The 1,142,936-nt window shown below is 41.0% G+C and overlaps 2 protein-coding genes and 1 long non-coding RNA gene across 15 annotated transcripts; 2 read left to right on the top strand and 1 right to left on the bottom strand.

The window, feature by feature from the left end:
• Positions 1-162,202: 162,202 nt before the first annotated feature.
• Positions 162,203-478,520, top strand: NLGN1 (neuroligin 1). 3 transcript variants are annotated; one of them, XM_075098460.1, is made up of 6 exons: positions 162,203-162,826; positions 263,226-263,285; positions 272,436-272,588; positions 468,984-469,196; positions 473,787-474,576; positions 475,580-478,520. In XM_075098460.1, the coding sequence occupies exons 1-6, from the start codon at positions 162,334-162,336 to the stop codon at positions 476,400-476,402; spliced, it is 2,532 nt and encodes an 843-aa protein (XP_074954561.1). In that variant the 5' UTR covers positions 162,203-162,333; the 3' UTR covers positions 476,403-478,520. The 3 variants fall into 3 exon arrangements, with proteins under 3 accessions (XP_074954561.1, XP_074954562.1, XP_074954563.1); XM_075098461.1 differs by lacking the exon at positions 263,226-263,285 and adding an exon at positions 163,347-163,406; XM_075098462.1 differs by lacking the exon at positions 263,226-263,285.
• A 33,990-nt stretch (positions 478,521-512,510) lies between these two features.
• On the bottom strand, positions 512,511-514,261 carry LOC142059620 (uncharacterized). Its single transcript, XR_012661453.1, has 2 exons — positions 513,932-514,261; positions 512,511-513,522 (listed from the first exon to the last, which is right to left on the bottom strand). It is a non-coding gene; the product is annotated as an uncharacterized LOC142059620 (long non-coding RNA).
• On the top strand, positions 514,005-1,017,575 carry NAALADL2 (N-acetylated alpha-linked acidic dipeptidase like 2). Of its 11 annotated transcripts, none has more exons than XM_075098457.1 (16): positions 514,116-514,300; positions 613,872-613,950; positions 688,551-688,661; positions 724,711-725,212; positions 773,129-773,399; positions 794,844-794,963; positions 829,833-829,983; positions 874,839-874,982; positions 884,973-885,065; positions 889,545-889,750; positions 891,238-891,357; positions 921,945-922,091; positions 940,140-940,235; positions 981,807-981,900; positions 990,099-990,297; positions 1,008,332-1,017,575. In XM_075098457.1, the coding sequence occupies exons 4-16, from the start codon at positions 724,719-724,721 to the stop codon at positions 1,008,528-1,008,530; spliced, it is 2,334 nt and encodes a 777-aa protein (XP_074954558.1). In that variant the 5' UTR covers positions 514,116-514,300; positions 613,872-613,950; positions 688,551-688,661; positions 724,711-724,718; the 3' UTR covers positions 1,008,531-1,017,575. The 11 variants fall into 11 exon arrangements, 10 of the variants coding, with proteins under 10 accessions (XP_074954555.1, XP_074954558.1, XP_074954552.1 ...); XM_075098451.1 differs by lacking the exon at positions 688,551-688,661 and adding an exon at positions 567,853-567,915; XM_075098454.1 differs by lacking the exons at positions 514,116-514,300; positions 688,551-688,661 and adding an exon at positions 514,005-514,063.
• The last annotated feature ends 125,361 nt before the right edge of the window (positions 1,017,576-1,142,936 follow it).

Raw genomic sequence — 1,142,936 nt, 5'->3', positions numbered from 1 at the left:
AATCACCGTGGCCTGATTTCTGAGAGCTGGTAAGCACGGTGGCTAAGGTCAGAGAGGGGTGTTCAAGAATCAGGCAGAGCAGATGTATTCCAGAGGCGCACGAGCTCCAAGTGGGGTCCCAGCTTCAGCTGCATTCGAGGAAAATTCGCCTCTGCATTTGGGTTTCAAAGCCCTTTCTTACTGAACCGTCTGCAAAGGACACGAGTGTTGGTACTGAGAGGCAACCCTCCCCCAGTAGTTAGCAGCCTAATTCTCAGTTCAGGGAACCGGTAGAGGATTCAGACTGGTAGAACAAGGTGTAGAATCGAGTTCATAAGCCTCCTCTCAACACCAGTTCCTGTACAATAGGGAAGGGGACTTGATCTGCAATGTAAGCTCATAACTGTGCTCAGATTCAAAGGAAATGTTGATTTTCATCTGTCCCTGCTGACTTCAGAGTGAAAAGGTGGAAGGCACAGGTAATTTCCTTCTCAGTTTTTCCATCAATTATGAAAAGCCTAATTGTAAATAGCTTTAACGATGACCGTCTTTCAGTACGGTTTGTTAAGCACAAGCACTCAGCCTTTAACCTCCTGTTATTGTTTAACAGACCTCCGTATGTTTAGCACCAGTTTAACGTACTTCACTACAGGTACAGATTATACAAAGGAAAGATACATAATAAACGCATTTCTGTTCGGCCAGAAACAGATTGTAAACAATAAACAACTCGTGGAGTTTTCGCGAGGGCCCTACAGTGTGCACTGCTGCGCTCGTAAGCGCTGCCGCAACGCCTCCTGGATGCTGCGCTAGGGCGAACCGTCACCGGGTAGGGCAACGGGCTTTAGGCCGCGGGCAGGAAATTATAGAAAGAGGGAAAAGGAAGGGGTGAAGGCATCTGAGGCCATACGAGAAGCTGATACTGAATTTTAATGTAAATAGGGTTTCAAATCTTGGTCGTGTTTCCCCACGCCCTCCCCTGGTTAAGCCGGATCGCAGCCAGGACTGGCACCAGCCCCGAAGCAGGGAACTTGTTGATTTTGACATTTTATTCACAACCTCCAGGCTGAAAACTTTACTGTAGCAGAACTGCCTGTGGAGAAACTTATTCCTCTTTCCACAACTGCAAGAGAAGGAGCGAGAGGTGAGGGGATAATTGTGTGATTTAAGGTAATTTCAGCAGACTTTTTTTCAGCTGAGCAATCACAACTTCTACTGAGTTCAGTGGGGACGGAAAACCGCTGGCCCTTCCCAGATAGTGCTCTGCACTTGTCAGAATAGAGCTCAAAGGAATCATATTTATAGCAAGCTATTTTGAATGGCAGCAGTAAAGCAGCTGGAAAAGGCTAATGTACTTGCATCTGGCAGCAATTTTACCTGTTTGTAAGACATTCAATCCCTTTTTAAAACAAACCATAGCATAGCCTAAAGATTGGAAGCTGTGTTTTTCAGTGCTGGCTTCAGCACTAGGTAATTTAGGAAATTATGATTTCTCTTCACTGTGCAGCAAAGCAGAGATACTCCAGCCAGCCCCAGCAGCAGCTGAGGGGATGAGCCTGATAATCTTGGTGCCGTGTCACTCCAACATAACTGTCACATGTGGGACCCGTGACAGATCTCCATGTGGCCCTGCAATACGTGGCTATCCCAGATTCTGGAGGATACAGGACTTTCACAGCCTCTTGGGTGGGCTGTTCGCTGACAGTCCTATAGAACTCTAGAAAATGAGATTTAAGTGTCCACAGCAGATCCAAGTTTGCAGGAATTTTCCTCTGAGCAGCCATATAGCACCGAGGAGCCCTCAAGGAAAATTAATGGACTCTTCTCCCCACCAGAAAGCTCACAAAAGCAAAGCTCTGTATCTGATGGGGGGGGTTGATATCAGCGTGAATAGGAAATCGGCTGGACCAAACTGTTCACTGTGAGCCTTAAGAGCTTCGAAATAATTTACCATGGAACAAAAAAAAAAAAAAGCAGAGCACAAACTGTGAAAATCAGACCAATAATTCTTTAATCACTTATGGACATTTTTCCAGTCGACCAGCACCTGAAATGAACTGTGCTGTATCAGGTGGATTTATACTGCTCCTATTGTATTTTTAGGTATTCAAGCTGATTAACGTGACTTTGCGTTGTGCAATGGAAGCATGTTATAACTCAGGCAGGCTCACTTTAATCACTGCCTCAATAAAAAAAAAAAACACTTCCAGGGAAAAGCTTTTAGAAAATCATTATCTTTGTCAGTTAAGTATTTTCCTGAAACTTTGGTTAAAATGTCTGTTTTTTATTTTGGAAGCGTTTACTGTAAAATGTGTCTAATGAATCACTATGCAGGGGAATATAGATAGGCAATTTAGCACTATAGTCAGAAGGAAGCTAAATTTGTGAGCTCTAAGGAATGATCTTCCTGATCAGTCAGAAGCAAGTTCAGCTTTCTGCATATCTGAGGGTTAACCTTTGCCAAGACACCTCTGCCCATGGCACTGCCAGCCACTACAGCTGAGAATTTTGTGGGGTCTGTTGGTAAGGAAACCACATCTCTTCAAATGGAGAGGGTTACATGAAAAAAGTATAAATGCAAAAGGAATATAAGATCATTTATCTACAACTTTCTGGTTTTCTCTGTAGATTTCCCAATACATCTAAGAAAACCTTCTTGGGGACAGTGGCCTGCCTACTAGATAACGTAAACTTCCTTATGTGCATGATCTTATGAACCCTATTACTTATGCTTTTTGTTCTGTATCTAGTTTGATTCAGCTTTCAACACCTTCTCCTATTATCTCACATGAGATTAGACAAGAACCTGCTGATAAATCACACTGGCATTTCAGCTGGCACCTAGTTGTTAAATTCTTTGCCAGTTCTTTGATGAGCCCTTTTTTCTTCAGAATTGAAACTTTGATTTCAACCAAAAAAGCTTTTGCCCTTACAGTTGTGAAGTAAAACCTTTCTAAACACCAAAGACTGCAGTGCTATCTTCCTGAATCTGCATATAGCAAGGCAGAACCACTGGGCTACATTCAACATTGATTAAGTGGAGGGGCAGGAGAGAGGGATATCTTCTAGTAGTTCTCAGAGGGGATTAAGCTGCCTTGAAACCGAACCATTACATTGCCGTTACCAGCAATCTGGGACGTGAATTCTGTGGGGGCTGCGCTTCAGAAAAAGGTCCGTTTCCCACTTGCAGTAAAATCTTTCAGTACTTTCAGTAGGCAGCACAAGTCGCTGTTTCTGACGGTCACAGTTGCCCTTTATGGCAGAGGCTGTTGGGAAAGAATCAAATTCAAGGAGAGATGCCCCAGTGTTGGCCTGCTGGATCATACACTTTCACAGTTCGGAGGTCTAGGGGGACGGTACGGCAGCTAGGAAGCAGAAAGGGGACATGATAGTTACGTTTCTTGCTCTGAACCAGGTTCCTTACACTGACCGTTTGACAGCAGTCCAAGTGGGACCACGCTCTGAAGGCGCCCCGTGAATGCCTTGCTAAAACTCGGAGACAAATTAGGCATCAGATCTGGAGACAGCAATAATTCTCCTTCCCTCCACCCTGATCAGAACTGGCAGATATTTCAGTTGTCACTGTTTTGTTTTATTTTCACTTCCTCTGCAGCATAAGGTACAAGCTGCCTCGTTCAGGACGGTCTGGCTGTACCTCATCTGCTGTCCCAGAAGCTGCAGTCATTAGTGGTCCATCTGTATTTTGTGCTCTTGCTGTGAATGTTCAATGCCGCGTGGTTTCTAGGGGATGACACCACAACGTTTTTCAGCCAGAGCATGACTGTCATGCATTTTGTGCACAGATACCCCATCTGTCTTCCAGTGAGCTCACTTGTGTACCGGCAACCCCATGGCTGTGTTAGCCTGACACCCCACCCAGGCTAACTCACCCTGCTAGAAGATACATATAATGACTATTGCTGTATTAATATACTGCTTAGAGAGTGACGGGACTCTTCCAGAAAGTTATAGGAACTGAACTCTTTAATCTATAATAGTCTTTTTCTCCCAGAAGGCCATTTGAAATCACAGGGCAGTCATCAGCTACAGTTCATTTCAGTGCAAATGTTGGAACAGGCGAAACTGCATCCAAAACTATGGAGCAAGTATAAGAAAATTATACCACTGGTACTTGGACAAGTGTTATCCCACTTCTTCAATGTCCTCCGGTACAGACAGAGAAATATAGTACTATAACAATACACATCCAAAGCCCCACAACAGATAGGTCATTAGCTGCCCTCCTCTATAATAATTTCACTTATATTGAATTCCAGATACCCTGATCCATCTCTAAGGTGAAGATGCCCCAGTTTTATCACTTAAAAATGAAGCAAGATTTATCTGTATTAGATTTACAGACAGACTTTCTGAATGAGCATGTGCACCGACAACAGCTATGCTGAGATCTGAACTGGAGATTTTTCCAGTCCATCTTTCATCGGGATGACTTTTTAAGCACTTCCTTTACTGCTGAACACCACAAAGGCTCAGACAATCTATTGATGACGAAGGTCAGCACCTTCTTAGCAGCCCATAAAGTGAGTCTCTCACAATCAGGTTTCAGACTTTTTAAGATTCTAGCCATTTCTTTAGGCAATGAAGCAACCTAGTTCTTTCATCTTGCTATTTTTATTGTTTGAAAGCCTGAGTCACATCTGATCTTTTTTATTTTTAGTTTTCTTTTGGGGGAAAAAAAACCCAAACCCTTAATGTATCTCTTTTTTTGTTCAGTACTCTTATTTCTTTGTGATAGACATAAGTAATGGCTCATTCAGTGCAAAATCAGAACTCCTTACATTTTTCTTGCTGTGATAAGGGCACACTTGCCATTATTACAGCTGCATTGTCCACATTGCTGCAGTAAAGGTTTTGTCAGCACTTCCACTCTAAACACTATTTTCACTCACTGTATTTAACCTGTTTATAAAAATAATAATAATAAATTGGGCTCTGGGCTGAAATTTGGCAAGGTTAATGGTGCTTTTTTCATAGTAGTTTGCAGGGATTTAACCATATTATCCTAATTGCTCTTTGAGGCTGAAACTCATACATTAATTGTTTATGTGGTGCTGAGTACAACAAAGCAGTAATCTCGTTAGGCTATAGACGTAAGAGAAATATTAAACGGTATTAATAATTACTGTTCTCAGCTATCAGATAGCTAGTTCACTAGGCACTGTTATGCAAAGACAGTAAGCTTAGGCTTACTGTTGTTTAAAGTAACACAACTCCAATTCCTTCTATTACCCACAATAGCTTATGGAAATCAGCTGAAGTTGAAGGTAAATCTGACAGAAACAGACCGTAAGAAACAAATCCTGGTTAAAATACTGAACATGTCTTTAAGGATAGTGTGCAAAAAGAAATAGGAAATATAACTGAAATAATCAAGAGAAGTTTTCACAAGGTATGGTAATGTGGCTGTCATTGCCTTCCTGAACAGTGCTTAGATGCAGAAAGGAAAGGATGGCATGAGGATCACTCTCGAGTGTCCAGGAACCCAGGAGTCTTCTATGAAACAGTTGGGCATCGATTGGGCAAGTTCCTGCCAGCTTTGGATAGTCTTGAATAATAGTGGGATCTGCATCCTCTCCCTCCTGAACCTTTTCCCTTCTCCGCTCTCTGTTTTGTCTGTCTTGTCTTTCGCGCTTGCCTTTCTCGCGGTAAGGATGCAGGCAGCCATGGTCCTGTAGAGCTAGCGTGAGTGATTTAAGGGGCTGCTTCTCCCAGCGGGTCAATACTACCCTTCTCTTTCACTGCTGCAGCTCCTACTGCGTTTCTGTGCAAATTAGAACAGCTTAGGGTAAACAGATTCACAGAAGTACCTGGGCTCTGAGCTAATCCATTTCATTAGGCGCTGAAGCAGGCTGGAAATATATACCATGAGCGGGGAGTACCCGATAGGTCAGCCATGGGAGACGGGAGAAAGAGACGGGGATAGGCAGAACTGGGAAGTTTCTGCTCTGTCTTCTCCAACGAAAGCCCATCACGTGTGTTTATTTGGTTTGTTGGCTTAGCCAAGACTGCACGCTTTCGCACGTGGCTGCCAACCTACGACCGGGCAATTTTTTTAAGCTTTAACGCAGTGTCTTAAAAGGTTATGGAACTCACTGAAATGGGTGAGCCGATCTCACAAGACCGCTAAAACAAAGCTCCCAATATTTCCCATTTCTCTGGGGCTTCCTCCCCTTCATGTATTCTTTAAAGTGTTATTTTGAAACTTTATATTATTGCGCATCACAGCAAAAGTTAACTGCTAACAACCTGATACAAAATTAGGCACCTCAGTTAATTATTTATTGCTGTAGAGATGCACAAGATTCTTACTAGCAAGCTGTTTGAAGAGAATTAGAGTTGTAAAAGGGACGGTAGACCAACAGCTACCATTATAATTCAAAATCAGGAAGGAACCAGAGTCTCCCCAGCAGGATATCTCGGAACATTGAGGCAAAGCAAATACAGAAATGAAGCATCAGTGATCACAACCTGGAAGAAGGAAAAGGAAGATTCAGTATGTAGTGAGGGCTCAGGGTATGTGGTTGGTAACTAGTGGAGATAAGGAAAAACGAAGAGAGAGAAATAGAGGATGTTTTCCACATATGTTTTTTAGGCACTGTGTAACTGCCTTCCTCACACTCCCTCCTAGTGAAATACTTCCTTTAAAAGTGTGGGAGAAAAATACTGAGAGACAAAAGAGACAGCAGGGAAAGCGTTTCAGCTCTGCGTAATGATGTCATCCTATTAGCACAAAGCCCTGCATTGTCAATTAGGAAAAAAAGGTCAACGCTGTGTCTGACGGGGATGTGAAGCCTGGCTGGCCTTCCTCGATCAGATTCACCAGCTCAGCGCTGCGGGAGCAGAGCGCTTCATTTTCATAGCTAAAGGGCCACTGAGAGGAAAGAGGGAGAGAAAACGGAAATTTTAAAATGGTAAATGTTTCTACAGCAGGCTCCTGAAAAGTGGAGTTGTGAGAACAAATAATTCCTCTGTGTGAGGAACAAGGATGCATGTGTGTGCCTAAGGTATAAACAGACCAGTGAGCTTAGGGTAATCCCTAAATGAAAAGGAATGCAAAGATTGGTACTACAACTGAGATGATGTGCTGAAAAAGCTTGAGGTTTTTTGGTTTTTTTTTTTTTTGGTGCTGCAATATTTCCTAATTCTGTTGGGAAGACAAGAAAGCAATTTTTGAAGAGATTACAAAGCGAACGTCCAAGTGTCCTGCTTGCTCTCATTCTGAAGGAGATGAAGAACTATTGATTTTCTGAAAAGATTGCTTTGAAATGGTGGGAGCCGAGTACTTCTAAGGAACGAGTGCAGAGGGGCAAAGTTTGGTTTAGAAGGGTTGCCGCAGACTGTGCTGTGGGCTTGATTAGATCTGCCAACATGCTATTAAGAGGTCTGCATCTCAGAACTGCTCTGGGCAGCCCTGCCTCCGGGATGAGGCAGGAATTCAATGAGAGCTCACAGTACAGAGAGAGCTCTCTTTCACTTCACAAAATAATCACACTCCTATGGGACCAGGCCCTAGGAAAGCCCAAACCTAAAGGAGACATTAGCAGACCTATAACGACTTCCATTACCTATTGTGCGGTACACAAAACATATCAGCTGTCAGATCCACAGCGAAGAAGGTGCCTGACACCTTGCGCGGCGCCGAGATCAAACACATAGCAAGAGATGTGGCTGAGGATACAGTTCCTTTTCTTGCTCTAGCTATACCAGACAAAGAGGTTACCCTGACCAAACCCCACCCTCGCTGCTGTCAGCACCCCAGGAGGGGTGTCCCCTTACAGTCCCCTCAGTTCTGCTCATTAACTCACGTTAATTGAGAAGAGGTGCGTTAGGTGGGAGCTACCATTTTAGCTGTTGGTGTTTCTGTCCACCCAATGCAAAACTCCACTGTTACCTTTTGTGATGTTTTACACAGTAAAACGTTAGCTGCAGCACCCAGGCTCCTAACCAGGACCGCCCCGTTTGAACAAAGACAACTTTGGTGGAGATCCTTCCTTGCAATTGCATTAACTACGTAACTAGAATGAAGCTGGGGTGTACAGAAGCTTGGCAAATCAGTGCTAGAGCTTCATAAGTCACGAATTTTATTGGACAGTTCGTAAAAAATTTTTAATATCTTTCTTTGTGTACCTAATTCTTTGCTCCCCCAAAACTCAAACCGAATAAATAAAATCTCCAACACCTACCCTCCCCCCCACCGAAAACCCCCTCCCCAAATCAAAGTTGATCAAAAGGAGCAACAGGGAGAAAAGGAAGGCATGCGAATGGTGAGAAGAAGAAAAGGAAGTCAGCAAGTAGGGCTCTAGGAAACTGAGAAAAGGATTAAGAAGGCCATCATATCAAGATGCAAAGTGAATTTTAGTGGACCAAGGGGCTATCTTCCTTCTGAATGTCCTTCCACGTCTGTCCACTTCCCCGCAGGGGAAATCTCCCTAGATAGATATCGTTAACTGGAATTCCTTTTTCTCATCTCTTATTGTGGCTTTTATTTCTTTGGTGCTGTTGTTCTTTACAGCTGTTGTATCTGATTTCCAATGTAAGAGCAATAAATGGAAGAAAAAGGGTAAAAACGGTAGAGTACAATGCAGGGTGAGGGAACACGGGAGCAGACAGCTGGTGCTGGCAAGTCCCTCCCGCTCCTCCCATAACAAGGATGCTCTTGCAGCAGGGGTGCATGGAGACGGCAGCCTAAATTAGAACTGGGAACTCTTAAAGCCTTGTCCAGACCTTCCACTGGTATAAATTAACACTGATCGGTCCCAAAGATCTTAGCAAGTCTGGAAAGATAGAAGCTGATGAACAAATGGGTTCCTGTCATCAGAAATTCGTCTTTGCAAAGAAGACCATGCAAACAATATACCTCAGCGAACAAAACTAAGTTCTCTTTTGCCAGGTTAGCTAGCGAATTTCTGTGACCCCAGCAGTACGATTTGTCTTGAAGTTTCTGCTCAAGTGACCCTTAAAGGCAGTATTGAAATTCTTCTGCTTGGGTTATGGAAGCTAATCAAGAGTCTGACAACTGGTGGGAGGGCACTGAAGCATTCATGCATATGAAATCATATGCATATCTATAACCTGAGATTTTTCTGATGCCATGAAAAGGAATGCAGAACTACTGGCCCTTAATTCTCTCAAACTTCCAGAGCTGTTTCTTGTCTCAGGTATCCCTGCAGTGAGTGATGGTTAAACAGAATGTTTATAAAAAACCAAACCAAATAAGATGGAGAGCTTTGTTTCCAAACCAGCAAGGCTTTTTATTTACCCGCAACAAGCTGTCTTAACAATTACTGTTCACTGAAGGTAAGGGCTGACCTGAAAACTAGAGCTGGCTTTATTGTGTGGATACAGCAGCGAAAACTCCAGGGTGCGCAGGAGCAAAAAGAAGGAGGGGAATTATCATTAGTCCCATCATCATCAGGGACTAATCTGGCTTGGAGTCTGCTTGATTAAAAATAAGAGACAATAATTTTCTTATGGCTCCATAATTCAATTGAATAACTCGGTTTGTTATCTAATACTACTTTGTCATACAGAATGATCTGTATGTTGAAAGCCCTGTTCAGGCATAAACTAATTAATTTTCATGGCAGGACCAGTCCTGTGAAGTGCTGTGCTTCTCCAATATAAGAGAAATCGAGGAAGCACAATAACTCACAGGGTAAGGCTGAATTTCCCATTAGATAAGTAATTAAATATTATGAGTCCCACCGGGACGCTGAGATGCTAAGCAGAGATATTAAATGAGTTGGCCATAGCTGCGCATCGGCCCCTCCCTGGCTCCTGAGCACTGTGGTGGCAGCTATCGTTGACCCATCCGATAGGCTCCTCTTCTTCATACCACCACTACGGTTGCCTTCCTTTAATGGTATACCTCCAAGGGATTTCACCTTAGGTACAGTATTTCTGCAGTTAACGCTAGACAGAATGAGGCAAAATTCAGCATTTGGATAGTTTATCTATCCACCTCCCTATTTCACTGGCTGCTTTAGCAAATACTCAAGTTATGCTTATTCCATTTCTCACAGTGCGGAATAATGAGCTTTACTTATTCCTAGGGAAACAAAGCCTGGGAGGAAGGAGAAAGAGAAAGGCGGAAAGGTAAAAAACCTTACATGACACCAGGTGAAGCACATGTCAGTAGTTTGGGGATTACGTTAATTAAAGATATTTGAAGACTTTCCAAAGTCAACAGTGCAAACCTAGAAAATTTAGAGTTAGGGTTTCTGGAGGTTTTTTAACCTGTGTATTACAACTACGTATTTCACCCTAATTGCTTTGTAATTTGACATGCAACGGTTTAATAGTGGCAGCTGAAGCAAACCCAGTAACAAGTGAGAGCTAAAGCATGCACAGATGAGAGCTCCTGACAGGCAGAGCTTCAATTCAGCAACTTTGTACAGGCAATAGAGCTGTAACATAAAAGTTAGCAGGAAAGAAAAGGATGTGAAAAAGGACTGGCTGAAATAGCTCAGATTAACATTCAAGGCAGTTCTTTGACAGCTTTTACTTTCTTAGTATGGCTTCTGGTTTAAATTTTTTCTTTTAGCTTGGCGCCTTCATTTTTTCAGGGAAGAAATTGCCTTTCGTGCAATTATTTTAATCTTTGCAAATGTTTATTACCCCTGCTGCATTATTTTTGTCAATATGAATTTTAACCTTGAAGTGCTGCAAGAACAGTAGGGAAATTTTTCTTCCTTCCCTTGGTGAATAGAAAGGTACGTGGCACAGGTTCTATGGGCATAAATTTCCCATTCAGGATGTGCGAGCCAGCCTGGTCTTTGACATGCTTATACGCAGCGACACAAATTTGTAAGAGCAGCGACAGCCGAAGGAAATCCAGTGGCGGCTGTGAGCCACTGGAAAAAAAAAAAAAAAAACAATAAAAAAAAATCTGATCCAGCAGTTGATTCTAACATGTTTTTGTTCGTTTTATTAAATGTGTGGTTGGTTCTTGCTTTTATTTCCTATAAACTACACCGGGACTGGAGCCAGTGCTGTCACAGACTAACGCTGATTCTGTAGCCCGTGCTTTTGTAACCTTTAAGTTATACTACTCTAATGTTTTATTTTATGACCTTCCTGAGAACACTCTGCAAAGCTCCAATGGACGCAAGATATTGCAACCTGAATACTAACTTGTAATAAGGTGACCGAACATGTTACGTCAGCTGGAAGAGAACCATATCGGTTCCTTCTATCCAGTTGATTTTGCCAGGAGTAACCTGCACCGCCTGGCACGGCTGCACCTGGGATGCAACCACCATGTTACAAACTTTGCCATTAGTAGAGCTCTTCCAAGGCGTTCTCTTGGCTCTGAAATTCAGATTTAAAGAAGAGCAGGGTTTTACAATCACTTCTGTGTCCTGAGTACGTCACTTTTGGCCGGTAACCGAATCTATCGGATTAACAGGCTATCGTACATTCAGATTTGGGAGGTGAATGATGATGCTTTGCTTCTTTGTGTCATCTGTTATTGTAAATCTCCCTGGGAACTATTCTTCTGAAGGTCTTACGAGGTGGCTATGAAAGACTGAGTGATGTGGCTTACTCATGTTGTTTTTGAGTTACGTGTAAAGCTTTGTTTCAAAATTATTTAAAATTATTTTTACCTAATATCGACCTGTCCATGAAAGAACCAACAAGAGCCACAGTGTCAGTTATCCTCCCCAGGCTTGAGGTTTAGGAAATGGGGTGAGGATGGAGGCAAATCCCTTTGGGATTACAAAAACCTGGGTTTACCCAGGGCCCAGCACTCTGCTGCTGCAATTCATTCCCATCACCCTCTGTCTGTCACGAAAAAGGAAGCTTAAGGGTGGTGCTGGACTTGCACCTTCCTCCAAACCTGCCTGCAAGCCACACGACAGACAAACATTTTGAGGCAGCAGCCTCAAAAAATGATTTCATCAGCTCCTGCCCAGGGGCATAAATGTCTTTTTAAATACCAGAAGCACAAAGATGCTCTTGTACGCCTGTATAGCTAGCTATGAAGTATCTTTCCTCCTTTTTGGTGCTGTGTTTTCTCCTTGACTGTTACAGTCTTAATGCTGACCAACCCTGAACTGTTCATTTTGAAAAAACAGCATCTGCTGCTGTCAGAGTGGCTCTGGTTTGCAGAAGACAGTAAATTACAGGTTTTTCATTTGTGGGGCTAAGTAAAGCCATTAAAGCTTTAACCCTCAGTTATTCCCAGCAAGGCATCATTTCAGAGGATGCTGGAATTAAGCTAATAAATAAGGGGGGGGGGGGAAAAAACCAACCCAAACCAGAAAGCTAAAGCCAGGGACTTCGAGCAGGGCCTGCTTTGCATCCTGGCTTCTGTGAATTCTTGCTGCAGCTGCTCTTGCAGCTGCATTATTTTCAACATCAATCTGAGCTATGCTATGTAATAGCCTCGTTACAGAGGGACTAAAGAGCTAACAGAATCCTAAAATCTTCAGACTTTTTATAAAATTTACATTCCGAAATACCATATTTAAGCTATTTTTCAATGTTGGAATCTAAATGGGCGCAATTAGAGTTGATTTTTATTTTGTTTTTCAACTGGTAGTTATTACATTGAGCAAGTATTCCTCGCGGTCACGGTCCTGCAAACACACACATGCAGCATCTTAATTTTATAGGAGCGAGTAGTCTCGCAGAGTCACGTCGCATTAGGCATGCAAACAAGCAGTTACAGAGCTGGGGCTTATATTTATAATGAAGAAGTGTGGAATGCAGCAAAACATTTTACATTGAATTTTCAGCATATTCCCTCAAAACAGCAATGACGCAGTGGAGGTTCCTCGCTGTTGGCCTTACTTACCCTTTCAGTCAGCTGGGGAAAGCCCAGAAGACTTTGTCAGAGCAAAGATAAACCGATGTAAAACGCTTGAAATGACTCATTTTTACATGTCTTCAGAGGTTCCCCATAAAAGTTTGTCGGCGGTCACATGTGAATGCTATTGCCACAGTATTTCGTCTATGTTTCCTGAATAGTTTTACAAGCTTAGGTAGGGATATCCCGGCAATACCGCCAATTTGCACAGGTATAACTAATGACCTTTTAAGGAGTAGGCACCATAAAGGGAACGTATCTAATAAAATCCTTCATTTATTGATTCTAATGTAATGCATGGCAGTATTATAATCCCTGAAAACAGTGCAAGTACAGAATGAGCAGCAGGGACACCTCGAAATACAACAGAACTCATCTTATTTAGCAGGCTGCTTACAACTCGGCTTCCAGAAGGTATGCAAATAGATGACAATCTCAATGTTCTTTTAAAATAATTTCCCTAGCCCTCATGGCTGCAGAAAAAAAGCTTGGAAATATAACTTAAGTATCATGTAAAGGCTCAGAAAATAAAAGGAAAGAAATTAAAGAATGCATGTATAGATATAAAAAATAATACCATTTCTATCGAGTTAGATATTCCCGGTTGCCTGCCTGAGGTTATTTAATGTTTAAGGTTCGCAATATTGAGAGGCAGAGGGAGGTTTTTATTGTCTAGGTACTGTAATAAGGCCACCTTCTTTTTTTTTTTTTCATTCTAATTATACTTTACATGCATCTTTCTGGTAAGTGTGGGCAGATCAGGTGATTTCTGTGCCTCGTGGAGCTAGTACGTCTTCGCTTCTTTTCAGTGCTCATGGATCAACTTGCTAAGATTTGTGAAACACAAAGGAATTAGAATGATGCCCGTTCTATAAATAAATAAATGTATCTCCATTCATTGGCTCAGGAAAGCTCTGTTTTGTTTCAAGAAGTGATTACTGAAAACGCTTTACCATGTATTTTATCAGCAAATAAGATGACATTAAGTGGCAATATGTTAAAATTAGTTGCCTTCCATTCTATCAACTTTACTGGAAAAAAGTTACATTTTCTTTTCAGATTGTATTTCCCCAACTATAAAACAGATGCATTTGGATAAGTAGATTTGAACATATTATTAAATTAAATGAAGACAAGGAAACATAATGAAATAAAATCCGAGTATCTGAAAAAAAAAAAATAATCTTTTCACAGGCCTGGAGTGGAAATCTAATGTTTCTTCTCTACTTTATCCCAGTATGAGGATGAGAGGTATTCTATCATCTTCCAAAGCACCGCCCGAGATGCCACGTCTGATCTGAACAAGAATGGGTGTCCATTCATGGACAACCAACTTCAAAACCCAGTTAAATGTATTAAAACTGTTTCTACATCGAGCACATTGCTTGTGCTTAGTACATTTATTACTAGTATTACAATAAAATTAAATGGTACCATCTGAGATCAGGTTCCTACAATACCTCTACATATTCATAGTAGAAGATGTTTTTAAATAGAGCAAGCAGAGGAAAGAAGTACCCTTTGTGGTAAAACGGGGTACGGAATGAGGCACAGGGAAATGAATCGTACCCAGAGATGTATAGGAGACCCGTGGCAAATCATCTGCTCACTGTTAGGGTTCCTGCCTTTGCCTTCTCCAAGTCCCATCTAAAAATGGTACCGAGCCAGCTCAGCACAAGTGTACTCGCCTCCTGGCCTCTTGAGGAGCATCCCTGTTGGGGAAGTGCTCGGGAAGTGAAGCACTGGCTCAGTCCGAGCCCTCCAGCTCGCTGCAGCACACAAGTATGAGTGCACAAGGCCGTCCCTGAATGCTTTACAGCACGCCCCAGTTTAGTGATTCCAGCTCAGCTCTTCCTCGCCTCCTGGTGAATACTTTCTGCCCAATATTTTGAGAATGGAAGAAGTTGAACCTGCTGGAAAGCGTTTTGCTTATATATAGGGAAATCTATATCCCCCCAAATTGACTTCTAGCACTTTCATCTCCAAGCATGAGTGTAAGCAGAGGGTTCCTCCCACCTTGGGCCACCGCAGGAGGTATATTCATGCTCATCGGGACCGGAGCTCCACTCATGTGCGTGATAAAAAAAAAGTTCTAAAACAGGTTTAGAAAGTAAGTTTTAAGTAAGGTCCTCATGTATTTGCCAAGAGACTAAATTGCTGAACCTCTTAAATCAGAGTAACTTGTTAACATTACTTTCTGAAGAAATTTTGCAAATGCACTTTAAAAATGCAGTAAAATATGAAGTCTCTGCTGCTTCTAACCCAGACAAATAAACCCTGCAGCTGCAGGCCACAAAACAGAGCTGGTGGAGGAAGATGCACCGGGGTTATGTTCACAAGTTGGAACGCTGCAAGGGTTCACAAGCGTTTCAGAAGAGAGTAGAAAATGCCATAGACCTCACGGAAAACAGTCCCGTCCCTGTGCCGAGCTACACTCTTAGGTGCCGAGGACTAAAGAATCCCATGACCAGAGGGAGACACATGAGTAAGAAACGTAAATCAAAATCAGCACAATTAATCAAGTAGCTAAGATACAAAAATCTCAAAACAGAACAAATGTGCCATATTGTTAAAAAATGTTGTTTTGCAGATGAATGAATAATTTTCCTTTCAAGCCAGGCTTTTTATTCCCCCCCCCCCGGAACCTTCAGCCCTATCGCTTCCTCTACACATTTGCTTCCCCAGGTGCAGCTTAGAGATGGAATCTATATTTCCTTACGTTAGCTACGCAGTTGAGGTGAAACCTAGACGAACGGATCATTGCGTCCTATCCACACTTAGCGATCTGCGGGATCAAAAGCACAGAGCAGAGCAAAACATTTGTGGGGAAAAGCGCAGCAGGGCTAAAGCAACAGAAGGGGGAAAGAAATAACGTGGTGATGCCTAGGGGTTCAGAAAGAGGGGAGAAGCACTGAAGATCTGAGGAAGGAATAGAGAAATAAGGGAAGACAATAGGAGTGTAAAACACATAGTTGGATGACAAGTAGAGCTAATGAAGCCAGGCTTCCTGGGCCTTTGTAGCTGGGCTCTCTGGTGCCTAACAGTGTGCGAGCTCCGACTGAAGCTTTCCCTGTGGTTGGAGAATTCACAGTGTCTCTCCCTTGTGTCAATTTTCCTAGTGTCTATTTAGGGGGTTGTTGATGATGCAGTAATTTGGAGATAGGATCCAGGGAGATCCAGATAAACAATAATTAAGCCTTTTTCCTAAAAAAAAAAAAGAAAGAAAGAAAAAAAAGAAAAAAGAAGAAAAAAAAGAAAAAAGCTGTAGTCGGAATGAAATGGGAGTGGAAGGAAGATACAAAATGGAAACAAAAGTGAAATAAAAAAGAAGGCTTTTCTCCACCTACATCTTCAAGGCTAATTATTTTAAAACCTAAATGACTAATGGGAGAGGGTAAAACCTCTGGATGGAGATAAACTGGAGACCATTTGAGACAAGTGCCTAAAAAGCTCCATATTGGCAGACGAGCTCCGTGAGTGGAGATGGCTGAGATGTAGGGAGGTTTATTTTAGATGATAGAAACTTTTGGTGTAGGTGGGAGAGGAGGTGATTGGAAGAAACCCGTTGTGGTCCCTGGAAAGTGCCGAGGCTGGACTGTAAATTTGGGTGAGGTGAAGAAAATTAAAAACTGCCCCCTCGTTAGTCCCCATCCCACTAAGCGTGAAGGTAAGAGAGGAGGAGGCGTAGGCTTCCTCTGTGATGGCCAGGAGCGCTCCGTTCCCTCACAGGACTGTCTCCACTGCAAGCACTAAAGCCACAGCCAGCTCAGGAAGAACAAACCATTAATACCCTGTTATTCCTCAAAGGAAAAACATTCTAGATGCGATAACCCAGGCTCCACCAAGACCCCTTCTGTGCATGGCATAGAGACAGGCAGCTTCCTCACTTACCAGCCTGGTCTCCATCTGCTGTTGCCAGCTGGAATGATCGAAAGACAACATTCCAGGTGTCCTTGGAGACCCCACCACCTGGTGCCCCACACCTCCTAACCGCCTGCTGTCCCTGGCACCCCTGGATCCTCGCCACCCCATATTCACCCCACATCCCAGGTGTTCCCCACGTCCTCACCACCCGATGCCCCCAGCACTTCTGTGTCCCCACCACCCTATGCCCTCACTCTGTCCCCACCACCCAGCATCCCCTACATCCCTGTTGCCACCACCTGGTGCTCCCCATGTCCCCAGCATCTCCATGCGCCCACCACCCCTCACCCCTGGCTACCGCACTGCCTGCCACCACTCCTCCACCTGCATGGCGAGTCCCCGGGCTTGGCCATGACCCAGCGGCTGAAAACAAAGGTGGCAAATCTGTGCTGTAAATGATTCCTCCCAGGCTAATTAGCAAGTGCAGCCCACCCAACTTGCATTTTTTATGATGGGTGATGGCTCTATATGGGGTAACGAGTTTGAAGCTCCTTATAAACTTGGTTGGGGTTACCAGTCTAAACTTCCTAGTTGCCAATCACGATCAGATCAAATTTGTGCAAACATTTTAACAATGTGCATCTTATTATAACAGAAATGTGAAACAAAAAAAAAAAAAAGAAGCAAGAATTACAAAAGGCGAAGTAATCAGCAGGCTTATTTTAGACACTGTCAGGTTGCTCAAGTGCCCTGATTTGAGTTAAAAAAAGAAAAAAAAAAAGTACTGGTGCAGATGGATTGCTCATAAGATGTATTCAAAGTTGCTAGTCCAAACAGCATAATTTTTAAGGCTAAGCATTCCCTATACAGCAATGTTTGAACCGAATGCTTTTTATGGATGCGATTAGTTCGTATAGTTGTGTGATTATGCACATGGGATCTGATTCACAGGTTTGCTTCTTTCTTCCTCGACAAAGGAGAGATGTAAGAAAAAGCCTAAAAAAGGTTTCTGCTGGTTAAAAATATTCATGAAAAGTAAAACTTCAGGTTTAGAACAGCTACATAAGGAGAAAAAAAATGGAGTTTCTAGATCTTTTGAAATTTCTACTGTGCAAAGAGTTGTAGTGTTTAAGGCTCATAAAATAGATTAAGAGTCCGGTGACATACAAGAGTGGATTTTTTTCTCTGCTCTCTGTTTGGCTATATATCAATAGGTCTTCTAAGCAGAAGAAAAGTCTTGCTGACTACATCAAAGATTCCTTACTAGGAACAGAGCTTAAAAAATAAAAAGTAGGCCTGCTTGAAATATGTTCGTCAGGTATATTTTAGCAGAGATTTTGTTTCTTCACTAAAAATATGCACCCCCCCAATATCTTTTTTGGGCTGAAAAATAAACAAGAAAATAAAGTAGTTGTGTTTGGTTAAAATGTGACTGATCTGAGAAGCTGGATATATTGGCCTCTGTGATACATAGCCCAAGCAGGGAGTGCAAATTAAATAGAAGGATGCGAAGTGTTGAGACCTCACCTTTCAGGAGACATTGAAACAAAATTCTTAAATCAAAATGCTTTGTTTTTCATCTCTAAAATGGCTTGTCTTAAATATTTCCATGAAAAATTGCAGGCAGCCAAAGGCAGGCAGGGGAGGGTTGTGGAGAGGGGCTGGGGCAAACGGTGAGGCATTGACTTCCAGCATGGGCAGCCTTCGGATGGGAGCAGTCACAGCCCGTGGCGGGACGGCTCAGCCACATTGCTGCCATGTCCCTCTGAGAAGAGTCGAGAAAATAAACATTGACATCACAGGCTCTTGCAGATCTTTTTTGGTCAAAAGCTGGGCTGCTACATTATTTATTGAAAGTATGTATGTTGAAAGTATATTGAAAGTAGGGAGGTGATGGTGCCCCTGTGCTCGGCCCTGGGGAGGCCCCACCTCGAATGCTGGGCTCAGGTTTGGGCCCCTCGGGACAAGAAGGGCCTGGAGGGGCTGGAGCGTGTCCAGAGAAGGGCAGCGGGGCTGGGGCAGGGTCTGGAGCACAAGTGTGCTGGGGGGCGGCTGAGGGGGCTGGGGGGGTTTAGCCTGGAGAAGAGGGGGCTGAGGGGAGCCCTTCTCGCTCTCTGCAGCTGCCTGAGAGGGGCTGGAGTGGGGGGGGGTCGGTCTCTGCTCCCAAGTCACCAGGGACAGGACGAGAGGGAACGGCCTCAGGCTGCGTCAGGGGAGGTTTGGGTTGGATGTGAGGGAAAATGCCTTCCCTGCCAGAGCGGTCAGGCCCTGGCACAGGCTGCCCAGAGAGGTGGGGGAGTCACCATCCCTGGGGGTATTTAAAAGATGTGTAGGCATGGCACTTGGGACATGGTTTAGAAGACATGGTGGTGTTGTGTTGACGGTTGGACTTGATGATCCTAGAGGTATTTTCCTACCTTAATGATTCTATGATTCCATGCCTTTTATAGTTCTAGGATGACTACGTGGCTCTTCCATCTTTGAAACGCAACATTCATGTGTTCAAAGGTAAATGCGCATATGGCCATTGTTCATTTTGGGGGGTCCTGGATATAAATTGTAAAAGACCACAGGAGAAGTCAGTGCTTTGGGAACTGGGAGGGTCACGGATTTTCCTACCAGGCTGATCACTTTTCATTTATAACTTGCAATTTCCCATTGCTAGCTGCAATAACTTTTGCCAGGCGATTTCCATAGGGGTAATTGTTAGCTACAGATCATACACTAACGGCAGCTTTTGTTTGGACTAGGAGCTATCTTTAAATCTGCTGTAAGAGGCCTAGAGTTAGGATATTTATTGGAGGTAAATCCCCTCTCTTATCAAGATTAATGAACATGAGCAGAGGCTCATACTCAAGACACCAGGGAGTTACGCAGCTACTGTTAAATCCTTAGGGAGGCAGTTACCTCTCTGGTAGCTGTGCCCTTCATAAAGCAGAAGATCTTGCATTATTGGGAGATTTGCATGTTCCCATATCCAATAACTCAGAGTAAGTGGCGTATTTAGATCATCTATCATAGCATTAAGAACAGGTTTCTGCCATGCTGTGGTGATGGAGAACATTTTGTGACACTCTGGAATTGAATCCTCCTATTCTGAACATACCCTCTGGCTTTGGGTACCCCCACGCTTACTTCCTGCGAAACACATTAATTTTGGAGGACTATTTGTTTTAATGTCTTTAACTGTCTACGTCATTCTTGAGAAAGGATGAAGCTGTGATATGTTGGCACATTAGTGTAATAATCAGGATAATACAGGACTGACGTGAAACGAGGAGTACCACTAACACTGAGGCCAGTGCTGGGGAAGGAGAAGCCCAAGGAAAAACAGCAACTTCTGTCTCTGCAACTGTTCAAAAAATAATGATAAAAAAAAGACCAACAGAAAAATCAGAGGAATTTAATCCTCAGTACAGTTGGGTTCCTGCTCATCCCCTCCCTGCTACTTTTAAACAAATTACTTTTAATATTACCTAGACATTAATGTTTTAGATTGGGTACTATTCGTGCTCCATAACTGCTTTTCATAAATGCCTTAATGGGTCCAGGCCCAATTCCACTGAGGTCAATTAGAAGATTCCAAATAAATCCTTCCTTCCCCTCCTCGCATTAGTATGCAGCTTGTGAGAGGGCTGACATTGGTCTGTGCTTTTATCCTAAAATAATCCAAAGATGATTTTCCTATGGGAAGAACTAGCAGTATATAATTTGTGGGTGGCACTTAAAGGGATGTTACCCAGGTAGAAACACTTAGCTTTAATTTAGGGCCCAATTTTCAGACATGCTGAACACAATTCTACCTGAAGTTAAATACAGGCTTTGGTGGTCAATGCCTCGGAAAACCAGAACCATAATTTTTGACATATCTCATTCTGTCTCAGGCTTGTATTGTCCAGAATTAGGTGTAAAGTAGTTTGGAAGTACATTTCAGTGTGTTCTTTCTGCAAATATTGCAGCAAAATGAAGTGGTGTATTACGATAAAATATGTTCTGTTTTATTTATGTCTTCATTTCATGCCTGTGAGTATCTGACTTTAATGAAATTCATTTTTAAATGGACCTCAAACTTTAAATAACTAAAAGCGTCTTCACAACAAGAATATAGTAAGTAGGTCTTTGGTCTGATCAGCCATAAAAAAATGGAGGGTGAGCTGTAAAATACCTTGGGAAATATTGATTTTTTTGTTTGTTCGTATTATGGATGGCTAATTGGATAAATACTGCTGTGGTTTGGTGCAGAAACCTGAGTTCAAATGTCTCTTGTGCCTCTGAGCTTGCAGTGTGGTCTCGGGCAAGTAGTTTACTGAATAAGGCCCTAAGCCTTTGTGCTAGACATGCCTAAGTCTCTGAACCCCAAAGGTCTAGCTTTAATCATAACTACATTGAGAATATTACTTTAATGCTCTTTAAATTCAAGTTTTGCATGTATTTTTGGGCATACTTTAACTGCAGAGTTTCACATTTGTCTAGGATGTTTTAAGAAATGAGAACTGATTTCTGGTATTTGAAAGCAAGCTTGAAATTGTGCTGAAAACACAGTTCTCACAGAGACTTTTCGGCTGAATTAATTAAAATGCAATCAAGCTGTGGCATGTGAGACAAGAAACATTTGGTGACAACCTTGGCTGATCTTACCGTAGATTGCATTCATGAGTCTGAATAGTTTTCTGGACATATTGATACAGTCATTATGCCCTTTTTCAATTTATGTACGTGCGGTGGCTTTGGCCATCTTGACAAAAAAAAATCCCACGCTTAGGTCAAGGACTCTGGAACCATTAGCTTTCAGTGAGAAATTACTTGTGGACTCATTATATGCTTATTGTCTAAGGCTCCTGTTATGTACATTAGCAATGTACATCATTAGCTTTGTGTATTCCAACTGGAACTATTAGAAACACATCTCCCTCCAAGAAGAGAACTTGAAACAACTCAACAAAAGAAATAGGAAATCAAGCTGTGCTACTCTTTTCATTGTCTTCTACTTACATTATCTGTGTATGCATATATGTACTGAGGAAAGTTAATGGCTAAATGGCTTCAAGATAATTCTAGCTTTTTAAAAGCAAAGAGAAAAGCGTCACTCTGTGAAGCTGAACCAGCCACAGAGCGCTGGGAAAATATCCACAGATGCCCAATACATAGCTATATTGCCTTTTTTATTGCCAGCTGCCCTGTGCATGAGCAAAATGTCACCCCTGCAATCTGGTAGCGTTCTCTGTCCACTGTGATGAGGACTTAAGGCTGGGAAAAGAGGCAGGGGAAACGAAAGCCAAGACGCTTTAGATGTTGACGTCTTCTGTGTGCCAAAACGCTTCTGATGTTTTAAATTTTGTAAACATATAGCTCTCAGACTGAGATGATCTGAAAACTGAAAACAAAGGCAGAGTAATCATGCACATAAACATACTAAATCCCCTTGAACTTTCTAATAAAATAAAAAATCCTGAGACTTGCCGGACGAAATACTTTCAGTGGATACGGCCTCTTGGACAGCAAGGGACAGCTTCATCATACTGCTCTTTTTCTCTGCAGCTGCACCCTTGCGTCCGCTCTTCCTAAAGCATGAAACCGTTCTGACTTGGGCACTTTACAAAGGAGGAATTCTGTGAAATGGGTCCATTTGGGACGTATCTCTTGGCTCTCTGCTTCCTGGCGCGTGGCAGGTTTACAAGGCGGTGAAGTTATTTCCCAGCGGTAGGAGCCCAGCTTCAGCCGCCCCATGACAGCTTCCTCCCAGCGTTCCGCGGCACAGGTCGGTGCAGAACTGATCCACTACGTGTGTGGTTTTACAGCTTACCTGCTGCACGTCTCTTTCCTCCTTGACACAAAAAGCAGCAGACGGGGTTCTGCAGAGGCACCAGTTTGGGTGGAACTGGTTCTAAAAGACTATAACAAATATTGCTACCTTTTTGCAATAGGTGGCACATGTAACGTGCTTTGTGCTTTCTAGAGGCAATTGGAAGGGGATTGATCTCGGCTTTGTATAAAAAGTCTATACAAATAGTCTCATCTGCCAAAGAATTCTTTTTTCTTAGATCTTCAAGTCTTAAATTTCTGTATGCCCAGATTTATGGCACTCTGCCACTGTATTTATTATAAATTGTAAGAGTTTTGCTTAGTTGCAGGTAGCTACGGGGTTTTAACAATCTCTAGAATTTCCTCACTGAAGCACTGTTTAAATAAGGAAAAACAGTCTATACAATCCTTTTGACCTTCGGTATCCACAAATACAGCAAACTTGTTTTACATTAGATTTTAGAGATACCCAGGGCATATACATTTCAAACTATGCAGTCAGCCTAGGAGAAAACTGGTTTTCCCTGCATATCAGCTACATCCAGACCTGTATTAAGCATTTCCTGAACCTATAAAGAAATATTTCTCTTCTACTTAATAAATGTGGGCCTGATTCTCTTACTTCCACTGGTGTAATTTCATTGACTACCACAGAACTACAGCTGCATCGTGTCTATGAAAATGATAAAGCCAGCACTTCTGTTGATCACAGTGTGTAGCCTAGAGATACGAGGGAGACTTTAAAGTCTCATGCCAGTTGCATTAAATCTTGGTGCAAAACTGAAAGTTAATGTTTTAGGAAACATGTATTATAAATAGTTTATGAAGAACATTTTTTCTGTTTAAGCTACTGGTGTTCAAGACTTCTTATGATTTGTGAGATTCAAGATAAGATTCCCAAATATGGTGTTAATTTTTCCCTGGGGATTTTATGTATTTATGTACATGCAGTCTGTTTTCTTTAGTTGTATTTGAAAGCTATTTCACAGTACAATGAGGTCCTAATTTTTACGGCCAATCAAAGCTGTGCCTTCCATGTAATCAACTGTTTGCTTGTATGGCAGAGCAAAGCAACGCCCGATGAAAAATTAAGTTGTATTTATTTTTTAATATAGTACTCAGTATATTAGGTATATAAATCACATAAACCAGAATCTAATTAAATTATCAGTTCCCACAGCAAGTTCTGCATCTTCTACAAATAGATCTGAAATTGTATTAATCATATCCTTGCTTATGAATTCCCCAAGCTAAAGCTTTTGATGTTGCCTGCTAAACTCTTAACAGAAATTACGAAAATCCAAATACCAACAGGGCAACTGAAACCACCCACTTGCTTAAACAACAGTATTTTTCAGGGATAAATTCTGACTCTCGAAGTCATGTTCCTATTTGACTACCGAGAGGGATTTGCAAGCAGGGCAGGCTTTTCTGTTCTCGTGTCTGGCACAAAAATGTTCAGCAACAGGGAGCAAACTAATCAAAAACCCACCCAGATTTTTAGGTGCATTTGTCAGCCCGCGTCTTTCCCCAGGTCGGTGGGATTCAGGGTTAGACAGGCGCGTTTGGTAACCGAAGAGCTTGTTCTCCAACCTCGCTAGTCACAGCTCGACGTGCAGCAGGTATCTCACGCCCCACCTCAGCCAGGCTGCTGTCTGGCAAAGGATTGTCTCCTGACCTGCTGCTCTGAGCTGGTAGACGTGTCCACTTGGACCCCACCCATCCTCCAGGAGAACTTAATGCATGCAAAGCAAGCTACTCATCTGCTACTATCCCAGCATTGACCTTCAAGTCTATATGGAGAAGAAAAATGTCTTCTGAAGCAACTCCTCTCTTGTTTCCCTCCTGCTATACCTCGCAGCCAAGTACAAGAGTTTTCCTATCTGGTTTAGCTCTATTATTCAGGTTTGGAATTTGCTTCCCGTTGCGGTGCTGGGCCACCGTCAGGAGTGGACAGCTGCAGGAGAAAAGAAGAAATTCTTCATGCGTTTCAAACTCTTGAAGTCATTCCCTTTGTATACAGGTAAAATTTCTGTACAGAAGGTACATTCCAGTCATAGACATAACCTGAACATAAACCCCAGTGAGTAGCAAATATCTTTCAGATAGACTTGTAACTGCCGGTCATGCCTGTACAATAAATGATGTTAAGAGACTTCATTTATAAAAATAGTTGCCTTATAAAATACAGCATGTAAGTGCACTTGTCTTGTCGACCAAAAATTACATAAGGATTTTGAGTGTCCTTCCCTCTTTCCATTTATCTTAATACAGCAAAAATTAAGTCGCTAGTTAAGGAAGTATCTGCCTTGATATGGCATTTGCAAGACTCAAGGGACTATGTACGTGCACCCACAGGTTACGAGCAGCTCACGAACGCTGTGGGAGACAAAGTGATACAGGTGAGAACCCAAAGTCCGAGTGGATTAAGGCTATGTTCAAGTTCTCATAAATGATACTGGCATACTGAATAACTCGTGTTTAGTCAAGACATAGAAACCAATGGTAGTTCTGCAAGTAATGGTAATTTGATTGCTCGTGATCACTCATGATCCTTTGAACGTACCTTCAAAGAGCCTTGTCTTGCTGCAAAGATAGTTTGGGTTGTAATTCAAGGGCTGCCCCGAATAACGTTCTGTCTGCTGGCAAAGCGTTGAACGTGAGTATGCTGCTGCTGTTAATTTGATTTGGCTGGTTTCTCAGAGGGTATGAACTAAAGCTGAACTTACTATTACTCATCAGTGGCTAACACAAGCACTTTACAACAAATAGACTAGCTCCATTTGAGTACGTTTCAGGGATCTCCTTTGTGTATTCAGAAAGGACAGGCAAATTATTTCAAAATGAAATGTGTGGAATGACCCAGTTTATTGCAGCTTAAATAACTATGGAACACATCTTTGAGAAATCCCAGATCCATAGAAAAATACATTACCTGCAAGGGTGCAATAATGCTGAAGGGCTGGCTATTCTTCCTAAGCTAGGCTAATTCAAGAGAAGTAAAGTGAGTGCGGCTCACTCGCGGTCTCTCCGCGGTATAATGTAGCGTCCTCTGCCTGTGGTCACACAAAAAGTCTGTGGTGGGGGATGAAAGCAAATCTGCAGCTTAGTCCCTCTGTAGCATCCTAACCGCAGAAAAAGAGAAGCCAGCAAAAAAAACAGGGAAAGCAAGTAGAGAAAAAAGGATCTTCCTCCCTAGTTATCTCCTCACTTTATATTTTTGTCTTTCAAGTTTTGAAGTCCTTGCAAAAATTTTTCCCTTGTAGCATAGTTATCTTCAACACAAAATAATCTGATATCCCACTTATCTGCAACTTTAGAAGGCTCCGTGCGCCACATCCACATCTAGCAATTGTTAGAATGACGACTTTATCAGTTGCCAATATTTGTTCATTCAATAGACAACAGAAAGTAATCTTAGCTCAAAGAGTTTTTAAAAATATTTTCCGTAGAAGTTAATGCCTGAAATACATGAAATAAAGTTCAATATAATTAATATAGTAAAAGTCTCAGTCACCAAAAGGAAATTGCAGAATGTGGGTGTCATGCTGCTACCTGTTGCCTAGCAATGTCGCATACGTGTGGCACAAGATTGATAGATATCACCCACTCAGATCGCTGGATTCAGACCTTCACCACCGAGTTGTCAGTTGGAAAAACTGCCAAGACTCAGGGAGAGGAATAGCAGATGGGAAGAGAAGCATCACCGAGTAGCGTCGTCTCGGTGTCCAGCACCATACCACCAAAAAGAGCGGGGATGTTAAATTTTTTTGAGTTTGTTTGGCCAAAGGTCTGTGTCAATATATACGTGTATGTAAATATATATATATATATATATAAGAAAACTTGCTTCCTAGGTAGGTATATCTGGGTCGTGCAAGTTGAGGTAATGATACCCTGAAATTAAAATGGCAATTCAGTTTCATAATTTTTAGTGACTCACACTGCATTACCTTTAAGTAGGATGAACAGAAAATTCTCTGATATTATAGATAATTATGATGTTATTATAGCATTCCTGATAGCAAATGCTAAAGTTAAGATTAAGATGCAACACAGCGTTTTAAGCAACTCATACCTTCTCAAAATATACTTTTTGCTAAAATTTTCCATGATCCACTTGGCTTCAAAGTCAGCTTTTTCTGAGAAATCTTTCTGTGGAATTAGTTCTGCCATTTTTGAACCGAGTCGAGGAGCCTCCATATGTTCTATTTTAAATTCTGGACTTGCATAATTCCAAAAAATGACTAAAGATAGAAGCCTCAGACCTGACGGGTTTTATAATTCTCATTAGGGGAAGAAAATAATCTTGGTTTGAAGAAAATTAATTAAGTGTTTAAAAATAATGGCATCCAAAACAATTTCCTGCACATGCACAAGGACAGTCTGAAGATGGATTTTCAGGCCAAAATGATTTTAACTACTGTTATATAAGAAGGCATGCTCTTAACTGTTTAAAGTCGTTACACTTGAGGAGAGATTTATTTGTTTAGCCCCATCCATTAATAAGGATTCATTAAAATAATACAAAGCACCAGAAAAATCTAATTATAAAAAGACCAAACAATCAATCCAATAGAGCATGAACTGAACAGCCATCTGTTGAACAGTCGCATTTGCAAAGAATTCAACATCCATCTTAGTCGCAGAAAACAGAGGAACTAACAACACAGAAGCCAAGGAAGGCACGGTAAATAATAATGAGTAAGCCAAGTAAAATAAAAGGGAATTACAGCTGATCCTAATGCCCATCAAGGGTTTTTTTTGGGAACACAACAGCGGACCATTGGTGGATGCTGAAGACAATGAGGGTACCAGCCCAGACTAGCAAAATTCAGCAGGTAACACGGAGAGGGCTGTGATGGCACGCAGCACGTAGGGCTGCTGTCTGTCATCAGCGAGCTCCTCCGGAGCCCGCAGTGTTAGAGCTGCGCTAGCTCCCGCACTAAGGCTGGGCTTGGTGCCTCCGTACGACGGCACAACTATCAGCTCTGCAGCTCGTTTTAAGGCGGAAACACTTCCCTAATGACCCACTCAGGAAAGTGCTTTTTGTGTTCACATGGGGTATCTTAACGGCATTCTGGCTTTGCTGACATTTGGTGTTGTTCAAAGCGCATAGATAAGATTTTCAGAAGTATCAAATGACTTAAAAACTACAAGCATCAGTAAGCACTCTGCTGCCTCCCAGTCAGTTCCTGAAACACCCACACACCAGTTGCTGCTCACTACAGCCAACTCCCACAGGGAGTTTGGGACCTGGGGTCTCTTACATAGAGCCTAAGACCCAAGCAAGGCAGGTGCAAGGCAAGCTATTTAGAGCTAATTAACAGAAAATGCTAAAAGGAGAGGTGTTTTGGGTGCCTGAGGCAGCTGGGATGGTGGACTGGCAGCTCTCCTTGTGAGGATCTGAAGACCAGCTCTGCTGCTGCAGGTAGGTGCCTACTCTGTGTTTTTGAGAGACATTAATAGATATTTCTTTATTTTCTTTTAGAATATGACAAGGGGAAGTGGTTGTAGGGTTATTCCATTTTATGTAATTTTCTAGAGATAGAGTGGCTGAAAAATGAAAGGCTCCAGTTGTTTGCCTGAGTCCTGGGTGGTTCAGAATTGTACCTTTGAGCGTGTGTTTTTGTCTATGAAGGAAAATGAGGAGCGTCCGTCTTCTTTGAGGAGATGCACAAGTTTTGTGGTGGCGAGTGAAAACTCATGGGCTTGCAGAGAAAGCACACGTGAGAGTTAGGAAGCCAGAAAGGAGGAGGAGTTATTGTATCCCCTACCCTATTTTTAGATAATACTGGTGTAATGCAAAATGTTTTCAAGAGTCTTGAGAGTGGTTTCAGAAGCAGTAAGATATGGAAGTACAAAACTATGAGGAAGAGGGCTTGGGGCTCTAATGAGAGGATTTTGCTGACTTTTCTGCACTGTTTCTTGACCTCAGCATGACATTTATCTTTTTTTTTATCATTAATATGCATCATCTTGGCAGCTGGTGATACAAAATGATGGCTTTTTTTCCACGTGACAAAGCAGAAAGTATTTCTTGGCATTTATAGCTAAGGGAGCAAGGCAGGAAGCCTAGTCGTCTTCCCACAGCAATGTGGGCATCCTGAGAAACACGTGAGCTGGACGCCCTGGGAGAGCATGTGCCATTGCTTTTAATCTTCTTGTGGGTCCTCTAGTATTGCTAGGTTGAATTTCAGTTTGGCATTTATATTCCACTCAAATGTTGTGATAACACTTACTTTGAAAAGAACCAAAGTAAGGTAATCGACCAGTTCAATCTTGCTTAAGCCCATTCAAAGCTATGCCCCTTTCCAGCTTGAGGAATGGAACATTTTAGCTCTGCTCTGCCTACGAAGAAGTCTTTTCTCAACTAAGAGGGTGGAAGGGTGCCAATAGCAGCCCTATTATTTGGCAGGCAGGAGGTAACCTTACAGTAAACAGCTGTCAACTTCACAGTCTAGCTGAATTTTAATGGCTCAAAGACTAAAGAGAGTTATGATTTTTCCTGAGCCCTTGGGGTCTGGGCTGAATTACTCAGGGCTACATTTAAGCTATCACATTAGGGTCATATGATTTGTCTATATAAATTCCTCAAAGGTGCCATTAAAATGTCAGTTCTTAACTTAGCTAAAACTATAAACCTCTTCAACACCAACACAGTTTAAATGTCTGATCTGGTGTAAAACAATCAAAACAGAATAAAAGGAATACTGTGTGGTTGGAGGCACTGTCACTTTTAACGATGGGCAGGTGCATTCCCTTGCTCCTGGTCATTTAGGGTTAGTCTTGCTCTGCATGCAACAGAGAGTCAGGCTTAGCCTGCGTAAAACAATAGTATTTTTTACTAGAAAACTTAGAGAATTTAGCCTTCTAACTTAACTTTAGTGTGTAAATGCTGCCCCCCGCTTTATCTTTTCCTAGGCTCTCCATCAAAACGTAAAAGGTATTCCCAGACACTCAAAATGTAGACAACAGCTTAACAAAGTCCCTCCATTTTTAGAGATACACTTACCAAAATAATTAGCAGTCTTGGAATGTTGATAGGGATTGGAAACCAGAAAGGACTGTAACTTTAATTTAGGCCAGTGCAAGTACCCTGTGAATTGCAACTTGGAAAAGAAAAGAAAAAAAATTCCCCCCATTTGGAGAAGATTGTGCTGAAGCAGTGATTTATGACCATTTCTTATGCATAAAGAAGGAACATTTAAATCTGTACTGTAATTCTGCACTAAGGCAAGTGCCTTCAGGTGCTGCTGTGGACTAGGCATGCGAACTTACCTATCTGTCAGTGACAGCAGACAATTAAAGCGGTAATTTAATTGGGGATTCCGGAGCAAGGAGTGCTGGGATGAATATTGATACTTTAATGAAGGATCAAGCTGTGGTAATTGGTCCTAGTGGTAACGTGCAGTATGATGAGCTAAAGTTTTGATTTGAGGAAAGTTAAGTAGAGATGCAAGACTACGAGTCAGTGGAAAAACTATAAATTACAGGTGACTTGGCTACACGCCGTTTCAGAATCGGACATGTTTGCCTACGCCTGGTATGCCTCATGAATATACACCTGTATGACATTGATATTTTTTCCTCCAGGTTTGAGTAGTGCTATGCATATTCTAACAGCGCGGCAGTATACCGAAGCACCGTCTATTAGAGAAGGCGAGGGCAAGTAGATTCTCTGTACTTATGTTTTAAGCTGTAATCTTTATATTATTCTGTTACTCCTACTCCATAGGAGTCAGTAATCCTGCAGCACTTCTCAAAAAAATTATATGGCAGTGCTGATGAGTGCATCTTCAAAATGGACATTGTTTGGAAGATAAACTTGTGCCCTGCAGAGAAGATAAAATGTAGATTTATTGAAGCAAACAACAGCAAAAAGCTGTATATTGGATTTTGAGTCCTTTTTATATTTTAAGGTCTATAAAATCAGGCTCCTTGCCCTCTATATTGCAAGTCAAGCAGGAACAACTGTTGAAAGTCTTCTTGATCACCCATCTTTTATGTCCCTTGTAATCAAGCGTATACCAAATTCCAGAGTGTTTTGAAGAGAAATACCATATTTCTTTACTAAAAACAAAGCAGGGAGACAAAATTGCTCCTAATGCCTTATCAATAGCAGTTTTCTTTTGATACCAATGGAAGTTCATTTTCCTGAGATCTCACCAAAGGTATGGACGCACTTTCAGTACATTCAAGTTTATTTCCAGAGGCTTGTGCCTCTTCGCTTAGGTGTGGATTTACTGCCTCTGCAAAAATGCGGGTAAAACAGGCTTTATGCTGAAGAAAAAGGCAAAGCAGGAGGACTGGGTAGAGGTGCCCCGGAAAGAATACAGAGCAACTCCTCCGTGTCCGCTCCTCAGTCCCCTGGCTGAAAGCAGAAGCTATTATGGCTCCTTTCCCATATATTAAAGTATAGCACTGCTGCTTTCAAGAAATTACTTACACTTCACATGCCCTTGTTCCTTTCCCAGCTGGATCCAAATTCCCCACTGCGCTGCCCTGTGTGGAGCCACGATGAGCCTCAGTGTTGCGGGGAGTTTGTTGCGTTAAACTGGATGTAATAAATAAATCGGAGTCAATGCACAATATTGAACTGTCAGGCAGTAGTTGGAAGTTCAAATATTGAGAGCTTAGCTTACTTATTGCCATGGCAATCACTATTAAAAATATTTTTAGCTTATACTAAAGGTACAAAAATGAAAGGAAAGCAAAAGACATTTGAAATGTGGAGTACAAAGACTTTAATTTTAAAAAGCATTCCAGATCCCTTCAGTGAGGAAACCTTTTATAAGGGAACCTGGGGTTTGACAATCTCGGATGATTAAACTTGATATTAAGTGTCTTCTCAGAGACCAAAAAAAAAAAAAGTGCAGCTAGGCTGGTGCTGCTGCTGTTCATAGTCTGATCTTGTTTTTATGAAACAAGGGATCACGGCCTGAGCATCTTGCAATATCTCTGCCTTGGATAACTCTCTCGGCCCCTTGTTGCCTCCTCCCATCTCTGAAATGCAGAAGTTGGCAATAGATATTTTTAGCTCATTGCAGTGCTCTGGGGTTTAATGAATAGTTCCTTACAGAGAAGTCTAATGATATTTGTCAATATTTTTGCTAATAGGTATTGCGCTTTCCCATTCAAAGTTCACAAAAGAAAGATGACCTCTGCAAAATATTATGTAATAATTTATTTCACAATATAAAAATAAGTTCCTGCACACCTTGTTACAGTGTCTGTGAAAGATACTGTCTAAGAGGAATGATAAAGGAGAAATCTCTTGTTAGGGATGTCGTAGGGGATAGTGAATATATGCAGGTAATTACTCTTTCAAATGTCTAATGACCCTTTCATTAAAGCACAATGAACCTCTACCATGCTCTGTTGCATTTGGTATAACGTGATCTTCACGCATACAGACGCCCAAACAACTTCCTTGATTTTTCTAATAGAGTAATTCAAGAATTTACTTTGTAGTTACTATATTTTCCAGATGTTGGAGCATGAAGTTTGAGAAATAAATGGTTTAAGTTTTTATTACTTGGGCTGTGGCCAGATTTTGGAATATGAGGCGCTTCTAGATCATGTGGCGTGGACACGGTGAGAATTGATGTATGCCAGCATAAACTGTACTGATGGTGTTGACGGTAGATGCAGATCACCAGGGATATTTGCAGCAATGCAACGCTCCTGTTCTTGTGCAGAGACACAAGCGGCAGTGAGAGGTGCAGCTTCTGCCGAACTGAACTGTCTGTAGTGTGGCAGCCAGGAATAGACTTCAGTTTGCTCAACAACTGAACGTGTTTAAATAAGAAAAAGCCTTCAAAAGAAGATCCAAAATACTTCATTACCGTTCAAACAATAAGGTACGATGCTGAAGTGTTTAATTATAAAATGAACAATAGAGCTTTTGTGGTGTTGTGTGTTCAGGGACAACCTGGAGCATCTAGAGTTCCCAGACAGAGAATAAAACAACGTCGGGGCTTTTTCACCCCAGTTTTGGGGGAAATGGCAATGCCTATTGCCGCTGCCTGCGTTGTGAAGAAGTCAGTCTGATTAGGAGGCACCAGTCCCTGCACAAGTACCACAACTACTCGGATGGTTCTGACTAGACCATTTCTCTTTGCACCCAGGTCTGGGGTAACAGGAAAAAAGATAGATTGAGTCAGAATATTCTGGTTGAGAAGAACAATTTTACTTGGTACTTACAGTAATCGCAGTATGTTTAGGCTAAACAGCTTGACCGTGACTCAAGTGTGTGGGAGAGTTTCTTAGAATCACATAAGATTAATATGTGGTTCCTTCATTCCAGCTAGTGCTATATTCATGCTGGATTACACAGCAACAGTAGCATGCTTTTCATTAAAAAAAATAAAAAGCCTCTGACTGTCGTAGACTTGTGTTTATAAAGAGGTGGTGGGGGGAACCCAAAGGATATCTTGCTACTGGGAATTTGCTCATTAGCTTTTGGTTCTCACATCGTGCAGAGAGAACCCCAAAAACCTCAAAGTGAGCCTTTTTGTGGTAATATAGAACTGCAGCATTTCCTGTTTTAAATGCATGAAGCCAAACTGGAACCGCTTTCGGTGTTTACAGTGAGACAGGGAAGGCAAAAGGTGTCTTGGCTGAATGGTTCTCCTTCTGCCCTCTGTGTTGGAGAACTATCTATAAAGACTTTCTATAAGGTGGCGACTTCTGGACAAAAGAATGAATTGAGTTAATAATTCGAACAGTGAGGTAAAGAGTAGTTTACAGTCACAGCTAGTGTGAAAGCCCCGTTGTCTCTTTAACTAAGGCATTGACTGAAGCTGGACGGCTATAAATCTTCCCGCAAGAAATCTGTATGTATACAAGCTTGAAAATTATGTCTACCCTGTTGTGATTGAGACAGAAAAAGACCTGACTCTCAGAACTTCACTGGTCTGTAAAATAACTACAACATTTGCCAGGAAGGAGAAAGGCAGTGTGATCTGATACACATTTTTGAAAAGAATATAGAAGTTATACTTCCATTTAATTGAGACATTAATCCTAGAAAATTGGTTCCTGTGCGTAACCTGAAACCTATATCTCATTCTTCTACTTGTTTCCTGATATCGCCAAATAAAAGCATATCATGGAAAATAAATCTGTTTACTTGTCCAAAATATGAACAATTTCATGAGAAAACACTGAGCTGAGGAGAAATAAGAAGGACACCCCTCCAGTAACCACAACAGATAAAGAAAATGACTGTCTCTAATAAACTGGGAACCTGAGTACTGTGTTTGACAGTAATACAGGAACTATAATTTGGCTCACAAACCTCTCAAGAAGTAGTAAAAACTGTTATGTGTTTCCCTGATGAGGGACTGGGCATGTGGTTGACCTCATCATTTTAAGACGTTTCGTCTCTGGATATTCAGAGCACATGGCGCTTCCACTGAAACCTCTTGTTCTGATTGCTGAAGTGTTACATAGCTATTTTCTTGTACAATTGAAGCTATGCAGAAACCAAAGCTTAGATCCCAACCACGCAGTCATAAAGGGTCTTGGGGAAACAGTCAGATAATAAAATGTACACTGCAAAAACTGAATGCAGCAGTGAAAAGTGGCCAGTCATCCTCCCGCTAATACTCCGCAGGTTGTCTGGAAGTGGCGATTATGAACTACCTGTCATTTAGGCAATGGTAAGTTCACTAACTGGTAGGAGAGTCAGCAGACCATGCTGTTGGACTAGCAGGTTCTGTCTAATGGCTGCATGCATAGAAATAGAGTTCTTGGATAGATTTCTAATTGCAGTGTAATTCTTTATAGAAGGTATACCGTTACGAGCACAAGCTTTGCTCATAAAAGCAGATCCAAAGGATACAGGCATTGACAAGCCAGTCCTTGCAATAACTGCGTTTTAAGGTTGAGAGTGAGAGATTTAGGTGCTCCAGGCAGCATTTTTATCTTGCAGACTTTAAGGATGTTGCCAGTTAGCAGTGCTGTGCGACTGCACCCTGGGGCTGGTCAGGCTGGCAGGAGCGTCGGCTGCAGAAGGGAAGTTTGTGGCGATGCTGGGAATGAAGTTGGCTCTTTCATTGCATTATAATGAATTACATCATTTTGCTTGGCAATGGTTTACCTTTGATCCACCCAGTTGCTCGTGATCTTGGCCCAAATCTCAACTCCTCTGTTTGTCTCTTATGACTTTGAGTCTCCTTTATGATTTCTCATAGGCAAAGGATGGGTTTGTTTCCTGGTCACTTAATGCTAGATACTGAAATGTATTCAGGCACCTAAATTTAATCTCTCTTCAAATTTATTTACAGTTCTGGCACCTAGTTTCTGAAGGTATTTCAAATTGGGGAAAATTCCTTACTTTTCATAAAACTCGCTGTCTGCCTTCTCAGGAGGAGACACCTGCTTTGATTTTTATTGTTCGCCGAGGTCATTTAATCCGCATCAAAATATATGCATATTTACATAATTTGCATGCTGTGAACTGCCCCAGGGTTCCAGGACCAAATCTTTAGCTGATAGACATCTGGGAAATTCTCTGCATATTTCAAAGAAGCCACGTCAATTTATATTAGCAGATGATTTGGTCTTTAATTTTTTTCATAATGGAATGTCTGATCTGAATCCAAAGGTCCATAAATGACTTGCCCAGGTGGGGGTGAGGCATCCAGAGACATTTGAATCGTCCCTTCCTGTGTATATCTCTCTATGCAGAAGTATTTCACTAAACGTTTCTCTAAATGTGCATGGAAAAATTGAGCAGCACATAGAATCTATAGTGGAAAGACAGTTGTGTATTTTCATGCAGAATTGATGACTAGTTATGGGAGGCAGAATTACCAACTCTAGAGAACACAGATGTTAACTGGCATAATGCCCTCTTGATGCAAATAAATACATTAGATGCTATAAAAGATTTTAAAACAGGAGAGCTCGTCTTGGCAGGAGATATATTTGCTGGATTTGTGCTATTCATTTTGTTTTATAGAATTGCTGTGGAATTGGAATAGACTATTTGAGGAGCTTCTAAATGCACCAGTGGAATGAGACTTTAAATTCATTTTATTTCTGATGTTTTTAAAGGGAAAAAAAAAGCTTTATCTGTGCATAGACACTTCACCTCCCTTAGTACCCAAAGGGTCTGAGATACATGCCTGGTAAACTAACTTGTTATCGCAAAGTGATGGAAGGCTGGACAACTGTTCAAACATGCAGGGCTGTTAGTGTGTCTGGAGCACTAGAGAGGGGAGGGTGTCCCTTTCTATTCAGAAGCTGTGATATTGGCATTCTTCTGCCATCACGAATATTCTTAAAGATCCAGGTCTCACCATTATTCCCCCCCCCCCCAAGATTTCACCACCTGCTACTCTCCTCAAACACTTCCTTTTATTCCCACGTGATTATTTGAATTTCTTCCAAGTAAAACCTGACGGAATAGAATGTGACCCGTCTCCTCCCTTTCTCCTCCTACAGCTCTGCTCCTGCGGCCTTTCACAAAAATACAGGAGGTTTTTGTGAGTCCATCTTTACCTTCTTTTATAACCACAGGGACACGGGCATCTATTTAGGGCAACAGATTTTAAGGTCGAAAACCTGTTGGCGTACCTTGGGAAGTGTTGCCGCAGTACTTTAAGGCAGTGCTAAACCCTGCTGTTTGTACTGGCTTTTTCTTATACACCCTATTTATTAAGGTGGTGGAAGGGACCCACCCCTCAGCCGCTCACCTCGGGATATTAGAGCAAGCCCGAGTAGAGAGGGTGCGAGGAGCGCTGGCGGAGGGGGACACTGGTCTGGTTTGTTACAGCACTTCCCATCTTTGAGTCCTGCTGCTACTTTGTGGCGTCATTAGTAAGAACAGAGTGAAGGGCAGGAGGGAAACACGAGCCTTGGGTGTTTCCCAGTCTCCTAGGTGGCTGTCACATTCCATAGCAGCTGCTTTTATATCTTGCCATCTTTTTATCCCCCCCCCCCAAGACTTGTCCCTTTTAACTTCCCGATCTCATTTTTCAAGCGTTTTGAAGCATTTTGCCACCTCCCTTTGTCCCTCCTGTTTTCCCTGATGTCGAGATAGCTATTTTGTTCTACGAAGCCTTTGTCTCCTCATACTCATCCCTCTCTCCTCTACATGCCACTGTGAGCTCCCTTTACTGGTGTCTGCATTTCTGCGTCACATCAATCTCGCAATATGACAGATGCAGCCTCTAAAATAACCTGTGCATGATGCATACAACCTGAAAATAAACATTTATTTCAGCGTTAGGTGCGTCATACCTGCAAATAACCTCATTTATCTAGACACGTTTATTTTAATGCTTATTGTATAAATACCAGTATCTCAGCATACTCTACAATACCATCTGCCGCTTGCTCTTGTATTATGCATAATTTAATATAGCCCTATGTTACTCCAATTTTTTATGTTGCCAAGTTCATACATAGCTACGTACTTTGACAAGGATACAAGTGTGTTATAAAGATTACAGAAAATATTACGCTGAGGTTTAAAGTGGTGCTTTTGGGCTAGAGAATGTTAATTCAGACAAGGTATCTGGCACTAGCAGTTGTACAGCGTGGACTGGTGCAGCATTTTTTTCCATACTTGTTTTAAATCTTCTCAATAACTTAAATAACCAAGGGTAAAATGGCAGAATTGTATGATAAGAAATAAAAGTATATTCCGTCCGCTGACTGATTTGAGTTTTCACCTCTCCCCAGGCTAGAAAAAACTCAATTTGTGTATTCAAGTGAATTAACCTACAACTTACTGTGTTGCTGGAGTGTTTCTGGGGACCACTGCCCTTGACAGGACACTGAAAGGGCTGTGTTTGATCGGAGTGTTCCTGCCTTCGTTCCAGAAAAAGCCAAACGCACGCAGTAAGGAGATGCAACAAGTCCTGCAGTAAGCTGTCGTGTATCCAGCGTTAGTTTCTCCGTGGGTTAGTTTAACTGTCAGAGCCTGAGATTACTTTTACCTTTGTTTCACGGTCCAGGACATGCTTGGGGGGTTTCCATTAATTCCAGATTGCTTATAACAATTATTCTATATTAATACTTTGGAAAAAAAAATATCAAAATTCATCAGCTATCACATGTCTGGCCTCTGATCATGAGTTGTTTTGATCGCTGCACACCCTTTCTCTGGGATATCACCTCTCTTGGTTAAGTTCCCAAAGACAATTGTTAGAGGCTGGGAATGTGGTGTCAGGTAGTCCCTGAGGACTAAAAATAAGCTAAATTAAATCAGTTCCTGCTGACTTCAGCACCTGTAGCTTCTTTCAATACCCGTGGGTTCTGACCTCGCGGTCCAAGGCCATAGCTGAAACCCAGCAGAGCTGCTCCGACGACAGGACTGCTGTAAGCCGCAGCAGAGCACGGAGCCCTCCTGAAAAATGCCACCCCCCAGGCTCACCAGCTGGCTCTTTGTAACACGGGTGATTGGGCTGTTCAGCAATACTTATGCAAAACCACCCTCCATCAATTCTGAAACAATTTGTGCTTGATCGCCGGTACTTTTTCATATTTAGGATAGAGCAGTTCTCGTTACCCCCATTTTGCAATCACAAATCGATTTTTGGTCAAAGTGATTTTAGGGGAATTTGAGAACATAAGTTCTGATAATGAAAAAAGCACGAATTATATCGTTAAAGCAGTGGCCAAGAGCTAATCCTGTCGTTGATACAGAAAGGACTGATTGGCTGCAAAACCCCGCTGTATCCTGTGGAACTAGGGAATGAGATTCAATATTCCTACCCGCGTTGACCCCAGCGAGGCTTGCACTTTTCCAGACTCTTTTAGTAGGTATGAGTCTAAAAAATACTTTAGCAAATTCAGTGCTAGCTAAGCAGTAGGTAGGTCTGGCTCATTTCAGAGCCCTGATCTTATTAAAGAGAAGCCGTATATATTGAGCAGATTTTCAGACCAAAGCATGAAAACTCTGGATATTAAGGCGCTCGATTGCAAATTACAGTTGGCTTTGCTGTTGCTGTCCTAAATGGCTTTTCCTTTATTGTGGTCCAGAGCCCTCTGTTGCTCTTCATCCTCCACCTCCGACCCATGGTGGATTTTGTGTAACTTAGGGTGTCCAGAAAGAAAAGGTAAAATTGTATTATGGTGCATCTAAGGTGACTGGGATGCAGTGTTTTAGCCCAGCTGTGTAACAGGCTGATTTCTCAAGGAACCTGATTTACCCTTAAGATACAGAACAGTAATAACTATAGCTTAACTGGGACAATATTAATATTAATGTAGATAGGTTATTTTGCTCTAATGGTGGCTACCAGAGATGCTGAACTCATCTGTTCCTCTCCACATTTAAGTGTGGTTTTTGGACATGATGCATAGTTTCTCTAGCGAAGAAATAAACCACCCTGCTTTTATAAACTTAGCTACAAGTTAGCATCTTCTAACACTTCAAATTATTCTGTGCACTGTTGATAGAAGCTGTTTAAGTAGAATTGCACAGAGCATTACATCTATAATAAAGTATCAGAAATTATACATAATAAGGGAAATTAGTTTGCGGTTCTTACTTTTGTTTTATCCCCTCCACTTAATCTCTAGTGCGAAATTCAGAAAGAAAATTGAGCCTACTCCCAAAAGGCAAAATACAAGGATCATGTGCATGAGGATCATTGATGGACTGTACTGGAGTGTCTTTTTGTGGGTCCATATTTTACATGTCCGTTACACAAGTTATTGAGCTCTTTTGTCACCTCTTCAGGATCATTGCATGTCTCAAAGTACAGAAGAAGAGAAAATAAAAGCAAGAATTCCAGCTTATTTGTGTTATTTGATGATGTGCCCTGATATACCCTCTCTCACTTTCAAGGGACTGTCATTTAAGTAGAAGCCACTTGAACTTAGATTCTGATTTTATGTTAAATAACTGAGGTGCAGGAGCTGGGCGGAGGCATTTGGCACCGTGTTCCTCCTGGTCCTCCAGGTGACAGAAGCGGGTGTGACTGGTGTACGTTGCAGGGGCCGTACCAACAAGTTTTGCAGAATCAAAGGCAGGCCGCCTCCGAATTTTTGCAATAACCATGAGTATTTACAAATCTCAAAAATTGGAGTTCAGTCTGGTTTTGGTAATTGGCTTAATTGGAGGTTGCAGCTTGCTTTCTACAAGGGAATGAATCTCATTTTACTTAAAATAGAAAGAAATTTGTTCTTCTCCTGCTGTTTTTGGTAGGGTGCTTGACTACTCTATAACCCTTGTGGGAAAATATTTTGCTTAAGTGCTATTTTTATCTCCTGTTTGTTTATTTTTAATTACTACTTCAGTACCCTGGGATTTACCATTGATCTTCATCTGCCTACACAATTATCATTAGCTTGCTGAAGGGTTTGTTTATTTTTTAAGTTATATGTGCTCCTTTAATGCTTTTTCGTGTGTGTGACTACTAGTAACAGGAGGATTCTGCTTTACCTGGGGAAAGGTAGATTACTGTTATCGGTGTTAAGGGTGTAACACACAAGGAAGATGTTACCTGAACACTCTTGCTGTCTTGGGGTGATCGTCTTTGTAACGGCATCTCGGGGGAACGTGCACCGTGGTATGAGGTGTTTCTGCCCCAAGGTTACCTAGGGAACACTGTAACATAAAATGTGGGAGGTTAATGTCGTGAAGAGTGGTTTAAGTGCACTGAAGATCTTAGCAAAGCAGCTCCCACTAGCTTGAGAAATATCTCTTAAATTTATGAAAAATTAATCTGCAGCTTCACTGGAAGAGATGGTTTCTACTTCTTGCGGTACTGGAGCGTCTACTGTCTATGTAGGCTTTGCAGTATCATTGAAAAATTAATGCCACCATTTTGTTTTAAGTTAATAAAGCCTTATCTTCAATGAGTAGATCAGTGTAATTCAGCTGGCTTTCTATATAACCTCAGGCTCTGTCCTAAAATGTATTTTTCTCCCTCTCCAAAGGAATAACTTTTCTGGTACAAAGAATGGAGAAAACATTTTTCTACTCCAGCTAAAACAGTGTCTGCGCCAAAACTCCAAGCTTTTTTCAACTCTGAATGTGTTTGGATATCCACTGAAAATTTCTGGTATATTCCATCCTAACTTTTAAATACTGACTGTTCAAACTTGGCTGGCCTTGAAAAGGGATGACATGTGAACTGTAGATGGTGTTATTTGAGCCACGCAAGGTGACCCCTGCACCCAGGTGGATGTCCCTGATGTCATTCTCCTGGAGTTCATGTTTGCCCATGTATTTATTGGAAAGAACTTCTGGCTGTGAATGTCAGCTTTTGGACATGGTGTAATAAATAGTAACTTTTGGTTTGTGATGAGTCTGAAAGCTGCTCTGAATGTCTCACATTTATTTGTTTTCTGAAATTATGGGCTGAACAATTTCTAAGAAAAGGTTTGAAGAAGGAGGTTGATCATTGAATCATCCTGTAAAATTCAAGAGAGCTATAATTATAAGCAGTAGAGAGAAAAAAAAAAATCTATAAAAAGGAGATAATTTGCCATTAAATTCAATGGGGCAGTTGTCAGTTTATATAAATCGGTGAATTTATTGACTTCAGTAGAGCCTGCTTACACAGTATGAGAATTCAGCCCTACTAGTTTTTGAAGCAAGTTCGGCAGAACCCATTTTATGTCAATTGCTTTCATTTTTGTTCAGTTTGATATGACTAATTATTACTGTTCTTTCTGTTAGAATGGACCAAACAGCTCTTGTCAGAGCCTTCTGCTGAAATGACTCACTCAAGAGAATGACGAGTAGTGACAGGTCTTGCAGCTCATCAGTGAGGACCAAGGCAATTTGTTGTCGTGAGTGGTACTCGCACGTGCTGGAAAGCTCAAGTCACTGTCAGGCTAACCCTGAACTTGGTTCTCCTGCTTTGCTGTATTATATATTGCCACAGACCTACAGCTTCACCGCAGGCTGTAAAAGGTCAGCGTGCGGTGCAATTATTCTAAATTACATGCACATTTCAGAATATGCCACATCGTATCACGTTAACCATCATACAAACAATTACCGTAGTTCAGGTAGAGTTCACTTTGAAAGTTTCCAATGGCCTTAAGTAAAGAACCTTTAGTTTTGTACAGGGAAACTGTGGCATAAACCCCTATATTTTCTCTACCATGTGGAGTCTGAAACAATTACGGTCTATCTAGTAAATCCATTTTCCCATACTCTCTGCAATTCTCAGATTTCCTTATGTTGCCCTGACTCAGGGTAAATATTCATTAGGACAAGCACACAGAGTACCCCAACTGTGGCAAGCTTGAACTGCTGAAGCTGGCGGTTGGCATAGCACTCCCACAGCTTTTGCAGAGAACTCTTTCAAGAAAAGCCCACAGCCGGCCATACAACTTGTCCAGATTTATAACCTGAACCAGGGGAAAAAGTTGACAGTTTAACTGCCTCCCTGAGTTCCCTCTCCCAATATATTGTTTGGGGTAAGATGGTTTCTGCCCCATGCATGTACTACTTCAGACTGTGCGCTTCAAAAGCAGTTTACTCTGCCAGGGCATCAGCCTGTGCCTGAAGGAGCGTTTGTGTGCTCGCCTCTTGGAGCAGCAGTGCTGGGAGGGGTGGCTGTAGGAGACAGGGTGATTGGGGTTTGCTCAGGCTGGTCCTTTAACAGTGCTGGTGGCCGAAGGGCAGCTTCAGACTAAGGCTGTTGCAACCTCCGCTGAACAACGCAGCAGTGAGCCTCAATCCCACATCACTGTTTCTGAATGATGATATTTGCTTGAATTGTCTATGTTTTTCTCTCCCTTTTTTGGCCCCTACTTAGAAACATACGTGTTCCCTTCAACTAGCGGGGAATTGAACTTCCCTTTCAATTAGACCTATTTCACAGATGGAAAAACCAAAGATGGAGAACCCAGTGCTACAAGGTGACTGCTACAGTCGTGTTATAGCTGACTTTGCATTTGCAAAGACGCCATAAAGCAGACTTCACGCTGCTGCCACATTGGTGAAGGGCCCATGATGGAGAACACCTCGCCTACAGGGCACGTGGGTTGAGGTAGGGGATGAATGGCCCAGGGCGTGCAACACGGATGCTGGGACGTGGCACTGCGGCAGCCTGTGGTAGTAGGGCTGTTGGCTCCCCGTTTGTTGCAAGACATGCAGAGGACAGGGTCTGAACTGTTCTTTTTTCAGGCCCCGTGCTGTGTTAATGGCGGTGAACAGCTGAACTCATACATTGCTGTCGCAATCCCTCCTTCAGCAGCCTTTCCCCATTCCTTTACCCCTATACTATATATATTACCCTTTCATAGATATTCTTCCTTCCGTCAAATCTCATACTTAAGAAACCAAAATGAGCAGAAAGGGTTGGTTCCCGCTCTATGGGAGGCAGAGCGCCCTCCCCTTCCCCCAAAACACAAACCCTTGAGCTCCAGCAGTTAAACTGCAATCCAGAGCACTAACATTTGGATTTGGAAGCATTTTGCACGCACAGATGGAGCTCCACAAGGTGCAAAGCAGTGAAGAATGTTGTAAATTGTCGAGTCAGGTTAAATTTAAAAAGCTGAAAGGGGGAGGAAAAAGAACCAAAACCGAGGGAAGTGAAGAAAGAGGCTGCAGATGCGGGGCGGGTGGGATCTGACTGTGTTCCAATGTTTCTTCAAGGCAAGTGGGGTAACGTCAAGTCTTCAGGAGATGTTCTTGGGGAGCACTGGAGGTGGTGATTAGGGATAAGGTGTTTTAGAGGCACCGTCCACCCATGAGAACTGTCTGTTGAGGGGGAGCTGGAGGCTTGTCCCACCAAGCGTCCTTCACACCTGCAGGGCGCTGACACAACAGCTGGATGCTGGCTTGCCTCCCAGCCTCTGAAATGGGGAAGCAGGAAGGTAGAGGGGGAAGGGAGGGATGCTGCCAGGGCCTGCAGCCCACGCTGGGCTTTGTGGGGCCGTGGCTGGCAGGACAGCAATGACTCCTCCGGGCCATTACGTGGGGACTGAGCAGGTTCCAGGATGCCCCTGAAACAAAGGGAGCTGAGGGCTCCCTGAGTCACCTCTTGCTTTTTCCTCAGCTCTCTGTCCCAAATGAAGGTGTAAAGTAATTGGCAGTCCGTCCCTCGCATCTCATTTTAATACTGCAGCAATCCCGTTTTAGACTTTTATCTTCCTAAGGGATCTCAAACAAGCTTTTAATTTTCAGCAAAACCTTTGCAAATCACCTTTAAGATCAGGGTTGGGGCTAATTTTTTGTGGAATGCCTGAGACATGGCTCAGGGAGAAGGATGGGGAGGGGGCCCGGAATGGTCTTGGAGGCTTCAGGGGGAATCTCCGCACGTCCTGGTGCTCAAGCACAGTGCACAGCAGGTTCAGAAACTATTAAAACACAGTTGTAATGAAGCAATAGTGTAAGGAAAAGAAGGAACAATGGGCCATGCCAAGGACCTAGTTTTCCTCTCAAGCTAGGAAATCTCAGTGGACTTGCTCATCACCGCAAGTGTGAAACCAGACAAATGTTTCTCCCCTCCTTGCCTTCATCTGGCGTTGCACCGCTGCCTCGCACGTTGGCCTGCTGCGCAGGCGTTGGAGCTCGCCTCAACTCCGGGCTCCGTGAGTGGGGTCCCTCAGCGGGAGCCGTGCTGCAGGCCTGCAGTGGGGGTACGGCTTCTGCGGGGACCCTGTCCCCCGGCCCCAGCATCCGTCTCGAGAGTCGGTCGGTTGTGTGACCTGGCGGAGTCTGGGGAGGTCAGAAATGTAAATAGGAAATCAATTGCGAAGCTACCAGAGAGATGTGAGGTTGGGGTAAGATGACAAAACCACCGCTATTCCCCAAACAGCTCCCCTCACCCCCCACCCCCTTCCACCCCCCAAAAAAACCCAAACCACAAATACCTGGAAGAAAACCCCAGAAACCTTGTTTTGTGGTGTGCGGAGGGAGGAGGTGGCATTATAAACTGCTATGATTCAGACAACAGGAGAGGCAAGAATTATGTAGAGCAGAAGAGAATTTAAGTTGGAAAAAATGTGATTGAGTTAAGAGGAAGAAAAATTTAGGCTGCATCTCATGAGAAAATAGACTAATTGTGAAATCCTCTACTACACTTAGATCTGGCCCCCTTGGGAAATAACAGAAAAGCCTGTTTCTCGGCATGTAGAAGCCCCTAGACAAAACACCAGTACTTTAGGAATAGGTTAGGCATAACTGCAATATAGCTCATCAGCAGCAACCCCGTTCCTGCACTGACAGGAAAGAACTAACTAATTTATCAGGAATAAGTTTTTTGTGTATCTGTATTTCCATATGCTGAGGACACTGAGATTGCTGATGAAGGTTTTTGGTTATGGAGGTGATTTTACAAAGTGAGAATTTATCTAATAGGAGCAGGTCTAAAACTAACGGCTTGTTTTGCATAGGCTGCCCAGCAGCCAGCAGATAGTAATAGCTCTTTGCCTCTACTCTCAGCTGAGGCTAAACCTGAACTACTAAATTAAAGGCAAAATCAAATTTAAGGTATTTCTTCAAGCTGTTTGGTCCCCCTAGGAAGGATTTGCAAATGCACTTGTATTCATCATTTAGAAGCTTTCCTGTTGCTTACAAATACCTATTTTCTTGAGACACCTTATTGAAGAAGCGCTTAGTGTTTTTCATCATCTGCTGTAGCCTGTTTTCAAAGCAAAAGTCGGTTTGCGTTTGAAAATGTTTGTTCACAGTATTGTTTGGCAAAATTCAAAATGTGTCTAAGTTCTTTTTTTAATAATAAAAAGTAATCATGAGCACGATATGCAATTGGATGCAACTTCCCAATTCAAAATGTTTCAAACTTATCCTAAATACGCCGCTTGTATATGGCTGCTGCCAACGCTATATCCATTGATTTGCAGTACCGACACGGCTCAGACCCTCGTGCGGCGGCTGCCTGTACCTTTCGCTGTAGGTAAATATGGTTGGCTTTACCCGCCGTGTTAGCTAAAGCACTTTATGCCCTCAGAAGGTCCGGGGAAGGACTGTTTCTCCAAGCTTGCCGTGTTTGACATTGGCTTTTAGTCTGGTTTGAGCTGGAACTCTTCTTAACGCTCTTTATCTTGGTTTTCCATCAGTGACATTTCAAAGTTGTCGCATGAGCTCAAACCGATCTTACCGCAGCTGAAGGGAATATTCCATTTTCTCCTCCATCTTCATTCCTCCACCCTTGCTCTCTGGGCTTATCTGCACAGCTGGTGTCAGCTGCAGCTTTTATCTCTGTGTATCCTTGAGTTGGCTTAACTTACTAGGTAATAAAAAAAAGAGAAAGAAACAACTTACAAGAAGATGGATAATTTTCTAGACCGAATGATGCCAGAGCCAGTGCTGGGCCAGGTCTAGGATGAGCCTGGAGGGGAGGCTGGGGAACAAGACCTGCCCCTTTCAGCTGCAGAGCCCCAGGGAGCTGTTATCTTGTCTCAGCCTCTCTGGCTCACCCTCCCAAGACGAACAGGCTTTTTTACCTGACAGGGCTGCTGTGAAGATAAATGGATACATGTTCAGGCTGTGTTCAGCCGATGACTATGGAGCCAGTATTGCCCAAACCAAAGACCTGTTTGCCTTGGTTTTAATTACCAAATACACTTTCTATCAGAATCAGGATTTTAATGCTAATTTCCATGTCCTTGTATGCATTTGTCAATTGCAGTGTTGAAAATAGAGGTGTCTATCTGAAGTAAATGGCGAAATGAGAAATAGAAAATTCTGGTCTTTATGTTTTCTCTCAAGAAATAGAGGAGTATTACAGTAGATGCATAGAAATTTACCATGGAAAACCTATCACTGAATTAACATGCAAATATATGTATTTTATCGATATCAAAGAAGTGAAATAATAATATTTAGTTTAGTTAAGGAGATCTTTCTGTATAATTCTTGCCCTGAGTATAGACAGGACAGCATATTGCCACTTTCAGCAGCCAAATGGAAGACAAGTACTGACTAGTTCTTATTGCATACTGTATTTTATTGCATTGCTTATTAAGTATTGTCTAATTTATGTCCATTTCACACCATCGCAGTTATGTCTGTAATATAATAAAAATGAAATGTAAATTTCCCAGTACTTTAAATGGATTTTCATTAACTTAAACAACAACAAAATAAAGCTATAACAATGAGTAAGGTATGAAAAGGGATGTTGAAAGTTTGTTCTTTCTGGCTAGGATTTATTACTTGTTTGTTTTCCATAGGGAAATAGCAGGAAGAATAGGAAAAGGAGGCTGAGAAATGGCATGTCGCCCATTGTTCTACCTTTAGAACTGTTAATCAATTTGAAGAAGTTGAACCGGCAAAGTTGAGCAAAACATTCTTGTGCATATTTAGCTCAAATGATACACAACAAAACCGTATTGAACTTGTGAATGTGCACTCAGGTAGATAGCCCACTTCCATTTTGACCAAACGATGTAATTTTAGATGATGAAATAACACCATCCCAGTAATTTAAATAGCTCTGTAGGTCATATCTACATTCCAAGAGTGTGCTCGGTGGAGGAGGGCCAGCGTGATCAAGTTTAATTAGAAAAGCAAAGCAGAATTGCTGCGTGCTTGATGCAAAGCCTATCGGAGCGTACAGGAAACTTTCAGCTGGCTTCTTTACTTGTGTATGTTATCTCTTATTAGGACTGAATCAAACCCTGTTTCTTCAAGCTTAGCAAATCTGGGTCTTCAGTAGCATTAGCAAAATAAGACACAAGCTGGTGAGGCAGTAGTTTTTCCTTTTGAAAACCTCTGCAACGCAGCCTTGGAAAATTGTGGGTGTTTTCTCCATTTTTGTCAGAGTGAAGTTTCAGGTCAGCACCCCGCTTGTTTGTAAACCTAGCTTGGTGCACCTTAGGCTGCAGGACTCCAGTTTTTCCACGCCCTACTGGTTGTGGCCTGAGAATCAACTCCACTGAACAACCTTGGTGCTGCAGAGGCATAAGGAAGAACGTAAGACTTTGAAACTGTACGATGATAGGCAAAAAGAGCGAACCAGAACCCATTTGCAGGGCTGACGCTCGACAGAACCGTGCTGTAGATGTGACACACAGAGGCTGTGTCAGGTACATAGTATATAAGAGGGCAATAAGGCCAGTTTTCAACACTGGCATTTCCACAGTCCATTTTCAGAGGACACTCCTGGTTCAAAACACCTTACTTCTAACTTTATGTTCATTATCAGTAAAACTTGCTGTGGAAATGCTAAATTTGGCTTCTAAGCACGTTGTACACAAGTGTTGTCCGCAGAGTTAATGAGCGCTTGCCTCACATCTGATTTACTTCTCATGCGACAGGGGTTTTGCATGTAAAGATAAACTAAGACTAGTCTTTATGGGATGTTCCAGTGACAGCCTTGAACTAGGCAAGACAGTTCTCGTAGACTAGTGGTCCTCTGTGGTTGAAGATCGAAAGTCTTTCAATTTTTTTGGAAAGAATTGCTTGATTTTAATTGAATTTTATATTCTAGGTAGTACATAGAGGAAAAGAAATACTGGGACTATATTCTATATAAAACAACTGACTAAAGGGTAGAGCAAATATAATTCACAGCAATTGTTGTTCACTGGTAAGTTCTAAAATATTTCAGGTTCATCTTGATCCATTTTTTAAAATGTTACACATTTTAACATGCAAGAACATTCAATTTTTATCAGCAGTGGCAGGCAATACTTATTGCTTGCTTTATTTTTTTTAAAGGAGTATGCGACTACAGGACAGCTGCAGATATAAACAACTACTTCATGCTGAAAAAAATCTGCTTAATCTTTCGTGAAGTAACTCTTGAAAGTGAACTCTAATAATGCAAATTCTTTAAAAACAGTTTTCAAGTAAGTGCTTTCTTCCATCATGGCTCATTCTAATAATCATTTTCAAGCATTTAGAGAGTCAATTTATCTTAATTTTAGATTGTTATTAAATTAAGTGATGATGGCTGTGGGTAGGACGGCTTTTACTGTCTAGAGTGTCACAGTGGAGTGTAATAGTCCTAGATTTGAAATATTTTCATGCTATTAAATGACTATGTTAAGGTATCATGGAAAATGAACAACTAATTTATTTTCATCTTTCATATTCTTTTAAAGCTGTTTTTCTTCCTAAGTGTTTTTAAGTGACAAATGAGAATCAAAATCTGTCATTGATTCTTACTTTGCAGTTATATAGAGAAGACTCTTTTATCTGTAGCTGACAAAAAACCCCAGCTTTCCTTTTCCGTAATGTAGTTGCGTTTTTCTTTATCTCGGAAAGACACCATAATCTATACAGCGTAGTTCTGTATTTGTTCTTGTAAATCTCTGAATATAAGCCTTTCTGTAGGCAGTGCTTTACATATGTCTGTCAAATACAACTGATGTTCTGCTCACATATAGGTCTCGATTTTTTTTGTGCCATTTATTCATTGTGTTCCTCCTTCTGGCTGTGCAGCCCGTGTATAAATGACTAACTATTATTGACTGTTTGATACTTTTGGTCATATCAGTGTTGTTTGTAGAGTGAAGAAGCTCTAAATGTTGCACTTTGCTTACAGAGGCAGGAAATACCTGTATAATTTTCCCTTGCTTCTTACGTTCCTTTTTAGATCTGCCATGTTTAACTAATTTTTGCTGTGCGGTACGTAACTCTGCGAACGAGAAGATTCCCCTCCCCACTCTCCTGTCTGCTCTCGGGCAAAAACGTAGGTATATCCCCTGCTGCACGCTTCAATCAGACCCACAGTGTGCGCTGTATCTTCAGTTTAGAAGCACTGCAACCGGAGTCTCCTTTCATACTGAAAGAAAATCAATCCTCCATACATGAAAACAGTTAGTAATGGTCTTACTTGAGCTTAACCTACACTGAATTATTCATGGTTGAGTTATCCAGGGAGAACATTACCTTTGTAGCGGACTGCTTGAACTGCCTCTCTTGTTTATTTTCATTGGGGTGATTCACTCACGTAAGGGCTGCAGGGCCAGATCCTGTATTTGCTGGACACGAGAACATTTTGTATTGCCTAATCCACCACATTTTTTTTTTTTCTATTGTGTTTGTTGTATGTTTAGGTTTTTTTTTTTGTGTGGTTTCTTTTTGTGTTTTGGTTTTGTGTGTTTGGATTTTTTTTAGGGTCCCAGCATGGGGTCCCAAAGTGAATGCTAGTGCATTTGAATCTAGATGGCTCCCTGTTGACATGCCATCTGCAGATGCTCATGTAGAGTATGTTTTAAGCAGCAAGCACCTGGGGTGCTATATTAAAAAATGTTCAGCATTTCAAAATCCCAGTGATGGAGTGTAATATGCTCTTGATATGCCACTTGCTGTTAGAACTATAAGCTGGATGCTGCTAAGTCCTAATGCCTCCTGTTGAAGTGAGTGATAGAGAATACTTGGGACTTGAGATGCATGACTTACAGGTGTATTAAAAGGAGTTTAACTCTGTCAAAACTCCTCTTTTATTTAGACATAGTTGTTCTAGGCTTGTCTCCTTTGCTGTCTCTTTGAAGGACTACGTTGCAATACCTCTAGAGCAAGGGCATGAGCAATAGTTGCTACCAGGCCTTTGGATTCATGACGTTCCGTATTTTAGCGATATGAGTTTGCAAACACTAAAGCCATGTCATTTTATGGCGCCAAGAAGTTTCAGGGAAACTGAACAATTTCTGATGGATACATTCTCCAGCGGTAAAAAATGAGGAAAACCTACAAAAATCTGTAAGTGTATTGTGCGCATAATAGCAACTAATGACTAACTTGATTTTTATAATAGCCCATTTAATGGCTAAAAATGAAGTCTGTAAATATTGAAGTAATTTTCAAATTAATTCAGAGAGAAGTAAATACAATTTGGGTCATGTTGTTTTTGATGACCCCAAAACTCCATTCAAATAAGCACTATGGATTTTAAAGATCTGCCATGTCTTTGTTGATGTATTATTGATCATAGTTAGTCAGCAGTTCGGCTCTTGTTGTTCAAGACTGCCTAAGGCAGTGAGATCACTTGTTATTAGCAGATTATATTGTTCTGGTACCTTCCCTGCTAGGTTTTTTAGGGTATTTTTACTGACTGTGTGTGAGAGGGAGGAGCTTTGAATTGGTTAATATTGCTGGTTCCAATACCCTGAGGTGCTGTCCTCCTTTTCTAGAGGACAATATGATACAGTCTTCATAATGTTTGAACAGTAGAGTAACAGCGTCTAATAATGTGTGTCCTTATATACTGGGCTTATATGACGGATAGATTAGGAAGCAAAATTTTTCTTTCTGGCACCTGTAGCGTGGGCCATCTAAACTCAGGGCTTGGTTGTACTTTCCTCCTTCCCAAAGAAAAGAGGTGTAACACTGTTCAGGATCCCTCCCTGCCCACGTAGGAGCTGCTGCACTGTCACTGGCACTCTGCAGAGCAAGGAGGAACCCTTCCTCTGATGCCTGGAGCTATTGCCAGAGTTGTGGTGCTGAGAAAGAAACCAATATCTTGATATTGGGCTGGTCACATAATTTTATCTTTCTCTTGTCTTAAGACAGCACCCTGATACCCATCTCAGCCTGCTTCTGATGATACGAGCAAGTCATTTTCATGGAGGATGTAATTTATACACCTAATTTATACACCTAATATTACAGTACTCATGGTGTTGTTAATTTGGTGTTAATGATCTGTATTCATGATTGAAGAGTGTGTTTGAAGTTCAGACGTACTGTATTATTAGCCCTGAGACAGCAGCAGTTCTAAGTACACAGGCAAATCGTTGTTTCCAGAGTTACCCCTTTTTATTCCAGCCTTTGCTATAGCTACGTGCAGCACCTTTCTCCTTCAATTCCTAAAAATTATGAACTGCCTTTACTTTTAGCGGGTGGTTGTGTGTAAATGTATTGCTGATATTTGTGAGGAAGCGTCTTTGTCCTGTTTAGACATATCTAACGTTCTTTATGTATAAAAGTTAAATTTCACCTGCTTCACTATTCAATTGGTAGGAAACATAGTGGACACAGGTCTAATGCGAAATACAGAAAACTCCCCTCTAGCATTCCAAAGTGTGACTGTGGCTTCTGGGACTGATGCAAAATGTATCATCTATTTGATAATTTTTAGGGGAATGTTTCAGCTGTGATGCTGGTGTGGATTTTAAGTGAAGAAAAAGGGAGGGGGAGCTGTTGGGAAGCTTTTTGTGGTTTGATTTTTGTTGGGTTTTGTTGGTTGGTTGGTTTTCTTTAAGTTCCTGATTTTGGTATCTTGCCTGCTAGCTTGCTGCTTTGTTGTTGGCTTGTGGAATTCTTAATTTGAAATCAAAATGTTTTCCTTTAATGAGACTGGCTGGTCCCTATTTTACTGTTGTAGTACTAATTAAATTTCCAAGCATTTTGAGCTTTTTGCAGGGATGTCATCTGGGTTTTTCTCCTAAAAAAAAAAAAAAAAAAACAAAAAAAACCCCACAAAACACACAAACACAACAAACCCAAAAAACCCCCCAAAACACAACAACCAACCCAACACTGTCTGAATAAGTAAAACTGCAGGCATTAAAGTCATTCAACCCCATGCAGCATTAAATTAAGCAGTTGAGTTGTGAACTCTAGGGGTAAGTACAGCCACCGAAGTGACAGGAGCCTTCCGACCCCGATTGTGCTGGAACGCTGCTGTAAACATTAGGTGCAAGTAGCAAAGGAGTGGGTAGACGATCCATAATAATAGATGCAGAATTCTTCCTTTTTCTTTCATAAATCACAATATAAGCACTTGGATAACATGGTATCTCAGCAACAACTTGACAAGAGACATATAATACACCCTCAGAGAATAGAAAAAACATCATTTGTCTCCAGTAAAGGTGTTTAGCATTCTGAACCTCTCTTAACATAAATTAATTTGCAGTTATACCTGCGCTGTTTTTACATATGTATTTTGCATTTGCATCAAAGTACTTCCCAGTCTTCAAGAGCGCTTGCAGTTTTTTCTGAGTATAACCTGTACTCATATTCTGAACAGTTAAATGTGCTGTATGCCTTAGGATCGGCTCTGGTTTCTCTCTTACACAGAGTATTTAGTCTTCAGGGTATTAAACGTGTTCTTCATGAACTAGATGAAAATGAATATTTATTAAATATTGTGTCAGGAAATACTTATTCATACAGAAAATGCAATATATTGTTTGAACAGTGCCTGGGAACTTGCTGAAAACTCAGGGAAACCTTTTATTCCAGTAGAAAGTTCACTTGTGTGTTTGTAAAGTTAGTTATTAAGACTTGGGTGCGCGCTTTGCAACTAAGTGCAACAGAATAAACCATAGTAAGAGAAACAGATTTCTAATTAGTCATCTTTCTCAAGAGATGACAGATTTATAAGCAAAAAGTTGCACACTTGGTTCCCAAATGTATCTATCTTGGTTGTGTGACAGATAAAGATACAGTACTAGGCAATTACTGCAGCCTGCTAGATGATCGCAACATTGCAAAGAACAACTTCAGGAAAAAACATGAAAGCAAAGGAAAAGCTATTTGCTATTTTTAGTATTCATGGGTTGTACAATAATGATTGATCATTACCGAGTATTGTTTCTCAAGCTTTGCGAGGATGAAAAATGCTAGGTCTGGTGGTTTGATCAAAAAATGTGTAAACATTTACAACAATAAAATCCCATTGTTTTCTCACATCTGTAGCAGTATTTATATCACTGCATTGTTTTTTAGGAGGGGGGAAAAATAAGAGGGAAAAAAAAAAACAAAGGAAAAAAAATCAAGACCCAGACCTTTCTTTGCCTGTTTTCTACATATGTTTTTGACACTCAAAGCAGAGCATGGCAACAGGGGACGTATTTCGAGACAAGCACAGAGCCCAACTCTCCATTAAAGCTGTACCTGCTGTTAACCTCGACGGTACTTCAGATGGAATATTTTTAGTTTGATTCTATAGCCAATTTGTATTTTTCTCAAGCTGTGTAGTCGATATTTCGATAGATCATCACAAAATGACATCTTCCTTTTTAATTGTAACCTCCTTTAAGTTTCAAAGTGTTTACATTGATTGTGTAGCCTTGTGAAATAAGCAGCGACACTAAAGCACATCTCTGAGGGTAACGAACAGGAAGATAAACAAACACACTTGTCAAGCATATGCAGACAGAAATGGGAACGTGCTGGTGGGGAATGCATGACCTGCTATAACTCTTTGTTTGAATGTGACTTGTGTTTATCAAGAGCCAGAATAAAATAATTTTGCACGTAGAATCCAACAAGACGCAGGGGAAACATGCCTAGACCTTCTGATGCCGTTGCTCTCTGGCCGCGGGGCTGACCTATATGCCTCTTCCCAGAGATGATGAGCAGCAGCAGACGTGGGCAGGTGCAGTCAGTTTAATTGCTGCAGTTTGGGCTGACCCTTTTTGGAGTTGTAAGAGAGAATCCTGGCTGAGGGACGTTGCCCGCCTCTTTCTAGCATGGCTTATGCTAACAAGATGTAAACTTACTGTAGGCTAGGTCTTCACCTGATGCAGTTCAAGGCAGCCAGCCTTGATGTCACAGGCACTAAGCCAGTAGAGAGTTTGAATCTAGAACTGGCAAGGGAAACAGGGCACTAACTGTAAAATCATCCCAGCTCCGGTATAGTACACACTTTCCTCCTTTCTTCCATGTCTCTCCTGACTATGAAGGGAAAAGGGCTGCTGAGGTCTTCCTTTAGAGCACTGCCTTTGCTTCCTTTTTGTGTAGGAGCAAGCTGGGGAGGTAACAAAAACAATGGATGTGATTAATTAAATTTTAAAAAGCATTGCTAGGGGACAGATGTGACTGGGGAAGGCACGAGGGGTGTGCTGTAGCCCTACCTGTCCCTTGTGATGTGGTAGGGATTGCCTGGCACACCAGGCAATATTACGCAGAGCCCTCTTCCTCCTGCGTGCAGATGCAAATGAAATTTCAATAATAAAAAAAAGTGAAGATGTAAGTGAAGGTATCATTCAAGTGTTGTGCGACTAAATGATGATAAGTGCACCCTGTTAGAATTGTATCACTAGAATTGCATGTGTTGTATTTGGATTATGTGTCTCTGTTGAATCAATCTGTTGTGGAGCCTAGTGGAGGGCTTGGGATCTGATTCATCCCAGCTCCTTGAGGTACCTTGCTGATTTAGCTTACCTAGGATTTGAATAAACCTTTAGGGTTGGCTCTTCCTTCCTGTTTAAATAGAGAGGGGTCTGAGGCGAGTAGGCTCCTAATTTAGGGTTCTTGTTAGATGGCTAAAGCTAGCCAGGATCTGAGCTGAGCAAGCTAAGAATAAACAGCAAAGACTACTCCAGAGCTTGGCTTGGGCAACTGCTGGAGCATCAGCCACACTTGGAAACAGCACCAACAGATTGAAGGGGTTTGGCCTTCAAAACTGCAACAGATTGAAGGAGTTTGGCTTGGGAAAGCTGTAGGAACAGGAGCAGCAGTTTGTGAGACAGCCTGGCTTATGCAAATGTGAAATGGCAGCAGCAGGCTCTGATGGGATGTGTTGCTGGTGTATCTCCAGAAATTTTTAAACTGGCTGCTCATGTAATACCAGGGCCCTATCACCTATATGCTCAATTTATCACTGTGTCTTGGAACTCTTCCATCAGAGTAGTAGAAAACAAATGTTATCCTGCTATATAAGAAAGAGAGAAAGGAAGCCCACTCAGCTTATTATTTACAGACCTATCTCGCTGCTTCCAACTCTGTCCATAATAGATAATGAATAAATTGGTTCACAAGCAACTGTTTAAGTACTTGGAGTTAAACAACATACTGAACGATGCTCAGTCTGGATTTCATTCTCATTATTTCACTGTCATTGCGCTACGAATTTGTTGGAGACGTTTTCTCTGCTCGTGGATCAAAGTCTATTTATAGGTGTAGTATTTATTACCCTGTCAAAGTCCCTCTTGACACGACTGGCCATTCTCACATACAAAAATTGGGTTGAAATGAGTTCAAAGAAAAGTAGTAGACAATTGTTTTCAGTCACATTTGCCTTCCAGAAACCAGATGGGTTGCATTAACCACGAACTGTCATGTATGCAATATAAAACTAAGAAGTCTTGTAACTGGGCATCATGTTGGCCGTTACATGTTCATTAAAAGCTGTGGCATGTTAATAGGAAGATACAGTTCTTCATGCTTAAAACACACATAGCAGGGCCAAATCTCTATTAAAATTGAAAGCAAGCCTAAAATCAGAGCCTATTGCTTACAAACACAGCATCTCATCTTTATTTTTTCCCCCCATATGCCTACAGAGATACATACACACACAGAGACATCCAGGAACGGCATCAGTGGAGTTATGCTGCCGAAAGCAAAAAAAGCTAGGGGGAGGAGAGAGAGATTGGAGCAAGGAAGAGGTACCCTGGAGTGACTTTTTAATTTCTTGCTCTCACCGGTGTATTAAATCACTGAATATCCCAAACAGCTTTGTCAGAGCCAAGTGAATAGAATCATCTTTATCTGATGAAGGGTATATACTTCACAGAGCAGAAGACAACATTGTTTTCTTCTGAGGCTTGACCTGTGCTGCAGCGGGGACATTCAACGCCATTACTATTTTCTGAACATCCAGCAAGTGTCCCTTTTGTAGAAAATCCCTACTGTAGCAGGAGTCTTCACACGAAAATTGTCCGTGTGAATATCACGCAGACAAGGCTTTAAGATCTTTAGTTCTTAAGCGATAAAAGAATCTAGCCACCATGATTTAAGTTTTTGTTTTGGTTTAGTAGTGATACTGATTCAGTGAAGTTTGCTTTAGGTCACTAATGGCCAGTTGGGAACCATGAACACATCTGAATGGAGGACCAGTCGGGTTGTGGGCGGTCTGGCATTACTTGTGTCCATCTCGATGTCATCGCTTCAATGAAATCCTTCAATCCTGTAGAGGAGAGCTGCAGTGGCGGTGAGGAAATGTTGAGGAGGGGAGGAGACGATGTCTCAAGTCCTTTTAATCCTCTCCCTCTGCAAGCAAATTTGTACATGCAAAATGCAGGTAGTACAAAGTACATATGCAGACACATCCACGGTAAGGTCCATCGGCGCGACTGCTAGGCTCGGGCGTCCTTCTAGCAGTAACAGTGTTAGAAGTCATCACCAGGCAAAGGACTGGAAACGAAGATCTGGCTGGTCTGTTCCCCTGAAGGGAGACTGTTTGAGCTGGCGGGGGGAAAAAGCCCCTCGTGGGGTTAGGGAAGGATGTGGTGCGTTGTTGCCTGATGGGTGGTAGAAGTGTAGGCTGTTGCTGTGCCAACAGACGAGCTTTGGGGGAGACTATTCTTAGTCTGGTTGTTTTCTGAGCCTTTAACCAGAAGCGTTGAATCATATTCAATAAGATTTCAGCAGAGCAGCTTGGGTGTAGTCTTAGTCTGAAGAAATTCTGGGTTTGGTATGACTCAGGCGGGCTGTAAAGTGAAACTGAAATACAGATCAGAAATATAGACCGGAGGGCTGGAGATTCAGGTGATATTCCTGATTTCACCAGAAACTTAATTAGCTTTTTTCCTATCTTTCTTTTTCCTTTTATTATTTTAATGAGGATTACAGGTTTATGCAAATCTAATTTTATTTTGGACCCTTAGGCTAGTATTTTCTACTGTCTGGCTGGGAACCCAGTGAACGAGAGACAGGAAGGGTAAAGATGTACCTGGAATTTAGGCTATGTGCATTTGTCTGTGCCTTCTGAGACAAAGGATGGGCCCTGTGAAGCTGTGACTGTCACTTGTTGTTAATATATATATATACACGTGATTAATTTCAAGCTTTAGGAATTTTGCTTGAAATTATGAAGACCCTGATTTTTAATGTACACACTGCATGTGTCTCCTGTCTGTGTCCTGTGTGTCCCCCCCCCCCTGTAAAATGGGGTGGTGATATCTAATACCAGTCCGTCTGCAGGATAGTTTTCATTTCTACCTTTATTTTGTCATTCTTCCAGGCCTTGACTGCAATTCAGACAACTCGCAAATAAAAGCAAATGCCCTTGCAGGTTCCTTTAACCTTGTGTTTGTATTCCCGTTGACTTCCTTAGGTCCAGGTGCAAAGTGAGAAAGCAAGATAAGCTGGTGGCTATACTCTCAGTAAAGGTCATGGGAGGAATCTTAGCTCTGTCTCCCCTCCTTTTGGACAAAATAACTGATTCTGTGCCAAGAAGGAAATTAATTCTTCTAATACAAGGCAACAAGGAATGATTGTTCCCAACCAAAGAAGTCAAGGGGGAAAAAAGTGTGTCTCTGGAAAAAAAGTGTTTCTTGGTACTGTGATTGTGTGGTGTTTCTTGGGACTGTTCCTGCTGGTGAAATAGGCAGTCCTGGTATATAGAGTTGGAAATGAGCCATAAAGAGATCAGGCAGCTGCAACTTAGACATACACACGCCTGCAGAAGACACACATCACACTGGAATCAGCAGAAGCTTTGCCTGAATAAAACATCCAGGACTGAGTCTCTGCTTAACTAATTTGGACTGGGTTGTTTGTGTGTTGGGTGGTTGGTTTTTTGTTAGTTTGTTTGTGGTTGGGATTTTTTGGTTGTGTGTTTTGTTTGCTTGGGGGTTTTGTTTGGTGGTTGTTTTTTGTCCCCACCTCCCACCCCCACCCCCCCCCACCCCTCCCAAAAAAAAAAAAGACAGAAACAGTGATGCCTCCTTTTAATTCATCTCTGACCTGAGTTTGGACAGAAAGAATTCATATGACTGACAAGTAAGGGCACAGAGCTTATAAATTCATACCTTTAATTTGCTGATTTCCATCAGCAATCAATAGTAGCTGGTATCTTAGAGACTAGAATAAAAATGGAGACATCTGTTGATCTATTTGTTGCCCCTTATGGACTGTGGTGATAGTGAGGGGACAAAGCAAGAGGCGCTATTTTGTTGTTTTACTTCACTTTTTCCCTTTGAAATCTCAGACTAATTCAATAATACCCGACATGATTTGTAGGTTTGTGCTTTCCTCCGCTCTTTTTTTTGTCTGCCACTGAAATCTATACACAACTGTAATGGATTACTGTACAGAATATGTATTAGACCTCTTGCTTTCTATTTTTATTCAACTGCCTGTCTGTTTAGGCATCTATTAGGAAAGATTCATTCTTTCAGACGTCTATATCTGTTTGTTCTCTGAGATTCCATAATGAATCTAGTTTTGTACTATCTAGAATTAATACAAATTGTAGACAAGATTGTCAGTGCCTCCTGTTTACTTTCCCTGCAGCTGTGATAGTTTGCCTTTGATGTCATAAATGTCATAAGCTTAAACACCTTAAAATTCATTCTAGGGAGTTTATCAGCAAAACACTGATATCCTCTGTATTTTTACCCAAGTTAGTCAGCTGTGTGATTTATCTGTAATGTCCTGTATTGTATGTCATGTATGTCATGTAATGTCATGTACAGGCATGTCCTGTACTTTTATATTCTCTCCAGTGTGCTGAAAGGACAGTGTTTATATCTCAGTAATTAATTAATGGTGAAGTGTGTTTAATTTCTTATTGAAGTGTTTGGTTTGTAATTGATGGTGGAGTATTTCGGTCATAGATGCAGATGAGATCAAGCACCAAAGAGGGTCTAAATGCTTGTTCAAAAATCTATTTGGAAAATGGATTTCATTATTCTGAGGAATCCCCATGAAAGGCTCCCCAGAAAGTGAAAATCTCACGCGAGCTTTGGCACGGAGGCATTCGCTCTTGCTATGAATCGGCCAGCAGGAAAGATGGAGCGGAATAGTTGACCAGAAGCTACACAGGAAAGAATTAGTGGGTGTGTTGTAACTTAAAAATATTTGCTGAGCCACAGATTCTCTTTCAGATAAAGAGAGACTGTTTCAGCTTTCTAGATTGGTGTCCAATGTAACAAATCCCGAGTTTAATGCAGCAATTATTCAGTAAAATGGGTGATTCTTCTCTGCTAGCTGAAGAAGGGCTCTGTGTACCTTTTCTTTCCGCAGCTCCCCATGCTTTAAGCAGTACTGTTTTTCTCTGCCATCTTTCTTCTTGTTAAGAAGTCTGGCCAATAAGGAACATGTGTTCTCAAAGCAGACTCTGAAAATATGATAGCGGGCTTTTGCTGGCAACGAAAAGGAGGAAAGAATGGAGAAACAGGAATTGGTTATGAAACGATCCTTTGATGTTGGCAAAATGGAAGGGCTCTTCGAGCAGGATCAAAAGATGGACAAGTAGTACGGTATATTTTTGTGTCTAATAGAATGTTTCACAGTTCCTCATGAAATGGCTTTCTCACGAGTAGTATAATCCCACTGTACATGGCAGTGGCTATAGAGACCATATTTCTGCTTCAGAACTATATTTTCTCCTTATTGTCTATGCCTTTGAGAAGCTTACAGTGCTCCTTTCAATATATTGAACTTTTTGCACATAGAAATCTTAAAAACAAGAACAGAGGGTCAAAGTAGATTTGTTTCAGTAGGACTTTCTAGTCTGTGTGCCTACAAGAAAACTAGTGCTGGGAGAGAGACCTGGAATTTTCATACCAAGCTCCTAAAATACAGTTTGACTTCAGAAAAACCATTCAGATCAGATCTTCCTTCTTTCAGGATTAGCAATTCTTTTGTATGCAAATAAACTTTTGTCTTCCTCAACTTGTGAAAGATCCTGGGTTTAAGTGTTTGTGGAATGGACTCCAGGAATGATTTCTTCACAGAACAAGTCAATGCAAGGAGACTTCAAGTTTCTGTACAAACTCTTGTCCCCTGAAAACCAGACAAAAATGGATCAAGGGATCAAACTTAAGAGGAAGGGAAAAACCTATTCTGCTGTTAAGTTAAAATTTGAAGGATATTATTAAATATGTAAGAACTCCCTGAATATAAATCATCTGCAGGAGGAAGGATGGCAAGCCAAAGTTCTGACTCTCATCTTCCAGGTTTTCTTTCCAGGCAAGGTTTGTTGGGAGAAGTAAAAATTGCTATTAACCTAAATGAAATAGTTGAAAATAGCAGGCAAGAGTTTTGGCGTATGAACCCTCTTGCACAGCTATAAACTGAATGTGCTGCAGAGAAACGCACGTAGGACTTGGAATTGCTTAGACCTTTATCTCCAGCTGCAGATTATTAAAAATCCATGCAAAATGGCAAACCAGAAGCAAAGACAAGGCTTGATCCATGCAGAGGTAATTCTGTGTGCTCCTCTGGTATCCCCCAAAAGAAGTCAGCTCCCTCTGCTTCTGCTGGCCAGGAAAACATGTTGCTGCGAGAGTTAGCTTAGTGCAAATAGTCTTCCTAACATGACTTCAGCTTCCTCCTTTATTTAGAAACGTGTAACAGCAGCTGTATGCTCGCATTAGGGGAGACAATATATAAAAATCAGGTAATGATTGGTAACTAATGACATACGCTTCCCTCCGGAACAAAGGCTCTTCGGAGTAGTGTGTCAGTAGAGGTTGTCTCTGATGCAGGTTTTAAGGTGAGATTATTTCACATACAGAATGAGGATTGAACCTTAGAAATTCAGCAGCTGAAAATGATTGGATCATGTTTAACTCTTTTTATATTATAGTTCCCTTTTATATTATAGGTCCCTTCAACCTGTGATTATGTGATTCCAAATGTTCATGTTTCTTTTATCTCTGGTCCCATGGATAAAGAGACTATAGAAATAATACAGCTCTTTTTTAGTTTTGCCATTGACTTCAGTGGAAGGAACATTGGGTCTTTTGACAGGGAATAAACTTGAAATCTTGCAGGTGACCAAATCAACAGTTACCTTTCCAAATGGAAAAATACAGCTTTTCTAATATAACAGGAAACACCGTGGATTATAGGCTACGTTTTATTTCTTGGATTCCAGATATCAAGCAAATTGAAGCTGACTTTAACGGCTCCATTCTCCTTGCTTTGTACTTCAATTATAAAGGAGACAATTTCTTCTGTTAAGCTCCTGTCAATTACTGTTTCTTTTTAAAAACAAAAAATTCAGGAAAAACAGTTGATAGCCCATGAATACATAGTCATCAGATTGCTGAGGTAACCAATATAAAAACTATGTAAAGCTAAGAATATATGTTCATCTACTCTTGGATGTGGTTATAGATTGAAGAATAATTTGTTGACCTGCTTTTCCCAATGCTTCATATTTATAACCTTTATAAATAAATTGTGGCCGAGCATAGAAGTAAATTAAGTGTTCAGATGTACTGACTTTAAAATGTATTTATGGAATTAATTTCCTCTTTGATATACGTGTGCCTGTGTGTTATGAACTGGTAGGCAGTTTGCCTCCCTACACATTTGTCAGGAGATGACCTCTGATCTTCTAAGCTTATTTCCTTCACAAAACCTTCCTTCATTATAGCTGCTATAAGACCATTAAGTCTTAAAGTTTTCATCTGGATTTTCCGCTGTGCAAGGCCAGAGGGGAAAAAAGCCTAGATTTTCTGTACGTCCTTGCAATCTCTAGAGTCGATTGTTGGCGAAGCTAGCGCTGGTTCCTGCTGTGCTGGTGACGTTTGCGAAGGGCGGTGCTTTCCCTTTATAAACCACTTTGACAGTGATATATCCAGCATAAAATACCTTGGTTTTCCTGGAAGCTCAATGGCAGCAAGTCCAGAACACGTACATGGTAGTAGATCGTTATGTGACTTTACATGCTGTGATATTTTGGAATACGGGTTACCCAAGGGACAGCGGTAACGAACATGTTTCTGCATAGATCCACCAGCGCTCGTCTCCAAGCAGGGAGCTGCCGCTTGCTGTTCTCTCACCTTAAGGAAAAACAGAGGAAAAGCCAGGGTGATTTCCTCAGCTGTGGCTGCTGCTACCTTCTGCTTTGATTTGATGCCCAAGTCACTCAACCTGGGAACACGATTCATTTAAACTGTTAAAGAGGGATAATTGCAATGTAAATTTTTACAGTAACCTGTAATGCTTTTAATAGCTTGACTGTTGATAATGTTTTCCTACTAAGTCCCAAGACACTTTACAGCTATGCTATTAAAACTGGAAAAAGTGTAAAATATAGAAGCTGTAGGGATGGTGGGGGAAAAGGACCCTGATCTTGTGTGAATCTGTGAAGTATGGGTCAGGGCCTTGTTCATTATTGCCTTCTGGCTACGCTTATAAACATGTGTGTGTGTGCATAAAGCTACTGCTGCTTTTGTGGATGTGGGCTAGAACTTTAAAACAAATATATTAACCATTAACAACTTCTCTGTACTGGAGCTATTATAGACAGTGATTCATCATAAATGATTTCATGAATCTCAAATGCAGAGCTTGAACGTTGGCAATGTCCAAGAAAATTGCAGGAAAAGCAGGAGTTTCCATAACTGCTTGTGTGGCATAACCGTATGTCACAGTGGGTCCGCTAAGGCTCCGGTTCTATATGTAACTTCATACAAGTTTTCTTCTTGGCTTTGGTTAAAGATGAATTTTTATGCTGGCATGTGGCCACAGGACCCTGCACACCCTTCTAGACATACCATACAACAAACACTCTGTGTGTGTGTGTGTATATATATATATATATATATATTTGGTGATAATCTTTCTCTGGCCAATGCTGTGAAACATGGCTCGTGTCATTCCAGTATCCTACAGGCACGAGATGCTCGTTTCCTCTTCAGTCCTCAGTAAAAACTCCACAACTTCCAAACCTTTTCCTCTCAGCTTCCCCCTTTTCATTCCACGTCTGATCCAGCAAGTCCTGTGTTAATTCCGGAACACCTGATTTAGCTGCTGGTACAAGATCTATGTGCAGAACTTCTAATGCATACCAAGATTTTGCCTTACTGTAGCAAAGCCTTGATGGGATACGCTGGAATATTGATAGATTGTTCAGGAAGGTCAGGCATAAAAAAGAGTGTTACTTTGTGAACTCCATTTTGCAGCTGCAATCTTTGGAAAAGGAAGGATGGAGACAGGCAGAAAGAATTTAATAGATTCAAGGGATTAGAACCTTTCAGATCAGCTGGGGCTGCTGAACTTCGATCAAGGACAGCAAACAAATGATCCGTAGCGATGTTTGAGCCATTAGTCATCAGGCCGAACAAACTAGCAGAAGGTGGGTGAGGTACCAGAAAAGAGACAAAAACCGAATGCGGTGCCTGTCTTCAGGAATGGTGCCGCTCAGTCTCAACGCTCGGAAAAACAAAAACAAACCTGGCAAAAAATAATTACAATATAACGAGAGCACTCATAAGCAACTCCAACATAGCAAGGAAATACTTAACTGTTAGTGTGAGTTTACTGGGAACACATCACGCTGAATGAGTCTAATTCCCTCTTCCAAGAGCAGCACGTTTTGCAGACGGGCAAGAAGCTGTAGGTGTTAGGTACTGTCAGAGCTCTGCTGAAGCCAACCTGTTTTCGTGGCATTCTCACAAGCCAGGTAGGGAAACGCTGGAGTTGATGTTGCTGGAGCGCAAGACGGGCTGTATTAATGCATTCAGAGTTATCAAGAGTTCACTTCAAAACAGGGGGTACCTTGGCTTGTGACCCTATAGAACTCCTACCTCCTCAGAAGACAAACAGTGCGCAAGACCACACTGCCGCACGAGAGAAGCAGGGAAGTCAAGGCTTCGACGCGCACGGCTGACAGTTATCTCTTACAAGTACAAGGAACTCTCGTGCCGGTAAAAGCTTAGCTGAATATATAATGTTCAGTTTGGGGCACTGCGCTTGAAGCAATGGAGAGACCAGCAGCAGGAATGAGCAGAGCCTCATGAACAAGATATGTAACGACTGACTCAATGACACAAGCCGAAAGTAGTTTAGAGGATGGAGGAAGGGGAAGCTGATACATAACTTCTGAGAACTTTAACAATCTTGTAGGAAAGGAGCACCTAAGACGTTTTTCCATATTCCAGGTGGTAGGACAGATTGTAACCAGCATAAACCGCAGCAAGAAAGATTCAGACTAGACAATTAAAAAAAAAACAAAACAAACCCTGCAAACTTTCTAATGATGCTGGTAAAGCATCACTGGAATAGATTTCCTGAGGTGGCTGTAAAGTATCATTAGAGATCTTTAAGGATTGAATTAGACAAACTTTTGTCAGATGCAACATAAGTATATTTGAGCCTCCCTTAAGGCAAGGAGATATGCGTGATGACCTTTTTGGGTGCATTCTTTCCCTAATTTCCTGTGATTCTGTTAATTCCATTAGCAGATCGGAGTGTACTAATGTCATTTTGCTCACATTTTGCTGGAGACTGGTAACAAATCTTCTAATTCATCATACTGCCCTGTGAGTTTGCATTGATATCTCTCTGCTAAAGCATTTACAAAAATGCAAGATGAATAAATAGTCTTTTAATGAAATGTATCCATGAAATGTAGGCTATTTCCTCTCAGAATTAAATTAAGCGTTACAAGTGATCAATAACTAGATTTCCATGTCTACTGAAAAGCTCTGCTGTAGAGCTATATAAATAGTCCGGAGTAAGGGAATATGGCTGATATTTTATCACCGACTCCCTGAAAACATCAAAACCAGTTGGTTGTCAAGAGATTTGTGACTGATAGATTGATCCTGTCTTTCGGCTGTAGGTTACTGGGTCAAATTTAGCTTAACCCCAGAATTATGAGTAATGTCTACTCCCATATGGTATCAGAGACCTCTGCAAAAACCAGTCAGTCCTGTTCAGATTTCTGTGAATCCAGCGAGTATTTATTATCATCTCTTTTAGAGAGTAACAAAAGCACTGCGTCAAAATCTGCAAGTATTCAGGCACCTAATTGAGTATTTCAGCACACAAGCAGCTTGACTTTAAATGCTGTGAGCATTCTCTACTTTGACTTTTTTAGTAGTCTGGGTTAAAACACTTAGTTGTGGGCATGTGTTAAGTGACTGTGCTGCTCCTTGTGCTCTACACCCTTCACATAGATAAAGATCCTTTTGGCCCGTAGTTGCATCGCACCATTCACAAGCGTCAGTGCAACATCTGGAAGCGAACATGCTTCCTTAAACCGGGAATGGGAGTGCATCATCTTCTTTTGGCTTGTCAATGCTGGGCTGAGCCTGTCAGCTGGCACCGCTGTAGCGTGAGATTCAGCTTTCTGCTGCACCAGTGGGCCTGTACAAATGGACATTGGAGTGGGGTGGTACGTGTGCCTAGGGTTAGTCCTCTGCACAGGAATGCCTTTGTATTTATCGTAAATTATATGTCACACAAATCAAATTTGACGCTTCTGAGTAAAATTTTTTAAAAGATAAATCCGCCTTTTCCAGTTTGGGGTCCACATCGTGTATCATAAATGGAAATACATTTTTTTGAAAGCATCCCATTTAATCAGATGGAGCTTGAACAAGTTATTGATTTCAGCTTTGTTGAAAGTTTATTAATTGTGAGTCAGAAATCTCAGTCTGCTCTGAATACGATGTGATTGTAATATCCAGCAATGTGACCGGTAGAGATAGGCATTCCTCCTTTTTTTTAGATTATATATTCTTTTAGGTTTTCAAACTCCTTCACTGCCGTATTGTTCAGATTTTAACGTTTAAGGAAAACCCACTGGCCTCTTCTTCAACCTTTAATTTCAGTGAGCTGTATGCTCCACTGTGTAAACCGGGTCTGTGTCACCTACTGTTATTTATGTGTTTGTTTTCATATTCCATTTCTCGCTGTCAAAGCGGTTGCTTATTGTGCTAAAGGGACCCCGTTTCAGTTCTTCCAACTGCACGATGCTTAGCCTTGTGCTCACATCCCTCATACTTTTTCCAAGTGGAGCAGGTGAGGTCAGAGTTGCTTGGTGAGGAAGGATGAATGAAGGATGCTCGGCACAGATAGCTCTATCCACTTTGGTTTTGTATAGCCCTTGTACATACTGACAGCAGACAGCTGAAAAACTGTGGATGCGACTGCATTCTTCCTTTGAAATAGCTTCAGATAATTTCATCTTCCCACCCCCTTACTCCTCTCAGTCACCTGTGAACAGGGCATGAGCTCTCCAAATCCTTTCTTGCCCTGTTGAGAGTACTCCAGTTCACGAAGTTTTCCAGACTTTTGTTCTTCGTTTCCATCTGACCTACACAGTTGTCTCTTCAATTGCTTAATGGTGTATACTAATATGTTTTAAGCTACCTGACTATTAAGGACTGTCTATATTTTGCTACAGTGCTTCTCATTTTCATTTCTGTTTTGTCGCTGTTATAACTGGAAGCCTTAATTAACCACATACTTCACATGTGTTACCTGTTACCAAGGCAATATTGTCTTTAAATCTGAGGAGGTGGATTTGCTTTCTTTTTATCCCAAGTGCTCTATTCTGATTTCAGATCTGCACCTGCTTAGCAACAAAAAGACACGTGTTCAAAGGGCTAGCTGTAACCTCCGCTTAAAAGTACAGTCGAGTCTAGATATGACTGTCCTTAAGAGAAAAAAACCACACCACGCTTCCTCCCCCGCCCCCAAACCCAACCTCTAAGCATTTAGCAGGAGTCCTATAAGCTGTAGTGAGATTAGACTTCAGTGGGGTCTATTTCCTCCTTAAAAAAAACTTCAGCCGGCTGAGCATGAGCCAGCAGTGCCTGGGTGGCCAAGGAGGCCACCAGCCCCCGGGCTTGTGTCAGCACTGGTGTGGCCAGCAGGAGCCAGGCAGGGATGGGGCCCCTGTGCTCGGCCCTGGGGAGGCCCCACCTCGAATGCTGGGCTCAGGTTTGGGCCCCTTGGGACAAGAAGGGCCTGGAGGGGCTGGAGCGTGTCCAGAGAAGGGCAGCGGGGCTGGGGCAGGGTCTGGAGCACAAGTGTGCTGGGGGGCGGCTGAGGGGGCTGGGGGGGTTTAGCCTGGAGGAGAGGGGGCTGAGGGGAGCCCTTCTCGCTCTCTGCAGCTGCCTGAGAGGGGCTGGAGTGAGGGGGGGGCTGGTCTCTGCTCCCAAGTCACCAGGGACAGGACGAGAGGGAACGGCCTCAAGCTGCGTCAGGGGAGGTTTAGTTTAGATACGAGGGAAAATGCTTTTACTGAAAGGGTGGTCAGGCCCTGGCACAGGCTGCCCGGGTAGGTGGGGGAGTCACCGTCCCTGGGGGTATTTAAAAGAAGGGTAGACGTGGCACTTCAGGGCGTGGTTTAGGAGACATGGTAGTGTTGAGTTGATGGTTGAACTTGATGATCTTAGTGTCTTTTCCAACCTTAATGACACTAGGATTCTTTAGTTTGAGTACAAACCACTAGGGTAGGCCTTCACATGGAATAATCAAATCCAAGTGTTCTGACTTGTGATGAACGGGGTGATATACAGGTATATACTGCAGTATGTACTGTGTTAGAAATACCCACCACATTCCTGCTATGGTTTAAGTGGCTGAAACCTGCAACTTATTTTGTCTGGTGGAGTGTAAAGGAAAGATAAACAAGCCTCTCCCCTCACCCCCAATATTTTTTTTTTTAGCATAGGAAGATTCTTTCTTCTCAGTTGCATTGTATCCGTCTGCTATTTGATGCCACCAGCTGCCAGGCATCCCAACACATGCACAGTTATACCAAATAAGTTGCCCTCCACCTTACCTTATGCTGAAGAGCTATTCTGGCTCCTCCAGTTTTCCACCTTGAGGTCTTTAACTAAAGTCTTCTGTGCCGGAGAGAAACTCTGCGCAGATGAAAAGCAGACTGTAGAAGGACATAATAATTATGCTAGCAGAAAAATGTCAGCAGACTAATATAGGTCCCCTATAGGGGTTTGAATCATCTTATGAAAAGTGAAGCCATTAAATAAAACAAAATGTTAGAGATTTTGTTGGGAGTGACAGAAGCAGCCAAATGTTCTTCCTGCTGTATCTCTGACATTCTGCAATTTTTGGCTGAGTAAGAACAGCAGGCTACCTTTCTCAGTTATCAGAGCTCAGATGTATATAAAGGTTTCTTAAGACTGTGAGATAGGGAGAGAAATGTGAGCCATGCTCTGGCAAAAGTACTCATCAGGTATTTTATTGTAAATTGTTTAAGAAAAAAATTATTTAAAAAGTCTGCAGCCCCATTCTGGGAACAAATAGGTTCAGAGGCACTGCACAAGCTTGTCAGGGTCATCTGGTCTTTTGTCTCTGAACACAGGCTCGACTACAAACCCAGAATTACATGGCCAACCTACGCAGTTTCATTAATGGGGGGGGGGAATCAAGTGCTAGAAAAACACCTAGTGAAGTGTGACCCCGCATAATTCTTCCAGAATTAATATTCAGGATTTGCATAAGTTTTTTTAAACTTAGTGTTTATAACTTATTAATGAGTCTTTGAAACACACTCGACATTGCCCTTGTTTTACTGATGGGGAAATGGAGGCTTTGCTTGCAGAATTCCTGTGAATAGGCTCTCGTTATTCTAAGAGGAAAAGACATGTTCTTTGACAAGTGTGCAAAGGGGGAAAAAAACCTGCCTGTGAGTGGGAGTCCAGTTTTCTACCCTGTATCTCACTGAAAGACTGTAAGAAAGGATTCTTACGTTACATCAACCATAAATGACATGAGAATTTTCTTTAAGTTACTTCTGAAGCTGGCACCCAAGAGACTCTTGTTCATGCAGAAGATATTTTTAAATTTTCAAAGAAAAGTCAAAGAGTGTAACTTCTGTTTCATTCTCACAGTTCCTTTTCAATCTGTCCCATCTCTACTGGGTCCAGTGTTCACAGAGGTGAGACTTTTCTGTTTTGTCTTCTTCCAAAAGTCATGTTAATTCACTGATAATTAAATAAGTCTTGGCAGAAGGTCTATATAGGGTAGCTGTTCCTTCACCCTATCCCAGGCAACCCCAGCTCTCAAAGACCACCAGAGAACAGCACCACAGTAGCTGGAGTCAAAACTTCTGGTTGACCATTTAAATTACGTTCTATACGGGCTTTTAAAGAAAAGGTATTAATGGTGAAGGTGTAAAAGCCCTCCAAGCACTAACAGTGCCAGGATATCTTGTGATACTCTCCACTCAGTGTAACAATAGGAATTGTTAGTTAGGATGGTTTGCTACTAGGGCCAAGTGTTATTACAGCTGTAAATAAGCAGTGGCTGCAAGGGAGCGGTTCGAGTAGATGACAGGGGGTGGACATGAAGGATTGACATAAGGTGGGGGCAGCGCTGTCCCCCCAAACTGAAGGAAAAGCTTTGTTGTTCTTAGTCTGTAAGATTACGCATCCCAGAATAAGAGGAACCAGTGGCCAAGTCTGTGGAAATAGATGGCCTTCTTTCCTCCTGGAGACTTTCTCTGGACGTTTGGTTGGCTTTGGAGATTGCTTCATTTTTGTGTGTGTTATATCCTACTGGTAGAACCAGTAAGGCCTGGGCGAAGAAAACCAAGCTCTGTTCTGGTTTAGTTAACAGTATTTAACAGTTTACAAATCTAGTGTTTTCCCATCTCTTATCTGCAGCATGAAGTTGTTTCTGCATTCCAAACTAATAGAGTTTAGAGCTGCAACATCTTTATTGGCAGTGACTAAGGCATGAGCCAGAAAGAGCACCATTTGGTTTGCAGATCCCATAATCAGCCACAGTCAAATCTCAGCCACGTTTGTGTCATCTAGTATAATTCCACTCAAGCAAATGGCTTTCCTCCGGGTATTATATGATGTAATTGAAATCAGGATCTGTCTCAAAGTATAAAGTTTTGACATTAAAAAAAACCAAAACACACCACAACAGCGGCAACAAAAAGCCCCAAAACAACCAAACCAACACCCTTTTAAACTAAGCAAAAGATGTGACGTGGGGAAGAGCTACAATGCACACCAGGCCCATAATGACGGAGTATGACATTTTCAAGCAAAACCCTACAACATCGTAACAGACGAAGCCGCAACCCTTGCAACGAGACAAAAGCTGAAAAGCAACCGCTTGGAGTGACCTTACTCGTTCTTTCTTTTTGGAAGAAGTTTCAATGACGTAAAGACCTTGTGGTTTTGGCTGTCTGCTCAGAGACAGAGCAGCCTCAAGCACCGTCCGGTTCCCATAGAAATAAATGACAATAATGCGCATGGTGTTGAAATGTGTGGTAATGGGCAATATAAAAATGCATGGCCTTAGTGTAGGACCTGCTGCATGAGCAGCTCAGCAGTGCAGAAGTAGACCGAAAGAGATTTTCTTATGCGTGGACTGAAAAGTGTTCCAATTACAAACTACATTTAGCAGAATACAGCTAAATAAAAAGCGCCTACGTCACATACTGCAGCCAGATATATTCCTGAAGCACTTTAAACTAAAAAGCCTTTACGATTCTAAACAACCCATATGTCTGTCAAAGCTGTCATTGTGCTGCGGCAAGTAAAGGAAGCAAAACTTAATTTGTAATGAAGCATCCCCCGGCTGAAAGCACAAGTCTTCCCCCTTCTTGTTTAAGCCTCTGTTCACAGTTGCACTTCTCTCTCTCTCCCCTCCTCCCTCTCTCAGACTCCTTTATAAAATGCTTTGCAGTTCCTTTTGAATCACGTCAAGTTAATTTTATGGCAAACAATCTTTGTGTTCTGAAACACACAAAAGAAATATAATTATTGCTGGGTGAAGGGGAGTTGGAAGTAAACTGAACATGATGCTGGTAATTGGTTTTGGGCACTGGTGCTGGGAAGATTCTAGCTACCTAAGCAAAAAAAAAAAATCTAAAAAATGTCATTAATTATAAATGGGAAGCTTTGTAGTATAATTCCAAGATCAGAAGGAGGAAGCAATGTCCTGCTACCAAAAATAAAAAAATAAATATATTACTCAGCAGATGACCTTTTTGGTAAATAAGCCACTCCTTGGTTCACTAGGGTACGTAACTGAAGAAATGTTCCCTTGCATTAATTGTCAGATTTGTTGACGTGTCAAAGCGACAATGTTTATCTTTGACCTCCTTCTGTTCATTCCGGTGTGAAAATGGATTATAGGAATCAACGGGGATTTTGTCACAGGGACAATCTGTTGCAGCCGAAACAACACGTTGGCAATGCTTACCCAAAGGTAAGCGTGCCCTGCGTCCCCCTACTAGTCTGCCTGTTCCTGGAAATTCAGCCGTGCCTACCTGTGTGGGGACACGTGGCTCAGAACTGACCGAAATATCGACGCTGCTTCCTTTTTCTTGTGCAGACTAAGCGGGTTTCGAACTTGTTTGTTTTGGTGCTTTTAACGTACAATTGCTTTCAATTACTTTTGACGTAAGTGGCACTACAGGCGAGCGGGGCTGGCAAGATCTGGTCCTCATCGCAAACATTTCACAGTCGTAATCATCTAAATTGCCTTGCGAAATTGTTCATTAGATAAAAATTAATAAATCCTATAAACGAAATCCAACGCACCGTTAGGCTGTTGACATTAAATCTGGCATAAAAACATAGTTGTAAATGAAGTCATTTATATACGCATTGATTTGGGGCCAAATCTTGAGGTCTCCGAACAATTTTTAAACCAGTGTTTACTCCGGCAGGTCTATTGAATGGGAGTGAAAATGGTGGCCTAAGTTTTATAGTTCTGTGAGATACTTAAGAAGATTTAATGTCTTTATGCTGATTTCCCACCTGCTGCACGCAGGGAGGGAGTTTGAGGCTCCTGAGAAGGGTCGAGTTCTCCATTTCCCTGTTTCTAACCACACAAAGAAATTTATGTGTAAAATAAGCCATTACAGTGACTTCTGCATAGAACCACGTGTCTGGGGCCTTGGAGTCTCGCTGGGTGGGAGGGTGATATGGCACTGAGGCTGGTAGATGATCTAAAATTAGTGGATGGCACCCAGCACTAATGATTTCTTTCTTGCTCTCCCATTTGGGTGCCCCAGAGGATTCAGGTTCCCCATGCAGATCACTACTGGACGTGTTTTTCCCCCTTGAATATTGCCAGTTTTTTATGTACATATACCTAACAACGTTGTAACAGACCCTAGGGTTGCCTCAGGTTGTAGTTCAGGGAGAAAGAGAGTGAACTGAGCTCAAGGCATCTATTTAACTGCAACAGTAATGAGAAGAAAACTCTTTTCTCATTTGTTACAGGATGAAACTAAAATAATGCTGTTCAAACCAATGGAGCTACTTCACAGTTATATCAACAGCTCTGAAAACCGAAAACTTGAGCTGAGCCTCAAGTTTTGGGATTTTGTAGTCTCTTTAGAAAAAAAATATGGTTATGAGTTGTCTCGGATGAATTAAAAAAAGGTTAGAAAATGAGCGATTCTGTAAACACCATTTTAGTCTATCGACAGATGGGAGAAACGGAGAACAGGTTGTAAAAGTATAAGCTAAAGCATTATTAATATTGTACTGTTACTGAGCCAACTTGTAGAGGAACTGAAAAAACATTCTATTGGTTAAATAATCACTACACATATGCTTTTGGAGGTTAATACTTTGAATTTTCAAAGCTTTTATATATGTCAGTTCTGCTAAAAGGATGAAACTGCAAAAATGCACTGGTAGCAAGTTTAAAGCATTAATAGCAATGTCAGATGCATTTTGAGGATAATCAAAACTCCTTTACATCCAGTAGACCTAGTAGCCTCAGATATGGAAATAAGACTTTTGACAACTGGAAATGTTTGAGAAGGTGGGAAGAGGCCAAAGCACATTGTATAATATTTTAAACCTGGGTAGCTATTTCATGCCTTGGTTTTGAGAACTATATTCTGTGCTATACGTACTCTATACTGGCAGTCTTTAGAAGGGTTTGCATAATCACTGTGGCTTCTTCCCTTTCTTATGATGGTAACTGGATTTTTGAAGACTACTTTTTTTTTTTTTTTTTTAAAGTAATAATGCTACTTTATTCTAGGAGACTATTAAGATATTTCAAGTATCAGGTATAGAGGTAACTCTGCATCCTCAAACTACCCACCTGGAAGTCGTGTCAAACTCATACTGGGAGTAATAACATTGGTTGAGACTTACTGACATCTGCGTGCTTTAAATATGTATTTAATGCTAGACAGAGTCTGGCTGTGTGACAAACAATGCAGACAGGAGACAAAGTCTTCTGTCCATGAGCTCTTGTATCGTTTTGGAACGCCTTTATTCCTTATGATACTCACTGATGAGCAGCTCAACTTGTTAATCATTAGTGAAGAGGAGGAAAAAGTTTAGCTACTGGCTAGTTTTAGTTTTAAAATATGTGATTTAAAACCAGGATGCAAAGATTTTGAGTGAGGTCAAATTTGGCCTTGATTTGAGTTTTAAGTTTGTTTATTAACGAACGGGGTCCTTTGTGAGAACCAGATAAGGTGAATCATCAACACCTCACAGGATAACGCCCCATGCTTGAACACTAATGGTGTCAAGCTGTACTTGCAGAGATGTGTGAGATGAGAACGTATTTAACTGTATCACTAAATCTGAACATACTAAAATATATTACTAGAAAAATAGGGTCTTATTCTGATGTTTTGATTAATGATGATTAGTGCTGATTACTCATAAAGCTGTGACTGGTGCTGTCTGCGATCGTGATGGAAACTGGGTCAAAGCTAGAAGCTTTTAAAAATCCTGTGAAGTGTTTATTTGCCTTGCTGGCAAAATATTAATCTCTGAGGTTTGCTCCTGCATACCAGGTTTCAATGCCCGAAACCTCCACCGGGTGACTTCAGAGGTCTGATTACGTAGGAGACAAATCGGGCCCCCAAGAAGGCTTTTTTCCTGGCTGTGCCTACTACTTTACAAGGAAATTTAACTTTGTGACACAACTGACCTAAGGACAACATTGTTGTTTAATATTATGAGTTGCACGAGTCTAAAGAGGAGACATATATATCATGTGTGAATGTGTCATCTTGGAATCCCAACACTAACATGGGAAAGAAGAGCAGTCGCTAGATCGTTGAAGTAAGGTGAAAAAGACAAATCACCTCGGGGTGCCTCAGGATCCCAGCACTAGAATATTTATGTTCATTTTAATGTTTTCATTTATTCTTTTCCTGTCATTCAGTAAGGGCCCCTTCACACCTAAAGACTGAAGAAAATATCCTCATGCTGTTAACACAGTAGATGTTAAACGCAGGAATGTCTTCTCATAGTACGTCCTATGTACTCCACTATATTTGTAGACCGTCTTTATAACCGTGTTTCACTGACTATTTGAGGTTCCCTGGTAGCTTGCTCACCATGTTAATTTAACTCTTGCTAACATCTGCTTTGATTATTAAAAGTCATCTCAGAATAGATTAAAATAATTCAAATAAGCTTTTTAATTTTCCTCACTAGTAATATATAACTTCCCTTGAAATTTTAACACCTTAATATTTTAACCATGGTATTACTTCAGACTGATATTTTGGCTCTGTTCAAAGGGAAAAAAAAAAAAGCCAGAATGTCTTTGGCACCACATCTGCTTCTACCAGAGTAGTTACAAGATGTCTTAGGCATTCCAGGTCAGGCTGGACGGGGCTCTGAGCAACCTGGTCTGGGTGACGATGTCCCTGCTCACTGCAGGGGGCTGGACTAGATGGGCTCTAAAGGTCCCTCCCAACCCAAACCATGCCATGACTCTATGATTAGTGTAGACTGTTCAGGAGGGTGGAATAGATGTTTATAATGAAGAGGAAGGGAAAGTGGAAATTGAAGTTTAAGTGTAAGCATTTCAAGAAATTGTTGGGCATTGGTTTTGAGATGATGTCCCTCACTTGTCCATGACATCAGAAAGTCTTCAGCTGCCCGGCACCTTTGAAAATTAAGCCATTTTTATAAAGTTTGAGGTCTATATTGTAATCCCTTTCAGATATTTGCCAATAACATTATTTCACATGCATAATTATATTTCTCTTATTAACGTAACTCCTCCAGTTACGGTCAAAGAGTGGATAAGTAACAAACCCAGAAGGAAAGCATAGAGGTTCTATCTGTCTCAGAACTCCTGGGCATCTGTGTTTTGCCTTTTGTCTAAAGATTGTGCACGAGGCTGTGAATTTGGGACCGAAGCAAGCTGACAATTCCTCTTCAAAGTCACCCTCGCTGCAATTTGTTTTCAGCCTTCTCAGTCTCCCTTGGACAGTTACAAAAGACAGCTTTATTATGCAGCTCTTTCCCCTATTTTTGTACATATCATGTTCTGTTTGTCATGCTTAGGGCACCTTCGCTTCCTCTGTCTCACAGAAGCAGAGACGATTACATTAAGCGCGGAAGTCTCCTCTCTCTACTTCTGGACAGTAAAACTTGTAAATATTTTCCATTATTCTTCATAAATTTTAGTGGGGTTTTTCTGGTTGAGTGCTAACGTGGCGAGACCCACGTGGTAACACAGCTACATTTACAAGCTGCGGAAGGCTAAACTTGTATAATACAAGTGACTTTATGTTGTCCTTGTGAGACGTATTAGCTACTAGCTGCATTACAGCAGCTTCCCTTCTGTATAAATCCCCAGGAAAAGATGTAGGAGCTGGAAGGAACTGGAAGGTATCTTCAATCCTGTTTAATCACCACAAATAAAGGGAAGGTATTAGAAATACCCCTGAGGCTAATCCTGATAAATAACCCTCATTCTGAATGATAGATCTGACACGTGCAACCGTGTTACGTTCGCGTTTGCGCCCATTGGAAAACCTGAGCGAGTCTGAAGCCATCAGCCTTATGCCTAGGCTTTGTGAACTTGATCATCTGGATGCCCAGCTCTTAAGGTATTCAGATATTGCGGTGGTGAGGATTATGTAGATAAGTTCTTCGCTAGAAGGTTAAATCTGCTTCTCAGGATGGGAATACCAAATTAATGATCACTTCAAAAATGCATATGACTTACCTTCCAGGCATGCAGAGCTCTCCCCTACATCTGTCTTCCTATTCCCTTCATGGGTCCTCCAGCGCAGAGCCTCTCTCGCTGCCAGTAGTTTCTCCAGTGGGGCTGAAGGTGAGGGCCCGAGCTCCCATTTTCCTAAGCGGAAACAACCATACAGATTTCCAGCTGAAAACCACACGCTGCAGGAGGCAGCCTGCTGTATGGAACAGCTGCCCCGCGGCTCTGTCCTTTCTCTCCATAGGACCCCCTGCCTCAAAACAGCCAGTCTTGAACCGAGCGGCGTGTAAATACGTGTGTGCCGAAGTTTGGTCCAGCGGTATGGGAGGTGCGTGTGTGGGGAGGGGGCTGCCCTTCCTGGAGACCCTCGTAGGTGTAGTAGAGGTGTTGCGTCTGCCAATCTGCTTTCGGGGCGCTGGCTTGTTCCGCTCCAAGCAGTGCCACGTAGCAGATGGGAGCACCTGCCCTTGCTTTTGTCGCCATTGGAAGAGTGATTAAAGATGAGACTGCGGATTCCAAAACCACACACGTTGCTCCAGAGGCTAAATCAAGGTGGTGGTTGATTGGAAAACAGAAACAAACCCAATATGCACTGAACTTCTTGGTTCTGGGAGAGGCATTCTGGGTTGGAACCCTGTCAGTTACACTGACTTGAGGACTTGAAAAATGCATCATGCTTCACAGACAGGTGCTGTCTTTGGAATCTCTACAGGATTTCCAGATTGCTCTGCATCCAACGCTGCCATTAAGGAAGAAAACTGTTCTTCCACTTGTACCAATTTCTCAGGAGTGGTATTTTGCTTTTATTGTAAACACGTCTGTCTGCTACAAGAATTGTGAAGTCTCTCCTGGGCTAAGCTTTAAACTAAGCCCTGCTTTATCTTTTTTGTCAGAGAAAAAGATGTTAAGAGAGTTTAATGCCCTTCATCCTCAGTCCTCAAAATTCAACCAGAATATATCCAATTGCTGGGATGTGATTTTTTTGATTTCTTCACTGGAAAATGGTGTGGGAAATAGTCCTTCCCAAGGACATATTTTGCAGTTCAGGAAGCCCTGAAGAGTTTACTCTCCCAGCCTCTGTTCTCTTCCCACCCTTCCACTTTGCCTAGGAAGACCTCACTACGCCCTTTGCCTCTCCTTGTCTCTGCACCCATCTTTAAGACCTGGTTTGAATCTCTTTTGAAGTCCTTCCACATCCGTCTGCTTGCACATCCCTGATCGCTTCTTCCAAGCATCTTAGGAGGGCTAAAACAAGTTATAAGTCCCACAACCTGTGCGGTACATGTATGACCACCCATGTGTGAGCCAGGTGCTCTGTTTTCCTTACTCTTTTTTGCTCTAGTTGAAAGGACCCATATTTTATCTCTTCCACTGAGGGTTCCATTTTCTGATTTCTAATTTGTCAAGGAGGAAAAACAATCTGCTTTTCATTTGTTTAAATATGTGAATGATATTACCGTAAATAATAGTAATAGTAAAGACGCTTATGAGCTTCTTGTTTTCCTTGCCTAGACTAACTGAGGTGGTAAGAGCTCACAGGAGAGGCTTGTTACGCTGGTGTAAACTGGGACTTGCTCTAGTAACCTGGTAATCTACTGACATGAGTTGTTCCCGTGGACTTTTTTTTTAAATAAAAAATTCATAGTATAACTTCTAGAAAAGCCCTGGAAAACAAAACCGAACAAATCCGGTTTAGCCTTTTATAATGGCTTCAATGTGTCATTTGCTACGTATCCAGCCCTTGGTGCCTGTGTTTACATCTCTGTGTACTGTATGTTGATGTTTGCCTAATGAAATGCTGCTCTGGAAGATTTATGGGTGTACATTAATAGAATAATTAAAGGTCTTTGAAAGTCTCAGATGAAATGTGTACCAGGTCAGGGGAAAAAGGGAGTGTGGAAGTGAGAGATGAGAGGTGATGCGCCTGTGCCAAGGTCTGCACCTACGGCCTGTCGAGGCGACCGTACGTGTCGTGGGGTGGTGTGTGGGTGGGTATCGGACACGCACCCCGTGAGCCACGCTGGGACGAGGTGCCTGCGGCGTGCTTGTACCCTGCACCTTCTCCGGGGGGGAGAGAGCACCCTCCCTGCCCTTCCTCACCCAGCCTGGTGGGTGCAGCTGGGCTGCCCTGAGCCGTTTGTGGGGTTTGGGAGGGGAGAGGTGGGAGGCAGGAGCAGAAAGGCCACCCCCAGCGTGGGAACGGGCTGCGCCCAGATCTGGCTTAGTGCTTGGGGAGGGGGGGAGAGGAGGGGAAACCCCCAAACCTTAAAGCCTGGGAGGGTGGGGGTGAGGGGGGGAACTTTTCCCACGGCAGCGGGTTGGGGATGCGGTTGTCCCAGCCCCCCACCCCGCGTCACATCTGACGTGCGGGCGCCCCCGGCCACGCACCCCCACCCCCGGGGATCCCCGCGGGGGGTGGGGAGGGGGAGGCACCGCCGAACCGGGCTCAAACCCACGGCTGTGGGGGTGGCGAGGGGCTCCCGTGCGTGGCGGGAGCGGCCCGGGCGGGCTGGGCGCGGGGCGTGGGAGCGCGGCTCCCCCGCAGCGGCGGCGCGGGAGGCGGCTCCGGCGGCTGACGGATGGGCGGGTGGCCGGGAAAGAGCCCGCCATCCCATTTGTGCTCGCCTCATACGTCTTTCCTCTGTGCTTTCGTCTTTTTCTTTTTTTTTTTTGCCTTCAAAAAATCTCCCTGGGAATTTTGTATTTTGCAGGTTTTTTCCCCCCTCTCTCTCCTTCCTGCTGAGGATACGTTTTCCTTGCCAAGTTTGTAGTGACACCTCTCAGATTCCTCCACTCCCTCTTTTTTGGATTCTATCACAGCGCCCGTTTGTATATAGGCAAACCGTGTTTTTTCCCTCTCTCTTTTTTCCCCCCCCCTCGTTTTCAAGAAAACTGGAATTCTTTGCGAAGCTAATGGATACTGAGGAGGATGATCCTAAAAATCTCCTTCTGAATCTGTAAAAGAGGTGTACGAAGAAATTCTTAAATTCAGCCATCAATTTAGCTTCATATTACGCACCTCGAAGTATTTATGATTGCAGAGCAGGTGCAAGCGAGGATTAGTAATAAGGTAAGGGAGCTATTTCCATCTTTGAGGCAGCAGCGTTTGCTCAGGGTTATCAGCAGCTTCTCTTTTTTTTCTTTTCCATAGAATCTGGGCTGATTTATTTGCATTTTCGGTGCTGTTCTCCCGTCCTTCCGAGTCTTTTCTAATACGCCTGCTTGCTTTTCATCACTAAAATATACATTCCTTCTCCCTGCCTGCTCTGGATTTGGGAGTTTTGCTGTGCACATGTTTTGGCTGTTATTTGGTAACTGTTTAAAACCACCAATCCTCTGTTTAAAATTATTTCTTATCTTGCACTTTCTCCACCCAGCAGGATTCCTGAAAAGCCCCATAGAAAACAGCAACACAAAAGCTTTTTTTTTTTTTAATTTGCATTTAAAAAGGAGGGAGAAGTAGTTAAAATTCCCCCAGGGAAAAACCGGGCAGGGGTTTTTGGGGAGGTAGCAGTCAGGTTTTCCCTCTAAAAGCAAATTAATTCCCCTCCCTCCCCCCGCCCCTCCGGCGGTTCCCCGGGGCTGAGGCTGATTTCTGGGGGGAGCCCCGGCCTCCCTCCCTCCCTCCCAAAGTTTCTGCTCCCCCGCCAGCCCCTCGGCACCCTTTCACGAGTGGGGGGGGGGAAGGTGGGCCGAGCTCCCACGGCCCCGGCTGGGGGAGCACCTGCCCGGAATCTCAAACGCATGCGAGGAGGGGGGGGAGTCCTTCCTTCTGGGTGCCTGGAGGGAAGGGAAGGAGGAAAAGGCTGCCGGTGCTTCCTTCTGGGATGTTGCAGGCTCTTGCTCTCCATCAGCACGCTTTACTAATTTTTGGTTTTATCAGCTCCGTTTAGCGATATAAACGGCACGAGCAAGGATATCAATTACTAGCTAACTGTGGCAATAGTCCGTGTTTTATGGGATTTAATGATTTCTCTTGTTTTGAAAAAGCTCTTGTGACGCTAACAATAAAGAACTCCATAAATCATCTAAATGAATTGCATTGCAGCGAAGGCGATTTTTAGTCTTTTGCCGCGTATCTCCTCGTCCCGATAATTAATTGCACTAAGAGTTGCGAACACCTTTGTGGTAATAAAGGCGCGCCATTACTAAAAAGTGGCTTTCCTGATGTGGGTCCCGTGTTTACTGCACTCCTACAGTGCCTCTTAGCTGTAGACGGCCGCTGCCCTCTCGAAATACAGGGAGAGATCAGATTATCGTGTAGCGAGCGCGGTGCGTGAACGTACCTGGTTGGTGAAGTGACACCTTCCCCGGCACTGGAAAGAGGGAAAGCCCAGTGCTTCAGTGACTTAGGCTGCAAGCAGGAGGTAATCATCGCTTAGGCCTCCTGATTGCATATTTTGATTAAAAGCAAACAGGGGTTTTGTGTTTTTTGTTGTTTTTTTTAATTATTATTATTTGGAGATATTATTTTAATCTTGATGATTCTATCATTAGCTTTTTTTAATCCTCTTTAACCATAAGCAGGAGCTGTGGAATTCAGCCCTTCAACAGAATATAGCAGCGCTCCTGCAGTGCTGTGAGGAAAGCTCCTCTTTCACGTTAGCCTTTTCTGTTGCTTTATTTCTACCTTCCTCTGTATTCATGACTGTATTTTCTGATCCGTTATTTACAGTCAGGATGTATCGGAAAGGCTGGAATAAATATCGCTGCTGTTCTTACAGAAGGCAATGTGCTATGAGGAAGGAATCAAGTCTGACTGCTCTGAGAGAATTGTTAAGCCACAGGGTTTACATTTCCTTGAGTTTTCTTTCCCGCTGCCTTTGACAATCTTTACCACGATCGGCAGCTGGCGATGTAACATCCACATCTATATGTATGTACATCATCAGGGTAGCTCACCGTCTTCAGCCGGAGCTCCGTTTAATGCTGCCGACGAATCATTCCCTGTGCGAAAGCATTAATCAGCGATTGAAGAGGTGCAGGTTCAGTTCACCACACGGTTACTTGGGCCGGTGGTTGCTGAGCATAATACAATTATATAGATATGCTGAGTCCTTCAAAAAACAGTTACCGGGTATCTTTTTGGGTTTTTTATTCTTTTTTTTTTTAAGGTAGCCACAGGCAAAATCTGGTAACGTTAAATTCCTTGTGGCCACTGAGTAGGTGATTGAGTAAGGTTAATGGAATCCAAATCTAAGGAGTTATTTCGTGAAATGTATGTAGATTTTAGCGCTTTCTCCAAGACTTTCTGGAGTGTTTTATTGATGTGAAGTATCTCCAAGATGCTGAGTTCAATCCTACTGTCCTTATTCAAGCAAAAATTTCCATAAACTTCATGAATCTACACGTAAAGAGGTTCTCAATGAGAATTTCTGGCTCTGCAATCAGACAATTTAGATGGTCACTTTGATGGCAATATTAACTTTGGAGTTAATTTGGCATTGTTAGAAAGGTGACTGTTTATCTCCGTAAGCTGCAAAGGGTCAAAGTGTGTTTCCTCTTGGCTCATCAGTACAGTGCTGCCATTCCCTCCGCCAAAGAGCGGTTACTCCATGAGGACAGGCTCGGATTTCAGCTTTTAAAATTTCTTTCCTCTGAACACCAAGAACATTTAGAAAACTGACTTGGTGACTCACTAGAAGGGTCGTCTATATCCCTTTTTACTATTCATTGTCTTTTATATCACGTGTGCCTTTGAGCATAATCTGATTCTTGAGTTGACGGGTCATTGCTTGAATAAATTCCTTGTTTATGTATTTGTTTATTTTCCTATTTGAACATGGTTGTCCCCATACATTATAATAATGGTAATTCCTTAAGTGACAGTGAGTTGCAAGTGAATGCTCGAGGTCATGGGTCAATATAGTGATTCATGACTGGGTAGACTGTATTGCTGATCAAAGCGTATGGCAAATTAAATCTCCAGCCGTAATTTGTGGTGGAGGTAGAATACGTTTCCTACTTAGTTCTTGTTGTTAAATTAGCTTTGGGAGGTTTTTTTTTCTCAGATGGTAAACAGTGATACAGGAGTCTCATAATTTAATCTACAGCATGGGAGTCTATAATTTTGCAATGGAAAACCAGAGATATGGTTTTCCAGACACCAAAGAAATTAATTTATTGTACCCAAGCCTGTAGAGTTACCAATACTACTGTTTCATTCCACTTCAACTTTTGCTTGAAATCTCATAGTGCTTTTCAGTAGTGAGCAGCTATCAATGTTCTAATTTTTACTGATGGGAAAAGTACCTGAAGGGGGTGACTAATGTGAGGCTGCGCAGCGATTCAGCAGCAAGTGTAAATAGCGGACTTGTGGCTTTTGTTGCTCAGTTCCAGGCTGTAGCTGTTAGATGGGTATGAAACTTCTGCCAGAGTCGCAAGTGTTTCTGAGGAAGAAAAGTGAATACTTAAAGCAACAAAACATTTGGTACCTGGCAGAATTAAGCTTAACTGAAAGAAACGGAAGCGTGGATAACAGCCTTCATCTCCTTTTTGGTAGCAGTTTGTACACGGTCCATAAATGGTACGGGATGTCAAACCTACTGCTCGTTTAATGGCTTGGAGGATGCTGGGGCCATCAGTCTGGCCTCTGCAGGAGACCTCCAAGTGATGAGCCCTCCACGATACGGAGTGGCAGGACCCTCTCAGGCACCCGCTCGCTGTCAGACCCCTTCAAGCCAAGCGTCCTGCTGGCCATGAGATCCACACTGCGACGTGCACCTCCATCTGCAAGAGCAGGAGGTTCCGAGCACCCAGGTGCGACGTGTGACCAAGTTCTGTTATTTATACACTCTTACAGTCTCACTGCAGTCAGCAGGATGAGCTCAGTAAAGTACGCTGAAGTGGGGACCATTTAAAATGGTATTCATATTTGTTTAGCAATGCCAGAACTAACAAAAGCTGCTCTCCCAAAGGTGTCTGTCTTGTAGAGTGAAACCCTTCCGTTGCTGAAAGACTGAGAGCTCTTCCTCTCATTCATCTTTCCTGTGCCCAGTAATGTATTGCAGTTTCTCTTTTTTTTTTCAGTGAAGGAAAGTTGAGAGAAATATTCAGAATCTTGCAGAGTTCCTCATACCTGTTTTGTTGCTTACTTTCAACAAATTTGCCTGTTCCTCACATAGCTGGGACTGAAACCACCAACTGATGAAAAAAATCCATAGAAGTGCACACAAAGCATGGTTGTGTAGATCTCGCTGCTTTAGAGGTCGAGACTAAAACTGCAGCCTGGTATAGGTCATGTATTTCCTCATGTAAAGAGTTAGTAAACTAGATGTCTCACTCGCTTCATAGCTTTTCAGTGAGCGGGGTAAGAGCTTACTGCTGCTGACGGCTCGTGAGATTGCTCCTTGGCTGCGTGTATTGGTGGTCCAAGCTCTAAGTCTGAACACTCGTCTGTGGAGGTCCACGAAGGGGAGAGGAGTAATCGCCAGAAATCCGCTGTGTACCCAAAGAGTTAAGACTATGCTTTTGCCATAAATAGGATTAAGACAGCAGAAGAGACCAGTTTTAGTTATGGAAGTGACCGTATCATCGTGATACCAGAGGTTAGCTTGATTTCTGCAGCTTTCTAGGAAATGGCAATCCCTGCGCGTGAGCCTTGCCTGCTGGAGAACTTGTTGCAGAGCCAGAAAAAGAGTAAACTATTTGAAGCCTTTCTTGTTTTTAAGTATGCACCTACCTCGAGGTATATTTCCAAAATGACATTTTGTAGTAGTTTTATCGATGTGAGGACTTTGGAACAAACTGCTCCAAGCCCTTTTTTCCCCAGCAGGGAACAAAAGCACCGTGGTTCAGGAGAGAGACTGTTTTGGGCCAAGTTTTCAGATATCTTTTCTCTGTGGAGGAAGAAGCTGGGCAAGGCACCTGCACAATAGGAACAGGGGCATGGGAAAGATGAAGGGACCGAAAGTAGGAGGAATGAAGCTAGAAGGAAGACATGTATCAGGAAAAGTTGATAAACTGAATTTAGTCATGATAAATTACTACTAATTGAGCATAATAAGTGCCTCATTATGTGTAAAGCTGTGTTGCAAACACAAGTATATGTGTTCAATCCCAAAATGCAGTCTGAAGTCCACCTGATTTTGTCCATTTCGGTGGAGTTGCTCTAGGTTACAACAGGGCTAAAGCAGTTGAGAACCATGATTTTATGGTTAAATTGTCTTCTTCATTGTTGGTGAGCTGAGAACACAGGGCTTCATACTATGACTTTATACTGTGCAAGAAGAAAGTAGAAGGAATTGATCAGCTGTATGGTTAATCAGCTTATTAACTTCACATACTATATAGAGGGGAGAAATGCTGGGAAAGAAAGCATTTGTATTTGTTTATGTCAGTAAAATAATATAAAACCAACTATAAGGTGTTTTCCAGAGCCTTAGAAACAGAACTGCAATTAGCAAAGAATTTCCAAGGACAGGGATAAATAAATACCAGATGCGCTTATTTAATTGTTTAGAATTTGATCCATTTCCTATTGAGGGGAACTTTATTATTCAGAGGAAGGAAAAAAGGGAGGGTGTATTGTTCCTCTGAAGGGGATGGGAGACTTTCCGTCCCAGTTGCCAGAAAAGAGCCCGGGGGGTTCTGAATTTTGCAATAGAAATTTCAAGTAGAAATTTTTTTAATGTTTATATAGTCATTTGCCAACACTCAATATGGTGAAAGTTCATTTTAAGGAAGTAGGAATATACTTATGGGTATTTATTTTTGACTCCTGCCTTTTCTTTTGTTCAACAGTTTTTCAGAATTGGCTTATCTGTTAGTTTCAATAAAACATGATCTCCAGCTGAGATAGATTTGACTTAATATTTATTAACAAAAAAACCCTCCAAAATCCTGAACTGGGAAAAACTGGGACTGGCTCCAATTAAGCATATTTGTTGGACAATTAAAAGCAGAGGAAGCTTTACTGAAAGATGTAGCCAGGTAGCAATTTATATTGCAGTAAAATGAAAATCAGATGTTACTGAGCTATAGGCGAGCTGAGTACTAAGGTTTTATTAACTGTTGTTTTTATTCTTTGGGCAACCAGAAGGTTCAGCCAAAATCATCACCTGCTTGTGCAAGACGCTGTACAAATACATGATAAATACATTTTGTGTCCCAAGGAATTTAGGCTCCACTCTACTATGAGTTCTTATCGCGTGATTTACCACAGTTGCGCTGAGTTCATGTGTTCACAACACGCGAAAGTACCGTTAATTGTGGAAGAGCTGGAACACAAAGTGAAAGTAGAGCCGTCAGCAAAATAAATTCAGCGTGCTGAGTGAAACAAACATTTGGAGGCGCTTTTTACAAGAAGATCGTCAATCCGTTTGAGAACTCCTCTTGTTCTGTGGTAGATTCAGTTAAAAAATGTGCGCGCAGATACAGACGTACACACGTGCACTATGCTACGGGAGAGTGCAAGTACACGAAAGAAATCATGTGTGGTCTGACTCAAGCTTCAGTGTAAATGCATAGAGATTTGCAGCAGTGTTGTTGGAGTTAATACGTACAACCAATGCGTATGCAGCTCGGATATAGGAGGAAATAACATTTCTTTTAATTGGACGGTGACTTGCTCGACTTCCGCACCTTTAACGGATTAATGAAAGATGCATAGTGAACGCTACTTTTCCCCTGCTATTTCATCTGCTGTTTTTTTTTAAAAAATTCCAAATATAAAACTGTAGGTTGACTTTCAGCCAACGTTTGGCACGTTTTAGCCTATGTAGAGACAGGTACCACTTGGCAAGCGAAGGGCTAAGCAAAGGTTGATCAAAATTGAAGGGCAAATATTACTTCGAAGTGGCCGTTAAAGAAAAAGAGATTTTTCTGTTGTTTTGGAACATTTGCTGCAACTACCATTTAAGAACAGAGCAGTTTTTAGAAAATGCAAACCCTGATGATTTCGTTGCTCTTCACTCACATCCACCGCTTCGTACTGTCACAACTCTGACGTTTTTGCGGACCATTGCCGAGGTCAAAGCTGTCTCTTAACTTCTTGTGTTTTCATAAGTTTGCTGGAGCATTTAGGAGCAAGATCATGACCTCTAAGCGTAGATCTTGTAGCGTTTGGAATCTTAATGCTGTAGAAGACCTTAAAATGGTGCCACAGCTTTCCTTTCTGACTGTTCAGCAACATTTTGCATTGCCTTTGTTCTTGTCCCCATTGTTATAACCGAGAGACAGAGTCACTTTTTTTCCCTTTTTCCCTTTTATTAACCTTACGTAGTTCATAAGGAGTGTGCAGCGGCTCGTTGCCATTGACTGGGGTGCAAAAAGAGAGGAGGACCGATGTGCTAGCTTGGTCTTTGCTTTTCCCGTGTGCTCTCTTCACCCAGCTGCTGGGGCTGTGATGCAGCAATGACGCTCTGCCAGATTTTTCCAGCGTACCCATGTCTAAGGTCTCAGCTGCCGCGTGTCCGCAAGAAGGAAGCACTGGGGGCGCTTTCAATCTCGTGCCTTTGCTTGGCACTTGCATTAAAATGTATTCCAGTACTCAATCTATTTTGTTTTCCCATCCATAAATTGAACTACTACCCTGAGATGCTGTGAGGATTAATGAATGCTTGGAAAGCTCACTGCAGATGGAGAAAATACAGTGCTGCCTCTTCAGATCATTATGTATAACACTGCATAGCTCAAAAGTTATGAGAATTGTATAAAGGCTCTGGCAGATAAAGCAAGAAAATATTAAACCTCCTATTAATGGGAGAGCCAGAGGTCTGTCTTCATCTGCCATCCCTTCTTGGTTGGGAGACCAGCAGTGCTATGAACGATCCCCTTCTTGTGAGCCTTCTCTTAGTAACGGCCTTTGAGAATGAGGAGAGTTTGACAAGGGGAAGTCTTGTTGGACCCTGATGGAAGCAGTGCAGCTCTTGTGAAATGGCAGTATTTCATTCTTTTCAAGTATGTTTCTTCCAAAATAACAAAGTATCACTACGCATATGGGCCTGGCCATTCATAAACTGAATAAGTGTTTCTTTAAAATAAAAACCTCAGATGATATTCATGAAAGAAATCAGCATTTGTGATGAGGAGTTAGAATCCAGTTATATTTTTAATACTTTATAATAAAGTATTTAAAATTTCATTTTCTCCTTGGATATAAACATAACTCCCTGAAAATTATAACTTCCTAGGCAGAAATTTCTATGCAACATTTTTTGCACATCTTAAATAGTGTGTTGAATAATTAGGAAAATATAATGAAAATTGTGTCAGGCCTTTAACTGTCATGGAACGGTGGTGAAAACGTCTGTGATGTCAACCGTTGCACCTCTTCTCCCCTAATATTTTATGGGGGTCAGGTAATGTGTCAGAAATTTGGGGAAGTACTAACTGTGGTACTAAAGTGGCTTAGTTTCAGAAAACAGAGTGTGAAACTTCTAGTAGAACTAAAAAATATGTAAACACCAAGAATATGTAATCTTAACCGAAAAGCTGTGCCCGGTGTTAGTGAAGCAAGATGTTTGAAGTTCGGCTGATAATATACTTGAGCTGCCATTTTGCAATCCCACATTAATTCAGAAAATATTTAATATTTAAAAAAATGCATGCTGATTCTTAATCAAAGCAGTGGGAAATGTGTAAATGCTAGCAACAAGACCTATTGTCTTTGTTTAGCTGTGAATAAGATGCTATGTGATGATGCCATATTGCGTAGTGCGGTGCTTTCAGCACTGCTTAACTAAAGCATAAGTATGAAAATAAATTATTTTACAGCCTACCAAACCTAATCCTGCATAATGCTGAGTTTCCATAATCGGGTCCTAAACCGAAATACAGAGCGCAGGATCTGTAAAACCTAGAAAGCCGCCCCAGTGTCAGCACCAGAGGGAGCCGCTTGCCCGACTCTTGGCCATGTAACAGCTCGAAGGCTGGAAAGAACCAACAAAAAGGGGACAAAATGGCAGGAAAAAGAATGGTAACCTGCTGAACGCTGTCCATGCATGAAAAACAATATTTTAAAGTTGAAGCTATGTTCGGTGTGTTGATCTGTTGGCCAAATCTAACAGTTTTCTTGAATTGGATACTCTTAATTTATTACATTCAAATTCTAATCTAGCCCTTTTTTCTAGATTGTGGTCACAAAAATATCTTGCGGCTTACAAAGGAAGTGTTATAAATTATGTTCTTCAATTACAACTGTAATTTTGGATCTTCTATTTGTTATAATAACGTAAATACATTTTATATTTACATATTGGACCCTTATATTTTTGTATTCTTAGCTGGTACAGTGTGACACCTGGTAGGGATACCAATAAGGCTAATTATTCTTTTCCTCAGCTACACCCCCCCCTTCTATTTCCTCCTAGTAATCCCGTATTTTATATGGGATAATGTATGTTCCTTTATATTACTGTGAACTGAAATGCGTGCAATAGAGTGATTCTGGACTTCATCTGCAAAGTACAGCTATTTAAGTACTTGTGTGCCAGTGAAGTTCATAGGTTGCAAAGCGAAACCAGGGCTGAGCTGCACAGGGTGCTGCTCTTTACCCATAGTAAAAAAAACCCCAAAGAATAACCCACCTGCCAACCCACCTCCTGGGCGCTGGTATGAAGCATTTGCAATCTATGTGCTAGGACATAAGAAAGGGGAGAGAAAGGAAATATTACCCTTCGAACAAAAGATGACTTCAGCATTTGCTTAACTGCTCCTGCAAGTTGTCCAGGGTCACAGAGGCAGCCTCTGGCAGAGCGAGGAATTAAACCTGAGCCTTTGAAGTCCTGGTCCAGCACCGTGTCCATAACATATTCCTTCTTCTCTTAACCTTACTACCATAAAAAGTGATCTCTGTACACTGGAGATAATACTTTTAAAACTAGATTTGTGTGTTCTATCACTGCTGTAGTAAAATTCACTTATTTACAGGCATGCACGCACAAATCCTTTCCCTTAGACAGGGGCTTTGCTGATACGGCAGTATAATAGTACTAAAATCAATTCATGTGGAGCTGCAAAGTTATTAAGCTGTAGCAATTTAAGTGTATTCAATAGGCCTGCTTAAGAGATTTCCAAGGCAGCTACATACCCACCGAGGTGTACGTAGGCATGCATACATGCATTTCTAGAGTGTATATATACATATATATGCAGTTAGTTATTTCAAAGTCAAAATTAGAAATTGAGTTTAGCTGAGACTTCGCTGGAAGTGGTGCCGCTGAGAAATTTCAGTAGTCGTAGAGTGGTCTGGCTTCCTTTTGCTTGGTCAGAGAGATCAGAAAAACCCACTTTATTTGCTGCTAGGGCCTGAGTGAATGGACATGCTTCCCAATTTCACATCTGGACTACATCTACTAACACAATTCTCCTACGGTTCAATATTTTACAAGTTATACTGCCAGATTTAAATGGCAAACTAAGTTAGTTTTCAAGTTCCTTCTTTGAGAAGATACAGAACAAAAATTGATTTCAACAATGCATTTTCCCCTTTATTACATCCTGAAATTTCTCCCCTGCTAAGGGATTTGCAAATAGGTATAACTGGTAATTCAGTTTGACTTACAAATCAGGAATAGGACGGTATAATCTTGTCTAGACTGTTTTTCCTAGAAAGGGTGGACCAGATGAGCCCTGAGGTCCCTTCCAGCCTGGGATTCTGGGATTCTCTGATAATGGTCTTAGCCTGAAACGCTCCAGCGCAGTGCTAGATATCTCTCTGCACTTCCTGGCAGAAACAGGTGGGTCAGGACATGTAGATGAAGAGAGGTATTTGGATCTCGATGACATCTAGATTTTGAACCCAGGTACCAAAGTCCTTAAGTGAACTCACATAGGAAAACTTGGCCAGAGCAACAAACTGAATTTAGGCACCTGTTAAATCGCCCAGCTGGCTTCCCTTCTTTCCAAGACCTCCTAGAAAGTTGTTTGCGTGTCAATACAACTTCCCTTGCTCCTGGATAATGTACCAGCCTTAAGATAAGCAAGGGAGGAACTGCAGGTTTCATTACCTTTTCAGTCTTTTATTCTTTTTTTATTTTTTATTCAGCCTTTTAATCTTTTATTGAATTTTGAGAACTAAAGTTTTCCCAGTTTGAAACAAAAGAAAGATGTGGTCTTTGACAGTCTGTAAAAAAAGGGGGGGGAAAAAAAAAGGCGAGTCATAACCTCAAAGCAGCAGATTTTGCCGTTAGGTCTTTCAAACATATTCTTTCACTCCGTTTGCAAGTTCAGATCCTAAAAGATTGTCAGAAGTGGACCAACCAACCTGAAACAGTTGAGACACGCTCAACACTGTGTGTTTTTAATGTGATTGATTTTCATGTTTCTGGTCTTTGAGTCAGTTTTTACTTTCTCTTTGTTTCAAAGACCAAACACAAATAAACAATTCATTATGATTTAGCCGGTTGCCTGAAGGACATCTGGATTGGGAGTTCCTATAAAAAGTCTTGGAAAAAAAAACCTGACACGTTTTTGTGTCGGGTCAAGTACAGTGTTTTTTAAAGCACCATTTGAAACTGTCATATACGTTGCACTTTCTCAAAGGCTTTTGCAAATATGTTTTCAAAGGGAGGCTATTTATCCAAGAACCTTCTCTCAGCCAAGCGTTCAGAAAACAGTAGCCGTTGTTTGCATTTTGAAGGAAATTATTTATTACTGGGACAAAATGAATCTGCGCTAACTCAATGCTCTGTGCAGGGTGATATATTAAAACTTGGAGGATTATGAAAAAATCAAGGTGGAATAACTGGGCAGCAGAATGGTACTTGAAATCCAATCGGCGTAATTGTAAATTGATGCATATTGGGGGAAATACTCTATACTGGGACAAAGTCTGGTTGGTGGGCTGTCTGGGGGGAAAATCTGTAAAGATGTTTTGATCTGTTCCTTAGAGGTTCCCCCTAATTTAAACAGGACTAGGAATCATCCTTTAGAGCTACAACCAAAACTAGGCTGTGTGATTTAGCTCGACTGAGGCCTAACCCAAAGCCCATTGAAATCCATGGACAATTTCCCACCGATGTCGGTGGTCTTTGGATCACTTTTCCATAGCTCTGGCAATATTACGTTCTCCATTAAATAATGGCATAGGAATGAAGAACTCTTGGTAGCTAAAGCATTTAGATTGAACAAAAGGAACGTCGTGGTATTTGCCACTTACAGAGGTCATCAAATCAAACTTTCAGGCTAGATATTTTTTTTTTTAAGAGTAGATGATTTTATGGCCATTAATAATATTTGTAGCTCCAGTATGCACACCAAGATAATAATAATCAAATCTTATGCTTCAGGGCATAAGCTAATCACCTGCTGGGTTTGGCATAATTGGTTTAGTGCACTCTACTAGGAAAGGAGGTTCACTTTCTCTGAAACTTCGAGTCTCAGCCACCCTCAGTGAAAGCATTTAAAAGGCCAGAGTTTCCTGATCCCTTTTGACAGCTCTTTTGTCCATACAACGATGCGTAACTAGGGCCAGTGACCATAAAGGTTAGAACCTGATTTTTGGATTTCCTGATTTAAAACTGTTCGTATGAGTTACTGCGTTTTTTGTGGCGGAGACTACGCGTACGTGTGTAAGGATTCCTCGCTGCTTTTGCTGGTTTTTCAAAAGTGGAAAAGATGCCAAATGACATGAGAAACAGACTTTGTGATAAATTGCCGAATACTGTGCGCGCACACAGACACAAACACACACGCATTAATTCATGTGATAAATTACAAAATAATCAATTTAACTATCTGTCCTAGTATCTGGATGTAGATAATTGATGCGCTACTTATAAATAACTAGGAAATGTTTACAGTGCTTTGCAGACCCCAAATTAGACAAGTAATAAGTTATAATAGCTTTTTGATTAACTCCTTGGCAGTAGAGGTTGGATTTACCTGATACGGAGCCTGTTTCTGGCAGTGGATTCACCAGAAACCACCTGCTCAAAAGGATTAATTCAGTAATTGAATCTCTGCTCATTTTAGTGAATGCGTTTTGTTTTCTTAGGCTCAGTTTGTGGTGGGTTCTGGCATGAGGATACGGAGCAGGGAAGCGTAAAGGTTTTTCCCTTCCAGTCCCCTCCGTGGAAGCTGACCGCATCAGCAGCCTGTGCCCTCTCGTGAACAAAGACCGTTTCAACAGTTGTGTCTTGTTAAAGAAAAATATACGGACAGTCCCGCACCCTTTAGCAAAATCAAATATAAAGTAGCAGGCAATGACATACCCTAACCCGAGTTCGCTAGGATGCTCAGAAAAACTCCCCAAACTGATAAGATTCAATTCCATTGATTTTTAGAGTAATTTCTGTTGAACTCTATTTGGTTTTCATTATTAAATTAGATTTGGGTTTTCCCAGACCATGCAATATGTCCTTTGAAGGCAGTTTGCCCTGCAGCTCCACCAGTATATTAGATGACAAAGCTGTATTGGGTTGCTTTATGCTTTAACAGTTTCATAGGTGGCAGCCTTAGCCACTCTCGAGACTTCACTTCAGCCAGACTTTCTCTTCTAGGGATTTGTTGTGAGCACCATCCACGTTTGTGCCAATACAAACAAGCTTCAAGTGAAAACTGGGGGCTGTAGTTTTCTCCTTGTTTTCAGCATTAAGGGTAAATGACTAAAATGTAATGTATTCATATTGTGCACCCTAGAGATCAGGAGAGAGGCTACGAGTGATGCAGGAGTTACATGCCTCCTGAAAGCTTGATGCAAGGCATCTTCGGTGAAAGCCTCAGCGACGGCGCAGGCAGCCCTGTATCATAGCCTGTCGCTCAACCTGTTGGCGCTGACGTTAACGGCATGAGGTCACAAGATTAGGTTTGGGGTTTTTTACGTATATGTGTGTTTGCAGAGGATTTTTTTTAAGCTGGGGAACAGAAAAGCACGATATTGTGTTGGGATTTTCTGCTGTTGTTGCAGGGGAGTAGGGGCTGGGGCTAAGAGGAAATCTGGAGCCTCCTTAGTGCCTCAGCTCAGCTCAACCTGCAGTAAATCTATACCTGTCACTGGCTGGAGGTTGGAGCTCAAACAAGCACAGGAGTATTGTTAAATCTTCCTTTGCAGGTTGGGTTTTTTTTTTTTTCATTTGCGTAGAAGTCAAGATGTTGGCTCACGCTGGAATAAGAAAGGAAATATTCTTAAGAAAAGAACAACAAAAACACAAGCAAGTTTGTTATCCCTGTGAAATCCCCCGATGCAGGCCTGCAGGAAAACCTGTAACACTGCTGAAATATATGCAGCAGGGATTTTTTTTTTCCCAAATGAATACTTTTCTTAAAACATTTTCATAATTTCCACGCAGTGGTAATCATTTTATTGCTTCTCTTTATCTATAGCTATTACTGTTCATAGAGCGGCTGCTCAGTTCCGATAACCTAGTGGAAATGCATTCCAAGTGTACCTCAAGATTTGGAGAAATTCATAAAATTCTCTGAATTTCCCCTTCAAAGTACACTGGCAGAGTTTACTACGGCTGTTAATAAGACATTTTTAGTTTTAGTATTTTTATCTTGAAACAGATATTTCATTTCCTGGTGTTTTATATGTTTCTCTTCTAAAGGAATTTGGGGTTTTCAAAGTTATCAGTCGATAATTAAGATTTTACAAATAGGTGGCCCATCACCATAGTAGCAAAGAATTGGTCTATTTGGATTACAGCGAATGGCACTGAATTAAAAAATCAGCCTTGCAGAACCAGACCCAACTGCACAGGCAAGATTTTGCTGAGCGTTTCAGTATGAGAAGCTGTTAACAGATCACATATAAATAACTCTTAAAAGGGAAACCGACCCAGCACAGGAACGTGTTTATCTGTAGGCATGGTTGCACTGGTTCTTATCCAAACTTTGCCTTTATTCAATCGACCAATCCTTTAAGCAGAGCCTTTGGTTTCAAAACTGAGGTTTGATGATTTTTACCCTCTCGAGGTGCAGCAGTCGCAAAAGTAGCATCTGAAATGTGTGGAAGTGGTGAACACTTAAGATTCCTGTTGGTCACCACTGATGTATTCAGTTGTGCCCCGGACCCTGTCTTGCGTTGAGATTAATTCATTGTGTGTATCTTCAGAAGTCAAATACTTTAAAACTATAGTCTAAATTACAAAAACGCTTCTACTTGAGTCTACAGCAGGCTGTTAATGACTGTAATGGTAGAGTTTCTTTCCAATGAACCTCAGAATAAAGTGTTTTCTTGAGCTGGCTGTTCCCAGAATATCTTTTCTGGAAGCCTTTGGTCTCTGCTCAGGAGCTCTCTGTTGCCTTAGAGATACTCTTGTATATTGTATACATGCAATAAATCCAACAAAACTGCCTAGGGATTCTGCCACAGTCAGTAAAATAACACTGAGGTCCCACCACCAATGGTTCCATCTCCTAAGGGTTTGCTGGGCAGGTTTTGACAGGCTACATTGTAGATAGAGCCATTTGTTGTGTACTTTGGAGAAATTAAAGAATTAGGTATTTATTGTGATCCCAAGGTAAATAGATGGAGATTGCTGGTCTACAGATTATTTTTTCCCTCCCAAGGTTACATTTGCTTTGATCGGGTGGTAGAACTTATTTTGTACTTGCCTATATTTTGACACCTTGGATATAAAATTTTCATAGTTGATGCAGCCATAGAAATCTCCAAAGAATAAAGAGATAAATCTCTACATGATAGTGCCATGATGAGGGAAATAATTTGCCATTTTTCTTAATTTTGTTTGTTTCCACTAGAACTGCTATTAAGGAAGAAGGCACCCTTGTAATTTGCAAATCAAAAATATTTATATTTAATTATAAGTGTGAATCAAAACCCTACGTTATTCTCCACCTATGCCATTTCACTCGCTGTAATGGCACCGCATGAAGGCAAGTAAAAGCAGTGCTTGGCTACCATACTTATTTTAGCAGTACTCCGGTACATTTATTGGAAATCTTCTGTTGATCAAATATGGAATGAAGCTTTTTCTTTTGGTCAGTTATGAAACAGGTGGCAAGTCTTCAAATGAAACTGCAATAGGGCATGATCCTGCAAGGCGTGAAGTATCCTCAGTCCTTGTATTTTCAGTAAATATATAAAGATTTTTACTATTTTATGGAAGGGCGTGGTTAGTTTTGCAAGAGACTCTCTCTGGTGTCATAGGATTCATTACTTATAAATATTTAAGGACTGCTTCAGCATAGGCACGTTATTCAATAGAAGCACAAAGCTTTCAATAGATAATTAGTCAGGTTGTAATCCAGGTTAGAGACGTGGTATGTTAGGGTCTAAATATTGAACTGCTAAATCCAATCTGAGTCTAATGTAAGTAGCTGCATTAGTTCTTCCAGGAGGAATCTGCTCTTTGTTTCTCTCAGGTCTTGCACATTTTTCTGGCCCTTTTACTTTTTGAGTAAACACTGTGTATGAGAATCTGATTCTCTGGTTGCACATGTATAATTTAATTTTTACAAGAAATCTCGCTCCGTCTGGCTCAAAGTTAAATATATGCATGTATGCAGAATCAAAGCCTTAGATTACAATTGGAAAGTTTAAGTAGTAGGTGGGCTCTGCAACTGGTTTTAACATACCCCTTTTTATTTGACCTCACATTTATTTTGATGCACTGAAACATTTTACATGTTAAGCAGGATTGCACTGGAAATATCCAACTCCTACATTATTTCTGACTGGCTTTGTTACAGGAACTGCAGGGAAACTGGTTAGGCACCTATGTATTTTAACAATATTTAACATTAAAAGAGCAACTAGAAATTGGAATAAAAATGGTGATATATAAAAATACAAGCTTAGCATCCCACATACACTACATAAATTCTTCATTGACTTCTGAAGGGCCTCTAGCTCTTTTCACATTCCTGTATGGAACAAACATGTAAGAGGTTTATTCAGTGTACCTTGCTTCCCAAAACAGCCCATTAACTTGATTGCTGGTTGCACTGGAGCTTTTAACCCTAAAGTACGTGGTAATAGCTATTACCAATGTTGTTGGGCCCAAGAAACAGTCTTCCAATGAGCACAATACACAAATCTATCTGTCCCAACATATGAAGCTCACCATCTTGGAGTGATGCCACGAACCAACTCAGTTGACCCGTTAACTATTCCTCTGCTTCAAAGTGACTTTTCTAGACTGACAAATTTGTGCTAGTAACCTGTACAGATATGGAATTTGTCCCTACAGGGGTGTGATTTTAATCTACCATCAAGAAGATATTTGTAGCCAGCTTTTGTGCAGTAGATTATTGATAGTGCCTCTTCCTTTATGCTTCGGATGCCAAGTGAGTGAGGCAGGCTCTAAAGAATTTCAATGAACTGGCTCAGACCTCCCTGAAATGGCGAATAAACTGCACAGTGGGTTGTATTCACATATATTTTGCAAATGCTACAGAAGAAAATAAATCACTGTAAATACTGAGACATGTATAAGTTTCAGTCTGAAACATGGACACGCTTCCAAAACTGCAATAAAGAGCTGTCCTTTGTATTTGAAGATGTCAGGCTGCTGGAATCTAGTGTGAGCTGAGGTTGTCTGACATAGGTTTCATTATTTCACTACTTCCAGACTGCTCATATTTGGATAGTATGATTGAAGCTTTAGTGCAGGGTACTCTGTACAAATGACAGTACCTTGGGCAGAACATGACAGATTTTAGCAAACAGACTAAAGGAAATTTGAAGTGACTTTTTGCTCTTTTCGATTATTTTTGTGCGTGTGGGCTCATGCTATTGCAACATGTATGGAAAGATGTTGCGGCACCATAACCTCCAGGATAGAAATGATAAGGAAGAAAATGAGTGTAAAGGGTTCCTTTCCTACCATGGAAATTGCTGAAGGACCTACGGTTGGTCATGCTCTAACTACTTTGTACTCTGCCTTATCAGTAGCGTTGAACAGGGATGTAAATTGTAGTTCAGTTTAAACAGCATTAGTTTTACAAGCTGAATGAAAAAAAACACTCTCTGTATTTGGTTCCATAAACTAAACTTCCCAAATAAATGCCCTGGCTGCTGTGCTGTACTAGTTTGTACGTGGAGTGTCAGAAATCCATTTAAACAGAAGAAACGTGTAGTTACAGAGTTTATACCTCTGAGTCTGGGCGGTAGAAGTGCTTAAAATTTCAGGTGGGACTTGGTGGGGAACGTGCAACAAGGGCTGGCTGTATAGACACCATGCATATCTGTTTCTTACCCCCCCAGTAAAAAGAGCTATGGATAGCGTCTGGTATAGTTGGAGACCTACCGCATGGATCTCCTACAAGAAGATAAATCAAGGCTAATGCGTCTATTGTATTCTCTCACTGGAAGGTTTTGTTTTATAGGAGCACTCTGGTTATAATAGTTTTGCCATCCAGGAACTGAAAACCCACAAGAAACCTAGTTCCATTAGTCATCGTCTCATCAGATGGTTGCAGATAAACAAAGGCAAGAGCAGAAACAGCAAAGCAAAGAATAAGGTGATCCTGTGGCCCACATGGTGATGTCCAGGACCACTTGGGGTGACCTGAGATGGCCAAGACTTTCTCATAATGCTGGCTGATGTGACAAAGAGCCTATGGAGAGCCACACACCTCGTGGTGTGGGAGCTGAAGGCTGGCTGGGCTGGCCCACAGCAGCTAACACAGCACTAAGCACCTCTGTCTGGGCAATGGTGTCCTCTCCCGTTCGCTTCTTAATGTAATGTGATCTAAATTACAAACCATTATAGCCAGCTGTAACTCCAAATAGATGTGAAATAATTTTGTAATTTTAATTTTTAAAATATTTTTTTATTTTTACGTTAAAAAACAATTTTGTAGAAATTATTTGCACAAGGATTAAGTCTCAGGTGTAGGTATAACACAGATTTCATCCCATTGCTGTTCGTAATCAAGAGATAGAGACAATGGAATTTAATACCGGTTCGCCCACAAACAATGGTCTCTCTACGATGTCAATACTGCAAACAAAGAAGCCATCCACTTAGGAGTTGTGGTTGAAACACCAATGTCATTAAAGTGGGAAATGGTCAGACATAAGCAGGTTCATTTCCCCATATCCCCAAGCCGTTATTAACTGTAACACTTTCATTCATTATTTACCTTTTCTGTATTTAATCTGTGAAGCAGTTTTTTGACCCGTTTAATCCCAGCTGGTATTTCTAAATCTATTTATACTCAATTTAAAATATGTAGTTAATATTTCTTACTCATTAACGGCGTAGTTCTACAACTGTATTATAATTGTCAATGGCCAATTAAAGCAGATGAGGGTTTTGGAAACTGAGAAATATTAAAAACATTTCTTAGCATGAAGATTATATTTTATCATTTCAGCCAACACTGAATTCGCCTCGCTATCTGATGATATTCATTTTAAGAATTTCCATTGCTCTAAAAAAAAAAAACCAGGAAACTTCAGCAGGTGCAATACCCCCCAAAATTAATAAAGGATTGCAGACATTTATATCAAGGTGGCATATGCTTTCAATAGCTCTGTTTTAGCAATTTTCCTTAACAGGAACACATTGTTTTTGCTAGTCCTGTGAAGAAGTTTGCAGTATGATGGATAACGCATCATGAATAATTAGACAACGGGAGGCTGTTAAGCCCAACAGAAACAATGCATCTCTCAGATTAGTTGTTTCTTCTGCAAAGGGCAGTATACAATGATGGAGCAGAGCCATTCATTTTAGATACATTCCATTTGCAAGTAATCTTTCATGTGAAAAGAAAAACAAGATGTATGATAGTTTACATGTCAATTAAAGCATGTTAGGAATGAAAGAGCATTTTCAGAAGCCTGAAAACAAAGTTTTTCAGAGAGAGAATTAGCTCTTGGCTAGAGACTAATACCTGTGCAAAAATCAACAGCGGCCTCATTATTAATCTACCTTCCTTGGATTCTTGCAATTAACAATGAAAATGAATGGGAAGGGCTTGTCTTGTAATTAGCGCAGGTTGGGACATCTGAACTGTCCCAGCAAGAGCATCTGAACTTTCCCAGTGCACTGAAAGGAAACTTCAAAGAAGTCATTATTCTTTCAGTTCAGTTGGCTGATTGGGTTGGGGTTTTTTTAAAGGATTAGCTCCCTGCTGTGGCAAATAAGTATTGAAATGCTGGAAATGCTGATTTTTCAGAAAGACTCTTCAGAATGAATGCTGCTTTTTCTTTCTATTAATCTTATTCCCATGTGTCGCTAGAATGTAGAAGGTGGGAAATTTGGGGAGGAACCTGCATTATGATAGGAGTGCGCTTTGACCTCCTTGTGATACCGTCCCTCCTTTGTTGGATTGTGAAGTCCTCAATGCCAGAATGTCAATCAGTTGCCTTAAATTCATGAGTCTTTAAAATAATTGAAGTGGGTGAAAATGCACCGATTAGAATGATATTATGGAACAGGAGGATATATTCACAAGTAGAAGGTTCTCTGCTATTAGCTGTTGTTTCAGACCTCTTTAAAGCCACCACTCCCCGCTTCCTGTCCAAAGAAATAATTTTCTATAAGCTTCTCCAGGCTTTTGTCTTTAGTCACAAGGACATGCATGCTGCATTTTCCGATGCTGGTACCATGCCAATAAACTAATAACACAGTGTTCTTCTTAATGAGGTGGCAGTTTTCCTACCTCTGAAAATTAAGAATGTCAGTCTGCGGCAATTTGGCATGAGGTAGCTCTGCCCGTATCACTCTCTGCCAGTAGCAGTGAGGACAAAGTGCTGTCATTATCCATAAGACCAGATCGAACTTGAAGTTCTATATGTAATATATCTCCAGCTCACCCTCTAATCAGCAGTCTTCCTATAGAATTCAGAAAGGTCTTCTCATAAGTATTTCTGCCCAATATTACACAGCTGGCAGGCAGGAAAGAGGAGTAGACAAGAAATAAAAGGTTAATCGCTGCCCCTCCGCGGCTTGTAGATATTTGAATAATATGCACATGATTGTGTAAGCAAAATGGAAGAGATCAACTTATGAACGTGAAAAATGAAATCAACCTTTACCTGGAAGAATTACTTGCACTTCTAGACTAACAAGCCTCAGAAGAAGCAGGGTGCTGCAAAATGCAGGGTAGCTGTGCCAATAATTTTCCATAGAGCTCAAGTGCTTTCTCCGGCAAAACACCCCTTGAGTAAGGACTGCAAACGCTGTGGCGAGTGAAAGAAATATTTGTTATTTTAAAAAAATGTATGTGGTCAGAAAGGTGACTGCAAGAAATGACAGTAGATCTATGCCCTGTGTATTTTCAGTCTTTTTGCTGACTCTTGCAGAAAAATAAGTATGTGCTATTCTTTACATCAGTTAGCATTGCAGAGCCAACACATCTCTGGGAAGGAACGAGCTGAATTCTGACCTGGCTGTATTAATTAAGCCCCAAATGTAGACTCTTTATTATAGATGATGACTCACGGACCATAAACAGACCAGCTTGCTGTTCATATCTCAGGCAGAATTTTAGTGGTGGAAACGAGAAAACCTTGTAAGTCAAGTAAATCTCATCAGGAGTCACTCACAACAATGAACATTGAACTCACTGACACCACTTATAGACTCATTTTTCAGCATATAATTGCATTTTAACACAAATTTCTTGTGGTCCTTGTCCTTGAAGTCCTCTTTGTTCATCAATAAAGCTGATGCTCTTTGCACAATGGGTAGACCAGCTCAGCACAATGAAGACATTAATGCTTCTGTAGCCAGTTCCTTTCTAGCCTGCTCTTACCTACAAATAGCACTTAGATACTAACAGAGATGAAACTTCCCTTTCTTTTTCATTGCATATCTTTTTCACTGCATGTTTTTCTTTTCTTTCCTCCTCCCATGCTTATTCCTCTCTCTTCCTGGCTGTTCAAAGAGCTCAAAGTTGAGAACATGTGTTAAGGACGCGGGACTATTTCTGAGGACACTAGGAAGCTACCCTGTGATTAAAAATGTGCATTTACAGATTTTTCCACTAGTAATGTCTAACTTTAAAGCAATTTTCCGTCCTGTTAAGGGCTGCTTTGATCTTAACAGATGGCACCATTTTTTCATCTTTGAAACAGTAAACCTTTGTGTAATTTACTTACATATAATTTGTATTTGTTTCCTTGCAGGTTCTTAATTTTTTGAATGTAATAGCTCTCAGTGAATTCTGCCGTGTGCCAGGGTACTCTGCCAAATATTCAGCATTGATTTTCATATTGACTTATATCATTTGTGCCATTAGTGTAAAATGGATGGGAAACACATCAAATATGATATTCTGAATGTTTTCATTCTTCAATCTGATATTAATAACTCAGAATGTATTTAGCAGGGGATATGTATTTAAATCTCTGCCAGGATTTGAAAATATATTTACCACAAGCCCTTGTGACTACGTTGGTTATGTGTTGGCTTTTTCCTTTCTGTTCCTCTGCCATGTGTATTCCCTCCTTCGAGCCCGTCCAAAGCACTGCTACAAAAGTCTGTCCTACTGAACCCCGCGATTCATCAAACAAAATCACTCAAGGTCCCAGCTGATGTACTTGTATAATCTCAGATGATTCCTACTCTCTCTTGTCCTACCAATTACCTTCTGTTCTAGGAAAAAACGCCATGCTTTTCACAGCAAACTTACCCTACATGATGCAGCAAGTCTGCTAGACCCTGCAGCCCTCCTGTAAGGCAGATGGGAAATTTTGTGACAGCTTCAGTTAAAATTAAAATGGAAGTTTTGGATGAATTCAATATGAAGATGAAGTTCTGACTGAAATAGTAGCTCCGCTGTTTTTATTTTCAGCTTAACTGAGATTGGATTTACACTAGCCTCATATTTACAGTTCAACCGTGTCAACTATACTCAGTTTGTGTTTCCCTACTGCCGTACTGCCCTACTCATTGCTGATAAGAAACCGTTTTCAAATGTACACATCATTGCTCAAATGCAACCTGAAGCTAACCCTAAACTCCATCCCTGTTGAACAGACCTTTCCCAGGTTACTGTTATTTTTCCCTGGTTCAAATATGTACGGCTTTTATCACTCTTGTGCTCTGCTTGTTATATATAGTTCTGTGTTCATCTCTCTCCCAGCATTTCCATGTTTTTTTCTCAAAATATAGTCACGCCAGAAATCTTTCCTTCCTTGTTGAACGTGCCAGTAATCGCTCCTCATTCAACATGTTCTGACTGTCATCCTGTGTTTTCTCTCATGTTGGTTCTCCTTGTCTCCTTTTGCATTCAGGCATTTCATGACAGCAGGTTATGTTATTCCATATTGGTAAAACACCATGTGAATATATAAACTTATACACATGATTTTTAAGAATCATGTAGATCTGAAGAAGTGATATTTTTAAATTCTTTGGGATTGATTTCAGTTTGGCATGTGTTGACTTGTGCTGAAATTGCAAATGTGTTTTTTAAGTCGGTTGATACTTGAGTCATTGAGATGGTGTATATCCATCCGACAAGGAACAGTACGAGGCAAAGGGAAGCCGATGAGGGTTTGGGACAGAGACGTGTGGAAATAATCAGTTGTATAGATAATACAAGCAAATTATATTATGCTGGTTGTTTTTGGTTTACGTGTTAGGTTACAGCTCTAGGTGACCTGCTTCTTTAGAGCATTTGTCTACTTTTGCTGTTAAGCATATCTTTGATGGTTTTCAGATGTGTTTTGTCTGCAACTATTTTAAAAGCCCCCAATCTCCTATTTTACCTTTAATAACATTATAATATTTTTCTTTCCGTGTTGGACAACTTTTAAGCTAGTAAGTGTGTTGGAATTAGATGGATATTGTCAAATTTCTATACAATTTTTGTATTATTTTTCCTCATAGAAGATGGAAAGCAAAGCTTTCGAGCCTTTTTAATGACTTGTCCCTTGTCTATTTATTGTGCTTCTCCCACCTGTTTTTTTCACTGGGACTTCATATTAATGGCTTTTTGTTAACTTCTGTGCTTGTGCCCCAGTATCAGATGTAGTAACGGTGCTGCTCTGGGAACTGGGCATGAAAGTTTGGTGCAAATACTGTTGCTGCAGAATAAGTATGTTGGCAAATAAGAGGTTTTTCTTCTATTATCTGCTCTGAAGTGTATCCATGACCGCTGCCATGGATATAATGGGGGTTTGTACCCTAGCAATGTCTTTAGAAGATCAGCGTGCCCCCGTACATGGTTAAGTCCGTGGGTTATCCAGCCTGATAATCACTCAGTACCTTGGGGCATCAGAGTAAGATGCATCACACCTGCAACCACAGCATGTGAAACATGTGCAAGTTTGCATGATAGTGGTGTTCCCGTTCTTAAAGTAACATGATTTAGTGTAGAGATCCCTGAAACTGGGGTTTAGTTTGTTTTTTCTTTTTTTTTTTTAAAGTGCAAGCTATGACACCAGAAACAGGCCAACTCTGCCAGCGTGGCCCTTTACAAAAGCCAATATATCATGTTAAGGTGTGAGAAGGGCAACCCTGCAAAAACCTTGTTCTACAAAATACTTATATATAGTCTTGAATTCTACTGAAGCTGGGGATATCAGCTTTTTATGAGGTGCTGAGATCTCCTCAAGGTCAAACGTTTTTAACAACTTTGACCAGAAAGATTTGGCCAACTGTTTTTTACGGCCTCAACTTTTCATCGGGTTACCTCGAATTGCTTGAAACACAGATCCAGTTACTCCAGGACGTAGTCTCCTGAGAATAAAAACCAAGTAGAAATCTGCTTATTAGCCACAGCAAAAGAGCTTGAGTCTCATCTGAATGTTTCTAATTCTGTTCTAAATTTTTCCTGACAGCAGATTACTTAAGTGCTAATTTTAATCTAACCTTCAGAAATAAGGAGGCTGGTAATCGAGTTATATTTTGTATTTGTAAATTGTAGTTATTATATTAATGTGTTGGGGTTTTGTCTGATTTATGATTAAAACAACTTCCCATCGTGCGTGCATTTCCTGACTGGTTTTGTTTTCTGATGTGCGGTGTCACGTAGCGCAGTGTAAAGCCAGAGTATTTACTTTTTTTTGACAGGGTAATACAGAATATTTTTGAACTTATCTCCAGAAAATCTCATAGAGATCTGACAAGATAATAGCTTTTGCCTGTATCCTGTGCCTTTTCCTGTTTAGTTACTCGGTCTCTTATCTGATGCTGTGAGCTCCTTAGATAAGTGTTACTTGATTGTTTAATAACTAAGGTGCTTTTCATAATGCCTATCACGCTGCCAGAAACCATGCTGTTTATTTCATTCATGTTCTGATCAATTGGGTATTAAGTAATTACTATTTTGGGCTATCTCCAAAGGCTTTTTGCCTCTGCAGTACCCTCCATTACAAAGATGCCGTATTCTGGCACTCGGTTGTGTTGAGGTGTGTTGTAAGTAATTACTGGAGAGCAGTAACAAATACACTTCTTGGTCCAGAGGACCCAAGCTGTACGGATTGCCAGCAATTCTGAACCGTGCATGTGAAAGTGCTCTGTAGATCTTGGGAATGATTTTGCTTTTCCTTACGCTGAACATGGTATAATTCTGTTTAAAATATTTAGTTTGGTGCCCTAGGCCAAACATCCTCCCCAGGCATGTCGTTAGGGGCTATCTAAATGACCGAGCACTCATTAGGGGTGGAGAGCACTTATTCTGCACCTGCAGAAGAGCAAATGGCTTCATTTCCTTTGCGTGGAGCCAAATTCACACTCACCAAATCAAGCTATAGGAACCACACCAGCCCTCAGTAAGTGGGGAAGATCAGGGGATTTGCTTCAAAATGTCTCTGCTGCTTTGAGCCAAAATGTGACTATAAAACCAGTCCTTGAGCCTACTTCTCTGCTGTCTTTCCTTCCCTCTCTCTTTGCATTACCGATAGGAAAGACAGACCTTAGAGAGGTGGCTTTGTGATCAGAAGCGTGTTAACAGTGGTTTGGTTGTTGGTTGGTTATGAGGAACTCCCATGATAGAAGCGCTCTGAGGGAGTTTTATATCTTGTCTTCCAAAGCATATACTGTTCCTCTGCACATTGTGAAAGAGCTGGAAGACAAAAGAGCCTGTGCAATTACACCAAATCCTCAGTCATGGTACATAACTGCAGGAGACAACTGTAACCACAAACTTCTGTATAAATATTTGTCCTGCAAAGAAGGAGCCAGGAATAAAAGCAAGTCACCAGTGGCAAGTGGTGTAAAGGTGACCAGGGCATGCCTTTATTGACAACGAATGTGCCCACAGCTATCGTGGAGATAGATTTATATTAACAACAGAGATTGTAAAGGGGAAGTGGGAAATACTTTGAATTTTGGAATTGGCACAGGCTGCCCAGAGAGGTGGGGGAGTCGCCATACCTGGGGGTATTTAAAAGACGTGTAGACGTGGCACTTCAGGGCATGGTTTAGGAGACCTGGTGGTGTTGGGTTGGGGGTTGGACTTGATGATCCTAGAGATCTTTTCCCACCTGAATGATTATATGAATTTCCTTCACTCTCTTTATAGAGGAATCTAGTGATCTTCTTTCCTGCAGCTCCTAAGACAGGCTGCTGAGAAAAGAATAACAAGGAGTGATTTACATTATCACTAAATTCAATCTTGAAGCCAGTAATTTAGGTGTCAACCTACAATTACAGGCAATCACGTTCCCTCCTGTGGTTGTTGTAGTCTGTTACTGTTTACTTAGGTGTAAGTGTGTACTTACCTAATGCACAGCATTGTGTCGCGTTGGTTGTACTTTTGTTGTAATTAGTCAGCTATGTTATGTTTTTCTTTATGATGCTTCTGTGGAAAGCTACGGGCAGATGAAAGTGTTTCTAGTTAAAAGAGGAAAGAAATAATCTTTTTTCCCAGTTTGTTTCCTCCTCTACGCTTGCTCAGTAGCCTCACGGAGACTGTATGTATCAGCTTGTGACCTGAGAAGGTTAAAAAGGTTTCTTGCTAATATAGGTACGATAGCCACCGAAAACCTCACCAGCATATTCTGCCTAGCTTGCAAAATTCTGGAAGAATTTTTGCGAAACGCTGCCCTAGAGCTGGAATCTCCAAGCCGCGTTTGGGAATGATCCCAGCCAACGCGGGAGCTGGTACGGGCAGCAGCGGCACCTGTACCCACCGCGGCTGCTGGCAGCTGGCGCAGCTGCCAGGTTTGCTCGGGTGAGTGCGTGGAAACCTCTGCCCCCTGATAGAAGAGGGGATCGCAGTGGTTCTTGGAGGAGAGGCAAAGGACTAGGCACCCGCCAGATTGTTCAGGTTGGAGAGAGCACGCTGTGGGATCCTTCTGTTTCTGTGCACAAGCACCAGATTTTTTTTTTTTTCCCCAGTAAATCTTTTAAAATGCGTTTTACCAAAGGTAATTCATTAAGTTGAGTGTTACTGATCTCTACGATTAAGTTTCTTTTGTTCTTGCAAAAGCCTGAATCAGTCAAAACTGGTTTCCCGTTAGCCTTAGAATACGGAGACATTACTGTATCCCCTCGGCATAAAGAAGGGGATCTCTCCTTTCATCCTTTCTGGTTCTCAGACAACCCAACAACAAAACTTACTGAATTGCTGGTGGTCCTAATTGCTCATAGGTTGGTTTGTTTGCCTGGCTAGGAGCGGAGCAGGCTTTGGTTCAACAGCAACAGCATTCGCTTGCACCCTGCGCGGGTCCCAGGCAGGCACGTGAGTCTGGGGCTCCCCGTGGCCAGAGCCTGTGGGGGGGAGCACTCGAGGTCTCGCCGCTCTCACGAACCACACAGAGCGATAACACGGACATTTACGTAGTACAAATAATGTCCTGAAGGCAACTACATTGATGATCATGCTGAGGCTGAAACGAGACCAAGAAAATCTTAAACGCTCCATATTGGCAAGTTGGAAAAGATCAACCGCTTTCATGTAAATCATTTCAGTGCACCGCTTGAAAAAAATCCTGGCAGCGGTTTCCGTCTTCCTTTAGTTGTACGTGTTTGGAGAAGATGTGAGAAAATAAAAAGATGCAGGTTTTAGGCTTTTCAGTGTAACAGCTTACAGACAATATTGAAGGTTTCAATAATTACTGAGAATTCTTCTGTGTGACACTTTTGATCATTATGTTTTCATAAGGATTTCTGACTTTCTGATGAAGACAGACCTTTGAATTCTTGCTGTTACAGCTCTGTGTGTAAAAAAAAATTATAAATTCTAACCCTTTACATAAGTTTTCTGTAAATTCTTCTCATTAGGCGAAACGTTGTGTTTGATTCATTTAACCCGTCTACTTGTGTGATATGGCAGTCACTTCATTAAACATCTAGATGAGAATAAACAGAAAGCAAGCTGTCTTGAATAAACAAGATCTCGTGTAATGTGCTAAACTATATATTAATCATCCCAGTTTTCCATATTAAAAGACAATTAATGCTTATAGCTTGAAAATTAGGGTATAAAAAAACCCCTGAAAAAATGTTTATAGCAGGCACGGACACAGATACACACGCTTAATCCTTGTACAATCACTAAAACCCAGTTATATATCAGCTGATATTCTTACATAATTTCCTTTCTCTTAAATAAATTTTCATCTTTCTTACCCAAATCTGCAACCTATAAGTTATGCAGCGTGGCGCTATGAAAGTAAGTCCATACAGCATAAATTTAGGCTGAAGAAAAATAATCTTGTAGTCAAAGAACAGCACTCTTTAGGGAGCTATACCTACCTGGAAACCTGGGGAAGGAGAGCACGCGGCCAATCCACAGGGAGTTTTGCATCATGTCACCGTTGGGAATGATGAGGTCAACACGCTCCGGGTAGCGGCTCCTCGGAAAAGAAAGTGTTTCTAGTCTCTTGCTGTCAGAAATGGATGTCTGTAGGGTTCTGGTTTTCACAAATCACATTACCTGATTGGTTCATGATTCCGTGCAGGGATGCCGCACTGTCGTGAGGAATATATTCCTACTCGCACTCTTGGTGTTCCTTATTTCAGCCCTCAAATCTTATGAGTCTTTGCCTGCCTCGTGAGGAAGGAGTGGGGACAATGTTAGGTCGGGGAATTCAATCTCTGAGGCAGATAATAATCTGGAAAACAGGTGGAATGAAGGTACTGCAACTAATCCATCCTGAAGCGCCTATGACAACAGTATTTTGTCATTTGTGTGTGATACTCATACCTCGCCACGCATAGGGCCATCTCTGAACTCCTTTGTGGTGGGGTGCCCACCACGTTGACAATTCTTAATACCTTTCTAGTGTTTCAAAGCTGAAAAGACATTCCAGCTCCCTCTTTGATCATACATAAGGCTCTTCCTTACTTTGCATTTAAGGCTGGTGTGTATATATATGCAAACGGAGCTACGATGGTCTTGGATTTGGCCAGGATGCTTTCTGCGGTGGCTGTTACGTAGGTGTGTATTCTCCAGGTATCGATGAGTTATTAGTCACTAGAAGTGCTTACTGCTTTAGTGAGCACTTTTACTTCGGTCTTGATCCGGTCGTTGCCGAAAGGTTGCCCCCATGGTGCTGAATAATGCTCTGTAAGTATCTGTGGTTTGATGCAGAGCAGGTACTATATGGTGAAGGCTGAGAGAATCTAGTCCGCTGGGATGCGAGCGAGGCATTGCTGATGAGCTGTGAAGCAGTGAAGATAAAAGGAGCTTAATGTATTACAACTTTAAAAAAAAAAAAAAAGAAGAAAAAAAAGATTATTCTTAGTCTTCACCTACACAGACCCCGTGTGGGCTGTTGTGTTACTGCTGCTTAATTCGAGGAAAAAAATCTTCTATTGTATTTTTCCTCCTTTGTTTAGCTTTTTTTTTTTGTGTAGGGAGGAGGGAGTGGAGTCAGGGAGAGATAAAGAAAGCCTGTTAGGTGTGTAACTATATTACTAAAATAGAAAATCCCACAAAGAAAACAGTACTTCTTTGCCTTTCTTTCCTGGAAGGTGTTTTTTTCCTATCTTTACCATAGAAAAAGCAAAAAGTTAGCACCTCTTTTTAAGCACAGGCCTGACTTGTACTGGATGCTGCCTTTGAGGACTTCATCAGCCCAGGGCATGGCATAACAGGAAGCCTGAAAAATCATCTCCCAAAACAGAATCAATCAAACAAAACAGAATCAAATCAAATCGTTCTTTTTATCTCTTCAATTCCATTCAAGTTTTCAGTGCAGTTCCCGTGGATAGACCTTTTTTTGGCTGTAAATGAAGGCTGCTGTTGGCTCACGATACCACATCCTAGCCAAAATTGTCAGTTTGGTGGTTTAATGAGCATTGATATTTATCTTAATCCTTTAAAAAGGCATAAAGAAGTACACTAATTGTGATGCAATAAATAAAGATATATTCCCTGATTAATGGCAATTGCACTGAAAATCAGAAACCTTTACAAGTTTGGGTGAGTTTCTCCACCCAGGCTTTTCGGTGTGTGCTTTTACTACAGAATTAGCAGAAATATCAAGGCCCAGCAAGCAGTGTGTTTTGTCATCTACGGATTCATAAGTAAAAGGAACAAATGTTGACTCAGCAAATGTAGGAAATACAGTGTCACTGAATATAATATATCACATGTTTGATTATTTTGTTATTAGAGTCTCTTTTTTTTTGGCAGGAAGGTGTGCACCTTCTCACCCAGAAGCATGGGTGAGTTTAGCTGAATGAAATTTGCTTTTTGGTAATAAGCTTTATTTTGTGTTTTGCCATTAGATGTAGCCACGCGTTAAGTGGAAACTTCCCTTTTTATTTGGCTCGCCTGCCCTCCAGTTAAAAAATGAGTCATTTTTTTGCCTTGCAAAGCAAAAAGCCTTTTGGGTATTGCAGAGCTGGAATATGTAGGTGCTTTGGGTGGGTCCTGGACTTTTTGTGTGTGTGTGTGTGGTTGTAAATGGTGCACAATACGCTAATGAACAGGACCCAGGTAGCCCGAGTGGCACACCCGTGCCAGATGGAGCTATATATACCTTATTGATCAATGGAGCAGAGTTTCAGTAGGAGAAATGGGGCTAATAAAGTGTAAAGCCCTTGTAGCCTCACAGTGACTCGTTGGGTATGCTTACAGCGTCACTATGAATTTTACAGTATTAAAGGTTACCTAAATGTGATCAAATTCAAAATTGTGGCTAGGTGTGAGCATGACACTAAATTAAGTGATTAAAGCAGCCTTTGAAAAAATGAACGTAAACGATCTGTAGATCTATACTGTATCGAAGTTGACAAATATAGGAAGATTAGAGTTTATGAAAACAGTCGTTCCATGATTTACACTGAACTTACTTTGAAGGTTATAAACCCGAACAATTTTACATGACTGAGTATTTAAAAGAAAGATTAGAGGCACGTGCACGGGAGCGCAGGCGTGTGACCGTACAGCGCTCAAATGCGTTTCAGCTGCGATACTTCCCACCCCAGTAAACTGAAGTATGCAACCAATTTTATTTCCCCGTTACTTGCCAGTTCTCCTCAATCTGTCTCCTTTGTCTGTCATCGAAAAGAGAACATATGTTCTCTGGTAGGTTCTTTGTCACTTACCTAGCGTGATATAAGGAAAAAAATTATAAAGCCCTGCCCAGCAAATTACCAGTACTTGCTCCTGCAAATCTGGCCTGTCAGCCCCGAACGGGGGCTCCCTCGGCTCGTGTGATATATCCCCCGTCTGTGGAAGTCCAATGCGGTGGGGCAAAGAGACCGGATTAGGATTCCAGCGCGCTGCTGAAACGTGAATCGTTTGTAAGGGTAGCGTGTGCTTCTGGCAGGAGGTGAGGAGAGATTTCAGTCCCTGTAAGCTGTTTCAGAGAAAGAAGAGAGTAACCTCCACTGGCGTGTTAGCCAAAGTTCATCAGGTTGATAAGTAAAACATTCTTCCTTTATTCCAAGACAATATATGAAATATTACTGATGGTATAATGGCAGCAATTTAATTATACAGCCACTTTATTACCAGATTGTGAGATAATTTGCACAGCTTTCTAAGATATTTTGGGTATGCAAAAAAATTCTGTGACTTATGATAGCTATTTATTTAAGTCCTTTGGTGGAATGCCTTCCATTGATATTAATTGATTTCTTTATGCCCCTCTGGCTAGAAATGTTACTAAAGAAGAACACAGTTTTTATTATTATTCTATGAGTAAAGGATGGTCTTCTAGATGTCACATTACAAAAGAAGTTATTCCTTGCCTAAAGGACTTTATCAAAAAGATCAGCCAGTGAAGAATTCTCTTCAGATCAAAATCCACAGCTCGCTTCCGTTTATTAGCTCTGAGGATCAGTTTAAAATATTTTTAATGTTTTGACATACATTTTTTTTTTTTTCTTTGTCTGTTCTCCTTTACAATAGGACTGGAATTGACCTGACGATTACGTGAATACTTAAGGACTTAGTCATAATTATATGCTACTTCTCAGCTGTAGTCACTTGTGACCTTACATTTTACAGACGACAAACATTTGTCCTTTTTCATGTACCAGGTTTAACAAGATAACTCCAAATGACTGTTTCTCCGTTCTTTGCCCCCATCCATATAAAAACAGTGAATAAATTTCTAAAAGTACATCACTCAGTTTACCACTGTAGAAAATACTATAATCTCTCTTTATTGTCATGTAGCCATCATTATCATTCATTATTGATATGTATTTATATGTAGGATAAAATAGTTGAGCTTACATTAAGATGACTGGCAACAGAAGCGACACTTCCAGAGACAGAGGATGGTAACAGAAACGAGTAAATAATGAATTTCCTTTTCATTCTTTATATTTTATTAGAGAATCTGTTTTTTCTGCATTTTATTAAACAGCTGTTATAAATGACTCTAAGAATATGCTTATATCATTATTCAACTTAAAAAAAGAAATAACTTCTTTGGGTTACCCTTGAATTATTGCATTTGAGCAACTCAGCACCTTCTTGGTCTCCTATAATTGAAGCTCATTCATTCTGCTTTTTTCCTTCCTTACAAACAGAATGACGCAAGCAAATACTTATGTGAAATAACCTAAAAAATGGAAATACACTGCTTAATAGCATTACCTGGCAATTTCTTCTTCTGGGTCGCTACTGAGCACATGGCCATGCTCTTTGGGGATGCTCTGTCAACCTACAGCAGTGTCCTTGTTCAAATTTGTCAGGATACTGTTCCGCTTGGGTGGTAGGATTGCAGAAATCTGGTTTTGTTCTATGTCTGGTCTCATTGTTCCTGCCTTTTCCATGGCTACGTATCCGTGTTCTCACCTGTGGTCCTTCAGTACCACAGGACAGTTGATTTTTCTTTTTTTAAAAATGCATTCTAATCCATCTAATATTTGTCGTTGAGCCTTAATTAGGGACTTTAAAGTGCTCTGAAGCCATAAGAAATAGCATTTTTTCTTTGGAAAATATTATGTATTATGACAGCAGGATTCTTCCGACTTCTCTGAAGTGGCTATAGTGATGTCACAGGATGATTATTTTGATTTTTGGTCATGGTCATCACTTGCTGAAATCCGAGCTTTCCACTTCTACCACTCTGAGTTGTCTTTCTAACTTGCCAGCGTCATGTACGTTAACCCTTACCAAATCCCTTCAGGGCTTGAGAACATATCTCGCCAACCATAAGGACTACCATTGTTCTTGAGTTTGGAGCTGAGCACTGAGGATCATCAGATAAGCCGTTATTTTGAAATATTTTTTTTGCATAATTTTAATGATGAAATGTTAATGGGTCACAGTTAATTAATTCTTTCCATCATGACAAATGATTGCCTCCAGCAGAGCTCGTCTTATGAATATAGAAAGCGGAGGGTCCTCTCTGATATTATTTGGACAAGTTTCTTGACCTGTCAGTCTTGTTTAATTATTACAGCTGCCATTAAGAAGCAAATATTAAATGTCAGAAGATAACAGCCCCCTGAAATGCCATGTGAAGCAAGTGCTCTTTGCATGCAAAACCTTTGATCTGTGTGAAAGCCACATTGGTATACACTATTTGAAAATTCATCTTGCAGATCGCATCAACCAATTATAAGGATTTGAACTCTTTCCCTCCCCCATAACTTTTCTCACAGCAAATCTAAGCCCAGTCTGATGGGTGTCAACAGCAGTAGGATGACTTGTATGTGCAGCTGACGACTACTGAGCATGCTTCGCTCTTTAATTAAAGGGAGCGTACAAGGGAGCACAGCCTCCTTTCCTTTGCTAAGGGAGGGAGAGGTCTTCCTTCCATTCTGAATCTGTGCAAGCCTTGTTTCTGCTCCTTTTTCCCCCTCCTCTCTCTGTGAGTGTGGTTTACCTCCTCCGATGCAGTCTCTTCCTACTGCCAGGATTGGGTGTCCTGGATCTGAACGGTTTCTGTCGTGGCATCTCATTAACTAACCGACGCTGACGTGGTGAAAGTGGTGCGGAGGATGTGAGAAGCAGCATAAGTTTCCAGCCTGAAGGCATTCGGGAGCCGTCACTGGCTTTGTGCTGGGACCCTGAGCTGATGCACACACAGGGGCACAGGGCCAAATTTCAGGTAGCTCAAGGACAGACGGAAGAAAATCTGGTGAATGAACTGAAGCGATGTGTGACCACGAAATAAAAATCTCAGGAAGGCTGACCTTGTATCCGTGTCTAGCAGCGTGGTGCTAGCATGCACTTGAGTTAATTGCTTTTAGAGCATTTTATTGTGCTGCTTACCAACATAATGCCATTACTGTGTTAGCGAAGCTTCAACACGAGCAGGACTTAAGGTTACGTATCTGCTCACAAAGTCCCACCAAATTAAAAAAATATTAGTAATCGGTTTATTGTCTAGGAGATTTCCCTGAGGAAGGGTAGGCTTCATCTTCAACGCTGTTTCTCCTCTCTAACACCATAAACAGATTATGAGTGAATGTACCTTATACTTATTCATAATAGATTTGTGTCAACACAGATAATATGTGTATATATCTCCTTCATTTACAAGCACTCAATAGAGCATGGATCTCATTTGGGAATGCATAATACCCTTGAATTGGGGAAAATAAGATGTATGCACTAGGATGGCTGCCCTAATTATGGAGTGTGGAGCAGCCCTTTGCTTCTCTTTGTGAACCATGTTTGTATCTTTATCTTACACCAAAGTCCTGGACCGCTGAGGTACCGGCTAAGCCATGTCACCAGATGTTTCCATCAAGTACCGTTGCGATATTGGTGGCCCAAGAGCCTTGAAAGCCACAGTGATGCAGTTTTCTGGCAGTGGGAGGTCATATCTCTGTGCTTTACAGCTCTTTGCAACCTTCAGGCGACAGAGGGAAGGCAATGGCCGTGCTTCTTGTGGCGTGTGTTTTTGGCCTATTCTTTTGAGGGCATATATGCCATCCAAAGAATATGGAGTGGAATATAGCAAGTTTTAACAATAGATAACGCTGCTTTATTGACAATACTACACTACACTGTCCATACTCTGTATTTGAATATTTTTATTGTCTTCTAAATATCGTGTTCCAGTATATAATATACATAAACATACTATGAAAAGTATTAAAACAGTATGGAAAAAATATAAACACCTGGGAGCAACTCCCAACACTTCTGCACCTGTAACTCTATCTCATATACTTACTTGAAACTATTAGCCGGCATCTTTTTTCATCCAAAGAACTATATGTGACTTACTCATACACAGCCACGACGTGACTTTGACGTGTTTTTCCTCCAAGAAGCAGGGCAGCTTTATAACTCCAGCCAGATCACTGGCTGATGAATTGTGATAATACCATTGCCTTTGATAGCTTGGTGCTATTCACTGTAGATGAGGACTTAATCCCTAGAATCTTTTATCAGTAAGTTCAAGTGATTTGTTTTTTTCCTTTTTTTTTTTTTTTTTTTTTAAGGAGAAATAATACATAGTTGCTTGCTGTACAATAAGCATTTCAGTATCTCCAGGCAGTTTTATTATCCCACTGTGTTTTCAGTACAGAGAGCCATGACCCTGTACTGGGACAGAAGCCAAAGGATGAGCAGCATGAGATATTATAATTTGGTTTTATTCGACACCTTTTTAACAATACAATAATTTATGATAGCCAAGCTTTCCTTTGGGAAAATGTATAGGAAAACAATTTTATCTTAAACTTATTTACAGAAATATGGTTTTGGACTCAATAATTTTGTGTGTGACATGTTTGCAGGCAATGTAACTAATTAATCTAAATATCCTTGGGTTTGTGGCATTTAGGTATAAATGAAGTTATATATCTCATGGCAGAGATGGGGTATGTTGAGTGCTTTGTTTAGAAAAATGTTCGAGTCAGCACTGTTCTCTGACACGTCGTCTCAGTGTATCCGCAATATTCAGATACTGAGAACCTATTTTGCTGAATCTAATTGATTCACACATTTCTCTCTGAAATTGTTTAATATCTCATGTTCAGAAAGATAGCAAATTTTACACATCATTTCATTTAAAATGTAGGATTCTGGTTTATACCTCATAAGCCACGATGCTGGGAAGCACTGCATTTTCATGAATAATAGCTAGAATACCTGAAATTTTTTTTAAACAGCTTTTTTCTTTTTTGTTTAACAAATTTAATTGGAACCATCTAATGCTTGCACATACCATGAAAATTATGGTTTTTGACATTCAGCTTCCAAGAAGCAGCTTTTAATTCATTTCAAAACAGGACTCCATCCCGCTCATGGGTTCCGGTTGTCTGCTATACCTGCAGATTATTCCAGGTTTTCTGTGCTATAAATAGAAACTAAAATGAAGCTTGAAACTAGTCATCTAACTTCAGCACGCACTGGATTCTTGGTGCCCAGTACTGTTTTTAAATAAAGGTACGCATTCCAGGTCTGTTCTCGATTGCATTTCAAACTGAGTCGCTCCCATCCAAAAGGGAGCATCAACAGGTCGTGGTTTTCTCTGTAAACAGAAGTTTTAGGCAGTTGTTAAGAAGTGGCCTTAGCCCTACCGGTCTTATATGAATCTGTGTTTGAAATTCAAATCTTCAAATCAAATTTGAGATTCAAATCTTATTTGAAGCTGTATCAACTTGTGATGTCTGAATTTGTAAATTTGACATATTTTGGCTCATTTGATGTGATTTTTATAATGCTGTTGGTCCTTTGGAAAGCTATTTCTATAATATGTAAGGTAAATAAATAGCCTTCAAAAGACCAATAGGTAATTTTGTTAGCTGTTGCAATTTTCTAGAGATGCAGTGCTATCGTGTTTGAATGGCTCAGTTATGAGATTTCTGGCAAATTCTGTTTCTTGGCTGAAATAAGCAACTAGATGTAGGTTTTGGCCATTACGCTTTTCACGGCAGTGCTCAGATGACCATCTGATTCCAGTTCCACTGTTATCTTCTCTTATCATCTTAAGTAAAGGAGATGGGAGATTGGTATTCATTTTAAAAAAAATAAAAAGCATCCCATAGCCGTGGTTACACAAGACGTTTCTCAGAGTAGGTGTTTATTAGGCTGTTCTTATACCAAAGTATTCTTACTAAATGTTAACTAAAGTTATTTTTAAACTTCTGAGATCTGTGTTGCTTGTTCCGTGGTAGGAATCTGTTATCTGTTCTTCGGAAGGTATTGAGAAAGACATGGCAAAAGTCAGATTTGCTATTCATAAAATTATGTCATTATATTGTGAGCATTTCTATTCCTAGAGTTTGCTGTACCCTGGGAAAATTTCTCATTTACTGTAGATGGGCAGACTGTGGGTGTGGAAAATTAAAGAAAACCTTTTAAAAATTGACACAGCTTGCCAAAAAGGTAGATGGATTAGTCTCAGAAGAGCACAAGTAATAGCAGAGCAGAAAAGAGGCCACTGAACAGAAAGTGGATACGCAACCTATCTATTTCTTTATTCCTTGTAAGGCCAGATATGCTCTGTGTGGTGCCTCGGCATTTGTTGTGTCGGTGCACCATACGTGTGTCAAAAACCTTAATGGAAAACTTGAGTTGCCTTACAGCACTTGAGAACTGTCTTCCTTACGTCCTCCTGTTCTTTCTGGGGTGCCCAAATAAGCAAAGATTTCATATGGAAATATTTGAAATTTCTGAACTAAGGATACTTAACGCTGCCAAGGCCCTGAGCCATATATAGATATCTCCGAGTGGGTACCCGGTGTTACACTGAAGCCGTGCAGCATCCTGCTAGCTTGCCTCCGCAGAAACAAAATCACGATTGCAAGCATTAAAAGGCAAAATCATCTAGTTTTACTGTAAATCTGGCTTACTGCAGTGGTGCTTACGAGTCACTTTGAGATCCTTCAGTCTAGAAACGTTGCAAACTCAAAGCAGCAGGCAGTTCCTGAGCTGAAGTTTACCATCAAAGTAGACAACGCACCCAGATGTGGTGACTATTCCTCTTCCTTCTGCTAAGTTCGGAAGCTGAGTTTATGGGGCTCATCCTCAGCTGCTGTACTCTGTTATCGCTGCAGTGATGTTAATGAAACGACGGCATTTCTTGTCGATGACAGTGTGCCCACATACGTACTGGAACTTTCTTTCCTTTAGTAAAAGTACAACTGAAAGAGAATTTCAGCTACGGGAGAACAACATATCCGCATCTTGGAAACGGAGCATATTAATTGGCTAGGTATGAAATGAAAATTGCCTTACAGAGAAACAGAAATCAAACCTGCTATTTCCCAAGTATTAATTCCATTTTTTTAAAAATTTTATTTCATCTGTGGTGATAACCAGGGACATCTTTTTTGCATTTAAAAAGCCGGAATCGCTCTTTGGAGTTTCCAAGTGAAAACATGCCTATCTTTTAATGTGGGTTGTTAAACTGAGACCTGAATGGCCTATTTATTTGCTGCTTTGTTTGAGTGGAGACTGGATCTAATCTGTATGTACACCGAGGGCTCTCCCTCCTTCAATTTCTCTGAAAAACTGCAATTAAATTTTAGGCATAATAGGATTAAAGCATTACATTGCATGTGACATGACATTTGTATGCAGAGTTATTGAATTTTATCTTCTCACTGATATTTTACTTGAATAGAGAGATAAAAAAGATGACCTAATTCATCTTGTATATCTCTTTCAGGACCATCCCTGTTTTACCCTACTTATGCTTTTTCCAGTTTCATTTTAAGTCTGCCATTTCCTTCGAAGAGCATTTCACAGCCTATTAGACCCCTCTGTTAGGCGGATTTTTTTTTTTTTATATATACAGTTTTCTTATATCTGTAAAATACAGAAGGCATCAATTTTTTAATCTATTTTGACCACGTGGAGCACAGTAAAAGTTGTAGCGAGGCACGAAGTTTCACCAAAAAATTAAACATGACTTGAAAATGAACATATTGATTGCATCTGGAAAATTTAGAGGTTAATATATTAATTAGCTTTGATTTTAGGGCAAATGAATGCAAAGTACTTGGGGAAATAATTGTGTTCTAGAACCATCATTCTTCTGTAGCTTCTCCAGCTTGTCTCCCATACTGTGTTAGCGAAGCAAAAGCACTAAGGGCCACCTTCATTTAGGAAATGTGCTAAATTACTATTTTGTTTTGTTTTTAAGCCCCATAAATATGCGCACGGAACATCACTGGGGTGGTAAAAATGCCGTGGATTTCAGGCTAGCATGCCAGAACTGCTCTTCTTTAACCAGCCAGGATGTATATATGCTAAGCTAACGTGCCAATGATCAATTCTTCTCTGATGAATGAAGAGGACAGAATAAAAACCCGTTGATTAAATGTACTGGCCATAAGATGGGCTCGCAGATGGACAGATAAAATTATTTCATGAAGTATTTATGTGGCTTGGTGTTCGAGGTGGTTTTTTTTCCCCCCTTCCAAGTATAAGTGTGCGGCTGGTGCCTGCCCTTCCAGGCCTGCACGATCCTGCCCCTAAATATAGCCAAATTGTGAGCTGCTTTATGACAGAGGGCGGCTGCGCACCCAGCCTTAGCCAGAGCTCCAAGCAGACAACGGCTTGACACCGGCTTCCTCAACAGATTTGTCTTGCGGCTTCCCTTTCGGAAGGGACCGATGGCAAAGGAGTCCGTTCGGCCGACGGCTCGGGAAGAAGGGCCGCCCAAAAGGCATGACCGTTTAGGAGGAGGGAAACGAACTCCCACGCCACACCTACACCCTGAATCCCGTGATGGACTGGCAGAGCTGTCTTCTTGACACAGGTCACACCACTGGGAAAACGCCAGGAACACCTCTTTTGGGAACAACGGGCAGCTCATGAAAACGGCAGGATTATTCAGTATTTTATGTACTTTAATCGTGTTCCAAATACCCGTTTTCAAAAAGGCTCTACTCAAAGCTTTCAGATTTACCTTCCTGACAGAAAATTATGGTCCGTGCAATACCTGAATGATGAAACTCTAGGTAGGTTTTTCCAGTGGTTGGCAAATGGAAAAGACCCGTTTAAATCAAAGTGATACAGAAGTCTGGGTTTATGTTCAAAACAATATGCAGGGGAAAAAAAAAAATCAGCTGTAATATTCAGGTTTTCTTAAAGACAGGCTTGTTGTCATTAATTAGAGCAACAATAAAATGTAATTTTCAAAGACGATATCTTTTATTAAATACGGAATTCAGTTTTGCTTATGCAGGTATACATGCTGTGTATTCATACTTACCTACCCGTATGTAACTTAATATAAAATTACTCAGCATAGTAAGTTTTACAGGCTTAACATAATCTATATTGTTTTAAGGCATTAAAAATAGTGAATAACATATCTTAATTCAGTAGATTAATTTCTTTCTTTAGTTCTGTCATGCCCTGTGTGAAGAGAAATTTAGTTTTGATGATAACATACAAAGTAGAATTAGGGTAGTTTTATTCAACTAATTAAGAGTGCTGAAATGCATTAAGAATAGGAAAAAAAAAAAAAAACGTTTTTCAGAATTTATTTGGGATGACAAACCTATTACTAAAACACTGAAATTTTAATTAATTTTGGTTGTAATTAGGGTTTTTTGGTCATCATTTGACAGATTTTCCAAGATATTTTCATATTTAAAAACAGACATGCTTGCATAGCACAGTTGTCAGAGGAGCCAAATTAGACTAAATAGGTAGGAACTGAATTCCACAAAGGCTGAACACCTAACGAGTACAGCAGGAACTCTACCTAACCACTTGATATTCTGGATTCACTTCTTCCAAATGCTTGAATTAATGGATCGCGTATTTTTCCTACTAGTTTCTTGTCATAGGCTGAAAGAGGAAGCCTGCTGGCTTTTCAGCTCACAGCCATTTTTCCAACCTTCAAGGAATTAATCCAAATGAGAAGATATTCTTCAGCTCATTAAGATTTGTGAGACACTATTGGCTCAGTGTATTTTTAAATGAACATTTAAAGGATTTTAATAGATTATCAGACATTTATACTTTAACACTATATTTCAACATTGCGAATCATAGTACCACATAGAAATTTAAATGCAATCGTTGTAAAAACAGGAATTCTCGTAGTCTAAATTAAGTAGCCATGATTCGGAATGGATTTCTACTTCTGCTTAAGTTACAAGTACTGGTAAAAGTGAATTGGGAAAGAAAATAAATACCTGAAAACTGCATGCGTCTGGTCCAGTCCTCCAACCCACACAGAGCAGCACTAAACCCACATCTACATGGCGCGTATATAATTCTGTATAATGCAAGTTCCGTAATATAACTCCCGCCTCATTACAGTCATACACATGGTAATGAAGCATTGCATGTTGTAATTCTAACTTCTCTCCGGGGACATCAGGTTCATTTTGAAGTCTCATATCACAACACCTCTCCTGGCTGAAAGCCCTGCAGAGATGAGATGGTTATGTTATTCCCTGGCCTCCCTGTAAACTATCCCAAGGGATCAACTGGCTTTGATGTTGTAGAATTTAGTGAAGAGGCAAGGAGGTGATATTTATATCAATGTTATACGTGATACCATGTCTGCGTTTTTTATTTGGGTCACTGATCTATCATCGTAAGTGGCTTTGTACGTACGCTTACAAAGGTGGCTTTGTATGGCCGCGGAGGCTAGGTGGGCGGTGGTACGACGTGTGAGTTAATCTCCTAGAAGCACAGGTGAGCAATCCCATAATTTGCGTACTTTAGAACGATCCAGCTGAGAAACCCATCCAGGAGCATAAAAGAACCCTGATGAGAAAAAGATAAGCAACATATGCAAGTACAATCTTAGAACAGAGCCTTTAGTGCTAACAGGACATTTTGTAGGAATCTCATTAGACTGTAACTAGAATTTACATACTGAACAAGACCAAGCTAAATCTTTCCTTAAGGGGCGAAAAGGAAATGTAGCCCTGGCTTCTTCCAGGTTTAAGATAGTAACTGAAAATAATTTTCTTCTTCGTCTTAGACAGCAGCCGCAGCCTTTCCTTTCCGTCCTCTAATGCCTTGGCTCGGTTTTTCTGATGCATTGAACCCATAATCCTTCGACCACGTTCAAACTGGTCCTCTGTGATGCAATGTACAAAATTCTGGCTAGTTCTGGTTTTCAGTCATCCAAAAGTTACCAGTCTCCCTTTCTCTGGGAAATTTTTTTGCCAGCCATTCAATCCTGATTGTTTTCCTGTCACTGGAAACCACTATATGCTATTAAGTCCTGGCGAATGAAGAGCTATGTCACAAGAAGGGAGAAAAAAAGGTTTTTAAGTAATAATTATAACAAGAGGTTGAGTATTTAAGAACACAGCTGAAACTGGAAACCACACGTATATACTGCATATGAGTTTCAGTGAACGGGAAATCAATTTCATAGTTACATTTCCAGGGTTTGCAGTCGTCTCGTGTCTTACACCCTCTGAATGCTCCATTTCTTTCAACTATCAAGGTTACTGAACTTCAGATACACTTCTCCTACTGCGTTTACAAATCAATTAAGTCAAAAGAACAAAGCTTTTTTACATGCTAAAGAAGTAATGCTCATTAAATTTTGGATAAGGTGCAAAGACAATTACTTCTAAAAATGGATGAAATTAATTGCACTCTTGGTTTCTTTTGATCTTCTGCAGCTTACATTATGCCTGTTGGTTTTCTTCCCCCTTTCTTGAATGTATCGGTATTCCAGAGACAGTCATGGGTTAGTGATTAAAAACATATTTTTATGAATAAATTTGTGTGCTGTCTCTGCTCTAAGCATAATAAGGCTACTGAAAAGAAAATTATCTGAGGTTTGGTCAGTCCTTGCTTACTAAGCACCACGACTGTTGCATTAAGCAGTGGGGTCGCTCTGGGTCCTAAGAGTGTAGCTTCTAACTGTGATCCTGTTGTGGTTTTTTTAACCTGTAATTTTTGGGTACCTGGTAATTTATCCCTGGCTATGCCTCGACTCCGTCCAAATTTGCCTTTGGTTCGGATTATTTGGACACAAGCACATGCTGAGGGTTGGGCTCTGGGCAACCCCTGTGGCCTGGCTGATGGGTAGGATGGAGAATTTGGTAATATTCCTGCAAAATGGGGTCAGGCAGCAAAGGCCGCGCGAACAATCTTGATCTCTTGTCTTGCGTAGTACAGTGCGAGATTGGAGACAGCCGATCCGCGGTCGCCCGTTTGCTGGCAGGTTGGAATGTTAGAAGAGATGGTCTGGGAATACAGCGTGCTTTGACCCCCACTTAGACCTGTCTGCCGTAAGCCAGCCCCAGCATAGCTTCTAAATCTTGGTTTCTCTTACAGCAAAAGAACTAATAGCCCTTGTTTTTCAGGAAAAGATAGTGGATTAGTTAATATTAAAATTTTTAATTCCTAATATTCATGTTAGGTACTAATGAGTGTTGTAGATACAACACAGTTGCCTTTGTATGAAGTTTTACAGAAGTGACCCCCACAAGTACTGCTTGTTTAAACTCTTTTAGCTCCCAGCTGATGAGTGTTTCTTCTGAAATGCGTAATGATCTAGCAATTGCTTTTATGAAAGAGCACGTTTTGTTGTTATATGCTGTTTTAATACAAATATCTTTTGAAAACAAAATGACTCTTCTCACTAATTTTTCCCCACTGTTTAAGTGTAGGGAAGTGGACACTTCTCACTTTAGCATGTAATTATGAAAAATCAAGATAATATGCTTATAATTATAACAAGAAGTGGAGTAATATCAGAAGATCTACTGCTTAGAAAAATAAATGTTTTCTTGAAAGTGGCTGCATGTTGGAGTACTCTTGCAGTGAATCCCAGGCTTGTTTGAGCAAGTCATAGAATCATAGACTGTCCTGAGTTGGAAGGGACCCACAAGGATCATCAAGTCCAACTCCTTTCCCGGAGCCACCTGTGGTTGGTAGAAATGTTGGTTGAGTACTGAAAATAGGACTGTGCTCTTGGTTTACCTGCATGTAGGCAACATGTAGATTTCTGTGGAGATATATATATATGTATATATATATTTTTTTTTAGTTAGGAATAGGAACCTTGGTGGGTGTTGAATGGGGCGGGGGGAGACACAGGTCACACCGAGAGCATTTTCCATCTTGAGTAACTGCCCGCTCAGTGAGGTTTGAGGGCCACGGCTGTTAGGACCACTGCTGAATCAGAGATGAGATTTCTGAAAGAGAGGGTAGTCCTTAATTCCCCAGCCTTTGTGTAAGAGTAACCTGTCCTTCCCATGATATGACACTGGACTTGATAAACTGCTGGGAGGTATTTTCTGTATTTAGTTTATAATGTGCAGCTATTATTAAACTTTTTTTTTTTTTTTTAAATCTCTCTCTCCTTTCCTGTCACGCACGGTACATAAAGGCAGGGGGAACCAATTTTGTTCCCAGTGAATTTTATATAGAAATAAGAATGTTTCACAACAAGGAGATCTTTTTTATGAAGTGCTAATCCAGGCTGCTGATGGCAATGGAACTATTTCCATTCATCTCAGGAGCCCTTACTCCGCCAACCATGTTATAAAGGATGATGGTTGCATTCCCATGAAAGATATAGAACCATAGCAGTCACTTTTTCTACGGACGGGGAAACATGAGCAAAAGTGACTGTCCCAAGGAGACGTGGTTTAGCGGCAATAGGGTAAAGCAATTGTGAAGTCAGAGAACTCTTGGGTCTGAGCCTAAGCATGGAGTTTTATATCTGTATTTGTGACGAGGCGCTGTCTATAGGGCAATAACTGAATTCTTCTAATGCAGCTATTAATCATAAAGCTTCCAGGACCACAGTTCTCTCTTCTTTACCAAATGGCTTCTATGAGCAAGTGTATTAGATGAGTATGAGGCAAATGCCTGTTGATTAAGGGCTGAGCTTGGAGTTCAAGTCTCATCACCATGTTCTTTTGCTGTATGATTGATGAAGCTCAACTATAATTAAATTTAAAGCCATAGATTTGGCAAAGAACAGTATCCATTAACCGGACTGATTCATTAACAAGTAGCAGTGCGTGTTTCCTGCAGTTTACCTAATGTTCTAGGACATTAAAGGTAACAGTAAAGATCTTGGGGCAATAGGTTTGTTTATTTTCTTAATGTCAGAGAAGCTGTCAGCTTAGGTTTGCTTAATTTTTGGGTGTTCACACAAGAGGAGCAATGTTCTTAGAAGGTTTAATATTCTGTTTATGATTGTTTAACATTCAGCATCAATGATTTTATTGCACAGACGTTGGCATTTTACTCATTATCACTCTGGTTTTCATGCCAGGTTCTTGCAAGAAGTGTATTTTATGCCAGGTGCCAAATAACCTTTTGTCATCATGCTGAATGAGGCACTGCTTTTGTTCTACAGTCAAAAATTGCATCCAGATCTTACGAACATTAAAAAATATCCATCTTCTCTTCTCCCTTCCCCTCTGACACACACACCATTTGGCAAGGACTAACAGTACTTCAGAATCTATACATTCTGATCAAAGTGAGAAGAGACATGTTCCTCATTTCGTCAGATCATCTCAGGCCAATTAAGACCTGTGTTAATTAACAGACTTCTCTGATTTGTCCAATACTTGCCTATAAGGACGGTGGCAGGTTGTAGATCCTTGAGGGCTACACAGGACAAAAAGTGTCAGCTCTTGGGACTTACGAAGCTCCCAGAACGTTTGAAACTTTACCTATAAATAGCTGTGTGCACTAAAACCACCCATATGGCTACATGAGCCAGATACATGTAGGATGAACGTTCTGAGTCATGCTTTCAAAAAGAAAAGCCAGCAGAAAGAACATAACACCAACCTGTAAATCCTTAAATTAATTCAAGAATTATTTATGTTAAATCATCATACATTTGCAGGATTACACATCTGCATTTTTCTTAACACACTCAACTATTTTAAACCTAGCAGCTAATTCCTAATTTGCTTTCATACATTCTTTGAAAAGGCAAAGAAAAGCTTAAGAATTCTTATGTAAACCAGATCATTCCAGTGAAATAATTTTATTACTGCAATCCATTACACAGCGCTTCAGTGATAAAAGAGTATATCTTGGAAAAGCAAATCTTGGAATTTGTAGAGTGTTGTGGGATGGGGTTGTTTTGTTTTAGCACTGTTTTATTAATTCCCCTTTTCACTTGGTTTTATTCTAAGTAGAATGGAGTGGAAAAATCCTCCCTACGTATAAATCAACATACTCTTTCTCTCTATTTAATTCAGCCAAAGAAATGACTTAAATACTGTTCTGTAGTACTTTACAAGATTCCAAGAAAAAAAAATTTTATGATGTGAATACTACCATTTCTTTCTGCAATAAAGCTGTCATGGGATTGAGTTATTCACCTGCCCTTTTAGGAAAAATAAAATAATAGTAAAAAAAAATAAATCAGAAGACCTTAACACAGAATGCAGGCCTGATTCATCACAAATTACACATCACTGTTCCTTAGCAGTTGAGCCAAGTTTGGGCAAACCTCTCATCAGATCAGGCTTCGTCTTAAAGATCTGAAGCAAAGGGCTTGGGTTCTGTAAATGGCTTTACTTAGTGGAAATCAAAGGAATTCCACAAACTGACCCTAGCTGAAGATCTGGTCATCAAGGTTTCGTTAAACACTGTTGTGTCTTTCATCTCCCAGATTTGTCAACAGGGAAGTATCTGAAACTTCCTTCAAATTTAACTTGTTTTTCTGCAATTCTTTGCTATCTGTTTTGTAATTCTTTCCACAAGAACGGTTTCTCAATAATAATACAACAATCCTAGAGACTGTTTCGGTGATAGCTGTCCATTTCCTTCAATTCTGTCTTTCCAAACAGTAATTTTTCCTCTATTCCAGTGTGACCGGTGGTCATATCTGGTCATTATCCATAAGCAGGATCATGTACAAGGCTCATTAACCTGTCTATAGAAACATTAACTCCTAGATACCAGTTATAATCTATACATACGGAAGCCCTACGCCATTTTATGCAGCAGTAGAGTTCAGTCCTTGCCCAAGATGTGCGTCAGAAATCGCTGAGTGGAAGAGAGACCAAAGACCAAATGACCTGAAATAATCCCTCACCTTCCTGCGCGACGTGGAAGGGACGCTGCAATTCCTCTAGCACAAATTAAGGATCCAACACGTTTTAAGCAGATGCATAGTCCTGTTAAAGCCAAGGCTTCCCCCCCTGATTCTCTGTTAATCTTTTCTGGAGGGAGTTCTCTCTGCCACCTCCCTTGCTTAGCCTCCATCTTCTTTGATTCCCATGCCTTGAAGGCATGGCCTCTCCCAGCTGTCTCTAACGCAGCACGCCCTGCCCTCTTCTCCCTGTAGCCCTACACCGGCTCCCTATAAAATGTCTGGCAGCTTGGCTGGGAAGAATCACGTTGTGCAGAACTTGAGCAAGAGGGCAGGGAGGACAAGAGAGTGCTGAAAGGCCTGTCAACCCCCCGCCCGCCGCTCGCTGTCCCGTTGACATCCCTTTCTGCACCGCAGCGTGACTCGTGCATGGTCCCTCACCCCACAGCTTCACAACTGCGGCCACAGAGACCGTGTGTGGAAATAAGGAATAAAACATGCTGCCTCTGACACGACAAGCAAGGGCAGAGCTATGAGGCCGCCGCAGCGTGCTTTTCCCCGCACGCAGCCCCGGGAGCAGCTTCTGTCCAAAGCAGGAGGTGCCTTGGAGTCCTCCTGCGGTATTTGCCCTCCTGGGACTTTGATAAACTCTAGAAAAGGATTGAAATATGCCTAATTGTTGCGATCGTGCAGATAGTCATGCATAAAAGCCTTTTGTGAAGAGGAAAATAGGTTTTCTGCTCGGTAGCTGGGTGAAGTCCTTTTCACGGATGACCGCATCGATAAAGCAAAAAGGGGTAGGAAGCCAACAGGTGCTCGCAGCACACAAAGGTGCAAACAGCCCTCATTTTGTACAGCCTAAAAATGATTTCTCCTGCAGAACAGGCAAAACTTGTTACCCCATCATCAAGAAGGGCACCTGCCCACACCTTCCGGCGAGGTGGGAGCGTGTGGGCCAATGGCCAGTGTTGGGAGGGTGTCCAGATGAGTCCCCATCCAGGTAGAATGGGCAGGTCTGGCTTACAGCTGGTGATGCAGGAGCAGTGGAAAACTCAACCTGAGCTTCTTCCCTCCAGGACCACTGTGATCCCCTGTGTCCTCTTCTCACCTCTGCACCTTGGTTGTAATTAATTGGATCCACCTGTCAAGATGATGCAGCTTTAATTACCCTGTATCTAAATTGCCCTGGAGGGTGACTTGGCAGAAGAACTCTTCGCCCCTGTGAAGCATATCCAATCTGTACCCTTTCCTTTAGTCACTCCTGGACTAGTGTTGATTTTTCTTTGCCTGCTCTTATGTTGCTGTCTAACACCTTGAACTCTGCAGTGCCACTGCACATTTAATAACCAAATTTTAGAACTTGCTGACACATTAGAGCTTATTGTCTGTTAGTTTATAACACTGATAAGTTCCTCCTAGATGTGGAGCTTTGTCAAATGTTTTCTGACAATCTAAATAACTAACATCTTTGACATTTACTGCACCCCTTTGCCAGGCTAGGCAGTAATAGGCTCAATGAAATCTGAGTTACTGAGGCATGACCTGAAACAATATTAGCTGTCCTTGATTATGCTCTGAATTTTCATGTTCCCCTCCTCCCCAGCCCCAGTGTGATCCTTTTAATGGTTGTCTAAGACTTGCTCGACAACTAATGGGAAATGAACTGACTGGTAATTTCTTGCTGTGTGTCTGCTTGGCCCCATGCCAGTCTCTTGAAATGATGGTACTAAATATAAATTTTCATTACACCTTCTTCAATTTCTACGCTTACTTCATGTAGTCCTTTTAGATGAGCGTTGTTCGGCTCTGGTCTCTTATCAGTTTTAAGAACAACAATCCAGTTAATTGACAGTGTGGGTATTGTAATCTTTTCTTTTAATTCCTCACCGTCATTTCTGTGGGATGAGTCTTAGGCGGACGTTTTTCCTCTTCAGTTTTAAAGATAGGCACAGGAATAATTGCTGAATAGCCTTCCTGTTCCTTTATACTCCATCACCTTTTTCTCCTGTCAGTTGCTTGGTGTATAATTACGCTTAAAATATTTTTTGGTATTAGTTGAGATGCTTTGCCCTATTTGATGCTCATTTTTCAATTTGGCTTTCTCAAGTATTTTTGATTGCCTCAGGCTCTTATCGTAATTTACATAATCCTCCTGTATTCTAGCTTCTTTCTACCTTTTAACGCTGTCATTTTAGCCTTGATAATGTTTTCCTCATCCTTTGCTTCTGCACACCAGCTGCTGTTCTCATTTGTGACACTTCCTGCAGATGCTTTATTGGAACAAGCATAGCTAGTAATATCCTTCCTTTACTACACTTGATTTTCTGGGCTCTATTTAATCCACATCAGTTTTCTTAAACTCACTTCTCCAAAATCTACCTTTCGTGAAGTCCATTGGCTTTGCAATTTTTTTCTTGACACAGTCTAATGAATATTTGGGGTATGCATACATTTCTTGCTTTCTAAATCCACAAGAGCCTTTAAGGAAATGTTCTCTCTTCTCAAAAGTCCACTTTTATTCAAGAAAACAAAGTGAGTGTGGAAATGTCCCGACCTGATGTGAGAGCAGCCTACGCTCCTTTAGCGATGCTTTGCCACAGATGTTGGCTGCGCAAGACACAGAACGGTGGCCGATCTGCTCCTAACTCGGAATCAGACCCAGTTCAGTTGTAAAGTAGATAATTTAAAATAAATTCTAGCAAGCAAAAAGCACAACTCGTGACAACACTGGCTTTTTTCTTTTGTCACGTGTTTCAAATCTCCTTTTTGCTGTTGAGGTTCTGGAGGATCTTAATGAAATTTTTACAGCCACTCTTATGTCTTTCAGCAGAGAGGTTTAAAATTTATGCTGATGTCACCAATGATCTGGGCTTTTCTATGGTCTGCTGCCCTTCTACGATATGTCACTGGCTGTGTTCAGAGCAGATTTGTACCTGAAGTCTCTTAAGACGACTAATTTTAACCAACTTTGCAAAATCTAATGAACACTTGAAAAACAGACCTCTCAGAATTTGAAGTCACCGTTAAATGAACAGCTTTGATGTCTTTGCAGAGGAATGGTAACTGCTCTGATGCTTGAGATAGACCTTCTGTTTTGCTCAGGGAAAGTTTGTATTACTCCAGTTTGATAGCTGCTAGTGCTATTACTTTCTTCAGATATTCTATTTTGAGGGTTTTTTTCCCCATGAAAATGGATATTTCAGTACAAGACAAAGAAAGAATAACTCTGAAGAAAATATACTAAGCTTGACGTTTTTCGCAGAGACAAAGGCAAAAGGGGAAGCAGGTGCTTCAGTTGCTCGTTGTTTGGTAAAGCCATTTGTAGTAGCAACTTCCAAAATAATGAGGTGTCACTATGCTCCTGTTGGTATGAGAGAAGGGCAAGCTTTGTGTTATTTCTGTAAAGAGAAATTATACTTTCCCTGCCTTCCTGTACTTTGGGGTTTTCTATTCTGCTGTCTTCAAAAAATCCCGTGCTGCCAAATAATTGTTGTGAGTTATTGCCTGGGGATTTTTGTTATTTTTATCCTACTCACCTGTTTCTGTGGACTAGAAAGTCTATTCAGCACTCATCACCTGCCTACCTGCTCCTTCCTGTAATAGCACCTTAGCTTTAAACCATCTGCAATTCGTATGGTTTTGCTCGTTAATGGCTTAGCAGCCAATGATTTAACCGCTTTATCCTCGGTAGATCAAGGATTTTATCAATGAGCTGTGAATTAACTTGCCATGTGCTTTACTTAATTTCCTTTTCTTTCTTTGGAAAACCCATCACATCTTTTTAATGGGAGTGCAAGGCTCAGCTTTGCATATCGAGATCAGTCTTACAGCGTTCCTTGAAGGGTTAAAAAACGGGCCGCCTCATAATTTCTTTTTTGCTTTGCCAGTTTTGGACATCTACTTCAAGGGAGAAGTTTTAATATATACACCAGTGGTTGATAACGTCATATCTTGAACAGGGAGGTGTGTTTTCCTGTGCTACCAACATGGACTAATACACTATTTTAGAGTAATTGGTTATGATACATTGCATGTGTCTTTATGTCTACAATATGTAGGTATTTTTTACATCCTCCTAAGCTATTAGACTCAGTATTTTACAATGAAAGAGTGTTCCACAATTTAATTACACGTTTAGTACAAAATATTTCCATTTAACTGTTCCAAACTGTCTCTTCCCTTTGAGTATAACCATTTTGGCTCGGCTCCCATCCCTAACAATGGGAGTGTCACATATAGTCCCAAAGTGTTTGAAAATGCTTTTCTTTAATCTCCATTTATAAAATGTGTCTTCCACCCTTTATTACGCACTCACTGTTTTAATTTCTGGAATGGCCTCTACCAGTGTTTTCACAGCGAGAACAACGTATCCGACAGTGGCTGTGTTTTTACCACGCAGTGTCCTTGCATTCCCAGCGTGGCTTGCGAATCCCAGCCTCCTTGTTTGAAGCCTAATTCTATTTATACCTATCCTGGATTAGTTCATTAGGCCAGATTAGGAACTCTTGTTCCTGATAACAGTTCATAAACAGGTACTTTGCTGCAGAAGACTGACTTGAAAGTAGTCCTTCATACTGGGGAGGGGAAAATTGTGTAGCGACCAGTAAAGAGGTCACTAAATATGAAGGTACGACCGGCTTCCATCTCATGAGTTTTGGAGGTGATAGAAGGAAGGGTCAGCCTTTTAGTAGCCCACTCCAATACCTCCATCAGGAAGGTTCTGGGTGTAAAAACGAAAAAAGGTCATCTTCCCGTGCAGACGAGAAAGGAAAATATCCCAGACAATTTGTATTATTTACCCTCACACATTCCATCCCGAGTTCAGCCCAGAAAGAGAAAACCTTCAGGATTTCTGTTAAACCCAGCCAACCTGCTCTGACTGTGGGGCATAGAGCTGGGAGGATGGCCTTTTGCATCCAGAGTATACTGCATTTCTTTCATCATCTTGGCTTATTGCTCCGAAAAAGAACTGCCTTGGCAAATCAGAATACTAAGGCAATACTATGCTGTTGCTAGGCAATAACTAGACAGGGTTTTTTTTTTTTGCAATTTTCTACCTTCTGATGGGTGATGTAACTGGTCTAGATTTGTTATCTCACTGAAGTCCTTATCTGGACGCTGTGTGGCAAAAGGCAAGGCTGGTGAGATAACGGGAGTGGTACAATTAGCATTAATTAACCTAATACATCAAGAATACATCCCTGAAGTTGTTTGTTTGACAAATCCTAGCTGCTTGCTCTGAATTAAAATGTAAACAATTTGAAGTATCACGCTGCTTCTGAGATGAAATAATCACTCAATTTCAGATGCTAAAAAAGAAAATAATAAGGTGGGAGGAAGGAAAATAATAAAGCAGAGAGGAGTGAAATAAAGATGTGAAGGTATTTAAAGAATCGTGAAGGTCTTTTAATATAAGTACCGAACTGTTTCTAAGGGTTAAGAACATAAGGTCCCCCATAATTTAGTAATGTCACAGGTTGGGCTATGTCACACTGACCTCATCCTTAGCATATATTCAGCCTAGAATGTGCTATTTACCTTCTGCAAAATAGTATTATTCTAGTTATTACATTTGCTAGTGCAGGACTACAAAGTCTAAAGTACAACTTAACTTAGCAAATATGGAGTAAAATTGAAGTGATTCCAAAGATTACAGACTTACTGTAGCCAGCGGCGGGTATAATGCGCGTGCAGCTTGGCTTAAATATTTATTTGTTGTCGTTATTTGATCTGAAGGACTAATTTCAACTTTGCCATCGGATAACCAGAGGGGTTTTCTTCCAGAACAGTAACATCAGAAGGGCTTCATAAATAGTGTCTGGCGTGCAATTAAACCATTTGGAGATCCTAGGTAAACTTCCCACTCTGATGCCGAGCCTACTTTTCCTGGCATCAGAGCGTGCCTTTTGTGAGTCTCATTTTTTTTTTAGTAGGTCAAGAGATCTGAGCCTTAAATGAAGCAGGCTGTACCAGACACAGATTTTCATCACCGGTGGGTTCATGACCTTGCAGCGTATATTGAATTTAAGTTTAATACTGTAATGGATTGGACTTGTAATAAAAATTGCTAGATGTTTTGTGGGTGAGTAATAAAGAGTAGATCAGAGTACAGGACCTCAGGAATCCAGAGTGCCAAAGAATTTCAAACAATACTGAATTTATACTATCTTTTGGCGTTGTTTTTGTGGTTTGGAATGCTTATAATAAAATGCGGGTCTTGTCCATTATTTAATTATTTTGCTACATTTTTTGGCACTTTCTTAGTAGCTTAATAGGTAGTTTGCATAAAATGCTACCACTTGTTAAATATCTGTTTGTGCAGCTAGGAACACAGCGGTGTTCCTTCTGTCCTAATGTATCACTTAAATGGAGATAAAATAGTGATTACACTTACTCTTTAGGACCATAGGCTTGGATTTACTTTCAGCCCTTGCTGCATATGTAACCATTTTGGCAGACTCATTTAAGTTTTCAGAAGATACCAGTACTTGCTGCTACGGTTGCTCTGACTTTAAGTGGAGTTTTATTTTGCAGTCTTGTCGTTAACCTGCTCATCTTTCACTAGCAGTAAATACGAGCAAGCCTGTCATCCTAACAGACAAAAAAAAAAAAAAGGGAAAAAAAAGGATGTTTGAGGCCTAGAGAAAAGCATTAACCACTCAACGGCGTTTTTCTGTGGTTGTGATTACTGACGTGGAGGTTCCCTATCTTTTACGAGTGTGCAGGTCAAGCAGCCAGACTCGTTGCACGTAAGGGTTTCTGGAGATGCATCTGTTGGTTTCACCTTTCCCAGAGAGGCAAAAAAAATGCCTGAGATTGCCAGGGGTGCCTTACCAGCAATGCCTGCTGCCAAATTTCCTTCCAAAAGAGAGAAGGTATGGTGCAGCTTTGGAGACGCATGCCATGATGTTGCCAGGGGTCGGTGACACTGATCCTCTTCTGGGAAACACAGTGTATTTATTTTCCTATTTTACTTAACGCTCGCACCCAAATTGTCCGTTGGCAAGTCTCCCTTCCGTGGGGCTCCCAGGAAAGTCATGGTGAGACTTGATGATTTAAATGGTCCTTCAGGGGTTGGTAAAATTAAGGATCCCAATTACTGCATTTGATCAGGAGTGCTAGTGAGAATGGAGCCTTCGAAATGGCACAGGAGGAATGAAATAAAACAATTACATGGAAATAAAAGTTCTGCAGACATCGAGGTTCACGTTGTCGTAGGAGGTTTCCTATCACGCTGATTAAATTCTGCTGAAAACCAGCAAGTTCTCCTAAAATAGATGCAGCTTTCTTGTACTGTATGGACACGTACATCTCTTGTTGTTAATTCTATTATTAGTATTATTATTTTGCTATGTTCTGCACCATATTTCATGTCAGCAGTCACACTAATTGAAAACCTGGGGTAAATGATTTTTAATTATTACAGTAATATATTGTGTCATAAGTATACATAATTCTTGAATAGTATTAACAAGCCTAAGACAGTTAATAACTAGCTTAGACACGGCTTGGAATCATGAAGGAGGAGGACACATTAAGATCAGCAAGGAAGAGGGGAAAAAGCTGAAGTTTTCAGTGTAAACTTGAGTAACCGTGACCTTTAAAAAGTTTTCAGAAATTTGTCTGTGCTCAGAACAGACATCCTGTGAGGATATCATACAGTTCTTTATTTCACTGCCCCCCTCTCGCCCCGTCCGAGTACATTTTCAGCTCTTGAAAAATGCCAATATAAATGTGCTGTGAATTATGTGCCACGCAAATGTTCCTTTTCTTCTGAGCGTTCGTTAGGACACTGTGATTTATAATGACCAGCTCTTCTCTGTTATGTCAATTATACCGGAACGGTGGCATTGCTCTTTGGATTGAAGCACAGGACCGATACTGACAGTACGAAGTATATGTTGCTTGGCAAATATCGCTAAAGAATAGCTATCACAGAATCACGGCTATGTCCTCCTTTGGGAAGCATCAGCAAGGCCGAAGTGAGGACTTAGGAAGCTCTCCTGTCAGTTTTATACTAATCCAGTCAAAAACAGGTTGTGGACTTCTTGTGATAAAACTGTAGCCTATACTAGGAGAAGGTTCGGAAGAGGCAGAAGAGAATTTATTCTGGCAGCTTTTAGGGAGACATTGTGTAGAAGATGCAAAAGCACTGCTGGAAAGACATCCTTTGCTGGTCTTTGTGCTCTAGAGGGAAGAAGCAAAGACCTAAGCCCCTCTAGTCCCTCCCCTTCTGAAAAGACCCGTGTTACCAGCAGTGCAAGCCGTTTATACTTCTCCAGAGTAAAGCAATGATGGGTTTGAACGTGGGGTACATTAAAAAGAGGTTTTCCTGCATTTTGGATTGAAAGGGAAAGGTTGCTGCAAGCCAATTACACCGGTGGGGTTTCAGAGCAGCTGCTCGCTACGCCAGAAGGACAGTCTGAGAGGTGAGGACCTCTGCAATCTGGAAGCAGCTTTGCCCAGCTCCCCACTGAAACCAGAGACGAGGAACAGAATTCTGCTTTCAGGGATCTAATCGGGCTTTTCAACAGCTAACTCTGTAGCTGTCATGTTTTGATGATAACGAATTTAGATGGCAATCGGTAACTTGGTCAAAAAGGGACGAAAATGTTGAGAGGAGCCAGCCCTGATGAATGCTGTGTGAAAGATGAGAAAGGTCTTAGGCCATTAGCGATGACTGATGCTATAGGAGAAGCATATAAATGATGTACTGAAGTAATACATTAGGGCACAATATGAAGCCCCTCTAGACCTGAGAAATATATCACCAATCAAATTTCTTTTGAAGGTCTTCCCTTTACCAAGCAAGAAGGACTTGATGGGAATCCCTGTCAAGTCTCCACTTGATATACAGTCCTTAAATGTTGCTGGCTGTTTGAATTTGCAGACATTATCAGCCTGGGATTGGTAACGTTTTGGCTGTTAGTGGAAAGGAAAGCTTGTTACTGATATTAGGCTCTTTTCGGTTGGGAGCGTGGGTTGCTTTGATTTGGTTTACTTCAGAAGAATAGTTCTGAGATATTTAGAGAAGCACAACACAAGGTCATGATCGATTTCAACGCAATTATTTCGTGATTTAAGACAGCAGGAGAGCCTAATGTGCAACCCATTTTACTTTGTTTTCTTGAATAAAAATGAACCGTTGAGAAGCACAGGCTGAAGTTTCTGATGGCTCCTGTAAATCATCTCCGCTGCCAATGGCACATGGCAGCTTTCAAAGGAGAATATCGGCTGTTTTTTCCCACTGTTTAACTTGAAGTCCTGTGGGTGCCGAGTGGAACCTGTCCTGAAGTGTTTATATGCCCTAACGTGGCTATAACATCATCTGTGCTGCCTTGTTAGGTAGTTTCAGAACTAAGAGAAAGGGAATATTTATTGTGTATTGATTTGACTTCCTAGTTTGTCAGGGGCGGGTGGGCTTCCTTTGCCCAACCAACACACTCGACGCGGTCAAGGGGGCATCTTCTCTTGCCAAATGCACGTGACCTTGGTGCTTGGCAGATGCTGTGGAAGGGTAACTATGCCCAGATTCTGAAGTCAGTATTGAATTCAGATGCTGTGCAATAATTTTCAGATTCCTGTCATAGGGTCTAACAGCCATTTTGTGTCCGTCTTCCTGTTTGCATCAGTAGTTCTCCCCTTCTCGGTTCATTCTGTGTGTTTAGCTGTTAGCTTAGGTCAATCCTAGCATCACACTACAAGGAGCAAGGCATCCATTGCCCTTCCTCACTGATTTGGGTTTTTCTGTTTCCCTGTGGGCTAGCGTGTTCCATTCAATAGTTTGGATATCCGAAATGCCTATATATTAACATAGAGTGAACAAAGATTCTATATCCTTTGCTTCTTTTGGTATATTTGAACTAAAGGCATTAGTTAGTTGATAAGTTTCACTTTATCTGCCTGTTTCAACCTGTGTTAGATTTTATTGAGTTAAGACTGCTGTCTTTCATGAAATCAGATGATGCTGGTGTCTTATTTTTGGTATGTTGCATAATCTGAAGAATTTAGTCTATTTAAGAAATTGATAAAGCATATAAAACTGCATCTTGTGCACATGGTAACATACAGTAGAAAATGAGGTGCAAGTTTGGTACACAAGGTCTAAATTGTTTACATTTTCCATAAAAAAGGAGTGCAGAAAAATCCCGCTTTCAACTCCTTCCTCCGAGTTTACCATCCTTTTGTCTTCGTCCCATTTTGCATGCCTTACACAACGATATCATTGCAACAATCAAATATTAAATCTGAATGAGGGCATGGATTTCTGTCTTCCATCATAGCTCCCTTCATGTTTTCATTTTCTGTCCTTTTGAACGAAGTATCATCTTTTAAGGGTCATGTTGTAGATACATTAAGGGATCAGTAAAGACGTTGGGGCAGAATCTGAGCAAAAGTGTGCTTTCTGCCTGGCTACTCCATCACTACAGAGCCAAAAGAGAGAGATTTGGGCTATGAATCAATGGTAATACAATCTGGATGTTTAACAGGGGAAAAAAAGTACAAAAGCTGATCTTGTCTCAGTAGATGTGTTTGTTTCAGGAGGAGCCATAAGCCTCCAGCTGTCTTCTGGCCTCAATCTTATTTAACTCAAAAAATAGTCTGAGAAACATATGTTGATTGCAGTAATGAGCGGTCAGAACGCCTTTAACCTCATTTTATGTGTGTTTTTATGCCCACAAGAGGTTTATTACAAATATAACAACGTTTATGTATACCAATGCATGGTATGGGAGTGCATTGCTGCCTTTTGCTGCAGCTGGTAGAGCTACACAGCTTCAAAAGTTTCCAGTGCAAGCGAGGATGAGATTGAATCCTCCTTCAGCAACAGTGAAGTTCATGCAATTCTTGAACCTACCGTTTGCTGGTAATGGCCCACGGTTTCCCAAAGAGCTAGTAATGAGCTGGCGGGTTTGAGGGAGAAGATGTTGCATTTAGAAGGCTTTGTTTAGAGCAATAGTTTTTTTTTTTCAGGCCAAGTCAAATCAAACCTGCTGTGAATAGCAAGAAGTTTGATCTAGGAGCCGGTTTGCTCTTTTATTTATAAAATGGTTGCTTTGGGGATGTTTCAGAACACGGATGTGAGACTGAGAATAACGTACGCATGTTGCTTAACATTGCTTTAGAATTTGCTCTTGATTGCATAAGTTAGAGGACTAGTTTTCCCGTCGATTAACAGCTGTCATTTTTTTCTTTCACATATAGTCTAGGTAATATCACATCTGTATAAATCAATATAATAATGGTATCATTTGTGCATATTATTATTATTTAACCATTTAACTATGGTCTCCAGGGCATAGTTATGTCAGTTGTATATTATAGAGAGTTTCTGTAGACTGTTACAATCATTGCAATCTGTTCTGTGGGAAAACCCTGCAAATCAGCATTTTCTTGGCATTTCAAGGGTCGTAATGGGGTTGTATGTGTAAATAGTAACAGACTCTCCAAATACCATGATCCTGTAAGCATTGCAGGAAATAACGCATGAAGAATATGCAACTGAAACACTGAATAAATGAATAATCTTTATAGAAGATATTATTGCAAAGTCTTTTTGAAGTCATCTAGCATGAGAGCCACCTGTGAATTTATGCCTGTAAGTGTAAAAATATTAATATGCACTGGTGTCCTTTGGAAACCTGTCAAATGCGCATTTTGTGCTGCCTTGAATTATTTTGTATGTTTATTAAGTAGGCATCAAATTGTGCTTAAATCAAAGGTAAATGATTGCTGTTTTGGATGTCTTTTTCTGAGAACTTCCCAAAAAGGAGGATGACATTGGAAGTTGTATGCAATCACATTTTGCCAATATACAATGATCTAAGCCTTAAAATGTATAAATCTTCCTTTGGGTGATATCTAGCCAGAATGAACTCTCTAAATATTCCTTCTAGCAAAATTCTTTTATAAATCAGATACAATTTATGATAACGTTGTTGTGATGAACAACATTTGGTAGATTTCGTCTCAAATAATTTTCACCCACAATTTTTTTCAAACCCAAAGAGGACATGAGACAATCTTTGCAGTCTTTGCCCCATTTCACATCATTATGTTGATCTATCAAGGCATTGTACACTGAACACTGTGCCCAAGGTTGCTTAATTGCAGCAATAACTTGTCCTGACCTGTGCCGGATAAAACCCTTTCCAGATTATGATATCATGATGTCACCTGTTAAGGCAAGTAATATAACCCAGAATATGTGCATAAGAATTTTTCTTTTTCTGTGTCCAGTGTTCTACTTAATAATTTTGTTGCTTTAATGCATTAAAAAGGTACAGGTTTTTTTTTTTTCCGAAACTTATTGATACTATCCATACATACGTGAGAACTTTCAGCCACAACCGTGTGTAATCACTAGTTATCACGAGCTGCCGCGTTATCCAACCTGTGGGAGCGTGGCCAAACCACGGCGAAGCAAAAGGCAGCCACCACTTTCAGCTTTTGCACGTGATAGTTGCAGCTTTAGGGTAAACCGTGAGGAAAAAGTGAGGGCAAAATCTTGACCAGGTAGTCCACGGGCAGCACGGTTTGAGGATTTTTGAGCATCAGTTTTTCTTCTTGCATTGACAGTATTTATTTGGTGGGTTGACCGCTACATATCAAATGCATGTTTTGTTTTCAGAAAGTTCAGGCAACACAGCTGAGAACCCGGCCCTCCCAAATGCTTAAAATGAAGTATTTTATTCCCTAAGGTGCTCTAACAGTAGTTACAGAGGGAGCATTGCTAATGAGGAAATGCATATTTATGTGCATTCGAGTTACGCATCGAGTGGTTTTTTCTTTTTTAAATAAATGCACGAAGTGCCGGATGTAGAAGACGCAATATGGGCTTTAAATTGTGGGTTATAACTGTGTAGACTATGGGGGTCTGAGAAGATTCCGTGAAGAAGGCATTCATGTCAGATCTCAACAACAGTTGTATAAAAGGGAGAAGAGCAATTGATAAAGTGTCAGGGATAGGGATGCCCAGTATGAAACTCTTTGGATGCCTCTTTCACAAGCTCCAGAAAGCGTAAAATGCAAAATACAGAACAGGTCCTGACCACGACTCCTGGCAGCCTAGCCAGTATGGACATCAGTAGAGAGGACGTGTTGGGACACCAGCAGGAGGAAAGGAAAAGGGAGACTGTGTGGATGGGATGGAGAGGAATTGAGCAGCTGGAATTCAACACGTTTCTCTGGGAAATGCTGATTATCAATTTATATTAAGGAATTGCCTCTTTTCCTGGGAAAACAGTTAGTCTTGACAAGCGCTTTTAAAGAGAGCAGTTTAAAAGCATGAGGGAACAGAACCATTAAGAAAGGATACTGTTTGTGAGTGAATGTCTGTGTTCCTTATTATGGCACCAGTGTGTTCAGTCTTCATTATTATCACAAAAACTTTTTTTTTTCCTCTTTCCATTGGCCATAAGAAATAGCCTCAGAATCCTGAGAGAATGGGACTCTAACTGTAGATATTCAGCAATGAAAACAGTAAGTGATTTAGCTTTGCATCCTGCCACGGAAGCTAAGTTTTCTTAACAGTACTTTCTTAAGGCTCCCTCCAAATACTCAGGGTGTTCTTCAGATACGGCCCTAAGATGGATGAGTCATAAAAAGATAATCGGGATGTTTCCAGGATGCTGGGATTTTAATAAAATTCAAAGTGAATCCTGCTTACTTCTTCCGTCCCGACCAAATGTTCCATTTCAGCTTCTCACAACACAAGGCTATTTCATATAGGTCTATCGCTGCTCTCGACTATTCACTTTATTCTTGTGTTTATCATAAAATGAAAGGGCTGATGAGAACGTTTGGTATAGATATGGAGCTGCCAACCTGAAATGTTGAAAAGTGAGGGTTGTCAGCAACAACCTTCAGTAACTTCCCTTGGATAATTCCACGCATCACAATGGCAGGACGTTTCTCCTGATGCTCAGTCTGAATATTAACGTGTTACCCTTCTTGTCGTACCTCCCTCTGATACCCTGCCGTATTCCTGGGTGTCTATACCTTTTGAATACATGCACTGCTGCTGTTCTCAGTTCTCGTTACTTTATTCCTTTGCTGCTCAAAATATTTGGACTTCCATTCTGGCGAGAAGGTCCAAAAGATTCAATATTTGCAAAAACATGAGTGTTTTCAAAGCTAGTTCTAGAACATTTGTTACCTGACAGCCAACAAGTGCCTACACCCAAAGCTCCAGCTCCTCCTGTTCTCCAATGAATGAATGGAACGTAACTTTGAAAGAAATTGGTTTAAAGGCTATAAAAATAGGTAGAAAGTAGCCTCATCTTTTTACCTTGGTTTTTTAATAAAATACAGTATCGTACATCTCTTTGGTACATCTTAACTGCTTTTCCCATTTCAAAGCCAGAAATTGGAATAATCATGACAAGCATGGGTCCTTGAACATATAACCTTTTCTTCATTATCAGGCATTGCCTCTGCAAGTCCTTTTGCGTTCCATATTTGCAAAAACTCATGTCATAAAGACGAGTATCTTTGGATGTGTCTAGTTGTGTGAGTCAGTAAATTGTTTATTTTCTCAGTGGGAGTTCACTCAGGACATCGAGGAGCTATTTCCTCCTAATTAGTTCCCCAGATTCCTCTTATTAAAAATACAAAACAAACAAACAAAAAAACCCCACAACAACAAAAACCAAACCACAACACCTTAGTCTTGAAGGAGTCTGCCTGGGGTCATTATTTTCTTGATAAACGTACTCACCACCAGTCCAGATTTCCCAGAAGGGAGACTGCAGGGTAGAAGAATGTCATGTTGCACATTATATTCCATGATGGGTTCAAATGACTCAGTTTGCCCAGTATTTTCAAAAAACCATCCTAAATCATCAGTCAGCCACATCCTACTTCCAGTGCTGATGCCAGACAGTCATTTTCCCTCAGAGCACCATTGAACATGAGCTCTCCTCAGCTTGTTTCATACGTTGATGAACTCGATGGCTGCAGGGACCGTACTGAGATTTGAGACATTTCATCTGAGGTGTTGCTAGTTGTTTCCATTGCAGATAGCCTGGTAGAAAAGGAGTGGATAACACTGATTTTACTTCTACTAGGCAGAGACTATCGACCTGTAAAATTTACCATCATATTTTACCAAACTGCTCCGAGATGTCATCTTGTCAGATACGTAGGCTAACGCAAGGTGCTTTATCTTGCCTAGTCTTTGAAAGGAAACCTACAGCCAAGCCTAAGATAATGCTTAAAGCTGTTGTCATTTATTTAGCACGTGCTAATGAGAGAAGCACCATTGTTTTGGTCTTTCAATCAGCAAACACTTCCTCAAAAAAGGAGTATTTTAGACTCAAATTGCAGTTCCATCCCGTGTAAATGTGCTTGTTTTCACCTGCCACAAAACCTTTCATGCTGTGTATCTTGTGATTATTACATCGTGCTCATTCTTTGATAATTGCTCACCCCTACGATTCAGCATTGTCAAGCACAGCTTTGTGTTTTCATTTATTCTGTAGGTGCCGAACTCAATCTAACAGAGTTGTAGGCTGCTTGAAACACCGGGCTTAGGTTTCCACAGCCTAAATCCCACCTAAATCCCAGTGTTTCCTTCTGGCCTTCAGAGACACCGAGACAGTTGGATAGAACGGACATTGCAAGTTAAGTAGAATTACAGATGTGAAACACTGGACTGTAGCAGGTGTGTTCAAATGCTTCTACAGATATAGTCTTAGTCGCATCTGTGCCGGCCTTACCGCAAAATATTTACAAAACAGAAGGCTGTCAAGTGCTGTAGAGCTGTCCGCACAGCCGCAGCGCCCATCGCACAGTCCCATCAGCCAGGACTGTGTAAGCCACAGGTGGTTGTGGAAGGAGGCAAATACCTTCCTGGGATAATTCCCCCTTTCACCAGGGCCTCTGCAACCTACCCTTTGCAAACAAATGCCTCTTAGCACCTCTTCAATTTACATCATCTCGAAAAGTTAATATTCCCAGTGTCGGGCAAATATTTTTGGTTTATTTTAGTGGAAGTTTGTTTGACTAAAGCCTGAATAAAGGTCTGAAGATGTAACAGAAATAAACTTCTCTATCAATAGGAAATGCACCTTTTTTAATCCCGTGATTATGAAAATATCTTACAGACATCTCTTACGTTTGCAGTCATAAAATATATGTGATCTTGTAAGCCTTTCTTGCAGTCTCTGAATTGCAGGTGTGCAACACAAAGCCCTGCACCACTATAACCACTGAAAAGAGTTGTGAGTAAAGAAAATAAGAAGCTGAGAAAAGCAGATGCCGTGCAATTTGTACATATTATTCAGTACTGAACTGCCCCCATAGCGTAACATTAGATGCCTTATTATATTTGCCTGATTCTAGAAACTAGCTGCAGCAGCGGTGGCCAGCTCCAGCGTGTAGGAAATGCAGCCACACTGACTGCACCCTCTACTGGCTCACGTACGGATCCTGCATGGGTTTCACTGATTATTTTTTTACCTCAGCTATAGGAATAATTTTCTCAGCCTGGAATAAGAATATTTACCAGCAAAAACTTTATAGCATCGTTATTAAATGTAATAGGAAATTCGGGTGGCCTATTCATCTCCAATAAGAAAGAAAGTGAAAGGTCTGAGAAATAGAAAAATAATGAGTTCTTTTGTCTTGCTGGTGAAACTATCTGTTGAGAACCACTGTGCTCGCTTTCTGCAGCAAGGGAATGCCAAGGTTTGCCACCCAGAAAGAGAATAAGCTGTATTGTGCTTATTCTGAATGCTAGAGATGTTGTTCATTAAGTTCTGCAAATGCCAGATGTGGAAAAAAAAATAGTATTCTGCAACCAAGACCTTCTAGAAATTTGAAAATTAAAATTCAAAGTCATGTCGTTCCGGGTGCGGGATTCGGTTTAGCCACAGATAGGTATTACAAAGTATTTGTATAGGTTTAACCTTCAGATGGCTCTAGCAGACCTTGTATAAAGAACGACTGAGATTTCGAAGTCCGTGGGGAGTGCGTACCATAACAGGACCATAGTGCATAGAGGATAATACCTTCCCCTGGGTTATGACATCAATTAAACAACAGGCTGCTAGGATGCAGCCGTTTCTCTATTGCCATTTCTTTCTCTTTTCTTTTTTGCTTTTTCTCCCTTGTCCACCTCCAAGGATGCCAGCCAAGGCTTCCCGAACTTGTATTTTTCTTTTGGAGCAGGCAGAGGTATTTGCGGTATATTTTGCATCGAATAGAGGTGCTGTTTGTGCCTCCACTTTTCCAGTGGGACTCGACAGCCAGGTACTTGTAGATCTGGTACTATCACGTGTCTATGAGCAGCCAGAGACACAAAGGCACAGGATCTGACATGCACCCATTACACAGCTAGAATGAAAAATTTTGTTGTTGTTACTCTGCTGTGAAATCACTAGAACAACTAGATTTTACAGGAATAATATTAATGGGCTGTAAATAATGGCTTGGTTATACTACAGTGAGATTTTCAGAAATCACAATTGATTTGATCTGCCTTCAGTTTACTTTCTTAAAAGTAACTGGTTTTTCAAAAGGATTAATGCCCCCGCATCGCCTGTTGAAGACAGCATTTCTTTGGGTCCCTCAGTTTAGGACCTCTTTAGGTGTCTCTGCTTTGGAAATCCCTGGCAATTTCTGTTCTCTCTGCTTTGCCTGTGTGTTCTTGCCTGTACACGTCTCTTTTGTGTGGTTTGTCTTTACACAGTGAATCAGATTTCCAGACATCACAAGCTTCAGAACGTACTAAGACAAGCAGGTGAATGTATTGCTGTTTGTACAATGGTATTTTTGTATTGATCCTATTTCCTGGATTTCCCGTCACTATTGAGGATGATTAATGCCTGCAGAATATAGGAACATTTCTTTTATAGAGTGGTTTTCTATTGGTTCATTATTTTCTTGTGCTTATTATAACAGAATTTCATAAACACGTTATATCGACTCCCCCACAAAAACAGTTTGTCCCACGCGACTCTCTCCGGTGCCTGGCCTCTTTCAGAGGTCTATCAATGCCCCGTAGCAACACGGACCCGCCGCTGCACCTGCGAACGACTGCGCCTCTCGGTGCCAAACAGCTGGGGCTGGCAGAGGCGGCCGCGGCCGGGCAGTGCCAGAGCCGGGCTGCTCCGCACAGCCCTGCGCTGCCGGCTGCTCCAGCACTGCCTCCTGACCTCCCCCTCTTCCCCTGCTTGGGAATCCCTAGCCGCCCTCCTCCTCCTCCTCCTCCTCCTTCTTGCTGTGGGAAGCTGGTCTCTGCCCTGGTGGTAGGAGAATCAAAATGGATTAGATAAAGTTGAAAATAGGAAAGGTAAAATAGTTTGCTCAAGGTCTCCACCCGCAAAGCCAGAACAGGGGTCTGCCCTTCACGCCCAGTACCCAAACCCAAGACCAATCCATCCTCTCTCAAACGCAGCGCAGATAAACCAGGTTGGAAGTGGTTTACTGCTTTTTAAGAGCGTTTTCAAACTGCATCTTTTTTTTTTTAGTTGTCGGGAATTAACTGGGACTGCGTGAGTTTCGATTAATGGATCGTGTTATTTGGTGCACCTGAAAAGAAATTTTAAGAAACATCTTTGGCTCTCTTGGCCAGTAGCCATAATGACAGTCAGGCTAATTATATCGGTCACCAAGTTATCGGTGCAATCGTTAACTGGAGGCAAACAGACACCCAGAGAAGCTGGTAGTAAAATCATGATGTATTTCACAGTCATCTTATTAATGACTGATTTAAGTAAGGACCTAAAATGCTTTCTCAGTACTGAGAGCGTCGAGGTTTCAGCAAGTCCTGGTTCACAGAAGCTGAAGCTTTCCTTGCTTGTGGAAACTGGCTGGTGAAAAAGTAGAAGGTATTCCTCAGCAAACGCATGTGGAAAAAACCGTACTCTTTTTACTTGCAAATGCTCACAGTCCAGCCCACATGTTCATTTTTCTGCTGAGGTTAGGTGTTAGGAAACAATCAAAATTCTCTGATGAGGTTCCTCTAACTTCCATTTCATCACATCAGAGATGAACTTGGCCCATAGTTCTCTCTCTTTTGCTTACTTGGGTCTAAAAGAAAATCAACTGCACGTAACATTGACCTAGAGCACCAGCTCCCCCAGGGCATGTCCCCCTGTGCTTTAAAATTCAGTGCATCAGATGTAGCGTACAGTACGTACCCTTTTCAACCATAGGTTTAAATGAATTTAATTTAAAAACTAGAAGGAGGTTGGCTTTCACGTGGTGTAAACAGAAAACCCTGTGTATAAATGCTTTTTGTAAATCAAAAAAACCACCAACCCTAGCCCCATACTTCCCTGTATTTCGTCACTGCAAATGAAGGTACTGGTAGATTCTGACTTCAAGGAATAACTGAAATTTTGGGAAAATACAAAATCATAAAACTCTTCTGGACTAAAAGTATTCACAGCCACATAAACAAGGAAATGGATTTTATAATTAATTCAGAGTTCCCTGGCAAGCACAGTGTTGTAATGTGTTGTAATCTACTGATTAAGTTCCAGTAAGAGCGTTGGCAATGGCTTTCTTTATCAACATCAGTCCTTTAACAGCACGGAAGAACCTGACATTTTGAATCTCGGAACAACCACGGGCGGACTGTGCTCATCGGAGCATCTAGTCACGACCGGGCAACCTCTAGAGAGGTGTGAGTCTGTAGGAACAGGTCTTGGGTCACCCTTGGGTCCTGCTTGCTTCCTCTTCCCATGGCCTCTAGCGCTGTGTTTGGGAAACACCGTACTTTAAAGAAAATCACCTTTGAGAAGCATAGGCCGGATGGACGTTTGAAACCTTCCAGCAAAGCTTTTAATCCAGTAGGATTCTACTTCACAGAATGCTTTGCCATCTATCAGCCCATTGGTCATGGCCGTTAATTAAATGAAAATGCAAAATAAATCTACGGTGCAGCGACACAACGTAGCCAGTTAAATATTGCAGTCCAAGGTGCTAATGATAAAACGCGAATGTCACCGAGGACAACCTGCATGATGTCAGAATACAAATCCTACCCGATGACAAAATGTACGATTCCCATCACGGGCCGGGAGGAAAAGAACCACTGACCCTGACCAACAAAGTCAGCCGTTGCAGAGGAGGCGGCGGTGAGGACGTACGGGGTGCGAGTACAGGCTTGGGGACTTTTTTGGAGGAGAGAGAATGCAATTAAAGTCAAACCCTTAGACTTACGCGCGTCTTATTTTCTTGACTCCTGATATGTGCAAGCCTGGCCATTCCTGAGCGATAGAGCTTTTTGCCATACAAGCAAAGCACCTTATTTTCTCAGAAGTGATATTTAAGAATGGAAATGATAAGCAAGTAATGGTGAGCGTTTGAAGTGACCGAGGGACCGCCGGTCCCCTGCATCTTTGTGGAAGAGCTTTAATGGCTTTGCTGTGAAGAGGGACCACCTCTTTAAGTGGCTCTTTTCTTGGCAAGGTTAAACCCAACGAATGGCAATAACTCAGCAGTTACAGCTAACTAAAGAAGCTTATGGACGGGCGTTATAATTTCATTAAAGATTTGGCTGTCAGGGGCAATCTAGAGAATATGAACGGGCAGAGGTGAGTAATCTTAAATAAGTTTCATGAAATCAAAGAAAATATTTAATGAAGTTACTTGCAAGAAACAATTTAATGAGCTATCCTGAGACAAGAAAATTAATGAATATTTACAATCTTATATACGTAAACAATTCCACCACTTCTACCTATTAGAAAGGTTAATCTTTCTTCTTGACAAATACGGTCTGATGAAATGTATACTTGAAAGAAAAACAGATTGCTGTCTCAAGTTGTATCTTTCAATAGCTTATGAAACTTGTGTCACATAAAAAAACTTTCTTACTGTGCTTCGGGTGCATTCCTTATACACCTCAGGTATGGATGTTAGCTTGGATTGCGAGCTGGTAGCTTCTTCTCAGCTTTTGATTGTATTTTTTGCTCTTTTTAGAAGTTAGGTGCTTAGATGAGGGTTGGATGAAGGGCTTCACGTTCTTAAAACGGAGAAAGTGGAGCAGAGTTGAATTTTTTTAACATTGTGGGATGCCTGACTTTTACTTTTCCATGGATTTTTTCAGTCTATGGAAATGTATCTCTCTTCCTTTCCATTATTTTAATAAACGCAGATAGCCCATCCCTGTCAAGACTCAGCTGACCTAATATTAACTAATACCATCCTTAAAACCAGCTTTGCATTCCTTAGATTTTAATAAAATGGTAGCTTCTTGGCATGCAGCACACTAAAACATATTTAGCAGAGCTGTAATTGACTACAAGCTCTTCTCCCCCTTCCTTCAAATGAGCCCAAACGCCCTTTATACGTGTGCATTTATGTGTGCACGTACGTATGCGTACGTCTGTATAAATACGTACGTGCGTAGGCCACTGAGGTCTTTAAAGCAAGGACTTGCTGGGTGTGGATTGAATCGGTGTCAGAAACCGCAGGCCTTTGGCGGCGTTATTACCACATCCGTGGTCAGGAACAGCTGTTTCTATCACATCTCGCTACAGAGAGATGAGTCTTGTACTTTGTTCTCCCAACCTGATATCCCTTCCTAGACCTGAACGGCTCTTTCTGGAGCTGGAGACAAATCTCGTTGCCCCCCATGAACCAGTATTCCTCTTTCCCCAGCATTATCTTGGATGAGAGAAGAGCTGTTGTGCTACTGAGGGCCGTGGAGAGAAGAAATAAGGAGACATGTTGAAGCCCGGAGGAGGGGAGTAGAGTGAAAGGCAGCGGGGAAGTTCTGGAAAGGGGCCCCAGCTTTGGGGACAGGCCAGAGCAAAAGCGATGCTATGTATGAGCTGATATCACATACGGCTGCTCTGAGAGGGAGTTAAAGAAAAACTTAATGTCCTTGAACAACAGCTTGGTGCCATTCCTGCACAAGGGAAGGTGAGTTAGGATCAGGCGGAGGCTTGATGGCCAAGGATGGGATTGTAGCAAATTGGGTGGAAAAATTCTATGGCAAAGGGGTAAATGGGTGGATCTTTTTCATGTAGTTAGTAGGGGACAATATGCTTAAATGATACTTGGAGCACTCCAGTGGGGTGTTTGCATGAGGGCTCGGGGAACCTGGGGAAGATACATGTATCGTCCTTGAAGGAACGACAGGAAAACCTTATATACCTGGATTTCAGCAGCTCATCAAATGACAATAAGGGTGCAGTTATTTTATGTCACCATTATTTCTTACTTTCCAGTGTAAAAAACCAACGTGAAGATAAAGCTCCTCTTGGCTTTGGTGTGGATGAAGAAGGGCGAAATAGCTCACCTGGTATTGCCCTCTTGGGGATAGTTCTTAGGCTGTTGGTTGATCTGTGGCTGGTGGCAAGTGATCGATGCTCATATGCACATTTTCTTTCTAGTTTTGAACCCCTTTTTTTCCCCCGTAGTGTTCCCTTGAGAGGAACATAGCAACATGGATAGCATTGCTCTGTCAGCAAAGACTGTGCTCTACCTTTTCGTCCCAGATCTGCAAGCCGTATGCTTCCCGTGGCCGTGAGAGAGTTAAATTTCAGAGTACTGAAGGATACTGAACTTTGAAAATTAATCATGGGCTATAACAACTATTGATACTTAGCAGGTGAACAGTGTGCCCAGGACACAATTATTCCAGTGCGCAGCAGTGTCACGGGATGAAGTGCTGCTGTGTCCCGTCACTCCTGCCATGGATGTTTAGCTATAGCTCCTGGGCGGGACTCGGAGGCGTAAATAGCCCAGCGTGGCTGGGACTGGCCGTCGCGCCGCTGGGATGCGCTCTCGGGTGAGGGGTGTAAAGGCTTATCAAATTATCGGGCACCTTGAGACTCTGCCTGGGGCGATATGCTTGGCAACATCAGTGGGTGTGCTGCGCTTGATTAGTGTCAATATTTTAAAACGAGGTGGATGTTAAGGCAACAAAATCCAGATTTTTAACACAATGTGAAGGGAATTCTCTCCTAAAATAACAGGGGATATTAATGAGCTGTCTACCAGAGGCTTAACTCGGGATGCTTGTAATTTTTTTTGGTGTGTGATTGGATGGATAGAGCTTTCAGAGTTCAAAGGACTATTTTCCTTTCCCTTCTGATCCGGCCTTCCTTTCTCCCCACACCCCCCAAGTTGTCCACTCTCATCCTCTACTGTGATCCTAGAAAGCGCGAAGGCTGAGATCAGAGAATAGGGTTTTTTTCCTCAATTAAAAATAGAAAGTAGGCAACGAAAAAGAATTAAAAGATTTCAAGCAACAGCAAGGAAAAAAAAAAAAAGTCACATATTCTTGTGTGCAGACAGTGACAGCCTAAGTAAGTAAGATCATGGTTTCTTACTAAATTATACCCGTGCGAAACATTCGAGTGTGGCACACAGGTATCATTTAGCAAGCGCCGAGAGCCTTGCGCGCACGCAGGGTGTATCCAGCTTTTTATATTTTAATCCCACGTTGGCAACGCGTTCCACCCCCGACCCACCCGAAGGGTGCATGTGCTTCACGTAGCTACCGCAGGGGCACCCCCAGACCCCTTTTTCCCTGGCTGTGGCTCCTCCCCGCGCGGCTGCGGAGGGTCCCCCGGAGGTGGGAGCGGGGCGGTGCGGGGCCGGGGCGGTGCGGGGCTGTTCGCCGCGCCGCCGCTGGGGGTATCTTTGTACCATTTTTCATCCAGCAGCAATTTGGAGTGGAAACGTGTAATAGGGGGAAGGAAAAAAAAAAAAAAAAAGGAAAGAAAAGAAAAAAAAAAAAGCAAGCAGGGTTCTCGGCGGTTTTAGCGAGCCGCGCATCCAGGAGCCAAAAAAGATTAGCAACCCCCCCCCCCAACCCCGCACACCCAGACACGCACCCCTCGGGGCACCGAGATCACCCGGCGGACATCAAGGGGAAAAAGGGCTTCGTCTGGAGGGCAATTTGGGATCGGGGGAGATCTATTGGATTAGTAGGATTATCTGCTTGCAGACGGAGAGAAGTAGCGTTTGATCATTTCTCTTGCTTGCCTGATGGTCGGATTTAAATGGAGGTGGCTCGGCACGGATGAGGCTGAATTCCGGATGGGGATTTCCAGCCCCCTCCTCCCCTCGCCCCGATCCGAGGAAAGGGGTGAAAAATATATAAAAATCGATGTAATTGGGAAGTGTCCGGGGCACGATTGAGGAACCTCCGGGCTGGCAGCGGCTGGGAGGGAGCCGCCGGCGCCGGAGCCACGGAATTCACAGTTTCAGCCGCGATTGCAGAAAAGCGACCGTGAACTGGTAAATACTTTGATGCTCTCGGCGGTGCGGGGCGAGCCCGGCTCAGCATCCCCCGGGCCGGGCTCAGCATCCCCCGGGCCGGGCGGCTGCGGGGCCGGGGTGCGGGGCTGAACCCAGGGACGCTTTAGAGGAGCCGCTTTAGCAACCCTTGTGTGTTTGTGTGTGTGTGTGTGTGTGTGTGTCCGTGTGTCTGTCTGCGCGCGTCCGTCCGCGGGCAGGGAGATGGCATTTCAGCTGCTGCAACTCGCCCGGGGGTGCGGGGCTGCGCGGGGGCTGCGGCGGCGAGCCCCGAGCCTCGGGGGACAGGGGGGGAAAAGGGGGTACGGGGTGGGGGGGGGTTGCAGGGAGATTTGCACATACAAACCCCCGCACCCCCCGCATCTGCCCCCGCCGCCCCCCGAGCTAACTTTTCCCGCCCCGGGAAGGGCCGGGGGTGCCCCGCAGCCCCCCGCCCCACGGCCGCGTCCCTTCCCAGCCTGCCAGGCCTGATGGAGGCTTGTTTTCTCTCCCCCCATATTTTTTTTTCCCCTGCTTTCTTCAGACATCTTCTCGCTTGGGTGTTAAGAACTGCTTTCTCTCTCTTCCTCCCCCCCCCCCCCCCCGCCCCTCTTTTCCTGACGATCGCGCTAGAGCCTCGTCTTTATTTGCTGAAGGAAAAATCAATTTTCAACAGGTTTAATTAAAATTAATCAGTCAAATTACTTAATATTAATTGACTTATAATTAAAGCCAGAAAGTTACCTTGGAATCAGGAGAAAGGATGATATCACGAATCATTTTAAGGATGCGTATGGTTTCGGAGCAATTACATTAAAATAATTGTTTAAATAAAACAAAGCAGAGCTTGATTAAAGTGTTGCGTTCTTGCTGCTGCAGGTGACACAGTCTGGACGAGCTATTTTCTTCTGTAAATTTGCTGACCTTTTTAAGGAATATCATTTTAGTTTGACCCTGGTTTTGCCTGCTGGAAGGCCAGTTTGTTTTAGCTCTAATAACTATGGCATTAAAAATCCAGTAGCGTAAAATGGAAACATGTCTTATAGAAGCTATAAATATCAAAGTGAATGTTTTTAGCACGTTTAGATGTTCTGTGATTTTGAAATGAAGCAGATTCCCTCCCCCCCCCCCCCCCCCCCAGCATAAGTGTCAGAAATTGTTTTAGGAAATATTTTTTCCAGTGCTGCCATCCACTGTGGCAATATTTGCCTTTACCCAGAGCCTTAATGGGACCAGACTGTATTGGTAAATTCAGAGATAATTCACGTCTCAAACCATGTATCTGTGACGACGCTCAAAATAACTTTTTCATGCTCCCTGAAGACCTAGGTTGGTTTTTTTTCAGTTTGTTTGTTTGTTACAGAAGCAGCATTTTTGATGCATCTCCAGACTATTGTTAATGGTCAAAGAGCAACACTGTGAGCTTTGGGACCTTTTCTCCTACTTTTTTTCTGGGCTGGCTTAATTGAAGCAAAGGATACTTATGAGATGGCGTGTACTTTATTACAGGCACCTGACAAGTGAAAGACCCATGTATGATATAAATGAACGTTTAAAAATAGAGCCCATTATTCAGGGCCCTGATTTTCAAAGATACTGATTCCCATTGACTGCACCGAGACTTGCGTGGGCTCAACAGCTGTACCACGCAGCCCACTTCGGCATCTTTCAAATTAGATTTGCAGATTGGGAGCCAAAAGCTAAGTAGCCATGTTTGGAAACAGGGGTTGGGTGGCTTTTTTTTTTCCTTTTTCTTTTTTTTTTTTTTTTTGTTTGTTTTGTTTCCTCCCTCTCTATCTCTGGTGCACGATGCAGGGTTAAAGAAGACTACTTCTTAGTTACTTTTGATAAATGACACCGGTTTTCTTAGGCTACAGCTACAGACTGCAGCAACGTGGCAAAAGCAGTTTTGCAGTAAACGATTAGGGCGTCCTGAGATACATGTGAGGGGATTCCATTTATTCTGTATATTTCACGTGAATCATATGCAGGCTGTGGGAAGAAAAATGAGGCTGAGGATAATCATCCTAAGTGTGCTGGGAAACAGGATTTGGCTGAACACCTCTGCTTTGTGATTAACTGAAGTGGCAACGAAAGCCATCAGAGAGTGTTCAGGCTGTTTAAGGCAATAAGTTGTGTAGAAGCGAGGAGAAGAGCTGTCGTCCTGACATTGCTTTGGTTCTCTTACCCCTTTTTCTACGGTAGGGTAAGAAGATCGTATCCTAGCTGGTGATACTTAAACATCCTTAACAAAGTGGCCTTGCTCTGGATTATTTGGCTGGAGGTGGAGCAGTCTGCTAAGGAGGGTTATTTAAAGACAGGGACAGAGCTGTAGGCAGATAAATTGATTTGCAAATGAATGGAGGATTTGAACGTGGTAACGGTGGTAGTTTTATTTTTTTATCAGTTTGCATATTTAATAGCCACTGGCATACACACAAGCATAAACCCCTCTAATTGTTCAAATGGAGTCTGGGGAAAAGAGAAGAAAGCAGAGGCTTAGATGTGGTCTCAGTTCGTAATGGATTGGCTTGGCTTTCTTTACTAAAAGCAAATACACATTCCTTTCTAATAGAGATGTGGAGCTGTATTACAGACCCTTGGCTAGCTTTGAATTATTTGTTTGATGTCATATTTATTATGTTTTTTTAATCACATGAAAAAGAAACTATTTAAAAATTAAATAGTGAAAAGGAAGTGCAAAAAGAGACAGACGTTTTTTGAAAGCAAATAATGAAAAGCCAACATTTTGCCAGAGATTCAGGAGAAACTTTTGTGGATTTCCTTTAATAAAGGCCGGGCAGGAATCAATCTGCTCCAGTAAACAATGTAATTTCTGACTAGCCCCAGATATCCATCTATGGTAAGTATAACAGGTAACGATAAAAAACAGGTCCAGGCTGATGGATAAATGCAGGCATAAAAGCATGTTTCCATTACTGTAGCCCTGTTTCTGAGCTCTGCATTCTGAAGGAACGTATGGATTCCAAGGGGGATGCTGCCCTGCGACCCAGCGCTGCAGAGGAGTTTGTATGGGTGGGAGGGAGTGAGGGGAATGCAAAAAAGAAAAAGAAGCTGATGGGGAAGCTTCATCACGCGTTGCATATTGAAAGCACATCCTGTAGTTTTAATAACAAATGATGGCATTACTTTCCCCAGAATGACTATTGAATTATCATAATTACAAAGGGAAATCGTGTTGACTTCTTGGTGACTCAGCTCCGCATCTCCTCCTGCCTCTGAAGACCCCACATCTTTTCCAACAGAGTTGGTTTTCATAATTATTGTTAGTTAATGATGTGCTGTCCATTATCCAGAGATAAAAAGCGACCAGTTGGCTACTTAGTACCGTGTTCAAGCTGTCCTGCGCAGCCACTCTAACGTGCCACTTTCCAGTAAAAAATAAAAGGTGGCATAAAGGGACACTGTCGGTGTGAAACCATGGGGTACGGTGTCTATGTAAATATCCTTACGGTAGTCAAGCCATGTAAAGGTCTGGGCTCCACATACCAGTCCAAAATGCTTTTTCCACTGCTGTGGGCAAGTAAAAGATGAGGCCATTAAAAGAAAAGCAATTGGACTTCCCTTTCCCCCACTTGTTGAATTCTTCTATTTCGTCCTCGTAATATTTTCTGCATAATCAGTTTTAGTGCTGCCTTTGGGTAGCCTGTTACTTCCCAGTGATGCTTGGTTAGGTCTTTTGCACCATATTAAGGGAGAATGTAACGCTTGGAAATTAGCAACACGTGACTGTAACATCATAAAAGCGATCAAGGACACTTTACAAATATTATATTTCAGGTGACTCATATTCCTTTAACCAAGCAGAGAGCCTAAATGGCAATTTAAGGATATGTTTTCTAAATCTCCCCAGTCACATCCTGCCTAGAGATGCCATTAGCCCACTTGTTGAACTGCTTCTGGGAATTTAACGAGGGGAATACATTTATGTTGTATTTTATGCTTTCATTTAATTCCATCTTGTCTGAAGCTTTTAACTTCAACATCTGTCCTTAAAATCACCCTTTAACTTTTGCCTTCCCAACCCTGTCCCCCAGTTCCCCAAAAAATGCTGGAAAGCAGGAAAACGTTACGTAGGCACACGGCGTTAGAAATATTCATGAGGAGAAAACGACAACTTATTTAGGAGAAACCTTGCTAGGTAGATATACTGAACATTTTGACATCCCCAAACCTGTGAAAAATAGGCATCATGGGACGGAGCTCTTGTTTCCTCAACTGATTTCACAAAGATGGGTTATTTCTGTGGTGACTCGGGCCCTGACACAGTTGCCATGAGACCCCGCTGCTGGGTCTCTGGAGTCGTGGTCGGCGTGACCGGGACACGACCACAGGGGGACCTGAGGCCTTGCTGTGACTTAAATAAGTAACTTTCTCACAGATAGAGGTAGGAAATGAAAACAGGACGAGGAGCTGAATAATAGGAGCTACCCATGAAGTCAGATGGAAAAAGTAAATCTTTGTAGACATTTAATGGTGTTATATTCTAAGCTTTTGGGAAATTTTATTTGAAATTTTTTTACAACGGTAAATACAGTCGGTGCTATATCCTATTTCTATTTCATGGGAGAGAAAAATTCCCCGTCTATGGCACAACACTTTACTGCTACCGTTACTGCAGACTTTATAGATCAGAGATGTGTCAGCATGTTAGCTTTAGCTGTAATGCTTTTTTTGTGTGAAACCTTATGGGCCTTGCAGCTACTTTCTCATACTGACACTCATAAAATGTTCAAGTTCTCATATTTATTATTTAATTTGCCTCCTATATAAAGCAACGGAGCTCTTCGATATATGAATGCGAAGCAAAAAATGACAGGCAGGCATGAATGGGACTAATGAGTTTTAATAATGCACATATTAGAAACTGCTAAAGGAAGTTTAATTAAGAAAAACAAGTTAAGCATGAAATTCATTTTGGAACAAATGCAAGCAAAGCCACAGATGTACAGACTGCTACATCACAGGAAATGGACTCTCAAGTTGATAGACCCCTATAGTGCCAATATTGCACTCGAAATGTAGTGCGTGCTCTACAGTTCTGGAAAGCATGGGAACGCCATTCAAGAGCACTCTCAAAGTTGAGTTGGAGACGTCGGGATTGTGATTAGCAAATGATATTTATTTATACCTCTGTGGGTTTTATGGTGAGTTGGAATTTGAGCTCAATTACCCTGCTGGAATTGAGACCAGATTCTGATCCAGTAAGAAAAGCATTTGCCCTTTTTTTTTTGTGCCAAAAGGACGTTTGATGGTGTTTGGTTTTTTTTGTTTGGGGGTTGTTTTTTTCTTCTTTTTTTTTTTTTATTCATCTTATTGAAGAGCTGGTTATTGATCTAACTCTACGAAGAGGGTTTTGTATGCTTTGGAACTGTTATTGCATGGTATCCAGATAGAAAAACAATCCATAGACAAAGCCGAGTTCACTCAAGCATCTTTGTTTTCAGAGTTGTCTATCAAGAAATGGTAATAACAGTATTTTAGGGTTTGTGGGGTTTTTGTTGTTTTTATTTTTGGTTTTTAGTTTTGAATTTCTAATGCCCCCAAAGTAGGAAAATAAGAGAGTGGTATCTTTCTTCTGAATCTGATATGAAAGCTCGCCTTAGGTGATGAACTGGCATTAAAGGTAGTATTATTGTTGATATTATAATTGTATTAAAGGTAGCAAACAAAACCCAGTTTACTTTTCTTATACGATTAATGCCAGTGAACCAAGAGTTAGCTACAAATATTTATGAGGCAACAAACTTTGTCACTAATGCTATAGCTTAATTTTTCACCTGCAAGAGACAATAAAAGCACATTTAGCTTCAGGGGCCTCTGGGTGGGTTCTAGTACACTCGTTAGAGTGATCAGGTGGGAAGCACGTGAACCTAAGTGTTAATCAAAGCAAGCTAAATCCACTTGACATTCTGATATACAATATGCAGCTCTCAATAGAAATGAAGGCTATGAAGATCTCAAATGAGAAACATCTGGGATAATTTTTTCTCCGGTATGACCTCTGATTAACACGAGTTCAGCTGAATTTCTACAGTAGGTCAAAAATTCTCCATGTCCCGAAGTGCCCTACTGCCATCAACAGAATAGCCATTTCATCATTTAGCCGAACAGTTGCAGTGCTCAGAAGCGAGTATAATGCGTGGTCCATTTAAGGGTTAACCACGAGCTGCTAAAAGGAATAAAGGTTCACTTCAATGCCCATTATATTCCAAGCCAGTGCATCTGTCATTTTTAATTTAAATCTGTATTACTTAGCTGTCTAAAACTTTACACGTAAGTGACAGAGTTACCCATTCTTTCTGTTATGGGTAAAATCACCATTTCGTTACCTACTTACTGTGCAAAATGTCAGACAGCTATAGTCCAGGTTAAAAAAGTGTAGCCAGCCTCTGGTAATATAAACAATTACTGCAGCTAAGAACTATTTTAAGAAAATTATTTATTGATATGAGGAAATGGAAGATAAGAAGACTTAACTAACCCTCCTCTTCCCGTAGGTTTAATTTGTCTAATGCAAAACCAGCTTAGTAGAAAATGATGATCAGAAGTCTTCCTATCTTGGCAAACTAAGTTGCAGAAATTATTTAAGGGGATCTTTTGATCATGCAAATACTAATTAATAATGAGTTAGCAATAGTGAATATTCCCACTAATGAGGAAGAACAAAAATATAGTGAAGCTGAAAAACGCATGACAATTCAAATGAGTCTTATAACCTCTACTCAGTTTAATTCAACTTCTCGCTAATTTGGGCTACGCTGTGTTTGAATACGGTATTTAAATATTGTATTTTTTACTAATTTCGTGGTAAGGCTTTGTGTACAAAACGTAATATTAAATAGAGGTAAATATGAGAATGGCACTTGCGGAATCAGCGTCTCTGATCCGGCAGTGAAATATTTACACAGCTTGTAGCGTGTGGAGGTCCTTACCACCGGGTTGTTTGCGGGCCCCGACTAGTGTAACGCTTGTACTCTCGTCCTAATGCGGGGTGGGACTGTGACCCCATCAGAACAGCGTCTTGTTCATACCTTTGCTGGCGACCTCGGCAAAGGCGGTGCATCGCAGTCGGCTTGGATTTGTAGCTGCTTTCTGAAGACTCCAGGCCTGTAGCTGCTCTCAGGTGGAGGGCTGCTGGCACGTGGGGGCTAACCAAGCCCCACCAGAGCTGCACCCGTCTTAGGAGCATATAGTCAGGATTGCAGCCTCCTCCAGTATCGTTTCATCCACCTGTTTTGGTTTTTTTTTTTTTTTTTTGGTTGGTGGGGTTTTTTTGGTTTGGTTTTAGGTTTTTTTTGTTTGGTTATTTTTGGTTTGTTGGGTTTTTGTTTGTTTTTGTTTTGTTTTTTAAATACATCTATTTCATTTCTTGAACTAAATACATGTAACGGTACATGTAAGTCCCTTCCCTTGACCAAATATTTCTGGAAATACCCAAGAGCAGGGTCTGTTTTGAAATCTTTCCTTCTACGTAGAGGCAAAATGTGCCGTATTTGACAGAACGCTTCCCTTCGCTAACTTGAAGTGTGGAAGAAGAGATGGGAAATTCTGTGATGCATCTCTCAAGGATTTGTCTGATCACGTTTACGTTTGGTGTGTCACACCGACCCAGTGTTCACCCTGGGTCAGATCTTTCCTTTCATGGCTTCTGTTCCGCTGGCCACGTTCCTGTTTGGCATCGGAGCATAGTTTAGAACATGGATTTCTTTTCAGAGACAAGAAACATCTTTGGGCTCTTAGCTCTAAGTAGAGACTGTTGTAAGTAAAAACGGATGTAAATGTAGTTGGTTCTGCAAAATAGCATTTGTGTTTTGAAATGAAGCGGCATTGTGTGGCGTTCCAACCTCTTACAATCACTTTCTATGAATATTTGCTCACTTGGGACTTACTAACAAAATTGAGGTGGAAACGAATTTTTAAGCGTGAATATCAAATCACTGAGTACATCTTCAGCTAAAAAGAAAACAGCCAGTGGTGTAAAGATATCACAACAATGCCTTTACATGTGCTGAAGCTGGCATATGGCCAGGAGCCTTGGGTGCCCCCAAAGGTTTTATTAATCCATTGGAGCTATTGACAGGTGGTGCGGTTCAAGACATCCCTTAAGATTTGAAGCTCTGTGCACGAGTAACAAAGAGGAGTTTAGCTGCTGCAGTTTGCAGCAGATGTGACCTGTTGTGAGATGCAAAGATGCACTGAAGTTATCTTGGATTGTTCGCTCCTCGGCATACTAAATGCCTCTCCAAAGTATTTCAGAATCTGAGCTGTAAAGTAATTTAAATTCAGAAAGGAAGATAATAAAATAATAGATGATAGGAAAAAAAAAACCCTCTATATAGTATAGACTGTTCCAAGGACCATGAAAGACTTTATCAAATACCTTTTATAGTAGAATTCATTTGTGTTACCACGGGGAACAATTGTGATCCTTGCATCTAGACGATAATAAAATCTGAAAATATTTCTCCTCCTCCTCAGATCCACAATGTTTTGATGCTGAGTTTGCCCCAGATTGATCATCATTACTCTCTAGTTTATTCTCCGGCCCATCTCTCTGATCATTCTTGCTCCTCTTCATTGCTTCTCTCTCTTTCCACCGATTCCTGTTCAGTCAGGTCCAGATACCAAGGGAAAGTCCTATGTAGATCACCTGCCGGAGGACGGGGGGCAAATCTTATCCAACACTGACTCTCAACAAGTAGGACATGCTCCAGGCTGGCCTCCCTGCTTGCCTTTCCACCTGGTGCTGGGAGGAAAATTTTGGCATAACAGTCTCAAAAGATTTGAATAATCTCGGTCTCTTTCTTTATTTGCATGAGTTTGTGTTTTTAATGTTGTAGCTTCAGGGCAGCCAGTGACAGGCTTGAATGTTTGACCTCTCAGTCTCAAAAACAAGCTGTTACTTAGCCATTTAAAAAGAAAGACTTGTGGGGAAAAAAAAAAGGCAAATCTGAAATTCAAGTTGCAGATGCTACGAAAATCTGTTGATTTCAATTCTGCAAGTGCTTTACAATTTGCTGCCCTGTATAACCTATAAATCTATCCACTGCAGCTAGCTACTACCCAACAGTTAATTAATTAAGCATAGCCAAACACAGCTTTGAGTTATTTTCCTACCTTTTTAGCCTCCTCCCTCTGTCTTAGAGTAAAACCTCCTCCATGGGAGACAAAACAGAACTTTCAATCCCAGCAGAGCTGTTCAGCTGCAATGGCAAAGCAGCTGGTGGACAAGCTTAAGACCGTAGTCCAGCCCTAGGATTTGCTTTAAGTCACGTAAGTAATAAATTTAGTTCAGAATAAGTTAAAGAAAAAAGTGAAGCCCCGGTCCTGCAATCTGAAATGTCTCTCTGTTCCGATTAACTCATGGCATTCCTAACATTGTCAATACTTAACATTTTAGGTGTCAAAAATGTATTCAGAAGTTGTCTTAGATCTGGAAACAAGTCTAAGACTTTTAGGGTGAAAGTGCTAAATGAATTATTAGCAGCGTCTTGGTAGTTTTCCTCGTTGAACCAACTCAGTAGCGTGACATGAAGAGGGATGCTATTGTTTGGCACAGCTATGTTGAATTCGGTTTGTCCTCAGAGCTTCCCCAGACCGTGGAAATTAGCAAGAGAGCTACTGAGGTTAAGCTCCTGCTATTTACATGTCTGAGTTTAAGAACCGAGAGTACGTTTCTCCAAATTAAAAAAAAAATGTGGATTTTAAGACCTAGTGGAAGTGTTTTAAGTTTGTGAAGGTTTTTGAATACCCCTAAGGAATGAGCATCCATCTCTCCATGACCAACTGTACATCAACTCAGAAGAGCAAAGTTGTACTAGGTGCCTTCCGCTCTGGCACTCCTCTATGTACTCTGTCTTTACTATTTCCCAAGTAAATATCCTACTACCTTTAAAATTTGAAATGCAACAAAGCAACACTCTTCCAAGAGGCAATCGACTGCGTTCCATTCTGTGTAAGTTTATGAAACTAAATGCAAACATGTACATTAAGTTTGGGGAATTATTTTCTGCGGCTAAATTGGTGTGTTTCCAGCAAACGCTGAGAACTTGAAGCTGGAGAATGAAGGATATAAGCCTGTTTGTTAATGCAGTTTCACAGTGAAGGTGTTAGAATTAGCAGAGAAAGAAAAGGAGAGAGAAAACTGTGGAAAAGCTTCATCTATCTCCTTATTGCCTCCTGAGATAGATTGTTCAGAGCTAAAGGAACACTAGACATGAACCAAATCTCCTGCTGTCCTATATAGCTTTTACAATCTCCTTTTTAATAACCCAAACTGCAGGGTAGTCTGACTATTAGACAAGCCGTTCCTTTGAATTCTCTCTACAATGTGTATAGACATGATAAAAAAAAACAATTCTCATTAAAGCTGCCAATGCTCTTTCAAAAGCAGGTGGTTTAAAACGTTTCCTATACAAAGCGAAACACATTTCTTGTGCACTACACACTACTTAATAGGGAGTGTAAGATTACACTGCTATGTTGTGTATAACACTGCATTTTAAATAATAGGGTAGTGTAAGTCGTGTTGGAAATATGTTTAACATGAATATGGAAGATATAATGATATGCACTGAGCAATTTTCAGAAGTGCTGGAACACAGCCTTGTGTGACAACCTCTGAGCTAAAGCAGTTGAAAATAGAATCTGGAATTTGAGATTATACAGTCTCTGATCCCAACTGATTATTTTTCTAGGATATTGTTCAGTCAGCACGTGGGTATATGAAAGATAAGACTTCTACTGTCCTATGGGAGCGTTTATTGTTTATGTTATAAATTAAGGATGGTGGGGATTGAGTGCATTCATCACGCATTTTCATTTCTCACTGAAGTCAGGTAGTTTATAAGGAAGGCAGGACTGGTCTGAAGTGAAAATTGTGATATACAGCTCCATCCCTAAACTGCCCGTTCACATCCTTTTCCAAACCAGTTTTGGAAAAACAACCCCGCTGAGGTCCAGCTAAAGTTCTGTGCAAAATCAGAGCTTGCCGCTCGCTTCAGTGGGAGCAGATTTTGGTCCTTCACTGATGTGAACATTTCACTCTGGAGGGGTTTTTCATCGGCTATCGGGAACTTGTGGAACAAGAAAACCATGTAAAGCACGGTAATTCCGGTTATCGTGAGTAAGCACCGTAATTCCAGTTATCCTCACACATGTGTTCCAGTTTTAATTGGAAGTTGTATTTTAAAATGAACAAAAAAATGTTTGTATGTATTATAATCTGCTTTTAATGAAATAAAACGCATTTGAGTCTTCAGCATGCCTGTCTATCTTAATTTCGCTATCTTCTGCTTTAAGAAAAAATTACTTTTGTTTTGATAAATCAACTTGTGCAAACAAGGTGAAAATTGATTATGAGCTGATTAAGTTAAATCAAATATTAACATAAACACTTAGGCAATGTAGCCTGGCAGCAAACTGCTTATTCTTAAAAAGGTGAATTTTAAAAATGTGTTTTCTGTGAGTCCTGCTTCTTCTGAAAAATCCCTGTAAATTCAACAGGTGACATTATAGATATAATCCAGTTAATCAGTGTTTCACCCGCCATTTCATGGACCCATAAACTACTGCAATTTTACTTACATGACTCTAGCAACTATTAATGTATGTAAATAACTTGTGAAACATCTAGTTATCACTCTGCTCATATTAGCTCGTTCATACTAATGATTTATTTTCATTTTCTCCAGGATATAGACCTGCGGCTAACTGGATTTGATTTATAAGAGGGGATTCTGCAGTAAATGGCTGCTCTCTTCATATTGCTGCTATGGAAAACAGAATTGTCAATAGGATGTAGTCTGATAAATAGTGCTGAGTGAAGATGCAGCTTCAATAAGTGTGAAATCAATGGAAGATACTTACCGCATGAAAAGCCTTTTGAGATTTTTCTGACAGGCACCTATTTAGGAAACTTGATCTGTTTCCTCCAGTTGCCCTGTTTTTACACCAGTGGATACAAATCAGATTGCTTCACTGTAGTCACACAACTAATGTGGGACCATGGCCTTTCCAAGATCCATGTGGCTGAACTGTGTATGGAGAGCGATGATAGTCCGCCTGTTACACATGGGATTGAATGCCACTTTTGCTTTTTGTATGCTTGGATTTTTGCTTCACGCTGCAGCTGTGTCCTCCCAAAAATTGGATGATACCAACCCAGTGGTGACCACCAACTTTGGCAAGATAAGAGGGATTAAGAAGGAACTTAATAATGAAATTTTGGGGCCCGTTATTCAGTTTCTTGGGGTTCCGTATGCTGCCCCTCCAACAGGGGAGCGCCGCTTCCAACCTCCTGAGCCTCCGTCTCCCTGGGCAGATATCAAAAATACCACTCAGTTTGCTCCAGTGTGCCCCCAGAACATTATAGAAGGCAGGTTGCCTGAAGTCATGCTTCCCGTGTGGTTTACTAATAACTTGGATGTAGTTTCCACCTATGTACAAGATCAGAATGAAGACTGCCTCTATTTAAATATCTATGTCCCAACCGAGGATGGTGAGTTAATAGCAGGCGAAACAGGGAGATCTTTTTATTTTCCTGTTCTATGTTCTAACAATATTAATTCACGTGTACTGGTAGCACGCATGGCTTTCTTCGTTTGCATGCCAGCATATTATATGTATGCATGCTGCTTTTCTGTGTATGCATCTGTCCTTGGTTTGTTTTTTTTGTTTGGTTTGGTTGTTTTTTTTTTGTTTTATTTTGTTTGTTGGTTTTTTGTTTGGGTTTTTTTTTTTGGTTTTTTTTGGTTTTTTTTTTTCTGTCTCCAGTCATTTTTTTTCTCCCACAGCACGTGTATTTTTAGGTCAAAATTGGTACCTAATTCTCATTGCCACCCACTGACTTCTGGGAAGATGCATCAACATCTTATCCATTGCATGTGCAGGCACAACGAGTTGAGAATCTTCCGCACCTAATAAAGCAGGTCATATTTAAGTTAGATAGCGGTGTTGCATGCTCCTACTGTCTGTGATGGAGCTCCATGTTATTTTCTAGTCTTCTATTCATTTTTCAGTCAAAAGAATATCCAAGGAATGTGCCAGAAAACCCGGCAAGAAAATTTGTAGAAAAGGAGGTATGTATAAAGTGGACAAAAAAAAAAAAAAAAAAAAAAAAAAAAAATGGGGGAAAGATCGAAACCTTGCGAAGGAAGAACAAATAATACAGCTGAGAGAGGCTGATTTACTGATGCTGTGAACTGTTAGGGACTATCTTGTCCTAATGAAGCCAGAAAGGTGTTTTAAAGCGGGGACCGTGTAAAGCAGATGAGACGAGAACGTTTGTAAAGCCTGAATTCAGTTGCACCTGACCATCTCTCTTGCACTATCTCGTGCTGACCTTATTGGCGGCTCCTGTGTCTTGGCCTCGTGGTTTAGAGGAGCGTCTGTCACCCGTACGTAGGTACCGTACGTTGTACACGCGTGCAGGGGAGGTCGCTCGTACGCCTGGGGCCTGGCGCGGTGGCCGCTGGAGCTGCTGGCAGGGCTCCACAGCTCTGTGTTCCCGTGGTATAGCGCGATGGCTATGGTGTATTAGCGCACAGCAGAGCTGCAAATCTGCATCGACTTCCTATCTGATACCACCTGTTTTCTTGGACCGGTGTTAACTTGCCCAAAACGTAGATGTGAAACGCTTTTTTTTGTTTACACGCTCCTAAAAGTAAGCGTTGATTTCCTTTATTGTGTGATTACAGCTCTTTGCAAAGCCAAAAAATCTCTTAATAGGGGTGCAGGGAAACGTTAAAATATTGTGACATGGTACTTTGGAAACTAGGCGGCTTTTGGAAGCTTTGGAAACTTGGCTTCGACCCTTTTTGGGTTAGACAGCGTGGGAGAATTTGCAGATTTCATTGTGAACATTTGCAAATGCCCAAAGCAATTGATACGCGATATAGAAGGTATATTTTGATACTGATTTAAAGTAGATATTTGGTACTAGTTTGCAGTACTAATTTTGTACTACTTCACACATTTGTTCTACATCAAATTATTTTTCTTTATGGTTTTCTTTAATATGACGTGTTATTTAATAGCTGGGCTACATTTGAATCTAGAATGCCTTTTTTTTTTAGGGTAAACAAAGAGTCGTGTGGACATATGTGGTCGCCTATTAGCTGTAATCCATATTTTGTATATCAGTTGCTATACGTCCCTGTTATTCCAGAACAAATACGCTTTAGGAAAGTGTCATAGCAAGAAATTGTTTAGATCTGGGCCAAGTTCAACTCAATATCAGCTTTTCAAGGCGGTATCTAGGCATCTAAGTGAGGGTGGCCTTATTTTCCAAGGTTTTTGCTCTTACAGCTCCTACTGACTGTTAGTTGCAGCCAGTTGTTAATTATTTATTGTTAATTGTATCTACTTTGTGTGTATGCTTTTTTAGATGTCTGAATCCACTTTCAGTGTCTTAAGGCAATTTGTTTTTAGTGTCGGGCTTTGAGGCAACTTACAATGTTTTTTGTTAGGGAGTTTTTGCTCGTGCTGTAAAAATACAGTTGTTTAAGCTGGATTCCCGGAGTTGGAAACACAGATAATCAGGGTACTGTGAGCAACGTCACTTCTTCACCCATCAGTCAAGTTAGGATAACTGCTGTCATTTATGTGCATTCAATTAATGTGCAGCGCTGCAGCAGTTATTACGCAGTTCATCAAGCGTGTGTAATTAGCTGAGCAACTTTCACTTCCTGTCACCCAGACGCTGATTCACAAAGTCATAAATAAAGATGCAGATCTCCATCATTGTTCTCAGCAAGCATCTTTTCCTATGAGAGAATATTAAAAAAAAATAATTAGAAAAATAGGAAAAATAAAGGGAGGGAGAGCCCAGTAGATGAGAGTCATGTTTATTGTCCTGTGAGCCTGAAGGAGAATAAAGAGAGAGTTATTTGAAATTCAGTAGGTACCTTTCGAGTTAAATTCATTGCACACGCAGCACAATAAAAAGGAGCAGGAGCCTACCTTTTCCTGTTGACAAGTGCAGAGACCTGAATACCCTGAGCCTGGGCAGTTGGCGTAGCTGTAGTAACCTCTGTTCTCCGAGGAACTCACGCTCTACTCACCTGTGTATAACCTAAGATTATCCTTGGCTTGGGTTTCCCCCATACTAGTAGTAAAAGGAATCACGTCGTAGAACACAGTTGCAGTAGAGTCACAGCATCTCAGCAGCAACAGCAGCTTGGAAATAGCACTGGTTTTGTATGAGGAAGAAGAAAGGCCCGGTATTCCCTCTTCTGCTGGATTTTGAGGTTGCAGTAATTTCATGACATTTAGTGGTAAAAATTACTGGAAAAGAGGAAATATGAAAATAAGAGGCGGACTTTTACACCACCTTTTTAATGAATAAAGGTGATATAAATTCACAGTGACTGAACCAACAACGGTACGCTATCATATATATTGTCTGATTCTTTCTTATTACATGAAATAGATTGAACTCGATTTAAAAAATCAGTAGCTATACTTAATTGTCCAGTGAGGGACATGAGAGAATTCAAAAGTTTGAAGAACAGGGAGTAATCTGATGAAGATAGATGCAGGAATGAAAGGAATTCCATCCATGAGACATGCTAGAGATGGTGAGGAGCACATGTAGATGCGGCACTTCAGGGCACGGTTTAGGAGGCCTGGGGGTGTTGGGTTTGGGGGTTGGACTTGATGATCCTGGAGGTCTTTTCCAGCCTTAATGATTCTGTGATTCTGTGATTCTAACCATTACCACCTGTCGGTGGGATGTGGATACGCATACTGCAGGGACCACGAAGCGATAGGCTGGAGCTGGGTGAAAAGGAATGAGACAATACATCGTGCTTTATGCTAAATATGGATGCCTATATTTCGGTATACTTCACCTTCAATTTACAGATTCAATAGATAAAGAAAGATCATCTGTTTTCATGTCTTTTGCTTCAGGTACTGAAGGTCAGAGGTTACTAATTCCATTATGGATATTCATACAAGCAGAAACCTCTCTACTCATTAGGGCTGGTTTTAGAGAATCTGTGCAAAGACATGTAATTAAGTTTTGTGTTGTTTTTTGTTTTAGAGGCTAGACTCCATACTTATAGATTTCAATAGAACCTAGGTTATATTGTAGGTAACCCCATTTTACTGACTGATACGAATTATATTGTTGTTTTTGTGGTATTTCCTGGACTTCCTGATAAACTTTTGCATCATTTCTAGGGAATACCTGAATAGTTTTGCACTCTGTTTGGTATTTCAGCTCTCTATTTTCCTTGTGATCCAGAATGTTAGAGTAACTTGCTATCTCTTAGGAGGACTCTACATCCTGCTTCAGCTGCACGCCTGTGGTTTTTTAATACTCTGTGTTAATTTCTTTACGTTGCAATAGTTTGCACTGTGAACTTTCTACTTTACTGACAACTACGTAAAGAAAATTTGAAAATGATTGCTAATATGGCCACTGAAAGAAACCCCAGGTATTGTGTGTCCTGCGCTTGGGATGACAGCGTGCTCTTTCTCTGAACCTGTACTAAAGCCTTCGTAATGCCTGAAGAGATCTGAACGTGAAAATGGGGAGGTGTAGCTTTTGTAGAGAATGCGATATATGCTCAATGTCACGGAACGCGGCACGGTCAGGTTCGGATATATTAGTATTTGTAGGAGAGCTGGGAGTAGCATAAGGAAAGAAATCACTTGATCCTTACTTTTATGTTTAGGAATTATCAGTGGCTAAGAGACCGCCCAACATCAGTGACTTCTTCACACGTGGATTCTGTTTCTTATTCTAGTTGGTGCATGAATAAATTTTAAATGCAAAGAATCATGATCTGAACTACCTCATTTGAGGTTGCAGGCTTAGACAGCTCTATTAATATTTATGCCTCCTAATGGGCTGCTTGGTTTTCAGAGCAAAGCTCCCAACACCATACATTCTGGGTTACGGCTGCGGTAACGACGGACACATAGGAACCTATATACAGACACACAAATACATTCTTGGAAATGAAACGCAAGTCACACTGCTGTAATCTCACCCTCCTTTCGTCATTAATTGTTTTCAATAGAGAATATGTTACATCAACTGTGACTCGTAAATGGCACTGATAACTTTAAGGCTTTTAAGCTTAGCAATATTAAATACGTCTTACAAGTCTAAGCAGAAATGAAAAGACCTCGGTTTAGCCTGTTACCCTGTGTTTCTGTTGGGTGTTTGTTCCAATACTCCATTTAGCTATCCTAGAACTGTTTATGTGTCATCAAAAATTGGAAAAAGGGAACTAACGCAACAAGTGCGGTTCCTATGGACTTCATTAAATGCCCTTCTTTCTGTATACCTGTTTCAGCTCTGCAATCAACTGGGAAAGGACAAGCTGAGACCTGTTACAAAGCCCATTTCCACTGATAGAATTTGTCAATCGATTATCAGGTTCTTTTTTTTCTAAATATGTAACGTAGAAAATGATGTCAAAGTGATTGAAATATTCTTTTTCCATGGCCATATAAACAAAAAGCATGAAACCTACGGTGCGAGCCTCCATCGCTGTCGGCTGAGCTACGTCAAAATAACGCTGCATTCCCGGGAGGCTAAGAACGAGCATTTGCAGACCGTTACCAGGGCTCGTGGTGGCTTGAGAGTGAGCGTCAAAGCCCACCGAGCTACCTTAGTGCATCCTTTGGTGTACATCCACCCTTACAAAGGGTGTGTGTCTTCATTAGGCCCCTTTGAAAATGCGTAACGATTTATTTGCCCCTAGTATGTTTGTGTCAGTAGTTGCCTGGACACATTCGAAGTTTTGCCCCCATTCACCCTTGCTCGCTCGTGGCTGAAAAGCCCTCATCCTCATTCTGGCCTCGTGAGGCCAAAATTCATCCCTGCGGTATCCGCAGGCACAAATGTAGCCCGTAATCATGAACTCCGAGGCTATGCACTACGACGCCAAGGTTGTTCTAATTTTCTATTCCTTTTTGAAGCACTGTATTCCTGGTTTTCATTCCTCAGATACCACTGCAGCATTTCCTATTATACTAGTAATACATGGAAGAAGATAATGAAGCAAACATTGTCTTGTACAGACCTTTTCATCCTTTCACAATCTAAAGCTGTTAGTGTCAGTTAGCGGCGTTTTTCAAAGATGCGCAGTAGGTTTATGTCATATTTGAAATAAAATAAAATGCTTAAGCTCTGATGTACTTTCTACAGTCCTCTTTCTGGCTGACCCAATGCTTGACAATAGAAGACTTTGCAGGCTGCATTTTAAGACTCCAGTCATCTTAAATGCCATCAACACTGGTCAAAGTCCTCTGTAAATGTCTAGATGCTCAGGCTCTGAGCTCTTGCTGACCACGCAGTCCGTCGTGCTGTCATTGCTCTGTTCATATACCTTGACAGTGCTTATAGCTCTAACAGGTCTTAAATTCTCATCTAATTCCATTCCTTGTCCATTATTTTACTGCTTGCTTTGCATTTCCTACATCCTCCCACACACAGGCTCTAAAATAGTACTGTTACCCTGATAATACTAACTCGCTTTGTGCTTCTTCCCCTGGCCTTTCTCGGGCTGGACGAGTCAGACTCGGTAAACAACCGTGAGATGGGTTTCGATTTACTAGTCTCAAATTTATCACTTAAAGCCAGAACGGACAAATATGATGAAAAATAGCTACAGAACTATATTTGTACATTTTCAGGAGGAACATTTCAGTTTCTATCAGTTTCTGCTTGCTCTTTTTTTGTCATTTCGCCCTTGTATTGTATTAATATTCCTTTGCTCTTCTCTGTGTTCATGCTCTCCATTCCTTTGTTTCCTTATAATACACACGGATACAAATATTTTTAGTATACTTTACATATTTTTTGAAGCTTGAAACGTGATGCTTACATGTGTCAAATCATTCTTGAGGATCATCTCAATTATAATGTTAATAATCTGCTTATAAATTGAATTTGCTTTGGTATAATTTCAACTTTTTTTCCCAAATTCTTTTCACTTGCAATTCTTTAGCCCTCTTCATTTTTACTTACTTTATGTTGTCAAATTTACATGTCGTCTTTACTTTGATACGTGTAGTGCTATTAATTACGTTCTGCATTCAGAGCCCAGCTGCTTTAATGAGCTTAACATAAATGAGATTTGTTTTTGGGATATCAAACCATTTCCTTTGGTTTTAACATTAATATCTCTTATTTTACTTTCTCACGCTTGTAATAACGAAGATTTATCCCAAAAGGAAACAACACTGAACAATACAAGGCTAAGGAAAGTGGGACAAAGCGGAGTGTAAGCCATGTTTGCACCTATGCTCTAACGCTTTGCCGGGACCAGAGTGGTCTCTGGCCAGAATCGGAGCCGCCTCAGGGCTGCTCGAAGTCAATGCAGAAATTGCAAGACCCACGGAGATGGCGTAGTGCAGGTGCTGCAGCTGCTTTTCCCTTCCAGAGTTTTGCCAACGTGTTTTGAAACATTTCAGCAGCAAGAATAAATCATGCCGCTAATTCCTCTGCTGTGGGAATCTCTTTAATATCCCTTTATGCTATCAGGGCAGTTATCAGAATCTGCCCTGGTAGAGTTTTCTATATGCTTTTTGTCGAGGGTGGCTTTTTCCTATTCATCCTGATAGTAGGTAAATGCATAGGAAGTTTAGTCTTAAGGATGTGATTGAGCAGAAGGAAAAATGATGTGCTTGAATAATTTCTGGTTCTTCAGCTGATAAAGCTCTGCAAGAAGTTCCTTCATTGAAATACCTTTGCCTCGTAGAGGCCTGTCCACCAAGGGGGATGGAGGGGGAATACATCTTCTGCGGGGTTTCTGTGTTAGCAGGGGTATAGCCAGCAGACTCGACCAAAACGACACATTTTTTGGGAGAAGATCATAGCCGGCACGACGGGAACGGTTTAGCAGCAGCTGTGCTGGAGTGCTGTGCCCTGAGGAAGGCTCGCGGTCCCTCAGCAGCTGCCAGGGACTCCTCCTCCGCACGTGGGCCCTTCCCTGGCTCCAGGATCTGTCCCTTTACGTTGCAGAGGAATCGGGGCACAGTTTGTATGGCTCTTGTGGGTGCTGTTCACATCTTCCTTCTCCAAACGGCAATTTACAGTTCAGTGTCTTGTGGGATGCTGAGCTGTCGTAGGATTATGGGGTCTGAGCTACCTTAACGTCAGTGGGTTGGGATCAGGCCCTGCAGAGGTGACGCACTGAGGTCTCTCCATATGGTTTAGTATTTGTTTAAATAATTTTTGTATTCTTATATGATTTGATAGCGTGTGGAAAAACATATGTATAGTATATAGAGAGAGATAAACTACTAAGGCAAAATTTAGATGAGACAGACAGCCGTTTATTACTTGTATTTGTTTTCTGGAAAGCTTCCATTTGTTAAATTTCACCCTTTTGTGTAAAGGCCTTCTTTAACTATTAGCTGAAAATCAGGTATTTACGTAATTATCATAATTATATCTACACATCTGGTGTACTTGCAATTATTTCATTAAAAATTGTAATTATTATACAATTATAGGGGATAATGACGTCCTTGTAACATGTTGCAGAAGCCCTAATTAAATGGTGGCATAAATGAATTGGAAGTGATTTTGAAGTTTTGCATATTGTTTTATCAGAAATATCAGAAGTGATTCATCCACATTATGAACTGGCAGTGAAACCCCTCCAAAGTTATTTTGAGAAAAGATTTCACAAAGCTCGTGGAAAAGGATTTGTCTCTATTGCCTTTTTGTCTTTACTTTCTGTTCTCTGTATTCTAACACCTAAAAACTGCCTGCGGATTTTTAATGGAAAGGTGCATTTTGTAAGAAGAATGCACAGCTTGCTGAATCTTTCTAGAAGGCTCAGCCCAGAGCAAACAGGATCTGTGTGCAAGCACAGACTGTACTTAGGCATCTTTCTTCTATACAGAGGGGAAAACCTATCCAACAGTTGGTTGAAGATGATAAAAAAGCTCCGCTAAACGTGAGGAAGTTTTCGTTACGTGCTGAGTTTTGATGATCTGCTAATATATTGGAATGTCCAAACAGTGCGACTCCAGGCGTTGGGGAAAAGAGAGAAAAAATTCCTCTTGTCCATGTGATGCTCCGAGCACAGGAGGTGAGCAAAGCAGCGTGGATGCAGAGGAACCCTGTGGAGCATCTCCCTTTCTCTCCTCCAGAGTGGGCGGGGAATGACAGGCAAGGCTAACATATGGCAGAATCTACCAGAACCTCGGGATCGCAGATTTCTCATCCTCCTTCGTGTCAACTTTCTGCGGTGTACAGATGATCTCTCTTCCCTCCCTTCAGTCAATTTTAAGAGTTATTGAAAATGGCAGGAAGGCATATATAATTTTTAGGCTTATTTTGTCATTCTGTTTTTTTTAAAACCTAATATAGCGTGTTCTTAAGTGATGGGTGTATAGCAGTGTACCTATGGCATGACTGGCAACCGTGCAGCCGCCCTTACCGCGACATCCGCCTCGGTTTTGCTTCCAGAGACGGCACCCCGCCGCTGGGCTGAGGCTCTGGGCAGCCTGGAGCTATGTAGGAACCAGCTGGAGGGGCCTCCCATCTCTCTTGCACCCGGCTGCTTACCTCCCACCTACCAGCTGGGGCTCCTCCTCCAGCCTTTGCTCCCAGTTTTGTTAGGGGAATGACTCATGCACACTCTTCCCAGCTACTTCAGATGGTTCAGGCAGGTTAGACAAACCTTCTGTGGAAGTCACTTAGTTCACATCAGCTCATTTTTGCTCAAGCCTGGTTAAGGAGGATTTGCAGGACCTATTTTAATGCAGAATTGTAATGTCCCACAAAAGGATGGAGGCAGAGCTCTGAGAGGCCGGAGATCCTGGAGGTAGCAGTAATGTCTTACTCTACGCCAAGCTGCAGACGGACCACCCTCCCGCGGCCTGGAGAAGAGCTCCCTGCTTCTACCATCTTGTGTCGAGGTTCCCTGCTGAGGCGGCCAACACAAGAACTGATTTGCTCATACGGTTGTGGTGCTTTGCAAAGGACTTGCTGCCCTTTAACCAGAAGCGGAGCACCACCGTGGTCAAGCTCCATTCCAGTGCCCTGGCAGGGATTTTTTTTTAGTTTCTGCCAACACTACGCTTTGCTTTTCACTCTTTAATATATTAGCATTAACGTAGTGAATGGGCAAACAGAACATCGCGTTCACCAGCTGGATCTATTTGAGCCAATGAGTATTTAGCCTCTGAGAATCTTCATTTCCAAAGCAATAGTTTTAATGAGATGGACCCAGTGGTAAGGGCATATGGAACGTGCATTTATCTATGTACATACAGTCACAAACAGATTTGAAAGCTCGAAGGAAAGCCAGTACAATTTGTCTAACTTGATTGCAAAATTGATATTGATTCAGGTGTGTTCATATTTAGCTTGAAGTACCAAAAAGAATTTGGAGTTTTTTTTGTTTCAATCGGAACTTAGCTGCTGAAGGCCAGACCTAAGAGAGTTATGTGAGCCAAATTGGTATTACACAGATTTTGTGTGTTTACCTACTCCAAGCCTGCTTTCGTTAATGATAGTGCCCCGTGATCTATGTAGCACTTCGGATCAATGAAATGTTACTGTATAGCTGTTGTAGAGGCACGTTTATTTCATGAAATTTCACAAGAAATCATCAGGCTGTAAACCTAGATTTTAAAATCTTAGCCCTTTCCCTGGTTCTCTGTGATGCTAAACTCAGACGAAGTACCCCCCCTCGGTTTTAATTGATTAACCGCCGCGCTGTGTGGAACAGGAAGGAGAATTAAGTTTGTTTTCTTCACTTTTCAGCAATTAACTGAGCTGTTCGTTAATGACGAATGGATTACTTTTGCTAGAAACAATAAATTTTGAAAGAAAAAAAATAGTTGCTATATTTAAGTGCTGAAGCACCTGCAGTTTCTTTTGTATGAAGTCTCCGTAGATGAAGTCTCACATAAAGGAAGAAGCAAAAGCTGTATCGATGGTCTTTGCTTTAAAGCGCGATGAAACCCTCGATTAACCGGCAATTCTTGCGGCATTACAGTTGCAGTTCTTTAAGGACGGAAGGCACTACCCGCCCAAAAGCACATTTTGATACCAGGTCATGGGAAATGGGTGCTGGAGCTGTACAGAGACAGGGATGATTGCTGAAGAGGTCACAGGAAAAGTCGCCCCCACCCCCCGCCCAAATCTGGGCCTGTTAGCAGAAATCCCTCGCATCCCCTTCTGCGTGCGTTATATTCCGTGTCATTCACACGTGAAAGAGAACATTGTCCCTTGAACTGTGAGAGAGTCATGTGTTTTTGACAGGCTGATTTTCTTTCTGTCCCTGACATCTTTGAAAGATGGCTGCCGAAATGTGGTTTGGCGTGAGAGGGATGTTCGCTTGCAGAGGTGAGCTGGGAGACAGATGATGAGCCGCAAGAAGCGGGAAGGGGATTTGACAGCAAAGAAGGCTCCTGACACACACGTTGAAGCAGGTGTACGCTGCCAGGCAACGTGCAAACCAAGCAGAGAAATAAGATTAAAAGGCCCTTTCCCTTTAGGCAAAAGAAGACCAAGAAGAAGGCAGTGCACAATTCCGCCCTGCAGTTTTAAGTGGCAGAAACTATTTTTCACTCCAGAGTTTGCCACCATATATATTAGCTGCTGTTTTTCTGTCCGGAGCTTTGACGTACTCAACTTGCAAGGTGGTTTGGCTGAGTATCGGCACGACAAACAAGCAGCAGTCAAACGAGAGAGGAAGAAACAAAAAGATGTACCAGAAGCGCTCCATAACTCTCCCACGCCCGACATTTGCACTGTGCCAGCGGTCTGGCTGTCACCCCTCGTCCAGTACTTGGGCATCTGTGAGAGGATGTGTCACAAACTAGGTTTGGCCTGAGGTAGAGCAAAAGCTAGCCCTTAATACTGCTCGATTAAAAACAGATAAACTCAGCAGTAAGTCGGAATTTGGCCTGTTGTTTGAATTATGAATATTCTTCTAAATGCTGTCGCTTCCTTGAAGAAATACAGCGGTTTCTTTTGAATTTTAAGTGACTTTGGATTGAAATGCTGTGTGAGTGATTATCTGGCTCAGTGAATACTGTTGTTATTATTAGCAGTTTTGGGTGTTAACCTCTTCGCTGCTGAAATCTCCGAGTGCAGCCTGCCACTGTGCTGGCACTCACGAACTAGAAAGGTTAAGAAGCCATTGAAACACATTCAGGAAATGTCATAATTTTCAGGCTGATGAAGTGCTAGCCTGGAAGAGAACAAAGAAACGATAATAATAATTACATTTACTTTATGCTTGCAGAGGAGACAGTTTGAAGGAGAGCGGGCCATAGACAGTGGCTCATTTTTGGTTCTGCCCCCATTAGTTATGTCACATTCCTGCTTCACTTCCGTAACCCCAGAAACGTGCTGTTTAAATGGAACTTGGTTGCAGAGGGATGATTTGATGCAAAGCCAAATGTCCCTTTCCAGTCATTCTGGACCTTGGTAGCCTTTCCCCATTCCCTCCCTCCTCCCCCCGCTAAGCAGCATCTGGCCCTCTTTCCCTGGTGAACTCACGTGACTCTATTTCAAGTATAGATTTAGTTATTAAATCTGGAGATAAAGTATGGATCTGTTCCACTAATCAGATACTACAGTGATTAGAGCCATAGAAGTACTTGGAGAGATCAATTAGATTAGATTATCAAATCATTATATGCAAACTCTTAAAGACAAAGCAATAGAAAGTAATCCTGTGTCGCTCTATTTCTTTAAAGAATATTTATACTCTCTTATTGTTCACCTCTGTTTTATTTGCACGTGTTAGGACCGCAGGGGCACCGAGCCTCGCGCTCAGAACTGGGCTGGAGGACGGAATAAACCGATTTCTAGAGTAAAAACTCTCTGTGACGCTGGTCGTAGGCTAGAGCACGTTATTGCTTGTACTCTGGGTGAAAAAATACGTGCGTGTGGAAATCTTACTTCATAAAGCAGTTGGGCAGTTTCTTGGGGGGACTCGTCTCAGACCTCTGGGCTTAGGCAGGAAGCCTTCTGTTCTCTCGCCAGCCTTTTCTCATCTCTCTTATCTCATTCTGTCTTTATTATTTTGGCCGTGGAATCTTATTTTGACTACTTTTATTGCATAAACCCAGTGTTGTGAACCAACGCTAGCTAATTCAGGTAAAGGTTTGTGATTCGTTCTTCAGTTTGTTTTCGGGGCTCTTGTGAAAATGGTTTTCCAGTGTATAACAGCCATTCGTGTCACTCCTAAGCCTTGAAGTTGTGTCTTCTGCAGCCTGCAGTGTCATTTTCTTAACATGTGTATTATATATGAGCTTTTATTTATTAATATATATATCTTAGTAAGTACTCCAGCTAATGTTAACATACTGTTTTCGTGAGAGAATTGGCAGAATGATATACATCAAAGGCAACAATTAGTGTATTTTCATTTGACTTGTTCAGCCTATTAGGTTGTTAAATTTTGCATAGAAAATCATTAGCGTGTTTAATTTGGGAAGGAAGCTCTTGGAAGAGGAGTTGTGGACGTAAATCAATCAGTGAGGAGGCTCTCACGCAGTATTACAGCAGCAGCTAGAGCCCTGAAATATCATGAAATATTTTCCTGTATTACTAACTGTGAATGCAAAGAAGTTAAAAACTGCAGGATTATCACTGGTTTAGGAGTTAACAAAGAAGCTTTTGATGGCTTTGTCTGAGATTAAAACCTAGAGCAAGACTGTGTCGTATTCTTATGGAACACTGGCAGAGAAATACAGGTCTGCAGTTGCTACTCTTTTTTAAAGGAAGGTGAAGGACATTCAAACCAGACTTGACAGAACATAGTTCATGGTGAGTTGTTGTTTTTTAGCTTCCTCAAAACCAGCTCAAGAAGTGTTGCACGGCGAGTGCTGTTGCAACTGTTAGGCATGTTGCTAGCTTCTTCAGAATTAGCTGAAGTTGAAAAAGTGAGAGAAAAAAATTTGCCATGTGCCTTCCCCCCCACACCTTTGTTGGGAGCATGGGACCCGACACTCTGGTGGTTTAGAAACAGTTATCTGGTATTAAAGGAATTCAGAAAGTTTTGGATTTTGACCGATTAAAGTCAAAGAGGAAAGGTCAGAAATCAACTCCAAAATAGAACAAATATTAACCAAAGATTCCATCATACAGCAGCTAATCAGGGCTTTTGTGTGCCCTGCTGTGCCAATATCTCTTCCAAAGCTAGTCATTATGTCTCTGTTCTAAAAAAGAACTAATTTTGAAGACTTCACTGCACTAAAATCAAGTAATTTACTGCCCTTTTTTCTGTGTTTTTATGATGTTTTGCTTGATTAAACATTCAGTGCTAGACATAGTGGCTTCTGGTTTTGTCCCTGCCCTTTTCAGGTTCAAATTTCTTTGCGTGCAAAGTTACTGTTCTGTGGTGCCAGAGTACTTGATTGCCTTCATAAACTAGGATATTTAGCGGCAAAACTGACATAAGCATCAGGATTATATTACTGATTACTTTGAAGGCACAAAAATCCATCGGGTCCTTTCCTTTGTGCTCCAGTGGAAGGCCCCTGTTCCCGTTTGCGCTCAGTGGGTAAATTCTTGTCCACATAAGTCAGTCATGAAAATCCAATTAAGTTTTACAAGACCAGGCTCAAATTTCCATATCTAAGAGATGAACAAACATAAACTTAGAGGTGGATCCAGGGGATTTGAATGTTTTGTAGATTTTGAAAGTTGTGCCCGATACACGTAAATATTTTTTCCCTTTCTTTCTCCTTTGCCCTCGATTCTTATTTTCTCAAAATAATTTCGTACCTAGGTTGTATCACAGCCTCTCGTATAATCACAGGATGGTAGGGGTTGGAAGGGACCTCTGGAAATCTCTTTTACCTTATTGTTCAATTTTCTGTGTTTCCTGATCTCATAGTCGTTATTCTGCCTGATTTGTTTTTATTTCATGTTTCCACCTCTGTTTTTTTTTTTCATTTTAGAAGCCTTTAGTACCTCGTTAGGGCTACAAAATCGCGAGCTATTGATTTGCCACGATATCCCTTATTTTTCTTTTCATTTATACTGACGATGGAGAAACTAGGACAAAAGAGCGGACTTTTGCAAATCCGCACACAGAGAGGGAGAGAGACTGCTTACCATTGTGGAGCTGAAATTAATACACCCCAGTCTTTTCATCGTATGTTTATTTTTTTTTTTTGGGGGGGGGAGGGAGGCTGTTTACAGTGATTCTGGGCTGCTTTTATGGTTTGTGTAGCTGAAGCAATGTTTCTTGTCCTTAATTCCTGCACAACTTAATCCTGATCTTTCCTAAGTGCAAGTATTTGTCAGCCAGTTACCCCCCCACAGGGGTGAGAATCACATCTTGTCTTAGCCCACAAAATGTTTTCTGCCTCCCACTTCTCTTGCTGCCTTACGGCCTCCAAATAGGGGAAAAAGAAAGAGTTGCTGCAGCTTTTATTAATTATTTACGTGCTGTTATCAAACATTCCTAGAGTGCTGTAAATTTACAGGCTTTAGTACAAACTTGGAGAAAACAAGTTCCCTGCTCTAGAGAATTTACAGTGAAGAAAAGACAACAGAGGTGAAGATATAAAGCCAGTGGATGTAGTAAAGTAGTGCAGAATACAGGAGTTTTGATAAGAAGGGATTGCCGTAATACATGGTGTGAAGGAGAAGGAGAGCAAGAGCGCTCGGATGCATGCACAGAGCGCCTGAGGAGGAGAAAGAGGCAGCAGTAAAAGCCAGTAACAAATAACGTACAGGGATTACAAGGAAAGCAAAAGAATTGACCTGATTTGTGTGTTTACCACTCAGCGTCTTAGTGGTGCTCTTTCAGCTCCTGAATATAATCATTTAACTCACTGGGTGGCAGAGGCAAGTGCATGTTGCAAACGGAGACCGACAGGATCGAAGCGGTCTCTCTCTCCCCGCCATGGCTAGTTCATGTGTGCGCCAGGTAGTGGCTGTTTCCAAAAGTCATATGGATGGATGGGAAACGGCCCTTTCAGAGGAATTAATGGCACATCCAGCCCCCAGCACAGGGCTTTCTTTAGGCCAGCGAGGGCAGTGACCGTATTTCTGCCTTTCCAAGAGGCAGCGGTGTGATGGCAAAGTGCCGCATCGGATGCACATTGAAGCCGCTTTTTGAGCTCCATCCCTAATTTTCTCCTTTTTTTCTTTCTAATACGATTTTATTTTTAGGTGCATGAAAGGATGAGCAAAAGAGTAACAGCGTATATAAACAACCCTGGGTAACCAGAGGTGAATAGGCTGGGCTTGGCTTGCGGAACTCCGCAGATGCTGACGTGATTTCCCAGTGACTTTGCTGCGGTGTTACGCGCCGTACGGTAGCGTGCCGCTGTCCCGTGTGGTACGACCGCTGCTGTGGAGACCACTTGAACAAATGGAATATTAAATGGCATAGTCCATGATAGAGTAATCAGCCGTACGACAAAAAAAAAACCACATGTGAAAACAATACAAGTATTTGCCTAGAAAAAAACGGTGCGTCTGGGTGCGATACCGTCTCACCCTGTTCTCCTAAATCACTTCTGACCGTGTTGCTCGGGCATCACTTCTTTTCTCGTCAGATACTGTCGTTTGCACTGAAGAGCAGCGGAGCATGTTCGGAGACGCAGTCTGCCTGTATTTAAGGCCCCCGTTAAGCATGCTCCTAAGGAGAGCAGCTGCGGCACGCGGGGCTCACGCACGGGCAGTTCAAGGTAGTCGATTTGAAGACCCGCCTGGTGGCAACGTTGCCATTTACTCTTATAGGAGCAGGATTTGTCCTGGAGTTTGCTGAAACTGGAAGGGTGACTCCTAGGGACCATAAAGCCCCTGGAGGTTGCTTTGGCAGTTCAAAGTGGTTGTTAAATGTCTGTCAGTCTAGTTGTAATGTTATAAAAGGAGGCATAATTGTAGTCACTGTACAAATTCTGAGCAAGACGAATATTTGTATGGCCATGTGATCTCACCCTGAGCCAAAAAGACGTTGCTGTTGGCCTTCCCTACTTGCAGTTACATTTATTTCCTTATTTACGCTAACTTTCTTTTCACCAACTTTAGGAAGGAATATTTTAAGATACAGGAGTGGAGCATATGCGTCGAAGTCTGTGGACTAAAAGATCAGCCAAAAGCCGTACACAGGAATGAATACATAATCGGCAACCTTGTACTTGCCTGTTATAACGAAATAGCATTAAAGAACAGAACATTGGACTGTAATGTAAGTTGCAGTTACCTCCCTGCCAGGGCAACAATCCTCTCGAGGCTGCCATCTATTGCAACTTGAGCTATTGCTAATTGCTTCTATGAAAGCACCAGCTCCAATTATATTTTTAGTGTGTCACCTGTACGGCTTTATATTTGCATGTATTTAGAAAGGCATTCAGGCAACGCTGAAAAAATTAGAAAACAATCCGACAAAAATTGCCATCCGACAAAAATTAGATTCACATTTGAACCGTAGCGTTAAACAGGCTGAAGCTGCAGGACAAGCTGTATCGTGCCTCTCACGCATTCAGTTCAGAGAAGTGGGAAAAATGCAGTGTTTCGCTATCCGTGAACGCTGCCCACGCCTCCTTTTGGTCTTCGGGGTTTGCAGTGGGCACCGATAAACTGCCGTCCCTCAGATCAAGTGCTTATTATCTGGTAGCTGCTTTTGGTGCGAGACTTCACAGATGCAACACCGCGCCCAAAACGCTGACTGCTCAAGCCAGATGTTCAGTGCTTAGAGGTGTTACAGGAGGGGCTGATGTCCGCGATAACTGACTTTAACTGAAGTAGAGAGGCCCTTGACGACACGCCTGGGGTTCACCTCGAGCTCCGCGAAAATCCAGATTCGGATCCAGGCTGTCTGGCTTGAGCCAGTGCCTCCTTCAAAGAAGAGACAATTAAAATGACTCTTATGCCTTTCTTGGAGTCATCGTGTCATTTGTCCTGGCAGCAGATGCGACAAAATTATTGTACTTATTTTAAGTTTTCTATGTTATCTTAATGGCCCAGAAAAAATGTAAAGGAGGTTTAGATTGTGTGGAATACAGTGACAACCGCGTTAATGCCGGTGTTTCTATGAGCATGGCTTTGCAATATCCGTACTCGTTTTATGGTCTGTGGTAGGCAGGGTTGAACTGCTTTATGGTTTTGCTCTCTTTTAGTGAATCAGAGCAATTCCTCGCAGTAATAAAACAGAGACCTGAATTAACAAAAATCTGATCCCTAATCGACCTTAGCTTGCTGCCAGTCTGATGTAATCTAGATGCTGATGTGCTCTTGCCCTCCTTTCTTGTGAATAGCGAAAGAACGCTCACTCTCATTGATTAAAAAAACCTAGTTTTCTTTAAAAAAAAAAAGGGGGGGGGGGGGGAAGGTAAAAAAGAGGAATATTTCAGGCTTTTTCCACAATTAAAATTACATGCAATTTTCTGCATTGAATGTGTGGCTGACATGACTCTGCATTCTTGGATACATCTGTGTCTTTGTGCATATGGCAGCGCCTATAGTGGTAAAATTCTTCTCCAAGTGCAGTATAGCAGCTAAAAACTCTGCTCCCTAACAGGTGCGGGAGGCAGATGCAGATTTTCTTCGCTCTCCTTTTTTTTTTTTTTTCTTTAAGCAGGGAAAAAGAAACTATCTTATATATCTTTAACGGAATGGTATTCAGATTAAACAAGTATAAGACAGACATGTAGTAGCCTACTGATTACTTTGTGCTTGGGAGTTACCCTTGCGGTAGCTTAAATCATTGCTAAAATGGTGATACAGAAGATACACGTTGTATTTTAAGGAACCATTGCTAGATGAAATTAAGGTTTTGTAAATCACAGTAATATAAATATAAAAGCTAAGAGTACAGTTTATGGATTTTTCAATCCTTTAATATTTACTAGACTACGATTCTTTAGATTTCTGTACTTCAGACACTCCGTCGGGCCATAACACGCGATTGTCTGAGATGAAAATTAACTTGGACCCAACCGAAATCAGAGAGACCCGATTTCTTCACTTTCATTCCTCAGACTGACAGAAATGCATAAAGTAGAAAAGACAGAAAAACCACGCTAATTAGATATGAAAAGTCCTCGCTACTTTATACATCATGGGTAGTTTTAGGTAAAGATGTGCGAAGTTCTTGAAAAAGAAGAAAACAGAAAATCTCTATTTAATCCTGCATTATTATAAAAAATTTAATAGCAATGCAACATTGAGGATTACGGTCCAGCCTGCAGGACTGCTCCTGCCACGTTGCATCAGTCGTCTTGCCCACACCCTCTGTAATGTTCTGGGCCGCAGTTTATGGTACGCTTGATTTTCAGGGAAAGCAAAAAAACCGCTCCCTTCTGCGTAGCAACTGGGGGAAGGGGAGGGCAGAATTACCCCACCAGCTGCAGTGGGGTTTTACCGTTGGTGGGGCAAGCAGGTGTTTTGTATGTATTCTCTATTTATTTATTTACATTTATACATTAGTATACGCGTATCTTTTAGTGGTTATATTATGGTAATTCGAGGGATGTTGGCTGAAGTGCCTAATATAAATAGTAAAAAGTAATTATACATACGTCTTGGGGGGGGGGGGGGGGGGAAGAGGGAAAATGGACAATGATTTTCTTCGTGTGTGTGAAAACCATTGAAAGGTTTGAAAATTTAATCTTCTTAGGTTTATTTTTGCTTATCTTGAGCAGAGGGGAATATTTGATTTAGCTAATCCTGGAGCTTTGCTCTTAAGGGGTTGGGAAAAAATACCTCAGTTATCTATAGTGGGGTCCTACCTCTAAGTAAGAGAATAGGGCTTTAGGTATCTAAAATAATTTTTATTCTTAGTATTCTCCCTTCTAGAAGTTAAACTCCACTCTCAAACTGCCTTTGAGTTGACGAAATTTCTCATTTTCCTGGCTTCTGTGGGCTTTTCCTGGCCCACTTCTCTAACGCGAAAATCAACGAGAGGAATTTACTTTGAAACTGTTTCGAAAACCAAAGCAACTTTTTTCACATATAACGGAGGAAGGAAAGGTCGCACCCTATTTGTTTCTATTTTTCCCCTTTGCGGGTCATTTTTAAACTGACTCTGCCCCTTCGTATTTCTTCTTAGAATGAAACTTTCGGTCATGAATCACAGCGAAAGTTATGGCAGAAATACTGCAAAAAAAGGTTGTCATTTTGAGTGGAAAATCTGCCTGAAGCTTAAGCGTAGGTAGCAGCAAACTGTGATGTGAAGTTAAAGGCTAGAGCAGAAGGCAGCCTCCTCCTTTGAGCAATAACCATAAATATATACGCTTCCAAAACGATTGATAAATCACGATACATGACAGTCACGGGACATACTGTGTCGATGCTGTGCAGCTGTATTTTCGCTTCTAATTTTTTTAAAAAAAGCACCACTTTTCACCCCAGGGTGCTTTGTGCAGTAGTTTTCACCCGCGGCAGGTTCACCAACGCCGCGTCCCGCCGCGGCCGGGCCACGGGTGCCAGCTGGTGCCGCGTAGTGTCCGTGGCTCCTGTTTGCCTTCCTGCCATGGCAAACGGCTTCTCCCCAGACCGGTTACAGGCGTTGACGGTAGGTGCTCCTGCGGATAGAGCTGCTTTACCCATTCGCTTGGTTTTCTTGGTTTTTTCTTCATTTAAATTGGAGCAATTCAAATCACCTGTGGTGGTGTCAGCTTCAGGCTGAATTTTGTGGGAAAAGCTCAGCGAAGACCTCGCAGCTGTTTGCCAAGAGATGGTAGAGACGCGCTACTTTGTCTTGCGAAGGAAGCTGTTGCAGCTGTTTGATGGAGGACCTATGTTCCCCCTTGCCCCCAAGCAGGCACGGGGTAGATGTGAGCATATAATTACAGACTGTAGGCTGTTTCATAAGGCATTTGCATAAGAAGCCAAATTAGATTAGTTTAACATAATTCTGGTGTTTCCTAACCTCCCAGCCTTTGACTCAGCAACCTTAATGTTATTTTAATATAGTTTCTTGAGGTTAATACAGACAAAGAGTCCCCATAGGTCCTATAAATCTGATAATCACATGGAAAATCTAACAGGAGACGCCTCTGAGAAAGAACAGGAAAATGCATGTTCATATGGAAATGAGGAAATGTTTCTTTATGGTGGCTTTCAGAAAAACTCCTGTAAACTACCACAAAAAGCGGGTGAAATCTTCATCTCTTTGAAATCAATGGGATTTCCTTGAGAGTTTATGTGATTAGCACGGAGAAGATATCTGCTGCAATAGAGGAAGAAGGATTTTTTTAAGAAGCCTTGAAAATGACACAGTGAACTGTTAAATTCTGTAGATTTCTATAGTAATATCCTACAGGATCCCATCATGGTTCTCACAGCAGAAAATTCACTTTTTAAGCATGCTTATTTGCATTATTTATAATCCAAAGATAAAATTGAGACTGGTTCTTTCCAAAAAACCTACCCATTTCCTATGTTAGTTGTTGCCTGAAGAGTACCGCGTGCTCACTTAAGTTCTGTGGTGGCATGCTGGAGGAGGGGTAGCTACATTTCCTTACAGATTACATTAACATTGGATTAAGGAAGCCACAATAAGAGTTATCTACTTGATCTTCCCCAATTAAGCATTAGTCTGGTTTGAAGCTTTAAAGTATCAGACAGTACAGCAGCGCAAGTTCTAATTAGCATCGTAGCTAATGCATATATTGGTGTTCGTGTGAAATAAACATGCCAAAGAGCATAATACATGTATTATTTTAGTGCTTGTGGGGGTTTATTGTGATGTTAATTATAAATCAGGATGAAAAAAAGAGTTATGTAGATGTTCTTCTTATTAATTAAAGCAAAATACACGAATAAATTGGTTTTTTCGCCTGTTATAAGAATAGAAAGTCAGAAATTACTTGCTGCCCTCACCTCGCTCCCTATTTGAGATTACAGAAGAAAACGCCTTGAGCTACTTTAATTTGCCTCCTTTTTCCTAAATTTTTAGCCTCACCTTGTCAAGGCGTTTTCAGCAATCACAAATATATTAGCTGAAATCTTCATGCGGCCTTTGGCTCCCAAAGGCTTAAGAATGACAGGAAACATGGCGCGGTTCGTGGTTTACAAACAAATCCGTGCGGGCGCTCGTGTGACGGTGATAACCTGACACCGCAGGGGTACGGCCCGCATTTATTCCCGGACCCACGATGGCCGGCAGGTTTCATCCAGCTCTTTGGGATGACGCGGAGGGAAAGGTGCACACACTTTTACTCCGGGGGATTTTGAAATGGATCGTTACCTTTTCATGAGTCTCTGGCCCGGAGTGGGGACCCCCCCGCCCCGTTACAGGGAGGCAGCAGGTGACTGCCCGAGCCCCTGCCCGGACAAGTTTATTGCAGTGAATACTTCTCTCTCACCTTAGCCCGAGAAAGAGTTGCTCATTTCGCGGGTTATATTAGACAAGCACCACCCTTTGGTTGTAAAATCTCCATCCTTTCCTCCTCCCGCTCCCTTTCTTCCCTTCCCCCCAGCAAAAAGCACATCCTACGGCAGCGGAACCAGCAGCGCTATTTCAAGTGCAGAACCGTACAAGGGAGAAAGGAGGTTAAAAGCTCTTAAAACATATGGCAAGCTTCGGCTTAATAGGAAGTAGGTGGCAATCTCCACAGGGATGCAGCATGGTTTTTTTGAAGCGTTTGTTTCCCAAATACCTTTTTATGATTTTCCCAGCGCAGGCATGCGGTAAGTGAATGTAAGTAGAATATACGCTGCGGTGTAATATGCGCCTTCTGTAAATGTGGCGGTGATGAGTTTGACGAAAGAGGAGGTGGCAACCAAAACAAAGACAAAAAGTGCTATAGGGACTATGTAGAAATTAAAAGCGGGTGCCATTTAGGGTATTGCTGTCGAGCCTGCTGATACTGTTTACTTCCCTGCTGAGGTAGAAACCTTTCTCCGCTAAAAGCCTTCACAAGGGGGCTGAGGATATCCCTGTGTATTACAGGACACACATTTGAAAAGGGAACTGGTTAAAGCCACCTCTTAGTTTTATTGAATTATTACTGCTCTGAATAAAAAAACCCATACTTCAGGAAAAACCCAGCTGTTAAACGTAGCGCTTTTGGAGCGCGCGTGTTTACTTCAGCGTGGCATTTAAAACGGGCTCATCCCAAAATCAAACAGCAAAAGCTGCAGCACTGGATGTAAGGAACAGATTTACAGATCTGGGTTGCTTCTCCTGCAAGAGCTGGCTTTGAGGGCACTTTCTTCAGCACGGCGGGGGCGGCCGCGGCCGACCCTGTGAGCGGTTAGACCGAGGGGGAAGGCAGGGGGGGTCTCCGCGGCGGGACGTGCCCGCCCTGCGTGGCTGTGGTGGGGGTCGGGGTGGGGAGGCCGAGCTCACCAGGGCTGGCGGAGCACTGCAGGAGCGCTGGGCACGGGCTAGAGTACAGGCTAGAGGTGGCAGAGTTGCTTGTTTCCATCTTTTCTCTACCTCCTTCTCTTCCTCTCCTCTCCCTCCCTCTCCCCTTCTCCCTCCGCCTCCTCTCCCTCCTTCTCTCCCTCCCTCCCAAGTATATATTATGGATGCTGAAGCAGGATGATAGTGCCCTGAGCATCCCGTGGCAGTTCGTGGAGCGCTATGGCAATTCATTTTCCTTTTATTACCCAAAAAAAGGACTCCCATTTCCCTACGCTCGGTCTGTCTGTATGCAGCTTCTGTTCCTCGGGAATCAAAGGTAGAAAATGGAGTGTGTTCCTATAAAAAGTAGGTAGAAATTTGAACCATTGTCTAAAAGCCCTCACAATATTGTGACTGCCGTGGCAGGTGAATAATGAGCCACTATGCCGGGCTTCCAGCTAAATGGGCCTTTGTCCTGTCTATGCAGCAAAGACATCCAGAAGAATGCCGAGCAGTTTTCCAGTATACAATGAATCACTCAGTGAGGCCAAATTACACTCTCCGAACACTCGTCCCAGATATTACAGCTGTTGAAGGAAGCTGCTTATGAAACAAGGGTAGGCTCAGTCGCTTCATGACCTTACAGTTCCTGCGCTGTAGGAAATAGTTGGGGTAACTCTCTGCAGGAATAGCGTTGCTTTTAAACCCATAAAGCTCTGCAAATGGAATTACTGGAGTGTTAGAAAGATATTACTTTGGGACCTGACCTGGTAGATGAACGCTGAATGCAGCGTGGTAGCCATTTGGGTAGATTGCACGAACCTCGCGAAGAAGAGTGGGTATTTAATTCAGAAACTTGGCGAAACAAAGGAAAGCAATACCAGGAAACGGGAGGTTTGGCTCTCCCCAGCCAGGAAACCGATCACGGCTGTAACGTACTTGGTGAAAGGGACTTTTCCTTGCACGCTCAGCTTCTGCTACAGAGGGAGCTGTGTCAGTATTTCGGTACAGAAGTGGGGATTTGAGAAGTCTTGCAAAGCAAAACAGAGAGTTTAAACGGTACGGACCGAAAAATAATCTCCTCGCTAGGTTTACTATGTGGAAGAGTTCAACACGCTGTTGCTGCGACCCTTGAGAGTGGTGAACTATTGTGATCTACCTGTTACCCCTGCTTTCACTGCTCCCGTGATTAGGCACATAAGCTGTATTTTACATTGCCCTGGGTGGGCTCCTGGAACGGTCCGTGAGCAGGGAGAGCCACCCTTATGCATTAGCGCAATGGGAATATACAATTGACAAATTATACTTGCCTTCAATTTCCACCCATGTTTTCCCTTGAAAATTTCATGTGTTTCGAAAGTAGGTACAGTCATTGGTAAGACTTTATTCCAGCTAACTTTGGAAAAAAAAGTGTCATTCGAACACTTACCTGGTGCTGCACCGTTTTCTTTACTTCATGGATAATCAGTTTCTTAGTGTTGATAATCTATGTTATTAAGCTTCACTTCCATTTTAATGAATTTCTGTTAAGAAGAGATTGTGTCCCAGTGATTCACTGTATTTATATAACCAAATAAGTCAGAAAACAGGAGACTGTACCATCATGGGAGTTACGCCTCTCCACAGCCTTTTTCATGAAGAAATGTTTACCTGTAAAGCAATGTTAATATATTATTCCTATGCAGACACTTTGGGAGAAAAATCAAAATTAATGGTATAAGCATCTGATCATTTGTGCCGATCACATATGAGCAGGTTCTGATAATTAGATGTTATTGCGTGTCAGTAGCTGAGTGAGGTCTCACACTTTCTTTCTGCCCTCGGGATTTAAACATAGCGTACCCAGCAATCATTTCCCTTGTCCGTGTTTTCGTTATCATCTGTCACAGAACAGTTTGGTGGTTTTGTTTTGTTTTTTCCTTTTACTTAAGATACAAATTTTCCGCAGTCAGTCCCGAGGCCAGATTGTGATAAATTCACAATAAATTCACAAATGAAACGAAGATCAAGATGGTGTTAACTGGGAAAAATATGCATGCAGACACACGCTGTTGTACGTTACTTACTCCAGCGTGTAACTCTGCGCCCATTCAATGGCCTCTGTGTGCTACACATGAAAACGGTGCATGAGTGTTCATGAGGGAAGGGAATGGATGCTCGGGGTACCTACTGTCACCCCCTGCAGATCTGGGCTGTTCTGCCTGCCTCCGGCTGCTCTCCAGCAGAACATAGGTGTCCCCGAGGTCCTGTGTCCTCTGCCAGTCCCTGCCATTGTCCCGGACATCCTGCAGTGTCTAACAAGGTGCAAGATGTTCCTATTTCAGCAGCTGATCCGTCGCAGGATCCCTGTGTTTCTCGAGCTGTGGGACCTGGCACTGAACCTTTCATCCGTCCTGCCCTCAAAGCAGTGACACAGGGAAAGTAGCGATGTGAAACTGGGAGAATTTTGTCTTCCGTACCTGGGGCCCCTCCCGTGCGGCGATCAGGATCCTTCAGAGACATTTCAGGTTGACTCGGCTGCTCTTTTAGCGCTGTATTGGAATAGCTTCATTACAGTCAATGGAACTATTCCATTGAGTAACTTATTCAGCGGGGTGAGCAAGAAGCTCATAATATGGCCATAATGAAAGGCCTTCTTTAAATGCACAAAATTTCCATTGACTTCGGTGTAAAAGGAAACAGGGATATCAGGCCTAATGCTGTCTGTCTAAATATAATTCTACCTGACACATCTGACTCTTATTTTTAGAACTATTTCACTTTTAAAGGCAAGGCCAGAAATACAGGAGCATTTATCTATTTATATAGGGGAAAAGTGAAATCACTACTGTTCTCCTGTCTGGGTGCTGGAGCATTATAATGTGCCTGCCAAACCCAATGTGTGGTTTGGCCTTCAAGCTAGACAGCAAAGCCTTAAATGAACAAAAGACACAACAAAAGCCTTGTTTGAAGTATAGCAGGAGAACGGCGGGGACCAGAATGATGTTTAAAGATAGCAGACTCTCTATTTGTCTTTTAAGTTATATTTCAAAAGATTCAGGTAGGGCAGAGTTCAGCCTTGGCCCAAAACGAATAAGGTCGTCTGTAATTTTTTTATATTACAGAAGGTACGGCACGTACTGTTACATGTATTTGCAACGCGTACGGATCGGTACTGGAAAGACTCCAAGTTTCATTTTGCTTAGACTAAAGCAACAGTTTACAACTGTTGTTCTGTGTTTCCGCTCCCCCCTCCCCCCGCATTTAACCGAATGCAACGATGAAATATATCTGCAGAGAATATTCCCCTAACAAGACTTGCAATGTAAAAATAAAACACCAGATGGCAGCCGGGAGCATTACTGGGAGTGATCCAGTCTGAGCCTGCCGTGAAAATGGTGTTGGGATCGGTTTAAAAAAAAATACAGCAACAATCTCCTCTTCTTGCTCACGGTGAGCGCGTTTAGACCCAAAATATATCTTATTTGATTTGTTTCTTGCAATCCTTGAAGTCTTCTGGAAGAGTCTTGGATATTTTTCAAAATAATTGTACTCAGTATTATAAAAAGCCCGTACACGTCTGACCTCATATCTATATAAAAAAATCAATAAACTTCTCCTAAAAATGCCAAGATACAAAGTGAAAGAGTGCCGGCACAGACCCAGTAACTTCCTTGGCACTACACGGATTACTTCTTTTAAAAACAACTTAGAGTCATAGAATCGTACCATGGTTTGGGTTGGGAGGGACCTTTAGAGCCCATCCAGTGCCCCCCACAGCGAGCAGGGGCATCTGCCACTAGACCAGGTTGCTCAGAGCCCCGTCCAGCCTGGCCTGACCCTGTCCCTCCTTTCCAGGGATGGGGCCTCTCCCACCCCTCTGGGCCACCTGGGCCAGAGCACCAGCACCGGGATGGAACAGGACACCTCCATTCGGTGAGAGGTGGATCATCTCTGTCTGCTGCAAATATCCTGCAGCTGCAGGGGACGTGATTAATGGATCGGTCAGGCCATAAAAATAATTCTAAAAGGCTATCTTTGTATTTTCAAAATCTAATACCTTTCCCTCTTGATTGTGTAGCTGCTTCATAGCTACTGTATGGGCTAAGCCTTCCGTCCCTCTGCAGTGCATCGAAACTAGCTAAGCGCTATAAAGGAAAAACAGAGTTTTAAAAAAAGGGATGTATTGTTTTAAAAAACTGATTTTTAATTAAAAGCCCTTGTAAAAAGTAAAATATGAAAAATGTATAATTTAAAAATGCATTATTTCCACAATCATAATGCAATTCTTACATGCCTTCCTACTTTATATCATGATTATCACATTCATCTCATTTAACATATTGGTATATTTTACAGGAATAACCAAACTCATCTGTTTGACAGCCAAGAGGAGAGAAACTTTAAAATTCATGTAGGATCTGGAATTACAGATATAAACTGTAATAGCTGAATGTGTTCTGGGGCACGCTTGTGAAGAAATCAAACCCACAATGATACACTCGATGCCAGTTCAGATCCCGCTCTTGCACAGATTCTGAGTGTTGACAGAAAATGGAACCTGGCTCCAAACTCCCGCCCCACACCCCAGCTTGATGCCTTTCGTGAGCATCACTGATAACAGGCGCAAGTCGTATCCTGGTATATAGGGATGGACGTCTCTTCATAAAGTTCAAACCAGTAGGCCATGTATCAGCCAAAATGTCCTCTGTGATCAGCATCTTTTCATTATAACTGGTTTTCCAAGACCTATATACTATAATGTCCACCGTATGAGGACTGGTTTTTCTTTTCTGGGGAAGAAAGGTTGTAATACCTTTGATTTCTGGCAGTTCATGAGATGTACTGTTGTATCCCATAAAGCTACGGCCCCTAGGCAAAGAGGAGAGCCGTGGGGAGCTGGACTAGGGTAATGTTCCCTTCCTAAAGAGGTAAGGGCCGAATTCTTCTGGGCTCACTTTGGAGTGATTTAAGATGCACCTGAATGCATTTGGGACAACATTGCACCTGTGGAACACTGTATTGGTTGCCAGGTGAACAGTAATACACGCGGACCAGACCTGTGGTTCAAATAAGGACGCTCAGTCAAGAAGTGGGCCTCTGAGTTGAGCTTAAATCTGAGTACTGTCCCCATTTCCCAGAGCTTTTGATCCACTTTATATGACTTTTGGAAGGTTGTTTTTAATCTCTGTTTCTCCTACCTCTTTGCAAGTTCAAATACTTTACAAAATCTGCTGGGGAATTGTGATGTTTGTGCAGCGTTGAGTCTATCTTAGTGCGGCATAATAATTATTCTGCCAGCATTTTAGCTAACAATACGTGCCGAATGCTACCCCGCCGTGCGTGATTCTAGTTTTCATTGTTGTCTTATTAAATCAGCCTGTAGTTTGTACCAGAGCTAACACAGGACCCAGTTTACCTTCAAGATAATAAAAAGCTGCTTAGATTCTTCAGACGACTGTAGCCGATCCACAGAATAACCTCTCCTTATTCTGATAATGAGAAAACAATCACTTGACCTAGGAGAACTTTAGGGAGAAAGAATAATATAGGCACTATACAGGAGCTCTGAATTAATCGGATTAGAATTTGTTTTCTATAACTAATTTAGTAGCTGCCGATAGTATTGGACTGAGCTTCTCGCTTTCCCTATGAACCCGCATGGAAAAAAGCAGTGGCAGGTTCCTCACGCAGCCTTCGCTCTAGCCCTCGCTACATTCACCTCCAAGGAATTTTTTTTTTCCGTTATCGTTTCTTTACCTTTTTAATAGAACACCCACAGCATTGCTTTTTTTTTTTTTACGGTGGTGTTTGTGATGGAGACATCTATCAAACACAAAGCAGCTTCAGGCCGTATTCCTGTTTTGCACGAAGCATCGGATAGCTCTGGTGGTATTGGCGTTAAATCACTGCAAATGTCATTGCAAATTCTTGATCCACCCATTTGCCTAATGACTGTATTGCTTAAGAGAGCTTGGAGAGAAAATGGCTTGCTTTTACTCAAAATAACGCTGAAGTAATTAGTTGCCCGAATGCTGCACGTACCATTAGACTCTTCTGGCACATGAAAGCAAAGCAATGGGAAAGCTACTTTAGAAAATCACGTATAAAATGTATTCAGAAGTTATTTTTGAAAGGTATTGCAAAAAAAAAAAAGAAAAGCATACTTTTGATACATTGAAGTAATAAGTAGTTTAGCAAATCCTTTGCAAACTTGTCAAAATGTCATATCCAGGTACTGGATTGGAAAATTAGTAACTGCTGAAGTGTGTGAGTGCTCAAAGGTGCCACCGTGTGTGGCAGACTGGCGGGTTTTAGCTTCTGGCTTTAAGGAGAGATGTTAATCATTATGGCTGGTATTTAAAATGTCAGAAGACCTTAGCATGAGGATAAAGGATTTAATATGAGACTCTGCTGTGTCATGTTTCCTCACAAAAAAGAAGGAAGATCGGCACCTGTTCCTTTTCTCTCCTTTATTTTGCTTTAATTCAGTGGCACTGTAATAGCTGAAGCAGCACCCCAAGAGCAGAGGAGCTAGCCGAGTGTGGAGCTGCGAGGTGGAGAAAGGGCTTGCTTAGCTGTTCCTTGCTCTTTGGTAGAGTTCCCTTTTCTTGCACCCCTCTTGTAGCTCTTGTTCTCTGTCATAGCAGCATCTGGGACCATTGCACCCAGTGGCATTGGCAGGGAAGCACGGCTGGAATGAGGGAACCTTAATTTATCACTTCCATATTCACCTGCTTTCCTGTCCTTTGGCTTTGGATGAGGGTCTGAAAAAACAAGGGAAATTTTCTTTCAAGTTTCTCAGCAAGGATTTTAACTACCTCTGCCTAATGCTTTCTGAGACAATACTAGGTAAGCAAAGCTGCAGCATTATTTTACTTCCACCGCCAGTGCTTTTAAACTACTTAGTGTGGTCTTAGTGCCTGGAAGAGCCTAAAAAGGGGTAAAGAAGAAAACTCATCGACAGTTTTTTTGGTTTGGCTTTTTGTGTTTCCTTCCTTTTAGGAAAAGGTTGCAAAATGCGCTCAGGTAGCTGAAGCCTTAAATTATTTCAGTTTAAGCATATAGGTTCCACTCTGCCAGGTTAATTCGGCTCATCTTGGTAAAATTAAGCAAGTCACATGTGAATTTCTCTGCGACAACCTGCTGCACTGGGACACCTGAAGGATGGTATCTGTTAAACATGTAGCAGATACAAAATGATCCGTAACTACCGAGTAACAAGACTGTGATACCCTGCTCAGAAAGCATTCAGGCATTTTGACTAAACGTAATTGTTATGTTGGTTTAACTATTTTAGTTAGGCCTGTGGATTTGTCCTACCAAATCCGATCAATGGTATGAACCCAGCTATCGCCAGATAAAGTTATACAAAGTCATATAAATTTTTCATTTTTAAAGACGACAGAGGCCACAGAAAGGGTTTTGTATATGAATAGCATTTTATGTGCTAGGAAGTAGACGAAAGGACAAGATTTTTTTGCTTTTGGCAAGGTAACATAGAGACTTTGTGGTTGGTGTTCCCGCTCTAAAAAGAGAATGGAAGAAGACTGATGTCTTAATGAATATTAATTGACGCTTACCTTTCCACAGTTTTCCTACGGAACAAGCTATTTCCTCAAACCAGTCATGAACTTCAGGGCTGTTACCTCGGTACCATTGTAAAGAGCATTCGAGTCTCAATCTTTTATCAATATTTCTGGCATGCTGGGTGGTTTCATAAATAGAAAAATAACTCTCGGGATAGGGAGCAAGCTACAGATTTGACATCTAAATTCACCAGTTAAATTCACTCTGATTACTAATATAGGAGTTTCTGATGGCCTGTGAAGTAAGTGCAAGATTATCTTGTCCTGTTTTCATTGGTTTATGCTCTACATTTACGCACCTCTGCAGCCAAAATTGCTGTTAGTTAATGACTGCATTGGCAGCTGCAGAGAGGAGACGATGAGCAATCCCAGGGTACAGTCCCTGAATATCAGCGGTAAGCTGGGATGCATCAAGCTAGCGGCATTTCTTTCTGAACTTATTCAGTAAGCCAAAAGCAATAACCAGATATTTTTATCAGGCAGTGCACTTGTGTTTACCCAGAGGACGCAGGTGCATTTCTGCAACGGGATTTTCAGGTACGGCTTAATCCCATCCCATTTGACCCTAAAAAAGGAGGTACTTGCGGGGAGTTCAAGTCAGAGGTGCTTCTAGTTAGCTTTCCCCATTCCTTTCAGAAATCAGATCCTTCTCTTCTAAGTGGCTGGTTTTTTTCTCTCTCGAGTCTCACCTCTGTCACCTCGTAAGCTGTCACTTCACTGCAGAGACACGGCGCGAGGCTGAGCACCGAGGTCTCAGCCCTCGTTCCCGAAGGGCTGCATGTAAGCGATGCGCCGCACAGCATCTGCCGCCACCCACCAGCTGAGGCCTCACCGCTGTGATGCTCCTGGTTGTGACATGCAGGGCGAGACTGAAACCCGGGGTTACTTTCAAGCCCAGGTTTCTCAGACAGATTGAGTGTGCTGTGCTCGCAGCTACCGTCTCCGTAAGGCATTTTATAGTATTTGTACTGCTCCAGATAGGGTTTTTGTTTGTTTGTTCTTTGTGGTTTTTTTCTCAACATGACGCAAAGAAGATAAAAAGCCCATATTTCATTGGAGAATTCTTCACTTTCAGCAGTGGCTTAGTGCTCAACCTCATCAAATTACATTTAAATGTGTTTAGCTTTTCTACTGCATGCACGTGTGTTCTTTCCCATTGCTTGCTCGTAATAAAAGGAACCTGACGTTATTCTTTCTCTCCTGCCAATGCGCTGTTTCCTTTCTCTGACTTTCTTCACTCCTCATAGCCTCCTGGGTTTTGTTCTCCCAGTCATGCATTGCCATTTACTTTCCCACTATCTGAGAAGTGGATGGTTCAGAAACAGAAGTTACAATACATATGCTATAAAATTATTTTTACCGAAAAACTTCACGGAAAATCTCAGTAATTCTTCACAAGCTATCGCACACTGCAAAGCCAAGCATGGTCCAGAAAAAGGAATAAACATGTAATGAAGTACCTGGCGTGTGGCAGTCAATACGCTGATAGCAAAGAGTTTTTACCCCTACGTGGAAAAAAAAAACTTGAATAATAAGTAACACAGAAAAGACAAAAAATGCTTTTCCTTCTCTCAGCGATGACAGCGGAGGCTCTTGCTCTGCGTTGTATTTCTCAAAGACAAGACGATTAAGTAAAGGCAATTTCTGCGCGAGCGTCATCAGGATCAAAACATTGTCTATAATTTCTGGTGTCTAAGGCAGTTTTGACAAGTATAAACCTGACAGTCAACGGTCAGAACACATTTAATACATCTTTCATGTGCTGAAGTTAGTAGGCCTAAGGTCTCCCTGGGGTAATATGATGTAAAAGATGTTCATGGCACTAATTTACTCACAGACCATTAGCTCTCTGTAGATGCTAGACTTTAAAGACCTGTGTGCAAGGAACATACTCTTCAGATACCCATATTATACTGCAATCCTTCATTTTCTTAATGCAATCTCCTGCAGCTGTCCTGTTGGTCATAGGATGTGCAATGAAGAGTAGACCTCGGAAAGTCATAACTCTGAATAATAGGTCTTCTTATTTTGCACTAAATATTGTGAGTGTTTCATTCCTTAAGCAAAGAGGGGAGATGAATTTTTAAATATAAAAACGATTTGTTGTAGCCAGTTTTGACAAACACTATTCGCTCGTGTTTCAGTGTTTTAAAGAAATTGGTGCCGGAAAATGAAATGCCAGCTACCGTTATGAAGTTTTTTATAGTCTTTCTGCCTCTGTTTTCCAATTTTAATAAGGTACCTATAAAAAAGAAAGAATAATGAAGCAATATATAAACAACGTTCTGAAGACAGCCTTTTCTCATTAGGTCGAACACGCCGCTATTTTGTAGATAGATTTTTCTGAGTGTTCTGAAGGTAAGATTTGGCCGAAACACCAAGTATCTATTGAATGATACACAATGATGAGGAATTAACGTGACAAACCAAATTGCGTTGCCATCTGAAGGGTCCATCACGCAGTTCAGCAAGAGCAGATTTAACAGTCGTGCCAGCCATCGTTATCAGACCCTCCAAAGGGTCAGCTCTCTATCCGAGCCGGGCAGTCTAATAGCTTACAGCATGCACATAATAAAAAGGAACGTGTGGGATCTCTGGTGATCTTTTTGATCAAGAACCAATTAAAATAAGTTGCTGTTACTGTGACACTAGATGTAGACAAAGCGAGACACGCTTGACAGTTACTAATTACAGCAGGCAGCCAAAAGAGCTCTGTAGAGATACAAGGACAGAAATGGCTAAATTAGTAAACTGTTTTGACACACTCGCTCAATACTTTTTTAATATGCAAACATAGCATATTCCCAGGTCTAGTGAACCTGACAGGTGTGAGTTACTGACACTATGAAAATGAAGCAGAGAATATGATTTTTTTAATTTTTTTTTTTTTTTTTACAATTAGAGTAGCTCAAAACTAATTATCCTAGCAAAATGGAACGAGCAAGCTCTCCCAGCAGGGGAAACTTGCACTTGCCTGTGTTGCTGCCTGAGTTCAAAAGCAACCTTTAACTCGATGCTTTTTAACCTAAGGATGCCACCAAGAAAATGCTCCTGTTCTCTAAAGCAAGTGGATGCTGACTTCTGTCCCGCCGCCTCGCTCCTCGTGGCGCCCAGTGGAACACCTACATCACCTTGCTTTAGAGCAGGCGTTAAAGAAATGTAAACCTGGGATGATTCTGCCCTGCTGTGTCTCACTCGCAGAGCTCCGAGATCCCTCGGCATATGCCCTTCTCTGGAGCGGTGTCCAAGAACAGCTGTGTTCAGACACCTGGGGTAAAGGCGGGGAGTTTTACTTTGTTGGGTTTTTTTTTCTTCCTCTCTTGATCTCTTTCGAAACGTGCCAAATGATCTTGTCGTGTTCTGGGTGATTCGGTGTATGTTTCATTTGGAAATGTGTGTGCCCACAGGAGGTTAACTAGTGCCTTGTAAGACGGATCCTGATGAAAACCTAACCCGGCTGCGTGACTGTTTTGAAACTGAATCCCGTATGAGAATCCCAGGGTGTCGTATCTTCTGGTTTGCCAGAACATTTGTGAATATTTTTTTAAAATACCTCTACGATTTTATGAGACTAATTTTGTTATCCTTTGCCACATCATGAAATTTCCCTACATTTTCTTAGCAAGCATTTTTTTACAGCCTTGGACTTCTAATTGGGAAAATTGGGACTTCTTTAATGCCAGTGCCGTATTTCAGCTAATGGAAGAACCTGACACTGCACTGAGGTCAGCATTTCTAGCGTGTTTATCGCAGTGTTCTCAACCTCGGGTTGTGCCTAAATCTTTTTCTTCTTTCCGGTGGTCAGATTTGCCAAATCACGTCTTCTTTTTTCCCTTCACAGTCTCTCTGGAATCTGACCATGCCTCACTTTCCTCTTGTGGGCACTTGATTTCTCTCACAGTGCCATAACCCACCCGTTTATTCATTATCTTGACCTTACCCTCACCTTATTTCTGGTTTCTGTCTTATTTCTGTCAGCTTATTTCTGGTTTCTTTGCATACCGTCGCGCCCAGGTCTCCCCAGAACGGAGGGGGACCCCGCACTGTGCACACACAGACCACACACATCTCTCCCCTCTCTGAATGTTTGATTTCTCTCTCTCTGCTGTGTGAATTCCCAAGCTTGTAATTTTTTTTCTGGTCTCGTATCCTATTCCACTGTGCTGGGTGAATGCAGAGTATCATGGGGCTAACACCTTTTTCTGTCCCCTAGATCATAGAATCATAGAATCGTTAAGGTTGGAAAATACCCTTAAGCTCATCGAGTCCAACCGCTAACCTGTCACTCCCAAGTCCACCACTAAACCATATCCTCAAGCACCACATCTACCCTTCTTTTAAATACCTCCAGGGATGGAGACTCCACCACCTCCCTGGGCAGCCTGTGCCAATGTTTGACAACCCTTTCAGTGAAGAAGTTTTTCCTAATGTCCAACCTAAACCTCCCCTGACGCAACTTGAGGCCGTTCCCTCTCGCCCTGTCACTGGTGACCTGGGAGCAGAGACCAGCCCCCCCCTCACTCCAGCCCCTCTCAGGCAGCTGCAGAGAGCGAGAAGGGCTCCCCTCAGCCCCCTCTTCTCCAGGCTAAACCCCCCCAGCCCCCTCAGCCGCCCCCCAGCACACTTGTGCTCCAGACCCTGCCCCAGCCCCGCTGCCCTTCTCTGGACACGCTCCAGCCCCTCCAGGGCCTTCTTGTCCCGAGGGGCCCAAACCTGAGCCCAGCACTCGAGGTGGGGCCTCCCCAGGGCCGAGCACAGGGGCACCATCACCTCTATAATAACAGCTAAAGTTTAATGTAAGGTGTACCACAAACTGGCTGCCTGCATCTGAAGTCACCAGATTTTGTATCACTAAATTATTGATTGAATGCTCTCTCACCCAACTGAGCATGAATTAGCAGCGTGGACGTATTTAACTCAGCATTGCATAGGCTCTTCAGAAGTATTTATTCAGTACTAAAGTAACTTCTGAAAAATTGTGCATCACGTTTCCTTGGTGAAATTACAGTGCTGCTAGAGGAGCTTTGCCAAAAAGAAGGGAAGACACAGAGCAGTAGTGTTAACAAAAATATAAATGGTTTTCAGCCGAACATAGTGTGCGAACCAAAGCTGAGGGTTGAATCACAGATTCATACTGTAAAAGATTGCAAGGAAACATCATAATCCAATTTGATTTTCTATCCACAGACCTTCATCCAGTCAATTCTCTGGTACAAAGCTGCTGTTTCTAACCTAGATAAACTCAAGCTATTAGGTTGTGTTGCTGTTGCGGACTGAAGACTGATTTTTTTTTCTGTTGTAGGAAATGATTCTATAATTTCTGAGGAAATAGAAAGTATTTCACTGGTTGATTGTTAAATTGTTCAACAAATTGAACATGCTATGAGCTTGCAATGTGAGATACCCCAGAAGTAGTGGGGTAAGGTGGAATGCAGATGACAGTAGTACAACTTGATTCGGAATTTACCTTTTTCTCTTAGGCTGAGCCGAAAGCAAGGTAAAGTCTCTGCATGCACTATGATTTCTGCATTAAATATGAGTCTGAGAAACTTACACTGCATGTTTCTTCATTTCTCCCAAATGGGATATATATAAAATACTTTTTGCTTTCTATTTTGATGTAAAGAACTCTCGCTATACGTTTCATTTTTCATTGCAATACAAAATAATCTCTCCATCTCCTGAAGTTTGAATTCGTGTGTATTTCAGAGAGTTTTTCCATAGGAATGTTTCCCATTGCATTGAGTGAGCTATGACTGTGGTGTTCTCTGACATTTCCCCCTTACCATAGACTGCTCTGTATCTCTTAAAGGCAGTGAGCCATTCTGGGACTGATGTGACAGGACATGACAGGATATTCCACTGAATAAAACAAATTATACACTAGAGATGTGCTGAACTGACTGAAAACAATTTGGACACCAGGGGCTATGAAAGGTGCTGAGAAGGTTGAGAGCAATGACATTTTCTTTTAGATTTTATTTAAAATGTTTTGATGCACAACTTGGTGTGAATCAGTGATCGTGAGTTCTCCTTTGGGTTGTCCCCCTTCAGATCCCTTGCCTTGAAGAGTGTGCACACAGGTAGGCAAGTGAGCGGAGGCAGTGAGTTTCTTGTAGCTGATAATGATTCATTATGATTTTGACTCATTGTGCTGGTTTGGGCTGGAATAGAGTTAGCTTCCTCCACAGTAGCCAGTATGGGGCTGTGTTTTGGGTTTGTGCTGGAAACAGAGTTGACAACCGTGGGATGTTTCCGTCCCTGCTGAGCAGCGCCTACACTGAGCCAAGGCCTTTCCTGCCTCCCACCCCAGCAGCGAGGGGCTGGGGGGGCACGAGGGGCTGGGAGGGGGCACGGCCGGGACAGCTGACCCCGGCTGACCCCAGGGCTGTCCCACACTGCATGGCATCATGCTCAGCATATAGAGCTGGGGGAAGGAAGCAGGGGACACCGTTCTGCTTCTCTTCCCCATCCCACTTGCGGGTAGCGAGCGACCGGCTGCGTGGTGCTTGGTCGCCGGCTGGGGTGAAACCATGACATTCATACTGGAAAATTTATGTATTCCTATCTTCAGTTGGTGTTTTCCTGAATAATACTTACGCAGAATAGAAATGGGTGATGTATGTGCCCAGTTTTTAATTCACAGTCGTAATCAAGCAATCACATGCTTGGGTTGCAAAACAAATTCTCAGTCAAAGGCACGTAGATGAACAACGGAAGGCTTTCGTTAAGGCTAATTTTGCTTTATATATTGATAAAGAATTTCCTGTATATTAAATGCATCAATGAAAGACACAGTTGATGTGGAAAAGTATTTAAATACACCCCGAGGAAAAAGGAAGAAATCTAGTAAATGAATTGAGGATTATTTGTCATTTATGTCCTCCAACTTTGACAACAAAGAAATTTGACTTGATTCTTCCTTTACTTCTATCAGTTTTAAATCATTGTACGTCAGCTTCTTTTATGAGGTGCTTCTGATTTGTAAGTGAGAGGAAGGTAGTGAATTACTGCCAATAAGCTAGGATTACGTTTTGCCCGTACAGTAACAAAACATAAATTTTGTTTAACGTGCCTCTACGAATGTGAGCTGAGTGGATGCGCTGCTGGCAATGAATAATGAGTCACATCGTCAGAATGAGGATCCGTTTGTCTGTCTCATCTTGTCATGTAAACGTTTGAAAAAACACAGAGCAGATAATATGACAGTCTGGCAGCAGTCTCCACTCAGGTCTGCAAGTCAAAGGGTTCTGCATCAGAGGAGGGCATTTACGTGAAGAGTGTGCTTTCCCTGACACCATTTGGATGACAGATGTGGAAGCGCCGCTGCCTTTGAGGAGCCAGGCGATCTTACACCCTCTGGCAATCGGTCAATGCTATTGGGAAAGGCAGTGGGAAGCTGGGGATGATGATGTTTTACACTTTATTTGATGCATTTTCCAATAGCATGCCAAAATTAATCCCTGGAATAATAACAAATTTTTCAAGTAGTGCCCAAAGAATGTAATTTATGGTGACACCTGTCTGGAAGAAAATGTCAGTAAAGCATTCAGGTAGCAGCAGATCTAACTTTGCAATTTGGAAGAATAAAAGCCCAGTTTGATTAACATACTTGAGATTTCTGCCTTGCTTTGGTAGAAATCAGCAATGACCATTAGCAAACCTGTAGAACTCCTCCCTTGAAAGTCAGATTGGAATATTGTAATAACTCCTGCCTGGAATGATTCATAGAATCATAGAATCGTTAAGGTTGGAAAAGACTCTTGAGGTCATCGAGTCCAACCACTAACCTGTCACTCCCAAGTCCACCACTAAACCATATCCTCAAGCACCACGTCTACCCCTCTTTTAAATACCTCCAGGGATGAAGACTCCAGCACCTCCCTGGGCAGCCTGTGCCAATGTTTGACAACCCTTTCGGTGAAGAAGTTTTTCCTAATGTCCAAACTAAACTTTCCCTGACGCAGCCTGAGGCCGTTTCCTCTCGTCCTGTCACTGGTGACCTGGGAGCAGAGACCAGCCCCCCCCTCACTCCAGCCCCTCTCAGGCAGCTGCAGAGAGCGAGAAGGGCTCCCCTCAGCCCCCTCTTCTCCAGGCTAAACCCCCCCAGCCCCCTCAGCCACCCCCCAGCACACTTGTGCTCCAGACCCTGCCCCAGCCCCGCTGCCCTTCTCTGGACACGCTCCAGCCCCTCCAGGGCCTTCTTGTCCCGAGGGGCCCAAACCTGAGCCCAGCACTCGAGGTGGGGCCTCCCCAGGGCCGAGCACAGGTGTCCTTCCTGACAGGAGACTGTCCCTAGTAATGCTGGGTTTGCACCAGGGATTGACCTGCCAGTCTTACTGGGGCTGCTGAGTTTCATGGCAGGAATTCTGTTTTGAAGACTCTGCCAGCATCAATCCAGGCTACTTTCTATTGCCTATTAATTTGGTGTTTTGCTATAGATTACAATATTTCTTAAAGCGTTTCCGTCACGTGAAATTCAGTAAAACCTACAGATTGAAATACACCATTGGCTGCATGTGCTGCAGTAATATACAAGCTTTAATTGCATTTCTGAGAAAAAGTACAAACTTTAGTACTTGTCTCAATGGAAATATAAAGTAGATTGCAACCTTGAATGAACTCCAAAGCGGCTGAATAGAAGATGTTCTTGGAAAATAGAGAGATATTATTCTTTATGCGTATTGGGCATATCAGCATACGCACATTATGCTGGTAGTACCTAGTAGCTCCAATTATTATATTTATAGAGAGAGTTTCAAAGGTGTGTCCATGGCGCTTAAGGAGCGGGTCCAGAAGACCTATAGACGGGAACGTACTCCCTCGTGCTGTGGTCAGTACCAGATGCTTCATGGAACAGCACAGCTTTTCATAGTTGGACTGTACTGGCACTGACAGGTCAATCAGATTTGTCGTTCACACGTGACTAACTTTACACCTTAATTTGTGATAACAAGGAGCCGCCGCAATTTATCTAGCCATTGGAATTAGGTTTTTTTTTCTAATTAGAATTATCAAAATCTGTTTCTTTGTCTCTGCAACAATTTTGTATGGGGAGTAGAGACAGACATATACCCCCAAAACACAGTGATTCGTTTTGATTAAATTGTTCATGTTTCTGGTTTTACTTGCAATTGGAGAGCATCAAATTTTATGAAGTTGGTAAAAATAATTCTGCCCCTGTATGCGCCGTTTTAGCAGCGCTGTGCTTGTTTTCTCTCCCACGCGGCATTCTGTGAAACGATCTGTTAGTTGTGAGCAAAATTACCGGCTTCTGCAAATTGAGAACCAGACCCAGCCATCCACAAATGACAGAGAGATTTCTGAACTTCTTTACCAGGGAGGACACAGAGACAGAGTTTATTGGGCTATGAATACATGGGTATATACGTGTGTTAGTATATGCATACATCAAGCTAGGAACATTGTTCTAAGTAGGTGTTTGCTTACTGCTCAAGAGACTTAAAATACCAGACATAAAGCACTGTCGGGGGTTTATAATACTTTTTTATTTATAATATAATATTTATAAAAATCCCCTGGCATAAAAAAGCATACTTTCTATGCCAGGAAACAAATCTATATTAGCAACAGCATAACAATAATCTGTAGAACATACATGACTGATTTTATTGAAAAGTCTTAAGGCAAAGCGCATATGGATCCATTTTCATTATTGTAAATTAGATATTAAAAATATTTTTTTCCACAGACTAACCCTTTGGGTTTTTTTTTCTCCCGTAGTTCTCATTAGCTTAGTAATTCAGTTATGGAGGGTGTGCTTTGTTTTTAGAGAAAGGACTTGGTTTTCGTCTATTCCAAGACTAAAAGGAAGAAATGTATATTGCAAACCAGATGACAGAATGGGAGATACGTATCCATCGCACGTCCAGCAAATCACTTTTCTATGGCCGGTTCCAAGTACACTGTATAAAGGCAATATTTAACAGTTTTGTTGCCATTAGAACATTATTTACTTAAAGATTAAATGATCTTTGTTTCTGTTTTCTGATCATCTTCCATACCAGGTATAATCCTACTTGTTCTTGGTTTTGCCAAGAGCTAGCCCGTGCCAGGGACTCAATCCATCCACCTGAAGCACTTGATTCTTTTGCCCCAAGTTTGTTCGGCAACATGTTTTGCTGAATTTTAGTTGAGGGCAGCTTATGTATACAGCTCATATTGAGGGGTTTCTAAATAGCAAACAGCTCAAAACACTGTCCTCCAGCTCTTCAGAATTACCTTTTTAAAAAATTAAACAAAAGAAATAACTCTAAATGCTGTTATTAATTCACAACGTAGTTTAGTGCCTGGTATTAAATGTTAAGTGCTAAGACAGTGTCATATTTTGTAGTCTGAATACTTTTAAGTAGCGCAAGGTCTTTCAACATAATTAGTGGAGAATATCGAGCCCAGCCAGAAATATGGGATTCATCATTAAATTCAGAGGCTTCTTTATCTCTGTGAGTCTAATCACGTATGCAGAAGACTAATTGTTAATGGCATAGGCTTTATTGCTCTTAGCTTCCCTCTATTTTAAATGGAATGGTCTGTTTTGTGAGAAATAATTAGGTTTTATTGTTCTACCTGTATCGAGTCTTGTTGATAATCTTATGGTTTTACCAATTCAGATTCCGAGAGCAATTAGTGGTAGTGATGTTGTTTCTTTTTAGATCAGACACTACTGTTATTTTTCCTCCTTTTTCCTTTAGATTCTATTTTCTTTTCTTGTGACAACAATAGATGTAATATCTCTAACTTTTAATGGGCAAATGTCAATAATTAACAAATGAAAACCATCTGGGCTCCCAATATGCAGATTTAAGGATATACTTTCTTCTGTCGGCACATGCTTTAATGATTTGTAGGGCACCTCACCTGTGCCTTTGCAATCAGAAAATGCAAAGCCTCTAGGCAATGACAGCGTATTGCATAATCATATACAATTTTCAGTGATTTACAAACTCATTGTTTGACCTTGCTTTTTTGGTTGGGTGAGTTATGATGATGCTAAAGGATTAATTAGCTTTCTGGTACTTGCTCATGTAGAAGAAAGATTTGCTTATCTGTAGCAAGGGTCATTCGCTCTGTCTTGAAGTCTCTGGAGACACCCCTCTCATGGTTTTCAGTTTTAGCAAATCTCGGAATTAATATAAGCTGATGTTTTGTATGAAACCAAGGGACATTTAACAGATCTGTTGCTCGTAGCTTCTCAAACGGGATCTTGGCACTTTTGGTATAAGTACCAAGTCTCTTGTTGACTAATATATTTCAGAGTGATTTTAGAATGAGAACCTTGTCCTGAATGCTCAGTAGGAAAAATAACAATATGACTGAGAAGTCACTATGAGATGCATTTCTCTGCACAGGCTGGAACATTACATATCGTCGGTTCAGGTCTGCATTTCACACTTCCAAACATGCCCCCCACGGGTTACCAAGGGTGTCCGTCGGTGCTGCAGTGTGTGCACACTCTGCATTCAGTGCCCTCTTGCACTGGGTACTTCTAAAAACCCAGGAAAATATATTTTTTTTTTCTTCTTGTACAAAAGCAAGCTCTTAAAGAGTTTTTAATTGTTCACCCTGTATTAGTAGGTGATGACATCAATCTAACCATACCCCAAATCCGTTTACTGATTCTTGGGTAAATTCTAATTTAGACATCCTTTCATCCTAAAGACAGAACAGCAAAAATACTTGTGGGAGTTATTTAAGAAACAACTCCAAAGGGGGTCGTTCAGTCGTTAGACTTGAGGGAAGATTTTCCCTATTTTAATGACCGTACTGTAACAGAGACATTGACACCTATTGACAAATACTTTCATTAAGGTACAGCTTTCCTGGGAAGATGTGGAACATTAAAACACCACAGCTAGAGCTGTTTGTTAAAAACTATTGGTTTCAGTCATCTGAAGTGGAGACTCTATGAAACGTAGGACTCTGGGTGCATAGGAGTGGACGTCAAAATCCGCTGCCCAGGACAAAAGGCCTCATTTTTCTAGTAAAGTCCATGTGTTCCTAAAGTGCTGCTTTTCATGGCACAGATTCACCTCAGACCCAAGGCTCTCTGGGATCTTCAAGGAAAGTGATATTTTGTTTACATCTCCTTAGCAATCCCATTCAGCTAAAGCGTGGTAGATGTGATGCCCCCGCAGAATATAATGGCCGAATCGGGACTTCTGAAATTTATACAATATTTCAGTAGATAGAACACTCATCCAGGCTTACAAGACTGAAACTGTGGGCTCTTTGTAGCCTCAGGGAGATCAAATTCATACCTTTCATTTCCCATCAAAGTGCCCTAGGTATTCAGCACGGAGGGCATTGTCCATTCCAGTTACATCTCTGTCGTTCTGCAGAAAACCCCCTCCAGGTTCTTGGACTGAACAGACACAGTACGTCTGTAGCTCAGTCACCGAGGCAGTCGCCTGGGTCGGCAGAGATCTCGGTCCAGTTATTAATCCAAGTATGGTTTAAACTGCCATTGGGCAAAATCCTCCACGTAAAAATTACGAGCAGTCCCCAGAAGAGGGATCGGCACCCAACCCCCTCTTGCTCGCTTCTTGTAAATGGGTGTTCCAAGCCCCGGGTTTCAGATTGTTCTGCCCCGCTCTGGTTCCATGGAATTGTAACACAGAGATGTTTTCCACACAGCTGTGAACGTGCAGAGTGCTTCTGGCCGAGAGCGGGTGGCTGGAGCGTTACAGAAATGGGTAAAAGATGCAAGTTCGAACCCTTTCATGCTGAGAATGATGTGGAACATTTACCTCTTTTTCTCAATCGTGTACAAAAGAAAAGTGACTCGTATTGCTTCCTTCCATTATGCTTTTTTTTTTTTTTGTAGGAATGACCCTCGCTCACTTTTTTTTTGAAAAGAATGATTTAGGTGCATAAATGTAGTAGTAGAGGATTATTTTGGGACTGGCTGTAGCAATTTAAGAAGTAACCACTACACTACCTTTTTGTGTTGTTACCTTTTCCCTGTAAGTGATTACCGCCTCCAAAGCAGAAGTTCTTACTCCCTGTCGATCCAGAGTCAGCCAGGTTAGCCTGAACCAGCATTAAAGGTGATTTAAACTAATCTGTTTGACTTGTTATTGAACTGGTCTTGAAACATTCGCCCAACCCGACAACAGGGCTCTGCTTTGTGAACGGCAGCATCTAAGAAAGAAGTAGAGACAACGTGGAGCATTACCTTCTTGCAGCGTTTCAGCTGGGCGCCCGGAGCCTGTCTGCCAGCTCCCTGAATCACAGAGACCGCTGGAACTCTGAATTCCCGGTGCCGGCAGCCCAGAACGAGGCACCTGAGCCTTCTGGGGAGGTGGGATTGATGGCGCTCATTGCTTCGGCATTCCCCATCAGCTGTTTGAGGGTGTTGGCTGTGGTGAATCCCTCCCAGAACACCCAGTTTCCCCACGTGTGCTACCAGAAGATACCTCTTAAAATGCCACGGGTTGCAGTTTGGAAGTCAGGCGTGTAAAAGTTAGGTAGTTACGTGACCAGCGTGGAAATGCCTGGCTCCTTTTATATATTCAGTTCCTCATGATTTTTTTCTCCTTTACAGCCTTTATCATAGAGTATTTAGTAAAAACAATGAGGGGAAAAAAGGGACCAAACAAATGGTGTTGTTCTATCTCACCAATATGATAGAACAGTTAAATTAATGGCTAAATCTAATTAGGAAATGAAAAATTACCGTTTGTCTGCTGCCAATACTAAAGCCAATGGACTGTGAGGCAGAGGTATGGTTACACTCCAAAATTATCTCACCATTGTTGAATCTTAAGGTGGCTTTGCTGCCTGCACTTGGAAATAAAATAATCCTAGCAATTACCGTTTGTAATTTGTGAGTGGTTTGAAATGTAGTGGCTTTTACTATAATAAATGGATTATTGTATGTTGACAAAGTACAGGTTTAATTAACAGTGAATGATAAAGCTCTTGCATTTAGAAGGTGTTTATACTAAAAATTACCTGATAAAAAGGGTTTTTTTAAGAATTCTAAGTACTCAGTTATGTATTACCATCTCGATCTGCTACCGTATGTATTCATCATTGCATGGATGTTGCTTGGAATCACAGCAAGTTTTTCTGTGACATTAGACTGTCATAATAACGGATAGATCAATGGCTTGATTTACATATTTATTATGGAGAAACTGCTTGTTTTCATCAACATAACTTATATTTTATGCATCCTTTGTCTAAAGTTAATTTGAAAATATTAATTTTCCAGTGACAGCTCAGCCGTCTTCCTGTTTAATCACTTAATTTCCCTTCTACCTGAGAATGACATTCAGGGAAATGGATGAGAAATGGTAACTTCAGGATGTCATTGTCCTTACTAAGAGCAAACAGACAGCCCAAGAGAGCTCCAGGTAGTGGTATAAAATATATCAATCACAAAAGCAAAACTTATTTGTTTTACATTTTTCTCCTCTACTTAAAAACATAACTTTAAAAGTATATTCTTCTTTAGTTTATTAATTTTCAGAAGTCTAAAAATGTATATTTTTTAGAAAAAATAATCCTAAAAAGGAAAAAAAATGTGCCATCTGTCAGAACTAGAAATGCCATTTTACCCTGCACATTTTGTTTTCAGCATCATCTGGATCACAGTGTCTTAATCCTTCAATCAGAATTTGCAAAGAGGCGCTCTTGATAGGTCCCAGGGGAAACAGTCACTGAAGCATTTTCGTGAATAAAAAAGCATTGGCATTTCTCGTTTTTGTTAATTCCCTACTTTTCATTAATTTTATCCATTTCTCCAATTAAGGTAGTAAAGATGTCCAAAGGAATGCAAATAGGGTGAGAAGAAGGAAGCTGATGGAAGGGAGCGGCTTACAGCTTTCCATATTGTTGCACTTTGTACGATAGAGCTGAATGGACAGGGTAGGGAGAAAAAAAAGAGGAATTAAAATGGGGAGACTAAGAAATCAAAGCGTGTAAAAGGTAAGAGGGAGGAATGGGCAAGAACAGAAGCAGGGTGCGTGCAAAAATCAGGCATTGGCACAGGCTGCCCAGAGAGGTGGGGGAGTCGCCATCCCTGGGGGTATTTAAGAGACGTGTAGACGCAGCACTTCAGGGCATGGTTTAGGAGACCTGGGAGTGTTGGGTTGGCAGTTGGACTTGGTGATTCTAGAGGTCTTTTCCAGCCTTAATGATTCTATGAAAAAGGACGGTAGTTCTGTTAGTGTTAGTAGTTTACCCATATCAGAAGCGTTAGCAGGTACGTAACCCCTTGGTAACACACTCAGACTTTTTAGAAATTAGAAAAGATTGATGAAGTCACCTTACAGATTCCTCCCATCGAGGCCATTTCTTATTGTATTTTCTGGTGGTATGCATCAGGCCTTTCTTTAAAATAGTGCTATTATCTGCCCATTGCCACCTGCATCAACACTGGAGGCTTAGCCTGTTGCCAAAGGGTATCCCCATCAAGGTCGTCTACCTTCTTCTGGGGGAACTCCATGTAGGCTTACTGCTGCTTGTGAGGATTTTACTGATGTGAACCAAATACCTAGTTTCTTTGGTAAACGGATTTTAAGAATGAAATGAGATATTTTTGTTTCCATATGCCATCAGTTTAGCACATAGATCAGATGTGTGCTGATAGGGACAGTGGGCATGATTTTAGCCTCCAGCCTATTACTGACTTTAGTTTGGTAGAGGTTCAATCTAGTTCACTTATGTGGCTTGCCTCTGTTGCATGACTAAAGATCTAAGGGAAAAATGCTGAGAGTTCCAGCATCTGTTAATTTAAGCTATTTAAAGTACAAATGAATCAGAGGAAAGACTTTTAAACCATTTTCTTAGAGGTTTTCCTCCGCTCACCGCTTGTGCCTGTATTGAAAATGACTGAAATTATTTTAAAATGCCAAGTTACAAAGCAGCCATTAGAAAATAATTTTGAGTCAACAATTATCATAACTCCTATAATACCATAATGTGCTCCACTAGTGGGAACGTTCAGTGGTGAGCTTGGAAATGCCCGTAAGGTATCGTTCCTCCTGTTAGACAAAACCCCGACAGCTGCTTAAAATTGCTGTATGTCATGGATGCGACGCAGGCCGTTAAAGTCTCCATGAAAATGCACTACCTCTGTAGTTTGCAGGCACTACAGGAAATTTAATTGAAGCAGTTTGGGTGGTGTTATAGGACATAAAATCAGAGACGTTCCTTACTCTTATTACATACTTAAAAATATTATCTTAAAGTGCTCCCTAATAGTTTCTTATAATTTTGCCTTGGTTTTAAAAAACAACGTCTTTGAGTACAAACAGATGAGAAATCCCTTGGTAACTCGGGTAATTACAGAGATTTTCAATTACCAATCCACCCATTCACTGACTTTTCATTTATATCTTTCTTTTACAATGAAGTTGTATTACCCGATGAAGTAGATGCATCTTCTGTTTTGGCTTCTCTTCATATTCTCAAGGATGTTTTGTTCCTGTGGGTGCTTTTGCTGTTGGCTGTGTGCTATTTTTTTATTTTAAATTGTTCCATACTGCGAGAACAACAATACGCGCCACAATCGCATTCCTCTTATCCCAAGCCTAACCGCTGCCTTTCACCAAGTATGTATGTGATACGAACGTTTCTTTTTATTTTGGATACGGATATGTATTGTTATTTGTGTGGTGTTCATAAACTCATACAAATATACATACATTATGGTTTCATGTCGACACAAAACTATAACCTCGCACATTTTATAGGAGTAGAAACACATGACAACACCCTCCGCGGTACGTTAATGTAAGCTGAAGAAGCTGAAGAAATTGCAACAGGTATATTTTCAAAACGGATGTTTTTGAGCTGCATGTATTTGGTGAATATTTTATAATAACAGGAGTTCCACATGAAGCCAAATGAACTGATTATGAAAATTGGAGGATAAAATAAATGTTAAATTTGCAGCGTTGCCAAACTAACGTTGCCGGTAAAAAAAAACCTGAAAATGTTGGGGGCTGAGTTCAGGGATTGTGGGAATAACACCTTGTTAGAGCCCAATCTTTTCAAAATTTACTAATGCACTTTCAAGCATGTTTTTCAATTAGCTAAATATCACAGCTGCATCTTACACATCAGGAAGCCAGTATTAGCTCAGCTTCCACGCTGAGAGGCCAGAGGGCTTTTCTGGAGAAGGGAAAGGAAACCAACACGAAGCTTTAAGGTGAGGCAGTTGATTGCCTTTTTTGTTGACTACCATTTTTCCTTCTTTCTGGACATGCAAATAATCCCAATTTACATTAAAAATGTATGCAGATAATTTTGACTTCTGTTTCTGTCACCATTAAATGTGACCCTTTGTGATTCACAGTTGCAGTTTTAATCTTGAATTAATGTAGCTGGTTGCAATTATTTGTCTTTTTAATGGAAATAAAGTAGGAAAGAGAGCTTTCCCAAATTTGTTACTTGCTGTACAAATGTTTCTACACTGGTTTCGAAGTAAACATCTCACTGTGGTGAGTGGGACTGGAAAACAGAATGGTGCATGTAATTGCACACTTCGTTATGTGGTTGGAAAGTAGGAGAGGGCACGGCCCTGGAAAAAAACCACAGCTTCCTACCTGTGTTGCAGAAGAAGAAATCTGTAGAAAACCCAAACTACAGGATATAGTCTTTTCTGGAGCAGGATTATTAAGTTAGCCTCACTTTACTTGTTTTGTAGAGGTACACAGTACCTATTTTTATTTTACTGTATTTACAGGGTGCAGTCAGGATTGTCTTTAAAAAGCTGTGGGGTGTGAAATAGGAATACATATTTTTTTTTTTAACATTAAAGGGCTCAGAATTGCTTTTCCTGAGGAAACTGTCAGTGATGCTACAGAATATCAAAGTCAGTGAGAAGCTGTTATGATAAAACCTAATTTTTCATTCAGTTTTTCTGCCTCTGTGTTTGAAATCTCGATAAAATTTGCAAGTTTAGAGGTGCCTGATAGAATTATGAATGCAGTGACTGTTTCGTTAATTGGCACCACTTTGAATAAAGGTACCATTTATAAATTATTCATTGATATCTATTTCATGATTAATAGGCGGAGCTCGGTTCTTCAGCTCACTGAAAGGCATATTCAAGTTGTTTTAGTAAAGTTGTAACAGATGCTGTTCTAACAAATTGTTATAAAACACATTACAATGTGTAGATATAACTGAAGCAATATATATGATTTCACTGTTATTCAGTGTCACTGTTTTCTTATATTATTTCTCACATCAGTGTAACACTGAATAAAGTAAGTTTTTTTTCTAATGAATAGTATGGGGTATAAAACTGTATCCTACTTGCGAAATACCAGCTCCATTAAAAGCAGTGGTGAAATTTCCACTGTCATCACCATGTTCAAAAGTAAGATTCAAATTTCAGTCTTGTAAATTGGTAGGGGGGTCTAGATTTTGTCCTAAAAAACCAGAGGTTTATAGATTGAACAATAATATTGTTGTTAATTTATATTAAAGTTACTTCTTTGTTGCTACTCCCGAGCCACTCTCTACAAGGGAAAAATTTACTTGTTTTCAGTGGAAGTTCGAGTCTCGGTTGTGTTCATTCAAGCCCCCTTCCAGCCTATGAAATAATTTCCTATGAAAAAGCATCCTTTATGAGTCTCCGAAGTCCCTACAGGCCTTTAAACTTCCTTTCTTCTTGCTCCTCCACCAATGGGGGTGATGGTGGACAATATTTTCTGCTATTGTCTGTCTCCACCCTTTGTCCCATAGTCACGCAAGTTCATTGATGTTCTCTCTAAGGGGGGTCGAATCCTGCAGATATGTGCACCCTACTCTCTTTTGCAGTCTCCATCTAAGTTGTTCAGCGAGTAGATATTCACACCCATACAACCCATGGATGAGAGCAGGACTGAGGTCTTGGTTTGGAAAGTATCATCACTGTGATTAAAATCTGTCTGAATGCACTGAGAAGCCAGCAGTCAGTGCTATTTTGGATTATTTTCATGTGACTCTTCAGTTATCAAGGGTACTGAATTAACCTCCCGTGATTCTCGCATACAAATGTTGCATTCAAATAGTCGTACAAAGTCCATAGATTAATATATTTGATATTCTCAAGGGTCCAACAGGTTATTGACACACACATTTAGAAAATTCAGGAAAACAGATGGTCAATATTCCTAGGAGGGACTAAACCAAGGTTATCAGGACAATCTATAAAAAGTGTTAGTTTGAAGAAAATTCATTGTAGAAAATTGAAGCTGCCTGTGGAAAAATGGAGGTGGGGAGGTGGGGAGGCAATTACCATGTGCCGCCGAACTGAAAGCAGAGCCTCTTGCTGTGATTTGGGGGTGGGTCTTGGTGTGTTTAGAGGATGTAGGCGCATTGGTGCGTAGCCTCACTGCCGGACACCGCCACATTTACTGCGAGGAAATTCATGTTACCAGCTTCACGACAAAAAAAGGGTATTCACCCAAGAAAACTCTTCCAGAACAGCCTATGCAAGAAGCACCATCCTTTGAACGGTATTTTTCCCAGAATTAATCTTCATAGCTTTGAAATGCTACAAAGGTGTGCAAACTCATCATTAGAAGCGAACTTGCCAAGGACCACCATACACCAAAAGGAGCCAGTTCATGCAGAGCAAGAAGCATAACATTTGCAAATGCGTTCCCACCACCACTGTAAGAAATAGTTCTCGCAACACAACTATCAAAATTCATGGATTCTCTCTCACTCTTTCTGTCTGTCTCAGACTGCAGCATATTTCATCCAGTGCACCAAATACCCTCAGGGAAACCGTGGGTGAAAAGAATCTCTGCACGTTAAAACGAATTCACCCAGACAATTGGTGAAAGAATATGAAAATCATATTTTTCCCAAGACAACCGCTCCATTTCCAGCCTCTCTTACAAATCCTTAGGGAAGGTCTACAAAATATCTTCAAGAGGCTGTGTCAGAAGAATAATTCACATCTATTGGACACTAAAACCAGGGACTCAACAGAGGTTTTATTGCACATCATAATTTTGACTTCCATGAATTTCTTATATTCCAGAGGCAACAATATCCTGTCTCTTTCCCCCGTCCTGTTGCACTACGTTCCTGATCATCAAGTCGTAGTCCCTTCTGTGAATGCTGAACACCTCTTTTTCTGAATTCTTTACACAACTTAGTTGAACGTGAACAATTTGTCTTAACCTTGTTTCTCTTGAAGGTTACGGCTTCTATACAAAAACTGAAGACAAGCTTTTACACAAGTCTCATTTTTTGCTCACAACCACATCACCTGTTCTAATAAAACTTTCCTTGCAGACCTTACTTCACTTTTATCCTCAGATGGGCTCAACTAAAGCAACAATAATGTTACATCCCGGGGAAGAGAGCAGTGTGCTGTCTTCACTTCTGGTGGCACCCTGCTGTGCAACCAAGTATGCCCACACGCATATATGTGCATATATAGATGCATATGTGCATATATATACACATGTTCAGTGGCCAAGTGGAAACGCAGACCCTTCTGCAAGTCTAGATCTCATGTCTGAAAAGTGCTAGTTTCGCTCTCGTGAGTGCCTTGGTTTGGCGTGTGGTCAAATACAAGTCATTTTCTGCGTTAGTGAAAACAACTTTTGTTCAGACACGAGAGGGGTGCCCAGCAAATGGCCGACGCTGTGTGTTTTTAGGTAGTGAAAGCACTGCTCTTCTCCAAATGCTACAGCTGCTAACTGAAAAACTCAGGGCATCTGTGCTGTGACTCAGCAGCTACATTTTTAGAGTTTTTAATTTCCCAAATGATGCTGATAACTCTTTCGAATAAGGGTTGGTACCACAACAATCTGGTGACTTTTCGCACACAACAGCTAAATGCAAATTGTTAAGATGTAAGGGAAATATTGTTCAATAATTTATAGCGTTGAATAGCGAGCTTTTATAGGAGAATTTTCCCCCAAATTTTTTAGAAGCAATAGGATAAAAATCCCCTTGGAATATTCAGATGCTTGAATACAGCAAATTATAATTACATTATATATTCTATTATAAATATATTACATATAAATGATATTTATTTTAAAACATAACCACTTGTTTCTTAAGAGCAAAGCCTGATACGGTTATACAAAAGAAAATGGCAATATGGCTCACTGGAGACTACAGGACTTTCTTTGAACCCAAGGAAGTAAATAACACTTAAAGGAAATTAGGTATATATCGACTCAGGGCTCAAATTTAGCCTTCAAAACATTCATTTTTTTCTTTAGAAATTGTTTAAGAAAGCAATCTTGTGTTTGGGAGACCACATTGCATATGGTTGGGAAGCTTCTGAAATTACTTAAGGATCTCTCTAAAGTCATTCCCTGGCTTTAGTTTAAAAAAGTGTTTTATTGGAAAAGTGTTACTGAGATAATAGGTGTATAAGGTTTGATTTTTCAGTCATTTCCAGTGCTCTATTTACAAGTAAAAATGGTTTGGGTTTTTTGTTTTGTTTTTTTTTTTTTTTCATTTAAACACACTGCAAAGCTAACGAGGGATTTGAAGTAAACTGGGTCTTCTCCTTTCACTTCATTAGTGGGAATACATTTCCTTGAGCCTAGGTGGCATCATGACTTCCACCTGAGCACCACCGTTACCCTCAGCCGTGCTCTCAGCTGACGGCCGTTCGGTGCCCGTTACTGCAGGTGCCACTCACTAGGGGTTAGTGCACAAATAGGTGGATTTGGACAGGGGAGCCCGATTTCCCCCTACGTGTTGTCGGCACTAACTGGAGCTGGGAGCTCGCTGTCGCGCAGCCCGGCTCCCCGGAGCTGGCTGGTTGGCGGCCTGTTTGCGAGGTGGATGAGGATGCGCTGCTGCTGTGCAGGTTGGTGGGTGCGTCGAGGGTTTGGGAAGTCCTGGGCAGAGCTGGTTGGAATGATGTTCAATGGCAGTAAGGGTGGCATGGAAAGGAGAGCAGGAGAGGGGGAAACTTATGCCTGTTTTCATAAATTTGTAGGTGTGCCTGTGCTCTGGTACTCTGAAATAACAGTCCTGAGCTTTTTGTTGCTGCTGAGCTCATCTGTGCAAAATGCGGCTCCACCTATGCTTTATTTAATATTTCCCAGACACTGTATATGCTGAAGATAGTCAGCCCTGTCTAATCAGGGGACAGGGAAATTGTTATGTTAATGAGGCAGAATAAGACTTTTACTGTCAGTGGGTGCAAAGGTTTCCTGAGAGCCTTTCAGTAAAGGCACAAGAATAATTTAGTTTGGTCACTTGTTAATTACCCTTTTCAATGAGGACTTTTTGCTTGTTCTGTCCTTTGCCTGCCTGCAACTCTCAGATGAATAATTGCCACGTATCTTTAGCAGGATTTCATAGCAACCAAAACATGGGGAAGACAATAAATGGGAAAGTCTACAGTCCAGCAGTTTATTTTAGTGGGCATTAATCAATGAAACGGCATCTTCGATTGCAGAGCCTGGATTCATTTCTTGCATTTGATTTTCCCTCCAGCTGCCATTACAATTTACTTTTTATTAAATGACTTCTGATGGGCAAATTACTTTAACCTCTTCTTAGTCCCATCCATTCACTGCATTATTGTGGACTGTAGATTGAATAAAACCTTCCCTGACGGAAGTAAATTTAAGCAATGTAGTTTTATTTTGTGATGCTAGAGTAGCTCCTAGTTGCCAGGTACCTTCCTTCATTAGCTGAACTCGATGTAATCTACTCTGAAGTGTTAATTTCACCCTAGTATGGCCCTATAAAAGGTTTCTAGAAATGTGAAAAATATCCCTAGCAACAAAAAAAGTGATGAAAGCCTTTTTCCAGGGCCAAGGTGCATGATTTTATAATCTCCAATATCCTCTCACCTGCCTGCCTTCTCAGAGGAATTGTATCTTTTCCTTCATATGTTTCGTGGAGCCACAAGTTTGCAGAAATAGCCAGCTGGGTCTGTATTATTTGTGTTAGCTGATCAAACTTCAGAGCAACCTGCCACTTTGAGGTGGTTCTTCTAATTCTTTCACTAGATCAACTGCCAACAAGATATTTTTTATCCCACTGCAAGGTGACTGATAAAAGCGCTCTCTACATGGAACTGATAAGAAATGAATAATCTCACAGACAAAATATACAGTCTTTGCAAGAGACAGGATTATCACTTGTGTGAAGTAGTAATACTGGGGAACGCAATCAATTGAGAAGAACAAATCTGTGAGCCAGCAGTAGGTAGTTTATGGGGCTCTTCTACCTTGAACCTCCAGGAAGCTGCTAGGAGGCAAACAACAACAGCATTAGAAAAATGTGGGTCTTGGCTAGTCTCGTTAGGAGTGTTTCTCAGGAACGTACTTTGCATGCTGCTTTTGAGAATTAAATTATGCTTGGAAGAGTGACGAAAAGGAGTAGTTGCCAAATAGGCATCCTGCGTGTTCACTCAAATTCTTTAAGTCGTGTTCACAGTAACGTAAAGAGTCTCCTGTGTGTAATTTATAAGCTTTCAAAGCAGGACATCTGAGCCAGGTGGGTGTAAGTCCAGAATCGCACCTGAGCAGTGAGACAGTAGGTGTCACAGACTCGTTGCCCCTATGCTAAGTTTTAAAAAAAGGCAAAAAAAAAAAAAAAAAAAGCAAGGAGTAGCAAGTGTGTTGGAGCAACCAGTTAGAGCTTTGCTGAGGCTGGTTGTCCTCAATGAACGCTGTGATGCTCCACCACCGGAAGGCCCGTTGTGGTTCCCCAAGACGCTAAGTTTTCCAATGCTAGGAAAGCTGTCTGTCTTTTGCAGTGGCCTATAGAAGGAAAGCAGCACTGGGCTAAAGAAATGTAGAGGTTTCTGCTGTGGCTGGTGTGAGAACAGAAGGGTTTTGTTCCGCCAATTCCTGCTTTGCATAGTCGTGAACTGGTAACAACAAAATGTTGCAGAATCCTCCTGTGCTGCGTTTGGTGTTGCTCCTACCCGTTCCGATACGCTCCGTTACTCCTACGGCTGCGCTTTGTCTGTCGTTCCGCCTTTTGCCTCTCCAATTGCAAATCCTTCTTTGTTTCTTGCATACATCAACAGAGATGCATTTATCTCCGTTGCCTTTAGTTCCTAGTCTATTCTTATTCTCCACGTTTCTTCCTTACCTGTGAATTTGCCTGCCTCAGATTTTTATATGGTTTTCTTTTCTTGCCCTAAGTTGGCACAGCTGCCGTCTGACTTTTCAGTTCCGCAGTGTGCGAAATGCACTGAACTGTGGAGTTGCCAAGAAGCATCATCCAGTGAGGAAGAGATAGAAGTACTGAACTATGAGAGTGTACTTTAAGCCCTGTGTGCTGCCCCAGGCAGGACAGGCTCCCTGTGGTACAGCTCTATTTATGTTGTGTAACTTTTAAGACTAATTATGATATACGTTGCTCGTTCATTTTTGCTTTCTTGGGCATACAGTCTATTTCCACCTGGGAGAAATGGCCTTTCTCTGAGTAACCCTGTGCTATAGGTGTAGGGTTGTTCTGTTTCTCAACACTTTTATCACCTGTAGAGCAGCACCTGCACTGAAGAAAAACACTGAGCTTGCAACAATTTGATGTTTTAGCTTAGATCCAATACCAAAAAAGCTTCTAAGAGTTTATGTATTGTAAAACTTGACTTTAGTCAAATGCACGTATTAGGAATGGTATGTTGGTAGATAACCATCTTCATTGAAGGGTTGCTTTCTGTTTGAGTATCACACACATAAATATGTCTAGAGCATGATTTTTAGTTCGCACAGGCTTTGTCCATCCTTATTATACTGTGTGATTACGCTTTATTCCTTGCTTTCTAACTGATTTGGAAAAAGAAGCATGCTACAGTTGAAGCACCAGCATCATTCTAGAAATGTATCTAACCATTTACTGAAAAATGAAGAGGGAGCTTGCAGTAAGAATGTGTTTTTTGATTAGAAGAAGAATAATATTAGAACTACACATGTTGCATAAAAGCAGTTTTATTGGCCTTGCATTGCCTATAGGATCCAAGGAAAGTTTAAAAGGAATAGCAGCTAATGTACAATAGCAGGGGACGGGAAATAAGAGTTATTGCACAGATCAGAATTCCTCCTCTTAGCTTCTTTCCCAGAGAAAATAGATTTTTAAAGAACGTGCTAGTGAAACTTGTAGGGTTTTTAAAATGAAAAATTCCCTGTATTTTTTTTAATATAAATATGGATATAGGTACTGCAGTAGTTCCATATGAAAACATATAGGCACTTCTAAAATAGATATTTCCTACGTAATTATTGGGCATATGTGCTTACAAAGAACACTTGTGTGATTTTAGCAGGCATGACATGAGTCGGAAGAGAAAACTAGTGGGGTTCAAGATTCTATGACTTAATTCCATTGTCTTCAGGCTGCGTATTTTTATACCATCTTCATCACTGTAGACTTCCAATGTCTTCCTGAAAAGCAGTAGGCTGTGTGACCAGCCTGTGCGAGGCATGATTCTCCTTCTAGAGAAACTTGTTGAGATTTTTAAGGTATTAAGAGAATTTTGTTGTTTTTTTTTCCTCTTTTGCTATGGTTTGTGTTTTTGAACATACACTGAAATGAATCTTGTATGGGAAACCCTGTAGCGAGATCTGAAGTATTGCTTAGATATTGTGAATGTTCATGCCAGCCTCAAGCAACAGTCTGTCCCCTGTACAGGTGTATTCTTGGTCTCAGACTTTCCAGGGGTGTTTTAGATACTCTGGGCAGTGACAAAAGCACACCTAGGTATGAGCAGGTTATTGCTGTTCAGACTGACGAGTGTCCTCAACTGGAGGTGGTAGAAAATGCTCCTGTAAACTGAGAAACTATGCCAAACTGAGCGTCAGGGAGGATTCCTGGAGCACTTGGAAGTGTGGAATAAATTGGTTGTCTTTCAGATCCATCCTGAGACAAGTAGTGATGATTGTGGGCTACCATTTCACTCCCTAGCCAGGATGCCGTCTGTCCCCCTTGGGTTTAGATTGTCAGCTGCTGTTCCTTTACAAACTCATCCCCACCCGGCTCGTCCCAGAAGACCTATATATTTCTTTTTCTGGCTGTGCTGTTATCTCGGTGTGCGACTTGTCTGGCTACCTGTAATAAGTCACATCACTTAAAAATCACTTTTCCCACTTGGGGAAAGACTAGTGCTTAATTCATAAGCACACTGCTCAAAGTTGTTGCAAAACAAAGTTAAATGAAGAGGACCATAAATACTCACTATGCTCCATTTACTTGGGAGAAATGGGTCTCGTTTATAAGAGAGTACATAGTTGCAGAGTTGAATTCAGGCAACTCGGCCTTCCAGTCCTCTCAGAATAGCACAGGGGACAATGCTCTTCATTTAGCCACAGCAAATACTCGACTGAAGTTGATCACCTGGCAGTTTCTTCCTCCTTTCTTATCCTTCCATGAAATTTTGTCCTCTCTTTCCACTCCCAGCCCCAGCCCTCCCTTGATATGCGGCACCCCAAGGGTAAGTTCTGTTCAACAACCTTCAAGGTATGGCTTAACGTTTCTTGTGGCTGATGCTGTGGCAGTGCATTAGCTATACTGCACATGCTAGTCTGTCTTCTGCCATTTGCAGATGTGAAATCCTAGACGCGGTTTCATTTCTTTGCTGACCGTGGTCTCCCTTTGCATCTCAGAAATGTTTTGTGATTGTGTGCAGTTTTAAGAGAGCCGACTCGGGAACGGTTTGAAGAACTCGCCGTTCTCTCAAAGTTAAGCATATTCCCACATGGCAATTCCCTGGAATCTAAAGGTTCATCAGCTTGCATGCCACCCCTCTCTGATCCTTCTTGGTTTGCATATTTGTAGGATCATCATGGATATAGTCAGCGCAACAGGAATTTTAATTTCCAGAAGAAAATGTTGTCTTCTGTTCTGTATGTGGTTTAATAGCCCTTGACTCCTTTATGAAAGTCTGCAGGGGAAGAATTTCCCATTAACAGATACAGTAGCTGTACTGGACCTTCAGATATGAACTCTAAAAACAAAACCCAAAATCCTTTCAGCTGGTTTAAGTGTCTCAATAAGCAGAAACTTGAACTTGACTAGCATGTTCTGAAATAACAAAATGCAAATCTGCAAACAGCTTCTTACAGGTTTTTCTTTAGAATTTGATACCCTGGGTCCATGTTTATTCTTTAAACTGTACTAGCTAGGAACATAAGCTGTGTAGGTGTTGGGGAAAAGAAAAACAGATTACAAAGCAAGACGCACACTGTTTGAATGCATCAATAATTCCCCTTTTCTTCTCTTTTTACAGCAGTCCCGAAAAAGAAGCAAATATATTCTACAGTTTAGATTTGTACTGTTTATGACAGATGTACATTAATATAAACCCCTTCTCTTAACGCACACATGGCTGAGCCAGATTTTTGCACAGAAATAATTGGGCTAATTAAAATTGAGTGAATGTTTTAATTTCTTTTAAATACAAGCACATATTTTCTACCTGCACCAGCTGTATGCCTTATTCCTTCTGAGATATTGGAAGGAAAGGAAAAGGGCTAAGCTGCATGAAAGGACGTAAAATTTTTCCAGCCCTTCCATATTTTTTGACGTTAAAATGTCCTGTTTAATCAAAATAGTCTTGTCCTAGCCTTTTCGCCATGACTCGTTCTACATACAACTTCAGTTTTTAATGTGCACATGCCTGAGCATAATTTCAGGATAATGACAGCCTTGGCATACATGGTGGTTTAATGTTTAGTGTTTAGCAATGAATAATTTGGGTTTAATAAGGAACAATTGTCCATTAATTTCTGATTTTTATGCAGATCAGAGATACTTAGCTTGCCTTGTGTTCTTCCTTAGGATCTGGGCATTCACTCTTGTAAAACACAAACGTCACCTTTTCCAGTGGCATTATAAATGAAAGCAGATTCTTCCCTTAATATGACATTTTTCCTTTTTTTTGCCTTGCTGGTCTTAGTACCTAGTATTGGATTCATAGCATGCTCAAAACATCTATTGATTTCAAGGAATACCGTATCAGATATTCATTTATGTGTGCTAGCATCTTTTTCTCTTACAAAGTGAGCCTCCTTGCCCGTCTTTTCAATTTGTATGGTGTCTTTACTCGCATCAATATTACCCAACTAACACTTCACAGCTTGCCATATTTTCTGTTTGCATCAGTCCTACTCTACTATAATAGCATTATACTTCATATTTTTTTCCCTCAATATTTACCGCTAATAATGATTACCTGAGTCCTGCTCTGTGTGGGAGTTTTCCAGCTCTTATTAGTGACTTTTCAACTGTGCTGTGAATCATGTTGTTAGTGTTTAATAAATACAAGCAAAATGGAATTATATTTAACTTGGGTTTCCTTCTCATGAAAAAACAAGATGACCTTTTTAGGGTTTTTTTTGAGTAACTGCTGCAGCAGGGATGTAAATTCAGTTTAAAGGGTTTGTTCAGCTTGCTGGGGTTGAATGCTTGCCTGTTAAAGTCAGCGGAAGTTTGCCATTTTCTTCCGCAGAGCTGCAATTTCCTTTGCTGTTCCCCTTCCCACCCCCTTTCTTTTCAAATAAATTATCAGTGTGATTCAACCCCAGCATGGTCCCTGGGAACCCTCGCTTCCTCTTTCTTTTCCTTCCTTACGTTTTGCTGGTCTCTTCTCCAAAAGCTGTGGTAAGCTTTCCTGCTCTGTGCTGCTCTTCGTCTCGGAATACCCATGGCTTGTTTCTACCTTGCCATTAAAGTCTGCAAGACCAGAGCTTTCACTGATCAGGATATGCTTTATGTTGTATGCCTCTGGGAATGGGTAGGGTATTTAAGAAAAGAAAGGAGAGAGTTTCCGTAACTAAGTATCTTTAAAAGTCACTTGGATCTCAGTGAAATATTGCCGAAGTGTGCGCGGGGGGGTCCTTTGAAGAGACAGAAAGGCCTCAGCTCGCATGCAGAGAGAAGATACTTATCTGGACCTTCAGTGCTTTCATACTCTTTTAATTCAGATTTACACAGCTTGCTTTGACTTCTGTCTACAACCCTGCTCAGTGAATATTCTTCCATCAAGATCCAAGATGCGTGTGTTGCACATCTTGGGAGATGGAAGAAGACACACCAAAAAAATATTCTGTCACTGAGGAAAATAAACAACTAAATAGAAAACCTGCTTCAAGCTGCCATTGTAGCTCAGCATTTCTGTTTGAACGAGAGAGTGTTTTATAGACGGAACATCTATATGAAATGCTTCAGCAAAAATGCTTCACATCATTGTAGAAGAGCCACGGATGAAAAAGCAAAAAATCACGTTGCTGCAGAATGAAGACATCCAGCACCTTGTCTGAAAAGTACTGCACAGACAAGTACCGCTCCTTTTGCGGCTGGGAGTTGGGACTCGAAAGAGTCTATACGTTCCAAACCATTGGGGTTTTGTTTGTTTATTTTTTAAAAAAAAACTTGTATGAACTTAATCGCCATTTTAATACTGATGCTATATATACGAAAAACTATCCGCCACTAAATTCTTCTCTACGGAACTGTTACTATCTTCAGGAGCATTTTTACAAATAAATCTTAAAAGAATCTTCACATTTTCCATTCGACTATGTAATATGCAGAATCTCAGGAGATATTAAATGTGTGTCTGCGGGAGAATGCAGTGTTCCTTGCATAATTTAACCAGCATTATTACTCGGCAGCCCTCTTAAAGGAATAACAATTTCAAAGCTCTCTTTCTTGTTCTACGTTTTGTGATGCGGTGCTTTTCTACATCCTTTGCTAGTTAAATAAAAAAAAACACCTTAAGAGTCTTGAAACAGCACTACTGTTGCTGCACAAACTAGACAAAGAGAGATGAAAGTAGAGATTATATCTGGGCCTTCAATTCAAGAAGTTACTGAAAAGAAAAAGGTATAGTGATGGAAGAAAATATTTTTTTTCCCTGATGTTCCTTTATTATTTAGTGCAGGTTTGTAAAAATGTATTTAGAGAAATGAAATACGATGGGTAAGAATTTAACTATGGCAGTTTTCTGTTAATCATCCTTATTTTTCAGTTGATCCTTACTAAATTAAGCTTATGGCAGCATTCGAGGCAGTAGAAATTCTTCCTGAGAGTCTGAAAAGCTATAACCAGCCTACCTGACCATCTTTTTCTCTACTACGTGCAATAGACTAGTCAAGCAACAAAAAACACTGGACTTTTTCTCCTTTGCTGTTGTTTTTGATCCACTTCTAGTGGACGTGGCAGAAGTGCGGAGTTCTGTGTGCTAGAGCTTATGCGCTCAGCTCTCTATGTGGATTTTATGCATTTATCTGTATTTGAGAGACAGACTAGGAGGTATTATGCTGTGAGATGAATAATCTGCTTAAATAGTAAAGCACCGGTAAGCGGTATTGAAAGCAATGAATGTGTTTCTTTGGCCGCTTCCTATGTGGCCTGAATAATATTGCGAAGGACTGGCAGTCTGGCATTCTAGGTTCAGAGGAAATTTCTTCTGGTTTTGTCAGGTATGATGTGACAACCCTTTTGTACGCAATCGAATGATTACTTCGTGCTGACAACTCGGCTAATTACGAAAGAAGGTAGTATTGACTGTAGTTTAGGTCAGTATTTTGGGTCTCTGGGAGTTGCTGTCTGAGGTTTAACTTTAATGTTTAATTTACAGCAAAGACATGTTCATTCTAAAATAGCTCTTACGCTAAGGTTTACAAATGGGTAAGAAAAAACTTAAGGTAGAGTTGACGTGATGGAGGAGTTACCGTACCAGCAAAATATTCCATTTGTAGAAACTTCAGGGGAAAACGTAGAGACGGAATCGAAGAAAAATATTCAATATGGCATTGTTTCTGAGTGAAGGAGATGGGTCAAGATTTCTCTGCTGAGAAATCAGTATAGCTCCATGTAGACTGAGCTTCACTGAGATCAGCTGAAACTCTGACCATAAGGCTTGTTCTTCTCCTACTGTGTTGTAAACTAGGCAGAAATCCACTAAGGTAATCGGTGTTACACCTGCCCAAGTGATAACTGAACCACAATCTACAGTAGCGATGAAATGGCAGTGGAAGCTATGGGTGGCCAGAGCATTGCAGCAAGAAGTTTGTGCTTCATTCCTTAAAGAATTGGGTGTGCTAAACTATTAATAAAGCATGAACTAGCTAGGAGTCTTTCCACTCTGCTGGATAAACATGTACAACTTTACAACTTCCTTATATTTTTGTATGGTTTCTAGATCTTGGTAAAAGTACTAAATAGTAGTGCTGCTGCTAGGGCTGTTAATAAGCACGGGAGTTCTGTGCAGCTGAATGGCATTCTTTGTTCCTGATTACTCCACTTTGCTACTCTTTCGCATGACTAAGTTTGCAATTGTGTGCCTTTGAGTGTGTCTGGATGATTTGAACGGTGATGAAGGTGCTATTGTAAGGAATATGTGGGAGTATTCATCCACAGGAACATTTAAGAATATATATACACACACCATCTGGTGCAATGAGGTGTATTTCAAAGGGAAAATATTTGCTCTTTAGAAGTGTCTCAGAGTTAAGAATTTTTTTTTTTTTTCCTTTGGAAAAGATGGTTTGGCAGTTTTCTAGAAAGAAATTCTTAATTTGGAGAAGGGGAAGGAACCTAACCAGGATATGGGTATTTTATAGTTCACTTTTTGAACCTTCTCCATTATTTTCAAAAAACCCTTTTAAAGTGAACTTTCAAGAACCGGAAAGTACCTGAAGAATAGCATCGTTAAAATTTCATACAATCACAACACCATTCAGTTATGCCTCCTTGTTTATACAACCAGGATCAACATTAGTTCTCACAGAAAATGCTGAGTTGATTATCCCTTCATATGGCCTTTACAGAGCTTTCCAGCATAGAAGATGCCAATCGGGATTCCCCTATGTAAAAGGGAGTAATTTTTGTATTCCCAGCTCTGCAAAACATTGTGTATTAAGCTATATGACCGTATGTTTTTCTTAAATTACTGGTAAAAGTACTACAAAATTGTATAGGGCCCAGAACAGATGTTCAAAGACCCCTAGCAGCAGCGCCTCTAGTGAGCAATGAATATCTAACAATAACTTTTAGAGTTGTCAGCCTAGCATAGTAATGTGCACATTTAGCACATTTAAATGTGCCACTTTAATTCTGTGTAGTGCTATTTTTTTATTAGAACATTGTGTGCTCCAACATTAAATGCCTTGCAGAGATATTTTTTTTTTGTCAACTAAAGCTGATAGCAAATCTTTTTGGAGAAGACTTAAAAACATGTTTATAGAACCAAAGTGAATGACATGAACTTTTTTCTTCCAATTCCTTATTCTTTGCTCACTTGGCAGCTGCTTGCTGTTTTGCTTGGGATCAAAATCAGCCTAATGAGTTGCAGGTACGGAATTCATTTGGTTTTCGCTTCACAATTCTTGCTCAGAGTGTTGTTTATTAGTCTTCTGGAATTTCTGCGGTATACCAAGATGTATCAGAAATCAGCTAATTCCTGTAGAAGAACTGGATAAAAGGTTTTGATCATTTTTAAAATCCACCGTTAGTAGATGACTGGGTTGTCTTTAATTACTGTAGGGATAAAGCCCATGCTAAACTAACTGTGTAGCATATCTACATATCTTGTGTTTTCCAGCTATAAGCAGGAGTACTTACTGAATAATAATTTTTATGCATTTTCACTGATATTTTTAAAATCCTAATATAGTAATAGATGTATGCTTCCCTGATTAAATTTCTTTATTATTGTGCCTCGCTATTTGCCACAGTTCTTTTTAATAGTGCTTTCCAGCTGTCTCTTGAATTTAAGTTTTTGTGCGATGCAATTAGGTTCTTTCTTATACTTTTAGAGAGAGACTTTGTAGTGCAGCTTTCACTTTTTATTCAAGATGACTTTAGCAAAACAATCTTCTCTTGTAATAATGGGATTATAGTTTGGGTGTTCCCCCGGAACATTGAAGCAATCCAGTTATTTACGTTTATGGATATGTCTTGTTGGGCAGGAGCTGTGCCTGTATACAGCAAAGGTAACCAGGCTGTGATCATTTGCCCCTCCTTTATAGAGATATTTTAGTAATGGCAGAATATGATAACCAGCATGTGTCCTCCAGACTGATGTCACCTTGGAAAATGCATTTTTCTTCTTTTTATCATACATGTTAAATCCTGCTCTTTGATCTAATATGGTACTCTGTAACAAACGTTAATGATTGCTGCTGTCAGATAGGACTTTAATCCATTCCAAGGCTTAGACATCTGATGTGTGAATAATTTGAAGCAACAACACTTTCTCTCCCCAGCTCTAGCTAGTAATGCTATTCTTCCTGACTAGATGTATTTGGAGACTTCAAACACTCCAGTCAGGAACCCTCCCATCAGATTTCGATAACTCTGATATTTGTCTAATTTCGCCTCAAATGGAAGCTTTTAAATACTCCTTTTGTCTTTGCATGGACTTCTGGCTTCAGCCTAAAGACAACTGGTCATGTTGGGTTTTACATCCCTTCATAATTTGATTCATTGTGCAGTGACACCCACAGTATGAGTTCTGAGTTTGGTTATCAGTACCTCATGTAACCTCTCAATGTACTTGTGTTTCATGGAAAGACTAAAACTCTCCCAATTCGTACAGCTAGTCGGTCATCTGGGGGATTCTGTCCTCCTGCTGGGAGGTGGATTATCTGCAGATAAAGCCTTTCCAGTTACTCCAAGCTGAGGTACAATTTCCCCAGACCAACTCCTCGCGGGTGTTCCTGGTGCCGTGCCGGCGCTGGGGGAGGCTGGAGCCCTTCTCCCCTTCTCCCTCACAGCGCCCCGAAATGGCAGCCATGGCTTTGCCTGTGGTGTATGTGGGGCTGCGCCGGCGGCTCGGCTCTCCTCAGCCCCTCTCCTCGCAGCACTGCTCCCGCTTCTCTTTCCCACAGCAAATTTTGATTGCTTTATGGCTGACTATGGCTGTGTGATGCAAATTCCTGTTCCAATTTTTTCCCGCTTAAAGTTATGTTCCTGATACAGCTTATTTCAGTGAAGTGTTTTAGTAACCACGTAGCTTTGCATATCTCTTCTACAGGCCAAGGAATAGTACTGGAAAAATGAATGTTAAAACCGTGTAAAACAACTCCTCTGTATCTAGAACAAAAATGTGTTTAGTATAACAGGGAGCAGGATTTGGCCCGTACTCCATTATCCATTAAATTGTGATAGCTCCTCCACTGTACGTCATAAATCTGTTGATTACGTTTCTTTGAAAAGAAATTACGGCTTCAGTCAGACATTAATCTCTCATCAGATTTTATTATCTTTCTTATTTACACTGCTACTTGGATTATAAAGAGCAGTTAAATGGCGTGAATTAGCAGTTTCTCAAATTCAAGTTTTCATGACCCAATAATTTTCAGGGTGAGCGGACTTCTGCTCAGTCTTTTATGTCCCTTAGTGAGAAGTTTTATTTTAATTATGTTTTATAGACAATGGCAAGGGAGGGAAAAATCAAGAGACCCCCGATGCTTCTGCTCTGCGCTTTTGTCAGGACAAATTTTTCCAGCCGAGGTACAAACCTCTGGAAACAGGAGTCGGTGCCAGAGGGGCCGGGCGGCCGAGGGGGCCCCCTCCCTGCCCGCCTCACGGCCGCGGCGGCCATGGCGGCCCTGCCGTGGGCCCAGCTCGGTTGCCAGGGCGACGCCGGCCCTGTAAGCCGCATACGCTGCTGGTACTTGGAGGCTGTGCCCAAGTGCTGCAGAGTGGGCTTTTAATATGGATTTATAGGCTGGAAATATGTAACAGAATACTAAGAGTAGTAATATGAGGCACCCGGGGGGGGGGGGGGGGAAGTCTGTGCTGCTTTAACTCCCTGCTGTGGGAGCTACCCCAGCTGTGTGGGCCTTCATTGTGCAGGGAGAGTCTGAGCTGAGGGGGAAAAGATGGCCTGTTTGATTTTATGCCTTTCCCTGTTATATATTTCTTCCCTCTTGTAAAATGGAAACGGGAAATAATTGCTTCAAGTTAGGTGGATCACGCTGGTGCGCTGGTCTGTGCCTACTTCGGCAAATCCCTAAACTCTCGGATAACATCTGAGGATTTATTTTTGGAGATTCTGAAGAACGGAGGAATGCGTCAGCATTATTTTACTGAAGTGTTAGCACGTACTGGCAAAGTATGCGGGTTAATGCCGCTCCAGGATCAGCAGATCCTGTCGGTACTCTTCCCCCTGCCTTTGGTGGGGGGGTTCATTTCCAAAACAAAAAGCTGCTTCTGAGATGGCTTTCGGCCCCTAGGAGAACAATTTAACTGTTCAAACAAATGTGTTTTTCCCTTCAGTCACTAACTTGAAACCTACCTGGTGACAGGCAAGAACCTTTTCACCATTGGCAGTGGTAAAGCATTTTAAATGCTGGATGTTAAAACCTTATTACTTTCACCTAAACTCAAGCTACCTGTACGCCTGGGAGCCCTTGGAAGGAAATGGTTTACCTGATCATTACAACTACAGAGAAGAGATGAGCTCCCAACAGGCCCTTGGCTGTGTTTGACCCTCCCTTTGCCTCACCTCCCACCTATTGAGATTTTTGCTGTCAAGGAGTTCCTTGTCCCTGCTTGACAGCTTTGTTGGAGGCTATTAGTGTTTCTGCCCGTGCAGCACCCCATGGTGGGGGATCGGCATCTTTTCTTGCTAGGGGTCGGCCAGAATAATGCACGGTGCTGCGGTGCCGTTCTACCGTCATGTGAAATACTGTTGGGTCAAAATCCATTGTTGCACTTGGTGCTAGCCTTTGTCAGCTTCTCTTTGAAGTGCCACAGGTGTTGGATTTAGCTATATAATAAAGACACAGAACTAATGGTTATTTTCCATAAAATAAAGGGTTGCTATTGCTTATTTCTGCGAATGAGAGGAGAGTGCTCCTTTTCTGAGAGTAGTATTCTCGATGAGTTCTGAAGCAAATTTGCTATGCAGTAAGTCGAAAAAAATGGCTTCAGAGAATATCATACTTATCTGCTGTGTAAAACCAGATCCTGTCTCCTTCAGCCTATGCAGACTATGAAAGTCTGATTATGGAAGTCTTGGTGCAGGCTGGCTCTGGAGGCAGAACTGAGCTGGCACGTGAGGCTTTGGAGCAGTTCTCCTTCCTTGAAATATTATCAAGGACCTTTCAACCATAGGTTGTGTTGATCTCCAGCAATCAGAAGATGGTGTCGCACAATTGCATTTGTGTTCAGGTTTCCCTGTTCCCTCTTCAGTGGTGGCTGTCAAATATTTCTCTGTTCCCAGCTCCTCCCACACTGGGAAAATGACTGGATGGATTTGTCTTAAAGCAGACACTGCGGCTTTTTTTTCATGGGCTGGCTGTCAACAAAATGCTGAGATAAGCTCGTTGACGCTAAAATTGCTGTCCTGGAGATCCAATTGCATTATGGACACGGTGGTAGAATGAGAGTTTTGCGCTCTCATTTGCCCCGTAAATTGTTGTCTTTACATTTTCTGGTTATCTGCTGTACCATCTTGTAAAATTTGCTGTTATCACCATCAATTTTTCCTATTACTTTTCGAATGTGCTGTAATAACATGAAGCGTGTTAAGAGCTGTTTCACACTGAGCATTTCTGAGGCGAGTTTGTAACGTGTGCAAGGGTCTGCCCTTGTGAATCCAGTTACAGAAGTGGGATGCAACTAACTACCTTAACAAGGGTAAGGTGCACTAACTTAAGACGAGGGTTGTGTATAGGAGTATATATAAGGCAGTAATGCTATTACTACTGTTGTCACCTATGATGTTGCTCAGATACAGGTATGCTATTTTCTATAGCTGGAGGGTTTAGCATAGATGAGGCACAAATGGCAGTAAATGGATACGCGTTTAATACCTGTAGATATGAACATGTTGTCTGTGTCTTTTACATAATAGTGATCTCAATAAGTAGAAATCTCAACCTCATTTTTTCTGAGACATCCCCTTTGTTTAATGTTTTCATTTGCACATCTCAGGCCATGTAGCTTTGCCACTGATTATAACAGCACTCATATTATTAATTCCTTGTGCTTTTACTTCTCCGAGTAAAGCAGAACAAAAAAGTTTAGGGAAGTGAGAGCATTTAGCGCATGTCACTGGTGTGGAAGATGTGTACATACACCTCCCAGATGGATGATGACATCCCAGTAGCAAAAAGAGAACAACTGCCAGCTACAAGTGAAGAGGCAGAAATTACAGCAACTGCTGAAAAATCACTGAAATTAAGGACCTGCTCGTTTAGTGTGATTGGAGCATGTAAATATTAACTCTAATGATGACAACATGTAAATTGGAGTGCTCAATAAAATTTGAGCACATGAAACTGAAGTGCCACAACCTGCTTTATTGATAATTTTTTAAGTCATCTGCATTTAATTTGCCACACTATTTACATATGCTCTTCTGTAGTTTGCTTATAGCGGAATTTCCATAGGGAAGCCACCAGTCTTCCAAAAGTCCCACGGACAGGTACATGGAAACAAAACAAGTCTATGTGCAAGATTGCCTAAAGTTGGGAGCTAATTAGGATTATGAAATTCTTTCATTTAACTCATTTTGCAACAGTCTCTAGCTTTGTAGATAAGATGGAATATCCAAGAAAATTACAAGGTGTAATGCTAAAGACTTCTGACGTAGTCAAAGTTTATTAATCAATAAGGATAGTAAAAAGAGGCAAGTACTATCACATGGAAACAGATCAGTTTTATAGCAAACTTCTAAACTAGCCAAAATGTAGTTCCTGTAAATACCTATAAAATCCTATAGGGTTTAAGCTGCAGTAAACTTATGTATGTAAATGAAAACTGATTTAGAAGGAAGTGTCTTTTTTGTTACATCACCAAATCAGACCTCGGAGTCTTTTGATGGGCCTTAAATTTTTCAGAACTGAGCTTTCTATATACAATATAGAATGTACAATGTTAGACCTTTTGGTTCCTAAAATCTCCCAAGTGCAAAGGCAGTAATTTAGGTAACATCTTCCCTCTAAGGATTTAGCAAACAAAGCAAAAATATCCCAAAAGTGAATGGACAACGAGAACTTTTCTTAGATCGTTCAAAGAGCAGCACCTTTCACATAGTTGTGCGCTTTGTTCTGGCAGAACTCTTTGTGGTTTTATGTAGCTTCTAGTTCACAAACATTGGTATTGGTGAGAAATATGCATCTTAAAATGGCACGAGTTAATTTTTCAACAGTTACTTCTTGCATAACATGCCGTTGCTTTTATAAATGGTGAGTGGATGTATGTACAAGGTTGTCTGCCACAATTAGAGACTCTCAGTAATCTTTAATATTAAAATCTTTTATCTCATTCTTAAGACTTAAAAATCTCTACAAACAGGAACATCAGTAGCGAAATGTCTTTTTTGGGGGTCCCAAAAAGAAAAGAATGACAATGGCTTTTGGGAGTCTAAAATTTTTCTCATTTATTTTTTAAGTTGATATTAATACTTAAACTATACCAGCTTACAAGAACAGGTTGAATGAACAGAATAGAAAAAGTCTTGTGTAATTGTTGAAGACAAATGCTTTAATCTTTCGTATTCTACGCCTTTTCTGTTAAACCACATTATTTTGTCATGCTGGCAAACTCAAATTAGTCATTTTAATATAAAATTTGGTACAGATTTTTATCTGGACTTCAGTTAAAATTAAGTATATTTAGCATTTCACTGGATTCTTGCACTTTCTGCAATAGCTAATCCAATGTGTGCTCAACAATAGGAAGAAATGTATTGTATGTGGGGTCATGTTTTCCATCTTCCAGAGTTGTCCAAGATTAATGTATTTTATTTCATCAGATAACTCTCTAGTGCTCATAACATCTGCCACAGTAAAAGTCAGTCAAATTCTTTTTTTTCCACATATGGCTGAACAAAAAGCCAGTGTTACAGATCCTTTCATAAGTAAAAATGCAATGGCCGTAGCCTGCACCAAATTGGGAAGTTTTATCAGATCTTCCTTCCATCTCTGTTCTGTCAGTCTCTCTAAAAATCTGATCTAAAGGTCACTAAAGTCAATGAAAAGACTCCTATTGACTACGGTGGGTTTGGTTCACTCACTAAATGCTAGTGAATAAATGTGGGCTTTGCAAGATGCCTAAAGAATTTTAAAAAATCCTGGGAAAGATGAAAATACGTTGCGAAATCTTTCTCAGCAGCACAGTCCCAGGAGTTTAATTCCCATTTATATCAAAGGAGCTCCAACTGTGCTTTCTCAGTTAACCCTGTGTAGTTTTTTCATTTCAGCTGGAAAAAATGATTGACAGAAACAATCAAGAAGTGTTCATCACCTACCTTCATTTTAGTTTAGCTGTGAACTAAAAGCAATAGGGGATTTACACTCGTGACCCTTGATTATTGCATACTGTGATGTGAAAACCCAGCTAACAGCTGTGAGCCAGAGTTCCAATGGATGGAAACGGTTGTGGAGTTTTCCCTTACTCCTGCTTGTGTTTCCTTATCTTTTTTACACAATAAACTGTATTTGCTAGTACTGACTTATGTCTTGCTCTTAAATTTTTTTTTTTGAGAACTAGTCTTTGCATTTGCAGGATTCTAGATTGCATATGGTTTTCAAGAAGTGGATGTCACCAGGAGATCTCCAAGTACGTCTCCCTTTTTAAGAGCTTTTGCTATCTCCTTTCTAGCCTCTCACATACTTCAATTTTTTCCATTCAAGCATAGCTTCCAAGGCACTTCCTGTGAGCATTGAACTTCTGGGAGAAATTGCGTCTACTACTGCTTTCTCACGGAACAAACATTCACCCCAACAGTTTTACTCACCAAGGCATGTTGAAACAAACGTCACTGCTACCTGGAAAGCTTGACGCTTTAGTCAGCTGCAGAACGCCATACTTGCTCAAGGACTTGTTGCAAAGTGGCAGTGAAGATGGGTGATGCCACCCCTTTGTAAGGTGACTAAATGCCGTTCTAGTTTCTGGTGATCATCTCTTGGGATGTGCCAAGAGGTTAGTTTGGATCTCTTGTCCTCACTGAAAAAACACGCAATCTCTCTGGATCGCTTGTTCCAACTCAAAGGCTCCGTAAGTCTCTGCATGGCCCTTGCCTCCACCTCTGCTATGGCTAGAGCTCTCTACAAGCCCCTTTCCCACAGTGCCCTCCTGATACAACAGGAGGTACTGGTGGGATTGGCAGTGGGATAAGGAAGCTTCTTGCCAGGCCAAGTGCTTGGAGTTATTTGGGGGGTGGGGGTGTTCAGGGCACGGGGACAAGTCACTGTACACTCAGCAGAATGGTGATACTAGCATGTTATCCCATCCTATATTTTATACACCGCTGGTAAAACCAGGTATCTGTGGATATAAAGTGTTTGCTAGTGTGAAGTTAATTTCTAATAACAATTACCCAGTGTAGATGTTACCTTCTCAAAGAAACCTCACCAATGTGTTCTGCTTGCTTTAGATGCCCATGTTATTAACAACCTCTTCTGAGTTTTGGAAATCTTTCTTCCCCTTCCACTAGTTTCAGAGAGTTGATCAGGATACAAGTAATTGTTACTTGTCAAACTAATGTTATCGGAAGCCTTTGTAACTGATACTTTTGCAAAAGAATAAGGCCGAATTTTGCTTTCAGTTTTTTTTTTAGAGGAAAATAAAGCCCGTGTGGATATGATAATGGGAATCGTTTAGGTTGGAGAAGACCTTTAAGATCAAAGTCCAACCATGAACCCAGCACTGCCAAGTCCACCACTGAACCATGTCCTTAAGCACCACATCTACGTGTCTTTCAAATCCCCCCCCCCCCGGATGGTCACTCAACCACTGCCGTGGGCAGCCTGTTCCAATGCCTGACAACCCTTTTGGTGAAGATGTTTTTCCAATGCTATGCTTTTCAGAACTGTCAGGGTTAATGACACTAGATGTGCTCTAAAGCAAATTAGGCATGCATTAATATTTATCAGGTATTTCAGAGACTTTACCAATTCCTTTTTACGTCTAGCTTCTTGATGGGCTGAGGGGCTTGTTAAAATAAGCCTGCACCAAGATGATTGCAGGCTGTTAGTTTGCTATTGCAGCATTCGTAGTATCCCAGAAAACTTACTGTTCGGAGATCCGTTGTTTGTTAATTGAGAGTGGATGTGCTGTAATGCTTAAGTAACTCCGTGAGCTAACACTGGAGAGAGAAAGTTCAATTTTGAATCTTGCTTTTCTTGTCTGGTTGTGAAAGCACTGACAGGTCAGAATTCATGGGAGGTTTGGGAGGACATCACAGCTTTATTCGGCAGTTTAATGAAGTCCCCAAACGTCAGCTGCTCACCGCTGTGTAATGGATGAGTTTGTTCCCTCTTGCTGTTTGCTGTTATCTTGAGGACTTACCAACCTTAACTGAGTTGTCTCTAGTCAAGAATACCCAACCATGTGTCTAGAACTTCCCTTTGCCTCTGTGGCAATTCAGGCTGTTCAGGAAACCCTGCGCGATGCCGCTGTGCGATTCAGACGCTCCCCGAGGTTGTTGGGCTTGGCCAATTTGAAGCTGTGAGCTTTGTCATAGTCTCAGTAAAGACAATGGTTAAAAAAGGGCATAGTTCTTGGATTGCTTCTTACTTGCATCTGCTAAACACTTACTGAGAGCCCGTATTTTGTGTTCCATGCTATGCTGTTGTATCAGGATTCCTCTGCTTCCGTCTTCCTAAAAATATATCCTTCTAAAAATGCATTTAGCAGTATGGATAATGTCCATCACATCTGGCTAGTATTCTCCTCTTTCTTATCTAACAAGGCAGAATTTGCTTATGCAGTATAAGCTTTGCTTTCGGAGGGGCTGTTTATGTTGCTTTTAATATATGCTTTTGATCTCTCATGGGTCTAGAAAGACCTAATGGTTTAGGGCTATTTTGCACTTTGAGTAGACGTTTGTGAGTCTTATGATGGTCATTAGGTCATTTGCGAGTCTCTCAGTCCTGGCTTTCCCAAATGAAATGTGGTACTAGTAATAGACTCTGTCAGACACTTCATTTTTGCTGCGTAGCCTATACAGGGCGGAGGTACTCTAAGTAACACAGGGACGTCTCATTGAGGACATCTTCTAAATTTAGCATTTGTAAATGATTCATAAATTCAGAAAGACACAATTGCCATTTAATTTTCTACCTTAGTAGTAAAATCTAGTGGTGGGCTCCAGCTGCTGTGCAGTGGAAGAGGTGACTGTTGGTTGGAGTTCAGGGAGCTAGATGAGCATTACCGAGGTGCAATGCAAATAGCCAGAACTTAGTAGTTTTTCCCCCTGAATGAAGAATGACACTTCGGACTGACCTATTGCACTGACCTGTATGAAAGCACAGGTAGCACCACGTTTCTGTATGTTTTGTAATTGGCATGTATTGTGTTTTAATGAGGACTAAAGGGTTGGAATTCCAATCGCCACCCCAACCAGAGATGGGTACGCAGCAGTGAGAAAAGCTTTTCAAATAATGGTTTGAAAAACGCTTGTTTTAATCGATGCTAATTAATGACTGAAAAATTGGCCTTTTGAAGAAAAGGCATTTTTAGTGCCTGTAGAGGGGAAAGAAATTGTCACTGTATTCTACGCAAGACTTTCAAACAAACTTTGGTATAGGATAAATATAAGTATAGGTAAATCCAATGTGTTTTCATGCTGCTTTGGTTTTCAAAGTGAGTCTAGGGTGTTGTTGGGGCAATGGATAAGTAACGTGGATAAACTTCCCATTGACAGTGCAAAAGCCGTAATCGTTGCTGTTAATTAGAATGTGTTAGGTGCTACTCAGAACTTAGCTGGAGAATATTGGATTATTTCCTACCCTATGAACTACTTTATAAAAAGTGCTGCCTATGAAACAAAATTGTGTATGTGTTCATTGAAAATCAAAGCAATCCGGTCTCGCTGCTTCTGGCATTCTCTGGTGGGAAAACACCTAAAGAGTTTAAAGCAGGAACAGACTCTATAGCTTTGTTATAGCATGAAATATTTACTATCAAAATGATATCACATGCATGTTTTGCTCTCGTATTAACTCAAGTGGTGAGGGGTACGCCTTCCCGTAGATTCAAATACAACTTGACAATGCACTTCATTTGCTGTGTGGGTTAGACTTATAGGGAAAATACTGGAAGCATCAGTTCACTTACTATTTTTAAATGGCTTTAGACTATGTATATACAGCACTTCAGTTCATCGAACTCTTGTCAGCACAAACATAATATATAAGGCAATTGCTTCGCTAGCATTCAATTATTACAATTATAACCTTATTATGTTGAATCAGCTTTTTGCTCCTTGCAGTTAATAAATAGTGTTCAAGGTTTGTTTATTTTTTTTTCCTATGGCAGTGAAAGCATTGCCTTATTTAAGAAAAAGAAAAGCAAGAAGCAGGGAGCATATAAAATATGCAGAGAAAAGGCCATTGAGGAATTTTAGTGATGTGGTAAAACGAAATGAGGGCTCATTTACTTCTGTATAGCTTTTCAAAGCTTGACTCTGTTTAGGCTTTGTGACTGATATCAATTTACCATAACTTTTCCTGTTACAGTCTTAAGGGGAAAGAAAAAAAGACTGGTAGAATAATTTTAGGAAATGAAAGCTTCTAGTTTGACGTCATTACTGTATTTCGTGAACTTGCACGGAGAAGAAGGAAGGAGTAAAGAAGTGATATATAGTTACTGAAACAGCAGGTTACTTGGTTGGCAATGCTAGTCCACAATTTCTTCTTTCTGCTGATGTAGTAGGGAAAAGATATTTTACACATACACAAAAGATATTTGTCCTTTCCTCAGGTCAAAGTAGCAGCTAACTCCATGCTAAGATGAAGTTGGAAAGGACTTCTTTTGGTTTAATTCAGTGATATGAATCAGTTCTACCAAATTACTGCTTAATTTTTAATATTTAGCACCTATCTTTTTCCATCTAGCCTGCCAGGCCTATTAAAAGACACTACCTCTCTTTATAAACCTTGCTCTTCTAATATTTGATTGTTACAGTGATAACACTGTTTTAGGTGAGCATCTAAAAATGTAGATATAAATCTAAAATATTGCTGAAATTCCAAATTTATTGTGTTGTATGTAGTCATCTATGGTTTCAGGGCTCAGGCAGCTCGCATCGACTGTGGTCATGGTGACTAACAGCATTCCAATAGTTTCTGGATCCTGGGTCATCTCTGCTTTAGTTCTAATGCTGCCTTGTGCAGTCCAGGGCACAAAAGCTCTGAAGTGCACCCAAATATAATGTGAAATTAATGTTCCTTGGTTAAAGCTGGAGGGAAAAGCTGAAGAGTCATAATGTTTTGATATAAAATAATAAGGTAGCTCAAATGTTTAGGTCTATATTGGTAAAAAAACCTGTGTCAGGTTTTTCACATCAAAAAGAACAGAAGCATGAACGAGACAGTTTAGTACCATTTATTTCTTTCCTTATTTTTTTAGATCTTGAGTCTGCTGAACTGTCTGAGCTTAAGTTTTATCTTTTTATCACAAATGCCCCAACCAGTTTACATCACAGATGGCTCAAATCTGACCTTTGAGAAGTTGAATGAATACCTCTTAAAAGAAGACAAAATAGCCTGGTACATCCAGATGCTGTGTCATGATCATATTACCTGATCAATTTTACAGGAAGAGATGAATTTCTGGTAGGAACACATTGCACGTGTCACTCTGCAAACTGTGGTTGAGGCATAGCCAGGGGTTAGATGTTCTGTCAGTCAGGCGGTAGAGGTAGAACAAGTAGGTGGCACACAGATGCACAGACATCGTGAAGTATCTTGTGCGTTTGTGTATGATAGACTCGTGTGTACGTGTACAGTGTTACTTTTAACAAGTTTGGCTCGTTTCTCTTACAACTAAGACAGCTGAAAGTAATCTGAGTATGTTTGTGACATTAAACATTTCCACATGGTTTTGTAGAAATAGGATAGAATAGTAAGCAAGAGCAGTAATGAGCTTATATATTTATCCTATATGAATAAAAGGATGAGTGTCACAACTGATTTGTCGTTTTGCCCGTTTTGAGGAAAGGAGCTTGTACCATGAGGTACCTTTATTCTGGCTGTGCTTACGGGTCCAGGATGCAAAATACCCTGGTGGGTGTTTTGCCAGGAGGCGTAATACCAGCTGTGGTCTTCTCACATCATAATGTCACCTAATATAGCGGGTCCTGCCGAAGAAGGCTGATGGGGAGGCTCTAAACCTTTTGGTTACTCTGGGGAATCTCTCCACCTTGCAGCGCTGCGGCGGTATTGTACAGAGGAAGTGGGAGAAGGTAAACATGTATAACTTCACCTTTGAAGTTTTTGCCTGCTTTCGGGATAGCAACGTTCCCGGTATGAGAGAGCCTTTGAATTATGCGCCGCAGTTCTAGCGTGTGGAATGCCTGACTTTGCAGGTTTGCTTGGAGCACATTTTTGTGTGGTTTCGCAAGCGTTTGGAGACAAAATTGACAACTGATTTTAGGCAGAAACATTGGTGCACCTTTATTTGAAATGGGAGACAAGCTTTTGAAAAACACTATCATAAATTGGATCGGTATCTTTTTGTGTTTTAAATGTGAAAGTGCAGATAATTTTTCTTACTGTAAATGAATGTGGTTAAAACCCTGTATCCTGTTAATAACTCGGTCCTGTATCTTCTCCTTTTGTGGGTTTTGGTAGCGCTAGTCATATGAATATAAGGCCCACAAGAAAAGCCTTTGCCACTTTGCTCTAATAAAATTCTCATGTTGACTACTGCTTCAGCACGGAGGGAAATACTTGTCCCTCCTTGCTGTAACATCTGTTGTAATGGTCTTAGTGCACATTACCATTATAACGAGCAACAAGAATCAATGCTCCTGTTTAATATGATATTGCATGTTAATGAGCCATGCTCCTGTATCATATAGAAGGCTATATCCTTAAGACATATTTAAATAAATAACATTAAGAAGAAAGAAGCCTTCAAATAACTAAATGGTTTTAACTTAAGTCCATAAAATCAATGAAAATGGAAGTTAAGCTCTGGCTTATCTATTAATTCAGCGCTGTGTCTTCTCCAGGTCAGTGTTACAGCACACATGGGACAAAATATCCTTGAATGATTTTGTACAAGATTACTGCAATAGCCAGACACAGGGAGATAAGGTAAAGACAGACTGATAGGCTTAAGTCAGAAATGGCCTGGTTTCATGGGTTTATTTCAAACCCCTCACATTGCAGTTCTTGTCTGTATTATATCACTGCTATATAAACCTTTGCTTATGTGGCCATCTAATTTTTAAAGAAGGCAGCCTTTAAGTTGAGAAGCAGCTTCAGATCCTGTCTAGTCCAAGTACCAAAGGGAAAAATGTGGGCTAAACTGTGACCCATACAGTGTAAGTAGGGTGTGTCTTTCTCAGAGGATTGTGTGAATAATAATCAGTAAGTGTTTTCCTATCAGGCCTGAAAATTTCTGTGTAACAGGGGCATAAATTTTGGTTATAAGCCTACTGTTTTTGGTGTGATCCTATCTGTGTTCTTGGCTTTTCATGTGTCTTCACTGCAGAAACTGTTTTCCAAGCAATAACAACATAAACTGCAGTACTGATCTATGTTGCACCCCACATAATATTTGGAATTACATAGCTTCTTAATTTCATTTCTCTGTGCTCTTTCTTCTAATAATGTTCCTCCTTTATCTTTGTTTCTTCTCTTCTGCCTTTATGATACTAAGCTACAGAAGTGAATTTTACTTTATTGTTATGTTTATGGTCACAGTAAACTCCTCTGGTGTGAACCCAAGCTGAAGTCCTCTCTGGAAATAGCCCTGTCTTCTGTAATCATAAGTGTCATCTTGAGGATGACAGCTTCAAAGTTTCTGGGGAACATTGTTCTCGTTGGATGTTAGTGTTGTGAGGAGCAGCACTCCCATAGGTATTTTAAATCAGTTCCTTAGAGGGTTTTGAAGTGTAACAGCAAGACCTTGAATTTGACCGAATATTCTATGTGGAATCAGTGTAGAGAAAGAAAGAGGGATGGTACGTTGTTAGGTCTTAATATGACTAAGGAATTAAATGCTGTATTTTTAATTGAAATTTTTTATTCATGGACAAAAAAAAGGTCAAGATACTAATTTTTTTTTTTAGTTAGAAGACCATGTTCACCTCTTGTATATTTATTGTCACTGCAAGGTAATAATTTTGTAATGACACTTACCTTGAGCTTTGGTGGGTGCACGTTGCCTCAGGGAGCCCTATGGTGTGGGAGCTTTCTGCTATGTAAGATGTTAGGTTTTTGTTTCTCATCATTTCGAAAGTATGTTAAATTTTTGATGCTATAAGAGCTTGTTAAGTATTGTTTTAGGTTACTTGTTTTTTTTTTCTGGTTAATTGTGATTTCTAGTTACTTTATTGTGGGGTTCATACTTGATGGTTCTGGTCTTTATGTGAAAAGTGTGCTAGAGGGAAATATGTCATTGTAGATAAGGTTATAGGTTTCTTAAATATTTTATAAACAACACGTGATAAAGAATTCATGGTAAAGTTCTGGGAAAAAGAATTGAATAAAAATAAGTGTGACGGGTAATTTAATACTAGCAGGAAAACCAAAAGAGTTCTCCAGTAAAATTTGTCATGAATCTGAATTTCTAGCCACAGCAATTACAAATGAAATATTTTTATCCTGGACAACCGACTTATTAATGGAATACTTTTTCACTGTACAAAAGTGACATTGTTTCTCTTAAATTGCCAGGTGTCTGCCTTGGAAACATTTCTGTGCAGCTGTGAAGTGTTATATGGCATCAGAATGCTAATAGTAATTATTTTAATGATTCAGGAGGAGGTTTATGGGGTCTCTAATCTAGCAAGCCAGCTGTCATGTACAACCTGTGCTTCAGCAAGGAAGCAGCGTGCATTTGTTTTCTCTGGAAGTCTGGTCTAACTTGCGAGAAGTCTTCTGAACAGGAGATAGTATCGGTGATTGGGCTTTATGTGAATTCCTGCTTTGGCAGCTACGTTGAAAAGCCACCCTTGAACATGTTCTGCTTTTCTGCCTTGGGGCCGGTGCTGTCAGCACATGTTTGTGTCCATAGGATGTCAGATGTCACCTTCACAGTTGATAGTGACCCATGAAGCTGAGATGGTCTACTCTTCTTAATGAGAGAAGCACAGGAGAATTTGTCTTTGGGGACCATGGAGAAATGTTAAATAGCCATGAAAGGATTATTTTTACCTGAGAGGTTTAGCATGTCTCAGTGAAAAGCATATGGATTACTATTACAGTGAGGAGCGCTGTAGTGTTAGACTGTACCTAAGAGGATCAACAGGAATGCTGTGGTTACCCTACACCTGAGTTAAGAGTTTTTCTGTGTGGATGGGAAGCTGGTTACAGACAGCATCCAGGGAGGATCCTCCTTTAATGCAGTGGTGAAGAAAAATCCCTTAACCACGATGGACTGGATAAATGAAAACTGAGTAAATATAGAGCCAGACTCGGTTTTTACCGAGGTAAGAATAGCTTCGTTGGAACTGACCTTTAGAAACTCAACAGAGTGAAAGTGGAACCAATGAGAGGAGTAGGAATTTACCGTTAGACTTTTTTTTTTTATGGTGACTGCTATTAGTTGACCCATTAAAGTTTTGGACTCTACAAAAGCTTCAGCACTCCCTTTCTGACAAAGATATAAAAATCCCTTCGAAATATCCTATGAAATAATCAGGAGTTGTAGTAAAACCAGAAGCAAATCTGTTGGAGATAAAAGAATAAACACTTAATCTTCCTCAAAAAAATATATACTTTCCAATGATATATAAAATTACTGAAAAGATACAAAGCATAGACCTAACTTTCCCAAAACCTTGGAAAGGACTTTCAAAATCAGCTTAAAGGATAAGATTGAAAAAAAAAAAAAAATGACCGTACAACACTGGGGTCCCCACGGGGCTCTTTTGTTTGAAGATGATTTACCAACTGTAATGATGAGTTGGAAAGTTAATCGTCAATTGCCAGGATAAAGTGTTCTGAACTGCAATGATAAAGACCTGGATTTAATTCCCAATATCTTGATTCCTTTTCTTATCCGTTTGTACTTACCCTTTCAGGGAACATCGCAAACAGTTCTCGCATGTACTCTTGCAATAGTAGCGCAATGCTGTTTAGGACTGCGACTTCAGCAGAGGAAGTAGCACACAAAGATTAGCCACAAAGGTTTCCCAAAGGGGACAGGAAACAACAAAATACAGAACCAAAATCATAAGTTTGGTGAGATTTGGATTGATGTGGTACCAAGACCTGAAAATAAAGCTAAAAGTACACTCGTAACATAGCAGTAAAATGTAGTTGACCACACATAGAAGAGCATTCTGTCTGTGGCAGTCAGAACAATATTCAGATTAATAACAAGCAAGGAAGAACCACAGCGAAAAGATTGGTAGACAGCTGCACAAAATCAGTTTTTGATAAAATTTCCTATGAACCAGAGAGAAGACTTTCTTTTTTACTTGAAACAGTGGGGAAAAAAAAATAAGATGGTTTCAAAGACACCAGCAGAAACTTGGAAAGGTTAAAGTGGAAATAGAAGAGGGAGGAGTAGGAAGAGTGCAAGGTGATTTCATAGGATCATTAAGGTTGCAAAAGACCTCTAGGATCATCAAGTCCAACCCCCAACCCCCAGGTCTCCTAAACCGTGTCACCAAGTGCCACTTCTACATGGTTTCTGAACACCCCCAGGGATGGTGACTCCCCCACCTCTCTGGGCAGCCTGTGCCAGTGCCTGGCCACTCTGTTCAGTACAGAAGCTTTTCCTAATATCCAACCTAAACCTCCCCTGACGCAGCTTGAGGCTGTTTCCTCTCATCCTATCGCTTGCTACTTGGGAGAAGAGTCTGACCCCCCACCTCGCTACAGCCTCCTTTTAGGCAGTTGCAGAGAGCGAGAAGGGCTCCCCTCAGCCTCCTCTTCTCCAGGCTAAACCCCCCCAGCCCCCTCAGCCGCTCCTCATAAGATTTGCGTGGCAGGATCTTGAGGAAAGACATTATTGCATGTTTCAAATGGGTTTACCCATAGCAGGCCTAAGTGTCCATTGCAGTATTTCAAACAAGTATCTGGGGACAACTTGATACAGGTGCAGGCCTGGCTTTGCTCAGCCACTTGTGCTGATATATTAAGCTTAAGTTATGGATTTTAGCACAACAGATCCTCCACAGGCTCCTCAATGAAAGTCAGAAATGACCTGTGAGACCACACGTACAAGACCAACACACATGCGTGCTCTTGTTACCAGTGGAAGGCATGTGAGATGACAAAGATGTTCTGTGCTTTGTCTTTGCCAAAGAGTCTGCAGTTCTAAGTAGGGTATTGCTGTACTCTGTCGCGGTTAAATGTGTGTCTTACAAGGGACAAAAGTGAAAAAGCACCAAAAAAATATATTTAATGTATGCTTGTACTTAAGCCAGCACTGGTTGTATGCTCATTACTCCTGCCTCAAGCCTACAGAACAGGGCTCAACGGGGATCATAAGGGTACATCCCTTTCACGCTTGCCCGATGCACAGTAGCAGCTCTCATCTGTGGCGTATTGTGCAATAACTGGTTTTTCTCATACAGAGTGAGATTACGCTGTGCTGAGTAGCTGTGACTAAAGCCAAGTGGGAAAGCATTGTTATGAACTCTGAAGGGAGAGGAAGCCGTCAACGTAGCATTTGGATGTTTACCTTTCTGATGTTTTAATGCTTTCCTGTTTGGGGAGTAGGAAAAGAAACAGCCTTTTCAAAATTTCCCCTATTGTAAAAAGAGTCAGAATTGAAGCCACGCAGATGAAGAAATTGGTTAACTGTAGAAAAAAGGTAAAGGGCGTCCACCTCAGTGGATGTAAAAAAAAAAAAACAAAACACCAAACCAACAAACCTTAATTTTGCTTTGAGAATTTTTATAATAGGTTAAACTACGAGGCTTCATAAGAAACCATTTAGACTATCATTTCTTGCTGAGGTCTGTCTTGTGTTTCTGTGTTAATAATGAAGTTGCTTTTCCCAAGGTCACAAAAGAATGCAGAAAGTGTCAAAGCTCAGTAAAAAGGCTGGGAAATCCTTTTCCTGGAAGAAAGGGCTTAGCAGAAACAGGAATAAGAGAAAATACACTGTGTAATAGCAGTTGCCTTAAGTTACTGACAAAGTAAGATAGAGATAAGGACGTTGAATGCTTTTCCCAGAAACAAAAATATTAAAATCTGATCGCTAATGACTAGAGTATCCCCAGTTTTTCCCAAATTGTGTAGAAATAAATAGCATAATATGAACCTTAAAGTTTTTTTTCCTTGGCAAATCACACAGATGGTGGATAAAATGCATCTCACTTCAAATGCTCACAGTGTGTAGAGGGCTGGTGAAGAGCAATGCACAGTGAGATGGGAAATCTTTCAACCACTTTTGCCGCACTTTCTGTGTGACCTCAAGCAAACCATTTCGTCACTCCCTTGTTTTCCATTCTCCAAAATGGAAATGCAAAAACGTTTGTACTTCACAGGTGAGTTGTGACTGTAAATTCATTCATTTATAAGAAATACTCAGATACACACGAGTGGTGTAAGAACAGGAATAAAAACAAGAAATGTTGAAGGCAGAACGAAGTGAGGGTCAAAAGGCAGTGGAAACATCGTGCTTAATTCCCTTTGTGCCTCTGAAAATTTCTCCAATTGGTTCTAGCTCAGATCTCAGAAGACCTTGAGTCTATATAACCCTATAAATTGCAATTAATGTTAAATTTGCACAGTAGTTGAACCTTTGACTTTTGTTCCCTCTGCTCGGCCTTTAGAAGCTGCACAAAGCTGCTGTTTCTGACCATGCTGTGGGAGAAATATGCTTAAATCACCTTATGTTAAGCCTAGGTTCAGTCTTCAGACATCTAGCTTCTGCAGCAGGTCCTCCGGTTTTTCCACTAATATCGTCTGATGCCTGTATGTTAGGTTCAATCTCAAACAGTTCGCTGGCATATGTTTATTTTCTCTTTTTTTTACATATCTGTTCAGTTTCCTGTTTTCTGAAGTCTAGAAATTAATTTTAACATAGTCATATCACGTCTCACATTCACAGGACCTGACGCATTTCAGTTGCCATCTGTTGTGTATTTTGAATTTTTGCATTGTGCTTCCTATAATCTGATAGTCAGACATGTACACATTACTCCTGGTGCTACTTCTCTGTATGCTTAGCAGGCCAGAGGGCTGCCCGGTAATGTCAAGTTTCCTACCCTCTTAGGAAAAGCGTGGTAGTATACTGGCTTTTCAGATTTATACAGAGGTGTTTTTCTCCGCCTTTGACATTATGCATAGACATAATAACAAGACATTAATTATGGCGTTGTTTTTGATGTATTTATAGTTCAAAATTTAGAATGACAACTCGCGAAGTGCATAGCTTAATGTTTAAGAACAGGATTTCTATTACAAACGAAATTAAATGTAGGATTTTAACTTTTTTAATACTGCGTGCACTGTTTGCAAAGTCTATCAAATATACATGGAGCAACGGGTTATACCCTTGCAAATGTGGACTCTTTGCTTTTGCCTGCGCGGCAGAAGAGCAGTGTAACTTGCATCACCCGCTGCCCTTATTTGTACAAAGATCTGTATTAGCAGTGGGAGGTTTTCCAGTCCAATAGGACTTTTTATATGGGTGATGTTCCTAGGAACGCCATTCATTCTTATTTTTAAATAATAGAAAGGATTCCAAATGCAGTCCCACGCTTATGGCTGTTGTGCATCCTAGTGACACTTTAGAAAATGATAATACAGCAACGGGTACTTGATGGAGAACCATTTTGCTATACTCGGCACCTGATAGACAGTTGCCATAGCTTTGTCGGTAATAACTCGAATTGTCGTAAATCCAGTCCAGTGTTTCAGTGCCCGCATCTCAAGGAGTACGGGCAGTCTTCATTTTAATATATAGCTCTCAGAAAAGCAGCGCATAACTGCATGATATACGTTTTTGAGCTTTATTCCAAATCCTCTAATAAAACAAGACGTGTGTAGAGTCCTACGCTGCCACTCCCGTAACTCCTAGCCTGAAGGAGCTAGGAGTTTTACACTGAACCAAATTCTGTATAAAGGACATCAGAGCCTTAGTCTTACTCCTAACAAAGAGAATAGGAAAATCCCATTTTGACCATACTCATCCCTCTGTTGGCATCACTGTTAGAAACATGCGGCAAGGAGTAGTCAATCCTTTTTTTCCTCTTGTAGGCACCTCTAACCACTGCCTAGGGAAAGGATAAGCTACATCCAATAGCACTCTCCTCTTATTTCCATTTCTTCTTCCATCCTCCTCTTGTGACCTTCCATTAATCCCTTTTATCCTCCAAAGCCCAAGGAAACCTACATCTAAAGTTACCCTTATCCTTTAACTCTTCTAAAAATAAAATGCTACAACTGCTTCTGAAAAATGCCTTTTTATGTATGTGTGAGTGCCTGCGATATTTCTAAAAAGATCTCGGACATCTAAGTGCTGTGTAAACTACTTATTTCTAATAGCAAAATGTTGACCTAGGATTGGGGTGTGTTTCAGCAAAGACAGCAAAGCAGAAATTCATCCTTTTGCAAAAGGCTACTGAAGGCTTATGAACCACGTGAATTCCACTTAGGCTTGTGAAGTAGGGCATAACAGCACCTTGCTTTTGTAATGTGGGCCTCGTCCTGACTCTCTGGCTCTTTCTTTTTTAGAAAAGGCTGAGTTTATATTCATTTGGGGGCATTTTGTGTAATCAGGGAGTTGTGGTTTACTAAAATGGATCTAGACTTGTAAAGGGGCGTGCGTGCACACCCCCCTCCCTTAATCTAGCCACTATGTGATAATGTAGGGGTTTTAATACTCACTTTCAGATTTAACACTAGCAAAGAAAATCTGCCATTCTTCTTGACTGTATTAATCCTTACTATTAATGAGTAAGGAATCGATGTGTAGCATGTTTTTTTAATGGTCACCTTAATGTGGTTTTTAATGCTTTCTTTAAAAAAAAGAACAGATTTTGAATGTTGCCAGAGTAACTTCAGTTTCCCTTTCACAGCTGCTAATTAACCTTTGACTAACTTAAGTATTAGTAGATGTAGGAATTTTTAATATCTTAAATGTGACGGTGATTTTATTCTCATGAGTCTGCATACTGGAAGAGCTTACCATACTATCGTACCACTGAAAGAAGGAAGAAGAAATTATTTATAAAAATATTAATTTACACTTGTTAGTATGCCCTGAAGTTAAATTAGCTGTTTTGGAATCTTTTTTTCTTGGTTGCCTGGCATTCTGCTGCTATCCAGTTGTTTAATCCCTGCTCCTGCAAAATACGTAAGCAAAAAAAGGCATGGCTGAGGTATAACTTTGCATTTATTTTTTAGAAAGTTTTACACAGAGCTTTAGGCACCATAATCTATAATTATTGACCTAACTGAAAAGCACCAGCATTGTTAAAATTAAATCAATCAGTTGGCAACTGTCTACAGAAAATCTCCTTTCCCTTCTATCCTCTTTCTTCAAGTACTTCTTGAGGCTTCGCTGAGTTATCTTCTCTGAAATGTCTTCCGAAGATCCTGGTCACGTAAGCAGGATGAATCCAGTGACGCTCACAGGAGTTACTCATCTATTTAAAGTTGGTCGAATGCTTAAATATTAAATGCTTTGCCACTTTATTACCAGAGCCTTGATTTCCCATCCGTACAGCATGTACCTTCCTTAGGTACACGAGGTGATTTTCATTCCATTATTTCATGTTCTTTGAGAAACTGCTCAAAGAAATACCACCTTTGAGCCTGAGTTGTACTGCTTTGAAAAGTTTGTTTGCTTTATAAATTAAAGGAAAGCAAAAGCAACAGATTTAAAACAGCTTGATGGCTTGTGATGATAATAAACATACTTTCTCTTAATTTTTCAATACTTCAACATTTTATATTAGCAAATAAGAAGCGAGCACATAATCATTGTGGCTTAGTATTGTGTTCTGCCTAGTGCATTTCTGGGAGCTGAGATTTGCCTCTGATTAAAATCTCAACTTCTTTTTCCTATTCACTGACATTATTAGTCACCCAATTAGTCACCTGATTATCTTAAATTAATGCTATCAGTGGATATGTTTTCAGATTTGAGTTTGAAATGTCGTGTTTCTGGCAGTGCACTGTGCTAATTATTTTAATATCTTTGTTAGATGGAGGATGAGTTGATGCGAAATGCCCTCGTTTTCTTTCCTCATGTTGAAATCTAGGAAATCCAAAGATTTTTCGATACTTCCAGACTTGTTATGTACAATTTTCCTCAAAATAAAGTTGAGAGGGAAACCTGGTAAGCAGGATTGTCCTGCCAGGTATGATTTAAAGTAATCTGTGCCATTCACTAAGGTGCAGATGCAGTTGTGTCCGTGCACTTTCTTCCAGCTTATCCTGCCTGTCCTGTCCCATCCCCAAGACTTAATATCCATGTTTTCTCCTGACACGTAACCAGGTAAACACACGTTTGCAGGGCCTGAAGAGGAGAGAGCAGCTGGGAGTGTGCTGCAGGAGGCCAGAACCATTCCCATCATTCGTAGCCAGGCCAGTGCCTGAGGTGCCGGGCTTTAATGGAGCTGCTATTTCATCTACAGCAGGGGCTGTCTGTGATCGTGCCGTGGGATTTCTGTGCTACAAAACAGGTTAAACTGGGAAAATCTGTTGCATTCAATATTTGCAGTCTTTGACAGTATCGTATTTCTGGACTTCATCAACCAAAAGCATGAAAGCAGTGAGAAAGATGGGAGCTGTTAGCCTTGGCTCCATTCTTCTTCAGGGAAGATATTCATGTGTTTAAGTATGATTTCAATGTAATACAGCTTGCAAGACTAGCCTCTACTAAAAAAATTGGACATATATTTGCAGACATTCGTTGTGATTCATCAAGTAAATCATACTCATTTTCCAAATTAGTACTGTATGCTGATCAAATATGTACTTTCCAGACAGCTGTGGTCCATTAAATATATCATTTTCTTTTTAAGAAAATTAAAATTCAAAGTTAAAATGAAACTTTGGGGCAAATTTTTAGGAGGAGATTTGAACGTATTTCAAGTGAGAAATTTCAGTAGGTGGGTATAAAATTAGAGTGTGTGTTGGCCTGAGCAAGTGGTTGTAACAAGACAGATGTACCAAAATGGTACAGGTTTCTAGATATTTTGTTCTCTCTTTATAGGTCCCAGTAATGTAATTTTTGTTCTGAAGGATGGTGGGGAGGGGAGGATCTCGGGGACCATGAATTCAAGCTTGAAACTCAAAATAGGCTCTGCAGTTTATCTGACATAATAGATATGACAGATGCAACTAGTTGGAAGACTTTAAAGGTTCAGTGAATTTTGCATATGACACATACTCATTTGAGTCACCCATCTGTGCTTTCAATGATGTGCACTAATATTCAAGACAATAGAGGATCAGCCTATTATATAGGTGTAATGCTACACAGGATGTTCCCTTCAATGAGAGTTTATAAATTCAATTCTTCCTGACTGTACGAAATGAACTCAAAAATTAACAATGAACTGACAAGTTTTATGAAACTCTAAAATTGATTGTGTCAAGAAATGGAATTAAAAAAACCCGTTTCACGCAAGGGATGTGTACTTGTCGTCACCCATGTCTGTCTAATTCTATTGCCTGGAAACTGGGAGTGGGATTCAGCGCCAGATTGAGACACCATCACGCAGGAGTCACCCCATAGCTGTCTGTGATCAACTCTCTAAATACCCTCTGTGGTTTGAGGAGAGACGTGTAGCAGCGCACCAACGTTCATGGTGCCTGCAGGTGTAGGGCTGTACACTAGGGCATGCCATCGTTCCGTTGGCTACACTGGCTGCGTTATCCACATGGTCCTTGTTTATTGAGAAGTCCGTTATCGGCATCGTCCTTGTTTAGACACCTAGCTTGCATGTGGGGAACCACATTTTTAGTCTTTATAGCTTAAAGCTTGTAACTCTTAAAGTTATAGCTCTTTCCCTTGAATTTGGATATCCCAGTGCAGAAATCGCTAGCGAAACACCCGTGTGTTCCGACTTGCTCGCGTTATGGCATAAATGACTTTGTTCATTGGTGGTACAAGTGAAAACCACTGGCCCAGAGAATGGTGCCTTGAAAGACACAGGAGGTACCGACACTGCAAAGGATGGAATATTTGATGGCAACACATGTTAAGCTCTTTGAGTAGTTGCAAGCTGGTTATTGCAGAGTTATTCTTGGCTCTTGAACAGAATTAAAACCATCACTGGAGTTTCAGCTTCTGTGTGTGTTAGTCAGATGACAGGAAAGCCAACTCAGGTGTGTTTTGCACTGATGTCAGTCATACAGCTGTTGCTGGGAAGCAGCCTGTTGCAACGAGTGACTGCAGCCTGCTAAACTTCACAGCCTGGTGGAAGTCTGCGAAACTCAGAAGTTACTTTTATACTAATGGCATGTAATGGGCTGGGACGAAGTCAGAAGTTAAGCTGAAAGGCTTGCAGGGAAGGAGAATGGCCAAGAAAAAGTCCTGTAACTTCCGTGAAAGCAGTTCCAACCTGAGGACACAGCCTAGCTCAGCGTGGAAGCCTTTGGAGCCTTGTCCAAAACCACAGTGAATAATAACCTTATATATGTAAATGGCTTTAATTTACAAACAATACCAATTGCAAAGTTTTTTCTACTTCACATTGAAACATAAATCAGCTATGCTTTCTACCAGTTTCTGACAATATAAAGCTATTAAATTTCTCATGTCTGATTACGTCTGTAATAATTACTTCAAAAAAGTATAAGATTGTGTAACAGTGGTAACAGAATAGAATTGGTTTATCAAACTTAACATAAAAAGGCTTACTGGATATGGGTGATCAGTGATCCTGACCAGTATAGTTTCCAGGAAACTAGCTTTCACCAATAAAAGATAAGTAAACAGAGTTTGTTTTGGGGGCGTTTCTATCAGTAATAGGTTTCTTTTCTTTTGCTTTCAAACTATTACATCTGCATCTAGTCTTTCTCCATCAGATATATCCAAATTGTACACAGAAAATCCTAGCAGAAAGAGAATGATTTTTAACTCTCACATTAGCAATGCATGGAAAAGGCATCTATGCCCACATACATCTTAAACTTTCTCCTACATCTAAATCATTAGGATAATATACACTGAGTACATCTATATTTCTGAAGGCATGAGTTAAAAGCGCTCAATCTATTGAAGTTAATTGGATTGTTCCCATTTGTCAACATTAAATACCCTGCATTTACAGTTTAGTTAATAATCCTGTAGCTGAAGAGCTGCAATGAGTCTGTCCAACATTACCAAACTTTACTGAATCCACAGTGCTAACAAACTAAGATCTTAAAGGAAAATTGTGAATTTAAAGTTTTGCCACCTACTATGGAAATTAAGCACTGCTGACGCTGATGTGCAAACAAGGGCGGAGATGAGCTTTCCTGTTGGGCCTATAAGCAAAAGCAATCTTTGCTATTAGCTGTCTGTTACAGGAATAACTTTCACTTCCTCCAGGTTGTTTGGTGGTTTGATAGTCTAAAGCATTGTTCTGGTGCCAGTAGTTTGCTGTAGGCATTCATTCTGCTCAGCAGGATGGAGCCTGGGTTACTGTGATATTTCTTCCACTACCTTTAACTTGGGAGAGGGTCATGAGGACTGTTGGTTCAAAGAGTCTCAGAAATACTTGTTTACTTTCTAAACAGAAGGCATTCTACTCTTAAATAGACTATTCATAGTTATAAAGGTTTGTCTGTTTATCACTAAAGACTTAGTGACTATAAAATAACTGTTGTGCGGTGTTGTTATAAAATGCCATATTTAATTTAGCTACTGATTTTGGTCCTCAAAAAGATGCATGTGTGAAACCTTGGACCGTCATTCTAATTTAGTAGTTCATAGTGTTTATGTAAATTCTCTATATTTATTAGGGAAAAGAAAGTACCTTTTACCCCACTAGGGTCAGCTTTAAAAAGGAGAAACTTAGCTTAGTGTAAAAACCCTGGCAACTGTGCCCATACCGTGATCCTAGGCAAGTCGACTTCTGAGAAGGAAAATAAATAAAAACAGACATGAGAGTACTCTTTGTCCAATGCTGAGAAATGTTATGCTTCTGTCCGCTGTGCAGTCTGGTGCTTTCCTCCAGAGAGCAGGGTTATTGTCAGCAGATAAAGAATTAGAAATGTCATATTGCCCCAAACCCGTCAACTCTGAACTAAAGGGCTGTTGTGAAAGTGGAAGCAAGGGCTACTCTGACATCTTGCTCTTAAATTTGCTATGCTTCGTATAAATAATATATTGTAGTCCTAGACTTGACATTTTGTAAATCTATTTTATTTTGATGATCCTTTCCTGTTCACTAGCTTCCGTGTTAAGGTATTCAATTATTAAATAGTAAGCATGAAGGCAAAGTTTCCTCTAGAAGGGTTTCGCGCCTCCCGTCCATATAGGAGTCGACAGTAGCTGTGTAAATATGTGGTCCCAAGTATCGCTGCCTGTCCATAAATTCTGCTAGATTAGAAGGGATGTGCTGATTTCCTTTCATGCTCCATTCAGTATAAGGGTTCTACCTATCCATTTGGGAATCCTTAATATAACGTGCAGAGCAAGTCAACTGCAGTTTCAAAACAAGTACCATGCTAATATTGAAAACATGTCAAAATGAGAATGATTTTTCTTATGACAAGTATTTGATCCCACTTATCTTCAAGTGCTGGCTGCGCTGTTCTTGTTTTGTGACTGCTCCATTGCTGAGATGTTTTGAGTTTTCCTGCCTAAAATTATGCTTTTCTAAAAATAGAGTATGTAAATATGAGAAAATAAGTGAGCCAAGGCACTTCTACTCTGACAACCTTTTACAGAAATGCTGCCCCTCGGTTCTCCCATCACTGTTTCTGAGCTATGCGCTTTGATTCTGTCAAAAGGTGTGGTAATGAGAGCAGATATAATTATGTTTCTAAAAGCTGGTGACCGCAGTCCCAATTAAATGGTCTTTTAAGGGTTCTTTGAATAGCAGAGAAATATTTGACTTGGATCTTAAAAAGAATAAAGATACTTCAAGTTAATGGAAAGGCTGTAGCTCTGAACACCAGGTTATTAGTATCAGCATTTTATGTATTTATATTTCAGTAATGCTCAGAGCTTCAAATCTGTTGAAAGGATCTCTTTGTTAAAAAGTCATATAGGAGAACCTGTCTGAATGTGTGTGTGTATGTGGTCACATTTATCTAGATAGATAGATAGAAAATCATCTGCCTTCGCTTTCCAGGAAGAAAATGGATGTTTTAAAACATGTAAATATGACCGTACAGGCAGATAGATGTAAACTATCAGAAGTATTATCTCTGCCCTTGAAATCGCAAGAGACAAATCTGGGTATGATAGTAAGGATAAGGAAACTCCGAGTTAGGCACCAGCGTCAGCATCAGATGATTGGGAAGTTCTGGCCGATGCTGAAGATAAGCCTTTCACAATTAACGAAGGACGGTGCAGTTCTGTCTAATTTAGCCTATTGTGAACGACGCTACATGACATCTACCTTGGTTGCTCGCTGTAGAATCAGATTTTCTTTGCGTAGCTCAAAACACAGCCAGAAATGCAGTGATTTGGAGTTAAAAGGAGGGAATTGAAAGGTTGATTAAGCTTTCAACATGTGTTTTGCCTATTCGCTTCCTGCCCCTCTGTCCGCTGAGCGTTTGCGAGGGGAGGGTTGGGTTGCGGTCGGCTCTACAACACTAAACATTCTCTTCCCCTTTATAGCTGTTCTGAAGAAATTCAGCTCTGAGGTAGCTGGAGAAATAAGTTTTTACTGAGAGTGGCTCATTCAGAAAACAGTGAAAATAAGACTTGCACATGATTTACGATCTCTGTGGCATGCAAGAGTGGATTTCTAGGTGGTACAATACTGCACAGGTTGCAGTGGTACAGTGAGTTATCCAGAGCTCAAAGCACGTGCCTTAAAACCAGATGACATGAAGTACATTGGGGAGAGGGGTGGCAGAACTTATTGCATTCCAATCTCTATATGAAAATATTATGCACAATTAACTTTATTTTCTCTGCAATGTTCAATTACATGGTTACATGACGACCATTTTGCTCTGCTATTTAGGCTAGGAAACTGGGTCTCAAGAGAGCTGGACTGTATGCTCAGCTGTGCCATAAGCAAAACTGTATAGCTGCTGTAACCCCAGCCCCTGCAGTTAATAGAATTAGTTGGGGAGAAGGCTTTTCCGGCAGAAGGCAGCCTGACAGTGTTTGTCCCTAGCAAAGGTAACTACCTGTGCAGGAATCCCAAAGCTGTCTCCCCTGCAAGACTGCTGTTCTGGGCTAGTTTCTTTCCAGAGAGGTTTGGGGGCAAGATTACAAATGTTATGTTTATTTGTCCAGTTGTTGTTTTTGGGCTGAATCTTTTCTGTTCCAGGCCTGAGAACAGAAGGGAGCAATGAAATAAAAAGTTAAAATAAGATGGATTTTAAGTATGGTTTTGATTATATTTTGGTGTTTAAGAGGTAGCAAAGAATGTTTTCTGATAACACATTATTGTAGGTGACCACCCTACCTGTCTGAAACGAAGTAATGCACACAGAAAAGGCACAAAAGCAGCAAAAAAGAAACAAGCCTTACCTGTTTTATCTAAATTGGTGGGTTTCTCAGCTGTCTCTCTTATATCCTTATACAAAGGATGGGCATGCTGCATCCTGACTTGCACTGTTATTACGGCAACGCTATAGAGATCTTTGAAAGCAAGTGAAGATGAATGTTGATATATTGATGGCAATTGTGAATCTTCCTTTTGGAGCTGAAACTTTGCATCTTAAAATCACAGATCTTCGTTTCTATTGCATGAGCTAAATATGATCACTTTTTTAAAGCTTGTGGTCTAAAATGAGTTCATATCTTCCTTAAAATTAGGTAGCAATTTGATTATGAGAGCTGTAGAAAACGAATGTAGCATTTAATTTGTATGTACGCAGGCTAAAAAGCGATGCATTTATAAAGAGAATTTAATTTCTTCACAGAGCTTTGTTAGTATGTTCAAGAGATAGAAATTCTATTTGTTGATAAGATTTATCCCCAGGGTAACTAAGGGAAGTTAGAAATTTGTTCCTGCTTAACTTTTACTCCTGAGTTGACCTCCTGACCCAGATGCAAATAGGAGCAGTTCTGTTAATGGTAGTGGATCTGTCTTTATATTATTAGGAGATTTAGCCTGGTGACTTCAGAGAACTTACTCAGAGGCTTACAGTTAAGCATGTGCATAAGTCTTCATTAGGATCTGGATTGTAGTCATTACCTGTAGAGAGGTAATGATTCATGATCTCAAAGCTCAGGTGGTGGCGCAGCTGTGCAATCATAGAATCACAGAGTGTCCTGAGCTGGAAGAGACCTGCAAGGATCATCGAGTCCAACTCCTGTCCCTGCACAGCACACCCCAGAACTCATACCATGGGTCTGTCAAAATTATTCTTGAATATTGCCAGGCTTGGTGCTGTGATGCCTCCCTGGGCAGCCTGTTCCAGTGGTGGAGCACTTCACCTCTGGGGGAAGAGCCTTTCCCTAATGCCCAGCCTGACCCTCCCCTGGCACATCTCCCTGCCATTCCCTCGGGCCTGGTGTTGGTCACCAGAGAGCAGAGACCAGCCCTGCCCCTCCTCCTCCCCTCGGGAGGGAGCTGCAGAGCACCATGAGGGCTGCCCTCGGCCTCCTCTGCTCCAGCTGAACAGACCCAGGGACTTGAGCCGCTCCTTGTACGGTTTCCCCTCTAAACCCTTCCCCAACTCCGTGGCCTCCTCGGGACACTCTCCAGTAGCTTTATACCCCCAGTGTCCTGCGGCGCCCAATACTGCCCAAGAGGCTGGCCCTCTTGGCTAATGTATTCCATTCATTACAGCAGTGTGCCACCCTGAATATGGGTATCGTAGAACAGTATGAATTGTTAATGCAAGTAAAAATGTTAAAAGCTGCATGGACCTGTGACATAGGCAAGTGAGGTGGCACGGGAGTGGTAAATGCTGGTGATAATGGACATATAACAGCTTACAAATTTCAGTTTTCATGTATATTACCTGCTCATCCCTCACCTCTGGAGCCCTGTACTCCAACTGCAGTGTTCCTTGCATGGTTAAATGCATGGGCTTTTTTTTTTTTCTATGCCAACATCAGCCAGCAGAGTCTGTTTGAAGCATCCTTTTCCTCACACATAATTCTAGTGGGAGGGACAGCCACTGCTTTACCATAAGCATCTGTTCCTTCCTTGCTTCCACTGGAAAGAAAATAAATGAACACCTTTCTCTTCTGTCTCCCTTCTCCAATGTAATTTTTCCCCCCATTGGCTAGAATAGAAGTCAGAGTGGTTCAGAAGCTACAATTTCTATAATAGTTATCAGGCTGTTGGCTCTTCCACGGAATTGCTTCCTCCTTGTACTAAGTATACTCTGTGCCTGAGCTGTCTTTTCATTGCAACCCTATAAGGATTAGCAGGCAGCTCACCTAGGATATTAGCTTTGTATTTTACAGAAAGTTGGGGGTGGGGAAAAGTGCTCATGCTGTCTTTGAAGATGTCCTGCAAATCTCATTCACAGGGGTGGTACCACGGTGTCTGTGCTGGTGTGCAGGGGCAGCGTGGAGCAGAGCTTTACCCATCCAAAACACTTTTCAGGGGCACACTAAGGGCTCCCAGCGCAGGCAGAGATCCAGAGGGGTAAGGTGTGCATGCTGCGAGCATCTCCAGGGCTGAGCTTTGCTGTGTGGATGGGCCTGGGGGGCCGTGCCTCGCCCAGCGACCCGTACTCATCCTGCCTGCTTTTCTAGTAGTGCTGCGTGGCTCCATGTGAGGCACATCGTGTAACCACAAGCCTCTACAAAGGGCATTGGATTTATAGTGTCCTATTGCAAATGGAATGGGATTTAGAGAGAGCCTGAATGGAAGCTTCATTTGGGCTGCTCTCCGCAGGACGTGTGAACGTGAAGTGCCTTCACCACGGAGAATACATTGACTTTCAGGCAGCGCCTAAAATGGGAAGCAGAGGAGTGAAACTCTATCTACGTTCCCAGATCCCGATCTCATTTAAATTCACACAAATCTAGTGTTCAGTAATGAAGTCCCTTCAGGTTTAGGGGAAATCAAGATCCAGCCAGTGTGATTAATCTTGCGAATAAAAAGCTTCGGGATTAGACGTTCTTTGTGTGACACTTCAGCAATATGCTGTTACAAAAGACACAGCAGGAGTTAGTCTTGAAGTGTCAGAACAGCTTCTTTAGTGACAAAGCATTTATACATGTAAATTTTCAAAGAAAGTTGGCAACCCTTTTGTGGGTTCCATTTGCACCTGTCACTCACTTGCAGATGCAAATTTGAGTTACTTGCAGCTCTAATTACAGTATTTGATTGTCATCACAAATCAGGTAGTAAGATGTGAAACGGCTGAGGTTTGTGCCGTCATGTGTTGTTAAAACATGAGTGCAAATGTTATCATCAAAAAGCCAAGTCGACCAGGGCTTTGCCCTGCGGATACACTCTGCAAATAAGTACAATATGGAAATAAAAGGGATTTAAAGGGGAGAAATAACAAGGCAAGGAGTGAGCGTGTGGTGAAAGCAAGACAGTAATAAGGGAAAATATGAAATAGGTTGTTTTGTCTATTGCAACAAAGTTTGATAATAGAAAGAGAGATTTTTTCAGTTAAGTGTTTCTTAACACCCAGCTGCCATTTGTACCTTCCAAATCTCCCTTCTGTAAGGAATTCTAGTTTTTGTTTCTTTGCTGACAGCTTTCTAATTTTCAAATGAAAGATGATTATTTTATAAAATTATTAATCAGATGACTATTATGCTGTATCTTTCCAATTTGTCATTACATTTACAAGAAAATATTATTATATGCTTAGGTTTTAATTCTAATGTGTAAGAACTTGATTTCTGAATTCTCTTCACTGAAAATGTTGAGGTCTGAAGATTGTTAATTATAACTCATCATTAATTTCTTTTAAATTAAGAACAGGAGATAGGTACAACATGTTATTGTGCCTCAGCTAACATCTGCTATGCTGTGATAATTCAGCACAGACTTTTTTTTTTTTAGTTGGAGAGTCTGTTGCATGAAAATGGTAGTTGAAATAACAAAGGATTAGTTATTTTATATTTGGATCTGAGGGTAGGGCCTAAAAAGGTGAGGTAAATTCACTTCACGGATCTTCAATGTTCAATTAAAAAGTGAGCTAATGAAGAAGAAATAGCACTGGATGGATGGAGGCACTTATCTCAGTTTAAAGATAAATATATTATTGTATTAAACATATGCACTACCAGATTCCATGGTGTCACAGCCGAGTTAGTGAATTTTTCTAATACCTATATTATTTCAGCAGTCGGCCTTAATCTTATCTATTTCCTTTTCTTAATGAACAGACACCTTAACTCAAAGAATGATAATTACTATGGAGATTTCAAAATTGCTGGATCCATGGAGTCTACTTAACCTAATGTAAAAGGTCCTTTTTTCTTCCTCACTTTTCTCATTACCGAAGGAGAACGTTTTGGCCCGAACAATGGCTGTATACATAAGCACAGACTTATGACGTTTAGAGGATTTGTACGGTTGTTTTACAAATTGGTGTCAACTTGGAGAATGACTCTTTTTTTTTTTTTTTTTTTAATAAAGAATAGCTTTCCCAGGCCAAAAAGCTAACGACATCCACAGCTTCCATGCCTCACACACACACGCGGTCCAAAAGGCCACAGATAATTTCTGCCGAATCAAGGCCATAAAGAGAGAATTTATAATCAGCTTTAATGTATTTGGGAGCTGAAGTACCTTAGTCCTTCATCAAAGGGAATGATAAAAAACAGAATTAATATGGCTGGACTTTAATTATTTCTGAGCACATAATTACTCTTCAGCTAACTGATGTTATTTCTCTCCTTTTGAGCAAAGGAAAGCCATCTGCAAGCGTGCAGTAGTCAACTATCAAGATTTTAAAATGCATCATGTTACCTCCTTAGCATTGATTGCAACACAAATAGAATAAATATTTGAATAATACTTTAAATAATGTAAGAACTACTTTTAAATTAAATGAGCAGAGAGTTTGTTAGGAGTTCCTCCTGCACATAGCATTCCTTTAGCTTCTGTAGCAAGACTATTCTCTGCCTTTAGGAGACATGAAATGCAGTAATCGCTTCTTCCCCTTTTTTAAACTGACTTTGGGGCTCCTTTCCCATTAGCATTAAAGAGAGTTACGGGTATGCAGCACCGTGAGACTAAATGAGACTAAACCTTAATGAGGCTCTTGATGAGTAAATCATCTTTACATCAGCTTTTTAGGGGCTTTAGTATGCCGTTTTCCCCCCATTATTTGTTACCTGATTACTTCGTTGATATTAATATTTATTACGTAAACTTTACCTAAAATTTAGCCCAGCACAATAAGGCAGCGTATCTATATGAAGACTTACATCTTAAATGTAGGAAAATGATCTTTTTCTAATGGATGCCCGGTTTTGGAAGCAAAATGCTCGAAGAGGAGGAATAAGCGGGCTTTTATGAAAGGTGAAGGGAAAGCTACAGTGGAACGACAGTGGAAAGTAATTGTGGACAAAAGACTTCTGGCGATCATAATTCTGTAAAATGTATACTCTTTTTTTGTTTCGCTGGTTCCTAGTCCGTCATGTCGTAGCATCGCTATATTTAAAATTAGGTTCTGTTACCTGGAAAGAATATTAAAATGATGGAAGAACCCTAAAGAGTCAGATATTGAATAAACAGTCAGGGCTAAAGAAATAAATCTAGTGCAGTGATACACTTAATTTACAAAATCATAAACTTTCTGTAGAATGTTAATTCAAACCTACAGAAAATAACTGAAAAATTGTACACCTACTAAGCCATTTCAGTCCTGATTTATTTTTACTTTAAAAAGCTATTGCTGTCATATTTTGTAGGATCTTTCCATAAGACTTTATTTTCTTTGTCTGACAGCGATTCCAAGGTGTTTTCCTGTGTAGAGACTCCAGATGTCAGTCTTCATGATCACGCAGACACGGCGATACCGTTAGCGTAGCCTGTTATCCGGAGAATCAGAAGAAAAAGCCATTTCTTAGTGATTTTTAGAGTGAGAATTACTGCTGAAATGGGTGGAAATCTAATCCAGACCTTATTTTAGTACTACATTCATGATTTCAGAGAATTCCTTCAGCAGCCAGACACAAAACGAGCGACACGGAACGTAAACGGCCAAGCTCAGAGCTCCGCTTCCTCTTGGAGGGTTCAGGATTGAACCACCTGACGCTGCTGTAGGCTGTTTTAGACAGCCGTATGCACAGTGGGGCTTGAGCTGGGGCTTCTTTTGGGGATCACAGAGCGATTTACAAACAGAAATTAAATTTCACGGCCTCTCTGCCTGTATAGGTAAAGTACAGATAATAGGTAAGTGGTTTCATGCCTGGTGCACGAGGACCAACCTCTGCTTTGGTTTCTCGACCTCAGCGCTGCCGCGCCAAGAAGCGGAAAATTTGTCTGAGGCCTTTTTGGTCCGTGTTTCCCTAAGCTAACGGTTGCTGTCATCAGTGTGGTGCATTATATTTGCAGACTGGAGCGAACTTGTGGCAGAAATCATGTCTTAGCTCTTCCTTAACAGCATACTGTTAGTGGTGCCTGGTGGGCCTGCCGCATGTCTCCATCAGGGATGAGTCCTCCCGCTTAGGGGATGCGGCAAGCAGAGCCCCCGTGTTGTGAAATAGGTATACAGCTGTATTAGAAAGCATGTTTAATCTATGACAGCTTAAAAATAGCTCAGCCCCTTTGCAAAAGGAATTGTGTATTATGTGTATTGCAACAAGATTATGAGTAAGATGGTCTGATTGTTTTTATGGTTTTCAGAGAAACTCACAACTGTGTAAATACTAAAAATACCTGGGTTATTTTTAATACTTAGCCTCAATTGTGCTTCGCCGTGTTGTAAAACCGGAGACGGCATGAGATCAGTCATTTGCGCTGAGCTGTTTGATGCACTCTGTAACTGCTGTTGAGATCTGGAACCATGATCTATACAAAATACCTCACAAAGGCCAGCTATTAAAGAAATGTAACATTCATTGTCTTGGTTTCATCCAGAAAATAAATTGCGCTCTCTGTGCGAGTTGTTTGGAGAAATGCGTGCTGTTTGCCTTTCCAGATGCTACGTTGTTCCTTTCCGGTGACTTTTAAAAACTTAAAAGATAACAAGAAGCCTTTAAAAATGTGTACGTGTGTGTATATATATCTCTTTGGCTGTGTCTGGCTGTCCGTTATTAAGTGCATAGCTCCGTTAAGTGCATAGTTCTTAGAATTTTAAGAGCATCCACCCTGTTGACTGTGCTGAACCCCCTCCCCCCCCCCCGAAATTATCCATGTTCTTTGCATATATCTTTTACTTTTCCAGTTTTATTCTTTTGGAATTAAAGTTGCTATGGTATGAGAAATATGGGCAGCAAGACATTTGAATGTGTGCATTTGGATGGGGTCACGTTAGATACCGTATACTGTAAGATTGCAGTCAGGGCTTGTATTAGGAAAAGCTATTGCGCTCACAAGGCTCTGTAATAAGCAACGATTGTTGCAGGTGTGGCTATAAAAAAAGCTCATGTTTAATTTATGATGTATAATTCTAGTGTTCTGTATTTAGAATGAGTTTAAAACTATACTCCTGACTGACGCAGTAATGAAGGTATTTGTCTTTGGTTTTCAGTAATACGGTCCGGTTCCTACATCCACAGTTCAAAAAAATCTCATGGTACTTCATGGGTTGTTTCTGTTTCTTAAATCCATGCACCTGGTACAAACATTTTATGAATTTTTTTTAAATGCATCACTCAAATACATGGTATTTTTGCCTATAAATGACAGGTTTAATGCTGAATGACTAATATCCTGTAAAATAACAGAGCTAGAGAGAGCTTTTTAAATACAAATGTTTTAATACTCCATAGTGCTTAGAGTTAATGCATGTCTCTTGCCTACATCTACTGCAAATATCAACACATACTGTTCATCTTTTTGTTGTTGTTTTTGTCTATTGCTATTTTATGCATGAGAAAGTTCTTGTTTTCTACTCTGTGCTTGGCTGGCTTTTTCTTTTTTTTTTTTTTGTTACTTAGTCCTGTGTTTGTACTGATTGCTTTTTTGCATGCAAATTACAGAATGTCATGGAAATGAGAGAGCTCTGAAAAAAAAGAAAAGATAATGCTGAGTTCCAACTGTCTTTTGTTTGTGCGTAAGTGTGTAAAATATATGACATGGAAATATTTTCAGAATAGCCTTTGACTTTCCTTCTGGTGTATATTTTTATTACTCAGTAAAGGAGCGGGCATTTTTCCCATTGGAAAATATGATGAATCTGTTAATGCTTGTTAATAGTGCAGGTGCTGGGCATGAAAGAGTTGTCTTGCCATCCAGTTATAGAAACAAGGAATTATGATACTGTGGGTCTTGCCCAAGCTAAAACTTCAATTCCCATATTCCATGCAACTTTTGCATACTGTGGGTAAAACCCTGGCCCCATTGAAATCAATGGCAAAACTCATTGTCTTCAGTCGGTCTAGGATTTCACTCTTGTTTCTAGTTTATATGTGGATTTTTATATTTCTCTACAAATATCTCAGCAGGTAGTCAAAGGTTTCAAGGGAATCTACAGTTCTATTGAAAAGAATGTAATGAGTGTGTCAATAAAAAAAAAAAAAAAAAAAAAGAAAAAGAAAAAACCAAACCCATGCTTAATCTCTGTAAAGCATGAGCTTAAATGGTTGAACTTAGAAATGTGAATTAGCATTTCACAGAAAATATTGCTCTAACCAACTGTCAAGGCATTTATTAGCCACCTTGTTGCATCAAATGCAAGAGGTAATTTGGCAGTTCTTGTCTCCGCTATTCCTAATAACAACAACAACAAAAAACAATTAAGTGGATAAATATAGTTTATGGTGGGTATGCTTTTAGTAAACAAGCTTTGATTCTTCATTTAAAAACAATAAAGCACTGGGCGCTCTTTGATTCTTGTGCTAGATGTTTCTAATAGCCATACCCCCTAGGGGAAGGTTTTGCTGTAATGTTTGAAAAATGTAATGAAAAGTTGGTTGTTATAAACTAAGATTTCCCTCCCTGCAAATGTTTTTCTTGAAACTTCCATGGGAATTTAATATTCACTGTTTTTTTTTTTTTCCTCAGTCTTGTATATTCTTGAATTGTCTTTTTTTCCTCCATTTTCTCCGTTCTCAATCCTAGGTCCCCTTACAAAGAAACAGACAGATGATTTAGGTGATAATGACGGTGCTGAAGATGAAGGTATTTTTTTGCCGCCAAACTGATTTGCATGACAAGGATCCCTGAAAATCTTTTTTCTCCCCTCTTTTTTTGACTTCTTGTCTTCTTTTGAAGAGTTTTTTTTAATTCCCATTTTTGATGTGTTTTGTCTTCTTGCTTGTTGTTATACATATATATTTTTTTAATTTTTTAAAAGAAAGAATGTTGTTAAGTTCTACCTTTTGATACAAAACAGTAACGATATTTAAAAAGAAGGGTTTTTTGTTTTCTTGAAATGGACTTTTGATATGTTGCATCCCACCTTTTGACTGAATTTTGTCCATACTATTTAAACTAACACTCTTTTAAAGTTTCTCTGTACACCTTTTTGCATGTTTTCTAACCCTATGTATTTCACCAAGTACAAAGATGTTTCTTTTTTCACCGACCTCAGTTTGATAAACATATAAAATGTTGTGTTTATAAAAGGAAAAATACAGAAAATTCTTAGAAAGTGTCTCTTAAGCAACTGAATTTCCCCAAATACAAAAACTTGTGCATTTTCAATGCCATGAACAAATATAAATGAATGCAGGACTACCCCGCCTCCCTGTAGCAGAGAGGTAGCCCTAGAAGGGTAGGTAACATTTGCCTTTGGGGCTCTGCGCAGCACCAGTGAGTTCATTGGGACTAAACCGATGACGTCTAAAGGAACCTGATCCCTTCTGGATTTCTACGAGCAGATAAAGATGCCTATCTGCTTGTGCTAACCCTGAGAAAACCCTATTACCAAGTAAAGTGGAAGGTTTGAAATGTCAAGTATATTATTCTGTATATGATTAACAGACATAATTCATAAACACTACGCAGATTTGGTATTTTTTCAGGGCTATGGAAAGGGTAACAAGGGGCTCTTTCTCTTGAGCAGTCTCATCCCTTCAAGTTGATGTGCTTCAAAATTCTGAACCTTAAACACATACTTCGTATATTTTATGGCCGAGTAAAACAATTTACCATATAAGACTAGTAGAGTTGCTACTTGCTTCACTGTTAATATCTGCGTGGTTGGGTTTTTTTTGCCAGATACTAAGACGAAACTTAACTTGTAAACTTCAAGGCTCTTAATTAAGAAATTTTTCATTACCCAGAACATTAACTGGTTTACTCAAACAGAAACACGCTGTCTTTTATCACAAAAGATGAAGGAAGGCAAATATGAGCATTTAACGTCTTACCCAATAACTGAACAGAGACTTCACAAATAAACTGACAAATTTATACGTACCTGATTTAGAATCTTCTACTGAATGTCTGTGTTAAGCATGTGAATGAAAGCCCACCAGCTGGCCCAAGGCTTGAAAGAAGAACCTATCTGAAGATCTTCTTTGAAAGTTCTCATGTTATTCAGAGCTGAGTATGATAATTCCGATCCACTTTAGCTCAATGAGGCCAAGTCATTTTTACTTTAGTTCGTGAAAAAATACTGCCAGGGTCATTCCTGTGCATTCTCCAAGACCTGTGATATTGAATTAGCCCTTGCAAAAGTTACTCTGTCTTGTTTTAACAATATGTTTTAAGAAGGCCTGAAACCTGGGTTATTCATCCCACGGACCTTAATGGCTCTCCTAAATTGTTGTATAATTGCCAAGACAGATGCTAATAGCTTAACATTTGTTGAGTCCGTCTCTGCTTAGACACACTTTAGAGAGATTAAGTTTGTTAAAATTCAGCCGAGAGTCGTTGCTATCGGCAAGCAGTTTAGTATGTAGAGTCAGGTGAAAGTAGGGATCTCGGTCTTTGGAGAACAAGTGTCCGTGTCAGAGGAAACCTGTCTCCCACACTGACAATTGTAGGAGAGAGAGAGAAAGGACTGTAAGAACACAGCAGTCGGACTAGGGGGGAAGAAACACGTTTACAACATTAATAAATCTCTGTAATTTATAGGACTGGGATTAATTTTCCCTGGCATACAAGTGACAGTTTTGTTCCACTTTCCATGCCAATAGAAGAATGCAGGCAGTAATTAGACTTTCACTGCTTCTGAGAGTCACAGAGAGACAGGGCAAACTTAAATTTTTATTACCGCTAGACAGTGAAGGCTGCAGGGGGTTGTCTGTGGGGCTGGGAGAAACCCTGCCTGCCGAGGCCCTGCGTTTCACTGTCCCTCGGTGGAGGAGCGATATCGGATGATCTGACCTGAGTTTTGTGAACCTGTTCTTCTGCATTGGAGCTCTGGCGCTTGTTGCATGTGCAGAACTGAAGAGTTCACAAGCTTCAAGTCATATGTATTTGGGTATGAGGAGCAGGAAAGAAAGCAGCAAGGCAGAAACCCACCTTAGCTGTCTAGGTTTCTGCCAACCTGTCCATCAAACCCTTCACCTTTTGCAGTATGGTGGTGTTTATTTGATATAAAAATCTACAAGTGAATAACTGCAGACAAAAATAAAGCAAATACCAAACTTGAATGAATGCTGAGGAATATTAGGGAGACTGGGCTACACACGGTGAAAAACTATCATATAACCATACAATGCACGGCACCTAAACAACGTCCAGTGATTTCTAAAATGCCCAGGATGGCTCTGTATTAAGAAATTCAGAGCTTCCACGTCCATTTCTTGTATCATCCATCTTCTGAAGAAAGAGCTTTCACAGCAGCTTCTTGGGTCAAATCCCTGGGCAGTATTCTGTACTGTGTCACTCGAACATCAGAGTTTGATTAGAAAATTTCCTTTTTAAACAGTGTTCAATAATCGTACTCCCATCTGCTGCTGCATGCCAGGACCACAGTATTGCGGTCCAAACCTTGCCAGCTCAAGCACTGGAATCAGTAATCAAACCTGGATCTCTGGTGTGTGCTGCAACCAGTAGAGCAGGCTTAATTAGATCATTTTTCATTTTTGTTTTCAAAAGACCCGGAGGCTGTAGTGCACATTACCAGCTAATGATCTGCAAATTTTCTGTTTAAAAAAAAAATACGAAGGTGTTTTCAAATTCTGTGAGTGTGAAACACGCAAGAAGTCAGAAATTATATAAATGTCTTTTTTTGCCCCGGTCTGGATGCATTCTTGTGGCTGCGGAAGCCTTTCATGTCTACGCTTGCAATTGCTTACCTGTTTTTCAGTAAGTATTGAACTACTTGAGCAGGCACCAAAAACGAGTGGCAAAAGCACCTGCAACCAGTGAGCACTGGGGCTTTCCCTTTTTCTAGCAGGGCCAGATTTGCCTGTTTGCTGACAACAGGTAAGCGTGGCTAGTGTAGATGCAAGATGTAACTTTAAAATGCTCAGCAGTTGAATAAACTGTACCTAGAAACAAGGCTTGCTTTTAAAACAAATAAAATATTTAAATCTTAATATCTTATCTCAGTCTGAATTTTGGTAAGGCAATAATTGAACTTGATTTAATTCAGCTATAGCAAAAAAAAACAGTGACTCTTCAGGCACCCTGAGTTCCCATGTGCTAAAATCCTTAGCATGATTTAAAATACAGCAACACAAATCATTAATCAGCCTATGTACTCAGGGATCAGAACTAGACTTCCAGGTAGTTAGCGCTGTATGAAATATCCATGAAGGATTGCTCACAGATGAATTCTTCTCATCTACCATTCTGTCATACGCACCTTACCTAGTGCATCGGTCTGTCAATCTCGGATCCTTATTTGGTCCCCAGCGCTATCTCGGTTTCTAATGCATTCAGTCTCACAGCATCCCTGTGCAATAGAGGGATGCTATTATTCCATTTTTAGATATGAGGAGTACAGATGCTAAGTCTGAGGAATGCAGACACCATGTCCATAGAAAAGCAGGAACATGCCTCAGAAGCAGGGTCTGCACTGTAATTACTAGATGTTTCTACTCTTCCCTTCCCCATTCCCATCTCTCCTGTGAAAAAGGAGACAGATTAGGAACAGATGTTGCTGTTTGTTCACAGGCTGTAACTGTGATGATTCTGATCATTTAGTCTGATGCTCTGTCTTATATGGGCTATTGGACTTCATTGACTGAAAGAAGTTCGTGGTCCAGAGCATGTTTTAAATCAAAACAAACAAAAATCCACTCAAATTTTAAATTGCTAACGATGTGGAATGCATCTGCAAATTCCTTCTTATGCTTAACAGACTGTAGCGTCACTGCCGCAAAAGAGCACGTTTCAGAATTGAGGATCTTCTCCAAAAAGCCCTATCACTCCATTAGTACTAAAATAGGCTAGCTTGCGAAGTTCAGCGTTTCATCTGCTTTCAGCTGTCAGGGTAAGAAAGAAGGAGAGAAAGAATCTTCTAGTCTGGCACTAGTTGTACATTTTTGGACTTCAGGGATCGGTAAACAAAACACATTTGTCTACCTCGTAGAGCAACCCTAAGCCCCAGCCTTAATTACAGCCTCTGCTGAGTTCCAGCCCGGCTGGAGTAGCACACATCTTACCGCGCTGGGGGGACCTGTTGGCTGATACACGTAGATGTATTAGTGATTCCTGTCACCCAGTCACCTTAGCTCTGTGATTCCAACTCCCAACTACAGACTCCAATGTCACTTGCATATTAAATTTTGCCAATTAGATTTTCCCTTTTCCCCAAGAACCTCGGTTCCGGATTCCGTTGAATTTTTGCAGTGATGTTATTAATACTTGAAAACGCGCGTAGTAAAAATTGACAGACCTTTAATTTATGCATCTCTTTGGGGCTGCATTATACTCGTAGCCCTGCCAAGTATTACTTAGACAGTGAAAAGTCTGTCACCTTTTGCATTTCGAACAATCATCTTTTAATAATTTAAACCTACTGCCTACCTGGCTATTGAGGCCCTACTCTAATGAGAATCTGCTCCAGGTGTTTACCTGAAAAAGCATAGGCCTTTTTTTAAGGTTAGAATACACATTCACAGTTCACCATCAGTATCTCAAATTGCTATCAGGGAAAGGTAGTTAAGTGTTTGAGAGGGCACAACACGATCCTTAGGTTTGACAGATACAGAAACAAACAAGGGAGATAATTCTATTTGTCTGAAACTTGAAGGGTGCCATATTTTAAAGCAAGAAACATGTCTAAAACCTCACTGCTGTTCCTAACAGAAGTTCAATAGTCACTTCAATAGTGTCAGGACATGTAGTTTTATATCACATGTTAAAAACGTGGCATTAATCAATGTTTACTTCTTAACACTGAGAAGGGCACCAGCCTGTTAAAATAGCGGTGTGTCTGTGAGGCATCTGATAGATTCAAAGTGAAAGGTGAAATACTGTTAAAAGGCTTTTAAATGAATACGAGTTGATTGGTGCCATGCTCTACTTAAATATTTTAGGACAAAAGCTTATGGAAGAGCTACACATATATCCATATAATATTCTAGTTAAGAAACACATAAGTTTTACAGTAACCAATCTAAAAGTTTTTCACTGTTCTTGAGCTGTTTCATGTTCAAATAACAAGATTTACTTAATTCTTTACATCAAAACGTCACAATTTTTTACAGCATTTAGAAAAAGGCTGCTTGTGGCATCTGTGTTAAACTAATTATATTTTTTGTGCGAGCTTGTCTCCAGGTAGGCTTTCTTCCTTTCCCATTTTGGTTGTTCCCTGCAAATTGCACTTGTTAAGTCACGCGGCCAATTGGCATCAGCTTCAAACGACTGAAGCTATAATTATGTTTTGTTATATATGACAATTGTGACTGGTATTCACAGTCAGACCCGGATCCCTGTTGCGTGATGTAACCAACAGAGAATAAAAGCCAGACCTCTTCCTAAATTGCCTGTAACGGAGTTAAGACCAGACATAAAAAGGAGATGCAACAAACGTTAGAAAGGTGGAGAGAGGCGGTGATGGAACTCGTAATACAAAGGTTCACGTATATGTCATATAAATAAGATCATTCTCTGCTATACGCTACAACCAACTTAGATGTTTTATGAACTAGCAGTTTAAAGCCAAACAAATTACAGCACTCAAAACTTATCTCCTGTGTGAATGAGAACAGAAGAGTTGCGTTTGAGGAGGATTTTGAACAGCGCTATCCCTGCGTGTCTTTGGAAATATTCGTGTCTGCTTTTTAATTGAAGCGACGCTTAATAAAACGCAACAAAGGGTACAGTACGCAACTAAACTGAACCGGCACGTAGATCTACGCTCCTCGATGGCCACGCCACGTTTGCACCCCGGTTCTTCGGGCCTGTTCAGAATGAGCCACTTCCACGAAAATCTTAATCTGCCTCCATGAATAACCGTTGATCTCTGTGAGAAAGCGTAACCCCAGTTTACTGAGCCCACTCCGGCACACGTGCAGAAAGGACCCACGGCAGCTTGTAGGAAAAAATGAAAGACTTATCAAATCCATTGGGGTCAGGTTTTGAAAAGTATCTGAGCATCAAAAACTCAATTATTTCCTTTGAGTTGGACACTCGGCTCCAATAAGCATTTTTGAAAAGCGCATCTTTCTGCCACTCTTGTGCCAGCACAGAATTTCTCCTCGCAGAGTATGACCTTAGCACTCCCTTTAAATTTTAAAGGGTGGTATTTTTCATGGGAGAATGCTCTCTTTCAGGTAGGAATCGATTCTTGAGTATGGTCTGAATTTTGCTCTCTTCCTTTGATCTTATTAGTTAATGACATCCACTAGTTAATAAGGTCTGTACTTAAACAGTACCCTCCCAGCTGAATGTTTGTGCCTTTCAGATATTCCTGGCTATAGATGGCAACTGGTATGAAACCACCGACTGTGAGAGGAAAACGGAGTGATCTCTTCTTCACGTGAAGAGCTCCGTAGCCTCCTTATAATCCATAGCCCAAAGTCCCGCTGGCCTCAGCTGAGTACCGCATAACCTCACAGATGTCTCCAGTACTAGATTACTGCCTGAAAAACACACACAAGCAGTTTTTCTTTTGTAGAAGGGATTTCTCTTAAGACCGATGACTTTGGCAAAGCAACCTGAGGAGAATTCATACTGCATGTCACCTGCCCCGACATGGCACATGGGCAGAGCTGAAAATTAGTCTTTCTTTATCTGCCTGTAACTTCTGCGAGAATATTAGGAGTAGGAAATAACAGAAGTATGGTATAGACAGAATTTACTCAGAGAATCATTTTTATATGTCAGATTTTACTTATGGATGTGGGCTTCCTTTCTCCGATAAAGGACACCTATTCTTTTCTAAATATCCCAATATTATTTTCCAGATAAACAGACCAGTGCTACCAACATTTCATTACTGTTCACAGTTGGTGCTCTGTAATTCTATGTAATTTTAATTAAAGAAGAATTCTGAGACAGTCTCCCCCTGTGCTACCACCAAGCATACAATTAACTGTGTACAATTTCTGCTGGGAACAGTCACGCAATGATTTCAGATTAATAATTTATTATTTCTTCCATATTTGTCTCAAAAAAATAAAAAAGGCAGCATAGACTGTGAGCAAATGATCTACTGAAAACAGTACGTGAATTTGAAAAGAATTTTTCCTCTGAGTAGATTTTAATGTTCAGGAGCTCGTAATTCTATCCTATGAAGATGATGAATCTCCTTCGCTTTATGCTTTGAAAATTGCACGTTGGAAAACCCTTACGATATGCTCGAGTGAGGAAAGCCATGCAAGCAATTTCATGCACAACCTTTCATCGTCCTTTTGGTCTTGAATAAATGATTGTTCTAGTACTTCCAATACTGAAGATCCAATTTCTGATCTTGACTGCTCTGGCACTTTCTTTCAATTAGAATCTATATCAAAATAATAATAGCAACTGGCTTTCTATAAATCCATGCTGATTTCTTCAGCAAATCCAAAAAGCAGATTTTTAGCGTAACTGCCCTCACCTAGTTGTCCTTACAGCGCTCCAGAAATGATTCAAATAATTCTGCAGAGAGCTTACTTGAAAGCATCTTAACTAAGATTCCTGCAAATCAAAGTATTAAACGATACATCTAAGCTTTCTTCAAATGCTGAAGTGAGTAATCGGGGGAGTCGCTTGAATACCCTCATGACAAAAAATACCTTAAAATCAGAACGTGCAGTACCGTTCCTCACTGGGAAGCTTTCTCATGCTCCCTTGCTACTGCCTTTCTTGATTTTTAGGGAGTATTATAGAATACTATGACTTGGGCAGCGGGAACGACTGAGGCGCCTAGTAAATTAGATCAAAATACAGTTTAATCCAGATGTAAAAGTTTAAAATTACACCTTAGATAATTTCTTTCCAATCCAACAGAAAGAAATCTCTTAAAAACACGTATTATCCCACCACTGACTGTTGCTTTGGATTGGTACTTGAACAGCTTTCCTCACCAGGAGCCCTCGTGTTCAGATAGAGAAAATTTAACTCCGAGTAGATGCATCAATTTGCAGATAGGACTGTTTGGGGGGGGGTGGGGGAGTGGGTGTACTCAAATCGATGTCTTCATTAAAAAGAAACTCAAAACAATATGTAAATATCTAATTTTGTTGTCTGAGATAATGACAGAGCTTTTAAGATTTAAAATTGTTACCTGCATTCAGTGTTACTTTTGAGAACCTTAATATTTGTTTGAATGCAGGGTGGGGATTTGGAAATATTGTTCCAGGCAGCTATTTTTTCATATATAACATATAGTCCTTTTCACAATTTAGTAAAATAAGAAGTGCCCATGCTCCTTAAACTTGAGGCTACCCAGGTAACCGATATGAGGTCTAAGCGGCAAACAGCTTCCACGTATGTTTTGAAAACTTGGACTTCAGGTTTATCAAAGACAGCTGGTTTTACACCCTTTTTATAAATTATTGCTCTTACTGTACTGGAAGCAATTAAGTTATGTACGCGCAGAAATCTTGTTTATCTTACTGTGGCAAATTGCCTTTAGCTAAGTGAACAGAAAGATGGACTGAGCTTTCAGAAGTGTCCAGGCTGCCTAAATGAGCTCACGCTGCTGACGTTAGTAGACGTTTTATGTGAAATCCAGCAGGCACAGAATCAGACCGCTGTGCCATTGCATTTGAGCAAACACGTTACCTTTTCTGAGGCCAACAAGTGTTTCAAAAATCCACAAGGAAACACTTATGCTCACCTGCCCTTTTCCTTATGTGAAAGAAGTTGCTTGAGAAACACTTCAAGAAAAATAACCTCACTAAAAAAAAATTAAAAATAATAAATTATTGCATGTATCTTTTTTTTTTTTTTTTGGGTACTTTCTTGAGATAAAATGTGTCTTAATATTTTTTCCAGACATTCGGGACAGTGGGGGACCTAAGCCTGTGATGGTGTATATTCATGGAGGGTCCTACATGGAAGGCACTGGAAATTTATATGATGGCAGTGTTCTAGCAAGTTATGGGAATGTGATAGTCATCACAGTCAACTATCGCCTTGGGGTACTTGGTAAGAAGCTTTCAGCTTTCCATTAATCCCTGCTATCTGCAATGTAATTCATGTTATACGTGAGAATGTATTTAAAAAAAGAAAGAAAAAAAATAACCAAGCAGGACGACGACGACATTTTTGGTGTTCTTTTCTTTGTCAACTAAAAGGTTTGTATTCTGGGGATGAGAAGTTGCCAGTATTATCTGGAAGAACCTGCTGTCCTGCTTTTAGTGGTATGAAACGGGGGTTCCCATTGGTGAGCTGTTCAGACAGAAGAGTTGGTATTTTGGTGTTGTTTTGGTTTTTTCTGTGAATAACAGTAATGTTTTACTTCACAGACAGGTTTTGTTTGTTTGTTTGTTTTATATTTATTTCGATCTTAAGTCAGAGACAACAGGGATTTCTGTTGGAAGAAAGAGACAGTTTCGATTACCGTGATGTTTTCATATTTTGAAAAAGCTAAGGAGGTTATGAAAACGTTATTAAATAAGAGCTGTACTTTTTACCTATTTGTTTTGCGCTTCATTGTGGTTTTGAAAAGTGTTCTTATAATTCAAATACCTGCAGTGCTTCTTTTCTAGGCCAAATTAGAGAGTCAGCAGAGTCACTTTTGGGTCTTTCAAATACAGCGAACAGGATATACCGGTGCTGTTGGTAGAACGGTGCGGTATCCCTCCGGTAGCTTGTATTTCTGAAGACGTTATACTTTGCTATTTGTTCAGTGTGGTCCCATTCGTGATACAAGTTCTCCAGCTCTTGAGACAACATGATTATTGGGGTTTTTTTTTTCTTCTGCATATTTTACCAAAATGTTGCACACTCAGACTCCTGAAAGCCGGAGTTCGGTTCTGGGGTATTACGGAGGTCAGTACAGTAAGTTCAGACTACTTGCACAGGTCCAAGGGTATTCCCTGTAACGTCTGAAGGGGTGTGACAAGTCAGGCGTCATTCAGAGCGGTTGGTTCTGAAGACCAGTCGACTTCTCTTTCAGTTCGTGGGTGTTAGCAAGGTCTGCTGTTCTGGTTTTGTTTGCGTGGTCATTTTATTTCATCAACGCTCTATTTCTTTGTGCTTCGAATTCGGTTAGTACGATCCCCAGATTCACTGGCTCTGGTTTGCTCGCCTGGGTGATTTTCTTCCAACTGAGTTTCATTTTTGTTCTAAGTTGGATATCGGAATACACTTCAGTTTTGGGGGGAGGGAATGAATTTTGGCTTTAGATTTTGAAACTTAGTCTACTACGGTTGTGTTTTATAAGGGACCGAATCATTTCCAGAAAGATCATAACTGTGGTTTTTGCCGGATTTATTCCTTAGTATCCAGCTGGACGTTTTATTTGTGACTTATTTCTTTAAGCAAGGAAATTCTGATATTTTGTATGTTTTTCTCCCTCCTCCTGTCTTCCAGTTTATATAGTGACTTCAAGTTCTTGGGTACATATTAGTGCAGTAGTTAATAATCTGTGCCTCTAATAAACATTTTATTTTTGCACCAGCGCTCTCATTTTTGATGTTTCAAACAATATTTATCTATATTATACGACAGTAGGGTATTCTGTCCAGCAATACAGTATCCATTATCTGCAAGCACTGTTTATTTTTGCAAATGATTTAATCTAATTCCTAAATCACTTGTAGTTGCAGTGTTTGAAAGGGCTGGTTGCTTGAAAGATGAAAATTAATTCGCCTTCGTTGATGGCAATGGATTTTCCACTTGTAATTTAACACCGATCCCTGAGGTAACCCACCGCTAACATCTCACTGAGCTTAGGAGGATTTCATTTGTGTTTGTGCTTTTGTGGTTCTTTGGACTTTGTGGTCTTTACAGAGCCTCAAGGGGCAGAGAGCTAATTTTCTTTTAAGTGGGACCCATTACAGTAAAACCTCTAAAACTCACAATAGAATCCAGTGATTGGTACGAATACTTGAAATTACTTTCAAACTAACTAAAATAACCTTGTGTCAGGCTGGTAGGGTTTTCTCAGTGAAATAAATGTACCTGTTAACTATACGTAGCAGCCGTTCATAGGTTTTATATCTGGTACAATGCCATGTATTAAGTAAATGATGATGACGTATCACTAAATAGGTAGTGTAGAAACACACTAGTAATCACAAAAAGAAAATGGGCAGAGTTTGCATTTTTCTGCCTTCCTTTGTTTCCTGGTCTTAAAATAGCCTCAGAGTAGGACTTTTGCATAATCATAGTAGATGTCAACACTTACTTTTGCTGTTTTGAAACTCTTGCTCGTCACTGTTTGGCAGGATGTTATCCTTTGCAGTCACTTTAAATAAGAGATGGTTTTACAAATAAATAGCTGGCAGATTCTCAGCTTCCCGTATCTGATCGCATGCCAGCAGGCGAGAGGTTGAGCTGCGTGGTCCGTTGCCTGCGGGACACCTAGATCTCACTTCACCGCTGTGTAAAATGCCTGCCTGTACAGGGAGAAGCAATATAGGGGTTATTTTTTTTCTTTCTCTTATGAGAAGATATAGGGACAAAATAAGGTCGGTGTTCTCACTTTCGTATGACCTTTATTGGTCTGGGTTTCTTGAACCAGTCTTTGTGGATATATGTCTTAATACAGACGATCTATGTGAGTCCTAGGAGTTCCGCTGTTGTTTCACCAAGATTCGCACTGTAACATTTCTTAACAAGGAGCCCAGGTAAAGGAACATTTAGTGCTGCACCAGCAACGTTTTCTTCCAGACCAATAGTGATGGGAAGGGAGGATATGCTGTGGTATTAGATTACTATTATTAAATCCCCAGTAGACAACTTTTGGTGCAGTTCAGATGATTTTTCTATTTATTCTGTGTTGAGACAACCTTTGTCCTACAGACTAATCTGCTCCAGGACCTGAAATTCATGGAGATGCAAGATTTTTTTATAAATCAAATGTTAGAAATTGCTTAAAAGGGAAATTTATTTGGTAAAGAGAAAATAATTATAAAAATAACAAAGTATGGAGCAAGTGTATTTAAAAACCAAACAAAACCCCAGTGAGTTCCCTGGCCCAATTTTGTCTTTAAAACAAGTCTGGGAATGCAAGTCTGTCAGAATCTTTCCTTAGATAGAGATAAGATGGAAGAGAGAACCGTTTACCCTGGAAAATCAGGGGCTACTGAATAAGAAGCCATTGGAAACAGACGATTTATATATTTTTTCAATTGTCTTCAAATGCAAGTCTTGTGCAAGCAAACTTGTCTAGAGAAGAACACCGCGTGAGCAGTCTAATACCCTTGAAGGGCAGCATAGGAGTAAGTGCAGATATATTTTTGTGGCTTGTTTTTAGGAAAGAACAGATGTGAAGACAAGTTTGGATTTTGAACGCAACTAATTTGAGACTTCAAATGTTTATTTAAAATATCTCCAGCTGGTAAAAAGAAGGAGGTGTTTATTTATATTTCATAAAAGAAACGTACAAGGATTTTAAAAGGAGTCTGTTTAACAAACAGAAAAGATGGTGGTAGAGAGATTTAATACTGACAGTGCTGTTTTCTGTGTTCTTCCTTATGAAAGGTTTATTTAGGAAAGAGTGCTTTGGGTCAGCGCTGGCTGCTACCCTTTTGCTCTCAAGAGGGGAGAGAAAGGAGAGAGCTGGTTCATGCTCACTGCGTAACCGTTTCTTCATTTTCTTAATTTATACTTCTTGCACTTGATTATCTTTTAACCACAGGAATTTAATAGAACTGAAAGAAACATTTTCAGTGCAGCTCACAAACCCAACTGGAGGATTCACAGGAATCTCTAGGTTGCACACTGCTTTACATTTCCCATTTTTCCCTCTTTAAGAGGCAGTGGTTCTCCCTACAGAAAGAGTAAATTGTCATTCCAAAGGTCTGGGTTAAAAGGTGAATAAAGAGAGAGGAAAATGACATGTATTTTGTATTTTCCATTTTGCATTCTAAATAATATCTGCGTTGGGAAGGCAAATGTTCTGTAACTGTAAGACCTTAGTTTATGCCAAAATAGAAGCGCACCCAAAGTGAGATTGTCTTGGTTATGCTTTCTTTAATTATAAGCAATTTTCCCTTTTGAGGAGGGTATAGGAACCGTTGCTGTCATTTAGTCTCGTATTTATATTGTCACCCTTGAACTTAGAGGATATTGACTGGGATTACTGAGTAGAAAACACCGATCCAGGTGTTCTGCCACTTCGGTGTGGGTTTGTTTTTTCTTCTGCCTGTTTGTAATTTTAATGCTGAAAGCAAAGTCACTGCAGCGCACTGAAAGACCTGATATCCTTATTCTTACTGGTATATTATTTCCCCAATAACCGCGCTGAAATCAATGGGGCTCATAAGTAGAGTGCTTCCCCTTGTGACAGAGCCTAGCTGCTCATAATTCGAAACGACGCAACGAGGAAAAAGGGTACTGGAAAATTGCTACTTATGCACAGGGCTGCTTCTGCGAAACGAAAGCTATACTTAGGAGAGGTATGTTGTGCTTTCCAGCCCAAACCTCAATTTTTCAGTAGCGTCTTGCGTCAGCCGGTTACGTTGGGCTGCAACGTTCATGTACAATAAAACTCAGAATAGCGAAAGAAATCAGAACGAAACAAAAAAACTGTTGCAAAAGGCCTTCCCTACTTTTGTTAATGACTGTTAGAGCTTTACGGACGATGTAGTGACAGATGACGAGTCTTATCGGGCCTTAACGTGTTTTGCCGCTGTGTGCCAGAATACATTAGGAATATACGTTAGGTTTGAACATACATATCGCTTCTATGCGGAATCATGCCAACCAGCAATACCGTATTGGCTAAAGAGGGATGTGAAACGTAAGGCTACAGCCCTGCCGTAAGTGTTGGGCGATCTGCGCCAAGCCTAGCATTTCTGCCATGCCCATCTTCCTCTTCAGCAAGACGTTGCGCTTTCCCAACAGGCAAAAAAATAGCACACAGCGTTTACCTTTATGGGTAAGTTGATGCACGTGACTCTGTTCCCGTTGCTGTAGTAATTCCAGAATGTAGCCTAGTGAGCGTTTTCATGGGATGAAGAATTGTCTGGCTGACCATTTGCAGGATTGAACACAGTGATGAGAATATATTATAATGACAACTAATTCAGAACGACTTGGAAGCACCTGCCCGTTTCAGGAGTCTAATTCTATTGTGATTGTCTTGTTTTGATATTTTTCTCTTTCTAAATAGAATAACATACCGGTTTTTTCAGTGCTTTCAAATTAGATCTTTTTTTTTTTTTTTTTTTTTTTCAGTGTTAATCTAATTTGTCAAACTGGTAGTTCTTTATTCTGGTAATTATTTACTTTGCGGTGTTCCCATCGTCTTTTTTACTGCCTTGCTCTTACCTTTATCTTGACATCATGGTAATACTACCGAAAATGTTAAACAGACGATATCTTTCGAATATTTTTCAAAATCATGTATGAAATTTAGACGTAACCCTTTCAGAAACTGCTTTATGTCAGATTAAAAAAGCTTTAGTCAACTTTATAACTATATTGTGATGAATTAGCGTCCTGTGTCACTGAAGCATTTTTGCATATATAATCTATCACGTTCCCATTCTGCAAGCTGGAGAGTTGTCTTTCCTCCTGAGAATAAGCCTCTTCACTAAAAGCAAGCATCACCCACTCGTGCCATAGTGACTGTTCAGTAAAGTAACAGTGGAATAAGAAGGTTTATGTTAGTTGTATATCAAAGGAGATACAAAGAAAAGGTAGCAAGATTCTTTTTCCTATGTTGCTTAGACTGGTGGGTTTTCTTTTATAGTTCACAATTTAATATCCAGTAAAACTGGGAAAATGTTTGATCATTAGCAGTGGTGACAAGCACATCCATTATCTTTTTATGAAACCTTAAAGGTACTGTCAGGAGATGGCATTTCCTTCCAGCTTTGCTGTACCACCAAAGGGTCTCTGATGAGCCTTTTTTCTATTATCCATTTCCTAACACGTTTGAGTAAAAATGATAGATGAACAGGAGATTATATATGATTGCCTAATTAAAAGTACATTACATTGAAAATAAAGATGGGAAATTAATAGCAAAACACATCAAAATGTGCAGTCAAAAATCATTCATTTAAGTGTTCTGAATCGGAAGAGCATGCAGAGAATGTTAATCCGTAAATACTTTGAGAGACCCTTGGCAGCTTCATAGCAAGTCTGCTTTAGATATACAAATATTAAGTTGCTTCTAGATGAAACTTCAACATTTTGGGATTATGCAGTAGAGAAAGTGTCCAGAAGGCCTTATCTGATCCTACCTTAGCCTTGGGCATCACTGTTTCTCAGTATGAAACACTTCAAATGAATCTGATGCTAGATAAATAGGAGAAGTTAAGATAGAAAGTGTTCCGCAGTTATCCCTTCCCTCTGGTGGTGTGCTTCACGAGGTCCGACTTACGCATACTTTGCATTCCAAAAATGCATTGGACAACTCTTATTTAATACAGCGGGTAACCTCAGGTCAGCCCAGTTTACAGGAGGCCCAAACGCAGCTCGTCTAGATTTACAGTGTCCTAATTTCATAGGCCCATTAATAGAATTAGCATTCGGATCTCAAACCTGCTGTAATTAATGACATTTTAGTGGCGCTTTTTTTTTTTTGTGAGCTAGTACCAGCCAAAGGGAGTCATGTAGGCAGTGAAGCAGAGAAAGGAAGATTGCCACACTTGAATCTGTACCATCAAAATGACAAAATGGACTTGCGGTAAACAATAGGTTATTGACTAGATATGTTTAAAGGGTCAACTGCAGTGCACAGCAGGCAAGATATTTATGAAATGGGAACCCTGAATATATAGTGCGCTCTTAAAATGAACCATTTCTTTTCTATTTGTGCTTTTTCTGGCACGGCAAATTGACATTATCCATCTGCTTGGATAGATGGATACGCACCCGCTTCTCTGTTTTTTAGGGCACAAAGGCATCGTTTTGTTTGCCATTGAACAGGTTTCTGTCTTGGTACAGGTACTTTTTAGGTAACAGGTTTATTCTAACGTTTGTCACTAGACTTCTTTTTTGGTAAACAGAAAAATAACAAATAACAAACTTTAAAACTATTCATTTTGGCGTAAGAGTAGTTGGTGTCATTTCTGTCAGGAGAAATTACTTTTTGGTAAGATAAATTGCCTTGATCAATATTTAATCATATAATAAAAGTGTTTCAGGTTTTCCAAATAGCAGATCTATCTCTGAGAGCATAATAAACTTCAACTTGATAATATTTGCAAAATAGTAAAGAAAGCATTCACTGAAGACAAATTACAGGCATCTTACTGCCTCAGGAAAAAAAAAACCAAAATCTTTGACCCTATTATCCTCCATGAAGTTATTTGTAATTTTTATCGTCTAGCTCTGTGTAGCGACCCTCACTTTCCGCTAAGTAATATCTGACCAGATTACTTTTATGCCATCGCTGATCCCTGGGCAAAACCCCTAATCTGTGTATTACAAATGCTTCAGGTGTGCAAAATAACTTGCATTACACGCTGTGCCCTGTTCTAAGCCTTTGGGTGTCCTGTGGCGGGAGACCCGTCAGGAAGCCGGGTTTGGCCCCATCCTTAGGAGCAAACAGAATTTAGGCGGCTCTGCGTTTGCCAAACTTCCCAGGGAAGGATCTGCCTGACTGCAGGCCAAGAGGTGGGGATAAATTAGGGGTTTTATGCAATCTGTATCTCGCCACAGAGTGCTCCAATAGTGACATAATCTCCTGAGTTTCCAACATTCTGATTTTCAACCAAGGCAGGAAGACATTAAGAAATACGCTACAGCTCAGCATCTAGGCTAGGTCTGTGCCCAGTCTTGGTGGGCTGGGCACTCTTCACTCCTGAGTTTGAAAGTGATGCAATTTACGTCCCGAAAAAAGGCAAATGAAGGTTTTAATATTTTTTTTTTCTTTGGCACTTCTGATGGAAGTAGCAGGACGAGAAGATAGCATACTTCTAAATTCCCAATTCACTGCATTTAATTACATGTATTAAAATAGTCCCAAGTTTTCTGAAGCTTAAATGAAGCACTTCTGTATACTGTGGGGCTTTGGAAGCAATAGATAACTTGACAGGGATTTCCATTGCAAATGTTGCTCTCATTTTTCACACATTTCGAATGCATAAAATTGCCCAAGTTTTAAGTTTTTTCGTGTGTAAATTAGTTTACGTATATAGGTAGTAGCCCAAATACCGTTCGGATACTTCTTTGATGTAATACCTCATGATACTTTTGAATCACTGGAACAAGACCTGTATTTTAAGGTTGTAACGGCACTTTTTAATGTTTCAAGAGAGTAATGCGAACAATAGATCTGGAGGATCAAAACTCTCTTGGCAGCAGTACTGGCAAGAGACGGTCCTACATTTTCTCTTCTATTTAATGGGTGATCCATGTGTAAATGCCTGCCCCAGCCAACGCAGAGCATTCTTCAGCGCAATGTAGCGGCTTGCGTTACTTTCCAATGGAGAATATATGGAAGACCGCGTTGTTTGAAGGACGGATTTCTTACATCCCACGATGTACTGGCAAATAAATATTATTTTGGTGAAAACTGATTTTGAACGCGTTATTACATGAAAAACTGCTAGGTGAAGGCCTATGAAAGGCCAGAGGAAATGATGTATATTGGTTGCCATCCCTTGTTAAGCAAAGTATGAAAATTGCCTTCAAGCAAATATAAATTATAGATACCTACATATTTGTAGGAGTATTTTGGCTATCTCTTGTGCTGTGAACGTTGCAAGCTAAACATTTTTTTTGAACCAAGAAAGATTACTTACATATCTTAATTATTTGAAATATCTTCTCCATGTTTCAGGGGGTTTATTGTTGCTCAGAATGAGAAGCAGGACAGAAATAGAACTTACCGAGGTTTTTCATTCTTCTGCAGTAATTTTTCATTCTTTTTGTGTCAAGATTCGAATGAATCAAAAAGGTGAGAAGACTTTCTCTGAGGCTCACTACACATTCAGGAATTCTACTCATTTTAAAAATTATTTTTGCTGTATTTTTCTGTCAGGTCTTCAATGTTTGATTTTATGAAATCTCTGATGTTTGTTATAATTTGTTCATCTTCTCAACACTTTCCAGAAGGATTTCAGTTGAGGGATCTTGCTTTGCCACAGGTATGCTGAAATAATTCTTTATTTTTTTTTTTAATTAATTAGCAATGAAGTGTTCAGTGCAGAAGTACAAAACACAAAGAGAGAAGAGGTATAGTGCCGTATAGCTCCAAATCATTTCAAAAAGGCAAACATATCCCTAACCTCTTTTCCTTACTTAGGTTCTAAGACCTCATGAATTTGGTAAGCGCTTATTTGTATCATCTCACTGAGTTCAACGGGAAACATAGGGGTAAATTTCTTCCAAAAAAAAGTTTGTTTCCATCTCTACTCGTCGACACAATTTATTGCACATGAGTTGATTTGCTTCTATGACTGAAATTTTCCTTTCACCTTTAGCAAAATACCCTAGCTCCACTGAAAATGGGTTTGCATTTCATCTGTAAGGCTTTATTAAAGCAGTGAGATGCAATAGGGTGTGCTTTACGGAGCCATTAATGCATGCCCCATGTGTGTTGTGAGGCATGAGGCCAAAGGCCATGTGCTTTCAGCTACCCATGAACCATATTAACCGCCCTGTAAAATACACTCCTGAGCGTCCTAATGCTACTATAATTACTCACTTTACTATTACATGCCTCTTGAAAAAAACTCTCTAAATATTTTCCTTTGCCTTTTATATAGTCCTTAATGAGGAAGGCTAATTTATGGTAGACTGAAAGGGAAATATTCACAAGAAAAGGAATATTAACTTTCTTTTCACCATTTCTTTCTGTTAATTTAAATTTTTTTCTTTCAACGCTTCATGGGCTTGCACATCCTGCGTGTTCAAAGCTTACGAACCATTTCATTGTTAAGCGTCTCCTGTTGTAATTAATAGCTGTTTGGATGCACATTGCTTGGTTTTTTTTTTTTATCATTGGGTTCTTAAATTTATATTAAAAAGCTAACTTAAATGGAAATGTACTATTTCATATATTTTTCTTTCTAACAACAAAGCATTCACTTGACATCTACCTTGCTAAATATATATCTTTTCTAATGTGGGTTTCCACCAGCTGAAGATGTGCTTTAAAAATGTGATTGATAAATAACAGGACCCTTCCTGCATTTTCCAGCAACCACAAAATTCACCGTCTGCGGCAGTGCCCGAATTCCATCTTTGCAGTTGTCTCTAAGCTAAACGGTATGGAAGTGATGGTCAGTTTTGAAATTTAAGGTTGCATTCTTAAATAGCTGTAAAATTATGCATACATTTCCTTTTCTTTTCACTACATAAACATAAAATGTCCTATTTTTATCCTTTGAGAGTTCTATATGGTTTTTGGCCGGTTTCTTTTTCTAAAGAATTCATAGGTGGTGTTTTGATCTCTGGTTCAAATTCAGTCGCGGCAGCAGATGTTTTTGATAAGTTTCTTTTGAAAGGACTGTGTGCAAACAAATCTACAAACAGGAGTATATTCAGTAAGTGTAGTGGAACTGATAATTTTGAAAAAGTGTTATCTAGAAGAAATGCTCAGTTTTAACCTTATTCAGGCGTAAAAAATACAAACAAAAATAGCATTACTTGGCTATAGTGTATCAAAGGTGCAGCTGAGGGTCAGAAAAAGCCTGGATAATCTTATGAACGTGGAAAAAAGCCCTCCTCTTGCACTCCCAGTTCCACATCACCACAGAACAGGCCCTCTTGGAAAACAGTTACAAGCAGCTGTCACTGGGAGTAATCGGCTTTGCTAGAACCTTATCTATGTGTTCTAGGACTGACCACAAATAGGAAATATTTTATGTTTTGTACCAAAGAATCAGTGACGACCACGTGTTGCATCCGCAGGAGAACTGCTTGGTGCAGTGCCTCTGAAAGAGGTGGAGAGTCTGCTTCTGCTGCCTACAGCGCCGAAGAAAACTGGTCCTATGGTTTTTTTTCTCCTCTGTTATTCCTGCTCTTGGAAGCACCTTGGTGGCTCACCGCTGTTGAAGTCTTCGCGATGTTCCAGAACGGCTCTGGGCAGATTTTCAGTATTGCACTAGCTGTATGTGGGCCTTTCGCTGCTTTTATAGGATTCTCTTACAACACTCCAACAAAATAATTTTGAAAAGTGAGCCCAAGTAGGTTTATTTCCCATGAATGAATGAATGCTGGCATTTGGATGATGAAAATAGATAAATGAACTTCCTTTGACTATACAGAGGAGAGCTTTTGTCATGAGACTGTGCTTTTCATGTACGCAAGTGCTTAGTCAGTCTCTGGGTGCTAAAACTTTTGAGTCCTTCAAAAAGCTTTTTCCATCCCATTCTCTGTGGTTCCTCAGTGTATTCTCCCTGGAGATCTGCACAAGTTAGGTGAAGATAATCAGTCTCACTTTGAAAGAAAGAAAATTACGTGTGATCATCAACGTGCGCTAATAGTTATGCGTTAAAGTCATCCTGCAAAGTTGCAGAACCCAGAAGAAACGTATTCAGAACATGGCATTAACTTCTCACTGCCAAGCAAGCTGGATGCGGGAAAGCAAAAGAAATTAAAACAAGCATATGAAGGGGTTTGGTTTTCACCAGCTTCAATTTAAGTTTATATAGAATGAGGAAGATTAAAAAAAAAAAACAACAAACAAACACGAATAGCCAGGCTCTTAGTGGTATCTAGCAAAAAGACAGGCAGCAATGGGCACCAGTTATACGGGGGATTCCAGTAAGAAAGCCCTCATTTACTCCGAGGGTGGTCAAACGCTGGAACAGGTTGGCCAGAGAGGCTGTGAAGTCTCCAGGGCATGGAGCTATTCAAACCCCGTCCTGGGTAACTGGCGGTAGTTGACCCTGGTGTAAGCACGGGAGGTGCTGGACTAGACAATCTCCCGAGGTCCCGGCTGCCTCGAGGCTGTGATTCTGTGATCTTAAGGCATAGCAGTGGGGTAGCAAGTACTAAAAGGGGGCAGATGAATTGTTCTCTAGATGTCTACCTGATCTTTTACCTCCTGATTATCTTTGTAAACCTTGTCTCTGGACTCTCATGAAAATTAAGTAGCCCATTATAGTTGTCTTAGGCAAAAAATATCCTTTTCTGCAAAGCAATAATCACATTTTTGATACAAGCAGGTATATCATCTGCTTTCACTCGCTATGGTTTCAGACTGTGGCTCGCAGGCACAGAAAGGATTACTTTCTCTACCATCCCAACGGAGTAAACTAGCTCTGTTTTGCCAGTCCGACAGTGAGAGATAATGATCTGCCTCCTGCGAACTTCACAGTGGCTTACGTCCAAAGCAGAGATGCTGAACCTTTTTGACACTTAAGCTAAGCCTTTTGAGCTCTTTTGGTAAACCTTGCGCTTATTCTAGTATTACCTGGAAATTAAATGTTGGGGTGGGGGGGTAAAGAATCACGTGGTCACACGTTAGGTCAAATGAATTCTTATGCTGTGGCTTTTTCAGTTGGAATTTGAGTTTTCTGGAAAGAGCTCCCAATTTTGAGGGGTCCTAAAGACTGGCCAGCGTGTTATAAGTGAATGGAAGACTATTTTTTCTCTCCCTTCTTTGCCTGTTTTTCCTCTTAGAAAAGCATCCGATGTAAGCTGTACCTATACTCATGAAATATTGGCTTGGTTTAGTTTGATGCCTACCAACCGCTGACCTATAAGGCACCCTATTTTTCCCCTTTGCTTTTATCATGCCAGGATGTTTCCTCTGTGTTGTCACTCATCTCGCTGCTCCTTTTCCACACAATTTGGCAATTCCTAAGCACATATTTTTTCACGTCTCTTGACACATATTGTAAAATCGCATGTTGATGAAGACCAATTTCTTAACTAAAAACTGCCTACGCCATGGGTGAATACATCACTTAGGGTACATTAGTGAAATTCTAAAACCTTGCTTTTGGAAGCTGATCATACACTAAAAGCAGCAAAAGGAAAAAAACTTAAATTGCCAATTACAGCTAATAGCTTTCTGCAATTGACATGTATAAAGCAGATTGAAGGTACTTTTAATAGCAGCTTCTCAGTAAATGCAAGTAGGGAAATGCTTTGGAATGAAGGCGTTGCAAAAAGCAGGTTAAATGTCCCATGCTTAACAACTTGCAGAATCTAGAAGGCTGTTTTAAAGACGTCTTTGGGGTTTTGTCTCTAAGAATACAACTGATAAATGGTTTTGTTTGCTTTCCCTTGAGAGTGTTTACACATATCTGATATTATTTGCTGCACTTCCTTAAAAAAAAATCCTCTTAAAATAATGTTCGTTTTGAAAGAATATGAAAAAGAGAAACCAATGCTAGTTGGTTTGAACCTCGTTATTTCATTAAGTGCTTTCATCAGTACCAACTCTTTCATATAAATATTGCTAAGGTGAATCAAAGAAATTGAAGTACTTTTTTTCTGAAAGCAGAAAATGTGTTTTGTGTATTAAGTCCCTCATTTTTTCAGAAGGAATACCGCGGTAGTTTGAATGATGGCAGAATTTCAAGGAAAGCAAAGAACGTGTCAATACCATGATAAGTCAAGAAGTAAAGATCACTCACTGAAACATGGCTTCTGAACATTTTTTTATGTTTGTATTTTTCAGTGCTGAATAAAGCACATTAGGTAAAAATGAAAGGTTAAGCGAGTAATAAACAAAAGCTGGAACTTGATTTTGTTGGGTAAGCTGGACTTTGATCTTCAGACTACAGAGTACTGCTACCTGGGCCAGCGCTAACCCTCAGCAGGACAAACAGTCAGTTGTTCGCTGCGGCATAAAATTCACAATTCCTGATTTTATGCCATGCTAGCGAACGTTCTCGTGGCACGCCGAAGGCAGGAAAGGGAGAATGTAGGTCTTTTACAACTTCAAGCATGCTTTCATTAAATATTTTCTTTAACGTATTCTGATCATTAACACATAGCACTGTTGAAATGGATTTATATCAAATACTGAGCAACACTGATGCTCTTGAAAATACTAATAAAATATGAAACTACTTAAAACCAGGGATGAAATTGTAGGTTATGCCATAACTTAAGAAAAAAAATTTAATAAATTCAATGCTTCCTTTAATTCAGTTAGCCAAAATTACATATCCTGCTGTACCCAGCTGTTCTCCTGCATTAAAACTTCCCTTTTCTCCTACTCGTTTATCCCTTTGGAAAAGTGCTGCTACTTTTTGAGTTTCTTAGTTTCACCTGTACTTTCCAAACACAATTAACTGTGCTCTGAGACGCGAAGCTGTGCCGTTTGCACGTTGCTCCTTGCCGAGGGCAACACGCATCCAGCGCTCTTCAGCGTGCAGCGCGTTGGCACGTTCTGGGTGACGTGGGTAACCTCGCCATCCTTCTCGAATAACACCCGAGCAAAGGCTTTTAACGCTTTCTTTACGCTAAATGTTTTCTCTCACTTGCAATGGTACAACTCCGAAGAGATGTCAGGGACAGCTCCGTAGTTTCACATCAGTCTGAAGGAAGAGGACAGTGTGAGACCGAAGGAAGGCTGTCTCAAGAGCATAATAAACAGACAGAGTACAGTAGGAAATCTGGACCCTTTAAAAAAAGCCACGAGTTCGACGTTTCTTTTCAGTTTACCCGGTCTCTGTTGCTAAAATAGTTTTTGTGATTCTATAACCGCTCGCTATTTCTGTTGTTCCTCATTAACTATAAATATGGGTAGTTCTTCTGATTGCGGTTAGATTGCTTACGTATATAAAATTAACATATAATAGATGTTTAGAGGATCTGAGTTTTGGAGAATACAGCGAGGAAAATATTAAAAGTTTGCTGTTAAAGAAACTGGAAAAATAAATATTTTTCCCCCTTTAAATAGCACAGAAAAAGTGTGATTTCAACTTGACCGTAGTCCTTTTACATATCAATCGTAAAATAGATGTTACCAATTCTAAAGACACTTAGTGGAAAATTAATTTCCTGTTCTTATCTTAATAAAGCCTTTGTAGCATTTTGCTGGATCAGGATAGTAAAAATGGTCTGCTTTTAAAGAAACAAAAACCGGTCACTGAAAACAATTTATTTTATCAGCCAAAAGTACGCCCGTACTAACTTTTTTTATGTACAAGATAGTTGCAAGATTATCACGTGCTATGAAGAGATGTATCACAAATGCATAGATTGCTTTTAAAAGTGCGACCGTATCTTTTAATTACGGCTTTGATCCTAGCAAATTTCAGGCAATAAAAATCTCATTAATTTTAATTGTGTTGGATCAAGCCCCGTATTTATAATGTGATGTAATTGTCCACTGCCTTCACGACATCTGGCAATATAATTCTCTGTCATAAGGAAAGCGCTAGGTTTTATTTATTGGTGCAGGATTAGCCATCAGACAATGCCCTGACAAGAACAAAAAGCTATTCAGAGGATTCCTTCATCAACGGTTAGGAAATTAAGTCAGAACGCATATTTATTTTTATTTATTTAAACGTTACGTTGCTCCTGTCATGATGATACCCACCTAAAGTTGATACAAGCTGTTGCTCCTGACAGAACAACTCTATTTCAGCCTGTTAGAGGTTGAAGGCTACGGCGTATTTATTCCATATTTTTCCCTCCAGCGATTGCCACCACTGAAAGTTTGGCTGGCAGGAGAGAACCGATGCGCCATAACTTTGAACTGGCTCGTCGTATCGCAGCGTCGTGATACGCTGTTTTGGCTTGTACCTGAAAATAAGGACTCTCGTGCCCTTTACGATTGTTTCTCAGCAGAAGAGACAATGCTGGAGATACCCAGATTATTAAAACTGCCCTAGACTACGCAAACGCCGCTGCGTATTATTTATCCTTTTGTTAATTATACCTGACCCATTCATTAATGACTGTCTCTTCGGTTCATTGCAGAGAGATAAATGGGGCTTATAGCTCTGGTGCTTGCAGTCCGCTGGCTACGTGCAGTCCGCTGGCTACGTACAGTCCAAATATTTGGCTTCTGGGAAGCAACAGGCAGATGAATAGCACATATCTCATTCCACGCTTTCATCCCGATCGCGTTTGTTTTGCTTCTCAGCCAGCGAACGTTGGCCTCGCTGCCTGCCTGCCTGCACACGGCTCAGTGGAAACCATGAGGGGAAAGATGATGGCCTGCTCCTTCCTTGTTCTGCACCAAACAGCAGATGGGAATGGCATTTCCTTTCCCTTGATCCTCCAGCTTATACTCGGCACTTTACACAAGTGAGCGCATAATACTTAAAGCTATTGCAGCTCAGCGCACCCTCAGAGACTCTATTCTAGGGTTTCTTGTCAAGGAGCTCGAGTGCTGTGTTGAATTGTGTGACACGTGGGGACGTTAATAAAGGACCTGTGTAGATCTGAAAGCCAGAGTATGCTGTGTCCTTATAATTTGGAGTAGTAATAGAAGAAAAACCAAGAACTTGGCATTATAATCCGTTTATTTTTCAGGAAATTGGGTTTAACCTCTTGTCCTTCGCATAAAAAAGCTTAATTTCGAGTGAAATACAGCTTAATTACAGCTAATGAAACTAAATCAAATATCATAGCTAGTCGTGTATTTCCCCCTCCCAGAATAACTCATCAGTGTCTTTAAAAATTAAACAATGATGGTTGAAAAACACGGCTGTGTTGATAACTGTTATTTAAGTAATTTAACCTGTTGTCCCACTGTGCTGTAAGTTCATTTTATGGGAGAAACGTTGTTTGCTGCTACTTTCTGGTAAATGTTTTCCAACTCTAAATATTGTGGATGATTTGCGTTAATAGTTAATGGAAAAGCAAACAGGTAATTGAAGTTTTCCCAGACAGCCCTGCTGCTGTGTAGCTCTCGATATTATTTTCAGAAACTGCCTCTGCCAATATTTCTATTTTGGTTTTAAAGAATAATTAAATTGTAATGCCTGAGGCCATCTGAAATTGTATCAGTAAAGTCGCCAAAGTGAAACGTGTCGCTGCGCGGGGGGCGGCACGGGGAAAATAGAACGGTAATATCGGAATTATTCTTCTAATTAGCTCCGATTCGTTGTTGTTTCTCGTTGTTGCGATATACGGTTTCTAGAGCTTAGTATAAAGAAGCAGAGAGGGGGGTGACTGCAAGAGGGACGTGTACACATCATGCCGAATGGCACACGGGATTTGATAGCGCTGCTTTGAGTTGGAAGGTATAGTGTTTCTTTCAATACCTCTTTTTCTTCCTCTCGTCTCAAAGGTTTTCTAGCTCTCCTTTTTGATCGCTCATGTGTCTAAAAGGAAAGGTTCTTCCACCCCCATCACCATTAGTTCAGTAAATCTAGGTGTCATCTGCCTAACAGCATAATGAGCTGTAATAGCTCGTAATGACCATAATGAGCACTAACAGCTGAACATGTCAAATATACTGGAAAAAAGAACAGGTCCCTGTGGGACTCCAGCCTTCTCAAAGTGGAGCTACAAAGTGCTACTGTGGAGGGCAACGAACTACCGAACGGCAGTGCAACCACAGCTTGTTCCAAAATATCTTTTACAGAGGAAGCCAGCTTATAAGTGACATTTTTTGACATTATGTTCGTTATAAAGTGAGATTTCTCAGAGGATTTTGAAACAAAACAGGTATTTAAGTTTCCAGTCAAACCTGAAGGGCAAGTTGTTTTTATCAGGGCAAAACCGCAGTGCAAATCTAACCCTGGCCACGGGGCAGCACACTGATTTGGCTTCTGATAAAGTTGGAGCGCAATTTTAGGAGAACATTTGAGGCATTTAAGGTAGGATGTGACCTGATCCGTTACTGTTTTACCCTGCGTCTACGGCACAAGCGGGTCTTGGGAGTAACTGCAGCCAGATAGGCTGCATGCCGTTCCCACTACAGTGGTTGCAGCTACAGATGCCCCAAATTAATTTACCTGATGTATCTTACACAAAAGTTTGTTGATTTTACAGTTCCCGTATTTCAAGCCTTTGGGAATATTCTGACGTTTTGAAATTTTTTTTTTTCTTGATTTTACCGATGCATCACAGAAAAAGACCTTCTAGATTTACTTGGGAAATTAAACAGTTACATGTATCGTCGTGTTTCCCCTGATGATGCTCCGTGCAAGAAATAGTAACAACACCACTATTCTTTCATAAAATGGTCTTTTACACCTCTATAAAAATTCAGCTATATTTTGGACCATTCGGTTCTAATTTTTCTTTGTTTTAATCCTTGCGTTGCCTTCTGACTTACTCATCGTTGGTGGTCTTCTTACAGGCATGTTTTGACTCCACCAGCCTTGCAGCAGAGTTTGAAATGAACTACCCTGTGTGCCACTGGCCAAGGCAGTGTTTTGTAAAAATAAAGCCTGGCTTTTTATATTTTTTTAGCGTTTTCAGAGTAGCCCTGTTGTCTCTCAGGTCACTCGGGAACATAATGAAAGCCATGGTTTCCAAAGAGAAAAAAGTAATTGTTTGCATGTGTTTACAAACTGATCAGCTGTGTAATTTTTCCTTTAGGTATGAGACAATGAAACTAAAATCAATGCCTGGTTTTCAGTCCTATGATGAACAGTCAGCAAAATTTTAGGAAAAAATGAGATGTGTTACCACGTATTTCCTCAGGCAGGTTTTGGGCGTTGAAGATATTGCTGAAGTAACGCTCTTGCCTAAAATTGATGCAATTTTCTTTAGCTCGAGCCAACAGCAGTAGTGTTCATCAAGTTTTTAAGTACATGAATATTTTTCTCAGTAAGTGGTCCATTTTGTTGCACCTCAATTAATTGCGTTCATGTGGATATGTTTGCCACATCAGGGCCTGAGAGTTTAAGAGTACCAAGATCTGTGAAACAGCAAGGAAATGTAAGGGAATATTAAAAAAAGTAGTTGCTTTACCGGTCAGTAAGAATAGGGAGCCCAAATGTTATAGTCTTCTAAAGAACGATGTCACTGAGACCTGACGGTGAATAGAGTCAGGCTTTGGACCGCACCAGCTCGATACACACCGTGCATAGCAACAGACTGCACTGATTTTGGCAAACATCTTCCACGAAACCTTTGCAGGTTTTTCAAGGAATACCGGTCTGTCTTGTTTCGTGGGAAGAATTGCGGCTGATTTCATGGCAATTTTTTGGGTTTAGATGGTACGTAAAACAGGAAGTCAGAAACTGCTCTAAATACTAAGAATTACTTTCTATAGAGTAATCGCTGTATGTGCAATGTTATTCTTATCCTTAATTAGATCAGCCACGGAAAGAGTCTTGTAAGAAAGAGAGGGCGACTCCTTTGGGCCGACGGCAGAGGAGGTGCCTGTGCGTGCGTACGCGTGCTTGTACGTTACTATGCGTGCACACGTTCAGGCACGCGTGTATGCTGCGGTTACTATGCAGCAACACTCGGCACATACCTGAGGTAACACATCACTTTATGAAACGCATTTAATCTTCACGATTTCCTCGTGAAATATATATATCTGACACTTCTATCCCAGGTGAGATAGAAGAAAAGAGGCTTTCCATGCGTCCCCCAGCCTATGAGAAGACAAAACGTAATTTTCAGGAAATGGGGGAATCTTTAAGAAAAATATTTTAAGTCTTTCAGCTGGTCAGAGAAGGATGCCTTTTAGAATTTATGTAATTTATAATTAACCTTACTATTTTTTTTTTTTAAAGAAGTTTATGTCCCTCCGTAATATAAATAAGGTACTTTAAGTGAAATTATCTGCAATTAGAGGATCCAAATGTTTGGTATAACATTTATCTTACTTGCCCCCACCCTGCCTTTTTTCCCCCCCTTTTTTTCCCCACCACTTCACAGATAACCATCTGCTTTAGAGCAGTTTTTCACGCACTCTTGATTCTGACCAGGAAAGGATTTCTTTTAACAGTGTCCTACTTCTGAAATGTACATGGGCTAGGAATGCATACAACTGAAAAGGGTTTTAAGGGATTAGTAATAATGGATTAAGTGGATTCCCATCTGAAATTAAGTTTTATTTTGTGCCTATAAATGATTACTTGAAACGTATGGAAATTATACTCAAGGAAAAAAGAAAAAAAATCCATCCCACAGTAGGTAGTGAGCAAAGCCTCTGAAATATCAGTTATCCATGTGCCATTGCCAATGGACAAGCGTCGATAGAAAAAAGACAACAATCTGAATGTTTTGTTTGTTGCCTAGAACTGGTAACTTTAGTAGTATCCCGCACAGGCTTCTCTTCATCTCTAGTTCATAACTGGGATATATCAATCTGAAATGTGAAATGCTGGTTTTTCCCTTTCTAACGGCTGTTGTTAAATGACATGTAAATCGCGTAAATACAAATTATTAGTCTTTGCAGAGATCACCATGGAGAGTATTCTTTGCCTTTCCTTACTGGGTGTGTCTACGTGCTAATAGTGGTTCCTTCTTTCTTTAAAAGGTATTAACTGGGAAATTTTGATAAATCAAGGGCAACTGCTAATGAGAGCTATCAAAGTTACCAAAGGGACCAGTATAAAGGAAATGGAACACTGCAGATATAATATATTTTACGGGAAGGATCACCAGAGTTAGTGAGCTTGTGAAGGACGCAAGTTAAAATTCAGAGACTTATTGACATCTATCTTTCCAGGTTTTGTCGCCTTCACACTATTTCATGGGTTACACACTTATCCTGGGGTTTAGCTTAGATAACATTCTGGTACTTTCTCATTTTTCCAACATCAGGTCTGGCTGTTTGTCCCAGGGACTGAAGGGAGAAACCAACCTTCCAACTGTTATTAGATTGTCCTATACGAGTGCCCTCGTGACACCACATCTAATGGCATCACTTGGCTTATGAGCCGCTGTGAAAGATTCCTGCTGTATCAGCTCTGAAATCCTTTCTACAGGTGTTGCTTGCTTACCTGAATGGAAAACTTCCGATTCTGGGCACGATTTTGTCTTTCAAAAGAAAGGAAAGTAAAAACATGAAATTAAATCCTGCCTGCAGTCAGCTGCAAAGAAGAAAGCTCTGCGGTCCAGCTTAAAAATAGATCTGAGCAAGTGCTTATTAGGAAAGCAAAGGTAGTATGAGATTGGCCGTTTCTATGATTATTACAGAGATCATTTCATATCTTCTAATCATCTCCACTTTTTGACATGTCTGCCTTGATATTGAGTACATTGGGACTGTACACAGCTAAAAAGATCATATTAATGTATTATCCTTGGACCTAACAACTTTTGCAGCTACTTTTAATTTCCTATTATTATTATTAATTCACCTTTTTGCGGCAAAAAAAAATATTAGGAATTCTATTAGAGACCGATTTTCCATGAACAATTTTGTGCTGACCCCGTTTGTCGTGAGGCGAACGACACAATTTATGTTTGCAAGTTGTTTGTACAGACTGGGAAGATTTTTGGGGAAGGTAATGTTGGGTTTGGGTTTTGTTTGGTTTGTGTTGGTTTTGCCTCTGGCTCTTCTTGCGTCCCATGGCGGTGCTCGGCTATGCAGGCAAAAGGGATAATTTCTTCTGACTCATAAAGATGCTTGGGAAAATTACTTTTTTCTCTTTTTTTGTTTGTTTGCTTTTAGGTTGGCATAGAATATACTGAATGTCAGTTCTTTTTTTGTCCTTGGGCTTTGTTTTTGTTTTGGTTGTGGGTTTTTTTTTTTTCCTTCAGAGTAAATTAATAATAGACTTTGTTTTTTTCATTTCCCTTCTTCACTTGTTCCTCTTTGATCTCTGGTTTTAGTAATTTCTTTAGGAACAACATAGAAAGAATGGTAGAAGGTATTTTAATGCAGCTCCTCAGTTATAATTAGGAAAAAAGTGGGAATATATTTCCTCGCGTATGTCATTTATAACAGTTTGGGCAATTTGCCGGTGTACTGCGAACGGATTGCCTTCGGGAATATGGACTCTGCACATGCCCTAGTCAGAGTCCAAACAACTTCTTGAGTTTTTGACTCTGTCTTGCCAATTACTCTCTCTCTTGAACTATATTGTTAAGGGGCTCCAGCAGCGAATCTTTGACTGAAGTGTTATTACCACTGAAATGTAATTGTGCGTGACAGTAAGTTACCTCCTACTGGTGGCTGAGCTGACAAGAATAACGTTTTCTGGCAGCGGGCACCTGCCCTTTTGTACGATGGCATTGTGAGAGCTGGTCATTGGAGTTGCCCAAAAAAGTCTGGTGGCTTATACGAGGGCAGAACTTGGACTCCTTGGCATTACTGGGAGTTCTAAAAGCGGGGAATCTCCTTGAATCATGAGCTTGATGAGACAAGGGTTCCCCTTTTCACACAACACAGTCTTTCCTCAGGAAAGCTACAAAGTAGTGTGTTGTATTTGGGAAAACGGTTGTATTCCAGTAACCTTTGCAAACCTCTAAACCGTTAAGAAATTTATCTCCTATTTCACACTGAGGTAGCCACATTAAATGCCTTTTAGTTAACTCTGAGATTTGCTTTCGGAGTGAGGAAATTAATTTTTCTGGAGGAAATCTAGGTGCAGTTGTCTGGACGGCTTATTTGAGAGGCTACTGTGCAGAGGCTGAGACCACGCCAGCCTGGCTCCTCTGCCCGTGCTTCCCAGCAGCCTCCGACCACTGTCCTCGGACATTTCCGCACTGCTGGACGCCACACGCTGATTGCTTAGGAAACATGGCAACCCTCTCATTACAGCTCCATCACAGCATGTTTTCTGCGGGTTTATATTATGTACATATCTACTGAAGGCCTGAAAAACTCATCTCGGTGCCTAAGGTGCTCCATCCGCTTACTGTAGCTTCCTAACCTCGTTCTTTATGGTATTTCTCTGGCTTTTGTGGAGGCCAGGCAACCCTTAGATAGTTATTGAGTGAATTAATCGGGTTCCTACTTTCCAACACTGTTAGATGGAAATTGATTGCTTTGCTCCATTGTTGTTTCTTTGAAAACCATAGTTTAGCTGATGTAATAAGGGTGTTTAATTCTCTGGTTTGCAGTATTTCAAGAGGAACTTATTTTAATGGTCCCTTCTGGCCTTGAAAAGATGAGTATTGATAAGTGTTTGCAGGCACCTAACTTGGAACTTTGCCCTACCAAAACTAAGCTGGTACAAATCCTTCACGTCCCTACTGATTATGCATTCTCACCCCGTCTTTCCTCAAAAAAATTCAGACCTTTCTCATGTACAGACCTGTCAAGCTTCATGAGCTGATCATAAGCCTCGCTTTCTTGACCTGTAGGACCATCTGGTTGTACATTCATCCCCATCTCCTGGTCTGATACATGTTCCCCCTTCCAATCTTCATTATTTTGAAAGATTTATTTCTGTTCTACTTGAAGGAAGTAGAAAATTTTTCTCATTGCAGACTGGGCTTTCTCAGGATGTTGCACAGCTCTTTATCCTTTTTCTCATCAGGAAGTTTTACTGCACTTACTGTCTCAAATGCTACATGTGTTATGAAAGGTCTAAAGGAACAATGGACTTTCATACTTTGATGTATTTAGATAGAAAAGATCACAGAAATCGTGCTAAATTTCGAAAAGGTATTATTCACTTCCTTAATGCACATTAAGACCACGGATACCTGTTTTGTCTCCTACAAATTAATACCGCTCCCTCCAAAACTCCCCCAGAAAAGATTCCCAGACAGACATGGTTTGTGAATCGCCCAGTGTAAGCTGCGTTTCTTTCTCAAAAGAATACATTGTCCCAGAATTACATCAACAACAAGGATGGGAATTTTCTTGGTAGATTGATACTTGCATTTTTTAGTGAGTTACCATTTCTCTGAATATTATATATAGTATCCTTGCATAAATTTTATTAAAAAATGTCTCATTTGCACTCTGAAAGAAATGTGAGGTAACTAGCATTTTAGAACGCAGTAAATATGAAATATAAATTTGTGTGAAGGTGACTTGTAAACAAGGTAATTTCACTATTTTCTATGCATATGCCTTTAATATAAAAATATATATTACAGGAAGATACTAAAGTCTGATGATCGTTTGAGTAGCCAAGGCCGCCTTCCATTTTTTCCATCTTCCTGTCATTAAAGTAATGACCACCAGGTGTAATACATCTCCGGTGAAGAATCTTGCACACAATTTTCTTCTGCACAAGACATAGTATTTCATGTTAAAAAAAAATTGATATCCCTCTGAAGTTCTTTTCTCAACTTCCCTCAATGATTCCTAAGAGCGGTTCAGGCATGAGGCACTCTGTACGGAGGCAGTGCGCCACTTAATCGCAAACACGGAAGGAAGAAGTCTTTAATGCAGGAGAAGGGAATCGGAGTTGGCCTCTTTCTGTTTCCTCTCCGCTTCTTGCTTAGAAAAGATTGTGTCGTAGCTTCTTGTTCTGTAGAATGGAAAATTGCTACTTATTATGTTTGTTATAAAGCTGTCATCATTCATTAATATTTATAAAATGTTTTGAGATCTTCAGAGCGATATACCCTGTAAGTGAATAATCATTCACTCCGAAAAGCCAAAGGTGCTAACAATTGTTAATACTATTTTTAAACTCACCTTGTTACCTGAATTGGAACAGTATATACTATTTTTCTCTTCATTTAAACAAAACAAGAGAGTTAGTTTTTACCCTTGTATTCTGAAAGCTCTATAAAGCAACACTGCTTGTAATTTCTCTTTTCAGAATATATCCACAAATCCAACCAGTAAAAAAATATTCATTTCTTCTTCTGGGATCTCTATTACCCCAAATAACAATAGCCTTGGATTTAACTATTATAGTTGTTACAAAAGCCGAGCCTCTGTCCCACAGAGATTTGATTTGTTTTGTTCAACTACTGTCATTTAGGCAGGTGTTCAGTGTATTCCACTTTCCTTCTTCATTCTTGCTGTTTATTAAAATAGGCCATGATTTTTATCACAGGATATCCTACTGTAAACACACAACTTTAATTTCCAAAGGCATCTTCCTTCCTGAGTCGTATGGTAATCCTCGACCCACACGTTATTGGTTTTCATTTCCTTTTGAATGTCAATTTTAAACCTTTAAGTATTGAGCCCAAATTAATTTCTTATATGGGCTCTTCATTCATCATATGGAGCAAATTGTCTAGAATAGGTCATTTATGTAGTGCTGGACATTTTGCTAGAATGATACCTCTGAAAACAAAAATCCTCCCCTCTTGCTTGATTCCTACTCTAATAGTATTTAAGAAATAGTTTAGGTAAGATTAAGAAAGGTCCTTCGACGAAACTTTGGGAACAGACAAGCATGCTCTGTTAGAGATATTAATGTTAGAGATTACGTTAACTTCGTGCTTCCTATTTACGGATTTGAATACACTGCTTGCGAAAGGTCTTGAGTTACTAACCCTGGAGAACGGCTGTTTATTCTAAGACTGGTTCCTGATCAAGAAATCACAGTAAAAGCTTCCATAAAGCATCCTCTCACAGGGAAGCAAACTGATTTTGAGAGATTGTGTTGAAAGGGAAAATGTAATTAAGACCAAAAAAACCCCACCAACACCCAAACGATTGTGCTCTTCATCAGTTCCTGTTGATGGTGTATTTGCGGCACACACACATGCAGGATGCAGACACTTAGGCAATACGAGATAGGAAAGATCACTAAAGGAGTTTACACGAATAGCTGAATATCACAAGCAACAGGCCGTGCATTCATATAGCTGGCCGGGAACTGGACGGGGCTAATTAAGAGATTTGCTAGATTTTATTCAGATTAGTATTAATAGCAACACTCCACAATTAAACTGTTGAAAATTAAGAAAGCTTGAAGCTACTAAAATACAAATATTCTATAAATACTTATTGGCTTTAAAGCTTGCTTTCTAGAGAAAATAAGAGTTTCCTCAGTGACCTGTAAAGATTTTTCTGTGCTTTCTACAAGCCAAAGTTTACAACAGATCTTATTTTTACCAAGCTATTCCTGTAAATTCCAGTTGTTCTGTCCTCAGCAGAGACCTGTTGGTAATACAATAGCTTAATAAGTGTGTGATAGAGAAATAAGCCCCCGGTTAGTTTCATTTAGAAGTAAGGTACTCTAAAGTTTGCGTATCAGAGATTAGAAGATGCTAACACAAACGCAGTGTCTAGCTGTGCAGTGGGTCTGAATTTGGAGATGAAAAGTCCATCACTGTGGAGCCAGTTGGTTGTTGTATCTGGATCAGAGGAATTTTTTTATGTTATTCTTTTTTTAAATTAATTTAATGCACTGAACTGCTGCGGTGGTTTAACCCCCGCCAGCAACTCAGCCCTACGCAGCCGCTCGCTCACTGCCCCCCGGTGAGATGGGGGAGGGAATTAGAAGAGTAAAAGTGAGAAAACTTATAGGTTGAGATGAAGACAGTTAAATAGGGAGAACAAAAGCCGTGCTCACAAGCAGAGCAAACCAAGGAATCCGTTCCCTCCTCCCCACGGGCAGGCGGGTGTGCAGCCATCCCCGGGGCAGCAGGGCTCCACCACGCCTAACGGTGACTTGGGAGGCAAACGCCATCACTCCCCACGTCCCCCCCTTCCCCCTCCTTCCCCCAGCTCTATGTGCTGAGCATGGCGCCGTGTGGTGTGGGGCAGCCCTGGGGTCAGCCGGGGTCAGCTGTCCTGGCCGTGCCCCCTCCCAGCCCCTCGTGCCCCCGGCAGAGCGCGGGAAGCTGAAAAAGTCCTTGACCAGTGCAAGCGCTACTTAGAGACAACACTTAGCAACATCTCACGTTATCAACGCTGTTTTTAGCACAAATCCAAAACATAGCCCCATACAGCTACTGTGAAGAAAATCAACTATCCCAGCCAAAAGCAGGACAGCTGTCTACCCAACAGCTGTTTTGAACTCTTCCTAATTCTGTCCCATGAGGCCGTGCAGCTGCTGCTGAAAGGGCACTGTGGAAGTCTTGCCCCAATCCCGATTTTATTTGTTGCTGTTGTTAGTTGTGGGGCTTGCTTTCTTCTGGAATATTTGTGCTGGAAACCAACATAACTGGGGCTGTTGTGGTTCTCTAAAACAATCACCGTAGCTCTGCCATTGTCAGTGGGCTTGGACTTCATATCTCTCACCCTAAATAAAACAGAACGTCTGAGGGATACAAGACAAAAGGAAGAATAGACGGAGAAAATAATAGAAGGTGAGTATCATAATACCACGACGCTAATACCATCTTTGACACGCTACAATTATACTAAATTACTGATATATATTATTTAAAAGAAATAATAACATAAGGTTCAGGTCATTCTGATATTCTTTGTTAGCAGGATGACAGGCTGCCAAATTTCACTTTTAAATAGATATAGAGCATTTGAGTGTTGGTCAAGAATTCCAATACACGCCTGCTTTTAGTTATGAATCTAGCTGGAAAAATCACCTTTGTCTCTCTGTTGCAGAAATGAGACACAAGCATTGGTTAATAAATTCGTTGCAGTTCATTGCTGTGACAGCTAATAGATGTACACATTGGCAATTTGCTTAGTAGATTATCATTTACTGACACTTTTTTAATTAGAATGTGATCTTCTATTGTCTTTAATCTATTTGCATCATGGATGACAAATTTCCTTCCTTAAGGGTAATCCCTTATTACCATGAAATAATTTTACCCAAACTGTTACATGAAGAGGACACACCAAACTGTAAGCGTTTAAAACCCTGGGATTTCACTCTTTAAGAGCCACGTCGTAAGCGCTGATTTATCGCTGTTGATCCTTAGAGCAATGCTCTTTTCAACTCAGTCACCTTTTACACCAGTTACAAAATGGACTCTGTAAGTGGTTTGACTCTCCAGATGCCTGTTAGCGTGACAGACAGATATCTATCGTAAGAAATGATTTCCTTTACTAGTCAGAATGGTATTACTGGGCGGTAGCGTAGCACGTTTCTTCTAAGCTTCAGGAAATGATTCCTGCGGTACAAAAGTTTACAGTGTCCATGTCACACAGAGCGTGTCCTCTGGTTTTGAATGGTCAGCTTGAAACAACCGAGGGGAGCTTCTTGGAGATGTGATTTGACCGTAATTTCAAGCGACGTCAACGCAAGTAGGAAATGCTAAAAGTCACTTTTGTTGCCTCAATGAGCTTTGTCCTGTCATAGTAGGGAATGATGAAACTTGACTGTATAAGGTAGCCATACCCAGTAATATTCACTGAGTATTCATTTAGTACAATCCAATGATTACTTCTTAATTTCTCTATTTTTCGTCTCCTGTGCGCACAACCGAGCTCAGTTAAGGAAGCAGAAAGCCCAGTGCAGAACACAAACAAGGCGTGAGTGAAGAATCCTCAAAAATCCAGAAAAACCATTCACAACATGAGTAATACGTGGATTCCTCAGGCTTGTAACTTTGCTGCTTTAAAAAGAGAAGTTAAAAATTGAAACCAAAATTCTCCTAGCTAAAAGCTAAAAATCTAAGAAACAGCTGCAAGGACTCAGAAATGCAGCAATAAGTGGCTTGTATGGAAAAGCACATGGCTGACACGCATAGCGTGGCGCAAAGGCAAAACACGTTATCTGAACCTGCTAGAAGAGCAGGTGCCCACTAGGAAGTAAACAAAAGGTATTTCATCGCAGTGTTTTGCCATAAACAACCCCCTCTCGCAAGAGGAACGGTCGGTTGTTCCTCACGTTAGTCCAGATGACTGCTGCTACCTTTCAAATGGTACGTGCCAGCGTGTGTCTTGCTTTCAATGGTCTATAAAATGCTTTAAGATACAGAAGGAAATATTCCACTTCTTCATAAAGAAAGCGTTTAGAAAACAAGTGGGGAAAAAAGTGAGATTCTCGCTTTATGTTTGACTTGGGCTCTAGCTTGCATAGGCTCCAAGGAATTGTGCTGTAGTGAAAACAGCAAATTAGAGAAGATAAAATCATTTGAAGAAACGTCATCTGATGCTTCAATGGAAAAGAAAAAGCAATGCCAGAAACTCTCTCAATTTCCTCCCAAGATATGTTTTTTTAGGATGTGAAACTGGGAGCTGAGCTGTCCTCAAAGGTCATGGAAAGCAAAAAAAACCCATTTTCCTATTGAAAAGGGCAGTTGCTTTCTTAAATTCTCCTTCACTGGCCTGATTTCTCCCTGCTTTCAGGTGAACCACCTTTAAGTACCAGCTAGTAAAGGTAACATCTCAGGAAGGTTTTACTTGATATTAAATATTCGCCTCCTCTTTAATAACAACGTCCTGCAAATAGTAAACAGTTTGGCAAAATAATGCCTAATTCAACATTATACAGCTCAGAAGAATCATTCTAAAAGCGGGAAGCGTGGAAATATATAGGGTTCCCTCAGCAAAACCAAAAAGCAGCGCCTCCTCCCCCGATGGCTACATTTGCTGTCCCAGAGAATTTGTCTCTAGTAATTACGGGCATATTGCAGAATCGGAGAGCGTGGGCGAAGGACAGGATTTTGTCCGTGCTCTGATCTCAGTTTTCCCATTCTTTTAGATTCATATACATACTTTTTAACAGCAGACTTTTCAGCTTTTAATACACGTAATGATGAATTTCAACTATATAACACTTGATGCAACGTGTCGATGCATCTGATGAAGCTTGCTGGGAAAGTTGTTTTTTTTTTTTTGAAATAGCAATATATTCGCTTTGTCAAAATCTATAGCAGCTAGACTTATTAATAGCCGGGGGGAAACCACAAGTGGCGGATGGGAGCTGAGGTATTGGCCTCTTCTAACAAAATGAGCTGAGCTTTGTCAGTGTGTGTAAATAAACCGAAGCCTCGTTTTGATAAGTAACATTATATTTTCATTATTTTGTGCAATTTAATTATGCTCGTGTTATGAAGTCGTGTAAGCATTGTAACCGAATCAGTGTCAGGAATCAGCTGTTACTACAGTTAGGACTTAAGACAGAAGAAATTGAAATATGCAAAATGAGGAGAATGGTTTAAATTCTGCCATGCAGAATTTGTTGTGAACTATTAACTGGGGAGCTATCTTAGAAATAAATCTCTTTCCTCAGAATATCCTTACTTTCACTGACTGGTTTACACTTGCACTATTGTCATAATTTTTGGAATGCTATTACTATATAAATATGCATGAAAATAGATTTAAAAATATATATACACCACACAAATATTTGTCAGTCCTAAATTGTTAATTTTATGCACTTAAATCATCATATTGACATACTTATGTGAAACCGTGTAGGAATTTCATTGTTTTGGTTTAGTGGAAATCTATTTCATTGGGAAATCTGTTTGAAAATACTGAATTCTGGTACTGTGATTCATCCTCATAAAGCAGTCGTTTTGAAAATTACTCTAAAAATGCAACGTCAAGACTCCTATCTAGATTTTTATACTGGATCTAGGTTAAGCCTGTTTTTTCCTAACTCTTGCAAATCAACCATTGTACGATGTGGAGGTCACGACAGTTTCTTTGTGGTTTGTTTTATAAACGTTAATAGTAGTTCACAACATAGGAATAGTTAATAATTCTTTAGACGACATATACAACAAAGAGAATTTCGTGTTCTCGCTTAGAATCTGCACCAAAAAAGAAAAGAATTTTAGTCCACTGCAGTTGAGGTCTGCTTTTACATAGAAAATTTTCAGAATCAAAGAGCCCTTTGGGTCTAATTAGGTCTCTTGGCCTTATTGGTGTCACATTCACATGTCTCGTGTGAATGTGCCTCTCCCTGAGAGGCAGGAGTCGGCCGCGGCTGCAGGAGCGTTAGGCAGCTTGTCCCTGATTACAGGAAAATTTGGCAGAGGATGCAATCGAAGTTGCACCTCCTGACCTCTGTGCTAGACCTGTGGTCTTTCAACAGATGTATCTTTCCTCTGACGCCACCAGGAAGTCATCAGATGACTTTGAGATGCATTGTATTAAGATTGTTAAAGCTTGTTGCTTGTGAAGCTCCCTTATCTAAATCATGAGGTTACTTTAAGCGTAACAAAGGGAAAGGAGGTATGGCTTGTAGTCTTTGCTTGCTTCATTTTATTCTCATCCCTCCTATTATCTTGTCTTGTAACCTTGGTTAAGTCCATTAACCTCTTTGTGACGCTGTGTCACTTCCCATGTGTTGTCCTTTTAGACGTAGTCATTAAGAGCGGGCATGTACACGCGTACGTGGCGCAATGGGGCCTCAGCGGTACCGCGGTAGAAATTGGAAATAATTGAACAGTCAATAAGCCAACACAGAGCTACCCAATGATCCATGCCATTTAATTTTCAATCTAGTTAATGTTTTAATTATTTTACTCCCCCTTTTCTGCTTAGCGTTGTCACGGTGTACGTGGGAATATTCAACGTTGTTTCTGCATCAAGCCACTGGCTGCTCTAGCACGGTTTGGACGTAGGGCGTAGGTAGAGCTGGGACTTGATTTAAACAAGCTGACGTTGTCAGGGTAAAGAACATTCCCTAGAGAAAGGCTTCGAATTGAACGATAAGCGTTTATTCTTGTATGGTGTTTGGCACCATGCCTTTCAAAGAAGTTAAAAATCACCAGGGCTCTGCTGGGTCCCCAAATGCAATGACGGATCGTGTGGCCCTTTGAAACAGCAAGCGCTACCTTTCTTGTTACAAACGTGACTGCTCCGTTATGTCCTAAGTCGTCGTCTCCGTCTCTTGTAACGATCCATCAGAACAAAAACTTGTTGTACTTCGTATTTTTTTTAACTGGATTTTTTTTCTAATGAAACAAGGGGGCTTTTTCTATGCTCTTCTGAATTAATGCATGCATTTTAATTAAGATTGAGAATTTGTGCTTTCTTAGTCTTTTTTTTTTGTTTAATTTCCCATTTTTTAACCTTCTGTGCTACTACTTCTTGATATTAATATTCATAACACAAATTTCTGTTTCAAATTAATTACTTTTTCCATTCATTATCTTATGTCTATGTATAGGTCTTTAACAGTGTAAATAAAAATAAACAAACCCCCCGTATTTTACAGACGTGGGTAAGGATAATATCCACCTCGTTCGCACCAAGAGATTTGTGTTACTTCAGCGGTATCCTAACATTATTTTATTAATGCTATGTAAATCCCAAATTTGTTTGCAGAGGAAGGCCCAGATATCTTCTTGAGGTCACTTAATAGACAGAGGTCCAGAGTAAGCTTTTACATCCAGTCTTGTCAGCTCTTTCGTGGTGGTTTTTATTTCTACAAAACTTTGTGAATTCCTACTTAAAATTTCCAGTGTTTATATGCATATTTGTACCTTTCAGTGTAAATCAGTGTCTCCTCAGTCAAAGCAATCTCTTGCAGTGGTGGATTACAGGAACAATTTGAGAATATAGCCTCAAATCCTTTAGGTGCTGTCTCTGTTGAATAGCAACAGGTTCTCTCCTGAAGCTTCCCACCCAGAAACACTTAGATAACTTGTACTTAATGAATTTAATTTGGAATAGTATCTTATCTAGATTAATTCATTGGTTATGTTTGATTATTTTTCTCCGTTTTCAGCCTGGAAGATTTGGGGGAAAACATCTAGCAACTTTTGAATGGTTAACAGTATTGAAATTTTCAAATCCCTCGTTCTCATACCTGAGCTATTCATATTCTGCAGGGCAGGTTCACTCGTGCAGTCCGTATACCCACAGTTAGACCGTGACTGAGGCCACAGAATACCTGTGGAAGCCTGGAGCGATGGGGCCCATTTCTCTCTTATGTAAATTATTCTTGTCACAAAAATATTCTCCTACGGTGGCCTTCCTCTAAAGCACGAGCTTTGAAGCATTTTAGAAGTTCTGACCTCTATTTTTTTTCCAAAGGTAGGTCTGGATACCAGTTTAAAAAGCTGAAGTCGATTGACAATAGGGATGGGTTGACAATATGATTGAACTTAAAAAAAAAATGCACCCTGGAGGTCCGAAAGAAAGAGCTGTGGACCATTCCTAGGTCGGTTCACAGTAAGCTGAGAGCCGCTCTTCCGAGAGGAAACACCACTGTTAACCTTTACATCACGGTGCAAATAAGTCAGGAATGCTGCTTTGATGGCTCCCTGCTTTATTCCAGCTCGGCTGCATTCCTAAGGACAAAAAAGAACATTGCATCCTATTTTTGTCCTTCTCTAAAATGTATCTGGAGCCGTCGGGTTTCCTGAGGCGCGGCGCTGACCCTCGGTGCAGAACTCCCCAACGCTTGGGGCGAGCTCTTGTGGCTGCGGGGCATGTACCAGGACGGCTCCTTGTCCCCCTGAAAGCCCTGCAGCTTGCTTCTAGGGCTTTGGCCTCTTACCTGCAGCATGGGTTCAGCTGTAGCAAACAAATAGATGATCTTCGAGCTGCTTACTGTTTTAATATTTAATCTTTTTTTTTTTTTTTTCCCCTTCATAAATATAAACGTAGTCTAAGCATGGAGAAAATAGAAGAATCAGCAGGTATAATATTCTGCCCAAGTCAGGGGAACTGCTTTATGACACCTGGGCTTCCTTCATAACCTTTATTACATTATGGTACTCTACAGCATGCCATTAAAGTAAATCCCGGTCTCTGCTCGCAGCTCACCCTGCTTTTTCACAGCGATTTTTAAAATTTATTTTCTTGATTAAATTGATTATAACAAGGAGCTTTTAGGAAATCACACTACTAATAAAGTACCTTGTAGTTTCATGAAAAGTATTCTACTCTGCTGTCAGCACGTTATGGTTTGTGTGGAATAATAAAGCAAACCCGAAGGGCTGACCGGGTTTTTTAAGACCTTCCGCTTCATGACTAAGGCCTCTGAGCAGATGTCACGGTAGCGCTAGGTGCACAACCTGGCTATTGGCATGTCAGTGTTTTTGTACCTGATGTCAACGGATTTTCATAATGGAGTGCAATTGGAGTGTTAATGATGCTTGATGGTTCCCTTTTTAATTACAGTTTCAAGAAGGCAACCAGCTTGCCACTAATTTAATGTATTTCATGCTGAGTTTTGAATCATTCCTCTCTATTAGTAAAAATCGCATGTGATACTCTAGCTGTATATGCCAATATACCAACTTAATACACCAACCTTAATTTGTCTCGATGTCACATAAAACTCAACACGTGCTTTTCTGTATCGCTCTCTAAATTAGCATTAGCGCAATTTCAGTTTTCACTAGTTGTCTTGAATGTCCTCCATATCCAAAATGTATTTAATATATATTGATAATATAATATACTTCACATAAACGCCCAGTGAGGTTCTCAGGCAATGGTTTTAGACCTCCTGTATAAAAGCTGTCCCCCTAACGTTCTGCTTCTTTACGCTGGAAAGGATTATTTTTCATCGTACTCCTGTATGGCAACACCTAGTTGGTTCAGAATCCAGAGAGACAATATTTGCTAGGTTCTTCTGCATTTTCGTGATTCATCATGAATGAATCATCATGATTACGGTAACTGTTCTAAATCTTTCAATCAATTTTAGGATTTCCTTCATCCCTTACATATTTCAGAATTTTCTGCCATCCTAATCAAATCTGCCAGCCCTTGATTTAATATTCATTGGTTTCTATTTCTAGTTTTCTTGGGACCTTACCTGTAGGTTTATACTTATCCTTTTCCTCCCCGCCCATTTGCTGTAACAATATCTTTTTACATTGTTTAAATAGCTGCATTCAGTTTTGTTTTGGAACATGTTGTTTTGCTTTGTTGTCAATTTTTAGAGAGTTGTCTTTTGTAATTATTGGTTTCTGGTTTTGTGCATGTAGGAAAATGTTCTTAAGCAGTTCCCAGTTATAAGTCATGATTTTCCATTTAAATTGAGCATTTTCTAAGCTATTCTTTCTCTTCTCCCCCCCACCCAGCTCTTTCTCCAAAGTTATTTGGTTCACGATTATTTTCAGCTTTTTGGAATTAGACATTTTAAAATAAAATAAATTTATAAGGAACTCTGAATTTTGTTCTGTTCACTTATAACAAAGTATGTTATGTTGTAGTCACTGTCAACAAAGCTACCATGAATTCTTTTCCTCTCCTTCATTTGTGGAGACCATGGTTATAGGCGTCTGTGAAAATGATCTGGCTTAAAAAATTTAATTTTGGGTTTTTTTTTTTAATTTGTTTACAAGCTAGATAATTTCACATACCTAGTTCAGATGCCTAAATCACAGCGACAGATGAATTGCCCTAACTCAGCAGCAGCGATCTTTTCCAGAAAGGCCTGAATGTAGCTCAGGTTGAGAAAGAGAAAGCAAATGCAGGAAGGAGGTGGTAAACTCTTACACCAGACGTGCTTTCCTCGGAGCAGTAACCTGCAGCCACAGCCCAACAGTGACCCCCCTCACGTTAGAGACACGGTTTTGAGGTAGGACACCTTCGCCTGTAATTTCCAAAGCTTAGTTTTATGGCCAGCGGTGGGAGATTTTCAGAATTCGACCTCTCAGGTTTTGCTCTCCCGTGATTATGTGATTGCTTCTGTACGTACCACGGTTAGGTGATGACGTAGCCCTTCATCATGTCCTCTGGGGAGTTTGACGCCGCGTAGCAGATGTCAGCAGTGACCTCGTCTTGTGTTCAGCTATAGTATGTATCCATGAGCATTCCAGATCTTTCGTTTCCATCATTTAGGGTCCCTTAGTCAAATAGAACCTTTGTTTTTTTTAACAGCTCTGCCATGGAAAAAGAAAATATGCTCACGCAGGGTTATGTGTGCTCTGACTGTCTCCTTCCTCTGGGCTCTTTCCAAATAGATTTGGCATTTAAGTGGCAGTCTCAAAACCAATTAGTTTTCTATAATTTGGGCTCATGTTAGTCAGGAAAAGAGTTTCCCAAGCAGAAACAGGAGAGTAGGAGTGCCTAGTGTATGGGAAAGGCTTATTAGGCGACGGAGAATCCTCATGGGAGAGCTTTTATAAATGGTGAGCTGTGAAAACATTTCAGCTACAGCTGATGTCATCTTAGATGACATCAATCATTCACAAGAGGAAGATCACCAAGAGACCAGGCTTCATTAGTTATTATACTCACAGAATTACTTATTGACATAGACTGTTATTATCCCTCCCCATTGCCCCTCAGTCCCCTCTAAAGAATTATTTTAACATTCCTTTTCCAATTATATTCTTCCCACTAAGTTTCAGTGATTACATTTGTGTTCATAAAGAGGCAATTCCAATGGTGCTTTTCTCTTTCTACATTCTACAAAGTCCTGAATATATTATGTTCTCAAGGCTTCGCTTAGACCTAAATTAATGCTCCTTTTGGTTTATTTTTTTTTTCTTTCTCTCTGTTTTCCCATTTGTTATTTTTTTAGAGAAGTTTCTGGTGCCACTGAATCTGCTAGCTTTCCACTGAGTACCTGTCCTTGCAGCTCCCACTAACTGCTGTGTCGCTCCTATGTGGGACTCCAGATGTTTTTAGGACGTGCTGGTACTGTGCATGTGTTCTATATACATCCACCTCTCCCACAGCGAGGATGCGAAAGCGTTTTTGGGCCCAACTCTTCCTCGGGACCCATAGTAATAAGTAAAATATTTTTACTTTCCTGAGTTTTTTTTTTTACTTTTATTGGTAATTGTCTTATTTGAGTTGAAGTTAGGAGGTGCTGGGAGGTTTAGGGGTCCTTTTTGGAAAGCATCATGTAAATCCCTTTTGAGTTAAATTCAGTGAAGAGTCATGCTGGGCTAGCACAGAAACCAGGACAAGAATAACTGTGTTAGTACAGCTCTGTCTGGGTTAAGTAGCTTTACTGCACAGCGGGGCATAGGAGGCTGATCAGAGGACTGTGCTAATTCAGTTAAATCCTTTTCCATTTTGGAAATGTCACATTTAGAGCTAGTATATTTCTGTGTAGTGCTGTATTTTGTCATGCAAACATACCCTGATAAATCTTTCAATTCTAAGGTCAGTGACCCATTCACAGATGAAACCGCTCCCCCCCCCGCCCCCAGTTAAAACATCCAGATAGCTTTGTACAGAATAAAACGCAAAATGATGGACCCAGACCCAATGGCTCTGCTTTGAGCTGGTGCCTATTATGTATGTATATGTGTGAAGGTACGTATAATGCAATGACAGGCTTTGAGAGACTTCTAATCTACATTTTTCTTACCCCAGAAATATATGAATAGGAGCCTGCCTTCATTTTCTGAATCCAAAAAGCACATATCTTTATCCTACGCTTTTAAGCATACTTTCATTTTTGCTCATCTGCAGTTCGGGCAGTTTTTTGGAGAGTCGTATGCATACATCTTGGAGCATAATGGTGGCTTTCATTTCTACCTGGATTATTTTCTCCTCCGTATTCCAGAACAACTGCTCATGTAGCAGGAGGGCAGAGACATCTACATGGAGCTAGATAATCTACGGCTATGAGAGCGCTTCAAAACGTTTCTCTTTTCTTTTTCTTTTCCTATATTGCCTCCTGTACAATCCTTTTTTTGTGTACCTGGGAAAGCGGGGGAGCCCTTGTGTTTTACCCTCAACATTAGAGACCTTCCAATGAACGGGGTGTTCGTTTTGAGGGAGAAACGGTTCCTATTACAGCTTCTGTTCAAATCCCAAGTTCAGGTGTATGATCGTGGCAAGGATTTGCGTTGGTTCTCTGCATGTGTGCGTTTAATGTGACAGCAGCTGAAAAGCAGATGCTTTCAATTTTCAGTTTCTGAAGCCCACATAAGCAAAGGGATTTATTTTTCTTGATTGCTTAATTAAGTAGGATGTTCACTATGGAAAGCTGAATATTCCAAATTCTTAATAGCTTAGCAAGTTTTTAGAAAACTTCTGATTTGATGTGAGTAGGGTCAAGCAGAGAAAACTTACTTTCTTTAAGAAAATTCAGTTTGGAGGACCTTTAAGACATAATTAACTGGATTATTTGATATTGATTTCACTGGAGTAGATGACGACGGCAGTTGTGAACAGTTATTCTTGCGGTGCCAGAGCTTGCGTTTTGGTTTTTTTTTTTAATGAAAGAGATAATATAATGAAAACAAGTCTTCTAAACCCCAAAATACTGTCTGCTTACTTTACAGCATGCCACTACCAAGCTTGCACAAGCTACAGAAAGCCTGTCTGCTTTTGTTTCCACCAACTTAAGCAGCACGGGTGTGATTCTGAAAATGATTCTGGGGGTGGTTTGGTAAGGACACAGTAGCTATTACTAAGCGGTGCTTCTGCAGAATTGATTCTTGAAGGTACACTTGGAAGATTAAATTTAAAAAAAAAATTATACTGGAAGAATTCTGCAGACAGAGAGAGACAGACCTCATGATGAACGCACAAGGTAATAGTTTAAGAGTGTTACAGAGAGGAAAGCGCTGGATGATTACTTTGCGGAGCAAGATCTGTTCAGTGCGTTCCTGGGAGGTTGTGCAGGGATGCACTTCCCTTAGGAAGATTCTAGAGGTTGAATTACAAATGAATGCAGCCACTCTTCTTAAATTTATTTAAACGTACATATGTATAAATATATAAACCAGCAAAAATTCTGTTGCAGAGAAGCAAAGAATCACACATTTCCTTTTAAATCTTTTTAACCTCCATTTTATCCATAAGGTTGTTTAACAAAGTCTCTTGTTTTCACTTGTGGCATTTGTATTTGCTGGATGGCTGGAACTACTCTGTTATTAGCAGTCTAGGTTCCCTTTTTTTCTTTCCCTTTTCCTCTTAGTTATTCTTTCGTTCTTTCTTCCTACCTTTTAATCAACTCTACTTTTTTGTTCCTCCGTTGTCTCTCCCCTCATACTTTGCTTTTTGAGCTCTTGGCTACAAATACAAGATTCAAAGGGCAAACGTCTTAAAAGAAATGGCAGTAACTTTATGGCTCTCCCAGGAAAGGAGAGTGAGTTGTTTTCCCAGCGCTCACTCCCATGATTTCACCTGGGAAGACGACAGTTCTTTTGCACAAATATGCTTTCTGCTTCCCCTGACTGCAGGAGCTAACGGTGTCAGGAAAATCCTAGGATGTGCCCCACTCACGGGGAGAACTGCAGGAGCCCTTAATTCCTTCGGAGGATCACCCATTAAAGAAAGAAACAAACAAATAAATGCCTTTGGTTAACAAGACTGCCTTTCCTGCTTGCTGCTCCTGGATTTTGGCTTTATGTAATGGGCAGGAGCCTGGAGTAAATTTCCAGCAGAGGAAAGCCTCGTCTTTAGTGTTTCCAAGATGCCCGCAGCAAAGCTGTCCCATGTAGGAAGGTACCTACCTTGCAGAAACGATTTCCTTTTGTTGTGTTTTCCCTGTATTTACTGGTGCTCAGGGCTAATGCCATGAGCCATCCTTCAGGTTTTCAGTTTTTTTACTTTTTGAATGCCTCCCACAACTTCAGTTTCTTCTGTTGTTTCCTGTTGGGCCTTTGATGACCTGTGCATTGACGTTGCAACCGAGAAGTTTCAGAGGCTCTAAAGTGGTCCCCATTTTCTCCTGCAGGGTCGTTTACAAAATTGCCAATTAAAAATAACCTCGATCAAAAGTGTTTGATTTCAGAGTTCAGTTTCAAAATAAAAGCGTGATTATAAAGGTGGAGCAGAAAAAAAATAATAATTACAGGGGCTTTCTCCACTGCAGACTATGACCTTGTAATATGTCACCCTAAACTGCTCGTGCTATGAATTACTCATATTGTAAAGACAATTTTACCAGCACTGAAATTTCAGTTCCAGCCTGGCTTTATACTTTGCTGGGGACACTAAAAAGCCTCAGCATTGTCATTCTTGCATACCTGTTCTGCTACGCTTTCTTATTGCGTGCCTACAAATCTCTACAATTGCAACGCTGTGAACATATTTTGAATTGATTTTACCAGAGCTGAATCCCAAGTATTTTCCTTGAGCAGAGGCCGTATTTGCCCTAGGTGCTGTTTCTGGCCGTTTTACAGAAATATGAATACACTGTGAAAAATCGAAGCTGGTCTTAATTTTGAAAACAACTTGCTATATGGGTTCAGTAGAGCACTTAAGCGCAGCCTGAAACTGAATGTTTCATGAGCCCCTGGCCTCCTTACTGATACTGAAAGTGTATTTTGCAATAAAGTTCTGCACCTTGTTGCATGCCAGGTATATCAAAAACGGTCTTACTGCTCGCTATTTTATAGCAATTGCTTTTTTAAATTGGTAAATCTTCATGCAGAAAGAGGAAAAAATAGTCAACATTCCAGAAATTGTTGTTTCTCGCCGCAGAAGGGGATTTACACACAGTGCAGCAATGTTGAAGTTAAAATTATTACTAGATGCTCTGCTGTGAGTTCTAGCAGGCTCTTGCCTAAAATCTATCAACTAGAAGGCCACAATAATGCTTTGTGAATGCAATGTAGCGTCAGTTGTAAAAATCTGTTGCCAGCATCAGAGACAGAGATGAAGGGATTCATCAAAAAGATGTCCTAAAAATGCAATCCAACCTACAACTATTATTCTTGAAGAGGCAGACCTAACCCAATACTGATGTCTAGACTATTACGCCTAACAAAACTGGTTTATTTTTGAAGGAGTTTATTAATTAAGTCAGAAATAACTCAGGGAAAAAACTGAAGATGCTTTCTACAGGAAATTAAAGTACCAACATAAACAAGTTACAAATACTCTATTTATTTCCAATTAATGAAATTTAATTTGAAAGATAGAATGAGCTTCCAATCCATGTTCCTTATACCCTGCTATGTTGTCTGGAAACAGAATTAATTTTAATTAGTGGTAAAAAGTATTTAAAATTTTCCAGTGTCAAAACCCCCATAAATTTAGGACCCTCTTCAGGAAACAACGAGGATTGAGTTACTTCTTCTACAAGGCTATACTGAATGTTTTCAGTAACGTTGATGATAAAAACATACATAAATCGAATATACCTAGCTTTTTAGCATCCTAACAGCTATAGCAGTTGTAAAACTACTCCCACCCTTGTTGCATTGTGCAATTCAAGTGTTATGTTTCAGTCTTCCTTGCCACCAGCTTGGGGAAGCCCCTTCCAGTTTTTCTGCCACTTTCTGATACAGGGAAGTTCCTGGGCCTACTACAATAACCTGAGTTAATCCTCTAGGAAAAGGCGATATTAACTAACTGGTTGCATCTCCCCGTTACACAATTAACTCTGGCTAAAAGGAGACACCTTTGTTTAAATCCCACTCATATTGTCAGCCACTAGGGGACATCGAAGAGTAATTCAACCTGTGCTTTTAAGTCGCTGGAGCGGGGACCTGCCTTCGCTTCTATTTTAGCCTTCGTTGGCACAAAGATCAAACATCCCCAAAATTGCTTCCGAGCTTGAGCGCTCCATATGGCATAACATGGCGTTACCGGTCGCGCCAGCAGGAGAGCTCTAATGGCTCCTGACGCACAACATCCCAATTAAGTGTCACAATGGAAGCAGCAATTTTAGCTTGTTTAATAACAGACTTCACGGAAGCAGGTCTTTGCTTCAAAGGATCTTTTAATAACCGTGGAGTAAAGCATGAGAGGAGAAAAAGCTAAGCAGAAGCATAGTTACTTTTTGACAGATGATTAAATTGGAGAATTGTTAGCCTTAAAGATGAAGATTTTAGTAATTGAAGAGAGTCTCTCCAGAGAGCCCCCATGGAGTTGCACACGCAACGTACACACACGTGCATGTACCAGCACTGGTTGTGTGTCCACTTGCTGAATATACGTGCCTTATCTGGTTTTAAAAACCATATTTGAAACAACACAGGAAAAAAACAACCCAATTTTTACTTACAGCTCATTGCCCTGGCCTGCGTCGCTGAACTTTTCAGATGAGGTGGGGTTTTATTACATGGCAGAGGGCAGCGGTAAATAAAGCAAAGCCTTTCTTTGAAAAATCAAGCACAATTTTATTCTGAAGTTAAAATTCTTGCTATCTTCTTACAACTAAGACCTACGTATTCTTCTGTATGGACAAGTCTGCTGCACACAGTAGGTCCCCTCCTACAATCTGCATTTGCAGTTAACTGCAGAATTGACGTAATGTGGTAGCAGGAATAATTTTTCTTTTTTTATTAAAGTACTTTTTGGTAGCGATTCTTCGTATGCACGCACACGTTCCTACGAGACAGCTCTCCTCTTCTTTCCATGAGAGCATTCCTTAATTACTTTACACAGCTGAGTAACAGGCGCATAGCAACAATAGAGCAAGAAAAGGCATTAAAGATCTTATCTATAAAATAGTGACTTTCTAATGGGTGATACTGGAGAGATTAGAGAGCGTGGAAGTAACAAGAGTGCATAATTTACAGGCCGGTACGTCAGCGAGCGTGGCCGTGGCTGAGTGCCGTATGGCAAGCTGTGTCAGGCTGTCTTAGCGGCCATCCTTCCTTTCTGGCCTCACGCTGTGCATACATAATACATGCAACAACATACATTTCTACTTCATCGGATGCTCTGGGGGAAGATTTGTTGGTTTTCTCCATCGTTAGGGAGAACCGAGGAATTCCAGGGCAAATCAGCCACGCAAAGAGAAAAGGCAGAAAGACATTTGTAGTAGCGGGATGCTGAAAGAACATCTTAGTGTGGGAAAACCTGTTCTTATTTTCTCAGTATAACCCTCATTTTAGTAGCTCGGTTGCTGCTGAGATGATAAAAACGGTACTTTGTTTTCACCACAGCTCATCTAAACAGCTAAAGACGTAACTGAACTCAATATTAACTAAGCTCTATAACATCCCTGTGGAAGTTATCGGTATAACGGGTATATGCTTACAGTGAAGCACCACGGGTCAAAGCTAAATGTTTAGAAATACACGTGCACAAACCATAGGTATGAGGACAGCGGAAAGATTTAAATGAATCCTATGTAGTTCTTCATCGTAGGGTGAAGGTGCAGTGTTAGAGACCAAAAAGCATCCTGGAGAAGGGGTGATTAGGCACAACAGCTGTAGCAGGTACATGGTTAGGAGGAAGAAGTGAAAGGGGAGGGCCAGGGTCAATTAGGAAGAGTACTTCTAGCCCTGGTCTTAGAAGTGCTCCTGCTGTGGTTGAAAGCTCCCTGAAACTCATCTGTTAGATGCACACACCACACCCCCACACCCCCTCCCCCAAGAAAAGGTAAATCTGCTATGGGAGTGTTGTGGGGGGACGAGGCTCTTTTGCTGTTTGTTTATAAGCCTGGTTTACATGCTGTTAAACAGTTAAAGGATTTTTTTGGTTTTTTAATTAAGCTGAAGTTGGGACCTGTAGTAGTTTAGTTGAAGATTAAGAGCACTGTCTTGCCTTACATTACCATATAGAACAGCAGATCTTCTCTGCTTGTGCGTTTTGCGGTTTGAATTGTGCCAAAATATTTTGCAGGGGGTAAGTGGTGAGTAAGTGGTGGGTAAATTTGGGAAGGTCACATCGTTTACGGGATGACTGTAACTTCTGGAAATGGAAAAAACCCTCACTGAACTGCACGTAGGCAGCAGTTTACCAATATGAAATGCTGACCTAAATGCTTATGCTCAGTTGGTTTACAGGACCTAGCTGTTCTGAAGCGGCCTAAGCCAGCTGTGGGCAGCACAAGGGAGACCATCCTCCTCACCATTCCCGAGGGCTTAAATCACGGGTGCTCTGACGTCAGGCTGTGGTCTGCCAGGGGTTATAGAGATTCATGGTTCTGCCCCTGCTGGCTATGGACTAGTAGAATTTTTATCCTTGATTGGTGATAGACTTTAGAGCTAACCTACTTTCTTAATTTCTGCCAAGACTGTGATAATTGGAAGTTTGCTGTTGTCCTGCCTGGTAAAGTGTAAAAATTTAAAAGAGCCTTTAGAACATTTCATCTCTTTGTTTGGATTCTTCAAGTGCTCTGTGGCACTAGATAATGTTTTGCCCATCTGTATTTCAACAGTGTTAAAAATCAGGCTGTTATGGTACTTGAGAGAAACAAACACTATTCAGTTGTTTTGCCCTTTCCTATCTTGGGTTTAGCAGCATTGACTTGAAGAAAGGGAGAATGTTGCCTTTTAAAAAACTGTTGCTATTTTAAAGCAGCATTCAAAGGCTGACCTTTTGTGAATGTCTACGCTTAAAACGACTTTTCAATAGTAAAGCGCGTCTGTGATGGAGCTGTAACGGGCATGTTGGCATAATGGTAATAAAAATGACATCAAAGCGCTAGCAGTTGACACGCAGAAACACTGTCCTGGTGCTTCGCTGGTTAAAATGACCTCTTCAGCACACCAGGGTCCTGGCGTAGAACTACGTCTGGTAAGCGTTGTGTTAGTACAACTAGCTAAAGGATTTCCACTAAACATAATAAGCTGCGAATGTGCCTTTTTCCCCTCAACAGCGCTCCTGTAACTGTATCTGGGGAGGGAGAGAAACTATATCTCAATATAGGATTTATTGTTGGAAGTATCCTATAGGAAAAACTGTAGTTGTGGGGGGGAATTACCACCTTGAAGTGTATACGATGTCCAGGGCTACTGGAGGAACTTGCTCTATCGGCTGGCAATGGCAGCACGTAGATATGAAAGCGCTGACTTTGGAGTAAGAGAGACCGAAAGAAGAAAGATAACGTATAGACAGGCTTTTCCTGGGACAATCATGCCAGCTGTCAATTAGATAAATTGTTTTTATGATATGTTTTTACTGCATGTTTTTTAACTTTAGCACCTGTTTTCTGCTTACATATCTTTGGGCTATCCAGAAATTTTCCTCTGTTGCCTTGAGGTTTTTGCTCCATATATCTCTATTGCTCTCACTGGTGTTTGCAGGATTTATGCTTCCCTTGCTTAGGAAAGGAATCAGACAACGTTGCTTAATAGAGTAAATGTGTTATCGCACTGTAATACACTAGTAAATGTAAAAGGCATATCTCTGCACCAGTATAGATGGGGAAGGTAGGATATGCAATAAATATTTTACAGCAGGGAAGTTGTGTTTACTGACCTGTATAAGCTTCAGGGATTTCATTCTACAAGCGCGGTAATAGATTTGTTTTGTGGCGCACGCACAGCTCAAGCTTGTAACCAGCGTAAGCAGGGTGGTGTGGCACTCTGCACGTGTTGGATCGGGTCTCCGTTCGTAAGTTCTTGTTCTGTGGTATAATGTCAGAAGCTAATGTAAAACACGCAGGACTGCAGAGGCCTCTGAAATCAAGTGATCCCTCACGTTTCAGCCAGCTACACACGACGTGTTCAGCAAGAGCTCTTATCTAAGTGTATGAATCGGAAGCGTGAGAGCCTCGGGGTGCTGAGCAGTACAAGAGCCACCAGTGGATTTGCATATCCATCTCCATTACCAGGGAGCCAAGGGCTAGGTCCTGTCACACAGAGGAAGGTGTGGATTCATATTCCCACTAAATAGATTGCTCGAAGAGCGAGTAACCTCTGCGCACTGGTCACAGAGTTCTCAGTATGCCGTTAAAGGTCCACAGTAGTTCCCAACTGTAGTCTCACTCCTTGGAATATCCAGTTCCGAACAGAAACATGAGCTAGGGTGTTTACATGCTTGCAGTAAAGCAGAGTAGGATTTGAGCTGTAATCTCTGGGGGAATTAACTCACCGTTTCAGCAGAGCAGGTGGAGTTGTTTTTGCCTGTCTGAGGGCGAGAAGCCCCACATTATCATCATCCCCTGTCATGGGAAAGGTTAGGGAACTGAGCTTGAGCTGCAGAGGGTCCAAGGGAAGCTCCTTCTCCAAAGGGATTCCTGCGACCTCACAGAAATCTGTGCCCTGTTCACCTCAACCCTCATTTGGCACAAGCAAAGCTGATGTTTCCAGGGCGACGTACCCCACGATGTCTGGCAGAGGTGCTTCCAAAGAGTCTACAACCACACCAGTCTCACCCACAAATAATACTGCCATGTCATACTGAGACTTGGGATTTCTTTCTGGGGCAGCTAGATCCTGTAGTTACCAGCCCTGGCAAAGATAAAATGAAGTTGAGTGGATGAGACGTGTCCTTTTTGGTCTCTTTTTCTTCTTTTCCTCCTTTTTTCCCCCTTTCCTCTTTTGCTGTACTGTACTGGATTGCATTTGTGGAATAGGCACATTTGAGGAGGGTGAGATTGATGACTAAAAAGCACTAAGATGTTGGCTAGAAGATTTATAGGACAGTTTGTCAATTATATGAAGTTAAACAACATAACCGACTAAGTGGAGTTGAAAGCAACGCAGTTTCTGGCACAAAACGGAAATAGCGTGGAAAAAAAAAAAATCTCGCATCTTGCTCTCCCAGGATTCAAAATGGTCTTTACATCTGTTGTCTGCAGAAGTTCTGTTATGTGTCGCTGGCCTTCGCAGCCAGGAAGATGCTCTGCATCTGCTCTGAAAGGCTAGATCCCTTCCAGAAACATTAACCCAGCTTTGACAGGTGCCGCTCAGCCAGAACACCAGCTTTCGGCTTCCGTGCAGCTTACAACCGATGTATAGATGTACGTCCCACGGACGTTCGCTCTAGTCAACAGCTTAGTAGGACGCACATCTCTTGTCCCAGCAGCGTACGCACGTAACAAGGGGCAGCGGTGTCCGGCGTGCTGGAGGTTCCAGCAATGGTGTTCAGTTTGGCCTTAATTTTCGAACTCCTCTGACTAGCCTGCTTCACTCATATGAGCTGAGAGGTATTTTATGACACCTGCCCTGAGACGAGTGCCTCTCATCCACTAAACTTCATTTGAAATCTTTGTTAGTGCTGTCTTTTCAAGTGCATACATAGCCAAAGTATAACATGGATAATATTTTGGCTTTGCTTTCCTGCAAAGTTATGTACTGGGCAGTCCGTTTTCTGATGCCTCTCTGCTTTCATTTAACTTGATGATAAAGATCTGATTACTTCAAGTTATTACAGACCAGTGACATCACCTTGGAAACATCTTCGTTAAAGACATTCATTGCTATAAAGAATTCGTATGATTATCTTACAGGGCCTCTGTTTTATGGACACGGTACTAGACAGTTTCTTTTCAAAGAGGCTGTGTTTTTTCTTAAAAGACAAAATATGAAAGATTAAAAAGATTTATTATGTTTGTTCCAGTCAAAGTGCTGGGTTTTATACTTTCAAAAACTTTGCTACAAAGAGAGAAGATACACGAGGAAGGGTAAGCGGGCTGGAAAAGGGGAGGCTTCAAGGAGAGAAGCTGTGGCAGGGACAGGAAAGGGAAAGAATGGGACCTACTGAGAGCAGGGGGGAAAGCTGAGATTAAAAGGTTATCAGGAGGGTGGCGCAGAGCGGATGCAATCGTGACCATATGCATTCCTAAATCTTGATTGTAGAGCCAGGATTAAAACTTCTTTAACATCAGAGGAAGTTTCCTAAAGAATGTGAACACAGTTGGTCTGGCAAATAACTTGAATTGTCTCAAAACAGCGTTGCAGCTGGCCTGTGTAAAAGTGATCAGGGGTTTTACGTAAATGTAATTTTGAAGACAAGGGCTGAACGAAACAGAATTACTCCGCAACCTCAAACACCATCCAGATCTGAATATTTGGCAAGGTTTGGCAAATGGCTTCATAACAGAAACACGGACTGACTGCAGAAGTCATATGAGACCATATAGATTCATGCAAGCCGTCACTTTTAACTTCTGGTTAGCATGTAGAATGTATTGGATGAAATATGGCTTCACTTACAAAGTTTCAACTCTACTTTAAAAAATCACAAATCAAAAAGGTATAGGGCTAAGTGCAGCACATGTCTGGAACATGGGTCCTAAAAGCTGATGGGTCCTAAAAGCTGTGCAGCTGTTTCACAACTAACTTTTAGTATTCCATCTTTAGTGTTTTATGGTGGCTGCTAAGAAACTTAGTAGTGTACGGGTCACCTAAAAGGACAATTTTTGTCCAAAAGGTGTACTTCCTGAAAGAGGCTGAGTCTCACATAATCAGTACTGCGAGCCTTAAGATTCCCAAACAAATCTCACAAGCCTTAATTAAGATCTTATTTTTTTAAAATGGTCTGCTGTGGAGGGAGACTGCATCCACCTGTATTTGCTCCTGGAGGCAACAGCAGTAGTGGCAAGTTTAACTCCACGTGAGGGAAAACCCAATTGCTTTTCACTCAAGGTAGAATTATTTTGCTCTTATGGCTAATACTGCATTCGCATGCCTTCAACCCACCAATCCAAATGGCCATATACCCATTTATTGTATATGAGGGGGAAAAGCATGCATGCAGGGAAGCTTCCCTATCTTTGCAAATTGCTCCCACAGTATATACTGGATTTGGACTTAAAACTGATGAACCATTGACTTCAGAGAAGATTAAACCACTGGGTTCAGAGAACCTACTATCTTCCTCAGAGCTTGCATAACTTAGCTGATAAGGAGAACTTGGGTTTTATCAGAGAATTGTGCGTCTGCAAGACGATAGCTGGTCTGACAAATCTTACCACTGCCTCCATGAAAGCCATTAACAACTCCCAGGGGTGCTTCAGGTCTTGCAGCTGGACTGCACTGAATGCTCCAAAGCCCTAATGAGGTAGGGGGTATATAAATTACTTGGTACGCTGAAGGATCAAATGAAATGAGTATTAGTTAACAAGCAAGTAACAATATTCGTGGAATAATTAGATTTCTTTCTTTTATACTGAAAACAGTAGTCTTCTAGCCAGCTTGCAAGAGCAAGGTTATTTTGTGCTATCTCTGGATTAATGCACAGTTGTTTACTTAAAAAAAATCTTTAGATACAAAGTAAAGTGAAAAAAGGCTTCCCTTCCAAAAACAGAAGCCCAAATTAAGAGCAGATTCTGTGACTCTTAAGGAAGTTATCTTAGACAACACAGCAGAAAGGCGTTAATCTACAAGAAATAATTGTTTGGGCCGTTAGAACCACCAGTACTTTCTCCTATACCCTGCCCAGCTTTAAACCTAGCAGTTAATCTCAATTATCAGCCAACACAGAAGTGACTAGACCCAAACCAAATCCCCATTAACCTCTCCTGTAATGTGTCTTCCAACAAGGGCCCATGCTTCCTCAGACCACAGAAAACATGCACCCATGGAAAACGGCCCTCCCAGTGCTTTGGTGGCCCCTAATTCAGCAGCTGGAGGCGTTTAGCTCCCCCCAGGACTTGGGAACAAGAGGCTGTGGGGAGGCGGTAATGCCCAGCGGGCCCACAGAGTTGGCTGAGCCCGGGTTGATCCTTCCTGGTCCCGAAAGGAGCCCTTCCCCTGTCGTTGGGACACAGGGATGTCTCATTTATTCAGAGTGCTTTCGCGTGTCCCTCGGCTTGGCAAGTAAGCGTCAGCTACGCTGATCAGAGCCCATAAACTGTAAATATTTGGTACTTAAACCACACTTTATTTAAAAAATCATCATTCATCCAGGACTGAAAAAATCCGAAACACGGGACGCTTCTTTTCCATTTCTAAGACAGAAAGTGTAACAACAGTGTTAATCTTCTGAGGAATTTTTAAATTTAAACTGCCAAATATAAAAATTAATGAGGTGTGAGGAGACGCAGGCTTTTGCATCTGTCTGTCAACAACTTAAATACGGGAAAAGAAAATAATCTACTTGAATAGCATCTGATTGTGCGCTTTATTTTGATTCCTATCTTGGTTCTGAGAGGCACTTAGTGCACAGAAAAAGAGGGCACTTGATATCTGGCAAGACCAGCCTGTGTGTCATAGTCTCTCAAAGATTATTAATTTTCAAGGACAAGATCAAAAAGAAATGTTGCTCCTAACGCTTCTCTCGAGGCCCCAGCAGCACGCAGAGGCGGTGGGGCGGGCAGGCGCAGCGGCCTGAGGTGCAAGCGCTGGCAGCGCGTGTGGCACCTGGCGACGGAGCTCTCCCCTCGCTCGGGTTTGCGAGGCCCCGTTGGGTTGGGTTGGGTTGGGTTGGGTTTGCTCTTGACAGACGTTAAATCTGAATCAGCGTTTAGCTTTTTTTGCTCTGAACTATAAAAGGTCTTTGACTATGTCTCCCCTGTTTCTACCCAAAAAAGGTGAAATCCTGCAGGCCTAAAACTTTCTTTTTGGCAATGTTATTTGCCTTTGAGTATTTATGGTTAAGATGGAGTAAAGAGCGTTCCAGTTTTTCGTGCTTTCCCCTCTGGAGTTTTGTAATACTCCTGAACAATGCTTGAGCTACTGTTTTGGGGTTTCTTTCTCATTTTGCATTAATACATGAAGCACATTATTCATCTTTATATTGCACCAAAACCCTCAATTTTAATTAACTTCTTTAAGGACTTCATTCTGTACCCCTTGACATTAATTAAGAAGTTCCTTTGGCTTTAGCTATCAGTCACTGCACTTGCTTGGGGCTAGATTCAACCAGGGGAGAGTTACAGAATTAGCCACTGAAATATCTTCGGCCAGGAAGGTGAGTCTGAACTTCCACCTGCCTTAGAAACACAGCTGCTTGATTTAGGAGTGCCAGGAGGACTCTGCCTGTGCAGCGTCTGAAGCCTGACCTGCTGAGAAGCATCTTGTAAGGGGCTAGCGGAGGCCAGAGGGGCTGCCTTGGAGGTTCAGGACTGTGGTTTATCAGCCTCCACAGTCCGAGGGGTTCAGTTTGAGGGCTGCACCATATATATTTGCTGAATGTACCCCGATTCTGCCCCTCTCTCGGTTGCCATCTGACACTGTCATGGTCTGCATGGTCTGCCGAGCTGCTGTGGCCGGGGCGTGAGAGCCTCGGGGCTGTGAGCAGGAAGGAGATATTATGTGAGCCCAGCAGAAGGTAAGGAAGAGGAGCCTGGTTTAATAGTTAAGGCCTTTACCTGGGAAAGACCGGGCTGAGTTTTCAGCTGAGGTTACTGTTAGTGTAGGTCAAAAAGCCATTGGACAAAATAAAAGGATTCTGGCACCAAAGACCGGAGCTTGAGGCTTTCTTGTTGGGGCAGGACAGTTTTGCACAGAGGAACCGGAGTTACTGCCTCCAGAGTAAAGGAGCCAGTGGCTTTTCTTCATTCAGTTTTTGGTGTTAGGTGATAAAAGTTCAGCTAAGTCTTTCTACGATCTGACTCCAAATAAAAGCGTATTGCATCTGGGTGATGCACCTTGCCTAAATATTTAGAAAGGTACAGCCCACAAAGGCTAGTGGCACGGGCGCATTGTTCTCATGGAAATCTATGGTTACTTTTTGGGTATCCCTTCCTTTAATGGGAGCAGATGGAATTTTTGCCTCACCGTGTGAAGAAACGGAAAATCTCTTGTGTTGCATGTCTGTGTGTCGTTGTTTGCATGTGTAAATAAGTCCATTATGAGAAATGGGCAAAGCAATTTGTCCCCTTTGGGAGTTTACTAACGGGAACGGGCATTTCACGTATACTCTTAAGTTTACGTATCGTACAAAATAGTAAAAATCAAGTAGTACAGCTACGAAAAGTACATCTTGGGCAGCAGCAACAATTGTTTTATCTCCTTGCGCAGTTATTTTCTCTCACGTAACACACTCAGACACAGCTCAAAGCTTTACTCTTCTCTATTTTTATTGCATAACCGTGCAAATCCACATCTTTAAGCGGGCTGGTAACTTCCTTGAACTGAGGTCGTACAGAAGCAAGAGCCGTCGCTTAAGTATATATAGATTACAAATATTTTTTTTAAAGTGCATTTAGAAAGTGATGCCTATTTTACAAAATACTGAGAACTTCATCTACTGCATATGGTTGATGACACAGTTAGCTTTTTTTTTTTTTAAAAGTTGAAACTATTCTGTGGATTTTGCTTGTTTCCTTTATTCATTAACAGATTAACTGATTTTCAAAGCAACGCCAGATGAATTGAGCAAGAGGACAGAATAAAGTCTAAGCCTGTACTATTTTTGTCCAATACTCATTAATCAAATGCATTTGGAAAAAATAGTGGCCTTGATTTGCTTTCCCGGTATTATGCTGATGTAATTCCATCAAATTCTGACAAGGTTTCTCCCATTTACACCAGTGTGAGGAAAGAGGAAAATCAGGTCTTGCATCTCTCTAGCAAAATGCAATTTGTTTGACAGGGAGGCTGGATAAGACGTAGATATCACACAGGCAATATGCCTCTAGCTGCTGTGCTTACCACAAGCAGCTCAAAGAGAATTATTTAATCCTTGTTTGCATAATAACTTCTGATAAATAATTCAAGAATGTACGGCCTCAAGTTTTCTTTTTTTTTAAGGCAGTGCCTGAGGGAGAAACATGATTCTGTTCCAGTTTTAACAAGGAACCAGGAACCCCAGCAGAGTTGTTAGAGCTGTATTCAAGCTCTTCGGACATGTTTTGGTGTAAAAGGTACAGTGAAATGCACAAGAGGACTTCAAGATATTTCACGGGGAGTTGTCGCAAGAGGAAACACACATCTGTGCAATGCAAATATTGTGTGTTTGTAGGGTGAGAGGAAACCAGCAAGCTGGAATATAGCTCTTTAGTAACAGGACTCAATAGTGTAATCCATTAAATCAAATGTCTGGAGAGTGGTGTTCCGAAAAAGGATTTTTTTCTTTTTTTTTTTTTTTTTCCTCTTCTCTCCTTATCGCAGCAAGATGCTAATACAGACTTGCTGACAGTAAGTGCTAAAAATTGGCTTCTCTCTTTTCCCTTCTCTCTGGTTATCTTTAACATGTTAAAGTGATCCTCATTAAGACATGAAAATGGTGTCATTATCTTTGGCTACTTTTTTCCCTTTGTATTTTGTAGTTTGGGGGATTTATTTATTTATAGGACCAAAACAATTCTGTTAACCAACATAATAACTTGAATTTATCTCTGTCAGATGGATTCTGATACCCTTATTACTTGTGTCTCTCTACTGCAGTGGGGCTTGCCTTGAGTTAATACGTAGCTGAATGGGAATAAGGCGATGAAATCTGGTCCTTACATCACCGATCTGGAAGGGGGGTGGAAAGTAACTGTTATTCTTGGCAACCTAGGGAATAGCTCAAATTGCAATGGTATTTGCTCCCAGTCTATGACGGTTTTCGACATCCATACCTACAGTACCATATACAAACCTCGTATTTACTAACTACAACAGCAATCAACAGCTGCTTGTTTGGATTCAGAGGAAAATCCTGTTTGCTCTCATCCAATTCTCTGACCCGAATTTTGTTGGGTTTGTGCTGTAGGAGAGTTTTATGTGACCATACTCTTTCATCAGCCCTGGTTTTGCTTCGCTATATGAAAACCAGTAAAAGTGACATTGACTTTCCTAACAGAAGGATACGTAAAAGCTGGTCTGGAAAAATTTACCTGAAGTTTTCCACCTCTTAGCAAGTGCAACAGCATGGTCATTTCCAAGCTGTCGCACTCTGTAGGCAATTCTGATTTATAGTTCGGTACCTCAAAATAGGTATTTGGAAAGATGGATGTTACGTGAAACTTCGTGGCAAGCAAAATATTATTTTTATGCCGCGGGTACATGTGTGTTATAGAAATAATTGCTGAATGTATTTTTTGATTGACTTTCTATCCCATTCTAATTCTCGTATTATGCAGAAAAAGTGAGTTACTACTGAAGTTCTATTGGCTGGGTAGAAAGAGAGGAATGTATTGTTTGTTCTTACCTGATGGAAATAAATGCCCTAGGTTTTTTTTGAGATCTTTTAGTCTTTATTAGGGTGCCTGATTTTCATGAACCTTTGAATGGAAGTAAGCAATTTGGCAAGAAATTATTCTTGCAGGAGGCTCAGAAATGAAAAAAGTGTCCATCTGGCAGATGGACAAAGTGACCTGTGAGTGTAAAATTTGTTCAAACGCTTTGCCAGGCTCTCCCAGGCAGGCTGTCAAAATGCAAGTGTGGATGACAGCTGTGTATCTCCAGGTGAGGTTGGTTTTGTTTGAAGGTCTGGTTTTGTTGCATGTAGGCGATTTTGCTGATTGAATTTCAACAAGGAGAAGCAGTATGGGTACCATGCTTTATGTTCTGTTTTTCCCTGTGTGTTTAGGTGCAGAATTCCCATAGAGACTGTTTTGTTACAGTGTTCCCTGGAAAATCTTTTAGTATCTCATGCTGTGCTTCTTTCAGACCTGAGGTGTAACGATACCATTTTAATCTCTCCATCTGTTGATGGCAGAAGATCAATGCTGTAAAATTGTATATTAATATAAAACTCTGGTGTGTCTTCTCTGGGGTTTTTATTATTTCTATCTTTCTGCTTAGGTAGAGGAAGTCTGTCACAGGATCCAGTTACACCTGCGAATGATTTTACAGCCGTATTCTTTTGGGTCCTTTCAGCAGCATCATATAGTCTTGATCAGTAGGATGCTATCCCTGTACCTACTTTTAGGTGTTGGAGAAGTACCGTTGAGTTCACGATCTAGATGACTCCAGGCACTTTTATAAGTTAAAGCATGTGAGAGGAGGGCGCATTTGCTGCTTAGCTCTGCTTTTCTTTGCAGAAAGCATGTTTTGTTCTGGAGGAAATCCAACCCTGATGACTTGGTAACTAGACTGCGTCTCAAAGAGCTTGTACGTTGAGGACCAGCGCTTGTCTTTGTGTGTATAGTTATATTGGCAGCTGTGACATTGATACTGCACTCTGTTCACAGTATCAAGACCTGATTTTGTGAGAGGTAACCCAGTAACAGCAAAGCTTAGGGGGAAATGTGACAACAGTACCTGTTTTGACATGAAGCCATAAAGATGGTTTAAAGGGAAATACAGATTATTTATTGCTTTATTCAATTTAGAACTTAATGTCAAAATGTAGTCCTAGTTTTAGCAGTACCGATGACCTGCAATTCCGTTGTCCATTACCCAAGTGTTGAGCTTATCAGCGATCACACGCCAGCTAATGTTTTGATAGCTCCTGACTTTCATCTGATTCTCGTGCATGTTTTAATTGGAATTTGGAAAGTGTGATGCATCTTCTGCATCCACCAAACAGAGATCTGTATTGAAGGTGAGGGCGCAGGTGGCTAAATGCAAGTCACGGTGGGTTAATGCATCACCAAGTACTTGGAGATCTTGTGCCTAGACTTGCCCTGTTTTGAATGTCAAGTAAATCATGTTTGTTTCTAAACTTTTCATTTTACTTTGCACTAGCCATAGGCTAAGGATGGCCAAATAGCCAATTACCCTCCGGTTCAGGTGATACACTGCAACTCACCGCTGTCCGAGTATTTGATGTTTAAGTCATCACCCAAGGGATAAAGCAACGTTCGGGTACAAAAAGCGTATCTGGCCTTAGGCAGGAAGAGTACATTTTAATAAAAATTCCAAGCACGACTGCTTTAACTGTACAATTACGAATGTAACATTGAAATGTGTAATTCTTCCATAAATAACTATAATGCACAGGAGCTGTGAAGCCCTATTCTGATACAAGCTGTCAAGGGAATGATGTGGTCTGCAGGCTCCAAGCATTGAACTTGGGTAACAGGTTGCTGTTTAGTCTTAGCTTTTAAAAAACAGAAAGCCTTCCCCGTGTGGCAGAAAATACCGAAGCAGCAAGAGTTAAGGTGTTCTGAACTGTGAGCTTACAAACTGAACGTTGATTACAATTTGAAAGTCAGATTACATTGTGTCATTTGCATCAGAAATATTTCTAGAACTGACAAACGACAGTGCCCAGTTTGCCCCATTGTTTTTTATTTCATGTGAAAACCCTTTACTTTTACTTCTGTGAACTTTCTACCCAGCAGGTTGTTCAATGGAAGTGCTCTTTCAACTATGAAGTTTTCACTCTTTCATAGTGAAAACTCACAAGTGTAATGTGAGCCGCCCTTCAGAAAAGGTGGGTTTATATATATATGGTTTAAGAGAGCTAAGCTTGTTGAAATAAATGAATGCAAGCATATTTTTAACATCTTCCATAGAAATGCTGTATTACAGGCAGCGGCAACCTGTTCATAGCCTATAGGGATAATTTTACTTAAAGGAAACAAGCACAGCTAAGCAAAGACTACAAAGTATATATGTCTGAAGCTCTGTTTGATACCGTGGCAGTTTTAGTATATTTTTCACATCTCTTGCTACTCTGAAGAAAAAGACAAAGAAACTCAGCTTAAGAGTAAAAATAAGGAAATTGAGGGATCTAGAGAGACTGATTAACTGGTTACAGAGAAGAGCTTGGTGCTTATTCACTGGTTAGTTACATAGCTGCGTGCGAAATGTTTGGGCTGCTTCTCTGTTTTAGAATAAATGAACTCTGTGTTCTCTGAACAAGGGTAGCTGTGTATATACTTTCAAATAAAATTGGATCTGCTTACCCCTGCTCTTGCCACTGCAACGTTGAAGTTAGAGGGATGCACGTGCGTTTAGCTTGCCATGTTTGTTGCCATGGGGTAACTCCTTTAAGTGACCATTGCCACCTGGGAGAAAGGTTTGGCATTTTGGGACCTTAAAAAAAAAAAAAAAAAAAAAAAAAAAAAAAAACCCTGACAAGATGGCCTTGCAGAGCTGCTCCCACACAGCGCCGTGGTTGGGATGAAGAGCCCCTAATCAGTGCCCGCAGAAGAAGAAACCTCAGGGTTACCACTGCTGTTTGTCAGGTGGTGCGTAGTTGTAATGAAGATCTTGTCTCGTGATCGCTTATGCGAGTGAGTAATTTTATTCACGCCAGTGATCTCTGACTTCAGGGAGGCTACTCACAGTGGTTTGCTGACTTGAGGCTGCCACGTGTAAATTGTGGCTGCTGGAAGTTTTATAATTAGGTATTTTTAATTAACTATTGCATATCAAAAACCTATAAATTATATTTCTCCAGAGTCAAAGAATAATACATGAAGTTACTCAAATGAAGGTGCTAGAGTTGCAGGAAGAGCTGTCATCTTATTTTCTAAGTGACATCAATTTGTGTGGCTAACATTTTAGTAATAAAAAGCAAAATGTAAATCTGTAGCCCGCTGCGAAGGGAAGTCTACAGTTTCAATGAACACTGCAGGATCTGCTCATAAATATTCATTAAACAGTGCCTTACTGAAAATGAAATTTAAGTACTTAAGGTAATGGAATAAAAGTAGTTGAGAAGCTCTTTCAAATGTGTTCAAAAACAGGACAGGAAAGAGATAGGGTGAGTAGGATAAAGTTCATGACTTTTTGATCTTCAAGGATAGAATAAAGCACTATAGGGTTAACGGCAATGAAACGCCTTGTCCAACAGCTGGCGAAGCCACGTTAGCTTTTGATGGAAAAACAGTAGAATTTCCACCTCCCCAGACGTGTGTTCAGTTACGTCTGTGGCATTATGATGTCGGGGTTTTTACTTCTTTACACCAAGACAAAAATATGTGAAGTATTGTGTAGCTCATCATTCAGAAACCGCAAGGCTGTCCACAAAGGGGAAAAGAAACCCAAGGAAGTTGTTCTTTTACTTTTTCTTTATATTTATTAGGACCCCCAGAAATAGTAGTTCAATGCTGCAGATGGAAGTGATTATGACTCTTCATTTTCTTCACACAACGGTAATGATGTCTCTTCACACCATTGCTTTCCAGCACGAGGGCGATGCGTACCGAGGATGCTTTATTGTATGAGTAAGGCTGCGACTGGCTGCTATGAAACGAGTGAGGGAAATGCTCATATGAGTTGAATTGCTCCCGCGTGGCTCCCTCAAAATCAGCGAGAGTTTGTGCTCATCCCACCTAGTTTGAGGTGCTTTACTGAGGTCTCCAGATTAGGAGCCTGGTGGCCTCTATCTTGCCACGTGTCCGGTGGGAAGGAAGTGAGCCCAAGCCACCTGGGGCTGCTGCGTCTTTTCGTCAAGTATACATGGGGCCTGCAGCAAGTGTGCTCCCGTGTTTGATGACTCAGTGTGTTGAAAGCGCCTGTAGATATAATGCATTTACTGTATCTCAGGGTATGCTGCATATTGAACCAGATGGTAATTCTGAGAGTTTTGACAGGATCCTGAGTTAGCCATAGCTTTGAAATGTAACTGCCAGCACGGTTTCCTTAAAATAAGTATGACAGATACTACTGGGCTTCTAATCTCTAGAGCTTGGCTTTATTACAACAGGGTAGCTTTTGAAATAGGGAGAACTCTGATCTGCAGGATGAGAGAGATTCAAATAAAAGATTAGAAAAGCAAATTTCTTCCCTGCCCGCTGTGCCCTTGAATGAGGAGATCTTTCCTTCTGCTGCTCCTTTCTCAAGTCCAGCAGTTTTCAGTGGCTCCATGGGTTGGAGGACCTGTGCAAAATTTGAGTTCCCACGTAAACATACTCCTCCCTGTCCCCCGAGAGCTGACAGTGGTTCTGCTCCCTGCTTGTCTTGGGAATCCCAGGGCTTTGGGCTATTGGTGCCTCCTGCGCTCTTCCTGCTGCATTTTGTGCTCCAGCAGGTCTCCAGGCTGAGAAATCTCCTCTTCCACTGTGAGTGCAGAAGGGCAGCCTTTTTAACGCGATATAGCGCGGAGCTTTTCCATAGCTGCCTCTCCTAAATTCCAGCCAGTGGCTCTTGAGAAGCAGATGGGAAAGGTGTCAGAGCAGCTCCTCAAGTAAACCTAGGTGTGGGCACTTGGAAGAGTCAGGACTGATGTGGATTGAGATGGTCGTCTGCTGCCAAACCCACCTTATGGGTGTTCTCATCCACTTGTGAAAGGACCGTGTGAGGGACCTGAATCTTGAAGAAAACATTGTGGACAGATGTGTAGTGTCTCCTTGGTTAAACTGAGCAATTTTACCCTGCTTGACCCGAATGGCAAGCTGTCTGTTGAAAGGACAGGTGGAGTCAGTGTTTCCTTCGCATCCCGTAGAGTTAGTATTGCTGTAGTAGGTTGCATTAAATCCTCTCCTGATGCTTTTGTGGCTTGTTTAGTCTGTGTTTGGATAAACGATGCACATATTATATCAAGCTGTGGCTGGAAATAGTAAAGAAAAGGCTTGTGTTCCGTATAGCTAAATTAATAACATACAGGATTTAGAATATATTAAACCATTACTGCCTTTTTTTTGGCATAAACTAAAAGTAAATACTACATATTTGCCTATCATATAACTCCTTAATTATTTAAGAAGCTGCCTTGGCTAAAAAACTCTAAGTACGTCTAATTAAATGTTGTGAGGCAAAGCGATTTTATTCTTGGTTTAAAATAAAAAGGGGGGGGGACGCCTTATATAAAGGATCCATTATGGACACTATTTCAGTAAAATATCTGGTGCTATATTTATTCTGTTATTTTAAAAATAATTCCTAGAGAAGGAGGAATATTAAAAGTTTCTTTAAAAAAAAAAAAGAGGTGAAAAAACCCAAACCTAACTTGATATTGATCATAGCCAGTGGTAACAGCACAGTGTTGGTAATGAAAGTGCAATGGCAAAGATTCTGGCGTGATGGTGGGCTTTGACTTCTTTCAAATGACATCTAAGTTGGGCGAGTCTCCACCGAACTCAAAGGCCACGCGGCAATGTCACCATTCAGCTTCTATTTACGACTCATTTACTGTTTTCCTGCCTGAGCCGTAGCGAGGGGAGGGCACGAGGTCTGCAAACTGGGGGCAGATACGACAAATTCCTGATGGCAGCTTTTGCTATTTTTGCTATTGCTGTTGCTGCTGCCCTGGCAGAGGCTTCATGTCTGCAGCAGCCCTCGCAAGAAGCACGGGCAGGAGGAAGTCCTGAGGCAGTGGAGTAGCAGCTCCCGGTAGGGATCATCACAATGATTTCCTTGAGACCTGATGGCAGTCAGCTCCAAAGTGTTGTACGGCATCTCGGGGCATTGATGTATTGTACTTCCTGTTCCAGGAAGTAGCTACATATTGGAAATGAACTTTATTTTTCTGTAGGCTTTCTCTTCTGTTTTAATCTTGTCGTAGACTGTGAAAACTAACATTGCTGAACATGCATCCTGCAAACCTTTGCAAAACAAACTTCTGGACTTTCAAATGCTGTGCGTGATATGCCAAATTCTCTCTCTCCTGTGTATGTTTCAAAAAAAATTAAAAAAAAAAGGGGGGGGAGTAAGGGGGAACCCATAAGGATGCATACACTGGGACACCTAGAATTACGGATGTGGTATTTTGAATCCTTAATTATCAGTCTATGCTCAAAAATTCCTGTGTCAGTTTCTACTGTCCTTTGGAAATTTGATGCTATCTCTTCAAAATAAAGAATCACAGATGTTGAAATTCTTAGAATAAATTAATTCAAGTAGCATCCCTCATCTCTTTCCTGTCTCTCAAAAAGAGAGCATGACTGATTTTTATTTTTATTTTTTTTTTTTGAAGCCGTCTTTTGGTGGTTGATTTGTTTCGCTGCCGAGCTGCCACCTTGGCTTACTTGTTGATTGTAGCTTTCTAGCTAAAGTTCCTGAATTGCCGTTCTCAGCTGAAGATGTATCACAAGATTGAACAAATGACCTTTACGGTGTAATAACATCCTTTAGCCATCAGGAATTAGTGTGTTGCATCTATCATTCCTGCAGGCCTTAAGGTACGTGCCTAGTTCTGTAGTGCCATTCCTGTAATAACGTTACAGCCTTGAGAGAGACACTTCTCTTCAGTGCGGTTATCACTGAAATTGGTACTCTTGTTTCAGCATTATTATTACCGTCATGTGTTGTGTAGGTGATTGAATAACAAAATGTGTTTTTGAACTAGCTATATCTTTATTGACCTTATTTTTACTATTTATTTTTTCACTGGAGTTCTTTAGCCTACTTGTTACCCTGTGAATAATCTTTTGTTTAGATAAAGCAAGGAAGCTTAAGGCTTGAGAATTTAGTCTGAGGCTTTGCACAAATAATTAAAACATTATATAAAATTGCTCTACGCAGTAGGATATTTTGGTACTCTAGAAACTCAACTCTCAATTGGAAAGAGAAATATGTACTTACTGGTTCAAAGAACAATTAGGTGCTTTTAATAATGCACTTGGAAAACTTAACATGCTCTAGCTAATAAAAAGGAATTTTCTAAGCAGTTGTAAATGAAAGACAAGGCTTTTATCTGCGGCAATTTACCATGTATACAGTAATAGAAAATAATGATTCACAATGAGAACTTCAAAGTGTCTGATTTAGGCTTCTAATTTTCAAGTTGGGAGGATTTAGTGTTCACAAATGGAGATGTTACTTCATGTAGACTGATCCTTGAAGTTCATTAAGGTACACAAGCCCTAGGATGATATCGGCAAGCCTTGTGATTGTCAGTTGCTCCTTAATAGAGGTGTGATGTTGGCAAGGAATTCTGAAATGAATGCTGCCAGAAGTCATTACTTGTGCCTCACCTGGGAAGGCACTCTTAGAATCGGGAGTAATTTTGTGGAGGAAGTGACAGAATGCTACAAGCTCTGACACCGTAACTGGAAGAGAAACCAGAAAGGTTGCATCGGTGCTTGTCATAAGTGACCAGCCGAAAGAAATCGGAACGTGCTGATCCAGGCCATTCTGGCACGTTGGTTCAGATTGTAACAGGGCATCCTCTGTGCATTAAGGGCAGCACGAAAGGATGAGGTGACGGTTCTGAAGGCCCAGACGGTTGCTGGGCTTTGTCAAGAGGTATGGTAAAAATGTCTCATCCTACAGTGCATAAAATAAGGAGAATTGCTCTGCCAGTACTTGCAGGGTCCCCAACTCATCGTCTTCAGGATGAAAGCCATGTGGGTAGGCCAACCGTGCCCTTACCCTCATCTTGTTCTCCCACATCGGTTACAAAGCCCTATTTATAAGAATTGTTGAGTGTAATTGTCATCTTTGCAATAGCTGTGCCCACTCACTGCTTCTCCACTCTCGGATGTGCTGTAGGAGGTGTTAGATCTCTAGCTAAGTAGGTTTTTAAAACTCACTTACTGCCTCTTAGAGATCCCTGTTGTACTAGTCGCCTCCGTTACCATCCCCATAGCTAGATTGCTAGAGTCTGGATTCAGATCAAAACTTGTGAAATGTTTGAGTGAGTTTACATCAAATTCCATAGCCCAAGAGTTGTACTTCATACAGTTTGAGGACCTGCTTTTCTGAAAGGATACTAGACAGCTCTTTCATTTCACAGAGGACATTTTTTCAATAATCTATGCAACCTTTGAGCCTGAAGGAAGAGAAAGACTAAAAATAAAATACACCTATGGATTCATCACATAGACTGAACAGTCAAAAGCAGTCAGAAACATCAGAGGACATTCCTATTTACAACTAATTTCAGGACAGTTAGACTGCCAGTGACATTACTGGTATGGTGGGTTTTTTTTGAATCTGAAATGTAGATGTTACTTAGTCTGAGAACCTACTACGTGTGACCGCGTGGGCATCAAGAGCATTGGGATTTGCATCCAAGTGAAAGGAAAATGGAACAAAGAAAGAGTGAGTCACCTTAAAACCAGGGGAGAATGAGAGTGGAAAAATGTAGATATCTATGTATCTGTAACAATAGAAAGGAGCCAGAGGTAAGGTATTCCATTGAGAATAATGTTATGCTTATTTCTATAAGGGAATAAGAACACAATTCTAAAACTGGACCAGCTGTTAGAAGGGGTCGGACGCTCCTTTGGCTAAAAGAAGGCTGAACTTAACGCTCTGGATTCTCACAAAAGTGCAAAACATTGTGCTTTGCTTAGTAATGTTCCACTCGTGGTTTGTCTGGAAACCAGATGTGGGGGGGGGGAAAGGCCACACGCCTCCCACTGATTTTAGAAATGTTATGTCGTGTCAGTCTTCTGGAAAGCACCTGCTAAAGCTGAACCAAAAAATGAGGTTTACCTGCAGTCAGTCCAGCCCCCGCGTTCGTTCAGTCCGTCGCGTGGATGGCCGCTGCCGCCCGGGAGGGCTCCAGCGCCCCTGAAGAAACAGCTTGACCAGAATACGCCGTGTTTGCAGCTCCCTTTCGTTTCTAATGTCGCAGTTCATCAGTGTGAAAACCTGTAGCTGTTGCAGCTATTAAATGTGTAGCTTTTACAGCCGTTCTCTGTAAAATGGTGCGGTATATCTGTAAAATAAGCAGGAAAATATACAACGCTAATAATCGGGAATCTTTTAAAAGTCTAGGCAAAAAAAAAATTGCAGGACTTAGTTTTGATTATATAAAATTTCATGTGAGGGGATACATCTCAGATGTAACACTGAATATAAATCTAATGTTTGGGTTAGTAAGAAAATACTAATTAACAAGGTGGGATAACTCTCTACATCTTTTCTTCATTTGAGTGCCAGGAGAATGAAACGAAGTAGCTCTTAATATGTTCTCATCCAATTACATTTATCTCTCTGCCTGAAATTATTCGTTGATCACTGGTAGTTGTTTGCACACAGCAGTGTTCGCATGTAGCATGCAGCATATTGAGGATTATTGCTGTAATAGGAGCTAATCGATGAAAACCGCTCATGACTCTCTTAATGAGGTGAAAGCGAAAGGTTTTTCTTTTGTTTACTGCGGCGACAGATTTGTCAAAACAGACGTAGCTGTTCCCAGCCAGCAGGAAAATGGTTTTCAGCTTTAGATCGCAGACACCATTTTTCTCTTTCTCTATAATAATATTAAAGTTGAAAAACGATTATTCCGGTCCCCCTTTATTAAACAAGCTATTACAAAGCAAGTGAAGGATTTCTGCACCTTCAATTTTCTGCCTAATAATAGTAAAATATATCCATTGTTGCCTTGACAATATTAATGCTATTTTTTCCCCCCAATGCCTAAAGCGTCGAGCCTCACCATTTACTTTGCCAGCTTGAAACAAATTGTGACTTTAAATTTTTTCATATTAAAGGCAGGGGTTTTTTTTACTGGTTTTCACTGTGATCAGTTAATTCACAGGCTTGATAGTCACCGGTAGACTAGACGTAGCTGTTAACTAAATCTTCACCATAGCCTTTGGATTATTCTTGATCATACCCATTATTTTTTTTTTTTTTTTTTTGCACTGAGACATATCTGTTAACCCTAGAAGTCCAAGACACCTTAAAACAAACATAGGTCAGATGTTAGACATTTAGGCAGAGTTAATGTCACTGGCCTACGTTATTTTTCTAGTTTATCATGCCATATTTCTGCCATTAAAGCTTCAAACTCACTGGCTGTGGTATTTTTGGAGGTGCTGTGTTCTCATGGCTCTGCTGATTTATTAGAGAACAGTGAATTCAGCATCCCTAAAATAGATAAGTGAAGTTTTGACTTTGGACCATGTTTCTGACTGCAAAAATGAACAGGACGCAGAAATAGCCCTTCCCAGGCACGTGCTCTGATTGTCAGGCTACAGCCGTAGGCTTGCTCCCCCTCTCCCCAAACAATCTAAGCAATCTAAGACGGAACGATCTCCATTGGAAGATCCTTCAGGTAGTTCTTTTTAATCATTTATGCTGACAATATTCCAAATGCAAGAAGAAGATAAAACTTCTTAGAATTTGTGGATTCAAAGAGACTTTGGGGACGTCCATTAATATTTGCATGCTGGATAGTTTGGTGTGCTGCCTCAATTATCTGGAGCTCGATCGCTGTGTGTAATCATAATTTGTTCATAAAACTACCCAGGCCTGTCAGCACACCGCCTGAAATTAAGCTGCTTCTGCTTGTGCAGAGCTTATGAGAAATTGAATGGCAGTTCATTTTCACAAAACATGACAAACATAAAAGAAATTATGAATTAATTTTAAACCCTGCTTAGCAGAGTCTTATCGATTTGATGGAGCCCTTTGTCTTACAGAAGTCTGGCATCAGAGCTGATATGCTTAATTAGTAGCAAGCATCTTAAAATGTCTGTGACTGACAGGTTAGATCATTGGCTGTCCTCCCCCAGCCTCCCCATGAACTGTAGTTTGAAATATAACAGTTTTAGTTAGGGAAGCTGACTAACATAACTTTCACACCTTTACATCAAATTAAACACATGAAAATGGGATTGCTGTTGCAGACGAAGCAACGACTGGCACGACGTGTGAAATCAGAAGTAAATAAAATCACATTTGCTGTTGTGGAGTCTCTTTAGATCTGGGATTAGCGTTCTGGTCTGGGAATATACCTCTGATCTGAATGTGAACATACTATGTTTTCATTTAGCACTTGGAAAAATTAACCCATCTGGCGCAAGCAATCAAGAGCTTCAAAGAGGTAGCTAGACACATCCATTAAGCACTTTGGAGGGCATACAGATTAAAGAATGTTTCTTTTATTCAAGAATTCTGCCTGGATGCAAAGGGTGCCTGGTATCAGCAGGATTTGAAAGTGGTGGGTACCGTGTCCAGTTAATCTCCAAATCATTTTTCTTCCAAAAGTGTACTGGGGCAAGGGTGTCACTGGTGTGAAAATAAGGACTTGAGCCTCAAACTTAAGTTAAAAGGTATTAATAGATACTGTCTGTCTCACAGAGAAGGGGGGGAAGTAGAATAATAATACTTAAGGGTGTTAGAGATAATTGTCTAGATTCTCCTTTTCTCTCATTGAAGCGAAGCCTTGTAATTAATGGCACTGATTTCCCTAAGGTAACTCCTGAGCTCTGATGATGTAACAGGAACGTGACCTATAGAACTGGAGAATAAGTTTAAAATCTTTAAATGTGTCCTATCCCTGCATATTTTCAGCAACATCCAGAGAAATAGGCAGATATTCAGAAAATATTGCATAAAGTTATGTTCATGTAAGAGCTGTTAAAGATGTTCAGCTGAGGTTGGACTGTAAAATCTTCCGTAGATCCAAGTTTAGCTTAAATCCAACCACGTGCCAATCAAGCTACACTTGGGTTTTGGATGCAGATTCTTGCCTGCTATTGCTCAGATAATCACAGTGATGCTGAACTTTCCGTCTTTGAAATGTTGTGAATCTTTCGGTAAAGACGGTTCAATTCTTTGTTGATACTTTCTGGACTTTCAGTAGGGTTTAGCTAAGCCTCATGTTGTTTTCTCCTACTGGCAGGTTTCCCATTGGAGTTACTGGGATAATTTGCTGAGGAAGGAGGACAGGTTTAGACCTATTTCATGTATTTCTTTTTTATGTGCAAAGAGAGGGAGAAAGAATGAAATTGCCCTCAAGTATCTGAAAGGAGAAATAAGGTAATATTATTTTTTTCCTTAGCTCTGCAAGCCTGATTATTTTTTTTCTTATTATTATTTTTCCTTTCCCTTTTCATTTCTCTTTTCCAAAGTCTCCTGGCTCTGAGAGTGTCTCAGATCAACTTATGTTCAGATTGCACTGGTATAAATGGTTATAGTTTATATACCTGTGATGAGAGTCAGGACTTTGAACAGGCAGTATAATAGTTATGATCATGCTGAGGATTACATCGAGGAGGTATCTCATAAGTTGTTCTGCTGTCCTGAGCTCTCCATAAACCTTTCTGCGACTTTCATAGTGCGCTACTTCTCTGTGTACTTTGGATATTCCAGTTGCACCTACTGTAGCCTTCACCTTCTTGCTGGGGCGATATGTACCTTGGATAAGCGACTTCTCTGCGTTCGAGGTTGCTCTTCGTAGGCACTGTGTGTCTGCTTTGTCCGTTCTGGGGTGTACCTAGGTTTCCTTCCACTCTTGAAGTGGAAACACCGTCAACTGGAAGAGCGCAACCTATTTCAAGAACCTGGATTCTTTCAGCAAAATAATATTTTCATGCTGGTAGCTGTGCTTTCACCGAAGGAACCTCAGCTTAACTCTAAACTCAGTTGCCACTGCTTCATTTCTCATCATTTCTAGAATTACTGTACTGTAAAAATCATTTCTGAAATATCATTACAGATTGAGACAAAGCTTTTTCTTTTTCTATTATATAGCTGAGAGAGCTTTGATATGTCTAAGAAACACAGTGTCAGGGGAAAAATTTTTTTTTTTACTTACCTTACATTTCAAGTTTAATAGCTACTACAAGTATTTACTCATTATGTGGCTACCAGCATAAAAAGCCTATCAAATATGTATCATTGGTAATGAGTATACTGCCTTTTTTTTTTTTTTTTTTTTTTTTTTTTTACTGAAATGACAAGAAATACAGCTAATGAGGCACAACTAGGCAAATCAGTAGAAAGCTCAAGTTCGGTCTATGTGCTTGGTGTTAAACTAAGTCACTCCTTCCTCATCTCAGGCCTTTGATTTCCAAGGTCAGCGTAGAGATGGGTCCTGCATACGTTCTTGTACTCTGAGTCTTTGAAAACTTGCTATTCTGCCTTTTTAGGGTTTTTTTTTTTTATTTGCCTTTCTACATTACAAACTGCTAAGATCATAGGACAGCACAAACATTTTATTTCTCTCGGGCATATGGCGTAAAAAAGTAGAGGTTTTCACACATATCGTTATGAAACATTGGTTACGTTCTCAAGGGCGCTATGGAAGCTTCATACCTGCTTACAGAAGCTCACCCATCTGAACTCGGTGGGAACGGTTCCTTTTCTGGCAGGCAAAGCTTGCATGTGACTGTATTTGCAGGTTGTCTTCATTCTCTAGAAATGCTCTTCTAAAAGTGGTTTGTTTTTCCTGTGTCTCCGCATTAAATTACGTGCTTCAGAGTAGTGGTGGGCACTCTGCAGTGGTCAGTCTTGATGTTTATTATGATTTTGTATGATCTTGAGTGCCATGTGATTAAAGGGATGATTCTGAAGTGTCACACTGCAGCTTTGTTAATGTACTTGGCAATTTTCAAGTGGTGCTAGTGTAGGAGTCGTGGAGTGGCTCTTTATACCCCTAATACAGAAAACCTCTAACGAGTAGTCCTTTTCCACCTACCTAGTGCTGTATGCAGTTCAACCTTTTAAGGGGAAATAGAGAACTTGATGCAATCTTAATGTCCAGCTATGAAAATTGGGGTCTCCAGTGCTACCTTGAGCTCCCTTTCTGCCTTTTAGCCCTCTTGGACGTTAGCCAGAAGAAGTGATAAAGTAAGTTTTCCCTCAGATTAATTACTTTGGTTTTTGAGTCCTATTAACCTGAGTGTGCGTAAGTTATCCTCCTCGAAATGTCCGCTAGCCTTGGCCTCGGAGGGAACATTTTCGTCCAATCTCTAAACAGTCAATTTGTCCTGAAAATGGAGCTTCTGTACTAAACAACAGGGAGTAGAAGAGGGCAGGACAATTGCACAGAGCAAGGGACTTGAAGCACCTGGCAAATATTTGGCTATGCAGTTCTTCCCACAGGAATGTAATCAGCTCCCTTCTCCCACCATCTGGAAGACAGAGCGTTTTTGCCAGCAGAGGAACTTGCTCTGCAGTCCCCATCCTGCCTGCCTTCTGTTCTTCTCTCCACAAAGAGCGTTTTCTCCTTTTCTGACTTCATAGGCTGATCCAGAATCCCACGTGAGAAAGTAAATGGAGGTGGGAGTACTGTGGGATGGATATTCCCCAGTTTTGTCCAAACAAAACACAGAAAGAAATTAGATTCTGCTCAAGCTTTTTCCAGCTTTGAGAGCATTAAATGCACTGACCTGTGGAAAATAATGATCAATATTGGCCTTGAAATGAAGCTGTGCTTTTTGTTGTTCCAAATCATATTTGAAGAGCTTCCAAACGTTTTGGTAGAATTTCATGGATACAGCTGAAACAGAATGTGGTACAATAGCTCGGGGTTTATTTTGTTTTGTTTTCCCATCGCTCCTTATCCAGAATTTCCCTGTACTGGAAAATGCGGTTCCGTTTGAAACCGTGCTGGCTAGTGTGCCAGAGACATGAGTCTTCTGTATAACACAGGCGTTACTGATCTGCTTTAATGCACCTTTACATCTACTGATCTGTGGTTGCCGGTGATCAGAAATGTGCCTTGATTCTTAGTTCAAAGAGTTGATTAGAGGCATTAGTCCCACAGCATTAGTTTTGAAACTTCCTTGTGGCATGTAGTAGGCGTTTTACTTTTTTATTTTCATTTTTTTAACGTAATGAAAGATAAGAAAGTAAATGATTGTTTCTGGTTGTTTATGATGGAGTATTCTAAACGCACTTAGACGTTTTCACCTTCTGTCCCTTAGGGGGGCTCTTTATGTGACAAGCGGATTCTCGTCATTGTTTTCTGAGAGTAGCCATGGCGGGGTGTTGCAAGGACATTTAAATGCACGCCCCCAGGTTAAGTGTGACGTGGGTGCAATGCTGCAGGATCTGTTCATGACCGCAAGAGAGCTTTTCTCTTCTGTTTATGCGACAGGAAACTGGAAAAGGCCGTAAGGATGTTAATTTTCTCACGGTTTAGCTTGTAGCCTCTCTGAAACGGGTGCTCACGGTTACCTTTTACCACCCAAGCTAGTTAAGTGAATGCCAGGGACAGGCTGGAGGGCGTGGAGGTTTGTAGTGATGTTGGCGTGAATGGTGTTGTCAGAGTTAACGTTACTGCAACCCTGTTAGAAGTCAAGAGCAAGCCCCCCTGCTACTATGAGGGCCAAACATCGTAGCAAACTAAGGGAAAAAAATGCGGTTACTTAAGGGCATTTAATTAAAATGTTTCCCATAAGAATAATGCATGCATCTTTAGTGATCATGAAAACAGTTTCCTTTGCTCGTTCTTCACTTCGAACACCAGTTCTCACTTACAGAATTTTTATATATAGGACTGAGTGTATGTGATAATCGACAGCTGCTCAGATGCACAAAGTTGATGTTAAAACAGTAATATTGCACAGTCAAACAGTCTTTTCTTTTTTTAAAAAAAAAGGGCATTTACTCCAGAGCAAAGCTTGATTGAAGCAATGTGATTCGAATTTGTCCTTTTATCCTTAAATAATGAATTTTAAAAATGGAAGGATAACTGTGTGAGTTGTTAAGAGCAAGAAATATTCAGAGATCCAATCTGCAAATGAAGTATTATTTAAAGCAGTTAATTAGATGTTGGTTCTGGGAATTTAGGTTTCTGCTCTTCATTCTTGTGTTGCTCCCTGTGCCAGGTAGTTCTTAGGGAAGATTATTCATTTTTCAGAGTAGTAGTGAAGAACTGAATCATTTGCGTTTGAGCATCTACCAAAGAAATGCTGGGCAAGTCACTCACTATCTTCTGATTTGTAATATTGCCACTTCATTGGGAGGGCAGAGGTGGACCTCTGCGAGGGGACTGGAAATCAGATAAAAGAATGATACCAAGGGATGCTCAAATTGTCAAGCCTGAACTGGCTAAATCTTGGAAGCGTAATACTGAGATCCCAACGCCAGCACAATCTGCCAGAGATGTGGCTCGTTTAGGTGGCCATTTGTCTCGGACAAAGGGAAAATAGAGGGGAACCGAAGGCAGTTTTAGTTAACTTATTCTTCTGTAGTTTGAGGCAGTTCAAGTAAGTATCCAAGTCCCGGTGTCCCGAAGTCCTTTCTCATCAGTTCCGAACATAGTTTTTATAAATCAAGCCTTCCTGTGAATGTCATTTTGGGTTGGAGTGCTATTTTTAACCTCCTTTGCTGCAATAACGTCGGAGCGATGAGAGCGAGACGTGTCTGGGGACTCTGTGGGACGCAAGGCATAAGCCCTCAGCCCTTCATTACCGCTGAGACCAGTTTTACAATCGCCACCCTGAAAACCAAACAAACGGCGCCCTTTTGAACTTGCTTCCCTCCTACGAGTCGCTCGACACCTCAATTAAACTACGTAGCCTGGTTCATCTCGCCTTACAAAACAGGAAAGGAAAATTACTGCAGAATCCGTAGGAGCCTGGCCGGCGGCTGCTGGTGCAGGAGGGGCACTGCTCACCTGTGTTCCCCCAGTGATGCCTCCCCTCCTGCGGCAAAACCTCACGCACCGGCGGACTGTGTGGTTTTAATGGCATTCTTGAAAACTGGACTCAGACAACCAGAAATAGAAAATGAAGTAGAAATTTTAAACTAGTCTTTTTTTAAACTAGTCTTTCTTTTTTGGACCCAGTTTTTAAAAACTTTGCTAGTGAGATGACGCTGGTGAAGCAATATTTGCCTGACGCAAAGCCTTTAAAATGCTTACTTTTATGAAAACGGAAGATTTTGAGGAGCTGCCCTTTCAAAAGGGCTCGTTAGATAAGTATCTTAGTTATATGATAAAAATGTTAGATGCAAAAATAATACCTTTGACTAAGTCATAATCCGAAGTAACCAGCGGACCATGGAGAGGTTACTTGCCAGTTAAACTTCTACCTTCCTTGCTTAGTTCTGAAAAACCTTGACTGGCGTATTTCAGAATTTACATGTTTGTCTTCGTTGAAACATGTCAGAAAAATTTTTTTAAGGAGGTTTCTGATGCGGAAGTGCGCAGCACAGCAACAAGTGGGGGGAGGTAACGGACATTGCCGCAGCGGATTTAAAAGACTCGTGGTGGGTTTAGAATTAGCAGAGGCAACAGCATTAATGATGTTTTGCACGACTGCATCGATTACCTGGTTCGCTGTGCCATTGAAGAAAGGGATCTAATAAATTCCATCTCTTGCTGTTGAAGGATACTGGCCGCCCGTTTACTGAGAGGTTTTAATTTGCAGAGATATGAAATGATGTTTGACCCAAGTGCGCTTGTTGAATGCAAACCAATGACAAATAATATATATCTCTAGCTGCTATTTTTAAGTATCTTTTCAGAAAAAAAACCCCAAACTTCAACAAAATCATTTGATGTCTATCGTTTGATGTGCATGATACAAGAAATTTACATGCATGGTCTAAAATCTACAGAGTTAAGATCTTTATTTTAATCTGCCTCTTGGATTCAGGTTGAGACAGGAAATACAAAGGGCGCGCTTCAAAATATTAGTGTAGTGGCTGCTACGTGTCCTTTGAAAAATGAAGTGAAATTAGTGAACGGATGAGGAGGCTTTCAAAGAACAGTGAAGTTTAGTTACTTGGATTTATTGTAAGCGGTGGTTATTAGAATCATTTATGGGATAAGGGACAACTTTTTATCGAAAGATATTAATGCACGGAAACTCTGTAGGAATTTGCAGATCGATGTTAAGAGCAAAATGCGTGTTGGAGAAGGGTGCTCAGCGAGCCTGTTTGGCGCTTACCTGGGAAATCCTGTTATTAATGTTTCTGGCTGCTGCTGCAATGGAAACATTATAAAATCCTGATCTGACCTCACAGCCTGAGCCATCCAATATAATACATGCAATGATGTTTCAGTTTGGGGGTCTTTTTACTTGCTTAGAAATTTTAAGTATAAATCAGAGAAATATAAATATTGCTACAATAACTTTCTGTGTTCCAGTCAGTCCCAAGAACTGTCACCAAGATACCTGATTAAAAGAGTCAGAGCTGTGCTAATGGCAGTTTGTGTGGTAGAACCTTTATTAAAATTCCAATTAAAAAATCACCAAGAGGAAGGCTGCTGTTTGTGCTACTTGCCCTGGAAGCCACAGGCACCCGTGTCCAGTGGAAGGGGTTTTTTGCTTGTTATTTATATTTGTGTTTTGTAGCACTAATGTCTAGAAAGGTATAGAAGCAGGATTAGGGCTTGGGGGCTCCTGGATAAACTGTTGTTTTCTGAAATGGTGTTTGGCCTACGTATATACAGGAGTGAGTTAATGTATTTAACAGGAATTTGTGTCCTTTCATATGTGAAAAGATTAAAATAACAACAAACCCTGTATCTCGGTGATCCCTTATGTGTAGTTGAATTGTTTGTAGAGGAGATTGTCGCTTGGAACGACCCCGTAAACACTAACGAAGCCAGGCTGTATTTTCTCGAGATTCTTGCAAAGTTAATATTTGAATAAGTTGTGTGTGAAGTACTGTAACGGAGAAGCAATGTGACTGTAATTTTTAAGAGGTGTAAATATTGTATAAGATGTGCGGCCGGTGGGTACCGTTAACAAACGCGTGTCCGTGGGTGGCTGGAGATAAGCGTATGAGAGGCTAGGCGGAGGAAGACTCCTGATCCTAAGAAGTACTATCAGGCGTTTGTTTCTAAACCTGTGTCCTCGAAGCCGAAGGGATTAGGAGCGCGATTGCAGCCTTTTAGGATTTGCTCATCAGAATATTTATACAATATTATTAATAAGGAATATCAAACTTGTAACTCACAGGTTATATTTCATGAGGATACAACATTTCATATGGGATTGTAAATTGCTTTCTAGCACCTCCCAGCAAGATGCATCTGGCTTAAGATCAGGAAACTAACAGCTTCTTCCCCATTTCTTTTCACACAAACCCTTCACGCTTGCCTGTAGTAGCCCTGAATGGCCCCCTATTTGCTGGTCCCAAGACTGGATGAGATTGCTGATAAATCTAATTTTCCAAAAGGAACCCTGCTGATATTTTGGCAACTACCTGCCTCCCAATATCCACCATGGGTTGGGGATCGCTGGGTCACCTCCTAAGGACCGTAAGCCCAGGCAGCATCTTCAGGCGATGCCACCTGTGCAAAAGCTTGTGCAACGGGGCTCTGGACCTTTGACTCCGCCACCTCTTGGCGATTCCCGTAACACGTGCTGTGACAGGAGACACGAAGCTGTGCTCGCCAGCCAGCTGCGCTGGCTGGGCGTGCTGCCGTGCGTGCTCTCGACCTACGCACGTCGTCACCTCGAGGAGGTGGCCGCTCCGCTGGCACCAGCCGAGGGGAGCCTGCGGCTGAGGAAGGGTGCTGTGCGGACGCTGGTGATGCTATGCCTAATCTTTGCTGTGACTAAGCGCACAAACCCCTTGGTGGCTCTAATGAAGTTTACAGCAGGTACTTACCATTACGCACGGCGCTTGCTGTAGGTGGCAACGGTAAGATTTGCGGAATTCACAGGTTTATGAAGTGAAGCGCTAAAACAGCTTAAGGCTTCATCAGTTCTAGTTCTGCCGTTAAGCATTGCCACAATCTGCAGAATGAATATGGATGACATCTGAGAAGGCTATGCTCGTAAGTTTAGTTGAAGTCGTTCCACGGCTCAGGTGGCGTAAATTAATACTTTTAACTCTGATTTTAATGGGAGGAACAATTGAAAGCAACTCTAAAATCAGAGCATCATAAAAAGATATTGTTAGTCTGTAAATGTGGCTTTACATGATGATGATAATGAAGAGTGTATTACATGTTATTCTAAATATCTCCTTATTGAAAGATACAGGGAGTAATTCTAACATATAACTTTCAGATTTTAGTTTCTCATACCTATATGTTTTTGCTGTACTACTGCACAAGAGAAAGGTAGCAAATTCATAAACACAGTACAAGCATTTGAATGTTATGAACTTAGAATTTTTAGAAATGAAATTTCATCTTTTTAGCTTTGAAATTAGGTCTTTTAGAATGATAGATGCAGAATAAATTCATTATTTCAAGGGATTTTTTTTCTATTTCAGTATAGGTGAACTGCTCAGTTGAGCTTGCCTCTATCTGCATGATTAAATCTACCATGCATATCTCTGCTTTTGAGATATTTATATACCCTGCTTTCCCTGCAGTACCATGTGAAAGCCCCAGGTTAACTTTGTTTTCTCCACATAGAAGTTATTCTTCCTTTCATTTAATGCTATCCTCATGTATATTCGTTAGAGGGATTTTGGACTTCCCAGCCATCTCTAATAGAGTATCTGGGGGAAAAACCCAGAAGCTTCACCCCCACCCTATAGACAGCCCATTAGTGACTGAATTTGCCAAGAATATTGTTAAAGGGAAATATTTATCATTCTAGGTATATCTTAAAATTTTGGAGCCACACTGAGAGTGTGCAACATCTACAGATTATGAAATTACAGTAACAAGTTCTGATCCTGGAAAGCATTTAAAATTTTCAATTTACCCTAATTCTATTTGTTCCATTCCTACATTTATCTATTTTGTTTTATGCCCCATGATTTCACTCATCATGACACCAAGAGACCTACACCTGCATCAAGAACCCCCTGTTATAAAGAGCTTAAAGTCTAAGACAGCAAGTGGGCCAGGATATATTTGAATATCATTGAAGGTGTGATTGTAGCATATTTAGACAGACCTCTGCGTTATTGGTGTGTGCTGGCAGTAGTGATGGATCAACTGAAGTTTCACGTAAGAATGTGGAAAAACACTGACAGTTGAGCCAGTTTGAGCTACATCATCATTGCTAAATTGCCACCTAAAGGAGATCTGTTAAAGCTGGTCCAGGTGTCTCAGGGTTAACCCACATGCCCTTGTAGGCTCACAGGAAGAAGAGATTTCTAACGGAATCTGAAATCTTGTTCAGACAAAATTTCATTTGTATATGAGATTCTCCAAAGGTAACCATAAAAGTGATTGGACAACAAGCTGACCGTGGGCCAACACTCTGCCCTTGTGGCCAAGGAGGCCAACAGTGTCCTGGGATGCATGAAAAGGAGTGTGGCCAGCAGATCAAGAGAGGTTCTCCTCCCCCTCTGCTCTGCCCCGGTGAGGCCACATCTGGGGTGCTGCGTCCAGTCTGGGCCCCCCAGTTCAAGAAGGATGTGGAACTCCTTGAGCAAGTCCAGCAGGGAGCTACGAAGGTGATCAGGGGATGGGACCATCTCCCTTGTGAGGAAAGGCTGAGAGACCCGGGTCTGTTCAGCCTGGAGAAGGGAAGGCTGAGGGGGGATCTCATCAATGCTTATAAATATCTGAAGGGCGGGTGTCAGGGGGATGGGGCCGGGCTCTTTTCAGCGGTGCCCAACGCCAGGCCAAGGGGCCACGGGCACAAGCTGGAACACGGGAAGTTCCCCCTGAACATGAGGACAAACCCCTTCCCTGTGCGGGTGCCAGAGCAGGGGCACAGGCTGCCCAGAGAGGCTGTGGGGTCCCTTCCCTGGAGACATTCACCCCCCGCCTGGACGCGGCCCTGTGCCCCTGCTCTGGGGGTGCCTGCTCAAGCAGAGGGTGGGATGGGGTGAGCTCCAGAGGGCCCTTCTGACCCCCACCAGTCTGGGATTCTGTGATTGAGGACCCAAGTCTGAGGAGCTGCGCAGAGAAGCCCCCAGAGAGCCACTGAAGGAGGGGTTAGACTGGCAGGAGAACAACCATGACAAAACAGATTGAAAGAAGCAAGGGAGTTTAGGAAATCATTATTACCTTTTAACAGTTCATTGTTTAATCACGGTAGCAGCTACTGTGAAAACACGTATGTAAGCTATAACACCACTGACTGGGGGTTTAGCAAGTAAATCTGTGTAATCCTTTGAGGACTTCTGTACTACGTGGCTGCTTGCTGAGCCACTTACACTTTCATGCGTGTTTTGTAGATAAAGATACGTAAGAACTGAAGAACTGGTGAGTTCAGAGAGAACTCTTAAATGGAACGTCAGCCTTCGGCAAGCTGTCCCACCCAGGGCCCTACTGTAGATTTAGACCTTGAGTGCTCGGTGTGAATTATTTTATAGACACAGTTTAAAGAATTTGTTGGATTGAACCTTTTGGAAGCAGCCTAATGCAAGAAGGTTTTAGCTGTCTAAACCAATGTGACAGTCCCATGTCAACTTAGATAATTTTTTTCTTTAATTTTTTTTTTAATCTCCGGTTTTTGACAAGTTTCGCTCTGGCTTAAACCATTGTTTTAAGGGCAGCGACTGTCAGTATATGTCTTCTCTGTGCTAATGTCTGTGAGAATGAATGACTGTTAGGTTAACAGGTGTAACCTGTGCAGTCTGGCACAGAAATGTTTATCTCTGTAAAAGGCAACCTGGTAGGATTTTTTTGTCAAAAAAAAAAAAAAAAAAAGGGAAAAAAAAGAAGGAAATTGTCCATTTTTCTTTTTGACTTGGTACACAGCTTGCTTGGATTGAGCTTGGTTTTATATTGGGATGTTTATTTCGCAGGGAGATTATTTCCAGTAATGCATCTCAGATAAGCAGGTGACAGCAAACCACAGAGAAATCCATCACTAATTTTGGCGTTATCAATCACTTCTTAAGCTAATGCACAAAATCTCCAAAGACAAACATTTAACTCTGTTCAATGTGTTACTGTATGTCAACTGTTGATAGAGAGGTTTTTTAATGATTTTGGTTGTGTCATGCTCCACTTAGAATTCTCCAGCATTTCCATTGATAAATACCAAGGCATAGCTGTCATTTGCATGAATGGAAGCTGTAATTATAAATGTACTTATGGCCTGTGTTGAAGTCATGAATGTAAAGAGGGATGTTTGCTAATGTGGAAATATAATTTCCATGCTGAAGAGCGAACATTTATAACTGTTATTTATATTTCGGACCGTTTGAGATGCATTTTGTTTTTTAAATAAGAGCATTAGGAGGCTGAATTTTTAATGTTTACTCTGTTGCAATTAAGTTGTTGGTCATAGAAAGAAGTTTGACAAGAGCGGTGTACCTGTCTGTCAAAGATGAGAAGCAAGTGTGAGCATTGGCCTGGCAAATTTAAGATTTAAAGAATAATGAAGACCCAGCACCATTGGAGAGGAGCTTGCACCTCCTTAGGGCTGTATCCTCAATCACCTTTTTTAAATTATTATCTTTGGAGAAACTCCTATAGTTTAAGAAAGACACTGTTGTCCACAAAACATGAAGTCACTTTTGAGCTAATCAAAAGTTGCAGTTTGCTTTCTACTGGAAATAATAATAAAAAAAAAAAATAAAATCCACAGTTCATTGCAAAATGAAATTTTCCACATTTTACCTACCTAATTTACTTAATTTTGAAATTAAATAGATCCTAAAAGCCAGCGACCATTGCTTTGTGATCTTCTTAGCACGTGGGTCCCCTACCTATGGACTGGACGCAATGAAAGCCATGGCCAAGGTAGAAATCCCCTTGTCAGGGATGAGCACCCAGCTGCGAAAGGCTCTCAGCTTTCCCTGTCCGTGGTGGGGTGACTGATGCGTTCGGAGGCTTGTGACCCACAAAATACTTGGCATTCAGAAGTGGAACTTGGGTGCTTTTGTGTAAAATGGGGTATGTTCCACATAGAGATGATCAGAGTATGAAAATATACTGCTGTGCAACAATAAAAGCAGCAAGCAAAATCGTAGGCAAGAAGGCACCCAATTTCCGTTCAGTTTATATTCACTTGGATAGGAAATACTAAAATCTTATCAGCCTTCAAAACACAGGGGCAGTTGGATGGCTGTAGGAGATGGAGAGCTGCTCTGAGATGGCTTCATTTGCAGCCTGCCCAAATGAATGGCTGTACCGTGATGCTTTCCCAAAGGTGTGGAGGTGTATCAGCCCCTTGTTTTGCTGGCGTTATTCAAGGGGTTTACCAGACCAGAGCAGACCTTTAGCCCAGAGGCTTCTGAAATACCCTGAGGCCATAGAGATTTGACAAGTGCATCCCTCTTAGCTACTGGAGAAGAGGGAGTGCCTGATGGTTCCAGTCACAATCCAGAAAGGCACTATGAACTAAGATATTTCCCCAAAATATTTTTGAAATCCAAGTTATGTTTTCCCTCTCAAACACCTCATTAATGTCCTTCCACTGAAGAACACAGAGATCATTCCATAACATTTCTAATTAATACAATCACGATGAGGCAATTGTCCAAAGAAAAATGTATTTCTTGAGTTAAATTTGACAAAATGAACAAAATAGTGACGCTATTTGAATAGTAATTTTTATTTTTAGGATTGATTCTTATTATCCTGCACTATATCAACAGTGCTTTGCAAGCACTACGAGGGTGTTACCTGTGCAGCCATAGTAGATGCATTTAGCAGGCTCCTTTCTAAAATGTACCCGCTTTGATTTCTGCGGTGTTTGTGCTGTAGATGAACGGCAATGGAATTGGTTAAGTAACACGTAGGATCTATTTTATAGCCAGATTGTGCACTCTGTGCTCTGTTGGTGCTGTGGGTAAGTTATTGTAATAAAAGCCAATAACTGAAAAAGCTTTTTTTTTTTGCCTCAATTAAATACTGTAAACAAAGGTCATGTAAAAAGGTATTGTTTAACTGTGCTTCATTGGGATGCACGTAACTATGTGTCAGCATTGGGATTAATAATCCTCAGTTTTTATAATGCTGCTGAAAGATATTTTGACAAAAAACTAGGTGGAGGCATTCTTTAAAGCATGTTAAAAATAAACAGTCCATTTACTCTTCCGTGACAACTATAACGTGGTTTCCACCCCTGGGTTCAATACAGGCTTCTCCATTTATTTATTTATTTATTTTTAATGACAGTCAATGCTGTTTAAAATTACTTCAAATACAGAGTGCACAACTTGTTCATATTTTTGCTGGGATTGTCTTAGACAACCAAAATTACAGTAGTAATTTAGCGTGCGTTTATTAGCTATAAACTTATCTTTGGTGCTTAGACCCTTTAGATTAAATACGCTATTCATAAACAAAATAGATTCAGGGTCATTTTAATTAGGGGCAAGGAGCTGAATTACTGAACTACAAAGTATTGCCTGAATCCTATTTGCAGTTCCTTGCGAACTTCTCCCGAGAAGTTGTTGCTAAGAAACACCATCAGGCGCGTAGCTGCTCCCGAGCAGCTTCTCCTTTACCTTTTCTGACACGTTCCAATGTAAAAGAAAACGTTGGGTTTTACCAACATCTTTAACAGGTATCTATGTGCTTACAGATTTTAAAGACTGGGCAGAGAAATACTGGGTGTTGAACAGGTGAATAAATTACAGTCCCTTGGAAACACAGGGGTCATATTGTCACTTGTGTTGGAAAAGCAGATTTTGTGACTCAGGTGGTTGGAACAATCCCTCAAAACTAAAAAAAATATTACATTTCCAGTTTCCCAAATCCATTCGAATGGGTTTGAGACATGCGCTGGCAGAATCATCGATTGACACTAAGATCACTAAGCAAAGAATGAGCTAACGGAATCAGATTAATGAAAACATATGGTAATTACAACTGTGAAAAAACAACTTAGAATTTATAATGTTGCCTCGGGGCAAATAATCAGATGTGTTATCAATGAACAATTAGAGTTGATAAAAGTCATCCTGTATGTATAGGATTACCATGCATAGTTACAGATGGGTTTTAAATGAAAGATTTATTGAAAGTTTCCCGCCTAAAATATGCGTGGCATGTAAACACATTGTTTATTATAACAAATAAAATCAAATAAATTCCTGCAGAACGCTAAATGGGAGAAGATCAAAGTTTATGTATGCTTTTCATTTATATTCCATAAAAGATTAATTTCATGCCCTTTATTGCATTATATTAATCAGTTTCCCTAATATGTGTGTTATTAATGAATATTCCTATAATGGCTGTCAAGATACTGGTATATGAATAATGGAGGTAAAAAATTAACTTTATGGCTATGAAAACCTCTGTGTTCTGCAAGAGTAAAAAAAAAAAAAAAAAGTAACAACATAAAAGTAGGAAATAGCTACCACATAAAATTTAAAAATCAGTTCCCGAGGGCAGGTGGTCCTGAAGAGCCAATGTTTTGGGACCCGCATATCTTTTTCTCCACAACGTCCCCGTTCCTCCAGCACAGGGTAGAGGTCCAGAACCCTTTTGGAAGTATAGTGGAAGATATACAGAAGTATATCTCGTCCAGCTTTGGCACAGAACAGCGACAGAGAAAATCTAGGGAGAAAGGAGGAAATAGATGGCTACATGGGTGCCATTTGAATAACAGAAAAATCTGCTGTTAGTTATTCTCTGAATTTATTTAGAAAAACTGTAGTTTATTGATTTTTCTTTTGAAGCTTCTGTGATTGCAAAGCAAAATTGAAGAACTTGGTTTGCGTGTCCTTGTGCAAATACGTAGAACTGTGTGTTTGTGCAAGAGCTATCCATAAGAAATCGTAGGATTGGGGGATTGTTTATGTTGAGCAGTAACTTGCACACATCTATGGAGTCAAATGTTGAGCGAGATACTGTAACCCCACCTCGTGGGAAATCATCTCTTACTGAAGCGAATAATAGTCTTTAATGTCATTGCTGTAATGCAACTGGGACTGGAACTGGACTCCTGAAGCTTTCAGAAAGAGATGTAAATTATCCTAACCTTACATTCAGCATCATTTAGATGCCCGTAGTCTTAAGGAATATGATTCTCTAACTTCCAAGTCTAGCTTAGCCTTTAATTATATGCAAAATTATGTGAACGCGGGATTCAGCATTCACTGCAGCGAGACTGCTGTATCTCAGCTGCTTGGAATGTCTTCTCCTCGAGCGCTACCAGCACCACGTTCTAAAGCTTGAATCTTCCCGCACCGGGATGCGGGTATACTCTGGAATTACCATGTAGCAGTCACCATCTCATGACAGGAACTCCGCTGTAGCAGTTAGTGAGGTTTTATTTGTCTTGGAATGATCAAATAGAATGATGAAAAATTCCAGGGTCTCTGAACAGGATGGTTGGTACAGGTTCACTCCCGTTAAGAAACCTCCTCAGTGTTCAAATGCAAGCGAGCAGTCAATGGAAAAACAGGGAGGAGAAGAGAAAGCTTAAAGAGAATTTAAAAGTCATGTGAAACTCGTGCTCTGCTTGTAACTCATCACAGGCACAGTTTTGTTTTCATGGAAGTGTACACACAAATCCCGGTAGTGGACCTCCTCGCTTAGAAGAGACAGTCATGTCCTAGTACAGGGAGCAACAAGATGAAAATAATAATAGACTTTTACCTGACAGCCATGCACACTAGAGCTGGACATTGCCCTGCACAAAATGTATACCTTCTTTCATTTTTAAGTGAAAGATCTCAGTAAGGTGAAAAACCCAAGTCCTTCATTTTTCATGTTTCCGTTTTATCTTCCTGCTGTAAATTTCATTCTTCTTCTGTTCTCAGAGCTTGCATTGAAACGTGGCTGCACAAAAAATTCTTTGAGATGTTTGACAACCCTTTTTTGTTTCCACCTGTGGTACTTTCCACAACAACAACACAAAACCAAACCCTGCTTCTATAGAAATTTAAATTCTACCTTTAATGAAATTTTTTGTGGCTTTCGGGATCCTGTGATAGAAGTGGTGATAATGCAGTTGTTTGTTCCATTGGCTACTTGATTAATCCTCACTTATAATCATAATTTACAGCAATATTCACCTCCTCAGAATACCGTCATTATAATTTAAACCAGGAATTGGTAAACAACTCACAGCTGTTTTGCAAAATGTTTGTATAGTAATGCATATTCATGAATATTTTATACAATAACACTTATTAATTTAGTTTTTGCAGAGAAACAACTAAATGGTATTTTATAGATTGATGTTTGGCAAATAATGCAGTCTGTTTTTCATGGCTGGTGTCAGCGATGTATGACTCTCCCTACGCGTTCTCTGTCGCTAAACGTTGGAAAAATCAGCTTTGCAGAATCTTTCAATATCACTGAGGCAAACGATTTTCCATGTGCTTGCTAGGTATGAAGGGGCTACAGAATCAAGGTCACAAACCGCAGAATAGGACCTCAAGGCGTTCATTCCTTTTCCCAGCCATAGCAAAAATTCTTAGACTCTTCCCCTGCGGGCTGCTCTGGGTTTCAAATAGTGGAGAGACCAGCGGCTGGAAGCAGTCTCTTCTTATAGCCGTACCGCGTAACAGGTTTTCTTTCCTAACGTACAACTTTAAAGACACGACTTGAAGTCAGCCCTGTTTCGAGGAGGTTGGGCCAGATGATTTCCAGGAGAACACACAAATCTACATCATTCTATGATTCCATGATTGTATCTGCCAAAATTTCTGCCTCCGCAATTTAAGCCCACTGTTATTTGCCTCACGCGTCTATGAGATATGGGGAATATTTTATTCCCTTCATCTTTGCAGCAACCTCTTGCATATTGAAATGTCACTGCTTTGGGTCCTCTTGGTCTGATGCCATTTTAATCATAAATTGATTCCTAGAATTTGTTGGCTTAGGTGGTGTTTTCCAGACTTGTGGTTCAACTAACCCACCCCTTTCACGGAGTACTCGGAGGTGGGTGGCGTGGCCTCTATTGTAGGCCTTACCACTAATTAACAGGATGGAAACCTTAGCTTATTTTCCATACAAAATATTATGAATGTAACCCATCATGATGTCTGCTTTGTCTGATACAGCTGAGGGATGGTCATTTTATGATCCACTGCAATTCTGAGATTGAGTGGTGTTTGTTTTTTTTTTTTTTGAAAGAACGGGTGCACAGCCAACTGTTCGGTATCTTCCATTTGGGCAGGAGGCTATTGCTGAAAGTGTAAAAAAATGTATGGAGTGTCCTAGAATTATGTCCTGTTGCTTCCTTCTGAGACCTATGCTGTGTTTCTTTGTCTTGATTATGAAAATGCAAAGTGTGGTGGTGTGAAAAGCATTTCCGAAGTCAAACTACAAAATTACTACTTCCCTTCTCACCTACGAGGTGTGATTGACTTAGGAATTGAAATAACCTTGGTCCACGTCATCTTTCAAGTACTCATAGGTAGCTTTATAATTCTGATTACTTGAAAATCGATCAGGTGAAGCAGTTTAAGTTCAATGATTCTTCTCTTCTCCCCTTTCTCAAAAAAGGAACAAAGATTAGGTTTACTGAACGCTGAGTGTCTAGAAACTTTACCTGTCTTCCACAAGCTCTCAGAGGATGTGGATCCAATGAGGTGCAAGGCACTGTCTTTTCTCTCAAGTGGCAGCTGAAAACAGTTCACAACCCTTGCCATGAATGAATTGCTGATCTGGCATAAAATTATACGGCTGAGATGATGCCTTTTATTTTATTTTCCCAAGCAAGCCTGACGTGAATACTGGCACCTTTAAGATCTCTTCAGTGCTGTATCAGCCTTGAGGGGGAACAGGACCATTATACTAGTGAATTTAATTTAAATATAACTAGATTTTGTGCGGTGGTCAATAAGCAGAAGCTGCTCCTCATGTCAGTGAGGGCTTCTTCAGTCTTAATTTTGATACTAATTTCATTTAGTGCTACTCCAATGAACTTTGTAAAAGGAAGAAAGCTGTTCCTTAAGCTTTTGCTGCTTAATGCTCACTTAACTAGCAGAACTATTATCCTTGTCCTGTAAGAAATCAGATTTTTTTTTTTTTATCACAATAATTTGATAGAACGATTCCACTCTTCGTGCTGAGGATATAGGCTAGGCTTCACTGAGGTTCATAGAATCCGCTAAAGCTTTTCAATGGAGTTAGAAGAAAAAGACTTTTAGCCAGGGCAGTCCAGCTACATGAGAGCCCTGAAAAGAGGGGAGCAAGGGGTTGGAGGCATAATATGCGTAAGCTGGGGCACGATTTGAGCTTTTTCAGAAGGTTTGGGGCACCAGGAGCTCTCAGGGTACGTAACCGTAAGGACTGTGTGTTCTATACCTCAGAACAACGAAGGCAAATCCCTACCCAACTCACTACGCTTATTGTCTTGGTTTTGCAGGCTGATACAAATTAATATCTGAATTGACAAGTTCTGTCATTACTTTCTTCATGCTTAACAGCACTTGCTTGTGTTGTTTAGTCACTTTTTTTAATGTAATAGTTCTTCTATCCAGAGCAGCCTGCCTGTAAGTTCCCCAACCTGGTTACGTGTTGCCTGACTTAAGTGTTGGTCTCTTGTCACTTGTTCCAACTCTAAAGAACAGGATTTTATCGGGACTACTCAGCGGGGGAAAGTGTGTTTGGTGATATATCTATCCAGTTCTTGGTAGTGTCTCCGTGTCATGGAATCAATGAATTATTCTCATTTAACTAGTAACCAAACTATTTAAGCAGTAGCCGATGACTTTGTTGATACATGATGATGACTTGTTTTGCTTAGCCTCATTAACCATTTCTGTAGTGCTGTGTGCAGCCATATACGCAAGGATTTCGATCAACTCTAGAAAGGGTGTATGCTCTTGTCAAGTGCTTAAAAAGCTTTTCCTTTTCACCTTACTGAATGACGTGTTACGAATTTGGGATTGGATCAGAAAGTTACAAGTCAAGATCCTTCATGCTCCTTTTTTTTTTCGATAGTTTATCCTACTGTTGTCCTGTTTTGCCTCCATTTTCCTATTGAAAATATTGAAAACACTAAATAGAATTGTTAAGTGTTTTCTTTTCCTGAACATATAATTAAAATAGATAACAAACCACTTAGATAACATTCCACTTGTAGTACTGTAAGGTAGCATTTTAACAGCAAAAAGTATGCTTAATTATGGTGTTTGATAATGTTTGTGGAAAGTCACTGGCAAGACGTACAGAATTTAAAGGGCCTGGGTTTGTGTACAAATGAAAATTATGAATCGTTAAACTTTTTTCTGCTGTAATTCCACCCATTAATGCTAGAAAAGTCCCCTCGCAATTAGCTCACGTTTACATCTTTGAAATACTTGTACACAGTAATCGTGAGTCCATGTAGTAATTATTTAGCCAAGCTATGTATCTTATTTCCTGTACTCTTTCTTCATAAATTATTCTTCGTAATTACTACTTTTGCAGTTCTCTTCTTGCCTTGCAGTTTGCTGATCTCTTCCTTGTACACACATAGCTGGAAATAAGTGCATTCTTTGTGTTGTAATTATGCTGGTGTTCTATAAATAGGGAATAGTACCTTTTTAATTCATCATGTGCTACTGCATCTTTTCAGCAATCATTTGGAAAGAAAACACATTCGTATGTAGTTAGAGCGTATTGTTATAGACGGCTTGGGCTTGCAGTATTTATCTTCCTTCCCAGTGAGACAAGTGTCTCAACTTACTTTTCTACAGTTTAAAAAAAAAGCAAGGCAAATACAATGAATAATTACAAAGTTTATTAGAACAAGAGGATCTCCAGGCCCCATTAATTAATAGTCCTTTTCTTTTTTCCTTGGCTCGTGTTAAAATACGTAAATAGGTAGGGGATGTCCTGCAACTGTTCTTGATAGCTTTTGGTGTCACCGAGAAAAATCTCAGCATCGTTATAATGTGTGACCTGTGTACAGTGGAAAGGTGACATTTCAGCTCTTCTGGCTGGAAAGCTTGAATTGTGTGACAGCTACACCTTAAAGATCCGAAGAATAATTAAAAAAACCCAAAGGGTTTATGGGCTGTTATCCGTCGTGATATTCAGTCAAATATATTTTAAAAAAGACCAAAACCCAAACACTCTCCTTATTACCATAAATACCTTAGATTAATTATGCCCTACATACAGGTACTGTCTATAATATCACTACAATGAAGTCCAAAATATTAGAGTCATAAGCATTGTAGCTTAGAGAAACCAGTCTATTACATATAAGCTTTTAATTATTTTCTTTGACTTGTGTAGTATTTTTGTGAGATCCATCACAGAATTTTTTGGGCAGTAGATGGTGCAGACGGTTACAAGCTTGCTGGTTTTCCCATGTGACATAGTTTTGACCATTACTTGAGTCAATAATGTAAAATTTCAGTTTAGACATGTTTAATTTATATTAGTAAATTCAGATCAAATCCATTAGGCTTTCAGTATGATTAGTTATTTTAAAATTTCATGTATAATGCATAAGAGTGGCATTGGACATAAATTAGCAAATACACAGCATCATAAGCAAACTTGGATAAAGTGACTGCGTATGTTTAATTGGTTAAAGTGGATAGATATAAATTTACCGAAATACAGACGGTGCATTTGTTGATTTTTCCTGGAGAGTCATTCTTCTAAGAGAGACTTAGATTAGAAACCATTGCTACTGGCAAGAATTGTATCAAATTCTGCATGGAGTTATACCAAAATAAATCCAGTTTATTTCCTTCTGTATGCATAGTGCTGTTAGTCACATATACTAGGAAGACTTTGAAGGAAAGGAAGTTAGTTAACACATTGAAGAACACGTAGGAAGATGCTGCTGCTTGATTGAGTCTTAAATTACATGAAAAAACCCTTATGATATACTCAAGCATGAACTCAAGAACTAGCAAGTCAGTTCGGTAATTAAGAATCAAACACATCATTTAGGATCTACTGAAGTTCAGTGTCTCTGCCTTGCTAATTAGTGCTTTGCCCACCACCAGCCACGTCTATATTGAGCGAGCTTTTTTTCTCCTTGAGTGGAAGGAGAGCAATACTACTTGTAAAATTCGTGATGTATTCAGCGGAGTCGGAGTTTCCTTTGTTTGGGCTATCACAGGCTGAGATGTGACACTAGGACAGCTTTTGGTTGTAGCGGCTACTTAGGCTACTGGAGGACCTGGAAGCATTTGTTTTCTTTCTGTGGGAAAAGAGAAAGGAGATGGAATGGGACTTGGCAGGGAGTTTTCTTTTTTGGTAATAGCCTTGGCTCAGAGAAAGCTTTTTTGTTAGGTAGATTTGCATGATAGTCCTCTTGGCCAACAAAACTAACTGTTTCTGTGTAATGTCTAAAACACCAGTTGATATAATCAAACCAAGGATTTTGGTCCACTACGTTGACCATAGTGGAATAGGGACCATACAAAGCACAAAGCTTTGAAAATCACCTCAAAGTCTCATGTCCTCTGGACTTGCCGCCTTTTGAAATACTGTAGGAATAAGGTATCAGTAAACCTGCCTATTGTATGCTGCACATGTTCTTTTTAACTGATGGTTTTCCTGTAATACAATATCGTTACAAATTCTACTCTGACAGATTTCTGAATTGCTTATTAGTTAAATGGCTTATGGTTGGGGAAACACACAATTAAAAAATTGAATCTGTGTGAGCTAAGGCTTTGCTTCATCAATTTTTCTAGTTTTCTCTACGAAAATTTATTAATTTATTGAAGATTTATTGTTTCTTGTCTTCAGGAAATTCATTTTGTGCCAAAAGACCATTGCAAAAACCACCAGATTCAGTTTTTATTGAAACGAATCACAATTTTCTATTCGATTCTCATGAAAATGGTATCGGTTCTAAACTATTAAAATGCAAGATCTATTACTGCCTCTCACCTTTTAAGAAAAAGAAAATTACAGAGGACTTTACATCTATTTTTCTGACATGGTGGGATAATCAAAATTTGAAGCTTCAAGGTCAAATGTACTTTCCTGAGTGACTCAATTATTGCTCGGTTTGATGGCAGTAGAGGAACAAGGACACTTGAGCTTTAAGATCGCTGGGTTTTCATTATATAACTAGAGCACATTAACAGGAAGCCGTTAAATACAATTTATGTGTGAATGGCCCAACTGGTAGGCACATTGGCTCCATTGTGTGAGGGATTAAATAAATGTAATACTTTCCCATTATAATTCACTGAATAGATTTTTTTTTTTTTAATTAAGTTTTGGTTAAAATGTGCATAGTTATATTGTCAAAGTGACATGTTGTCTTCCTTAAAAGCTGAGTCTATACTGAAAAATAATGTGCTGTAAAGTTTATGATATCATTAGTTCAATTTTGGCCATTTAATTCCACCACCACCCCGCCCCCCCGCACATACTCTCTATATTTGCATTCTGCTGAGCAGTTTGCTTGTTCGTAATTTTGATCTTCTATATTTTGTGGCTGTTGGAGCATTTGGTAAGTCTTTGGTAAGCGCTTCCAAAAATCTTTAAACGATCACTTAGAAATCATGGAAATATGTCGTTTCCCAACCAAAGAGATACGTAAATAAGACTTCTAGTACCAGTTTCAAATTTTCTCAGCACCATGCCAGAGGGCCTTGCTGGTCTTACATTCCGTGCCACAGCCATTTTCAGAAATTAAGGTTCTAAATTACTTTTTTTCAACTTATGCCAATTTACTCTGCCTTTCTCCCATTTACTAGTCCATAATTTACACCTCCATTTGTCATCTCTGTTTCTGGCCCAGGATCTTTGCTAAATATACTTATACAGAGTAAATGAAACAATCTCTGAATTGTGTTTCTTTCTTCAGTGGGTTGGCAGGAGCCTTCTCTGTAGCATTAGCTGGATGACTTACTTTGGCAAGTTGTTTGCAGCAGTTATTAATCTTATTTTGTTGTCATTGTCATTTGAGAACCCTAACGTGAATTACCGTATTTTAATTCCCTTGGAGAAAAGCGTGGAAATATATTGTCATGAACGCAAGTTTTGAAAAGGTCTTGCTAGCTTAAAAACACGCTCAAATTTCTAGTAGAAGGTTAGCCCATTCAAACAAAATGTTAGTTACCAAAAGCAGTTATTGAGGCAATGCTGTGTTCTGGACACTGTAATTCCACTGTACGCAAGGCTTTCCATTAACCAGTGGAGGCACGGAGAACAGGTACAGGTCAACACCATAGGGCTTCACTCGAGCCGTGGCTGGGATCATCCGACGACTGCGCATTCTCCTAGGTCGGAAGTTGCTGATGGCATGCGGGGAAGTTTCCGGCAGAAACCTCACCCCCTGGGCTTTGCTGAATTGCTGTTCCTGGCTTTACACCTGATTCTGAGGCAGGCCTAGATCTAGCAGTCCTGAAGGTTGCTATCATCCTTCTGCCTGACAGATGTATCCCCCTACTCGACATCTAATAGCAATTTGTCATTAGCATTTTAGTGGAGCTGGAGCTGTAAATGTGAAATACCATTGTCACAGAGAGCAGTAGTGAAGGAAACACTGCGTCCGTTCTCCTTCAGCTCTGGAAATGAGAGCGCAGGCACATAATCCGGCGTTGCTTCAAATAAGTTAAAAAAAAACCTTGAGAGAGGCTTCATATCTATAATCAGATCTGCAGGCTGTTTCTTCATAATTATCTGGTATTTGATTAGTTTCTAATGCTGTGTGTGTCACATCTGAATATATATGTTCTTGAGCCATCTTGCATAGATAACAGAATTTGATATGAATGGGTTTCTTTTTACATTTACAGTCTTATAAGAAAATTCTAATAGTAGCTGATACATATATTACTTTACATTTTAAAGATTAATTTCAATAAATAAGCCCTTTAAAGCATCAGAAAAATGGCAGACGTTATTCCTCACATTATATTTCCTCTCAGAGCATGGAAAGGATGGAACTAGGGAAACAGAAGGATCATCCCTAAAGAGAAAAATAAAATAACCTGGCGAACAGACACTCACGAGCTTCCATCTGTTTATCGTTCTCGGTATTTCACATCCTCTGTAACAAAATACTGAACAGGCTGACTTAAAGCCATGTTTACGCTCGTTTGATTGGCGGTCACTTGAGAGCACTTGGGAAGGCAAAAATATGATGAGGTTTCTTGCTGCATGAGGGCCATAATGTCTTTGAGCAAAGATTTACTGTTTGAGGGGGCCTTTGTTTGCTTGCAGGTTGTTTTTTTTTTTTTTAATCTGTGTTGTCCAGGTTTGCCCTCAGCAAATGAGGAAAGGGAGATCGCGTAGGTATGGGTTTCTTTTCAGAGGTCTCCATGAAGAGGTAGGAGTAAACTTTTGGAGTGAGCTGTCATTGCTATCTATCAGTCGGTATCAAACAAAGAGAAGTTCCTTTTACAGTCTGCAAAATCAGTAATCTTTAAACCATGCTGGTCCTCCCTTTCTCTCTAACAAGCACAGAGGGAAAATACAGCAAAAATTCCAACTGAGGGGGGAAAAAAAAAGGCCATTGAGCACATATTCCGTTAACTCTAACACTTAATAGGTTGTCTAGATATAATATTTTGGCAATATCGTCTAATGAATGCCAAAAGGTTTTGGCTTCTTCGTAGTCACTGCTGGTAAAAGCGACAGAAGTGCAATCAGATATTCTCCCCATTCTTTTATTAGGCTAAGAAATAAAATCCTGACAGCTTTGCTTCCACTCTCTTTTTGTGCTGCTCTTTTTGTTGGACTGTGGTCAGTAAGAAAAGCACTGATGTGGGGAGGATACCTTCTGAACACCAGCCAGGGACATAACCCAAAATATTTGATCTTCCAATCAGCCTTAAACTAAGGCCAAGATTCAAGTGAGTAAATTCTCATCGCTTTCGTGAGAATTAGCACATACATTCCGCAGGTTTCCTTCCAAGCGATTCCTTCGGCGTTCTTCCGGGGCAGTTACTGGAGTTATCCCTGGTACAACCTACACTTGGAATCAAGTAAAGATTTTAAGGTACCCTTTCTCACCAATCATTTCTTCACATTACAAAGCCAGCGTGCATAATTTGAGTCGATTAGCAGTTTCGTAGTTCACAACGATCTTTATTGTTGATTCCCTCTGCAAAAAATCCTGGATGAAGCTAAATTTGCATATTTTTATATTTATACCAAAATGTAAGCATTTTAGTGGTGAGACTACAACAAAACTTGGTTCAACTTTGTTGAAAGTACTTCCAGTGTCTGCTGAAAAAAGCAGAGCAAACCTATTATTTTTTTTCCTCTTTTAAAGGATGATGAATTGTATAATTGTATGAGTTCCTTTTTGCCTTTACAGGCTGCTTATAAAACAGCCTCTCCCCCAGTCTGGCTGATGAGGTAGTTAATACTGTAATTCTGATTAATTGTTTCAGTGTAGATATCTATTTCATGGAATATTCTTCTTCCCAAAGTTGCAATTAGATCTGCTTTAAAAAAAATAATCTATTACAGTATCTATTTGAGGAAATCCATATAAACTTGTAGAGGATTCATTTAATATTAGCATCCAGGCCATATTCCAACATAAGTGCTAATTTGAATGCTTCAGCTGATTTTAAGTGACCGTGAATATGCTACAGTACAGTGACTTTCACCTTAATCTTTAGTGGTCAAATTAAATTCATTGCTATTTAAACACTGTTCTCCTATCAGACCACCACTTGAGCCTGGAGTACATAAGGCAGAAAAAAGCAGCTGCAGAAACCTGGTGAAGAAAATGCATTTATATGTGGTGACTTGGAAGTAATATCTAAGGTTGCGCAGGGCTTTGGAGTTCCACTGAAATAATAAACCGATCGAGGATGTATGCAATAGCTTTAATGATTGAAAAGCTAGAGTGGGGTTTGCTGTTGCCTGAGCATCTCTAACTGCGCAGCAGTTCGGAAATTTCTAAGGCACCTAACCAAGTTACGGACCTAACTCCCTGAAAAATCAGTGTCTGTAGCCCGTTTAGCTGCCCTTTAAATATCCCCATACCTTCCTTATTTACCTTTGAAACTGCTGTTTGGGTCAAAATCCCATGACCCAATTAACAAAACCGAGGAAAGTAGCCCTTCGTGCTGGTAAAGGATGCAACGCAGAGTGGGTTTTTTTCCAGACAGGCTGCAAAAGGCTCCATTACGCCAAGGCAAACAGATCAGTCTCAGTTTTCTTATTTTTCTATGCTACACAACACGAGAAAAAATGGTGTGCGCTTCATGCTGCAAAGGAGCCCAGTTCAATAAAAATTGTATCAGTTTAATCAATAGTAATGTTTCGTCTGACTAAAAAATACCCATAAGCATTGTTTTGAAGGAACAGGCCTTTATGAAAGTCTATATGTTTTAAGAGCCGGGGCGCTCTGGCCTTGTGTATATTTTAAGCACCTATTACCTTTTTTTGCCTGCCTCTATAAACATGCCATGTATTGTTCCTGGAAATATGACTACAGAAAGATGCTGTTTCTGGGAACAGTGTTACAGAGCTGGTAATGTTGATTGGTGACCAATTAGTGTCATTCCCAGAAGTATTATCTCTGGAAGAATTTCCGAGAAGGGACTGACAACATGGTGTGTTGGTATATGCCCAAGGCGTGCTGGTGCTTTACCACCCCTCCCATAATTCAAAGTTAAGGCTGTGACAAATGGCAGTAATGAATTTGTATTTCTTTCGAACCATAATTAGCTGAAGCATAGCTCTGTTCCCCTCATTTCAGCCCTTTATCGTATTTTGTGCTTTTGTTACAGGAAAAACACCACAAAGCTGAACACAATCCTAGTGGCTTGAGTTGGCTGCCCGCGTGCCTTCCTTCTGCGCACGCAGAATTCGAAACTACTAACCAGGCCGTGCGCGTTTGCGTGCTTAACTTACAGAAACGTCTGCTCTTACATGGGAGAGCTGATCTTGTGACACGTCTCTAAATGAGTCTGTGATGGATGAAAATATCTTAAGATGATTAGTGGAAGAATTTAAGCAAATAAAATGCAAAGAATAGCTAAAAATCAGGCAAGCGAAACAAGCGTGGCTAAGGAAAGCAACGGTAAGGAATTCTTGCTCAAAATGCAGTATGATTTTTAGTTGGTTGGAAATGAAAATCCAGAAGATTGTCTGGATTTTGCCAGAAAGCTTTAATGTTCTTCAGTCAGAAACTTCCAGGAACATTGCTGCCAGTGGCAAACTGTGAAGCCTTCGTTCCTGCCTCAGGAGGACGAAGCTGTACGCAAGGAGGGGCACAAACACTGAGTGCCGTATTAAATAAAGACCGTTGCTGGAGGTAGCTCAGTTGAATTACAGGCGCTGAAAGGAAGCTTATAGCTAAGAAATCAACACGAAGTTTGCCCACTGTGATTGGGGGTCAGAGAAATGTAACTTAGGAGCGTCTTTAGGGTTTGCTATTGCGCACCAGCTGCAACCGGCTGCGGCAGCACATCGACCCCTGCAGCCCTGGTTTGGGTGGCGGTGGCGGGGCTCGGTCGGTGGGTACCTGGATAAACTGCCTTGGATTCAAATGTCATCCAACCTTATCTATTTTTGCTTTATTCAAAAAGCGCCTTTTGTAGAGCAGTGTATAATTTAAGATCACAGTCTTCATTTGAAAGTTCTCTTGATACATCTATGCTAACATAGTTTTATTTGCAAAACAGCTGTTGTTCTTTTCATCTTCCCTAAGGACTTTTGATGATGTGGCCATTTGGATCAGCTGTGGATATGATTTATTTATCTGTTTGCGTATTGGCAAGGCTTGAAATTCAGCAAATCCAGATAGGTTGGACACAATTTACACAGCCCAGAGCTGACCCTCCCTCCCCCATGTAGTTTTTCGAGGATATCTCAACATGTTAAGATGGCTTGGGTAAAATAGAATACCAGATGTGTTTTGGAAGTACCTCTGTATCTAAATTCACACCCTTGTTGGTATTTATCTGTCAAGGGAAAATTATCAGAGTCCATTACTGTTGTGCAGGTGAAGGTTTTGAGGGCATGGGATAACGATTCAGGGTTTCAGGGGACTAAATCTGGTTTTACCATTAGTTCACTGGTTTTTGGTTGAATAAATCATAATTTTGCCTCAGTATGCCTGTGAATGGAAAGACTGGAAGGTTCAAAGCTAAATAGATCCTCAGCATTTTCGGTTATGCGTTCCGGACCTGAGGGTCTCTCTTACTGCCAGCGACCCTGGCAGAGCACGTCATGATCACAGACTTTTTCTTCTTTCTTGCAAGGACACAACTAAAGCGATGAGTTGGCTTAGTCAAATTTTTGGGCGGGCAGCAAAGCTCCCAATACTTGTGTTTTTTTAAATGCTGCTACCCTTCTGTTCCCAGACATTTGCTGCAGAAAGAAATGAAATAAAACACCAAAAATCGTTGTGGAGAATCAGTCTGAATTGTCTGCAGCCTGTGCATTTAAATCGCCAAGAGGCCTTCTGCAGTCTCACCAGTTATCACTTTTGCACATGTTGAGCCTTTGCTGCCTGCCAGCAGCAGTTCAGTAAGTTCTGCACAGGATTTTCTCCTGAATCAATCCATTCTAAGCCGGTAGTAGAGCTACTGATGTATTTTAATGAATTCTGTTTCACATTTTCCCACTTATACTGCAGTTTATATACTGTCCTTAGAGATTTCTGTATTCATCTTATCTGGCTTTAGAAGAGTACTGGAGAATCTGGTAAATGACAGCTGCTGTGTTTTTAAATTTTGCTGCAAGGTTTCAGCAAGATAACATTGCCAGAGTGGAGGGTTTTTGTGGAGTTTCTTCTTTCTTTTCTTTATTTTCCAGAACCGAAGCCTAGGACAAATTGGACAAATTATTCTGCTGTTTAGCAAGTAACAGAATGTGTATAAATTTCTAACAACACTCGAACCAATAAGAAACATGCCTTAGATTACATAAAATGGAAAGGTTATTTTTTTCCAGTGAAATAGTTGATTTAGGCTCAATACCACATCACAGAAGTGAAGGGGACACCCTGAGTCATGAAGTTTATGGTCTCCAGTGGTGCAGCCAACTAAATCACACAACACCACTAATATATGTGTCAAGCTGTTTTGAAACTAGTTACGTTTCTTACCTCCATCGCTTACAGCAAAGCTGTCTTAGAACGTCATTCAGAGCCCTGCTTTTCATTGCCAGCTGGTGTTTATTAATGACTGCTTATTCTTGTGCTTTCGTTTTTCACTTCCTCCTGCTAGTATTTATTCCTTTCTCCCTGTCTTTAAACCCACAGTATGTTTTATTTATAAAATAGGTCACTGGCAATTTTTAAGAAAATGCCCTATGTAGATTATGGAGCAGCTTCATAACTGATTTACAGTTATGCAAATTACAGTAGCAGCACAAGACCTTCCAGCAGAGAGATCTTCCCTTTCAGGAACTGAAAAATTAGTTCTTTTACTCTAGGAGACAGAACCAGCAACGCAATTAGTATTATAAAATCTAAGTGAAGCTTCTAACTCTTCAAATTTACCATGACACTGTGTAGGAAACAGTGATGCACCACACCGCGAGGTCTAGATATGCTCTAATTCCTCTGTGGCACATATCCCAGCAAGAACCCTTCTTCTTCAGATCTATAGCTTGACAGGGAACAGTGTCAATGCTGAAGCTTTCTCCTGGTTTCTTTGTTTTCTTGCAGAAATGCTTCTTGGTTTTTTGTTTCCTTTGATTTCTTCAAGAAAGCCAGTTTCCTTTTAAATTCTGTAGAAGGTCTCAGATGAGGGAATATTTTCCTTTACGGCTTTTGAATAACAGGTTTCCCTAATATAAACTGCAGAGAGCAGTCTCGTATCCGTGAACCCTGAAGTTCTCTAGGTACTTTCTGTGTTTCCCTCCCTTATAAGCCTTCCTTTTCCTATGCTGCGTGAATGCCATACCTTCACCCAGACCACAATGAATCTTGGAGCTTCTAAGCTTAGAGCTTGAAGGACATAGCTAATAATTTCAACATAATTTTACCTTATTTTGCAATTGTCTCACGTTATAGCATTAGTTTTTACATGCCCGCACATCACTATGGTGGTCCTTTCCCTAGGAGTTAGGTAACTCTAACTGATTATTCTTCCTGCTGTAACAGCAACATACAAACTATAGTAATGGTAAATTCACAGGATTGTCTCAGGTCACATAACTCCAAATCTACTCTTGTTTTCATTAGTCATTAAAATTGCTTGATCTACCTTTTTCTTTATGGATTTTCTCATCTTGGCCATGTCAAATCAGTGTAATTCAAACTGACTCTCTTGAAAGTGGCGCGTGGGAGGATATGGTTAGTTTGAGAGCAAGAGAGATTGGAAATTTCATCGTGGATTTTTTTCGAAGTAAAACACACACAGTAAAAATCAGATTAGAAGCAAAATCCTAGCTTTTCAGATCTGGTCACCCCTCTGTTCGAGATAAGGTAGGTTCCCTGAAACCAGAATTTGAATAATAAGCATATTCTGCCTTTTGGCTTATGTTCACGTTTGACATTACTTTTGTTGGTGGTTCTTCATTTATAATGACCTTACGTCTTTTTAAAGTTGATTTACTGCTTAGAGAAATGTTAAACTGACAGGCTTGGAAATGGAAATTGTCTCCCTGTCTGTAAAAGATGGACGGTATAGGCAGAACTGCTGTTCCCACTGTCCTGACAGGTGTTACGAGAAGCATCAACCCCCAGCTGGTGAGTGGAGCTCGGTGTCTGTATCGGTTTCATCTCTTTGGCCTGCTAAAGAAGTTCGGCGATGCAGTTACTGCAACATCTGCTGCACCTGAAAGGGCAACAGGTCTCGTGCTACCAGTAATTGTCTAAATCATTCTTCACTGAATGTAAAATCCAGTGGTATTGCACGCCGCATATCCAAATGTGTCTTCCTCCTCTATAGTAGCATAACAATATTGTTCTGTGCTTTGGAGCTGGTGCTTATTTCCTAATGAGCCTCTGAAGAGACTCGATCAGGGATTATCTCTGCAGAGTCTCTTCTTTTTCAGTGTTACCGTTCCTGGTCTGCTGATGTAGTAACGTCTCAAATATCCAGGGGAATGCCTGGGGGAGAGGGAAGGAAGATTTAACGTTATGAAAATATGCTGTAATATGTTTCCTTTGGAAAAAAAAAAACACAAGCACATTCCACATTTTGGAAAAAAAATGCAGATAAATTTCTGAAGAGTAGAAATATCTTTAAATAGTACCAGGTGGAACTGAACTGGGGGAAGCTGCGCGTGTGTCTCGTCCTCTGCAGCACCAGGTAGCTGGGGGTGCCGAGAGAAGACACCTAGACATACCTCAAGGTTGATCATAGATATTTACCATAAAAACTGAAAATTAACCTGCTCATTTTAACAGCTTCAGCTTACAAACTTATGACCTTCAGTCATAAACAATGTCTCTGCTTTTCTTCTACCCATAATGTCTGCTAGTTTTAGTCATCTGTATGCCTATCCATGTACAGTCCCAACTCAAGGGATGCTCTTCAAACACACATTTTTAGGAATTTGTCTCTAATCTTCTGGTGGAGCCAGTACTCTTCTTGTACCTGGATCACTCCAGTAACAGACAAATATAAAATGGTTAAGTACAATTTGAGCCTTTTGGTTTTTTTTCCTGGCGAAAGCAGTAGAGAATAATGAATCGCTGCACGACAAATTTCTTCTGAAAATCAGCTTTTAATCTTGCTGGCTTCCATCTAACACAATGAGGTAGGATTTGCAGTTTGCTTCACAGCCATACAGATACCTTAAAGGAAACTACTCTAGGAGGAACAATTTTTCTGTCCTTAAATGATTTAGTGTATTTAATGAAACTGCATGTTTTCTTTGTCCCTTCCTATCCCTAAAACGATAAGAAGGAGCATTATCACAGCAGGGGGCTCGTTGTCATTCCCAACCATCACGTCATCCCTGACACAACTTGGCCCGTGCCGTTGCTGTGACTCGTCCCTACGAATAATTAGCGTTTCTTTTAGAAGAGTGTTGGTATAAGAAGGCTTTGTATGAAATTAATATAATGTATGTGTAAATATATAATGTATTGCACACTATAAATGCCAGCACATAAGGTGTTCTTTTTCTTGGCAGAAGCCTTATGATCTCGCTGTGATCAGTAGACACTGGTTTCGCTTTGTATGAAGGCAGGATTTGCCGCCTGTTGCTTGTCGGTAGGCCTGAAAGTCCTCTGTTAACATTGCATTGGGGATCTCACCGCTGATTGACTCCGTATTTTATTTTCAACTGCTTCACCAGAGATGAATCGAAGCAGTTCTCTAAAGTGCTCTTCCACTCCCCTGTGAAAGCCCAGTTGCAGGCAACGTATGCAACAGGGACACAAACAATCATCACGCTTTTCAAGTTGTTTGCCTTCTATTGCTGAAGTTAAATATGTTTAAATAGTGAAAGTTACCAACTTGAAACCTCCTGTCTCTTCCTATAATGAAGGCCAGAGGGAATTTAACCCTAATAATTTTCTTTTTTACTTGAACTTGCTATCCGTGAGGGTGTACCGGTCCTTATCAGTAAGAATGAACTTCCGAAAATTGCCACTTGATGTTGGAGAGCGTTGTGCAGATTCTACCAGCGCAACCAGAAATTGAAATAGAGGCCCCAAGAGCAAAAGGTTTAATAATGCAGCAAGTCTGTCAAGCAATTGAATTTAAATAATGCTATAATGCAAAACACTGGTTACTAATTACTACAAGGAAGGAATTGCAATAGAAACTTTCAACGGTTTGTTATTATGCTGTGGCAATATTATGAGATTGCCTTGGTCTTGCAATATAAAATCCTGATTTCCAATTGATTTTAATGAAACAAATGAAACGAGCAGAAAGCCTATTCGGAGTGGACACTTGAAAATAGGAATTCAATACTTAGAGAAAGTATAAACTGCCTAGCTTTCCATTAATAAATACAAGAGAAACGCTGAAGAGTTTTCATGACACAAGTAGGCTGTAATTCTAAGTAACGCTGAGCTTGGGTTGTGACCCATGTCCCAGGCGTTTGGCTGTCTCACTCAAAGCCAAGTTTGTGAGGCCACACCTGTGTCACTGGCTTAGTTTTACTGAAAGAAAACACAGCGTTGTTGAGCTGTGAGGTTGTCTATAAGAGAAAGCTTTGCAAGGTAAGAAAATTAATGATCTCAAGATTTCACTTGTGCACTATTTTAGTAAACTAAGGTTTCAAGGGAAAAGTACCGACATGAAAAGACACAAAACTCCAGAAAAAGCAGGGTCAGAAGGTTGCAACTCCGCAAGACGGAGGATGAGCCCACTCTAAAATCGGCAGTGGCTGACCCAGCCACCCTTGACAGATAACTGCCCAGCCAGCAGCGACTCACCGGGTGCCAGCATCGGGCGAGGTGATCATGCTCAGCTCAAGTCAAGCAAGTAAAGCTACTAGTTATGTTTAATTTGGATGCCTTCTGCGATCGAGACCGTTTTTATTTAATTTGTGCCAACCAGTTTAAGAGCTCTATATGGCGAACATATTCAATATTTTTCCTGTGCTTTGGTTGTTAAAGTATTTCAAGTGCAGAAAGTTTGAAAGGATTATGGTATAAAAATAGATAAGCATAACATTGAGACATCATGTTAGCGGATTCTTCCAGTGAGAAGGAAGGGGCGGAAACAGGACATGGCTGAAGAGGTAAAGTAGCAACAACTAACAAAAATAAAGTTATTACATAGAGTGGGAGGATTGAGAGTTGAAAGCTGGGAGGTCAGATTATACTGCACTCCTCGGGGAAAGAAGAAATAGCTATACCATAGGTGTAGGCAAGGCAGCAGAGATAGCGCTGTGCTATTACTGATGCTAAGGAAAGGAAGAATTAGAAGATAAAGGGAACTGGAAGACTAAAGTATGAAAACAGAAGGGCTTATCATCTGTCGTATCTACATAACTCCTGAGCATTAATTCATGAGAGGAGTTTCTATTCTTGAAAAGTGTTTTGCGTTTATTGAGTAAGAAAATTTAACTCTGTTGATGTGGAACAGAGACAACGTGAAAAGAACAGACACTCTAAGGAAGCCCAGATTTACAATGTTCATTTTCCCACACCTCTAAGAAATGGTTTCTTTCCATTTTTGGAGAGCACCACCTGTGCTAGACAGTTGTTTTTTTTTTTTAAGTGATCTCAGGCAGATCTGCCATGAGATGGCAATTTCGTCTCCTATTTCTAGCTGTATACTCTTACTAAGATGTTACTGGTTCTGCCACAAAACAGCTTTTGACAATACCAGCTGGGAAATGTGGAGCGCGAATGCCATTTAAGCCTTTTCTCTTGTCTTTTTGGCGTGGGGTAATTTGCGACAAGGTAAGACGCAGCTTTCAGTCAATAGGGTCAGTTCCGAAGCTTAGAGCACATTTTCCTTTTGTTCTTTAGAAAATTGTCCGTTCTGCCTGGGGGCTTCGTTTGGGGAGTAACAGGGTTCTTTCTGCCAGTTCTTCCACAGGAAGGGAACCTCATTACCAATTTTTAAGCTGAAAAAGTAAGGGGTGAGTTTGACTAATAAAACAATTGAAGAGCCGTGTGACAGCATAGCACTTCACCATGGTGCACTGCCTTGTGCAAGATATGCTGCGTGGTTACAGTAGTATCTGTATTAATAAAAAAAAAAAAAAAAAATCTCTGCTTACTTAGTAGGGTGTTATAGATATGGTGTGGATGTATAGATATAAACTATATCAATCATATATGTATGCATGTGTGCATATACATAATCCTGATGACTTTAAATTAACTGTTTTAACAAATAGGGAGTTAAGGGTATATTATATATGTTACAAAAGTCCCTCTCACTCTCAGGAGGACTAATAGTAGAATAAAATAAAATATCACAGATACCAATTGTGCATCATCCTACATGTGGGTGACTCCCTGTTCTGGAAAAATCTTTGTCTTTTAGTTAGAAAAGGAATTCCTACTTCCATATTTGAAAAGCAGTTAGCATATCCTGGTAATTAAGGTAATGTGGAAATCGATGTACTAACTAGGTTTTTTTATCCCAGTTGCCATATGTATTAATAAGGAAATTCAGACTAAACAGGTTCCTAATTCAATTAGTTGCTTTGGCTGCATCCATGTGCATATTAGCCGTAGGGTCTGAAAAGGTTTTAATCTAGTAGGAGCCACTTGAGCAAATGAAAAACAATTTTAGTGCAACAGTGTCATGGTTTAACCCCAGTTGGCAATTAAGCATCACACAGCGGCTCACTCACCCTCCCCTCCCTGTGGGATGGGGCAGAGAATCGGGGGGGTGGGGGAAGTAAAACCTGTGGGTTGAGATAAAGACAATTTAATAGGACAGAAATGGAAGGGAAAATAATAATAATGATAAAAGAATACACAAAATAAGTGATACACAGTGCTCACCACCTGCTGACCGATGCCCAGCCCTGAGCAGTGGTCGCTGCCCCCCAGCCAACTCCCCCAGTTCATACGCTGAGCGTGATGCCTTATGGCATGGCATATCCCTTTGGCCGGTCGGGGTCAGCTGTCCCGGCTGTGCCCCCTCCCAGCTCCTTGGGCATCTCCAGCCTTCTCAGTCGGTAGAAGCTGAAAAGTCCTTGACTTAAGTAGCGTAAGCACTACTTAATATGCTGATGTTTCAGTTGTTATCAACATTAGTCTCATACTAAATCCAAAACACAGCACTGCACCAGCTACTAGGAAGAAAACTAACACTATCCCAGCTGAAACCAGGACAAACAGGTATAGGAATAGAGGGGCGTCCTGGTAATGCACAGTTACTCTGTTTAGATGAGAGTAAAGAGGTCATTGATTTTAAGAACATGGTCACGCCAGTAAAGGTTTGCTGCTTGTACGAGATCCTCTGAAGTAATTTTTTGTTAAGGGTTGCCACTCTGAGATCATACAGTGAATTTTCAAGGAGCCATGTAGAAAAGGACGTTTCCTCCTGTTAACTGGTCTTCAATACCAACCATGTCTTTCCAAGACTTAAGCATATTATTTTCACTTCTCCAAGACATGGCTAAAGCCGCTGGCCTAACAGGAGAATTATAAAAAAACCACAACCAACCAAACAAAAAAACCACCAAAAGCCACCCAACTTAAAACAGAATTTAAAAACGGCTTCACATAAATCATGTCAGATTCTCATTCAAAAGTAATTTTAAAATGTTTTTGCTCCTTTGGTATGAATGAATTTCTAGGAGTAAGCCACCGGTCACAGAATCATAGAATGATTTAGGTCACAAGAGACCTTTGCAGGTCTCTTTTTCCAGTGTCATGCCCAAAAATAGGGCTGCCATCAAAGTCTGGGGCTGCTCAGGCATTGTCTGGATGTTTGAAAATGTCCAGGAAGAGGGTTTCTACGAGATCCCTTGGGGAGCTTTTAATATCACAAAGCTTTAGAGAAGTTATGTTACATGATGCATGCAGTGTTCTCAGTAAATGGAACCATTAGACCAATTAACTGCATTTTTCCGTAATATAATTTTATACAGGTTTTAATGTTAATGATTTTCATTACTAATTAATGGACAAAGAAGAAAAGGTAAACTATATCTCGCTACTAGGTATCATATGCAGCAATTGCAGGTTTCCAGTTAGTTCTCCTGCTTTCCAGATTGAGCTCCAGCTTTCTTCTCCACGAAGGTTTGGGCCTTACTTCTCCACACGCATACATAAATCTGCATGCTCTAGCCTGCCCAGAACCCTGTCCTCCAACCCCTCCGTTCTCTCCGAGCTACTGCACATTTTCCTCGTCTGCTCTGCTCTTAAAAAAGAAATAAAATTTACACCTGATTTTTCTGTAAGCAAGCCACAAACCGGACTTGAATTCTTCTATTTTCTGTGGGTGTATACTTTCATATATAATGCTTAAAGATAAGTATTTTTCTGATCGAGCCTGTCCCAGTAGGTTAATTTATTAGAATCTTACCATTGTGAATAGTAATATGCTTTAGCTATAGGGAAGTCTCAGCTTCAGTGAAATAAGAATCTTCTTATTTGTCCTGCTGTATGTGAATCTGATCAAATTAATAAGAAACAAGCTTCCAATATACTTCAGAAATGTCAGGTCCTTTAGGGAATGTTTTGGTGGCGTTGGAGTTTTTTTAATAAAAACTGCATTAAGCCACACTTACTGTTTTCTGTTTTCATATATTAAGCTTCATTATTTGCTGATTGACAGTTTGAGTTGTTCCTATTCTCCTCCTGCTTAATTACATACATTTTGTTATTCTTCTATAATTTCATGACCATGCTAATGAAAGTATTGGGACTATGGATTGATTTCCATGGAGTCTTAGCTTTTTGTAATTTAGGGCCTGTTAGCAATGAAAAGAAAACCTCCAAGAATTTACAATTCAAGACTAATTTAAATCTAATTAATTAAAAGAGAAGTAAGTCCTGGTCCTTCCATTACAACCAAATTCAGAAGCTTTGAGCGCTTTGATGTCTCACCTGATGTTTTAGAGTTCTGCAGATGCAGACCAGGCACTATTCCACAGAACCTGTGTCCAATTGTCTTGCTGGATAGGGATGCACAGCTGGGGGCTACTAAGTATATTTTTAAAATGTAAGGAAAGAGAAATGCACTTTTCTAAATACGGAAAAGAAGACGCAAAAGTTTTAAAAAGTGAGGAGAGGCATCTGCGTATGACTACTTTACACAGTGCGTATAAACCTCCTGCTGTTTAAGTGGCATATGGAAAGTCTAGCTGTAGTCCCTAAAATAAAATCCTAGATTTCTCCCTTGGAAGCCTTAGCTACAGTAGTCATTCTAGCAGGAAACTTTAAAAACATTTTGCAAAGGAGTGGTAATTCACAGCGAACTTTCTTAGTCTGTTGGGGTTTAATTTTTTTTCGTAGGTTGGGTCTTTCTTCCTGTTGTAGAAGGAATTCTATCCTCCACTGGTTCTGTCTTGCTGCCTCCGTATCAGGTACTGTCTCATGCTGATGTAACTCCAGTGACTGCAGTGAAGTTATATCTGATCTGTAGAAGTGCAAGATCGAAACCAAGGCTTGAACTTGAATTTTTATTAGCAGCTATGTCAGGCATTATATTGAGCTTTACTTACTTCTTTTCAAAATTATCTTTCACATCCACATTCCAGTCCTCGTATTTGAAATTAATTCTGTAATGCAAATACCAAATGAACCAAGTCTGCTGAATATAGGACCAAAGAGGGAGGTGAGGAGAAAAATTCATAAAGAGTAATCCATTAACCACTTGTAAGCACCAGCCTAGCTCAAGATGTTTGTGAGCTACCGATTGCTGGAGGCTCGGTGAGTGTTTCGGGGTAGTGTGACAAAGTATTACTTTGGGGGTTTGTCCCTGGTCTGACTTGGAGACCAGAATTTTGGTTTGACCCACTATGGAATTCTTTTGTAAGGGCATTTAAGATGTGTCACTTTCCAAGACTATTCCACAGGTAGTAAAACTTGCATTATATTCTTGCACCAAATCTATGTGTTTGTACAAACTGTTTAAAGGAACATAGCCAGTATCTGCTTTTATTTATGTTGCTGTAAATCCAGAACTATTTATTAGTTTTGTGAAAGTCATGAAAGCAAAGTTTGACCCTGGTAGTTTTTGTTGGAAGGAAGCAGAAGTCTAGTGTCCATGATTAATGTATTTTGGGGTTTTTTCCACACTTATCTAAGATCCAGGGCAATATACTAAAACTGTACTACTGTCAGGGATTGTGTTTGACTTCTGGTGCCTCCTTTTTAATAATAGCAAAGTATCTAAAATCATATGCGTGGCCTTGCATTTTTAGATTGCTGTGTGTCCAAGGATTTCAGAGCTCTTTATCAACACAGCAATCCCTATACTTTTCCATGGGTGAGAAGTAAGTTTTATGCAATTTTTTACAAATGGGTAACTGGAAGTACAATGAGATGAAACGATTAGGCAAAGAGTAGAAAGTGGTGTCAGTGACAATCCCAGGCCAAGTGCCGGGTCCTGCCCTTGGGTCACACCAACCCCAGGCAATGCCCCAGGCCTGGGGAAGAGGGGCTGGGAAGTGCCCAGCGGAGAAGGCCCTGGGGGGGCTGGCTGACAGCCGGCTGGGCATGAGCCAGCAGTGCCCGGGTGGCCAAAGAGGCCACCAGCCCCCGGGCTTGTGTCAGCACTGGTGTGGCCAGCAGGGGCCGGGCAGGGATGGGGCCCCTGTGCTCGGCCCTGGGGAGGCCCCACCTCGAATGCTGGGCTCAGGTTTGGGCCCCTCGGGACAAGCAGGACCTTGAGGGGCTGGAGCGTGTCCAGAGAAGGGCAGCGGGGCTGGGGCAGGGTCTGGAGCACAAGTGTGCTGGGGGGCGGCTGAGGGGGCTGGGGGGGTTTAGCCTGGAGAAGAGGGGGCTGAGGGGAGCCCTTCTCGCTCTCTGCAGCTGCCTGAGAGGAGACTGTGGTGAGGGTGGTTTGGTCTCTGCTCCCAAGTCACCAGTGACAGGAGGAGAGGAAACAGCTTTAAGCTGCATCAGGGGAGGTTTAGATTGGATATTAGAAAAATCTTTTCACTGACAGAGGCTGCCCAGAGAGGTGGTAGAGTCACCATCCCTGGGGGTGTTCAAAAAACATGTAGCTGTGGCACTTTAGGGCATGGTTTAGGAGGCCAAGGGGGTGTTGGGTCAGCGGTTGGACTTGAGGTCTTCCCCAGTCTTAATGATTCTGTGATTCTGTGAATTTGGGGAGTAGATTATGAGGTATTTAATCCAATTAATTGATCGGCAGGTTGAGGGAGGCGATTCTTCCCCCCTGCTCTGCTCTGGTGAGACCTCACCTGGACCCCTGTGTTCGGCTCTGGGGTCCCCAGCACAGGAAAGACATGGACCTGTTAGAGCAGGACCAGAGGAGGGCTGCAACACCTCTCCTATCAAGAAAGGCTGAGAGAGTTGGGGTTGTTCAGCCTGAAGAAGAGAAGGCTCCAGGGAGACCTTATTGTGGCCTTTCAATAAATAAAGGGAGCTTGTAAGAAAGATGGAAAGAGACATTTTATCAAGGCCTATAGGGATAGGACAAGGGGCAGCTTTAAACTGAAAGAGGTAAGGTTTAGGTTGGACATTAGGAAGAAATTTTTTTTACGATGAGGTTGGTGAGACCCTGGAAGGAGTGGCGCAGAGAAATTGCACGCCCCCATCATTGGAAGTGTTCTGTGATTCTATGATCGCTACTAAAATTAGTAGCATATCGTGAGGAGCAGGTTAGACTGGGTGCTAATTCTCTTCACAGATAAGCTGCACAGTTGTGTGTCTGACTGCACTGACTTCGGACTGTTATTCCTAATTTCCCCATTGTACGAGAGAGAAGAATCGAGCATGTGAATTACATTTAGTATGCCTTTGTATGCGTGTACCTGCACACAGTGAATGGAAATACTCTGGGTATCATAAACTGAAGATCAAAATGTCAGAAGTACAGGAGTACACCGTTGCCTCGTAGGTAACTTTAGATGTGATGCTATGGTTTTTGAGTGTTAATTACTTCCCATACAGAAAGTACATAAGGTGATATTAAATACTCATTTGGAACATTGTACTATGCATCACCAATAACCGAGGTACAATATATGCATATATGCAGTGACTTAACATTAACCAATACAGAATAACATGCTCTTCAGCCTACATGCTTGAATAGCGAGATGCTTTGCATTTATATAGCACTCTCGACACAAAACCTTAAATACTTTTAAAATACGTTGAAGCATTGGTACCCCCACATCCCAGCCGGAAAATTACTGAACAGAGATTGAACAGTTTTAACAAAAAGGTGGTGGTTATTTGGAATGGAATCCCTCATCTGGTATTCATCTGACTGCTGTGACATTAGTGTGCTAGGTTTCTAGTGTGCTAGATGGATGAATGTTGGAACCCCTTAGTATATTTTTTTATTCTTTTAAGATTTGGATAATGTTTCCATACAGAAAAAATACTGTTATTTTTCTGAGTTTCCTAAATGAGCAGTTGTATTCCTTTGGTCACTAACAGCTTGAGACATCAGCTTGTTTCTTAAAACATTTTTAGGAAGCAGATGATGCTCATTTTATGACAGGGTCACTCTTCTGTGCATTAGTTGCTGTTGAGACCCGTGCTAAATCCTAAGGTTTTGTTTCCCCACTGGCCTGTCTGTCTCTTTAAATGAAAACTCGCTGTCTGTTCGGGAGGTGTTGGAGAAGTTCTCGCTGGGGATGTGCTGTGACCTTGGTGTTGTGTGCCATTTGTGCATCATTAAAAGGTTGTAATGAAGTTCTGCCGCACACAGATTGTAAAAGGTCAAGCAGAAAGTTGGGAGCCAATGAGGTTGGGAAGAAAAATTGTGCTAGCAGCAGAGGTTGAGGGATTCATTATATTGATGCTATGGGGTTTTCAGCAGAGTAATAACTGAGTTAGCAATAGAATGTAAATCTTCTCAGCCACTTAGTCTGAGCCTGCTTCCTCTTGATTTGTGGGGATATATTTTTACTAGAGTACAGGAAAAGTCATTATGCTTTCAAGAAAGCCACTGGAACTAGTTAATGCATTGTAGGTAGAAAGACAGAAGATAAACAGAACTGTATGTGGCTCATCTGTAAAAGCAGGGCATTGGTGACAGAAAGAGAACGATTGTACTAAATGAAAATGTTTATGTAAATAATTGGAGTTGCTACACCACATAATTGTAGGTTTGCAGGGTTTGGTTGGCAGGTTATGTTGTATATATGTAGACTGCTGGGATAATAACTATAAAGGCTGCCTTTATGATTCATAGCACGGAAAGTGGTAGTGGCCTTTCAGAATCATATCTACATGGGAAGGTTTCCTTCAGTCCCATAGACTTCGTCATTTCCCCCGATTTCTCTGAAAAATGGCCCCTGTAATTGCAGATGTATAGGTGTTCATCAGACAGAGCAACATTTAACAGACTATCTTACTTCCTTGCGTTATAATTGACTTGAAATTAATTTAAGCTATTGTGCATTTTAAAATAAAATGGAAGAATAAATCTAAACCCCAACTGCCATGCCCTTACAAAAATGAGGAGTAACTAAAATATATGGAACAATTTTACTTTCTCATTCTCTGGATATGCTAAATTATGTTCTGGCGTAATTTGTCACAATCTGCACATAGTTGTATGAAGTTATATGCAAGGCTGTGGGTTTATTGTACTTTTATAGTCTTGCGTAGCGGACCTTCCTCAATTACTCTACAAAATTAGAGTTTTTCTGATATGTATGGGAAAGTGAACAATTTTTAATTGTTCTTTAAGTTAGCAGCTTGATTTCCTAGCAAGTGGTTTCCTTAATGTGGAAGAGGCACCAACCTGATATGACCCATCTAAGACAATCTTTTTAATGACTTAGACACAAGGATACTCAGTTGCGGGGACTAAAAAACCCAAATATCTCTAATTCTCATCTAATGTGTATAGAAGTCACCAAGAGTCTTTCCATTGCTTTCAGTGATCAGAGCCTGCAGTATTCCCGGATTTTCCTCCAAAGGTCTTGCATTTCATCCCTATATTTATTGCTTAATTTATATTATTTAGGGAACTATATCAAAAAAAGAACTGCACAAAAGGTGCTATGAACATCACTGTTATCTGCACAGAGGCTCATTAGTTTCTATAGTTGATTGGTATAGGAAGGATCAAGCCCATTACTCCTAAATGGTCCTAAAAATCTAAATGTCACCTCTTTTCATTCCTGGCAGGTGATCTTGTAACTAATCTAAGGTGTCAAGTATAGCCAGCTTTGAAAAAAGATACTCAGAACATCTGGAGGGAAAAAAAAAAAAAAGCCCTGGGACTGTAACAGGTTATTTGGCACCCGGTCAGCTTCCATCAGATCACTGTAAATTACCTGTCACGTTATTCCGCTTCTGAAACATGCTTTGTTTCAACATCCTCAGCTAAACGGTTACATATTTTGTGCCTTTATTCTGTCACGCTTTCACACTTGCTACGCGGTTCTGTTTTGTTCTGGAAAGTACCATCTCTCTACAGACTGTGGTAAAAGAGTTCAGGGGTGTTTTCAAAGAAAGCTTTGATCAATATTGGAGGCATATTCTTTCATGCATTGATTATGCTAAGGTGTTTAATTAATCGCCAGATGGTATTTTAATAGAGAAAAACATTACTGAAGAAATTATAATGGAAAATTACAGAAATTTCTCTTTAACGCCAGCTTGAAGATTTCTTTTAACACCACACACGCGTGCACACACACACACACACACACAGCCAGTGCTATGAACCTGAGACAATCCTGCTAATCCAAACCTGTTCATTTTGGAGGCTTTTATATTCGTTTGGTCCCAAGCTCCATCGTTCATTTTTATCTCTAAAACTGGAAAGTTCAACACCCAGATTTACACAGTATTTCTCTCAAAAATTGAAGGATCTTATATCCCGGTACTGCTCCTCTTCCTTAAGTATATTACAGAATCAACCCCTGAAGTCTGTCGCAGTGCTTTTGAGACATATGTCCTTTTGGATGCTAATTCAAAGAGATCCGGTTTGTAGGTATTTCAAGTACAGCCTCAAGAGTCGGGCTCCCAGAGGATGTCTGATTCATTCCTCTGCCCCCAAACAGGATCAACCATACTTCTGTCATTCCTGATAGATGGTAACACCCATCTTTGTAAACTTCCAAGGGAGCAGATGTCTGTATTTAACTGTCCTGTAATTAACTACCCTTATCATTAGATATTTTTTCCTAATTATTAGCCAACATCTCTCTTGCTTCTCTCTTATTCCTGACACTGCCTTCCAGGAAGGAGGTATTAATTGCAGGAGTCATTTACCTATTGGCAGGCTGTTATCAAGTCTCTCTCTTCTACCCTCTTCCTCAGCTTAAACATTTTATTGCACATTGCTCCCCGTCATTGCTGCTGTTCCCTGAACGGTTCCTGCCTATGAAGGTGGTGTCCAAAAGCAGAGGCTGTACTCGAGGTGAAGTCTTTCCAACGCTTTTTAGAGCAGAAAGGATCATTCTGCTTGTCCTACAGGTGATACTTCTGTTTGTACATCTTGTTTCATGAAAAGGCTGCTGCTGAACATGTGAGCTTTGGATAAAGACCAAAATGCAGATCCATTCTGGGCAGTAAGGGGACGGCTGCCATTGTACAACTTCATTCCCGCTGCTTCCCTGTCATTGCCATAGCAAATACATTCGGTTCAAAAGCCAAGGAGTCTTAAACTCACTGTCTCGCAGGTAAAATGCATTATTTTTTTGACCTTAATCTAAATGAGGTACAAACAATTTTAATTAACTAGAAACACTTTCTGTGAAACTTCCAATACTGCTTTTCACCTCCCAGTTGGACTTCCAAAGGTTAAGAGTCTGGGCTACGCCAGTATAACCAGCATGTTCAGGTACAGGCTTTGTTGTCTTCACCCTGCCTGCTCCGACTTCACCGTTCAGGATCTATAAGGTTGAAAGGAGCTGAAGGCTGTAGAGAAGCAAAAATGAAGGAGTTATTAAAGTAATCAGCTGTCGCTCTGTGCGTTCACATAAGGCACAGATCTGTTGAGTAAGTAACACCTTCCTGCCTCACTATTTCTAAATCAGAATTATCCTTGGTTAAGGCATGATGCTTGGTGTCACGTTGTATCTGGAAATCTTACTTGTGTTGAAGAGTATAGATAGCGCAGTGATTATGTTTGCTATTTATGTTCACTTCTCAAGATGTACATTGCATCAGGTAATAAGGCTTTCGCTTATATTTATCAATTCTTTCTTTGCTCGTGTGTTTTAAATGTTTTGCTAATTATAATTAAGATACATGAGACATTATGTCATGATTCCCATTACAGTAGCATTCTTTCAGTGAGCTTCCTCTATTGTTGACAGTGCAATTGTTTCACTGCTGGAGAACACAAACACCTATGAAAAATAAGATATGTTGCCAAAAATAACACCTTCAGAATAAAAATCAATAATAAACACCTGTGCCTTGAATTGCTTAGAATACATAGAATCTGTTTTCAATTGGTTTCTCACAATTACCCACAATCACTGCAAAGTAAAAACTGCTTTTTGATTCCTTTTTCTTCTCTTATTAAAAATGTGACTCGTACCCAAATAAAAACACTTGGCATGCATTTTCAGGGCTACACGGAAGCCTAAGTGTAAACATTTATTGGTAAGACAGAAACATTTGCTTGAGTTCAATAATCAGATGATGTTGGGTTTGAAATTGCAGATCATTTATTTTCCTGTTTTGTTGTGGTTTTTGTTTGGTTGGTTTTTTAATTAGAGATTTGCAGTACCTTTGGTTTTGAAAATGCAGTTTATTAATGCACACTTTGTTTACCGTGAAAGCAGATGCAGTCAGAATTCTGTAGGATGCAGAAACATAGTTCTCGTAGTAAACATATACTTTTAAATTTGGTTCAATATTTCAGGATAGATAAATTTGGGGAATGGTAGGACACATGACCAAATGTGACCTGCCACTATAATGGTTATTTTTTAGAACAGTCATAAGTTCCAGTTTAAGTCATACAGATTTATCGGTTACTCCAAGAAAGAAAAGGTGAAGAATGTGTTATAGCATTGGTGTACATCTGGTGTAGGATCCTCTCACCATCACAAGGAAATCTTGTTGCATGTGACTATATCTTCTGTAGGTGCTGTTTAAGATCGACTGGAGAAAATTCATGAACGCGACATTCAGAAAAGAAAGATGCAGCTACACACCATTGTACCAGTTTAAATCTCTTCTAGAAGCTGTTGCTGACCTGACTAGGCAAGATGTGGGTTGGTTTCTCAGCCCATTTTTTGCAAAGCGCTGGTGGCAATGAACTTGCAGTGCGATGGCTAGTGTTAAATATAGCGTAGTGGCCCGAATGGAATACTAGTCCGATGAATTATGTTGTAGAGTTCTGATCTACGCCAAGTTCTCCATTTTGAATCATACATAATATTTTGTAATCCTGGTTTTGCTTTTCAAAGATGCAGCTTATTATTTTCAGCAACCAATTGTGCTAGGAATTTTGAGTCTTGGAAAATGACTGAGGTTCTGTTGAGGCCAATTTTTGCAACAGTATGTTAATGAAGCTTGAAAAAAAGTCTCCATTTTCATGTTGAACCATATAATAGAGTTAGCACTTCAATGCCCAAATTATGTAAGTGACAGAGAAAGGGAGAAATCAAGAGCCCTACTCCCAAAGCAGCTGAATTAAACAGGCTTCAGATCATATTGAGAATCTGTACTTGTGCTACTTCTATTATTAGACAGAAAATTCTTTCCTGTAGGGCATTGTTAATGAGCCAATAACTTTTGGAGTTACTCATTATATTCCCCATCACACTCGTGCTCCTCAGGATACCCACCTTCCGCTCCCAGCCCACCCATACTGCTGTTCCTGCTGTATTTCTGCTGAGCGATTCAAAAGGGAATGGTGTTACGACGACTGTAATTTAGCAGCTTTAACTTTACTCTCTCTTGTGGTGGCCTTCAGGAGATTACTAAGCTTTGAGAACATCCACTTCTTCTGGACGGCGCTGTCTTTTCCCAGTGCGAGTCTGTTGGAGCTTTGTCGTAGTGTGGAAGGGTAAGGCCCTTAGCTTCAAGTACTCACGCTAGCAGAGTGCCTTACCTAGCCCTTCTTTAGTGGGAAGCTATTGAAAATGGATGTTTTTATTTATGAAGGCTTGTCATCATTCCTATTGAAATTTAACGGTGTATTGCTGTGAGATGGGGTCATCAGGCCGCTTATTAACTTGGCCAGAAGAAAAATAAAAATGCCTTTTGGGCCCCATTGGCAATATTTCTTGAGTACGTACTATTTAATCACCTTCCTGCTATGTTGGGGATGTCAGCTATCTATATTACATATTTTATTTAAGTGTATAAAGTGAGGTGAGGTAATGATTTCTACATTCATAGTAATGAAGTACTCGCTTCCCGATGGTATCTGAAATCACTGTGGCTCAACACTATGAAAGATACTTATGACACCAAAACCCAAGTTGCTGTATTTTATACCTTTGCTGCTGGCACTGAATTTCTACATGGTTACTTAACCAATTAACACTGGTTTATTGCTTAAAATTACCTGTCTGGTTTACTTTGTTTTCTAATTTATCAAATCAGGCTAGAATACTTCATACATGCTTACTTTGTTGCTAACAGGCAAGGCAGCTACATGCCACATTACATGCAGCTAACGCTATCTCTGAGAATAGCATCAAGAGAGATGGGAGGAGCACCTTTAAAATATTGTTTCAAGGATCCTAGACCCAAGTTGTTACTTGTCTTATAGTTTCAAGTGCATTCCAGGCTATAAATAGCAATATATGCAAAACCCCATATTAACATCTGAGAAATTGCATTCTTTTCCCAGAAGCTATTATGGGGAAATCATTTTGCACTTATTTCCTTGCTGAATTTACAGCAAAACCAGTTAAATAAAGGGGTGCTTTTTTCACAGAAAAGCTATGTACTTACTTCTGACAGTTTTGCCAATGTAGAAGGCATGCGAACACCAAGCAAAGACAGACCAAGTGGAATCTGCAGGGCTCCAACCGTGCATGGATGCTTGCTAAGTTATTTCTCACAGCTTCCCTACCTTCTTCTTCTTTTCATCTTGAGCTCATGGACAGTGTGTTTCCAAATGTGATCTGGGACTTCTCTTCTGGAGCTCTGGACTAAATGCCAGTTCTGTATTACCTTTGTGTTAATGAAAATACTTTGATCGTTTCCTAGGCAAACCTCAGGGTTTGTTCTTGGTTCTTACCTTGGACCTGTTGATGGTTGTCAAGACAGCCAACTCTTTCTTCTTTTTCCTCCTCTTTCTCGTGTCCTTTTAGACTGCTTTTCAGGAAGCCCTTCTTTGATGCCATCCTGCTTTCTGTGAGGGTTCCTTACAGCTATGTCCTCATTGCTGTCTCTCTTCCCACTGTGCCTCATCTTTGGTTGGTTTCATTTGCAACTAAATTAAATAACCAGCTCTACAATGCTGAATCAAAACCCCATCTATCACCTTGTCATCTGTCCAAACTAACACCCAGCAACTCCAGAGATCCTATGGGACTGTTTAGTTTTAAGCTAAATTCATCATAACTAAAAGAGAATGCTTCCTTCTTTTGCCTCCCCCATTTCTTTCTCTTTTCCTCCATGGTCGCTGCTCTCTTACCTGATGAAGATGGATAGCATTACATTCTGCCTTTAAAAGCGTATTTAAAATGCCTTGTAAATAATAACCCGACCAGCCTGAGATAAGCACTTAGCTATATGGAAAGGTTTTTAGAATATTTTTTAGCTTGTCTCTCTCATTTCTCCTTTGTTTTATTCCCTTGTCTTGATTATAACCAAGATTTCAAATTCTTTGGGGAAAATCTGGCTGCACAGCACCTCCTATTAAGCTAACGTGGCTGAGACTTCTAAATGATGTTGTAGTGAAAGTAAGTCAGAACATACTAATAAGAGACTGCATGGAACTATAGGAAACAATTATCTTTGGAGAGTTATTTCAATGAAAGCCTGATTTCATAGGATTTCAGCGACAAACTGAAGCTGAAAGTCAAATGAAATACGTTCCATTAATTTTCAATAGCCCTTTTATCTGTGTACGTGCGCCCTGTAAGACAAAGAGGTACCGCATGTTCCTCTCTTTTTTGCATAAAAAGCCTTCAGCTGAATCCTGCAGGCTGGTGTGAACCTTGCTCCCAAACCTAGTAAAGCTCTTCAGTACGGGCTGAACTTGAACTAAAAGGGATTGCATCCTTGAAGAGTTCATATTTAGCATTTTTTTTTTTTTCTAGTTTTCAGTAAGACCACTCAGCAATTGTGGCCTCGCTGGCTTCAGAGAAAATGTTTCACGCAGTCGCTTGTGGAACGTTCAAGGGAAACAGCCAGTGAGTCAACAGAGATAAGTTTCCATCCTGACATACGATGCATTGTTAAAGTGACTTTACATTGTTCAGGTGCACCCTTAATACACAGCACTCAGGAGCCTGCAGTAATCACACAAAGGAGTTGTGTTTATGGCCAAGCTTCAATATATCACAGAATCTGCTTAGAAAAAGGGGTGTGGGGGGGGTAATTTGCAATGCTTGAGGCACTCAGGTATAAATTGCACCCTCTTCTTCTGTGACTGGCAGAGCTCAAGAAGATAAGACTTCCTTTGAAAACTTGTAAACAAAAGATTATATGCCTGTTCACATACACGCAGCCGGTTATTCAGTGCCGTGTGACAAAATGTCACGAAGAATGCACAAACATGCTGGCACAATGACCTCTAACAGTAAGAAGTCCTTCTGGAACTGGCAACCATCAGCATTCAGAAAACTCTAAACTGTAGTTGCAATTTTTAGGCAGCAAATTTCCCAGAAAATAGACCATTAATCAATTTAGACAGCAGGAGACGTAACCGATCAGAGCTAAGACTGGCATCTTGATCAAAATACACATTTTATTTACTTGCATTCATAGGTGATGTGGGCCGATTTGAGCTGAGGTAGAGCCTTCTAATTTGAAATGTTTTGAGTACAGAGTTTATAGAAGCCAAATTAAAATATATTTGATGGCTCTTTGTGGATTTACATATACTGAGGTGACTGGGGACCAAACCCCACCTATTGATTTATCAGTAGTTCAGAGAACTGCAGACCGCTTAAGGCTGTGGGTGCATTGGTCTTTCCCCAACAGAAATGCTCTCACATATTTTTTTTAAAGATCACAAAATAAAGGCCTTAATAAAGACATTCTGGTTACACTTCTAGTGCTTCACCTGAAAAATAAACCTTCAGGATTATTAGCCTGGCATCATTAGGAAGAAAACATTCCCTTTAAAAAGCAAATTGAAACATACTTCGCAGGAATAAACAGGATAGAGCCGTGTTGTTGGATGATAGACATTATTTCTTTTATTGTGCTTTATGAGCAGTAAGACACAAAACTTGTAACATTTTGAAAGTACTGTTAAGCGAATGAGGTGGATGGAGGAACAGGGCAGAGAGGTTTGGTAGGATTTGTGTTTGGTCTGCTGTAGGGACACGTGGTTAGAAGCAATAGCTTGTCCATGGTTTATCAAGCTCTGTTGGCAGGCAGCCTGTAGAAATGCCTCCTAGTCCAACAGAGCAGAGGGAAGAGAAAACCACTTAAACCACCCAGAAGCATTAGGCAGAGGAAAGCCTAAGACTATACGTGCAGTCAGCAACCAGAGGTCATTATCCGGTTTGCTCCCTCTCTCCGGTGTGTCCAGACTCTAATGTGTACACCTGTGGGCCAGCTTCCAGCTGCAGTAGCATGGGTGCACAGCACTGCTCAAGGTACCCTCAGGTGTCCAAGGCACTCTGCACCTGGAAAGACAAATACAACACAGGACTTGGGGGAGAAGTGCAGCCTTTGGCGTTGGCAGCTGGAGGTGGGGCAGGGTAATTTGCGGAGCCTAAGAAAAGGCTAGACATCCCCATCTTGCCCTTCAGATGAAATCCCAATCCCACAGGATTAGTGGGATTTCAGTTTAAGAAGTTAGGATTTATGCTTTCATAAGTAAATGTCCTAATTTCTGAAATGGGTAAAATTACATAATAAACTTTATTTGCTAGCCAAACCATGGATTTAGGCAGCTGAAGATATCCAATTTCCTTTCATTAAATATCTAGCCCAGCATCTTTTATTTCATTAAATATCTAGCCATTTGCATCCATGGCAAATGTAGAAGAACTTTATCCCGCAGGTTTTTCTGCTAATGTAAACATGCACTAATTGAGCTATGTAGCCTATATAGGTACTCCACTGTATGCAATATAACAGAGTAGGAAGAGGATAGAAGCAGCAAGCCAGTTCCTCCTACCACTTATTGCTCAGTTCAGACATTTTATATGGTAGCACGTGAATTCTCAAAACTGTTTTGGAAGAGCAGGCCTGCCTACTGGAGAATGAAAGAGTCAACCGGGACATTAATATTTTGACATAATTACTAATCCCTTCTGCTACCTCCGGGGATGATTTGTCTCATGGCTGTGCCAAAGCAAACTTATTTCAGATTTTATACACCGTAAGCATGTATGTTTTTTCTTGTATCTATGATTAATACACTACTTCTGTCTCCTAGCCTACTAGTGTCCTAATGTCTCTTTCAAACTGCACAAGTCTGAATGATAGGAATGAAATAACCTGTTGCTTTAAAACTCACAAGTTGAATGATAAAATAATGAATGAATAAAACATGATAAAATATAGCTTTAACTGGGTCTGACCACATACAGTTCTTTCTCTCTATAAAGTGCGTGTAGAGGTTTTCCACTCCTGATTTGCAGCCTTTAGTGAGTCTTTGCTCCTTTGGTCCTGTGTTTATGATTTTAGCAAGTGCTAACAACCTTGCACATGATTCCTACATGTGCTAGAGCTTTTATGGTTTTTATTTTTTCCAATTCAAGCAATCTAGCTTTATTTCCAATGAGTCCAAAAGAACATTCATCTCTGCTTTCTGTCCTCACCCTCTTGAAAGTCCAAATTGTTGGGAGAAGCCTTGCATTAGTGGGTGAATGCTTCCATGGATAGTCTCGTCAGCGAGGGCGCTTGGTCTTGCTGTAGAAATATTATCTCTAGTGAGGCTCATCTCCTTGAAATATTTTCTCGTTTTCTAAATACCGAAGACAAGGTAAACTGTCCTGCCTTAAAAGAAAACACTCCAGCATTTCAAGCTTATTGGTTTAGTTATCATTAGGGAGCTTCTTCTGAGTTCGTATTTGGATCTCTTTAATGAAAATCTATGAGAGATTTTAAAGCATTTTCAAAACTTATTAGCTGTAGTACAACCTCAGTGAAACTGGAATGATGGCAGTATGAGTAGAATAAGTGTCATTCAGGTGTAAAAAAAAAAAAAATCCAAAATGGAAATTCATTCGCTTTTAGTTCAACAATGCCAATCTATTAGCTGTCGCCTCACGCTCATGGGCAGGAAAAATATGGGGTAAAGCAGCACTGTTTACCCCCTTCTCACTTCTAAAAGACGTTGTGTATAAAACCACTTCCTTCTGTTCCTGCAGCAAGATCCTCCAACAGCTACAACTCTTCCTGACTCAGGAGGAGTGCAGGGGCAGCCTTGCAGCGAGAGCAGCGGGAATAGGGGAAATAAAAGCACATTTTTATTTTAATGGCACGCGTTAACCCTCCAAGACCCCATACATAAATGCTTCGGTGTTGACCAGTGACTGCGATGTTATGATGAAGAAATGCCAATCCATCAGGAGTAAAGCCATGTAAATACATTCTGTGCACTTTTCTGTCCTTTTCATTGTTGTGATTGGGTTTTTTGCACCCAGATAACCTCACAGATTTCATAGGCGTGCCTCTTAAATTGAGTGAGATGAGGATCAGTGGTTTCCTACTTTCGGGGCAATTTTGCTGGTTCATCTGCTGAGTTGTGCTTTTCTAACTTCACAAAATCACTTTAATTCCAGTTAAACTATTTCATGTTATCAGTGACCTCAAGATGTGCTACCCTGGTTATTCAGGATAAGGTTAAGACTTTTCTCTAGAACTAGCTCATTGAAATAGGGTGCAGATTCTGAGCCACTGTTAAGTGGCATAATAAAAATTGATCTTAGGGGAGCCACGCTACTTTGCATCAAGTGAGAATGTAGCCCTTCGTAAATCTTAATTCTGATTTTTTTTCATTAGCTGTATTATTGTAAGGTAAGAATTAATCTATTACATGCGTTTAGCTGCTAGAGCAATGGAAAGCCTACAAATCAGAAGCTATCAGAGGCTTTAATTTAGTCAGAGACAAACTTTGAAGGCAGTCAAAGAGCCACTGATGGAGTTCAAATGCTCTTTGTCCTGCGAAAATAAAGAGCCCATTTGTTCTGCCTTTTTACATTAGCATCTTCTACCTTGCTGGAAGAAAAGGAGGAAGAACTGTAATCCCAAGCTCTTGTTTTCAATAGAAAAACAAATATTGAACTCACAGGTCTTACCAAAACTTTAGCTATATGGCAAAAAGATGCAGTTTGCAATGGCATTTAACAAGTTTAACAGACAGGATAGGTGACACCCCTGAAGTATCGGGTAGCAAAGTAACAATTTCTCCTTTCTCATTTTCCTTTTATCTCTCCCACCTCCCCACGACCACTGCAATGCAGTGCCCTGACAGACGCTGCCAGCAAAAGATTGGGTTTTGAGAGCTGCCGCGTACCAGGCACCTTCCACCACAGGTGAAATACGCAGTATCTCACATCCGCAGGGCTCAAGCCACCAGGCACATGACCCTCAACACTGGGCAGGGGCTGCTTCTTGACTGTCAGAAAAATCCTGTGATAGCAGTTGCTACTACCTAAGAAGGAAAGTAGTTATGATCAAAATACAGGATTATATGACAGACACAGTGGACTGGTTTACTTCTCAAACAATAGAAAAACATCTTAAATTTTTAACCCTGATTACGCCGTTAGTCCTTGCTTTGCTCCTTTTGGGTCGTCGTTCATGTGTGTTCGTAAGGATCTCCTTGCGCTAAACTGAAAATATTCTTTTCTATATCCTTCTGCACCTAATAAGAACTAAGGTAAGCGTCTTCCCCTTCGCCCCCACCCCCTGAGCAACTGTGTAGTAATTCAGAGAGTGACCTGGAGTTGAAGTTTCCCTTCTCTTTTGCTTCGTGGGGAGCAAATACTTTGTGTAGCACACCTGCTCTCCGCAGCGCTTTCTGCTAGTAGTTTCTCCTAAGGCCATCACCGCATCCTCTTTGCAAATTACTTGTATTCGCAGCAAGGTTCAAAGGCGGTCCTAGGCTTACTCCTTTTATTTGTGGATAGATAAAATTTTGTCAGTACAGCATCCAGTAGAGGCCAATGCTTTTATCATTAGCCCTACCTTTATCCAGTGGAATAACATTATAGCCATTTAGTGTTCAGTGATTTTGAAGAGTCCCATTTGAGCTGATTATACCTGTGCAAAGCTCAAGTGGCAAATTAATTTCAATTATCAATTATCATCTGTTCACTTGCCTTATCTACCTATTTCTAAAGTTGTTTTCTTAGATTTATCTCTGAATTCTACCACAAAAATTTCACCTTCAACTTTTTTTAACCCAGAATCTCCACAGTGTACCCATTAAAAGGGCTATCCAATTATATTTAGTATGGACAGAGACTTCTTTTAAATTCTGACAGTCTGCAGCTTGCCTACATGCCTTTAACAGCAAAACAATAGTGCGTCTACACCAGGCGGTACTAGATCAAATGAGGACTGTCTTGACGTGATTCACAGTAAAATCCAAAGTCATCTTAATTTTCCTATTCCGATATTCTGCTAAAGAATAAGATGCTTTTCCTTTTTTCTCCATTAACTTAAAGATGATAAGTTTTTACCACTCCTTCGTATTCCTGGCTAGGTCTATGTCCCTTTGCCAAACCTAATCTCAATCACAAATTTCCAGCAGCTATCACACGCGTAAGTCTGCCTTGATTAATATATAGAGTTGATCGATGGAAGATTGTTTCACAGAGTGAATGGGGGAAAAGGTCAGTATTTATAATTAAACACTGGCGTCAAAGGGATTCCTTTAAATGGGAAAATGTAAGAATTACAGTACTCTTACTTCTACTATATAATATACTGTTTCGTGCTATTCTACTATAGAATTCTACTATAGAAATTCCTTGTGCTATTGCTGTCATCAAAATGACCATATTTACTAAATTGTTAGTATGTCCGGCAAAATAGAATGGAGGATATGCGTAAATGTACACGTAAATGCTTGTGCACGTGCGTGTGTATGTATGTGCATTTCTAGCCTGTTATACCTACTTGGTAATGGACAGATCTCAGAGAAGCAGGTAAGACTGTAGGAAGTGGAGCTGTAAAACTTCTAGGTAATGACAAGCTTCTAGCCTGAAATTTGCTCTGCAGAATAAGGGAGGCCTTAGGAAAGAGCTGGCTTTATCACAGGATGAACTTATTACTTATACCTACATAACTTTGGTGCTTCTGGACTTATTTTCCCTGATGTAAAGCATGGCTATATCATCCATAGACACTGAGGAACTATCCTATTTTCCCTCAGGATCTCATTTTTTTTAGGGACTGAATAGGCTGATTAACAAATATCAGCTGTCCTAGATTTAATCTTCTATATTTTATGTGTGAATGAGTGTATTGTTTCAATAAAAGACATACTTCAATACTTTCAAAGTAGATTTAATCTACTTAGTGCCATATTTACTAACGCTGAGTCTGAAAATTAAAAAATAAAAGAAATTATAAATTAAGGGAAATCTTAAATTTAAAAAAAAAAAAGAATTGCTGTGGCCAAAATTAAGGCACCAAAATGTCATCCCATCAATGTATAGTGTTAAAGGCTGTTGGTGGCATTTAATGCTACAAGCTCTTCCTAGAATCTTAAATTTTTTCCCATCATCTTATAATGCAGTAAAACAGGATGTTGTCATCATGTACTTCAGTCCGGAAGGAACTGAGTATATAGTAGAGTCTCTTGATTAGTTGAATTGTCAAATTATCCAAAATTTATTCAGTTCTACAGTTCTTTGGCATAAAAAATTCTCCCTAACTTCAACATCAATTCCCTGTATTAAACAGACAAAGTACACTTATTCTGCAACTGCAAGAAGGCTCCTTTATTTTTTTTTTTATGTGAGCTCATTTTGAAAAAAAGCACAAATTCTCAAAGGCGACCCGACACATTTATTTAAGGTCTGATTTTGCAATTCATGTGGAAGAAAAACACTGTGATTTTCATAGGCCAAAGGGTCTAGTAAAGGATACCTTTAATTTTCAGGAAGAAAACAAGACACCAAACTCCCATGTACTTCTTGGGAATTCCAGCTTAAAGGAGTATTTCTTTCTGGAATTTGAATCACAGCTGATAATCTCTCGTGTTTGCAGAATGTGCAAAAATGAACAAATACAGTAAACTGTGGCAATATTTGAGCTATATATAGGGTGTGCCATAGATAAAATAGGTTAAAAACTGGAATATAATGAACAGATGGTGATAACTCAGTGCATACCTTTGGTGTCGCCTGTACGCAAGCAATGGCCCAAGAAAGTTAAAGCACATTCCTGGCAAGTATGTTGATGGAACTCTGTCAGCAGCATTCACCCCCAAAGTAATCGCAAATAAATTTATTAAATGGGAAGCTGCAAGCTTAGTAAGAAAGTTATTGTATTCTAGTTTAATGACATAATATTACCTTATCCTACAAAGAGTTCTTCCAATTAGCCGGCTTTACACTAAGACACAATAGTAGCTCTCTATCATATTGCTTTGAACGAGATTCTTGCAATTAAACTTTTGAAACCACCCTCATATTTTTAAAAGAAAACTTTAAAATCAAGCTTGAAACATCACAAAAAGTTATTGTATAAGGACTTGTTGGCTTATCAAATTTCACCTCTAAATCAGAGAGCCTTTGAGCTGGCTTTCATTTAATTAGTTTTATCTGGTTTATATTTCATTTTGTGCACATGACTTGCAAGATTTAAGTCTCAGTACTTTGCTATTGCAGTTGCTTTTTTTATTTCCAATATGACTTAATAACTGAAAGGCGCCATGTGAAATCTTGTTCGTTGTTGCTATTAACTTGCTACACACAAACTATTAAGCTTTTACAGGAGCTGGGTTTCAGCAGCAAGTACGTAGTTCTGTAGAGTGAATTTATTTTCTGTCCAAGTGGTAAGAACAAGTTGATAACCCAGCCGATGCCACCTGAATGGAAAGTCACAAAACTGCAAGTCTCTTCATAATTTTCTTTCCTGTCTTACTAAGGGGTGCAAAATACCTATATAATTTCTCCGCAGGCAGCATGAAATAGAAGCTATAGTCATGCCAAAGACGCATAATTCAGACTATCAACATTGGTCACAATTAAACATGTGTTTTCGTATTCCAGTGTCTTTACCACTCTATATTAATGGTTTTGAATTTAAGCGTCACATGCTGTATAAAATCTTGTGTTTTAGTAATATATGCTGATATTTGGCCCTTGTTCATGGCAATAAGTGTTGCATAGGATCTTTCATGCGAATGGTTTGACAAAGTAATTTCCGAAGCACATGTAGAAACAAGGATGCGGGTAGGTCAGGGACGTGCCAGAAGGCCAACAGTATTTGAAATGGTTATAAGGCCTTGATCTTCTGTCTCCAGGCCCTCAACGGTTAACAGACAGGTCATGCAGACATCCACTATAAGAGCATTACAGCGTTAATGCTGCAAAACAGGGAGAGGATTTATGTTTATAACAAGTCTGAATCTAAGTGATGACTGTTGAGGAGTTACTGATGTATCCTACACCATTGCATCCTGCCCCTTTAGAGAAAAAATGAGTGCAAGTACTATACTGATATTATACCTTATAACAAGTCCCCCCTTCCTCAATACCCACAGGCTTATCTGGCATTTTGGCTTCAGAATGGAGCAGTCCAAATAATATTAGGGTTGCTTGTAGCAGAATACTTCCTGTGTGCACTCAGAGGTTAAAAAAAAAACCCCTAACCAAACAACTTGGTAGATAACAAAAATCCCAACGACCTCACAAGGGTCAGAATTTCAGCTCTGGAATTAAGACACCAAAATGACTGCTCTTTCTGCAGAGCTCAGAAAGGGATGTTTCTCAATCCTTTCTCTAGATCATGCCTTCAGCTCTGCTCAGAATATCTCTTTCAGTGTCTAATAATCAGTTTTCATCCGAGAATAATGAGACAAAGAAGCATCTTACAATGTGATTGCCAACCTGCAAAGAAACCCTTTTTCTAAAGTTGAAAATATTATAATTCATTTTCAGGCCTTTCAAGGAAGAGACTTTAAACACATCACTGATCGCTAAGTATTGTTTAAGTTGTCCTGTAATCTGGGGTTCCTTTTTATGACATATCTGAAATAGATCTTGAGTAGGCCATAGAAAAAGAATACCATCTCTTTAAAAAAATCGATAGCTTTCAAGGCCCAGGATGGCCTCTGCGCTGAGATTAATAAAGCTTGACAATACATTCTGAATGCAAGCAATGACTTCTATTACAAGGGGAAAAATGAAAAAGCTGCTATTACTGACATAGTCAATAGATTGCACCTCAGTGTATACTGTACTTTCTACATTTTTAATATAAACGTGTTCGGTTTCAGAGACAGGAGCATTATCAGCATTCATTTTACTCGAGGCAATAATGTGAGAAGTTGTGTCTTGTGTAATAAATAAATAACCCGTCTTTAAAACCATTTACTCAGATTGCTTTTCCCAAATGCTTATTTAGAGGTGCTCCGGAAGGTGTCGTATAGCAAGACAGACGTGTTATGAGCATTTTTTTAAAAGGCGGTTTCTTTATTTTATACATGATATAAATGTTCGTGGGGTATTTTTGTTCTTGTTTTAGAAATAGTGTAATGGCAGTCTTGTACAACGGTGGGACGGTGTGGTAAGCTGTAAAACATGGCTTGAGGCCTCCGTGTTTCTCAGGTGTTCTTGGTGGTCATGAAGACCTGTCAGTAGAGGCCGAAAAGCTTTCCATCACGGCTGGCAGTTGCCCTTCTTTCAGTTTGTGACTTATCTTTTTCTTCCGTCATATATTTCTGGACTCGAAAGAATGGAAGAAATTATCTTCTCTCTATGAATATACATACTCAGATCTCCATAATCTTTGTAGCACCCACTCGTACTGAGAAATTATCTTCTCTGTGTAAAGGGATCATGTTAGATGGCACTTAATTATAAAATAAGAGACTGAGTTAATTCATGCTTTGTGCGGTCACTTCTCTGTATCTGTCTTGGCAAATGCATTCCTGTGAGCAAAACCCTTTCCATCTGTTCAGAAGAGTAGGGAAGGAAGTGTATATTGCATAGGTAGTTTATAAGAATGTAAAAATGAGAAATCATCAGCAAACTTTGAATTACTTCTAACAATATCTAATATTGAACAAGGCGTTTCGCACTCGTCTGATGCCTGGCCATAACTGATTTTTCTTTTAACATAATCAGAACAACGGGCCTGATATATCTCCAATGCCTCTTTTACACCAGCACAAATGTGCTGATTTCATTGGGGTGACCCTTGATTTACACTGTTGTAGAGGAAGAAGAATCAGGCCGTAAATATGTAAGGGAGGGAACGCATAGCTGTCTTCGACTTCTAGAGACTTGAAGTATAAAATAGAGGAAGATTTATTTAGAGTGGCTCAGGGGTTGTAGCTAGCATAATAGGCTATAAGAGAGCACAGGAAACGTAGGCTGACTTGAAACAGCATGGTTTACTGTTCTGTGGCTAAGCTATCCATGGCTCAAGGTGAAAACTCCATTGGTTAACAGATAGACATGTTTCTGACTAGAGTTTAAAGAAACAGGGGGAGGTGAAGTTATAATGCCATTTATGCATTCCTAACTCAATATTCTTCTAGTGCTAGACCTGGTTTATAACTCAGAAGAGTCTTCCTCTCCTGAGACCTCGCCCTTCAAATGGCAGATTTTGAAGGCAAACGTAAAAATTTATTCTTTGTCTACTCAGCAAAGAAAATCTCCTTTCACTAGTAAGGGTGCTCTGTATAAAGTCTTCTGCAGTACTTTAGGTCATACAGGGAAACCTAATTTAGAAATATTATGGAAGGCAAAACTTAGGTTTTTCTGTCCTAGAACTCAGCACTGATCTGATTACTTTTGGCTGTGATGCCAGGTTATCTACCTAATTTGTCTCCAGTGTTATTACCGACATGTGTTTTCCCATGAGGAACATGTTAATTTGGTTGTTGCCCTGGGGAAATCTAAACAACAAAAAAAGATTAAGTACAAGAATCCTTGTCATAAAAAGGAACACTATATACAAAATAAATGACACGCTTGTATTTAGAAGAGGGTTGAAATCAAAGCATTTTCAGTCTGCGCTTTCCAATATAAATTGCTCATTTCAAAACATAACGCTCTGCATAATTAGATCACACAGTTTCAGCATCTGGGCTGTGTATCAGTCTGTTAAGTGATGTGGTAAAAGCTATGGGTAGTAGGGGCAATGAAGGAAGCCGATGCCTGCCGACAGAGCTTCAGGTGGATTCAGATGGACAGACTCACTCCTGCATTTCCCAGTGTCTGCTCGACAAAGGTGCTGTTCTCCTGGTGCTCTTTCCCACCTCTCCTCTCCGTGGCTCTTCCACGGGCACAGAAATCACCAGAACCAGAGCAGTGGTGACAGTTTTGATGGTGACATAGTTCCATCTTCCTCCTCCCTTATACAGCAGGGTGGCCATGAGAAAATTCAGCCTTGAGCTGCAATTAGTGATTGCCCGCTCATTTCAGCTGAAGCGCAGTCATCTAACTGATGGCAGCGTTTCTTCATCTGGAGATAATGTGACAGATAAAATGGGGTTCTCTGAAACAGACCATGTATGTGCATGAAAAGATTATTTTAATTTCTAATTGAGTACGTCAGACCAGCAGACCTGAGACCCCTTCCAGCTCCTTCCAGTATGGAAGGAGAATGTAAGAAAGATTCCTTAGCAAATGCTCTTGTGCTGTTGCACCAAAAAAAAGGCTGATCAAATGCTCAGTGATACATTGGTTGTTAGCATGTTTTCCAAATAATTTATAAAGGTACAGAACGTGTTATGGAAAATGATGATTTGCATGGAAAAAATAACAGCTTCTTCAGTAGACATATCCTTTATTTAGGTCATGTCATGGTTGTTTTAACATAAAGAAAACTGTATAAAAGCAACTTTGGATTGGTTATGTTGAAAAAGTAATTTTGAAGTGTGATTTTTGTTTAAGAACGATATACCATTTTTCCTACTTATTGTTTTCACTTAATTCCTTGAGTTTGTAGGTGTAGTTTTGTTACAAATGACTGAACTTCAATAAAACTCAGATGTGAGTTTCAAGTATTATGACAAATCCCTCAGCCTCTTGGAAGCAAAGTGTGAATGAAGAGCCTGGGCAGCTTCTATTAAAACAAAGAACCAGATAATCAAATATATCAAGCTTTTTAAAGTACAGATCCATTTCTTCATATTTTAAAAGAAATAAGCTCTTTTAAAAACATTATTTTATGTAAAAAATGTAATATTTTTAGCAAAAAGCTGGGTGATGCTTTAACACTCTACTGGATTTTGCCAGCCAGGATGCAGGCTCAGAGAAGATTGTTGCTTATCTAATTTTACATACCCTGAAAGCAATTTTGAAAAATAGGAGTCATTGAGTAGTATCTTTACTAGTGCCATAAATCAGAGACTTATTTGCATACAAATGAAAATTCCAGCTAAAGTGCACTAAGAAGTAACAGTGCCCTAAGCTAGGGACCAACATTAAAATATGACCCCAAGCTTCCACCCTGAAGTAAGCCAGGAATCAGAAGGTATCTTCTACTGGGAGATATCTTCTATGTATTTGTCGTTGGGTTTTGCGTTTGTTGGTTGTTTTAACTGTGAACGCATTCACAGAGGGATGAAACTATTCACTAGCGTCTGAGCTAATGCCTGTAAACAATTCATTAAAGTCTTATCATTGATAGTATCAGAAATACATGAAATATTCAGTAGATAAATCCCATCAACAAGTCCTGGTCGTAACCTGTAGCAATGCTAATTCAGAAGTGTGTACTGAGATGTGTGAAAAAGCGATTGCAGAAGACGGAGGTGAACTCTCTGTGCTTTCTGCTAACCAGTTTTTTTCAGTGTCATTCAAAAGAGGCAGTGGCGAGTTCTGCGCCAACAAAATCAAGGTTCATCAAAGAATTATATTGGCCTTCTTAGGAAAAAAACCCAGTGAACTGGAACAAGGTAGAAAAAATTCCCCAACGCTTTAAAACACACTATCAAATTCTGAGAGAAATTTGTAGGGTCAATATTGGAGCGCAAATGCACAAGTGGGCATTTTAGAGTTAGAATGCTAAACTAAATCTAAGCTGCAGTGGTCAAGGCAACACCACCTAATTAAAGGTCTACGGAAGGAGTTCCACCTACAGGGAACCGATGAAAAAGCTTCCAGATGAAACAGATTGGAAGGCTGCAAATGAGATATGTAATTTTTATTAAAAGAGATACAGCAATTTTCCCTATGGTAAGGTCAGCAGATGAAAAAGGACTATATGCAAAGTTTTTAGAGATAGAATTTATTATTTAGAACAGTCCCTCCTTTTAATTTTTCAGTCTTTGGATGAGAGTGTAACTCTAATTACGCATTTGCTTCTTTCAGTTAAGACTCCTCTCTGGGCTCAGGTTTGGGGTTTTTTTTAACCTTAGCTCCTTTTGGTGGTCTTTAAGCATCCCTGCAGTCCTGTTGACTTTGTGCCTACTTAAGTAAGCACTACCGAATCTGCACAAAGATCATCGAATCAGGCTGAAGGGTGATTATAAATGTACACTAAAACCTGTATGAATGGACATAAAGGCTTTTATTCTTTGTTCTTTACATAAAGAACAGTGACTTTTTAAATTAATTGAGTTGCGTATTGAGTAGATTCGCCGTCGAGCTGATATCATTATTGCTTGAAATTGCATCTCTGCTACAAAATCCGTTCCCGTATATGTCGGTCATCATAGCTGTTTCAATGAAATTGTGTTTACGTGGTCCTGTTTAATTTGTCTTATATAAAAGAATGCATTTGTGGCACCATCCTCTGTCCTGATTGAAGGGTGAGCAAAGACAATGTCAGTGGATCTAAAGGTTACAAGGTTACTTAGGAAGGATTAGTCAGAGGTCTGATCAGCAGATTTTCTTTGGCTGGCCAACTCAGCCTTTCTCTGGTCCCGAGATAGGTCCTCCTATTAAAAAGATGTTAGGTCCTTCAGCTCTTTGTATTCAGTGATGGAGTCAGAATATCTTTTCCTTTAGTTTCTGTTTATATATTCAAATATCTTCATCTTTAGTCAGGAAGCAAGCCAAGGCTTTCTCTACCTTGCTCCAAGCTCCTTTGCTGCTATGCCATCCCCGGTCTTTCTTGCTTGAAACTTTGAACCGATGCACCATTGCAAACAAGGGAAAATTAAAGTACTAAATTGGTTCCTGATTGAGACATTCAATGAGAAGTGCCTCAACTACAGTCAACACCCACAGTTTAACAAACAGCTATGATTATTTTGATTGCACCAAGCTATAGTGACCACTTTGGGTTCCCAGGTTAGTCCTGCAAGAATGAGTCAGATCTTCCCATCCCTTCTTTGACATTAAGTGCCTAAAGATCAAAATGGAAATCAGTAAGGAGGAAACTGCTAAAGAGGAGAGGGACAGAAGGAAGATTATCACAGGCATGCTGTGAGCGAGGGTCCGATGCTGGCAGAGAGCCTACTGGTTGCTAAAATAAAGGCTTGTTTTGGAGTGCTACAACAGACCAAACAGACTTATCTTCAGTCTGCTTTCTGGTTGAAGTTAATTTCTGTATGCAAAATTTCTTCTGCCCTGCTTCCGTGTCTGATCACTAATAATTTAATTTAATTTATTTCTGAGACCAGACACAGCTGTAATTCTTCTGCAGCCCTTCGCCAGAAGCAGGGGTATCACTTTTCGGAGGCTATCTAAACTGGCTGACTGTGTCCTTCATGCAACAAAGAATCAAAATCAGTGAATCAGGCAAATTTGCTGCACTAAAGGGAATAATCTGCCATTATGGAGCCTGCTGGGTTGGCTAACCTTAGACTTCTACAGAGACACACCCCAAAAATTACATGAGACTTTCGGGTCAGCAGCTCAGCCTACAGCTGCGGAAGGAGTTGATAGAGATGCTTGGTGGAAAAATGCTTAACATCAGTTACTCCCTAGGAAGTTTAAGTCCTCTCAAACTATAACTGTCTCTTGAATGAAGAAGAATCTATATAGAAAATAATAAAATATGGGCTTTGTGTTGTTAATATTCTGGAGAGAACACACTAGTATATATTTTATATTTTCAATATATTACACAGTCAAACTTTGTATAATTCACCAAGGACATCATAGCAATGTTTTAGAGGCTAAACTCTTCTCAGGAGTAAACAGGCACACTGTCATCCAAGGTGACACATCATGCCCATTTCCTGTCTGGTTGCATTATGGGGAGGAAAAATCTCATTTAACACAAATTCCACCCTTCCGTAATGTCCACGAACGAGGACAGAGTGCTGGTTTGGACATCAAATCAGGAATATCTGCAAACGCTGGCTTTTAAGCAAGTCTGCAGGAGACATATTCTTAAGTTAAAACTGATCCTTGGAGATCTGTGGGAATGTGAGTAGATGGGTATGGTATAAAAATTAAATAGCCTCAGTTTACCACCCTCTAGGCTGCGAGGTGTGGAAGATATGTTAAATTTGGGGGTAAATAGGTATAATTTCCATCATTTTGCACATAGTCTTTGAATTTTGCCAACTGTATGTAGTGCCACCACACGGCTATCTTAAATTCAGTCTACTCTCAGAGGTGTTTAAGGGAGCTGCTGAACTACCATTAATATCTCAGTGGACCTGCTGTGCAATTTAGGGATGACATTAATTTTGCTCTTGGTCAAATATTTAACATAGGGTTCAGGTATTGTGTAAATTAGTATTCTATGCCTTGATAAAATCAACTTTTTAGAATACAAATGGGTATATTGTGACAGTATCATTCTTCCCCGTTAATATACTTCTGCATCACAGTACAGAAATGTGCTTTGTCAGGTTAAGAGTTCTTTTTTTATTTTTGAAGAATCCTAGGGAGAAATTAATAGAGGACGTGAACTCTGTCCTTTGAGGTCTATTCATTTGGCCAGATTGGAAGACCTAGTAAGTATTTGTTCGTAGGACACAAAGTGTAATATAACCAGTGGCAGTAGTTACGTCCCTGATCTCTGGAACGGAGCAGAAAATCTGTTTACAGAACTAGTTAATGGATTACAAGCTGTAAAAACTTTTCAGATTTCGTATTAACAATATACCAGTAATTAATGAAGGTGTATTTGTTGTTTAAAATGGAACCTTCATTTAAAAGAAAAAAATAGTCTCTATTCCAAATAAGGTATGTAAAACCAGTAATTTTTTCATGAACCCTAGATGATAATTCGCACTGAAACACCGGCACGTCCCCTCACCAAAGACCCAAAATATTTCCACACATATTATGTACATTATCCAAAGTGATCACTGTTCCTTGACTGCATCCCCTAGTACATGCCGTGAGAATGCCATGCAGTGCAACCATTAAGTAATTAAAGGCGGCGTTATACGGGTGGAATGATACAGAATTAGGTACCTGTTAGAATTTCAGCTGTAAAATATTTGAGTCAAATGTAGCGTGGCAGGCAGAACTTAAGCAAACACCAAAATGCCCCATTTTTCATAAAATCTCACAAACAAAAAGCTTTCAAGAATATCATGTGAGTCTTCCATTATGATTAGAGATAAAACCAAGGAAAGCTGATTGTTTTTGTCAATCTATTGGTCTAAAATATATTAAAAAAAGCATTTAAGCTGCATTCCCATAGATTAGATTCTCATGAGCAGTTACTTTTCCATACACACTTTGTCTATATAAGGATGTTCCCATAAGCTACAAGTGTTTTCTTGGTGTTCCTGCCAAATTGCAGGGCTGTGCTTAACAAACTGAGGTCATTCGTGCCACAGTTGTTACAAGCTATTAAAACTCAGAGTGAAATACTTAGAGCATTCATTTTGCAATTGGCAGAAATGCCGTGGGCTGATAAGCACTGGTGATTGTCAGCAGCTTAATAAAAAAAAAAAAAGAAAATACAAAGCTTTGGGCTTAATGTATTTAAAAACCGGGTTTATCAATAATGTAGGGTTAATTTAGTTAAATGTATATTTTAAAGCCAAAGTATTGGAGGGAAGAACAATTGTCGGAGAATCCTTGACCATTCATCATAGGTTCATAAAATGAGCTGGCTAATAAGCAAGGGGAAGCCATAAAGTGATCACCCTTCTTTTCTTTTCACCAAATACTGAGTGATCTCGTTAGTGGACTAATCATTCCTGACCGTGACTGTTGAAATGGCAGGATAAATTGCACAGCTGAAGTTAATGAAGGACTGAGATTTGACAAATTTATTTCCTCTGACAAATACCAACTGTTCATAGTGCTTGCTTTAGTTTCAAGCCATTACAGGTGCAGCAGAGGTGGAGGAATAACTTCACTTAAAAGTGATGATTTTGCCAGGGAATAACACAGCCATCCCGTCAATCAGCAATATATTTCCTTTCAAGCACAGTAATTAAATAAGTAATAGTATTATTAAGCTAAAAAATAAGAAATAATAATAATAATAAAAAAGGAGCACGTCTCAGGATGCGAGAGAAAGCAGAAGGTTAAGGTCTGGGCTACAGTCTAGAAGAGGTCTGTAATTGCGTTGCTGTCCGGGTGTTGACTGGCTGATTGAACAGCCTTGGAGGTGTCCACAAGCTGTCGGGCCAGGGAATTGGAGTTAATGGACAGCTAATATCATGATTGAATGGTAAAAGTGGAGCCTGATCTCTTTGAGGATGGAAAATCAATAGTCTATTAGATTTGTCAGGATGACAGGGGGAGAAAAAAGCGAAAGTCTGCTGTATTTGCTTGCATTACCAGGGCTGCTCTAATTAAGCACCCACCTCGAGATGGAGGGGAACCTGGAGAATTGAAGTAGTAATGAGATTCAGGCGTGAAGTAAATGAAGTAACTGCAGCATAAGGCATGCTGACAGACAATTAAACCTCTTTATCAATGCCGCTTCTTTCCAGAAATAAAATCTCATATGGAAGCTATAAAATAAGGCTGAGCCTGGTATGATCATAAATCTTTCTGCAGCTTGCGGTTGTGCACATTATTGTTCAAGTTGTTTAGGAGTTGTTTTCACAAAAATTGTAGATGCGTTGGCTAATACTGAGCTTTACTAAATGGAAGTTTCTGCTCTTACGAGTACGTGTCCTGCCTAGAATTGCTCTGCATCAGGCCTGTGCTCTTTCACTATTAACTACTGATATCCAACAAGCCACTCCTGGCTTGCTGATAGCACGGCGTGGCTGGGTACGTGCCAGCCCGTCTAGTGGCACAAGGTAGCTCTCGTTCTTCTCTTTTTCCTTCTTGCCATCAGGAGGTAACTAATCTGCCTAATTCAATCAATACCCACATATCTCATCCAAACGTGACAGTAAATGTAATGCTTCGGACGTTGGGAATGTTAAGAACGAGCCCACAGTCACTAGAGTTCAGTGCTGCACGAAACTGCTGATTTGGATTAAACCTGAAATTCTTCAGGGCTTCAGATGGTTCACGCGCATACAAATGTATAGCATTATCATTTCTGTTATCTCCTTCCTAATCAGTGAGGTTGAGCAAGTGAAGGGGTTTGGGCTCAAGACTTCTTGTGGGAGAACGTTGTACTTTTGCAATAAGCGGTGTCAGCAAAATGGGCCTTTCTTCACCCAGCATTTAAGCTGACCGCTGCCGGATGATCACGCGAGCGTTCAGAGGCCACTTTGCACTGCTTTGCATCATTTTTCAGCGGGCAGGTTTATGGGGGAAGAAGTGCCTTTACCTTGCAGCCCGCCTTTGCTCCACACCTGAAGTGATTGCTGTTTGCTGTAGCAAATGGAAGCCAATCTGTTGCTTGCTCTGTTTCTTAGAGGCAGAAGGCAGTAGGTATTATACAAAGTTAATCGCAATTTGAAATTGGAAATGTGTAATTTGGGTTCTTAATACTTTTTACCTGCCATTTTGATTAAGTTAATTGTACTGTTAGTTGCTGAATGCTCCAAATGACAAAATCAAGGAAGGGTTCTACACACACGTATCCATCACTGTGAATTCATTTCATATTTTTTCAGTAATTTATAAGAGAAACGCTTTACAAAAGTTCTTTGATCAAGGAGAGTGGTTTTCTATTGAGCAGTTGCTTTGTCAGGACTCTTCTAAGTGATAATCTACACTAAATTCCTCAGCAGACTCAGAGGTAAGACCACACTGTTTATTGGACTTTGTTGTATTTTGGTGAGTTGATGGTTCTGTTAGATGTGTAGAACCAGGGAAACTTCCTCTACGTAAGGTCACAAGTGCCTTTGTTTTGGCTGTTGTATTTGTTAGCCTGTTAAAATGAAAGGCAATTCATTCTACCCTATTCTATGTTTCCATTATTATGCCTAGAGTATAATATATATTAGAATATGAATTTAAATAATTCTGTGTATCTAAAGTGCTTTATGAAGCGTTTGGTAAGTGATAGAGCTACACACATATGAGCCAGCTGTTTCTTTCACATGTATGTATATTCTTTGCAGCTGAATGTTCATTTGGTTGCCTTCTCTTCATTATGGATTCAGCTTGATAGGAAGTTAGTAAATTAACTTCTGCTCTTTACTACGCCTTATTTGGCTCTGCCTCCACTTAAAGATCCACTGGTTGCCCCTCATGTCATCTCAAAATGCCTTCTGCTTTGATCATATTTATTTTTTTTCATTTACTTCCATTACTACATTTGTTATACCAGGCTTAATATAAAGAAATTAAGACTGTAACTCCCTTCAGACTGGACTCAGCACAGGTTCAAAGATGGAGTAGTTGAAAGACCTTCACATCTTCTTCAGTAGAAAACACCTTGTAGTTTGATCCCATCTCTTTTGATAAGGATTTTGTCATAGACTGTGGTGATTATGTTTCAAAATTTACTGTATAAGTGTATGAAGAAAAACATCTGATATTTCAAATATATATTGAGGAAGTTTCTTGCACTATTCTATTAGTTGGTTTGGGTTAGTAGATTAAATAAATGACAAGAGACAGGGTGGTTTAAACTGAATGCCTAGTACAACCTGCCACCACATCTGCCGTGGTTTAGAATAAAAACAGGTGTGAGTCCGATGACCTTGATTTAATCTTTGGAGAATGTTTATAGAGCATTAAAAGTTCACAGGTTGTCACGATGATGAACTAATTGACTCGTAGGAGGATACAGAGCAAGTGCCTGAGTCTGAAAGTATTTGACATTTTCTGGGGTGTCGTGAATGTCTCACTGAGGCAGCTGGACCCGCTGGGAATTGAATGCTCTGAGACGCTCTGTGGCACTGGTCAGCATTTCATTAAGACAGGTCTTAAAGTAGCACAGATTTAAGTTCAGGTCTTAATGCAGGGTTTTGTAATATGGTTTGGAAACTGCTTACTCATGTTCTCTCTTGACAGGAACTGGTCAACACATAGTTGCCATGTCGTTTCAAACGTAAAATTAGAATTTGGCATGGTGTAGGTTTAGATATTTTTTTGTTGTTGTTACAAAATTCAGGTTCATTATTAGTCTGACTCTGATGCCATCTCTAAAGAAATGGATTTCTGAGCCTGCAGTGGCATCAGCTCAGCTTGGTAAGAGAGCCTGGGGTCTGTAAAGGTGGAAAAAAATAAACAACTTTTAACCAAAATGTGGAAGAGTAGAACAGCAAGTATGACTCCCCATAGAAAGCGTAGGACTAACACACAATGACATATTCTTCGGTCTAAATGTGCAGAAATACAAAATAAATAAAGGGCCTTACTGAAGTACAATTGTTGCCTGAAATTATTACATTGAAGATATTATAATGGATTTATGTGATATAAATAAACAGACGCTCTAAGAACTAAACAGATTAGCTTTCCCTAGAGGTGGCAAGACTCAGGTTATTTTTTAAAATAATGGATAGAGTTAATACAGAAGCCAGAGCCCCTCACTGACAGCAGCGCCGATAGTCTGGCAGCAGCTACCTCTTATTTATACCAAGCGGACTGCAGCTTTGGTTTCTTTGCTTATCTTGGTTTGGCACTTAAAACTTCAGGGGGAAGAGAGACTCCCTGATACATTCTTGTTGATGTTGGCAAAATACATCTATTTCAAATGGAATACTGATTTTTGACAGTCTGGCTGAAATCTGATCCATTGAAATTCGTGTATCATTCTAGGCCAGTGCAAATGTGGCTTTATAAATCATCCTTTTGACATACTGGCGTTTCAGTGATAGTTCTTAACATTCTAGTTTTCAATGTATGCTATTCTGAATTCAGTACTGCTGTGGCAGAGTAACTGTATTAGTGCTTAACAGGAATGCAGGAAAGGGGCCTTTTCATTGCACTGGTAACCTAAAGTAGCTAATACTCAGTCTTTAGGTTATGCCTTCAGTATAAGAAGGATTAAGATAATATTGCAGAGCTTCTCACTTCTGCTTCTAAAATAGTTTTAAAATAATTTTGGCTTTTGTCAACCACAATTCCTCTGACAGTCTTCAGTAAGATACTTTCGACTTTTGCTTCACTTGGGACTAACTTCTTAGAAGAGAATTTGTAATCTAATATTACAACAGTGATAAATGTGAGCAAATTTAAAAAAGAAGGCACGTGGTTCTTTAGTTCTGTGAATTTTTTGTTTTAAATTGCATTGTAAACATAATGCAGGTGTAAGTGATTGTTCTGTAACTTTACAGATCTTTACAGAAAAGAAATAAAAGGTTTTTCATTTCAAGTACTGGTCACTTCAGAATTGGTTTTTACTCTGGATTTTATAGTGGCTCTCCCTTAAGTCCTAGGTAAGCCGTTACTAAGGCTAACCAGCACCACATGAAGGTATGATACAGCCTAAACCAAAGGCCGTTTAAGCAGGCAAAAGCCTTTCCGCTGCAATTCAGACAATGTCCATGGCTTTTAGTTTCCATATCTGTTCTTCCTGGGAATGTGTTTCTTTATGTGCTTGTAATTTTTTGTTTGCCCCAAATCCTTGATCATTAGGTTCAATTGACATTTAAAAAATCCTGCTTTTAGTTTTAGATCTCAGCACTACCGATGAGTGCAAGTCAGTTTTGGTTGTAAATAACGCCAAGCATTTCCATTTCCAGCACTTGAAAGAGCTAATAAGAAGTAATAAAGAAGATCGGGCTACAAGTGACAACTTAAACCCTTACTCACTAGACTGAAAAGGTTATAAAGTTACGATTTAATGTGTATATACTCCAAAATTTTAATGCAGAATATAGATAATTCTAGTAGCTCTATAAATACTTAACTGAGCTCTTCAGGCCTATTTTTTCTGGTGCTACATTCATTGCAACTATAAATTTAAACTAGGCGGTGTCAAAGGAACAATTACAGATTGTCACAAAGAGGAAAATTTAAACCCATGTCCTTTCCTTTATAAATTATTAGACACATAAAATGTGTTATTTTCCCCTTAAATTTTAAATTCATTTAATGTCAGGTTCACTGCCGTCTGGATACACGGCTTTATGCACTTCTCAAGGAGGACTTACTCAGCTAATTTTTGCTTCAGTTCAAGTGAAAAATCTTTTTAAAACAAGTTCTCACTGTTTGCAGAGAGAGGCATCTTGAGCATGCTGACCAATTTGTGTTTAGGATCATAAATCACATTCCATTAGGCATATTAGAAAACAAATTGTTCTTTTCAGAATATACTTTATGGAATATTAGACATGATGCAGCATAATGGAGCTAAATCTTCAGTGAATATATTTTGTGTAAAATGGATCCAATTTGTTTTTAAGGAAGAAAGAAGTTAACGTTCTCTTTACACAGTGCATTCTGCAATGCAATTTATTAGCATTTCATTCATAGGGACTGGAATTTTTCCAGCTCCGTTCAGTTGAGATTATCTGACCTTGGATGTGAGCTCAGATCGTACGTTCTCTCCAGCTTTGGAGTGTATTTATGCGGTCTATACATTTTAAACGGAGCATATTGATTTGTATAGGTTGTGAAAACAATATCTATAAGCAGTTTACCGTGTGTGCTACAGAAATGGAAACAGATCATTCCACTTCTTTCCCAAAGACCCAGCTTCTTTTGATATTGCACATGCTTGTGTTATCTTAAATATGTAGCCTTAATGAATGCTTTATCTTTGGCAGTAACGTGCAGAGCATAAGTGGTATTGGCCTTGGAGGGCTTTTTGACTTAATTTGCTGGATGCAAAGCCTCTGTTTCCAATAATTTATTATGTTTCAAAACCATCTCTGGGAATATAAAATGTGCACCTGAGGCTAGCTTTTATTTATTTCCAATCAATTTTTGAAGCCATGCTGTTTTCTGGCATGAGAAAGTAGGTATCAGTCCACCTTTTTTCTGTCCCCCCCCTTACCCCTAATGTTTAAAGCATGAATAAAATCAACAGGACCATATATTGATTTGTTCAACATCTTTTGTATGCTTCAAAGTGCATAGCAGAATTCGAAATCGTGCTAAACTCCAAAAATAATTTGATGGCAGATTACGCTAAGTATTTAATCACTCTAAAAAAAAAAACCCAACCCTAACAAATGCCTCAGCTGAAACTCTCATACCACAATTGATTCTCTTGCACGGGATTTCAGACTTTTTAAAGTATATATTAAAGAGCTTAACTAGTAAATTAGAAGACAAGATAACTGCAGTGTAGATAAATGAACGTTGCTTAGAGAATTTTAACCAGATTTTTGCCTAATCATTTATTCTCTGCTGTGTAGTAAAAATGAGCAAAACCAACTCCATGGAAATACAGGATTTTGAGTGGATCGGTTTTGTGTAACTGGAAGCAGAGGGTGCATATCTGCATTTATTTGCATCTCATATTTAAATTGCAAGGTATTTTGGCAGGGCTTGACATTCATTAGGCATTTCTTCAGTGCTTGCCCTAAGAGGATCATTGTCTTGGTTGGGAACCCAACCCCCTCGGTTGGGACATTAAAACGAAGGGAAAGAAGCATCAACTCTCTGTAAATATGAGAACTTCAAATCGGTTTTACCTTGTTCATATTCCCGTGCAGTGAAAGCCTGTTCAAACACTCACCATAGCTACTGGCTAGCTTTGGTCATTTTTCTACCCAGCTGGACAAATGGGGTAAAAACCCATGTGAAAAAGCAATGCTGTAAATCTCCTTTATCACTTCCTATGACAGCTAAACCTACAGCCCGCAAAATGTATGTGCTTTACTTCACATGCCTAAGTCATCCTCTTGATATCGATGGGACTTCTGAGGGGCATAGATTTAAACAAGAGCATCACTCCTTTCAGGTCCTGGATCAAGATTTATGGACGCACCGTGTATGCTTTACTGAGGAATTTTGGCCACCAAAGCATATGAGCGTTCCTGGATTGAGGCCTCGTGGCAGTTTGTCTGGCTCGTTAGTTCAGCCTATGCTCCTCTGCAGACGGGGTGAGGCGGGGGAGGGCAGGGGATGTCCCGAGGGTGCCCAGGAGGGCTGTGGGGGAAGGCTGCGAGCAAGGAGAGAGCCTATGGCACAGGGAAAACAGAGGCGTTGGGCAGGGCTGGGAAGAGACACCCCCAGGCCTCTGGACAAGAGAAGGGAAATTTCATCGGGAGCTGAGGGGCCAAGCAGTGCTTGCCACAGTCAGAAAGCTACACCAAGCTTGGGGGAGAGGAACAGCCTGGAAGGACGGAGGAGGAAGGGGGAATTCTTTCCTAAGACCACTTTTCATGTTTTTTTTCTCTTATCTAATCCTTTTCAATTTTCTCTGTCCTAAAGAGTTAATTATTCTGGTTCTTATTCTAATGATATTTCACCTTTTTAATTTTAAGAGACTGTCTTTTCTGTGAACTCACTGTAAGGAGAGGTCTAGGCAGATTTACCTCAAAGCTTTAGCCAAGTTAAAGTCCTATTACAAGCCGTTGAGGTGATTTAATTTTATTACTTCAGGACACTTTTTATGAGGAAAGTTAGTACATGCTGCAGTGCTTTGCTGAATCCGGGCATCCTTCTCCTTCATTCGTGTCTGAGCACTTGGTAGGCAAACCCCATGGATACAGCTGCAATACACACTGGTATTTTAAACTGCAGTGTAAGGCTACAAGGTTTTTTTAATATTGGTTTGGTGTCATCTGCTTGGGTGACCCCTGGCATGAACTTTGCTTTTTGCTTTTTTTTTTTGAGCCCAAATTATTATTATTATTATTATTATTTTTTGTGTGTGTATAGCATAAGCCTCATCTGGCACTAGCCGGTACAAAAAAGCTCAACATCAGAGAACCAAAGTATATTTTTGCCTTCCAACTACTATCAGAACGAACACTAGGACCAAAGGCTCTCATTGAAAATAATTCCTTAAATAATCACTTACCTTGAAGGCATTTGATCTTTATGATCTGAATGAAACTGCTGATAACTTCAGAGAAATAGAAAACTGTGTTAAAAATCACTTTCTCCTGGGGACTGGAGTCCTGTCAGTCACAGGGTGGATTAGAGGCTTGGCAGCTCGCCAGCCCATCAGACGGCACATAAGTTCTTTGATGCCAATTGCATTAGCTTTCCTCTGCTAATGTGCTACATAGCTTGGAAAATAAAAGAATGAAGGTCAACATACCAGCATGTACCCCTGGTACAGCAAGGGCTGCTCATAATGTACAGGAGAATGAAAACGCTCCAGAGTTCAAGCTGCAGGCTGGGTGACCTTCTGCGGTGCCCAAGGTCCCGAGATTTTTGTCCTCAAGTTCTGAGTGCAGCGAGTGCTTGTCAGAGCCCTGTCCCAGGATGCAATTTACTCTGAAATTCCCAAACGGACACAGTTTGCCTTCAACCATTATGGCCTGTTATTTATGTGCAGATGCTGTGGGCTATGAACTTCCTGCAGAGTGTAACCACTGCTGAACTCCGCTCCCGGTTTTGCTCATTGCGAGGGCCGTAGCTCATAGGAATCAGCGTAGCTCGCGAGTAAAAAAGCTAGACTTTGTGACTGATTTGAATGCCCTCAGACAAAGTCTGCTTTACGTACATCTTCTCCCACAGGCATCTTGCTACAGAGATGCGTTACAGAGATGGATGACAGACCCATGTGTCTGCTGACTTACGTTAACCATAGTACAGTAGAGACACTACATGGATAATAGACGACCAGAGACAATCGTGTGTTTGCAAATTAATTAATTGCTACATCCTTCTTCCTCCCTCAGAAACAGGGAGGAAGAACCTAATAGGTCTCAAAAGCAGCTGAGGTATGATACTTGCTGGGAGGCAAAGCTTATGTATTGAAGCAAAACGCAGAAACAGAAGTTAAGTCTAAGAAATCATCAAAACACACTAAGGTGACCATACCCTAAGTGTACCTAGTCATCACAAAATAGTCGGGTTTGATGTGGAGAGGCACGAATCCAGCCACGAAAAGATTTAGACCCCTCCAGCCTAACCTCCATCCCACCCAGGGTAGACATGAGAGATTTCCACACCTTTTCGTGTTCCTCACCCTGGACACCACCTTGTATTCTTCTCACTGCTTTGGAAAGCTTGGACGACTTCTGCACCACTGCCAACACTGTACCACAGCCCTTAAATCCACACTTCACTACTGAGGAGGAGTAAACTGTAACTCCCCGGTTAGCAGTTGGCGCAGAGCTCGGCATCAATCAGCTTGTAAAACTGGTAGATTGACACTGAAATCTACCTTGTGACTAGTAAAAGAACTAGAGGAGTATAAAACTGTGGAAAGGAAGGAAGCTTTTTCATATGAAATGACAAAAATCAAATAGGTTATTTTGATCTTAAGCTGTTTTCGGTCCAAAGGGGGGAGGATTTTATTTTAACCTCCGATTTTTCAGTTTCACACTGTAATAACCTCATCAGGGAGAGAGGCTGTAAAGTGGGGAACAATTTGTAATATTTCCCCATGACTGTTATGTGCTAAATTTGCCCTTCAAGCTTGAAGAGACTTTGGTTTTAAGTCATTATAGGGGGATAGACCTCCCAAAGCAAGGGAACTCTCCTGTACTTCTCTTCCTTCATCCTGATGATAATTAACGCTCATAGAGGCAAGGGCACCACTGCAACAGCTACCCTTGATAAGCTCACAACCTTATAAGAAAAGTCTCTTTTCTTGCCAAAATCAGGGGTTTTTTACACAATGTTATCTGATGTGGAGTGAAAAAAAGCTGCATTACTTTGTTGGGTTAAAAGCGGTAACAAGAATAGGTAAACAATGAAGAAAGGACATACTTTGTCATTAAACGAACGAGGCAGATGATGGATGATGTGGAGATTAAAGTGCAAGAAATGTGGCAGTAATTTTTAATTGCTTAATTTTATCCCTTTTGAACGAAGAAACATATCCTCCATGACTTCAGTGGTGGCAAAAGGTGAATTATGCATAAAATAGAAATTTGGCCTGAAATTTAATCCTTTCCTTAGCTAGAAGCAAATCTGGATCTCCATTTTGCAGCTGAGATATACCAATAATAGCAAGGGGGAAAAAAATATTTCCTGTCTGTAGGTCTCGGAGGTTTTCTGATCAGTGCAAAGCTTAGTCGTGCACCTTTGGATGACTGATTTCGCTTTGCATGTACTGCTCAGGTCTTTTGTAACCATCCAGACATTCTGCTCATCTACAGGGCCTCTGACTTTGCAAGGTTTGTGTTGAAAAAATAATACAGAGCACGTCCAACCATAACCTTGAATGTGTTAGAGGGTAATTGCAAAATCTTGTTCGTATAATTCACAGTAAACTTTTTAGGATTAATACAGGGCATCCTAATGCTCAACGCTCTTCACTTCTGCTTTCTTTTCACCCAAGGTTTTCAAAGTACTCTAGTAATGGTGTTTCATTTCTCTTAAGCAACTACAGTCTGAAGATTTGCAGCATTTATCTAGACTTTTTTTAGCTTTAATATTATTTGAGGTACTGATTTGGAGAGTACTTACAGATTACTGTAAGACATGTGTTTGTACAATATAGACAGAGAAATTACATAGGCTATGACTAGGGTTTTCTGACACTTCTGGTGGGAAAATGCTTTTTGGAGTTCCTTTTGTAACTTTTGTGTTGCATTCGTGATGAAACCCATAGCAGGTCTTTGTCTCAGGCTAAATTAAATGGAAAAGTAGAGTGTTGTTTTTTTTTTTTTAATCAAAATATGAATCCAGAGGATAAAAGCTGTTTTGCTTATATTAAGACTTAAGAATTCCATCTGTGAAAAAACAAGTTCACCCACATATTTAGGCATATGGATTTGAAATGCTACGCTATGGCGAGGCAGTTTTCTTCAGCAATCCTTTTATGAGTCCTCCTTATTTCACCTTTCACACAAGTCCAGTAGATGCTTATTAGAAATCTTGTTTTGTATTTTCTAGTTTTGTATTTTTTCTATTTTGTTCTACTTTTGCGTTACGTTGCACTGGGGGGCAGGGGTGTGTGGAGGGAGAAGCCACGCTACTCCTAGGTAGTTCTGTTAATTTTGACTCATATTACAATAGTAATCATCTTCTAAAAATTAGGTATAAATTTTTTATTACACTGCTTTTTTCTATCTTCTACTTCATTTCATGCCTTCTGACTCAGACTGTGGCCACGTAATTAGTTGACTTCTAAAGTGGTGTAAATGAAGGGATGAAAACCTTCATGGAGACGGTAGGAACATTAGGGTTTTCTAACTAGTTTTGCCATTAATGGAGTTTCTTTCTGATCCACCTTAGCAGGTTTCTCTCTCCACCCCCAGCCTCCTCATTGCTACTCCTCATCTCACAAGCTCCTTTGTTTTAACAAATTCTTGTTCAGTTCTTAGTGAGGAGGTAAAAACTTCTAGACAAGAAGCACAAGTAAGTAGCTGGAGGCAGGATCTCTCCATTATTTGGGAGGTAGACAAGATTTATCCCTCTTAAAGGCAATAAAATTACTGTTTACCAAAACCAGAAATATGCCAATAAAAGTGATCCTCATAGTGACACTGAAGTAATTAGGAGCATTTTTTTCTATATGAAAGGAGAATGTAGCTGAGCTAAAAATACTGTAAATATATAACAGCACTTAGAACCATAGAATCATTTAGGTTGGAAAAGACCTTTAAGATCATTGAGTCCAACCATTAACCCAGCACTGCCAAGTCCTCCACTAAACCATGTCCTGAAGTGCCACGTCTACATGTCTTTTTGAACGCCCCCAGGGACGGTGACTCCCCCACCTCTCTGGGCAGCCTGTGCCAGGGCCTGACCACCCTTTCAGTGAAGATATTTTGCCTCGTATCCAACCTAAACCTCCCCTGACGCAGCTTGAGGCCGTTCCCTCTCGTCCTGTCACTGGTGACCTGGGAGCAGAGACCAGCCCCCCCCTCACTCCCGCCCCTCTCAGGCAGCTGCAGAGAGCGAGAAGGGCTCCCCTCAGCCCCCTCTTCTCCAGGCTAAACCCCCCCAGCCCCCTCAGCCGCCCCCCAGCACACTTGTGCTCCAGACCCTGCCCCAGCCCCGCTGCCCTTCTCTGGACACGCTCCAGCCCCTCCAGGGCCTTCTTGTCCCGAGGGGCCCAAAACTGAGCACTTGAAATATTTAGCAAGATACAGGCTCAGATCAACTGAAATAGCATGTTTTTTTAAACATATAAACAGTTAAAGGATACTAGCAATAAAATATTTTATAAGCTAATGTGGTTTTCTTTGAGTTGGAGCCAGTAGAAAGGGGGAATATGGGATGTCCAGAGAAGAGAGAGGTGGGAACAGAGGCGCTCTGAAGCTACGATGAGAAGGGGGAAATGGAATGGAGGTGGCAAGACGCTGGTGGTCAGGGGCTGAGCGTGCTGGAGCATTGCGGTTGCTTGCATGAGGTGACTGACACGAGGGTTTGTGGGCAAGGGAAATAAGAAGGTGAATAAGTAGGCGGACTGTGTAGGTGATAAGATTGAGGCTGGGAGAAGAAGAGAAACAGGAATGAAGCCAGCTAGATTGAATGCAGCAGAAAGCAGAAAATGCGGTGAAGCACAAAGAGGGTTTCCCTCGTAGAGCAAATGGTGTTTGAGGCTGGCAGCAGTCCCCTGAGAGACCCCTTTCTTCTGCTGCCACTGAATATCTGTAAAACTCCTGTCAGATTGTCCTATTCTTCACCAACCGTGAAAATTTACTTGCTGGGTTCATAAAGGAGGTGTTACACAGGTACGTACGGTGCACATGCAGCCTGTATATACGGTGGGGTTTAGCTATCAAGTGCCTCCTTTACCACGTTTCTCCACTTTTCTATCCCACTTGCTGCCATCTTTCACAGGTTCTATCCATACAGAGGTCCACTTTGTGAAATTAACGGATCTGAGTTTTTTTCCTTTTTTGTTTTTCCCCTTTTTTTTTCTTTTTTGGAGGGAGGAGGGGTTGATGTGGGGGGGAAAAGAACAGTGTACATCATTCATAGGTAAGAGATTGCACAGGCAGCACCAGCTCCAGGCGTGTTCGTTTAAGTGCCTACCTTTATATTTAGACAGCTACTATTCCCGCTGACTTTACTGCAAACTTTCTCTGCAGCCCAACATCTCTGTTCAAAAAGACCGTTTCTTAGAGCTTGAAAACGTGAATGGATTTTATAGTTTGGAAGCTGAGTTTATAGATTTGCTCAAGAACACAAACCTATTCACTATAAGAATCATAATTAGAATTCCTTTTTCTTCAAGGGCTCAATCTTACAGGAGGCTGAACATTATTGACATTAAACTCATAGAGTTAAGGTGTATATAATCAAAGTACACAACACTCCGAAGAATTGAGCCGTAAGCGTAGAATTCACTAGACTAATGCACTTGGAAACACTTTGCTTTGCATATAGAGGGAACAATCACGCATCAGGCACCTGGCAGTTTTGATGATCCTGGTTTCATAAGAATAACATTGCATACTCTATTACCAGAAGAGTAATAAATGAGAACAGTGAACAGAAGCGCCGAAAGGAATCCTTAATATCATTTTTATGAACATCTGTCATTTTGTTTAAGTACAAAGAAAAATGAGCTTATGCAGAATGAAAAATCAGTTCTAAAATGGAGACTATTAGTACCTTTTGCAGAATGTTCTTATTTTTATTGAGTGTTTTACTGTATGCAGGAGAACTTGCAGCGTTATTTTTATGGTTCTGCACAGCCTCCGTTGTACGTTGGGCCTCGGTATGGACCTGAGAGGAGTTGGCTTATAGATAAAGACAAAAAGAGGTGAAATGAATCATGAAACAAGCCTGTTTTATTCAATAAGACATTGTCTGAGCTTTCTTTCCACATGAAGAACTGGCCATTCAGATAGAAATGACCTGCAGATTTTTTGCATAGAAAGGAAACTGAATGCATTGGGGCATGTGTGGTAATAACTCTGCTGTTTCCTGATACCTCGAGATTAAATTAAACAATACTTGCATTTGCAAAGAGCAAGGAAGTATTTTCTTCTGAAAATATCATCGATTCCTTTCTCCAGCAAATTTTCAAAACTTCTGTAATCGCAAGACCTTTGTTTGCAGTATAAATGCAGGCAGAGAGATCTGGCGCAATAGAGAATGAAAGATTGAAAGGCATTCTCAGGAAAGCAGGTGCCAACATTGCATATGCTTTACAAAAAAAAAAAAAACAACCCACAAGCAAAATGCTACACGTACACAGCAGGTAGAAGATGTCACCAGTATGCAACGCGGTATCGGAACAAGAGTTTTTAAAATGGAATTTGTATAGTTTAGATATTACCTTCAACACGGGAAGAGATGAAAGCAAGCATATCATAAACATTTACAGGCATCGGTGTATCTATAAAGTCTTGGCCTTCGTTGCGCTATGTAAAGCACAGAGTTACAGCGCGCCACTGTCAAGAGGTCGTTATTTTAGAGGCTGGTGCATAGAGTATTGGTATTTTTACTTTCTTTTGCTAAAATTACTTTGCGTGGAATAGGTCTTACTAGGAGGAAGGGAATATTTTCATTGTGGGATTTGAAAATCTTCTACCACATAAGGTTACTCTTTGGTTTTCTAGTATTTTTTGAGCAATAATACGAAACCATGAAGCACTTAGAAAAAGCTTTTTCTTTCTTCATATCTTTGCAGCATTCTAGTTCTGGTGGAATACACTGATTTTTTTTTTTTTTCTGCTGAGCCATTCCACACAACAGGCTTGGTAGTTCAATGCATACCTTTTTCTTTCTTCTCTCTGTAGTCATTGATGCCTCTGGTTGATTAATTTTAGAATAAAGCATTCCTAGAAGAGCTCTTCCAGAGAGAGGTTTCTGTAGGCGTCCGTTCTTTACATCCAGGGCAAAGATGGTCCCTGCATGGTCAGGTAGGCTGTGAACTTCAGTATATAGAAAAACTCTGATTTTTCCAGTCTTTTAACTTTTGGATGTTACTTCTTCACATAGGAAACAGTCACTGCAAGTCTAAGTGCCACAAGCTATCAAGTCAAATTAAAACTAGAAATAAAAACGGAAACTGAAGACCTTTCCTTCCACCCCAGAGTAGAACACTGGCTCTAGTGTACGTGCAGGTCTGACCTTAAAGCTTTCACCGATAGGGTTCTTTAACAGAGCAAGAAAGCGAGTAACTGAGCAAAGTAGGGAAAAAGGGAGAGAGCTGCAATCCACCACAGTCCCCTCACTCACTGTTACTGTTAGAGGCGTCGCTGCTGGACACACTGCTGCCTCTTTCCTCACTTTGACACATTTTAACGTGTCTGATTTTTTTTTTTTTTTCCTAATATGCGGTTAGTCATTTTCGTTACAAAAGGTCAGCCTACTTTTCTGCTGAAATGTGAACGTTGTCCACAATTTTTTCCTAAATGTCATTACATCAGCTAACATTTTTATCACCTACAATGACAAGATTTTGTAGTGTTTCTAGCACACATCTTTAGAATACATTCTGTCTGAAGGGTGCTTCTTTTTGGTAATTAAGAAATGACCTGGTTCCATAGTAAATGCTAAAATATTGTGAAATGCTAATGGCCATCTTCAAGGTTTGAGAACCTCTGTTCCCTGTAAATTGTGCAAAATGTGAGTTAGGGGTCTTTGAAAAATGTCTTCCCCCTCATGTTCATAAATTTCAGTTAATTTAAATGGATAAGGTCACAGAGTTTGTCTGGAAGACTATTTAAGAATAACCATTTGTGAAAACTTAATTTCTTAAGCCAGCGTTCTCAAGCTCTGCACAACTCCAATGCACCTTGTTTCATAGAGTCCCTTTTCATATAGGCTGATTCTCCGCCACGCCGGCATTTCTATCCACGGAGTATTTTTCTAAATATAGAAGCAGTTATTCACGTAGAAAATACATACACGAGACCTGTAGCTGGGCTAGGGATGAAGCTGCTGACACTGTTGCTGTCTCTAAGCTGGCCTGCAGGAGGCCTTTTATTTTCCCTTTGCGCTCTCAGTGTTGGTATCTGCAGATGGAGGTAACGCCGCGTGGCTCCTCTCCGAGCGCTTGGCACCCACAGGTGGAAAAGGCTCGTTTGTTGTTTTCTGTGAATTTTAGCGGTTCCTAATTCATAACCATTTAAACCCCTTGGAAAACTGTTAATTGCATTTCTGCTCTTCCACGCCTCCTCCTCCTCCCATCTGCTGCCTTTTTCTCGCACCTTTCCCTCTCACCTCTTCTTCTGACGAAGGTGGAGCTCAGTTGTTCCTGCCCGATGGCCCCACTCTGTTGTTTGGCTGCGTGCTCGTGCCTCTGTGCTTCCCTGGCGTCTGGCTCTGGGCATCTCTAAGTGCGGTTTTAAATCCCCCGGTTCTCACCTGAACCTCGTTTCTCTCCCTTTCTCTGCCACAGAATATTCTGTCTTTCCTTCTGTCGGTAGTTTCAACTCTGTGGTCTCCCGTGGCCCTCTGGAGCCAGCATGCGTGCACCCGCAGGTGGGTGCCACGCAGTGGGGTGGTCCCACTCGACAGCAAGCCCAAGAGGTCCCCGTGAAATCAGGAATTGCCAAGTAGCTGAAAAACCTCCCACCTTCAACAGTTCCTTGCATAACACCACGTCAAAGCGTGCGCTCTGCTGGATATTCTGAGGACGTGGTAAATAGTCGGAAGTTTAATACATCAGATTATAAAGAAATGATGTCTATTTTTGGAGGGCAAAATTATAATTTTTTTTCTGTGTATTTTAATGGGAAGATAGAGATGCAGAGAACTTCTTTCCCTAGTCCATTGGGACTTTTATTTATTATTAGAGACAGAGTCAGATGGCTGGCTTGTAGCGCCCTTGCAAGTTGTAGGGATAGTTAGAGCTGTTAAGTATATATAACGGAAAGAAATGAGAGAGCAGAGCTAGTCAAGAATTTTCCAGCAGAATGCTTTTTCCTGGAAAATGGTGTTTCAGGGAAACTTAGATGTTTCATGGAAACTCTTTGGGTTTTTGTCACGAACTTTACAAAAAGACAGGCTGTGATGTTAGAGAAGGCAGCCACACTTCTCACCGCCCCTCTTGATATGACATAACATCGAACAGTATAATTGAAATACTTGGTTTTACTTTTAAAGTCATTTTAAGGGCACCTGTTATTTATTATTGATTGTCAAGGCGTCAGAATGTTCCATCGTAAACTAAACAGGATACGTTTCAGTCCAGAAAAAAAATGGCATGTTTTAATCAATGCTGGGTGGCAGATGTGTCTTTGATGATTTAAAAGTAAAATATTTCAACTCCTATGCTATAGATGACTGTGTCGCTAATTGTAGTGCACTGCTGCTGGCGTAGGTTGTGATAATATAAAGAAAGAAAACAAAAGGCAAGATCAAAATAAATTTTAAAAGGAAATTAATTTGAATTCTGAAATTTTCCAAAAAGGCATTGCTTTGTCAAAGCATGTCCGTACATGGAATTTTTTTGAGATGTTTTGTTGAAAATACTAAGATTTTGAGAAATTACCATTTGTCCTTTAAAAAACAAAAAAGGTTGATGGATAATTTGCAAGACAGGTCTTGCCATTGTCTACTGTGCTCTGTAGCGAGACCAATCCTGGAAGAAGAGACTGGACAGAGTGGTTTTATGCTCCCGTCCCGGTCAGCAGCAACAGGCCTCGCTCAGGCTCCATCGCTCTGATTCAGGCAGCGTTTAGGAACATGAACTCTCTGACATGACTGACTTACCCCTTTAACTTCTAACGCTCATCTATGAAAGACAGTTGCACAATTCACCATATGTAATTTTTAAATTACATTAAATATGTATTTTAAGTTAGCTCTGTACAACTTCTTATCAAGGCACTTTCAGTTTATGTTGGTTTTTTTTTTTTTAGGACTGGTTTAATTAAATTTAACATGAGTCAATTCATATTGATTGCAATTACTTTAAATGAGTTTGGCTTAAGCCCAGATAATACCAATTTTGCACCTGTTTTAAGTTAAATTGGTTTAAATTTATACCAACAGTTACCCTTTTGCCAACCATCAGTGGTAGCCAGCACACAGAAAGCTTGCGCTTCTAGGCCGTTATGCCGTACCAAGTAGAGAAATAATCTAAGATTACTTATGTGTAGTCAGCTTTCAACTGTATCATTTGTAGACTAAAATACCATTTAATTAGTATAAACTTCTGAGAAACTTATCAATACGAGGTGTTTGATCTTCCTTTCCTTCAATCCTGATTTCCCAATATATATTATTCAATCAAAGAAGTGGCGATTTTGTATATTCTGTTTTTTAAGCATCAGCCTTTATCGTGACTCTTATTAGAACTCGCACTCTCCCCCTTCAGTATTCTGACTTGCTTTCCTTTTTTCCCCATAGCTTTAAAGGGAAATAACAAATTCTTGCAAAATAGGCCGAGCTCAAAGCAGGAATAACGGGAGGGCTCTCTGTGGTGAGGAAAGCGATCAGTGCAGGCAAGACCCCTATGCTAAATGTTTCTCTGTAATTTCAGAGCTCTCAAACGCAAGTGGAAACTGCCACTTGATTTCACCTGAACCGATGAACCCCTTGTAGCCCTTTAAATATGTTATTTAGGAGAAAGGCAAGTAAAACTCTGTTTGGGACTAGGAGTGCTTTGCTACTTTGACCTTAAGTTCACTAAGTCTGTAGGTAAATATTGGAGCTAATTCTGTCCTCGCGTCACTATAAACTAGAAGAAATCAAATGAAATGGGAAAGAACGACTTGGTTTTTTTTTTCCCAGATACAGATTGTACTTGTGATGAGTTTGTTGCCATAAGAGAAAAAGGGCATTTCCCCTTTCGCTTGTAACTGAAGGAGATGAGGAGAGCAGAAATGAGCTATACAGATAGCTGTGGAGGCTAGTGGAACATGGATTCTTACCCTCTACACAAATAGGCAGGTGTTTTGACATGACTACGCAGGACAGTCTCATCCGAGGCTTTATTAAGACCATTGAAGCGTGCGCACATCTATGAGCTTCGGAATCTCCAATGTAAAATAATATCTTTTTTTTGTGCATTTTGGGGGAGTAATGACAGCTGTTTATTTTCTTTTTACTTTTATCCATTTTTTTCTCCTCGGTCTTTCTCTTTCCTACAGAAATCATTTTTCTGGTGCAAAGCACTGACTGATGTAACCTAGTGTGTACGAGCCATATAAATTAACAGAAATGGAAAATAATGTGCTGCCACGGTTTCATACAACATTTAATACTGCTGCATTAATATCGATCGCAATGTAAATATTACTTTTTAGAAAACGTTTGACTCTTTCTAATATAGGAGGCCACACTCCATTATATCAGACTGTGCTCTGTCATGTTGCAACATGAAATGAAGTAACAAGAAGTGACATGAACCTTTGTAAAATACCACAGTGCAGTAACCCGTTTTTAATGCTGTCAGTATAAACTATGGTAGCAGGTAGAAACAAATCAAACGTAACATCTGAACAGGAAAATATTGTTAAAATTACCTACAGCCTTCGGTTAATATCTGACTGTCAGGACGTCTCTAGCTGGAGTATCAATTCACACTAATAAATCGTGCAGTTTTGTGATGAGAATGATTGTGAATCTCATTATAGAGATTGTCACTTCAGCGGTATTTATTGGTACCTCATGCAGCATTGTGGCATAGTTAACGATGAGTTTTGTCTTGGTTATTTTCTTGCCTAACAATCCCACAAGCCCACCTCGCCTCTCTTCCCACGTCTACAAGAGGGATTTGATTTAGAGTCCCAGAAGTTTATTCGCCATTTCTCCTCACAGTATTTTTGTTCCATTTACTCTCAAATTTTCTCCTCCTAAATTGCCCCAAAGCACATTCCTACCGCCATGAGAAGGCTAGCAAGGTGCTTGCTAGCTTTCCTTCATAATACTTCCCTAATAAGACTAACAGCATCCAGCTTTCATGGGCCTGACATTTCAGCAGTCCTAGGGGCACTTCCCCAAATGAATCTCGCACTTGGTGCCAAACTACATCCAAAAAGCAAAAGCAGCGCAAAATTCACTAATTTTGGGGGGCACTCTGGAGTTAACTGGGTAACCAGCTTAAGAGTGTAGAGGCTGCTGGGGAATAAAGCAGCAGATTCATTGGATCTGGTATTTTGGGACATAAATGTTTAAGGCAATTAACAATGGATTTCAGGCTTGTCCTGATGACTTTATCAAACTGCAATTCTGCAGAACAAATGAGGCTTGTAAATGCACGTAGGTAAATAAAAATCCCACTTTTACAGTGGGGTTCTCTGGCATATGTTATACAGCAAGTAGGTCTTCGTCACACTCTCTTAATATATATGAATGAGCACTATAATAATAAACATGATTCGCCTGTTTATACCGGTGAAGGCTGCAGCGTATTAGGGCTTTCTCTTTCCTGAGACCTTTCTGCTGCACTTTCTTCCTTCTTCTAATGTTCTCTACTCCCCACTGAAAGGAGAATGATTTCACTGGAGAATATTCCTCAACAATAAGCAGGTAAATCTTGCAGTATGACCCAGTAGCGGGAGATTTGGTGTTTTTCCAATGTAAGGGATTTTTCACAACCACCATACAGGTAGAGAAAATTCCCACAGCTCTCGCTTTTCTAAGTGGTGCTGTCCTGGCATAAATCAGTGACGCGACCTGAGGCAGGGCGGTAGAGGCTTCTGCGTTGGTAAACAGCGCAAGAAACAGGGCTCTAGCTGCAACGAGGGAAGTTCTGAATAGAAATTGGGAAAAGTATTCATAATGAGGATGGTCAAACATTGGAACAAGTTGCCCAGAGACGTTTCATAATCTCCATCCTTAGAGGTATGAAAAACATGACCAGATAAAGCCCTGAGCAACCTGACACAACTTCAAATTTAGATGCAACTTCAAAGTTGGCTCTGCTTTGAAAGGTCACCTTTTCTAGGTGGCCTTCAGAGAACCCTTCTACTCTCACTTATTCTGTGATTCTTTGCCAGCAATTTCACACTGAATAGCATTTGGTGACCTTCTCATCTGTATTGATTTGCTATAAAGGCTGACTTCAAAGGGTTAAATTAATTTTGTTTAGGGTTATAGGATGGACATGAACTGTGGTCTTAGAAGAATCACATGCTACTGGCTCACCCACTAGGAATCCAATGTTACAAATGCTTCTAAATGAATCGTGAAGATATTCTAAATTGTATTCGTTTTTCATGTTATCTTAAAAACTGGTCTAAAAACTGAAAGACATATCCATTTTAGTTCATTATTTTTTTTGTGTACACTATGAAAGAATTAAGGAGTAACCCAGCTTGCTGCAGGCCATCACATTTCCTCTTTGACCTTGTCCAATACAATCTCATCTGTTTGTGTTCAAGACTGCTTAAAAACCTAAACCTATAATATAGGAGAAAAACTCTTAGGAAATGCTCTTTATTCTAAGCCCAGTGGGCTATCTTTATTCGATACAGCTAAGTATTTGACTAGTATCTAGTTTTGCAATAAACAGAAGCTGAAATGTAATTTACCAGCTCTTCATGAATTGTTTATTCATCTCCACCCTTGGGATATTCCAGTGCTATTGAATTACTCAGTATGATGTTGACAACTAGTTTATTTTTTTTTCCTCCTAATTTCTGAAATGTGCTGTTATCCAGTGTTTAGATCTGAGAATTAATTATCGAGGACATGTGAGAATTTTGCAAAGAAGAGCATAGACAAGTTAAATATAATGGGCCAAATCCTACCCTGAATTAAACTGATGCAGCCCAACTCGTGACAGCAGAAAGACAGAATGTAGGCAATTAAATATTACTGCAAGATAGTTTTTTCATGTGTGACATTGCTTTCCAGATCTCCTAAAAATACTCCAGGGTTTGGGGGTATTGGTTTGTTTTTCTCCCCTGTCGACGTAGTGATACAGTAAACTTCTGTAATAAGAAAGGAAAAAGCATGTGTAAAAAAATCCCTTGACATCAAATTATTTTTCAGGAAGTTAATAGGGAGTGTTATTTACTTTCTCCAAGAAATTCACAAGTGAAGGTAAGGTTGCATTCCTAACCAGTAATACAGGATAGAAAAAAGCAGCATTTTCACCAAGGCTTCAGAATGATGGGTTAGAATTCATTGAAAATCCGGAGAACTGGTTTGTGCCTGGTCCCCTGGACTATGTGGAGCTTACTGGGGGGTTTGACTGGGACAAAAACGTCTGCCCAAATATGGGGACTGGGAAAAAAAAACAACCAAGACCTAAGAAAATACAAAACATATATAGATTAAAAGGAGCGCACTAATTAACTGAAATCCATAGCAGCTTTGGTGTTTGACCTGGAAATATATGGCAGTTAGCTTTAGAATAGGCAGGTCTTGCTTGCAGCAAGATATAAAGATGAATAAGGGTATGAAATATGAAGAGAGACGACTCCCATGCATATTTTCAGTTAATGTTGAGACAGCTGGTGTTGAGAGATTTCACAGGTTAAAAATAACATTCTTATTTTGTCACAATTTTACACTGCCGCATTCCTTTTTCAAAAACAGTTACAGCGCTAATTACTTAATATCCTTAAGTATTTATGATCCAGACTAGTGCAATACTTTAATATATGGTTAAAATTAAGGATGATTTTGTGCAGTTTTCTAAAACAAGGCCCTGCAGTAAACAAATAGACTTAAAGGTAAATTATATCGTGAATATTCTCTAAGCATCAAAGCCTCTATGTTGCCTGCGACCTACAGGCTGCAGTACTAAATTAAAAATAACCACCCTCATTTTATTTATCAGGAATCCAATACCAAGAGATGTATTGCGCCGTATGCTTCCCATAGTGGCAGGCATTATATTATTGGAATTAACCCCGATCCTTCTTTTCCCTCCGTATCAGAGTTGCAGAATAAACTGAAATATCCGGCTGACCCACAATTCACAGTGGGCTCTGCGAGAGCTCAGACAACAGCCGTCATTCGCTTGGGGTACTTTAAATATTATAGTCTTTCAAATTAAATATCCTTCAATGGATAAACCTGCTTGGTGGAGAAAAGGACGAGGCTCAGTTCCTAAAGCTTCCCACTCAAATAAACAGCCCCCAAGCAGTGCTGGCCTGAACCCCCCCGTGGCACTCCCTGACCCCCCGCTGGGCTCGGGGGATGCCTGCTTGCAGTCAGGGAACCCAGGGTTAATAGGATAGGCTTTTGTTTGAGAGAAAGGCAGTCATTCGGGCATTACGTAGGCAGACCCTCATCAGAGCGCCCTGTCAAAGCCGCTCCCCGTGCTGCCTGCCCCGTCAGTCTCGGCGCCTCGTGACAAGTCCCACATCACCAGGGCTCTTGTCACAGCCGCTTCCGTGCCTGGGCTCTGACTTGCTCGTGACGGTGATCTCTGCAGTGCTCAGCTCTGGGGACAGAGGAAGCGGCAGTCGGGATCCCAGCTCAGACCCCAGCCACCGAGGTGACCCAGAGCCTTTTTCCTTGCTCTCCCTTTGCCCGAAGCACTGGTACTCAGTCACTCGGGCGTCGCTGGCTGCGGCACTGCTGGGAATTGCCCGTCCCCTGGACGCGCCGGGGATGGGTTGTGTCAGTGCGGTCACGTCATTAAAGCCCTACAGCTTTTCTGTTTTCAAGGCTGCTACGTTTGTGTCCGTCCCATACAGCTTATTGCACGTTTAGCTGTTTTAACAAGAGGCAATTTTCCTGGCGGTTACACAAATTTTTAATTAGTTGATATGCATTGTGTTGAGTCCTGCTCTTTTTCCATGAGCAAGAAATGACTCTCTAAATAGTTATTAGACTTTCAGCTTTCCTACCCACTTCATGCAATTATGTCCGAAGACTCTGTGACTAACACTCTATAATAAGCAGCCTTTCTTATTTCTCGTATGTGAAATCATTCTCACATTGGCTATGCCGACGGAGTATTTGAATCCCCAGGTTTACAGAAATCATATTTCCTTTTTAACCTTCTTGTGACACGGCTTAGAGCTCCTGTTTATCCCTGGCGCTTTCAGCAGCACAATAACTCCATCATAAATGTCCCGCTTCATTGCGTTCCTGCTGCAACGATTAGATCGCACTTCTGCTCAGATTCTTAGTCCCAGCTATTTGTTATGGCCACATGGCAAAGCTGGGAGGTTTCTGCTCTGGAGCTTTGGGCTGGTGGTCTAGAAGGGCAGAGCTCTGCCTCTGGAATTCAAGTTTTACACAAACTAGAGAGTCTTACATACGAATTACAGAGTGTGAGAACAAGCTAAGCTGTCACAAGTCATGGTCGCCACAGTCATCTTGTCCATTCATTACGAAGCCTGAATAATAATATTCTGTTCAGCCATAACTTCAAAGCATGAAGGCAGCCTAACAAAAATACTTGCAACAGGCTAAACATCTTTCTGATCTCTGCTGTCTAGCCATGATTGCCCACTAAGGAATGGGAGGACGTGTCCTTTGGGGCATCAGTCTAAGATTCAGCAAGTCTTTTGACACTCCAGGACTCGGGAACCTCTCCTTGGTCATCAGCAGGTGTCAGCAGTGAAGTCTCTATTCCTTTCAAGTTTCAGATTACAGAGTCTGCAGCTCTAAAGTTCAAGTCTCTGCGCCGTGGGGCTGCAGAGGGATGCAGATCTGGCAGGAAGGAAGCCATCATATTCATCATTCCAGCTTTAGAAGTCTTTTTACCCTTTCTAGCTGTTGTCCTCTGTTCTATGAAATGCAAAGTGTCTTTGAGAAAGCATAGTTTATTAATAAGAGATAGTCTTTCAGATTTTGGCAGGTTACATTCCGAACAAAGTCCCAGTGTGTCCTTACGTAATGAAACACTGCACAACTCATGTCTCACCTCCTGCCACTGCTTTTAGAAATGGGTGGAAATGAGTAATTACCCATAAATGGTAGGCATTTCTCCATTACTTGCAGAGAGTATTTGGCAGTGATCGTTTAGGCTTTAAATGCCTTTTTAAAAGCTAATACCATTCATAGACCTGCCAGTTTCAGAACTTTAACAAGTGTCCCATAAACTCTTCAACCAATTTATTACAAAATGACTCTGTCTTTTAAATTCAGCTCTATTTACCTCTGTCTCTCTCTATGCTCCATATTTAAACCATTATTGTGGAGTTCTCTGCACATGCCAGAGTATGAGAACATGAAATTAAAGATTGCTCTGAGAACTATAATTTAAAAGAAGAAAAGTTTTTGTCACCTGCAATTCAGGCAGGAGTTGAAGAAACTCCAACCTGCTGCGGTGCCACTGACATCATCATGACGCCATCGTGACATGCTTAGCTCGGACTTCTGGGTGTAATGAATGGGAGAAGAGGGCATCTCGCCGCTTTCCCGCAGGCCCCTCACCAGCAGCTTGCTGTGATGGTTTGGGGCTGCGTGCCTGGGCTGGGCAGCCGCTGCCCACACGGGCTTGCTCCTGGGGTCAGCGAGGCGTGCCCACCTCTGGGCAGATGTTGCTGGGCCCGCTGTGCGTGCTCTGCATCTGTATGGTAAAGCTGCACTGCGGCGGGCAGCCGCCTCCAGATTACCCCAGGAGTTTTCCTGGTCGTTCAGTGACTCCCATACACCTTGGATGCGTGGCCGAGCTTTCAAGTTACAATTTAACCTGTGTCTGCAGCTATTTTTCATGTAATAGCATGGCTGAAGTCCTCTGTTTTAGAGACCTCCTCTCTTCAAAAGTGACCTCATATATGGTGGCTGGCCTAAGATAAAGCAGCTATAAACTTCACAAAGCCTCATTCCAGCTGCGCTCATAGGTTTGTGCATTTATTTCTTCTGATGGTCTCAAAAGGCTGGACTTTTCAGGAATAACGAAGGGCCATTTCTTCTTTCTTCGCTCTGTTTTTAGAAGCGTGTTAGAAGCAGGTATGCTAGTTACAGAAAAGAGCGTGGGCCGTAGAAAGTGCAATTTTAACACTTAAAACCAATAGGTTTATAATTTTTTCTTTATTCCTTATAGATGCATTAAATTTTTTACATAATTTCCAGTTATATAAACAAAAATACTCTAATTTTACATACAAATTATATAGTATGTTGTCTGATCTTCTGATGGTTTTATTTCCATCATCCTTTCTTCATCAAGACACCATAAGTAGTAACCACTTGCATGCATGGGCTACTTTGGACAATAGTCCCTCCTAGCTCAGAATTTCATGCGTTGTTAGAGCGGGAATTGTATGTTAGCTGATTTTCTTGCCTGTCTTTTGTGTATAAATATCCACGTATACAGAGAGAGAGAGTGTGTATTTATAAAGAGAGTATATCTGAGAGTATATTTAAGAGCATGTTTTTATATATACATTATCTATATGATAATAATTTAAATTTGATGGACTTTTCCATGTGCCAAGGGAAAATATCCCTGCTTTAGCCCTCAGTACACTCATTGAAATTCGATATGACCAAGCCAAGGTATCTAAACTTGGGCATTTCAAATACAGGATAAGTAAACAGACTAGAAGAAAATGGCAAGAACACTGGTGCCTTCCGACGTGCAATAGAAGCGTTAAGACTCTCTCTAAAGCATGTGTCCTAGAGCAAGAGAATGATAGGCATGTGCCAGCTGATACAGTAGGAATGACTTTCTTGGAGAGGCAGTAGGGACCAGATTTAGTCTCAGTATATTAGTCGTCCTTCTGTCTTACTGATCAATAGCAGTACTATATCTAGCTCAGCTTTCATTCTGTGAGTACTACAGTACGCTTTTGCTTCAGATAAGGAGAATTTCTGATGAACACAAAGCCCCGCTTCCTTGTGCCTTTGTTTTTGCCATCGCTCGATTACTTTGAGCATACTGAACTTAGGGACTTAACCTAAAAATAAAAATAAAAGCATTTTTCCTTCTGCCTAATGCAACTGAAGTGCCGCTGAGCAATGGCATTGTTCAAACAAAGCCCAAATTACCAGTGCAGTGCAAATATTGTCAGGTTAAATAACAGTTCATTTAGTTCTGCAGGCTTAATTTTGTTCAGACAGAGGAAGCTTCTCGGTTTACATTTACATTTTCTATAGGATACACCCTTGCCAGTTCTGTGAACTGAAGGGCAAGAACAAGGTTCCCACCCAGTGGATTCCGGAAGCTGTTAAGAGCATCTTCCTTAATTTCTGCAGGCGCTGAACCAAGAGGCTGGAATGCAACCTATTGCAAAACTGCCACAGGGAACCTTTTTGTTACAACATATATAATGAGACCATAGGTGGTTTTAGTGAGTTTTGAGTCTTCTAATCTTAGTGTGGTGTGGGTGGAAGTAAGGGGGTTCTGTTCTTCCTGTCATAATGCATAGGAAAAGTATTTGAATTTGGAGTGGTTTGAACTATTTTCTGCAGTTAGTACTCAAATAATCTTTTCTAACTTGGTAGAAATGATTGGTTATTCCCTAAGCACCACTTTGTAGCTGGAACATGGAGACTTGCTGGTGTGCTTGAAACAGCATAAACAACCCATCGCTTTAGAACTTCAGCTAAGCATTAATTACTCAAGAGTTTTACCACTAAGTATTATGGTATTGATTAATAGGTTGGAATTTGAAAGTTTTAAAGCTCTCAGTGCCCACATAGTGGCTGGCGGTGAGCGTGGGGAGCGCTCAGAGTTCAGGTTTCGGTATATCTCCCATTAATTCTCATTAACTGGCTCCCATTCTTAGGTCTTCCAGGACCTAAAGTGGTTGCAACAGATTTCACAGATTTCACATTCAAAAATAACTTTGACAGGCATGATAAGAGAGATACCTTTGTTTACCATAGGTTAGGGTGAATGTAAAAGGCATCCATAATTAAAGATGTGGGTTTGGGGGCTGGAGAGGAACACCATTCATGGTTTAGGATAAATCATGCCCATTTGCGCTCTGGCTGATGAGCTCTAGTGGTGACAGTCATCCGCATTTGCTCCCAAAAGATAAGTCCACCGTCCCTCTCCTCCACCGAGGTGGCAGAACAAGATGTGTGCCCCCAAGCGTTGCTCCAGCTCCCAACCTTCTGTACAACCTTAAACCACCAATGCAATGTATTCGTGCACAGGTGCTGGACTGTAAACTCACCCAGCTGCCGTCCGTGCGAACGCTGCCTTGTGTTGACCTTCCTACAGGGACTGTGGTCTCTCACCGAGGGGCCCAAAACGAGTTCCTGGAAGCAATAATACTCTGAGCCTCTCTGGTCACAAAATGTGAATCAGTTTTCCCTCCTAGAAGAGTCTACGGGGGGACTGGTTTTCCAAGCGTATGGTGACAGAGTGTTACTGTGAAACTTCCTACAAAATCTGTGACAAGGCTTGATTAGAAGGAAATAAAGAATATCGGAAGTGTCCTGGCCTGCAGTGAACTTTGTGCGCTCTTAAGGACAGGGAGGAAAGCCCAGATGAAGCTTGGCTGTTTGGCTGGGCTGACGAGGCTGAGCGCGGGTATCAGGGGAAGGCTCTGTGTGTGATGGAAACATATATGCAATTCCCAAGGAAGATCCACAAAAGCACTGGATATTTAAAGATGCCAGAAGAAAGATAACTACCGTTGTGCTTCTCCATTACAAACAAGATCCTAACATTTAAAGTAACTATCCTTGCCATAGCCTTCAACAGAAGATCAAAACCGTATCATTTTAACATCAAAAAGCATATTCTGATTTTTTTTTTTCCAGTGAAAGACACCCCTTGCTGTGTCTTTTTTTTTTTTTTTTCTTTTTTTCTTTTCCCACAGACTAAGGCATTCAGACTCTAGGGTGGAGGCTGTTTATGTCTCTTCTTTTCAAAAGATGTTTGACAGCTGATCCCGGGAGAGGGTCTCTCAGTCTTTAAAATTTTATTAAGCTGCAATATTTGGAATTTTGAGGCTAGACTTTAGCCTTTGAGGGAGAGTATTCAATGGCATGAATCTTTTAAGCTGCAGTGCTGCAAGAGATGATTTCAGCAATTTGCCACAGACCATTTGTCAAAGGGACAATGAGGCATTTGTGAGCAATATATGGTGGGAATAAGCTTCAATTTTTTTATATAGCAACGTTGGAAGAAACACTGTTATGTCTATGTGGTTTACATGGTACTTAAAATAGCTCAGGCAGCCTCCAAGGGACGATAAAGCCAATTTTTAAAATATAAATCTCAATTTCGGGTCAAGCTGGACAAAGAAAACGAAGCAATTTAGGAAAACCTCTTACAAATTTTTTTATCTGAATTTGAAAGCTTATAAGTGTACATGAAAGCCAGGCTCAATTTTGGGCTGCTTCAAGGAATTCATTCTAACCCACGAGCATCGGCACTTAGCGTCTTTTCAGTGTTTTCCATAAGCTCGGATTCTCTTACTGTTGCTAAGTTAAGAGGACTTTCTAATGTAAATCTGCAGCGTAAAGTCTCTATGAACACGAATAAGCACAACAGGAAGGAGAAAAGAATGCAGGCTAAAGTTATTGCAAACCATCTGTACTACTGTGAAACCTGCCTGAATTTTTCCACCATGGGACTGACCAAAATATCTTTTACTAAATGGAGATTTAGATATGGGCATAAGTATACGGCAGAATGAGACTTATCCAGGCTAGGAAACTTGGGTGGAAAAGAGTCAAAGAGATTCCTGTAAAATTTGACTATTTTGCAGGTTTACTGACCGGTACAAACTATGCAGGTGCTTCACAGCAATCACAATGCTTAGTTTGTATTCCGGTGCCGAATATTTGTCCAGTATGATTTTCAAGACCTAAGCTATAATGAGTGTCTTGATAATGTAAATGACATTGAGATCTATTCTATTCCTTCTATTCTGTTCTAAAATTCTGCAAATAAGGATGTTGGGATCCATGGAAAGAAGTTTGGATTGCTTTGTGTGCTCATTCTGTTCACCAGTGAAGTAAAGTATTGTACTTTACACCATCACAGACTGCAGATGAATCAGTGGAAAATGAAGTTAGCAGCAGTGTTTTTCCCTTCTTCATGGAAGACCTGTAGTGGTAAATATAGTGCCAGTAGAGGAAAAAACATCATGTTAATGTATCTCGTAATAACAACTTTCTCATTCATCACTGCAGTAAGCCAACTGTTCCCCCCCTCGGTGTCACAGCAGTAGGGAAATTTCAGCTACAAGGATCCACAACATCTTTATCTACTTTCTGTCTTTGAACAGACCCAAATGACATAATGATAGTGCCTGGTGCTGGGGAGTGAAAGTTTCAGCATCCATCTGCCCTAGCTCCTTCACCAGTAGACTCTGTCATTGCTAGGTACTCGGTTTATAGATATAGATTAAACAATTTCTTGTTAAGGCTGAAGTGAATTTCTGAAAAACAAATTATTGGAGAATTAGAGTAAATTTATTTTCCTTACAGATAAGTATTTAAAAACTAAGCCTTTGCAAGACAGGTGGTAGGATTACTACAGCTTGCTTTGAAAGTGGAGGAAGTGCACAGGCATGTCTGTCTTTACATCTTAAAGCTGTCCAGAAAGCCCAGTTATTCTCCTGTGCTGCAGAATATCATGCTGTAAGCGCTGTACGGACATCACTGCAGAGATTGGACTGTCCTGAGCTATTTTAATTCCACTATATTTTCAGCTCCCTTAAATGTTACAAATACACCCCCCCCCCCTTGCAACCTGAATTTCCATCGCAGTTTATTTTCCAGTGCTTTTTTAATTATGCCAGTGACAGTGAACGTGTTCATTATTTTATTTCAACATGCCCCATACGATACGTGTGTGAAAAGCCTGCCGAACTCATCCTTTAATTGACTGGTTTGATTCTTTGCTCTGCCTGCGGGGTCCACGGAGAAGGTGCATGGGCAATATCTTCTAGTTCGGAATAAATACTGCATGGGAAGGAGGGGAAATACTAACTCATATCAGCTTCCAGCTGGAAATGTCACTCTTGTATTTCAAGGACTAGAATGAAGCCTGTTGCCGGAGTAAACATCCAGACATTTCAACATTTCACAAATGTTCCCTTATGCTTATCTGTTTTAACTTTTGGATACTCAGCTTGAAGAAGCTGATTTTCCAGATGTGTTCAGCAGCCTCCAGTCCGCTCCAAGTTACTAATTAAATTGTCATTAACTTCAAAAATCTAGTGGAACTTCAATGATGGGCAAAGAGAAATCAAAAGATTTGAGGCAAGTGCAACTTTTGAAAAATTAGCCCTGTAAACATAAATGAAATAGATTATCCAGTTTCATTTAGAAATAGGCTTTCAGCTTCCAGTTATTATTTTGCTGCTGAATTCCTAAAAATCTGCTAGGTATGCTGCTGACCCTGCTCCCACGAACCCTGCTCCCGGCTGAGCAGAACGTGCATCCATTCCCCTTGAACGCTTGCCCTTTAAAATGGGAAGGGTGAGCTGCAGTCACAAATTAACGGTGCAAACCCGGACTTTGAGGCCGTGTGCGCAGGACACGGGTTGACGCGTTGCCGCCTGGCACCACTCTACTTTTGCGTAGCGCTAATTGAATCCTCAGCAGGAATTCCCCACAGTACCGGCCCCTGGGAAGCTTGTCGGGATGCTGAGCCAGAGCCGGCGCTAACATGAAATCAGAGCTCCAGCTTCACGCTGTCTCCTGCCAAGCATCGCCGTGGGAGGGCGGTGGATTCGTGCCTCCGTATGAAAGTCAGCTTCGTGAGAGAAGCCAAGTAACTACACAGAGAGGGGAGCTAGTTGAAAACTATCAAACCACATGAAAGCTCTGTGTGTGTGTGTTTGTTTTTAATAGAAAGAGATAGCAGCAGGAGATGAATGACCTATTAATCTGTGTAAAACGAGGGCCAGTGTTTATAAAGACCTGCACCATTTGTAAATTCAGATGTAGAAGTTCTCAATGAGTCCTGCAATCTGCTTAGGACGCAGAAGTGAGAAACAGCGAAGGCTCTTTGAGGTCCTGTCAGTGTGTTCATAAGGAAGAATAAGTGGCTGTAGGTTTCTTCCCCCAGATCTGCTGATAAAACTGGAATCAAAACTTGTCAGTAAGTCCTGAATTATATTTGATGTGTTCCTACTGAACTTTCCTGCTCCCATTTCGTTGAGACAGACTACTGAGACTAATAGGAGACTTTCAGAAACCTGGAATTTGCTCATTTAGACTCAAACGTGAGCTTTCTTCACATTCAGGAAAAGCGAGTTAGGAAATATTCCACGCACGCCATGTTTTGTGCCATATCAGTCCCTTGTGCCTAATTACTGAAGGCATTTTATGCAAGGATGGGACCTTTCACTTTCTTAGAGTTCATCCACTTGTGCTGCTTTTCCATTGTGTGAAATCAATCTCTAGCGGCAAAAAACATACCCATTATTTTTCTCATGTGTTCTTGAATGCCTGAATATTCGTCCATGTTTTTAGCGTCTCTGCAGAATTTGTATTATTTCACTTGTTTTCCCTTTGGAACGATTGTGCCTTGTTATACCAGTTCCAGGTGCATTATTCAGTAACCAAAGTAATGAAGACTATAGAAACGTCTTGATAACATTATTCTCCTGTCACCTCCGTTACGTCTCGTTCCCATTAATCTGCCGCAATGTCAGTTCGCTGTTTGAGCCATCTCTTTTCTTCTCAAGTCCCTCATTACAGCTGCTTCTTCAACGCCTTCCTTCCTGCTATTTGAAGACATTTGGGCACAGCCCCATAACACAATGGTCCTCTGGTCTCCTTCTCTGAGATACAGGCTGTTTAAATGGGGTGTCCTGTCCTTTTGAATGGAGACCTTTCTCTTGCACTCGCTGGACCCCAGAAACATGAAATGTCGGCTCATAACAGCTGCTTTTCCAGATCTGTGCCTCAAATGATTTCTTAGCAAAATAGGTGCTTTCACAAAGTTCAAACCTTACCGAACAGGTCTGTGTCCCAGACTCCCTGCTTCCAACAGGACCCTCGTGACGTATCAAATAATCGTCTGTAATCAAGGGGCACCCCTCCAACATACTGTAATAATATATCACTGCAGCCTCATTGCTTAGTTGATGTAATACATCGTCATAACAGTGTCAGACAGAAACAAGGTGCTTTAAGCAGCCTTCTATCATACATGTTATTGAAATGAGACTTTTGAGATGGCAGCACTACGACGGGAAAATATTGATGGTGAGTTCTCTGTATAACATTGAAATCATTATTAATACTGATGGTGATGTCATTTATTGTAATCTAAGAAGCAGTCATTCAGGTTCCAGCCCAATTTGTTGAAAGATATTCTATTTTGCCCAAGTCGTTTTGTTGTTTTTTAGTTATTTCGTGCTACTATTGTATTGTATTTTTTCAGCCAAGTCTTACAAGCAAAATAGTTTAAAAAAAAAAAAAAGTATTTTTTAACTTTACAACTGCAGTATTAGAGCAGCTTTCTTTTCAAGCTTGGGTTGAAAATTGTATCGAAGGAAACTTTTAGTTTGGGTTTCTAAAGAAATAAGGCTTAAGTGATGATGCTGTCTGCTGTTTTTATTGTACTGCCTCCTGTCTGGTTTCCTCTGCTAGCGGCTTGTTAAGCTGTTGGCCAGTTTCAAGCAAATATGACCGAAAGTTAAAGATCCAAACATGTGCATGCTTCACGAGAGTGAGAGGCCAGATAGAAGAGGAAGATCCAGCTTAATGCCCAAACTGAAGGAGAAAATATCGCATTAATTTAACCCCATTACTAGAGAGCAAAGGTCAGAGGAAAGCAGGTTTCGTAACTCCTGCGGCTTGCGGAAGTACTTTTGAAGTACAGACATGAGAGAAGGGTTCCACCGTTGGCATTTACGGGCAAATACCGAGCGTACTGTTCACAGCGATTGACTTCATAGCTTCTAGCTTCCTGCTAAAGGTTCATTTTAAAGCACTTGCTTTGAAACCCGATTCCATTATTGATTACCAAAACACCCTTACATGGGGTTCACAGAATGTTCTGTCTATCGCAACAGATCACAAAGTGATTCTTCTGAAAATGCTTTTAATGAAGAAGTTCGCATATAGTTGCTGTCGCTTAACACGCTGTCTCCTTTTAATATTTTGACCTGGATCAGCAGTTTAAAGACAACGTTTTTCATCACGTACATCAGTTTGGGTGGGTTTGATCTTTGCAGTGGAATGATATTTTTATTTTCTGGCAGCAAATTTGGACACTTCATTTGGATCTGGTGTTCAAAGTTTCATAATCTGAGGAGGAGGAGGTGGTGGTGGTGGTTGTTGTTGTTGTTTATTGTTATTATTATCCTGTTATATTTACTATATTTTGCCTGCGAGATGTGGAAAAATTATTTTCAAGCATTCCCAAAATGAAAGCTGAAGCAAGGTATACGCGCACATTTTACTCCCTGTCGTATTTTTGAATAGTTGTTTTCAAAATAACTGTATTAAAAGTGGAGATAAATGGAAGAAATGTTTTAGATCTAAAGGAAGGCGGATGGAAATGAAGGTGCCATCTCTACGCTGAGCGTGCAGTGACCTGGCTGGTCTAATCTCTGTGGGATGTAGCAGGTTTTTATAGATTGGTGGTCACCATTGTTTGGGTAGCAGCCGTAAATTGCATCCTATCTGTGGGTCCAGAACTATGTGTATTGGCTTCATGATCTGCTCTGTTCTTAAAAAGGAATTTATTTGCGTTTTAGTAGTTTATTTTAGTTGAGGCTTTAGAAGGAACTTAAAACGAACAAACAAAAAAAAAAAACCACACCCCAACAATTCACAAACCTCTTAATTGCACTCAATAAATGACTCATTCATCCAGCATTAATTCATACATAGTATATCAACCTCTAATTTCTGTTTGATTTTAGTTATAATACTCCTTGGGCTTATTTCCTTACAATTTAAAAGTGACAGTTGCATTAACTTAATAGCCTTTACAGAATAAATGAGAGGATAAATGAGAAAGCAGCAATGCCTTTAATAAATGTTGTTCATAAAATACAATTGTTACAGGATACTTAATTAGAAATATTCCGTGGTCAAAATAAGAATTGAAATGAATGAGACAGATAATGTGTCCTTGCTGGTAGCAACATCCTGAATGGTCACAGTAATTGTAATAATTCCTGTTATAACTACCCAGACACGCTGCATGCTTTGTAGCAATGTTTGCACTTTGCCTAACTTAGAAATTCAGAAACTGGTGCGTGTGTTGAAAATATAATGTGTAGAGTTTTATTGTTAGTACCGTGTTCACTAGCGGGGTCAAAGATGTAGCTATGAACCTTACAATCCTCTGCCAATATCTTGGCTGCTCTACATGGATGGGAAATTTCTCTAGAATCATGATCGGGAGCTTTTTTTTTTATTATTTTTTTATAGAAACCAGTGCAGAAACCTGGTTTATTTGCCAAGTAACATTCATGTTTCGTAGTGGCTTAGGTACAAAGTACGTATTACTTTCGCAAATATGCTTTCTAAGTGAATATTTCTTAACGAGATTTAATGAAGACACTGAACGAGGAGAAGAGCATTTAGTATTTGGGAGAAGCGCAGTGACAAAGATGAAATAGCAAAAGGAAAAGAAACGCTGACTAGTGAGGGACTTGATAAACGAGAGCTTGGGATCAGCACAACATTTGACAAGAGAATTGGGAAGGAATCAAAATATAGTGTTACAGAGTTCTTGTTTAGTTGCTGAGGTGCGGCATTTTGAATGTATATTTCTGGATGCATTTTCTTCCTCTTTATTTCTGAGTGTGTGGATTTGCTCATTCAGTCAGATAAATCTGCTTGTATATCACAAATAGTAGATAATCTCTGGGTGAATTGCTATTAGTGAACTCCGTTGGGGGATAGTTCTTAACTGTAATGAAATAAAACTCACATAAAAGATGGCAATCACTTCAAAGTAAATACACTACCCAAAGCAACTTCTTTGGCTTTTAAGTGAAGGATCATCTGTACTAGGTGTTGGGTTTAATTGGTTCTTTGGGAGATTTCTTTATAAATTTATTGTAAATTATAAATTTATTCATACTTAAATGCATCCATTCGCTGCTGAGTGGGCCCAGAACTCGAAGGACAGCAACATCACGTGCTTAGAGGTGTTGCTGCCTGTGCTAATGATTAGAGTGTTTCATGAGCCATGCTGATCGTTACTGCTTTGCAAAATTGGTAGTCCAAATATTTAGGTCCCAAAGAGTGCTGTAACGCTGCCGATCGGTCAATGCAGTATCTGTCGTATTGCTCGACTCGGCTGCGAGGAAGAAACACACGGAAAAATATCCCAAATTCAGCATTTTGTTAAAGGGAAGTGTCAAAAGAAGAAAAATATTTACATTACTGAATGGAACCATTCCCCCAGCTTAAGGACTCTACGTAAAATACAAAAAGGACAAGGAGAAGATGTAATTAAATAGAAATAAAATGTATAAATTAATTTATAGGGAAGCTAGTTTTCACATTGTATCTCTACCCACTGCTTATAAGGAAATTCTGAAAAATTCATCTTGTAAACAAATCCTGATGCTACAAGCACATGAGTTGAACGGGGCAGCATCACATCTACCTCCTTTCCCCTCTTTTTAATCTGAAAGAGTTGAAAAATCGAAGATACTTCCCCTTTGTCGCATTACAGTCTATGATCTGAACCAGGGAAATGTATGTACTGCTGCACACAGAGAGCTCCATTCATGCTTTCAGGAGGGGCATTGTTCTACATAGGCCACAAAATAGAAATAAATTTATTTAGCTGAGAGGTTCAAATAGAAATGCCAGCCAATATTAGTAAAGTAAATCTAAGCAAAGACAGATTTTGTTCAGAAGTAGCTTATGAAAGGAAAACTAAACCACCTGCAGCAAGAAATACTGAACAAAAGGAGAATATCGATGCCTCGATGTAAAAGCAAAAAGCCTTAAAATCAAAGAAAAGACAGCGCAGTGCATTTTGAGGATCTCCATCCCCTACTCAGGTTGAAGAGGAAGCTCTGTTACAGCAGTCTCTGATAGCTCAGATCTCTGCGCTCTTGCACAGCAACTGGAAAAGCCTGCCCTGAAGTAACTAACCAGTATGGACCGCAGTATTTTACAGTATTGGTTTCTCAAATATGTGGTCAGAATAAACTGTAGGAAACAGGCACTTTAAAGAAAAGACTTGCAGTTAAAATACTTTAATTGGTGGGAACGTAAAATATTCTAGGAGTTCTAACTGCAAGCAAAAATCTAGCTGTGGAAAAAAGGGAAAATTATTTATCAAAGGAAAATGTAGTCACAACTTAAGAGACTAGTTAGTCTTCAAGGAGGATCAGTGACTCCCTTTATGTACTCTGAGAGTACCCAGCCTCTGACAGACAATAAAGGAGAGGGGATTTCTCCACAGAATTTCTTCAGTTAATTTTTTTTTGAAAAAGCAATTAATAATGAGCCGTGCAGAAGTTTCAGTGCCGAGCCCGTGTTCTCTACAGCGTTATACAAATGAGGCCAGTCCACCCAAGATTTTTTTCACGTGTTCCCTCTGTTACCCTTTAGAAGGTGGTCGAGAGCGTACAAATGAAATATGCCACTGGTGAACAGTTTGAATACATTGGGTCTCAGGTCCTAATGGCGTATCTTTACATTATAAAGCATAAAATTATATGATAACTGTAGTGGCAAGCCATGAAAAAGCCTACCGATATCACTGTACTTCTTGTGTCCGCACCATTTGCACAGCTGACTGGTATGGGATAAAACACCGAAATGAAAAAGTCCTTGGAAAGAAAGTAATTTTCCATGGTTTCCCTACAATTATTTTACAAAATATTTCCACAGTAGAACGGCCAAAATTTGTGTTTATTGAAACCCCTATTTATTTCCAGATATGGGACCTCATTACGCTAATAGTATAGTATTATGTAAATGTATTTTCTATAAATGTCTGGTATCTGTAAGTAGTTTAGTCTCTACGTCCCTAACGTAATATATCAAACAATAACTCATTTGTCAGAGAGAGACAGTTCATTAGTATTCAGCAATCATTTGGACAGAATAAAACAGCAACAGTATAAAAATTGATGTTGCGAAACTTAACAAATGAGGGAATAAGGAAAGTGTGATTCAGGAAATTGCAGGCCTGCCCTCAAGGGCCATTTTTAGGTCAGTTGTCTGCATTTTAATATTACATTTGTTTTAGAGAGAGTCTCCAAGTTATTAGGTTGGGAGGGAAGCCAATTTGCAACCGTGACATCAATATCCAGGGGGTTCAATAAATGGGAACATAACAACACTTGGGACAGAGTCAGGGTGAAAAGGTGTAACACAGCCAACTGCGGAATTGTAACTCGGTTTTGCAATTAAATTACTGAATGACATAAACCTTAACTTTTAATATATTTAAATACTAGGAAAATTGCTCTTGAAATCTCTTACCTTTTAAGACAAGGAAGGAAGTAGGTACGTGTGTATGACTTAAATCACGGTACTTCCTGCGTTCACTTTAAAATTCAGTTACTGCACAGATACACACAGGTGAGTTTTGTCTACCCGTGGGCAAGTGTGGTACGATGCCAGCTTCACGATGTTACGTCGCCCATTCTGCGCAGATATTACACGCGTAATTCTCAGTGTCCTTCATGGTGTTTTGCTGCTTCTCAAGGTAGCATTTCTTCTCTTCTCACACGTGTGGCCCTGTCTTAACGCTGGCGTGCATTACCTGAGTTGAAGAGAGACAGAATTTTTACTGACTTAGGTAAAAGAGGCCTTTAGAAGGGAGGCTTCAAAATATCTGAAAGCACCTTGTCTCTCATCGCTGCTGTAAGGATTGCTTGAATACAAACCCCTTTTACATGAAGGGTTTGAAGGACGTTGTGTATGGCCTTTAAATACCTCACTAGGCAAAGATGCAGTTTCATCTCTGACTCACAGAAAATGTCAGCAGCAGATTTAGTGGATCGGTACATATTTCTACATATTGTTCATTTCAGGTCAGAGAACAGCACTGGCGGAGTACTCTCTGCTTCGGCTGTTCTGGCTGCCATCGTTGTACGTTGAAAAGAAATGGGTATATTCTGAAACAATCCATGGGTTTCGGCATAGAATTTGTGCACATTTTACTTTTAATTGGGTTTTTCACCCGAAAATAAATGAACCAGATAGATAGGTACCTAGGTACTGAGAAGTAGTTTTCTTATAGGGTTGATCCAGATGTGTCTCTTGTCAGGCTTATTCATGAGGATGTGCCTGTTCGTTTGAATCAATATTCTGTTCTCCTGTTATTTTCCTCCTAAAAGCACTGTAACCTCCATTCATCAAGTCTCAGATTAGCCATCTATGGCTTTTCCAAAAATACCAAGAGCTACACAGTTGCTGTTGAATCAGAATGAGAATAAAACCTTCTTATAATGCTTTCTCTTTTATATTCAGCACCCTCATTTCCATCTTTCACAGCTAAATCAGGTTATTTAGATTACAGCAAGGTCTGAACCAACGCATATGAACAAAATTGTCTACAGAGCCTATTTACATTTCTTTAATGAAACACTATGTTGGCTTTTTATTAAAAAGATCTTAAAAAAAAAAACCAAAACAAAAAAAAAAAAAACCTGAATGTGATAAGCATAAAACTATTGTGAAATAAAGATAAGCTTAAAGCTGAAGCTACTTTTTGAAGGGGAAAAAAAAAAAAGATTATGCTTTCAGAGCTGGATGTAGATGACAGTTAATTAAATGACATGTTGCAGTGGTCACTTTATATAAAATTCAGAACAGTTCCACAGTGGTGTTTGAAATACTTATTCTGACCACTGCAAATTACCTTCTCCAATTTAGCTGCCGCCGTGATAAACGTTTGCGAACACCAGGCTTGTTTTAAAAAGCAACAAGTATGTGTGCACCTGGAATCTAATACCCGACATGTGCTCCCATGAGGAAGCTGTGGTGCAAACCAGCCCCTTCCCGTGGACCACGGGGGCAGCAGGAGCCGTGGAGCAATGCCAGCTCTGCCGCTCACGCACCTCAAGTTGCCGAGAGGAGGGCATCAGGCAGCTGGCACTGCGGGAAGTGCCCTGCGATGGAGCTATCCCTTTAGGAGATATCAGATCTCTTTATTGTATTTTCACAGTGCAAAATAAGCCAGGATCTGATTGAGTGATTGATTGATTGATTTTACACAACCTTGGAAGTGGAGTCCAAGCCTGAATCAACAGTATTTCATTGGCTGGTAGATGGTAGACAAAATATGGCCCTCTGATTTTGTCTTTAGCAACAATAGCCTCCTTTCCATATGTGGAACACCTACAGAATGAATTTAAATGAGGCTATCATTCTTTCTCATAAGAAATGAATATTACCTGTCTGTGCATGAAGAAGTAAATCCTACAGCTCAGGCTTTAAGTCTGTTTTTCCAACCTCTGCTCTCATGATGAAAAAGATGTACCTTCCCCGTCAATCTCTAAAACCAGGGAAAATCTTAATTTGATGTAGTCCGTCCTTTTAATTATGCAGTAATCGACAGAGTAGGAGGTTTCTGATATTGTGAAAAATGTGACATGAAAATATTTGATATGTGAAAAATAACCTGCCATTTACAAGGTAGTTTAGAAACCAGACAGTTCAGAACAGATGCTATATAGCGATATTCTTTTCAAAATGTCATCTCTCTGCTGTCATGCTCGCTGTGCTGCTTTGGTGAGCAAACAAGAAATGTTACAAGTGCAGCTGATGAGCAGGCAGAGATCGTGCATCGAAGAGACTGAAGCAGCAGTTATCTTTGGGTTAATGCAATAATGAAAAATTAAAATTTAGCCTCATAAATGACTGCTTGAGAGGTAATGAGTCATTCATCGGCAGTCTGCTAATGACTGTGCAGCTATCAGGTGTGGATTTAGAGAAGGCCCTAGGACAGCCAAGCTAATAACAAGTTTTTTATTTATTATAACCTGAAATGACTTTTAAAGGCAATGTCTGATTGAGTTGTCTGTATTATCCCTTTTTACTATAATTTTAGAACCTCTGGGGTTTTAAGGCTGGTTTTTTTTCCCCTTTCAAAGGAGCTCAAAGTAAGTGTCTTACAACAATCTCAAAGACTTTTACGAACGCATATTATTAATAAATGATATGTGTATATCATTTTATACCAGTAGACACGAAAATCATCCTCAGAAGAGAGAATCGTAATCCTCATCTCTTATGTGGGAAAAATGAGGCTCGGAGCTATGATCTGTCTCAAGCTAAGAGGAAAGGATGCAGCTGGCAGACCAAGAGAGGCTTGCCACCTACTGCTGGAGAGACGCTTTGTAGCCTAACACGCTCAAGCAGTGCTCTTCAATAGCTGTTTTTTTCTCAGTCCTACACTAGCTGAAACAACGTACAAGAGGAAAATCCAAAACCGTCCATGTACGGGTGGACAGACAGGTGGCCCTTGGTACACTAGGTAGGAATTTAGCCCTAGTTTGCTGATCAAAACAAGATTCAGGCTCAGAAATACTTATTGGCCTCCTCCTTGGGGCGATTCTTCTTGCATTGCCATAAGGGCATTAGTACATATGCCAGATCTCGGGGGGCTCTTGCATGGTGTTGTTGAAGCTCCTTGTTTGGTCAAGTATGTGACCAGTTCAGAGTGGCTCTAACAGCCATAGCTGCCTTTAACCCAAGGGATTATTGCTTAATCACACAAAGGCTGAACTTGGTCTGCGTAAAAATACAGTCCGAGTTTCTGTGTCTGTTGCAAAACAAGGCACATGCTCACGTAGGACTGAAGTCCAAGAGGAGCAACCAGGTTATGACACGGGGGAGGAATCACTAATTAAAACAGAACTATAACATAGCCTGGAAAAACCTCTAGTAAATTTTTTGACCTTCATCTAATTGGGTCCAAGCACTGAAGTCTGCACTGGATTCTTCAGGAGAGATTTTAACAGTCCTTCTCCCAAGCCGTGAAAATAAGGAGGTAAAAAGAAGTATTGAGGCCTTGGTTTGTTCACATCTTGGCATCATTACTTGTCTATATGATTATCAAAGGTGTACTCGGTGCCTTACAGTCATTGCAGCTTCATTATGAAGGCAGTCTTTGTCAAACTTTGACTCTTCAGATGTTTCCCATATGAAAACTAGCAAATACCCGCCTCCTTCAAACTTGAAAATGCCTTTTTTAAAAAAAAGGCTGGTAGCTAAACTGTCCAGAAACTGGATTAACAGCCTGTGACCTCCAGGGATGATGCCTTTTGGAGCTGCCTGGCAGGTGGCTTGAACAACAAATGATTCTCTTACACAGCCAGGGAAGTTCAACCAGTTGCTGCTACAGACGAATATAGAGGGCTAGTAACTGGGAGCCGATGGTCATGCAGATGAAGGCAGAAGGCCCAAAATGGTGAACTGTACTTCTAACACAGAAATAATTCAGTGGCCCCAATCGGGCTTTGTGGATGCAGAGCTAGCCAAGTTCTGCAACATCTCCTCAGCTGAAGTCCATAGAAAGCTGATTTATAGTGAATAAGAGTTCTGAGTTCTTCATGTTTACAGACTTTCAGCTGATAGAGCTTAGTGTATTACCAGCCTCCAACTTTCCAAATCTTGATTTTCCTGGCTGGTGAACTATTAAAATGCAGATTAACTAAACTTCAAACAGATTTATTGCGGATGGCTCCTGCGAAATCCTTTTGGATTACCTGCCTCTGGACATCATATCCTAGTCTGTAGGGGTTCATTAAGGACAGATTTAAATGTGTTAGCTGGGAAAAGGCCAGCAGGAAGAGTGTGTTGAAAATTACTCATATTATTATGTTTGAACTAGTGATACAGACTTACCTTTTAGGAACTCTTAAGTTTCACATTAGCAATAATGAATAAGACATGCAAGCACGCCCCATGTATCATGGCTTTGTGTAAGAGTGCATGTCATAACCTTTGAGTTATTTGTGGCAAAGAAAGTAGCCTGTGCTGAGAGTGCAAAGAGAAAAACAATAGCCGCAATGCACGCCCCTCTTAGTTCTCAGCTGCAGCAACTCTATTTACCTCTGAGGAGAGCCTTGAGATTCCAAACACAGCCATGAAGCATTTTGCTTTGCTTCTGCCATCTAACCCGGTTCAAAATACAGTTAGCCTGGGGTTAGAGCTAAGGTTTATTGCATTATGCTTATAAAAACAGAAATAGCGATGTCTAGACCGACATGATTCACTAATTGTACTGCCGCTTGGTTTTTTACAAATTGGCTCCAAAGCTCTTAAGTTTTTTTGGAGGCATATTTAATCTAAATTTATGCAAGAGCACTGTAATGACTTCTCCTCCAGACTACAAGGGGGTTTTAATCACTTTCAACATTTAGCCCCTGATTGGGCAAAGCACTTAGATTTAAGTACTTGGGTGCTCAAACTACTGGCTGAATCGGGTCTGAGGACTAAATGCTGAATTCTCGGTTGCCTCAGGTTTTTAAACGAAGTGGAAGTGCAGCCCTGTGAACAGGCGTCACCTTGAAGCTATTTCGCAGGTATGCAGTAACTTGGAGCCCTTGGCAGGACTGGCGGTACCATTGGAGCAGCAGAAGCCAGGGTCCTTCCTGAGCTCAGCTCTCCCTGCCTGTGTGCCGCTTCAACGGCACCCTCTTGCCTCTAGATTTCATTCTGTACATACCCAGGCTAAATATAGAAGCCCTCCTAAGTTGTTTGAAAGCGCTTTCCACTTCAGACCTCTAAATGTCTTATACATTATTGCAAATGAGAAACTTAAGAGTATTTTGACAGTGTCAAGCGTACGGTCCAAATACGCTTCAAAGGATCCTGATCCAATTTGCTTTGACTTGGGCGAGTACTGAAGCCAGTTTCAAACTACACCTGTTTCCAAGCTGAAGCAGCATATTTCACTGACAAGGGCTTGCCAGAAAAAGCTGCCAAGCACCGAGGAGCGTTCAGCCCTTTGGACTGTGGACTAACTTGTCTACGAGCTGGCTGTAGCCTAACAGATACATTTCAAATACTGAACCCTGGTCTCCACCGATGAAAATTTAGTGCATTAAAGAGCAACACCAGTTTGTTCCTTTGAGTAGAGCTGACCCTCACCCCTGCTTCACCAGTTCTGTATTGAGTCGCTGTGTGCTGGAAACCAAATTTTCAGCCATGTTTCCTTCTAAAATGTGCTCCTCCACTTGTGCGAACAGATGTTTTTGCAGCTACACTTGTGCAGGTTAACAACCACAATAGTAAAGTGCATGCGGGTTTTAGAGTTTATCCCCTTAAGCTTTCATAAATGCTCTTTTCAGGCTCTAATAGCACTGCCGACGTGTGTGTGCAGGTGTCAGTTGTGTTGAAGTATGCTTGCAGGCATTCATGGCTGCACAGGATTGATGAACACGGCAACTGGGGGTTGAATAGCAGGTGCTGAAAAACCACCTTTTTTCCTTCTGGTTTTTAGTTTTCTAGAGCTCTTTGACTGCAGAACTATTCAAGTGTATTACAAATACGGCTATTTTTCATAGCATCATAAGCATAACTATCACGACTGCAATTTTAATCTGTCGTGGATTTGATCTCACCATCTAACAGAAAAGAAGAGAAATATTAGAGGCATTTTCTAGTAATGTATTTTTAATCCTAAATGCCTGTAAACAGGAGGTATCTGCCAAATTCTAACTGGTAAACAGCACGAATGCTTCATATGCTTCTGTAGCCACTTTCAAAAGATGCTGCCAAGGTACCTAATGTATCAGAGTTTGCATTGAAAAAGGAAAATCAATCAGTTCAGATAGTGTTTCAGCCTGAAGCTTGTTGTCACGCTTGGATGTTTGCTTGCTTTCTGAAAAGGTTGGGAGCCATTTCCTCTCCTGGTTCGGGAAAACTTGCATGGCTGAGCCCTTCTCTAATGGTTATGTGACCCCTGGAGAGCCCAAGATCTCTGTTGTTTTGCTTTCAGTGAATGAAGAACAGTAGATCTATAAATGTCAGTAGGAATGGACAAAAGCTACTAATCAGGGTAAAAGCTGGTAACTTGGTCCGGTTACGTAAAGAGTTGAGTTAATTTTGTTGTCCTTGGAAATGAAGGGAGGCACGAAGGGGAGGTTTCCTAGATGGCAGTTCATGACGGAAAATGCAAAATTCTTCAGCAAACCATGACCCTTGCTTCTAAGCCCTTATTGAAATCACATCAACATCCTTTATGAAGGAAAAAAAAAAAGAAAAAAGCCTTTTTCTAGAGAGCTATACAGAGGATCTGAAGCATATTGTGCACTCACATTCCAGGTTCTCTAACCTTCTGCGATAATTGGCAGCTAGCCTGCTTCAAGGATGAAATTTATAAAGCAGAGAAAGCCTCCCATATGCTGCCCTTTTAAGGAAAGTCTTCTCATTACTGGAAAGCAGGAGCACAGTGATGGTAAAATACTGTAAGGACCATTTATCAATCACGCTGTCAGCAAAGCTGCAGAAACACAGAACTAGGGAAGTCAGACAGGGAAAAGCTCTATTCCTCATCTTCCTCTTTCCACCAAGGCAACGTCTTCTGGTGCTTTATGTCTCTTAGTTTTAAAAGTTCAGATCAATGAGGTATGCCGTCGCTTCTCTAAGGGAACATTCCCTCGTTTTTAGCACTTCTCATAACCAAGAAGTATATTTGTTACCCGTTCTTTCTTTGGTGCTATCGTGTCTAGTGATAACCTTATGTGGCAACCTGAATAATTCATACTGCAATGTACCTGTCATCCCTAGGGTGTTTTTTGACCAAACTGTACTCATTTTACCTCGTGTTGTTTACCCACTTTTTAATCTTTTCCAAACGCTTCCCTCTTCAGCACCTTATCATTTTTGTTTCTCTTTCGTGAGCTTACTCCCATTTTTTTTTTCCTTTGTATTCCAGATAAGAAAGACACACTGTGACACCCGGCTTGTTTAGTACCTTTCAGCTGCTGAACAAGTGCTGGGCTGCATTTGCAGAAGCATCACTTCTGGCTGCTATGTGGCAGTGCAAACCTGTGATGGACTTAACTGGGGTAGAAGTGGAGAAATCTCTAACATCTTTATCCTATCTTCCATTTCTCCCCAGGTTTAGCAGTCTGCATTTTTTTTCTGAAGCTAATTTTTCTTCACAGTGTTTTTATACTCTCTGCTACTATTTTATTGCCGCTGTGTTCACCATCCCCTTTCCTTTTTAGTGTCGTCGGTTACTTTAACTGATCATCTTTCTTCCCTATTATTTGTCAGGGTTTTAAATGAGGTGCTAACCCCATTTGTTGGGGTGCTCCCTTCAATACCCTGCACCACCAACGCGGTTCCCAAAATCCAGAGCTCAGTCAGGGAATTTACGAAACCTTCAGGTTCTGTAGGAAGCGTCTGAATGAAAGAAGCAGGCAGGCATAAGCAAGGAACAAAATTTGATAAACAGCATCCAATAATCTCAAACAAATACAACTGTCAGCTCTGGGCTGATGAATCACAGATGTACCTCTCTGTTCCCAGCTTCTTGATTTGCCCTTCCTGACTCTCGACGCTCTAATTATTGGGAGAGTGAGAAGGTTGTTACTTTATCCTTCCAGCTTGCTTCTGTTTCTAACAAAAGTATAAATAGACTCCCAGTCTTCTAATATTTCATTTGTTTTGGAGTCTTCTTCCCACTAAAGCGTTGCAGTATTCTTTCCATTTCTCTGCTGTTTAACATGTTGGAAATTAGCAGCGAACAGGAAGAGTCCATTGCTTTGGTCTGTAGTTTAGGAAATCTGCGAGAAGAGCAGGAAACGCTTGGGAAGGCTGCCTGCTGACCCAGGAACGGCCTTCATTTTGCCTTGGTGATTGCATTAGAGTACAAGGCTTAGTAAATTAAAACAGATCCAGTTCAGCAGAAGGCAATGTTGTCCAAATGCTATAGCTTTTTGTTTTCCCACACAAACATTATTTTTCAAAGCCTAGTTTTTAGCATGTGTTTTATATTTTTTCCTCAGATTTACTTACATTTATGGTTAGCAATCTATAAGGTCTAAGAGGATTTTATATGAGTTGGGTAACGACACACAGACTTCTGCATTCTGATTCTTTTGAGGTTCTTATTGTAGCGTGAATAAGACATTTTTAGATGGCCATTAGTGTTGTATTGTGCCATACTAATTGATTAGATTGTGGTTTTCTAAATAACATACAGTGGTTTCTAAAGGGTATTGCAACAGCTCCACAGCACCGTAAGAGTTTGTATGTTTTACAGATAAGTCCATTATACAGAGTCACGCACGTAGGATAAACAGGCAGCACAAGTTGGCTTTATCAGCGTAGGGCCCCCAAGGGCTGAACACAACACAAGAAAATCCAATTAGAGCCACCGGGAGTTTTTTCAATCTCTTAATCGGCATTGCAGCACTGCAGATGGATATTATTGCCCACTACTTAAACTTTATTACTCCATTTTTCTGTCTGTAGCCCTTCACCTTGCCAACCTACCTTGAAGAGACGGCAGGCAGAACCATATAATACTTTTTATGACCTTGGCATCTGCGCTGTTTTGTCGTATGAAAGATAAGTAGGATTGTGACAACAGAGAGGAAGCAGGCAACCCTTTCAGTTGGTTTTACTAGTGCGGTTTGCCCGGCATCCCAGTCCCAAGAGCTCGCTGATCCTCCCGAACAGCGCTTCCCCCGCCCTTAATGACTGCAAACAGAATTGGCAAGCCCAACTTCTTTTTGAGGCTAGCGCTTTGGAACGAGGAGGCAGGATGATCTAGGGCAAAGGAGCAGGTGTTGGCTGCATTCGAGCTCTGGCTTGCACAGGGGTAGAGATTCATTGTGTGACCTTGCATGGAGTCACTTGACTTGCAGTGTTTCAGTCGTGCTATAAAACTGACTAAAAGCAGGGCTTAAACCAGACACTGCATCCTGGGTAAATAATATACTCGGAGAAAACATATAGGAGGAGGGGATTATGTTTTTGTATCTTAAAGTACCTTTCCTGACAGAGAGGGTGGGTTTGCTATGGACGAATAATCCGTTAGCATAAATTACTGTTATTTTCAGTGATGGCTTACCAGGTATATGTATCAAAGAGTGATACAGTCTGCTTGATTTTATGGTACATTAACTTTGCCAGAATGCGTTTATTATATTTAAAACCTGCTAGGTACCTGCAGTGGGAACAAAGATTGTGTAATTATTTTTTCTTTAGCTTGTGGGAAACCAGTTGCTTTGAATATAAAAGAGTCTAGGGGTGAAAAGTTCATTCTGTTCACCCCTCCGTGGTGAGCGTATAGGCAAAAAGGTAATCTGATTACTAATTTGAAAACAGATGAAAGAAACCAATATAGTGATGAAATAACTGATACTTCCATTTCTGCCCTTTGTATTATTGGAAGTAGTAAATAGATGCAATAGCTGAGCTGTGAAGCAAATCTTTCATTATTTTACAATAAGCATCTTCTCCAATCAATTAATCACTCTGGAATAAATAGCTTCAAGGTTTTGGTTTTAAAATATATATGCGAGATTTTGCTGCAATAGCAATAAACAGCAGGAAATGTACCAATGTTCAATCCCTGGTTTAAATGAGGAATGCAGAGTCTATGAAATTAATGGAAATATCTTCATTAAGTTCACTGGCTTCATTGCCTCAGAAAACAATCATCTGTCCTTGAAAGCATTGCAAAATCCCCATGAGCAAATTCATATGAAGTGACGGATGAAGGTTTCAATTTTGGATGGCTTTTGTATACAGGTCTTGGGTAAATTCTTTCTTACATCCCAGCTGGGTTACTTTATTATCTGATCTCTTATCATTTATATGATAGTAACAGTGCCTCCTTATTTACTCTGCGTTGTCACTGGTCAATACCTGCTCTATGTGGGAAAAAGGTGTCTGTATGGGTACTGCGATATGCACAAAGCTGTCCAATCTTTATTTGTCAACAGTGAAACTCGCTGAACCTGATATATATATCATATATCTATATATATATATAGAGAGAGATAGATAGATATATATATATATATATATAAAAGAAAAAAGAAGCTAAACTCACCACTACATTTTGAAAGCAGAGAACAACTTGCTAGTTCTGCACCTGCTCCATGCTTGGCATGAGATTAGGGATTAAAATTATACCTACTTAAAACATAAGACGCCTGAAGCCCCGAAGCAATAGCAAGCCAACGAAGACAATAAGTACCGTGATCTAGACACGGACGTTGTCCTTCGCTTTGTGAAGGGAGGAACACCCCACAATGGCTGGGAGCTTCTCAGAAACAGCTTTTGAGTCACCTAGAGCACTGTGAATGCAAAAGTACCAATGAAAAAAAATGGCCATATAGTTACAAATAACTGTGCCTTGTACGACACAGGGGTCCAAACACGCTCGCTTCTCTTACACCAAAGTTCTTGACCGTCCAGCGATAGCATTCTTTTACTCCACATTTTTAGTACATACCACCTTTTCTCCATGCTTTGTATCTATTTTGACATAGTCCTGGGAAGAAGGACAAAGGTAGAAGGAAGCATAAACTCTCCCAGATGGCCAGCTCCCAACAGCTATTACAGTATTAAAGCGCTTTACAGTATTAAAGTAAATATTTTTCATACCTTGCACAGAATTATTTGTGTCCAGTCACTTTTAGTGTGAGATATAACACATTGTTGACTATGATATATCCATATTGTGAAACAATAGTTGGGGCAGTGCACAGCAGTGTTTAAAAATGGTTTCGAATGAAGCAGACACCAGTACCTGTGTTCAAGTTTTTAACACATGTAACTGTTGACACAGGGAGACTTCATATAAACTATATATTTAAAGAATTGGAAAACTATTGTGAGTATTGGGGGAGGGGGGGAAATCGGTTGAAGGTTTGATGAGATGCACCTCCGTACAGACTGTGATAGCTGGAGATTGACTTATTGGCGGCTGAGGGAGCACAGTATTCCGGCCACTGTAATGCTTTTAAATGGTCTTCCATAATGCTGTCAAATAGTCTTCCAAACTTACAGCAATGAGTTGTAATTTTGAGGAGAAGAAAGAAGGAAGAAGTTCTAGTTTCTATCCTAGAAATAAATGTATTGTCTTAAAATTACTGACATTAGTTCTAAACATTTAGGGACATATTCTCCTCATTTCTTAAATCATGTGCACTTTTTGCATGAGAATTAGCAAAACATTTTCAAAATTAATATTTTGAAATTACAATTCATCATCTCCTTTGAATTTGACTGATGGATCATTGAAGAGCAAAAACCACGTGGTACCTTTTGTTCTCATGGAGGAAAACAGCAATGATACACAGAATGAGGCTAACTGTGAAACCGCTAGTCATTGAGCCACCCTCTTCCTTTCTGAAGTCGATGTAGTCAACCCATCGTTGCTGTTTTCAGAAGTTAACAAATTGAGAGGTGAACTTTCTTCCTTCAGTAACTGTCTCGTGAGCAAAGAACAAGAACATAAGTACTTTAACCATCAAGGGATGTTCTGTACCATTGACTACAAATATAAAGTTATGCACATGTTACATTAGAGGCTGAGAAATTGTATAAAGATTAATCAAGCCAGCACATCAATTCATTGTATCACACTGATCCTCCAGTGAAAACAGCTGGTATTTTGCTGGCAGTACATCGCCAGAAATGGGGCATGATTCTATATTGCAGTGTCAGAAATGCCTTTGTTAACTGAAACAATCCTCGGAGTCAGCAGAATTAATGTTGAGTATAAATACATTTCTGACAAATCTCAAGCGTACCAAGAATGCAACCCGTTGCAATCTAGCAGATGCGCTTTACATTCAGTAACTTTGTCAGGATGTTGCTTGAGATCTGATGGTAATTACTGATGTGTCATTTGGGGTGTGTTGTTGAGCAAAGTCTACTAAAACTCAATTTATTTCATCAGTTAGCACTCAGCTTACAGTATACAGTATGTTAAAAGAACGTTCACGCTGGGATTTTAAAGGTGGGCATGTGGTTGCAAAAAAATCTTGAAAATATAATGGCATCATAATTCTCTAGCTATTTCGTTGCTTAAGTCTTCCAGATCCTATTTCTGGCCTCGTAATTCAGAGGTAGGTTCAACCACCTCTTCCACCACAGCTTTTCTCTGTAATCTTGCGTGTGGCGGTCCCCTCTTTGTGCGATGTCTCCCTGTTCCTCAGAACTGAATATTACTACTGCTACCTTGTTCTTGACGGTGAGGATAGAACCATAACATGCTGTTAACCGTCCTGATTCCAGAGTAATTCAGGGCAACATATAAATGTCATAGAAAGGAAGAACAGTAGTAGATCATTTATAGTTTGTTCCCTCCACCCGCTCCCTTAAGGAGCAGATCATGACTGAAATCGGAGTAGACCTTGGGACCTGAGCTTCCTTACGGACCATATGGAAATGTCTGACTGACTTAGAGAGATGGGACACGTGCAAGGAGGTGCAGCAGCACCAGGAGAACAGGGTATCCCCTAAGTCGCTGCTGCAGGTTTTGTGAAAGTTTTTTTTTCATTTTAAAGATTATGACGCTGCAAGAGCATGGGCAGAAATCTGCTCCACCCAGGCTGCTGAGGAACTGAGAGTCGTGTCGATTTAATAAGCTCTTTTCTTAATGTTATTTCACCTTCCCAACTTTTGTTTTCCAGGTGTTGATTCCTTTCCTTCACACAAAGCCTAAGAACATCCTTTGTTACCTCTCTAACATAGTTAAGCCCAGGGCTGTGTAAGGCTTTAAGCCTATTACAATAACAAACAGCTAAAATCACCTGTTAATACCTACCATCTGCAATCGCCGCTTTCAGATGAGGTGATCTTTAGTCCTATGAGTCCTCCTGCCTTCAAGTCATGTACATGCATGAGGTTTACTGACATAGTCCTGGCTTTATTTACCTTCCATAGGTAATGATAGTTCTCGGCCTGGAATGAAACATTTTGCCATTGTAAATAACAGATACCATTGTACTGTCCGTGCAAAAGGGTTTAGTGACAAGCTTTGCGTACGTAACGTAACCCGTTGAAGGCCCATGTTCTGCGACTTGTCTCCCATTGAGTGGGTCTTCCTGTACAATTAAGGAGGGTGTTTTCAGTTTTTTAAGGCAAGTAAGCGCAGGAGAATAGAGCCGTAAGAAATGAACATTAGTTATCCCAGAAGGGACCTAGTGAGAATGGAAGCTTAAAAGGGTCCACACGGTTTCAACCATGCACGACCTGTTGTTGGGAAAATTAGCACGGATTAGATTTTCCAACTCGTCTCAGGCTAAGAAAGTGCCTTTAGAACCTCTAGGAGTTGGTTAAGTGTTAAAACCAAATTAGCACCATTTTACTTACTGTGTGAGTACTTGTGCGTATTAGTTTATTCGTAGTAAGCTATAAGAATTGTAACGGCAAAACAGAAAACTGATGCCTCTGAGTGAGCCACTCTTTGCCATGATGTTTCTTAGCTGCCTTATAGAAGTGCCTGACATCCTTGTCCTCTTCTGAGCACTCTTTTGTGAGATATGACCATTTTGTATAAATTCAGTTCTTGCTCAGGGCTGAGAATTTGTTCCCCGTGACCTCTGACTCATGTTCCCTCTCTCAGTTGGGCTGCAAGTGGGTGTTGTAAGCTTCAAGACAACTAATTTCATCCAAGTGTGAGTAACTGAAGAATATTATCCTCCCCATAAAAGAATCCTCCTACTCAAAGACCGTGTAATTGTATTGTATCAAAGTATTACTTTATAATTGTAGAGTAGCTTTCAAAAAAGTGTTAGATTTGAAAATTCATGACAGAAACATGAAATAATTTAGGTTTTGTTGCTTTTACTTTCCTCACTTTGCTACTTACCAGGTTTCTGTATTCTTAAGGCAAAAAGGTGGAACCAGCCATGCTGGATGGGGCTGTTACATGATACTTTCCAATTAGGCAATATGGAATACCTTGGCTTCCTACTGTGGATCAAATATAGGGGCCGTAAGTGCAAAGTTAGCACCTTTAACGGTATATTTACCTCAGCTGGACACTGGTTTTCTTTCAGTGTATTTGTTGCAGAAATCTTTAAACATAGAGCAATCTTTTCTTTTCAAAGATTTTCAAAGATTTCCAGAATCTTACTTCAGCTTCCAGTCATCTCACATAATTTTCCGAAACATTACTTATTTTCTGCTACCCATTAAATATTACTTAGTTTAGCCGCTTTGTTGATGCTTTATATTTGATGCAGCATCTATGAATGCACTTATTAATGTCATGTTTTTACGTATCTCAAAAGATTAAGGGCCTGGAATCACACCCTTGCTTGGTTTGAACTGGCAAATTTTCGTGACTTCACTAGAATTAGCTAGCTTTAGAATAGCAATGAGCCTGGCCCATCTGTAGATGGGCGTAGGCCTATTTTCAGGTGATGTAGCGGTAATGCGTATGATACTCATCGTGGAGTGGAATGAAAGGATGGAACTTCTTACGGAAAGCTAGAGCTCTGCGTTTAGTTGAGGCTGCAGTAGGCAATCTTTCGAAGGACTCTCTAATTGTAACAAAACAGAGTACAAAAAATTGCCTTTCAGCACCTGAATAAACCTTTGAGCTCATTATTGGAAACAGGACGGGCATTTTTGTATTGGTACTTTACTGGTGAACGAAACTGTACTTAGTGAAGCCTGAAGATCAACATGCCGAATAGCGTGCGTCTGTGCGTGCCCACGCGCATAAAGTATTTCTTACTGATACCTTTAAATAAAGGTATTTCAGCCCTGCTTTTGTGGTTTCAAGGTGCTCACTGAAAAGCGAAACTCAGAGTACTACAACATTTGTTCTTCTGGTACTCCAGAAGCCTACTTTGAGTTAATCGGTGATTTTTCACAGACGACATCTAATCTATAAGTATAAATTACTTTGCACTCTTATTATGCCTTAATTGAAGTGCACCAATGTGAAATTGCAATGGATGGAACTGCAGTGATTCTAGCCTCAATTAACTTTGGGTGAATTTGAGGCTATTTTCCTTCCTTTTCCTTGGCCTGAGGATGATTCTTTGACGTCTTGTATTTGTTTGAATTGTTGCTAGTAAAATTAGGGGATGTGCATATGACCAGGTATTTTATAAGGCTGCTCTGAAGGAGTTGTGTGTATGATTTATATATTAATGCGTATCTTTTATGTCCTACTGTTTTGTGTAACAGCTGTACAGTCAGCAGTGGCCAAATCCCTCAGGATTCTGCTGGGGATGAATAGTTTAATAGCAATCTTTATTTTTCTTTTTTGGTAAGTGGCAGTTACCATCTCTGTAACAGCTACCCTCATCCCATTCTTGACTCTTCTTCAGCTCCCTGCCTTGAAGACACAAAATGCGTGTTGCAGCACTGTAAAATCATTGAGAAGAGGTAAAGTACCTTGCTCTGTGGAACAGGAAATTCAGACACAGCAAAAAGCAGAAGCCGTACTAGGAAAGGCAGAATGCCGGGTAAGAAGGGAACAGGCATATGGTGATGCAGTTAATTCTTAGTTACTTCACATTTTACCAGAACTGATAGATATTTACCAGAAAACGAGATCTGATGCCTCTGTGTAGGCATATATGCTCTTATAAATGTTTCTGGTGTTCAGCAATGAAAACGGTGTGAGACTCACGCTAGCGCAAGCCTGCGTTGTTTGAAGCGTACTTTTGTTACAGACCTCTCAAAGCATTCCCCGGTGGCTCAGACAGTCGTAAAGTCTGTCTTGTGTTTGCTCATAATGGGATTGTTTTTCTTGGGGATCTGTTGCCCCTGAGAAGTAGCCCACAGACTTTTAGAGGTCCGCAGCTATAAGTCAAATACCTGCTATATTTCTTAGCGATATCACTGTTGGGGAAGTCCTTTTCTCTGGGTAAGAGTAGATTTGGCATCTCTGCCATCATAAACAGAAATGGCAGCTACAACAAGCCGTGATACGTAACCTGATGTGCTCCAATTACGGTGGCGTTGCGGCGTGCTCCAACATGCCTCACTTTCCAATTCAAATTGAAACCGCGTTGCTGCTTTCTCCACTTACTTTTTCTTATCAGAAATTATTCTGACCTGCAGGCTAAGATAGCCACAAATGTAGTGTCTTCAGTACGACAAATTTGCCTCTAGGGCTTTAAAGGGACAGAGCAGAAAGCCGTTGTCCTGATCACTGCGCTACTGCCGCACTTCGTGTTGCAGCAAGGAAACAGATGTGGATGGGACGCCACAGGTCAAGGAGTTGCTCAACCACGTAGCGTCTGTAGAGAGCGTTGCAGATTGTTATTGCGGGGTTAAAAATACTGCCAGGTATTGCCGAGGATTTGTCAAGGGGTAAATTGATTGTGTGCCCCCAGGTGTATTTCGAAGAGCATGGTGGACGTGTATACAAATTCACATGAACAACAGAACCCCAAGAATAATGTTGATACTGATTAAATAAGATTAAGCTTTGCAAAAAGAGAAGGGAAGAGAAGGGGAAAGGGAGAGGAAGAGTGAAAGAAGGAAGATGGAAAAGCTTTATTTCTCAGACTTTCTCAAAACTTATTTAAATTACCAGTATATTTAAAGGGTCTGTCTGCACTGATCAGGCTACAGAAGTCAGATCTTGATTATTTAAGTCTTCTGTGTTGTTCAACTCACACATTCGAAAGCGAGAAGGCATTTTTGTGATGATCTGATATGACCTCTACCTGTTTTATACCGTTCATAAAACTTTCCTGAATGAAATCTTATCTGAACAGTCACATATTTTTAGAAAGCCTCCAGTCCTGATTTAAAAATGCAAGTGATGACATACTGAATGCAGTTCTTGGTAAATTGGCCCAATGGTTAATCTTTTCTATTTATTTTCAAATAAGGAGATTTGAGTTCACAGTAAATTAGCACCATAATTTCTGTGTTCTGATTGAAAGATTGCACTTTCAAATAGCTGCTAAGCTTCTAACTAGTGATTTGCATATACAGTTTTACATGAAGATTTCTGACTTCCCTTTCATCAGCTCATAGAATATATATTAGCATTGATTGGACCCTCATTACAAATCTCAACACTGTGAAGAAGTATCAGAAATTATGGTGCTGTCCCTCTCAATGGAACTCGTAATTATGATTTTTTTTTTTTATTTCTAAAATATGAATTTTCCCTTCTAGTGAAATTAAACGCATACTTTCATCCACATACATATTTGAAATTCTGAAAAACCGCGTGGTATTACTGAACACATATACTAATCTACAACCAGAGTGACCGTTATAAAGCAAAGATGATTTCCAGGCCTCAGTTAGGAAAAGCGTCCTCTGGCATGTAACAATCAATTAAAATGTGCTCCCTATAAGATGCTTTTGAAAGCCGAATCTGAACCACATGTAGTTCTAAGTAGCTTCACGTATTACACAGCTCATTATATGGCAAAAATTTCTCAAATGTATTGGGTAGAAAGATCTTCAAGTACCACCTGGGATATCTTGAGATAATGAACTCATTTTGCCCAAATCTTGAAGGAAAATGGAAAGCAGAACTTTTTTATGGGGTCAATTTTGATTTTTAAAGCCTTGCACATTAAGAACATTGACATTTGTTAACTCTCCACTATAACATGTTTTCGAGGCTTGTAGCCGCCGCCTTTAATTGTGTCATCTGAAGTTAAAAGTTATGGCATGTTCCATGAAAGACTAGCCTATCTTAATGACTTCTTTCTGATCTTGCTGCTGAAAATGGGGATGCTGAAAGACCGTGGTAAAGGACAGATATTTGATGCAATGTGCTGTGGGCTACTTAATTTGGCATATTGCACTACTTGAAGTAAGTAGGACTAGAACAGCTGTGCGCTCAATCCTGGTGAAGACAAGAATCTCTCCCCTGGGGCATCGCTTTCTTCTGCCAAGTAGAAAAGTCAAGTGATGGCTTTGGCTATGGGCTTTTCTGTTCTCTTGTGTAGTCTTTCCTTGTCGTTTGGGCTCTGGCTGAGTATATTTGGAAGGATCAGTAAGTGTTTAATTTTCACTTTCCACACTTTATTCCATAATGAGATTTGGGGTTGCCTACGCTGTCTTTTAGAGACTATTGCTTTTTTTTATATTTTTGTTAAAGTTCTCGAAGACAGTGGATCATAAGAGCACTGCTATAGTATTACTTAGTAATTCAGCGTTGTTTGTTTCCTGTGAAAAGTTTGTATGCAACTTAAAGATACTTTAAACTAAAAGTTGTGTTGCCCTAGAGCATGACTCAGCTTTGTACTAACAACTATGATTTTTACCTTGTGGAAGGCATTTAAACAGATGTTCTCTACTGGCAGCAGAATTGCTTATTTTTTTCAAAGCGGAAATATTCATAGATATGTGCTCTTTTCTATAGAAAACCATGTAATTTTTCTGTATTTTTAAAGAAGAGGAGACAATCAAATCAAACGTACTCCAGCTGCCTTTTGCGTCCACCTATGCCAAACGTCATTCATCGGTTCTTAAGGCTTACTTCTACTTTCTGATATGTGTCAGCACATATCCCTTAAAATCCCATAAAATTAGCTTCTGCAGCTGTATTTCTGAGAGACTAGATTGCTGCCTTCTTTTCCCTTTCTTCCTTTTGCAGCATATCCAGAAATCGTTATTAAAGATCAGTTCTCGTGGCCTAGCCCTATTGCTTATATAGCTCTTTCAAAGTATCTCGGAGGTTGTTATCAGACTTTCACTTGAGTCTTCAGTAGAGATCATCTCTAATAACCTACTCTAGAGCTGATCTCTCAGGTGATCATTTGGGACCGGCTCTCTTGTACTTAGACTAGAGGTCTGACAAGCAGAGGGCAGCTGAAGCCCCTTCTACCCGTGCTCCCATAAGGTTGGCTGCAAGCACTGCCTGCAGAGCACGGGATCCGTTTAGACTCCCCACCCCGATACCAACCCTACCGCACGGACTTAGAGAATTGCTCCTGGGAAACTCGTCTCCGCGGCCGACGGTACCGTAACAAACATCTGATTTTTTTGTATTCTCACCGTCGCTCCTGCCGCACGCTGCGGGGGCGGTGACCCGCTCCCCGGTCACGCTCGACGCGTAGGCTGGGCGAAACAACACGGCGCCGGGCTGCGGGCAGAGCAGCCGGCCGGCTCGGCGCCAACATTGACCTGCTCCGTCGTGTGAGCCTGCCCCGTACCGCGGCCCCACGCGCGAGCGTGGGAATGTGGCCGGGACCGATGCAGGAGTGTCTCCCACGTTGAGAATACGCAGAATGTGAGAGAGAGACTGCCCACAGCTGTCCCGACATGACAGACAAGGCGGAATGGAAAATAGCCACATGAAGAAAAGGCAGCTAAAGCCTTTGAAAGCACTCTCAGACTTTTATCATCTCTTTACTGAAAGTTTTAAGGCAAAGAGCGTCACCCACTTCTCGCAGCCTTCAGAGAACGCTGGAAATTATAATCTCAGACTGTTTCAACATCTATGGCATGCTTGCCAAGAATATCACAGTAAATCTGAGCATCTTCCTTCCCTCTGTAATGGTTGACAGTGATTCTACAGGACAGGAAAAAAACTAGCCTCTCCATCCAGACGGGTTTTTTTTGACACACACAGGACTTCGATATAGCCTGTGCAAGAGAACCTGTGTTTTGGGAAAAGACTGAGGGTTAGCCCGCTTTGGGCGGCATCGCCCCCAGTGAAGGCGCGCCGGCACAGCTTTGGTAATGGAATAAAGTGCTCTGGTGTGAGGCGCTGCAGCCTTTCCCAGTCTGCCTCTATACTAGAAGTTTGCGCTAACACATCAGCGCTGGCGACTGACAGGTGCCAGGCTGAAACAGCGGTGAGGGACTTCTGTAACTTGCAGTGTTGAGTGCGTTTAGCCTCTCACAGGAGCAGAAATCAAGTAAAATGCAAGAAAGGGGGAAATTCTGTTGTTTCGGAAAGCCCTGCCTTTCTGTAGGCTCTGACCACTTCACTAATATTAATTGGAAGGATTTGGTACTCTAGAGGGTTGTGAAAAATTCCAGCAGTAAAATAGCAATGCTGAAAAAGCACATCCAAGTTTGTACACCATCACACGCTTTTCTCCATGTACACTTTCAAAATGCCAAAGGATATAGTTACAAGCTCCGTATTTACCGATAACTTTGGTGAAATGAATGGGAATTTCCAAAGGCTACCTGCTGGGGCAATAGCAGGGGCCGCTGAAGGTGGTACTGTTGGTATTTTTAAGCATTTCTAGCTCACAGAAGCAGCACTTCAGTTCGGTAAGTTAACAAATTACTGCAGCTGTTTTGCGTTGCTCGTAGTAGGGTTTATTGTTCATACACTTAACCTTGAGGTGCTGTTCTTACAGTGACACAGCTTAATCACGACAGTTAAAATAGTTGAGCTGTTTCCTAGTTTTTTACCGAGTGACCGAGGTTATGTGAATAGTGGGAACACCTATTGACAAAAAACTTTTCCATTTCTGAGCTGTTCGTTCTAAATCAGCCATATAGTCCAGCCGTATTGAATGGATGGACTTCCACTCTGTAAGAGGGACTTTGTTAAAACAAACAAAAAAAAAAATTAAAAATTCCACAGCCCTAAAACATTTGCAATTAAACGGGCCTCCTATCAGAACCCTTCCTGATCCTCCCCTATCACTTTGATCGCTGTTATATGGCACATTCAGTTCTTTTGGTAGTCACAACTAGATCACGGCAGAAACGCAAGCCTAACACATCCCAAAAGAGAGTTGTGGGCTGAAAAAAATCAGTGCAGGCTATTCATATGGACGATACTTGTCCTTAATTTATAAAGTTTATGGTATGGCATCAGAAAATATAAGTTTTCAAACAATTTATGTGACCGGTCACATAACCTTCCTACGTGAAAAGTGAATAGTTTGCAAATATAGGCCTATAATGTATAGAGTCCTAGCACGGCTTGGGTTGGAAGGGGCCTTCAGAGCCCACCCAGTCCAGCCCCCTGCAGTGAGCAGGGACATCAACTAGATCAGGTTGCTCAGAGCCCCGTCCTGCCTGACAACCGGCATCCGTTAACAAATATTTTGCTACGGAACATTTGCCTTCTAATTGTTTAAAAGGACAGTGTGTCCACCTGCAAGGATTCTGACATATTAATTCCTCTTCCATACATACAATTAAAATAAAATCTGCGTATAAATGCAGTGTCTCGCACACAGAAGCGCACAGAAATGTGGCACGGTGCTCTGCACGTCTCATGGAGTTAAGCTAAAATCTTGCGCTTCTGAAATCATTAACCTTATAACTAATATTTACGTGGCAGAAAGCTGCAGAAACAGACGAGTCCTTTGCTAATGTTGCAATTACGTTTTTGGATGTTAAATGAACTTGATACAAAAATCCTGGTTGAGCCGCATTTTCAGAAGACTTGCCTATCTGATTCTCGAGCAGAGGTACACTGCAGGTGCCTGCGAAGGGGTACTTTTCCTGCACTGAATAGTTTATATTCTCCTACATCTTCCTTACGGGAGTTCCTAGTCCTTTTAGTCACCTTACCCCTTATCCGTTACTAAAATATGCTATTAATATTAGGATGTGCTGGTCAGCAAAGCGCGAAGCAGTATCCTCTGCTTCATGGCTATCACATACACGTTACCGTTTGCAGCGCTGCTGCCCACATAATTCATTCAGATTAGTTAGCTGATGTGGAGTCGAGAGAGATGTCTAAGATGAAAACAAATGTGCTCTTTAGGTTTAACCATATTGCTTAAAATTTGCTTATCTTGCTCGCGTTTCTGACTGAGTAGGTATAGTTTAAAGGGCAACTGAAATTTTCTGTGGATGGCAATTACTATTCAATATTAATAGGAGGTGTCAAACTAAAGTCCTAACCAAGGAGCTTGCAATCCAGAGGGAATATAAGTTCTTCCCTCAGAATACATCCTGTATTCTTCCGCTATACACTGACGCATTTATACTTGTACAATTTAACATTTGCTTTCAACAAAATGAAAGATGACATTTGACTGCATAGGGAATTGTAACTGGAAACATCACTAAATTATTATACACGTGCCTTAACAGGTGGGTAATAGTAAAGTCTTAAGTGTTCCTGCTTTCAGGAACCCTGCTTAAAGGGTTTTTTTTTTTTTCAAGGAGCTGTGTTAAGCTCCTTGGAAAAAAAAAAAACCCCTTTAAGCATGTCAGACCAGTTTTTATAAGCCCTTCTGTTTTAAGAGCAGCATTTGTTTGTATGCACTTTCTTGCAGGAAGGTATTTTTTTTGTCCAGCAAGACGTTCTTTCCCTTACTTTGATCCAGTCATGAACGTTGCTGGGTTATGAAACACTTACATGGCCAGAACTCATCAGGGGGAAGGTTTGGTTCTCTCTTAAGTATCCGCCAGCCTGCGCTTAGTCTTTTACTGCACCGTCGAGTTGTAGCAGTCCCTTACGTTCGGAAAAATTCTGTCTTGGCCTTCCCCGCTGCGATAATTTGAATGTTCAAATTAGGCCAGGGCTTAAAATAATTCAGTCTGCTAAGGTTTTCAACAAGATATTTTAACTTTCCCAATTCTATTATTTTATTTACTCTTCAAACATGTGGAATCATATTAGGAAAAGATTTATCTGAATGGCAAGCAGAAATCACTACCCAGGCAGATAAGCCTATAAAGCATTAAAATTTATTGTAACACAAAATACAGGGCCTGGTTGTGGCACACAGCTGCCTATTTGTCTAATGGACATGTAACAGAGAAATGGTCCAAATGAGCTTAGTAAATCTCTTTCTTAAACTCACAAAAGACCACATCCTCACTTCCATAATTCTATTAGAGTCTGCTCCTTTGGAAGAGATAAAAGAAGAAATAACCTCTCCATTCAGAATATAAAATAGCAATTGTTCAGCTGATGATCGGAATATTTCCAGTAGAAGGACTTAATTATGGAATAAAATTAGCTCAATCTGACCTTTTTAGAGAATAATGCAAAAATAAGTTTTTTTGCAAATGTCTTCCTGGAATAACTAAAATAAGGACTACTTTACTTCACTTATTTTACAAAAGCAAAAGGTGGTAGCGTCCGATAGCAGCGTTCTTGGTGAGATGACAATCCAACGATAATAATAAGGCAGCATCTGCGGAAAGGGATAATATATTTTAATAGACTAGCCGATGCAGTTGAAAAAACAGACAAGCATTCAGACACACAAGCCCTTTTCAGCAAGAGCAGGTTCACCTCTGTGACTCAAAATTGCCAGCTTAATATCTAGACAGCGCAATGATCGTGTCATAGAAATGCATAGAAATGTATGGTATCTCTATTAATTACATTCTGAAAGCTGCCCTTGGGATAAAGACAAAACACATAGTTGCAATCTCTGTTTTATCTACGTGATAAATAGGAATAAGTACTTGCACCCCCAGACCTACAGACGGGGTACGATGCTGTGTGTGAAGCATTCCTCTGCGGGTGTGCAGTTAGATGAGTTTGTACGTCCTGAGGCACTCCTCGCTAGGAAAAACAACCCCAAAACTGGAAAGAAAAAAACCTCATCTGTTTTATCAGTCCTATCTCGGATTTCATGACATTTTGAATGCTTTTAAGCCATGCTGATACTACTGAATGCAAGAAAAAAGGCAGGAACAGGTGGCGATATTAACAGGCTTCTTATGGTTCTGAAAAATGAGATAGAAATGTTTCATGTCATGAAAGTCAACATCAATAATCATCCATCTTGTGTAGATATGGAAGAGAGCCAATGTCGTTCTTGCTGAGGAGGCGTGAGATATTTCTTTTGCATCGGAGCTGTTGCTCTGGACACAAGTCATAATTTGTCTAATATAGATGAATGAGGAGAATATTACTAATACTTCCTTTTTCTTTCTTTTTTTTTTCCTCTTTTTTTTTTTTTTTAAATAAACTGAAAGCTCCCCCTTCTGGCACATTTCCTGAACTGAATGCAGGGTTCCTGATGTCTGCTTTTAGCAACAGGAGACATTTCCTCTTCTGCTCTCTTTTTAAGATCCTTTTCACAAAGATTCTTTAGAACTAGTATATTTATAGTTTCCCAAGGGTTTCCCATTTCCCCGTCAAGCTTCTTGCCTTGATGTGAACTCATTTAGCAGCAGGGGATTGCCCTAAAGCTTTACCTACAATTTTCATCTGTTGCTTTTCCAGGCAAAGCCTTACTTGCTTCTCACTTTGCTGCATATTATAGAGAGTATGGAAAACAACTTTTTCAGAAAGTCTGAGTGTCAGCGTTTGCTCTCCTCCAGGGCGATCACTGTATCTCCAGCTATAACCCTACCTTCTGTTTTCCTAACAAAAGCCTCAGAATCACTTTGAGAAATCGCCAGGATCTTTCTGAACCAACGCAGCAGCTCTGCCGAGAGCAGGTCCTGTCCAGGCTCAGGGAATCTGCAAGCCAGGGTTTAGGGCGCAGTTTTGGTAACTGCTCTAACTGCTCTCATCTCGTTGCTGCCTGTGTTTCACGGACTGCCAGTGTCAATCGTTCCTCTAATCCCTCAAATCAGGGCAGTCACTTATTTGCTTAATATGATGAACTGAATTCTCACTGTTTTTCTACAGCCGTGTACTTACACAAAGAAAGGGGAAGACTTTCCCAGCATGTGCCGTCACAGGGTCCTGTAGTTCCCCAAAATTCCTACATTTTCATTTTCTTGCAGTCCCCGGTACCATCCCTCAACTCCAAGCAGGCTGACAAAGGCAGTGAGACGGGTTAGGAAGCTTTCATTAGATTTGCGATCATAGATTCAAAGACATCATCTATCTGTGTCCTTAAAAACTATTTATGGGGGACAACGTTTTACTGGAGCGCGAAGACAGGATCGAATGCTTCTGTGCAGGAAGGATTATACGGAGGCCATCCTTTCACATAGGCGTGCACACCGGGCCCTCTGCCTACACAGAAGAAAATGAAAGAGCAAAGCAGAGTAAAATAACATCACGTTCATCTCAACTCAGTACTGAGCTGTAATAGTAAAATGGGAATGAAGTAATTACATTTATGACTTCCTTTCTGGGCTTTCCCTGAGTATCAAGGTGGTATTTTCTTCTACGGTAGTGATGCTGCTTTGCTTTTTTACGCGGTTAAGTAGCAAATGTGGCAGGTTTTAGTCGTAGAATAGTGGTTATTTTAAAGTCTAGTATCAGAGTAACAATTTACTACGGCTCCAGTGAATGAAATATGCCCATTAGACTTGGTACATTAGGTCTGGAAGTGGGAGAATTGCCGGCCTGGCACCTTATGCCACTTTCCTGTTCCCTCTCCATGGTAACAAAAATCAGGACTGACCTACACAAACAAAGCTGCTCGCCCTAAACGGAGCATGGCTCAACTACGGAGGCAGCGAGGCCAATTAGCTTGCAGTGCGGTTTACAGCGAAGGAGGTCTGTTGGTATAAACGTCTACACATAGGACAGAATACCACACGTAAGCTTGCCTTCTGAAGTCGAATCAGAATAATAAAAAGCAAATGGCACGTTCGCTATATACATGAATGTAGGTACGTGCATGCACCCATCTGTATTCTTGTTAAGTCCTTGCTTTATATATGTATACGCACACGTGTCTTTCTTCTTAGAAATGTCTCAAAAGCTGCTTTTGTTGTCATAATGAAACAGCAGGACTCCTTTGAGAGCCATTTGTCTAAAAAACTACTGTAAACTTTCTTTTGAGTAGGCTGTCTGCACTCAGGAGAGTTAAATCAGTAGAACTTTGACGAGAATAGAAGGCCCACTAATATCTAATTAATGTGGAAATAATTGTTGTAATGGTTGCATTTCTCTACAAAGCATGGACTGAAAAACAGTTACACTGTCGATTTAGTGAGCATTAAATCAGTTTGATATGCAAATGGAGGTGCTGGGCTGCTTCATAATGCTGGTTTTATTTAAACATTTGTTTATTAAGCTGAGAAAACTGGAAACGTCAACAAAGGGGAACCAAAAGCAAAATCTTACCTCAACAGAGACTTTGTTCAAAGTTTTTATTGTCCACCTTTTAGAGTCAGTGGGCTCTAGTGAGGAGAGTAACAGCAATACTAAACGCGAGGGTTCAGCTGGGAGTAAAGCGTAACGCAGCCAGTCCTGCACCTGACGCGTTCCGCCGTTTTTCTTCCAGTGTGAATAGCAGGGAGCAACTCTTGTGCTCCCCGGACTACCCCTGAGCTCTTATCTTTTTGGTGTTAAGGGGTCACGGAAACAGCTTAAATTGTCTTTATCCATTTAATGTAGATTCAATTAACTCAGGTTAATGACTATGGGACGGAGCTCAGGGAGCTGAAAGCTGCTCACATCGTTCAACCCGGCTTGTCCTGTGTCTTAAGCTGCGTTTTGGGGGGGGGGGGGGGGGGGGGAGAAAAAAGGAAAAGAGTGTGTTGCCAGGCCATAACCAAACACAGCCTGCAGAGAAGGGTAACCGTTGCCTCTCAGGCCTGCGCAAAGCTCGTGGCTGCATCCAGGTACAGAAGCGCAATACACAGTTGGCCAAGTCGCTTACGAAATGACTGCAGCGTAGCTGTTTGCTAAACCTTTACTCTTAAACTTAGTACAATCAACACAAAGTCGTTGGGAGCAAGACGTTGTGACCTGTGAAGACGAGTATTTTGCCTGGGATGGATCTTGATCTTCCCTACGTTAATATATCACGGCCAAAAGAGCGAATGCCGAACGACTCGTTTCAGGGAGAGTGCAAAACTGGAAATTGTTGTCCAGTGAATATGGAAAATTATGTAGTTGCACAATATCCAATGGCATCTACTTTTGAACTCTTACTCAGAAGATTGCAACAGGGTTACTCAGAAGAGCACTTGCTAACCTTTTCTCTTTTCATTTACATTCACAGGGTTTTTGAGCACTGGGGACCAAGCAGCAAAAGGAAACTATGGCCTCCTTGATCTAATTCAAGCTTTGCGATGGACTAGTGAAAATATTGGGTTCTTTGGAGGTGACCCATTAAGAATAACTGTTTTTGGATCTGGTGCAGGCGGTTCATGCGTCAATCTGTTGACTTTATCCCATTATTCTGAAGGTAACCGTTGGAGCAATTCAACCAAAGGTATTATGCAGGTTGCAAATTTTGACAATTTTGGTGTCTGCATGCCACCGCCATTAGTATTATGTGATGCTCTGTATATTCTCTTTGTTCCTATGAACTCTTGAGTTCAGCTCAATATTAAGCAAACCTTTTAAAGGCGGTACAAGCCACCCTCTTCCCTCAGCTCTTTTGTGCATGTTTAAATTTTGGGTCACTTTCTTCTTTTTCCTATGGAGCTTTGTAGAAACACTTTATAGCAGACTTCTGAACAGCGTTGTCTTGGTGCATCATTTTGTCTCTTTTCTTTCCTCCTAAGGGTGTCCTTTTTGGAAAACCAATCAGTCATGCTCGCAGTAGATGAGGTCGTCTATACTCAGACAGTCATGAAAGACGTGTTTAGTTTCTCATGAGGAGCAGAATTTAAAGCAAACTAAAACGACACAGTTTCCCTTCTCAGGCTAACAGCTGAAATGCTTAAAACTATTATTTTATGTGAAGGAAACAAATACCTAGTTCCAAAATCTTTTGTCTGAAAATGCATGAACTTCACTTGCTGTCATCTAATAAAAGAATGGTTGAATGTTTTGCATGCATGATCCAAAATTGTCAAAGCATCCAAGTTGCAAATGGATTTCTTCTATATGTTTTTTCTTATTCCATAACTAACACCTTTTCTCTCTCGTTGAGGCAGACAGCAGGAAATTAAAAACATGCTGTTTGAGGCACCCAATTCTTTTTTCCATGATTTTTGCACCACAGTTCCGGACAGTTTCTCTCATCTGCATGGCTATCGCATATTGATCACGTTACTTTTGTCTCACTGTTTTGACACATTATCTGTATCGTTTAGTTTTACCAGTATGCGCAGTGCTCTGTGCATACAGTCCTCCGCTAGTTTATATTGCTGTATCTCCATTGGCCAGCCATTAAAAAAAATAATTCTACTGACACTAAAAGAGCTGCATTTGCCCAAGTCACGATGCAGAGCCCACGGAGGTCAATAGAAGTGACAGATTCTTTAGATCAGGCCTTTACACTACTTTAAATGAGAGAAAAAAATATAGATTTTTACAAGAAAAGTCTACTGGAAAATAGGCCGGGGTTTAAATTTTAGTCTATTTCCACAATTTGATTTTTAAAGTAAATTTTTTTCCCATAACTACCTGCAGTAAAAACAGGGCATATTTACAAACCGGCCTATCTGAACAAGATGTAAGAACTGCCTCATTACGCTGTAATCCGAGGGTCACACTGCACCGTCTTTTCCCATCAGAATTCACAAAAATAACTTTTGTCACAGAAGATTTAGCTTAAAGTTGAATGAGGAGGCCTGGTTTATCCTCCCCTAATTCTTACCGGATCTTAATCTTGATCTTCTTGATGTAACATGACATTAATGCGAAATGCCACATTTGCATGTGTTGCCTCTTACCAGCAAACTTTACCGTGTCATAGTCTAACACGTGGCCAGAATTCTGCCCGGAGCAGAATTTGTTTGGGGCAATTGATGCAGTAATTTGCCACCGTAGCAGGATTTGGGCGGGGACTGGAGAGGGCTTACAGATGTATACTTAAAATCCAATTGTAACAGTAATTTTTTGAGGATTTCTTTTATAAGAAAGCAAAACCATGTTTTCTTGAAATTTGGATTAAACAGAAAAACGTGCCACACGCCCAGGTAGGTTTCATTTGGGGATGGTCAGACCTGCCATTAAAGAAACAAAGTATTAAAATAAAAATTGGTCAGCTTCAAAGAAGAAAAGTTATTCCAAGCTTTCAAACATTTTCAAATATCTTAATATTTTCAAAAAAAACCTTTTACGTTACATTATTAACCAGCCTCTTTCCTAAGCTGTACATTCAGATGCTGTCTTTGCTTCCTTCATTTCCCTTTGAAAGGATCCCTTGGTAGTAGAGAGGATGCATTCAGCCTGTCCCGAGGTGGTGCTGTTCACGGCTGCCCATCTGCAAGTGGCAGAACAGCACCGACCTTTTGAAAGCGCTCTGAAAACGTAGAGGAATATGTGCAAATTATTCTTATTTACGTCAGTGAGACTTTGAACAGGAGTCACAAAGCGATGTGGTCCAGTGAGCGTTTAAATCTTCTTTCCATCAGTCCGAAGCCCATAAGCTCTAATAATCACACACATTAGCAGATAAAAATGTAGTTCTCCGTCCTGTGTGGTACCAATTTCTGCCGGGAATTATGTGACAGAAGGAAAATAGTTTTCCATAGCGTTGTTCATTTTTTCCCCCAATGGTTTGAGAGGGGGAATATTTCCGTACGCATTCTTCAGCAGAAGGAGGGGTGTTTAGTTTCATTTCCTAGGATAACTTTATGGCCAGAGGGCTGGACCGCTTTTACTTAAGCCAACATTTAACGTTTATGGAGCACTTAGCAAGCACAATGTTTATATCAGCATTTTCTTAATAACGTAGCTTACACTTTCTGTCCTTGTTCAGAGATATTTAATAAAGCAATAAAAATAGATTTACGCAATATGCAAAAAAGAAACGTTATGAAGTAACATGAGATACATCTTTGTGAGAATTCAGTTTTGTCATTCAGTTACATTTATTACAATGCCTGGATCCTCTGCGGTAATTCCACTGACTTTGAGATGATTTATACTAGCTCAATATCTGACCTTGTAAACAGGCAAATATATTTTTATCCCCTTTATAGCCCAAGTTCTTTATTATTTTTTACTCATATCTTGCGAGGAAATAATATCTTGGATATGACTTCTCATAAATTTAAGGAGAGACTTGAGTTTACATATTTTAGTCTCTACACCTATCTGATTTTAAGACTTTTGGATTTGGACCTAATACAGTCTAGAATGGTTTTAAAATTCCTCAGAAGCTTGTAAAATGTTTCCTGCCAGCAACTGATTGATTCCAGCTAACTTCTGAGCGCACAGGGTCTGGTGCTGCAGTAGAGGCTGTAAAGGCTGGTCTCTGACTTGATTTAGAGGCTATGGGTGTTTTTTATCAACAGAAATATGTTACTTATCAAAGTAAAAGCCATCTTTTGCATTATTGGAATAAAATTCTGAGGTAAGCTGAGCACCTTAAACTCCGGTTCCTTTAGTGGGAGTATCCAGCTATTCATCAAGCATTGGAGCAAAGGTACGTTCTTCGCAAAATTAGGTGAGCGAGGCCAGATGCCACTTCCAGTCCCTAAGCAACTCTACCACGTTCAGGGGAATTACGCCAGGTGCCTGTCAGCATAAGTAAAACCAAATGTTGATCCATATCTCTTAAATCAGCACAATTTACATATGCTGTAGACCATTTTGTATTACTTACAGTGAGCTATAGGGGATAGGGTCCAGTATAAAATATTTCCCAGTAATTAGTGCAGAAGACGTGCTACCGAAATTAACTGGACGCACTTCCATGAAAATGCAAAAAGCCAGGAAGGGCACAGTTACCTAAATAGAGTCTAAGTTTCTGACATTAGAGAGGAGCATTATTTTGCGCAAGATTCAGACTCGAAATGTCTTTCAGAACCCAAATACCCTCCCCGAAGGGAGCGGGAGAAGGCAAAGCCCCATCGCAAAGGAAGCGCGAGAAGTATCGGGACAAGGGTGGAGTTTCGATTGCATTAAAGTCAATAGCAAAAAATCAGATTTATTCATTGACTACGAGGGCGTGAGGCTTTCACCCATGATGTGCTCAAAAATGCTTACAGGAGAGAGAGGAAAACATCAATTTAAACCTATTTTGTTATTTCTATGGGTAGAAATCCCGGTCCAAAGTGATAGTTAAATCAGCATAAATTCAAATTAATTGCACTGAAGTCTTTGGGATCTGCTGCAGGTTTATATGCAGCGCCAGATCATACGCGCTCTCTCCCACCCCCCACCCCAAATGAATAACTGAACATCTGTTTCAATCTCTGAGTTACAAAGCTAAATAGTGTCAAATACACCATTTCCCTTTTTAGGTAAGTGTGATGACTATAAACCTTCATTAGAACAACTCCTTACAAGAAAGGATCTTGACTCTTAGACACTTACAAATTTAATAGCTGCCTCGTACCTTCTCACCTATTACTCCGGGATATAAACTTTTGCTATGATATACACTTTAACAGCACTGCACCTCTCAAACCAAGTTGAATCCCAAACAAAACCTAGAAAAGCAGTTCCTTCGGTTTATTTAACACCTAGTTGTGTGCACGCGCACTGCCGACGGCTTGAACAACATCCAGAAATTCAATCCATTTCAGAGACTTGTTGGCTTTTCCTCCAACCTCAAAATTGCTTTAACTTGAGGAATTTCTTTCAAGCTAATAGTGCTAGCCTGCATAAGGTAATGCCACGTCTTTTCGTTCCTGAGTTTCTTTTGCAAACCTGTTCCTCAGTTGGACCGCACTGAGGTAGAATCATTTGCTTCAGTTTCTGCGCACATTGCATTTATTTTGTACACAGTATCTGTAGGTACGACAGTCAGATCTCACCATCTTGTGTATTTAAGCACTATTAAGATTCAAGTATCTCTTCTGTTAGTGTTTTCTATTGTTTCAAAGAACTCCTTTGAACCTTGCAAGTATGCAGCTGTTTCAAGGTCATTTCAGTAGTTTTTAAATATTTCTTCCCACAGGACTTTTTCAAAGAGCAATAGCTCAAAGCGGAACAGCTCTCTCCAGCTGGGCAGTTAGTTTCCAGCCTGCAAAATACGCCAGGATGTTGGCTACAAAAGTTGGTTGCAACATGTCAGACACTGTAGAATTGGTAGAATGCCTACAGAAGAAGCCTTATAGAGAACTTGTTGACCAGGATATTCAACCAGCAAGATACCATATAGCCTTTGGACCAGTAATTGATGGCGATGTGATACCAGACGATCCTCAGATATTGATGGAACAAGGAGAATTCCTCAATTATGACATCATGTTGGGAGTTAACCAAGGGGAAGGGTTGAAATTTGTTGAAAATATTGTGGATAGCGAAGATGGCATATCAGCTAGTGATTTTGACTTTGCAGTTTCTAATTTTGTCGATAACTTATACGGATACCCCGAAGGCAAAGATATATTGAGGGAAACTATTAAATTTATGTACACGGACTGGGCAGATCGACACAATCCTGAGACCAGAAGGAAAACCCTGCTGGCTTTGTTCACTGATCACCAGTGGGTTGCACCAGCGGTGGCTACAGCAGATCTTCACTCAAATTTTGGATCGCCTACGTATTTCTATGCCTTCTACCATCATTGCCAGACAGATCAGGTACCCGCATGGGCAGATGCAGCCCACGGAGATGAGGTTCCTTACGTACTAGGAATCCCCATGATTGGTCCTACTGAATTATTTCCTTGTAATTTCTCCAAAAATGATGTCATGCTAAGTGCGGTGGTGATGACGTACTGGACAAACTTTGCAAAAACTGGGTGAGTACCAGCTAATGAACAGCCTTGTATACAAACACGGGATATAATGACGCAGTGCGTTCCCTTGGTTATCTCCCTTGGGAATGCCGCTGTACTTGTAGGATGAATAAGAGATCACGCCGGATATTTACATTTATTGTAATGTCCCTCCACTCACTCACACATTCTAGCAAAAAGAGGGGAAAAAAATACCTTTGCGAACATTCCGCGTGAAGAAATCAAAAAAATACTTTGCGCACAAAAATAACTAAGGGATTCCCAAGAAAGTGCAAAACGAAGCATTTAGTATATGTGTCTAGTTAAAATCAGTTACATTAGTAACTGACTTTACCCCAGCACTGATAATATTTTCATTCCATGAGACAGAAAGTTACCCAAATACCGCATCAAATATAATACAGCTCATTTTAATAATGTATTTTGTTTCAAATAGACACTGTTGACCATAAAATATGTGACTTTAAACTTGAAAAATTTTGGCATTTTCATTATTTCTTCTTTCACTGGTAGTTCAAAGACTTTTCTACCTTTGGCCGTTGGACTCTAAATCACTACGTGGAACACTAAAGTTATGCCCTGCCGTGGTCTTGCACCTCTGGAAGGCCGCAGATACCGCGTACGCCCTGAAATGCTGAGCTTTACGAGCTTTATGTTACTAAAAAAGCAAAGCAAAGCTTACCGTCCTCTCGCACTGGTCTCTCTCAGACATTTGTCCGCATTAACCACGCTGCTGGCAATCTGTCCTCAGCAGCAGCAGATGTCATTGAGAGAGAGACCAGCATTTTGGGCAACTAGAGAGGTCGCTGAAGTCTATGTGAAAAAGGGTTCATTTGCATAATGCTGTTTTTAATCAAGATTATTAAGGCCTCTAATTTTAGGAAACAGCATTCCGCTCTGTCCAAAGGCAGACTTAAACGTTAAGTATAAAATCTTAATTATGTTAATTTTATAATTCCGTTTGAAATACTTTGTAACACTGGAGATATTTTTATTTTTTTTTTAGTGACCCAAATCAACCAGTGCCGCAAGATACAAAATTCATCCATACAAAACCAAATCGTTTTGAAGAAGTAGCATGGACCAGATATTCTCAGAAAGACCAACTGTATCTTCACATTGGATTAAAACCACGAGTTAAAGAACATTATAGGGCCAATAAAGTGAACCTCTGGTTGGAACTGGTACCTCATCTGCACAATCTTAACGACATTTCACAGTATACCTCTACCACAACTAAAGTGCCATCAACTGACAATACTTTCAGACCGACAAGGAAAAATTCTGTTTCTGTTACTTCAGCCTTTCCTACAGCCAAACAAGACGATCCCAAACAACAGCCAAGCCCGTTTTCAGTGGATCAAAGGGACTATTCAACAGAATTGAGCGTTACTATTGCAGTCGGTGCATCTTTGCTGTTCCTGAACATTTTGGCCTTTGCAGCATTGTACTACAAAAAAGACAAGCGGAGACACGATGTCCATAGGAGATGTAGCCCACAACGTACTACTACCAATGATCTTACCCATGCACAAGAAGAGGAGATAATGTCCCTCCAAATGAAGCACACTGACTTGGATCATGAATGTGAGTCCATCCATCCACATGAGGTGGTTCTTAGGACCGCCTGTCCCCCAGACTACACGCTAGCTATGAGAAGGTCTCCTGACGATATTCCCTTAATGACACCCAACACCATCACAATGATCCCCAACACTATACCAGGGATTCAACCCCTACACACATTCAATACATTTACCGGAGGACAGAACAATACTCTGCCCCATCCTCATCCCCACCCCCATTCACACTCGACAACCAGGGTATAGCCAGACAAGATGAAACAAACTTTATTTTTTGATGGATTACAGTAGGTGATATTACTGAAGATTACTTGGCTTTCAACCTACAAGACTCTTACTATTTAAATATGGAGGAATATTATGTGAATATACATATCAAGAACTTTTGGGGTTTTGAAAAAAAAAAAATGAATTGTACATATATCAGATGAACTTAAGAAACAAACAAACAGAACAAAAGAAAAAAAAAACAAAAAAAAAACAAAAAAAAGCCAACTGTTTGCAATTGCTTGAAGCAGTTGTCCTGAATGATACGTTTTCATTCACATTCAAGTATTAATTTTTTGAAGATTTAAGTTACATAATGGAATTAGGCATGTGCAACACAAACAGGAAAGAACTATGACTGAAAATTTTAAAAAAAACCTATAAATATGCACAAGGGACACACTAATGGAATGTCAGATAATTTTCACCAATTTTTATTTGGACCTGTTTTCTTGTGTAGACCATATTTACGTATTTGAATAAGTACACAAAGCACCAATGCTGTTAAGGCCTTAGAAAGGGGCCCATGCTGAAATCTGCCAGTCAAAGAAGTTTTACAGCTTGGCAGGTACAACATTATCACATAAGTGCTGTCAGTATAAAAGTTGTGGGAATAAAGGAAACTGGATATTTTTAGCACGATGTGCATGATAATTTATATGCTTGGTGGCTGTGCTGCTGATTAAGCCGTAATTAAAATTCTTCTCATCCCATTGGAGTTTTTAATAGAAGCTTTCTCCATCAATTGGCACAACCTAAAGAAGTTTTTTTAAAGGGGCAAAAGTAATTACAGTAAAATATTTCATGGTAGCTTCACAAATAGAAGGAATTGCAACCGTTCTTAAAGGTATTTATGGCATTCTAGGTATACAGCGGTGAACCCTCGCTGATACGCATCCCAGGCGAAAAATCTGTATTGTTAATGTTCTTTTTCCTTTCCACGTAAATAATTTCTAACTTTAACATAACTATAACTTTAATGGAATCGCCTTTGATGAAGGATTTATAATTTGCTGTCATTTAGTTGCACGAGATTTAGCTCAAATTGGTAAGGTAAAGTGTGCCCAAAGCTTTAATTGCAATGAGATTTTGCAACGTAAGAACGCCCCGATATTACCGCTCTGATTACACCTTTCAGTTTATTGTTTAAACTCACGTTGCGTCTTACAAAGATTATTTATAATACGTTAATACGAAGTTAATTCCCTTTTCCGCTATACATTAGCTTTGCCGTTCAAACGAATTCTCTAGACCAGATGGCAACAGTGTAGGAAAAGAGGGAACGTAGGAACGGGGAGAGAGCCAACAACTGGAAATTTAAAAATCTGAATGCTGCGTGCGTTTGCGTGATTTGAAATGAATGTTCTAAAATCGCAAGGAGTTTTCCATTCCCCTGTTGCTTTCCAGTAATTATATACCACGGTCCTTTCAAAATGTTTGTATATGTAATCAGATGTACATTTATATAAAAGAAATAATTGAGATGGACTTAAGAGCACATCCCTGATAAATCCTTTCTCTCTTACCTGTACTATATTTCTATTAGACTAAAGTTATGTGATTTTTTTTTACATTTTTTCAAATTACTAGCAATTTTGATAGTTTGTAAGATAATGCGAAGAACTTTCTCTGACAAACTAACTGCAGTAACAGAAACATTTCTTTTCAGTTACTCTTTTTCAAGAATGAAAGCTTATTACACACAAAAAATTGTATACTACTTGATGGAAAATTACTTTGTACTTCTTGGCCATATTACTGGTCACTGAGTGAAATAAAGATAATCTGGATAACGAATATTATTCCAATGCTAAGAGACCTGATCTTTGCTCATTAAAGAGCTAAAATGTTTATTGCTGTTTTGTCATTTTTTAATGAAGTAATGGTAACTGTCTCAAATAAAGAGTAATATCTTAAGACCAGTCTGGCTTTTGAAGACATGAACATGCCTTCTACAACCAATACAGCCGCCTAGTTACGGACCGGTCCCACCCGCAGCCATTTCTTACAGAAACACTGACGTCGTGACTGTATGATGTCATAGTATTACACGCGAATCTCCCTTCGTTTTCAGGAGTAAGTTAAGAATGCAAATACCAACACCAAAAAAAAAAAAAAAAAAAAAAAAAAAGCCTACATGAAATAAATCTGCAATATTCCCTGACAGGAAAAAAAATTGCCTGGGTTTTCTTTGGGTGATTGAACTTTCATCAGCGATTGCGGGGAAGTTCAAAGCGTGTTTGCTAATATCAAGCACAAACATTAAAACTGAAGCTGAAAGCGAAACAAAGTGCTGCAGTTTCAGTCATTTGGCTATCAAGGGGAAAAAAAAAAAAAAAAAGAAATCTATATATTTAATTAGCGCGTGTTACAGTCCCTAGTTTTAAATTAAGCTCTTTGGTAGAAGCATAAAAAATAGTCTTCAAAATCCAGGGCGGTCTGTGTGCAATTTCTGCCTGATGTGGTTGTGCTTTTAGACTGTGACCTGCCAATGTAAACCAATAAAAAGAATTGTCTGCCATCTGATAATTATTGTTTAATAGGAAGATTGTATTTTGCTATGTTGATGAAACAAAACAAAAAAAAAAAAAACCACAAAAATATTGATGGCCATAAAAGAAGATATTCATGAAATATGATTTTATGTGCTTTTCTTAACTTTATCAAAACCAAAATAACTTTCTACTATAGTTTATTTGTGGCCATATATCTATATATCTCTATATATACAGTATCTGGTAATTGTTTACTTTTATTAGTTACAAAATAAATGATTTAGGTAAACCAAGCATGACACTACACTTTATTTCTGTCAGCCAACAGTATTTTAAATGGGAAAGATGAAGGCAACACAAATTTTATCACTCCTGTTGGGAAAAAAAAAAAGTCCATTCCTGCACTGCAGATACTGTGAATGATATTTGAGTGGCTACTTTATACTTAAATCACAGCAGCTGGCTTTCCAAACGTAAGATGGTGTCCCGCGTTTTAACACAACAATAAGACAGACCAAGAGCTGTTTTAAAGCTGAAACAAAATAAAAATACAGGAAATGGTTTTGGAATATCTTCATTATGCTTCATGGAATATAAGTTTGTTCTTTTTAAGATATTTATCTGTTTGATTTGTTTTCCACAGTAGCCTACCAGAAAGCAAAACTGAGTGTGATGTTTCATTTCTTGTATCATCCTTGGACCAGATTTCCAATAAAATTAGGATATCAGTCAGTCTTTGGAAGTTCAGTAAAAAAAATAAAAAAGCCTGCATTTATTGCTTTCACACTTTTGTAAATATGTTTGCAGACCTTTTTAAGAACGTGTATTCTACCAGTTTGAGAAAAAAAAAAACAAAACAACAACAACAAAACCAAACAATGGAATCATTGTCTCGTTTATCTATTAAAGTTACAGGCAACATAATGTGCTGTGCTGACCTTTCTAGGAGAAATAAAGCAGATAAAACCGCATTTTGCTCAGTGGTATCTCAGTTGGTTATACGTGGTACCCTCCACCCACTGAAGCCTCGCAGGGCACGGATGAACTACCTGAATATAATGTTCCATAGGAAAATGTGGTGGTTGTTTTCGTTTTCTGCGCTAACGATGGATTCCTACGTCACGAGGCTTTAATTATTGGCTATTTGGCTTATTGAAATGCCCTGAAAACCAGGTGAATAGAGGTCTAACAAATAAACGTGTTACAGCTTTAAAGACAGCACCGCACAGGAAATGCTGGAATTTCTGTTGCCAGCTTCACTAAAAGATGAAACAGCTGAATTCACAGGAAGCCGTCAGACATCATGGCGTTGCTGTGATGTTTGTAAGGTGTTGGTTTTTTCCTGTGGTGTTAGTTTAAAATATTGGCCTTTCCCCCCTGCTTTTTTCTAGTAATGAACTGTAACAGACGATCGCTTTTTAATGTAAGCGAAAGTCAGATAATTTCATGATTGTTGTGAAAATGTGCTCCCAAATAAATTAGATTAATGGGCAATTCCCTGCAGAGGTTTTGTTATTTTTCATTCAAAGCTCTTGTCAAAATATCTGTTGCAGAAGTTCTGCCTTTTTTTTTTCAGTCCGTAAGCTAAGGGACTGTCTCCAAATAATATTAAAAATCTCTTTTTCTATTTGAAATAACAACACTATAAGATTAAGATGTCCTTCTGAGAGCGCCAAATAAATATGAACAATCTGAAACACGGCGAACGGGCTTTTACTCTAAGCGGCCTGATTTGATTTGAGCCCGGCACATCAATACGTCTGTGTGCAGCCTAGAAAGCCGCGGTGTTTGATAAGGCATTCGAGAGAACTGAGCAGCAGAATCAATGAGCAAACCACCAGCCATGCGCAAAGGCCCTTTTCTCGTAGCTTCTGTTCATGCTATTGTAGAATTGATTTCTTATTTACAGATTCAGTAAAAACTTAATTTTGTGAAATGGGAAACGGTTAGGACAAGGGAATGACCTTTTTTTGGTGGAAAACGTTTAGAAAGGAATGTTGAGACTCACCTAGGAAGTGTAGATCTTTATGTGCAACCTGCCTCCGTTCCTTTGTGGGGATATTACACTTCTCCGTAATTCATACGCATGGGAAACGATCATTTCTGTAATAAGCTTTAGTTTCTAAAAGGAATTTAAGTACTGTATGTAAATCGCGCTTTAAAGCCTATTCCGAGTTTAGTTCCCCTTGCTATTGGGATGAATGAAAAAGACCACAGAGGTGCAACAAATTTGTACCAGTAATTTTCCTACAGTACCTTGAAATGGTTTTTTTTTTCATTTGAAGATAAAAGTACCATCACAGCAGTAAAAGCCGTGTAAGTATTTGTTTGTCACAGAAAATGCTTTCTTGTATATAGAGAGATATATATGCATCTTTCTCTCCACGTGCATACCCACATGCGCTACTCCAGCCAACAGAGATTTCAAAAACCGTGAATAAACGGGGAATTTTACCTTTTTTTGCCCCGTGCGGTGTCAATTCAAAGGTAAACGCAAGCGCTCAGTGAGGAGGTAACACCGATACCTCATTCTGCATTCTCCGCTGCTGCCGACCAGATGCTCAGCTGATGACCATTATTTTTTTTAGCACCAGCCGAATTAGTATTTATCATAAGACCGTTGAAATCAATGAAGCCCTGACAATTTACACCAGTATCGATCTGCTTCCGGACCTTTAATGTTCATTATGGCTCATCTCACCGTCCAATTTTGCGTATCTTCTCATGCACATGAACACCCGCTCACAGAAATTATTACGAGTATAACTACCTGATTTATGAGCACCACCAAGCACTGAAATATGCTTTAAAATATGCTTATAGTTAGTTGTATCTAAGCCCAAAATTCAGAAGAAAAGAGCCTTCTACATTAAAATAAAAAAAACTGCCTGGTAATTACGCTGATGCGCAGAAAAGGTTTGTACCACGGTTTGCAGCCTTAACATGCCATAGTAAGTTTTATGTTGAAATCTTTTTAAAAGGGAGCATTAAGTTCTGTCCGAGCCTCAAATCTGTATGTTGACCTATATATCAAAGACACAGGGACCCTTTCCAGCAGTTGTAAGCCTGCTCCGCTCCATTCTGGAAGGGAAGAGGCACACAGCTGAGCCACGCGCTGGCTGAAATGCAGGCCAGAAATAGCTGGATTTTTTTCTCGGTCATCTGAATTTTCCCCTCTCGGTGCCAGCAACGCCGGGCACTCAGCGCTTATGAGCTTAGCTTTAGAATGATGGCATTTAAAAAAAGAATAAATGTGGGATTCTGTAGGGTCTCTGTCTACAGGGGCCTATGTCTCGCTGCCCAACCCTATGTCTATTAGTTAGCGTTCCGGTTTGCTGCTTTACAGCTGTAAGAGCCAGTGACTTTTTTTCAAACGGAAGTTGATAATACTGGCAAGCAGGGGTGATAAAACTAGAGCTCAATTAACAAGAGGTTCGTGAAAGACTGTGTGAGCTGATAACACTTCAGCTGCATTATTAAAAAGGAAAAAAAAGATAAATTTTGCACATAGTGATTTTGTTCAGTTGCTGTGGAAGCTAATGAGAATTTCGCTGTTGACTTTACTGAAAGAAGGGTCCGTTCAGAAATGTGTGTGACCTCCTGTGAGGTCCATATAAAAGCTAAACAGCTATGCCCATGGCTTCTATGAGCCTTTGGATGCTTCCAGGCACTCCCCCGAGCTATTTATCCATCCAGATTTCTGCAAAGGGGAGCGTGCATGGTCAGGTAGCCACGCTCGGTAGCCGAATGCAGACAGGTTCTTTCCAGGAAGACACATCACCGTGATACTGCAAAATCAGTGAATAGACCTTATTATTCAGCATGTCTGGTGAGCTTGGTCTCAGCGCTGGGTCAGAGTGGCCACACGGCTCTGGGCTGGAGCGTAGCTGTATCTCATGGGCATGAAGGATAGAGCTTGCGAATGCAAAGCAGTCATGGGCCAGACCCAGTACAATAGACTCAATATAAATTTTCCCTGGAATAAAATGAGTGGTGGGGCCGAACCCTCTGGCAAGAGGCAGGCTGGGAGAGGGAGATGTACAACGTACCTATTTCAACCATTAATAATTTGTAGGAACAACTTCAGCAGTAATTTAAAGCAATTAAGACTATATGAACGGTTCCAAAAATAATATATGGTTCGTTTGTCACCAGATGGATTTACAGAAGAAGTCATGCAGTATTTTACTGATTGATGATAACAATATGGTTGTACCGTGCTGTTTTTCTACTTTTCACAAGGCTACTCCTATGTAGTGGTGAAATTTGGCTAAGCAGATGAATGAATTTTACTCTCATTTGCATACAGGTAAGTCTAGAGCAATTTCCTGACAGCGGAAAGGTGGACCTTTGCTAAAAAATGGTAAGTAACATCCAAATACATTTGCTCTTGGCCAGCTAGTAGAGATGCCCACGTTAAACCATGTGAAAATTTTTTTCTTTCACATTCATCAATTTGCCATAAATATCTTTTTCTCTCCCCAGCCAGTAACTGGAGTAAGTGTACCCCGCTCTTCGTAGAAGATGAAGCTAATGGGAACCGTTGGGTTCTTCTCGTGAACCATGACTTCGGTGTCCAAGATCAGAGAATGTAATAGAAGAAGAAAAATAGCAAGCCAGGTTTTGGGGTTTGAGATGGTTTTTGCCTTTTTGGTTTTTTTTTTTTTCCAATAGGCGCGTTCGGGTATCGTGATTCTCTGAAGGCTCACCAGAACCCAGGAAAGGCGACAACCTCAACTGCCGCAGCCGGGAGCTTTGTCGGGAGTTTTCCTCTCTCCTTGTCCAGGACGAAAGGGCAGGGTTAAGTTCACGAAAGGAGACTTCTCCAGAAAACCACTCCAACTGTAGCTCTGAGCCACACCGAGGAAGCGCGAAAACACGTGTAAATTCTATGTATGACAGAAGGAGGAACGTATACTGTCAAATTTAATAAAATATTGGCAATGTTTGTATATTTGAGATTCTATCACTTCGTTTTAAAAAACAAGTAATCATTTTTCAACCATACAGTTTATCTTAAACCTCAAAGGGCCACTTGGTTACTAGAATTTGGACTGTGTTATAACACTGCATGTGACTTGCCCTGTGTCCCATGCTTCTCCTGGTCCCGCTGTAACGTTCAAGTCAGGAATTTTCTTTTAAAACTAGAAACTCTCTGTTTTTATTGAGTTGCTTCAGCAGGGACTACTGTTAGGTGCTGTTTGTTCTCTCTAGCTCATTCACCGTTCACTCAAATATATATTATCCCAACCTTTTCAGTTATTATTTACTTTCTTTTTTTTTTTCCTTACTTCCATTAGGTTTAGGGTTTTTTTTAAACTGGTGTTGTGATAAGGGCAATTTTATTCTTCTTTGTACCCTCTTACATCCTTACTATTGTCTCAAACAAATGCAAATATTTTATATAATTTAAATATCTGTTTTCTTCACTTATTTTTATCAGTTGACATGTTCCTTCTGATTGGAATTTCGCTTTATCTTGTTTTTCTTGTAGTTGCATATCCAGGGCCATTCACAGATGATCTCTTTTCCTATGAAAGTAGTGTCTGGGTTCAGAACAGCTCTGGAGACTAAACCCCTCTATTAACGTACGAACTCCCAGCCACAGAGGAAGTGCCATTCGGGACGGGAATGGACATCCACCTACCCCAGTATCTCTAGCGTCTAGCATGGCCAAGACCAGTTGCTTGTGGGTAGGTACAAGAATCCCTTCAGTTGCTAATGACAGGCCTGCGCCGGGAAGTTCACAGCCACGACTGCATTATCCCCAGACACATGCCAGGTGGTCATTTTTCCCTTTGAAAGGTGCTGGAGGTGCAATTTCACAGGCAAAAGCCAACCGCGAGCTAAGGCACGCAGGTGCCCCCAGAAATAAGCAGTGGCTTGTAAACTTTGCTGCTTGCTAGATTAAAAAGCTTAAAGAGGCTCTGAAGAGTTCCTAGCTCACAAGCACACTTCAGACAAGTGTTGATGTAATTTTCCTGACTGCGCAGGCACCACGACCTTTGCTCTGAGCGGGCTTTGTCACGGTGCCCCGGCCTCTGCTGCAGCTCTTCAGCGGAGCTGAGCTGCTGCTGACCCTGCTGCAGTGAACAGCAAAATTTCCATTGGCTGCACCTGAGAAAGAGGAGCACCTTCCACACCAGAAGGGAATGAATTACAGGTGTGGAGCATCAAACACAATTGTCTACTGTTTTATAACTCGAAACAGCCCTGTGCTTCCCTTAAGGAGCAGCAGGAGGGTCTGACGGTGTGGGAGGTGTTTTTGCTGTAGGTGCCTGTCTGGATGTAGGAGGTCATCAGGATGACATTCTCTCCTAAATTTAACTACCACTATCAGGTGCCTAGTGTGAGGAAGCTGGCTAGAACTTATCTGACGTTAGTGAGAGAGTGCCTTTTTGTACTGGGTGAATCATAGCCTACTGGTATCTGGGTTTTTCCCTGGTGTCTAAGAGGGGAACCAAAAGTAGGTGAAAAAAAAAATTGCTGTCCTTTCTCTCTTTCAGGTGCACTTAACCATGACAGCCTGAAATCTTTTTGAGACAAAGCATGTATTTTTATATATGTATGCTACTGATAATTACTTCTTTTTAGTTGTATAGATCAGAAGGATAGCTTTTTACAACTACTGTTTATTTTGTTGCTGTAGTGCCTATGATTATGGGAATAAGACCAGCAGTGGTAAGAATTAAATGGCAAAGGCTTTGAGGCAGCATGAAGTAATGAACAATCCTCACTTCAAAACATGTTGTAGTGTAGAAGCTTTCCAATGGCACGTGTAGCTAAGACTGGAGCAGGTTGCATATGGCTTCTGTAGCAGAGAATGCATTTCAGAACGGGTTCCGCCTTGGGCTGGGTAGATGGGCTGGCGATGTTCTTATTCCTTCCATCTCTCTAAATAGCTCCAAGGGTCTTAATAGATAAGACACAGTTGTGTGGTTTACAAGAATTGCTAGTCCCACAATGTTATTTCATTCCACTTGATATTCCTTTGTCAGGGGTAGCCTTCTTTAGGAACGAGTTAGCAAAGTGGAAATGCAGAACAGAGAAATGCCGTAGGGGAGAGAAGGCAAGGGAAAAGAGCTGGAGGAAAAAGACTGGCCCAGAGGAGTAAATTTAGGGGATCAAACCACTGCCGAGCAGACAGGCACACAGCAGAAACAGAGGCTTCTTGTAGCACTTGGAGAGACTGCTGTGTTTTGCCAGTTTGGGCTGCTTTGATCAGTAGGCTGATCCTTCTCAGAAGTTAGTATGGGTTTAGATGCGTTTAACACACAATAGCTATACTTAACAAAAAAGACTAGCTGCCTATTCCGGTGCAGTGGGGTCCTTTTTTATGTAGTCAGGCAATCCTCTTTCTCCTTCTAGTTTTTGAGTGTGTTTGTAGGCTTTAAGCCTTTGTCTAAGGGCTGTAAGAGATGGTAGGAACAGCGAGAGCTCACATGTGAAAAGGATGAGAGTTGTATTTTCAAAAACTGCCTAAAAGCAAAGGGGGTTTTATTAGTTGTAAGCAGGATAACAAATTATTTCTGTCAGCTTAGCAGCCTCTAGTTACAATGTCACAGCGAGCTGTGCTATTTTAACCTGTGTTGAGCATGAAGATGTACAATAGACGGATCGATGGCAAGCACTTGAAGAAGGGTTTACATGAGTATTTTTAGACTTCTGTGTGGTCTCTGACATCTCTTTGACAAGCACTTAAGACCACAAGACTTATAAAAATAGGCTTTAGAACCATACTTCATTTAAATAATTGTAAACTTACTTTACTGGAGAGAGACCTGATTATTGTCCTGCAAATCATTAGTATTATGAAGAGAACTATGCAAAATGTGAGCACTTAGGTCTCGGAGAGGAGTTATGTGAATGCTTTGGCTGCATTTGTTCAAACCTCTGAACCACACGCTGTGTGTTGCAATCAGATTAACTGAAAAGCTAAAAACAAACAGAACAAAACAGATAAAACTGATAGCAATGTTTGCCACACGCTGAGGGTCAAAGAGGTGTAAGAGCTGACAGATATCGATGGCTTCATTGCCTATGAAACTACTGAAATTTTCCATTTAGAGGAGAGCGCAACATGAAAAGCACCAGCTAACGGGGACTACCTGTGGTGCAATCACCATCAAGTGCATGGCCATCCTGTTGATCTATAAGGCTTCTATAAAACTGTTGGGTTTGGGGTTTTTGGTTTTTTTTTTTTTTCAGATCAGAGGTCAAAGCTAGAAAATTCTGAATTTCAGAGAACAGCTGTGAGCGTTCATGAGACACAATGACTTTAATATATTCTAGGAACTCTTTATTTATTTGAAGAATTTTCCAAGACGTTGTCATCTAGTTAACCTAGATACCAGACAGCGCAGACTTGGGTTTACAGTAGAGGCGTTTGGATTAAAGGTTGGTATGACTACATTTGGTTCACATCTGTTCAGCCAAAAAGAAGCTTTTTTTGATACTGTGGCTTTTACCTATCTGTCCCTAGCTTCAGTCTTGCATTTTACATGGCATTTTCTGAGGAGAGGCGAGGAGCTTGTGCAGCATCCTCACCCGCGCAATAGCTTCGTTTGGCTTTCACAAAGTTGATGAAGAGCATTTCTAGGAAATGGGAGATATCTTGTCTTTCATCCCTGACAGCAGGAATTTCTCTGCTGGTGTTCAGAGAGTTAGTTTCTGCAATTAGATTTGTGTTAATATCTACTCTCTATTATCTCTCCGTTCTTATAGGTATATGTAATGAAAAAAGAAATCTTGAATGTTCGTATTCAACTTTTGAGTTTAAAAACGTCTTTGCCTTGTTGACGTTAGTGACCGCACAACCCTAGGAAGCTACAGAGCTGTCACACATATGCACATTAAGTTGGTCATTGCAAGTCATACTGGAATACAAGAGCACTGTACAGGAATTATGGCGCTGTAAAACAATTTCATCTTTAGAGCACAAACACTGCAGCCTCCATAGCTCCACTGGCTGTCTTGGCAGTGTGAAAGTCTCACTGGAAAATGAAGAAAGGTTATCAAAAGGCGGCACTGGCTCTGGAAAACAATTCTTTCTGCAGGCTGGTATGGATAAGTGGTCGTAGCCCAGCCGAGTCTGCTGGGGGCCCTTCCACATGGCGTTTGCGGGCATCAGACTGAAATGCAGCAGTAGGGAGCAGTCAAAGATATACTTCAGGTTTTAATCAGTGTCATGATGGTGATGGACCTAGGTCTATGGTCTTGCATGCTAAGGAAATAGAAACAGCAAACTAAATGTTGGTAAATTTTAAGAGAAAGACAAGTGAACATTTTTCTGAGGCTAAAATTTTCATCTGAAGCGTTGGCTTGCTGATGACCTTAACTCACAGATGTTATAGCAGACCCGCTGTGTTTTTGCTGCACACTCGGTGACAGTGGCTGGAGTATTCAGGTGCTTGTTTCCAAACTAGAGCACGCCTGTAGCGGCTTCGTCAGCCTCATCGTTTCTGTGATCAGTCCGTAATCCCTCAGGTAGGTGCTGAGCTCATCTGTCCTGAATGTTCACCCTGGGTCTGCGTTGCTGTGGTCAGTGCCTTGTCATGGGTAGGGAAAACTGATCATACTGTAAGGAGCTGAACTTGGCATTTGCAGACTGGCAATCTTTGGTGTCCTATATAGCAAACTGCGTAGGATAAGCTGCATTTCTTCCGTAATGTGAAATTATTTTTAAGATGGGATCAACTAGAGATAGTTGCATAGGAAAAAGCAAAGTCTCGTTAAAACCCAAAGGGAAAGAAATGCTATAACAATTTCACCAGTCCCTTGTTTCTTAGTTTAAAGAAATGATTTTCATATTTCCATTGGTCAAATTTAGTAATACCATTAAGTAATAGAGAGAAAGCCAGCCTATATTTTTCAAAATTATTGCAAAAAAATATTGCGGTTATTATTCTGAATGAACCAGTTTTATTTCGTATGTCTTCAACAACAACAAGAAATAGATATCCTCCAACATTTACAAGCTCTTTCAGCTGCAACGTGAACAGGTAGCAACCTCAGAGTTGCTTTGAATTAAACTGGCAGTCCTACGAGGCATCATGTTCCAAGGGCAACACGACGGTGCATGTGAACTGGGCAGGGGCAGCGAGGGGACGGCGGTACCTGACCTTTTTCATTGTCGTTCAATGATCTACGGAAGACGGAGGGGACCAGAACGACACAAACCCGTTTTGTTAGTGCCAACAGCCCCACTCTAGCTCCTTTATGTGCGGTCCCTCTTTCTTGCCTTGGAGAGATCCACAGCAGTGTGAGCCTGTGCCCAATTAGGCAAGAGTTAAAACCAGCAATTAAAAATACTAACATTTAATTTCAGAAAGTGGTGGCAGACTGGAATGATCCAGAGCAGACAGCAGGGTCAACAGCAGGCGTGGTCTGTAAATTGACTCTGTCTGGTGAGAGCAAACTAGGTAACTGCTGATTAGGCAGGTCTTGCGATGTGCCTTTTGTGAAAACAAATTCAAGCTGCAGCCTTCCATACACAGTACAGCTGATGATGGGTTGTTACTTAAAGGTCTGGGAAAGCAGCTTTCAGATCCCAGGCTTGTCAGAAAAACCAGCAGGAGGGGGGCACAAATAATGAAAACAAATGTACACGGACAACTGGACGGGTAACACCGGTGCAGAAGTCAACAGTGTGATGTGCCCTGAAATGGATTGCAGGAGACTGTGTAAAGTCAAAGCTGACCCAGGACACCGAAATAGCTTCCGTGTATTTATTACTTGCTGTGCTTGGGTCCTGATGGGGCAAACAGTATCAGTTATGCTTTTCTTCCTCTATGCAGGATGTCACAGTTTTAAGATACTTCCTACCCTTGGAGAAAGAGACTGTAAAATTGCACTGACAGGTACAGCTGGTTGTAGGGGGAAGAAAAAGCAGCGGCTAGCGATGGCCGTGCTGGGGGAGGCTGAAGTGCATTGGCGAGTGTCAGCGCCAGCTGGAGCAGTGCTGATGTGCAAAGTGCAGGCCAGCGTCAGAGGTGGTGGTGGTGGGTGCTCCAGCTATTCCTGTAAGCCTTAGTGACCACAAAACATTTTGCATTTATTCAGTATGAAGATGGTTTTCAGACAGCGCTTAATGAATCACTTCCCTCACAAATGAGTAGCAGAAAACATCCTTTAATCAACAGAACGCTCTCATTGCTGTTAATAACAGTTTTTTCACAGGTGTTTTTTAAAAAAAAAAAAGCCTCGTTTCCAGCTGCCACATATGCACAGTTCTCAAAATAGCTGAGATTTTGGAAGCCATTTTATGGATTTTTAGGTTTTAAAGAACTTTCTAACTGGGAGATGGGACTGAATAGGAAAAGGTATTAAGAGGGGGGCACTAGGTTGATTTAATTCTTGTGAGTGCGAGACCACGCTCACTAGCATTAGGAATAATTTCTATTGTTGTTATTTAATTCCTGGCAGTAGGTACTAATTTTACAATACACAAGAACTGTAGGAAAATCTACTATAATGATTACTTGACCTACTCTGCAAATGGCAGCTGCTGTAATTTTACATGCAGCTCCAGCAGCAGCTGTTTATCTAATGAGCTTTGGAAGACCAGCTCTCCCAGGCTGACAGCGCCGAGAAATACAGAAGCATGGCAAAAAGTGGCATCGGTGCTTCAGTAAGTGACATTCTTTCCTCTGAGTCAGCACGAACAAAATGCCACGGAAGAGTGTTGGAGGCGCTGGGAGGCACCGCCTTCAGGTAAGGCTTAAAGCCAGCACCCATCCTCTCATTAAGACTCTCCAGTGCGCAGATGATAAATATGAGTATGTGGTCATAGACTCCAAGGAATCCATGAAACACAGAGATTTTGGTGCTTTGCAATATGTGTGAGCTTAATAAATGCTATCGGCCATTTCTTCATTGCATAAGCTAGCTCTGAACAAAGCAATTCAGCTCTCTCAAACAGGAGTCCTGTCGCAGCACTGGACCGTCATCCACAAGGTCTCCGCAGGTCCATATGATGCTGCTGCTCCAATATAGCGCAGCGTAAGGCTCGTACCTTTATAGCCTTGTGCGTGCCAGAAAGGCATGCTGTTGTCACCTTTGCGGTTAAGCCTCTAGCCAAGCTGTCGCTTCTGCTGGTCTCGGTGTCTTGCTGCCAACAGCTGAACCCTAGAAAAATGTTAACGTTCAGTTTTAGACAAGGAGGAATCGTAAGTTGGAATTAAAGCTGCGTTTCCCGCTTGGCTTTGTTCTGATCCACAAGGGTTCTCACAGTACAGTTAAAAATAAAATGACCTTTTTCTTTTTCTAGCTGCGGTCATAATTGTCATTCCCCACCAGATGCCCCAGCTTCCCACTGCACCCCGCTGGTTCTGCTGCCCCTGTTGTCTCTCAGTCCAAAGAGTTTCTGAACAAGAGACATGCTTTTATGGAGCCTGGCAAAACTTCAGAAGGGAAAAGGAAAAATCAATACCACTTCAAAGCAAAGTCTTTGCTTCAGTGAATATGACATTTGCCCTTTCTTCACTAGTGGGAAAAACAACAAGGACACTTACACCGGCGATGGAAATAGAATGAACAACAGAGAGACCTTCCAGGTTTGACTTGTAAAGGGAAATAACTTTATAATCATTGTTCCTATTTGGTGACATCAAAGGCAGGTGTAGAGTGTTAGGCGGTGCAGTCTGGGAACGAAGCGGAAAGTAACACAAAGTCAAAGAGAAGAGTGGAAGGAGTTTGGAGGAATTGATAATGGACTCTGCTGAAGAAACCAGGGAACGAAAGACACGACACAAAGGTCAGGTCAGTCGCTGCACAGTCGAATCGACTATAGAATGTCACCTGCAGAGGTGGGCCATACTATTAAAAGGCCCTTCCAGTAAATTTTACACCATTTTGACAGCTTCGCAGCAACTCAAAATGGCGACAGAAGCTCACGCTTCCCTCACGGACAGCTTCGCAGCAGGGTCGGAGCAGGTCAGAAATTTTCCAACAGAAGCTGAAAATGCCAATTAACAAAATTAATGTTTCTGCAAAATCAGAGCAACTTTGAAAGACTCTCGTTGATGGTTTTGGACCATTTACAAAAAAGGAACCTAAATGTAAATCCTACAAGTCTGCTTCAAATATTTTTCATCCTCAAGTTTCCGCTGGTTTCATCTTCATTTAATTTTGACTGGGATTTTTGTTTCCAGTTCCTTTTGTTTCAAAACTAGATGTTTGTTTCAAGTTCTTAATTTCATTCTGTTTTGACTCCGCTACTTCTTAGCTAGTTTTCCAAGTTGTTTTGTTTTGATGTTTCTACTTCTGTGACATTCTTCACATGCGACTTTGGGGACCTCTTTCTTTTGGAATAGCAAGTGTTGCTTCAATAGGCTCTGTGTAATTGTTTGAAAATAGTCTTTTGTAAAGAAAGTTATTTTCCTTATGCGAAGCGGTGCCTTCAGCTGCAGCTGCCACTTGCTTTGTTGCAGTTTCTGGCTTGGGCGGTGGATAGTTTGCAGCACCTAACTTCCCCCGCTGAGAGGGGATCCTGGGTCAGCTGCTGTTGTTGCAGTCGTGTAACGGAGCAGACTTCATCCCTGGTGACTCAAATAGCACGATTTCTGAGGAGCACGCTCGTGCAGCTGGACAGTCATGTACTCATGCTCTGACCCCTGTACTTGTGCTGGGTGAGAGTTCTGCAGCTACGAGAATCAATAAAAATATATCGATTTCTCCACGCTGGCATAAAGCTCGCCTGCTCTTATCTCCAGTTTGCAAGCTGAAAAAGGAGACTGTAAAACTACAATTGTTTTAGGCTTTCTCTCCTTTTCCTCCCCCGTTCCTTGCACAGGAGACCGAGCTCTGCTTCTGACAGAGCCACTTGGCCAGGGAGCCATAGCCCCTCTCGCTGTATCATAGCAGCCTACTCTTTTAACACTTGGGTTGTGAAAATAGCTGCTTTTGAAGCTTTCTAAGAAAGACGTGCAGGGCGGGATTGCCCCAAAGGCTAAAGTTGAGTGACTTCTCTGGGCTTAACTCAACCCTTGACATGCAAGCAATGGTAGTGAAGGAAATGTCATCTAAGTGAAGAGCTCAGTGCGTCTCTGGCTAGTCCAGATACACACAGAGTTGCTTTTTTGGGGTCATTTCATCTCCCATTGCAACTGTTCGATGTTTTCTGTTCTAAGAAGGAGGTAAGTAGCCATCATTCATCTGAAGAACATGGGAATGTCCTCCCCTTTTAAAAACTGTCTCAGTGGTAAAAATGAAGGAGGTGAAGGGTAAGGAAGTATTTTCAATAATATTTAATTTCACAGAACCTGTTGCCTAAAGCCATACCTGTCAGAAGGCGAGTGAGCAGATGTCTGCTGCTGCTACTCACACAGACTACTTAGGAATCTTGGCTCCAGTCTTCTGGGGATGGATGCAGCTTTGTCAGCCTTGGTTAAATCCCAAAGTCTTGGTAAAACACACTGAATGCAGCCATAGAGCAATCAGGTTGGAAACGCTTTACCCAGAAGACGGAGGACACTTATGTGGGGACCCCAGCTGTGGGAACAGCTTATCCCTAAATAAGTGTCCTCTATGGGCTCTCTCCAGTGCAGCAATGGTGAGGATGAAAAGGAAGATGATGGTTTTCGGCATGCTTTTCCACTGTTTCTTATATACTTTTTCCAATGGGCTCAACTCGAACTCCCTCTGGGATGTTCCTCTGTGTGGCATGATTATATCTAAGCTGAGCACGGTAATTAGCTAGAGATGTTGCACGCTGGTTGTTAACCTTCTGTGCACATGTATTATTGGATAATATTTTAGTATTTAAAATACTAACAGTGTTTAGTATACAAATATTGCTTTGTTGTGGGCTATGTTTTAGTTGTCTCTAATATAAACTAACATCTACAAAATGAGGTATGAAAAGGTTGGAGGAAAGGGCTGATTTTTACACCAGTGGTAATGGCTTCTCAGGAGGACCTGCCGTATAACGTTATTGGGGTTTGCAGGCGCGAGGCCATGGGAACCATAAACAGAGGTGAGAACAACAACGGGAAAACACTGTCTCGGCAGCTGATGTGAAAGATTACAGGGTTGCAAAAAGCCACCCCTTTGCTCTGCTAAGGCTGAGGCACTAAGGCACAGCGCAACAGGCCAAATTCAGTTTTAGCATAAGCAAATGCGATGCCGTAGTGCTCGATGCCTCATTTTGGCCTCAGACTTGAGCCAGTGTTGCAATACGGTATAAGAACATAGCCTTTACACCAAGATAGACACATGCAAGCCAATATATACTTTGGGTTTTACTCTAGACTTTTAAAATACAGTGTTTATTCGAAGGAAAAAGAATATAATCCTTCCTAAATAAACAAATACAAGCTCACGTCTTCTCCCTCCCTGCCATGCGGAAATCTGGGTTCTGTAGCCCACAGATCACAAAGTGAGTCATGCTGAAGTACCGAAAACGTAGCTCAGTCAAGCTGGTGAAACAACCCAGATTTGAGAGATGAAGGTTTCTCAATTAAGAGCGTTCTGCTGCTGACCCCCAGGCTGTTAAAGCTCATGGCTGTTTGCTCCAGCACCGCAGTTGCTATGGCAATTCATATAGACAAAAGCAGTAACCTTTCAGGATCCAACCAGGTAAAAAACTAGCACTTAAATTATACTCAGAAACAAACAGGAAGCTGATATAGATGCCAAAGGATCGATATACCATGTTCTGTGTGTCTAACACCATTTCACAGGCAGGCAGCTGCATTCAGTACAAGCTGCACATTCCCCATGCCTTTGAACACTTGCACCACGTAGAGCACACTGCAGCAGCTCTGAGTTGGGGAAAAAAAACAATCAAAAATCTCTTGTAAAGAAACTGGGAAAAGTCAACAAATGCCTGAGCAGAGCCAGGCAATGCCTACCTGGATGCTCCTCTAAAAAAGAAGAGAGTCAGATGGTGTCTTCATAGAAGACAGATGAGATACTTTTCAGCTGCTTTGATGTGATGCTAAGATGGAACCCAAGCACCTGCAAATGACAAATCTCTAACAGCAGGGATACAAGCGTGTGGCTATGATGGGTTCTGTGGTGTTTTAGGGATAGCAGGCTGGACCTTCTTTCCATTTAATTAGTGAATCTGTCTTGTTCATGCTCCTAGGACTACAGCACCTTAAATTGCATTTAAAATATGCTTCTCCGTAGAAATGGAATTGGAGGAGACAACAGAATTGTCAGTAGCTACTTTTATAGAGTTGCATAATCTTAGTTTTGTCATCTCCAGTAATGAAGCCAGTGATACCAGTAAGAGATTTATCAGATGGAGACCACTGATTTAGCACACTGAAACTTTCTTATGTCCCTCAAAAACGCCATTATTTCTAACATGCTTTAGCACAAAATATCACCCCAACAACGGATGAAACATGTGTCTGAATCTGCACTTTGAAGAAGGATTTTTCAGTCCCTGACTTCTTTTTCCTCACCTGGAGGTGCAAAACGGGTGCCAGGCAGGTACTCCCATCCTCCCGCCACGAGGCAGTCAGCAGAGCTTCCAGATGGGCCAAACCAGAAATGCTGTGACTCTGACAAGACTGTGGCATGAGAGATCTTCCTTACGGGGCACGATCAAGCTAGAACCAGTTGCCCACAGCAAAAATTCTGTCAGCTCTCATCAACTGTCATAACAGGACTCACCTTGACTGTACCAAGAGCCTGACCAAGCCAGTATTAGTGTGAACGTTGACGAGCATCATTGCAGGGAAGAAGCGACTGTGTCTCCTGTCAGGTACGTCTCCTCCTTGCAAAGACATGCGCTGGCACATCTCGGTACCGTAACATTTCATTCCTCGCCCTGCCTGCACATCTTCCTTCTCGGAGAGCTGCAGACACACCGCGTAAATCAAAGGTATAGGAATTCATGCAACCCAGAGCAGCACTGGATTTTTGGAATGACATCATGATTGTATATGGGTACTAATAAAAGGCAAAGGTTCCCTGAAGCCGCGGGCTATAAAGTGTAGTAAAGCAATATGATTAAGACAGAGTTAAGCCGTATTAAACTTTGAAGAAAAAGGCATTCCGTAGTGACATGTTAATAGGCCTCAGAAAGGACTTGTTAATGGACTAAAAATTGAGACGCTCTTTGCAGGCAGAATTAAGGAAAAAGAAAATAACTATTTCTCTGTAGATGAGATTTACTTAAGAAGAGGCTGGACAACGCAAGAGCGCCGGGTACACCCAGGGCTGCCGGGCTGGGGCTTGGAGGCAGGAACGCGGGGCTCATCCCAGCACGCTTCCGGCCCTGGTGCTGCACCGGGCGTCTGCACAGCCGCACCTGGTTAGGTCTTTCTTCCCATCACAATGAGCATACGTGTGACTAAAATCTTAAGATTTGGGTGTATGAAGGTGTTTTGGGATGTGGTGACTTCCTGAAGAGTTATTCCAGAGCGTGAACTGTGGAGCGTGTCACAACATGTACCCAAATAATGACTATTTTTCAATTAAAAGGCACTGCAGTTGGGCAATAGGTAAAAATGAAATGTGATGTTGTCAAAGTCTGAACCTTGTAAGGATGCTGAGCCCAACCGTAGCATCACAAAGTTTGGAATCACAGAGTCCCAGGCTGGAAGGGACCTCAGGGATCATCTAGTCCAACCTTTCTGGCAAGAGCCCAGCCTAGACAAGATGGCCCAGCACCCTGTCCAGCCGACTCTTGAAGGTGTCCAACGTGGCCAAGCCAACCCCTTCCCTGGGGAGGTTATTCCAGTGGTGACTGTCCTCAGTGTGAAAAATGTCCCTCTGGTGTCCCATCGGAATCTCCCCAAGGGCAACTTGTGTCCATCCCCCCTTGTCCTCTCCATGGGACTCTGTGTAAAAAGGGAGTCTCCGTCGTCTTCGTAGCTGCCCCTTAAGTATTGTATCCCCTTTAAGCCTCCTTTTCCCAGAGCTGAACAAACCCAGCTCTCCCAGCCTCTCCTCGTATGGCAGCTTCCCTGCCGTATGGATGTGGCTTCAGAGAGGACTGGATGTTACCAGGGGTAATTGCACAGCTGCTGTTGTGCCATCCAGCACAGAGCCCCTTTCCACAAAAGGGGCTATCCTAATGTTTGATGAAGGTGGGTGATGTATATCAGTGATGACAGGAATGAATAAAACAGCTGCCTAAAGCCCAGCACCGGTGCTGCTGCGGTCCAGCCTTGCTGTGCTTCTGCTGGGATTTCTGCAAATGGTTCTTTGGGTTTTTTCTTCACACCTGAAGTTAGGAGGCACCGTGGCCCGGCACGATGCGAAGGAGCACGGCACCCAGCTGATGCTTCACCTTCCATGTGCTCAAGCCCCAGGTCAGTCCTGGCAATGGGGTTTCTCTCCCACCCTCGTGAGCAGGTGTTTTGCATTTGGGTGCCCATAACTAAGCTGAGCCCAGGTGATGCAGGCTCCTGCCAGGTAATCACAGCCAGGTGTTTTGCATTTGGGAGCTTGATTAGGAGCTCATGAATTATATATAGGAGCCAAAGTGGAAATGGTTTGGTTTAGTCCTGTGTTAGTGGTTGCAGCCTGGCAGCTGGGAGGAGGCACGTGCCAGCTCCCCGCGAGTCACTGCTGGAAAGAAACTTCCAGAAAGAGGGGGCAGAAGCAGAGATGTGGGGTGAGGATGGAAGTGGTGGCTGATGGAAGAGGAAGGGCTGCTCTTCTGGGGCCCTGAGCTCCTACAGCTGCAAAGCAGGTTTGGAGGAAAGGCTTAAAAGCAGTGTAACACCTATAATATCTTCAGTCAGGGAAGAAGATCCTCTCAGAGTGAATGCGGGTGTCTGACCATCTGAAAAGGAAGGTAGGAACCATTTGTATGGTTATTTTACAGATGCTTCTGAATAATGTGTCTTGAGGTAGGGGGTAAACAGGGGAGTTAACAGAAGCGCAGCCAAGGAGCCGTGCTCACTTGCCTTGCTTTTCATGCATCAAAGCAATATGAGTCTGAAAAAGGAATTTGTGTTTTGGAGGGGAAGAGTCCTTTTTTTTAAAAAAGAACTCATATCTTTCCAGCAAAGTCCTACACAATAGGAAAATGTTCAAGTGTTGACTTTCTTTGGATACTTATGAGCTTGATTACTTTATTGATTTAAAGCTTGCATTAGATATTAATCTTGTTCTTTTTTTTATCTCTCATGGTTTTTTTGTTACAGTTAGAACTAAAATTTAAGATATGTGAGATGGAGCTGTCTTAGGGCTTTTTGTTTGTTATATGTCACAGGGGTTTTTTAGATTATTTCCGTATTAATAACTGCTTAGCTTTTTCTTCTGTCTTTTGTTTTCCCTAAGGAAATTATACCCCTTCTCTTCTTCTGGAAGAGAAGGAGTGACATAGGGTGGGGTTTTTTTTATTTGTTGTTTTGTTTAGTTTTTTTTAAATATCAGTATATATTTCTTCAGTGAGAACAATATTCCTTCTTAAAATATCTAGTTTCTGTTGAGCACAGTAAATCATGAAATTATGTATCTATCATTCCTTTTTTTTTTTAAAGGCATGACAGAGAGGAAAGCCATTTAGCAAATCAGGTACAAAACTAAGATCTATGTTTTAAGAGCTGCAGGGGAGTTGGAAGAAAATTGGCTCTTGTGATGAAGCGTTATTCAGTCCATCAGACATGTGAAGTCCAATTTTGCCCCTGAAGTGAAGAAACTGGTTTTTTTTTTCTCTTTATATAACCTTGGAATTTGCAGGATCTTCCTTGTGCGTGTTGCTGTGCCGCCTGGCAGTGCTTCTGGCACGTGTCAAGATTTGGGATATGCCGGGCATGGCGGGGGCAAATGTGTGCCTGTTGGCAGGTGAGGGTGGTAGGAGTGGGACAGGACAGTTCTCTAGTCCTGCTTCCCCCATGTAGCTGCTCTTCACTGTGGGAGAAGGGGGATTTTTATTGTTTGTTTTGTTCTGGACCCCTATCAATATTCATTGCTTTTGATAAAGGATTAATAAAAATCAGTGATGTTTGAATTAACTTGTCTGTGTGCAGAGGAGCAGCCTGGAGGCCCTGAGCAAGACTTGTTTAAAGTATCAGGGAGTCATTGACAGTTCTGTACCACCCCAGCATCGCCTGTGCTTTAGGGCTCTGTGTGTGGTTAGGGCTGCCTCATGCTCCTTAGCCGTGATTCAAAGGTAGGGTAAATCAGTCATTAAATTAAAAATTGAGAGACTAAGTCAGCTCTAATTACATGAATGAGTGTATTGCTATAAATCATTAATAAATATATCCCAAGAGGCAGCAATGGGTACACGGTGGGTCCCCTCCCAGGCACAGCTTCAGCAAGCAATATTTTCAGTATCGTAGAAGCACTGTGCATTTTTGGAGGGCATGGAGAGCAAGAGGAAAGGGGGATATGCTGCAACACCACCTCTTCAGTATTATTTCCCTTCTTTCATGTACAGCTTATTACCTTTAGTGTCACTGTGATGCATGAGAGTGACTGTGAGCGATGTTGATTGCGTGCTGTGGGGAGGATGGAGCTTGAATTCCCCTCTTTGACTTTCCAGCACTTCTTTCTGGTAGAGAGTAAGATTATTTTCTTGCCTTTTCCTGTTCCTCTTCAGAGCACTCTAAGAATACTAACAGCGTTCTTGTTCTACTGTGCTTTGCTGAGCACCAGGGCTGCGAAATCCAGCTGGCACTTGCACAGAGATTCATATGGAAAACTGTCCCGGCTCCCTCCTCTTAACCCTCTATAAGGCCAGCCATTCCACGTTTCAAGACATAAATTAACAAAAAAAGGCAAGAATATAATGTAGAAACTGTTGTTGTGTACAGTTCCATAGTTGAGATTGATGTGTTAAGACTGTGGCTTGAAGATAGAGGGCAAGTCTTGTGAAAATGTTAGTACTTTGCCCTGTAAAGGGGAGTGGGGGAAGAATATGGTTTGGATAGAAGAAAAAAATAATTTGAACAATACTTTGAGCAAAAGAGCCAGAAGGAAGACGTACATATTTCACAGAGATTGGGCAAAGGAGCCTGGCAAAAAAAAAAAATCCTTGTAGCAAAGCTGTTAAAATGGCATTGTCTTAAAGCAGTGAAACAACTCTGCTTTCTCACATTTCTCTGCATGAGTTAACTTGACCCCAAGCCATTGTTTCCTATGGAAGTGGAATAACTTGATAGGCAGTGTGAGGCAACGTTATTTCGAGTCTTTCAGCATTGCTTCCTGTAACCAAAAAAGTAAACATGGACATCAGCATGTATACAGGATGCTTGGCTGTAAATTAGAGCAAGATGTAGCTTGTTCTACATTCAGCTTTTTCCAAAAATAATTCCGCTTTAGTAAATAAGACATTCTGTATGTGTAGCCTACTTTAACACGTTTCAGATTGCTGTCAACAAACTGTAGGATTTTAGTGGAAGGTGTTTGCTAAGTAACAAGTGAGGCAAACTGGATTTACTAAATCAGACCTGCTCTGTTTTTGTTGCTAAACTTTTATTTGGAATATGCCTTTTCCATATTTGGATAAATGGTACGAGGGATTTACTGTTCCGTTTGTGAATGTGGCTGCTCTTATACAGCAGTCTTAAGGTTGGGATAGTCTTATGGGATAAACACGAAGTGGGTGTTCTGGTACTGCATTGGTGGTTGCTTTTGCTTTTTTAAAAATACATTTTGGCAAGTAGGGCTGGGTTGTGGTTTTGTTTTTTTTTAAACGTTGTTCTCCCCCCCATCCCCCATTTTGCTGCTGGCAAAAAGGGAGCCCTTTGGTTTCTAGATAAAACTGCTGCAGTTGCTCTTGGTAATCATAATTTCATAGAATCATTAAGGTTGGAAAAGGCCTCTAGGATCATCAAGCCCAACCTTTAACCCAACACTCCCAGATCTCCTAAACCAGGCCCTGAAGTGCCGTGTCTACACGGTGTTTGAACGCCCCCAGGGACGGTGACTCCCCCACCTCTCTGGGCAGCCTGTGCCAGGGCCTGACCCCTCTGGCAGGGAAGGCATTTTCCCTCACATCCAACCCAAACCTCCCCTGGCGCAGCTTGAGGCCGTTCCCTCTCGTCCTGTCACTGGTGACCTGGGAGCAGAGACCAGCCCCCCCCTCACTCCAGCCCCTCTCAGGCAGCTGCAGAGAGCGAGAAGGGCTCCCCTCAGCCCCCTCTTCTCCAGGCTAAACCCCCCCAGCCCCCTCAGCCGCCCCCCAGCACACTCGTGCTCCAGACCCTGCCCCAGCCCCGCTGCCCTTCTCTGGACACGCTCCAGCCCCTCCAGGGCCTCCTTGTCCCGAGGGGCCCAAACCTGAGCCCGGCATTCGAGGTGGGGCCTCCCCAGTGCCGAGCACAGGGGCCCCATCCCTGCCCGGCCCCTGCTGGCCACACCAGTGCTGACACAAGCCCGGGGGCTGGCGGCCTCCTTGGCCACCTGGGCACGCTGCTGGACATACAGAGCTGCATATCATAAAATAAACCATAGTTCCTGTGGTATACTGCAGTGACTGAGTACAGGGAGGCTGATATATTTGGCTCTGTGGGGGATCTGAGAGCAGCCTTCCTGTCCCTTTGAGGAGGTTACCAAGAAGACAGAGCCAGGCTCTTCACAGCAGTGCGTGGCAGGACGCTGGTGGTGATGGATGTATACTGGAATTACAGAGGTTTAGGCTGGATTGAAGGGAAGAACTTTCTCATCCTTTGGCAAGCTGAGCAGGTTTTGGCCAGAGAGGTTGTGCAGTCTCCATCTGCGGAGATTTCTTCAACACATGCTTGCCTAAATCTCTGAGCAACTCTGGCAGACAGACGGCAGTTTTAGCTCATAATCTAACTTTTTTTTTTGTCCAAACCTGGTGCACCTGTATAAACTTCCTTTTGATGTACGTGGGCATAGTAGCAGGCAAAGCAACTTATAGCCCAGGGGCGTGGGGGACTTCTTCTGTTGACCTTCCAGTGAAGGTGATGATCCTAACAGGAGATATATAGCAGGAATGTAGTAGGTACAGTGCAACATGGTGACTTTCTGACTCCTTAAATATCAGATCCAGTTTACACAAACTACAGTTGAGAGAATTTCCTAAATACTGTTCTCATTAGACTGTTGAAAGGTAAGTCAGATAACTTACTCTAGGCACTAAAGGTTAGGAATAGGGCAAATAAGCCACTTTTTTTTTCCCTTATCCATACACGACGTATTTTGTAACGCATGTCACGACTGCTGTAGAGGTACGGTGTCTGGTATCAGTGGTGAGTGATGATGTTTGGAGGGTGAATTCAAAGTGTGTAAGGGAAGCTGTAAATATAAAGGAAAGTGTTAATGGAAAAAGGGCAGTTGCTTGTGGCTTGAACTCTTCCTGCCTCCACGCATGGACACGTTGAGTTAACGCTACAGCTGTAAACCAGTCAGCTTACTGTACCTGTTTGCTTCTCGGCTACCTTTTTGCTTTAGGTAGAAAAGTGTGAGGAGGCAAAAATCAATGGGCTACAAAGCCTTGTTTCTTTCCTGTTCAGATCTGTGTGCATATCATTGCTAACACCACGTACCCAAGAGCTTGTAAGTGGTCAGCCTTAGCATAGCTAGTTACAGTGAGAGCAGATGAACAGGCTCTTTGATATTGATTTACCTTGGTTGGTATTTTGGTGCAATTTGCACCTTGTCTGCACCGATAAGTGCAAATACATCTAGATGAGTGGGTGATTTCCCACTTCTAGAAACATAAGCGCTGCCCTTGCCCCTGTAGCGGAGATCTTGTGGATTTAAATATCCAGGTGGTGAAACTTGGTGAAAGTCATATCTTGACAGGCTTAATTCATGCTGCAGTTGTTCATTTTGATGCTGGACACGACTTCAGAGTAGGAAGTGTTTCAAAATGAAAATGTTTGTCCAAGGCTGTTTCTCTTTCAAGCCTATGAATAAAAAGAGGAGGGGGACCCAAAGGAAGAGCTACCAGCTGTTAACGGTGGTCTACTGATGCGAGTCTATTTTAAGTGATAGACCATTGAGAACAATGATGATGCTTTCAGCCCAGAATACACCCTTCCGAGCAGTTGGGCAGTCTGTAGAATGGCTTTGGCCAGGTGCCACCTTCATCTTAAGAATCATAATCTAGGCTGCTAAAGAATATTACACTAGTAGCTAAAAACTGGGCACTGTGTATGACACATGCCTCGCTTTTTGGTGCTGAATTTTGTTCTGTCTGCTGTGGAAAACACTTATTTCTCTGGGAATGTTTGCAAATGCAGTTCTGATTTTGCAAAAAAAGGCGAAGAAACCCGAAAAACATGGGGTATGACACTGTCCAGTAATAGGCAAGGACCAGAAAAAGTTTTATCAATCTCTTAAAGACTAGGATTGGACCTCTGTTATCTTTACTCAGTTTATAAACATTCTTCATTCCTTGCTTTAAGCTTTATAGTCTAAGGATATTGTTCCTTAGCTGGGTGGGGCTTTGGGCATCTCTGCTTACTGTGTGCTCCAAGATGATATTATGGATCCTTCAGTATGAAAATCGGCATGTGTCTTTATTTTAAGCTGCAAGCTACATTTTTTTGATGTTCCAATTGCTGATTCAAGGCTGCTGTGATCACTCAGTAGCTGTTGACTAGAGGGAGAGTCTCTAGCCAGCAGTGTAATGCTCCAGAATAGTGCTGCATTTTATCAGTATTTTTTCCCCACAGTATAGAAAAAAATAATTCAAAACGTAGCACTATGTAGGAAGGCAGTGACACTGCGTGTTCTGTCACAGATCTAGGTGGTTAGACAGGGGAAGAGGCTAAAGGACAGTATAAAACCTCAATTTCAGTTAATTAGTATAACTATCTGTTTGCAACACTTAGCGCTGATGCTCTGTCAGAGGATATCCCCACCAGCAGCTAAGCTGCGGTGGAGTTCTCTGTTGCCCAAGCCCCAAATTTGCTGGTTACCGAGTCGCAGGAGCTCTGTGTGAAAGGCAAGCAAGGGCAGACTGCGTGAATCTTACTGTGTCACCTGCCGTCTAGGTATTATTTGAAAAGGAATGAAGGTGTCTGGAGGAAAAGAGTGTATTGCTCCAAAACTTTTAAAATGGAAAAGAAAATAGGCTGTGTTCACCATTCCTAAAACAGAAGAGGTAAAAAATATAGGTTGTTTTTTATTTCTTGTATTATGGGCAAGAGTGCAACTCTCGGTCTGTTGCACAGTCAGCCTTTCGGCATACCACAAAGTCAGGCTAACTGCTGAAATCATAAATATCAGCAGCTACAAGCTGGTTGCTAAAGTTATCCTGCAAAATCTTTATAACAATTAAAAGTTAAAAAAAGCTTTCTCTTTCCAGATTCTCCTCTAATGACATTGTTGTTCTAATAAAGTGATTAGACCTCCTTATCCCAGCTAGGGATGCTGCTAAACGAAGCTGAAATACCCATCTTGCTGGGATTATCCTGCAGGCACTATTTAAATGACCCACCAGCAAATATATCTGCTTTAACTTGACATTTGTTGTCCTTGCTGCTTTCTCCTAGTTCTGAAAGAGACTCTAATTTTCCCCTTGGAGCCATGAATAGCATTTAAAAAAAAAAAAAAAAATCTGTCTTTATTCTTAGAAATGACATTCTTGTTGATGAGCGCTCTGCTTTCTTTTACTTATGAACCCTAAATTGTATGCTGTTTTGACAGCATTTTTATCCTTGGAAGTATCCAGCTACACCATCACACTTCACAAAAAACAAATCATCTGACTGCTCAGAGCCAAATTCTGGTCTTGCTCTGTGCACTGGTGGTCTGTGTGAGAGTGAACCACACCAGTGAAAAGCTATTTATTATATGATGGCATCTTCAGGCCTGTGTTAGCCTGAAAAGGTCTTGTATTCTGCTTAGGTTCCCACCTTAGTAGTCTGCACATCGTGTTTTGCTTAGAAGCTAATTTAATCACCCTTAGTTTTAAAAGCTTTGGCCACAGGGAGTAAAACTGTTAATGTCCCAAGACAGTACCCACTCAAATGAGAATCAATGGAAAGACTAAACCGCCCCTTCTGCCGCCTGATAGGAGGTGCTGAAGCAGTGCTACCTCTCACACAGTGTTTTCTGGATCCCTTCTGCTTCTCTGTACTTCAGCTCTTGTCCTCCTTTTATTCAGGCCAGTGCCTCCAGTTGCTTCTCGGTACCACTCCCTTTCCCAGCGCTTGACAAAAAGCACAAGATTTTCCTGTAAAACTGGCATGTGTTTCTCTTTATCAGTCTCAGCTAAGGATTTGTTTATCCTGATTAGAGTTAAAGCCCATGCACTGACAGAACCAGTGTGAAGAGATCAAATGGGATTCGGAGTCATGTGCTTTCACTTAAATTGCAATCACAGAAGTGTGTTTGAAATTAAAAGGTTTAATAACATATTCTTTATGCTGGCCTGCATTAGGACAAGTAAATTGGGTACAAGCTGTGCTTTAAAGAAAACCTAAGCCCTGGACAAACACCCTTCCCAATTTATCCACTTTAATCTGGGTTGGGCATGACTTGACTTTTGCTACGTGCAACAAATGGGTAGTGCTGATAGAAGCAGATAAGATTTTGATGAAATTCTGGTGCCCTATTAGGTTTGCAATTATCTCTTAGTATTTGTACTATTTGACTCCCTTTACCATAGTTTGCTTGGGCACGTATATGGAAAACAACAAAGTCTTACAGCTACTGAGTTACAGAACGAACTTTACTGCATGGATTTCATACCAGCCCGTGTAAATTGTGACAGGGTATTAACAGACATCCCCTGGTCCATGCCAATCACCCAAAGCTACCTTTGAAATCAGTTAGGCAGGTCACTGCGGTCTTCCATTCTTGTACCTTATGTAGTCTTTTATGTCAAGGCAAAGGGAATAAAATATATTCAAACACTGGGTTTCATCTTTTTTTAAGCGAACAGAAGGTGAGGTTTAATCATGAGACTAGGTACAGATTTAAATGGAGGCTTCATGAATGCTCTTACATAGAGGACACTATATAAAAGAACTTGCTCTGCTGTGGGTATAGCGTGTGTGATGGGGCAGCAAATACCATGGAAACAGAAAAGAGGGTATAGCACTCAGGTAGTCTCCAGGCTTTTTAGATACTTAGGTCTGAATTATGGCAGGCACAGGCCTCCTGACAGCAAGAGGGTAAGGAATGTGCAAACTCTTGCAAGCATAACTCAGAGCAGGTGCAAGGAAACAATCCTAGTGTGGTGTGATGGGCTATCCCTGCTGTGGCTAATGCTTCTCTGTGAATCTGTAAAAGCTGTGAGGTCCTGGAATGGAAATAGGTGTTGACCCATTAATCATCACCTGGCTGTGTAGTGAAAGCAAACTATACCAAGGGCTTGCAATCAAGTGATAAGCTACATTCCTCTGCCCGGGCCAGCACAGCATTGACAGGTTCTGGTGCATCAATAGGATACAACTAACGACTGGAATTGCAGCTTCCCAGCAGGTACGTGGGGGCCTGAGTCTAACTCTGTCACTACTCCTGGAGTACAGGTTTGCTGTAATTATGGTTTTTTAATGATATTTCACTTTTTCTGCACCAGTCCCCTGGTGAAGTAGAATGGAAGTGTCCTGGATTCTGTTGATTTATGTGAAAACTGTAACACCATTTTATCAGGTTTTGATTTAATCAGCCTGCTTCAGGGAGAGGATTAACGTAGCATGTATAGCCGGTATTGTATAATAGCGGAGTTTGTGCCAAACAAACAGCCGGGCCCTGCCCAGAAGAGCTTATATTCTGGTGGCACAAACAAAAACACACAAATACAAACACAGAACAGCATGTGGCCATTGCAGTTGGCATTAAATAGAAATTAAATGTCTCTGCTTCTGTGACTTGTTTCTGCAATCACAGTGCCCCAGAATCATGATAACTTGTTATTGTTTCTTTGTATAGACTCTCGATATCCTTCCTTTCTAAACATAGCTCCTGTTCCAGTATTCTGAATATTCAGCAGATACCCTCTTACAACTTGCACTTTCTTTCCTTGTTTTAGAATCTCTTGTCATAATTTTGCTTCCAAGTTACCGTATCTCGCCACCACTGATTTCCCATATGGTTACTTCATATAGTTCGTTTAATGAGATTCCTCTACGGGGGAAGCACTGCACTGGGCCTGGGCTCTAGTGACTCTCCTGATGGATTGCTGGGCGAAGCCTCTGCTCGTTAGGACTTTGATTGGAATGTGGTTTTAATTATCTAAATAGCTTGTGATTATTTTTCATAACTACGCTAAGAATGCAGTGTTGGGTATCTTCTTGAAAACCTTAAGCAAGTGTAAAGAGGGGTCTAGCCGCTAGTTAGGCTTACATTTAATTTTAAAAAAATAAAATCAGATTTCTTCCTATGTATAAGCAACAGTAAAAACATTTGGACAACACTTTTATTCATTATTTGCTTATTCTTCTGACAGCAAACTTGTTGGGACGAATCCTTCCCATGCTGCGTAGCCTTTCTTTTTGCGTCTTGTCAGAGATAAGGTGATTGTGTGGAAAAACAATGATGATAGGGATCTGTAATTACTTGTGACTGATGAGCATATCTGACATTGTTTCCTGGTATCCACTGATACTTCTAGGAGGTAAGAAGAAAACAGACAATTTCCTCTGCCGGCACAGTATATATTTTATGTTCAAGATGTTGCTTGCTGTGAGGTTTTGGGCAGGATTGCTATACCGCAGCGTGAAAATATTAGTGAAAACAATGCATGTCTGGGGACCAGGCTGTTAAATGTTTCTGTCTTTCAAGTTGGTACAGTAGGAGTAGAGAGAAAATGAGTCCTGGGAGACAGAGAGCTCTTTCAGATGTCAGTCCTCCAATTAACTCTGTAAGGGCAAATCAGAGCATCTTTGAGTAAAGGCCATCTATCTTTTCCTCCTAATACGAGTGGCGGCAATATAATCCTCTTTCTGGGAGGAGTTTGTTGTCTCGATTCAAAAGTACTGGTATATGCAAAATCAGAACTGGGCCCTGTAGCAGATTTAATTATTTTAAGCTGAGCATTTATAGGTGAGGTTTTAAAGTTTGTGAGATGTTTTAAAAATGGTGAACTAGCCTAAATAAGGCTGAGGTCTTGGAGCTCAAATAGCTACAAGCTTCCAGATCTACCACTAACCGTCAGAACTACTTCTATCTGAATGGCTTAAATGAAATACTCTGCTCCGGAGGGTAGGAGGATAACGTTTAGTTAAACTGCACTTTATTTGGTGCTTCACAAAATGAGCAGTTGTAGGACAATCATTAAAATCATAGGCTATAAGTTACTGTCCTTTGAAGTAAATTATATGTTGCAAGATACGTGGGTCTTTGTCTTTTATCACACCGAATGGAATGTGTCTGAGCCGCTAGAGTTATTTGTAGGTTGTCCCTTATTTTGCTAGGCCTCCTGCTTTTAAATAAAATGTTTGGACTTAATAAAGAATTAAAACTTTTACATCTGTGTTGGTTTTACACTTCTGTTGATGTGTATTTTCTGGCTAAGTACTGACTACAATGCAGCTCCTGATGAAATCAACCAATTAAGCAATTAGGGATTGTCTCCTTCCTCTCCTCCTCACAATCCTCTTCAGCAGTCGCCTCTTTTGTTCAAACACAACTGGAGGTCAGGTTATGTGAAGAAACCCCACGATCAGTTAAATGGTCAAGACCCAGGAAAGCCTGGAGCACTGAAGCCTGTAGCGTTCCTCCTCCATTTGGAACAAATTATTCATCCCAGCTCCAAACCTCAATGGGGGTGAATATAAATTGGTTTTTTTATTTAGCCTTAACTTAGTGTTTGCCGCCCTACCTGTGCTCTGAGTACTTGCTGTAAGTGTGAGCCCCGCAGGTTGCCAAATGACCACTCGGAATGCTCTGCCTTCTGTTCCTGTCCTAGTTTTATTGTGTTAGCCGTCCCGGATTAGAAGGTGAACGCTGTGTCAAACATGAGGTGGAGAAACCTGGAGAGCAGGGAGGGAAGTCTGTCTGGAGAACAGCAATGCATGTATCTCGTGGTAAAAAGGCATAAGAGGATCTGAAATTGCCAGGCTTTGGTGAAAAACTGGATAGTTAAAAAGGAGGTTATATTCTATAAGCAAGATTAAAGGAAATTAAATTGGAGGATTAAGGCTCAGGTTCTGCATTCTCATTTTCTGTTTCAATTCACAGACGCCTTCTAAAACCCCACGGCTGATGTGATTATTCTTTAAATAATTAAAAAAGTAGGAGGTAGGTTTTCTTTTCCATAATCTGTGGTTCTAAGCTTTACTGTAGGAACTGTTTCTCTTGTGAAACAACGTTGGGTGTTGTGGAGACCTGCTATTAGAGATGCTGATTATCTTCACTCATTTACCTCCCTTTACCGAGCTGGTCTATGAACGCCTTTAAATGTACACCCTGAACTGTTTTCATAAATTATAATTACCTGTTAGGAACCCCAAATCCTGGTCCTATCAAGTCAGTGACAAAACAGCTTGCTTCTGGTAATACATGAAAATGTCCACAACAGCCTCAAGGACTTTGGGGCAGTGGGTGGTACTTCCCCTGTTTCTCAGTAGTTCTAAACTGGCAACTTTTTTGGTTAACAGTAACATTATGGACATCGTTTATTAGAACATAATTTTTTGAAAGACAGCATCTGGGGCCAGTGTGGGCATGGGAGTGATTCTTCAGTAAATCATCTTGCTTTTGATGTTCTCTATAATGTGAAGGAGAATGGAGGAGGAGCCCGTTGGGTAAGGATGCAGCAGGAGGAGGGGACTACTTTTGTGTAGAATATTTGCAATATTCTAAAATCAGAATAGTTTCTCTTTTCTTAGCAAAAACTGTATACTAAAGGTATTTCCTTGTTCTCCTAACTGCTCTCTCTCCTGGGCAGCTATCAGAAGCCAAAACTTCTGGAGCTTTGAACACTTTTTTAAAAAAAAAAAAAAATAAACTATACACAGACTTTTGGGAATTATGCTTTGGAGCTTAGGAAAGGTTCTCCTGAGTAGGAGGGAAAAGGCTGAGCGAGTCTGCTGCAGGAATGCATTGATAAGAAATGTTGGGCTTCTGTTTCATTCCAATATGATAGATTTCAAAGTTAAAAGACAATGTGATACTCGAGTAGGGAGTGGTCTCCTTTACAGAAAAATCCTGCTCTAGTTTAAGCTTGGACAAAACCGGAATCGCCTGCTTTTGCTCGTTATTCTCTGGAAGGCACAGATCACGGAATAAAAGAACTCCAGACTAACTGCAGAACCAAACAACTTCTTTTGCATCACTGTGCGCTACTTTGTAGTTCAATGTGAATTAGACGCTTTTCCAATTGTGTAAAGCATGTGTGTTTAAATGCCTTTTCAGGAGGTATTTCGCTGCTTATGGGATAATGAATCATCAGTGGAATAGTCTAAATATATGTTGCATTACTTTTTGTTTAGTTATCCTTTTCTGAGTGCTTGGGGAAGCCATGCCAGCCTTTTAGGCTTAATTTTGTAATCTGCTCACTTTCCTAATGCTCTGCAGCTCTACGCTCCTACGGCCTCGGTGGATCACAGTCCTTCATTGTATAGTGGGTAGAAACACAGACTGAGCAAGACCCTGTTACCTTAGAGGGTGTATTGAGGCAGGTGTGGTTAGCGCTTAGGATGCCTGATACATAAGCAGCAGCTCTAGCAAGTTCATACGATCCATTTAATGCCTTAATTCTTTAGAAGCTATTGCTATTAGCAGACTTCATAGGTAGACAGCGCTCGGCTTTGTTGGTTTGTAGCGTTCTTTTCTAAATGCATTATTTAAAAGGTCATTTTCCAAGGTTGCTAGGTCCAGAATGACCACTCTTGGCAGCAGCTCCAACTGTCTGTTCATTTCATTAATTTTCTTGCTGAATCATGGATTAGTTCTGTAAAATACATGTATTAAATTAATTCTTCAGTAGAAAAAGCAGAGACTGCTCATAAAAAGGAATTTAAGCCCTTCAGATTTCATTCGGCAGATGCTTTTAATGGTCTTTAATTTCTTGTTTCCCCAGGTGGGGTTTCTGTTATTTAAATGTGTAGTGTCTTTAGCCTATGCAAGGAAGAAAGACTTGACATTCCAGGCATGCCTACAAGTCCTCTTGGTCTCGGTAGATTCCTTGATTAAATACCGAAGGAGTGGACGATAAGGAGAAGAACTGTAGGTCCCTTTCAGACCTTAAAATGACAGTTTGGTTGTCCTTCTCCTACAGTGGAATAGAGAGTCCTGCCAACTACAGCGATCCACGTCCTCAAGCAAGGACTTGAGAACATCACCCTTCATAGGGGCAGCCCACAAACGTGTGAGCTGGGTATGACTTTTTTGAATGGTTCCTAGGCTGAACTGTTTTAAAAATGAGATTTTTATACTAGTACCTGTAATAGGACCCAAAAAGGCAGCGTCTTAACCAGCAAATACTATCAGCCACAAGATGGCACTTTTGCTTCATGTAATGACTAAACCTCAATCACTTAGCAGGCTGGTCAAAAAACCAAAAAAAGAAACAAACCAACCCAACTTTAACCTACAGAAGAAAAGCAAGCTTATTCTTGTGAACAGCAATTTAAAGTCAGTAGTTAAACATTAAATGGATTCCTTTCAACCTCGTCTTTTTCTAAAGCAGAAACTTTCTTTCTGCCTTAAACGGTATCCCAAGATGCTGACTTAATGTCAAAGTCTCTTTACGCTTAACATCCAACTCTTTGATGCTTCCACGAACAGTCCAAATTATCTGAGATACATTTAATAGAGCAAAATGCATGTAAATACTCAACTGTTCTATGGATGTACTGTTTTTATCCACCATTTCCTTTCTGAAAAGTTTTATGGAAGGCTTAAGTTTATATTTGATTGTCCTGCGTGTCCTTTTCTAGTCATTTCACATTAAGTTTTTGCAAAATGAAATTGCTTGGATTTTTTTTTTTCCTCACAGTGTAAATCTAATTCAGTTTTCCTGAATGCTGGGGCATCACTTGCTTTCTTTTGTGACTCACTTCTGGAGTGTGTGAACCTGATTCATTGTAAGAAAAATGTTCGTCTCCTTACAAGTTGACTCAAACCTCTCCTTTTGGCTAAACCTCTGTACTGTGGAAAGTGAACATTTGCTTTTCCTGCTGCCTGTAATCAAGCTGATCCCTGGCCAAACTGCTGGGGGAAGGGAGGAACTACTAGAATGGCAGGTGGAAGACAAGGATTTGGGCAGCAAAGCTAACCTGGTTTTGGCAAAAGGATAACAAACTAGATTTGAGTGACTTTTTGCTATTGCTTAAAGTAATTGAGGCCTGTCCAGGAATTTTTGACTAAGATGCAGCAGAGGGATGAGACTCCAGCCAGCTTTCTGGCTACCTAATGTATTTGGACCCTTGTGTGAAAGCATGAGGAGTCAAAGCTGGTGCGCTGAGTTGCTGATGGAAAGTTCTCCGTTGCAGTGTTAGCCCACACTTTTGCTGTATTCTGGACTATCTAAAAATTGTTCATCGCTGAAGCAAGGAAGAGCAGAACTCTGGTGGTGGAAAATCTGTTTCGAAGGTCAGTCTCAACCTTTCACATGGAACGGGCACGTTTGGTTTAAGCTACATGGCACAAAAAAGCTCAAGCCTGTACTTGGGATGTGACTAACGAAACCAGTATATAGCCATGGCTCTAACCTGTGGGTGGTCTAGAAAAGACGAGAATGTAGGAAGGAGCAGAGTTGTAACATCGTGTTGCTGGAGAAGACAAAATCGTGAATAAAATCTGTCAAATCATGCTTCGATTAAATTTATTTGTACACCTAATGCCTGATAGGTTTCTGTTCCAGTGGGCAAGAAAGGTATGCCTCCAGTTGCAGTTGTTTTGCTTCTGCTTAATGTTGGAAAAACTGCTTTATTAATGAGGATTGTAGATTAGTTCACCTGCTCTTCAGTGATTGCATTGCTCTGTGCTTTCTGAAATTGCTTTCAGAGCTATAGCAGTTCAACCAGACTTTCCCATTAATACTTTATTAGGAGAAGCTACTTCTGTTATAAATGCCTGAAATTTGCTTTTCTGTCTGCTAGTATGCGTACCACATGCATGGAAGACTTCGGAAAGAGTTTTTCAGCCTTCTCTGCAGTAGCTGTTGGGTTAAGATGCTTTGTTGTTGTTTTGAATAGTAGTTCTTATCATCCAGTAGGGATCACACCTTAATTGTACTCTTTTTTTCCTTTCTTCCCCTCCCATGGGGAGGGATATGTCACATCCTTCTGGGAAATGCTTCTCGACACGGTTCCTCTTTTTTTAAAATGAACATTTCTATTGCTACTTCCCTTTGGGTAAATACCAATCCTGACTTCAGACATTGGAATTTACCAGGCTGTTGCTTCTCCTGCCTTTTGTTGAAGACAGCTGAGCTCTGTAGCTGGTGTGGTAGCATCCAGGATTACAGGACAAACTGTAGATTTAGGACAGAATGAACAACAAAAAGCTTCCAGGCAGAACTAAGTCATTCAACTATATTGAGGAAATTCCTTTTTATAAGGAAGGAGTACTGTAATGGGACTGCATTCAAGATCAAAGTTTGCCTATGAACGCTAAGAGGCTTTGTGAAAGTCATGTAATTACAGCAGTTCAGACGTATAAAACTATGCACCCGTCGTTTGAGCCTGCTGATGTTTGTCAGACGCGTGACCGTGCTGCTCAGACGTTCGCTCCCACAGAGCTCTGCTGGGCAGACCTGTGGGTCCTGGCTGGCTCTGGCTGTGCTTGGCTCCTCTCGTCTCCCCTCCCGGGTGCTGGGTCTGTGGGTATAGAACCACAGAATCATTCAGGTTGGAAAAGACCTCTAGGATCATCAAGTCCAACCGCCAACCCAACACCCCCAGGCCTTGTAAACCATGCCCTAAAGTGCCATGTCTATATAGTTTTTGAGCTCCCCCCCCCCCCCCGGGACGGTGACTCCCCCACCTCTCTGGGCAGCCTGTGTCAGTGCATGGCCACTGTGTCAGTAAAAAAGTATACAGTATGTCACCATGCAACTTGTGCACACACAAACCCTTGCTGAAAAGCCTTAGAAGAAGGTTTGAACACCGCTGTATCTGTCAAATATTATGAATCTTGATCATGAGGCAAGGAAAATCCTCTGATCCCACAGGAGCTGCCGCCTCTGGGACGCAGGTAACGGCCTCACCCGTAACCTGCACGACTTGCCATGGTGTGTGAAAAAGCTCCCTAGAGGTTCCTCTGCCCACATGCCCCGGGGAAGCCTCTCCTGCTCCGGCCCCGGCTGACGGGGGCGGGTCGGGGGGCCTGGGGCAGGGTCGGCCGCCGCTCCCCGCGCAGGTAGGGAACCCCCGGGGCGGGCGAGCGCCGCCGCTCCGAGGCCGGAGCCGACGGGAGGGCATCGCCCCCCGAGGCCCCGTCCCGCCCCGCCGCGGGGGTCAGCCCGGGGGGCCCCCGCCCGGCCGGCCGCCGCCGCGCCCCTCGGGGAAAGCGCGCTCCCCGCTTTACGGCTGCTGAAAACCTCCCTCGGCGGGCGCGGGGCGGCCGTACGGCGCCGGGGGCGGCCGGGGCGGGCAGGTAACGGCGCGGCGGGCGGGGGGAGGAGGAGGAGGGAGGCGGGAGGGACTGCAGCGCGGCGGGTTGGGGGGGGGGGGGGGGGGGCCCGGACCCCCGGTACCGCCGTCCCCCTCACCCCCGGGCGGGAGGCCGGCCCGGCTGTCAGCTCGCCTCACGCCAGCGCCGCGGGGTGGGTGGGTGCGTGTGTGTGTGTGGGGAAACTTTGTCCAAGCAAGGCGCTTTTGTGGGTGGTTTTGTCTCTAAAAGTAACGCTTTTTTCTTTATTGTTTCGGTTAAAAAAAAAAAAAAAAAAAACCCAAACCAAACAGTAGTGGCGAGCCCGGCCGGGTGGGTGCCCGCCCACGAGGTGTGCGGGGTCCGCGCTAATCGCTGCGGGTGATGAGGGGAGCGCCGAGACACCCCCCCCCCCCCCCCCGCGGGCCCGCGTAGGCTGCTGCGGGACAGGTATATCTGCCTTGCAAAGGTGCCCGAGGGAAGGGCGATCGGCTGCCTTCTCCCGCGCTTTAGGTTTGGTTTTACATTCCTCTGAGTTACGGTGTGGAGTTACTCCCGAGTCTTTAATTATTTGTTTTCTCTTCGCTTGGCTGTTTAGAGAAATTGACGCAAGCGTTGCCTCAGCGAGGTTTAGAAACTGAATTGTCGCGCGTTACCTCCATAAAGCTGTTAAACATTAAAAGAAACCCCAAAACACACTGTTAAGTCACATCTTGAAAACTTCCCGGAAAGCATCAAAACAACGAAGTGGGTGAAAACAGGTTGTGTGAAACAGCCGCGGGCGGTCGCGCCGGCCTCGGGGTAGGCGGACACTAGTCCTGGCGCGGGACCCGCGGTGCCGGCGCTGCCGCCGTGCGCCCACAGCTCCTCGGCTTCAGGGGGCTTCCGCGCGGTAAGTCTCCCTTAGCTGACACGGCCTCCACATTGTGCTTAAAAATCTACTCTATAAAGGCTGTGGAGTCAACCCTTGCGAACAGTGCCGAGGCGTCTTGCTGACTTCAGCTGAAGTTTACGGCGTTGTTGCTGAGTCATCTGGACAGAAACAGGCAGGGAAGAAATAAAGAATTTAGATTTTTACCCTGATAGGAGCAGCCCATTTCATGTTGGTTTATTTATTACTTGGTACGTATTTCTTGCGTTTACAGGCAAATTTATTTGTTCGGTGGTTAGCATGTGGAAAGCATTAGAGGGCTGAAACCGTAGCGATGCCAGAGTCCTGTGTATCAAGCGATGCTATATGTATTTATAGAATCTTAATCTAAAGAGCTCTCGTATGAGTCCCAGAGCATCCGTAATCCCACATTGATCTCCAGTATTGACAAAAGACTAAAGAGTATCTTCTGAATTTCGGTCTTGTACCTTCCTGGTAGGTACCTTAATTGTATGATAATCTACCATGAAGTTAATCACCTGAAGCAAGCCAAAGAATGACCTTTTATAGCCGACCTTTTGCAGTAATTTTTTTTTTCAGCTGGAATTTTTTATTTAAAAGCTGTAGAGCTATACACGCGCTTTCTTAAAACAGAAAAAAATCCTGCAGAAAACCATTTTTCACCAAGTTCTGTCAAGTTTTTCCTGTTTTAAGTATCTGTCTAAACTTTGCAGTTTTCTTTCGCATCCTTAAAGTAAAACCAGTTTTACGTTGTTGGAGATGTTAACTGAGACAATATTAACCGGCCGAATTGCTCAATAATGAAGCAATACTTCTGTTTGTGCTAATGGGAGGCACTTTTGTTTGCTTTGAAGGGTTGGGTTCAGGTTGCTTATCTAAAGTAGAAAAAGAAAGAAATAAGTAATAAAAAATGTCAGAATTGGCTAAATCAATAGAAAAAATGCCCGTGGCTCATAGGAGTGTCACAGGCTGCAGGTTCTTTGTGGTAGGAGCTCCCAGTAATCACACTGAATCATGTGGGTTCCTGCTCTGTTAATCTTTGTAGCTGAAGTCTTAACTTGTCACTTAGGGTGGTACATACCTGCATTATTTTTCCCCCTTTCCTAAATAACCTCAGGGTATGAATACAAACTAAACAAAAATAGACCTTTAAAGGTCCCCTTGAATAAAGAGATTTATTTCAGAAGAGTTGTTCTTAGTGATGCACATGTAACCCTCCAGGGACCGTGTGCTGTAGATCCTCATTATGATTAGTCTGTCAGATGGAGATCTTCTGGATCCTCAAACGTTTTCACTGGCTCTGAAGCTCCTACTCGAAATGTACTTTTGTTGGCCGAGATAGCGTTCCTGCAGTACAATGCATTTCTGTGGATAGCATCAGTGTGTAGGCTGTTGTGTGTGGGGTTTTATCTTTTTAATTATTTTTCTCCACTCTGACATTTGCTGTGGTGTTTAAGTACGTGCATACATAAATATACATATATTTATAAATGAGTTTATTAGGAGTATGCAATGTAATGTGAGGAAATCATTGACAGATGGCTCTGAACTGGTGATGAGATGTCGCACTGGGGTCCTGTAAGCTGCCTTCCTGTGCAGAGGAGTCTTTGGTTGGCTGATTTGTAAAACAAGGGTCACAATGCTTTTGTGAAGATAGCTGTAACTAATCCAGCTGTGAAATACAAGCATTATCTCCTGCTGTGAGATGCAGAACAGATACCGAATGTCTGTTTTTGTGGAGGGGCGCAGTTGTTTCTTTTTCCTGCCATGTGGAGATAGGGTGGTGCCATTCTCCTTTTCGCTGGGGTTTGACTTGTGTGTTTGATCTGTCAGAAGTAGCTTTTTGGGACTATTTCCTTGATTCCTTGCTTTGTCTCAGCATAAACTGGTAACAGGTGTTAGGAATGACAGTCATATTTATTCTAATTCTCTATGCCAGAACCTTCTACTAGGTGGTCGTGTACAGAGGGGACCTACTCTGTTTTTATCTTTTCCTGTAGGTAATTGGCAGTCCGGCAACCACTGGGTCAGTGTGTGGATTGCCAGTATCAGGAATTGCGGGACAGTTCTGTGTTGGTGTGTGGAAACGGAGTTTTATGGCTATAAAAATTAGCTCTAGCACTTCCATGGAAAGTGCAACACAGCTCGGTTCACGAGACAGCTGTGTTGGCTACCCATTTCTGCAGGAAAACGGCTTTGTTGATATTTGTATTTTTGTTTGGGTCTACTGTATTATAAAGATTGAAACTTACGTATGTGTTCTTTTGGTTGCCAAACAAACTTCTTTGAATCAAAATCATCTAGGCATGATGCCTCTCCTCTCCCTCTGCCCACTTATACTTCTCTTCCAAAAGCTTGGGCAAGATTGCTAGAGCAGTAAAGTAAGTGCTTGTTTTTGTTCCCGACGTCTGTGGTTGCGTGTCATCTCTGTGTGTGGTTGGGGGCTGTGTGTGTTTTTTGATTTTTGAGTGTTGGGTTTTGAGGTTTTTGTGTTGTAGTTTGGGGTTTGTTTTTTTTTTTAAAGTCAGTGCTGGTTTTAGATTTCCAGAGTGTGTCACCATAAAAACTCACATCAACACAGCTATAGTATTTAACAGCAGAAAAAACCCTGATTCCCCCTGCTTCCACTGTGCACTTAAATGGTGGAGTGAAGTGAGGAGAAGAAACATTTTCCTCTCTCCTGTTTTCTCCACTAATTTTCTTAAGATTTTTGTGTTCCTTAACTGCATTGCTGAAGTGGTTGAGAGTTGAAATTTGACGTGGAAATTGCCTCCTTTGAGAAGTAACTCAGTGTTCTGACTGAGTTATGATCAGTTGGAAACAATGCACTCTCTTCTTGGAGCCTTAGCAACATGTGCATTAAAGCACTCTTGTTTCTCCTCAAATATGCATCTCCAGATTCTGTCAGCTGTGTGTGCTTGGTTAACATCACTGTGCAGGGGAGTAGGAAAGGTCATAGTTTGTTCTGCAGTAACTATATGGTTCTTATAAATCAAAAATCAGGTACAGCTCTTACAGCCCAGGCCGAGCGCAGAAGAGCAGTTGTTTTCTGTCAGCCGTCTACTAGCCACGGGATCTGTTGGTCAGTTGGAATCTGGCTGGGGAAAAAAAAGTTAGGACTTGAACATCTGAAAATGCAGTCAAGAAATAATCAAAGGGTCATGAATGCTGTTTTTTCTGGTTTCTTCTTCCAACGTACCTGCAGTTCTGTGCAAACAGCTGAGAAGCACAGGGTGCCTACAGGAGTGTAGTAAAAGTGAGATTTCGCTATTACTTATTATTGATCTGTTACTTGTGTTGAAGATCGATACCGTGACTTTGTTGATGCTGGTGGTTGACCTCAGTAAGCCTTGACTTTTAACTTGGACTGGTTAACTCTAAACTCCCAATACTAGTAAGTGCAGCATTCCTCCTTTATACAGAGCCAAAGGACTCAGCCGTCATACAATTCTTCTGTAGTTTCAGCTTGAAAATCAGCGGGAAATGCTGCCCAAGCGTGCACGTGGGGAGGGGGAATGTGAGAGTCAAACAGGAGGTTGTTGGTTAGGATCATTGGGTCTGTTCCCTTGTTCTCTCTTGACTGTTGTTTTTGAGCTTCTCAGTTAACTACTTTCCATGTAAATATAGATTAATTTATGGGAAATCTTGAGGAGAGTGTTGACTGTGATCCAAGCCCTATGTGACTGAGCAGAAAATGTACAGCATCTTTGTATTTGACATTAATGAGATCACTCCAAGAATCATCTGTGAAGTTTAGGTGTTCATACTTCAAGGAGGATGTTAAAGTGAAAGAGAATTCAGAGAAGAACTGTAAGAATGACTAAGGGTTGAAAATAGCTCCTGAGGGAGAGATTCCAAGAGCTTAATATGTTAAATATTATCAAAGAGAAAGGCAAAGAGGGACTTGATTGCAGCGTTTCAGTGTGTGCGTTGTGAACAGGAATTCTATGATGAAGCAGAAGATGACGGTATAACAAGATTCATTGTCTAAAATGAGCCATATGCATTTGCAGTACAATAAGAAATGCATCTTCAGCAATGAGGGTAATTTACTGCAGGTTGTGGAAGGATATTCATCAAAGGAGAAACTTAATTTAAATTGATATTTTTGCTTTAAGATGTATCTAAATAGAAATTAGTTGAGGGCCTGTGTCCATGTGTTATAGAAGTCAGAGTAGATGAGCATAGTATTGTTCCTCTGTCTAAACGCATGAATTTGCATAAAAAGAAAATAATAAAATATGGTTCTGTCAGCCAGGTTACCGTTGAAATTAGAAGAGAGCTCATAGTTAACTCAAGACTTTTCAGGTGTCTAAAATGCTTGCAAACAATGAACTTCAAAATAAGTTCTGTACTGAAGCCTGAGGACTGCTAAGTCATGTTGGTAACAGATTGGAAAGGGCGACGGAAAGATACGGTTCCACTCCATTTCTGTGTGAGGTCTTGGCTGTTGTGTGTAAACGCTAGATGAACGTGTCAGTTGCTAAGATTCCTTGCAAGTTTTCATGAAAGTACTGTGGAAATAAAGATTGAAGTCCAGAGTCTGAAAGAAAGGTGAAATCAAGAAAAATAATGAAGAAATCCTGCTGTCACGGAGTAACTTACATAGAAGAGAGCACTCGGGCTGCTGTAGAAAACTGCTGGTTTTCTAAACAGACTAGTTAACAGAAGAGCCTACTCTGTGTGTGGGGGAATTCTTGGAGGGTTTGCAAGGAGAGATTTGTAGATCCTGCGGAGATTTTGGGGAAATCTGTGTTACAGCACATTATCTCCTGCAGCGAAGAGCCAGCAGGAAGGTTCTGAGGTTTTCAGTGTGCTCGGTTTTACATGCCTTTAGCAGGCGATGCTTTCAGGTGTTCGGCTTAGTGGGGTTGTAGGCAGCATAGGGAGAAGTACAGGAATTGTAAATCAGAAGAGTGATACCTCCTTTTGACACTTCAGATTGACAGGAAGAGCAGAAATCAAGCTGAAGTGCAAGACAGACAAGATATGACTGTTGTGTATAAACTCTTCAGATTTTTGGAGATGATCTCGGGAATCAGTCTTCAATGTGATGAGAGGATCGTCAAAATAAATGAAAAGGACCTGAGCAAACCTGCATCGCTCAGTGAAACGACTCCTCTTGCTTAAATCCCTGAAGATACTGAAGCAATGGCAAGAGGATTGATTAGAAGAGCGTGGTTTGGTGAACTGAACCGTGTATACGGTGCGGACCAGCTGGTTATAATACTGCAGCAAATTAGAGCAGGAAGAATCTGTGGCTGGAAGGAGTTTCGAGAGTCTGAAGACGATTGTGCTTCTTATCTCAAGTGATAAGGTGCGAGGATCCAGGAAGTTTCATGATACATGCTGAAGAGAAAGCTACATATTTGTTGTAGTATTGCTCAACGTAAGGGGTAGAGATGTCCTGCACGAGTGATTTGTGTGGGGATAATTTATTTATTTATTTAGGGCTCAGTCAACAAATTGTAAGCCACTCACTAGTAAGAGACTGCGCAATGGGAAGTATTTAATGGCTTACAAACCAGTGGATGATAGATGTGTGAAGGGAAAAAGGGTTTCCAAATGCTGTAATTCCACAAAATCCTGCGTGAGCAGGTGTGCAAGGTAGAGATGTTTGACCCCGCATTGTTTTTTCTCCTTACTAATAGCAAAAAGTTATTCATAGGCGTGTATGTGTTCCTTCAGGACTGTTTTTGTTTTCTAAATAATTCTTGCTTAAGTTTATATTTAGGCATTTTCTTTAATATTCTAAGTAGCCCCACACAGATTCTACCTTTTCTACTTTATATTTACATTCATGTTAGGGATTGCCTAAATTTGTTTGTCTTTAATGGCGATAAAAATTCAACGTCTATGAAAGCAAGTTTATTTGGTGAATTTTTTTTATGCGCTGACTTAGGGCTAAGGCTGTTGTTAACATGCGTGATATAAGGCGGTCTAGGACAAGTTTGCGGTTTGAAAAGATTAACTCTGGCGAAACCATGATGAAAAGTATCTGTAGAGTGATGGGTGAGAAATTCTGGGAAAAAAAAATATTTTCAGAAAATCATGTGCATAGTGGCAATTTCCAAGCAGACTTGGGTGTATTCATCTACCCATTATATTCTTACTTTACGGATGAATATGCTAAGTGCTATTCAGAATTATTTGGCCATATGCTCCTGTTTTTTATGGAACTTCAGTTTGTGGGCTTTTTTATATAAATAAAATTATTCTCTTCATGATGGCATGTAGTAAGAGGAAAAGAACGTTATTTCAAATGTTATACCTTTTGCAAAAGAGCAGATGGTGTTTGTACGTGGGGCTTTGAGTAAGTTTTATACTTTGAAGCTACTGCTTTATTCCGGATTGTCTAAGTGAGATCTGAGTTCCTAGCTCTTCCGGAGCATACCAGGTTATTTTACACTTGATTTCAGTGTGCTTTAAAGTCAGCAAAGGCATGGAGTGATATTGACCCTCTGTAGCTTTATTTCCCAGTATTCTTTGTACGGTACGTGTTGGTGTCCATGCGCAGGCAAGAGTTGCTTGCTTGAAGCTTCTCGTGTGCCGTACTTGGGCAAGGCAGGACTGAGGTGGGGCTGGATGATCTCAAGCTCCTGCATCTTCATTTGTGCCTTTTTATAGATGAGCCTAAAACTTGACTCTTCCAGTCTTTACAGCTTCCTTCAGTCACCACAACTTTGCAAAGCTGATGGAGAGTGGTCTCTTGGGGACGCTAGCCAGCTCCTTCAGCACCTTTGGACGCATCCCATCTACTGTCACAGTTAGTTCTCTACAGTTAATCTGACACGCTTTGCGGACACTAAATTTGATACAACCCCCCAGGAATAATAGTTGGCAGATGATTAATTTTCCTATTTGTCTTTTAAAGTGAAATTTGAAATCCAATTTGAAGCCAGTTATGGAGGGGGAAAAAAATGAATTTGGTGGTAAAGTCTCAGAGGAATTCATAGATGGGAACTGCAAGCTGCATTGAAACATTAAATTATTAAACATGCCTTTTTTATAAGTGTGTTCTAAGAGATTTGCATCCAGGAATCGCAAACATCACGCTGGGTGAGGCTAAGAGCAGGGATTTACGTTGAATTGCTGTCTAAATTAGTTAATTGTCTTTCACTATTCCCTTGCTTAGTTTGTTGGGTTTTTTTGTGATAATACTTGGGAATGATGAAAAGCTTACTTTCCTTGTGGTGATTCGCTTCAAATTACTTGCTTTTAAGACTGTTTTAGTAGGACCAGGTCCATACGAACTCTGGCACAGAAACTATTTCTTGCGTGAATATTTGGAAGTGTCATCGGAGGGCAGCAAAGAATATTGCACTGCTGTAGGTACACACCTTACATGTACAACAAATGGAGGATTATGCTGCAGACCTATGGGGTCCTGTAATCTTTCTGTTGATACTGGCTATTGCTGTGGGAACCGTTGCGGAGCACCTACGCTATGAAGGAACTACCTCCGAGGAGGAAACGGGAACCTTGGGGATCACCTCTATGTAAAAGTGAAATGTCCGGTGCCTCTGGCCAGTGTAGTGGGGCTGTGTCTGAGGCCCCGTTGTGGAAGCCTATTAAAATATTAGTGTATTTACTCTTTTAGAAGTGTCTGAGAATACCTGTGGAAGAAAATGATTGACCAATCAGGCAGCTGCCTTTGTCAGCCATTAAAGCAATGCAGTTGTGATGCAGTGCCCTCTTCTGCGTTCAGTAAATGGGCTGTAACAGCCATTCGGACCATGCGTCGAGGTGGGGAGAAGAAAAAAAAAGATGATTAAAACAGGGAGATAGTTACATGGTGTCAGAAACATGCCCCTCAAATTTTCATTTCAGTGGTGAGGTGCTGCGTTACTGCATATTTTCACTGTATCGGTCGAGAATGAAGCCTACACAGCTTACACGAGAGAGGCATATGTGAATTACTCAGAAAAGCCTGGTCTTGTTTCCAGGCCAGAGTGTTGGCCTGGAGCTGATACTGTCAGCTTATGTTCAACACGCTGAACTACTGGTTACTCAGTCTTCTTTCTCAGTCAGACAAGCATGCAAAAGTATGCCGTTTTCTCCCTGGATGGAATGAGAACAAATGCAAAGATATTTTTAAATTGGATTGAATTCGTGTTTTCCTACCAGCTAATCACGTGTATTAGATGCTTGGTGAGCATCTGCTGTTTGAAAAACAGATACAACATGGGCAAGGATGTCTGGCACAAGCCAGATGGTTTGAGTTTTGTCTTCATGGAAATAGTAAAAAGAAAAATACATGTAGTGCACAAAGAAGGTATGGAGAACATGGTGTTTCCAGAGGAAAAAAATAAAATTGCATCTCTAGTTCTGATCTTTTACCAGACTTTGCAATTTTAGTACAGAGCTTTTCTTCGTTACCGGGTTGTGGCTTCTTTTCTCTCGCTTCATCCACCTACTTGTAACTCCTTGAAAATGAGTATTTTGGAACATGCTTTCTCGCTTTCATCCTTGGTCAAAGAAAAGGTTGGGGTTTTTTTCTTCATGTTTTCTGACAGCTGTTTTTCATAAGTGTGTGTGGAAAAACACTTATTTCCCATGTGGTCTAGCTGGCTTTTCTGCACTGTTAGTACTCCACTGTAACATAAAGCGATTCTGCATAGACACTTCATTTCTGATGTATTTTTGTACGCCAGCACTTAAGTCTAGATTTTGAAGTTGAGTGGATAATTTACATTGAAACTATGAAAATCGGAATTCACTAAACTTGCATGTGTATTTTACATGGGTTTCAGTTTCTAAACGGTTCTAAAGAGCACTTCAGTTTTCTCGAGCAAATCAGGTCTGTTCTCCAGGAAAAACAAAAATATATTTCCAGTGAATTTTTAAATTAATATGACCGTTCAAAGGTCCAGCGCTTCAGAACAAGAAAGTCCCATGACCAAAATTTTCCTGGGAAGTGTGTTCAAACACAGGGTACTTCTGTGTCACAAGCATGGAGTTCTGTAGGGTTGGGGTGGCTTGGTTTTTTGTTTGTTTTTTTTTTTTAGGGGGGTTGTTTTTGTGTGTGTGTGGTTTTTTTCCATTTTTTGTAAAGTTACTTTTTTTGCAGTTCGTTCTTTGTTAAAAGGAACATAGTGCTGTTGTATTTTGTGGAGTAATGCACAGATGGTTCTTGCCCGTAAACATTATCAACATACCCCTGAGTATAGGCAAGTGAAATGAAATACACATTGTCGTATATGTAGTGGTTATACACAAAAGTATGTAAGCATACAAGAATTTGATGTATGTGCAATCTTGATCAGATAGGCTTGTGGCTTCTGAATTTGAAAATAGTTCCAGAAAGTCTGTAGAGGACATTTATAGGAGTTTTTTTCCCTGAGTTTCTATCCTAAGAGCAATCTGAGATGTATTAAAGGAAGTGTGTGTTTCTTAGGAAATACAGCATTTGACCAGTAGTTATTAGTTGTTATTTCAAATTATGTGAAATTAACCTGGGATGGTCTCCCTTTTGAAACAGGTGTTAGCGTTTTTTTATACACTGTACGTATAATGCTAAGATAAACATGTTTGTTGTCTAGTTGCTGATAGATCAGGGTTTGATAGAGTTGTCTTTGGGTAAGTAAAATACTTGATGCTGCTTCTTAATGTAGAGCTGAGTTTTGTTTGGTAGGTCATTCCAGCATAATAAAGATAATTGAAAAACTTACTTTTGTACCACCTTTCTCAAGTTTAAATATATTTTTGAGAAATAATACTGATGAATATGGACTACTTGTCTTTGTTTGGCTTGGTTTTTCCTTTATAAAACGTCTTTCTAGTTCGAAGTGGCAAAGCCTCAGTAATTTATTCCTTTTTGTGGCAGATACTTTGTGTCATTCAGTTTTGAAGTCTGTTTCTTTCTACGTTTAACGGAGACGCTACTTTATTCTTTTTTTTTGTGTTGGAAGGAGCTAATTAATGACACTTCCTAGAAAGATGAGATGGAAGTGTTACCAAAAAAAGAGGGGGGAAAAAATTTTCTTGACCTTTAGCGCATGGTTATTTTTAGTACCAGTTCAAAAGCCTGAAAATCACTGATGCCCTGAGAAAGCATAAAAGTGCCAGCGTAAAAGATATATCAAAGTAATTCAGTTTTTCAGAACTGAAATAAATGTGATTTAAAGGGAAAGTGTCAAGTTCTTGAAATCACATTAGCAGAAATTTGTTTTTTATTCTGTTAGAAGGCTTGCATTTACACTATTGGTTCTAGTATAAATTAACCGAAAGCTGTAGAAAAACTTCAGAGTTTGTTATTATGGTGCTCCCTAGGGAATATTAATCCATTTATTGTTTATCTCTGGCTTTGGAGGAATTTCCATCTAGAAACTCTTATTCAGTTACCCTGTGCAATGTGAAGTACCTCCATTTAAAGGGCAGATTGACACCAAGTTGTACTGGTTTATGAAGAAAAGTGGAAAAAGAACAGTATTTTCAGTGAAACTGTACAGAGGAAATTGTCTTAGAGCAGGATGAGCTGTGCCTCTCAAACTGGCTTAAAATGCAGACTGACCCTTGTCCTGATGTGCTTGGAGTGGAAGATTGGGTAGGTGTTTCACAAACAAAAGGCAGGCAGCAATCTGGAAAGAGAGAAAACCTGGGTAATTTGCTGATGGAGACCTAGACAATAGGGATCATCTTGTTTTGGCTAGCTAAATAACTCTTCCTAGGAACATCCTGTATGCACCAAGAAATTCCTTAATTTGCAGAAGCTGATGTAAATATTACCCCAGTCTTTCCTGGTAATCTTTTTTTTTAAATCAGGGTTTTTCTTAAGGCTTCGTTTCCGATAGTCCTACTGTACCACAACATGCAGTGTTGTGTGTCTGATTGCTGTTTGCTTCAGAACATTTTCTTTAATCCTCCCTGCCGTGGAGTACTAATCGGGGTCTTCAGAGGTCTGCACGGTACTTCGTTAGTTGTTGCAGCAGGTTAAAAATTAAAAGGAAGCGCCAATGAAAAATAAGTTAATGAGGAGTACTTTCTGCAGACTCAGTACTGTGAGAGTCTGGTTTATCGGGGCTTCATAACAAGAACAGCAATGCTAAGTAAAGAGGGATTCGGTGTTTATCGAAGATACTGTTAAGATGAGAGGCTTCTGGAGCTTTTCCAGGGTATGTTTTTGAAGGCTGTTAGCGTTTTTGTGGTACTTGTGGTTTTTTTAAGGTACTCCCTTGGCGGTGTCACAAGGACTGAACAGCAGGTCAAAAGTAAATATACGCAGCCTGAAATTTGCAGGGTTTTGCAATCGGAAGTGATAAAGTTAAACTGTTGGGAAGTGTTTTGTTTTTTTGCGTGGTGTGTGGTGTGGTTTTCTTAATTGGTTTTCCTTTAATGGATTATAGATTAAGATTGCAAATATTTGCTTAAGTAGCCTGCTATTAAAATACATGCCTTAATTTGTAAACTTCTAAATTCTTTTCATTAGCAGCCTAGTGCCTTTCCATTATTTAGATGTGAAAATCTGGACCAGATTTATTCATCCCCCCAGCCGCTAACCTTTGTTTCTCTTTAGCTTCCTCTGGTGGTGTGTTAAGCCCAGGTTTCCAGGGTGGGGATGTGTGGGTGTATTAGGCAAAATAAAAGGCCTTACCTGGAGTATGTACCAAACCAAAATGAACCTGAGGTAGCTGGTATCTGAGCTGCTGGGCTTTTGTAGTGACTGCTTTAGTCAAGCCAATTTGGGGGCAGTGAAACTTGGATCTCTGGGTTTACAGGTTGACCACCCAGTGCTTGAGTCAGGACTCTTGCTCAGCAAAGCATTCATATTTGAAATAGTATGTTTCCCTCTGCTAACTCAACAAATTAATGAGGAACGTTTGCTGAAATCTCACTGACTTCACTTCTTTATGAGGAGATAATTACTTGTTTCATGAATAAAGATCCGCAGTCACTGGCAAACTCGGATGACTATGAATGCTTTGCGACTGGCTAAAACAAAATAGGAGATAGCCAGGCCGCCCATTTAGTGCTCTGAATGCTTTAACAGTCTGGTCTGACTTTCCTTAGCTGAAGGTCAAGGGCTGATCCCAGTTCTCACAGGTGCAGGGTCCCTTCTACATAGTCCTTACGCATGTAGGTTGGGTGAGAGCAATGCTTGGATCCTTGAAGCGAGCGCGTCATACTGATGTGAGAGGCAACGCTTGCATCTCCTTACATCAGCAGGCATCAAAGGAAACTTCTAAGTTAGTAGTAAAAGATGTATGAGGATAAGAGCGGGGTCGTCGTCATCTTGTTACACAGGGTAGAATATAATTTACAGACTAGACAGTTGTAAAGCTTGGGCTACGATAAGTACCTAAGTAAATAAGTACCTAAGAAAAGTCTGAACTGTTGAAATGCATTGCCATAGTGCCAAGCTAGGGTGGGATTCAGAAAACAAACAAAAAAACCCAGCCAAGGAAGCTGGAATGGATTTGTATTGCGTTCTTTGCTTCAAGAATAGCCTTCTGAATTGGATTCCTAGTGCGAATTTGTGAAGACTTATGCATGAAGATCCATGAAAGTTGATTTCAATTAGATTTTTTCCTGATCTGTGTGTGAGTTTACTAGCTTTAGGCAGGCCTGTAAGGATTCCAATGTCTTTTTTTTTCCTCTAACAAAATTTGATAGTGCTACAAGTTCAATGTTTCCTTTTAACAAGCAGAGACCTTACTTAGCAGAGACTGCTAGAGAGCTGCAGCTCCGTGCATCGGTAATTCGTGCCTGTTCTCATCCAAACGTGGCTGCTGTTAGACTTGAGTGGACTTGAGGGCAGACCTGCTGCAAATCTGGTAGTTTGAAGAGAATTAATTTGGCGGAAGCAAATGTGTGAAAAGACTTTGAGTGTTTTGTACTGCTGTTTTGACTAATGCAGACTTGACTAATACAAGTCAGTTGCGCCGTTTCTGTGTGTTCATCCCCCCCCCCCCCCCCCGTCCCCCCCTTACATCACATGATGGGCTTTGACTGGAACAAGTGGGCACTACCAGAGGTAAATCAGTTAATCATCTTACAGAGTAAGTCTAATTTGAGAGGTGAATGAACAAATTTTAAATCCAAAACGCCCCAAAACCTGTTAATAAAGTAGTTTATATGTATATATTACTGAAATATAGTTGCTCCAACCTAGTTCCAAGGTAACTGAAAAAGTATTTTTCTAGATTCAGAATTAAAATACCAATATCAGAGGTAGTACTTTATCCGAGTAGAAGTTCTGTAGTTCTGCAAGCTCTGTATGGTCAAACTAGTATTACATCTATATAGAGCAAGGCAGGGTAGATGCTGTGCAGCTGTATTCCTTGTCTGCCGGAGCTACCCCGGAGGCTGCTTGATGCTCTGAGGCTAGAAGAGGTGTGGAGTTCCCTGGGCTGATCCCGTGGTGTTGCTGGATGTGTTAATGGGACCGGGAGATGTTAAAAGTGGCTTTCCATGGGTTGTAAGGCAGGAGACGGAAAACTAGTAGCTCTGTCAAAGCTGGGGATAGGCTCCTGGGGAGCTCCTCCGCTGATGTAATCTGTTGCTTTCTAGACCCTGTGGCTATTGCAAATGTAGTCACGGGCTTTAAGGAAGTTGTCTCAAAGCCTTTTTTTAAGAAGTGAAGTTTCTTTCTTTTTTTGTAAATTTTCACAAGGAAAATGTTAAGAATATGAACATCTAACTAAACACGGGGGAATGAACTGGGATGTGGAAGTCTTGGTCAGTATTCCTATGCAGCTGTTGTTCCCCTGTACGGCGAAGGCAGCTTTTCTTTCCTGTGCTTTCATTTCCCTGTCTATAAAGTGAGTGATGTTATGCTTTCTAAAGAAATTTCAAAAATAGCAATAAAAAAGCAGTGAATTAGATTTAGGAATTAGTTTTGTATAGTTGTATGATTTTTAGAAACCTTATTATGTCACTCGAGTTATCAGCCAAAATTGTAATCTCATTGAATGACCGATGAAGTTTATTCTCACTGGCCATCAGTGTATCAAGAACGATCTACGTGGCAAGACAGTTGCTAGGATAATAAATAATTGAAAATACAATTAAAGACGAAGCAAAGGCCATATAAATAAATGTGACCGTGTCTCTTTGTGCACTCAGGTCAACGATCGCAACAGGCCTATGCAGCTTTGTGCTGAATAGTCGTGGTTTGAATAGGAAGGCTAAAAATGGATAATTATGGAGGCAGTGAGATGTTTTGTCAGGCTGTGTTACTATCCTTTGGGCTGTAACTTAATGCTGATCTAGTAGTAACAACACCATGGTGTCTCCAGTTTCACGTGAACCGTAGCTTCTGGTCGATGATAATGCATTCCGCCGTGACTTACGCTTCTCATATACCAGGCTGTAATGTGTTCTTCGCCTTCCCCGTGCGGTGTATCTCCTAGCATAAGCTCTAAGTAGAATAGTAGTAGTAGAAACCCCTTTTTTTGATAATGAGGAAAGCTCTGCAAATATTCACGGCATATCGCGTACAATTCCTGTGTCAGGGTTGCTTGGGGGACAGGTATTTTTAATCAAAGATAAATGTCACAAAATGGATCTTCTGGCAGAAGGATGCTTTGGTTCATCACTATAGGCGGAACGACTTAAATGCAATCACATTTTTGGATCTGTTTGCGTTCTGTTATGTATTTGTATTCTGGACGTTTTCCTTGTGAACAGAGGATGTTGGGGGGACACACGACCTGACCCAACCCAACCCCCTCAAACAGTTAAGAAATAGGAAGTGTTGCTCCAGAATGGATCACTGGGAGGAGATGTTTATGACAGCTTTTATGCATTGAATCGGGAGCAAAGGAATGATGAGAGAGTGGGAAGGTTATGTGGAGCCAAACGTGCTTTGTCATGAGTGGGGAATACTCTCTAGTAGAAAGTCATAAGCGGCTTTTAAAGTAAATTAAAAAAAAAAAAAAGGAAGGAGTAGTTACAAATTTAATTACTCCTTTCCCGTGAAGTAAAACTTGTATTTATTGTACATTAACTGTAAAATGGAAGTGCAGAAGTGCAGCTAGGCCACATCGTGTCTGGTGGGAGTGCACTAAATGGGCTGTAGTTGTATAACTGTCCATTAACACACTGGAGAGCTCGGCAGTTCCAAAAGAGACGAGAACTGGTCCTGCCATTGGAGTTCCGAAAGGATCTTTTTAACAGTAATCCCATTATACCTCGAAGGTAACCCATCTCATGAAGATGATTTGTATTTGTATCCTGATATGATAGAGTGAAAGGGGAAAAAATCTCTTTGTAAAAATTCTCCACCACTATCTCCATAATCTCTACTTGAGTGAGCATCAGCCAAGTGAGAAAATGAAAAATTATAACCTGCCAAGCATCAGTGGCAGACTGAAATGAAAAAATTGCAAGCTAATAACAGTGATGCCTCAGAAAAAATTGCTGGCCAATTTAACATTGCTTTATCCAAGGTCACATCTTGCAGCTGATCATTTTTAGTAATTTGCAGATGAGGACTTTCTACCTTTCTGATGGCAAGTGAAGATCAGGGAAATGCGGGGTACGGCTTAAAACTCAAGGTTATCAATCTCTCCAGATCAAGAGCAAGATCATGTTCCCTGCTTATTTGCTTAAGTCTGGGCACAGAAATTCTTTCCACTGTAGTGAAGTGGGATGTCTACGCTACCTTTTATGGCAGCGATAATGTAATATGAAAACTCACAGTGGAGTGAGGCTGACGAAAGGGTTGAAAGTAGGAGAAACTAAAACTTGGCAGTGACTTTTGGAGCAGACTCTTGCTAGTGTTCATGTGATGATTTTTACATAATGGTGTTAAAAGAGATTATGTTGCATGTTTTTGAGGTTTTTTAAGGAATGTGAACCTATTGCAAGCTAATACACGAGACAGGCATACTGTAAATGGAGTCCTGTGAAATAATCAAAGCACTTTACTGGAATCCAGGGTGTGAAAATCTTCAGTGAACTGTAGCAGCACTGATTTTCCTCCAGCACAATCTACACAACTATCTTACCATCCGAGAGCGAACCCTGCTACAACGTTTGCAAAGCACTGGCACGCTGTCACTTACTTGAAACGGACCTTTCTTCAACAAATGGAATGTATCAGGAGTTTGTGGAAGCTGCCGCTCGAGGCCTGCAGTGTGGAGAGCTGTGCGAGGTGAAACCCTCCGTGCTGTGTTCGTGTGGTTCTGTCCTCCTTCTAATGGAGGATATGCAACATCCTGAGATGCCGAGTGTACGCAGTGGTTCTAGGGAGATTTTTGTGGTCTGGCGGTTCAAAAATCTTGTCTGGGTAATTTTTTTTTTTTCAGCCACTGAGTAGTTGCTGCACAGAAACGAGTGCAGCACTTCTGCTGGCACGGAAAGCGGAATGGAAGGCTGATGGAATACCCTGTTTGTAACTGCCCTGTTTTCTAACCATATAGGTCTTCTCTGTCATTAAAATAATAAAAATACTTGAGCAGTTCTATTCAAGGACTCTCCAAAAGCATTCATTTTTATTCCTGTATGTGTGAGCTTTGTAAGCTAGGGCTATTCTGTGTCGAGATGGCTGAAAGTGTCGCTGGAGTGCTTTTCAAGAATGAGAGGATTAACTTGCAAAAGGTGTTACTGGTGTTTGTTAATGAAATGATGGCCGTGATCGGAAGCCTGGGCTTGAGACTCTGAGCCTCTAGAGCCAAGTCTTGGGCATTTGCTCAATAGGAGCGGGAGGTGAACTCCCAGCTGTATTTCCCAGCTTTCTGGGGAAGTTCCCTATCAGATCACTCATGTCTTGTCTGGCTTCTGAGATCTGACAAGATTGCAGCTTGAACTGTTTGATTTTTCTTGCTGTCATGCAATACATCATATTGAGTTAGTTCAATAGCCCTAATCTAATGCTTACTGCAATGAAGCTGTGAATGTATCAATCAATACGTATTTCAGTAAACGCAAAGCAAAATGAAGATACTTCTGACAACTTCTGTCCATTTCATTATCTCTTCTTTTAATCACAAAACTGTCTCTTGAAGTTTCCACACTTCCTGAAACTTTGTTGCCTGTCTTCTCTCATATACATTAGGCTGATGCCAGCAGCGCTCTCCTCTCCTGAACAAGGTTCCATCTAATGCGTTAGGTTAATCTGCGTCATTCCTGCAGCAGAAGGAACCTGAATCTTTCCTGACACATCCAGGCAGCTGCGGCAGGCAGACCTAGCAGCAAAAACTTCAGGGAATATAAGACTTCAAACTTGATGTTTTATTGCCTTGTTATTTTTCCTCCTCAAAAGTTGTCTCGCTTTGGGATATTTGCAATGCAAGCGAAGCAAAGAAGCTTTAGTATTGCCATCCTCTAGCATCGCTCCGGCTCACCATCTAGTAGTATGTGATGTCTAATATTCAGGTTCTGGCAGGGTGTGCTCTGTCCCCATCCAGACAGAGCAGCAGTTGTTGGATGCTCATATGCAAAGCGGAATTGTGTCACTGAACTATGTGATATTTTCCCCATTTGTACTAAGGCTGCTTTCTGTTTATGCAGGAAAGCGTGTTTCTGCGTAATATTTCTAAGCGTACGTGCTCTCATATATACGCTCTTGCCACCATTTTTATGGCAGTATAAAGGAGTCTCAGTGGAGATTAAATTCCTCCCCTTTTTCTGTAAATCCGACCTGTAGTCAAATTTCTAGTGTAATAGTTTTCTTTTAACGTTGCAAATATTGAGGTAAGCATACAGGTGAGAAGAAGAAACAAAGCATAGAGAGGATAAATATCCGTACCCAACTAGGCGTGAGGTTTTCTTCATACCTTCCAGGACAGCACTGAACTAGTTGTCCCTTTCTTCTGTTTATGGCAGCAGTGGTGTTTAACATATTTTGTTCTGCATCTTCTCCGCGGGAATGAAATGGCAGGGCACACCTTCCTCGTGCTTGCTTATACACGACCAGCCATGTGGATGCGCAGCACTCTGTGGAAGGAGGAGGCAGCACCCCTAGCTTATGGCTGGCAGTCGTAAACCTGCAGTTTTTGCCAGGAAAGAGGGAGTGCAGCGGGCGCTTCCCCAAATCAGGCCATTTTTGCTGGCTGTTGTGAAAAGATGGAGCTTGACTCTGCTTTTCACTTTTCAGGAAGCTTTAATGCTTTTGTGCAGTGTTTGGCCAAATGCTGATAATAGTCTCTATGAGGGAACTTGTGCACAAGGATTAATTTAGCAACGAAATTGCATGTAACAGAAGTGACTTCACCAAGAGAAAGGTAAGGTTAAAGCAAGTATTTAGGCTGGTTTTTTTTAAAGCCAGTAAGTCAGCGTAGATTAAGGCCGCTGAACACACATTAACACCTTGAAATAAAATCACAAAGTTGCACGTTTTTCCTGCAAAAATCTTCTGGAACATTGTACAGCTATTAACGAACGGTTCTTTTAGAGCCTCTCTTGGGGCAGGTATTTCTGTATGAGGGTTCTTGACTTGTAATTGTGCGAGAGATCCAAATTGTTTATTTGACCCCTCTGGCCTTAAAATGAACGTAAATATTTGCAGAGAGTTGTTTTTTTGTTTCATTTTTCTTTTGAAAATATTGTTTTAAGGTAACGCAGCCTGTGATCACACTTCTCTAAGTATTTTTCTGGTAAGTCTGTTACTTTCAGATGCTGATAGTGAAATGATGGAGAGATTTAGAATAGATGTCCTTTTTAAAGCTTGTGTGCTGATTATTAAAGTGTGTGAAAGGAGTTCCCTGGCCCATTACAAAATATTATTTTACCAGCAGAAAGCACAATGCATTCTGATGGCACTTATAATCGCAGTACTTCCCGAACAATTGCCCGGGTAGTTCATTTTCATATTGTTGGAAATCATATTTGCATGTTATATTTAATTGAAAACGGCGTGCTTTGCTCTGCGCACATCTGGAAATGCTCATTGGGTTTAACTTGAAAGCAAATGTGTATTTACTTCGCAGGTAAGCAAACATTTATCTATCCTGACAGGAGAATGCATTTTAATATCACTTGCATGTGATACCGCATCCCTATACAGCTGCGTTTCTCCAAGTTAAGCCAGTCCAGCGAGTGGTGGATACTGTATTAAAGTCAGGCTTGTCAGTGAAAGCTAGAACAAACACAGCTTTTCCTGCGGAGGACTTGGGCATTCTAGAAAGCCTGTTGAATAGAGTTTATCTTGTATTTTGCGGTAAAAATACCCTCATGAAAATAACTTATTTGTATGCTTTCTGGATATGTAGCTTAATCCAGGATTCTTTCCAAGACAGTCTGGACTAATATGAGCATTTTCTTGATGAGATGTCTACACATTTTGTTTCACAAGAGAGGAGGAAAGGGCTGTAGTCATTCTCCTGTTGGATGGAAAGAGCTACCGAAAGCATGTGGTCAACACTAGATCCTTCTGCGTTTTCTTTACACTAGTAGTGTTATTGAGTTTAATGATTTGGGGTTTTTTAAGCTTAAATTCACAGCTAAAATGCTGTCCAGAGTGTGGAACAGTTGTTAATTTAGCAGCTATTAATATGCAGTGATTGTGAGCTGAAATCAGGCTGGGTGTGGAAGAAATCTTAGTGCCTGGAAATCGGTGTTACCATCTGACCTCAGTTTTTTCCCATTGTGTTATCTTCTAAAGGCCTTCTGCTTAACAGCTCTTTATAATGGCACATACTTCAGATAGCTGTGGGTACTTACTCTGTACGCTTCTGAATCCTTCTCCTGTGTCTTGTCATCAGACAGAGAAAATGCTACCCACTCCTAGCCCTGCATGAGGCCACCCCAGTCTAACTCGTGGTACGGCTAGAACTGGCAACAGGAGCGAAGGTTTTGTTGTATGAGCAGAACTGGGGACCGGAGTGAAACTCCAGTTTGTACGTCGAGTGGGCAGTCGTTGGGTAGGAACTCGGTTTGGTTGTTACCAGCCTGGGTGGCAATCATTCTGCGTGTGGAAGATACTGAACTAGCCAGTCTTCCGAAGCTGTTAACGTCCTTTTTTTTTTTCTTTTACAGACTAAATTCTAAAAAAAGCAGTGTTTCTTCCATGCTGCTTTTTTTTTTTTTGGTGGGTGTTCAGGGTAAAAATGTGTGTGACCTTGTACCAAGTACAGGATCAAATTCCATGGCATGAAAGTACATCTGAAAAGTTAAATAAAAATCCTTTCCTACAGATTAAGACCGCTGCCTTTCTCTTCCTTTTTAAACATTTAAACACACTCTTTACATGATGCTTAAGCTTTCAAGTCAAAGTTACGAGGTGCTTTAGCCAGGCTTGAGTCTGAGAACGAGACCCAAACCAGGACAATAACAAAATGACACGAAGATTGACTACACTGTGCTTGGTGGATGAAGTGAAAACTGCTGAAATATAAATCCTATATCCTGGGATTTCACTGCCTGCTGGAACTAATCTCATTAACTTAAAACCACCTGAGGCTTAAGAGAGATATACACTGCCGTGAGAAATTATATTTATCTCATCCTAGGGGGAAATCCTTTCCCTCCCCCAGCTTACCTTACTTTTGACTTTGTCATTGTTGAATTACCAGGTCATTTCTACCCCATGGGAAAGTCGTCATAGCTCAGAGCAGCGCAGTTGCTCTATCTGAAGTTCACTGCTGTATGAATGCTGAGATTGCCATTCAAGGTTGTTTTTCTTCAGTAATTTCCTAAAGAAAACAAAGATTAGAAAAAGAATATGTTAGCGGTTTACTTAAAGTTCCTCCAGAGTTACAAGAAAAGATTCCAGAATTAAAGGCATAAGGGAAACAGCTTATTGAAAAGATTTAGGTGTTTATTGCCATTGTAAACCAAGCACTGAGTGTTCTTTAACCAGCACAGTTTTAAGAGCTTGGTTGCCTCTGATAACTGGTAATTGGATGCAGAAATTTCAAATGCAAGGTTGCAGCTTTAAATCCAATGAGCGTTGCCAGTGAGAGCTGTGCGGTTACGTCCTTGATTGCTGCACTGTTTGGAGTGAGAGTAGATCCCAAATCTACGTTCAATATTGAACTCCAGCCACTAGAAATATTCCTCTTGACATGGAAGGATTTTGGGTGAGGACTTATCTGATAGTCTTGTTGGACTTTGGAGCAAGGCAAAATGACCTTGGTCAAGTTGGTCTAATTATGAAAAAAAAAAAAAAGGCAATTTTGAGCTATTCATTAAACAGCTCAAACCTAGGAGGATATTAAGAAGAAAAGTGAGATTAAAGCTGAGTTAGGTCTCAAAACCAAAAGCTAAAGGCCTGGTCTGAGCCGGTTTGCAGAAAGCCTCATGCAGTGAGAGCTTTTTGTGGTGAGGCTGGCCCTCAGCATACTGCTTCCAGAGCGGAGCCCAGAGTACGTTTGTGTTGTGGAGGTGCAAGTTTCTGTGACTAAGAGAAATGACCACTGACTGAAGCTGCACGTGATTTTTGTAAAATCCAGTTCAGTTCAGGTTTGTGGATTTGAAGGACAGATCTGTTGAAGTTCAACATTAATAGTGGCTTATTAGCCCCAAGTCACCATTTAAACGACCAGCCATTTAGAATGTCCTGTATTGATAGCTTATGTATAGGAACAACATTAAATACAGTTGCAATTGCAGACCAATTAGAGTAGTAAAAATGAAAATATAAGGCACGTTTTGTGTTTCATCCTCGTGGTGTGAGTAGCGGCAGGATAGAAAGTTGCTTTGCAGCAGTCTTATCCCTCCATATGGAGGACAAGCTGAAGCAAAGGTTTGCATTTTTGGAATGTCCTCCTTCCTTGTTGCTACAAGCAGAAGTGATGCGTGCTTCAGACCATTTGACTGGTATAACTGGTATGCTGTAGCAATGTTGGCCCCTGCGTCTTCTGTGAAAGTCATGGAGTTGGGACAACAGCAGCCTCCCTGAGGGCCACGTGAGGATGTGCAGAGGGTGTTGCCTTGTTATTGGAAACAGCCAGCACCCAGAGAGGCCTGTTCATCTCCTGATTTACCCACAAAGCCACCCTGTTGTTTCAGGGAGGTCCGCTAGGGTATGGATTAGACAAAACTTGGCTGAGCCGTTACGATGGTCAAGTTCTGTGCTTGAGATTGCAAGGGGTGTGTGTGTGTATGTTTTTGGCATGAATAATAAGGGAGTTTGCGGTGAACAGATAGATGACGCTTGGGTTGGGGGTGGGGACAGCAGGGTGGTTAGCTAGGGGTTTTTAGTTTGGAAGGGTGTTACTTATTTCTATGTGCGTATTGGACCTACAATTAAAGCGTGATGTAGCACTTTCTAGTAACAGATGGACTATAATATACTTGATGTTTCCAGCAGTGTTAGTAATAGCTCAGGTCAGTTTTGGTGCAGATCATCAGGAGTGTCATGCTCGTGTGTTGTGATTTGCTCGGAAGCCTACCCGAGTTCCTTGATAAATGGTACAGCAGTTCATTGGGTGAACTTTTATATGCAAGGCAATAAAATTTTGAATTAAAGGTTGAAAAACCAAGAACAAAATGCGGTGAGCACCCCAATGTTTTAATGGACTTTGTTCCCTGATATTTAACTGTCTTTGAAGATTTGGGTGCTCTAGTCTGATGTGAATGCCCCATTAAAGATGTTAAAGGGAATAGAATGAAATGCATGTGAGCAAGTGGTTAAGTGCATTCATGTGTCTGAATAAGAAATGTCCATGTAATTTACCTGGCCTATGTAGTGCTAGTTATATATTGTGATCTTGTCTAGGGGTAAGTGAATTTGGCCAAGTGTTTTTGTTTAATTATATTGAGTAATGAATCAATCCATGTATACATGATTACGATTTGTGTTGCTAAGAAGAGAGAGGCGTGCGCTTGCTGAACTCTAGCGTACGTTCCTTATCAGTCCTGTGTAAATAAGTACAGCGTATTCTAGTTTGTTTAGTGATGGACAGGCCGTTAATTCTTAAAATAGCTAAGGAGTAGGAACCTGACACCTTGAATGATTTATGTGTTTTCTTTGTAAGATTGTTTCTGTTTTGTAACCTTTAAAATGTGGGTTTTATGCGTGGTATCATTAAAATTTATACTCCCTCTAGTATGTGATATTAGTCATTATTGCTCTGCTGTGCCTCCAGATCACCTGTCTGAATTATAAAACAGCCTTCCTTGGAGCTAAATAGTAATTCTTTTTCCTTTCTAGAGTAAATGCCTGGTGACTTCATTATTTTCCATTGGTGCTTTCGTAGTGGAGCAGAGGTCAGAATCTGGCCTTTTCTGTTTTCCATCCAAATGTGAAAGGTTGCTAGGAGTAACTGCGTATTCCTAAGAATGAAATATGAAGGGTCTTTTAACTTAGGAGAATTGATATCAATCAGAAGAAACTGCCAGAGAATTTGTTTTGAAGTGCACTCTCTTTCTTCTGTGAACTCAGATTGATACGCTCAATAGGTGATTTAATACTGTGCTAGGCTTTGTTACGCTAATTTTAAAATGTTTCAGTGAAGAGTGAATCTTCAGTAAGAGGAAAAATATAAGCTAATGCTGAAAGTGAATCACAGTCCTTGTTTCTATCAGTTGAGACTCTTTAAAAAGACCTTATATACCGGGAAGGATTTTGCAAAAGACTTTGAAGTTCCACCTTTAGTCTGCATCCTCAAAGCGAAGGCGCCAAAAACCTTTCCATTAGAAAGCTGTGCCTTACTCTAAAAAGTTGTGGGCTTTTTGGAAGCAAATGAATCAAACGGGAAATGGAAGTTTTGCTTGAGCCACGGATTACTGCACTGGTTCTGCAAAGGTTGTCAGGCAAACTCTTTGTTTCTGCTCTGTAAGTGATGAAGATGACTCATCTCTCCTTCCCCGCCCCAAGAAATGAAAGCTCTTTACTCACAGTTCGTGTAGACAGATCGTGTAGCAGACTGCGGTATGATGAATTCATTGCAAGCTCCCCAAACATGGCTTAGTTAGCCAGATGTAATACAGAGGTAACATGGAATTGTTTTCTGAAACACAGATCGAACAGTGTGACTGTGAATGTTTTAGTTTTTTTTTTTAAACTCAAACTCACCTCATGCAAAAGATTCAAGCTGCTCTTAGCAATGCCAGAGGTGTTCTTTTTTTTTTAAAAAGAAAACCTTACTGTTGTAATAACTGTTTTACTGATGTTAACAGAGGATAAAATACTAATTTCAGTGCAGCCTGAGGCTACTGTGATCTATTTAGTACTGTCATCTATTTCCCTTGAAAGATATGTGATACAGTACTAGAAAACAAGTTTGAGCACCAAAAAGGTGTTATTGTTGGAATGCTTGAGAATGAAGTAGCTCAGATGGGAGGTATGTCAGAGGAAGTGCGCTCAAGTGTTAGATCCTCAAGCCAGTGGCGGCCTCCTGAAATATGTAGTATAATGCTGCATGTCGTTAGTTATTAAAATTCACTATCTGCCTCTGTTCCCAAATGAGAACTCTCTCAATGTTTGCATGGCGAGTTTCGTGTCATGTTCCAAATTTCCCTATTTATTTTTGCAATAAAGGAAATGGGAGGATCAGAGGTTCCTGCGCTGAACCCTTCCGGTAGCATGATTCCTAGAGCTGGAAGGGATGCTCTGTGGGCTTGTGCTTCCTCCTAATACCAGCAAAGGCCTGTTTCAAGTCTTGTCCTCCCCTCACCACATACACTGCAACTAGGCTTTCATTAAAGTAATGCTATCAAGTTGAATTTGCTCTGTGCTACGTACACATATTTAAAACTGTGAGCGAGCTCCATACATACGTGTCAGTGAGATAGTGAAGAAGGTAGAAAGAAGAGCTGTGATGCTGGTTAGGGGAGGCCGAGTAGTGTTTTTCATAAGGTTAATGCTTTCCAAATTGGAAGATATAAGATTGAAAGTGAAGGGCGTACTCCTTGTTGAGGGGAAGTGGTAGAGTGGTCCTAATCCAGAATCTCATTAAAGCGGCTGTCAGGATTCCTCTATTTTACCATCACCTCCCCTATTCTATAAGAGCCAACTGTCGTTTTGAGTGAGCATACTGCCAACGAGGCATTTACAAATAAATGAAAAATGTCACAATTGATTTTGCTCCTTTCAGAGTACTCTGTGTCAGCTTTGTCACAAACCCTTTGTTATTCTCTTTTTCAGATCTCTTGTCTGGACATTGGAAATAACTTTGGATGGTTCTGGGCTTCTTTCTGTTGGCCCAGGGTAAGCTCCCTGGATTATGACTTTTTATTAACATTTGTGCAACAGTTAAATAACATTGACTTTTCAGTGCTTATAAAGGATGAAATGCTAGGAATTCTTACCGATTACTTGATGACTGCATATCAAAGCAGGGTAATACAATCGACACTTGAGCACGCTACTAGCATAGTGGGTGTACTTCCTAGTTTCTTCTATAGAGGTATTTGTGAATTACGGTAATTAGCTTGCCCAACGTTGCATGCAAGCAGTACTAGCCCTGTAAAATATATATATCTATGGGTTTTCTTATTTGTTTCTAAAGAATATGAACTTTTAAGTTGACAGCGTTTTCTGCAATGTTTATAATTTCTTGTGCTCTTTCAACATATGTTACATAGTAGTTATAGTGCATAATGCTGCTTGTAAACATATCGAAAGGTAAGCTGGTTTTTTGTGTATTTGCTGGCTGGGTAAGTGAACCTAATGGGCAACATCGGTAAACCCCTTGTAATGCAAAAGTGTTAGCATAAGAATGGATATCTGTTGGAGTTTCATTATAAGAAATACTTGAGACGGTTTAGATACAGTGAAGTATCTCGACTACTTATCACGTCCAGTAAAAATGTCTTAGTTATTTCCTCCTTGAACTTCAGTTTTGCGATAGCAATCAGAAACACAGGGAGTGTTTTTACTAAAACTGCTGCGAAAGAGAACTCGATTAATGTGTATAGAAATGCTCATGATCCTTTGAATAGGAGTTGAATGTTTTTAATGACAGACCTAGTGCTACACTTAAGAGTCATTTCATCCTTTTTGGATTTTCTGTGACGTTCAAGAAGTGTAACCTGCAAGTATTAATAGGAAAGGAGTTCACCACTTCCCACTAACTTCAAAAAGTAAATTCACGTGGTATAGAAAGAATTGTTTTGTGTATTTCTGAAGGGATTCTTCAACAAAGATTCACAGCACAAAGCCTCTATTTCAGCACATGTCGTTTCCCTTGATAGCATATTTTAAAAAGGTGCTGCTCTTTGTCGCTATTGCTAATAACAGGTTTACAAAAACAGGACTGAAGAAAATCACATTGCTGTCAGTTTTATACTCTGGAAACTCCTAGAAAATCCAGGAAGGAATTGGCCGCTTTAAGTGAAAACAAGAACAATTTACAGTGTCACCTGCCCTCTATACCGATTCCTTTTCAGTTCCCCTCATCTGGGATTGTAATGTAGTCCAATTAGCTCGACTTCTAACACAGCAGAAATTTCTTTGCCTTAGTGTATGCGTATTTGTCAGCTGTTTGGGCATTTTTAATGTGTTTCGGTCACAGCCAGCTTTTACAGTTCTGACAGCCCTTTCGCTTAACTAAAATGAAATGTGTTGAATTTGTTTTAAAACCAATTTTAAAATGAGTATCTAAAATGACTGTTAACTTTCCTCAAAGTTTAGAAGTTTTGGGTTTGTTCATTTAGCTAGAAATCAAAACTTGCTGACTAAAACTACCAGAGAACACCGGGGATTTGTACTTGGGATGCTCTCTTTTGTTTACCTGTTAGTACAAACTCTGGGGCAAAGTTCTCTAAGGCAACCCCTAACACTGTGTTACCAGCAGTGGGCTGCCCAGCCTCGCTTTGCCTCTGTTTGCATTAGAAGAAAATCTGAGATGTGAATCTAGTGCAAAGACAGAAAATGAGTTCTGGCAGTGTGAAAATAGAGGGAGTAATTTCAGCGAATAAACTAGACGGTTCCAGGCTGTTATATTTGTGTAATTAATTATTATTGTTACTGTAAACAAAGAGAGAAGGAAGGGAAACTTAGACAAAAATGAAGCAGAACTCAGCACTGTCAGCCCTACGCATCCCCCAAACTCCAGCCCCCCATTTGACTTTAACAATACGCTAAATTGTTTTGACGTAAATCTAAGTGGAAGTCTGTAGCATTTCAGATCAAACGGGGCACGCACTTATGGGTGAAGCAGTGCTGCAAAGGGAAATTGGGAACGTTTCTGTAACGCCTTGAAACACTAGCAAGGTATTGGCTAAATGTGACGTGGCAGGTTCGCAGAAGCGTAGACTTTTGATCACCAAATCTCAGCATATAAACATAATACTTAGTTTCATAACGTTACTGAAGTTGATTTGTCCCAGCTTCTTCGACAGAGCTGGGCGTACTCTGAGGCGTAGTTATGCATATGTAAATCTCTGTATGCCAGCTGATGGCGTATATGAGAATTACTTCCCTATATTAATGTGAATCATCAGACTTCTCTCAACTGCTGGACGTCCCTGCAAGCAACGGATGAAGTGTACTGATCAGCAAAATTACCATGAGTTAGAATATCACTTCAGCGGAAGATATTCTACGATCTCCTTCCATCAAATAGCAAACATAGACTAGTGGGGGAAGAGAAGAACATGTGAACACCACTGCTGCTTATTTAGCTCACTGAGGAACTTGCAAGGAGGGAATGGTCCCAGGAAAAGCCGAAGGGATACACACAGCATTCGTTCCAGTGAGAACCCTTCCTGGTAGCAGGCCGAAGACAGTGCTGTACTGGTAATACAGGTTTCTAATAAACTTATTTTCAGCTAGGAGCAAGGGAATAGGGAAGTGAACTGAGCGCTCTATCTTTCTCAGTCAGTTTCTGTTCTTAAACTGTAAATGAAAATGTTAAAACAATTAAAATTTCAGTTTAACTGATTGATGACAGTAACTTATTTGGCTCCTGAACCCAGAATATTCCTGCAGCCCCTTTTCATACACCAATGTCTCTTTTCCTGTTGAAATTAATAAAGGCGCTGTATTTCTAGGTTGTGAGGACTTGCTGGTCTTGTATTTTGGCAAGGTGAATCACAGACCCTTGCCAGTCCCCAGATAGATGACTCTTCATGGCACTGTTTTTCTATATATGAAGAAAAAGTAGTTGAAGAAGGGGAAAGTGAGGGAGGATGGTCTGTTCACGGGGGGGAAGATAAGATTTGGAGGAGTTGTCATTCGTGAGTTTGTCAATTATGTAGTTACAATTTCACTTTTAGAAGATCCATTTTAAGATCCTGAAGATCCTTTCTCATTCAAATCAGGCCAGTTTCTAGCACCTCTTCTGATTTGCACCATGTTATTCCTTGAGTGTCCACGTTATTCCATTGACTTCAGGGAGATCACTCATGGAATAAAGAAATTGTTCCTCAGCTCTTTGTACCCGAGGCTCTGCTCTTTGCTTCTGCTGCCTTCAGCTGTTATAAAACATGATTATCCAACTGGTTTCCTCTGAACTGTTTTGTGTAGATGCTTTATAAATAGCATTGCTTCAGGTAGTGTAATAGAACTCACAGCAGAAAGGACATGTGAAGAAGACATGCCCATGAGACAGTGCTAACAAACAATTTGCAGTTCCTCTTTGCCATGGCTCAGTGAGTCAGTTTGAGGTAATTCCTTATTCAAACAGGAATAATGAGGTAAAATGCATTTTACTCATTTTCGGTGTGGCATGGTGGTCAAGCCTGAACCACTTAATTTTAGGGGGTTGGACAGGGCAAAGGGAAGAGCTAATCACTTGCTTAATTGATCATTCTCTCACAGTTGCCTCTAACTGTAATGTGTTAATGATGGGCGGAGAGATTAACCATCAGAAAATCTCCCAAACTGTACAGGAAAATACCACGAAGTAGCTTAATGGTGGAATAGTTTAATTGCTGCTTAATCAGCAGAGCAAAGGCGGGGGAGGAAGCTCACGCTGACCCCTAGGTTCCAAAAGAGTCTTTTGCCAAAACAGTAACTCGAAATGCACGCAGTACGATCGCCTATGCATAGTATATTTGAGAGCAGAGGGAAGTGGCTTTGACTGCGTTTCCTTGAGTCATTATCTTAGCAAGAACATCTTGGGAATAGTTTCAACGCTCAAAAGCGTTAGCAGGACCTAATGCATTTTAATTTTTTCCCCATGAAACTGTAGTATTTGTTTAAGCAACAAATAATGATAATTGCAGCTGGGTGTTTTTTTGCATTTACTAGAACAAAGTTGTTTGAAATTCCTTTTAGAATTGGTTCCCAGCTACGTATGCCTGCGTATAGATTTGAATTACTGTAATAAAATCAATGAATTGTTATTAAGTTAGTAGCATTGGCTCTAGCTGATAACCTTGTAAATTATAGCTATAGTTAATGATGGCTGAACACCAGTCCTATGATGCTTCTCTAGCTCTAGAAACAGGTTATGCAAACTTGTGGCCGATTCCAGCGGTCTTCAGTAAAACAAAGATTTTTGCACGATGTCTTCATGTAAAGACAGCAAATACACCCTTCTGTCCCCCGCCATCTGTTGTTAGGGGCATTCCCTTATTTTTCCACTGGTTCGGGGAAGAATTTGGCTCAATGTTCTCGAATGAAGTGTAGTGCCATAATTAAGATTTTTAACATTTGTAGAAACTTGACTTGCATGCAGGAGGTAGATTGTGACAGCTTGCTATGCCATGCTAAAATGATGCATAAGTACACATAAGTAGAGCGATGTTTTCATCAACAGAAATGTGTTGCTGTTTAAAGTTGATTCCCTCCATAGGGTGCCATAAAGTAATTAGAGGACCATAACGTAATCGTTCAGTATCGTGTGTAAATTCCTTAGAGGGATGAATTCATTTTTTCTGACTGCCATAATGTACGGCTGACCACAGAAATACTATAGAACTATAAAACCGTCTGTAAAACAAAGTATAGTTTTTCTAGACTAGCATATTTATTTTATAAAACTCTTAAAAGGCTCATACTTCTAGTGATTCTCTTGCTTCTAGCAAACTGGGAGTGAAAGTATTTATCTTAAAATTAAAAATCAACGTGAAATGCTGTGTACTTTGCCCTAAAGAAACGGCGAGTAAAGTATTTGTCTGTGAGGACCAAAGGCTTATTAGGAAGTCTGTGCCAACACAAGAAGGATCTTTTTTGTTACAGATGATGGTGAGTTTTTGCAGCTAGTGTAAACTAATACAGCGATAGCTGCATACCCTTAATTTAAAGGATGAGAATTCCGAGCAGGTTTTTCCCGGCAGTGAATGGAGAGCTGGGTTTGTCTAGTTGAGACAAGTGTTACCAACCACCCCCGTGACTGGGGTTTTCTTGGATTATATTTATGACCAACATTCTAAGCATGAATTTGCAATAGAGAAAGGAGCTCCCCACAGGCAGCGCTGACAGAGGAAGACTATGCTCTTCTAGGTACAGCACACCTGAGTTCAAAAGTGAGTGTTTCCTGTACCTTAAGACCGATGAAGGAGATAATCTTCTTGGAAGAGTTTTGATATTTGTTTTGGTGGAAGCAGGATCATGCACAAATGCTTGGTTAGCAGGAATGACATTTAAAAGTGATCAGCAATACTGAGCAGCGATCAGTAAATCGAGCTGTTTAGTTAAGAGACTCCTTTATTTAACGTATTGTCAATTCTGTGGATTTGTTCATTATTAGAAAGAATATATCTATATCCATGTGAATAAACCGTCGTCATCCTGGTGATGTCGATGACAAAGCTCTGACGGATTTCAGCAACGTTATGAATCTCTCTGGTGGAGATTCAGTGTATGTGTATGGGTACAGAACTGGTCAGAGCAAAATATTTCACAATCCTGGTACGAACACTTTCATTACTGTGAGGCGTCTCAATGCATTATGGAAAAGAACTCACCTTGGTTCCCATCCAGAGCGGTCTGCTACCCAGCTCCAAAGGTTTACAAGGATCAGGTTGTTCAAGGGAAGCAACGGTTTTATTTTCACAAAAGCTAAAGCCATAACGAAGAAATTATGACCCAATTTTTGGTTAAATGCCACATGACCCTAGCTCCCCTCCCCCAACACCACCTGCGCAGCAAACAAATAATATTGTAATTAAAGTAACTGAGGTTTCAGCCTCAACAGAGAGGATGGCCAGGCAAAACGTGGCGCTTGAAGAAAATGGAACTTAAAAGCCTGAGGCGTCAATGTGTTGTTTAGAGACAGGATCGAGGGACTTGAATGTTGGCACGTCCAGGTTGTTGGGAAGCTTCTCCTCGAGGGTTAAGTATTCGTGTTGTTTTCGCTTCTGCTTCTCCAAGTCCACCTGTGCCTTCTCTCAGAATCAGCTATGCCTGCCATCTTCTCAAAGCACTCTGCGCTGGGAGTCACTGACGTGGTTACTGCACATCTCACCCATTTGCTGAGAGTTCACCGAGTAATGTGTGTTACAAGCTTTATGTTATCTGTTACGTTCATTAAGGATGACTCCTTCAGGTAGATAGGATCCTTTGTCTTGCTTAGATGGTGCTATCACTGTTTTAGTCAACACCTGTATGATGAATATCTTCCAGAAAATGACAAATTGGATTTTGGAAGTATAATAATTTCATGAGCTCAGTTGACCTCATCTGAAAGAGAATTTTGTTGGTACATCCATTTAAACTTGTCCTTTAAAACATAAGATGGCACTTTGCCATGTTCCCCCATTTACCAAGTGCCGTGCCAAAAAATGAGTAAATGCGCTCTTTTTTTTCCCTGTACAATGGAAGTGATAAACACCACCTATTTCTGTTTGGACCTCCTAAAACTTATTCAATCCGTTTTCTTTGCTTTTCTACTTCTATACTCGCTTCTTCATTTCATTTATCCATTAGTTCCCTTCCTTTCGACACACACAAAAACTCTGCCTAGTAAATACATGTTGAGACAGAGCAAGTAGAAATAAAGGAATGGTGGGGGCAGGACTAAAGTGGCTGGCAGAGGCAGAGCAGAAAACGGGATGTGGCCCTCGGCATTTTAGTTGTGAATAGTTTGGCAGGTCTACAATGTTTGTAAGAATGCACTTGCAATACGAAGCGAGAGCACCTTGTTTTATGGCTTTTATAGCGGTATTGGTTCCTTCAGCCAAACGTGAGAAGCCTGCTACCTTTCTTTTTTCCCTGGTGTTTTTCATTCATGTTTTTTGTGTACCTTAGAATCAGCTGAAGCTTGACAAACGCAGGTGTTCTTAAGACTTCAAGCTATACTTCAGATCTTTCTCCCCCCTCCCTTTGCATTAAGAAATATCTGTTCAAATGTTTTTATCGTTCCTTTATGATAGGCATTTCGGATACCTACTGCCAAATAAATAAAACTGCCTTCCTAGCTTAAGGAGCCTGGGATGTTTCTTGTTTGTTTGTCGAAATCTGTTGCTGTACAGAATGTCTTTGGTTGTCATAGTAAAGATGATGGTCTGGCATTGAAATGAGAACATAATTAACATTATTTTTACTTTTTTCAGGACTTGGAACAAACAGTTACTTAAACCTTAACTTGTTAGGTGTAATACCTCTAAGAAATCTTGAGAGAGACGGCGGCAAAGCAGCTAAGCTATCAAGGAAAGTACCGAATGGCTGCATTCCCCAGAGTTTGCTTAAATTTGAAAGTAGATAGGAACTGTGAAGAAATATAATGCAATCTGGTAAAGAAGCGGCAGCATTACTGTGTCTGAGGCCAGTGGAGTTATGTACTGATATAAAAATCTCATATTAACCTGGAATATCGGTGACCTCATAAAACACCCTAAAGTTGCTTAGCTTACATTTGTCCTTGATGCCTCATTTTCAGTGTTCTGTGATGTCGAGATCAGTTTATACTGTAAACTCTGGGGAATGGAAACCAGCTCTCTCTGCTTGCTGTGGGAAAGGCCCTGCAAACCCTTTCTGGGCCGGCTGTGTTAGATTGTGACATGCTAAATGCAAAATGACCACCGAGCTGAAGCAGCAGTGAAATGGTGTTATGTTCCTGGTCTTAATTTTGTGGCAGGTTAAGGTTCACTGAGCCACTGAAGCCACTTGCGGTCTGAGGTTTTCCTTCCCTGCCCACACGAATGTTCGTGTGTATGTGATGGAGTCGTGGCACTGATCTTCTAGGATGTGAAACAAGAGGAGGGGTAAACAGTAATTCTTGGGTGTTACAAATGTTCCCTAATCATATTTTTTTCTTGAATGCTTGTTAATCTGTGCAATATTTGGTTTATTGCAATCCTTTCTGAGAATTTGTGAATGCCTTCCGATACGGGATCAGTGGTACTGGTCTTGCAGAGTCTCAGCCCTTTTCTTTCTACTTCTGAAACTTAGATTGAGATGTAGCAATTCTTTTGTTTATTGTTTTGAGGAGGAGCTTGATACAGGTATCATGGTGAAAAGCATGCTTGAATTTGAGGAAAGAGATGTTTTCCAAAATGTAGTGCTTTATCTGATCACTTTTGCTGGCTTTCAGTGGATTCTGGAAGATGACACCCTAGGCAGATCGCCTTAACTAAGGAAGAATGCAGCTCTTCATCGAATTATCCAGAGACCTCAATCTGTAGTATTATATCACATTCTCAAAAAGGAGCACAGTGATGTGGTGATTCGTAGATTTGGACGACAGCTTTGAAGCAGCAGGGGACAAATCTGTTGCTGATTGCTGTACGCAGCTGTACATCTCTCTCTCGTAGTTCAGGTACAGCGCTCCGAGTGCTCTGACAGGATGGCAGGACACCAGGGAGAGCTAAGGCAGCGAGGCTCTGATAAAGCTAGCCTCACTGTATTTCTGCTTCCAGTTAGTGGGGGACAGAGCAAATTTGGTTTGGAAGTCAGGGTGGCATGAGTTTGTGGTTCTCCGCGTGAGTAGCGTGCTAAGGCAGGCGCATGGGAATAGCATGAGCTGGCACGGCTGGCTCCTAGGCAGGGCTGGCTTAGAGCTGTCTGGCTCAGCCCGCAGCCTCGAGAGCAGGGATCTTGCAGCTACCTGGGTTGAGCTAATGCATTGGCTTACAGTTGACTTTCAACAAGAGCAAGGCTTCCGAGGACCTGAGCTGCAATGCTATCTAGGTGCCTAGCGGCATGTTGTCAGAATTGCTAACGTGCTTAAATACTGCACTTCCCTTGAACAACCTGATCCTTGCGAACCATTGGAGCTGGGCAGCGGACCACTCTAGCCGTTTTGGGGAAACCCCATTGAATATCTGTCTCCGTCTTTATGCGTTTGCATATATTTGACAATCTGGGATCAGATTATCGGTGTCTCACCTGCTGGACAGTTGTGAGAGTTTTAACTTGCAAGAGTAGATCGGCATTACGCAGTGTCCTCAGAGTCACAAAGCTTGACGTTCTGGTTGAACTGTAGAATTCCTTCACAAAACCAGTATTTATTTTTTTAGGATTTATTACAAACTCACTCTTTTTAAAAGTATCAAGGCACATTTTCTTTTACTTTCTAGACTTCTTGATGTTTTCAGTGGAGCACAGATGGTCTATTGTGAAAGGGGTTACAGAATGTGCCACAGGGACATTCTGATGGCATTTTTTCAGTTCATACACACAGCAGGGATCCTACTGCGAACAATTCTGTCTTGTCAGAAAAGGTGTATCTACAACTTCTCTTGAAATGACTTTGATCTGGGGACCTGTGGCGGTTCGGTATCTTCTGTGTTAGTCTATACATGGGTATAAGCAAGAATGGGATGCTGCCAGATTGCTTTGCTGTGTTAAATGTTAAATTATCAGACATGCCTTTTTAAAACAGTGTGTTTTTGGGGTCAGCTCAAGAATATAAAGTCAAAGGGCTACAAAGCTGTCTTCACAGGCTCTATTGCCTCCTTGCAAATAGAATTTCATTATTATTTCATGTGTATGTATGTGTGGGACTGTGTCCAGCTATTATCTGATAATAATGTTTGTTTAAAAAACAAACAAAAACCCCCAAAACCAACAAAAGAGAAAATAATCTGTAATGCAACAGTTCTAACATCCAAGTGAAATACAGAGAATGGTGAGTGTCAGTGTAAAAGATGGCGTTGCACACAGGTTCCAGTCAGCTTAAATTGTCTGGCTTTCGTAGCTATTCAAAACTTAAGTCATATTGAAGGTATTAAGGTACGTTGTTTCCAGCCAAACACATGAACGGAATAGCGAGTGAGTGCAACAAGGAGCTCAGATAACTTAAGTATAAAAATGTTACCTCTTCTGGCAGTCAAGGCACGTGTATTTAGTAGGAGCTCGGGAGCAGTGAGCAGGCATGCCTTGTTCAATTTCAGCCTTCTTTCTAGCCAGAACAATCATGATTTGCAAGTTCACAGGGTTAATTTTTCTTAGTGCTGCTGGTCCTTCCTGCGTAGCGTCTCCCGGTCAAAAGGAGGTAAGCTGGAGTCAGTAGGATGGGTAGGCTTTAAATGGGGAGAGGCTGCTGGAGTGCTCCGTTACTCGGCAAGCTGCATAGGCGCCGTTAGCTGCTAACTCCTAGGGTGCAGCCTAAATCTGCAGATTCTGTGGTGCACCACCCAAAATGTAGACTCAGCCCTGATGTGAAAGATGGGAAATGTGGATCGGATTTCATAGGATGCCTTTTCATTCCTTCTCTAATAGAAAGCTAGTGAAATGAATGGTGCCTGAATAAAGAAGAAAGTAACGCCTCCTAGAAATACAGCTGGCTTCATTAAGGAGCTTATATATGTGTACACAGGTGTATTTTCATGTGCCTATAGGCAAAAAAACTTTTTTGTTTCTGTGAAGGTCAGTCTGGAATGGTTAATTTACAAAAGAAATGATCTAATTCCAGTATTACCTACTGAAACAATGAAGCTTTTTTATAGTCCATTAGTTTTGTATGTAAGACTCCTATGACAATATAATTTTCATGACTGTATTAAAATGTCATTAATGTGTTTAGTAACTACTCTACTATGATTCATTAATTATAATAGATGAAATTAGATATGAATGGAACGTATATGCTGAATTCTAAAAGACTAACTTTATTTGCAGTAACTCTAAACGTGTAATCCTCAGGTTCTGGTCTTAAACTATCTTATTTGATAATGTAACGAAATTGGTGGTTCCAATGTCTTAAAAAATCAGTATCGGTAAAATCCAATGCACGTTTAACTGTAAAGATTTTATTTTAGAGCAAGCCCTTTTGTTGGTGCTGTTTTGCATTAGTGTGCTGTGTTGCAAAAAGCCAATATGGATTGAAATGAAATACTCTGCTGCATCCTGCAATAGTACAGACTTACTCTGATGCTAGTTTAAGTCTTTTCTTCACAGCATAGTGGCTCAGGTACCCCTAAGATGTTTACTTCTAAATTGGATCAGTATGAACCGAAAGTAAAATCAGGTTCCTAAGCAGGTTCTCTTTGTTAAAGAAATAAATATTCTTGTTAATTTTGGTATCATTTCTGGTCTGCCATGGCAATTAAACTGTAGGATCTTCTCTCCTCCACCCTCAAACGTGCACACGGCTAGGAGATAAACCGAGACCAACTGTTGCCCCTGTTTCAGAGAGGACAATAAAGCAAAAATAAATAAATAGATGGCAGAGCTGCACGTGCACCGTGGTTGTGATCGTGGCTCTAGAATTTTGATACCGCTATCTAAAGCGGTCTTAAAATGTTAAATTGATAACCTTTCCTGTCTACGTGCGAGTTTCTGATTTTCTGTTTTGGAGGAAAACAAACCACTCCCATATACGTAGTTGTGTATTTCTTCCTGGTGTTTTTTCTTTCCATAACAAAAACTTTTAGACCTGTCCACTCTGTGGCACAATAGCAAATGGTGATTTTTACCCTTCTCTCAACTTCCCTGTTGCAGGGAGCTCCACGTGAGGACACACACGAGCAGAAGTGTCTGATGCCTATCGCTTTTTCCTGTTGCATTTCATTAATCCTGCGGGGATTAAATTGATGTTACAATCTGTGGTAATCTGCATTAGAATCAGGTTCATTTATGATAGATTTCTAAGTTTGGTTCAGGTTTTTTTTGTTTGTTTGTTTTGCGGTTTGAGTGAAGCTTGGAAAAAAAGGCATTCCGACAGAAGGCGCCTGGACGGTATTAGCAGAAGTGAAGCTTTGTCTCGAAGCTCTTGTCGTGTCGAAGCTCAATGGTAGTGAGCAGCAGAGGCAAACTGTGACTTGATAGCATCTCTTGCATCTTAAACGTTTCAAATGAAAATGTTTTGCATATTTCCCGAAAATCCAGATAGCAAAAAACCCTACTTGTGGTGTTATTAGTTAACATTCACAGCCCTAACTTAACTCACTTAAAGTTGTTCTTATTTAATGGGAGGTGTGTAATTTATTGGAATAAAGCTATTGTGTTTGGTGTCGCTCTCCATGACCACCCAATCCGCTGACAAAACTCCTGTTGATTTGTGCGGGAGGTGCAGCTGGCCTGTAGTAGCCCCTGTGCGCCTACAGGTACTGTGTTGTAGAAGGATGGCCTGACGTTCAGTGCGCTGCCTGACTGCACAAAATAGGGCTTTCTGTAGATGTGCATGTTTCATACTGCCGACTGCGTGTTTCTGGGTGGTTTCATGGAGGTGTTATTCTGGATGCTTTGCTCTAAAAGGTTTGGTTTTTTTTTCCTCACAGTCAGCACATTCATTTTTTTTTCGCTACTCTCTCATATCCCTTGTGTTTCTAATTAAGGTTTCACAATCACTGCCTGTCCTCCGTTCTGAATAATCTCTGCTTGTTTGCATTCCGGTAGCACACCTCTACTGTGAATGCAACACCAATTAGTATTATTTTCAGTAGTTAAAAATAAGTAGTCTTCATGTATCGGTTTATTCTTGAACCGTAATATATTCACTAGTTTCTATCTGACAGGCCTTGAGTCCTAAGAGCTGGATTAAGTAAAAGTTTCAAACTCCGTTTAGGCTGGGTAAGCAGGTATCTTTGTCTAATCAGTTAAACACACTGTGCTTTTCATAGCTCTCTGCAGGAGAACAGATTGAAAAAAGGCAAGCAGTAAGTAAATATCTCAAAAGATAAGTATTGTTCATTAAAATGTGCTTCACCTAGAAAAATATTCTTAATCTGCAGATTCCTTGTTTCCTCTTAGGTTACTAAATCATATGTGAAAATGAATTTCAAAGGCAAAGCTTAATCACTGAAAATGTTTTGCTGCCTTTTACATGCAGTTTTACTGTACAGCTTTTTTTCCTCTTAAGCTTGATCATGTAAAGTACTTTCACTAATGAAGTAAGGGATAAGGTAAAGGCAAACTATAGCTAAATGCTTTGAAAAATAAAAGCTTTTATGACTTAAAATTTGTTTTCAAAGTTTGGAGAGCCATCTGATTCCTTCAAGAAAATGCCTCTAGGGTACACTCACCCTTATTAAAAAATAAACACCAAAAAACAAAAACCAAAACAAAACAATTAATCTTCTCTGAGTAGGGGTAAGATATCACTTAACCAAGAATGCATTGAAATAACCAAGATGTGAAGCAGATATTCTAAACAAACATTTGATACCTATAACATAATGAATAAGAAGAGACTTTTGGTTTTTTGGGCAGAAGACATCAGGGTAACAGCAGCAAAATGAAAGACATTTTTTCAGGTGAATTATTTTGTCCGCTTGTCAAAGACTTCCTTTGAATGTTAACGTAGGTGTTCCTGATCCAGGAAAGACTTTTGGTAATATAATTTAAGTATTACCTTAGTTTCTTGCTCTTGTGCTTGGTTAGAATATCTCTTAGCGTGAGCAAGACTAGAACATACGGAGATACGTGGCAGCCTGTCCGTGGACACTTAGTTTATGGCTCAGCAAACATACAAAATGAGAGAGATGGCAGGGTGGTCCTCGTCATGAGAGCCGAGAAACAGATAATTGTCCAAACCTACTGTACTTGGAAGTTAATGAATAGAACCATGTAAGTAATTCTGACTCTGAGGTCAGCGTCACCTTGGTCCCTGTTGCCAAGCGCTGACAGGTTTCAGCGTAATACCTTTCATTTCTCAACTGTGCAATTGCGTGACACAAGTATGGTCTCCGTAGTTTTATTTTAGGATGTGCAACTGATTTTGTAACTTAAACCAAATTCCTGCACTTGGAATTTTACAGTTGTATCAGTGGTGTTTCCATTTTTTAGAAAAAATAATGTATTTAAATGTATACTAGAGCTGACCCCTGAAATAAGTAGTTCGTAATCATGAAAACTCTTCATGAGACTCTTGAAAATGCATTACCTTTGATATCTACATTAAGAAGTTTGATGCATGAGATATAATGGTATAACTTCACGAGCTTAAACACAGAATTATTGCTCTCTGAGCTGCAATAATACTGTGAGGAGGGGGTCTCACGGTATATCTTTGGTAGTCAGTAGTATGCAACACTTACTGCTTTTGCTGTACACTATTTATTTGTGGATAAATCAGACAGTTTTACAGAACTTGCTTGATAATGGTAAGCATCTCACCGTGTTTCCTTTTGCATAGAAAGAGAATTTGGGTCTAATATTGGGCCTCGGAACTGACGGGAAGTAATAATTGTCTTCTGAAATTGAGAGGATTTGTCAAATGCTTGAACCTTAGGAATCAAGTTGGAAATGCAGGAATTGCTGAGTTAAATTCTTTGGCCTGTGCAATGTAGAAGCTCAGCCTGGGTGATCGCAATTGCCCTCTATAAATGCTGTTTGTCAGAAATGAACGTTTGTCTGAATGCATTTGAAAAACCACTAAACAGCCTTTATTAAAAATGAGATGTCGATAGATTACGTGGGTTGGAATGAACAGATAATTTTGAAACTACACAATTAGACTGGATGGATAAAATTAATGGCTTTAGGAAACTGATGAAAAAATTGCTGGTTTCATGTAAGCTTGAAAGTAACATTGATTTATCTTTTTTAAACAAACAAAAAAATATTTTCAAATGTTAACACATACGTAGAATTGGCAGTTGTTTTGCAAATCTCATAGTTGTAATTACTAGTGGACTGCCCTTTGCTTCATATATATTTAGTATAAAAAACAGGACTCCATGCGTAGTTATCGTTTGAGCTCCAGTAGGCTTAAAGAATCTGCTTGTCTGGGGAAGAGGGAAAGGGAAGGTTAAGAAATCTGAAAACAGGCTCCCAAATGTATACCGCAAAGTCTGAATGTGCCCGTGCCTGTGTGCACACCTGCACTTAGTTTGTTTTATGTGCTGTTGCACCTGAGTGGAGTCAAGTGCCAATAAAAGAAACCTTTATATTGGCAATTTGTTTTCTAAAGAGTTTCAGGTACCTGTGAATTCAAAACTTATGTGATAATCTTTGGGTGCAGTTTAGTGAGCTAAGAAAAACTTCCCCATGCTCTCTGAAAGACCATGATTAAACCCTTGGTGATGTTAGCATTGCATGAAAAATGCTGAAGCCAAGCAAAGTGGCAGTGTCTCTATTGTCTTGGTCATGAAAAAATATTTTCAAATAACTATAAATGCAAATGCTTTTAAATCAAATGGGCATTCTTTAATATGCACCATGTTTGTCTTATTTTCTCTGTACTTTTGCTTTTCCTCTTGGTGGTACTTACAGGTGGAACATACTGCTAGTCTGGTAGGACATAATTTCCTATCTTCTCCCTCAAAATATCCAGAAACAGAACAGCGAGTGGCTTAGGAAAATCATAGAATCGTTAAGGTTGGAAAAGACCTCTAGGATCATCAAATCTGACTGTCAACCCAACACCCCCAGGTCTCCTAAACCATGTCCCTGAGTGCCACGTCTATGTGTTTTTTTTTTTTTTTTTTTTGGAAACACCTGCAGGGACAGTGACTCCCCCACCTCTCTGGGCAGCCTGTTCCAGTACCTGACCACTCTGTCAGTGAAGACGTTTTCCCAATATCCAATCTAAATTTCCTAATATCCAACCTAAACCTCCCCTGACGCAGCTTGAGGCCGTTCCCTCTCGTCCTGTCACTGGTGACTTGGGAGCAGAGACCAGCCCCCCCCTCACTCCAGCCCCTCTCAGGCAGCTGCAGAGAGCGAGAAGGGCTCCCCTCAGCCCCCTCTTCTCCAGGCTAAACCCCCCCAGCCCCCTCAGCCGCCCCCCAGCACACTTGTGCTCCAGACCCTGCCCCAGCCCCGCTGCCCTTCTCTGGACACGCTCCAGCCCCTCCAGGGCCTTCTTGTCCCGAGGGGCCCAAACCTGAGCCCAGCATTCGAGGTGGGGCCTCCCCAGGGCCGAGCACAGGGGCCCCATCCCTGCCCGGCCCCTGCTGGCCACACCAGTGCTGACACAAGCCCGGGGGCTGGTGGCCTCCTTGGCCACCCGGGCACTGCTGGCTCATGCCCAGCCGGCTGTCAGCCAGCCCCCCCGGGGCCTTCTCCGCCGGGCACTTCCCAGCCCCTCTGCCCCAGGCCTGGGGCGTTGCCTGGGGTTGGTGTGACCCAAGGGCAGGACCCGGCACTTGGCCTTGTTGAATCTCATACCGTTGGCTCCGGCCCATCGATCCAGCCTGTCCAGGTCCCTCTGCAGATCCTTCCTGCCCTCGAGTAGATCGACACTCCTGCCCAACTTGGTGTCATCTGCAAACTTACTGAGGGTGCCCTCGATCGCCTCATCCAGATCATTGATGAAGATACTAAACAAGACTGGCCCCAACACTGAGCCCTGGGGAACCCCGCTTGTGACTGGCCGCCAACTGGATTTAGCTCCGTTCACCATAACTCTCTGGGCTTGCCCATCCAGCCAGTTTTTTTTCCCATCGAAGAGTATGCCCGTCCAAGCCGTGAGCCGCCAGCTTCTCTAGGATGGTGCTGTGGGAGACAGTGTCAAAGGCTTTGCTGAAGTCCAGGTAGACACATCCACAGCCTCTCCCTCATCCCCTAGGTGGGTCCCTGGTCACAGAAGGAGAGCAGGCTGGTAAGGCAGGACATGCCTTTCAGAAGCCATGCTGGCTGGGCCCGATCCCCTGGCTGTCCTGCACGTGCCTGGTGATAAATGGCTCTGTCACCTTCCCCGGTACCGAGGTCAGGCTGACAGGACTGTAGTTCCCCGGTTCCTCCTTCCGGCCCTTCTTGTAGAGGGGCGTCACATCGGCAAGTCTCCAGCCATCTGGGACCTCCCCGGTAACCAGGACTGCTGGTAAATGATGGAGAGCGGCTTGGCGAGCTCCTCCACCAGCTCCCTCGGTACTCCCGGGTGGATCCAATCCGGGCCCATGGACTTGTGAGTGTCCAGGTGGAGCAGCAGGTTGTAAACTGCTCCCTCCTGGATTATGGGGGGTTTATTCTGCTCCGTGTCCCTGCCTTCCAGCTCAGGCGCTGAATACCCTGGGGATAACTGGTGTGATTGTTAGACTGGGGCAAGGTAACAGAAAATGTAATTTTGTGCACTGGTTAGTGACTCTGAATAATACATTTTAATGTTAAATAAGCTGGGTGTTTAGATGAAGTTTTAAGAATATTTTAACTTTTTTAATTAGTGGCATAATTCTATTGCTTGACTTATTCTTAGGAACTGCTGGTTGTTATGCTGTTGCTTTCCATGTAGCTCCATGTGGGAAGCAGCTATCTGTTCAAACAAAAACAAGCTTGCTTGCAGCAGTAGTGCCTTGGTTTGTGTAGGAAATATACTGGGTTGCCTGCCATGACTAATTGCCCTAAAATGCACTGGAATTTAGTAGTGACTTTTCCCATACCTGGAAATATTTAAACAGATGCCCATGGGAAAAGTGAACAGAGTAAAGCAAATTGAATTGGGTTTAAGAATTCGTGACCTTTCTGTCCTACATATCAAATTCATTTTTCTTAAATGCTGTTCATATTGTGCTGCATATTAATTGCATATTGCGTATTCTTTGTTCGTAATATACCACTGATAATAACATAAAATTACATTTTTAATTCCCAGTGATACCTTAATTTAATGTTTCATTTACTTCTCTTCTTTAACTAATCTTCTGTCCTCTGAACAAATTTGATTAAAATCGTTGCATTTATTAAAAAGAAATGGGCTAAAATATATCAGTTTGGTCCCACAAGGAGCCGGTATTAAAAATTCCTTTCTGGGGTATGCCTTTTGTTGCACGGCAGATTTTAGGGAAGGAGATGGCTGATTAAAGCTCAGAAATAGCTAGGATATTGAAAAGTGGAAGAAATGACCTGCTTTAGTTACTGCTTTCTCATTTTCCAGGTGAGCCGTTCTACTTTCTCCTTTCTCCTGTCTCCTGAAGCTCTTGTAATTACGAATTAGTGGTATTTGGGATGGGACATGGGAGACTGAGGAGTGGTTTCAGGTGATCTGTTCTGCTTTCCTCTTTTCCCTAATGCCATTTGCCGGGAGACCGTCTTTGTCGTCACCTGCTGTCGGGTAAGCGATGAGGACTCACTCGGGGCTCGCTTTGCTTTTGGGTATGTCAGGCTGAACGGAGGCAGTGGCAGGATCTTTAGGATGGGATAGTGCAGCCATGTGAATGGCCCGGCTGCTGCGACTTCATGTTATCTCCTGGTCAAAAAAGGTTTTCTCATTTATGACTCCGAAGCAACCAGCAAAGCCTTGTATGTGATCTGGCATGGGATGAAGGTTCTTAAGGTTAAATGCTCTCCATTCGCTCTGTAAATGGAATCGTGGAGTGTTTCACCAGCACACAGCAAGTTTTTAATACTTAGACCTTGCTTCTTTATGTGTCAAAGTGAAGATATATTGCAGTGCTGTCTAGATGAATTGCTACAACTGCGAATGTCAGTCTTGCCATTTTTACGATACAGTCAGTATGTCGCACTTCACTTGTGCCAACATACGTAGATCTTGAAATCTTGCACTGCAAGCTTACGAAGTGGTTCTGAACAGATGCCTTGGAACCCTCGCTTTGAAGCTTTTAGGGAAAAGGGAAAACTGGATGGACCAGAAAGTTCATAAATATGCGTTGATTCTTGATGGAGGTAATTTACTGCTAAAGCATGTCTTGTTTGGTCTTTTGTGTTTGCACGAGACAAAAATCTTAAGTTTGTGCTCACATTTAGAGGTTGAATTAATGTCTTGTAATTTGTATCTTTACGCTTATTTTGTTACTTTGGCTTTGATTAAATTGTGAGTGGTTTAACCTTAATTTTCTATTTAATTATGTGATTATCTTTGCCTGTTTGATGGTATGCATTTCTGTGTAATTAGGATGCTGTAATCTAGTTTCTTGGTCTGTGAGATTAAGTTAATGATATCTTTTTAGGAACTATGATGTAACATTGTTAACTGATTGGCTAAACTGTTAGGGAGGAGCTCACTTATCAGTGAGTAAAATTGAAGCATAGGTCTTTTCCAGAACTAACATAATGGAGAAACACTTTTCTTATGAAATGTTTGCGGTTATTTTTATGGTTGTCACTCTCTCTTCTCACTGTATGGCTGATGAACTGTATTCAGAAACATGATTTGCTGCTCGTATAGTGACAGAGCTCTTTTAGGTCCTTTGAGCACCCGTTACCTGGGTTAGCTGCCTGCTTGTTAGGCACTTTCAACAGTGTGAATTAGCAAGCATCTACCTTTACTGTATGCACCTGTTTCTCACAGTCATTCTAAATTTCATTCATAATCAGTTTTACCTCCTCCTGCCCCTCCACTTTGATTCTGCAAATTCACAACATTAATTCTGTGATGCCGCGACTTAGTACGGTTTCTCCGCAGCATCACCAGTACAGCTGTTTCTTGGCCATGAGTATAACAGCTGGTGTTCTGAAGAAGGTTGCACCTCTGTCAGTCCTTCGGTAAGGAAGGAGCTGATTGTGTCAGAGCTACGGCAATTTGATGGCTCAGCTGGGAGGCCAGGTTACCTCTGCGCAGGGTACACGCGCGTGTGTGTCTGTCTTCTGAGGCATTGGATGGGATTGAGACTATGTACAAGTCTTCTGGCCATGAATGAATTCCAGCCATGGGGAGTGGCTTTTGGCTCCAGTGAGAGGCGCTCTGCTGCTTTCTTTTTTTTGTTTTTTTTTTCTTTAAGAAGGTTCTTGGCCTGCTTTTGTAAGTGTCTGTAGGTGTGTTGAAGAGTAATACATAGCAATGGTGTTGTAAGGTCTCATCTCTGTAACATCCCTGAGCTTATTGTAGACGAAGTGAAAACTTTGTTACTCTCCTACAGCGTGCAGGAAATAATTTAGAAATAACAATATCCTGTTTGTGTGAAGTGGGGAAGGTCTTTGAGGGATGAGGTAACATGCTGAAGTTTTTTAATTTTAGTTGTAACAGTTATAAACTAAATTTAACAAATGTCAAATAGAAGACGAGATAAAGGTGCTCTTAGCCAAAGTTTATTCACTTGGGTTTTTTCCTTCCCGCTAATGTTTTAATAACTGTAGCTTCTAGTACTTCTGTGGGGAAGAACATCTCAAGAAATGTGTATCTTCAGTTTGCATATCTGCATGCGATAGTAGTTGCCAGAGTCAATGAGTTAACACTATGTCGAGACAGTTGCTTTAAAATAGAGTCTTTACCGGTGCTTATTTTCAGACTTTCAAAAGGCATCAGCTCTTTTGTGCATGGCAAACTGGTTACCCGTTAATGTCACATGCAGAAAATCATGCCTGTATTGGCGTTTGACAACATCTGTTTTAAATTATTTTGCAAAAGGTTCATAAAGAATTTTGGCATGATGATATGAGTATAACCCCGTGGTAGTGCTACTGTCTGAAGGTACTTCATCCCAAAAGGAGAACTATTGAAGTAGTACTCATTCCCCCCCGCCCCTTAGTCTTGAGTGGATCATCATAGACAACCTGTGTGGATTTAAAAATAGAGTTACAATAATGAAGTTGTTATCACTTCAGTAGTTGCCCTTGGGTGCACCAACTTAACCATTGGTCCTGGATGAACTCTTTTGCTGAATACAAAACACTGAAGGCATTCTTCTTGCGTGGTGAGTGATTGTGGAGACTAGAACTCATAAAGAACCTTCCTTATGCTAGTTTTGACAATATATTTACTGACATTTGAAATTTGATTTTGAGATACCATTCTGTTTTTAAGTGATACCAAGTAAAACTGTATTTTCAAACTTAGTAAGTAACCGTCAACAAAGCTCAGATGGGCATAGCTTCCTAATGATCATTTGTATACTTAATGTGTTAAAAAGATTAAAAAGAAGAAATATTCCAAACTAGTAACATTTCTAGGTACTTGGTTGTCCTCCATATCAGACAAGGAATTGATCGTAATGATCTTAAATGATTACCGATCTATAGCCTGCTTATATGCATTCTGGAAAATGCTCCTTGACAGTATATTGTTTCTTAACAAAGGCTTAAATGTTTGTGGGTATTACAGGGAAATCTCCAGTACTTGGCTTAGTCCAGGTTAGGCCCCTCTCTTTACAAGGTGTTACCTAAGCAACAGAGAAATTCCCTCACTCATAGAGCTTATTTTCTAAGCACACCAGGTGGGTAAAGGGTGTGGGCACAGAGAATCCAGACCCACCTGCATTCGTCTGGCGGGCTGCTGAAAAGAAAAAACCCCAAACCAGGCTTCTGGATGTGAATTAGTTGGGCAGTGGTGCTGCTGTACGTATGATGTTGGCATCGGGAGGCCTTTATCGAGGACCTGATCTCCACTGCGCTTTATTGCCAAGAATCATTCCATAAGAAGACATTTGTCCAAAATAACTCGCGTATTAGATTTGATGAGGTGCAGCAGGCTGATGGAACAGAAAATGATGTCATGAAGGCTATGGTAGTGCAGTATAGCAGTAGAGTCATAAATTAAATAAATTTATTTTTGGTTGAGTAATGGATATTAGGACTAGATCAACACCTATACATTGGATAGAACTGCTTGGCTTCTGTCCAGAGTAATTTGTTCCATTGTTCTTGACTGATGATTTTTAACAACTTTTATTTGAGTTTCGGGTAATTGACGAATTTGTAGGAGAATATGCACCTTTCTGGTTACAGTTGCTCAGTGTTTATATCAATGTGGTTTTGCAGGGTAAATATTGATGAATGAAAAACATACATTTCTATTGTGAGGGGCAGTAGAATTTCAAGGCCACGTTTCTGTGTGTAGAAGGATGGTGTATTTCCTAAATAATTAGACTGTGTACATCCAGCACTCGGGATAATGAGAGCTTTGGTGTGTAAGCACTAGCGGCGAAAGAGTTGGCTTTTTGGGTGTCTCCATTAATGAGTACACACGTGCTGAAAGATGATAAATTATAGCGTTTTTGATGGGGTTAGAAGAAATATCCAGATGAAAGCTTTTATATTCTAGATCAGATGCATCAGGTTAGTTCTTTAGCTGGTATAATTTGACATATTGATGACATGGATTACACTAGCTAATGACCTGGAGGCTATTTCGGGGCTTGCACACTGTCTTTTTCAGAAAATATGAAGGGGAAGTCAGATACCACTCAGAAGATGTAAAACATTGAGTAAAAAGCAGAATGATGTAGTTAAAATGTGAAGACGAAAGAATAGCACTTTAACCGTACTGCTTTGTAGTAAGATTACACTATACTGCCAGCGTATTGGAGGAAACCGTACGCCTGCTGTCTGCGAGGCTGCAGTGTGGAGATGCTTGGGAATCTCACCATGCGCCACTCTACTGGTCTCTTATCTATTCTAGTGTGACAAATAATTCTGCTCAGCTTGTCAGCAGTGACAGTTGAGACTTTTTGCTTAGATGCCTTGACAGTACTTGTATTAAGCAGCCAGGGCCGTACACTCCATTAAGTTTTTGTAAAATGAACTGTCTGCTACTTGCTGTCTCGCTGATACTGGCAGCATTTGTGAGCTGTAATCCTCTCCAGCTGCAGGCTGCCCGAGTGAGTGCCGTCAGCCACCTGACAGGTAGTGAGTTGGGATGTTTTTAGTGGAGTCTTTGGGGCACAATATTTCCTTAGGCAGACAAGATGGGATTCCACTGACAGTGGATGTTTTAAAAGATGGTCAAAGTGTATTGTGGAAGACAACCAACTTCTCTGAAATGAAAACAGACAAAAAAGTGTTGGGGTTTGATAGAGAAGCAATGGACATATGCAAATAAGTGGAAGGTACCACTGTGCGGAGACGCGAGATGTGGTCTCTGTACCACACAAATCTTGTGATGCTGTTGCTCTGTATACCACCGACATGGTGGTAGATAAGTTTGAAAATACAGTGACTTTTAGAGTTGGGATTTTCGTTTTTATGGAAGAGAAGTACTGATAGACTCGAGTTATATCTGCAATTGCAAATGTAGCCATCTATTACCTGATGATAAACAGAAATGAAGGTCCATTATTGAGTTCTCCATTAAATATATGGAAGGAATTGCAGAATGAGATTTCCTTCCGTGGTACCTCTACTGTGTCAAGGTACTGAGTGATGTTGTGGTTGAGCTTCTGCCTGTACCAGATGGTGTACCATCACCGATTCTCTGGCGACGCAGCTGTGATACCTTGGTCTCTGGATATATGGGGTGGTTCGCTGGGGCATCTCAATGACGCTGTTGGAGAAGTTTTAATTTCTGTTCACTTACCACGAGTGAAATGTGAATCACAGAATCATTAAGGTTGGAAAAGACCTCTAGGATCATCAAGTCCAACCCCCAACCCAACAGCCCCAGGCCTCCTAAACCGTGCCCTGAAGTGCCACGTCTACACGGTGTTTGAACACCCCCAGGGATGGTGACTCCCCCACCTCTCTGGGCAGCCTGTGCCAGGGCCTGACTGCTCTGTCAGGGAAGGCATTTTTCCTAATATGCAACCTAAACTTCCCGACGCAGCTTGAGGCCGTTTCCTCTTGTTCTATCGCTAGTGAATAGCGTCTACTTCATGGAATAGTAGAATATCAAATTTACTGTTTTTAAAGTCTGGAGTTAACAGCATTTTCTGGATGCATATATGCACTTGTGCACACTCACGCAAGCACACCAGTTACACTAAACAGTTTACTGAAGATTATGTTAAAGTCAGTAGATAGTTAACATCTGAAACCTGCATTTGGTTTTGAAACAATTCCCCCTTAAAATGTAAATAATAGAAATAGGGATTTGGGAGCTTCAAAAGTTCTGCTTGGTGTTCGAGTTGTACATGTGACTTAAATCAGTAGTTCTTATTCACTGCATTATGTCTTTTCTGTTCTACTCGGCCATTGCGAGGATTTGAAATTGGAGTGTGCTGCTTGTTAACGGAAGAGCAGGAATATAGAGGTGAAATGAAGAAAATGGGAGTCCAAATGGAAATTCTGAGTCCTTTCTACTTCCTTAAAAATCTCAGTCTATCTTTTATTTTGCAGCATTCTTTGTTACATAACTATGTAGCATATCTTGATATTGTATATATTAATGTGGGATATGATTAATGTTACCCTGTATGGTACTACTGGTAGCTGTGGTTCACACAAACCAGCTCTGAGGATTTCAAGACAGTGTATGATATTGCACCTGAGGTGTTTCAGGATCTCCATCCAGAAAAGTTATTTTCAGAGCTGTGGAACTTAACTGTAAAAGTTTGTGCATCCTGTGCTAAATCTTGGCATGAAATTTCTTACTATAGGAGAACATACAATCTCTTTTGCATCTGATTTAACACTTTTTCCCCTTCCACTTTGGTGATTGCAAAATGGAACTTGGCAGACTTGCAGTATAATATGTGGGATTATAACATGCACTTAGGCCACATGTATGTGTTTGCATTTTTAAAGTGTTAGAAGTGATGGAACCAATTAAATTCGTGTGCTATGTGTGGAAAAAAGCACACACTGAATATTAAAAGAGCAAGCCTTGAGAGAATCTAAAAGAATGGGGAGCCACACGCCAATAACTGGTTTAACACAAGGAAATGTGTGCTGAAAAGGATGGATTGGGCAATTGAAGATGGGATTATAACATGATAAATTGCAGCTGGTTCAGGAGCAGGACTGGCACTGAAGCTAAGCCTGATTCTTCAAAGCCTGCCAGAGGTTAGAAAAAGGGAAACAAACCATCTTGGCTGAAGCTATGGCGGAGGTTTGTCGCAGGCTAGGTGTGTAATCTAGGTGGCCTGTGTTTGGCAGGGTTACGGTTTGTTTCTCATTCCAGTCTGTGTTCCTGCAGCCCCCAGAATGGGTCTGGTTATGAGTACAGCTTCTTACGTGAACAATATTACGTCGATGTGCGAGTTGTTACAACTACACGTGTGCTATCGGGGGGCGGTGCTGGTGTAATAATAATCATGTGCTGTTACTGTCTGGTACAGTGGAAGCTTTGCTTTGGGTAATGGTAACAAAAAGTGCAAGTTACAGCCGTAACTCGGAACAGATGCAGGTCCTGGTTCCGCGCTGAAATCTGAGTGGGAGGAGGCTGACTCTGCCGATGGCTGTTTGGTCTGGGACACCAGTCGTGAAGGTGGAGAGTGAACAGAGGGGGCCGTATCTGGATTCCTGTCTCCTCTATACCCCTCTGAGGATCAATTTGCAGTCAATTATCCGTTACACGCTTGGTGCCCTTTTTCTTTCATTGACGTTAAAAGTGTCTGTTTGTATGAATGTGGGAATGCGAGTTCGGTTTTGATCTCCTTCACTTTTTGCAGAAGTAACTTTTGATGCCAGATTTTGTAAAATCTGTTTCCATTCGTGCTGAGATACTCATATGCCAATATCCTTCTTGAAAGAATATTTTCTTAACAAGCCCTGATAATGGAAACACGGGCGTACCTGTACGAGGTAGAGCCCTACATCGATGTAATTAGAACTGGGATTAGGGAAAAAGAAAAACAGGAAAAATGCTTTTAAACTCTGATTTCAAACCATGAAGCAAAAAGACTTGAATTTCTTAGTTTTGGCAGGGACTGAATTTCAACAGCAGTATAATATTCTGAGCTTGACAAGAGAGATGTTTAAAAAGTGCTTCATTATAAATTGGAAACAGTGCTTTCCTATTGAGTGTATAATTGGGCTGTTTCAAAATAATTATTTCCTTGTTTATATTCTTAAATTGCCCTCTCTAGGCTTGGTTTCTTATTCTTTATGAAGTGACGCTCATTTTTACTTTTGAAAGCCAGAATCGTATCACCTTTTTATACAGACTCACGGAACATGATTGTATTTTTAATCTTAAAAAAGGATGCTGGCTATTGGAGGCCTGTTAATGAGTTACAACTAGTTTGTACTCCTAAACACGTTCCTGAATTGCTGGGTAGTTTGTGGGGGTTTCTTGGGGGCTTTAGTTTTGTTTTGTGTTTTTTTTTTTGTGGTTGGTTTGGGTTTTTTTATAGTAATAATCGTCTTCCTTCTCACCTACTACATACTAGAGGTGAAACAGAAGACAAGAAGTCTGATAAGGTGTTAAACCTGGTCGTGGAGGCTGGGTGTCACTACGTGATCAGGGTCTTGGTGATCAAATCAAGCAAACCAGTGCAGGTGACTAAGTACTGCCTGCTTCGCATACGTACCCAGAAATGATGTACCATATTGCCAAGAAATCCTTAGATTGCCTTAAGTTCCGGTATTTAAGGAGGAAGTTTATGTGTATATTCCACGAGATACGATTTTCTTTACTGTTCTTCTCTTATTTACTTTTTTTAACCTTCCAAGCTCATATTTAAAACTATGCAACTGTGAATCTGAGATGTGAAAGTACTGTATAAAATCGCATAACACCATAGACTGGAGGCCTATGAAAAATGACCCATTATTGTGGAAAAAATACTGGAATATTGAAGAGTTGATGGCTCTTTCCCTTTTGCATAACTTTCATTTTCAAAAAGGAAAAAAGGACAATTTATTTAACTGGAACCCTCAGCAGACAAAGCTTAAACTAGAAGGAAGTGTGATTCCTTTAATTGTCAGTCTTTCTGTAATGTTGTAGTCTCGTAAATTAACTGTTCTTAAATACTGATGACCTGGGAAAGGCAGATGTTGTATCCAGCTGTTAAATGTTTTTTTAATGCTTCCTGTTTTATAGAGACAGTTAATTCCAGGGTAAAGCCTAAAACCATTTAGGGGGAAAAAAAATTCCTAATCTTGTCCTCAGATGACTAACAAGAACAATGCCACTATGCAAAAAAAGCACGAACATGTAATATTAACCGCTAATTTTATAACTAGTTCTAACATATTTTGGGGTGGAGGGTGACAGCAGTCATTGTCCCTTAGACCTCGGCAATCCGTAGCCCATGGGAACTGTAACACTCCGCTCCCTGCCCAGCCGAGGCCCTGCGCGGCGGTGACATGAGTTGTATGTGCAGGGGCGGGGAAGGACGGCAGCAAGTCGGGGCTGGAGAGACCCGTAGCCTTGCTTTTCTTGCGTCCCCGGCAGTAGAATTGAGCTGTGTGCGGTCCATTGCAGAAACTAAGGTCAACCGCTTGCGAGGTGACAGAACATTGCTTCGCTGTCCCACGGGTGTCTCGTCCTCACCGTGTTCGCAAGTGGCAAGCTTTTCGTGACGCTCGAGAGCTGTGGGTGAGAGCCAGGGTGCGTGCTGCTGCTCGGTGTGCAGCCCGGAGGTGTCTGCCGGGGTCTGGCCCTGGCTGCCGGGGTTGTTAGGGCACGTGCCAGCGCTCTGCTCCCGCAAGCGTGCGCTGGTCAGTCACTGTTCCTAACCCGCATCCTGGGAGTTAAAGCTCTTGTCTGCCTTCCAGAGCTCTGAGGGGGGTTTGACACTCGCTTATGGAGCTTTCTGCTCCCAAGTCAGAAGCTTTTTTTCCCCCCTATAATAATAAACCATCATTTTAGGAGTTTGGACTGTGAGATCATAGAATGGTTTCACTGACAGCAGTGTGGTGAAATGATAGCAAGTCTGAGGTAGTGATACGCTTGGCAGCCCAAGTTTTACTCTTGCTTCTAGATGGGTGGTTCAAACCCACAATGTGCTTCTTGGCGGTCTCTGGAAGTTAAGCAGCCAGCTGAGGTCTAAATTGGCTCCTTTCTAAATGAAAGGGAGCTGGGAGGAGAGAGGGATGTCATTTTTTTTAATTTGTTTTTTTTTTAAACAGATCTTGCTCATCAGAGAGAACGTCTGCTTTCAAATGAGGAAGAACAGAATCAGTGCAAAAAAAGTGAGATCGCTTGTCAGAAGTTAAGAGAAAGCACAAACAGTACTGCCTCTTGTCCTTATGATACAGAGAGTTTAATATTTAAAATGAGATTTGTTAGTATTGGAACCAAATTCTCATGTAAATCAGTGAGGGTGAAACAGACTATGTCCGGTGATAAATCATAAGAATATTTGTGTTTATTTGTGACTGTGGTAAGATCGGTGAAACAGTTAACAGTAAAACAGTTGCCAAGCGCTTGGAGGGACAGGGTTTGGTCAGCTGTTGCGTGTTGGTGAGACCTGTGGCCATAGCTCTCGCCGAGGTACGCAGTAGGCACCCGTAGGGTCGCGTGGAGGCTGTCCTGTGTCTCCCGAGCATTTCCACTGCAAGACGAAACGCACTGTTAAACTGAGCCTGCTTATTTCCTTCTACATTTGAAAGCATAGAAATGCGTTATACTGAACCACAATGGAATTATTTGCAGAAAAAATATAACTTTTTTTCACTTAGACATATTTATTCTTTGGTATGTTACTAATGGACTGGCAAAGGAAAAAAGCGACAAATCTTTGGTCTTAAGTTTAGCCTGTAACAGATTGCAGTCACAGCAGATTTTAAATCTTTATTTCAGTACCTCTTAGTTATGTAGCTATCTTTAAGTACACTGTACAAATTTTGCCACCAGTAAACCCAAAGGGATGTTTTTACACTGCATTCATCTCTTACTGGCTTCTTCACATCCTAGTGTCACATCACACGTCTGACATGTTTTCATAATTCTCATGGTTTTTTTAGTTCGTGTCTTCCTTTCCACTCCTCCTAACTGTGTCAGAAAGCAGTCATAAACATGATTTATTTTTACTCCATATGGAGGTTCTTGGGTATTCAGAAAGATTATATGAGGGTTTTAGTGCTGACTTCATTAGCTGTGATCCTGTTCTTATTCAAATCCTGGCTGGCAGAAACAGTAAAATAACGTCAGAGGTTTTTTTATGTGTGTGTGAAATTATGTAATTTATTTTGTAATTACAGCAAACAGAAAAGCAAGGAAAAAAAAACCCCCTTGCCATTAATTATTACACAAGGAAACAAAACATTTAAATTTTTAAAAACTTTTATATTGTGGGGAGCATTGGGAATGGTGCCGCGTCAAATATTTATCCATCTCTTCCAGACAAAGCGTTGTGCGAGGTAAGAAAGAAAATGCAGCTACAAGAGTAGAAAACAATTCTTAGCACATTATACATCTGTCATTCTTACAGGGAGGGAAAAAAATGTGCTTTGCATTACTTGAGGGTGCTCGGAGTGGGACGGAGACTAGTTCTGTTATGAGAACAAATCGTTTTGCCCTTCCTGTAACAGGTCAGTGTTTTTGCAGCTGCTTTCCCTCCCCACCACCCCGAATATACTGCACTCTGCGGCTGTCACTAGAAGCTCGATGGTTACCGGTGGTACGGCTCTGTGTGTCACTCCTGAGAAAACGTGGAGGTTTCCTCTGCCGAGAAGGGGCTTCTGAAGGATCCTCACGGACGGCAGCTTTCGGCTTGGGCTGGAGAGGTGCGCGTCTGTCCTGTAGAATGGGCAAACTGATTTGTTCCACCTTTGAAAACGGGAAACTGCTAAGTTTAGGTAATCAGGGCCTTGGTCATTAGGCCGTGAGGTGAATACTTGCCTGTGTATTAACGAGCAGCGTGGCAGAAATTACAGGGTAGCGGATTTCTGTCACCAGATCCAGCGTTGCCTGCTGACCTTAGGCGTTGCCGGTAGTCTGAAGAGAGGGGTCTAGGAATGTTCTGCGTGTAGTGGTCAAGTTACCTGAGCTCTACAAGCGATTTCTTCGGCTTATGTGCAGGTACTTGCCCAGCTGGCATAAATGCTGGCTGTGGTCTTCAGCACAGGGTCCCCAAAGACAGGCTTCATGGTGGTCCTGTCGGTGTCAACTGAAGTGTCTTGGCCTCTTCCTGAGCAGGAATTTTAGCCTGCAACTTGCTTCAAGAAAGAAGTGAAAGATCACTAATGCAGCTGTGTGAAAACTAGAATGCAGCATGGTTCTCTTACACAAAATACGTTGGGTTGATAATTAATTTGACAGTTTCCTTGAACTTAAGCCACTGACCAAAATAACATCGCTGTTGTCTGTGTTAGTTGCTTCATCAAGTTTGTCTCGTATCGGGCAGTTCAACTCTTTGCCTAAATAAAAAATTCTTGAAGCTTATGGTTACATTCAGAATTACTTTTGCAAACCGTTTAGGAGGAATGACCTGTTTACTCAGGAATAAGGTGAAAAACTCCTGTATGTTTTTTATATTTTATTAAGAAAAAGTCTGATAAAATGGAGTGTGAATTAATGGGTGACTGATACCAAAAGGTGTCGGCTTCAGGCAGATTTCTGAGCTTTGTCTGCCCTTTTTACCAACTACAGTAGAAGAATGGATCTGCTTAAAAGGGTGTTTTATTCATCACGTTACTTGTTTGTGCGGTGGTATGCTTGAAGTTAGAGGAACAGGCTTCTAAAGTGGTGTTATGCTAAACGTTAGTGAATCATAGGTCTGTGTGAAATATTTGCTTTGTGAATTTTTTCCCCAGTGACATTAATCTGGTTTTAAGCATGTGAAACTTCTGTGAAATTGCAGCAATTTTATTTAATTTTGTTGCATAAAGTCTCATATCAGGAGGGAACCAGGAGGCTGTGAATGCTTATTGGTCATGATATTAACTTGCATTTAGCTTCAATGAGAAAAGCTCTTAAGCAGAGCTTAATTTCGAGCACAATAATCCTTGTGGTTGTCAGTGAAACTATTCTCCTGCTTAATGTTCAGTACACCTTGAATGGTGTTTCTGAAGGCTTGTGTAATACCCGATTCCATACAGTTTTATATACTTCCTTGTCACATCATCTAGAATTGCATATTAAAAGTAGAATTTCTGGCTGGTAAACTTAGGCTAAGAAGTAATTGTCTGAGGACTGAGCAAACCACTGTGACAGTTAATGATAAAAGTTGGAAGACTGGAAAGTTTTTCTCTCTACTTCTTAAAATCCTCTCTATTTTGCTAAATTGTGGTTCTCTTGATCCCATTAGTTTGTGTAATTTCCTGGACCTTTATCTCTCCACATCCGCAAAGCGCAAGGGTAGTTGTTTGAACTCTGCGCATTGGGCAAAAGCAAAAAAACCCAAACGTGTAGAGTTGTTGCTGCCTGGATAGGTTTGCTGAGAAATAGCGAAGTGAGACCAGTGTTGGGATCATGCATGTTAGTTAGGAGGTTCTGTAGTAAACCCAAACTTAATCTGGGTCAGTCTTTCAATTCCTTGAAAGCAAATTTGCCAGATGTTTAAAAATAGACTGTTCGGCTTGTTGATTCGTCATGGTTTGGAGGCTGGGGTGTGAAACATTGCATCAGCACGGAAGCGTAAGGATAGAAGATCAATCACTACCTGAACAAGAACCACCCCAGGATCTATAGCCTGTATCTGTTCTTCTGTACCCAGTGGACATCTGTGCCAGTCTCTCTTGCTCTGCTTTCCTTAATGTATGGCGATCCAGTCCTTGTCTTGTGTAAGTAAAGTCTCGTTTAACCTAGCTGAGGCTATGTCTGTGCTGCTTGGGCTGTCTGCTCTTCTGTTAGAGGTGTCACTCATATAGCGCTTCTCTTTCAACTGAAGGATGATTGTGTTTTCAAATACTTGTGCTGCTGCTTTTCGGTATCAAAACCGTGAGTGTTGCCCTGACCACCCTTCCCGCAGAAGTTTCCCTCCTGTCAGCTCAGTTCCTGACAGGTAGAGCGGGACGTGCCACGGTCTAGAAGCAGACCCAGAAAAATGGTTATGGAACATAGTTTGAGCACCTCTGTTACTCATTATCAAGTAATTGGTATTGCCTGCTGAAGTCAAGTGGCTAAAGTGAAGCAAGTCCTGCCCCCCCATCCCCATCCCCCCTCAGAAAAAAAAGGTTGCTGGTGATGTAAAACTCGCATTAACTCTCAGAGCTTAGACCTTACTTGGCTGAGTGCTGCAAATGTACAAATGCACGTACAAAGTGTGCTCTGTTCTGCTGTTGCATGAGGAACTTGTTATCAAATGAGGTAACACTTTTATTTGCCCTTTGTCAAAGGGAATTAAAAAACCTGTCCTATATTGAAGTAATTTGTACAAAAGCCATCAAGATGATCAAAAACTCTCTAAATATCCTTGAGATACACAAGTGTTGTCTGATACGACTAGTTTCCCTAAGAAGACTTCTGAATGTTTATTGTGAAACTGTAAGGAAAAGAATGACTTTACCTGTTCCTGAGATTGTAAATTCTGAGCTACTTTCGATAATAATAATGAAAGAAAGAACAAAAAATGCCAAAACTAATGCACCCCCCCCCCCCGCGTTAATCTTTGATTTAAATAGAATATTTCAGACAAACAGGATAGTATTTGGCCATTCCTGGTTATTGCATTTGTCCGTCATAGAGGAGTTTGCCAACATCACAGTTTCATAAAGCTGACAAAAAATAACTTTGGCTACAAAGAAAAATATTTTTAAGAAAAAAAAAAAAAAACGTTAACCCAAATAATTTTGAGAGGGCTCAAAGGGTAGAACTCAGTGTTCCTCAGGCAATGACCGTAAGCTTTGGGAGCGTCCAGTGTGGCGTTGCTTCCAAATAAAAAGCGTTTCCCGTGACAGTGGTGTCTGGTGAAGCCCATTTACACCGTCAAGGCAGTTTTAGTTGTCTCGTGGTGATGGTATTAAAGCCACTGTGCACCACTCTGGTGCTGTGTAGTTCTTCGGAGGAGAAGTACTTAAATTAAGGGCATAATACTAATTTTACTGAGGAACTGCATAAAAGATGTGAGAATGGAAGAGCTGTCATGCTGATGAAGGGCTGCCTTGAAAGGCATCAGACAGAATTTATGCTGAGGCAACTGTCACTGAAAACTAATTAATGAAGACCTTTACACACCCTATTTTAGTTTTGATCTCTATTAGAATCTTAACAATATGACAATAGGTGCGTTCTTCTGATTAATGACAAGTCCAAACCAAAACGTTTGTACGATTGATCTGTCGGATTTGGTTACTGTTTATGATGGGCTTTGTCTAATGTAATAAAATATGGCTATCTATTTTCTAGTCAAGAACCTAATATTTTCAGAACTTCTCAGATTTGAAGGGCTGTGGAGAGGTAGATGATTTTGCATGTCTTAATGACCACAGAACAATTTAAAAAAGAAAAGAGGAAGAAAAAAACCCCAAATTTTGTCCAAAAAAGCTTATCACATACATACATTTATGTACGTAGAGATACAGAACACATGCATATTGATAGATGTACTACTGATATACATATATGTAGTTATTTACATTAAAACCCCCCAAACAGTCTTTTCACAGCGGTTTGCTGCTATTATGTGCATCATAATATATAAAGGTTACCCCTGGCTCTGTATTTAGTTTGTTGTTGAGGTGAGGTTGACACTTAGGCATCATAAAATATTTATATACTTTTCAGAATGCAGGACGTGTTTACAGAGTCCGAGTTTGCCTCTGCCCCTTTCTTTCTCTTACTTCAGAGCCTGTAATACTAATTTCTGAACTTTAATTGAAAAGTTTCTCACTTGTTCAGCATTAGTCAATAAATGACATAAATCGTGTGTCAAAAGACAAGATCCTCACTGGCACCGTGGAGCGTTTGAGCTGGTTGGGCTGTGGCAGTGACCGTAACTGCGGTGGGAATGACAGGCACTGTGCTCTGCTGACCCCTCGCTGTGCTTTCTGTAAAAGGTTGGACATAAATAGGTCAAGTTTTGTCTCCCGTAGTTCTTTTTTTTTAGCATTTATAAACCTGTTGCAGTCATCTTTTTTTGAACAACTGGGAATGTCAATCTATTGCTATGCTGTTCTTCAAAAATAAAATTACCTGAAAAAAATCAATTACTAAAAACACTGGGGCGCAAATGCACAGCCAGGTGACTGGCGCGGGCATACCTGAGCCTTCCTCCTCTCTGGAGCTGCTTAGCTGCCGGTCTGGGTGCCGCACTGCGAGCAGGGCTGCAGCCTGCTTGTGCAAATTGTGCTGCTGAGTCCAGGGGGAATAAAATCAGTGTTTGTAGCCCTGCGCGGCCCAGCTCCTTCTTTTACTGCAGCTCATGTCCAAATGAGCTTCGAACATTCCTGATTCTCAGCAGGGCGTTAGATCAAAAGGTTGATTACTGCGACCATAAACCACTCGATGGATATACTTTTTTTTAATTATTTGAGGTCCCCCATCTCCTTTCAGAGGAAGCAAATGGAATGTAATCCATTACCACCTACAACTTTTTTGCCAGTTTTCTCTTCAAATTAGTTTTTCTGTATTAATTTTTACATTAGCTGTCTTTGATGTAATAAGTGAGTCTGCTGCAGAGCAAAAGGAAAAAAAAGAATAATTGAGGGATGTGTTTTGGAGATTTTAAAGACAGGCTATGTGTAAAATTGCATTATTTAATTAAACTCTATGTTTTCTGCTACTGGTTTTGGCTCTGTTATGTACTGTTATACATAAAGATAGCTGCCGAAGAGGTGACAGTTTCTAGAAGATTTTATAGTATAAAGGGGTGGAATGGTGGTGTCTGTCCTTAGAGAGGGGCAGATCTGTTCTAGCTGTAATACTGATGTTATGGAGTTCAATGGCTTATCTCCTGTTAGCTTGATGGCAATTCAGGTTAGTTACCGACCTGCAATCAGCCGGTATGTAGCTCTCAGCGCCTGATCACTAGGACATTTAAACATAGGAGAACATGGCATTAAGCGTCTTCCGCAGTGGGGCGCAGCTGGTCCATAGATTTTTGGACGGGGTTGGCTCTGAAGGCTTCAGAGCAGATCGGGAAGTGCTCTTGGTGAGCATCGTCTTCTGCGCTGGTGCAGAAAGTAATGAATCTGGGGCAGGGGTGGCGGGGGAGCGGATCAAAATCATGCCCCGGGTAAGTTATGGAATAATTTGTTTGACTTAGGTTTTACAAACCATTACGAGCCATCAGCTGGTGACATCAGGGTGCCAAAAGCCACTGCTGACTGGTCATGTTATTTTCCGATTCTAATTTTCTATTATAAAGTAACTCAGACTTCTGAGTTATATATAAAATAACTCAGATTTTTTATGTTAATGTGCTTGTGCTCCTTAGTTTATGTGTGTAAACATATATATGAAAATAAACTATATATAGGAAGGCAGAAGTTGTGGGTTTTGGGGGTGTGTTTATTCATTAAATTATTAGGTGAAGTAAATTATTTTTTCTTTCTCTAAACGCAGCTCTTCATTTAACCCAACAGGTTATTATATAAAGTGTCATTGGGCTGCAGATCCATGGATAGTAGCAATCATTGTAACTGTTAGGTAAGAGAAGATACGTTTAGCCTTATCTCATGAGTGTGTTATTAATAGGATAACATTATTTAGGGTTGTCAGGAAAATCAATGCTGAAATACGGTTGCCCGGGTCATTAATATAATCATCAGAAGTAGCTGTTCTCTGGTTGGTAACGTAAGGAGATCCCTGACAAAGGAAAACCCCTGACTTGCAGGGAAGAGGGTACTGTGGAGTAGAGGGTGCTTCTCCTGAAAGCCTGGGCAGTGGGGAAGTGAAAAAACCCTTTGAATAATTGAATGTGGTACCTGAGGATGCGGGAATAGGGAAGGGGGAAATGATGACGGCATTTTGCAGTGACATTATGACACTGATTTTCATAAATCTGCAGTTGTAGATTAATTAAATGTTTTATTTGGCACAGCGGAGTGCCGCTCTGCGCACGCTGACAGCTCATTAAGTGCTTACTGTGGTAGGGGGTAGGAGGAGCGCTGCAAGCTCAGGATTTAGCCAGGGAAGTCTTTGGTCCTGCGCATCGTACGACGTTGATTCTGGGGCTTGCTTCAAAGTTGTAGAGTGGCATCAATTTACTGTCTCGCTGGACTGAATCTTGCCTAGCGTTAGACATGCTAACTAATGCAAATTTGAACTGTGTGATAGATAGCTGGGACCAGAAATATCTCCCAAGTCTCCGTTCTGCCACTTGAAAGCTTAAGGTGTAAAAATTTATGGCTGACTTGCCCACCTTGTGCCATCGTGGGGCAGTCAATTATGAGGCTAGCTTGATATTTTTCATTTTCTAAATTTCCATGCAGTTATTCATTTCAGGACAGATTCAAAGTGTAGTGTTCTGGAAATTGTGTGTCCCCTATCTCTTAAATGCTGTAGAACTGCTGCTGAGAAGCCTCAAGGGGAATAAAAAGATAACCGAGCTGAATCAGATCACCGAGGCTGTGTTACATGCCGCCACCTGTTCACAGGGATGATGAGGACTTTGGGTAATGTCTGCTTATTTAATGACCCTTATTTTCCGTGTGGCCATTGAAACAACTGCTAATTTTGGAGTTACAGTAGTTATGTGGTTTTTGCATATATTGAAGTTAGTAGAATTTGTGATAATTTGTTGGAAATTTTGACATCATGCTATTGTTGGGCTTCTAGCCTCTAAGTGGTTCGATGGCTGCTTGACTTTACTTCTTGCCGGAGGTGGTAAAATCCAGATGTGCTTGATTGGGCAGTAGGGACAGGACTGGCATTGGAAGGAAATACAGCCCCGGGGAGGGTCGGAGTGTAGCCATTGAGGTCAGCAGCCCTGCAGGCTGGTACAGACTGGTTTTCCATACTAAATAGGTTAAGACTGTTGGTAGGTTGGCCATTATGGCCTACTTGACCCATGCACGTTGTTATTCATAAACATCTTTCTTAACCTCTCTTTCTGTAATATGCGATGCGTGGTATAAACGCCCTCCTTGTTTTTTTTGTGCCTGTGCTGCTCAAGCTGTAACTGTGTTTGTATCTGCAGATAATCATTAACTTCAAGCATTTTTGGTGCTATTTGTACACAGGGAAGGAAATAGCTGACATGCAGCCAGGTTTGCTTTGGGTCCCTAGGAAAACCAAGCAAACCCTGTGGGGGAACACCAAGCTTTGCTCTGGGGGACGATTGGTCCCTTGGAGGAGCTGTTGCCTGGGGACTGACCTGACGTTAAAACAAAGCCAGTAGTGCTCACCCACCCTGTGCGGAGGGTGAGGAGACACGGCGTCGGACCGCCTGCTCAGCGTCCGGCAGGGAGATGCGTGACCCAACCGGGAGGAGCTGTAACTGCTCCTTGCTGTAGCCAGAGGAGAGCCTTCCCCGCTCTCTACGGGGAGCCGTGGAACTTGAGGAAGTGGGTGGAAAAGCAATGCCGGCCAGTCTGCAGATCTGTTGTTTTGACAAAGGTTTACCTGAAGCCTCATTTATTCCGTGTCCCATCTGCGCACGTTTCTCAGGATTTTGCAGACAGGGCGTGCCGTTAGAAAGCCTGCTCTAGGCTGGGAATTCCCAGACATACTTGATGTAGTTGCTACTCTTGATGGCAAGACTTGCATCCTACAGCGGTAGGAACATCAGCTCGCTGCTCTGTGCTACGTCTGGCAAGTTTTTGGGAGGAAGCGTCAGTCCTCAGCACAGCTTTCTTCCGTACGTGGGGTAATGCAAGGGGCTGCAGCGCCATGCTTGGCCATGTGCGGGTCCTGGAGGGGCCGCTCCAGACTCCCATTTTCCTTGTGTATTACTTAGTAGTAGTTCCTGTGTTGCTTGTGTATATATGGACAACCTCAAGGAAGTTGGTGGTGACAAATATAAACCTTTCTAGGTAGTCTAATAGAGGCATATTCTTTTCTAGCTACAACTTGATATATTTTTTTTTTAATAGCTAATACTGTAATACTAGTGTGAGGTAGCATAGATAGACAAAGCCCGTATCTCTCTCGGTCTGTCTCCAGTCCTGTCTGAAACCATATGCTTGGCAGTTTGAGAACAGTATGCAAATGTGAAACATCAGGGATGTTTACACAGAGTGCTAAGGTATGATTCATACTGAAATAATTTTATGTTGTGAATTCATAGCTAAGTATCAGCAGAATTTATATGCCTACCAGAACTTGATGGTGTGTGAAAGCTGTGACAAAAAGACTTGTGATGCACTTGGGTTAAATCTCAGGGAAAAAGTTTGAGAAGACTCGTGTAGCTGTAAGAAATAAAACACAAACGTTTCATTAAAGGTATGTTAAAAGTTTGACTGTCGAAGTAAATTGATGGAAACCCTGCTGTCTTGTTTGGGAAAGCGTGTAAACATATGATGAATTTTAGGGGTTTGATTAAGCCCTGTTCACTCAGCAGTTAAAAGTTTTCCTGTAGCAGAGCTTGTTCTCTTTAGACAATTATGTGCTTTTCTGCTATGATGTGGCTGCTCGGGCATCCCCAGAGGTCACAGCACCTGGCTGAATTGTAGTGGCTCTTAGTTTCATACTCTGGGCATTCATCAAGGCAGGATTTTTGGTTGTGTTATGGTGTAAGAAATGGCTTTCTAGTGGACGCACCTGTTTGTGTGCATTTGACAGAATCAGGCATTAGAAGACTTCTGTTTTCATGCATTAGAAAGTACTGTTTTCCTAGTTCTTTAACGGAGGCATGCTTTTCCTAGAGAAAAGGAGTCTTTGCAAACAAAAAAAAGAGGCAATGCTAGCCAGGATGTGCAAAACAAAATAAAACCATAAGATACAGTTGAAAAAATATTTTGTACGTGATTGATGAATGAATGCTCTTCGTTTAAAACTATCTCCATGTATTACTTCGTTCCAGAAGAAGAAAACTGAGGGGCAAAACGAAGCAGAGGAAGTTGTTTCCCTCCCCCCCCCCAAAGGCTTTTCATTTTCTTTGGAAGCAAGGCACTTGCTGTTCTTCCCCTTAAGTAGGTTTTTGTTTAGATGTAATGTTTTCCTGCCATTAACCATTTCCCCATTACAGCTAAACCATAACAAGTGCAAAACAGTTACTGGGGAAGCCATCTATGGCAGCCTGTTCTCCATTCTTACAAAATTAAGGGGCTGAACTTTAGCTAGGGCTTAATTAATACGCAGATTACTTCCACCACTACTAAAGGTGACGAGCATTCCAGAGACAGACATCTGTTATTTGGTTTTTCTTTTTTAAATTCTGATTCCATGTTCCTACTTAACCCGTGCCACCTGGATTCTTTTATATATACATATATACCTATATAAATTTATGTATAAATAAATAAATGTAAATACTCCTCAGTTAACACTAAATCAAATTTGTCACCTTACCTTGCCTGGAGTGGCACTTTGGGGTGTCTTATAGTGAATGTACAAAGCAATGCTTCTTTGGGCTTGAGGATTTAGCTACAGTGGAGCTGTGCTTTACATCACTCAAGTGATGTGGGCTGATTATTTCAATGGGTTATTTCCCAAATGGTAAAATAATGTCAGTACTGTTCCCAAATGACATCGGTGGTAATTTCCCAGAGAAGGGGAAAGCGACAAATTTATTTTTGAGAGGAAAAGCCAAATAGGGCAATCTATGATGTGTCCAAGAGCTATATAATTATAGGAAGGGAAAGACAAAAATGAAGGTGAGAAACATCTTTAAAATAAAAATATTTGGTTTTTCTTCCCAAATCGTAAAATCGAAAGCTGATGAGAAGCTTCTCTTAGTTTGTAAAGGAAAGACTGACTTGCATCAGCTGCCTCTGTCTCCTGTGTTATTTTTCCCAGTGTTGCCATTGCTGCTAATCTGTCCTGTCAGTGCTTTCCCATCTCTCTTAAATCTCATGTTTTTTTCCAGACTTGCTTGAAACTGAGAGGCAGGCTCATATCCTTCTCCCTGAGGTACAGTTCTGGCTGTTTGCTTCTGCTGGAGGGAAGAGGTTAGAGATGGAGCCTGCTTGAAGTATGTAGTTGAAGGTTGTCTTCAAGATGATTAGTGCTTGAGCTTACTGGAAGTATGAATCCCAGACTTCCTTTAAAATACAAGCCAGCAACTGGGAATAAGTAGTGGTTAACTACTTAAGGCTATTTTTGTTCATTAGTTGGTGGAAACCCGAAAGACTTGACGTTTATGACATGAATTTCCACTTTCTTTTATGGGTGGGCTTTCTGTGCAAGCAGCAGGTTATGAAAACATACATTTTTTTTTTTAAAAGCGGTGAAATGGTTTTAAATGGCGCTTAAAAGTGTTTCCTTTTTAGAGATGAACTATCCTTATGCGCTTATCAAGTCTTTTGCAAGTTGAGACGAATGCTTCATTCTTCGGGCTGTCTGCAAAACAGCTAAGCAAGCTTTTATTCAAATGAAAAGATTGCTGTTGAAACCTATTTAAAGATGAATTGCAGAAGTTACTCTGACATGCTAGCTAGATTTTCTAGGAATGTTTGCTGCTTTTAAGAGTGTCCTACACAGACACATACGCACAGGAACGGAAGAGACTGGTAGAGGTAATGGGAATGTAAACCTCCATGCCTTCTCATTAGCTAAAGCAGAAAAATAGAAGCCCTGATCTTCATCCTTTTTCTTCAGATTTTTTTCCCCTAAAATCAGAATTTCAACACAATAATTCAAGCTGAGCAATGCAGCTGATGGGGACAGCAGATTGGGAGGTTAGCAGGGAAGTAAACAAACCTTTTACTTGTATCGTAGTCTTCTGTACTTGCTACCCTTTTAAAAAAAAAAAAGAAAAAATTCTAATTCTCTGAACATGCATGTGGTGACCTGGCGTGTAATAAATGTGCAGGTTCAGCTGGTTCGTTTGGGTTTTTCAGAGCGCCCAGTACTTACCAGTTTATGTATTCAGCACAAGTTTTTGGAAGTGGGGAAACAAAAGAGAAACAGAAGTAGAAACAGAACTTAAAGGGGGATTTACAAGTGCATGCACTGTTTGCTTTACAGATGGACAGAGAAGAATTTGATACATTGGCGAGTGGGTCTTGAATTCCTAAGTTAGTTGTAAAGATATGTATACCGTGCCTTGGCCTAAAGATGTTCTAACAAGTTGGACTTAATGGTGTGAATGTTTTTTGTGATATCTCCACTAAGTTCAGCACCTTTGCATTATTTATAGCCGTCTGCTTGATGTGTTGAAGGCTCTGGCTCAATTAGATTACCTTCCAGCAGTAACAGCTCTAAGGAACAGTACAGACATGTGTCTGGCTGCTGCAGAATAAATAAGAAAGTAAATAAAGTCAGTAGTGTCTTTCTGCAAGTTTCTGTAACTGCTTTTGTGATGGAATAAAATGGACATGTGATGAGAATATCTCAAACCAAAATCTGTGGTGACCTTTGCCCCCTACACTCTGAAAAGGGAGTATTAAGGTGTGGGAGCATCCATGAATTTACAAAGGGTTAAACAAAAAAAAAAAACACCCACAGCCCAGTGAGTTACAAATGCATCTGAGCTCCTGAAGTTTCAAAAATCTACATTTCAGTTTTGTAGGATGGAGTTATTTCTAAACTTAATCTGGGGGAGGTGGGATGCGACATTTTAAACATGATGTTTAGAATGACCAGCCAAGAATAATGGAAACTGCAACATACTGTAATCCCGTGGCCGCAGGCAAGTCCTTCGGTCCTTTTTCAATCTCTGTTTCTAACAGCAGCACTGGGAAAACAGCATTCCTCTTCTGCGTGATCTGGTTTGGAGAAAAATTGCGCTCACAAATGAGTCATTCCCTGTGGAAATAGGGGGCGAATGAGGTAAACTGCAGTGACTGTCTTGTGGGTGGAGAAAGGGAAAGAACATCTCTAATATTTTTAGAGAACTATAAGTTGTAAACAAGGGAGAGTGGCTCCAGAATTTTTCTGTGTGCTGAGTAATCAGGGTGAGATAGAGAGGCAACCTTTGCTGCTTTTACTAACAAGGCTTGGAAGGTGGAAAGATGAGCCAGGTTTTGTACTCTTGAAGTCAGCAGTGGTGTCATGTCCAGGAGAGCTCAAGTACGCATTCATTGATCTGTGCGGAATAAAGCCATGTGAGTAGATGCAAAATGGAGGATGTTAATCAACTAAGAGATGTGAGTTCTTGGCTAAGTGGGAGGTGGCAGCGTCGATTCGGAAGAAAAATGTTGAGGAGTAGATTTTTAAGCTTCTTGCTGCCTTCCTGCCAAAAACCCGCCCCTGGGTGTAGGGGTGCCCTGTGTCAGCAGCGGTTCGAAGGGGATGCAAAACCTCCAAGTTCCACATTCACTCAGGAGAAAATGGCTCTGGGAAAACTGTATCCTTAGTGGAAATGCACAGGTCAATTTTTCCCCTGTTGAATTCGACTTTTTCAACTGCTCAGGAAAATCAATCGTATCCTAAGACTCAGCATTATTAACATTGACACAATGGAGCAGTTTCTGTAGTTGGGAGCTTTTTTACATGTTAAATACTGTTTGTTTAAAGGGGGAAAAAATGTAGAAGAATTTGCAATTCTGCCTCCCCAGAGATAAACAGAAGCTGTCCACTCTAAAGGGCACGGCGAACTGGAGCGCACACAATATCAGTAGCATCCTTTGTTGTAATCATGTAATTTGGGTTTTAGCATCTGCCTCTTTCTTAATTGGGTAAATTACAAGTGATACAAATTATTATGACAATGGCAGTAATTACAGATTGATAATTTAGAGGAACAAAGATACTGAATCGAATTTGATCACTCCCCTAAATCATCTCGAGCTGCAGTTTTATGGAAGCGCTGCCTTTTCTTCATTTTGTGGAAGTTGTTTTTTCACTTTCAAGCTGCTTCTCAATATTCTGAAATCAGCCCGTTATTATCTTAGCATGACATTTGGCCTGCAGTTCCCAGCCAGGAATGAAAAAGCCTATCATTGGTCCTCTCTGCACAAAATAGCTGGGCAGAACATTTCTGTATACAGGAACTGTTATTCTCACCTTTTGAAGAGCAATTTCTTTGATGACTCGGAGAATATTTGACCTTCAAAGTAAAAGCTGCAGGCAGTACGATTTGCCTTTATAGCAGTCGTGTAGGTTTTTTTTTTTCTGTGTGTCTTCCTTGTTAGTTTTCAGAACCATCTCCTTCGCTTTTCTGTAAATTGTAGTGATCCTTGTTGAACTGGTTAGTCCCAGTTGGACTTAGAACCAAGTTTTACCAATAGTGGGGCAGGTAATATTTAAGAAAGCATCCTTTTTTGAAAAGCCCATATAATTCTTAAAAGCTTCTTCAGAGCTCTGTAAGGGAAAATCATGTTTCTTCTCTTTCCTACATAAGATGTATGGGGATTCTTTTCCTTCTAATATTTCTCCCTCAAACCCCCCCCCCCCCCCCCCCTTGTTTCATCTCAACTTGAAGCTGAAGGAAAACATGTATAATGTGTGAATAGAAAACCTGTCCACCAGGTGGGTGTACCCCAAACAACTGCAGGCCTTGCTTTTACTGGTGTTTAAGCCTACTTGCCAACTAGCAAAAATTTGAAACCTTGCATTAATTTGAGGACAACTTGTGAAGCTGCTCAGTAGAGAGGTCAGTGCACCTAGGAGAGAGGTCAAAGCCAATCCTGAGCTCTTTTAGAACTGTTAGGATGCTTCTTACTTACAGCTTCTCCGATAGGAGATGAAGAAAGAAGGACTTCAGGGGAATTTGGATATATTGTTCTTGACAAATTTGATCTGGAACTTGTGCTTCTAAATTCTTGAGCAGATGTAAAAACTGTTTTTCACTAATTTTTGAAAACTTGCACGTCCTTTGGAAAAACTGTAGCACAAATAAACATTGTCAGCAATTGAAGTTACCACAGTTAGCAGAGAGAGTTGTTTTTCTGTTGAAAAGATTTTTGCACCAACATTCAAAGGTTTCACTGAAAGAATTTAAATATTTAAACTTTCCTCTGTCTGCTGTTGTGTCAACTGTTGAGGTTGCTGATGTGTTCCCTAATTTTGACCCAGAAAAGTCAATATATTGGGCTGGCAGAATTAAAGGTTCACAGGTGCACACCGAGGGGGGCTCCAATTACTGTGTCAAGGTAATAACTGCTTTTTTATTTGAGATCGTATTATTTTCTAAAAAAACCCTATTCCTATTGAGGGGTAAGATTATTAATTTAAAAAAAGCTAGGGGAAAAAGTCCATACTAAATAATGATTGCCTGTATTAATATCTACTGTATTGTAGTAGGTATTAATATATTCAATTTAATACTAAGGTTTCAATTTCAAATTTAAATAAAATAATACAATTCAGTTTAGGATTGTCTTTTCTATCTGAATACTGTGTGTTTACAAACAGTACATTTGTGGTTAGTGATTTTGCCAAAATCAGTGGAGTCTTGCTAGATTTGTGTCAGAATAAGTAAACAGAATTTTGCCCTATGTTGTATTAGATTGTCCTCGTTCATTGATGATAGTATCTGGGATTTCTTTACCTTTCCACGGAGAGGTTGACAAGGTCTCTTCTGTACAGGACTGGCTTTGGGCTGTAAAACTCTGAGCAGCTGTTTGCGTAATTAAGAAGTTAGTTCTTTGCCACAGGTTGGTTGGTACTGCTTTTGAAATCCAGTCCCGTGTAATATATCCCGTAGTAACTTTCCTTCAGTGGTGAAGATCAACCTGGAAATTCAGACCCCACTGGCGATCTGCAGTTTCCTTCCCTTTCGGCCTGTTGCCCTTTCGCAGGAGAGGCTTGCTGGTGTGGAGATCGCGTTGCAACCGATGCCGTTTTTCAGGGTGAGGTATAATTGCTTTGCTCTGAGCACGTCTGTTCTGAAGAAAAAAGGCTATTATGGTGTGTTTGTGTAGAGTTGTTTTCGCTTTTCCCAACTTGACGTGTCTGTAGGAGGCTTGGGCAAGAGGCTAAAAGCAGCATTTCATGGAGTGTGTTTTCAACTTCATGTGGTATTTGGGTACATCTTTGGACAAGGAGCTGAATTACTTCTGTGTTTTGGTTTCTGGTGCCCTACTCCGCTCTGTGGAAAGTAAGTGAATAACCCGTCCTCTGTTAATGCAGTGTGCTGTTCTGCTTCTTAACACAGGAAAACCTTCAATGTTGCTTTTCATTGTGGGAATAAATGTTATCAAACTAATCAAGAGGCTAGAAGAGCTGACCTTTGTAGCAGCTGGGCAACAAGTTCCTGAAAAGCGTTGCTGGTTCTACTCAGTCCTTCCTGAATCGTTTTCATGAATTATTTTTATTCCCAGTAAATTATATATAACAGAGGACAACAGCACACACTTGTTGAAAGAGTGCTGGGATCATTCCCCTTTGCTCACATATAATCTTGATGAGAGCCTGATGCTCCTGAGTACTGTATGTGCTCCTTTCCTTGAGGCGGGGAGAGGATGCTTATTTGCCTGGGACTGTAAGAGCAAGTAACCGCACACAGTTGTTTACTGCTAAATAAAAACACATGTAAGTTCTTCCCTAGTACAGAAAAATCCCTTTTTTATCTAGGCTGCTCTTTGTCAAGAGCACTTTAGAGAAGATTAGAAAGGGACTGTGCGGGGGAGATAGTCCATCAGTAAGCTCAGCTTAAAACTATGAGAAAATAGCAAGTGTCTTTCTCAGGCACTAAGTTGGCAGGTAAATTTATGACTGCCGTTGTAGAGGAGAAAGAAGACGTGCTTCTGAGAAGAGAGAACTCTTTACTTATTCAGGACTGAGTTGTTTAGTTAGAGACGAGTCAATTTACAAAGGAGAGGATGGTAAAATTTCTTGGAGATTAGTTGCTTAGAATAATTTTTAAGGCTTTTTTTCTGCCAAGGCCTCGTTTAATTTGTAAGACACTAAGGCGGTATTTATAGAACAAAAAATCTCTTAACCTGAAGTCTGGTGATGTGTTGGTATTTAAAGGAGCAATAATGCTGTTTGCGAGAAGCTTTAATTGCGTGATTATAGCCCAGCAAAATTAGGCTCACCGACGTGCAGTCTTGATAACCTGGAGATATGCTAAACTCTGAATTTAAAGATAAGGCTTCCCCTCTCTGCATCCACGTGGTCAATATAATAAAAATGTTTCTAAAAGCGTGTACTTCAGGGAATTTAGTGCTTGCCCCTGCGTAATCCTTTGCCAGCCAATTTTGTGATAGGCTGTATGAATTTTCAGCATGTTCAGCATGGTCCAACATCTCAAAGATGGTAATTCACCTGACGCCCTCTGAAAAATCCTTCTCTATGTGCAAGTTTCCTACCTTCAACATGGGTATCTTTGAGGATACTGTGTGAATAAGCCCATCAGGAGTCCCGGGTACACAGGGTTATCGCAGTGAGTCCCAGCAGTACCTGCAAGTTGGCTTTGCTCATGAGCTGCAGTGGGAGCCCTCCAGCCGTGTGTTTCGTTATCCGTGCTGAAGAAACACCGTAGTGAAGCACTCAAATTGCCTGCTAACAGACTGCTGAAGTTTATGGTGACAAGGCAGCTTGTAAACATGGATTTATTGTTCTGTTGTATTCTGAGTCTATGCTAATCCATACCTACTTGCTATAAACTGAGAGCTTTTATGCAATTGTCCACAGAAATCGGATATTGTTCTAGACTACTTTGGCAGGGTTTTTTTGGGATGTGATTTTCGGGAAGTGTGAGTTACCAACAGGTGTAAGTGACAGGAACGGTAATGAGCATGATAACCGTCCTTTTTCTTCCATAAGGTATTGTGTAAAGTCCATGGCACTGTCCGTTCTAGAGCAACCTACGAGTTTTTTGCACGGCCGAGGCAGATACGTGCCTCTTACTGCTGAGAGTGTGCGCAGCAGCACAGTTGGCAGTGATTAAATGCAGCTCACGGCAACATCTTTGCTGATGTTACAGTGATTCAGCAGTTCTTCATGTTTCTGAGCAAGGAATAAGGCTGCAGCCATCCCCTAACTGCTGTTGGCCTTGTATGCAGCGAGTGTTTTCTGCTTGGGTCGTGTGCTTTGCTCATCCTCTGCACTGGCAGTCTCTCAGTTAAACTACAGCAGCTTAACTTACATAGGTGTTACACCCTGGAGGTAGCAGTTGAATAGCATCATTCATTAAAACAAAACAAAACAAGAAAACCTACATAGTCTCTGCTGCTTTTCATTTTGGAATAAGAAAATGATCTTGGCACAGGACATTTCCTGGGGATTAATGACTGGCTGGGGTTAATGGCCCTTGGCTGCACTGTGGGCCATCAAGTCCTCCCTGCTGGTCATTAATCTGCAGGAAATGCCCTGTGCCAAGATCATTATTGTTGTATTTGGGTTCTTTGAGAGCCGAATTCAGGAACCCACACTGCTCTAATGTGTGAGAGCCTGCTGGGTTTTCTTACATTTAGGCCCTACACATTAATTTTTTTTTTTTTCCCTGAGCTTATCTGAGGTTTCCAAACGTTTCGCTTAATGGAAAGTGACTGTAACGCTTCAGGTCCTTTAAAAATATTTCACTGAGCGGCAACTGAGGTAATGCTAAACTTTATGTGGCGAAAATAAAAGTTTGGCATAGCAAACAGTTTTGGAAAGAGTATATACTTGGGGGTAGTCTGTGCCTTTCAGCACAGCCTAGAGCAACAAGCAGCGGGTTGTACTTGGCATGGGAACCTGAAGACAGTCCTGACAGGCAGTGTGTCTGTGCTTCCTACTGTAAGGTAGGATTACAGGACTCGTGGTCTGCATAAGCTGGAAACCACTTCTTCAAGCAAAGATGGTTCCCATTTAAAAGAGATTTTTGCTCTCTCGGAAACCTGAGAGAGAAGAGATGCACTAATTTCCCCCCTACCACCTACCAACAGTGTGCAAGAGGTGGGGTTTCTGTTCGTTCTCCCTATACGATTTTAAGTTCAGAATGTACAAGTTTTTTTTCTTATAGATTCTGCATAGTAAGTTTATGAAGCTTTGTTGTACTCTGCTCTGAAATCAGTTGAGGGTTGAATACAAAATTCCAGAAAAAAAGAAAATCCTTCAAGTAGGTCAGTCTTGTGGCCTGGAAGTGGCAATTCGTGACTACTGTTGTATATCTTTATCAAAAAAAACCCCAAACAAAACACAAAACCAAACACTACCGCCCCACCCCACCTACTGGTCGTCTACTTATTAAGAAACTATTTGATCATACTAGATCATATTAGAAGTAAGGTTATAAGGAAGCGGAGCTCATAGGGCAAGTTGTAAATGCAGTGTTGAGGAACTCAAATGGTGATAAAACTGGTAGTGCGCATGCATCTCCTGTTCCTGGATGACCATGCTTATTTCAGTGAATTAATGAGTTAACTGGAAAGAATAAAAATCAGTTTTGTACCTTTGTTTTTCTCCTTAAATGCTTTTTCCTTGCTCCCTTCTTTCTCTGTGATTCAGACTTCACAGACCTCTCTGTGAAGTCTCCTGCTCTTTCCGTCAGAAGTTTTGCAAATAGGTAGCCTGTGCTTTCCTCTTCCCATTCCTCAGATGTACCATCCTGTGAAGCTGCTTTGGGTCAACAGGAAACCTTTGTAACGTGCGTTTCAGATCTAGAAAATGCCACGGTGTGCGTGAGATTGAAGAAGGCAGCAAGCTTAGCAGAGCCTGTCACATCTGTGTAGACCTTTTGATGGATTTAGTAGGATTTCAGCAAAGAGGAGGGAGAGATGTTTCAGGAAGAGGAAAGGTCTTGGATCAGGTCTACACACAAACTTTTGCAGATCTTCAGATTCAGTGTGGGGGTTTGGATTTTTTGGGATGAAAGTATATTCACAGCCTCAGTCCTTGTGTCTACAAGTCAAGGCTTATTCCCGTTATCGTAGAGGAAATGCTCTGAAGTTGTTCCCTGTAGTAGCAATTACAAACTGTCAGTCTGAAATCTTTATCTAGAAAATGTGATATGACAAAAAATAAAGCTTCCTAATACTTTAGAAGTAAACAATACTATTATCGCTACTTTGGTTGTGTTTTTATTCCAGAAGGAATGATAATTCCTACTCCGTCAGCAAGCCGGTAAGAGGGCAGCCAGCCACGTTGCTAGCTTGCCACGTGCTTCTTCAAAATAGATGTTTACGTTCTGCCACTTTTATCGGTGAACATCACAGAATGTCTGAGTCGATGTAGGCAAGTCAGAAAGTTGATACTGTTTTCAGTGCACTCGAGAGACTTCATTTGCAAAAGCAAAGAAAAATGCAGTGAATAGTAGGGTAGAGACGACAGGGCTGCCTTTTGTTTGCCTAAGTAGGGAGGTGCAAAGGAAGGGGGAAAGCGTGTGCTTGTAGGGAAGCCTTGCCCAAATTCCACAGTATCTTGATTTTGCTGCTAATCTGGTAAAGTCATCTTGTATTGCTCTCAGTCTTTAGGTATCTTGTGCATAAAGTTTAATCTATGCTGCGGCCCTTTGGGTTGGTAGGCATCGATTTTTCTTTGCAAACCTTTGCTCGCTTTCTCCCCAAAACAATTATTTCTTTGGAGGCAAAGAGGGTGAAAAGGGGGTCCTACGGGGGAAGGGCAATAAGGCACGAGAACTGGATTTCCCAGCCTATTCTTTCTTTGCACCCAGCCTTGATGACTGGGCAGAATGGGTCCCTGGTACCAAGACGCAGGGAATCCCCTTTTGGCGATGTTGACCTTGGTAAGGGGGAGGATAGTTGCATCTTTGTACATGAAGCCTGGTACGTTCAGTGTTTTCACCAGACTGCGTTCTGCCTGTGTCCAAGGGCTCAGTGAAATCCCATGAAACCCTCAGCCCCATTGCTCCAGCTCCCACAGTCTAGTGAAGATGATCTAAGGTGATTGGGAACAGGAGCATCTCCCTTGTGAGGAAAGGCTGAGAGACCTGGGCTTGTTCAGCCTGGAGAAGGGAAGGCTGAGGGGGGATCTCATCAGTGCTTATAAATATCTGAAGGGCGGGTGTCAGGGGGATGGGCCGGGCTCTTTTCAGCGGTGCCCAACGCCAGGCCAAGGGGCCACGGGCACAAGCTGGAACGCGGGAAGCTCCACCTGAACATGAGGACAAACCCCTTCCCTGTGCGGGTGCCAGAGCAGGGGCACAGGCTGCCCAGAGAGGCTGTGGGGTCCCTTCCCTGGAGACATTCACCCCCCGCCTGGACGCGGCCCTGTGCCCCTGCTCTGGGGGTGCCTGCTCCAGCAGGGGGTGGGACAGGGTGAGCTCCAGAGGGCCCTTCTGACCCCCACCAGTCTGGGATTCTGTGAAGTCATTAGAAATTTTGTCATGTTCTTGGTTGGAGAAGCCTTGAGCAAAAAACATTTGGTGCAGCAGAGAGATGCGTAGCTGCAACCGGACCTGCTGCTGCTGTTTGTGCGGTTGCTTCCAACATTGCAAAGTCATTGTAACTCATCAGAGCTCTCAGTGCTAACGACTTGTATACGTGTAACTAATTCCCTGAGGTACATACAGCGATACACAAGGCTGCGTATCCTTTTTTGTTGGGAGGTGAATTTGCAACATACTTTAAGTCTTTGTTTTGTCAAATGTAACTTTCAAATTCTGTTTGTGTTGTCAGATATGCCTAAATATTTTACTCTGTTAGTCTCTGGTTGTGACAGCAAAAGTATTTGTTTATTGTTTTTGTGCTTGTTACCATTGCTGGGTTTGCAAATGGTTAACTAGCTAATGGTTATTTTGTAGTCAGCAACATAAACAAGGCTGCAGAGTTCAATACGATATTTATCTCGTAGGGGTTGGTGCTATCTTTACCGTATGGTTTGAAAACCTGTCAGAAATTGAGTAAATATTAATTAAAAAATCTTGTGGGCTGCAGGTAGTGCTTCAAATGAAATTAATTTTAAATGGAGAATTCTAAAGGTGTTCTGTTCGTGCTGGAGCCATCAGGATCATAACGAAGCTGAGGTAGTTGAGACTCTCTGATGTACGCAGCAGAATGCCAATATTTGATTGTTATATACCCTGCTTGTTTGACCTACTGTGGCTTCGTATGTGTTTTCAGAATTCATACAACTTTTATCTCACTGTAATGTTGTTTTTTAACTGTCTTCATGTTTGCAGAGCACTACATGTACTCCAACCCTGAAGCCAGAGCATGGCAAACCATGGAAGCAGGATGATGCCTGTATTTGACTGCATGCAGTGTTAATTAATTCCAAAGAAGGATGATTTCCATAGTTAATTTTTACAATAAAAAATAATAGGTAGTTCTCTACATTTATTAGCTAAATTTTAGCTACTCTTTTTCTTTGCTTCTTGTTTTTTACCTGCCAAACATATGAATGTGTCATCCCAATAAAGAGACAGAGGCTGTGTTACTGGCTTTTTAATTGTAGAAAAGTAAGCAACTGTCAGGAACACTTTAGAAACTTGTTAGCCAGATACTTCTCTATAGATATATGTGTGTGTGTGTGTTGCTTAGTTTTGTTGGCTTCAGCGGAAATTTATCATTCTCTTTGAAATGTGGAACATCGTAGAAGAAAGTAAGACAGACTCTTAGCATTTGCAAACCCCGTGGTACCAGGAGAACTCGGTTTGCAATCACAAGGAGGAGTTGTGCCCAAGAGACATCGCTACTGGCCTAAGAAAAATGTTTGCCCATCAACAATATATAATGAATAATGAACAATATTTGTCGTCTCCCCAGAAGTGGGGCATTGCAATGCAAATGGTACAGCTGTTATTCTTTAATTGCAGCTGGATTAATAAAATGTAATTTTTACAGCCCATTTGCAATGTACCACTGGGGAATAACTTTTATTACCACATTGGGTGTCTTGTAGTTAATAAATTTGTGCCTTTTGAGCATAAGTGTTTGGCTTCAAATCACAGATACAAGTTTATTAAAAATTGTGATAGTTCTTGCGGACTATAAAATGAAATGAAGTGCACAAAATGTGCACTTCCGGTGCTTGAGTTGAAAACGTATCTTTTTACTTGACCAATTTCAGTGTTTCCAACACTAGAAAGTATAGGATCTAAATAATGATCAAATATTAAACCAACTAGACATATAGCATTATTTTCAAGAGATGATTTATATTTGTTAGGAATTAAAGATTCAGAGCAGCACTGAGAGGAGGATGTAGACATAGTATCTGGTTTTTAGAGCTTCTACAATGTTTATGCAAAGCAGTGGCACTGCAGGGAAGCAGAACTAATATTTGGAGTCAGAAACAAGAGCGAGACTGTAGTTAAATGACCTGATTTACAGAATAAGGCTGACCTGGTTGAAAACAGTTGACAAGCCTTTTAAGGATAAATTGGGTCTTACTGCTGGTGTAATGGAATCTCCCCGCAAAGCCGAGGCTCAGTCGGTTGGTTCTTGGCTGCTGGCTAATTGCCCTTTCCTTGTCCCAGGCAAACTTCCTGAGCAGCTGCCAGAGACGCAAAGCTGCGCCTGGACAAAACCGCTTCCCTCCAAGCTCCATCAGCCAACCAGGGTGATTTCTCAGTTACCTATGAAAAGCAGCACTGCGCAAGGTGCTGCTCTCCACGTTCATGTTCTTGCATCTCCCTGCCATCTCTATTAAGCAGTCATTCCCATGCCATCGGTATGAAATAGAGTGAAACAAATCACTTTCTTATTTTTGGGGTGCGAGACCTTTGCTTCTACGTCTATAATTCTTTTAAGTTTTAAGGTGGTGCCACGGTGCAGATGTTGCTCGTTGATGCTGTAAACCAGGCTAGCTCTTTTCCCTTGCTTTTTCTGCTGTTCCCTAGGCAATCCATCTGAGTAGATGTAAGTGTTGGTATTTTGGGCTGACAGAAGTCAAAGATTCTCTCTTAGAACTGGGACAAGGTTTATTGACTCTAATTTGGCTGGTACCTGGTGATTCCAGTCTTGTTCCTTTTACAGCGTAGTATTATAACTTGGTTAAATTGAGCAAATATTGCTAGAATGAAACAAACAAAAAAATCAGTTCTACTACTAGCGTTTTAAGGGAACTTACTAAACCCATGCTCACTGTCCTCTGTGGTCAAAAGAATATATGTTTTGGCAAACAAGATGCCCAGAACCCTTATCTGAACCCTGCCAGCCTCACGGGGAAAGGCTGAAGGGGAGGAGGCCTAGGAAAGATGATAACTCTGTGATCTTCAGGGAAACTCAATGTCACTATTAGATTTTTTTGCCAACAATTTGATTCTGCTCCTTGTCAGAGTAGTGCTTATGAACCCAGGTGAGTTCAGTGTGTGCAGCAGCCAGCCCCGCTTTGAGATGGGAGCTGTGATCTTGCAGCCAGTGTCTAGCACTTGTACACAACGCCAAGCAACTAACTCTGGTTTAACAAGTGACAGTATTTAGCATGGTTGTCTTAGTAGTGACATGGAAAGACCCTTTTGCCATGGTGTTTAGCCGTAGGTTTGCTGTAGTGGCTAACCATATTTTGGATTGAATACATTCATGTTATTCCTTCATCCTTTTCAGATTTTACTCTGAATATTGAAATTGGTTTGTGCAAAGGGAATCATCTCCCATCTTTAGTTTAGTCCAGTCTTATCCAAAATAATGACTCACAAGACAGGATGAATGCAGTCCTTTTAGGGATGAATGTACAATTTAGAACCAGACTAAAGTGAGAAGAGAAAACCTTGGAGAGGTTGCTCTGAGCAAACGCTAAAGGTAATGCGTCTTTGCTACCCTCAGATAAATCCTCTTATCTTGGAGCATTGTGTGGAAGGGAGGGATTAAAGATGAACCTAGCTCTCAGTTAAACAGAAATTTGCTTAAAGGTGAGAGCGGAGTAAAAGGGACTATGTTTAAGTTGAACTGTAATTACTGCATCTGTGTCAGGGTTTGAAGGATCGCACGCTGCTCAAAGGTGCTGTAGAAGAGCAGTCTAGCTTTAGTCCTGCTTTTTTGTGTTCCTACTTGCCTTGCTGCACGATGAGTGAGCTTGACTGGGTCACTTTACATGTGATGATTGTACTTTGTGTGACAAGACAATTCTGAATTTATTTTTTTTTCTATTTCTAAGAAATTTGAGCTTGAAAACTCAAAATGAGCCTGCTGTAGCTCTTGCCACAGAAAGAATTTTCTCTGAATTCAAATTTGAAAGAGTCAAATTGAAGCAGAGAATGATCTAACCTTGGGACGTTACCGCCTGTCCTGCACTGTCAGCAGAACAAGATCGGTCTTGTACGGGCACTCGTTATTACACCTTGACCGTGGCAATCATGGCTGAAAACAGGTTTTCTGTTAGACAGCTTGATGCATGACTTGCTAGGTACTCGCAAAAAATCTAAAACGTTTGGTTTTTAATTGTATGCAGCGGTACAGATAGATTCACGCTGTTTGCATTCAGTAATACGCCAGTGGAAATGATGTTGAAGGACCTTCTGTGCATTAATTTTTCCTGGTAATTAATTGTCTGAAAACTTGAGTGGGTGAGCTGGGAAGAATTCTCATGAGTGTTGCATCACTTGGAGGAGAAGGTTAAAATGTAAGAAAGTCCAGAAAACTGCAAACTCCTGTTTGTGCCTTCTGAAAATTCTCCCTTCTCCCGCCGCTTTATTTTCACAGACACATCAAGATTGGGGTACTGATTTAAAACGCAGTAGTAATGTGGATTTGTTTATGGTGCTACCGGTCAGATTTGTATATATTTATTATTTTATTTGTATGTATTATTTTGAGGAACTAATGAAATTGGCTGTGAGCATCTATATTAAGTATTGTTCTGTCTCCACAGTTTTCAGTGCGATGGCTGCTATGGTATTATGCCCTTTTTGTGAATACAAAGATGCTTATGAAATCTTAAGGCTGTCTGTGTTTAATTTCACGTCAAGAAGGACGTCACAGCGTAGAGCTGAGCCATTGTGATAACCCTCAGTCTTGAACACTGGCATAAAGCGCTTATTTGTGTGTTTGCACGATGGTAGTGTTTTAGTGGATTCAGACTTCCTTTTGGTGTATTTTAAATGCAAAAACAACTGGGCTTTCAGCTGTTTGGAACTGGCAGAGCAGTTCTGCTTTGCTGCTGGTTGGGCCAGCTAACGTGGTGTGTGAAAGTGTTGGTTGTGTGATTCAGTTTTGGGGGTGGATCTCTATGGACCTTAACAGTGCCATGACTGTTTTGCTTTAACTACATAGATCGATATACACACACAAAATAAGCATATATGTTTATTTCGAAAGCATGTGCCTAACTTCAGTCACTGAGATTTCTTATTAATTTCTTCTGTCACTGTCAACCTTGGACTACATGTGAACAAGTTTTCCATAACATCCTTTTAATATTCATAGTGGTTTGTAATAGCAGAGCCAGCGGGAAGATGAAAATCAGGAAACAATTTGGCCACAATTAAATGGGAGGCAAAAGTACAATTCTGACGATTAAATTGGATTCTTGTTTAAAACGCATGTGGTAGAAGGATATGGCAGTCTTCGGGAAGCATAAAATGAAGTTAACCAGCACCAGCGTTTAGTCACTTGCTCACACTGTATGTGATTTCTAATTACTTCTGTAGTTTGTCATTGTTTAACACAATCAAATCTAATTGGCCAGAAAATTTTTCTTGGATCGTCATAGTCTATGACTATGTTTTTACTGTTATTGTTCCAGCTTCTTTTTCATCACCCCAACCTTTACTGCTTCATTAAGTCTTAAATTAGACTTTGACAATCAGCCTATTTTATTAGAATTATGAAAAGAAAGAAACATACATGGCAAAGTCAAAGGGGAGGCTCCAGCATCATATTTTATTTCATGCTTAGCAGTTCCTTGAGGGTTATCAAAGGCAGGGATCCTTTATTTGTAATTAAATACTCCTCACTTTAAAATCATGACTAATAAATGTCAAGTGCAAGAAGAGGCACTATTATTCAGTGAAGTCCTTGGATATGTTTTAGGGTGAGAACGCGTAGGCATGAAGGTTATTAGTTTTTTGAAATGCGGTAGGGTTGCTTTCATTACAAAATCCTAAAGTTAACCACTTCAGATAAAGCTCAAAAATCATTGAAACATTTGGGGAGCTCTTCTTACCCTACAGGAAGCTCTTGACATTTATGGTAATTAAAAGTGAAGGTATCTATTAAATACTTAAGCCTTTCAAATAAGCACCAGACTGGCATGCGACTCCAAGAGTTGCATATATCTTAATTAGAGCTGGTCAAAACTGTTCAGTGAAACTGTCTTCTGGGTTTGGTGATGGTTGGGTTTTTGTGTTTTAAGGAGACCCAAAGCCTTTGAGGACGCGTCAACAGAAATGCTATGGGAGTGACCCAGAATGAGGTTTACTCTTCAAAAAACGTTCTTGCGTTGGGCAGATCCAGCTTGGTCGTTGCAGAGCAACGATTTGCCATCTCTCCTCCTTCCCTTGCTCTCATGTATGTGATTTAGAGTATCTATCCTGAAACAGCCTATATGCCCTGTGGTTGGTTGCTTTTAATGAGGAATAGGAAGAGAGACCTCGCTTTCAGTCACTTGTCAAAATCCTACTTTTCTTCGTAGAGTTGAGCCTCGTTTCTCCAGTTGATCCTGGCACCAGCGTCCTGGCTGCTTGTCCTGATCCTGACTTACCAGCGTTAACTCAGGTACTTAAGAGTATCTAACGAGAATTGCGTTCAGGGCCAGATTCTGAAATGTCACTTCCCTGTTGGGCGGTATTAGCAAAACGTTGTGAGTTCTTAGTACAATTTCAAGGGCTGCAGGAGTTGGGTCTAAGCTGTAGAGGAAAACACTATTGGTACCACTTATTTCACTGTAAGTCTCTCTGACTAAAAGTTGCAGAGTGCACCTAATCCATATTTGCTATTCTGTTTCTGCTTACCTGTCACTATAACATTTGGGTGCTTTCCTGCCATACAGTGCGATGGTCTCTAGGGTTATATCTTAATAGGCTTTTTCACCTTCTTTTTTCTCCTATGGAAGGAAAAATAATGTGTGGATTTTGATTTACGTAACGATTAAGGATGCATCAAAAATATATTTGGCTGAACTAATGCAGAGCAGATGCTTTAACTATTGTGTTATATAGTAAGAGCACTGTAATGGAAGCGCAGCAATAGAAATAGCATTGTAATTGGACAGGCATTTTCTTTCCAGTGATGAAAGGTTCCCCTGCAAAATGCTGAAGTTTTTTCCCAGTTTGTAGGTTTTTTCCCCGTTGGATAGTCCATTTGGTGGTGATGGAAACAACCAGAATAAAATACTGGTTAGCAGAGGAAGCCCAGGGCACCTTATTTTATCATAACTTCTTAAAAATAGTAACAACAACAACAACTTTTTGGGTACCACTTCAATTCAGCTCAGAAAGTTACTTCAAAGGATATTATGGAAACGTGTTTTCAATGCATTTCATAAGAGGTTTAGCAGCATATGATTTTAACATTTGATAAATATGGCACTCTTCCGTCCTCTGTTTGTAAATGCGAGTCTATTCAGTGTGCTTTTCCATGCATTTGCTTTTTTATACTTAGTTTTCCCCACGTGCCCTGGAGAAAAGCATGCAATCCACTGTTACTCTGAGGTAAACTGGATTTCAGCATAGTCCGTTTCAAATTAAATGAAATGGTTTATTAGTTTTGCAGTTCTGGAGAGCAGAGGCACCCTTGGGTTTTTATTGAGCTGATGAGGGATATGTTAGCCTATACATCCAGAGAGCACTGATGCTAGTTGGGCTTTTCACTTTGATAAAGTCCTTGGTTTCAATGATGATATGCAGGTCAGCCACATCTTTTAATTAAAAAACCCCCGAACTGCTGGAATTGGCTAACTGTTGAGCAGTTTATATATGCAAGTATGCTCTCTTGTGGTAAGCCATTTTATTGAACACTCCACCAGTTCTACATTTTGACAAATTTTATTTAAGGCTGTTGTTTTTTCTAATACTTTTTTTTTCTTTCATCACGTCACCTATTTTGGGAGGGTTTACAGTGGGATACAACGGCAGAGCTCTGGATGTGGCGGGTGCGGTCGTATATATTTTGAAGTTGTGTTCGGTACAGTGAATAATACGCAGCACTTGGGCAGCACACCGGACTTCTGTGGAATGAGGTGCTATTTGACTCACACCAACTACGTGATTTACAGCGAGGTACTTGTATAACCTCTGAACATCAGGTGGTAAAGGAAGAGGGGGTTTCATTCTGAAGCATCTTTATCCGATTTTAGTAACTGCACGATTTGTGCTGCTTGTGACAGCTAAGGTGCTGATTAATTGAGACGGAGTCTCAGAAGTTTAGTCATTCTACTTGTGCAATAATCAAGAGGAAAAAAAAAAATATGCAAAACAACCCAGACTTTGCCCTGATGGGGGTGCTCCTGGGCGGCCTGAGCGGCAAAGCTGCATTCCTCTGCTCAGCGTTGCGACAGTTCTATCACAAGTGTATGTATAAATTCAAGAAGCGTAAAATCAAATACACCTCAGTTGTCTCCTCTTGAAAAAATCAGCAAGACTGTTCTAATCTTTATGATTAGCCTAACATCCAGGAATTATAATTTAATAAATAGCTAAGATACCTGTAATCCTCTAAATGTTTCTCGTATTGCAGCTGGGGTTTCTGCCCAGTTTCTTTACCTACTGAATAATTTACATATAAATTTCATTACTGTTTTGCCTGGAGGCGAGGATAGCCAAATGTCAGTAAAAACATGAGATTATGTTCAAGTGATCTCAATCATGCAAGCCCTTGTATATACTTCCCTTCAAGGGAACTAAGCTCCTAAAGAGGAATTTCAGAGACCGTTTCTTGAAGACCGTGAAATTCTGGTGCCGGATTAAAACCACAAAGAGCACACTTCGTGTAAGTCCAGCTGCCGTTGACTTTTGTGGAAGTTTTGGCAGCCCGGCGACTCCAAGCTCACGTTTCGTGGTTGCAGAGATGATTTGATGGGTGCTGCTGTGCGTGAGCATTTAATGTCAAAACAATAGGTTATTCAGCGGGTGGTGGCTGTAGTAGAATGATCTCGTTTGGCACAGAAAGGTGTGGAAGAGTAGGAGATGGATGGGATAACAGCATGCTGGAGTAATACCTTCCATTGCTGGAGCTTAATTTAGTTGAGGAGATGAACAGGGTTTTTAGAAGAACTCTCTGATGCATACGTGTTACTTCTTTTGTCATTCTTTAATTGCAGTTACGTTTTCATTAATGAAAAGTGTGACCACGTCTTCCAGTTCTCTTCCATTTTTATTTAACTGGGAAGAAACACTGAGTTTAAAAGGTTGAGCTCGTGACGTGTTGACTCAGCTCTTCGTGAGAGCTTAACAGGACTGTGAGAAGAAACCTGTGCTAGAAGCTTAGTATAAATATTTTATGGAGAAATTGAATAATATTTTAAGGGACAGAAGTTGGTTAAACAGCATCAGCAGTTTCAAAGTGTGGAAGGCAAGCAATAAATCGCACTGTTTACAGTAGTAACTTTGTATGAAAGTGTCATGTATGAATTTAGAATTGTAAGATGGTGCTGTATTGCTGTATTACTGTACGTCATACGCGAGCATGTGTTAGTGATGCTGTTTTACTGTATCGTATTAAGCGCAACATTCATGTGCAGAGTCTGTTGTACCTGTAGCACGAGTGTTTTCAGTTGAGGACTTTTTCTGTGGGACTGATTGCTGTACTTGGCAGTCCTCCTCCCTAGTGGATTTCAACTTTCAAGCTGCTTTTGTTTCCTACTGTCCTTCACAGTTCTCTTCCTCCTCCATGTCCTCCCCCACGCTCCCCTTCCTCCTCCAATACTTTAAAACCCAAGAGTTTCAAAACAGAGGAATATTTCCATTTGAAGTTTCAAATATCAGCTACTCAAGTCAGAAACGCTTAATCTACCTTTGATATTGATTCCGCTTTTGTATTATATACGTATGTTAAGTGTAAGATGGCATACTTTTTTCTTCTGGTTCAGTATGCTCTCTTCAGGCTTTCATTCAACTGCTCTCCCGTTGGATCAGATTTCCTGTCTCCTCTTTCTCACCAGAGAGTACTGACAAGGTAAATAGAGAACAAGGCAACAGCAGCTTCTGTTTTATTCCCAGTGACGTCAGTTTAGGACACCGAATGGTGCATGAATGAAATAACAATAAATATATTAAATATATCTGTGTTTGAAATGCATAGCTGTTCGGGCCTTGACTTTGCAATATTAACATTTTTTTGTTGTGGTTCAATTTCCTACCGGGCTGAATAATTCTAATCAGGCGTGCGATGCAGAATCGTAGTAGTGCCCACAGAGGTGACCAGCATCTAGCAGTGTGCCTGGAAGCTACAGATCTGTAAGCAGACCCATCTTGTTATCTTTGGAAGAGCAGGATCACTAGTAGTTTGTCATGTCAGCATTAGATAAGGATGAGGGATGCACAGATTGTTAGCGTGGCTCACACGTGCTCCTGGATGAGGAAAAGAAATTTGTCATTTGGAGTATGTTAAGTTCTACAATAAGGCTTTTGGAAAATGATGTTGACCATGCGTCTGGCTGCTCTCTGTGTCCATTTCTGCTCTTTTCTTTGGCCTCTCCATGTTTTCTCTGCCTCTTCCCCCTAACCCTTCTCATCCCAGTCTCCTTTTGCTGCGTTATGAACTCCATTTCCTAAAAGTAGGCACGCTGTGGTAAGATTTCATATTTGTTAGCGGTGAATTCATGAAATCACCTTTCAGAAACCTGGAGAAATGTCTGCTTTTGGATTGGGAAATTCAGAATTTTAACCCACAGAATAAAAATCTGGCAGTCAGAGGCGTGCGGAACCAGAGGCCGTGCAGTGGTACGCTGGGCAGTCCATCGTATAGCCAGTGCTGTCTAGTATGACTGTGAGCCACGTAAGCGATGTGAAAACAACTGATTTTTTTTTCCACTGTTTTCTGTTCTGTCTTGTTGCCAGTTCTTCTTTTAGTGTCCAGTGCTCAGAGCCTGCAGCATTGCTTTGCCATTTTTATTATTTTTCTGGTACAATTATGAGCGTAACTGTTTATAACACACATTCTTCTGCGTCTGGAAGAATAACTCTAAGAGGATGGAGGGGGGAACTCGTAACAAACTCCTTTCTGTAATGTGTGGTTTAATAGTAAGGATCACTTAACTTTGGGCAGAAGGAGAACCACGTGGGAGTTGTATTGGTGAGGCAATTGAAAACGTTTTAAGGCCCGAAGACCAGTTTTAAATGAGTGATGTTTTGTCTTTTCTCCCCGTACTTATTTTTACCCTTCAAAAGATGGAAAGAATCAGGTATCCTCCTTTTCCACAATGAATAAAGGTATTTCTGTGTTGGAAATGAACAGCCAGTCACCAAAGCTGGAGACAGTTTTTCTTCCAAGCGGGTGATTTTCAGATAATTAATTCAGTCATATGCAGAATGCTCTTATTCTTAACGATGTTCTGATTTTTGTATGTCTGCTGGCGAGGTTTTCTGTATTTGAACCTCAAAACAAATTTCAATGGTATCAATTTTTATTGCCATGTTGACCAGTGTGGGAGCAGTGCATTCTGAGCCTGATGCTAAACGTGATTATTGTAAGTTATTAACTGTGCTTACTGTAAATAACAGATCTGCCCAGCTCTGCTAGCCCTGTGTGAGGCTCACAGGGTGGTGCTGGTACATATATTTATGTGACATATGCCACTGTTCAGAAATTAGCTTTAATTTCATATTTTCAAGAAAAATAATACTATTTGGTGGAGAGGGGAATTTTAAGCAGTATTCCTATCTTGTGAGGAAAATTATTGAGCATCTGGAGTGCCTAATATTTACTACTTATCTTTCAAAAAGGAACTGTTCCTGTTCTCTGATCCTTAAAATCAAGCCCTCAGCTGAAAACCATGTGGAAATAACTGGTTAGTTTTGGTATTTGAAGTAATGTTTAGAGGCTTCACCTGGACTCTGGCACCTTTTGCAGCTGGTTGCTGCACACAAACAACCCCATCTCCCAGCCCAGCCTCAGCCCCAAAGGGCTTAGCAGGAAACGCAGTGGAAGCGGGCGTAGCTGGAGGGGCACAAGTGAGCAGCGAGATAGCTGTGCCTGGCACGGGGAGCCGGAGCCACAGCTGCTCATCTGTTGTCAAGTGTTTATTGGGCACTGAAAGCTGAAACAGAGTCCTTTTGGGGCAAACTTCGGTGCACTTGTGTATGGCTCCGTTCTCATGCATTAGGTAGCTTCCGAGGAACGATGGGGTGAGGCAGAGGCATACGCTGCCTGGAAGGTGCTGCGTTTAAATCAGCAAATTTGCAGTGTATCCTCCTGAGGTGGGAAAGCTTTGTGCAGATGTGGCAGCCGCGGAGCCGTTCCTGCAGGATGCGGTCGTGAGTGTGAGCACAGTCTTAGAAGTCTCTGGAAAACAGGCAACCGGGTGAAAAAGAGATAGTTTATGATCCCATTAGAAAAAGCCAAGGCTGGAACTTCAGTAGACATAAAAAAACCCAAGAGGGAGGGAGGAAGAAGGTGAGGTAGAGGAGGAGATATGCCATGCGTGCCCTACCCAAGGGAGGACCTTCAGTCAGGGCTCGTGCTGGACCACGCAGCAGAGACCCTGACCATGGGACTGCAGGAGGCCAGCTCTCCCTGCTCGCTCGGTGTGCCCGCAGAAGGTTAAATCACGCGTGCAGTGCATGTTAGTGGCCCCTGGAGACTTCTGTATTGATCTGTTTCTTAATAATGCATAATAGGCAATCAGAGCTTTCTGGATCTTTTCACAAATGTAGTATCAGCAAGAGTCTTAAATCGTGGTACTGCTACGAGTTGTGTCTGACCTGTCCTCTACCAACGCTATGGTAGCTTTCATGTCCACTGGGACTACTCCCGACTTACCCGGTGGAGAACCAGCGGGGAGTCAAGCTCTGAGTTTGGGATAATAATTCAACTCTCCATGGCCTTTCAATGGGGCAAGATGATACATCTATATTTTGTTAAAAGTGTTATTCCAAAATAAAATGGGTACAGGTGTTAGATTCCCCCCCCACCCCCCTTCCAGTGTGAACAAGAATGTTGGGTTTGCATTATTAACCGAGCTGCGTGTTCTGCCCTGTTTCATCTTTGCTCCCATTTATAAGTCTCTTTTGTGGAATGGTTTAAGATGGAAATTTTGGTTTGGGTGCTGAACTAAGCAGGACTTTGCAATTCTGATGTCACCTCTCTTCCACCTATTGGAACATTGATTTTTAGCAACGTGTGCTCTTAAATCAATATGGCCTTTATTGGTACTTGCTGGTGACATAGTTGAAGCCGGCAGCGGCGAAGTGCGAACCTACGTTGCAGTGGTGCAATGGGTTTAATTAGAAACCAAGCAAAGGAGACTTCAGATTTAGTTATTGCTGTTTGACACCATGCGCAGTACTTGTCTCCTGCGCTACAGGCATTCATAATCGTTGCTGTAAAACAAGTATTTTTTCCTTCAGCTTTGAGAGTATTTAATTGATAGCATAGGCTAACGGAAATTTGTGTAATTGTGTTGCTATCGGTATTGTGTGTGAGCGCTCATAGTGCGAGCCGGTTATTAGTGATCTGATTTTGCATTTGACAACATGAGAAGTTAATTGGAGCACTAAAATAATGCAACAGCAGCAATACTGCAAAATTTGGCTTATAGCACTCCTGTAAGTTTGGCTGTCGGTATCATCTCTTGGCTATTCCTCCTCACCCCGTAAAGGCCTACTTAGTCATGGCTTTTCCTCATGTCGGTCCTTTAATAATAAAAAAAAGAAAAAGCCATTGGGGAGAGAACTTACTTGAATTTGCTCAGGAAGTAGAATTGCAGGCTATTTTGAGCAAAATGATTAATGTTTTATTTATATCTGGCATAATAAATATGCTGACCAATAAGAAGTCAGCAAAACTCAGTGTGGCTGAACTGTTCAAAATGAGTCAGCTCCTATTTTTCCTCTAACCTTGGACAGATGGTAGGCCGCTAGCGCTGCAGTTCACCAGGTGGATGTCCCCTGGCCGGGGCTGCCCAAGGAGGGTGAAAACCACAAGATGCCAAAGGGCTGAAGCTCAGCAGTCCAGAGCGCCTGTCTGGGCAGGGGGAAGGTGATCTGAGATGTAGGTCCCGCATCCACGGTGCGTCCTAACCACGAAACTGCGGGCGGGGTCGGGTGGGAATCACAAATCATCTCTCCTATTGAACTGGGCATCGAGCGCCCCAATCCTAAGTCGCGAGGAAGAGGAGGGTGACCCCCCCCTGTATTGGGGCTGCTTCTGGAGGGGTGCTTCACCGGTCATCATGAAAGCAGGGAAGAAGAGGAGGCTCTTCTCCCTGCCCATCCCCTTTGCGAAAACATGGGATGACTTCAACGCGGTGTCTTCTGAAGGATTAGATGAGGCAGCACAGTTTGGGGCTGGGCAGAAATGGCTAACATAATTCAGGGCAAGGTGGCTTGAGTGCAGTCTGGTTTCATTAGCACACGGCTCTGAGTTCCTGTGGTATGTGTAATGTGCCTGAACGAGCTCATCGATTACTACTCTGTGCGTCTCTACACCACAAGACATATTGCTTTATAAAAATGTATCGAAAACGGTCTTCGCGGTCTTTGTCAGCGCTGAGGCTGAATCACCGTTTCCTGGGCTCACAAGCCCTCTGTGGTCCCCTGGATGCAGGAGGAGGTTTTAAACCTGCCGAGCGCCCAAAGTCATTCTCGCCCACAGAGCCCCGCAGCTGCTGCTGGAGCCCCCGAGCTCTGCGTGTCCCGGTGCGGGGCGAAACTAGAGGATCACGGCTGAAGATTTTGCGGCGGTGAGCATGTGTAAAACGGCAGCTCGGCCTTTGCCAATGAGCCGAGCACTGTTCTAATTTTTAAAATTTGGCTGACTGTTTGCTGGGGCAAGATGGAGAGGTATGGTCTAGTTTTTGGACTCAACCTCACTTGAAAACAGCCTGAGCACTCAGTAGGGTACGTTTCTGTTGGAATTTTTTAATTACCAATTTATGAACTCTGCTGATATAAGGAATTTAATAAAAATGCTGGCAGACAATTATCTGTAGTTGTGCTGTAATAAACCTTATTTTGGTGAGGTTTATAACCTAGCAGTTGTGAAATACGGCAAATTATTAGATGAAAATAGTTGTAAAGTCTGGAAATTGACTTTTCGCTGTTTTTTTATGATTGAATCTATTTATATATAGAGAGATGTACCTTCTTTTCACAACTGGAATGAATCTTGATGAGAATACAAGTAAAAGAGTAATATATAGTATCTGACTTTTTTTTTTGCTATGGATGAAAATAGAAACCATTCTGAAGATGAACCTGTTGTTTTTGTTCTATCACTGGGAAATCTGCCTTTACTCTCATTTGCTTTATTTCTCATGTCTGAATATGCTGAGTGTATGAACCTTCCTCCTCCTTAAAGGAGATAACCTTAACGATATAATGTGGTGTGTGTGCCCACTAAACCTGATAAACTGACACTACCTTCTAGATGGAATTTCAGAGGGCATAAAGGCCACGTTCCAAAAGTAGTTAAAATTGGCAGAAATTCTGCCAACTTCAGTGCATTTTGGAGTGGGCTGGAAGTGAAATGTATCCCTGAATGTATCATTCCAAGTTATTTTGTTCTCCTTTAGACTATTACCCTCCCTTGGTCATCTTGCCTTACACACCCTGATCTTGCTGCTGCACTTGCTGCTTTGAAATACTGCAGTGGGCCTTATTCTCAGGTTGTGGTGCTCTTAACCAGCAATTATTTCCTTTATCTCGGTATCAAAGGCTAGACCATGGGTTTAACACTGACAAGAAGCACTTGGAGACACTGACTGACCTTTTGAAATTGGTATAAAAGAGCCCCCCGGGGAGTCCCATTAGGAGTGGGGAAGGTAGGTAACAGCTTCCTCCACCCAAAAAGGACACAGCGTTCAGCTGCTTGGTCTTAGGGGACTTTGTAACTAAACCCTGTTTCTTTGGCCTTCTCTTTCAATTCAGAACAGCCAGCTTTGTCCTTTAATTCAAGTGGTCGATATTTAGTTATTTTTCTCTGAATATTTAAAGGTAAACTCCTGGAGTTCTCATCTCAAAGACAAAGCGTTATGCCAGCACAGGTTCCCTCTTTCTCTCCATGCAGTGACTTGTACTGGCTCTTCCTTCTTTCTGGTCACGAGTGGTGTTCCCCAGGGCTCAGTGTTGGGGCTGGTCGTGTTCAATATCTTCATTGATGATCTGGATGAGGGGATCGAGGGCACCCTCAGTAAGTTTGCAGATGACACCAAGTTGGGCAGGAGTGTCGATCTACTCGAGGGCAGGAAGGATTTGCAAGAGGGACCCAGACAGGCTGGAGCGATGGGCCGGAGCCAACGGTATGAGATTCAACAAGGCCAAGTGCCGGGGTCCTGCCCTTGGGTCACACCAACCCCAGGCAACGCTCCAGCCCTGGGGCAGAGGGGCTGGGAAGTGCCCGGCGGAGAAGGCCCTGGGGGTGCTGGCTGACAGCCGGCTGGGCATGAGCCAGCAGTGCCCGGGTGGCCAAGGAGGCCACCAGCCCCTGGGCTTGTGTCAGCACTGGGGTGGCCAGCTGGGGCCGGGCAGGGATGGGGCCCCTGTGCTCGGCCCTGGGGAGGCCCCACCTCGAATGCTGGGCTCAGGTTTGGGCCCCTCGGGACAAGAAGGGCCTTGAGGGGCTGGAGCGTGTCCAGAGAAGGGCAGCGGGGCTGGGGCAGGGTCTGGAGCACAAGTGTGCTGGGGGGCGGCTGGGGGAGCTGGGGGGGTTTAGCCTGGAGAAGGGGAGGCTGAGGGGAGCCCTTCTCGCTCTCTGCAGCTGCCTGAGAGGGGCTGGAGTGAGGGGGGGGCTGGTCTCTGCTCCCAGGTCACCAGTGACAGGACGAGAGGGAACGGCCTCAAGCTGCGTCAGGGAAAGTTTAGTTTGGACATTAGGAAAAACTTCTTCACCGAAAGGGTTGTCAAACATTGGCACAGGCTGCCCGGGGAAGTGGTTGAGTCTCCATCCCTGGAGATATTTAAAAGAGGGGTAGACGTGGTGCTTGAGGATATGGTTTAGTGGTGGACTTGGGAGTGACAGGTTAGCGGTTGGACTCGACGAGCCTAAGGGTCTTTTCCAACCTTAACGGTTCTATGATTCCAGACCTTTGCTGAGGACCAAAGGTGCAGAGTGGATCTGTCAGGTGCTACAGGAGTAACACTGGAATCCCCTCTCGATTCCCAGCTGCAACCTGGCACTAGCAAGAGCAGTGTATCCCTCAAACTGCCTGTGCTGCCGAGATTTGAATTGCATGCATTGATTTTTCTTGTAATATAAATATATGCTTCTCTACCTGTAATTTAAGACGATGTAAGAAGTCCTATGACTAGATGCTTTCTGGAAGTTTTAGATGTCAGAAATTGGAAGGAGGAGATAGGTTGGGTTGTTTTAATAGTGTTATTCCTCCACACAAACTTTTCATTGTAGTCTCCTCAACATTTGATTCTTTTCTAGTTGGCCAAATTTTCCTGACTCTGAGATGGAGGGGTCCTTGGAGAGCCTTGCTTCTTTTCCGGCCTTAATCTATCATATCTTTAGGCCTTTGAACTCTAACTTTGAAATGATAAAATAGGAGAATATATCATCATCTGTAGGTATGGGCTGGTCACTTTCAGTAGCAAGGCTGGAGTTTTGTAGTATTTATTTTGCCTGTTAAAAAAAGCCTGAGTTTTGGGACACCTTATGGAAATTAAAAGGATTCAATAATTTCTCTGTCATGCCATGGTTGGAGAACTTGATAGCGGTGATAACATTCTCTTGTCCTGTTTGCTCAGGGTCTCTGATTTCAGAGCTTACAGATGTGGCAATTGTGAACCCAAGGTTGACGTTTCGTAAGAAATATTGGCTCTATCCCGAACTTTCAGCCTTTTAGTAAATAAAGTAGCGACAGTACAAAGGAAGGAGAATCTTCCAGTATTTAGTATCGGATCTGATTGCAAGTCAGAGATCTTGCCATACATCTTTAATGGCGTACCAAGAATTAAAACAGTGTTGAAATAGCATTATTTGGATAACATTTTAATTACTTCAAACACTGTAACAAAACCTGGGTTTTCTTAGGTCTGGGGGTAGTAACTTCATGTTCATAGAAGTTCTTCCCTGAGACCTGAAGAAAGAAAAGTATCTTTTGTACAGTCATTTTGCTTTCAGGTTCTGTGTTCAAACTTTGGATTGAGAACACTAACTCTTCTCAGAGGTTGAACAATGTTGTGGGAAAATTATGGTTTTCTTTAAATTCTTCTTTTTATCATCCAGGCATTTGGGTGCATATTATTGCCTACACACGGTTGTGTAGAAATTGGAAAGATTTGGATTTTCTGAAATACTTTTCTGAAATACTTTTCTTCATTGAGTTGAGAGGGTGGGAGAAATCCATGATAGTTATAAAAATTTCCTGCAGTCGTGCTTCTCTGTTTTATGTGTTTCAAAATCAGAAAAGTAAATGAAAGGAGTCAAAAAGGATCCTTTAAAACTGTTGAAAATCACGCTCGCAATGATGCCTAGGGTGGTGTTCTAATCTGCTTCAGTTCTTTGGTAGGTCATAACAGTGGGTGAGTAATTTAGATGTGCAACAAAGCTGTCCCATTACTTCATGGAAGTAAGAATATTTTGAGCTTTTATACCTAGACAAATACAATTTAATTACAGTAAGCCCTCCTGCGAAACAGTAAAAAAAGTCAATCAGAGACGAAAATGTTGCTTCTGGAGTCTTAAAGTGGAACGTAGCTTTGTGTTTTTTGCCTGCAACCGAATGTGCAAATTGTTCTTTTAATGAAGAAGCTTTGAACGCTAATCATAATAGCAGGAAATATAGAGCAGAATCGTCAATACGTGCCTGATGGCGTTGATTTGTGCGCTGCCTGCTTTAACAAAGTCTGAGATGGCTGCACAGCTGGTTTGGGTTCATGTTGTAGGCTACTGAAGGTGTTTTCTTGGCAGTGATGAGGCTCCCAGAAATCCTATCTCTTGTTTTACTCCCATGAGGGTTTTCACATCACACACCACCTGCCTAACTGCGTGGACGTGACCCTTCAGGGCAGCCTGACTGGGCAGAGAGCAAATCAGAGAAGAAAGTAAGAAAGAGATACCTAGTGATGATGTATTTGGCAAACGGCTGTCACTGGTTGGAGCCTGATACTGGGAATGTAGGTTCCTGGAGAGCAGCCGAAGGTGAGCCCAGTTTCTGCCAATAAGTAGCTCTACCATTACCAGCTGCCTTTAAACTCTGCTTTAAACCTTTTCCCCAAATAGACTCTGTGTGTGTGTAATGCTTAACTGGCAGGGTAGACCCGCTCGCTGAAATGTTAAATGGCTTGAAATACAGAATGGCCAATACAGAAAGCTTAAAAAAAAAAAAAAACGAAGAGAGAAAAAAGCTACTTTGTTTGCTATGGTACGCTCAGTTTTCACTACTGCATTACTGTGACCGACAGATCTCTGCTAGGACATGGGTTGCTCTTCTCCCTTCAAGGTCAGAGAAGGGAGATGCACACACTGAAGAGGTGTGTGAACTGTCATATGTTCTGGTGAGGTGCTGGTCACAGGGATTTACTGGAGGAGAAATCTTCGAGGTCTTCAGCCTACAAATGATGACAGTTTCAGTTAGTACTTGTTCTGTGTATAACACTACTGTGTCTTGGGCTAACACGGTCTCTCTGCAAGAGGTAGAGCTGGGCATGTGGTAGTGGGTCCTTTACACTTGGAAGGCTTTGAGCTTGAATGTGCTACCGTTTTCTGGCGATTCAGGGAGCTGTGTTTGGGAGTTTACCTCTGAAGAACCAACAATAAAAGCCTTTTAGCTATGTTGCTTAACCCTAGCCCCTTACCTCTGTTGTTCTCTCGATGTACTCCAGACCTTATTGACTTTGCAGCAGATGGTCTCCTCCTGCTGCACCAACTTTGGCATCTCCGAGGTTATACATAGCGGTCTCTTCCCCATGTGGGAGTACCTTGCTGTCTCCTCTACAGTGGTGGGATTGAAACACCACTCTAACCCCTCCTTCTTTTGTCAGTCTTTCAAGGGAAACTCTTTTGGTCACTGCTGTTGTGTTCCCACGTAACTTGTCAGACACCTTAAGTTTCTATCCAAGTACTGCAGTATAGGACAGCGTGAGTATATAAGATGGTGAGGAGTTTCTGTAGGTTGTCCTCAAGAACTAGCAGACCTACGGATACCTCAAGTGCCATTAGTTCTTGACTGGGGCATGTCAAGCTTATCAGAGGAGCCATCTGCTGCTTTGTTCTGCGTGTATTTCTTTCTTTATTAGTAAGGTGTCTCCTGACATCTCACCTGGAACATCTGTAAGGGGAAAGATGGTTTTTATTCAGCTTCCTGCAGCACATCTTTCCAAGAAGGATGGCTTAGCTTTTGCTGCTTATTACTTCTCCGGATACTCTGCATCTTCATGTGTTTCTTTTTATATTGACTGTTTTCTGGCTAATATGTCCTGATATTTGCTGCTTGAAGTGGCATACAAAGAAGCTGTCATCACCAGCTGTGTAGAAGACATCTGAGAAAATCATCAATAAGTATGAAGAAGCAGATGAAAATGTCTCAGCTGCCCTACTGAATTTGACTTTTAGTAGTGGTTTTTTTGCCATCTTTCTGCCTTGGCTCAATGTATTTAAATACGCTGAGAGAGAAACATTTTGCTGGCTGCCTCTTGCATGATCTCCAGGTGCATAGGCCGGTGCCCAATTTCCTGCGACGCAGAAAAATTAGGCAGTGGATTACATTTTGGTTGCCTTTCTGAAACCTGTAAGCTTCAGGCTCTGCTAAGATTTAAGGCATACCAGGATAGGTTACTTCTGTGCGTCTAAACGTTTTAGATTGAAAATAAGAGTTCAACCCCTATCAAGAATAATTTACCGTTCTGTTAAGAAGGAAGAATAGGAAGTAAGCTATTACCACAGAAAATTTCACTGCAATTTTCGTTTGCATAAGCTTAAATTCCGAGTAGAGAGGTTGTCAATTAGTGTGCAGATTTTTTTAATTGGCTATAATAAAAAGCTAATTGGTGTTTTGCTTAAAGAGTGAATTAAGAAAGTGTTGCTATAGAAACTTTGCATGTGTGTAGTGCTGCTCTACGTAACAGTGAATATAATAGTCTAATGACCTTTCTGAGCCAGCTGTATAGTCAAGGAAAAAAGTGTTAAATTCAGGCTTGCTGAAGTGATCATTAAGGAGTTTGTGCCTTCACCCATTTCATTGCCCGAAAGTGTCTCCGGCATTGTCTTGTTGAATGTTTCTCTTGAGTCGTGTCAAACCATATAATAAATGCTGGTCTCAGAAGACCTGAACTTCTGTAAAATCTGGGTGCTCCAATTTTGAATGTGTAAACTGAGCTATAATCTGTACTACTGGGAAAATTTCATTTCCATAATCTGAGAAACTGAGACGAGGATCATAAGTGACAACATCTAATCCGTTAGCTGTTGTATTCCTCCCTCCTGTCCCTGCCTTCTCTACCCACTGATTTCTGAGCCTCCTGTGAAACACAGGAATTATGAGTTTAACTCAAATATGATTTCTGTTCTAATTTGCAACTTTCTCTGCCAGCAAAAATACTTATCTCCTCGAATATAAACTTTGCTGAGGAGAGAACAATTTCTTCCTTGGGCGAATGGTTGCCTACTTAAATTATTTCAGAGTCATCATCTGTACTTTTGCTAGCTGCTTAAAAATTAGAGATACAAGTGACATGGACAAAAATACACTGATGTATATTATGAACGTAGTCCTTCCTGCACAGGAAGGTGCTCAGTAGTGAAATAAGTGTCTCTATAAACTCAACTCTATAAAAGTAAAATGTGACTCTTTTTTTTTTTCAGTTCCCTGATCCTGAAACTCATTGTATTACTATGTAAATGGACAAATCCTATTGTCCCCTTTTTAATTGCATATCTAGAAGATGCAGGGGCGTGAGATCCTGCGCATATTAGTCATAGTGACAGGAAAACCTTAGCGTTCTGCATGTTTTTAGATAATACTGTGACTCTCTAAATGCACAGGCTGGGCAAAGCTATAACCTGTTGACTTTTAGTGGAAGGAGTTCACTCTGTTCTTTTTTTTGCTCTGGTTTTCAATTAAAGACAGGAATCATTCTGTGTATGCTAAATTTGCTCCTGCACTTGTTCTTCAATCTGGCAAAACAGAAAAATCTTTGAGTTTGAACCATTTATTATTTTAGCTTCCCCCCCTTCCTGTTTTTCTTCCCAGTAGAAGCTTGGAAGAAATCAAAGAGACCTCTTGGTGAGGGAATTTAGGAGCATCTCTTAGAATTCTCTGGAATCGCACAGTTGGCTTCTTTCTGTACCTCTAGATCATGACTGAGCAGTATCGTAACTTAGCGGCTATTTTTCCCTTGATACACATATGTAAGCCCTATTAGCGTTAATGCCTTTTTGAAACGCTTCCCTCATATATTCAATATCTACTACTGATGTCCAAACCCTAAAGTCTTACGAGTTGCATGGCGCTTGGCTATCTCTAGAGCTTAATAGAAAGTTGGATTTAATCTCATAGTTCATCTCTTTGAGCAGTAAAACTGTAAGACAGATAAAATGTTTTAACATGAAGCTTTTATCTGAGACCTGTGAGCAAATAAGTCTTTCTGGTCCAGGGAAAGAACTGATATATATATATTTATATATATTTTTTCCTTCCCTTTTATCTTGCCCAGTAAGACTGTAACTGCAATACGTGTTTACATGGGCTTCTATAATTGAAAGGTAGCATTTTGCAGAACAGTAGTACGATGTTATATTTCTGACTGTCAAGGAAATGTTGCTCTTTGGAACTCAGTAAAACCATCTTTACTTCATTTGAATTTTGGCTGCTCTGCTGCAGTTCATTGTCAGCTGTCTTTGTGAAAAGGGGACCTGGTCTATAAAGAGCGAGACGTGACTCTACCCTTAGGACTGGTATTTTCCTCTACGTTTTACATGTGTACAAGGCTGTGAGCAGCCTGATCTACCGTTGATGTTACTTCTGCTTTAAATGGGGGTGTTGGACCAGTTGACCTTTTAGGCTTCTCCCAACCCAAATTACTTTGTGCATCTCTGGCAGGGTTGACATCTACAACGATAAAGGGACTGTCTTCCCATTGTTGTTCTTCCACTTTTATGAATTGTGACTCTGCAGGGTTACCATGAAGGCAGTTCCAACAGCAACTGAAGTATGAGTAGTTACAGTACCATCAGTTGTGGATTTTTTTAAACATAATTTATCTCCAGATGACAAATTCAAACATGTCTTTTAAAATTGTATTTTCCAGCTTTTATTCTCCCATTATTTAAAGGGGAACTTTAGTCAGACCTCCGAATGCATACCTAGAAAATAATGTAAAAGCCTGTTCATCCCGCAGCTACTCTTCCCCACCTTCTTATCTGCGCAAGGGGAAAAGCCTGTTTCAACACGGCTGCTACAGCTATTAGTTGGCTCAGTAACATTTCTATGAAAACCGAGCGTCTGGGAGATGGAAGCCACACTGCTGCTAGTTCAGCGCATGATTTGTTTGTTGGGATTAGCGCTGGCTGCAGTTCTACAAAATGAAGTGGGGTCTTGGAGGAGCTCGGTGGGTTCCGCATTGTGGGTGTCGATGGGGCGCCTCGGAAGAGTAGCCGCAGTGCGGTGTGTGGGGGTGGTTTTGTTGTGGGTTTTCTTTCTCTTTTTTTCCTTTTAAGATTACTTCTTTATTGCCCCGATATGATTGTGTTTCCAGAAAATTACAACGGCACAACTTGGTTACTATTGATCCTTTTTTTCCGCTTTGTTTTATAATTTATGTAGTGCAGCAACAGAGGGCTATTAGTGGAGTTATCTGTGGAATCTTTATAATAAGCTTTGATTAGTACTGAGCTGCAGCGATATACACAGAGACCGTTTAAATATGTACTGAGCTACCTCGTTTTGCTTGGGGAAGGAACGCATTGACATCTTTTGCATTTCATTAAAAAAGGAGGGAGATTTATGCGGATGATAATGAGATTGCTAGTGGGTAATAGGTGAAAAAATGAAATGATAAGGATTTCAAGGGTTTTTTTGTAGTAAGAACACTTCTAGATTACTGATGGATAAATAAGGCAATTGTTTACTGTCCAGTAGAGCAGAGGAACCATCACAGGTTCCCTGTATATGAACCTGCCGCTTCACCTTGCTGGGTGCGAGGGCATTGGTTTTGACATTTTAGGCAGTTACACTTGTTTAAATGAGGAAAAATACTTCATAACCACCAGCCTGTTTAAAAATACATTCTATTTTGCTGCTGTGTCAGGAAAATGCATCTGCTATTTATATTTACAAGTTGCATCACTGCAAGTGGTTAGATTTCTGTTTCTATGAATGGTTTTATAAAATGTGATGTGTTCCTCTTTTGCAGAGAATTAACGTAGAGGCCAGATTGAGAATATGCCTTCGTGAAAAAGCCTCTGCCAAAGTGATCCCATCTCGGCTTTGAGGTACGTGGAAAAAAATGTATCAAACACCTATTCTACCTTTTTTTCTCCTCATAATTGTTCTGTTTGAAAGACATCGTGAGGATATTATGTGCTCAGGAGAAAGTAAGTAAGTATTTTAAGGAGTGAAACTGCAAAACTTGGTATTTAGTCAAAGTAAAGTGTAAGCATGAGCCAATCATTTGGGGTAGGCTTCAGCAGTTACACAGAATGGCAGTCAGTGGCATGGATGCTTGTGTCTCCTCCATACTGCCTTGGCAAGTGACTGTTGTCGTCTAAAAATTGAATATGCATATGAAGGAGAGATCACTGTAATTGAATGGAAAATGTGAAATTACAAAGGCAGCAAAGTATAAATAATTGAAAATCAGGTTGCAACTCGAGCTTCTGTTTCTCATGAGCTCGGTTGCAAACAAGATTGCTAGAATGGGCATTCGCATTTTTGTTCCTCTTAATTTTACTTTCATGGTGCCGCACCCCTGGTACAGAGAGCAAGGCAGCGAAAATGACAAAGGAGTAATTAAATATTTGTAGGAAATTAAGAGCCAAACCAGAGACTAATTTTCAGCAGTCTACAGCTTTCATTATATGTGTATACGCTTTGATTTCTCATGTATACGGAAAATGCGTCGCCTAACACTGCATATTCTTAGCCTTTCTCCTCCAGAATCATTTAACTTACTGGCTTCCGTGGTAAGATATGGCAAACTTGTTTTATTTGCGAAATTATTGCAGAAAATAATTATTTTAGTAACCTTCTGAACAGTTAATTGCTTGTGAGTATAGCTAAGTATTCTTAATCTCTACTAAATACTCTTTTATCGTGGCCATACTTCATTTGACTGTTTGCTATGTCTTGTTCAGTCGTTGCAATCGCTCAAAATGGGTGATTTTCAGTGTTTCAAACTTTCTGGGTCTGCTTGCCCTGCCCTGTCTGTGGTTGAAGGGATTGGCGAGATTGCTGTACTCAAGCCTTATTTTCAAGTGAAACTTTCTCCAGATTTAACCAATGCTATTAGACCTAATGAAAACCATATGCCATTTCTTATCCCTAGTGCCAGGGGTTGTGATACTGGCACGTGCCATAAAACCAAGTTCCAAGTAGCCCAATAAACTTGAAAAATTCACTGTCAAGATAAGCTCGGTTGTGCATCTGGTTTAAGAGCCCAGGTTTTGCCCTTGAGCGCCAGGTATTTCTAGAACCAAATCAGGTTCGGTAGGTTTGCTTTTAAAAGGAGATCAAAGCCAGGCTGTCAGCAGAACTTTCAAAAGGAGTGGTGGACCCTCAGTGAGCCTGCCCAGCCGCCCACGCCGTGGGACAGCAGCCCCTTGCTGGGTAAGACTTTTGGTTTATAATGCTCTTCTACTTAATGACACTGTATTGTGGGCTTGGCTGTATCCCCATTAGGGTGGAAATTATGATCCTTCTCTAAGGACTTTATGAGAATTGGAAGTTTTCTTTAAGGATTATGGAGTTATTTAAAAAATTTGCTATTAATTTTCTGATTTGAACAGTGTTTAAATACAGCTACTCCTATAGTAAGACTCCAGATAAGTGTGTATTAGAACTTAATATTTGGGATACTTGGGAAGCACCATAATAATCCAGGACTCACAGATGGCCAGAACGTCTTATTCTTAGCAAATATTGAATTTGTCTAAATTACTGTCATGGCACAGATACGGCGTTAATAAACCAAAGCTTTAATAAGTTGCAGTTCAAGACAGAAGGGCTTGCAGTGATGAAATTATGTGTCTCCAGAACTTGCAAAAATATGTTTGTAGGATTTAGTCACAATAAACAGAAAGGGAAACTGCGTTTCCCAGCAGACCAGAGCGGTGGCTCCGTACGGCCAGGAGAACCGTTTCCAGTCTGCGCTTCAGATATTTCCTGTACGCAGGGTAAGTGGCCGCTGTGGCGGTGCCAGGCGGAGGGTCGGGCTTGTGGAGAGGCTGCTGTCCCTGAAGAGAGGATCTCTCCCGAGGCCTCTGGGCCGTGCGGGCACAGCAAGAACCGTTTCGGACCCTTTCGCTTACTCTCTTCACTGTGCTTGGTGCTACCAAATGAATTTGACAGTTCCTTCGGTTGTACCATGATGGTTTCATGGTTTAAATAGTTTTAATGTCTCCATTAGACTCTGGCTTTGGAGAGAAATATTGAAGAAACCTGGCAGTGTAGAGATTGGTCAGTATTGCATTTGTCTAATTAGCAAATAGGCATGACTATGCTGTTATACTAAAGTAATTATGATATAATATGGGCAGCATACAGTCCTCTTTCTTGCACTAGATACTTTGGGTGCAAGATACAGACCTTTAATCTGGAAATGAAAAGAGAATTCCCAACTCTGACCTGTGTGGACACAACTAGAAGAAAAGTCTTGTAAAACATGAGTCTAAAGATGCTTTTGTGCTCCAAGGAGCAAACAGTAGTAACCAGGATGTTTCTGTCCACGCTGTAGAATTGTCTCCATCATCTAGTTTTCTGACACCAGAGTTGTTTCTGTGCATTACATATGCTTTGCCAAATTTCATTCGTTTTGATGTCTCGGTTCGTGACGTGTGTAACAAAATACCCGGGGGCCTTATTAAGGAATTGTGGGAGAGTAGTAGTCCTGGGTGATAGCCCTGTACCGGCTCTTATCAATTCTTCACATCGGATGTGAAGGAATTGTGGTGTGGTTTTTCTCCTATGGCAGTTGCTATATACAGACCATGGGATAATTTAAAGCTGGAGCGACTGATGTGTTTGTCCTGTCTGGAGGAATTAGGCCTTCCTTGGAATAATTACTTCTGTGTGTTCTGTTGTACTTAAAATAAAGCAAAAGCCTCCAGTCCTGAAGGTTCTGGTGATGGAAAAGCTCTCATGATTCTTGGAAAGATGCCCAACAGATTATACTGTTGGAAAACATTTGCCCTGTTTATTTCTTGAACTCATCTGAATTGGCTCAAAGCATTGAAAATGGCACTTTCTTTTTTTCCCTGCTCACCTGCGCAACCTTGTGCTATCACAGTTCTGATCTTAGCTTAGGTATTTAGACTGCTTGTTAATCACACCCGGACTTCCACTTAAATATCAGATTGAGCTCCTTTAGTTTTTCTTCATCAGGATGTTTTGCAGTCTTGTTCATGGCCGCTCTGCTAATCAACTCTAATCAAGCTCCTTCTCCAGTGATGGTTAACAGACGTGAAAACATGTGCCTGTGGTGGATTTCAAAAATAAGAGGTGGAGAGAAATTGCAGCTTCTTAGTTGTATGCTCAGGAGAGACCTCTGCACAGCATCACACTGGAGATGTCATGTTGCTCTGTTGTAGAATTGTGGGTTTTGCCATGTTCGATGTTTTTGGTGCTTTGCCATAAGTTTTCCAATATTGTGAGATTTTTCTTCTCTTGAGGAGTTCTATTAAACTTGTCTCATGGAAACTAGCAAGATAACAAGACCGTGAAATACCAAGAACGTATTACAGGGTTATTCCTTGGTAGCATTAAGGTGATATAAGTAAGAGCACATCCTCACGATGGAGGCCTGGGTTATGATGTGAGGAGCTGGATGGGAGCCGCTCTGGCTGAAGCTAGTCTGGGACGGGGGAGGTGGAAAGGGTTTTCATCAACTTCATGTGGGTTGCCCAGCTCAGTTCATGCCTTGCCGGCTGGTGCCAGCAAGTGGAAGGTAACCTGTAGCTCAAGGATGAGCGGGCAGGGGAACTGCTGCTTTGGAGGCGGTGCGTATTTGTGTCGGTGTTAAGGACAGTGGATCGGTACCTCTAACGGCTGAACTACTGCTTTGTTTCCGCGGAATACATTAAAGATGACACTTTTCTACTTCCGACACCTATTGATTTTTATTTATCTTGACAAGGTTTAGAATAGCATGTCCTCATGTTGGATGCCATTCTTCTGGAGTTAAAAAGCTGTCATCTGTTACTTTATTTTTTACAAATTCAAAGGGCACTTTAGTACTGTCAGCGTGAGATCATCACTGTCTAATAATAGGCACTTTAGAAGATTTCTATTAATGTCGACTTTTAACAGAGCCCTCTTACTAAAAGATCTGTACCTTATAATCATGCTGTATCTTTCACTACTAAGCAATGATATGAATTGTGAGAATTGGCTAAAATCTATTAGCTGTTAAAACTCAGAATGTTACTTTTGATCGGAAAGGAAGTCTTGTTTAACTTCCCCCTCCCCTTCGTACATCTAAAAGAGTTGGGCGCCTGCGTGAGGGAGAAAAAGGGAGCCTGACGGTAGCTAATGGCTGATGAATACAGCTAAGGATAGGGGAGGGTTGCCTGGCAACACGGGGAGGACGGGCCCAGGTCCCTTGTCAGTAGATAGGAGTCGGCAGTTGGCTCATCTCTTGAGCTCACGAGGACCGACTTAGGCCTTTTTGCATGCTTTATTCGCCATACGTATCATCGTCGCCGGGTTAGATTTGTCTTACATGTTTTGTCTCTGTGTATTTCGTTCTTTTAAAAGGAAACACAAGCAGAATGGAAGCAAATCAAGCGTTTTAGTTAAAGGAACAAAAGATGTTGTGAATTCTGTCCCATGCGGTTATTACGCTTTCAAGACGAGAGCCATATTCAGTAAGAGATTTGCCTAAAATTGCAAGTTCTTAGATCTGATTCTAGGTAAAGTTATGTTTTCTTAGTCTGAGAGCCCTCTGAAAATGACCATCAACCCACTCAGCGCTCTGAGACGACAAGCTGGGGTTTGTGTTATAATCGCAACCTTGAGAAGGTTGCCCCTTTTTTTTTTGCGGTTGTCACACAGTTATGAAGTGACACTTCTGCTTTGCGTCCCCTCTTGCTGTGGTATAATATCAGGCTGCAAACTGTGCGTGCACTGAGGGCTATGACAGACTTGGCCTTGTACGAGTTGTTCTTACAACAATTCAAGTGGATTTTGAATATGAGCATCCGTATCAGCTGTAGATCTATCTTTCCGCCGCAGTGTAACTGTACACAGGCGGCGCTTCGTTAGGGAGGTGAAGGGCGGCCGTCGCTAGTTTGCTGTTCTCTAGAAGGCCTTTCGGGAAAAGTGGATTGACAGAACCACATGAGGGTGGTTATAGTTAAGTGAATATTGAACTAGTAACCCTTTTTCTTTTCTACAGGCATGTTTATTAAGGAAAAAGTTGCAGCTGGCTTTCGGACTCAGCTTGCATGATCCCACACTCTGTGTAATTCTGATATTGCCAGCGGGGTAAATTTTTTACCCCTTTCAGCTGTCAGGAATAACTTTGGTGCCTAATGGTAAGGTCACAGCTGTAGGGAACAGGTTGGGTCCTCGTTTTGCGTTGTTGGACAGGAGGATCTACCTTTCCTTTTTGTGGCTGTTTCTTCCACCAGGCATAAATGAGGTTAATGCGTAGACATCTGCAGTTGCGCTACCTTGGGAATTCTTAAAAGCAAAAAAACCCTTCCCCTCTCTCCTACTAGTAAGAGCAGTTGTCATTTGCAAAATGCTTGCTTCCATTTTCTTCTTGTCGGGTTCAGTGGTTTTGTTAATGGTTGTTGTTAAGGACGAAACTTTTCAGAGCATTTGGCACGCCGTGAAACCTGACCAGCTGTCTAAGTGTAGAGTGTTTGTGTGAAAATGTTGTGCTGGAAGCTGCAAAGAAATCCATTATGTTTACCGGGTACTTTGTAATTATCAGCCTTTGAATAATCTGGACAAAAATCAGTGTTTTCATCTAACTTTTTTCCTGCAGTCTGTTCTCTCTCTGTCTGTCCCCATGCAGACACACAGAGGCAAGATAGCAGCAGCCAACTGTGTAAAATTACTTCCTTGTAACTGGAGGTACTCAGAAAAGCAGGTGGAAGGTTTGAAATGTTTCAATTTGTAGAGCAAAGCCTTAAGGCAACTGTCATTAACAAAATGGTCTTCCTTCTTCATTCTTCATGTTGCAAACTGTAGCTTCTGACTTACTATTTATCTTTTTAATGGTTTATACTTACATTACAAGCCCTGAGTTTGCTACAGGGGATTGAGAAATGTTTTGGAGCTTACGGTGATTCATGGGAAAGTTTGGGTAAACTGCTCTGGACTGTATTTCGTGGTAACTTGTGTTCTTAAGGGCAACTTTGGCATGAAGGTAAGGTTGTTCTTTCCCGTCATCTGCGCAAATAAGTGTCTGCTGGTACGCTTGTGTTAACTTCAGCATAACTGGCGTGATGCAAGGAACTGCATGCTGCACTAATGTTATTGAACCCTTGGATCCAGGTGTTGGAACTTGTGCTTTAATCTACTATATCAATGAAGGAAAAGAATCTACATTTAAGATGTATGAATCTGTCTTCATGTCCAAGATGTCCAAATTGTTGGCTGTTGGCCTTCCTGTAACAGATTCTAAGACAGAAAAATACCTTAAGAATTATTACAGTTGAACTGAGAAAATGAGTCGTGATCGATAAGATTTTTTTCAAAATCATTGTAGCTTCTCTGTACAACGAAGCACTACCAACAGATTAACACGTAGGTTACATTGGACCATCGGTTAAGGAAACTTCAACTGTGCAAGTTGTGTTTTAAAATGATGCTTTAAATGAACCAGATTTGAGACTTTCAACACATTTTTTGCATGGGTTTGGGGGGTTTTTCTTGTCTTCTACTGTAGTGATTTCTGTGGTGCTTTTGCTTTTCTTGTGGGACGCAAAGATAGGAACTTATGGAAGAAGACCAGTGTTAAAAGATTTTTTTTCTTTGTGTGTGTGTACCATAGGTATGGTTGAAAGCAAGATTCTGATTCCTTTTCTTAATTATGGACACGGAGTTACCTTCTCATCCTTTGGTTTGGCTTCTATGCTGTTTTATTTGCCTTACTGAACACCCTCCCTGAGATACGGAGACAATTTATTGATCAAAGCGTATGAAACAAGTGCGTGGTGTGTAAGCAGGGGGAAAAGGGCACGGGCAATGTATTTTAGATCTCATTTCCTATGTTGGTTTCAAAAAAAACCCCACCAAACTATGTGAAAATAGATTAAGCAATGCAATGGCTGCATTCTGGTAAATACAAAGCCAACAGCTGTGTTTTCCAAGAGTACCTCACCGCAACTCGAATTGGGAAAAATAAAACTTTATTGCAGATTTGGGGAGAAATGGAAAACAATGCTAATCTAAACATCACTTCTTCCTTTTTTTTTTTTTCTCCTCAGTTGGGGAGAATAAGATTTTGCTGCTTTTGCGCTCTCTGGAAGAATGTACCTCATTCTGGTTTGTAGGAGTATTGCATAGAAAATTCAGAGATGCAGACAACAACGAAGAATGTTATTCCATACTAGAAATGCTTTATGTGGGGATTTACTTATAGTAAATAATTGAACTAACTAGTTTGGGGAAAAAAAAAAAAAAAAAGAATTCATTCAGTCTGCAGCACAATTCAAACGCGATGGGTGTGCCCTGCTGTCCAAGAAGCTGTGCCGGGCCAGGATCTGAGCCTCGGTTTGTACAGCTCAAGTGCCAAGTGATTTTGCAGAGTAGTTGTTAAAAACTAATGAGTTGTGCTTTACTACAGACTAATGAGATGTGCTTTATCTGCAGAGCGTTGGAAGCAGATGTGATGGGAAAGTATCTTATTGCAGCGGAGGAGAGGGTGAATTATGGGTGCGCTGAACTTGGGCTGCATGTATATGTGCGTACGGCACGGTGCCGCTGGGTCAAAGAGGCTGCGTTCACCTCACGGCTAGTCAGCACCAAAAAAACCTGACATCTTCCCCGGTTCTGTGCTCCTTCGTGGGCTGAACTTTGCATTTTTTAAGTAGCAGAAAACTGAGAAACGACAGGAAAAAGGGAGGTAGCTTTCTGCTGGCAAATGGTGGGGTTAGTGAACTGAACTGGCTTACTGTAGCTTCAGAAGACCACCCCACCTGGCACAAGGAGGCAGCAAGCCTGCGGGCAATAAAAGCAATAAATGGGTGTAAGGCTATCAATTTAGTGACAACTCTTTGTCAGTAAGCCTTTGTCAGACTTGCTACGCAGAGGCTCGCTGTTCAGCCTGGCCGGCGGTACGACAAGGCTGAGTTTTGTTGCCTTGCTTGGTTCAGGAGGGAACTCTCTGCCAGCTCGTGGCACTCGATGGGGTGTATGTACTGCAACTCATGGCATTTCGTGAACTTGCTCTCTTGCTGCGCATGGCAGTCCCACAAAGTGAGGTGATTTGGTAGTGTAGTATTGCTTCTCCAGAAGATATACATACGTGAATATATGTATCTTCATATATACATATATTTTACAGCTTTTCTGCTGGAACAATCTTTAGTGATTGAAGATTCACACATAAGATTCTTCCTGGCTCATCTATATTTGCCGGGGTAGAAGATACTTTGGAGTCCAAGTCTTCATTGGCTTGAAAATCCATCTCTATATTAACTCACTGTATTTTATACAGTATATTTGTTATAAAAGCTTACATATGTGGCAGGAATGCAAGCTGACCTACTTAAACCGCAACTCTTCCCAGCTGTGCTAGATGTACTAGAGATGAGTGTTCCTCTTGCCGAAATCTAAGTGCAATCTAAACTTCTCAGTGTTTTGAAGAAGTGCTTTCTCTAAAAGGGTACAGTAAGGATTAAATGGTGGCATTTTTTTTTTAAAGCCGATCAGCTTTTGATGCCCTGTGTCAGGTTTTTAAGCTCTGCTTCCTAATGTGATCTTAGAGTAGTAAGATTTACTTCTTAGTTGTGCAAGATGGAGTTCAGTATTAGTTAGCATTTATTGCATTAGCTCTCTTGCCAACAAATATTAGAAAAACGTTTTTCATTTCCTCACTCTTTTGCTCTCCTTTTTTTAAGCTGCTTACTTTTGTCATTCAATTTATCCTTTGCTTTCAGTTGCAACTACAAGATTCATCAAAAAATAGGGGTGGCAGAAATAAATCATGCAGAGATTTTTAAGCAAAACAAACAACGTGTTTAAAAAGCAGTCGTTGAACTCCACTGCTTTTATAAATAATCAAGTGGATTGAAGGGCAGTGGAATTGTTACCCTTTATAGTAGGTCTTATATATGCTGCATTACTGTTATGTGCAGGCCTGGATTAGAAAGTATCGTCTTTGATGCATCAGATCTTAATACTTGTTTGCATAATTTGATTTTCTTTAATATGGTGGTGGGTTGACCCGGGCTGGGTGGCAGGTGCCCAAAGCCGCTCCGTCACTCCCCTCCTCAGCTGGGCAGGGGAGAGAAAATACGAGGAAAGACTCGCGAGTCGAGATAAGGACAGGGAGAGATCGCTCAGCAGGTACTGTCACGGGCAAACCAGACTCGACCTGGGGAAACTGGCTTCATTTATTACCAATCAAATCAGGGTAGGGTAACGAGAAATAAAGTTAAATCTTAAAATACCTTTCCCCTAGTGCTTCCTTCTTCCAGGCTTAACTTCACTCACAATTTTCTCTGCCTCCCCCCCAGCAGCACAGCGGAACGGGGGTTGGGGTCAGTTCATCACTCTGCTTCTGTTGCTCCTTCCTCCTCGCAGGGGGACTCCTCACACTCCTCCCCTGCTCCAGCGTGGGGTCCCTCCCATGGGAGACAGTCCTCCATGAACTGCTCCAGCGTGGGTCCTTCCTCGGGGTGCAGCCCTTCAGGAACAGGCTGCTCCAGCGTGGGTCCCCTGTGGGGTCACAGGTTCTGCCAGCAAACCTGCCCCAGCGTGGGCTTCCCTCAGGGTCACCGCCTCCTTTGGGCACATCCAGCTGCTCCGGCATGGGGTCCCCACGGGCCGTGGGGGGGTGTCTGCCCCACCGCTAACCCCCACGGGCCACGGGGGGGTGTCTGCCCCACCATGGTCTTCACCACGGGCTGCAGAGGAGAATCTCTGCTCCGGCACCTGGAGCACCTCCTCCTCTCCTTCCCTGGCCTGGGTGTCTGCAGGGCTGTTTCTCTCACACAGTGTCGCTCCTCTCTCTGGCTGCAGTTGTGCAGTATTTTACCCCCTTCCTAACTATGTTACCCCAGAGGTGCTACCCCCGTTGCTGATGGGCTCGGCCTTGGTCATCGCTGGGTCCCTCTTGGAGCCACTGGCTCTGTGGGACATGGGGGAGGCTTCTGGCATCCTCTCATAGAAGCCACCCCTGTAGCCCCCCAGCTACCAAAACCTTGCCACACGGACCCAATGTAAACACCAAAAAGACCAGATTAGAATGAAAAAGGAGAAGCTAATTCTTTTTTTGGTCTTCTCCAATCTGACTTTGTGTGTGTGTGTAGCTTTGGCTTCTGTGCACTCATCCTTCAGCTGCTGAAGTCAGCTTGAGGAGTTATTTATTTTCTTCAGACTCATCTATATTTTCATTAAGTAGGAAGTCTAAAAACACTAGAAGTGAATCTGGAGGCCGTTGCTGGTTTTGATTGCTAACATTTATTTTTGAGGTTTTGTTGCTAAAGCTGCATGAATGAAAACCAAGGAGCAGGAACTGATTAAGAAAAGATATTTAAAGAAACTTCAGAAGCAACATTTTGACAAAGCACCTGCTTTCTGTGGAGGGAAGGCTACCTCTGTTGGGGAAAGCTGTCAGAGTGTTCTTGTTTCAGCTTTCCAACTCAGGGCTTTGAGAGTGGAGACAGAGAGGGAGTTGTTTTCTTATGGTCATAAAGCTATCGAATGGGGTCAGAAACTGAACTGTAGCCTTGGGTCCCTTCTACCGTGTTACATTTGTCAATCATGTCAGGACTGATAGGTCTCGGAGAGACAGAACAATTATCCATGATTCAGGTATTGCGAAAAGTAACGTGTACGTTATTAGCAAAACAACAAGAACTAATGAAAACCCCATGGAGGTTTTGAACCCTGCTTTCTTCTACATATTAACAAATTCCCGTGGCGTGTGATTTTTCCGGCTCGGCAAGGGATCAGGGAGAGCTTGAGCTACATGTTAGTCATTTTGCCGGATGTGCTTTTCAAAAATGAGGTTGCTCCTCTGTACAACAGTCCTCCAACAAAGCGGCCAAGAGAGTAAAATACCTCCCCTTGGGTCTGGAAGACCTAAATCTTAGTTCTTTTTTGCCCAAGTTTGTATTTTTTTGGCTAGAGTGGTGGTTTGGAGCCTCTTCTGTTCTCTTTTGAAAAAAAACACACCCCCACACCCCCCCCAATAAACAATTAAAAAGAGTCGCAGACACTTTCTCAATTGAAGACTCATTAAAACTAGATCTTTCTGCCATTGAAACGTTGTTTCAACAAAGTGATATTTTTCTGATGGCAAGTAGTTTTCTGACAAAAAGTTATAATGAGCTGTAATTAGTGCTTAGAAATGCAGGAGGGCAAGTATCCTTTGTTTCCCATTGAGCTCCAAAGCGGTGACGTTTGCATCTGTATGAAGTTTTACACCACGGCCTCCTCCTAAGTGGTGAAAAACTGTTTAAGACAACTAGACTTGGAAGTGGAACTCGGACAAGCCAGAGGAATGTGGGAGGAAAATCTCATCTGTGATGGAGTAAGTCTTTCTCGGGTTTTGCTCACTGGTTAGACTTTGTTGTTGGAGAAAGGAAAGAAATTGAATTTCAGGTTCGTGTGAACTCCACGTTTCAGTAGGGTGGGCTCAGCGCTGTCCGTGCACCGTCTCTGCCTGCTGGTACATCGTTTGCATAAACACTGAAAACCTATTTCACTGTGGTTTTTGAGTCTGGCTATCCTGGCTTTTTTATCTAATCCATTTTAGTAGCGGAAGAAAGTATTTTTTTCTCCGTCTCCTATTTTAATTGAGGTTGTAGGCTAGACAACTGCTTGTAATTTGGAGGCTAACTAAATAATGCGGTTCCTTTTTACTAGTCCATTTTCCATGGAAAAATAAAATAACCATATTGCTATTTTAAAAAAAGCAGCAAACAAACCCCAACAATCAATCACCACCACAAAACCCCCAAACACCAGCAGTGTAGAAGCCTGACCATCAGCATCTGCCCCTCTGTTTTTAGGAGGGAGGCAGGATTGGCACTGTCCCTTCTCTCCTAGCAGTCCTACCGTTGTTGAACGTGCAATGTTTATTATTTTTACCTCTGAGAAATGTCACTCTCTGGTGCCAGACAGGTAATCGCTACGAGAAACTTTGTGGAGTGCTCCTCTCTGATAAACTTGAAAACACTTGGTTATCAACAAGCAAGCTTTCACAGAGCCCCGATCAGAGTCGTCATCGTGATTTGTGTAAAAGAACTCTGCGTATTCCCGGTGCTTACGTTTCAGTTCTAGGTACGATTCGTATCATCTGTCCAATTTCACATGTAATAAGCGTACCTCATTATTCACATTTTTGAAACATTGAAACTATATTCTTTAGGGAAAAAAACAAACCCAACGCCTTTCTGTTACGTTTGTAGAGCATGTGGCATAATACGCCTGGGAGTCTGAAACACATTACCAATGAAGAATGACAGTAACTGTTAGCTGTTGATATTACTTTTTTTCATTAATTCTGTAGAGTGTCTAGATTCTCGAGTAGAAATGAGAGTGTCTTGAAAGCAACTTGGCCAGCACTTAGAGGAAACCTTTGCTTTTCTGAAGGCCTTCAGTTGTGAGGGCCTCTCTCGAGGTTTGCAGGGCTACCCTACAAAACTTGGGATAATATTCGATTCCTCTGGCAAGTCTTGCTGGCAGAGAGCACTCTGTTTCTAATGACATTGGACTTAGGCTTGGAGTCATCCATGACGTTCGCAGTACGATGCAGCGACCTGTTTGGTGTGGCGCCACGCACAGCGTAAGATCTGGCTTTTATTCTCTTGTAGCCCTGATCACCGTCATCATCACAGTATATTTCCTTGTATTTCGTTATATTTCCATTCATTGACTGTCAGATGCAGTCCTTAGAATCAAGAAACATTATAGTTGCTGTACTGTAAATATACAGAATAACTTTCTCTTTTCTTCTGGGAGCAGAACAAAACCACTGCATTTTCACATTTGGATCTTTCTAGCGAGAGTGGATGAATTAAGAGTTCCTGCTTTGGAAAGCACTCCATTTAAATCATTGCACGCAAGTGAGCCCAACAAACACTTCTAGGAGAACATAAAACCGAGCTAGCCATTTCTCACCATCAGTCCTTGTTGGAAGAGGGAGTGTGAAAAATCTTGTGTTTCCGTCCTTTTTGCGCTATTCCCGCTTGTAGGCTTCATTTCAAAGGAAGAAGTATTTTCAGTACTATCGCTCTCATGTCTTGAATTCTTAAAAATATTTAAGAGTTAACAGGAGGTGATGTGATAAAACGCTAGAACTTAAACTACAAAATACTTCTGTAGGTGCTAAAAGCCTAAAATCAGTATCTTCCTCTTTAAGAAAAGTGTTGGTACTCAGTAGCTAGGTCGAATAGTTATTTTTGTTGCCTTAGACTTCTGTTTTCTTTGGAATTAGTAGGTCTCTCTCCATTGGGGAGGACCCTACAGAATACAGCATTGAAGGTAAAAACTAACCATGGTTTCTCCCATGTTTAGAATTTATAATAATGTAGGGTATTTAAAGATTTCAGTCTTTCAAGAGACCGAGAATTTGTGTTTGGAGAGGGCAGAAATGCTGTAGATTTTTCTTTCTCATCAGTTAATTACCAAATATATCTTGCTTTGCACTGCAGGACTTCATTGATAAACTTGTTTTTCTTAATTATGTGCTTTAAATATAGAGCAACTTGAGCTTGTTTGAACATAGCTCAGCACTAAATCTTTGACTTTTTCAAGTTTGATGGTCAAGGAGGAGTTTCTCTACAGGCTCCTCCACCGTCCTCAGGAAGGGATAAGTGCGACTTAGGTATCGGGTCCCAAATAAAACTAAGAGTAAACGGTGCACTTGCTCTAGTGGCCTTGGTTGAGAGCTGAGGCGAAGAAAGTTCAATGCCCAAATATTTTTCCTTTTCCTGTCTTAGGTGCATTTCATCAGCTTTTGAGCATCAGGAAGATCGGGCATATCTCCCTTTCTATCAGGGACCTGTTTGAAAAGCTGGAAAGGATGTATCCAGACCCTTTATTGAAGTCTCAATATCCACTCCTGCATGCTCATTTCATTAACTGTACTACTGGATACTTTCAGGAAAGGCCCCTTTGGTTTGTCCCTCATGAAGTGATGACAAAGCTGGCAAAGTTCTTACTTAGGCACTTCTCTGCACACAAAAATAACTTAGTTTAGTCTCTGTCCTTAAGTAGAGGAAGCTGCGTTAGAACTGAGCTGAAAAAGACCTCCATCCGCTAAATGGATGTTTCAGTTGAATGTTTCACTCGTACTGTCAAGCGGAAACTTAGTAAATTAATTCAAGATGATGATCAGCATTGGAAGTGGAAGCTGCTGGTGTCTGTTCTGCGGCCGGGGAGACTCCCCAGGCGTCTGTTGGAGTCTCACCTCCGGCACTGAGTCTGAACGGGCCAAGGGCAGCTTCAGTTCATTGGCAGTAAATTGGGATTCGAGGAGGGATGAGCCTGGCGAAATGCGGGAACCGCTGACTGCAAATTTTGGGCCATGAGCTGAGGTTGAGGATTCTGGGGGGGGAAACCTAGCAAAAAGTACTAGCAAAACCATACTTACAGAAATGAAATAATGAAAGGCTCATTTTTAAAATGGTGTCATTTTGCTTTTCTCTTTGCTTTCTTGGTAAAGAGCCTTTCCTGACTGTGGGACGGTCGATGTAACCCGACTAATTTGATAATCAGGCAACACTAAAGCATGAGTTTTTTCTTGTAAACTCCTCCTTTTTTGTAAACCATGGGAGAAGTTAACTTGGAATTCACTGTTCAGATGGCTCAGGTTTGGGATGCCTGATTTACCTTCTCTAGCAAAAACTCAGATCTTGAAGCGTGGCTAAAAGCCTGTTGCGTGTGCGGGTGAGGAAGGTGTTTAGTGTGCACAGAAAAAAGTTACCGTCAAATCGCTGAAGGATGTAAATATTTTTTTTACTTCTGCCTATGGGATGATTAGCTTGGGGAGTTACTGCCTGTGGGGTACTCTTATTCCTAAATAAGACTTTTGTTTGAGTTATTGTAGTTTGTTTCAGAAATTCTACTTTGAGGGTACACTTTACCTAGCCTGAATGATCTTGGAAAACTATCTTCAATTCCAACCCCCACCCTGCCCGGTGTTTCTGTTCTCATAAATAATTATTTCACTGCCTTAAAAAAAGGAAGAAGACAATACAGTTTAGTTTTAAAAATAGACTTATTTTCTACTGGATTTAAAAATAAAAAATCTACCACTATTGATTAGAGCATTTTGAAGTGTAATCCAGGTGGAGGTTAACATTGTGAGAGCTACTTAGAGCTCTTAATTTGTTGTTGTTTGTCCTTTAAAATAGTGCTGTGGGTCCTCTTTGATTTTTGTCATTGGCAGTTGCAAATGTAAATGTTAAAACAAAACTGACTTTGCAGGCAGAGACAGGTGTACTTGTTCAACAAATTGACCACAAATGTATCGGACACCTGTTATTTGATTTCCACAGCAGAAAAGAGCAAATATTTTCTTGGAACTCAGTTTGAAGTCTGGCTGGATAAGATTATCTTAAAAGTTTGTGTCCTTGTGCTAGAGAAGGAGGGGAAGAGAAGCCAAATAACCTTTTTGTTTTGCTTACAAGCCCTTTCTGTTACACCATCAAAACAATCTCAGAATTACAGTGTTCAAGTAAAGCATTTTCCTTGGCGTTAATCATTGTGAAATACAGAGGAAGGGTGGGTTTGGTTTTTAGGTTTTGGGTTCTTAGCGCCTCTTGGCAAAATCTTTGCCGTCTGCGGCGATCGTTGTCCTCCGTGGCGGAGAGCTGTGGCTGCAAAGTTCCCATCCCACAGGGACTGGCTTGACAGTTATCATTTCTCTTTCCTACAAAACACAAATTCAGAGGATCTTTAAAATCAGTTGCAAACTTTCCGCTGGCGTTTTGGCTCAAACACCTGCCGCGGAGGAGAGAGGTTCTTCAGATGGCTGGCTGTGTGAAAGTGAAAGGGAAGGGTGGGGAGCAAATGAGCAGGAGAGTCCAAGAGGAGACAGAGCAGCCTTGCCTGAAGCACGTGTTAATCAAAGGAGATTAAAGGATATGATGTCAGTTTATAGAGGAACAGGTCAGGCGAGCCCAGGTAGTTTAGGAAGCAGGGTACTAATTATTCACCGAAGAAAGTCGGGTATACGGTTACTGCGCTACAGCTGAAAGTCAGGAGGTCAAAGCTTGCACGGAGTCAACTTGATAAAACGGCGTGGCCCCTTACGGGGCACTTTATCGGTTTCTAGAAATGGGAGAGAATGAGTCTAGTGTACCGAGCCCGTCCCAGCAAGGTAAGCACATGCAACCTGCAAAGCGCTGTGCTGTTTGGAAGTTTGGGGCATTGTTAGGCTCTGCATGTGGGCGCTTGTTTTGCTGTCGGCAGCCGCGGCAGGTGCTGCGTGCCCGCACGAGGGGACGTGTTTTTGCATGCGCCTGGGTTTTGGGGAAAGGAGGAAATCCACATCCCTCACCTCTGCAATACCTTGTTTTTAAAGAAACACTGCACGAATTTAGGAGGGTAAGGGAAGGTCTGATAAGATCGTGTAAGCGTTTGGCACTGTGTCGTCAACAAAGGTTGCTATAAACTTAAGGTGATCGGTGGAAGTTGAGGTCACTGTTCTGTAGCGTCCTTCAGTCTGCTGCAAATATTTTTGGGATAGGAAATGCTTTGCACGACTGTTTTGCACAAATTGAGTATGTGTTGCACGTGAGCAGGGCACGGCAGATGCATAAAGATGAAGGATATTCTTTCCAATTTGCTTTCTTGGCTTATTCCAGGTTGTTGTCGTCCCCCCCCCCCCCCCCCCCCCCCGCCCCCCGTGGGCTGTGCTAAGGTAACACCAACACACGCATGCAAAATAACCCTTGTAACCACTTGTGTGACTAACTGTTAGAACAGAGCATTCTGTCCTAGGTGTTTTACATTTTTAGTAGGAGCCTGAACACAACAGTTCATAAACCTTACTTAGTCCATCTTTTGCACCATTAATGTCAAGTTTTTGCTTTGAGAAAGAATGTTTTCCCAGTAGCCCTTTTTCCTTCCAACAGACAGTTTTAACGTCCCAGGAAATATTATCTTCCTGAGGAATTATTCCATTATTTTATCATCTTAGCATTCAGTGTGGTTTTTTTTTTTTTTCCCCCTGACATTCCACCTTGTGCTCTTCTTTTGCTTGACTTTACCAGTTTCTTCCTGGTCTCTTTCTCATGCTTTGCATACCAGCAAGGGATAAAGCTTTGTATCTATTTTGGGTTTTGCAAGAATCCTTGAGCTATTGTAAATTTGCAAATGCTTTTCTGAGAGCTGAAACGGTATCTTTCTAGTCAATGCGAAGCTCTGTTACTATTTTTCCCTTGAAATGTATGCACGCAAGCATGTTATGCTGGGATTCAAATAAGTGTCTCAGACCTGTGTTAATTGGGAATAACTCCGTTAATGCCAGAGCAGATTTTGTTCACAGAGAACTTGCATTCCACTGGTTTTGTTTTTTTTTTTTTGCTTGTGTTAAGTATGTCCATACTACATAGAAAACATACAGTAGCAAATTCAATTTAGATCCAAATTTTAATTTTGAAAAAAAACAATGGTATGTTTAGTAGTGTACAGGTCTAAGTGCCACTTCGGGCATGGTAATGAGAGAATTGGTGCTATTTCTTTCTTCTCTTTCTTCATTCAGGATCTGGCTTGAGGTTATATCCAGCCTAATTTTGATCTTAGTTTCCACGCTGTAAGTGAGGAGCTATTTCACTGCTGCTAATAAAATAATATTGATAAAACTGATGTAAAATGTTTTCAGGACCATTGTATTTTATACAGGCCTTTTGGGAACCATAAGTGTGATTCTGACTTAATTTGTGCCTTTTCTCCATTAGTGAGAGTGAGCTTAGTCAAATGGCATTCCTCTTGGTTTGCATTAGTGGGTATGGGACAAGAATGAGGGCTGCACAGTAATACTGTTTTTTAAATAAAAAACTTCTGTGCATGCACGTGTGCAAACACGCACGCGCACAAACCCAGCGTGAGTTTTTTCAGTCGCCATCAATCTGATGGACTGGGTTATTTCCGTGTCTGCTTGTTTTTAGAAACTAGCTGAAATAATTGGTGATTCAACTGGATTTTTTTTTTTAAGAAAAAAAGGGTGGAAAAACTAACATTACTCAAGATACGTGTCAAAACCACTGCTAGTGAGACAAGTTGCATTTCTTTTCATGTTATTTATTTTTAGAGAACTTTGCGCTTGTATGAATTACTGAAGGTGCCAGATTGACAGCGCTGGAGGCTGGCTTCACTCAGTCATTAGCAAAAAAGATCTGGCCTGGGCAGCAGGTGCACAAACCTCCTTGCTGTGCTATACCCGTGCGTCTCAGTTCTGCCGTGAAAAAAACCCTTTCTGAGGATCCAAGGGTTTCAGTCCTGTTCACTCCTTGCCTTTCCCTGCAGCGTTTTCTTCTAAGGGCGAAACATAATGGTCTTGTGATGATGAGGTTTGTGCACTAAAGACTACGCAAAGACCTTTATTTGATTGCACCAAAGAGCTGTCAGATGGTGAAGAAGGCTCGGGGCTTACATAAGTCAGTAATTCTCGCCATCTGGTCAATCAGTAAATATAAGGTCACTCTGCCGTCACAGCATTTTTGTTTTGCACCAAGTACAGCAAGCTCAGAGAATAAATTAGCACTTGGTTTGGTTCTGTTGTTATTCTTCAGACCTCCGTTTCTGCAGAGGCTTGCAGCCTGGGTGTGACAACTGAAAAGAGCAAAGCCCAGAATAATAGAGCTTTGACTGCCGGCCATAAATTGAGTCCTCGTTCAAGCGAGCACGCTGAGAGCCCTTCAAAAATGCACTGCAACTGAGAATATCTTGTATTTTTGTGGGGTTTTTGTTTTTCTTTCCGTTTGTGGTTTTGTTTTCTGTTGTGTTTTTTTTTTTTGCTCTTAGAATCAAGATCCATTCCTTCACAGAAGTTGTTGTTTTCCATCTTCCTGTGAATTAAGTACTGTTTACTGGAGAGTATGACAATATTAGCCCCACAAGATGCAATTACTGTAAATTTTAATTTTATGATATTGTACATGAGTTGTAATTGATTTTACACTGCATTCTGTTGCTAGACGATCGTAGTTTTGCTTGCTTGCTAGGTGTGCGTAATACACGCTTGCCTCTCTGGCCCACAGAGGACAGAGTTAAGCTGCTTTAACCTGAGCGTGTCAGTTTATTCTTTCAGGTCTTGGGAGGCACCGTAAGTGAGCAAGAATTAGAGGACTCATATAAGTATTATCAGCATACCAAACTGAAATATTTGGCTTTCCTCAGGGCTCCCTTATGTCCTCTTTATTAGCATGTCTAAAGCATATTTATAAATGGCTTCATTATATATTTATCCTTAATATAAACATATGATTAAATAAGAGTAATATTATTTTAAACACTTTCCAGCAAGTTCAGATTCCTTCTGTAATTAGTCTGGACTTTGGATCAGCTCTGAAGAGTGTGTTCCTTAGGGTTTGTTCTTGTGTTCTGATGTTGGTTTTTAGATCAATATGTATGTAGTCTCATGAAACATTTACAGACCAGGTCTGAAACAAGCAATTACTACTTTTTGCTGAGAAAGGTGATAGGAAAATATCAAAAGCCTCCATAAAGAACACGGCACGTGTGCACGGGCTGGGGGAATTAAAAGGGGCATGTCCCAGAAAGTGGATTTTTGGGATGGTGTCTTTTTGGTCTGAAGCTGCCCTTTCTTAATGAGAGGGCTTCTTGGCCACCAGGTCTACCCTGCTCGCTCAGCTGCATCAAGAATGGTCTTGTTTCAGGTTTGGGTTTTTGAGCAGGACTCTGAATAATGCTAATGAAGGCTGTAATCAGCTGCAGTTATTAACTGGGGTTCTCTAACAAAAGGTGGTAACTCTGAAGATCCATTGTAAAAATGCTTCCTCCCCCCTTTGGCTTTGGTGACCTCAGCCCTCAGAACTGAGTGCCTGTTTGCTCTCTGGACAATTATTAGCAGAACTTCATTGGGTCCCTCCTTGGCTCTTTTTGAATGATAATAGCGAGGGTTTCCTGTGACAGCATTTCTTACACAGATTGGCTCTATTCACCAACCGGGTACAGTAACAATGGGTAATTTAAAATAATTCATTTTATTGCTGCCTCCTGTAGATTTTTGACTTTCATTTCAAAGTGGTGAATCTAGAGAGCCAAGAAGCATGTTCTGATCACTGTCCTGGTGCTGTGAAAAATATGAGATTCAAATAGTCCCGCAGAGCCATCAGCAGCTGGATCAGCACAGAGCACTCTTTTGACTTCAGGCCAAGTCATTCCAACACTTTTTAGGTGCTTTTAACTCCTTTATCACAGGTATGCTTTTTTTTTTTTTAAATTTTAGCTTTGATTTCCCAGTTTATATGTGCTCATGAATCAGGGTTTGGGATTTCAGTTTTAGAGAAATGTCTTCACTAACATAAGCATATCAGAACTGAGACACCTGCATAAATCGAAGCATGATAACAGTGAATCTCTCTCCAATGATGAGAATCCACTGCAGAACTAGCTATCAGACCCAAGACTTCCAGCTCCCAGTCTGCTCTGCATTATTGTTGTTTTGCTGTTACAATCCTTTCCCGTTCTTACAGGTATGTTGCAGATGATTGCATCCCAATATATATGCCTGAAAATGAATCAACACAGCAACATCTTGCTGCAATAAATAGAACTGAAATTGAGAATCTAGTAGATGTGTAGTAAAAGGATGATGTTTGCTCAGTGTCCGAAAGCTTTTCCTCATCATCTTGATCATAAAGCTACTTTAAACTTTGGAATTCCACCAAATATAGGAATAAGCTCTTGCTGGCAATAGGCTCGATGAAATTCAGTGTTTGTTGCTCAGGGAAGTGATCCAGGGGAAGGTGACCATTTTTTTTTCCCCTAGTACATCATCCGTCAGCGTGTGTGGTAAGCACTGTGTTTATTTTGGCTGCCCCATACCTCTTTTCTCTGAAAGTATGTCACTTACTGGAGAAAAGCAAAGAACTGGGGGTGACACAGAGGGAATATCAGCATGGTTGTAACAGTTCAGGCAAAAGAAACCAAGATTTATACCAACTTCTTATGCAGACGGGACACTAGTTCATAATCCAGAGAGTGCTCTGCATTGGTAGGAGGTCCTGACAAGGTGTCGTCTTCCTTCTCATTCAAGTACTGGAAGTTTTCTAAAGTGGCTGGAATTTTTTCCACCTCTATACAGGGATTGCATTCCATAGCCCTGGTGGAAAAGGTGGTGGTAGTGAGGGGCTTTATTGTATTTGTCTTTTTCCTTTGCTTGGAAAACAGCATCTCCGCTGATCTCTGCCACAAATGAGGTGGTATAATCCTGGGACAGCATCCCTAACAGCGGTCTGTCTTCAGTGAGTTGTTGAGATGATCTTTATAAAGCCACACAAGGTTGTTTTCTTGATAGAAATATCATCGTGATCAAGGTGTTTAACAATTTCTTTCAAAGTGTATTGCTGTGGTGTAGGTTTTTTGGTGGTCTCTTAATTAGTCCCATCCTACTTACGATATTCTTAATACTCTGTTAGATTTATGGACGTTGTCTGACTGTAACATAGTAACATTACATTGTAAGGTAGTATGCTTTAAGTAATGATAAAAAAGTAGGATAAAGTAGACTTTACCGGAAGAATTTCTACTTCTCAGGGATTGTGCATGTATTTTTTGCTCTAGGGTTGTTTATACCGTTGTCAATGTTATTTAAGTTGGATTCAAGCCAACAGGAGAAGTATCTGTTACATAGGACATTTAGGACAAATAGAGAGAGTACTAGCTCAATACCTGCGCAATAACGCTCGCCCGGGTAGTAGGTAGTGAATTTTAATTAACCTGAAGCAGGTCTTTGTAGATTTGTTCCATACCTGGAGACTGGGTTTTCTCAGTTTTCCTGCTCCTCTTAGTCATTCAGGGTGACTCTATGCATTTCCAGAGTGTCATAATATATATGTTATTATGTATCATATATCCCAAGGTATATGAAGCAACTTTATATTAGCAGAAAGAAATATTATTGAGTGTTTAAGTCATTTTCTGTCTTGCTCACATGTTTCTACTCGTAAGGCCAAGCAGGCTGTGTGGGGCAGAAGGCGTACTGCTTGAATTTGCCCTTCTGAAACCACGTATGAGTTGCTAAACTAAGGGCACACTGTGAAGGTGCTCAAACAAAACACGATAGGCAGGGAAAGTGTTTTACGTCACCTCCCGTGCGTGTGCCTTGAGAAGAGGCGGAGAAGCGCGCTGCGTCAAGAGTTTTGCACTCTCTTGGTGACGTTGCTTTTGTTGTACAGGTTTCAGTAGTTATTGCGAGCTTCCGTAGTCGTGACAAGTTATTAAAATTTAGCATGTTTGCAAAAGTTGGGGAGGGTTTTGACTATTTTCGCCTTAATTACTAAGGAAATGAGGCTTCTGTAGTTGTGCTATCGCTGTCAGGTGCACTAAGAATGTTCAGGCAAATTTCGGGTAGTTTGGATGTTCTTCTGGAAGCGTATTTTTTCAGAAAGATTTTATCAGAGATCAGTTGATTTATGCAGCAGTAAATGTAGCTGAAGATATGTCTTAGGTATAGAGGAGGGGGAGCAAACAATTTTAATTACTTTTCAGTGACTTCAGATCTTCATATCCTAAGATTAATTTTTAATTACACAGAAAGCTGTGCAACCCTGAGGAAGCGTGGGCATGTCCACACTTACAGAACAAAATGCTGCCTGGTTTGCTAAAGAGTGTATGTTTGTCAGAAATACTGTGATTTAATTACCTGTCATGGTGTTTTCTTGCTCTCGTTATTTCAGAGGAAAAAAAGAACTGTAAGGATGCCGTTCAGCTGTATTTATTGTTGGTATCACGGTTGTGATAAATTTTAGGAATCCCACGATTGTGGAATATATAGAACCGGGAACAATACCTGCATTTAGTAATAACTAATAGAACAAGAACTTCTGCATTTAGTCAGCAGTCAGAGAAGCAAGAAAGACTTACTTGATCTGCATCAGGGAAGTAGTTAGAAGCCATTGGAAACCATGGGTTAGCTTGAAGGAGATTTGTCCTGCCCTTCCCTCTCAAGAAGGCAGCGTGTGCGTCGCGGCGGTGCAGACCAGTGGCTCCTGTGTAGCAGTGCTGGAGCTTTTCACTCCAGTTCTTATTTTCTGGTTTTTTTTAGGGGGCACTGTCTCCACTGTCGGCTTTATCTCAGGATGGTGTTCAGCTGGTGCAGAGCCACGGGGTGCCGTTGGTCCTGCATTGGTGCTCTGGGTCCACGCTTGCGGAGTGGTGCTCCAGCTGCTGACGCCTTTTTCCAGTTTCACGTGTCTGGTTATATTTTGGTCATACACTGGAGCCTTCCAGGAGAATAAAAAGCATAAGCTAAAGTTAACTTAATCCATCCCAGTAGAGGCAGTCACAGCAAACGTAGCTGAGGCTTTTAGCTTGAGTGTTCCTGTGAATCTGTGGTGGTAGGCATAGTTTCGTAATAGCTGGCTTTGTCAATCTGTATATCTATTCATCTTGTTCTTCAAATAGTTCTTGCATGAAAGTGGCATTTCTGCTGTCTGTGTAAGCTCAAATTTTATGTGCCTTCATAACAAAATTAAGTTTACCGCATTTTATTCCTGCTATTGCTGCAAAGAGGGGCTGAGTCAGTCTGTATTTGTTCTTGTGCTTTATGAGCAGGAACTTTTACCAACTTCCTAGTTATATTTTATTTGTGAAAACATGGTGAAAGTAATGGGGTTGCCCTGGTATCACAGGGTTTAATTTGGCCTGTGTTGTTATTAGCATTGAGTCACATGAGCAAGAAATAATCCAGTTAGACTTCCACTTCCCAAGGCTGAGCTTTTAGGGCTGACAGGAAACAAATATACATCTTTTCGCTTCTAAACTGCATATAATTGACCTGAAAGTCTGAGACCTACAGTCGATCCAAATCATGGCAACGTTGGGTTTGCAGCAGGAATGGTTTTTCTCGCTCCTTGTAGAGGCGATGTCCATAAAGTCCTCGATCAACTGCGCTCCCTTTGCTCTTCGAGTCTCTTCTTGGTATGCCTTGGGTGGAAGAAAGGATAGGTGGACTACTTGGGTTATAAATATAAAGCCATTGCAATATTCCTTTCAGATAAGTTGCAGACACCGTATTAGTCCAGCTTCTGGCAGAGCTGACGACTCGGGGGCCTCACTCGCCATCCCTGGGATGCTGCCTCCCTGTAACAAAGGCTTTGCGGCAGGCGAGCTCTAGGGGTCGGTAAATTCAGTTCTCTGTTAATTCATGGGCATTCCGGCCCTGTACGCTGTAGTGTAGCTGGTGGTTAACTAACAGGTAATTGTGTGAACCCATGTCCTCTACATGCCTAAACAACAAAATGTTTGTAATGGTTGCTTTGCTGCTATAGAGAATTTTCCCTATTTACTGTTTCTATATTTACCAGATTACATGTAAAAACCATAAAATCCTTCATATTATCCATAAACACAATAAAAAATGCTACACTACATAACTGTGACTTAGTCAATATTTCTAGGCTTAGCCTGAGGGGTTGAAAAGAAAATTATTCCTGTTACAAATTTTAATTATGCCATAAACTTTGGGAAATAGCTATTGATCTTCAGCATCTGGCATCAGAAATGTTGCCTGCTTTTTTTGGTTATCTAGTTTGTGAGCAGCATTGTCATATAGAATAAAAATAAAAAATGTCAGAGGAGATGAAGATGTACCATATGCAAATGAGAATATTTTGGTTTGTTTATGTACTAAAAATATTTTATTGCTGAAGATTTTTTTGTTTCTTACCAGATTTTTTGAGCTATCTCCAGAGAAATTTGCATTTGAGATGCAAGAAAGCAAATTCTAATTCTATCAAAGACCCTTTCTCACCGTGGGATACTGTAATGTATACAGTACGTTTCCTGTCTTAGAGGTACATTTAAAATTGCAGTTGTGTTTCAACAGACTTCTATCTGTTGCGGAAAAATTACAGTTCCAAGGGCCAGGTAAGGCAAAGGGTGGAACCTTATGTCTGTACTTTTTGCCTTACACCTGGGCTGTTAGATGATGGGTGTTAGTGTGAAAACTTTAAGTCTGGCTTAAAATAGTAAAATAGAAATTCTGATCTGATATGAAATTGGTGGCAAAGCTCGCATTGCTCTTCAGCACGGTGAGCTCTCACGCGGAGGTCGCAGGGTAGGAAGAAGAGCTTTTTAACGTGTTTGAATTTCGGATCGGCGTGTTCCGAGTGCAGCATTAGGAACGCAGGCTACCTTTCTAATCACAATAAGGCCTAGAGCCTAATGTGGTGTTTCATGGTGCATTGCTTACGGTTCGTGAGGTCTGACTGTAGGTGGAAGAGGAGGAAGAACTGAGGTGATCCTTGAAAACAGTTGTTTTAGGTGACTGGAAATAGAGGCTATTCTGTGATTAAAATTTCAATGCAAGGATCCTTGTAGGCAGAGTAGGGTAAAGCTCCCTTTCTTCTCCCCCATCCAAAACGGTCTTTGAGGAGACGCTGCTTGGTGCCCTACTTAGGAGGTAAATCAAGGAAGATGGTTTTTTGTATCCAGAAACTGGAGCTACACAAAGAAGAATGGGTTAGAGAGCTCCAAAGAACTGACCCTTGGAAGGATGGGCAAGGGCAACCCTCTCAGACTTCTGAGTAGGCGCCTGTGGGACCAAAGAGTGCTTGCTTTCCCTCCACATCGTGTAAAGCAAGGAGGTAGTTTGTGTGGTCCTGAGAGTCGTCCAAATCAGCACTGTTTCAGTTGGCTCAGTACAAAGATACAGTGAAATTAATCTTAGTGCTAACTACCATGTCAATGTCATCTGTATTAAAAGGAAGGGTGTTTGTCAAGCCATAGCACGTGGGTAGGCTGCTCTGTACAGGAAACTCCCAGAACGCACCTGAGAAACGCTACGTTTTCCCCCGATTTCAGCACGGGGTGGATGCACCGCTATCGCTTTCCGCTTGTTAGTTTTAACTTAAATTCTCATCTTTTTATCTTGGCGCACCCTGTGGTGAGCGCTGATACCAGACGGCATCTGAAGATTCTCCAACGTGGTGCACATTACAGCGATGCCGTGACCTCTTCTTGAATAAGTAAACTAAGCAAACTAGGACAAAGATGGCTTCAGAGAGGCAGCTTGTAATAGCTGTTGCCAACTCTTCGGCAGGAAATTGCTTCCTTGCAAAGGTATCTGCCAGCGGCGTGTTGATGCTCGAACCCTTCTGGCTGACTTTACTGTGCCTAGCCTTGAACAAACGGGGTAGAAAGAATATCATTGAGGCTTGCAGGCATTTGAGGAGGCCAGACTGACAGGTTGCACTCCAGCAGGTAAACGGAAGCCTATTGAGAACACACAGAGACAAAATGTGTCATGTGAGCGTCGACTGTTTCGTTGGGATGAACCTCGGGGAGGAAGGCAGATGTGGTGGTTCAAGGGCACGGAGCAAGGAGGCTGTTTCTGAGGGCTTTCTATAGCATGTTCTGACTGAAATATTTTCGTATAAGGCTAAATGGTTAAATCCAACATGCATCTGCAGTCTCTTTATGCAGCAGGACTAAGGCTGCATCTCTGCAGAGCCCTCTCTGTAAAAGCAACCCCTCTTGATCTCCCCAAATTTTGTCTGCTCTGAAGAGCCCTAGTAAGTACTACTTGAATAATTTTTAAAAAATATTAAATGTGTGAAATGTATGCATTTTTTTACAGGGGGAGGGGAAAAAAACCCACATGGAAACGCTCCGTTCTCTCTCGCAAAAACTTCCAGCAGTTTGAGAACTCAGAGCTGCCTTGATTTTTCACTTCTCTGCAGTTATCCTTTAGACATTTAATTTGAGCCTTGAACTTCAGAAAAGTTCCACCACCTGTGCGTTGAGCCGTTTATTTTGGTGACAAAAGGAAGCTCAGTGCCTTGAAAACTGTAACCTCTAATTTTTATATGCTCTAATTTTGTATCTATTGTTTCTGGCTAGCAGGTTAGATTTGTACTGCTGCTGTCTGCAGCAGCTTAAAATTCATGTTGGTGTGTCACTGCAGTTACTACACTCAAGCCACCACACCAGAAAACTATTAACTTTCAGATAATGATAACAGAAAATGTTTTATAAAAAACTGTGAAATAACCTAATCATCTGCAAAAGGTATAAAGATTTTATATTAAAATGCAATTAACTTCTGCTTTTTTGTTTGTTTGTTCTTAACAAATTGGTTGCGTAAGACATGCAATTAATTGCCTTTTGCTTTGGAGGGAATTTGTGTCTGCTCTAACATGGTTATCTGCTCTCACAATAGATGACTGCCACTAAATTTCCTGATGCCTACGTGTAGGCTCCTCTTTGGTAGGCTGAGAAAGAAGGAAAGTGATGGCTTTCCCCTGTTAAAGCTTGGTGCCGAGTTGTCCTCGGAAGGCTCAAAGCCATAGAGGGCCTAAGGCAGAGGAGGGCTCGTTTCAGTTTTTAGCTGAATAACAGTTTTTTTTGTATGGACTTGAGTTGCCCCTCGTCCCGCTTTGCGCAAATCACTTCCTTCACTTTTTACCTTAGACTCGCGTTTGAGTTAGGCAGGTACTAGCTGCCGGAGCTCCGCAGGCATTGCGGGGTTAAAATCTGTCAGTAATGCTCAAGAGCCTTTATCTTAGTGAAGGTATATATAGGATAGAGGTAAGGACTACTCACACGTACCTTTGCGGTTTTAACTGGCTCATTTATAACAGTAGAAGCGAGCGTCCAAACAAAATGGAGAAAACCAGTCTTCTACACAAAAGGAAGCTTTCTAAAGATGTGGGAACATGCTGACCTATTAAAAATCAAGAGGAAGAATAAAGCTCTTTACCATGGGAAGGCTGGGAACAGAAGGGTTGGGAGAGAAAGACAACAAAATGAAGAATTAGATAATTTTTTCGGAAAGCGCGTCTGGTGCGGCCGCGGTCAGTCCGAAGGCTGGTGGCACCAGGCAGCTTCCTTTGCGCTGCAGTCAGGGAGCGAATTTCCACCTTCCTGAGGACGGTTCTTGTTCCAAGACAAACTTTTCAAAGACCTAATTGGCTGTCGATCCGAAATGCTGTAGGCACTGTACTAATAACAGTGTTATAAAACAGGTTTGAATGTGAGTCTTGATGTAATTATTCGTGTTACCTCCTTCCTGTGTCATGTAGGAGAATCAGGACAGGTTTCTGGGTGAAAGAGGGATGAGTTATTCCAGTGCCCCGTGTGCAGCAGACAGGCAAACACTTCTCCTTTGTTCTCGTGCTGTAAAGCTCTGTGTCAGACTGAGTGTCTCTAAGCACTCCCCAGAGGTGATCTAGAAGCGAAGGGTTCCCTGTATGTTACTTCAGTGTGTTTTTTTTAATCTGCTTTATGACATTTCCAACTCATCTTATAATGCAAAAAGCTGTTTGCTACAGAAGAGAAAGCTCTGTTTTATTATTTTTGTTAAAATAATTGAAAATAGAAATGTGTTAGGCACAGTGATTTGATTTTTAGTTGACTAATGGAAATGCTAAATATTTTGGGATGTCTGACATCTTCGGAAAAAATCTAGCCCCTGAACTTATATTCGTCAAGTATTATCCAAAGTAGAGTCTGTCTTAAATGTGAATATTGAGATTTGGCTGACTGTATTTTTTTGCTTATTCTGATATTACTGCCTTCTGTATTTTCAAAGGTAAACAACATCCTTCGCTGTTGGCATGGATGTCTTAGAATGTCAGTACCTGTTGTCCCCTGACTCTGGCTCTGCTGGAGGTGGCTCTTCAAATCCTTCAGGATCGTCACAGGGGTCTATAAACCACCCTTTCTTGTAGTATTGCATCTTCGGCTGAAGAGTAGAGATTACAGGTTCCATGTCTGTAAATCATCGTTCCTGGAGGCTGTGGGGTGGGTGTGTGCACGCACAGTGCAGTGATCTTGTTTTGCCTATGGACGTTCTTCAGTAGCATGCAAAGTGTGCTGGCTGCCTACCTTGCATATGTAACTTTATTTTGATAAACTTGTTAAGTTCACGAGTGTTTACGTACTTAGCTTATTATCGAATTCAGCTTTAAAGAAGTTAGAGATTAGGTTTCTGGCCCTTTCAGTATGTGATTGTACTCCTCACCTAGGAAGTTAGGGATACATTCACAGGCAATAATCATATTATTTCTCCAGTCCTCTAGCTTAGTCAAGAAGCCTGTCCTGAACCGATCACGTGAAGGTGGAAGAGGTGGGCTGGCTTCTTTACATCTACCCCAAAAGCAAGAGAAAAACCAAACTGATTCTAAAAACAAAAGGAGTCTTACTGCCAAGATGTATGTAGCCTTTAGGGTATTGTGTTCTTTGGTTTATTTTTATTTATGTAATGAGGAGAGTCTGTTGTAGCTTTACTTCTGTTTATTGCTTTGTCTTTAATGCGGTCCAAAAGACAATGTTTTACTGAATTTAATGTCTGTGTCCTAGTTCTGCAGTGTGGACGGTTACTGCTGTGCTCCCCGTAAATGGAGATAAGGTCCAATAAAACCTGGCGTTTGTCTGTTAAGTCAGCTGTTGGGTTTATGAAACTTGGGTGGGTTTTTCCTTGTTGGTTGGTTGGGTTTTTTTTCCTAGGTTGTTGTCAGCTGCAGCGATTTGAACTGGATTAAATCTTTTATGGCAATTAGGGCAAAGCTAGAAGTTGCAGGAAGAAAAAAACCTTCATATTTCTAAAGTGATTTAAAAAAACCCAAAACCCAAAAAAACATTAAAATGGGTTTTCTGTTTTCTCAGGAACAGGTGTTTGTTTAAATGCAATCATGAACTTGGACTCAGGTTTAATTTATTGTTTAATTTTGTACCAGTCTTTTGTAAATAAACTGCCTCAGGAGCAAGCGAATAGGAGTTTTCTTTATACTGAAGACTTGGGGTGGGGCTTCTTTCAGCAGAGTTAAGCATCCCAGGAAAAGAAACAAAACTGCTGATGAAGCAGGCTCGTGCGTATAGATCTTCGTCAGGGTTTAAAAAGATGCAGTAGCTCCAGTTTGCAGCACATCTCCAGTTAAGTCTGAGTAACTGCGTTTGGCCCAAATTAGATCTCAGTCTTCAAAACTCTGACTTATTAAATGTGGTGTGTTTTTTTGGTTTGTTTTGTTCTGGTTTTGTTTTTTCGGCCGTGGAAATCTGTCCTTGCCTGTGTTCGGTCGTTTCATACGCGCTGCATCTGAGCGCAGGCAGGTCTGGAGTGGCGGCGATGAGATACAGCTGGTGTCTCTCAGTTGTTTTTGCCCAGATGTGAAATAAGCCCGCTGAAAGTACACGATGATCATCTTGTTTATCTGTATGGAAGCTCTCACCTGATAAGCGAACACAAATGTTTGAGAATGAGGTTTTGAACCAAACTCAACCTTTAAAACTTTTGCTGAACTGCAATCACACGGTTTAACAGATATCAGGCATTATAAGCACAAACATACATGCATTTTACTAAACCTATTTAGCCAGTTTGTCCTACCTATCATAGATTATTTGAATTCTTCCTCTTAAAGACTGCAGAGAAATTGCCTGCCTTTCATTTAATTCACATTTTCTTGTGTATATTTCTTATTCAGACTGGAAGAGGGAGCGCTCCGTCCAACCAGTGACCCATGTCTGGCTTCTCAGGGAAACAAAATAAAGAAAGAGAGAAGGAATGTACTCTCCATTTCAATCCTAAAAATAAATAAGTAAATACTATATTTAGGCCTGCAACACTCATTTCAAATAAGCAATTACAGTTGATTGTATAGGAAAAGGATAATTAAAATTTATCCTGATAGCACCGTTCTGTTTGACAGACTGTTTTTGGCAAACATCTTTTATTGTTTTCTGGTTTGTTGGTTTTTTTTTTTTTTTAATGGCATATATGGGTTAAAAAGTTATAATTGGCTATCTTTTTCACTTTGTGTTAATTGGTTTTATTTTAGTATTTGTTTCGGGAAGCTAGCATGGAGGTCTTTGAATATGCACATCTGCTGTAAAGATGGAAATCTGATAGAGGCCTGATTGCTTACTGGAATAGGAGAAAATTAAAGTCCTGTATTCCAGGGAATAGAATAGGAGCAGAACGCTGAGACAGGATGTTTGAAAAGCAGCATTTTAAATGTTAGTGCATTGCTCAGTTATCATTTCTAAACCCTGTAACCGTGAGGCATTTCAGCCATTTTAAATTACCAGTGGATAAATGTTTATATTATGCCAAGTGTAAAGATAAACATTTCTATTATGCTTCAAAATTTGAAGATCATCAGTAACTTCCTATTCTTCATAAAGTTCAATTTCATGCAAGAGTAACTGATGTTTTCAGATGCAGTCAGTGATGCTGTGGCTTCTGCAGAGCTTTTAGTTGGTAAGGGAGAAGAAATCAAAGATAAATAATTTTGTGTGGTATGTGGTTGATTTACTAAGGCCATCGTGACAGTGTATCCCATGTTGTGTTATTAAACCCAAGTGTTACCGTATTAGTCATTTTATGTATCGTCATAATTCTATAATTATTGTATTTTACATACCCAAGTTTGTTCCCATTAGCTTTTAGTCTTCAAGGCCGGTTTGAAATTCCATGTGAATTGGAATACATTTGTCCTTTATCAGGTCAGTCTTTGCCAAAAGCTCCTGCAGATTTTGACTTCACCCATTATTGAAGTTTTCCTTTCTCAAATGAAAACTCAGTTATTTCTGAATGGTTTCTTTGCCTGCTTATAACCAACTGAAACGAGGACGCAGCGAAAACGTGTTTTTAACTATTTTAATAGTCCTATCTGAAATTATTTTCTTCCTTCCCATAACGAATCAGACTTCTAATGATTCTTCCTGTTTACTAATTTGCATTGCTGTCTGGCTGCCGTGCATTTCATCAGCAGGAGTAAACTGTTCCTATATCACCAGGAGCCTGTCAGGAGTATCTAGGCAGCGCTGTGACTGCTGACAGGGTATGGAAATCCGCTGGAGAGGCCGGGCTCAGTCCGCTGGGGATTTCATCTCTTGTCAGAAGCACAATGACTGGCATCTCCAAATCTTCAAGCGGGAGATGCGGTAACCCAGCTCTGGTATGGGCCATTGTGCTTATCTGGCAAACCACCTGCTTTCTGGCTGGATTGCTGTGCTGATCTGATTCCGCTCGCTACCAGTAAGCAACGGAAGTATCAGAAATATGTTTATTTTGGTGGTAACCGCTTTCAGAAATGTCTGCTTGTATATTGTTGGTTTACATTTGCTGTATTAACAGAAGGCGATGAGTTGAGTCAAATTACTTTGTACAGTTAACTGCAAAATAGAAGTTTTCAGCTACTTCGGGGGGGGGAACACAACACCAAAACACAAAAAAAAAAAAAAAAAAGAGGAAAAAAACCCCAAAATCTCCCGAAAGGCAATTGGGCACTTAAAAGGAAACAATTCTTTGCTGAGAACTCGCTACTTACAGGAATTGTACAGCTGTTTGGTGTTGCGCATTAGGCAAAATACCAATGGTCATATCTTAGACTCCCAGCGTCCTTGCTGTGCTTATATGGCCAAAGATGCTTAAACATTATTCGTGGTTCATTCATTGAAATAAATATAATATTTGAAGAGTTTGTTTTTTTTGGTAGAAGCCCAGAGACTCATCAGGTACTGAAGTTAGAGGGATGGTTCAGTCTTTGTCTGATCGCGGTAATTAAATCTAAATTTAAAACAAAAATTTGTCATGAATCTCATTTAAAAAAAAAAAAAGTAAAAAGTTCTTAAAGAAACAACAACAAAAAAAAGATTTTTCCAAGAGTGAAGATTCCCACCCTCGATATACATTTCTGATAAAGGATGGAAGGCTTAATGAATGCAAGAAAAGAGAGGAAATAAGTCTTACTCATAGCTCTTTGCTTGCTGCCTCAAATGATGGTAACTGTCATCTCTGTGGCACTTGCTGTTCAGCTGGGCTCTTCCATCTGTGAACTATGCAAAGGTATAAATATTTGGAATAGTCTGAAGTTTCCAAGTTGCGCAATACTACAACAAGGAAGAAGTATGAAGAGCTGCTAATCCTTGTTTTGTTTGGGTTTTTTCTTTTTTTTTTTTTTCCCCTTTTACCTACATCTCATCCCAAGCCAAGTCTTTAATTTTCAATTAGAAAATGGAATACCTGGGGAGACATGACTGTAGTATTTGAATGATATGATAAACTCAGTCCCGTTTGCCTGTACCAGGTCTCTCTGCCTATCAGGCCACCAATAAAGAAACAAACTTGAGCGTTTCCACCCATCTGGTTATACCCTCTTAACTAATTCTTAGCCAGTGATAGCAAAGAAAAATAACTCCTTTGGTATTTCCAGTGTTGCACATATTCTACAAATAATTAAGCCTTAGCTTGTCATTTTTTCTTACAGTTTAATATTGCTGTTGGCAATATTAGGGCATAAAAAATATGAAAGCATGTTGCAGCTTTACTCTTTATTTTCTTTTTTTTTTTTCTTTTTCATTGGTTAGTAGCAGATCCTCAACATTATTTGAAGTTTGAAATCTATTTCCTAAACGTATGTGATAGGGATGTTGCTGTGCCCTTTCTTCCCTAACTTTTGAGCTGGGCTGGCTGAGTGTTGTGATAGAGGGAGGGAAGAGAAGATGCGGCTTTGCCAGGGAAGAGCCAGAAGTGTCATAACCCACTCATAAAAACGATTCTTGGACACTGCCTGTGTTAGGAAAGCATTAAACACACATTAGGGCTCTGAAGCGTTAGCCGTTATGAACCTGGCTGCAGTTGGCATACAACTTTTATCTTGCGTGTTTTGCTTTGATGCAGTAATAAAAGTGTAAAGTGGAGATGGGAAGATCCAAAGAGCAAAAATAACAACAAGAAAAATATAAATCAGTATTTTATAATCCTCTGCCAGAGCAAAATATTTTTTTTTCCTTTCTTCCTGTAAAGAGGCAGAAGGCTAATACTGCCCAGGACACTTTTTTCAAGTGTCCATGGAAGCAAATACAGCACGGGGGGACGCAGCCTGCAGTTACAGCTCAGAGTTAACGTGACACCAGATATTGAAGTGGTGAAGCTGCGCTGAATCGCAGCTGAGGGCGTGCGTCTGTACGAAGGGCAGGTATGTGCTTGGAGGGATTATTTTCTAAACCTGGAGCCTGAAGTGACATACCTGGGTCCCAACTGGGATGTCAGTGACCCATTGTCACGTTGGTAATTCCTCAGTGCGTTAAGGCCCCGGAGCCGTGCTCCGTGCGGTCCCCGCAGAATCCAGCCGTCCTCTCCTCTTGCAGGTTGCTGCGTGTCTGCTGCCCTTCAAGTCCCTGAAAGTTAAATCCCTTTGCTTCACCCTTGTCTGATTTTTTTTTTTCTTGAGTTGTATTTTCAATCAGATTTAGGATTATTACAGCTTCTGTAAGTATACTGATAAATAGTGAACCATTTTATGTTATTTTAACAACGCAGTAATCTAGTAAGACTCCTAAAATGTAGTCAGTGCTGGCCTATGCGTTGGGGATGTAAAGTTACCGCAAACTCCAGCATCTCTGGAGTGTTCCTACTCCAATGCCTCTTCGCCTGTTCAAAGGTCATTACTGGTCGTTCCTGCCTCGAGAAATGCATTGTGTGCTGGGTACACAACATTACGCGGAGTTGTATTCAGGAGGTGCTGATAACAGACTTGATTTGCCAGTTTGCTTGATGCTAGATCATGTTTCCTGCTTTGCAGGCTGCTCAGTGTAGAAATTGGTCTAATCTACTTCAATTTAAATGTTAATGATCCTCTTTTTCTCGAAGCAAAGGGAAACATGCACAATCACTCTGAAATAAAGATTTATTCTCCTGACAATCGTAGTAATAACTTTATGTCTAAGAATCCCCTTTAAATACTTGTTTTGCTATTTGGAATTAAACTATTTCTTACGTAGACAACTTTCTAAAGGTGTGGGTCAGAGGTTAAAATTTCAGACTCCATCTGACAATATATGCATTCATCCGAAGGCAGTAAAATGAGCAAATGTTGTTTACTTTGGCTGTTGTCAGGTTTTACTAGCTCCGTAATGGTTGTGGAAGCTCCAAAGTGCTCTAGGAATTTTGGGGGTGGAAACGTCAGTATTTCCCCAAATTTGCAGTGAGGCTTTACCATATGGCTTGAAAACTTTGGCCACCTGTATTTATTAGAATAGCACGTTTAAGTACCCTTAAATTACGTGCAGCGTCCGCTTAAAAACCACGCGCTACTATAACAGGAAGCAGTCCTTGCTTTGGTGAGCTTCCTGTCTAAAGAACTATTTATTTAGAATAAAGCAGAATCAGGAGTATGCGCTAGATAATAAACATGTAGGTAGAATAAAGCGGAGCCAGGAATAGGTGGTACAAAGGAATGGGCGTAGAAGCAGGTGCCACTGCTGGGGTTGAAGCAAATGCGAGCATCCTGCCAGCGTGAAAACACGACAGGGGCCTCCAGATTACTGTGTTCTGTTGCACCGTGAGCAAGGGAGATAGATTCTGAGTGCTCTTTCTGAATTGTTGTGATTACCAGGCTCTGTCTAGCGCGTTAAAACAAAATGTAGTTGCAAAGGCGCTGCTGGAGGGGAATGCTAATGAGCACCAGTGGCGCTTTAAAATCTTGAGAGCAGGCTGGACATGCTCTTTCCATTAAAGGAGTTGATGAGAAATTAGCTATTCTGTTCTTTAAAACATTCACAAAAGTACTGATTTTCAAGTGGCTGTTGATGCCTCCTCTCTTCCTTCCTTCCATCTGCTCCACCCCGGCTCCCTGGAAAAAAGGGTGAGGGTCAGCTTGCTCTCTTCAGAGCTGCATTCCCAGCACCCATCTCCTCTTGTCACAGTCACGTAGTGAAGAACAGGAAAAGGCATACCCTACACATCCAGGAATCCTGCTGGATAAAATCAGATGACTGTTAACATAAATGCAAGTAATGTAGCCTGTCAGGGTGCTCCAGTACCTTTCATGTCTTTCCATGAGCTGTGAAGATGGAGAATCTCTCATAGTTTTTAGGTGGCAGCTTCGTGTTTGTTTTGCAAGGCAGAGGGGAGGTTTCCCCTCTATTGTCTGTTGAAGCTGTTTTGAAGCTCAGTCATTTTAAGTTGCTTTCAAATTCCTCATTGAACGGGCACACCCCTACCATCTCGTATACAGTAGTGTGAAACAAGTTGCTTGCTCTGAATGGAGTGAATGTGGGTGTTGCAGAAACTGCTACGTGCAAGCCTGAAACTAAGGAAATAAATCTGCTTTCTTTTCGAATGAAAGTACTGGTTTTGTTTATGATAACAGCTGGGGCTGCCATTAATTCTTATTTTGTTGTTCAGATGTTCTTTATAGGCAAAGGTGCTAAAGCAGTTCTAATTACATCACCACATTTGCTGCTTGGAATTGCATTGGCTTTGGATTGGGTGTCTTAATTACTCGATTGCTGTATTTTGGGTAAACGTCTCTTCATTTTTGTAGCATTCCAAGTGTGATTAATATCAGCAAAAAATGTCGAAGTCATTAGCCTTTAGTGTTCAATATTTTCCTTTTTTTGTCAAGATGGAAGAAAGTGTCAATAAGAAAACAAATTTCATTTCAAATGAGTGCTCGTAAATATGCAGAAATTAAAAAGCAATGAATTGTTTTTATGAATTTTAATGGGCGGTGTGGTGCAGCATTATGCGAAGGAGATGAATGGCATAAATTACAGTAGGCTATGAATCCATATCATTTTCCCGTAACTCATTTCATATGTGTCAGTCACATCTGTGTGCAACCTAGACAAGTCGTCGTCGCACACGTGGATCTTTTCCCACAACACTGAAACTCTTCCATTACTGGCTGGAGTACGGCAGCATTTTTAATAGCGCTAATCAAACCTATAGCGCTGCTTCGGAGAGGTTGAGGAGGGGAGGTTTGCTCCGTCTGCTAGCCAGAGTAAGAGGAAGGATGTAACAAGAAGTGCTGGTGCATTGTAGCGCTGTACTGGCTTTACTGTGGTTTCCTGCTACCTCTTCACTACCTTAATATTTTCAGTAAGTTGAATAAACATTAATGTAGAAAGTAACCAAGTAACCATTATTGTTCCATTCTGTATCTTCCTTGTTGAAAGGAACCTAAGTAAAGGACTATTTGACAAAGTGGTATCATTGCTTTAGTTATCCGTGTAGCGTCGGTGGTAGGGCTGGAACGTTGTACGTGCTCGCAGCGTGAATTCATGGCTAACGATAGGACGTGTATTACGCAGTTTGTAATAGCCACCAGCGGACAGGAATTTTGTTTCTTCCTCTAAAATCTCCGATCCGAGCGAATTGTGGTGTTCAAGGCCAGAACAGGACGGTGGGTATAGGCAGGTATGTATTTAAGCTGGAAAGGTCAGAGCCGTATCTGTTAAAAAAAATTTTATAAATCATCATTGAAGTGCAGCTGTGGTTTCAGAAATAGTCCGAAGGCTACAGGTAGACCTATGTGCTGAACTGCGGAGGTAATTATTACTGGTCAGCTTCAGTGACTTTCTTTAGCAGTATGGAAAAAACAGGTTCAAAGCAGAGTCATGCTGAGCTTCAGATGGATAGGTGCTCGTAGGGGAGAAAGGAATATGAGCAGAAATGAGGCAGTGGCTTAAAGCTGGCAGAGGTGTTTTCAACCTGCCACTTGCAGACTTGAAAGAGTCGGTGGGCTGCGCTAAGGATCCGTGAGGGTAATGGAGAAAACTAAAACTCGTGTCAGCTGGCCTAAATCCGCTGTAGAGGAGTCTGAACCGGCAGGAGACAATGTTGAGGGTCAATAAACTGGAAAACCCCTGGGTTAGAAAGTAAGTGCCCAGACTCGCCCTCAGATTAATTGCTAATAGCCGATGGGATACTAGATTACTTCCCTACCAACATTTTAATTAACTGCGAGTAAAATTTTAAGTTTGGATTGCGCTTTGTACTGATGGCTTCCCACAAAGTTTTATTGCTCTTAAAAGATGCCGTGCTTTTTTTCATTAAAAATTTAACTTCCTGTTAAAAAGGAAGAGCAGAAAAACTCTTTGTCCAGCTAATTTTTATTTTAGCCATCTTCAATGGGAAAATTAGCTTTTGAAAGGTATCTAAATCTTGCAAAAAGCAGAACCTTAGTTTCTCTGCTGTGTTCAGATATGCACAAATGGGCACTGTGGAGCAGGTAGCTGGAAATCAAACGTCATGTCACAGCTATAAAAGGATATCACACAGATGTTATACAAGACCTTTTTAGAAGTTATTTCATTAAAGTATTAACTCAAGACAGCATTTAAGATCATGTGTAATTTGAAAGGTAGTTAAAATAATTTATTAGAAATTGAGTCCAAGCCTGATCTATGGATTTAAGTGAGTAACTGGCTGAAATCACACGACTCGACAAATTCACTGACTCTAGTCATCTCTAAAGAGAAACCTCTATAGATTTTCACAGCTCTGAGAAAATACCAATCTGTGGTTTTCTGTTGATTTAAGGAAAACAAAAATATCTCCCAAAATGTAGTGCTTTTGAAGAAGGAAACTATTCGTTTCGCTCCCGGTCGCCCCGTGCAATGCAGTGTCAGGTAGCACACGAACACTTCAAGAAGCGCAAGCGGCACCTGGATCTGCGGCCGGTTGATCTTGCAGCAGCCCGTGTGAAGATAGCAGGCTCCTCGCTGTTCGAAACGCTGTGGAGGCACATAAGCGCATTACGTGAGGTCAACGTGCCTTTCAGAACAAATTTATTTCAGTTGAATGCAAATTTCCGTGGTGCAGGAAGCAGTGGCGCCTAGGAGCAATGCTGGTACGTAACCAACTGCAAATATTTCCCAAGTATAATTATTCTTTCTTCTGGGTATGCTCATAGAGGACATATCACCTTAGAAAAACTTCCAGTATTCTGTTGATCTGCTATTTAAAAATAGATATATTTTCATTCTAGATGTCCACTGAGCAAGGACACTTGGAAGTCAGTGGCCTAAAGGCATTTTTTTCTTCTTGCAGTAATTTTCAGGTATTTCCTTGATTCTAGACTACTTTTCTTTCTGAGACGCACATTCTGTAACGTCTTTTACCCAGATCCCAGCTAGCTCCTTATACCATAACCGGTCGTCTTCATTGTCCTCTTAATTTCCTTTATGCAAATTGTAACCCGTAGAAGAATAACAAACATACAGAAGCGTCAAAACAAATCTACAAAGAAAATCTGTTCATAAATGGAAAACTTAAATAGACTTTAGAAAAGAGACTGCTGTTTTCATGACACTTGTGCCTATTTTTGTGTTCCCTGAAATGGCTAGAACTAATATCAAAGATTACATGCGGTATCAGTAGGCTTGTGGGGTTTGTTTTTAGAAAAGAAAAAGCTCTGCAGCTTGGAGATAAAATGCAATGTAGTAGTTGCTAAGGTAACTGCATGTTTTTGTGAATAGTGGAACAAATTAGGTGAGCAAAACATCTGTAAATTGTCAATACGTAGGTTAGAGCTGCCCTTAAGCTGCAGAAATTAACCTCTTCAGACTTGCTAGAGAAGCCAAGGAACGTGGAGAAGGAATGGTCGTGCTGAGCTCTCCGTAAGGCTTGTACTGCAGCGACTGCTGTCGCCTTTCCCCGGGAAGCAGAGGTCAGCTGTGGCGGTGGTGGCTCGTCCAAGGGCCACCTGCGAGCAGGGACGAGTCCGGCGTGTGCGTGAGCGTGAAAACTGGCTGCTTTGGTTTTGCCTGGAGCGATAGAATGAGTTTGTTTGTTTGCCTGCTGCGTTCAATGTGCCGGTCTTATCTCCTGCCTCTAGCGCCCGGCCTGTGGCTCCGGGGGTAGCTCTGGAGGAAGGCGAGCTTGAGCGGTCCTGCTCCGAAGGATGGGGCCCCGTGCCCTGTCACGCCTGGCTGGTGGGGACTGGTGCGTGACCCGAGCCATGCATCAGGGCTGGCCAGCTCTCATTTTCTTACGGAGTGTGCTCCTAAAAATGCAATACAGACTTGGTCCCCTGGAGAGACACCTGTGGAGTCCCTCCCTCCCCTGTACATCCCGTACTCCTCAGAGCACACAGTAGCTGAGCGCATACGCAATTACCTTTGCTTAACCTTGCACTTCGACAGCTTCAAGTAGACGAAGCCTAGGTGTTATTGTCAGTTGCTTTCTGGACGTAAGCAGCTAGCCCTCTGCCAGCTACCGGTGACCAGTAGGACATGCTTTGATAAGGTCTGAAACATAAATTTTACAGGATGAAAACCTGATGCTGTTATGTGATTGCTTTAAAGAGTGATGGCTTGGGACTCGAGTCGAAGTCTGGCCTGTATGTGCAGAGAGGTAGGTATGACTTTTTCTGGGAGGAGAAGCTTATTGAATTTCTTCTGGCACACCAGAGGGTAGGGACTTAAAATGAGAGCGGTAAGAATAGCAAGAATGCGTTAATGGTTCCAAATCCTTTAACAATAAAAATGATTGGCCTCATTGCCATTCAGAGCAGGGATTATTTTTCCAGAATAAAGTCAAAAAGTCCAGGTATGTCTAGATCTCAGTGATTTTATGTGCCCATATATATAAGCATCCATCTCTGTGCTTAAAAGGATCTTTGTTTTCTACCCTTGACACGTCTGCCTTGACTTCCACAAATTGAACCTAAGGTGTCTTGATAAGTTAGTAAGCTGCAGTCATTTGAGTATTGCTGAATGCAATGAACCAGCAGTTCATAAGTAGATAATTAGTGCTGGAATGAGGCCTTTTTTCATCCCAGTCTCTTGGGGTTAGTTGTTCCAAACTGCAAAATCACCTGAGCTCAGCACATCACAGCGGGATTAGCAGCTTCTGCGTAAGATGGGAGCAGAGAGGTTACGGCATCAGGGTAATCTGAAATCCAGAGGCAAGGCTTCACGGGATTTATCTCCAGTGCTAGTCCTTGACAAGAACAAAATTCATGGTCGTTATCTGGAGTGGGGGGTGGGGGAAACACCCAAGTGTTGTGAGCTACGTCTTCCTCAGCCTAGGAGGCCCATTCTAACACCTTCCCCACAGGCCCGAAGCATACAGCCGCCCGCTCGGGGGAGCGGAGGCGCAGAGGGAGCTCTGCAAGCAGTGCTGTTGAGCCGCGGTCTCCGACGGTCACACAGGTCTGACGGCAGCTCAGGCATGCGAGCGCGGGAAGCTCCAGCTCACCTGTTCCCTTCTACCACTCCAGGTTTTGAAAAAGCTGTAGCTCCTGCACCGAGTGTGGCCCCACGGCTTGTCCTGTGAAACAGCTTTGGCATGAGAGTCACGATCTTTTGACTTCTCGGGAAGCATTGCTCTTGCTGACGTTGGGTACCAGTAGGTACCAGCAGCGCTGCACCTGTTTTGGGTGAGATTTAGCCCAGCTGGAACACACAACATCTGTTCTCAGTAGTTCTCCATTATGTACTTACCAATTAGTCATGAGCAGCCAGTTGTAGAATTTGGTTGGGTTTGTTACGGGTTTGAATTGCAGTTGCAAAGATAAATGCAGGGTTTTGATTTTCCAGGGTTTTTTAGTTGTGTTTTTCTTCTGTTTTTTTTCCTTAAGGAAACACCTACAATTGCTGTTATTGAATAATTTTAGTCACTAATTTTTTAAGCACGGGAAGACTTTGACTGTTAGGTTTTGTATTTAATAGTGCAAAGCTAATAAGGCTTTGTACTGTAGGACATTAAACTGTGTGTTGAATCTGCCTAATGAATTTAGGAATTAAGAGTAAATAAAACTAAACCTGAAATTTGGAAATGAGGCACAGACAAATCTACATGGGGTTTGGGTTTGTTGGCCTGTACACAGGGCCTAAGATATTCTGCAGAGTACACCTCCATAGACAGGAAGAAATATATTTTTAACTTAGGCAGGTAGTATTTTATACAGAATCATTTGGTCTTTCAGTATTGACTGTCCAGATGAAAGAAATCTATTTGTCCCAACTCAGAAATCTCTGTTTCATTCCTCCTAGCTCAGTGGTTGCCCAGATCTCAATCTGGAGACACCTTCAAATGCAAACACCTGCGCTCAGAATTGGACCATGGGATCCTTAAAGGTTTTATTAAAGCAACAGTTCACGTTGGTCTGACATCGCTTGCATCTATTCCCATGGTGTCTTCCTCTTCGCCTAACTAACTTTTCGTGCCTCTTCAAGCTAGTTGCAATCAGAATTGCTCTTTACCGTGAGATTTGAGACTCCCACATAAGAAGGAAGTCAGTTGTTAGTGTGGGGCCCCATGCAGCCCCATCAATTTTCACCCTCGCTTTCCCAAAAGTGAGGAGTTGCTGAGAGCTCTCCCACGGAGGGTAGGTCTATGGGCACTATGTTAAAAATACAGGCAGCTGAAGTAACAAAACTCAGTTTCCCACGGCTCTCGTGTTTAATTTTAGGTGGTAGATGCTTATTACGTACACAGCAAAAATGCACATCCCATAGCTCTGTGCTTTGTAGTGTGTGCTTCCAAATAGCATTATCAGAGTGGGGAGATGATCTATATTTTATGAATAAGTTTTTAATAAATATATTACGGTCTGCTTTCTCTTTTAAAACACATTTATCTGGAGAATTTACTTCCATGACATCCCTCTTCTCCCAGTGACAACACTGATTGCTCCTCTGTAGGCCTTCTTTAACAGCAAAGGTTTTCTTTCTTTTCAGTCCCTTTCCTTACCCTGGTTGTTTTGCTCTAACGAATTACTCAGTTTCCTTCAGGAGATCTCTTAATTAGAAGCCATGAGCCTTTAATTATTCTACAATTCCAGCAAGGCCTCTTGAGAGGATAAATCCTGTCAGTTCATGGCAAATGTTGACACCTGCATAATTTCTATCGTCTTTCGGATGAACGGTGAATATTTCTCAGAAGGACAATCTCAAAGCTTTATTGGAAAACTGTTCTTGTTATTGGCCTCTAACAGGAAGATCCAGACTGTTAATAGCTGTCAATCTGAAACGTGTTTGGAGCCTATCCAGAAAGCACACTTTTGGCCTGTTAAACAGAATGTATGATTTTAGAGATTAAAAAACACCCTCTCAGTAGATGACAAGTTCTATTCGGAAGAGTCGGACAGAAAGGTAAAACTAAAAGAATTTCCTTTTTTCCTTTCAGCCCGATAGCAAAGTCTGTTTGCAGTCTGTCAGTGGGAGAAGTGGAGGAGTTGGCCAAACAATGCAGTTTAGACTTGATAGCTAAAACCAATATTCTATTTTTCATCTACTTGATTGGTATATCAGTAGTTTACTGGATCAAAGAAAAGGCAGGTCAAACAAACCCGCTGCCGCTGAAAGCGTGGCAGAAAGATCTGGTGCTGTGGTGGTAAATGGAAGATACGTGTGTGTGGGATGGGTGGAAAGGGAAGGTGGTTCCATGCCTGATCACAAGGGGTTGCGAATAGCAGAGAGAAGAAGAAAGAGTAACAGAGGGATGTATCCCTCCACATTGTACGCAGTTCCTTAAACTGCAAGACAGTGTTGGCTGGCTGTGGGGTTTGTTTTCCCCTTGTAGAAGGTCATAACGCCCGGACAGCCTTGATTTTCTCTGGATCAGGCAGATTTTTTTTTTTCTTGTAGACAGTAAAAAAGAAAAACGGGAAAAAAAATCAGACCATTAGCCAGAGGCAAGATAATCAGTGGCAAATGGAGAAGATACCAATTATGAGATAATTCAGACAAGTAGTTGTGGATTTAAACCACAATGAGAGTCATGGCTGGCTTTGACAAGTGGGAAAAAATAAATTCAAAAGGCAGTTTGTGTTGCCAGCAAACGGAACAAATTCCGGAAGAAAAAAAAAAAGACCCTAAACCCAACATTACCCGAAACTCAGAACAATGATTATATTTATAAGGGGTTTTGCTGAAGAGATAAATGTACAGTAGATCTTATATGTTTGTCCAGGGCATTCTTCTGGTTGAATATTGCAAATGTCTCTTAAATGTGCTTCTAATGTGCATGACTCTGTTAGAAGAAGGAGGTGAAGCTTTCGTTCTGTACAAACATAGAGAAGAGGGATGTGCTGTATCGTGTGCTGGTTATAATGGAAGAATGAAATACCGGAGGAAGAAGTGCTTTATAATATGGGAGGTGGGCAGGATTTCAGAGGATTTAACAGTAACTGCATCATTCCATACTTAACTATAGAAGTGATTTTTTCTAACAAAATTACTGTATTAGAGAGCGCCATAGTGTTTTTGAAGGGTGAAGCATGGGGAAAGTTGAATTTGTGTTTGAATATAATGTACCGCAAAAAGGATGCTCTTGAAGTCTGAATTGGCTGCTAGTTAGTTTTAGATTAAAGTGCAAAAACTCCTTGTCTTTTCTGTTCCTTAAGGAGGTTCACAGGCATTAAAAGCAAAGGCATGTTCTGTTTCTGGAGTGATATTGATAAGTACAATGCGTTCCCTGGAATAATCAGAAAATGGAAATATTTTGCTAGTATTACATTATTTACGGGCTGGTATTCTAAGTCAGAGATATATTGCTGAGAAATACTTAAAAATAGCCAAATAACTTGTGCTTATAACTGACATAACAGAATTCATTCTCCAAAAGCTGTGAATGTTTGAAAACAGGGGTTAGCCTTCTTGCTTACCACACCGAACAAATGTGGAGTTCAGAATCTGAAGCTGGGTTTGGGTTAATGTGTGCTGTGAGCACAAGAGTTGAGTGTTCGAGACTAAGCTGTTGCAGACTGAACGTTTTTGTGGGCCTGTGTTGAAGGTTTGCGATGCAAATAAGTGGAGCGTAGGGTTGATATCAGGATCAAGCTGATGGCTGAAAGGCTAAAAACTGAGATAACGTAGATCTAAGGGTTATGAACCTACTCTCTTCTGGGGCTTTTATTTGCCTATAGTCCTGGGATTTTAAAACTGTTCCCAGATCTCTGAATTGACTAGCTGAGAAACTAAACCATTAGAGCTAAATGTAGAGCAGAACAGGACTGCAAGGCCTCTGGACGACAGCTTCAAGATGTAACAGCGGAGCTACTTGTGTTAATGTCTGTATATTGCGGAGATCCAGGGGTATGTACCAACTTCAGAGAGGTTTTGGTTGATAATAGAGACCCAAGAAATCTGATGTGCAGAGAGTATTAACTGTTAGGTTATCCAGCATATAGGCTTAATAAACTATCAATGTGGTTGTACGAAAGGGATAGCATTTTAAAGAAGAATTACCATGGATGTTAATCTAAAAGAGAAAAATTTTAGTATAAAAGGGTATATCATTATTTAAAATGCCAAAATGCTGTATTAAATTCAGGCTCTCCTCTTATTTTTACTGCTGAAAATTCAGAGGAGCCCTTTTGACCTTCTCCCGTTTAACAATTGTCAGTGGTTGAGCCATTACATTCATAAGTGGTTTTACGGTACATCTTGCAGTATCTCACCTATTTATATTAATGCCTTTATACCACAACCTGAAGCACAGCTCCTTTCTAATCAAACATTCGGTTAGAGGGGGCCTACCGAAAAGATTAATGAAATGCAGACTTTATTAGCCACAGCGGAACATGTCATTTGACTATTGAAGTTACTACTATTGTTCACCTAAACCCACACCTTTGACCACAGGAACTGAATGTGTTTGATCTCTGAGAGTGCTTAAAGAGGCTAATTGGCTGACGCAGGGGATGGGAGCATCCCGAGCTGGGTGCACTGTGTGCACCGGCTGGGAGCAGGGCTTGCCTGGTGTCGCGCGTTCCTCCCCTCTTTCTGCTGCAGCCCTTTGGACCAGGCTACAGGTGAAAACTCACGCGCTGCGGGGCTGCGCGCTGAGCAAACGTCTGCCTTGCTGCACGCAGTTATATGTTAGTCAGGTGAGCCCACGTGCTGCAAAAGAGAATTTAAAGGGCTTAGAGGAAAAGCAAAGTCAGACTGCTTTAGGGTTTCCCCTACGAAATGTGTAGGGATAATTTTAAAGTATTAAATATTAATTAAATACTAAAATTACGGCCTTCTGGTAGGAATAGCAATTTGTTGTTTAAATACTGATCTAAGTAAGAAATGGCCGCACAGTCGCATAGATTTTTTTTAAATTTTTTTTAAATTATTATTCTCTGGACAGCACAGATCTCATTCAAAGATTCATGTCTGAAAGAGCAGTCCTTGCTGATTGGTGTTATACTTCTAGGTCCCAAAGAGAAGAGGCTTAAGCGGTAAATCAGTGCTGTGCCTCCTTCTGACTTGCCTTCAGATTTGTATATTTTAAGTCTGGACTGCTTAATTAAGTGGATTTATGCGATGAGGCTGTCTATAGGTGTGTGTTTTTGTGTTTAGCATTAGCCACGGAGAACGTGTGATTTGTAGAGGAAAAGGAGCCCAACAGCAGGTGGAGCAATGAACTATTTTCATCACTGTATTCTGATATTGTATGTGCTTTTTTATTTTGCACTTGTTCCATCTCCTTTTCCTCAGGCTGTTCAGATCAATTGTCAAACATCTGCCTGCCAAAAAAAAAAAAAAGTTGCCTCTCTATTTGGAAGATTAATTGGGTTATTTCAGGTACAGGAAAGTTGGCAGCTCTTGTGAAAATGGGAGGAGAGGGGACACAAATTCTAACAGCTATTGATTAATAACAGATGTATATTCAACGGGATGGAAGATAAACTGCTCTTTGCAGGGATTTGATAGATAGGGTGCCGGCTTCCCAGTCTCCTGGTGAACACTGCAGGGCACCTCCGTTAGGCTGCAGAGGGTGTTACCTAATGCATTTCCATTGATTACACGATAGCGAGCATTGATCAGGTCTCTGTTGCCAGTCAGGTCCCCGCTGCTGCTGCTTCTGCCAACCTTCCTCCAGTAGCAAATAACAGTTTCAAAAGGCTGTTTTCTCCTGTTTCTTTTATGTTGTTTCTTTGTGCTATTAAGGACTGACTTGAAATGATACATGCTCCTAGAAAAGATCAAATCCTAGAAAAATCAGCCCAACAAGCACGCTCTCTTTATCAATTACTTTGTTTAATGTGTAAAGTGTCCAGCAGAGTGTATAATCCAGTGTTTTGGTCAATTAGTAAAGCAATATAATCCAAAGCAGACTTATAAACTGCACACAGACAACCTGGGGAACAGGATCTTTAAAGCCGATAGCATCAGCCAGAATGTCTGAAGTTCTAATGACAAAAGTACGGGTAAGAGAGTAACTAAATGCTAGATTGCTTTGTAATGCCACTGCGAATAAAAGGGACTCCGCTTTTATACACGCTGTGAGGAAAAAGCATTGTTGGCCTACCATAGTGCTTTTGTGATTTCGTGCGCGTTAGCTGTATGTAGATACCTCTGCTGACAAGGGTAGAGGACAAGTATAAAGAAGCAAGAGAAGAGATTGATAGTGGAACTAGTAGGGAACTTCATGAAACAGTAATTCCTAATCCACTTGCGGGGGAAACCTGAAGCGCTTCAGATGGGCCATAGAAGTGGTTCAGGTTTTTGTGCTCTTCTATCATTGGTATTGTGCATGTTTGTCTTGTACAATTAATTGTTGAAATTTGTTGCATTCATTTGAGCTGTGCTGTTCTTCTGATGAAATCTGGATTTCTTTTTAAAGATTCCCTCTCACCTTTTATTCTGGCAAGTGTCCTGGTATTTCTTTTGACTTTCTCACTGGGGGCTCATATATCACAGAATCCCAAACTGGTGGGGGCTGGCAGGGCCCTCGGGAGCTCACCCCGTCCCACCCCCTGCTGGAGCAGGCACCCCCAGAGCAGGGGCACAGGGCCGCGTCCAGGCGGGGGGTGAATGTCTCCAGGGAAGGGACCCCACAGCCTCTCTGGGCAGCCTGTGCCCCTGCTCTGGCACCCGCACAGGGAAGGGGTTTGTCCTCACGTTCAGGTGGAGCTTCCCGTGTTCCAGCTTGTGCCCGTGGCCCCTTGGCCTGGCGTTGGGCACCGCTGAAAAGAGCCCGGCCCCATCCCCCTGACACCCACCTTTCAGATATTTATAAGCACTGATGAGGTCCCCCCTCAGCCTTCCCTTCTCCAGGCTGAACAAGCCCAGGTCTCTCAGCCTTTCCTCACAAGGGAGATGCTTCTGTCCCCTGATCCCCTTCGTAGCTCCCTGCTGAACTTGCTCCAGCAGTTCCCGGTCCTTCTTGAACTGGGGGGCCCAGAACTGAGCCCTGCAGCTGGGGCCTCACTGGGGCAGAGCAGAGGGGGAGGAGAACCTCCCTCACCCTGCTGGCCACGCTCGTTTTTATGCATACGTATGCACCACATGCATGACTACCTTTTAGCACTGCTGCAGACTTCCTCTCAGGAAGGCCACGTCACTTGCAGATCACTGTCAAGAGCTGTGCAGGATCGGCCAGCTGGATATTAACTTTTTGGTGGGTTGAGAGGCATTTTCCTGGTTGTTAGCAATCGAGGTCAAACAAGCACGCAAGTCGTCTTCGGTCCACAGACAGTGCCGTGCTTTTCTGGTTTGGTCTTGTATTGTGCTGAGCACTACCAGCAATATCCAGTGGCCAACCATTTTAAACTGAAAAAAATTATTAAGGAGTAATTTAATCCAGATGGCAAGTAACTATTTGAAATCCAGCTCTTTACTCTTTGGTGTGGGTTGTGCGTGGCAATTTTTCTTCATCCATTTGAGGTTTTTTTTGCTATTACGTGCATGAAAGCTATCTAAGGTGGTTGACTCTGCTGCTGGGTCGCTGCACCCCATAAGACAGACATTAAAAAGAACATCTGTTCAACCTCTGGTTCAATTTTTGACTACGATCCCACCGGCGTCACTTCTGGCAACCGTGCTTCACCAGGTATTGCTGGGGCAGCTCCGAGAAGGGCGGCCGGATTACAGTGCTCCTTAGCTGAAGGGTGCTTGGAGGAAGGGAAGAGAAAAGACTGCACGACTGTGTGAAAATGAATCTGGTGCATGATAAATTATACTTTTTTCTTTCGTCGCATCAGTCAAATTAAAATTGCATAAGCATCGGTATTAGTTTCTAAGTTTCAGTGACTGTACAGCTGAAAGAAATGCCTGCAAGCGGAGAGAAGTTAATTTAATGAAATATTTAAACATTCTACTTAACCTCCTGATGTTGCCCCTTCGATGCGTGCACTGCACGCTTGTTGCTGGGGATGGACTGCACTTCTGCTGCCAGCAAAAGAGTTGGCTGGAGTATCAAGAACCATAAAATTCCTGCGAATTTCCTCTCAGTGAAAGACAAGAACTTCTCCGTAAATGTGAAGATGATATATGGAAGTACATACAATAATTTGTTTTAATTTATGACACATCACAGCCTGCATGGGTTTTTTTTTTCCCTCAGCATGGCACTGTTTGAAAGAACATACTTTGTAACTAGAAGCTGAAGAAATAACAATGGTTGTCAGAGTTTTGACACAGAGATAAATATTAATGAAATACTTCATATAAGCTATGGTAAAGCCTCCTTGGCAATTCAGTCAGATCATCTCTCTCATTAGCTGAGACCTCCTTTGTCATTCATGCAGTAGCTCGCTCTTCCAGAGGAACAGAACTGTTTTTCAATGAAAATTTAAAGAAATTTCTTTGTGTCGTGTGTCATGCGGTCTTCTCTAACCGTTCTGTAAGAGTAACTCTTTCAATCAATGCCCAAATTCTAAAATTACTTTAAAATACAGGTATTGGTCACAAACATTCGTAACGTCGTAGAAAACACTTCAGATGGTATAAAACTTAGGAGGATTTTCCAGACGTGTACAGGGGAGTAGCGTTATTCATGTGACAACAGAACTAGTTTAATCACCCTGTGTTTTGGGGCCCGACTGCCTCTGCGTGCCTCCCGAGAGCTGTCCTGCGGTCGCATCCTCCCGGCCGATGACTCCTTTGGAAGGCGCTACCGTATCTGCTGTCAGTCGCTGAGGTTCTCCGCGCTGGTTTCCATCCTCGGCGTAGCCATACCTGTACTTTGAAGTTACATTGCGTTAACTTGAGATGTTGTCTTCTGATCTCGTACAAAGAAATAATAATGAAAATACAAAGGCCTTCCCGATTCCAGCTCCTTGGGCAAAACCACCCGGTAGCTGCGATTACCCGAGGCTTTCCATTGCGAGTATTTTCCCATACCGCCAAACTTCAAAGGAAATATATTAAATGTAACTCTGTCTTAATGATTAATTGTAACCCTATATAATGGAGTTTCTGGCTTCTCTTGTCTTGGTTAGAGACTCGTGTAACTTCGCTTGTTAATTCATTTAGAAGGTTTGATTTGAGTTTTTCAGAAGATGCCTAGGTAACAAAGGGCAAGTAAGCGTTTGCATCTGGTTGGATTAAAAATCTGTCCAAAATTGGAGGGCTTTTATGAAGGGAGTAATTTTTAATCCTGTGAGTTGTCTTGTGTATGTAATAATTAATGTGGAATATTTCTTCTGGTGGTTTTTTTTTTTTTGAGAATTTAAGCACAATTTCTTTGCTCAGAGTCCAAACCCTCCTTCAGCATACTTGACCAAAATGCACTTTCTTTGTGGGCTGATTCTGGCCGTATCCTCGACTCGTTCAGTCTCTGGTTTTGGTTTGGCTTTCCCCTCGCCCTCCACTCTCCTCCCCTCTGCCTTGAGCACGCGTCCCTCAAATACAGCCTCTTTGTTCACCATTAATGTTGACAAGCGTGTGTTTGGGGCGGAGATGCGTCCCCTGTACTCTGAGAGTGCTGTCACTTCAGCTCTCTTGCCAAGAAGAGACTAGATGCTGCCTTAAATGCTACTACAATAAAGTATGGCGGTTAAAAATCTCACCATTCAGCTTCAGTCGAATTTAATGGAAAATACAACAGTATTCTCGGTTTACTCACACATGTTAAGAGAGAACCACCAGGCTTAGGAAAGCCGGGGTTTTGTTTTCCTCTTTGGTGCACCTGAAATAACATTGATGGAAGGAGTAAAACTATACAGTTTGATCAGTACAAGTAAACATGAAATAAATAAAAGGCTGCCAACAGCAATATAGAGGGAAGCAGCAGAAAAATTACAGATAAAAAACCCAAAACTATCAGTGTTAGGAAGTACAACCCTACTTCTAAAACTCTGTATTTTTACATCGTAAGATCTCATTCCAAAGACTCTTAAGTAGAGATAAGATCAGGCGTGCCAAAGCTGCATGCAGACCTGAATCCCATTTGCTGCATTTGTACCTTTCATTGACTCATCACCGAGAAATTGGGCCAACTTCCACCTGGTCATAGTGAATTCAGGATTTAGAGATGATTATTCCGCCGTTTGAGAGACAAGGCTGACTGGTGAAATGCATCAGGAACTCTAGACTTGGATTGTAACGTGCCTTGCCGCTGAACGTCGTGAATATTTTGACAAATGCCTGATTTCTATAAATTTGCAGTGGAGCTTTATCTCAAAAACAAAATCAAGCTGGAAGCTGAATAGCTGAGAGCGGAAAAGTTTTGGGGTTTATTTTCCCTCTGGTGTTCATGCTTCCTTTTTAATTCTCCTTTTGAGAGAACGCCCCAACCCAAATTTTTAATATTTATGAGGAAATCTATTTTTAATTTAATAGATACTTTTGTTTAACATTTCTAAGTAATTTGTAAAAGCCTTCCTCATGTTTTGGAAAGTTTTACTTTAAGTGGTTCATGATGCTTTTGTGGCTTTTAAATAGTCTGGTGTTTTTTTTTCTTTTTTAAATTGAATTTAAAAAAGCGCCCCAGAACCATAATGGCAGAACTTTTTTCTAACAATACACATTTTTCATTTGCCTCTAGATTTAGTACTAAATCTGAGAGCAGGAAACTAAACCCAAATATTTGTACTAATGTAGATGATGAATTACATTGATGTATTTACATTGTGTGTCGTGCAACAGGTGTTGGTTGCAAAGGAACATACATGCTACATCACGTATCTACAATCAATACAATTACCGAGGAACAATTGGATCATGAAATGAATCCATTTCAACCAAAACACTGCCTCTGTGAGAATTTTTCAGCATCGTAACATTTCGTTTTACCACTGTCCACTCTAGTAGCATTTTACAGCACGCAAAGCTTTTACTATAAAGAAGCATTTTCCTAATAGTCACGTGAAACGCAGCATTTCGGGATGCTGTGTAGAGCTTTGTGCTTTCCGATATTTATATTGCGCTTCAGTCTTCCATCTTTAGCTCTTATGATAGAGGTTATCATCTTTATGCAGATGATGGCAAGGTTTGTGGCCTGTAAGGTATACAGCTCATTTTCTGTAGCAGGCACAACTTTTAAAGGATGGTTTCCTTGCACCTTACTTCTAGAAGGTTGGTTTTGTTGTGTTTTGGAGAAAGTTTTTTGTGTATATGTTTAAGTAATCTTTGCCGGAGTTGGTCCAGGCTGGCCTTGCCTTATGCTTCAAAACCCCATCGTTTCTCTTTCGAAATAATTTACAGTATGAGAGCGTGGCGCTGTCGTTTTGGGTTTTTCCAGCGTTGCAGAGGAGCAGCCTAGAAGCGGCGCGCCGCAAAACAGTCAGCAGTTAGATCAGATTTGCAGTTTCCTCCCAACCCGCTGATACGTACTTGCCTTAAGGTATTGCAAGAGCGAGCCAGCGAATCCGAGCTGTGTGAGCGGTGTTCACCGAGCAGCTTCTCGTTGTTGGGAGTTTTGTGTGAGCTTTGGGTGCTTAGTCTGGGACTTGACAAACTTTTGCTTCTCCCTCTGTTTTTGTTAGTGCTGAGCCTTTCTTGGAAGAATATGTTCATTGCTTTGTTCGTGGCAAATTAAGTTGCGATTTTTTGCAAAGGCCGGGCTGCTGATGGTGTCTAACAACGGTTTCAAGACCAGCAGCGTAATGTCTTTAAGTAATCGTTAAATATGAGCGAACTGACTAGGGTAAAATAAGAACCAGGTCAAGTAACATCTCTTTGAGGACAGTGGTGCTTATAGTTAGAGATCTCAGGGAATGTTTCCCTCTCAATCCCTGCAGCTCCCCACCTTTTTTTCTCCCACAAGATGTCAGAAGGTGAAGGGACAGAACGCCCACCTGAAGAGCTAAATGCTCCAAGCGTTACAGTGCTCCCATGGGAAACTTCAGCAGTTTCCCCCAGAATGTTAAACCTTTTGTAGGGTTCTTTTTAGAACATATTTCTGTGAAACTTCCTGGTGTTGTTTTGTTTGTTTTTTTTTTTTTTTTTAAAACCAGTGCTTTCTGAGGGAAAACAGTTTTTCCTCAGAAAATCTCAATAATCCACTGTTTGCAGTGGCGGAGAGGGGATGTTAAATGCCCTACTGCGTGTTTTCAAGACCGAGGGTTAGCAAGTGTGGCCATAACGATGCAACAGGACTTCCACTCTATTGTATCAGGAGTCTGTGGAAGCCTTACTTTAAAAATAAGTGTGATTTGCCTCTTTCGATCAATTTTTATTCCTCATTAACTAGGTGAGAAATTGTATTACGAACTACATTGCAGGTGTACCATCATCTTCCCCTGCAGCTCACGCTGGAACACAAAATCTAATCTCGAGTCGTGAGGCTGCTTCTGTAAATAGGGAACCCGGAGGGAGAGTGCGTGGGGAGGGGGAGATGCCTGCGAGTAGCGAAGTTTAGTGTCTATGTGAACCTCAATTTGCCAACTTTTCCTAATAAGTAAAACACTATTAGATGCCGTAAGGTGATTAAAAAAAAAAATAATATTCTCTTAAAATATATTACTATAACTATTATTAATATATTATATTCACCTTTAATGTAGTTTCTCAAGAGAGCAGTCTGATTTGAGGGAGACTTCTTAAAATGAACGTCTCTAAGAAAGAGTTCCCTTCGTACAAGGAATGACACGAGGTTTTGTAAAATGCAGGTTAGGAGCACCGCCAGGGCTACCTGAAGATGATATTTCCTCTTCTTTACTAGGCCTTTTAATCCTGCACTTCTTGCATCCTTGATCCATTTTCTATCGTAAGGATTGTCGTTTTTGTAGTAGCGTCTCTGCATGAAGAATTGCAAACCTTGTCCATTTGAAAGACCCTTGGTTTTAGTCAGTTTTGGGGTTACTTCCTTTCCTCCTGACTTAGGGATACCCGTGCTGCAGTGAGATGGGTGTCCTGAAACTGTAAGACTGAATATGATATTGAAAGTAAGAAATAGCATGAGAAGACGGTCTCTTAAAAAATAAATCCATATTGATGAAGCTTGCAGAAGTCCTGAGCATTTTATCGGTTCTCATTGTTCAGCAGCGGGCCCGTGGTGCAGGCGTATAATGGAAATTTAGCAGCATAATTGTTTTTAAAAAGAAACTTTACACTGACTTTTCTCAGCGTGAATAGATTCCAGAGTCTTCAGGGTTTTGTTGGTCCTAGATTTTGTCTGTCACAGCAGTTTGTAGAGCCTTGAATGTGGCTTAATTGGCTCCCGGATGCGAGAACAAAATAGACCCTTTTTTTCAGTGATCTGTAGAAAACATGGCCATGTGCAATTACATCGTTTGAGTGTAGTGGTTGGGAACCCTATGGACTCTCTCTTTTTTACGTCAGGGCTTCCTTTTTACGATCAGTGAGGATTTCATATGGAAGGTTTTGGGAATCTGGTGTGGAAGTGTATTCCCTATTCACGCAGAGGTCTAAAACCCAGCATGACTTTGTCTTTGCAGTAAGTTGTATTTTCTCTGAATTCTTTGCATTACAGACCGAGGAGTCGGATCAAAAACTGGTGTGAGCAGCAGCGATGCCTTTATGATATATCCTTGTCTGTTGGTAATATTTTTTAGCGTGGCACCTAAATATGGACAACCCCTTATAAAAGGTTGCAAAATAAAAAGGGTTCTGGTATTACTAAGTTAATAACTAAACTAATAAGTGTATTCATCTAACTGGGTTTCTTAGGTGGTGTATTTAAAAAAAAACCACCTCCTAAATCCCCTTGATTGAATTATTAATGTGAAAATTAGCTCTTGAGACACATTTTAGCAGCTACCATTAGCAAGAATGGCATTCCAAAAGTGGTACGTGTTATTACTGCTTTTTCCCGGTGTTGTTAGTACAACAGTCTTAATGGGGCAAACCTACTCCTAACTCAAGATCACCTTCACCCAATTAGCTACTACTAAACCTCTCCTTACATGTTTAAACCTTTTTCCCTTAATGAAAATCCATGATAAGAGAGGAGGGGTGAGTAGCGGTGATATAAAATACATGCCATCAGGCACAAATCTGTTTTATGAACTTGTGTCACATGAAGCCTTGGGAAATCTCATACACATGAATGTTTTCAAAAATTATGTTTATCTTGTACGTGCACAGGAACGAATTACATTTTTCTGGTCTTCAGGGTATCTGCAAGTGGGTCTATTCTTGCCGCTTCAGTCTGAGCTAAAAAATATATCAGTAAGGCTCTAGACTTTGCAAGGTCACTTCAGATGGATAGAGCTGTATGAAGTTTCCTGTTAAGGCTTGAATACAGATGAAATGTACGTGTTTTTACTCTTCAGTATGATGTGAATTTCTTACTAGTTCAGGGAAAGTAAGGAAAAGGACTAGTCGAAATGTCAGAGAAGCGATTAAAATGTTCTTCCAGGTTCTGCTGTTACACCAAGGGAAAGGAACAATAGTTTTGGAAAGAGAAGACTGAGCCCGGTCACCACTAGGTAAAAGCGGCAATTTCCTTTTTACCTCTTTTCTGACAGAAAAGGTGTTAGAGTTGCCTTCTGTAGAACGAATCAATCAAAAGAAGTGTGTTAAATATTTAAGTCAGTTATGTGAGGCTTAATTACAGCATTTTACATTGGATGCTTTCCAGCATTAGCAGCAATGTGCCCCCTCCCGCTGCCACAACTCAGGAATGTGCAAAACACAACAGCACGTCATTTTATATTGTAGTTGCATTATCTTCATAAGTAGAAAATATAAGTCTTTCACTTAAAAGAGGTGGGTTTTTTTTTCCACTTCTCATGTTCACGTTTCATCACACAGAGCGGCGATGACAGCGCAAGAGTCGCTGGGATGCATTTGGCAAACTTTTCAAATATCAAAAGTATTTTTGAGATGTATTTTTTCAGGGTAGTTGCAAGCTCTGGCATTTCAAGCAGCGACAACAGACGCAAAACCACGCAGCTATGAGTAATTTGCCATTTCCCAATAACCTTCCAAATAGAATCGAGTGGGTTTTGCATAGCTTTCACAATTGCTTTGAAGAGCATTCAAATGTACCTCTCATGTTGAAACAATCTTGTGCTTAGGTTTCCCACACGGCAGCCGGTAGTGTGTCCTGAGCAGTCCTCTGCAGGGCATTCCCAGACTGATGGGTGAGGATTCAGTGGTTGAACCACTCCTGTTTCTTCCTTGCGGCTGCCAAACCAGTTGTTTTAGCTATTGACTTTCCCTTTTAATCTCTGCGGTCTTGGTTATTCACAGGTACTAAAGAATGAATGTTATTAACTCGGATGATGACAGGAGTACTGAACACAAACTTGTTTAAACTGGGTGTGTAATCTGAAATTTATAAGAGGACTCTTCAAGTGGGAGCAAGTCCTCCACCAGTAGTGTTTTAGGTTCTGTTAGCTTTTCAATCTCTATTTGAAAGTAGGACTTCTGTGTTTTCCTTTCAGTCCGGCGTCAGAGAGAGGCTTCTCTGATTTAATACAAAGACTGTTGCATTTAACTTATTACAAAGAGGGAAACAGGACCTTCAGGGACTGTGAAATACGTGGCATCTACCTTGGGACAATGGTGTGGAGGAATGCAAGGGGGCCAGGAGGATCTGCTGGATAAGTACTGCCCGTGTCACAGCCCACAGAAAGCTCCCGACACAAATAAGAGACCTATAGTAGAAGACCGAATGGCACAACTGTATTGCATGTTAGAAAGCCATAAGAAACGAGCAACGGCAGTAACAGGCACGGCCATGACTCTGGCTGTTTGCAATAGAAGCACATTGTGAAGTCATTTTCAAGCGGTCCTAGGAACGGGCCGTGAAGAGGAAGGACAAAAGAGAAAGAGCAATGGTCTGCCGCTCGTGAGACAGCTAATTCTTCCCCATGGCATTGACCATATCGTTGTATTTTGAAATCTAATTCTTAATGAACAATCCCTTAGGCTCCCTGCAGCTGGGGGACAGTTTCTCGTTCTGTTCTGCAGAGCTTAATTTTCCATGCAGGGCTGTTCATGTTTTTAGTTAAAGGGGAAAAAAATGAAAGCATTAGTGATGAGAGTTGTTGGAGGAGAAAAAAGGCTGCTGGTGAAGATACACTGAGGAAGACTCAGCAGTCCTTGTTTGGAAGAGTAGACGTTGAAGTTTCAGTGTGTCCGAGATGGCAAAGGAAACTGCTATTCATTCGGATATTATTGAAGGGCTTTCTTTTCCTCTTAATTCATCTCACTGTGTCTCTTTGCTTGGGGAGCATATATTGGCTTCCTCTTTGGAAATTAATGTAGTAGATGCGGTCCCTATTAGATGCCCCGCGTTTAAGGGGTGATAGAAGCTTTTCTAGGGTTTGAGGATGGTAAGAATGAGGAAAAATCTTATTTTCAGCTTGTTTGCTGTGACCATCTCTGTGAGTTGGCTTTGGCTCAGACTCAGCATCTGTCTTCAGTCGTTGACGGGTAAAACTGCAAACCTCAAAACCCAAATTAGAGGGTATTAAAAATGAAAAATATTTGATACTTCCTTTGTGGGTTTGATAAGATTCTGCTTATAGTCTCTCTCACTTGTGAACTATATAATTAACTTAGGTTGTGCGATCAGCTTTCATTAATATTCTTTAAAAATCACTGCAAAATAACAGATGTTGGAGTGGTGATCAGAGAAGTACTGGAGAACTGTAATACCTATGAGTACGGTAAATGATTTATATGTATTTCTTAATTTGGCAATAAATCTGAAATATTAGGAGTTTGTTTTACAAACCTCAGGTATTAAATGGAGAACTTGTCCTTCAAAAATGAGTATTGGTGAATAGTAGGAGTAGAAGTACAGAAAGCTGTACATAGGACACGCTGTGGGAGCGGTGAGAGCATTAGGGCCAGGGTAGTCAGCTCTTGAAGATCCATTCCTGCAGTATTGAACTAAGCATGAGAGTAAGTTTTAGTAGAATTTAAACATAATTACCCTCAAATAAACACATAGTGGCAGCACGATCTATGCAGATCTATATAAATAAGTAGTTTTGGTGAATTAGAATGTAATATTACTGAATGGACTGCTCAAGATTTCATTAACTAAAGAGACTGAAGACCCTGTTTACCAAGGAAAATATCCTTTATTCTCTACTGGTTGTTTTCGGTGGTTAATTTGAGAAGCCGATGGTTTTGGACCAGTAATCATAATAATTAGAGGCAGATTTATTGAGCTTTAATGCAGTTCTCAGCTAGACTAATAGTTACGTAATCCAGTATTTATTAATATAAACGAAGTAAATTAGAAGCATGATATTATAAAGAGGAGGAAGAAGCCTCAGGAACTTGCCTGGATCCTCCCAAAACTCCATTAATTTTTGACGACATGTTGTTCTTCAGTAGTTTGCGGTGGTTTGTTTCAGTCTTTTTTTTTTTGTTGTTGTTGTTTTTTCCTTCCTCTCCTGCTTTAATGGTGCTGCAGTTCAGCCCAGATAAGCAGCTTGGGAGAACGGGTGCAATGGTCTCTAACCTTACGGTTACTTCATATCCGTAGGTTTTGATATTTGGGTGGAGAAGGGAGTTGAGAACTTAACAGCTGTGGGAAGTTGTCCATTTTTATTTTATACGTATTCTTATCGATAAGATCATGTCCTTCGTCCATCCGGAGGCTCTGAGCCAGGACTGCCAGCATGTGAAAGCATTCACGCATATTGAGACTCCCACCCCAGTGTGGTGCAACGCTTCACCCACAAGCATTGCTGTGCAGGAGTCTAAATAAAAGATACTGTGTGCAGCGGTGCTTCCTTGCCGCTTCTCACAGGCAGGGGAGAGCAAATTGCCAGGCTGGTAAAGGCGTGTGTCTCTACCTGGCTTCACTTCAGGGAGGAGGTGGCGTATGATGGAGTGTAGCGTTGAGGCGAGAGGATGTCCCCAGCTCTGAGTTTTCCTTCCCCGAGGCTGGTTGCCTTCGGGCGTCTGGGTTTTCCCACCCGGCGGTTCGCATGGCAGATGAACGCTCGCTTGTGAGCTCGCTTGTCCCCGTGTCTGGGCTTCTGGCCTTTCCCTGGGGTTCTGGCATGAGGTCTGTGGGTCTGTGCATGCTGCTGTGCATGGGGAACGGAGATATCCAGCGCCTTCATTGCCCTTGCGTGCTGAAGCACCTTCTTCTTGAGCCGTGTGTTTAGTTAGGGGGAAAACCTCAGATGTCTTATAGCATCAGTTTCTTGTTATAAACCGAACATGTCAGCACTTCCAGAAATGTGAAGCTCTGATGGCCTGCTTGGGCCTCGTGGTTCCCAATTCTAGCTTTTTCTCTTTCAAAAGTCTTTTTTAAAAATTAGGAAGAAAATAACGTGAGTTTCACAAGATTAAAAGACTCCTGATAGCTGAAGAGTCAAAAGGGCCGTAAATTAAAAATCTCCGTGTGCATTTAGCAGCTGGAGGAAATCGGCATGCGTCTGCATGTCTTTTCCTACTTCCTTCACCAAAACCCACTAACCAAACTGATCCGCAGATCCCTGAGAGCTGTCAGCAATTTACTTCTCAGAGTTTTTTTTCCTTTTAAATATAACGCCCCCTTCCCCACCCCAAAATGCAAGTCGTGTTTTTTAACAGGGTGGTTCTTGACCTCCTTTCACCTTCTCATTTTGGATCCACAGGCTTAGCCCTGTACTGAAAATCACATTGCAATTCTAAATACTAATGGAAAACTTTCGGAGCTCGCTTTAGAAAAAAGGTGGCAGGAAGGTGGTAATTGCTGTATTAATGCATTTTGAACAGCAATTTCTTCTAATGCAAAATACTAGACGGCGGTTGTAAAGAAGATAATTTCCTATCCAATCCAGGCTCCTGCTTACAAATCACCTGACAAAAATATCATTAGGAAGTAGTTGTGTGACATGTGCTCGTCCGTCACGCCGGTTATTCCACAGCAGCTTTCCAGCGAGCAAGTTGGGTAGTTGAGACCGGCTTTCCCGTGGAAGCTCCTTAGGGTAGGTGGTTTCAGTTCTGCCTCCCTTAATTTGAGTAAGACAGGTCTGTTCGCAGTCGTGAATTCTTTCCGAGCGTGCCTTCACATGCAACTTCTCGTACTTCTTTGGATTGCCTTAAAAGAAATCCAGACCTGTAGCTGACCTACTTAATCTATGCAATTATTCCGCTTTGCTAGGGCGCATGCGCATCTTGTCCTCATCTCCCTATTTTTTTCCAGTTTGGCAGTCATTTCATTCCCTGTTAAATATACCATATGGTCGGTAAGAGGAACTTGAGTTCAGTATTTCCATTGTTACAACTCCTGGCCAGAAGAACGGAGGCAGAAATCAGAGCCCCGCTTTGCAAAATCACAGCCCATTCACCGCTTTCTCAGAAATCCTGCCGGATTAATTGTGATGTTTTTCACGGCGATGAGTAGGGCAAACGGAGTCCTGCTGAAAGCAAGTGAAATGTCAAGGGCTGTTGGTTCTAGTTAAAAATGCGGCCGTTTCTCAGCAGGGCTTGGTGTTGCAACATCTCTTCATCTGCGAATCCAAGAGACTTCCCAGAGCCGATGGGCATCTTGTGCCTAATTGTGATCTTCTGTGTAATGCCAAATTTACTCATTCGTTCCTGCCTTCCTGGCTGTAAAGCTATAATGTTCTTTAAAGCTCCAGTGTCTGGAATCGACATGAATGGAGTGTTTCTGGATCAAATTGTATTTGAGTGGGTGTACGTAGGGAGGATTCAGCCCGTAAAATCCTGTACGCTCTGGGATCCAACAGCACTTACTAACGAGCTAAAATTGAAGGCTGTAAGTAGTTTTCCTGAAGACGTTGGGTTGCTTGGTGTTTGTTACTAGCTTAGTACTGGTACTCTTGGCATACGGTATTATCGGTCCCTGAGTTGATATGACGAAAAATCAGCAAATGTCCTCAACTGCTAAGTGTAAGACATTTTTTGGTTCAAATTTACTCTCTTCACTTGTGGTTAAATGCTTACTAGTAGCAGAGAGTGACACTTCACTTGCCTCTCGTCACTAAGTACATACAGGTTAGTGTGCATCTCTAGAGAACACTGAGAACAGACTACAGATAAAATTAAATATTAAAGCTTTTAACTTAGATATAGTAAGTTTTTGGCAATATTAACAATTGCAGAGGGAGGACCAATAACTACAGATTGCTTCGTTATGCAGGTTACTGTACGGTGCCTGATAGGATCTAGTGATTTGATTATAGCACTTTTGACCCTGGTGTTTTGCTTCACATTTTTCTTGTAAATGTTGCTTTTGTAAAGTTGCCCTAATTCCTTCCTCTGTTTTCCAATGCGTCGCTTTGCCCCTTGGCTATCATAAGGAAACAGCTGTGATTTAAGACATCAGCTTTGCTATTAACATCGAGTGGCTGCATAACAACTGTGAATCATCTTTATGAATGTGTTCCGACTAAATCATAGGACTCGTTAGGTGTGGATGGATGGATACCTGAGAAAGCGATACAGGTAATAGGCTGTCTTCCAAGATAATGAAAAAGTTTTCACCTTCACTTTTCTTTCTGCGCTTGCCTTGGAATTGGTGGCTCTCCAATACAAATACTTGCAAACACGCAGCTGAAAATGAGTCTATCACTGTAAATCCAGACATACGCACAAGGCTGATTCGTGTGACTGAATGGTAATTATTCATGATCGGGACATTGCTCAAACAGTATTTTATCAGACCAAAGCGAATTAAGTGTGTGTGGGGTTGTATTTTTTTGTTGTCATTTCAAATTGGAAGTTCTCTGGCACCTGATGGCCAAGAAAGAATTGTCCCTGGTCTTCTCTGAGGAAGGTGTGGAGATTCATTGTAACGAATCGCACAGGGAACGTGCCCAAGACAAATGTGCTGAATTTCTGTTTCGCCAAACCCACCATTTAAATAGCGTGCATTCCCTCTGCATGTGGTCTGTGTGGGAGAGTGTTTAATCTTTTCTGAGTAATGTATTTATTTTGAGGAAATAATTTTATTCTTCTACAGAAGAACCCAAAGACATAAGCAAATTGCCTCTTGGCCAAGCCGTATCTCTTAACCCAGGAAATACAATTCACCCCCCAAATGAGCTAGGTTAATCTGCTCTTCTTGATAACTTTTTGCCATAATCAGATTTTTCATAGTTGCTCTCTAAATACCAATTTTAGTTTGATAAAGCTTTCCATTTATTTGCTGCAAAGAATGGTTATTTAACAACAACAAAAAAAACCCCAAATCAGTCTGAACATTAACTGCCTCAAGACACGGACTCATTAGAAGCACATATTCAGATTGATTGGACTGATACAGATGGTGATGGTGATGATAATTGCATTACAGTAGTGCCGTAGGATCCTGGCTGCAAACGAGGTTCTCAGTCTCGTAGGTACAGAGCTAAGATCTGCTGCAGCCCTGAAAAAGCTTCAAAACCAGAAGAGAAATGAGAAACAACGAGAGCTTGAATACAAAACTTTCCTTCCTTAACAACAATGAAAAAAGCGGAGACCTATTTGAATCCTAACCAGATATGCCAAATTCTGCTCTAGAGCACCCTCAAAGGAAGCAAAATATCTGTCAGGATGATAAAACCTTTAAAATAATTTAAGCAGAGCACTCGCATGAAACACTGTCGTGCAGGAATACGGCAAGTTCTGCCCTCCGATTTGTCGTAAGCAGTTAATAAAGAAACGAGGTAATGAATGATGCAGGTTTCAACTGTGGTGATGCACATAGTGCTCGTAATAAGCAGGGAGCACACATACCTGTTTGAAGGATGAATTGAGGTTTATACCGAGCTATTGCTTTTACAGTCAAGCAGATGTCAGTGGGCTTGCTTTACAGCGTATTCTGATACATGAAACCGAAGGCTTTTGAGTAGTAAAAATTACTCCTGTCAGTTCGTCTTTGGGTACGGCACTTTGATATATCATTCGCAGCTTAATTATGTTGTCACGGTTGAGAGATTAAAACAAAAGTCAGGTTGACTCTTGCCCAAACCTCTCTCCGAAATAATGCTGGTAGGTGAGGCGGGGAAGAAATCCATAAGGTCTACATAAAATTCCATTATAACGTATTGTGCTATCAATAACCGCTTCCTTCCGTGATGCGGTTTCACATAGTACACTTAGGGAGATACTCCTCAGCTATCACTCGCTACACGGCAGCACAAACTCATATCAGATGTATCAGGGGAAAAAAGCACGAGGGAGGGAATTGTCCTTCGTGCAGGCCTTGGAGCGGTCGGGGCGTGGGTTGTGCCGGAGCCCACTGGAGTTCGGGCAGCTGAACAAAGGCACAAATCCATCGGCGTGGGTTTATGGCCTGGCTGCAAAAGGGCTGTGCAAAGACGACCCCGTCCGGGAAGTTCCGGAAAGTCTTTGTTGTCGCCTGCACCGACCCGGAGAGGGTTACCAGAGCGTGTCCAGAAGGGAGCTGTTGGGTGGGGGGAGCCAGGGTGCCTTCAGCTGCCGACGCAGGTCGGAGGGGACGAGGGGACTCCCCTTCCCATCCCAGGGTTAGAAAGACTTCTTTGGATATCGAGCTGGGCTCAACTTGTTACCAAGGAGACGTGTGATTTTGTGTTTGCCTATTAAATGGCGAGCTACAAGTGACAAAACAAACTCTGTAATCAAAATGAATTGCAGGTTGTCATTTAGGCGTGCAGGTTTTGAGGCTTGTTTATTATCAATTACATTGATTAAAGCAAACCCAATCATAACCCGAAGGAGAATTTTCTGCGTTCCCAGACTCTCCGTTAGTCTTTGCGCTTGGGTATTTTATCTGCATGAAATAAGTTGATCTTACATGAAGCCGTTTGTTGAAGTGAATTGCACAGGGGTACCTAATAAAGGTCTACGTGGCGTCCAAAAAAACCCTGTGCGGTTAAACGAATGTTGAAATTTTTCAAGATGTAGTATTTGTTGTATTACTCCTGCGCCTTGTGGTTCTGGGTGACGCTGTAATGCATATACAAATTTGATGTGATATAAACTGTTACTGCCAGGTGCTGCAAAAAATATAATTTAAGCAGCAGACAAATAAATGTAATTTAGGATGAAGCTGTGAACAGGGGCCATTGTGTTATCTGTTGCATATGTTTTCTATACCTTGATTCAAATGATGGGTTAAGGCGTGCATTTCATTTATTTAACAACTTCCTGCTGTAGCTGGAATTTTGCCTGGGGGTGGCTTTGAGTGCCAGCTCTGAGGGCAGAGAAATGTGTTTTATCTTTGAACTTCAGGATGAGCAGGTGAAGGTGGGGACGGGCGGAGGTGCAGGCGGTGATGCCGGGTGGGGCGCGCTCGGTAATACCGGCGACTGGGGCATTTTTTCAGGAAAAGAGATCACGGTCAAACTCTGCGGAACTGTTTCTGCGGCTGCACAGGTAGCGCTGCTCCATGCTCACCTGCCCGGGATGCGGCACGCGCTGAGAGTACACTTCACAAGGAAGCAGATAAAAGAAACATAGGGTAAAAGTTGGGACGTATAATCTTCTTTACTCGCTTTACCTCTAAAAGGTTAGATTGGCTGTCTAAAATTATTAATCTGAGCCTTCTAACTGTACCAGTGTGGTACCTCTGCCTTCGTTTTCTGTGGTTTAGTTTGACATCGCTATTGCTTCCTTCACGTTAATTGAAGAATCTAGGTGACAAAACAACAAAAAGAAGTAAACCCATACCCGATTCTATGGCTGCCTGAACGTAAGGAAATGGGTTCGAGTCTAACATTTTCAGATATTTGCTTTGCTAAAACAAATTCTTTCCCTGTATGCAAAGTACTTGTACAATTTAGGTAAATACCTTTTTTACCTGTTTTACACGTTTGGGAAAACAAAATAATTTAGTATGCTCTGATTTCAGAATAATACGGTAACGAACGGGTAGATTGCCACAAATTGCTTGTCGGGCGCGTGGCGTGCGTACAGGTGAGGAAAATCTGAGGAAAGCTGTTAGGCAAAGTCAGAGAACAAACCTTCCGCACTCAAAATCCAAAATTTCAGCATTCTAGGAAAATGAGGGTTCCCCCCCACCACGCTGAGACCCCAGTTGGAATGAAGACAGACACGTGATTTGATTCTTAATATATCATTTATGGATCTTGCCCTGGGTAGGAGTCTTTTTGTTGTTATTTAGGAGTAACCTGCTGCCCCTGAAGGCGCAGTGTAAATTCATGTAAAATGTATTTAGCGATGCGATTTGGGTGCGTTAAAATAAGAATTTGAATTTTTTGCCATTACAGTTAAAGACTTGTTGCGAACAGCTCTCTTTCTGAAGAGCTTTTCACATCTGTTCTTATCTATTTTAATTGTCTAGTGCTGTATCTGCGTGCAAAGATGCCTTTTTCTTTTCTGTAATAACTTCACGTAGGGTGCTGCTGAATGCTGTTGTTGATGTGGAATCGCCTGGCTTGACTTGGTGAAGGTAATGCCTTTTGGGTGAGCTTTGTCCATCTGAACATCTAAATGTTTCCCTTTTGGTGTGCGCGTAAATTTGCTGTGTGAAAAAGGAAGAGGTGGAGTCCAATATTGTGTAGCGATGGTTGGCATAGTAATATTTTTGTTCCTTTAGGAAAGCATTTGCTGGGCAGGAGACCAGAAGCAACAGTTTATCTGCTGTTAATCTCTCAGTGGAATATTTACCCTTCTCTTTTTGGGAGGGTTTGCGAATCGAGCGGTTCGCCTGAGTAACCCACATCTTCTGAAGGAAACGTAAACAGATTTGTTTATCTGTAGCAGGTGGTTGAGAATTTTCCGCTTTCTTCTCTCTGTATCTATTTGTTACATTTTGTATGTAATTTATTAATACTGATATCGTAGGGAATGATTTGTGCAGATAAACATTTCTAATGAACTTGAACTTGAATGAATAGGCCAAATGCTCTTTTACTGTTTAGCAGCCGTCCTCACATTTTCTTTCTGAATTCTGAATGAACGTCGCAGGCAGATGCAATTTAAAAGATATTTTTTGAACGAGGGTATGGGTACATATTCCAACAGATTGTATTCTTAAAGCAGTACAGGCGACTTGGAACTGTCAAAGGCGATGAAAACGCAAGCGTAGCCCTCGCAGGTATCGTTGAGGTAAGGCTCCAGAGGTAGGCTGTGTCACAAAGCCCCACAGACAGCTAATCTGCAAGAAGCAGGGGTTATTTAAGGTACTGATTTCAGTAGTTGGTCTTTTGTTTTTCCCTTGGGTGCCCTGGTGAGTGCTGATGCTGTCCACCAGCCTTGCCGGTCCTCCTTGCGTGCCCGCCTGGGCGGCGACGAGGTTGCGCACACGTGGATCCGCTTGGCCCTTGTCTGGGCGCTTTCCAGGAGTGAACGGCAGAAGCCTGGAAGGATTTGGGCTTGGGGTAAACTTCTAGCTCAGGTGTTTCGTTAGGCACAGGTGAAGGAGGTTTGGGACTAATTTGTCCTGGAGCAGGTGATCTCATGTGCCTGCCTATTTCTCCCCCTGCCACGCTCACTTCTGTGGTCTGGCTGGTTGTGTGTGAAAAGCCTTTTAAATGTCTTCATAAATGTAAGTTGGTAATTAAATAATTCTCTAAAATGTTTCTATTCTTACACTGCGGTGAAGGTTTATAGTAGTTGCTTTTTAATTTCATTTTTTAGCTGTACTTTGTAAATGATCATGTTTAGTTATTTACTGAAAGTCTTTTCTTGCGGTTCCTACTAGTTCTGCATCTTAGTGTTATAATCTTTTTGATGGTAGGAGTTCCTTGCTCTGCAGCCCTGTAGTTCTCCTTTTATAGGTAATGGTAAGATATATAAATTCTTAATTCAAATGACGAGTTCATGTGTTACTTATAGAGTAACGCATTTAATTATTTTGATGAGGAATGAAGTATTTCTCCTACTGTACATAGTTTCAGCAGAAAATTTTAGAACTGGACTAAACTATAACCCAGCGCCATTAAATGTTTCTGTGGAGATATTGCAGGTTCGTGGCTTGCCATTTCACTCGATGGGGAGTCAGGGCTCATTCCTGAGTTCGCCCCAAAAGTTTCCTGGGAGCAAAACTCTCCTAATTTGCTTGTTCTAGGGGAAACGGAGGTAATAATCTTCTTCCAGATCAAACCTGATATTTAGCAATATTTTTAGATATTGAGAAGACAAATAGGTTTTTGTTGTCTGCGTACACTTGTAAATTACTGTGCTTGTAAATTACTGTGGAATTGCTACAGTAAATTACTGTGCTGTAAAATACTGCTTCTCAGTGGTTTGGGAAGATTTTTTATGTACATGCCTCACTTAAAGGTTACTGTAACATTAATCAGATTTATTTGAAAGGTATTATTAGATTTTGTATACTCTCTACTGAATAGTGGCATATCCTTAGCAATGATTACTCATAAATCCTGCAATTATTCAAAGAATAGCCTCATGATTAGTAGCATTGACTGTGTTATCCTATGTTATTACAACAGTATGGAAGCATTTCCATAATAACAAGGGATTTAATTGGTGCGAAGACTTATTTGCAGAATGCTAAACACATTGGTAAGCAAGGCGTTTGAATTGTGCTTTACAGGCACCCAGAGTATTATCAGCTAATTAGGTACTGGGAGGGCATATGTAGTGTTAGCGAAGGCTGTTCGACTTCTGAACGCAGTTGTTTTTCAGTATTAAAATGGCTGGAACAATGATTACAAGTTTTATGTGACTTTAAGTATGTTTTATTACCTTCTGTGAACAGTTTCTAAAACATACTTTTACGCAGTTTTCAGGGAGCGGTACACGATTAAGTTTTGCAATGAAGCTGCTGGTCTATATCTAGAAAATTGTGTAGAAGTGTTTATATTGGTAATAGAATGGCGTAAATATTTAATATGTTTCCAGGAAAAGCATTATTTTTTTACTAGCAGATGCATTTTGTCAGGTGGTGGGAAGGTATGGATGTGGGTTGATTGGCCCAGGTAGAGGAGGAGATGTGCTGATGGGACTCTGATGCCCTGGGGAGTTCTTGGTTATTAACCTGCCAGTTTTAACTTCCATCTGTACCGTACTAATCAAATGCTTGTGACAGTTTAAGCTTTATTGTCACCGTAAATCTCTACAGAAGGAGGATTTCCTCTGAAATCTGGTTTGTTTCTTACACAGCTGTTAATTATGCCTAGTGGTATGTTTTCTTAGTTCTTGCCTCCTTCCAGGGCAGTGTTGTCTGCAGGCTTCTTTTGCTTCGAGTCTGTGATATTTTATCCTCTTTCCTTGCTGTTCCTCACTTTTTGCGGAATTTCTTGGCAGCAGTGGTAGCCCACACGAGTATTTTATCTTTGTTCAAACCTCTGATTGTTTATGACCAGTTAGCTGTCAAAACCCTGCATCTCCTGGTATGCTGCAGAAGTTATCCTCGCTAGAGGCAGAGTTTATTTTTCTACGGAATTAAACATTTTATCATATAGGTGTGGTGTTGAAAGTAAATAAAAATATATTACTGATGCTTCACAGAGGAGGAAAGCTGTTGCTAGGCAGGACAGGGTGTGTTCTCACTTCATGAATAAATGCCTTTTCCTTTGCAAGTGTTTTTGCAAGGCTCAGAGTTGACTCTCCTTGCCCAGGGCAGCACAGGGCAACGCCACGTCCTCGTCCTTGCCCTTTCTGGGGTGCAGAAGGGACGCCAGGTGAGTGTACTGGCATGAGAGACGTGGTCCTCTCTCCTTCCCACTCAGGACTCGGCTTGACGGAGCTGGCTACTTGAAATCAGGGCCAGCTGAGGAACCGGCTGCACCAAGGCTGAGCTGTGCCCGAAGGGGAGGCTGTTAAGGAGGTAGCGGGCACCGGCGGCAGGGGAGTCACTGAGCGGGCACATCCCTTTTGCCTGCTCCGTAAGCCAAACTTAGCTGGGCCTGGTGCGGGGCAGTGCTGGGAGGAGGGGAAGTCCCCAAAAGCTGTCCGTGTCCGAAAGGCTGCGGTGCTGCGTCAGGGCTGATAGCTGGGGTTGAAATTCCGTAGTGGCTTGGTTTTTCCAAAAAGGGCTTTTCCCGACAGAGCCTGGGCAATAGTAGAGCCTCAGGGCCTGTGGCGGCGCCTTGTCGTGTCATTAGAAGCGCGAAGCTTATACTGTGCACTTGCTCTGGATTAAACTGATATCTTAATCTAATGGACCAATTTTGCCCCTCAGCATGTTTATTATTCCTGTACAACAAAACAAATACTCTCCAAATGGCAGAGTTCACTCAACCCACCAGCGGCACAAGGAAATTTTCTCGTTTGTTCGAAAGCAGCGTCAGGAGCCCCTTAGTTCCCCCTGCCCTGCACAGAAGGGTCTTTTTCACCTATTAGGCTGAGCCGTAATGCATAAAGTGCTTACGGGGGGATGTATTTCACGAGTACAGCTGAAGGTAAATGACTGACAAAGTGTTACGCTGTGAAATCGCGCTGCTGGCAGACCTGCTGGGGAAGGGATCCTGCCGATTTAATGGTTCTAAGCTCCTCCAGCAGTCGGTGCGCCAGCCTTTCAGGGCACCGAGATACAATTTACTTACCTAATACCTGTAATTAATGTGTGAGCGCAGTATCGTTTTAAAGATAGGAGATGATGAACGGCAATAAGGAATTTTATTTCTGTTATGTATAGTACTCTTCAGCCAGATTATTGTTAAACCCAGATGTTTTATGACTTTTTGATAATAGCGCAGGGTGTTTTATTCTTGGTATTAATTGGAGTTACATTTTCTAAAGTACAATTCATTCTGTCCTTCATTAAATAAGTTAAAATCACACTATTTGGCAGTTTATGATTCTAACAGTTCTTTCTTTTAAGGAGTTATATAGAGGGAAATTCAAATTGATGTCCTATATGTTGCTGGTCTGGGACAGGCAGAATTACAGGGAGGAAACGCCTCATGCCCACAGCTCAGCATAGAGCTGAAAAAGAAGGTCAAGACCAGTGTATTTTCACTGATCTGGTTGAAGAAGCTATTAACTGCTGGTACATGAGAGAGTTTTAAAAGGAATTGATTTGCTTACTAACAATGTTTTCTTGCTTGAATAAGAGTTTAATCATATTGGTGGGAAACAAAATTGATGGACCTTTAACATCAGATGGTACAGAAATGGGGATTAGAAACCATTTGCCTACAGTTTAAAAGACAGAAATTTATATTAAGTACAACTGAAAGAGTAATTTAATCTACTTCTGTTGAAGTCATGGGGAAAATCTGCTGCTGTAAAATTAATCGTACTCCTCATTTGCAGTTATGAGAAGGGTAAAATGTCAGTGTAATTCTGACATTTTTCTGACATAATTCTAGTGTAAAAGTCATCGATAGACTTTTTCTCCTTCGCACCTGATGCAAGCGTGCTTCTCATCTATGAAATGTCCTCCTCCTCCTGTCACACCGCTTGCTTTCTGCCATGTCTGATCAACAAAACAGTCTAGATTTAGCTTTCCAAAGCCAAGGGCGTGAGATCCAAGCAATCAAAAGCCTGCGTGGAGCGGAATTTCACAACAAAAGTGTCCCTCCCAGCTGCCCTACAGGCATCAGCGGGAAAGGCGGAGTGACTGTGGTCTTGGAGCTGTGTCCTGAAAGAACTGCAAAAAAGCTCAAATCATGCATGGTCGTTCTCCTCTCTTGCCAGGATTCTAGTCTGGGCATTTAAATTGTTGAGACTTGAACTCAGGTTGTCTTTTCCCCTTTGTCTCTTTTCCACTGATTTCCATAAACCATGGCTAAAGTAATCACATGAGGAGTCTCCGTCTCTTCTGTTGATGTTCTTTTGTGTTGTACAAATATTTTAGTGTTCGTTGCATATTTAGCAAAGTTTTGGGTTTTTTTATTTGTTGGTTTTGGTTGTGTTAGGGTTGTTTTGGGATTTCTTTTTTTTTTTTTTTTTTGAGAAAGGCTCTTGCCTATAGAGTCAAGTACTTACTTGATAGGAAGGGCACTCTCATTTAATAAAGAATTCATTTCTGATTCATAGAAAAACATTTCTGGCTGCCAAAACCTGTAATTAATTAGTTCGGTTTCTGAACTAAAAATCTGATACTGCCTCTTTCATTGTGTAACACCAAAATGGGAACTGTTGGCTCACAGATTTCGACACCGTCTTTCCCAAACCTCTGCCAATGGGTCTGATAAAGGAACCCTAACAGAGTCCGGCCAGACCTTATAGTGACCTTTTCTAGCAGAAGGTGTTGCAGGAGATGGTGTGGTGGCTAATAAATCTCATGAAACTGATTCTGTATTGCCGTCTACCAGCAAGATCAAACGTTGCCTGATGTACCGTTAAATCTTTTGTACTTAATCTGCTTCCCTTTTGTTGGGACTGGGGAGTTGGGCGGGTTGGTTGGTCCCTTGTACCGGCTTGTGATTAGTGGGCAATAAACCGCTTCCGTTTAGGCCAGGTTCACTAAGGTAGGCAGGATTTTCACTTCTGTTTTAAAGCCCAGTCCAAATTCAGCAGCTACTCTGAAGATGGTCACCAACACACTTTTGTGCATCTGGGCTGATACTCCTGCAGTTTTTGCAAGAATTGATGATTTGCTGAGAAAAAATAGCATCTACTGGGATGTTAGAAGCTTTATCATCTAACTACAGCTGTATGCCATCCTTCTAACACCTCATTTCTGTTCAGTTACAAGCCTGTTCTGTTGTGTAGGCTGAAGTATTTCCATGAAGGCTTAAAAATGAAGAGGTCCAATATTGTGATGGCTTTGCGACAGCTGTCGTGAGAGCTGGAGTGTCACTGCGAAGTTAACTAGTAGGCAAATAAGTCTTCACGTAGTCTTTCAAAGGGCCGGCCAAGGTCTTTGCAAGACGCTCCTGGTACCCTGGGGAGGAGGTACTGGCTGTGCGTTTCATCTCCGATTGCCGAGATGACAGCAGTGTATCTAACGGACCTGTTCAGTTACTGCGGGTTAGCAGAGATGCGGTGACGGGCCGCTTCTGCACAAATACAGAGTTTATTTGATTTGTCTTAACCTGAAGTGAAAGAAGGCTTCGCTAACGCACGTCACTTCATTTCCTTGCGTTTTATGAGCTAAGGCCAGGTGACTGGGCAGGTACCGTCACTCCCTTGATGTGGGTAATAGATAAATCTGTGACAACTTTATCGTGTGCCAGGTCTACCTACACTGCCTAAATGTCTTCGTTAGTGTTTGCGGGATACTGTACGTACGTGCGTGCTGATGTGTGCTTTCCGAAGGCCGGATTTGTGAAGGATAATTACGCGTACGTGCGTAGCTACTGGTGCGAGTAAAAGCTAAGCAACGTGAGCGGTTTTAACAGTCCTGGCATTTTACAAAGGAAGTGCTTTTGTGTTTGTGCGGAAGTCGAAATTGCGCGCAGGCGACCATCCTGAACGGAGGTGCGCTAGCTCGCTAATGCCGGGCTGTCTGTTGATGATGTCTGTCATGCTATTAAATAAGGGACTTCTCTTATGTATCTGGTTTGGTGATTTAAATCCATGAAGGACTTACAGTTATTTCAGACAGCGCTATGCACTGTTTTCAGGTACCTCACCTAAATGTATGTGTTTATGTTCAAAAATAAATATCTCAAAAAAAGAAAGTGTATTTCTATGATAAAGCAGTGCAGTTGTTTGCCTGTGGATTGCATTTATTACAGAATTACTGTAAAGGGAAACAAATTATTTAGTTGTTCTCATCTACCAAAAAATATCAATTAGCATGCCAAATTAATTAGTCTTATAAAAACTAGCAATCAAATACAGCGCGTTTCCTCCCATAGAAGCGCATAGTACTTCTAAAGGTCACCATTTAGCTGTGCACCTCCTTTTATTACACTTTCTCAAAGAAAAAGAGAAAAAAAGAAAAAGAAAAAAGGGAAAAAAGGAGTGGTTGAGTGATGAGAACTCAGATCTCTCTAATGCTTAATAAACTTAACCTTTATCATGGTATTGAACTTGATGATCCTGCATGAAAGGAGAGTGCATGCCGCTCTAGAGGCGTTTGTGCTGACTGTTAGTTAATCATTTTTATTTGCTTTAGGGATACCACATGGAATATTTATTAAAATTCTTCAGAGCATAGTAAATATGAAGAGAGATTAAAGCGGCAGAGCAGGAAGGATGGCGCCTCAGCAAGGGGGGTGCGTGTGGATACCAGTGACCAGAGAGGATACAAGTTGACTCCAGAAAGACTTCTTTATGAGCAGTCACCCCGACGTCTGGTTCTGCACATACGCAAATTCTTAAGGTGCAGATAGAGCTGGGTGTGTGATTTATACAGCGTGTTCATCCAGGGGTCGGCACTGCAATAAATGGTTAAAACTTGATGTCACTGAAAAGAAATGCCAAACTTTTTCTGCTTGTATGCTCGTATTGGAAAGTCGGTAGAAAAACAATCATTTTGAAAAGGAGAAAAGAGCATAAAATATAACACTTTACATAGGGGTATTCTCAAAGCCCATCAAACTCAGAGCTTTCAAATTTCATCTCCGATCAGGCATCTTTTATTGCTGCATTGTAACGAGCTAAGTATCTTCTCTCAAGTAGACTATAATTCTTCATCATATATGGTATGCAGAGTTGCTTTAGGAGGTAACTAGAGAATGAATTTTTTTTATTACTGATCACGAAGTAGTGCCCTGAAACTCATAGGTTCCATAAGCATTTCTAATGATCCATTAAAATCATGCTAACCGTGATAGATTGTAGGGTGCTATATTTTACGTCATGATCCTCATCTGTACTAAAATTAAGTTCTTGTTTCCATAATTGAATATTAAATTCATTCTATTCCTTGGTGGACTAGTTCCTTAGCAAGTATAAATCTGACTTTTATTTGCAGCAGGTGCTAATCTTGCCCAAAATACACGTCCTTACTATGGCTCTTTTCCCAAGAAATTCAAGTTACGTTGCACAGTCAGCACGATGTGGCAATAAATGGGCTCCACCTCTAGATTGGACTGAAACGTCGCGTGGAAAACCTGTGTTCCTAGGGGCAGGTTAGCTGTGGGATGGTGCTGTCTGTGCCACCTGAGGGGCTGGGGTTCTGCAGAGGGCTTCCCAAACAATGCTGGACCATTACTCAGAATTGAGAGGAACGTAAAAGCTGCCAACTAATTTTTCCTCATCTCTTATGTGTTTGAGAAGGAAAAGCCAAGTGTTGCTGCGAGAACAGAGAAAAGGCACTGGAGATGACAAGTGTCCATTTACCAGGCAGTAATGGAGATAGGGCATGAGAAAGATGACGAGTCCCCTACAAATTTATCGCCTTCTCTGTTCTGCCTCTGGTTTCGCATCGATTTTTATCTTTTCCCAACTTGTTTTTCTTTTCTGTAGTGCTGGTATGTAGCGAGCGACATCGCAGATCGAGAAAGTCAGTTCGCTGCCTCAGGGATCCCAGCGTAACTAGTTTTGGTTGCTTTGGGCTGAGAAGCGAGGGCAGGGCTGGTGCCAGCGGTGAAGACGACCGGCCGAAGAAGCAGTTGGCCTCTCATCCGCGTGCAGCGAAAGCAGTCACCGCAAGAAGCCTTAAAGGCCCCCCACCAGCGCTGTTAGCGGTTGCTCTTTGAAGACACACACACGCACACACACCCCCCCCCCCGTGTATTTTTGAGGGATGTCAGTCATTCATAACATTTGACTTGCTTGTCAGTCAGGACCAGCCTTCCCAGATGTGTGACGAGGGACTGAAAAGGCTCCTTCATATTAAAGTCTCTTTTGTCACTGTCAGTCTTGGTACAGAAGCCATCCATCAGCGTCACTAGTGGGAGGAGGTTTTGCTGGCTCTGTCAAAATCCAGTGCGCCTGGTTAGTGGATTTTTGTTGTTCTCTTCTTATACTCCCCCAGGAAACCCACGGGATGACTTGTCTGACACTGTGCTGGCTTCCAGGGACATAACGCGTAGCTTCCTTCGAAAGCTCTAAAGCCTAGCCTTTGCTCTCCGTCTCTCCGTGAGCAGTAAGTGCCTTTAGAAGTCAGAAAGCTGCTTTCTGCCTGAGTTTATTTCTCTGAGAAATAGATGTGCAAAACTTTTCGCTACCTTGAGTGCCTTTATAGATGAAGTGAAATGTGCTAGCAATTTCTGCTTTAATTTTTGTGTGGGCAGCTGTTTCGCATATATAAGTATTTCTCCTTTTGAGAAATTGCTAGAAGATATAAAAGTTTAAGTTCTCTGCTGGAACGTAATTCTGGCTTTCATAAAAGGCTTGTATCTCCCAGCCCCTGTCAGCACGCTATGCCTGTCACGTGCCTGAACATGTCTTGTTGCTGCTCTTACAAATCTAACCCTTCTGCAGTCACCAGTTGACAGCAGGGAGTCAATTACTAACAAAATAAATTAAAAAAATAAAATAGTAATAATCACAGAATCACGGGTTGGAGGGGACCTCAGGGATCATCTGGTAACGGTGACAATAAAAAGGCAAAGCCTCCACCAGCCACGCCTTTTCCTAGAAAACTGGGAGAATAAATTGTAGTGGCTGTGTTCTCAGGTCGTATGTCAAATCCCAAACCACCGCTTAAACAGGCTTAATATTACTGGCAAGAGGAATAAAAGGAAAGGTGGTAGTATCTCAGTTTGGGATATCTGAACGTGAGCAAGACTGCCAGCCCTGAAGAGCGCACCATGGCTTTGAAGGACTGCGAGGTAGCTACCAGCTCTTCTCCTCTACAGACGACTGCCCTTGCTTGCCCATTTTGGGTGCTAAAGCATGCCTGTGGCTTTGAAGGACTGCTCGGGGTAGCTACAGCTCTTCCTCCCCGCAGGCAGCTGCCTTTGCTTGCCCGTTCGGTGCGCCGGCACGTGCCCGCGGCTCTGGCCCGTCCCACCCTGCCCAGGCACCGGGAGGGGGCTTCTCCACAAACGCAGCTCGGTGGCTTTTGATTCCCGGTAGGCAGATCGGCCAGGAGTTGCTCCAGGTCGCGCCGGGCATTGTCCTTGCGCATCCCGGTCGGTGTTTATGCCGTCTGTTTGCGTTAGCCATGCTCTGGTGGGCTGAGGCTGTCGCCCTGCAGCTCAGTCTGCCGCTGCTTTGCTCCGGGGCTCCTGCAGTCCCTGCAGGCATGCCTTCTTCTGAAGGACCTTGAAGCGTGCTCTTCAGCCTCCTGAGATCTGTTGTCACGAAGGAATAATTTAGTCAATATTTTATTTCCTTATTTAAAAAAAAAAACAAAACCAGCCAAACAACCATCAAACCAAACAAAACCAAACACAACAAACAAAAAAAAACCCTAAGCAAACTCACCATTTTCCAACCAAGCCAACAGAAGTCCTTTACAGAATCCCATTTTTCCACCGTTTCTTCATACGGTGAAGAGATGGACCGTAAGGCCATCTCCGGGGTAGCCTTTGCTCGCTCCCGTTTCCCGTTCAGCGCTACAATAGCACTGCCCACCTTCCTTGGCTCTTTTGGGCATTTCCCAGATAATTTACAACATGCAAATGCCATAAAGCCATTTGGGCCTGGTGCCGCGGTGTAATTTCTGTCCTCTGGGGTCTTCAAGGAGGGACTACTGCCTTCTACATGGCCCTGACCCCTGGATTTATGCAAACTCCTCTTCCCTTGTGGTGGTTAAAAGCAACTTTCAACTTCCCGAACGGCAAAAGCGTGTGAATCCTTGCTGGCATGTTAAGTGTGAAACCCTCTGTATTAAAAGCAGGTTTAGAGGCATAATATTTGTGAGGATGCTTTCATTAACTAAAAAGGTGATGGTTTTGAATGTGTGAAAGAGTTAAACTGATGATTGTGGTGCTTGAACTGGCTTTTGCGTATTAGATGTGCAGATATTCAGTTAAGTGACTGTAGAGTAAATATTTAAGGGATGTTGTTAAACCAGCCTTACCTGGCTGTGTCCAGGCTCTCTGTCAAAGGACTTATTTTTCTATATATTTTTTTTTCTTCTGGAAATGGGACATATTTATCAGAGGGAAAACTCTGTAAAGTATAGAGAATGTCTTTGTGACTTTGCAAGCAGCTTCACCTTTCCATATTACACGCAGGGCATCCTTTGTCATATGCTGTGAGTATTTTCTGCAACTGGCTGTAAGATCTCTGCAATCCTTTGCCATGGCTTACTACTTACGCGACTAATCAGCTGACGGTCTCTTGCAGTGGGTTTGATTTCATAAAATTCGCTATTGGAGTAGTATTACAGCTTGCAAATATTTCAGGGTCAAGCTTTAATATAAATTTTTATACTATGCTAGACTGAGGCCTGAAATAATTTTATGTTGTAAGTGGTTCTAAATGAAAGTACTTGCAGATTATTTCCGCAACGTTTGTGGAGGAAAGAATCTATTTCCGCCTAAATAATATTTAATTCCATTATCTTATGAGAAAACAGTCATCTCCAGGCTCAGCACCTCAGTGGTCTGAACTGTAGCGATAGTACTAGGCAGGTAAAAGGGCCAAAGAATAAAATTGCTGCCTTCTCAGGAGAAACCTCTCTCTGAATGAACCTTGGGAGTCCCACTGCTAGGTCCTGGCTAGGCAGAGTCTGTTGCACTGAAGCCTGGTGACACAGCATCTTGGCTTACCTAACTTTTGGAAGCATATATAAAAATTCCTAATTTTTAATATTTCTTTATGTATTTATATGCACACAGGTAAATATTTCTGATATATATTTGTAAAATGTATACACATGTAATATCCATTCTTACAAAGGCGACCACAGTATTTTTCTGTTTCTGAAATCATGACCCAAATCACTGCCTTGGGAAGCTCCTGGATTTCTTATTCCTCCCCTTCCACACGCTGCTCCCGTGGAGGGAAACAGCCCGGTTTGGAATAGGTTTCCTACGTGTCGACTTGCAGATGTGAAGCATTTTGTTTTCCGAGCTCAGACAGTCCATGGAGGAGAGAAGAGCTGGGCAGGTGCTGATCCTTTCAGTGTCAGGGACGCTGGCTGTGCTCCCCCAGTGCTCAGAGGATGCTGATTTTGGCACTGGAAAAATGGCAAAACAATGCAGCCCCAGTTATAAATTTAATTATCTACATTCATATGGACATGTCTGGGTTGAGGTGGGAGAAGATAATATTTGTGTGTCTGCTGAAGGATTTTTTACGATGGCATTAAATAAGGTTTTTGGCCTCAGGATCTTGGGTTTCCTGCTCACGTTGAGCCACACGCCGCTGAATTTTGAAGACTGGGGTTTTTGCTTGCATAGGTCAAGGGAAATAAAAGTGTGTTTACATTTGTAAATTTTTAAATGTCATTTGATTTATGGAACAGTTACTGGGAGAAGCAAAAATGCTCCTTAGGGTTCTTTTTTGTTTGTGTTTTTTTTTTTTTTTCTTTGATGGAAACGGAATACTTCAGGTGATAGCGAAAAGCATGTCTGTAGTTTTCTGTAACGCCAGCAGTGAGGGTGGGGAGGGAACTAACTCGTCGCTTTGGTTAGGACTTGGGAAATCCCGTATTGCACAGTGCATCGCTTGTATGGCATTTAGGATTTGACTGAACTACAGTAATAAGTTTTCCGTGGTAGTTTTAGAAAATTCTGAGTAATATATGCCAGTGATTTTCTGCAGTGGACAAGGTCTTCTGTCGCCTGTCCTCAGGCACGGTGGAGACTGAGCCTTTAGCGTCTTCCTCGATGCATATGTATTCTTCGTCCTACCTGCGAGATTTTTTCCCTTGGATTTTATGGATCATGAAATATGTATGCGCTCTCCTATATTTTCTTTTGAGGGCTAGGCTGTTCTGAATGGCAGCTATGGCTTGTGAGGAAGTTTCTGAAGCGTCGTAGTGTTCAAGATTCATTTTGTTCATTTACAGCATAGAGGTAATTGCAGTGTATGTTGGAAGAGTGCTTTGTGTTAATAAACCCCTGAAAAAATATTACAGAAGTAGCTTTACCATTAAGCAGAGTTTTAAGCCATCTCATTAATTTTTATTTTTCATAAAGCAGAATACAAAAGCAATAGTGAGCAAGGAGGAGGTTATAATTCAGGTAAGGAAAGTCACTGCTCTGCATATGAAAGGTGAAACAAAAGCTGTCTCAGATATTTCTCTGAACTGTAAAACCTTGACTATCTCAAGGCACAAAAGTAGGCATGGAAAAGGTGATTTATTTATTTTTTTTTTTTCCTTACAAAACAAAACAGCAGAAAGTAATAGCTGCCAACAGGTTGTCTAGGCTGACAAAATTATATATACGACAGTACAAAGTACAGGCTTTTGGTTGTCAGAGCAACCTATATATGTCGGAGCAGTGGGTAGTAGGGTGGATCCAGTGAGATTTCTAAGTGATATACAACAATAGGAGAGCTGAGAATCGAGCCTGTGTTGCCACCCACACTAGACGTACAAATGGATTTTTACAGAGTGGGGTTTTTTTAATGTGTTTATTAAGGTATGAGAAAGGAGAGGAAAGCGAGGTTGTCTAATGCTGTGCGTTATCTTTTAAAATTGTATAAGCTGTAAGAGTTTTTAAAAGCAGTATTCCAAAAACTGCTTCAGGGCGTTACTCTTTCGCTTTCTTTCGCCTTCAGCCAGTAATGATGATTGCGTATAACTCCCTGTATTTGAAAACCTTTTTCCTTTAAAAGAAAAAAGCCAACATACAGCATTAGGAATTCTCCAGCTGCGTGTGACAGGCTCTTCTAACATCTGCACAAACGCGTTACGGGTGTTCTAGAAGGTTGCCTTTGAACTCGCTGTACCGATAGCCCTGCAAGGCTTTGGTGTGGGGCAGAGCTGCCGGACGGCTGGGGCTGCCAGCCCTCGACTGCCACGTGGGCAAAACGCATCCGTCTTTCCAGGGCTTCTCTTCAGTGGGATTGTTACTGGTACAAGAACTGAACAAGTCTTAGGCCAAGTCGTGTGCAGGGAAACATAATTTGGGGATGCAGTTTTGGTTTGCGAGTTGCCTCTGGAAACGTGGCATTTTGTTTTGTTTAGATTAAGGAAAGTTGCTCTTTTATTAAATCTTTGGGCTGGGTCTGTAGATGATAATCTAGTTTCTGTCTCTATCAAATGTTTCTCAAGTGGCAAGTCATCTGCGTGGGGAATGCTAAGAAATGATGAGTAAATAAAGGCAGATTTAGCAAATCTTTAATAGTGCGTGTACGGTTCGGGTTGTGTGAGCACAGCTGTCTGTCTGCACCTTTCTATATCCAGGCTCTTACCATCCTCGCTTTACACGCTACGAGCCTGTTAATTGCTCTGGGTCTCTGTATTGCGTAGTACGGTATTACCCGTCCAGGTGTTCTGGTTCAGCCATACAGTAGCACAGCACTGGGCTGTTTAAAACATGATTTAGTGTTGCGCTATGGACGGGTAAGCCATGAACTTGGTGCTGTAGCTCCCCACGAAGCCCCAGGGACAGCGGTAGCGCTCTTCAGAAAACACTAAGCTCCTTTTCAGATTTTGCCGTTACGTTCAGTGCTTTCATTTCGCCTGAGCTTTGGTATATCTGAACTATTTGCGAAAATCAAGAAAAAGATGTTCCTACGTCTTTTATGCTGTTAAGTTTCCTTACAGTACCTAAAACAGGGTGTGATTTCAGTAGGAGGGACTGGCTTCCTTAAATTCAGTCCGTGACCTCTTATTCTCCTGGAAAACAGAGAGAAAACCAGAGAGATCAGTAACAGTAAGATTAATAGGGTGAAAATTAGAAATTTTAGTGTAGGCTGAGTTTCACCCGTAAAGTGAAACGCCTGCATTTGCACATGGAAAACGTATGTGCGAGTGCCTGCCAGCGTGTAGAATTACCTGTCGTAGTAACGCGTGCGCGTGCGTTCTGTTGCGATACAGTAGGTGCGCGTGAAATCTGCCAAGAAATCTGTGCTAGTCAGGATGCTCGGCTTCTAGCCCGTGTCTAGAGATGAATATTGAGCAGCTTCAGATTTGTAATAATATATATAATATATACCAAATATATGCACTAAATAATATATATTTGGTAATACAAAAGTATGAATGTTTTATATTAAACTATCAAGAATGTATTTTTCAAAAAATGTGGTACTTCTGTGTCTTCGCCAAAGTGTGTGGGAATTGTTGGCCTTCCTCAGCGTTTTTCTGTGTTTTAAAATTAGATTTTAAGTGACAAAAGATGTTTATTTGAATTCCTCTAAGGCAAAGTGACCGTTACTTTCTCAGAACTTGTTAGAGTCGTTTTACCTACTCAGCTTCCGTATTAAAAAATAAAAAATGGCAAAAAGAAAGAAGGGGAAAAAAAAAGCTGCTACAGATTTGAACGTGCTTTGCCTTATTCAAAGCTGAGAGATTGAAGGAAAATATTTTTTCTCTTGTTTCTCTTTACAGTATAGTTATCCTTTTAAGATAAGATGCAAACAACTCTGTAGTACTGTTGTACGTCTAAGTTTATATGACATGTCTTCTCAATTCATGCCAGATCAACACAGAAGAGCCTTGTTTTAAGAACAAAATGGAAGATGGAAAAGATGTATTGATTTTTTTTTTTTTTTGGGTCCAAACTGGTTTTGTCTAAATCATTTTTGTGAGTTACCTGGAATATATTTCAGGAGAACCGAAGGTTGGGAGGAAACCGACGTATTTGTACGTTTAGGTAGAGGCATAAACAGTGGTGTGGTGTTCTTCAATGTCAGCGGTGAAGACGGAGCAGATTATTACTACGTGTTTATGTATTTTTACTTCAGAAGCTGATGTTGTTCATAGAAAACAGTCACAGAATTTTTACATTGTGACTAAAAGTGTTGAAAAAGGTTTGAGTAGTCAGACACGAAACAATCTCAGACCCCTCAGGAGGCTGTGTGAGTACTGGATGCTATTAGTTTGAGCGAGTCGTTTCCTCATGAAATCTCAGACCCTTGAATTTCTTCTTGGACAAGTGACAGGGATGACATCGGGCTTTGAGGGGGGAGGGTGTGTTTGTTTTGAGGGCTTTTTTAAATGTTGTTTGTGGTTTGGTTTGGTTTTTTTAACAAGATCCCAGTGCTTTATGAAATACTTCTGCTGGGTCAGGAAAAATTTCAAGCTCTGGTTTCGTAGACATATTGCCAGAAATTGCTGAAATATTCCCTTTCATGCAAGTGGCTATTGGTTTATTTTTCCAGCAGCTCTTTTGAAAAGGATCAGTGAGATCAATTGGAAAATATCCTTGTCTGGTGTAGACTTGGAAAGGCACCTGCAGGTGTACAAATCTCATCTTTTGGTGTTTTTTCTTCAACCCTTCCACTCCCTGTTAATTAAGTGGAGGACTAATGGGCTCTTTTGTGATTTTAGCACCTCAGCATGGTCTGGTTGCTAGTTCAGTCTTAACGTGGGTGATAAAGGCATCATTATAAAGGAATTTTTGGATCATGAGATGCAGGAATGTAATAGCTTCCCTCCCAAAGCTGTGCAGAAATCGCGGTATGAACATGAGACGGTAAGACCAGCCTGTAGCGCTTACGTAGGATAGACAGATTCTTATTTACAGCAATTTCAAACGGGATTGCTGATAGTCGTACTCACCTATTAAGAAACAAATATGCCTGGTTTTCTGCGATGTAAGAAGGGAAATTAGGGGAGATGTCATACTCTGCTGACCTGAGCATTTGGACAAGTGACTGCTAAAATATCAAATGCTACCAGGCATGTGCTTTAGGAATACAGTGTTTTTCATAGAAATGCAGAATGGCCTGAGCTGGAGGGGACCCGCAAGGACCATCGAGCCCAGCTCCTGTCCCTGCACAGGACAGCCCCAAATTCACACCGTGGCTCTGAGGGCCTTGGCCAAGGGCTTCTGGAATATCACCGGGCTGGTGCCGTGATGCCTCCCTGGGGAGCCTGTGCCAGGGCTCCACCACCCTCTGGGGGAAGGACCTTCTCCTAATGCCCAGCCTGACCCTCCCCAGGCACATCTCCCTGCCATTCCCTCGGGGCCTGGCGTTGGTCACCAGAGAGCAGAGACCAGCCCTGCCCCTCCTCCTCCCCTCGGGAGGGAGCTGCAGAGCGCCATGAGGGCTGCCCTCGGCCTCCTCTGCTCCAGCTGAACAGACCCAGGGACTTGAGCCGCTCCTTGTACGGTTTCCCCTCTAAACCCTTCCCCAGCTCCGTGGCCTCCTCGGGACACTCTCCAGTAGCTTTATACCCCCAGTGTCCTGCGGTGCACAACACTGCCCACAGTGCTTGAGGTGAGGCCGCCCCAGCGTGGGGCAGAGCGGGACAGTCCCCTCCCTGGACCTCCTTTGGACGTTGGTGTTACTGCAATGTAAGTTTTAACAAAAATAAAAAAATGAGACATTGGAACTGCTTGTACACAACTAAGACAAAATAACAATACAAAAACCCCAAATGTCCATTTACATTGCCCTGTGTCGCTTTAAATCCAGAGCCTCCCTGCTACTGTAATGCTGCTTCTCCTTCCAAGCATGGTGTCTGCCTTCATCGTGTTTCAGCTCAGTGCCACCTCTGACCATTAATGCAAATTGGAGGCCAGATAAGAGTTGCTCTGGATTTAAATTGGTGCAACTCACAGCAGAATCTGTCTCCGGTTAATATTAATGACTGCAAGGGGGAGAAGCCGCCTGAACGGATAGAAAGCTCTAATGAGACCATGTTCCTTCACCCGTAGCCATATCTGTGCCACCTAATCGCTTTTCTATACTAACTGCCAAAGCAAGTTCATTTAATTGTACTTTCAGTTAAATTCTGCAAAGAGCGAATATGAGAATAAACATGGAATCGTGTTTGCATGTTGAAACGTCTTTCTCTTTAAATTCAATGCTTGCTTTTTTCTTGGTAATCGCCCTTAAATTGCTCCGTGGCACGCGTGGCTGCTCGTGGGGGGCTGGTGGAAGGCGCCCTCTCTTTAGTCTTGCTTCTTGAAGCACCCGAGGCGGTGCAGTATCCAGCGCCTGCTGGGCCTTTTCTTCGGAGGAGGTTCAAATAAACACCAAGGAGTATTTGCTGGTCCATACCACAGCTAGTAGCAGAGTGAGATGTCCGTGCAAAGACGCTGTCTGTCAGCAAAGCAAATATAGTATATTATGATTTTTGTATGCTTGGCTAAGGGCAATATTTATTTCACCATTGGAGAGCTTGCATGGAGGGCGTTATTCCCACTGTGAGTGTCAAAAGGGATCTTCAGCGTCGTGCAGCAGATACCCTAAACTCCCGTCGTTGATAAAGTACTGTTTGTCAGCAAGTGCGTACGTTGAAAATTAGCAGTTCCTTCAGCACGAAAACCTTGACATTGAATATAATTGAGGAGGTTAGCGTCGGCGTGTTCGTAAGTATTACCTGTCGTCTGAAATATGACAGCGCTATAACTGCAGGACCTTGGGGACTCGAGTGCGTTGGCAGTGCCGTCCGCCTGCCTCGGAGCCCGCGAGACAGCCTTCCCAGAGACTTCGACCCTGAGATAATTAACATGGCCCTGGAGGCTTCTGCCTTTTGCTTTTCTGCACTTGTTGTTTAATAAGATATTTGTTGCTCTGCTTGTCTCTGATGCAGCCGTGTGCCTTTGGGGACGCAGGGTCCTTCGCATGCAGTGGCAGTTAGCAGGTTTAGGTAATGCCGTCTGTGCATCCATTGCTTTTATTTCCGGCAAATTAAAATATTATCATCAATTAGCCAGCTATATTTGGTGGCTTGCTTCATTTCTGAGAGGATGCACATATTTGTGTGATAGGAAAATAAGGTGGTGGAAGGGGAATGTTTGAAACCTGAGTTTTCTTCTGGCAGTTGAATCATATAATAATGTTGACTGGTAAAATGACATCATAGGTTGTGGAAGTGAAAGGCAGCACCCAAGGCTTCGGGTGAGGGCTGTGGTGCTCGGAGAGGTGCAGCCCCGGGGTGGAGGGTTATCAGCCCCCCACGGCTGGAGAGGTGGTTTCTTTAATCGCTTACATTGGGCTGGGACCATGGTGGTTTAGTCCATAAAGTCTTTGTGGTGCGTTACTGAAAGTGAAATAAGCTTTGAATAAGAAAGGGGGGAAAAAAGAAGAGTTGAAAAGTTTGAAATATCTACGTGAAGATGAGCTGAACGCAACTGGTTTTGCTTTTCCGCTCTGAAATGGTGACTTAACGCGTTTTGAAAAATTCAGCTGTGTTACTCCAGAGAGATTCATGCTGATGCGCTGACGTGGCTGAGCTGCTTTTTGAATATTGTGAGGACTCAAAGGAATGCTAAACTTAAATAATCAGCTCCGGTGGATGGCATTATTGAGCCAGGGTGCCTTCGCAACGTTGCATTTTTAGGCACAACAAAAACTTCACAAAGTCATTCCGTTTCTAAGGAATTGTCTGTTTCAAGGAAACAAACCTTAAAATATTCTCCTTGGTTTTTTTTTAACCGTTGGCTTTTTAAAATGTGTTTGTTTCTGATGGATCACGACAATACAACGAGCATAACCTGGCGTGTGCAACCTCAGAGAGCTGTGGTTACGGTATTTAACTTTCGTTTCATTATATAAGAACAAATGAAACTGGAAAGATCTCTCATTACACCCATTTAGTTTGAAATGCTTCTAATCTGTCTTGTTTGTGGGGAGTATCATTCATAATTAGACCTGGGAATTAACGGAAGACAATATTGAACAGTGACTTTGGCTATTTTAGAGAAATGCGTTTACTGGAGAAGCTTGGAACAAGCTATCAAATAGAGTTGCAAATATTGAAGAGATTAACGCGTAAACCACAATCCGCCCGTAAGGACTCGCTGTGTAGTAACGCATTTCATGTTCCTTAGTGTACTATTTTCTGTCATGCTAATGCAGAATGAAAGAGGGAAATACAGCTGTTTTCTTCTAACAATCCAGCGCTAGTTCAGGACTTAAAGCCAAGATGACTGAAAGCTACAATATACTAAAGACTCGTTCTCCAGTGCTTTTACATTATGAATATAAATACCTTTTCAGTTATAGACATTAGGCTTTCATTGTATAGCCCGCCATTAGACATAAAACATATGAGAAAGCTGTCTACATTAGGCTATTGAAATCGTTCTGATTTACAGCTCTTCTGTACCCTCGCTTTGCAAATATTAAGGGGAAAGGAGAAGGAAGGGGTATTGAGAAATTTATATAAATACAGTCGTCTTTGGCTCCTATTTCGGCGTGCTATGCATTTGGCTGAAGCGGACTTTTTTGCTTGTTTGTTCTAAAGCACGACTCCACCATTTGTTGCTTAGTTGTCACCTGGCTGCCTGGGTAAGTAGGAGTGTGATACATCATTCTTCTCGAATATAATGCCTTTAAGAATGGAGTTGTAGATTTTAATATACATCTTAAAGCATTTGGCTCCCTTGGGAAAGCAAGGTGCTAAAACTTCAACCCAAACACAGCAAACATGTGTTTACCAGGAGTACATTTAAAAGAACTAGTTGACTGCAAAATCACATAAAAGTATTTGAAAAATTCCAAGTTGATGCTTTTCTCACTTAACAACTGTTACTGGCGGGGAAGAGTCATTTTCTCAGTGAAGATAACTAAGTGCAATACATCGATGAATTGCGGCTAATGTTAATTATTGCTTGAATCTCAGTCCGTAGTGACAGAAGACTTAACATAGGAACTGCAGATCTACCCGATGTGATCCAAAACTCATTGAAGTGGGGGGGACTGTTCATCCAGCCTGGGAGCACAACCATTTCCGTGTCTCAGGCCCCACGCTGCTGCTTTCGTTCTGCCTTGGCCTCCGCTCTGAGGCGTCGGGGTTTTAATGGGAATCGGTTAAACAGCTAAATAATAACAAAGGATGTCAGAGGGCTTCCAGTGGTGGAAGGAAGCATAGTGTACAGAGAGACGGCCTTTTTCACAAAGCCATTTATTTATCGGAAAACAATGAAGTTCTGTCTATTTTCCCAGCAAATGGTAGAAAATAGCCAGAATTAAATGAGTAAAATTAACAGTCATAAAGTTAGGGAAGCATGAAATTAAAAAAGTGATTGCAGTAATAAGGTGTAAAAGTTTTTTCAGAAAAAAAATAATACCCTCTTGATTTGGTGGAAAACAAAATTAGCGCTACTTATTAAAGAGGAATACGTTTCTCATCTGTGAGGTCTACACACTTTTTGGATTTACCTACTCTGTTCTATTTTATTATCTCAAATTAATGCCAATCAATTTGTCCTGCTCATTTTAATGATAGGTAAGTATTACTAGCTTAGTTTTGAAAATGGGGGGGTGGGGGGGGAAAAAGCTGAGGCTTTCCGAGATAAGTAGTCAGAATCCATTCAAAAGGGCTTTAATTTTAGGTGCTCAGAGTCGTCTGGCACGACGAAAGGCATAGAGCTAGGTGTTTGCCGGTACCTCAGGCAGCGTTTAGGTATTTCAGTCTGCAATTTTATCCAATGACAACTCAATGCGATAGACGTGTGCAGCCCTTGAAACAGAAGCTCATCCCTCCCGGGGAGAGCTTACCTCCAGGTTTGCAGAAAATCACTTGTTCTTGCTTCTTTTTCCATTTTACCCCCCAAATACTCATGTGCTTTGCACAAAGCTGAATGACTTTAACATGGGGGTGGAAGAGGAATGACCGTGTAGGAATACGAGTGAGGTTAAAGGTTGCAATACGGTAGTTATCGTTATTCTGAGGGAAAGGGTTTGGATCTGAATCACCTCAGGAACTGAGGCCCCGCAGAAATCGCTGACCTCTGGGCTTACGCTTAGTTCGAGAGAGAAGCGGACAGACTGAGGGAGACCAGTTTCTCCATCAGTCTTAAGTTCTTCCATATAAGGCCTGGCATAGCCCAGATCTCTTTAGATCTTGCACGTGGATCCTGCCCAAGTGACAGATGTACTTGTTTCCTCCCCCTCCACCAATTCACACGCTTTACCAGTGGAATGTTCAATGTAGCCCCGTAAAATTTTAATCTAAGACCGAATAGCAGAACAGCAAGTAAATCGTGGTTTGTCTTATACAAACACAGTGTTTACAGCAGTGCTAGTTTTTGTATACAGACATGATTAACACCATTTCACCAAAATAATATTTCTGAATAGCCGTTGAGATTATTTTTCCCAAAGATCTTCATTAAAATGCAGATAGAGATATCCCAATAAACTTAGAGAGGAGAGATATTCAAGGGAGTGTCATTTTAATAAACTGTTTTCATGAAAATAAGGTTTCCTGGTGAATTAGTAATCGAGTTCCCTTGAGATGCTTTGCTTTCGCAGTTCTCCAGTTGGCTGGTTTGTTTGGTGTTAAACAGCTCCAACGGATCCGAAGAAGCTGAAAAGCTTGATAAGGTCATAATAGTGAGTGACTGCTGAAGACGCAACTTGCTCACAAAGAATGCATCTATTTCTTTGAATGCATTTCTATTAATCTTTTCATCTCCATGTTAGAGTTTCACATTTTATATAGAAATGTCAGCACATTGGGTTTGGCTTTTTTCTTTTTTTGAATACTGAGCTTTGCAGAGCTGATCTGTATTGTTTTCTTGAATCTTGCCCTTTTAATAACCTTTAAATATAGGTCCACTTCTTGCTGGCAGACCAGCTACTTTGCCGTGAGGGTTTGAAAAGGGATTCTTGTAGAAAGAATAGCGCATTCCGGGCAGCGTTTCGTTTCCCATGTGTTGTTATCTGAGTCACACCAGCTCACGGGCACGTCGAGTAATGGGCTGTCCCGGTCTGTTGTTACGGAATAGTTGCCATGGATTGGCGTTGGGCGTATCCTATGTAACGAGCCGATCTTTAGGCTGACGTACAGGGTTTCATGTTTGGAGGCAGGCAGGGGACGTAGCTGATGTTTCGTTTCTACTATTACATCTATTTTTCTAATGCACATAACATAAGTAGCACTTGGAAAGCGGATAACGTAGCTTTTTGTGCAAGCTAAAAGGAGATGGTATTTCGTCAACAAAACGTGTTCTGGAAAGAATAACAAATTCCCGATCTGTAACCTAAATGCCGTAGCCTGCTGCCCTGCGAGAGGTCAAGGCTTTGTCCCGCGGCCCAACGATCGCCGTCTGGGGAGAGGTTGATTCAGTTTTGGTGGCATTTTTAAGACTCGCTTCAGGGCCCAGATCAGATGTTTCTTAGATAACTATTGCCGCTGGCAAATGCCTCCTTTTAAATAACACACTCTCCGAGTGACCTTTGAAGAAAATCACTAATTTCTTTGTTTAGAGTGCAGAGGGCACGGATCTCGCGGAGCGGTTTCTGGTAAACGGAGTATATTACTTCTGTATCAGTGTCACGCTGTCAGAAAGTGGCACTTTAAGATAACGTGACCTTTAGAATAATCATCTTTCAGCCCTTTATTCTGTCCGCGGTACTGTGAATCTCTGATTCTTAATGCTTTCCGATGAGGTAGAAATAACACAAAGTTGAAGTATTCGTGTTATTTCCCGTCAGCTAGGTAAGATGTTTTTCTTCAGAAATGGCACAGGTGTCATTTTGTCTATGAAAAACTTCTGTTTGCTGACTGTAAAATGTACATCTGTTCTAAAATGTAAATTTAGTAGGCATTTGCATATTTTATAAAGGAAAGAAAGGGATACAATAATGGGCCTCAACTGCTTTCCCGTGGCTTTATTTGAGGGGAAAAAAAGACAAAAGTTGCCCTGTGAGCTTTGCACCAGGTTGTCTGTCACAGGAGCAGAAAGTCACTGTGCCAGAGCAATATTTCTTTAAAAGGAGACTATGAGACCACGTCTGGGATAGACATACAGATTTAATTTGACTACTTCCCAATAGTATCTGCTAGTATTTATTTTTTTTTAATTAAATTCTCAACATACTGTCTTTGAGGAGATGCCTCAGCTTCACAACCTGTGTTCTCCGTCAGGTAGTCCTCATTAAGCGCTGCGTCAGAGGCTCAGCTTGGTTTCCTTCCCATCTTCTCTCTTGGAGCTGCTCCATTAAATATGAGTCATACAATATGCTTTGGGTCAAGAAAACAGGCTTCTACGCTTCCATAACTATGCTTCAGTTTTACAAATGAAGTTTGTTTTTTGTGGTTGGGTTTTTTTTTTTGTTTTTGTTTTTTAAACTACCAAAAGATTTAGCTGAAAGCTTTCTATCCTGCTGGGTTTGTAACCTGATGAGAGTGCTGGTTTTCAGCAATTGCTCTTTTCCCTTTCAAGTCATGAGGCCTATAGTCACAGAGAAGGATCCTGCTACTCAGAATAAGAACCAGAGGTATGCTTGATTACTTTTTCAGCCTTGCTGCCGTGATGGAAGTCCAAATGGAGTAGAAATATAATAGCAAAATACAGCTCGGTACTTTCACTTGTACAGGTTTTTATTTTTTCAAACAAAACTGACGCAATGCTTGCGTTTTGCTGGAGAGAGAAGCGCTTTCAGAATGGAGGCTGCCTGTTCAAAAACCTGTGCTGTTACGGAGCAGTATTACAGTAATTCTTTTATGTTGTAATTGTACGGAGGCTGTAAATTTTAAATACTTACAATATTTGTAGGTGTGTATTGAAATACTATCCTGACTTATCACAGAGTTCATATATAAAATCTCAGCATTGTTGTTGTACTTGGTTAACCAAGTAAAAATTTGTGCTGATATTTGAAAAGCGTAACGTATATTAACATTTCTGAGACAAAGAAGGAAATAAACCAACCCAAGTACGATGTATTAATTTTTTTGTGCCTAAAATTTGGAAGCTAGCTGTGGTTAAAGACAGGATCTCTTTGAGTCTTGCATGACTTAGAAGAAAAAAGAGATGTTACTGGCAATATTCAGTAAAAATTCTGAGGCATTTACTTTTTAAGACCCCTTGAATTTAATACTGTGAAAATTTACAAAAAGGTCAATCTTATTGGGGTTACTTTTGATGTGATTTTTTTTATACTCGTTGCTTTTGATTTCTGAAATCAGAAACCTTGATTATTTTTATATATGTATATCTTTTTTCCCCAAAAAAGAAGAGACATTATGTAATCCAATTGGAATAAAAAAAATTTCATTTTTCCCCGATGTCTTTATACGATTATTGCTAATGGCCAGCTTTCAGGCCTTCTGCAATCTCCAGTAAAAATCTAGTAGCTGCAAATGTTTCCTACTGCGGATGTATTGCAGAACCTTAAAAAGCACAAATAAGGGCAGCTTATTCTCATAAACGTTTTAATAATATTTTAAACAGATGCCAGATGCCCTGTAGATGGGTCGAGTTTGTTAAAGCTAATACTTTAGCTCAGGGAACCCATTTGGCACTTCAAGTGAATCTCCCAGATGGTAACAATATCATTAAAAATTAATTGTATAACCACTGGACCTGCCTTTAAAGACTTTTGAACTGCTGAGACTTTCTAATCGTATATTGTTGCTCTAGTTCACCAGCGAAGCGAATCCAATGACTTTTTCGGCGTGCGGCCTACTTCTGTTAATGAAAGTACAATTTATTCACTTCAACATATAGATTGTAAAACTAATCTCCTAGTTGACACATTATGCTCTTCTGCGTGTGTAACTTCTCTTCACTGAGCCAAAAGAGTACATAGTAAATGAGAAGGGACGCATCGGTCAACCGGGCGTCCTTTAAATCCAATTAGAGTTTGGGGTTGCAGTCACCGTTGGCGTCAAATGCGGAGCCGGGCTCATCTCCGGCGTGCCTCGGCTGAGCTAAGGGGAGCTACAGCTGCCGTGGGTTTGGCCCGCTGTGCTTCACAGGGGTCTGTGGCTTAAGAAAAAAAAGAAGAGGGGAAAAGAAAGTAGCCAAAATTACGATTTTTTTTTTTTTTGTAAGAAGCTTGTTTAGTATTTTTGTCTCTTCACTTTTTTTTTTCCCTAAAGGTTCGTATTTTATTTTGACAAAAAGCAGATGATATCTGTCCCAAACAAACATTGTGGCCCCCTCCTACGCTCCTTCCATTGTAATCGGGGCACCTCTTGTCGTTTTTCCATGAGAAATGAAATTGTGGCTCCAAAGCGTTTAATCAAAACACTTTTTGAAGGCTTGGCAATACTGTTTCATTGGGTGTGCGAAATCTGAAGGGTGACTGATGCTACAGTGATGGGCTCAGTCAGGATCTGTCAGATATATCAGGATATATTTGTTTGTCAGGATAACGGCCTGGCGATGGTTGCAGCTGGAGAGAGAGAAAGCTGGGAGGCTTGAATAATAGCATTTGTCATCTAGCGATGGTGTATGGGTGCATTCGAGAAAAACTTCATACCTTGGAGTAACAGATGATTTGCTTTAAGGTTTGTTTTGGTTTGTTTTCTGTTGGTTGGGTTTTTTTAATTTGTTTTGGTTTTTTTTTTAAATGTCTGTGTTTAGGGGTAGCATGACCACTTCATTACCATCTCATTCAAGTCACTAGCGATAGGATGAGAGGAAATGGCCTAAAGCTGCATCAGAGGAGGTTTAGGTTGGATATTAGGAAAAATGTCTTCCCTGCCAGAGGCTGCCTGGCCAGGCTTCCCTGGCACAGGCTGCCCAGAGAGGTGGGGGAGTCACCGTCCCTGGGGGGGGGTTCAAACAACGTGCAGACGTGGCACTTCAGGGCACGGTTTAGGAGGCCTGGGGGTGTTGGGTTGGCGGTTCGACTTGATGATCCTAGAGGTCTTTTCCAACCTGAATGGTTCTGATTCACTGATAGAGTTGTACCTCTGGGCTTTCTCGCTCCTCCCTACCACTATTTGCTATCATGAAATAACTTTTGGATGGTGACATTCATCAGCAAACGTCAGCGGCTGAAGCAGCAGCGCTTTCATTCGTATTAGATCTGTCGCTGTTGAAGGCAGATGAAGTAGAAGAGCTGGCTCTTGGTTTACTTCCCGCTCCCTTTCGAGGCAAGCTAACCCACGTTGGCCTCCAGCCTGGGGTAAGGTGCCCTCAAGGACATGGTAGCACCAAGGGTGCCATGGGCTCCTGCTGCCGTCCTTTTTCACACTGCAATCCCAGGTGGCCGCTGTGTCCAGCAGATAGCTGCAGCTACCACGGCTGTCTTTATGTTCGTATAAATATGTACATCTCTTACGTAGGACTCTTGTACTTCAGTTATTTTTCCAGAGGGCAGAAGTAGGTTGCTTCTCAGCTGGCTCTGCTGGCTTTATGCTAGCAAGCCTTCCCTGATCCCGTTCCGCAGCTGCCCTGCTACAGCAGCTGTAAGGCTGCTGACTTTAAAGCTTTAAGGGTCCTTTAATAGTCAGAAGGCTAATAGTCTCACACTAAATATTTAAACCTGGCAGTTATGACTGTCACTTTTTATGTTCAAATAAGTTATCTGTTGCCACAAAAATAGTTCAGCAGTAGTGTAGCTTTGTAAGTAAATACCAGATAATAATTTGCATTTATTCTGTATATAGCTATAAAAAAAATGTGTGCGCATATGTAGTTGTGTGTATATAGATTTGTGTATACCTAAGTAAACTGAATAATTTATGTACAAAATATCAGCCATTCCTAAAAAAGCCCCCAAACCACCCCAAACCAACAGCATCGATGCGGTAGGACATGCGGAGGATTCTAATTAGACTCTGACTTCAGACTCTGTCTTTTCACAACACACTGTTGTAGGCAGACTGAAAGGTAAGTTAAAGGTTCATTAACCAGCATGCAATTAAAAAAAATCCCTAATTGTCTTATGTGGTAAATGCACCATTACACTCTGAACTGCTATGTCAGATTTATTAAGATTTGATTTGCACTTCCTCTTCAAGTGACAAACACAGCACAGAATTATATGGTATTTATATATTGTTTCCATTATGAAGTTTATTTTAATATATTTTTCTTGGTTTATCTAGCATTTCAAGCTACAAGTCATAAACCTGGTTGGAATAATGCTGGGGATTTTGATGTTTCCACATCAAAGTGACCTTTTGTGATGTTTCTGTTCCGTTTTCGTAACTTACAGGGGAATAAATTGTGAGAGTAAAAAATAAAGGAAACAGTTGTAAATACTTCACCTCGCTTCTTTTATGCCATTTACATATCCAATAAAAACTAAGGGGGGAAAAAAGAGCGTACCACAAAGACAAGGTGACACTCCAATCAGCTGTGCTGCTGGTTTTCTTCTCCCGTGCATTCAGGGAAGCCGATCCCAAGTTGGAAGTGATTGGAGAGTACAGTTAGGAGAGGGGTTATAGTCTTTGTGAAATTTAACATTAAAACATAAATGTTTCATATGTTATTTTATAGTATCATAAAATCCAGAACCCAGCTTCCATAATCCATTGCTGTATTGGAGTTTGCTGACAAATGGAACTAATCAAAAAATAATACAATGAAAGTTTGCATTATGAGCCGCTTAAATCATAAGACTAGGGTTTGTAGTTCAAATTAGGCAACCAGTTATTGCATTTGTAGTGAGAATTAAAACAACTAAGTCAGAATTAAAACAATAGATTCAACTAGTGATTTTTACAATGTTTCTTTTATATACGCCTATATGCACTGTATATATTACTACTAATACTTTGTGACTCAGATATAGTGACCCTCTTAGCTGTTTGACTTTTACAAAACAAAAAACCATGCTGTTCTATGACGAGATCGAAAAGTTATGTGTACGCATGTATTATTGTGGGATAAACATTTCACAACCATTAATTCTGCCTTACACCCAACCCTGCCTTTTTTTGGCTCATACCTTAATGTCTCATTAGAAGACACATCGTAAGGCCAGCGGTGACTGGGATGCGCTGGCGGAGCTGCGCAGCGACAGTTTGACGGTTATTCCAGTTCCCCTACATTCCCTTCCTCACACAGTTACGCTTCAATTTCTGCACGTACTGCAAAGGGCGATACATCTCTGATGTAATTCCAAACCCTTTCGGTTAAGATGACTCCCTCTGACTGAGCAGACTGCCAGTCAAACCTTAGGTGCTTTAACATTTATCTCTGCATCTTCGGCTTCTTGGGAGGTAGCGGTTCCTGTTCTAAAACAGTGAAGTTGCTGGAATCGCCTTCAGCCTTCATTGCCGTACGTGCTATGTTAAGTAGAGCAACACAATCTTACTTTTTTTTAATTCTCTCGTTGTTAAAATCACTGAGTTTCTGGTTTATCTCTAGTATCGTGCTCGTGTCGTGTTTCTCCGCTGCCACGCGATTCTGTGCTGCTGCATAAAATGAAGAATTAATGAGACTAACTTTTCTTCACTGCTCTCACACTTCAGCGGTACCGGTGTCCTGTGCTCATGCAGAAGCAGATGCCGAGTGTACAATTTTCTGACCTCTTTGTACCTGCAAAACTAATGATAAATCTTCTGGTTCAGTTTTATATCATTACAGTTTTTTTTCTTGTCTTAGGCAACCTGTAGTTTATGTTGCTAATTTTTTTTTTTTTTTAAATCTTACATGTTGCATTAGGAATAAACTTGGTGTAGAACTTGTTCGTTACTCTTTCCAGCTGCAGAATAGTTGGGTGGAAAACCATTGCCAATGCAACAAAAGCTATTGCACTGCAATTAAAAGATCAGACTGGACGTTGTTTATTCCCTCCCTCCTCTTTTTTTTTTTTTTAAAACATGTTCTAGGAGTTATGTAATTAAATTATTACCTGCTGTATCACCATCTGCCTACCTGGTTTTGAAACATCTCTAACCTCTGTGTGTATGTACCCTTCATGACTTCAAGGAAGTGCCAGAAAAGCAGTGAACATACTCGGCAGATGGACCGAGCAACTCGCGCTCTCCAAGCAGTCAGTCTTGATTGTTCTGGGTACATTTAAGCATATTTTCTGTAAATGTAATTATTTCGTTTCAAAACATGGCGGGCAGATGTTTATAGTTGTAATAATAAAATATTCCTTCTGGGATTAAGACCTACTCGAGGCCGTGTCTGCAGATAAACATTATATATTTTCATAGTAAGGTAATATGCTATTTTATTTAGCTAAATAGTTGTATCATTATCTTTTAAGTAAAAAGTAGGTAAATCTTAAGAACAAAGAAATAGATCCGGATGCTCATAGTAGGCCTGCCAGAAAGTGGAATTTAGATTTCAACGCTTAAAGCTTCAGGGATGTGTTTCTATTCAAACGTTATATTGTCTCATTTAAAACAATTAGACTATTAAGAGCTGTGAAGGTTGGGCAAGTTGTCCAACAAAAACCCGCTTATAATTTCAGTTTAGAGAAGAAACTACAGATACGATATCTGCAGGGAAGAGGGTCGGTGCACATCTGGCCCCAATAAAGTAATAGAAGAGCATTCTCCCCAGCCTCAGTAAGGGCAGGGGTTATCTGAGTGTGCATATTTATAGATAGCAGGTCATGAAGGTCTTTGAAAACATTCATCGGTTCCAGGTCTGATAGTGAATTACGGTTTATTGGGTTATTGCTCTAATACCAGCCCACACTGCCAGGAGACTGGATCCCTGCTAATCGAATGAGCTGTACTGCTCACTGCCTACCAAATGCAGAGCGTTTTGCCAACGACCTGCATTTGATCTTCAGTTACGTCTCATCTCAGTCCAGTATCGGTCTTCATCATTTTTTAAAATAGTGAAAGTAAATAGTGAGAAGTCTGGGTGATCATTGCCGCATTAGGTTAAAATAACAAACCCCACAGAAACAAACCGGAAAACAACCGTAATTATGAGATAGTGATGGAAAACTATTGCTGGCTCAGTTCTGCTGGATTTAGGGTATAGTTTGGAGAAACTGAGCAAACTAATTCCCTTTAATACAGGTGAGGGTCAAGGAGCCTCAGCAGTCTGTGGGAGGAGTTCATTATGTGTCAAAAAGAAGCAGTGATCCTCTCAAACACACGTAGGCTAGGACTTTCGTAGACTGTTGTGCAATCATTAATAATCTTAGACCTTAGTCACAAACGGGAAGCCTTCACGGGCTCCTTCACCGAGAGATCAATCTGGTTTTATTGAGCTGTGTGAAGCCTGAGTTGCGGTAGGGCCGTAAGAAGTTTTTGCTCACTGCCGACATTGTGTAACTTCTCCAGTTCTGTACTCATTTTGCAGTCGTTTTGACCTTGGTAAAACAGATTCAGCTATCCTCAAGGCTTTTAAGTACCTTTTTCTCAGTGCTATATTCAACTCTGAAGTTAATATCCTCTCTATGTTTTATACCCTATATATTTATTTTTCTGTGTCTCATTAATTTAATTAGATTGCAGTCCTCCTTTGCTCTTTACTGAGATATCTCTATGCAGGACAAATACGTTTTAACTTTGACGCCTAATGCTAGACGTGCATACTCAGAGGTATCTACTCAAATAAAAGTGCCCGAAGTAATGTATTCTTCTTTCCCTGCGTACAAAGTTCCCAGATACAGTCAGTAAAACTGCTAGGAGTTTTTGATAATCTACATCTCTAATGAGAAAGTAGTCTCTCTACTTCAATGATAACTACTTCAATGATACATAAAAGTGCTTTAGAAGAGAGGTCAATGTCTTTTATCCCAGTTTTGTTTTTGAGATCACCCAGCAGCTTCTCAACCAGACGGGATATACAATTTAGTTCTCCAGCTCTTTATAGTAGTCCACGCTAGGTAGCAAAGTTTATGGGCATTTAGCCAAGTGGCTTTTGAAGTGTTGCATCCACCTGTTTTGACATTAATCAGTGAAAATAAATTCCATATGTAGCCCAAATATTGGTCTTTGTGGGTCCCAAATTACAGTGGCAATAATTAAAATGTTTACTTTCATGTCCCAGATGGTAACTGCGGTGGATAATCTTATTCACTGCAACTATTTTGGACTAAGCTTAGCAATGGAAGATGAAAATCCAATATGGTTTTGTAATGGCACGCAGGATTTAATTGGTTTAACTGTAGGCCTGATTATTTCCATGATCTAAAAGTAAAGGAAAAATGGAAATCGAGTGTAGAGCACAGGCCCAAATGGACTTACGGAGATGTGACATAATGGTCCCTTGGGGGTGTTGTCTTTACGTTCGGTGAGGCAGGCTTTGTAATGGTCATATTCGCGACTGTTTTGGCAAAGTTATGAAAATCAGTAATGGAACGGATTACTTTTGACCATACCCTTTGTGATACATAGCAGGGCAGCTAAGGCCTTCGTGCCGGTATGGAGCAGAGTCATAGCTTGATACTTTTTAAAAGAGAATGAAAAGGAGTATTTAAGTAATGTAATGATTGTGCATGAAATGTAACGCAATTGCAATGATTTTGTTTGTTATTATAATAAACCTGTTTGTTTCAGGCTGTCTTGTGGTAGTACAAATATTCTGTGGTAAAGCAGTGTTTTGTCACTGACTGAGTCTTAGGTTTTCATGCCATTTGCCTGACACTTGGTCTCAAAACAGCATTATTTTAAGTGCTATTGAAGATCATTTATTTTTAATAATATCCCTGTTCATAAATAAATTATAAAAGCTATGAGTTGTACTTAAAATAGTTCACTCTGTTTCGAAATATCTGTAATAAGTACTGAAATTATAGGTATGTGTGTCTATCTAAAATACAGGCCATTCTGTGCGTTAGCCGTTGGGGCAAAAGAAGCGCATTCAAATTTTCAGTCCTCTGTTTCCGTTAGTGTACAAACTGTTTTCGAATGCCGTTTCTTGATTCATCTTAATTATAAATTTAGTCCTTGTAAATGTTTTATGAGCTTGGGTGACTTTTCACTGGAGACTGATTTGCCTCTCGTTCCTTGCTGTAAATCATGAAAAACTTTGCACTGTGGAACACATTTCATTGTAAAAACTGATAGAGATGAAGGAAACACGTCTGCTTTTCTAAATTGCGTGGCCTGATCCTCTTCCTGTGGAAGCTCACGGACATCTTTTAACTTCATCTTTTTTCTTTTTTTCCTTCCCTCTGAGCTTGAAATTAGGTCGTGTATGAATAAAGCTGATTAAGTTGTTTTGCGAGGGAAATATTGCCACTAAAAACCTAAATTTCATCAAAATGCACATTTTTAGTGAGGAAATGTTTGTTTCTAAGAGCAATAATTAACATGTAAGATAAAGCAAGGCATGTTCAGTTTTGAATGACATTTCTGGGGAAAGTTTCTGGGGGAAACTGTGGAAAAATTAGTTTTCCAGTTCTGAGGTTGAAGGAAATATGCATAGAGTTGGGGATCTGTATGTGTATTTCTATACTTTTTGTCCGTTTGATATTTCAAAAGGGAAGGAAAGACCGGGGAGACCATGGACCTACGGGTAGTCACTATAGCAATCTACACAATTTCCCAGAGGCCTAAAGAGAGACCGGAGCAGCACGTGAATGATGACTGGATATACATTTGTTTATTTTATGAAGTCTTTTTATATTTTTCCCCCCTTCTTTCTCTTGTCTTTTCATCAAGGAGACACTTAAGTATTATGGTTGAAGAGAAGGCAGGCAATGACACTATAATTGATATTACAGTCAAAATTATTAGTATAATGTTGAAAATACTCCTATAGGAATTGGCAGGGTTTAACAGATTATTATATTATTTAGAGTCACTGATCGCGTGTTTCTTGGAGTCCTTTTCAGAGTCAGTTATGGATAATATTTTCATGATTATTGTGAAATTGTGTTCTTTGGGAATTAGCTTATCGATTCCCATCATTTTGTGGTTCGCTTTTTGAGAACGTTGGTTTCTTAATGGTTCTTAGCTCTGTCCAAACAGTGATTTGAGAACTGGTGATTGAGATTAGAATTAGGTTGGGAGTAAAGTCAATAAAAAGCTTTACAGATCCCTCAACTTTGAAGTTTCCTTGAAACTCTCAAGTGTTTTTAAAACAAAATTGTCTTGAGTAGTGAGAGTTTCAATCTGTTTCATTTGCTGGGAAATCACAGCCGATAAAGCCCAAGCTAGGAGGCAAGGAAATGTATTGCCGCCAGCTGAAGGAAGGCCTAAATCCTGATTGTTTTCCTCCTCCTGGCTGAAGGTTTCATTTAATAGGACCTCTTAGAAAGAATTTTGCTTGGTCAAGTCTGGATCTTGCTGTCTTGTTAGACCTTTCAAGAAACCAGCATGTTCTCCGTGTCCAAACCTGCTTCTGCAACGAGTCCTGGTGGGAACACTCGTGTTTTCATCTTGCTCCAACGCAGCTGAAGTTACTGAAGGGCTTTCTGGAGATGTAACATAGCAATAGCAAGGCCTCATACAAGAAGTACGTGTGACCGAATCTGAATTGATGCCACCCTTATCTGTTTGTTTCTTACATAAAAATGACATGGCGAAGGAGATTTTGTACATATTTTTGGTGACATGCAAATTGAGTCAAAGGCTGCAAGAAATACCAGCTGCAGAAATGAGACGCTTCATTTATCAGCGATTCAGGAAATCTGCATCATTCGTGTGCTTCAAGGGTTACAAGTCAAGCAGTTTTTTAGCAAGCTGCTAATCTGCTCTGCTTGCTATACAGTTATAGTTGCTTGCTATCCCAGGAGTTTCCTGCAAATGCTCATACAATCTGATTAACATGGTTCACGTACAAAGGGCGCTGGCCTGGGGACTGCCGCGTCTCATTAATGGAAATGAATTTTTCATGCCATGGCTCTATGTCTGTGTGTTAAGGCTTTAGTTTCTTTTTCCATTTCTTTTTTCTGTGTTTTTTTTTTTATTATTATTATTTTTGTTAACCAGAAATGTCTGTATGAATGTTAACGACTGGTTATATTACAGGTTTGAGGTTTTTTATTTTTGCATACTGATGTTATTTTTACTAAGAAACAGATGTATCAGCAGCAAAAAAAAAAAAAAAACCAAAGAAAAAAGAAAAAAGGCATGCGTTTGTGTTCATATTGAACTCTTCAGCTCTGATTGAAGGCTTGATGAGTTCAGTTTAAGGACGAGATGACTTGATCTGTTCTTGGCAGCGGTCCCGCTTTGAGTGGGAGGTTGGAGCAGGTGACCCCAGAGGTCCCTGCCAGCCGACAGCTCTGTGGTTCTGTGAATTGTCAACTTTTCAGTATAACTCTACAGAATTAAGAGAATTAGTGTAATTGATATATCATCTCATCTTTTTAAGAAGCTGTAACGTATTCTGCTGTGACATGAATACTGTTCTGGTTTATAGCTGAAAGCAGGGAAGAGAGGGCTTAGTCTTCTCTCCAAGCTGTTGCTTGGAGTGTTTTTGGATTAATGTTGCTTTTTAAAGGAAATTGGGGAGAGGAAGTAATAGCGCGTATTAGCTGGTATGAACGTATGCGCAGTGACTGGCCGTGCGCAGCTGCTGTTCCGCGACATTTGCTATTTAAGGGTTTTGGTGTCAGCAGATTGTCATTTTCTGATTGATATTAATTTGTTGAAAAGTTCCCAAACGTCACTAGCAGTCGTGTACGAGGCTGGATAGCCATGTTCAGGTACGCATGCTGGTACAAGATCATCAAAACACGTTTAGCTGACGGTATAAAGCTGAATTAGCACCAACCATCCGTCCTTCTGTTAACGCACAATTCCCGCTTTAGATGGGAAGTGCTGAAATACCTCTAAGCATCAGTTATATAGTTTATAGCCTACTTTAACTCCGCAAACTCGGCTATATGTTTCTTGAATATGTCCTCTTTGTTCTTGTCTTAATGCACGCTTTGCTTATCTTCAATTGCTAATGTCTCTAAATCAAAAAGAACTACAGCGTAAACAATTCAAGCTCTAATAGCTATGCGTAAACCCTGGCCTAGTCTATAAGAACAAGAAGGTTTATTAAAAGTTTTTCCTCTAAAGCAGCTGATCTGCTTATTTTAGATTGTGAAGTATGTGTCATGCTCCTCTCTAAGGCTGCTCTGTTCGTGGTCAAGAAGTATTTACTTTTTAAGAAGTTATTGCTTAAGAAATTAGTACAGACTAATACTGTTGGTAAGAACTGCCTAGAGTTCAGCCTAACAGCAGTCTATGGATACATTCTGTCTGTATAAAGGTTTTACTGTCTACTTGTAGGTGTCAAAGCAACTGTAGCAGGCTGAGATGGACAACTGAGAACTGAGGTAGTCTTTAGGGTACTGGACTTCTCTAGTTTATTTAATATAATACCCTCATCTTCATGCGTCTCAGCAAGGCCGAGAGATTTCCACAAGTGATGACTGGGAATCGGTCAGAGAGAGGCTGAAGATAGACCCACAGGCCGGGTAGTTGTCCCTCCTCTCCCAGGGCTGTGGTCCAAGTTGGGTAGGACTTGGCCGAAAACAGCATCAGACCTCGCTGCTTTTTGTGACTTAATTCCAGAAGGGCTTACATCAAAGTGTAAAATTCTCCTGGGAAGCTACTGAAAGTGTATGGATTACTGATGTATAGAGCTTTACCTATGGATTTATGTCATCACCGGTCTTAAACATGTTTGCAGGGTGAGCGATACCCAAGTAAAGGAACAAATCAGTTGTTCATTTAAGATGCTTCCAGCCTGAAGTCAAGGCTGGCTGATGTGGAAAGGCCTTGTCAGACCTGCCTAACCGACAGGTATGTAGATGAAGCAGCAGAAAGAAGGGATGCTTCCTTTGATTTTTATCCCCAGAAATCCACTGAGGATTTCTCTGTTGGCCTGAACTAACGCACCTTGTTTTTTCTTTTGAAGCGAAACGATAAACTCATTTCAGCATGTAGACACTGGCGGATTCAGGACGCTGAATGTCACACCACGTTGACTATGTGTGAAACAACATGTTGTGATAAATTCACAGGAATTGTACAGCATGCAAAATTACACCTCCAGGCAGACTCAAATGACCAAACTCTGATATTTTTCAAGCTTGACAGCTCATTTCAGTAGAGATTTAAGGGGGAGGAAAAAAAGAAAAACACCCAAAAAAAGGTCAAAGGACATCAGATATATTACCACTCCATTCTTTGCCTATAGCCGTGGCAACACTAAATCTTCTAATGTTATATCTGATGGCAAATTACGGTTTCCTCGTTTAGGTCCTAGAAACAGGAGTAACAGCTGGAAGGCTTCTTGGCCACAACATGCAGAAACAACCTTGCGTTACATATATATCATACGCGGGGTTGCTGCAGCTTAACGGCTTCGGGGAATGGCCCCTTGCCTTGCCAGGAGCAGGATCGGGACCGATAACGCGTGAATAGCTCGATTGCCTTCTGACAGGAGTCTGGAGCGTCTGTGTGCCTCGGCATCTGTATACGGGTATATAAATGTGCTTTCATAAACATGTTCCCATCTCGGGTTGCGGTAGCGGTTGCCGCGGCAACATCACTCTGTACTTGAGCTTAACATTCCAGAGTTCACCCAGAAAATATATTTGGCGTGATTATGAAGTAAACTTGCTTGTTTTCTGAATTCTTTGGATACAGATCGTTCAAAAAAGCAGAAAAATTATGTTACTGCCTTACTCTGTTTTCTGCTATAAAGTGTGCACAGAATCATTAAAGCTGTCATCTATCAAAATACAGGAAAATTTTTATAAGGCTGAATTGTAAATGTTGCCATCTTCAGCTCCATAATATATTATTTTTAAGGGCTCCATGTCATTGTTGAAATTGATAAAACTCAGTAAAATCCCACTAAGCAAGAAATGAAAAAAGAAATTCTATACAATGTACACTGAAATAAGGATTTTTTTTTTTTTTAAATAAGTACTGACCTGTTTTTCTACAGCAAGTTAGAAGCCCACGAGATGGTGGCCACAGAAATGTATTACTTGTATGAATCAGTATTTTAAATGTATCATTTAAAATCTGATCCTAATAAGAAAATTACTCTTTGACATGAGACATTAGGGCTTTGTATGTCATGCGTGCCTCTGATATTCATGTGAAGTCTTAATAACAGGAAGCTTAGTCTTTGGTAACCAGATGAGTTTGTTAAACTCAGCCTAAGCTCTGAAAACCAGATCAGCTCATCTGATTTTGCCTATCACCGGGAGTAGCAGGGCGTTTGCAGATGAAGTCCATTCTGCTCTCCCCCACGCCACTGTCGGGTCTGGTCTCATCAACAGAAGCCGTAGAAACAGGGTTTTCAGAGTACGTGCCATCTCCAGCTGGAGCCACGGCTCTTGTGGGCACAGAGGTTGGGCACAGGTCAGTCGCACGTGCAGGTTTTACGGAGGAAGTCTTTGTCTGCAGAGTTGTTATTTTTAAAAACAGGTTTGAGATATTTTCTTTTTTATAAGTGCCTTTTCTCATGCATAGTCATTTATGTATCTGAGATCATTCTGCTTGGAGATGACGTGTCCTCAAGCGCCTACGTTGCTTAAGAGCTGGTTCCCTTTAGAGGAGACATGACCACATCTTATTGTCTGTATCGGCGGTTGTACCGAAACTCGGTCTCGGGCCCTGAGCGTGTCTCGTGCTTGCAGGTCTGCTGCAAGCTGTGTGCTTTTATCCGGGGGCAGTTCCCTTCAGGGGATACACTGAAGTTGCAGGGCTGACTCATGTCCATCTCTGGACACTAGTCTTAAGATTAGACTAGACTAAGGCTAGATAATCTTGTATCTCAACTGCTCCGGAGTCGTCAGTTTGGATTTTCTTTTTTGGGTTTATTTTTTGTGGTTTGGGGGTTCCCCCCTCTCCCCCCAGGAGAATGTGTTAATGTTTTCACTGCTATATTATGGCATCGACTATGAAAAACCAGGAATGGAGTCTGTGCTCACAATGAGGCCAGATTCCTGCCTGTAGCTCGTCCATGAGTGACCTTTTTGGGATTGTTTTTTGTTTGTTTTTAAAAAGACATTGAGTTGAAATCACATAGTATTTTGTAATGTTGGTTTGCACCTTTTGAAGTACAATAGAATCCCATTAGCACAGCTTCTTAGAGTGTAGTAGCTTGCAAACGTACAGTTCCCAAATTTTTAAAGTTAAAATTACTTTTTTTCAATAATATAAATGTGGCTGAAATTAACAGGAAAGAAAGAGATTGGGGGAAAAAAATTGATGTGAAATGTGCCCCAGCTGAAGAGAGACAACCTAAAAATTTCCAAAGCAGAAATGAGTCATAAAATTAACTTTCTTAAGAACCGCTAGGGCCTGTTATTGCAGCTATCGCTGTCAGCATTTTCAAGTTAAACACCACTTACGATAATTTTATTTCACATCAAATTCAACTACAAGCTTAAATGCAAATGCTCCAATAATAGTTTTTTGTCTTGGTAAAGCGTTGTGGTTTATCTATTTAAGTCAATTATAATGTCTGGGGAAATGTAATGCAAAATATATTATCGATGAAACCTTAAATTTGGAAAAAATATATATGCAGGCAGCCTGAATAGTAGGTTAGCAATGGGCAGTCGGTATGGGGAGAATGGGAAAAGGGAAAGATGAAGGCTTTCAAAGAATGAGGGGGTTGACTGCTCTGCAGGAAGAGGTGGTTGATGCCAACCATCCCAAATCCCGCTGGGCGTCAGGGCGCGGAGGAGATCAACAGGGGCTTCGCCCAGTGTCCAGCGCTGCCGCAGTTGAAACCAAACTGCGGCTGAAACACCCGGCTAAAATGTCTCCTTTTGCAGGAAACGTAGTCTTACTTTTTGCAACCCATCCCTTCTGAATGCCGTTTGTTTGATGTGATTGTATGATGCCTCCAAGTCCCTGAAATCTGAAACAGGATCAGAACTCCAGCACTTTTTTCTGAGGGGCCCTGGGTGTCAGGTGGGCTTTCCCCACCCCATCGCCTGCTGTGATTCCCCAGGGAAGCCGAGGAAGCGATGCTGGAGCGGGGTGGCAGCTCCAGCAGCAGGGAAGGGAGGAGCAAGGGGCTTTGGGACCGGGTTGCTCTGGAGGAGCAGAGCCCAGAGGGATGGGGACGGACAGGAGCTCAGGCTGAGGTGTGGGAAGGTACCCGGAGGGGAGGTGGTTGGGGCAGGCGAGTTTAGGTGCTGGGGCTGTGGCCTAGTGCAAAAGTACAAAGATGTAGGACATCGTTACATCAGTTCTTCCCCTTATACCCAGACTCACATACACAACGCGTCCCTCCTAGTGCTGGGAGTCCTGTTTCTCCGTCCACTTTTTTCCGTTTAGAAACACTGCGATCCAATGCGACGCCCTTCCCAAGGAGACGAGTGGGATCTGAGCGTGGAGCCCAAAGGAAAGATGAGCGGTTAATCCATGGACTAAGGAACCAGCGTGTGTATGTGTGGGGCTTCTCCCTCCTTGTCTGAGACTCTTCCGATGTTTGCAAATGAGTGTGGTGAAGAGTGAGTGGGTAGGAAACGGAGCTGTTACCCGCCTGAGCTGGAGGGAGAAGCTGTTGGAGAATGGAAGCAAAGCAGAGGCAGCAGCACAGCCCGTACTACAGGAAATACTCGGACCCCGTAACTGAGCCATTTGTACTGATCTGATCGCGCTGCAGTTTTAATAAACCTCCTAGGTAGGCTGTGCATGTATCACAGATGCTGTTAGCTACCCTAAGTTCAGTAAATATTTCTGAGTTTTGTTTTGGGCAAATAGGTATTTGCAAACGAAACATGCCTGAGGATGGAAAATATCTCTATTAGTAATACGTGCCCGGCATATTAGAGACCAGCTGAGTCTGCCTCATCTCTTATGTGGTAGTTGTCTGCTGGGTGCGAAGGAGCTTCCTAGCAATTCTTCTCTCTCTGAGCCCCCGGACCTTGTTCTTGTCACGTAGTCATCCTTTGTGTCAACAGTATCCTGCTCCGCACAGCTGCTCTTGAGAAAATTCGTGAGAGATTTTGAAGTAGTTGAATATTCTACATCACTCACGTGTGCCAAGTAGTACCTATTAGTGTTACATGAAGAGGCAGCTCAGACTCATTGATTATCTGCGTTCTACACACCTTTCTCAAATCTGATCTCTGTCGTGTCTTCTGCTACAATGCTGCATGTGTTTTTGAGCTTGTGTTCGTCTTGAGTCAGCCAGTGAACCACGAGCAACTGGTAAGTGTCGTCATTTGGTTTTATACGGTGGCTGTGAAGAGTGACAAGGAACTTAATTGTTCTGCTGTAACGGAACTGGTTGCCAAGCCCGTATCCCAAACGTGAGGGAAGGGAGAAATCAGAAAATTAAGGAAGCGATGATGGAAATATCACATTATTTTTTTAATTGCAGTAGGATGTAATGCTGCTGTTGACAAGGGCATCATAATCTCTTCTTGCAAACAACTTTTGTCAGGGATTTATAACTCTGCAGAAATTTGTCTAGGCCTGAAACTTGGCGTCATCTCATTTAACAAAGTACTAAATTGTTGTCATGTGCACTTTAAAGACTTGTATGTGTGGTGGGTGTTGATTTCTGCCATAACTACAGCTATTCGCCCTTCAAACAGGTGACATTCTGTCTGCTTTGGGGGCTTGCCTAGATGCAAAAAGATTAGAGGGACTAAGATTAGAGAGTTTGAAGCAAAAACACTCTGCACAGAGGGTACCGAGAAGAAAATCAAAGCGGAAGAGAACCTTTAAAATGAGATTAGCCAACAACCCTGGTTTTGTGACTGCGCAAAGAAGCCACGATGCCTTTAGTACAATTCCTGGGTAAAGTTTGCCTTTCCAGTAATGAAAACTAAACAGCCCAAGATGTTCGCTGTGTGCAGCGCGTTAACACTTGCTACTCTTCCTCTGGGAATGAGCCCGCTGATCGTCTCAGCTGTTTACGGGCTGGATTTAACAACTATGGCACCAGTCACAAAGAATTTACATATCGGTCTTTCCTTGTTGGTTTCATTAAAATGGTCGCACAAGCTGACCTTTCTCTTGCAGAGGTATTAGCGGCAGCGATACAGATGCAACACCTTTCATGTAGTCCTTATTATATCGTTTTCAAAGGCTTCATTGATAAGGGATTCAAGCAGGAAAGCTGTCACAAAAAAAAACTCTTCTGATGTTTCATAACAAGATGCGCCTATCAGACAGGATGTAAATGTGTGATTTTTTTAAGATCAAAGGACGCGTAGATAGTTTTGAAATGGGTTTGTTAAGGCAATAATGATCTGATAAAGCTGACTCTCCTGATTTCTGGTGTAGAGTTAATTGAAAGGATGCTTAGCGTTGGTTTGATACCTCTCTATGTTTAATACCTTTAGAATGTTTAATTCTCCCCACAGATAAGTGGCAGTAAGACATGCACGTCAACTTGATCGGTCATCAGCCGTGTTCTGTCCAGTATTCCAGAGGTGATGACTCCCTTTGCTGTCCCCGTCAAACAGCTGTGAAGCTCACTCGGTGCACATTCAGACTTTCTGGCATTTTGCAGTTGCTCTTTTTTCTTTATAATAAAACATATATTTAACAACAATTAAATGTTGAAACAGCTTGCTGGCAGATGGGGTGGATTTTCGATCTCCTGAAGTTTTCAAAAGTGTCATTCGAAAATATGTTCATTTTATGGTCTGTGTTATAGAGAAGGCTGAACTAGAGTATTGTAGTGTTTTTTCTTGACTTCACAGTCTATCCATACCTCTATTCTCCATATTTTTTTTTATTTTGTAGGTAGTGTTTTCTTCATCCTTCTAATTCCTACCTAAAATTGCACGTAATATATAATCTTTAAGTCACGGCTACTTCCTTAACCAGCCAAATATTAAATAGAACTGGTAGTATAGATTACATGGCACAAACGACTTGTGCCTTGAGAATCGGGAGGCCCCTTTCTAAAACGGCTGTAGGCATAGATAAATACACTGCGGGCGCTGGTCTCGGATACTTTGTGGTAAGTTGTGCTGTGTCCTTACACTCAGATAATGAACTTGGCAATATTAGGAGAAAAAGTGAGGCTGGTAACTGGGGTTACTCCTGCATTCTTTGCATTCTTTAACTAAAGCACATGCATTACTGAGGCGATCCCGTACACCAAAGACTGGTCTCGAATATAAAACTGAATTGAATATTGATTTTTTTTTTTTTTTTTTTAAATTTCAGTTCATTTAGTTGTTTGCGTTTTCTTTCTGGAGTGAGGTAACTGGTTTTAGTCCTTTGTATGAAAATTGACATGCTCAGATACTCAGGGGTGGAAAGTGGTTACTACTGATCTGCATTGACAACCGTTTAAAGAAATTTCATAGGAATTTTTATTATGCGCTTATGTGTAGATTTAAATAACCTTTATTAACACGCTCCATTGAACAGTAACATACATTTTTAAAATGTCGTAAATGCAGAGGAAACTTTACCTACAAATAAATGGTCACCATTTATAAGAGCAGCAAGATGAATATGTGCCATGCAGCTGCATCTGAAAAACTGCCTTAATTCCTATTCCGTGGGTAATAGTGTAGTAATCTGTTAAGGGTTTATTTATTTGGCTAAAGCAGTTTATTAAATGACTGTAGTAATTCTAGAGTCAAAATTATGTATTTATGGAGTACAGTAATGATTTGTTTTGCTTTTGAAGGACAAAACACTTATTAATTTCTAATAAAAAGCAGTATGAAATAGAGTTGGAAAGATGAGCTTGTTGGGCAGTTGTTATTATCTGGTAGTGACCTCTGTCATTGATGGTTTGCAAATTAATCCCTCCATCAACAAAACAGGAGGAGAAGGAGCGAAAGGGCAGATAAATAGTTTGAAAATTGCATAGCTCGGCTTTCCAAAGAATAATAATAAATAATTTGACAACCAGTTGGTGCTTGGTAGGAAGCTTAGCGCACCAGGGAACAGTTCTGCGGCTGATATTATTGAATCTCTTTCATAACAACCTGGATGAGGAGACAGCATGGTCCCATGGGGAATCCCGAGGTGATGCACAACCGTGGGGGAAGAGGTCGACCTGCTGGGCTGTAGAGCCACAGTTCAGAGGGGCCTTCACAAACCTGAGGGTTGGGCTAACAAAGTCCGTAAGCCGTTTGTTGACTCACCTGGAATTTAAAGATGAAAATCTGTTATCGTTATTTAAATAATTAATGCAGCTTTTAATTCCAACTTCAGATGCTTTAGTCCGGCTCACTCTAAACTCGGTTGCTTCCTCCGCATAGAGAAGAATTTGGACTGCAGGTGAAGCACTGATTTGCAAAGTATATAGAATAGCTACACTTGAAATGCAAACCTCAGGTACGGGCTCTCTTGACTGTTCCTAGACTGCTGAGGGATATTTGTATGGCTGTACCAGGAAATAGGATCTGTAAATTGGTATTGTGCAGAGCAAGGTGGTCTTTCAGTGGACAATAGGCTGTTTCATTATATCAATGCTTTCTAGCGGTTTGCTCTTTTCAGAGAGCCTCAAAAAGCTAAAGTCTGCTTGTCATTAGAGTAGGTTTGTCTATTATGTGGCCTCAATAATGTTATCTGGAGGTAAGTCTTAGAGAAAGAAAATGCCTTAAAATGTAAAAATGGAGGGATAATGTAGTGTTGTAGATGTCAGTCTGACACCCATCGCTGTGAGAAGTTTAATATCTTTACCTTCATTTTATTCTAATTGATGAGCGAGTCTGATGTTTGAAAAGCCCTAAATTACAGATGCTTATGTGATGGAAAAGCTATTGTCAAAGTATGGAGGAAAACGGCACCCTATTGTTGCAGTCTGTTAAAAATGATTTGTTGAAAATTGACTTTGAATGTTTGTACTGGAGGTCAGAGTTCCCTTTAGAGGGCTCATACTTGCATAGAAATATCTAGAATTGCCACAGATACGCTTTGCTATTAAAGGAGTGATTTTGATAAAATACTTACCTGGCAGTGCTTTTGATTCATTAAAATGGGAAAAATAAGTGGAGCACAACAACTGGGACAATTTCTAAGTAAATTCATCAGTCATTCAGGAACTATGCATTTAAAATACCTATAAATAATAGAATGCTCCATCTAAATGGAAGCCTTTTATTGATGTGTAAGTACAGTGTCACCCTGAAATTTCCTTTTTTAACTTAGCATTTCCTTGTGTTTAGAATCAGATCAGGCAAGTTATATTATTTCTACTTTTTCAACTTTATTTTAACGGCATTACTGTGTATGGTGTGTGAAATGAAAATGATACACACAGTTGTTAAGCTTTACAATTACTTTCAGGTAATAAATAATTGTTTTGGAATCTCTGTGCCTTCACTCAAGTTCTTTTAATATTCTCTTGGGGACTGACTAAATAATAGGATAACTTTTGTGTTTTGCCATTGGCAATGGTTAATCCCCTTTATTCATATTCTTACAATATATTATATATCTTTTAAATATCTTCTTTCCCCTCTGATGATGGTCATGGGACTGCTGATCCTACAGAAGAAGACAGGACGGTGGAAACGGGGAGAGTGAAATACTGAGAACCCAGTTTTTCCCTTTTATTGCAGATGTTTAGTTCTCCCAGGCTTGCAAGGAATAAATGAATTGGTATACATAAGGAAACAAACGTTTAGGGTTTCTTTAAATTTTGTTTTAATAGATAAAAAGATGGCCTATCACAAAGTGAATGCAGACCAGAGAGCGCAGGGGCACTCTCCGTACCTCGACAGCGACGAGCTCCAAGCCACAGCGCTGGAACTGGAATGGGACATGGAAAAGGAGCTGGAGGAGCCCGGCTTTGACCATTTCCGACTGGATGGTGCGGTCCAGCATCAGCTGGGGAACTTGCAGAGCCCTGACCTTGATCTCCAACCCATCCAGCCATCATCTTCTCCGAAGGGAAGATTCCAGCGGCTTCAGGAAGACCCCGACTACATCTCACACTATACGAGACAGGCACCAAAGAGCAACCGCTGCAGCTTTTTTCAGATACTGAAAGTATTTTGCACTGCTTTGATCTTATTTATTTTTGGAGTTGTGGTAGGATATTATGCACGCAAGAAGTGCCCCTCTCCCCCAACGTCTCAAGAACCAAATAACCTTCATATCTACCGTGAAATTCTCAAGGAAATCAAAGCTGAAAATATGCAACGGATGTACAGGTACGTACCTTGACGTGGTTTTGTCTAAATGCAGTCAGGTGCCGGTCTTACAATTTCTTGTGATTTGTTTCGAGTGGAATCTTATTTACAAACCTCAGCATTTTCTCCGTGTCTAGTTTCCTCGTGATGCTTGGGAAGCTTTCATAAATGTATATGAAACTAGAGTAATTTTTAACAATGTGGATTTATGTTAGTCGTATTTTTTGCTTGAATAGCATTCTATTGCTAAATATATTAATTTTAGCGTTAATGTACGTGAATTGAAAAACACAGATAATTCAAAGTGAATAGAAACATAGGTGAAAGGGCAGCTGTCCGCTGTCTGGTCTGTTGTCAAATAACATTGTCAAAAAGCAAAATTTTTTGATGGTGTTTTGTAATATTTGGTGCTTTAACATATCCCCATCTATTTTCTGGCAAATAAGTGAATCCTGACCTCTGTTTTTCGGTCTGTACTGTGCAGTAAGCCTCTAGTCTCCGTGGGTTTAGGAGGGAAAACTTGAACTCTGAAAGTCTGTGACTTTTTTTTCCTTTAGTACCTGTTTTATGAATATAAAATATTGTAAGATATCTACTGTCTGGGTTTGGGTTTTTTTTTCCCCCATGTGGAATCTTTTCACTGCTTTGAAAGTTTATGTAACACGTTCGTATCAGATTATAATCACTTCTCTGTAGCAGTGAACGTGGAAAAAACTAGGTTTTCCTGCCAACTTTGGAAAATTATGCCTATATGAGGGGAAAGATGAGCTTATTTCTGGCTTCTGGAACTGCAAGGTTCTTTTTCATGATAAAGGAAACGCATTGCAGATTTTTTTGATCAGTACCAGTTGAGAAGCAGCAGAACTTAGATACCTGAGGTTAGAAAGGCTTGTCGCGGTCATCCAAAGAATTGTTATGAGTAAATCGGAAATACATTGGAAGTCACCACAGAAGTCTTCTAATATAATTGGTCTTTTATTAAATTTGCTAAACGAAGCCTAAATCCTGAAGCAGTTAGGGGTATACCATGTTTTGAGCCATCACTGTTACTAAACAGAAGGGAAAAAATAGTTATGAAGGATTTCACGTCACTTTTCGTGCGCTGAACTGACGCTATACAAATCTAATAATTTTCATAATGGGAAAGGGTATAGGTGATGAAAATGTTGATTCTGAATGGTAAAAAATTAACCTCTGTCTTCTCAGAGAGTAAATTGAACTGAATTCTGTTATCAGGCTGAGTTATGAACAATGTATTGGAATACGCGAAGCCCTACTGATCGGGTATTGCTTAAATTGCGGAGAACTCTGTCAGTCTCAGGATAGTGCTCCAATTCTTTGTTTTTGGGGACTGGGAATTGCTTGCCATTTCGTTATTTCAAAGGGTGGTTTAAAAACGTCCCTTTTCAAACTCTTCGTCGCTTTTCAAACTATTTCAGCTAGCTATTAGGATGTTAGCGAGAATCAGGACTTTGGGTAAAATTAATTATATTAATTCTTTGGAACTTAATCTTACGTAGTTGCTGTCCTTTAAGTAACATAATTCTTAGCATTCGGTAATATTTTTCTACATGATAGCATGAATTCAACAAATATAGTCAAGCATTAATTCAGCTACCTACCGATTTGGTATATGAATATATAATAAATGCTTTTAGCATTACCCACAAGATTTTTCTTAACCCAACATTTTGATCTGAGACAGCTTTCATCCCGTGTTGGGTGAAGTTGCTTTCCTTCAACATCTGTTTGTCAAAGACTCAGAGGTACTGCCATGAAACCTGTGTCTATGTGGCCTCACGAATATGGAACACACAACATATGTTGCTTGGGGGGGATGGGGGGGAAGCACAAACCTGACAAAATCAATCTAAGTTATTGTAAGACTTCATCCAATAGAATATACTTCAGGTTACCAGGGATAAGTGGCAGCTGCTTAGCTTGCAATGTCTAAATGTTACTGAGAATGACATTAACTTAATTTTCTTAGCTCACTACTTAGATCAGATTCAATAATGGTAAAGGATTTTACTAACAGTCCTGATAAAGGACTTAAGGAGAAAAACATATAAAGGACGCAGCAGTGCCCATCATATCACCGAAGCAGACATCACCTTCACGTGTGCGGAGGTCTGGAGCGGGAGCTTCCTCTTGGCATGAAGCCCGCTGCAGTCAGACGAAGCTTTGAGTATTGGGACCCGCTGGGCTTCTGAAGAGGTTGTGGAAGTGCACCAGCAGACTTGTGCTGATTTTGCTGGGATTTGGACTGGATTCTGTGGGAGCTGAATGAAGCCTCTCTGCCAATCTGTGTGTCAGAGTTTAACCCCTGCTGGCAACTCAGCCCCACGCGGCCGCTCGTTCGCTCCCCCGCAGAGGGGGAGAGAATCGGAAGGGTAAAAGTGAGAAAACTTGTGGGTTGAGATAAGAACAGTTTAACAGGGAAAGCAAAAGCCTCGTGCACAAGCAGAGCAAACCAAGGAATCCGTTCCCTCCTTCCCACGGGCAGGCGGGTGTGCAGCCATCCCCGGGGCAGCAGGGCTCCATCACGCCTAACGGTGACTTGGGAGGCAAACGCCGTCACTCCCCACGTCCCCCCCTTCCCCCTCCTTCCCCCAGCTCTATGCGCTGAGCATGGCGCCGTGTGATGTGGGGCAGCCCTGGGGTCAGCCGGGGTCAGCTGTCCCGGCCGTGCCCCCTCCCAGCCCCTCGTGCCCCCCCAGCCCCTCGCTGCTGGGGTGGGAGGCAGGAAAGGCCTTGGCTCAGTGTAGGCCCTGCTCAGCAGGGATGGAAACATCCCGGGGGTGTCAACTCTGTTTCCAGCACAAACCCAAAACACAGCCCCATACTGGCTACTGAGGAGGAAACTAACTCTATCCCAGCCCAAACCAGCACACAGTGTTGGGAATCACGTAGGATAACAGCAGTGCCTCCGCACAGTTTGCTGAAGCGGGAGATGCAGGCACCCTGTCCAGCTTCTCCATCGGAAGCTCTTGGCGAGAGCTCGCGGGCCGCTCGGTCAGTCCCGGGCTGGCCGTCCGCGTCAGCTAGGTCCGAGTTAAGCACTTTTCCCAGCAGATAGACTAGAAATCATTAGGTAAGAAAAGTCACTGTGTTGGCTTTTATTCACTCAACTTTGTACCTTGTTTCTTGTGAAACATCAATGCTAAAGAAATTCAGTGTAATTTAACGCAGTGTAATTACTGGCCTTGGCCAAGTTGCCTAATTAATAACACAGCCTAAGTAAAGATTATCTCTGTAAGCCTTTTTGAACACCTCTCCCCACCTGCTGCAGGGAAGTGCTTACAATGTTGATGATAAAAAGTAGGAATGGGTTTAACCGTCATGTTTCAGAGGTTTCAAGAGGACTGAAGTTGTCAGAGGTGCCTGAAAGGGGGAGAAGAGTCGCCCAAAAAACTGAAGAGTTTGTCTTACCCTGCTCGTTGCGTTTTACGTGTGGGCAAAAACTGGGACAAATATTGTCAGTATTCAGTCTGTAAATCTAATGTTTTAGGGGTCTACTAAACTTGCTCAGCTAAATATTTATAAGAGAAGCAACCTGCTTCATAGTATGGACAGAGTCAGCACTGGTGAAAACAGGCACAATTCTGGAAGCGTCTCTGTGCTGGTAGGAAGCTAGTAGTGTTATATCTGTCTGTGCCATGAATACGACTTCCCTTCAGTTGTCTTTTGGAAGATGCATGAAAAGGATTGAGTTCAAGTCTGGTGTAACTTGGCTCCCACAAGCCTTCAGGGTGAATATGAAAAGGGCATAAATCCCACAGCCGAAAGAGACCAGGTGGAAGTTGAGGTACAGAATACCATGGGCACTGTTTAAAATTGTATCTGTAACCAGCAGAATTTACCACAGCAACACAGGAGAAAGCTGGTAAAATGTGTAGGCTGAATGTAGGCGCTGTCCTGGGACAGCGAGGCTGAGACTCCATGGCAAGACTGAGTTCTCAGAGCCCTTGTAGAGAGCGTGAAGAGGGCATAGCTGGAGAGTAGCCATCAGTGCTTTGAGTCCGCCGTCTTGCTCCCTGTGGGATGTGTCTGCAGCTCTGAAATGCAAGCGTTGGAATTGGAAAAGGCTCGTTTTCAAGAGCGAGGAATGCATTTAGATGTGGAAGTCTCTAAAGTTTATAATAAATGCTTAAAGTTGTGAGAGGCAGGCTTTCAAGAATACCGAAACGCACAACAGTTTTGCTAAAGACACTGTTGAACTGTCAAAAGTGAACGAGCCCAATTTTCAATGAAAATTGACATTTCTAAGCTACTTTTAAAAAGGGACTTCAGATTTGTAATATCACTTAAGCGCTTTTGAAAATTCAGCTGGTGTCTCTTTCTCACTGTGTATGAAATGGGGAATGCTAAAGAAGTATGTCTTTATCCTGTTGTTGGGCATCTGCCAGATGCAGGTTAGCTATCCAATGGTCTTCAGCAAATAACTGAATTGTTTGGCAGGTTCGTGTTTATAATGAGTAGATTTAGATATTTTTTAAAAAAATGGTTTTGGTTTTTCTTCCCCAAATTAAAGATGACTCTGCCATTTGTCCTGTGTAGGCTCCCCTCTGCTTCCTGGGTGGTTTTTTTTCTTTGCCTTACCTTCAGGAAAAGACAAGGGAAACAAATCTGAGGCACCCTGGTCTGGAATTAGAGGGAGCATTGTCGCTGATTTCAAGGTTACTGCCAAGATTTTGGTCATCATATATGTTGCTAAGCTTTTATATTTTAGAACGGTGAACGTCTGAGTTTTGTGCAAAAGGAACGTTGGTGAGTGTTTTCAGTGAAGGTTCCTGTTGACCATCAGTAACAACATGTAAAGGGACAAGGTAATGGAAGCACAAAAATTAGCAGCAATGCAGCCTCTTCTAAGACATCTAACATTGTAATAACTACTGCTATGCAATTTGGCGTCTTTTTCTTAAATAAAATAGGTTGTGTTGCATGTTCAGCAGCGCGGAGGATTTCAGTGGGGAAATACAAAAGGTGGTGTTTTTGTTTGATACCAAACTGTTTCAATTTTGTTTTTCTAAAGCCAGGCAAAAAAATAAATAACACCATTTTGTTTGGAAAATGTGGGGCTATCAGATTTATTTTGTAGGAAGTTGTAATTTTGGGGCTGACTTCTGTAAATTAAACCGATAAATTTCTTGTTGAATAATAAGTGTAAAGAAAAGCGAACGGTTGTGTTGATGTCGATGATAATTCGAGCTTGTTTATCACCATAGTTAATTCTCTCAAACACTATTTTTAAAATTCTAATATCCTTATGCTGTGTAATTCCTTTCAACAGCCAGGCCTCTCTGTTACTCTCAGATTCACAGTATTCTTGGATACATTTTTCCATGCTTATGGCCAGGGAGCCACAGGCAGAAGGGACTTCGCTTTGCTCTTCATCCAGTCTATAGGGCAGCTCTTACATTTCAACTCTGCTTTTCATCTGGTGTGTTCTCCCTCAAATGCTTTCTTCGCTATCACTTTTTCCCCCTCCTTGAGCAACAGGGAAGCTTAAATCCCTTCGTAATACATCTAGTTGTAACTAACTGTCCTTTGGAGGCATATCTGTTCCTTCTTCCAGCTGGTAATATCACCTGCAGAATCTCACAAATCCGTCTCTGGCAAGAATTGATTTGTCAGTGGCGCCTGGTGCCATCCATAACTTAAGCTTAATTCTTCAAAGGACTTTGGGAGAGGAGACAGCAGCTGCTCTCCTGGGCGGCCATGGCCGCAGAAACAAAAGTGCCTATGCAGTGAGAAAAGGAGTTTACTTGTTTTTCCTGAAAGTGAGGTGAGAAACTTCCATATCCAAGTGCTTCTCGTCCCTGATTGTTTATAACTGGTGTTGTCCAAACCCTGGAGCTTCACACCTTTTTAGCAGGTAAAGCTTGTGAAACACAGACTGAGCAAGCAAAGAGAGCCCAGAACTTCTCGGAAAAATTCAGTCCTGGAGGTTTGGACTGAATTAAATTTAGAGGCTGCTGCTTGGCAAAAATCGACTTTGCTGTCCCAGGAATGAGAAATCGCGGCCGGAGCAGAGCCTCTTATTCTAAAGGAAGGGACTGAGGAGAGCAAGGAGGGCTCTGGTGACTGCTTCCCTTAGGAAAGGCCCATTTTGTCGCTACTCCTATTAACCGCTACTGTTAATTAATATCTGCATACTGACACGGTTGATGGTAGCGGTCTGCCGGCCTAGACCGCCGCTCACTTTACTTGTGAGCGGTGTCTTTGTGTCCCCCGGACACAATCAGATTCTGGGTTTTTTTGTCATGCCAACTGTTGAAAAATGCATTGCAAAAAGCAAATCTGAGCGGGAACTCATCCTGTTCCCTCCTGTATTTCAGTCTCAGATATTTATTGTATTGCCGTAAAACACTCAAGTATTAAATATAGTTAGACTGAGTCTGAAGTCCTGCCTACTACATCTTTAGAGACGGATGTTGGCATATTCCCGGGTAACCGGGAGCTAAGCGAGCTCTCTGGATTTATTTCATTCCCAAACTCTGTGGAATCACTTGGGATTCTCTTTATTCACATGATAATTTTGGTTGTGTGTTTATAAGTACAAAGCCTCTTTTTGAAAGGAGGTAAGAGTGATGTCCGACAAGTGAAAGCTCCCACTGATCCTCCTGCTACCTCCCCAGCGAAGAATGGCTCTGAGAACATGGGGAGGTCTCTTTTGTGGAAGCAAGATGCCCCGCGTGACCCGAGCACTATCAGTGGAACAGCGACTTGATACATGTCGGCTCCAGATACCCACTTATGTCAAACAGGGTTTTTCTTTTTTAACCAAAAAATAGGTTATATCTGTACTTCAGAGGTGTTAATAGAAAGGCTTGTCTGTTTTGTAGTTTTCTTCGGTTCATTCCAGTTGCATCTTTTTTTTCTCTTTTATTGTTTTTTTTGTTTGCCGAACAGATCTTTCATTTGTATTTCTGCAGATGAATTAAGAAAGCATTATATTGACACAATGCTTGACAAGGAGGTGTAAGTGTATTCCTGTTAGGGTCAGTTGCAGCATATGCTTATAAAATTCCTCTTCCTTTTTGAAGAAAACTTTTAGCTTATTGTTTACTTAACATTATAAGGACATGTTTCAAGTCCACCACGTGGTACACTGAGAACAATTTTTCTTCTGGGTTGATTATATTTTTCGTGGTACCCATAAAAAATATATTGATTTTTTTTTAGATGTTTGACTTGGGAAATCATTTACAATCTGATTTTTGTATTATAACCATGTCCTTTGTAAATCAAGTACACAGTGTTTCCTTAGAATAATTTTTTAAGCAATACACCAGTGATACAGTAATGAATTAGATCCAATAAGCTGTATATTCACGCTGGCATAATAAGTAATGAGCCCCTTGATAAATTTCCTTATGTGTCACAGCCCACATGAATGGCTTATGTCTTACTGCTCCTTTCTCAAAACAACATACAGCTCTGTGCTAGGGAAATTAGAAAGAAAATCACAATTCGGCCAACTTGCCAGCTCAGGAGCTCTTTAAAAGACAAAAAAGTATTTTATTTTGCCTTTGAGATATAAGAAAATAAAAGCTTGCCAAACTTCTGCGGCCGTTCCTCAGAAGAAGAGAAGCAGGAGGATTTGTGTGTTGTATGTGATGTCCTGGGGTGGGCATCATCTGTCAGCAAAGTGAAAACTGAGATGATGCGTTTGGATATTTTATTATAAGAGTGTCATGCCAGAATGTGTATTTTGTGGAATAACAAAACGCATGGATGAGCTAATTGGGAAATTTTGAAGATTATTTTAATTTTTTTATTATTATTATATATATTTTATTATTATTATTATTATTGTTTGCTTTTTTCCGTAAATCTACCCTTTTTTGTGGTACGGTGCCTGTTTCAATGCAACATCCGCAGGCTGCGGGTGGAGGTTTGAGAGGGGAGGACGGGGACAGCTCAGTGCCGCTGAGAGGTGGCACGGCACGCCCCGGGGGCCACGGTCCGGTTGTGCATGAGGTAGAACAGGACCTGACGCCTGAGCTTCTACCCTCGGAGCGCCTCCCTGCACAACAGCCGCATGTCGGTACAGCGCCTCGCGTGTGCTAAGAGGAAGGAACGCTAGTTTTTGGTGGGCTACAGAGCGTAAATGAATTTTGCTCTGATTACTTATTTTTGGATTGCGTAATCTTACTTCTTTTAAAATTAGAGGTTACCTTGCCGAAACTGCCTTGAACTCGTCACAGCAGAAGTGTGGTTAGGGTTTAGAAGGAGAACCAATTTCCATGGCCATTAGCTCTCTACCTCTTTACCATGCCCGCTGAAAAGCGTGGGGCAGTTTAGTCCCAATTAGAACAGCAATTCTGAATGGTAACAAGTACTACTTTTTCTAATAGACGATGAAATGAGCTGTGCCAGCATGGGTGAGGGAATAATTTGCTTTTTAAAGGACTAGCATACCTTGTTTTTGCTTGCTCGAGGTAACGGAGGGATCAGGGAGGGTCTGATGATACCTTGAATCTCCCAGTTGCCGGGCTGCCCTGGGACGTCTCGCTCACCCCTTTCCCTGTAGCTGTTAGGTGCCCTTTGGAAAGCTCAGGTTTTCAGGGGGTTGTTTCTGTTTCACTATGGCAAACTGGAACGGATGGTAAAACATGTATGGATTTTAAAAAGCCATACCTTTTAAAAAAAACTTTTGGTGAGTGGTAGGCTCTGTACTTGACTTTACTTGAGAAAGAAATACTTGACGAGACATTTCTGAGCAATCCTGACACTAACGCTGGCTAAAAGGCAGTATTTAGAGGTAAAATACTTATTTATGTTGCCATCCGTCCGTTTTATAGATGCAACCAGCCCATATTTCTTCTAACAGAAAGAATCTGAAGGAAAAAAGCACACAGCCTGATGAGATGACAACCAGTTTTCATTTTAGGCCAATTGCTTCCAATGGGGAAATACCAGAGGATACAGAAATCACAGAATCCTAGAATAGTTTGGGTTGGAAGGGACCTTTAGAGGTCACCTAGTCCAACCCCCTGCAGTGAGCAGGGACATCATCAACCCGTCCAGCCCAACCTTGAATGATGTCCTTCGCTGTCCGGTCCTTGCAACTCAATACAAGGAGAACCAGCAATTTTGGCTGGTGGTCCCGGGGACTGACTTGCAAAGATACTGCGGAAAAAAACCAACCCTTAACAACTTAATTAGTGGCACTAGATTCGCTGACTATCTCCTAATTGCCTGAACAACTGTTTTGCTCCTGCTGCCTTAACTCTATCGGCTCTCAAATTGTCAGCAATCCAGTGTGCTCAGAGGGTGGCTGTTGTCTCCGAGATGGTGGCACAGGGCATTGCAAACAGTTCTCCTGTAAAATTTCTGAAGCACCAAACCCTCGCAAAGTCCTGTTTAGGATGCATCTCTCATCAGCAGAGTGTAAAACTGGAGTCTGTTGGTACTCTTGAGATGCGGCGTTCGAGTGGAGTGCTGCAATTCCATGGTATGCACCGCAACAATTAGCAATTACTTTCCTGCCTGTACACATAAATCAAATTAACAAAGCCTCGAGGGGAAAGAGTTTTCTCAGCCCTCTTTGGTGGTGCTTTGACATCCAGTTCCCTACGGTCAGCACCTATGACAGCTATTTACTAGAAGCCTGCTAATAAGTCTGTTACCGAATTTACTGAGAGCAGCAGGAGTGCAATTTGTTGTGCAGTATTAAGTTGCTGTTCATGCAGCATTCGTAACCGAAGGCTGCTAAGGAGCATTGCTAGGAATCGATCAGAGTTAATGAAATTGGTATTGTCTGAATAATAATCAATTTTAATAATAGTCTTCTGCAGTAGTCTTGCATTAAGAGGCTTCTATTCTCAGTGCTATTCTCTTTGAGAGCTGATGAGTATCTGAAGTGTAGTAGCTGCCACGCTGGAACAAATATGAAATGTGTTGAAAAGCTGGGGCTTTTCCCAGTGAAACTGAAACTTCTACGGTGTTAGGCTTTTCAAAATGAAACAATTTGCTTGGCTTTTTAAAATTTCTCGAGTACTCCTTATTGAAAAAGTTGTTCAATAATGCAGGAGGTCTGTATGCATGTCTGATTTTCCTCAGTCTCAATAATGGGTAATCTTTAAACATGGGAGAAGTTTCATCCTTCATATGAGCTGATATTTCCCTTGGACACATGTAAGTGATGCAAATTAACATACATATGGTTTCCTGATGAACTGGTTCCTGTCCTAGTTAAAATACTGACTCATACTCCACTTATTTTATGAATATTTTTTTCAAGGGCGAAAAGGTTGAAATATTGCAGTTAGATGAAATGTTCTCGATCCATAATCTTTTTCTTCTAGTAAAATATAAAAATTGAAAAGTGAATTGAAATGTCACCCTCAAACCAAAGAGTTCAAATGGCTCAGAGGTACAATTGTTTGGAAATCTTGCTTCTTGGAAACTACAGGATTTTTATTCCTAGGTGGGGAATTTTGTGTGTGTTGGCATTTCCCACCAAAGCAATCTCTGGTCCTCAACCAGCTTGATGTCTTTGTTTAGCTCTTGTGAAAATGGGTTTCTTAACAGAATGGGGAAAATTTAACAACTTTCATCTTGTCAGCTGGTGTGACATTTTTCTTTGTCTTCTGTAGTTTCACAGAGCCTTCCTTGTACTGGTGCTGTCGGAATCGTAAAAGCTCGATATATGTAATAGTCCTCAGATCTTTCGGTTTTGGTGAGCAGATGACGTTTGTGGTTTTTGTTGGTCTCATGTTTTTTAGTGGGTTATTAATTAGGCAGCTGGGTAATGAAGTGGGGGATGTGAGGCTGACGGGAAAAGGTCGCTATTGCACTCGGGGTTAGGACTGACTTCTCCCCAGCAAATTTCAGAAAGCTCTTTAGAGAGGAGTTTGTATGAACTGTAGTATTTTTCCTGAGATCTGGGTCTAGAGAAAGGAAATAATTTGGGCTGTTTCCCTTTGGCAGTTAGGGCATAGCCGAAGGCTGGTGCTGTAATCAGTCCTCCTGCACGACATAGAATTGCCCAAAAGACCAAAGGTTTGAAGTAGGCTGCCTTGACTCAGCTGCCCAGGACTTGTGTGATGCTCTCTGCAATGGTACGTTTTGCTTCTGTTCAAGTGACGAACTGGAGCCTATAGCCTGGAGAAGCCCAGGAGTTCTCCAGAACGTGAAGACGGGAGATGGTGGGAAGGAGGGTTGACAGTTAAAAAACGGGTGAGGAGGAGGCCGTGAAAACGTCAGTATGCCTTTGATGGAAATTGCTTCCTTTGTTCCAACAGGGCAGCTGTGATTTAGCAGAGCTCGCGTGTTTTACAGTTACGATTGTGGCCGAGGCAGGAACGTGTTCCCAGCGGTTGTGGAGTCTGTTTCCTGTCGAAGGCTACGTGAGCCAACGCAGATGCGCTGCAGATTGAGGCCGTTTAATTATTTAAATAGCTGGCTGAGTGCTATTTGCGAGCAAAAGGTGGTAGCTCTGGGAAGAGGCTTGTTTCGTGGCCGTTTGTTTGTAATAGTTATTGACTGCTTTTATTTGTAACAAATGCCAACCTAGGTGATGGGCCCCATCATGGGCGTTATTAAATAAATAGAGAAGCTTAGAAAAAGGCCATACGGTCATGAATAAAGTTGCCATTCCCTGTCAGCTATGTAGGGAACAAAGCAAGAAACTGAATTATTCATTTTAGGTTTAGAGCAAGGCAAATGCAACCTGCCGCTGTGTTGCTCGCAGTGCAAATAGTGGCTTAAAAAATACAAATGGTTTTCTTCTCTATTATCGTGCTTGTTTTTCCTTGCTAATATTTTTAGAAACTATTTAAGAAAATTAAACCCCATGACAAAAAGGAGCTAAGTCTGCATAGTTCCTCAGAATCCTAGCTCAGACCCTAGCGGGGGGATTTTGTTTCTAAATTATTCAGCCCACGTGCTGAGAAGATAGACAAGACCTTGTGTTATGGAAGTTAGTGAAGGTATTCCTTTTGTTCTCCTGGAAAACTTGTTTTTTAAATTGAAAAAAGTTTTGTATAAACTGTTTCCTATAGATGGAAATATATATATTTATATAGCTGTCTGTTTGTTTATATATGGGGGTTTGTGCGTATGTGAATACGTAACTCTAATTTTGCTGGCGTTCTGTCCTTTACACTACGCTTTTCAAAACTCTCGGGTATTCTGGTGCTCAGTACCACTTCTCCCTGGGATCGTGGCTGAATCCTGATTCCTGTTCTAATCCCAGGGCCAGAAGTTCTTCTTGTTTCATAGTTCCTCAAACTTTGCTCAAAGTTTCATAAGGCCTCAAAATGTGATGGCGACTGTTACAATGCCCGGAGGGTTATTCAGGACACGGTTCTGCACAGGAGGATGGGCCTCAGCTCCTAATAAAGTTGCTTGTTTAGTGTTTGATGAGAAATAAATATAGGTTGGGGGTCTTACCGCATTCATTTTGAAATAAGTATTATATAAAAAAAAGATGAAGTTAGTCGATCACAGTGCGGAAATATTTCCATGTAAAAATAGATACCTGGGCTTCTTAGCCTGGTGTGGGAAAACAAGAACCAACATCTGGAAGATCAAGCATTAAATTAAAAATAAAAGTATATGGCACAGATAAGGTGATGACTGGAACAAATTTTATTATGACTTAGTTGTGGTGTTGGATGTTCTTTAGCCAAACTGTCGTCATACTGTTCAACACCGGGGAAGATATGTCTCAGTGGCATAGAGAAGGTGAGGTGGGGTGATTTAGTAATTTATTTCTTAAGTTTTCCTTTTTTTTTTTCCCCCCCAATTTCTGTGTTTCATCAGTCTTTGCAAAGATTTCATTGAAGCATACTGAGATCAGTCAAATTTGTTACATGTACAGGAAAGTTCTTGGAGTGCAACTTTGAAAATAGTAGTTTGGATGTGGAATGAGCTCCTCAGAAGTAGCTCTGTTCTTTCTTTTTCCTAATCAGAGTGGGAGGGCAATAAGGAAAAATTTCCTTCTTTCAGATACAAACCCAGAGTATGGATCCCCCCTCCTTTTTTCTTTTTTAGTTCCTCAAAGGAATGGGGATTTTTTTAGTAGAATTAAAAAAAACCAAACAAAAAACACAACAACAAAAAAAACCAAACACAAAAACTCCGAGAAAAACCACCAACAAACAAAAAATAACAAACCCAAAACAAAACCCAAACCAACCCAACCCCCAAAATCCCAAGAAAGTTAACTCTGAATTTTTGACCACAGTTTAAATGTCCAGTTGGCATCTATGACCTGACCGCTGGCATGTAGCCCGCATGGCTTGGTGTCCGTGCCTCCGAGCACCCGGGGCAGCAGGTGGCAGCGGCAGGCACACGAGGTGGTTTCTGCCTGTGTTCTGCAGCACGTGTAAAAACTCTTTTAAAGGAAAGTGACTGCGCTAACGCAGCCTGTGCCCAGTCTTGTTACGTTACGGGTCAAGTAAAGTAGCAAAAGTCTTAAAACCAGATGGAAAAGATGGCGCTCAGTCGATGGTCCTGGTGGCGGCGCGGCCCTGCTCCCGCTGCCGTCGCGTGGGTTTCTGGCAGGGAGGAAAGCCGCTTTTAAAATACGCTTCAGAGGCTCCAGCCTGCGCCGATGGCCTCTGCTTCTTGTCGCCTGTGGGCCGGTGAGGTCGGATTCTGCAGTTCTTCATCCACTGGCTTCTAAAAAAAGGCAATGATGTTTTCATCTGATAGAGGATGCTGGTATTATACTCCTAAATTTTTGGAATGACCACTTCTATTCCTTTGTTATTGAGCGGTTTTAGCTAGGATGCCTGAGAGGGTTTGATAATAATATTCTGCTTTGATTAATAAACCCAACTGGAACAGGGAATTTGGGCTCTGGCGGTCGCAGGAGCCGAGGCGGAGCCGGGTACGGTTGTGGGGCTGCTGGAAGGCGCGCGGAGCCGTTTGAGGCACGGCGAGGTGGTCGAGCAGTATCTGGGGTTTGCAGCTCTCCACCGGCAGAGCTTTCTTTTATTTTAACACCACTCTCAAAAACAAGAATAATTTCATATTATTTTAGAGATACAAAGCTAAATAAATTAACTCCTCTCTTAGTCATACGGTTTTGGCAATTGGTTTCACATGCTTTCGGCACGTCCTGGCTGCATTAATCTGACTCTCTTTCTACAGGTCAGCCAGCCTTGCCGCTGTGGGCATTGTGCACAGGTTGCAGCGGCTGCAGTGTTCGGCGGCTCCCCGGGAAGAGCAGGGCTTGCAGAAGTTTAGGCCTCTTTTCCGTCTCTTTCATTTTCTCCTGACTTAGTAAGTCTAGAAGTTAACTGTTTCCCAAACAGTAAGACCTTTTTAGTTGGATCGGGGTGAGTCATACCCAGGATGAAATGCTGGCGGTACGAGTGGATGCCGTCCGCTTGGTTGAGGTAATTAAGACTGACATTAAGGATCAAATTAGCCCGTACCAAATTAGGGTAAGTAGGGAAGCTCTTCAGGGACATTCCTGCCTTGCCGAGGAGGCCGTGGGGGCCCGCCTGAGAAGCCCTGTGGTGTCCTGGAGGGGTGTCCCAGGTTATTTTTGGCAGGCGTCAAAATTTTTCTCGCGGGACTTGCAGAATTGTATGTAGAGAGTGTTAAATGCCTTGCCGCTCGGCTGCCTTTCCTCACTTACCTTTCCCAGAGCGCCTCACGGAAATCCCTGGGTCCTTCCAGGATGTCCCGGCTGAGCTGGGCACGTTCCTCCCGGCAAAGGGCGTGATGCCACCCATGTCTTCCACCTTCTAAGGGGCTTCATCTGAGCCGTCTTCGCTCACGGATGTTTGGTTTCTCCAAAGCAGCTGCCCCACCTTGAGATCCGGTCCTGTTTGCTTCATCTCAGCGAGGAGCAGCTGACGTTTCTGCAGCACCTTTCAACATCGGAAGATAAATTTCTTTACACGCTTACTCAAATTATTTTATCCTCCACAGAATTCAGGACGTTTGCGTTTGAAATGCATTTCCTGAATAATCCAGTCGACCCAAAAAAGAATTAACTTTAAGATTACGTTATGTACTGGATCTTTTGGTGCATAAAGACATTTTAACACCTCTTATTTATTGTATGTTAAACACTGGTTGCTGGCGGCATTACATTATGTGACTCATAGATCAGCAGAGATAGGAAACAGATTTATCTAAAGGTGAATCTTAGGTATTTGTTACGTGCCGTCATGCCGCTCATGAAGAGTGACTCTGGGATGAGAATGGCGATATTCCACCAGTAATGCAAGATATTTAACCCCAAAGGAAAAGTCATTACTTTTTCTAGAATGAGAAGAGAGCAATTTTACCCAGAGAGGGAAGGTAATAATTGTCGTAAGGCTTAGTGTAGTCGTACACAAATAGTTTCCTTGTTTCTTACGCCAGACTGTGGTACAGCATGTAAACAGTGCCTCATAAAACCAGTAAAAAGGGAACTTTAAAAGTATGACCTTAGTGACAGGGCAGCTATTCCAGAAGCAACCGCAGCATATCATAGTACTGTCTGTCTGTAATCCTTTCAATGGATGACCTGAGAGCAATGGAAAATGAGTGTCCTTTTCCAGATTCACCTCCAGCTCGAAGCTGCGTCTTTATGCTTTTTTTTTTTTGTATCGCAAACAACGTATTAGCTTCTCTTTCAGTTGGAAATGCTATTAAAGTTGGCCAGAAAACTCTGATTTTGCTTTGCCCCCGCTGATGTTTCAAATCAGGGAAACGTTAGAATGTATTCGGGATCTGTTCATTATTATTATTATTATTCTTAGAGCTGAAAGGGAGATAATCGATATCTGTTACCGTATTTTTGAGACAGTGTCTAAACCGCCCTGGGAATACTGGAGAATACATAGTAAAATTAAATTATTTTTACTTACAGTATTATTTGAGCACTACCTTTGAGAGAGACCATGTCCACTAGATACGGAAAATTGCAGTGACTATTTGCTTACGGGTTATTACATGGCTCTGATTGTATGTAGTGGAGGAAAGCTCTGTGGAGGAGTCCTTATTCGATCCTGAAGGCAATGTAACCAAGTTGTTGGTTGTTTTTCCCTGTTTACCAGGAGAATTTCAGACGTACTGTCAATATTGTATCTTACCAGCCCTTGAATACATGGAAATGTAAAAGTACAGCTTCACAAAATATAGTAATCTCTAGAGTTGAAAGTTAGAATTTTCAGGGGAGGCTTAACTATTTAGGGAAAACAAAGATTGGGTGAAGACAAGAAAGGCTCCTTGATGGTATTTCACTTGCATTTCTTTCGGAATGTGCATTCTGTGGTAATGTATTGATTTCATCCGGTTAATTACCTTTATTTGTTTTGTCCTTAAAAATAAAAGAAGACACACAAGACAGACATAAATTGTTACATGAGCGTTACTGTGCGCTGGGCATCAGAACCATGTGCATTCATGGTGTTTGGACCCTTCTTTAATGAAATAATCAAGTATTTTACTTTAAATTCCTTTTTCCCTGAATATCATGTAGTATTTTTCTCACCTCCTTATATCATCTGATTTGAGCAGAAGGGGGTAGTCGGCTAAGTAAAATACAGCCATGGCTGGGTTTTAAATTATTATGGTAACAGGTAGGGATAGAAAGAACTTAAAAAACATAATAAAGATGAATTCTGAATTGACATGAATTATAAGTATCATTTTAAGCACTACACTGAAGATCATGGAAATGGAGCTGTGGTTCTGAGAGGAGTAGAAAGACACGTGATGAACTAAGGCAAATTATACTCTTTTTAAGCGCTTCTGAAATCTTTTCCCTTGGTTTTGTCACTGAAAGGTCGGGACAGTGAAAGCTGCTCCCCTTAGTTCGCAGTTACCTTTGAGATGGTCTAAATATATAGCTAAGCAGCATGAACCTAACTTCGTCCTCTTTCAAAGTAGGTTTAAACATTTGTTCTTGATTCCAATTGCAGTTTTCTTGGTATGCACTCATTTTCCTGAACCTCTCAGAGTTGTTCTGAATTCACAGTCATGTAGCTGCGTTCAGTGTCTTTTAAATTTTAATTATTTGTGGTTAACACTGTGAGCATTTTGTTATTTTCTATTTATTAGTTGAGATGTCTAGCGTGTCTCGGCACACCTGAGCAATATGGAGTGACACACTAGGATTTTTAATATTTTTTTTTTTACTTAAAAAAAAATGAAAAATTAGCTATGGCGATACGTAATTTTGAGGCAAGTCCCAGGAAGATCAAATTCGGTTACTTGTACCATCTGTATGGACTTGTTTTTTGAAAACTTTTTAAAAAATATATTTCTATGCATAGAAGGACCAAAATAACTAAGACCACGAAAGTATGGCTTTTAAAAATCTGGTTTGTCAGGTATGTAGGCTGGAAACTCTTTGGGGTGGTGGTGCTGTTATTGGCTGTATAAACAGTGGCCAGTGGTCTGGAGTCTTGAACTCAAATTCCTCCGTTTTGAGCCTCTCAAATGCCAATACCAGTAGTAACCCTGCCGTTGTTTTCCTAAAAGCAATGCCTGCACGCATAGCTTATGCTACTTACGTTTTGAACGCACGCTTAGCCATGGGGTATGAGTGTAAAATGAGAAAATTCGAAGCACGGAATTGGAGGAAGGGTGAAGCTACTGCTGCTAATGAAAACCTAATTGTTGAAGTTCAAGTTAAAGGCTGAATATTCAGAATGGTATCAGAGACTGCAAACCCCCTAAAACTTACTACTTATGCCATTTAAAAATGATTGGGCACTTCAGTTTAATTTGCTTGAAGGTGAAGAGCTTATAAGATATATTTGAACCTAGAAATAATCCTGACAGCTAATTTTTACATGCATGAGAAAGAAGTTTTATAGTGGAAACCTTGACTTTTAGTATTGTAGAGCTAGAGCCCTGCTGTAACAAAGGCCCTAATGATTTCTGACATAATTATGTATCTGAACACTTGGGGCGATACCCATTCGCTACCCTTAGAGAGTCGTGTCTACGCATCAAATACTGGGTGCACTCTTTGGCTGCGAAACCTGCTTTACTTTACCTCTCCAGCTGCACAGCTCTGCAAAGATTTAAGGGATGGATGGTCTTCTGGTTGGTATTTCACATCTAAGTTAAGCCTCTCCCACACACCTACTTAATTTATAAGTAAACGGCATAAGCACATTAGGCCTCATTTGCTGATGGTGTAAAATGCTTTGGGGCGACTGTTAGGGAAAGCCCTTCTGTATCTGTAGCAACGTCCTGCTGGGTGCCTGGCAGTGTTGTTAGTCGGGAGGTTCCCGCAATGCTTCTGCACCCCTGGGGATCCACAGTGCCTTCCTGAGGAGGGGGAGGGGAGCTGGGCCTGTCAACCAGGTATCTGCCTCTTAGATGGCAGGAGAGCAGCGCCGGGACCGGAGAGATGCTGCAGCAGCCGGGGTTGCCCTCCAAAATGCTCCGTGCCTCTTCTGGGCTCGGGGCGGCCTGAGAAACAAAGGAAAGCACGGCCAAATAGGACAGGGCAGGCTCATCTCTGGCTGGCTGTGGGAACAAAACGGTGAAGGAGTTGTTGACAGAGACTTGTTCTTCTAATTTGGTTTTGCGTTATACCTGTTGTTTTAATAATTAAGGAGCACGGCGTCAAAAAGGTTCTGCATCAGAAGTGCTCCAGGCACGTTTTTGAAAGATTGCTACCCTTTGGCTACAGTTAATTCCATTTTAAATGTGTTTATTTTCACTTAGAAAGTTCAGCTAGAGTTTGGATTGCTTCCCTGTTGAAGATAATTTGATTTCAGATTGCAGCAGTTTAGAGGTATATAGATAGAGGAAACATTCTTCCATAAAAGCTGTGCTGTGTCTAAATCATCCTATTCAGGCAAGGAGTTTGGTGCTGAGTTACAAGTTATGTCTTAAGAGTGAGTGATTTATGGTTTTGATAGAATATTTAAAATTTCTGCTGCACATGCCTGTTTCTTAACAGCTCATGCGTCATCCAGCTGGCCCATGTTATGTCTATGTATGAAAGCGAGTGTTGAAGTTAAAACGACTTAATGGAAATGGGTTTTCAGAAACATGTCATGACATTACTTTTTTTTTTTTTTCCTCTGTGTGTGTCTCAGACGTGCTAAAACGGATCTGTGCTCTCCGTAGGCTGGCAGAAATGTCAGTCCCAGGCTGCGTTGAACCTGTTTGGGTATGATGCATTGTTTGCTGATGCTGTTTCCCTGTTTACATAAGTGGATTTGTATGGCTTGGTGCTCCAAATATTGGACTACCGAAAACCACCTGCATCTGCCGAGGTATTGAGACAAAAGCTCTGGAGGCAGGCCAGGTTTCTGCAGCGCTTCTGCTTACGTGGTTGACAGTAACATCTGGGAACACAGATGTTGAGTTCTAGAGAGCCATCATTATTTTGAGAGTAGGGAGAAGTTGTCACACGTAGTTATTATCATGCTACTACCACAGGTATTAGAATCAAAGAGGTGATTTTGTTCTTCGCTGGCAGCATATGTTTTCTCGGCTTTGGAGATGTGCTATTTTGATGCCATGCGATATGCAGATTAGAATTTATCTTGGTTGGTGGTTGTTTTTTTTTTTAAGCCCCTTGAAAGGTTAAAGAAGAGCAAAGAGACTGTAAATGCAAAATATTTTGTTTCTCCAGAGTACCAGTTCCATTGCAGTTGTGGTTGCTGCCAAAATCCGATTCACGCTCGGCCCCGGAGCCCCTCGTAAATAAGCCCGTTGGATTTCGTGCTAGCGGAAGGGAAGTGCCTTAGCTCTGTTCTTCTGAGGTGTTACGGTTTTTCCTTTGGTTTGGGTTTGGGGCTGTTTACGTTGGTTGGTTGCGTTTTAAACTCCCTGACTTGTTTTCAGGCACAGAGTTATTGGAAGGAATAAGACAGCTGAGGTGTTGGGGAATTTATGTATTTACAGGGGTATTATAGAACAAATATTTGAATCTCTACAGAGAGAGAGATTTAAACGCTATTAATAGAAGAATTCTGGAAATTTTAATTCAATTGGCCAGCTTGCTATCAGGAATTAACTTCCATTTTTATAAGAACCACCTTTAATGCAAAGAGGAAAAAATTGTTTCTTCTCAATTTGTTTACAGTAAATACCGAGTTTTCATCTTAAAGCTGTGCATTTGGACATCTGCAAAAATGGAAAAGAGCATCTTTTGAAATTTATCAAGCCTGCTCTGATGCACAGTAATGTTTTAACATTTTTTTTAAAGCTTATGTTTGCAGTAATAACATTCGAAAATTTCTTAGACAACACAGGTTTCTTCTGTGGCTGGGAACAAACCGCAGGCACTAGTGAACTCTCCCTCCTCCCGAGGTCTATGGGAGCCCAGCCAAATGTACTTAAAAACCTTTGCACTATCTAGGACAAGCGGATTTTTATTTGTTTGTTTGTTTATTTTACACCTGCATATGGTAGATATGAAGAGAATTTCAGTAAGTGGGACTGAATATGAGTAGGAGTCCCAAGGTAAGAATGTGAGTCCATAAAGTTCTCCTGACGCCTTATTCTGCGCCGTCTAAATGTGAAATTGGTAGTAGGAACAATTTTATAATACCCTGTATTTATTCAGCATTAGAAAATGGTGATTTGTTTTGTTTAGGATACAACTTTAATTGTATCTTACTGAAAGTCGGGGTTCTTTTTCTGAACGTCTGAATCCTTTCTCTGAAGTTACTTGAAAGCCTGTGAGTATTTTCCAAGCTCATCAAGTTTCCAGTCCATGTAACTCTGCAAGTGCTCGGGCGGCCGGGAGGAAAGTGGAATTTCAAACAGGTCCTCATTTAGTTATTGCTAAAATGGTCTTATTTTGCTGTCCAGACCTCTGTAGTTTCAACTGGCTTTCGTCCTCAGTTTTACATGTACGTTCTAGGCTGCGCTTAGTGCCGGATGAGCACAGGGAGCTCCTGACTGTGCTTGACAATCACTAAAATAATGGCAAGCCCTCCATCTTCTGGGTGATACTTTTAATTAGTCAAGATGTCTTTTTGCCTGCTTTCCTAACTAACCAGTGCTTCAAGTCCTCCTGGATTCCTGCTTGTCCACTGCGGTGCCCGTACGCTGTTCCACTTTCTAGTGTCTTTGCTCCCTCCTCCTCACGCCACTGGTGCCCGACTCTCCCAGGGTGAGTCATTATGTGGGTTCAACTCGACTTTGATGCAAGCGCTTTATTATCTTGCAGTGTGTTGCATCGGAATGGTTACCATGAGACACATATTTTGTAACTTTCTGATATGGTTTGTTGATGCAACAAGCTTAAGCGATTTAAAATAATTTTCTGCCCTCTAGTTTTACGGCTGCTGGATGAAAAGGTCTGTTTAGTTTTATTCTCCTTTTTTATTATGATTTCTTGAACACCTTCTCTTTGAACTATGCTTACGCAGTGCACTGGGTCAGTTTTTAGTGTCAGGTGCTTCTCAGTTGCCCTGATGCAACTACATCGGTTAACCCCGGAAAAAAACGTGGGTCATTTTTACATCTTCCGTGGAATGTTTTTCCCTTGACTGTATTACTGTGTGTAACCAGATGAGTTCCCATGCTATCTTCCGAGATGACGTGTCAACACCCTCCTGGGACAACTTTCTTGCCCCAGTCCCTTCCTGGCACTCTCTACCAGCTTTTTCCCCGGAACGTGCGGTGGCCCTTCTGTTAAAAAAAATAAATCAACATTTGCTGAACTTCTACATGACTATTCTGAAGATAATTCCTCTTCTACCTTAGTTGAAAATATTGCGCTGTGTCAGGAATGCCTGAAATGATTTGCATGTTTACATGGTTACATGTTCCTATTGTAACAGTGGCAGATAAATTATACTTTAAAAGTGGATGATCTCAAAACGTTGTTCCTAATGCAGTCCTGTGAATTATGCATCCGTTTGATTACATTGGAAACTTGCTTGTGGCAGTGTGATTCAGACATATATCTCCCTGCTTCTTTTTTGCTTTCTTCTTAAATCTGGTCTTAATTCCTGACTTTGTGTTTGAAATGTTCTTTCTGCGATGGAGGAAGTGTAAGAACAGAGGAATGCAGGAGCCACCCCGCTAGAGAACTGCTCAGGCTCTCTTTGCTGGGCAGCTCTTGGCTGTAATTCCCATTCCCCTGGACAAACCACCGAGTAGGTGGGTCTGAAGCAGCTGATCTGTGAGGCCATTCTTCGGTTTGCTTCTTGGGTTGTTTTGATCTTTGCTTCTTCATCGCAGTCAAGAAATTAAAGCCTTGGAGTACTAGCAGAGATGCTTTATGACCTTGAGACTTCATGTCACTGTATTGTATCATTACTTGTGATGCTGACTTTCCTGCTGGACATCTGCTTATCCATATGAGGAGCTGTGCAACTGGGAGAATATGATTTAGAAAAGAACCAGAACTGGGCAGGTGGTTGTTGTAGAATCACAGAATCCCAGACTGGTGGGGGCTGGCAGGGCCCTCGGGAGCTCACCCCGTCCCACCCCTGCTGGAGCAGGCACCCCCAGAGCAGGGGCACAAGGCCGCGTCCAGGCGGGGGGTGAATGTCTCCAGGGAAGGGACCCCACAGCCTCTCTGGGCAGCCTGTGCCCCTGCTCTGGCACCCGCACAGGGAAGGGGTTTCTCCTCATGTTCAGGTGGAACTTCCCGTGTTCCAGCTTGTGCCCGTGGCCCCTTGGCCTGGCGTTGGGCACCGCTGAAAAGAGCCCGGCCCCATCCCCCTGACACCCGCCCTTCGGATATTTATAAGCACTGATGAGATCCCCCCTCAGCCTTCCCTTCTCCAGGCTGAACAAGCCCAGGTCTCTCAGCCTTTCCTCACAAGGGAGATGCTCCAGCCCCTGATCACCTTCGTAGCTCCAGCAGTTCCCTGCCCTTCTTGAACTGGGGGGCCCAGAACTGGACGCAGCCCTGCAGCTGGGGCCTCACTGGGGCAGAGCAGAGGGGCAGGATAACCCCCCTCGCCCTGCTGGCCACACGCCTTTGAATGCAGCCCAGGACACCGCTGGCCCCCTTGGCCCCAGGGGCCCGGTGCTGGCTCAGGGTCACCTCGCTGCCCCCCAGCACCCCCAGGGCCTCCTCAGCAGAGCCGCTCTCCAGCAGGTCCCCCCCAGCCTGTGCTGGTGTGGGGAGTTGTTCCTCCCCAGGGGCAGGACCTTGCCCTTGCACTTTCTTACTAATGTTTTTCAAAATAAAGTAGGAGTTGCTTCTTTATAAGCTTTTTCACGTATGCCAGAGAGTGCTTCAGAGGTAGTTTTAAAGCCTAAATTCTGCCAGCCTTGCTGCAGTGGGTCTGCTCGTTTATCTATCAGTTAGCCTACCTCAGGGGTGTCATTGCCAGATGCTCGCTGATGCTCGTTAAACTGGAATCAACATCCTCTAAAAAATCTGTAAAGGTGGACTGAAATGCTACTGCTTCAAATAGGGAGAAAAGCCCCCTTGTCAGCAGTGCTGTGGTGGCTGTAACATGGCACAGCCAACATCTTGATTGCAACCGTCTTCTGTGGAAAAAGTAAGGATTAAGTGAAGGAAAATGAAGTGTTCCAGGTGCAAACAACATTTTTACCTGCCACTAATACTTGTAACACTTCACGCTTGTATCACGTTGACGATGCAAAATATTCCATCTGAGAAAACGTGAACTTCATTTTTTCCACAGCAGCAATATATTGGGTAACATGGTAAATTCTGCCCGATAAGCATTACTTGTGCTATTATGTCTAAGAGAAACTTTAGACTACTGCTTATTATACCTGTAATTTCTACCTCAATTATGGAAGGTGGGTTCTGAGAGTGAGATAGCAGAGCAAGCTCTCCTGATGCCAATTTTTAAGTTGTTTCTCACTTAATGAATGTTCTGATTTCAGATGAAGATTGGGGAAGAACCTTAAAGCTTAAAATAAAATACAAGGTAATTCTGTCAGTGTCAAACACTTATAAAACAGTGTACTTTTTTAACATGGAAATGAAGAAAATACAAAATTAATGATAAAATTTGAACCGCATATTTCGTAATTCATATTTTCCTATATATGAATTTATGAATAGATTCATAAATTCATAATTTAACTATGCCCAACAACACAAATAGTGTGGACTCCAGTTTAGCAACCCATAATACTGTTAGTTAATTAAAACCAACAGCAACAAAAAGCAAGAAGATAAACAGTAGAGATTTTCGGCATCTCCTTAACTTTCACAGCCTAGACTGTGCAAGTTGGCCCCACTTCCGAGGATCAATAAACTTCACAGATCAGGCATGTAATTGAATTAGTTTACTGCCTCCTGTTCCGTGCCAGCGCCAAATGCATCAGAGCATACTGTAAGGATTCACAGGCAATAATTATGGCTCAGTTAATGGTTGTGTTATGCCTTGAGGTAAAGTGTTTCTGACTCTTCTGCAAAAAAAAAAAATTATTTTCTCTAAGTCAAATGTGTATTTTCACTAACCATCTAAACACATCGTTCCTTCCTAAATGCTGCCTAGCTTCTTTTCACAATATTTTTACGGGGAGGGGAAGAATATTTCATCCATCATTTTTGTGATAATTCCGCATAAAAGAGGAGTTTAGTTGGGTGGAGAGGCTTGTGGTGGCAGCTGTGACATCTCCTGGGCCAGCAGCGCCTTGAAGTGGCCTTGGAGATGCTTCCTTCAGAGGCAACTTTTGGCCTCCTGTTAGAAGGAACTTTTGCCACTTGTACAATCCACTTGTTTTTTTTAATCACCAAGCCTTTTTATTTTTGCCTAATCTTTTGGAGACAAAGCCAGCCTGGGTGTTCTCGGAAGCAGTCAGAATTGAGCTGCGTCTGCTGTGACAGTTAGGAATTATTTTTACGTCACCCTAAAATCGAGGCGTATTTAACCTGCGCAGCAAACCTGGGAAGAAGGCAAAACAGGGACCCAGTAAGACCGGTTGCTCCGCAGCGAAGGTGTGAAGGCTGGCTGCTGCGTTGGCCGTGCAGGGCCGTCGGTGTCGGGCTGCAGGCGGAGGCTCCCTCGTCCAGCGGCTTCAGCGGGGGAAGCGGCGAGGGCCTCCCGGAGCACCCGAATGCTGGTGAGGTGTTTCTTTAAAGATCTAACCCAGAGACCTCTCGCAAGTATTTCTTTCCAGAGCCCAGTTATTTTGGGCTTTATTAACGATGCTAGTTGTAGCCATCTCCCTCTACTTTGACAAATGAAGTTTGAGTTGCAGATAATGTAGAATCATAATTTAATAAAGAATGTTATTTAATAAACTTTTTTTGCCACTGACCTGTACTATGCTATCCTCTGGTACCTAGCTGTTCCCTTTTAAATTTGTAGCAATTAGTTTGTTACTGCTGATTTTTTAAAAGACGACAAATAGGTCTTTGTATTCTTTTTAAATATGGCTACGGCTTAAATTCAAACAGATTACTTAAAAGGAGGATGAGAGGTTATTTATTGCATATTCTGCTCATGCAGTGGAGCACTAGGGAGCGTTGCCTGCTTTTGAGTTAGTGCTTGCTAGGGAGATCAGTGGTACGAGTCCTATTCATTCTGTCCGAAACCGGCTTATTTTATCAAAATGTGGATGTTGGCACAATGGGCATAAAGGCACAAACCTTATTATCGAAAAATAGCCAATGTTGGGTGTATAACAGCATCTGTATTTAGGGCAAATGTGATTTTGCAAGTATTTGCGTGCACGCACAAATTCCAGGAGACTCCTTGTTTTGACAGACACTCTTTATCCATGATGAAGAATTTTTCTTTTAAACTGTTGAAGCGTATTTACTTTTATCAGTATACATCAGGTTTGTGTGGATTTCGGAGGGATTTGATTTTATTTTCTAGATGATAATGTAATTGCTAAACGGCCTTTGGTGATCAGGAAATCTGAAAAGCAGAAATCTTTTCTCTCCTCTTCCTGCCTTCAATAATACTGATTTTATTAATTAAAAAAAAACCCCTCTGCGTTTAATGGATGAGCTGTGTTCAGGTGAATAACTCAGAAAGCTATCAACAAAACACATAAAAATCAGTTGACACACTGTCATTGTGTACAGAAGTTTGATGTTAACATGGTATTGGTAGGACCCTAGGCAGGTTGTTGCACGCCCTCTTCCAGTTTTAATCATGACCTTTTTATGTATGTATACAAGATTATTATTTGCTTCTGGTATTAGTTTTAATAAATTGTTTGTTTGTAGCGCTCTTAAAGCTTTGTTTTCTTTTTGTTTTTCAATCTCTTATTGGTGGTATTGAACGGACCAGAATGGCAGCCCTAGGAAATTACAGCCTCTATCAAAATCTTCTGAAATTGTTTATTCCAAGTAATGTGTCTTGCTTTTCTCTGGAAGAAATTTTAGTCACCAAGAGGTTTTTGGTAGATCCCCTGCCCCCTCGCTTCTTGGTTGGCTTTTGTCTGCTGGTGGTTTTGTGACCTTCGCGGGCAATGAAGGACATTGTGCACTGAACTAACACAGCCATGCTTTGTATAACTTTCTGGTGACATCCTGATTTCCTCAATTTTTAGATCACCCTGTGGTTACTGTGGAGTAATTATGAACTTTTGCGGTAGACTTTGTGAAATTTAGGTGGTCCTGAATGTACATGTGCTTGTTATATTTGACGTAGGGGCAGGATGTGGGTGGAGGAGCACTGGAACTCACAGCAGCTAAAAGCGGAGTGGGCACTGATTGTTCAGCTCCTTTTTGGTCTCCTGGGTTTTGAAGTTGAGTCTGGATGTTGCCGTAGTGTCAGACAGGAGGACACTCATTTCACCGAGTCCAGGAATAAGGACTGTACGTGTGAGAGCTTTGTGATTGACCCAGATTTCCAACTGATTTTGGAGGTGAGGGGAAATAATGGTTTTCCCTTATTTTTCTGCTGGGGGGAAAGCTGATGGGAATTTTCAAAATCTCCCACTTTGGAGATGAAAAAAGGGTAACATCTTGTTAATAATACTCAGTTGATGTTCCCATTTCAGTTATTGACTGAACTGAAGACTTCTGCCCACCTCTTGGATCTGTACTGACTGACTCACTAGTGTTTTCTGCCCGTATAAGATTTGCTAGACTGATAACTAATACCTGGTGGAAAATCTTCACATAAAAGGAAGAAAACTTCTCCTGGCTGCAGAGTCCTTAGGCGGGTTCAGGTGCAGCTCTATGTATCTGCAGTTGCGACGTGCTGTCAGCACAGGTGTCATAAAAAGCGAGGCCAAACCTGTCAGACACACGCGGCGAGGATATATCTGCTTTTGAAACTATCAGTCTGGAGGAGACTGATAAGGCGACTAAAAGTAATCTTGAGTTGAGAAGAGAGAGAGAATAGCAGGACTTAAGATGATAGGGGAGAGGTGTGGTAAACAAGACAGGCAGGCTTGGGGGTGACAGGGTTGTACTTTTAGAGTTAATAAGTAACGTCCCACCTAGCGCAGCCAAGTCTATGTCTGGTAATCCTGTATGACACCCTGGGAACCTGCGGGTCTTTGTCCCTCTTGGTGGCTTCTTGTTCTCCTGCCACCTTGCTCTCTGGGGAAGGGAGACCGGGGTTTGGCCTTTTGGTCATCCCTATTGCACATCACACCGCGCCTCTCTCTGCCGGGCAGCCCTCCTGCTCTGCCGCTTGACCTGGAGCGTCGGGTCTCTGCCGCGGCTCTGTCGGTTTGCCTTGGGCAAGAGACACCCAAGCAGAATATGTGAAGCTGCCGATCGTATCCTTAGCAGGCACCGTCGTATCATGATGGTTAGAGAAACAAACCCATCGCTGTCGTCATATACGTGTCGCATCCTGGCTCGCTTCAGACGGTAACACCAGCCCTGGAGCCGGTTCGATAGTTTGAGCTCTGAGGCAGGGCTATATGGGACAGCGATATACAGGACACCTGCGCTCCAGGTACCTATTTGAGTTTGTTTATTTACAATTTGAGTGAGGATGGCTCGCAGGTCCCGGGCTGTTCATCTCCTGCTCTGGCATCGGGAGGATTTTCTTGGCCGCTTCCGTGCAGATCCTGACCCTACCAAACGGCTCCGATGTGTGACGCTCACCTAAGTGTTGTGTGGAGGCTTCGAGGGAGGGGCTGGGAATCGGGTTGTGTTGTTTTGCTAATAGGTTTCTATTTTTCTCCCTATCCTTTAGTTAGTACTTAAAATATTTCTCTTATGTTTGTATTTATTAAGTGACTAGTGGTGAGCCACCCTCCTGTGCTGTCCTATCATACCTGTTAAAATATTACACCTGTTTCTTGTAGATAAGGCAAGAAACAAATTACTCTGGGGTGCCTTTCTCTGACATTTCATTTGTCTTCCAGATTGTGCAAGGGTAGTTACCTTCATGCCAAAATTAATTATGGACAACTCTGGAATTACTTAATCTGTCAGAAGCAACAGGAGAAGAAAACATCCATGTTCAGCGCTGAAGGGCTGGGAGAATAAGGAATAGGGGAGTTTTCCAGACATAAACAGGAGTTTTCTCACCCCCATGTTCAGCTCATTTTCAGAATTCCTGCTGAAGTTGATGTAATTTCTGCTATCATCAAAATTGCTTGACTGAGTCTTGAATTAGCAGGGTCACGCTAGCAGATGGTTGAAGAGTTAAAGTAGTTTCCCTTTCTTTCTATAGTAAATTTATTCACAACCTATACAACGCTTGCAACAAAAGTATACCTTCCTTGGGTTTCTGTTTCTGGAAGAAAATTATGTTTAAGAGAATAAATCTCGCATCAGCTGGATATCATCTTATAATCTAAAGAATGTAACCGGTAACTGCATAAATTACTGTTATATTCTCAGCACAGTTTCAAATGAATGACTTTATTCCTCTTAAAACCATTACTGTATGTCTCTTTCACCAGTAACGGTGTGTGAGGGACCGCTCGCTGTTCCCTTACGCTGCTATGCCAAGTGCTCCCGTCAGTTTAAGCGCAGACTTTAAACTATATTTATTTGCTGGGAATGAGTTGAAATCCGTACGTGGGGTTGTGGCTTTCCTTGTCCTTTCCCCTGCGAGCGGCACGCGATGTGCCCTCTGTCTGGTGGCGGGATTACAGCGGAAAAGGGAAGGGTTAGGGCTGTGTTTACAGGAAGAAGTAAAAGCCTTTCACTGACTGTTGGTTTAACAAGGTAATATCTCTGCAGGCAGAAGTGAAATTGTTGGCCTGAGGTTTCTTCCAGAATATGCTGCTTGTTTTTTGGGAATAGTTTATATTCTAGCAAGCGAATGGGGCTTAAGCATATTTTAGGACGTCCTTTTCCTCTCATCAGCGTAAATCGAAGTGGGGTTTGGCTCGGGGTTTGCAATACTCCAGAACCCTTCGGTTTTCTCCGTCTCTTTCCAGAAACGCAGATGCTCTGGCGAGGCATGCAGCAGCCATCCAGCGAGCATGAGGTGGAGGGTGTTTCTTTTCCACGCACTACTACTATTTATTTTAACTGGGGTCTCATGGCTGGGCTAGAGGAGCGCAGCCATTCCTGGCAGTGGCCAAAACCCCGTAGGTATTGAATATCTTCTAGCGGGTCTGTGCTTGCTGAAGGCTCTGAGCTGCCGCCACGCTCCCCCAGGAGAAGGGGCCCCGAAGGCAGCAGAGCCGGGCAGCAGCAAGCGACGTTTCTGCCCGGGAGGTCGGGTCACGCCGCCGCAGCTTGCGAAGCATCGGATCAGAGACGTGTGAGACCGCACCGTCCCACTCCCTTGGTTTTTTTAATATGACATAAAGCAGAATATCACGTAGAGGAGAACTGCCAACAGCACGTGGCAAAATGACTCATCTTCTCTCCATTGTTACTTGCTCAAGCAATGAAAGTAATTACGCTAAAATAGGAATACTTTTTTAATTTGTTATCTGGCTGCTGAGTGTTCTCGGGTCATTTCTGTCACATTCTCCTTTGTAATCCTAAGAGCTGAAATATTTTTTTTAATAACAGCTGAAAATCTGACGACATCACAGTATTCCAGGAGCGAAGACTTGAGATAAATGCAAAATCAATTTGCACGGCTAGAAACTTTTTATTTGTTGCTGTAGGAATTTGAGAATAAAGCTGGGGGGAAAGGCTCCACTGTGAACCAAGCATGACATTTCAAGTAATATTTGCTTGCCTCAGTAATAGCAATTTCATTCTGTAAAAATCTTGCCTATAGTTTAGCACATTACACTGATGTGCCTAAAATGAGAGCTGTTAATAGACAGCGGTATCTCGGCAGCTTGTTGTGCCTTGCGCTTCTGCTCCTCCGCTCCAGCTTGTGTTTAAGAAATTGCTTTAAGCTGGATTTTGTGGGTGTGAAGCACTGACGGGACCTTTTTGGGGGGATTTGCCAAACGTATTCTGGGTATTGTGAGTAATGGCAGCGTTAATACAGTCAAGAAGCTCAAAACTCTTCATAATTGTTCAGTGACCACTTCTTCGGGAGCGTGCCTGTGTTAAGAGACTGAAAAAATGACATTAAAATTCATGCATTGTTGAGTCTCCCAGTCTCAAAGACAACCCATTACATGTTATCTCCTTATGGTCATATGTATGATGCCCTGCTTATTCTGCATTCATCAGCTGACAACTGCCACCATTAATTTTAATAATGTTTCTAGTGCTATGCTTAGCGGGAATTATTTGATAATCCGAGCAGTAATAATTGGAAATACTTGCTTGGAGGTGGGTAGTCAGATTATGTTCATCTGCCTGTCTACTTCAGGCTTTTTAAAGCTTTTTATGTAAGTGACTTGTAGCGTTTGGGCTGTATCATTTTAATGTTTGCGTTATATAGGGAAGACATATAAAGGCTTCGCTAGTTACCTACCGAGGGAGGCTACTGGAAGAAAGTATTTTGTATGTCACTGGTCCACCTCTTTTTGGAGGGTGGCAAAACGCTGCTTTGGTTGCTCGAAAGGATTTTGTACAATAGCGGTTCACAAACGTATTTTCTGGTAGAAGCAGGTCTCTGTTGGAATCCAGCACTTCCTGGGAGGAGTGCAAGGGGGAATTACTGCTGGTTTTCAGCACTAGAAGATTTTTGAAGCTTGCTGCAAATAACGCTTTCCATAAGGGCTGGCATTTGATAGGATTTTGTAACGCGAGTGTCTCTGTCACGTTGTGGAACTGACGAATGTGAAGATTGCACGGCGAAAGGCTTTGATTAATTTAAACTTCATCCTTTGCGGGGTACCCTAACTTTATGGGCTTAAATGCAGGGGCACAGGTTTGCTCTGTACTGAACCCAAATAGAGTGCAGTGCATGTGAGGTGAGCCTGCCATCTTTTTATCTTTGGAGCCTACCTTAGACTTTTGACCTTGTTGGATAGTGGAGTTTTTTTGGTGTGGCTCTGAAATTGCTCCTGTAATCATCTTATTTCCAAAAGATACTAAGGAGCCATAAACTCAAATACCATCAGTAGGCTCGGTAGTTTCTCGGTGTCTTGGAAAATACAGCTCTTCGGTGTGTTAAAATCTAAATACTCAAGGAAGAATAATCTTTGCAAATGGCAAAAGCAGGTGTTGCTTTTGCTTACTTACGCTTTTTAGTTGGAAACAAAATGCCAATTTTTCTCCCTTTCATTCTTATGTTTTTGGCAGCTGTGACCCTGCAGCGTTAAAGGGGCATTTTACAAAGAAAGCCAGAGAAACAGGCGAATATGTTTACCCAGCAGGGCAGCCTAATGTGTGTTTTTTCCCCCTCTCTTTAAAATGGGAGCTAGCAGCAGCTGAAAGCTGTTGTGGGGCTTTCTCCCCGGTGGAAGGAGCAGCCCGTTGTAGCTGTGTCTCCTGGGGTTCATGCTTCATCTGGCAGGAGACAAGTTGAACTGCAGCTACACGTATCCGAGGGTAGAGAAAGCAGGTTGTGTTCCAAAACGTCGTGTTTGCTCGCTGTCATCAGGACTTGCGCTGAAATCTTCTGGTGCTTCTGCAGTCAGCCTTCAATTGGAAAATAACAGCTGCAGATTAAGCAGCTGTCGGGCGTCTCCCATCCCGGCAGTTTGTGCCGCACGCACACGCGTGTGCATGCGTACTCTCACACACGAGAGTGCATGGCTTACCAGTTATGCCTATGGGTTTATATATGTTCTATACATCTCTGACTTTTGAAGAAAGAAGATGCAATTGTGAAAATTTGCTTGGGAATTTGCTTGGGAATTTGCTTGGGAATTAATTGTTAGTGTAAGAAACCTGCACTTTCATAGGAAGAAAAGTAGGTATTTTCCTCTTACAGTTAATCTGGTTTGGAGTTTAGCCTTAATTTTGGCAGCAAGTGAAAACTGGTACGTTAACAATCATTATTTCATGCTTCTCTGTTCTGGAAATACGAACGGATAGAAACAATGTGCCTTTGGATGGCTTTAAAGGCACTTTTTCCTGTTCAGTCACCGATGCAGATGTATCTTTGTATTATAAAAGCAGATGTTGGTTATTGAAAGCTGCTTGGGTTGTAGGAGAGAGCCTACTTCATTAGGTAGAGACCACTCGGTCTCATTTCATGTCATCTCCTGGCTGCTGACTGAGTTTTTAACCTGGTTGCCAGAGTCCTGTGGTTTATTTTATCTTATTAATAGCACACCTTTAAAAAGGTCAGCCCTGTTCAGCTGGAAGATTTTGATGTGGTGATTTCATTTCAGGAAACAGGAGAGCCAGTGCCTACTGTTGCTGCTAGAGAGATGCTGGAAGTGGACTTGGGTTGGATGGTGGCTGGTTAAAAGATTATAGTTAGTCTTGATGAGCTGGATTAACAAATACATAGTGTTTAAAATATGTAAATAACCCCAGCCTCTTCTGACTGACGTGGGTTCATTGTTCCATCAACAGAGCTGAAAAACCAGTAATTTTCAGAGGGAGGCAAAGGGGCAGGGAGTGCTTGGGGCAATAGTCCCTTTAGTGGAACGATGCATGAGTTTGTTGGGTGAATTCCCAGTACTGATGAGGTACCAGCGTGTCTGAAGGCAGAGCGTTTGGTCTTGGGATTTAGGGCCGAGGCGTGGGCGGGTGGAAGAGAATAAACCATTCGGGTACCGAAAGGTACGACACGTCTTGTCCTCGGAAACACATCAAGTTGCCCACTTGACAGTCTTCCACGGGAAGATTTTGTAGCTCAGGAGGAACTAGGCTTCTAAACCAGCTACTTAACTCTTTAATAGAACTCCTATGTATGTGACCTAATTTCAATGCTCATCATTTTTAATTCCATATTTTATATTTATACATTTAAATGTGGATCTGGGATTTTCATGTTAACCAAAAAAGAAATCTTGGCCATGGATAATTTGATTAATTCAGTTTTTCCAGTTGCTGATAGGTATGCTAAATATCTATAGAGGGTAATTTTGTTGATGATTTAAGAAATGCATCCTAGCAACGTAGTATACAGTAAGCTATAAAGCTATTGTTGTCTTCATAAAAATGTGTCATTAGACCGCATATCCTAATATAGTGGCCAAGGTGAACAGAAGATAAGGTAATGCAGAGCAAGATTGTTCTCATTTCCTAGTCCTCAACTCTGTACACATTCACAACTGCCTCTAGATAAGAGACAAAATCTTCTTGTAATGATTCCACACACACACACGCACACCCTTCCCCAAAATAAAAACCAAAACCTCAAAAAACCCAAAAATGCTCCTAAATAAGGTGCTCTTCTGTTCCTCCAAAAGAGAGGTGATGTTATCAGTCATGAAGCTTATGAGTAATATTGTCAAATAAAATTTAGACCCTAATTATCAAGGTGGAAAAAGATTTCAACCATTTTTATAAGACTTTGTGCCTTTTGCTAGCCTAGAGACCAAACTTGTGGGCACGGACTGCCAGGTCATCTCAGGTGACAGCGCTTTTATCTGAAATTTTAAAACCTGAGTACAAGGTGGCAAAACACTTCCCAGCAGCTTAGGCTATGCCTCTCCCCACTTACCATCTGCATATTGTGAGTAAATCCTTTCTATAAGCCCACGCTTGCGTAGTATTTCCCCTTTCTCTCGTGATGCGCAGGGCGAAGGGCTGGGGGGGCGTACGTGGGCCAGCTCCCCATCAAGGTGAACTCTTCCCTTCTCCACTCAAGGTGTATTTGCCTCGTGGGTCATTTATTCAGTCCCAAGGCTCAAATACGTGATATCGTTTGTTTGCTGATCCTGTCAGCTTCGCATGTAGGGTAACACGTTATGGTGGAATAGCGGGCTGGAGTTGGCAAGGGACGTTGCGGAGGTGAAATACGGTAAAGGAAGAGAGCAGATGTGAGGCCATCAAAGACTGAGGTTACCAGAGGGCAGTTCGTAGGAGGATGGTGAGGAGAGGTGGTAGGAGGACTCCGAAGAATTGTACAAAAAGGTTTGTGACCTCCCGCAACGCAATCCAAAACCAAAACAAACCACAAAACTTCAGGAAGAGGAGGAGGTATAGGCGGGATTTAACAGTTTTGACAGTACAGAGTTCACAGAGATAAAGAGTTTTCTCTTTAAAATAACCATTTTTAAGGACTTGATCTTAATTCACAGCGAGCGGCGGATATTCGGGTGACTGTAGCCTTTTTGCGCGCTCTCTGTGTAAACCAGGACTCTGCGTTTGTACAGCGTTTCTGCCCTTAGCTAGGGAAATGTGCTATTTGAAACAGTATCCAGAGAAGATGCTGCCACATGCAATTCAAAATAGAGGCTTAAGTCTTTTTGCTTTCCTAAATCCTCTCGGTACTTTGGAAGATATTGCTTACATAAATATCACAGCTAATATTGTATTTTGTTGACAAAACTATTAACTTCACTGAAAACATGCTTAGCATCTTCCCTTGTGTTCGGTGTTACAATGATTTCAGATAAAGTGAATTTCTAAGCTCAACCACATGTGATATTTATTTTAATTGGTGATCAGATTGAATAAAACCCACAGTTTGTTTCACTCAATATTGCGTGCGTTTCCAGCTCATTATTTTCTTCAGTAGCAAGGCTCACAGTGATGTACTTTCCTGCTCCTTTTTGCCTTCTAACGCGCCCGAAATCGCTCAGATCTCGTAATAATTTTTGCTTATTCTTAACGTGAAGTTTTTATTAAGGGCAACTTGGTTGAGTATTCTAACGAAATTCAGAAGTCGGTAAAAGCTATCCTAGATGTCTTTGCCTCTACCCTGGAAGAAATTGAAGGAGTTGATCTAAATTTAGGTGTATATATTTTTGTTTAAAATGAGCTTTCTTGGGTATAGTTTGAATTGGGGCTGGGGGAGAGCTCGCAGTTTGCGCTGGGGGGGGCTGGTGTTACAATTTCACGTTAAGCAGAACAACTGCTTTAAAATAACGTCTACGTATGGATTTGCACTTGAAAATGTAAATGTTTATTAAAATAGATGCGGGCAAAATTTGTAACGTGCCGTGACGACGTGTTGCTCTGAGGAACAACCGCAGGTGAATTGAGTCTCTCGCTGTCGTGTGCTTCTCCCTCCGTGGCAGAATTCTGTCTGCAGCGAAAGCGTCGGTGAACGCGCCGCGATATGGGCCATGAAGCTGATCCGTTTGGGGGTGGGCGGAGGAGGAAGGTGACGAATGGGCACGAAACACATTAGATTGCAGTGGAACCGTTACTGCTTTCCCATATTTACTAACTAAAGTAGATTTTGTTTTCTGAAGGTTTCCAGTAAAACTCAATTTGGTTTATCTTTATTTTCTCAAAACCACAGACTTTACAGATACCTGTGTTTTAGTGGTTATTGCTTCAGGTATAGTTATAATTGTCAGGGTTTACTTTTTTTGTCTGTTTATACGTTTTTTGACAAAGTACACTGCTAAAGCTGTGGTTTTACTCCCCCACCTCCTCCCTTAAAAAATCCAAAGCAGCTCTGTATGGTTCAGCGTGATTAAGAATATCTAGACCTGCAACTCCTCATTAGTTTTTCCATTCTGGTATTTATCCTCTTTATGTGTCAGTGAATGTGCCATATGTGTTAATGTCACAGATTTTTAAGAAACTTGGGATGAAATGTTGTGCCTGCGTAATCAATGTAGGTAGTTTGTTACCCAGAATACAGGCGTTCGTGTCGCGTTAATAAAAAATAGACCATCTGCCTCCCAGAATTCCTCCAGCTGGTAGGTAGTTTAATAGATTACTTTGTCTTTGTAGTAGATACAAGGAAGCAGGGCAGGATGACCATGCCAATATTTTTATTTTGTGCAGTGTAAATACATGACCATGTTCATTATGCGCGTACCCAGTGAAAACCTGCACCGCTGCTGTATTTCTGCGCCCTGGTTTGTGTCCTCGTGTCTGTCTGTAGCTCCCTTAACACCACATTAAAAGCAAACTCGGACTCAGAATCGTAAGCTCTTTGCAGGGAGAGAGAGAAGAAAATGTACCGAAATTTAGCATTGATATGTAATGATTCTGCTTTTAGTTGTTGTTTGGTTTTTTGTTTTGTTTTTCTTTTTTTCCTCAAAGATTTAATTGATGCTGCGGCTTTGGAATAGAGCTCTTTCCTCTTTACTGCCTAGCAACAGCCACCCCCCTCTGGCCTTCGGGTTGAAACATGGCAGTACTACAATAGCCCATTTGTACTTGCAGTAAGCAATTCAGGTGATTGCACATTAAAGTAGGTTGAATACTAGGGGGCATTTTTCAGCCTGGATTCCAATTCCTGAACATCTGCATATTGCTGTTGGTTGTGTCTTTTATTTGTGTTTGATTCGCTTAAAAATGGGCTTTGAAATCTTAGTTTGCTCGTAAGAGATGCTGAAAATGAATTACACTGTTTAAGTATTACTCCGTGAAACCACCACCCGCTGTTCCTGGGACACTTTGCGTGGTTTATTTTATTGTCGGATAAAGAAGGGCCATGGGTCCGCGGGAATTCTAGAACAGGCAAGAAAATATGGGTGAATTGATGGTTTTGGGGAGCGAGTTCCACTTTTGGGCTTGCAAAGTGAAAGGAGAGAACGTTATGTACCAGAAAGTTGAAAGGAGAAGGTGGAGGAGGAGCGGGTGAGGTCCCTTCCCCATGACTTCTCTAAAGGCTCTACACTGCGATGCCTGTGTTCTGCCCTGCACGCCCAGGTGTCGTGATGTGCCCCCGAGGATACACTTTGCTGGAGATGCGGGCACTCTACGGAGCAACTGGTTTGGATTTTGCGGCACAGAGACTGCCGAGGGGAGATGAAGTGGGTAGATTGGCCTCGGAAATGAGAGAAAGGACTTTTTCTGAATGGAGCTGAAGTGGGCTGTGCAGCTGGTTGAAAGAGAAAGAGATGCTGCAAATTTGCTAAGAACAAACTTACAGGACTCTCCTTGCAAACAGAGCGATGGCTTTGGAAGGCAAATCTCAAAGCAGCTCCAGACTTGAGATTTTAGATGTGGGCAAGCAAATACTTTGAGTTTTGCCTACTTAAAAAAGTTCATTTTTTTCTTTTTTTTTTTTTTTTTTGAGTCAGAGCCCAGTTGATGTTGTGGGAGGCCTTGCTTGGATGCAAAGGCACAGCTCTGCCCAGGTTGGTGTCAGCACACAGTGGTGTGCGGTGAACTCCAGTGCGAGGCAGGCTGCACAACTCTGGAAGTCTTGCACTTAGGCTTAGTTATTTTTGTGGTAGCTGCTTGGGGGTTTTTCATTCTTAGCGCTGGATTCTCAGCACTTTGAAAATCTGACCTATTTTGTTCAGTACATAGAGTTGCGTTAGGACCCATTCCTTCTTGCAGCAATGGAGTGATGAAATGGAGATGGCTCATTGAGGTTAACAGAGCTAAAGGACTCGGTGAACTTGCTGGAGAGGTACGGAGGTGAAATCAGAGTAAAGGACAGCAGAGGTGTAATAGACTTTTATGCAGGCAAAGGATAATTGGATACTAATCATTCCTTTTCAGTGCAAGTGGCATATTCACAGTGTCCGTTTGTTGGAGCTCGGTTTCAGGAGGAGCGGGGCCATGCTGGAGGAAGGCCAGGAGAGATCAAGGAGGCCAGTCAAAGATTTCAGGAGCAGGAGCTCTGAGGAAATGGATGAAAAAGACTGAAGACATTTTGCTTAAGACAAGATCAGATGAGGGAAGGCGATAAGAGCAATCCTTAAGTATGTTTTAAAAAACCAAGCCTGTTGCAAAGAGAAAGAGTAGTCTGTTCTCAACATAAGTGGTGGAAAGGAGAAAGCAAAACACGCTCAAACCAGCGGTACATAGGGTGATTACTTAGGATGGACAAGGGGTTCCTACATTTGGAACAGGGCAGGAAAATACCTGCCTGGAGGGGCAGGCGGGTGAGCTGAGCCTGCCTTGAACGAAATGATCTCCTGTGGTCTCTTCCCAAGCCTCTCTTTGTAAGATGTTCTGTTCTCTGCTTTGGGGAGAGCTTTTTGTGCATCCACAAGCAATTTGATTTGTGGTACGGCATAAATAACTTGGCGACACTGTTTTGGTTATCAGTGTCGATGTCCTCAGCCGTATATTAGAACTGAAGGGTCAGTTCAAAGATCTCCATATTTTCAGATAAAAACAAATGCAGCTGAAATGTGGTTGAGCTGGTGAGATGGAAATTACCTGAACTGAACCTGAACCTGAACCATGCGATACGACAGCCACGATAACGTGAATAAATGTGTAGAAATGGTATTGTATCCTTTCTCCCGTGTTTTTTTTCCCTGCAGTTTTCATTTTAACTAATATACCTGACTGAAATTTTGAATATTTTTGTGAAACATCTAAGATGACGTATCAACTGGAAATCTCTCCAGTTCCATTAGAATTGCGCTGGTGGGCTAACATACGGATAAGAAAATGAGACTGGTTACGTGGCATCGTCTTGTGGCTATCTTAGGCTTTCCTGTAGATAGTTAACTTTTTGAGATTCATGAGATAAAATGAAGGATTTACCTTCTTTTTAATTTTAAAAACTAAACATTTATTTGGGGATTTATCTAATTCCAAATAATCCTAAATCTTCAAATAATAGGTAGCTTTTCTAAGCATTGCCAAGTTTTTCTAGGATTTTGGGTTAGCATGCCCTCTTAATTCCTCATTGTCCTTTGGGAACTGGGATATTATTCAAAAGTTAAATCATTCAGTTCAAATAAAGATGTCCAGTGCTGTCAGGATAACACTCGGCATTCAATCTAATTGCTTTTCAGTTCACAGTGTAACCTAGTGATTGGCAATTGAAAGGGATAAAATACTGCTAGTTGGGCAGTGTTGAGGTTTGTTTTTTTTTTTTTGATCAGCAGATTTGATATATAAAAAGCAAGATTTCAAGTTTTTTATTTGATCAATAGGTTTTCTGTATAGAAAAGTGTTAGTGAAACATCTGCTGCTGTTCACATACATACAGAAATGGTCTCTTGCTGTAAGTAAACGTAATTGTCTCCGACAGTAAAAGGTACCACTTGGACTTGATTATGCAGCTGGTCACATTTTATTGAGACACTGACATATTCCCTGTGGTCTGGGAAGAAAAGAAGATTATATCACTGTGAAGTTGTGCTGGGTCAGTGCTCTGCCCGTGAATGCGGGGTTATACGCAGACAGTTTCAAGGTGGGGGATTGTCTTTCTGCTGTCCTCCTTCAGCTGCAGCGTGCGTCGCCCTCGGCATCGTAACCTGTTGGAAAACGCGGGGCACGGTGGTTTGCAGCTTGGGACCGGCGTCTTTTCCTGCATTAGGAGACAATAGTAAATCCCTTTGTTAAATAACTAGACCTATAAACCTTGAAGAAAATTATATTCCCTTGGCTGTATTTAAAACAGAGGCTGAGATGTCCTTGTATGTCCAAAATAAAGGCTTAGGGTAAGTCGTAGAGAGGGCTGTGATATCTTTGGGCATAGTCCAAGTTTATTTAAGATGCTTAAGATGGAATTGCACAACGATAGAGACTGTCATGTTATGCATACACGCAATCCTGCGTATCATAGAGGAAGAGCTGTATTTTGTGACTGAAACTTAGCAACTGTAGAAATTAATGAGAAGAAAACGTCGGTGGTGGTCTTGCCGATGTTGAAAGAAAACGGCATCATTTTCAGAGGTTGTTTTGCTAAACAGAGATTGTTTAATGAAGAAAAAGAGGCTTCTCGTGTAGATGTCTCCATTCTGAATCTATTTTGAGAGAACTTTTACAGTCACTTCATCCGGTGGAAACAGTTTACTGTATTAAAAAGAAGTAGGAAGGAGTAGATCAGTCTATTCTGTGGTAAGCATATGAAGACCGAGAGCTCAGGGTTAGGAAGAGGCAAGATTTGCTCGCTTTCCTAAAAGGAGAGCCTTTCACCTAAGCCCTCTTGTAAACAAAAGGAACAGTGAGTCGTGACAAGGACTTCTTTTGTGCTGAAGCATGCAATGGAAAAAGTATCTCCCCTTTCTCTCCTCTGGCATTTGGAATTAACAGGCTTTGGGATTTTTAAAAATAGCCCATTTGAGGGTCTGGAGCTGTCGTTCTTCATATCAAGGTTTCTGTGCCTCATTAGCGATTCTGAAAACGGTTAATCACCATCCTTTTTTTAATGTGTCTTCAGAATGATGGGGGGGAAATGCTAAATGACACTCTCATCTGTCTCTACGCTGGATAATTAAGCAAGGTGTATGTCACAGAAAAGTGAGTGCTTTAAAAAAAGGAAAAAAGATTAAGGATGATTTTAAATAAAGTGAAAGATACTTTGATAACTGAAACCCACGAGTGTGAACCAGGCAATCTGGTTTCTGTTCCTAGCTCTGTCGTTGCCTACCTGTCTGCCCTTGAGTGATTTGCTTATGCTAAACATTTTCAAAAACTACCGCAGTTTTGTGGTTTTCATTTCTTGGGCATCTGGTTTAATATCAAAGTCAACAGCCTTTCAGATTTTGCTTCCGTGATTGTAAATGATCAGAAAGCAGTAATTTAACAAGTTATTGCACGACAGCAGAACTTCAGCTGATTACACATGCTCGTAGACCATTGCAAATTAACATGTTTAAACAACCTGCACTTTGGCCAATGCGTTTTACTGTGCTTTTGTGCACTGTTGATAAGCCAATTCATTCATAAAGTACCGCGCTAATGTTGAGAATTTGCCATCCGGTATCCATCTTGCAAATAAAAATTATATTAAGATGATCTTTATTTTTTACAACCTGATGTATTCAAAAGAGCTTCTATCAAATTGACAGCCCAGATAGCATATTTTGCATATGTTCAAAGTCTTTTTGGCTGACTCGCAAAGGATCTGAATTAACTAAACTCTTCAGCTCTTTGGCCAGCAATTTCTGGACTCAGATGCTGGTGTACATATGCCACATTTTTTGGACGTTAGATTGAGGGATTTTTATGATGGGCAGTGGCAGGTGCTGCTGATTCATGAAATACCGAGAGTGTTCATGACGTTGCTTTGAAAGACCACGTACAGGAGAATGAAACAAGAGCCTTCCTTGTGCTGGGATGCAATTTATACAGAGTTGCTGCTGAAATGATGACCTACAATATCAGGAATTACTGAAAATCCCAGTAAAAGGACTCAGAACAGATATAGGCTCACATAATTTCGACGTGGTGAACATCTACTGAACTTCTTTATTTGAACATAATGTGTTTGAAGATGGCTTGCTTGTGGGCAGGTGTTTTACCTTTCAAGAGCTGGATGCCTTGGATTCATTGAGGTGATTTCTGCAAATGTCGGTCGATGATCGGTCGGTGGATCTGGCCACGCGCGCTGTGTTGTGGCAGAGTTTAACTCATTGCGTGAGCTCAGAAGTCACATGGCTGCTTCGGTTGCTGCACTTATGTCATTCAAGAGCACGTTTCAACGATTTTCTTTCTCCATCAATAATAAGAAATAATCAGTAGTTTTCAGTTAATAAACCCTTAAAATGTGCTGGGCTTTTGTGAGGGAAGGTGCAGAGCATACTATTACCTTATCGCTATTTCAGAATACTGTTCTGTTGTGTCTGGCTGCTAGAAGAGGTGAGGCACCGGGTTTTACCACGGGTGTTTGTTTCCACAATAACAGATTACGTAAGTAGAAGAATTGTTGTTTATTACACAAATAGAACTCAAATGGCCTTTTTCAGTTTGGAATGGCACATTATTGCTGAAGAAAGAGTAAGGTGAATGCTCTCTGAGAAGTCGCAGCTATTCCGAGCTATAGATTTCTTTCAAAAATCTTCTAAGCTTAAAATAGACTAGAGGTGTAGTTGAGGGATTTTTTGTGTGCTTGCCCTGCTTTTACCCTCTTCTGGGCAATCATTTCATGGACCCTTGCTGGAGCTTGTATTGGCGTTCTGATGTTCTGAAGCGTTTGGAAGATTCGGGTGCTGGCTAGATGTCAGCGTAGCTGACATCCAGATCTCTTAGAAAGGTTTGGAGAGCTCACCTATGGCCAGTTTATGACTTCGCAATGTTTAGCGTAGAGGAACAATGAATTGCTTGTTTTCCAATAAACTGTAGAATCGCAGAGTGGGAGAAGCAGTCGTTTTTCAACGCCTCCCACCATCTGCCTTGAATGCAAGTTTGGCTTGCGTCCTGAAGTTGGCAAGTGAGGTTTGAACTATCCCCATTAGTTTTATTTTAAAAATATAAAAGGCATTTGACTGTCCGATGCAGTGGGTAGTAGCGAGATGCTTGGTAGCTCTGTAGTAAACAAACAAACAAACAAAAGTACAAAATGGGCAAGCTTGGAAGCCAGCGTGGGCTCAGGTCTGAGGGCGTCCACGACAGAGAACTTCTCAGGAAAATGAGGGGTTTGGCCTGAAGCGTCTCGTGCAAGTAATTGTACTGTGATAGGAGAGGGTGCACACGGTCAGGTGCCCCTGCGGAAGCCCGATACCCGGGTGGACCTAAACCTAGAGCAGAAATGCTAAGAAATTTTGTTTAAAAGTACTTTTGTGCCTGCTCATGGTAGAATTTTCTAAGTAGAAGACTCAAGTCCCTTTCTACTGAAAATACTCGAAAGCCATAGTGCCCTTAATGTTAAAAAAAAAAAAAAAAAAAAACAACCACCAAAACCAAAAAGAAAAGCTCAAAAGTATTTTTCTGCCAAAGAACTGCACAACCCAATCTAAAGCCGGTGTTCTGTTACCTGTCATTAAATATTTTTTATGGTTTCATGATTTACATTTATTCTGCATCTGTGAAAGGTAAAAGCTGTCATAAATCATACTCCTTTATGTTAATAGTGTGATACCTGTATTATAGGCACTACGTGGCATTCATAGAGACACACAGGTGCAGATCTGTGAATGCTCCCTTTGGTAGCAACAACCCAAGAATGAGCGGGGTTTTCGCTTTCCCGTCATTAGGACAGACCACGCGTTTGTCACTCCGGTCTGGTGAGCCGCGTTTTTCTGTCGGGCAGAACTGGATGGCAGCGGGGGGCTGGCAAAGAGCCCTGCCTCCCTCGAGAGCTCCACCTCCACCGAGGCGGCTGCTGCGGGTGATGAGACTGGCTGGCCAAAAACCAGGCACACTGAAGCGGTGGCGCCATGTCCCGTAGCGGCTCACCTATACCTTGTGTCCAAATGTTATGTTTACCCAGAGCTTTCCATTGCTTTCGTGCTGTAGGCCAGTGTCTCTGAAAAATTACCTGATTGTTTTGGCCATTAGTGCAGTCATCGTGTCACAAGAATGACCACAGTCCCAGATTTCTTGCGACCCACGACTGCCACAAATTTAATATCCATGCTAAAACTATGCCCAGAATATCGAGAACGTATAGAGAGTGATGGCAGACGTGACAGAGGGATATCCCGGATCTGCTTTCTGGAGTTGCTGGAGGCTTTGTAACGTAGCCTGAAGTGGTTCTGGATCCCGTCCCACACTAAGCCGCACGTGGTCAACTGTTTACACCATGAGAATGCGTCTCTCATATATTCCAACCTCCTGATAAATATCTATCCTCTCTCGGACTCAGATTTTTCATTTATTTATTTATTTATTTTGGAATCAGCAGATTTGTGGCCGTCGGTTCAGACCACGGGAAATCCAGTCGGGCAGGTTGGACACCAGCCAGCTGAGCACCCTAACTACCAGGAACATGTAATTAAAATCGAAGCAGATCTGGCTTGGGCAGGTGGTATGTCCTGAACGCATTTAGTTTGCTGCGTGTACACGCTATATGCGATGGATACCAATAAACACTGCATCTGCAACCGTGAAAAATACTTGTGCATATGCTGAGCAGTTGGTCTGTGCAAGCGCTGAGCGCTCGCCCGGCGCTGCTGGAACGGCCGCGTCGCGGCTCCTAATGGACTGAAACGAGGTCCGAAATCCTGAACAGATGTAAATGTGTTTAAAACTCAGCCTGGGTAAAGTTAGTGGGTAGGAAAAAGACGTACGCGTGGAAGCCTATAAGTAGAATAACCCCACATGATGCATTTCTTGCATTCTTTTTTGATTATCTGCTACCAGCTACTGTCGGAAGCAGCGCGTGAGGCAAGGCAACGCTTTGATCTGATGTAGCTTTACAAAGCAATGTTGTCTGGTGAACTCGGCGCCACTCCCAAAATCTGGAAAGAACTACTCGGCTGAAAAATTGCCCCGTAAAAATTCCAAAATCATATTTGTTCTTAGGTCTTGCCGAAAAATCCTGTAACCACTTTATCAACAATTTCAGGGAACTGGAAGAAAATGTAAAAATTAAAGAGAAAATTGATAAAATTCTAACTCTGCAGAAATGGAATATAATTATTTTTTAATAGGAGAGCAAACATAGGCCGTTTCCCGCTCTCGCTGCAGTTTTAGGCAGTAAATCTTTAAAGAAAAAAACCCAAATAAACCACGCTTAAATTCTTCGTAATTGAGGGAAATTTTTTTCCCTGTAGCTTTTAAACATTAAATCTACAGAATCCTAATGCAGTTTGAAATTTGTTTTGGGGGCTTTTGTAGCAGTTTAATAGGATTGTCTCATAAGGAGGTTGTGTCATACAGTTAAATTATACTTTTGATGGAAGTTGTCTTGTTTACACGGGGAATCTAAGAACGTGTCTTCATAAACATTTTCTTGGTCTTCTCATCGTATCAAAGTGGGAAAAGTTCACCTTATTTGAGTAAAGCAGGGTGTGCATTCTGAGTTTCAAGTGCAATTTTATCTGTTTCTTTCAGTTCAGGAACCGAGGGTATGTGAGATGGAGCAGAATATTCATGAAAGAAGGTTATGCCGCGTTCTGATGTACGTTAGTTCAATATCTGGTCCATATTAGAAAGTAACTTGTGCAAATCTCTTTGAGGGCATCCCCTAAAGGCACAGTATTATTCAGACTGTTATTGTTATATTTAATGTTCATTCTAACTCGAGACCAAACCTAAGTCGGTGGCGGCTCCACGTCGATGAACTGTGCAGATTTACGGCAACGGAGATGTGCCCCTTCGCTTTGTGGTTACTCCCGTTGAGCAGACCCGAACAGGTGGCGCGACAGAGTATCTTTTGAAAGCGAGTAAGGGGATCAAAAACTTGGCTGAGGTTATTAAAGGCAGTATTGTAAATGGAACTTGGCGATCGCGCTGTTGATTCCTACTGAGCGTGCAGCCGCCTGCAAAAGCGAGAAGCGTGATCGTCCCAGGGGCCGGTTCCTTTCCACTGCTTCCATCTGACTACTATGGATCTCCGTGCCCTGGCAGTTTTAGGAAGCAAGTTAATTGGCGATTTGTAGAGAAGGACTGTGAAGTGCACGTGAAGCGTTGGAATTTTTCAGGGTGGACTCTCAAAGAAAGTTTACCCTTTTCTGAATTTGGTCTGCTTTAGGAAATGCTGTTTTTTACGTGTTGTACTTGTTGCCCGACTAGTGTGTAATGGAAATAATCAGTTAAATTGCTTCTGGCTTTAAGTCCATGCAGACAGCTGAAGTATAACAGAGGCCAAGTGCAAGTCAGTCATTGAAGAACTGCACAAAAAAAGTTGTGGTGTTGATAAGTTTTATCAAAGTAGTCTAATATGTGCTGATTTATTGTAATATAACGCGTGCTTATAATTTGCAATTTGATTTTAACATGCTGTAAAGAAATTACAGAGTAAATAGTGAGTGTGCTCATTCCTTTAACTTAATCAGATAAGTTGGCAGCGAAGTTTCAAAGACAAGGTTATTTAATTACAAAATGGAAAGTAACTTTACTTCAGTTACTAAGGGAGCACTTTGCTTACTGTATCGTCGTCTTTTAGTGCTCAATTCCTTTGATTGAAACCGATGCTACTTGTTGCGATCTGCCGCATCCTTATTGGCCTGGGATAAGTGTCTTGCAATTATTTATTCTATTAATGTGTCTATCACCTGAGGGAAATGCGGATATCCTGTTAATGACTGTGTTAATCAACCAGCTTTCTGTATTTCTGCACTGCCCGCGTTTGTGTCGTTACGTCAGGAGGCACCGAGAGGGAATTGGAAACTTGTAATATACTGCAGACTGGATTAACGTGTCTGGTTTGTGCAGGCTGCTTGAAGACTTAGTTTAGATAATTTAAAAATATTAAATCTGCAGGAGAGTTCTTCCTTCTGACAGGATCCTCTGAAGTCTTTAACATAAGCTCTTGTACAGATTTCCAACTTCGTACGCGAATAACTTTGCTGTTGTAGCGCGGGCTGGGGCACGACGTGTTTCTTTAATCAAAGAAGTTTTGCAAATTTTTTTAAATCCTTTAGATGTTGGAATAATTGTTTCATCCATGTGATGTGATGATGGACATTAGATATTGGAAGGTAGTATATAACACTGGAGCTGTTTCTGGGCTATACTGGGTGTTATAGCTCTTCTTCCAGCCTTTTTAAGGCATTGTTGTCCAGGCAGTAAATGTTTTGGGGGTTGTTTTTGGTTTTTTTATTGTTTGTTTTTTTTTTTTTGGTTGAAGGTCTGGCCTATACGGTAGTTTTGCTGGGGAGGAGGAGGGGCTCTTTGTGCATGCTTTCCGTCATACGCTTTCCTTGGGGAGTTCTCCCGGGGTTCAGCGCGGACCCGTGGGGAGCAGCGCCGGCGCTTTCAGCCGGGAGCACCCTGCCTGCAGCTTCGCAGCTGGGGTCCGCGGAGCCCAGGGGCGCCTGTAGAGCACTTGGTGGGATTCTCGCGTACCTATTGCTTGCAATAATGGTTTTAAAAAGACTATGCGTTATTCTACCATTGCTTTTGAAGTGTGCAAGACAGCCAGGGTATTTTTCAGGTTCGATTAAGGACCCTAAAGCATCTTGTTATAATTGGCCTTTTTGTGAAGAGAAGGTTGTGAACAAGAGCTTTCAGGCTGTGTCGGTATCTCCGAGCTTGGAAATCAGTACCTCTGTGATCTTCAGTCTCCATTCTCGGGCCCGAGAGCTTCACAGACCGAAAAAAAGAAGAAAATCTTCACAAAATTCAGCAAAGATTCTGTAAAGTTTTTTGTACTGCATTTGGATGGTGCTTTTTTAGTTGAATAATGGTGCTTTTTATTTGTGCCCTGCTTTGCTTACATAAGTGCTTGCCTAGGTAAGAAGGGAAAGTCGTCCCTTCAAGCACGCCTGTCCTCTAAAGTTATCTTTAAAATGCTCTCTAATCTTGTGTCTTTTGGCGGGAGGAGAGAGGTCCTTCCGTGCCGTCACCGCTTGCATCCCATGGCCCGTCTGGTAGCAGGAGTTGAACCGTGATAAAACCCCAGTGACGCAAGCCCAGACCGAGCCATCGGAAATCTCGCTCGGCCCGTCTCTAGGCGCTGCCGAAAGAACTTCCAGGCTCGTGTCGTATGCTTGCCGAGCTGTTGGCTCAGGTAGCCCTTCGGCGCAGGCGGGAAATCTGAGGAAGACTCCGGCAGCTGGTGCAGTGTTTGGGGGAACAGTTCCATTCTATGTAGCAAATTTGCTCTGCTTGATGAATTTAAGACAAATGTATAATTACAACTCATTTTCATCATCACACCCTCCCTGAAGCCCCTGAAATGTTGATCGGCACCAGGGAGATGAATTTTGAGGCAATTACGGTGACAATTTCTGCAAGATTCTTTGTGTTTTAAGTGGATGTTTCCTATAATTATTTTTTTTACGTATTTTTATTTCCCAAAAAGCGGTTGCTTTTGTCTCACCATTGATAAATTATTTGCAGAAGAATGAAGGGTGATTTTTTTTTTTTCCTCATGTTTGATGATACATGATGAATAAAATTATGGGCTGATGCATATTGAGGTACAAGTGTCTCAGTGGGAAATAAACTAAAACTGTGTTTTCTTGTGTGATTTTTTTTTTCAGAGACTTGTTACAGTTCCCTAGAGAAGATGATGTAGACATTGCAATGAAAATCCTGGTTCAGTGGAGCTCCCAAGGCCTTGAAGATGTCCACCTGGTAAATTACTCTGTTTTGCTTGACCTACCGGGCTCTTCTGCAAACACAGTAACTCTGAAAACCAGCGACGAATGCTTTTATCCTAGTGGACAACAGTGCAACAGAGAGACCAAAACGCTTCATAGCCAAGACTTCGTGTACTCGTATGCAGCTTACTCTGCCAAAGGAACTCTGGAGGTAATATGACCATTTGTCTCTGTCATTTTGGGGTGAAATAGAGTTAGAAAACATCAGCTTTTGTTGAACTTGGCTGGCAAAGTGCACATGGTGAAATGCCCAGCCTTAAAATAAACATACTTAGGCAAAACATGATGTGGCCAATCTCAATTCAAACTTAAAAATTAGTCAGGCCTGAACACTTAACGTGTTATATTTTTATTTTATTTTTTTAAAAAGTATCTGAGTTAAGGATTTGGCATCTTTTGCCTGGGTCTGAAAGTCTGAAAGCTGCGTCTAGAGCTACATTTTATCCTTGTTGATGCATAAGCGCTACTGGTTTGAGGGATGCCCGTAGGAAGGGTGAGATGAGGTTTTCTGCAGCGAGACCTGTGGGGGTGCTGGGCTGATACCTGGAGCTCCTGAATTATGGTGGTGGATCTCGCACGCTTTCTTCTGTGGCAACTGAGTTGACACATCTGCTCTGTTCCCTCTTGAAAACCCTGATTTGTATTTTCATCTTACGGTAGCTTTTCTTAGGAAGTTTTCTCAGCTAAAAGATCCTGCCTGTTGGGATTTGTTACTTGCCAGGTGAAATAAGATCTTGGATTATCTTGTTTATCCTCCCTACTGTCTTCACTGGCTGCCTCCCTATATTTGCTTTACAAATATATTGGGGGTGCACGAAGGGATCATCGTTTCTGTTTCCTTTTCTGGCTGAGATGGTATAAATCTCAGTAAATATTTCTGAAATATAAAAATTGCGGTTTCACGGCTAACTGCCTTATTGTTGTCTTTCTCCTTCTTAAAATATTGTATGTTATTCCAAAGACGCAAGTTTGTTGTTTTGGGTTTTTTTGTATCTCTGTTTCTTTATTGTTTAAAAGTTATGTTTCTTTTCATGACTTAAAACGCCAGTAGGCTATATAGGAACAGATTGTGAATGGCTTTGGGTTTGGAGGATACCTCTTCCAAAATACTTGGTTTATACTTTGTGCATACCTTAATAATTACAGCGTATCAGGTACTGCGTTTCTAACAGCAAAACACAACTGTTGTGTATTTTCGTTTTGCGTGACAGTGTTTGCCCGTAATGTTTATTGATGACGTGTAATGCACCGTGGAAATCTTGTCATGAACCAAAATGGGGAGAGTTGCATGATGCTGACTGACCCACTGTATGGAGTATTAATGGAATTTTGAATTTTGGACTGTAGGAATTATGAGGGCTGGTAGAAAGTCAGATCCTTAAGGTCCTAACCCTGAAGTCCACAAGCTTCAACTTCTTTTTCTTAACAACATTGAAGCCTCTTAGTTCAAGGGTTTTATTCCAGAGAGGAGAAGGAATGGAGTTCTTGTTCTCCTTTGGGAAAGAACCTTCTCTCCATCTCCTGTTTTTGCGTCCCTTACACGCCTACTCGTGGTTGCTGTGTCCGTACAGCCTCTGTTCTTGGGCTCTGTCCGCCCAACAACTTCAGGTTAAAGCTTGCTGTTAAGAACTGAAATGAAGTAGGCAAGGGTACGTCCTGACCTGCATGACGTATGCTTCCCCCCGCCCCCCCCCGGGCAAGTAAGATGTACTAATGAATGGGTTTGGCTTCTCACCTTTATCACTCAGAAGCTTAACATGTAGTATTATTTTCTCCTTGTAACTTAGTAAGAGTAACTGTAATGAGATAAAAGTACGGTCGTGGCCTTTGAGACGTACTCCATGAAAATAAATGCGTTGCTAACAAATTCATCAGATGAAAGGAAATCCAGTGTTCTGGGGAAAATCGGTGATGCTATTACCAGCAACACATGTACCGCTTTCAGTTTTATTTCGGAGCAGTTTTAGCTGACTCTGAAGGCGTGCAGAACTGAGGACCACACACGCTGTATGTACTCATCACTAGGGGTGTACCCTGGCACTGGCAACACTCGAAGCTTGTACCTGAGCCAAAGAATGATGCTCTGTGCACGATTTTACAGTCAGAACCTTGCGATACCTACCACCCCCACACAACTTGAGACGTTCTCTTTTGTTCTTCAAACAGTCTACACAAAGTGTCCTTAGATTTAGAGTTTTGCCTAAAAGGGGACTTTCCATTTTTGTTTAGGCTATGGATAAATTGGTAGTGACCTAGCCTCCCCACCTTTCAGTCCTACACAGGAATCCCTACAATGTAAACTGATGGAAGTAGAAAAACTCTGAATGAGAAGTAGCAGGTGGTGGCTGTTGCTGCGTTCAGCCATCAGAGGGTGACTTGATTCCTCGTCGCGGAGCTACAGGTTGTGTGTTTTGAATGTCTTGCGGTGGGTTGTGATTGCAAAATCACGAGGGTTTTCCTGTGAAAAGGTATTCTTGTAACAGCTACTCATAATCTGAATAATTTTCTTTCAAATGTGATACATCCTTAGTAGAAAATTTCTACTCTGCCTTACATAATCAGGTTGAATTGCGAATATTGCTTCGATGCTGCTGCTGCTGCTTTGTATCTCATTTGTATATTTGGTTTGCTAGAAGTTCAAGCAAATAAAACCATTAAGTTATTGCCGCCTGGCTACCAGCAGAGCTACAGCTCTGCTTTCGTGTTGACAAGGTTATTTGTAGAATAGCGAGACTCCTTTTCTTTGACCGCCTGTCATGTCCATTCATCGTATGGCCGTTGTATACGAGCCATCCGATTTGTGCTTTCTGGTAACAGCCTAAACAGCATTTGTGAGTAAAAATGTGAGCGCTTGCGATCTGAAAATCTACTTCAAAAACCTACTTAGTGCCATTGTGATGGATGGCGCACTTTACTACTTCTCTATAATTCGTCGGGCCCTGGAAAGGTGACACTGTTTACCCATCGCGGTGACAGGCAGGGCAGCCTACGGTTCTGGAGAGAGCTGTCTAGGTGGTTTTGAAATAGATATTGCAGCAGTTATGTAAATAATATATCGTAGACTAGGTCAGTCTAGGGAAAGAAGGACAGGCGTGAAATATATTTTTATTAAAACTTAAGTATCAGCCACCTTTTATAGAGTTTAAACCTTTTGTCTGCTTGATGAAAACAGGAAAGCTACTCTGGCCAACGGAGTACATACATAAAGGGAAATTACATTGCATCAAATTTATGCATTAAAGCAAAGTGCATTGACAAACAACATCTACCCGGTCTCCGAGCGAGTGCAGTGTGGTGCATCCGAATGCGCTGCTCCCTGCCTTCGTGGCCACCGTGGTCCGAGAGCTGTGGCTGTGTGCGCTGTCACCGGTGGAGGGATGAGCTGGGGAAGCGTCGGCAAGAGCCGAGGAGACGTGTGTGTGACCCCCCCGAGATCCAGCGTCCTCCTCCCAGTACCACCGTGGCACGTAGTGTCAGTGGAGCTGCATATTGTAGCCCGTCTGTTAGCGCCCGCGGTGGTGATCCCCCGAGGGCAGTGGAGTGGAAGGAAGGATGCGCGTTGGCTGCAAGTGCAGCAGAAGGCTGGGTTGTACTGGGGTCACCTGGGCGGTCGGGTTAATGCAGGCCCACTGAGTACAGCGAGCTGCGGGAGAAACAGACGTTGGGTTTTGGGGTCACAACGTTCATCTGCTCTGCTCCCTGTTTCTTTAGCAACGGTGAAGAGAGAATCGTAGCAGATGTAGCGGTTGGTGTGTTGGGACAACATTCAAGGACAGACTAATTACAGCAAAATGAAGATTGTGTTTACTTTGTATTCCCTGGTTTTCTGAAGTTATGTTTGTGTGACCTGGTTTTCCTCACCTCCCTTTCACCTGAAATTTATTCACTCTTTGCTTTATGGAAGGGTTATGGAATTTTTGGCGATGCTACATCTACTTTAAGACATTAAACAGAGATGCTTGTTGTCCTCCAGTATATGGTTTTGCCTCATACTATATTACAGCCCTCTGCCTCTTCAGGAGTGACTGGCTGCTGAATGCACCAAATCCCTGTTGGTTCCTTCGCCGTTCCACCCTCCTTTCCATTTTTTTTCATCGTTGACACTCTCAGCAAGCCCATCAAAACACCCCTTTTCTTTCCTGGACCTCATACACTGAAAGGACTGTGTTGGTTCAGGAACCAGCAGAGGATGCAGGAAAAGTGCAAGTACTGGCTTGGGAAGGCATATGCAGGCAGGGATTTGATGGTTTCATGGAGAGAAATGAACCATCCCCATCTCCAAGGCAGTTGTCCCCACACCCGACTACGTCTCCTTTGGAATTTGACCCTTCCTCTGTCCCTGTTCTCTGACTGCTTGGACTCCTCCACTGCATCACCTCACTTCCCTGCCGTCGTCCACATTCCTTGACTGATTCTACCCATTTCTCTGTTCGAAGGGTCTGCTAATTTTAGACATTTATACTCCCAACTCAGCCGTGATATCTTTGATTAGTTTTGGAGGGGCTGCAGGGAGCAGACAAGTGAGAATGCTGACTGTTTGCCTCTGTCTACAATATGCAGAGGAGATTCTCTACATCTGTTGATAGCATATCAGCCTGCTCCGGTTCCTTTGTTTTGGTGACATTTTCTCAGCTAAATGAGAACCCACCGCAGAGATTAATGCAACCTGAAGCTATCCGAGAAGCGCAAGCCCATCTGTTAAGCTCACTCAGTGATCTTCCCGCCATTCTTCAATCTTGGCAAGATGGGAATCAGGGAAGCTGGGCTCGGATTGCTGTCAGATCCCTTTTCACAAGGAGGGGGCTTTGCTCACCTCTTACCCGGTATCCCATTTTCTTACGGCTGTGCTGAGGTGCCTCCTCTCCCCATCCACCCCCTCTTTCCCAGGTCCTTCGCTCTGCAGGAAGACAGGAGTCTTCCTCTCCTCTACTGCCTGGTCCTCTAATCGCTCCCACTCATCGCAGGCTCCCCACTTGTGTGCCCTGCAGTCGTCGGCCTGCTCTGCTAGGTCTTGACGGTGCTGCAGCCCTCTTTTCCTCGCAGTACCCGCAGCTGTCCGTATTTCTAGCTCTGTGCCGAAAGGTGAGGAGCTCCTCTGGAGGGACAATGCATCGGGAAATCCTTGACCCAACAGCTGCCTTTCATTTGATTCAGTTTCATTGTGCTGGAAATGTGATTAGTGGGTCTTTATTATCTTTTTTATCTTCCCTCTAGCTCATCAGGGGTAATTTCCTTAACAGTATTTCTGAATTAAGATTGGTGTCAGCGGGGTTGGCTTTAGAAAAATTTAAAATCTTCCCAGGTTGTTTTCATCCCTAGGCAAAAAATTCGAATGAGGCTTCTGCAGCGTGCTCGCTTGCGCATCCTGAATTCCAAAGGCAGAGAGCGCATATAACTCGGGTTAATGCCGGCATCTCACCTAAAGTCTTTCAGTCAGGTTTTGATGGCACATTGGTGCAAAGTATCAAGCTAGAGGGAATCTTGACACGTGCATGCGGTTAATTCTTGCAGGCACGGCAGTTTAGTTCATTATTATCTTTATTAACGTTTTCTAAAATTCCTTTTCTGAAGAGACCACGTACAAGCTGAAGTGAATCCCTAGCAACTGAAATCAGTCTGCAGATGGTTAGGGCTGTAGTTCGGATAACACACAAATGAGAAGAATCATGCGATTTTTTTTTGGTAACATTTAGATGTTTTAGAGGAGCTTTATTTATCTATTATTTATAGAAGAGTTTCTCAGAAACCTCTCCCACAAATAATCATAATTTAGACCACTGCTCTGCATACCAAGTAGGCACAGCAAATTTTCAAGACAATCGCACTAAGAATATGGATTTTAGAATAGACTTGACCTTTAAACAGAAAAGAACATTCAACATTAACTACGGCATAGCTGCCACTCCGTTATAATTACATATAGAAAGCTGTGAAATGCAATGTGAAGGTTTATATAATGTAAAATTGCAGTCAAGGACTACAAAAACGATCATTGAAGAGATGTCCTGCAGAACATCCTGTCGGTTTTCTGGCATATATCACGTAACCATTCATAAATAAAGTTGTACAGTTCCCTAAAAATAATAGCAGTTCGTCATGCACAAAAGCCCAGTTAATACTGCGGCGAGATTTGTGTGTCGTTGAAGGGGGTCAGGGTTTCCGAGAGGCAAATGGCTACTGCTGCAAAACCTTTTGCTGTTTAATAATGGCGAGTCAATGCTGTACTGATGTTTTACTCATAAAATATTAGTAATGGCATTTTAGTAATAATGTCATTAATAATAAATGAGGATTTTACATGCAAAACAGCAAAAGGTGAGGCGGCTTGATATCAGCCGATACAACAGATCACGGAGCACTTCCATGCCACTGCACATCATCAGCTAAAGGCGTTTTTCAGCAAGGCCTCTACAGTATTTGAGAGGGAGCAATGTTGAACCGTGAACGTTATTTATATTCCCATAGTATGGTGAAAACTGAAGGATGCAAATACTGAGGACTTGGGAAATTGGTTTGGTGCTTTAATCAGGTTTTAGTGCGAGGAAAATTCCTATCGAAATCAATGGGAGTGACATAATTTTTAACCGGAGTTGAATTTTGCCTGTTAGTACTCATGTGAGAGAATACAAGTGGAAGGAAGTTCTGCAAACGCGTGGATCTCCAAGAAATACTTTTCCCTTTCATCACTTTATTGTATGGTTTAGACCAGGCCAGCGCAGCCACCCGTGCAGTTCCGTAGGTACCGGGTCCCCACCTACCCAGCTGCTCGTCTTTCGCTCCCGCTTGCTAGCGGTGTTTCGTACAAAGGTACTCCGAGTCCAGTGGAAATCTTTCTGCCGAATCTCAGGGCACGTTTTGCCGAGGTAGTGCTCTCTTATCGTCCCCCTGTAATTTCTTTTCCATCTTCGTAGTGCGTTTGAACCTGCCAACGCCATACCTGTGTTTTGTCTGTTTACGTTTGCAAAGGCAATCTCCTCAGAGGAGGGATTCCAAGCAAAAAACTCCTTCTGCTCTGAGCTGCTTGCTTTGGGCTTTATGGATCTTTTTCTTTTAAATTTCTCCAGCATTTTGGAGGCTTAAAGCTGCCTTGAAGGGATCTTGCCTATGCTAAAAACAAAAGCAACAAAATTTTCTCGGGCAGAGAGACTATAAAGCAAATAATATCAGATTTTTTAAAATTGCTAGGATTAGAAAAACAACACAAGAAACAACTACAACTGACATAATGAGAGCAACAACAAAACAATTTTGTGTTTATGTAATACCCAATCCTTGTCCCTAAAATTACTTGTGTATCTTAATTGTTTAAAAAAATGTAGCTCTATGCCTAAACAATGAAGAACTTGTTACAATGCTGCTCAGCGTAGTGATAGTGTGAGTGACTGTAAAATACAATATTGATTAAACTATTGCTTGTTCTCATTTTTTTTTTAGTTTATTTTTGGGGAAGACAAGTCCTAAAACCTTTTAAGGCACATTAGCAATACAAAAAGCAACTGTAGTTGGAGGCAGTTTACGTCTTGCCGTGCCTATACATCCTGTACCTGGGAGCGTGGCCATAAATTCTGAGCCTGGCAGTCCCAGGCATCAGTCAGTCATCCGGGAGAGTATGGGTTAGAATCACTGTAATAAAATAATTTTATTTTTTTAAAACAAAGAACAATCCGCTTTTGTGACCTACTGCGCTTGATTATTTTTGAAAACAGAGAAAAGTCTAAATAACGGTGGTGTCTCTTGTGAATTAGAGCTGGCAGCTGAAAAGAATCAGGAGCGGCTATTTTAATCTTTGCTGCAGTGTGATAAATCTCATCAGTTGAAGCCTTGGCAATGTGCTTTATCTTAGGGGTTATCTGTATCTACGGTATAACTTTAACTGTCGAAATTGGACAACATTTTGTCAAAATCTTAAAAATGGATTTATTCTAATGTAGCAGCATCAGCTTATTGAATGCTTTTCTGCAGGACTCTTTTTTATTATTATTATTATTATTATTATTATTATTATTATTATTGTTAAAATCTGTTTCATATTTTGGAATGAAGGTAGCATTGAAAATCCAAACCAAGCCTGAAGATTTCCTCTCTGTGTTAGGTCGTGGTAATGTGAAGTCCAAAGATAACCTCCCAAGATGACCACTTTGAAAGACTTATTTCCAAGTTCTTACTAAAACAGAAAAAAAAAGCATACATGACAGGTTGTAAATGTAATCTAGACTAGTTGAGGATAAAGCTGCCATTATATGAATAATTTGGTAAGGACAGATTTTAACGGCTTCTCTGACTTCTTTGTTCAAGAATTTTGGTATAAAAGAGCAAAGGCTGAACCTCCCTAGAGACTGCTTTGAGGAAAGCTACAAACCTGAACACAGAGCCCTCAGCAGTAAGAAAGACCAAGAAGTGAAGAAGGCCTCTCTCGGAGAAAACCCTTTGAAGTGAATGTCGTTTGAAAGCCTTTCAGAGCAGGGTGAAAAAATGTGCAGCTGTGATAGCGCTGGTTCAAAAAATGTGCAAGAACGGAATTTTTAAAAATAAAAAGAATAATAATAATAATGATGATAACAAAAGCCAGTTATTAACCATGGGCAAGTCTAAGTTCGGTGTCCAGGTGCAGCTGCAGAGGTGCGTTGGGTGTGTAAGCGGACTGTCACAATGCCAGAGCTTGTTCGCTGGCTGGGCTAAAATGTCCTGAGAAAAAGCTTTTGTTCAGAATTTCACTTTTAAGCTGGTTGGAAATACAGCACTTCTGACTGTGCCCACCCGTTGCAATCCCAGGAGAGAAGTGTCCGCTTCAAAATAATAAAAAATACCAGTGCAAAGCAGAAAATATATTGGTCTTCCCTTTCTCTGGAATTAGGCTTTCCTAGTTTTTCTGTCTGATACGCTGTCTCTTCCCCTAAGTACAAATAAATCTCATGTCTAACACCTCACGTAATGAATATTAGTTACTGTTTTTATCTCGTTCATTAAGAGGGCCTTAATGTGAATTAGTCGTGAGATATATCAGGTCTGTTCTCATAATTATTTCTTATGTTCCCGTGCTCTGCGGTTCAAAGACAAGGTGACTAATCAATCACCACCTTGTGACTGGCCCAAGAGTAGGTGTGTGTGACAAAGATGATGCTTCAAGGAATTTATCTTCCTTCCACTGAATTATGTTACCATATAGAGTTAGTCTTGTCTCCTGTAAGATTCACTGCTTCACGCTGATCTCTTCGAGGGGCAGACAGAGGTGAATAAGGATGGAAGAGGTTTGGCAACGGCTTCAACAACTAGAGAGCAAAGCTGCTTAAATATGCAAGGGAGCTCCTGCTGCGTTGTCATCCAGGAGAGATGTTCCCCCTGCCGCAGGTCAATGCTTGCCAGGCACGGTCTTTACTTGGGGAGTATTTTAGAGGATGAAGTAGCGTGAGAAGCTAGACATTATATTACTGGCAAAAGAATTACTGCCTCATTCTTCTAACCAGAATTTTTACTCCAAAAATTTCTCTCATGTCTTTGTCCATGATGTCCTTTCACCTACAAAATTCTTACGTCTTAAGGCTATAAGAAGTTATTACAATCGCGTTATGACACAAATCAAAAAACTAGAATGAGAAATTGTGTCAGCGTGGGCAGCGTCAGGGTCAGGATCCGATGGGGGAGACTGACTCTTTCCGTTCACATCTTTCCCTGATGATCTTATTGCTGTTGTCTGAATGCCTGCAGAGTTACTCTGCCGGAAATAAACTTCCATAATTATTCAGTTTTCTCTGCAGACAGCGAAGATGATTTCATGTTTGTGAAGTGGGTACCAAAAACGTAAAGACAAGTGAAGAAATATGGCAGGAACCTCTTCGGTCGATGATGCAACTAGTGAATGTTTTTAATTATGACGGTTGTACGTTCTTTGTTTGATCTATTGAGTTTAGTCACTTGTGGCTGTTGGAAGATGGACCGTTAAGGGAATTTGTGGTGGAATCGGAGTTTGGGAGGGTGCATACTGAGCTGCCTGTTCCTAGTTTCTTTTTGCTGACAGTCCGACACCCTGGGCAGGAGGGGTCATAATGGGGGAAGAGAGAGGCTGGAGCGCAGATTTCCGTAGTTCTATAATAACGACCCTAACTGCTTTTATCGACAACTGTACCGTAAAGTACTGTGACCACAGCAATACTGAGCGCTTCTCTCCCGCTGTAAAGGAGGCTGACCTGGATTCCAGGCTGCGGGGAAGATGAGGGAAGCTCTGTCCAGGCCCTGCTCCGAGGCCCTGGCAGGGCTCCCGTGATGGTGAAGTTTCTGTGTTACCGGTGAAATCAGTTGTATGATGTCAGAAGTTGGACTGCTCCTTCCGCCCCCCCCCCCCGCCCCCCCCCCGTCAAGTTCTCCAGATTCTGGTATCCTTGCAGATTCCCATACATTTTAGATAATGTTAACAGTTTTCCATCTTTCCTTTTGAGACACAGTTTAATGGGATGCCACTGTACAGGGTGAGCAATTTGCTGGGCCCTTTTCTAAAGAGAAGCCATTGCACGGGATCTCCCCTCTTTCACTAGGATTTTCCATCCCTGCCAAGAGCACAGGAACCAAGTTCTCAAATTTTCCATGGTGTTCCTGCCAACACTTAGCAGAGATGAGCCATCAAAACGTCTGGGTGAAATTTGGCACAATTCAGGAAAACCTTCACCCTAACCTTTGGAAAGACTTAGGAGAAGGGTGAGCTACTGATTACACTAGAGCAGTGATACCTGGCAGGGCCCTATCCTGAACTTCCATTTAATCCTTGCTGTTATTCGTAGAACTAAAACATTTTGAAAACGAAGGTTAGGTATTTCTGAAAGAAATGGTGCAGCCGTGTAGAAACCTTTAGGTGACGAAGCAGTGCGGAATACAGTATCGCAAGTAATGACCAAAAGGCAATTCCAAAACATTTAGTGCAATTTTATAAAACAAAATTCGAAAGACTGAAATAACAAAGTACTGGGGTTTCTCCCTGGTACAATTTTACCCGCACCACACGCTACAGGTAAGACAAGTCTTCTTTCCCTAATGTTAGGTGATTGAAAAATAGCAATAGCTACTTATTTAATCGCATAGAGCTATGCTGCTCTCCCATACAGCCACCTTTGTCTTGGCCAGTCATTTGGGCCACTTAAATTCATTATTGCTCAAGCGTGGTCCGTGTTTTCATTGGTGTCCTTTTCTTTCATCCGAATGTATTTGCAATTTTAGAACATATTTTTCATCAATCCTTTTTCTGAAGAGGTAATTTAGAGACCTATACATCTGCGTAATGACTTAAAACAACAGCGTTCACATCGGGTAGGAAAGATGTCATTTTTCTCTTCCCAACTGCATGTTTGCTTCTCCAGGTCTGATAAACTGCTGCTTTACTGCTCAGACTTGTGTCTACAGCTCTACGTGGCTGGGCATGTCTCTGATTCTGTTCAAGTGTTGTTTGGCCAAGCAGGGGCTATAAGTACTCTGTGAAAGAGCATTTATTATACTCTGGAAAATGGAGTTCTCGCTGACATCTCTGAAAGATCAAGTGTTCTCTCGACGCAGTGGATGACCTCCTCTTGTACATGCGCATGATTATCTGCGTCGTGGAGGTGGATGTCTATTTTATGTTCCGGTATCTATGTACTCGCAGTAACAGCTTAAGTCTTCCGTGTTTGCACAGCAAGCGTGCATGGACGTGCGGCCGGCCTGTGTATTTCAGTACGCTACGCGTGCACTGGTGTGAGCGGTGATTGGGAAAGAGGCTTCTCATCCTATGAAAATTGCACTGTTTCAAAACGTGTTCAGAATTGTGGCACAAATTGGAAGCCTGGAAATTGTAAGGCTATTTTCCTAGGTGTTTCCGTTTTAGCACAGCCAGACTAGCTCGAAAAATGAAACAAATGAACCAAAATGAAATCTACTCTCTAGGAAATTAAGATATCAAATGTGTTATAGTTATGAAACAAAATATTTCAATTTTACTTACAAAAGAATCGAAAGCACTTCCATGTAACGTTTCACTGCATCTGACACACACGTTCTGTCTTTGATGAGCGCGTTTGCATTCACAGGACGCTGTTCTTGTGGCCTGTCATTTCACAGAGGAGATTACTGTCCTCCTCTGGATGCGCAGGTGCAAACTCGTGTTTCACGTTGAGCTTACGAAGCGGTGAGGGGGGAGTGTGCCCGGTGCCATTTGGTAGCCTCTCCTGCCCGGGTGAGATGGATCCTTCCCTACAGTAGCTGCAGAAAGGTGTAGGGTGCAAGCATCTTCGCCAAAGACTTCACGGTTATAGCTACCCTAGGAGGGAATGCCTATTTTTTACTCGGTGTATGATAAAAAGGCTGCTGAAGGAGGACAGTCTGCAGCCTCTGGATCCTTTACTTCCATTCTTCGTGTCTGAGCGTAGCCAATAAAACCTCGGCGTCGCTGCAGTCCGGCCTTGAGAATTTGCCGAGCTCTGTCGTAGCGGGACCGGATTCTGGCAGAAAGCCTTTGCACTGGGAATTTTACTGCCCCGTTTCAATCACGCCGTTATAATCTACTATGTACATATGTAGCTTATGGTTTCTTTTTTAAGATTGTCACGTTACAGCTGAACAGTTCTGTTTGTTTAGTTTATCTTTACCCTGTGTAATTTGTAAATGTATATTTGCATGAATAATTACCGCTGAGTAAGCTAAACAAGTAGGCTGGCAAATACAGATCCCTGATTCTGCTTAGGAAAGTGTGATCAATGTGACTGTATGCTTTAGAGACTAGTGCTACTAAATATCTCTGCAGTTAACCCTTATAAAGAGGAGGATATAAATAGTGTTAAAGATATAAGAAAGAATCATTAGAGTTTAAAATCTTGTCACTAGTGAGCTTTGTGAAGGAAATAATCAACATCACTTAATGGAAACTTAAAATAATAAAATTTCTAATAGAATTATTGGCCTCAAATGATAACTTGTGCTTTAGTGCTTTATAACCAAAGCAATGCTCTTAGAGACTTAAAAATAAATAAATATCAACTTAATAGAACTGAAAATAAAAATGCTTTATTTCAGAATAGTGAAAGACTAGATATGCATTTAAGTATAATCAGAATATATGAAAAAAAACTAGGTTTGATTGGCTATCTCACTGGATATCATGAATTAAGGGGGTATACTTGAGTATCAGTTTTGCCTTCTGCTTACGGGAAACTTGGAAGAATGTGATTTGGGACAGGGTAGGAGGGGGGAGGTGTGAATGAATGAAAAGAATTAAAAATAAAGTTGAAAATAGATATAAGGGGAGGAGCCGACAGGGTGAGCGTTACCACCAGGGAACTGAGCTACGTCAGCTCAGGTTTATCTGGGGCTCTGTAACCATAAAATACAGAAGAGGTTTTTTTCTGTAGGCTATAAAAAGGCTTCGATCTTAATTCGGTCTCCCTGGGAGTTAGTAGGGGAGAAAAAAAACCCACATCTTCTATAAGCTGTGAAAAGCAAGGAAGCAAACAAGTTAAACCTGAGTCGTCTTCTGAAAATGATACTGGAAGAGCAAAAGCAATCTATAGGAGAAGCTTCGGGAGAGCCCAGCCTGGAACGGAGCTGCGTTAGCTGGGCATAGGACGAGGGGAAGAGAGAGCGTGTAAAACGTGTCCGTGACTGAATTTGGTCTGGAAGGCCAAACTCTATCAAACCGAGGTTCAGGGACATTTTATCTTCCTGTCCTGGTACAAATTAGTTTTGGCTGCCAGTGTAATGCATTGCGCAATTTGACGTAATGTACACTGGCCACAGAGAGTCCTTTCTGACTGTAGGCTGACAATTGGAGTCATATCGAATTACCCTGGAGTTTTATTTGTATGAGTAGGAATATTGAAGTAAAAAATAGAAAACATCTAGAGTAAGGTGCTAACAAACATACAGGAAAAAATATCATGAACCCGTTTGAAGAAGAGTAAATGCTTGTAGGGAAAACCAGCATTACTTAATGACCAGGTAGTTATTTAATGACTCCACTCACATGTATTTTGCGCTGTGGAGCAATACTGAAGTTCTGAGATTTAAATCTGCCCAGATGTTGTGGGTCAGCTGCATCTCTTAGTGTTGTAACAGAGCAAATCAGCTTCAGTTAACCCAGGTAGCTAATGCTTTGCTTTTCGGGGGCTCGGACAGCATGTTCAAATTAAAATTGCACAAATCATCTCTTTTTGGCTTGCCTCAGACAGCTGCTTGGAAATCCGTTAAGTTAAAGTTTTTCAAGAGGTAAGATTATTTTTCTCGTTCCAGTTTTCTAACGAAACATAAAAAGAACCTCAAGGATAGGGAATCCTGTGCTACTATGTCATGGTTTCACCTGGGATAGAGTTAATTTTCTTCACTCTAGCTGGTATAGTGCTGTGCTTTGAAATTAGCATGGAAAAAAAACCTGTTGAGATAACACACAGATGTTTAGGCTGTTGCTGGGTAGCGCTTATACTAGTCAAGGACATGTCTAGCCTCCCATGCTCTGCTGGGTGCACAAGGAGCCGGGAGGGGAGGGGGCACAGCTAAGAGCGCGGATTCAAACTGACCAAAGGGATATTCCATATCATGTAACGTCATGCCCAGTATGCTACCTGGGAGGGGCTGGCCGGGGGAGGGAGGGAGCAATCGCGGCTCGGGGACGGGCAGCGTCGGTCGGCGGGTGGTGAGCGGCTGTATCGTTCGTGTTTCTGCGGGTTTTTTTCCTGTTTTCCCTTTCCCTTCCTTTTCCCTTTTATTATATTAACATTATCGTCATTATTATCATAATCATTTATCATTATCATTTTATTGTAATCATTAAACTGTGCTTATCTCAACCCACAAGTTCTTTTGCTCGTCCGATTCTCTTCCCCATCCCACAGGGGTGGGGGGGGTGAGCGAGCGGCTGGGTGGTGCTCAGTTGCCAGCCGAGGCTGAACCACGACATACTAGAAAAAAGAGTCTGGGTAAGTATTGCCCAAATTTGGCCAAGGTGGTAGGGGGATTTACCTTCAAATATGCTGTTTAGTCTTTTGCAGGGTTTCACAGAGGCGTTTCTGTGTAATTACCTCAAATTTATCTTCAGGCTTTCCCAGACAGTTTGGGAATGTCCACATGTCATAGGACACGCAAACCATTGCAAGTAGTGTTTGTTACCAGAAGGCAGCGTGCTTGGATTCTGAGGCCTTACACCAAATTTTTTCCTAAAGTAAATCAAGAGTGGAAAGCTCACCACGGGATTTCAAAGATAGTGTTATTTTGAAATGATTGTAAACATCGGAGTCTGGTGTTTGCATGAAAACTGAGTTCTAAAGAAAGGAGTTTTTTGTTTTCTAGCAAAAGCAGCCCTGTAAGAAATTACTTATTCATGTGAAACCCCCCTCTCCTCCCCCGATAACTCTCCTCTGTCACCTGCCTCAAATTCTTTCCTGGTTTGTTTCTGTCTTGTGCCAGACATGGTGGTGTTTTTTTTTTTTTATTTTACTAAATGTTGAATTGTACCCTTGGTCCTGCTTTCTGGGAGCTTTTCCTCTTGTGATAACGCTGAGCCTAGCAACATCAAACAAAATAAAACTGCCCTCGCGCTTGGCTTCGGTGAGTCCTCACCATGAAGGAGCAGACCGACTGATCCTACTCCTACCGAGTGCCGTTACTGTGAAAGAACTGGAGAGTTCAGCACATTACTTTCTCACTTCAACCTCCAGCACTTCAGCTGAACTAGGGGCAACCGGAGCATGCCACAAAACCCACAAACGCTCTCTCTGTCCCTTTTTTTTCGCCTGGAACCAAGTGAGGGACAAAGTTTGAAAGATAACTTTGAACATTAAGGATAACTTTGAATATTAACATTTCTGTAGAAACACAGTAAGCGTATAGAAGATGGCTGTGGCTGTTTGCTGGGTCTCTGGCGTGCTCAGTAGGACAACGGAGGAGGCGTGGGTGGGAGCAATCCGTGGGAGCAGCGATGGGACCCTGGTTATCCGAGGGATGCTTTTGGCTGAAATGGGGGCAGAAAGCATAGCAGAGGTTACACCCACAAATGCTTTGGCGTACTTGGGCACAGCTCTGTTATCTCCCCTCTTCCTTCCTCTCCTCCGATTTTAGTGTTTTCTGTTAGCAGCTTTCTTCGCGTTTGTTGATGTCCAGCTTTGATCTACAGCCAGCTTGAGTTTACTTTTATGCTCTGCTGAATGCTGCCTTCAGCCTCAATTTCAGAGCTGTGCAAATAAATTATGGTGAAGTGTTTAATTAAAGTTAGCCTCGTGTCCTGGTTCCAGACTGCCGTCTCCTCACATAGAATTTGCAAATATATTTTGGAGTTTTTACTTTAGGCAGGGTGACTAGTTGAAGGTTATTTACTTGTGATTGATTGTGCATTGGATGTTTCTGTTACCTTTATTTTGCGAACAACCTGAAAATAGTCGCTGAATGTTGAAGGACAATTGAAGGGGATTGACTTGACTGAAAGAAGGGGATGTGCTAAGCCCGAACAGCCACAGAACTGACGGGTTGATACTTCTAGAATTATATATGTGCTTTTTGGAGAAATCGTCTTAATTCTGAGGAATAAGCAGTCCTAAATATGTTGTATGCATGGCATTTAATATTTAGTTTTCTTCAGTACTTGGGGTTTCTTTCGGTCATCCATTTCTGACGCTCTTTTGGTGGGTGGGTCGGGACTGGCGGGAGCCTGAGCTTGCCTGTGCTACTGAAGATCCGTCATTTTCCCAGCTGCAGCTTCTGGGTCCTGGCCTCCCAAGTCGGTTGGGTAGAAGCTGTTCGTTAATATGAGTCAACAGATTGGAACTTGATAAAATATATTCATAATCTGGGGTTAATGTTACCTGTTCTAGTGCCACAGTTCAGTAAGAGGAGAAGATTTTTCACCACAGCCATTCTGTGTGCTACTTTTGGTTTTGTTTTCTGCATGAGTTTACATCTTTCCGACATTATTTCTTAGAGGTTGCTCAGCACTGACCTTCGTGTATTCTCTTAGAAATAATAATAAAACTATTTGCTTAGGTGTGGTGCTTTGCTACCCTGGGATTCCCAGCCTTGATACCTAGAGCAGATGCATTTAAGCACTACCTTCTCATCTGCCCTGACTCCATCTGCGTTTTGGTGGTTGTGAGGAACACCCCATCCCAGGTGTGCTGGCTTTGAGGGTTGTTTTTTTTTTCCCCTCTGGGTTTTCCCTTAATCTTTTTCCTGTCTTGTGTGCCCCTGGCAAATCTACCTCTTAGCTAGCGTCTTGGATGCAGATGTATAATGCTGTAAGGAAATTCTTCTCCTCGTTCAAGCGGAGTGAATGATAACAATGTGATATGAGAAACATATTGCCATTATTATTTTTGACCTATTTAACTCATCCTTTCTTTTAAAAAATTGCTTCAGTATTTGCAGAGAAAGCGAAGTTTTAAGACAGCACCCATCACCCTCAAGGCCCCAGCTGCCACCCGCTTCTTACAGGTCTTCATCATTTTCCTTTCCAAGACCGGTCTTACCCGTTTTCATCCACGACTGGATGAAGGTCGCTGTTTTATTCTCTTTCATTTTGGATATAATTAGAAGAAATCGGGAAAAGATCCTTGACTGTCTTGATCATGGCATTTTCAGAGTGCTTGTCTCTTCTGTTTTGGGGGGATTTTTTTCATAGTTTTTAAAGATAGAATCTTAACAACTCATTGAGCATCATCTTGGGACCTAGAAACTAATAAGTCTAACGTAAAATAATTACTTTTTTCTAAAAATGTTTGTTTTATTACCTACCCCTGCTTCATTTCATGCATGGGGGAACACTACTGAACTCCATATTGCACATCGCAATTTGTACCTAAATACTCACATCTTTCAAACAGCATAGCATGAAACAATTCAAGGAGTAAGTACCTAATTCAGCTGGATAAACCAACTCATTCTTTAGCATTTTCCCAGTTTTAGGGTAAGAGGATTTACCCTTACACATCTAAACCAAGCACACAAGCGCTCTTTTTTTGTACCTGATAAAAGGGTGAGTTCTCTTTGTTTTTGAACAGAATTATCCTACCAAAGGAAAGCAGTTTGTCAAAGACGGGTGGTTGGGGATGGAGTGTTTTACTTTTTTAAAAAATCTGGAATGTGTAAAATGAGGATTATCGCATGTTGTAAGTATTTCTGAAAATGAGAGAATAGAAAATTTCATCTTTGTTCATTTTTGGAGGTGTTTGGAACGTTGTGACTAAACCAATGCAACACAAATAGACTGTTCATTTCTCAGTGGATTATTGAGAGGGTAGCACTCTTTGGATTCGTTAGCATCTTTAACATCATTTTAAAAGTGTATTTTTTCAATATTTTATTTTATGTTAGAAGTAAAGGGTCCAATTAGTTGAGCCCCAGTGTATTAAATAAGACCAAAACTGACTGAGCTAGCGTTGCTGTACTGTATTTGATGAGATGTTGTTATTAAGTAGTGCAAAATATTGTGCTTTTTATTACAAATTTTACTGAAGTATTCAAGTGTAGAAGAAAGGAAGGGCTAGGAATAATTTTTAAAACTCTTTTTATAATTTCATGTTTAGCTATTACTTTCTGGACTGTACTGCCAGAATGTTACGACTTTGTTCTTAGCTCTTCCAGTGGGTTATTGACTTTGTTTGGGAGAGGAGGAGCCATGTGTAGTTTTACTCAAGATTTTATTCTGTTTTTTTAACACTTTAACTGAAGTTAGACCCAAGCTTAGCTGTGCAAGCCTCCAACTCCTAGGCTATATGCGATGTTACCAGGATGCGATAACTTACTTTGGTAGACGTGTGCGATATTTTTGCCCACGGTTCCCAAAAAGGTAAAATTAAGGGTTAAAGATTTGCGATGAGAAAAGATCCACTTCGAAGTTACAGCAAAATACGCGTGTGCAAGTACCCCTAAAGTCAGACAGTAACAGGAGGCTTAGGTCATACTTATTTTGAGGCAAGTGCAAAAGAAAAACTTCTGATATATTGAGCTTTGACACATCCTTCATGTGGAAGATGTGTAATGAAAGCACATGTAACTCTTTGTTATATTATACCCAGCTGCTCTTTCATTATGTAATGACTTCTTACACGTGCTCCCAATGTATGAATGTGTTTAATAGCTTTGGCACTGGGGCTTATTTTTAACATTTGGAGCAAAGAACATGGTTTGCAGAGTGTTTGGGGGCAGCAGGGAGTCAAGTTCTGGTTCTCACATAATTAAAAAATGAGCTGTGCTTTTGTGTAAGGCCTTTTATTCAGCCTGCTCTTGTCGAGCTCACATGTTGCCGGGGGAGGACCAGCGAGCAGCTCTTGAAGACGCAGTTTTCATCCATAAATTAACTAAGAACATCCAAGGGCAGTTGCTAAATGCATTAATAATTGTGCAAACATGTAGTTTTGCTGTTGACAGAGCGGTGGATAGCACCCTGGAGGAGCAGCTAGCAAAAACAGTGTGAGGAGCAGCAGCACATGAATGTAGATGGGCACGGATCTCATTTTCACACGGGCTTACTGTCGAAGCAAACGGTTTGATGCTTCATTTTGTCCTACCTTTGCGTATTGATTGTGCCTCAGGAAAATTTAGTGTAGCTCCTCTCATACGAATGATGAAAGCTCTGATTTTTGGTTTGCTTGAGGGTAAGTGGGAAGGGCATTGGGTCCAAAGGAATTAGGTTAGAGGTGTCCCCAGCAATCAGCCTAGATAAAAGCTCTCAAGCCGTAAGACTTCTGAGACCCTGTTAATTGTTGCACTAAAGTGTATCTATTGACATGTCTGTAGGTACAAATTACAATAAAGCTGAGATCTACAGAGTGTGGTAAAATTTGTGTGAACCCCAAGGAAGTACCCCGGTTAATACCCTGTCCTCATCTGAGGTGAACTCTTTATAACCAGAGGCATCGGATTAGGTAAAATATAAAATAGCTGCCGCTAGTATAAATTCTTCCTTGCTTAATTTTATCATACTTAACAAATACAGTGATCACACGGGAAAGAATTTATATTGTATTTCAGCCTTTAGTCACCATTTGCGTTTTCTTATGAAATAGTTTTCAAGTTCTTTAGGTATTAAAACCCGCACGTACTTCAGAAGAGAGTGTACAAAGTGCAAGGTTTTCTGTTCCCGTGTTTCAGCGTTTGCTGTTAAATCTGATGTTTGCTTGTTCCAGACCTGTTCGGTAACTTTGGCTGACCTGTCGAAATACTTGGTTTATACAGCACTGATGACATGTTACAGACCTAGAAACGTGTATTCTTTTAAATTTTCAGGTTAACATTTAAGAAGACAGGAAACTTGGCAATTATTTTGTATTATTATTATTATTTCAACTTAAATGTTGAGGCGCAAACTCAGACAAAATAATCAGATACAGCCTGCAAGGGTAAATAATTTCCTAAAATACCCATATTCGGGAATCTAGGAAAATTTTCCCCATCCTACATATCCAGAACAGCCGTTGCTAGAATTTAAACAGTTTGTGTAGGGAGGCCCAGAATCAGGGCTGTTGCCTTTGGCAATGAATCCGTACTTGTTACCAAAATGGAACTGAAAGAGAAACTCTTCCATCTTGTACTGCTCCTCTTATTTTAATTTTTAAACACTCATGTAATATTCTTGTGTCTTCTTGTGTTTCTGTTTTATGGGAACGCTGTGTAGGGATTTAGAGGTTCCAGAACGTCCTCGATGGTGTCCTGAAAGCTTCATAACATTCTAAAATAGTAATGTACAAGACTGATTATCCTCATACTTGGTCTTCACCAGAATTTATTCCTAGAAATGTGTGAGAAAAATGCCCTTGGTAATTCTTAAATTATATATGTATCTCTTAAAAAAAAAAAAAAATAAAAAAATCCTTGAAAACACGTCTTGAAGTATTTTTCCGTCACTGCCAATACTTGACATTTAGTGATAACTTAGACCTTTGCTACGTATTCCTGCAGTGTCCTGACTGAAGAGCTGAAGTTTTTCATGCTCTAAACACTTTTGATTGAGGTGGAAGTGCCTCTAAATAATTTAAAAATACGTATTAATTGAAAAGTTCATGCGTCAGAGCGGTGCAGTCTGTTATCAATATGGTTATCTGTGTATAATGCTTGGATGACTGCTGGGTTATAAGAAAATACGTCAGTAGGTAAGGGAGGGTGCTCAGAAATCATAGCAGACCACATAGTAAATCTATATATATTGGTAGCACGTGTATCATCTGTATATTTCCATAAGTGACCAGTATCATCATTCACTCGTTTTCTGAAATGCTTTACAGGACTCTGATTCCTTTTAAGAAAATTCACAGAAGTGCGTTAGTATCCCTTTCATGGTTTTAAATACATTCCTGTAGCTAACGAGGGGAAATTCTCATCAGGATCAGCATCACTTATTATAACCGCTGCCAAAAGATATTGGGTTTTTATCACAGCTGATGAATTATGTATGGGAGCTGCAAATGTATGAATTTATCTGTCAGGCTGAATTCTCCAGCTCTTTGTTGTTACAGGTGTTCCTGATTAGGCAGTGGGGGTAAGGTGATTGCAGAACTCTGCTCGGGAGCTTGTTCTTATGCAAACAACCTTGCTTCTGTGGAAAGAGCGCCCTCAAGGAGGCACGGTCACAGGGACAGCCTCAACACTGTCTTCTCTTCTGCAGGCAGAACTTGTTGACGTACAGTATGGGACTGTGGAAGACTTGATCCGGATTCAAGCCATTACAAACGTGACCAAAAAAATTGCACTTCTGAAGCTAGGACAATCACCTTTGCTCTATAAGGTGAGTCAAACGCTTGTTGCGCTTTCCAGCCCCGCTGGGCTGGGCCCAAAGCTCAGCACTTTGGGCATCGCTACGGGCGTGCCGCTGCCGGCACGGAGCTTGCGAGGCGGTAACCAACAGTGTATGCTGTAGGAGGGCTAACCCTGTTGTTGGTGGATTTGATTAAGAAATGACATCGTAACTGGATTTCATCCTGACATAATACAGCCTTGCTCCGTGGAGAATTTGCCTTTGCGGCCTGGCTTCTTTCTGCCATCCTTACCACCTCGGAGGGGAGAGAGGGGCTGAGACTTGGAAGAGAGCATTGACTTCTGTGGTGGTTTCTGCGGTGCAAAGCGTGTGAGCAGACCGCCCGGACATACGCGCACGGGCATTTATCCCCTCTGCCGCTAACGGCCGATCACTCCTGTAAAATCGCTAGGATTTACTGGTCTATGGATGGGTTACCACCAGTTCGGAACGAGAGCCGTGTTTTCCTTCCACTCCCCCTTTCCTCCTTCTGTGGTTGCAGCTGTGTGTGGGGAGGGGTCTACACGGGTGTGGGTGTGTGTCCATTCTTTCTGCTCCGACTCCAGCGCCGGCAGAGAGCGCAGATGGAGCTCACTAGGCTACATGTACATTAGACATAATAGGTTCAACATACAAACCGCATTTAAGCTCTAAATGTCAAGTAACTGCCTTCCATTGCAAATATTTTATAAACAGAAATGCTGTTTTGCTTTTTAGAAAACACACTAGCCCAATAAATATTTAAACGATTCGTTCCCAATTCACAAAAGCAATTATAAAAGAACAGTGACTCAAGATCTTATAATTAAAGAGAATCAGGATCTGCTCTGTCGGCCATAGAAAGCGCAAGCGGGACCGCAACACGGGCTCAGAAAATAACCGCTTAATGTTTTTTTTTTGCTATAGGAATAATATTTGTCTCAATAAAAATGCCGTTTTCAACTGAGTAGGTTTAGCTGTTTATTTAAATTATTTAGATGCAATATAATTATGCCCGTGAAAGGTCAGTTATCATCGCTGGAACTTGGCTGTTGTGCAGCATTTCCACCGACGGATCGTGTACTGCGTTTCATTGCTGACTGACAAAAGCAGTGAAACAGCGGTTGGGGCTCATGGAGCAGGAATTTGATAAAGATGCAAAGTTTGCTGCCTATGAGATGGTCTTTTTTACCACTTTAATTTGTGTTCCTGCAAGCCCTTGCTGTGTGTAAGTAGCAAGCAGTAGGGCAACGCAGCGCGTGCTGAGGACAGGGCGCGTCGCAGGAGCTTTGCATTTGGGCTGGCCGTAGTCCGCTCCCGCGGAGTAAATGCGAAGAGGTGGCTGCGGCGCGTTAGCCGCGCTGCTGGTGCTCCTCCGCTGTTGCAAAAGAATCCGTTTTGTGCGTTCAGAGCCTGTTACACGAGGGGAACCCAAGTGTGGCATGCTCAGGAGATGGACTGCGAACGCGAGCTTGGGGTCTGAGCTAAAAATACGGCTCCCCAAAGCTGCTTTCTCTGTTCTGCTCATGCAGGGAGGAGGTTTGCCCTTTATTTGTTATTTCTTCTTTTGGAGGTTGTAATCTGTCTTTTTTTGTGTGTGTGTATTTAAGAATATAAATTGTGTCTCTTTGGCTGTGAAATAATTATAAGCTATTAAAAGCATGAGAAAATATGTTGGACGATTCCAGAAATAGATTCTTCTTTCACAAGAAACGTTTGAAGTGAATGAGAGAGGTTGCCTTAAGCAGCAAGTCCTGCTGGTTTAAATGGGCCCGCTATCTCGCCACTGAACCCCCTTTTCGTTTCTCTTTTCCCCTTAATGTTTATGTTTCTGTACTTACTGAGGCTCATGGTTCTGTTTCTGCAGATACTTCCCTCTGCCTATATTTTCCTTATCTCTGTCTTCCACGTGCTTGGTTTTACATCGCATCTAAACAGAGCGCTAGCTCATAACAGAGCTGTCGCTATATATTTATATTCTTTTTAATGGTTTTCTTTCTAATTTCTGTATTAAACTTGCATTTTTCACATTTTAATGTTCTTTAATTTCTCATTATTATTACTTCATTTTATACAAGTGTCTGGATTTTTATAGATCCTGAACCAAGGTTTCATCTTCGTAACAGAGTTTCTAATCACGTCTCTATTTTTCAGCTCTGCCTTTTCCCTCGCATGGGTGTGCCTTTTGCCTGCCTCTCTTTTACTGCCATCATCAACTGCTGTTTTTCATGTGTTTTTCCTGTTTTCCTGTTTTGTGTTTTTAATTCTCTTTTTTTTTTTTTTTTTTTTAACCTTGACTGCTCTTTCTGTCCATATTGAGTCCATTGGCAAAAGCCTGAAAGAAATAATAAACTGCTGCTGCTGGCAGAAAACTCACCGGGAAAACTGAGCGGTTTCTTTAGCCTTTACGTGACATTGGCAGAAAGAAGTATGTGCTGGTAGAGCACAGCTTGATGCACAAGGGGGTAACTTATACAAATAAGCCCAAGTGGTTGAAATTGGAATATTTGGAAAAATAGTTATATTACTGACAATATTTTCTCTGTAGAGGTTTAGTTTGGTGGTTTATGGAGATTGGATGGGCTACAAAATTTGAGGGAAGATCAAGGTTGAAAATAATTTGGAACTTCTGCTTTCAGTCTTTCAGACGGGGCTTATCTCTGACATCTTCAGACACGCTGCAAACATCAGGGTTCAGAGCTTGGAGTTACCTGGAATCAGAACATATAGGGAATCTGGAGTATACAGAAAAGCCCGACGCTAATATGCTGTTAGAATATGCAGTCAACTCCTTAATGTGTGTAATTCTGGTTAAATTTGGTAAGGTTCATGAATTTAAGCTGCTTTGTGAGAACAAGAATTGTAGAAATCTGACCTTAAGTTATTTTCGTAACTGTATATGATTTTCAGATTTTATTGGGAGTGTTGTATTTGTGTTCCAGTGAAACAGAGCGTATTATCTGACCAGGGCAAGGAGGGCAGCGGTTGCGGCAGCGGGCTCGTTTCCTAGGGGTTCGGCAGAGCCCCGCAGTCACATCTCGATCCCTTCAGCTGGGCCTTTTCAAATATGGAATGTGTTACTGTGGCCACATGATGAGTTATACATATAAAAAGAAAGAACACGGACCCTACCTTTATATCAGGGTAAAGTATCAAAACGAGTGTTGACTCTGGGGGAAAAATAAACAACCCAAAACAACCCAGGTAGAGCTTACGTTGCTGTGATAAAAAGAATAGATAAAAAAGGGATATGTATAAAAGTATATATAAATCAGATAGAGATTTAGAATGGGGTATTACCATTGTTATAAAGTCTCCGAAGTGGGAGACAAGAATGGTAGAAATGCTTCGAGGGCTGGGGCAAGTTATAGTACGGTACGGGCAGGGTCAGTTTCAAATGCAACTGAAAGGTTGAGGAATTTATTACTCCCAGCAGCTGGAGTTTCCTACAGCAACACAAGCTAAGCCAGCGGACCGAGGAGTGAGGCACACAGGGAGCGCTCACAGGACGCGTTACCTTGGCGCAGCCGTGTTGGCAGTGATCTGTCTCTTCAGCCACAGTAACTCACAGTGCTGAATAACTGACAGAAGGGAAGACTTTAAACTGTTATGGCTAGTCCTAAAGGGAGCTTGTGACTAGTCTGAGGCAGTCTAAGAGCTGGATTGTTTCTGAAAAAAGAGGGGGCTGGATTAAGGAAGAAGAATTTTTTGGTAGTGACAGGTTAGCGGTTGGACTCGATGATCTTAAGGGTCTTTTCCAACCTTAACGGTTCTATGATTCTAAGAAATTTTTTTAAGGAGAAACCTGAAATGAGGCAAATGTAGAACAGAAGCAAAGCACAACTTCAGGAGTTAACTACCATAAAAAAGGTAGGCTGCCTGCTCCCTCACGCCTTCAGACTGAAAGCGGCTGCCTTCTGGTGTTCTGGCTAGAGGAGGAGTTGTGTTTTGGTGGAACTCGGGTTGTTGGGATCGCTGGTGAACTTGCGTAGCCAGCTGCACACAGGAGGTCAGAGCAGCCTCCCTGACGTCCTTGAATCCGGAGGATCGATAAACGTGGAGAAAGAGGATGACGTTTATTACTAGCAGTTAAGGAAATCACATCTCTGATGTAGAACGCCTTCGTGGGAAAGAGCGATTTGAGTTGCCTGCTGTGTTTGTAGACAAGAAGCATATTCTAACAGTATAAAACGTGCGGTGGGAGAGAGGTTGATGAAGCCGCCTCAGTAGCACCCAGCTCCTCTGGCCTAAAACTCCTCTGAGAATGTGTCACCGCTGTGAGCACAGAAAAGAAGCCAGAGGAGGTTTTTTTTCAGTATCCAGCCTCAGGAAATACCACCACCAGGTTTGTTTTTTGAAAACCGTTGTGAGCCTTGATCATGATTTAGTCTTTTGGGGTTGGGATTCAAGAAAAAGCCATCATTTCTGTCCTAAATTGACTTCTAATAGAGCAACAAAAGCTCTGCAGGCCAAACCGCTTCTTCTTTAAAATGTTCGCGTATTAACATTTTTTCCACATCCATTAAATGAAGATGTTGTTCTAATGTGTAAATATCTGTATTTATTTTAATAATTTACTGCCCTCATAAATATTCATAACCTTGGCTTTTTAACTGTCATAAAGTTTAGAAATGTGGATGCTTGCCTGTTTATGCAGAGGTTATTGGCAGGCACTTACGGATAAGAATTTACTAAATGGAAAATATTAAAGATCCGCAGAATAACGGCAATTTGCAAAAAGGCTTCTAGTTAATAACTGCATTAGTTTTAAATAAGTTTACTTTGGAAAAAGTAATTTCACTTTTCTGCCTGCATTGTTTATTTCTTTCCCTCTGGTGCAGTTTATGGCTGGCACATGTAACTGTGAAGATTACGTTTTAAATCTCCATTTAACTAGGACTCTCTCTCGCCTTCCCTCCTTCCCTTCCTCCCTGTACGTATACACACGTGTGTGTGTGTGTATGTGTGCACACATGAATATACATATAGTGTGTGCATATAAACATGTTGTATAAACTACATTGAACAAAAAGTTTCTTAGGGAACTTCAACACCTTATATACATTTTGATATTAAGGACTCTGGTTTTGGTGTGGGTTTGTTTTTTTTTTTTGTTCTAGGGTGGAATTTTTCCAAGGCACCTAAAATCTTTATATACCCATTTCCTACATGAGTGCTGTGGGATTTTTAGTGACATTATATCCCCTCCCAAAGCCCTTCTTCAATATTCAAGCCATAGGTGTAGGTAGTACGGATAGAAGTTATAGAAGCATATAAAACTAGGCCTGGAGATCTGCATCTGAAGGGATCGTCTGGTAACATCCACTTGAATAGAATCCTGTTTCTCAGCTTTTCTCTAATTTATCATCTTTTTAAAATCTCATCTCGATTTCCAAAACCCTGAGAGTTCTTGAATAATCCCAGCGGAATTCACACTGATTGATAAGTCAGATTTGTTGATGCAGAGTTTGCTCTGCAGCCAAATTATATTCCTACAAAATATGCCAGTTCTTACTTTGTCTTCAGTGAACTGCTAGTTGCTTTGTGGGCCCTGTTCGTTAGCCCTTGTGTCCCCTGAGTTTATAGGAGATTCCCTCCTTCAAGGCAGTTCCTTTTATCGCTGTTCCTCATCCTTTTCTCCCCCCCTCAAAGATCAGGTTTACATTGCTCATGTTCTTAACCTTCCCCCTCCTCAGTTTCGTTAAACTGCTGGATATAATCTAGTCTGAAGGTGGCTGCCTTTTAATTTCTTTCTCTGCTTCCCATGTAAAAAGAATTCTGTACCAAGGCCTTCAAAACCTTTTCCGGACAATGGTCCGTACCAAAAAGCTGTTTATGTAATTGATGCTTTACACTGCCGTCAGCCCTGTGTTTTGAATGATTCTTTTAGTCACCTGGTCACCTCTTCCTGATTTCATGACTCACGGAATGATGCACAAGCTGTTTTGCTCTTTAGTGGTTACTGAGAAAATTTACGTTGGTTTTGAAGAAAGACCATGGGTCTTCCTTCATCTGAAAGTATATCACATTTAAGAGGTTGGTAGGCATACTTCTGGGTTGTATTCCTCCTGCTTTGACTGATAATGGTGCTTTCTTGTCCCTTTGAACAGAAGGAACGAGCTAATTAGAGAAGCCTGGAGACACCCTGCCTCGAAATCATAAATCTGTTCTAAGAAATCCACCCCCAGCCCACTGAGGCCACGCACCTGAGTTAAAACAAGCAGGCTCTCTGCGCAGATTTATCGCTCCATGCTTCGTCCTGAAGACATGTTCTAAATTTTTATTGGCAAACTTTATTTCAAACGTAGCTTTAAAAATACAGAAGTACCGATTGTGATGCATTTTTTCCCTTTGTGTTAAGGTACTGTGGGAAAGAAAACTGAGAAATGATGCTGACTTGGGAGATCTATAGTCGATGGCTAAAAAAAAGAGATGTCAAAAGAGTGGTTTCGTATTGCGGATTGGAACCAAATCACGCTGAGGTCCGTTGCTCAGTTCCTAGAAGGCTGTTCCTACCCAGAACAACTTGAACTGAGCACGTCAATTTACCTCATACTAAATCCAGCCTTTGAAGGAGGACGTTCTGTGTGACCTGCACCACCTAAAAGTGAAACAGTGCCAGTGCACTTACAAATCCGATCCCTGTCTGTCCAGTTGAATATGAAATAGTTGACAAAAATTTGCTTTCTTATCTTTTCAGCCAAGTAATAAATAAAAATAGAGCGAGAATTCCTCCTTTATACAGGATAAATGGGAGAAAGTAATTTGCTCTTGTAAGCAGTAAGAAGACTATGTGAGGGGTGAGGTAGGAGAAAAGCAATGGATGCCTGGAATTGTAGCACAACTTGTCAATATTTTCAAGCAATTAACATTTTGGTTGCATCAGTAAAAGGACTTTTGGTTATTACTCATTTTCTTTTCGATTACAAACCCCTGGATTTGTTTGAATGGAAGGAGAAACGTGCTATTAGCAAAGTAAACGAGGGGACATGTAAGTTAATGAGCAAAAGTAGATATTGATTATTCTGCATTTCTGGTGCCTCAGAATTTTCCCTTAACGGTTTGAGCAGTCGCTGCCACTTTGCAGACATGGTTGTATTCCCAGCTCTAGCTCCTGTTCTCTCTTTCTCTTCTGGACTGATACAGAAGCTCCTGAAGTCCCACTGCTGAATCAAACGCGGAATTCTCGGCTATTCGACTGGGTACATAGTCCTGTTATCTTCAGTAACGCTGAACCCTTAACTTTCTCATGGGAAAATAACTCTAAATATTCAATCCTCAATTGGGTGTTTAATTGCACGTTCACTACATATATTAAATGCATCCTTTGAAGAATTAGTCCGGCTCCTATTGTGAATTGCTATTTCTTGAGGGAAAGGGCTGACCGTTTTATAGCAGGTCTCCTCCTTTTAGTACAATAGGCTTAAATTGAGTGAGACAGTGAGTGCCTTCCATTCAAAAATGGAGGATGGCTGACTCATAAAAATATCGTTCTGGAGTCTTCGGAAGCTCTTGTCGGATTTTAGAGGTGTGAAGCCCAAGCATAATTTTCTATTTTATCAAGCCCTTAAAAAGTGAGCAGTAAATGCAATCGTCCAATTTACTGTCTGAGTGCTCTGCGCTGATAAATGGTGCAAAGTCAAGTGAAATGGCTTTGCTGTGAGGCACCTGTTCTAAAGCAGAGCTGAGCAAAGAAATCCATTGCCTCAGTTTGAACCTCAGAGCTTTGAATCCACACAGATGATCAGCTACTCATCTGCAGGGCAATAGGGAAGACTGACGCGCTTTGTCTTTGCATCATAAAATCTAAACCTTCTAAATTTGCTCTTTCTGCAGATGCACTAGCCATACTTCTGTATGTATCAGTCTTGGCACTTTTTCTCCTGCTCCCATAGAGAAATATAGGCTTTTTTTTTTTTTTTCTACCCGAGCTGCTAATTGGGCTGGCCCTTCAGATTACTTGAGCTTGGACTTCACAAAAGAGCCACTGACAGGCAAATTATCTGGGCCTTTTTTCATCTCGTGTGTTTCCAGCGCACACTGTTTGATTTCAACAACGGCTGAGAAAGCAAAAAAGAAAACGGAAGATACAGGAGCTTTGAGTAGAGATGAGGAGTGAATGTATAAAATCTTACCCTGCCAGAATAGCTCTCTGCCTTTCGGTCCTCTGACAGCATCAGCCGCTGGACTAGAGGAAGCAATGCGACCCGTGCTGGTAAATCTTCAGAACTGCCCACTTGAGCAACTGGGCAAAGGGTAATCACAGACCAGTTCTGTACATGCTGGTTATTTTATATTTTCTGGAATAGTGACCAGAGGAAGAGGTGGTCTTTCTTCAGGCAACAAGTGTGTTATAAGTATTCCCCTCGTTCTGTAGGGGGTTTGAATTGCATGTCATGTTCTCTAGTAGTTACTGGTTTATTATTTTATCAAAAAGAAGTTATGGCTATTCTTGGGCCTTTTAGGCCTTTTTTTTTTTCCCCTTGTTTTGCAATAATAAATTAATAATATTTACATGTCTGTGAACTGATCTGAAAGGTATCAAAAGTCATTATTGTTGAACAAAGTATTTGTGTAAAACTTTAAGAGATTACGGAAGAAGAGAAGTAAATACTTCTGTTTCTAGAATTAGTGTTTGATTTGATAAACCAGGATGTCACCCATGATTCAACCGAAGAATGATTTTCGTGCCTTGTGGCTCTTTTTTCTGTCATCTGTCCTTTAAAGCGCAGCTAAGTTAACACAGTTAAGAAAAAAATGGTTCAGTAATGCGGTGGGTTCTCCAGCACTTTGAAGTTAGTCCTGCAGTTCAGGAAATATAGCCTGATCCAGACCTTGGTTTGATTTGCATTTGTTCTGCATGGCTGTAGAGGCTCAGCCATGAGAATTGGTTCAGAAAATCAACATTTGCAATTTCTGTATGAAAATCTGAACCCTGCCCTTTCAAATACACCCGTCGTTTGCATTGCGATCGGAACTTTGAGTCGAAACGTGGTCTTGCAGGGTGCTGACAGCCAGCCTTTTCTTTGGCGTCAGTGCAACTAGGGTTTTGTACTTTAGATCCGATAGCCTATGGAGGGGGTTTATTTTCCCTAGGGTTATTTGAGGCATTCTTTTCAGACCTTCTCTAGCTGGATTTTGCACAACATAGCTGGATAAATATATACAACTGCTTGTCTTCAGGATTTTGGGAGGTCTTTTTTTTTTGCGGGGGTGGTGGCTTTTAGCATGATATTGTTTCATTTTCTCCTTCTTTACATAATGCTGGTGAAGCCGTAGAACACCAGAGTCAAAATGTTACTCTCAGCTGTTTGGGCTTCTTGATGCTTGTGCATGAATTCCAAAAGAAAAACACCAAGTCTATCATTAAAAATATAATTGGCACCCTCTTTGCAAGCGCAGCAATAGCCACTTGGAATATTTCGATTCGATTGCCAGAACATTAAACTAACCTTCTGTGCAGAAGGCAATTCTTCCACAGTGAACATATTTTCACTTAACAGGAGAAGATTGTGCATGTCAATATGAGAACTCGGGCATTTTAATTTCGTCTTTAGGTCTGAGTAATTCACAGACAGCAACAGGCACAACGAAATTAAACTTATCTTTTCTGTTTTCTTTAGATCTAGCTCTAAGTAAATGGCAACCTGCTTTAATTTATATGTTATCCTACTATATTCTTCTGGTTTTAAGTGGCTTTGCGTTTTGTGTGGGGGTTATTATGGAGTTGTTTGTTGGATTTGTTTTGGGTTTTTTTAGTATTGGATTCATTCAAAGCAATTTCCTGAGAGCAATTAGTTTTCCATATTTTAAGCTGGAGTTCTGATCATTCATGGTGATTATGGAGTTTATTCTTATTTTAAAAAAAAAAAAAAGCATTGGTTTTGATGCTTTTTGATAGAAATGCTCAATCAGGGATGTTGCATACGAAAGGATTTCTGAGCTTCTTGATGTTCATTGGGAGAGAATAAAAATGCCGTGAGCACAGTCACTGTAACCTTAAGTTAAAATTGGTGGGGGCTACTTTCCTAAATTGGCTTAGGATGCCCTATAACAGCTAGTAACATCTTTCATTAATGGTTCCAGATTTTACATTACTTTTACGCTTCAAATTTCTCTAAAAATCAGTTTTTTCATCAGATTAAAAAAAAACCCAAGCCACCAAAGCAAACACCCGCCTCACCACCACCACATTGTTGCTGACGATAGCCTTGTAATTCTAAGTAATCGTAGTACGTGCATTGGCTGAGATCTGTCAGCACGGTCATGTCTAGATTCGGAAGTTATTTTAGGCAGAAGACAGAGCATTTGCATTTCATGAAGGTTGGAGGAGTTCCTGCACTGGCAGTTGAACCTGTTATTTGTGATTTTCCACTGCAACTTACTATGCAAGCATCACAAGAACTCTTACCACGCAGCTTCAGAGGGGACCTTGAGGTGACCTAGAGAGACCACCCTTTCAATAAGGAAGCATATTTTTCACTTCTAAATCAATCTTGGTTTTCCCTAGAGTGGGAACTGAGTGTATTGCCTTTTATATCAGTATTCAGTTATAGATGATGGTTTTATGATATAAAATGTCCACTGAGGAGCTGACCTGACAACTCATTTCGGTTCAGGCCTAGCCTACTGTGATCTCAGAGGAAATAAGATAATATTTAATCCGCTTAACCACCTGACCATGTCCCATTGCTGTTTGTCATGTTATAGAGTATAGCAGAAAAATGCAAGTCCAAATCTGCTAGTTCAGGTGATTCTTGGATTCCGGGTTTAAGAAAACTTTATGACAGATCAGAAATTAATTAGTCCTGTGCCTCTGGCTGCAGCAGGCATTGCTGTCTCTGTAACCATGTGTGCCATCTTCGTTGCAGGTTCTGTTAGCAATGCGGTTGATCACGTGGATTTGTGATACGTTGGGTCTGCTGTTGCCGATATCTGAGAAATGTTGGGTCTTATGCAGGCTTTATGGGCTCTTTCTGAGCCTGGCAACATTAGTAGTCTCCGCTGTAAGGTGGTGTACGTGAATTATCAAAATGCAATACAGGGAAGACATTTGGAATGCATTAGAATTGTGACCTATCCTCCTTTTCCTGCATAAGAACTGTATGATGCAACAATCCCGTTCTAAACAGTGTGTAGATATCTTTCTTGGTTTGAAAGATCTAGGAAATAGTCTGAGTATCATATTTGCACGGTGCTTCACACCTGGCATTAAGGGGAGCATCTTTAAAAGGTGGCTTTTGCCCTAGCCAACAAAATGGGGTTGTGAGGGTGATACAGAGTGTGATAGAAGTACAGAGCTTTTCGCTACAGCGTATTTAATTTAAATTTTTGTTCCTTTTCGGTGTAATGCAATTCCATAGAAATTAGCTAATTACGAGAGCTTGAGGTCTTATCATGTTAAAAATATGCACGTGAAGCCATCGTACCCAGAAACTTCTTTTGTGTTCCACATTGTCTGTACATTGTCATTGGTTTGCAAACGCCTGTAGTGTTTTGTATTCCTCTGCACAGCTTTGCATGTATCTTTTTCTGAAAAACTTGTACCCTTTGCAAGTGCAAAGTGGGTCCCACGAATATACGTTGCATTTTTAAATGAGATTTTTATTAAAATGATAATTTATTGATTTGTATTGTTTGCAAGTAGACCCGACTGGGATGAATTTTGACGTGACTGACATACAGATTCTTTGAACGTTGCAAGGACTAGGTCTGATGTTCCCTCTCAGAGTGCTTTATTTTCTTTGAAAAATAAATCGTTTCAAGGCATATGGATCCAGAAAATTAAGGTTTGCTTCTGACCTAGCAGAAGCGCAGAATTGTTCAGCGCTTAGTGATAGCAGTGCTAACAGGGGAAGAGTAGCATAAATGGCCTATTTATCTCTTTTTCTGTTCAGCAAACAAGCAGAATAAAACTTGGGGTAAGTTATTAAATTTTGGGGAAACCTATGTTTTAATGCCAAAATTAGTTTGATAATATGGCAACGTTTATTTCTCACTAGAGAGGGAACCTTGATACAGTGAGGTTTCCAGCATTGCTGCAGCACTGCTGCTCTTGCTCCAGAAGAATGTAGAAACACAGCCTTGTTTTTAAGCCCATTAGAACTCCCTTGGTTTAATATAAAGAATGTATTTAACCGTGCTGCTCAGCACGTTTTATGGGAGCAAGTTCCCTTTAGCAAAAGAAGCCCTGTCTGGTGTTTATTCAGGTAAAACTCTCATACGATGATAAGGTCATGGCCGTAGCATAGGACTGTTATTGTCACCATAAACTGTCACGGTGACATGCACAGGCAATCACTCATCTAGAATGATTGTCTGCTTAGTCTTCTGTCAAGAAGTTCTTGACAACCAGAAAAAAGTCTCCACCTTTTACTGCGAGAACATAAGAAATGGCCTCTGTCAGCCTGACGCCCTTACCTGACATGGCTCGTGCTTAGGGGAAGTGTATGAGTTACAAAGCAAGTCCTAAGTATTGTTTTTCCTTTGCTATACCTTCCCCAAAATGGCAGTCACTGGTGGCGCGACTGCCCGAAGGGGAGAAGGTGTCTGGGCTGATTTAATGACCATCGTGAATACTCCATGAATTGGTATATTCTGCTTCAGAGCCTGTTTATGCTTACCTCTACGGTATCTTGTGGTGATGAGTTCCACTACGTACATACCTGCGATTTCTTAATACAGAATTGCACGTTTGGGAAAGCCTGTATTTAGAACTCTGGCAATGCTTTATCGCTTTGTACAAAACAAAAATGGATATCGGAGCCTACCCGCACAATATTCCAGCTCCAGTCTACGTATGAACAGACCAGAGTAAATGATAGAAATCTGAAGGTACCAGCTGCAGCCTAATCACTTGTCTTCGCCCTTTAGGGATCTTGGAAAGAGATTTCTCTTGGCCTCAATATTAATAGTGTCCTAAGAACTAGTGCTTCAGAGGTCTGTGCTCCTTAAACACGTAACACCCAAGCAGATTCTAAGCTTTTTTTTCTGAAATTAATTTTAGTTCGTGTCTCATGGCCGAAGTCTGTTACATGGTGATTTTGTTTACCTCCGAAGATGTTTTTTTCCTCCTAGTATTTATAAATATCTTTAACAGTCCTGTTATCGTATTCTCTGACTACATTCCGAGAGCGGAAGAAATAATCCCCCAAAAACAGCACACACACACACCCTCCCCCCCACCCCCCAAAAAAAAAAGCCCCCAAACCAGACCAAACATATTCAATGGCAGATATGTTTCTTGTCTGTAAAGACAAATCAGCACTTCCTTTTATATCTTCTGGTTTTGACTTCAGTCTTTGGAATGGGACCATGTTAACAATTCAGTCAATTTGATAACAAATGGTACGCATTCACTCTGGAAATCAGTTTACTAATCGTTATTTTTGGACAAAGCTATATATCTCACCTGGGGGGGACGGGGGGTTTGGTCTCTTCTCCCAAGTAACAAGCAATAGGACGAGAGGAAACGGCCTCAAGTTGTGCCAGGGGGGTTTAGATTGGATATGAGGGAAAATGTCTTCACGGACAGAGCGGTCAGGCACCGGCACAGGCTGCCCAGAGAGGTGGGGAAGTCACCGTCCCTGGAGGTATTTAAAAGTCATGTAGACATGGCACTTCAGGGCATGGCTTAGGAGGCATGGGGGTGTTGGGCTGGAGGTTGGATTCTATGATTCTGTGATCTGGTATCAGGACATCCCGTCACCTCAATTTCCTAGCTGAAACCATCTGGGATTTTTATGCTGATGGATAATACATGAGTGTTATTGCTTCGTGAAATTTAGGGGAAGAAGTATGAAGTGAAGTGATAATGTCTGTGTTACAAGTGTGATGATATAAGGCTTTGGATTTTACTACTGTCTGAATAGAACTCTTGTACTTATTAGTAAATTTATGTGTTATAAATTAATTTGAACAACACAAGCTGCATATAGACCTAGAAAGTATATGGCTATGGAAATTAATCATTGAATAAGTAAGCAATATACCATAATTTCAGCAATATTAAAGAAAATAAATACATGGAGGATATGTCGCAGGCAAAACATTTTTTTAAGTAAAAAACAAGTGTGTTCTCTAAATTCTTCTCTTCTAATATGTACTTCATCTGCTGCTCCTGGAGGGAAATAAAGAAGCGGGTATCCTATTGTAAAAGAGCTGTTTGTAGATTGCTCCAAGTATCCGCAAACTAATGTAGCATCAGCATCAGTACAGTTCAGATCCACCTTCTACGCCCTTGCGCCTGTGACCCTAGAAAGCTTCGTATCTTCTTTTTGCATCTGTCTCAAAAGTGGGGCCGAGCGAGAGCGTTAGGAGAGAACTGCATCCATCAGAGGTTGGTAAATTCAGAACTGTGAGTGTAATTGAGCAAATGGCTTGAGAGGATTTCTCAGACTTTGTGTTGTCACCTGATCTCTGGTCTCAAGTGTGTCCCTCTGCTAGAACAGAGCTACAAAATATCTTTCTTGAAGCATTGTGTTTCACAATCAAAACATTTCAAAGCATACAAAAAAGTTGAAATACCTTCCCCCCCCCTAAAAAAATATTAACACCCCCCCCCGATTAATGCTGCATGTAACAGAGAAATAAAAATAACTTTATTGACTACTTTGTTGTTAAAGAGCCAGCTGAGCAAATAAGTCAATCCGCGAAGACTGATCGTTACTTAACAGTGCCTTCTGTTTTGTTCCCTAGCAAAACTGCTCAGGTCTTCAGAAAAAGACATGGCAGTAAGTGTTTTAAAAGATGCCGAACTCAAAGAATAGAAGAATTCAGGCTCATTGTTGGAAAGCAGACCTCTTTGCTGCTTTATCTCAAGACATTCTGCCCTCATTTTGAAGGCAGTCATGAAAGTTCTTTCTCCAGCTGGGGGTAAAATAATCAGTTCATTCTCAAAGACTGTGCTTATCCACTTGTCTAGAAACCAGTACGAACCTGTTGACTTAGTGCCCTGTTTTACAGCGTGTTTTCCGTCACCAACTTGTTGACATGGCTTTTGAAAGAGGGGTTTTACGGAGATGGGAGCACTCAGGAGGAGTTACACAAGCATTTGTACTCAAATCCAGAGAAGATTTTAGATGGCAAGCCTGGAACGTACCATCAGTGACTGTGAGCTGCAATTAGTATAAACGTTTCTAAGGCAGACTTCAAAGTCTGAAGTTATTTTCTAACAAACAAAGATCATCTTATGGGGTGCGAAGAGCTGAGCTATGTTAGAGAAGGTTTTTACTGTCAGAGCTGCCTTCTAAATGCAGTATCTTCATGGAATGTCACATGGACAGATCATTCTCTTCAAAAATCTTGTCTGAAAGAACAAGTTAATAGATGCTGGCAAAACCCCAAAGAGGTAAATTAGATTTTAAAGCGCTGTCATCCTGCTTCAAGTATCTCAACAGAACTTAGCTAGTCAGTGTCTCATATTGGCAGGTAGAGTCTTGTTGGAAAGACGGGCATTAATTCATTTGTTTCTCTGTTGGTCTAAGCTGTCTCTACTTCTACAGTTGACTATTCTTTATATACATTGTCTATTTTAGGATTAATCTTGAGCATTTACTATCAAAAAGAATCATAAGGCTTATACGTATATTAAACATAGTTCCATTTCTGAGAGAATTCAGTTCAGTACACATAAAAGGTTACAAAGCCTGACTCTTTTAGTTTTTTACCAGTTTAAGTTTACTGAAATTGAGTGTTATGTTAGTGTAAAGCTGGTGCAATGAAACACAGACACAATGATTTCAGTAGCTATTAATATTCTCAATATAATGGATGTAGTTGCATTTTCCATTAGGAAGTGATGCAAAAGTAAGGTGGCCGTGTACCCCTGAACTGGCTTTCTTTTCACCTTTCTGACCAGTTGCAAGCGATGGTAAATACAAATATTAGTCATTACCACCAATCTGTTGCCAGAGAAAAGGAATTAATGAGTGAGAGCAGAAATTCCTATTTATGCCGTCTTCGTTCCTTGCCTCAGTTGCAAAAACGTTGCATGAGAAAATTCTTGTCTGGACTTGGAACTATTCCTTGATTTTCTGTAGATTCCTGTGCTGCGCTAAACACCAGCAGAAGGGAGTGCCGACATTTGTCTGTCAGACCATTCATTCATTGCATGGCCTTGCAGCATAACATCGTCTTGTGCTTGAGCTATTATTTGGGCTTGGGGAGGTGGGGGGTGGGTTTTTTCCCCGAGTAGAGTCATGTATGCTTTAAAGACTTTTACTGAAATTTCTGTCTCAAGAGAGTGGTGTAACAGAAATTGATTGATCGTGGGTTTCACTGTATTTCTTTTTCATTCGTCTTCTAACTGCAGGATTCTGTGTTTATGTCATTTAGAAGTCAGTTCAGTGGAATTCTAGGAGCTGTAAGCAGTGCTATATCTTTTCAGCAGGCCCATCAGAGGGAACTATTTGTTTTTAATATACGAGGTTTCGAGAGGTATTTTCTTTCGATCTTGCCTTGCTTTCCCCCAAAAATTGTCAGAGAAAGACGAAAATGACATTACTTCGGCTGCTGTCCATGACCTAGCTGAGGAGAAGAGTGACAGGGAGCAGTAGTGTTGCTAGCTCATCTTTGTATGACCTTGTTTTGGTGTTGGGGTCTTCTTTTCCTAATCACTGCATAAAAAACCTTTATGGCAAGAAGTCAGACGTATTTTTCACATTTTATATTTTTCACTTCATTTTTTATGACAAGGCAAGGGCATAATTTTAGATGGATGTTCTGGAACTACCAGTGTATTAGTGTTATTGAAGAAGGAGCTGGGGGTTGTTGGCTTTGGGTTTTTTAAACTGTTGGTGAATGAATGACTTTGTAGCGCTTTGTGACTGCCAAACTAATACAACTGCCATCCCTGTTCTCATCAAGTACTTCAGCCTTGGACCCCCTTCATGTAGCTCTTTCTACTAGTTCATTTTAGTGAAACAGGCTATTTAGTAGGTCACAGGAGGAGCCGAAGCTCTGTTTTAGTCACGTGATGAGTGGAAAGCAGTGGAAGAGAAAGGACCTAGGAAGAAAAAAGCTGCGAATATTGAGGTTTTCAGGTGTTGTCTTTTGTGTAGATTTCCTGCAGTTTTGCTGTACCCGAGTTATACAGAAAGTGGTACTTCGGTTTATTACATATTCTGCTGTAGACCCTGATGTTCAATATGAAAGATACACTCGTGATGTGTTCTGTGTAGCGCAGCTCATGAGTAGGGTCTTGTGGAAAAAATTCTAGTTGCTGAAATGTCAGTCGTGAAAAAAAAATAGAAACTAGCCAAATTTTTAACTTCAGGATTTCTAGGGGAGCTTAGGAGTGTAAATTAGTACTGATAGTTTATAAAGAAATTTTATTGCTAAGGTTTTTAATAACTTCTTTAATATTTATAGTTTCTGAAATAACTTCATACACTGGGGCACATTCTTTATGATTGTTTCTTCTATCATTCCTGGTTTGTGACTGGTTTTCTAATAAGGAAGATAAATAAGTTCATTCCAAGTATTGATTTACTTAAAGGCATGCTAACCAAGTAGTTAAACACTGCTTTTTTCCATAAATGAAAGTAAAATATTCATCAACCAATTAATAATATGCAGTTTTCCTAGCTGATATATAGATGTGCCTGAGGCTTACCTCTAGCATACTCTATATCATTATATGTTCCACTTAGAAACATAAAATTAAACCAAATGTAAATTTAAAAATACATAACAATGTTATACAGTATCTAAGGAGACTGCTATATTATGTTCAAGGCCTTATTTTAAAAGCATGAAACCTGGATACGATGTAATACCCTAGAAAGAGTTGAGCAGAGAACACGGTTTGTACTTCAAAAGAAATAGACTAGCTTTTCGCAGAAGCTTCCAAGAGAATAATTGCAAGAATAATAAAATAAGTGAAAAGGAATCTTTCTGCACAGGTCTATTAAAGGCAGTTGTATTTTAACAATCTAACAGACGTCCTAAGATGCAATTACTTGAGGCAGCAAATGTGTTTTAATTAAAAAACTATGACTGATTGTTATGTGGGTTGTGAGAACATCTGCTAATATCTTGATAGATACCTCATAACATCTACACTCACGGAGCTAGTAAGTCATAATCCTACTTTTATCCTGTGGATGGTAGGGTGACTTGGGCAGTTTGCATTTCAACATTACTAACTTTCAGCGTCTGTACTGGAGAAAACTCAAGGTACCCCCAGGATATCCCAACTACGAGCTACATGGAAGTTGAGAAAAGATTGTTGAGAGGAGCAAAGATTACGGGTTTCCATTGCATATGATGGGCAATGTGGGGGGATAATGCAAGTAAGTATTTCCCTTTCTCTCTGCTTATTTACTTCCTTAGTCTTGCTGGTTATCTAACCGGTAATTTTAGAAACAACAGAAGTTTTTTTTCCACGTTGCTGTCTCCATTTTTTGTGAGTGCTTTTGCTTTGGTTGGCCATCTGAGGCCACTAAATGTCTAAAGCCTACCTTGTTTAGGAGGAAAAAATCCTACCTTGTTTGTGGAAACCATTCATAAATGCAGGCAGTTATGTGGAATTAATGTAGAGGTTGAGTGAATAATGGTAACGAGGAGTTGTAACAAACAGCTGAAATAAATCAAGTGCACAGAAGAGGACACGTTCCTGGCTTTTAGGTACAAGCAACACACAGACCTCTGCTGTTTACTGTGTCTAACGTCGTACTACATCTTGTATTAATCCTTCTCTCTTTCAGCCCACCTACTGCTTCTCATAGCAGGTATAGCGTAAGAATTTGAGGATCCCTTTCCTGAGGTTGAGATACAAGTTGCTGTCCCCTTCTACGCTGTCAGTAGATGACTTACACCGCTGCTTAGCCATGGGGGTTTCCCTTACGGACAGAGGACAGTGGTTGTGGCAGTCTGAATGGCTTCAGAAGGCTGATGGTTGCAATGTAAACAGAGATGTAGCTGTTCCCTCCCCGTAAGAAGGGCTGCTTCTCCCTCCATCTGGAAACACGTACCCATGTTACTGATTTGTAAAGCAGAGTACTCGGCTCCGTAGCCTGAAAGTGGAAAACAAGCCTGATGTGTCCTCGCTGATGTTTGATTGCTGGAGGCACGTAGGCAATACACTTTGGCATTTTTATGTTTTCTTTTTTTTTTTTTAAGGCTACTATGACACTGTCTGAAGTTTTTCTTGTGAGTATGGCATTAAATTTAACAAAAAAAACTTATAAATGTTGGAGTATGGGGATAACTCACTTAATCAGAGGTAAGTACGGCCAAAACTCAGATTTGGGTGAGTATCTGGTTTGTGACTTCAGTTGAATGTACCTGTGACAAATGACTAAATAACTTCAGGAAAACAAAACTAGTATTTATGCATTCTTCATCTTGAAATTTTCCTGCGTGGTGTCAAGTTACCCATTTTAACGCGACTGCTGTGTGCTGCAGATACCAACCCGCTGACGGTGGGTTACAGTGCCGGTCTTGGCTGAAGGGAGGGCAGCTCACCGCTGGAAGCAAGGCCAGCGGGAGCGTATTGCCCCCGCTGCCGCTCCAGTGCCCTCGCGCGGTCCCCGTCGGTACGTCTCAGTTTGAATAGCTGGCGTTATGTTTTGAGGCCAAAACGTGGGAAATGTGGTCTAGATTTTTCTCAAAATACCTGTTCCTTAACTAATGAAGAACTCTCCAAAATCAGAAATGCAAATCCATCTTGGATGGAAGGTAAAGGTTAAATGGACAGGCACCAATAATTTTAAGTGACGCATTGTATCTTTAATAGCTCTTACTGTTGTGACAGGTAAAATCTCTTAAATACACCTATCTACACTTTATTTGTGGTACTGTTTACTGTGTATGAAGTATTACCCCTCATGAACGTAATCACTTCTCTTTTGTATGACATTTCAGGGTTCAGTTTGTAACTGAAGAGCTAAAAATGGGAGCCACTACTGCATCCAACGGGAGTTCAAGTCCTGTCCTCTGTGTTAACACAGGGTGGGAGTTTGCTGTAAGGCTTAGGGTACCGCAGTCTGACCTCTGCCTGTTTAACAGCGTTGAGATAGCGTGTCATTGTTGCTGTGGTTAGCAGAAAAGCAGAGAATAAACACCACGGGCTAAATGTAGTTTCCTGACGCCTGAGTAATGGCGGCCCTCATCTGAGGGAGACCCCAGAGCCTGCGGCGCAGGAGCCGAGTGCACCAATCAGGAAATGCTCTGCCCTCAGCACGAGCGGGATTGGCTGAGCCTTGCCACGGGCGAGGTAATCCGCCTGGCAACCCAGAAGCTTCCAGAAGTGGAGGGGAGGCCTGTCAGCCTGAGAGGGGCCTGTGAGGGCGGGGGACCACCGCTGGCAGCGGGCTGCCTCGTGGCACATATGTGCGGCAAATGCTGCTTATTCGGTGCAAAGGGAATCAAATTTACCATAGCGAGGTGCCCGCAGCACTCTGGAGCTGGCGGTTGTGGTGGGAAGGGTTTGCTGGTTTCTGAATGTGTTTGCCTTCCTTGTGGGAACCCAGCGCGGCGCAGTGCAGAGACAGCAATGGCCTGCTGCACATCCTTCTGTGGAAGTAAACTTTGCTTTGTACACGTTAATGCCAACAGGGCACTAAACTATCTTTCATTAGAAGAATAGACATTCAGTATCCTTGAAGAAGGGCTCAGAAACTGACAAAAGGGGAAACTCTCGCCTCAGCTGGGTGAGAAAGTATAAAGTCAGTATCTTTTAACCAAGGACATTCCGGGGCAATTAGAACTTAGAACAACTAATGGGAAATTTTGTGTAACTGATCGGGATGTTTTATGTATGTTGCCAACTTGGTAAGAACTAAGTGTTCTTTGGGTGAACTGTCCTCATTATAATACTAAAAAATCATGCCCAAGGGTCAGAAAGCCCACTACTCAAATAAGCCCCTTACTCTCTGAGTGTCCGTAGTGAATTTAAAAGGAGCTGTACCGTTAGGATGAAGTAAGAGAGACTATCCAGTGATTAGCTGGGGGGTTGAATATTAGCTGTTTACTGATGCATTTGACTGTACAAATACCCTGTAGTTTCTTGGTTCGGTGTGCTCGATTTGTGGGAAACCACTGAGCGCCCAGGCTTGCACAACCCCAGATAAATCAGCGATGTCTCTCCCCGGTGTGTGGTTAGCGACTCTGCGCACCGGGCGAGGGACCCGCTTCTCGGGCAATGGTTCCCTGAGGGGAGGCCACCAGGGAGTCCAGCAGTGCCAGTGCAAGAGATGTGAAGTGAAGCCAGGTATTCCTGTATGCAACCAAGCTGATACTAAAAGTTGGTCTGCCGTAAATTGTTTGACTTTGTCTCATGACTGGGGTGTCTCCTGGCTGGGAGCCCCTGCTGGGCTCTGAAGTTGAGGCTAGGTGCACTGAACGATTGCGGCGATCGGAATGGGCTGCTGGAACTGTGAATTTGCAGCCCCCTCACCAGAGGAGACCTTCCATGGGTTTTGTGCCCTGCGTGAGGTGAAGGGTGATGTAAACCTGGCTTTCTGTATGAGAAATGCTGTGTGCTGGTAGTGGTGTTTGTAAATAGCATCTGCTGACTTTACCTCATCTTTCTGCTGGGAGGAAAAATGAATAAATGAGTAAAAACAAAAGTAAGGGGAAGTTGGCAGATTTGACTCAGGCCTGTGACTGTATTGGCTGTTTGGAGCATTTTGGATTAAAAGTTTGGTAGAACGCGTAAAATGTAACTAAGGGTCTAATCCCTTTATTCCTGATGATTTACCAAAATTATATCTTTGTGTAATTGTTTTTTGATGACGGATCTTCAGCTCTGTTCTCTCTATAATAGAGTCCGAGCAGCGACTGAAATAACCATAAACATAATCAGAAACAACAGTTTCAGTATGAACAAGGAAATGCTATTGGCTTTTTGGAGGTTAATCATCTGGACATTCATCCAGTTCATTTTTTTCTTCCTTTTAATGTTTACTGAATATTTAATGATACTTATTATACACCCACCGCTCCTCTACATGCTTATTTAAAAGAGAGTAGTATTTCCTGAAGACGTAGGAATGCAACAGCAATATGGAAGGCTTTGTATTATATACTCATCAAATAATGAAGCATTTTTTCTGGACTGTAAGCAATTCAATTATTTTGTTTCTGAAATAAATTAAGTAAAGCTTATTGAGTCCAATCAGCCCCTGTTTCTAGGGAATTGTAGTTCAATTTCGGTTTTAATTAGATTGAACATTGTGAATTTCTTAGCAGTGGTAAGCAAGATCTCGCAATAAAATATGCACTCAATTTGTATTAAAAGTTCCTAAAATCTAGTGCAGGGAACTGGCAGTATATCTGGCTTATGTTTAATTGTCCAAGTACCCTATTGTGAAAAATTCCATTTTTAAAAACTGCTGATGTGTAACAAATTACGTTTCTTTGATGAAGCTGTATAGAAGATGAGCAAACAGCAAACAGGAAAAAGTATGGGGCAAAATGTTCAGTTCTTTCTAAGCTTAATACCACATTCAGGGCCACGCCATTAAAAATTTTGCTGTGCGAGGATTACAGGATTAAACCAAACTGCTTTTTGGTTTAGAGGTTGGGTGCGGGGGAGTCTCAAGAGGTTTTTCCCTCAACTACTGGCGGCTGTCCAGAGGCTAGTGCCTAGATTTCTAGTCAAACCAGTAGACAACAGGCTGAATTGTGATTCAGTGTATATACATGAAAGCTTGGAAACTCTAGATCCAGTTTGAGTTGTGCCAGTTTATGGTAGCTCTAATTTATTCAGCATTTTATGCCTTTTGTTGGTGTGAGTTGCTCCAGCTTTGCACCGTAGAAGCTGCTGCTCTTCCCATGCATACTGTGGTTCCCAGCGCCACTTGCCTGTCTTGCATTTTGCTTTCCTTTTTCTTTGGTTTTGTGACTGTGTAGCGTCATATGCAGGTTCAGACAACGCTTCTGGGCTTCTTTACAAAATGCAGGTACTCTAGACAAGGTGGCCATTCTGCAGCTTTGGAATATAGCGTAGCTGGTAGGAAGTTTAAATGTGGCTCTGTCACAAACAGCATTCCTGGCTATGGGGAGGAATTTCCAGCAGGGATTCGGGCCAGCATCATTGGAATACGTGCAACATGTTAGGACATATTGTGTTTGGGGGGTTTTGGTTGGTTGTTTGCCTCAGAGGATGAAAAGGGGCAACTACACATGCGGTAACGGGTAACTGGTGTATGAGAGGTGGCTGTGAGAAGGCTTGGTGTGCATGTTTCATCACACGAGAGCTTGGCTGCTCTTTCTATTGCAAGAGCACTTCTCGTGGGGCCGAAGGATTCCAAGGATCCCTTGTGTCCACATCGAGCACAAAAAGGGAATGAAGTAGTATGGAGATTTAATATTGCATCAAATTATTGGGCTGGGGTTGTGGAAACATCTGGCTAAATTGAGGCTTGTCTTACTTCCCTCCAGTAGTTTCTTTTTAGTCACAGCAAGAAAAAACAACTTACCTAAGTCTTTTACTTGTAAAAGCTGATGTTCATGAACCTTCACAAATCAGTTTGCTTGTAGCTAGTTGTAATTAAAAGTGTGGTGCCCTTGAATAGCACTTCTCTGTCAGAAGGTTGGAGTTAAAAATACAACTGATCGTAAATTTATGTATAAAGTAGCTGCTACTCCTCACTGCCATACTCATATGCAAAATTTTTATGATTAATTTTCTAAGATTTCTTACCCTTTCCTCCTGCTTTTACTCCCACATTCTGTAGGCCGTCCAGGAAATACAAGAGGGAAATCTCCGCTCCTTAGAAGTTGTTTTTTAGATTGAAAAAAGGATGAAATTCTGAAAATTGAAAATTCGGAGTGACAATTTCAATTTGGAAAGTGTTTAATAAAAATGTCTTGAAAAATTCTTAGGTATGCGTGTCAGGCTCTTGCCCCAAATAAATGCACTTCATGTTATCGTTCCTCTGATATGTCAAAGTTTTAAGGTCTTGCCATGATGCAGAGCAAGGATTTGATATTTGTATTGTTCATATGTATGGCACTGTATGGCAGGAGTAGTTCATTTAATTCCCGTGCAGTATGTTTTCCACCTTCCAAAGCCGTTACGGGAATAGCCTGCTATTTATGAGATCACCTCTGTCTGCATTTCCAGCTTTTTGAAGTTTTACACAGCTTAATCCTTCTCCCAGTCCTGTTTGTTCAATATAGCAGTAGTGTCATTCCTTAGACGAGAGCAGTGTTTGGGCTGAACAGGAAAGATGCATTTCTTTTCATCATCCCCATGTAGTCAGCCATTAAACTGGCTATGTCCTCCATCTCTTTTACTATCTTAATGCAGCACCTTGAGGATTGATCAGCAAAAGCCAAAACCTCTTCAGAGAGTTTCTTTTGAATGCTGTCCCTAGATCTCTGTGATGAGAAACATAGAAGCGTGATTAAACATTAAGGGCAGTGTTTAAAAATGAAGCTGAAGCCAAAACAGACCTTTGCCACCTTACTTGTTAAAAATATGCAACTTGGAAGAGTTGTATAAAAATTCAGATATTTGTATCTAGACGGGGTTTTTTTCTGCCTTGACTCTTGTTTGTGGTACCACTGCATCTTCACAGTACACTGTATTATAGTAGGTAATTGAGAGGACAGTGGCAGCTAATTAAACCTGCAGTATGCAATGTCTTATTTTTCTACTCAAGCAATCTGTTTCAGAAATAAGATGTTACGTCAGTGAGGTCTTCCAGCAGTTTAAATGGCACTTTCCCCTTGCTTGGTAATTTTACGTAGTGCCAATTAGTAAAATGAGATGGGAGTTCCTTTCAGAGCGTCATGATTTTAATTGGAACTTCAGTAGAAAAGAGTAATTAATAACTTGTAGGCTGTCCAGTGTGTAAAGCTGGGTCTCAGATTAATGAACCATGTGCTTTGCACTTTGCACTATGAATTGAAAAATGCAGCAGTTAAAACCTGGTTACTGTTATTTGTCTAATTAATGCTGATGATTCCACTGAAGCGTAATTACAATAGGAGATACAGCTTCTGCAAGTTTTTATGAATATGTTTGATTTTGAACAGAGTCGTATATAACAGGTACGTGTGTGTATTTTTTCATGGCTTTTTGAGATATTTTCTCTCTTCCCCCAAAATAGTATTGTATGTATTGTATTGTTTGTTTTACTAATTAGTTTTTCTTGTTTAAAACTTTATTTTTTTGTTTCAATGCTCCGTATGTATTATGCTTTGAATATAAAATTCTGCATTCATTTTTGTGTGGGTTACCTAGACGGGGCAGAGGAAAGGGAATGACAATTATATACAGGCAATTAACATATGAGCAGGAATATCCATTAGGTTTTTATTTTATGAATGTGTTATGTCCAGGTTTTACTGTGTTAGCACCTGAATGGACTGGTAGTAAACAGTGCAGTTGTGACTCAGACTTGAGGAAGAGGAAGGTTCTTGGCCTGAGGTTGTATGGAAGAGGTTGTATGCTCGAATAATAACATGGTCCAGTAGGAATTTTGCTCTACTGTCAGTAGCTGGCACTTAAAGGCCTCTGTTGTCTAATGAACTGTGATGTCATTGACACTAATGCAGGCATTGTGTAAAATACAATTTTTGCAGTTGTGTGTGCTGATTTAAGGAGTGCAAACTGCCCTATTTAGCTCTTAAAAATCTCATGCTTAAGCATTGTGTAAGTGCCTGTAACTAAAGAATGCTTAATCTCTCTAGGGTTCTCTTACTTTGCCAGACAGACATATTTTGATACACTTACTAAGGGGAAAAAAAAAACAAACAAAACAAAAAACAAACAGACAAACAATAGAATTGGGTAATAAGAGTTAAGAAAGAGAAATGCTTGCTTAATTTGCCTTTAAATCTTTGGTGCCTTGATATATACCAAAGGCACCCCTCTCCAGAGCCTCTCAGTTCCTTTGTAATTACTCTCACCTTCAATTGTGACTGAAGTTTCCACGTTTTCATACAAATAATTTCACATAGGTTGGGTATATAATCTTCATGGTGCTGACATCAGTCAGAAGCTCCCAGTGTACAGAAAAATTGCTTTGATTCTGATTAACGCAGGACCCTCCCTCTGCCATGTTGTGGTGTTACAGTAGAAAGGCCTTCAAAAAAATTGGAGCTGTTTCAACAAACAGCCTAAAAGTATTGATGTAAGTGTCTATGTACAGGAGTGAGGATACAGTCAAAATACACACTTTCCATAATGTGAAATAGATGCACGTGAATTACTTGAGAGGAACATAGGAATGCTGTCAGGGTATGCAGAGATGCAATGAGGAAGGCCCAGGCCCACTTGGCACTAAATCCGGTGACGGATGTCAAGGACGACAAGAAGGGCTTCTGCAAATACATAAGCAGTAAAAGAAAGACTGGGGAAACCATGGACCCACTGCTGAATGAGGTGGGTGCCCTGGTGACACAGGATGCAGAGAAGGCAGAGTTACTGAAAACCTTCCTTGCTTCAGCCTTTACTGCTATGGCTGGCCCTCAGGCATCCCAGCCCCCAGAGGTGAGAGATAAAATCTGGAGAAAGGAAGACTTCTTGTTTGAGGAGGCTTGGGTTAGAGATCATTTGTGCAAACTGGATCCACACAAATCCATGGGCTATGATGGGATGCACCCATGAGTGCTGAGCGAGCTGGTGGATGCTGCCACTAAGCCACTCTTCATCTCTGCAAGGTCACGGAGGACAGGAGAGAGGTACTGGAGGGTAGCCAGTGTCACTCTAGTCTTCAAAAAGGGCAAGAAGGAAGACCTGGGGAACTCCAGGCCAGTCAGTCTCACCTCCATTCCTGGAAAGGTGATGGAACAGTTCATCCTCAACGTCATCTCCAGGCATGTAGATGAAAAGAAAGGGTATCAGAAGTAGTCAACATGGATTCACCAAGGGGAAACCCTGCTTGACCAACCTGATAGCCTTGTATAGTGGCGTGACCGCTGGGGAGATGAAGGGAGAGCAGTGGATGTTGTTTACCTTGACTTCAGTAAGGCTTTTGACACTCTCTCATACCACCCTCATAGGTAAGTTTAAGAAGCGTGGGTTGGATGAGAGGACAGTGAGGTGGATGGAGAACTGGCTGAAGGGCTCACAGGGTCATGATCAACAGGGCAGAGTCCTGTTGGAGGCCTGTAACTAGCAGTGTTCCCCAGGGGTCTGTGCTGGGTCCAGTCCTGTTCATCAGTGACCTGGACGAAGGGACAGAGCGTCCCCTCAGCAAGTTTGCTGATGATCCCAAGCTGGGAGGAGCAGCTGATACACCAGAGGCTGTGCTACCACCCAGCGAGAGCTGGGCCCAGGGGAACCTCATGGGATTCAACAAGAGCAAGTGCGAGGTCCTGCCCCTGGGGAGGAACAACCCCCCGCACCAGCACAGGATGGAGGTGACCTGCTGGAGAGCGGCTCTGCTGAGAGGCCCTGGGGGTGCTGGGGGGCAGCGAGGTGACCCTGAGCCAGCACCGGGCCCTTGGGGCCAAGGAGGCCAGCGGTGCCCTGGGCTGCATTCAAAGGCGTGTGGCCAGCAGGGCGAGGGAGGTTCTCCTCCCCTTCTGCTCTGCCCCAGTGAGGCCCCAGCTGCAGGGCTGCATCCAGTTCTGGGCCCCCCAGTTCAATAAGGACCGGGAACTACTGGAGAGAGGCCAGCGGAGAGCTACGGTGATCAGGGGCTGGAGCATCTCCCTGGTGAGGAAAGGCTGAGAGAACTGGGCTTGTTCAGCCTGGAGAAGGGAAGGCTGAGGGGGGATCTCATCAATGCTTATCAGTATCTGAAGAGCCTGTACCAAGAGGATGGGGCCGGGCTCTTTTCAGTGGTGCCCAACGCCAGGCCAAGGGGCAACGGGCACAAGCTGGAACACGGGAAGCTCCACCTGAACATGAGGACAAACCCCTTCCCTGTGCGGGTGCCAGAGCAGGGGCACAGGCTGCCCAGAGAGGCTGTGGGGTCCCTTCCCTGGAGACATTCACCCCCCGCCTGGACGCGGCCCTGTGCCCCTGCTCTGGGGGTGCCTGCTCCAGCAGGGGTGGGACAGGATGAGCTCCAGAGGGCCCTTCCAGCCCCCACCAGTTTGGGATTCTGTGAATGCTTTCTGAAGATGAGGACTACATTTTGAGGCACTTTTGGCTTAAGACTTTTTGGCTTTAGTTTGGTGTGCTAAAGGTCATTTTGAAATGTAGGCTTTTAAATTATACTAGTGGAGTACTGAAAATACTTGATAACAGGGTAAAAGACCATAAGTACCCTTTTGCAGCTAGTTTATATTGTTGTATTTACTGATACATTTTAACCATTACGTAGTGATTGAAAGTGTAAAGGGTTATGTAATATAGTTGAAAGCAGAATTAGATCTAATAAGAAAATGTCACTGGATTTGTATTGAACCTAATATTAAGAAATAAAATGTACCAGAAGGGAACCTACAGTTAAAGGAAGCAATCTGGTTTGTTGGGTTTTTTCCCCCAGCACTAGTTTGATTTATCACATACTGAAAAACTCTCATCGATGTATATAGAAATGGTGAAATGCATTTGAAAGTTGCTGTATTTTAAATTAACTTTTGCAGACTCAGTCTTAGTGCTGCTTATTTTGAGTATGGATAGAACCTTCCACGATGACAAAGTCACTTACTATATGGAATTGTAAGCCGGTATGTCCCATCCTGAACCGTGTTATCTTACATAATGTGTCACTTGAAAAAAGAACAGGTTGTTTCATGGGTTAGTGAACAGTTTTTTCACAGCTTTGTTTCTCGAGGTTGGGTTTTGTGGTGTCTAATTTGTGGTCCCAGTTTCGGTATTCTTTTCCATCTGTCACTCTCTCTTGTGATTGCTTACATGTTTTTTCCCTCTTCTATTAAGGGCTAAGCTCTCCAGATTTTATTAATACCTTCTCAGTGTGGTGCATTAGCAGGATCTGCCTCTTGTCTACCCAATATCCCTTTTTCTTTGAACTTGCAGGAATATACTATCTGAGATATTTCCTCCTGTGAAATAAGTCTTCTGTGCCAGCTAATCAGTGGTTCAATCATTGCTGTGGGTCAAGACACATAAATGGACAAGCACAGAAAGCAGACTGAAGAAGCTTTACAGAGGCAATATTTGTCAGTAATGGGGCTGGTGTTACACCTTATAAAGCATAGCCATTACAGCTTTAGGGGAGGGAGAAAGGGGGGAGAGAAGGGATGACCTTTTCCAGGAGAGAGAAAGACAGACCACAATGCTGATACTGTAGCTGTCTGCACATTTAACACCCCGACTGGTGGCGAGGAGGTGTCACAAGGATGGAGAGCAGACTAGACAGCAGCACAGTAAGGTTCCCAGAAGGTTTGGCCATATTTTGGCACCACTTGCAAACATGATGGGAAGAATCACTAATAATGTGAAGCTATTTTAATATTTCATTGGTAGGATGATATAATCCAGTTATCTGTCTTTTTTTTTTTTCTGATGTATTCATAATCATCATTAACCATCACTTCTAAGAATATACTATGTTGTGATGCACCTTATCGGTTGATCTTGCATTACTACTTTTTAAACAGAACTATTATAGGGAATCAGCTAAAGGGAGAGAAAAGGTGACATGCTTATTTAATTGTCTTTAAGCCATTAGGGCCTTGCTGGATCAGAGAAGATGGTGTTCAGATGCATTGGGAGAATAGTTTAGGAAGCCCTTTCTTAACTGTCTCTGCACTCTTACTCGCTGTAATCCAGATGTGACCAAAGCGTGATGTGCTTTTCTGCTCTGTGTCTAGGAGACGACAGCTGAAACCCAACCCCAGATGTGGCTCCCAGGAACAGAGCACCAGAGCAGTGCTGATGCAGTCAGGCTTTATGTTCAGCTGGCAAGTGAGAGTACTTCTTAAACAGCTACATGCCTCAATATGCATGTTTTTAATCTTTCTGAGGCTCTGTGGTTAGCGGGTAACCAGTCCAGAGTCCTCTCTGGAAAAGAATGAAGCCTGATTACCTGATTGTTCTTGTGTTTTTTGGTGCTTGGGAGGTGCAAGGAGAGCCTCAGCTGGGAAGAGGAGACCAGGGGAAAAGATCTTCAGGGAGGTAGACTTTGCTGAAAGATAACAAATCCAGCTTGAGGCCAGTACCTGCTGCATTGCTCCCCTGTTTATAACCAGACATTTAAGGACAGCTCTTAGGCGTTATGTTGGGGTTTCATATAGAGAGGCTGTAGTGGCTTCTCTTTGGTGGGTTTGTTCCTACGTTCCGATCACCAGCATAACCCCCTGATGAAGCGTTCATCCAGGTGCACATGAGCCTCTGGTGAGATAAAATACATTAAAGTTGGCTGTGAGAGGTAACGGCCCCCTGCTTCTTGTTGCTTCTTTTTTCAGAGAAGTCTCTTGCTCCACTTCCTTACTTTTTGACCTAATACCTATCTGCCAGAAGGTTTGTGGCCAGAGCCCAACAGTAAAGCTTGGCTCAAATGTAGGGCACAGACCTGGTCTCTGTCACCTGTGTGTCAGTACAAAAGAGAACTGTTCCCTCTGTAACATTCAGAGACGGTGCAGTTAAAACGGAGAAGTAACTTTGAGTTTTGCTGTGTAGAGCAAAACCAAGTTCTTTAGGCTATTGTGATCTGCCTGTACGCAGAACTGTTTTTTGTTTACTCTTCTGGGTGAGTGGTCTAGCTCTCCTGTCCAGGAGCTTGAGTGTGTTATTAGGGTGCCCTCTTAGTGCATCTAAAGCTGCTGATGTTATAGTTATTTCACTAAACATTCAAGCGATGCCATATGATATAAGAACCTCCCTGGGTAAAATTAGATCTTCCAAAATCACCAGTCACTACGTAAAACAAAGATACGTCTTTTCACTGCTTCAGCCACGTCATCTTTAAAAAGCAGTTTAATGGTGCCTTATGCCATGGAGAGTTTAAAAGGCTAATCTGTCCCCAGTTGCACGACAGAGCCTTTGGTAAAGCAGCAAGTGTCTCAGGTTAGACTGAGGCCAGAACATTTTATGAAGCGTTTTAATATACTGGATTGAAAGAGTTACTGTTCTTTTAAGTGACTCTAAAAACTGAGGATTTAACAGCCATAAACAACAAAAGGGTGGGCACCAGAGCCTGTTTTCTTGTTAAGGGTTCTGCCGTTTCCATTTTCTTCCAAGATGTTTGTGGCTCTGGGAGGGGGAGGAGGCATACACCCAGAACCGGAAGGAGCAGGTTCTGCTCTTGGTTGGTTCTACAATCTAAGATAATCCATTGATTTGAATAGAGGTGTACCAGTTTACTTGAAGGACTTAATCTGCAGTCTTCAGCCATGTAAAAAAATATTCATTACCTTCCTCAGATTCTTTGTGCTAGGGCACTTTATGGCTGTTAACGTCTTGACTTATTTAAGATGAAAATGGGAGCAACAATACTCACTTATTGTTGGCATAGTTGTGATGTCACTGTTGGAAAGTTAAAAAGCAGCAATTATAGCTGAAATCTGAAAGCTGTTTTATACTTTCACATGTGCAGCACAACTCCTTACTAGAGATTGTAGTCATGGCAGCAGTGGTTGCTGCACTTTGTGAATAACAATTGTGTAGTTACCTTCTCTCAGTGAAACAGAGGAATTTAGTAGTGATTTTTGTTAAGTACGAAGTTTTTAAAACTCTCTTCAAAAAAAAAAAAAAAAAAAGAAAAAGACTGCATCTGTGTTTCCTATATCCTAGGCTGTTAAATAAGACTGGAGATGAATAAAAAGATACTGGATATAGGCGCAGGGGAAAAAAAAAGACAATTGTTATATTAAATCCTGGCTGTTACATCATAAAGCTATGATGCTTTCTGCTTCTCCTGTACTGCCCACCCCTTATATTGTGCAGTCCAATCCTAGTTGAATATCTGAATACAAACATGAATTGGAAACAGAACGATACAATAATAAACTAACCTACCGGTTTAGAAATTTTTATTCCTGCAGTGCATTTTAGGTCTGTAATACATTATTAACCTTTTACATTTTTAAACATCTGTGCTAGTCACTTATGTTCTCACTCTGCACATCCATATTCAGATGAATAGAGTTCTGTCAGAGACTATCCCCCTTCATCTAGGGATTGCTTGTTTGAATAATATATGTAGGATTAAACAGGTGATTCATAGGTTCACTTGCATCTGTTTATCTGAATTTAGACTATAGTGTCAAAGTCTTGGCGAATCACAATATTAGATATGTTTACTTAGAGAAATGTCAAATAGCAGGCAGCTATTTTTATACAATTTTTTCTGTCTCAACTTCCAAGAGCAGCAGAACGAAACAGCAAATGGTTTTGAGGCTTAAACTGAATGTCATATATTCATGTAATTTACATACTTGTAAACCCACAAAGAACTATGCATAAACAGTCCTTAAAACCAACAGCTAGGAGATAAATTGAATACATATATATATATATATACACACACAGAAAAAAATGAAGGCTCTAAAAGACAGAAGGAGAAGGACAAGTGAACTGCGAAACGGAGGTATAGTAACAAGTTCTCAGGCTCCTACAGAATCAGAGCATGGTCCAGAAACATTGTATATTTGCAGCCATTCCTCAGACCATTTGGAGCTGTTTGGAAAGTTGTCAGTAGAGCACAGTGAATAGTAGAATAATCCTTAAATACCATAATTACTTGTGTCTGAAAAATTCATAGAATTGTAGAATGTCCTGAGTTGGAAGGGACCCGCAAGGACCATCGAGTCCAGCTCCTGTCCCTGCACAGCACACCCCAAATTCACACCGTGTCTCTGAGGGCCTTGTCCAAGGGCTTCTGAAACATCGTGAGGCTGGTGCCGTGATGCCTCCCTGGGGAGCCTGTGCCAGGGCTCCACCACCCTCTGGGGGAAGGACCTTCTCCTAATGCCCAGCCTGACCCTCCCCCGGCACATCTCCCTGCCATTCCCTCGGGGCCTGGCGTTGGTCACCAGAGAGCAGAGACCAGCCCTGCCCCTCCTCCTCCCCTCGGGAGGGAGCTGCAGAGCGCCATGAGGGCTGCCCTCGGCCTCCTCTGCTCCAGCTGAACAGACCCAGGGACTTGAGCCGCTCCTTGTACGGTTTCCCCTCTAAACCCTTCCCCAACTCCGTGGCCTCCTCTGGCCACTCTCCAGTAGCTTTATACCCCCAGTGTCCTGCGGTGCACAACACTGCCCACAGTGCTTGAGGTGAGGCCGCCCCAGCGTGGGGCAGAACGGGACAGTCCCCTCCCTCACCCAGCTGCAATGCAGGGCTCGATGCCCCCCAGGGCATGGCTGGTCCTCTAGGCTGCCAGTGCACATGGCTCATGTTCAACTTGTCGTCAGCCAGAACCCCCTAGGTCCCTTTCTGTAGAGCTGCTCTCCAGCCTCTCTTCCCCAGTCTGAATGTACATCCAAGCTGGCCTTCTGCCTCGCCTGCCTGACTCCCTACACTCTGGGATTGCCTGCTCATGTGCTCTTAGGAGGTGGCGCTTAAAGCGGCCAACAATGATGGACCCCAGCACCTTCAACAGCATTTCCCCAGGGGACCTTACTGAGTGGCGCCCTGAGCATCTGAAGTCTGCTCTCCCCAAGTCCAGAGTTGAGATCTTGCTGACAGTTTTCTTCCTCTCAAGGTCACTGTGGCCAAGGCCGGCACCAAATACCACTTCACCCACAAGACCCTCGTTAATAAGCAATGAATCGAGAAAGGCACCTTTCCCGGTCAGTTCTCTTAGTACCTGTACCAAGAAGTTATTGTCCAGATGGTTTAGGATTCTTCCAGACCTGTTTGTACCAGCTGTGTAGTATTCCCAGATGACATCTGGCAAACAGTATAGTTTTGTGTCATTGTTGTATCTTCAGTCAATTCTAAATACACAGAGCATTACACAGAAAGGTCATCTCATTTCGTGGGAGTATTTGCCACATTACAATTCAATATCATCTGCTTCAGAATAAAATTCCCTTATTTTTGTTATCGATGAAAGGGTTTTCCCGATCAGGGAAAACCTGATCAAAACTGATCTATAGGCTGCGGCAAGTTATGGCGCTTGGATGCTTTTGTCCTTGACTTTGGCGAAGTTTGCCTGCTTTGCTGCCCCAGATATACAGATTTTTGGAAAGGCTAATTACAATTAGCCTTTTTACAACTCAAGCTGTGATGTTTTAATGAGACAGAATAAAAGCTGTCTGTCTGGCAGGAGGCCGACTCCAAGGTTGGGGGAAGCTAGGCTGCCTTTTTTTTTCTTTCCAAAAAATCTGTAAACTCCTTTTGTTTTCTCTTTTAACTGAGGAGTAACTCTGTCCATAAATGCTGTGAAAGACTGATGCCAGGATATGTCAACATCTCATATGTGCTGTACAGAGTTACGCATTCCTTGAAGAGGTGAACTAAGCAGGAATGTCAAACTGCTGATAATATGGAAAATATGGAAGATCTACTCAAGATGTTTTAATGCGATTAGTTTCAAAACGAAGGCATTTTCAAGGTGGTATTTACACCACATGAAAATATGTTAGGGTTGTAAGTCTAGCAAGTGTCTAATGAGTAGGGAGAAAGGCGGCTCCGCTCGTACCTCTTTGTGTACCTTGCTGAATCCTGGCCAGTACCTCATCTGACCCATCTCCAACGCGCCAGCCTTGTCTGACTGTCGCAATAAACATGCGAAGAGGAACAGTTGCAAGTCTCAAATGCAGCTGTAGTGAGTGTTAGCGCTGTGTTTCCTCAGCATGCTACATATCATTCAAAAGTGAGACTCTTTCCTGTCTTTAGGCCTTGAAAGTAGCTTTTGACGTTAATTGGGAAACATGACTTTGAAGTAGGTTTTGGAGGTTTTGATTTTGTCTTTTCAAAGAGTAGCCGCTGTGTTTATATTACAAGCAGTTTGGTGAGAGCCTGAGGCATGATAAAGCCTCCATCTCAACCGTAATTAAAACAAATAATAATGTGTTCTGGCATTGTTTTTGTTAATAGTCACGTATGTTGTTTTGTTCCCTCAGCTTTCTCTGTTAGAAGATGCAGGGTTTGGCGGTGTTCTTCTTTACGTTGATCCTTGTGACTTACCAAAGACTACCGACCTTGCTGATAAAGCTTTTATGGTTTCCTTGAACAGCGGAGGAGATCCGTCAACACCTGGTTATGCCAGTATTGGTAAGTACTGTTCAAGGCATATTCACTGAATGGATATTCTAATTCTCTGTAGATTGTAATTACGGGGGTTAAAACACTAAACCAAATCCTGCCTGAAAGAGAAACCCTGAGTAAGGGAACACAGTGTAATGCAGCATGGCTCAAAGGATGGAATCCAGTCTCACTTGGTACAGAGTCCATGCTCTAATTTATTTTGTTGCTTTTTGTATTTGGGTATTCACACACTGAACCATTATTCCTGCCTGCTCCTGCTTATTCTTATCCCATGGAAAAAAAAAAAAAAAAAAAAAAAAAGCTGTGAAGTACTAATACAGTGGTTTCTGAGCAGGTTCCACAGGACCTGTCCCCACTGAGAGAAGTATTCTTCCCTTCATTCTCTCTTCCACTTTCATGGTATCGGTAGTGGAAACTTCTGGTCAGTAGGTGCAAGTGCAATGACATCAGAAATTTATATTTGAAAAAATTCAAGAAAAAATAACGTTTATAATATCTTTGTGCAATTACCACTTGAATAGGACGTGTTCATTTAGCCTCGTCTCAGTTCTGCCTGGATAGACTTGGTTGTCAGTTGTGCTTCTCTAAATACGTGTATTTTCAAAGCATAGGAGATAAAAAATTGATTTTTAAGGAATTACATAGTCTTTTGAAAGCCTAAGATGTTTTTTAAAGCCATGTTGCTAAATAGAAGCAGCAGCATATTTGACTTGTACGCACTACTTAAATCTACATTCTGGCAGTTCAGTGAATGTGTGTTCTGCTTCTCTGCTGCCTTTCAGCTTTACAACCTTTTTTACTATCTAACTATTTGGGAATGTATTAAGCAGCAGTCTATGAATTTGTGACAAGGCTTCATCAAGAATATTTGGTCCGGTTACTAGCTCAGACATCTAAAGTCTGACTTGAATTGGCACTAAATCAACTGAGGCAACGCTGCGATACTTCATGACTAGAATGGCAGAAAATAGAAATATTTGCCTGGTTGTCAAAGGAGGGTGTTAGCTATTCACAGCATGAATGCCTTGACAGCTCAGTGGGAAAGAAATTGCACATTTTCTCAGTGTCTCAGTGTACCTGACCCAGTGTTCTTAAAAGTGCCCTGGGAGCTGCAGAGGTAAATATAACACTCTTCAAGCTTTATTCTTGCTCATTTCATGGAGCTATTTGAAAAACAGTTTGTCGCTTATCTGTCTGGCTGACTACTTAATGTTTTATTTACCCTACATGAAAAGAAAGCTAATTAAAACAGATACACCAACATGAAAATGCCACTTCAGTGTCTAAACCTTATGTGTTGGTTTTCTGTCAGTAAATGATCTCATCGGCGTGTGCATTCCAATCTCCTGTTAGAGAAAAAGAAGCTTAATTATATGGAAAATGGTGATATCCTTGTAAGTACGTTGATGGTTTCTACTAGAACCGTTAGTGTGGCTTGCCTGTGGTTTTAAATTTCTGAGCAATTCATAAGCAGGAAGAGGCTATTGGGTTCCTGAAATCCTCTATACTTTAGTCATTTAATGCAATGACGAGCTGGAAAGAGCTCAAAGGAACACTTGAGGGTAGTCTTTTGTTCGGTTCTGTCATTGGAAGGTGGATCAGATGGAAGTAATTTCTGTGTTTCTGGTGATGATTTTCTTCTCTGGAGACTATGAATCAGTTTGGTTAGAGGTAACTTATGCCTGGGACAAATACAAATCGTCTGGAGTGCAGACTTTTGCCTGAGGGATGCACTTGTGTATCAGGTAGTTAAAGTGACTATGTGTAGAACAAAAGTGCCAGATACCCGGGGTTGCTCCTATCGCCTTGATTCACAGAGTGTAACACGCACTACAAGAGATTTTATTGGAAGCTCCTGCTTAAGTTATTGGCATATCTTTGGTACCATCTGCACTTCACACGTTGCCAAAAGAAGCGTTACTATTGCAATCTCAGGGACGCTCTACCACCATTCTCCCTTTTGCTAGGAAATTCCTACTAAGATGAGCGATCCAAAGTTAGTCTTGTGCTAGGTGAATAAAAGGTAGGGAACTTGTATTTTCATGCTGCTGCCTGTGTTTCTTACATTCTTTGAGCCTGAGGACAAATTTCTCTGTGGCATCAGAGTATTGGACTGCTTCAAATTTCTTCCTAGAAAAAAAGTCTTCAGGAAACGGTAACATTTACAGAACTCTTCTCGAAGTTGACAGCATTTTTAAGTGGGGTTTATGTAAGTTCAGAGAGAACTTTGGAGTTCTTGTGAGTTTTTAGCTCAAATCTTCTGTTTCATGAAGATTAAATGCTGCACTTCTGGATGTGAATTATTTTAGAATGTACAGAAATAGCTGGAGGATGGGTTTGAGATGCCTACTATCTGTGAGTGGAATGATTTTTTTAATCTCTGTTTAATAAAGGGGAAAAAAGTAATGATGTGGAAAGGGAAGTCAGCAGCACTTACGTAAAAGTTTCTGCAGCTTTGTTTGATAATTTAATTCTTCTGTTCTTAAGACTCTCCCAGCCCTATGTCGTATCAGTCCTGAAACAATCATATGAGCCTTTTTGAGCATCAGTTCTGTCTTCCTGATTCTAATTACCAGAGACTAGTGTCCTCCATTTTTAGAAATCTATCTTTTCTTCTTTAGAAACCTTTCTTTTCAGTCTTGCTCGTTTTCAAATGACACAGAGCCAATGGGTGGGACTCAAGGAATTAAACGTGTAGGATTAAGAAGCTTGAGAGGGAGATAAGAGTTTTATGTAGCAAAAATTACCCTCAAAATGAAGTGTAGAAGAATAGCATAAAACTTGAGAGACTTCCCCAATTTCCTTTTTTTTTTTTCCCCCTATTATGCCTTTTTCAATGCTGTACGTCCTTTCCACCTACCTTTCTCTGGCACAGACACGTTAGATTTCTCCATTGCTATACTTCAGCGCCATTTAAAATCAAATTTGTTTCCACACAAGAAATGGCTCAGTACACAAAAATATGGATAGGACCTATTTGCCGATCCTAGTATGTAAATAGAAAAATGGCATTGTGATAAGCATTAAGAACCCTGCCCCTGAGATAAGATACCTCATAATAGAATGCCTATCTGTGCATTGGTGGAATAGAAATTATTTTATGAAGAATTCAGACAGCGTCACAGAAAATATTGTGAGCTTAAAAATGCTGAAATATAACACCTGTAAGATACAACCTTATGGTATCAGCTGGAGTTTCAAGTACGATGTTGTTTTAGAGAATTGTTACGCAGAGGTTGTAACAATAAGGCAGAGTGGTATATTCGGAAGCAGTCCATGCTTCAGGTCTTCGTTAACAGCTAGTCATGTGAGCCATAACACAGGGATTTGGGTGAAAAATCAGTAACGCCAAAGAAGTGCAGAGTGTCCCTAGAACTGTGAGTGGTGAACATTATTCAGGCAGAGGAATTGGCATGAGCATTCCTCAAACATTGCCAATAGGATTTGATTTCAGCAGAAGGGACCAGGAAGATGAGGATTCAGTGAGGTGTTGATCCACTGCAGGCCACAGCTGAGCCAATCAACAAAGCTGATGGGGCTCTGAAAACATGTTTGAGAGAGGACAAGAATGACGGACAGCCAAGGGAGTGAAGCTGAGCCTGGAAAAAGGCATGATAAAGGTGCTGTTTTAATCTTTTGGGGTTTGTTTCTCACTATCCAAATCTGGTTTAATTGGCAATAGATTATTCTGTTTCACCCATGACGGTCATTGATAAGTGATCTCCCTGTCTTTATCTTGGCCCATGAGCTTTTCCATCTTATTTTTCTGTCTTACCCTGTTGAGTAGGAGTGAGAGCACAGCTTGGTGGGTGTCTGGATGCTGGCCAAGGTTAACCCACCACACTGTGTTCTTCATGTTTTGATAAAATACACCAAAAGCTGAGAATATGCACCAAATACACATCATAAAAAGCTTGTGGCATTTACCTCTTTAGTCACGTGTCATTTTTAACTGAGCTTAGCCAGTTCTTCTGCAGTGAACACAGGGAACTACTACTTAGAATACGGGTAAGTAAGTACATGCTGTGATAGAAATGTGTGCCTACTTTCTTTTTAGGTAGCCCTGTGATTCTGTATGCTTATGTGCTTCCTGCCTCTTATCTGAGTTTGTCCTTACTGTCCTTGACTTCATGATATTTTGCTCCTCTGAAGCAACCAGCTGAGCAGAAGTTAACTAGAAAACAGAACACTGTGTAACAGCTTTAACCATGCATATGCAGCATATGTTCTAAAATGTTTTCTTATAAATCATCATGACTTTTCACAAGATGTCCTCAGCCCTGGTTTGTCTGTTGTTTTAAAGAGCAAAACACAGTTACAAGAACAGTTTTTCTATGCTTGCCTTTGCAGCAGTGGAAATGATCCTGGGAGTATTCTTTTCCCAAAATCTGTGTTTATTTTCTGCTAATAGCATCAGATAAATAAACACAAAGGTAACGTGGTGTAAAAAGACAGTCTACATTCAGGCTTCTGGGGTTTTTTTGTTTTATTTTCCCTAAGGACAAAGTGAAGCTGGGGAGAAAGATAAGTTTACAGTGCTATATTTTAATTTAGGGGTGGGTGTGTGTATGTTTACATATGCTCTTGATCTTTTTTTTTTAACTTATGACATAATTTTAGTGGTTGCCATAAAAAACCACCACACTTATTACCAACTACACTGCTCTATCGGATACACTGTTATTTTCTCTATTTTAAAAAAATCTGTGCTAATGCAATAGAGCGGTAAATCTTCAGAAAATACTGGCTTTTGAATACTGAGCACAGTAAGTAATGATTTCAGAAGATTTTCAATAATACCTTTAGTTCTAAGGGTTCAGGCGGTGTCTGAATCCATGATCTGCCTCTTCAGATTTTGCAGGAAACAATAAAACAACTAAATTTGTATTTAAGTACCAGATTACATGCTCTGAGTTGTTCGGTGTTGTGGTTTTTGGTTTTCCCTCCTGTCTGGCTTTCACTTGGTGTTGCATGCATTTAAAACTGAGAATATCTGTTGGACACCAATATATTTTAGGCTTACAGGTTGGAATGTGTGGACCTCTGCATTGTATATCATGTATCAATTCATCTTCTGTTAAGATGCCTGTGATTTTATCTTAGGGGAAGAACCAAATTTGAATTGAAAATTCAGTGATTTTCAGAGTATTAGAAGAGGTGGGAAGAAATCACTGCCAATGGTACTGCAATGGCTTGCTAGCAACGTTTGTGTCATTTGACCCTTGCAAATGCCATAGTGAGCCGTACGGTCAAAGCTTTTCTCCGTTTTAAATAGAAAATTATTAAAAAGAAAGTGAATTTAAAAGAGTAGTGGAATGTACAAGTGGTAAACACCAAATTATTTGAAAAACAACAAATCAATACTTCCTATGCTGCACATATGCAGTGGAAAACATACTGCCTAAATACTTCCTGTCACCTTATAAGTTGGAGAGGACTCCTCAGTATTTTTGTCATTTCAGACACTTTCAAACTACTAAACAGCCTGGAACGTTTTCTTACAGAATGTTTTCCCGTGAAGCCTTTTGGTGTCTCATCCGGCAAAAATAGCCTTTTAAGTGTGGTCCAGAGGAAATTTTTGAAGCTACTCAACTCACAAGTGCATTTAGCATATTGAAATCTTTCGTGCAATCATGATTGACAATAATCCTGCTGTAGCTTTGCTGACATGATATTTCAGTTCAGCATAATTTGTGCGAGTGAGCTAATTTGTTATGTGCTCACGAAACGGCAAACGCCTCTTTTTGGCAGTAAGTCTAGCTGGTGTATTGGAATGTGCTGCTAAAAAAGCATGGGCGCCTGCGGAGTCTGGTTGAAATCGATTGTCTTTGCATGGGCTGGTAATCAGGGACGGGGAGCTGGCTTTCATAGCCTCAGGGAGTTTTGTGAAGACTCCCTTGTACTTCCTGTACAACTCGGGGTTGTATATGGGAATGGTGTTGAGAAGCAGACAAGACCCAAGACAGGTTATTGAGGAAATATTTTACTAGTTTTACGTGTATGGCTGAAGACAGGAAATACTTCTGTTTGCAAAGGTAGAGGGATGAATGGGGTTGTGCGTTTGCTCACGTAGCCATATATAATGATCCATTTTAAGAACCAGCTAAGCTCCGAACTAGCTGTCAGCTAGAGGCCAATTTTATGGACTACTTGCCTGTTGCCAGTCGTTTGCTACTTAATGCCCTTCTCTGTGCATTACTGTGGTTTCTTGTAATCCTGTATCTTTCACAGCCTTTTCCAGTGGCTTCACTGTGTTTCAGGTGTGGGTTGTTTTCTTTCAGAGCTCAATTAAGCTAATGTTACTTGAGATGTTTTCATCCAGCAGTATCTAGAAGCTAGACAGGCAGGAAAGTTCAGCATTATTTGTACATGAAATCAGAGTTTGTAGCAAAATCCCACATAGAAATAGCAAACCAACACAGTCACTTTCAGGTTTTTGCTAATTGCAGCCTGTAAACACATTGCTTTGTTCACTGCCACTGAAACACCTGCTTAGACCAATATCCAGTTGGTGATGATGTCTCCCTGCTGCAAGCAAGCAACAGTGGTATTGTTGGTGGTTGGGGATCCGGGAAGGGCTTACCACAGCAGGCGGCTACCTTTTGAGCAGAATTCTTTGGGAAGGCGCAAAAACTCTGGTTACAGTATTGCAGTAAAACAACCTCCGTGACCGAGGCCTGTTTTTCCTGTGTTTCTAATACTGGAGGCTAATTATCACCATCTTCCAATTCAGGTGATATATTGTACATTCTGAAAAATGACACTTGTCAAGATTTAAAAGATTTTCTCTTAATACGACTGTTCAGGCACCTTAGATTTAAAACTGGCTGTTAATTTTTCAGTGAAGAGTTAAATTTATTTAAAAGAAACACTGGGAGGCAGAATATATTTGTCAATTTAGGCTGAATTTAGTGCTTAGTTTTGAACGCAGAAAGGGGATTTTAACAGACCATTCATTTCCTTCTAAAATTTTACAACATTGAACTTTTCCTGTCTGTTTACAAGTTGATGAAATATAGGGAAGAGACAAAAAGGTTGAGTGACTGAACATTTTGAACATCATGGGCCCAATTCACTCTTAGTTATGCCTTTTTCTGTATTTAGTTTGTATGCACAAAGCAAATACCTGTTTTGGAGGTGACTGTGTCTTACTCCAGCGTGCTGCTCAGAAGACACCCCAGAGTCAAAGGCAGGCATTTCTGGTAGGCGGTATTAGTAATGATGCTGTAATTGCCAGAAACATACCTGTCTCAAAGTGTGATTTCTGGTCAGACTCTACCAATAATTTTGGCCATATAGAATCTGAAGGGAAAAATGTCAGAACCGGAATGATTGTGAAGGCATTTAGGAATCCCTCACAGGAAGGTAGAGCAGGTCGTAGCTATAGATGTATAAATAAAGGAATTGTATTTGCCTGTAAATCTTGGTTAACTTCCCTATATATTCGTGCATGTATGTCTTACAACGGTATTTTATCCTCCTAGCACTCCTCTGTGCAAGTTGGGGTACTACAATGTAAATCTCCTGTGTTGCAGGGTTAACACCTGCAAGTGCACCTGCATAGTATCAAGAGTATCAAGTATCATAAAGGCAGCTGGCTGATTGTTTAAGCAATTAAAGATGTAATTAGTTTCATAATTGAATTTTTTTCTGGTGTAGTTTGAATACTGAAAGCCAGAATAAACCAAACCATCCTTAATTTGACTTGATCTCTGTTCCAGCCCACTGCTTACCATTTCCAACAGCTGCATAAAAAAGATAATACTACCTCTTCCTACTTTCAGACAGGTAGAAACTCCCCCAGAAGGAAACCAAGTCATCTGAGAATGGAGATGTGGAAAATACCTTTTGGGTACATAAATGAGTGCTATCATATTATAAAGTACAGTTCTGCAGGACACTAAAAGACATAAGTAATTCATCACGCTTTGGGTTTGGCCAATTTTCAGAAGCGTTTTGCGTGGACTTTCAGAGGTTTTTTTCCAACTTGCACTGTTTTCCTTCCCTTCAGAGACAGAAGAATGCTCTACCCAGAGGGACTGGGGGGCGGGGGATGAAGAGAGAAGCTCTTCCAATGGTTTAGTTGGTTGGCTAAGGACAACGTGAGTAGTGAAGGAAGCTTATGAGACAACAGGGTAAACAGCATGTATACGTCAAATGTGGTCAAAACCGTCTAAAGATATTGGGGGTGTGATTTCAGTGACAGTGCGCTCCAGAGCATGGCGTATCGTGGAGAGGCTGGGATGTCTGTCATGCTGATGTCAGGAAAGGAGTCACAGCCCTTAGCACAGGAGAAAAAAAGAATTACAGAATAGCTGAGCTTGGAAGGGACCTGTGGAGATCGCTCAAGGACAAGCCGCCACCTCAAAGCAGAGTCAACCAGAGCAGGTTGCCCAGGACATTATCCAGTTGGGTTTTGAGCATCTCCAAGCACGGAAACGCCACAACCTCTCTCGGCAACCTCTTCCAGCGCCTGCCCACCCTCACCATAAAATAGCTTTCCTTACGCTTAAGGGGAATTCCCTGTACTTCAGCTGGTGCCTGTTGCTCCTTCCCCATTCCCCCAGTCCCACTGCAGAAGAAACTGGCTCCATCTTCTTCCACGCTCCCATCAAGTATTGACACATATTGACAGGATCCCCACAAGCCTCCTCTGCTCACGAATAAAGAATCCCTCGTCTCTCAGCCTCTTCTCAGATGTCAGACGCGCCAGTCCCGTAGCCATCTTCACAGCCCTTTGCTGCACTTGCTCCACCATGTTGACATCTTTTCTGTATCGGGGGTAGAGATGGCCAGGTGCCACCTGTGCAATGCGAGGGAATTTCATAAATGTGGGAGAATGTCTGTAACGAGGAGGCAGTCACGGCGTACAATGCTGCTTTCTTCAGTGCTTTTGGAGTAGTCCTGTATGCAGCGATGCCAGTCAGTGTCTGCTGTGTGATGGGTACAATGCCAGAATGAGAAACAGTGGGTTTGTTGCCAGATGCTTTTGTTATCTGACATATTTTTCATGTGGAAAACTAGGCTATGAGAATGACTTGAATAAACCTTTGAAACTTTGATAACTGTTTCAGTTTCAATTAGGACAAGTATTTGCACAAAATGCGTGTAACTTCCAATACCTTTTATATGCTAATTATCCATAGCTGGCAGGTGGGTCTGTTGAGTTAGTGGAAAAAAAAGTGAGAAGCCTCTTGGGTTATTTAAAACCTCGTCAAAGGCATAGATCTTTTAGAATAGTGATATAATGATTTGCATAGTTATGTAAAATGTTGTGCTACAGGGACCACCCTTTACAAAATATGTAAGGAACAAATGCTTGTGCTGCCTACTTGGGAGGTAAATTTTCTTCTTAGAGCAGGTGTCAGCTAAGGCTGACACGTGGTGACAATCGCTTCCTTTCTGGTATAATGCTCTTCACAAGGAGACTAGTTCTAGAACAGCTGGCCTACTCGTGTTCTAAAATGCCTAGTTTGGGTTTTTTCTTCTTGATTTCCAAGCATCAGCGGTCTTTCAGCTACTCCACTGGGCAATTTCTGCCAAGCCTAGTTTAATCTTGGAGTGCAAGGGACTTTTCAGCAATACTTTCTGTACTCTGAGAGAATCAAACTACACATTAGCAAGCCTTCAGCAGTTGAAACTTGGGCAGTAGTAGTTTTTGCATAGTATGACATCCATTTTGCTTTTCATAGTAGTAAATGAAGTGTAAAGGTGGGGTAAAACTAAGAATTCATTCCCTGTCGGTTACCTCCACTCAGTCTCAAGATCGCTCTGTTAGATGCAACTTTGAGTTTTGCTGGTAAGAGGCAAAATATTTCTCTGGGCAGTAACAAACATTCTGTGTTACTAATCCACTGAAAAAGTAGATATATTACCTGGCACGAGGTATCTTGAGGAATGTTTTAAAAGTTTCCCAGAAAGTGATAATATAGGATTTGTGAAAATAGTATGAGTAAAATATTTCTTGAGTTAAAATTAGGTGACTCAAGTGTAAGAAGAGTGGCATAAGGGTCAAATAGATAATTTAATGAAAGTTTTTTTTAAAAAAAAAAAAAAAAAGAGGGGTGAGAAATTCAGTAAAACCAAAGATGTAGGTCTCAAATGACTACTACCGTGTTTGGTTACTTTTATTTTGTAGTCATGTTAGGTCTGTAAGCCTCAGGTCCTTCAATGCTTTTATCACATTTTTAATATTAGCCTTCTATTTTTTAAGTGAAAGCGTTACCTTGTGAGCTTCAGGATACTGGCGAAAACCTGGAAATGCAGCTTGACTGCTGACTAATGATAAAAAAAGAAAATGCCAGAGCAAAACCCATGGGTGTTTTCCTCCTAACCTAAGTAGGTTTCGTAACTGTTAGGCATTGCCCATGCTTTTTAAATAACTTTTGTTTGTTGGTACAACATACCAAAGCATAGCAAAGAAGCATGCTTAAAACACGTAGGCGGGAGCAGTAGTCTTAAGCTGGTCAACAACGTTTTCTAGAAGTTACAGCCTGAGTTTGATTTTTTGAGCAATTTCACCTTGTTAGATGAAACACAGCTGTGTTTCTAGGGCCTGGATTTATCCTCTGATTTATACAACGGACCTGTAATTCTGAACTCTGAAGCCCTGATTTAGGAATCAGTGCTTTAACATAGGATTATTTACATCTCTCACTTGCTTCGTAAGATGAAAAGTTGAATTGCAAATCCTATAATAGATTTACAGATGTTAAAGCAAATGTAGAAATACTGCAAGAGATTTACAAATAGCAACATAAATCTTAATAAAGTCATTTTTAGCTGTACAAATCTATACTCGTTTCTCAGTCAGAATCTCTGTGATCCTAGCAGAAATGATCCTTGAATTTTAATGTCTGTTCTGTTTTGGGTCAGGTTCTTTATTATTTGTTTCTATAGGACATAGGTTTATTAAAATACTTTTCTTTGTCTCAGTTTCTCCTTCAACTCCATAGAATTAAAAAAATAAATTAGAAAACATTCTCCTCTGAACAGAGCGAGGAGTTGCCATTCATAGAAGCTGTTACAAAAACTGTTCCCTGATGGTTGTACTGTAGCACAAATGGGCAGACAGACACCTGCATAAAAGTTCTGTGATTTAGTCAGATGCTTGTCTCATGGTATGCATTCCTCGCAGTGGGTCAGGTTTTGAAAAGAGATGTTAATGTCTCGCCTTAAGATGAGAAAAATCCTAGCTTTAATTTTTTATTGGCTTTTTTTTTTTTTGATTTATTGTGTTTTGAATATATGAGTACTGTGAATTCTGTATTTACTGTGTGGAGGGCGGAGGGCCGGACACTGGAGCCGGTTGCCCAGAGAAGATACCAGAAATGAGCAACTTGGTCTAACTGACGCTGCTTTGAGCAGGGAGGTTGGGCTGGGCGATCTCCAGAGGTCCTTTCCGCCCTGAACTGTTCTGTGATTCTGTGAGAAAGTAACAAAGTTTACAATTAATTCAGCCTGACAGCTAGTTTTTTGTTGATACTGATATTAAGGAGAAAAAACAAACCAAAGCAAACAAAAAAAAAAAAACACAAAAAGGTGATCTGACACAGGACGGCCTAAAATAACCTGGGGATTGTGACACGAAGCCAGAAAGTAAGTACACCTTATAGCATTCTTCCTTATAGTCCAGCTGATAAGAGCTGGCTGGCTCCAACACTTTCAGAAAAAACGTCTGTATGATAGGAAGGGAAACAAAATGTTGTGCTAAATATAAGAAATATCAGGCCCGAACAGGTTCTGCATAGTCTTCTCCTCTTCCATGTTTAAATTCTGACCCAAAGCCTTGATCAGCAAAATGAGATGTGAGAACAAAATGTGATTTGGGCAGAAGTATAATATGTTTTTCCATTTTAACTGGAACTCAGCTGGTTTTGAACCAGCTATTATGGAATTATTTCATTATTTAAATCGACTATTATTATCGACTGTGTCATACATTTCATTTCCCGGTCTTTGCTCTTGATCAGTAGTAGTTTAAAGGACTTCAGTCTTTCTCTATAGAGCAAGATGCTCTGTGTGTTGGTAGTATGCAACCACTTAAATTTATCTTGGTGTGGCTTTAAAATAGGGGAAAGCTTCCGTGACACCTATTGTAATTGGCAAAGGAAGAAGTGCCTGATTCAACATGTGCATCTAACGCCATTTCAACATAACAGCAAGTATTCACTCCTGACCCGATCCAACGAATCAAAACCGCAGTAATTGTCTGAATTGGAAGAATCAGTGAATGTTTTCTGAGCGCTATTAAGTTTAAAGAGAGAATTAGATGGATGAAACATGGATGCTTAGTATAGTCTGTGGACTGCAGATGTTAAAGAAGATTTCTCACGCAGTACTGGGTGCTGCGCAGTGAGGAAGATGATAGGATGAAATACATTTTAGAATTTTTATTAAGGAATTTCTGACCTGTGGCGAGAAATGCATTAGTCAGTTACACAGCATACCCTGTAACACTTAATTATGTTTTTTTCTCTGACTGTAAGGAACGGTCTTGGTAGCTCATAGAAAGGGTTTGAGGGTGCTAAAGGAATTATACTGTCTGAATAGGAGATATATCCAGTGGTTCTGAGAAATGAGGACAGAGGAAAGGATGAACAAAACTTTGAGGTCCAATAGTGTTTGTATTAGCTGCTGCAACATCACGGTAGTCTCCCTGACTCCTTTGTGGAGCGGGATTCATGAAAAGCTCCGTGGCAGTTTTCTGGAAGGTCAATTGCAGTGACCAGACACTATTCTGGTAGGTGCCGCAGCTCCCGCATGGTGTTCAGAGCCAGTTTTCAACCTGAGAACAAGCTGTAATTCCTGGAAGAAATGCTTGCATTGGTAGTTTTGTTGCTTAAGGCTTTGGGCACAGGAAAGTTATTGTAAGCCTCAGAAATTTCTGCTTTCCCCTATATTGCTGTAGCTGAGACAAATTCTTGTGGATAAAGTAATTGTCTGACAGTCAGATTCATCAGTTAGGTTTTCTGAAATATGGGATTGCTCATGCGGCATTCTGTATCGGCTTGATATCTGTATTTCAAAATCTGTAGACACTCATATGTTTACAGCTGCTCTCCTTAAGCTGTGTCCGATAGCCCAGTAAAACGGAACTGAGTTACTAGTAGCTGTGCTAATGCAGTGGTGTAACTATAACAGTTGGTTGTGATAAGAAGGCAGGTGTCCTCACATGAACTGGTGTTTACTTTGTAGACATGACTTCGCAATACCCAGATTCCCTGTCGTCTGGTAAGGCTCCAGACACCTACTGCTTATTGGTGAATAAAGAAGAAAAGTCATTAGAAGAAGAAATGGCAGAAGACTTTGACAGTGGTATTTAAATAGAGGACTCACCTGCTTCTCCCTCCTGATCGTTCCTTCTAAAATTAGTTAGATTTTTGTGGGCTTGGAAAACTGAGCAACACAGGGTTCAGGTCCTATCGGCCTGGCAACGAAAGAATTGCAGAGAGAAAGGAAAGTGATTCCTGCGTGCAGCCTATGAGTAGTATCGTGTGGTGCTTGTCTCCCTTCAGAAGGATGTTATTGTATTTCTTTTCAACTTTTAAAGGCACGTCATTGTAATATTGTGTACTTGTTACATTAAATTTGCATGATCGAGGTGATCACTGGAAGGATGTAGGAGACAATACAGTAATTACAGTTAGGCTGGTAATGGTCATTCCAGAATATACCAACATTTAAAAAATAATTTTGTGATGAAAAATGCTTCTGGAAATGTTTATGGGAAATCAGAAGAGACGTTCATCTAGCTAATAACCCACAGGCTTTTGTAGCCCAGGAAATTGCACAGAAAATGGTTTTTGGAAAATGAGTTACTTAACCCATAAGCTATTTGCTCTTTTGCAGAGTTATTTGTTTACCTTTCTTGTGTTTCAATTAATCTGTGATTTTTACTAAGACACATTTTGACAAAAGTTTCCAAGTAGCTTTAGTATTGATATTTAGAATTATACTAAGATTTCTGGCTTTTTGAGATATTTCAGGCTGATGTTGGTACATCAATATTTTTTAAAGATTTTTTTTTGATGACTTCTGTAAAGCAATGGATTTGTGGGGTTTTTTTTTCCCTAGTAAAAGAAACATTTTTATATATTCTGATAATGCTTTTTTTATTCCACATGCTTTATTTTTAATATCTGTAATTTATCTGTGTGTAATCTGTTTACTTTTCTGAAGAGTGAGAACAATGATCAGCTAAAACGGATTTTCCCTTTTTTGATAAGAACATGATGGCTGCTCAGATGATCTCGTCCTTTCCCTCATCACGTACAAGAACAAAACACTATTTTGCCAGACTCCTATTGCAGAACAGTATTCTGCAAAATTACATCTCCCCTGTCCTTTTCTGTAGATCATAACCAGAATACAGGACAGAAATAAATCCCAGTAAACCTGTTTTATTTTGGCTAGTACTTCACAAGGTGGAGCTACAAATGCACTACTACCAGAGGATATTATCTGCAGAGGAGAGACTAAATCCAGCTAAAAATATGTTAAAAGCCCATCTGGAAGCATTCAGAATAGCTCTCTTCACTTGAGATAAGATCTCCAGAAGTACTCCAGCATTCTCTTAACTTCTTTGCTATCTTAGTCGTTAATATTTCTGAAAGCTTTACCTTTGGCATTTGCATTTTTTTACTGGATAGTACAGGAAACATAGTTTATTATTTTTGTTTGTGCAGGTATAATTTAATTATTCGTCAAGGTTTCACATGATATGCTTCAGTGTGTTGTTAATCAACAATGACTAAAAGGAAACGTTGTGATATTAAGCAGTTAGAGATGAATAAATAATGATTGTGAATGACTGATTTTTAAAAAGTCAGCCTAAGTGCTGAATATTGCACTGTTCTGATTTGCATGTTAAGAATCAAAATAAAGTTAAAATATTGAAAGTCAAGTATATGAACGAATCATCACTGAAGAATTAAATTGTTATATTGTTTCTTAGATAACATGAGTAGCAAATTGACATGTATTACATGCAAGCCTTCCTAGATAAACTGTGTAAGTAAAAATAAATTTAAAAAAAACCCTATTTTTGACAGTTATTGACTTTTTAATATAATTGTTCTGACCAGCTAGAGCAATGCTTCATTACTGGGTGTCATATGAAAAGCACGGGTTTCCCTTTAGCTGGAACCTGATGGGCTTTTTTCATGTGTTCAGTGTTAAATATGGGAGAAGAGTCTGTGGTCTTTAAATTTCAGTGTGGGAAAGGATTGTGTATTCTGAGCTCCTACTGAACTGCATTAGTAAGATTTACCAAGCAATATTCAGTACAATTTAAGGCTTGAAGGAGCACTCTTGCAGCTGAATTACGTCTCTTATTGTAACTGTAATGTGTGCCCATACATCGTACCTCTGACTCAATGTGGGTGCTAATTTGAGTGCTCCTGCCTCTGCTGATTTGACTGTGAGACCAGTTAGATGGCTAGAAGCACAAATGGGTAATTAGAGCTCAGATCTATTTAGATGGTGTATAGCAAACTCGCCTACTTCTGTTTCAGGTCCTACCTCCCTTGCAACTGTGGTTTGTGTCAGACTGTAGGAGAAGGCACTTCTAAAAGGAGCGTATTGAAGGCAATACATGCTGCAGCTTCTAATAATACCTTTCACCATTGTCTTCCCAATACTGAGAATGATGCTGTAATTGTTATGGAGTACTTCCTAAAAACTGCTGATGGCTCTTTAGTCCATTGATCTGATGGAGGTTGGTGGCTGTTCAGCATCTTGCGTGTGTAATTTGCAAAAACTAAGCTTTATTCAGTAAATTGTTCTCAACTGGGGACTGTTATGTTCTGATTGTGGAGACTGACTGCACCAGGCCAGAAAAGAAGTTCAATTCACAAAGCATCTCTGCCGCTTATTTTGGCTAAAGAGAGGAAGGAAATGCCTGACACCTGTGGAAGGAAAGCTTCAGTTGTTTCAGAAATGTCAGGCAAAATGTCAGGGCTGAGAATATCAGGCCAGTGATTTGTATGTTCCGCTGATGGAATGTTTTTCTTATGCTTCCATCAGTATTGTCCTTTGGATTATCATCAGCTGTCTTTTATTTTTGTGTTGGTAAAAAAAACTTGAGATTTTAAAAAAAAAAAAAAGTTAAATGCTTGCTATAGATTACGTCCTCCTCATGTTTTTCAGTTCTTCTGACTGTTACGTTTTACCCAACCGCTGGATTTTTCAGTGTGGGTGCTAACAATTAGAACGGTGCTCCAGCTGAGACTTTGTGTGCTCGAATAACCGAGCTGTGAATGTAGCCCGTGTAGGTGATTCATACTGCATAGCTGCTTTCGGGATAAAAACGTGTTTATGTATATGTGAGGGTACAGTTGCAATTCTGTTTAGAAAACAAGAGGGTTTGTGTCTACTTGGATACTTCCTTTATATTCATTAATGCTATTTAAAAGATGCCCTTCAAAAGCATGTCTACGTATTTTTGTTTCTGCTTAGATTTAATATTAGACTAGAGCTAGTGGATGTACTAGTTCCTCAGGATATTGCCTTCAGGGTGTTGTTAGACAGGATATTATTACCTGATTGTACTGGAAGTCCTGTCTTAGCGTCCTGTACTGGAAAGCTTGATAATTAATAAGTGCTTTCAAATGTATTTACAATTCAGTCATGACAATGATGGAAGATAGTTCAGGGTTAAGATCGTTTTGATTAAATTTATGATGTCAAATCTGGAGAACTAATTCCAGAATCAGTTGTAAAATGTGTGACTATAGTTCATGGCAGCAAATACCCGAGTTTCAGTTCATCTAATAATAATTTAAATTATTTGAAATTAGAGGAAACTGTGTCACCTCTGACTAATTTATGTGAAAGTTTGGATTTTTTAGGTAACGCTTTTTGATGCCAGGTTCCTACTTGGCCAATTTCAATAGTTAAATTACCCCATGACCAACTTTGCATGTTTCTTATGACCTCGACGTGGAGACACGCTGTGGTATTTCATTTTCACCTGGTTTCTCCCCTTGGCTGTGCATTGCTTTATCTGCCCCATCATCCTGGGCAATGACTCCTCCTGTCCTGGTTTACAGATTCTTTAAAGACTTGCTTCCTTCAGTCTACACAGAAGTAGTAAAATAAAACATCCAAAGCAGATCTCTTGTGATTTTCCTCTACTATTTTATCCATAGTTAATCTTTGAAGATAAAAACAAAGAGCAAAAGCTATTTTTACTAGCATGGTACATTTTTTTTTTTTTTTAAAGTATGTATTTTAACAGTCCTAAAATGACAAATCTGTAAATCTAATCTGTTACTTAAAATATCAATTTTACTGTACTTCCTTACCTATTTTGAAATTTATTTCTTAAAACTCTTTGTATGCACAATTTACATTACATGTTACTTAAAGCTTCAACTTAACAGCAGTTTTCAGCAGGTTCTTAGTTGTGTCCAGGATGGTTCTCACAAAGACAATATTCCTTTCACTTCTGTATTTCAAGTTGAAATAATAAAATAAAAATAAAATTCTAATGGGAAAATTGGAATTTGACAAAGTTTCTTAAGGCAAGCCTGAAATATTTGCAGATACTCGCTGAAGCTCTGAGTACACGGTACTCGGTTCATATTCCATCTTGCAGGCTTTCACCCATACCATAATACCTGTGGTACTCTAAAAAAGCTGGTTTTCTTTGCAGGGAAATCAACTGAATGATCCCAAGGGAGACTTTTTGTTGAAGTCAAAATCTGAAGTCACGTACTTTGGCCCATTGAATGAAATCCCTCGCTGAGCTTTCTGCTCTGCCCGTACAGGGTTCATAAATAACTTATAAATACTTCAATAATTACATTTATGATTGCGTAGTTGGTCAACAGATACTTGTTGATGGTGGATATTGGTATGCTGTTAACTCCCCCCTATTAGCCCACATTCCTCTGCTCTTAAAAAGGTGTTGTAAGTGTCCAAAATTCTGTGTCAGAAAGTGGCTTTATTGGTGCCCAAGGTACGCGTCTCCTTAATTCTGCTGTGGTCAGTTTTGGATTATATAATGGGACTGTCCTTACCCTGTGTAGAAAAAGTGCTTTTAGTAGGTTGAAAATGCATTGAAATTTTTGTAGCTGCAGAAAATACATGTAACCATTTTGTGGGGATACCTCATAATTCTGGTTTCTATGTTCTTCAGTGGCAAGTGGAGAATAATGATTGAAAACTTATTCAAACTTCAAGATAAAAATATAGACTTCATTGCAATATACTCTTTTGCAGTATGCAATACTGTGGTCTTTGCGGTATAGCAAGTAATTAATGAGCAATATTATTTTCAATTAATGTATGGGTATTTTCATGATATTCATTATCTTCCAAAATGAATTGACAACCAAGATGATCTGCCAAAGTTCTGCACATATTTGAAATACTCCTTTTCCAATTGCAGTGGTTTTTAAAAAAGAAATCAGTGTATTATTTTCCTTTCAACTTTTTCTGGTGACAAGCTATAAGTGGAAATTTTGGAGCGTTTGGTTAAGGCTTTAGTGGCCACAAGGAGTAAATATGGATCTTCATAAACAGATGTTCGGGTGTCTTCAGAAGAAAGGTGCTACTTTGACTCAGATTTTCATCTGGGAAGCCTATTTTCTTCTTCTGATGCTCTCAAACTGTGCCCTGGGAATCTTTTAATTGACTGTGACGTAACTGAACAACAGGTATAGGGATCCCAGCCTGCTATAGAGTTCAGCGGTGCGGCAGCAGCTCTGTTCTTCACAGCTGCAAGGATTACGTACTTGCTTTGTTATACGCTGATTGCAAAACGTATTCTTACTCTAAGAACAGGGCAGCACTTCTTCTAAATCACCTACCTCTCTCTCTTTAGTTCTCAGTAGCTTGTTATATATTCTTGGAAGCTTGAAAATACTTGATCTTATCAGTTTTGACCTTTCCCATCTGGCAGTCATTGTCTATGAAGAAAATTTTGCTTTGAAAAATGAAAATCCCATTTTGGTGTTTTTTTTTTTTTTTTCTTTTTGAGGACAAAATAGTCTGTCTGTGTTGTACACTGTGCAGATTACTCAACAGAGTTCTTTACGGTATCAGTATGTCAGCACCATTACGTGTGGTGTTTGAAAAGAATGGATAATTAGACAAACTTCAAGTTATGCAGTTAGGAAACATCTAGGCAACAATAAAATTGATCTCTTCATTCTCAAAGTACTTTATCTTTTAATTACCTAAAATAGGTTCAGCCCTATCTGGTTGCCTGCATTGGTTGAGATAAATGCTATAGCATGTCAGTGGCATGTGTTTTCCCGTAGATTTGTGCCAACGTAGTATTGACAACTCGGAGATCTTTTGTTCCGCACCATAATCACTGATGTTCATTAGTACTTCGCTGGAAAGATAACAGAATTGACTCCTTCAGATCTCTACAGATGCTATCCATGAAGCCAGATCAAGAGTATGCTGATTTTATACAATGAATTTTCTTACCTTCCGACAAACATTGTTTAAGGCAAAAATTTCCACTTTAGAAGGGGTGAGGTGTTAACCAGAAGTCCTTTTAATTTGTCTGATACATTGAATTCCTTAGGTTCTCACTGGTAAACTGTTTTGCATTTTATAATAGCCTGAATACATACTGAAGAGTGAAATGTTATGTTCCAAATGGATGTGAGACTGTATGCTCCTTCTTCCAAATTATGGCTGGGGAAAATCTGTGTTACATATAAACACTGTTTGCAAAGATTATGTCATTGTATTTAATGAAAAGTGCACAGGACTTGAATTTCTTAGTCAACAAAGATTAATCTATACAGTAAAAATTTCAACTAACGCCTGTCATTCCTTTTTATAGGATAAAAATAATGACGAGATGCCCGGGACTGAAGATACAGTCAAAAGTTCTGGTCATTTAGAAGCTTTCAGCTTAGGGTCAGAATTCAGTCAGAATTTTCCACCTCTGAGTTACTGCAAGGTCAGAGAGATAAAAAATGTCACATCTGTGTAGCTGGTGCAACAGCATTTCAGAAAATGTTTTGAAGTTGGGTGTTTGGGAATTAATTCAATTTGCCAATGCATGTCCACACATCCTTCTCTGCTGTCATTACCTCCACTTATATTTCTCTGTTATCATACAAAGCCTGTCTTCCCTTTGGATTAGATCCTATTTCTTATTTGCATACTACTGGTAAGATTTAGTAAAATCCCACTGAAATCCAGAGGGAACTCATTCTTTCCCCTTTGAAAAAGTTGTTGAGAAATATAGCTGCGGCAATTTTAATTTTTAGCCTTATTCTCACCACTATTTTGTCTATAGTTGACTCTTATTTTTGATGCACGCATGTTTCGCTGCGAGTAGCGTGCAGTATTTCAGACTATACTTATCCGTCCATCCGCTCCTTGGTGGGGTCTGCAATATTACTTCAGGAATGGATAGTGATCTAGAACACCTGGCTAAACTCCTTTGGTCTCATTAGTAGCTGTCTAAGGTAGTCCCTGTCCTGGTAGGCAAATCTCCAGCTGAATTGTGCCCGCCATTTTACTGCTTGCTTCTGTTTAAAACTTTTTCCAGTAAACATTTTGAAGATATTAGCAAAGAAAGGCTCGTTTTAGCCTGTCGTTACAAATGACATTTTGCTATTTGTTGTCCAGTACTTATTACCTATTGTAGATTAAGCCCCGCAGTTACCTGAAAGATAATCTTATGTTGTCAATAGGAGCATTATCTGTAGAACTAGTAAGTTTTCCCTCCTACACCTGCTGCTTTAATCTGCATTTACTTCTATACTCAATGAGTTTTCTTCCTGTTTTGAAGAGAAAGTTAATGTCATTCTAGAGCGGGAGTGTTTCCCAAATACATATAATTATTTTGCATGAAAAAATAATTTTTATGTAATTTAATGTGTTTTTTTAATGCAAAAGCAGTACTTCTTTTGTTAATCTCCATGTAACTTGTGTTTTATATTTCTGATTTCTTTATTAAATGCAGAAAAATATCTATCAATCGTTTTTTAGAAAATTGTATGCTTTTAACCAGGACTACCATGACTAAGTTAGGGTTATATTATGGCTGGTAGTTGTGCTATGCTAGTGCAAGATAAACTGAATCCCTTGCTTTAGGAGGGAGCAGCAGTAGAGATTAACATTGTTGGGTCATCTCGGGATATATTTGAATGCCTGACCTCGCCATGTTCCCATTTAGCCGTTGCAACTGTTAGTTATCTGTAAACTATTCATTAATAACCCTGCCTATTTATGAAAAGTGTATTAGCACTTGAGTGCTTGAAATCCTGCTTTAAAAAAAACCCCTGTTATTTAGTGTAGATAATACCAATATGCCACTATGCACGGTATTGCAAAATGATTAACAAATCCGGCTTTGTTCAGTTAACCTGCTGTTTGAAAACAACCCGAGAAGAAGTTGGGCTTTGGAAGTACCAAAAGTACTTATCCTTGTACTGTAGTTCTCTGGAGTTAATTATTTTGAAAGTATAGTTGAGGTTCATGTCTCAATGTCAACCTCAGGGTAGTTACCTACACGCTGAGCACCACGTACAGATATTTAACTCAAGGTTTTGAAATACAATTAATGATTCAGCATCATTTCAGAAAGTATTTTTTTAAAGTCCTTTTTTTCATTGAAAGTTAAAATGCTTTTTGAAAATGAGCATTCCTCAAAATACTTAGGCTAAACACTGGACCTCCGGTCGCATTTTCAGAATCGTGACCTGAGAATGTTTATATAAATGTATGTTTGGTTGGTCATAAGCGGGTGTAAATTGCAGTAAAAACTTGGTAGCTTGTACTAGTACATGATTTGGTCCTGTGACTGTGAACGTGCGGTCAGGTTACATAGCTCTTGTAATACAACATTGTACAGTATTACCTGGGAAAGAAAGATTAAATATCTTAATGCGTAACAGAATGATATATGTTTGGGGTCAGAGGCTCAGTAATCTTTTAACTTCAGATGCTATTGAGTCCTCCTGAAGTAAGCAGGGGACTCTGGATTATTGAGAGACTCTGGGTTGAAACCCTGAGGGCTTGACAGCCTCCCGCTATGAAAAGGAGGCACAGGGAAAGAAGTCCTACGATGAGGTAGTTTAGGAAAACATTTCTTAAGTGACATGTAAGAAGCCTTAGATACTACAGGGAGGTTACCTAATATAAGTGATATCTGTTTCTTATTTATTTATGTAAAGAGAAGTTCGTTCTGTATTGAAAACCTTGCAGAGAGGAAGATGACTATTACCCCGTTTAAGGTAGGTCTGGGTGATTTGTCTTTGAAGTGAAATGAAATTAAAACCTTGCACCACTTTTGAAATCTTGAATTCCCTTCCTACAGATGTTTGCCATTGTAAAAGCTTTGACAACAATTTCCACCCTCTTTACTTGAATAAATTACTTTTAAGAGAGCTTTTAGATTAGACTTTGAACTGGAAAAGGCATAAATATATAGAAAAGTTTCCACTGTCAGCATGTTTTCTATTAGCCAGTCTGTCAAATAACTAAGCTTGACTCAGCTCTGGATTTTGCTTAAGAACTCATTCATATGAATGTGGAGTGTGACAATCCATTTATGTTAATACAGGTTCTAGCTGCAGATCCAAGGAATATAGAACAACTCCCTCTTCCCACAGTGCATTTCTAATCCTTATTCACTAAATGCGACCGCTTACCTGGCCTACCTGATTTCTTTCTCTGAGTGTCCTAAGAATAGTTACAGACACCTACCAGAACTTATTTTACAAATGACTGTAGGTGAGCTGCATACTAATCCTTGGTATTAGTCTTAACTGCAGAGTTCACTTGAAGCCTGAGCTCCCTAGTTGCTGGAGTATTGATGAAAACGTTGCCAGAAGTCATTTGGGATTCTCTTTCCACTTACACAGCTTTGTAATATAGCCACGGCAGGAACAGAGCACACGTGAGTTGGGTTAAGTGCCAGCCAGTGGAAGGCTTCCAGCTTTGCCTTCTGATGACGTTGATCCATAGATATCTTCTTGGCATTGTTCTTGAAGTACTGTTTTCTTAAAATAGTCATTGTGATTAAATACATTGTCCTGGCCTGGTTATGGATCATTCTGCAGTTAAGTAATTTGCCTAAAAAGATTGCATTTCTGGGGAGGTTTTTTTATGCATTGTGGATTTTTTGCAGTTTGTGTTTGTTTGGGCTTTTTTTCCCGTTTTGTTTTCAAGAACAAGGTTAAGATTGCTGTAGAATATCAAGACCTCAACTTCCCCACCACCCCACCCGCTCCACCTCCAGGGACATTCCAGTTGACAGGTACTACAAATGCCCACACTGTGATTTGAGATGAAAATTTGATGTTAATATGCGTGTATTTGGCCATTAGCGAAGAGGCGTTTTGATCTGGTGTATGTAAATCTCTTCCTTGACTGCTTTCCAGAGAAGCAGTCCTTGGCCAATCTGATTTCCCCTGCGTTTTCAATTATATTGGCGTCAGCCTTTGTCTTCTCTTCTGATCACTCTTGGTGTATAGATTACTGTATATCCTGTGGTTCAGTGACCATTGAATATGCTGTATGTCGGTTTGCTCTACTTTAGAAGTTAGAATGTGCTCTTTCACTTTACAAGCTAGAAGTGTTGGGTTGACGGGTACCACAATTCCCGTCTTGCGCTGGATATGTCTATGCAGAATTACAGAAGATTTTCAGAACCCTTGTGCAAAATATCTTCCCAGGTGTAAACACTTAAATGTGCAGGACTTTTTTAGTATAGTTTGTTAACATTTTGTTCTGTTTTCCTTTGAAAGCTCTCAAAGTTCTTGGCAGTAATAATAGTGTATAATTAGCAATAGTAAGTAATGAATAATGAAATAAATGTTATACCCCTTTGTCACAGGATCTGAAAAAAACCCAGAGGTTAAAGTCTCAGTCTGCATGAAAGCACTCACTGAGTGTTGCCATTAATTTGACAACTGCCGAATTAATCCCAAACAGAAAAATATTTAGTCATTTGACCAGATTAAGCATTTTTCTGGATTTTAGTCCAAGTCCTGCACCTTTCTTACAGCTTTCAATAATGTCACTAATACCTAATGAACCTGAGCAGAGCAGTAAGTGGATGTATATTGCTTGTTGTTAAACTGGGGATTTGCAAGGTTGCCTTTTTCAATCTCCTGTGTATTTTAGGAAAATTGAAATGGTTGCAGTTACATTTTTTTTTTCTTTCATCACTTCAACTTTATGTTCTTTAATTCTGTGTCATAATTGTGGGTAGGGCAAGTAAATGAGTGGTATTCCAATGCACGTTGGCATAGCTTTACTCTTTACATGTATAGATCATTGTTGGCAGCTGTCAGAAATTTTATTGCGATCACATTGCTTTAGAGTTTGACTAAGCGTAGGATTTGTATGCTGATTATACATAATTATTAAGTTGAGGTAATTAGAGTAATTTTATCAACCTATGGTTTGACAAGAAACTTCTCAGAACTTGTTTAATGTCAAGTACTTGTCCCAGAAGAAACGTCTTTACTTCTCGCAAAGTCGAAGCGTGACTTAAATCTTTATCATAGTATTGTGTATTATCCTTGGTTTTTGTTTTTTTTTTTTAAATCTGCATTTGTAAAGAACTACCAGAGGGTAACGTCACAATAACGAACCCATGCTGTCGTTGTGATTTCTTTTCCTCTTGCCTTTTCAAGATACATGTACGCTGCTTAACAGAAGTATTTCTGTGAAATTTTAGGACAGAACAGTCCAGTTGTAATTGCAAGACTGACTTTGTACGTAATCCAAGCCAAATAATTGTGGCGTCAAGCTCGTAATAAACTTTAGCGTAGATACTGGAAACGCATTAGGTCTTGATTATCGTTAGTGCTTCTGCAGTGCCTCTGAAGGAGGAGTTCTAGTATTTTGCATTTTAAACAAATACCTTCAGGTTATTAATTGCAGGTGTGTTCCGTGAATGGCTGCTTCTGCCAACCTGAAGCAAACCTCTGACACAGCTTTCCCTTTTCTTTTTAAATTGTATATAGACAGGAAGCACTGCAGATGGAAGTATCCTGGGTGTAGGAATTCCTGGAACAAAGCTAAAGCTAATGGGGGAGTTATATTTATGTAAGTTGCTCTGAAGAGGCACTCACAGTTTCAGAAATCAGTCTGAATTATTTCAGTCTCCTGATTATTCAGTGGGCCATTTACTTTTGTGATCTGAGGAAATTTCCAACTGTAGGCTGCCAGCTCTAATTTAGGTCATTGGCCGTTGTTGAAAGTGTCAGGTTATCTGACCATAATGGTTTTTCCTGTAGGGTAAATACAGGTTTGCGGCAGCTTGTGCAATAGGTACCACATGCACGTCTCGGTGCGTTTGTGGTTAACAAATGGATTAAGGAGGGTTCAGTATAGACTTTGCCCTTACCATGCAGGATTTCTTTCACATCAGTCATGTCTTTCAGGAGCTGCCCTGACTACAGAGTTGAATAAGAGTATGTAACATACACAGTTTCATTTCCTCCTTTAGCCTGGTGAAGCCCCCTTGGACGTGCTTCACAAAAAGCCCAGACTTTGGGGTACCCGGGCACCTAACGTGACTTCCACACACTCCGAATGCGGCCTGAGCCCTGTAAGTCTAACCAATACTTCTCTGAAAAAAACCCAATTTTTCCAAAACCTGTGAGAAACAATGATGATTTTAAGAAGCATTTGATCTAAATGGAATGACTTGATAATATCAGCCCTGGACATGAGATACATATTCTTTAGAAAACACATTTTTTGTTACAGCTTGAGAAATACAATTACATGCAGAGTCCAAGGAGCACATCAATATGAAGGACTGCAAGTTAGGTGAAGGATAGGAAAAAACCCACAGTAGTAATTTAGTTCATATTTGTGGGGTTTTTTGTAGAGGTTTGCATTGGGTTGGCCAGGACATTCTAGGAACAGAAAAAAATGGTTACCTTTTCAAATTCAGTAGCCAGAATATAGGGAACCAATGCTAACGAGCACCATTCCAACCAGAGGTAGAAAAATACACTGGTTTTCATTAGATTTTCAATAGGTTTGTTTCATGCTTTCTTTTCCTGGGGACTTAAGCTGGAGGTTAGCAAAAAAAATTTAAAATATTTACTTACTTACAGTAGGAGACAGAAAATTATTGAACAGACTTTAAAGGGAGTATAATCAGCCCAATTAATCTAAGGCAGTACCTTATTCTGCTCAATAAGCTATGCCAGGAAAATTACTATTTAAACAAGCTTGCATACATAACTCAAAATCTAATTTTGTGATTAACTTATATAGGTTTATAGATACTTGAAGTTTCATCAATACAGGTCCTGTAGTATCTAATTACATGCACAAAAGAATTGTGTAAGGAGGATTAATACTAGCCTCTAGCAAATTCATATTAATATATTAAATAATTTGGGTGATTGATCATTTCAGGTTTCTTTTTTCCATTTCCTTTCAGCTCTGTAACACTTCTCAAGAGTCAGTGCCGCTTTTTCAACTGCCACTCATCAGTAAGATTGGGTTTTTGTGAGAACTGAATCAAGTAAGGGGCCAGATTTTTTAAAAAGGACTTATTTCCTTCGTTTCTGTGTCTTCTCTCAAATCAACGCAACCAGGAAGCACAGCCTTGTGTGTAGGCAGATGGATAGATATCTCTACGTAATGAAAAAACATTGGGAACCCTGTCAGCGTCTAGCTTTGTGACTGCGTACTCAGCACTGGTGACTGAGATGACTGTGGCTTCAGTAATGGAACATCTTTCGAATGGCCCCTCCATGCTTAGTCCTGAGTTAATTTTAGAGGTTAGCAGGACTTGGAATTGCTTAACCAAATTAAACCAAAATTGAATAAAATTCTATTTTAGTTAAAATATAGTTGTAACAAAAGTAATAGTTTGTACTTTTTCAGGTAGTGCATTTTGCTTGTTTCACAGCATTTAGTACCTTTTCCACATAATTGCGGTATTGATGTTTGTGCAAAAAGTATGAAGTAAAAGCACAATAACAAAGATCAGTGCTGTCTACAGACTAAAGTAGTCTTTTTGCCCTCTTGATCTGTTGTTACTTAAATATGAGACTTCTTTGCTGCAGTTGAAGTGCAGGCCGGGAAACGAAATTGTGAATTGGTAACCTGAAATCTTGTTAAGGAATACTTGAATTTTGGCCTTATAATGAACAGGGGTGGAAACTAAACTGCTCAGTCAGCTCTGTCTCGCTGGCTTAAGTGCTCTTACGCAGCATACCACGTTTGAGAATGAAAAGTTGTCTGCAGCAAGCGCATGGGAAAATAATATTTGATCTATGAGTGGCTATAAATATTTTTTTCCGAGCAGAAAACACATACTCGAGGACAAATTGCAACTTTCTTACAACACTATTGGCAGGAACTAGTTTATTATAAAACTACAAATGCTAGTTTGCACACTTGCATGAAATACAGCGCCCGTGACAATGAAGGATGATGTTACATGTTGTGGAGGCAATCATGTAATATATCAAGTGTCACATCAGTGGAGCAGTGCCAATGGAATTTGCAAATGTGACGTCTATTTATTTCTGCCGGTAGAGAGGAGGAGATGAAATAACATGGAAGTGATGATTGCTTGTGACACGTTCCTTTCATGAAAATAACTGCTTTAACCCATGTTGTTATAGTCCGTGAGTAGTTCTTATTTGTATTTCTTTGCTGCTTTCAGTGAGACGTATTTCTGAACGTTTGTTTGTGCTTCTGCCTATCAGTATGATGGAGTCAAGAGCATCTATTCTCTACTGTAAAGCTGCGGTGATTGCTTACCAGCTTTGGAACTTCCGCCCAAAAATCCACGGAACTGAATTGCGACAGTAAAGTGATAGAATCAGCACAGAGGCAACATTGAGGGTTGGCTTATCAAACGTATTTTGAAATGAGTGCTGAATGAACTTTACAGTAACGATTCAGTGACGCAGGAGAGTGATGCTGTTGCTTTCCCACTGGAAAAGTTCTGGGTGAGGCTTGTCTTAGTACAACAGCACGTCAGAGCACGGTAACTCTGCTTCCTAGGTACGATTTCTTTGCCCAGACTATGCTCTCCAGAAACACGACTCTGCTGCTGCTTCTTCTAGAGCAGTCTCTGTCAATGGCAGCTGGAGGGTCTCTGTTTCACGTGACGTGGGGTTTCTGGGGGGGTGTGCGTGCACATACATGTGTTTGTAGGCCATACAAAGTCTGTTCAGGTGCCTGTGTCATCACACTGTCTTAGTTACTGAACCAGAAGCCTGTATGAGGCGATTTTACCATATGATCCAGACACACACGAGCTGTGAGTCCAAAGTACTTTTGGAATTCATGTGTGTTTCTGTATATTTGACTTCAGATGTTTCAAGAGTCTTCCTGATAGATGTGGATGTTGTGGGCCTTTGAAACCTTGAGGTCCCTTCTTCAGAGACGGGGATAGTCCATGGAGATACAACAAAGAATAGACTTTAACAATAAGCAATTGAAAGGGTGTATGTTTATTGGCACTGCTCACATTTGTGAAGTTTTCAAGATACCACCATTGCAAATGTCTGTAACGTTGATGAAAAAAATGAAATAAGGAATGTTGTCCTTGACCCTGACCTGTCGCATAAGCAGCTCCTCTTCTTGGTACAGTTTTTGTACATAGTTTGATTAAGGTTTCTTCCATGGACCTGCATGTTTTTGAAAAAGGGGACAGTCTGGTCCCACAGCAGGTTCAGCTTGTGAAAACAATTCACTTGGTGCAAGCTCTTTGCTCCTACTTACGAGAAAGTAGTGGCAAATCTGGAGCATCTTCTGTAGCGTATTATTAAGTTCTCTTCCAGTGCCACTCTTTTTATAACAACAAAAAAAAGAGGTGAGTTGCCTTGTGTTCAGTGGTTTAGTTGAGGTACAGCTGCTATGGGGAGTGAGATTTGCACAGGCGTTTCTATTGGTGTGTATGTATTCTATATGCTTCTAGGTATAATTTAAAATTCATTAAACTTCAGGGTAAAAGGCAAAATGAAACTCGTTATGTATTGATTTCTTCTCCTCCACTGCTCTTTTGGAATTCTTCTACGCTGTATTCTTGTAAAAATAGAAAAAAAAAAAAAAAACAAGAAAAAAAAAGAATGGTTTTCCTGATTTCCCTACGACCTGGGCGAGCTCTGCACATTTAACACTCTAAAAGGCACAAAGGACAGTTCAATGCTGCCGTGTCCTAATCTTGCAGGAAGAAATTAGCTAGGAGGGGTATGGTCTTTGAGGGAGCTATAAAGAGTCTTGCCTTTTATTTCTTTTTAAAAGGAGAAGGGACCGAAGACGAATAAGGATGACATGTGTACATTAATTATAAACAATGCTTTAAGCCTGCCTAAGAGAATGGGAAAAATGTAGGGAACTTTTCTGCTTATATTTTGCTTCTGAAATGTAGTGTTTCAACAAAATACCATGTGTACGGCCAGAAAATTTTAGCACATGACAAAAGCTCAATTGAAAAGTTTTAAAATCCTTTGAAGAAAAGATAATGGGCGTTTCATTGTTGTATTTAGATAGGTGAACAAATGTATCTGCTTACTTAAACATTTCCCTATCTGGTATCAGTATCAGCTCTTGGAGGTGGAGGCATTGATGTGCCTGGCCACTATATGACTCCTGTGGTGTGCCTTACTGATTGCTTAAGAAGGGAGGGTAAGGGGATAATATAGTTCTGAGGGGAAAATGGGCCACTAAAAACTACTTCAGGATAATGCAGTTCCACTGATGCCTTTTAAAATCAAAGCAACTGAGACTGATAGCTTTTGGGTACACCAATTTAGTAGCTTCATTTTGCATCAAAGCAGATAAAATTTAATTTTAAAATATGCAAAAAAGAATTGAAAATATTTTTTACTGTGAAGAATTTTTAGAAATTGACTTTGAAGATCATTGATTTTAGTGTTTAAAAAAAATCACGAAAAATATTGCCAGCTAATTTTAAAAAGTTAACTGTGGAGCAGGGAAGAATATGTAATAATAGTTATGTGCATTATCAAGTTAATTCTCCCAGAGGTCTGAGGGTCCATTAGAAGAATATGATCTCTGCCTGCTCTTAGATAATAAGAGACAGATACCTATTTTTCAATATTTTAGTTTCATTCTGTAAAGTTGCTGTTGTTTTTCATGTCCATTTTTCCTTGTTCAAGCACTGTATTTTCTTTTTTTCTTTCCAACTTGTTTTATTATGTTACAGTCTTTGGTCTTTTTCAGATCTTTCTCTTTTTAAGACTGAGATCACAAAACACCACTCACAGGTTACTGCCAGTGAACACATCAGTTTAGATGTGAATATAAAGTGGCCCAAAATACTTCTTAAAAAACCAAACCAAACGGAGAAAGTAATGACTGCACGATAACTTTTGGGGGGGGCAACACACAAGTTTATTTCAAAACAAATAAAAATCTGTTTTTTCTACAGAACAAAGGTTCAATGCAGGTAATGTACAGTTGTGGAAAGAGAAGCTGTAACTGGAAGGACCGTGTTACGGAGACTTGGGCACACGTTGTTTTATACCTGCGAAGGCGCCTTTGAATTAAGTAGGAAATTTATTTTTCCAAGAAATGTAATATTCATCAATAAGGAGTTACTGTAATTCAGAGAAGGCGAACATCAAATTATCCCTGGCATTTGAAATGAATTTCAAAACATTGGATGATCAAAAGGGACACGGTCCATTTAACTTAGTTTTAAGTAATAATTCGGATTGATTATATTATTCTTGTTTTCTGCAGACTTTTAATACCTATATTTGGCAATAATCTCCATTATATTTGTGGAATTGTTAAGGATTGACTTTGAAAAATAATCCCAAAGAGCATTTTTCAAAAATATGTGTAGGAATTTGTTTACCCTTACTTCCAACTTAAAACATGACCTTGACTATAATATTTTGATACGATGCTGCTACTCTACCCTTCTTTAACAAGAAATTATTTTCTTAACCATTGCCTCATTTTCTTCTTTTTTTCAAATTTTCTTTGCTTCTGATCTTCCTAACTCAACTTCTCCTTGAATTTCAGGGGGTTTAGCTTAAATATTAAGTAGCTCCTCAACTCTGTTACTTCAACAATCTGATTTATTTTGCCTGTGTGTCTCAGGTAACCCAAGCTCTGTTGGGTCACATACCTCGGTGAGGGTGCAAAGGTGGTTCAGGAACCGCCGAGGGCCGAGGACTCCGGTCGGGGTTTGAATGAATGCTCACATACAGTGTGCTCTTGTGCCCAAAACAACCTCCAGTTCTCGTGGGTGTTCGTAACAGCCTTCGGAGCTGAGTACAGCAGTTACAGTAGTCAGCATGAACGTAATGAAACATTGCAAATACATAAGCGAGTTATTAAGTAAATTAAATACTGGTGTTTGTCTCGGAGGAGCGCTGCACATGGATTATAGTTTATTTTTCTCTGTTCTGTAATCCAGCAAATGAACCAATATGTGTTACAAGGGTTTCCACAGATGCAGAATTTTAGGATTTTCAGAGTGTAGCTCTTTCTCCACTCTGTACTATAAACAGGATTAATTCAGGATCTTGAGAACACCTATATCTTCATCTGAGAAAACTGTCATTTGACCTTGACTTGCCAGCATATTTTTTTTCTTCAGTAATTGTAACCAAATTATTAATGGTACATGAGCAAATCTATATCTACTATCTCTAACCTTGCAGGTAAAAGAGTAATAAGTTAAAGATGACCTGGGAACTTGGAACACTTTCCTTGCAAACTGGCTTTTTAAAAATGCTGCTTATTCTTCTCTGCCCGTAAGCATACTTCTCTTGAACTGGGTGCAAGCCCTTTAGAACAAGTTGTAACCCAATACAGATTTTGTTTTTGACTGCTCATACACCTTGGATACATTTAGTCATGATTTACCTTGAAAATGAGCATCACTGCATTCCCGATGGCAAGCTCCACTAAAACAAAGTTAAATGGTACAAGTATACTTTGAATAGACAGGCATTATTAGTAGATTAATCTTCTTTTAGAAATGTTTTGACGTTAGGATTGTACTAGTAAAATTAACACTGCAACTTCCATATTATCCTGATGTTACAATTAACCGTGCTAAACAGGAGTTATGTATTAATTTTGTAGTACTTTCAGACAGAACGTTAGAAGCTTTCTTGTTTTGAACTGTTTTCTTGAATGAGTCAATGCCTAAAAAAAGTTCCACCAGTGTTTTAGCGCAACAGGGATGCTTATTACAGCGCAGTAGGAGACTATTAGCTGGCCACTAAGATTGGCCAATGAATTCTTTTGCAGAGAAACCTGCAAAGCAGCACTGGTTTGTATCCAACTCCCCAGTTATCTCAAATTCCCAGAAATGTTGGTTTTAGATGCAGAGTGTTTTTTCTAAATCCAGCTATTATTAGGCGTGGGGTTTAAGTTACAAATTGTATTGGTATTTCAGAGGGATACAGTAAGTGCTCTTGACTGCAGTGCTTTGCATCGTCTTGGGGAGACACCCGATTCAGAGAGCTGTGTCCCCGATAGCTTAAGCATTATCAGTCCAGAGTGTGCAGTTATCAGTGTATCCCTATCCCTACCTATTCCTTCTGCTGTCTATGGAGTTAGGGGCTGCCATCACTGATTAGCAAACGTCCCAAATCATTAATTCCTTGCTTTCTCTCAAATTCAGAAGAAGCAACGCACCCATTTGAGGCTTCAGGGTTGCTGCTCTGCATACAGCTCAGCACACCAGATGGCTGCACTGCCATTCAGGGGGACCTCATTCACCTGGAGGAACAGACTGCCAGACACCTCATGAAGTTCAGCAGAGGGAAATGCAGAGCCCTGCGTGGGTGGGGGAGGAATAAGCCCACTCACCTGCACCCATCGGGGCACGACTGGCTGGAACACAGCTGGGCAGAAAAGGGCCTGCAGGTCCTGGTGCACACCAAGTCGAGCGTGAGCCAGCAACGTGCCCTGGCAGCAAAGGTGGCCAACAGCATCTTGGCTGCATCAGGGAGAGCGCTGCCGGCAGGTCGAGGGGGCGATTCTCCCCCTCCGCTCAGCACTGGTGAGGTGGCACCGGGAGTGCTGGGGCCAGTTCTGGGCTCCCCGATACAGAAAAGATGTCAACATGGTGGAGCAAGTGCAGCAAAGGGCTGTGAAGATGGCTACGGGACTGGCGCGTCTGACATCTGAGAAGAGGCTGAGAGACGAGGGATTCTTTATTCTTGAGCAGAGGAGGCTTGTGGGGATCCTGTCAATATGTGTCAATACTTGATGGGAGTGTGGAAGAAGATGGAGCCAGTTTCTTCTGCAGTGGGACTGGGGGAATGGGGAAGGAGCAACAGGCACCAGCTGAAGTACAGGGAATTCCCCTTAAGCGTAAGGAAAGCTATTTTATGGTGAGGGTGGGCAGGCGCTGGAAGAGGTTGCCGAGAGAGGTTGTGGCGTTTCCGTGCTTGGAGATGCTCAAAACCCAACTGGATAATGTCCTGGGCAACCTGCTCTGGTTGACTCTGCTTTGAGGTGGCGGCTTGTCCTTGAGCGATCTCCACAGGTCCCTTCCAAGCCCAACTGTTCTGTAGTTCGGATTTTGGCCAGACTGCTCTGTGCATTTAGGGGCACGAAGTGCCTTCATATAATATCTGGACAATACTGTCATGTTTCAGTCTTGTCTGGGAATTTTATGTGAGACTATTATCTTTTCCAGTTGGGATTCTTTTCATAGGTTGGGCAGATGATGGTATATTTGCAGTTCAGAGTTCCAGTATGGAAAGTTGCTAATTTCTCTGAGGAGAAGCTTAACGGATGGCAGTCAAAAGAGAAAATAAGGGGGCTGTCTTACTCTGGTTTTTTATGAGTGAAATGCTACCCAAGTATCTACAGTTAACAAAGAAAGAACTTTCAGAAATATTTTGCTGATAAGAAAGCAAATGTGGCAAGGGGGAGCTACAGAGCTATGCAGAATGAGAAGAGAAAGCAATCTAGGCGGTCCTGGTTTTACATTCATTAAGGTAGTATAGAGAGAAAAAGGGGGGAACACGACCCAGACAATTGAGTGCCTAATACCAGAATGGCACATGCATAGAATTGTTACTTAGTCTGAGAATATTCATACAGAATAAAAGTAAATACCTCATAAACCACACCAGAAATATCCCAGAGTATCAGCTGAACAGTAATAGTTTTTGAGGTCTTGTTCAACAGAGCACTTGTAAACCAGCATTTTCACACGTGGACAGAAAGTGAAGGTAGCCAGTTGCCTTGCTTCGACCCTTGCAGCAAGGAACCAGAAATACATGCTGAAGGCTGATTCAGTGCGTGTGCTGTGATTCAGTGTTTAATAGCCCTTGGGCTGACAAGAGGTTTCTTGTTGCCTTTGATTTCAGTTACATAGTTGTGTGTATGCAGGCATCTGTTCGCTAGGATCAGACTGTGATTAACATCTCATTTCTGATCAGTCATTACTCAACTACTGCATGATTATGATAGATTTAACAGGTAGTTCTTTATAAACCAGACCCTAACACGGAAACGATATTTTTCTCTGTGTGTGTGTGACGATTGTATTATCAGGATCTGATTTTTCAAATTAAAGGTTATGTGTTGCTCCCTTTCAAATTCAAAATACGAGGTGTTTTTGAAAATAATAAGAACCCTAGAGAAAATTTAAACTCTAAAGATAAAATTTTTTTAAGCTGTAGGTAGCTTTTGAATTGCTGTGCGTATTTAAGTGTCATTCTGTGCCATTGAGCAGTCGCTTTGTGTCCTAGAGGACAAGAGTATCATCTGTAATTGTGGTTTGGCAATGCAAGGCTTTGGGAGGGATTGGAGGAATTCCTCCCACCCCATCTACCTCCTTGTCCCGGCCTGCCTCCTGCTCTGCTCATTTATCTGTTCAGAGCACTGCTGTGATATGGGTTAGGGAACTGATCTAGCTTTAAAAAAAAACTCACGAAAGTTTGCTTATATAGTTCACAGTGTGGCCACTGAAACGGTTGTGCCAGCACAATTAATGGCACTGCCCGGTGGGGAGAGGGAATTGGTAACAGGCTGTGGGAAACCTCTTGGATGACCCCATACGTCATCAAACTGAAGCCAGAATGTGACTTTCCATGATTTCAAAGAAATATGGAAGAATAAATCAGAGATATATATTATTGTAAGAAAAGCGTAGTCTACCACAGATAACATATGCAATTTTATTTCAGGCTGTCCACCAAAAATCTACAGACAGCACGTGATTCTGAGTCATTGCAGTGTTTGCTACATGCTGTAAACAAAATAATTGGTATCCTAAACCTGTCACTTTCATTGTTTTCTTAGAGATTTTCTATTTCCATTCCATTCCTTGTAGAGTGTTATTGGGCTTTTATTATTTTTAATAACAATAAATCTCATTTTTGTGGGTAAACAGGACTCTGTGCTTGTTCCCAACCAGAACAATGATGGCATATGTCACCTGAGGTATATTCTGGTTGCTGCAAACATATTTCACCTAAAGCAAGACAGTTATTTGGCTGTTTGTAGTCTTGATCATCACCGAAGGGAAGGAATTCTGTGTCGGTGTCTCATTTCCGTGTTTGTTCTTTGTTTCATCTACAGTGGCTATCACCAGTGTAGAAAACCAAGGTTTATTTCATGCAGGAACAAGCTATAGGACCAGCCCATTAACTCGTGATTGTGCCAGCAGCTGAAGTGGTTAACAGGAGACCGAATTCATACAGGAGGTGCTTTGTGCCTGATCTGCTGGTGTGACTTAATGGTCCCACTGCTGAGTAGATGCCCAGGCCTGGGGGAACCTGGATCCTTTTTGTAGGAGGGAGAGGAACCTTTGGTTCTGCTGGGCAAACTTAAAGTAAACTGACCGATACCAGTTATTCCCTATCCTCATCCTTCCATCTCCTTCAGAAAGCATGGGAGAGGTAGCAACCAGCCAGTTACTGTAACTGGCCATAAACTAGAGAAAAGCTGCTTGCCCGCTGAGAATGCGAGAGCTGCTGCATTATTGGCATTGCTGGTTTTGTCTCTGGGGGCCAGACAGGAAAAGGAAACCAGTATCAGAAACTGCGTGAGGTCTGATGGGAATATGATGCTGCAGGTCGGAAAGGGCAGTTATCAAGTCTGGCCATTATAATTTTATTTTTTAAAAGAAATAGAATTTGCTTACTTTGGAGTTAAAAAGCATTATGGAAGCAAATGTGAAGTGCTTATGTTCAAGACTAAATGCGTGTCTATGAACTATATTATAAACTGTGAAACAGGGAATAGGTTTCACATCGCTTACGTAGTGCCTTACTCTTGTTACCTAATTCAATGTTTCCAAAATCTTGCTTTCAAAAAATATTTAAGGGCATGATGCAACCTTGAAGTACCAGAATGTGGGCTCCAATTATGTTTTCTGTGTCCTTTGCAACCGAGCAGCCCAAATTCATCCGCAGCACAACCGCAGTCAAGGGAGTAAACTTGAGCTAGGGCTGTACTTGGCCCGGGCTTTACAGGCAGATGGGATGGACCCAAGACGCTCTCAGACACAGACCAAGTATATTTTTTGATGAAACTGATAACAAATTCCATAATGTGTTTGACACTTGAATTCAATATGTTCTGTAATATTTCAGTTTGTAAAGCCATCTCTGTCAAGCTTAGTACGGCAGTTTGATCTGTGTTCCCTCATGCACACACATGCACGTACATGCTTCCCTGCAAATTCCAGTTCAAGAACGTTGTATACTTAATAGCCTGGGGAATATATTTCTGGGAGCAACAAACAGGTACATTTCAAACACAAGATGTGTAGATAGAGGATTCATGAAGTAGTTCTACTCTAAGAGAAAGGTTAAAAAAAAACCAGTCCAAGTATATGTCTGAAACATAGTATTTTGGGTTGCGCAGTAATTCTGAGCATCAGAACAATCACTTCAAGCAGTTTTGCTGAATTCCATTTGACTAATACTTCCCTATATTTTAGGAAAATACAAAATATCGGTTGACAATAAATTTGTTATAGAATTGTTTTGTCATATCATGTTTGAATCGCTTATTGGGTGCAAAGGTTTAAGGTTTAAGTAAGAATTTCTTTTTACAGTCCTTAGTGATACTCAATATCCAGTTTAAGACTCAGATAGCACGGCCGCAGTGTTTTGTGGTCAATTTTTTACGTAGCTAATGTTTTTGAGTGTTTCCAATGTTTTAGCACCGATTATTTCCCCACACGCACACTTGCGGTGTGCAGTACCTGTTTTCTTAAATCTAATGAAGGTAGAAGATGCTAAGCAATGTTTTGGTATTGAGAATACCTTAAATAAGATCCAAAATTAAATAGCAGAGTTTTGAGGATGATGGTTTGAATTCAGTGTGCATGTGAAGCGCAAATTGTGCAGAAGCCAAAATTTAGAATTATAGATTTTTCTTTTTTTAAATAAGCTTATTTTTAAAGTATTGGGCACCTCAAGTACTGTGTTCAGGTTTGGGCCCCTCGGGACAAGAAGGCCCTTGAGGGGCTGGAGCGTGTCCAGAGAAGGGCAGCGGGGCTGGGGCAGGGTCTGGAGCACAAGTGTGCTGGGGGGCGGCTGAGGGGGCTGGGGGGGTTTAGCCTGGAGAAGAGGGGGCTGAGGGGAGCCCTTCTCGCTCTCTGCAGCTGCCTGAGAGGGGCTGGAGTGAGGGGGGGGCTGGTCTCTGCTCCCAGGTCACCAGTGACAGGACGAGAGGGAACGGCCTCAAGCTGCGTCAGGGGAGGTTTAGGCTGGAGATGAGGGAAAACATCTATACCCAAAGGGCTGTCAAACACTGGCACAGGCTGCCCAGGGAGGTGCTGGAGTCTCCATCCCTGCGGGTATTTAAAAGAAGGGGAGACGTGGTGCTTGAGGATGTGGTTTAGTGGTGGACTTGGGAGTGACAGGTTAGCGGTTGGACTTAACGGTTCTATGATTCTGTGTCTTGTAACCCACAGAACTTGCATCAACCCTTTTAAATACCTACCATCCCTGTCATGAGGACGGACAGTAGTTTGTACATCACATGGCCCAAACTGCCTCCTGTCAGTGGAGAGTTTCTCCCAGTTCGGTGGGGAGGCGAGCATTTGCTCACACTGGAAGACGAGAATTGCCTGGTCCTTTCTCCCCTGCTACACGCCATTGTTACCGGGAGATAAGAATATGTTTTGGCTGTTCTCAACATGTGGAAGAATTATTCTTTCCTTTTCACGACTTAGTGGTTACACAACTGTATGATAAATGAAAAGGAAAAATTTTACTTCCGTGTCAATTGGTGTAAAAGTGTTTTGTAATTTGGCTCCGTTTTGGCCGCTTTTATGTCATTTTAATGATTAGCCACTATAACAAGCTAAGTGGAAAGGGGGATTCAAAACGATGAGAGTGTTGTGGAAAGTTTTTTGGTTTGGGGATTTTTTAATTATTATTGTCATTTTATTAAATAGTTTTAGAAGAGAGCAGGGGATTAATGAGGGTTTTTTTGCATCAGTGTGTCAGAGCAGTTTTGCTTTTACCAAATAAATGTGTTGCTTTTTTATTCCATTTCTCTTAAAAAGAAACAAGACTGACAGTATTTTAAAGGTATGTTAAGTAGGCACTAAGACAAGAGTGATTTGCGCTAAGAGACAGGGGAGTGGCGTTTTTCTTCTCTTTCATATTGGTTAAGCACATTTGCAGAGAAACATGGCAGCAGGTTCTAGAGGTATGTTTTCTTCTCATTTCGGCTGTGGAATTTCTAGTTTTATTTTTAAGGACAACAGAAATCTGCTTAAGGGGAAAGTCTTGGGCAATATATACCCAGATTTGCATCCACTCCATTGATAAAATGTGATATAAACAGAATACAGTGAATATGCTTTGTAAAGCAAAGCAATCTCTCTATAGTGTTATGTATTTGTGTATGTATCAACGAATGTATGGTGGTGTTAACTCTAGGGAGTTTATCACAGGTAGTGTGATATCTGTTTTTCTTCTGAGATCTTTTAACTCTTGACGTTATGGGAATGTGGAATTTTTTAAGTAGTGTTTTTAAAGAAGCCTTTTTATCCATCACCGATGCAAAGAAAAATATGAAAATATTTTTCAGCTGCTTTCTGAGCGCTCCCAGTAACTTGTTTTCCTTCTGGGTGATGCTCGCTACCTCTGAGTGGTGTATTTTCTGTAAATGTGCATAAACCTTTCATAGGCACGGCTGTCTTTCTCACGTGTATCTCAAATCAGTACATAGTACTAAGCATCCCTTGTCCATTTGTGAATCACGCATCCTGAAATGCAAGCTGCCATAATGCTGTTGTAGTTGGCACAACAGTTCATCTCATGTTTCGTTGTCTGTAAAGCTTCTTTGCAAGTCCTTCACTGGGGGCACTGTTAAAATCCCTCGTGGCAGAATTTCCAAGTTTGTTTTTTTTTGCAGAAGAGAAGCAAATGTTTTTCTCTCCCTCCATATTTCTACCAGTGGCTAGTGAAGTAAAGTACCTCAAAACTACCGTATGCTCCACACTGTAATTCTGGTGGAGAAGTCACGGAGAACCGAATGAAGACATAGCAGGAAAGTGCTTGTTACCAGTTCTACTACATGCGCATCTGCTCCCGGTTCTGCTCTTCTCTTGATTTAGCATTTTTCTATAGCAGTTATTTTTTCTTATCCTTGCTGATATTTTAGCTTATACCTCTCAAGATACTCTCTAAGTCTGAAGCTGTGGTCTTCTCCTTCCCATTAAAAAACTCAATTCTGACTTCCATTTTAAGCACCATAGGGCGATCAGCACCATTTGCTTTGCTTTAGAGAGATGGAGAAAGAGCTCTCCCTTTGACTTCATATGCAGAAAAAAAACGTATCTGACTTTCAAAGTCCCAACACCGAGCAGATGGGAGGCTTTCCCAGAACTTCCTGTTCAAAAGTGCTTGGAGAACAGCATCGGTTTTTCTGGATCAACGTTCTCACTGTATCCATTCACAGCAAGAAGTGGCAACCAGAACCAGTTTCTTTTTCTTCCCATGTTCGAAGAGAGAATTTAGGAAGGAAAAAATATGTTAGTGACTTTGTGAGGTGTAGCTGATGGTACGTTTGATATCAGAGGTTAGGTGGGTTCTGTATTCTAAGAACCTGCTTGAACCTAATCCTGAAATTTCATGTGAGTATGACTAGGCTCATACTAATAGTGCCATTGAAAGGTATATAGGAAATCAGTAAGGTTTGTCTTAGGAAAAGGTGTTACTTTGTGGAACTACTCATTGGAAGAGCGATGTGCAAAAACAGCAGCCGTAAAGACCTCAGATCTTGATGTCACCAACGTGGCAGTGCCACCCTTTGCTATCAGGCTTAATCGAAGGCTGCTTTTTGACTGAGACATGTCTGTCTTAAAAATGCTGCTCGTGGTCAGTAGTTTAAGCAGCTGTAGCTGAAGATGTAATAAAATAGTTGTTGCACAGTGGAATTGTTATGACTAACAGTAGTGATGTGGTTTTAGTACCCAGAGGCACCAATGAGCTGGTGGACTCTCCCCGTGGTAGGCACTGCTCAGTCCTTTTCGGCCTGGGCACGTGGTTAGATGTGAGTCAGGAGAACCACAGATTTTGTAGGGAAGTATAAATAAATCATTGTGACTCGCTTCGTGAGAACCAATGGAAGCCTAACAGCTACTGAATGTGTCAGCAAATGGGGGGGGGGGGGCAGCTGTATACAAGTTCAAAGCGCAGATGATGTAATTGTCTGCGATGTGTCAGTTTTGTCATGGCTAATACAAGATCAAGTGCTGACAAAGGGTAGTGCAGAAGATACCCCGGCATACGTGTAAATAGAAGAATACCTGTTTCACAGAAATGCGCTGAACTAACTCTTCACTTCAGGCAATTCAGTGACAGAACCATCTCTTTTGACCAAACGCACTTTCTTCTGTCTTTTATGTTCTAATTTATTCTCATCGTGTGCTATGAAGTCCTGCTTGGAGTGTCTTTTCTCAGCATAAAACTGTTTGTCAAATTTCTATTAAGCTTGAGGTGAAAAATTAATGAGCCATTCACTTCAGATATTTCAAAACTAATACTGCTCTATTATTAATGCAGCAGAAAGTCAAAGATGTGGGTATGTACAATTATGGTTTGGTCTTCAGTAAGACTCTACTTTTCCCCTGTTTTGTGGGGGGACATCATTAAAACAGAGTTTCAGGTCATAGAAGGAATTATTTTAATGAATTTCCTCAGTAAACTTTTTAGGCAGTTGTATTAACTTTTTTGTTTTATCAGATCCTGGCAGAGGGTGACTTTAGTAAACAGATAGTGATGGAATACAGTGTTCTGTCCAATCGTACTCTGAATCTGGAATTTAAATGAAAGTGAACCGAAAGTTGATTCTTTCAGCACAAAAGTTTTAGAGAAGAATAAGTAAAAGCCTAATTGCATAATACTGAAGAAGTTGTTGGTAAAGCAATGTTCTTTTGACTAGAGAAGTATCACATTGTGACTATATCTCTTTTGTTCCATGTGCGCTGATTTTTCAGCCTTGGCAAAAGCCACTGAGGCAATGGTAAAGTTGTACTTCAACCCAGAACTGAGTGGCGTATGGTACAGAAGGATTACTGTTAAATTCTCCCGGTAAAAACTTCTCAGAAATCTCAGAATATGTTACCAATACCGTTACGTTAAGTGACAGGACACTATGAAACCAGCGGGTATCCCAGGCTGAGCGGTGTGGAAACCGGTGCTCAAGGCTTATGCTTGTGTTGAAAAAAAGAACACAGAACACAGTAACTGCAAAAGTAGAAAAGTAGGCCTCAATTTCTATGCAGAAACTTTCTAAAGATTGCCTCTTTTTGTGCTCCTAAAATTAACTAAATAATTGATTAGCATATTTTTCTTCTTGCAATCCAGTATGTTCTCTAGAGTCTTCCTTAAATTAATAGCTGTGTTAGGCCTGGCACAGTTAGATTGTTAGACTTGCATAGAGGAAGCAATTCTGTTTCTTGGAAGATTTTCATGCTAGAAAAAGTAAATTTCATTACAAGCAAAATCTCAAATTTAAATTATTCTCAACGCATTTCTTGTGCTCACAGATCCTGAAAGCACTATGTGCTTCAAGGAGTCTGTCATCCCGCAGGGAAAGAGCAAGCAAGAATCTCGCAGTTCTTTCGTTACGTTGGTTTCTTTGTGAAGTCGCAGTGCGCTGTTCTGCGGTTGGTACAGCACCAAGCCCGTGAGTCTTTAAAAACTCTGAATGATTGTGATTTTACTGGTAGCCCTGGAAATCTCCAGATTTTTTCAGTGCACGCTGTGTTTTACTGAGGTGATTGGTCTTGGCTCTTTCACTTTTGAAGTCTGATTACGATGTAGGTAGCTTTCCTCAGTCTCCTAAACAAGGTTCCCTCATGGCAACTAATAAAATGGCTGGCAGGGCGAAAGGAACTCTGTAATTTTTTTTTCCTTAAAGCATTTTTTTAATATTAATTCCAATAGTGATTTTTTTATAACTAATTCGGGAAGTTTGGTTACTAGAGAGTCATTTAGAAATCAGGCCTGGAAAAGATGTCAAGAGGTCATCTAATCTAGCACCTTCCCTCAGGGAGGGGATCAGCCATATCTACGTCATCCCTGACAGATGTTTGTTTAATCTTTTCTTTAAAGAGATTTCAGTTGTAGAGATTTTTACCACCTGACCAGGCAAGTCTTTATTAATTCCTCCAATTAGAAACAACTTCTTGCAGAAAGCTAAAATCTCTACATTTTAAATCTCTTTTTTTTTTTTCCTTTTTTCTTTTTTTTTTGGTCCCGTACTTCAGACTCCATCTTATATTGTTAAATGATTCATTTTTAGACATGGGAGGTTTTGTCATGTAAGTTGTTCTTGAAAGTGTATCTTTCACAGTTTATTCAGGTGTGAAGCTCGAGTTGTCGCTAGATGGAGAAAGGAGAGATGCTTTTCATCTGCAGCGTTTTGAGCTTCATTGCTCCTGTAATATGGTCTGCAGATTGACAAATAATAGACAGAAAATAATGTCTCTCTTACACGTCTCTGATGGACATTTTGGGATTCTTTTCGATTCCAGAAACAGACTCTCGAAGCTTCAGCAAACTGATTTTACCATCGATTTACTTGAACTAACAACTTTGAGGGATTTTCAACCTTGCCCATATTTGATAAGACAAAACTTTTTCTAAGTTACCTTGTTCTGAACCAGTTCTACCTTCCTACCTAAAAATTTGTTCAATTCTTTCAAAGTGAACCCTGAAAATACTTCCACTGTGTATTAAAGCTGAACAACAGATTTATTTTTTTTATTTATTTAAATGTTATGGCCTTGGTCGATTTTTGCATTATGATCAAAGGCATACTGTAAGGAGTCTCAGGAGCTTCTAGCACAAAAATATAACAAAAGACGGAGGACACGCATGGATTATTTTAGATTGCGGTTCAGTAACAATGCTCCTGAGCGCAATTTTCTAGAAATTTATTAGAACGTGTGCTGCTGATTTCTGATAGCTGCTTTCCTTTGTGACTGTAGTCGCACAGAATGTGAAGGATGCCTTCTGCTTGTAAAGTACTCCATGTCAACAGAAAATGTGGTATTTGTTTCGCAGAGGTCTCGGAGAGAGGCCTGGTATTCTGAACCTGTGGTTGGAAGCTCGGAAATGATTCGGAATGGGCAGGTGTATTGGAACTTTGCAGGAGTTTTGCAGGTTGTTCTAGAGCTGGTTTCTGCCCTGTGCTATGAACCTTCTCTCCCTCCTGTGGTGGGCTTTCATCTGCAAGAGTATCCTCGCTTTCCGTGGAAAGAGATGGTGCCTTTATTAGGCCAGCTAAAATAGTTCAGAAAAACAGATGAGTGTTTTGTCCTGAAGTGCTTCAGAGCACTTCCATGTGCAGAATTTGCCTTTTTTTTTTTTCCCTCGTTTCCCTCCAGTTCTGTCAGTAGGTCTCCCAAAATATCTCATTATCTCATCAGAAACCTTCCCATGCTTAAATGTTGGACAGTCATGTCTATGGAAACTCATGGTTTTTCAGTTAAAGGGAGATTTTAAAACATGCATGAATCTGCTGATATTATGAGGTTTGTGCTGTGGCTTCTTAAGATCATAGAGCTGTAAACAGAGTATTCTGATGCTTTCTGATCCTTACCTTCCTCCACTTGACATGTCTGTCTGTCTGTCTGTCTAGTACGCTCTTACTCCAGATCTCCTTCAGCTGAGCCTTCCATCACTGAAACACCCCTGCATGTATAAAATAAATTACAGTCACCTTAGCTGCACCGAACCCACTTTGAGTCAATGAGATTGATCAGACAGTACTCTTTAAAAGAGGAAGGTGTATATTACAATTTTTAGGCTTTTTGGTATCCGCAGAGAAGCACGTCTCATCAAGTTGCCACTATATCATCAACATGCATCCTCCATGGCGTGTTTCTTGCCAAAGTTCTCACAAAAGCTTGTGTGATAGCTCGCCCTTTAAACAGTTTAGTGCTAAGTAGCACAACTTCTGTAGCATTTAAACGTTTTGGCATCCCTAGCAAAACAAACAGCCTGATGAGTAGTAGCATCATTCAGTGCAGGCACATACTTAGGCATGATTTCAGGCTGGTTAAATGACTGCTCTTCCCTGTAAGGCTGTGCTCAGTTTTCACTTGAATTTGAAAGTTATTGCTGATCAGTAATTATGGTTTTCAGCCTCCTTAAATTACACACCAATTTAATTTGTTGTGTTTAAGCAACACACAATCTAATATCTGCTTGGACTCTTTGACAGATTGTTTCTTGTGGAACTGCCCTTCAAATACTATAATATGTACATGCAGTTTTGTGGTACATGTACTAGAAGGGCTTTGGTTATTTTTTGGTAAGGTAAGTACAAAATAACGCTGCTTGTCTAAATCAATTGTCTTAAGTTGTATGGTAGATATTTGCTTATTTTGTTTTGCTCATGCAGAAGAGAAATCTTCTGGTTTTCATTGACTAATTGCTGTTCTCTTTCTGTCATTTAAGATGGAAGCTACAGACACAGTCGCCTGAATCTCACAACGCTGTTAGTACAACCAATTTCTGCAGTGCTTGCCAAAATACTCATTTCCTTACCTGAGGACACTGTCCAAAAGGATAGGTGTATTCCCCTCCAAATGCCAGCTACAGGTAATTCTTTTTAAATAATCTTTCCTTCTAGCTATGAAATATTCTTCAAGGCCTCCAAGTCCATTTTCTATCACTGTGTATAACTAAGAGGTTTAGCTGATTATGGGTATGTTTTGCTTAATTGCTTTCTAGAAGAGACTAGGAACAATCTAAGAATTTCACTCCCAATATCTGATCAATGGAAGTTTTGGGTGAAAAAAAAAGTCTCTTAGTAAAAGGCATTAAGCTTTAATTCTTAATATTGACTTAAATCCCCCTCTGTCTAGATACCATCACCACAGAGATTTTGCTAGTGCTGCAGAATGGTTTGTTAGGCCTTGTTGTACTACTAAGAATGTGATTTTAACATTAAGGCACGACTAGTAGTATTAAAGTTATTCTGTGTCTTTTGTCTGCCTGTGGCATAATAATGCTATCACTCTATCAGTTCCTTAAGTTGTATCTGCTGTAGGATAAACAATGTATTGTCTGAACCTTCAAGCACCTTTTCCTCCAAGTTTCACCAGGAAAACAGTCATCATGATAAGAACAAATACCTGCGTAGAGCTAGATGTAATGAAGGAATGCATTCAGAGCATCTCTTCAGAGATAATGCCGTTAGCAAAGTCATACAGATTATTGCTTGAACAAACTCGCTGCTGATGTGGGGGAAAAAGTGAGAAGAGTCTTCTAGCAAAGATACTGCCCGGTGTTTCAGTGAAGGCAGGAACACCTTCCAGCTAACTTTCCAGATGAGACGCGTGTTTAAACAGTAACTTTGTCTTGACATTTGTTTCGTACCAGTCTATCTTTCACTGGAAAAAAACGCAGAGAAAATGGTGTACTTTACCATAATGCCTGTTTAGATGAATTGATTTTGAAGCAGTGGTCTTCGAAGGGGGAGGCATAAGAAGTTAGCCCCTGTATCCTGTGCTAAATGCAGTGATGAGAACAGTAACGGCAAATTTTAAGGGCAGCCATTGTCCTATCTCATATGTGCTGTATCACTTGTTTATAGCTTTTGGAAAGCTCTTGTGGAATAGGAATACAATACAACAAGTCATAAAAAAGGTTGATTAATTTTATGACTTGTGTTAGTGTTTGTAGTTATACACACTAAAAAGAAAGGCAGAAAGACCTCACGCTCCATGGCTTTAAGCTGTTGTGGTTAGGCCGGACTATTGCTCTCCATGCATGGCTGAGTAGGTATTTTAAACACAAACTCATCTTCCCCACAACCAGCAGAAAAAGGCTATATAAATGGGGAAAGGTCATTTTGGAAGGGACAAGTGCTTAACCGTGCCAGGTAGGGTGCGTGAAGCTTGGTAGCATCGGCATTTTCAACAGCTGAAGCGCCTGAAGGAAAGCATGAATTTGGGCTGGCAAATGCCGCTTGTTTAGGAGAGACAAAAGGCTGCACTGTCTCTGTTTCTCAAAAAGCTTTATGTGGAGGCTGCAGGACAGAATCACCCGAAGACTAGCTTATTCTACTTCTGTGACAGGTGTGGCACGTCAGCTTTATTTGCCTGAGAAGGCAGGAATTCTGTGTGGTGGAAAATTTCTGGAAAGAAAGAATTTCCAAGCTAGCAGTCCTGTAAGAGCCAATCTGTGTCCGTCTTACTCTGGGTGAACACAACAGCTGTGTTCGATTGCATATAAAGCTCCTGCAGCACAGTAACCTATGTGGGATTTTTTTTTTTTTAAAAAATCTTAATCTATTGAGCAAGTAGGGGTCTATAAAAAATAGCCTGGCACAATTCTGTAATGCATTACGATATATTTTGCCTTGAAATAATGGTGAAACTATAGATGTGCCAGTGCATAGGGTGTGCTGAAGCATTCAGTAGCAGCCGTATGGAAGAGATAAAAGGCTAGTCTCATGAAAAGAATCTTGTATGACTATTTAATAATGATAGCGAAGGAGAAATGCTGAACAGAGCAATGCATATGAGAACAGTGAAGGCTGAATTTGCAGTCTTCCTGTGGATTTGAAGAAGCTGAAGAGAGAGGTTGCACTTCTGACGTAGAAGTCATCACTTATCTGTCAAAAGAGGTGAATGAGCAATTCACATGATTGGTTAGCTTAAAATTTGTTAGAATAAAATGATCATCATTCTCTCATCAGTATGTTTCAAAAAGCTGAACAGCAGATTCATCAGGAATGATTAAACATTTAGATATAGTTTTCTCCCATTGCCTCTTTTTTCCCCTTAGCCTTGCAGTTTTGAAGAGACGTAATGTGACAGAGGGAGTGGGAGGATGCAGAGAGACATCTGAGAGATAGCAAATGCTTAGAACCTACAAAGTGAATAGTGAGAATTGAAGTTAGCTGTTAGTTTTGTGTTAGTTCAAGTTCGTAATTAGATGTGCTTTTTGTTCAGTATGGTGCATTGTTGTTAATCCTCATTAATCTGAAATTCGGTGCTCCCACAAACTTCTTCCAAAAAAATTAGCAATTAGGAGGAACTTGAGTGAAGTTTTATTGAAAAGCTGTACACTTTTTTTTTACAGAATATAACTAAGATATTTGCTAGAACACTGTGAAGATTGCCATAAAACTGAAGCACTCCTATAAACATAAATGAAGAACGTCTTGCTGTGTTGCAGTAAACTTTCTTTGTTATTTGCTAAATCATCTGCCAGTTGGTAGATTTCGGTCAGGGGCAAATCCTGCCTTTTTAGTGACTCTCTTGAGTATTTAAAGTAGTTCTATCTAGCAGAATTTAATTTACACAGTGTTTTTCATCACTAACAACCATATACTCTGGTGTTAAATGGAAGTCTGATAGCCTGGAAGTCTCGTAGTTAAAAACCCTAGTGATACGTGTCTGATTTTTCTCGTTGACTTTAAGTGTGAATTTTCATACGCATGATTTGCATCTGAGAAGGCAGAAGAGGAGGAAGATTTGGGGTTTCACTAGTGATCAATCTCCAGCTGTCTGTGGCAGAAGAGCAGACCTGAGGATTTCACAGATCAACTTACATGATTAAATAGCTTTCGCTGTCATATGGTACATAAGGAAAAAGGTGTCGTATTTTTCAGAGGATGCATGGAACCCTGAGGAATTTGAGTTGCCAGACTTGTAAACAGGGAGATCAAAGGGATATTGCCTGAAAGGTGCTCAACCGAATTCCTTTCTACGACTTAGGAAAAATTAGATAACACAGTATGTGAGGAAATCTGTTCACATGGCTAAGTAGCTGTTTAAAATCAGAGGAAACAATAAGTAAAATAAAAATGGTTTTTAAAAGTGAAGAGATGGAGATAGTCACCAACAGAGGCAGGGGTATGTGCTGGGAGGTGTTCAAGTTATTCATAAATGGCTATTAATAAAGGTCCCTTTCCCTCCTTCCTCTTCAGCCACAGGATACTGTGCATGCTAAAAATTTACGAGTCTTAAATTTACATGAGTTTAAAATTCATTGAGGAAAAGACCAATCAAAAGAGCTGAAACACACACAGCCTCTCCCCCACTCCCTGCCAGTTAACTGCCGACAAGGCACTGGACGGCACAATACCGTGTTAGGAAAGCATCCTATTCTTACGTTCTTCTCCACATACGTGCTGTTGGTCGCTCTTGGGGATCAGGGCTAGATGGCTGGCTGGGCTGGCCCAGTATGCCTGAGCAGCGTAACTCAAGTTACAGGAAATATAATGCAAGCATTTATGCATTGATCTCACTTAAAAGCTTCTAAGTTTCATCAGCCAACTGATGTTTAAATTCAACCCTATTTCTCTCTTTGTTTAGATCAACCAGGATCACTGAGGGTGTATTATTTTATAAAATATCGCTGGACTTAACACACACAGAAGATGGTCCCATTTCTTACGAGCCCTTAATGCCTTTTGCTGTGGAGTAGGTGCAGTTATTTATATTTTAACTTATCAAATAGAAACACCAACGCATGTATAGTTCAAGTAACTTGAATGGTGTCAAACACTATGTGAATAATAGAGCCAGGTATGCAAAGACTCCCAGCCGTTCTGCTATTGCCAGTAAAATGACTCAGATCAAAATGCTTTTTAGGTAGAATCATTTGATCTTTTGTAACCTTTTTTAGCCTACATAATACAGTCATTGATCAACACTGAATCATCTTAATGACTGCAGTGCAAAACATCATTATAGGCTGCAAACAAATCCACATCCTCTACCAAAAAAGGTGAGAGTGGAAGTGGAACGGATAACAAGAAGTGCCTGTTACTGGAAAGGTTTGTAGCATAACATAAAGAAGAATTTTTGTAAGACTTTGAACATCTATTTTAAACAGTTCCACATGTCATGGTTATTACACTGAGCTTTATAGTCAACTCTGATCATGTGAATTTTGAACCATTAATTATATGAAAGGAATAATTGGAAGAGTCCTTAGTTTCCATATTATACAATCATCGCCCAAGACAAATAAAGTCCTCTGCCAAGCGCTGCACTACTGCAAATCAAGCCTGTCGTCTTTTCAGTCGGAGGAAGGGAATGAAAAGATAAAGGATATATATATATCCTCCTATTAGGCTACAGCCTTGTGTGGTGTTATATGTGTTTCTCCTTCATAGCTCGCTACCTGTCAGAGAAAAGAGAGAGTACCATATTAATAAACTCTGGCTGCGCCATCGTGCACTATGATACCAATATGCAAACCATCCCATAATTTCTAGGTATTTGCACTATGCTAAACATAAATCCAAGAAAACAAGCAGAGAAAAGCGCCAGCGTATTGTGTGGCAGCGCACGGTACTGTATCGAGCAAACTGGAATTCATTGTACCCAGCAGTGGAAATACGATGATGTTCTGCAGATGCTGGCCTCGCAGAGAAGTGCGCGTTCGTCGGGGAAGTCGGATGTCGTACCGACGTGCTGTATATTAAAACTTACAAACATTTACATTAATACTCTTGGGGTTTTTTTTTTAGTGATTCCGTTAAATTCTATTCTCTTTTTAAATAGCAGCTCATGAAAAGAATTAAGCGTAAACAGTGTGAAGCATTTTTTTGTCTGTTCTCTCTACTCCTACCTGAAGCCCCAAGAGTTTTTCTACCACAATTGTGACAGATGAAGATGCATTTCCAGAATTCTGTTCTGTGCCGTTAACTTTTCTGTGTGATGCTTTGTTTTTGATTGCTGTTAACAGGTAAAGAATCTCTCAAAATAGGGTGAGATTATGAAATTCAACTGCACAATACGAAGAATTCTCAAAATCCATAACTATTTTTGATACTGAGTGTGACACACTTATTCTGTATTGCATTAGGCCATCCCAGTTTAGAGCCTCCTTAAAGGACCTTATTCTAGATATTGCTTATTTTCAAAAGCTTTTCATCTGAATGGATTTATTGTTCAATTCCATGTTGTAGGTTAGAAAATATGATCAAATAGCAAAAAGTTTATTCATTAAGCTCTTCAGACCAAGATTAGGCTTAAGGACTCAGGGCCTACGAATATCCATTTAAAAAGGAAGCAACATAGTCTGTTAATCAAATAAAAATCTAGTAGGAAAAGAAATTAGGGATACTAGATTTCAAAGAGACTGGGTCTAGACGATGTACTGTTTATATCAAAAACAAAAAAAAAACAAACCAGTAAAGGCTTTTTGTTACAGGGACATCTGTTTAGGAGTTTTGACATATTCCTGCAGAAATAATTTTATAATTCAACAATTCTGTACATTGTCACAGATTCGGAATTGATTTTTGCATATGCAGTTTGATAGTGTCGCACAAGATTTTTTCAGAGGTAATATGTAAGTTGTTAAGTACATACTATTTTATAAGTTTATTTGCTTTTGTAAGTATGTAATTTATGTTGCATAGAGTATTTTTGGTATGTCAGTTATATCGTTACGTTAATGCTTATGACGCTTATATTTCTTCATTTAAAGTCCTCTGGTTGAAAACTGATTTAAAATATCAGGAGTAGATAGGGTTTTGCACTCAAATTGACATGATGAAATATTGAGAACTAACTAAAATATATTTTTCTCAGTCTGGTAAGTTTTTAAAAGCCCATTAACTAGGCAGCCTAATCTGGTAGTAGTAGCTCGGAAGTTTACCCAGTTGTTCCAAAAACTGTCTAATGAAAAAAAAGCATTTGTTTCAGATGACAGCAAAATCTGCTGTTATATGTGTATTAATATATACTTATCATATTGGTGTATTTAACAGGTTATTGCAAATCTTAAGTACTAGTCCCTATTATTCTGTACAGTAGCACCAACAGAATATAAGAAATCTATGACTTATTTGATTATTTGTTGGATGCAAATACCTGATGGTGTTTCTACACTGAGTGCAGTTAGTTCTTACTCTGTCATTGTGTTCTGTGGTATTTGATATTACTTTAAAGCCTCAGGTCCTGGGGCAAATAGCTTTATGAAAACTGCAGCTTTCATTATGAAAACCATTATTAGCCTTCAGGGGTGTCTGAAAAGCTTGCTAGTGTGTGCTCAGAAAGCTAGCGGTGGAGTTGTTAGAGCCTGACCTAAGGCTTTTTGAATGACTGGAACTTTTTGTCCTGATTACCTCAGCTGAATTAGTGCCCCCTAAGTAACATGGCCATGGATGTTAGAAAGCTTTACTTTAACTGTGATTTCAAACGGATGTATTTTTATTCAGGTGTGGTTTATGTTGATTTCAGCAGGAATCGGGGGGAGGTTTAGGTTGGATATGAGGGAAAATGTCTTCACTGCCAGAGTGGTCAGGCATTGGCACAGGCTGCCCAGAGAGGTGGGGGAGGCACCAGCCCTGGGGGTATTTAAAAGACACGTAGACATGGCACTTCAGGGCACGGTTTAGGAGGCCTGGGGGTGTTGGGTTGACGGTTGTACCTGATGATCCTTAGAGGTCTTTTCCCACCTTAATGATTCTGTGATTCTATATTCAAGCTAAAAACTGGGTTACTTGAAGTTATTCAATGTACCTTGTTTCTGCAGCCTTCTGAAATAACTTCTGCTTTTAAGATCCAAGAACTGTATTATCAAAATGCATTAATTCAGTTAGTACTTGATACTTATGTACTGGGGTTAACAGTGCATGTAGGGAAACTTTTGTGCATGAGTAGCAAAAATCGTGTCAGCTGAGTTCAATTTTCAAACCTGAGTCCCTAATGATGCTTTTTAAAACCCTGTACTGAAAGGAATGTCCAGAAAACTGTCTGATTTTAGGTGTTTAGTATGATCAGGGTTCAATAATTTAACTGACATGTTTGAAAATAGGGCTCAAACTTATACTCCTCTCTGTTGGTATGAGCTTGGGATAAGGTTAAAAGCAAAAAAAGGAATGAAACATAACTCATTTTTCAGGCTACAGTTAGTACGTTTTGCTCATCTGAAGTTCTAAAACTGTCATTAAAAAGAGTGGGAAATAACCACGCATTTCTAAAAATAACTATGTAATTGTGAGAGGAGAAGGTGGTGGTTTGGTATGAGGCAATTTACAGATTTCAAGTCAAGGGATAAACAAATAAAAATATTGACAATAAATAATTATCTGTTCTGCTATTTCAGAAGTTTTGGCTTACATAAACTCAAAGTGTATCCCAAATACTGTTAAGCTATGGTCTCCTCATACTTTTCCAGAGAATACAGAAAAGAGAAAGTTATCAAGATCTTTAAAATATGGCATTAGGTAGAGAGGTTTGTTGTCAGAATTGTTTAAAGGGGTTTAAATTCCGCTCCTGCTGCGTACTCCAAAGAGTAGTGTCAGCCTTTTCATTGGGGGTACCAAGCCATTAAGCCCAAGTCACTCTAAGCTGACTATTGTGTTACATCCCTTTACCTGGAATATCTGATTTCAGAATATGTGTTGCCAGAAGTTAATTTCCAATGTCTTTATTGTCAGCTGAAGACTGGATAGCTGATGTTGATTAAGGGAAAACGGTTGAGTCAGTTGTCTTCAAAAGGATTTATCTTCTTTTGGTCTGAAATGGGGCCCAAAGGAACGTATATCTAAAGTCGTGTAGGGTTAGAAAAGGAAAGGAAATCGATTTTGGCTTGAAAAATTTTTTTACACAGAGTAAATTGGCTCTAGAATGGTTGTCGGTGAGAAACAGCAGCAAGAAGTAGCTTGCATAGTATAGCTTAAATTTAAACCACTTAATCAACACGGAAGCCAGAAGCTGTTTTCACATAGTTTTAAAAAAGGAAAAAAAAGAACGTAGGGGACAGTACAGTGCTGGGAACATTTTGGATTAATTTTTTTTTTTAATGAAACATTTTATAAAAATTCTAGAATAATAATCTGTAGATACGTAGAACAAACAGAATTAATCATCGCGTGGTGTTAATAAACCTTACAGTAACTTACGTCGGAAGGGCAAAGTTAATTACAACTCGAAGCCCAGCATATGCGTGACAGATCCAAATATTAAGTCACTGTGATTGGTTATTGCAAGAGCGTGGTGCGGTTTGTTTTTAGTTAGCTCTGCTGGACTTGCATTTTCTTTGCTGTTGCGTTCTAGCAAAACCAGAGTTGCCACGTAGAGGACAGATCTGTTGATGACAGGAGGGTTTGTCTGAGTAAAAAGAAGAATAAATATTGCTAGTACATTTTTAAAAAAAACCAAAGATCCTGGCAGTTGGTTTGCTTTTTTCAAACATCAGTGAAGACTAGCGAATGAAAATATACTGGGTTTTATTTTAAGAGAATTTTAAAGTAAATTTACCAGACGAAGTACCAGCAAATGAACCTTGAAGAACAGTATCATAGAGATGTATTGTTTTTATTTTACATGTTGCAGTAAACTCCCCGCTTGCATATTCCGCCCATCTCGGGAAACAAAGCCAGCAAACAAACTGTTAGAAATACATCTGTGGGAGGATAATAGCCTGGGAGATATAGAGCAAAATGATGCGTGGAGTATTTTAGATTTGGTCTGTGGCAGTTGGGATACGGACATTGAAGGAATTCTGGCTCAAAGGTGCCTTTAACCACAGGTCTGCCGGGGGGGCGGCGCAGGGCTCTGGCTGAAGGAGACCCTCCCTGAAGGTGTAGGTGTAGGGTGGCACAGTGCTTCTCGTCAGGCAATCGCTAGCATTTAAGTCCGAGCGCTTTATGGCATTTTCACTTTTCTCTGGTAGAAGTTACGACCTTTCAGGTGAGAGGAACGTTAATACAGTCTATTACAATGCAAACCAAACGTTTTAAAGGTATGAGCAGCTCCCTGTAGTTGGTTGTTTTGTTTCCCTTGCCACAAACTGCCGGAGTTGGTACGGTTGGTGGGTTCCACCTGGGGGACAGAGGCAATGGCAGTAATTCTCAGCAAAGGACAGTGAATTTGTTTCCCTAAGCTCTCTTAACTCAGACATTCACTTTTCTCTGGCTTTATCCAGCGCTACAGTCTCAGCTGGCACAGCGGCCCTGGCAAGGCCCTTACATTTTGGCAGGTTTTAGAATGTTTCTGCCTTTGTATTTACACGCACTCAGATGATACCAGCTAAGCCAACAAAAGCCGCCGTCTGTTGGCATAAAAGTTCACAAGGATATCGCCAACGGCTATGCTGGCAGAGTGATTAGTAATGCAGAGGTCTAACTTTTCCCATCTGATTTAGCGTAAGGGGTTTTCTCCAGGAGAACAGCGTAATACAAACCAGGTGTAATATTGTGAATGTTATTGAAAGATTGACCTGGGTGAAGGATTAGGTGAGAAAAATCTATAAAGATTAAGACAAATTTCCTTATCACAGAATTATGTAAATCCTACTCTTTTTAAATTCCTTTTTGTGTTGTATTCTGGCAGCGATTAAGGGGTGAATTTGAGTGATCTTTTAACTCCATGAGTAGAGATCTCTTCTGAGATTCCAGCTTTGAACCCTGCTACTAAAGTGGAACTGAGAAAGTAACGTAATATTTCATGTTTTAAACCCTGGTTCCTTTCCAGTATCTTTTTTTTCCTTTGCTTTTACCTTTTTTTTATTTTTTTTAATGTGTGTGGAACCTATATCTGCATCCTGTAGATCTCCTGGCTGAATAAACAAGTTTATCATTGTCTTTTTTCTTTTCTTTTTATCTTTTAACAGGCAAAAAAATAATCAGTCTGAATATTCAGTCAGTCACAACGTACAAGACCATTTCTAATGTTATTGGGTATTTGAAAGGAACTGTTTTTCCTGGTAAGTAGCCCATTATAATTTGTGTCGATGATCTGTTTCATGATGGCTGGGAGTCGTAGCTGGGATCAGGGTTCTATTTTGCCAGATAATGCACTAATACAGAGGAAGGAGAGCGCTTCGTAGTCATTTTGTGATTTGATTTATGGCAAAACAGAACATAAAGGTTAAATGGAGAGTAAGCTCAAGGGGGATATTATAGTCACAATAAGCATATTTTTACACAACAGATGGGAATTACAGGTAGGCCATAGAGAGTATTAGTATTTTATACCAAGCAATTATGTTGGTGGTTTTAATTTTAGGGTGTACTGTATTGCATGATTTGAATTAATACGCGAGCTGCCTGTACAACTTTAGAAAAGCTTTGGATTTTTTTTTCTTAATGTTAGCAGAATTTTGAGATTAATAAAACTCTACTTCAAGTCCAGAACATCCCTACATAATTCAAGTGTCTCACCGAAACCAAGATGTGGGAAGCATGATCTCTGGCTTAGTTAAGAATCTAGTATCAAATGTGATCATAGTGTACAAAAATCTGGGACTAAATTCTTAACCACGTTTGCAGCAGCCTTATTTTGTGTTACAATCATGCCTTAAGCTAGTTTTATACAAGTCTATGAATAATAATTACTGTTCTGTATGTCTGAGAATTAAACAATAAGATTCTAAGCGCAACTGTGACATGAACCACAAACCCCCTCCCTACTTTGATGCTGTATGTAGATAATACGATGATCAGGACATCATAGCAATGAAGATCATTTTGAGTTTCTTCTCCCTGCGAGTGAATTTGCCTAAAAGCTGAAGGGATTCTGCAACATGAACAAACACTGTTGTTGGCTACTTAGTGCACAGTGGTGTAGAGCCAGTCAGGTTCCCCAGTGCAGGGACATCATCATCAAAGCGTCATCACCACGCTGGCCTTTATTCATACTCTTTTACTAGGTTCAAAAGAAAGGTTGCAAATTTATCTCCAGTCCCTTAGGAGGTGGGCCAGTCATTCCATGTTCTAAGTGATGGAATGAAGGAGGTGGAGAAGATTTAAGGTTATTCCAGTTAGTGAAATGGCGACTGAGTTTTGCGTGTGCTGAACGCTCTACTTTTCACCAATTTTTTTTAAAAACAACATAGAAAACAATTAGCACAGTGCATTTAATTTCAGTAAAGGCTTTAATTTCCGTCAGGAATTTGAGGTTACTACTCTACTATTGCTAATGTTTTGCAATAGCTGTCATGGAATCTGAAAGGTAGAAACTGCCATGTTTACACATAATGTCTACTGAGTTGTGGAATAGAAGCAAGATAAATAATCTGAAGAATGCATCAGTTTCTGTTTAATAAATTCTTTATCTTCTCTATACCTAAATCTTTCATCATATTATTGCGTTCTTAATAAGAAGCTACTTTTTAAATGTATGTCAGTATACACTTAACTTTAAGAATTTCAGGACATATAATCAAGTGAAGGCAGTAGCACTGCCCAGATGGCAACAGTTTGTCCCGTAAATGTCTTGCTGAGCAAGGGCTGTAGCAGCTGCCTTCCAATGTAGGCACAAGTTCAGCACGTAATGCATTACAGGTAACATTTTGCACAGAATCAATGTTAAACCTTTGTTTCTCTCTCTGCTCTTCCTGGTTGATACTGTAGCCATGCCCACTCCACTGATTTGAATACTTAATGTTTTCACGGCATTGATTCTCTGTCCTTTTGACGGGGTTTTGGTAGTTTCATACATCTGAAAGCTTCACCTTTCTGTTCCCAGAAAAGCAGAAAGAAAGCCAAATTTCTTTAGTACTTAATGAAAGACCAGAGCATCACCAACCATGGATTTTTATTTTTTATTTTCCTTAAAGGCCTCCTAACACACACACACACACATATGCACACGCGCACACTCACACACACATATATATCTATGTAATGGTGAACTTATTCAACATTTGATCTGAGGACTAACAATGAGCATCTGAAATCCAGTCAAAATATTAAAAGATTTAGGAGCAGAGGAAATACAATATTTGGTAGCCTTTTAAAACCTGAAAAACGTAACACTGGTTTTGTAGCTCTATTGGACATGGTTGAACATGGGGCATATAACATTAGAAGGCAGAATAAAGTCACACTTTTTTTATGATAAATTCCTGCTGTCCAGCCCATCACTGCCCAGAACACTACACCGTCTTATCACTTTCATAAGTATCTGATGGATATTTTTTCTCTCTCTCTAGTCCTTTCTTTCTCTTTTTTCTTACCATGTGATCTCTTTCTCTACATGCTTCAGCAAATGATTATGAGAAAAGACAGCTGCTGCCTCTGTAAGCATGACCATCCTTTCCCCTATGCTTTCCCTATGGTCATTTGCTTCAGGGTATTGCCTCTCTTCGAGGGAGAGATGTGCAGAGATGAAGAATTTCAAAGGAGGCACCAGCTGTTACGTTTTACCCCTGTTCGTTCAGCTGGCATCTCCTACAGTAAGTTGCTGCTTGTAGATTTCTTCTCCATCAAAATGTCCTATGCTGTTTTACAGAAGGTCTCTCCGCTCCCCATCACACAGGCTGTTCACAGGCTGAACAGACGTTATAATACAGAGCAAGCATTGATCCTGTCTGATCACCCTGTGCTAGTGGCACTTCCTCTAACAACCTAGAAGCCTGTAAGGCCATGCGTTTCTGTTCCCAGTTGCTAACATTAATTGAGTTGAAGATGCTATGGTTTTTTCACTGTCAGTGCAACCTATAATTAAATGTCTCATGATGCAACACACAAGTTGCAAAATTATGTGATTTAGATTGCATTTTGCTACGTGAAATTATTATGGATGCTTAAATTTACATTTTGCGTATCTGCTTTTAGAAAGAAAGTTTAATTTACATACCTATACACCCCCCAGGCAGTTGACTGAAGATTTTGTTATAGGTACGTTACAGATCCCCTGTTTGTAAAGCACTTTTGGTTCCTTATAAAACAACATCGCCATGTATTTTGTGGAACAAAACTGATAAAAGTCCAGTTTGATAGAGAATGTTTTTATAATTAAAGTATGCTGATGTTCAGTTAAAATTGTTTCTAGTCAGCTGTCGCTGCAAAAAATATGAGGTAGATATTTAATTTTACAAGCAATATAAAAAAGTGGGCATTTTACCACCTGTGTGCTGCTGCATTCCAGTGTACTGGCAACAGTGAAGAGTGAATCCTCTCGGATAAAGAAAGAACGCTGTCAGAAACCCAATAATTTTTGTGCCTTTTGGAACCCAAATGACACCCAGAGATCATTGTGGATCTGGCATCGCTTGATAACTGTTCTTCTGTTCTCTGTCGTATCCTGAAATATGGAAAGAACACCTTTGACAGTCTAGATCTGGACCAGAAAGAGACTGCACTAAATATCAGAACACAATTCCTGAGCAGTCCTTCAAAGAGGCTTCGGCTGTGAATTCAGCTCACGCTGAAGGTCTGATAGTTTCATAAGTCATTCAGCATAACTCTGCTTAGACTTCTTGACAGGCGTCAGTCACACCAGCCGTTCACGTTGTTTCATACCACATCATCCTTTTGGAATAAAATAAGGTTCTTTGCACTTGTGAGTTAGTGTTTAGGTTATATATTATGCCTTGAGAGACGAAGATTTCATTTAATCCCTCTGGAAAGAAAAAAAAAAATGTGGGTTTTTCTCTGGAGGACCGTAGGCATGATCTTTATTTCAGGTTGAAACTTCTCGCTTTTCATTTTATGAAATACTTTCTTCCAGTATCATCAGGGTTGCTATGTCTGACTTACCGTTTCTGTATCATTCATTATCTCTATTCCTCTGTCATGTCTCCTCTCTAAACCTGCAGTCCAGGTCTTTTCAATGTCTCCTTACATGGAAGTCTAAGTCCTGATAAATAACCGTTCTGGTTGCCAGCTTCTCAACTGCTGTTTCTGCAATGTCTTTTTTGAGATAGGGTGGTGAGCACTGAACACAGTCTTCCAGGTGAGGGAGTACTAATACTTTGTGTATTTTCTCTGTGTTTTTCATTGTACTACCACACCTTTTGTTTTCTTTTGTGGACTCTAATATGTATTGAAGATAGAGTTTCCTGCTTGTTCATCTGTGGTTTTTTTTCATAACACTCTAATGTGAGCATGGAACTTCATTAGATTATTCATATGACGAAGTCCTGGCTAAAAACAATGGTCTATTTCAGATTTATAAGAAGGGAGAGTAACAAGCAAACCATGAAGGCAAGGGCACAGGGATTAAATTAGGAAAGTATATACATATATTTATTTAGTAGTTTATTTTTAAGTAGTAGTCCCAGTTTTATGTATTTATATTTTATGATTGTCTTGCACATGATCATATAATTTTTTGTTGACAGCATTGTGTTGTACCAATGACATTACAGACCACTAATTTTTTTTTTTTTAAATTCTTTTAATGCTAGTTTCCAGAAGAAATTAGATTCTCTTGTCTGTCTGGTTTTTTCACATTTCAGACAGATACGTCGTCATTGGTAGTCATCACGACAGTTTCAATACTTATGGTGGGCAAGAGTGGGCCAGTAGCACTGCTATCATCACAGCGTTTATACAAGCCTTGATGCTGAAGGTTAAAAGAGGCTGGAGACCTGACCGGACCATTGTGTTCTGCTCCTGGGGAGGAACATCATTTGGGAACATTGGTTCATATGAATGGGCAGAGGTAAAACAATTTCAGGAGGACTCATTACTTTTGTTGAAAGCATGAAAACAATATGGCATTACCACGTAGGAAATGATGGTTCATGGACTGGTCTGTGATGTCTGACTGTACACGTTCGTGTACCCTGTAGCAAGTGCAGTGAGAACATCTACCGAGGCAGTTCCTGTGGAACAGCATGTGTGACAGAGAGATGACAAGCTGCTTCCGTCGCAGTGAAGGCTGCATGTACAGCGCCTTTGTGAGCCCATTCCCCTCCCTGCTTCAGCAGAGGACTGTGAAAGAGGGCAGTGCCAGAGTTTGCGGGAGAGGGGGGAAACCTCAAAAAAGACCTAGGCCCAGAGATAGCTTAGAGGGCTTTTTCACCTTCTTGGGGGTTCAACAGTTAATAATTTTTAATTGATGGGCTTTGTGCAGGGAGAACTGAATCGAAAGCACATTGAATGAAGAGAACCGTGCTATGGTTTACGTTAATTACACAAATGTTTCGGTGTCTCCATGGCTAGTGCTGATCCGCTTCTCATTTATTTGTGCTAAGGAGTCGGGTACAGCCTGACACGGGCAATTCCTTGGGCTCTTCCTTCCAACACAATAGAAATCAACTTACTGAAAGAACATACCTCATCAGAGTATTGTTGGTCATATATGATTACGGCGGACTTCAGTTGATAAATCAAAGGAATAGCCAGCAGAGAGGTTCATGGCTGCTGAATTAAAACAGTCGATAAAATGAAGAGTTAATTGCTGCTTATCACGCGTGAGAAGTGGCTAGCTCTCACTGAAGTTTCACACTTCCAACATGATTATTCTTCAAAAACAAGAGGGGGTGAAAAAAATCAAATTGAAAAGATCCAGGCTGGAAGCAAAATTTGTTTAGTTCCACTTCAAGTCAGCTTTACATCAGATGTAATTGCGTTACGCTGCTTCTGTTCAATATAAAGAGCCACTTCATGCAAAGAGTAACTCATTACTGAGAAGGCAAAGGGGATCTTTTTTAAAAAGAGATAATAATTGAAACAGTTTGTATGTACTATTTTTATAGTCTAAAAATAATAAAATTAAAGTACTGGGAAAGTTATGCAATTCAAATCTGAATGTGAGTACATTTAACTGTTGATAACAATTGCTTTTGAAGTTTGTCTTCTGTCAGGCATAAGCTTAAAAGGCCTTCACGTTGTGTCACAGTATGTAGCGTTTTCATTTTTTGCCTTAAAAGTGTAGTCGTTTTTAATTCCTCCCAGGCCTGTGTGCATTTTGTTGAGATGATGTGTGAAATGGAATTATAACTTCTGCTATATAGAGAAATAACACTAAGATATCCTTTGAAGTCCTTAACAGCATGTTGTAAGAAGGCGTTGTTAAGTAATACTTAGGGAATCGCAGGGGACAAACACAGAGGGTCCAGTTTTTCCCTAGAAGGAGCTGAAAGAACAAAACAAGTCTTAATTATAACGATGTGTAGTAATACTGGTGCTCTGCTTGTGTTGTAGGATCTCAAGAGAGTTCTTCAACGAAACGTTGTGGCTTACGTTAGCCTCCATAATCCAGTCAGAGGCAACTCAACTTTGCACCCTGTCGCATCCCCTTCTCTTCAGCAACTGGCAGCAGAGGTTAGCAATAAAGTGTTTTCTCTCACGTGTTTTATGAGGTTACATGGTTAACCCCCTTGAAGCCGGTTGGTTTTAGATAACTATAGGTGGATGTTGTTTTGTTTAAGCACTTTAACCTCACAAATACACATGAACTGCTTTTACTAAGTAAGCAGGTTAAATTTTATTTAAAAACTTACAAGGTGTATTAAGAGGTTGGAACGGATGACTTATTTCAACAGCTCATTATACCAAGTCTCACCATACTCGCATGCCCTCCACCTTTCTCACCTTTTTTGGTAGCTTTAAAGTAACATATTTCTTATTCTTTAGCACAAAGCACATTTTTCTCTTCTTAATCTGATCTTTCCAGACTGTTTCTCTATTTGCATTTAAACCTGTGTATTTACCAGATATAATGTGACACAGAGGGGAGAGCTGCGCCTTTGTAACTACTCTGCAGTCAGAATATTCTGTAGCTGTGCCGGTGCAAGTGCACGTAGGCTTTAAATTAGTGACCTTATTGCCATTTCTGAGGTTGCTCAATTTATTAATATTTAAAATGAGTTGTAAATAATATAAGGTACGTACTAAATGATAAAACCAGTTTAAAGTGGCATGCGTAAAGTGGGGTTCAAATTGACTTCCATAAAGTTGCTTTTTAGTTGTTTTTTCCATAAATTTGCCAAGCTAATACTCATTAGGTTATTCTGACGTTTCTTTGACTTGCCTTTGAAGCATTTGGTACTAAACACTGCTCAAAGTAGCATCTTGAATTAAGTGGCGTTTAAGACTGATCTTGATCGGCAATTGTTGGCTAAGTTAGTAAAAGGATATCAGTCGAATTGCTTCTTAGCAATGTTTTATCCACTTCTGTCCAGCGATTAGGTGGTGATTACCTCATCGAGAGGATCTTGTTTGTTCTGTGCAAGTATTTTGAAAAATGCACCACAAAGTAATTTCTTTTCAGGGAAAAAAAGGCTTCATTTGTGGAAGATTATTTATAATGTTGTATAGATGAGTCAGATATGACTGGTACGGATACGTCATTTAAAAATCTATTGTAAAATTTAGCTACTGTGTTATCCCAAAAAGCGGGTCTGTTTGCCCAGGGTGCAAAACGCCAAACTCCACATGGAGCTGGGAGCTATTTTATTCAGTCGTTTTTGCACAAAGATGGGTGCTGGGTGGTAACTCCCCTAAGCCAGCACTGCGCACCGAGAAACTGCAAGGCGTTTGTACAGTCAAATGTGTCAGGTAAAGGGAATATTCACAGCCCCCAGCTAATAACTGGCTAATTTCTTTCTCATTTCGCCTGAGAGGTGCAGCTCCCTTTAAATTCACCACACATGCTCAGACAGTGAGGGGCTTATTTGAGTAGAGGGTTTTCTGGCCTGTGGGCGTGATTTTTAGTATTATAATGAGGATAGTTCACCTAAAGGACACTTAGTTTTAGTCCTTATCGACATCCCAGTTAGTTCTCTTTGACTGTACACTTTATCACCGAGTTCACAGCGTCTTCGGAGGAGGGATGGTCCTTTCTGTCAGTCTCTTGGCTCTCTTCAAGGATATAGTCATAGAATAAATGCTTCTGAGTGTCTCAGCTCTCTTCTCTGGCCGGCAGTTTCTGTTTTGCCAGGCTGACATGGTTCATTGTTATTACTTAGAAGAAAATTTCATTTCTTCCGGATATCAACTTTACTTGCAAAAGATACTCTTCAGACAGGGTGCTGCCTTTTGCAGTCCTGTCTCCATAAAACAGCTATTTGCCATTTAAAGGAATAAATTTATTACCTAAGGTCCTTGAGCTATTTGGTGTTTTTTTTTTTCTCATTTTGTTTCTTTGACTTCACTAAATGATCCGGGGCAGCGATCTGAAAACTGTGAACTGGCTGGAGCTGTGCAGCAGACACTTTCTTTATTATCTCTTTATCACTTACATTAAGATTTGATTCTTTTATTCTAATAAATGCCTCTCTTAACACTCTTATTAGTAAGATTGTTACAGTCACACCCTCTAATTTGGAGAAAAAGCAAAGGAAATCTCTTTTCACTTCCAGTTTCTTTCTCTGGTGCATTTGGGTGTGATGTTGTAGGATCTTGTAACTCTTGTTGTAATAGCGATGGTATCCTATCCAGTTGTACAGACACAGCCTCTCCTAGCAGTCCTGCCTTGCACCAGTTAATTACTTAACAGTCGGGAAAGCATGAACTGCATTGTTTTTCTTCCAGTAAAACCTCTCCATCTCGCCTCTGATTCTTTAATGGCTAAGGCTTTATCACTGAGATTCTGTCTGTTCCGCATGTTTCTCCTGAAGCCCCATTTAAAAAGAAAAGGACAAAATGCACACGAGGTAACCTGTATACTTTTATTTTTTGTGGGATGATAATATTTGTAATTAATGCAACTGTCATACAGTTTGTGGCGTTAAAAAGCTGTGTAGGAATGACTGCTTCCAAATGCCGGCCAGGTTTCTGAATTCGTGTCAAGTGTACTGACAGCGATGGAGCAGCTTAGCACAGGTCTTTGTTTGTTCCCACGGGTGCTCACGATGTGCCATGTGTCTGGATGATTTTCTTTGCAAGGCTACTTATAAAGAATATTGATATTACTTCCAGCAAATGCCAAGAAGACAATGTAATTACAGATTATCTCAAAATTACGATAGTGCAAATGGGGTAAGATGTGTCTTTCTGGAGGTCGTTTCATCTTGACAAAATTGCGAGTCCGTGCACGAGACTCTTGTTAACAGATGCAGATTGCAAAGAAGTGCTTAAAAAGTCCAGTGAGAGACAAGGATCATTTTATTTTGGAAGGGTAATTCTCTGAAATTAGGTTTGTTACAATGGAAAAGAAGGTGAAATGGGAATTTAGAATTAATAGTATCAATCCATTTTAAAATGAAAAGAGAAAATAGCCGATCTTGTTCAGTTAGGTAGAAACTTCCCATAATTTGCGAAGAACTGGAAGATACCACTCAGTACCTTTGGATTCAGTCCCGAAACTCATACTGCCATTTTTAGACTTCACAACCAACAGAGACCAGCTTGCGTTATTTTCTCCTATTCCGAAACAGTGTTGCAACACTGCTTTGATGAGGGCCAGACTAAGACCTGCTCACCATTTGCACTAAGGACAGAGTTGGGTTTTGTTTCGTGCTCACTGTTGTGCTAAAACTATGGGCACTTGGTCTCAGTGAAATAGAGGAGTGTTTTCTGAGGGACAATTAATGCCTGTTACAAATGCCTGCAAAGGTTAAGCATTAAGATTCTAGGGAAAACAATGAAAACTGCCGTTTGTCCTGTGAAAGAAAGCTCGAGTGAAAATCGCACTAAACGCGGAGCACTCCATGAATCCTACAAGGAAGATAGCTTAGAGACAACTGTGGAGAAATGGCAATCTCAGGCAGGCAAACGCATACAGTCGCGTTTACTTTCCGTGCTGTAAATATGTGGCTTTTCTAAAACAAAATTTTGGACCCCTGCTAACCACTGCAGCTTCCGAAACGTCTTTTTTTTTTTTTTTTTCCCTTCTTAATTTCTGTTAACGTAGGAAAAAATAGGGAAGAGTTTTAGCTGAAATGTAGTTTGTGTGAGTATTCTAGACTTGCCAATAAAAAGAAAAATCACAGACCTGATGAGTTGTCTACTATGTGAGATCTGGTGGTCAGAAAATAGGATAAGTGCTTGGCTAATTACCAGAGACCGTGACTTCTTAAAGATGTTTTATGTGAAGGGATTACATCTTCATTTTAGTTGCAGGTTACAAAAGGGAGCTACATAAGCAGTCTGCAAATAATAATTTTACGTGCCTATCAGTAGGATTCAGCGGGATTCTGGTTGAAACTCCAAATAACATGAAGAAGCTAATTTAAATATTTGGATTAATTAAGCAAAGAGGAATTCAAACAATTCCGAGACCTTGACGTGTTTAATTCAAATCTTTTTTATATAACTATGCTAATTAGTGTCCACATTAACAAGAGGGAAATACTGCCAAGTTATATTTTTGCCTACTATTATTTTGTAAGGAGAATGATTGTTAATTCGCTTGCTCAGTTGGTGAATCACCATTTGTTGGCAGAGTGTCACTGGTAAATTGGGTTGGTTTGATGCTGGCATTCATTCTCTGTAAATAAGGCCATTAATGAATTTTTCTATAATGAACATTTCACAAGTAAAAAAAAGTTATTATGAAACATAAATCAATTTCTTTTTTCTTTTAACTGTTTGTATGACCGCTGCTGAGCAGACTCCAGGTCAGCTGTTATTGCTGATCCCAAGGAAACTTACTGCTCCTGTCCCCTAAGGAGAAGAGCCATTTAAAGCTGTCGAAGAAAGAGTTGAACATTTTCTAGATCAGAAATTAAAAATGACGGTACCAAATATTGTGCCACACTATTTATTAATATTTGTTTCTATTAATGGAGTAAATGGCATAAAACATCTCTACATTTAAAGGTGGTTTTATTGACAGAAAATAATTATTTCTTTTTGAAGTAGAACTAAAGATACCCGTCTGTATAGATGCTGTCAGTATTATTATTTCTTGATTTTTTTAAAAAAGACTTGGATTAATGCAAGCATTGATTCTTTTCTTTCAACTTCTGCGTGTTTTCTCATTGATTTTTGTTTTACCTACAGCATTTCATAATGGATCTCCAAGCTTTATATATCAGTAGGTTGTAAAGAAGAAAATTACATTAAAATACTACTTGGATTGCTTGTTGTATGCCATGTAACCGATGATTCCCCATGAATTTTCAATCTTTGCCTATTATTGCTTTTAATTTTATAATGGCTTGCTAGTGTTACTTTTTATATTTGTGTTGAAAACAAAAAAATAAAACCACTTGAGAATCAGAAGTTTATGCTGTGAACTCCTGCCTCAGGAATCCATAACTACACTAAAAGGATGCTGTTAATATGGACAGAACGTCATTGCCAGCTCGATTCAATTCATTAAGATGCTGCTTCTCCAGTGTGAAAAGCAAAGTTTCATTTAACGGTGGATTGATTTTGGAGCTGCAGCAGGTACTTTGCATCTGCTAACAATGCTTTTATTTTTATAAGATGTTGCTTTGTCCACTGTTGCATAATTTTTCACTCTTCCCCCAAATTAAACTATTTTAATAGACAAATTCTGATTCAAACAGTGGGTAATCATTTAAACCTATTCATACATGTTGATGTTATGGAAATACTATTGCTGTTAGCCATTGGGGGAAGAAGTCTGTCAGCAAGGAAGAATGCGAGTGAACTGGTTTTTATGCTGTGAACTTATCGGAGATCTGCCACAAGTCCTTCATTTCTAATGAATCAAGCTTTCTGCTTCCGTGTCCTTCTCTGTCTTTATGACATTAAGGTATTAACTTCTTCTGCTAAAAGCAAAAATGATGTATAATTCCAGCAGGGTTTTTGTTTTGTTTTGAAATGTAAATGTCAATTTTTATAGCCATTTTAGGTAAAATTGAAGAAATATGGACATTTCGTTATCTTTAAATGTAGGGTCTGGACTATGGGAGTTTTCAGTAATTCTTTACCTGCTGTGGAATGGATTTTGCTTCTAGGCTACTATGGCCCCATCTAATTAAAACTGCCTAATGTAATAAGCTGTACTGTGTACTGGAATTGTTTTTGCCTTCCAGAGACTTTATCCAGATTACAGTATTAGAAAAGCTGACTTCAGTTCTGTCTAGATACTCCTTTGCTTAATTTCATCTTATTGCTCCTAGTTATTTCCCTTCAGAACTGACTTTTTCTGTGATTACAGAAAGGCATTTTCGTAGTGACAGAAAACTTTTCATGTAAAGATTTTAAAAGTAAACTTCTAGTTCTTATGAAAGATGATAGATTGACAGCTCTGAATATTTTAAGTTTTCTACATAACCATGAATCAACGAGGAGTTTCTCTCACTGTTTTTTTCTAGTCATTATTAACTATGTTGTTGAATGAATTTCCCTTAATGGCTATAAGCTGTATATAACCTATGTACAGCACGTGGGAAAGAACTGCACGTGCAAAAAAAATCAAGTGTGTAGTAAAATGACCAGAAGAAAAAAAAGAAAGCATCTTTAAACCAGAACCTACAAGACATTAGTACGGAATGAGAACTAAGACAATGTCTCGTCATTTGGCTCGTAGCGATTGCAGCCACATGTTCCTTACTTTTGCATGTGACAGACAAATAATCAAAATTAGGTGCACGACAACGCAATTTCTAGCTTGCAGATCAATGTGGGAAAGAAAGCAGCTGAATAATGAAAAGCAGATCATTTGTTTGCCATATAATAAAAACGGTGAAATTTTTAAAGTAATGGGATATTTATTCAACCTGGCTGGAAGGATTAGATACCACTTTTTCTGGTAGTAAAATATGGCCTTCCTAAGTGTGCTAACCTCACATTCTGAGAATGGGAAGCTTTAAAGTGCTCTTTGACACACTCAGTCTGTCTCAGTATGTCTTCTAGCTGTGGTTATTCTTTAGACATGCATGAAGATGTTTATTTTATGAAGCTCTGTGACTTTAAATAAGTTACCGGTATTTTCTGTTGCAAAATTCTGAGCTATTTAATATGGTCCTAACCAGGTCCTATACTGAGAACTCAGAGGAGTGGGAAGAACAATAGATTTGTAGAAACCTGGTGTCCTGGTTTAACCCCCACCAGCAACTCAGCCCCACGCAGCGCTCGCTGACTGCCCCCCGGTGGGATGGGGGAGAGAATCAGAAGGGTAAAAGTGAGAAACCTCTTGGGCTGAGATGAAGACAGTTTAATAGAATCACAGAACGTCCTGAGCTGGAGGGGACCTGCAGGGATCATCGAGTCCAGCTCCTGTCCCTGCACAGGACAGCCCCAAATTCACTCCATGGCTCTGAGGGCCTTGGCCAAGTGCTTCTGGAACATCGCGAGGCTGGTGCCGTGATGCCTCCCTGGGGAGCCTGTGCCAGGGCTCCGCCACCCTCGGGGGGAAGGACCGTCTCCTAATGCCCAGCCTAACCCTCCCCTGGCACATCTCCCTGCCATTCCCTTGGGTCCTAGTAGGCAAATTAAAAGCCGTGCACACAAGCAGAGCAAACCAAGGAATCCGTTCCCTCCTCCCCACAGACAGGCGGGTGTGCAGCCATCCTCGGGACAGCAGGGCTCCATCACGCCTAACGGTGACTTAGGAAGACAAACGCCATCACTCCCAACTTCCACCCCTTCCTTCTCCAGCTCTATATGCTGAGCATGATGCCATGCAGTGTGGGACAGCCCTGGGGTCAGCCGGGGTCAGCTGTCCCGGCCGTGCCCCCTCCCAGCCCCTCGTGCCCCCCCAGCCCCTCGCTGCTGGGGTGGGAGGCAGGAAAGGCCTTGGCTCAGTGTAGGCCCTGCTCAGCAGGGACGGAAACATCCCACGGTTGTCAACTCTGTTTCCAGCACAAACCCAAAACACAGCCCCATACTGGCTACTGAGGAGAAAGCTAACTCTATTCCAGCCCAAACCAGCACACCTGGGAAAGTGGGATTGGTTTTTTTGTTTGTTTGTTTTCTTTTTGTTAAGCTCTTTCTCTCCGGAGGAGTAGAAATATATCTGTAGAATACTAAACCAGTCACTGACATAAAAGCATTGACCTGTGCCCCACTGGGAAATGGGCACATAAACAGCATGGAATTCCTGCTCATGCTGATATATTTTGAGGTTGGAAGTTCTCTTCCACTGTGCGCCCTTGTCATGCACGCATAAAAGGCTCTAGATGTGTTTTAGTGTTCAGGTTCACCCGCCATTTGAATCACCAGGAAATTTCAAAAGTAATTTCAAGCGAAAAGTCTCTGTATTTTCCAAATTATTCACAAGGCGTTAATCAGTAGTGTAGCTGAGATGCATTTTCATTTAACGCGTCAAAGCAGCATAATTCCTGTAGTATTACTACTCCCGTGTTTAGGTGCACACAGAATGTGACTTCACTGAATATGAGAGGGAAGGATTTTACAGCTGATAATCTGTGATGTCAAGAAAAGAAAAAAATGCGGGAAATGGTTTTCCTGAAGGTTCTGGAAAAACCTTTCTTTTGGCAGGTAAAAGGTCACAGAGTTCAAACCTCTGTCTCCTGACAGAGCCTTGAAGGTGATTTCAAAACCTGTTTTGTAGTGATCTATTTTAAGACTTTAATGCTTAAGCTTTCTTTCAGGAAGAGCCTTCTAACACATAGGAGAGATGGTAACTTCTCAACTTTGTATCCTGTCTCCTCCTTGATTAGATGCCTTACTGTGTAATTACTTGAAGAAAGCTGATTGTTCTACCTTCAATAGGAAATCTGGCATTAGAAGAAGGGAATCTTCTAAAAACAAACAGTAAAAAATTAGAAATTAGTTCCCTCTCAGTTTTAACAAATTCCCCTTTTTCTCTAAAGTGAGAATGATCACATTTAATTTTAGTTGTAAAGATTTAAAAAAGCTGCAGATCGGGTTCTAAATTATTGCCATTGATTTTTTTTTTTTTCCATAGTCTTTAGAGCTCTCCTTGATAACTGTTGCATTCTGTGTCTGAATGGAAAGGAAAAACAATATTCATTACTAAGATTAATAAACAGCTCACGGGTTTGTGTGGGTAGAGATTTAGCTGGTCTTCCTGCTGTTTCATATGTTTCCCGTGTCTGTGACGGTCAAGGAAGGGTTTTGCTACATTCTGCATTTGCTGCCAGAATTTTCAAGATCACCTACTAATTTTGGTTAATGCAGTCTGGAGTCCAAAAAGATGTCTGAACACTTTGGGGAAAGTTATCTTTAGTTTAGCCCCATTTTCTGCCATTGATAGTTATTTAATAAATATCTGTTCTGAAATCTCGGTCATACTCAAACAGCTTTTAAAGATTCTGTCATGAAATGGACAATTATCGAATATAATTTGTAAAATCCTGTAAGTTTAGCACATTTTTATTTCATGCTTTTGTCAAAAAAACGAAGGAGATTGAAATTCAATAGGCAAGTGGTTATTTAGGCTACCAGGCCACATACAAAAATTAATACAAAAGCATTTAAAGGTGTTTTATTCTCTCAGGTTGGCACTAGGATGAGAGGAAAATTTGTTTAAGGTCATTTTAACTCTGAAACGATAAAGCTGCAGTCCACCAAGTGACAACTTACGATCAAAAGAGAATATAATGTTATATAGAATAGGCTGACATGGTAGCTACTGTACATGAACTTCACAGTAGTATCATGTTTTTAAATGTCTGTCATGCTAATTACTAAACATTTTATGTGATCTTAGAGTAATTATTTTAAAAAAGCGCTTCTCGTATGGTGTATTCTATTGTTTGCATTTTGTTTGCTGCATTTGGTCTGCATATGGAGCTTTGTGTAATGGTTAGATTTCTCTTTAAAACAAGTAGCAGGGGTTATTTGCAGTTGTCACTCAAAATATTTAATTAACTCCAAACACAACAAAAGTATCATAAATCTTATTTACAAAATATCTTCAAGTAAGCTTGTAAAAGAGTTGCCTGCTCAGCTGAAATGGAACTAAATGGTCAGAATCGAGGGTGCTTTGGAACCAATTATACTGCAGTAGATGCTTCTGTGGGGTTCTGGGGAATTGGGGGAAAAAGTCACATGAAATCTTTTTCTCCTTGTAAATTAATGGATTATTATCGTAAATGAACCACAAAGATGTAGTTTGCCTGGTTTAATGTTGGTTTTTTTCTGTAAAGGACATGAGGATTTCATTTTACAGATTGCAAACATAAGGTCTGATTAGGTAGAATGTACATACAAATGAATGTGTACAACACCTCTGATGATACAAAACCAAAACTGGTAAGGATATTAGGAAACCTTTCTTCACTGAGAGGGGTCAGGCGTTGGCACAGGCTGCCCAGAGAGGTGGGGGAGTCACCATCCCTGGGGGGGGTTCAAACACTGTGTAGACGTGGCACTTGAGGGCATGGTTTAGGAGGCCTGGGGGGGTTGGGCTGGTGGTTGGGCTTGATGATCCTAGAGGTCTTTTCCCACCTTAATGATTCTATGATTCAGGTGATCACTGATCCAACTCCTCATCCTACTGCAGAAAATCTCTGATGTGTCTCAGCTTCCAGTCTACAAGATTCTAAAGCTTTCTCAGAGGATCTGTGCCTCTCTTCTGTCGCAGTAATATTTGGAAATTTTTTTCATCTATTGAAGTCATCACAGTTGAAAATTAATCTTCCTTTTCCATTCTTCCACTGCTGATCTTTATTCTTTTTTTTGCAGCAACCTTTTTACGTATTAAATGAAAGCTATCATTATACACAAAAGGAAATAATACACTTCATACGTATCAGCTTTAGAGAGTTGATACATCTTCCTCAAAATTAGTATTTAATTTGATGTTTGAAATCAATTGATATGTCTCAGACAAGCGACTGAGGCCTCTGTTAACTCCTGGTTTTGCCAAAGATTACCACTTGAGGCACATTGCATGTCAGCTAATATTTTATAATAAGCTAAACTGACAGAAAAATATATGTAGAGTCAAAGTGACTCTATGGAGAGTCTAATCAGAAAAAAAAGTAATAGAAATATGAGTTTCACCTCTGTTGTATGTTTGTATTGCTGCTAAGAACGGTATCCTGACTGGTTATCCAGTGATGTAGTGCGTCCTCAGAGCAGAGGGTATTTGGAATATATGTTTGTAAACTGAAGCAGCCGACCAGCAAGTGAGCCCGGAACCATAGGCATTTTCATAAACTAGGCTTAATCAATCTGAGAACAGTACGTCCCATCCAAATGCCTTCTCTCTTCGTCTGAATTTCTTTTGTAAAACAGGTTTTTTTTGCTTCTCACTCGTGTGTAAATCTCAGTTTGCCGTCTGATTCTCCTTAAGTCTTTTTAAAGAAATGAGTCCCTAGGTGTTAGTGTCACAATGCTGGGGCATATCTCGCTGCTTCTGCAAAATGCTTCGTGTTTGCATTTGTGGGATTTTTCAGTCTTGTTCTGATAATGGAGAAAAGGTTGAGGCTGGAACTCTAGTTTCACTTGTATTTCTATAAAATGCTGTAGTCGTAGTGATTTAAGTATCTTTTTCCTGATTTATACTGTTATAAGACAGAAGAGAATTGGGTCTTGACTTCTGATTTATTTCCCTGTAAGAATGACAGAGTTTTCTGCTACAGCACTAAAAAGTATGGCTCGTATTCTCCATGAAAAGAGCATTCTGTGTGTGTTGGCAGCGCTACTGAAGGCATCTGATCCTGCTCAACAAAACCTGGTTGGATTTGGTATCAGCTCACCAGAGATAGACAGGTGATGCTAGTTATCTTGTGAGCGATGAAAGAAATCCATTTGTTTCAAGAGAAGAAACCCTAAAAGGAGTATCATCTACACTTTATTAGAATTAATAGCAATACTCATCATCCTTCTTTTTACCCTGCTTATGAGGTACTTAAATGCCTGTTTTTAACTTAATGTTTTTCTCCCGAATTAATCTTCCCTCCTACACATGAACAGTTGAGACAAAAGCCAGAGGAGGCAGATAATGTGGGTCGGTTTATGTGTTAACTTAAGAACTCTCATGGTGGAAACAAGTGTAATAGCTTCTCTTTTAGAAGAGAGAAGAGCGGTACAGAGATCCTGACTGGCAGGTAATCAAAACAAGCCATTTTTAAAATCATAGCGGGGCAGCCCGATTAAGTTTCTCTATCAGGCATTTTAAATTATTATGTACAGAATATATCGGTTCAATGGCTCTGGCAAGTGCAGCTTGTACTTTTAGGTAATCAACTTCAATCCATAACACACTTTTTGCTACAAAGAAAATCACAGTATATTGTCCTGTGTGTTGGTCATGTTGTTAGTTCTTGACCTTTGTATTGATGCCATACATGTGTGTTTCGCTCTCTGGCACCACGTAACACACTTCACTGTTTCTGCAGGTGTCAGGTAGGAGAAGTATCCGTAGGAACACTCTGTGTCTTTGGGGTTTTTTTTCTTTTTTTTTTGTTAAACAAGTATCAAAATCTGGTTCTTACAAAATGAAGCTGAATAATAGCATTAATATTATTTGAAAGGGTCAGGTCACAGGAACACAAGAGCAGTACTTGTCCATGTAGGTTGATCTGTCTACACAGTGTCTGGGAATGGGAGGCAGAGTGTTTCACCGCTTCATTGCTGTTGCTGTGGAAAGATAGATGTTTGTCCTGAAGACAAAGGAAGATATAAGGCTCTCCTAAGGCACAGATGAAGGCGGCAAATGGTTTGAGCAGATAATGTTAGGGTGGCACTTTGCCAGTGCTTCCCGTGGTGCATGGGGGAGGTTAGTTGTTCTTCCCGATGCAAGGATTGTTTTAATCAGAGGTGTGACCTGAAGAACTTCATCCTCACTTTGTATTTAAATTTCTTATATACTCCATGAATTGAATTTTGCGGCCCTAAGGACGAAGGTAGAATCATTAAGGTAGCAAAATTCACCTTTGCCTACTGTGCTTCTGTTCTGGCAGCATCTGCTCATTGTAGGGTTCCCAAAGTAGGTTGTAGGCCTGCTGGCATCTGAGCTTGATGCTCTAGTATTTAATCCCTCTTTTAAAAGAAAGTGGTAAATAAATAATCATAACTTCTATGATCATTTCTTTCTGACATCCTGTACTTCCCCACCAAAGCAGGCACAAGTACTATGCAGCATTCTTCAATGCAGATTTAGTGTCAGACGCTTGTGCAACGCCGCTTATAGTAAGTAACACTGTAGCTCAAGGCAAAATGTTTTTATTACTTAACTTTTAGCCTACCTATGACCCTTTAAAAAGCGAGCTGTAGCACTAAGTGAAAGGAGGAGAGCTCATACGTGACCTTTAATTGGGACAATGTGTTTATGCTCCACAAAGGACATGCTCTGCCTTGGGCTGTAGTGTAAATATTTTGGTCCTTATTCGCCTTTCCCGTAAGCTAATGTGCGCTGAGAGGAATTGTGTGAGGACTAGCGCGGCCACGCTGATGTAAAAGTCGGATAAATCGTGAGAGAGAGTTTGAGGTGGTTCTGTCGCTACAGAAGTCTGTATATCCAGCAGGGTTGGCTTTTTTTTCACCCCTCAAATACTCTCTGACATAGAGCCTTTTTTTTTTTTTTAAATATTTTTTACTTCGATGAGTACTGCGTAATCCTCGGTAATTCACTGCTGAGCTAAGTTAATGGAATCCCGTCGTTATTGACTAAAACGCCCTCCAATTATTCTAGTTTTGCTGAAGGACTACCAAGCAAAATACAGAACTATTAAAATAATCTCTGCATCTCTGACAGCATGAACAGAGGTCCTAGGGTTCTTCTGGGAATCCTGAAAACCTTCTGTGGTAGAGTAATTCATCACAGCCATTTTGTTCTCATGTTGTCTTGGAAGAACTGCACCGCGTCTGTCGTGGCAGCGTCCATCCGCAAGTGCTTTCTTACAGCAACAGGGACCCGTGCTCCTTGCTGAAAAGAGCAGATACATGCCCCTCGCTTCTCTGAGAGACATGCTACCTCGGATAGCCCTCTTTTAAGTTGAGGAGCTACCTGTATCAACTATACCAGTGTGATTACTTGTGTTGACCCTTAAAATACTTGCATATATCAACATTCCTAACTGTATGAACTCAGATCTTTATGATTTTTTTTCCCTAGATATATTTTGGTCCTTCCCCCTCTCTTTCCCATGGAGCACAAACCCGACAAAGATGCTTTTTGAGTTTTGTTAGCTCCTTGTCGGTGTTTTCATCAGGATTATCATTCCAGGTCTGAGACTAAAGCTTGTTAATTAGCCAGAGCATCCTCTGGATCGTTGCTTTTGCATCATGCATTAATATTTTAAGGCTATCTTGGGTCTCCTCCATCAGAGTATTTAATTTTAAAACAAATGGATAGCTTGGGTAATTTAATATTGATTACGTTGTAATAGTTTCAAATTAGTACAAATTCTGAGTCTGACTGTACAGCACTTCAAACGTGAAAGAGATTTTTCAAAGAAACAGGTGAAGATGAATGACAAAGTCAGGTTTTTTTACTCAATTTTGGTATGTACTGTGTGACAACTATGTTGAAAATTATTCCTAACACAAAAGTTTCTTTAATGCTTTTAGATGGCAGTCCTTAGCCCCCTTAATGAACACTAACACTGTTTATCTCCAGTCTCTGTACTGAACTCTACATTAGAAGGGTTGGGGGGTTTTTTACCTCCTCCTTCAGTACGTCATCATAACATCTTTCATTCTACATTGCTGTTAGGATATCAGGCCTTGAATAGATACTTCGCTTCAGAAGGCTGTTGTTCGGCACTGCGTTGTTTGTGACGTTAGGATGGAGGAGGTCTGGCGATCTCCTCCCTCAGCCTGGGGAAAATTAAAAAAAATGGACTAAGAAATTAAGAAACGGCCGTGCATTTGAGGAAGCCGTGTCAACTGTGAAGCCTGGTCTTCTAGACACATGGCAGAGGAAAAGCTCTGAGCTCTGCTTCCGTGCAGGCTGATTCTCAGTGACACTGACCCACCAATAGTCAGGGAGCGACTCAGGGACCTAGTGCGTTTGTAAATTGGGAGTTTGATAACATGACTGGATTTGGATAGATTCTGGGTGTTAAGGTCTGACCAGTTTTGGCCTGTATAGCCAATTAGGACAGATGGGGGTTTGATTATCCAGTATCTTTACCTGGAGTCTAGAGTTTGCATATCCCCAGAAGCGCTTTTGGACTTACTTGTCAATGGATACGTTCCACAGAATCGCAGGTTGGAAGGGACCTTTGCTGGGGCAAACAGTAAAATGTGTTGGCCCTTCAGTCGGGTCGAAGTACTGAACTAAAGGGATAATTTATTACAGAGAAGTTATATATATATTGATCGTTCTTTATGTAGTCTTGAGAATGACCTAAGATTTGCCTCAACGCACATGCATCTTAGCTCTGTTGGTAGTAATTTGATGGTGGTTTTTTTTTTAAGTAGTGGATATCTATGTGTTTTCAGAGCTAGTCCTCCATGCATCTTTTGAAAGTAGACATCTTCTTCAGACCAGTAGAACCAGTTATTGTTTCTCTGTGTGTGTGTGTGTGTGTGCGCGAGGTTTAGCTCCAAAATGCAATATCAAATGCACTTTGTGGCTAGAACCTCCTTATTGGTTATGTTTTAGTGAGCTATGATTTGTACCACTCTGAAATCTGGTAGTAAGGTGATTTTTCTTGCAGAGAAATGGGAAGGAGTAGAAATTAGCAGCTGATTTAGTGGAACTTAGCAGCTGAGCTCTTCTAAAGACATACAGGAGGAAAGAGACGTGAGAAACTTTTGATCTTATCCAGTGTTAACTGTGTTAACAATTTGGTGCTTTGATGATTTGCCTCCTAAAATTACAGTCTCAGATTAACATTATTCTAAAAATAATCCAGTCTAAAGGAGCAGCTGAAATTTGGGTTAGTTTTTACTGCTTAACTAGCATTTTTTAGGTTAACTAGTAGGAAATCATAAAAATTAGACGAGGCAATGTAGGTAATTCTGTCGGTCTTGCTACATAAACATTAAGTTTTCTGGCTTGCATGAAATCTGCCATTGGAAGTTATTAAAGAGCTATGGCATCCTAGGAGGGAACTGAAGAAGAGGAAAGCTGACATAGTTGTTCTGTAGAGTCTCTAGATCCCACAAGACAACGGAGCCCAGAGCACCAAAACCGAATCGTAGGCTGAATGAGCTACGTGCGCTGAAATACGGAGACTAAGGTTGGTCCAGAAGCTGAGGGAGTGATAAAGCTGAATCGGAATTACAAAGGAGAATTGCAATGACCTGTGTAACTGTAGATTGATTAATTTTGATAATAACCCAAGATAAAATGAAGTGATAATTGATTTAAGCAGGATTTAGAAGGGGGCTAAGTGATGCCAGTCAGAATTTTTTCAACAGAACACATCTCTGTCATGAACCTTTTTTTTTAAATCTTTTGAAGGAATGATATGTTTATTTTATAAAGGTAGCAGCACAGACTTTTATGGAACATCTTGGGTGGTACTCTGTGGAATTCACAACAAAAACAGTGCTTTAGGTTAGTAGTTAATCACATGGATTTCAAATTTACACAAGCTGACTGACAGATCTTCAAAGGTATTACCTGTCAATGGAGAATCATCATGGAATGGAGATTTTCCTACCAGCATTTTTTCAGGCAGCAGCACTAGATTCAGTACTAGTCAACACCTCCATTATTTATTGCATAGGAAGTTGCTACTCTTAAAGTATGTGAATGCTAAAACATAAAGGATAGCACAAGAATAAAAAACTGGAAAATAAAACCATACGAATTCACATGTGAATTGAAACCCGCTATTTTAAGAGTGAGGACAATGAAACATTGGAACAAATGACTTTGGAAAAGTTGGATTATTTAGTCATGTAGTATCTGTAGATATAGATTAGCTTTTTTCGTATATGGTATTCCTTACTCACATGAAACAACTGATCTCAGTAAAAGAATATTGCTTTTTTTAAAAGAAAATGATGAAGTAGACAATAGAGTTGTGTTTGGCTTCCGACCCACAGCTCTCAGTTGTTACAGAAAGGGTATTATTAAGGACAGCTCTGTTCTTACATGTGATTTCTGTTAAATACCAACCATATTAACAATGAGTCCGATGCAAATCATATCCTGGAACTTCCAGTCTGATTAAATTTTGAAAATACGTGTGTGTGTGTGTGTGTATGCATGCTTGATTTTGTATCTATGAATAATACTTCTGAGCTTAGGGAAACTGTTCACATCCATAAAACTATTTGCATATACAGTTATCGTAGCGAGGCCAGAGATGCAAACTGTGGAAGATGGAGTGCACAGAGTAAGATTTAATATTGAGGAAAAAAATGAGTTCATGTTTATGTGATTCAGTAGCTTTAGTCCATTAAAAAACATTGGTCTGTGAAGTAAATTCTTTCCACACTGCTGACTGGAATCTGCACCTTTGAAAGTTCAGGTAGATACTGTATTATTTGGTATTTTCAAAAATACATATATGTAGCTTTCATTAGCCTTCCTCACCTGGTAAGAGTAAATAGCTGTAGACTGCACTTTACTGGATTCATCAGTTTGTTCCCTCAATGTGTGCAGCATGAACATCTCTCTCTCACACACGGTGCACGCGTTGTCTGAGAAAGTTGGGTTTTGCTGCAGCAAAATTAACTTCTGAAGATCAGAATCTGGTGGATTAAGTCTGAAATATAATGTCATGCATGTTTTTCTGAGATTATGTTGTGCAGTAGATAGACGCTATCAGTTTTCAGTCTTATAGATCCGTACTAACAAATTCTGAAGTAAAATACATTATCAGCCTTTTTGGGATTTGCTTGCTTGTTAAGAAAAAGTAGCAGCATGTCCCAGGAACCTTGTAACAATAAACCCCCACGTTTTCTTAACAAAATTTAAATTTGTTTTTAGTCCTCCAGTACTTGACATTACATAGAAGTTACAATATCCCTGTTCAATACTATAGGTAGGTTTTGGAAATACCTGGGCTAATAATTTTTCAGGGTGCAAAGGAACACGTCATTTGGGGGTGCGACGAGTTTTGGGTAATAGTTGGCTCCTGCGTGTTTTGGTGAAAATCTTTTCAAAGTTACTAGGACTAGATCAGTTTCATGTCTCTTGGCTAAAATCATATTTTAGTCAATTAGTTGAAGTTGTTTTCCCAAGCCTTAATATTTCATAGCTCTTGAAACCAAGGACAAGTGAACTTCTATGGAAACCAGAAAGAAAAAGTCACTTGGCTGTAGTGGCACTACTGCTTCCCCTGCTCTAGCTTTTTCCCTTCTGCCTTCCCGATTGTTGTTTTCCTGTCCAGTACAGAGGCAGTACCAGGCATCCTTCCTTACGGTATAAGTAGATGAAAGTTGGAAGAGTTCAGCTAGGGAAAGCATCAGAGCATTACACCACCTAAGTGAGGGGTTACAGTGGTCCTTTTGCCCCCAAGTTTCTTTGCACCACCGCTGCTGTGCTGGTTTGGGCTGGGGTCGAGTTAATTTTCTCCACAGTAGCCAGGCCGGGGCTGCGTTTTGGGTTTGTGTTGGAAACAGTGTTGACAACCCCAGGATGTTTTTGTTCCTGCTGAGCAGGGCTTACACCAAGTCAAGGCCTTTTCTGCCTCTCACTCCACCATTTATATCTGTGTAACGCAGAGGGAAGTAAAAGGAAGGGGGGGGGATGTTGGCAGGGATGACATTTGCCTCTCAAGTCACCGTTAGGCGTGGTGGAGCCCTGCTGCCCCGGGGATGGCTGCACACCCGCCTGCCCGTGGGAAGGAGGGAACGGATTCCTTGGTTTGCTCTGCTTGTGCACAAGGCTTTTGCTTTCCCTGTTAAACTGTTCTTATCTCAACCCACAAGTTTTCTCACTTTTACCCTTCCGATTCTCTCCCCCTCTGCGGGGGAGCGAACGAGCGGCCGCGTGGGGCTGAGTTGCCAGCTGGGGAGAAACCACATGTACAAAATAAAATCATGTAACATCTTTTGGATCGTTTAATTTATCTCCCAGTGGAGTCTGGAGACCAGTATCTGTGGTGCTGTCTGACACACTTTAATAAATCTGCTTCACGATGATCTCTCTGAAAAATGCAGTTGAGGCATTTACGTTAACAAGTACTGTTATTATTGCATTTGCTCAATTCCCACTGAAGTCCAGTAGAGGATTTTTTTATGAAAGATATGGTAGATTATTGACCTTCATGCTCTGCATGGACTGACAGGAGTGACTTTCCATTTCAAAGAATGAAAAATATTTTGCATGTGTGACAGGGAGGGGAGTGATTTGTTCACGCAGAGTTGCTATCGAGATGTTTAAATGTCAGACCAGAGGTTTCAGGGCAAGGTAAAGCTTTGCCAGCACTAAATTACTTTGGCCTTATTCCAGGGTGGTGCCATGAGGGGATATTTGCAATAATTTACCAATGTGGCAAGAGAGTTCCTCCAGAGTGTTACATGTAATTTTCTGTGTTCTGTGCCAAAAAAAGTTTCTTCATTTGTGTAAATGACAATTGAACTTACTCTGGTCTTTGATTACAGTAACAACAGAAATTCTGATGGCACATTTCTCCTCCACTTTAACAACCAGGCTGCTCCACTTGTTATACGGTGTTTATTTGTGTATGTGTCCCCTCTTACTTGGGTGATGTCTTGTTACGGGTCTGTCCCGCCTCTGTGTGTACAGTTAGAGATGTGCAGCGTGGTTCAGTAGGATTCTTAGGTTCTGGAACAGAACTGATATAATATTGGATATTGGGAGTGTGTGGAGAGGGATAGGGAATATGTGGCAGGTAATACGTTCACATGTGTGATGGGGTAAATGACATAATTTCTTTTTCTAGTGCTACACTTCAGATTGCGTCGTGTTCATAATCAGCAGATTCTAGATCTCAGCGCAGGGAAACGCTCCACTGCATGGGGAGGGGGTAGCAGGGTGACTTCCACTTAAGGTCTGATGGATCTCTCATGCTGGGCCAGCTTTATGATAAGGCTCAGAAGGATGGCCTTGGTGAGCGGGTTTGCACTTCGACAAGTGCTTTTGCGGGGAGTAGCGCTAGCCAACATTTCGGGTAGAAACACTACAGATCGCGAGTACTGTGAGGTGCAGAAAGAGGAAGCCTGACCTGTGAATGCTGATGGTTTGGGGAAATAGGAATCACAGAATCACAGTGTTTAGAATCACAGAATCCCAGGCGGGAAGGGACCTCAGGGATCATCTAGTCCAACCTTTCTGGGAAGAGCCCAGCCTAGACAAGATGGCCCAGCGCCCTGTTCAGACGACTCTTGAAGGTGTCCAACGGGGCCAAGCCAACCCCTTCCCTGGGGAGGTTATTCCAGTGGTGACTGTCCTCACTGTGAAAAATGTCCCTCCGGTGTCCAATCAGAATCTCCCCAAGGGCAACTTGTGTCCATCCCCCCTTGTCCTCTCCATGGGACTCCGTGTAAAAAGGGAGTCTCCGTCTTCTTTGTAGCTGCCCCTTACAAACCATGGCATCCATACTACAACTGCGGGCCGAAGTTCTAACATGAGGTGCCGCAGCACAAATACAAATTCTGCTCTCTGTGTGGGTCTTGTTTTGTTTGTGGTTTCTTTTGGTTTTTTTACAAGTAGGGCAGAGCGAGCCATTGGGCAGCGAACCGAGAAACACGGCTTCTGCAGGTCCGCACCGTGCGTTCTAATGGCACTAGTGTCGGTCATTAAAATAATCCGTACGTTTACTTTTCTAGGTGAGCCTTAATTCATACTTTTGGTGAAAGTACGTAGCAGAAGCTTCTCCTGATTTTTTTGTCTTTTTTTGTGCAACCATATTGAAGACCAGCGCACAATATGTTATTGTATATTCATTTGACATCCAGCCTCACAAGGACTGTCCTCTTTGGGACACTTACGAGATCTTGAAATAGGAGATATTATAACTCTTCAAATAATAGAGTGAGTGTACATATCTGTCCCTTAGAGGGACAAGCAACTTCTCCTTTCTTTTTCTTCCTGTGGGGTATGGAGAAGCAAGACTAATCTCACTGGCATGAATTATTTAATATCCATTTGGAGGGTGTGAATGAGGCATCCCAAAATGAGTAGCATGGCAGAACCTGATCATTACAGAGTTAGACTACACTGAAATGGGTTCAGAGTATTTCTGTCTCTACGTATTATAGAATGAGAATGCCTTTAGGCGTTTAAAATTATTTACAAGCCACAGCTATTTCCATGGAGTATAAAATATCAACCGTTTGAAAATGAGGTCTTGTTGTCAAATCCTAATCCTCTTACCTACCTAAGCAGCGTTTTTATATTAGCAACAAATGTTACTACAGCACAAAACATTAGGGAAGTCATGCAGTTCCTATCAAGTTGCAGTTTATCAGTGTTTTATATTAAAACTGATTAATTTGCATTTTGTTAAACCTAGGTTGCACAGTATCTCAGTATGTGTGTGATAACTAACACTGACCGGCTTTCCTGCTACTGAATACCTGGGAGAAAAAGCTTGACCACCATTACCTCCAGGAAAGTACTTTCTACGTAATCAACAAACAGTTTGACTGCATCCTTTAATAACAAGCGCAACCATTCCACGCTCAAAAGTAGTTTGGATTAAAAACTAGATCTAAAAATAGAAGCTCTAAAGGAAAAAAACACCCAATGTTTTCAGCATATTCACAGCTGGGTGTGGAGGCAGGGTCCTTCTCTTAACGCAGGATTTTCTTTGCTGGGTGTTCGTCATAATGTAACACCATGTTAAGCTGTTTTCTGAATTTTACCACAAATAAAAGTAGTACGCTAGGCTGTGTCTGTGGTCATGGCAAATAAGTCTTGAAAGTTTCCTTACCTAAGGTGCCGGAGAGCTTGCTTTTATCTGGGCTGATGGAGAAATACGGGAGAGGTTTTAATGCAGTGCTCTGTGCATTTTCTGGTTGGTGAGTACAGGAGTCTGGGGTAAGTGGGTAGTTTGGAGAAACACAGCTACCATAGCCACGTTCTGTGGTTTCTTAATTACTTTTGTTAAACCTTGTAACTCTCTATATTTTTTAAGGTACTGGGATGTTCGGAAGTGCTGATGGCATTCCAATTGCAGTCTCGCCACTTAGATAATTCATGCTATGTAATTTTAGCTCTAAATATTTGATTGCTCTGAAATTCTCTTATCAAATGGGAGCATACCTGCTTGATTTTTACCTCCCTTGAAAAAAGCCATTAAGATTCCTAGCAGTTTGTACAGGGTGTTGGCAACAAGTATATCCAAGTTAATGAGGCATATGACTTCAATTTAGGTATAGGAAGCATAAATGTAATTCAGTGTCATATAAAAAGCATCAGGAATCGGGGACTGTCAGTTGATAAAGTGAAATGAAGAAAAAGCCCAGTAAAGGAAATTAGATTTACACTATATAATTTTTTACTACCTTGCTTTTGTATTTATTACCAGTTTGATGTAAACTTTATATCTAAAATGTGGCTCAGTCCTGTGAGGTCCCATTTATTATAAAGACCTTACACTGATGGGCATATTTTTTAAAAAAATAAGGCAGTTATTTCAAAACATGCATATGTGCCTTAACAGAGAATAAAGCCCTGAACAAGCAATACAGGCTTATGCTTTTGTAGCTGTAAATTTATTAAAAATTAATTTAAATTTGAAAAGTAGTAGAACATATAAGAATAAATTTAAATATTTCACACCAAGCATACCTATTTCTCCGTGCTTTGTTTTGTAACTGCTGGTATTACAGTTTCCCATGTTTTTTAGGAAGTCACCATTAAAAGGCCAAAAGTATTTTACACTTTTTTGAAAGGTAAAACCGGAGTTATAAGCCTTGTGTTGCATAACCTGAATTTTCCGTGGTTCAGTAGAAATATGAATACAGTATCAGGACTGGGTCTCGGGTACCATGGGTTTGATCTGACCTTTTATAAGCATTGTAGTTGTCACAATTTTCTGTTTCCTTTGACCCCCCTGGGTGAAAAAGGTCTTCTCTGTCATGCAGGATACCTGCATGTGTTTTAAAAGAACTATATTATTTTAAAGCCATGTGGGTTATCTGCGAGGCAGGTTTTTCTTGTGCAAATGCAACGTTCTCTTCCCACACAGCCTAAAAAACCAGTTTACTCCTGGAATTTCCAGATGCGATGCTTTTGTGTAGGAAGATAGCATGTTGTTGGGGAATTTCTGAGTGGGTAACGACGTTCCTTGGCGGCTGTAGTGATCTGTTTGAGATACACCTGCGCTGCGGTGGCTATCAGAAGAATGAAAGACAATGCTAAATTCTTTCTCCCTGATGTGTTTAAATAAACACTAGTTCTTGTGGGAGTTGTTTTTCCCTAGAGGCAAGATAGTCCTCTCAATGAAATAGATGTGTGTGTATAAGGAACATCTCTCGTTTCACTGTGATAATAGTGAAGAACCAAAACTAGGGAAATTTTCTGAGTTAAATGCATCTTTTCTGTGACTGATTTTGCAGCGCTACAGAATGATTTCACTAGGAGTCTTCATGTTGCCCATAAAGGCCAGTTAATAATGTTCAGATTTTAGGTATTTTCGGTAACGCATCATACATGCTTAAAAGAAAATATGCATAAGCTGGAAGGAAATAATTGCTGAGAAACTAAGGATCCAACATCTTATTCCTTTTTAATTGATTATTTTATTCTAAATATAAAATTAATTAAAAGCAGCAGGTTTTTAGTCATTCTACCTCAGAAGATTTCTTGCTGTACTTTGATTCATCTTTACCTTACTCTGAACACTTACAGGCTCGATCTACAGAGCGACCATTTGTTTCAGCATTTGTACTTTACTGTGTTATAAATGTTGACTAAAACGTGCTAACAAGTCGAATAAGTATCATGAGACGAAGCTGTTCAGTTGCGTTTCAGCCTCTTGTACAGCATCCAGAAATAAAAGATCATAGTGAAACTGGGTTGTATGTGCTTTTTGAACTTTGCCGTCATGGCCAAAATAGATGTAAAAATCACGCCCAAGCATTAAAATGACAGTTTTTACAGTATAGTAGAACATTATAGTCTGCCTATCTTTCTTAAATATTTTCATTATGGCCCTAGAATAGTGGAGGTAATCAGACTGTTGCGTCGTGGGAATAGGCGAACACATCACAGTAGTGGTGTGTAACATTTAGGCTATTGAAACCACAACTCTCCTCTGTATATAGCGTATTAATTATCATCAGCGCAGTTAGGTTTTCTTTTCTTTCTCTCCTGCAGAGAATGAATGAGTGGATATATTTTAGAGTTATTTTTATGTACATACTTCAATCATGATAGTTTGGTAAGGCTCAGAATTTGGAAACGCCATACGTTTAATTTCTAGTCAGTTGTTTTGCTCTGTGGTGTTGGGTAGGACTGAAATATGAGGTACCTTGCTTGCCTTTAGTTGATTTTAAAAGTACTTTGAGGTCTACAGGGGAAAGTGCTGTATTAAATCTCCCTAATGATTTTATAAACAGCTGATTTGCATTAACAGCAATATGTATGAGCAAAGCAGGATGTTTATAGCCAAACCAGATAATCAGGTGGGAGAAAACAGAGGAGTATGCTTGCCATAGAATTAATACAATTCCTACAAACTCCTTGATTTTTTTTTTTCAGTAGATTTTGGTACTCAGGGCGAGCAAACAGCTAATAATATTTTTTTAGGAGCTGTCAAACTTTCTTCCTCTAATGATTTGTTTGTCAGAGTGTAGCAAGTTTTCATAGATGAAATATCTATTTGTGGATCCTTTGCTATGCAGCTTCTCCGGCCTTTCCTACGTGTTGATGACTATTTAGCATAGCACGTTTGCAGTAATAAAGATGCTAATCTGTTGCTTTCTGCATTTTCACATGGTCTGTGATTAATAAATCCTGTGGCTCTCTGTTTAGGTAATTTTACTTCATCTAGATGGTCTTATCATGCTTCTGCTTCTTAAATGTGTTTGTCTTGCACCACTTACTAACACAGGTGGCGATTCAGCTCAAGAAATAGAGATTGATTAATGATGAAGAATAAGCTTCCTTGCTTTAGTTCTGAAGCTGGGATCACTGACACATTGTAAGACTAACTGGTCATTCTTTATTTGTCCTGTTGAAAACTACTTAGACATTTTAATCCATTTTCAAAAGCTGCTAAGGTTTTAACTTCAGCTGCAGTCACATGAAGGAAGGTGACCAGGACAGACCAGTACATGTCTCCAGGTGGAAGATGAGCTGTAGAAATGCCCAATGAATTTATTTGTTTGTTTGTTTTAATATGGGCTTTTATTTATACCAGGATCTTAATATTGCAGCACAAGGTACCTATGAATGCTTAGCTCTAATTAGTGGTAGAATAAGGTCTGCAGTGAAGTACCACTTGATTGTAGTTTAGATGTGTCAGGTCTATTTTATACCATTAATCCAAATGAAATACATTTAATGGGCCATATGGTACTCTAATTTTCTCAAACTTGTAATGTAAACCTGTAACATGATGCTGAAAACCAAAACGAACTCCAGAGAAATAAAATTATTCAATTACGAATGTGTCCTTGCACTGACATGAACCACTCCTTGATTACTGTCTAACCACATGGCTCGATTTCCTTCCAATCTAAAGGGAGGGCTTGATTGACGCAGCAGAGACGAGCCTGAGCAACCGAGAGATCTAAATAGCACTATTATGTGTGTTTTACTGTAAGACTAACCAGCTGAAGAAATGTAGTTTGCCTGCTCTGAAACAGGGAGTTAGGTCTTGCAGAGCCTGTTGCTGATAATTTATTCTAGATGCATTTTTAAAGATTTTTTTTTTTCCCCCTACATAAAAGCTAACATTTAAAGGATCGTTAAGTAGGACCTGACTGCAACTGGTGACGTATTCCGTAGCAATTAAACTTTTTTTTCCGAACTGGGAACTCACAAATTGTTCTTGCATATATGAAAGGAAAGACTCTGTAGATTATCAGAAATAAAACGAACAAAATCTGTCATGTTATAAAGAGGGTTTTGGGTGTGTTTGTTGTTTTTTTTTTTTTTTTTGTAAATGACAGGACTTCAGGTTTAAACACAGAAGAATAGCAGATGAGTTGGTGGGTGGGTAAAAAATAATTGAAGGGAAGGCAGAATGCCAAAGCGATACACAGTTGCTGTTACATGATGATTGACAAATTATTTGGCATTGAAGAACTTTAAAATGCCTTTAAATCCTGTGTTTCTGGACATTGGCATTGGTGGAGTCTTCACCCCCACCCCAGGCGATTCCATGGCCCACGTCTCCTGGTAGTGTTTTCCTTAGGAGGGACCTCCATTTCCTAGCAGCAGTCATTTTTTTCGCAGTTTTTCATCTCTGTTCTGCACTGATGCCTGCTTGGCTTGGCTTGCAGTAAGGATCAGGCGTTCGCTGCCAAGCAGGGAGGCTGAACTGCTTGTCACAAATTGCAGTTATAATTTAGGGAGACGATCTTTTCCTGGTTTCCCTGCCTGGTGCATATCGAAAGAAACTTGAGACAGGGCTTGTACGTTTTGTTAGGAGTGTGTTACACGTGATACAAGAAAAATATTGCCAGTTGATCAACTAAGTGGACTTTGAAGTTAATTTCTGTGTCAGAAACAGTAGTGTCTTCAGTGTGGGAAGATCGAACAAAGATTTAGGATGGTTCTTCCAGGTAAGGATGAGGAGGGAAGGAAATTAAAGCAGCAACTACTAACATAGCCAGGATTCGTGGGTAATAGTCCTATAAACTGGTACTTGTAGGTGTGGTTTAGGTTATGTGTCTAGCTGCTGGCTTTAATGCTATAAATGCAGTTGATAGTAGACTTAAGTGATGTTACTGCAAAACAGTAATAAAAATAGGTACCTGAGCTCGCTGGTTATCGACAAGCAAATCTGTATAAATAAAGGGGATTAAACATGGTGGGTTTTTTGTTTATATGACTGAATGGGGTTCCTTTGAGCTTTTTTATACTTCCTTCCTACAGATGCTGATCCAGTAAGATACAGCTTTCCCCCGTGTCTTGCTCTAAATCTGTGTGAGTGCCTCGCAACATCTCAAATGGCATTAGACACCTGTATTTAGGCAAGCAGGCAGCCTACAATGTCTAATTACTCCCATCCCATCTCCCATCATTCCCATGCCTGCCCTCATTCTTCGGCATGTTAAGACTATCTCATTTTTACATCTTACTATAGGACGTTGCTCCTCAATTTCTTTTCTTATAACTGTAAGACAGGGATGGAGGAAGAGGCTTGCTTTGCCAATTCCTTAAACTTCTTATTTGCTTTGATTTGTTATTGTATGTGAAATATGCGGCATGCTGTACGGTGGGCTGTTGTTCTTGCATTGATTAAGTTAAAAGCTTGCCTCATTGATGGGAAAGTTTTATTAGTTGTAGGCCATTATTATTCTTTATCTTAAAGTCCATTAATTTTGGGAAACATTTCATTTGTTTAATGAATGCAAAACACACTACATGAAGTTTGCAGTCATTGCCAAAGACTTGAAGAATGCTGATGTTGTAGACTCTGCGTAACAATAAAAATAAATTGGAAGAGAACAGTATCTTGCACATAAAGCATTCTCCCATATTAGTGCAGTGTTAAATATTTATTGTTGAATTAGTCATTATTAGGGGCTTGTGTGTCAGGACAGTGGAAGCTGAACAAAGCGGTTAAACTCTTTAAGTCGCTAGCACGATTGACGTGAACGTTGCTGACATAAAAATACAATTCCTGTACCAAGAAGGATGGTGGTGTAAAAAAGTACCGTATCTCATTGTACTCCTTAGTGAATCTGTAAATGTTTCATAGGCAAACTTTCATACGTAAAAAAAATCCTACATTATTGATATAGCAGGGGAAAAAATAACATTCTTTTTGAATAGTTAAAATGGAACGTAGGAAAGTGTTTTCTGAGGGACAGAATGCTGGCTCTAAGTCAGGCGTGGGTTTCTGAGAAAGGAAGGCATCTCTTTTGGTTGCTGGTATGCTGGCAGAAGGAGGGGTCGGTGTATATTCAGCATTAACTGACTCGCCATAATTTTCACCCCTTAGGAACAATACAGAAGGGGGGACAATATCAAAATACTCTATTAATTAGCTGTGTCCCTGCAGTGTCTATAGCCTTAATTGCTTTTTTGTGAAACCCAATCTGTTTAGCAGATGACAGTAATGATCCAGTTTTCTTATGTTCTTGACACTTAGCCAGCAATTTTGGGCTATGGGTGAGATGACACTAATGGAAAAATGCCATAGAATTTCATTTGTACAGTTACACCGGTTGACTTCTCGCATATTAGATTAAAAATTTCTGGCATATTCTGCTGTGTGAAATGTTATTCATCCTATTAAACCTTGTTTTCCTTTTCTATTACCCTCTATTACTCCACCTCCAGTTGGGAATTCCAGGTGTAAATTCCAAGGCCACACTTGTACCTCTGGTCAGCAGCTTACAGTATTCCGTTTCTGAAAATGCCATAACAAATTCTAGATATGAATTCATAGATTATGAAAGGTTAATATGCACCGAGTACTGTAGAAGGTATAAAGATTTAGATTTACAAGGAAAGAAATGTACATTAATTTCCCCACTCCATTTTCTTACTTCTCTGAGGTATATAGTAAGATTTTGATGGTCCTTCCCATGTTGCAGGATACTCGTTCTGTTGATTACTTCTTGAAAATTAATTCCAGATAGTCGTGATAGTTGCATAAATTCTTAACCTGAGTAGATGCAGGTAGCATTAGCCTTCAAGAGCTTGGCTGCCATTGTGTTTCCTGAGAGCGAGGATCAGGTCCTTTGTGAAAGACAAGGAAGATCCTTCCGTGTAGTGTGTCGCTTGCTTGTGGATCATTGACTCTTCAGCTCTTTGTCTTTTCTGATACTGAATTGTTTTGCCCGACAGTTTTATTGAGATTAATTCCGTCATTTAACTTTGTGGTTTCCTTTGGTAGGTAACTCCGGGCTTTGTGCTTGCATCACAGATGTTCGTATTGAATCCAAAAGTTGTATTTCACATCATTCGGTAAACTTTTAAACACTAAAGGAAGAGCAGACTACTCCTCATTTATGGGACTTGTCCGAATATGTTGGGCAGTATGAGGCGGTCAGGAGGCAGCGTAATCTACGCTGCAGCATAGTACGCTGTGTGATGCTTAAACACCTTGTAATTCCTGAAAGGAGCAATCGCTTAAAAACAGATCTTGTGTGCATATATGTGCATAAAGTTACAAACACGCCTTTATGTGTGGATGTGTGCTATACAGTGGTTTGACTGGGAAAGACTGTAGAAAACAAAATGACATTATTTAAAAACACCTTTTGAAATTTGTGTGTAGTTTGGCCTTCTGCGGTTTCTGTTGTAGCTTTGGTTTTTAAAAAACAAGGTTACCGACTTTATTGAGACTGTATAGGTAGCAGGTGGATTTGTATGTCTGAACAGCCGCACTGTGATGTTGTTAAATGTCTTCTCAAGGTGATTGAAAGCTCCTCAAGAATGCTGTAAAGGGGGACTGAAACACAGGAACAAAAGTTGTATCTAGAGAGATGCCTTCAGGTTTAAAAACTTTAAAAAAAAATCTCTTAATCTAAAAATCCCCAGAAAGCCCTGATTTAAACTTTTGCCTGCAATGTTTTAACAACTATGACTTTAGATTGACACCTAAGATTAAAGAGACATTAATGTTTAATTTTTATTATTCTTGCCCTTACCGTGTCCCGGTGAGCCAGGATTTTGGCTGCTGTGAATCATGTTGCTCCATGGGTATCTTTGAAGGGGAGAATATTTGCTAGGGGTGGACTGCACATACAGGGGTCGTTTGTTTCTATTTTGGCTGTAACCCTCGGTCTTTCCGGATGGACCTCGCACAGCTGTGACTGTATGTAAGAATGGTGGAAGCGGAAACCTGTAACAAAAAAAGAGAGCGATATAGCCACCTTTCAAAAATACTTATGCAATGGAAGCTATTTCTTGAAGATATTTTAAAACAGTTTTTCCGAGACTCTGCAGCCTTTATTTATACTGGGTAATAGGCAATTGTATTCTGCATAGCGCTGAAGTGAAACTGTGAAGCAATAATTACGCTAATTTAAAAATGGAAAAGTACCGAGATTTGTCTCTTTCTAACTCTTAAAACATTTTCCTTGCTAACCTCAGGAACGTTAATATACAGAATAGTGTATTTTAGTATTAAAGGAGAACTAATCTTCACACTGTTCTTGGAGCAAGCTAGTAATTTAGTAGGTAGGTCTGAGGAAGTTATGTTACACTATATAAACTGTTAGCTAAATGTAAATAATCTCTAGTACTTCAATTTCTTTACATTCTTAAAAAGAAACCTAAGTAGCTTATTTGCTGTAATAGATGTTGAAAGCCTCTGTGCCTCCTGTTTACTAAGTGTTTAATTACCTAATGTATTTGGAAGCTACAGCAGTATGTGGCGCTCAGTCTTGGGCATGTTCTCCAGTTTTCATCATCTATTTATTGCAATGCTGTTGCTAAGATTTCACCATTAAATACTTCCGTGAAAGGAGCACAAACATGTCACTGACTGGAGTTGTTTTAAGCAATTTACCCAGAAAATGTGTATTTGTGTATCTTTAGCCTTTTAATTGTTTTTCTCCTAATCCCTATTTCTGCAACCGTGGCAAATTCTTTACATTGCCAGCATTTCTTGCACCATAGATGTCTTGAATATGATTATCTAATTCAGCTTTTTGCTGTTAGAGAGCATGCTATTAACTGAATAAAGAACTGATTCCTTAGTAGCCATTAAAGATCTCAAAGCATGCTTCCATAAGGTACCTCTAATCTCCTGCCCAGTATGGGACATCCCGTATGCCTACCAAAGGCTTCCTCTCTTGCTCCTCCATTCATTTCACGTCAGTATGGCGTTGTCCTTTGAAAGCCTCGGCCGTGTTGCAGCACGCTCCTCATTCTCTGCTCCGTCCGCTCCCAAAGGCTGCAGTGTACGTCAACAGAGGGTGAAAGGTTTGTAGGCTCCCTCGCTATCAAGTATGAATCAGCTAATACCTGTTTGCACCACTTTAAGTTCCAGCCCGGTTTTAAAATCCTTCAACCCAAAAAATGCTGCATAAATCAGCTACTGATACGAGTTTATAAGAGTCTGGTTGCAACGAAGTAAGTAGAATTTTGATTTGTGTTTGTTTTGCAGAGCCAGAGCTTCAACTGTGTGGAGAAGACTAAATGTCCGGGATCTAATGTGAGTTCTGTGCAGATACAGGGAGATTCAGATTATTTCATCAACCATCTTGGAGTACCTGCCACGCAGTTTTCTTATGAGGACATCAAAACATCAGAGGTAGTTACAAATAAAAATGGAAAAACTGAAAATAGCAGAAACGTAGAATTAGATTTCCTCAGGTTATATCCTTACATGACAAGCGTGTTGTAGTGGAAAGTTATCTCCTGTATGTGCATTTTTTCAGATCTTCGGAGGATTACCACAGAGCTTAAAAGTGACTGATTTTATAGGGGTGCGACTTTCAAAAAGACAGAGAAATATTTAGAACAAATGAAAAAAAAGAAATGGAGGACATTATGTTAAAAATGTTAATATTATCAATAGTATTACTTTTTACATACTATCTAAGCCAGCTTTTCAGGCTACTTTCAATGTAGAGGAAATGAGCTTTGATGTGGTTTTTTTTCCCCCCTGCACAGTAGGGTGAGACAGCCTTCAGAATGAATTTCATATCCATTTTCATACTGTGGGCAAAATATGCTTCTAGTATATATGTTGGTTGTAGAGGTCTGTGTGCTTGATTGGAGTCTTCAGAACACCATGTTTTATTCAGTCCACTTTCCTTCGCAAGGTAAGTGGAAGGCAGAGGCATGTTAGGCTGTTTGGAGACCAGGTTGGAACACAGATAAACTGTCAGGCAAGTTTGTCCTTCCTCAGCCTTCACGACTGTAGGTTATAGTTGCACCTGGACCGCTCAAACGTACCCTCTGTTGGTCAGCTGAGGATCAGGAAGCCTGGCATTAGTTATTTCAAGATAAAGCAGTCATGAGAACAGGTGCGTGTGCTCTTGTAAGTGTAACAATACATTGACTTCATATTCCCCTCCTTTCTCTTCTTGCACTGTGCTTATCTACGGATACACACATCTTTCCAAGGTCAAGAGCAAAGCTGAAGCTGCGTTGAACGGGAGTGCTTCCTGGCCCTGCACGCTAACGCGCTTCTAATTCACAAATGCACAACGAAACAGAAATATGACACATATTGGAGCGTTGTTGTGATGTTGTTGAGTAAATTGTAATAGATTAAGTCAAGAGTTTATATAAATAAGGAGACTTCTGTTTCTAAGCGTCACTACACCTATTAAGCAAAGTGTTCTTTTTAATATTAAACATAAGGCAAAGGCTGTAAGGAAAATGTGAAGGCAGAAGATCTGTGAGTGTAATCTTTATGACAGGCTTGTGGCCCAGTGCAAATTTCTGTTGTCACTTAGCAGCTATTCCACGTAGTTTTCATTCCAGATCTGTGCAGACAGTATCTACAGAGCATGAGAAGGAATCTGCAAACTTTGGTATATCAAAATAATAAGTATTTCTCAGGCACATTTACAGTATGAACGCTGAAGGTTCCCTTGGCTATTGTCTATTTCAATCCTTCCAGAGTTATTCTTCGTGTTCAGTTAATGTTGCCGATGCGCGTTTTGGGCTCAGCACAGTGCTGGAGATGACTCAGCAATGCAATTAAAGTCAGAAAAGAAAATATTTTTGTATTTCCTTAAATATGACACAGCAAATTTGATTTTCTGTAGAAAACTCAGCTTTTGTCCTTCTTGCAAAATCATTTTCTAGAGCTTGTGATAAGTGTAATTTGCAGTCTTGAACTTCATGTACTGCACCTCTCAGACGTAGGAGATCCTGACTCCGTGAGATCTCTTTCATGTGAGAAATAAATCTGCTTAGCAAAACGTGTACATTTCTTTTGGCGAAAGGATAGATTTTTCCCCTACAAGTGAAGTTACACAAAATGATTAAATTTGCATTCTTCTCTATATTTTTGTTATTTATTGTAGTGATTATTAACAGTCCTTCAAAACATAGGCTCATTGTCTCTCCTAGTGTGCAGTACTCTACCAGACAAGCAATCTGTTTACTGTTTACTCTTTATTGCAGTAGTTTATTGGGGATTCTGTTTATTGCATGAAACAGGGATAGTACTATTATAAGGCAAACTATATATATGTGGAAATTATTCTGGGTTTACAGCTGTATTAATAAACATTGCAGGAATTTCTGTTGTGCAGGTTAGCGAATGAAAATAATCTGTCGGGTTGCAGGGAGGGATCTTTGCGTGTTTGTTTCCAAGGCATTCAGCTTTTTAAACTATGCCTCAGCTTCATTGCAAAACAAGATCTGGATTTGGGAAAACAGACTTCAGAAACGGGATGATTTGACGTGCTTTTGCAGCCAGCGTTTTACCAGGTTGGTTTCTTCTGTCTGTTTTGCTGCTGTGACCTGCCCAGGAAATTCTCCTCTTCTGGAATATGCGTGAGTTGTTTATTTTATCCACCTGTCAGGCAGCGTGCAATGTCACACAAAACCGATGCTATCCCACTCTCAAAAAAACCTGTTTTGGAGTAAAAAAGCCCAAGAGCAGTGCCTTGTAATCTGCCTACAGAGCAACAGTTACAGGTCAGCTTTAGAAATGCATGTCTTACACAGTAAGTGTAATGCCAATCTGCAGAGAGAAGGTTGTAAAAGCTTTTCATTGGCAGGAACCTGAGGAGTAAATAAGAGGAAATAAAAGTTCTAAGAGGAAACGTTCAGACCAGAAGAGTAAGTAAAACTGTCTTGCTTAAAATTACCTAATACAGCGAACCACAGCCTCGGGGAGATTAACTCTGCATGGCAAATGCCTGTGGTCAGCTCTGTGAGCCAGTAAAGTGCATTCGAAGTATTCAACCACTAATATAAAAATGCACCAAGTGAAATGCAGCTCATTTGTTTACTAGCAGAAAACATGCAGCATTTTGGTCTGCTAGTAAGAAGTAAACTTGGAAGAATTTCTCAAGTGGGAAAAAACAGAATATTAACCCAATTTACGAGGCTTCTCTTGCGCTTGCTGAAGAAAACCTTCCTTTCCTCCCAACCTGTGGTGCGCTGGCTTCACCTCCACGTGAGGGTCACGGTCTGATTTGTAATGTACTAGGGGAAAGGCTGATACTTTTCCTAATACTTCAGACTCTCTTACTTTGAGGAGGATTCAAGTTAATGATTCATTTACATGGTAGATGTAAATAGAGCCTCCAAACAGAGAAGTAATGTTGATTTCAAATCTGAGTTGCTCTCCTACTGAAATCCAATATTTCTAAATCTATTAGTCCTCGCCTCAGTGGAGAATAATATTAGAAACATCTTCACTTAGCTTTACATCAACAAGAAAGAGCAGCAGGAAGCAAAAGAGGTCTTAGATCAGAGACTTGTCTTTGTTACTCCCTGTACTGCAATAAGAGCTAGATATCAATGGAATTATTCGATCGTGTGAACATTGGTACACCAGGAATAACAAATTGGAGCAAGTGAGTAAATTCCGATTCGGTTTTTCATGTGTGGACCATTTCTGTGCCCTTGAAAATATTAGTCATGTTTGTGTGACAATATATTTTCAAACCAGTAAACGTTATAACAGGTATAATACATAAATGTCCTCCGTAATGATAGAGGACAGATGGGCAAACCTGTGGTTTTGGATATGTCACTGTTCATTGTGATTCTGCTTAGTGTCTTAGATGTAAATTCTTCACCTGTGGTGTTTTTATTTAGTAAACAACATGACTGAAGCTCAGCTGCTGGTTACTTGATTGTAAATTAGGAATAAAAACGTAGGAATCCAGTGCAAACACTGGGTATGGTGCCGTGTGATCTGAAGAGCGTGCATCCGGTTTCTGTTTGAGTTCTTCATTGTTCTCTCTGAATGGGTAGACACTGATTGTGTGCCTGTGTAATAGAAAATACTGCTCTATAACTTAATAACTTGCCCTGTTTCTCTTCCCTCACGCGTCTGTTTTTCCTCCTTCTCTGTTGCTTTTTGACATCTTTTTAAATTTGCATGTTAAGGGAAAGTCTAGTATTAAATGGTTGATTTCAGTTGTGTGGCTGATAACTGTGTTCTTCCATATGAAGTAGCATTCACTGGAGACTCAGCTCTGCTCTTGTGAATGACCTCTACAAAATGCAAAAATAAAAGGGGTAAAAAATATTGGAACTTAACCTTTAAAGCAATAAAAGGCCCGTCATTCAAATCTGGGGCTGCGTTAACAGAAAGTGGGTTTACTCACAGTGAACCCTTACTTGTTAAGTAATACAGAATTGCCTATAACTGGAGACGAATGGAAAAGACGCATGAATCCAGAATACTCTGCATGATCCTGTTTGACGTGATTTGGAAAGCTGTTTCGTGACCATAGAGTGGTTTCTTTCAGAAAGAGGACACAATCGATGTGGTTTTGAGGCAACGGGTGGAAGGCCTGTACGGCGGCAGGGAGCTTGTTCCTCAGGTTCCTTGGTTCATTTCTTTACAAAGTCACTGAAACTAAAATCCGTCAGAATTTTGTTTGACACGCGCTCTAGCTGACCCTGCTGAAGTGTTTCAGCGATTAAATATGCCGAGTTCCTGCAATTCTATGTAATGGCAATTGAATTTGTTTAATTCCTCTGAAAATCAACTCGAAATTATTTCACATTCAGAGAACCAAAATAAAACCACCTTTTTTAACCTATTTAAAAAAAAAAAAAAGAGTCATATCTCTCTCTCTCTGTGGAGCAGGGTTTACCGCTGGTGCTATGAGGCATATTTAATGCAAATCTGTAAAGCACCTTTCACAATCCAAGTGATGTTTCTGAGACACAGTTGGTGCTTCTGGTCAAACCACTGCACTTGAGAACTTTAGGGTTTTTTCCCAGTTTAGCTTTTGTCTTCCCTTACTATTTTTTCCCACATCTGTGTAATGGAACAATGCTCTTGGTGAAAGGCTCAAAGCGTAAGCGTGAGAAGGATCCTAAAAGAACGAGGTAGTCAAGGTTATATTTTTATTAAAATGTGTGAAAGTGTCAGCTTTTGGTGCAGTTTTGGAGTTTTATCTATGAACTTTTAATGAAGTTCTTTGGAATATAAAATATTCTGCGAATACTGCAGTTGTAGCTTTGTTCAGCAGTAAAGATTACCTCTACTACAGAGGTAGAGTATTTTCTATTCCTGCTTCTTTAGCGGCCTCATCAAACACGGAAAGGAGGAGAAGATTCCGCTAAGCCAAGATTATGTGTGTCAGTACGTGGGGTATATGGAGGGAGGACACGCGAGTCTTCCATAGTGGTGTAACTGCTGAGGGAGCTCTCTCTTTCCAAGAAGTTTCCGCTGATCTAATTAAAACAGATTAATGTAAATTTTATATCTTAAAATATACCACATGTATATTTAAAATATAACACAGCTTTTGCAGTAGGGTGTCAAGGGTGCCTCCAGCCTTCTCCAGAAAGTTGTGTGGCATAAACCCTTCCGTTCATCTTCACACTGCATTGATTATATATAAATATAACACCAGGACCAACAGCGTGGTCTGGAACATTTTGTGTTGTCTCCTGTCTCTAGCCACAGTTTTAGCTGTCAGAGAGACTCAGAACTTCGGGCATTTAACCGTACCTCCTCTTTTAATAGTCTTCTGTTTCTCTTATTTCTCTCCCTTGTTTCTTTAAGCTTTGCCTTTTTTTCTTTCTACATGAGCATCGTCCTGTATAACTTTTCCTGTTCTTGGTGGAGCAGCTTAAAAACATAGTTTGCTCTACGGGAATCAACATTTTGCTCTGATGGGCACGCTTGCCCTTTTTCCCTCATGGAAGGGGACAGAGGAAAGTAATTTTTAAAAGATCTGTATTTGGAAGTGTAGTAGTGGATTTCTTCACTAAAGAGAAAAGAACCAACCCCTTAGCTGCAAGTTAGCTAATTTTGACTGCGTCTGTCGGAGCACAGTTTATAGCATAGTTGCTGAAGTACTGGGACACAAGTAAGTCACAGAGACTGAGAAAAACAGCCTTGCTTTGGCTGCCTAATGTTTGAGTACAAGAGAAAATATAATCTGGATTTGCCGTGGTTTCAGTTAGGGATTTGATTGTTTCCTCACTATTGTAAATCAAACAACGTTAAATTGCTCAGCGCTTTGAGGCCATTCCGATCACTTGCAAACTTAAGCTGGTACGGAGTATTTTGAGCTTTTTTCCAAGATGGAAACACACTGTTACCATCCATTTCTGTGTCATTGCAGTCAACAGTTTCGTGAGGAATCCAATTTTTAAAATAATAGCTAGATGATTTCCCGTGTTACCTGCGTATTATTCATCCTTCTCAGTGCGTCCTATGATTTCTACCTGATAACGCAGAATCCTAGATCCCTTCTGTGATAGTGTGGTAGGTTACATCAATGTTAGCATTATCGTTTTGTTTGGAAAGAAAAAACCACAAGTTACTGCACATTATTAAAAAAAATAACCCTACCCTCTTTTTTTTTTAGTTATTTCTTGATGGACACATATTTAGCATGAAATATTTTATGGTAGCTGTCCAAGTTTGGGTATGCAGGGATTACAGAACATTTACTTTTACACCTAGACCATAAAAGTTGTTTTCCGTGTCTTCACTCAAACTTAAGTACAGGCAAGAAGTATAAAAATTACCTGTCACATTATTCACAGGCTAGACCACGATGCGTAATACCATGGACCACTAAGCTAATTTAGACGAAAAATGAAAAGAGATTTCTTTATGGAAGGCATTTGTATGTAATATATGTAGAAGAGTTTAGAATTGTGACAGTTTGAGATTGTATCCTCTTTAGAGAGAATGCATAATGGTTTTTATTTCTGTTGAAATATGCATAACTTTTTGAAGGTAACTTTCAACTTTCATTAGAGCCCTTAAAAGTGATTTTAGCCCACACTGGTGTAAAAAAGAGGCCAGTAAATCTTAACTCTTCAACAAATGTAGCGGCTCAGTTGTGTTTACCGTCTGCCTCCGCTCCCCCCCCACCCCCACCCCAATCCTGCCCTCTTTTCTTCCTTTTTTTATCACTCTTTGGGGACACTTACTGCGGTTTCTTGATTTCAGTATTTCCATGCTTAGGCTGACACATCACGCACTTCTTTCAAAAGAAATCAAAAGCTTTCCAAGTTTTCTTTGTTATGAGAAAAGAAACAGAGGAGCTGTCCTTGATGGAGAGAACTTAGGGTCTAGTTTACTAAAAAATAACTCCTGTGTTGCACGCTGCTTTTCTCTTTCATGTGCCTGTGTTCGTGTAGAGGGAGGGCTTAGGCAGCATGGGGTGCTCTTCAGTGCATCCAGCTTGTGTCTTTTTAGAAGTGAACGGGAAGCTGGTGTTGACACCGATTTCTGTGTGGGGACAGTACTGAATGTCTGTAAGTTGCGGGGTTCCAGCACCGGTGGTTAGAAGCACCATTGTAACCCTGCGTTATGGGGACCTTCAGCTGCTCCTCCATTTCTTGAGGTTCTTTGTGTCACGGTGAGGTTCTGAACTGAGCATACAGATTCGCAGGAAGCAGGGTGGCATGGGGAGGTGCGGGGTGTTGGCCGTGTGTCAGGACTCTATCCAGTCAGCCAGACTGGCGGCGCTGGGACCTTACCACGAATCTCTCTGTCCCACTGATGACTGGGAGAGTCTGTTTCCTATCATTACTGATTCACTCATGTACTGAGTTGGTTCCAATTATGGCCTTGATGTGATGTTTATATTATTCAATTTTAGTTTAGTTAAAGTGTCTAAGTAATTAGCCTCTGTGAGAAGTTTAATTTAATTAAAGTGGAACTTGTAGGAAGCATTTGGAGGGGGTTTTAATTTTCAGATTTGCAACTGCCTTATCTATCATCCCCGCACAGGTAATTCAGTAGTGCAGTTGATGGCCACTGGCTCTATTACCACGTGAATAGCTACATCCGTTAACATTATAACCAGCACATTGTTTCTTAGATTTTACAAAACCACCAATGAAAAGATTCTGGGTAACGTGAGAAATTTAACTCCACAAACACAGCCTTGTACCTGTGTGAGTATATCTAAGGCAAACACGAGTTCTGCAATCTATGGTATCTTTTATTGAGAGCTATTTTTGTATCACTATTGTAGTTCACTGGTCAAACAGTTAGTGCTTAAAGTCAATCAATTTTTATGTTCTGAAGTTTCAGATCTCTCTATTCCTAATGCAGTTATCTCAACGTCTTGCATCACATCATTGATCTCACTGTTACTCCATACCCAGATCATTTTCTCCTTTATTTCCAGTATGTCCTCCAGTCCCTTTCCAGATAGGAAGGCATTAGTTACTGCCTGGAGATTTCACACTGACTACTTGGATGATCTACAGCTGACCAGGCTCTTCTGGTAAATTTTATGCTAAAACAGTATAAAATTCCTCTTATTACAAAATATGTTATTACAAAATAACATATTTTAAATAATTATAAAAATTCTCTGTTATTATTTATGTCCTCCTGGATTGTCACCCAGTCAGTACCAGTTAAGCTATCAGATCCAAGTATATTTATCAAGAACTTGAATTAGAAGCATCGTGGCATCATTTTCTTTGAAGGATTGGGGTAGACCATATACAAAGACGTGGTGTGTTTACTTCAGCCTTAGCTGCTCAAAACAGAACTTGCAGGCCTGTGGCATATGCGTGAATATCCGTAAAAGAGGATTGGCGCCAGTTGTTTGACCCTGATATTCCAGGGAGATTCTTACCCTAAACAGAAGCCCTATTTCCCCTCCTGTATCCAGGCTAACAGAGTTTGCATAACAGCAGTGTGTTGTTGTGATGATCTGCAATTTGGTAGCTTTTCCATCTAAAAATACAGCTCTGCATGGCTCCCCTGCTCCCTGTTTTACTCCTCCCCTTTCTCCCTGGTATATGTTAAATTTTTAAAGGAAATACACAGCTTGTAGCTGCCCATGGGGATTTACGGGAGATGTTTCATGCATGTGTGAAAGAATCAAAGTACTAGTGTGCTTAGAATACCAGAGAATACCAGAAATTCTTTGCAAAGGAGCAAACGTGTATCAGCCTTGGAATGGCAGGCTGCTTGGGAGCCCAGGATTTCCTTTTTCTAAACTGTCTCTGGAGAGTTTGGTGCTGTTGCATTTGCTGCTGGGAGGTTTTGTGAACTTTGTAGTAGAACTTTAAGGTCAACAAGGTGTAGCAATGGGAGTTAGATGTGTCAAGGTGGAGAGAGGTTTCATTTTCATTCATGGACAAGGGATGAACTACTAGTGTGTAACAAAATATAGTTCAGCCAGTCCGCAGTAGGTTGTCTTGGGACTGCTTGTGAAGGTAGGACCAAACTACGGCTGCTTGTGTGTCTTGCCTTTCTCATTGATGGGCTGTACTGGCTTTATAATAGCTATGCTTGTGTTTATTCATGCTATATTTCTTCTGACCAACATGTTTTTTTCTGTCTGTCTTAAGCATAAATTAGTGCTTTTTAATTTCTCAGTGTGTTCAGGGGTTGCTCAGTGCGGTACTCATCAGCAATACATTAATACATTAGTCCATCTGTTCTTTTGGACGCTAATTTAGTTGAATTTGGTAGTGAGAGTATGCTGAAATTGTTGAGGTTAATGACCCAGTGTTTTACAAGACAAAATACATTTGATGTTCACTTGATTGCTTGAGTTATTTTATTGAATAATATTAATATTTAGCTACTTAATTTCATGGAAGAGCACCTTTGTTATTCCACTAATGTTCGTGAAACTGATGACATCCTCATCAGTTGGGTACATTATTTCGCTCCAGAAGAATCTGTTTGGTCTCACAAATCCTAGTGCTTTGACGTTCCAAACATTCCACGGTGCAGGTAAGAACCTAAATTCTTTTCATAAACCTTCTGTACAGTAAGGAAAATGCACGGCTTCTTTAGCATTGACGCTGCGTGAATACGTGTTGCTTCTGTAAACTCGGTCCTCAGATTCGCTCATAGGCTCTTCATTTTCTTGGAGTTGACTGAGGCCTGTTTAAGGTCAATGGAAGAAAGGCAGCCTGGAAGTTAACAGGGTCAATGGGATATGGGAAAACACATGAGAAATTTGCTTAGACACCAATTACTGCTTCTGTCGGATAGCCTACTGAAGCATCTAGTTACTGAAAACATGTATTATCTAAGGAGAGAAGGCACGGGATTATCGGTCCTCCCTGGAGAAGTAAATGGGGTGTTGGCGTTCAAGGTAACGTTTTACCATTGCTGTTCTGAGCGGCTAAATTCAACAGGTCAACGAAAAACCTTCTGGTAGGGGATCTGCACTAAGGGTCAGAACCTGGTTTGTGTCAGCAGATATTAGTTGTGTGGCACTCAGCTTAGTCTCTAACACTTAGTACTAAAATACTAAATACTAAAATTTATTACTTAATACTAAATACTTAATACTAAAAAACCCAAGACCTCTGGACTGCCAAACAGCTGTGATTTGAGTCAGCGATACATTCTCTCAAGTAAAATGTGCGATGTTTGATTGCATGATCTTATTATGGGCATTAAAGAACTGTTTAATCAGGCTTTTGACAAGTAAATATTGTCTTTGAAGGCATTATTGTTGTTTGTAGCAACAGGCGATGCTGATTCTTACTGCAGGATGATGAGCCTCCCACCTACGCAATATCTGTCCAATGGATAAAATCAGATTTCTTCATTCAGTGTAATAACTGAAATAGTTTTTTAATGCACTACAAATAAAAACTGGAAATAAGAAGCATCGAGTCAGGAAATAAAAGCATTTTGCTTCATAATATTTGTGAAAATGAAAGATATTGTCGCTGGGACTCATGGCCTATAGCAGGACATTGTTAGGATGATCTTACTGGCACTACATGTTTTCCGTGTAACTTAAATACTCACAGTCGATCATAAAATGTTACAGCATGTTTTTGCATCCTTCACACCGCTCGTTCAAGAAAAGGGGTCTCCTTTACACGCAGTGAATCTGAACTGGGCCTCCTATTTCTGACCTTCTGAAGCTTTGGGAAGATGCTCAGTGAGGTTCCAGATTCCTGGCTTGGGCTGCTTCCTCCTACTTAAACTGCTGATCCTGCCTTCAGTTTAAAAAGTGCCAGGGGAAAACTGTAGAGACGAAATAAAGCTATGCAAGTGTCCTGATATCTTAAAAGTTGCTTCCTTCGTGCGGCGATCTGTGAGTTTATGGCTTCACAGTGATTATTTCGATTCACTTAAAGTTGCAAGGAAGAAAACGTTAAATTAAGAGAGATGAGAGAAAAGTGCTTATATTCTTTTCGTGTCTGGTGACTGTTGGCTTGAGGTTTTCTGGCTACAATTAAGTTGAAAAATAAAATAAATTGCACAGCAGTGATTCCAAATCTGCCTCTTCTGTTTTCCGTGTAGTCTGATTTGGCAGGCCTTGCTGATTTTGTCCAGCATCTGGTGACACCACAAGGTCAGTGCGCGTCTTTACCAGAACATCGAAACAGAAAACAGATTTGGTTTTGTTTCTTTTCTACAAGTTCTTCAGTAAATTGAAATGGTAAAAAGCACAAAAGAAAAGCCTCTTGTCAGAAACTCCTTGACATGCCCGTTGTCACAAAGTAGGGTCATTCTGACTGACTGAGGTTTTTGACGTAAGTTAGGCTGTGGCGCCTGCAAAGCTTTGCTTTCTAAAAATAATTTTAAAAGCACACACACATTTTATGTCTTGAATTTCATTTAAGTAACCAGTGAAAACCAACTTTTGTATCACCTTATAATCCCGTGTGAATTTGGGGGGGGGGAATATTTAATTAGGTAGCAAAAGCATTTGCTGGAAAGGGAAAAGTCAGCCTACTGGTGAGATGCAGAGCCATGCACTCTCTTCTGTGATATATCTGCAACTTCAGGGGCCTTCGTTAGTGAGAAATCCTATATGCCATATAGCAATGCCGGGTGTTAGTCCATTGATTCAGTTTAACCCCCACATTAGAGAACCACACTTTGGCTTTGGTGTGTTCTCTGCTAGATAATCCACTTTTTTAGTAAATCTGTTTAAAAATCAGCTTCAGTCTGCAGCACCCTCCCAAACTAAAAGTATTCCAGATAGCTGATGATACGCCATATTTTAGTCTATGCGATCCTCTTTTCCATCACTCTTTTTTTGATCCTTCTTCCAGTTCAATCTCTTAATACCCTGCCAGGAATAAAAAAAGGAAAATGGAGAAGAGGTGGTCTTCCAGCCTAGCTGAGGTGAAACACCTGTTTCACAAAGGAATACAATTGTGTATTTGCTGCCAAGGCACCATACGCCAGTTGCTTACCTTAGGGTAAAATGGAAGAAGGAATTAGGGAGAGCCTGCAGCGCACGTTTCAGAGGTGTTTTCGTTCTTCTCACTGGTCTCTCTTTATCCTTTCTTCTGACGGGCGTTCTCCTTCATGCTATGCCAAATTTTTGGCAATGGTTTTGAATGCAGATGCAGGCAAGTCCTCGTGCAATTGTAAGCGCCTGGATTTCTGGGTAATAGTTTTGGGCACCAGCATAACTTTATAGCATGTGTTCTGCAGGTGAATTCAACCTCCCGACTCAACTTGCTTCCCCGGTTGATTCTGAAGGTGAGCACTGACTGCTTGCTTTGCGTTTTGGTGACCAGACGCTGCGGGTTTGTGTGTGTCCCTCGGGTTGCTGCAATTCTGCTCTCCGTGCTGTTGTATTACAAACAGGCAGAAAGAGTGAAACAGGTTGATAGTTCATAGAACAGGCAGGTATATGTGTGCCAGGTAACAGATTATAGTCTCAGTCCTGATGCAACAGCTTTACACCCCTAAATTCTCCTCTACTAGACATTATTCTTTGGTCTACGTGAAGAAAATAAACAGCTTTCTCTTGGCTTTCATCCCTTTTTTGTGTATTTGCTTTGCAGGCTTTAGCGGTGTTAGATTAGCATGTTTATACTGTTTGGCCTACCTGTATAAATTTCAGAAGGATTTTTGCTCTCGCTGCTTACTCTGTGTTGCACCTTCCTAAGAGTCTTTTGCTTTTGTGCAGTACAAAATTGGTGGCACGACGTTGAGAAGGGCAAAGGTGGCGCAAACACGGGCAGTACAGACAAATATTGTAAAGGGTGAGGTCAAACTGATTAAATAACTTTAGTCTAAAGACTGTGTTTTTTCCAGGCTGAGCATTATCGCTGAGTGGAGAAACCTCCAGTGCATGTTGCTTTCAGAAGAATAAACCAACAAACAAAAAACCCCAAAAAAGCCATCCTGGAGGTATTCATATATTATTCACCAGGTTAAGGATAGAGGGGTGTTTTCTTAAAAATGCTGGGGAATTTTCCACAGGCAAGAAAGGTCTGTTCAGGCAAGGAATGAGGGCACATTAAGCAATTATTAGTTGCATAATTTGAGCTTTCTAACTGGTAATTTAACTATTTCTAAAGTAATATTCAAGAAAAGAGGACTGTATGTTGTGGATGCAGGATTGTTCTGGCCTAGTAAAGGAAATCGTTCTATGTACCACAGAACTATTTCCAGTTCTAAGATGGTGTGTGGTAAAATTTGATTAATATTTTTTTTTTTAATGACAGCAAAATAGATCTCTAAAGTATGTCTTGGTATTTACTCTGTTTTACATTAAATCACCAGAAGTGCTGTGGGATTTTATTCATGATTTAAAATGCATTGGTTGAAAGGTGGCATATAAATTGAAGGTATGCTATAAGGCGGTACACAAGGGATGGCAAATTTAATACCTTTAGAAGGTGAAGCATTCTGTTCACTTAATTAGTTGAGGAAGGATAATATAAGTTAGAAAAATGAGCCAAGTAAATCAGAAATGAATTTTAGTGCAAGTGTCCATCATAAATAAGCAAAAGTAAGCCAGGTTTGGGGTTTTAAGGGGTTTTTTTCCTGCATTTTCGATCCCCATATAATCGATTCATAAATCAATTAATTACTGCCATGAGACCTGAGGGCAGCAGGAAATCAGGTTCAAATTAAAAAGAAAAGGAGGCAATTTGTTTTAAGATTGAAAGGTGAATGCTGAATCGAAGTTTAATCAGAAGTGACCCATTATTTGAAAAGTGGAACATCAATGTCTTTCTAATTTCACAGAATGCTTCATTAAATGAGTATTGAAAAGATCGCATTAACAGATCATTCCAAGAGGAAGATGAGAGAAAGGGGAGGGTTTGGAAGCCTGCTTCCAAATACATGTTATGCTTGTTCATTTCTCTCCTGAAGAGCTCGTAGAGGAAGCAAATCATTACATTGGGACTTCAAGGATTATGGGTGTGGTGCCTTCTAGATCGTACAGAACATGTGATGAAAACATAGCTTCATACCAGAAGAGCAAATGTTCTGAATCCGTTTGGATAGCTGACTTGGGGTTCGGCCACACAGCTCACTTGTGTATTTCAAACACTTACGCCCTAGTATTCCTTTCCATCTAAGCTGTGTAGGAGGAGCAAGACCTTCTGCTCCATGAAGGCACCGAAATTAAGAGAACGGGTAAGAATTGTATACTTTCAGTGTTTGCATCTGTCACCACTGAACGCGGGATGAGTGTGGAACGACTAGGACCCTGACCTGTGTGTCTAGAGTAGGGTGGGATAACAGCCCTTGGAGCGGTGTTTCCCTGCTGTACCGGTGCCTGATCCACCAAGGTTTCGATTCCAGAGAGAGAATATTTGTCTAGATGGAGCGATAATCTGATCTTGTGTGGCAAATGTAATTCACTGATCATTCCCTTCACCGGCTCTGTGAGGTACTCAAGAATGAATATAAATAATGTAATTCTTTTTAAGTTATTGATTACAATACGTGAATGATGATGAACAGCATTAGCAGCACCGTAGCGAAATGACAGTGTTTCTCAACCTCCCCCCAGTCAAATGACGTGGCTCCAGTAACTAGTGAGCAAACTTAAAACGAAGATGAATAGGTGTTTTGAATTAATCTTGAAGTATATATTTCATCTTTATAATAAATTACTTTGTGCATCTTCTCCCTGAGATCTAAAAAAGAAAATAAAATAGTTTTCTGAAGGAAAAAATCACTTCATTTATTATTCAGATACTTGTGTGACAAATTATACAACACACAGATGCATCACTGGACACAAAAATTTGTGTGAGGTGGTGCTAATTATGTTTATATTTATTAATGTTTTTTTTTAAGAAAGTCGTGGGAGCTTACTACCAGAAATAATCTTCTAGAAATGTATGGAAATAGTGATAGACTATTGATCATGGAGGCATTGATTTGTAGAAAAAGTTAACAAGCAAACTTACCAGCACTGTAACATTCCTTTTTGAGACATACCTTTCACAGAGTTTTCTTGAACATGTCTGCGGAACATGTCACGCCGTTCAAAGAAGCTTAATCTCGCCGTGAACGTACTAGCTCAGGAGGTGGAATGAGCATCTGTAGGGAACTGCGCCTAAGCTGAGTAGTTCTGAGCAGAGCATGTTGGCATATGACATCACCGATGCGATGATAATGCACGTGTCCCCGACGCTTGTTCGGGAAGAGAGCTGCCAGCGCTGTGCCCAGTGAAGAGCTAGCTCCTGGATCCATGGGAGGTGCTGCACTGTGTAGTACAAACCTCATTCCGATTCAGCAGGCGTATATCAGATACCGCCATTTTATCCCCCGGGGTACATGAGTAAGATACTTGATATTGTTTGTTTCGAGGAAGAGGGCAGGGTTTTTTTCTCTGCTTCTTTTTCATGTCTTCTATTTGAATTGAAGTTAACAGCTCTTTTAGCTAAAGCTGGTTTTCTGCAGTCTTTGTGTGGCTTAGAACGCAGCGTGCGAAAGAGCAAAGCTCAATCACGTACGAAGAGGTTGTACAAGCCAGAACAAAGCATCCGAATTGCTCTGTTTGTTTGCCCACTGCCTGATGCTTAAAACAATTAACCCTACAGAGTGTGTTTAGCAAGTAGCGGAGTGCCAACCTTACAAGTCAATCCTGCTAAAGCTCAGATCGGTTTTAATATTTTTTTAACCAAAGCTTTATTTGGCCACTGCTCAGCATGTGATCTCCGAATGCAAATAACTTAATGGCTGGTGAAGAATGTGTTGGGCATCGTTACCGCGTCCAATGCCCCTGAAAAGGGGCTTCACTTCTTGTGAGTCAAGAGTGTGGTGAGTCTTTTTTGGAGTGCAAAGGCAGAAGCTATTGAAGATCAGTATATAACAAGAGGAGGAAGCTGAAGAGATATTAGTCTAGTAGATATGGGAAGCTGGTATTTGGAAAGGACTTGCTTCCAGAACGTTGTCAAGATTGCCTCACAGTCTGGGGAATAATCTAGACCAGAAAAACTATTCATCTTAAATACAGGACCATGTCAATCTCGAAAGACTCGAGACATTTTTCAAAATTATTTTCGTAGAGATGTAATTGTAGTATAATCTCATGATGATTTAAGCATTTCTGAGCGGGGGATATTGTCAGCTTCTTATTGCTGCTAGTACTATTTTATACATAAGTTCACAGAACATAAAAATTGCACTCAGAATTGGGGTACTCTCTTATTGGGCCCTATGTAAAGCTCCAGAACTAGCACATATGAAATGTATGATTATGAATCTGGCAAAATATATTCATTTGATGAGTCACACCCCTCTGCTTAACCTTTCTTAATGGATGTGTTTTCTTATATTCTTATTACTGTTCCTCTCCAGAAAAAAAATGAGTGCCATTGAAAGAGGCATGCAAAACATTAGTTCTAGGCCTAGCCTAACTTAATCTGAACCTGGATACTTCCCTAGAGGTTCTGCCAGGGCTGTCAAACAAAGGACAAGACTAGCTTCCCAGCACTCAGATGCAAAGACGTGCTACAAGGAGGCATGTTAATGAGAGGCTCGTAGTCCCTCTGCAGTCCCCGGTCGATCCCTCTGGTAAGCCTGGGTGTGATTCTCCGAGGCACACAGTGCATCGTACACTAAATACGAAATACAGTAAAGGACGTTAGGGCATTCTTGCTAAACGCAATCATGTATTTAGGTTCTGGCATCCAAAATTAATATCAAAACCCAGAATAAGATCCATGGACAAGGAAAGATTTAGACCTTCTAAAAGGAGATAGAAAATACTGAACTTAGTTGCTTCGAGCTAACCAGACCTTGGCAGAGGGCTTGAGGTGCAGTTGAGTTCCTCTTCAGCACACAGGTATACGCAGCGGATGCACCTCTGGTTATTTGTGCACAAGAGTTCACTTTGAAGGGTGTGTTTAATAGAACTGCTCGTATCTAGTACATTTTAGAACGGCATGATGCTCGTGTACCGTCACGTCCTCCTACTTTTCTCTGAAATAGCTTTGGCCATCGTTTCTGTGCTTCTGTACTGAACTCCTTGCTGTTGGTGAACAGTGAGCGTACTCAAAGTATGCTTACCAAACCGAGCATCTCAGTCCATCAAGGTGCACCTCTACACCTCTTTTTATACCAGGCGGGGATTAGATGGGCACTAGGTTCCTACCTTTTCCAAGAGGGGCAATTCAAGTCGTGCCTGAAAAGCAAAACTAGAGGCGCTCCACAAGGGATAATTTTAGGATATATTGTCTCAGGAGGTGTAAGGCTGTAGAGAAAGACTTTTCTTTTCAGATTAGTTTTGGGGTTATTATACCAGGTTTGGGAACATAGGTTTAAAATTACTCCCGTTTCAGGCATCTGTGCAGCTTTGAGGCTCGGGTTTGGTTTGCATTGTTTTTGTTTTTTTTTTCTAATTTCAGTCCACACCTGGGTATCAGTTGTTTGTTTCCTTGTGACAGCAAAAATGCAACCTAACTTCTTGCTTTCTTACAGTACAAGATGAGGTGAACATCTTGTACAAATAATATATTAAGGCTGCCTGGGGTTAAAAAGAGTGGTCAATCTGAAGGATATAATTCTAGGGAATTGACCAAAACCCTGTATTTTGTAGGTGATACTACTGTATACAGAAGTAAGATGGTTTCAGAAGAGAAACATATATTATTTGATTATTGTGTTTATCTTCCTTCAGAAGAGACTAAATCCTCGTGAATTTAATAAAATGTCTGATTGCTGCCTGGCTCAGAGTGAAATCTGTGTGGATGTTTTTGCTCCCTCTAGGCAAAATTTTTTTGCTGCTTTGGGAAGCATAATTGCAAAGACAACTGCCGTTCCAGGGAAAAAAGTCATAAGGCGTTAGGGGTTTTTTGCCTCTTTCGGGGACTTGGAATCAGTTAATTAGATCAGTGAAATAAGTTCTAATAATCGGCAAAACTTAAGAACAATTTGAAGGGTTTTTCAATCTCTGAGCAAAATCCAATAAGCATTTGAAGGAGGAAATCAATGTGGAATCTTAAAAGGCTTCTTATTTCTTTCCCACAGAATTCTAGCTTTCTCTCCGAAGCTCTTTTTCCTGTACCCGCAACAAAAACTGAAGAGCTGGATCCCTCCTTCAGCCTGCACGAGACCATTGCAAAGGTAACAGAAATGGAGATGTCATTTACACGTGTTTTCTTTCACACGGCTAAATTTGAATTTGTTAATAATTCTGAAAGACAATCTGTTTTTTTCCTGTGAGCTTTGAACATGGTTAAAAGTTGTGGAGTTTTTTTTTCACTGAGATTCACCTTTGGAATAGTCTTTACTGTTATATCGGTCAACTTGTGTGATCAGAACACTTTTATGTGCAAACGCTTAATTTCTTGTGATTCACTTGTGGTTTTCATGATTCACGTTACACTTACTGGCACGAGTGCAGGGCGTTGAGCCCCACTAGATGGCAGGAAGTAACAAGCTTGTCACTGTCAATTTTGTCAGTGAAGAGGGCTCCGAGGGCACCTTCACATGCAGGTGCTTGGTTTTACGAGCTGTCACAGTGCGCTCACGTGGGAGGAAGGGGTGGCCATCCCATGGCTCTGAAGAGTGCTCTGCAGAGGCGATGCTCCCAAAGTTAATGCGTTCTGACTCCCCTCTTGTCGCTCCAGTACGATACTCCCTCCATGTTATTTATTAACACAAACAAAATTACTCCTTGCTCTGAAGCGCTCTTTCCTCACTCTGCAAGCCCTGTTTCTACAGAGACGTGACTGCAAACGAGCCCCGCGTAACGGGTTCGTGCGCTTCCTACAACTGGATTTCTTATAAACCTCAATTTTGATGTAGACCTCGCGAACAGATTTCTTTGTTTATTCGGAGCTACTTCTTTCGGAAAAGCAGCTGCTGTTGAAACATTTCTTTTGGCAACAACAAAAATAAATTCACAAAGATCAGCAATGTGCAGATTTAGCGTGTAGGCGGATCAGCATCTTTGGCAAAACAGACAGTGACTGATCCTGGAGTTTTTAGGAGTTTTCTTGTTTGTTTGTTTGCTTGGGTTTGTATTTTTTAAAGAAGTACATATTCGTAGACATTCTTTTGAAGCTTGGCAGAGCCTGACAGTTAAGGAACAATCACAAGACGAGTGTCTTCTCTGAAGCCCTTTTAATGGAATCGGTGGTTTTTAAGCCATCCTTGTTGCCAAAGTCACTGAAAAGGTTCACCAAATTCCTTCCCAAAGACTGAGGCAAGTACGTATGTGATTATTTACTGCATAATTAATTCCTGATTTACCAATTAGCGTGTGATGGGCCATGTGAAATCTGAATAATCTGTATTTTAGTATTTGCTCTATGCTGTTGACTAACACAGAAAAATATTAGATAGTTGGCTTGAAGCATTTTGATACTGTTTAAATCGTTACAAATTATTTTAAGTAGGTTCATTGAGCATTACAATTTTCTTTGATAAAACTTGATGAAGATTGCATTAGGCTATGACTATGTTTCCATTTTGCTTTTCAGACTGTAGCTCAGGATGCTTTCGTGAAGATGAATAATACATGCAGCAGTAGAGTGAGATCCTCAGCTGATGATTTTGTCATCTTCAGCTTGGCTTAATTGATCTTAAAATAGTTTTTGAATAGCTTGAACAGCCAAAATTTTCTAAATCTCATCTATTGCTTACTCTTCTTTAGAGCTGGATAAAAATGTTGTTACCTCTTTGCTTCCCTCCACTGCCCGGCTCCACCTCTTTCTCAAAGTCACTAAGCCGGCCATTGTCCTTCCCTTCTCCTCCAAGATGGGCTTTCCTTTGCCCCCTCCCTTTATCCCAGTGTTTGTCATCTGTTCCAATTTGAAAGCATTTTCTTTGGGTAAATGTCCAGAAATGCATGCGGTATTTTATGTGAGGCCTTACTATAGCTTTGTGTGGTACCATTTATCCAGCTTCACACCTGAGGTGCCATCGTATCACCTTTTCTTTGGTCAGATCATCTTTCAGCCCTACATTTGGTTCTAGTGCTTGCATGTTAACGCAGACAAGCTCCTGCATATGTAGTCTGAATTCTAGAGTGTCCTCTTATTTTAGAAAGTTTCTTTTTTCAGCTCACACTGGTTTCCATGCTTTAGGCAACCTGGAAGGTTGCTGGTGGTGGTTTTTCCCATGTCCATTACTGAAACGCTACATAAGTCCTCTCTATACTGTACACACATCGCTTCTCAACGTGAGCCCTTTAAGGGGGAAAAGACTTAATGAAGTTTTATTTTTTGAAAAGAAAAACCACATATCAGTTTAGCTTTAAGGAAAACATTCATAATCACGACAAGAAAAGAAATTCGAGTCACATGGAGATACAAATCTTTTAAACAATACCTGTGCCACCCCATTCCATTGCTGATCAGTTATCCGTGGTCAATGTATGAGTGCGAGGAGAATTCTGCGTATTATACTGTGCACGTGAATGATGTATGATGCTTGGTGCTTTGGCATTTTTTGCTCCTAGCAAAAAGTGGATTATTAGAACTATATTTTCGAATTTATCAGTTGCTGTATGTGCCTCACGGTTGTCTTTGAGCTAGTACAATTAAAAGTAAATACGATACTTTTTTGAGTGAAAGAGAGAAGTGGATAAAAAACCAGAAATGTTGTTTATCCTGAAATACCGTTTCATCTTGTACCTTTGGAAACAGAGTTTTGTTGACTGTTATAAGCAAGCTAAAAGGAAGAACACTCTTTATTTGGATTTTGAAGTTGCAAAAGCAAGTTGTATTCGTGAGACTACAGAAATTCTGATGCAATTCTCTGAACACCTCGGACACATTACAGTTTGAGTGACCAAGATGTAGTTTCTTGCTGAAGTCTTTAAAAATATTCCTTGGATGTGGGATTTAAAGGAAATTCTATAAATTTATTTAGTTAACTAAGCATTTTTAATGCTATTCCTTCATCTGAAATCTTTGTCTTTTCGTTGTGTAACTCTGAATACATGAGGCCAAGTTTTATCTTCAAAAAATTAGAAATCTCTAGCTTTATTTCAAATTACACATATTTGGAAAAAACATCCGTAGTGACAAGTTAGCTTGTAGTTAGACTTTAGACCCCGCAGTTGGAAGTTAATACTCCTCAACAGGGCAACAGGCTGTGTATGCTCCAGTGCAACTGCAGGTAGAAGAGGTATCATAACTGCCTCACAGGTTTTAACTTTCAATTTTGAAAGACTTTTCACATAAAACTGGGTTTTGTGTTAAAAGAAATTAAATATTCAAATATAATGAATTCAAAATGTAATAATTTTCATTGGCTTTTTTTTCTCAGAAATGGTTTATGGAAATATTTGAAACTGTAACATTTTATCTTCATTAGAGACCAAACGTATTTTCATTAATCTGAAAATTTTTCACACGATGAAAATGCCATGTTTTGACCTGCTTTATTTATACCTGGTTATTTTCCCACTATTTATCCAAATATTAAATATTCAAATCCTTCTTTGCAGAACTAGAGTAGTACAAAATACTGTCAACCAGCTATAATGGCTTTGAAGACTATGAAAATCTGTGATTTATAAATTTTTTCATGATATTAGATTGTAGAAGTTCAGATTGTAGGAAGTTCAAGTTAAAGAAAGACCTGTGAGGTTCTGGAGATGCAACTCTTGGAAAACAAATCCAAAATATTGTAAGTCCGTAGTTGATAGCTTATTGTTGTCTGAAGTTAAGCGGCATTCTGCCGTACCTGAACTAAAGGTTTAGTGATCTTTAGAAGCCTGGTAAAAGCTAAAGCCTAGACCCCGGAAATAATACGCTCTGTTCATATATTAATGTAGTTCGCTCTATTTTAGTGATTGCTAATTTGACTGTATGTCGTCGTTTAACCCCAGCCGGCAACTCAGCCCCCGCAGCCACTTGCTCACTCGCCCACAGTGGGATGGGGGAGGGAGTCGGAAGGGTAAATGTGAGAAAACTCGAGGGTTGAGATAAAGACGCTTTAACAGGGAAAGCAAAAGCCGTGCGCACAAGCACAGCAAACCAAGGAATCCGTTCCCTCCTTCCCACGGGCAGGCGGGTGTGCAGCCATCCCCGGGGCAGCAGGGCTCCATCACGCCTAACGGTGACTTGGGAGGCAAACGCCATCACTCCCCACGTCCCCCCCCTTCCTTCTTCTACCCCCAGCTTTATATATATACATATAGAAACACACACATATATATATGCTGAGCCTATATATGTGCCATGTGGTGTGGGACGGCCCTGGGGTCAGCCGGGGTCAGCTGTCCCGGCCGTGCCCCCTCCCAGCCCCTCGTGCCCCCCCAGCCCCTCGCTGCTGGGGTGGGAGGCAGGAAAGGCCTTGGCTCAGTGTAGGCCCTGCTCAGCAGGGACGGAAACATCCCACGGTTGTCAACTCTGTTTCCAGCACAAACCCAAAACACAGCCCCATACTGGCTACTGAGGAGAAAGCTAACTCTATCCCAGCCCAAACCAGCACACTATAGTATCCATGTTCAATAAACAAATAATTTTTAACAATAATTTTTGCTTCCATTAATAATCCTTGTATTTTGTTTCCTTTGGCAAATCTTCATGGCCAAATAGAAATCTGCTTAAAAAGGCAAAAAGATGTTAAATTCCATAGCCCTGAAAAAGTCTGTTTTCCGTATGTACAAGGATGTGTTTTACAGCTGTTCATGTGAGAGAATTTGTGGTTAAAATTAGAGTCTCGTTTCCTTTAGCGACCAGCTGAGACCTGATCTGAATGACTCTGCATCTATTGGAGCATGCACAGGAATTGGTGTTTTTGAGACACAGTTGGTCTATATTTCTTGAAGCTATACTTACTTTATTGTCTCAAATTGAGGTTTGGAAACTGAGAAAATGTTGACTTCAATGCAGGAAGGCATACTGGTTCTGATGGTGATTATTGTATAGGAGTATTTACTTCACTGACTTGAGAATTATTCATTCAGACCTGGCAGTGAAGATGTTACAGATTTCAGATATCTGGGGAAAAAAATGGAACTATCTGAGAAAAGTTAAGAAATAGTATCTATTACCAAACTCCTTGTGTATTGCTGGTTTTATAGTGAAGGAGGGTTTGACCTGATTTCAGTCTTTTTGTATCTTCAAGAGTACTAGACATGGGCAAACCAATTTATCCAAACTGATTTATTTCAGAAGAAGTTTATGTTACTTCTTGGAAGACACACAGCCTCCAGAGTAGGAATAGCCTCGCTAGTTAGGAACAAAATTCTGTTCAGTACAAAAGTCTACGACTGGTTGTAACAAATAATAGATTATTGGGGAAGAGCTATGTAAAATCGAGGAATCATAGCACGATACTTCCTCTGGTATGCTTTCCCGCTCACTGTCGATTGGCAGTGCGATATTTCCTAGGCTCGTAATCACACCTCTACACCAACGTCCAGCCCTGTTACATGTGTAGTTATCTGTGCCCTTTCAGAATTCATTTGCATTCTGACTTCCATAAATCTGATAGCAACATTTCCCACAATTTAATTCCCACCCTCCCCCTTCCCCCCCCCTTAAAACTTGCTGCTTGTTTATCTCACTAGGTTTTTTTTTCTGCCTTTGGTATGAGAAATAATAAACAAACATGCTCTGTTTACTTTTCAATACCAGTTGCTTTCCTTTCTAAACTGTGTGTTTCTGGGTGTAGTAACCAGTTTGAGCTGTCCTCATAGGTAAGTCCTTCCTGCCTAATGGTACGTTACCTCTGTATTTATGCAGTTCTGTGGCATCTCTTTTGCCTTAAGGCAATTAGAACTATGCACCGTATTCAACACGTCAGATCACTGTGGTTGTATAGAGTCTCTACGATATTTTCTTCTCGAATCCTTCCTCAATAATCTTCAACATGCTGTTGGTCTCTTAGACTGCTGTTTTCTATTAACTCTTCATGATGACTTGAATATTTCTATCTTCCGTGACACAAGCTAATTCTTACATCCGGATTGCGGGTGTATACTCCTAGTTGTCTTCTCCCATGTGCATCACTTCATATTTTCCAGCAATAAGCCTCTCATTTTTCATCCCAGTGCTCAAATATTGTGGGATGCGGGTCAAGGAGGACCCGAAAGAACAAGTATCTTTCAGTCTTGGTAGCAGCATACCACTCTCAGTGTGCTTTGCTGGTGTGGCCACTGCCGCTGGTGGGAAACCTTGTGCTGGTTTTGGCAGGAAATGATTTGAGGCCCTTCATATCTCTGAGGGAAATAGGGCTTTAGTGAATTTTTTTTCTATGTCAGTGGCTTGATACTAAGTAACAATGGAAGAATTTCAACATAATTTTTTACGTGAGGTTCAGCGTAAAAACAAATCATCAGCTAATTGTGGCTTATACTCTCTGAAGAGAGTAGGTGCCTTTATTTCATGAACGCTTTGAAAAGGAGGAGATTGCCGAACGTGGCAGGTAAAATGAATGAGAAATGTGCAGCTATTAAAGAGATAGATCTGTAATCCGAGTGCTTAGAAGATCTAATTTGTCAGAACACTTGTGAGATCAATTTATCTTAAATCTTGGCACTTTAAAGGTAGGTTTAGGGTAGATTGCTGCAAGGCCCAGGCTGATTGGAGAGATTCAGAGAAGAAAGAGGAATGCGTAGGCTTCCTAGTGGTGAAGAACCAGGACATTCATTACAGCAGCGTTTTGCAGGACAAAACTGAGTGGTATCTGAAGTGATATTTGCAGACCTTGTAATTTCAAGTGTGTTTTACAACGCATATATCAGGTATTAAAACGCCTGTGTGGCGGAAAATGGATTTTCCCATCGAACCAGAAGTAGTGAGGTGAAACTCCCTTGTTACCAAACACGTACTTAGGAAAGCATGTGCTGTTTTTCAATAAGCTTCACCAGTGTTATTTAGCACAGTGTTTCGGGGGAACTAGTCGATTGGAGTTATTAACAAGTTTGAACATACTTTTGTGTTATAAGGTATGCTCACTAGAGTAGCCTAATAAGACTTGGACTACGAAGTTCTAAAAGCTTTAATGGCAGTCCCCCAACAGAGTGTGCCTCTGGAGCCACTTACCCAGTATCAGCCATGGAATAATAATAATCTTTCATTGATTTTTACTTTGGCAGGCACCAAAGTGTTGAAAGGTACGCCAGAAGTGACATAATTGGTTTTATGATGAGTTACGGGTGCTGACGGATAACTCTTGAGAAAATTATTAGTGATCCTGATTATTCTGTGCATCAATTATGCAGCAGCATGCAGTAGAACTAACTACCGTAATGCAATTAACTTATTAACTTCTAAATGTTAAATAAAACAGCGCTAGGGAGGGATGTTTCCATTTGTAGGGGAAATAAGGGGTTTTATACAACATATTGTAGTATTTCCTTTTTTTTTTTTTAAATATAAACACTTCCAAGAAGATGACAGGCAGATTCTTTTCTTGAAGCAAGTGGAATGAAAAGGACCGGACTGCAGGACTGTTGGTAAAGGAAATTCACATTTTGACCACAGATAAGGGACAGCACAGGAATGTTGTTTTGAGGAATTCTGTAACAGGATCGTGCTTTTCTTTTCTTTTGAAGCATGGGTGCGACATATATTCCCATTTCCCATTGTCTAATCCCATTAATTCTCTAATAAAAGCATAGGGATTAGCCAGTGCAGTGATATCCATAACTTTGGTACTTTCTTGCTGTGTAAACTCCCTAAAAATCAAAATCTGTAGTTTCATTTATACTGCCTCTGCTAAATATTTGGGTCGCAGATTCTATTTCATCTTCCTGTGTGGTTCTGGCAAATGAGCTCTTTGTTTTGTACGCTTCTATACTGAAAAAGCTAAAAATAACTATGGATATATAAAACTGATGTATGAGATAGGCATCAATTATTGAAATATTAAATGTATGAAACATAAGGTAATACAACATATCTAAATTAACATGAAGGTGGCAAACCCTTACAATTCCAAAGACTGAAAGTGCAGATTGTGAATCAGTAGAATAACACTGTGACGAGCAGTAATAATGCTGTCTCCTGCCAGAGTTTAAAATCGAAACAAAATCTCAGTGTAGTCAACGAGCTTGAAATTTCTTTGCATTTCATTGAAGCATCTGTTGTAGTTTTGGCAGGGATGCAGCCTCCGTAATATCAAGTGGAAACGCTTTCACGAACCATGTACAGCACATCTATGTTGCGGAATTTTACCAGAAACATTTCTGCCAGCATATTATTACTGGCATAGCTATTTCAGCAGAGTACATTCACATTCATCTGTTGTTCCCGCTGCAACATGCCCGTTTTGGTATCAGATTGTTCTCAAGAAAAGCTGCGTGGCATCGTGCTTAGGCATCCCAGTGGCCTCTGCAGCAAGGCAGCTGTACATCTGGATTTCCGTTGATATATCTTCTGGTTTTCATTTAAAAATTCCCTCTGTGTAGATCTAGAGGATTTGGCAGAATTTTTTAAGGTTTCCAAACAGCAGAGGTGGGATATTACTGCAATCAGAGTTACAGCACGTGCACCCAAGTGCGTGTAAGGCACATGCAGAATGAATCTGAAATATTCAGAAACCAAAGCCTGATGCACACAAGCGTGTTGCATATCCAAGCCAAGGCCAGAAATCCCGTTATCCTTGCAAGGCCCAGGCAGATATACGGCAGCCTTCCCCCGCGCGGTATGTTAACTGGAAATTTTGGCTGTAGCAGATTTCCGTCATGACAGTGTGACACTTTGGAGTGTCAATTTTCACAGGTATTTTCCCCAGTTAACTTTCTTCAGTGATGTATTCTTTTTGATGTAATTTTTAAAATGCCTGTCTTCAATCGCGTATGCCTGTCTTCCACATCATTTCTCAGTCTCTCCATCCTCGTACCTCCAAAGACGCGAGTTGTGCAAAGACCAGCAGAACTCTCATGTCTTTTTAAAGGCAAATTGTGTTATGGTTTGGTACTTGGAGAACAAATTGCCCAAGCCTTCGGCCAGCAAACAGGAATGTTGAACAGGGGCAGGCGACAGATGATGAACGAGGTTAATGGAACAGAAGCACAAATCTCAGTGTATGAAGTGAGAACCAGGCTGGGGGACCTGATTAATAATCATATTTGAGACAATCTGCTCTTGACACTGAATTTTTAGATGTGGAGTTTGTCCTTGCTTTGAAGTCATCAGAATAGTCTGCGGTATCGTTGGGATGCTCTGGCACACATAAAAGTATCTGTGTGGGTTTTCTTGCCTGAGAAATTGCAGGATGACTTGCTGCGTCTCTTGGTTTTGCTGTTTGCCCTCCCACGGCTGGCAGCAGTCCATGATGTTTCAGCAGATCTCATCTGCCTTAAGGGGATGGAGCAACAAGGCAAAGTTTGTCAGCAAAATTGGATAACGTAGGTGCAGCCTAATGCGCCAATTGCCAGGCAGTCTCTCCATAACTTAAGGGGCTTTGCTTTACTGATCAGCCTCTCGTATATTGGTCCTGAGCATCTTACCGGTATTCGTGGTTCAATGGTATTTGAGATGCGCAAAGCAGAACCATATTGTCTGTGGTGGCACTCTGACTGAATTTGCACTAACCCAAACTTACCTGAATTTTCCTGCAAAGCAGCACAGGCATCTTCCACCGAAGTGGTTTGATTTAGCACATATTTTCTTTAGCACACAAGTGAGGGGTTTTGTTTTACCTTTAGCCTTCTTGCATGAAAGAACATATAATCTAGTTCAAGCAGAGGGTAAATACAAACCTGCCAAAAACTCTCTTCTGACAGTGAGTATTTTATTCTGTACCGTTGTCGGCAGCAATAAAAACGAGCAAATCTGGTGATGTAAACTGGCACAGTAACTTTGGGGATGCTGTATGAGTTGTGGTGAGCAGGGAAGTAACAGCATTCAAAATACAAAAAAAAAACCTTTCTGGGGGTTTTCTCAGCATTAGGTGTGAAAGAGGTGACTTTGCTGCTAAAGACATGAGGTGTTCTGACAGTCAGTCATACTGTGTTTGGCCAGGCAGCATGTTCTCTATCTGCTCTAGCCTAGTTAGGGTGGATATGCTTGGAATTTTTCAGTAGTTCTTTGTTCCTAAAAGCAATAGCCTCAAGGACTCTCGCACTTTCTACTTGAACTCTGATGGATAAAGACTAGGTAATAAAAAGCAGTGGAAATTGCAGAACCCCTGGTAAAAATTTGATGAACCAGCTGCACTGTCCAACACAGCTTCACTTGGTTCAGTCAGGTATTAAAAACCAACCCCATTACCCTGCCCCCCTGAAACTTTCCACGGCTTTCCCGCATTTAATAGCTCCTTCAAAACAGAAGAAACATTATAGGACAGAAGTAATTTCATTTCTCCTGTGCCATTTATTTGTGAAGTTGAGGAAAGATGTCAAGACTCAAGTATTCCAAGGTTGTTTCTAGGCTTCGAGTGGCTGGAATGTAATGTTTTCAGCTTAGAGAACTCTGACAACTATGAAAATCTCAGAATAAGCAAGAAACTGGGACTCCAACAGACGAGAGAAGCTGAATGAACAAGAAGACATTGCCATCGCTAGGAGCATGGTTCGTGTAGAAACCATTCCCATGGATTGTCCGCGTCTGTCGGTTAGTCTGTGAACTGCCCTAACTGTTCAGTTCTCTGGGAGGAGAATTAATTCTGCATTCCCTAAATCTTCTTACTATTGCAGCAAGACTACATATTCTTTTTAAAAAAAGGTTAGCATTGGCTTCTCTCAGGATGTTTCTTAACCAGATTGCTGTTTAAAACCGTACTGTTCCTGAATTCCTCTTTTAGACCAAAATTTTACACAGTTGCTCTCAAGATTTGTCTGCCAACTGTCAGGGGAAAAGGAAAAGAAAAATCATCGCATCCTTTTTCAAGCTAGAGTTGCGATTTAAGTGAAGTAAGCAAATACATGTCAACTCCATCTGATCCGATCAAAACACAGGATAAACATCAACATTCGTACATAATGTATCATTTTAAATCTTAGGATGGAAACCCAAGATTGGGGGTGTTTGTACATCTTCTGGAAGATTTTTTTTTTTACTTCAGATTAAAGCAGTCTGACTAAACAAAACAAGATGAAGCAGGAATGAGAGGAAGCATTGTTTAACCCCATTTTATATGTGAGAAAATGAAATACCATGGGTCAAAACCAGTACTTAGAATAACTGAGGAATTACTTGATCTCCTCACCTGAATTCAGCGTTAACTGGCAGAATCTGGTGATTTGTCTGACACTGTAGATGAAGGCTGGGGCATATTTCAAAGCTGAAGCTAGATTTCTGAATTTCACATTTAGCACGTGTTTGGGATTTGCTGGAATTTCAACTACTGGTTGTGGCCAAGTGGGCGGTTTCCTACTACGTACTGAAGCCGTGTGAGTGCCTGCGTTAGTGGGACGTACCTGGCTTGGAAAGAAGTGACATTGCCTGTGGCAGTGCCTTATTTTGGTTATGTTGGAATCTGAGTGCGTCTGTAGGCGGTGAGCGAGTGCTGCATCGGTGACAGATTCTCAGCAAGGTGTTCATGACGGATGTCTTATTTTTGTGGGTTTTTTCTGGTGGTTGGTGGCCATGAGTGTACGAAGAAGCCACTGCATATTTATTGCACAAGTCAAATGATTGTTTCTAGTATGTCCAACGGTGGCTTTGTACTAAGTGATGGGAAAATTTATTTTATATCCCTTGCTTTTATTTTGAAAATGTAAGTTTGTTATGAGGGATATCGAATAATTGGACATACGCATGCATTTTTTAAGGTATGTCAACACGTATGTTTACATTCAACCACTGAAATCCAACAACTGAAAAGACAAATCTGACGCTTGCTGCTGTAATAGGCAGGACTATGCCTGGGGTTATTTGAATTTCCCTGGCGTTTCCCCCTAACCTATACTTCACACAGTTACTGAATTTATCGGAGTATAATTTTATTCATCCACTCTTTAGCATCAGGACTACCGTAGGCATTTGTTACGATTAACAAATACTTCATCTGCCGAAGATTCAGTCTTTATTCCTGGCATGCCTATTTGTGTGCTCAATTTGGTGGCTGTGCAAGGAGGATGAGTTTTTTTTTTCTTTAAACAAGACACTGGCATTCTAGAGGAGTAGTTCCTTTGGGTACTCTAAAAGGATCTCGTCTGTTGTATGAGCTCACTGAATTAGCTCTTTTCTGTCCTCAGAACTTTTGACAAAGATGTCAAATCAGACAATCCTTTCACCGGAGCGTGCCTCTTAAAACGCTAAATTTCCGCTAACAGCAATGCAGTAATGACACATATTTTTTTTTTGTTTTAATTTAACACAATCCAATTTGCATGTGAGTGAATATGAGGTAAAGTCATTGGAACTTAAGTATCTACTTAAGTGCTTTTTAACAAGAGATGGAAATAGCTGCTTTAGTACCGTGAAGTAATTAATTGGTTTGGCAAACAACTTGCAGAAATACCTGGGAAGTGCAGCTGCCAAGGTGTACATTTATTTGTTCATTTTCTTTTTTGGACCGTACTTATAACTTCCTCTGGTGTACAGTTGTACAATGTATTATTGATATGTTTTGTCTTTTATTTTATCTATACCGTGACATAACTACAAATACGTCAGAACTTTAGAGGTGCTGAAATTTCCTTCGTGAATTCAGTCCTGAATTCAAAACCAGATTTTTCAAGAGTTTGGTTTCCCAAATTAAAATTGGAAAATACAATTTGGCAATTTCATTTTAATTTTAAAGTAAGTTGAAATTTAAATTAAATTTAAAATTCCTTAAGGACTTTTAAAATGTCAGATTTTCCCAGGAGGCTTAGCCCCACCCACAGTGTTTTAAATCTTGTCCTTAAAAGTCAACACCTATTTTAGCATCAGACTGATAGCTGAACTCTGCTGGAGCAGCCTTCTTGGTGCCGAGCATTTCTTGAGATTGTGGCTGTCCAGAGAAGGGAATATAAGGCCAAAACGAAATGTCTATGCAATGGATAAGAAATGTATGTCCTGGAAAAAAAGCTCCTATGAACCAACCCATTATGCTCTGAGTTGGGGGATACCCTCAGGAACCTAATAGTAAAAACTGAGCACAAATTTGTGTCTGAATAAAACTGTTCTCTTTTCTTGAGCGTTGGAGCCCGAAGAAGGGCTATTTACCAGAGTAGTCTTTTTGGAATGTGGAGCTGTCTCTCTGCCGCAAAGCACAGAACCTCTAAGAGTTGCCTTTGTTCTACGTCCACATCGTTTAACATAAAAACCTTATCCGCTGTGGACTCTGGGACTGCCGCTTATCCCACTAATCGGTGGGATGCAAATACACTCTCCTCTCTTTCTGTTGTTCTGTTTCCAGAATCAGTGAAACTCGGATTCCTTGCTGCATCTTCACTGTTAGGGATGTACAACATGTGCATCTAGAACAGCCCGTAGCCTAGACACACTATAGTGTATTTTTGAGTAATGGAAGTTGCAGGCTTGAGTTCTTCAAGCCATAGAAGGAAAGAAATAGGTCCAAAGGTTATACAAGCTCGAATATATAGAGAAAGGTGCTTCCATAAATCCTTCTAAATACTTGTCAGGTTAGGTGTAGAATTTCTATTAAAAAGGCTGGTTACACCTTTGGAAGGTTAACCCTTAAGTACTGGTCAAGGGCCAAAATAAAGAGCTGGAACTTCACATTTCAATATGCTGCACCATGAATTTCTCTACTTGCGTTTTACAGTCAGTGTGGTAGTAATAGGAGTGGCTGGCTCTGTTTCAAAAGCCCTACCCTTTGATGCCTTCATTGCAGTGAAAATCTGATTCCAGTGGCAGATAATCTTTATTTGACGTTCTTGCTCTGAATCGTTTTGTAACTCTGGTTGTACATGAGGAACCTGATGTACTCTCGGCGATAAAAATCTTGAGGGTGTTTTTGTAACATACTCTGTCTGTGAACCTGTAGTTTGCTCTTGTCCTGTGTTTTCTTTTGTTCTGTCTCCTAGTATGTTAGTATGCAGGTGTTTGAATCAGGTATAACTGAGAAAGTCCAATTATATCTTTCTAATACATCTCCTAAAATGCAGGATAGCAAAATTAGCATGAATAAAGGCTCTTTTCAAATACAATTGGACAATGCGCGGAAATTTCAGCAAGTATAAAAGTTGTGGCACAAAACTAGCAAATACCTAAGAAAAAAAAGATGGCTCAGAAAAGAATGTAAGCTAGAGGTATTACAAAATCCCAGGAAGAAAATCTTGTTTATTGATCTGTTTTTATTATGAGCATGGTCAATAACAATAAATACTGCCAGTTTGCTGAGACACACTAGCATTAAAGCAGCTAAGATTAGACCAATTAGTGTTAGACTAAGAACAGGTGATAAGCCTTAAGCTAGAATTATAAAATCGGGAGACGTGTCTTTCAGAGAATTGTGGACTGAAGATCCTATGTCAGAAACAGTGGGGATGGTTAAACTGTTTCTTCTTATTTCGGTACGTACAAGGGAAGAAATCATCTTGGAATAACATCAGGGAGTTTGGGTTTATGATCCGTTCAGCACCTTTGAGAAGAGATTCTGTTAAGCAGCCATCACGAGTAGGGAATACTGTCTGTCTCCCTGTTTCACCTCTGTGAGCCTGAAACCAGATCTTAGTTCACTTGTGTTACAAAAGCAGCTAATTTTCTGCCCCAGACAATAAGTGCTAACCACATTGAAAGAGGTTAGTCCAAGCATGCAGTTTACGAAAGCAAAACCAACCTTCTTGAGCGCATTCCTACTGAAGCAAGGTCCCTACTTGATGCCTGAACAGGGCTTTCTGGCTGCCGGAGTCACGCGGTAGATCAGAGTATTCCCACTTGGGTAGCACGAAGGGGCAGAAGCAAATAAGCTTGGACTTCTACTGGTCAGTTTTGCCTTCGGGACTTAGGAGTTCAAGTATGATCCTTTCCATTTCCATCTGAGTCCAACAGAACAGATCCAGGCCCATGTGTTAACATACTGGACGTGAGGTCTCGGCAACCAACAGGAGTTCCTTGGGCTGGGTATAATCTGTAGCAATCTAACCATAAAACCAAAGCCAGATAAGAGATGTACTTTCCTACAGTGGGAATGATATTTCTGTTTCATAAGCAGGGATCATATACTGGCTATGAAGCTATTTTTTATTTTAATACCTTCTCGTAAAACTAACGGCCAGGAGTTTCATAAATTGCAGCCTAATTCCAACCGTGCACATATGATATTGATTTTCAGAGATACAGCGTCTGTGCTATTGAAATAATTTTAGTTCAAAATTTAAATTAATATTACAAAGTACAGCATTTTGACCTAAAAATGTTTTACGAAAAGACTCCAGTAACCAATAAATGAAAATGTTTCAGAAGAATAGAAGGAAATTGGGATAGAAATCGTTCTGGAGTAATGGAGTAGTATATTCTAGTATGGTGCAGCCTTTTCCTCATCTAAAATGAGTATGATTGTGTAGAAATAGAGATAAAGTTTTATTGTTAGCCTTATTTGGAAGAAATTCATGTCCTGAATGATACTTCCTTTGAAGAATCATTCATGAAAAAAGTAGTGTTTTCTTATAGTTAGTGAGAATTCTTGAATCTCAGAGAGTTCTTGTCTTTTCAATAGGTGCAAGGATAGCCAACTTATTTTGTTGCTTAGATACATCAGAGGTAGGCGTACATGGGTAATGCATGTGTATATGCCGAGAAAATGGTAAAGTTTTACTTAATATATTTTAAATTATTACAGACAAGCAATAAAAGGATCTCTGTTTTGCTACCATAAGATGTGATCCGTCAATATTTACGTGCTTACAACTTTAGAGGAATGAAACTCTGAAGGGAAAACATTTACTTTCTTGTGACAAAATAATTCTGATTCTTCAGTGGCCAAATAAAGAGCAGTGCTTTTGCATCTGAGTGATGTGGATGATGTTAAGAATATTTACTTTGAATATCATGATTAAGTTTTTTTCTGGTCAGATTTAATGTGAACTTTGTGATTACCTTTTGTTAATAACTCATGGTACCCTCCTTTCATTCTGATGGGGCCACAAATGTGTGGGTTTTGTTATTTGGGTAACGAAACTGGCAAATATGTAGATGAATACTGACGTAATTCATCAATATATATTGTAGTCAAGGAGAGTAATTTGCCCAAAGATCATAGCCCGTCCAGCCGTTTGCCTGAAACTTGCCTGGCTTGCATGGCTAATCCACCTAAATTCGTGAAATCTCACTGGAATTTTGAAGTATCCAATAAAAAAAATAGACTGCTCAATCAAAGTACGATTAAAATTGACATGTCCTAAGGATGATACAAGTCATCACTGTCAGAAATGAATGCTTTTTTTGAACATGCAATTAAAGTAAGTATGAAAATACTGGAATACAAACTGCTTTTAGTTGTTTCAGAGTAACTGTGACATCTATTACCCTAAAACACGCTCCCTTTCTGCCCAACAGCACTGTATCAGCACAGCCTCTCTAACTTGGAGTGAGGCAACCTTCCAGATTTCACTTCATCTGGGATAAGTGTTCAAAAGTTCTGATATTTGAATAACTCAGGGAAAAAATCCGGGCAGTGACTCAGGGAAATAAAATAGCCTTTCTTTCTTGATTACTAGCCCGAGCTGCCTGTAGAAAACGTCACCCAAAAAGTAGTCACTGAAATTACCAATTGTTACTCCTCCCCCCCACTTTTTTTTTAACATGACAGACATAAAAATATGATTTCTGGGTTTGGTTTTCTTAATGAGTTTTTCACCTTTTTTTTTCTTAATTAAAGCACTTAGTTGTCAAAATCCTGATTTTACTGGCTTAATTGAGCTGTGCACATGTACACACACGCTCTTCACAAAGTCTGAATCCTTTGACAGTAAAAAGAGGTGTTACTAAAGGTTGTCTAGTTAACGATATTTTCTAGGTTTTTTCTAAGATATTTTAAATGGAACACAATTTTAAAAAAAAATTTAAAATAATGCTCAAATCCACAAAAGCTCGGTTTTCTTGCTCAACGTGCTTACAGTTGTACAGTATACGAACGGGCAGACTTTTTATCACAGCTTCCCGAAATACCCAAGGCAACAAAACAACCCAAACAAAAATTCACTGGCTTCTGCTCAGATTAGCTTATTGTTGCACTACTTCTTCATTCTAGGGGGTTTATTGCTTATTTAGTTTTTAAAGCAGCTTTAGAACACAAAGCTGAAGACTGCATAAGTTTTTAAATTTTCTTTATTTCCTCTGTCAGTTGTTGCCATGATATATCATTTTGAGGAATCTAATTTCAGATAGCACTGTTGCATCTCTCCAGGTGTCAGCCTCTGTTAATCATTCAGATTTCGCTTTTTAAAACTCATGATTAGCGCGCTCTGTCAGATAAATGGATATGATATAAACAGATGCGCCCAGGTCCAATTTCCGTTGTAGTGCTAATTCAGTATACTTCAGCAGAGTTCACTGGCTTCGACCGGCAGAGGGAAAAATGGAGTGCGTGAAGTGCACCTATAAAGAAAAATATTGGTCAGATTTTTAGCTGCTTGCAAAGCCTTTGAGCCCGTAAGCGCAGATGCACTCTCAGATTTTTCAGGTGCAAAATGAGAGGCAGCAGCTGCAAATGTTTCATTATATTTCAAAATAAAATGTCTAGTTTTGTTCTGCTTTGTGAACGTAAGACCTATTTGGGAATTAAATTATAAGCCATATTTTGCATTCCATCGGTAATCATCCAGTACTAAGCCATGTTGACATTGCTGCTCTTGAGAGGGGAATTCAGCCCCAAAGCTTAAAAATAAGGAGAGGAGCACTCTGAAGACAAAAGACTAAATATTTATATTTATGCAACTGGAAAAACTTGATTAGGCTCAGTGGAAAAAATGCTCTGCTGCAGAAGTTTTAGGTATCATTAAAAAAAAACAAAAATTGATCAAATCAACATAAAGAGAGATAAAGTTCCTTTTTCTCTTCTTCATTTTCATTTGAAATGTGGAGAGCATTCCCTTGTGTGAGCAGAGCTTGTGGCTCAGCACAGTATGACCTTTGAATTTTGGGTTTTGTTCTATGACAAGAGGATTTGGCAAATGAGTTTTTTAATAGGAAGTCTGTCTGTTATATAAGCAGTTATATGAAGACAATTAAAGTAAAACTTAATTTATGTGTTTAAAGAAAGATGGAGTAACCTGAACAGTTTTACTGTTACACATCTTGGTTTTAATATATTTACCTTACTGTCGCAGAACACTATTGGAATTTAAGTTTTCAGTTCAGTTTTTTTTCTGTTCCTAGAAGTATCTCAGGAAAAGTTAAAAAAAAAAAAATCTTAAAATGACAAGGAATGCTTGCTTCCCCCTGTCTTTAATGCATCACTTCTGACTCGCTACCTCTTCTCCTCCTGTGACCCGTATTCCCTCAAATTCTGAGCCCAAAGGCTAGTTCTTAGCGCCCGCCGTTGGAGTTGGATTTTCACAAGCCTTTGAAACCCATCTAAAATTAAGACCGTCAGAAGTCTCCATCAGCTGAATGCTGCTGATGTTGGAGTGTCACAGCTCCCCTAAGCCGGTCCGAACGCCACCACGGAGGGGCCGAGATGAAGTTCGATCGCACTGAAAAGCAATCAGTTGGTTTTGCGGTCGGTTTTGCTTTAGCGGTTTGTTCTGTTTTCAGCTCTCGGATCCGATTTGCTGTACGAGCTTTAGTGCCCGCGTAAGGATGACAGGGAGGCGTGCGTGCAGAGAGCGCCGCAGGAGCAGTTATTTCAGCGACAGCATAATTTTTGATAGGCTTTGAAATTTGAACTGAAAGGGTGTTGAAATTGGCCCGAGGAAGATTGGTTCTTTACGTACGCTAGCGCAAGTCGATTCTTAGATCTGCTTAAAACAGATGCCTTAAATTTAAAAAGTCCTTTCCGTGCTTCTTGTTGTTGTTAATTCAGTAGAATTTTAGAAGCATCGTGGCTAAACTTGACAAATAATAACAAATTGCTACTTTACAAAAAAAAAAAAATGGGGTGCTTTGTGGCTGGAGTGTGATTTATTCTGAACGTTGAAGGAAGACACAAGGAACAGATTTAAAAGCCCTTTTATGAAACGCATTATTACATCTGGACTTCAGGAACTGGCTGTGGAAGTTCTGACTGGAATTTATAAAACCCAATTAAGAGTTAATGTGTTTGTGATGGCGATGCTAGCGGCTGAGACCCAAAATTGTGATTTAGAAAGAAATCTATCGCTTGTAACCGTAAAATGCACAGGAAAAATGTCTAAATCAACACTTTATTTAGAAATTATTGGTAAGATTTGCATATCTGTTATGGTCTTTATAAATCTGTTGCAGAGTTTGTAAATATGCTTTAGGATTAGTAGATCCATTTGGACAACATTTGCTGAAAACCTATGGGACACGCGTTACTTGACTCTTGAGGAAGTATACATTTTAGTGAAATTCCTAAAAATGTTTTCCCATTTTAGTGGTGGCAGTATTTATGGTGAGTTAATGAAAAGCAAACCCGGAGAAGGCAGATTTGTATCTCCCACTTTTATTAGGTGACCATTTGGTTTATTTACCATTAATAAACTTGCTTCATAGTGCAGCTTTATGTGTTGCTCAGTACCTAAAGGAGAAGGAGTTCCTATGCTCTGTGTTTAATGAAGGCCCGTTTCAGAGTTAAATCAAACCGCAAACCTGGTCAGGCTTGAGTTGTGGAGTGGTTTGCTATTTAGTTACTCAGACTCTAGTGTTCTTGTTATGCTGTTCATGTTTCAAAAACTGTGTTGCTTACCGCAAGCTACGGTTAAATGATCACAGTTTATTTCATTGGGGAAATTATAGAAGTAAATGAAAGACAAATTAATATCAGGTTTATAACAAGAGCTGTATGCTTGAAGGTGTAATGTTGTGGCATGAAAGGCGCTGCCAGCTAATTATTTTCTGCAGCCAGTTTATTAGATACAAAGAAGAGATTATCCTGTATTGCTGCTTGAAGTTTTTCCCCTTTCTGTTCTGGGTAGCCGAGAAGAGGGCTGTAACCAGGAGGACTTTGTTTATGTGGCTGTCTTCTGCTGTGCTTTTTCCCTACGACTGTTCACAAGTCTGAGAAGGGAGTGCTGATGAGTTGTAAGCCAGCTTTATGAAATCTCATGATTTATAAGCTGGGTGCCCCAGCAGCGCACAGTATGTGTTTAATAATTGGCTCTAGAAATATATTCGATCCAAACACCTGCATTACCCACCTTTTACGAAACACGAGAGCTAAACTCTTCGTGAGAAACACACTTTGCGTCTCTGTCACTACCTTTTATTTAAAATGGCAGGAAAATGAAATATAGTGAGTTACCACCTGACACGTCACGCTGCACGAGGTGGCACCGCGTTCGTTGGAACCACAGGACGTGGTGCTTTGAGGTTCCTCGAAATGGCTGCGCTCCTCTTCGGCTTGTTGGTGGCAGCTGCCTGCTTAAAGAAAGAGCGTGATCCTAGAGCAGCTCGCTGGTCTCAAACCATCAATACTTCTGCCATAAAAAAAACCCTCCTACAGTCTCAAATATTAACAGTTGCCATTCTAACATCTATATTGTAATAAAAAAAGACACCATGATAATGAATAAGAGATTGTAAAAGTATATGAGTGCATTAAAACAGGTATGTCTCTTGGAATCAAAGACCTGATGCAGGGTGCTGGTTAGTTTCGCAACTCTTGCAAATACCATAAAAACATAGCTACATGAAAGAAAGTGAATAAGGAGAGTATATCTTTACTGCGTGACTGGAAAGAAAGCAGTAAATTTGAATATAGCCCACAGAAGAACCTGAGATAAATCACCAGAATTTGGGAATTTTAATAATTTTCACACAGCCAAGTAAGGCAATGCTTTGAGATTGACTGTCAGGCCTGCTCTCCCTGGCCGACCCGAATTTGAATACTATTTATCTTTTGTGAAACTGTGATCCTAAAGAAAGTACTTGTCAGCTGAGAAAACAGCACATAAAGAGAAATACATGTTGGAGTCACTGACTGCACACCTTTGTAGAGCGCAGTTTGGTTTCGGGGTAATTGCAGGGGGAGGTTGGGCCTTTACATAAATATCGTCCTGTCTTAAGGTGATGAAGAAGACGGGCCCATGTAAGGATTCTGCCTTAACTGACATGAATGATGTTCTTCTGAACTTGACGTTCCAGCCAGTGCAATCCTTTTGATTGACATAACTAAGGAAAATTTTAAGCTTTTTTCTTCCTTTTTCTCTTGAGATAAGCTGAACACACTTGCAGCTGACAGGGGCCTCACATGAGATCCTAATGAGGCAGAGAAACCCAAACATTTCTTTTTATGCTGAAGTACCAAAACCATAATGACTTTGTATCATGGTTTCAAAAAAACGAAAAGGAAAAAATACAAAAACTTGCTTGCGACTTAACAGATATTTTGCATAATGTGGAGGACTGAATGCTGAATGTTGAGGATATGAGTTAATCAAAACTTCTGTGTCCTCTTTGGGTTTTTTTTTTTTCCCCTTTTTCCACACTAATTCAGGAATTAGGGAATTTGCATTCCCTTTTTCTTGCAGGAAAAAAATCTGTCCACGGTAAAATCTCAGAGGACAGGGAGAAACAAGTATTTGTCATGTGGAAGTTTTCCTAATTCTTTTCTAAGTAACAATTTTTTTTCCAGATAAGGTGTGTTACAGATCCTTGTTCAAATGCTCTTCTAAACCAGCTGATCTCAGAAACTGTATGTTCTAAATCCATCATTTACACCACTGCTTTTGAAATACAGCATTACCCTAAATCACTAAGCTATTTGCTGCTCCAAACAGCGCTGCTGTATCAATCAAACCCACGTAAAAATAGCTAAATGTGAAAAAGAGTTAAGTAAATTAAATATTAAGCAGATTTTGTTGACGTAATCCATTAAAAAAATTTCATTTTCTTCAAAACTTTAAAACATCCTTCACTGGAAGAATTTCGAAGTTTGACTGCTTTTTCAAACCACAACAGAAATGATAGATGATAATTTTTTCTCAAAATTTCCCTGTGCGCCTTATGATATTTAACAGGCAATGCAATGTTGACGTGATAGTTAGTTACCCCGTTAAGGGTATTGCTGTATTTCTTTGAAAGGCTCTTGTTCCTCTGATTTTCTGTTGGATACTGGATCACTCCTGTTTGTGCCTAGGGATTTGGAGGGATGTAACTCCATACAGAAATATTACTGTAATCTTCTCTACGGTATTAGAAGTAAACAAACTCACAAAACACAGTCACGGCAGGAGAGAACAAGAGTACGATAGTATTTATGTGTTGATTATGAACTTTCCATCTACTTCTAGACATTCGTAGCAAACCCCATAAAAATGCATACATCTGTGCAGGGTGTACCCAAAGGAAGGACAGTTCGTGGCCTCCACTACACAAGTGACATGGTCGAGCACCTTCTCATCGCACCTGTGAAAAGATACGGAAGGGGGAGCAATGTGGTAATGCCATAACATCCAGTTTTGTAGAATGAACCATGTTTCTGCGGGTGCTGCCGCACCAGACGTGACAGTGTCACTCTAGAACACATCTGATTATAGCCTACCTCGGAGAGCTGATTTTTTTTTCCAAACTACAATATGTAGTTATCGGGTAAGAGGAACTTTTAATGAAAGAATCCCATTTTAAAAATCTTGTTTCTGTTTATCTGGCACATTCTTAATTCATCCGTATTTGCTGGAGAAGGACAAGGGTACTCCATCTGTTTTCCTTACTGAAACAAAAGTAAACAAAAATAAATCTTAAGATAACTTGGGCACAGTCAGTGTCTGAATCTGCAGCAAATGCTTTTATCTCGTCATACCGTTACAGTTATTACATCATCAGTCTCTCATTGACACCCATGCCTGCAACACAGGATTTTTCTCATCTCCGTGCCTCCTCCCGGGCTCCTCTGCCCTGGTTTTCCAGACCACATTGCAGGAGAGCGAAGGGCTGCTCAGAAGGCACTTGGCTGAGGTGCTTCAGCCCGCTTAAGTGTACTGCTGGAAGAGACGTGTCCGGTGAGTTGGAAGGCCTTGACTTTTGACTTACTCAGCAGTCTTATACAGGCAAAGAGAAATTATTTTCTTGCTTGCTGGAGGAAACAGGTTTTAACATTGGCAGAAGCACCCGAATTCTGACAGCCTTTGGTCAGGTGTGTTGCCATTATGTAGCAGAAGACAGTAGCTACATGGGCACATTTTTAAGAACTGAGCTCTGGTTCCAAAACAAAGAGCTATAAATCTGTGTGCCATTTAATATCTTATGCATTCAGCCTGTCCAGAAACAGTTGCTACGTTAGCGTTAACAATCTACTTTTCATCTTCTGTTTACAGGCACAATAAATTGCTGGTAAGTTTTCCTGGTGGGCTTCTAAAGGCAAAAGAGATCAATAATTACAAATGTATACAAAGTTTTCAAAGTAGCAAGCCCTTATAAAATATTAGAGTGCATAAAGTTGTTTCCCAATATATTCACTAGTAGTGAAGTAATGCTGGTTTGGGGCGTTTCTCTCTAACTCTGCCTGTCCCAGGTCTCCAGGGGAAAGCGACGGTGAAGAGTGGGAGCGCGTTCTCCTCGCATTCTCCTCAGGACTTGAACACGGTCATTTGGTTTTGTTTTATGTTGATGGAGCTGTGCTGACTGCCAGATTCTAGTCTTGAGCGCCGGCCTAATATCCCCAAATGGCCAGACCCAAGACACTGAACTTAAGTAAGCTTGTATGTGGTACAGAAGCTATTTTAATACATTTCTAAAGCTGAAAGGCGTATGATGCTTCCGGTACAGCGACAGGTAGTATATATGCAATTCCTTTTTGCCACAACTAGCCCCTGACTTGGTTAGCATGCTATTGGTCAGACTGCAGTTGCTGGCTGATTGAAGATATCATCTGTCCTAGATGCGCTATTTACACATAAACTTTGTGAAAAGCCATATTATTTGCAGTAAGAGCAAATCTGGAAGCTTTGATTATTTTTTGCTTGTTATTGCATTTCTATGAAGATTCTTGTTTATTTTGCCCATGAGTACATTCCAACTTCGCTGTTAATGATTCTTATAGTCACCGAGATGCTTCAACATTGGCTTAGAAATCAAAGCGAGGAAGTGAGAATCTTCACGAGGAGCATAGAAGTGGAAACGTGTGGGTTTGCTCAGTGCATTCAATTTTAAAACTTTTTTTTTTTCTGCTGATCGTTCAGGCTCCGTACTTTTATTCTGGTCTGGCATTCGCAGAGGACAAAAAGAAGCAGAAATGATAACAAGAAATTCACTGTGTTCTTTCACTAAATTGAGAATTCAGTTGTCATGCTTCTGTGGAGATATTTTATCCAGTAGCCTAGTTCTTGTTTAGGGATAATTTTGCTACACGGTTAGATACTATCTGATAAATCTAGTAGGTATGCAGTTGGTTAGGTTTGGGGGTTTTGCTGTTTTTCAGAACCTGTCAAGAAACATTTTTTAAAGGACCATAGAGTCTTTCTTCATATTCTATAATTTTCTCTATGTTACCCTACTGAAAGTGGTATGATTCTATTTGCCGCTTATGCTTTCTGTGTCTCAGTTACTATTAAGACTTACGTGTAAGTCTGAGATAATTGTGAGCATATACAAAATGAAAAACTTGCTTCCATTCAGTGGAGAATGTACATGTGCTTAGCATATCACCTAGGAAAGCTGGGACAAGTGCTGCTGACTATGTCTCGTTTCATTAAACACCTTCAAGTTTTGTAGATTCCAGCTTGAACTGGTTCGCTGGTGTAGATCATAGAAATAGCCGGTCTTCCGAGAATATTGTAGGAACAACAAAAAACACCTCTTTGCCTTAATATGTACCCTTGTCGTGACTTTCCGGTACCTCATTTAAAGCTATGTATATCATCATGCCTTTTATTGTACTTATGAAAAAGGGATTTTAGTGAAACTTGTTAGAGCTTTAGTACTTTTGGAAGGCAAGGACGTAACTGACGGAAGGAACGCCGTCACAGACCTCACTGCTATATGAAGCGTTAGTCTGTAATCCTTGACGGTCATCACTTGCTTGATACGCAGCCTATACAAATCATAAAAGGCAATTCACTATTCCCCATGAATTAGGCTGAAATGAGGACACTTACTATGTGAGACTAAGGTTAGTCTTCGGATTCAATTCGTTTTTGAGGAATCCAGCAATGTGGCACTCGGATATTACAACCGTGTTGTACTGTCAGTCTTCTTAATTTGCTTACCTAGGGCATCTCACATTGGCTGTAAATCTTCCAGGCCACTGCAAAACGTCTTCATTGACCGTACTTGAGTAGGGCTCCTTGGCTGTGCTCAAGGATGCTCTGTAAGCAGAACACCTTTGTAATCAAGAAGCTGCTAACAAGCAGTTTGCATATCCTCGTTTCCATTTATTTTTTCCTGCTTTCATATTGCCCGATGTAATCTGTTAAAGTTGTGCAAATGACTTACAAACGGAGGGTTGAAATAGATGATACCTTGCATAATCATGTGTTTCCCTCCCTCACGTTACTTGCAAGTTCCGTTCCAGGCACTCAGATACATAGCAGCAATTCGGTTAGTAGTCTCACCTGAATTTTTAAACAGCCGTTTAAAAGGGAGGTACGCCCAGAGAACCCTCCTCCAGAATCTTTCTATTATGAGAGATTATTTTAATTTCATTTCTATGTTAACAGCCTACAGTGTAAGTTTACTTTTGCATTTATTTTTCATTTGGGACATGTCCGTCCATAGTCCTTTTCAGGTACTTCACACATTTCAGTTAGGGGTTGGCAGGGTACTAACCCAAGGAGAGCTCTACTTTAGACCTCGGCTTTTCCTCCATCAGAACATAGGTCTTGTGTGTCACTCGTAGAAGGCATCAGAGCAACATGGAAGCAGTCATGAAAAATTGGAAAGTAGGCAGGAAGAAATAGAGTCATTTGTTTTACCAGTTAACACTTGTCATGTTCATGATAAGGCATAGAAAACAGTGATATCCCGAAGGTCGTAAGACTTGAAAGAGTTGAAGACAGGACTTTTTTAAAGTGTCTATTCTCAGCTTGGACAAAATTCCCTAAATTTTCATAAAACTATAGAAAGCACATCCTTGATATTAAGCTAAGTCATGCTACCAACTTCGGAGTTTTATTCAAACGCGAGAAGCAAGTCAAGCCGTTTGGAGAGAAGGTAACCAAAGCTTAATACTTACAGAAGAAAATGTTATGTTTTTCTAGCCTGACTTTCAGAGTCCTCTTTAATTCATTGGAATCTTTATTAGAAAAAAAAAAAAATTTAGTGACCATTTATTCTCCACAATCTTTGCGTGGGCTTTTCTAAACTACTTGAACTTAAGCTAAGCAAGTCATTAGTAAAGTCCTACGTGCCCAAAATGTTCATTCTTTGGATGTATGATTTGCTCATATATTCTGAAGAACAGAACAAAGCAAAGCCAGTGGAAAACATAGACAGTGGTAAAATTCTGCCGTCTCCTCTGATCCGTAACTGTGTTTCCTGGACTATTTTTACTGTATTTTCCATAGTTGTTATGGACTTTCAAGCTTCCATTCTTATACAGCTAGTTGGATCTTAAAAATTATTAAACTGTGACTTTGAGAATGAAAACCTAATAACTTCAAAATTACTGTCCGTTCCAGTAATCTTTGCTTTCATAGTGTCTCGAAAGGCAACAGGACTAGATCTAAATCGTGCTTTTACAGGTCATGGAGGATATACTTAAGATGATCTTGAGTCACATAGTTTTAACAAACATTTTTAATGTTAAAAAGAAGCTCTTGCTCTCTCTCGGTGTCAGTGCACTGAGACAGAGTTGCATTGCTTTTTTTGCAAGGCTTAGCAGTTTTTATGCAAAGAAAGTAATGAAGAGAAAAATGCAAAGCACATCCTTTACACTGCCAAACAGCAGCAGTAATATGTTTATATTCTTTCCAAAATGTATTGAACTGCCTAATCCAAAGCTCATTGAAACTGAATGCAGATTGATAGCAATAGTATGTAATTAGGCTTTGTGACTTTTTTTTTTTTAAGCCCTGTGAGGTAAATAAGATCGCTTTCCCAGAGCAGCAGATTGCGCGTGAAGGGATGGCAACATCAGAGCTGAGATAAGCGCGAAGGCTGCCTGGTGGCCACGCACGTCTTTGAGCCAGTAGTTGCTTTTGAAAGATTTTTCTGAAGCTCAAGTTCCATTTTCAGGAGGGACTGGTGGTGCTGGCAGGTAAGCAGTGTGGGACCTTCCTGCCTTGCTGCCTCTATCCCTTTTAGTTACCAGCTTCTTTTAGCACCTGTCATCTAACCTGCGGTGGGGAAATATGTGCTCCAGTTAACGTCTCCAGTGACCCAAGCAGATTCTTCTCAGCAGACTAAAATCCAAAATTAATTCTGGAAATTATTTCCTTTGGTTTTTAAAGTCGGGTTGCCGTCACACTGGTTTTAATCAATAAGACTCAGGAGACAAGACTATAGGTTAAGAGTTCCGCTGACCTTGAGTGTTTAAGACAATGCTTGTCCATACTGTAGATGACCACACGTATTTCTTTTTATTTGCATTAATTTAGACAGACCTTGTGATAGAACATGCTGCTGAGTATCTTTTCCCTCAAAAGTGAAATCAGAATGGAAATAAAATATCACGGATGAGATGCTATGAATCATTACGATAACTCATGCTAATTGAAGTGAGATTTCAGGACACAGGAGTTACCTCTGCTTGTTAGCTTAAGATGAAGGACTTGGGGGTCATTTAGTCCGTTCCTGCCAGTACAGTACACTTCCTTTCTTCCTAGGTTGTATTTAAGTATCAAAGAGAAAGACCTTTTGCCACTTTCCTTGATAAACGGTTCCACAATCCAGAATGACTACTCACAAAGTTTCTTCCTTCTCTTATTCAACATAGTTTTTCCTTAATTACATTCCTTCACTTTTGGTTGTTTCTTTTATTTTTTTACTTGGAAACTTGAATTTCCTGTAACTACTGAGTTCTTAATTTCTCTGGTGAAAGAATCCTTTATTTTGGGATCAAAGAATTCTGATATACATTAGCACTTTAATTATAAACTACAGAATGATAACTGAATGAATAGGGCGACGAGTCTTTTAGACTAGCAGGGCTGACAATTAAAAAGGCTTTTTTCATGACTTGCAGCATAGCCTATTCTTTTTTTGCTAAATATGGCTATTATTGTAATTGAAGATTAATAATCACTAATAGCTACTGGGCTCTTTTAATGTAATATTCTGCACAAATAAAGCTCTCTGCTTAGATGGTGCTGGTCTCTCCCTTCATCCCCTCTTTTGCAAATGTCACTTGTTACTTGAGCAGCGTAAGCGGAAAAGGCAGAAACCTGACTGAAGAAGTGTGGGTAAACCTCTGTCTCGGGGACGTGCGGCCTCTGTGCAGGGGAATGCTGGAGGACGGGAGGTAAAAAAAAAATTACCAAAATCAGCATGCTGTAGTGGTCTAATCTAATACTGGGTCTTATGTCTAGTCTGCTGTTCTCAGCAGGGAAGCTGTAGGCATTTGGGAACGGACAGACATGGGGACGCCTACGTGCTGTCCCTTGGGCAGCCCTCCCGATGGTGGGCTGTGACCGCCGCGCAGCGCACAGTTAGCAACGCCTAGAAACCACAGGATTTAGATTTTGTCATTTCCATTTTTTTGCTTTCAAATATTTTAAGAGGTCAGGATTCATAACATGAAATGGAGTTTAAAAGGTATTAAAAAACTTATGGTTTGTTACTTGTTACCTACTGCTTTTGGCTACTGAGTTAAGTCTCAAGTCTGTCTTTTTCATCAGGTCCATAAATGAAAACCTTTTTGGTTTTTTTTTTTTTTCAAACCCGGCATTAAGTGTGCATTCTGGTCAGTTCCTGACCCCAGAAATGTCCCATGCCCTTATTATTGGGTGAGGCTTGGATGAAAATACTGTTAGTTAGGGTTCAGAAGCTGTTACAGCATTATGGTACACCCGAAGGAGCAAGATCTGAACAGTTTCTGTAGGGCTTTTTAGTTTCTCTAAATATACAAACAGAAAGCTTTATAATGTGTGTTGTATTTTGGGTGTACAATGCCGACATGGTACAAAAGGATCAGAAATTTCACTCTGATATCAAAAACTCTTTTGAAGATTACTTACATTTAGTTTAAAGCTATTCAGAGTACATCGAATGCCTGTATAGGTTGCCTTTCCACTGCAGAGGGAAAAAAGGGAAATTCTTACTCTACAAAGTCTTAATTTATTTTTAGGTCTGAAAATCTAATTTTATCTGTAACTGCATCTGTCTTCAATTTTAACACGCAGAAAAATTTTGAGATGAGTTTTTGATCAATGTATGCAAGTACACTTACACACGTGCATGCATATATCACTTAGATACTGTCAGCACTCCCGCTAATTTGTTCACTATATATCAATGCCAGATTCTGCAGTCCTTCTTCAACTGAATTCCAATTTATTTGGAATTTTACATAGTATGGGGAAATTATGCTGAGTACACACTGATTACAGTATGCTGAAGGACATTGTTAAGTATTTTCCTCTGATATATTTTCATTCTATAGTATTTCTAAAAATCCATCCTTTTCTCCCTGGCCTCATGATCAAACCACTTGTCTGCATTGTAATCTTCTCTTGTCTTGACACATTTGCCTTGCAAGTCTTTTTTCTCCCTCCAATCCATCTGTAGCACAGTTGCCAAAATGATCTTCTTCAGCTGTCTTTTTAATCTTGCCATCTTCTCTTTCAGAAATTCCCCAGGCTCCTGTTTTACATTGTGCAGCAAATTCCAGCTTGTTTTTCTTTCTAAATCTTTTGCCTTTTTCAAGCCCCTTCTCTTCCACTCTCCAGTCTCTTCAACAATGTCCCTTTCATGATCTTCTTTCAGTACAGCCATCAGACCTCCATCCTTGTTGTTACCTGTCAGGCAAAGCTTGTCTCCGTGTCTATTTGCCCATACAGAGATCTCTTACCGTGAACTCATTCCTTCCAGAAAGTTAATCTAAGACTGAAGCCGAACCAAAAGTTGTGGAATGAATAGCCAGACCAGAAGCTAACAAAACTGTGGTGCTTACCAACACGGTGAGTCTGAGCTTTGAGTGGTTCTTACAGCGTGCCTTGTCGGATAGCCTCGAGTAAGCCGTTCCTTCCGTGTGCCGCACCCTCGCTGCTTTGTTCCATTCTATCGGATAAGCCTACGACCGGCGACCAGCCTTTCAGAGTAGATGTCTTTTGACTTGTTTTCTGAGACATGTGATGTATTTTTGTTGCTTAGCCACTCATGATGATTACAAATAATAAGATATTTAAAACAGGTAGTACCTGGACCAACCATGGTGCAACACCGTAGGTAAACACTGATTTTCGTTTTTTCTTAACAGCAACTGCTGTCGTTTGAGCAAGTAGTAACATTTCCGGCAGTGTTGTAAGATTACAGGCTTTTAAAACGTGCTTCTCTATTTAATCTTTGTTGTTACCGTTATATCGTGCTGCCTTTATCATTTTAATATAGAGCCCATGTAAAGATAGGGTGCAGTGGGATGAAATGGCCGTCGTAATTTCACTATCTGAGGAACAGGGGTATTATTACAGCCCCAGATGTGGCAATAAATCCCAATTCTACCTTCAGATAGTTTGAGTTTTATTGCTAGGGTTCCTTATGAATTTTGAGGGCCATTCTATAGCACAGGACGTTCTTCTGAGTTTTCTTTCTGTTTATATAAATATTCTGTGATGAGAAACATTATTTGTTAGGTCTTTATTCATTGTTGTTCAGGGACAGGTTTGAAAGGTGAGGGAGTTTCTTTTTCAGGTAAATTGGTAGCCTCAGGAGTGTGCCAGCTAATTATAAAATACTTCAGTACGTTCATCAAGCTGACCGGGGATTCCCTAAGGCTCAAAGAGTTTGTCAGACTTGGCATTTTCCCCAAGCCTGAGGGGAACTTGCTCAGTCCCAAACATATTCATCTTTAATTAATGTTTTCTTTTTAAAATAAACTAACCAATCTTCCCCCACCTTTATTTGTTAAGTTAAACTATTTGATTACAGGAGGAGGTATGAGATCTCCTTTTGAGATCTAAATTTCAAATTACTAACGAAATTCAACTGTTTACTTCCTGTTGTATGTCTTACATGGCATACATTGAAGACTGAATATTCTCATTTGAAAAGTACTGTGAAAAGTCCACACAAATTGCACCTTTGAATTACGATACCAGTAAGAAGCTTAAATACCTTTCTGCCTTGGTAACGACCATGCAAGTATTTCCAAGAGCAGAACATAACCCTGACCGAAGGAATTGCCTAACAAGGAAATTGAGCCCCTTTGTGGGTACCGCAGTGTGTCCTGGTGTCTGGGGGTCTGGTATGTTATCCATCCAGTTCTCCCCTGAAGTGGAACGTGTCTGTTAATGTTTATGGGTCTTTTCTTTGAGCTGTATACTATAGAACTGTGTAGTTTCAGCTTCCCTTGGATCCTCAGCACTGTGGTTCACCAGTGTCTCTCCCTCAGGGCTAGTCTGTCATGTTTAACGAACTGTCAGTGCTGCAGTCCTCACTGATTCGGGTGACCTGAGTGGAAAAAATTGAGGTACCTTTGCATCAAGAGGTGGCAAGAGAGGAAAGACCAATATTTTCTCTCTATAACTGTTAAATATCTTAGCTTTCCTGGGTTTGAGGGGATAGGGAGGCTTTAATATGTAATGTTCTCGTGAATCTTTTCATAATGCTTATTCTGGGGAGTCGATGCTGAACCGACTGTCCAAGTTTTCCAAGTTCCATCGCTTCAACCCTTCATTGATGCTTTTTCTTCAAGTTCTTCAACTCCTAGATTCAATTTCCTCCATCCATTGTCCCTCATCCTCCCCAAAGCTTCTCTCTCTAAGGACTGACTGCTGCCTAACGTATGTTCTTCTTTCAGCATGGCCACTTAGAAGACCAAAATTGTAAATGAAATTTGGGCAAAAAAGAGTACAGTTTGAGGCTCTTCTTTTACAGCATTTCCTCATCCTCTTCTCACAAATCTCCATAGTCAGGTCTGACACATTTTGAAGGTCAAGCTATGCAATGAGTTTTTAAGGATGGTGGTGTACTAACGCATCTCAGTGCCCTGATATCATGATTGTTAATGTTGAAAAAGTGTATAAATGAAATGGGGGTAGATGAGGAAAAATAGGAAGAAAAATGTATTGTCACAATAATGGAAGAAAAAGAATAATGAGCATCGGGGAGAAAGACTGTTAGGTACTGAAGCAGATTATATGCATTATTTTAATTAAGAGTGCCTAATAGTACATATGGTTTCCTTTGAATAATAATTGCATGCTGATGAAGTGTGATTAGAGACTGGTTTTTTTAGGAGTTCAATTAAATCAAATCCATTTCTGTAAAAGGGGAGTGATTAAAAAGATGATATCAAGGTCTAAACTGAAAGCTGTGGTTGAAGCTTCCTATTGCAGATTTCTTTATTATTGCACTCCTCTGATGACTATTATCTAGTTTTTAACAATGCCTCAAGTTTCAGACTGGGTCCTGCAGATTCAGCATAAGAACTGGCTTCACAGATCAAATAGAAACTTAGCAAGTACTTGGATGTCCTTGAATGTAAGATCCCGGGACTGGTCCTAATTCTGGAAGATTCTTGGTTCATGCATGTATCTTGAGGCATACGAGAAGATACTTCGGTTAATTAGGACTGTAAGACAACATACTGTTTGCTAGGCTGATCTGTATTTCTGTAGAGTGCTTGTGAACGTGGGTGATTAAATGCAGACTTGCACTGCTGTTTATTTTATCTGCTAGTCATTACTGTCTGGCTTGTAAGGCTCAGGGACCGGCAGGACCCAGCCAACTGTCTGGCAACTGCTAACAAAATTATCAATTATCTTGCTGAGTCCTATCATCTTGTGCTTTGATTATCCTGTATCGTGAGTAAGGAGGGATGGTTGTGCTAAATTCCTGATTAGAGGCTTAAACACATACATAACTCAGGGAAAGCTACTGATATTCACTAACTGGTAGCAAACATGGTGAAGGCCTTTAGTAGCATAGAAGAGTGTGATGATTCCTGGAACTATGTACTAAATGTCCAAGCTGTTAATCACAGCATCCTGTGTTTCCATACCGGTACGCGGGAATCGGCAGTGATATCTCTCGTATTTCTTTTTTTTTTTTTTTTTTTTTAAAAAAACTTTCTTTAACTTTAAGCTTTCCTTTATGGCTTAAACCAGAAAAAAAGCTTAACATTTCTTCTCCTGAAGTGTGTGCGCTGTTGCCTACCTGCATGTTTTATCCTTTGAATGTCTGTATTATACATGCAAATAAAAAAATAAGCTACGTACTTTTGGCTTAAGGTAGTAAAGATCTATCCAAGATGCAGTTTCTGAATGTGATCGTTGTCATTAGAGATCTTTGCCTCTGATGTGTGGAAATGAATTTTGCTTCATATTTCATTATACACTTCTCTTTCTACCAGAACAGTAGCTAAATCTATTTCCTCAGGACTGCCTGTAACCAGCTTCAGGCAGTTAACATTGCTTCTTTAAAAAGGATCTCGCACTAATTTCCCCCTGCTCCTGCTATCCCTGAAGAGGGTCGAAGAACGAAAGCATTTAAAAGGTCCCTTTCTATGCAACGGCGGCATCTCGGGTTATGGGAATGCTATTTGCAAATTATTCAGCTTTAAAGCAAAATTTTCTGTATTTGTCACTCAAAGTCCGCAGCTGGTAACCAGAGCAACCTGACTTTAAAGTTGGAGATAAAAAAGAATTCATGCTAGAACAAACTTTAAAATTTTCTTTAAGAAATCTTGTGTGAGGGTTTGTAATGATTGTATTGTCATGGTGTGACCTCTTCACCCAGGGCTCATGAAGCTCTCAGTGCAGAAGAGCGTTCTGTTATATCCTTTTGCATGCTCGTAACTCCCCACACTAGGGAAATCTCTAAGTGACTAACTTTTTTTGTAACAAGAGGTTTGAATCTAGTGGCCCTTCTAGAAGTTAATTCAAGCCTTTCTTTGCACCAAGATATCACTACAATTTGACATACATAAATATGAAATACAGGATTATAAACCCTTCTCAAGATTATTGCTACTTACCTGCGTACTTCAAAGACATGCAATCTCTGTTTGTGTGCAGAAAAAGCGAGAATAAAGCACTAGAGAAACTCTCCCTTTCTATCTACACTTCTGCACTGCCCACGTAAGGAACCGTGCTTTGCAGGTAACTGAGTGCCTTCCTGCGTACGCATTAACCTTGGGCATCCTGCACAGACGTAAAGGTGCTCCGCCCCGGTTCCAAACAAACCAGGCTGAGTACCGGTTCATTTACGCCGTGCCGAGCCTAACTCAATAAAGCCAGTGTCTTGGGAGCTGAGCTAATAACTCCCGTTCACCACCGCTGCGGTAACGAGAGCGTGGTTACGGCCACGATGGGCCAGACTTCAGCCCGGCCCCCAGGCTCGGACGGTAGCTGGTGCCGAACGCATCGGAGTGTGTTTCCCCTCTGAATCCCAGAATCCCAGGCTGGAAGGGACCTCAGGGATCATCTAGTCCAGCCTTTCTAGGAAGAGCCCAGTCTAGACAAGATGCCCCAGCGCCCTGTCCAGACGACTCTTGAAGGTGTCCAACGTGGCCAAGCCAACCCCTTCCCTGGGGAGATTATTCCAGTGGTGACTGTCCTCACTGTGAAATATTTCCCTCTGGTGTCCAGTCGGAATCTCCCCAAGGGCAACTTGTGTCCACCCCCCCTTGTCCCACCAGGACCCGCTCTGAAGTTTGAATCTGGAGCATCGGTTTCAGTAGTCAGCGTTGCACAGTCCTGCATGAGTCCCGTCTGAAGCCTGTTTGTGCCCTGGGTGCCTGCACGTCCCAGGACAGGGCGCTTGGGAGCGCAGTGGTGTCTCGCAGGGCCCAAGGCACCTCTGCCCGCTCTGGGCTGGGGAAGGGAGGAGGATTGCTGTCTGCGCTGCGTGAGGAGCAGCCTCGTGGCCCCTGGACGTCCCCACCCGCTCACACCCTTTCATTGGTGACCTGGGCAGAAGGTAGGAGTGGAAAGAAACTCTGTATAACCTAATGGAGTTACAACCCAGGGCATGGGGTATAACAGCTTCCTAGAAATTAATACAATTTTAAACATATTTTTTAATAGGCACATGTTAGAAGAGTCACATAAATGCGTTTAAATATACACAAAATGTATATTTCCATATACTTGATATAAATATCATTTAAAGTGTAGGAATTTCTACACGTACACAGAAAATAAAGCAGAGATGAGTTTCTTTTTTGTGCAAGTAATTGAAAGCAGTGGGATGAACGATCCCTCCCAGCTGCAAAACAAATCTATAGAAAATGTACTTTCACTGCTCAAAGCGCTGTGTATTACTGAGTGGGCCAACAAGTTAGATTTTGAGCAATTGAATCACCGAAGAGAATACTTCTGACCTTTATTTCTCACTGCCTCAGAATCTCGTCATGAGCCATGTGAAAAATGTAGCATATGATCATGTAAATAGAGAACTTCTGTACTCCGGAGCACGCGGCCCAAGCTCCGGTAGCACTGGCACATCTTAACATATAACTCTGGGGCTCCAAATGCTGGTGCTACCTAATACAATTAGTGAAGTGTTGGTTGCTGTGCACAGGACCCCTGCAGAGAGGGAGAATCTGTGTTTTGGTCACTATCGCTTGTATTTCCTATGCTGAGAGTAAAGAAGACAATACCAAATGACGGAGGCGGGTGTTGAAATCAGGTTTTTAATATTTGTAAGGCCTCAGATACAGTTCATACTTCCCTTGGTCAGAAAGAGCTATCTGTTATGAATTACTGTGCTCTAGTTCACCCACCGTAGCCACGGACTCATCGTACTCTTTTCTCAGAGAGCCCTCTACTGACCTAAAATACTGTGTGTTGAACTGCATGTCAAATAGCCCCAAAATATCGTTTGACCTGTAGTGTAAACACGTGCCCTGGTGCTGAGGTAGATTGCGGCAAGAACAAAAACACGTGTGGTGCTACTGAGTTCTCGAGAAGTTCTGAATTTTGAAAAGCTGACAGCTTTAGTGCACAGCAAACACGTCTGTGATCCCATTTCTGTGTGTAATCAGAAAAATAGAGGGTCAAAGAACCGGTGGTTTTCTTGTGCTCCTGCCTCTGACTTTTCTTGTATAAGTCAGTTAACTGTTTTGGGGGGTGATGAATATAAGAAAAACTACTGGGTAGACTGATTATGCAGGAAATTTTTCTACAGTAAATTGATACCCCAGTATTAAAAATGCTCATTACTTTATCATGAGTGTCACTATTACTGCCATTCATCCAGTAATATGAGGCGCTGAAATTATTTTATTTCCAGGGAATCACAGATTTCATTTAAATAGACTCAATTTCTCATGCTTAATTAAAAAAATCCGATAACATGAAGGAATTGGGGGGCAGGGGGGAACCAGCAGAAGGCAAATTCAGGAAATTTGCCTGTATGATCAAAACTATTTCTTTAACTTTGCAGGGTCGCGGGCTTGGGGAAGACTGATTATTTTAACATTTGAGATTGCTCATGTTGTGAGAGGGGATCTCAATACACGCAGAGGTTTATTCCTTATTTACGTGGGTGTGGACACTGAAACCGTTGTTTGTTTGGGTTAATGTCAAAAGATGCCAGCAGGTCCCTCTGCTAGTCAGTGCGTGCGGAGAGCGAGCCCTTGATGCAAGGAGATGAACACCTGAGATTAGACAGTGCAACAGCCAGCCACAAAAGTCAAACCTTTTCATTCACCTTTAAAAGAAGAGGAAAAAGAAGTGTTGTTTTCAACACGCAGTTATTGATCACCCTAAACAGCACAGTATCGTCCCACGCTCTTTCCTCATCCATGAACCACGTGGGTAATGCGTGGGGGCAGAGGTGCGAGGTGTGAGGGCAAACGTGGCTCGAAAACTAACGCCTGACGGCAGAGGAAGTCAAGGCTCAGAGTTCAAACGAGTCGGTTGCCCAGTGGCACCCCCTGATCGGTTACAAGGGTTGTGCGAGTCTAGTAGGAAGTCTTGCACGCAGAGGCCTGTTGAGCCTCTACCTGGGAATCCATCCAGATCTGCTGCTCTGCCTTGCTACATTATCTGCTTTCTAACACGAGTTGTCACGATTTCGGTAGGTTACCTGCCACGTGTGCGCTCTGCACGCCCTGAACATGCCAGAGGTATCAGTAAGGTGACATGTTGTTGATAGTCATAGAATAAAATCATATAATAAAAACGTGAAAATTGTAGAATGCGGGAAAGAAGCAGCAGTATGCGTCAGAGGTATACGGCTTGAAATCCAAAGGAGTTGCCACTGCATGATTCAGGTCTCAAGTAGCTGCGTCTAATTCATTGCAGCAGGTACAGCTGGAGGACGGCACTACTTAGGAGCGGTGCTCGCGAAAGGATAAACACGGCAGCTTACCTGATTTTTTTAAATTATGTTGTTTGTAGCTTGGCACACAAAGAGATCTGAGATGTCTGGTTAGATTTTAGCGCTTAGTGTTACTAAAAATGTCCAATACTTACACCCGCTGAGGTTTGCGGAGCGCACGGGCGCAAGTTTCGCTAGATAAAAAAAAGGAGGCTGGCACATGAACTTCTGCGCTAAAGAAACTGCCTGCGCACGACGTGCTGGTGTTTATTCTAGCGGATTGATCTCTCTCACGCATAATATTTTCATATCTTCATATCCACTAAACATGTTTTCATTTCATTCATCGTACAAGTTTCTCATCGTATGACAGAACGGAAGATGGGTTGCCATGCCTGTGCTGTCTGTAAAACCAGATAACGTTGAAGACGTGTCTCTGCAAGGCATGATCGATACCAGCATGGCCCACAAGCAAAACTGAGTCGGTGTAAAAACGGCTGAGCGGAGCCTTTCACATTTTTGTATTCTCGGTTTTAAGTATTCAGGTCTTAAAAAAAAAAATGTGCATGACCACAGACATGCCTTGAGTTGTTAGGAGGCAGCTTGGATATTTGAGGAAGCAAGTTACCTTGAAAATGGAGTTTAACTCACTGAAAAACCATGCTCATCAAAAAAATCGTTTCAATGACGAGCCCTCCCAACAGCATTTTAGTTTCCTTATTTACATTGTAAAACAGCTAAAAAGGTTTATAATTTACATAGATGTAAATAGATATCGTGTCTATTCAATCCAGTTATGATGTTATTGTCACAGTCTTTTGGAGGGTGAGGCAGACCCTCCTGATGGCCCTGAGGGCTGCCGTTCATAGTGAAGTTAGGTTGATAGGTTGGGCAGAACTGCAGGAAGACAGTTCTAAATGAGTAGGTTATAACACTTCAGAAGAGAGAAGAACCTACAGCTTCATTTAGGAAGTGTCCTGTGATACTGAACCATCTTTAACACCCGCATTATTGGAAGCTTTTTGGTTTGGGGTTTTTTTTAATTCGCGTTGGGGTCTGCACGGTGTCAGAGAGATAAAGGCAGGGACAGAACTTACAGCCTTCCTACGAAGATGTTTACGCTGTAAAGTCAAAGACCTTGTAAAAATGTTACCTTGGTATATATTTTGCAGTATACAGTATAACTCTGCAATTATTGTTATGTTTTATATTAATATTTATCTCAAAAGTAATTGGAAGTTCATTAAAAGCATTTTAGTTTATTGAAGAATACCTGTCCCAAAGCCCAGCGCAGTGAAAACATTCATTATTTTTTCCTTTTAAATTCTACAAGAAAAGCATTTCAGAATCAATTAGCATTTGAACTGTAATTTTTTTCTTCAGACTTGGTAATTGTGCAAATGTTCCATCAATTATTGTGTGTATTGCGTGTATTATTCTGTATAAATGTTATTTGAGAAGTTGTCATTAGTGTTACAGCCAGTTCAGCATGGGAATAGAATCAATTATGCTGCTTTAGCATTTCAGTTTATAAGAAAATTGTTGTCTTTACTCTTTGCTAAGTTATTCTTGCATTTAATAGTTCAATAGACAGTCTGAACCATTTTTCAACAGGGAAAAGGGGGCGGAAGGTTGCCTTTGTTTTCCATGTATATTCAGTGTTGTACTCGGGGGAATGGTATATCCAAAAATAAGACTATAAATAAGAAATCAGTAGCCTTTTCTGTCTTGCTGCATTATGTGGGTTTGATATATGCTTCTGCAGCATTATTACTTACTCTGTTCGAATCAATGCTCTGAGCTTTCCTTTATGTGATTGATTTCTTCCAGATTAGCCTGCGAAGTACGTGAGGTAATAAACACCGCTGTTACCTGTTTACTAACACACAAACGTCTGCAGTATTGCATACAGAGAGACTATAAAGTTTCCAAAATGCTTCAGTCAGTCATAAGATTTTGATGGTATAACTTTATTTGAATAGGGAAGAGAAAACAACTTTGGTCTTATGTAGTCAAAAGTGAAATAAAATCGCTTGGAAGAAATAGAAATAAGGCAAGAGCTTATAAAAATCAAACCAGATTCTGTAGGAGATAATGATGAAAAGGAAAGATGCTTACTAGGGTGTTCTCCTCTTTAATGCCACTTTCACGCCTCAGAAAAGAAGCATTTTTTTTCCCATACTTTTGTGTTCTTAAACATTGCGGTAACAGATTGAAAAGTATCAGCAGCGCTGGATAACTGTGCATGTCCCTCCCTAAAATATACCCATGAATATGTATCTGGCATTACCGTTTAGTGAAGGGTTTTGCAGAAATGGGTCGTCAGGGAAGAATTCACGTGTTTAGCGTGATATAGTACTCTTTAGGGTTCAATGACTATGGGCGCCATATAGAATGCCTCCTCTTTAATAGGCTGTTATTTCATTGCCACCGTTGCTTTTCCAGAGCAACTGAGAGGTTGTTAATGTTTTGGGCAGCTGTATCTTGAGAGAGTTCCGTGCAGGATGAGGAAGGACTTTCCGTGGCGTTTGGACATTTGAAACCAGATTTCTACAGTAGATTATGGCTGGATTATATGAACCTGGTTTGGATAGGGCTTTGTACAGATTTCTGTTTGCCCTCACGGTGTTGTTTTCTGTGGTTCCGCAATACCTCTCTGATATTCCCAAGAGCAATGTTTTCTAATGCTTTTCAACCCCCAGAGATTTTTGTGTATAATCACTGCTAGAAAATGGAACGGCCTTCAAGCATCAACGGCCTGTGCAGTTGGGAAGTTTGCAGAGAAGTTTCACGAGAGGTTACCGTGTTATATTGTAACACAGACATCCAAACACAGTATTTTTCATCTTCTTTCAAGTTCACTCTTAGTTCTGTAGTTTTCCTGATAACAGCCTGACGTATCATTATTCCTCAGGATTTTTTTTCTCACTCTGTATATGGTAAGTTTTTTCTTCCTGCCTTCTGCAATACTGTATTCCCTAGAGGTAAATCTCACTAGCTTCACACTGTGCCTCTGCTCAGATGGAGGCTGCAGCCTGATATACGGCACCTTCCCTCAGCCTCTCTACTGAAATCAGTCTGTGGCCAGGTCAAAAAACAGTATTTCTGTAATGCTTTCTTAGAAATGTTGTTCGGGTTCTATTAATCTTTCTCCGTGAAACTTGTATGTGTGATATTACCCTGTTTTCCTCCACTTCCCTGGGAGATGGTTTTCCTTTTCAATTGCTGTACTATTGTTTTTAATATTACTTAGCATTGTTGTCTTTTCCTACCACTCTGTATTGTAGAATTAAAATGCTACTTTCAGCACAGCAATTATCATATTGCTTTTGAAGGACAGATATTATTCTAACCCCTCAAACACCTTGGGAAGTATTGTACGATACGATTCTATTCAGCCCACGTTTTTATCAACACGATCACCATCATCCGCAGCCATCATTCCATTTTAGAGCACAGCCCTACAGGTATTTTTTTCCCCCTTTTTGCAATATCAAGATATGAAGAAGATGAATGAAAGTTTCTTGCATGTTTTTGTCAGTGTGTTTTTATAGCTCCCACGAACAGTGAAGGACTTGGCAGCCTGGAGACTGAAATCCTCTGTTTAATCACAGGCCAGGTATAGTTCAGCAGGAAGACATATTTCTATACACAGCCCCTGTAGCATGGCTAAGCCTTGAGCTGGAGAGCCTGTCTTCTCTAAGTGAAAAAAAAGCACTCAGGCCAGTCAGTCCCTGGCCTCATCTCCGGAACGGTTGGAAAGAACCATTCGTGCCATTGAGTTTCACGGCAGGTGCTAATGTCTAGTCTGGAGCGGACTTGAGAGATGCCGGTCGTTCATTTGGGAATTGCTTTCTGTAAGCGACTGAGAGAACGTGGCGTTCTATCCAGTCTGGGAGTTGCACGGCTGCGTGCGTCCCGTCGGCACGTAGCTCTGCGGAAGGCACTGGGTTTGCCGGGCAGCTTGCGGTGAGCCACGGGCTCATTAACGTCGGAGCTGGGCGGGGGGGGTCCGCTTGGGTAAACCCTCAGAATCCGGTAACTAAAACCAGAGAACTAAGTAAAACAGTAAACCTCATTCCTATTCTGAGAATGTTTTATTTGAAAACAAGGCAAAAATAAGGCCCTTCAGAGACTCCTGCAGTATCGTGGGTCCACGGGAAAAGTACTGCACAGAGTTCTTGTGTGTGGTCATAAATTGTAATCTCTTAATATTTTTTTAATGCTGTGTTACAAAGACAACGGTCCAGGTCATATTCCTTCTCACAAAGATGTGTTTATGGAGTTTTATTCATGTTTCCCTGAAAATCCAATGTAATGAAAGTATGTGCTTTTCCGAAAGAAGTGCTGGCTGTTAAATCCGCTAGAAATTATTTGACGGTTATGTGGGTTTTTTTCTATTTTTCAGCTAACAGGACAAGTGACTTTGCAAATTGCCAATGAACCAGTTTTGCCGTTTAATGCCCTCGACATCGCGTTAGAAGTTCAGAACAGTCTTAAAGGTAATTTTTGTTAGAGAAATATTGTTCTCCATCGATACAGAGAAAAAAAAAAAAAGGGATCATCTACTCCCTGACACGGATTTTCAGTTTCCACTTGAATGATAGCCAGTGATTTTACTAGTTGAACAGTGTCATTATATAATGTTGAATAAAACACAGCTTTTGTTGCTAAACAAAGCCATAAAATGTTTATATTTCTTCTGATGTTACTATGTCAGCTGAGCAATAATTAGTGCTAAAATCTCATCATTACAGTCAAAGATGATAACCTCTGTGACTGAACTTGATTTTAATTCCCTTCAAGGGTTTGTTCAGGACGAGCAAGAGAAGACTTCTAATCCCGGTGCCATTTGGCTTCTTAATCACCTTCCTCGTTTGGTTATTCCACTAACTCACCTTGTTGGCAGAGCACGTTAACTTTTCTCCTTTTTCAGGTGTGAGATAGCACGATCACTTACCAATACGTATTGTTGGAGTTGATGAAGCCCGGAGACCCTGGAAGCTCTGATTTGATACTGATCTTGGTGGCTGGGGGACGATGGGTTGGGGTTAGGGAGGGGGACAAAAAAGTTCCTAGTCAGGAAGTGAACAGAAGTGACTGGTAACCTGTAAATGATGCAGATATAACTCTTGTAGACTCTGGATTTGACACTGTTTGCTTGGTGTAGGATGAACGCCTTGACAGGAGACCACTCCATCAAGACCGTGGAGCCATTACTAGTATTGCTGCAGCGCCTTCTCATTTCTGGCTCCTCCTGTTGTCTTGTGGCCTTTTAGGGCTTGATGAAAGAGCAAGCATCCTGCAGTCTTTTTGGCCTGTGTTGACCACAGAACCCAATTAAGCCAATAGCCCTTGGCTCAAGCTGTTGAAGATAACACAGTTAGAGGGTGCAGTTGTGCGTGTGCTGTTGCTTCGGGAGGTTTTTCAGGGTTTTTGTTGTTGTTGTTGGTTTGTTGGTTGTTCTTTTTTCCCTACAGTTGGTAGAAAAATGTTGATACAAGGAACTAAACTCACTGTACGTTACTGAGATATTCTCTGCTGGTATCTAGACTTCAAAGGAACAATAAACCTCCTTCTTATCAATTACAAAAAGAATATCTGTCTTAGCTCCAGTCCTGAGGACTAAGGATGGAGAAGTCTAGCCTCTAACACTGCCTAGTGTCACTCAGCCCCATAAGCTTTCTCCTTCAGAATCATCTGTCTTCCTCCTCCCATTCTGTCCCTTTTTCCTTACAGTTTCCTCATATCTCAGTGTACTCAAACGAGATCCATCTCTCCTTCCTTTTCCAAGTGACTAACTGAAAGGAGGCTGGCATAGAGAGCACATCAGAGGCTTAGTCCTTGGAGACTTTGATAATTTAGCTGCCAAACGCTAACATAATGGCGTACAAATGGATATTTCAGAAGCTGATGTTCTGGTCAGAATTGAGTAAACTTAAAAGAAATGGTAAAAGGTACATCCCTAACAAGAACCCCCTATGAAATTTGAGAGACTACTCCAAAGCACGCCCTTGTTAGGACCTCACAGTGGAAAAATGCGAGATAGGTAAAATCGTGTTTTTTTTCCTCTTCTCCAGTCATGCCTCTGATAGAGATTACCTGTAGAGCGCTAAGGCCTTTCAAAAACAATTTTTCTATTTACACATTTACCGACCTCTCAAGTTGATCTGTTAAATAACGATGGAAGTTATATAAAACCACACCAAAACTTTACATGGAGTTTAGTAGAATGTGACATCTAATCTCGGACTTAAAGAGATTTTGCAATCTTGAGGGGTTTCCCGTGCAGTTCGTTCACTCCCTACAGTACCGAGAAGCACTTTTCTGTAATACACGTTCACAGAAGTGCGATACCTTTTCTTTAATCCTTGCCATCCATCATTGTCAAGACCTAGGAGTCGATAGGGTAGCATTGGTCTGGAATCAGTGAGCATCCAGAGAGACAAGTGATTTTAGCTCTGTTGTGCCGTATAAATATTGGTTTAGTTCAGCCTAAACACAGCAGAGAATAATCATCAAATGAGGAGCATGGGTCAGCTGGTATTCCTTCCACTGAACAGGAGATGTCCGGTATTGTTCTTCCTTTTTTCTTTATTTTGACTAACAGGAAATTCTGGTTTAAACTGACTTTTTTCTGCTAACTTCGGCTTAGATCATTTATCTCAACCACTTCAGGGGAGGGAAAGTTATTCTCTAGGCTGTAGGGCCAGCAGGATAAGTTTTCTCCCAGCTATTCACTTTGGAGTTTTGTTTAATGACTTTTCTCATGACTTTCATGTCTCATCTATCTCTGACTTGTGTCAATTAACAGTTTGTTTTTTATTTTGGAAACCAATAGGACGATGGTCTTTTTCTGGTTACCTGAATGAGAAGTTGCACTCTTTAAGATTTAACATGAATTTCTCCATGCTTCAAAAGGTTTTATGCTGTCTTAGATTTCCAGGTCAAAGGTGCATTGTCTTAGTAAACTATTTCCTTCTCCGACCTGATGCAAACTGTAAATGTAGGAAAGGTGAATGGAAATCTGCACGACACGCTAGAAGATTTGTTCATTAGGCTTAATTTTGTGCCTCTGGGATCTGGTTCAGCCAGTCTCTTAAACACACGTTTTATTGCCCCGGGGACTTTCTCACGTTCTTGAAGTTAAATCATACGTGTAAATACTTGAGTCACAGTTTTGCAGCCCCCTGGATGTCCTCACAAAAGGATGTGTGTATCTTAATATTTGTTAATACTGCATTTATTTACCTTTCCAAAGGATTTAGTTCTGTAATATGCTGGGGGTCTCTACTCTTAGCTCTGTTAAATTCAGCGGGACGTTACTCAGCACTTTCTAAACCATTTCTTACATCCAGGGTAGGCTGGATGGCAGGGCATAGGGAAGTGTCGTCCACATCACGTTTACGCCTGGCTCGAGGCCCGTCCCTCAGAAAGACGGGGAAATGGCCGTTAAGCGGCACGTGTTCTCTCCGCTTGCGCACGCCAGAACTCTTGGAAACAAGCTACTGCTTTGGGGTTTACCTGAAAGGAAGGGTTGTGACTGGAGAGACGTTTCTTTTTGTGCATCTGCTGATGGTCTGGTGTTTGACAGGAAACCTCGTGGTCATAAATGATATGAGATGGTTTCCAAGACTGAAATCCAGGTCCCCAGGGCCATTCAGGCTGTTATCTGTCTGATCACAGATGTGATATTTTAGAGAAATTCATAAATAGGTGACAGTTTAAAATGTTGTCATTAACTACACATTGCAGTTGTGCGGTGTTGGCGCCTTTCATACGGTTAAAATCAAGACCCGCTGCAACTTGACTCAAGTACAAGAATATCTCGCTGGGCCTTGCATGCTATGAAAACCCAATTTATCTTCTGAGGTAGGGCGCAGACAAGGTGTCAAATCTGGGGTGTGAACGATACAAATGGTTCTTTTAAGCATTTCAGTGGAAGTATTTTGTATGTATATGCAAGTACAAATGTGTAAGCATCTATATATATACTATTTTGTACATAGATAAGCATTTTTATTCAAAACATATTAGTATCATCTGCTGAATGCTTTTAGCAGTGTGCAGTCTGGACTTGCTCCTTGTAGCCTCTCTTGCGCTGTATTTGAGCCTCTTTGAAACTTAGGGTGTATTACAGCAAGCTTCAGGGACCGATGGTGGAAGCGTTGAAGTGTCTCGTTAGGATCGCAAGCCTTTCTGTAGCTTCGCACCTGCCTGACTCGGCAACAGCAAGTCCAGTCACACAGTTTACAAAATCAAAGGCCACCGGGTTCGGTGCTGGCCGTGCCTCTCGCGTTGGTGCTGCTGGCTGTAGCAGCCGATACCGTTTCATTGCTGCAGGTCACTGGGCCCACCGGGACTCGTGCAGACCTGTCAGAAACTGGTGTCTGTTGCCCCAGACGGTGGCTGGGCAGCACTAGGCACGCGTGCTAAGTTTGCCTAGGTGCGGCTTTCCTCGCGGGCTGCTGAAGCTCGTAAGCAGATCGGATAAGCTGTAAGCCACCTCTGGTAGGCACTGGCTGAGAGGGGCCTACAAAGACAAATTACGTCAGCTGGGGGTGAGATTTTCTGGTTTTCCCTGTATAGGGAGGGCAAGGGCTGTGATTTCAAGCTCTTTGGCTGAGGCAGTGTCAGTTTTGTGTTGCTTCCTATCAGTTAGGCCCTTTCTTCTCCCCAGAATGGATGTTCTACAGATGTTTCAGCGGCTGAAGCACTTGGGGTGATAATACTCGTCAGTGCTAGCAGAAATGTAAAAATAATCTGTTTTATGATAAGCCATTTCCAGGAAGGGTCTGCATGACTTTCCACAGCCCTGGCTCAACCCGTACATTTCAAAACATCAGTCTGAACTCTCTGTCCTTAGAAAAATCAATAGAGAAACGTATCTCTGTCATTTACTTGATGGCTGCGCACTCACTGCCTACAGCTATCTGCTAGTCTTCAGCCTGGCATCATTTTACCTGCTTGACCGCATTTCCCTGATCATTCAGGGTGCTTTTCAGAGTTACTTTCTCCATCTGTCCATAATGTTCGGAAAGCTTCCTTTTTTATTGTCCTCACCTGTTATTCTTGACTGCTACAGAAGTGAAAAAATGCAACAGTTAGTTATCTGGGTATATGATAGAAATACCTTCTTTGCTGTGAGAAGCTGACATCTTGTATCCTTGCAAGGATATTATATATTAGTATTGGCAAACCTTTCATCAGCCTTTGGGGAAAAAAAAAAAAATCATGGAGAAATGCATTTCCCGTGGACAAAGCATTTGGCACCGAAGGGGAAGGGTGAGCAGCTGTTCTGTGTCAGTAGGCCACGTATGTTTCAGCAGCTCTGTAGAAAGCTGTTGACAACGTCCTCTGCATTGACATGCGTGACGATATGTCACAACGTGCCTTTTTAGTGATAGTCTCTTCGAAAAGAGGCTTCTTGTAGCAATATCCGATCAGTTGGCGCAGCAGCCGCCACGGCAGCAAAATTGAAGCTGATGGCAACGTATTCTTTGCACCGAGGATGCCCGTGGATTTGTGTTTCCGCCCGCTTTAGGGTACTTTCTAAAAAGCTTTCCCATTCGGATTTTCCACTGCCGGGTCTGTTCATCCAATTTTGCACAGCATGAAAAATCTTCCTAGTGAGTACAACACCACGCCGTAGCTGATCACGACTGTGCAAGCTAATCAAAACCCGAAGCAATTCCCCCGCTCTCTTACACGCAAGCACCTGTCCACGCGTGTGGAGAGCAAGCGTCACGCCTTAAACTGCTGATCATTCTCCCGTGGGCACGCGTAGGCAAGTGCCGTCGTACCAGAGGGCACAAATGCAATTTGGAAACGTTAAATCTCCAGCAGCACTTTTCATAAGAGCAATCAGTTACACAGGGCAAGGCTGTTGTACTCAGTGTCTGGAAAAATAAATATCTATTTGGTGTCACCTGTTTCTGAATAAAATCCAGTTACATTTAGCAAGCGTAATGAAATTCAACAGTATAATTCTCTGATCGAGAGTATACATACTCCTGAGTCACTCTCTTGTACTTGCAATTTTATTTATTTAACAACTAAACAAGTAGGTTGGATGATTCATCATGATTCACACAGGAGACGAAAGGACAAAGAATACAGAGCACAATAACGTGGCATTGTTTCCTCTCGAGTGAAGTAACGCTTGCAGGTTTTTTTATTTTCTCTGTAGAAGCATCACAAGATGTTTAAGACATTATTAGTTAATGCGTCCTCTTCTTTAAGAATCATTTGCCCTTCCACTCCCAGCTGCTCAGCTTGAGAAAAGCATAAATCACAGTTTCTCTTGGCAGTGAAGTTCAGCGTGTTGTGGTAAAAACTACCGATGCCCTTAAAGCCGTGTCCGCACTTCTCTGCGGTAGCGCCGGCCCCAGACGCTTGCAGCTTTTGTACTGAAGAATTGAAGAGGGCCTGCCTGGGTGTTTGTTTTATAATGAGTGCTGGTTTAGAGTGTGATGTGAACAGCGCTTTTTACCCATGACTGTGAAGTAAAGCGCGGTTGGCTTAGGGGCAAAATGCATGCTGTGGAGGAGGAGTGAGAGCAGTTACAGGATTTTTCTGTTTAAAAGGGTGGTCTGGTTCACTTCATTGCCAAATGTAGAATGATGTCTTCTCCCTTCGTCTCACTGTCCCTATCGGAAAGGCAGAGCTGACATTTACAAGTGTTTGTCTAATATTCAGAATAAAAATTAACAATGTTGTATGTTACTTGGAGAGCGAAGCACTCTGCTGAAACCAAAGGGTTCTTTCTAACAGAGTGGATTTAAACCTTTCTGTATTGACACAAGTCCCAGGGTAAGGTTCACGCAGTACCAGTACCTGGGTTATATGCATGGAAATTGCAAGTTCTGCAGCTGCGCAGGCTGTTTGCCTGAGATTTGAAAATTGAGGATCCTGATATTTTGCAAAATACCCCAAGTGTGCCAAGTTTATATGCTTGGAGAATATTTTTCTGAGGCATCAGCCTAACTTAACCAGACTTTAAATTACTCCAGGCTCAATCAGAAAAATACCAGTCCTCTACATCAAGGTACTGCAGCGCCTGTTATCTGTTCTAAGCAGGGAGACGTGGATTGGGCAAAAGGCGTTGACAAAGCAACCTTGTCCCAAACCAAGACAGACATAAACCATCTTCTCTCACTCCTGTTCCTGCAGGGAGCTTCTGTTCTTTGTTGAAATTTATCTTGATAGCTGAGGAAATCTGACAGTTTCTCTCACGCCAGCATCTGTCTCTCCATGTTTTTTGGATCGTTTCATGTTTTGCTGTGTTAGAATATGTTAGTCAGCTGTGTGACAGGAGTGCGTGGGGATCTGTGAGCTCCCTTCCCTTTGCCGAAACGTATCCGACGGCAAATCTCTTTCCGTACGAGGGGGAGAACGTGTCTCATTCAGGTGTTCCCTTGAATTCCTTTGTGGTACCTATTTGCTTTTCCATTCCTATTATATATGCTCACCTTTCAGACTCCACCCACAGATGGTTTGAGAAAGGGGTTGATGTTCTCCATTTACTCTTTCTGATCTCCCCATGCATCCGTTAGATACGGAACCGTAGTATTCGTTTAACTTGCGCCTTGAGCCACCTTGCTGGGTTAGTCATCCCGGTCACCCAGATACTGAACTCACTGAGGTTCGTACGTGCAGCTGAAGGTGAGGCAGCTTCTAAAGCTGAGCGGGTTGTTTTGATTAAATCGTCGTTAAAAAGATCGGAGGATAGCTGATCTCCTTGTCCTTAACAGGCAAAGTGAGTCTTGGTCTTAAAGGTCATTCCTGCATCCGGGAAATGTTTTTGCTGACTGATGATACTTTTGACTTTACCTCAGGTTCGCGCTCTGCTTTCTCTCTCCGCGTGCTTGCCAAAATGAGCGAGGTTTATGCACGCCCTGGGAAAGGAGGGCAAGCTCCTCACCTGCGCTGCGGGTGCGAAGAGGCTGCCCGTTCACAATACTCCATTTCATGTATCATGTTCTCTTTCTGGACTGTGAACAGGGAAATATCGAAATCCGGTGCACTCCAAAGGGCGGTGGGCTTTTATTCGTTTGGTGTCCATGTGGGATTGCAAGCAAAGTAAGAGTTAACACTCGACGCTTAAAAAGTTTTGAAAATTTGACTGGACTAGAATATATATTTGAATATCAATTAAAGCGTTAGTGGGCTCATTGGCATATGATTTAAGTGATTAAGAGGAACGATTTCACATCCCCTCTACAGCTGTTGTTAACCTCTAGGATTCTAAACTGTTGAACAAAATTCAATTAAATTCTGCATACTACGATTTTCTATACAGCAGTCATTATGGAATCTAAGCACAAGCTTTCAAACTTGAGAGCAGTGGCATCAAATGGCATTGAATAAATTCTGGCTCAGAAGGAAGTGTTACAGTTACTGATTTATAACCACTGCTTCCTGCATGCCTGTTCTTCCAGTGGCAGATTTCAAGCTGTACCCCAAAATCACTCCTCGTAGCTTATTAGATCCTAAAACATCACAGCCCAAATCAATCTTCTTTGAAAAATAGACCAGAGCGTATGCGCAATGATCTGTGGCTTTCCTTGATCATTGCATGATTCTCACAAGGGAAAAGAGGCTCCGGTTTTAATTGGACTATTAATTTTGACTTGTAAGCAAGAGTAATAAGCGATGCCCTCTGAATCACTGGCAACTGCCTTTCTCTGACTGCTCCTAGGTGATGAAGCAGGCGTTCCTCAGCTGCTTGCAGTGGCGTCACGTCTGAGGGACACCGCAGAGTTGTTCCAGTCGGATGAGATGCGCCCAGCTAATGACCCCAAGGAGCGAGCTCCCATCAGAGTCAGGATGCTCAATGATGTGCTACAGAGCTTGGAGAAAAGCTTCCTGGTTCATCAAGCTCCTCCAGGACTTTACAGGTACGGTGTTCAGCGCATTCTTCATTTGAGCTAAAACAGTAATCTCGCATCGCTTGGTTCTCAAAACTGTCACCCTCTTCTAAAACAATTCTCGGTGAGTGTCCAAGATTAAAGCTGTTTTCCCTATCTCGTCCTTTCTGCAGAAAACATTAATTCATTGCAATACAAGAGGTCATTAGAATGCAGCGCTGTAGCTGTTCTGTCATGACATCACTGCTAACAAGATGTACGGTGTGATGGCAACTCAGGCGGCGTGGCAGATACTTGTGTTAGACGGTACAGTAAGCTTTCAGAGGAAGAAAATGTTTTGAAGTCTAATACTGCTTGGCAAGCTCCACCTATATTTTATTTAAAACTTTTTACAGTTCATTGAAGATTCAGCATTATACGAGATACCGTGTAGCATTATTTAACATATTTAATTATATATCAGTGTTCTTGCGTGCATTTCAACGAGTCAAAGGCAGTGCGGTGGAGTGAATGAGGGGGCCATAGTGAGTCACTATGCATAACACTTTGTCTCTAGTTAGAATTATTCTCCAACATGTGATCAGCTGCACTACCCAGGCTGATTTTAAGGTGTCGTAATCACTCCATCTTTCACTTTCTACGAAAGAAGTCTACGGGTCTATATCTCTCAGCAGAGATGCCTCTACACAAAAAAACCCACAAACTTATGGCAATCAGTAGCTTAAAAAAAGTTTGAAAAGCACAAAATGGCCAAGCCTGCCCCAAGTAAAGCCTGGCCCTGTGGCTGGTTAGGAGAAGTAATAACACGTGCGCATGTGCTTCGGTGCGAACTCTGAAGCACTGCATCGCAGCCCATCAGCGTAGTGTTTTATAGCTTGACCCCAAGGATATGTTCTGAACGCCGCAGGCTATAGAGTGAGGGTGTATGTGGGTTCTTTGACTTCACTGGGCCTACTGGGATTATTTTGAAGGACTCAGCAGTTGCAGAGAGCCAGTGGCTCACCCACACTGCCCATTGGGAGCCTTCCCCAAGTAAAACTGTCCCTAAAGCCATACCCAGGCTTTACTTTAGGGGAAACTGGTTGGCACGCTTGACAAAGAGAGCTTGGAAGTGAAGTGGCGTACGTGCACAGGAGACTGCCAGGGGCCAGGGCACAGAAGCGAATGAGGCATCTGTGTTATTTAGTAAAATAAATGTACTTGCAGCCAGAACTAACCGGAGTAATAAACCAGTACTTTGTTGCAGTTGATGGGAAAAATTGTCAGATGTCTTGTGCAAGCGATTGTTTCAAGTGGGCGCGAAATAGGCAGATGGTAGAGGTAGACTTTGGAAGAAAAGGAGAAAGCCACAGCATCAGGAGGAAGAGGTTGTTCCGAGCGTGAGGAATGGCACAAACCAAATGCAGTCATCTTTTTAACAGAAACAAAAGCCGGGGGGGGGGGGGGGGGGGGGGGAAGGGGGAGGGGACGGAAAGGTAGTTGTGGCAAAATCAGCAGCATCAGTGAATAAAATCCCTACAGCTATTGTCATGGTATTTGGGGAGGGACTGATTTACTACATTCCTGCTCTGACTGGATTTATAATATAGAGAAAAAACCTAAAAAGTGATTAAGTGAAGTCTATTATTCCAGGTTCAGCACTGCTGTCCTCCTTGTCTGGGCTGGTGTGGTGTTGCAAAGGAGCTATAGAACTGCTTGACGTAATGTAACGTGTCCACACTGCAATCGCAAAGGCACGCGGTTGACCCTGGCCCAGTTCTTTGTGAAAATAAACTATATCAAAACTTAGGATTTCAGTAACAGGGTTTTTGAGGTCTTCTGATATTTAAATTCTCACAGCGCTTGCAGTATTAATTTTGTTATTCACCAAGATGTAATTGCTAGACATGCGGGTATGACGGGGATTACATTTTTCACCTTCCTGCTCTCAGCAGTACTTCGGTGCAGAGCGCGGTGTTCACACCGGCAAAGTGGAAGTGAAAATGTTGTCATTTTTCCCCTTCTCATTTCATTACATTTGACACAAGATTTGAAAATAGTCAATAAGGCTTCTTTAAAGTTTGCGGGAAAATATTGGATTAGTCTTTACTCTGAGCCAGTTTACCTAACATCGTCTGGAGTATAAAACAGTAAAGGACAACTTAAGTGTCATCATTTAGATACTTACTTAAAAAGAATGCATTTTCTGTACTGTGCCAAGGTGTGCAAGATTTACATTTGAATCTACAATTTGCGTAGATTTACCATGAATGCAAAGAGACTCGAGGGCGGTGATAGATCTCTGATTTCCTTTCCTGACATTAAAATTCTGCAGTACAGTTTCTTTAAAAAAACGAAAAACAAACCACCTCATAATGCGTCTTTATTTGGGTTATTTTTCACTTCTTAGGGATTGAAAGCTCTTCTATTAATTGATGCAGTTTTATGAATCTATTTTGTTTTCTGAAGCTATAATTGTATCACAGGAACCCTAGAAATACTTGAATAACCTGATGTACTTTTTGTTTCTTCGCTTGTATAACTTCAAGCTTTTCTTTTTTGTAATTTAGTAAAGAAAACAAACAAAAAAATCAGTCTCACAGCCAGGACCTTGTATGCCATGTTTCATCCCAGTCGGAAGATTGATGGGCAAGTTATAAACCCCTGAAATAGTGGTTTATAATGGAAATGCTGGCAGCCCTTTAACTATAGCAGCGCAAGCAGTGCAGCAATAAATACTGTGCTTCGTCTGTAAACAGAAATTTAGGATGCAGTTTGCAGCCTTGACCTTCAGGCTCCAACTGTGTTTAGATCATTAAGATTCCATAAATACTGTAATTTACAGCCTTCTGAAGGAAGAATTTGTGTGCACAGTAAAGCACGTATTCTTCATGAAAAAATGATTGCTTCCTGTATACCCATTTGGACTCATATTCTCGACCTCAATCAAAGTACTTGACAAATTCGCTGAAGTTTAGGCATCATTTTTAGGCTTGTGTTTGTCCTAATTCACAGCTCTCTGGATCTATGCTGTGTTTTCTCTTCTAGAACTTGAATTAAAAAGAAAGGTGGAAATTTTTTTTGCCTTATTGCAGGAAGTGGGTTGCAGCCTGCTTGTGTTTGACCACTACAGGGGAACTAATACATCTTTTCTAGATGTCTTCTTGTACGGCGCGTACACTCCCTGCCATAGCTGTAGTTGCTTACTGTATGCGTGTACTTAAAAAAACGGATGCCTCTTTGCAGTCAGTGTCTTAGGACAATATTTGGGCATAACTGATGCATTAATCATCTATAATGAGCAATAAAATTATTCAAAGTTACTAACAAAATTCAAATTATTTTAATTTTTGATAATTATATTAGGTTATGTTGCCTAAATGTAAGTAATGATGATTGGCATTGGCAGGTTGCTCAGTGCAGCGTAAGCAAACAGCGTAGTTTAGATTGGTATCCTTCTTAACTGAACTTCGTGACGTTGAATGCATCCCATTCCTGGGATGTATTAAAAGGCGTGTGGCCAGCAGGTCAAGAGAGGTTCTCCTCCCCCTCTGCTCTGCCCTGGAGAGACCACACCTGCAGGGCTGTGTCCAGTTGTGGACCCCCCAGTTTAAGAAGGATGTGGAACTGCTCCAGCAAGCCCAGCGCAGAGCTGCCAAGGTGATCAGGGGCTGGAGCATCTCCCTTGTGAGGAAAGGCTGAGAGACCCGGGTCTGTTCAGCCTGGAGAAGAGAAGGCTGAGGGGGGATCTCATCAGTGCTTATAAATATCTGAAGGGTGGGTGTCAGGGGGATGGGGCCGGGCTCTTTTCAGTGGTGCCCAACGCCAGGCCAAGGGGCCACGGGCACAAGCTGGAACACGGGAAGTTCCACCTGAACATGAGGCCAAACCCCTTCCCTGTGCGGGTGCCAGAGCAGGGGCACAGGCTGCCCAGAGAGGCTGCGGGGTCCCTTCCCTGGAGACATTCACCCCCCGCCTGGACGCGGCCCTGTGCCCCTGCTCTGGGGGTGCCTGCTCCAGCAGGGGTGGGACAGGATGAGCTCCAGAGGGCCCTGCCAGCCCTGCCAGCCTGGGATTCTGTGAACTGAGAATTTGACAACAGCTCACTTTCCCCATGCTATTCTATTTCCAGCTCAGCTGGAAATACACAAGTACAGCTTTCATCAGGGTATTTTAGTCTTAGCCAGAAATTTAGGCAGAATGAAAAATAATAGGTTGAGAAATCTTACCCTGCATTGCAGGGGTTACCCTGGGGCTTGATTTGGGGTTAGGATAAAAACTCTGAGTTTTCTTGTACCTGCAGAATGTCTGTGATTCCCAGTGCTCACCCCGGGTAGACTTTCTATTTCCAAATTAAATGTTTATGAGCAAAATAGGATAGCTATTGGTATTTTTCATTTATCTGCTTTTGCATCTCATACCATAATCATAATATTCATAATTTTCTGGTGTCTATTTTGTCATTATTTTAATGGACTAATCAGTAGAAATTTGTATACGTTTGTTTCCTCCCTCTAGCCCTTTCCCGCTTTCCACTCTCACAATGTATACTTGCGCTGAACATTTCGCTGTATTTTGTGACGACGATATTTGCCGCTAGTACCCTTAGCGGTAGATCGCACTGCAGTGGCATGCACGGAGCTAAGGGAAGAACAGAGGTTCCGTTACTTTAGGCACTGCACGTAAACAGAAAAAAAAGATGATCTTGAGCGAATTCTCCTCTCCATGAGATGGTCAGCCTCAGCAGACATATAAGGTAATTCTGTAAATGCTGATATATGGTAAGAAAACCCCAAGTTCTTCCCTTCATCAGCATTCAGTAAAGCATTCAGAGCTGCCTGCCTAGGACGGGAGAAGATGCTTTATCTCTGTGTTCTAAACAAAGGGTGCTTCAGCCATAAATAAACATAGATCGAATCGAAGGCCTGGGGCGGTTTCCCTACAGTGAAAGCAGCTTCTCCGATAAGGTCAGGGAAGCACTCGCCGACACCTGCTCTGGTGCTGATTAACCAAATCTCTACATGGCTTCGGAGAGAGAGACAATTAATTTCTGTAAATGCATGTTTGTGAGTTAGGTAACTGGGCAGATGCGTCCGTGTGAGTGATGTGTCACCTTGTTGTCTCCTTCCCGAACATCTTTGTCTTCTGTGCATCAGCTAGTCCTTAAAACTCTTAGATTCTAGAAGTCTACTGTCGTGCTTTTGCATCCTTTTCCCTCTATGAAAATACCTACCAAAACACTGACACCGGCAGTATCAGGGGTAACAAGACAGCGTGTATCTTCCTGGGCTTTATAAATATTGAGCTCAAATCTTACCGTTTGCTTAGACTGAGTAAAACCGTTCCCACCATCCCTTGTATATTTTATTATATTTCTTATACTTGCTGATCACCACAGCCTCTGATGACCTGTCAGCCGAATGTGCCGGTCAAGTCCGCGTGTTCGCTCCCTGGGTATTCACACAGAGGGCTTGTGTCTTCTCGGTGAAAGGCGTAGGAACAATGGCATTGGAACGGTGAAGGGTAATATTGCAAAGCAATGAGATAATCAAGAAGGCTTCCTGCAGTGTCAGGCAGAGGATGCCCTCTCTTTCTGAAAGTGTTGGATTTCTTCAGGTCCGTGTCTAGAACTCAACATAGTCTTCACACTTGATGGATGCTGTTGATGCTAGATGGATCCAGTAGTGAGGATGCAGGGTTTCCTAGAACACCCTGTGATGCTCCCACCAAGATTTCCCAATCTAAGGGAGTGACTAACAACAGAATTTGTGTCTTTGGTCTTTAAAAGTCAAAAAAAGGCACACAAGGGCTCAGGCTGTCGTTTCTGCTCCAGTTAGGTGGGTTTCATTCTTAATGGACCATTGGTTAAGGGTCAGTTATGTCCTGACTGATGGTTCTGTTAACAATTTTTTAAAAGAATCAGAGTCAACTTGTGTAAAATCTTTCATTTAAGAGTTTCATCTTAGCTTGCGAAGTTTATCCTCCCCATTAAGGCTGTATGCATCTGTCACCGCTGTTTATGGGATTGTTGCAAGGGCCATTGTGCTACGTCTAGTAGATGTAATTGAGTGAATTGAGGAATAAGTAGGTGAAAAGTAATGATTTTGAAAACACTCTGTGTTTTCAAGAAAGACCTCCAGCAGTTTATATTGCTTGTTTGTGCAAGTTAAACTTCTTCCTTTTGCTTCTTTCTATCCTGGATACCCAGGTGTGACATTAACACTTCATTGGGCTCCAGAATTACAAGAAGTCAGTACGTTTTACTGCACTGAAATACTCGCTATAAGCGATGATATATTGTGCATCCTGACTTTGCCATAATGAAATGAAAGAACAATCCAAAGAGGCTTTTAGCACCGTGCAAAAAGGTAATTTGCATCGCCGCTAATCTCATGCCACTCAAGTGTCTGTTGTTCACCAGAACAGATCTTTTCCTTTCAGATTGAGACGTGTTATACACATTCCTGACACCTCTGCAGAGTCTGCTGATTTATTTCTGTTTTGCTGATAAACTGCAGCAGATGCGTAGGTCTCAAAATTCACATGCCCTAAGACTCTAGTTATTGGAGAGACGTTTAGTAGGAAAATTAAAGTCCTTATTAAATCTCCAAGTGTGAACAAGCTGCTCATTGGACTTACCGAGGACAAGCATTAAAGATGCAAATATCCTGCTAATTTTAAACAGTGACATGGGTAAACATGTAGTGCAATGTCATCTGAAAAAAAAAAGCCCCGCCCAGAGTTTCTGCAGAAGGCAGTAATTCTGTCTCATTGCATGGGCTCTTTGCAGATGCGGTTGTTCATTTTGAACTCTTCGCTTGTGGCTTCGAGTTGAAAAATACGCCTGTATACTTTGCTGTAGTGCTTGAGACATTTTTGAATGACCTGAACCAAACTCGTGGAAAATTGGGGTTTTCTGCGTTGTATTATGTGGAGCAGAGAGCGATCTGATGTGGTGCTGGTGGGTCCTTAGTGTGGGAAACACTGCAACAGTTGGCGTTGCGCTGGCAGTGGTAGATCATGTTCTGTCTCCTATTGCCTGCCGTGTGGGATTTCTAAACGCAATATTAGAATGACGTCGGGGGAGAGGGAGAGAGTTGTGTACTGGTTTCAGAATAGCGAGCCTCAGATTTTGCCATTCAGTCAGAATAAATGAATTCTCGTCTTGCTGCACAGCAGTGATTTTTCCATCTGACTTTTCACCCTAATATCTTGTATCTTTCAAAATCCGCACCTTTTTTTCTTCTGTTGTTCCACACCTTATAAATGGAGTTATGATTAGTGGTATTACTTGTTTCACTTTCTAGTCCTTCACCGGTGTTTCTTGCCTCTGCAGTTCTTGTTCAGCTCCCTCTCTCTGATACACATTTGTCCGAATGCATTTTTTTACACCTAAAGCATCTTCCCATTTCTTCTCCCTTCTCCCTTCAAGCTTCACAGTGTTTGTGCAGTCTGACTGTGGTTTATGCAGGTGTAAGTCAGAGATAATGAACTTGAATATTGAGGACAGAGGTGACACGTGGTTTCAGTAAGACTTGCTTTGTTGTGGCTCACTTTATGAACTACTAATGGCAAAAAATCACAAGAAATATTCCAAGGATGGTTTTGTGTTCTTCCCAAGAACATGGAGAGGCAAAAAGAAGTCCCATGAGGTAGGTGAACAGCGGCGGCTTTGCACTGTCAGAAGATCTGGGAAGCTGTGTGGTGCCTGGTAAGTCTTTAGTCAACGCTTGGAAGATGATTTTCCTCCCAGTCTTTGGTAGCAGACATTGAATGAAAGGATTCAGTTGTGGTTTCTGTGCTTCTCTAAATAGATGTCATGTGTCTGGTGACCAGGATTTATAAAAGTGGTGACAATCTTGAGTCAGTATCCAGAGTTTTTACAGCCTAGTCGAAACTGGTTTTATCACAAAACTGAATAGACTGATCATCTCTGCAAGTCACCGCTGGTTAGAAAATAATTTATAGGAATATAATTGCAATTCTTCACTGCCAGGTTATTTTTCCTAATCCTAAAGCCAGAGACAAACCACTTAGTTAATGCCATGACAAGCAATGGTGTGCGTTAATTAGGTTGGTACGAACTAAGAAATATTTCCAATCGAATCCTGCACACTAGATTCTAATAGCACTTATACAGCTACCTGTGAGTTCAAACAAATGCAACAGCATGTTTGGCGCACTAATTTCAGTTTAAAATCATAATTTGAGTCAAATTCATACGTCCAAGTCACCTGCAGAATGTGGAGTGGCAACCTTGCTGTAAGGTGGACTGAAAGTATTCCATTCACTGTACAGACATCGTGCCCAGCCGCTGCCTGGGGTGTACCATGGGTGGGAGCAACTGTCTTCTCTCTTGAGTGGCTACCGGAAGCCAGACACAGTTAAGATCACTTCCTGCGTGCTCAAAATGGGGTTTGAGGGACCGGGAAGAAGATGATGCAGTCATGAACCTGCTCATTCGGTGGGTCGACATAATGTAGTAGTGAGATCAAGCTGCAACTCTGAAGAGCGCGACAAGCTTTCCCCAGGATACCCTTTGCCACCAGTGCAGCTCCCCAGGCCAGGTGTAGTTAGGAAGGTGTAGGAGCTGTGTCATTCACGGTGGACCTGCAGGGACAACGTTCCAGCGGCACGAGCACTCTCTGCGTGCGCTGGGCAGCTTTGGGATGGGTTCTGGCCTCATCCTCCCAGCCCCGCTGGGGCGACTGAGCAGCGCTGTGGCTGCTCGTTCTCTGGGCCAGACAGAATGTCATCCGCTGGGATACTGACCCTTTAACTTTCATCCGTGTGTGGAGCGGCACGGTTATCCTAGCAGACCTCAGGAGCAATTACTAGTTTGATAATGCCCTTACAGATTCCTGCGATGGTTATTCTTTTTCTCACGCCTGAATTATGCCCTTTCCTAATACCAAGGAGGTGCAATGAGGTGAGTGTAACTCATACTCAAAGGACCTGATCCATCCGAGTGGCAATTCAACTGTTTTTTCCTTTGGAACCACCGGTACATGTAATGACCGTGAAGTAATGACTGTATTTGTTGTCTTGTAAATTTTTACTATTTAAAGAGCATTTGCTGCATAAATACTGCTGAATTAGCCATCTGCAGAGATGTAATTATGGGTGACTTTAAAGCTTATTTAAACAGGGAACATGTAAAATCTTCATTACACCTGCAAAAGCAGAAAACCACTATAATTAGGGATTATGTCATGGCTGGAAACCAGCTTTCTCACTTCCCTGAAATGAATGGTAAACCTGGCTGTACATACCTTAATTTATTTTTCCTGTATGCACTCCTCGTGAATTTTCTTTCATCCTCTTATTTAGATTGATTTGTACACCTACAGAGTTCTGCCTGTAGTACGCATCGGACCCGTTATGGTTTTGATACAGTAAAAATTACGTGTATTGTAATTTACCACAGCAATGGTGGCCCTTAAGACTTCATCTAGGACGCACGGTTCCTCGTGCTTCCCACGAATGTGCATGGTCTTGACCTTGCAAAGAACCTGGGGTATTTTGTATAACGAGATTTATTTGAATATGTGGCCTTATTAGATGTTTTAGCCCATTTCGCAGCAGTTGTTCTGCCAACTGTAGAAATCCCTTGGCTGAGGGCTGCTCAGTGAGCTCCGTGCAGAGCTGCCGTGCCAACGCCTAGCAAGGCTTCCCGTCAGGGTACGGTTTCCATTCAGTCTCCCTTGCTGGCAGGTCTCACTCAGGTCTGTGCTTATGGTGCTAAATAGGCCAAGAATATTTGGTTACAGAGAAAAATAGCGCATGCTCTTAGAAAGTTACATAAAGTATTAGATTGTGAATTTATTAAATGTGACAGCAACTTAATATTTTATACATTATTTCATTTTTCTTATAAACAGTAGGGTCGATAACATTTTTCAGGTCCAAGAAATATATGGTTCTGCGTTTTTGGTCATGACAGATAAGAACCGCTCAAGTATGTTTGAAATATTAGCAAGGAACCTATCTCGAATATAGCACAAAATAAGTGGAATTCATTCGAAGAACACAGTTAATGTGTAATACTCCCCCCACTAACGTGCTACCCAGACAGTAGGGCTTAGAAATCTGGTGGTGAGATCATTACCGGGAAAGTTACCTTAACTGGGATAAAAAAGTGTCAATTTGCTGCGTATGCATGCCATTGAAGGTCATAAAAACACAACTTCAGTCATTTCTTTAAAGAACGTGTTATGACATAATTTTTTATCCACAATTAATGCTTACAATAATGACCTTTCTGATTTTTGGCTGCGGGGATGACGGTCTCGCGTCTCGTGGTGTGGAGTTCCTTGAGGTGATAAAGCTAGTCAGGATCAGAACTGGAGATCAAGGTCAAGCCAATTTGCTGCATCAAACACCGGACACTGCTTGCTGCTTTGTCTGGAAACGGTATTCCTCCTTAGGGTTTGGATGTGTGACGTGATTTCGAAATTAAAATCCCTATGAAGCACTCAGAACATCAGCTGTGAGCCATTTGGAAATAATTTTATTAATTCACTTCCCTCAAGTCCTTCAAAACAGTAGCACATCTGCTTTGGATTTGAATGTTTCAGACTGAGACATCCTTAAAAGAAAAATAGTTTCCTCCAAATTGTTCAGCATAAGCATATGTTCCTCTCATTTGAAAAGCAAGTGCAGCACAACCCAATCAAAGAGCAACGTGCCTACGTTTGTTACCGACAGCTACATTATCTGAAATTTAACGGAGTATATTTCCTACCAGTTGCTGCCAGAAAATAATGTTTTAAAATAGTTATATTCATTTTGTTTAATGCATCATCACTCTTAAGTAGAGATGCAAGTCATTGTTTTAAGAAATTACAGAAAAATTATTGATGGATTTTCAATGAATTTTTACATTTCTGTGGAGCAGATATCATTTTCTCATCGGCTGCATATAGGGTTTGAGAGCTCTACGGCAAAGAGTCTGATAGTGCGTTTTGTGCCTTCTTCGGGAACTTCTAGATAAAGCCACTTACTGAATTTCTATAAAACCCTAGAGAAAATCTTGCCTAATTAATTAGAGGACTGCTCTTTAGCAGTGATAAATAATCACTTGCAACCTCTGAAGAGCAAATGCATCCTAATTTTTCTGTTTCTTTCCATTTCCCTTCTGTCAAGTCATTCTCTGCTGTTGAAGCTGTAGAATTGATTCTTCTTACTTACTGATCTTACCTACTCCAAGGTAAGAAAGAAATAAGTTTCCTAAACTCAGCAAATCTTCAACAGGGGAAAAACTGCGAGTGCGAGGTAACGCTGACGTTCGGCCCTTGCAAACAGGTATCTGATTGAAGCCTGATTTTACTCAGACTCAGTGCTTAAACTAGTCTGACTTCTTAGCTCCATTATGCTTATTCGAGGCTGTTCTAGAACATCAGTCCTCCTACGATTAGTGACTTGCATCAAGCTTCCAGCTTCTATTTTTTTGTGTTTATATTACACTAGAAGCTGTTTTGCTACCATAAGCCACAAAAATATAAAAAAATTACAGGAGGAAATGAAGTAATTATCGTTTATTTGATGAAAGTGAAAAAGTTTAGCTACAGGTCGTCATAGATACAGTATCTCATTTGAAATCTTTTCCAAGCCGCCACCGAGCACTGTCCTATTATCAGAAAATGAAGATTAACACTCAGCTAGCTTTATTTCGTGCCAGTCCTTTCTGTTGACTGTAATTAATCAACTTTCAAACGAATAATTTTCTTCTGTTTCAGAACAGAAAGTGAATGTTTTCTTTGAAAGTTGAGTTTTGGTCATAAAAAAATTCCCCAAACAGCCTTTACTCAGCTTGATTTCTTCAGTAAGCCTGTCGCTTTCTCTTTAGGATTCTGAGTGCTCGTACATGCAAATCAGAATCTCGTAGGTGAACCCGTAGTGATCACCGGGATAGGTTTAAAGGTGGGGCGCTCTGTAGGTGAGGTTAGGGTGGGTGTTTGTGGGGTCAAGTCTGCCAGGGTCACCTGTTTAGGTGAAGATTGTTGGGGGTGGTGAGAGCTGGCTGCTCCCTGGAGGATGGGGAGCCAAGCATGGATGCATGGCCAGCGTGGCGGTGGGCTCTCCAACCAGGCCAACAGTGCCCAAGGATGGATGCAGGGGAGCCCTGGAGGGGCAGTCAGCTTCTGCCGAGAGTCCTGGCCGCCAGGCAAGCCCGTGGTGATGCAGGTCAAGCCGGGAGTAGTCTACAGATCGGGTGTGGATCAACTGGCTGCACGGCAGCAACAGAGCCGGAGGCAGACACGCCTGCGGTGGAGCTCAGGCTGGGACTGAAGACCCAGGGCTCAGGTGAAATGGGGCTCACGGGCCTGTGAGCAAGGGGGTGGCTAGTGACCCCTGGTCAGGGCCAGTAAGAGCCACCTGTGCACTCAGGGCCTTGACAAAGGTCTAAGGCTGGCAGGGGGCGTCAGGCTGAAACTTATGCTGGAGTTGGGTTAGGCTTTAGCGATAATTCAGTGAGAGATAAGTGTGGTTTATGACAATGCATTCATTACCTTTTAAAAAAGTACTGTAATCAAAGATAACTGTAGGGAAATAAAAGATAATATATCTTGTAACCAGCTATCGTTCCAGTTTGGCTTCTCTTTTTCCTTTGTTTATTTGGCAGGCAATCAAGCCAAACCAAGCCTCAAGACACTTCACAGAGCTGCCAAAATCAGGATTTATTTTTTTAACAAGCCCTATTCTAAATTAGCCTCTCAGAAATGAATTCAGTCGTGGAATATTTACCTCCTTGTAGTCCCATGTCCCAACAGGATTTTGTTAAATGCAGACTTCCCATAACCTCCGTTTGCTGTAATTGACTCAATTAGAGGTGTCCTAACTCCTGCCTCTTATGCAAGATAAATTTCTGTCTGGCAGGGATGGAATTTTTCTGGTTTACCACTGTCATATAATGATGCCTTTGAAATGCCTTTCCGTTGGTTAGGCTTTATTGAGGTTTCTTGTCTATATTACCGGTAGCTTATCAACTGCTGATACCATGCAAATGCCTATCTTTCTGGCAGGCTTTCACCTTTGAGTGTACATGATTTAAATATGTCACTTTCTATAATATAGGCCGGTAGAACAATTTGCAGTCCTATAAATAAGGGCACTAAGTGAAGGCGGTTGATGGCTCTTAAAAAAGGGTAGGACACGTAGGAAACAGCAATTGGGAACAACCGATTACCAATAAAGGATCCTTAAATATGACGTGCTGAGTTTGCGGGGACTTAGGACAGTGAAGCAACAGAGTGACGTTTACAGCTGAGTTGCCCTAAAAGGTTGGCTGCCGTATCCCCGTCTTCCATGGTCACGCGTGTGTTGTTCGATCACACGGAGCCAGCGGCTTCCACTGTTCGATCCAGCAAGAAACGAGCGTTGTAGGAATCCGTTTCCTCTGGATCAGCTATGACGACTTGTAACAGCAGCTCACCACTGCATGAATTTCGTCCTGGTAAAAGTTAGTCTCACATGTCTAGCAGCTCTAATTTTATTATTATAAGCCTTCTGCCACAATAGCGCTGTGAAATAAAATAGGTAAGATAAAATAAATGTATGTGAGGGTCAAAAAAGTTTAAAAAACCAAAAAGACAGGAAGGGAGAAGCACTGCTGGAGATCAAAAGGATAAGGGACCCAGAGGAGGAAGGGAGGCTTTCTGTACCTTCACTGTAAAATGTTCTGAGGTACAAGCCAGTGTAAATAAACTCGTATAAATCAGCTCCCGCAGTTCCCAGAGAAGAAGCATTTGTCATATTTTGATGTCCTGCAATAAATAAACACCCTGTGGAACTGGAAGTCCCAACATGGAAATACTCTTATTAGAATGCATTTGTTTATTTGCCAAGTTGGTTACAGTTTGTTTTACAAACATGAACGAAAACAAACTCCTAGAGGCAAGAAAAGTGCATTCAAAACTGAGCATTATCAAGAGAAAGAGAAACGTGAACCACCCCAGTTCTGGTGCACTTTTTTTCTTGGAGAGTACAAGAAAAGAAAAATTCAGGGATTTATAAAATTGAATTTGTGAGGGTGCTGAAGCAGCTCTAGTCACAGCACATTGTGTTATAACCGGAATAGACAGAGGCTGCCTGTAGCGTTTATCTGTAAACAATTCTAATGTGATTCCACAGAGAAAACCTGCACTCATTGTATGTGGGACTGCGTACTTGCCGTCATGTCCTAATGATTTAATAATTGCTTTTCAAAATCTCAAACGTAAGCTCTCAGATAGGAGGCTCTTTGTAACTACCTGAATAATTCAGCTTGTGTTGTGCGTTACCCACACAGAAAACTTTTCTTGTAAGCGAAAAAATCCTTTGTCAGGACAAGAATAATGTACAAATCTAGTTTTATCTTGTACCGTCCAGTTGTTCTAATATAATCTCCAAAACAGTTGGAAGTTGTGTTAAAGCCAATATATTTTTAGTGTGACCTGTCATTCAAGAATTTGTCAAATTCGTTTTGGTCTGGCGGGGGTGACATCACATCCTTCTTTGTGATACCATAAACCAGCATTTAACACTAACAGCATTATTTTGATCAATAATGCTGTGGTCTCACCTGCGCCTACAAAGGGCTCGTTGGTGTTACAGAAGAGGTTCTTAAAGAACTGGCTTTTATAGTTTCTTTGCTTTAGTTTACTAAGGCCGATCCATTTATTCGGAGCCATTTTACCTCTTTCTGTGCTACCACCTGAAGTTATTAATTAGGTTTTCTACTTCAGCGTTACACTTTTCAGGTCGCTCTGATGCCTCATTGAAACAAGCCCATTAAGGTGAGTGATGTGTGTTGTAATTTCATTAGCGTCATCAATAATGTATTGCACTTCTCTGTTTAGGAGTTCTTTGTGTGGGTCAGGCTGACGGTGTGAATTATATTTATGAGATCAAAATAGTTAAAGATGAAGGCAGATACTTAAGCAATTAGGTCAGAGGCTAGAATTGTTGTTTTAGAGGTGTAGGCTGCAAAACCAATTTGTATTAAGGAATGTTTAAGTAATTGAATTTCGCAGTATAAATTAAAGTCCCTTGATTCCATTGGGCGTGTTGTGGTCACACAGTGATATCTTGTGCCAATGAAATGGCTGGGTTTTATTTTTCAGTCCATGCGTAATCTGTAATGAAAACGCTTTTCTGACTTGTAAAGGCTCGGAGGTAATAAACTGGACTAACCATGTGTTTTCATTTGATGAAGCTTGGACAGAGATAAGAAGTAAAATTGTATAAACTGACTCTCATGAACATGCGTAAGAGAGAAATCATTCTATGCAACAAAGGGGTGGCATGGCTTGCCAAGCAGAGATAAGTAATTGGAAAATATAAGACCCCGGTGAGAATTTCTAGGAGAAAATCTGGCAAAACCAGGTGCCGTATAAGGTTACTTAGTATTATTTGCATACATAAAAATAAAAAATAGGTTCTGTCATACTGTGCAATCAGCTATGCTGAAGTCACATTACTGTCGCAAAAGTTAAGATATTCTTCTAAATTATGAGAGCAGACTGCTTGTCTCTCTCATTCGTCAAACGACTAAGCTTTTCTCATTAGACGCTGATTTGTACTGCGGTCGGGTGGGATGCGCTAGGAATACTTCTCTTTTACGGTGGATCACCTGCCTGTGGATTTACTGTAGAATCACCTGTGATTCCAAAATCACAGCAGTAGAGTTAAACTGTACTAACATCCTTGTATGTCAAGGTAAACCACCTTTTTAGTCTGTGTGCCACGTTTAGAGTACGTTTGAAGATGGGATAGGAGGGAAGATCTGTTCCTATTCACGGCAAATGTTTTCTCAGCCGTCCCCAAATGTTCCAGTCTTCAGGTCATCCTCTCTTCAGAGTCTGATTCTCGCAGACTAGCCTTGCTCTGCTGATGGTTATTGTCTTATGGCATTTTAATTCACTGACATTACCCCCAATAAAAGAATAGAGGGATCCTAATATAGATCACGATGCCAGTGTTGTAGGCTTTTGGAGCAGAACTCTAGCCCAGTCGAACTCTCCCAGCCACCGACAGGACTGCCACATGCCTCCTGAGAGCAGAAAGTAGCGTGATTATCTCTAGCGTTGCCCCTGCTGTTCAAGGGCTTTGAGGGGTTGTGGACAGGCTTCTCCCTCCCTGTGAGCTACGGGAACTACAGAGGAGGGTTCTTCAGAAGCCTGGTTCTGCTTGCACTGATCTCAGCAGGAGTCCCCGAATTGATTTCAGAGGAAGCAGAATCAATCCCTGCTTTGAAAACTACAGTATTTCCCATAGCACAGCCTATCCGTAGAAACCAACCGACCAAGAACGTGTCTGGTTCTTGACATAGACAGTTTTCGTTTACTACGTCACAGAGACGCTTTAGGGACGGTCCATCGTACAACTTCAGTCACCTTAGAGTGTAACCTGCATCGTAGCCTCAAGGAACGGTGGCGTCAGCTCAGAACTGAGGAAGCGGGCAGTTGACCTCCTCTGGCTGCCACAGTGTGAGCTGAAGAAGTTACTGCCACATCTGCTTGTTACTGTCCTCTTGATGGAGGTTTTGGTCCCCGCTGAGCTGTTCCTGCAGGTGTTCCTAACCTGTTTTAGCCTAAATAGGCTAGGTCAGTGGTGGCCTATATTTAAACTATGTAAGCTCTCCTTCTACTGCAGTGCTGGATTCGACTGATTCCTCTCCTCTCTTTAAAGCCACTATGTATTGCGTTGCAGAACACTTGAAATGGCTAGATGTATTGCGGGCAGGGGATAAGAAGCTCACCCTCCTATTGCACGTTGCTGGGTTTGGATGTGTAACCTATATAGGAAGGTGAAAACATAAAGGCTGAAAGATTGTGTTACGAGGGTAGGAGTTCTTTTGTATCTTTGAAGAACATTGCCCCTCATTCAAACTGCTTTTTCAAAGTGGAAAACGTGGCAGAAGATTGTAGATGTTTTGCGGCGTCATTTATTGGGCTACTGGGTTACCATTTCCCCTTGTAGACTGACAATAATAAGACACACTTTTGGAGTCATCTGCCTTGTAGGTACTCAGCAGTTTTATTCCTGATTTGGAGCTGCCGTCGGGCCTGTTCTGCCACGCAGTTACAGAGCACCTGAGTTGTGCCGCTTTCTTGCTGAGTTCATTCTGTCAAACAACTTCTCCCGTGCCCTGAACACCTGCCGTGTATTTAAGGATTAGGTCCTGCACCAAATCACGTGTAGCTTTCCTGTTTCAAATATCACTTGCTTCTGTTTACAATCCAAGGAGCTCCTGGGTGGAGATTTATGATATTTACATGCTCTTCTAATTAGGATAATGATTACACCTGTTTTCAGATAACATTTACAGCCTGCTTCAGAGAGTCTCATTGAAGTCACTGACTAGCTTTGAATCCTGAGCCTTCGACCCCTCGTGCACGTAACATTTCCTCAGATCAGATCAGACGTTACCTTTGCATGTGGTTTTATACGAGCCATTAAAAAGTCTTGCAGATATTATAGGGAAACACAGATTTTGTTTCATAAGGGTTTAGCTGTGCTTTCCATTTATTTCCTTCCTCAAGTATGTGACATTAAAGATGGGTTGCTTTTGTTCTGATGCCACAAAGGTTTATTGATGAAATGAAGGCTCTGCTGAAGGCAATGAGAGTTTAACCATTGACTTCAATGCATTCTAGCTGAATTTCGCCTCTGAAGTGTGAAATAAATAACAGCAGCAGGTAGGAAATAAAAAAATTCCATGCCTAGGGTCCGCAGTAATAACCAGACTTTTTTTAGCCAGGAATAAATGGAATCCAGCCGAGACGTGAAATACTTCATGAGGGCTGTGACAGGCCTAGGCTCACGATTTTGAAAAAAAAATCTTGAACGTTCAGAGAGGAATGTGAGATTTCTGTGATGATTCTGGGAACGTTCCAATGTGTGTGCACCTCGAGGAGTGAACAGATGCCGTTCACGAAGCCATAATAAATACGTAGCTGCCTTTCAGTTCGCCATGGGTCAGCTTTACTGTGCATAATATGTATCATCTGTAAAGCGTGGGTGATACTTGCAGGGCTTCTTGATGATTTCTGATTAATTGTTTTGAGTAAAAAGTTTACCATTCTCCATTTTTCTCTTTTAGAAATATTCTTTACAGGCTAGATGAAAGGACCAGCCAGTTTTCAGTACTGCTCGAGGCACTGGAGCACTGCAAACTACATCAGTCAAATGAGACCATTCGAGCGGCCTTGTCAGAGGTGCTGAACAGCATCAATTCAGCTCAGGTTTACTTCAAAGCAGGACTTGATGTGTTTGAGACTACCTTAGCTGGAAAGAAATGAGAGGATTCTCTGCATTCTGAGACGTTTGTTTACAACTCGCGAAACAAAAGTTCGGCTTGGACCAGAATTTCTCTGAGGATGAAACCTTTCTCAACTTTTCTTTCAGTTGGCTCTTAAAGGTACTGCAATGCGTGTTTTTATAAATATAAAACAGTCTTTTGCACTGTTCACAGTATGTCTCAAATGTCTGTTTCTGAATGTATAAAACATAATGAGAGGTAATAACGCTTAAGATAGGATTTTTAGAAGGACATCTGCTGTATTTTTATGTGTAAAGTATATTTTTCTGACTAAGCTCAATCTTGCAAAGTACCGAGCGCATCCTGCAATATGCTGAAGACCTGGTTCTGAGACACCCCAGGTGTGTACCCAGGTGAGCTTTCCATGCCTACTCTGACAGAAAAATGTGACGGAAGTATGCTATGGTGTTTCTTAACTTCCTCAGCAAGCTCATCTGCTTCCTTACTCCTTTCAGAGTAAGTAGGTGAAGGATGTGGCGCTTCCATGGGTATCCAGCGCCAGAGTTAATCGGGAAATGCACAAAGCACTCTTACCAGTGCAATCCAACATCTCTACTCCTGTGGAACAATAAATACCTCAATTCTGAGAATACAGATAAACTTTGATTATCCCATTTCTGTATAAAAAAGAGTTGTTTTCTCTAGTAAGTCTTGAAATCATCGCAAAAAAAATTTATCTCCAAATTATTTGAAAAGTTTGAATCAGTAGTGACACTTTTACAAAAATACTTTATGTTAAATAAAAGAACTGCCTAGTCTTTTAAGGCAACAGGCCTTATAAGCTTATACATTACCCAAACCGCCTGCCTCAAGGTCACCCTAAATTTCCAGATAGCAGTAAATGGATACAAGACCTCAGAGTTCTGGGAGCGTTTTTGGAATTCCACCACTCGGCCACACCTCCCGCTCTTCCGGGCCGGATCGCTCCCCCAGTAGTGCCTGGCATAGAGGACCTGGACTGTTGTCAAAAAAGCACAAGGGAAACCTAAATTAATTCCCTCCTGCAGAACCAGGAATTCGCCTCTGAAGGCACAAGCTGATGAGGCATATTGCAGGGCTAAGGCTCAGATCTGGTTTGCGTTGGTGGAAGCCCTGTACAAAGGCTGTAATCACACCATTACCTTGTTGGCCTGAAGTAATCTGTGAATGAAAGGATGCGGATGTTCAGTGTCCTAGCCTCCGAGGGGGTAATATACACGCTTGAGAACTGCAGGTCTTAATAATATAAACGGTTGAAATTGTTAAGCCCTGTTGGGTTTGCAGTTTTACAATCCCAGATGATTCTGGGGTTAGAGCTTAAAAAATTAATTTTATATAGATACTTAGAATTGAAATATAATTTATTTGATGGAAACGTTAAATGTATTGTTACCCAGTTTGCCATGGAAACATTACAGAAACGTTTCAGGTTGCAGTAAAAATGGAAAAAGTATCTGCATTCATGTAAAGAAATTGCCTTCTGGAAAACTTCAAAGTGCGTAATTTGGTGAAAGACTTTTTAAAGCGCGTGTTCAGATAGCAAGAAATGAGAGTTGTGTACACATCTGGGTTTCTGTTTCCAAAAGTCCTTGGCAAACGGGCCGCTATCAGCAATGACCCGGGACTAGGTACAGGTAGCTATGTTCTTGCTACGTTTCATTGCAAGTCATCATCATAACACGGGCAAAAGCATCCCGAGTCCGACCAGAGGCGGGGCTGCGCAGTTGTACAGCTACGGCTGAAATGGGAATACGTTCGACATCAGCGTGACTGCACGAACTGAGACGTGGTTATTTCCTATCTTTCCCCGGCATCTGGTAAGCACGAGAATAACCATGTACTTTTGCTAATGCTGGTACCAATTCTGTTTGCTGCAGCGAGAATTTGACTTCTGAAGAGTGATATTTTTCCGGATGCTACAGTGTTTGTTCATCCCCTTGTTTCTGTGGTCTTTCTTATTGTAATACGTAAATGGTCAGAATAGCCACATTTGAGTTGTGTGTTTATTTTGTGATGGTATTTGGGGATGGACTGTGCACACTACATTTGATTTGTATTATTTAATGGGGACCACTCCTTTAACAGTTTGTTTAGTAACATATTTTCCTTAGAATGCCGACTCGCCGGGGAGCCGACATCTGTGGTCTGAAACAAGATAGGGTCAAGTGCCATTAAGAGATCAAAAATACAGATTAACCCTTCCTTTAACTCTGCCAGGTGAATTTAATAACTGCTTCCTCAGTTTTCTTATGTAAGTTCCACCAAAACCACCTCTGATGTAACCAAAGTGTACTCATGCAAAATTGGTGAAATCTGTTGGGAAGAGTATCCCTCACATATGATTTCTCAACCATGTAATTCCTCACAAAAACATTTATCTTGTTTTCTCACTAACGTCCTTCTGTAATCACTTTTGAAATAGCAGACTTCAGAGTACTCCACCATAAAAAGCACTGCTTCTATAAATGCCTGTCTATTCTAAAGATAATGATATATTCTTGTTGGTGAGATGAATCAGATGATCTATTTAGGGACTTAAATGCATTGATTTCAATGTCACCTCACACTTCTAGATCTCTAGGCTTTTATTTCAAGTGTTCAGATCTTACGTGTGAGTGTTCAGTGATAATATTTGTACCATTATAGCTTCGGAAAAGACACTTTTGAGCCATATCCTTCCATTGATTTTTAAATCCTACCTATTGACTTCAAAGAATTTATAGCAAGTTAAGGTCCTAAATAACCAGTGTGTTTCTAACACAGAATTTTTGCCCAGCCAGCTGTGGAACATCAGCTAAAGGAAGGTGTTAGTAAATCACGGTAGCTTACCCAGATTGAATACATTCCAGTATTGTGTTGAAATAAACGCAGCGCCCTTAAAGGCAGAGTGTGTTTGCAGATTGCCTGAATGATACTAAAAAATTGTTACCTTTAGAGAAGCATCAACTGCCAGAAACAGTATAACAGATTCATTGATGGCCAAGTAATCTAGAGTCATGCTCACAGTGACCAGCAAGTCCCTGCAGCTTGCAATATTTGTATGTCGAGACAGTTTATAGTAAAAAGCTAATAGGATTTTATTAGTGCATATTTTAAAGAGTCCATAAAGAAGCTAAAGTGCAATCAACTCAGATGAAAAATAAGTACACAGGAGCTGGATTTTGAATACTAACCTTAAAAAAAGGCAGTGAATTGCTTTTATCATCCACGAAAAACAAGGCTATTTTGATATACGGTATCTGTGCGAATACGCAAATACACAAATACGCAAATGCCTTATCTTCAAAACATTGTATGAATACCAATTTACTTGCAGTGATATGACACATCTACGTGAACATAGATGTAAATAATAACTATGTGAGAGAATTAGGAAACACTTTGCACCGCTTCACTTGCTTTTTAGGAAAGTATTTCAGTCTAGGGGTATAAAGGAAGGCACTTCAGCTGAGCTCAGTTTTTCCGGCAGTAGGTGGGGAAAGGTTAAATCTCTCAGGCATAACAGAAGGGACCTCTGGAGGTCACCCAGTCCAACCTCCCCGCTCAAGCAGGGTCACCTGGAGCCAGTTGCCCAGGAGGGGCCATGTCCAGATACTTCTTAATATCTTCAGAGGGTGGATATTCCACAACCTCTCTGGGCAACCTGTACCAGTGCTTGGTCACCCTCACAGAGGAAAAGCGTTTCCTCCTTGTGTAGATAATGGTTTCTCCAAGTCTCTCCCTTTGTTTCTTAGTCGTTAAATTATTGTAATTGGTTTAGCTGCAAACATTCAAAAGACAACCATTGTTTCATTCAGTGGAAACTCTTGGCCAAGCTCTCTAGGATTTTACAGTTAATATGGTGGAAAGTTTGTATAAGGAGGTTGGTCCTTCACGCGTTGGCGTTTATTTTTAAGTTGTAGAGGCTAACGTCTTTATCTTTGGAGGTCTTTCTGTACGGTCCCAGGTTCCCAGTCACAGGATTTCTATCTCCATTAAGAGAGAGACTGAGAACAAGAGATGCATTCGAAAATGCAGGGAGCAAAAATACCCATCAGCATACACGTAGCTACGTGCTGTGAATGTATCTGTTTTAACCAAACTTTGGGAGCCCACTCCATGGCTTGTGCTGTGCAAGGCAAGATAATTTTATGGGTCATTCTGGCTTTAAAAGCTATTAAATACTCTGAACGTAGTTATGTCTGAGCCTGTGTTCTCAAGGGAGCGGTTAAGAGTTTCCTCAGAAGCCTTGTGTTGCAAGCTGTTATCTGTGTTACTCGGGAACGGGTACCTCTGGCATTCATCACGGTTGCTATCTCAGGAAACAAACATAGTGTGGAAGATGTTCTTTCCCTTTAGCACTCTATAACATTTTAGCAGTATTCTGCCCGTCACAGAAGGGTGAGTGATAGGAGACAAATCTCATTTTAAGATGCCTGAGACCTGAATTTTGAAAACAGTTAGCCTTATACAGCACTGTAATAGTTTAAAACATAGTAAGGTGTCATCTGTTGGAGCTCTGAATCTACAGAACTTGGGATAGAGACCCCAGTATGGCAAGTAAATCTCTCAGAAATACAGAATACACAAGTTACTGTCTATTAATGGTTATATTAATGCTACAAGTACTTGCCTACCAATGCAGGGATAGGATTTCATCACCCCACATAGTTTTTGGTCGCTTTAACTATCAGGCTGTCTTTTCTCCCTCTGCCGCCATCTTCTCCTGACCCCCTGCATTCCCTGCATTCAGCTTCTCTCACATCCTCAATGCCGTGTGATGACTTTCCCCATTCCTCACCACCTTTTTCTTGGTCATCCCCACTGGTTTTCCGTCTCTCTTCTGGTTCCTTATCACTTCTTAGTCATCCCACTAACTTACCAACCATCCCTTCTTCGCCTCCCCTGTAATTCACCAACCACCACGTTAATCTCCCTCTTTTCTCCCTCTGACCTCAGCCATGCCCGTTGTTCCCCATCCAGTTTCAGTTTCCTTGCCCTCTGCGTTCGAATCTGTGCAGCTGCTTTGCCCGTTCTGCGTGGGCATGGCGGAAGGTTACAGAGAGATAGATCAACTCGCCTCCCTTAAGTTGAGGTTCTTATTGCTGGTACAGCTGACCATAATAAAGAGCTGAAAGTGATGGAGAAGTCCTGCTCAGATCCAAATGGATGAAATAGAAGGACACATCACATCTTTAATTCAAAGTAGTTGATTCTGAGTATGTGCAAACAGTTTTTCAATTATGAACTGATTGAATGGAAGCAGATTTTTCTTGGGGCCTGCAAAGTATGTTTTCTTATCTCCTTTCTCTCTGATGTCTGGACCAGGAAATTCCCTCAAAAACGTCAGTGTAGGCAGGTGATAATCTTGAAAGTATTTAAATAAAATTTTTGAAGTTGGATGAATAAGAAATGATAGACAAACTTAATCAGACCTGGTGCTACCTACTACCTGCCTACAAAATAAAATCAGCAGTTTGTAAGCACATAACGTTTTCTGCCCTGGTGCGTGCCATCCAGTACCCTTCGGTACATGGTGGCTATGTGCGAAGGTTATGGGTGTAAATACCTGAGTAGGAAAAGGTGGCAGAGCAGAAGCAAAACTTCATTACTGAATTGCAGCATTCTAAATGATTACGGATGATAAGGACTCAAGCCATATGCACAAATCTCTACTTGAACATGCACACTTGAACCTAGGAAGTGCCTAAGAATAATGAATAGTCAGCTAGGAAGCAGAGGATTTAAGGATATCTAAAGCAGACGGTATGCTTACTGAAACTATGATACTATCAAGCCTAACTTTTTTTTTTCACCCTCATTTTAATCCCGTTGCCCCTCATTATTTCTACTGTTGCACATACACACTCGTCATAACTGGAGAATAGGCACGCCTGCAGGCTTAGATTTACTGAAGGATTACGTCCCCCCTCAGTCTTACTGACTCGGTTTGGTTTTTTCAGCAGGATTCACTTTACCGTGACTGCTTCTCTGGGTGCTATTCCACACCAGTGAGGTCAGCAGAGTTTGGCCACTGTTTATGGAATTTCCCAAAAGATTTGGTATTGGAATATTGTTTATTTGTGTTTAGGCTATTCTGTTTAATCTCTCAACATAGATTATTACAAGCAAGAGTATATTTTTCAAAAAATGGGTGGGAGTCTCTTGGTCAATGCTAAGTAAAGCCACTTGCCCACCCAGGGCAGAATATAAATCTGTATGTTCAAGTGATGTACTATAATCTAGTATTAACTGAGTAGTTACTATAAATGTTGGCATGGATTAATGCACACATTCTCTTATGAGCTTCACAGATTGGAATTAATACAAGGGCTTAATTTAAGAAATGTGATCAGAATATAAGCGTGGGACAACTGTTTTTGCTGTGTAAATGTAGTCTACGCTTACTCGTCTGCCTAATCCGTTTGGTTAAAAAAGATTAAGGTTTTGTTTAAGCTACTTTTCTCTGATTTATTTTCCAATAAGTCTTTGAAAATGAAGTCTTGCTCTTTGTTTTCTTTTAAATGTGTGCTGCCTTTAGTGTTTTTCAAAAGCTTATGGTGTGTTAAGACAGTGCAACATCTTCTTGTCTGATCTTTCCCGGATTACTTGATAGAATTAAAAATGGTATTTCAAAGCATGGTCTTTGGAAGAAGGTCTTTACTGACCAGTTAACGTGTGTGGTATGATACGCTTGGGTGGCTGCCTTTACCGTGCAGCGGTACAGGTATGCACTACAATGCCTTGAGGAAGTAATTTAAGACAACAAATATTTTTTTAGGAGTATTGCAGAAACCTGCTAATTGTCCCCCATTTGAAACTGTTCTCTCCTGAGTATAATGGTAATATAGGAATGTCATACCAGGTTCTCGTAGCCCCTGCTTACACACTCTTACTACAGGTGCCATGTTAGGGGGCTGTCTGAGCTGGCGGTGTATCTGCACAGGTTTTAATCGGTTCCCTCGTAGCCCCTCTCAGCTTTAACGCAGCACAGTCCTGATAGTGGTCTGAATGACACCAAGGTGAGATGGATGGCTCTGACCGACCTGCTAGCTCACTACGGAAGCTGCTGTTGCCCCCTATCCTGAAAAAGTTAAATAGTAAGTACTTCCTATACTTTTGGTGTTTTCAGTCTGTATCCTGGGGATTCTGGAAAAGTACTGGAACACTGTGGGGTTTCTCATTTGCTGCTCTCAACAGCTGAAACATCTCACAGTCTGTGAATCCACTAGAGGACAAATAAGGAGCTGCTTAACATTTCGTACTTAAAGCAGATAGGATGAATACTATTTCTCTTTGTTTTCCCTTTGCAGTTTATGCAAGTTAATATGCAACATACTCTTATCACATATATTACGATTCGGTATTCTGAGACAAATGGAAAATGAATGAGATTCCATATCCAGAGGAAGTATAACGAATTCAGGGAACGCTTCACATTCAAGTATCTCAACCATTTGCATACTGTGAGAAAAAACTTGGAACAGATGCTTTTGGGGCTCTGGAAAACAACATTCTTGCGTAAGGCCAGGTCCTAGCAGTGCATTCTCACCCCGCTGCATGGCAGTGTGCTGTACGTCCTCTTTGCTGTAGTTTTGAGGATTAACGCTCAAATGCCATTACCAGTGGTCACGTTAGTCTCAATATGAGTTTACCTAATTGGATGGAATATGCAAGCGTTTCTGCCTTTTGTATGCGATAGAGCCGCCGCCAAGTTGTGTTGTCTTTGTCGAGCTTTGGTACAGAATGTGAGATGCCTGAATGATGACTCCTTCGTTCCACCTACGTCTAAATTCTCATGTAGTAAAATCAAGTTGCCACAATTGATAGCTAGTCAATTCAGAATATTAAGTAACCAGGGCTTTTTTGACCATGCAGTAATATAAACTTGATGCAGTGATTCCTGGAAACCAATAAATATCATGTTATGTGGAAATGTGCAATGAAGGGTTGATTTTTAGAACACATTATAGAATGTCAAGTCTGAATAAAACAGCTTATTTGCAAAGTTCATTTACTTTGTATCAGTTTGTACTTTTACAACGTAGTGTAATAAAAAGGTAACGTTGGCCATTATTGTAAGTAGATTCTGCATACTTTGATTAAAAAACCCATTTTACTTGTTTGTGCTATGAATATAATTTTTGCAGTCTGCGGGAGTGTTTGTGGAGAAGGCACTGTGGACTGGGATACAGTAATAGACATTTTGTGGAGGTGGTTGTGAATGAGGCAAGGGTTTTTTCCATGGTTACATTTTTGCTAGAAATTAAACTGGAAAATGAAGATGTGTATAATGTACATTGCACTGAATGATTTGGAATTGTATTCAGTTGCTTTTTTTTGTTGGTTTTGCTTTCTTTTTTTAATTGGTTCTGCCGATGAGCTGTAACGTATGCCTCTCAAGCTGCTGATTCAGTAATGTGGATCCCAGGGCATTAAAACGTAATGGGAGGAAGGAAAAAGCCAAGGAAGAAAAAAATAGCTAGACAGAACCTCACAACCTGGGATGTGATAATTTACTGACAGGTAAATTTTGAATTGCCCACTTTTTTAGGTGCTGGTATATAGAAAGCCCAGATATTCATATAATTGGTCTTTCATGTAGGAAGAAATTGTCCCTGTATGTTTTTACAACCAAGAAGTTGAAAAGTAGGTAGAGACTTTGGATCAAACTCAAAGTATTCTGGATGAGACTCTTTTATTAAAAAAATTTTTAAAAAAAGCTACTGGACGCTCTCTGAAGAAAGGGACCAGTCGGTTCTGAAAATCCTGGTGATATGTAATATTCATATTATATAAAATTCAGACGAACAAGCTTTTTCCTGTAGTTCAGAGGTCCTGAAATTGCAAGGTAGTTGTTATCTCATGAAAATATGAATTCCATGTTTTGCTTATAGTATATGGGAACTTGGAGGCTTTTCTGTACTTCTGAAGCACTTGAGAGGTGTAATGGAATAGTTTCATTGTAAATGAATGTGTATTTCCAAATTTTATTTCTGTTTTGTTGGTTTTTTTTTTTTTGAAACTGCTCTCCTGTTCACCAGATTAAAAGGAAAAATAAAAGCGATACCTTGTTAATGTTTTTAGTCATGGCTAGGTCATTAACGCAGTCTGATACATTAGCTCCGTACAAAGCGCAGCTCCGGCTAGAATTTCTCATGTAACATAAAAGACTAATTTGTGAATATGGAAGGAAGGAAGGAATATGTTTCCTTCAAGCCATGTAAACTTGCGCCATGAAAATAAAAGCCAAGCATATATCAACAGTTTTAAACAAGTATCTTATTTTCAGTTCCTGCTGACGGACCTGTGGAAGTCATTATTCCTGAAAAATGTCATTCAAGCTAAACATTCTTTGCCTGAGTATCAAAATCTTCTGTGGCTTCGCTTAGGAGACCGGACCATTAACGACTTCCGCCGAGTATTTGCCTGAGCCCAAAACAAACAAACAAAAAAAGCCCACAACAGTAAAAAGTGTAGATTTAACGTATTAGAAGCATTCCAAGTAGCCAGGCTCGGTATAGAGCAGATTTGTCCAAGAGAATGGGAATATAACCAATCCTCTCCACTGTTTTCTTCAGTCTTGAGATTGCTGTGGCATTTCTCGCACCTGTATTTCTTCTCGCGTAGTAGCATAGAGATCCACGTGGGAGTGGAGTCTATAGGATCATGTAATTACGAAGGCATTTGCTTTTTATGTGAAGTGTAGGTACGGTAACCATGCAACGGAAGTAATTAGTAGTTTGATGCTGTCACAGTGAAGTGTTTCTATACTAGGCTGATGAGCAGGGTGGGAGCAGAAAGGGATTCTGGCCTGCGGTAGCTGCCTGGTGGGCCAGCAGTGGGTCGGAAGTCCTAAACGTGCAGAGGTGGGCACAGGGAAAGGCAGGTGCTGGTAAGAGGATTCTATTGCGCCAGGTGGCAGAAGGCACACAGTGGAGATCTGGCTCTTCCCAAAGAACTCTGATGCCAGTTTAACCAGCTCTGAATCTGTTCTGAATGCACTGTGGACCAGTAAGAGCGCTTCAGCCCTACACTGATCTGTTTATTTTGGGAAGGGCAAAGGATGAAGCTAAGACTTTAACACTAGCTAAGACTTTAACACTAGAAAAGCAGTAGCAGATCCTGTCTTTGAAAGAGAAACTCGGGCCTTGTGAGTTAGCGCCTATATTCCATCAGAAGAGAATATAAAAGTCACCGTGAGAGTGGTGCTGTGAGCTGAATCAATTTTGAGGCACTTAGTAACAACAATTGGATCGCCATTTTCTCCCTAACTGGCAAGAAGTAGAATGGGTGATCCTAGGACTGGGTAAGATACGATAGGTCTAAATACCTGAGTTTAAAAAGCTTTAAAGCCATTCTTGAGGCAAATACACAAAGGCACCAGAGCAAAGAATTATTTCAGTACAGTGACCTTGAACAGTCCATTGACCTTATTTCTAACAAACTTCAATCTCTTTCTGCTTATAGTCCTCCTCTCAGCCGCAGAGGCTCTGGGGCTCTGTCTCAGTTGTTGTAAACCAAGATCGCTCCTTCGAGGCTGGCAGCTTACATCGAGTGAAGGTCTGATCTGCTGTTTGTAGCCCAGCCTCAGACAAATGGAAGCACTTTCTGACATTGCTTGTCTGTCTCATTTCAAGAGAAACCCGGTAAGGTTCCTAGCCAATGCCTCCAATTTATCTTTGAGTATATCCGAGCTGAGGTCAGTGCTATGCCAGAGATGGATTATCCCATTGGTTAAGGGTTACTTTTCCTGCACAAAAGAGAAAGCACATTGGAACTAATACCATGCCAATAGTTACTTCCTTTTAACATGTGTTGTTGATTTAACAGCAAGTATTGTCCTTAAAATTGGACCTCTCCCTTAAAGTTATTTGCCATCCCTTAAGAATAAGCTGCTTTTATACTGTGTAATACAAAGCAGTTTCCTACAGTGTCCTTCTGTATCCCTTAGCTGTGATTAGAGAGGAAGAGGATGAGCACAGTGCCCTATCAGAACTGTGTCACCGCATCTTCTACAGGAAGAGGGGAAAATAGTGGGCAGAGATGTACTATGAGAGCTGAAAATACAGAAATATAAAATATAAAACTTAAAACATAACCAAAACATGGTGTTGGTTATGCAAGTTAGAATGGAAGTTAAGAACTAGTATCTAAAAAGAAACAACATGGGTAAATATTGCGTCGATATTGAAGAGGCAAAATGGCTGAGAAATGCCTTTGCTTCGATAGCGTAAACCTGTGGAGCACGTAACAGAACACGCAGGGAAAACCTGAAGGTTAAAAACTGGTCTAAGTCCAAGTTACGTGGATATGTGTAAGTTGTAACACGAGAGAAGGTGTCCTGCCGTATGACAAGTCAGACATTGAAATGTCTAATACGTATCAAAAAGGAACTGCTGTATTCCAGACCGGGGTATGGCATCCAGAGAAACGCGTAAAAAAAGATTGCTGTCTGCATCTACCATGAACAGGTTGACATTTCTAACCATATTTCTGTGGTTTTCCTCTGAATAATACTAGAGCTCAGTGTAAGAATTCATAAAGATGGATTTGTCTGTAGCCTGGGTGACAGGCAGGTGTTTGTCAGCGTGGGACTATGTATGAAAGATGGTCAAATTAGCTGAGTGAGTTTCCACATATGTCATGTGTCACTGCATCTCCTAAAGTGAAAGATCGCCGCGTTGTGTAAAACGAAGATGCAGGACTAGGATGGGAGACCTTGGTATGCAGGTGTTACTTATACAGCGAGCGTGAAAAATTAGATCGTACCCCCACGCATGAAGTTCACATTTTCAAATTCTAGGAGGATGACCCTATAATGAACAGTGACTGAGTTCGCTCTCCGGACTGTGCCATTCGTAAAGCGCTTGTCACGCTCTCCTAGCACAATATAATCGGGGCCCTATGAGTGAGTAATAGCCTTGTGTTCATAGCGAGGCGATTTATTATCCTATATGTAAAATGACACCTTCATTATCATTGACTATTACAAAATAGCAGGGAAAGTAGCAGTTGACATAAAAAGGCAGCTTTTAAAATAATTCTTTTTACAATATGAAAACCCAATCCATAAATTTGCGGCATGTAACTTTTTTATTAATCTATGAAGAATTTAACTGGATGTTCCATGGCGTTCTTCACTGGGGCTTTGTCATGAGATTTAGAAAGGAAAAGTTTATAGTGGCTGGTTGCAGCATGGTGGGGATTTTTCAACTAGCTATGCACCTCCTACTGTGTGTTTTTTAGATCAGCAGAATTTTGAATTCTGCCTCAGTTGCTTTGCTGGCCATCCAGGGAATTGACTCGAGGCTGTGCGGTTTGATGCAGCTTTGTAAACTGACTGCAGACACTTAGTTCTGGTCACGATACGGTGCAAAACGTTTGACAGGTGATCGGTTTTCTCATGGGTTTTGCTGTTATTTCCAGAAGGCCTTCACCATCCATACACAACAAGCAACTGTTCATTTAGCGCCTGCTGGTAATACTGCCTTTTCAGGATAAGAGTTTTTCCTGGAACTCTTTCTAGTCAGAATAATTATAATTACCCAACTTTTCTGTCATCTATTAACATTTCTGAGAAAACAACCTTTTCAGAATATATTAATTTGCTTCAAATTACATGCGTCGATGTCCGTCATTTTAGAAATCTGAATAAATGAAAACGATCAGCCATGACAGGTAACTCATTAAGTAAACAGATGACAAAATGAGGTGTGCTGCAGCTGGTGGTTTGAAGGGCTTTCACAGTATGGCACAGTTGACGTCGTTGACTGTAACCGGAAGAAGAGGTAAGTCCATTGGCAGAGAGAAACCACGAACCATCAGATTTGCAGAAGGATGGGAACAGCATGAAGTTGAAAGGGCTGAGAGAGAGCTTCCCGAGAATATTTCCGTAGGTTATTTTAATAACTTTTCTGCACCCATTCTCTTTGCAGAAGTCATTCAGAGTTATGGCCAGACCTCAGCTGGCACGCTTCGGGGATCTCCTACGTAGGCCACCTGAGGGCTTTACAGGTTTGTTATTAATTTAGTCAGATTCATAAGAGGGGGCAGCAGCTACTGCTGCAACGCAATTCCTTTCGAAAAACATCTGTCAGAGAAGGTGTTCGCATGCCGATACTGTTAGGACTCAGTAATGAGTAACCCATATAATGAAAGCTAAGACAGATGGTTATACTGAAGCAGCAAATAAATTTATTAGAAAAAAAAAATGAGTCTTGTAAATCTGACGTAAAAATAAATTGCTGTGTTGTGTGAGCACGTCAGGGTCTCTGAGATGGCCAGTGTCACAACACCCTTACGACCTAAGGAGGTTTTCTGTTTTTGTCTTTCATGGACAGTGGGACTAAAGGTGAGGGGAGTTTGCAAAGACTGAGGAAGGCAGGCATACCTGGCACCTCCTGCATCCCAGCGGAGAAGTGTAACTGCTCGACTGTCCTTCCTAAGCCTTTGTCAAAGACAGAAATTTTTGCCATGATAAATTCCTCTAGTCAGAGAATAGTTATATACTTTTTTTTTTTTCCAAGAGGACGTACAAAGACTTAAGAATTCTCTCCCTGACCACTTGTATGACACTCTGGATAAATCTTTATATGCAATAATACTCAAGGACCTAAGTAATACATCATATTTGATCTGATCAGGCATAAATCATTTATTCATGATATATCATTCATAACTTGATTCATTGACTCGTCTTTAGACAAGACAAGGTCAGTAGAAAAAAATGATTAAGCTTTTTGCCTGCAGGAGGAAGAAGCTTGAACAACAAATTCATCTTCACATCTGACCCCATGGAACTTGACAGAGATGTTTTTTAAAATAGAAGCAGACTTTAAAAGCCAACTTCTACTCCCCATTACACTAGTTTAAATCCACGGTCACTCCACTGACTATAGAGTAAATGGGAAAAGCCGGTACAAATCAGTGGAATCACTCTGGAGTTCGTACCATCAGGGAAGAATTTGACTTTGAAAGAGGGGACTTGGGCATTTAACATTGAAAATAATATGCCTGAATATTTTATTGGATCGAAGATGGCAAGTCAGACTCTCTCCCCAGTCATATCATTATAAATCTGGCAAGATGACATGAAATTTCAGACTAGTCTGAGCCTTCTGGCAAGCTGAACTACACGGCCTCCTTGATTTACAGTCAACGTTTTTGCCTGTGTTACTATTGGAATTTCATTTCAATGGACCTACTCCCTCCTTGAGTGTCCTTGAGAGCAGCATCTTTAGAACGGGTCACTGTTCGTTAAATAACGCAAGGTGCAAGAGTATGTCATTTCCCTGCGGCATATCCGTGGTCCTAGGACTCTGTCGTGAGACGTTTGCCAGGCCTTTGCTCACAGAAGAGGGCAAAATCTTCTCCATGTTCTAGTGCAGCACTGGTAACATTTGTTGTGGAGTAATTATTTTAAGAGGAAATAATACCACGCTGTAGGTAAGGTAAGTCAGAGCCTTCAAACTAAGTTAAACTTGTCCATGTGCTTAAGTGTCCAGAGGGCACAGTACTATTCCAACAAGCATCTGTGCATTTATTCTAAAATTAAGCACACTAAAGCAATGTGTCAAAATTGCACTCGGTTCCGTTTGGTGGAAATCTCAACTTCCAGTTCTCACGGTGATTGAATGCCTTTATCAACAGGTGAAGCTGATAGAAATGGAGGGTGCTTTATACATGGAATACTTGGGAATTCTTCTGTTTGTTTTTAAGAAACAGAGATGGAAACATGTAATTGTGAAAACAGCTGGAATCAGCATTTTCTATCAATGAACCTGGAAACAGGTACAAGCAAAAGACAATGATGCATTAGAAAAGAAACGGACTTTAAGGAGGCTGATGGGGGGGCGTGTTTGCAGAGGGGTTTTGGGAGGCTTTCCTTTCGGCTTTTTAACACTGCCATATTACAGAGTAGCCCACTGAATGTTGCAGTTATGAGCGCGAGCTGGATGGTCCTTGAGCGGGCGTGTTTCCCCTGCATATCTTTCTAAAGCCTTTGCTAAATAACCTAGTGCTGATGTTGCATCTCCTGTGTTCAGTAGCCTTTAAAATTTCTCATTTCTTTGCTGTGATTGTGCTTTAGGCAGGAGTATAAAACATAGAAATGTATCAGCTCAAGGCATATAATTGTATTTTCTTATATCACAGTTCTCACAGGGAACACCAGCTCTATTTTTTTATGTGAATAAAAAGTTTAATCAATTTAATAAGTTCAAAGGTAAATTCAACCTAGGCAGCTAATATAAGTACAGTACCATCCACACACAAAAAAAGAAAGAATAGAGCTTGACAACTAAAGCAAGAATTCAGAGTCCACTGTTACTAAATCCGTTTATTTTGTGAACTTGCAGCAGCAAGTCTTGAATAAATATTCACACAGAACACTCATGACGTATCCAAACCTAGCAAAACAACCGTCATTTTGCTTTGATCATATAAACAGGTTTATATTAAAACTTTTTTTTTTTGCATTAGAAACAGTTTAACCTCTCGTGATATGGCTCATGTTAGCCTCTTCAGGGTTTCAAAAGACTGATGTTGTCTGCAGTGCAGTAATTCACTCTACAAAATGGTTCCATCCAAGGCAGCTGTGACCGAATGCCATGTGGGTGAACTGTTCAAAATTCCAGTGTATCAATGTGAGTTGCTGTTCAAGGGGGAGAGGAGAGCCCAGACGGGGACCCAGCTCAGCCCCTCAGGGCCGAGCAAAGAGGGTTCTAGAGCCAGTTTGTCCGAGAGAGAAACTGGGAAATGAACCAGGCCTGAATTGGGAAGGTGGAGTTTTCTTCCACGTTAAAAATACTGCATTTTTGCTCCATCTAAATTCTTCTGCCCTGCCAGTCGTGCTTACCTACACACACAGCGACCCTAAACGAAGAGGACGACAGTGGCTCCCAGTGCTGACACGATCACGTAGCAGTTCCTTAAGAATGTGGGATAGGAGGGCAACATGGTGATTCTGCCACAACAGCAATTAGCCAGAAGGATTCCTCTTGAAGGGAAAGGACTTTCTCTGAAGCCTTTAACTTTAGATTTGAATGCTGTATCTCATCCCGCTTAACTGTCACTTTGTATAGATCCTAAACTTATCCTGAACTCTGCTCTATTTTAAGCAAGAGAGACATAATCATTTGTTCAAAACTAGCCTATTTGTTTCTCTGCTTCTTTTCTTTGTAACTCCTTATGCATAGATTTCTATTCTGGTGTCATTTAAATGCCTGCAGAAGATTCCTAATTGGTTTCAAGGACATTGTGGCTTCACAGTACTCTAATGACACCGTCCATTATTGCTTTTCTATTCCTCACCCATTCAGATGAAGTGTTACACTGATATTGTTAAACAGCTTGAATGAAGTTCCTGATAAAACTTCACCGGTTTTGGCTGAATAGAACATTTCTGTAGTATTGTCCAGTTAAACTTTACTGTTATCTCATTTCTCCAGCATAAAGCCTTTCCTTGTAGTATTCTTCTTGTCAATGCCTGGGAATTTTTGGTGAACCAGTGCTATATTACCTTAGCAAATGTGTTTCTACATTCCAGTTCATTTCCGTTTTATCCATTGCAGAATATCCCTATTGCTCCCCTTTTTCCTGGTATAAACATTGTACTCCTGCTTAGTTAATTTGCAGTATTTACAACACTAAAATTTTAGACCAAAGCCCTGTTTGCTTAGAATTGAAGACATCACACTTCCTGAAAAATTACCCGTACGCTACCCTTTAACTTGATATATTTTCTTATTTGCACTTGCTCAGCTATGCATTTAGTTTATCTTTATAAAAAAAGACGCAAAATTGAACAAATTGCTGCACTAATAACCTTAGCCCAGCGATGCATAATGATTCCTATTCAAGCCTTTTCTGCCATATTAGACACAGAGAGGACATCAGTTTTACAGGTCAATATTAAATCTGTGTAATCCCAGCACTAAGCACATCGATTCATTGTTTAAAAAAAAACAAAAAAAAAGGAATACATTGTTATTAACAGCCTTTTCATATTGCCTTTTTTTAATTTTTTGAATGAGTCAAGCCATGCTGTAAGGATAGGAATATATCATTCAGCATGTCTGGCTGTATTTCCCAATTGCTGTTAAGAACAAAAACTATTAATACTAAAACATGGTGCTCAATGGATAAGGTCAAATTCATTCTGCAGCTATAGTGACACTATAATTAATGAGAGATCTGTATATGGCAAGAAAGGAGAATATTGACCTATTAATACACATTTGAAAATCAAAGACCATTTATCTCCTGGTAATTCTAGCACGTGTTCAATGTTACATGATTTTTTCCCTCTAAATGAAGGACAGAAAAGCCATTTAAAAACTAAAAGCAGTTGAATCTATAAATGATATTTGAAAGTCTGAAACTTGTGCAGCGTTATGTCCAAGCAGAACAGGAAGAGCACAGAGGGACAATATCTGGAGCAGCTGGAAGGCTACAAAGAGCTGGCTTTCAGGTTGGGTAAGTGCTTTATCATATGCAGTAAGTGTTATTGTTCCATTATATGTATGGGGAAATTAAGTGTAAATGCCCAGAGTCATTCGTGGGGACTCAGAAAAAGCCTCCAAGTTCTCTGGTCCACTGTTATATTCACTAGAAAGCAGTGCTTTTCTGCCTGCCATGGGGCCCCTGTACAACATAGAGAAACTTTTTAAATCAGTAGGAAGGTGCCTACTTTATTCTGCCATCAAAGGCAGAGCACCCGCAAGGGCAGCACGGCATGAGCGCCACGCCATGGGTCCATCTTAAGTGGGTGTCAGGCTGGGAGAGCTACGGGTTCCTGATGCCACTGCCCGGCAAGGCAGCATGTAACTTCACAGTGCCATGTGGAAGGAGCCCGAGGAAAGTAACAAAGCAAAGAGTGGTGCCCAAACCTGCTTCTGAGCCTATTCAAATGTCGGAATACTCACAGTTTTTGTTGCTGTGGTTCTCCCATAGGGAAAATATTACATTTTTGCTGTGCTGAGGTTCCTCTGCCACGCTTGCCATGGTTGTATTTCTGCATCTCTGTCCTGGAGGTAAAAATATTAACAACTCTTACAATTTGTTTACTGTTTTGCATGACACAAATGTTTGGCTTTTACATTTTTTTCCTGGTTGACTATATGTTTTGACATGCAGTTAACCCAAAAGTCTACGTGAGATCGTCTCACTCACTACAAACGGTCAGGAAACCCTTTTCTATAAAATTTATGATCTTTCTTCACTAAGGTATAATATTTTTCAACATTCCTCCAAAAAGTTAATAGACTCATATCCATGATATGGTTATACCAAACAAAATAGAGCAGAGTCTTCTGTGTCTCCTTCAGCGTTTTCATCTTATGTTTGCTGTTAGTGTTCCCTGTGGTAAGTTCAATAAAACTAACAAAACCTCCATCTGTTTTTTTTAAGGATTGTTCCGTACAATATCTAACTCAAACATCTAACTCAAAAATCTTTCATGTTGCACCAGCAAGAAGAATAACAGACAACTAAAATCCTTGTAAATGTCTTCTGCTAGAGCCATATTGCCACTGTTAGAGGAAGAATGGTTGTCATTTTCTAACAGTGTTTCTTTATTTAAAAGATTTAAGAAAGAGACGGTTTTTATTGGAAAGATATCAATCTTAAAGGTCTTTAAATTCAGTATTTTCAAGAAGTCTTCAATCACCTGTATGGGATCCAGTCAATAACAAATAGGGCATTTTTGTATATCTTAATCCATGCTGTGACTGTATGCAGCTAAGGTATTTTTGCATTCCATCATCACAATATAAGCAGAAACAGCGGCAATGTGTTTTGCTCTAGCTCAGATGAAATAAAAGGGAAAATTAATTGTTCTAGTTAATTCCCCCATCACTTTGGGTAAGTAATGGAAAATTATATCACTGCTTTCTCTGTGCTTAATTTCATACTGAAACTGCTTTGTCACATTAAATATTTGGTATTTTTAATTTAATATATGACCTCAGAAGAATTGAGGTGTGCAGCGAACGTCACTGGGAAATAAAAAATCAGCTGACTAGGGATCCGTTAGTCATGACCACGTTCCAGTGAAGAACTGGCTCGTGGCCCACAGCAAACTGCTCTTGCTGTTAGACTGTTAGGTCTCAGGCAAAACAAGCAACGCTGTGGGCAGCAGGTGCCCAAGGGATCCCAGGGAACCCACCAGCATTCTGGTGCTGTGGGGGAGTCCGTGAGGTCAGTGTACGGGCCTCCTTTCTGTAGGTCTTTTGGGAAAACTTCAAAATCAATTAAATTTCCTCTAAAATTTACCCTGGAACATGGACGTGGTATGGTACTCTTTCACAAGTATTGTACATTGTAAAGTCGGCATGGGCTTTATAATGGTAGTTGCTTCCCGTGACAAATATGTAGATAATTCACGTAGAGTTTTCAAGTCCTTGATATCTTTTTTCTCATGAAAGGCATTAAACTGTGTAAATGCAAGTTGTTATCTGTTTATCGGTTGGGGATTTTTTTGTAATTCGCATCCAGTTTCTCTACCCTTTAACAGAACCACCAGAACAGTAAGGCGAGAGAGGGAATGAAAGAAAATAACTTTTTGTCTGGTTTGTGTTCATTTTTTTTCCTGTTTCTCATTGGTTTCCTGCAATTTGTGTAATTTAGCCAGCATAGTGTACTCTGCAGGTTGATCAGTACTGAAAAATAGGGAAGTCACATGTATCTATTAAGTGAGCTTTGTTGTTCGTGAAAAACCTGTAATCTGTTACAGCTCTGTCTGAAATGAACCAAGATGCATAACATCCTGCATGCAGTCTGCCTTGCTTCTTCTTAAAGCAGGTATAAACTTGAAGTTAAATTGCCATAGTTTGGGCCATGTTTAATTTTGCATTTTTAAGCTTGACCAGCCTGCAATTTGCCGCCAGATGCAAAGAAAATATGAATTCCCATTAAACAAAATCCAGTGCCATTTTCAGGTCCTGTTCAGTCAATGTAGTGATAATGAAACATGTTTGTCATGGATCTGTAAAAATTATCACTCGTTGGTTTCCGTCTTTCCCCTCAGACTGTGACTCCAGTGGCCTTGGAACAAATTAATTTTGTTCCCATACATTAAATTTATTTTAACAGTTTTACTTTATAATACTGACATTTCTGTTGTAGGCAAAATACTTGTGTGACATTTTAAAGCCACACGTTTTCCAAGTTGAGAAATGAGGTATAAGATCTGTGAAAATATTCCAGATCTTTAAATACTTGTCTTCTTTCCTGGGAGGAAGCAAAGTTTAAAGCTTTCAAACGTGGCTCCCATCTGGATTTCTCCTCCAGAAAGCTGGCTGAATTAAATACTAAGTAGTCTTTGCCCAGTACATTGGGAAAAAAATGATGAGTTCTGTGTGTAAAGCGGTTAGAGAGAGCTAGCATGGCACGGCTGGTCAGCTGATGCCAGGATGGCACATGCAAAGGCCTTTCTCCAGGCCTAATTTGTGTTACGGTTGAGAACGTAAAGTCTGAAAAATAAATGGAAATCAAGAATGTAAATTATTTCTCTGGCTGTGAATGTCCCTAGCTAAACAAACAGAAGCGCTGACTTTTCTGAAGCTGTCAGATACCTCAGATTTTAAATACGATTTAGCAGCATGCATGCATAATCTCATGTCATACGAGGGAATCTGGGTAAACCAGCATCAGCTGTGTGAGAAACTTAAGTCCAGTAATTAGCTGTCTTTCCATTTAGCAACAAATAGCTATGCAGTAATATTAGAAGAACATTACTGAAACTAATTTTCAGTAATGTGACTCCTTGATATTACAAACGCGTGAATCCCATTAAATAAAGTTAATTGAATTTTAAAAGGCCACTTACAGCTCACACATCAGGTAGTATTCTGTACCACATCATCAGAAATATTTCTTTGTGAGAGAAAAGCAGAACAAAACCAGAGTAACAAAATGAAAACAACTCCCCCTCTGCCCCAGACTGATTATGTTTTCTTCCCAAATATCCCACACGCTCGATATGTTGGCGCTTCTCATCGGCAAAGTCTGTTCCTGACCCCAGTTACATAATGAAGTAGCATCTGATAAGAGGAGAACCATGTGCGTGAACGCTCAGAAAAGGATTCCCCTATCAAACAGTTCTGAAACAAAAATCTCACCCTCTGTAGGGTGTCAAGGAGAAATTAGAGAGGGACTAAGCGAAACCTGATATAGGAAAGCTGGACAGACTATGACCTCACCCCGCAGATAGATATGGAGAGAGTATTCTACGCTAGAACAGTTGATGTGATGATCAAGGGCAGCCACGGAGCTGCCACTCCTCAGAGGGCAAAAATTTACCGTATACATCTGCAGAATTGGGACTTAACAGAAGAGGAGATAGGCACCCATTTGCGAAGTGGAAGCAAACGCTGAAAAGTTCATCTGAGCTGTTGCAACTCAGCTGGCTAATAGGAGTTTAGGCTAGGTTGTGGCCAAGTCAATATAGGTGAGAAACTGGGGTGAAAAAAGAAGGGAAACATTCTTTCATCTTTTGCCCTAGTGAAAGGCCAGCTTGTCACAGTATCAGTTTCTCAAATTCTTCCCCCAGTTTATTTCCCAAGAACCCGCCCACCAGCTGATGCTGTGGTTCAACTGTCAGTCGTATCAGCTCCCACAGACCTCAGTAGTTGGATCAGTAGTCGTCTCAAGCCCACATAATCACAACTTAACCCCTAGTAGCTGTTTTTCAAAGGAAATCCCTTGGGAGCCGCAAACCAGTTAAAAATGCAATCATTCTTGTGCTGCAAAGGAGAAAAGAAAAATTAATAATCAAAGCTGCATAATGAGCAGAATGGCAGCTTACTTATGGAAGGTGCATTTTCAACTCCAGCAAGTGAGGAAGAAATTACTTCTGAGAATACAAATGAGGAAAATCAAATACCTCAAAATCTTTGGGAGGAAATTTTGACTTATCAGATAATGAGCTAGCTTTTAGTGATGAGAATGATAATGATTCCATTACTAATACTGATAACAATAACAATGGCTCTGTGTGAGCTTAGCAACATCAAATGGTTTGCATCTGGTGAGAGAATAAATTGTTAATATAAAATATGAGAGACATGAGAAGATACAGAGGTTTTTTTAAAAGCAGTAAAGACACAAAGAAGCCTAACAATAATAATAAATTACATGAAAAAAAAATCCAAGGGTTTTTATTTTTATTTATAGAGACTAGAATAAAATTCTCAGGTTGAGGAAACATTGCTAACTTGAATTCAAGCCTATCCTACTACCATCCTCAAGTTTGAGTGCCATGATAAATTGGCTGATGGCGAGAAAGCTTGGTTTTGATATCCTGATCACTTGGGGATGTCTGGAGGAAAAAAAGGAAAAAAACAAAAACACCCAGAGGCCAAAGTCAATGTCTTTGGTTTTTCTAGGGCTGAGAACTTTCTGCTATTTTAAGATGATCCAGTGACAGCTACTGAAAGCCAGTTAGACTGAAATATGACCTACTTTCCCTCGATAATAACAGCCTTCTCATAGACATCAATAGGTATTGGAATGAAACCAAAGTTATCAGGAAGACTGATAATGACTGAACTAATTAGGATAGTTGGTTATCAAATATACACCTTAAACGGTTTCATAAATCACAGCCTGCCAGATTTAGCCTCAAGGGAAGGTTCTACAGAGTCAGCATGAGAAGTTATGTTGATACAGAGAATATTATCACCTGCTGACATTTACCTTCCATCCCTTTATCTAAAATCATGCCTCTATTAATTCATAATCTATGATAAGTAAAATATACATCAGAGGAATACATTATGTAATAAACCCAGCATTGTACTTTCCAGCCAAGCTAGTCAAAGCTACAGTTTTAATGAACTTCAACTTCTCTCTTGATACTCTGCAGGGAGAGAATCAATGGACCGATTCCAGTGGCCCTTAATGACAGTACTTCTACTGTCAGTCAGAATACCCTACCTCGTGCCTCGCCTGTAGTCTCTCACCAGTAACATTCAGGGAGGAGATGAATTTGGTTAAACCTGGACTAAAAAAAAATGTTAGTTTCCTGGAAGCTTCAGCTGATGCCCTCTGTCACCGTGGCTGCAAGAGTGGCTTGCCAGTTACGATGACTACCGTACTGCTTACAAAGGGAATTTGGTCCTAAGTGAGCAGCTTCAAGGTAAGGTTTCAGGATTGCCTGGTGAAATAACACAAGTATATGAAAAAATCTTAAAATCTTAAAAACAAAGAAAAAATAAAAAGAAAGAAAAAAATCCAAACCAAAAAAACACCAAACCGAAACAACAAACCAGGTAGTTTCCTTTAGTCTTTTGCCTTGTTAGTTCGTCCTGGCAGACTGAAAGCAGATTTAACAGAAGAGACCAAGGCATGGCAGAAAACTGGTATTTTCTCTGCACTATTTTCAGCTGCTCTCAAGGCATGCTTTGTGTCAATCGTACTTAATATTATGCAGCTATTCTAAATGCCAGACTATTTAAAAAAAAAACAAACCACAACTCAAAATTCTCTTTATTGTAGTTCCAGAATTTTCTTTCCTGAAGAAAAATGGTGTGGGTGCAAATGTGGAAAAAGTAGTCTTACAGTTCAAAGGATTTATTCCAGAAAAGTTAGTCACACTTCTACGAAATAATTTCCTGTAAGTAGAAATAAAATATTTCCTTCTTTTAGTTAAAATGTTTGATGGATTCATCTTATACCAGTGCATGAAAGTTAGTTGTTATAGCAAGATAGGTTATCTGACTCCAAGCGGTATCTAAGTCTGATGCAAGCCTTTCTTTCACAAGGCGCTGTACTAAGACATGCTCTTAACAGCTCTCTGCAATTTTTGTTGCTGTGGTGGTGGGTTGGCCTTGAACTGTGGCCAGGCGCCCACCCAGCCCTCTCTATGACAGGACGGGGTGAGAAAATGAGGTGAAAAAGATGTGGATTGAGGTAAAGGCAGGGAGATCACTTACCTATTACTGTCACAGGCAAAAGAGATTCAACTTGGCAAAAAATATTACCAGTTACAATACAGTTGGAGAGTGAGAGACAATGACAAAAATTAAAACACTACCTTCCTCTCACCCCTTTGTCCCAGGCTCACCTTCTTCGCTCCCAACGAAGGCGGCACAGGGGGACGGGGAATGGGGATTACAGTCAGTTTGCAACAGCTCCTCTCTGCCGCTCTTTCCTCCTCACACTTCTCCCCTGCTCCGCCGTGGGGTCCTCTGGGGCCTGCAGCGTGCATACCTGCTCCACCGGCATCTCCCCACAGGGCACCTCCTTCCTCTCTGACCTGGGTGCTCGCAGGGCTCCCTCTCACACGTTCTCCCTCACTGACGGGCAGCATTTTGCCCTTTCTCAAATAAAGCTTTCCCTGAGGTGCCACCAGCGTCGCTGACAGGCTTCGGCTCTGCCCTGCGGCGGGGCCATTGCAGTGCTGGCTGGAACCGGCCGTGTCCGGCTCAGGCAGCCCCGGGCTCTCCTCACAGACACCAGCGCCTCGCCGCCAACACCCGATACAGTTGCCGACATACCAAATTTTATAAAATGCTTCAGTCAATTATTGCCTTTCTTTTACATGACTTTAGTTGCTGGTTTCTGAAGAAAGGATGGACGGAGGGCTTGCCATCTTCGCAGGAAAAAGAGGTCGGTCTTCCAAAAACATGGTGAAATCTGATTTGCTAGTCTTATATGCAGCTTGTTATAGTCTCTATCTATAAGCCAGCAATGAAGATAATGTAGCGATACATTTATATTTCTATTTCTGACTAAACCAACATGCCTACCTACCAGCCAGCTTCTCAAGATGGCTCCCTTCAACATGTCTCTTACTGTGACTGCTCCCTGTGGAAAAAGCTACCTCTCTCCTCCACTTCTCCTCAAAGTGTCCTCAACATCCATCGTTTTCCCTTCCCACTCCCTCTCGATTCAAGCCGCTCCTCTGCCAGCCCTGTAGACTAATATTAAGGTAGACGTGACCTGTATTTTCCGTAGTACGACTTGTGTTGGCTGAAATCTAACTCATTCAGTGATCAGCGCGACCAGAGTTTTAAGAAATATGTAGTGGCTCTTACAATTCTTGTATTACGTTCTTCCTTTGTATTTCTCTGACTGTCTCCTATGTTAGCTCTAATTTTGATCACGACCTATTTAGCTAGGAGTTTATCTGTTTCCTAAAGAGCATCTGACTGGGGTAGTTTCCATATGCAGTGGCAAATGATTTTGCCTAATTTGATCTATAAGTGGAGAAAGAGGGGAATGGGCAACAGATCATGAAGCGAATAAAGCGACTGTGACTACACGAAGTGTATAGGACAGCTTTTAAAAACTTATATTGATTAATAGCTTGTATAAATTTCAGCATGGCAGTACCAAATGCAACTGCGATTCGTCAATATTTAAGTATGAGATGGATAGCCATAAGTAATCAATAACAATAGACAATTAGGATACTGAGGTAATTACGAGAATGTCAGTGGATGGCAAATGGCTCTAGGAGTCTTATAACTCTAATGACCGTAATGGTAATAGACGGCTATAGCAAACTACTCGCATACAGCCACAGAAATAAAGGCGCGGTGCCGTGGTTATGACAAGCATTCCCAAATCCTCAAGCCCTCCCAGACCACTGTGGCCCATCAGGCACCGCTGTGGGTCCCCGGAGTCCACGCTCACAGCACGGGGGTCCCAGAGGCATCCCACCTCCCATCCCAAGGTTTGCTGGAGAAGGTGTTTACTTCTGTACTGTGGTGGATTCTTAGCAGCTGGGGTTTTTAATGCTGATCTGCTTCTGTTGATCCCACCTGGGTAGTTTTCTGAGTTGTCATTATCCCCTCAAGAGCCCGTAACCTGTGGCCTCTGTTCCTTAATTCCTCAGTTTTCCAGACTGATTGTTTCTGCTGAGGCAGTTTCCCAGTACAGAGGATTCTCTGGGAAACTGGTTTCCTGAAACCAACTCTCATATTTTCCCTCTTCAGTATTCCATATTGAATTTCAAATTCCATATTCCAAAGGCATCGGGCCTTTCAAATAGTTCCTTTTCCCCTCATTCTGCAGCTGTCTTAACTACGCTGTTACTGCATTATTTTTCCTATGTGCTATTTATTGTGTTAAATCAGCCATTTGTTAGTTCAGCAGTTCCGCCGCAGTTTATAGACATTCTCAGGCCTTATAGTTATGCTAAATCAGCAATTTGGTTAGTTCTTGTCTCACCACAAGTAATGCCAAATGTATTTTCGCAGAGTTAGCAAAAATTATACCATGGCCCATCCTGGCTTTAATGATCATTTTTCTGCTACTCTGGTACACTATTATGTTAAGGCCTATCCCAGCTCATTGGTTCCCTTCACCTGAAAGAGCAAATTATGAGAAAGCCTATCAGCCTGTCTTGGCTCGCTGGTTCCCTTCCCTGCTATGGAAACAAGACATCTACGTTCTTATATTTTCCCTTACATCACCTCCATCAGGAGACCACTTAAAGAGAACTTACTGGCAAACTCCTCAACTCATACAGATCGTTTTAGCCTTATTGACCAAAAGAAAATTAGTCCCACAGCTTGAAAATTGTTCTTTATTATCTCTGATACAGGGTTTTTTTTGCTGCAAATACATTCATTTTAGAATGTTTTTTGCAGGCAAATGGCAAAAAAATCGTGCCTGTAACTGTAATTTCTGATTCTATTGCACGCACATATAGTATTGGACCCTTGCATGATACAATGGCGTATTAGGTGGGAAAACAATTGTGGTAAAGAAATGTACCTTATGTTTTAGCTGATGAAGTAGCTGCTAAGATGCTTAGTTAAAAAACCACTATACACCAGTTTCTCTGTGATTGATAACTTTGAGATCTTTGCACTTTTCCGTAAAGAATGTGGCCATTGTTGGACACGAGGATATAGATGTAGACAAATTGCTGGTGTGGTCTTTTAATTCATGCCAATGAAATGGTAATCTTCATATTAAAAACATATGTCAATGATATAACAATAATATTGTTACTGAGGTATTTTATTATATAAAGATGCAGTCAAGGCAGACAGAGTAGCTGAAATTTTAAGCAGAACCTAGGTTTTATTTGTCTTTGAAGGCCCGTAGTACATTTTGTGACCACACAGTAGGTTTTTTCAGACCAAGGCCAAGGGGAAGGACGGTACGTCATTACTTTTTGCACTCTTTACTCTTCTTGTAATGAACCTGTTCTACCAAACTGAGAAGTACCAAACTTATTTCTATACTTATAATAGAAATAACAATAAACTAGACCATATTTTCTCAGCTTCAGATAGCTAACTTGTTTAAAATACATTGTATTACGGGGAAAGCATAGTCTGGACAATTTATGGATTAATAACAACTGAAAAATGTCAGTTATGGTTTAAATGAAGAACCTGTCAGTCCTACTAAAAAGTAGCACGCTTTTATTACAAAGTAGGAAAGAGAACATTTGTGAGGAAACTCTGTACGTGGACCCAGTATTGAATGATGAAGATGGTCAAAAGCATTGCTTTATAAGGCCTATTTTCACATTAAGCATAAAATAGGGTAGTTGTTAAAAGAAATGTATTCTCTACAGTGAAAGATACTGGACAACCTAAATCTCCCTTATATGGGTTCGTGATGTTTCATTTCATTTTAGATAGTATTTTAAATATCCAGTAAGTCATTTGCAATAAAAAACTGTGATGCAAGTAAAACCGTTTTTGACCGCAACTTGGGAGTATGCGGTGGCTTTTGCCAGTACGGGATCCTACCGTATATTGTAGATGAATCTCCGACTAAGTTCCCTACCAAAGACTGTTTCAATAAATCAAAAGCACTTAGTAACTCAGTGCTTACAAAATCCGTTTTAATGAAAACTCGGGAGGATTCGAATGATCAGTTAATAAATTGTCCAGATGTTGCGTGGACATGTGGGTGAGATTGCTGGACCAGCAACATGCGTTGTCACCGGTTTTAGCAGCAGGTGACCTGCAGCAGCTAAGCCACGCACAGCCAAGGTTCTGAAGTGAGGACGACATTTCTGTTTTCCCAAACTATGTCTCAGAAACAGCTGTAAGAGACAGAAAATAAGGTATTTAAATACGCCACTGGATAAAGGGTAGATGTGCGTGGCCTTTCTGACTTCTCTCCTCGTAAGGACGGATTGACGGGGTTTCTTTCTGACACAGCCGCGCACAGCAACCGAAAAGGACATCAGATGCTCTTGAGATGTCCTCCCTTTGGCAAGCTGGTATCGGTGACCTACTGCTTCCTTGTGACGGGAGTTTTGCCTCTACGTGACTGCAACACAGTACCACAATTTAGCAGATAAATGCTGAGGGATTCCTGCCAATCAGCAATAAAGCAGTTCGCACGTGTATCATATTTTTTCCTAAAAATGTCTTGCAGGAATGATCTTGCATCCCTCAGTGAAATGTATTTGGGAAAAAGGTGTTTGAACCTGCAGATATACATATATCTATATATACATTGACACACACAGTCTGTGTGTCTATATATTTATTTATTTATATAGTATTTATACGTATACATACACACACATCCAGTGCTTTTATTATGTGATTTTTTTTTTTTTTTTTTTTTGGTTTCCTGAATAAGGAAGAACTGGAAAAAGTCTATGAATTTTTCTGAAGTGTTTTTGGGAAGTTTCCAACCAATTTATTCCAGATTCTTTAATAAATTTAGATTTTAACATCCCATTAAATCATAATTATTTTGAACAACCAAGGAAGGAAATTCAGTATTAAACACAGAGCTAACTTTTAAAGCACTGATATAAAATGTTTATTATTTTCATATAGTTATTTACCACTGTGTACTGGCTGAATGAACGAGTTAATTTATTACCTGCATTAGAGTATATATTGTTGGCGTCATTCTTTTGTGACTGTAATTTTAATTAATTCCTTGGCAGGTTGTCTGTGATTTCTGTGCGGAACATGAAATGTCAAATTGACTTTCTTTGTCGCCTCATTTGTAAGTATTGAAGTATTTATATACAGGAAAAAGAAATTAGTTACAATTATATGAGGGAGCTGTTGCATATGCTAAATGAAAGCAGAGTCCAAAAAAACCCACCCTGTTAAGATTTATACTGTTTTGATTCTTTCTTTATGAGTTAGATTGCATGTAGCACACGTAATCCAATACAAACAAAAGTCCCATGTATCATTCCTGTATCTGTGTGTGTGAGACTCTCTATTTAATGGTATAATTTTGAAAGAGTTCATTATAGATGAGTACTTTCTAGAGCGATATTGAGGAAGAAAGGCTGAGGCAGGCACTTGCAGGCACATCATTGGTGATTAAGTGATTCTGTATGCGCGTTTTATTTGTATGTAGATGAGCGAGAATCAGCTTTCAGACTGGGTTTATCAAAAGTCCTCCCTTTCAAATGTATTTTCAATGTAAAAATGTCATGGGCTTTTCAAAACCTGAGCGTATGCATCCAAACTTTGTTATGCTTTTCAAGTATGCATTGTGTCAGTAGAGGAAGTTCCATATAGCTGGAGAGTTACTGGAGTAGCACTGAAATTCTAGATTCTACCCCATGCCTTAAAAGCAGCCGCAGCAGTAGTGGTAGTAATCGTAGTAGTATGGCCCCGGAGGTCTGGTTTTCATCTTAAACCTGTGCTAATTCTTATTGCGTAACTTACACGCCATTTGTATGTATCCCTGCTCTGAAAATCCTCTTCTAAAAATACCATAAATGAATATAACTAAGAAGGGTGTGGTATGCCAGATGAATCTTTTCGGGAACAAATTCTATATCCAAGATACTATACATTTTCCGTCTGCTGAAAAGCTCATTACAATCACTAAGTCTTTTCTATTACTTCAGCGGGGTTTAGACAAAACTCTTGCTTTGTGCAATTTTGAGGATAAACTTCCCATTCAACAAGCAAATCTTGAAAAGACCGGTGCTAAAATTTTGCAAAAATGTTGAAGATGTACATAATTACTACTGTGTGTTGACACCCTGTAAGCATTGTGAAGTTGCTTACGCTTCTTCTATTGGCCCAGAGTAGAATTTTACAACCAAATTAAATAAGCTCCTAAATATCCTGGAGATATTTTAGCAGAAATGCCAGTGTCACTTCCTGAGGTTGTTGAAGGTGTTGGTACAAACCTCCAGGATAAAGCTACATCCAATTTTTAGGTGGAAGTATTTCATAGTGAATTATAATAGGAAATTCCTACTTTCTATTCAGAGTGGTTATCCTTCTTTGACTGATTATTCTGACTCATTAGAATTTTTATTATCTGATTAGAATACTGTATTCCTACCATCAGTCGAAATTTAGAATAATAGATATAAAATACAGGTTGGGTAAGGCCATTTAATTAACACCAAAAATTGGAAACATACATACTTAGAAGTCTAACTATCAGTTGATGAGGCAGCCTGGATATAATTTTTTTAAATTCCATATTTTAAATCCTAACTTAATTATAATAGGTTAAATCTTTTAATTTTTATATCTAATTTTCATTTTACACTTATATTGATAAACAATCCAGGAGATGCCAATGGCTTTAGATAGCGCTGGTTGCAAAAAAAACCACCTTTATTTCTCACAGCAGAAAAATCCACCCGCATGGAATATTTTGAGTGGTCCAGATAAGGATCTTCTGTATTAATGAAGTTCATTTGCATGGTAAACATTCTTATTTTGTGTTTTCCTTCTTCGGTGTCTTATCTCAGACTTTCATTTGCAGATTAAACAAGCAACTGAACATGGGATTTTTTTTTCCAGTAGAAAGTGGGGGGTTTTTTACATTGTTATTAATTTTTTGATCCAAGAGTGTTATAGATCAAAATGCTGATGTTTTCTGAACTCTTCCATACTGATGTTCATATTATATTACAGTATGTGATTAAAAAGAGGCCAACCCAGGTGTATTACAATGTTAAAGGGAATAAGAAGACATTTCTTTAAGCCCTCTCAGATCTCCTCTAAGATCAGTGCAGTGGTTAAGACCCATATGAAGAGTGTTCAGCCCACAAAGTTGCCATGCAGGTCCTGGAAGAGCCGATACCGTCGCACTGATTTCAGCGTAACCACACACTGAACTGTTTACCTCACTTTTCAAAACTTCTTCAAAATCTGAGCCACAGCTCTTTCAAGACTTGCTTATTAAGTGGGAAGCTTTATCTGCATGGGTGTATGAATCCACACATGTACCTAGAGCCAGAGAAATTGCAGTAGCAGTAGAGAAACAGAGCTGGCCTTTCATTTCACTAGCTGTATCCCAGTTACTCATACTAAATTCTAGAGCGAGAAGAGGAACCAGTTTGGTGATTTAGCCTGGCCCTCTGCATACCATGGGCCTTTGAGCTCCCATAAATTAAGCCTGGTTTGACCTGGAGCATAATATTATGGTAGTACTTAGTTCCCCTCCAGAGCTGGGGGACCATTGTTCTATGCACAGGACCTGCATATAAAAGGCAGATCTGCCCTAAAGAGTTTCTAGTCTAAATAGACCTGACAAATAATAGGAGGAAAGAGCTATTATTCATATTCACATTTTATACCTGGAAAAGTGAATCATAGAAGATGTTATGAAAAGCCCATAAAAGTCAGGGAAAGGCTTCCAGTGACTTCAATGGATCTCTGATATTATATCAGCAAAGCACTTAGGGACATGCTTAAATGATTGTCTGACGCTAAGGCCTGTTCCACATGAGGTTTGCAGAATAGGCTGAAAACAGTACTTCTGGTGCCAGTACTGAACAAATTACCCACAAATCCTGTAATTTTGCCAAAAAGTAAATCTATTTATGGAGGCCTATTTGGCCTTTCATCAGTTAGATGATCCCTTATGTATGGAAACAGGCACCTTGCATTTCAGTTAAAGACCGCAGATCTGATTTGTAGCCGATGAAAATCAATTCGGTTCTTCAGTAGACTTTGCACAGTGACCCCCAGGGAATTTTAATCATTGATACAAGAATTCCAAAATTGATCTAATGTTTAAGAAAGTGTTTCTTCCCCGCTACCACAGAATATACTGGTTTTGTATCAGCCTCAGAAATGGCTTACTCATTCTCTCTGAGTAATGCACAGTAAAGTAGGTCATAATCTGGGGCATCTGAAGTATCGGTTTGAGTGAGTCATGCATGCAACCGCCAAGGGCAAGTTTCCCCCCACCATTGCAGGGTCTAAATTCAGACTCCCCGTGATGTCAGTAGGAACTCAGCCTGTGCTGTAGGTACAGACTGTGCAGGGAAGGAAAGGGACAATTGTCTGGGAAGTGGGAAAGGACCAGTAATTAAAATGAGAGGGTAGCAAGTTATTAAAGAGAGGCTGGCCTGTTCCAGCATACTAGAACACCAAAGTCATGATCTGTTGTGGTGGCATTTATTAACACCACTAAACGTTATTCATTATGCAAGGAGCCAGAACTCATGCAATGCATGATCACACACACACAAAAGGTCCTTCCTATCCCAGAATGTTTATTACCTGGTATTTTCATTTGGCTGGATGAGATTGGTCTGGAGTAGAAAAATATGTTTCTAAGGTACCCGTCAGATTTATGGTTTTGGCTAGAGATACCTATGCAGATGCTGTAAGAGGAACGAGAAAGGAAAGGAAAGCAAGGTCAGAACCCACCAGCGTTCTCACGGGGGAAGGGCAGAGCGAATGCTCTGGCAGCCTTGATGGCTGAAAAGGTGGAAGGAAATCAGAGGTGACAAAAACCGAGCCAGGGCCTTTGGCTCAGGTGGATTCGGAGCACACTGCTCTGTTGAAAATCTTTTCATGGGAGGAAGTGTCTGAGAAACAACTGCATGGGGGGCACGGGAGGGGAGAAAAAGTGCGAAAAAAGTGCCCTTGCAATTGGGCAACCACAGCATCGAGTTCTACCTGTGAATTAGAAATACTTTTTCCTCCCTGACCTCCCATTGTCAGTAGGAAGGAATACACAAATGCCTTTGTATAGCTGTGCTGGCTTCAGCCATCTGATCAGCACAGTAGTTGAGAAGATTTAACATTCAAATAACTTGCCTGCCCTTCAAAAGTCTAGCATGTCTCCAAAATATGTATCATGTAGGTGACAAATTAATTTAACAGAAACTCTTTACTAAAGCTAGCAGTAAATATTTAACTACCCATCCAAGGCAGGAAATTGCAAGTTTAGGACCATAACTCTATTTTTAGTATGCTGTGTTAGATTAGAAGTGTCACCAAACATGAGCGATCTGAAGCCCTAGGTGCAGTCGGCGCTGCAACATCTAAGCAGAACTGGTAGCGTTACAGGTGCCGCCTCAGCCAGGACCTTGGAATTTGTTGCTGTTATATTTGAAGTGAAAGCCTTTCTATCTTTATAATGTTAAATGTTTTTGTTACAGTGTCCAAAGCAAACGTTGTCTCACTGGATGCACAGCAGCTCTTTAAGAAATTCTTCATCTTGCGTGTGGAGCTCAAGAGTAAACGCTGCGAATTTAATTTACTTAAAAATCACTTTCATTATTGGAGACAGATCAATGGGAGTGCACAAGGAAGCGTTTTTCAGTTTTACAGCAGGTAAATACAAGAATCTTTAATGCTCTTGTTTTGAAAGGAACATTGTTCCTGTGGTTCATTTTTTACGTAACGGGAATCTGTCAGTTTTGCCTTAGTTGATACTGGGTGTTCCTCCATGCCCTGGTGACTGTGGTTGGTGAGAACAACACCTGCAGCCAGAAGCTCTGTTAACTTGTTTTGGCAACTGTGGTTTGTACGTTTGCCTGTTTCTGGTGTGGTTGTTCATTCCGCTACCTCTTTGCAATTAACTTAGGCTCACTACTAAAAAAAAAAAAAAGTGTAATTCCCCTTTTCTGAATGCTTTCTTTTCTCGTTTACTGACACAAAGCTCCCCTAGTTGCGATCTTCATTAAAAATCCTTGTCTCTTATTCTGGACTGGGATAAACATTAGTGAATTCCAGGCCCTTTTGCTTTCTCGCACTTTAAGCAATTCTCCAAAACATGCCATGATGTTCAGTGGTGCTAATAAGCCTCTTGCTTCTCAACCTCTGAAGAGGAGCTGGGTAAATGTCCTCTGAACCCATTCAATTTTTATGAGTGCCACTGGTAAGTAAAGAAGCACTGCTGAGTTTGAACAGAAAATGCTTCAGTTCTTATCTGTTGTGAGTGTATTTGGTAGGATGCAATCTCTTGGGTCCAGAAAAAGTCCTAAAGGTTTGAATGTTACTCAGCACAGGGTCTCCAACACTACTTGAGCGTATCTGCATTGCAAATAGCCATCGGTAATCATTTGTGTTAATCGTGTGGAACCTTTGGCTGCTAAAGAAAATGTATCAGAGGTTGGAAGCTTGGAATCCTACCAGTTTAGAGACCACCCCTGCTCTCTACAGAGGAAAAGCCATCGGTAAGGATGGAAAAAAATGCTTTCTATTGACAGTAAAATTAATAACAACTGCAAAACAAGGATCCACATCGTTTGGATATTAGGACGTTCAGAGATTTAGACAAGTGTTGCATATTTAATCCTGAGGGTTTATGGTAGCAAATATGCAGTGTGATGGGTCAGATGATCTGCTTTTTGGGTAAGCAAGTGTGGAGATGCAGCCCTCTAGGGAACTCCACCCTCTGTGGTTTTTTCTGGGCAGCAGCACAGAGACCTTTTGCTAGAGGAAGGCTCAGGGAAGCAGTGTCTAATAATCAACACTGCCATCTTGTGAGCAAAACCTACCCCTACATGTTAATACAAGAATTATGGTAATAGGCAGTAATAAAACACTTTTTTATATATATATATCTGCTGTTTCATTTTAGGAGTATCCAGGTTTTTCTGAGCAGCTAACTGTTCAAAATGCCAGGAATTCAGGTTGATTCCTTATATGAATAGAATCCCATGCTAGCCATATCCCTTGAACTTGTAGGCAACGTTGTTTGGTAGTTTATTTTGTAAATCAATGCCACCTGTCAAATATGGTGGTACATAGCAGTATTTTACCTTCCTGTGTCCCCCGTGACCTTTCCTCTTTGCTTCTTATTGTCACTGCACAAGTAAGAGTATGCAAATTCACCGTGAAAGGCATTCTAGCAAATAATAGTCGATCCTACTTTGTAAAGAACAATTTATGATGTTATTTCTGTTACTCGTTATTGCGTCCATTCCTTGAGATGATGAAGGACCTATCTTTACTAACCTCAACTAGCTGAAAACATTTCATCTATGAGATTTTTTTTACGAAATGCATCTCGGTAGCTCGTGATGGAAGGCATCTGTGCTGACCCATCAGCATTGCTATGACTTTCAGTATATTATCCTTAATAACAAGCGAACATCCTTAGCCAGGAACAGAATCCTGCACTGCAGCTGGATTACATCTGCAAAGAGCAATGGTTGTATACAAAACCAGTGGGTGATGGTGAGCAAACATCATCTGTTTAAATACCTTCAGTCCACAAACCAAGGGTTTATCGTTGTTGCAAGGTGGTGTGTGCTTCCCATTGATAGTATCAATTGTCCCTGATCTCTCCTCCTATTTGGGGACACAGTGAATGTCGTGGCAGTTTCCTCTGAAAAATGCAGCTGAACATTTCAAAGGAAAAATGAGACATAATGTCTTCATAAAAGATGACTGGAACATGTAGGCAAGAGAAATAGCCTGTGTGGATTTCTTCACGCCAAGGCTGGATACTGCCTGGAAGATACTGTTTGGTCAAATGTAACTGTTGCGCTCCAGCAGAATGAATGGGACTAAAAATTTACTGAGGTACATTGCTGTAATTTGCTTTTAAATCCATTTTAAAGAACTACTTGATACTTCTAAATTTAGTTTTAGAGAAAAATCCTTGAGAGTGAACAAAGGTATTGTAAACCTTAGTACAACAGACTGAAGCCTTCAATGACAAATATATTTGTACCTTTGTTTCGTTAGTAGCCTCTGCGTTTTGAGGGCCTACGTGATTCTCACTGGTATTGATCTGATGCTCTGGATCTGTGGCAGCTCAGACAAGATGGGTCTGTAGCAGATATCACCTGGGAGGTCATAGCTTGTACAGTGCATGCAGCAGCATTCAGCTTCAAAGGCATACTGGAATTTTAATGTGTCAATATTACATTACAAGTTTTTATGGAATAGCCAGTTTTTTCCTCCTTTCAAAAGCAATTCATTTAAGGGAAAACGGGGCGGGGGGGGGGGGGGAACCCAAACCCAAACTAAAACAAAACAAAACCACAAAAAAGACAAAGGAATGAATGAGGCTGGATCAATCTACCAGTCCAGTTCATTAGTAGTATGTTTTTCTTGGGGTTTGGGGGTTTGTCAATATAGACTTGAAGCTTTAACTTTTTTCACAGGTAAAAAACGTGGTGTGGCGTGAGAGGGTACCTGTATCTTTAATAGTGGGTGCTGAATATTGAAGTTCAGCTAGGCAAAGGCTGCTCTGAGGTTAGGTACATTTTACATGGCATCTGATGTGATTCTGAGCATCAGCTCAAAGTGATCTAACATCTGCATTACCCTTCCCCTGTCGTCTTAGTCTTACTCTTTATTTTTTATTAGCTTCATTTTCCTTTTGCTGGCTTGATTTGGTTTTCATACAAATATCTTAATAATTAAATAACATCAAATTGGAACGTTAAGCAATAATGAACAGTCAGAGTTGCAATTTTATTTATTTGTCTATTTATTCATTCATTCATTCATCTTGCCAGTCATTTCCTATTCTTTACTCAAACGCAGGACAAAAAAAAAAAAAAATCACCATTTCCTTTAATGTGTTCTGCACTGGAGGTGTTTACCGATCTCAGATAAATTGTCTTTAGCTAATTGAACTTCTCTGGTGTGGTTTAGTGATAAAAATTAAAGTCTTCTATGAGAATATAAAGATCACAGACAATTAAAGAATTTGTCTATGCCATTGTAATGATCACAGTTCACAGCCTTTCTGAAGAACCTAGTCAATTCTTTCAGATGTTCTTCGCTGTTTTTCTTGTGAGCAGGGTATTATCATGGTAGTGTTGTGTTCCAATGTAGACAGCAAAGGATTTTCTTCATTAGTGCTTGATTGATTTATACACAAACACATACATATACAGTATGTATAGCTGATGCAATAACCGAAGGGAAACAGAGCAGCAAAACAGACATTTTGGTGTGTTTGTTGTCAGGAAATGTCATGATTCATCTTTCATGAGCATCTGCAAATATGCATCTGCCAAATCTATTTTACTAAAAGCTTGTTCTCAGCCAAACATGTTCTCACCCCAAGAGTACAGCATTTTTGATTGACAAGTAGAAAAGGATTAATGATTACTTTAATGTCTCTGCAGATTCACACGTTCCCATTTTCCGCTCCACAATAGGAACAACTATCATGATTCACTCTCACTGTCACATGGTAGGAATGACTTTAATTTCTTTCCAGTTCTGTACATATTCTTTTGAAGTGACACAGGGGAATAAATGATGCCTTACAGGATGGAGTCTAGGACTCACCCTCAGTGGTTAGCTTTGCCTAAAAATTTACTTAGCTCCTAGCTGCTATTTCCAGAGCATTGCATCCTAATCTGCATGAGGCACTACTAATGTAATGAAATTTATGAAAATTTGTGTTGTTCTTGCACTGCTGTTAAGAGGGTCTATGCCAGTCCAACACGTGAAACTGGAGTGATTATCAGGGTTCATCAGGCCACACTGTTTCCTGTGTCTTTCTCTGATTTCATCCAGCTCATGCTGTCACACCTAGAGAACACAATTTCCATTATAGCTGGGCAATGAAATTGTAACCCATGTTTTAGCAGGGTGAATACAAAGATTGCATTGGAACATTAAACTGAAGTTTAATATTCTCTGATAAGAATATACTTTGCCATTCTGTGACTACCATTCAGTTTGAGACTAAATATTGCAGAGCACGTGAAGTTGCTACTAAGCTTCCTGAGGGTGCTGAGCCATAATCTGTTGGCTTTCATTAGGAGCAAGGGAGAGAAGGGAGAAGGATTCTTCTTATTTATTTTGGCATGTGGAGTCTTCAGCAACATCGGAAGTCAGCAAACAGCAAGCCTGAGCCAGGGACATCAAACTTTAAGGCGGCTGAAATAATTGATGTCCCATGATTAGGATTAGAACTCAGGTATTTTAACATCCAGTCCTGCCCTCTAATCTTAAAACCCAGCTCATTTCAATACAGAAATGAAGTAATACCCTCAAAACTGCAACTAAATGTGGATAATATGACATCATGGTTTGCTGTGAGGATTATTTTTGGGTGCTGTAAGTGATAAAGTAAAGAAAGATCACCAATGACTTCCATGGATTGTTTCATAGTATGAAAAATTAGAGATAAAAAAAATATTGGGGTACTCGTGGTATTTGTTGACTTTTCCTTCATCATCCTTAGTGGTAAATTGACAGCATTCTATGAATTTATATTGTGCTGCCTTCCTTGCCAGGTCTGTTTCTAACTTAATCTGTTTTTCTGCCGGAGAAAAGGCTCTGATTAGCCTCATCTTGTTTAATGTATAATTGTATTTTTATCTTCAAGTTCCCTCCTTAGCTTTTCTCTTTAAAAGCACCAAACTTATCAGCAAAATGAGGGGAAAATGGTTGCATACAACTTTTAAGGAGGTCCTTGTTACTTTGCTCGTACATATGTCACAAACTAAGGAGTAGAATATTTCAGCAGATGGGTAAGATCTGTCTCTGTGCATCTGCATGAGAAGTTGTAGTAATATGTTGAGTACCCCATCCACTGAAGTCAGTGACAAAACCAAAGAAGACAAACTGACAGTAGCGGGGGAAAACCCAACGCTAAAGCTCAGTAGTGATCAGCAGGCAAAAAAGGCAATGTTATTGGCTGTAGTTAGCGCGGGCTAACAGAAGGTAGAAGTCTAGCAGGGGTGAGGCATTTGATATTTTCACATCTATTAACAAATGTGTATAATTTCCAAAAGAGGTGAATATTGTAAACTGAATTCTCTGCAGCAGAACTGTGGTTGACATCAGTTGTCATCTGTAAGGAAAAAAACAGAGAGCGAGCTCTTCCTCACCTGGTGAGAAGAGCAAAACCTGCCTGCTCGTGGAACACGTGTGCAGGCATTTTCCAGCTGAAATTTTTTGTGGCCGTTGAATCCCTCCAGGGCAATAAGATCATAATTAGCTGCTAGTATCATTCAGAAGAAGTTGTCCCCAAGGGCAAAAAGGGAGGAGAAACATGGAATAACTGAGGGAATAAAAAATATCTGGGAAGTACAGTGTTTGTTCTGCAATAAAGGAAGTGATTTGAGGTGTGTAAATCACATGGTGCCATCCAAAAAGCCATTAGAAGGATTGTTCCCCCTTTTTGGTTCAGATTTTTTTTTTGTTTGGTTGTTTTTTTTAGTTTTATTCATTTATCTAGACAAAAAAAGACATTCAAAACAACAGCAGAACTCTCTCTGTGGTTCATTTCTTTTCTAATGTGGGGTGAATTTCTGAACATCTTTCCTGTGCTGGAAATGCAAATGTCCATTTTGGCTTGCTCCCTCCCGCTTCTGCAGTCCACCCTTCTGAGTTACATATTAGAGAGAAGGTCTCCTGCATATAAAGGATAAGTGAGTTAATAAAAAATAAAGTGCATAGGAGGCCAGAGTAAATGGAGCATATAATTTTTTCATGAAGTGTCTCTTTAAGTTTCATTTTGCAAAGCATCATGATTTTCTACATATTTATGAAAATATGAAATAGTGAACTTGATGCTTAATGCAAAGCCTACTTAGCAATTTTCAGTAAGGCTGTATCATGTTTTCTCTGTCAGAAAAGCCACTATCTTCTACAGGCACTACCACAAAAGATAGAACGGTGCTTTGCCGTTACGAGATTCTGTAATACTGCAAACCTTCCTGCAGACCATTTGTCTTACAAAACAAGTCTACATGCCAGCTTGTTCCGTTCGGTAACGTGCAAGCAAAAACTTTGTCGAGCTGCTTGTTAAGGATGGAATATGATGCTTCAAGAAGAAAAGTTACTTAAGATGGCTATCGCTGTATACGTATACAGGAAAGTGCGGCTATTAAGAAAGATGGGTGAATATCATCTCTTGAAAAACTTTTGAGATGGAGGTGGTTTTTTCTAGCATTGAGATGGTGTTTTCGATCTCGAGAGCTCCAAAGCAGTTTATAAAGATAATTAGGCATAAATGTCCCCATTTCACAGCTGTGCAAACAGAGGGAAACCGTTCTGTAACCTACTTACCAAAATCTTATAGAGGTAAGCAAATCTTGAGCCACCAGATTGCAAGCACTGGTTCATTAAGAATGCTTTTGTATGCCTACTGTTTTTAGCTAGATTAATTAATATTGATATATCAAAGGAACAAAAGAAGTCCTAGATCCCAAGCTCTTCATATTGCCTGTTTCAGTTCTGTGTAATTTCTACATTTCTTTGATAAGGCGTAAGCTTCAGAGCAATTCAGTGTATTTCAATTCACTGCCTCATTATAGTCTTCGAATACCACTAAAATTTCCAGTGTAATGGCTAGGCGGGTGTCACGTGAGAGCTACCTGGCTATATCCCTGCGATAGCATAATGCTCAGGCACAGCGCGATAAACTCTCTAGGTAATATCCTAACCACCGGATGCAAGGCATTCAGAAAAGGTGCTTGTAAACAGATCTGCTCCACTGTTTTCAAAGTACACAGCATATAGTCTCCTGCATTAGCAACATCTCCATGACAACTACTTTATAACTCATGCCACACGATATATAACTTTGCTATTAAAAAAAATAAATAAAAAAGCCCCTGCAACACACTAGCAAGGCCGCATTCCTGAAAATTAAATGAATCTGAAAGATTTTTTAGCGATCAATTAGCCATTAAATAAAGCTTAAGGGACATTAGAACAGTAAGAATGGCAATATTTATGGCTTTGATGTGATCATGAAATCTCATTCTCTGCTTCTCCACCATTCTCACCATTTCAAATCCCCATAATTGATACTGATGCAACATTTCAGTCAATAGCTATAAAAGGGAATGAGGAGCACAAAATGGCTTTTGGGCATTTAATGAGTAAATAAGATCCCATGGAGCTTTGTATTTCAGAATTTTTTGCTAATCAATCTTCTTTTAACCTGAAGAGTTGAAGTGCTTGAGAGATATCAACAGGTTTGGAGCTTGGTAAACAATTGAATGATAACAAAGATAATGAAAAAAATGTTTTGTAATGTGGTGCAGAGAATTAAAACTATTACAATGCCTTTCCCAGTTACTGCTTCAAAGCCAAGTTGACCAATCAAACAAAACTGCTGCTCTGAGACCAATAGACGCTCTGCCGGGTATGAAATCCAGCGTGACTGTAGCTCTGTAAGTTTACCCAGATGACAGATGTATAGATAAAGAGGGAAAGGGGGAAACAGATAGCTAGATACCACATCTTGACTGGCCAGGTCTTACTTTTTAAGGGTCAGAAAAAGGAAATGGGTGACAGGGCAAAGCATGTCATGCTTAATGGACTGTGAGCATCCTGTTCATTGTCCTGGCATAACTGGTGTCTGCTTGTTTTAACCTAGTGGCTTTATTTTAAACGTCAAGTCTAGGAGATACTGGGGTGCAGATCTTGGCTCCTTCCATGGAAAAGGGGGGATACAAACCTATCATAAGATTGCTCGGCCATTTTTATGCAGACTTTTGCATTTGAAATTTTCTTTGTTGTGATGTATAGAATATATATGGTAATAATGGTTTTCAGAACTGGGATACAGAAGCTACACAAGATACCAAATAAGAAGGAATTACTAACTGACAAATAAAGGGCTTCTCTTGGGTTACAAACCTTAAGCTCTGTTAAAGAAACAGCAAAGCAAGAAACCTCATTCTGGAACGAGAAGCACTAGTTCAAAATACAGGGACCTCATCATGAGACTTGTTATTGACTTAAGCTCACAGGTTTAACTTAGTAGCTACCAAAAAGACAGGCCTAATTCCCCAGTGAGAGCTACTTAAGAAACAAGGACATTAGTGACCAAGCAGCAGCAGCTGTGCAGAGCTAATCCCAAAGCAGGGTGCAGTTGTATCAGAAGCACACGATGGGTTTGGCTGTTCTCCAGCTACCTGTGTTTGTTGTATCCTCTCCACTGGATCAGAGAAGAATTGAAGTGAAGTGAAATAAGCAGCAGGAGTTCAAAATGGGACTGATGTTTCACTTTTTTTCCAAGGTTCCAGGTATGCAATATCATTTTAAGATTTATGTGACTCTGGAGCAGAATTTAAATTGTTTGGTTTGCAGAGAGATGGAATTTTGCATTGTAAATAGACTAGCTCTGCTGCTTAAATCTGAGGAATTGAAGCAACTCTTTATTTAATCTGTTAGGGAGGTTTGGGGGTACATACTAATGTATACTGTATGGTTTGGTTTGCATTGACTGTTACGTTCCTCAATTACTGGGACCCGTGCTTCTGCAGAGCACTCAGAATTTAACAGTGGGGGAGTGGAAGAAGGGGAGCGTTTTGTACAGCATAAGGACAGTTTAATCTTCTGTAGCTAAAAATGATTAAAACTTCCAGCAGAGTCAAGCTGCATTTTTCTTTTGACCAACGAAGAAATAAGTTTCTCTTGGTAAATTCTACAAGGTCCATGGTCAAACTTCTGCTTTCTGTCCTAGCAGCAGGTTGTGCTAGAAATACTTAAATAAGGAGGCTGTTGCACACCAATATTGATGCTTATAGAATGACCAAGGTGATGGGGTACAAGTTTATTGCTGCTAATTCTAGCCAGAGTGACTGGGGGTCTGGGCTGAATAAGGGCCGAAGGTTGGGCCTTCCACAGATCAACCTTCTCAGTAATAGCTGTGTGCATTAGGGAACTCCTTTCTAGTTGAATTATGCTGACTGCTGACGAATATTTCTTTCTTCTGACCGTGTCACTCCATCTTTCAGTTACTCACCTCGTCCTATGCATCTATTCCTTTCTTCCTGTCTGCAATCTGTAGCTCTGGTCTCCTATTCAGAATATTTCTTCCCTTGTACATTCAATAATCAGTCCGTCAATTATTCCTCTTTCTTTGAAGAGCTAATTCTGTGTTGAACGACCTTTCTACCTCCCTCTCTTCAGGTCATCTTCCTCTTTGACTTCTAGACACTGTGCTGTCTGAACATACTGATATTTGTCTCGTACGATGCCAAGAATACCAGCATTAAATAAAAACCAGTACATGAAATGCACAGTTGCTGTGAGGGAATTGAACGGCTCAGGCAAAGACTGAGATACTGCTGCCTCTGCAACAGCCGCGGACTCCACTAACTGTAAAATCTAACTAATAACTAAATTGTCGGGTTTGGTGTGTGCTAAAGAAGCCGAGCAATGGCACACGCGCAGATGTTTACTTTCCATTATCCTGGTAACCCCCAGTATATAAATCCTTGTGGTACAATGTAAACTCCTTTCAAGATGCCGTTCGAGAGGAATTTAAGCTGTATAGAGCACTAACAAACTGAAGTATAGCGGATTTATTCATTTAAGAGAATTATTCATTTAATTTTCACCATTTAGTATTTATATTCATTTACCATTCATTTATTCCCTTCATTTTTATTCATTTATTCATTTATCAAATATTCATTTTAATGGCTTTCATTATCACTACAGTAACTGTAGGGACAGATTTGCAATAATTTTATTCTTTAAATAGGTTTATTCTTGGAAAATCTACAGAGCAGAGAAAGGGCACTTGTTCTGTCAGGTTCATTCCCTTTTCCTTTTCTCAGAACTGTTTGTCTCTTTACTCCCCTTGTTTCTTTGCAGCCCTCCCTAGGTTTCTCTTGAATTCCTTCATATGTTTTATGACAACAGCTCAGTTCAGTGATACTGGACCAAATGCTCGACTGATGTGAATTACTGAAATCATAGCATGTTATTCAGTGCTTTGGACACTGATTTAATCTGCTTGTTTCTCCATATAGATTTCTTTCCTTTTCCCCATAGGAAAGCTTTTATTCCCTTTTGATGCCAGTTCCATTTCCCCACAGATTAGTCCCCTACAAGCCAAGGATCAAAGACATTTTTAGCAACAAGTGTTTTGAACTAGAGCAGAAGAAAGTGTAGACCTCTGAAAAGATTAGGTTCTGTGTGTTAATTCCCATTGGAGCACTGAGAATTCAGGTCTTCTGTTAAAAAAAAAAAAAACAAAAAAGCCACATTTTTTCTTCCTGTGTGGAAACACTAGATGAATAATACCTGTTAACTTCAATAGGCATCAGATTCTGCTTTTGATGAGGAGAACAAGGCCTGGATCATCTGATGCCTTTTACTTTTGAGTTAGAATTATAGTTCTTCAGTTTTAGCTATGTAGGCTGATAAGTGCTTATGCAGTTCAACCCCTGAAGTACATTACCAGCCACCTAAAAGGATATCTTCTTATGTGCAGTGAAATTTTATCCTGCAGAGCGGGATATTTGTGGGTGAGCACATGCCTGTTCCTGGTGAAGGATTAAGTTGTTTGTAGTTTTTGCCCTTTCGTCTCCAGGGCCTCCCCCAGTTTCCTATGAAATGTCTCTGTAATGCAAAGAAGCATTAAAATAGTCACAACTTTTAAACAATGGCAGTTTCTACTCTCGCATGTCTTAAACTTTTCTTCTTTAATCAGCCAGGATATTTGAAACTTAAACTCAGTAATCTTCAGGCAACTCTAAATTCAACCCATTACCATCTATAGTCTTTCACAGCATGTCTGCACTGAGCTGTGTCAGAAACTTTGGTGCTGTTTCAACAGAAACCCAGCTGGAACAGTTTACCGTATCGTGATTGGTACGATAGTACCTATATTTGACACTTACAAATTTGTTATTTTGTATTTATAACATCAGAATAGAATAATTTCCCTATCCCTGTAGAAAGCATCGCGAACTGGGTATTCCCTACTCTTGTATATTCAGTAAACCAAACTGCTTCAGATATTTACATTCTGAAGGTTATCTTTGTTGCCAGAAGAGCTAGAAGTAATTTCCTTTACAATGAGATCTTAAGTTTGGAGAATATGTTGTGACCCTGCAGAAAAACCTCTTCACACCCCAACCTCAGGCTGCAACTCTAATTTTGAGAACCACTGCTCTGGAGGCTTTTTATCAGCTCCAAAAATGTCTTATCTCTGGTTGCTTTTAGCTGCATAATAAGAGGTCATTTGAAATAGGTAATGTCGTCTTAAGGGTCTATAATCTAAAGCCCGAAGTTGTCAATGGAACGTCTACTGATTTCAGGGACTGTGGATACAGGTATTTATTCCATAATATGCGGTGTTTGCTTAGTAAATTCAGTGGTAGTAAGATACGAGGAAATGGGACTGCCTATTGAAGCCAGACAGAAATATTCTGGTGGCATTTACTTTGTCAGATAAAGCCCTGAAATTCCTGTGAAGCTAAATATTTTGCAGTAGCATGCCTCTTTAATTAACCTCTGCCTGAGAAACTGATCCTCTTTCCAGCTCACCTGCCCGGCTCCTCCCAGCCTCTGAGAGTCCCTGGAGAGGAAAGCCTAGAGCTTTTTTTATAAGTATATGTGTGTATGTCCACCTTATGCGTATATAACCGCCATCTCCAGATGTGTGTGGGGGTGTATATATATCTACATGTAACCACCACCTCTGGGATTATAGCCTGCAGGAGCCTTGGGTTCCTGTTGCTGGGGCTGACTTCTCTGAGGGTGAACCTGGAAGGCTGGGCTCAGAGTGTAAAAAGTCATTAATTTAAATATCTCTCTTTTTTTTTTAATGCTCCAACTAATTTTCTTTAAAATATTGGCGATTCCCGAAAAAGGATTTATTGTTTTATTAATCAGCTCAACTGGCAAAAACAACAACAACAAAAAGTAGTGTACATTCAAGTAAGAGAAGAAATAGTTTATACTTTCTTCCATCTCATCTTCTCATGCAGTGTTTGAATGAGATTTATATTTGAGGGAGTTCCACTCCCTGCCCCAGCAGAGACTTAAGACAGTGTGAAGAGATCTGATGTATGCTTTAACCCTCTGGTGTATGTACGATTTCTTCATTAAATCTGAATGTTAACCTGATGGCCTTTAGGCACAATACTTTCCGAAAAACTTAAGTGTGCTGTTTATTGCTTGCTTTCCAACTCCGGTTCCTCTTGCAAACACTACAGGGACCTCATTAAATTCTGGGGCTATATTATCATTCTTTATTAAGTTCCTTCAAATACCCCACTGTGGTATAATGTCTTCTCTTGTCAGCTTCACTCTACTTTATACACCTGAAGGAGACTTTATTGTTTTTATTTCTTTGCTTTGAAAACTTCATTCATAGCCAGTCGTGACTTCTCTTATTTTTTTCAGCTCATCCCTCCATTGTGTCAGCCTTTATAGTCCCTGGTAATATTCTGTGCTTTTTAGGCATGACAAGAATTTTCTAATAATTATTTTATTTTCCTGATTTAAATCTAAACAGGACAAGAAATGCAGCAGAAGCGTAGATGGTCTTGTAGTCTTTTCTGTTGTCCTAAAAAAAAAAGGGGAACTCGCAATAACATCAAAAAAATAGTCTCAAAACCTGGAGAAACTTCAGCTTTATTTTTAGGAAGCTATTAGACCCGCAAGTAAACTAGCAGCTATAAAGGGCAGCCCACCCGTGCATCCTAAAAGTTGGAGCCACAGCCACTCAGTGCCTCTCAAATCTGGCCACGAAGGCTTTGTATTGATTCCCCCAATTCTTGCTTCCACTCGAGCCTCTTTTGACCTTCATGGCAAACATTAGTACTGCAAGAAAGATGAAAGATGCTTTTGTGAGGGACCTCTGCCTGTTATATCCAGTCTTAGCCCACATATTGTCCGTTCTACGGAGACAAATTTCATCCTTAGCTTCTCTTTTTTCCCCACCAGTTTCATGGGAGTTTGTTTTATACACTTCACCTGAGCTGTCCGCTACTTCCTCACACTAGTTCCAGTCTGTTATTATTAGAGAAAGACTTGTTGGGTCCTGTATCTGTGTCACTCTCTGGAATAAATGAACAGAAGAATATGTATCAGTAAAATTCAGGATACTGGAGAAATTAATACGAAACAATTCTTGAAAAATTGGAAGTTAGAGAGACAGAAAAAATATTGCAAGGAAATAAAGGAATATAACAATTACCTCACGCACAGCCAGCTCCAGTCAGTATTTTAAAGAAGCCTACGTCTCCACTTACAAGTACTTATGATGCTCAGTGCAACCTGCTAAACAAAGTCAAGTGTGCAAGACTAACACCAAATCAATTACAGCCACTAATGTGTGATACAACTAGAGAGCAGAAATATTCTGAGTTTTACACAGAATTCATTACTGGTAACAATAAATCCATAATCTGAGCTTCTGAAATTAAGTAGTCGGGTAAAGTTCAAGAGAGAATTTATTGTATGTTAAGGCTTTCCAGCGTTAGAGTTCTTACCGTACTAAAACGGACGTTGGGTTGTTATTGTGGTTTACAATAGCTTGAATATCTGGTGTCTTATTGGGCGAACAGATCTTCCTTCGAATCGCTTAAGAACTGTTCCTGGTGATTTCAGAATGTTTTTTGCATAAATCGGAATTAATTATGGGACGTAGAACTCAGCTTATCAAATGATTTACAGGGGTTTATTAAGAAAAAATAGATTTAAACAACCAGAAAGTAGGAGAGCAGCTGATTGGATTTTATAACCAGTATTTCAGATCCTGTGGCAATCTCCAAGCTTATTTTTTCAGTCAGTGAAATATTAACAGTTACAAGTAATTTAAAACTATACCTTTTTAATGGTAATGCATTGCTCCAGCAACTTTGCATTGCAGAGGCAAAAGCAGTGTCCCAGAGCTGGCACCAGAGGCAAGACTTTTATGTAAAGCATAGAAGAGAACAGGTAGAAAACTGGATTAGGAACTGGACTATAAGCTGATGCTTGTAGTGTGAGCCCTGGTATTTGAACAAACGGACTGGACCTAGGGATCCAGAAAGGCCTAAGGCAAAAAGAATTGCTGGGTAGGTACTTGGGGTAGACCATGACCTGGAGGGAAGAGGTAATTCTGGAGAAGAAGGTAGATAAGCAAATCAAGAGCTGCGTATAAGAAACTCATGGAGTGAAACAAGGGAAGGAGGAAAGCAAGGGCCAGAGTATGGCAGTAGGGATCCCCTGCAGGAAAGGAGTAGAACGAGGGGATGTGTGGCTGGAAGGAAGGCAGAAGAGAATCGCCTAGGTTGCAAGATGGCTGTGTTGACACTCCCGTGTTTTTCTCGCCGTACACACTTGCCCACTGGCAAAGCTTCATTCCCTTGTAGCACTGCTTGTTTTAGGGAATAACCATTGTTACCGGGAGTGTCATTAGCTCAATGGCAGAGGTTGTCCTGTGCAGCCTCCCATTCCCAATTCCGCTCGTGTGGGTAATAGACTTAAAGATAGTAATAAAAAATGCAGTCATGCGTAGAAAGCCATCTTAAGAGAACCCTGAGGGATGTGTAAAAGCATTACAGTGCAACCTGTTACAGGTCCTTTGGGCACGACATAGGTAGCCAAGGTATGGATTTGGCAGTACATTTGTTCTTGCCTATGGAAGCTCTCTACAGAGGGTAGCGGTGTGATTGTTTTCACAGACTGATAAGGAGATAGTCAGATTAAATGCCTTTTTCTAGGATGATCTTTGATCAATTAATGGGTAATCCCAGCTGTCGTGTGTTATACTGCAGCACAGTATCCTCAGTAGTCCTTGATGCAATGATTTTACCAACATCACGTTTCTCACCTCTGTAAGCTTTTAATGTTAAAATTCAATCCAAACAAGATGCTTCTAAATCCTATATTTTTGCAGAATACCCGTAAAGAGGTAGATACATATTCTTCCTTCAAAAATGGTATTTGTTTGTCTTTCTCTCAGTTGGGTTCTCTGAGAGCTTGATACCTATTTTTGCTGCTTCTGCTGGTTAGTTCTTACTGACCACATAACTTGCCCCATTCTGGCTGTGTGAACACGAGCTCACATAAAGAGCTGCGCAGGCAAGAAACCTGCAAAGCACAGCAATGCTTTTCAGCTGCACTATGTATTTAGAGTTGCGTGGTTTTGTGCCACAGTAGGTAGCACTGCTCATATATCGATATGTATACGTGGAAATCAAGTCTAGCAGCACTGTATATGGATGACTTGTCATGCCCTCGCAGGGATCAGAATGAAAACTTGCTTCCTTCAGACTTATTTGGTTGTTTGTTTACAGAGAGTAAGGACGAAGGATGAGATGGCTTCAGGCAAGGGCAGATCTAAAGCGGAGGCTAAGTCTGGGGCCACCTGGTGTGTCAGCTCGCATGGAAAATCAGGAACTTTGAGTTCAGGGCCAAATCAGTGACACCTACTAGAAATTGCTGCTGAGGAGGAGAATTTTGCCAAATTTGTTACTATCTCTGGATATATTCCTGCGGTAATTGCTCGAAGAGAATGAAAAGAGCTACTAAACCCACCTTTTTAGGAACAAAATAAAATATTTAAGTCTTTGTCATGGCTGTAGAGGACAGAAAGCAGAATTAACGGTAGGTTTTTAGCAATTCATCTTTATCTTATAAAACTGGAAGGTCCCGTGCTACCGTGCTGATGCAGTAAGAGCACAGTGATGTAGCTGTGCATAAAATGAGAACTGATGTACTACAGTTAATATAGTCTGAATACTGCACCCTGATGGCTGTCTGTGTAATTTAAATGCTGGAGATTTTCATCTGAGCAGTTATTCTCTAAAAATGGGTTCAGGAAAGATACTCTCTCGGGTTTCTGCTTGTGTTGGAACATTTTACATTTTGGAACGGGAAAAATTGTGTTTCCAGCCTGTAGTAGAAATGGCATTTTAAAAAAGAAAATCCTTATATTAGGATTTACCTAACAAAAAAAAAAAAAGAAATCTATCCTCTAAATAAGATTTTTTTTATATCAACTAAAATGTGCTCTTACAAAAGATAATACTTCCAGTTATTTTAGTCTCTCAAAGGGTTTCCAATAGGGAAGCAAATGGAGTTAGACTAAAAGAGTATATCAGAAAGTACAAACAGTAAAAGGGGGAAAGCTATTTTTAAAACCCTCAACTTTGCAAGGAGATGAACAGTTGAGAAAGTAAAAGTGCCTGATATTCCAGCTGTATTAAACTAAGGTGAAGGCAGTAGGCATGATGCAGCCTACTGTTAATGAAGCGGCCATGGTTATAAAAAGACTCGTTATTGAAACAAAGTATTTTACACCTGAGATTAACTATAAATCTTACAGTAAAATGTGGGTGGCTGAACCCTGTGAACATTTTGCAAGTGAGCTAATGTCAGTTGTGCGTGTGAACGTTGAGCAGATGCTGAGGTGCCGCTACCGCCTTCCGCTAGAAGAAGGGGTGTGCAACTGGTGGTGAGACAACTGAGCAGCCGCTGAAGCTAAAGTTAAAGCAGTTAAATAAACAGGTGATTTGTTCAGAAGCCTCCCAATAGCATCAGTGAGCAATTGTAGAAATTTGTTGAGACTTCTCTGTGTGAACAGCTTGATAAGGCTTGATTTTTCTTCTTTAATTGCTTCATGTTGTTTAAAAAGCAAACATTCAGAACAGCCTGAATATAGCCATGGAGCTGCACAGACAGATCGCTCCCCCCCACCCTGATTTTGCACAATTAATTTTCTAAGAATATCCAGGTATATGGCGTGGATCATCCTTTGGTTACCTGACATAACCTGATGCATCCATAGGACTTACTTCGGATGCAGCGTTAATACTCCGGGATCAAGATCTCTGGGCTTTGACGTTCCATTTTTTCCAAGGCAATCTCTCAGGTTGGGACTTGCAGTCTTGTGCCTTTGAACCGAACCATTAAAGCCTTGGCCACAACTACAGCTTTAGCTTTCAAGGTTTCTAGACAGAGCTGACAATCAGGCCCTGGATCATGTGAAACAAGCTCTCACCATATGTGACTGTTTCATGCAGTTCCTCCCGTTGCTACCTTTGACCCAGGAACCTGGGAGGATACCGGCTGAGTATCCTAGAAGCCCCAAAAGATGCTGTACAGAATTGACATCCTTTTCAGCTGTGGGTCCCAGGAAGCTTAATTCATATCAGAAACATCATGATGCTTACGGAATACCTGAAAGTTTTCAGAATTGCTTAATTGTTTAAAAGAAGAATCTGTCTGGGGAGGGGGGAGCACTCCGCCACCTTACTACTAAGCTTAAACTGGGCTTTTGTTAGTTGCACGTATGATGATTTTACTGTTTGTGAGAAATCTCAGCTTGTGTGTTAGTTCTGCTGTGTTTTTTCTTTACGATATTCCTATATAAATAACTTAGTATATGTGCACTGTAACATAAGCGTTGTAATGTGGGTTTATTTATAAGCTCTTAGAAGTTATAAACATACTTGACTAATTTACATATCTATGAATATTTTTATCTTTGAACTTACTCTACAGTAACGCTAAAGGTCCTAGCCTGTCTGTCCTCATGTCCCTGTCACGAAGCTTGGTACTGTGGTGTGGATAACCTGAATCTGTCAGCTCTATGGCAGCGGATGTGTGAGCGCGTGTTGAGCTCATCCCTTGGCGTTACACAGTATGGAAGTACTGGGCTTTCCAACAGCCTGTCAGGAATTCAGCTGACGATATGTGCGAATCTCAGAAAGAAAGAGAGAAATGTTGGGCAAAACATTTTGGGTTTAGTGAATGGCATTTCCTGACAAAACTCTGCTGTGTTGAAAATGTTTTCCAATCTAGTTCTGCTTCTCGTGAAACTAAACTTCTTTGCAACCAGCTGCTGCATAACAAATTGATGTAAATTATAATTTACATCGGAGCAGACTGTGACGCTACAAAATCTTTGTTCCCAGAGAAAGAGGAGCTGTGGCCAGAGCAGGGAAGCGCTCACATCCCAGGTAGTAAGGCTGGCTCTGCCACTGCTACGCCAGCAGTGCTGATCCACGGCTTTGCTGGACTCCAGAATTCCAGCTATGAAATAAAGCAAAATCTAATACGTTCCCAAGTACTGCACGACTTATCTTCGGTTTTGTAAGATATGATTGTCCTGCGCTTTTGAGTTCTTTTATACGCTAGCTGTCAATACAGATCCTTCTGATTATTAGAAGAGTAGTTCACTTTCCTCTTGTGCCAGTGGAAATAAGGAACAGCTTGTCTGAAGTCAAAGGAATTATTATCAATGCAAGCATAAAGGAGAATCTAGCCCCATATTTGTTTTATTCCTGGCTTAGCTTTCAGCAGAGTTCTAGGTGCTGTAAATACCATAAAAAGAAAATCCATGCTCCAACATTTCCAACATTCAAGACATCAGCAAAATACAGATTTCTGTCTTAGTTTCTTTGTAGCTTAGTGTATATATGAAATTAGTACAGGGCTCCAGAAAGATATGAGAGAGTTCTACCCAGGGAGCACATAAACAGTGCCAGGCAATTGGTGGTGTACTGTGCTATTTGCTGTGCCCTATTTTCACAGACAATTTCTGCTGCCAAAAATGCATGAAAGTTCAGAAATTTCAAGAGCCCCTGTGGTGCTGTGAGTTGTTTTTCCTTATTCTGTTGTTTAGTGGTGCCCTTAGTTTCTCCTAACTGGTGAAGGCATAAATCCCTTTTTTCCTAAAGGGGGGTTTCCATTCTGTGAGGTGAATTTCTTTGAATTTCAACAGGATCATATTAAACAAAATGTTACCTGCTCCCGTTTTCAGTTTCTTGAAGGTATAGACCCCTCTAGCTGCCAGGGTTTGGGGTGGGGGGGAGCCTGTGAAGTACCAGCTGAAGACAAAGTATTCCTAAATTTCCAGTAAAAATTTCTTCAAATCAGGGTCAAGAATAACAAATTGGTAAATGTTTCCTTTTGTATACTCTCCCAGTCGCTGACAAGTAAGGGAAGCCTCGGTTTGAAACCTTTTCTTATCTGTATAAATGGACCTGCCTTTTTTCCCTGTCAAGTACATGTGTCTCTTCCCCTTTAGGCAGATAAATAGAGGTTTCTGTGCCTGTAGGAAAGCAACCTTCCTCCAGGCTTGCATTACAGGACAAATATCTCGATGTTTCCTCTGAAATCCTAAACGGCCTTTTCTGTAGAGTATTTCAGAAGAGCTGAGCCATACTGATCAATACACCTATGGCCCACAAACACTATTTTAAGTACTTAGGAAGTATTTTAAATACCTTATTTTTGCTTTTAAAAAGCCAACTCAGTCAAATAAAGTACACCAGCTCTTCCCATCCCCACCTCCCAAAGCCTGTCAGATGAATGTGAAGATTCAGGGCAATTACAATGCGATTTGGAAGAGTCCATGCTGCTTTTGAAGTCTTTTTTGTTCTATAGTGTTCCTCTACACACACCACTTATCCCCCCCCTAGCCCCCCCAAGTATTCTTCTGACATTCTCCGGGTTTGGGGTTTTTTTGGTTTTGTGGTTTTTGGTGGTTTTTTTTGTTTTGTTTTGTTTTGGGGTTCTTTTTGTTTGTGGTGCTTTTTTTGTTGGGTTTTTTTTTTTTGATTGGAACACTAAATCCAGGAGGTGAGGTCCCCAAAGCACTTGATGAAACTGCAGCCAAGATAGCATTCCCCCCCCCCACCCAGTGTCCAGTCCAGTTCAAAATGCACTATTTCACTGGAGTCCAGCATGCTCTGAATTTACCTCAAGACCCCAGCATTAAATATGACACACATGAGTAGACCCTTTAGCCCAGCTGTAACATCAGCACTGAAGATTTGCCTAGGTCCGAGGCTTGTCCTACACTAACTTGATCACGGGGATTAAGTTTTCAATTTCTCTTTCTTACTAAGAAGTAGTCTGCAATAAATTCTCATTTTATTATGCACAACTGGGTGACTGGGGAAATGATCCTCCACCCCAGTTTTTTTCACTGGGGAGAGTTAAGGAAAAAAAATAAAAGGCAAAGAAAAGCATCCCCTCCTCATTTCAAAGACTCTGTGCCTTAGGTTTCTAAATGTAAATGTAGCTTTGCAGCTTTAACATAAGAATTGGTAAATTCCACAAATAAATAGCATAAGGCCAGGAATACAATATATAAATTTTATACTTTCTTATTATAAGACTTCTCGCTTCTGAAAAATAGCACAGGGATTAGCAGGAAAAACAAGATATGGAATTTGAGCCAGTGATACTGTGTTTTTTCCTCCTAGTCACTGCAGTAAATCTAGTTACCCGAAAGCCAGAAAGCTCATTGCATCAGGCACTGAACATATTCCAAAGCTCGTGCGTCAAAGACCAGAGTCCAGTCCTGCACGTGGATCTACCAAGATCCATGTACGTAGTATGATTGGAAAATTATATAGCAGCTTTAAAGTAAGTGCTTCCTTAACAAGTGCTCTGGGATCCCCTTATTTGTTTTGAATGTGCAGTCACTAGTGGGTCAGGTTTCTGAGGTCTCAGACACATTTCTGGTCTGGGTATAGTCGCTAGCACAGTGGTGAGATCCGAGCTTATCCTAATGGCTGGCCAACCACATGGTAAGTCTTCAATAACTGAAAATCCCTCTCCTCTACAGCTTCCCCCCTCAAAGTAGAACCATAAGAAAATGTGGGGATTGGAAATGAGCTCAGTAATTTCTGTCAGCCACAGCAATACCTTTGCACCTAGGCAGTCAGTCCTATGTTGCTAACAAACTCACTTGCTATTTTATTAAGATTTTTTAAAATTTTGTTTGTCGTTCTGAGATTTGTACTGCCCATCCTAATAGATATGGGCTTGTGACTGGAGCATTTTAATCCCTGAACATCTCCCTTTAGTTCTTGCCTTTACCTAAAGGCAAAGATTTCATTATGGTATAGCCCCATGCTGAACAGTATGTTAACCCAGCTTCTCGTGTACGGTGTATTACATAAATAATGCAAGATTTACAGTCTCCCAAATCCTTTATCAGCTGGTAGCACAATTCTTTGAAAATCCTTTTCTAGCTTATGGTAATATGTTACTTTTCATGATGAATCCACTCAGGGCTTTGCTAACAGCTTTGAGGGGAAAGACAAGCTCTGAATATAGACAGATGGAGCTTTTGTGGGGGGCATAGATTAGATGGGTCTTCCATAAAACTCCGTGTAGAAGAGGCTCAGTGGAGTACAGAGAGGTGTAGTCATTGTGTGTAGGTTGGACTACATGACAGCATTTATTTCAATGATATTTATCCTACCTCTACTGTAAGGAGGTCGGTGCTGGACAGAACAGTCTAGATACTGTACTGTAAATCAGCTGAAGTCAACAGAGTTGTGCCTATGTACCCCATCTGAAGATTTTTGTCTATATTAAAATAAAGTCTACTCTTAAGGTCTGCAACATTAGTCTTCCAAAATCTCTTATTTGCCATTAGCAAGTCACTAATGGGGAAAATTCATGTTCATTTAGAAAGGGAACTTCCCGATAGAAGTTCAAAACATTTGATAAGGAGGCTGTGTTATCAAAACCATATCTTCATGTTCTAGCCAAGACCTGGCTCAGCCCCACCGAGCCGGGTGTGATGTCTTTGTCGGTGTTGCCCGGTGGCTGACAAACCCCCAGTTTGTAGGAAATCAAATGACACAGTAAGGAGTCCAGAATGACCAAGATTCACTGCTTCTTTTCTCCAGTAGTAAAATGCTTGCTACTAAAACGTGAAGTACTGATGCTCTGTTGCATTTTTGTCATGTTTTTCTTTGGCAGACCTTTATTAATTACCACCAGGTTCTCACAGCAACAGCAACAGGGTTCAAGACAGGTATATAGAAATAGAAGAAAAACATGTACATGAACTAAGTGAGCTCAAAAATCCCTCTATCATCCTGCTATCCCTTACATCATCCTGCAGACGTGGTGGCACAGCCATGTAGACAGGCCTCAGTGCTCTAGCAAATTCCTGTATCACAGAAGAATTTTATTTTAGAAGGACTGAAAACCTACATTTGTAGAGATGTAAAAAAACCTACATTTGTAGAGGGTGCAAATCCTCTGCTGTTACAGTGGGGTGATCTAGCCAGATTTATTTCTACATTCTTCTCTCTCATATTTCACTCTTAAACTGTTTTCTTGAGCCACAAACAGAAGGGAGATTAGGAGATTAGTATTCCTCCATGAGGATTGTTGGCTATCCTTCCTAACGTTTAGACAGCGAGGTCCTTCATGCATGACTAAGTGGGACCATTCCCTGCCTGGGTGGCAAACTGCACCTTGTTAACCAGCTCGTAAGCTTAGCTGATGATAAACTCTTCATTAATTTACTGCCAGGTAAGCTTTCTCCCACGCCAGGTTGGTGGGAATGTATCTTTTCCTTGGTATATGCTCAAAGCAACATCTGAAATTAATGTCAAAATTATCCCTCCCACTGTTTATACAAGCACAGAAATGAAAACAGTATTATGCAGTTCATTAATAGCTCTTGTTCTTTCCTACAAACAGTGATAACCAGCTACTCCAGTGGCTCGGAGGGAGTGACTTCTGGGAAATTCTTTCCAGGGACATGTGGATGGAGGAGTGGGGGGGGTGGAGAATGTTTTGTAACATTTTATAACCATTTTCAGCAGAAAAGCAATGCTTCTTCATAAATACACATTGCACTGCAAATATTCTATAAATAGCCTTGCATGGCTGATGTTTTTATTATTTTATTTTTAAAGCTTAGGAAGGGTTTTAGGGCATAGGGTAGGAGGAAGTTTTAAGTTGTTTGAGGTATGTCCCAAAGGGATTTCAATACCTTGCTTGGTCTGAGAACGTTCTTCTTTCTTTAACTGGTCGCTACCACTGACACAGCTGATTAATAACAGCAGAGCTGCGGAAATAGTAACAATTAGTAGCAATAGTGCTGTGCCTCCGAGTACATGGCAAACATACAGTTTCCCTGCCTGCTTACCCATTAAACAGTTCCCTTTCGCAGATAAGCACAGCTAATCAAATGACTTGCTAGATCACACAGTGAATCAGAGGCAGAGCTGTGGAAACAAGTTTAAGAGCATGAAGCTACAAATACTTATGACTATGAGTAACGTTACTCTTGGGAGTATTTCAGTTGACTCCAGGAGGGATTATGTAGGGTAATAAGCTCTGAACTTCACGGAAAGTGTTCGCAGGACTGGCCCCCAAGCATATTCAATTGTAGTCTTTGCATAAAATCACATAAATCTGTAGTCAGGGACTGCTAATAAACATATTCTATGCCATAAATTACTTTCTGAGGAGGATTTTTAGAGGCATAATTTTACAGGATTGACCTCCAATAGACTCATAACGTTCTATCATGTTAAATGTAGATTTAATACCTTCAAACCTTTTAGATTAGTGGTCTAATGGGCCTGAAGGACTTAGGACTGCAACCACCTATTGTGTCAATTGATATTTGGAGAGATTTAAAAAAGAATGCAGATTATTGACTTTATTATTGATGCAAAGGAGTCATTATATCCTATCAGGCAATTAAATGCCCTTTCATAAAGAGCTCATTGCAAGGAGACTGAATTTATGTAAATGATGAAACTTAATGGTTCCGTAGGAACCATTACATCAGGTCTGAAACACTTTTTGGGAAATTATTATTTATTTTCACATTCATACTTGTAGTAATGAGACATTCAGGAATTTTGTAGTAAATTACAAATACAAAGATGTAGATATAGAGGTTGCTATATTAATTTAAATTGAGTCCTAAAGGGAAATGTGCTTGCATCATTTCCTCCTTTCTTTAAAGCTAAAAAGTTAAACCAATGCAGTGAAGAGAGATGGCTCTATTTTGATAGCTTTTGTAAATCCAGAATATGCCAGGTTAAAACTTAAAATTTTAATTTTAATTTCTACATCTGATTTATTAACACTTCATCCCTTTCTACTGGAGCCATAATTTTGCACAGGTTATTCTGACATGTTTTATAGCTAATGAAGGGGTTTGGACGCATCCACATACAACGTGGCATTGAACCTGGAAATTGCTCCTCTGTCTTCACTCGAGTCCCTTTGTAAATTCAGTCCTAAATTCAGCCTCCTAGTGAGGTCTCTCTGCTTTGCGTTTTTTCCACTTCTGAGTGTAGTTTGTTTTTTTACGCACCTAGGTATTTAAAGTTATTTGATGTTAGACACAAAGGAGTGGAAAATGTAAGGAGTGCTTCATGAAAAGCGTACTACAAGAACGGTAGATTTTTGCAAGAGTTTGTTTCCTACTCAGGGTAACACTTCGTGCTTCTGGAAATGAAGCTGCACCCATGTCAAAAATACCCACATCCTTCAAACCCCTTAGTTGGCCCCCTCGGATGTTGAACCCCTCCGAAGAGCTGTCTCTTAGTCATCTGCTAGAGCGTAGCCTGTCGGCTAATGCTTTTTAAGGGTCTAGGCACTGAGGATTTCACACCGCATGCGGCGCGTGCCTTTGTGTTTCGGGCCTGTGTGAAGCTGCAGCGTACCCCTGACATGCGCGTGCACAGGCTCTCTTCTCTTTGTGGGCAGGCTGTAACTAAAGGTCTGCACTGATGCTCACAGGTAAGGCGTACAATCTCTATGGACGTTCGTGTTTTACCCAGGTCCACGTAACCAACAGCAGTAGCGACTACAGGGCCAAGGAGTCTGTGTTTCTTTGTTTTGTAGAACCCCGCAGTACGAAGTTCTTGCTGTGTTGTGAGACAAGTATCTGCTTTTTCTTCTGGCTTTGCCAGAAATTTTACGGTAGCTCCATTCAATCTTTGCTCTCTCGCCTCATCTTTTTTGGCAAAAGAGGAAAAATCAAGGCAACTCATATTACTACAGCCTGTGCTGCGTAGTCCCTGGGTAGATAAAGTGCTCAAACTGACTACCTATAATTAAAATGAAAATAAAAACATTTATTTTCTTGGATTATCGTCCCAAACACTGGGTTTTACTGTTGTCTGAGATTGACAAAATGAAAGCACTGGAATGTCATTGTGCTGCCGATAGCACTATTTTACCCCTACGTGAGTCAAGTTTTCTTAAATATCCTCATATAAGTAAAGCCAGGTTTACCTACATTACCAAGTTGCCCTGATATTTTTATTTTTTTTTTTAACCTTTTAGAATGTCCCCGACTCTGTTACGGCTCGTGTACATGCTTGAAACGTAGGTGCCTGTATACATCTTGGTAGACTCAGGGGTAGCACTCATAAAAGAAGAAAATCACTGAACGGAGACGGTGCTTCATAAACCACCAATTTAAGGGAGTGCTGAAGATCACAGTTAACTTCAGGAATCTCTTTAGTTTCGGTTCAAGTCAATGATAAGACTTATTCTTAACCTTAAGAATCTTTTATACCTGAAGGCTGCTCTGAATAAGGTTTAGTAATTTAAAAAAAATTTTTAAAGGCTTTTCCAGCTTTTACTCATTTTCTTACTGTAGAACTATATGTAAGATAGTAATAATGCTACAGTTTAATATAGGTAGTTCCTTTGTTACAGCGAAGAAGCTTTATAGACCAGTGCAAAATTATTTAAGGCCCTTGAATAGTTTGGTTTCAACTCTTTTATTTTGATGTGTTTTGTTTTTTATTCAAAGATGTGCCATAACTATAAAATAAATTATTTTGTAGAAGGAGACTGTAGAGAAGTCCCTGAAGTGCTTCACTTTGAGGAGCTTTGTTAGTCAAGGAGAAGGGCTCTATAAGCCACAAGCATTATAATTACCTGATTTTGCTGTTGTTGAAATCAGTGGCAAAACTCTCACAGGTTGCAACGGCAGCAAGACTGAAAGGAACTGCTGTGCTTTAGTTCATTGTTCCGTTTTCTGATTAACATCTTAAATTGCATTTTGATCATGTAGCTTCTACTGACAGAGAATGCTTGATGGTCTTTTGTTGATCTTCTGAGAGAACAACAGCTCATCTTGATGCTCAGCCAAGGCATCTATCATTTCACTGTGTCTTTCGCTTACCGTGTTGAGAATGCAGTGGAGCCCTGGCTCAGAGAGCCTCCACTCCATCTGGTGACCTGTCGGAAGAGCTCTTAGACCTCTTTCCTTTCGGGATCCAGCAATGAATTTTTTTCTTCACCAAATGTGTTTTTATCTTTTTGTATTGAGTAAATTTAACAGGTCAGACTCAAAATAAAGGTACTATTGTTCAAAAAGTTACTGTGTGCCAGCTTGGCTGCGGTAGCGGTCCAGAAGAGATATTCTTAGCTTGCAGAAAGTACCACATCATTTAGCTATCCCAAAAGTCAATGTTAGAAAATAAAAAATATGTTGTGTTACCTTATGTTTGCTGCAATGAGTGGTAATGGACAAGTGCCGAAGTCTAGCTGACGTATATGAATTTGACCATGAGATTGAGCCATTTCGGGCATTTCTTTATTTTCGTTTTCCTAAACAGATGTTTTATTCCCACCATGCAATTTTTTCCTCCACTGTTGTTTTTTTTTTGAGCTCTCTCATCTAGCTTTCATTAGCTTTTGTTCTCTACATAGTATTCAGGCAAGTGTGCCGCACATAATCTAGGATTGCAATTAAACAGAAATGGGAGCAGGGGAAAAAAATGGCAGCTCTGTACTAAAACTCCTGCCAAAGGCAATGGTAGATAGATGCAGAGGTCCACTCTTTCTATTACGTTATATGACTCTTTATTACATGTAGGTATTAAACAGAGAGTACCTCCCTTTCTCCCTCAGTTTAACTTTTCCCTTTCATCTCTGCCTCCTACACGTGTCGTACGACATCCGTCAGTAGTACAAAGGCAGTGTCACATGCTTAGTTATTGCTGCCAGTAGTAATACAAAATCAGGCCTGTCTGACATGTAAAAAGCAGGGCTTTCTTTATTGCGGGCCAATAAAAGTCACCAACAAAAAAGGCTGTGGATTTTTAATGGAACGAAAACACTAATGAATAGGCATTAATTGAAAATTAGGGCATGAGAGACAGAGAAGAGCTAAGACAAATCAATTGCTATACCTATAAGCCTGAGCTGACAATAAATCAACAGCAGTAGCAGCAAGAGGCATTGGACCAAATTAATCACAGATGCAAACAGTTGAAAGGTGTGAATAAATTAAGGAAAGGTCTACAAATGCTATATAATTCCACAGTTGACCATGAGTGGAGGAACTATATGAGAAGAATTTAACATATATGTCCTGCCTCTGGTAGGAGATAGAGTGATTGACTGTGGGACCATAAAGAAACAAAACATATGTGGCTCTTACCTTGGGGATAGCAGGGTCTGTCCCCATGCAAATTTTATAAACCTCTGCAAAACCTTTGAGTCTTTCTTCCCTCTTGTGCTGAGCACAGATGGTGCATGTGCCGGCACCAGGTCTAGCGGACAGGTATGTCGGCATGAAAGGTAATGCAGAGGAGAGTCACGTCTCGGTACCCTGGCTGTCAGGTGATTTCATCTGTGATGTGAGTGGGGAGAATTGACTGAATAATTCTGTGCTTCAACCCACCTTTTTACAATGATGAATGGTTTGGGTTTTTTTCTGTGTTGAAAAGCAAATTCAGTAAACACGCTACAGTGTTCTCTTGCACTAATTTCCTGAGGAACAGCCCTAGATGTTTTGTCGGTTACTCCCAGGCTTAGAGGCAGGCATTGGGCAACTCAGGCTGAACGTGAAATAGGGCATTTAGGAAAAAGTTACAAGGTCCTTTACAGAAACTTTCGTTGTTGTTGTTCTGTTTTCCAACACACAAAAATTGGTCAGTATCATCCAGATAAGGAGTAACTTGTACTGTTCTTGCTTTATACGCTATTGCTTACTTAACCTGCGTTGTGTTATGCCCACGTGCGCATTCACTAGGACATCTTGGGGTGAAGGATGTCATGCTCTTGTGATTGCTGCAAAGCATCCAGCACTAATTTCAGTTCTGAATTCTTCAAAATTGAATTATAATAATATTCCTGCTCAGCATTGGCATTGCTGACATCAACAAAAAACATTAGGTCTAATTACAGGACTGATTTGGTTCTTATTGGGCATTTGCTAAGAGCTAAATATCTTGATAAAGCAGAATATGCTGCAACTCGACAGCAGAAGTGAAGCGTTCTGGAGGGTGCTCCTACCGCCTATCCTTCTTCCCTGGTGATGATGAATGTGCACTATGAAGAGATTAGATCATTTGCTTCACTCGAGTAACAAAATGTTCTGTGCCCGTGCTCTTTAGTCGGCTTGTTCATTCTGATCAAGTGGGGCGACTTGGCTGAATCTTGGGATTCAGCTGATAAGAGAAAGGAAATATTTGAAACTTGGAATTGACTGTGAACTAGATTGTTTTGTACTTCCAACTATAATGGTTAAAATATTGTATGCTCTTAAATTTATTGCTGTTCCTTACAATAAAGAGCTGTGTCTGAATTTAAATAGTTCAACTGATTTTTCACTCTGAAGTTCCGAAGGCACTGGAGCTCTTCTTTTATAACAACTATTACTGGCTCACACCAGAAGGCTAAGCCACAGGTATGGGACAATATGCTGCCCTACTCAGAGCACTCCCCTTTGCGCTGCTGTGAAACCTACAGAGTCTGCTTCCTGTGTCTGGACAGTGTTAGCTCGTGGATCGATCACAACTTCGAATTTCAGGTACATATAAGCAAATATTTTTGTAGAATAGTTAATATGTTTTTGTCTGAGCTGGAGCTATGTGAGAATTCAGAGTCAAATTCCATTTAATTGAAATCTAACCAGTTAGGCTGCTATTTTGTAGGATGGAATTTGAACTCCCATTTCCCAGAAGAATTCCCAAGCGACTAAATGACTCTACACTATCATATTCTAGGTGCAGGATTTTTCTCCTTCAGTTGAACATGCCCTACTTTGTGTAATAGAGTTAGCTTGTACATCAGAAACTGGGAATTGTTTTCTACCATTGTAGTGAGCAGTCTTTGTAGTTATTCAGTCTTCACTCCTGTTGGTGACTATCATGTTTAGTGGAATAGCTTCTACAGGAAGAACTGAGTCTAACCCCAGTATGGCTGCAGTAACCAACATGTGTAACAATAGCGTAATGGTTAGGGGCATGTATCTACAAAAGAGGTCTTCTAGGTTTATGTTCCCTCAGTAAAAGGAATGCTCCCTGTGACTTTTCCAGAACTTATTGTCTAGTTTTGGGAAAAAAAAAAAAAGCCTATCCTTGGATGCCTCAGTATAATCTATAACACAGATACAATCATTAACTACTGTAATTACTACCTACTGTACTGCACTTCAGACACAAACTAATGTGTTCGGGATTTTTTTGCTTTTATTCTGGGCGGTTTTGGCCTTAAGAAGGTAAGAAGCAGCTTGTTGCTGAAAGTGGGAGGGAATAAGTGTTTGACTCGATGCAATTTGCACCCACGTGCTGCCTCGTTCAGAGCTGTTAGTGTTTTCCTGTGCTGGATACTTGCTGTATTCTAAAACAAGCAAAGTGGTCCAAAAGTGCATTGCGGTCCTTTATGTGTTGCACGGAAGGACACAGAGTAATCAACATCAAGATTAAACAACACTGTCAAATAGTCATTAAGTTTGGAAGGCCTTAGATGACTCAATAGAGGTTTTGAGTATCATTCAAGAAACAATATGGGGCACTGCAGTTTTCCTAAAGGCAGCCTGTGCGTTTCTGCCCAATGCATGCAGCATTTTGTTAATCCACGTACTTGCTGTGCTATCATTACCTGAAAACTACATTTCTGAGGTATGCTCAGGTGACCTGGGCATGATCAGCTGGCCCCAAAGATATGTCTCAAGTCTGTAATCACTGGAGTCCAGTTAACTCAACAGGCCGCTTGCGCATTTTAATTAACAAGTGTAGAGTGAGCATAGTGCACCGGGAGACAGCGATCTTCCACAAGTGCATTGTTCTATGGTGAAAGGAATGTTTTCCTTCATTCTGATTCCGAAAGACAGTTGGCCTGAACATTGTTGATTTAAAATGACTTTAAAAGCCCCGTAAGCTATATTCTTCTTAAACCAGTGTGCTAGTGCCTTTCCTGCACAGTCCTGAGGCCGAGGCACATCTGACCAAATGTGCTACGACGCTTTGTGGCGGCTATCGAGAGCAAGCAGTGCTGGTCAGGGTGTAGCGGCATGATGCGTTTACTCTGCAAGCTATCTTGTGTTTGTACTCTCTGATCAGTAGAGTATAAAACCCACGCCTCAACTACTTGCTTAGGTTTGTGGGGTAGGGTGGGGGGGAATCCAGTATAATATGACGGGAAAACAGGAGGCATCTGTTGCCTTTCTAAGCAAGGAGAAAAGATGGTGAGATTTACATTTAGGGATGAGAAACTTCCTTCAAAACTTCTCTTTACAATACTGTAGTTTGGGAAATATATAACAATGAGGGCATGTTTACTTTGTGGAGAATTCATGGCATGATGAGGATAATAAGACCCTCCAAGGCAATAATTGCTTCACTGTAGGGTGCTTCTGCATCTCAAATTGCTCAGCATCTGGGTTTTAAATCATTTGTGTTCCTGGTGGGTAAAACTGCCAGCTAAACAGGCAGGCAGACAAGTAGCATTTTTAAACTTACACAGCATGAATGTGGTGTGTGTGCATTTAAGCCTGAGCTTATTATCATCAGGAATTGTTATCTAAACCATAGAGACAGACACCAAAGTAGATTCTATATGATACTCTCTTAATAAATTGTTTTTATTTGCAAGGAAACCATTCGGTTTGTTATAGATCTGGTACTGGTTTGGATGTTTCTGGCAGACTGTCCAGCAGGACAGCATCGTCTGCTGAGCTCAGAAAGTGTGCGATAAATTCCGCAGTTCAGCTGTGCTGTGGTGAGCAGGTGACTGTCGCCGAGTGCCACACCGAAGTCCATGTTAGAAGCAGGAAGAGGCTTTGCTGTATTCAAAGAATTATGTAATTAACATGTAAAGTAGACCTCAAGTTGGTAAGAAGTGAGGCCATTCTGTACACAGGAATCAATTATTGAAACCCAATCTGTCTTTCATTTTTACTGGGGGGAAGGTTAAACTCTACTGACAAATGTTCTGCCTTTGACGTGTCCTTCTCTGTTGTAGTTTCTGAATGCTTACTAGGTGTTCCCTCATGCAGACAGTTTCTTCCATCCCCTAACCTCAAGAACACTGAGTAAGTCATGGTGCATATCGGGATCCGTGTTTTGGTTTCTGGTTTTGAAAATTCTGCTTTTTGGGAAGAGCTCCCTGAGGTGGCACTTTAGAGATGGCTGGGAGTCCAGCTTGAAGCAGCAGGTCTGCACCTTCACTCTCTGAATGGTTGAAGCATGGCAGCAGTGAGAAGTCTCACGCCCGTGCTCCATCCATCTCAATGTATGGTTTAACCCTTTGTGTTCGTGCTTTTATATCCCCAAGTCCTGATATTGGTATTTTGGACTTGGAGTTCAAAACCTGCTCTTTGACATGTGGATCATGTCCCTGTGATAGGACGGGCTTACGCGCTGCTGTTTGTCCAGGCTGTAGGTCTCGAACACTGTGCCAGTCTAACTGTTCTGAAACTGCGGGCTCAGGAGAGACCTCGGTGAGGCTGTGACTTGCTTGACATTTCTTTCTGGCACCGGTAGCAGCTGCTTTGAGTTATTCTTTTTTTCTTTTTTTTCCTTTTTTTCTTTTTTTCCCTAGTTTATTTTTAACTTGGATCAATTCCCTGATCTGATTCACTTCACAGTCACACAAATAGTTGTACTGGCACAACTGAAGGAGCAGCAAGAATTAGCAGAGGGAGCGGTAACTACGCAGAGCAGCCCTCGTACAAGAAGAGAAACACCTTAAAATCTTCTATACTGTGTCAATTTGAAGTGCATTCAGTCTCTCTTACAGGCTTCTTTTTCTGTTGTTGTTGTGTATTTTCCTCACTTTGTTGCTACACAGTTTTTTTTCCCCATACAACATGTTGTTTCAGCTCTGCCAGTACTCATCTGCCATCTCGTTAGTTGTCTGCTGACTACCGAAGTGCTTAAGAAAAGACAAAAGGAAGAAAAGAAGGAAAGGTCTCTGTAGACTTCTAAGCTGTGTTAGCAGACAATTGAAAATTAGCAGTAAGAAAGATGAGCATCATCTGGTTTTCAAAAGGCAAAAAGAATAATCACTTTCCAGGTAACCAGGCAATTCTGGCTAGACAGCTTGCTTGCCGACAGAGTCGCGCGTGCAGGGGGATGGCACCCACGCCTCGAGCGGCTTTTCCCCTCTGCAGTCAGAGAAGGAGAGGTTTGCCGAGCAAGCCTGTGCCAGCGCTTGCTGCTTTCACCCTCTCCCTGGTGGGACTTCGTGTTACCTACAAGGTAACGTGCATCAGCGTACCACTCGATGATCCTGAAGGTGTTAATTATGATTGCTCCTGGTGGTCTGCTGTTTGGCTCTGCCCACACGCCTTTTTTTTTTTTTTCCCTTTTCCCATGAAGAGTTTCAATCACTTGAAAGGTTTTTCTGCTACCTAATGTCATACTTTTCCATGTCAGTAATCTTTCTTGATTATAACCTTAATTCACCTGAGATCATTCTTTGTTAGTTCTCATCCTCAGTTTTGGGAAAGGGGAGAAGTTACTCATAAGAAGTGGAAATAGATGTTTGACTGTTACCTTCACTAGATTTCAGAAAAGATTTATAGTTAGGGCTTGACTCTTCTTGAACCAGTAGCACCTCAAGTCATCTTCTATACCACTACAAAGCAAATGCAGGACGTGACCCTGCCTTTCTTCTTCTGTCATTTGGGAGTGTTATAACAAAGTGGAAGAAGTACAAGTAGCAAACCTTCTCCTTGTGAAATACTTGAGTAAAACACAGATTTGCTACAAACTCCAGCACTCCTGTTGCTCTTTGTTGCCTTCTGCTTTGGTAATATGTGGATTCTGGGCAAAATGGAGGTTGCTTAATAGCTGTGAGAAACAATTGATCTGTAGGGTTTATAGCTCAAATTGTGGACCAGACCCTGGGCTCCATCTGAACTGTACTTGGAACTCTGCAATTGAACAGGGGGCTTGAAAATAGGGTTAAGAGTGAGAGGAGTGCTCAGTTCCTCGCTATGTTCCAGCACAGAGCAGAGAAGCTATTGTTTGTTTCTGGGGAACGGAGAAGCCGTGCTGATACTTAATGTCCAATAATATGTTCACCAGGAAACCAGAAATCAGCGCTGTAGGAGCTATTCTAGTTATCCTTTGTCACAAAATGATAACTTTTAGCAAAGGGAATTTGTATTCAGCCAGGTCCAGTAGATTACAGGCTTGTACCTGAAGGCAGAGGGGATTTGGTTCTTTAAGAGAGTACACAAAAGAGTGACACAGTTTCCACCAGGTTAAGAAAGTGTCTAGAGACTTACCTTTGAAGGAACTTTTTTCTGCTTTTACCTATAAAGGTCTAAGGCAATTAGTCAATAAGCAAGGACACAGGGTGAAAACATATGGTCTTTGATATTTAATAAATGGATTAACAGAGTCCACCACTTAATATTCAGCCTCTGCCTTAGGAGTATAAATTAATAAGCATTAGGTCCTTTTTAATGAGGAATTTTCCCTTTTAAAACCTGAATGAATTATCAAAAAGAGCTCTGGCAGAATTTCAAAGACATTTTCTGACCTTCTAGTATTCTGGCCTGCATGAATTTTTAACAAGATGCTATATATCTGGAAGGTCTATTAGAATTTGTCTGCATGAAATCTATCTGCCCTCTAACCCCCTTACCCCCTTTTTTCTTTTTTTATTTCTTTTTTTTTTTCCATTCTTGTTTTTTTTTTTTGCTAGTCAGACAACTGAAGCAGAAAAAGGAAAAGCATCTATAATAGCAAGGGAATGTTTAATTTATGTAAATGAAGTTTTTAAAAGAGAGTCCTTATTCAAGTTAATAAAACCCCACACATTGCTTTTAAATATTAATAGTGGCTGGCAGAATTCCTTTATTTATAGTGACATTTTCATTTATATTCAGTTTTGAACAGTATCAACAATGTAAAGTGTTCCAAGTTCTGTTTGAAAATGCACATTTTAAAGTGCATAACATGCATAACTTATAATTAAATGCACATGGCTGTGCTTTCAGTCCTGTAAAACATTCTTTTTTGCTGGTTTCTATTCCAGAAAACCTTTAAGAAATCTATTTGATATCTAAATCTGTTCAGAAAATAAATGTAATAGACCGAAGCAGAGGTTTTAAGTATTTGTAGGCTGATTTTCGGCATAATGGGAAAGCGTACTGTCATTATTACTTGCTTCGCTTTTTTATTTTTTAAAGGGTAGTTCTGTGACATCTTGAAAATGCAGAACACCTTTTTTCAGAAAAGGCGGTAGTTATCTATGCAAATTTTTACTGATGGTGCTTCGTAGTCCAAATGCCACTTTGGAAAAATGCTGTACGTGTTAATGAAAACCGAAGTGTTTCACTGTCAAAATTCCAGTATCAGTCGGTCCCACAGGTGGAATAGCCTATTAGCAGGTTATTGCTCTGAACCGCTGCGCAGCTCCCATGCTTCAGTAGCTCACGTCTAGCTTCTATTCAGTACCATGAATTAGACACCTCCTCCTGGAACTACCTGGGGGGTTTGATCTTGCCCACCTGGAATCTGCTGAACAAAAAGCTCTCAGGAACAGCTCTTGCTCCTGGAGGTGATTAATGTGCTGCTCATTCGCCGCAAGGGTCGGTGCCTGTGTGCACTAGGAAGGAAGCAACCATCAGGTTATAGCAAACAGATTATTAGAACGTGGTTGTCTGTAGCCTGTTAATCAATAATGGCAGGAACCACTAATAGGATTTCCATGTCACTATTTCTTTTATTTCATTTATTTCAGGGGAAAGTTCTCTTCCGAGTTAATCCTTTTGAGCAAAATACATCCCCAGGGTAAATCCACAGGAACCGTTGCGGTCGCTAGAATTGCACCTCGGATGGAGCTGAGCCACCGAGAGTCACCGAACATAAAACTGGGAAATTCAGAGTGCGCTTTACACATTCAAATGTTAACTGGTCTCTTGAGTCTGGGGTTCACTGACATTCCCTGCCCTGGCTCTTGATTAGGACCACATGAGAGTAGAAAATGATGCAAAAAAACCCATGGCTTAATAAAAGCTGGCTAATTATTTGCTCGTTACTTTTGTCAGGACAGCTTAACTCCACTGTGGCTTGGTTTTCAATAGGCAGCGTTGAGCAGACATAGTATCATGTTTCTAGTTTTTCTTTGTGAGGAGGAGGGAGATGCACAGTTTTAAGGACGTATTGATTTAATTGTTGAGACTAAGGCCTGCAATAGCTCATGCTAGTCCTTGTCTACCTACGACACAAAGCAGAGCTGGATGCGTCGCTGTTATCAGAGGGCAGTAGGGGACTGTATCCCTGCCTTACCTTTCACCTTGTCGTCGTTGGTGCTCTGTCTTTCATCTAATTCTGCACGTGCAACAGGCAGCTCCTCTGAGCTCGTTGCCTTCCAGCAGGCAACCTGACGGTTCCCATCCAACTCCCAGGTGGAGGGATGACAGGGAAGTGGCGTCGTGGCACTCTCCGCAAAGTGCTTTCTACTAGAGCGAGAGGTGATAGCTGGTATGAGAAAGAGACTCCCATGGGGGCCGTTTATGCTAGTTTTTGTATAGATCTTATGGGTGTAAAAACAAAAAGGCAATCGGACTGACAGGTGGGAGAATGCACAATGACAATATCCTGAAAACCAAGGGAGCGAAGCTAGAGAGAGTAAAGTCTCAGGCACGTAGGTGGCAGGAGCCCTGCGGGTATGTAGTAGCGCAAAGGGGAGGCCTCTGTTTTAGACTCTCTTTAGCTAAACCCATGCTTTTTGGTTTTTAAAATGTATCACTTGATTTTTCTCTGCTGAGGCTCAAAGTAAAATTAGTTTGAGACAGCTAGTAACACAAAAGGGCTTTCGCACAGGCTCCTCTTTCAACGCCAAAAGGGTACGTCGAGATGATTCATGCTTGTACCCCGGAGCGTTTGCTGTACGGGGCGGCATGCACGGCACAGCGTAGCACTGCCCAGGCCGACTGGCGAGCAAGCCTTGGCAACGTTCATGCGGGAACCGCTATATGCGGTGGTCTGGAGGGGACACACCTTTGATGGTAGAGAACCAAAGGAAGAGAGTTTGTTTGGAACGGTGGAGATAACAGTTACTACTTGGGGTGGTATTGTGCAATCCACACGAACAATCGGTTCTAGTAACGGGCTGCCATAGGCCTAAGTTTCTGACTTCTTAAATTTCATTTTCAAATGTCCTCGTACTTCAGAAATAAAGGATAAGTGTGCATGAGAAGATGAGCAAAGGAATAGTAGAACTGAAGGCAGGGTCCGTATCTCCTGATTTCATCCTGGTGAAGCCGTTAGACTAAGCCATGCAGAGAAAATAATGATGGGATTTTGAAAGACACCCAGAGATGTTAATCACCCAAATGCCATCAACAGTACTTGAGAAATATTTCCACATGCCTCAATTTAGATGGAAAGACTGTCAATATCTACTCAATTAAGCTGGGTCCCTGTGACAGTGCTATTGACCACAAGGGAGGGGAATGTGCGATGTAGCTGATAAATGGTGGGATAATTAAGAAACTGTTTTTCTTCAGACAAACTATTATATTCCCCCCCAGAAAGCAATAAATGTGGGGCCTTTTATGATGGAAGTATTTTCCGAGTACGATATCAGTGGGTTACAGACTGGAAAAAGGGATAATTCTGTGAACCATCATGCTTATCTTTAAGAACATTAAAATAAAAATATATTGTGCCTCACATCTGCAGGCTGCATAGGACTACATTTTCAAATTATATTTTTTCTGAATAAGCCACTGCACTTGCAAGGACTAATTTGCATTGAAGGACTTAAATGGACAGGTACCTGCTTGTATGTGAAGAGCATACACCAAAGGGAGCTGGGGAGTAGAGAGTGCTGACATTTGCATCCTGAGCCAACACTTCTCAGAGGTAGCCAAGTCTATACTGGAGCATAAACAAAATCAAAATGATGTTTTCAGGTGGCCAGCGCAGCTGCTACCTTTGAGTTTGCGTCTGCCTTTGTCCTCTCTGCTGATTTCATAGCATTTCTTTATATGGCATGACTTCTGATTTATGCCATGTGACAGAGGACGTAACTAGTTTTTCTGAAGTTTAATATGGCTATTAGGTTGCACGTTTGAAAGAGTAAATAAAGCTGGGTGGCACAAAGAAAGCTGCCTGCAGTCTGTTGCCGTGGCTGCCCTTTCTGCAGGGCAGGGGGAAGGAGCTTTTCCCAAGAGCAACTTGGCGGGGTGAAGTCCCTGGGGTGCCGAGGTTGGGCTGGTTGGGCAGGGCACAGGGTGGGCCCCAGGGTGAGCAGTGGCACCCGTCAGGGGCTAGACCTTTCTGGGAAAGTGAGGCTGCAAGACAGGGAGCCCGTGCTGCACGATGGAGAGGAGGACAGGGGGTGGTTTGCTTTACCATGACTTGACTTGCCAGCGGTCTGAGCGTTCTGTGTTGAAAGATGTCCTCAGGGGAGAGAAAGGAGTGGCTTTGGCTGCCTGTTTGGGGGTCACACAGCACTGCCTCAAAGCCACCTGGAGGGAAGGTGTGTCAAGTAAGGCAGGTCAGTTCCAGGGAGCACAGAGTGGCTTAGCAACACTGGCTTTGCCCTTCTTCAAGCTTTAGTTTCACCATCTATGGTGAAAGGCTGATACCGTCACTTAATCTCCCAGCACTCTCCTGGAGATTGCAGTAGTTTAATACAGGGAGGGAATTGCACGTTCTCTAATCTTTTTCAGAGTGGTGAGTTGATGGCTAATTGGGTAAATGCAGCCATCAGAAATTGGCTAGCCACTGGATTTCTAGTGCTCAGCTGTGCTGTTGGATGAGTACAGCTATCAGTTGATGTGGATCCCTGGAATAGAAAAACGAAATATTTCTGGAGGGTATATCAATACATTAGAAGAATAAACAATGACCAAAGGAAGTGTATTAGCTGTTAAATGCAGGAACTGAATCCCAGTAGTTCGGTCAGCTCTTCTGTTTTCCAATTTGTTCTGAACAGCTGCAGGAGAACAGTTGTCGTGGTTTAGCCCCAGTCAGCAACGAAGCACCACGCAGGACAACAGCGCGGAGGGGCTCTGCCTCTCGTATGTAGCACAGGAGTGTTCAGTAGGTTTTGTGCGAAGCAGTATAAAAAGCGCACGGAAGTGCATCCAAACGGCTGTACTGTCCCTTCCGAATGCAGTTATCCTCGCTGCCAGACAGTGAGGGCGGTGGGTAAAGGGCAGGTGTGAGTGAAGTTGTGTGAGAATCTGTTGTAAATCCAGGATCGCCTGTGGCATTTCCCAGTGATGGCTTAAGGCCTGTTGTCACAATCAAATGAAATCACAACTGCGTGTTACCGTTGTGTTGTGTGCTGGGTCCCTCTGTAGTCTCCTGCACATACTTACCAGAAAGCATTTATAATGTGAAGCCTTAGATGTGTGTTCGTGCAAAACACTCCTGGGGTTACAAGTGAAGATATAATTTTGTGTAAAAATTTCTGTGAGTTGTAGATTATCATAGTTGATTTCTGTGGCACGTTTTAGGCCGCACCATGGTATCTCTGCTCATTTATTGGTGCCTGTTTTGTTTCTCTGATGGGTTTTGGCTGCCGCATGTGTCCACACAATCCTAAGCGTCTGTAATGGAATTACTTTAGTGGAAAAGAGCAAGTGCCTGTTTAAATGTGTACAGAAACTTGATGGGTTTGTTTTGGGTTTTTCTATCCTTTTCATCAGATAGGCTGACTCTTATGTCATCCCAGGATATCTGCAATGCGTTTTATAGATTTAAAATTAATGGTATGTAATATGAATGCTACTGAGAAGTTAGGCATACCTGAAGGGAGTTGATGGCCCTGTATAAATAAGGTTGCATTAACTATGCATGGGAAACCAAAACCAATTAGCAATAATTGGATATCTGTGTTCTGCATGCATGTAGTAGGAAGAAACAGCAATTTTATGATGTTAGGAAAGAGACTGGGAATGACAAACCTATTTCTAATTGTGACTCCATATGTCTCAGCTCTGAAGCCATTGCACGTCCCTCAGACAGGGCGAGTCACCACCCTCCCTGCCTCGTTCCTTGTCTGCATCCTCAGCGCAGCTGAGTACTGCGGTTCTTATTTCTTGTTCTCTCCCCACAAATAACGATATGAATTTCACAAGGTTTTGGTTTCAAACTGCTATCACCTTCTTCGGTTTTGCTTTTTGCATACGTTCTATGATTTTGTCAGTGGGGAAATTCCTAAGCAGCAAGTTTGAAATAATTAGGGGATATTAATAGAGGGTGAATTTCAAATTAGTATATATGGCATTTCACACAATCTATTCTAAGTCATATGCTCTTCCACTCATGAGCTAGAAATGTACTCTGTAATTTATGATGTATGTCAAATGGGCTACTTCACAGATTTTAAATATCGGCTCATAAATTGTGAAAGCTCGTATTTGCCAATATTATTTCTAGAAATTAATTAAAATTAATAATAGATCTGTATACTAATTGTTGACCTCTGGTGGCAAAGACTGCATATGGAAGAAGAAACATTTTTTCTCAATGATTTACTGCACAATTGCTCTAATAGGCGCTCTGACTATGAGTGGAATTTTAAGGCTTAAATTAGGTATTGAGTGTCAAGCACTGGGAAGGTAGGAAGCTGCATTTATTTTGTTTTGCACTGTGGTGACAAGCATGCCACTTCTATGTATTTAGTTTCAGCAGTCAACTGCATTGAAGAAACACTAAATTTTCTGTGAAAATTCTGGAATGCAGTAGCAAAATAGCTCCACGCTGCTTAAACAAATGCAGAAATTCACACGCAAATGCACATGATCCTTCACGTATATTGATAATGATTAATTGAACTCCTGAGATTTTTTAAAATTCTGATCTTGATAAAAAAAAATCAAGGGTAAAAGTATATATTCTTTTCCATCTGCAAACTCAGATATCCTTTACTGATTGGTCTTATGAATCAGAAAACAACTTTCTTCAGGAAATCGGTTTGCTGTTTTACTAAAATTTAGTTGAGGATGCCTCACCCGGGAGGAGCCCTGGCTTTCAAGTCTGTGCGAGTAGTGCCATTTGTGTTGAGAGAAACAATTCCCTTGGCTAAGAATGACCTCTGCGATATGAATCAATGGAGCAGGTTTTTTTAATAACTTTGTTTATATCAAGCACATGATGTGATTGAAAAACAGAACTAGACTCTCCTCCTCTGGCGAAGACTTCTTATTGTTAAAGAGTTTAAATCCATGGCTAACATAAAGCATGTTTGCAGGTCCTTTGAACTGACTTCAGTCTGTTCACGCGTTGTTTCCCGTATCTGTAAAATGGGTGGGGTGAAAACAGATATTGCCACTGTTTCACTGCTGTAAGAGCTGCAGTTCTGAATCATTATTTGTGAGCTGTTTGGAGGTGCTTTGGTGTCAGCAGGTTGAGAAGCTCAAAGCGCTGCCACTGATTAAATTTAGCTGTTACTTTGTAGGGAAATAGCCAGTTACAGTTGGAGAGTTGGCCAGCTTTTGGGGTCTTGCTCTTCTGGGCGTTATGTTTGTTGTTCCCCTTAACACTCAGGGAAACAACTGCGGGAGGTTGCCAGGCTCGTGGCTTCGGGTCTGCTTCTCCGTTAATTTCTCTGTTTATCCTTCCTAGAGCTGTCTTTGATAGATCTATTTTTTTTCATAGAATCATAGAATGTCCTGAAATTTCTAACCCTCCGATATGTCTAGGCAGGGGATTTTTGCACTCTGTATGGTCTGTAAGGTTCATCTATGCTTAAACACTTTTCCTCGTGAAAACTATTTCATTTGATGTAAGTCAAGCCTCTTGTGTCTGTGGTGGTTTTCTAGGGGTTTTGTACGATGCTTGGGTTTGGGGAGTGTGTATGAGTTCCCCTACAACTTGCAGAGCAGGTTTCAGGAGACAACAGTAGTTGAGCTTCAAAAAGAGAGGGAAAAGGGCAGAGACAGGGAATAGAGGGTTCCTACCTTGTGTCTTGTTACCCATAGCAATGTTACAGCTGTAGCCACTCTACAGGAGAGTTGCATAGCAAGATGAAAGCAGATCAAGCACTTCCATGAAGCCAAAAGAAATCCTCAGTTCAGTCTGAAGTTGCTTAAATGAGCAGCAAGATTTCTGCACAACGGAGGTGTGATTGCAAGGAGAAAAGAAATTGAATCCGAAGGTGTACTATAGACATTTTAACATGGCAACAGAGCACCAAAGGGAGGAAAAAAATTAGCCTGTTCTGCTGTTTTAGTCTCTGTTCTTTAAGGAGAACTTCATAGTTCCTCTGGGCTTGAAAGGAGTTCTTAGCACACCTAATTGAGTTGAACTTGGTCTCTAATAATATATCTACATCAAAGACTTCCTTGACAGTGACCATTAACACCTTCCCATATAGGAAGATTGATCTTCAGCTTTCTTTGGGATAAACCAGAGGAAGCACCTTGGCTGGTCTGAATTATAGATACATGCATTTGCTGCCCAGCAGTTTGGGGGTTGGCATTGTGGGTTTTGGGGTTTGGGGGTGGTTTTTTTTTAGGGATAGTTTAGGTCCTCAGCCATGAAGTGCGCTTTGTGGGTTGTAGCAACTGAACACATAGCTCAAGATTATTTTTTGTTTTCATTACTTGGTGCAAAACAAACAGGTGGGGGATTTGTTTGTTTGTTCTGGTTTTTTTTCCTCTTAAGAGAAAAGCCCTGGAGACCAAAGGAACAAATACATCATATAATACATTTTCTGGTACTGCACAGTTTTATTATATAATTTGTTACTCATTCTGTTTCTTACTTAGAAGTAGCTCTTGTTTCAGGATTACACAAAATCTGTTGGGGATAGAGAAATAAGATATTTAAGGAAGTAGGCATGTTTCTTCAGTTACTTTACTGGATTAAATAAGAAAAATTGTGGATCCAAAAGGAAAACAAAAAGAAATGCTTATTTTTTCTTGAGATAATACGTTAACACTATTCCATTATGTATATTTATCTCCAATCTGTATGACTGAAAAGATTTGAATATAATAATACTCTGGTACACCAAAACCAGGAAATGATAAAGAAAACATTGTTCTCATGTAATGTATCTGACAAATCACCTCAAAGACACAAAATTGCTACATTTCTTTTCTTTTTCAATGCAGAAAACGCCCATAGCCTTATCAGATTACAATTCATTAGCATTACAGACTTTGTCCATAATTAAAACAGCCTGTGTATCGCTTGTGGGGTTTTTTTGTTTCAGAATACAATTTGACTTGATTTCTGTTATATCAGGGCTAAACAGCACTTTACTGTTCAAGACACTACAACTGAATTCAAACAGTACTTTACCGAAGAGCTGCCAGACCGGTGTACTGCCCATTTCTACTCATGCATTTATCTGATCTTACTGCCTTCGGTGTAGGCTCTGCCGTGTTTCAGCTGGGAAGTGACAATGAAAGCATTGATCCCCTCATAGCTAGGGAAACTACTCACTTCCACACAAATAAATTTTTCAGACTAAGTTTAAAGAAATTAACTGGAGCTGGCATGGGCAAACTAAGGGGAAAAAACAAACAAAAAATCCCACAACAGTAAGTCAAACTCTTTTTAGTGAGATTTTTATGTGAGACGTCCATTGTCTGCAGAAAAGCGGTACCAAGCCTGTCCTTCACCTCCATTTTGTATTTGATCTAAAATAAATAAATAAAAATTAAAAAGGCAAGCTTTTCTAACTGATGTGTGAGCTTAAACATGATTTTGAAAACTGCCCCCTTAAATCCCAAAACACTTGGGACATAAGGGACACGCATTAGACATTAGGGATAACTGCAGTTCATCTGCTACATAGAACTGGGACAATGAGACCGGTGTAGCAAAAGCAGTCCCCGCCAAAATGGCTTACATTTGGTGAGTGCAATTTGCACACACAGGACTAAGACGACAGCTAACAAAATTGCAGTTCCCTGAATAGCCTTGTGCGTTCTGGCATAGGTTTGCAACAAAGCTGGGCCTATATTAGACTTGATATGTCAGATGCCTCAATGACTTAAGCAAGCAGTTTTCTAACCCAAATAGAGATGTAAGAATATCTAAAAATGCCCCTATTGGGTGAACTGCCTAACTAAAAATTCAAGATCGTAACAAGTCAACCCGCAGTTTAGCTTTTTAATTAAAATGCTCACTTTAGTGGTTTGACATACTTCTTGCTAATTTGCTCAGGTTTTAGTTTCCTTTTTATATGTTGGCTGTTTGGCTGCAGAAATTGAAAGACTTTTCAGCCTATGGTTACGTGCAGGGTGGTGGTCAAAATATGTCTTTTGACTAGTCCGTGATCTTCAGATGTTCAAAGCAGCTATTCATACCAAGGTAACTGGGAGAACCACATTTCTTCACACCCCTTAGATCTGGGCATGGATGGAGTGAAGGAAGTAGCTTATCGTTAAAAAGTAAGTGGAGGAAAAAATGCTCTCGAAATAACCACTTTAAACCAGGCTGAATAAAGTATCTGGTGCCTGAAATAGGCAGCTTCTCCTGTGATCCGGGACAAAACAGAATAACAATAAAAAACTCTGAAAATAGCCCTTATGTGAGCCATTTAGTCACAGGCAGCGCTCATGACATTGCTGCAACAGCCACAGAAGATCCTGCGTTTCTGTAGTCACTTCACATCTTAATATAATAGTCCTTGATCCTCTGTGTCTCCTAAAGTATGTCACAGCCTACCCTGCAATGCACTTGCTGAAGCGGGGGAAAGAAAAGGCTAAGCCACACACCAGCGGATGCTCCTATCTTTCACGTATGGTTACATCTCAACCTGTGACTCCAGAAGAAACAAGATGAGAAGGGCAGGTAGATGAGGAGTGCTGGAATGTACAATCAGCTGACTTTATGTTTTTGTTCCCTGGGGTTACCAAACCTCTCTTGAAGAGTTAGAGTTGAAGAAAATTCAAAGAACTATCATTTCTTTGTCGTACCCTGTTGCCTGTAGGATGACTTCTTAGTTTGGTTAAGTTCCCGGAAGCTAAAAGTCGCTTACACAGACAATTTCTGTCAAGGACATGCTTAATCAGCTGCACTCAGGTGGGAGGTAACAGCAGCGCTCTCCTGGGCTTTGTAGTGAGTCTTCGTGTAGGTAAGCAACACGGTCCACTGGCAGCTTAAAAGCATCTATTCTGTTTGAAGCAAACTCCACGGACTGTAAGCTGTGTTCAGAGTTACTTTGATAAATGCATAGCTTAAATATTCTCAGCCAGAGAAAAGTTTTTAAAACTGGTGGACCACCTTCCCCAAGCTAGTGAAAGCTTCATGTCATTTGCCTCTTATATTTCCATTTTTTCCACATCCAAGGCTAAAGGAATAAAGCCCATTATGCTTCAAGAAATGTATTTTGATTCCTTTTATGTTGTCTTCTTTAAATATGGATGTTATATGACAGTATTATTGTAAATCTGAGAGTGATTCTCTTTCCTTTGAAGCTGAGATCTATTCTTCATTTTAATGTGTCTACTAGCTTCACGTTGCCTGCTCTGCAAGATTCCTGTGAAGATGCAGTGCATCTGCGTTTGCTAACTCTGTCATCTTCGTCTCAAATGTAGAGTTGAATTTAACTTTGATATGAGGAGGGCTTAGAGAAAAAATTACTCTCTGCCATGGGAAGTCCTTGGAGTTTTTGTTAGTATCCTTCTATTTATAGTCTGTGCTTTAGTATTACTGCATTCTGTTTGACTCTTGAATTTTCCTCCAAGATGTAGGCAGTTGTTTGGCTAACTTTGAACAGTGCTTGCACTTAAAATGTTACTGTGTCTGCGTAAACAAATCTGGGTATGTAGACAGTGGAATCTCATCCTTTTCCCTTTCTTCTGCTTTGACTAGGAAATATCACAGGATCAGTACTTTTTGTATATATCAGATTTCTGATAGCAACTTCTGTGGGCTTTTCAGTTTGGTAAACTTATACCCATTAGCCAGGATTTGTTTCACGATTTGATTATTTTGGCTTCATTGACTCCCTTCGCATTTCTCTAATGATAACAGTTTTGATTGAGTACACCAATTGCTGTAATATCACTACAGTAAATGTGGGAGTGAGTAATTCTGTTGGTACTGCCTCAGGACAGTCTCTCCCCTGAGACTGAACACATTATTATCTGGGGAAGGGGCAGTGGATTTGGAAAGAGGTCTTCTAGAAAACGATTCAAAGCAATATATTAACTTGGGCCAATTAACTGAGCTTCCACATGTAGGTAAAGATATTGTGTTGTATCACACACAAAATCCCTGCAGCAGAGACCAGTGTGATGTGCTTTCTCCCAGTGCTTCGGAGTAACTAGGTCTCGGGCCAGGTGAAGCCAACACGCGACCTCTCTTTGTAGTTTGGCAGCTTGTCTCAGAAACGAGGAAGGCATGAATCTCTGTGCTTGGCAGGTTTGGGATAGCTTGGGTAATGGAAATGGGGGCTTGTGCAGAAGGAGAGAAGGTTTCTCAGGTCCGCTCTGCAAACAGCAGGTGAAGTTCCAAAACCAAAAACGCTGTGGTACATGCCTATGTCTCTTCGTTTTGGGGTGTTCTCTACACAGGGGTTTAGTGGCAGCTGTTTCTCCCTGGCCTTTTAAATCCTTTAAGCTGCTTATCTAATCAGGCCCTGCTTCTGCTAGGTTAACTTGTTTTTCCCTCCCTGCTAGTATTTTTGTTGGGATGACAGCTCTCCCAGGAGAGTACTGCCCGCTCTGCATGATGAGGTAGTCAGCCACGTAACGTGAGAGTGCTTTTGGCACTTGGAACTGTAAGGTCTCACTGTGCCTCTACCAGTTTGATAGAGGTGTCAAAAGGAAAATAAGACGAGGTGAGAGTGGATCAACAGTTTGAGAGGATATTTATCTATGCAACAGACTGTTGCAGAATATCTTTTTCTTTCTCCCAGTTAACTGTGTTTGTAAATGGTCTTATTCCTTGAACTCTAACTATTCCTTAATCTGAAGCGTGTTCTGCCATGAGCAGAATGATTTTCTTGAAAGTTCTTGGATTAGGTGGATTGGCTACAAATGCCTACAGTGAAATTATTTTAAAGATTTATGAGAATTTTTAATTATTGTTTATTATTATTATTGTTGTTGCTAAATTTTTTTTCTCCATACAAACAACTTTTACTGTATGAGTTTATACCGGCCTGAAGGCTTGGCCCATGCATTGAAGCCAACATTTGACTTCCCTTTCCTTATGTATAATTCATCTGGTGTATCTAGCCTTTGATATTGACTGGTTTTTTTGTTTCTAGAGGGATATGGATTTTAACCTTCATGGCTATTTTCAAGAATTTATCTTTCAGATTCACATTCACAAAGTGAAGCTCACAGAAATTTCCATGAGAAGGAAAGAACTAGTATGTGAAAACTCTTTAACTTTCTTTTTCCGCTGACTTAGTATTGAAATTGAATCCATGGTGCTTGTTAGTCAGTAACTGCTACGTTTTGCGTACTGGCAATTAGTCAATGTCCGTGATTCGGTGTTTAGACTTTTATGTCAGGTGGCCCTTTGGCTGACTGCGGTACACATTGAAATTCCTCGGGGGTGGTTCTCGCAAGTGCTGTATTCTGCAACAGTGCTTCAACCTGGTGGTACCAGTAGCCAGCCTCAGGCTTATCCTGAACTATGCTGATTGCAGTCTAGTACAGCTCCCTACCAGATACATGTAATTGAGGCCTGCTAATTTTTTATCCCTTGCTCAAAGAGAGTAGCATTTACTTTGTTTAGCCTACAGGGCTGCCCCCACTTGGAGGAAGAAGAGGTTGGCTTTTTTCCCATCAGCCTTTTAACTCGTCGTCATGCTTGAGCCTGAATATTCTTTAGATACTTTTCCTTTGATGAGAAGACTTGGATGTTAATATTAACAATTGGCAACAGCCTCTCATTAGGGATCAGTGCTATTGATTGATCCTCTTAGGAAAGTTCTAACTGTATCAGTCTGGTTCCATAAAGCAATGAAAATGTGCCTTAAACCGTATTCAAACAGAAGAGGCAGCATGTGGAATAGTAAGGAAAATCGTCGTGTTACTACTGCAAGTGCTGTGTCCTGGCCTTCTGACTTGTGTGGTAACTTTCTGTGCTTTTGAAGAGTTTTGCTCAAACATTTTCTACCACCCTTTTAGGATTTAAGCAACCAAGAGACTAACCCACTAACGTCAAACCACCTATTTCCTTGAAGACAGAAATCCGTGCAGGGTTTTGAAGTAATTGGAACCCTCTTCTTTGATTTCCTCTGACTGGCACAAACTCTTATTCTGTAATTAGTATCTGTACGTGAATCTCTGTCAGGCATTGCAGGATGGAAATGCAGGCGCACTGATGTTGGCTTACCACCTAGAGATATCATTTATTAATTGATGATGCCTCTTAGCATTGACCCCAAGCGGCGGGGATGGCAGCTCACAGTTTCTAGAGTTTCGGTTTCGCCACAGGTTAGTTGAGGCTATGTGCAAAAAGGGGTCTGATCCTTCAGTGCACTGTGTGCATTACTCTGTTGTTGCTGGAGAGAGAAGAAGGTTATAGTAATATCACTGTTTATTATAGCTTAACTGGATTTAGCTTCCCTAGATAGCCAGTAGATACAGATTGTTAGATAGTGGAAGAAGAGTCAAAATATGTATAAATTCCTTCATCTATCACACTTTAATGAGTTACACGCTTTTCATTATGTAGGGATTTCAAACTTGATTTCATTTATGACAAGCTATTATGATATACACATTGAACTTGAGAATTTATGCTATCAGAAACTGATGGAAACTAAATAATTTTGTAAAAAGATTGTGCTTTTTTTTATATCTTTGAATCATTTAAATGCAGCTTGAGATCCTATGAAAAGACCTTGAGGGTACTAATTAATTCATAAAGATATTTTATATTTTTATTTTTAAAGCAGTTTGGGCCCTGGATGTACAAAGTAATTTCTCTCCTTTCTTTTACTCTGGTTTATGTTTGTACTTCTTACGCCAATGCCTCTCGCGAGCATTTTCTGCCTGGTTTCATGTGTGTGACTCCCAGGATTTCAGCCTGCGTGAGCTGTATGTCGCGCAGAACAGCGTGCTGCCCAGCTGAACCGATTCTGACTTCTTTTCCTATCGGCTGTCCCCACACCAATAGAGATCAAGCATTTATAAACCACATTTTGTTGCACGTAGGTAAGATAGAGGGTGACCTATGTGTTTCTACTATATATAACTGATGACTACTGTATTGATGTACAGTGTGCTTACTGGGATGGTGACCTGTCAAAACGCCTGAGTTGCAAGCGGTTAGGCAGTGAAGGAAAATAATGGCCTCACGTGATTCGTCACAGAGAGAAGGCAGTGCGCTCAAGAGATGATTCTGACCTGCTGGTTGGGACGATTCTAGCCCCAGAGTCCAACCAAGTTATGAAACTTGTTTTTCCCTCTAAGGTCTGTGCTGGGAGTTCACAGATCAAAGGAATTAAAGATTATTAAAAAGATTGTCTAGAAGGGAGGCAGGTGTACTGGGTAGCTCTTTGTGGCCTCCTTGCATTTCATTAGAGGATGCTATCCTCAAGGTAAGCGGTGCATGAATATTGATGATTTAAAATCTTTATTTTTTTCCTATTATTTAAGATTTTTCACTGCTAGGATTTTTAATGAAGTATCTTGTAACCACACTGAGTTGTTTGTGACCAACTTGTTGGTCAAATCTGACCAAATCTTTGAGAATTTCCATCAAATAAGTCGAATTATTTGTGTTGGTGAGCAGGAGCTTTGTTTGTGGTAAAATTATTGGTTATCGTAAACATATATGAATGCAGATTCACTCTATTAGCACTTCTCAGGTTGTTGTTTGGTGTCATGAGGAGTAGGGTTTTATTGAGAAATAATAAAGCTTTTTGTTTATTTTTAGGAATTTTAACTAAAAAAAAAGTGTTTCAAGTAAAAGCCAATCTGAACCATGTGATGAAAGTTCTGTAAATAATTATGCCTTTAAGGCACAAAATTAATAAAAAAAAAAAACAAACACAAAATCTAACTCCACAAGAAACCTTTGAGAAAAGCCAGTGCAGGTTATCTCTGAAAGGAAAATGTAATCGAAAATAATGAAGCTGTAAAGACATCTTTGTATCAACTCTCTATCATGAGGTGAATTTAAAAGCTAATGGCTTTTTCCTCTTTTTCTTTTTTTTCTTTTTCCTCTCGGGTGGAGTAAAATACTTTCTGGCTTTGGACTCATTTCTAATGATAAGAGTTCAATTCACAAATCTGAGCGGCTCTTTTTTTCTTTCCTACACTACAGCAGTCTGGAAATCAATAGTTATAACAAGTGTTAGAGAGTAAGTTTCACATGGCATTTCAGTGATAAGTGGTTCAGCTGCCGGTATGAAAACAAACACTTCCTTACACCTTTGTACCATGTCATTTATTATTCTATATTATCATCTGTGAAGTGTTATTTAATGCTTTTCAGCATTGCATACGTGGCTAAGTGGCACAATGAGGCAGAACAGACGGACAGACCTTGCTGAAAAGCCAACGCTTGATGCAGTATCCCCAAAAGAGGCAATCAGGAGATTTACAGAACAACACAACGCGTTAACTTTTACTGCCTGTCCCCAAATCATAATATTAAATTATGTGTTAAAAAGATATTAGGAGCACAGTCTTTGGAAGACTCCAATGTGCACCCAGTTCGAATTAGCATATAGATGAGCTGAAGTCTCAGATGAAGCACGAGCTAGATGAGTTTTCTAGCATTATGCTGCTTTGTACGTTAGCTTTGTCAAAATATAGCCTTACACACACACATTTTTGAGATGTTGCATAGAAAGTGAGGATATGATAGCAGCAGACGCAAGGGAAGGCGTTCACCTCTGTTTCATTGCTTCCTGTGCCTCATCAAAACAGACTTGATACGCATGTATGCAACTCTGCATCATACCAAATACTCTCCAGATCTGTAAGACAGATCTGTAACCTTAAATTTCTTTTGTTGTCACATGGAACAGTAAATAACCATTCCTACCATAGAGACTGTTAGGTGCAATGTGATTTTTGAAAACCGGTAGAATTGCAAGCGTCCTTTGTTACATGACTTCCACATGTTCAGCCGGAATATAACTCTGTACACCAGTAAGCTAAGGCCTGGGTATTACCCGGAAAAGATTCTAAAGTCCTCTTCAGATTAAATGTAAGTAAAACATAAACACCTATTTATGAAGACAGGTAATAGTATGGTTTGGAATTAGATAGGCTTGAACTGCTGACAGAACCTAGCCATGGGGCTGTTGGGCAAAATGCGGTAGGTTGTCTTTTGGATAGCAAAAGCCTGAATTGTACCTGGCAACGCATTTAAATAGCATTATATGACCTGTTTGCTTTGTTGCTTGTTGCTAAAGGCCTTGATTGTGCAATTGGTATAGAGGAAATGTGTACATCTCTATGAATGTTTGACATAATACTAAAACTAGCGGGGCAAAGATGGCTCTTCAGAGTGGCCGGCATCACTATAAAGAGTTCATGCTCTAATGAAGCATTTTTTTTTCCCCTAATTTATTTTGTAGCTGCAAAGAACAGAATATCTTTGCACGCCAGTGTGATCGTTATTCAGTATAGGAAAGGGGTTTTCTCAGAAAGGCCCTTTCCTACCTGGCTGTTGTGTGGTCTTTTCCAGGCCAGATAGAAACAAAAAGATGTGGATTATTCCCCAGATGGAATACTGAAGCAAATACCTGGCTACTATCCAGAAAGGAGGTACAAGAGTTGAATAATTATTTTTCTGAGCACTGTTGGCAGGAAGAAACTTTTTATTACTGGCTTCATATTATCACAATAAGAGTTAGAAAAGAATTATTAGGTCACAGATGGCAGTGTAATGAATTATTAGTACCAAGTACTTTCTAAAAATGGATGTTTACTTATATTTGAAATTCTCCTCTCTATGTGGGTGAACCAGAAAACGTTTTTGCTGATTCAGGACTAATCAATACCTGAGGGATCTGTCAAGGTCTTAGTGCAGGCCATGGGGGTTGTTTGCAAGAGTCTTACTGAAATCAGAACGCAGTATCAGGCTGTCTGTTGGTAGGGGAGAATGTATTTACTTGCATTTACTTTACTTTGTTTACATCAGGGAAGTAAATATGGCTTTGAAACCACCATTGCTTCTCTTCCCTCGTCCTTGCAACATATATTATTCGATCAAGCAAAACAACTGCTTTCTGCTTTTACTTAAAAGCTACAAACGAAAAACAAGGAGTGGAAAAAGGCAGTGGGTTTTGCATTTGTTCTTTCTTTTTTTAATATTTATTTATCACATCTTTCCTGAAGGATTTCAAATGCAGCTGTGAATGGATTCACATTCATGAAGCTACATTCTGCTGTCATGTATTTCTCCACAAAGACTCCAGTTGACTCAAAGAAGATGGCTCTGCCTTGTAGAAGTTGTAACAGTTCCAAATCTAATTAAAAGCCTGTAACTTTACCTGTATCATATCGCAAGGCTTTTAAGTAGCTCAGTACTGGGGCTTCACTGCCCTAGTCCTGCTTCTCGGTGTGTGTGGGTAACCGCTGGGGGGATCCCAAGGAGGACTGTTTGAGGCTGGTAATCACATTTCAGTTGGGCCAGGCTTTGCTGCCTGCCAGGCACTTCAGTATTTGAACACCTGTTGAGAGAGATGGGATACCTGGGTGGGAATTGCCGTTGGAAGGGAGTTACTATTAGTTTGAGACACACCTTATGTTTTGTAAATCATAGCGAGTGTTGGTGGAATGAGAATAACGGGCATTCTTGCAGTGTGTTATGTTTTTAAAAACAGTCAGTTTGCTCGGCCCTTGTTCTTAATGTATTTAAGTGCCTAACAGGTAGGTCAGAGCAATATATTTCACTCATTTATTGAGTAAACTTACTTTGACAAGCTGTGGTGCAAGTTTAAGTAGAATGGAAGGTGAGAAAAGAGGTGTTACGCATACAAATGTTGACAAAGAGCAAAGCTGGGTTTTAGGTCTCTCTGACAATGATAACCCTTAAAAGATCTTGATTTATAATAATTTTCAGCTGCTTTTTTCCAGAAGCACATAGCTGAATTCTCTCATGTATGTAGAAAAACTGTCTCTGATTAAATAAATGCCCTTACAAATATTGGGTGTCTTGAGGAAAAATAGGACAAACTAGCAGAAACTTGTGTGAGTTGTACGGAGGGTGGGTGAGTGAGATGCTGGTCTGACCAACGCCCTAGACATCCCACCGTGCGGACATGTTTTGGCTGAATTTTAGCAGGGAGCTTTTTGTACGCTTTTCTTTATATAACTTGCCCTGTAGAATTATGAGAAGGTGTTTGTTCCACGAGAAACAATAGCAACCAGAAGTGGAAATTACTGCCAGCTCATCAGATGCAATTGAATAATAATGAAAGCTAATGCAAGACAGCATTCAAGGTTATTTTTAAATCTTTGTAAAGGTCAATGTATTCAATGGTATTCAATTCCAACTGCTGAAAGTGTTGCTCTGTTTAAATATGATGCCCTTGTTGTTTAGGAAATGAGAGATCCTTACTAGGAAGGGTAACGAGGGCAAAGCCATATCTATGTCTTCTTATCAAGTAATTTAGGAAAACAATTTCAGAAGTATCAAGCCCTGATGATTACTTTCAGTCCCAGGATCTTGTGTGCTTTTTCTCCCAACTCAAGGTGCTAAGTTCATTGCCAGAGAAAGAGCAAGGTGCCTCCCTTGCAGACCTTTTCTACCCTGAGTAGCCACAGAAAGCAAAAACTCTCCTGTGACCCTCACTGGTCTAACCTCTGGAAGCTCTGGAGATGTTGTTAGGTAATCATTTGGCCACTGTAAAAACGTCACCATGTAAATGTTGTAATGTTTATGGTCTTTTGTGGTCGTGACTTCTGTCCTCACCACTTCTTGTTATTGTGCCAGTAGTGGGAGAAAAAAACCCAAATACTCAAGAAACAGAGGAGCGAGGAATAACAGGAGGGAAAAACCAAACAAACCCAAACCACCAGAACTGGAGGTATTGACTTGAGGTAGCTGGAGATATTCACATCATCGCCTTTATGCTGTTAACTGCTGAAGAATATTACAAGTGTGCTCCACAATATCATACAGAAAATTCTGCCAATGCGTCTCAGAGGGAAAAACGGCAGCATGAAGCCTGATGCAGATGCGGAGTCCCCTCCCTGTAAGCAGGATGCCATAGGGTATCGCAGCATCTGCATCAATGGCAATAACTGCAATACGCTGCTGTACATGAGATACCTGCTGGCTAGGTGATCACACAGCCGAAAACCAGAAAGGCAATGGAAGGCACAGCAGTACACATATGGGACTCCATAGATTTTAACTTTAGAAAGAGTTATCCGCAAGTTTATGATTTTTCATATATATTTTTTTTTTGTAATTAAAGATAATAATAGTGGAGTCATGATATATGATTAATGAGCTATAACAATCCTCCCTGGAGGGATTCTCAAACCTTTCTATTATCCAGATGTTCATATTCTCTGTTACACGTTAGGCTACTCATACAGCATTTCACGTATTTATTTGCAACTCCATTTGTTAGAGGCTAAGAAAAATTATTACAAATGTAACTTAACATTGTTAAACTCACTGCAGATAATTCTCAAGTAGTGTAAGTTTAACTAAGTTCCCTTTGAACGGGAAAAATGTTTTTACATAAAGGTTTAATATGTCTTTGTAATGTAATACAGGCAAAGCACTTTAATACATAATGCCTAGAGACAGCTTTGCATAAATATTTAGTTAGCAGACTCCTTTTTTCCAATGGGAGACAGGCATTTAAATGCTTTTAAAGATGTGGGTGTTAAGACCATCTGAGGAGGCCTAGTTGTTGTACAAACTTGCTGCTTTCTACCGTTCAAATAAGCCATCGGGATAAAGGTCAGGGGCAAAGAAAGAGACTGCTCAAGGACAGCTGGCAGCTGGATGGCAACGGCCATATTAGGTCTGTAATATTTTGCCCAGCCCTTTCAGTGGAATTGTACAGAGATCAGACTGAAGGGAAAGAACTGAAGGCGGAGGGTTCAGAAACAATCAGCAGAAACAACAGGCGGCACAGAGGAGACCCTTCAGAGGAGAGTTTTACTACAGTGATGCCTGTTAACGCGTGCATTGGACTTTGCTGTGCCTTGTTGTAACTTGTCTGGTTTTGGTGAAGGCACAAATTTTGATTTCTTCACTGTGCCAGGTGTTATATGTTTCTTTACATCCACATACAGGTAACTGGACATGAAATGACTAAGTAGCAGATATTTTTTTTATAATTGGAGAGAGACATTCAGAAATTAAACTGGGAAACATAGAGGAATCTTCAGGGATCCTGATGTTTCTTTGTTCCCTTGTTTGAGGGGAAACTCTCATGAAATAGCCAGGTAATGCAATAGGTGTGCTATGTAATGTTGCTATCCAGTATTTCTAGTTCCTGGGAGAGATGCGGCTCTGGCACGTTTGTTTGACAGTGCCTCATCGTCTTTGCTGGGCAGTTTAGGCCAATGGCTGCTTCACAGTAAGTCTTTTCATGTAGGAGAGTTTGGGGCTTTAGCTTACTGGGAAGCATGTGGAATTAAAAAAAAAAAACCAAAAAAACCCAAAGAAAAAAGTCAAAAAAGAAAGTTGAGACCCAGAAGCAAGAAAAGTAGCAGCTAAAGGGAGATGTGGCGTTGGAGGAGATCTGTTAAGATCTCTGAACACAGATACAGTAAAGGTAATCTTACTGCCAGGGGGACAAAGGGAGCGGACAGTGGTTTCCATACTGTAGAGGCTTTTGTTTGTGATGAGAAGGAGCTTTTCTTCCAGTTCCTCTGTCCTTCAATGGAGGAGTCAAGACTAAGGGGAAAGGCAGGATTTTCAACAGTAGCAGAGTGAGTGCTGTGCTCCGACTCATCACTGCTGGAAAGTCCCTGGGAGGTCTTAAATCGCAGTGTAGTCACACTGTCTTGAAAGTATGCAAATAATTGAATAAAATTATCTAGAAGTCCTTTTAAGGACTATTGAACGGAGCTAATTTACAAAAGGTTCAAAATATGCTGGTTTGCTTTTAAAATTCTTGGAATTTAAACATTTGAGTATTCACTTGTGCAGTTTAGCTTTCTCCTGGCTTGTCAAAGCACACGTGCCTTAAGACCACTAAACTAATCATGGAAATTGCTTAATAGTTTCCCCTCCCTCACCCCGCCCTATTCTGTGGTTGACACTCTGCTGTGTTGTTTTCCCTTTGTATAAGCTTCCACATTTTAAAAGAGACTAAATGGCTTTATGAGAGCAGTCTTCTGCAATTTGATTGGTGTTTGAAAGGATTCCTTTAAGAGGACCCTCAAGAAGCATAGTTTAAAGCAGCTGGTCAGGCTGGAGGAGCTACATTAGGAATGAAACTACCAGAACAACCTGATTCGGGTTCTAGTTAATCCAAAGATTTCTGTATCAGCCTTCAAATGAGAAGTTAAGAGAATATTTATGAAAAAAATGTCCCCCACAAGCCAACTCTCTGCATCCTTTGGCAGGTTGGGCGTGACTGATTTGTTCTAGATTATACTGAAAAATTCAGTTTGAAGCTACATGAGTAACAGTGAACAGGTAACAGAAATTGATCCAGAAACTTGAGGGAAAAATGAGTACAAAGGTTAGAGAAGATGGCTTCTGAAATTTGACTCCAAACTCTGACACATTTAAATGCAAATCTCCTGCATCCTTTATACATTTGTATCCCATTGAAGACCCTGCCCCCTTTTCCCCTTACACCCTTTCAATCGTGCAGGGTCCTGGGAAGATGTGAGGTTCTGCTCCTGACTTAGCCTTTGTCCAGGCGTTCCCATGTCAGGTCCCTTGAACTCTGCAGTGTTCCTTCAGGTATGAATTTTGCTGGGGATATCATTTTCTGTCAATGTAGCAAGGTGTGCTGGCATTCATGATGAAAAGCTTTATATGAACTGCAGATACTCTTATTAATTGAATTGCTAACTCAGCTTGGCAGTTATAATGTCAACAATGCTCTGGAGAAATTTCTCATCTGAATCATTTATGTGCTGGTCTGTGGTAATGGCAATATCTTCATCAAGCTTGATTTCAACTTTTGAGATACAACACCGTAAAAACTGATCCCAGCTTGAACATAGCTGTGCAAAAACCAGTGTCTTAAAACCTAGCCTGTAAATCAGGAAAACTGTAATGAATGAAAACGCAGTTTTTCTGGTTATATTTGTGTCCTGCAGCGGGGCTGCAGCCTGCGTGCTGGTACCAGCTCCGTCAGACGTGATGCCTCTTGGCAGAAGCCATTGCGGCAGAGGCCATTACTATCAGTTATTAAAACTTGAAATTAGTAGGTATGTGGAGGCATGCAATTTCAGCAGTAGTGCACAGCTACCAGAGCTGCATTTACCCAAACAGATTTAGTCATACTAATGGCTGTCCCTGGTGACAGATGCTGGAAGGGATGCTGGGTGTGCCGCCTTCTGCCATGTAGAGCTCCGTGCTGAAATGGGGAGTGCTAGAGGTTGTTTTAAAGCTGATGTGATTCCATTGGTTGCAACAAAATCATTATCACCAATTAACTCGGGTCCAAGGAGGATTTGGCACAGCATTTTTTGGGGTATTTCTCTGCAGGTTTCTTCCTGTGTCAAGTACAGCAGTGTGAAGGAACAGCGTCGTGTCTTTAGAACTTACCAGTAAAGAGAAAGTATTTACAACGTGTCTCTGAACAGCACTGCATGGATGATGGAGCACTTCTAAAAGAATATCTGTGAAGGAAATAAACCCATTAATTGAACAGAATTATTGTGCACCAAAGCTACATGTTTGAGAGGTCTCTACAGTATTCAAATAACTGCTGAACTGTTTGGCACATCCCTAATAAAAACCTTTATCCACTAGCCCCATCGGTGCATGCTTAGGCAAATTAACTCTTTTATATGTAGATCTAAAGAAAACGGTGTGTTATAATGAAATTATTCTTCCGGGGGCAGTAAACCTCTCTTCAAACAGCTTGAATATTAGTGCAGTCGTTTTTCTTTCAGCCCTACTAATCACAGCAAATCTAGCTTGCACAGCCAGAGTCAGGGTGCGTGTTACAGGACATTCTGGCAACGGCAATGAACAAATCCCATAAGTGCTGGTGTTTGGTTTATAAAAGGATTTTATCGGAAGGTAATGTAAATTTATCTGGATTCTTGCTGTTTGTGAAATCGTGTTGCTCTTTTAAGATGTCTGGTACTTAAGATATGTGTAGGTCAGCGCCCACCCGATAGAAGCCCGTCCTATGGCTGACTTTGTGTTTGAACGGGAGATCTAGAGGGTAAATGGCAATTGTAGTCATTACACTCTAAACCCCCACTACTCCCCTCAAGTCATTCAAGTTTTTCTCCCCCGTTTCTAAATCATTTGAAACTTATTTGACTTAGGTGAGATTTTGAATACTCCTCACGCTGGATGGAAAAGGCACCAGATCCCAAATCAATACGGAACAGACCCGTAGTTGCCTAGACGAATATTGAGGCCAGGATTTCCTGATGTGACTACCGGTTGCTGGGATCTCATACTTTGAGCTATGCCTCATTTACTGAAAGTGTTGAATACCTGTTTTCTAGAACCTGGGCTCTACGGACATGACCTGCTCTGACTTTCAGTTGTAGAGCTAAATGTACCACATGTAAATGCTGTAATCTCCTGAGACCGCACAAAGCTGCTTCCAAAAAAGACCCAAATGTATGTGTTAAGACCGTAGATTTTTGTCTGGTGTATATAGAAGGTAGTCTTTATGCTATTATAAATTTTAGCCTCAAATTTCCACAGAATTAACAGGATGAAAGATGTACTCATATCTCCTTTTCTTGTCTGTGTCTTCTGTTGTCAGCCTGGTGTTGCTCCTGCTGAGTCGGGCAGGCGACCGCTCTCAAGCAGTTCCAGTGCAGTTAGTTGGATGGCTGCATCCAGCACAGTCCTTTCTTTGCAACTCCATCATGTTATTGGTAATGAGGATTGCTTTTTTTTTTGTTTGGTTGGTTGGGGTTCTTTTGAGGAAAAGAGCTTACAGGGACTGCAAATTCTCTGGTTTGCCTTAAGGCCCAGCTCTGCCTGCATTTTTATGTTCTTCTAGAGAATGGTGGGCTCCCACATGAGCCAGTGCCATCACCCAAATCTCCTTTCTACCCCTGAGCTTTCTGAACTACCTGGTAAGTGTCTCGGAGCTTTCAGCTATGTAGTGACTTCAGCATCTGACATCTGAGGTCAGGAAGCTCGGTTGCTATCAAAGCAGAATCACTGAAGTAGGATTCCTGATAGTATGGAACATAAGTAAGATTAGGAGCAAGACGTGATTAAAATATGCAGGTCGTTATGGACACTGCAGTTTTGAATTCTGGTAAGCAAAGCAGATTGCTTTTTCCAATTATATGCTGCAGGATATAAAAGAGGAAGCAGTTTATCTCACAGGACCATGAGCTGTCTTCAGTTTGCACATGCAGCTTACAGCAGTGGGAGTCCCGGTGTGTTCTGAGGGCATGATATACAGCCCAAACCTAACCAGTCTCCTAAGGGGAACAGTGTTCAAAAAATGTGCCATCCATTTGGCTTGGCACTGCTTGAAATTGGAAATCGGCACACTTAGAGTGGCTCAGTTCAGCGTGCGTGTGGATCTCTCAGGCCGCTGGTATGGATTCTGGATATGCATGTTTTCTGTTACTGGGGTTCCCGTCGGGCTTAAATAAAAAGGCCAGTTATAGCGCCCAGAATGATCACTTGTAGAACAGCTGAGGAGAAGCATGGCAGCCATGAAGTGTCATGAGAGCCTAAAGGTGATGGTTTATCACATGTATGAGTCAGTCCCTAACTGAATACAAATTTAACTTCTTTCTAAGCCTTTCATGGGCTTAGAAAACTCATGTTTCTGGTGTGCATTTACATTTCTGCCACCTTAGACTTCCAGGATTTTTATTCCCACCTAAGAAGGATGACCTCTCTGCTCCTGGGTAAGCACTGATTTTAATTAGTCTGCCTCGACTTTCCAAAGGTGGTCAGAGACATAACTTCCAAGAAAACTTAGGAGGTGTGTCCTTGGTCATTGATTTAATGAGATGAAAATTTATCCATTATGGATTTGGTGAAGATTAGGAATTGCAGAAACATTATTATTAGTCAGTAATTGATTTATTTCGGTGCTCTGTGTTTGTGAGGATCATCAGTTCACTTCCAGGGAAGTGCGGCTTATCTCCAGCTGTAATTCATAACCATTGCTTCAACTCTTAGCATCAGTGGGTTGTTTAACCTTGAGGCGACTTGCTGTGTCAGTGGTGATGCCTAATGTGCAAATGCGCCGTTTTGTAATGCAGAGATTGTACCTCAAACGTCCTACCTTACAGACTGCATTAAGTTTTCTAGAAGGTGAAGCATTATTTTCCACATGTCTCCTGGGATGTATAGAAAGCCTACTGAGTTGGTCTTTAAAGACCTGGTATTTAGTTTGCTTACCAATCTTTTGCTATTATCAGATGCCAATGAGAAAACATAATGTAACGCACAAAAAAGAAATGATGTTTCAGCATTATGTAAAAATCACTGTTGTTTCACTTACTTTGAGATGTTCTTTGAATGCCAGAAATGGTCCTTTGGCATCTTATGTAGAGTCTTATTCATTTCTACCTCTGGAAATGTTTCTTGGTAGCGGGCGGACCGGCCGCTGTCAGGAATGGCAGGTGCCAAAGTGTGGGGTCACAGGTCTGACTTGAGAACGAGTCATTTCAGACCCAGAGAAGACTAGAAACATTTGGGATATTCAGAAGCAGAAAATTTCTTCCCTTTTTCCCTTTTCCTCATCCCCCAAAAGAAAGAGTCACCGAGTTCTCGTGGAAGTTCAAAGCTCAGACTTGGGCAGCGACCGGGTTTTACCACTTCCGAGTTCATGTTGCACCAGCTGACGATGAAGGACCACAGCAGTTTTAACTCTTCTTAAAGTGACTTTATATTCTACCTGAAAAGCAAGAAGCAGCTGCTGTTAAACTGGCTGGAAATTTTCTGAAGGCCTGTGTCTCTATTTAAAATGAAGGTTTGTTGAAACTGAAGCACATGGAAACCAGCTGAATCCTCGACAAATTTTTCAGCGTGATAGGAAGGTAGATTTTTAGGGCCCTTGAGGCTCTTAGATTCCCTACCATCTAGTTCCCAGCTTTCTGTTTCCTAGTCCCGTTGACGCCTGCTGGGGGAATAATTGTTGCAGTGGTGGGGAAAGAGGGACTGAACTCTTAAAAATAGCTTTCCTGCAGTTCTGCCTCTTAAAAAGTAGTACATATTCTGCCTTCCCCCTGACATCCAAGAAATTTTACACGTGATTTATTCTAAATGTGAAATTTTCCAGGGGGAGTAATTTTGGCGCAACTTTAGACTTTAACTTTCTGCACTAATTACAAAGTGTCTCGGTTAGCTTCCCATAAACTTTTTACTTATAAGCATTTTTCAGGGTAATTAAAGTGTTTAAGGAGTTCAGCTGATTCTGTGCATAGTGTTATTTACAACGTAATTAGGACCACTACAAGAAGAGCGCAAGCAATTAGTGATTTAATCCTAGCAAAGAATGTTTTGAGCTTTATCTTGGGTTTTGGTGCTTTTAAATCCCTCTACCCCTACCTCTGTGAGAATGAAGGTAAAGGAATACGTGATGCGTTTAAGATTATTTCAAGGGGAGAAACACAGTTTGAGGGGCAGAAATGATTTATATTTGTATAGGCTGCAAATGGAATAATCTTTTTCCGCACTGAATGGTGTCACCTTGTCTTTCAACAGGTACTTGGGATTCCTGGTTTCCTCTCCTAGCTTAGACATTGATTCACTGTCTGCCCTTAGGTAATCTATTATCACACTTCCAAATTTATGTGCCTGTAGCTACGTTCAGATACTTAAATAAGTGGCTTGAGGGCTGTCAAAAAGCAAGTAATTTATGTCATTGTGTAACTATGGAGCACAACCCCAGGTCGGCAAAAGCTAAGGGTATCTAATTTTACCCTGATTAGTGCTGTCACTTAACGTTTGCGTAACTCTTAGTAGGAAGGGGAACGGGTGTCTAATTCGAAGTAATAAATTTTGAATGCTCTGTCATTCTCTCAGCATGTCAGTTTATTTGTGTGTAAAATGTTTCCATTTCTATCCTACCTCTGATTCTGCAAGGATTGTTTTTTTCTGTATTAGCCCAGTCACCAGCAATTACAATGTCTATTGTGTGTGTCCGTGAGTAGAGAAAAGTCGATGAAATGAAACTAATGAAATGATACTATGACAGCTACTGGTAAGAAAAAGTAAACAATGGCTTATGAAAAAGAAAAAAAAAATGTATAAATGCTTCAAAGAAAAAAATGTGTAAATATTTAGGTAGCAGCTACTTCTCTTTAGTGAATAACCTTTTGGAAAAAAGACACATGTATTAAGTATCCAACTCCACAGCTCCCTTGCTCTCACCCTAGCAGAAGGCATTTAGTGAGATGTCAAAAACTTCTCCTGCAGACTCAGCAAAAACCACTGCGGGCGTTTCTTACATTTCCATAGCGGGGGAGAGGGGTTAGAGTATATATCCCCTTGTATCTATATAGATAATCTTGCAAGTGATTTTGGTTTTATCCTCAAGGTAAATAAGTGCTGTAGACCAAAGGTGCTGGTGTAGTCAGGCAGGATACGTTTCTGAAGGAAGTATTTCTGGGACGGAAATAATGACCATCCCTGTGTGAACAACTTCCAGCCATTCCACCCATTATGTACCTATTACAGTACATGCAGCTTTGACTGCAAATTATACACGTGCCCTCCTGTAGCCTACATCCCCTTTGCTCCCTTGGTTCCTTTTCAAGAATAGCTCAGATTTTTCCAGGCTTAAGTAAAGAATTATTTTATACTTTGAAATGATCAAAACTTTTCTCTTAAAAAATACATGACTTGATGCAATGCTATGTTTTGTGAAGGAAGTTAAATGTGGTTTCCTGCATATTTAAAATGATGACCTTCCTTTTAAATTGCTTATGATGTTTAATCAGCAAATCAAGTCATACTTCAACTCTAATTAAAGCTCAGTGGAAACACGGAAGGGTAATGGACGTAGGACAGGCAATCATCTGAAAATTGAAAAAGTAGTACGTTACAGAAAATGTTTACGGCACATTTGCATTTTCAGAAGGCAGAGGCAGTTGCTTCTGCCGCACCTTATCAGGAGCTTTAATAATTAGCTGCAGTATAATTAAACATTAAATCAAGGCAGTTGTAGTCTTGTTTCCTTGATAAGAGGTTTCAATATTTCTGTATTCACAGTACGAAACAGCTATATCTTTGTTTTAAATTAATCTAGTAGAGCTTGTTTACTTTCCCAAGCATGAGTAAATTTTACAACCCTCGATACTACTTTCCGTCTGTTTTGTATGATCTTCATTCCAGTTTCTGTCAATGAAATCCTCTCAGGTTGGGTTGTGCGTCATGTTAGCTCTTTGTGCATTTGGCCAACCCGGCCAGGAGCCCTCTGGCTTCATGTAAGTTGTGCCGTTCACAATAGCTGAGTGTCAGGCCCCCTTCTATCTTTTCAGAAGTCTTGTCAGATGGGTTTTTTGGCAGTTCTAGATGGTTCTGAATCCTGGAGTTGCTGCTGCTTCTGCTCTTGGATTATTAGCTCTGTACCTTTTATTTTTTCTCCCTCTCCCACCACCCCCCCCCCCTTCCCCCCCCAGATTTTTTCATTGACTCTGTGTGATTACAGTGGCAAACATGAAGTGTACCGGGCTGGACTTGTTGATGGTGTAATTTCAGTAACTTAAATTTTTTGTGATTTTAACACATGGTGTAGGAAGATTATATAATGATTTATAGGGTGGGAGAAGAAAGTTGTTCTTCCACACATGTATGCTTACATTTAGTACAGATCTTGTGGGATGGTAAGGTTCGTTAGATAAGACCAACAGCATTTTATTTTATAAGTTATCACAAAAGGAGCTGTGTAAGTGATCGCCATGTATATACTACATGTGAAACAAGCTTTGCAATCTCTTTTCAAATGATCTTTTTTTCATAATATCAATGCTAGTCCAAAAGAAAAAATAAGGTATTCTTCCTGTTCAGAAATGACTCGTTCCTCCTCCCCTCCCACACTTCCCTAAGGGAAACGTTGACAAAATCCTTTTGGCTTGCGCAGAAGCAAGGAAAGCCACAAAATTCCTCACTTATTACCTGTGTTACATGCACAAAACAGATAAAAGGTAACCACTGCGTTTCGTTTGCAGTTCGAGTGCATTCAGTTTTGAAGTGAATCATAGTGAGTCCTGAGGAGACGGGGCTCTACTGTTGAGTGCTCCACTGGCTCTTTCCGACTGAGTGGTGGAATTCAGGACTGATGCAAAAAGCTACCAAGAAGTCTACTCATGCAAGGTTTGATTATTCCCAAAGCCATGCTAGGCCAAGTGCACAAAGCCCTAAAATATGTAATGTATTTTAGAGAGAACTTATTTTCTTAATTCATGAGCTAATGAGGATTTTATGACAGGCTTCTGTGTCTAAATTAGCACTACTCCCTCATAAAATGTTCTCTCTCTGTAAGATCCTTGCAGCACTGTTGAATTTGATCAGCTTTTGATTCGGGCCAGATCCAGAAGCTTGATAGATACGTTGCCTAGTGCACAAGGTGCTTGCACCTGCACACAGGAGATTATAGTCTAGTTTCAAGCTCAGTTTCTGATGATTTGAAAGAAGCTATTTCTGGTTGCCTCTTCAGTTATGTGGAGAGGATGCTATCAACTGTCTTTGGAAAGAGTTATGGTTATCTGTAGACAAATAGTACTACCTCCTAGCCATTTGTTATGCCTCCCAGGGTTAGGGGCTGGGTAGCCAAATACTGCTGGTGAGGCACCCTGTTGCCCCGAAAAGAGGTTGCATGTCGAGTCTTTATAGTGTGTTAGAATTAGACTAAAAGGAAGATACAAGTAAGATTTTCGAGGCATGTTGATTTCTAAGGATCTTGCCCAGTTTGGAGTTTCTCCAATGAAATAAGGCATGTTCTCTGCATGCTGCTGGAGATTTGGGGTTTTGTGTTGGTGGGTTTTTTTTGTTCAGTTTGGGTTTTGGGTGGGGGGTGGGTGTTGTGTTTTCTTATTTTTTAAGTCAGATCTCCTGTTCTGAAGTTCACTCTCTACAGTAGGTAAATATTGCAGTGCATGCCAGGAATATTTTTGCAGGAGATAAGTATGACTACATATAAACCAAGAATTGTCTAGCACTTCCTATTCATGAGTATGGTTCTAAAGATGATGTTTGTATCTTGCTGGGGGGAGAGGGAGACAAATAATGGGGAAAAAACCAAACCCACCCATTTTTTAATCAATGAAAAGCAGGAAATTATTGAGAAATGGAACATTCATATTTTTCTCTGCTCTTAGAAATTACATGACTAACAAGAAAAAACATTTATTCACTAATTAAAAATATTAATGAGTAAGCTTAAGTTAATGTGAAATTCATTCCTGAAATAATTTGATGAGTCTTACTTTATCCACTTTTAACAACTGCATTTCTAGTCAAGCCATCCGCCTTCAAGGACCTGACAGTTATTAATAACGTGAAACTTGTGTTAAAATAAACAGGAGGAATTAACATGCGATGCATATAAATGTAATTCTGAGTGATTTCCTTTTGTTGAAGTTATTCACCAGGAATTCTGCTGGAATTCAGGATTGATGCTTTCAATTTATCTTATGTTGCAGAAAAGCTGTATTTAACAGATGGAAGGGCTCTGATGAATGCAGCACTTGGTTTTTCTGCTATCCAATAAAACTGGAATGACACTGTGTGAATCTAGGAGCTCTTGTAATCTGTGAGAAGTCAGGAGAAATTGTATTACAGTAATTGACTTCAGTAGGATGGAGACTTTCTTTAACAATTCCACGGGGCTTTAAGTATTTTTGCAGTCTATTTTAAGACATGTGCACACTGGTGGAAGTAGTGCTTCTAATCAAAATGGGCTATATTTTATTCAGACCTTGGAGACCAAGTAGGCAGAGCTAATTGGCTTATAACTGACCTGCTTAAAAGATGTCAAAATTGGCTGTTGGCTGTTCCTTTATAACAATAGTTTGATTGACTAAAAGTCTGGCAGCAAGAGATGAAATATTATGAACCCAATTCATTAAAATTGTCCCCATTTTAGATCATTACACATTCTCAGAACAAACGGAACATCCTTGCTGTATAAAAGAAATATAGATATGTAAATCACTAACCCAGCAGCCGCCTCCTTCTTCTGTTCCCCTGCCTGGAATAAAAAACTCCAGTCAATCATATGAAAATAAGGGGGGAGCAGCAGGACATAATTTTTTCCCTTGGTACTATGCAAGATAAGTGTCTTTAAAAAAAAAAGTCTTTAAAGTAGAGTATTATGGGCTTGTTTTCCATTATTTACTTCCAAGTTATCTGGTTGCCTGTCGTGCAAGGACTCAACGCAAGAGCAACGTGCATCTAGATCTATCATTACATCAGAATTCTGCCTCTCTTGTTTATCGGGGAGGGTTTTGTGTATTTGAATAATAGTTTTATTTCACCTTTTTAAATCATTGACTTTTACAGTGCTAGGCATAGAGCTGCCCTCTGTCAGGTGACTGATCTTATTACACTCTTAGGAGGATTCAATTCTGAATGTTGCATGATTAGGTGATGGTTTGATGTCAGATATATGTACTGTTTGTAGTCTGAAGAAACTGCAACTAGTGCACATCCCGCCATGTGAGAGGATGGGAAATTGGGAAGTATCAGGGTCTTGCACGCACGTATGTTTTGTACATCAGTATATATGTACTTCACACCTTAGCACTCATTTGTACGGAGGAAGATATTGCTCTGCGCTCTTAAACTGAGCTGTTAGTGTAAAGTCAGACCTAATGGATTATTTTATTTGGAAAAATTTGTGTTGAAACTGGGTACGCTGATGTTATCCCCCCTGTTTAGCACGGGGGTAATACCCTTGCAGAGACAAAGTATTGTTTCTCCGAAGGCCAGAGGAGGTGGGGTTTTGCTAACGGTTCATCCTTTCAGGTAGTGTTTATGCTGGAAATCATCTCTCTTAAGTTTGCTTAAGGACATATTCCAACTGCTGCATTTTCCAATGTCCTTGCTTTTCTCATCTCTCAGGTGCTTGGCTCTATCCTTTGCAAACAGGATCACTTGACTCTATTGAAAAATAGCCACAGCCCTCCGGATGCCCCTGGTTTGGGTGGGTGCTGCTACTGCTGGGTTACACCTTGTTTCTTAAGGGTCGTCTTGTGCATGTGTGTACACAGGTGTTATTCATATCTCTTACATTCACCAGGTCCCAGGAAGTGTGGTATAAAGCATATCTAGTCATAGAATTGCCTTGCAAGTTGTGCAAAGCAGGCGATACTCTTTGAAGGGCAATGGGGCTCGCTGCACGAGCCTGCAACCCAACCGCATGTGACAGAAGCGCTGGCAGAAGGGATGATCTGCCTCACGCCAGGCACAGAGTAACCTCCAGCAGCATGGCCTGGGGTGCCTTAGCAGACCCCTGTGCAGGGCACCGCAGAGCCCGCGCTCTGCCTGCGTCTCCCCGCTGCTAGGGGATGGTGCAGCCGTGCCGCTGCGCCTCTCCCGTTGAAGGGGAAGCAGTAGGGTGCTTGCTGCAGGGACTTTAAGGGGTGCAAGTGCAGTGATCTGTCCTTCGGCCAAAGGCTTCTGTTTTTTCAGTGCAGAATTATGGTACAGACACAGCTAAAATGGCATTAAAACACATCTGTCAGCCACCTAACGCTGTGTTACACAGCATGTATGACTTACAGTGGTGCTAGTCCCCGTGCATTTGAGCTCTGCGTCTTATCCAAGCCTTTGGAGTTGCCCAGTAATATATATAGCTGGTGGTTCATTTTGGCAGATCCCAGAAAATCCTACAGGGGCCAAACCTAACTGAAATCCTCATTAGCTCTAATAGCAAATGATGCATTCGGCATCTTTAAGCTGAAAAACTTAGTCCCTTTTTCTTTCTTTACTCATAACATAGCTTTTTTCAGGTTCTGCATCTAAGCGCAGGAGGCACAACATAATGAGTACCAGTCTTCTGAAAGAGGCAATGTGCTGGGGAGGATTTGCCTTTTGTGGTTTTGGGTTTTCTGTTTTTTACTTATGTTACACTGCAATTCCAAACGTAGCGAGTTTCAGAGGTGTTGTAGATGGTTACGTTCATCTGTGTGTTCCTTAGCAAATACTTTGACAGTTGGTAATGTGAGAATATCATTCTCTCGTTGTTACATGCTGCTTCTACATCATTTACCCCACGCACAAAGTAAAAGTCGCAGTCGTGCTCCATTCCCATTCTTCGCATTTCAAATCTCTGTTGGGATGTAGGTGGCTCAGGCAGAAGTGTGGCATCATTTGCAGGAGCCTGGTAAACATTATGGGGAGGAAATAATACGATGACTAAAATAATGATGTCTCTCGGTAATTTAAATTTAACCTTGGTAATGACCAAAAACTTGTTGCTTGTGCTCTCTGTTCTGCATTGAAAGGTTTTCATATTGTTCTCATCCGCAGTGATCGGGTAACACATTTTAAAACAAAGCCACAGCAGCCAGCATTAAGTAGTGGGGTTTTTTTTTTAAAGAAGGAATGATTTCTCACTCATCTCAGGAAACTTTCACAGCATGGTGAGGCCTTCCTTTTCCTTGACTTCGGCTGGAGATACACTTAGCTCTGCGCTGAGCCTTGCAGCCGGGCTCTGGGGGCAAGGGAGGATCTGAGGCTGGGGTAGATGCTGGTCAGCAGGCCTTTCAAACTGCCCATTCTAGTGCCTAAATTAATTGTAATTGTGACAGCACACTAGGTCAGAAGGGCAGTGCATGGTTCAGACCATCTGCTACAGGCAACTACTGGATTTTCTGGTATATAAATAAAAATACTGTTAATTGGTTGAAGTAGCTGTGATGCGGGTTTCTTAGAAGCTATAAGCGTACGTGTGTATACCATGGATAAAGGAAATTCATAGTAAAAAGCAAGGCTTACCCAACTGTTGTGAATCGTTTCAGTCATTTTGCAAGAATAACAGATTTTAAGAGATGGCGAGTTCTCAATTCTGTTTGGTGCATTCCTTAAAGAAAGATGATCCATTTTATCTCCCTGCATTTCGCCCAGCCTTTCTAGCACTTTCTTTTACAGGTGAAAATTTCAGTTATTTTTTTGATCCTAGTGCACTGGCATTTTTCTTACATTGTTAACAGTTTAACACCATTGGGCAGGTGATAGTAAGCACAGTGATTTGCCTCCAGTTTTTCTTCTGTCCATCTAAAGTACAAGTGCTCAACCTGCTTCTCTCTCTGCCAAATTCATGTTGTTTTTCATTATTTACACAGTGAGGACCAAAAATCAGATAAATTTCCTCTGTTTACATTTCATGTTCCCTTGAACCATTCTTACTGATTTGAAGCTTTGATATTAATTGTTACTTCTCAGTACTTCTCTTGCCTACTCCCTGTCCGTCCACCATTTCCCCTTTCAAATTCTGCTGAAAACTCATTTAGATTTTTCTTACCATCTTTTCTCCAGCACTCTGTGCATCCTGCCTTACCCGGACTGTCTTTTTTTCATTTATCTTATGTATTTATGGATTGGAATATGTCCTTTGCTGTACATTAAATCCTTTGGTGCTCCCTAGCCAGCCTTGACTGTGTGAATTTAATGAGGGTTGTGCAGTGGTTGGTATCGTAAGTTATCTTAGGCTGATTTTTCAACTGTCTGCTGTTGGGCTATTTTATCACTTTCCTGATGTGGCACACATAAGGGTGCCCCAAAGGCTGCTACTTAGAGCAGCGATCTCGTTCTCTGAAGTCTATGGCTTATCTGGATGCAGGGCTGCAGCTGCTTTCCTCTTAGGTATATACATTTATGTTACAGGGTGGGACATACGTAGTGGAAAAAAATTGTCGAGGCAAGGTTTGTATCTCCTGAGCATCTCCGGAGTGCAGGGAGAAACATCCACTAGCAGAATGATCCTGGAAGTGTATTTTAGAGCTCCAAGCAGTCCAGCCCGTTTGCAGACTAGAGAGCTTATGACAGGGAGGATTACGATCCCGGCAGTTCCTCTGCTGCTGCTTTCAGTGTAGGGTGTGAACTGCTTTGCTTTCCTACTCCTGTTGAGTGATTGCCTCTTCGCAGGAAGAGCTGAGGTTCTGCTGCAGTTGTGGAAATTGTTCCTACTTACAAAATATGGAGGAAGATGAGAACTGGAATTTGAAATTTTGTTAATCATTAGGTAATCAAACCTAAATTGGAAACTTCCAGAAGTGTAGTCAGGCATGGCTAGAATCTAATTACACGTCTTCTTGCAGCATAGAATAGAATCCCCTTGGGATAATTGCACTTTTTCCATAACCTGTACATGTACCTTAATTTCATCTACACTGACAATATATCAAAGCAAGTTCTCGCTAGTGTTCTGCTTGAGTCCTTGGCTGTCCCTTGTAAAACACGCCACACTGCTATGGCACAAATCATTCCCAGCGTGCTCTGTGACACTTCGTGCACATGCTGAAGGTAAGTCAGGAGACTTCTCTGGGATAATGAGCTACAGTGTCTCAGCTTCAGCCAGCCCGTTGTCAGAATGACATCTGTTTTCAGTAACTGATAGGAAGAGATGATGTAAGGCACTGTACAGCTTTCTTCTGACTGGTTCCAGGCATATTTATCAGGAAAACTGTGTACGGCTCCCAGATTTATAGTGGAGCTGTAATCAGATAATTTACAACAAAAAGCTACTGTGCTTCCATGTATGTTTTCCTTCTATGTCTTCTAAAGCTATGTGTGACACTGTAGTTAGAGTAACTATGTTATTTTTAAAGCTTTGTTTATGCTTAGTTGTGGTACATAACACAATATTGGTTTACTGTGTTACAATATTATTAAGCAGCCTGGATCTGAATATGGAGCTGAAACCACATCTAGCAAAGACAGGTGCAGTTTGGGTGATTGTAATGCAATTACTGAGCTAACGGGAAAACTAGCTGTTCTCTGTGCCTGTTTGGGTGCAACTGATAGACTGGAACCTCAGGTTGTTGGGAAAGTCCATTTTTATCTGAGATACCTTTCATAGATACCCAGTGGTTGCAGAAACTGGTTGTGGCTCACTGGGGACTCCTAGTTGTCATCAGTGTTTTATGGTGTCAGTATTTTAGCCAAAAGTGTGCACGGTGTCCCTGAAAAGTGTGGTGGCTTGGGGGTCCAGGGTCTGTACCTCACCCTGCCATTGACCTGCGCCGCAAACGCGCACAAATTGCGTCACCACCTGCTGAATAAAGATACTAGCGCACACCTGCCCAATGACGCGCTTTGTGACCTCTCGTGGTGTAATGATTTGTCAAATGGTCACTAAAGAGCTGGTCCTTCAGACAATGATGACTTTTTCTTGAACCTCAGTTTGTTTTTATCTCTCTTGAAGACTGTTTTCTTTGTTTCTCAAAGCGTACGGTATGCTGCAGGTCCCTTTCTGGGCCTTTCCTTCTCTCCCCTTATCTGATAGGAGTGCTGTGTGGAAGGCAGTTTTATCTGGCACACAGTACTTTGTATAATGGCCTGAGCAAGCAACAGAAGAAAGAATTAGGCACTTAAAGTGATTCTTGGGATTTTCTAAAGATAACTATTGGTCAGAGGCTGTTTTTGTGCTTTCTGGGTTTGTACGGTAAATGTTTGGGTCCTCCTGTGCCCATTCTCCCTCTCCTCTCAGTCTTTTGCAAGCTTGTTCTGAAAACAAAGTTCTTTGAAAAGCTCTCACGATAGCAAAAGCTGTCCTTCACTTCTATTCGATGAATGCGTCACGCTAGTTATTTAGTCGCTAAGGGTAGGAGTTGGGCTTTTCTCTCTGCTCTCGTGTGCACTCATCCAGGTGAGACTTGGATGCTTTGGTCTTGCTAAAGCCTGTGGGCTGGTTTCATTGTTTGTTTAGGACATTTTGTTGTTGGTGGTTGTGTTTTCTTTTCTCTCTTGTTCTACTGAAGGCATTTGTTCAGAAAGATGTCTTCGCTTTAGCAAGCTTTCCTGGCACCCGGAATTCTCATCCGCCGAGCTGACTGTTACTGTCAAAAGAAGCTAAGGCAGGAACAGCACTGCTTCTCCACTCGTTGCTGATCCCAGACCCTCTGGGGAAATGACAATGCTGAGTACTGTCATCTCTGGCAGCCCGAGAGGCTGGTTCACTTGAGTCCAAATCTCTTCCAAAGCACCTTGGCCTGAGCTTCCTTGGAGCTTTAATATGAACTTTTGCAAGTAAATGTGGATAACTTCTAATAAATCAAAACATGTGTAAGCCAAAAAGCCCCAGGGATTTACAGATCTTTTCAGAAAGATTTTGTTGGGTTTTTTTTTTTTTAAAAGGCACCTTGTTCTTTTTACTCTTACTAAGGTTAGCTGGAAAGTCCCCAGGTAATTACATTCAGCAGAGGTGTTGGGGGGGAGGTGAAGGGGACACGTATACTGCTTTTACTTTCAGGATGGTTACTTGTCTTTTTTCATGTCAGCGAGCCAAACTCTGCTCTTGACAAGATACAAGCCCAAGGTCAACCGTACGTGGATTTACAGTGTCAAGCATCAGATGCAACACTGTAATGGGCGCCTTCTAGGATCCATATCGCATTATGAGACGTTTCACTGAAGCTGTGTTCAGTATGTGTGGTGTGGACACAGGTTTTGATAAACTCAAATGACAGATGCTTATCCAAAATAATCTGGAGTGACAGCCTGCTCAGCATAAACCAGCAGAATTTGGTAAATGGTTCTTTCATCAAGCTCATAATTTTTAATTGAGCTAGAAAAGATTTTCAAGACATCAAATGATGAAGCGTCCCTGTCCGGCCAATTTAGTAGTTAATTATCTACACAAAATACGTATTCTTTACATCTAAGTGTAAAAGGCTCGTGTTTTCAGAATCTGAATTTTGTTCTGACTTTGCCTAAAGAACTCTTTATGGTCAGGAACCCAGTTACTTCTTGCTTTTATGTTATATATCATACTACAGAAGAACTTCCCTTACTTTTTCCAATTTGGCAGCAAAATTTGTATAGACCCAGTGTAGTGCTACAGGAATAGTGTCTTCATCTTAAAGTATAGAACGGTATCTTTGTGTTTCCATTACTGCACCACGCTTACATATCCAGTTTCAACTCTCCAGAACAATTCATTTTACAGGCACTTAAGTGGCTTAAAATATTTGGGAAGAAAAAAAAAAATGGGTGGCGGGAATTGCTGATGTGGTTCTTGCTACTTCACTGCTGAAGCCAAAACACTCCTTCAGACAGGTTTGTTTGCACTACTAGGTGTAGAACGGTGCTGTGTGTAAAATCCTCGCTCCAGCGTTGGTTGTGGCTTGGCAAGATCAAGGCCTGGCAGTCTTGGGGACAATAATTTTCTCAGGAGAAGTTGGTATAACATAAAGCAGCCCCAAACCTCTTCTCCTGACACATCAGAGGCAAAAGCAGGCAGAGGTATGGGATGTTGCGTGGTTGTGTTTGCACTACTCGTCTTAGTGGTAGCAAGCTTTATTTTAAGGGTCTGTCCCGCTAGTTCAGGGTTGGATTGAGACTAAGGTGTTGAATTGCTACGCTGAAGCATATACGATAAGAAAGTTCACCTTTCCTAACAAAATTTATATAGTCTTTTTCTTTCCATTAACCATTTATTGAGAATTCATTTGGTTTGGTAATTACTTGAATATACCAATAGGGATATTTTATTCTTTTACAGGTGTTATCTCTGCTTCCCTTTGCTTCACCTTTAATATCTATAATTCAAGAGAGAGTCTTTCATTTTAAAGTTATTTTTAAAATGGCATTTTGCTGTACTTCATAGAATAGTCAGACCAATTAAATTCTTCAAGATAATGGTGTTCTGAACTTGCATCTATTTCTGGAACATTAATGATATTCTGCAATGCTTCCTGTGAAAAATCAGAGACAGATACAAGCATTAGTACGTGTTAATTAAATCTGTGTTAATACTATATTTTTGGTCAGAGCTCGGCAGTATGTGTTTGGTTTGGATGTGTTTGGTTAATATTTTTATATTATGTAGCATCATTTTATTTCCTTATTAATGAAATGGGATGTATTAATTTTTGTACATACTAGATAGAATTTGGTTAAGTAAGGTCAAAGTTTGCGTCTGTCCATGTTATCCAAGATCAATCTCTGCTTTACACAGAGCAGGAAAAAAATGTGTAGGGGCACTCCTTAAGATGGGCTGTTTGTCAGAAATGTTAAACTGAAAGTCCTGTTGGTTAATTGTTTTTCTGCAATTTTTCATGAAGATTTTTTTCTTTTAAAAAGTCAGATCTCTAAAAAAAAAAAAAAAAAAATACATCTACGTTTTCATCCAAAAGCGAGTATGCTGGGAGGTGTTGGGTTTTTTGTTTTATTTTCTTTTTCTAAATGTGGCTGAGATTTTTTTGTCTTCAATTCCTTTTGTAAACGTAACTCACAGGTAGGTTTTCTTATGCAGTCCTGCAACCAAGTTAGGTCTACAAGGCTTTATATTTGTGCTCTGTATTTCCCTTTTTTATAAGAACATGATGGAAACTATAGTGTCAGCTAGGAAGCTGAGCATCTAGATGAGACTACGTGCATGAAATATTCATGCTACAGTTCCCTGAAAGTGTTGCCTTGAAGTAGAAGGGCTTGTTTGCTTTCCCCTTCCCTCATCCCCCAGTATTTTACATTGAAAAATTGGTATTATCTCAAAAAAAAAAACCAAACAAACAAATCCCTGGGTCAGGAAGACACCGAACATGTGACTCTCCCTGTTCTCCAGTGGGGCACCACTTCTAGCAGATTTGGGAAGAGAAACTCATGCAAACCTTTTTGACCGGTCTCAGGCCCCTGCCCCATACGTCAGGAGAAAACAGCCGAATGGTACTGGCTGGTTCATCTGCTCGTTTAATCTTCTACATATCTTCAGATCAAAATAAATTTTTTTAATTTCTCTTGAAATGATTGGCTGTGAAAAGGTTTCAATTCTGTATGTTTGTGATGTTCAATCATTTCAGTCTGAAATTCTCATGAAAATTTTAACTCTTCTTGCAAACTGTAGAAAAATATTGTGAGGGTGCTAAGTAATTTGGAATATTTTGATTTTCTTCTTTATTTTAAAAATAAAATTACTAACATTTCAAAAAGTAAACCAATTTTGAACCGGAGGGCTTCCATTTAGAAAATGTAATAATGGAAATATGTGAATTGCGTTACTCTTGATATTCTTTAAAAAATTGCAATATTCTTGGTAACTAAACCGTGAATGTGTGTTGAAACGCTATTTTCCACTGGAAATAAATTAATTAGAGATTTTTTTACCAGGTTTATTTATTTATGGGTTCTTGTGTGCATGATCTGAAACTGTAACCCTAATTTACTTATCTTATTCCAGAGAGTAACAGGAAATACTTTGGTTTATTACTTGTAAATTCATTCAGATTTCCATTATTTGAGAAAAATTTCACTGTTGCCTTGCGGACGCAAACCATACGCTATCTGAACGACCTCCAGATCTAATTGCTGTAGGCAATTAAACTTTTTAAGCTATTCTTCTAAATAAGTAAACAAGGCTTTCTTTTAGTGGTACTGGGTTGAACAAATATAATTATGCCATTTAGGATAATTAAGTCATTAATGGGTAAATGGAGATGTAGGTGTAGAAATTTTTGGTGCAATTTGAAAATGAACCTGGATCTCCTTGTGACTTATCTGTCTCTTTCCTCTTGCGTTAGTAAGCTGTTAGCAATCGTCATTTATGAATATGTGGAAGTATGCCACTGGGTCGTGCAACCTCTTAGCAGAATTAATCCAGAATTTTCCGCTATCTGTTCTTCATCAGAAAGCTTGGGCGTTAAAATTGGATATGTCACATAGTCTGTTTTCTGAGAAGTAAGCTCATTATAGATTAAGATGAAGAACTTCTTCACACCTGAATGCTGCTACATGGGAGTTGCAGATCGAGTGCTGCTGCTTTCATTGTCTTCCTCACCCAGGGAACCTTCTCCATGCTGCGTTACTGTGATTGACTAAGCGCAAGGTGGTCCAACCTTTCAGGAGATGGACCTGTAAGGATGAGCAGTGACTTTTGTGCATCAGTGTGAGGGATTTTTGTGCAAAACTTTTTGGCTTTCTGGTATTTGCTGACAAGTCAAAAACCTGTGAAGGGGAAAGAAACAAGAGTTGGACTCGGTGATCCTTGTGGGTCCCTTCCAACTCAGGACATTCTATGAGTCTGCAATATCTACCATTATTTTCATGTTATATCTGTGCCTTGTTTTTGAAGTTTGTCTGTTTGTGAGAAGAGGATATCACTTACTGTTGACTATTACTGCTGAATATTCCTATTTTAAAAGACTGCTTCACTCTTACAATGAAAGGCCTTTTAAATCTTACGCATTCTGTGGTCCTAAAGCTAATTTCTTAGATCTTATGCACTCTTCCAAGCACAATGAATCTTGCATAGATTTTGCACGGGTGGGTTTAAAAAGCATCTGTCAGTGACAAGATAATCAAATATTCTTCGCATCGGACCCTAGCAAAGCAAAGGAGGATAATCTGCACAAACCGCAGTTACTGATTGCTATCCCCTCCCCTCCAGATAATAAATAATTTACAGCTATCACATGTTCCGCTACAGTTACGTATACAGGCAAAAAAAAGAAACTATCTATGTTTCATCATTAGCTTAATCAAGCCAGTGTATCAGTAACCTGCCGTGCAACTGATTGCTGAAGAGCAGGAAGAGTTGATGTCTGTGTAACAAATGGTTTTGAACCTTAAAGTTTTTTAATTTTATTCAATTTTAACTAAAGTTTCTAAAAACTCTAAGTTCTTTTCTATGAGAAGGGACAATATTTTGAAAAGACTATTTGGGGACAAAATTTCAAAAAAAAAAAACCCACTCAAATACCAAAACTCCCCTGTTCCTTTTTTCTTGTTTGTGTGTTTCCACATGGAATAAGGGTCCTTGACCCTTGGAGGAAAGAGTAACCTTAAAATCCAGCCACCTTGGCTGAAGGGAGGGGCTGCATACCCTCGGCGCGTGCTCTTGGCTGCACAGCGGGGAGGCTGCAATTCTGCAGCGCTTCTTTTTGTAGCAGTTCTCTGGGTGTGCAAGCTTCTAACCACGGAGCTGAGAGCCAAAACCCAACATCTGGGTAAAGCCAGGGCTTCTGGATTTCCTACTAAAATGGAGGAGTGTGAGCCAGGGAACCCAGGCTCAGAGTCCCAGAGAGGCAGATCCCAGAAACACGGGGATGTGGGACCCAGGTCACGTTAGTCTCCTAACTAGCGAGGTGGACACGGTTGTTCTGGCATAATTATCCACCTGTATGAAAACTCTCTCTGTCCTGCTTTGGACTATGGGAACTATTTCTAGACCAGCTCAATTTGAAATAATTGTTTTAGTGTTTATGTAGTGAAGTGGGATGCAAGCAGGAAAGCTAAAAACTACTGCAGGTCAATGTGAAAATGTGAATGACGAAAAAGGATGAGATTTTTTTTGTTGTTTGAAAGTTGTATAGATGCTTGTGGTTTGGAGGCACAGGAGACGGAGTACCAGAAAGACTTTAGGGGGTCTGTAAAAATCTATTCGCTATCCAAACAACTTCAGAGTCATGGTTTGTCTGAATTTTACCCCTAAGTACTTTGGTTTTGGATTATGATGGCGAGCCACTCTTGGAATTATCACCTTCCTTTTCCATCTATAGTCATCTCCCCCCCCCCCCCGACACCCTGTGGCCTCTTTTGTTCCTCTATCTCTAGATTTAATTTTTAAATATTTTTTACTTTCTAGAGCTTTAAAGGTTCAAATGGGTGAAGAAGGCAGATATGAAATGCTCAAGAGAGTTCACATCCTGTAAAAATAGGACTGAAAGTCAAATGGGAAAAAAAAGAATAACGGAAAAGCACAATGCATAGGGCCTAAAGGTTTAACGAAGGCTTGAAAAGAGACCTTAGGAAAAAAAATCCCTTTGAGAAATATTCCATCAAAACGTTCTTGCAGCTTCTTTTATCTCCTGTGTCCTCGGTGATTTATGCTTTAAGACTGAAATACTCCCTTGAGCATATGTAAGCTCTGAAATGAATTGGGAACCAACTAGAGATGCAGAATTCTACTTTGTAGCCTAGATACTCTGCTTTCTTTTTTTTTTTTTTCTTTCCTCAACTGCTGAATTTTTCTAGTTCAGGGATACAGGTAATTCTGGAGTAATGGGTAACAGCTTTTATTTTCCATGATAGAGTTAATTCCTCACACATATTTTGATGCTTTCAGGCTTTTCTCAGTATTAAGTCACAACAATTTGCCTCATGTTTTATAAAAACTGTAGCATAAGATGCGAGAGTGCATCAAGATAATGAGAGTATAATAGTGTCAAAATAGCTAAGGCATTTTGGGGGAGAAGCTCCTAGAAATGACAACGACAAACTCTAAAATTATGAATTAAAATTCCAAGAATATAAAATATATTGACTAAATGTGAGAGTATTTAGAGTGGTATGAGACAGACTAGTCAGGTGCAAATTCCGGGCTGCTTTACATTTCATATGAACCCACTAGGGCAGAGTCTGACCTGGATCAGATAAATATCAAACCAGAGTAAATAGGTAGAAATGAACCAGTTTATAGCCATTGAAAGAGAGATAGGAATCAAAGATGTTGATGTCACTGTAGCTGCGTCTGATACAACTCATTTCAGACTAAATAAAACATTAAATACCTTAATGCTTCTCTCTATTATATGGAATGCTCTAGTTATGAGTTTAAGCATCCCCAGGTATGTTTCAATGCAGAAATTTATTTGGAGAAGGGCTCGCTGAGGATTCTGTGCTCAGTTATCTAACAGAAAATGATTGAAAAATGAGTCAGTGTCTCATATGAATTACTGCCTTGCTGAGCCTGCTACCGTATTTGGTGAGGTTTGAACAAAGGCTGCATTTATCCAGGCGATCTTGTTTAATAGCAGTATTAAAACATTGAAAAAGGGCTGCTGCCGGTGGATAGGCTGATGGAGGCTGATGTTGTGAGAAGACAAGTGGGCACTCAATATCTTTTAATTATAGGAGTAGGGATGCTCTACATGTGTTGGAAGGGTTTAGTCTGAGAACTGGATCTGTGAGCTTCTGGAGCTTGCCAAATGTTCTCAGGATTTTTGTGTGCACAGAAGTGATATATGGTTATTGCTAGTTGGATTATAGGTAATTTAAAGGCCTTGAACATACACAGAAGTTTAGAATGGGGAATTTATTGTCTGGCGTCCCAATAATGGCTGCGTAGGCCCTGAATTCAGAGCTGGTCCTGCAAATAAGCCCAGGTAAGGTTTTATTTTAAAAAAAAAAAAAAAACCAAAAGTACCATTCTAAAACCACGAGAAAATGGCTCTTATTTTCTTCTTCACTTAAGGAGGCAGCAAAATAAAAAGGCCGTGGTAAAATGCTGTGATTGAAGAGATGCCAAGGAGATGAATGAATGATCCTGATAAATCCCCCTTTCTAGCTCTTGGATAGATGTTTCCTAAACACAGCCTCAGTTAATGGGGTAGGAAGCACTGGATTCCTCAGCGTGTAGGGAATGGGAAATAACAAATATTTATTGGGTCAAACGCTTGATTTGCATTCAAATAGTGGTGAAAGAGACCCCATTGATTTGATTGCCTGGCTTATTGAAGCCTGGAGTTTTTATTTATTAAAGTTTCTGAAGCTCTCAATGTCACTCCCATCGATCAGAACAGATGGGGTGTGTTGGTGACGGCAGTACGCGGCGCGCTCTGTTTCAGTGCAGGTAGATCTGCAGCCGCCCGCTCCCTCAGCTGTGCCGCTGCGGGGTGCCCGGGCGGGCTGGGTACCGCACACCCCTCTGGCAACGCGTCTCACAGCATCAGTGGTCTTAGTGTTACCAGCAAGATATTCCGTCAGCTGTACGTGCAGGTAGAAATTCTGGGTAAAAACAGAACAGAAGAGGATCTCTTCACAGACTTCTTTGTTTCTTTGAAGGAGCTCACATTCTCATGTTGCATTTGAATTCCTGCTAACAGTTTTTTCAGAATTTCTTCACCAAAATGATGCATCTGTACCTTATTTTAATATTTCCAAAAGGAGACCTTACTCCACAAGGCACTCAGAGGAGATGGGCAGGGGAATTTCTCGGGTGTGTGAGTGAAACCTTCAAGCCAGGAGATGCCTTTTGTTCTAGTGAGGCAGTCATTTTCCCACCCTTTTAAGCACACCAGCCCTGGAGCTGACTTATCCTTAGTTCTGGCAGTGAAGATCAGCTCTGTAGATTAAACAAAGAATCCTTGAAAGTCATGTACCCGGACTATTCTCCCAATATTACCTTAAAGTGTTACAGTTTAAAGCCACATAGTTCAGGAAGGTAGAATCAAAATGCTTTTCTGCAACATTACATTGATTCTCCGCGCTACATCCTGATGAACTTCAATCATTTTTTTCCCCTCAAGTCATCAATGATTAATCTAAAAACTGTGAAATTAAGTTGTTTGAACCAGGAATTAAAAATTTCCAGCAATTAAAAACAAAGAAACAAACCAAAACAGCCACCAGCATTAGAAAGTGATTAAACATGACAACAACTGAGATGCTGAAATTAGTTGTCCTCGTTCCAAAGGGTTCGTAAGTACTATGATGTTTTTGAAGCTATTAAATGATAGTTAAGCTGTGTTACTATTTGTAAAGCAGCTACTTTTGTATCCCAGGCCCACTGAGTGCATGTCTTGCACAGCAGGAGACTGGAAGATAGCAAGCCTAATCATTGTCATTTTACTGTACAAGAGGCAATTTTAGAAAATGATTCCTTAAATTATAAGACCCAAACAAAGACAAGGCTCTGCAGCTGGGAACTTTGTTCTTTTGTGTCATTGAAAAGTGTCTCTCTCTTAGATTCTGTGAACTTAGAGCGGTTTCACTACTACTAGTCTAAATGTAGTCAAGGAAATTTAAAATTTTGCATATTCAATATCTTTCTACTAGTTAATATAAGTATAAGGATTTGATGCACTAGGCTAGCTTTGAGTTGTCTGTAGAAAGGGTACTGTGCAAAGGATGAGCCTGGTTCTCTCCTGAATTGCTCTGGCTTGGCTCCAGTATAATCGTGCCGCAATGGATAACATGACGCTGCTGTAAATTTAAAATAATGTAGAAGAGAATCAGATGTGATGAATCTAACATTTTGCATCAGAGTTTGCTGATAGTTTATATGCTTCTAGTAGTCTAGACTTTAATCATTACCCCTGGTTATGCAGATGAAATCTGTTTTACTTCGGCTACATCCCTTATCCCTTTTGGAAGGTTTCAGGGTACTACATATAGTTCGGGAGCTCTTAGGGTGCTACCCACCATAACCTCCTGTCCTGGTTTCAGCTGGGGTAGAGTTAATTGTCCTCCTAGTAGCTGGTGCAGTGCTGTGTTTTGGATTTAGTATGAGAATAACGTTGATAACATGCTGATGTCTTAGTTGTTGCTAAGTAGTGCTTCACTAAACCAAGGACTACTCAGCTGCTCAGATGCTCTGCCGACTGAGAAGGCTGGAGATGCCCAAGGAGCTGGGAGGGGGCACAGCCGGGACAGCTGACCCCGACCGGCCGAAGGGACATGCCATGCCATTAAGGCATCACGCTCAGCGTATGAACTGGGGGAGCTGGCAGGGGCTGCTGCTCAGGGACTGGCTGAGCGTCAGTCGGCAGGTGGTGAGCAATTGCATTGTGCATCGCTTACTTTGTATATTCTTTTACCATTTTTACCATTATTATTATCATTTTCCATTCCGTTTCTGTCCTATTAAACTGTCTTTTTCTCAACCCACAGGTTTCACTTCATTTTTTTTCCTGATTCTCTCTCCCATCCCACTGTGTGGGGGGAGCGAGCAAATGGCTGTGTGGTGTTTAGCTGCCTGTCATGTTAAACACGACACCTCCTGATCTTCCTCTTCAGTATTTTGCAACATGTGCTCTTATAAAGAATACATTCCACTTTTATGTTTTGCTCCAGTCCCATTTCCTTACTTTTTTTTCTATATAAATTGCATAAACCATACATTAAGCACCTATTTCATTCAGAAAATTTTAAATATTTTCTCACCTTCTTTTGTACTGACTTAACTTTCACCCTTAGCAAAACGTCACCTCTGGCTGGATGCATTGCTTTTTCTAGCTTATAAAAGATGTGTTCAAAGTACGTGCTAGCTCTGAGGTCCCAATGTATCCCGTTCTGTTGGCATTTTTCCCTCTCTGGAGTGAATGTAAATACATTACTCATTTTTATGTGGTAGCATTTTACACCCACTTTGCACAGATGCAGATTACTAATGCAAAGTGCAAGGCAGCAAGAATTAGGCCTGCAATACACTGGGAGTCTCATGACAGATAGGAGTTGATGAACCTGTGATTCTGTGAAATCGGGATTCTACCACATCTTTTTAATTCACTTAGCACAGGGCGTTCCTTTCAAATGCTCTTGGTGCAAGAGAGACTGGTCGTATTCAGAGGCAGCATTTCTCACCATCAGCTAGTGAAACTGAAATGAAATTCAAGGAGTTGTGTGAGGAACACAGAATCCCAGACTGGTGGGGGCTGGAAGGGCCCTCTGGAGCTCATCCTGTCCCACCCCTGCTGGAGCAGGCACCCCCAGAGCAGGGGCACAGGGCCGCGTCCAGGCGGGGGGTGAATGTCTCCAGGGAAGGGACCCCACAGCCCCTCTGGGCAGCCTGTGCCCCTGCTCTGGCACCCGCACAGGGAAGGGGTTTGTCCTCATGTTCAGGTGGAACTTCCCGTGTTCCAGCTTGTGCCCGTGGCCCCTTGGCCTGGCGTTGGGCACCGCTGAAAAGAGCCCGGCCCCATCCCCCTGACACCCGCCCTTCAGATATTTATAAGCACTGATGAGATCCCCCCTCAGGCTTCTCTTCTCCAGGCTGAACAGACCCGGGTCTCTCAGCCTTTCCTCACCAGGGAGATGCTCCAGCCCCTGATCACCTTCGTAGCTCTCCGCTGGCCTCTCTCCAGCAGTTCCCGGTCCTTCTGGAACTGGGGGCCCAGAACTGGACGCAGCCCTGCAGGTGTGGCCTCACTGGGGCAGAGCAGAGGGGCAGGAGAACCTCCCTCGCCCTGCTGGCCACACGCCTTTGAATGCAGCCCAGGACACCGCTGGCCCCCTTGGCCCCAGGGGCCCGGTGCTGGCTCAGGGTCACCTCGCTGCCCCCCAGCACCCCCAGGGCCTCTCAGCAGAGCCGCTCTCCAGCAGGTCCCCCCCAGCCTGTGCTGGTGCGGGGGGTTGTTCCTCCCCAGGGGCAGGACCTCGCACTTGCTCTTGTTGAATCCCATGAGGTTCCCCTGGGCCCAGCTCTCGCTGGGTGGCAGCACAGCCTCTGGTGTATCAGCTGCTCCTCCCAGCTTGGGATCATCAGCAAACTTGCTGAGGGGATGCTCTGTCCCTTCGTCCAGGTCACTGATGAACAGGACTGGACCCAGCACAGACCCCTCTACTGAACACAGACAACTAATTTAGTCTGCTATTAAACATCAAGATTTTCCCTTTTCTTCCATCCTGAATTCCACTTGGTCATCAATGTTCTCTTAAAGTGATCACTGCTGCCATTACCATTAGGTGTGTGGGAAACTGCTTGTTGTCATTAGATTACCCATTACGTACGCTGTATCACCGAGGATTTGTACACCCGCTGGTGACGGATTTGAGAAAAGACTGCATGCAGAACACTGCAGCTGTTCCCAGGGAAGAGTTTGACAGAGAAGCAGGAAGGATCAAAATAGTACTGGAGTTGCTAGAGGGGAAAGTTTAATGACAAGTTACTGTGACATTTATGACCAAATTGATTATGGAGACTGAATAAATCTATGGTATATTTCAAGCGTGTTACTGTATGACCATCTGATATAGGGGTTGCCATGGTAAGTGCAGATTTTCTATTAACCAGGAAGGTGAATAGTCTCATAAAACCCATGAAACTTGTTAGTTAATAAATTGCATGTGAGAAGCACCTCTGTTCACCCCTGTGGAAATTTAGTATTTTCAAACAGTGCTGTAAAGTCTTTTCTGTGGTTATTTTTAAAAAACAATCTGTGGTACTGTCAAATCAAAACGTACAATTTCTGGTATTCCCCATGTCTTGGATGACAACTTAGACAGATTGGAAAATCATCACTGAGCTAAAAATACTAGTGTGGAGGCAGCAGGGTGAGAAAGTAAGTTACTGAATATTGTTAAGAAGAGTCGCTCTACAGCTTCGATACTTGCTGAAGATCTTAACCTGATCATTACAAACTGAGAATTAATAAACAGGCCATCTAGGTTTTTTTTTTACTTGATTAAATAACTTGTGAGAAATATTTAAGGAGACCAGGAAAACTAGGAAAAAGCATTATGGTTAATGCAACTTGAAGAAATTGAGCAAAGGAAAGCTCATCAGGCACTAAATGGTAGCTCGTGCACGTTTCGTTCCCTCCCTGCCTGTGCTGTACGTACATAGAAAAGAGTTCCCCTCGCTTACGTGTTGTAACCCCACAGAAGCAATGCAGGGGCGGAAGGGAGGGCGCAGCTATGTGGTGTCTTGCTTAGGCCCAGGCGTGCAGCCACGTACAACCCGATGCGATGTGCTGGCTGAGGCGGCACTGAGGGAACACTGCTGGGCTGTTGCCATCTTCTGTATAATGTAGTACTGCTTTCTTCTACGGCAGTTCTGGTTTGCGGTACAACCGTACATTTATTACTAACAACTATGATTATATTGTTTCTCACAGGGTATAAACTGGTTGGTAATTAATGATCTTGGGAAAGTCCAGTGACGTACGGAAAATGGATTGGTATTTTGGTGGGCAGTAGCCTTGGTTGGTGGCAAGAATATCTGCAAAGGGTCAGGTCAGATGCTGACAGCCTAGAAGGGAGCGTGTTGCGGCTGTGGGTGCATTAGCCGATTTGATAGCATGTGGTCTTTATGTTAAAGGCAGGCAAAATCATCGCTTGTGTCCCTCTGTTCCCCTCTCATTCACACCAGAGGATGGCTGCTTTGACTTCTCTTTCCCCATCTTTGATACCGGTGGCTCTGTCTTACTGGCCACTCAGCGTGATGCAAATGCAATTGCTCAGGCAGAATAACCACGGCTCAGAGACAACACTGTGGACATTCAGTGAGGTCGGACTGGCCAGCAGCATGACTCCGAAGAACGGGAGTCACAGCTTTCTCTCACCTGCAGCAGGTAACTTCTTATTCGTTACATCAGGTGTGTTTCTCCTAGCAATCATCTTCAGCCTTGTACATTCTTCTTAGCTATTTATTTTATCCATATGCTAAGTGCCTGCTCTAATAATTAGCATTGCCATGTATTCAGTTCATACCATATCTTTCTAAATGCTGTATGTTCATATTTCCTAGTGCACACATCTTCCTCCAAGCAATACCGCAGGTGTGTCGTTTAGACCTCCGTTAGTCCTTTGAACTACAGAGGTTCAGCTTGTTAGCCTGCCGTCTCACTTCTTATCAGTCACACTCGCTTCTCATTACTCCAGTTGCACGGCTACCATAATTAGATTTTATATTTTTAGGCATTCATAACACTGCTTTAGCGTATGTTGTGCTATCAGAAGCATTTCAGACAAGCCATAAGACCAAACTAATTAAAATGTTCCACAGAGACTTTTTAAAGGAGAGTTATTGTTATTGCTAAATCGGTAAATTAATGCACAGGCAGATGTTAAGGCCAGAGAAGGCTGATAGGACAGGTTAGTCAGATCTCCTGGGTACTGGCGGCCGCAGGATTTCACCCCGTAATATTTGCTTTTGGTCCATTATGTCTGGTGACTTTTAGGAGAAGATAAGCCAGGTTTGGCTTTAGAGAGTTGGTTTTTTCCCTTCCCTGGTATAAGCTTCCCTTTTCACTCCTGGAAGTTCTTCCCTGTCACCAAAGGCTGTACAGAGATCTTGAGCTTCCAACTTGGTTCCTCAGTCCCAGGTAATCCAAAGACTTCTCAGAAACTGCAGACAGGGTTACCCACTGTATTCACAGATTGCATTTTCTAATTGTTATGGGCTTGCTTAAATATTTGTATTATTTTAATCTGAATTTGCACAGTTTAGGTTCTACTATCTTTCATTGCATTCTCTCTTAGTAGTGTCCTGCTAAGGATTTTCTTATCAGAGGTATAATCCCTGCCTTTATTTCCTCTCCTTAGCACTTGCATTTTCCTCCTCCTGTGCGTAGCTGTTGGCTTGTTCCTCTTCTCCAAGGAGAGGAACGCCGGTACAGGATGGGCTGAGGCTGTCTGTTCAGTCTGTATAGAAGATACCTCTAGACAGGTTGCACACAATGCGGTCCTTCGTGACTGCGAGGGAAGTGGGTCTGGAAGGCACCCCGCAAGGCTGCGTGGACCAGTAAGATATTTATAGAATTATTACTGCTTCCGTTCTGAAATGTGACTCTGCGCAGGAGCGTTTGCCCCATACTCACAGTATCTTTTGAGATGTCACGTACCTTGTAGTACGGTCTCTCTATGGAATGGGGGATTTTTAGACTAGCGCAATCTTGTACACAGGAAGCTTTTTTTACTATATTTACTGAAATATTTTCTGTTTCTGAACACGATCCGAGCTATTGAATTTTATTGGCTCCTAAAATAACATGCACAGATGTATTTATATTTATTTTGTAACTTACATAATTTGTGTTTATAACTACGTTATTTTGTAAACATTCTGGCTGAAACAAGAAAAAACTCAGCTTCTAACATGAAGCTTATTTGGAAATTAGTTACAACAGGTATAGGAACTCTCCGTCCTTCCGCCTCATTATTTAGCCTCTGCTTGCACTATACATGGTTGCATTGGGGAAAGGAAGAACGGTGTGTTCTACCACCGTAAGAATATTCCTCTGTCATTCATGCACTTGTTTTAGAGTTGGTGAAAATGTTAAAGGTAAGTTTTACAAGAATAACTCAATTACTGAATCTCTAAAGGGAGCAGGTAACAGTAAATATGGGACAAGCGTATGATAATATTTAAAAATAATAACTGCAGTGCAAATTTACATAAATACTGTTCTTTCAGAATCCCAAACAGTGTATTTCCCTTCCCCTTCCTCCCAAATTGAGTGCTTGCAGTTGGATTTCCGTAACTATCAGCTGCGGTTTGGGTAGCACAAGTGTTGACTTCTGGTTGGGAGATAACCCTTTGCAACCTTCGTCATTCGTATTATATCACGTTCTGGCAATTGAATTTTCAAGACCACCCATACAAGTGAGTTAGAAGCCACAGGTTCACTAAAGGTCATTGGTTTTGTTCTTTTCTGTGGAACAGGGACTCAAGGGCTTTGGGATATCACACCTTGATTTATGCAAATATATACACAAACTGCAGTATTGTTTTCACGTGGTGAAGTACTCTGTATCCTTGAGCCTGAACAAGGAAAGCTTCCACATAGTGTATTTTATTTTGTAATGGGTTTTTATAAGCAGGATTTTGTGTGCAGGAATCTTTCTGGAAGCAGAGGTTTCTTTGTCAGCCGATAGTCCTTGTGCTGAATCCATCATTTGTGCCTCATGCATCTCTGGAAAACAAGAGAGGTGGACTGTAGCCAAGTCTGTAAATGCACCAGAGGAGTCTCTTCTTTTCACCCCATAAAGAGACTGATGCTGTGCTTACTGCAGAAACACGCAGCTTGTTGGTAGGTAAGCAGGTGGGTCATACAGCAGCGTGTGAAAAGCACTCCCAAGGGGTCCCATTGACCGTGCTCTTCCTGTATTCTCATGGGGTAGCATTTAGAGGAAACCCTGAGTCTATCTCCATGGTTTTTATATGCTTAAAGCAGTAAATAAATTGATGCAGCTTTTTGTTGGCCACTTAATGGGCTGAAGTGCTCCATCCACGCACCGTCCTCCCAGGAGCCGTTGACAGAGCAGATGGATGAGACAGCACCGTCTGTCAGCTTGGAGACTATCCCACACAAGATCAAGACAGGTAAATGCCTTGCTCCTGCTGCAGATTGAACACTTTAAAGAGGATTTACAAATGGCAAAACAACACTTATTTGACTCAGTACCTCAAATGCGAAGCGCAGGCAGTGACAGAGGAGTAGGCTGGAGGAACTGAGGCAGTGTGCCTCGACAAAGCAGACCTCTAGCCCCATTGGCGGTAGAAAAGAACAAGCAGATGTCATCTGAAAACTGTCGCAGCTGGTCTCTACCTTTCAGTTAGGTGGGGCAACACAAGGGACCGAACACGTTCATCGCTCTCGCAGTAATTGGTGGCATGCAAGCCTTTGGTGTTAGTGTTTTCCTTGGAAAAAAAAAATCCAATGTGTTGGGGAAGATTTACAGAACTCTGGCTCACGAAGCTGGTCTACAGTTGGGAGAGGCTTGTTCAAACCTAACCATGAAATATTTACAAAAGCAGGCATGTTTAGAAACCAAGAGAAATGAAAGCAACTGGCAACCTGGTTTCAGAATTTGAGTACAAATCTTTCTTTGTTCTCCCTAAGGATAGGAAGTTTGGGGGAAAGGATGCTCTAGGTAACAAGTTAGACAACTCAGTCAAAAATCACTCAAAGAAGCACAATTAAGGAAAATTTATCTTTTCAGACTGCCTTTTGCTTCTCTTCTTCCACTAGTTAGCAAGTGGAATATTTATTTCATGCTTTTTCTTTTGTTCTCTACTGTGGATCAAGTGTATTGTCACTGTGGACTCTCACAATTCAGCCCGTTTGTCCTGTAGTGTTAAGGCCCCGGGTACTGCGGTGCTAAGTAGTATTCTGTGTTCAGACGAGGCTAACCACATCCTGCGCACCGGTTCTGGGTTCTCAGACAAGTTGCATTTGCTCCTTTCTCTCGTCGTCCTCCCTTCATATAAAGTGAAGGTGCCTTTTCCTACAAACGGATGGTTTGCTTTGTCTAGCAAAAGCAAGAGCTTCCATTGTTATATTTGCCTTAACAGCTCAGCAGAGGTTTCAGTCTATTTAAAGATTCTTGTAATGATTTCAGTGATTTTTATCTGTGTACAGGGGGGATTTATTGATGTATGAAAGGCAATATTAAGTGTTAAAGACAGGAAGACAGAAATGTACCCATGTATGTGGGCTTTCTGTATAAACCCTACAACCCTTATCAATTGTTAATGATGTTGATTTTTTTGTTTCTTTCCTGCTGTAAGAAGCATTTCTAAGAGGCTTTACAGCCTTATTGAATCCAGCTGAGTCTTCTGCGCTCTTTGTCCATGGCCTGGTGATGACAGGAGCATCATTGTCAATGCCACAAGAGTTTGGGTCGGGGTCTGTGCGCTGGTTCTGGCTCTTCATTTGAATTCCTCTCAAGTGTCTTCTGGTTTTGACAGGCTTTTCTCCCTGTATCAGCTGTCAGTTCTTCACTTATATTGAAACCGTTGCCTTTTCTAAAGCATTTGTCTCTAAAAATATGCTGCTTCCTGAAGCTTCATCGTCCCAAGTCCTCACTGGGGACCAGCTTCTGTCCTGCTGAGACGAGAGTGAGCAGGTGGCATTGTCCTAGAGGAGATGTGATCTAGTACAAGCAGGAAAAATACAATAAAAAGATAAATCGGGCTAGTATAAAGCAGCACTGCAGTAATTATGGCCACTTTGATTATCAGCATAGCCTAATGGGACAAAGAGTCTTTTGGTAGCCTTTTTGTTTATCGCTGAAGCACGGGTCCACCAGTTTGCTGGTATATGATGTATCTTGCCTAGCCCACAGGAAAGGAGGAGGTGTTGTCACCACATGGCTTCTAGAAGGCTGTAATTTGGAGATCAGCTTAGAAAATGGAGTTGTAGCTGGCATGTTTAGGACAATTAAGAGATGTGGCTGCTCTTTTACATCCTTACTGCACCGTTAGACAACCCGCAGGAAAAGCAATTCTGCATTTCCGTCTCTGAATTTTGAAGGAGAAGATGGGAATGAAACCTGTTACCCTTCTGAGAACAGTGTTTCTCATTCTGTAGAAGAGCAGTCATCCTTTCTGATGCAAGGAAAAAATATCGGTGAACTGCAAATAAACCTTAACGAGAAATATCCTTTGAAGGATAAGAGAAAAGAGAGGGCTTAAAGAGTCTGGGATGGACACACGCTTTTCTCTTCAAGCAGATTAAAATCACTGAAAGAACAATCCTCTCTAATACTGGCATATAAGCCTTTTAACCAATGAGGCATTGTATTCATTTTCCTTTCTTCTATTATACAGGGGGAAAACAGTGGAAAAATCTTATGGCTAGCCCTGCCCTCTGACTTAATAAATCCTGGCTGAGGTTCCATGGACTCGATAGGCTATTCTCTACCCACTGCTCAGCATAAATCTAGACTTCTGTTGCCTCTAGATTAAAGAGGTGCAGGCTGCAGCACACTTCACAGTCCTGGTACCCAGCTTGTTCAGAATTGGCACCCGCTCATTTCAACACCTTCCTGGTTCACATACAGAACTTGTCCCCAAAAAGATAAGGTACAGCAAAGACTGATACAGTGTTGGATCTTGCACTGAGTCAGTGGTGCCTGTGGTGCGTGTTCAGTCTCTTCAGCCTGGAGGTGCTTGTTCCCAGGGCCACCGGTCCATACCTAACCATAGAGGAGATTATTTTTAATACAGCACAACCCTCCTATTGAAATGTTGTGGGAAATAAACAAAAAAAAATCAGAATAATTCAATGTTGCCCTTCTCTATTTCCAACATATTAAATGCAGACTGAGTCCCTGTCATTGAGTCAACATACTAGTCAGGGATTTCCAAGGCTGCATCAACCCAGTCTTAATAAACAGCGTTATCAAAGTACCAGTTCTCTTTCCTTTTCTCAAGGCAGTTAATTGTACTCACTGCAGAGCAGTTAAGGATGTATCTGTTTATCTTACTAATGGGCCTGTCATGGCTATCATTCAGCAGCTGCTTGAAAATCTTTGGAAAATAGTACCTATGTAACAGGCATATAAATGTAACAGTTTACTAAGACTCCCTTTTAAAACTTTTGGCCTATGTTTTGTCTCATTTCTTGCAGATATTTTTTGGAGTGTGACCTCATGCAGAAAACCTTTTCATGGGTTCACTCTGTTCTACGTCAACAGTGCTATAGAAACCCTTTTTAGATCTGAACGATTTATAGTGTATCATATTTGTGTTAATTCTATAGACAGAAAATACCTTTTTTCCATAGTCTTTTCTGAAAGCATACTGAAAATACACTCAGCGCATTAATTATGCTAGAACACTTGCATACAGAGAGATATGCTTCCGTCTCAACATTACAAGAAAGCAATTAGTTAACACTGGAGGTGACGGCTTCTGCTAATCCAAAGAACTGAGCTCAACTTGTGTCTCCTTAAGCAATTCTGTTATGGAAGAAAGAGGAAAACCAGCCATACTACTGGACTATCAATTAGAATGAATTCTGTTAACAGCACTAATATTCCATTCATAGTGCAAGTGTGTTTGTAAAATGACGTGGCTACTACTCAGTTTTCAAATTATGTGAATGACTCTTTCAAATTCAACCTTGCTAGTTTATGTCTGTTGATATTAAAATACTTTTTATTTAAATGCTTATAGATCATTGATATTATATGTTCACCACCCTTTTTCATTTTGATCTTACTGTTGACAGCGTCTTCCACCCTGGCTTCATCATCACATAATGGAACTCCAAATTAACTTAATATTCTTAACATTTTAAAATATAGTTAGCATTTTTCATGTTGCAGGCAAGAGGCACTATAGCTTGTCTTTTCTCTGATTTAATCTTTATCTGAAACATCCCTACACAGGGCTTTTTATTATTCATTTATGCACTAGTATTAAGGAAGTCACTGTCCTGGAACTTTGTGAAATCGGAATTGAATTCCTGACTTTGCCACAGATTTCTTGTTTGTTCACGTGAAGTTGCTAGATTTGATATACCTGAGATGAGCCCTTTGGTGAAGAAGAGAGTCTTGTTTTCCACTCAGCCTTTTCTCCCTAGTCTGGACTGTAAGCTGTAAGCACCAGGGATTATCTCATTTGCAGGATGTGGTTCTTACTCGGGATCAACTTCTTGTTTCTGAAACACAAATGTAATAGTTGTTATTGTAGAGTTATTTCTATCAGAACAGTCAAAAACCCAAACCAGAGATTATACGTTTAATCCCCCTGGGGTCTTCGGCTAAAGCATTTGTCTCCTGTTGAATACAGAGATCTCTGTCGTTTGGCATATACACTTCAAAGGCCGTTGAGTCTTCTTCATCGTAGGTTCGCCAGCGAGAAAGAACCATTGTATAGACAGACTAGTAAAAAGATGGTGTTCAGTGATCAATCAAGTCTTGGGGCAAAGGGATGAACTGGAAGAATTCTTGTGGTCCTTTCCTGGCCTATGTCTATCTGTGTCTGAAGTAACATCTTTTCTAATGCTCTTCATAAAAAGAGGAAGATGTAGCATCTAAAAACTTCTGACTTATTTTCCTGTAGTCTCCACACTGAGACTGTATAATGCAATATTTTGCCTAAGATGTGATGTCTGCTTCCCAGATTATCAAAACATCAATGGAATATTTTTCAGTCTGTTTTCTCTGTCTAATCAAGTCCCTTACCCCCCTGCCGCCCTCCCACCCCCCACTACCTTTTTTGTTCAGCTCCCTCTCAAAAGTACAAAAGGAACTGGCCAGCTTTCTTCCTGCTGTGAATGACAAAAACTCAAGATAGTGTTAAGCTGACATGGGCTGTGCTGCTTCGCCAATCTCGGAAATGTCATTGACTGGGCAGCCTGCTGGGCTCAGCTCAGACTCACGGTACCAAGACTGCTAATAAAAAGAGAATAAAGGTTAATGAAGGAATGGGGGGGGTGTGTGTGTGTTATTATCCAAAATAAAGTTGCCTGCTTTTATATCTGTAAGGTTTGTTCAAGGCATAAGGTTTTGGGTTTTGATATTTAATTCTTTATTTTCCCCCTTTGCAGTGTTTTGTGTTTAGTTTGTAGGCTAAATCACAGCGGATGCACAAGACCCACTCCAGTCAGTATCTTGCTTTCAGCCTGGTCTGCTTGTTTTCTCCAGCAGTCCTTGAAGGAGCAGAATCCTAATGGATAGGAGTGAATTATCTTCATCTGACCCTGCGTGATCGCAAGGCAGAAAGTGATCTCTTTTACAGCTACGGAGGCCCCTGTTTCAAGAAGCGAAAAGCTAAGCATGGCCAGAGCCCTGCTCCCTTAGTGGGGCTGCTTCTTGTCCCTCCCAGTGTAAAGTGTTGTGAAAGACACAGATGTTCCCGTGCACTGGCTCGGTGTGGCTGTGTGCTGTTTGGTGGCACGGGGTTCTAGTCGTGGCAGTGTTACTTCTCTATTGATTAGTTTATATAGGGCTTTTGGGCTTTTGGCTTTTTGGTTTTGGTTTGTTGGTTTTTTTTACCTGCTGAGCTGCAGCAGAAGGATGTGCTGCTGTGAACAGTGTGAAATACAGGGGTTGCTTGGAAGAAGAAGATAAGGCAAAGACCATTAGACACACTTTTTTTTCCTCTTGTCTGTCTGCACAGTAGCTATGTTTTGGCTCTAACACACCTAGACACTGCTCCCACCATCAGCTCGTCAGTGCAAGGACCGTCTGTTCCTGCTCCCCTCCCTCCCGCCGTGCCCTTGCGAGTTGTCAAATCCTGGTGGGCGGGTTTTTTTGCCCCACACACCCCCTCGGTCATACAGAGTTCTTCCATACAAGTACATGCTCTGTACCGTGCGGCGTGATGCTCCGAGGGCAGACTGCAGCTAGTTCTTTCTTCTGGTTTTTGTCTCTGATAGCGGCTCGGTCCTCCTCATCACAGGAAGCAGATCTACCCTCGCTCTCCACCTTCTATATTCGCTTTTGTCCCTGCAGTCAGAGCTGGCTTGTCACCAACAAAAAAGTGCCTATATCAGGACTTTTGTGAGTCTTTGCATATCAAGTCCATTAATCTGTTTTTCACAGTGACCTTACAATGTTAGGGTAATGCTGGCACGCAGCTGCACAATTTTCAACTGCAGTTGAGATGGAGACAATTAAGTGTCTATCTTAGGGTGAATTTTTATTTTAGAATTATGAAAAATAACTTATTTTACCAAGATGAGGGGTCTGTCTTACCTCCCGTTCCACCTTCCTTTAGTAGCCCCCTGAAAAGCACGCTGGGAGGCTGACAGAAAAATTTTCCACAGTAGCAAATAACAGGTTGAAGTCTGGCAGCTCGAAAATGTACTTAGCTGTAAGTCATACTTAGAGTAGCAGAGAAGTCTGAAAAAAGTCTACTTTTTTATTTGTTAAAAAGCTGGCCCCAACTTAGGTGATTACTGTAGTTATTGCATCTCCTCCTTTTATTGTGAACTATTTTGGGAACTGTTTTTTACTGCTTTTCTGAACAAGTGAAAAGAAGCAAGAGCACAATGTAAACAGCTTAAATTTGTGTGAGACTAGGATAAAAACGTATAAATGGATGTGTGTATAAATATGGCAGTGTGTGCACACACCCATCAGTGCACACCTACAGATACACAGATTTTTCTGCAGACATGCGTTACATAGTGATCACAAAGACCAGGCCTTGTTTGTCAATGGTTATTAAAATGAAGGTCTCCAAAAGGAAAACCAAGAGCTACCACGACTAGGACTAACGAAATGGTTCCCAGAATTTGCTGTTCTAGATGTTACCCTTTGTTACTTGAAAAACGACAGAAATTTACAGTTGTTGCTACCTCATTACAACGTGAGTGGGAGGGTGGTGGGAGGAAAGGAGGCGATTTTTTTTAATCCTCTCTTTCCATCAGTACAACATTAAAAACAGAGAAAGTGAATCTATTCTTTCGAAAAATGAGAAATTCCACCTGACTCGAAGAGTAGGAGTTTGGTTGTTGTTGTTGTTTGGTGTTTTTTTTAATTAAATTCGGTAGAGTTGGGTAAAATACCACAGTAAAGCTCATACCCAGCAGTGAAAGGCATTATCCAGTTCTCAGTTAAGTCACTGGAAATCCTCCCGCTGGCCATCACTGTGCATTGCACAGTGCTGACGACAGAATGCAAAATGAGAGGGAAAACCTAAGCTAAGAATGGTATGTAGATACACCCAAGTGTTGTATAAAATTATTTTCTAGGGTGTTTTGTCATGTAGTAAAAATGAATGACAGTAAAATAGATCTAGGGTTACTATATAGGAACACCCTAGAAATAAAATAAAGCAGGGTAAAAGAAAGAAGCACAGATGCTATTAAGGAGAAAGGAGAATGTGACGGTGAGGAGGAAAAGACCGTGCTGAGATGGGGTTTTGGTTGAAAATAATTTAGTATAGAGTTTTATATTTTCACTTTAAAAAGGGCAATGTTTTAGAGCCTTCTTCAAAGAACTACGCTTGTGAAGCTAACACAGGGGAACTTTAAAAGAGAAGAGCGAAACTCCCTTGAAGGCAAGGAGCAAGAGCTTTAATTTGCTTTGGGGAAGCTGAAGGAACACAGTTCTTGCAGAGGTCTCCTCCCTTCTCTTAATTTTTGTCGAGATTTGTCACAGCCTACTCGGAAGCTGACAATCCCCAGGGCGTAATTTCCCAACCCCCATTGTCAGCATGACTAGGTCAAAATTTGTCACTGCCTAGGGAGGGTAATTTATCAAAGATGGGAGCATGGATGCTCAGGTGTGCAGTGATAAGCGCGTACCGATACCACATCCTGCGTGCCAGATCAGGCATTTCATTGTTCTGATTTTGCTTTTATAAACTTTTTCCAGCCTGTTCAATAGTTGTTCCTCTAGTTTACACATGCACTATGAATTTACTTGGGCAGGTGCTGTATCCTGATTGCCGCTTCTCAGGCTGATAAATTAAAGGCAGGAGAAAACATTCCCTTCTCCCTCTCTCAGGGACCCATTCATAAGGACACCAGTTTCTACCAAGGCCATTCTGTTTTGTCAGACCTGAAAAAGGGGCCTATTCATGGCCCTGTGTCACCCAAGGCAGGGTGTGAGAGAACGAGGCTTATGGCTCAGAGCAGTGTTTCCTCTGATTTCCATTTTTTAATCTAGCCCTTTTGAGGGATGGGGTGAGATCGTGATGAAACCTTTCTGGCCATATCTATCCCTGCTCTCACTCTAACGTGTGGTTTCAAAATATGAGTGAATGAATATGAACTGTTTATGAACTGTAATTAAAAAACACTAGGTTTTTTTATAGAGAGAGTGCCTTTTGAAGCTATTCATGAATTGCAACTTTTTTTCTGGGTTATAGAAACCACTTAATTAATTCAGAAAGTCAAAGCCTGCATCCAATTGTATCACCATTGCTGCTTTTGCTCGAGTATACTACTTTCCTTGTCAGCCTTTTTCGTCTATTGTAATATGAGTTTTGGTTTTCTCTCTAGCAGCAAATACCCGGAACACCTATATTTGGTTGGAACCGCACCACCTGTGTTCTTCATACGTGGGACGTGGGGCTAGTGAATCCATGTATAACACTCTTCTGTTTTGCGGTGGCTGCAGATGGGAGATGGGAATTCCTTTTTGATGAGCAGTTGATTTTCTCAAGGTGCTGTAGAACCATAGCGCTGCAGGGTAGACTTGGTGTCCTCCAGATGTGAGGCCTAATATATGACCCTGACTCAAGGCAGCTTTTCTTAAGATTCTTCCCCCCCACTCCTGTTTTAAAGACAGAAGGACAGCACATAAGAAAATGTTTGGGAAGAATTTCCTAACATTTATCCCAGTTGCAATCTAATATCTGCTATTTCACTAGCAGGAAAAAATTGAAACTTCTATTCCTGGAAGAGCTGGTGTATCCCTTTCTTTATGTGAGGCTAAAGGTCAAGGGCAAAATGGGTTTTGTTGCACCTCATGCATGGAAGGTAGTTGGGGATAGATGGGAGCTGTCCCTGAGCGTGCGGAGGCTGGAACCAGCACCGGGGGGGAAATCCTGTGCGTAGTCATTGGCACTGACAGTATGTGGGCCAGCCTGGGTATAGGTACTAACACTTCGCCTAGCATTTATCCCACAGCTTCTGCTTTTTTGCATGTCAGTGAGCACAAATTACTAGTCTCATGAATTTTGTTAGTATGTTACCTAAGAGCAGGCCAGATCCTAGCACCTTGTGGTAGAACCCTGATTCTGAGATTGTCAGCCCAAAGTTGGAGCTGGGAATTACACTTCTTTCGGCAGGATTGGCAGTAATTTTGGAGAATTTAGGTGAATCTTCACTTCCTGCTGCTTGTCAGAGGCATGGTTCGCCTGCTGAGTGAATGTGTGTGTCTTTAACCAAACTTCTGTAGTGTTTTGCCTTGTTGTCCTGGATTGTAATATCAAAACAGGATAATGAATTTGGTAACCTTCTTACTATGTAGGTATTACTGAGGTCTATGTGGGTAAAAGTAAGGAAAACGTAAGGAATTTTGGAAGCCTCAAAGGAAGCATTCTAAATGCTCCTAAAACCTATTTAAAAAAACCCAAAAACCAAATAATTATTAGCAAAGGGAGGATTGTGGTGAACAAAGTCTACAATAGACTCCTGAATACTTAGGGATTCTTTGCAATGTGTGAATTAACTCAGAATCCTTTAACTGAATCCATATTGGAAGACCGTAGTATGAGAGAAAAATTAACTAAGACCCAGTCTGGATTAGCATATTGATCTTCAAGTATCCATTTACCAAGACAAAAATTTGCAGTTGATAGAGCAATAGAAAAGAAAAGCATATGCCAGAAGCAGGACAGAAATCCACGGTCATCATACCTGGTACTAAACTGCAGACGTACGGTGTTTATTGGGTTTGAAAGCACAGGATTGAACCCTTCAGGTAACAGTGGATATCTGTAGAAAAAGGAACCTCTTTACCCTCCACTGAGAGGCATGTGAAGGGACCAGGACTCTGAGACCACAGCCTGTATGTCAGCACCTTCACATTAAGAATGGTTATGGATACTTTAATAATGCTATAGAATGAACATCCGTCATATTGAGTGTACACGTTCTTGGTCAGGGAAGGGAACCTGCGAAGGTGAAAAGCACAAGCCTCAATCCAAAGATCCTAATTTTGCACTTTAAAAGTGGTAGCTGATTTTCAAGGCTTCTGTGGAATTTGACAGACGGTTTTATTAGGCTAGCACAATTATCCTGAAACCTCTTTTGGCCATCGCTGACAAATATGGCTCCTGGGAGCGTGATTGTGGGAAGCCACTCGATGTTTCTGAAGTGTCTTCTTTAGTACTACTTGAGCAATTGACATTGTGGAGTAATAAGACATCATCTTCAGCCTATCAAGAATTAGCCAAGCAATTATTTCTCGAGATCTAGTTCTGTACAAATATTTAGGGGCTTTTGGAGTGCAGTCACATTTTAGATTGGAAGGAGTATGCCATGATTGTAACTGTTTGGCAGTGAGTGTATTTATGTGGGATTTTTCAGGCAGATGTTGGAGCACTTTGCCAGGCAGATGTGATGTTTATTCGGTTGAAGTGCCAAGCTGGTCAGGAGCCTTATGGCGGCAGCAGTACAGCTCTGTGCTCAAGATAATATACTCTGCCTTTCGACAGGCCTTATTAGCTTGGGCTCTGCGCCATGCTAACTGTGGCTCTGCTCGGGAGCTGACTGGTGCCCAGCTGGCCGGGAGTGCGATGAGAGTTTACATTAAATACAATGTAGACTTATCCAGTAGCTCTTTCTCTCCCCAACAGCCTAATCCAAATCCTAGTGAAGTCAAAAGAATGATTCCCATTTCCTTCATTAGTCTTTTGATCAGACCATGATAGAAGGCAGCAATTGCCCCAATACTAGAGTAGGCCGCTACAAGGCATTCACAAGACTCAGTTTAGGATGAGTTTATCCTTACTGTGTCACACTTCTCTGATGTTTTATTTCCTTGCTATAATACTTAACATTTTTCCGGCGCTTGCAGCAACTGCAGTATTCACCCCACTTCAAGTATTTCACCCGTAACTTTAATCTGTTCTAACCTGCTTGCCTATCTATGGCTATAAAATTCTGAACGTGCAGCCAGTTTTTATCAAACCTAACATGGGAGAGGTGATCTCATAGTTATGAAGTTGCTAAAACTTTTAAGAAAACCGGCAGCCGAGGTGTAGAGCTGAAGAAGAGAAGATGTAAACCTAGTGCTTGTCAGTGAAGGAATAAGGGTGGCAGGAGCTCAGTTTCTTGTGACTGATCTGAATTATTGGAGTGGCTGATCGTTCATCGACATGAAGATACTCATAGAAAAACAAAAAACTGGTGAGGATTTATTCAACCTGGAGTAATCCAAAAGATGAATTAAAAAAAGGCAAACTTCATAATTTCTGCTTTGCCCAAGGCAATTAACTTTGTAAACTCTCAAGAGCTGGAGGCTGACTTTTGCAGGACATTAACAAACAGGGAAGAGGGAGCAACTGGGGCTTTTTGCCTTATTGAATACATTTTCTGAAGCATCTACATATTTCATTTCGAGATTCTTCTGGTAGCTTTAGTAGCGATAGGGATAAGGAAAAGTGTGTTGGGACAGTGCGCAGTCAAAAACCATTGTATTGTGTCCACACTTCTAGAAGATTCACCTAGTATTGTTCTATTCACCTTATTGTATGGCAGAAGGTGATGAGGGTTAACAATGTGATTATTTTGCTTTAAGTATTTAATTTTATTGCTAAGTAGAGTGTGTCCTGTGTAGTCCTGCTACTCACAAGACATAACTGATATCATAATAATGATCTACATAATAATATAGATCAAGGTGCTCTGAGCCTAACGTTTAGGTAAAACTGGCATTTGCAAAATCCCTAGCAAAATCTACGGTATCTCAGTGCGCGCTTGGTCCAGCAGCACGCAGTTCCAGGAGGGCAAGGCTGCAGTTCATCACAAAAACCTGTTGTGATTTCTAGTTATCTCAGCCTACCTCAAGTGTGAACTAGAAACCTGGAAGGGGTACCACAGTACTAACCATGTGGGTCAACTAGTGCTCTGAATCAAGGGCCATGAGTACAGTATGACAAACCCTTGCCTGGAGTTAATGTTTATGGCTGGTTTTGTAAGCTGCTGAAAAGCAGGACGTATTGCTACACCCTGAAATATAATGGTGTCTGTGACTGCTGGTATAATAAAGTGCAGAGCCTCCTCCCAACCTTTTGGATTAAGTAATAAAAGAAAATGATTAAGAGGGCAATTCCATCATTTTTCTTTTGTTGAACAAAATGCTTTTTTTCCTTCCTGACTCGCTAACAGACAGAGCCATGAAAATGAATGATTTGGCTTCACCTAAAATGATGGATAATCCTGCTAGAAGAGCATGACAATGATAGACAGACATCTTCTGAAGGAAAAGGTAATAGAAAAGACTGACACTTTGATAGGCACCATGACGAACAAGCCCTCAGGGGCAGTGAGTTAATAGGTTAATAGAAGTGTTCTAGCTCTCCCAGCCCCTTCTATCTCTGTGCTCCTTTTAGAGCTCCTTCAGCATCAAAAGAAATAACGTTGCGAACAGCGGACAGATACATTTTGTAATGCAGCAATGTGCTTTTTCTGTATTTCTTAACATTGCAGTGAAACACAGAATGAAACTACTTTAAGTGCGATATAGCGAATGCTCACTCCGCTCAGCTCTTATTACAGCCTTTACTTTTTCCTCTTCCATCTCTTAGACATTGCTTGCACGTAATATAATGTCCTAAAGATATTGCACATGTTGAGTTTAATCATTTGTGAAATATATTGTCCGAATCCTGCTGAAGTCGACAGTGGGCCGCGTTCTGAGGTTGACTAAACCGGACGGTAGCCCAAATAGTTTCATTGCCATCAACAAAATATGTGGCTGATTTCTTGTTCGTCTGCTAGCAGAAATATTTCAATACTATGAAAATAAGAAACTAAGATTAATTCCAATTATTTCTAATTTAATATAGCTGTTCTATTTTTTATCTTTTTTTCATTATAAACCTGTAGCATTTTTTCTCTTAACACAGTCACTGATGTATCAATGTGTGCTTTATTATTTGTTGTGCATTGGTGGTTGTCCTTATTAACGTTTGCTAAGAGGTTATGATTTTCAAGCCTTACCAACCTGGCCCAGCATTTAAGTTAACATACACTCTACTAGTTTTTTGTAAATTGTTTGTAGTTTTTGCATTATGGGGTGTTTTGATTTGCACTAACATTTTCTTGCCCAGTTTCCAAAACCAACTGCAAGAGTAAGTTTTGACAGGAAGGGCTTAGTACAATGGGGTTGAACAATTTTTGTGGTAAAAGTTTTAATGTAAGTCAAACTAACATGAAACATAGGAACATAAGTAAATGAGTAATGAGATAAATAAATAAACAGGAGACCTATAATGTCAGTAAAGCATGCTTTACAACTAAAAGAAAGTAAGCTAATATATTTCAGATCCAAAGAATGTGAAACCACAGTTGGCAAAGTCTCTCTGCGGCTACAATGAGAAGTCATAACGACATAGTTGCTCGTGGTGTTAGTACTAAGAGATAATGTATGGGTCACCGTATAGGACAGTGGAGGGCAGATCAGCTCCCTGACATGCTGCGTCAACTTGGACGTACAAAACCCTTCCCTGTACCTATCTTTTCCCTTACTTATTTTTAATGGTCCCGACAGGGATTGTCAGTATGTCTCTGCCTGCACATGCCACGTTTCTGTATGCCCTTAATAGGCATTAGTGTAAGCCAAACAACACTGGGGGGGTAT

The sequence above is a fragment of the Phalacrocorax aristotelis genome, chromosome 7 (assembly GCF_949628215.1).
Source record: "Phalacrocorax aristotelis chromosome 7, bGulAri2.1, whole genome shotgun sequence".
Taxonomy (NCBI): Eukaryota; Metazoa; Chordata; class Aves; order Suliformes; family Phalacrocoracidae; genus Phalacrocorax; species Phalacrocorax aristotelis.
The sequence above is the reverse complement of the archived record's forward strand: the minus strand, read 5'-3'. Positions and strand labels throughout refer to the sequence as shown.

Coding starts and splice junctions, on each gene's coding strand:
- NLGN1 (XM_075098460.1), top strand. CDS start 162,334: ATGGCCTTTCCAAGATCCATGTGGCTGAACTGTGTATGGAGAGCGATG. Junction 162,827..263,225: donor CTATGTCCCAACCGAGGATG/GTGAGTTAATAG, acceptor TCTCAATCCTAG/GTCCCCTTACAAAGAAACAG. Junction 474,577..475,579: donor ACAAACTTTGCAAAAACTGG/GTGAGTACCAGC, acceptor TTTTTTTTTTAG/TGACCCAAATCAACCAGTGC.
- NAALADL2 (XM_075098449.1), top strand. CDS start 630,140: ATGGGAGAGAATGAGTCTAGTGTACCGAGCCCGTCCCAGCAAG. Junction 889,751..891,237: donor GTTCATATGAATGGGCAGAG/GTAAAACAATTT, acceptor CTTGTGTTGTAG/GATCTCAAGAGAGTTCTTCA. Junction 990,298..1,008,331: donor GCTCCTCCAGGACTTTACAG/GTACGGTGTTCA, acceptor TTTCTCTTTTAG/AAATATTCTTTACAGGCTAG.